At 42.0% G+C, this 1,153,433-nt stretch overlaps 4 protein-coding genes across 10 annotated transcripts; 1 reads left to right on the plus strand and 3 right to left on the minus strand.

The window, feature by feature from the left end:
- Positions 1 to 240: 240 nt before the first annotated feature.
- Positions 241 to 181,773, minus strand: LOC149864807 (histone deacetylase 9-like). The gene is made up of 11 exons (XM_090046830.1): positions 181,639 to 181,773; positions 173,748 to 173,855; positions 154,257 to 154,312; positions 153,920 to 154,007; positions 149,639 to 149,758; positions 149,229 to 149,326; positions 104,264 to 104,382; positions 52,651 to 52,784; positions 31,520 to 31,604; positions 24,801 to 24,954; positions 241 to 7,255 (listed from the first exon to the last, which is right to left on the minus strand). The coding sequence occupies exons 2-11, from the start codon at positions 173,802 to 173,804 to the stop codon at positions 7,216 to 7,218; spliced, it is 951 nt and encodes a 316-aa protein (XP_089902956.1). The 5' UTR covers positions 173,805 to 173,855; positions 181,639 to 181,773; the 3' UTR covers positions 241 to 7,215.
- Positions 181,774 to 291,805: 110,032 nt separating this feature from the next.
- Positions 291,806 to 791,812, minus strand: HDAC9 (histone deacetylase 9). Of its 5 annotated transcripts, none has more exons than XM_090046829.1 (13): positions 791,517 to 791,812; positions 714,293 to 714,416; positions 418,920 to 418,982; positions 356,088 to 356,329; positions 354,938 to 355,079; positions 352,969 to 353,089; positions 350,403 to 350,524; positions 329,914 to 330,045; positions 324,052 to 324,167; positions 315,534 to 315,656; positions 311,044 to 311,254; positions 310,547 to 310,764; positions 291,806 to 294,410 (listed from the first exon to the last, which is right to left on the minus strand). In XM_090046829.1, exons 2-13 carry the CDS (start codon positions 714,312 to 714,314, stop codon positions 294,090 to 294,092), a joined length of 1,833 nt encoding a protein of 610 aa, XP_089902955.1. In that variant the 5' UTR covers positions 714,315 to 714,416; positions 791,517 to 791,812; the 3' UTR covers positions 291,806 to 294,089. The 5 variants fall into 5 exon arrangements, with proteins under 5 accessions (XP_089902955.1, XP_089902954.1, XP_089902953.1 ...); XM_090046828.1 differs by having other exon boundaries at positions 352,963 to 353,089; XM_090046827.1 differs by lacking the exons at positions 714,293 to 714,416; positions 791,517 to 791,812 and having other exon boundaries at positions 291,806 to 293,445; positions 294,141 to 294,410; positions 352,963 to 353,089; positions 354,938 to 355,088; positions 418,920 to 419,040.
- A 38,782-nt stretch (positions 791,813 to 830,594) lies between these two features.
- Positions 830,595 to 832,882, minus strand: LOC149864809 (uncharacterized). The gene is made up of 2 exons (XM_090049803.1): positions 832,817 to 832,882; positions 830,595 to 831,374 (listed from the first exon to the last, which is right to left on the minus strand). Exons 1-2 carry the CDS (start codon positions 832,880 to 832,882, stop codon positions 830,595 to 830,597), a joined length of 846 nt encoding a protein of 281 aa, XP_089905929.1.
- Positions 832,883 to 906,695: 73,813 nt separating this feature from the next.
- SNX13 (sorting nexin 13) lies at positions 906,696 to 1,034,845 on the plus strand. 3 transcript variants are annotated; one of them, XM_090046832.1, is made up of 26 exons: positions 906,696 to 907,031; positions 950,694 to 950,806; positions 958,133 to 958,235; positions 965,917 to 966,006; positions 968,400 to 968,521; positions 975,746 to 975,867; positions 976,039 to 976,140; positions 976,822 to 976,910; positions 977,863 to 977,946; positions 982,437 to 982,575; positions 983,636 to 983,724; positions 985,363 to 985,462; positions 988,079 to 988,272; positions 990,118 to 990,222; positions 993,293 to 993,425; positions 999,053 to 999,090; positions 1,003,066 to 1,003,135; positions 1,005,501 to 1,005,640; positions 1,016,766 to 1,016,873; positions 1,018,242 to 1,018,352; positions 1,020,423 to 1,020,584; positions 1,022,411 to 1,022,464; positions 1,025,787 to 1,025,932; positions 1,028,537 to 1,028,605; positions 1,030,097 to 1,030,209; positions 1,031,158 to 1,034,845. In XM_090046832.1, exons 1-26 carry the CDS (start codon positions 907,017 to 907,019, stop codon positions 1,031,403 to 1,031,405), a joined length of 2,859 nt encoding a protein of 952 aa, XP_089902958.1. In that variant the 5' UTR covers positions 906,696 to 907,016; the 3' UTR covers positions 1,031,406 to 1,034,845. The 3 variants fall into 3 exon arrangements, with proteins under 3 accessions (XP_089902958.1, XP_089902957.1, XP_089902959.1); XM_090046831.1 differs by having other exon boundaries at positions 906,701 to 907,031; positions 1,022,393 to 1,022,464; XM_090046833.1 differs by having other exon boundaries at positions 906,701 to 907,031; positions 950,694 to 950,802; positions 1,022,393 to 1,022,464.
- The last annotated feature ends 118,588 nt before the right edge of the window (positions 1,034,846 to 1,153,433 follow it).

The raw sequence follows: 1,153,433 nt of genomic DNA on the forward strand, positions 1-1,153,433 counted from the left end.
GTGTTTCAAACTCACCTCTTAGTTTCTTTGCCTTCTGTGGGTTTTGGTCTATCATATGACAGTACTTTTATGTTAACATTTGTGGTTCATTATTTTTATGCACTCAAGCTTCATGATACTCCACCCTTTATGGTTTAATAGCCAGATTCCTATGATTCAACCAGGGTGGCAAGTTCAGATGCTGAACTTGTATTTAAGCCAGGTTTTTAATATAAAAAATAGAGCAGAGTATCACAGATGCTTATTTCAAATAGCTTTTATTCATACTAGGACAAGACTATAGCCAAATAATTATACAAAACACAAGACAAAGGGAATTTTTACAACTTGATTGAAGACTACTTCACACTAGTCCAGTGCCTATATATGTATATCCAACAAATTTTTGGAACACAGTATTACTTAAAATTACTCATTGGATACTTTCAGATACAAAAATGTATCGGGAATAATAACAACAATTCACATGTTCCTCTTAGCAATATTAATATTGACCTTTTATTGTAGAATGTTGCCCTTTTGGGTTGATCCCACTGACACCATACTCTTTAGAAACAGGTTTGGCATTGTATGTTTTTCTCAGCAGCTCTAGTTTAGTGAAGCTGGAAAGACAAACTATAGATAAACTTTTTAATGCACAGAGAACAACAGACTGTTTTCATTATAGAAACAGGTAGCAAACATCAATTTGAAATAAAAAGAGACATTTCAACTCTGCATCCCTATAGAAAGAGGCATTGGTGAGACCCATAGCATCAAGTTTGCTCTAAAAGTTTGAAGCATGATTGTACTAGGTGTTGCTTTTTGCTTTTCTATTGCATTATTTATTTTAACAGGTAGTTTAAAATTACTATAAATAGAGTAGCAAAGAGGGTTGGATGAAAAGAGTTTCCTCAGTCAGTCAGTCAGTCACACCTTATGATTACAGGACTTTATCAAAAGCCCATTAAAATATTCTGATATGTGTCAGTGTGCTTTTGCCCATATTTCTACTGAAGGCAGAAATGGCATTTCATATTAGAAATGCATCCAGACTGCTGAATTCAGATCTGAATCTGGAACTAATTTTTTCAAAGTTCAAGTATGTTTGATCCCGAAGTAGCTTGATCTCTGCTTTACAGATCTCATCTAACAGACACTGAAGGGTAGTTACCGATGGATTTTGAATCAGATATCATACAAGTCTGCTATTGCAGAGGTGCCCATAGCCACTGGATATTCAGAAATACCACTGGGAGTACTTTAAATTAGGGAAAAGTATTTGGAGATTTTAGTAAGGAATCACTTCTCACAGCTTTGGAGGAAAAGCCTGTTCTGGCTTTTAGGCAGCCCCCATCTCAAACAACATCTCTCCAGCAACTCTCCAGACTACTTAACTCCTGTTCCCACCAAGCCACTAAGTCTTGCAGCAGATCCAGCCAGCTTTATCAATGCAGACCACAATATCATTAGAACAAACCACTTGGACTATAACATCATTCACTAACTCTTCTTTCAATATCATGCCATCACCAGTCTACAGTGCCCCTCTTCTGGACAGACAGAGCAATCAATCCCTATGTGACTGAATGGATACTGGTTTGACATCAGTTCCACAAAGATATTAAAGCCTGTGGCAGAGCACCTGATCTTGCGAGATATTCCCTACCTGGCCACTGAGTAACTTTTCTTAAACACCAAACCTTTAAAAATCAACTCAAATGGGAAATTCTTGAAAGAGAAATTATCCACATACTGGATTGTTTTAAGTATGGGCTCAAGAGAGACTCTAGATTCTTATCCCATTACCTGGACTAACTTTTATAACCCCCATGTCCTTCAATGGGTTAACTGCTTTATTAAGCCCTTTTGTTCTCTTTGACCCACCTTTCCCTCTCTCAACAGTGCCCCTTTCCCTACTTTCAGTATTGTATTTATTCCTCTCTCTTTAGTACCCCTGCTCTCTACAAGTTGCATTCATAGTGTCTGACAAAGTAGTCTTTAGCCTATGAAAGCTCATGCTTCTCTAAACAAGTTAGTCTATAAGATGCCACCCTATCCTGCCTTCTGCCTCACTGAATATAGTGTCAGTCCTCTTGGATTTATGGTTAATGGGTCTCTGGACCCTACACACACAACATGTACTTCCAGTACTATACCTCTTGACCCACAGTTTAATGATTAAAATCCAAAAATGAAACCTGAGTACCTTCAAATGCAGAACAATCTATATATCACTACAAATTGTCCCAGAATGCTGAGCTACAGAACACATCACTATAAGGAGGGACTGGGTAGTATGTACAACGTATGCCATACTTACTGGAAAGCTCTTTTTGTATTTAGTTCTTTTTTTGTAATATATAACTTATTGGAGCCTAAAGCTGGTAGCAAGCTGCCATGGAACAAAATTCCTTTTTGGATCAAATGAAAATATTATATTGCTAGGACCAAAATGGATAATTTTTGAGGTTACAGAGGAATGTCAGTTCCAAAGTCACAATTTCTTTTTTTTTGACAATCAGCAGACAGGCAGCTAAATCTTACTAATAAAATACTGATTCCAGTTTGGATCTGTTACAAACTAAGCATTTAATTGCTGCTAGAAGTGACAGAGAGAGGCCATTTTCATTCCCACACAAAGTACAGAGACATCTGCCAGAACGGGCAGATTTTTTTGAAAACTAAAATTATAGTTAAAATGCAAAACAAAATGAATAAAATGAAAAACTAGGAGCTCAAGCCATAATTAGATAGCAACCCAGTTCCAAGTTTTGGATAAAAAGCAGGTAGCACAGGGTCTATTTAAGAGAAATTCTTTCCCAGCAGGTTTTCCTTATATACCCATTCACTTAGACTTCCATATGGAGTCTGCAAAAAACAAAAACAAAAAAACCCCAAAAACTTAGTGGTTCACAAGGCTCTATGGGTGACCTTTTAAAATAAAACAACTGTGTACTATTACAGATTTTTTGGAAAGGCCACTATAGCAAAAGCTTCCATGTCCCCTACAACGCTCATGTTAGAAAGTATCTCCCCTAAAGGCTTTTGTATCTTGGATAAGATGTATGATTACACCAGTTACATTTTAAGGTGCATTGTATCTAGTTATACCTATACATGATAGAAATTTGGGGTGGGGAGGGAGGGGGAGATGGTGAGGAGGAATTTTCTAAGGGGTAAAATGACAGTTATTGCCTAGGTGCCACTGGAAGTCAAAACGAAGTTAAATATCTTATTACCCTTATTGCCTCCTCCCTTTGGTTCCCTATTCCAGACAGATTGCCCTGACAGAGTCTTTCTGTCTGTCTACACAAACAAGTTAGCCTCCACATTCTTGGTCTCTACACTACCTCCGGCATTGGCTGCAGCAAAACCATTCTAATATTTCTTCTCCAGCTTCTGAAAGAGCCTGAACTCAGACAAGATATTATATAAAATATAAGATACTCTAGCCAGAGAGTAATTTTGCCACCTTGTTCAGTTAGCTGTTTTGCTGATTTTTTTTTTTTTTGCAATATAAAGAAAAAGTCATATTTGCTTACATAAGTGTTGTATATATATTCTCTATTTATTTTGTTAGCTTTCTGGGAGACAGGTTAGTGGATTTTTGGGATTCCTTGGCCTGGAGTTAGTTATTTCACTTTCACTGGAAGGAAAATTAGGGAGGTACATAATTCAGCAAAGGACTAATCCTGAAATCCTTACACTGGTAGAATTCCCATTAATTTTGATGACTTTCATAGAAATATTGCATGAGGAGGAATCAGAGAAGCATACCCCTAATAACAACACTTTATAGTATACTATAACAAATTAGTACACATGAAGTGCCTACATGTGCAGTCTGAAAATGAGCCACAGAATATACTGGGCTACAAGGAGCTGTGAAAGGTCACCATTCACCAATGGTTCTACACCGCTCCAGACAGAAGCATTTAATGGAGAAAGACAACCTTATGTGCATGCTCCCTGATAGCCTCTCTATATGTTTTTCAAAGCTGGAATTTCTAATCTGTATTTTCTACCAACCCTCCCATCTGAAGCAAGAATTTGCTGCCAACAGGAATGGCTGGCTGGGGATGAGTTGAGGAACCTGTGATTCTACCCCAAACCTGCTTATTATGTTTATGTTCATGTTCCATTGTGTAGCTATTTAAGCCCAGTTCTTCAAAATCAACCTGATATAAGTGTCTTAATTTTTTAATGGACAAATTGAGATACCTGAACCAGATTTGGAGAGGTTCAGATCACATCTAAGTCCAGCTGAAGTCCAAAGGAAGAATCAGCTGTTCCTCTGAAATAAGTTCCTACATGTCTGAACTTGGATATTGAGAAATTGTCTTAGCTGTAATCAAACGTTTGTAAGGATATGTGTGGGTTATTGACCACCAGCTAAAATCAGTGCTGCAATGAGAGAGATTCTAAGAGCAATCCACAGGGAGCTATTGTTGGAAATTAAAAAAAAAAATTGAGAAGAAAGCAGTTGCAACTGAACCTGCCCTCTCAAAAAAGCCCTGGTTAAGAGGAAGTACTGATATTCTCCCTACACCCTCAGTCACTTCCCAAAGAGTCCTGTTGCATCTTTTAATGATACAGTAAAAAAAATAACGGTACTCTGGACTTAAAATATAGGGCCCCCATCCATTGACTCAATGAGAATTTTGCTCTTGACTTCAGAGGCAACAAGAGCAGGCATGCAATCTCACGTGCAATTTCTCTGCCCATTTGTTTATCTAAATGACTCTAACTATATCCAACTGTTTACAGTCTCCTACAGGGATGTGTATCTGTGCAAATGCATGAAAGCGACTGACTTTATAATGTGAGTTATTCCAAATTCTCTTGGAGTAACCAAATCCAGTAACAGAAGACTGACTTAGATGATGCATAAGCGTTACCCCACCCCCCAAATACAGAATTAAATTAGTAAAGTTCAATAAGTTTTCAAATTTCAACTTGTACTCATTTTTATATAGGTTAGAAAAAGACACACCGATTTTGCATTAGTGAGATCATTTTTAAGCTCCCTAACTGTGTATCTAATTAAAATATTATAATACATTATTTCATACAATGAAAAACTTTTAAAATTACCCAACTGACAGCTGAAGTCCTTGGTTTCCTAGAAGCAATATTTCTTTGATTATGGCCAGAAAACTGCAGTAAGTGACAAGTAAAAATGCCATTGTGAGGTCCTGAGAAAGTACAGAATCAAAAATTATTTGCCTTCTTTATGCAAGTAGCCCCCTTGAAGTCAGTGGACCACATTAGCTTTGGCGTAATTCCACTGTGGGGAGCTACACCAGGAATGAATTTAGCCCGTTAGAAGTATTTGCATTAGCTGAGCAGACATGATTTGCTTCATAAAATGTGGGTAGAATTTTATTTTATTTTTTAAACAGACAGTCTATCTCCATTTAATAGAATCCTTTCAAAATAAAAGCCTACTTCATGGTATGGGAAATTACATTCCTTTTCAGATTTCCTATTTCAAAGACTGCCTCAAAGTTCTAAGCTGTACTAGGGAGTTTCTGCGTAAGTCATAAAAGTCTTTAAAATTAAAATGGTAATCATAAACAAACCCAAATGCATGAAAAATCTAGTCTGACTGCATAACAAAAGAGAATTATATAATTCTATTTGAGTGAAATCTTTCGTCTTTGATTTACAGGTTTGAGTCCCCTTATAACTAAAACCATATTGTTCCATATCTTTCATATCATGGCCTTCCCCAAAATCTTGTTTTAATTAAGGTTTCTTTCAGATTTCTGAATAAAAAGCATGACAGTCTTCACTTATGGCTTTAATATATCCCTTTGAGTTTGGAAAATATATATTAAAAAATGAACATCCTTGCTTTCAAAAGCTAGGCCAGCTATCAAATACTGTACTGCACATTAATGTAGGTAACACACCTCCCAGGGTTCATTACATGGGAAAAATGTAAACAAAAACCAACCAACCAACCAAAAAAATCCTGGCTATATCACAATTTGAGTTCATTTAAAGTACTCTAAAGAAATGTCTTTCTCCCCATTTCTTCCTCTGACAGTAAGGCAACATGTGTAATAGTTTAAGCATTCATTATCAGCTAAAGGCACAACTCCACCTTACATTTGGAACTATTACTTTAAATAGTTATAATGTCATTTTTCAAGAAAACCTTGTTACATTTGAAGGATCTAAAATAGAAATTGAACCCTTTGGAACATTTTTAGCAAGCCAAATCCTGTGGGTCTGTACAACAAAAAAGAAATTTGCATTCATATGATAACCTATAAAATATACTCCCAACATACTACCGTACCACTGCAGAAACACCTGAGCTTCAAATGAGCTGCACACAGATACTTGAGTGTTCTCTTCTTCAAGTCAGAATGCAGAAACATTTCAGAACAAACTAAAAACACATTTGAAAAGTCATCCATTTTTTCAGAGTCTTTGCTGCACATATGCTGAGAGCTACTGTCAACTACACAGAGTGCAGCAGTTTTTAAAAAGGCAGACAGTTGCTCACTTCAGAGGATCTTAACTGTGTTGCTGTTGATATAAAATAATACATTAAACAGGGGTATCTTTCTACAAAAAAAAGGATAAAATAAAGCACCACTAAGCTCAGTACTTTGGAGGTTTTAAAGTACAGGAAGGAATGCTTTCTTTGTAATGAAAATTCTCTCATCTTAAACATCTTTAATTGCTCCAAGCAAGGATTTAGTATAACTTTTTTTTTTTAATGGCACGGCATAGCCATAAATGCATTTTACTGATCCTTGAAAACAAATTATATTAATAATTTAACATATTGAGAAAAAAAGTACCCCCATAAAGGTGTTTCAGAAAGAATGATTCATGGAGATTGCCCAAAATTTTGCTGGCTGTTGCAATTCTTGTGGCTATCAATAATCTGGCATGTAGAATATTGTAACATTTTCTATTCCACAATTTATGTCAGTGAGCGGGTCACATAGCATATTAAAAGCATGCTCTAGGCTCCTTCTCCCAAGCCTGGTTTACTGTAACTTTAGAATTGTAGTGGTTACATTTAAGGAATCTTTGGGGCTCTTTTAAGTCCATCCAAAGAACAAGTGAAGCTGCTGTTCGGAGTTTTGTGCCCGGTGTTTATGTTCCATCTGATCTGTGCCACCCAAGCAGCAGACAAGACATGTCTGAGGGTGCTTTGGGGGGATACACAATGATGTCACACACAGGAAATATCAAGGAGGGCTTGGCACTTCACAAGGCTGGCTCTTCTTCCATGGGCTCGCCAGCAGCTCTGTAAAAATAAACAGGCAATCAGAATACGGCACAAGAGTACACAATGACATTGTAGATTTTCATGCATAATCAAAGCTGATTTTTCAACTCTCTCTGATGTTTATTTGTGTTATTCAGTTATCCATAAATAGAGTTTCTTTCCTAGGAAGTATAAACAAATGTCAAGTGGAAAAACATTTAAATCCAAGCAATCACTGCAAATGTTCCTGTTTATATTAAAATATGTCTGAATATTGTATAACTTTAGGTTCAGAAATGTACACGTTTTGTGTCAGCAGACTCAAATAATTTAATGAAAAATTTAGCTGTGATACTTTTATTTTACAAGCATCTGCAACTTTATATATATCTTTTCAATCAGGACCATACTATTCAAACCAAATAGCTGGTACTTAGCTAAATTTCTTCTAAGACTACCATACCAGTCCACTGATTTTTGTTTCCGTGCTCTCATAGCTACATTGGCTGCCTGCCTGCCTGCCTGCAATGTCTGAGCACTAATTCTGAATTTGATTAGCAGATCACTGCCATAAAGAAGGTATCCATTAATAATGCATAATCAGATTATACAGAGATCCTTTATTAGAAATCATCTGGGAGATATTCAACTTAGGCAACTGGACTGTTAAAGATGTACGGTGAGCAAATAAAATGGAACAGACAGACACTTGATGTAAGCTGCCATAACTCAAAAACAACTAACAGTACATACCGGTCAAGCATCTGCCCATTTGTCAGTCAGCCTCTAATAATTATAGATAGGGGTTCTCAAAGGGTGTCCCATTTCTCCTAAGAGAAGCCTTTTGTCCTGGGATCCTACCAATCCTTCAGGCCTATTTTTCTACTTTTAGGTACCCATGAAGCACCCAAGATAGAATGCATCAACAATGCTGTGTACTCTTTAAACCAACTGCAGTTCATTCAAGTTAATTGCCATTCATTCCAAGGACAAACTTGTTCCAGCAGCAATGCAGCTTGGAAGGTCTATGCATGTAAAGGGCCGTGCCGCTCATCTTTTGTCCACAGTTTTGACTCAGATCAATCAGGACTACCTCAAAGGAGACATCTGTTTATAACCCAAGATTACACAGAAAAACACATTGTAAAAAAGTTTAAGAATTTGGAAATAACCATTTTCCCCCTAAGATATTATTTGAAAGACAAAACCAAGTCTGTACCCTCATTTTTAAAAATCATTTCAAGTTGTATTGAAAATGAGAAAGCAAAATGAAAGCAAAAAAAAAAGAAAAGAAAAGAAAAAGAAAAGAGAAAAAAAGAAATAGACATGCGCCCGTGAATCTTACTTAATGTTTGGATTCAATAAAACTTCTGCCAGGAAGCACTGACACATGCAAGCCCTAGAAAATTAATTAATAAAGGCTTGCATAGTTCTTGCATGGCTTCTTCAGCAAGGAAGCTAGAAAACTTTCAACAGAATCTGGATTTTATTTCATTCAACTCCAATGAAAATGCAGCAGTGTATCTTTAAAGAATTGTATGCATGTTATTAGTCTATAACTTTGAGCTAGTCTCTCCATTCTACTAAAAAAAAAGTGAGTGAGATGCTGATATTTGAAAAGATGTCTTGTAACCACTACTCTCTTTGAGTTTTATTAAACCATAAAACATGACTCCCTACCATTGTCCCACATGGAGGAGGGCTTTGTACACATCATAACCGTAACTGCTGCTTATGAGAATGAAGAGGCAACAGGTTTTTTGAAAACTCTTGGAATGATGCACTGCCCATCATGTACAGTGGTGTGTACATGTGTTGAAAGGGGTGGCAGGAGCAGGGTGAGGTCAAACTGGTTGCATGAATCCCCAGGCAGATGGAAAGATCTTTGCCAGACACAGAATGGGGGTACAGTTGAAATGAAGTAGAGGCTACTAAAACTTATCGGAAAATGAAAACAAATGTTTAAGGAAATGTTCTTTTTTTAAAAAAAACTTTTCACTTGCGTTTCTAAAAGTTTCAGATCCTTTGCAACCTGGAAAAGAGTCCAGTCACTTGGTGAAGGCAACAGCACCATGGCTCATTACTCACTGTGGTGCACTGATTCCCAATGGCAGAACATAAATGTACAGCTTACTCCATGGGAAACATGCATTCATCACAAGAACTTAAAATGAGTCGCGATTATATAGACAGCACATAAACTAGGGCAGAGAGAAAATATATCAAACTTGCAATGTATAGAAACAAATGACCTTATGATGGTAGCTTTGGGTGTGACAGCAGACTACCGATATACATACAAGCTTTTCATAGCACAGGCCCCCAGGAATGCAGTTATGTTGGTGTATACACGGCATTAACAGGAGAACGTAGTAGCTTCCACCTGTCTAGTACCTGCAGCTATTAATGAAGGAACCACTGAACAGAAGCTTTGCATAAGACCTATCACAGGACTCTTATTTGTCTAACCTGCACTCTGCCCACTAATCTATATCTTCAGAGGATGTTTCTAAATATTTTCATCTTCAATGGCTGCCATTTTTTAGGATAAGCCACCTACCAAATAAATGTGCCTGTCTTTCCCTCAAACATAAATTTATACCCCCAACAGATCTGGATGAATATTATAAGATTCTGTACCAGTGACAGGTCACAGATCCATTACCTTTCCACTCTTCAGATATTGTAAAGGAGAAATTACTCTCTTTTTTATGTTCATATACAGTACTGAAAGATCACACAGTAACAGTCATGCTATTTTTGTGTATAGGAAAGTTATTAGAGAAATGAGTTTTTAGAGGTTCCTAATAAGTCTGCTGCAGGGGTTTTCAACCAGGGGTATTCGGGATGGCCTCACGGGGTACTTGGCGGTGGGCGCCACCACACCACTGGCACCTCCACCGCCACTGTCGCCGATCCTTGGGGGACCTCCTTCCCCCCGTTCATTGACTGGCTGCTGCCCCCCATCCCCATTCATCAACTGGCTGCCGGGGGGACTTCTTCCTTCTTGACCAGCTCCTGGGGGTACACTGACCCAAAAATGTTGAAAACCTCTGTTCTACTGATTTTTATGAACCAAATCTTTTTTCTTTTATATGTAAGAAGACCACTGACTTCAGTATATTTGCAAGGAACAAACAGAGAGAACACAGACATGTACACATTTAATACAACTTCATATGTGAAAGAGATGTCCATAAAAAAATTGAAAATACATGTGTTTCATAAGGATATTATCCTGCATCTTTGATCACTTCATCTGCTCTCTCTGCTCACTAATCTGTCTTTCCTTTGACTTATTCTCACATCATTATATCATAAAACAGAACATAGAAATTACTATACTGGCTCAGACTTGAAATTCAATTCAACCTCCAGCCATGATTAGTGCTAGATACTTCAGAAGGTGAAAAAGCCTATAGAAGACAAATGTGGGATATCTCTCTCCCACAAAAAGGCCCATCCTCACCTCTAAGAGAGACTGGCTGAACTCATGAAGAATAAGGTTTAATATCCTTTTCAAATGTTTGTGTTCTCATTAATGATAACTTTGGATATTCTTGATATCTATATAAATATCTAGCTCCTTTCAGAATTGTGTGAAGGTCTTGACCTCAATAACTTCCTGTCCATAATTTAAGTATGTGTTATGTAAAAAAGTACTTCCTTTTGAATTCCCCACCTTTTAATTTATTGAATGTTCCATTGTTCTTTCATTATGACATGGAGAACTGGTGATCCTGATTTACCTTCTCTAGACCAGTGGTTCTCAACCTTTTTAGACTCAAGGGACCCCTTGAAAAATGCCAGCTCTTAGCTGTCTCTCTTTTTTAGTTGACTACAGAAAAATAATAGATCATTTCTCCTGTTATAAAGAACTCAGAAAGATCACAACAGGTTAGCGTGTTTCTGACACAATTGAATCCAATTTGTAATTTCTGGGTGCATCTTATGAGTCATATGTAGGTATTTGCATACTTAAGACAGCTAATGTTGTGTAGCACCCTTAAAAAGATCTTGTGGAACACTAGTCACTGCTCACTTCATTATTTCACATTTTTATCATGTCCCTTCTCACTTATCTCCCTACCAAAATTTACCTTTCAGTCGTTTCATTTGGGTTTTCCATCTCCTAATCAGTTTAGTTGCTCATAGCTGAAGCTACCTCTCATTCTCCAATACCATTTTTTGAAACAGTGACCAATAGCACCATTAATGAAGGCATATTCTTTCTATTCCTTGTACTTCCTATGATCTTACTAGCTTGCCAGCCGAACAGAGGTCTTAATTTATTCACAGTGACTATATTTCTTTCTTGAGCTGATTCATCTAACTTAGGTGTATGAAGTGAAAGGGCAGTTTTAACTGAATGTGATACTGTGCATTTATGAACACTGGACTCCATTTGTCATCGTGCTGTCCATTCACCTTTTTTGTTTAAGTCTCTGAAATCCCTTACAGTCCTCCCTGATAGTGACTCTCCTAAAACTCTTCATCTGCAAATTTTGGTACCTCTTTCCTCACTTCATATTCTAAATCACCGATAAAAATATTCAACAACGCTGGATCCATTTTCAAAGCATGAAAACCCTTGCAAATTATTTTTTACCAAGATGAAAATCAGCCATTTAATTCTACCATTTTTTTCCTATCATTTAGCCAGTTTTTAGTCCATTACAGTATTTGCTTTCTCACCCTATGGCTACTCAATTTCCTTAGTGGATTCCTGTACAGGACTTTGCCAAGAGCTTAACAAGACACAATTTTCCTTTGCAGAACCTATGCTGGCTAGACACTAGATCTTCCTCAACTTTTCACCATTCCCATGGTCCACTGCAAACAGCTACCATTTCTAAACAAAAGAATGAGCCTGCAAGAAAAAAAGCCCCTTCTTTCTGCTCCTAAATCTGGAACCCTTCTCCCTCCTTACCTGTCTCCTAAAAAAAAAAAAAAAAAAAAAAATTCCCAGAATGGATACAATTTAATTCAGTGTTATTTATAGTTTTTCTACATACAAAAATGTCACAGTAACAAAATCCAATATTTGTAGTCAAACAGTGCTAGACATAAAATTCCTGTGACTTCAGTGGAGCCAAGATTTACCCAGAATTATTCTTAAGAAGCTGCAGCTTTTACAGTTCACATTAAGTACATCTCACATGTCTCTTTCACTGTTTTCAGTCTTGTCCTCCCATGCCTTTCCCAATCCTTCGAAGAATTAAGCATATGCTTAACTTTAAATATGTGATTAGTTTCACTGAAGTGAGTGGAACACTCAAACACTTCGATATTCAGAAGATAATGAAAAAAGCAGAAATATTGATAGGATAAAGGGGAGAAAAATGATAAGTCTCATTGAAGTGAGTGGACCACTCTTAAGCACATAAATAAGGCTTTGTAAGATAAGGGTCTTAGTTACTCATTATGTGTTTTATCATATCTCACTTAGCCTGCAAGTTCCTAGGGGCAAGGATCTCTTACGAGGGTTTTTTTGGTCCATCATCATCTACCGTCACGTGTCACTTTGACTTTATAAGAACAATTTAAAACATTATACAATGAAAAACATAATTTCTCTTGGTATTTTTTAAAAAAAGATTTCTTTTAGATTTTGAGTGGGTAGATGAGACAAAAATCTTACTAGAGCTACCAGTGAATCAATCATATATGACAAAAAAAGATGTGTTTATTAATCCACCAGTGGCTCTAAATAGCATCTAAGAGGATATTTGAAGTATGCAAAACTGACATTTCTTTATTTTCATACCACTATTCTGTGGTAGTTGTAGGAAAACATTGTTGATTTTTCATAGCAACCAGTGAACAGGCACTTATTTCGTGTACAATTTAAAACAGCTTATTTCTATTTTTTTAAGTCCACTTTTAAGAATATCTGAGAAAATTTATATCACTTAAAACATAAATGTTTATTTTGATTTATAAACTGGAATTGAAGATATTTCTTGGATCTACATCCTATCACTGAGATTTAAAACAAAAATGCAAAGTATGTTTCCAAGCAACAGAGAACTGCCAAGTGCTTAAACAGAAATGCATACCAAGGGACATGTGTGGTGTGGCTGTTTTGTGTCATGCTTTCTGGAGAATCTGCCCCCTAATCTAGCTCAGCTGTCTCAAGAATAATCACTACAGTATAAAGGTGAGCCTTCAATAATGCAGAACTGGTGTGTAAACTCTTATCCTTACTGCTGAAATAGCAATGGAAAAGGAAATACTTCAACCTCCTCCTCCCCAACCCATCTCCCCCAGCCAGTCCTAGTCTGCAGTTTCAGACCTGTAAGGAAGTTTGCTGCTGGCGTATATTAGGAATATTAAGAGCTTCTCTAACTTGCCACAGGTAAAGCAAACCTACACAGAGATGGTGCCAGGAAGGGGAGCACAAGCATAAGCTTTCTCTTTGCACTAACACACACCAGGACCAGCACTCTATGAAAATCAGCTAAATCCTAGGATCCAATTCTTTCTCTGAAATAGAAATATCATAAATGTTAGGTCAAAAGTTGGAAGAGCAATACCTAAAAATCACTTTAGTTCTTAGATATCACTTAGGTAAAATTTATATCTAGTTTATGAAATTTTCTTAAATATTACTCCTAAGATCTATGGTGGCTTCCTGCAAAATATTAAGCACAACCAAGCTTTTTGTGCTTGTTCGTTTTTTAAAAAGTAATACATGGGAACTCTACAAAGCACTCTACTGGATTTTTCCAAACAAGATTTTTGAAACAGCTATCTGGCCAAACAAAGTTCTAATCAGTTAAACACGTATTTTATTTAGGTAATATGTAGTTATCAACACAATGTGTAGTAGATAAACATGCTTTTTGGGATATGCTTATTTGTTTGCTTCTGTATTAAAATCTCTGTTGGCATCAATCATATTTTGCCTTTTATCCTATCAATTAGTTCTCCTTTTTCCATTACCTTCTGAATATTAAAGTGCACAGAGTTACATATTAGCAAAATAGAACAAGAGAACACCAAGAAAATTGCCTTTTCCCCCCTAAAATTCACTGGCAAATCTGATTGAATCATTGGTTAACTTTGTGTTGTATCATTTACCAAAAAACAGAGAGAAAGACAAATTCTTAGAGTGTGTCAGCCAAGAGCATTTTATCCTTTATTCATCAGTGGTAAATGAGTCAGATATGAGTTGGCCAGAAAAAGAGCTGCTTTACCCAAAATCTGAATTTAAAATGAGTCATCTCACGCCAAACACCAATATATCCTCCAAAATAACTGGCAGGCGCTTCCTTCAAAAAGATTCATGTTGTTGCTCTCTTCTTCTGGAAAGCCTGATCTTTCACAACTGAGGTCAACAGGACCTTTACCATCAACCCAGTGAAGCAGCCCAGGTGCTGGCAGTAAGGATTACGTTGATTTTAAGAAACCGGGCTATCCTCTGGGATTGTTCTGAGAGACTGAAAAAGCATTTGACATGATTCAGTTGGCTCTGGGGCCTACCTAACTTACAGAAGCATCTCCTGGATGTCTAACAGGTACTACATGCTCTGACCCTGACCTCGGCCCAACTCTGCTACCCTTCTCACATGTCCTAAACTAGGGCTTGCAAACTGCCCTAATGTATGCCAGCAACCAACAATCATAAGGTTCTGTCATTGTAAACTAGAAGTGGCATGTGTAGATGTCCATTTCTTCACCATCAGAAAAACACCCTTGCTAGTCCAACAGCAAAGTTAAAAGACTATACGGGAGGGATCCTCTGAAGCAGCCATACATTACATTCATCAGCGTGTGAAGTGAAACAACTGTTATGCCGAAAAAAACCTTTCAGGGTTCCTTTACACCATTCTAGCTCTTTAAGTGGACAAACTGTTTAATGGACTTAAACTGGTGTAAAACTCAAGTAATGCACTGATGATCCCAGCCCCATATTCATCATAATACACTAGAATTTCATTTGGTACTGAGTTCATTCAGTTCTCCTTGGGAAGCTTCCAGATTTGGACCCTAAAAGCAGATTTTGAGAATAAACTATCTTTGTTGTTCATTGTTAACATTGTTCTGAAGAAAGCTCCTTTTATTCACAGATTCACAGAAGTTTAGGGCTGGAAGGGACCTCATAAGATCATCTGACAGGAAGAAAACTAAAAGCATGATGACCCAAAGCTGAAAACCCTAACTCCCTGGTCTAATGAGATATGACCAAACTTGTCCGTGTCACATATGACATTGCTTGTTTTGGGTGACTGTGTGGGTTTTGAATGTGGTAACAGAATTAGCAATGCATGCATGTGAAGGTTTGACTGTTCTGGTAAAAAACCTCTATAGCACCACAAAATATATTTCAAGTGAAGCCATTTTTCCATAGAACAATTTATCACAACATATTCATCCTTGTAACAGTCCAGAACTGATGAAGTGTAATGTATCTGGCAGCCGCATGAATTCCACTTGTCTGCATATCAGTACATCCGTTTTTCTCCTACTCCCTTCAGCTGTGCTCTAAATTTATTCTTTGTCAAGAATGGATGGAAAGTGCAGCAGGTTATCAATAGGTAACATATTTACATAACTATAAGCAAAAACATTGTTAGAAGTGCTGCTTTTGCTTAAATAGTTGTTGAATTAATTACTATTCAATTGCTATGGGTGCTTATACATGTGCAGCGAAGCCACTCCAATGCTCTGTAATTACAGCACATTGGAGCAGACTCGGTTAATTGAGTCTGCTGAATCGTGGAAATCACCGCACTCCAGCAGACTCCAGCCTCCTGTGTATCAGTGTCCACACACTGAAAAATGGCAGCAGGGGGCACTTTAACTAAAACTCACTTGACAAGCTCTAGTTAAAGTGCCCCCACCACCATTTTTCAGTACAGGGACACTGATAGGTGAGACACTCTAGGCGCTTTAATTACAGCGTCTCTGAGACCCACTGTAATTAAAACACCCCCCTCTCCACTCCCAGAGCACATGTATAAGTATCCTATGATTTTAGGTTAGGAAAGGCTCATAACATAAATGCAATTACTAGTGATTATAAACTATGTAATTTTATGTGTAGAATTATTTGTATTTTATTTCAGACAGCATAAACTTAGCTTTATTTAAGTAAGATGAGTTACCAAGCCCTAATTTATAGTGCCCTCATGTTCTAGACTTAGAAAAGCTATCTGAATTTTACATCCTTGGCTAATGAAGGAATCTAATAATTTTGTCTAACACATTTGGATGGAATTTAAAGGCAGCTGCAGGGAGGCTTGGTTACACTCATCTCAAATCAGTCTGACTGAGGGAATAGAAATTGAAATAGACTCTAACCACCTATTAGCAGGCCTCATTAATTTTTGAGGTAGACCTCACTTGATTCTTAATAACGCTTATCTCCCACCATTTGCATCAAGGTCCAATGCAATCTTGAAATGGGAATAGTTATATAATGCTTTTGAGACGATCCAAAATTAATTTATTTCCAGAATTAAGAATAGCAGATTGTGTTAATGCTTGAATTGATGGCACCAACATGCATGATAATGAAGATGTCATAAATGAAAGACAGGGAATCCCCTCTAGCAACTTTATGTAATAAGAAATTAAATGAAGGAGGGTGATGCCTCATGAAATTCAGTCCAGAAAGAATATCTGAAAGTTTAATGGATGAACTAATTAAAGATGTACCTGGGACATTCACATTTGTTACAGCTAAGTGAGTAACAGTGATTGATTATATATTAATAGAACCACATACATGGTATAAGTATTGAAAATTTTGAATTATGAAGTTGTGCATTTGAAATGTTACCACATGTAAAAAGTGACCACTTCCTCTCTAAAAATTCCATTAGAATGTTATGGAAAGTCTTCCCCAAAACTATACAACTAGCCCCCAAATTAGAAGAAGTCAATAAAAAGAGAACTTGATGAAATAATGAGTTAGAAGAGAAATGTGTTGCTCTATTCAAAGATACTTTCTCAGGCCACTTATCACATATTCATAAAGTACAAGAACCCCAAGATGCAATTTCTCAATATGTTTAACAGTTGGAAAATACAAAAGAGAGTGTTTTGATTGGGGATAGGCAGTGTAGGTGGCAAAAAACATTATTTTATAAGGACCACTCCAAAGCTTAAGATAACTTAATAGATGCCTTGGAGAAAAAGTCCAAAAGTGACTGTGCCTGCTTCCAACAGATTAAGAAGATTAAAATCTACCATAAAAAATTATAAACAGAAATGAAAAACAATATCAAATGAGGCTATGGAAGGAACTGGTAGCTGCAGGGGAAAATAATGATAACTGATATTTTTGGCAAATTATAGCCATAGGGACAAAAAAAAATAGCTGAATTCCTCATATATATATTCCTGAGAATACATTTATTTTAGTTTTTAAAAATGAGTTTAACAAGTTACTCTCAGATGGTGAAGAAAACAGTGGCTTCTTGCTGAAGGAATTTTTATCTGTTAAGCTACAAACAGATCATTATCTCACCTCTGAATCTCAAGTAAGAACATATATATCCTTATTGAGAAAACTAAAGGCCCCCTGGCCTTGATTTTCTTCCTCCAAAAATCTTCAAGGAATTCATTGACTAGTAGTAAATGACTTTGACTACAATTTTTAATATAATTATTTTAGAAGGCATTGGAAAGAAAATATAATAGTCCCAAATTTTAGGGTGCATTACAGGATTGCTTATAGCCTTGTCCAATGGCTTCCTAACCAAGACATGGGTATAATAAGGATGTTTGCTTGCTCATTTACTTCTTAAATTTATTCTTGAATGATCTAAAACAGGTGTTAAGAAGGAATTGATTCCACATACCCACAATACTGAATTACCCTATTTCTGTCTTGCTTTATGCAGATGATGTATTAGTAATGTCATAGTGGCTGCATCTACTTGAGACACTGTCTGCACAGTCATTTAGTACTCTTTACAAACAAGTACTAAATGACTGTCCAATAACCAGAGTTACTGTGCAGTAGCATTCCCCAATAGCTTTAGGTGATGCTGACTGTTCAGTAGCTCATTACTACTGTACAGTAGCATCACGTCATGCTTCAAGCCACGTGATACTACTGTGCAGTAGTAACAAGCTCCTGTGAAGTCAGCATCTCATGTAGATGCAGCCAATGTATAACAATTTGGAGCCTGTCTTATACTTCTTAATTGTATTTACATTACTTGCACAAAGAATCAGAGCCCAAATCAAATACAATTCCCCTGCTTTGTTATATTGTCCACTGGTTCGTTTTATCTTTTTATATAATCATATACTGTGCTTTAATTTTATGTAAGCTGGTAGAATGCATAGTCGTATTATATGTCTTGAGCAAAAATGATAAATTGTATCAATAGTATTTTATGACAAAACTTTACAAATTGTTATAGCTACGCACACGCACACACACATATATTAGGGCTGTGTGAAGCTTTGGTTGATGATTCGATTCAGAGAAGATCCAGCCGGATTCGGTGTCTGACTGTCAAGATCCAAATCAAATCAGGAAACAAATAAAAAGGTCTGAATTGATTCAAAGCCTCCAAATCAATTTGGAAAAGATTCTGAGAAAGGTTCGGAGATTCGGGCAGTCCTCGCTTGCCACCACAGGAAACTGGGCCCATACTCTCTGTGCAGGTAAGTAGGGCATGGGGGGGGGGGCTGAAGGGGAGGAAAGGGTTCATGGGGTTCCCAAGCCATGCCCCATCCCCTGCCTGCTTTCCCATTACCCCTGAGTGCCCTTCGATCCCCACCCGCTCTCCCAGCCTCGTCAATGGCTGTCCCACCTGGCCCCAGCATCCCGGCACCTTAAAAAAAAAAATTAAATGCCCCACCCCAGCAGCCATCAGGGTGTCTGGGGGCTCATGGTAGAGCACTCCCCATACAGTGCAGGGCAGTGGAGGACAACAGGGATCACCCCTCCTCACCACAACCCGGCAGGAGCCGGTGAGTGCAGAGCTTTTTTTTTTTTTTTTGCTTTTTTTTTTTTTTTTAAAGTGCCAGGACATTGGGGGCAGGTGGGTCAGCCATTGACGGGGCTGGGAGAGCGGGCAGGGGCTGGGGCCTGTTTGATTCAGAGCTTCAGCCAATTCAGCAGTGGTGGAATTTCTGAATCAGATTTGGCTGAATTGATCCAGGACAGTGATTTGACTCACCAAATTGAATCACTGTTCCTGGAATCCGAATCCTAGGCACTCTGCACAGGCCTAATAATATATATACATATATCTATCTATCTATATATATTCATTCATTTTATTGTATTTAAGCAAAAGCTGTAAATAAACTACTACTATACAGTTTAATTTAAATATCTGAATTCATGTTTTGTCATGTGTTAATTAACATTTCAGTGCTAAAAAAAATCAGCTGTCCATTACTGACAGAAAAATAAGATCCTTCCTATGCATTAAAGTATGTGCTTGTAATAATAATAAAGACAATAATAATTTTAATAGAGTCCAGTCATAATCAGCAAAGCAATTATGTAAATATTGCAAATTTATTAACTAGATGTGTGCCCTCTGTGTCTTGGTTGTGCATCAGTTTACTTTAATGCCAAACTCAAGTTTTTACATTGTGAGAAATAATGTAGCTACCAAAGATTCTATGGCCACATCCACACATGCAGGGGTGTGCACTTGTACTGCCACAAGTAGTAGCAGCACAAATTTGTGCCAGTAATTTGAGACTCTGTGCATGTGCCTGAACATGCTCTTTGTCACGCAATAAATTGTGCTGCTTTTGGTAAACTTCCCTTGCTCCTTTTCATTCTTCAGCCAGGGGGGAGCTGGAGGCATATATAAACTGGTGGCCTGGTGATCAGCCCAGGGCTACTTGCCCCCAGAAGCTTCTCAGGCCCAGCCAGTTGGTGTCTGGGGACACTAGCCCCCTGTACCAGCCAGACTGCAGCAGCAGCCCTGACCTAGAGTGTCCCCTGCACCCTGTACCCAGTGCAGAAGTCTGGCAGTGGGACTGCCACCTTGTTGAGACCTGCTGCCACCTGCTACAGTATCTGCCTCCTCGGACCTGTAGCCCCATGGCTATGCACCTGCCAGACCTGGACAGGAACCACACAGCCACCTGGGCTGTGGTATGGACACTCCACCAGGACCATCTGAACCTCTGGGCCAGCTGCCAGTCAGTTGTGGCTGCACAGTAACACCACTGCATCCAGGGAGCCCAGTCCAGGGCCAAAGTGAGCTGTCTAGATCAGGCCTGCAAGTACCAGCTGCTTCTGCTGGGGAGAATGAAAGTCATCCTGCTGGCCCCTGGTGCTTCCCTCTTCCCCATGACTGCCAGACTAGACCCAACCAAAGTAGAGTACAGTGATGAAGATCCTGTACATTGCCCCCTGCATCCATGACTACATCTGGGCCTGGGACATCAGTAAACACTGGTGGAAGCACATAGTCCTCCCCTCCTGGGACAATGGATACTGGATGTAGACATTCAGAATGTCAAGGGGAGCATTTATATTGAGCAACAGGACACCATGATATGCCTGGCCCTCTCCCCAGAGAAGTGTGTGACCATAGCCATCCTGAGGCTGGCCCTAGCCCCCACAACCAGGTGAGTTATCCCTTTTGTAGCGTCTGGAAGGTGGACCTCCAGAGAGAGAGAGTGGGGCCCCTGGACATACCCTGACTGGTCAATGCTGGGGCCAGGACCAGAAGGGTCAAAGCATCAGGGGCCCACCACGAGGCATGCCCAAGAGCTGAGGACCTGGGGTTCCGACTGGCCTGGAGGTGGGCCAGGGCTAGTAGCCAGAGGCCCTGGGGGGACCACACGTGTAAGGGGGAAGCAGTTCAGGGATCTATACTGCCTAGGATGAAGGAATCCAGGCGGCGTTCAATTAGTAGGATTCTGGGGCCCATTGTGGGACCAGTGATATGGATAACATCTGGATGCTTCTGCGAGGCCTGGGCTGTGGTGTTGGGGAGCAACATTGCTGCAGATAGCGTCCCCTGGCATTGGGGCAAGAAATTAGGCTAGATATTAGGAGGCGCTACTTCACGGTCAGGGCGGCTAAGATCTGGAACCAACTTCCAAGAGAAGTAGTGCAGGCTCCTACCCTGGGGGTGTTTAAGAGGAGGTTAGATGCACATCTTGCTGGGGTTGTTTGACCTCAGTACTCTTTCCTGCCATGGCAGGGGGTCGGACTAGATAATTTACTCAGGTTCCTTCTGACCCTAGAAACTATGAAATGGGCAGCCTCCTGCTTTATTAAGATCAATTAAATAATCAACAACAAGGCTTGGTGGGTGAGAACATGGGCGGTTAGCCCAGAAACAAGTGGGCTCGTCACAGTGAGATCAGCCTGGAGAAGGCCCCTGTTACAAGGAGTCTCACTGTGTAACATGGTACATACAGCAGGACCAGCAGCAGAGCCAGCCAGAAACACTGTTGCAGGCTAGGACTACCCCCTCCAATGGTGGTATGTGGGAGCTAGGGTGCATGAAGGCATCAGTGCCCATCTGCAGGCCCACCTCCCTGAGAAGAGCACTGGCTTGCTTACCACCTGTGCCAGGTGGCCTGTTCAGGGGCCTCCATCCCTGCTCACTGCTAGGACTGCAACCAAATAGGCAGTGTGACTGTTGTAAAAACAAAATCAACTTTATTCCCCTACCCATCTCCCCAAAACTTCCCCAACACCAACAGCTCCACATGGCAATAATACCCACACAAGACTCTCAAGGTCTGCCCCTCCCTTCCCACCATGTGTTTGGGCAGCCTCCTGCCCAAAGGGCCCCCTTTGCCCATGGTCTTCTGGATAGATCCTCCTGCGGGCATGTGTCACAGCTGTCTCAGCCTGCAGTGCCCAGCTTTTCCCCCTACTAAAATAAATACATCATTCCATGATCCCTGGGCCCTCAGCCACCAGCTCCAGTGGGTGTAGAGCTATGGCCCAATGGGCACATGGCCCTAGCAACACCACTGCCTCTCCCCTGCCCCCATGGGTGGGACCAGTTGCATCCAGATAGGAATGCTGAAAAGGGGGGGAGGCTGTCCTGTCCTGCTGGGAATGGGGCCCCTGTAAAGGGGGTGAGGTGGGAGGGAGGTGACAGAAACAGGCTTGGGGTACATGTAGGGCCCTCAGTTTGGGTGAGGGGGAGCCAGAGCTGAAGCCAGGCCTGCCCTCAAATGGGCTGGGTGGTGCTGCTGTTGCAGGCCTGGAGGAGGGCCCTCCCTCTGGGGACTCTGACCAGGTTGTAGGGCTGGTTGCTGCAGGCTCCGTTTCCCCCCATGGAGGTGAAGGAGTAGTGAGGGGTTACATAGCTACAGGGCCAATGATTCTGGCCAGCTCCTCATAGTGGGGCATGGTGCATCACCTCACCCCTAAGCACTGGTTGGCATTGTGCACAAAATGAAATTCCCTGCATAATACCTTGCCTTCACTCCTGCACTGCTGCTATATTTTGGCATGTCCCTACTTGGACATCTGTGCAGCAATCACCCAGTAAATATGCTTGTTCGAGTTCCTCTGAGCAAACTGCTGCAGTATAGCCTTCTGGCCCCAAATGGCTAGGTCAGTAACCTCTTATGGCCACCAGCTGTGTCCCTGGTGCCTGGTCTAGGCAGACTCCTATGACTGAGTCCCCCCATCTGCCTCACCATGATCACTCATGCTGCCCACAGCTGACTCCAGTGCCTCCTGTTCAGTGGTACCTACAGCTATAGCCTGGGTGGCCCTCACACAGAGGTCCTGGGCACAAGCAACTGTTACAGAGGGCATGAGAGGGCACATGCCCCGCCCCGCGATTGGCCCCCAAAAGTGCTGAGGGGCCCATTGATGCACCCCGACTCGGCACCACTCAGGACAGGGCCAGGCACGGAGCGGATCCCTGCTGGACCAATTGTATGGCTGGGGACAGAGCTCTGCTACTCTACCCAGCCCTGCTCACCCTGACAGCACTCTGAAGCCTGAAGCATGACGGAGTGCTCCGGCCAACCAGAGTTGCCCCACCTCCCTCTTCCACACATCCCCTCCCTCCCCCTCCCTACCTGTAAAGAGTTTGCTCTGATTCCCCGGCAGAGGTGCTGTTCCTGCTGCTGGGAGAAAGGTAAGCCTGGGGCTCTTGTGGTGGGGAGGAGGGTGGCCCAGGGGGGTGGCCCAGGGAGCAGCAGGGGGGTAGTGCTGTGCTGTGCCCCCACCCAGCAGCCTGGCTGCCTCTGTGGGGCCAGAACAGGCCTTAGATGTGCTGCAGGCTCAGCAGCAGACAGCTGCTAGCCCTGCCATGCTTCTGGTTGCTCCCATGCAGTGTGCTGGAGCAGCAAGGGCACAATAGGCCAGTAGGGAGGCCTGGCCAGCACCCAGAGTATCACCCTGGAGAACCAGGGCTCTGTTTGTGCCAGTCTATGCTATTTTGGTATGCTTGGCACTGCTTTTTTTGCGCCACTTTTTTTTTTTTTGCTACCAGTAGCAAATTTTGCCCCCGTGCTCCAAATTAGCAGTGCACCAAATATTTTAACGTTTAACATGTGCAGTTTGTGAGCCATAAGCTGCAGGTGTTTGCATGTGTCAATGTGGCCTATATGTTTCCTGATAGGTTTTGTAGTACCCCACCATGTACATCACCTGTAAAACTTTCACCTCATTTTTTTTTAAATGTCAGTGCATGATAGAACCTTACCATTCAACCCGAAATGCAGCAACTGCCAGTGCTTTCACATAATTCATGGATTCATTGGCTACATTCCCATTACTCCTTTTCCCTCCCACATCTTTTCCTATCCTCTGTGCTGCTGTAGAGAAAGATGTCATAGAGCTCAGCTCCCCAGACCCTGGGAACTGATGCCTTTTCCCCACTACAGTGAAGTCAGAATGGAAGCACTGCATTTCAGACCTTCCTCTACAGAAGAAATTTAAGAAAATTGTCCATAATGGGACAATAGATAACTCCACAGTGTAATTTTTTATGGAGTGACTTTGGCTCCAGTAATTGTTTAATTATTTAATTAATGTCCAAATGTGTCCTGTGAAATAAATATGAAACATCAGCTGATAAGGAAAATCTGTATTTACCTTATGTGATGATATATCTTTATTGTGGCACATATTGGGCATGATTAATCAACTGTGTTACTTCAGTTTTACCCTGAAATTAATTAGTAGTATAAAACTGGAGTAGCACCATGGTGGTTTCAGACTATCATGACTAAATCTATATAGAAATAATTTTTAAAAATTGGGGTACATTTAAATCTAAAACAAGTGCTCTCAGAAAGAGATGGCAATCATGTATACTTAATCAATCAAGATTTTTTTCTTTTGTTTTTTCACATCACTATTGTTCTTTTTATTTTAATATTTTGGGAGGGGTCTTTTGGAGGTAGAGAAAGAAGGATGAATACAGTATTACTGAATCTTAACAAACAGTAATGCATACATCCTTTTCAAAGACATCCACTAATATAGAATACCTCTGCTTTTTTAATCTCAGTTCAGGATGCTTTTCTAAGTCTCAAACACTCAAAAAGCCAATCATTACAATTTATCAAATGCTTTTAGAAATCTGGGCCAAGTAGTCTTCTGAATAAAACAAAACAGTAGAAAGTCTCGTCACCTGTGTTGCCAATGCTGTACACATACCTGCTCTCTTCCTGAGGAAAACACTGTTCAACATCCACTGAGAGTGAGGCCAGAGCAGAAACAGTTTCCGTTTCCTCTCTCTCTTGTTTCTGAGTTTCAGCCAAAGCACAGTCCACAGGCACAACATACGGCTCCACTGACTTCCAGTACTTGCCTAAAAAAAAGCAACACATAATAATTTATGGGAATTTTAGCTAGCACGGTGGTATGAGCACAGTAATCACTTGAGCTCAACGTGGAGAGATTATAAGTTAGAATCACTGCACTGTAAGCAGTTGTAATTGTGTTCTCAAACTGCTGCAATGAAGTATATTTCTGGATCTAAGAATGCCAAGTTGGAAAGCTCCCTCATTCCAAGGGCTGTCACGCCCTTCCCCAGAAGGTAATAAACTAAAGGAGTAACACACAATTCAATGAACTCATATTATCAGACAGACTATTGGCGATATCTCTGGTAGTTAAAAGGGCATCAGGACACAATTACTATCCGGAGGCTCTGCTATTGCAGACCAGCGCAGGCATTTGCAACAAACAGGAATAGAAAAATGAAAGCAATTGTACAAAACACGCACACAGCACTGACTTCAGGAGGAAAAAGTCAAAAATGCCAACATGGACTGGAGCTAGGTAGCCAGAACAATCAGATTTGTTAGTCCTGGATGTTCTTTTTCCTTCAACCTCAGGGTACATACTATAACAATAATTTATTTAATATTTTCATATATGTACTGGCTGTTAGAATGCTGTCATATATTATAAGGAAGAAATGTTTCTAATTCATTGTATAAAACACACCAGTGGAATAAACATGTGAGAGTTGTCAGTTTGGTTCCCAGGTTAAAAAAGAAAAAGAGACTTTGAAAGGCTTCCTGAGCAAAACAAAAATAATGTGCAGATTAGTCGGAATGAAAAACAATTGTTGACTGATGCAATATTATTCAAGAACTGGGGTCAAATAGTAGTAACCTGGTGAAAAACTCTGAATTTACATATGTGTTCCTTGTAGTATAGTAATCCCATAGAATGCTTCCTAATTTTCAGCTGCATGACACCTGCAAACTAGAAGCATTAGGAGGGCTGGCTGGAAGGAAATTCTGGACCAGTACTGATTCAGTGTTTAGCAAGAGGCTGCCAACAACGGGGACAGAAATTGTGTAAGGGTATTTGTCTGGGAACTTGTCTGGGATGGTTTCAAGAGCTTTAAATGAATAAGGATCAAATAGGGGATCATTTCCAAGAGAGAGGGGCAGGATTTTGGCAACTATGACATGGGTTGGCTTATTCAGAGGATAACTGAAGGGTTTCAGTGACCAACAGGGCCAATTGTGGCAGTGTCATTTCAGAACTAAGATTCTTGAAAATGCTACTTTTTATGACTTTGTACTCAGTCTTTTCAAAATATGATCCTTTTCCTCAAATGAGACAGCAGCCTCAAATAAAGATGGCAAGTATCTTGATTCAAAAATAAAATCAGAAGATGAAAGCATGAGTGAGTCTGGGAGAACCACCAGCAGCACACAGTTTTTTTTTAATCTAGCCATCAGCAGGTTTGAGTAGTTAGCAAGATCTTTAAAAAAAAAGAGAGAGTTTTTTAGATAAAATCTAAAGTATATTACATATCCTACAAAGTTGAGATTAAGTGTTAGAAGCTTAGCTCTGCTCCAAGTGCACACGAGCCATAGCTAAAAACTGTGTACATAACATTAGACCCAATGAGTAAGGCCTGGCAAATTCTATAAAAACAGGACAAAAAAATTCTGTATTAATAATGTACTTAGAGATCATATTCTCTATTCATTAAAACAAAAATAAAAAAGTTATATAGGCATTCCACAGTGTTCTCACAAAACTTATATGCAAAAGTCAGACTTTGCAATATACACCCAATTCAAACCCCATAATTTATGGGCTAAATGTTCACAGGGTGGGTGGGGTTTGTGTTGAAGAAACAGATGTGCAAGAAAATCAGATCTGTTGGCATGGGAATAATACCCCCTTTGCCTATAAAAGAAACCAACCCTTGTTCACCGCTGGAGTTTGCAAGGGCTCTTATTCATAAAATAAAATATTAGTAACTATCCACCACTGTGCTGTTCTCCTACAGCAACAATAAAACAGCATCAGAGGGGACTGCTACATCATGTGTGTGCATGCACACACACCTGCTTTATAACCCAGACTTTTTTGCACTAAAGGTTAGGGCCAATTCAAGCATATTAGGAGACACTGTTAATTGCCTTCCATTCCCACATGATCAATCAATTTCCCCCTCCTCTCACCAGGCTGAGAATTAAACTGTAAGAACAGGTTCAATGGTAGAGAGGAGTGCAGAATAGGGATAGGAAGCAGGTGGCAGCATCTAAGCAGTAGCTGAGGAGTCCTGGGGAACAGGAAATCTGGTCTTTCAGGAGGGAGTCTTGAAGCAGTCCAGTGAAGGATAGCATCCAGTTAGCAGTAGATATATGAAACAAGCTCATGAAAAAAAAATCTCCCTTATGCTTGCAACAAAATATCTTAAAACCATGAAACTATATCTCATGCAAGGATCCTCTGCACAGCTCTGAAAATGAATAGATTTGGTAAACTTGATCTAAAAAAAATCTGATGACCTAGGATTTGGCAATTTATTAATTGCCATGCACAGTTTCTACAGTTGATTCAGGTCACTGTGCCTTTTTGAGGTATCTCATTTGTACATTTCCATCAGTCCACTTCCTAAGACTGTCAGGATACATTTTACCTAACAAATTAACTGTCGTTGAAGAGGCTTTCAGCCTCACAGTGGCATCCTTGTTTTTTCTGTTCTTCCCCTATGGTATATTGTAGTTTTTGGAGGCCTTTGTTTTTTGTAATAAATTGTTCTGTAGGGCAGCAGTCAGCAACCTTTTTATGCTGTGGGCAAAAGTAAACCAGTTTGGGTCAGAGCTGGCTGGGTAGGTGGGTGCTAGGACCCAACCGCCACTGCTAATTTCTCCCAAACCAGCATGGAAAGAGTGCCAGCAGCTGGCACTTTTCCCTGCAGCAACACAGAAAAGTGGCACCTGCTGAAGTCCTCCACCATCAAATGCCAACAAAGCCGCACATTCACGCGCTGGAACAAATGGCTCCATGGGCCACATCTGGCCCATAGGCTGTAGGTTGCCAACCCCTGTTACAGAGTATTAGAGGTGCTTTGTGGCTTGTGGTGTACAAGAAGGGCTAGAGTGGATGTTCTGGTGGACCTTCCCAACCATTATATGCTTGCCTCCTATTGTAGGGATTGAATTTGATGACCCATGGGATCTCTTCCATCTACTGAAAATAGAGTTGTTTGAAACAAGTATCTAAGACAAACAGCTGAAACCAGACAAAACTGACATTTCCACTTTCCAATGCAGGCGTATGAAATGCCACTAATCCAGTTATAGTTCCTAATAAGAACATTTTGGATTTTATGAAGTAAAATAAAGTATGTTGTTCATCTCATACATATGAAACTTGTGGCATTCACTACCCCTAAAAACAAACAATGAAACCAAATAAGTAATCTTGGTATGTGCTTCTGTTTATTGCATGAAAAATCTCCCACAAGGAGCTGGGAGCACTCTTCATTCACAAAGGCAATCATAACATATTGTTTTTATCATTCATTTGGTATAGACATTTACAATTGATCTTCACTGAACTATTTGGGTATATTGTTGTGCCCTAGAATTATATTTTTCACATGTAAGTGTTTAGTTAGAGGGTGTTATTGCAGCTGGACAGCATAATTTATTTAGAAATTATCTGTTATATGAGCATGAGAAATACCACTTCCAAATGTATCCTATTATCATATGTACATTATGCCACTGTTACAAAGACATTTATGCAAATTCCATCTGCTTAGAAACAATCTTGGTTTTCTCTTCGTTAGAGCTAAATTTTCCACCTTCAGTTCTAAATGGGCCATAAGTACCTAAGGGACCACCTTCTCCATTATGCTTTACTTTGATCCCTAAATTCAACTGAAAGCAATATCCTGCAAGTACCGTCATTATGTCAAGTTTATTTGGTGAAAACACGCGGGAGGTGGTACTTAGTAGTCACTCCTCAAACTTGGCACTCTGTCTGCCTTGTGGCTTTCCTGACATCTTCCAGAAACACTGTAAGACATTCTTATTGGGGCAGGCATATAGATAGCAAGACTTGGGGTACTATTTAAGGAGTTTTGTTATTTATCATATTTTAATATTTTCTCTGCTTTTATAAGTTGCCTTATCTCTTACTATAAGCTGCCTCAGGGCCATTGTTGGGAAGGTCAGCATGCATATAAATTAATAAGTAAATCAATAAATGTATTTGAAGCAGAGATAGAATAAAACATTCTTGGACTAAAATACGAGATTAAAAGATTCAAATATTTGATATCAGAGTTGTTTTGCAGGAATGTAGAAGTGATGTGCATGCAGCCAGTCCTTTGCCAAAGCGGGATTGCTCAGTGTTCCCTGAGGTGCAATTCTGAAGCCTATCGCACCTTAATCCCTAAATATTCTCTTTACATTTGCCTTCTTCCAGCCATTCCTCCTGAACTAATTCCCCATGCAGCATCTGTACTAATTCTGACCCATCACTACTGCTTACTCCTTTCAAATATTTGTAGATTATTACGTCCCCTTTCCAACTTTGTAATTCTTTGTAATTCTCTTTTTGAACTTTCCTCCAGGGTGGATAATTATTTTTGTGGCTCTTCCCTGAACTGCCTCAAGTTTGTCAAGATCCTTAAGGCTAAATTGTGGATAGAACTAAATGCAAGGCATATAGAAAGAGAATTCTGCCTTTCTATTCTCTATGTGAAGTTCACGGAATATACAGCATGTTGATATTTTGTCACTATATTTATAAACTCACATCTCATTTAGTATTATATCGCCTGTGGGTCCATCTTCTTTCCCCAATTTTTTTCCCTCTATTGAAGTTTTCTTTTGTTCCAGATTATTTTTTTCTCAAATACATGCATTATTTCAAATTGAATTCTACTTGTTATTTTCTCTCTATGTTTGTAATCATCACTTAGCTCTACAGTTCCCTATACTCTCCCCCTCATTAGTATTTACAATTCTCACCAATTTTATATGGTATGCAGGTTTGCTTAACTAGCTGTTCACTCCTTCCTACCCATAATTAATAGCAGATATTAAAGAAGACCAAACATAACTTCAGCTCCTCCAATAGAATCCACCCTCACAGAGTGACACATTGGTCTTTATCAAATATGAATTGCAATATCCTGTGAGGGATGATGCATGAATTATGCACCTACACATGAATTTTCCAGTACTTCTTCATAAATGAAGATACACATTGAGAACTTCCCAACTATAATGCATTGTGTGTGTGTATATGTGTATATCTATATATCCACTATATACACATACATACACACACAGTTTATGCACATTTATACACACATTTTAATTCATTATTTTTGGATTCATCTAAGAACAAGCAGGACATCTGGTATTCAAACCAAATCTAAACTGTATCACAGAACAATGAGAGAGATGGCAAATGATTGGTAGGAGGCAACAAATAGGAACAAGCAAGCAAGGGTCTCTGGAGTTGGGCTGAGACTGCTGGAGGCTGATAAAGTACAAGCATGAAGCTGAAAAATTGTTATATCTGGCAGAAGAAAACCAAAGGGCAAGTACATGGAAAAGGTTCAGAACTGGTGTCATCATCCATGAGCAACATAAAAAATAGCGCTAGGAGAAAGGCACAATATATTTATCATTACTAGCATGTGTTGCACCAGTCATTTTTGAATGCTCAGATTTGGTTTTAAGCTTTCAATGTAAATAACTTGGAAAAAGCTAACTTGTTCATGCATCCACAAATAAACATCCAGAAATAAACTTCTCTCTCCAATCTCTAATATAGGCTATTTTCTTGAATCCAATATGAGGGCTTGCCCCCCACCAAATCAGCATGAAGTGGGGGAAAAGTTTGTCTTGGATTCACATACCAACCAGGGGAGGTAGCAGCTCAGCTCCAGCTTTGGCTCCAGAATCTCAAGAGGAAAAGCAGGCGGGGGCGGTGGGGGGGAGGGGAGAGTATACAGGCTGCAAGGGGAGCCGAGGGTGTAAGTGGCAGAGAGTGGGGAGCAGGCACAGACATAGATGGACAGGCAGCAGTGGGGAACATGGCAGGAGGAGCATGTCCAGGGGCAGCCAGCGGGGGGCAGGCACAGAGGGTATAGGCATAGGCTGACAAGGGGCAGGGGAGCAAGGGGTAAGGGTCTAGGACCTCATCCCACACTGCTGTTTTCCCTACCACAGCAGTGGGGGAAACAAATTCTACTAATTAGATTATATACATGAAAAATTATAATTTCCCATGTATAGAATCTATTTTGTCTGGGGAGGGGGTCATCTTAAATTCAAAGTTGTCTTCAATTCAGGTAAACGTGGTACCTAATTTTACATAGATACATATACTTTATCAGAGAATAAACTGTATATACTTTTCAGAGAATTGTGGAAAGATTTTAGCAACAGTTTTAACAACTCAAGTTTGTAAGAGTTAAGTAATTAATTAAACAAGAAATGTACCAAAGAAAAAAGTGTGCAAGCCTATTATTATAAAGAGGCATGTAGGTTTCTACATGGCACTCTTGCTTATTTTTTACTATGCAACAAAATCTTAACAGGTTGTTCCTGAGATTAATTAATAGTAAGAGGAAAAATATTGAAACATACTTTGAATTTGACTGGCCTTTTGTAAAGAAGCTATTGCATTCAGATTGGGTGTTTGGTGCAGAATATCTTCCGGCAGAGGCTCCAGCTGCAAGAATAGAACAGAATACTTTGAATTTGCAATAAACCACATGGAAGTTAAACAAACTGAAACAACCTAATCCTCAGGAAAAAGCTCAGCTTTTCCTGAACTAGTTAACATTTTGCTGGTATCAGTTCTAAAAGTATAGCCATGATTTTGTTTTCAGCCATGTAATTGAATTCCAAGGGGCTTTTCTATTGGCTGCAAGACTAATCTATGGAGTCTCTGAAGCAGGTGCATGTCTGCATATTATTCATTAAAAAAATGTTAGTTATTTGTGTAATTTTTGTAGATTCCTCACAAACCAAATTCCATTGTGCCTCTATATGCAGCTGGGCACTCCAAACAAAACCTTGCTGAAGCCACACTGAAACTATAGTGTACACTCCATTATCTTTATTTTTCTAGTGTAATTACATCCAACCATCTTACACAATTTAACATTTCCAGTGGAAAACCATAAAGCACAGCTGCTTTTAGTAGTCTTGTGATAATTTCATGTAAAAAGTAGACAAAATGCTTGAGCAGATCAACAGTGAAAGTTTTATAAGTAAATTTTGTTTTGGATCCAGTGTATATTTAATTGCATTTACTTTTGTGCTCTTAAGACTGTTTGTGTGCTTGAGCATGTACATGTACAGAAAAAGGAAATGAAGAGAATAATGTCAATTTTTTCCTTGGAAAACTTCATCCTCAACCTAGTTAGCTATTCCTAGAAAATGGATGATCCAGTATTCTGGGCATGAACTACAGTGGGCAAAATTTAAAAGAAAGAATTAGGAGCTTTAATGCCAAACATCTAGGCTAGGGACAGACATTACACATAAACCAGTTTAAGTGATCAGAAACTGGTTTAAACCTGTAACAGAACAAACATTCAGTGCCCATAAACCAGTTTAAAAATGGCCAAAACCAGTTTCAGATAAACCTGGTTGAATGTAGTATCAGACTTAACTGATTTGGCTCAAACTGGCTTAGGCATTGTCTGTCCCAGACTCCTTGCTGGTTTAAGATAAACCAGACACCCCCAGCATCCCGACATGCTCTCTGGGCTGGGTAGGCATCTCTGCTCCACAGCAGAGATGACCCCTCCCTTCTGCCCTCTAGCCGGAGCAGGGACCGACCCTAGTGGAGACACTGGCTGGCATGGCCCTGTTACAGCAAAGTGGGCAGAGAGGGTGTTAAGTCTTCCCTCCTTCCCCTTTTCCCTCACTGCAGCTGGTGCCAGTCTGTCTGCTAGGGAGCAGAGGGGAGGGGGCTGCAATGATGACTACTGGAGCTGGCAGACCCCAGCGGCAGGGAAGGGATGGAGGGAGGAAATAACTCTTCTCCCTGCCCCCTTCACCTTAATGGGGCCATGCTGGTTCGGCTGTCCCACAGGGTGGGGAGGGGGGCTCTGTGAGGTGCTGGATGGGGACTCTTCCTCCTACTCTCCTTCCTCCCCTGCTGCCCTGGAGCTGGGAGTGGGGGCTCCATGCAATGCTGCCCGGCTCCAGAGCAGGAGCAGGGGGCAGGTGGAAATTCTGTTCCATGCTGTGGGGAACTCTTCCCCCTCCTCCTCCTTCCCCCAGAGGGGCAGCAGGAGCATGGAGCCCAGCTAGGCAGGGCGTGCGGGGTAGGGATGGGGGTTTAGGGACCCACACACACTCCCCACATGGCATGCAGCCCCCCCCCACTGCCTGACAGCAGCAGCAGGTGGAGATGTTAGGGTGCTCGTGCCCGGCACAGGCACAGCTCTGGCCAGTGCTGCATGGGGGGAGGGAGCAGAGCTTGCCTTATTACTGTGGCTCTGCTCCCCACACCTGTAGCTCCAGCCATAGCAGCAGGGGAAGCCACATACTGGAGCCTGCTGTCTCTCCTGCTCCCAGCTGTGCAGTCCCCATGCTCTGCCAGGAGTAGAGGGAGCCCTGCCCCTACTTCCAGGTGGAGTTCAATGTGGGGCTTCCCCACTGCGAGTATGGAGCTGCAGGCTCACAGTGTGGAGTGCAGGGAATAGAAGTAGCCAGGCAGGCTGATCAGGGCTGCACTCCTCACCCCCAGTGCAGTGCTGGCTGCTTCTATCCCCGGGGCTCTGCTGGTGGGGGAGAGGAAGGAGCGGGAAGAGTTTCCCTCTGGGGCTGGGCAGCCCTGTGTGCCAGGATTGCTCCAGGCTGTCAGGGAGCTGCTGGGGCAGGCCTGCCAGGGCCTGGCCATGCCCCCCTCCTCAGATCAGCTTCCCTGCAGAAGGGATGGCTGCTCTAGCACCCCTGGGCTTCAGGGCTGAGCCACTGCAGGCATGTGCCGAACGTCTATCCACTTGCAAACCAGTTCTCTCTGCAGGTTAGACTTACCCGCAAAGACTGAATCAATTCAAGCTGGGGCTTTTGAATGTCTAGCCCTAGAAACCTTGTGGCCTAAGTGAATTCATAGCCCCAGCTTAAGTGCCAAGACTACCTATAAAACACAGGGAAAGCACAGGGAGAGTCAGGCACCTAAGAAAAGACAAACAGGATTCGTAAAATCCTTCACAGAAGTGACTAAATCAACAAGACATTCCCAAAAAGAGATTTAATACACCCCCAGCAGAGCTAAGAGCCCTAAATCCAGACCGCAGGGAGCTGCATCCCTCCCCCTGGAAATCATAGCCATAACATAACCTAATCCTTTCTCACAAAACAGGGATGGATGAGTACCTAGCCCCTCCTTCCCCACCCCGTGCTCCCAGCACATTGCTTGCAAAACTTACCTGGGTTGTGGCAAAGCAGAGTTTGATTGTCTCCTGTTGAGGGGAGCTTGAACTGTGTTAGATCCAAGGGGTACAATCTAATCAAGTTGTGGACATTTCCTGCATGGGGAAGGTTCTTTGGCCCTTAGTTTTTCTGTGCCTAGTTACTTCATCTCTAATCTTGGAACTAATCACATTTCATTATATCGTAGAGATGTTGTGAGGATAACTACGCTAAATACTGTTAGATGCTCAGATACTGCAGGAATGGGGGAAATATTAGCACCTTAGATTCATAGGATATAAATACATCCTACCTTAAATGCTGGGATCCATATCATGATAATACATCATGATACTAAGCTGTTTATCTTGATATACTGAACAGTATATAATGACTAGAACTAACCAAAAAATGGCAAGTAATTTTCTATCCATAATTCATTTGTTGGGGGTTTTTTTCAATTAATTAATCTGTTTTTACCTTCAAAAGTATTAAGGTGATTAAATGTTACTGGCACAAATCCTCAGGGCAAATAAATTCCAAAGTTTTATGTGTATTTATGGGGAAAGATCAATTGAAATTTGTGCCTATCCATTTCATGCCATAGTACTGACATAGCTTCATAGTTTGTAGGGTCAGAAGGGACCTGTGCAGATCATCAAGTCCGACCCCCTGCCATGGCAGGAAAGAGTACTGGGGTCAAACTACACCGACTAGGTGATTATCTAGCCTCCTTTTGAAGTCAGCTCAATCAGATCATAAGATTTATATGACTAATTACAAATAAGCAAATGGTTCTTTGAATATTTATAAGCAAATATGAATAAAACATATGTACTGAAAAAAAAATAGAGGGAATATCAAACTAATGACAGATATTTGCAGACATCAAAGCAGCTAAATTGGCCAAATTACCATGACTGATTACATTAGCTATAGTCACTGCATCCACAAGGAGATTGGATCATTATATAGTGGTGCTGCTCTGAGTAAATTCTGCCTCAAATCCCAGAATTTCTGGCATTCTGCTGGATGCTTCAGCAGTGAAATAGGGGACTTATGATAAAATTCCATCATCAGGCTTTTGGATTTATTGGTACTCTAGCTGGGATTCATAGAGCTGCTCATGCTTCTTGTTTTTACCTTCTTGAAGACATGCATTTGGGTCATGTGAGAAAGAGTCTCTTTGCCTCTAGGAGAACAAGCACCTGTTTTTATATTAAAATAATGTAAGCTCTTCAAATCTGTAGGACTTCCAAAAATGGTGGTTTGATATTAATCTCTACCAGCTAAGGAAGAAAGTCTCTAATGTTAGATTGTTATGACCTTGTATGCCACTTCAAGACATAGTAATCCACTATTAAGATTGGAGCTGGCAGAATGATAAAAGACAATCAGATCCATTTACAACTTTGTTTTACTGGACTGCATGTGCCATCTCATTTTGTTATCTGTAAGCCCTTGAATAGAGACATTGTCTAGTCTAGTCTAAACCATCCCTGTCTAAACCATCTCAGGCAAGTGATCCATATAACTTGCTTTTGAAAATTTCCAGGGATGGAGATGCCATAACTTCTACAAATTATGCCAGACAGGTTAGTACTGATGCAGAGATCCCACCACTCTGGGATTCTCCTGTTCAATGGAAATCCCCACTGCCTTGTTTCTAATAAGCTAGACTGGGGGGAAGAGTCTTCATATTACCGAGGAGATCAATCACCTGTCTTAATTAAGCAGTACCCAAGGGGAGAATTCACAATTAACCCATAGGCTAAAAACTGTTAATCTTAAATTTCCTATGAATAACAAAAACATTTGCAGAAATTAGAACAGGTTCTGCAAGTCATTTAAGCACAAAAGGGCCAAACTAATAACAAGTATTATTCAAAATCAATAATTTGATTAGCCTTGTAACAGACCTGTAGCTGACCTGACCATAATATTCAGTATTTTTAAATGTCTTTTTTCTTCAAAATCTCCCAGTAAACTATTCCAACCCACTTTCAACTGCTTAGATGTTCTCTGTCTCCATATTGTTTGCAGTAGCAAGGCAGAATGTTGTATTCTGTTCCACATCAATGTAACTTCATCAGCCTCCAAAAGTAAGTTCATTACAATGTACACCCTGTTCAACCCAGATGCATTGTTGTTACAAAAACACTGTAAAAATAAAGCCAGTGGATTAGTGAAGCTATTTCTACGTGTGTTTGGAATGGGGGCCTTCTGTATCAGGGACAATAATTTCCATTGGCAGTAATCCACTTTCTGGATACAGCTACAGAGACATAGGGGTATCCCTGGAAAATATCAGGAGTTAGATCCAACAATGAACAAAAGAAATTACTCTGCGTCTGACAGACATAGCGCCATCACCTTCACACCTACACTTCTTGGCATTCAAATCATGTACTCTATTAGATCGAGAGCTGAACAGGATAGAATTTGCAAAAAGTATTGGAAATACTTTTCAGAAAAGATTCTTTCATAGATGAATGATTCAAGAAAGAAACAACAAAGCTGCAAGATTTCTTGGATCAGAAACAGAAAAATAGGTTTTCAAATCATTTGCACTCCTACATTGATACTAGTAAAAGAAGGAAGTCGAATTTGTGTCCACAAATCATTTTCAATGAAAAAAAAATGGTTACAAGATAGTCGGGCTGCCACAGATCCATCCTGCTCCTATCACTAAATTTAAAAAAAAATATCAGCCATGTTACTGGGTTTATGGTTGTAACCATGTTGGTCTAAGGATTCATAGATTGCATAGAATTCAAGGACACAGACAAGAAAGGTTCTTTGGGTAGATGTGATATCTTTTATTAGACCAATTGAGTAGTTGGAAAAAGTTCTTTGCAAGCTTTCAGGCACAGTCACCCTTCTTCAGGCATAGGGAATCTCTGCCCTTTGTCTTCGTGATTTTCTTATATTTCCATTCTATTGATATCTCTTTTTCACCTTGTACTATTGCCTCTGTATGTTTTCCTTTGGCCTTTCCCCTTCCCTGCTTTATTCCCCCTCCCTTCCCTGCTTTACCTTTTGTTTTTCTAATTTCTACCTGTTTATATTTTCACTGACATCCTGGCACACTTTTAGCTTCTCTCATTCCTATTTTCCTAATCTCCTACAATTCCCTTTTTCACAGACAACCTATTTTACACCTCGTATTCTGTCACTGTAATGTCTCCCTTTTCTTTCCCCTGCCTTCTACCCCCAGCCCCTCCTTTAGGGCCTTACCTTTTGTCTTTCTAATTTCTACTTACTTACATTCTCACTGACATCCATTCTCACTTTTAGCTTCTCTAATTCCTTGGAGTCTCAGACCAGCACAGACTCCCTACGCCTGAAGGATAACTGTGTCCAAAAGCTTGCTAGGAACCTTTTTCCAACTACTCAGTTGATCTAATAAAAGATATCACATCTACCCAAAGAACTTTTCCTGCCTACATCAGCCACGACACTTACAAATACTTGGCCAATGGCACAAGTCATCTTCAATGCAAAGGTACTGGGTAAGCAGGCTAGACTCATTTCATTGTCTCCTGCCATGTTTTAAGGAGTAGAGATTAGCTTCATTGATTCTGCTGAGTCTGATTAAAGGCAGCCTGCCAATGCAAAAACCTTTTACATGACTTCAGAAGGAAAGCAAATGTTCAGCTAGAACAAAAGAGAAGGTCCAGAGATACTAAGGATCACTTGGGATTAATCTGTATACCTCAAATTGCTTCTATGGGCTATGGGGACTTTACAGACTTACTGAAGAGGAAATTTCCCAGGGGCACAATTTGGCATGCCAACTTTCTATATGTATAAGAAGAGAAGGTTTTTACCTACCTGGGAAGACATACAAGAGCCAAGCCTGAGACTGTCAGAATAGTAAGTCAATGTAGTAGATCTGCCTTCAACCCCAATGAGCAGTTGTCAAGAGATATAATAAACATATTTACATCCCTAGAGGCAGAGAAGAGGTCAGAAGAGCTATCCTTGCCACTGCACAGCTCCTCAGCAATACAAACTTTTATAAGCATTCTAATGGGCATAATTTTGGACTTTTGAAAATCTACCCCACAGTGACCTTACCAATGTTAGGTATGTTAGCAGAACATACACAGAGTAGCATAGTAAAATGGAGTAAATAGAGTAAAATATTTGCATAAACAAATTTGAAACTTGTCTCCTTACAAACATAGAGATTGTCTGCCCATACAAAAATTCTAATAGCCTGGCTGTCATTCCCCACTATCTTTTTGCTTCCAAGATGCTCAAGAATTCATTTGAGATCCTCTCCCTTCCAGTTTTTTTTCTCCAGATACCTTCTTTTGTTTGAACCAGCTTTCAGGTATTAGAATCATGATTTCACAGCTTTTGCTAATATCACAAAATCAGGCAATGTCCACAAAATCCACGGAGAAAAAAAAATTACTAAAAATACCCAGTGGGAGCCTCATGGTCTCTGTGGTCCAGGGCAGAAGGAGGGAGAGGGATGCTGGCAAAAAGGGGAGCAGGCTAGATAGTTGCCACCTCTACCTCTCACTGCTGATTGCCTGAAAGGCCTTCCTGTTGTGCAGCCCCACCCCTGTCCACCAATCAGTGGTGGGGGTGGAGCCACTGGGCCCCTTAGGCAATCAGAGGGCTGCCACGATAAATATGACAAAATGGTGGCTGGCCCTGTGATCTGCCCACTTAATCAGTCACCTGCCTCCTTGAGTTGGGTAGACCCCTAATTCTAAGCCCAGCTGTACAGGATGTAAATGAATACCTTTTGTCTTGATAGCTGCATTCATTCTCAGTGCTGCATTAGTCCCGGAAAATCACTGTAAAGCATCATCTCAGTTTAAGACAGATGTCATTTATAAGCCTTCCCATTCTGAATTTAAGGAATTTTCTAAATCTTTTCCTATATTAGGTCCATACCTGTGGATGGACTTTTTTCAGTGATCCTTAACTACTTTATATTATATAAATAAATCATTTTCATTAGAGAGTAGATTTTCAAGTGCAGTGTTGGTTAGGCACCCAACATCCATTGCAAATCAACAGAACATAGAGACTAAGGGCCAGATTTATTTCCATATGTTCAGTGTCTAAATGGATTCAGACACATAAGTGCAATTCTATTCCACCATGCTAAAGTCCTCAAAATCCACACATCTACTTTTGTAACATAACATCATCTTACCCTAAAGAGTAAGCCACAAAAAATAGTAAGAAGGAAGAGGATTCACCCATCTTCTGCATTAATGTTTTTTTAGAAACTTAAGCAGAGTGGAATAGAATCATATTTGAGAACCTAAATCCACTTATGTATTTAATAGATGCAATAGAACTGGGTTGAGTTTCTATATGTGTCTTTGAAAATCTTCTAGAAATAAGTAAATTTTGAATCAGCACATCCTCAGTTTGCTTAGCCAAACCACTTCCTGACTAGGACTGCCCATTTTGGGGACTGTGCTATCATCACCCCCACCTGTGGTACATACTTTGCATCACTAGTTTCCTTCCACAGCTAACTTTCTATTTCTGGCCCCTACTCTCAGATGTATGTGAGCAAAAGTTGATATAAAACATCAGGGATATGTACAGACATTCAAAAAGCCTGCATCAGAATTGATTCAATTTGCGTGTTTTTCTGTAAGCAAAATAGTTTAGATTGTTAACAAACAGAACACACATTCACCCTTTGGTGGGTGGGGGGGTGCAGAAGACAAATCTTAAATGGGGTTCTGCCATTTTTAAACCAGTCTATGTGTGCCAAACATTAGGGGTGTGCGAAGCAGGCTGTATTCAATTCAGAATTGAATTTGGCCTGATTTGGGGGACAGTGATTCGATTAGTTGATTCACATCACTGTCCCGATTTGATTCAGCAGAATCTAAATCTGAAGATTTGATGTTGATTTGTAAAATCAGTAATTCATCCATAGACACAGCTTTAAATGTTTTTTTCTAGATACCTCAAGGTTCCAGGTGCAGCTTGTGAATGCTGAGATGGTCTGGCAGATGAGGTGTCCCACAAGAGCATGAGGGCAGGGGGGCATATGCTCAGTGGTGGACCTGGAAGTACTTCCAGTCCACTTCCAGGGTCTGCTGCTGAGTGCGCGGGCCTCCCCAACACACCTCCCCAGCTCAGCAATCAGCTGTGGGAGGACCCTGGGTCCCAGTCTCAGGAGGCACTAGTTGCCTAGCCGGGGGGCAGGGAGAGAAGCCCCATGCACTTCTGGTCCACTTCTGTGTCCACCACCGAGTGTGCTGGGGAACCCCCCACACTTTCATGGAATGCTCCATCCTCCTCACCATCTCAGCATTCACCTTGAGGTATATAGAAAAAACATTTAAAGCTATGTCTGCATCCAAATCATCAAGTCTCTCTGAATTGATTAGGAGGGTTCCAATTCAATTAGGAGAGATTAAAGGGTCTCTTGATTCAATTCGGATTCAGAGATTCAGTCACCAAAATCGAGCCGAATCTCCGCCAAATCGAATCGGCGATGGAAGCTTGACACAGCCCTACCGAACATCTGTTCTTTATAGGTATAAACCGGTTTTGTATGCTTAACCTCTGTTTTGTTACAGAATAGACTGGTTTGTGTAAACTGGTTTTTGATTACTTATACTGGTAAAAGTGTAATGTCTATATCTGACCTATGTAATCTGAACCCAAATGTTAGCTGCACTAGTTACTAGTTTTTTGGTAAATGTTAGAAAATAAGGTAGTGATTTATGACCAAGCATACTGTGTAATTTAAATTTGATCTCAGACCATTTTCACTTATGCGAATATTTAGGGAATATTTCCATTTTGGAGAGAGAAGCACTTACCTGTGCTGGTAAAATCACCACTTTTTAATGTAGCCCATACTTTCTTGGCAGACTTTTTTGCATAACTGGCAGACATCCCCAAAGTCGCACCAAATTCCACACAGAAGGGGGAAATACCAGCTTTTCATCAACTGAATGAAAGCTGCAGAGCACTCATTTTCCATTGAAATGACCACATCCACCCAAACCCAAGCTTAGAAAATTGCAAGAAAGGAGTACATATTTCACACTTTACAACAGTCTGGTATGGTTTTTTAGATGTGCTTGGTTTTTGACAAATTAGCCTTCAAAACTGAAATTCAAGGCAGAAGAATATTTACTAGAAAATGGTAAGTGTAGCCATTTCCTGTTTCCCTACTTAGGGCTAAAGCCAGCACTGACCAGCACAGTTGGAGAGAACACACATCCTGGTGTGTCTTCTGTTGCAGAGATCCTGCTGTGTCGAATGCCCTGAGGACTGCACTTTACTGCTCTCTCTGTGCAAGAGGGCAGTATGTCCTCATCTGCTACTAGTAAGCACTTGTTATGAACCCTTGCTACAAATTATGGGGCTCACAGATACTTGCCTAAACCATAAAGTGATACTTCTTGGGAACAAGGTACATGGGCCAGAATGGTAGATTTGTTCACCTTATATGAGCCACTGAGAATTTATGAATGGCCACTTACAAAGGGAACAGGGGAAGGGAAGTGTAGTGGAGGGAAGAAAGCCCCGACCCAAAAGATTACTATATGCAAAAGGAAATTCCTGCCCTTCCACAAAGTCAGTGCAACTGTGCTGCAAAGAAAATAGGGGATTACAGACACAACACGGTCAAGTTTAGCTCCTCGAGGAATCTCTGATTAACTGATATAGCAGCTCTTTGAAAATAGTGTTAGGAAGAATGTTACTAAATCTAACACTGTACTGATAGACTGGCAATTGTGTACTTCAGCAAGGTTATTCTACCCCACATAAAGGAGTAAAAGCCATGGTCACATTTCCCCTTTGGCCTAGGAAAAAGATGGCCTATTGCCGCCTTTGTGGAGATTCCAAATACCTAGTACATTTTCTGGGCATCAGAGCTAGAAAGAGAAACGTATCTTCCCAACTTATCCTCTCTTTTCCAAGAGAAGTCTGAGAGGTCATCTTGTGGCTGCCTATAAATTCATCAGGGGAGGGCAGCAGGGAATAGAAGATGCTCTTTATACCAGGGCACCCCCTGGAGTAACTAGGAACAATGGCCACAAATTGATGGAGAGCAGATTTAGGTTGGACATTAGAACTTCTTCATGGTTAGGGTTGCCAGAATTTGAAACGGGCTTCCAAGAGAGGTGGTGCTCTCCCCTGCCTTGGGGGACTTCAAGAGAAGACTGGACAAGCACCTACCTGGGGTCATCTGACCCCAGCACTCTTTCCTGCCCTGGACAAGGGGTCAAACTCAATGAGCTACTGAGGTCCCTTCCGACCCTAACACCTATGAATCTATGAGTCTCCCACATATTACCCCCAAGACAGATCTCCCCATATTAAACTAACTCCTAAAGTAATACAACTAATTGATAATAAAAAATAGAATAAGTTAAAGTGAGTAAAAGAAGCAAAGAGGAAAAAGCGTTTTCCACTATAAGCAAGGGAGCAGAATTTTCAGTGCTACATGGCTCACCATCTCAACAGCTTCCTGGATTAAATGTAATTTCTTTTCCCTAATTAACTGAAACCATCATTTCTTTTTGTTTTGACAGGTGCCTCTATAATGAATGTGTTCTAAAACCACTATTAGAAGACCTCTAGAACATTTTACAGCAACTTAACCTCATCTTTCTTTACCTGCCAGAGGGATTTCAGTGTTTTCATTTTGGATTTTAGGGGAATCCAACTGCTTAATCTCTTCTCACCCCTTGAGAAGATTCTTTCCCACAGGGCAACCTAGGGTGCTTCTAATCAGCTTTACATGTAGTTCAGCATTTTTTTCCTTAAAAAAAGAGTGGAGTTTTCTTCTTTGTGCACAATATATGAAAGTGAAAACTAACCTCTCAATACATTTTCAGACTATAGAAACATTTATAAATTATTATTATATTTTTGCTTGATTTATTGCGTTAAAAATGACCTAATTTCTCATTTAAATGTATTCATGTAGGAAAGCCACTGGCTTTATTTTGTATGATTCCATTTATGTTCCTGTGCAATTTTCATATCAATGTTCATGACACTTATGTAGAGAAGCTCAAAAGTATTCTTCACATGTTGATCAGTCTGATAACTCATTTAAATGCTGAGCTCTTCCAAGAAAAAGAGACTGTCTTAAACGGAGTTTTTGGTTAGTCTTCAAAATCAACAATCACATACGGGAATTTCCTCTGCCATGCTCAAATAATTTAAGAAGTCTAATTTGGTAGCATATTCTTTTCCTGCTGACCCCACTAGTATTCATTAAAGGAAAAGTTAAAAGGCATCTAACTAAACAGATCCCTTTCATTCAGGCCATACATAATCAAAAGCATTTTTTGGTTTTGTCTACTTTAGGTGTCAACATGTTTTTCTGGTAGGAATTCAGAGAAAATTAGTTAAAGCAAGCATTTTGAGTTTATATGCCTGTTGTTACATCTACATATCTGACTGCCTCTCCATAAAAATTGGAAGTTAGTACTGCTAGTTTTACAGTTATTCTTTTTGTTATATATTACTCTGCTGATAATAGGGCGCACAAAATAGTGAATTGCCATATTGACAGGGCCTGGCCAAGAACAACAAAGGAAAAGAAAAAGTATTAAAAAAACCCCTGCATAATGTTTATGAATTCTAATCCTCAGCACATGAATAAATACATCTGACAAACTGCAGAGTACCTTACAAAGGCCTTTCCTGACCTTTCTAATTTGAGTTCAATTGCATGTGCAGTGTTTAGAAGCTAAAAAGTTGGTCTTACCAATGTTTTGATACTAAGATTGCGCTGTATACCATTATTTGTTAAAGTGAAGTGCCAGATAATAAGTTCTAATTATCCTATTAATCAATCACCTGTTAGGAATTGCATTCAGGGAAGAATGCATCTTCAAATTACTATAATTGGTAACTCAAAGGAACCAATTTTTTTCTGTCCTTGACTGAAGCATATTTGTAGCTAGAATTGCAAGTCTGGGAATATTCTGATGAAATAAGGCAGTGTGTATTCTATGGGCCAGATTTTCAACTGGTATAGATTGGCACAGACCCCTCAAAGTCAATGAACCTGTGCTGTTCTCTTCAGCAGCAGCCGTTAGTCATAGTTTCTCTATAAGTAGACAATAACTTCCTGCAGTGCTGGTGATGACCTTGCCACTGAAGTCTTCCTTCTCCAGAATTGGCAGTCAATGTGTATGATCTCTCTCAGCATTAATATGCTTCAGCTTTAGTTCAGAGGAAATGTCTGTCTGCTTCTTGCATATTCCTGGCCAGATTCAATACTCTGATAACAAACATGTGCTTATATTATAAATAACAATGCAAGTACAAATAAGAATATTTATTAGGTAAAATATTTAAATAACACGTTCTTTTTAGTGAATTATAATGCCTAGGATGTATTTGGCAACCATATTGGTCTGAGACAAAAAATGGAAAAATCTAGAACTCTTGGGTAAGAGATGATACCTTTCATCAGATCAGTTTTTCGGTTGGTCTAATAAAAGATTTCCTCTCTGAACCGAGTCCTAGATTTTTACATTTATAATGCCTATGCACTTATAAATACCTTCATCTTCCATGACTGAAAAGCCTTGTTTTACATGTGATTTTTTGCCAGCCACCTACCTGGAAAACCAATAAGCTTAACCTCTGAAGGAAGTCCAACCCAAACTCTGAATCTCTGTTGGACTTCAGGACCTGTCCCTCCCATACTGAGTTTCAGAACTCCCCTGTGCCCAACAGGCTGCAAGCACCAGAAGTCTGCTAGCAGCAACATGACAATTTCTTATTCCTGAATTCTGTGCCATTCTTCCCATCTCCACTGCCCATTATTTGAACCAAGCAAAGAAAAAGGACAAGTGATTTGCAGACTTATTACTAGAATGGCTCTCTGCACACAAAACAGAAAGTTTGAGGTACAGCAATTTGCAAGGTAAGACGTGGATAGGGAGGGTGGCTCATGTGATTTCGTCTACTTGAGTATGACCAGTAGAGTATGCCTGTACTGCAAAAGGTAGCAAGGCTTATTAGCAGTCATGCAGTACTTCACTAATATGGCTACACTACTTTTAGTTTGGGAGACAGAGCCAGTTCAATTTATTTCAGCATGGTGTTACCTTCACCCATACAGGCATATTTTTGGGGACAAACATAAATATCAGTGAAAACATACATGTGGACCCATTTAATCACCTAACTCATCTTATTACCGGTATTTTCCAACTACCTAATTATCCAAGGGCTCAACAGATTTATGTGATAATTGGGGAACCTGGTTTTCTCTGATAGAAAAAATTGCAACTTCTATAATGAAAAATCACAAATTCTCTGATAAAAACCCCATAATCCATGATTAAAATGAAACACAACGATATATGTAGGTATCAATTAAACACAAAGCAATTTGGAAGTCTACCAGTTCCTCAATCACTACAATAAAATAAATTCTAAATAACTATAAATTTTGGTATTTGATTTTGGGTTTTTTATCATGGAAAATCAGAGCTCCCCCTGCCCCTTAGCTGACAGGATGCAGGTCCAGGCTCCTCATTCCCAAGGCACAGCCCCTCCAGCCCTGCTGGAGCTCCTCACTCCTCACCAGCCCTCACTCCCCACCCCAGCAGTCCCCTGGCCCTGCTGGTGTCTCTTACTCCCCGCCCCCCCCACAGCCCCTCCAGCCCTGCTGAGGCCACGCTTACACACGTTTGAACCAGAACTAAGCAAAGCTTTACAGTGAGGACACGGCACTTGCTAGTAATTGTGCAAAAGGAAAAGTTAAAGGATATATCATCATCACTATCACCATGGGAAAGGGCAACTCTTTACAAAAAGTTTATGACAGAAGGGTAACAGGGAGGGCCATTACGTAGAGGGGTGCACACGGGTGCACATGTAGCCCCTGATCTTGGCGGTGCACCCGTGCAAAAAAGGCACCGCTGATGGCATCTGTGAGCAGTCACTGCTCAACACACCCCCTCACTACCGACGCCACCAGTGGCATCTGCAGGCAGTCCCTAATTGCCCCCAGCCACTGTTGACACTGCCATTGGTGTCTGCGGGGTGTTGCCGACCACTGGTCAGCACTCACCTGCCCTCTCCCCTCCGCCGTGGCTGCCAACAGCACCGTGGCTGCCCATGGGAGCTCACCGTTCACCACCACCACACTCCTGCCACCAACAGTGTTGCCACTGCCTGCGGGAGCTCACCATGCCCCCCACCAGCCTCTGGGAGCATGCTGCATTCAGGGGGAGGGCAAATATGAGACCAAGCTGATTACCTGATTAGGAAGGGTGCTAAAATTTTAGGCTTAAGATTTCCAAAAGAGAGGTGCCTGAAATTAGATTTCTCAATCCATCTTTTGGCACCTAAGAAGTGTTAAACATACCTCAAATGGATATGCTGGATTCTCAGTCCTTTTGCAAACTTTTATAGGTTGTATAGGAGGTCAGACCAGAGGAAACACTTTTTTGCCAGACTGTAATGGGATAGGGAAAAGAGACACACCCTAAGACATCATACCAACTTCTACACAAGGTTGTCTGTGTGTGCACATATGGAAGGAGGGTTAGTCATCTGTCCACCTAAATGCTCCCTTAATATATTAAACTCTCCCATGTGCTTGTGAGGGGGCAAATACTGAGGAACTGTGTAGTGTTGGCCAAATGAAGTCAGCTGTTTCACCTTTATTTCCTATTCTTAAGAAGCTGTGAGACTCCTTTTCCTAGAATGGATGTTTTGAACTTTTCCACTTTGGAAGTATCTATGGCAACTGAAGAACTGATGAAAGTAACACTGCACCAGAAACATGAAATTGAAAACCAAGTTATAGAAAAGGAGAAAGGATTTTAGACAGACAGTTTAGCATTGTTTTTGTTAACTTCTGTTTAACTCCAGTTTCCAAAGCTTGGAAGAAAAATACTTTGTTATGGGTCCCTCGCCCTGACACCTGTAACTCAGATTTGGGAGCTCCCAATTCATTTCTCCAAGACCCTCAAGCTCTTCCCATTAATTTCAGAAAGCTTAATGTATAAAATAAGCAGGAAAAAACACACAACTTTTCTAGGCCTACTTAATGAATCATAAAGAAACAAACAAAAACAAGTTATAATTTTTTAAAGTTCTTTGTAGGTGGTCCTGGAGAATATATGCAATTTCTACTATAAAATATAGCACTTCATATTGAACTAATAAGCATCATGTGTTGTGTTAAACAGTATGGGACTGTACACTAATCAGTACATTGGGAAGCCAGTCTGAGGGGGAGAGGAGTCCAGGAGATCTGGCTGTAATTTAAAGAGGCCTTACTGAAAGTGTAGAACAAACCATCCTGATGCACAGGAAGGCTAGCAAGTATAGCAGAAGACTAGCTTGGCTTAGCAAACAATATCACAAAAAGGAAGCTCAAAAGAAGCGGAAACTTGGACAAATAACTAGGGAAGAATGTAAGAGCACTGCTTGGGCATCCCGGGATGAAGTCAGGAAGGCCAAAGCACAATTGGAGTTGCAGCTAGCAAGCGATGTGAAGGGCAACAAGAAGGGTTTCTACACATATATTGGTAGCAATAGGAGGATCAGGGAAAGTGTGGGTCCCTTATTGAATGGGGGAGGCAAACTTGTAACGAGAATGAAGAAAAGGCTGAAGTGCTCACTGCCTTTTTTGCCTCAATCTTCACTTGTCAGGAGGCAAGGTCAGCTCCCAGACTACTCCACTGGGCAATACAGTTTGGGGAGAAGGTGAGCAGCCCTCAATGATGAAAGAACAGGCTAGGGACTACTTAGAAAAGCTGGAAGTGTAAAAGTCCATGGGGTCAGATGGGATGCACCTGAGGGTGCTGAGGGAGTTGGCTGATGTGATTGCAGATCTGTTGGCCATCAGCATTGAAAACATATAGTGCTCAGGAGAGGTCCCGGATGATTGGACAAGGGCAAACATAGTGCCCATATTTAAGAAAGGGAAAAAGGAGGATCCAGGGAACTACAGACCAGTCAGTGTCACCTCAGTCCCTGCAAAAATCAGGGAGAAGATCCTTAAGGAATCCATTTCTAAGCACTTGGAAGAGAAAAAAGGTGATTAGGAACAGTCACCATGGATTCAGCAAGGACAAGTCATGCCTGGCCAACTTGATTGCCTTCTAAGACAAAGTGACTGGCTCTGTTGATGTGGTGTACCTTCATTTTAGCAAGGCTTTTGATACGGTCTCCCACAACATTCTCCCAGGCAAGCTAATGGGCTGGATGAGTGGACTGTAAGGTGGACAGAAAATTGGCTGGAGCATTGGGCTCAGAGAGTAGTAATCAATGGCTTAACGTCTAGTTGGTAGCCAGTATCAAGTGGAGTGCCACAAAGGTCAGTCCTGGTGCCCGTTTTGTTTAGTGTCTTCATCAATGACCTGGAAGATGGCATAGAGCATGCCCTCAGCAAGTTTACAGATTACACGAAGCTGGAAGAAGTGGTAGATACACTGGAATGTAGGGCTAGGATTCAGAGTGACTTGGACAAATTGGAGGATTGGGCCAAAAGAAATCTCATGTGCTTCAACAAGGACAAGTGCAAAGTCCTGCACTTAGGACGGAACAATCCCATGCACCAGTACAGGCTGGGGGTAACCAGCTGGGCAACAGCGCTGAAGAAAAGGACCTGGGGGTCACAGCGGACAATAAGCTAAATATGAGCCAGCAGTGTGCTCTTGTTGCCAAGATGGCTAATGGCATACTGGGCTACATTGTAGTGTTGCCAACAAGTCAAGGGAAGTGATTATTACCCTCTATTTATCACTAGTGAGGCCACATCTGGAGTACTTTGTTCAATTTTGGGCCCCCTACTACAGAAAGGATGTGGACAAATTGGAGACAGACCAGCAGAGGGTGACAAAAATGGTGAGGGGGCTGGGGGACATTACTTCTGAGGAAAGACTGGGGGGAACTGTGCTTATTTAGTCTGGAGGAGAGGAGACTGGGAGGGGACTTAATAGCAGCCTTCAACTACCTGAAAAGTAGTGCTTAGTGCTGCTAGATGACAGAACAAGGAGCAATGGTCTCAAGTTGCAGTAAGGGAAGTTTAGGTTAGATATTAGGAAGAATTTTCTCACTGAGAGGGTAGTAAAACAAGTTACCCAGAGAGGTGGTGGAAGCTCCATCCTTGGAGGTTTTCAAAAATTGGCTATAAAGCTTTGGCTGGGATGATCTAGTTGCGGATGGTTCTGCTTTTGGACTAGATTACCTCCTGATTTTCAACCTTAATTTTCTATGATTCTATGATTTTACTGGATCTACTGAAAGTCTCAACTTCTAGTGAGTATAATCTCAACAAGATTTCACATCATGTTATAAAAACCTCTGACTGATTTACTATTTAAGGTAAAGTATGTAGGTGCTTTTTGTATGTACCTTTAGTTGCTTTACCCTTTCTCACTCCCAAGTGAGGGATCATATATTGACAAAATAGAGATTTAACAATGGCTTGTAGAGACATTTTTAACAAGTAAAAAATACTTTATTTCAAAAAAAGAATAGTACATGTGACAGGCTACCTGGCAGTGACCTAGCCCAGGGGTTTTGAAGGGGTAAAAGATGATTGGAGGACTTGGGATTCGCTTTCCGCACCAATCAGGCTCCAGAGACTCTCCCCCCGTGTCCCGACTGGCCCCTTGAGTCACCAGGAGGGGGATAAAAAGGGCAGCGTGGGCTGACTCAGGGGAGAGACCAGTGAGGGACAACAAGGAAGGAGCTTCACAGAGCGGAGCCAGCGGGGCAGGAGCAGTTCCCCAAAAAAGCCTGAAAGAGCAGGACCTGCAGGCAGCAGGGGGACCCGCAGCAGCATGGTGTGCGGCTGGCAGGACAGGCTCCCCACTGGGCTCCATGATCCGTAAGGAGAGGCTCCCCCACTCCAACCAGGATCTGAGCAGCCACCTGAGAGGTTCCCAGCTCTGCTTCCAGCTCTTCCAATCAGGGGCCAGGCAGCTTGATGTGAGGCCGGGGCTCCGGGAAGGTCAAGACCTCCAGCAGGCTGGAGCAGTGGCAGCAGTGGTGGCTGTGCAGCAGTGTTCCTGCCTCCCACATAGGTGGTCTGTGTTCAAGTCTCAGCTGAGGTGACTTGGGGTGAATGCGATAACAAGAAGCAAGTCTTCTTGCATTGTGTTTTCCCCGCCTTTCTCCCCCTCCAGGTACCAAGGCCCTATAGCGCTTTTTTATATTTCACCAACCCATATTGTTTGTTCTGCTGTTTGTTTTATATTTTGTTAACCCTGTTTTGTCAATGATTGTAAGTGTCTAACCTTTGTTGAATCTTGCCCCCTTGGGGCATTTAGTGTCCACTATACCCTCTGATTTATGCCTGTTATGTTCCCAGTATTAAAAGGTATATGGTTAAGTCCCCATTGGTGATCTGGTTCTGCTCTATAGGGGGAAGAGAGTCCCTACACCTCCCACAGTGCTTGTGCACCTGCTTTGATCCCTTCAGTTGGAGAGGGGGTACCTCTTGGAGTACTGCCCGGGTTACATATACACAAATATTATGTTGTCACGAGCCTACTTCCCCAGCATGTAATTACCCAAAAACCATATGCCACTACAGTTGCTTTCTAATAATATATATTGTTTGCTGACTTTTGGAGGAACCAACTTGAACCTTAATCCATAATTTAAACCAAACCTAAACCAAACCATTTAGAAAGCTTAGATACATTGCTAGCCGTAAATTTCAAGTGTCTCTTGATTCCCTGGTTCCCGGTGGAGGTTGAAACAGACATTCAGGGAACATACAGACATTCAGGGAGGTTAAGGGGAGGTTAGAGCATGTAAAAATGGCCACCAATCTAACTTAGTTCATCCACATGCAGACCTTATATTTAGGTCTCTAGTTAGATTGATATAAGTACAAACTGTACAGAAGTTCCAGGAAAGTTAGAATGTTAAAAAAAATGGCAAACCCAATCTAATTTAACTGTATCTTGGAGGTACACTAAGATAGATCAGGTACAGCTAGACCAATCTAACTAAACTTCTGTACATGTTCAGAGTGCAGCCCCAGGGCTGGGAAAGCTCAGCCACTGCCCCTAGTCCTGGGGCTGCATTTTTCCTACCTCCTGGCACCAGGCTATTTTTAGGCCCCCAGCCCCTCCCCCCACACTGAAACGTGAAACCTCCCTGCTTCCTACAGATCAATCAGTGCCCCCTGAGCCTACCAAACCCCCAGTCCCACAAGCCCCTCCTGGCACCATTGTTACTGGCATTTGCTAGTGCCACAAGCTGATGAAAGTAAATCAGGGAAGGGATAAGGGGAGGGGCAGGTGGGATTTGCAGCATTGGTTCCCTTGAGGGACTTTGTTCATTTGGGGGTACAGAGATGGTCAGGGGGGCCTGGAGGAGAGCCCCCTAATCCCGCCAACACCCTGCCATGGAGCCATTACCCCCGCATCCTGCCAAACACTCCTGTGAAGCTGCCAACCCTGCCAATCTTCCCACTACTTCCCTGACCTTAACATCAATCAGGCTCCTGGTACCAGTGAATGCTGGTAAAACCAGTCCTGGGAGCACTTGATGGGATCTGGGGCAGTTTGGCAGCATTGGGGGGGGTGGGGCAGGAGGGTTGGGAAGAATTCTAGAGCCCTTCAGATCCCACCACCCCACTGCTTCTCTCCAATTTCCTCCACATACCCTGCTAGCCCCCCAACCTCTCAACCCCTCTTCAAACCCCATGAATCTGCCCAATCTCCCCAGCCCCCCACCACAGACCCTACTAGTCCTCTGATTCCTCCAAGCCCCTCCACTAACCACCCTCCCATCCCACCTACCCTTCCCCCAACCCAACTTACCTTAGATCAGGCTCTTGACACTTATATAATTATTGAGTTAGATGGGGAGGGGCATTTTCACACTGATCTAACGCCCCACCCCCAAAAAAACCCTTCTAGACGGAATGTTTGTATGAAGACTTCAATGTCGAAATATTGCAGCCAAATGTACTTAAACTATTTACAGTCCAACAAATTAACCAATAATTTGAGAAAGCTTGTTTTTCTGTGATAACTGGCAGAAAGATCAGATCCCAAGAGATAATCAGCACAACTAACTTCCACTGATATCAAGGCACTGATATCCCTGTCATTGAGGGAACAGCTAGGTATTGAGCCCTTCCTCAGGATTATTCTGCAGACCCCAGAGGCTCATATAATCATCATCTGATTTTGGAATACTTGTCCAAACCAAAATAGGCTCTGTTTGAGTTTTGCTCATTGCTAAGATGCATACAATTGGCATTTTTATTTATACAGACAGGAAAACCTTTCACTGTCATTGTGTATGAAAAGAAAACAAAGAGCAGAGCTTTCAGAACAAAAAGCAGCACTTTCCTCTTAGCTCTCTGATTTGTCTTTTACCTCATTTCCTAAAAGGGCGTTTATACAGGCTTCAGATGAATCGCAGATGGCAGTAAGGTCGTGTCCTCCCTCCAGTGCCAGCACCACACGACCATCCGCTAGCTTCAGCAACTGCTTTGTTAGGTGACCAAAACCTAATATTCAAATAGAGTAGTGCAAATTATTAAAGTAGAACAGAGAGAAGTCAAAGCATGTTTCACATCTGTTGTATTAGAAAGCAGGAAACCCCAGGATATCACATAGAAGGACAAGATATATTTAGGCCAATATCCTATTCCTGATACTGGCAAAAACCAGATGCTTCAGAGGAAGGTGTATAAAACTCACTACTGGGAAGATATGGGGTAATTTACTCCTCATTCTAATCCCTACTAGCAAGAGATTAGTTGAACTATGACGTTGATGGTTCCCATACTCCTTTTGCTGCCAATTAACAATTATCACTCCATCCACTTTACATAAGCCTTGATTAAGGGTTGCAGGGTCAGTTCCACAAGTTATATGAAACATTAAAAAAATTCCAAGTATATATTTATTTTTAATTTCTCCAGTTAGACTGTAAAATCTTTGGGGCAGCAGCTGTTTCTTCCTATGCATTTGTACAATGGCTTGGAGGGCAATGCTAGTGCACTATCCCAATCCTAGTGCACTACTGCAGTGGAAAAAAGTAAGCAACAACAACCCATTTTGCACATTTCTGATTTCATTTTAATGTTTATTAAAAGCTGGTGCTAACAGTAATTGCTGTAACCAAAGTTATTGCAGGTCTAAGTTGCTCAAGACTTCTAAGAGGCTTTCCACTGTTCCTCAGTCCTGACCTGCATACTTAAGTATTCCTGTAACACAATCAGAGTTCACTGGTGGAGCTAATTTATCTGCTGTCTGATAGTAATGACTAAGGGGATACCAATGTTAAATTTAATCTGCAATTAAAGTCAAGTTAAATTCTTTCAATTTTTTTTACTTTATCAAATTTTCTGGAAAAAGCGGGTAATTTTCAAATGCGTAGTCCTGTTTATTATAATCTGATTGAAAGCTAAGCATGTACATATTATTTAATTAAGAAAATAAGCTTTAATTATTCCACGTATTCCTGTTCACAAAATCCTACTTGTGACTTGTTCTACAACATTCATCTTAGCCAGCCATCACAAGGTTGATCCCAAAGTTCTTGAGGTGACATGTTCATTCTTTAAATTATTTCATATCCTACAGTAGCTCTGTAAGAAAATGAGTTTCAACTGTACCCAACCCACTACACTGTGGTTCAAATTACATACAGGTTGAAAAACAAATAAAATCTTAAGTCCTTTATTTAAACTCAACCAATCCTCATGGAAAAAAAAAAAAAAAAAAAAAAAAAATCAAAGGACCAGATTTAGCCAGGATAATAAAAGTGAAGGAAGGAGGATAAACTTTGATCTTTTGCCAATTTCTATTTTCTTTTACCTACAGGATTTATTTCTGTCTGCATGTTACACATGTGATCTTCAGACTGATTTCATGACAGTGCCAGCAGCAGTATTGTGAGTTGTACATACAGCCTTTAAAAGCAAATGAAGAATGACTAGTTCACGGGCTCCCAACATCCACATAGCATACAACTCTCCCTTAAGCTTTGTGAGGAGTCCAACAGCACTATTATCCCTCACTTTATTCAGCTTTTTTAGGAGGGAAAAGTTCTACTGAATTCAATACCCTTGCACATTTTGAAAACATTATATGACCACAAGAGTCACCGCAGTCACACCATAATTTTCTGGGGTAGATGTGGCAATAAACTCTATGTTTCTCCCAATAGCTTTCTCGTCTTGTAGCAGTTTGCTCACAGTGTTTCTGATGGACATCTTTACAAGGTTAATTTGTTGCTTGCTCTCCTAATACTATTACAAATATCAGTGTTATAATATTTGGTATTGGCTTCTTAGGAGATGTTCATACAATTAGCCATACAATATATACCTTTCCCAACCCAATTTCTGGTTAATGTGCTGCCAAACAAAACCAAGAGGATGGAAAAAGATGTGCAGAGAAAAGGGGGACTTTTCTTCAGTACAGCTACTCAGAGAAAGTAAATGTGACTTGCTGAAGGGGGAGGAAATTGCTTTAGCCAACCATACCAATGCTGCCATGACTGAATGAGTTATGGAAATTCTTAACAAAGAGACTCGGATCCTGTGCCATTATAGCAACCTTAGAAAGATATTAGCTTCCTAAAGGAAATCCCCTGGAGTGTAAAGTAACAAAATGGAAAAAAAGGAATCCCGGTCAAGTAATGGTTTTAGTATGGGCTGTAGTTCATGCCAAATAATTAAGAAAAACAAAAAGAAAATAGTAACAAGCACTGTGAAAAGACCCAGTCACCTCTTTTTGTACAGTGAGACTGTGGTTGTCTCCAAATTCCCCAGCAACTAACATTGGGTTGTTACGGGGCAAGAAAGGAGTGAGACAAGCATTTATAATCCTGAACCTTCTGACTCACGTGAACCCTCAAAACTAGCAGCAGATTCAATTCTTGGTCCTTTGCTGAGACTGCTGACAGTGGTGCCAATTGTAATGGTGGCTTCAAAAAATCATTTCAGTTTGGCTTTGCCATACTCTAAAAGGATCTGCTTTTCCTGCAGTGTGTAAGATTTATTACTATGAAAGAATTTTATATGAAGAGAAAAGGTTCGGCTATATGCTTAAAATGGAAAGTTGTGTGAATAACGCTAGGGGATTGGTTTTCAGCCCAGCCTTAAATGGGTATCCCTTTTTGAGTCTGTAATTCAGTGGGTTCAACTAACTGACAGCACAAGTCAAGCCACTTAGACATCTAAAGTACCTGAATTAGTGGGTGCAGTCCACAGCCTCAACTGTGCCCACAATTATTCACATTCATGACTGCGGGTACAACAAAGTGGATGTAGCTTTTTAGAAATCTCTCTCTATAGATCTTAAAAAATTATTGTTTCAAGTAGATAAATAGTAAGCAAGAAAAGGTTAAATATACGGTGGTATTTCTCAAATATGCTGTCTCAGTAAATTTAGTAATACTTAAACAGAAGTTGCCAATTTTTTTTAAATTAGCCTCATTTTATGTGCCAGGAAACTGTGAGCATGGTTTTTTGCCAGTTATTATTTTCAGGCACAATTTTAGTAATTTATATGTTGAGGTACCTGCTTTCTTCACAAATCTAGTAATGGAAACCTATGGTGGGGTAAAATCACTTCACAAAGGCAAACTACAAGCATCTTGAAGACAAAGGTAAAGCTTCCTTTTACTTCAGTGGGAACAGAGTTAAGGTACTGCTGAATAGTTTTGAAAATTTTACTCCCTAATTTTCTTAAATTTTGCCAAAACCTTCTCTCCAGACAAAAAGCTTGTGGATGTAAAATTGTACCTACAAATCTCACAAGCTGTAAGCATTAAGGAAGACCAAATCATATGTAGGTTGAATATCCTGATTGCAAAAACTGGAAAATGCTGGTTTCATTCTTTGAAACCCATACACACATTCAACATACATGTGTATATATACACACTCTTTTTATATAATATATACATAAATATATTGTAAAAAATTGTGAAAATGTAAACCACCAATATTTTTACAATTTGCAATTTAATATGTTTAGTTCTACTACTCAAAGGGTACACCTACATAAGATGCTGAGCAGTAGCATGTCACAGCACAGACAGTGCTAATACACTATTGTGCAGTATTATTAGGCTACTGAGCTGTAGCATCATTTAAAAGACGTTCACCAATGCTACTGCACAGTTACTGAATTTATTTAATACTTGCTAATACAAGTACTAAATAAACACGCAGTAATGACTGAGCAGTAGTGTCTTGTGTAGATGCACCCAGAATTACATATTATATCTAGATTTACTTACTTACATGTATTTGTATGGAACCTATACAAATCACACAATCGAGGACTGAAAAGGACATTTGGAGTCATCTTGTCGAACCTTCCATATGGATTCAGAATTCACTGTTCCTAAATTACCTCTGATAAATATGTAACCAGTCTCTAACCCTCCAGTGAATGAGGTTCCACCACGTCCCAAAAGACATCTTGTTCATCGTCCTTAGGAAGCGTGTCTTGATATTTAACCTAATTTTGATTAATTCAGTTTAAACTTGTTGCCTCTTCTCATGTTCCCTCAAATCTTCTCTCCATGTTTTTATGATAGTCTTTTAATATTAGATTATTCCTGCCTGTCCCCTCTTAACTGCCACTGTTTCCTTATTAAGTGGGCACTATATAAATCATTCTACAGTCATCTGCAACCTTGCCTATTACCCATGACTTTGCCAAAATTATGACATGGCTTCTAAGATTTTTCCAGCTAGTTCCTTCAGAATGCTGGGAGGAACTCCATCAGGCTCTGCTGACTTAAATGCATTCAAATGATTCAAAAGTTCTCTGATGCTTTTTTACTCATCATGATCTGCCTCTCCCCAACTCTTTTCTTAACAATAATTCTGTGAGGCATCTAGTTGCAGGTTGCGTTTAATTTTTTGAAGACTAAAGCAAATAAGTGTTGACCAAACCTTCTTTCCTGGTGTCTTCTGTTACCAGACCACCTTCCTCATTGAGTTGAGAACCTAGTTTTCCTGATATTTCTTTTCCACCTAACATACCGTAATTCTAGAATCCCTTCAGTTACCTTTAACATCTTTTGCAGGTTGTAACTTATATTTTGCCTTTGCTTTCCCGATTTTGCCCCATGCATTGACCCTTTTTTTATTTTGTTCCTACACATTGACGCAATTCTTTTGACACTTCCTTAGTGACATGCTCTTCTTTCTACTGAATTCAAGAAAGATGTGGAGAAGCTTGAGAGGGTCCATAGGAGAGCCACATGCATAATCAGAGTGCAAGAGAACCGGCCTTATGAAGAGAGACTGCGAGACATGGGACTTTTCAGCCTGGAAAGGTACAGGCTCAGAGGTGACCTGGTAGCCACCTATAAGTATATAAGGGCTGTGCATCAGGATCTGGGAAGCACCCCAAGGGATGACAAGGTCCAACAGTCACAAACTCCTCCATTTTAGGCTGGACATTAGGAAAAACTTCTTTACTGTCCAAGCCCCCAAGGCCTGGAATAGACTCTTTCCAGAGGTGGTGCAAGCACCTACTCTGGACTCTCTCAAGAAACACTTGGACGTTTATCTTGCTGGGATCCTTTGACCCTAGCTGACTTCCTGCCCCTGGGGCAGGGGGCTGGACTTGATGATCCTCCAGGGTCCCTTCCAGCCCTAATGTCTATGAAGTCTATGAATATACATAGATGCCACCCCCCAGCCCCCGAGAGTGCTCTGGTGCCCCTCCTGACAGCGGTCACTCTGCCTGGTAATTGACTCTACATACAGTCACCGGCTGGCTGCTGGGGAGCACATCCCTGCCTCCGGTTGCCAGCTGACTCCTGGGTGACCACCCGCCCCCCCAGTTGGCTGGCTACTGGGGGACCCCCCACAGTCATGTCTGCTGGTGTCCCCCCACCAGTTACCCATGCCATCAACGTTGCCTGCAGAAGATCCTTTGAATCCAGTGGCAAGACAGATGCACTAATGTTAGCATCCTCTCATAAGCAAACACCATGATTATTGAGGTGATGATCATCCAACATTAACTTCACTGGGCCAGCCACATCATCCAGATGTCTGACTCCAGACTCCCAAAGCAAGTTTTATTCTCCCAGCTCAGTCAAGGCTCAAGAAGGCAGAGAAAATACTTCAAAGACATCTTCAAGGCCAACTTGAAAAAAATGCAACATCAACTTCTGGAAGATTCTCACCCAGGACCACCCCAAATGGACTGAATCTGATGCAATGATCTCAGTACTTTGAAACCTCCCAATGATAACAGAAGATGGAAAAGCAGGAGCAATAGAAACAGCATATTGTGGACTGAATCAAGAATCCAGACCCACCCACCCAACTTGGAAACACGTGCCTGAATTGCAATAGAACTTGTCAATCCAGGATTGACCTTGTGGGCCATCTTTGGACCCACAGAGAAGGCAATCATGGAAGATAATCATCCTCAGCTGTGAGGGATTGCTGATGGTGATGGTTACTAATGATTCACACTACCTCTTGCACCTTGAACCTTAGAGCAAAGGTTCTTGACAGGTACATATTCTTGTCATAAGGCATGAACTATGTGTGCCCCCGGTGGCTGGGAGGAAATGGCGACGCTGGTGGCAGCGGGAACATGGCGGTGGTAAGCGGGGAGCTCCTGCAGACTCTGCCAGCACTGTCAGCGGTGTGGCGGGGAGTGGCAAGTACTGACCAGGGCTTGGCGACCATGCACAGACGCCACCAGAAGTGTTGGCGGTGGCCAGCAGTGATCGCTGACTGCCCACAAATGTTGCCAGCAGTGTCAGCAGCGGGGGAGGGAGGGGGAGGAGCGGTGACTCCCCGCAGGCACTGTGACACTGTCAGCAGTGCCTTTTCATAGTGGGTGGACCACCACGCTCAGAAGGGTGTATGTGCACCCGTGTGTACCCCCTACACATTGCCAATATCATATGGTACAATGCCAACACCTTTTCTCCCCATACCTACACTTCAAGCACAAGCTACATTCCTCAATGCTGATAGTGCAATCCTGAGAGTTATCCCACCATATCTCCATAATGCCAATCGAGTCACAGTTTTCTTTACATACTATGGCTTCAGGTTCATCCTGAATGATCCTTGCACTCCTTGCTTTGTTATATAGGCATCAAAGAGACTTTACACACTGTCCTGCTGTTTTACCTATTGCATCATCTTTAACCATAGTATAGTTTTATATTATTTTCCAGAATTTAGCTTCTCCTAGCTCTCAACTCTTGATCACAATTTTACAGTGGCTGGTTGGTTTTTCTCACTGTCTCACCCAGTACTTAATTTAAAGCTGTCCTCACCCGCTTAGCCAGACAATGGCTAAAGATGCCTTCCCCAATCTTTGTTATATATCAATATATGATATACATATATGCAGGAGCAATGTAAACATAAATAAACTTTGAGAAGCAGAATTAAGCAACACTGGTGCAAACTGTAAATTGTGATCTTGCTATTGTAATATGCAATTTGAACTTTTGGTATGTGGGTAGCTAAATAAATAAGGAACTACATATGATGGGGACACACTCCTTCAAATACTTTATAGTTTCTAGGGTCGGAAGGGACCTGAACAGATCATCAAGTCTGACCCCCTGCCCTGGGCAGGAACGAGTGTTGGGATCATAATGCCCCAGCCAGATATGTATCCAACCTCCTCCTGAAGACCCTGAAGGTAGGGGAAAGCACCACCTCCCTTGGGAGCCCATTCCAGAGCTTGGCAGCCCTAATCACAGCCCTGAACCTGCTTTCCATCAATTTGTGGCTGTTATTCCTTTTTATCCCAGGTGGTGCCTAGGAGAACAGAGCCTCACCTATTTTCTGCTGGTCCCCCCCGGTGAGTTTATAGATGGCCACCAGATCCCCACTCAGTCTTCTCTTGTGGAGACTAAATAGATTCAGACCCTTTAGTCTATCTTCGTAGGGCCTGCCCTGCTGTCTCCTGACCATGCAAATGGCCCTCTGCTGAACCCTCTCAAGATTAGCCACATCCCTCTTGAAGTGCAGCGCCCAGAACTGGATGCAGTACTCCAACTGTGGCCTGACCAGTGCTGCATAAAGAGGAAGGATCATCTCCCTGGACCTGCTTGTGATGCACCTGTAGATGCATGACAAAGTGACCGCTTCCTTGCACTGGCAGCTCATGTCCATCCTGGAGTCAACAATGACTCCAAGATCCCTTTCAGCTTCTCTGTTGTTGAGAAGGGTGATCTCCAGCCTATAGGTATGTTGTAGATTCCTTCTTCCTAGATGTAGCACCTTGCACTTGTCAGTTCTGAATTTTAACTAACTTAGATCACCCAAATAATTTTGGATAAAGGATAAAGACATAATTCTGTGATATTTTATTGCTAGGTTCAGCAAGTTATAAGTGTGCTTAAGGCCCCTTCTCTAATAACTTTGAGAAATAAACATTCCTGAATGAAGACCTCTGAAATAGCACTAGTAAATGTTTTGTATCTAACAGTCTTCCCTGCTAACAAGCATGAGAAAGTTACATACGCAGTGATTACCCCAAGCCAATATTGCAGTACTGTTATTTTACATAACCTGTGATATGCATAGCCTACATTCTCTCGTCAGCGCACAAAACTGCAAAACTCATTTATGAGATTGGCACTTGTATTCATGGAGGGAATAGCCCTTCCACAGTATGGAAGGAAGTCAGATCTCTCTTGTACAGGGATTGGTCCCTGCTAGTTACACAAATTAGCTGGAAGGGAACAAAGGGCAGAGCCTAACCCTGACCCCACTTCTTGGAGTAGCTGGTGGCAGGGCAAAGATATTGTTCAGCTGTTGAAAGTATGATGGAGTTGCTGAGTTACCTTTTGTATTTCTGCTAAAGCAAAGCCTTCTGCACTTAGTCCATCATGGGCAGAGGCTTAAAAGCCAAAATCTGACCCCTAATTACAGAGAGAGAGCCGGTGATCTCCTCTGGCTATTCAGAACAGTCTGGAAAGAAATGCACTCCAAACACAAAACTTCCACAGTCTCTGTCCTAGACCTACAGGCATGTATTTAACTATTATTTACCATTTAATCATGTCATTACTCTCTAATTTACTTGAGAATGTGTTTTCCTCTCATTAAAACTTTTGTGATGATCATTGCCAAGTCTGCCCACCAGTGTTCTGCACCCTACCCTTGTGGTTGTTTTGTGACTATTTGATAAATTTTCATTGATATTCTTCCAACAATAGCATCTAAAATTAACTGGGTCAGTTTTTACATAACTTCCTGAGTCATCAGGCGACGTGTCCTAAATAAATATGTCCATGCAGGAGTCAAATGATAGTTAACCCTTCCAGCACCAGACTACAGCTAATGCACTTTGCAAATCTTGCTCTGTGTTAGAAGAGCAAGCTATTTTCCTGGGGTTTGATCCTTCCCTTTTTGGTCAGACAAAACTTCCTTTGAAGACAATCAGAGACTTGCCAGCATTCTCAGGATCTAGCATTTAGTGAAGCTGGGGGGAAGGAAAAAAGATTCTCCATGTAATGCCAAATACATTCTCATGAAGGACATTCTCCAAGAAGCTGAAGTTATGAATGCCAGTACTAAGACACCTGAGTTTTAAAAAGATAAATACCTGGCCTCCAGGCAGTGACTGGTGATTTCTGGTTTTTCAGACCATAGAAGGAAGCCCAGTAACACATTAAATTACAGATCTCAAGCAGACATTTAATTTAGATTAAATTAAACAGTAATTCTATGTTAAATAAATACCAGTGGTCTCAGAGACTCATTGTTTGAGGATTACCAATTTACGTAATAGATGTTTTTATTACATGGTTATTAGTTCTACAGTAATAGCTTTTTTTTTATCATTAATTGGTCTTTGATTCCTAGAACGTATATGATCCTAACCTTATTAAGTACATATTTAAGGATACATGGGATATTTAACTGAGGGACAGATCGTACTGACTGTGTGCTGGCATGAGGGTATAAAACAGAGAATGCAGGAGTCTACCTGTCAGTTGTAGGCATGATGGCCTGACTTCTGGACTCACATGCAACACTTCTTTTAGTCCATCAGACTAACTCTTGAATACTCCAGCACCAATATTTCCTTTTTAGGACTATGATCAATATCCAGAATGATAAAATACAGACTACCATATGCAAGAGACCCATGGATGAACATACATATCTGCACAGAACCAGCAATCACCTAAAAATACCAATAAAGCTGTAATATACAGCCAAGCCCTCCGATACCATCGAATTCACATTGAGGAGAACACCCATCATCGTCACCTCACAAATCCTAAAAAGAGCTTTCTCTCAACAAGGACACTCCTCCAGAGAGACAGATCATTTTTGAAAGAGCCACCCGGATACCACATGAAGAAATGCTGCAGTATAAAAAGAAAATCCCTATGAATCACATACTATTAGTTATGACATACCTTCCCTCTCTGGAACCTATAAGGAAAATCTTCAAACAATTGCAACACATACTAGAAGAAGACCCAATTTTTAAAGAGATTTTCCCAGAACCACCCATTCTAGCCTTCAAACCATTGGTAACGCATAGGGAGTGCACACTGGTACACATGCACCCCCTGAGCTTAGCAGTGCACCCCTGCAAAAAGGCACTGCTGACACTGCCAGTAGCGCCTGCGGGCAGTCACCACTTACCACACCACCAACAGCGTCTGCAGGTGGTCATCCCCCACCCCGCTAACAGTCCTGCAGCTGCTTGCAGGAGCTCACTGCTCACTACTACCACACTCCTGCTGCCAACAGCGCCACCACTGCTGCCACAGTCTGCAGGATCTTGCTGTGGCCCCCCAGCCTCCAGGGACATGCAGCTTTCATGCTTCAAACAATCACCAAACCTCACCAAGCTCATCACTAGAAGCAAAGTTCTTACAGCCCAAAACACACCGAATGAATCCAAACCATGCCAGGACAAGAAATATAAAATCTGCCAATTTATCTCCACCACCCCCACAATAACTATACCCCACAACAGAGCCATCACCATTCCTGGATCTTATACCTGCACCTCCAGAAATGTAATACATCATATTCAGTACACTAAATGCTCTTATGGAAAATATGTAAGAGAAAGCAAACAACAACTGCATACCTGAATGAACGCACACCAAAAATCTATCAAAGACAAAAATACCTAATTACCTGTGGGTGCACACTTCTCACGAAACAACGACTCTCTCCAATCTCTCAGTTCTAATCCTCAAAAGAAAATCACAAAACACCTTTCATACATAAGCCTAAAAACTTTACTTCATAAATCTACGGGATATAAAAATCAAGGACTAAATATAGACATTGGATTTATGGCACATTATAATCTGCCACCCAGTAACCCCCGGTAACCTCCCTACATTTTACCAGCTACATTCCATCACCAGGTCAACATTTCCCCTCTTCCCCCAACTCCCTATCTCACACCTATGGTTTCCCATGGCCTCTGATCCTCACCACCACACATTTGCATTTTCACAGACCTGCATTTTGCATATTGGCTTCTATTCAATCCAGGAGAACACAAAACAACAGCAGACTCTCCCTATGCCTGAAGAAGGATGTTTGTGCCCAAAAGCTTGCAAAGAACAACTTTTATTTAGTTGGTCTAATAAAAGGCATCACATTTACCCAAAGAACCTTGTCTGCCTTTGGTCTATCTAGGTACTTAAGACAGTGGCCATTATCACCTGAGCATCAGCATACTCCTCCAGTTAGGAAAAAATTGTGCACTCCCACCACTCTATGGGAAGACCAGTAATCACAAGTCCTCCTTACACGCCAAGGGGAAAGCATCAAGTAAGAAGAGCCCAGTCTCTTCTCTCAGCTCTTCCATGCTATCCAGGACAGGGATTTCATTTCCATCTCTTACATTCTCAGTTATACACAATTTTATATCCTTCATGCTACATTATAGACAGAGGGAATTAGAAGCAAGATACAAGATAAGAGGATGATTGCAATTTTAGAGCTGTCACAATGCTAAGTCACGAAGCCTTGGGGATAAGTTGATGAGATGAGCCAGACAGAAACTCCATCTGGTAGTAGCAGCTGCAGACCTTCAGAAACCTTTCTATAGTCTTGACTCAACTTTCAACATATGCTTTGTTCCAAATCTCTCCCTCTATTTCTCTCACAATGTCTTTTCCTCAACTTCACAGTAAACCTGCCCCATTTATCCATTTCTCTTCTGCCATCTGCCTATCCTTTGCCTTACCCCCATTTTCCCACTTAGCTTATCGCCTCCTCAGTAGAGCTGTCTGGGAAACAATTTATTCATCCTATGATTCTTCTAAAAACAATTTTTAAATGTATTAAGACTAAACTAAGTTTTTTTTAAGATATTGGCGGGTGGGGGAAGGGAAGAGAAGGTGATAAAAAAAATTCCAGGGAACAAATAATCTGGTTGTTACCATATTTACCTGGGCTGTGGTCCAGGTTAAAGTCCATGCTCTAAATGATGTGTCTGTACTAACAAGCTAATGGTTGATCTGGGGTCTCTCTTTCGTAAGTATTTTTTAGGGAAAAAAAATTGAAAGATCTCAGGTTTGTCCAAATATGGCACAAGAAAATTCTTAAAATTGAACCTGGCTGCTCCACACCCAGGTGAGTAGAATCAAAATCTGTCTCATGTTCTCACTCTTTCCTTTTTTCGTTGTTCTACTGCATATATCAGGGGTGACCACCAGGATCTGGGGGAACGGCTGTTCACCAGAGCGTCCCAAGGGATGACGAGGTCGAACGGTCACAAACTCCTGCAAGACCATTTCAGGCTGGACATAAGGAAAAATTTCTTTACTGTCCGAGCCCCCAAGGTCTGGAACAGTCTGCCAGCGGAGGTGGTTCAAGCACCTACATTGAACCACCTGATCTCCTGAGGTCCCTTCCAGCCCTAATGTCTATGAAATATAAATAGTCAGTGGATCAAGTACCTGAGCTTGGGTCTCCTTCATCCCAAGGGAGTATCCTGACCAGCTGAGTATTCCGAGATAGATGTGTATGTGAAGCCAGGTGCAAGTATACACACAAACACATCCACATACATTCATTCACATTCTCTCTCTCTCTCTTTCTAAAAAACCTTGGTTTTATTCCAGTGAGGATCAGAAACAAATTCTGAAACCCTATGTCTCTGGTGAAACAGATTTCTAGTTTTCCAGCCAACCCAAGTTTGATTCAGGACTCAGACGTGAAAATACATTCACAGCAAATTTGTGAGATGAAATCCAGAAAAATTAGGTAACTTGATTAAATTTGGAAGAGGATATCAGTGCTTCTGCCTGTGCAAATAACTTTGTAGATTTTTTAAATACATGGGACAGATTCTCAGGTGATGTAAATCAATGTAGCTCAAGTAAAAGTATTGAAGTGTTGCCAGATGACTGAAAAAGCTGAGCCTAGCTGAGGAGGTAGCCCCACATTTTTAAAAGTAATATAAACACCAAGTACATTAATTTTGAATTGCTACACCAGAATAATACTAGGCTTCTGATTTAAAACTGACAGTTCAGACATTCAAAACTGATTGCTGTTTACTGAAGATGGTCTACAGAATCCTGCCAAGAAAAGCAAAATAGATTAAATGACCTTTCCAATGTATGCAGTTCTCTGAATCAATGCTCTTGTTTTGGCATTCATCACACCAATATATCACATTAAATTAAGGGCTGGTGCATCAGCTGGTATAAATCAGCATATGCCAATCACTGAGGATCTGCCCCTTCCACTAGACCTGTGTGAGTCGGCAGCAATCCGATCCAGCCACAATCCAATCTGGAGCTCCAAATCGGTTTCCGCCTCGACCCAGCTGAAGCAGCTCCGAAGCTTTGGAGTCACCTCGGAGATCCAGCCATAGGGTATAATGGGGAATCAATGAAATATCTATAACTTTGTTCTTTTTTGTCCAATTTGGATGAAACTTGCAGAGATGGTAGCTTCTGCTGAGAACATGAATCCTACCAAGTTTCAAGAAGATTGATGCAGGGTTTTGGGTGGGAACTGTACCCCAAATTCTTGAAAGCCAAACTCGTGTCACGGCTGCGTGTTACAACACAGGGGGTCAAAACTGCAGGGCTGGTAGCTCTTACTGAGACCACAAAGCCTGCCAAGTTTCAAGGAGGTTGGTGCAGGGGTTTGAGGGGAACTGCCCCTCAAGCTGAAGACAAGCAAAACTCGTGCCATGGGTGACACCGCGTGTGCTAAGATGCAGTGGGGTGACAGCTGCAGGGATGGTTGCCTCTGCTGCGGCCACAATGCCTGCCAGCTGTGGAGGAGATTGGTGCAGGGGGGTTCTGGGGCCCTGCACGTCTAGCTGCTGACAGGTAAAACTCGTGCCAAGACTGTCTCTGTCCTGGGGCAGTTGATTGTCTGTATTGATTCTTTCCTCTCCTTAGCCTGGTTTTGTAGGTGCTAACTGATGCTCTTTAAGCCGTTATGTAGTAGGGAGGTCCTCCGTATTGAGCTAGTCCGAGTCCCTGGTCCCTGAGTGAATCATGATTGATTGACTGGTACCTGGTAACACAGCAACTTAGCAGCCAGGCCTGCAGCAGTGTCTCCCCTCCCTGCCCCAAGCCAGACACAGTCAGTCCCACAAGCACCCATGGCATGAGTTGTGCTTGTCTGCAGCTTGAGGGGCAGTTCCCCCCAAACCCTGCACTGAACTTCTTGAAACTTGGCAGGCTGTGTGGCCTTAGTAAGAGCTACCATCACTGCAGTTTTCACCCTGCTATGCTGTAACACCTAGATGTGACATGAGATTTGCTTTCAAGAATTTGGGGTGCTGTTCCCCCCAAATCCCTGCACCGACCATCTTTAAACTTGACAGGCTTTATGCTCTCTGCAGAGTCTACCACTCCTGAAAATTTCATCTAAATTGGACAAAAAACAACAAAGGTATAGATATGTTATTGTTTCCCCATTATACCCTATGGCTAGATCTCGGAAGCGGCTCTGAAGCTCTTCGGAAGCGCCGAACCACTTTGGGAAGCCGAACGAGGCAGCGCTTCAACCCGGATGTGCTGCTTCCCACCCTGAAGCGTCCGAAGCCTCTACGGACCTGAAGCTCTGTCCAAAGCCTCACACAGCCCTACCATCCACAATGCTGAGACCAAAGGGTTTTCAGTAAGCAGGTCACTTTAGAGTTAATGATGAACTTCCTGGGACAAACTGGCACCCACTTTACCTGTGAACTCATCACTAGTAATAGAGGCCCATCACTTCCCATGGTTTAGACCCTAATGTTTAATAAATTCCATTTCATAATCTCAAGAGGAACATAAAGCAGTGCATTTCTAGGCGATTAATGAACATCTTGGGGAGTTAGTCACTTTGTCTCTGGCCTTCAGCCTGCTAGCACCATCTTACACATGTTATAATCACCAAGAAATGCACTGCCTGTCACTTCTTGTTGCAGAGGTAAAATGTAAAATTGAACAAAACAAAGGAAATGGTGTTGAAACTGGGGTTTGAGCTGACTACTCACAGTCTTCTGTTAATTGCTGTTTCCAAATAAAATATATATAGAGAGCAATTTTCAACTATATCCTGTTTCAAAGTTTTGTAAGAATAAAGGACTTGATTATGGTGTCTTTGTTTATTTAAGTAGACTCTAAAGGCACAGGGTAGGTTAAAATGCCCCCCCAAATAACAGTACATTTGCAGATACCTGAGCTAGTTCAGGTTTAGAAAACACTAGTGAAGCTAAATCAACATAACACTCTGCAAGGACAAATTAACCCTACTGAGAAGCAGGAATAACAGGCAAAGTACCAAACTAGTGCAGCTATGCTGTTTCTGGGACTGGAGATAGTGGCTCCACATGGCATTGTACTGTGCTCTTCATTGGTATCTCTACAAAGAACTGCTTTGTGCAATATTGACATGTCCCGAGTGGCAGAGCTAACTCTGTACAACAACCTCCATCTCCTCTAATGTACAGCTCACATCACTGTCTTGTCAGGTTTGTCGTTATCAGAAAGAAAAGGCTGAAAGAGACCTGAGGTCACTCATGCTTATGCTAGAGATCGAATTTATCTTCATTTGACCCAGGAATGATCAAAGGTGGTCACCAGCATCTAGCCCTCAGGTCTCAGGCACAACAGAGCTAGACCTCAAAACTGGGGCCTCGGTTCAGAATTTACATAATTTAATTCTGATGTACATCCAGGTAAAAATAGCCAGAAGTAACATTTTCTACTAGTACTGAACATAAAATGTATGACTCAGCTTCACCTCAACCACTCTGGATTTTGAAAAATCTAGACGTATGGTTCTCAATGGGGTTCAGTGAGATCATTTCATGGATGCCACAATGCAGGCACCACTGCTGTGGCCTCCATAGCCAGATGAAACTGCCTTGCATGCCTCATGTAGAGCCAAATCAGGAAGTGGCTGTGGCATGAATGGCACTTCTACCTACATTAGGTTTATCTGATAAACAGAACAGAGGCAGGAGTACCTGGTCTTGCCACAGCCCTTCCTGGTTCAGCCCAGTAGATTCTTCCTGGAAACAGAGGCATGTGGGACAGTTCCACCAGGAGGCTGCAACAGCATCTGGGGAAACAGATAAATCTCCAGGGTGGTGTGCCATTGCCATCAGGTGAAATGGTCCCACATGCCTCTGTTTCCAGAAGAAACATGGAGGGTTGGAGTAGGAACAGCTGTAACAAGGACAAGAGTGAGTGTTCTTGTCTGCATTAGGTGCATGAGTAGTTCCATCTGGCCATGGTGAAGCAGCGATGGCTGTACCCTGTTGAGAACCACTGAGGTAACCTGAGGCAGCACAATAGTGCTGCTACATTCAGAAAAGTTGAGTGTGTGTGTGGGGGGGGGCTGCCTTGAATGTAAAAAAAACCTGAGAACCACTGATCTATAGCAATATGATTCTATCATGCTATAAGCAGGGGCAGGCAAATATGGTCTACGGGCCAGATCTGGCCTGCTAGCCAATTTTATCCAGCCCACAGGGCCCCTAAAAAATTTAGGAAATTAATATTTATCTGCCCCTGGCTGTCTGTCAATGTTAACAGAAGCCAGGGGCAGTAGGACCCAGGGGAAGCTGCTGCCAGGATCAAGTGGCTACAGAAGCAAGGCTCAGTAATCCCCCGCCCCCCGCCCCCCTGGCCAGGAGCCCCATGCAGAGCAGAGGGTTCTGGCCTGGACCCCTGGGGCTGTTCCTGCCCCCCTGTGCTGGAGGGAAATTCATACATTTTATGTTCAGATAGAAAGGGCGGGGGGGGGGGGGACAGGGGAAGACTGTGGGCAAAGGGATGGGTCAAGCAAGCTGCTGTGGTCCCAGCACTGCAGCTGGGAGCCACATGAAACCAGAGCAGCCAGTTGAGGAGCAGGGGAGTGATGGCAGCTGCAGACAGGGAAGCAGTGAAAACAGCAGCAGGCAGTGTGGGGAAGGGGTAGCATGCGGGTATGCGGAGGTCAGCAACAACTGGGCAGGAGCACAGGGTCCTCACTGATACACAAGGGCCCGGGCCAGCATGGCCCAGAGTGGGGCGGCAGGAGCGTGAGGCTGGGCCAGCAGGGGTCTGGAGCTGGGCCAGCTCCCCCTCTCCCTGCTGATGCAGCCAGGCCTGGCTTCATTGAGGGCCTGTCAGCCCCCACCCTGCACTCCTGCCACCCTGCTCTGGGCCCCACTGGTGCTGGCCCCAGTGCACTGTGTGGGCTCTGTGCTCCTGCCCAGCAATCGCTGAGCTCCATGTGTCTGCTTGCTGCCACTTCCCCCTGCTGCCACAGGCACTTGCTCATCACTACCCTGGCACCAGCTGGTTCCTAGCTGCAGCACCAAGCCTCAGGACACAGCAGGAGCCAGTCCTGCCCCTGTGATTCTCGGCTGGTCCCATACAATGCTGGCTAGGTTGGGCTGGTTCCTGCTGCATCCTGTGGTCTCAGCCATGCACCTGGGATGTGGTGCTGGAGCAGCAAGCTGGGGTAGAGGGGAGGAACAGGGAAGTGGCAGAAGAGCAGTAGTGGTAGACAGGGAAAGTGGCTGAAAGCAGGAGCCCAGGGCCCTGCCGATGCCCTGGAGTCAGGAGCAGCAGGAGTGCAGAGCCTGGGATTGGAGAAGTGCTGTGGCGGGACTCTGCCTGCCATGCAGAGGAAGGAGGCTGTAGGCAAATTCTCCCCCTCTACATATGTTACAATCTTCCCCGGATACCCTCCCCTCCACACACTCACAGCCCACCACAAACCCCACACCCGCCCAGACCAGATATCCACACACACCCACATGCTCCCCCACCCCACATATACTCACACCCCCAACAAACCTTCCCACATACCCATACCCTCCCCCATACCCCCACAATATACAAGACTGACTTCATTTTAAGCTATTGTACAATCACCTCTATGTAACACATGTCAATCAGGACAAAAAAATATTCTTTGAAATCAAATTAATGAAAGTTGTATCAAATGTTTGATTTTTAAGCTATAATTTGGTAGTTTTCTGGTTCTGAGATTTCATAGATTTTATAGACATTAGGGCTGGAAGGGACCTCAAGTCCAGCCCCTTGCCCCAGGTACAGGAAGTCAGCTGAGATCAATGGATCCCAGCTAGATAAATGTCCAAATGTCAATGGCAAACCCCTGCTGAAAGGAGTACTTCTGGAAGGGCAAAAGGAGGGACTTCTGGTGGCAAATGTCAAGGGTTAGGGCTGGGACTTCCAGTCCCAAGATGGCAACCAGGGTGTGAAGGTGCGGGGCTACCCTTGTGGCCCTTGACTACTTGCCAAAACTTGGTAAGCAGCCCTCAACCCAAAATAAATGCCCGCCCCTGTGCTATAGATATGTCCATAAGAATAAAATCCCTCCATAAAACATTTCCTCTCAACTTCCCAGGCCTCTAATATGACTAAATCGGAGTACTCCTAAATACCAGCAGTGATCTATGGAACTTTTTTCCAAGAACATTTAGAACTTTCTCTGGAAATCCTCATCATATAGATTTCTGGTTTTCTAAAGAGAAAATTTGAACAGGTGGTAGTATCTACTTACACAGCCCACAAGACCCCTTATGAGTGATATGCAGTTGTCCTTCTGAGCCAGGATTGGGCCCACCACTCTTGATCTCATTCACCCACCTGATCCAGCACAGAGCTACATTATCTGGCCTAGGCTTGGAAATATGGCAGTAGAGGAGTGATGACAGTGACCATTGCCACCACTCCCCCGCTGCCAAATTCCCAGACTTGTGGGGAGCGCCACAGCTGGATGGAATAGCTCTGTGGGACAGATCTTGCCTGCATCCTGGAGGTTGAGCTACACTGTTTTACATAATACTCCAGCTGAGGTCTAAGCAGTATGAACTAAACTGATACTATCATCCCATGCATCCGCATACAATATTTCTGTTAATGCAGCCCAAGATTTCATTTGGGATTTTTTTTTGCAACAGTATCAAATTACTGACTCAAGTGGAGTTCAAGATCCATCACTGACCCCCAAATCCATTTCACCAAAACTATTTACTAGCCAGTTACCCCTCATTTTGTATTTGTGGAATTTTTTCTTCCCTAGGTGTATCTGATTCTCTCACTAGGTATAAACAGACAGGATCAACCAGGGGTCGATCCAGAGTGGGTGCAGTGGTACATTTGTACTCCTCCCCACTTTGAGTCCTACTCCACCCAAACTTTAAAGCTAACTGCCTGGAAGGGATAGTGGCATTTTTATTCAGACAAAACTGAGTCAATTGACTTAATGACTTGACCTAATCTATCTGATAACTGCCATTACAATCTACCTCTCCTCTTCTTTTTAGTGGTCTTGATGTTCCACTACTCAAATGATCCTTTCTTCTGCAATTTTACTGTCTATTAGCCATCATGGTAATGTTTATCTTCTATTTCACAGTGCTGCAAATTGTTGTTAGCTCTAGCTAAAAACTTTAACTCAAGTCTGGTAATATTAACTCAGATGTAGAACTGGTTGACATTAAGGTACTGGAGGCACTGTTAAGACATTCCAGAAGACTTAATGTTGTTTTATGAATCTGAATAAGATATGTACCTTGAACTCCAATGACTATGGGACTAATGAAACAATATCTTTTGACTATTTTTTGCCAATTTGTGCTTTTTTTAAACTTAATATGTAATCTAACAAATGAGTATATATTCCAAGAAAGTTAGCAAGCAAAATCAAAATCTGAAACTGAGTAATGTAGCAGTAAGTCCCTATCATATTAGTAAAGCTTCTAGTTTCTCTTTAACTGTAGAAAAAAATATATGTTGTGCTATATATGATGATGTGCCATACCATCTGCACCCCACTTTTGAAAATCCTAAATTTGCCCCTAGGATCAACCAAGAAAAAATCCTAAAGTAGGAGCAGTACACAGATCAGAACTTTGCAAGTGGTCAGGTGTATATGTAAAAAACATTTCTCTTGTCTCAATTTTGGCAAAACTAATAAGTCTTACTTCACTGGAGAGATTGGCATGCAGAGGGGCAGATCCAGGTGGGTGCAGTGGTGTAGTTGCAACCCCTTTTGATTCCTGGTCAACCCAAAGTTTACAACTACGTGTCTGACAATAGCAGCAACATTTCTATTCCGTGATCGTTATAATCTACTTGATTCATTCTAAACTGTTAATTCCATAGGTGTTAACAATTCACTCTTCCTTTTAATGGTCTAAAAGTTCCACTAATCAAGTGATCTGCAATTCTTCTGTCTGCTTGCTACTTCTGGTAATAGCCTCTATTTAGCAACTCTCAGACTCTTTTTAATTCTAGCTAAAAACATTAACTCAGGTGTGGAAATGTTAACTCAAGTAAGCTCGACTCAGGTGTAAAATAACTTTCAGTTATATATTGAATGCATTGTCAAGATGCTCAAAACAAACAGATTTTGTTTTATGAATCTGAATAAGATATACATTTAATTCTAATAACTATAGGACTCATGAACAACATCTTTTGACTATTTTATACCTAGTTAGTTGTGTTTTGCTTTTTACCAAATATATGATAACAAATTAATGAATATTCCAATAAAATTATTTGTTTTTGCTTCAGTCTTAAACTGAATATAGCCCTGGACCCCTAGCACATTAATAAAGCTTCTGGTTTCATTTTAACTGGAGAAGAATATGTTCTTGTTGTGTTATATTTGATGATACACTACACCATATGCACCTTCCCCCACCTTTTCAAAATCCTAGATCTGCCCATGGGCATGAACCAAAATGCTACACCTAAACATGACCTAACTGTTCAGATCCAAATTTCACAGCTGGGATCTATCCCTATAGAATAAAAGAAAATGAATGAATTGGTCTGTAAGAGAGAGAGAGAGAGCAGTGATGAGGGTGTGTCAGGAAACGGATAAATGTGTGCGGTGTGTTGTGAATGAGTAAGACAACGAATGTGTGAGTGTGTTTGTGCCAAAAAGGCAATGAACACATGGGAGGGGATTACTGGGATGTCTGAGTGCATGAGTGGGTGAGCAACAGTAGAAATTAATGTATATATGGGGCCAGAACAAAAGTCAGGGAACTAGATCTTCCTATATGAGACATAAACAGGAAAGGGAGCATTAAAGGCTCATAGATAAATCATCCCCTCTGCTTCTGAAACTAGAGGGAAACTAAATCCAGAGATCTCCTTTGGTGATGCAGAAAGAGGACACGATATGGAAGCTTCTTTATAGGACCAGCCACTGGCTAGTTTCAAGAGTTGGGCTGAGGCAGAACTAAGTAGAACCTGGGAAAGAGCCATAACAGATGTTTTCTGCAACAATAGCCCTCTGGGAATCCTAAAATAGGATACTGCTGACTCACCAGCATTATCTTAGAGTATATTTGAGGGAGAGTTCAAGTCCAGCACCCTGCAGGGAAGTCCAAGAAGCTATGTTATGATAGGGGCTAGAACAATGGAATTTGTAGAACATATTAATGAACCAGCCTCCAAACCACATCCCCAGGAAACACAAAATTCACTTCTCCTCCAGACAATTGAAATGTGCCCCTATAAGCAGACCCCATACAATGTCCCTGTTGTAGTGAAAAATCTAGCCCTAAACTTTAAAACATAATGAATGCCTTCTTGTGGGTGGCTGATGAAAACAGGAAAGAAAATAAGCTTTGGTGAAAAAGTGTTCATAACAAATGTACAGCTTAGCTTCTGACTTTACACAACAAAACTACTGTCACTACTTTTCATACTTGCTCTAGAAGGTGAACTGGTTAATCAGCTCAACTTGATATGTCAGCTACTGAACTCCTGATCCCATTCTTTTGACCAAGATACAACCATACACACGATTAATTTTAGCCTGGGTGATCAACCCAAAGGTCTGAGAAACCAAATTAGCTGAATCTGAGTGTGAGTAGTCATCAGATAAAACAGTCATCATTCAAGTTCTGTTGCTGTTACTGGTGATACAGTCCCTTACATTTGTTGCTGGGACTTTTGGGGGCATATTCCAGGGTTCCTTAGTATCCAGTAGTTTGAGTCACTCTTATTATTTTCCAGTGAATTGTGGGAAAACTTGTCTGTCCTAGGCATAGAGTGGAAATATGGAGGACTATTAATATTCAAGTAATTAAACCCATGAATTCACTGCAACTTACTTGGGTTGGTTGATTACTAGGGCTGTACGAAATTTTGCCACCAGTTTTGTTTCAATGCTCTTTTGACCCATTTCAAGGTTGTAACAGCAAAATCAAAATGGAACATACATGTTTGAAACATCCTGATTTGGATGAAACCAGCATATACGGTAGCCCTTTCTGAGGGCATGAAGTGTGCCAAGTTTCAAGAAGATAGGTGCAGGGAGTTCAGAGAACCTGCACCCCAAAGTCTTGAGAGCAAAACTCATGTTGCGTATACCTGTTAAGCCACAACAGAGTCAACACTGCAGGGATGGTAGTGCCTGCCGAGGCACCAAGCCCTGCCAAGTTTCAAGAAGATAGGTACAGAGGTTTGGGGGAAAACTGTACCTCAAGCTGCAGACAAGCAAAACTCATGACATGGGTGACACTGTGTGTTAAGGCACAGCAGGGTGAAAGCTGCAGGCCTGCTAGCCCCTACTTAGGCCACAAAGCCTGCCAGCTGTTAAGGAGATCGGTGCAGAGGGGTTCTGGGGCCCTGTACCCCTAGTTGCTCACTTGCCACTACAGACCTGCGGGTAATAATTGACCACAGTATGAACATGAGCCAGCAGTGTGATGCTGTAGCCAGCACGGCCAACAATATGCTGGCATGCATCAATTGATGCACCTCCAGCAAAACCATTGCAAAGAAGTGATTCTCCTGCTCTACTAGGCTTTGATGAGACTGCAGCTGGAGTACTGCCTCCAGTTCTGGGAACTGCAATTTAACAAGGACGTGGTAAAGCTTGAAGGAGTCCAAAGAAGGGCTACCTGTATGGTCAGAGACTTGCATGGCAAGCCACACGAGGAAAGGCGGAGGGACCTGATACTATTCAGCATGAAAAAGAGAAGGCTGAGAGGGGACTTGGTAGCAGCTTATCACTACATCAAAAAGGTACATCTAGGGCTCAGTGAACAACTGTTCACCGGGGCACCCTTGGGGAAAACTAGGTGTAATGGTTACAGTCTAGGCACCCTAGTTGTAAAGTATTTTTCCCTAATGTTGAGCCTGAAACAATCTTCCAGGAGTTTTTGACCATTGCTCCTAGTTTGGTCAGAAGGGGCTACCATTCCTGCAAGTTTCATCCAAATCAGGCTAGAAATGACAAAGTTATAGGCTGTTTCAACCTTCCCCATTATATCCTATGGATGAAACGTTGAAACAGGGTCGAAACAGCAAAACGTTTCGACGGAATGGAACAGAACAGAACAACCGTGTCAACTCCAAACAAAAGTCGAAACAAAACACTGTTCTGTCGATACATAGAAATGCTGGTTGAAACCAAACACTTCCATTTCGCACAGCCCTATTGATTACCAGCCTGAGTGAAAATGGAACTGGAGGGCTATATCGCAGTCCCAACTATGTGTCCTAGGCTGAGCTGAAAACACCACTTAATTTGCCACCTTAAGTGCTCTGCTTCCATGTTTCTCACAAATTGCCAAAGCAAATGAAATTACGTGTTTTTCCTTCTTTACCCATGATCCCACCTGTAGACAGGTTCTGACAGTACAATGGCTCTCCCATGCAAATAGCCTTGTCCGAAACACCTTCCAGGTGATTTTTAAAAAAATTACCTAAGACATTAATTCAGATCTTTGCATTTTCTCTACTACCACTTTACTCTCACTCATGGATACAAAATGGCATGCTCTTGCATGCTACATAGACTGTACAAGGTTTTGGAGCTTAGCTCTTGTGGAAAAGTATAACTGAATACACATCTTTGCAGTTAAGTAAAGGAAGAACTGATATTTAAAACAACAAATAGTAACAGTAACCAATGGCAATAATATACATTCTATGTAGCATATAAATCAGACCATAGATATTGACACTGTTCCTTTCTGATTTGCATGGTGCAGTATACAACTCCTATGGAGCCAATCAGCCTCAGTAGTTGGGGTATATGTTTCTGTATGCATGTGTATGTCTGACTTCAGCAAGGAACCATGGCCCTAATATCTCCCCATCCCTTTTTGGGCTTTGAATTTACTCAAGAGGCTAGAGAAGGACTAGTCCCTGCACTCTCCTAAGAGTAGTGACGTGTGTATCTTTCTAATTCTTGTCCTTGCTGTACTGGAGGAATAGGTTTATTGCACCTTTACGCTGCACCAGGATAAAGTCTGGGGAGAATTTAACTTCTAATTTAACTAGCATCAGCCTAGCAATGAACTGAGTTATTTTCTGGTTTGGACATTTTCGAAGAATTTTTCACTAAATTCCATTTGTGGGGCCACCTGTGCAATATATGCAGAGATTAAATTATGGCCACAGTTACCCTGGCAGCCCCACTAAAACAACAGCATTGTCTGGGACAGAGTTCAGCCCAGGGCCCCAGAACCATTATTATTGGTGACAATATCTAAGCCAGTTAGAACTCCCTTTGATTTTCAGATTGCAGGTTGAGTTGTACAAGGACAGGTGGTTAGGAAAAAAAAGACTGCATAGTTTTAGTTGAGATTGGACAAAATAAATATAAAAATAATTGCAAGAAAATAAATGCAAATCTCTCATGGTCATTTTGACACTGTCACTTTTCAGAATAGGATGCCTGGTTTAAGTCTTCATAAGCAGTGATTATATAAAACCCCCCCACAAAAACCCCTAGCCCAGAACAGGGGTCATCAGCCAACAGCCTGTAGAACCATCAGATGTGGCCTACAGATGTAAGGATCCAGCAACATTTGTTGGTGGGGGTCTTCATCTGTAGGCACTCTCATATGGAGACAGGAGCTAGGTCATCTGCCTCTGACCTGAGTTGGGTCATTCCAGCCCACACCTGAAGATGACTCCCAAAAGGTTGCCCAAAAGAACAACATCGAGGTTGCAAAGTTGCGAGGGAGCGGTCTGCTAGGGGTGGCCGTGAACCCCCTAGCGCCCCCTTACCATCACGTTAGGGTGACGTAGCACCTTCAGAACCTCGCCCGCCACGACTTTGATGACATATATATATTATGGAGGCTGCCAGTTTCCCTAGTGGACGGTATGGTGTTCCTGTCCCTGTTCCAGACTGGGGTATCTATGTGCGTCACGCCTTAAGGGCTATGCGTGCCTCCAAACCTCCCCCTCAGCACGCCCCAAGCCTCACAGCTGTTCTGGGGGACGTTTGTATGGTCCCTCGCCCCTTGGGTGCCCTTGTTCTCTCTCTCGGGTCCCGGGGCTCCTCGCCCACCTGGCGCCTCCTTGGGTTGGGCCCCAACCTCTAGCCCCTGCCTCGCTGGCGCCTCCTGGGCCTGCCTCGCTGGCGCCGCTTGATACCGGCGCCCCTGGGCCGGGTTCTAGCCGGCGCCTGCCTAATCACCGGCTCCGCCTTGGGTCTGGAGCGCTCTCGCCGCCCTGCTCTCGGCGCCCTTGGGCCGGCTCTATCGCCGCCCTGCTCTCGGCGCCCTTGGGCCGGCTTACTATCCCTTCCTGGTCTGCCCCGCTCTGGGGCCTTGCCCTCTCGAGGGCTGGGGTCCAGCGCCTCTCGCGCCCTGTCTCGGCCCCACTCTGGGGCCTTGCCCTCTCCCGAGGGCTGACACCGCGCGCCTCACGCTAGGGGCACAGGCACACACCGCCGTGCCTGTCCCCTTGACCCTTCGCTGGGTCCGTTTGCTGACTTGGCAAACACCACCCTTATGGGCCGGGGTCTATAACCCCGCACACCGCGCCTCCCTGGCGCAATATGGTGCCCTGCAGCACCGACAATAGTGCCCCTGGCACTGTGCCCCAACTGGGCACTGGGAACCCCCAAGCTGTTGGGGAGCTCCCCTTGAGGCCTCCTCGCTCCCCTACAGCCTCACCCGGTCCTCCAGAGTAAACTATAACGTAAACTCAAGCCCTCTGGCTACAACATAAACAGAGGCTCCACACGCCTAACAATAACTCCAAGCCCTGCCAGGGCTCTCAATCCTACCTTCCGTCAGGGTGATCTTGTTCCCTGCATCATCGCAGCCGGTTAGCGTGGTAAAGTAGCAACCACTAACTCAGGCCGCTCAGCTCAGCCGCAGAGCTCCTGCTCCTGCGGCAGCCAGAAGGGAACTGTGATTCCAGCTCCGGCCTAAGGTGGTTATAAAGGCCTGGCCCTGCCCCCTTCCGACCATGTGACCCCCTTGGTTGCCCTGGCAACCAGGCACCTGAGCTGCCTGGGTGATTGGCAGCTCTGCCAATCACCCTCACAATCACGGGGCACCTCTGTGACTCCGTGACAAAAGTCAAGCACTTTTAAGTAGGAAATGCTTCAGTTTTATGCTCACAGTCTTAATATTGCCACCCCCCCCCCCCACACACACACACTAAATTAGGGAGGGGTTCAAAATAGTAGACAAACACAGTTACAACTTAATTATAACAATGAAGACAAAAAAAAAAAAGACTGAATTGTGCAGGCAACCAATCTGACTTTTCCTAACTTCTGAGTGCTTGACTTTGCAACCCACATAATGTTTATTATGAAGATTTTATATGTAATTTCTTTGCATTCTTTTAAGGCATAAGAGCAAAACCAAGATTTGTAATAATCTCCTAATTGTACATTATTAGCTAGGTTTGAGTCATGAACTTTCAGCAATGCAAAACAGAGCATTACCACTTAACCAACAATACTAGCCACATTAGAAGTGATCAAGAAAAGGTAGTTATCCCAGAGGGATAAAGATAATTATCCGAGCGAGACCACCGATGCACAGTACTGTGAACGGTGGGGGGAACCTGGACACACACACACACACACGCATGCTTTGTCTCCCACTCCCCCCCCCCCAAGGGAAATCCAAACCCTTAGGGTGATCCCAGGAGATCACTAGGTCCTTGGGCCATGTCCAGAGGCCTCCCACCTCAGCAACATTCCTCGCCCTGGTAAAGTTGCATTGCACTCCCAGCGCACTGCCTGCTGCTGTTTGGTAGCAACATAGATCCCATCGGGGTGTTCTTGTGCTTGTGTTGGCTTGCTACTAAAATGTTAATAAGGAAGGAAAGTGAGAAAAGAGAAGGAACAATTTTAGTCATTCGCAAGCAGAGCTTCAGCTGGTACAAACTGTCGTAGTTCCATAGATTTGCATCTAGATGGAAGAAAAATATATACAAAATTTAATGCAACAAAAATAAAGGCACATCCCTCAGTGTATTTTTCCCTTGCCAATCCTTAAAGGTCTGCTGTAAGTAACAGAGATGTAAGAGTATATAGCCAGACCAGCCATAGTAGATGTGGCACCCCCCTGACAGCCACCCTAAGACTGCTCCTCCCTTGGTCTCATCAGGGTACCACCCTGTTATCCCATCAACCCCATCTAAAAAAAAAATAGTGTAAAATTGGGAAGCTTACCTCAGAAACTGGGGTCTTAGGTGCCCCATTCGACACTGATTAACACAGGGAGGCCTCAGTCTGACCCAATCTTTTACCTCTATCTCTTGACCAGGGAGTCTCTCTACAATCTGCTGCAGTCAACTTGCTCATGTAGTCTCTATCTCTGGGGCTTGAGCTCTGAGCACCCCCAAACTAGTTGCCTTTCCCTGAGGCTCGCTTCTTACTCTGGCCCCTTCCAATAGCCCTTCCACAGGGCTTTCTGGCTGTAGCTTCTCTGCTAGCAACCTTCAGTCAGGGCTTTCAGGCACTGCCCCCGTGTTGTCTCTCTCAGCCTGCAGCCCTTAGCAGCTTTAGGTTGACTACTACTCACAGTGCCTTCCCTGGGCAATTATAGTGGCCTCCCTTATCCCCTTCAGCCATTCCTATGCCTCATGGCTATAACAGACTGCAAAAAAGAATCATAAGTAGCTTACATATGAATGAGACACCTTCAGCCCAGGACCCAGGCTTGTCTAGTCTCCCCGCTTCCACCTCCTTCACCTGATCCATTTGCCTCACAACAGGCACAGGTGTTGCTGATTATCTACCCAGATGCCTGGCTTTCTGCTGCCTCAGGTTTGCAGCCTAGAGCCCTACAGCCCTCTTACTCTGCGCTTGTACCCACTGCATTTTTGTAGCACCAGGTCTTACAATAACAGGGGTTAGGGGCTCCTGTTAATACCCCTCCTTCTCCTCCTTCTCTCAAACTTGTGGTGGCAGGGGCTTGCTTCCTCTGATGTCCCATTCAGTTCCCACATCAACGCCTCTTGCCTGCATTGGCAAATTCCACACTAAGAGGCAAGGCTACTGCTTGTACCTATAAGCTCACCATCTTGTTCTGGAACAACACACCACCTTCACTCACTATTGCAGTTATAGTCTTCCTTATGGCTCCCCTTTGGCTGGCCCCAGCTGTCAGGTCTCTACTCCATCAGAGAGCATCAGTAGGTTTTCCACGGGGTCCAAGTCCTACTCCAGCACTCCCTAGACCACAGAGCAATTGTGGCACTCTGTACACTCCTGCTTTACACCAGAGGCCAGCAACCTTTTTAAGCTGCAGACTAGCCCATTCTGACTCCGGGTCATGTAGCTACAGAGGGCTTTCCCTACACTGGCACTGAGACCAGACACCTGAGAGCTGCACTCACACCACCACCACTTCTCCCAGCCCCCTGTTCCCCAACTGGGGCATAAGCACAGCTTCTAGCCAGCAGAGAGCTTCTCCAGGCCTGGCCAGCTGGGTACTATACCAATGCTGCTTCTGCTTCTCTCTGCCCCCACTACCCACCATGGCATGGTCACAGCTGGAAGCTGCCCAGCCTCAGCACAGCTCTGCACCAGCTGGAAGCTGAACCCATGCTGCGGTCTTGGGGAGCAGGTACCGGAGGGGGGGGGAGGAAAACAGAAGTGGCACAGGTACAGATTCTAGCTGGCAGAGGGCTGTACCAGAGCCAGGCAGGTTCCAGCTGTATCTGCACTGCAGCTAGGTAGTGAGGTGGAGGAGAGGGGCAGCAGTGTGGACACAGCTGGATCCTGCCTGGCCCCAGTGCAACTCCTCGTTGCTCGGCCCCAGCAGAGCCATGGGCACAAGCAAAACCCTCCTTCTCCACGGGCTAGAGCCACTAGTTCCATGGGTCAGATCTGGCTGACCATTGCTTTACATTATTTTTACGCACATAGGCCTGTCAAATAACTCTCCACTGAATATTAATATTGCCTGCATGGCTTCAATGAGTTTCTTAAAGGTAACTGTTCCTATGCCTCAACTCTGGGCATCTTTGTTTACCTAGATGTCTGCACATGTTAAGTTCCTGCCATCAGAACTTTAGTTTCCTCCAGCCAACCCTAAAGTTTAAGATACTCACAAAAATAGTGACCCAGAGCTGCCCACCTTCTCATTTCTCATTTCTGTTAACTTCAGAAGTGATGGTTGGACTTTTTATCGATGGATGGCTATGAATCCTACCTCCCAGAGACCATCTTGAGTCCCAGTCTTCCCAGGACTGATTCTCTCTCACGCTATGATGCTCTCTGAATATGTTGACCCTCAAGACCTTCTTCAGTGTTCAGAGGTCTTCTCTCCAGGTCAGATTTGTTCATAGTTTCCAGTGCCCTGTTTGTGCGTTACTCATTTTTTTAATTCCACTATAACCTCAGTCACTAGAATTTTTTTCCCTTTTAAAGAATCTCACATTGACATTACACATTGGTACTAAAACAGTGAGTGATCTCTTGCATACAGTTCTTTACACCTTCACTAAATAATTGATCATGAATGCAAATGTAGCATCTAGCTAAACAGTCCACATTAAAAATCTTTAATGGCCCCAGGTCTAAGCAGCAGCCTGGGAATGATCTGAGGTTTGTGTGTGGAAAGATAAAGAAAGTTTAATACATGGTGAGTAAGCAGCAAGCTATACATAGTAGTATTCTTTAATTTCATAGCTGTACTCTATTTTCATCAATTATCTCAGTTGTGAAACAAATCCCTGGCAAATTGAGGATTAGCTTCCAACTTATGCAGCTCATATTCACCACCACAGGAGTCACTGAAATCTTTTATTTTTCTTCTTCATACACCTGACAAACTACAAAGCAGGCAGATACAGGTGTTCAGACGCACTCTGACAACAGCTCTTTTTATCTCTCTTTTTAAAAAATATTTTAGTCTTTTAAGCACGTGAACACATCATGATGGTAAAGTAAGATCAAGAAAATCAAACATTTTTTAAAAGCCTTTCAAGCAATTTTTAGGGAAATATGGGAGTTTAAACAGCACATTTATTTAGTTTTTATTTTTGTGCTGTCATATATCAGCACTGAAGTCCTGATTCAGAACACATGCAATTTCCCTTTGAAGTTTTGGCTGTTTTTTAATGACGGCAAAAATAAAAAGATATAAAGAAATTAAACTGCAACAAAAATCATAAAACAGAGTCTTTGTACTCTTGATTTATAAATTATTATTTCATATTTATAAAAAGGTTGATTCCCAAGAGTCTCTCAAAGAAGACTCCCTCATGACGCTATTTTCTACATCAAAACCTTTCCTTTTAAGCTTTAGTTCTCTTTTTTCATCCCTTCTTTTTCCCCAGTCAAAAATAAGGCTTTCTACTTTTATGTGTGATCACTAGTGAAATTAGTGTCTAAAAGCAAGAAGGCAGAAGAAAATGAACATCAATATACCAAGCTCAGACTTTTTCTTAAAAAAAAGTACAAACATGTAAAGTAAACAAGGTCTGAACAAATACACTTTTATAATTTCTTCTTCTAGCACCCACCACCATGACCTGAATTGCAGGATATCTGAATGAAAGAGTTGTACCTTTAGTCCTCTTAGTTAAATTGTGTAGTAACACTGGCATTTGGAAAGGCCATGTTGTAATATATATAAGAGAATGGAAGATTAACCTGTTCTGAGCAAAAACTTTCATGTTCTTTTCCTCCCCATAACTCAAAAACTGACACAGCTCCCCCTCTGAAGACAACACCACAACTATCCTCTAATTGACTTTGCACTGTTTTTCCTTCCTTAGTTGTGTCTTCTCTCTGAAGGATTCTGAAGTGTATTAGTGTCAGCCTTAGTACCATTGGCATTAGCTATGGGGGAAGGAACTGCCTCTGTGACAGGCTTTCACCTTCAATGTTAAACACACATTTAAAGTAACTTGAAGGTAAAATCAGGGACAGACATGAAAGTGACCAGATGTTTGAAGCAGACCATAAAATAATAGAGACACATTTCTCTATTTGTCATGGTGAATGCACATGTGTATATATGCACATATGTTTGTGTGCAGAATGATGTATGCAGAAGAGATTTGATAGCTTAGGAGGTGCAGAAGCAAAGTCTTGCTATAAGGCAATGGGTGTATTGGAGATTATTGTGAGGGTTGCAGAAGGGTTTGGCAGCTGCAAAGACAAGCAGTTTGTTGGGGTCCAGTTCACTCATGATAGTTCTCCCCTTATTTAACAACCCATGTTCCATTCACTTTCACCCCACTCTCTATGACTTAGTACTTCAAAAAATATATTTTTTGTGCTTTACTATATTCAAGCTAGCTTCAGCTCCTTGATCTTTTATGTTCAGTTCATGTGGCCTTGCAATTTTAGGGTTCATTATAATCTCACAGGGTATATACAGACATTCAGGGAGCTAGGGGGAGGTTAAATATGGCCACCTGATCTAACTTAGTTCACCCAGGTATTGACCTTACACCTACATTCCTAGTTAGGTCAATCTAAGTGTGAACTGTACAGAAGTTCAGAAAAGTTAGATCAGTCTAAAAATGGCCAACCCAATCTATGTTAACTGTACCTCAGAAGTAGATTAACTTGATTGGGTCCAGGGAGACCAATCTAAATGAACTTCTATACAGTTCCCAGTGCAGCCCCAAGGCTGGGAAAGTCCAGCTGCTGGCCCCAGTCCTGGGGTCACACTCATCTTCCTAGCATGAGGCTATTTTTAGCCCTCCAGCCCCTCCTCCTACCTCCAGATGAACAGTTGCCCCTGCAGACCCCCTCCACCTCTGAGCCAAACAAACCTCCCATTCTGCAAGCTACTCCTAGTGCTTTCTTCTATTTGCCAGTGGAAGTAAGTTGGAGTGGGTTTAGGGGCAGGCAGGATGGGAGGAGTTGGTTTTTCTGGGAATTGGAGGGTCAGAGAGTTAATAATAGCCCCCGGTCCTGGGGGAGGAGAGAGCCCTTATCCCCCCCACCCCCACAAGCTCCCCACAGGCCCTGCTAGCCTGCTCATCCTGCTAAACCCTCATGGACCCCACGAACTCCCCTACAGACCCCACTTGCTCTCCTGATTCCTCCAGCCTCAGCTAGCCCTCCCCATCCTAACTTACCTTAGACTGGGCAGCTATTTTTAACTCTATCTAACCTCCCAGAATACCTGTACATACCCGCATAATCGATATCAAGCATATAAGATTCATTTCTCCAACTAGATATTCTCCAGTTATTTTTATGCTTGTTGCAAATAGATCTTCTTTTCTCATTAATATCTCAATTCCCAAAAGTCTTTTATGGAATTTTGTATTCAGAACATGGTGAAAAATTAACCAAAAGCAAAACAATTTTTAAAAAAATGAAAGCACTGTGCTGTGCCTTATGGTGCATAGACATATCCTCAAAGGCTTAAAGTAAAAAAAAAAATTGTATATCCACCCTAAATATTCCTATACTAAATTTCATCGATCGTTCCTAAGTAAAAAGGAATATAGAGTATCCTAAAAAAAGTTCTTTTCTCTTTCTTACTCATTAAAATATTTGTTACCCTATCTACTACTTTTAAACTAAATTACACAATTTGTTTAAAACTTTTCTTCCCTCGGTTCTACTAGCTACTTTGTGCTCTATCTTCCCTTTCTCATTTCTAAATTCCCTCAAGTTTATGAACAGCCATACAGCACAAGTCTTCTAAGTGAAATATTACTGCTTCTGGCTTAACAATGTTACTATAACAGTCCCTATAGATGTATATCTGAACGGCAAAAAATCCATAAGGGGAAAGGAATTACCATTTAAGGTGTACCCGTACAGATAAAAAGTAAGAACAAATTAAGACTCAATTTCAAGGAATATGCCTTCTATATCTTTGTGAGCCAGTCTCCAAAAGGCAGTTATTTACACAAACAAAAGCTGAAGTAATTTAAAAGAAAAGTGGAAAAGATGTTCAAAAGTATAGGGTGTTTATAAATTCCTTGTGCTACTTTAAAATTTAATAACTTTGAATGTACTCATGATAGAAGCAGCCTATAAGCAGCACTTGAAAGCACAAATCATTAAGTTTTAACACAATACAGTTCAAATTTCTAAACTTCAACATAACAGCCATCTTTCGTGATGCATCGTTCAATCCAATTTTCCAACTCATAGAAAACATTTTCCAGTTGCAATTTCATGAATTGCATTTGTGATCCTTACCCTATGCACAGCTTATACTGTAATAAAAAACTTAGTGAATGTTTTCAATCACTTTTACAGTTTGCTTCTATCATGAGTCAGTACTTCCCCTAGTAGAAGAGAATAATTTTCTCTCTTTTTTCTCTCTTCAAGATCATCAATGCTGTGATTATGTACAGTTCTTTTCTAAAAGTAGACTTCTGAAAAAATAATTTTCCCTAAAGAATAAAGAGCTACTACCACAACAATCACAGTTGCTTTTGCCCTTTCATTACAAATTTGGTAAGAAACAATAGAGTTGCAACCATAATATACTGATAATGTTACTGAATGTCATAAAGCAAGGTTGAGTCAGGTCAAGAGGATGGGAAATGAGGCCCTGAAGGAAAACAGGTTGTTCCAGAAGTATAGCGGGTAATTCAGTACCTTCTCTTCAGGTCAATGCTGAATGGCTACGAAAGGTATAGTGCAGCAGCTGTTATCTTTTAGATGACAAAAACCCTGACTGTTCATGCATTTAAAGGATCCTATGCCAAACATAAGTATTTACCTTTGAGACCATTTAGAACTCCTAATGTGTTTTTAAAAATTATTTTTTACTCCCTGTCCTTAAAAAGACATTGTATAGTGTGCATATACAGGTAGGTGGATGCCTACCATCTGAGGGAAATATGATTGTCCAGGGGAGCTAGAGCAGGACTTACTGGCACCGTTGGAGAAACCCGCGCGGCGCGTCAGCAGCTTGTTCATACAAATGCGGCCGGAAGATGACGTCATCGGGAGCAGGCGGCCGGCGGGGATAAAAGCGGCCGTGGAAGAAAGAAAGGGGGAGGCAGAGGAACTGGGACCGGGTCCAGCAGCAGGAGGGGCGGAGAGCTCCAGTATGGAGCAGGCTGCGCTTCCCCAGAAAGAGGGGCAGAGAGCCCCAGAACGGAGCAGGCAACAGCTTCCCCAGAAAGAGGGGCAGAGAGCCCCAGAACGGAGCAGGCGACAGCTTCCCCAGAAAGAGGGGTGAAGAGCCCCAGGGAGGGGCAATGACCCGCTCAGCTGGAGGGGAGAACAGCAACAACAGCCAGCTGCAAGGCATCGGACGAGCGGAGGCGGGCAGTGTGGCTGGAGACGGACCACGAGGAAAGAGAAGCCGGAAGAACAGCTGATGAAGGACTTTCAGGATATGGACCTGAAGCCCACGAGACCCACAGGTTGAGTGCCGGGGCAGTGGTGCAGGGACGCAACCCTGCAAGAGAGGGCGAAGACCCGGGAGAGCCCTGAGAGGGTGTAGTCGGGCAGAGGTTGCCGCCAACCAGCCGTGTTTAGAAACCTATAGGGTGCATTAGGGAGGTTGGGGGGATAGATACTGCCCAAGGGGACCCAGGGAGGTCTGAATAGGATCCTCAGCCACTAAAGGGCTGAGGAGCTGGTCTTTAAGTTGTTTATAGGTTTGTTTCCCAGTTAAAAGGGTACCCCAGCAGGAACAGCTGAGGTGACATATTCATGAAGATAGGGTCAAGGATGCTTTAGAGAGGCACAACCTGTGCTGCGACCCAGTGCAGGGTCAAACAGGACATAGGAAAGAGAGGACAGGGCAGACAGGCCTGCAAGTAATCCAACGAGGGCAGGCCAGGCAAAAGGGGAACTACCAGCCCACCAACAGGAGTCTGACCCATAAAAAAGAGAAGGCACTAGAGGTGGCATGAGGCCAGGGTACAGGGGTGGCGGAGCCCTGCGACGTGACCGCCGAGGGATCCTGGGCCACGGAGTACCCACGAACCGACCTTAACTGAACTTAATATCAAGTCATGGCAGGCGAGAACTAAGGCGGGGACTGTGCAGTAAGAGATCTGCTCCGATCCCGTAGCAATCCTGTGAGAGCAGCGGCATTCCCCTACTGAAGGTGAACCACTTACGGGTGAGGACCCTAGTCCGGCAGTCACAATGATAAAGTGGGTGAATGCTCTCTAGTAAGAAGTTGTCCAATCCTGCTTCCTTTGAAGTCAACTGCAGAACTCTTCTTGCTCTTATGCAAAAGAAGATCAGGTAAGTAGTCTGCCAGGAACTGTGAAAACTTTCAAGATGAAAGATCTGGGTTACTGATATTTTACTGATGTTTTTCTTACTGTTGATTTCTACTTTTAGTCCTATGGTAATACACTGAGAAGCTACCTGATCTTCAGTACTGTGTTTAGAACACAGAATAGATGACAACCTATCTTTTCCATTTCTTGGCATGTATTCTTTTCCTTCCTTTTCTTTCTTTTTCTTTTCTTTTCCTGTGCCCAACTTTAGTATGTCTGTGATAAAACACTAAATTTGGTCAGGCAGATTTAATTTCCCGTTCTCTTTAAAAGCACTAGGTAAAAACTTATCTTCATTAAGTGCCACTGGGAGTCTGGCACCACATAACTAATCAGAGAATTCAGTAGCTTCATGTCCATGTGATGCCTCAAGTTCAAAGGGGACCAAGACATCCTGTTTGGTGTTTTGTTTCACTCAAGCTATTAAAACTGCCCAGGCCTCCTTGAGTGTTTTAAAGGTAATCTTTTCTATTCCTCATCAATAACCCAAGCCATTATAAAATCCAATGTCATCTTAGATAATTTTCAAATTTCTAACTTCGTTTTAAAATAAGGAAACAGTGGAATAGAAGGACAGTAGCTCTTAATAGATGCATGCATTATGCTTTCACTTAGGTCTTCCAATCAGCTTTTTCTTACTCTGCTGCCTGTACTCCAAGATGTAGGCATGGGTACTGGGAAATTTGCTAGAAATGTGTGTTCTTCAAGTGGGGGATTGGGGGAAGTATGGATCAGTACACATACTTCATCTTCTAAAAATTTTTTTTAAAACAACTACTTATACCCGATTCAAGTAGAAAAATAAAATTAAGCACATAACATCACTTTCATTTTATAAGCATATAAACATCATAATTTTTTATACAATCCTTTGAGCTAGCTTCTCCCTGAATTCAGTTTGAATCAACAACATATTACTTAAGCCACAGATGTACTTCACTCTGTTCTCAGGGTCTGATGAAGACTGTGTGGCTAAGAAATTCACTCATTTATGTTTGGTTAAATAAAAAATGGCATCTAGCATGTTTCTGTGAGCTTTTAGGGCCCACTTTTATTTTATGTTAAAACATTTTGGAACATTTAGAGGCCTGAACAGTTTAGAACTACCCTTATATGTTACTTAAAAATATATATTTCTGAACTTATTACCATTTCCAGGAGACTTATTTAAACAAATAACCTGATCTCAAAAATTTCTCCATGGTATGAAAGTTCAAAAATTAAGAACCTCTGCTTATTTGGAAAAAATATATGACCTGTGCTTAAACATAATGATTCTTGTTACAACTATCTTTATTTTTAAAAAGAAACAATAATGGTAATGAGAGACTGTGGAAGCTAATAATTTTTCTATGAAAACTGTTGAAAGAAATGATGATGATAGAAGTAATTTTCTTTTAAAAGTATTTGTGGAATTCTTCCATTTCTTGACCCAAACAGTTCTACCCTTTCAATGGGTAAAAAGCATAAGATTTTCCATGCAAATATGGTTTAATTTGGGAATAGGACATTTTTCATTGAAAAAAAAGTCAGATGAAAAATACTGACTAATTCTACTTGTGGAGTAAAAATCAAGTGCAAGAGATTGTAAGTTAATATATACCCACACATTTATTTTCAAAGGTTTGGGATCATACAGAAGCATCTTTCCAGAGGGTACTGGGATGAGGATGAGAAAGCTATGTTTTAGAAGAGACAGAAGAATATCCAATCCCTTTTATTTTTGATCATGAGCAAGCAACAGAACTGTGATGGATTGGCAGAATTTAGTTGTTCTTGTATGTTTTTATTCTTGGTTTGCTCTTCCTGTGCTGAACAACAGCCAGAAATCTGCCTCATGGTCCATACTATGCACTGTTTTTGAACCTTAATCAATGAGAAAAAAGCCACACATGAAAAAAAATGAACTACTTTCTATGTATTGAAAAGATATTTCCTTTTCTTAGAAAAGCTGCCTCTCTGCGTCTTCCAAGTCATTTTCATAAAACTGCAGCAAAGGTTAAAAGTATTTAAGATAGCAGTTTTTTTCATGTGAGGAAGTATTGGAAAGGTTTCTATGAGTATTCTTATACTATATTAATATCTATATAGCAGGATCTCTTCTTGGAAACATTAGTTATTTTATGCTCATAAAATAGTTCCACTTCACTCAGGACAACTCCTCAAGTGAGTAAGATTCCCATTGGGATTTTGCACTTATTTCAGGAAATTATATATTAAACACTGAAAACAATATCACATTGTTATCAAGTTCCAGTGTTTTCAACGTTTGCTGTTGTATGTACATTTTTACAATATTTGGTGTTTTTGTTAAATCCCCACTTCTGGAATCAAAAGATTGCATGGGAATTTCATCTTTCTAGCTCAGGTCTCAGTAACTGAAGGGCAATAAAAAGAAGCCGAAACTATTTTTTATGAAAATCATGGTGTTTTAAGAGCCTGCTTCAGAATATTTTTACATTTGAATGTCTAATATTAATGTTTCACCTTGCCTTCAAATGTAGTTTGCAATATTGACAAAAGGAATTACTACTTTGAGTAAGAGTTTGAGGAACTGGCCCCATAATTAAAGTTTAACCACTTCAAAAATCATAATTCAAGAAGCTTTTTCTTCTTTTCTCTTTCTCAGCTGAAACAAGAAATATTTTCCTACTTTGTTTCACATTTCAAGTTCATTTTATCTGGAGGGGTTTCTTTGGCTGTTTTTTTTTTTTAAAGTAACAGCAAGCAGGACAATTGCTTGGAATCAAAGATAAACAATTCAAGAAAATATCATTAGGATTCTGGGTGCTGACATCAGTCAAGCACGAAGTGTACTTGATCCTGGGATAGTGTGAAAAAGATGAGTTTGCAGACCAAAAAACAGATGGCCCTTTATCACCCCATGGGGCTAAACACACAACAGCAAACTTCAGAGACGCCTTACCTTTACCCTGTCTGTTCCTATCAGGATAGACTCTGTTATATTACGGGTTATTGCCTCTCTAGCCCTCCCTCTGATCAGCTTTTGAAGTCCATGGCCAAGAGGCCAGTGTGAGAATATCACCCCAGATAAGAGGTGTTTGCTTTGTGAAATATTCAGGACAAGAATCTGTGGAACCCTAGATAGTTCAGCAGGGAACCACAAACTCAAGCTAATATCTTCTAATCCCCTGTTGGTTTCAGAACTACCCACCATAAAAAGTATAACTAGCTGTTTATTTTTGCAGCCAAGAGATAACATCTTAAAGTTACAGTCTGCTTTAAGTAATGGGGACTGAAACCCTAAGAAATGAGCTATCCACGCTCATAATCAAGACTGTTCCTTCTTTTCCACCGAATGAGAAATAAACATTTTGGCTGTTATTTCTTTTTAATCAAAAATAGTGGTCAGAAATCACAAGAGAGACTTCTTTATCCAAATTACATATCTTCCATTTTTGAAGTTTTGAACCTTGGGCAATATGTTACAATTTTTTCCCATGGGACAACCATGAAAGCAGTTGTAGCACATTTCTATTTATTACAAAGAACACTTACATTCTAAGACATAAATCATGCTCTTCTAATAAAGGCTTCACAAGTTCCCAAAGACAAGCCTAATTCCCAATGCACTGATGCTATAAAAGACCAGACACTCTGTTATGTAGAAACGCACATTTTGGAGACTTCTTTCTCCAGGGCCCAATCCTGTGAAATGCAAAAAGAGGTTTACTAGTCACTAAGCATCATCAACTTCCATTAGCTCCAAAATGACCCTGAAACTTCACTTTCTCCTTATTTTTCCCCTGTTAAACAATATTCTTGTTGATATGGGGGGGGGCAGTGTTTCTGCGTTTATGGTTCAGAACATAAAGAATATGAACTAAACTAAAGCTTCATTGCTATCATCAAGAAAAATAACACAAGAAGTAAAAGAGATGAAGGAAGAGCATCAAGTGACAGACTATACTTCTTTATGGTGCAGTAGGCCTTTTTTACCATTGTAATCTATCTTTTACCCTGTCCCACACAACTATTCTAAATCACGTAACTAGCACCTGATGTATTCTGCAGTTGGATTAGCACTGTCTGTGTAGAATACAGTATACAGGTGTTTTTTAACTTCCACTATTTAGTTAACTAGCAGACAGACATATCTTCTACGGGGGTGGAGGGAGAGAGAAGGAAATGGCTCCTGGATAATTCACCAAAGGGAAAAATAGTGAAAGATTAAGTCCAATCAACATTTGCTGTTAGTTGCCTATCTTCTTAGGTAGCCTATTTCATAGATTTTGTAGGCATTAGGGCTGGAAGTCAGCTGGGATGAGATCACCCCAGCAAGATAAGCATCCAAGCATTTCTTAAAGGTATCCAGAGTATGTGCTTGCACCACTTCTGAGGGGAGTCTATTCCAGTCTCTAGACACGGACGGTAAAGTTTTTCCTTATGTCCAATCTAAAACAGTCTTCCAGCAGTTTGTCCGTAGGACCTTGTCTTCCTTTGGGGTGCCCTGGTGAACAGGCATTCTCCCAGTTCTGAATGCACACCTCTTATATACTTACAGGCTACCACCAAGTCACACGTGAGTGTTCGCTTCTCCAGACTGAAGAGTCCCATGCCACTCAGTGTCTCCTCATATGGCCTGTTCACTTGACCTCTAAACATATGCATGTGTCTCCTCTGGACTTTCTCAGGTTTCTCCACACCCTTTCTAAAGCGCAAAGTCTGGAATTGGATGCAGTACTCCAGCTGAGGCCTCACTAAGGCCAAGTAGAGCAGGATCCTATCCCAGGTCTCGCTCGAGTCCTAAGATACCCGTTATGGGCCTACATGCCCATCTAGGTCCTCTATCTAGCAGAACCTTCCTTATTGCCGGGTGAGCCCTTGGCTTTCAGTTGTCTTATGTCCTGCTCTTCCCAAAAGTGGAAACAGCAACAATACACAAAAAAAGAAACTAACAACAAAAGCTATATACAACTCCCGTGATCCTCTAATTACTATCATCAGGCAGCTTAGTAATAGCATGCCCAAAATCGTGCGGCCCCACCACAAGCTATTCCCTCGCCACCTTCTTCCCCTTTTTCTTCTCTCCTAGTGCAAGATCCATTAAACAGATCCTTGACATCCCTCCCAGCACGGACTATTGATTTTCCTCTGAAGGGCTATCTTGGGTCTTCAGTTCTATTCTAAGTAGCCTCAGCTGTTGTCGTGGCCGTTCGCCTCCCACTTGGGAAGATCCCAGGGGCCAGGCTATGCCTGTGAGGATCCCCCTTGACCCGGTGCCTTGCGTCCCTTAGATCTCTCTTTTTTACAGGATTCTCCTCACCAGAGTACCTTACTCACCCGTCCGGACTCTGGAGCCTCCTCCTGGGGTCCTATTTTGACATGCAGCCTGGCCACCTCCTTTTCCCTTGATCTGGCAACGGCATCTTCCTTTTGAGGGTCTCTGGGGCAACCTCCTCCCCTGTGGGAGGTGTTTTTGCCTGCTCCCTCCTCCAAGAGGGGTCCTGGCAATACTTCCCCCATGCTCCTTCTCAGCCTCCTCTCCCCTTCTGCCTCTCTGGCCAGCCTTCTTATTTCCCCATGCCGGCTCTCCTCCCTCCTCTCTCCAGCTGGCCACACTTTTAAAAAGACGCAGCTAACAAGCCACACAGGTCCTGCCGCCACTTCCAGTCCCGCCACGGTTCTTGTATTTTCCCCGGGACAGACTGAAAATCCACTAATACACCTATTTTTGTAATATGTGATCACCTTAGCCTTAAAATTAAGCAGCAAGGAGGAGGAGGAAAGATCTACCTTTTGTATTAACACTTTTCAAGAACTGAACAGGGTGGATGGATTAGATGCATTTACATCTATTTAAGCACCTAATAGAGGAGTAGGATCTGGCCTTAAGCTTTCAAAGGGAACTTAAAGGGTGCCTATACATGTACATCAGGGCTGCTCCAATGCACTCTAATTACATTAAATTAACTGAGTGTGCTGGAGCATGGTAATTACTGTGATCCAGTGTCATGTGTATCAGTAAAAAATGATAGTGGGGGCACTTTAACAAAAGCTTATTTGACAAGCTTTAATTAAAGTGTCCCCGCCACCATTTTTCAGCTTGGGGACACTGATACAGGTAACACTCCTGATGCTTTAATTAGAGCACCTCTTACAGCCACTCTTCCTCTCCCCCCAGCCTCCCAGAGCACATGTATAAATGTCCATTGAGTCTTTTTTAAGCCTTTTCATCTTTGATATTACATTTAGAAAGGATGCAAGTATTATATAGCTAATTCACTTTTCAGTTCCACCTCTAAAATACATAAGGAAATAGGTTCCTGTCCCAACCAAAACTCATTTTCCATTTAATCTACTGTCTTTAAACCAAATTCCTTGTCTGACTTCTTAATATTATTGGCTAATATTTATTTTACAATAGCTGCCAAAGGTCCCAATCAGGACTGGAATTCTGTTATGCTAGGTCCTACAGCAATACAGATGAACATCTGATACCCCAAAGGCTAGGTACAGACATTCAAAAAGCCTGAGGTGGAATCGATCTAAGTTACACGGTTTTCTGTAGCAGTATAGTTTAGACTGGTAGTGAACCGAACACACATTCACCCTTTGGAGGAGGGGTTAAACTTAGACTGAGTTCTGCCACTTTTAAACCAGTTTATATGTACCAAACTTCTGTTCTGTTACAAGTATAGACAGATTTTTCTTGCTGACCTTCTATTCTGTTATGGGTATGGGTACAGTTTCCAATCGCTTATACCGGTAAAAGTATAATATCTATACCTGGCAAAGATTTTACGATGGACACAAGGTGCTCTACAACAGATATTACAAAACTCTATTTTAAGTTTTCTTAATGGTACATTTTCTTAGTTCCTGGAATAACCACAACAGTCATGGGCAGCATTTTATAAATCCCAAGGATGGTAGGTGGCAAAGTTTTGCTTATAGATACAACAAGCTTGAGACATTAAGTTTAGCTCCAGTTGAAACCTCTTCCAAAGTTCAGTGTGGATTAGTTCAGGAGTTTGGTTCATAAATATAATGTAAATCCAATGGAGTGGAGAAACTTAAGAGGACTTCAAAAATGGGGTGGAAACTGAACAATGGAGAAAGCTACAAGAGACCGCAGTAGATTGAAAAAGAAGAGCCAAAAACTTAGTTTTGATACAAGAGAGCAGCAGCCATAAGCATCCATATAACAGGAAAAGGTAAGGCACCATCATCTTCCAGTTTCTGAAACTTCATAGATGTTAAGGACAAAAAGTATCATTATAATAATTATTTGACTTCTTGTATAACACAGGCTATAACATTTCTCCGAGTGATTTCTGCATTAAGCCCACCACATCTGGAAGAGTGGCTTGATATATTAGAAAAAACATCCAGGCTTGAATGAAAGAGTTCAGATGATGAAGACTCCTCCATCCTACATTGGTGATTCAATGGTTGATGACCCCGACTCTTAAATATGTATATCTTATTAAATCTTCATCTGATCTCACTTCAGAATGCTAACATTACACTGTAATATGCTGCTGTCTACCAGACTAAAATGCACTCTCCTATCAGAAGACTTTGCCCCATGTGTGAAGTTATAGCCACAGCAGGAAGGCAGAGCAGAAATTAGGACTCAGTCTTCCCATTGCTATATTTTTTTTTTTTTGTTCTGAAAATAAACACTATCCATCATTTTGCATTTTCTGACAAGGAGGTTGGTTTGCAAGATGGGAGAGTTTGCCTAATACAAGAACAGGGAACTGTAGAGCAACCTTAATTGGCCACACATTTATTTGAAAAATATGGATACTTGGAATGTTTGAATGCCCTGTGCTTTGGGTGGTGGTTCTGTGACTACTGTGACCAGCTGCATGCTGCAATGGGAAGGTGCTCTGTTCTCTCTCCAGGGGTTGGCAGCATACAGCCCGACGCAGCCTAAGGAGCTTCTGGTTTTACCTGTGGAGCTGAGGGGTTTTCGCAGCATTTCAGTGGTGGGGTTGCTTCACCCAGCTGTAGCCAGGTGGTGAGGAAAAGCAGAGGCCTAGCTGGAAGGATTGCCCAGCCTTGGATCCTTGCTGGACCCACTGCAAAATCCTGCTCACCACTGCTGTATACTGAAATGGAAGGGTACTATGTTCCCTGCGCTGTGGTAGGTGGGAATGCATTGAATGCTTTAGAACTTTTTTTACTAGTTCTATTAAAGTAATTCATGACATAATATTTTTTCAAGATGCTTAAAGACATCATTTTACTTCTTCAAAAAATGATCTACAAAGCCAGCAAACCACCTGATTGCAGGCAATATAATCAGGTCAGAGCACATTATCTTAAACTGAGTTGGACCCCACAGCTTCTGTATAATTGAGCAACTGTGCATCACTAATTTGGCACAGCAGTAAGTGGGTATCCAAACTGACACTAAATGATTTACTTCTTACAATGCCTTCAGTGGCATCTTTTCCTACTGCTAACTGTTAATCTCATTTTGCACCATGGTGTCAGATAGTCTCTTTGGGATAAGAGAGTGAAATAATAGGAAGATCTCCAACAAATCATTATAGCCTTTAACAAAATGCAATTCTTTTGGATGATAAGAGTCCTGAAAACACCCCAAGTCTTAGCTGACGCTTCTCTGTTTATTTTACCCTCTTTATGAAATGATCAGCTCTTAAAGACCGATTGTCTGACCTACTTACTTATGTGGTAAAATGATATCAGGGACATTATGCAGACATTATTCCAAGAAATCTACTATAAAACAAAGAGAAGTACTTTGCGTAAGGATAGTGTTACTGAGATAAATTCTCCATTCATGATAGCTAAATCTGAGAACATTGTCTTTACTAGACCCAACAAATTGCAAATTTATAACCAGATCTGCAAGTCCCTTTTTAGATCTGTATGATTTGAAAATCCAAGTGGCATGACAGTACAACTTAGCAAGGACTACAGAAAGTAACTATAAGACAAAGTATAGGACATACCAGCTACATCTCAATGTTTCCTAGTAAGAGTCAGGAGTCCAACATTAAGTTGTAGACTCTCATACTTCTTGAATCTCTCTCCTATACTCAATCCCTCTCTGTCTCTACCTCTCTTCTCTTTTCTGCTTATTTTTCTTTTTCCTTTTTTTTTTTAAAGATTGTTCATCACTCTGGTATCAAAATGTATTTTATATCTCTATACTCTTATACTGTACATTATGTTGGTACTTTGTATTACACATTTTTAAACATTTTAGCCATAAAAAGAGTATTATTGAAGTTATTCAGACACAAGCAGACTTGCATCTTAAGTGGTTTGGGGTTAAGATCCACACAGAGATCCTGATACACCAGGAATCCTAATGTTATTAATAGTTATTGTACTATGAAGATCAAAAACAGTAGTATGTGGTCAGAATTTTGGTAAATTATTTATTGACCATGGGCTAAATGGCAGTGGAATACCCATAGAAGTGCATGATGTACAGGGTACAGTCTATGGGGAGAGATGCTACAAAATTTTAAAGCAGAAAGCTAGTATGTAATAAGTTTACATAGGCTGAATAGAAAGATGATCTGTTAGGTTTGCACTTTCTGAGGACTGTGAATTGTGAAACAAATTAATATTAAACATTAATATTACTTCTTATACTTAGACAAATTATACACAAAGATACTTAACTACTGGTAATGGGATCCGATTAGGGTTTTAGCAGCATATATTTAGTAGGGCTGTGCAAAATTTCAGCAGCCGTTTCATTTCGGAGGCGTTATGGGGCATTTTGGTGTCTGAAACACCAAATCCAAATTGAAATGGAAGGTTCAGAAACATGCCCAAAAAGAAATGAAGCATCCAAAACATTTCAGAAAAGTTTTTGAAAATTTTGGAGTTTCGGAGCTGGGCTTGCAGGGAAATAGCTGTACGCTGCAGTCCTGCCATGCAACTCAGTTCCTCAGGGAGCAGAGATCTGCACCAGGGTCTCCCTCACCGCCACTGACTGCCTGGCACTGCCCCAGCGACACGGGGCTGCACAGGGTGAGCAGCAGCAAGGAGACCCCCAGCACAGATCTTTGCTCCCTGAGGAGCCAGGTCATGAGGCACAGCAGTGCTGGTCCCTGCTGTGTTATCTACCTCTACAGGGAGCAGAGATCTGCACCAGGGCCTCCTCGCTGCTGTTGCCTGCCCCACGTAGCCCCATGTCGCTGGGGCAGTGTGAACCAGGGAGGGGCGGTGAGGAGACCCACGGCATGGATCTCTGCTCCCTGTGGAGCTGAGTTGCAGGGCACGGATCAACAGGCTTGCTCACCGCTCTGTGCTGCTTTCTTGCCCCACGACCCAGGATGACAAGGATCAGAGATCCACGTGGGGGTCTCTTCGCCTGCACAGAGGGCAGCAGCCCTCTCCCAGACAAGCCACCCACAGCCCCATCCTGCTCCCCACTGGGGCCCTCATCCCCAAGCCCACCTGGCTGGGTAGGGCTGTGCGAAGCTTCCCTTGCAGCCTGTTCAAAACAGATTCGGCTGAAACGAAACAGCGCAGTGATCCAAAACACTGAAAAGAATCACTGTCCTCTGAAATGGCCGAACCCAAAACCGAATCGAAACACAGCCATTTTGCACAGCCCTAATATTTAGTGCCTTTTCATTCCTGTTAAAGTCCTGCTTCTCTTCCTAAAGCTTTCGACCACATCCTCAGTTACAGAAAAGTTACTTTTAGTGTCTTGAAGCTATGCTAGATTACGCCAAATGAGGATATTGCCTTTTCAGATCACGTATATGTTCACAAGTAGCACTGTTAGAGGTAAAGCTGTCAACTTGCAACCTGGGTTAAGAGAGGCTTTCAGCTCCATAGGGGTGCCATTCCCTCTTCACCCTGAAGACCTGTTGTAATGGTCATGATGCAGCTCTTAGAAGAGAGAAAGCCAACCTTCCCTTGCCTAGGGCTTCTCCTCTCAGTTTTTGTAACTGATTTAACTCCCTTGAGTAGATTCAGTTACACTGATACTGAGGTGTTTTATAAACAGCATCCAGCACTGAAGGGTTGCACCAGTTTAACTAATTGCTTTTTTCTACCAATTTAGGTAACTTGATACAGAACTATGTGCAGATAAGGCCTTAGTATTTATATCGTGGGAGTAGTGGACTTTGACTAGGAAAGCACTATGCATTTTCTTGAGTCCATCCCTATTTAGGAAAGCACTTATGTACATATTTATACATTACACTTTAAGGCCCCAATGCTTTACTACATACAAATTCAGCTTTCATGTAGTAAACTGACAACTGCAGCAAGGTGGTTTGGGATCCCCAGTGCTCAGGTTCCAGGCCCTAACAGAAGCTAGTACAGTGGGTGACCTACTCTAACTTCTATGCATGGCACAAGATCTGTAATGGATGTCACACTATCGGAAGATCGGTGATAGGGGTCCTAACATGCCACAATGTCCCATCCTGCCCGTTGTCACAGAACCAAACCCTGCTTCTCATTCTTCATTTCAAGTGAAACGTGTGCTTAGTATTTCTGTGAGCAAGAAAATTGTTATAAAGAAAGGCAAAAGTAGGCATCTCAAAGCAAACATGTGAGTGAAATCATGACAGGTGGGAAGGAATAGACTACTTTACTCTGTTCTCTATACTAAATTAAATCAATATTTCTTGTACAGTGGCTACAAAAAACGTCATTGAAGATCAGCCTCTTCTCCCTTAGAAAACTGAACAGGCAGAGAAGGAACATCAAGGCCAGTGAGGGGAAAAGTTTGCATAACAATGGAATTTTGAAAAAAAGGATAAGAAAGAGGAGAAAAGATCAAAAACCACCATAAAACCTTTTTCAATCCTTTCTCCAAAAGCCCCAAACATTTCAGCTAGATTTAAAAATAAAAATAAAAATCTGCATTTGTATTTTTAAAACGGCATAGCTTGAAAAAAATCAAATTAGTTGAAAAAATCTATTTTTACTAAAAAAAAGTTTGACTTAGTTTATTTCATATGATACAAAATAAAATAAAATAAATGTTTGACTCAATATATTTCTTCAGAACCTTTGAGAGGAGAGATGATAATGGGAACTTCAGTGATATCAAAATACAGATAACCTTCACATAAACATATACACTTTGAAATCTTTTAATCAGTTATTTGGTGAGTTAGGGCTTCTAACATTGAATACATTTTAATTCCAATAAGGACTTAAATATAAAGAATTATAAAGGAAATACAAAAAATTAAGAGCTATATAATACAAATAATTAACAGATATTAGATCTTGTTAAAAGTGAGCAATACTATTCAAGATTTTTTTTAATATGTTGTAAAAAAGTTCAATAAAGTTTTGTTTTCAAAACATGTCTATAGATCTCTATCAGATTAACTCAGTTTATTCAGTCAAATTGACATGATAGTTATATGGAGAACTATGAGCTAGTATAAGTACACGTCTATATATAAAACAGTATATAGCAACTATGTAAGTGTAACCAGTGGCTCTCCATTACTTTGAATATCTGCAGGATCTCAGAAGAGCTCTTGCATACGCACTGTATTAGGTAAGGAGCAGTAGCACAAATTGAGTGGGGCAAGCAGGTCAGGAAGCCAATTCAGAGGAGACACCAGAATTGCAGCCCCATGGGAGCCTGTGCAATGATATCACTGACCAGGTGGGGGGACCCTGCACAGTGGCAGCAGTAGCTGGCATGCTGGGAAGCCATACTGTGGCAGCAGCAGCTGGGATCTTTGAGATCCCACTTTGAGTTAATGGCACTCCTGCCCCTAACTCTCTGGCATTGATACCATTCCTCCCCCGCTCTGAAATCCTTCAGAGCACCTCTGTCCAGAGCACCAATATTGCTAGCTATGCCTCTGATGAAGGGAGATATGTGCATGCATTGCATTGTACTTAACCAAAGTCTGATCTCTTGAAAAAGACCAAGGAAACAGGGTTTGTGTCTGGAATCTCTGCAAGGGGTGGTGGGTGAAGGAATCCTTCCCTCAGGCCTACCAGCTGCTGCAACAGGGATACCCTGTGGCCAGAGGTGCAGCCTCAAGACAGCAGAAACCCCAGAGGCCTGCAGCTCAGTGTCTCTGCCCCTGTTCTCTACAGTTTAGATTCTCCATGAAGCAGAATTGTGCCAGTCCTTCCACTTTTAGCCCTTTCACATGCTCAGCCCATACATACTGGGTTACCCTACCAAAAGAGAAATAGCTCTAGCTGTTGGGACATATGGGGCAGAGGACAGATATTCTAGCTCTGGCATTACCATCATTCTATGTCACAACCAGGTTTCTAAGTTGCTGCAGCGTATGAGCTGTGGTTAGAGAAACTCAGAAATTCAGCCCTATGGTAAATACCTGACATTAAGTAAAGCCAGCAGAAAAGCTTTGTAGTATTAGTTTTCTGTTGGTGTTTTTGCTTACTATTCAGAAACTAAAACTTTGCAGGGGAGAAGTCTATGCTAAATTTAAGCAAATAAAATGCAAAAATGTGTGAGCTATGTATGTGAGCTATACATGAAGTAACATATATTTATTTGGGAAGTTTAATGGAACAAATTCATTTCTATTGCATTTCAACTTACGACTTACTTCAGTTGAGTAACACCACCAGTTTATTTGCCCAAACATTTTTTCATTTGGTTCTGTCTTTATTTTTTTTCTCTCAGTTCCTTATGGCAAGGGGTTGCTGTTCTGTTAATACTTTATAGCTATTCCTCTGTGACTATGCTCTGAATGAAAGCCATAAAATGTTCCTCATCAAGAGCCTAGTGTCTCTCTAATGCTTTTTTACCAAGTGGAGCAAAGAGTCAAAGAATCAATTTTCCTTCTTTGATGTAAATGCCTTCATAATTCACAAGTACGATGACTGCATTAGGCCATCAAAAAGAAGGAAGAGCAATGTATTAAATGGGTACAAAGTAGTAAAAGTTTATAAAGAAAAAAAGGACAAAAATAGTTTGGCTACATCTAAGGCTTGCAAAAGCATGTTAAAATTTCTGTGTATGCTTGCTTATTCTGGGGACAATTTTCAGCTCATGCAAGTAATCAATTATTATTTCTTTTGTGAATGCCTATTTAGATGATATCGGTAGTTCTTTAAAATGAATGTCTATCTCTCTGATTTTAAGTGATTCTTGTTATATGCTGTATGCATAATTCTATATACCATAGCCAGTATGTTATGCTCTAAAAAGGTACAGTGGAATGTTGAGAATTTTGTTTTGGGGAAATAATAAATTCCTTTGGCTCTGTACAAAGGACTTTATTCATCCCTCAGGTACATGATTATTATCTGGCTCTATCTTGGCTTTCCCTTAACTTAAACAAGGGGGACTTACTGTAAATTATCTTTTTGTTTATATTGATATTGCTGTATATGTGCAGTTTCATGTCCTAAAAATCAACGATTGTTTCTGTAAGGGCTATGTAAAGAGGATGGAATACATTTAGAATAGGACATGGAAGATCTAAAATGGATCTGATTTGATTTCAAAACAAAGAAAGTATATCTCTTTATTTTCAGAGTGAAATTCATTCCTCCCTCCCTTTTGTGGGGGGACACATGGTGCGTATTCAGTGTGAAAGATGGTTAGGAGAATGCTCTTAAGCAAGAGTAGCTCCCAGCTGCTAAACCCAGCCAGATAAGTGTGGCTCCGATGGCCAATGTTTCCCTCTGGAAAACTATTTCTGCAGCGTTGTGAAGCCCACCTCCATTGTACAAAAAAGGTGTTGAGCTAATTAGGACCATGATCCTATTTGTGCAGAATGGTAATGGAGATTGTGCAGCACAGAAGGACCTGTACAAAGAATGAATTTCACAAGACTTCTAACAAACACTGAGATATGTAGATCATTGTTTGCATTTATGTACATTTCACTATGCTCCCTGCCATCCCTGGGAAGCACAACCACTACACCAACCTTAAAGGAAATGCAGTTGCTGACCAGCCCTTGGCCCTATCTCCTAACTGTTCCCTTTCCAGATTTCCATTCTCCTGTGAGTGTGCAAGGGCTCTCATTATGCTGTTTCCTTACAGAGTACTGATAGTATACCAACATCCTGGTGCAACCTAGTCTAGACAATGGAAATTTCTGTCTCTCTGTCCTTGATATTCCTTATAATGTCTGGGTGCCAATAAGCTGTACAGCTACAATACGGATCAGGAGTCCAAAAGTACCACCAATGATGACAACGGCAAAACTCATACTTCATTCTATTGACCTAATTTGTTTCAAGTTAGGTGGTCAGAAGGATAGAATTCCTCTAGGATTTTAAGCCCAATCCTGTAACTCCGTTTGATCATTAATTCTCAAGATCTGTCATTAACGGCAGCAGCAAATGTCCATTTTTAATATCTAGCATATCATTATATCATAATGTCTATCATATTTATCACTCTTTAATTGACTTAAAATGCATTATATAGGCTCTGAATTCTAAAATCATTTTGTATATCAGCATAAAATGTCAACCCTGTTTTACGTTTAGCAACTGCATGGTGTTTTATGTAATATTACACACTCCAAGTTATAACTGAGCACTCCACTGCCACTCAATATCCTTGGCATAAAAATTATTTTGGTCAACAATTTCTGCAGTGGCCAATGATTGTGATGTGTTAAATTTGGAAACCAAATCTGAGGCATCTCAGAAGGACCTGATTTTATATAAAGGCTAAGCACCCTAAAAATGAGGTCCTGTTCATGTCATAAATTTGTCTTCCAAGAATTGAAGCTCCACAAAATCACTAGACCTATAAGAAAATTTTGGCCTTCATAAGTACATTGATCCCACGGAAGTCAACAGATTACATTGGTATGAAAATAATTCAACATCAGAATAGAGTCTCTAAAGTTTAACTTGTTAAACATATTTTAAAATAAGCAATCCACTCCTCTTTGTAGAAGTGAGGACTTTTGAGAACCATGACATCTTTGAAACACTTTCTTGAATGCCATCCAAATTAATTTTAATGCCTAAACAAAAATATGCCAAGAAAATATGCCAATAAATATGTCTTTACCAAAAGGAGTGAGTCACAAATGTTAAGTGTGTGATGCAATCACATAGGACATTATCGGTCCTAATATAACAGTGCTTCCTAGAAGACTTATCAACTCAGAAAAATACACCTATACATACATTTAGCAGTGACTTTATACCCGCCTAGTGGAGGTTCATGGCCTTCCACAGCGTCGAATCCAGCTGATACTAAGACAATGTCTGGGTCAAACTCACTGGCAATTGGCATAATCACAGTCCTGCAGAGTTAAAAGACAATCAGTTACAAAGAAAAACTCATATGTTTTCGCACCACACTGCTTGGCATGATTTCAAAACACCCACTATATGAAAACAAGATTCTCTGCATCAGGTACATTACTATGCTCCTTTAACTAAACCCATTCTCATTATCTTTAACCAAACAAAAGAAAGAAAAAAAATGTTTCACTTCTTATAATTCATTCTTTTTCTCTTCCACTTTTCTAGTTTTTAAAAAACAATTTACAGGTACATGCAAAAGCCTCTAACATTACACACACATCTGTGCCTGTTTTATCCAGCTGCCTATAAAAAAAAGCCGCATCTTCCAGGAGAGTGACTAATGGTATATAGAGTACACTCAAAGCCTGAATGGAAACCCGGACTGCTCCAGTTAGTGTGAACTTGGTGTAAATTTGCACTATAAATTTCTTTTGGGAAAATGTTTGCTTTCCAAACTTTTTTTTCTTAACATTTTTAAATGTTTGTCGAGGTGGGGGGTGACTCTAGCAAAGGAAAAACATGAAATTCCCTTAATCAGATCCAGACTATGGTGTCGAGCCTTTCCAAGGTCAAACACAGAAGGAATGTGGCAACCACAAACTAGTGACAGCAACCCCTGCTGGTGTCAGTCAGATAATTCAGTGCTTCACATTCCCAGAGCTTCCCTTTTTTTAACCCTTTCTTTCACGTTAGTTTTAAGCAAACCTAGATTCAGGTTTTTGTTATTGCTTTTGTTTTAACTTTATCAGCATTTAAAACTTATTTTTGAAAATGTAAAAAACAAACAGGATTCACAAGTATATATTTTTAAACTGACTTTTCAAGATTTATACCCAAAACTTGGGTTCACATCAGCACGTGGTTCAAACACTGATACTTCAGCATCGATAACTGTTTAATTATTAAGTCAATTAGAATATTAGGAGTCAATTACAACAATAAAAATGCTATTAGAAATGAACTACAGGAAATCCAGGCTCAGGCTGAAATTAATCTTCAGTGTCCCAATACATGAGATCAACTGCTTTATTTCTTTCAGTGAATCTGATATCTTTTATTAGACCAACTTAAATAGTTGGAAACATTTTTTAGCATGCTTTTGGGTTTAAAAACCCTTCATCAGGCTGAGAAAGGCTCTGCAGTTGGTGTGTGCTCTTCCTGGTCAGAATGAATATGCCTAACAAAGGGTTTTTAAACCTGAAATCTAGCTAAAAAAATGTTTCCAACTATTTAAGTTGGTCTAATAAAAGATATCAGATTCACCCAAAGAACCTTGTCTGTATGTCCTTAGACCAACACAGCTAAAACCTACACCCTAATTTCAAGCAAGCACTCATTTATACTGTACCTAGAAAAAATATATGTACTTAAAAAAATATGTACTTACTTAAACTTAGGTTTCATGTTAAATAAGTGTGACTATTAGGAATTTTCTCCTTTTTGGCATATATTTTTCTTCTGTATTTTTATTTTCTTTGTTTTATCCCGATATTCTACATGATATTTTCAACATTGAGTCATAATCTGTGTTCTTTTATTCACACCTTGATGGAGCACTTTGAGTATGCTCAAAAAGAACTAAATAAGGAAAATAGATCTTCTTGTAAATTGGTGGCTGTTGACCCATGTTGAATAGGATAGTGTTTAATGATTTAGTTATATGTAAAAGCTGTGTATATGTCTTCTAGAGGCAGATAGGATATGTCCATAAGTGTCTTGGGATAATGTAGCTATACAGGATATTCCATTACAAAAAATCTAAAATAGGTTGAAAAAGCTACAATGAAAGAACATTCAGTTTGCAGAGCCAAATGTTCAAATGCAATATGAATGCCTATGTTAGGCCAAATGTTAGTTTGGCCTTCTTGTGTATATTTATATTTATGATATGCTCCCTTGTATTGTTACTGCCTCATTCACCAAGCACCTTCAGCTTCTACCAGGAAGAAGGCATGGGTCCTACAGATTAAACTCATTCCCAGTGCAATCCAATTCCTCTCCAGTATACTAAACTAGCCATGCTTCTGGGGTATCCCACGCTTTCTTTAGACTCTCTTGCCACACTCTGTGAAGCATTTGTCCTTGTCCTACCGCCCTATATCTTTTTTTACCCTCCAGTCTTTCCTACCCAGAGAATGGGGGGTGGACCCAATGATCTAAACTTCTGTGAATCTGTGAATTCATAATTTTTCATGCCTCTATATGCTAGGTCCTCCTTCTCTAGGTCACCAGGAGGGGGAGCACTGAGAACATGGGACAGAGTGATTGCAGGATGAGTCCTGCATAGGCCTTGTAGTGCAAAGATGGAACCAGCTTAGTTACTCTGTGGGGATGTCACATAAACCATTGGATTGGCAAAGAGAAGCCTAAAGGGGAACATGGTTTGTGTAGGTTGGGGCTAGGAACAAAAGTTACACATAAACTGGTATAAGTAATCAACAACTGATTCAAATTTGTGACATGACAGAAGTTCAGTGCATATAAACCACTTTCAAAGTGGCCAAAACCAGTTTAAGATAAACCTGGACAGATGCAGTATCAGACTTAGCTGATTTAGATTAAATCAGTTTATTGAACTTCTGTCCCAGATCCCCTCCAGATTCAAGTTAACTTGCAATCCTCCAGCATGCTTTGTAATTCCCCACACCCCATCCCCCTCATAGGGTGGGTGGGCTAGCCTTGTCCCAAGTTGTCTGCTCCAGCTGAGCAAGAAGGTATGCTCTAGCATGCCCGGTTTCCAGCCTAGGCCACTGCAGACATGTGGCTGTATTTCCAGAATCAAAAGTGAATGTCTGCTCATTTGCATATCAGTTCAGTTTAGGCATTTTAAACTACCCTGTGAAGATTGAATTGATTCAACCTGGGACTTCTGGACTGTCTGTACTTAGCTTGGGTCTTCAGAGAATTGAGTTTCTATGGAGCATAAGCAACCTGAGATTTTTTAGAACTGTATCACTTGATCAGATTTGGTCAGACTTTGATGCAGATGGCACATCCATGGTACCAGAGCATTCCCATTGACAAATTTCCAGTTCCTATTCAACAAAGGTACCAAAACATAGAACAAGATCTGGGGAGAAAATAACTGTTTTTTAAATGTGTGAGAAGCAATGCGTTTTCTCCTGTAATTCTGTTCTGTGGTATAATTACACTATTTTAGCTGAACCTTCTTCCCCACATCAAAATCATGCAAGATAAAACTCCAGAATAAAAAAAAATCCAGCTCAGACAGGTAAAATTTGACAGAGCTGTAAGCTACAGAAAAGAGAATTTTATAATAGAAAATGCCAAAGAGCTATAGGTAGATCACTACTACTGTTGCCTGAAATAGCAGCATAAAACCTGTTGAGCAAAATACACAGAAATGCCTAAACAAAAAGGGGATGGAGACTATGATGATAGTAACAAGAAGTGACAATGAGAACAGCATCTCTGCTCAGCTCTGCTGATAGATGATGAGTGAAAAACTAAACAAGTTTTTTTTTTTCTGAATATGTACAAAAACAAAATGTAGAAGTGGTGTCAATGAGAAGCAATTTATTTCACACCAAAGCAAGAACCTCTCTCCCAAAGCCCTGAGATCACAACCTGTGATAGAATATTGCAGGCAGCGCTTCCCCTGAAGCCCACAAGGCCTATGTGGCTTCCCACCCTTTCCATTCCATTTTGTCCTCCCCGGCTTCATACCAGGGTTAACTATTTCAATCCTTCCCTCTTTTAATAGAAGAAAATCAAATTGCAAATATCTATTGCAAAGATATTAAGGAAAACATAATCAGACTGAAAAGGCTGAAAAATCTATCCTATCTTCTTCTAAAAATTACTGATCCTCTATAGTCCTAATGACAGGATTTGGTCCCCCTCGTTTATGGAAGCTGTAAGTTTCTAAGTTGACTCTTCTCCTAACAACTGATATGAACTTTGTACACAGGGAAAGTATGACAGACTAAAGACTGAGAGCAAAGGTCTTCTCCATTCTGTGTTTGGCATTCACACCAACTATTGCTGTTGTCTTAGGCAGGTAACAAAACTTCTCTGCCTGAATTCTGTCATATTTAAAAGAAAGATGTTAAAAATATTTTTTCTGTACCTGTAAAGAGGCAAGAGTGAGTAATTAGTTCAAAAGCAATATACACATGCTAAATATAATCATAGGGCAGCTATGAACCTCAACAACTCCAACTCAACAATTTCTTGTCATATTTGGACAAAAGTCCTTTGCAGAGGCAAAACTATAATTTTTGGCACTCTGGGAGAACTGGATAATGGCAGTGGCAGAGGTGGCAAGCACTCCTTGGCCACATCTTGAGTATACGTCCCCCACCCTCCCCTGGCCATAGGAGCTCAGCTGGAAAAGGCTTTTCCACCTGACTGTAGGAGTTGGGTGCTAGGACACAGCAGGAGTAGTCCTGTGCTGCCCAGCCCTACAAGCTAAGCTGCAGAAGTCCTGTGCCACCTGGACATAGGAGGGTCTTATCTGTCCTAGGGACTCAAAGACCCCTGCTGTTCCTGCTGTGTCCCTGATCCCAGCTCCTACGGCTGGACAGCACAGGCCTTCTTCAGCTTAGCTTCTAGGGCTGGGTGACACAGGACTGGTCCTGAGGTGTCCCACCACACAGCTCCTACAGCTGGGTGGTATGGGGCTTCTCCAGCTCTGGCCAAAATGGGTAGAGTTGTTCCAGATGCAGCAAAGATTCTGTGAGAGCAGAGCATCATTCTAATGCCCCATCTAAGTTTGTTCCCAGGTCTGGTGCCCCTCTTGTTCCCCCGTTAGTCCTTTGCAAAACATTTCAGCTGTGCAGACAAATCTGCAGCGACAACTTGGTTCCTTCTCACCGGCAGCAGTGAACAGTTGAAGATTTATCCTTTTCCTCCACCCATACACACAAGGTTCATTTAAGGTGCACCAGGCACACTCCATGGGGCAGAGTAGGAGGAGGGTTGGGTCACCCCATGAACTACCTCTGTTGAGTTTACACTGGAGGATGTTCCCCTAGACCATGGCAATTCTCCTCTCATGACCTACAGCCAGAATCTTAACATAACAGAGGGGCTGGTCCAATCCTTTTTGAATCATAAAATTACATTTTGGCAGAGCCTAAAGAATCATCTTGTTAACCTTCCTGAATTCCTCAGATTACCCATGTGCAAAGTTGTGTGATCACAGCTGACAGGACTTGTGCTTATGTTGAGGCGGGTCAAAATATTGTTTTCCAAGCCCAACAAAAATACCCCACCAGGCTTTGTAGACAAAGACTGTATTCATACTTAAAGGTAAGAACTCGTATTATCTTATCTACAGCTGGAATAAGAATGAAAAATTAGATTCAGGCAGTTGTGCCCCAAATACATACAGACTAGGGGCTAAATTCTGGTTTCAGGTATAGCAACCCAGCCTTAATGAAGCCAGCTGCACAATATGAGTGTCACAGAGCAGAATTTAGTACTAGAACCTCTCAGAGGCATCAGCTGAAGTTACTGGTCTTGTCTGAATAGAACTAAAAGTTATATATTAACTAAGACTTATACTCTCCCCTTCTTCCCTCACTAAAGAAAAACAAAAAACATGATAGAGAGGTTTTTCCTTCCATTATCCTGTGTCCTACAGAGGCACAATTCTTTGTTATAGAGTCTTCACCTGAAAAGGTAGAGGTACTCAAGGTGCCTTGCTTTACTAAATATTTCTTTCTTGCTTATCACTGGGCGTGTCTACATGTGCACCCAACTGTGCAGTTGTTACTGTGTAGCAAGTACTAAATGACTGTGTAGTAACCGCCAGTACTGTGTAGTCCTGGCATAGCATGGGTGGTTTCTGACCCAATTTGCTACTGAGCAGTAGCAGTGGTGTCACAGTTCATGCCCACCCGTGTTACATCGACGTAGCTTATCGCTACAGTGACATAGCATCTTGTGTAGATGCACCCACTGTGTCACTAACATTTTAAATTCTTGAGCAGTAGATTTAGGGCTTAGATCACACAGAGGTCTAAATTGCTTTGTGAAGCCCTACAGTACTGACAGCGTACAGCCCTACAGTACTGACTCAAGCAACCATGGATCCTTCTTCAGCTTGATGGCAGTGGGAATGGAGCACCTAAGAAATTGAGGAGATTCATTTTTGTCCCAGAAAAGAGATTTCCCTATAGCACTAACATATTCAATTTGGATAAGCTGCTGTCTGCAAAGAAGCCAAGGGATAGCTTCTAGTTGAGTACAGTTCTAAAGAAAAATCAATCATGCGACTTTCCCCTTTCCTACCAGTCTTAGCTTCAGATGCAAGACATCAGAGAGATTTTACCAGGGGACTCCATTAACTTGTTCTTATTTCTGTTATTTTTCTGTTCTATTTTATACTTTTCTAAAACGTGATAAGGATGCTTCTGCGCATTAGTTCTCCCTGGAGATATTTCAGAGAAGTAACCCAGCCAGGAATGCATCTCAGCATATGACCAAGCAAAGATAAACATCTCCAGAGAAAGGTTAAGTTGGATTGAATTACTGCTCTTTTTGGACTAATTTTTCAATACAACAAGTAGTAAAGCAATCAACACAAAACAATAAGGATGTTAATTAATATAAATGAGAAGGAAAAGTCACTGTCTGCAACTTTCAGCTTCTACCAATTTATTGACTCTTATTCTAAAAACCAGCATTTTTCTCTCAAGAATCTCAAATAACTTTAAAATATTAATTAAGAAAGGCAATGGTCTAGAACCTGAGCCAATCCATCAGCCTAACTAGGACTTAGTCCAATGTCCCTCTACAGTAGGCAGTGTTCTACCCAGTTCACAGATGGGTAAGCTGAGTCCGAGAACAGATAAAAGACATAGCTATCAGTGGGGAAGACCTGGGGAAAAAATAGATCAATTAGACTCCAAGTCCACTACTTTAACTACTAAGCCATCTGTTATAAGAACCACCTATTCTTTATTTAGTTTACTCATTCCCAAGTTTTGCTAAGTATATGTAACACATTAGTTCTCACAGAGCTAACTGAACCATGATGAGGCACTTCTTTCATTTTAATTAATATAGTGCTATATACAAAGTCTCTCGGTTTCAAGGTACAATACCAGACCAAACATCTCAGGTGTAGCCTTAGTGTGACCACAGTAATGAATGTGGCAATTACGTATGTTTAAGGATGTTACTGAATCCAAGCTTATATAAATAGACCAGTAAAACTTGAAAGGCTGTTCCATAGGTCATCTAATACTTGTTGCTGTATGGTATGACTCTGTTATCTAGATGTATTTTTTTTTTTTTACATATTTTATCATATAAATAAATAATACAGCATTGTGCAATTTACCAAAATGAAAACTACTACAGGGTAATTTTTTCTGCATTTCTGGAATATGTAAAACCATTTCATTATGCTCCATTAAACCTTCCTGAGTAACACTCCTTTGCCAAAATATGACAAAGTTAGGTAGCAGGTGTGCAGAGAAGCACTGCCTGTTGTGCTGACCATTGCTATCTCACTGGGTATGTCTGCATAATTCAGTGCCATACAGAGATGGCTGAGCTATCCTGCTTCAGAGTCTTGTTTAAAGCTAGTTCAGATATTTATTAGGGCAGTACAAAGCTTTGGTCACTGATTTGATTCAGAGGAGATTTGGCCCAATTCAGCAGCTAAATCGCCGAATCCAAATGGAATCAGGAGACACATTAATCTCTCCAAATCAAATCAAAAGCCTCCAATTCAATTCAGAGAGATTCAATGATTCAACCATAGACACAGCTTTATGTTTATTCTACGTACCTTGAGGCAGTCCATGGGTCAACAAAGTTCAATCAGGTGGCCATTTTTAATGTAATCTAACCTATCCCTAAACTCCCTGAATGTCTGTACATGCCCTTACGATAATATGTTTCTACTGGAAAATCAATGTCCATTAGTTATGAATACTTTAATTAAAAAAAAAAACTCTAGAAACTTTTCTGCCATGAAAGTAATAATATGGATTTATGTATTCATATAACAAAGTTTTCTATTTTAAAATGTGGATGGGTGAAATGTGGAGCTTAGAACACATACTGTATTTCTGTCAAACCTTGGTATGATACAGTATATCCTTTTGGCTAGAAGTAAATAGTTATGAGTTTTACATTTCTGTTAATTCTCTTCTTTCAACAGAATTTTATCACACAAATCAATTAACTTGACTTAAAACGTTAATGTGGTAAACCAGCAAACCTTAAGCTGCCATCAAATAAGCTTGCTTATCACATATTAAAATGATTGTTCTTGAAAGGAAAAGGCAACTTTTATAGTAATAGGAATAGCTATGTATAGAAGTAAGTAAAAGTGAATTTTATGAAATTCATTAAGTGAATGACAGTGTGCCATCCTGTCTATGGAGTTGTTTATAGCTAATGAAGACTATATATTATCTTCAGAAGAATATATCTTTTGATGTGGTCTTTCCAAACTATCTGACCTAATAAAAAATTTCCTGACAAATTAACAATCTAAAAGCAAATAAAAAGGAAAATTTAGGAGCTAACATTCACATCTCAGAAGAATATTGAAAGGTGTGCATTAGAAAGCATGAAAAGGTTATTACTTGGAATAAATGAAAGAACAGCACTTTTCATGAAGCAAAAGCCAGTTTGCTTGTTAGAGAGATCATAGAAAGAAATTAGCCAAGTCACAACATTCAAATCCCAACCTAGAGGTAAAATTTCCGAAAATTCAAGAAACTTTAGATTCCACATTAATGTCCTAATATTCCTGAAAAAAATTGAGCCCATGTTTGAAATTTGTAGCCAGACATAAATTTCCATCAACTTCAGGGAACCCCTAGAAACTATTCTGGTTCAGGCCTATGTCACAGAGGACACGTTCAAGGAAGAAATGAAATAGCATAATGCATTTTATGCTTTCTCTTTTCCCTTGTTTGATTAATAAGTAAAATATTGAATTTACTATAGGTCATTAATGAATTAACAAACTTGATATGTCATTGATGGAGTGATTTAAAATAGTTTTCAGAACTGGAAAAAGTAAGAGAAATATAAAACAATTAACATTTTTCCCCCCCAAAAATTTACTTTAACTTTTTTCCCTTAGGAGAGATGAGCCTAGAGGACACAAGTAAGAAAGTTTTTAGACAAATTTCAGATTCAAAAGTTTGTATCGAACACATACACTCATTTTTTGTTCTACTATACCTGAATAAAAGGTTGGCCCAAAGTTCGAAATTTACATCTAGATGCAGTATTGCCAAGTCTCATAATTTTTTGGTATTGTTCTTAAAGTCTGGGAATGTGAAAAAAACGTAGCACTTTCTTTCTTTATATATATATATATATATATATAGAGAGAGAGAGAGAGAGAGAGAGAGAGAGAGAGAGTGCACAAGCTGTTTTTTACATTCCCAAAGTGTAGACTTTAAGTGCAATGCCAAAAATCACAAGACTTGGCAACAGTGCAGATGTAAAGTTTTTGGGGAAATATTTTTGTCATGAAATTTGCCAAATTTCTAAAAATTCCAATTTTACTAAAATGGTGAAATTTTGCCACTTTTTTCACACAGAAAAATCACATTTTCTAGAAGGTATAACCTTCTTTATGTGAAATATACTTTTCACGTGCTTTAATCAGGAACTATGTCAACAGAACACTTGGTTGTTCTTTATTTTTTTTTATACTCTCCCTCCACTTCCTCCTCCCGTATTTTACATATCCATTGTCTTAGACAAATTACATGGTCTAGGAATTAGTTGGAAATTTTCTCATGACTTACATTATCTATTTCGCAATCTATTTGTCATGACTTCTAAAGGTATTGCCTGTGTTTCTTTTTCTCTTCTGCCTTAAGAAGCTTTATTGTAATGATTGCACAATGTTCTGGTTTCACAACTGTTCTATTGCTCACTTGGTCTTTGAACCAAAGAATTTTAGAAGTTGTGTTATAGGTTTAAACAGATGTTGTCAATTCTTAACATGTATTACCTCAGAGGAAAGGTGTACACATGTCTTGTTCCCTTCTACTTTGTCTTAATGAACAAAATGAAACAGTGAAATGCACAGATGTGGAAGGTTCCTTATGCTCATGCCAAGCACATCAACAAGGCGTCTCCCTGATCTATGGCAGGAAGAGGTAGATGCTACAGCCACTAGCAGTTTGCAAAACTTCCCTTCTAGTAAATGCAAGACTGTTGGCACTTCAGAGTCTCAACAGTGCTATGAATCTCTCACTGACTCAGTGATGCGCTATTTCTAAGGGCAAATCTTCATACTTGTTCATTCTTTTGCAAATATACATTTAAGTAGAGCAGCAGGATTTTGTTCCTATAGTCAAGAACACAGCACTACAGAGAAAACAGCCATTAAACTAAACCAAACTAAATACCGTCTCTCTTAATGTGGCCTGTACTTAATTCCATGTTGTGGATGTAATTAGACATCAAGTAGCATAGCCTTAGTAGATATGGAGAGTCAGGGTCCTTAGAGTGATTTGCTGTAATCAACAACATGCTATTTGACCCCTTTTTGTTAAACCACAAAAAACTCTCAAAGGAAAGTTATTCATGGGAGAATATTAGTTCATGCTCATGATGCAATCTCTAGGTACTACACAGTATTAGAAACTACTACTGATTTTTGTAACAGTTCCAGCTACTGTTGACCTAGAAATCTGACCTGGTTTTGGCTCTGGCTTACTTCTGTCCTGCTTCTCTCAGATCCTCTTTTCCCCTCTCTTCTTTTCTCTCTGCCTTCCCCCCAGCAAAAGAAAAGAAATGACAACAGATCCTAAAGTAGAGTGAAAATTAGGTGTCAGTTTTTCCTAGTGGAGCAAACATAGCTATTCCAAACTAACTAACTGAATTAAATCTCTTTGGAAGTTGTGAAATTAAAGATAGCAGAAGAAAAGCACCCAAGCTTCAGAAAGGAAGAGGTTGTTAAGTAAGCAGACATGTTAAAATAAAAACATATCATCTTACCGGGTACTTCAAATTTCATTTAAGGCACCACCAATTTAGTGCAAAGTCCTGATGAGAATCAAAGAGATGGAAAAATTTGAGAGATAATGGTCCTGATCTAGCACAATAGAAGTCAGTGGAAATTTGCAGCTAAATTCAATGGATTCCAGAAATTGGTCTTCATACGTAAAATCCAAAAGGAATACCTCTCATATAAAAGGAAAAGTACAAACATCAATGAAACAATAGCATCAGAAGAAAATTTAATACAGCACAATAACACCAAAAGAATTAATTTTAAAATATTTATCCAAAGAAATACCCAAAACAGAAATCAAGAGACACAACCCTCCCTGTACTCAGAGAAGGAAATACGTTCAGAGGCGAGCACATGGCAGAATGCGGACTGGTATACAACAAGGTCACTTTAAAAACTCTACTTTCATATCATCAAATTTGCCTTTCATTCATTGGCACACATCATTTGCATTCATTCTTTTGCAGCCTTTCTACCAAGCTAAACTGCTCATACCACAGTTTAATAGTTTCTTGTTGCTGTTGAAGGTGATCAATCGGATAGGCCTTAAAAAGCATGAAACAAGGAATACTTTTTCTACCATATGCTACTGTAATGAAGCTTAAAGCTGTTTCCCATTATTGGCTGGTCCATCTTCATCTAGTCAGTGACTCTGTGAACTGAAATTTATCATAATTTAAAAAAAATAAGAATAAACTGAAACACTCATTTCCTTATGCAATGTCCAGTTCAATTTATAATCTTAGAACCTTTAACAATATATAACTAAGCCAGGTTTCCACTTTTAACTATATTTTTTCTCACATATTTCCCAGAATTACAGTCAAAATAGCATAGTGGCTCTAATTAGATGCATCATTAAAATGACTAAGTTTTCAGAAATCTCCCAAGAAAACACTGTAAGAAATATAAGACAGATATACATTGCAATTCAACCTCTCTCTCTCTTTAGCTCACTCTCTCTATATAAACTTATAAACACTTTAAACTTTGATTTTCCAAATTTGAATATCTGAATCCCACATGATCAAGAGCTCTCTCTGATTCTGAAATTTTAATTTTTTAAACTGATATCTGATTTTCCTAATATTTCAGAGGTCTTGTGAGAACTTTATAAAATTGGAATGTATGTACACACATTCCTAGTTTCCTAAGATGTTTATCAATATTTATCTCTTGAAAATTTGTGATGTAAAAGTGTTAAAACTGCTTAAATAAACAGGAAGAACTTTAGCATTTGTTTCTTGAGACAGTCTTACCATTCAAGATTTTTTCCATGCAGATTTCATAAATAATGTAAAATGATAATTTCCAGAGCACAATTTTTTATTCTGTGGTCCAGGAACTACCAGAATTTTCCAAAACACTAACTGTTGCTCGCCAGCGATCTGGCTGCTCAGATGGTGAGTTCTTCACTTTCAGGTGCCAAAGTGCATTTAATGACATTTTCTCCAACTTATCTTGAACCACATTGTCAATTTACACCAAGAATATGGCCCATCTTTTCACGATCAAATTTCCATAGCTGTTATAGTGAGTTTATGCAATTACAATGAGGAGGTATTCATCTGCATGTTCACAAATGTCAGGGGATGTCATTTAACAGAGCCTATTACATTGTGGTATATGTTTGGGAATTTGTGAGGACTTCCAGCATCAGAGCAAAGAGTCCATTAGCTCTTCAAGATGAACAGATAATAATGTATTTCATAATTAACATTTTATTTTTTGCATATTTTCTAAAGTAGTCCAAGAAGTTAAATAGCCTTCTGTTAGTTCAATGTTATGGGTAACAAGATAAAATGGAAAAAAGTCAGAAGATTAAGGATACACTTAAAATAAGCAACTTGATCAAGTTAATGTTGCTTTTGGAGGCTTCAATTTAACACACTCAACTCAAGCTGATCGCACAATATCCAGAATTTGTTTGATGAATTTTGCTTCTTAAATTGTTGGAGAATATTTTTTCCACGTTACTCAGCTAAGCTGTTTATCAAAAGGATTTATATTATTATTTTTTCATTTGATATGATTTGATCAAGTTTAGTTTTACCATTACATCATGAACATTTTAGCAATACAAAGCTTTTATTTAATGTTACAGCCTTCAAATGGTTAAGGCACTCTTCATTCTTCTATCCTCCTTTGAGTTCAAAAAAGGAGTAGAGCTGTTAACTGTAAACCTTAATGCCACAGTCCAAAGACAATTAGAATCCAGACACTTGGGAAATCCCAGCAATTTATCAAACCAAGTGGAAGCCCACAGTCAGAAAGGAAATGGTCATCTTTGCTGAGACCTGAGTGCAGAACCTAAGAGTGGGAAAGATGTGTTTATTATGATTCAGAGCAAGCCAGTTTTCACAGTAACTCAGGGCTCTGCTTTCTTTGCTAACAAGGCAATAATGGTGAAAAGGAGGACCAAGAAGCAAAGAATACTTTAATAAAAACTTGATCTTTTCATCCTCTCCCTGGCAATATTTCAGTCTTTTTCAATTCTACTGAATCTCCAAAGGTGAACTCTGCCCTGATCATGGCGAGAAAAAAAGCCAGTGACTAGAATAACACTCTCACCAGTACTGAAAGTACCATGCCATTTGTAATCTAAGAAGCAGTAATTTTAGCTGTACTGCTGACTGTTACTAAGAGGTGATCAATAATAGCACAAACAACTTAGGAGAAAAGGATATGGTTTTAGAAAGGCAAATACTTTTAAAATGTAAAAAAGAATGCACTACAAATGGAGTTCAATCATAGGGTTCAACCAATGCAGCTTTTTGTGTGTCTTGTCCTAATCTACACTTCCTGTTGTGTTGCTATGTGTGTTAAACAGCTGCTGAGTCCTATTTCAGACATGCATTTTAATGATGAGACAAGTTATTTTTGTACAGATAAGTTTGCATTCTTTGGGCTACAAGGTGACACACGAGTCATTGTTTATCATTAAAATGCTGGGAGTTTCTCTCATTTACTTAATTATGAAAATGAACTAGTTTGAGGTTCAGTCTTATATATGCTCAATTTTCAGCTAACGTAAAGAGGAAGTACACATTTGCAAAGAACAGCTTTCAAGAGATTTGGAGATTCTGTTCAGATAAGCATGTGCATGATTTGATACTTACTCTCCTTGCGCCTGAAGAAGGGTGTTTATACCCCAAAGCTTGCAAAGTGCAATCTTTCCAACTAATTAGTTGATATAAATAAAAATATCAGATTTACCCAAAGAACCTTGTCTGCCCTTGATATTTACATAAACCTTATCTCTTCAGGCTCACCAGTACCATCTGGATGGTTTTCAGGGCATCTTTGCTTCTGCCCTCAGAATGAAGAGGTTCACAGTACAAGTTACCCAAACTTTTTTCAAATGTTATTAAAAATCTGACTCATCCTGAAGTCTGATCAAAAGCTTGAGTTGGTTTTTATTCCAATTAGACTAGCTCTACCATCCTTTGCATAAATCATTGCATTCTTGTCTCTCTCACTTCATTGGCATTTCTGCCCCCATCTGTTTTCTCTCATCTCTTCCCTCTCTCTCCTGTTTCATCTACTCTCTCTTTTCACTCTGTTTGCTCTCATCTTTTTTACTATAGCTCCATTACTATAGCTCCGGTCTTTTCTTTTGTTTGCTTTCTAATTATTCTGTGGATGCAAATTAAGGGTTCAAGCCTTAGAATTTTCAACCTCATTTGCATTTGCAGATATATTATTTTAATGACAGACTATGGTACATTTATTTCCCTAGATGTGTTAGTTTTCTGGATATGATCAGAATGGTTGGTAATCTTGCTTGGGGTATACAGATTCTGAAGTATCAACCTTCCACAAGAGATACCTCTACTACTGACACAAAAGCTTCACCCTCACAATGTCTCAGCTACACAAAGGTAAGCAATATATAATGTTATGTAATCAATTCTTGTTTAAAGGGAAATCTGTTATATTAAATGTTATTTTGTTTACATAAAGTTATGAATAGATTCATTTTAATTCAAATATAATCTAATGTTCATACTGAGTCACCCATATCAACAAAGCATTTTACATATAATAAGGAGTCTTGCTGACTCCAAGTTAAGTGTGTAAATAAATCCTTTCTGGAGCTGGGCCTAAATATCTATATTATTAATTACTAGGGATGTCTTCACATAGTATGGCAAATTCTGCTTTAAATTTTACTTGTTGGACATCTTAAATGACATGATTCTCTATAGAGTTTGGCCCACTGACAGATAGGGATACTAAATAATCATCCATTTGAGCTCAATCTAACACCTAAATCAGGTAGAATTTTTCCTTTCTTTCCCCCAGAAATAACTCTCAACTAGCATTACAAAATCCTGCAATGACCAATGATAGCTACATCAAATCACTGAACTTTCACAAGGTATGTAAAACACCTTGCATTCTCACATGATGCTTGATGATGACAGCTGAGAACTTACAGCTCTCATCTCATCCACTTCATTAGAAAATATATTGTTCAGCCACTCAGACTCTGACCCATAATTCCCACTAGGAATGGAGATTTTCCCTGGCTTTACCTCTGCTTTCATAGGTCTTTATTTCTGTAGCTGAGCATGTCACAAAAAACACATCCACATTTAAGTTCCAATATACTTTATTGGAACCAGTTCTAGTGGAGCTTCAAACTGCACCAAATAATAGTTCCTTCAAATTACAACATTTAAAAGATCCTGATCCAGGAACTACTTTTTGTATCCTGGGACTCACTAGTTCTGCTACAGTTCCTAAAGGGTTTGCATCTGCTTGAAACCCTGGCACATTCTCTCTCACGGAACTTGGAAGATGAAAGAAAAAGGCATAGTCTGCTCTTGGACTCACCAAAGGTACCTACACTGATGGTGGGGAGATTCTGCACAGATAACAAGTACAGCCACTTTTCTCTGTAGATTCCTTAAGCATTGGAAACTTCAGCGGAAATACGGTTCAGAAAGGAAACTGTCTTACAGCCTTAACTATGGAGTTGTTACTACAGTTCCACAATTAGGACAATTTTGAAATATCTGCACCAGAGATAAAATGAAATTCTCCACCTGGTCCATTGCCCTCTGAATTTCAAAGGCCTATACTGCGTCAATAGGAGAAGAATCTGGTCCAATCAAATTCTACAGAATAATGTTGAATTAAACTACTTTCATGTGAGACGCCACAGCAAATAAGATTTTAATGTATGTTGGAATTGAGTAGAATCTAGAGCTATTATGGAGCTGTAACTGTCAGGATCAGTAATGCTCTATGCACTGGCACCAGTATCTAGCATTTTAGAATTTCAAAGTCAATGGCATTTATGCCCCACCATGCCACACCAGATCACTACACCACCACACCAATGCAGCTGAAACAGCATTTATTTTGCAGTAAAATGCTGGACTCTTGAAGTTTAGTGATTTGGCACAATCCTATTTATAAACAGTCAGGACAGCATTTTTGGAAAGCAGCCACCAGAGTGTACTGTATTACAGAATAAATCACACTGAAAAGACGCTCTCTGTCAGGCTGCAGATGCTCACAGAAAATCTCAATTACAGAACCCATCACATTTATGTGACTATTTCTATCTTTGCTAGTGACACAAACTTATTTTATACACATCACATAATCCCACAAGTATTCCCATAAGATTTCACACAGATCATAATACCACACTCTCTTAAATCTATTGGAAAGGACTTGTTCATACAGTAAAATGAAGTATAATTCTGGCAAGATCTTCCTTTGACAGGTATGAAATGATCCTATTCACCTCCTTAGGGAACATGTTGCAGTTTTGCTATTTAGAAGATCTTTAAGCCAACATTTCAGCTGCTCTGAAACTCCCATAAATATTATGAGCTCTGTGCTTTTGGAAAAGGGTTACTATGGAGAAATGGTCCACTAGTGAATGGAGAGCTCATTCTGGCCATTCTGCAGACACGCTCCAAATTATTCTTTTTATTTGTTGTTTGTATGAGTGCAGGGCCTTTATATGAGTGCAGGCCCATGTGCTAGGTGCTGTACAAACACAAAACAAGGAGTATTCTTGACCAAAGAGGTTTTCAAACTAAGTATTTGTCCTGTCACTTATTTTGTTTCATTATTGACCACAATGTAATCTGCTCTGTAATGTACAGATGCCCAAGCCAGTCCTGTGCCTGGTAGCAGTTTCAAAGTCTAGTCACAGAAACATGGAGTTATGCAGGATCTAGTCTACCTTGCCAAGAAAGGTACTTTATCTCAGCTGGGTAAATAACCCAGTATGGACCTCTACAGCCATGCTTAGATTGCTTCAGGTACCCAAGGAAGCAGCACTTTTAAAGCCAAGTCAGGTTTCTCTACCCTAGTTATCTGCAGCAGAGATATGTCCTAAACAGGAAAGATACCTTCAGCCCTACCATCACATTTGATCCTCTCTAAGCAAAAAAATGGCTTAAAATTGCCCTCTTTTTAAACAAGGTGTCACATTATTGTCCTCTAGGAACCAGCCATGACTGTTATGAAATCTGTCTTCAAAAGCAAATGGAAACTGAGATGCAAATGGAAACTGTATGATGTCTGCCTGACACTAGCTTTGAAATATTAGTTGGAGAGAAGTGTAAACCATTGGCTTTACTTACATTTGGTATGCTTACATTGTGGCAGCAGTATAGTGTAGACATACCCAGCCTAGTTTTAAAGCAGTTAGATCAAGTACCAGCTAGACTGTTACCAGCACCCAGATATCTATAAAATCACAGTACAGTCATATCACTATGTAGTCATATACTTGAGCATATCCTTGGACTCCAATTCAGGTCGCCCTCCCTGTACAGAGTGGCATTAAAATATGTGCCTATGTTGTCTCAGATGTATGCACAAAGTTAAGCAGGTGCATAAGCACTGTACTGAACTGGGATACACTTAAGCAAATATTAAAATGTTTTCATGACCCATAACGTAAATGAAGCATCAGATCTGAAATCCAGTAACCATATTGCAACTGTCATCAATGTTAGCAATTTCTAGCTAAACTTTTTAGTAAAAACCTCAAGCTAACATGCATAGTGCTAGTCTCTATCAACTCTCAAGGTAATAGGGCAGCTAGTAGTTGTCAAAGGTTCCTGGGGGTAGCAAAATGAGGAATTCAACCCCTTCTCCCCTTCTCACTTTTGAACATGCTCAAAAGAGAGGGAGAGAAAAGGAGGTCCCACTTCCATAACCAAACTATTCAACTCTTTCCTGAATGCAAAAAGTCATGCACACTCCCCATACTTCCATACACATTAGTAACACCAACTATCTCCTCCACAGCTGCCAAACTTATGTTGCCCTCCAATAATTTCTGCATGTATATATTTTCAGTTTAACATTTATTAGAACATTTGATGAGTCAAACTAAAAAAATATACTAACTAAATTAACTATACTAAATGAATTAATTAAAAATTTTCTCCTGCGGAGAGTAGTAAGGCACTTGAAAAGCTTACCAAAAGAAGTTGTGGAATTTGCATCTTTGGAAGTTTTTAAGATCCAGCTAGATGAAACCTTGGCTGGGATAATATCTTTGGAGCTGGTCCTTCTTTGAGCAACAGTTTAGACTAAATGACCTCCTGAGGTCCCTTCCAGCCCTAATTTTCTGTGATTCTATGATTATTTGTAATAGGGCACGAGGCTGGACAGGGAATACTAGCCTTGTAATATCAGTGACTTCACACAATTCAAGTCGAATATGCTTCATGGAACCTGGGACCTTCTCTAGACAGAACCTATTATGAGATCAAAACCTGGCATACTACTAACAGAATCTGAACTACTGTCTTCCTTTTTTATCAGAGAGGTCTCCTATTGGATCCTTTGTCCACCAAAATTCCAAGATACAGATAGAACAACAGTTTCTTTTTTGCTAAAAATTGTTAAAAGTCCAATAATAAATGAAATCCAATAGGCAGGATCTTGCATTTTTAAGGAGGTTTTTTGTTTAAAGAAACCTTGATTTCATGGATGTTTTCCTGATTCAATACAGTGCATTCAATCACTATAGTTATTATAAAGTACTGTATATATTAATTAAATTAAGGTGGAAGAAAACATGCAGCTGAAAGTACTCCATGCTTTCTCTTAATCCTTAGTTTAAGTTAGTTAATGAGCAAGTGCAAATCTTCACACCACAACCAAAAACAATAAAGCATGCTATTTCTATTTTTTCCTTCCGTTTGCCCTCTAAATTGTACCAGGTACCATTATCTTTTTCTATTCCTTTCAAGTTTTTTGTAGTTAGGAAAGTAGAAATACAGTTCTTTGATCTCCTTCATCACACAAAAACAATCTTTGAGAGGACAATATATGCCACTGTATGAGAAATGTGCCCCAGATGAATTTCTGGGTCAAAAGTAGTATCTAACTTGGGTATCCTCTGTACAAGTCCTCTGTGATGAATTATTCTCACTGCTATTACTGAATACAGCAATGAAATTTCACAGCCAAAGGAGCCGCATTTATATACAGCAGCTAAATAGTTTCCCTACTTCTTATTAACCCTTCCATTCTCCCTTATCAGAACAAACCTACTACAACATGTCTTAAGGCAGTTTGGAATCAGAACAATAGGTGAAGCATCCAAATCAGATTAAATAAAATATCGAATACTTCCTGGTGTTTCATACATACCTAGAACCCTTTTTTCTCTTCAGAGTTATAAACATTGGGTGGAAACATACAACATACACAGCTGCACAAATGTAAGCAGCAGTAGGTGAATCTATGATGACTTAATGCATAGTAATGGTCTGATTCACTCTCATTTACAAACACAGGAATAACTCCTCTAAAGCTAATGGACCTATACTGATGTAAAACAAGAGTGAGAAAAAAGAAACTGAAACTCCATGTTTCAGGAAATTCAGAAAAGGATACACCAGTCTATAAACTGAATATGGAGCCAAAGGATTAATATTCAATTATCATTTTGAAAATCACAGAAAAATAGGACACAGAGTTAGCACTATTGTTTAAAACATTTAGACTGTCAAAAATTGTCAAAAAACAAAACAAAAAAGGAAAAGCCAGAAGGCCTGACTTCTAATCCTGGTTCTGCTGGTGGTTCCCTGCATGATCTGTACAGTACTTTGAAACCTGCAAACTACTATATAATATTATGACTTCTTTAATAGTTTTATCATATGTTTCTTGTCAAGCTGTAGTCACAGACAGGGTTTTTACAAAGATATGAAGCTGGAATCATGAGGCAGTGAAGTTCTCCATCAAAAATTGCCACTTTTATAACAATCATTTATACTCCTGTTAAAAGAATTATAACATTTTAAAATGAACAGTTAAGGCATTCAGGGAGCTTTCTACTGCAATATTTTTCATCAGGCACTACTTGACATAAAAAGTCAACCCAGCTTTAAATTTGCCCCATAGAATTTGTAAAAATACCCAAATTAAATTATTAGTGGTTTATAAAAGCCCATCTGTCTCAATGGAGGAGAACAGTTTCCATTATTAGACTATGCTGCACACACACACACACACACACACACACACACACACACACTCCCTGAAATGCCATGATGTTTGTTACAAAATGCAATTAACATAGTTAAAAGACAAGCAAGGCTTACAGGCACTTAAGCCCTACCCTGCAACTTTTTAAATTGCCACATCATTACAGCAAGCTAAAAGTCATTCCATTTCTATTCACAGAAAAACATTCTTCCATTTTCCCAATACCTTACAGATTTTGTATGATCAGTGTTCCTATATGATTTTGTTAAAGGATTCAAACTCTGTTTTGCCTGGGAAAAAGTCCCGAAAATATGGTGTTTTACTGCAGTCACAGTTCACACCATTTCATATTAAGTATGTTATCAAGAAGGAAGTTTCTTACATTTTTTATTTAGCCACTAAAACCAAGAGCAAATAAAATCTGCTATTTAATAAAGAGCAGAACATCTGTCCATCTGGAAATATTACTTATGGAAACTCGCACACATTCACACTATGACATGTATAATGCTTTTTCTCACAAAGCAACCTATTGTATTAGAGGGAAATCATTATTTTCTGACTTTAACTGCATTATGACCATTTTAAAAATATGCTATCAGTTCAAAGCATTGGGATTTACATGCATGGCTTATTTTTACTAACAAAATATTCATCAAGATATAAATAAAATATCCATAAAGATATAACTAACTCCCTTGATGCTATATTTGTATTTTTGCAAAGTAAGACATGGTGATTATCTTTTTCACTGTATAATAAAATGTTTATTTCATCTCAGCCAAATACATTAAAACAGTAGAACCCACAAAGTAAAAGAAAAAAAAATAACAGGACCCTTATGTAGAGACCATTTATTAAAACAAAACAAAATAAAAAAGATCAGTTATATGTAAAATGTAACACAGCAGTAATAGAAAAAATATTTGGGTGCTATCACAAAATTATGCAATTCCAAATTGCATTACCTTTCTTTGTAAAATATTGCTGGATTAACAGGGAAGTTGCGGGGGGGAGCACCTTTTGCAATACAAAATGATTACATTGTTTCCCAATTGAATGTATAACATAGTATATTAAGATGTTCATCAGAAACTGAGAGATCCCTTAAAATCCTGAGATCAGCATTCTAGGTTCCATATACAATTGTCCTTTGTTGTGTGTTATGATGAGATTTACAGTCCCATCACTCAGGCTGTCCAACATTTGCCCCTATGCTTTTTCATTTGGGCAGACAGGATGTTCCCTACAACTGTATAAAATTAGCATGGCTTTGTTAGGCTCCACTGATGACAGAATATTTGCCCTCCAATTTTTATTCTTCCCTCAAATTTGGGTATCTGAACGATGCAGGTCTGAATTCGATCTATGCAATTCGGTCCCTATCATTCCTTTATTGCATACCAGTGCTGATAATATGGAATCTGGTTCAACCTGGCCAATAAGCATATGCTTTCACAGCTCTCAAGAGGCCTAGTCCAGAAAACATGAGTACATATGTAGAGTTTTACTTATGTGAATACTGACTCCAGCAGAACTCTACACATGAATAGAATTACACACATGCTTGAATATTTGCAGAATCTGTCCCAGGCTTCTTAATTGCCATCTACTGCCAATTGCCTTCAGTTGGCTTTATCCTTAGATTCCTATCCCTGCAGTCTGATGCAGAACTGACTCCTGCTTTAGGGTGTCAATATTTGGAAATTCACTGATCAGCATGGCTTTAGATCCTAATTTATCTACCAGGGGCAGCTAAGGGGCTAGGATCATGCACCAGAAGTAATAAACCTGGGAAGAGTAATTTGCAAGTAACACTGCTGAAATGTTCCAATCATTGCTGGGAGCTACAGTATTTCACTAGATCCCTTATGTTTTTGCAGAACACCTTACATGTTACTGTGAAAATATCAGGCCAGCTATAAAGGGGTTGGTTCTTTAGGTGTCAAGTCTGCAAACACACAATTACGAGTTTCCTCACTTATTTCCACTTCAAAGAAGCATTAAAAATAATTTCTCTTTATTACATATTTTAATGACTGGTAGATTTCTTTCCCCTGCAATGATTAATTAGCCATTTGTTATAATTTGCCATCTTTCCACCTCTAAGAATAAATGTCCCCTCCTGCAAATCAGACACAAACAAAATGTTTTGAAAAGTAATCACTTGTTTAAAAAAAATGGAAATTGGGCTTCTGTGCTGTTAAGAATGTACACACATAGCACAGTGAAATTTAACACTGGTAAATGATCTGACTACCTCAAAGTGAAGTTTTTGCCTTCCTACAGTGGCCTTTCACCCTGCCCTTTCCTCCAATCTGAGGAGAGCTGATGTTGATGGAACATATAATGGCTCCTTTCCTGTGTAGTAAAGTCAGCAATAAAGCTTAGTAATTAAGGTGACCGGGGAGGCCCAGCCCAGCAGGCTAGTGGTGTGGCGAACACTTTTAGAACTTCAAACAATATCAAAGTCACTGAGAAACGGGCCTAGTTCAGGACTGGTTTGAATTAAGCCTCACTTCCACACGCACTTTTCAAATCCAAGCTCAAACAAGAAAGCCAAGGCCTTCTGGATTTCATTAGAGCCAATTATCTTATCTGTTTCATCTCAGGCCTGACCCTAAGGCTGGCAAACTGCTATTCAGTGCGTTTGTGTGGTTGTTTGAGAAAGCCTCCAGCCAGCCAATGGCCTGAGGACCTGCTAATTAAAACACAGTTGCCCCCTGCCTCTAGTGATTAAATATTTTCAAGCTTTTGTAAATAATTTTTCCATTCTTTGCCCCAAGCCTCAGAGGTCCAATATATGCAGTAATTTATTTAGTTTGTCAGAGAATACCATTGGAAATAAGACTATAATAGAAACTTAGGAAACTTTTATATTTCTCTGAACTTCTGAAAGTGACATTTTACAAACTAGCAAAACATGTATACTGTTTCTGATGTAATTATGTCCTAATGACTTATTCTGTTTGAAGTGATATAGTGTATAACAGGGCTTACATTTTGTTGATGATCATCATATTTCCTCAAATGTCAACATGATATCTGGGCTTGGGGGTTTAATGAGATCATATAAGTTTTAGAAGTGATACTGGAACTTATATGGGATCTTTCAAACTGTAGCTAGAGGGTGGGTCATGGTTCCAAAACTTGGTTTGGGAAGGACTGTATCCCAAGACACCAGTTCATAGTCAAACATAAAAATCTGCCAACCATAAAAATCTGCCAGGCCTAAGAATCCCTTACATGTTATTATTTTAAAAGTTATTATTTATATTACCATAGTAGCTTAGAACCATAGTCTTGTATCAGGACTCCATTGGACCAGGTATTGTACAAATGCAAAACAAAATAAATCCTACCCCACAATGTAAAATTACAGTCTAATTTATAATCTAAGATTAAAGCAAGAGACAATAGATAGATACATGGAAGAGTGTGAGAAACAAGATTCAACCATACTGGTGAGACAGCAGCCAAGTTTATGTCATTGTTATTGTCAAAGAGTTTTAAGAAGGGATTTCAAGGAGAATAATGAGATAATTCGCAGATGTTTTGAGTTTCTCCTAAAATGGAGGGGCACCATTGGAAACTACATTAAAACACTTTTTTCGAAAAGTTAGCAGGTGGTAATGGAAGCTGGTCATCTGATCCGAGATAGACACTGACATTGATTTGCAGAAGGAGAAGTTACAATTTGGCTTGAGAAAGACTATGAAGGGCTTCGAATATTAACATAACCAGTGTACATTTGAGGTGAGAAATCAGGCTAAAAGAAAGGTGACAAGGTCCAGGTAAGAGATAGAGAAAATTATCTTTGCAGAAACATACTGAAAAGGATGTTTTGGTGATAGGAAAGGCCACATCTTAGAGATGCGGTGCAAGGTTTGCAAGATTTTGTCATAGCCTGGAAGCCTGTGTTAAATCTTATGTAAAACTCAATTCCAAGAATATGGGCCTGAGAGACAGAAACAGTATATAGAGGGAGAAGGAAAGGAGAGCCCTGGGAAAGCCCTCCACAGAACATGATAAAGGATCAATTTGAGACATAGAAGGAAAACTAAGAGGGAGTATTATAATGGAAACCAAAGGGTAAAATGTCAAGAAATGCACAGTCAGTTGTGCCAAGGCAACTGAGAGCACAAAGATGGGGACAGAGAAGTGGTTCTGAGTCCTAGCTGTGCTTACCAAAGGTTGGTTGAGGGGTAGTGGGTAGGGGTCAGATGGGAAGAGACCGAAGCAGGCATCTTGTGGGATTAAAGAGCCAAACAGAAAGGTTAAACTGAAGAGTAAGGGAAGATATTAGAGGGCAAAAAGGGAATGGGGCCACTGAGGCAAGTGGAGGAGAACTAATAAGGAACTTCTGTATCAACGATAAGGAAGGGCACCTCTCAGATAGGAAAGTAGGCCACCTTGCTGCTGTTGCAGAGAATATGAATGGCTTAGTGAGTAAAGAAGGACATGTGAGGAAAAGGGTGAGAAGGAATCTTAGTGATTGCAAAGTTAATATTTCCATTATTGAAAGAAAAAGGCCAATGATTTGTTCAAATCAAATCAATAAATATTCAGCAAAATTAAATCAATAAATATTTAGCTAAATTAAATACATCAGCTAAAGATTTCCTTACTGGGAATATATTTTAAAAAAATATTTTCAAATTCTCGAATTTCCATTGCCTTACATCCTTTGTACTGGCTTTTTACTGGTGTCAATGACTGCATAAAATACAGGATAGTATAGATAGGCTGATCATATGGAAAGAAATCCAGGACAATCTGGGAAATGTAGGACATCGTCTGCCTACAGGGTGCTCCATACTGCTTCGACTCCCGGCCAGACTGCACTCTTTGCCCCTGCAGGACACCCATTATAATTCTCAACAGCCGGCTGGGGCCAGCCTCAGAAATCCAGAACTGTCCCTGCTAAATTGGCACATATGGTCCTCTTAAACATAGAGCCATCTCAAGAATCTCCATTCAATGAATGATACAGTACCTTCTTCAGTAGCAGTTACTATTTCCTAGCAGCAACCCATGTGATAATTCAAAGGAGGAAGAAAGTCATTGCTTTCCTTACCAGCTTTTGAGCTGAGCTAAATTTTGGATTTTCAATTTTTATTTTCTGTTAGCTCAGATGACATCAACACAGCACAGCATGTTTTAAACGGTCTTCTTATTGTCACTCCTACTGTCACATAAAATGCCATTTTTAAAAAACCTTTTTAAAATGACCAAGGAATGTGTTTCCCTAAGGAATTAACTGGTAGAATGTAGGACTAATGTCCTAAAAACCTAAAGACCCTTATCTTGTGTGAATAGGGGTATGTGTGAGAGGCTGAGAAAACAGAAATTTCACAGCTACAGAGCCTTAATTCAGTGATTTGTTCCTGAGTATTTGTAAATATGCTCACAGTTCCTTATCACCCTAATAATTCAGTAGTAGAGTTTTTTAGGAACATCTTTACTGTTTCTTTAAAAAGGAAACAGATCTGCTGGCTTCCATGAATCTTTCATTTGAAAGTATTTTGGATCAGAGAAAGACTAGATCCTAGTTATTAGAGCATTGTCCTGGGATTTAGGAAAGCTATGTTGAGGTCCCTGGGATAACAACTTTAACTTTCAATAAGGCAAAACAGAGTCTGGACCTGAGTTTCCCACATCCCAACTAGCAAGCAACAGACAAATTTTCATGATGGTTTCAGAAAAAGCAGATTTTTTGTGAAAGCCTGGGCCTTTTGCTGTTTTTCTAAATTTAGAACCTCAAAAGATATTGTGAAATGAAACTGCTGTCTTCTATTCCATACCACCTAGCATAGGAAGAAGGAGGCAACAAAGGCTTATAACATTTACCATGCTACTGCTTGCTAATGTGTTTTCTTTCCTGTCATTCATTTTTTACATGCTTGGGTTTTAAAATATACTGCTAATGTGATTATAGAGACTATGATAGGCAATTCATATGCCATGTAAATAAAGGAAAGAAAATTATTTCAATATGTGCCAATGCATGTGAATGCTTCTGCATATTTTTTAATCTTTAATGACTTGATCAGCATATAAATAGTGGTATAAAATATATAATATTTATATTATATAGAAATAATATAGCAGTGGTATAAATATTAATTTTATATAAATATTTATACCACCTTTATACCTTTAATGGCCAGATTCTGTCACCTTTATTTGGTCAGTAGTGCCTCTGATTTTGCTGACATCAGTGAGATTACTTTTGCAAATGGTATCAGGACTCAGTATTTATTTTTTTATATATATATGCATGTGTGTGTGTGAGTGTGCATGTGTGTGTGTCTGTAGAATTTATCCTTCCAAGACGCAGCTAAGTAATTCTTGTTTCCTGAGCCTCACTAGAATAATGTATGTTATTGGATAAAGGCCCAAGCTGCACGATCAAAAACTGAATATGGCAGATCACATTCCAAGTGTGACTTGTTTTTATTCCATCTGAAAACAATTGAATTTTCAGAACTGGATTTATGCAGAACATGCTTCTCTTTCTAGGATCCTCTGAGCAATGTATTAACCAATTACTTCCTTTGTCTCTTTGTCTCCCCTAATTTTGCATGCTTAGGTTCCATGATGTAGGGCAGGGGTGGCCAACCTGAGGCATGTGTGCAGAAGTGGCATGGGCAGCCTTTGAGTGTGGCATTCAGCAGGTCAGGGAGGGGACAAGTAACAGGGCAGAAAGCAGAAAGAAAAGCAACACATGGGAAAGGGAACGTAGGGAAGGAAGCAGAAAGCAGAGCAGCAGATCAGGCAGGAAAGGATAATCAGAGCAGTAATCAAGGAAGGTGCAGGGTTAATTAGTGGCATGTCTGCTAAAAATGTTGGCCCACTGCTGTAGGGTGTTTTTAGTGTTTCTGGTTCTATGCCTATTGGCTATATATACAGGTTTGAAGCAGTGATTTTGATGAATCCTTTGTTGCTTGTGAACACAGGGGACTGGATCAATGACCCAAAAGGCCCCTTCAAATCCTATGTTCCTAATTTGTTTCTTCAAACTGGCCATGTCTACAAGTGCACTTAACTGAGGAGTAGAATAATCAGCTGCAGAGTAAAGCATCACTGTCTCCATGTCCAAAGCTATTAGGATTCAGTAAACTAATTAACATTGCCATAAGATAGTACTGATACCAGGGTAATTAGCTGCAATTCAATGTATATGTAGACCCTGACAGTGGGAGTAAATTGTTCCTGGTGAGCCCAGCCATCAGGGGCCAGACACCTAACTGCTGCCTAGCCACACAGCTCTGAACTTGCAACACTCTAATGCCCCAGCCAACCCAGACACCACCACCCAGAGCCTGGGGTTAAACACCCCTGAAACCACTGGCCCTGGGGTAAACTACTCTGCATTGGCTCAAATTGCTGCTGTCCTGGGTGCATGTGTAGATGCTGTTCCCAGGAGTAATTTGCTCCAGCCCAAACTGCTCCTCAGTTTATTGCTTCAAATTAATTGTATGTGTAGACGCACCCACTGGAGTTTATTGCTCTCAGATGCCATGCTTACACATGCACGCAGGGCAACAGCATGCAGAGCTGGGTTGGAGCAGCCCCAGTTGGCAGGGAACATGGGGGGTCAACCTGCCAGCCCAGGGCTGCTCCAACCCAGCTCAACATGCTGCAGAGGAGTAATTTGGTTCATGTTATCAACCTTTTCCCCACAATCATGCATACTATAAGATTACTTTAATAAAAAATAAAAACTAACATTCCCATACAATCTAGTAGCTGGAGCTTTATAAAGAACACCAATTATTACAAGACTCACAATGATATCACAGTAGTTGGCGACACTGAGTAAAATGGGAGTGAATGTAAGTCACGCTTTCATTATTTGATTCCTACTGATCTATTCTTCCCCAGAATGTATCTTTTCTATATAAGGAATTTCCTTACAAACTGTTATTATAGGGACAGTCTCTGGCACAACAGCTCAGTTCCATTTGGATTAAAAACAAACAAGAAACTTGTGCTAATCAAGCCTTAATGCATATGTGCACAAGCATCAGAGATGTACACACTGTGACTTGTGTACCGACACAGGTGCTCATGCGCACACACACCAAACCTTGCTATACTTTTATGCAGTTTAATTCATGTTTTAATGGAGCCATATAAAAACTCCACTTCTTTTTTCTTCTTTAAGTATAAAAAGAACAAATGGTGGGGGTCTCATTAGCTAGACTAACTTCAAGAAGACATGAAAAAGAACCATGTAGCTGAAAGGCCTCTGTTTCTGCTGTTCTTGAAACAATACTTCTGTCCAATTCTGGATAATGGGCTTTTAATAAAAATATCCACCAAAGGAAAACAATTAAACAATACATAAAGCACCAGGGTGCAATCTAGTCGTTCTATTACAGTCTGGAGCTGTTCCAGAGAAGAACATGTGGATACTTTTACAGGCTAATGAGTAGTTCTCAAAAGTTTTTATAAAGCAACAACTTTAAAGCAACAACATTTAAATTAGGGCTGGACATCTAAATGATTATTCATTGTAGATATAAGATTTTTACATTCAGGCCCTAGATTTTGCTTGCTGTAAATACAATACAATAGATAATTTGACTATTAAAAAATCCTCTATTATAATTTTTGCTATTTGTTTTCTTCTAGAATGATTTTGGTGGTCTCTCTCACCTCTTTATCGAAGTATTTGAAAAGCTGGCCATTCAGAAACCATAGATCTCTATTCTTTCATCTTTCTGGCTTGACAGAGATTGGAAAGCGCTAATAATGCTAAAAACTCAGGTACATTTCAGTTCCCTGGAGTTGGAATGGCTTAGGGTTTTAATCAAATAGTTTTTAACCTGAACCACATAAAGTTGACACATACCATATTTTATTATCCTTTTTCTCCCACCCCCTACTCTGCCATGTCAATAAAAGAAACTGTGCATCTGCAGGAAAGTAAGCCAACACTAATTAATTTTTGTAATGAAAGGTTTCATTTCTCAAGTTCCAGTGAATTAAAGGAGCTTCCTTTATAATTTTAAAAAATTGGAATAGTTAGGGTGAAAGTTTAGGGTGGTTTGGTGAGAAGAAGTCAAAATTTTCAAATAAAAATAAATGAGTGAGAAGAACAAGAGGTCACACGGTATAAACAGCATTTCCACTTTTAGTTTTATGGGAAACTTTGAAGTATTAAAAAAATTGAGAAGCCCTTTATGCACCATGTTTCAAAAGGTTTTAAGCCCTCTCCCCCACACACACCACCTTCCCAATTCCCCATCTTCTATGTAAAAGGAACTCATGCTTCCTATTCACCAGTGTGATACAACTTAGCCATAACAGAGTACTTTAGAGCCAGAGGAAATTTCAGGAAACAAAGCAAGCAGTACAGTTCCCAAATTTACCATACCCACATCTAATATACAAAAGTTCTTGCTCAAGACCACTGACTAAACCATGTGGCCATACACTAAGCTATCATAGCAAGCAAATTTTTACTAATGTGATATACCTGGGTGGTTTTACAAATCTTTTCTTTTTACAGATGCTGTGTCCAGTTGTTTTTAAATTTTCCCTAAAACATTTTCTCTGGAAGACACCAACAAGACATTTCAGGTTAAATGGTTTTATTTTGAAGACAGTAAAAAAGAGGGACAAAATCAGAAATGGAATGGAATACCAGTTGAATTTAGAATTTTGATTAATAAATGAAAGTTATAGAATAATGTACCTCAGAACAGCCATGAATAGCCATAAATATATAGGATACCTTCATTTTTTATATCTGCGGTGGCAACTTTCTCTTTGAACAAATCTCTCCGTAAAACTCACTCCACTGCAAAACATTTTAATGAGAAATCTATATATATTTTTATGCTGAACAAATGTGTAACTGGATTACAGGTAGGAATTAGTCTTCCACCTGCATGGCCTTTCACACATTGTACTAATTACACATAGTTTAGAACATAGATTCATAGATGTTAGGGTCAGAAGGGACCTCAATAGATCGAGTCTGACCCCCTGCATAGGCAGGAAAGAGTGCTGGGTTCAGATGACCCCAGCCAGATGCCTATTCAACCTCCTCTTGAAGACCCCCAGGGTAGGGAAGAGCACCACCTCCCTTGGGAGCCCATTCCAGATTTTGGCCACTCTAACTGTGAAGAAGTTCTTCCTAATGTCCAGTCTAAATCTGCTCTCTGCTTATGACCATTATTTCTTGTAACACCCATGGGCAGCTTGGTGAGTAAAGCCTCACCAATTCCCTTCTGCGCCCCCACGATGAATTTTTAGGCAGCCACAAGGTCGCCTCTCAACCTTCTCTTGCGGAGGCTGGAAAGGTCCAGGTGCCCTAGTTTCGCCTCATAGGGCTTGGCCTGCAAGCCCTTAACCATACAAGTGGCCCTTCTCTGGACCCTCTCCACGTTATTCACATCCCTCTTAAAGCGTGGCGCTCAAAACTGGATGCAGCATTCCAACTGCGGTCTGACCAGTGCCTGATAGAGGGGAAGTATCACCTCCTTGGTTCTGTTTGTCATGCATCTGCTGATTCATGATAAAGTGCAGTTAGCTTTTCTGATGGCTTTGTCACACTGACGACTCATGTTCATCTTGGAGCCCACTAGGACTCCAAGATCCCTTTCCACTTCCATGTGGCCCAGCAGGTCATTTCCTAGGTAGTAGGTGTGCTGGACAATTTTCCTCCCTAGGTGCAGCACTTTGCATTTCTCCTTGTTAAATCGCATTCTATTGTTTTCTGCCCATTTGTCCAACCTGTCCAGGTCTGCCTGTAGTCGTTCCCTGCCCTCCAGTATGTCCACTTCTCCCCACAGTTTTGTATCATTTGCAAACTTGGACAGAGTACACTTCACTCCCTCATCCAAGTCACTGATGAAGACATTGAAGAGTATCGGTCCAAGGACTGAGCCCTGCGGGACCCTACTGCCCACGTCCTTCCAGGTTGATACCGACCCATCCACTACCATTCTCTGGGTACGACCCTCTAGCCAATTTGCCACTCACCGGACTGTGTAATCATCCAAGTCACAGCCTCTTAATTTGTTTACCAGTATGGGGTGGGATACCGTATCGAAGGCCTTCCTGAAGTCTAAGTAAACAATATCTACCCCTACTCCTGCACCCAGATGTTTTGTAACCTGGTCATAAAAAGAAACTAGATTAGTCAGGCATGATTTACCTGCTACAAACCCGTGCTGGTTTCCCCTCAGCATAATTTTCCCTGCTGGGCTCTCACATATATGAGCCTTAATAATCTCTTTTCAAAAACTTTACCAAGGATGGAGGTGAGACTGACTGGCCTGTAGTTTCCTGGATCCTCTTTCCTCCCCTTCTTGAAAATAGGGACTACATTGGCTCTTTTCCAGTCCTTTGGGACCTGGCCCATGTGCCACAAGTGCTCAGATATTCTTGCCAGTAGCTGTGCAATGATATCAGCCAGTGCCTTCAGTACCCTCGGATAGAGCTCATCCAGGCCTGCTGGCTTAAACATGGGGTACACTAGCTCCTGTGTTCATCCTAGCCCGCACAATCCAGAGTAAGAACCAGTAGTAACAGTCACATCCCATCTCTGCCCTTTCCAGGCTATGCTACACCCATGAGAAAGCAGAGGAATGGTAGCTAGTCCTTACACCCTCTTCTCATTCTGACTCTGCATTTGGGTCACCCACAACCTAGCCCTCATACCAACATCCTTTTTTGGCTAGAGATCAGGACTTTTTCTTCATTCTGTACAGTGCTGAACACACTGTTGTCATTAAAGAGACAAGAGAGAATAATCCTTACCAGCTGATATAGAAACAAAGCACTGTGACATAAATTATTTCAGTTTATTAAACAAAGATGGGTATTGCATTCTGCTTGTCTTAGATCATTTGCAATGAAGTCAGTGTGGTTCAGTTCACTAGACAAGGATTCAGAAGATTACATATTATTCTCTACCATAACATTTGACCCCAGAAAACATCTCTATTTGCCTTCCCTATCTTATCCATGTATATTGTAAACTCTTCAAAACCAGAGACCCTCTTGTGCTGTGTTTCTGAAGTGTCTCACATAAAGGGCAACTACCCCAGTTTCAACATACATGCTACAAATAGTAACATTAATTAAAAGATATGTAGTGTTATCAAAAGAGAACTTTCTTCTACAGAGGGAGTTGAATGGAATTCATTACATGTAATTACTGTGCTAATGTTCTATTATTTTGGTTAATTCTATGTTTATAGGTGTAGCAAGGGAAACATTATTGTTTCCTGTTTTATTTAAATGAGGAAAACACACAGAGAAAGATGTACACAAACTCTGGTGTAACTCTGTTTCAGTATACTAGTGGGTGCGCCTACACTTGCAATTATGGTGAAGAAATAAATTCTGGCACAGTTTGCAACAGAGTTTATTTCTCCCAGGCACCACATTTACATGTGAGCCCAGGACTGCAGCACATTGAGCTGGGGTGAAGAAGCCCTGGGCTGACAGGGGTCAACCTCAGGCTCCGGGTGGTGGTGGTGGACAGCAGAGGGGCTGGCTAAAGCATGAGGGTGCTACAGTAGGGGTCTAGCCAGCAGGCAGCTTCTGCACGGTAGCACCTTCATGCTCCACCCAGACCTAGTCTCCATCTACATGTGCGCTGCAGAGTGTAAATTACTCCGCTGCAAAACAGTACTTGTCCATGACACTACTATCCTTTAGCAAAGTTAATTAATTTACTGTGTCCTAATATGGGCACATGTATAGACAATGACACTTTACTGCGGAGCTAATTTGTCAACTCCACAGTAAAGCACATGTGTAAATGCACCCAGTGTAAATTACATTGAGATCAAGATTGGACAGATGTAAATTATTCCAGGATAGCTCACATAACATCTGGCTATTATAAGGCCTCAAGATAAAACGTTCCAAATGCTTGCAGTAGCTTATTGTTACAGTTCTCAACCTTGAAAAACTTGAGGCACCTTTGCAAAATCCTAGTTCTTACTCTTTACTTGCTTTTAGACTATAGAAAAATAGAACAATTCTTCTATTCCAAATAATTCAGGAAGACCATAATAGGTCATATTATTTTTAACACTATGGATTTCTATTTAACATCTCTGGCTTTATCTTGTGAATCATGTTTGCACTCCTAACAGCGCTAACATTGCATGGCACCCAGTAGCACCCTTGAAAAAATCTCAAAGCACCCCAGGGTGCAATGATCCTTCTGGTTTAAGATCTCTGGCTTACTGCCTTTAGCAAATATATATATATGGCTATGGATGGACAAAAACCTTAAACCAGTATAATACCCACCAGTACATTTTTATCCTGATACTTGCAGGACTGAATTGCCACTGGATTTGGCAAAGTTGTTCTGGCTGAGAAGTTTGCATTTTCTGTGTGCTACTTTTTTTTACAGTGGCATTATGCTAATTACACTAATGAGAGAGTCAATTACACAATTTGAGAATCATGAAGCACTGTGGAATAGTGATACCACTTATTAAATAGTACATAATACTAAAAATAGCATAAAGCCATTAGTTAAAACAGTGGTATATCCTCATAGAATGTTAAATTCAGTTTTGACCACTTCATCTATAAAAGTTGCAGAAATAACAGGGCTTCAGAAATGGATGAGGGAAATAACTGAACAATTGGAAAATTTTCTGTAGTGACTGAAAAGACTGGGAAAGTTTACTTTGGGACATGATGAAATAACATATGAACACAAATACAAATAAGGGACAAAATGAAATAACATAATAAAATGAATGATATAGACAAGGAAATTCTGCACTATTTATTGTCTTTCAGGATGCATGAACAAGAGGACATCTAATGAAACTAAAAAGCAATACATTTATAACTAACAACATGGACTATTTAACCCCATACCATATTATTTAGGCCACAATCTTAGCAGGGTGCAGCAAAAAAGAAAGAAAGAAAAAATAGCCCACATATGAAAATCCCTAGAATTATGATAGTAAGGCACGAAAAACTCTTGGGAAGGAATATATACACTTATGCTTTATAATACAAATAAACTTCTATCTAAAAAAGATCAGAAAGAAACTTTTTCAATGGGCAAGTTATTTGATAACCTCTTATCATCAAAGCAGCTGATATTTGTCACTACAACTGACTACTGGACTATTTAAGTAGTATGGCAGCACCTATATAAGTGTTTTCAACAATGCAAGCAGCACAAATTTCATGGGAAAAGAAAATCAAGATTTTGATCCTAAGTTTTTAAAATAATTCAAATCAACTATTTAATTTGCGTCAAGTAACACAATTTCAGTTTAAACAAGCAAATCCATAAATAGTCTATAACAGGAGTTGTCAAAATTTGAAAGGTCCCAGGGGATACACGGGGTAGACAGGGACAGAGCACCAGCACCCTGCGCAACCGCCTCACATGAGCAGGGCCAGGGCGATGCGAGAGCAGGACTGCACAAATTCTTCATTGCTGCAATTTGCCATGCCCCTGCTCCAGGTCTGGCCTCTCACCAGCGCCCCCCCACACTGGGGCACACTTACTAAAAAGGATGCCACCGAGGGTACACTTATTAAAAAAGGTTGAAAACCCCTGGTCTATAATCCTCATATTTTCACCCCAATTTAATCGTACCAATATAAAACAAGATATCTATTCTAGATAATCATCATGAAAATCAACATCTTGATTTTATGCAGCATGCCAAAAAGAGCATCCCCTGATTTATAAAGTTGCATTGTTACTGGAAACACCCAGTTTTGTAATTATGAAATCCCTGCAATATGTTGTGTTCTAAATTCCTGGTTTATGGTACTTCAACAATAATAACTGTCTTAATGTACATCACAGAAATTCCTTTCCTTTTTAAATTAAAATTTCATTCTTGACCACTAAAAATAGGAACTCGAAGAGAATGTTACTAAGATTTTAACAGGGCAAGGGGAATCCTACATTTTTTACTTTAGCTTTTATGGTCAGATAAGCTGAAATGTTGGGGCTGTTTTATGCTACTCAGGAGCAGCTCAAATTAACTGATTTGATAGAAACTTCCTTGTTCCACATGAAAAATACAAAGTAGCTGGAAGGTTTACCACAGTTTCCTCCTGAATCCAGCATCTTCCCACATTCCCCTGATCCCACATGTTTCTACTTCCTCTCCCTTCTTTTGTGTCTTCCCCCTAACATATTGTTATTGTTTCTCCCACATACAAGTTTCTGCCTTCCTCCTACAGCCTCTATATTCCTCCATGTGTATGTGCAGGCTTGTATGCATGTGCGCACACACACACGCACGCACGTACGCATAGCTGCATACTTAAAGCATCCCAATCTTACTACTTTGTTTGTTAAGTTGATCTGGTTCAATGCATAACTTTTGAAAATAAAAAGTAATAGCTGATTTTTCCTGTTATTTTTTCATAACTGAAATTGTATCTGTTGGCAGAGGTTAATGTAAAAAAGCTTTTGAGAGACTCTAACGCAGAAATGCCCTATGGCCACAACCTCTTACTGTTTTCAACAAGAGTATATCCAGCTAGATTTCAGAGGGCAGAAATGGGTGGTGGAGCTAACATACTATGAGGTGAGATGTTCGCACCCACTGAGAATAAAGTTCTTTGAGAAGTTGCCACAAATGGATGTATCTAAGATTTCAGTTCCATTGAGAAAAAATTGATGGCCAATATTTTAAAGCAGAGGATTTATTTTTGGAATTTTCCATGTGAGAACATTTGTTTCTTACCTTTATGATGCTAATGCTGGCAAACATAATTTGAAATTCTTGTTGGGACAATAAACACTGAATTGTTTTCAACATCACATTTCCTCTTTGAGTTATAGAAAACTTTTTTTCTTTTAAAATAGGTCTATTTTTTCTATTATCTCCTTGTGAGCTGCAAAAAACCATTTCAGAATGTATTATACTAAGGACAATCAACAATAACAGCAGTCTTAGCAGAACCACACAAAAGAAATAGAAAGAGAAGCACATCATCCTTTATATACAGAAGTGAGCTACAGTTTCAAGCTGAATGCACTTATTTTGAGCAGCAAACAGAGAAAGAATTTGCCTGGGAGCTGCTGAGAGAAGAGGAGAGGAACCGCTCAGTGGTGAGACTGCTCTGAGGAGGCTCTTCTGGAAGCTGGCTACCTGATTTTGTGGTGTTTGACTTGGGGGTCTGGGACAGACATTGCACAAACCAGTTTGAGCCAAATCAGTTAAGCCTGATACTACATTCACCCAGGTTTATCTCAAACCGGTTTCAGTCATTTTCAGACTGGTATACGTGCACTGAACATCTGTTCTGTTACAGGTTTAAACCAGTTTCTGATCACTTAACCCAGTTTATGCGTAATGTCTGTTCCACACCATGGTGTCTGACTTTTGTGCATTTGACTTGTCACTGATATTTGAAGTTACTGCTTGACAGGGTTTGTGCTCACAGCTCTGTGTGGAATAGTTTCCTTCAAATGGGTCTGGTTTAACTAATTGAGGGTTGGGGCCAGGTAGGTCCAGGCTAGGCAGTCCCATACAAACACAGAAGCAGCAAGAGGGGAGTTGCTTGGGAGCTTGCCACAGGAGGGAGCCAGGGAGCAAGAGGCTCTGTGTATGTGCAAGACAGGTGTGTGCATTTGTATGAGGGTGGTTTTTTTTCTTTCTCTTTTCCTCCAAGGAGCAAAGGTGGCATAAATGGAGACTGGATTAGCAGGTGTGGCTTGCATGGGATGTATCGTGTTCGTGTCCCTCCCAGAGGTTCAAGACCATTTCATCTGCATCAAGTGTAAGCTGGAGTCTTTCTTGGAAGCAAAGATTGAAGTGTTGGAGCACAAGTACTCATGCTATGTGTTGTCAACAAAAATGAAGAATTCTTAGACAAAAGCCATGAGAGGCTAGCACCGGAAAGGCTAAAGGAAAAAGGAGAGAAGTAGCACCATGGGACCACTAAAAGAAGGAGGGTCCCCAAAATTCAAGAGGAAAAGATTGAAGCCAGCAACCACTTCCAAGCATTCTGCCATGGACCAGCTGAGGAAAGACAGAGGTGAGATGTAAAGCAGGCAAGACACAGAAGACTCAGCAATCAAAAGAACAGGAAGTGTGAGTCTCCAAAGATAGGGGCTCTAAGACCACTGCATCAAGAAGGAAAATGAGAGAGATAGTGATTAGTGACTCCCTTCTGTGAGGGGACAAAAGCACCAATTTGTCACCTGTATTTGAGGTCTTGGAAGGAGCGCTGTCTGTCCGGAGTCTATATTCAGGATAGTACAGAAAGACTGTCAAAGCTCATTTGTCCCTCAGACCATTACCTTTTCTGGCTCGTCCAAGTAGGCACCAACAATGCTGTCAGGAACAACGCTGTGAGGACTAAAGAACATGGAGCACAAACGGTGTTCTCATAAATCTTCCCAGTGAAAAGCAGGGCCCAGGCAGGGATCAGAGGATCATGAAAGTAAGTGTGCAGGTAGGAGAGTGGTGTCAACATGAAGGCTTTGTTTTTTTTCGCTAATGGATGGATGTCCTGGGGAGGAGGACTATCAAGATATGGGACTCATCTGACCAGAATGGGGAAAAACGCCTTTGGACGTTGTCTGGCCACCCAAGTTGGGAGGGCTTTAAACTAGGTTTCCCAGGGGTTGGTAAACAAAACCCTGCAGCAACAGAGCAAGCAATCTAGAAGGAAAGGTCCAAAAGAAAAAGCTCATCTCTGGGAAAGAGACAGAGAGCTGCAGGACAGCAACATGTGATGTAAAATAGAAACAAGAGTGCTGGAATGCAAAATACATATATGTATATATTGAAACGTGAGGAAGGAGGGGAGGAAATGAGCTAGAAGTCACAGCCCATGAAAGGAACTGTGATCTGACTGGTATTGCAGAGACCTGGTGATACCTAGAACATCAACACTGAGGTCTACACTCTGTTTCAGAAGGACAGGGTTGGGAGAAAAGGTTTATCATTGCCTTGTACATTAAAAATACATATACTTGTTTTCTGATTCAGTAAAAGAAAGTAGCAGATAAGAATGCATTTGGATGGAGATAAACGGTGAAAGACAAAGCACTGATATAATGGTGCAGATTTATTATACGCCACCAAGTCTATCTGAAGTCTATATTATATCTGGACTTTAGCTCAGCAAGGCTTTTGATGAAGTCCCACATCACCTTCTCCTAAACAAACTGGAGAAAAGTGAACTAGACAAAATTGCTATAAGGTGGACAGACAACTGGCTCCACAGTTACAAGTAATGGGTAATTATAAATTGATCCATGTCAGACTGGCAGGAGGTTTTGAGTGGCAGCCCACAGGGGTCTCTCCTGGGTCCACTGCTGTTCAGCACATTTATTAAAGATCTGGATGCTGGAATGAAGGATGTCTTATGAAAATTTGCAGATAATACAGAACTGAGAAGGACTGTGAATACACTGGAGGACAGGAGTTCAATTCAGAAGGATTTTTTACAAGCTGATTTTTTTTTTAAACTGTGCTGGAGCTAACAGAATGAAATTTGGTGCTGACAAAAACAAGGTGCTACACCTCTGGAAGAATAATCAAAATCACAAATACAAAATGGGTGACACCTGGCTGGAAGGCAGAACTGTAGAGAAGGATCTAGGAGTCCTGGTGGATCACATATTCAACATGAATCTGCAGTATGACACAGCTGCACAAAAGGCAAATGTGGTTTTGGGCTGCATCAATAGAAGCATTAGGTACAAGACATGGGAGGTGACAGTGACTCTATTCAGTGCTGGCTAGTCCTCATTTAGAGTACTACATGAAATTGTGGACTCCCGATTTTAAAAACTGTGGCATTTTGAGTGGGGTGGGCCAATGCTCCTGCTGGGACTTAAACTCCGAGTTTCCTGGCTAGGGAGTCTTCCCCTTCATTCAGGATCAGACCAATCACCATATTTTGTGTCAGGAAGGAATTCTACCCCGTGATCAGTTTGGTACAAACAAGGGGTTTTTGCCTTCCCTTGTAGCAGGGTGCATGGCCCACCTTCCTTGTATCTTTCAAGAGTATTTTAATAACCCTTGCAGTAGCAAGACATTGGTCACAGTTGTCCCTCTGCTTTACTTGTGGCAGGTTAGAGTGGTATGCCCTGCAGTTGTGTCAGGGTTGACTGTGTACAGATTAGACAATGGATTTGTATGGGATAGTTTGGCTAAGGATGCTGCTGCCTCTCTCTGGTGGTGGCCTGAACTAAATGACCTCTGAAGGCCCCTTCCAGCCCTACTTTCCTATGATTGTATGATTTAAAGTTTTGTTTGCATTGGAAAAAATGTGATCTGAGTATAATCTACACAAGCATTTGTTTTCTGAAGGTAGATGAGCATCCATAAAGTAGGAACAAAGACTGATATTTGCATAACATGAAATTGAAATGGTAGCTAAAGGCCAGAATGATTTTTTTAAATATTTCTCATAATATTCCCATGACAGCCACTCATTAAGCTCTCTTATAGCAACTACTCTCCATTAGGCTTCTAACCTGCAACTACACATACTACATTTTAATTTATTCTGTGAATGCTAATAAGATATTTTCTAGACTGCTTTAGAGGAAAGAGATTGAGATTTAACTGTTGTTTAACATAAACAAAGGTTATTTTAATTGGATCCACCCAGTAATGCAATAGGTATAAGAACTGATACTGTGTTATGTGTATGAGTGTGTTTATAGGAACAGACATTGAGATCAGGGCCAGATTAACCTTTTAGTGGGCCCTAGGCAAACAAACGTGCATGCCCCTATTTTTATTCATTCAATAATTATAATGTGTAAAATAAGCACAACTGGGCTTCTTCTTCATTTAGGGCCCCAGACATGTGCCTTGTTTGCTTATGCATTAATTCAGCCCTGATTCAGATAGAACATTACATTCTTAACACTAAGTGTCATTCAAGGTCCAATGCCTATCTATGAACAAAAATCCTATGGAAGAAAAACAACTGGGTTCTGTTTTTGGGGGGGATATGATCATTTAGGAGATCTCTATTTTGAAATTCAGTGGATAATCAAAAAACAATAATGGACTATGTAATGTCATTTTCATGTCAATTTCACCATTTAAAAAAAAATTCCAGGATAATTCTAGAAGGAGAGCTTTGCCAACTGGAAGTGAGAGTTATATGTACTTCCTGAGAAGTTTTAGGTGACTTTAATACAAATATCTCATTTTCTAAACTCTTGTAAATTTAGGGGTTCAGCTAAGCAACCAAAAAGCATGAAGGCCACATTCCTCTGCAAACAAATGTCTATCCCCATTTACTTCAGTTATATTCCTGGGGCACAAACAGTGACTTGCAATTTGTACAACAACTCTGATATATATGGCAAGGAGCATAATACTCCTTCTCTTTTTGGGCATCATCAGAAAGCATCTTAGACTCACAGAAACAGTAGAAAGGGACCTCCAGCGTCATACGATCATATCCTGTGCACATTTGCAAGATTTGCACTTCTTACACCACCCAGAGAGACCTATATAACCGCTTCTTGGAAACCCCCAAGAAAAAAGATGCCATAACTTGACTACATAGGTTGTTCCATTGCTTTTACGGTTAGGTTAGGACAGCGGTGCTCATCCTTTTTCCTTGCTGGGTCAGATAGCCAGTGTCTGGTCTGACATGACATGGGCCAGATGGTGGGACCCAGGACCGGCACAACAGTCACCATCAGACAACATGGAGAAGAGAGTGGGGACAGTCCAGCCTAAGCCCAGCCTGGCAGTGGGAAATGAGAGCTTCACCAAGCCCCACAGGGAGAGGGAAGAAGGGGGCCTGGTCCCCAGGAAAAGGGGATGCGTCTCAGCCTCAGCCTGGCTCCACAGCGGAAGGGGAAATGGGCACAGCCCAGCTTCACAAGGGGGAAGTGGGTGTGGCCTGGCCCCAATCCAGCTCTACAGAGAGAAGGGGACATGGCCTGGCTCCCACTGCACATGGGGCTTGAGGTTTGGGAATTTGGCATGGAACACCATATTAATGGCCATCACTCCCCCACTGCCAAATTTCCAGAGCTGTGGGGAGCCCCGTAGGGCCAGATGCAATGGCTCCACAGGTTGCATTTGGTTCACAGCCCAGAAGTTGAGTACTCCTTGGTTAGGGTTTCTTCTGGTGGGAGAGGGTAGGGGTTGAGATTTCATCTAAATCTGCTTTGCTACATGCTCTGCTGGTCTCTCCCTCAGGTGCATTTTCCAGGATTGTTGTGGCCAAACTGGGAACTTTGGTTAATTCATGCACTACATACAGGATAACAGCATGAAAGGATCCATATACTTTGCTTGTTAAACATACTTCTCCTTGCTTTGGCTAGATACAGATAATCAAAAAGTCTAAGGCAGAATCAATTTAAGTTACTTGGTTTTCTGTAACCAGTATAATTTAGATCGGTAGTAAACAGAACACGTGTTTACCCGGTGGTGGTGCAAATCTTAAACTGGGTTTCACCATGTTTAAACCAGACTATATGTGCTGAACTTCTGTCCTGTTACAGGTATAAACCAGTTTTGTGTGCCAAACTTCTGTTCTGATACACTTACAGGCTGGTTTCTGGTCACTTATACCAGTAAAAATGTAATGTCTATACCTGGCCTTTGTATCTCATGAGACTTACTACAGCCACCATCTTTCTTATCACACATTCTGCATAGTAAGACAAGATGAATTCATGCTTCTAAAAATTAAAACAGAGTCCTTATTAAAAGACCTTCTTAGTGAGATGTTGCAATTGCACCTAGCACTCTGGCTAGGTGAACTCTATGAAGCAACTTTCAAAATCTTCCCTATTTCCATCTGTGCTCCTTCCTCCAAACTGCAAGGTGATTGCTCCTTTGGCAACTATACTAAGCCATCATCATAATGAGTAATAATGGCATTCCTGTTTGCAGTGAAGTTAAAAACAGCTTAGGGAAATAAAAAGAATTAACCCCTCACTTTTAAAGGAGTCTCTTCAAAGAGAATTTGAGATAGTGGTGTAGTAGCAGCATTTCATTTACAAAAACATTTTAGCACAGTGCTGAGCCCCAAGAGCAAATGAAGGGCCCAGACATAATAACAAGGCCCAAGTCAGATCATACCAGTACCATCTGCGAAGCTTGGGCTGTGGTGTAGGGGAGGAAAAGGAGCCACAGACAGCGCCCCCTGTCATCGGGGCGCATAAAAATTGGCAGCCTCCCGCTGATTCTAATCATCTATTAATCAAAATTAAGATCAAGGCATGGCAGGTGAGTAAGCAGGCAGTTGGCCCATTGCAGGAGGGCGGAGCCACACATCCAGAGGGGCTCCGAGAGTAGGACTCCTGCCACAGGTTGCAAACCTGTTGGGATTTTTTATTATTGAATAAACCATATCATATTTTATTAATTGAAATTGTCTTTGTTAATGTAGTATTAAAGAAAAGTAGCCGTTTGCCAGTTATGGAGAGTGAAGTCCTCTGTTTAATTGTAGGACAGGCAGAGTAGAAACAGCAGTAATCTAAACTTCTCCAAACTATTCATGGAAGTGCCTTATATTTGACTCGAAGGGGAAAGATTCAGAGGTGAATAATTAACTCCCTTTTTTGCCATGCTAATTATGGAATTGGCACATCCCAAGGGTATCACAGATATGGCCCACAAGCCAGATACAGCTGGTAGAGCCCCATCATCCACCCCCCTGTGATGCTCATGAGTCTCGGAGTTGACCCACAGGCAGCATGCAGCGTGCTGTGAACCAGCCTTGCATTCAGGACCTAGGACTTGTGCACCATTGTGGCACCCACTCCAGGACTGAGCCATACAGGCACCCACCATGGCTGGTCCAGGACTGCACTCCAAACAGTGCCAGTTAAGGGCCCATACCATATGCCATGGGTCCTGGAACAGCTTGCAGTTGGAGCTGGCACCATGTGTGGCACTATCCCAGACTAGCCCTCCAGGGGCAATGCAGCTGGCATAGGTACTGTGTGTGCTGGATCTTGCATGGGGGTGGGGTAGCAGGGTTCCACAGGATCCCTTTTTAGCCCTGCAACACATATCATACCCACAAGACCAAATAAATTTGGCACCCCCAGTCTATGAAATGCTGACTTCCATCCTCTACAATGAAACCATCAATTCTTATTTAAGCCATCAGATGGTAACAATTTCAATCACTATCAGTGTAGCCTGGACCTGAATCAAGAACTCAGAGGTGAGTTCTCTGAGGCATCAAATCCCCTTGTTTTATAACACTTTCAGCAAAGAATAAGGCTGACCTTGGCAACAGATAAATGAAACTTTTATGTGAGGCAAAATTTGAAGCCTACCACCATGATAGTCACTAGCTGGTTATTTGTTTAGACAGTTTTAAATATAGGCAAATGGTGTAAATAAAATTAAAATTCATTTCACAGAAACAGGAAGAGGCTATGCTATTTTAGTCTCTATGTTTGGGGTTTAGCCTTTCAGTTCAGGTGTGCCGTGTATTGGATACTGTGCATATAGTTTCATAGACCACCCAAGAATACCGAAGAAAAAAGTTTTCTGGCATATCTGCTAGATAATGCAAGTTTAAAGTTGTATACTATACATACAGAATTTCCAAGTCTTAATAGTAGTCAGAGGCTCAGGTTATTGGTCTTGCTGCCTTAAATGTCAGCCTTTACAAACTGAAGCCTGATACTTTTGTCAAAACACATACAGTTTGCCCACTCTTTCAGGTACTTGTTCTGTTTTACTGTAAAAGGAAGTGATATAAAAAATAAAAAATGATTACACGACAAGGGAATGTTTAAGTGGGCTTTGTCTTCACTAACCCCATGGAAATAGTATATCAAAGGCTAATGCTTATGGCTGAATGGATGAGCCTTCATTTAGCATGAGATAAACAGAAGAATATATTGATGTGGTTTCATATTGCTGTTATAATGATGTTTCATAATTATTCATTTTAAAACAAATGCCATATTAATTTCAATAAGCAGAAGATACTGTTCTTGGCCAAATTCATCAACTTTGGTGGAAGTTTTACCAGTGTTTGCCAGAGTGCAGGATTTGCTTATATTACATTGGCTTTGTATTTTCTGTGCTTATATATATTTACGGGGAAACTAGCACTGAGTATTTTTCTCATGCCTCATATAACTGTTACATTTAATTTTAATTGTTATAGAACAGGCTAGTTTACTGACATTATATGAATATGATGTTTATTAGTGACTGATTAAATTATTAAATGCATTTTTCTTGTCTACTTTGAGTGAGGGTCCAGAAAAATTAAATTGTCTATTTACTAATCCTACACAATCTCAAAGGATCAGAAATTTTACAGAGAGACTAAGCTAGCTCCATAATGGGCCATTTTAATATGTTTCAGGATTACTGTAGCTGTTACTCTTGTAAGCTTTCACTCCACTGCCAATTTTGGCACTTTTAGAAGGAAACAAATACCAACCTGAATGCTGTAAGGTATTCTACATCTCCCATGGGGGGATCCAAGCCACCTGTCCAAGCAATATTTATATTATACCCTTCACCAAGGCCACTTCCAACCTGAAAAGACGGGGGAGAAGTGCCAAAATGAGCAGGGAAGAGGGAAAGGAGAGGAAAAAAATACAAAAACATACAAAAGTGTGCTTTTGAAACAAACATCAAACAACATGTCAAATCAGCCCAGCCTTGTTTGACAAGGACTGTTCTGGGTTATGCACTTGTTCTCTACTGGTCCCCTGGTCTCAGTGGACAATTTGGTAATCTGGTGTAATTTAAAGCACCAGTGAAGGATGAGAAAATTAGGGGTAATCATGCAATGCAATTACCTGAAAGATACAAATAAAAATGGGGCTCTAAAGAAATAAACCTAACCTCATTTGGGGCTCCACTGCCGGGGAAGAAGTTGCCTTCATCATAGCGATGGAGGGAAACATACAGGATGCTGGGGTCAGCATAAAAAGCCTGCTGTGTACCGTTGCCATGGTGAACATCCTAAAGGGGAAAGAAAACAGATGACAAATGCAATAATGTCCAGCCCAGTATGTAGAGATCACCTCTGCTTTCTTTTGCCCCTTCTCAATCTCTCTCTCGCTCTCTCTCGTTCTCTCTTTCCCACTCTCTCTCACTCTCCTTTTGTCTCTCCCTTTCCCCCCTCCCTTCACCACCCCTATACTTCCTGAACTTTCAGGCAAATTACTCTTTAATGCACTCATTTTTTAAACTGGCTTCTAAAAATCAGGAAACCACAGCGAGCGTGCCCTGGAGACTCCAGATGAGCAGTCATTGAGAAATCCCAGTCCTTTTGTACAATTAGATATTTATACACCGGCTCTTTGTACTCCTAGCCTCAGTGATGGAATCTAGCATCCTGTTTTATGGAGGAATTTTATGACTTATTAACTGCCAACAGTTCATAACCCCTCAGGCTTAATTAACTAGCCTCATTGGCCTCTGAAGAAAGACTAATGTTTAAACTACAAACTAGTATTTTGCAGAAGGATCTATGGTTTACAGAGGTTTTTTTGCAATTCTTGACAGAACACTAAACATTAGTGTATTCATTGATTTGCCAAGTTCCACTATTGAGGTCAAAGGCTTTGCGACCAGCTGAGAAAATTGGCTTTCTTGAAACATTCAGTTCAGTTAGCAGTCCCTCAGCAGTTAGATCCACATCAAAAGAGATGCCAGATGCAGAAAGGACTTCATACTTCATTTCTGCAAAATCATGACGGCAACAGTTGAAGACATAGGAGTATGATCTCATTAGCTATTAAATCATCTGGCAGAAAAAAGCATAGGATGGTGCCTTTCAGAACAGAGGAATGACCTTATCTAATCTGCATATTTCAAACATTATGTACATGCTTGCACAAGGGTGTAAATAAGCCCTAGATCATTAATACAAATATTTATAATGATTGTTTAAAAACTTTTGAATACCTTTTTTTACAATTGTCTCATTGTACTACATTGGTAGATACATATGGGATTTTATAAGTGAAAAGGGAAAACCCAGGTGCACTGTAGTAGAAGAAAACTGAAGGCCTTTTTGTAAACTTCCACACTTAAGTTTATAAGAGACCAAAATATTTCAGGTCCTCAAAAATAAAGATTCTGCTTCTTTACTTCATCCAAATAAAAATATATATTCAAAGGTATTCATAGAGAAGACTGAAAACATTTTTTAAAGTGTTTTGCTCTGCCTTAATTTATATTACAAATAAGGGTCTGTGTTTCTCGGCTGAAATTCATTCCTCAATTAATGATTTTATTCAAAAAGTGTGAAAAAAATTGCCATCTTTTTATGCATTTCTGCTGTCACTATATCGTGGCAGCAGAGAATATAAATCCTATAAAGGACTTTATTTCTTGTACTTGGGTTGGTTGTTATTGTTTGTGTGGGGTTTATATGCTCAGAAGTACATAATGGACAAATTTAAAGGGAATTTGAGATTTTTATCTGATACATGATAGTCAGTATCTCAGAAATAATTTTCTATTTTAAGTTTTTATGTTGTTAATGACTGCTTCAGAATAGAGCAATAATTCCATTGTCAAAGGTACTTGTGTGTTGAAGACAAAATCTTGTACTAGTCATTGGTTATGTTTGTGTCTGGAATGGATTCAGATGTTACTGTCCTCAGTTGAAAGATACCTTTTATTTAGCAATTATCATTCTATAAAAAAAACCTGAGATTTATTTACAGGGAGCAGTGAAAGAAAGAAGACAGATAGGAAGATGCTTTTACTTTGTTTAGATGTAAACAGGAAAGGGAAAAAATGAGAAATTGAAAAGTTAAGATTGTATACAATGCATTTCCAAACTATAATGTGTGCCTTACCTACCAAAATAGCCAAATCCTCTGTATTAAAGGTATTTGAAAATAAGTTAAGATTTTCAAGGAAGGTTGCACAATTCAATGGGTCTGACTGATTACTGGTTTTTGGTCTTTACATGTATACACTTACTGGCATCAGTCAATCAAGGTCCTGCTGTGTTAGGCAGTAAGAACATATAGTCCTAAAGGTCTAAGACTTACAAATCTAAAGTCTAGTCTTATAAGTCAAAAGTCTATAATTCTATGCTGCCTTTCAGTTGAGACTTTTAAAGACAAATTCTCCTTGCTCCGAATGAAAATTAAAGATCTTATAGTGAAATAATTAAGTAGTCTTGGATAGCAATTTAGCCATATTTTTATATTTTTGTTTTTATTTATTTATTTCATTTATAAAAGGGTCTTATTTCTGTGTGTGTGTTTGTGTCCATACATTATTGATCATGATCAAACCAGAGACCAGACAGACTGCTTTTGAGATTAAGTAATCTACTCCATTTTTCCAGGGCTGGATTACCGTTTAGTGGGCCCTAGGCAAACAAACTCATGGGCCCTTACTTAATACTGAATATTTATATTACTTTTTTTACTCAATAATTATGTCAAATAAGCACAACTGGGCCCCTTCTTCACTTAAGGCCCTCAACATGTGTCTAATTTGCCTGTGCGTTAATCCTGCCCTGAATCTTTCTACTTTTCTGTCCATGCTAGCTGAGTAATGGTGGCTAGCATCACACTGGGGAAAAGCCAGAGTGAAGTTGAACATTACTGGTGGGGTCTCCACCCACCCCAACTATTCCCTTTGTGTATCACCTTGGGACAGGAAACAGCATGCTCACATTTTGTTATTTAACACCACACCTTGGCATTCAAAATTCAAGGTGGGTTTTTTAGTAGTGATTGGTCAAATCAATCCCATCTCTCTCTGAATAACTGTAACATTTATTGCCCTATTTCTAATACAAAAAGCTGAATAATGCAAATTTCAAAAAGACCTACCATTAGCTTATAAATTTAAGATTAGTTTTGGGCCAGCAATCATACTAGCAATCCCTATCAACTGCAAGATATTGGCCAGCAAATGGGCACAAAAAGGCAGTGCAAATGAACTTATTGGCAAATCCTGATGGGCTTCTGCAGAAAATTGTTTGTACAGTTCTTTCTGTCTTCTCTCTCTGAACCATTTGGGGGTGGGGAACTTTTGATAAATATTTGAAAACTGTTCTAAAAATATCAGTATTACTTTGCACGTATTTTAGCAATTTGCAATTTCTGTCTCCCACAGTCTCCTCTTTTTCTTTAACTACTGGTATGCATGTTTCACTAAACAAAAGTGCTAGATGGTAAGGCCATGACTTCACAATAATATTTAATTATAAGTGCAGATATGAACAAGATTTAGACTATTAAACCATGAACTTCAAAAAACCTTTAACATATTTTGTCTTTAAATCTTTTATCACCTGCAAAAATTAATTAAGTGCAGATGTAACAGGTTAGGTTTTGATGCCAGGGTTCATTTCCTGTCTATGCTTTGTCAGACAACCTATTACACCTCCTCATGAACTGTAGGGAAAACAAAAATGGTGCTCATAAATCAACATTCAGTTTTCCTTGGGCAGTGTATTGGGCTGATCCTTTAAGTACCATAGTTCCAATTCATTATTCATGAAAATAATATAGACAACATGCCAAATGTCATCTGTATTTAAATAAACCATTTGTTAAGCCTATTATAACACTGTTGTGTAAAATGCCTTCTATTAAAATAGAAAACTAATCCAATTAAGCTGATTTAAAATTTTTCAGCTTTCCTTCAGGGAATCATTCAAAGCTAACATACAAGATTTTGAAACTTCTTAGAGAAAATGATCTGTTGATTTGTTTTAATAAGACCAAAGTTACACAACAAGCAGAATTATTGCTAGCTGGGGAAGTGGCCAATTTAGTTACCAAAGCAACAGCATTCTTTAAGGCACATCTGACTATTTAAAGTCTGAATTCTGTAGGGAAAAGTAAACTTGTGTTCTGTTGGGTTATTTTAATGGTGGAAGTATCAATTCATTTAAGGACCATAAAAGTTGCCCTGATCTGTGCCTTCTTCTCATTAAATTGCAGTTAACACCATTAAAGCGAAACATAGATGTTTATGGTTTCAGTACTGCCATCCTGGCTTTAATGAGTTCCCAAAATCAGAGGAAAAGCACACCTTTATTACTTGTAAGTATTAAAGGCAGGAAAGCCTGACATGTAAATACAAATTCATTGTCTTTCATCTAGATGCACTGAAAGTGTGATGCTTGCCAAGAATACATACCAGATCTACAATCAATATCTTGCCTATATTTAGCTTGTCTCTCAAGTATTTGGCAGTAATTGCAACTGAATTAAAAAAGCAGAACCCCCTGTGGAATAGAGAAGAACAGAAATAAGAAAGCAAATCAGTCAGGAAAACAGTTATAAATAATGTTCAGGGCATTTTTTCAAAAAGAAAATGCTATATGATCTCTGAGGCCATAAATCTGCTTCTGGGAGTACCTCGAAAACCTTTTCAGTCATCTGCTAACAATTAGAGTTCTTCAGAGACATGCACAGTGCAGGTGATTGCCAGTAACCTTAGTGCTCCAAGATGGGCAATAGTCCCTGGTACTTACATGGCTGTTGATTCTTCAGCATGATGGCCTGGGGGCCTTACAACAGCAAAGCCATTCTGTAAGAACAAGATAGGTTTTCAATTATCAGATTAAAAAAAAAAAACTCCAAAAGCTCGTCTCTCTGTGTAACACAGAGCAGCAGGCAAACAGGATTGGAATCTATTAGAGGCTCTTGAGCACATTTTTATGCCCCCATTACCCTTTCATAGAATTAGCAGAAACAATATATGTGATCACAGCTGCATATGTATCATGACTTAAAGAGAAGCAAAGAGACAGGTTCTAATATGTCCAGGATAAGCACAAGCCATATACCATGTAGACAGCAAATATGTACAAAAGCTGGTGTTCTGAAAATATATTTCTGTAGTACACTTAGGTCCAGGTTCACACTTAGGAGAAAGTAGGTCTTATTAAAGTCTTCGATACAAGTTTCATCCAGTACTAAATTGTTCCAGATAGATAGAGTGAAAACTGTAAACTATGGCATCTATATGCAATAGTCTAGGAAATGATGGCCTTACCTGTTTATGAATTAAACAATAAACATTTATTCACACACATATGTGCACATGTATGCATGCATAAATACACAGACAGAAAAGACGATTAGTACAAGTAGAAAAAGAGGATATTGACAATCCCATATTCCTCCACTCTCTGTATAAATAAGACATTAAATGCCCGCCAAAGCTGGCAATGGTAATAGAGTCCCCAAGTCAGTTCCTAACATACATTCTAGAATTTGTGTTCCGTAAATGAGGAGAAATAGAAAATCTCTGTATGAAGCAGAAATCAGCAGTAGTGACTGATAATCAAAGATTTCCTCTGCCTACATATTCATTGCACTGTATTGCCTAAAATAACGCCCCCCCAAAAAACAAACAAAAACCCCTTTTCCTCAAGCATAAGGTAAATGGAAGATCTCTGAGTCCAGACGAGACAGCAGCTGTTCAAAAATTCAGGATAGGTAAGTAATGAAAATAGTGTGTTATCATAAGGAACTTGCAGCTAATCACAATCTAAATCAAGTTTAACTCCATTACATCACTGTAAATCAGGAGTAACTCTGTAACTACAGAGTTAATTTTGGTTTTCACAGATGTGATGGTACAGAACTGGACTCTTGAATATCCAGCTATATCATTGCCACCCAGGCAATGGGCATAAAATTTAAAAAGAGGGGGAAGAGGAGAGTAGAAATCACAATGGGTGCACCTACACATGCCTTTTAATGTACATTGTCCTATTTTAATGAGCATTAAAGCATCACAAAAACACTGTGCACTCTTACTAATGCACATTAAAACAGGCTAATGTAATAGGCCTTTTTCTAGTACCTCACAATGGAGGTACTAAATATAACACACATTAGCAAAAGCCCATTAATGAATGGGTAGACATGCCCAGTTCTAATCAATACATAATTCTGCTCACCAAACCTGTATTTTAACTTGCCAACTGAAGTGCTTTAAGTTGCTTACATAAAATGTAGGAAATAGATTCTATGAAAAAGCTTTAGACTAAATTTAAGAGGGGCATTTTATTAATAAATTAGTCTAGTTAGGAATAACTAATCTATTTCAAATCCAATGTTGCAGTCCTCATCAAGGCAAAAAAATCATGCACAGTCAATGAGCCTTGTCCTGCAGCCACAGGCAGAGAGACGCTCAAGAGGATTTTCTGCCTCTCCTAAATGTAGGTGAGTGGTGGGGAGGAGGGAAATGGTAACTGTGTGAAATGTTCTAGAGAGAGTGACAGGAGAGAGTTTCCTATGAGGAGAGGTGGACTAGAGGTCCCCAGTAGAAAACTAGCTATGACTGAAGGAAGGTTGACTCCAGAGGATTTTCATCGGAAGTTTATGAGAGCTAGGTGGTAGTCTGAAAGTATCGCAAGGGTTTTTGTCATATTTGTTTTACCATATTCTGTTATCAAAACATTTGATCACTATTTCTATCCATGTTATAAACCCTTTTCTTTTTCCTGTTATTTGACTGAAGTGCCTGTGGTAAATGGTGATTTTGGGACAAATTAATAATGTGGATATACTCATTTGGTGGAGTGGGGGACTAGGAAGCTTACACAAATCTCTAGGAGCCCCTTAACACTCCAGGGTTTTGTCACAAGTCTGACTTTCCTCTCTCAAACACAGGTGTAAAGTATGACTCATGTCAGTGGGGTTGCATTGACCCATTTTCTTCAACAAGAGTGCCATTGAACATATAAATAGCATTTGCTTTTACTGGGCATGTCTATACATGCAATAAACACACACAAATAAACTCCCGAGCTTATTGCCCTGGAGTTATTTGCTCCTCAGTGCATGTTCACACCATGCATCCAGGAGCAAATAACTCCAGAGTATATTGCTCCAGAGTTTGTGTGCAGTACATTGAGCCTAGTCAGAGCAGACTCAGCTGGCAGTGGCCCAAGGCTGTTCCGATCAGGCTTAATGTGCTGCAGAGGAGATAGCTGGGGCATGAGCATGCTTTAGTGTGGGGCTAAGATGGCAGGCCGCTCCCACATTGAAGCACCTTTATGGGCAGCATCTATACATGCACTCCTGCAGACAAAAAAGTATTTATAAGTACTAGCGTGCTCCAGAGTTTATTAGTTTCATGCACCTTAATAAGGATACATATGTAGATGTGGAGATGTTTACTGTGGAGCTAATTGGGCAGGTCTGCAGTAAACGTCTTGTGTAGATACACCCATTGAAAACGAATTTAACAGCCAAGTAATCCTACTGTGCTACCTAATATAATCTACTACCAACGATAATCCAAGTAGCCAACTACAAAGTTTTATACAACCTAGTCTATTGTATCATCAGTCAAAGGCAGCCCAAAGGAAGCAACAAAGGAATGAGTAATTCCACTGATCCCAATGTAAAGAATACAGGGAGCTTGGCAATGTCTTCATATAAAAATATAGCAAAAAGAAGCACACAGTGTAAATACAGATCAATGCTTAGGTAGTAGAAATTGCTAGCATATTAGATTTACCAAATGAAAGCCAAAACTCCAAGCAATCGTAAAGCCACACTGGGATAACATGCCTCTTTTGCCAAAGCTTACCATGCCTGGTTATTTTCTCAAAGGCCTAACTCTGAGAGTCAGATCTCTAAAAAGTTTCTCAGTACTTTCATGGTACTGAGAAAAACTTCAAATGAAAATAAAAAGAACTCCAATTTTACTGTATTAAAAACTGCATTATTTTAAATTCAGTCTCTTGTTTTGGGGGGGGTGGGGGCTGATTCATGATTTTTAAATGGCTGAGGTTAACAATCCTGTATATTAGCCAAAGAAGAAGCCTCTTTAAAATGATTACTCTATGTTGCTCATACCTTTGATCTCATGTACAATATGGCGCATCAGAAGAAGCCTATTTATTAGAGGCTGCATTTGCCCTTTACATATGAAACCACAATTATACACCAGAGAAAATCTTAGCATTTCTGCCACTTACTCTTTATGCAGGCTCTTCTATCACAAAATAAATTTCAGAGAAAAGTCTAAAAAAAATCTCATGCATAAGCAGACAAATTCTGGACTGAGTTTCTCCCTTCTAGCATTTATAAAAATGTAAGTTATATTTAAGTTCAAGCACAAATTGGCAAAGCAGCAAGAGTGCATAGACAAAAGGACACCAATAAAGAGAGAATGCTATAATAGATGTACTTTGCTCTTTTGATAATTGAAAAGACTTCAGAAAAATATTAGTACAAGAATTATAGCTGCATTTACTCAGCTCACAGCTCATTATTATCCAACCCTATTACCTTTCCCAAAAGATCAATATAATTAAGATGGTTATCTGTGGGAGTACTTCACAGGATCTCTAAAGGGGAGAAAAGGGGATACCTTCCTGTTTTTGACAGCATGACAGATACATTGTACACTCCTCTTTTCTGTTTCCTTATTCTGACAATCCAAAAAATCAGGGAAAATTGTAATGATCCATTTAGAGGTATCACTTCCTTACCAATTGCAAATTTCTGATATTTCAGCTTGATTACCATTTCAGTTTCTCCATTTCCATTCCTTAGGAATATCAAGAATAACTGTGTAATTCCTGTATATTATCTATTATTACATTCACTCTATGATGTTTAACTGCAGTGCAGGGAAATATCTTTTTCACTGAATGAATGTGCAGCTGATCCACCAGTTAATCTAATCTAATCCAGTCCTACTGAACACTGCTCATTAGTTAACATGTTATACTATAATATAATAACATTCATGTAATTGATTGAGCACTTTACACTTTCTGTAACTTTAAGCTTTGCATGAACACACCCTATGTTAGGACAAAGGAATATGAATTCATTTATCTAGGCAATATTAAAATACCAGGCAGTGAGCTCAGAACAGTGGGTAAGGATTAGACGGAAAGGCAAAAATATACTGTAGAGACAGACAGACAAACAGAGCTATATGTTGAAGTTGAAGCCAACACACAAAAATTCAAAGACTTTTTATACAGAGACATATTTATACTAGGATGCAGACACCATTATACATAGACAGAATGTTAAACTGACTGACAGTAATGAACGCTAAAGGAAAGATTCATGTGTGTGTCCTTACATGCTTGAGGAAAAGGACGAGACTGCAACAAAGATGGTCTAAAGCCTATGCATATTTGAACAGGAAATTACACAGAAGTAGTGTGTCCAAACTTTGAAGGCACAGAGAAGAGCCTTTTTCATACCCCTGTCATACTGTCTCTGGTGAAGTCACAGAATCATAGAGAAGTGGGGCTGGAAGGGACCTCCAGAGGTCATCTAGTCCAACCTGATGTCTGAGGCAGGATCATCCCTACACAAATGATTCTATACAATCATTCCCTTCCTGTATAGGTGTATGCATTCTGTTCCTTCTTGGTACTAAATTTGAAGCTCAGATGCCTACTTTCCAAACAACAGCTAGGGATGTCAGTTATATATGCTTGCCGCCTCCTCTTTGGTGTTACAGTTATTTCTTTGATCCTATATTATGCCATAGCATGCTCAACTATCTATACTGCTTCTGCTCATACTTTTCCAGAAGGAAGTCAAGGAGAGGTTCCATAACACTGTTGGTTCCACCCCTTTTTCAGAACTGATCATCACAGTGAACTTCTATGATGGATCCACATAGAAGGTAAAATCTACATAGAGACAAAACTGGAGGTGTCCCTATGGTGACATTCAACAGGATCAGGGTTACTAAATTTCTTTTTAAATGCCCTTTTCTCATATGCTTAATGTGTCTTGGGGCACATCCCCAACAAAGTGATGAATGACTTTTACAGGAAAAGTCATTGGCCAGAGAAGAAGTCATTGGCTTTAAATACTGTTTAATATGCTTGCATGATCAGACTCTGAGATGCCCAATTAACTCAACTTCTGCAACTGCTAGACAACTTCAGTTGTCTGCCAGATAAATATAATCTTTCTATTAAAATGAATGCCATTTGGTTGATGATGTCTCACTTCCAAAACTATAAATATTTAATAAAATTCATTTGCCTATTACTGCACGTGGCAGGGGTTCCTTCGGAAAAAAAAATCTAATGATTCTCTTTTTCTGTCTTTATATTCAATATAAAGCTATTAAATTATGACGATATCTACTGACCCACTTGTGCATTGACTGAAAGTACTTTTGGGATCTTTAAAAATGAGTTTCACATGACCCAATTGTACAGCACTATGTGCTCCCTCGGAAGACTTCCAACTGTTTACTGTTGCTGTTGTATCCCAATGGGATGATTTATGTATATAAAAGCAAGGCCTATTTTTCGGGAAACACAGATTTACTTTCTAACTTTGGAAGTTTAGCCCTTACTGTGTTTATCTATTTACAACAGTCAAAATAAAGAGAAGCTGATCTTTGGCCAGATCCAATAAAATGCTTAGGGACCTAAAGTAGGAGTTGGATGGATTTCAGATGCCTAAATCCATAAATTTGTGATCCTGAAAACCCCCAGGCACTACTGCCTAACAGCGTATGTATCTACCTCCATTCCTAACTTAACTGCCTTTAAAGTTATCCAAAATATGCCTCTGGATATGCCCAGACTGCCTCAGCCTGGAAGTAACTCAGCACTTATTTATGTCTAAGTCCAACTGGGATCCAGAAATTAGTTGTTCGTCTGTTCAAACCTTTGGAGGAATGTGATTCATTGGGTTCTGAGTACAGGCTCCAACAGAATGAAGTTGCAGCCATTACATTACAATGTAGCAGAGGAAAAATGACCCCTTTCATATAATAGCCCAGTGATTACATTATTCACCAAGGAAGTGGGAAACCAGCTTCCCTAGGTGTGTAGGGATTTAAACCCTCATATCTAGCTCCCACAGAAATATACTCAGACCACCAGTCAAATGGTGAGCAGGGTTCTCTTTCTCCCACTGTGAAGAAATAATTTGAGATTCAGTGGAGCAGAGTAAAAATAGGAGAGACCATGAGTTTACAGCCTAGTAGTAAGAACACTCAGCTGGGAGAGCAGACTCCTGCTGCAAGGACTGTTTACGTGGACATTAGTTAAAAAACTGCATTCCAGATAAAGACCTTTAGGGGACATAGGCTCCCCATTACAAAGTCCTAATGACAAGATGCTCACTTTTATGCTCCTTTTCTAGCCCAGTGATCTTATAATCTTTTCTGTACAATTCTGTACACAGCTTCAAAAGGAAAAGAGGGCAATACCCATCATACTCACAATAGCTCTCCGCCCTTCATTCTCAGAATATCTTATACTGAACTCTCATGGGGAATTTGGGTTTGAATCCCCTCAGCCTGACTGCCTCCCACATTCTGGATTAATGAGGTAGCCACTAGATTGTTATGTAAGAAGGCAACACCACTTAGCCAAACTTTAAAGAAAGAGAGAGGGAGAGTCCGGCCCTGCTCAGTTTTTTGCCAGAAATTGCATAAGCGCCTACCTTCACTAGGAACTGGATTCCAAGGTGCAGATCTTAAGGCAACAGTGAATGACCTAAATGTCAGAGAATGTCAGGATTTACAAAACACATTTCTTAGTTTCAGCAGTGTAGGTATGCCACTGGGCATATCCTTTGGTTGCCACTGTGATCTCAAATGCACAGCTGCCAGCAGCAGCCTCTTTTCACTTTCCCCCCACCCCTGTCCTCAAATCAGGTCCTTGGACAGTTGCCCTGATCATCTCCCCCTTTTCTGCCACTGCTCCTTTGGTTAACTCCAGGTGGCTGTCTGTTCACTGTGCAGCTGTTCTGGACTCTATTTATTTCTGTCATGCATTGCATAAGGAGCCAAGGCACCTAACAGAGAGTCTAGATTCCAGGCCATTAGGACCAGATCCCTAAAAATTAGGTGTTACCGTATCTGCTTGTTGGACATTGAAGTCCTATTGTGTCTAGTCTTCCCTATTCTTAACAATAATGATGCTCACACTAGGCACTCTTGGACACCCATATTCCACTTGATGATAAAGTGAGGGCCTTAGTTTTGTTTTAACATACTTTGTGTATTCCTGTATAGTAACTGAATCAGGTAATACAGATGCAAGATAACAGTACATTTTTGTATGGAGATGTGCTTAAGTGTATGCAAACACGTTCACCACAGTTACCATTATTTTACTATATTTGGACTAAAGATTAAAATTATACGGTTTTTCAAAAATGAATCTTAAGAGTCACTTTGGCATCTTTGCTGGATCTGCATTCAATGTAGCTGAAGGGGCAAATCACCCCGAAGCCTCCTTTCTGCTTCTCCTGTCTCTGACAATATTCACCCTTGGCATAACAAACAGAAGCCTCAGGACTTCTTTAAGCCACACCAGCTTGTAGTGGACCTTCACTAACCTGTTTCTTTGGGTGGTCTAACTAAATTCTCATCACCTCCAATCCCACTTCAGCATGACTCCAATCCTGCCATACAGAGCAGTAAGGGGGAATGAGAGTAGTGGTGCAGGTAGGACTGGGGGGAATTTTCAGGTACCTGTTTAAGGCAGCTTTACAGACATTTGTGCTGCCAGAGCAGGAGCCAGTTTCTGACTCTTGGGATCTAAGAATGCAGTGAATGAGGACCTGTAATGTTAATAGAGTAGAATGTAGATTTGGCAAGAAAAAAATGTACGCATGGGAATAGGATTTGTCTCAGGAGGCCAGGAACACAAGAAATTGATATCAAACGTTTAACTGTTCAATAGAAACAGAGTTCCCTGTCTGTTTTCCTGAAGTTGCTGTAAGGAAGAAAAATGCTTGAAGATGCCACTAGAAGAAAATTCGTGGGAACTTGGTACTATCAGCAATTATTGTGGTACTATACTCCTGTCCTTGCCCATGTTCTCATCAATAGACTTACCTTTCTTCTTAAGAAACTTATACCTGAATCCTAATGTGGTTTCAGACCACGCAGTTACAATAGATATGATCTCTGGTACTAGACAGTTGCAAAAGAAGTGTCATGAGCAAAACTGAGATTTTAATATGGCCTTCATTGACCTGACTAAAGTCCTTGATTCAATCAACAGAGAGGCCCTATAGAAAAATCCTGATGAGATCTGAATGCCTACCAAAATTTGTTACTACTATCAGACTTTTTCATGACAGCATGACAGCAACTAGCTCAGAAATGGACTGTTAGAACAAGAGTCAAGCAACGATCTGTGATTGCACCAACACTCTTTACCATCTGTATCACAGCCATTCCACATACAATTGCTAATAGATTTCCATGTGGCAACAGAATCCAGTGTTGCATGGACAGAAATCTCTTTAACATTACCTGGTTGCATTCCAAATCCAAGATAAACAATACTTCCATTACTGATCTTCAGTACACTGATGACTGTATCATGCTTGCCCACTAAACTGAAGAGTTCCAGGTTACTTTTGATTGTTTCTGTGATGCATATGAAATACTTGGACTCACTGTCAACTTCACAAAAATCAAGATACTTTACCCACCTATGCCAAACCAACAGGCTGCTTCCTCCACACAGAAGGTAATCCTTTGAGACTGTTAAACATTTGCCTTACTTGGTCAGCCATCTTTCCCAAAAAGTAAACCTAACCAACAATATTCAACTCCAGATAAAATCTGTCAGTGCTCCCTTTGGACATTTCCAAAAACATGTATTCCATAATTGTGGCATCAGGACCCAAACCAAACCTCTTGTCTTCCAGACTATTGTCATCCCTACCTCATTATATGGGTGTAACACTTGGACAACATATTGGAAAGCTTTGGAACATTGCCATCAGTGATGTCTTCAGAAAATCCTCCATATGAATTGGAAGGACAGAAGAATAAATGCCGATGTTCTTGCTCAAGCAAACACAACCAGCACTGTTTATAATATAGCATCAGGTTGGTTGGAAAGGACATAACATAAAGCTGCTTGACAACCAACTCCCAAAGCTGGTCCTATATTCCTAAGTCACTGATGGTCACCTCTCTAGGAGTGGGCAAAAAGAAGAGACTCAAAGGGCATATGTGCATTTACACTGGCTTAAATTTACTGCACATTAAGTTACTGTGCAGTAAGAGGGAATAGGCAGGCATCTACACATGCTGACATTAAAGCACATTGACACAGTGTGTGGACTGACTTAGGACTAAAATTAGTCCCAAGTCAGTCCACACAGAGTGTTACTGTGCAGTAAGGCGTCTACACATGCATTACTGCACAATAACTGATCGGGCATGGATTTGATACCTGCATGATGTAGGTATCAAATTTACACTGAAATCAGCTTAAGTCACCATATTTACCATGCAGCACATGTAGATGTGCACCTGTACTATACAGTAGGGCTGTGCAAAACGGCATCGTTCTGCTTCAACTTCCATTTCAACATTTTGACAGAACAGTGTTTCATTTTGAGTTTTGTTTTGTTTCAAAAGCACTGTTCCATTTCGCTTAGTGAAACTGTTTTGCTGTTTCACCCATAGGCTGTAATGGGGAAGCACAAAACTGTCTAGAACCTTGTCATTTCATGCCTGATTCAGATGAAACTTGTGGTGATGGTAGCTCCTTCTGAGGCATGAAGCCTGCCAAGTTTCAAGGAGATAGGTGGAGAGGTCTCTGGGAAACTGTACCTCAAGGTATTGACAAGAAAAACTCCTGTCACTTGGCAACAGCAGCAGCCTCCTGTCATCCGGCAGGCAGACCTGGGGGGTCCACACCTCCAGGAGGACTGTGGGGCTCTGCTGGACTCCTCCTGGGGGTGCAGGACCAATGCTGGGCGCAGCCTGCACCCAGCACCAGGAAGACTGGTGCTGCCACTGGCCCCGGTTGGCAGCAGCAGCCTTCTGTCATCTGTCAGGCAGATTGGGGGCCCACGTGCACCCCTGGGAGGGTTGCAGGAGTTGTGCCAGGCTCTTCCCGGGGATGCAGGGCCCTGATCTGCCTGCTGGATGAAAGGAGGATGGTTCTGCCACCTAGGGCCAGCAGCAGCACCAGTCTTCCCAGCTCTGTGTAAGGGCTGCACCCAGCATCAATCCCTGTTGGCAGCAGCAGCCTCCTGTGAACCAGCAAACAGATCAGGGGCCTGCACCCCCTTGAGGAGTCTGGCAGAGCACCGCAATTTGCCTACTGGATGACAGAGAAGTCTGCTGCTGCCCACTGGGACCAGCACTGTGAGAAGCCCACACCCAGCACTGAGAAGATTTGCGTTGCCACTGGCCCCAGCCGGCAGCGAGAGCATGCTGTCATCCCTCACGCAGCTCTGGGGGCCGCACCTCCGGGAGGGCTGGGGGCTGTGCCAGAATCCTCCCGGGGGGAATGACCCCCTGTTCTGCACCAGATGACAGGAGGATGCTGCTGCTGCCTGGGACCAGCACTGAAGCCAAGTAAGCCTGGCTTTGAAACTTGAAATGTTTCAAAACTTTCAAAATGTTTCAAGTGCCCTTGTTTCATTTCAAAGCTGTTTCAAAGATTTTGTTTCATTTCAATTTCACTGTTTCGAGCTCAAAATGCATGGAAATGGCTTCAAAACGAAACACCCGGCAAAATTTTGCACAGCCCTACTGCATAGTAATTTTGGTTACTGAGCAGTAAATATGCACATGTAGGCATGCCCAAAGACACCTTGAAGAACAATCTGAAAAAACAGAATGTTATCATCAATACCTGGGAGACTCAAGCATTGAATTCTCTCCAGTGGTGCCAGGATGCATATAAGGCATTGATCATTTTGAGAAAACTCACCTCATTGTGGAGGTAGATACATGAGAGAGACAACGGGAAGAGCTGTGACCCGTCTTTGCTAGAATGTACTCCTCCCTCCCAGAACTATCTGCTATGTCTGCAGTGAAACATGCAAATCCTGGATCAGTCTCCTCAGACACCTATGGACTCACAAATAACTTCCCTATTTACTGGAAAATTGTCATCCTCGTATCAAGGGACTGCCATAAATGACAAGCAGTCAAAGTGGACTATTAAAGTCTGGCCATATACAGAACCAACTGCACTAATAAAAAAAAAAATCAAACAAGAGTTGAAAGAAGAACATAGTTGATGGAAAATGCTGTGCATTGAATATATAATTCAAGTTAGACTGTCATACAAAATAATAGCAATGATTCATCTATAAATGTCACCCTAATTACTGAGATAAAATATCTATGAGATGTTTCTTAATTCAATCGTGTAAAAGGAAAGAAAGTTATAAATTGCCTAGTAGAACTCTTTCAATAAGCATTGTGAAAACTTGCTTGATGTAGGCTTGCTTAAAGAGCTCTACTAGGCAATTTATTTTCTTTTATTAAAAGGCATCCCTAAATACAAATAGAAGTACAAATAATATAATAACTACTAGCAAGTAAGTGACTATGTTATCAGTAGTTTACTCAGTTTGTGTTTTTAAACCTTTTATTTTTTTTAGTCAATGTGCATAAATACTGCAGCAACAGGGGACTGGGAAAGATTTTTGAAAGCACAAGTTACGGCTATACAGCTAACACCCATTTAATGTCAATAGGAGTCAGACTCCTAACTTTACTTTTTGCCTTTGAAAATCTCTTTGGCTTTGTACATTAACTTCTTGATTTATTCAAAAGAAAGATGAGAGAGTGGCAATAGATCCATCGCAAATGTAACAACACATGCCACTTGAAACCCACATTCTGCCAGAGCCAGCCAACAAAGCCCAAATAATAGTATGGTAACTAGAAAGAGCTGGGATCTTGCTAACTTGGACATAAACCGAAACAATAGCTTTGGTAAACAGCCTCTTCCGCTGAGAAGCTGGGAGCAGATTTAAAACTACTCTTCCCCAGTGCAACTTCTGGAGTAAAGCGGTTTTGGTACCAGTACCATTTTGCCCTGAAGCCAAATACATCCTCTGGTTTAGGAACCAGTAGCAGTAGGCACAAACCACAGCTGCAGGGTTCTTTTTTATTATTACTCCTAATATTTCTTACCCTTTCGCAAAGCATGTGACATACAAGGCTCCATGCACACATAAAATTCACCATATTCTTGATGTCAGTATTCATTGGTGGGTCAGTTCATTATTTTTGCGTATTCCTTTGCAATGACATCCAATGTTGCCTAACAAAATTAATTGTCAGTAATGCTAGCTAAAGTAAAGTACAAGCCACGAAGCTAGCTTTATATATAATTGATACATAGGACAATTTATAACTGCATATATAGCATAATAGGTTAATTGATATTTATGTAAGGTAGTTATAGGGCCATCACTGTAGTATCTGAGCATCTTCCACATCACCTCTATGAAGTAGAGAAGTGCTATTATCTCCATTTTACAGATGGGGAACTTGAGAGGCTAAGTGACTTGCCCAAAGTCTTAGTGCTCTTTTTGTAACACAACTTTCAATGGGTCTTCCAAGTGCTAAGGCAATGCCCTAGCCACTGACTCATCAGATTAACATACATTTTGTCATATAAATTTACATACAACAGACAATTTCTGTGATACAACATGATATATAGTTCTCCACAGTAAGACATAAAATCAAAGCATAAAGATGTAAACAAAACATCTAAACATTATTTTCCAAATACCTGTTACTTAATCTTAACATACTTTAAGGTAACAAAGAACTAAATAAAATATTTGGGGGTGAATGAAATAATACAGGCATTACAACATCTCTCTTTATCTGCTAATTGTCTAGTACCCAAGCTCAATGCTGCCAAAAATATTCAACAAATTGTTTACTGTATCTTGCCATCTTACACAGTGAATCCTGCCAGGCTCTATATTTTACCAACAAGGTGAACTAGTGGTTCAAATAATCTTGTAAGCAACAATTTGTCACCACATGGGGAGGATACAAAGGTCACTGTAGGTTATGAGAATTCCCATCAGACTTTGGATCACTATCTATGCTTGTGGAGCAGTCTTTTAAATAATGTATTTTTTTTCTTTTAGCTCTTCTAAGAGAACAGAAGAAAACCTTTTGAAGTTCCTTTTTTAAATCTTGTTATTAGCTGATTTCATTATATATTGAACTTTATCTGATGCTATGGTGCAGACAGAGCCAGTTTCCAATCATGCCAAGTTCCCTACTCATTATATGTAAAGAACTGCAAAATCCTCTGCCATTGGTAGAGTTCATTGTTTGCTTCCATGGTTAAGTGAAGACCAGCTTGCTTACCAGAACTAGATTTTATCACTAACCTACATCTAAGCTGAGGATCTATCCAAATTATTTTTTAGGAAGGCCTATTAGTAAAAGGGAAAAGATAACTATGGGCCAGATTTAATTCAATCTATTATGTACATGAATGGATTTTAGGTACCTATATATGCTTCCATTCCATCCTACCTGAGTCCCTGACAAGCTGTTAATACAGTTGGATGGCTGCAGGTTAATACAGCTGTTAATACAGCTACAGATGGGCAGCTCCTCCTCCTTCTAAATGGTTTTTTGTGCTTCAGTCTTAAGGGTCAGAGGATGGTGCATTTCAAAAGTAGATATAATATGGATTTTCAGGGACTTGAACAGGCTAGAATAGAACTGCACCTACCTAAGTACTTACATGTCTACCATGTTATGTTATACTTATCACATCATTTTACGTAGTGCTTCTACATCTGTTTTAAAATCTATCTTAAAGATCTGTATCTATTAAGCAACAATTAAAATCTCAGCTTTGGTGTATAATTCTATCTATATAATTCAGTCAAATGACAAACAACAAAATTAAATCTCCCATTGAGTAGGTATATTTTTTCTAGGTAAGCAAAATATTAATTTTACCCATATGCCCCAGAGTGAAAAATTCAATAAATTATATTATTTTACATGTTTACAACAGCTGTTAAACTGCTACTTTCTCCATCAATCAGGAACACTGAAAAGTTCTCACAATATTTTACCAGGGTTTCGAACTAAAATAAAGAGGAATTCACTAAGGGTCAGATATCTTTAAAGGGCAATTTAGAAAGCCCAGAGGCATCTAAAGGAAATGCTAAGTACAGGAATGTATCCGAATTCCCACTCTCTCAGGTGCTTTAGGCACTAAATTGAAGCTGAGTATCAGGTGCTTCCATTCATTACTTATAATATCACTTCTGAAGGTAGGTCAGTGTTTGTATGTTGTATCTACCTTTCGCTTCTTGGGCACTGTTTTGTATTTGGCCTACATTGTTGTTGTTTTTTGATATTTCTGAATTGATTGTGTGGTATCACACTGGGTAGGAATCTATATCCCAAAACTATTATCATCAGTCTGTACAGTACCTTAGCAGTCTCAAGCAGAGACCTAGGAAAAGTCTTCTCATTCCCAGAAATGAGACAGATCTGAGGCAATATGTGGCAGCTTGTATTTGTTATTGCCTATACAGTAGTTATTCTATGGTTAAAGACACTTTTTTTTCCAGTGGTGTCAATATTTTATTTTTTCTTACCTGAATAGTATGTCTTACAACATGAAAGACTTTATAAAACTTGACTTTCTTAGTATGAACTAAAGTGAGTGTTTAAATTATTTTTACACATAATTGTATCAATGTAAGTTGCATGAAATATTTGTATGTTTCATATTAAGCATCCACCATTCACACTGAAATATTTCATGTATTTTTGTATATATATGCATCTTTGTCAGTGTGCTCAGTGTCCGGTTAAAGACAACCCAGTGTCCAATAGCTCGTTTTCTGATGTACTAACTTCTCCTACCCCATATTGACTCAGATCCAGTCTGTAAAGACAATTTCTGAGAGGGGACTCTTCAGCCTCTTTGCTCATTTAATCTTTGATCTCTAATGAAACTACTAATGTATCACACAAACTGAGGATATAAACAGATGTCGCAGATGAAATAAAGTGGACCAGCTGTGGCAGGATGTGTCCTACTACAGCTGATCTGCTTCACTGGGAAAAAAAACACCTTGCCTGTTGTCTCTCATCAGTCAGAGGCCCAATCCCATGGGCAAATGGATGATGTGTTCCCTGCTTACAGAGGTGCACCTCAGAGATTCTTGAAATGTCTCTGTAGGAGGGGAAAGCCAGGGTTTCCCTCTTGCAGACACGCCCCAGGCAATCACCATGGTGTGCCTCTAAGCAGGGAGCCCAGGCTTTCCCCACTTACAGAGACATGACCTGGGGAATCTGCGAGATGCACCTCTGTAAGCAAGGTAAGTCAGGGTGTGCCCTAGAGACTGTCTGGAGCATGCCTCTCTAACTGGGAAATGCTGGGCAGGCATTCCAGGGGCCTGAGGGGGATCCTGTACAAAAATTCCTTGGGTGTGCAAGTTTGGGAGCACCTGCCCAAGGAGACTGAAGAGTGCAGGCAGCTCCAGGTTGCCCGTACTCTGTTGGCATAGAGCAAACATACATTTGCTGCAATTAAGTGGCAGAAACTATTACCGTCTTTGTTGCAGCCTCAAATTGTAGGCATTTGTGGCATGACAAAGAGTATGAACATTTGTTTATTTTGCCTTGGTGCCACGATACAAATTTTTATGGCGGCACAAAGGCAATGTCTTTTCCACCCTGATAATAGGTTTGAGATATTTACAGTAGATGTTGGTAGAGGGGACACTGAAAAGAGGTGTATAAGACACAAGACATCATCATCTGATCACCAGCGAGAGAAATAACCTGATTTCTTTACAGAAACTTCACTAGGACTTTAGCAACTTCCACCCCTTTATATATATTCCCACTCTGGAATACTCTACCCAGTAAATTCATTTCTTAGACATTACACTGAAGGTTTACAATAGCCAGATCACTCCTACATCATACTGGAAATCAACCAACCATGACAACTACCTTCACCCCATCATCTTTTATCTGAAGCAAACCACTACATCCATGGTTTACAGCTAAGCTCTTTGTTACAACCATATATGCTCTGATCTCACTAACAGGGATAACGTCTTTATAGTATGAAAGTAAGCATTCTTACACTTAAAATACAATTCCCAAACTATACCCACTCAAACCAACAAAACCAGGCAGGTGTTGTATCCACCTGATACAACACCAATCTTAGGATAGGGACAACAAAATCTCTCTGATTGTCACTCCTTAGCTAACGGCTTGGATAGCTTAGCTTAGACACATCATTAATGGCCATTCATGATCCAGTCCTTCCTGTGGGGACAAACTTGTCTTAGCTTACAGTTAGCCTCCCAACCTCAAACAGCATCTCTTAAGCAACAGCCTACCTCACTTCTTTTTTCACCAAGGTACCAGGCTTTGCAGTGGACGCAGATGCCTGTTGTGCTCCCTCCACAATACAGCCCACATCCTCACTGGATTGAATAACACAAATTATAACATCCAAGGTTCATTCCCCTGCAACTGTACCAACATCATATATGCCGTCACCTATTTATAGTGCTTCTCTGATGTCTGCATTGGACAGACAGGGCAATTGCTACATGAAAAAATGAATGAACACAGATCTGACATAATAAGCTCCAGACAGACACAAAAGCCTGCTGCAGAACACTTTACCACCCCTGGACTCTCCATTGCTGACCTCAGCATAGCTGTTCTTAGGCACTAAGCTTTTAAAAATTTATTTGAACAGGAAATTATGAAACAAGAAATCATCCACAGAGTGGATTGGGTTAAGTATGGTGTAAACCTATGGCTTCTGATCCCATTACCTGGATCCGCTTTGGTGACCCCTTTGTTCCTATGGGTTCTTTGCTTGTTTGCTTCTCCCGGTACTGTACCCCTCCCTTTTCCTCTCCCCTCTTCCCACTCTCTTCTCCATTTCCCTTCTTACCTTTTGTATTCAAATCACTCTCTCCATTTTATACATTGCTCTGTGCATGTCCTTTCATAGCATCTGATAAAGTGAGCTCCAGCTCATGAAAGTTTATGCTATAATGCCTAATTTAGTTAGTCTATAAGGTGAAAGTCTACCCTGCCTTCATCCTCATCTGATGCCAGGCATGCTGTGTAAGTGGTGGCTCCTAAACTGTTCCTGTGTTGGTGCATTTCTTCATGCTTGCCAATTGACTTCACTGAGACAGAGTTTATTACTGCATTTGCAGAACCCTAAAACTACTTCTGTTTTGGGGGCTAGCACACAAGTAGTCTCAAGAAGGTCTGAGCATGACACTACCTTGTTGCACAAGACAGACCTACAGTGTGATGCCTTTGGCTGATATAATCTGATGCTGTTACTGTTTGCCACACCTTCTGAGACAGCCAAATGTAACTGCACACTGTCAAAATAGCTATGTTGGTAGCAAAATATCAGCAGAACTTTTGCTCATAAATGTTTCTAATGTAAATAAGGCCTTAGTAACCTTTTCATAAGCACCTTTCATCGTAAATTGTAAATAGTTTGGGCAGATTCTCAGCTGGTAAATCAGCATACTGTCACTGAAATAACTGCTTCATCTATCCACTTCCACTAGCAAAGAATGAGGTCCGATGTATATTAACAGCTTTGTGAGTCACTATAAACAACATTTCTGTCTCTTACAAGTGTTGCGTGACAAAATTTTGAACGGCTCAATTTGAGACATTTAATTTAGCATCTCTAAAATCCTTTTTTTAAGGAAACTGCTAGCTACTATTGGATTTAAAATATTTGTCTTCAGATAGTTGCTACTTCAGTAGCAACTAGGGCCTTATAGTGGCTCATGTTTTATTTTTTGCAGTCATTCATCACAGAGAGATAAACAACCAAGAGTTATCACACAGTGTGAAAGACGCCATAAATCCATAGAGATAAGCAATAAAGGTCTTACAAGAGATCCTGGTCATGTCAACTGCACATAAAGAATACCTGATTCTTCTTATCTAAGCCTGATTTTAAATTCTGTTAAATACTGCTCGGTGTCCAACAATTGTGACAGGTATAAATTTGCTTTAAGTTCCTCAAATCTTCCAGTAGTCCCAAGGGCCTGGAATATTGCACTTTAAACTGTACAGAGTACTACTGTATATGAAAGCCTAACCTGTAGTCAAAGACACTATTCACGAAGCTGAATAAGGGCTCCACAATACAGCTCTTTGTGAGGGTGCCCAATTCTACATTTGGGGTCTCAAATCACAACATGAATATACAAATATTGATTTTAGTGACTAAATAGTGATTTAAGCACTTAAATGTCGCTATCCATATTTGAAAACTGGATTTGGGGATATAATACTTCACCTGACTAGCCTAGAATATTGTATTTTAGGTATATCTGAGGTACACCAATTATAGTAAAACTGTTATAAAAAAACGAAGGAGGGAAAAAAACCTCACCACATATTGTTGGCCCTAAATATTTATCTCCTACCTCGGATTTGGTGATGGAATTAAATTCATTCATATCTGGACTAGAAAGTGTATAAACAGTTACATTAAGAAGTTGTATTAGCTCCAACAATGTTTATTGGGGCAAGTCTGCATTCAAGCTGCATATGGTGTACCTTTAAATAGGATTGTTAAATACCAAATAAAATGTCAAAGTCTGTCAGGTCTGAGGCTTTTATAAACTGTTTAGACTGTGGGTAAGCTGGGTTTGGTACATCATTCTCTGCAGATCATGTAAAAGGAAAACAAAAAAACCAAGAGAAGAAGAACAATGAAGCGTAGTCAGTTTGAAGTTGTTTCAGGGAAAGGCATACTCTGGATCATTACTCTCCCAATCAACATTTTTCCTCTTCCTCCATAACCTGCAAATCCACTATTTACCTTTCCTCTCTTTGGGTGGTATTCTGAGGTTATAGATACTACTCAATAATCATATTAAAATATCACCTCAAAAGGGAAGTCCAGAACTGCATGCCAGATAAGTACATGCTATGAGTAATTTTAACTTGGACCGAATCACCTTTGCGCTCTAAAAAAAAAAATACTATAGTCTACCGACAACATAATTTTCCCTTGTGAACTGAAGGCTTTGAGTAATAAAATCTGCCAACTACCTTGCAGAGCTACTTAGATTACCACACCTTAGTGACCATCTTTCCCACTCTCTCCCCTCCACCCTCCTTACAACTCCATAATAATAACATCTCTCTTTCAGCTTCTTCCCCAGTTTTCCCACACACAACGCAACCCAGACCTCACCTTCAGCTCTCCTGAGGCCACTTTGGAAGCCAGCTCGATGACACAGCCAACAGCCATGCGTGCAGCGCCGGACGAATGCAGCTCATTCCAAATGGTGTCACTGTCCACCTGAGCAAACAGTCAGGAGAGAAAGAAAAAAAAAAGAAAAAGAAAAAGAAAAAGAGACTATAAGAGAAAACAAATCAGTGAGGGAGGGCTGGCAGGGTGACAGCCAATGTACAATAACATTAGTCTTCCGTCTTGGCCAGCTGAAAAGACCTTCTGGACATGGCTTTGCTTATAATTTTTCTCTACACTGACTTCTCCAATGGAAACACATTCCTTTCATGCCTCACTGCCATTCCCTGTTTAGATTTCTCATTACAAACAGCATTACATAGGCCGGATCTGGCCAAGTTAGAGGCCTGTTAGACACCAGGCCACAGCAGTAGATACAATATATGTTGAGGGCCCTTAGTTGCACAAAAAAAACCCGTTTTGTGAGTGCCAGGACAAAGCATTTAAAAGAAATTTGTGATTACCAGCTTTAGAAAAGAAGCAGTTGGTGTTATTAAAATGACATCAATAGCACAAATTCTATGCAAGCACTACATTTCATGCTCCTTAACTGTAGAGAAGAAATGTTTTAGAATTATGGAATATGCTCAGTAAATCCATTTAAAAATCAGACAAACTAAAATAATAAATCAGATGAAAAGGAGACTCCTCATGATCACCCAGCAGTATTATAATCCCCGTATACTACTTTGTTAAGGGTGGGCTAGTGGATAACAGAATGCCCTGACATAGCCAGGTTAGTTTTTTTAATGCCTACTGTGCATTTATGACACATTTGATTCATGAAAGAGAGGAATAAAATAGAAAAAAATATAGCGGAAGAAAATAAATCACTGATATAATGCCACTAAATTTAATGGAGTTGTATCAGAGATAAATTTGGTCCAGTGTGTTCTGGCTGTTAATATTTTATTAAAAATAAACAGGAGTGTTAACAGAACAAGTTATTTTCTTTTGTAAGTACAAAATTAGATATCGCCAGCTATAGAGGAAAAGGGTATACAGTGGAGATGAAGTTAGGGACCATAGGCAATATGTTTCAAAAATTAAACTTATGAAATATTTATATTTTCAATAACTATTTAAATAAATAATGAATGAAGGAAAATGGTGAAGGGTTGTATTTACAGTATATGATTTCAGACCAGGCAGATATCCATTTTAAATAGTCTAATCTAGGAAATACCCAGACTTCCTTGGTGCTCCATAGGAAATACCTTTACATACAAAAATATTGTACAAATCTGTTATAAAAAGACTTTTAGAGATACACAGAATACCATGACAGAACCCTATTTTGACATTTTCTAAATACATGACATGCTGTGAGTTTGAAAAAGCAGGTTCTGTTCTTAATTTCTGAAAAATTAAATCAGGTAATTGAAAGTAGATGCAACTGTTATTTGATGCTGGAGTTTCTGAGGAAGTCTCTGATTAGTTCATGGAAAAGGAGAGAAGTTTGATCTTCTATACACCTGTCAAATATCTTCATCTTTAACATTATATTAATATAAAATTCCAAGGATCATAGTGGTCTTATTTTTCAGTGTGTTGCACCTTATTTTTTTCTCATTTTCAACATTTTTATAAAGGTGTAACACTACTGATTCAGTCCATGTTCACATCTGTGCAAGAAGAGAATTAAGCGTTTTAGCAAAAAAGACTGGATTTTGGTCATAAACTTTAGAATGGTAACAATACTTTACACTTTCATCTAAGGATCTCAAAGCACTCTACTAACATAAATTAAACCTCACAACATCCTTAAGAAAGGGCAAGTTGGCAATGATTTATTTCTCTTCTTTTCCAGATAAATAATCAGAGATTTAAAGAAATTAAGTAGCTTCCCAAGGATGCACAGTGAGTCAACATGTAAATCAGGGAATAAAACTAGAATATACTGAATCTCAGTATTTTAGACATAGAATCATAGAAAACGAGGGTTGGAAGGGACATCCAGGAGGTCATCTAATCCAAACCCATGCTCCAGGCAGGACCATCCCCAACTAAACATCACATCAGACACAATGTCTATGGGCTTTGTCTCTAAAATGTCAAATGGAACAGCCACCATTCCATCTGATGCAAAAGTCAAAAAAAAGGAAAATGGAGCAGATGTCAAGTGTTAAACAATTTAACCACACCAAAATAAACTTATTAACAGGATGGCTGGACAGAGTACTTTCCTACTGTTTCTATGGCTTGCTAATGATGGTTAAAAATGAAGGACTATCTGATTAAAATTTTTCAACAGCTGCTGTTCAGTCTACTGGTGTTCAAGTAAGCAAAAGCTTGAAACCTCGGAGGGGCTATTATTCATTTCCAGGGTTACTTTTTGAGTCAAATGCTGGAACCACAGTTTACATGTACCCACCCTTCAAAATGATCATCTCCTCTGAAATATAAGAAAGGGATGTCAAACCACTGGGCAATGTGCGTGTGTTTACTGGCAAGACTATTGTATTAATCATGTTCACTGTTCTACTGAGGACAAGGAGAATTGGAATAAGACCCAATAACTACAATTAGAAACTTTCCTGTGAACACTCAAACCTTGGAAGCCTAATTTTAAAATGACTTGCGATAAGAATGGCCAATCATGAATCAAACCCACACATCATAAGGGACTGCCAAAAAGACCAATGGATGATGGATGGAAAATTCAGAGTTTTAACTGAGAAATTAGGGGCAATAGCACATGTTATGCATTGAATTCCCCATAGCAACAGGTAAACCATTCAAGCTACCAAACTATTTCTGCAATAAAGAGGGTACAGGAATACTAAGACATTAATGTGAAAAGGGAGTGATCAACACAGGGAGGAATGGCATTGAATTTCATCTCTTCAGAGTCAAATTCTCTGGTCCAAACCTATGAAAAATTCTAGCTGAACTCTATGATAGGTTTCCCTGAAAAGCAAGTGAAGTAGATCTTGGCCCTAAAGTAACCTGGTATGTCAGAAATGGAAAACTGCTATTAGGTCATCTGCTTCATCCTTCTCCAGTCTCTTTCTGTATTTTGCTAGTGTTATGTTTGCCTAAATGTAAATGTCTCATGTGCTTAGGCTGAGGCATTTTCTTAGATGCAATTTATTCTGTAACTTGTCATTGAAGATATTAGTTAGATCCATTAGCATTTTAAAACATCAAACTGAAATAGACTGGTGAAATGAGAACAGAAGTTAGCCCTATGCCCTTTTCCTGATTATGCACTGTGGGCTGAATTCAGAGGTGCCATAAATGGACCAGATCCAGGAGTCAGTCAGTATGCCTGTATAAATTAATGTAAGTTAGCTACTGTAAGAGTCTGCACTCTGCTTACTCAAAACAAAGAGAAAGCTGTACTGGGAAAAGCACCCTGTACTGGAAAATGAGGCTGCTTTTTTTGCAGGCACCTGAGATTTATTTTCCTTATGATTTTTTGGTATATAAGTGCCATCTACTTTTACACTCACATCAGCTTACCAGAAAGTAATTTACTACTATTATTTATGAGCCTGCTTTACATAGCCCAAAATATCAAATTGGCATTGGAGGGGAAATAAATCTCACAGTTGAAGATCCATGTCTACAGCTGTTTCAATTCTACAAGTAAATACACAATACGCAAAACTGTTTCTATGAAAATATCTCAGCTCCAATCAACTGAGACATTTTAAACCAAGTAAATAAATTAAACTTACATAATTCTTGGTGTTTCTTTAAGACAACAACAGCAACCTATAAAAGGTCTGGTCATATATCTATAGGACCAATCCTTGCTTCCCTTATCCATATAAGGCAAACCCACAGGATTACTCAGATAAATTGAGAGAGCAGGATTTGACCCTTTGTTTATTCCACCATTACTTCCCTCTCCCTCCAGACCATAGACACCCCATAATGGTAATAATAACAATAGTCCTTGTAATTATGCATAACAAGAACAAAATAATCTCATTAAGGATGTGATAGTTTTGGAATCCTATTTATAGAAAAGTTCAGCGGAATTTAATAGAAAACAAAGCCTTTTCTACTGATATTTTGGGCCGTCCTGTAGAATGTATTATAAAATTGTATCTCTGTTAGATATTTCTACAGAATGAGTTAAGTCCTACTCAGCATTTGCAATATAGGATTTTTCTAACTTTATTATTATTATAATTTCGATTAAATCTGTAGTTTTGGGTTCTGCAGGAAACTTTGTGTCATTGTTTAGAAGTTTTGAAAACTAATCTACAGCATTTTGTAGCTCAATAGAATAAATATACAAGCCATGTAATATAAAGCAAAATGGAGTTTTAATTTTTTTTTCTTTAAGGGCCAAAATTTCAAGTTTAAACAACAACCATATGAAAGGCTTTAGTATCCATATTCGAAACATTACTGCTGCTCTTTAAAAAACGTGGATTATGCATAATAATGTTGTCAGCCAGAAAACACAACCCTGACCTGAACACTAACATTAAGACACATATGGATTTACTTCATTCAAAGTTTCCTGAATGAATATTGTAGGCTGTAGGCTTTTTCAAGCACATCTAGCCTAGCTCATTTGTTGGCATGTGTAGCAAAGCTAATACCCTGTAAAGCTGCATATGATAGAAATTAAGCTACCTGTCCCTGAAGTGGATATGGAGATATTAAAAAGGAAGAGGGAATGAAAAAAATGAAAAGCAAATGAGAGCAACTGATATTTCAAGTACTGTTAGCAGGAATTCTAGGTTTTATTCTGCAAAAGGTATAAATATCTCTCTTGGCAAAAACATATATGATACTTGAGGCTTAACAATGGAAAAGTTAACATACTCAAAACAAGCAAACAGCAACAGGGTTGTTCAGAGTGATCGAGTGCTTGGTAGTATATAACAAGATTGGGATGTATAGTATTTTGCTAGATTGATCATTAGTTGATTTAGGTCTGAAAATTACTGTTATCTATGTAAATCAGGAGTGCTCAACCTCCAGCCTGTAGGCCAGATGTGGCACAGAGCCTTGGAATCCAGCCTGCTGGGCTCCCCACAGGTTGGGAAATTTGGCGGTGGGGGAGCAGTGGCATTCAATACTGCCACCCTCCCCCTGCCAAATTCCAAAAACCCAAACCCAAGCCCCTCACCAGCCTCTTCCCCCTCTTTACAGCTGGATCAGGGCTGGGTCACATGTCGTCCCCACCAAAATTGTTCCAAACAGCTGGATGAGGTCATACTACAGGGACTGCCCCAGGAACCAGATCAGGACCACCAACCAGATCTGGTCAGCAGACACCCTGGGCACTATCCATCAGGCCCACCAGCCAAAAAAGTTGAGCATCACTTCTGCAAATTACTGATACCAGATGCATTGTGTGTGTGTCAGAGAAAGTGGTGTGTGAATACATCTGAAAGGCAGAGAGATTGTTGGTGCTAATGCTCGTATTTTAATAACAAAACCCAAAATACTATATGCTTTTCCACTATAAATATACTTTCCTCCAATGCTTTAAGAAGGATGCCTGTAATATCCTGGTACCAGCTTTAAGAACATTTGGGGCCCAGATATTCCATTCCTGACAATGCTTTCCAATTTTCACACTGATATGTGCAAGTGCGTGCATGTGTGCATTCTGAAACTCATCTCTCCTCCCTAACCTATTGTTAACAACCCTGAAACTGAGTCTTATATTCACATTTAGCAATAAATGGATTGTGTTACAAAAGAAAAAAAAATGTCCCAGGCCTCTGCTTTGAGTCCTACAATAATAAGCTCTGTCAGTTCTCCTGATTCACTCCAAACAAATCTGTGTTGGAAGGGCACAGCAGCCACTGAATATTTTCCTTTAAAAAAATCAGAGTACAGTCAATTTGAATTCCAGGGACTTGCTGGGAAATATGCACAAAGATATGAAACATACCCCTTTTAATGTGTGTGTGCATCTTCCCCTCCCACTCCGCCCCCTGCCCCACACTTTCAATTACCACGTATACAACTTCCATAATAGGATTTTGTGACTTCACCTAATGGCCAAACATGAGTGAAAGCAATAATACATTAAATACCTAATCTTATACTGGATTCACTGTACAAAAGTCAAAATTTGCCAGACATACAGCACATAATTGCTCTCTTAAGCAAAACTGCATTATTTCTAATATGCGTGTGCGAGAAGAGTAAACAAATGATGATCTTCTAATGGCACTGACTTTAACTTATGTGCACAAAATCTTTGAAAACAAGCAAAAAAGGGTGACTGTGGCTCAAACATGGCACCTCTTCAAAGCAATTTAAGGAGACTTTTCTCATAGCTAAGAATTGTACTAATCTCCTTTCAGATAGAAGGTCCACAAAACAAAAATCTCTGGAAAATCAATGGCTTGACATACCCCTGTAGCCCACTGCATAGAATTACTATTGTGAATCCTGTTTAGTGACTTCATGTGCCTAACTGTTATAAAAGCTTTCAGAATTTCACACCCTAGCACTTGTGCCAGAGCAAACATGTTTCTTTCACTGTATTTTGTTCCTGGCAAGCAAATAGAAACTGAATATTTTCCTGAAGCATTACAGCCTCTAAAAATTGTGTGTGGCATTTTGATAGGACTTTCAGCATGAAACCTGTCATTCTTGGAATAAACTAGCTTTGGAGTGTGCTAATATACAAGTCAGGGACAGCAAACGTATGCCCATGCCCAGTGCTACATTCCAGCTGCCATGCTAGTAATTCACATCTTCTATCCATATGGAATTACTGGTCACAGTGATCATTCATCACATGCACGATTTCACTAAGAATCAAAAGATCCTCTGTCTTGCTTCTCTGCTTCTGTTTCATCTCACCATGACTAAAGAAGCTAAGGTGTGCACATCATAACCAACAAGTTATCCCTAATGAATGGCCTGTCATCCCTGTCTCTAAGTAGTACAAAAAAGAGAAAGTATATGCATCTGCCTGGTGTCTCCTTCAGAACCCCCCTCCCTCCATATATGAAATGTATGAGTAAGACACTTTAGAAAGAGAAGTTTTTAACATGAACCTAGTGATGATACACTTCCTTCTATCACAGTGACACACAACATTTGAAAAATTTACTAAGCTTTGCTTTGATAATGGACTAATTAGTTCATGGTAGCTTCTCTTACATAAAAGCGCTGTGGAACATACTTGTATTTTCAATATGAATTGTAGGGAAATAATTAATACTATCAAATCATCAGGATCCAAGCTGGGTAGGTACTTCAAAAGATCCTTGAAAGCAGTTGTTTAAATAAAATAATTTAAAAAGCCTGGAATTTCCTTTGGCTGTGTTCACTCCTTTTTATTGTTTGCACCCTGTGAATGTTCTAGTAGATGGATGTATTGGCAGGAATCTTCACAGGACACTGGAGAATATTGTCAGGGAGTAAATTCTGAACTGAAAAAAAGCAACTGTTTGAATGTTAGAATTAAACCAATAGCAAACAAGGAACACAGACAATATGCTATTTCCTATATGTGTCCTAATCAGTACTTTCCAAACTTTGAACAATGCATACAGATAACAAACAGCTAGTGAACAATTTAAAGAAAACATTCAGAAAACACTTAAAGGCACAAAAAAATTGACTATCCAAGTCCTATATTTGCCACTTTGGTGATGTAATCACCACTGAAATGATCAAGCCTTAAGTTAAAGTGAATTCAACTTCTGATTAATAAACACTTTAATAAGTAAGTTAGTGGCAGAAGTAATACATCCTTAAAGGGAAATAGGAAAACTGTCTAAATTATTTTTAAAAACTGCAAAGTATATCAAATCACTAACAAAAAATGTACCAATGTATATTGAGTAAAAAAAAAAAAGAAGCGTTCAAAAGAATGCATTTGGACTTAATTACCTACCTTAATTACTTGCAAAAATCTGAGTTCAGGATGCTGCACGTCTCATATAGCAACTGAATATATTGCAAATACATAAAAAATTCAAAACCTTGAATAAAAGTCTGAATTATTATAATTGCAATGTTAAGATTATTTTATTTTGAGGAAGGATGGATTAGATGTGGATTAGAGATTGTTTTAAGAAACAACTCATAAATAAAACACTTAGGCCCAGATTCAAGTCTCAGAGATGTGGCATGCATCACCAGATGCTTGTAAAAAGGTTACTTCACTTGCAGAGCTGGCCTTGAGTACTCTATTAATTTAACTCTGTATTTGCTCTGATTTTTAATGGATTGGTGTGCAAAAACTCATCTGCAATTGTTATCCAGTATTTCAGAATCTATCTCCCAAGGGTTGATGCACAAATTTACTGTAAACGTTTATTTATCCCTTTGTGCATGTAATCAGAATTAATGCAAGTTTTTATGTGCAGAATGAAAACCTCTTCTTAGAAGTCTGGATTCTTAATACAGTGCATTTTTCCAGTGAACTGGATTTCAGCACTCTTCTTCGATGTAGATAATGTTTTCTGTTACAAGCTGCCACAGCTATTTTAGAGCCTTTGTGTTTACTAAGATAAACATTATATGAAAAATGCAAATGTCTTCTGAAGAGACCTTGTGCCAATTTTGAAGGCTAAATTTAACCAGTAAAGCAAAACACAATGGAATTTCAAAGTGCAAACCTGATGCTGACTTTCCTTTGATCTCTATCCAACCCACATGTATATGCATTTTTCTAAACATGATTGAGGGCTACGAGCATGCGTATGCGTAAGCTATACGTAATGTTAATACAGTATACAATTATTTCTGTTTAATATAAGCATATAATGCTTAAGATTAACCTTAAAAGTAAAGAGGGATTTACATAATTCTAGCCTATACTTTCTAAGCTTTGAGCAACTTGATATTTTTGTGGAATCCACAAAATGAAACAAAATCCTCAAGGGATTGAATTTTCCATATGTAAATTTATCAATTTCATAGCGGTTTTCTCTGTTCTACATGACAGACTTTCTTTTATAATTCAAATCAAGACTTTTTACCTATACAGTGGTGAATGCTATTAAAGTGGATCTTTTTTAAAAAAAACAAGTGAGTAAAAATATATGTGAGGAAGATTTACATGATTAGACTTGGAAAAGTTTGGAGAATTGCAATATTCCAGTTCTCTATCCAGTCAAATTAGCACAAGCCAAGGACACTTCTCATGTCCGCCTGTTGGTAATAATGGATTAGGATCCGTGTGGAGGCGGATATAGAAGCCAACTGCTGCAACAAAGGGTAAAGAATGGGACAGAATATCTGCCCTTTGACTTGTACTAACCATTTCATTGGTCTGTGGGCACTGCACTGCCCAACCTCACGCTGCCTAGTGGGAAAAGAAAGTTGTGCATGCAAAACTCAAGCAGATTTATAAGATTACTACCTAGATGAAGAAAATCAATATTATCCTAATTTTAAGACAAGTCTTCCATATCCCACCTTTGTTTTCATTCCCAAATGCAGATCTTTATGTGTAGTCTTATTTTTAATTCAATTCACATAAATTTTATACACAACAAATGTCCATCATTCTCTGTGTGTAACCTACTTGCATTTGCACAAATATAACATGTAATGACAATTGGCCCTGTCCTGCAAACCACTGCTTAAGCTAACAGTCCTCACTAATGTGAATAGTCCCATTGTCTTCAATGGGCAAAGTCTCATAAATAAGAACTACTCCCATAATCAGGGATTTGGCACTTGCATAGCTATCACAAAGGGTTCACTCAAAAACTGGCATCCAAAAAGTTTTCTTGCCAGTTGTAAAACCTAAGAGTCCATGTAAGGACTACTACTAGCAGACAAAAACATGTAGGGGCCCTCCTAAGAGTCCATGTAAGGACGCCCCGCCCCCCCCTTCCCTGCCCCTGACATGCAGGAGAGGTGAGGTCACAGAGTAGGTATGAGGGATCAGGGTACGGCACAAGTTTGGGGATGCAGTCCACCACCAGGCCTGCCCAGTCATGCAGACCAGTCATGACAACATAAAGTGTGTTGAAGATGGCCATCTGCCATGTGGCACACCACCCCCCACAAGGGCCCATTGCACCTCAAAGGTGGGCACTGCCCACCGGAGCACAGCATGCTCAAACTCAAGCAAGGGGCACGCCTGCACCAGGAGGTGGCAGAGCTGCAGAGCGTCATCTGAGCCGGTCCCGGCAAGCCTGTTGTGACGGCTCTTAAGAATGGCCATCTTGGCCTGGCCCAACAAAAAGTTGGCCAGGCTGATGGTATCTCGCTCAGCTGCCCAGTAAAGACAGGACCACATGTAGGACTTCTCCAAAAGGTACCTGCCCAGTACCCGCACTGACAGCTCAATGGTGGCAAAGAGTAGCCATAGGCAAGGACAGTCAAGGAAAGTGTGAAAGACGCTTTCCTCAACACCCCCAGAAAAGAAGGGGCAGGCCATCAAAGCAGTTGGGTCAAAGTGGGACGTGACTGTGCCAGGTGCTAGGATGCCATGCAGCAACCACCACTGCAGGTTGCCAGTCTTCTTAGCAGTCTGTGGCTTATATAACATGCACCAAGCCAGGTGGACTGGTGAGGAAGTTGGCAGCCCCAGATGCCTTCGCCATGGTGTATCAGGATGGCCTGCTAGCCCCAGGAGTGGCAAACATAGACCACCCAGGCATATAGGCTTCTGCAAGACAGGGAAGCAAAGGGGTGACTCGTGTCACTACTGGGGGCATAGGGAGCATCAGCAAGGTGCCAGGCCCGCCACCCAGCTCACCAGCCATGGCCAGGGCAATTGGCAGTGGGGGGAAAGGCCTCACTCAGGGTATCTTGTGGGCCAAGTGTGCCTAGACATGAACCTCCAGGGCAGCCGCTGCTTACAGTGGGAAGGTAGACTGGATGTCATGCAGGAGATGGTCAACACTGTGGACAGCTGTGCAGTCAGAGCAGGCGGTCAGGGCTTTCAGCAAGAGCCAGGCCAACTGAGTGTGGTCAAGGAGGTGGCCCAGGCAGAGAATGTGCACCTGTATGAGGGCAGCTATGAGGCAAGCAGAGGCCAGGCTTGGCATGGGGCACTGGAAGGCCGGGTTGTGCACTAGGGGTTCCTGCAGCAACTGCGGGAAACACAGACGCCGGGCCTGGGGCTGAAAATGGAAGGTGGCCTGCCATGCCCGTACTATGATGCAGTAGAAGGATGGAAGTACTGTCCAGTTCAGGAGTGTGAGGTCCAGCAGGAAGAGCTCCTGGTCAAAGCTGAGGACCCCCAGTCTCTGCAGGAACCAGCACACCAGGTGTTGACAGGGCAGGCACTCTTCACCACTGGAGGGCTTGCAGGCAAAAGGCAGCCACTTTGCTTGCCATGTCAATCAGGGCCTGGCCCCCCTCAGTGATGGGTAGGTGAAGACTGGCCCGTGGGAGCCAGTGGTGCCCATTCCAGAAAAAGTCCACCAGGAAGCATTGAAATCTCTTAAACAGGTCCAGTGGTGGGTTGAGCACAGTGAAGCGGTATCACAGGGTCACTGCCATGAGGTTGTTGGCAATGAGAACCAGCCCACGGTAGGATAGGCTGGGCAGATGCCTGTGCCACCATTGCAAGCAGCCTCCGTCCCCTCCTCAAAGCCATCCCAGTTGTGCACCAGTAAGGTTGGTAGCTCCAGAAACATGCCCAAGACCTTGAGGCCTTAGCAGTGCCAGGTGAGACCCCCCCTTGGAGAGCTGGGGGGGGCTGCGCTAGTCCATGCGCCAAATGGCAGGGTGCCACTCTTGGCCCAATTAATACGGGATGAAGCGGCAGACTTGTAGGCTTGCTGGCAGTCTGTTACGGTACATACATCTTCCTGGGTGTTGAGGAAAATCATTACATCATCCGCATACGCCGACAGTCAGAGCGGGGGACCAGTGGATGGGCCCGCTGCTGGAGGCAGGGCCATGCTGCTCACACAGCATCTGGTGGATGCCCCATGTGTGGGGAACAGGGCAAAGAGTATGCCATTCATAGGTTTCATAGACATTAGGGCTGGAAGGGACCTCAGAAGATTGAGTCCAGCTACCTGCCTAAAGGGCAGGAAGTCATCTGGGGTCATAGGATCCCAGCAAGATAAGCATCCAATTTGCTCTTGAAGGTGTTCAATGTGGGTGCTTGAACCACCTCCAATGGCAGGTTATTCCAGACCTTGGGGGCTCAGACAGTAAAGAAATTCTTCCTTATGCCCAGCCTGAAATGGTCTTGAAGGAGTTTATGACCGTTTGACCTCGTCATCCCTTGGGGAGCTCTGGTGAACAGATGTTCCCCCAGGTACTGGTGGTCACCGATAAACTTATAAGTGGCTATCAGATCACCCAAGCCTGCACTTTTCCAGGCTAAAGAGCCCCCTGGCTCTCAGCCTGTCATCGTAAAGTCTGTTTTCCTGACCTCTGATCATGTGCATGGCTCTTCTCTGGACTCTCTCAAGCTTCTCCAAATCCTTTTTGAATTGTGGAGCCCAAAACTGGATGCAGTACTCCAGCTGTGGCCTCACCAAGGCTGAGTACAAGGGGAGAATGACGTCCCGGGATTTGCTTGACAAGCATCTATGGATGCAAGCCAGAATTTGGGCACTTTACTAGCCGCAGCATCACATTGCAGGCTCATGTTCATCTTGTGGTCAGTGATGAACCCCAAGTTCCTTTCACCTTGAGCAAGCTGGAAGTGTTCTGGTACAAGACCTGAAGGGCCCTGGTGAAGAGGGGCCTGAAGCCAAAGGCCTCAAGGGTCTGGAAAAGGTAGACGTAACCCACTCAGTCGAAGGCTTTCTTCTGGTCTAAAGAGATGAGGCCAATGTCCAGCCCAAAGAGATCGTTGGCTGTGAGCAGGTCATGCAGCTTGAACAAGTTGTCTTGTATAGTCCAGTTCTGCCCAGCACAGTAACTCCATACCCGGTGATGGAGGCCATGATAGTTCAGACACAGGTCACTAGCACCTTGGCCAGAATCTTGTAGTCCATGCACAACAGGGAGACCGGCCACTAGGTCTTCATATAGCCAAGGTCTCTTGTCTTGGGCAGCAGTGTAAGCACCGCTTGATGGCAGCTGACTGATAGGACTTTGTTGATGAGGTTCTTCTGGAAAATGCATAGAAGGCAGGGCCAAGGAGAGGCTACATCTTGTAGAACTCAACAGGCAACCCATCGAAGCCTGGGGCTTTGCTGGAGATGAGGCTGGTTGCAGCGGCCACCAGCTCCTCCAGAGACAACTGCTGTTCAAGCTTGCTAGCCTCCAGGGTGCAGAGACATGGCAGGTTCTTGTGGATTTCCCATGTGGCCTCAGGGCAGAATGGCTTGGCCTCAAACAAGTTGCAGTAGAAAGTAACGGCGTGCTCACGCACTTGGCCTGGGCCTATGATCACCCAGTCCTCGGGTGTCTTGACATGGTCTAAGACCTTGCCCGCTGCTCATCACCACTCCAGGTTTAAAAAGAAGTAGGTCAGGGCATCAGTTTCCGGGCAGCGGGCATGGATCCTCACCCCACAGGCTGTGCTCACCACTAAGTTGCACAGACATTTCTTGCAGAACCGGAGGCTCTTGTGCAGCATTGAATCATTGCCAGTGGCCAGCAGGGCAGCCTCAATTTCTGCCACAGCTTCCTTTAGCTCTTGGGGCTGTAGGTGTGGGACGACCCTCACCACCTGGGTGTCCAGGGGCGTGATGAGGTAGTGTGTGCCCATGATGTCTAAGCCCTCTGTGCACACCCTGTCAACTGGCATGGGAGCACCCAGGTAGATCACCAGGACTGTGTTAACACAAGCTGTGTAACATGCTATGCCATCCCAGGAGATCAGCCAGGGCACCTGTGCAGACCTCAACCCCGATATGGGGCAGGGTACAGACTCTCAAGAGACAGTTAAGTGGGGGGGTCCTGAGAAGTATCCTCATACCAGCTGCCAGGTATAGGAGCAGCCATCCCCGCTAAGACAGGGTGAATCCCAAAAGCTAAAGCTAGCTAAAAAATAAAAAAATAAAAAAGGAAGGGGAGTGCTTGAATAGGAGGAGGGAGGAGTGAGAAGGTGAAGAAAGGATAAAACCTGCAAAGAACCAGAGGGCTGGGGGATGGGCAGGGAACAAAAAAGCTAAAAAGCAAACAAACAAACACCAGAGGAGGGGAAAACGGGTGAACAAGGTGCCTGGGAGGAGAAAGAAAAAAATAAGCAGCAAAGGAGCTGCAAGGAGAAGAGTGAAAAAGAAACTAAACCCAGAGGGAGGGGAAGGGGAAGGAAGAAGTTACTGCAGGAGAAATGGCTTAAAGGTGGGGGGGTAAGCAGGAGAAAGTAATGAAAAGTTGAGGGCCTGTAGTAAGAAAGGGATCAGACTATTTGGGGGAGGGAAAGCAAAGCAAAGGAGCCCAAAGCAAGGCAAGAAAAGAAGGGTCACTGCATGGGGAGATGCTCTCAGGGCTCCAAACAAACACACCTGTCAGTGGCCATCATGGAAGGAAGGCAAGCACGCCTGTCCTTATTGAACCCAATGAACAGGCAAGCAGGCAGGCCAGCAAGCAAAATACTTACCAAGCCAAGGAAAAAAAGACAGCATAACCAAAACACAAAATTCCCCCTGCTCCTTTTAAACTTCAGAGCAAGACTGATGGCACTCTCTACTTGGTGTGCCTCTGCCCACCTTCCTCAACTGGCCTGTTCCTTCCTTTTTCCCCTAAGAAGCTCTCTCAAGCCTCTTAGCTCAGCCCCAACATAGTAAAATCATTGTATCCTTTTCATCTGTCAGCCAACTTTACCCAGAAAAAGGCTAACTATACTTTGGTACTCCTCAGCTCTTGAAGAGAAAGACAGTCCTGCTACGTTCCCCTGAAGTTGGGGCTGGCATCATGACAAAAGTGTGTATAGGTACTGTAGTGTTCATTGGGTTCAATAAGGACAGGCCTAAAATGAATGAGAAGTACTAAGCAATGAACGTTATTGTGGAGCACTAGGCAACCTCTGCAGACCTTTGGTCTTACTCTAACTAGCTGCACTGAAGGAATGTCTCCCAATTCCCAACTTCCTCAGTATCCTACCAAGAAGCTTTTCTAAGTTAGAACTTCTATCACTTCAGGTATTACAGGATACAAATTTCCAACTTTCATCTTTGGGACTTGAGGTCCAGAACCAGGAGAGGGACAGCATCTAGCAACAATATGTTAATCCATAGCATTCAGAGCAAATAGATCAGTTCTCAAAGGGTTTGTTGGGGCTCCATTACAGGAAAAGATAACACTAAACTGTTGGGGTGCCCATGCTTCCCAAAGAAGTGAACTTTTGTGCAAGTTCTTACAGAAGTCCATCTGCTCTTCAGATGAATTTGGTGGGGGCAATTATGTCTAACTATGATCAGTACAAGTCAGGTGTAAAAGTATCAGCCACACAGATCATGCTCCAACATCAGCATGAGGATTATTCAGCAAGGACATTTAGGAAGCAGACCAGCTATTTCCCTCAAGTGGTCAATTTAAGGATAGGAGCTGTAACTGATAATTGTAGGGCCCAGCGTATCAAGGCAGGAAGTGAAAAGATTCTGCAGATGTCCCTGAACCAATGGGGTTATACTTCCTTCAAGCCACTAGGGAAAAGATGTTGAAAGTTGAGTATGTAGAAATATTTTCATTATTGCAAAAGGGAAACTATAATGAGAACAGTGAATCAAAGTAGAGGAAGGATAAAAAGAAATCTTAACTCCCAAAGGCTACTTAGACGAAGAAAAATTAGCTGCCTATTTGATCTCTGCAGGTGTGATTTCTGACACATACCCATGGAGCACCACAGCCTTGTTCAAATATATGGATGTAATCCACTGGACCTATAAAACATATGGTAGGTGCACAGTTGTCCCATTATAACAAGACATAAGACCAAGAACAGCAGCATACTCTAGAACTGGGTGTGACCAAGAACATAACATATTAAGACATGAAAGGGTGGCACTGGCTTGTGCTCATCGGTTTCAGTTTTGCATATTGGTGACTTACCCTGCTGCTGGACCACGAGCTGATCACCTTAACCTTCACCATCTGCCATAAAGCTGGGAAGTCAGTCAGCAACATGGAAGTCCTTGACTTCAGGAAAGAAGACTTTGACAAGCTCAGGAGGCTTGTCAATGAGGCCCTAAGGGACCATGACCCCAGGGAGAGGGGAGTTCAAGAAGAGTGGTTGCTCCTCAAGGGAGCAATCCTCAATACACAAGCTAAATCTATTCCATCTCAGAGGAAAGGCAGCAAGAGGGCACAGCAGCTCCCCTGGTTCTGCAGGGACCTAGCAGACGTCCTGAGGCTAAAAAGAAAGGCCTACAAAGGATGGAGGATGGGATTCACCTCCAAAGAGGATTATTCTGCACTGGTCCGGTTCTGCAGGGAGCAAACCAGGAAAGCCAAGGCTGCAACTGAACTCCAACTAGCTTCGAGCATCAAGGACAATAAAAAGTCCTTTTTCAGATATGTGGGGAGCTGGAGGAAAAGCAAGGGCAACACTGGACCCCTGCTGAACCAGATGGGGCAACTGACAACTGACGCCCAGGAAAAAGCCAACCTATTAAATGGGTATTTTGCGTTGGTCTTTCATCAGTCCCATGAGATGCCCATGCCAGCCATGGGAAAGGGAGGTCTGGGTGAGGGAGATCCCCTGCCCTCCATTAATGCTGACCTCATGAAGGAACACCTTGAGAAGCTGGATACCTTCAAGTCAGCCAACCCTGACAATCTACACCTCGGGGTACTCGAGGAGCTGGCGAGCATCATAGCCCAGCCTCTGGCATGGATCTTTGAAAACTCCTGGCACTCTGGTGTAGTGCCCAAAGACTGGAAGAATGCCAATGTGGTGCCTATCTTCAAGAAAGAGAGGAAAGTGGATCTGGCTAACTATAGGCCCATCAGCCTGACTTCTATCCCGGGGAAGATCTTAGAAAAGTTTATTAAAGAGGACATCCTTAATGGACTGGCCGACACCAACATCCTAAGGGATGGCCAGCATGGGTTTGCTGCGGGTAGGTCTTGCTTGACCAATCTCATATCCTTCTACGACCAGGTGATCTATCATCTGGACAAGGGAGAAGAGATTGATGTCATATATCTTGACTTTAAAAAAGCCTTTGATATGGTATTCCATGATTACCTCTTGGCGAAACTAGCCAATTGTGTACTTGGGTCCACCACGATCCGCTGGCTGTGAAATTAGCTTTGTGGTCGCACCCAGAGAGTATTAATTGATGGAAGTCCAGTGACCAGTAGGGTCCCCCAAGGTTCTGTCCTTGGACCCATATTGTTCAACATCTTCATTAACGATGTGGACATTGGAGTCAGAAGCAGACTGGCCAAGTTCGCTGATGGCACCAAACTCTGGGGCAAAGCATCCACACCAGAAGACAGGCGGGTGATCCAGGCTGACCTGGACAGGCTCAGCAAATGGGCGGATGAGAGCCTGATGGTGTTTAACACTGAAAAATGCAAGGTTTTCCAACTTGGGAAGAAAAACCTGCAGCATCCTTATCAGCTCGGCAGTGCTACACTGGCTAGCACTACGGAAGAAAGAGACTTGTGGGTCATCATTGACCACAAGATGAATGTGGCTAGTAATGTGGCGATGCTGTGGCTAGTAAAGTGACCAAAACCCTGGCTTGCATCCATAGATACTTCTCAAGCAAATCCCGGGACGTCATTCTCCCCTTGTACTCGGCCTTGGTGAGGTCACAGCTGGAGTACTGCGTCCAGTTTTGGGCTTCACAATTCAAAAAGGATGTGGAGAAGCTTGAGAGAGCCCAGAGGAGAGCCACGTGCATGATCAGAGGTCAGGAAAACAGATCTTACGATGATAGGCTGAGAGACATGGGACTCTTTAGCCTGGAAAAGCATAGGCTCAGGGGTGATCTGATAAGTTTATTGGGGTGACCACCAGGATCTGGGGGAACGTTTGTTCACCAGAGCGCCCCAAGGGATGACGAGGTCAAGCAGTCATAAACTACTACAAGACCATTTCAGGCTGGACATAAGGAAGAACTGCCCTGTTGGACCTAGTCCTGGCCACAGGTGACGACCTGGTGAGGGGCCTCTGGGTTCTTGACCACCTGGGTGATAGCGATCATCGCTTGCTGGAATTCATCATCCAGCGCAAGGTGTCAAGGGCCTGCAGCAAGGCGGTAACCCTAGACTTCAAGAGGGCCAACTTCAATGAGTTGAGATTAGTGGGAGAGGCGCTGGGATTCTTGAGAGCAGGGGAACTCAATGCCCAAGATGAGTGGTCATTCCTTAAGGAGATGATACTCAGGGCCCAAGGGGTGACCATCCCAACAAGAAGCAAGGGGGGCAGGAGTGCCCGAAAGCCCCCCTGGCTCACCAAGGGTGTCCGGGAATGCCTGATTGCCAAAAAGGTGGCATACAACTGGTGGAAGAGGGTTGCTATCTCCAAAGAGGAGTATACCTCCTTTGCTCAGGCCTGTAGGGGGGCTGTCAGGAAAGCTAAGGCAGACATAGAGCTAGGACTAGCATCCAAAATCAAAGATAATAAAAAGTCCTTTTTCAAATATATAGGGAGGATGAAGAAAGCACAGGGAAATGTTGGGCCCCTGCAAGATTCTCTGGGCAATCTGGTGGTTGCGCCAGAGGAGAAAGCAGACCTCTTTAACCAATTCTTCACCTCCATTTTCTTGGGCAGGGACCAGGACTTCCCCACCACGATGCAAGACAGACTCGAGGGGAATGCCTCCAGACCTCAGACTGGGGAGGACCAGGTTAGAGAGCTTCTGGAGGGGCTGGACGTGTTCAAATTAGCGGGTCCAGATGCTTTCCACCCCATCATGTTGAGGGAGCTAGCAGGGGTTATTGCCTTTGGCACAACTTTATGAGCGCTTGTGGTGCTCAGGCCAGGTGCCAGATGATTGGAAGATAGCCAACGTGGTCCCCATCTTTAAAAAAGGGAGGAGGGAGGACCCAGGCAACTATAGGCCCGTCAGTCTTACCTCAATCCTAGGTAAACGCTTTGAGAAGATCACCAAGGAGCACATCTGTGATGGGCCGGCTTCAGGGATGATGCTCAAGGGCAACCAGCACGGTTTCATTAGGGGCAGGTCATTTCAGACCAACCTGATTGCCTTTTATGATCAGGTCACAAAAGCATTGGATGCAGATGTCGCTGTGGACGTAGTCTTTCTGGAGTTCAGCAAGGCCTTTGACACCGTCTCCCACCCCATCCTCATTAAAAAACTAGGTGACTGTGGCATTGATACCTACACAGTCAGATGGATTAAAGATTGGCTGAAGGGTCACACTCAGAGGTGGTGGCAGATGGGTTATATTCGACTGGGGAGAAGTTGGCAGCGGAGTCCCCCAAGGCTCGGTCCTTGGGCCCACGCTGTTCAATTTCTTTATCAGCAATTTGGATGATGGGCTGAAAAGCAACCTATTTAAATTTGCTGATGATACCAAAATTTGGGGTGAGGTGAGCACACTAGTAGGGAGGGGAAGACTGCAGCAAGACCTGGATAGGTTACAGGGGTAGGCTAACAAAAACAGGATGCGTTTCAATACTGACAAGGGCAGGATGCTGCACTTGGGCAGTAGTAACCAGCAGCACACTTATAAGATGGGAAACTCCCTTCCTGAGAGCACAGAGGCAGAAAGGGATCTCGGAGTCATTACTGACTCCAAGATGAACATGGGCCGACAATGCGAGGTCACAGTTGGCAGGGCTAATCGGACCTTGTCGTGCATCCACAGGTGCATCTCAAGTAGGGCCAAGGAGGTGATCCTCCCCCTCTATGTGACACTGGTCAGGCCACAGCTGGAGTACTGTGTCCAATTCTGTGCACCCCACTTCAGGAGGGATGTGGACAACGTGGAGAGGGTCCAGAGGAGGGCCACCCGCATGATCTGGGGACAACAGGGCAGACCCTACAATAAGAGACTGCGGGACCTGAACCTATTCAGCCTTCACAAGAGAAGGCTGAGGGGGGGACCTGGTGACCATCTATAAACTCACTGGGGGGGGACCAGAAGGGCTTGGGAGAGACCTTGTTTCCCCTAGCACTCCCTGGCATAACAAGGCACCCCCAACGGTGTTTCCCCTGGCACCCCCAATGGCCACAAGTTGTTGGAGAGTAGGTTTAGATTAGACATCTGTAAGAACTACTTCACAGTTAGGGCGGCTAGGATCTGGAACCAATTTCCAAGGGAAGTGGTGTTGACTCCTACCCCGGGGGTCTTTAAGACGAGGCTTGATGCCTACCTGGCTGGAGTCATTTGAGCCCAGTTTTTCTCCTGCCTAGGCAGGGGGTCAGACTTGAAGATCTACAAGGTCCCTTCTGACCCTACTTCTATGATTCTATGATACTGTCCAAGCCCCAAGGTCTGGAACAGCCTGTCATCGGACGTGGTTTAAGCACCTACATTGAACATTGAACACACATTGATCAAGAGCAAATTGGATGCTTATCTTGCTGGGATCCTATGACCCCAGCTGACTTCCTGCCCTTTGGGTTGGGGGCTGGACTCAATGATCTTCCCTTCCAGCCCTAATGTCTATGAAATCTGGTTTCAGTTTTGCATATTGGCGACTGACCCTGCTGCTGGTTTACTGAAAGTCTGATAATCAAAAGGGATTACAGAGGGTGTCCATCTAACCAATGCGTTTTCAGAACAATTGCAAATATAGACCTGTCTAAGAATTAATCTCTGGTGCCCGAGCAGCCTGCAATTTCCACAGCTTTTGGGGAGGGCCCCTTTTATTCAAAAAGAGGGAATGGGGTCACCTGTACCTTCCTATAACCGGGGGTGCTGGACCAAGCAGTTGGAAAGCATATTATTCAGGTACAGTGGGCGGGTCAAGGGGGATGGAGAACAGGAATCAGCAATGGGTATTTCAGAAATGCAACTTACCGCAGCTGAACTAGGGGTACATACACAGTGTTCTCTGTTTGGACCACACCAACAGGATAAATGTGGAATTTTTTTGTGGGAGAAGCTTACATTAGGGTCTGGAATACCACAAAAAGAAGTTATGAAGTTATGACCTCAAAATTTGCAGCCCATGGAGCATTTGACTGATGTAGTAAGAACATAAGTCTCAAAAGAAACAACTGTTGGCAAAACTGCAGGGCTATCTAGGTATTTACAGAAAACTTGAAGATGTTGCTTCTATCATTAGTTCCCAAAAATGAACCTGGGGAATATTGCTCAATATACCACCTGTCATACCCACAGGCAATTTGATGAATGATGCCACAAACCCAGAACTTAGTTCCTTTTTTCTTTGATCAGGCTGTGAAAAGGGTCAAGATATTTGGCCTGGGAGCACTGTTGACTTTTCACATTGGTTTTCTGACTGCTGCTGGTGCATAACATTTCAGACTGTGACTGCTCAGAGTTCTGTTTCACACGATACTTGCATTTAAACCAAGCTGTGCTGCTGAGATGCACTGTCTCCTGTTCATCATTTGAAAAGGTTGTTGCTGTGCTGCAATGATCACCAGGGATCCTGATTTTCTCTGTTTAAAAATAGCAAATTCTCTGGTAACAAAAGCAAATTATCTGGTTTAAAACCCCCAAATCAGCCTTTTTCCGTGGTTAAAATGGAACAACACTATATAGAGAGATATCAGTTGAACACAATGTTTTATTGATATAGTTACTGTTTTAAAACAACTTGGAAGCCTACCAGTGACCACATTCACTATAATAAAATAAATTCTAAATACCTATAAATGTTGGCATTTGCTTTTCAGTTTTTTGTCAGGGAAAATCAGAGCTCCCCTGCCCCCTTCACTCACCGGGACATGGGCAAAAAGAAATGGTAAAGGACATGACATTACCTGAACTCCCCACTACTACCCCCAATTGCTTGCAGAACTATTTGCAGAATTGGGTTTGTGAATAACAGTGTGTTTTCAGACAGACACTCTGGTTGTGGTGCACATTAGCACTAGCCAGTCTTCAAGATCACTTAAGATGTCTGAATTTGGTGAGGTCTTACATTTTGCTGTGTTTAATTATAATAGTTGTAGTGCTGCTAAATGTTTCTGAGCTGGATAAGAGCGTTTGATCTACATACGGGTGGACAGTTTCTGAGAATTAGCACCAGGAGTTAAGAAGGAACATAGAGAGATGCTGGTAATACCTTGGTGAGTGACTGACCACAAATTGTGCTGATATTAGCAGCCCTTTTAATCCATTAGGCTCATGATATGCATTTTCAGGGTTATTTGTTTATTTTACTTGCACTTTAAGGAAAAGATAAAAGTAGTGCTGCCCAAGATTCAGCCTATTCCCAAGACTGGAACATAGTACAAAGTGTCACTGATCCATCAGGGTCTGGGATCTTCCACTACGTCAAGTGTATTATCAAGCATTACATTTTTTCAAGCATTACATTTTACTGAGAGGTTGCCCAGATCCTTCTGGGAACTACTCGGAGTACAGGTTGAAAGAATGGTCCTCCAAATCCCAATACTCTTCAGATACTTAGGGAGTTAGTTGTTATTCTTAGCAGGATGAGTCACAAGGCATCCTTGTTCAAGAATGCGTTACTGGCAGCATTTTTCTGAGTATTTAAAGTACGAAAACTGTTCCATAGGTTGATAAGGGATATTTTTATTAGGGCATTGTGGTTAGAAACATACAGTGTCACTTTGTCTTTGATGGCAAAGACACATCAGGAAGCACAAGATGAAGTAGAAATTTCTCCAGTGGGGACATTAAGGGCTCAAATAGCATCAACACTTACTGGTCACTTGCGCACGTGACAGGGATTCAGTCCCCTAAATTGAAATGGTGGGTTTTTAATTGGAATGATTAAAAACCCACCATTTCAATTTATAAATTTAAGGGCTTTCATCACCATTACAGTGAGGAGCTGGATTCTTATTTTTTTCCCTGTGGAGCCTGCCTACCTCTTCCACAGCTTGGGAAGCAAGCTGCAGGCAGGCCAAACAGCCCCTGAGCTGTGCTCATAACAGCAGTGCCCCCTGGGGACATCTGGGTGGGCTGCTAGCAGGTGGGTGCTGCCCAGGGGCTGCTGCTGTCATGAAAGCAAGGTCTGAAGCCCCGTGCAGCTCAGGGCCTGCCATCAGCTTGCCCCCTGTCCCCCCCCCCCGACCGCAGGAGAGGCGGGAAGTCTCCGCAGGGGGGAAATAAAAGGATCAGGCCCCTCGTTCCTTCCCCCCACCCCCCAGTGGAGCCTGTCTGTGTGAGCTGCCACTGGGCCATGCAGCCCCTGAGCTGCAGGAAGACCCAGTCCTTCCCTTCATGGTGGCAGTGCCCCCTGGGGCCACCTGGGCAAGATGCTAGCTGCACAGGTGCCGCTCCAGCTTGCAGGCAGCACCTGCTAGATCCAACTCTTCCCCAAGCCTGCATGGGAAGCAACACCCAGTGGGCTACCAGCACGTGGGCCTAGGGAAGAGTTGGATCCAGCGGGTGCTGCCTGCAAGCTGGGGCAGCACCTGCACAGCTAGTACCCTACCCAGGCAGTCCCAGGGGATGGTGCAACTGCAGAGGGAAGGACCAGACCCTTCACACCTTAGGCACTGCATGGCCTAGCAGTGGCTTGCATGGGCAGGCTCCCCTGAGGGGAAAAAAAAGTGGTGAGGGGCCTGATCCAGCTGCCAGCAGGCTCTGAGCTGTGGGGGGCCCCAGACTTTCCCTTCACAGTAATGGCACCCGTTGGGCCTGCTCGGGCCCTGCTGTCACACCTTGCAGGCAGCACCCAGTCTGATCCAACTGCTCCTTGAGTACAAGCTGGGGCAGCACCTGCCTGCTGGCAGCCCAAGCAGGTGGCCCCAAGGGACACTGGACCACAGAAAGAAGGATCAGGGCCCTCCGCAGCTCAGGGGCTGCTTGGCCCACTGGCCGCTCACCTTCTGGCAGCAGGAGATGCAGGCAGTCTCCATGAAAAAAAAAGAAAAGGATCAGTGGCCTCACTGCGGTTGGGGGGGGGGGGGGGGGGGGGGGGGGGGGGGGCAAGCTGCCAAAGGCGGCAACATTACAAATAGCTAAATTGCAAACTAAACTACATGTGGATGTGGTTTAGTATACAACATAGTAAACTTACTTAAATTGTAAAAAAAAAACAAAAAACCCTGCATGTGTACAGCGTAATGCAATTAAATTAAAATAAAATTGCTAATTTTCATCACGTGTACAAGCACCCATTGGGGATGAGGCCATCTTTCTATATGGTGATGGTAAGTTCATATCAATAAAAAAAAGGCTTATGATGGCATGGTTCCCTACACATGAATTTAAATCACACTTATTTAGTTCAGAGAGAGGAGTAGCTTCAGCCCAGCTTGGAGTCAAGGTTCCCAGTTAATCAGACTCTGAATTTCAAATGTTCAATCATATGTAAAGTGCTTCACCTCAGGACAAGCAACTCCCAACACACCTACAGGCTTGGCACTACCAGACTTACTAGCACCATGAATGAAAGGGACCTGGGGGTAATAATAGACCACAGTATGGATATGAGCTGGCAGTGCGACATTGTAGCCAGTAGGGCAAATAATACCCCGGCATGCATCATTCGATGCATCTCCAGCTAAACCAAGGAGGTGATTCTTCTGCTTTACTCAGCACTGGTGAGACTGCAACAGGAATACTGCATCCAGTTCTGGGCACCGCACTTTAACAAGGATGTGGACAAGCTTGAGAGAGTGCAAAGAAAAGCTACCCATACAATCACAATCTTACATGGCAAGCCATATGAGGAAAGGCTGAGGGATCTGGGACTCTTCAGCCTGAGGAAAAGGAGGCTAAGAGGGGACCTGGTAGCAGCTTAATGCTACACTAGGAGAGTACATTCAAGGACTCAGAAAACCAGGAGTAATAACCACAAACTCCTGGAAGATTGATTCAAGCTCAACATTAGGAAAAATGTCTTCATAGTCAGGGTGTCCTCACTGTGGAATAAGCTTCCTCCAGGGGTAGTGCAATCACCTAGCCTGGGAATCTTCAAGAGGAGCTAGACAGTTGGGGTGTGTAAAGCTTTGGTCCGCAATTTGATTTGGAGAACATTTGGCCTAATTTGGAAACTGAATCCGAATCGAATCAGGAGAAAAAAATAAAAATCCGGAGTCAATTTGGAGCTTTTGAATCAATTCAGAAAAGATTCGGAAAAGCTTCAGAGATTTGCAAGGCAATCTTTCAGGGGAACAGAAACTGAGAAGGGGGAGAGGGAGCAAGGGGGGGAAAGGCTGACATCTATAGCTGGCCAGTGACTGTGATCTTCGCTAAGTCCCCTTCCAATCACAGTGCTCTGGGGGAGGGATATAGAAACAGCATATAAGCCTCTGTCTGCAGGTTGTCTATGCCTTTTGTGAGCTGTTTCTGCCTGAGTAACAGCAGCTGAAAGGTACTGGACTGGCTTGGCTTCCTACCTAGTAAGTGTCCTGCTACTTTATGTTCTTGGAAAGGATTGGATATAGCTTACTAACTAGAATGCCTCTACTTATCCCCATCTAATCCATTTCTTTCAATTTCTATTTGCTGTTTTCATCCAAATGTGCCTTAACACACACACACAACACAAGTTCAGCTTTCTCCAGTTTGAGGTGCGGTTTCCCCTGCACCTATCTTCTTGAAACATGGCAAGCTTCATGCCCTCAGAAGGGGCTACCATCCCTGCAAGTTTTATCTGAGTCAGCCAAAAAATGACAAAGTTATAGGTATTTCAGTGATTTCTCATTATAGTCTATGGCCAAGTCTCCAAATCTCTCTGAATCAGCATCGAATTCATAAATTTGGCTGAATCAATTTAGGACAGTGATCCGAATCTCCAAATTGACTTACTGTCCTCCAAATCAACCAAATCTGAATCAAATACTTCCCTATTCGCACAGGTCTACTAGACAGTCACCTTGCTAGGGTCACCTGACCCCCAGTTATCTTTCCTGCTTGGTGCAGAGGGCTGGACCCAATGATCTTCTGAAGTCACTTCCAGCCTTACAATCTATGAATCTATACAGGAGAAGTGCAGCTATCAGCATGTAAGCTAATTTTACCTCTTCATTTTAATGGGCAGCTTGCTCATAGATTGGCAAGCTGATGTGTGGGTCTACAGACACGGTATTGTACACTGGGCACACCAATGAGTAACTAGGTCATGTTCAATTTCACAGCTATGCTTTGTTCTGATACCTGCAAAAACTGCTGTAATATCCTTTGGCAGCCAAGAAGCAGTCTCTGGAAATGATCACTATTTCCCTCACTGAAAATAATTTGGGAACTTCTGAAAAAGTTGACCTGGTCACCAAGAGCCATTTAGGGCACATTCAGGGATTTTTTTTTTTTTTTTTTTTTTTTTGGAATTTAATGTAATTTGGTCTAAAATGTTGCATCCACCAAAGCTAAGCAGTTGACAAAGGCCAGACAATTCTTGAATTAAGTAAATTTGCATGGCAGTAGGGTGGATTGACTGTTACACCTCAGGAATTATTGTAATGCATGCTTGAGGTTTTTAGGGGTAATGGGGAAGATCTACCTGACCAGGATATTAGGACAGAAATTATTAATTACCGAGAACCAGACTTTGGTTCAAGGGAGGGAGTCAAGTTAATTGCTGGTGCCTCTTTGGTGGAGGTGTCCACTGAAACTGCCCTTTTCATACAGACTTTGGTTCTCCAATGAACAGGAACTGGAAGGGCACCTAGAAGCAGTCCCATAAGAAATCTGGGAAAAGGGGGCTGGGACTTCTAGAGTTAGTACAGCATGGTGAACCCCCTTTCACCTTAACACTTTTATGAGGGTTGTTATGAGCAATAGACTGGAACCAGACTGAAAAGTGGAAGAGATGAAATGGAACAATCAAGGAAAGATTGATGACCTGCACTGTACAATGCTTTGCCTGCTAAGTGTTTCTGGATGAGATAATAAAGTTCTGTCCTAATAAAATCAAACACCTTGCATCCTGTCTTTCTTCCAGAGGGGCTGAGACAAAAGATAATGCTTAACTTCTGAAAGATGGCTCCATGCAATTTTTCAAATATAAAATAAACTACATATAGCCTGGGTAGCATTTTAGTTTCTTCCCATGGTTTGTCATAGGGACAGAACTCCACAGAAGTCAATGCAAATACATCTGCTTACACTGACAGTGAATTTGACCCATAGTTTATATGCACAAACAGAAAGTTAGAAGAAATTCAGTGCGCATGTACACAGTACTGCAAGCTGTTCTGTGTGGTACAGCCTGGATAGACTGACCAAAATACATGAAATAGTTAGCATATGAGGGCCCTCATTCAACATTTATGTTATAAAAGTCCATTTCCATGCAGGGGGCTGTTTTGACTTTGCCGCAGCTCCTCCTCTTCCAATTTAAAGATTTGGCTTTGCACATTGCAGATGGGTTTGGGGGGTTTTTTCTTATTATTTTGGTATTGGACAACTGCCTTATTTCATAAGATAAAAGTGGAATTCTCTTCTGTCTGCAGGGCAGTCTCCAGGGAACAAAGTATGAAACCCAAACTTAAATAAAATCATATCCTGTTTGCAAACATCATATTCCCTTCACTTCTCACTAATCTGGACCCATAAACCCCAGCACAGCTTGAGAGCCCATTCCTCATCTAAACAAATGCCATAAGCCCCCTTTATACTTTTACAACCATGTCAGAAAATAATATTGACTGCCAATAGTGATGTGATTGGAGTTGCCTCCTCTGAGCCATAAAAGAAGTGGTCTGTTATCAATTTCTCTAAACATATCAAGGGAATTATGGGTCGGTTCAGTTCCAAGTTATAAATGACAACTGAAAAGCCGCAGAAGCTTTTGAAGCTGGAAGCCGATGATGACATTATCATAAAAGCCTGCTCTTCCTTGCTTTTGTGGGTTTTTTGCCTATCAACTAGACAAAAAAAATATGGCTGAGAAATGATTTCAAGATTTCTTCACACAGCAGCAGGTCAAACAGGCAAGAAAACAATCACTACATTTACTGACATACCAAAGAACAGGAGAGGAAACTTACCTATATTAAACTATACTCTCTGTTTCCCTTAATTGACAATTTCATAATGCACCTCAGAGGGAGTGGCTGTAATGGACAAGTTAATCAAATGATCAGTCACTTCTCTGGTGGCTATAACCATTTAAGAACCTATCTTGGCAATCAACAGAGTTGTATTTAGCGTCCTCTTCTGGCCACCTCACCTGTACTCTGCCCATCATCCCTCCACTACTTGTAACATTCCAAAACTGTGAGTAGTTTCCAAGAACCATCAGTCATTATTAAAACCACTAGTCTTAAAACAGGCTTTATCTCTTTCTCCAAGATGTGGAATTTCCCTTCCACTCCCCACCACCTCCCAAACTAAAATAGCATGAAGTATGGGAATGATAATACTAAATCCTACAGGAATATCAGGTCCACAGAAAGAATTAGAAGCAACAGTGGAAAAAGGAGAGTCCCAATCTTCCTACACTTTGAAACTGTTTGTCCTTGAAAATCCTAAGATACAAAATTGGAAAAAAAACAAAAAAACAATATTCAGCCAATTGTAAAGGCTTAGAATTAGTCAACATTTATATCTCCCAGCGAGACCTGCACTGTCTGGCTCAAAGAATTAGACAGCCCAGCTTTACAGGCAAAAGGATAGATTTATTGCCTATATGGTTTCTTATAAAACTTTGTAAGACACGTTAGGATTGCTGGGTTTTTTCATGAAAATATTTAGCTGATTTAGAGTCCAAATCACTACTAACCTGTCCCTAATACAGTCATTTCGCTCTGAGAAGTGAAAACAAAGAGAATGTACAATGCTTAAAAAGTCTGAATAATATCTTGATTTAATTTGGACTGGTGGAAAAGGACAACCATGAGTGAGGGTCACAGAATATGTATGCTTTATTACTTATGCTGGCATCTTCTTTAGCTTGTAAAAGCTTTAGTCAGAATCTGTCCCTCCATATATTTGTACATGACACCTCTCAGAAAAGGCTCCTTGGTGTTGGGTGGGTCTCTGGGACCTACTATAGTATACAAAATAACAATAATGATATAGCAGTTATAAAGGTAGCATTGGCCTTCTGTGTGATTCCTTGTAAATAATGGAAGCAATAACAACTTTACACATCACAAAATCATTGTGTATTTCCTACATGATACAATATGGTACATATCAACAGAAGAGAAAGATCATCCACACAATCAAGAGCTAAAATGATGCCTTAATTTTTTTAATGGTAAAAGAAGCAAATCATTTAACTGAGAGAGTCCAGAGGAGAGCCACGCGCATGATCAGAGGTCAGGAAAACAGATCTTACGATGACAGGCTGAGAGACATGGGACTCTTTAGCTTGGAAAAGCGCAGGCTCAGGGGTGATCTGATGGCCACCTATAAGTTTATCAGGGGTGACCACCAGGATCTGGGGGAACGTTTGTTCACCAGAGCGCCCCAAGGGATGACGAGGTCGAACGGTCACAAACTCCTGCAAGACCGTTTCAGGCTGGACATAAGGAGGAATTTCTTTACTGTCCAAGCCCCCAAGGTCTGGAACGGTCTGCCAGCGGAGGTGGTTCAAGCACCTACATTGAACACCTTCAAGAGTAAATTGGATGCTTATCTTGCTGGGATCCTATGACCCCAGCTGACTTCCTGCCCTTTGGGCAGGGGGCTGGACTTGATGATCTCCCGAGGTCCCTTCCAGCCCTGATGTCTATGAAATCTATGAAACTGTCTTAAGAGACTACAGTGACCCACAAAACCAAATACAGCAATAACACTTATTTGCGTGGCTCATTTCCAAATTATATCTAAAGGATTGTGATAGTTCAAAGCAGCACTCTATATTCATTAAAACATTACCGTTATCAATCTATATGAAAAAAGCAAAATCAGAAAAGAAAATCACAAACTACAAGCAGAAATAAATCTGACAAGTCCTTCTTTGCCAATAACTACAATAATCCATTCACTGAAAAAATATGTTTTACTGCGAAAGACAACACAAACATTTTCTATAACAAAGATGAGTAATAAGACCCAGATCATAAAAAGTTATGCATATTCCCTTGCATCATTCTTTGCAAAGAGGGGCACCTTGATTAAAAACATGGGGCATGGCAATAAACAATAAACTCTATATTTTACTATTCTCTGCCCCACTCCCCTAAAAACTGGTTTGTCGTATTGTTGTATAAATATACAAAGGAAAAAAACAGAAAAAAATTTAAAGAAACCTGTTTATATTCAAATAATAGTACTTGCTGAAAGAAAATAAAAACCCATAAAATAATACTGTTGTTTCTAATACATTTTGAGTGACTAAACGTTCTCCATGTTTTGTAGCATTGCATAAGGAGTTAAGAGCTAGGGCATGTGTAGTTGAAACAGGGGCCCTACAATGAAGCAGTGGGTTTTTAAAAATGCTTCAATTTAGGTCTGATTAAACCCACATGTCATGCACACGCCCTGCTGACTTACCTGCCACTCCAGCGGCAGGGGTGGAGGTTGAGCTGCCAGTGGATGGAGAGGTCCCTGGGCTGTGGGGCACTGGTGCTTCCCTCCATGGCAGTGGCGCCCCCTCCCCTCAGGCAGCACCCACTTGCAGGCACCCAGCTCAGGCAGTCCTAGGAGGCACCTCAGCCAAAGAGAGAAGCACCAAGCCCCGGCACAGCTCCGGCAGGCTCAGTGGGGTGGCGGGGTGGGAAATCAGCTTGCTGCTATTCTTGGGTGGAACCTGCCTTCCCGAGCTGCTGCCAGGTTGCCTGCAGGGCTTCCTGCAGAGCCACAGAGCTGCACGGAGCCCGGTGCTTTGCTTCACGACTGTAGGAGCAGCAAACTAAAACTCCTCGGCAAAGGAATTTTAGTTTGCTGCGCCCCAAGTCATTTAAGGCGCATTACTCTGCCAAACTTCCTATGGTTAGAATTAATGCGCTGGAATTAACACACAATATGCTGCCAAGGCATGCAAACACCAACACCATTAAAGCAGTGCAAAAGCATTTAGCCCATTTTAAAGTGTAGTGCTCACACCCCTCGTTTTATCTACACATGGCCTTAGATACTAAAAGGGATTAAGGTAGCACAACACTGGTGAAATGCTTAACTTTTAGGTATCTCTGATTTGCACTGGAAACCAAAACCCCATATTAGGCAAGGCATCTTGACTCCCCAGTGGTGCATGGGTAAAGTTGGGTGCCTCAAAATGGGATTCAAACAAGCAGTGTTCTCAGTTGGGAGCCTCCTCAAGTTACCCAACAAGAAGTACTGAGGACTGCAATGTGTCCTGGATCTTGCTCTTCTCCAGAGTTTAGTTCTTACAGTACTTTGCGGAAACACCTCTCTTCTCTTGGGGTCCAGAGTCCTGAATCTTATTTTAAAAAGTAACCAGGAACCACTCCTCTGTTTTAAACTAGGGGACAGCAGAATGAAGTGATTCATGTGTGTGTATATATATATATATATATATATATATATATATATATATATATATAAAAAAAAACTTTGTGGTTAGAGCACTTGCCCAAGATGAATTAGGTTCAATTTCACTTCTGCCCAATATAATTCATGCTCACAGCTACAGTTGTCAGAATAGAATGCCCAACTATCTGTATATATAACAGTCCAGAGGAGGGCACTGTCTGCTCCTCCTGTTAATGCTGTGTCAATATGCATAAAATAATATAAGATTCATTGGGCTAGTGAGAGACAGTAAGGGGGAACAGGACTCCAAGAATGTTTATATGTTTTATCCAAGATTGGCCTTGCCAGCCATCTTTGGACCCACAGACAAGACAATCATGGAAGATGATCATCCTTGACTGCTAGGGATTGCTGCTGCTGCTGCTGAATGTAAAATACCTAAATAGACCCTGGGGCAAGTACTGGAACCAAGAGTTTTGGTTCCCAAAGTAACTGCCCTAACTACTAGGCTACAGAGTCTACAGAGGTTTCCCTTCTGTATTTTCTAGGCCAAAATCTTGAATTCTTGCTTGCACAAAGGCCAAGCTCCAGCACAAGGAGTGGAGTATATTCCCCACAAAGTGCACCACAAACATTAGTCTGAAGGTTAGGGCATTCTGTTGGGAGCTGGAAAATGCAGGTATAAATCATCTCTAGCAGAGCAGGGAATTGAACCTAAATCTCAGTATCCTTTGTCAACATTTCAACCACAAGGCTATGGGGCGGGGGGGAGGAGGGGTAGAGAGATGTGGGGAACAGAAAGCAGTCACTCCCAAGGTATTTTGCATGGTTCCTACTTTGGTAGGTCTGGATTTCGTATGTATGTAATTATGCATTAGGCATGTGAGAACACCTAATGGGTGATACCTCTCAGGGGATTTATACAGGGCAATACCTAATTTGTGGGCTTAAGGGGTGAGATAGGTATCAATGGAGTTTTCATATCCCCAGGGTTAGATTGCATTTGAGAAGACATTTCAAGATTATGACTATAGACTTAGGTACCTACTTTTTGGTAACCCCAACCTTCCTCAGAGTTCTTTTTTCTTCTTTTTTTTGGATTGGTTCTTAGATTGGTATTAAGGGAGTGATGCCAATTTATGCTAGCTGATTATCTGGCCCTACATACTTCCATTTCCAAGTCATTTCTGATTATTTATTATATCCCCAAAGAAGCAGACAACTCTCATAAGGTCTTCTTAAAGAATGGGAGTATTTTAAAATATACTTTCCCACTGTCTTCTCTAGCACAGGCCTGTATCTTGCTACCACACAAAGAAACAAAGAAAACAAAGATGATCCGCTGACCAGCAAATGAGAAAATATGTCCATCCCCACACATAGCGCTGTCATGCAAACACTGTCCTGAGCTTACTGCTTTAGGCAGCTTGTTGCTTTATACCCATTATTATCCCGAAAGCAATCAAATAACAATGATTCTTCTTTATCCCACCCTTAAAATAGAAAGTAAATGGAGGAATGCCTTCTACTCAGCTTGAAGCAGTTCCCTGTTCCAAAGCTCATTTAAACTAACAGACAAGTAAATTCAGACAAAAGAAGGCTCTGAAGCTCAACTATTTACCTTGGAAAAGGTCATAAACCCTATTCTTTCAAGAGAATCCCAAAGCAAGCATGAAAATAAACAAACATCAAGAGGCAAACTAACTAGTGGAACAGAAAACAGGATCTGACGCTGCAACATATATTTCAGCTTATGCGATTCTTAAACATAAAATGCCTGACAAAATGCAGATTCCTCTCAACATTTTGAAAAACAAAGGTATGATGAGCATTTCCTTGATTGTATTAGCTGTAAATTCAGAGCACAATATTATGCTCCTCTTATTTACAGAAGCATTTCAAAGCCCATTGTTCTCTTCAACAATTTCTCTTTTGACACAACTAATCGTCTTCATGTTCTATTTCCTAAAAGAAACATTTTCCAAAATTGTACCCTCAAAAAGAATATGAGGACATGGTCCTCTTTACTACTTTCCCGTATTCATATGCAATCAAGGGTATTAAGTACTTTATGCCAATTCCTCTGTACCCACATAAGGGGACAGCAATTCCCGTGGTCTTTACTCATTTCTTGCTTGGTTTTTTTGCGCCAAATCCTCAGCTGTTGTTAATCTATTGTAAGTAATGGAGTCACAGTGATCTGTACTACCTGAGTTTCTGCCCTTTAATTCCCATTGGTGAAATATTTAGAAATAATAACAACTGAAAAGAAAAATGGTTGAATTTTTTAACGTCCTGTAACCTGAATATGCTTTTTGTCAGATTCATGCTTCATGGCATTATCACATAATAAGAAAATCCCACAACAAAGATTAGGGTGGTATGAAAACTGTCCTATGTGGGGAACAAAAGTGAATCAAATATGTTGGCAGGTTTCAGTAGAGCAAAAGCAAATCTATAGGATTGCACTGGAAGTTAGCCTGTAGCTCCAATTGCACTCTGGAGACTGTGGTTTTGCTCCTGAACAGAAAAATGGTGAAAGAGAGCTAGAACAAATTTGCAACACAGCCAGCATATCAATTGCTAATACTATCTGGATTACACCTCAATATTACTGACAGCGACTGTTAATCGTTCCATCTGGGACAGAAAGAGTTGGGTAGCTGTGCTGGAAAACCATTTCTCACTTTCACTGGTAAATAAGAGAAGACTAATGGAAGAATGTTTCTCAAGTGTTAATAAAAATGTTCTCTTTGGGGCAGGGGGCAGGCATCAGGAATTTTGAGCAATTCTTCTCCTAAAATTTCAACAGCATTTCCCGGAGGAATTTCAACCTACAGGCTAATAGAACTATTTTGATCCTCAAATATGTGTCAGCATATCAGCATAAATGGTTTCCAAGATCTGGTATTAAACATTTTGGTCAAAATGCTAATTTAATAATATTACATTAACCCACATCATGCCACAGTAGTTACTAACCAATCCCATTTTTTGAAGTGCTATGTATGTGTGCTTTATTTTTTTTCCTGTGGAATTTAGGGCTATAACAACATTAGCAGGTGTCTTTCACATCCAAACTCTATTTCATAGATTTCATAGACATTAGGGCTGGAACGGACCTCGCAAGATAAGTACATCCACCCTCATTATCACATTACTTTCCTATAAAAACCAGTTAATTTATACAAAGGAAAAACAATATGTAGAGAAATTAAAAAGTCACACACATTTTCAGGGAAAAATTTCTCCAGTGATATTGCACTCTAAGAATAAGAATGTATCATTGGACACTGTATCTTGAGAAAAGCTCACAAATGCAATAAGACCCAAGCCTTTTCTAATTTGTGCTACTGTTTATTAACTCCTGATGCACATTGCCTGGTAAACACAAGAGTAATTAATAAATTCTTGTTACACTACCCAAATTATACAGACAGCTTGTACTTACCCCAAGTCCTCCGCAAGGCAACAATGAAAAGAGCTTTTGAGACATGTTGCCTATATGTTAAAAAGAAAAGACAACAATGAGCATAAAGAATAATCATCATTAATTCAATCCTAACTTATTAATCTTGCTAACTAATAAACAAAAACACCATAATTTTAGAATAAAAATGAATTAGCTGAAGGTAGCAAGTCAGTCTTTGGACCCTGGGTTTAAATTTTGAAATATTTATTTTCAAAAGAGCCCACAAGTGTAAAGAAATCTTCATTCTTAATTCATGAGTTGATTCTCCTGCTAACAAACATACCCCACCCACCTGTGGCAAAAAACAGCACTTTAAACTTGGCACACTCCTGCACCTAGCCCAGCTCATGCCCAGAAGAGGCACTGCATTAGTTGAACCCAGCTCTGCACCATTTGTATAGATCAGGCACTTCATTGTGGCTTTTTTGGTGCTTTTATCTACTAGCTGTTTGAATCAGCTTTAGATAAAAAAAGCCAAAAAGCCCTGCTAAAGCTCCTGATCTATGCAGATGCAACGGAGCTTCTAATGTGAGAACTAATGTGCTGCCTCTTCCAATAAAGCACAGCTTGTTTGTTTTTGTCCCACATCTGTAGAGGGGTGTCTAACTCTGGATTCTTTTAAAAAAACATCCTTTTTCTCCTTGAATATGTAAATAGTTTCATAGTTTCATAGTAGCTAGAGTCGGAAGGGACCTAGGTAGATCATCTAGTCCGACCCCCTGCCTTAGCAGGAAAGAGCACCGGGGTCAGATGACCCCGGCAAGGTGCTCATCTAACTTCCTTTTAAAAATCCCCAGGCTCGGAGCCTGCACCACTTCCCCTGGAAGCTGGTTCCAGGCCCTAGCCACCCTGACTGTGAAGTAGCGCCTCCTAATATCTAATCTAAACTTACCCTCCGCCAGTTTGTGACCGTTATTCCTGGTCACTCCTGGCAGCGCACGGGGGAACAGGGACTCCCCCAATACCTGCTGATCCCCCCTGACCAGTTTGTAGCAGGCCACAAGGTCCCCCCTTAGCCTTCTCTTGTGGAGGCTAAACAGGTTCAGGTCCCGTAGCCTATCCTCATAAGGCCTGCCCTGCTGACCCCTGATCATACGAGTGGCCCTCCTCTGAACTCTTTCCATATTGTCCACGTCCCTCTTGAAGTGTGGCGCCCAGAACTGGACGCAGTACTCCAGCTGCGGCCTGACCAGTGCCGCATAGAGGGGGAGGATCACCTCCCTGGACCTGCTCGAGATGCATCTGTGGATGCATGATAGGGTACGATTGGCCTTCTTGACTGCCTCCCCACACTGCCGGCCCATGTTCATCGTGGAGTCAATGACGACTCCAAGATCCTTTTCCGTCTCCGTGCTGGCAAGAGGAGAGTTCCCCAACCTGTAAGTGTGGTGCCGGTTCTTCCTCCCCATGTGCAACACCTTGCACTTATCAGTGTTAAACCCCATCCTATTCTCATCCGCCCACCGTTGCAACCTGTCAAGGTCAGCTTGTAGCCTATTGCACCCTTCTAGTGCACCCACATCCCCCCACATCTTAGTGTCATCAGCAAACTTGAACAGGGTGCTTTCTACCCCCTCATCCAAGTCACTGATGAAGATGTTGAACAGTGCAGGCCCGAGGACCGAGCCCTGCGGAACCCCACTGCCCACATCCTTCCAGGTCGAGAAGAACCCATCCACTACCACCCTCTGGGTGCGGCCCTCCAACCAGTTGGCGACCCATTTGACCGTGTGGGCATCGACACCACAGTCTCTCAGCTTTTTGATGAGGACAGGGTGAGAGACAGTGTCGAAAGCCTTCCGGAAGTCCAAAAAGACTACATCCACAGCAACCCCTGCGTCTAATGATTTGGTGACCTGATCGTAAAAGGCCACCAGGTTGGTCTGACAAGACCTGCCACTGATAAACCCATGTTGGTTGCCCCTGAGCATGCATTCCCCCGCAAGGCCCTCCTGGATGTGTGCCAGGATAATTTTTTCAAAGAGCTTACCCGGGATTGAGGTCAGACTAACTGGCCTGTAATTTCCCGGGTCCTCTTTTTTTCCCTTTTTGAAGATAGGGACCACATTGGCCCTCTTCCAGTCCTCCGGCACCTCGCCAGAGCACCACGAGTGCTCATAGAGCCGTGCCAGGGGTCCCGCAATGACCTCAGCCAGTTCCTGTAGAACCCTAGGGTGAAGATCGTCCGGACCAGCGGACTTGAACACGTCCAGCTTCTCCAGAAGTACCCTAACTAACTCCTCGCTAACCCTTGGCCCAGGCGTGTCTCTCTCGGGGCCCGAGGGGGGCCCAGCAGGGAGGTGGCTGAACTGGTCCCTACTTAGGAAGACAGAGGCAAAGAAATCGTTAAATATGTTAGCTTTGTCATAAAGTGTTTTCTCCTCTTGGTTTATCTCTTTCCTACTACTTTACTTGTTGTTTACCACCTGCTTTACAGATTTCTACATGATTATTTTAAGTGCCTATAACAAATGTAAGTTTCTGCATATTTTATCAGTAGTGTATGAACTGATAGCATTAATAAATTAATAAAACTTTATAAAACATATTTTATACAAAATGTGTCCAATTTATTCAATGTACAAAAATAGGAAAATGAGTTGTTACCCAGTTTTTATTCAGTCCTATATTCATTTTTAAGACTAGCGAACCAAGTGTTTGCCTTAATAAGATCTATTAAAACTGGATGAGGATGTCCAGGTTTGACCCGTTTAGTGTATGAGTTTATAAGGTGATTGATCCTACAGCAGTCATGCAAAAGAATAGAGATTTCTCCCATCATACCACTGAACTAGTTTTGAAACTTTACCGTATGGAGGAAATGCTACAAAGGATTTCAATCAAGTTGCTTGGGAGTAACAACCTACTCTGTGGAAGAGGCATGTGTGAGAGTTACTCATAGTTAAGTGGTATAAATGAAGTGTATGAAGAAGATTACAAGCCATCACAATCTTTTTGCACTGAGAAACCAGACCAGAAAGTCTGAGATGAAGAAAGTGCCTTACAGTGCAGTCCCAAGACAGACTGAACTTGCAGCTATTTCATTTAATAGAATAGTTTATGTTGATCTGGTCACAAAATGTGGAAACCACACTGACATGAGAACCTAAAGAAAGCCTCCTAGAGGACTATGCAAGGGTCCTGCAGGTACAGTGGGTGGGTAGAATCTTTTTGTGCCGCAAGTCACTCTATATCCAGGTGTTATGGTATTAAAGGCATGACAGGGAGGGGATCAGAAAGAGGTTACTGGCTCTCTTGCTATGCAAAATCATTGCCTAGTGAAAATGCCATTTTCCAGATAGAAATGCCTGGGAAATAAATGAAAATCATGTAGCTAAAAATAAAATCAGATACCATTAAAATGGGAGGAAGAGTTCATGACTAAATACACTGGAGCATGAGATAAAAGATGACATACTGAAAAAAAATTTTTTTTAATCCAGTGGCAAACAGATGGGACATGAAGGGGGGAAATGAATTCTCAGATGTGTCCATGAGGCTGTGCTAGTTATGCATAGAAAAAGCCATAAAAGACAGATGGTGAGGCAAGACAGAACTCCATCAGCAGATAGTATTCAACACTGAACTAGTGACAAAGGAGAAAAAGCAGCACAAAAACTTTTCAACACATTGCAAAGTTTAGCAAAACATGCACTCTCTATTGCACAACCATCAGAGAAGTAGATAATTGTGTGGTAAGAAAACAGGAAAAGAAATCAAGCTCTCATAGAAAAAAAAACAGTATGGAAAGGCTTTTCCAACAAGTGGGACCATTACCCAACTAGTATCACCACAATGAAAAGATCGTCAGCTCTCTTGATGAAAAGACCCAAAACCACTGCAAAAATTTTCAAAATCAGACAGTTCAAGAGGTTCTTATAGATGATACTCTGAAAGAAACTGATGACTCGCTATGACATGTTTCTTCCACCGAATGCATCAGTAATAGAAAAGGACTGTAATGTTCCAATTATGGTGGGATGAGAGTAAAAAGTGTATAATAAATTCCTCAGCCTAGTATCAGGACAGGGCTTCCATGGTTAAAATTCAGACACCTGAAGAAAATGACCGGCCTAAGGCATGGATAATATGATATGAGTGGTCTATTACTGTTGGATAAAAAAAAATGAGGCACAAATAAAGGGGTGCTACAGTAGGAGAATCACAAAAGTTCTCTTTTCTGAAATGACAAGCCACAAAGAAAGGGGAAGATGGTGATACAAAGTTAAGTGTCTAGACAGCAAACACCCATATGTTAGGGGGATCCTCATGCATATGGCAGTCTGTCTGTGTGATGCATGATGCAGAATTGAGGGTTTGGTAAGTGAAGGAAGCAGTGGCAAAAAACATGCCTTTGGGGAAAGACGCATTGCATGCAAGTTGGCAGAAAATGAGAGAGGTTTAGGGGCCTAATTCTTTCCCAGTTTCAGATATTTACTGAAAACAATTGTGTTAAGTAATCACTTTACAGCTATACTGAAATTGTAATGCACTAAGTATTCGTCACATGAAGGTACCTTCTTGTTCCACATTAAAATACAGCATTAGTGGCTGAGATGTGCTGACAGCATAGTTTTCACATTTACAAACTGTGATCATTAGAAACTTGCTTTTTACATTCTCTTATGACAGAGGAGGGAAAAATCAAACAGAATTTGCAGAACCTCTCTGGAAATAACTTGTGCTACTTCTGTGCTTATTCAAAAAGGTTTGAAATGTTATATCCTGTGATATTAAACCATAATGTAATGTGACACATCATCCCCTGTATTAACTTGCATCACATACAGATGTAATGCAACATGGCATGCTGTTTAGCACAGTATAGTGAAATATGAGTAATCTAAAGAGTAAGTTTTGTATAGCATAAAAAGTTGCATAATTATTAAACAGTCATTTGTAATAACTGAGCTGGTAGGTGCTGATTTAGGGAAAAAATAAATATATGCCTATGTCAACCTCTTCAGAAAAAACATTTAAGCATATAGTTAATTATAACCATGTGCTTACGTTCTAAGGACTTTAATGGGATTTAAACAGTTAAGCAACCTTCTTGAACACAGAAGTTGTCCTGAATCAGGGCCTCACAGTGTGTAACTGTAAAATATGCCTTTCTTAGCAAGGACTACGTTTCTGGCTCTACATTTATCCCATCTCCACTATTCAATTTTTCAGTCTTGCCTGGGCTTTTTGTTTGTTTTTATTTTGTTTTGTTTTAAGCTACACAGAAGGGGTTGAGTATTTTTTTTTTAATATGCAACAAAATCCCATGAAATACGTGTGGTTTCCATTCTGCCAGCTGTATGCTCTGCTTCACTCATAGCACAGGAGAGTGGGGGAGTGTACGCACGTGTGCACACATGAGTTGGGGAACCAGAGGGGGATTGATTTTTGTCACCATTTCCTTTCCTTTTAATTAAGACATCCCGCAATACGTTTTGACAGAATTAAAAAAATGGAAAGTTGTAGATTTTGGTGAAATTTTCAATGGGAAACGTTCTTTTTTGATTTTATCATTTTGATTTGCTACATTTTAATGTTATATTCAAATATTAATTGTAGTATTATGCTGCTATGGGTTAAATTTAATCTTATTGAAATGCTTGCTGAGCATTCAAGAAAATGTAAAAAAAATAAAAATAAAAATTAAGCTTCTTTAGAGAGCCAGAATCCTAAAGCAACAGGAACTTCCAGGCAAATCATATACAAATTACCACCCAGAACCAAAGCACCTGTGCCAAAGACACTTCACTGTCTATTGTTTTAAAGGAGGGGCATGTGCACGCAGAAATGTGCGTAGATATGTGAAAGAAATCACAGCAACATAGACAGAGTGAGACACAGAGTTAAGGGCACAGCTAGAGTCAACACTGCAAGCATGATGCTGATGAAAAATTCTGCATGTTGGTTGCAAGAAGCTTGCAACTATGAGCAAAGAAATCGTCTTTTTAAATTCCTCTTATGGTCAAAAAAATTTAACTTTAAGCATTCTTTGTAAATATGCAGGATTACATAAAAGATACCTGGCTTTGTAACTAAGTTTCTTTGTAACCAAAACAATGAGCAGCACCTAAAATTTTGTTAAGTCCTTAGATTAAAAAGGGATAACAATATTTCTATAGTATTACAGGGTATACTTAATAGTAGAATAGTCGAAATGATTAAATAAATCAAAATAATGAAGTCCAAATGAAATAGTTAAACATGATCAAAATGCACCATTTTGACAAATATCTTCCAAAATCAAAATTTTCAGGCTCTTCATTTAAAAAAATTAAGATTTTTCAAATCAATTTTTCAATTTCATATTTCAGTTGATTGAAATATTGGAATTTCCTGTAGAAGGAAATTCTGTTTCCTAATCAGCTCTATCAAATTGTAAGTAGTCTTTGACCTTCGACATCCCAAAGAGCTTGCTTAATAAAATATAAAGAGTGATATAAAAAACTGCAATCAATCTGATTTCCTTTTATCTTGATGGTATCTCACGCCAGAACTAGTGCTCTACCTCAGAAAAAAATCATTAACATCACTTGCATTGCAGATCAGAGAGACACTTAAGCACAGTGATGACAGTAGTTACTATATCTGAAAAAGGTGTTTTTTCATTATATAGTCAAAGCTCAGTGTCTTGTGCCAAGTGAAATAAAAGTCTAGTGTATAGTGTGACTCCTAATATTTTGGGATACATAATGTAAGATTTTAATCACAGGAGTATTACGTAGCCCCAACATTTCTGACAGCATTTCTTCTCATATTAACTGTTATTGGTTTGTCAAGATACATAGCTTTCTGCCCCAGTTATCCAAGTTAAGTATCCAGCCCCAGCATTGATCTTATAAAAGCATGTCAAGCATTAACCATGCATCTCAACATTACTTTTGTGACATTTCACGTGGCAGTGATGCTGGATTGTTTCTAATCTATCTATAAAAGCATTTTAAATAGAATATTTCTCATTTTTAAAGCACCATACAGTGAATAGCTATAAACATAACATTCAGCGGTATCTATACCCAATGTGACTGAAATAATGTTTAAAATATTTAAAATAAATGAAAATAACAGCAGAGCAATTCTGACAAATGTATTTTTATCTCATATTTTTTAATTGAATGACACAAGGATATAAAAGATCCATTGCATTCCAAATCGCCATTGCCCTGATTTCTGGTGAACAATGGATAACATTAATGGGTTAACACTTAGATGATATAGAAGCAAATGTGGGGAAATGTCTATTGCTGTTTTCCAGCCTGTGCATTTTACTAATCTATATTTGGCTTCTATTGCAAGATTCTCATTCCACATTGCAATGCATTTGGAAAAAGTGATTTTTTGTCACACTGCTTGCCAAGTATTTTAAACTGACACCAGCTATGACTAATGACAGTGCTGGAATGTGCTGTTCTCAGTAGAATAGAGAGGCCTGTACAGACCTAGGAGTTTCCTGGGGTCCAGCTTCTGTCTGTTCAGAGGGCTGGTGCCATACAGCAGTGAATGATGTTCAGAGTGAACCAGCTGTATTTCCTCCAGACTGGCTTTTCGACCTCGAATGCGCTGAAAGAAAACAGCAGAGGCCTACAATATTCCACTGACAATATTTAGGGGAGAAAAGTAAAGGTCCAAAATAACATTTAGTATGATTAATAATGGGCTGAAATTGCGTCATGCAGGAATGTGACACTGATTTGTTTATTAAAGTAATACTATATGAGAAACAAATGAATAATTAAGTTTATCATAAATGCTTTGGCTAAATCTTAACTTATAGTTAGCATGATACAGTGTTTCACGTACCAGAAAAAGGTTCCCTTTTTCTTAATAGACCCCATTAAAAGATAGGAAACAAAAATATATGTTTTATTGTACTCAGGCCCTCTAAAAATTCTCACCTCTTAAGACGACAGTTTAGTCACGCCTGTAAGCAGCAGATGAATTTTAAAATAAGGATCAGTGTGTTTTGTCAGTGCTATTACCCACCATTTACTCTTGGTGGGTAGGAGAAATAAAAGTAATACATTAACAATACATATTGTTAATACATAGGAAGAATACATTTCAAGCAAGCTCCTACTGTATTCTTTTCTCTTACATTAAAGGTTCATTCTGCCAGCAACCCAGATGCATTTTGCCCCCTCTTATTGTTTCCTTACCTATTGTAAATGGAGTTTGGCTATTTAAATATTTCACCAGTCTTTACCCATTCCCTCTGCAGTGTGGTTAAAAGTCAAGGATTTTTATTTCTAACTCCATTAAAGTGTAGTATGTTAAACAAAATAAGGAAAGAAAAACACCTGTAAAAATAACACCTGCTTACTCAGCAGATATGTTCCTTGTATGTATTTAGAACTGTGTCTGCTTACTGTGGTGACATAACTAAGTATTTACTACTTGTATACTGGTTACTGCACAGCCCATTCAGCTGTAGCAGCAAGAAGTGAATTTTATTTTTCCTCATTGTGTCATTTTTTTTAGTTATTTTTCAGAGTACACCTTGAGTGTTTCTCTTCTTTTGGAGTATTTCTATTCAGTCTCTCCCCCCTCCTCCCCAAGAGATACATTTCTAGCATTTATTTTATATCATTTCTTTTAGACCACAAAGTACCAATTCTTTCACTTTTCCAAGACACAAATTCAATAATTACATATTTTTAAAGAGATTATGAACTGCGGGAGAAAAGGAATTGCCTAGGCACAATTTATATTGAGCTAAGCAGTGGCAATTATTTCTGAATAATCAGGAAACATTTCAAAACAGTTGGATCCACTGGGTAGTGAAGTAGTTTCCCAATGGAAGTGGTGGAAGCCCTATTTTTGCATCATTTAAACCTTGACTGGATACAGCAATGGAAAATACACTTTAGGGAATGAACCATGCACTAAATGACTTAATAAACCCTTTTTTAATCTATGATTTCTCCAGGCCTCTCCCAGTCTCACATGAGAATTTACTGAAGTGCTTTCACATCCTTTTGACACACAATTGCACAGTCAAAATCAGTATATTATGTTACTTCATGAAGTCAATAAAATATAATTGTTCTTCTGGGTCAGATAAAGTATTTTTCTTCACAAGTGAGCTGATATTTGGTCATTCATCCTAAGAAGTGTATATGTTTCTAACTAATTGCTTCATGGGCTGCACTGATGTGCACATGGGCACATACACACCCCTTTTCATGGAATGAATGAGGGAAAGATAGATCATTAGGTCAACTAAAATAGATATTTTTCTAATAATATTGGGCAAAAAGAGAGAGTAAGAAAGCTATGCCAAGGTATAAATATATTATCAGAATAAACTTGGAAGGGTTGAGTCATTTTTGTGTGGCAAAGATCCCCACATGTAGCACTAGGATTGTCATCTCAAATAACTGCTTGTTTCACTGTAGGTCACATAGATTGCATCAAAATTATTTAAGATATATTTAAGAGGGTTAGGTTTAAAAAAATGCTATTGCAATCAAACTCATATAAAGTCATATTTCTCAGACTAACCAAAGCCTGTGATACTAAAGCTGGAGTGTAACTGTAGCTCTGATGGTCCAGGAAGTATATGAGAGGCAAGGATTTTTTTGTGATAACTTTTATTGGATTAAATTTGTAGTTGAAGGAGCTGTTAGACAACCTTTTGGGCATCAAATGCCCTTGTGCAGGTGATATTAAGTGAAGTTGACAATAACCAGGGTTGCAGCCTGGGTGGCTAGGTACACATGTTATATCTATCATGCTACAAGCATGCAGAAAACACTTCATCGCCTTGATAAAGCAGATGTTCATAGTTAAGTGCTTTAAAAATGGTGGATCGCACTCTAAGTTAACCCTGGATGGATGTGCTATTAGACTGAAGTGCTTTTTGAACACCTGTGCAATATCCCATTGGGCATTAAGCTGGGTTGCGTTCACTGGCATACCAAGGGTCCCTTGCAGAGCGGCATGCTCACTTTAGGCAGAGCTCGTCTGCTCTGTCAGAGTGCCAGACCGGCCCCACCTCCTCAGCTCTCCTCAACCTGAGTCAGTGACAGCCACTCAGCCCAGCCCGGTATCATCTCTCCGGCCAGCTTTGAGTCACTTTGGGGCATTTGTCCCTAGGCAAGGGGGGGGAGGGAAGGGGCATTTCTGTCCCCACAGCCGCCCTAATGCCATATTCTGGCCAGAGGGGCTCTCTTTCCCCAGCCAAAACCTGCAGTGCTGCACCGCTACTTGCAGTGCTGGGAACTCTAGTGGAAGGGTGGGGGGGGTGAAAAAGGAGCCTGGCTGCTGGGTGCTCCCCCTTCCCAACTTTCCCCCTCCCAACTTCCCAACTTGGGTCTTGGTGGGGACTAGGCCAGGCCAGGGGAGTTCCTTTTCCACCACCGCTCCCCTTCAGAGCTCCCGGCACAGCAAAAAGTGGCACAGCCTCACACAGCCACCCCACTGGGCTCTCTGCAGTGCACATGTGTATGTGCATTAGCAGGTATGTTTCTCTGTGTGTGTGTGTGTGTGTGTGTGCACGCGCATCTCCAGCCTGGCCCAGAGTGATCCTGCCCTGCACCACTCTCCTGATCTATGGCAGATCCAGGCAGGGCATGCACGTTAAGCCCCTATTCATGGTTCCCAAGTGATGCTAGTGCCCAGCCTGTCCCTACTACCACCTGACAGACAGGCTCCCTGACCTGGGTGCTGGCCCCTAGGCATCTCCGGCCAGGCCCAGAGGTCCCTTCTAGCTCTGTTTCCTTCTGATTCTGATTCCTGTCACTGACAGAGCAGCAGAGGAGAGGAGGACTGCTCCCCCATGCTAGACAGCCAGGCAGGGATGGCTTGCCCATTTGACTGCACTGGGGAGTCTCCAGCAGCCTGAGAAGTCTGTGGGGCATGCTGGGAGGTGTGCAAGAGCACCTCCTACCTGCTGGCCTCAGGCACTACAACCTCCCCACCACCACCACCCAACAAACAGCAAACATCTGTTTGCTTTGAATGTGCTCTAACCTATAGTGCTTTGAGTAAAGCATGATCAAGCACTTTTGCCACAGGGTTTTGGGCTTTTTTTGAATGCCTATACTTAGCTGGTGGTGGCAAATAATGAAGCAGAAATGTTTTTGTTTTTTAATGTGTATGTGGCACTAGGTGTTTTTTAAATGTATTTACTTATATGCCAGTTGCACCACCACCCTGAATGTGGAAGGACAAGAATTTATCTTGGACTTATTTGGTGTATTTTTGTGAGTTTCTGAAATATGCAACCATACTTAATACAAAACATAAAAATTGAAGTAAAACCATAAAAACTATATCATGTTAAAAAAATGATAGACTGATTAACTGAAAAGATGAGAGGCTATATTGTTAAACAGAAAACTCACGACAGCTTAAGTCCTTATAGCTACCTCCTCTTCAGTGGCACTGCACCTGTAACTTTCCCTTTTGCTAACCCTTTTATGTTTTTCAAGAGTTTCACAAGTACACTCTAAATGTTATATTACAGGGTAAGAACTAATGGATCCTGTACATTGAATCTACGAGATAAATTATGTGTTAAAGCTGCATTCAGACTCTGATGGTACTTATATTCCCAGGCATTGAGCCAGTACTTGACAAGTGTATCCTACAATTATAAAAATCTATATATTTTTTTTCTGTTGTATACCTTTCTATCTATTTGTTTGATGAAAAAAATTAATTTATCAATAATTGTGAGAAGCAAGGATTTTTTTTGGTGATAACTTTTATTGGATCAACTGTAAAGCTGGGATAATTTCGACAAGCTTTTAAATGAAAAACATCCCAACTATGCAGTTGATCCAATAAAAATATCATCTAAAAAAAGCCCTTGCCTCTCACGTAATTCCTGGACCATCACAGCTACAACATTATCTCAAACACCACTTTACTGGTAATTGTATGCTAATTGATTTGAATGAGAAATATCATTTGATAACAATGATATTAAGCAGTAAATTTATCCAGCTGAGATCATTTATGTTATTGACATTGAGTGGTTTGTGACTATTAAAGTGTTTTTTTAATTATTATGCATGGTAGAAAACCATTGATAATACAAGTTGTGACAATAGGCAGAGTATGATATAAAGAGGAGTAATGGATTCAACTCTAGTTGTCATGCCTTTTTGCCTCTGAAGTCAATTTCCTTGCTAGACTCTGTGGAAAGGGGGAAACGTACGTAGTGTTAAAAAAATAAAACATCTAAAATTACCCAAAGTAACTTAAATATAGTAATTTTAAGTTCAACTAAGAATAATTTTTAGGTCCAGTATGTCAGGATTTATCAGATCTATATATAAAGTGAATGTTGAGTCGTTCTATGATACACCTTTTCAAACCTCCTGTTTCCAGCCCTCATGGAGTACAAGATAGCAGACAGTATATTGTATACATTTCTATATCTTTACATACATTTATGTATATGCATTTATTTGTTTGGGGAAGATTAAGGAGTGATGGGAACAGATTTATCCTTCTCTTGTTATATTTTCAAAGCCTGAAATATGACCTATGTCCTTTGGAATTCTCATTGGCCCAGGAATTATGAAAAACTTGGTAAAATAGTAATGATAAAAGGCATAAACATCAATGGAAAAGCTATGCCATGATAAAGTTGATGGATAAACTAGGATACTAGAATAACGCAGCAGAACAAATGGATTGCAATTGTATGATACTAAGGAAGGTGGTAGGGTAGGGGGGATCCAGGAAAGAGTTCAGTGGTGCTGTTGCATCCCCCTGTGATTCATGCTCCACCCAAGGTTTAAAACCAACTCCCTGAAAGCAACTGCAGCCTTTCTATTTAGACAGCAGTGAGGGAGTCAAATGACTTCATGGCTCATTGCAATATATCTTGATTCCTTCTAAACTCTTCATTCTATGGTGTTTAAGACCCTTTCTCCTTCTTTAATGGTTTGATTTCGCACTATCAAGCTATCTTTTCTTTTGCAATTTTGCTGTCTGTTAGCTGTCCCCAATAATGTAGCTCGTATTTCACAGCCCTGAAGACCATTCTTAACTCTAGCTAAAAAAGTTAACTCAGGTGAACATCAACTCAGATGTGGAAATAACCTACAGTGAAGCACTGCACTGTCAATATGCACAAGAAAGCTAGATTTTTTAAATGAATCTGAAAGAGATAGAGATATCTTCTAAAACTCGTTTTCACCCTAAATTTTCCAGCATATGGACTGAATAGGAAGGCTTTTTTGTCCTTTTCTAGCTCATGGAAAATTGATCTGGCCATTTAGAATAAAAGGTAAGTGAAGGAAAGGAGGGCAGGGGGAGGAAACACTTTCTTCATTAAGCAAAATAATCTTGGAAACCTACCTATGAACAGCTTAAATGTCTGATCTAAAAATTAAACTATATCATGTTGAGGTCTGTTCCTCTGACTACTCCGAGAAATGTAGTTTTGAATATATTACATTACAGCACTTCTTAAAAGGCCTGAAGTCAATGTGTCATCCCAGTCACTCTCCTTGGTGCATGCCAAATCCTGGAAACAAGGCACTGAGTACTCACCCACAAATGCATCCATAACAGCCTAAAAGCAGCACAGGTCATGCACTCAAGGCCATTCTCAGGCAAGTACAAAACTTTATTTTCAGGAGTTGGCACATGCAGAGCAAGAGTGGAAAGCAGCAGCATGAACATATTCAAACACTGCATGCTTAATAAGGTCCTTTCAGGCCTTAAAGGGGCATTTTGATTAAGACTAACTCAATAGTTCCACATTATTAAATTTGTTTTCTATCTTCTCTCTGCCAAAAAAGAATGACCAGCAAAAATCCTTATGTAAAGCAATAGTAAGTATGCATAACAAAGCACTCAGCAGTTAGGAAATAATGAAGTAAAGGTCATATAGTTTGGCTTCCTTCTTCATGTTCTTTAAAGTAAATTTTTGTGCAATCCTATAATTAAGGTACTGATTATAATATATTTTCTCAAATAATGGAGCACAGTAACCAGTACCATAGATACATATGCATTACATCTGGAGATGAAAATGTTTTAAATGAATGTAAACCCTGAGGCAGCAAATCATTTAAGCACATGCTTTGCTAAATAGTGACAGACATAAGCACATTCTTAATGTTAGGTAAGTGCTAATGAAGCTTCACTAAGGGAAGGACAGACAGTCAGAAATAGCAAAGGTTCAGGACAAACTTCTCTGCACCATCCAGTTAAGGCAACTCAAATTTTATTCCCTCAGATTCCACCTAAAAGACTAATTTCACACTGCAGTCACTAATATTTTGTTCATATTGGTAATTAAAGACAACATTTTCTTTCATTTTATTTCAACATATGTGTAAACAATATTTGAATTTCCATTTGTAAAACTTTATCAAGATTTCATAAATTCAGGGGTAGGCAACCTTTTCCAGCTGTGGGCTGAAATGACTCACCCCAAGTTAAAGGCAGCCAGAAGGGCAGACACTAGGACACAGCCACCACTGCTGTTTGCCTCCATGACAGGACAGGGACACAGCATCCATAAAGGTACAAGGAAGAGTGCCTGTATCTGAACGCCACTGAAGCACCATGTCCCCAGGCCACATACAACATAGTTTGCAAACCCCTGGACAAAATGTTTTTCTTTAAAACTCAAGGTTGGACCCAATTAGTTGCATGCATCTTTGTTTTCTTGCTGCAAACTCATACAATTCTCCATTTTAGTTTGGGAAATAACTAGAGATAATGTAAATTAAATGTAAATGATGAAATGTAAAAGATTAAATGTGAAAAGTTTTTGGGCCCAGCATTAGTAATAAAAACAGGATGTTTCTATTCTTTACATATATTCATACCAACAAAATGTTTGAGGATCCAATTCTTCCCTTATTTACATTTATAGCAGGTCAGCAGGATTATTCATGAAATAAAGTGTTAGTAATTCAAGACAAGGCCACTAGAATCTTCTCTTAATAATATACATAATAATAATATTTCTACTTTTGACAATCTTATTATTATGGTAACTGCTGTGATACTGTTTATAAACACTTTTTCTTTTTTTGATACATATCTAATTATTTTTTACATATTATTTACGGTAGCTTCACATAATATAACAGCTCCATTCTTCAGTACATTTTCAAATACAGATCTGAATCACAACTTGGAAGGGCTCTGATCTAAAATTTGGGAACAGATCATTATCACATTAGTTAAGGGTCATCCATATATAGTTGTGATCCAATTCCAAATTCTCCCAGGATTGGGCAGGTCATAATGCAGTGTTTCAGCTCAGTTTTATCAATAATATAAAGAGCAATACAAATCTTCAGGATATGCTCTTGTAATGAGATAAGTTGTCTGAATTTCCTGGGTTCCAGGAATTATTGCACTCTTGAATTATAGAACAAATACATTCCACATTGTAGGTGTTGCCTTTCCCAGATTCCACACAAGTAGTTTCACATAACCTTTCTACATCAGAGAAAATGTAAAACACTGAAATACCATTTCACATGGCTTCTAGGTTCTGTTCATTTTTGCTCATTGCAATTCTGAGTCAGCAAGGTAAATAAGCCCTGATTTACCAAAGCACTTAAACGTGTACTGAACTTAAACTTATTTCTTGTGCATGCGCTCCTGTCAATGGACCTACTCATGTGCTAGAAGTTACACGTGTTCTTAAAGTTCTTGCTGAATGAAAACCTATTAAAACATTTTTAAAACATGCAAGCTAAAGAAAACATAGCCTGTTAGGGTGCTGCCATCTAGTTAGATTAGTGTATACAACAAATCCATTTACAGTGCTGGTATTACCTCATAGTATAATGTGTTTGGCTCCCTACATACCAGAAAATTGTTGTGAATAGTAGTGTTTCCTGAAGAATTGATGTATAGTGTTAGTTCATTTAGACTTTCAAAAAATATTAGCAAATAACACAGAGTTATGCAAAAAATGCAGCATCTGAGCACAGAAAAAGGTTTGATCCTGCAGAACTTACGTATGTTGGCTTCATTTAAGTAAACAGTCTGCATTGATCTTTGCTAGGGCCTGTTCTAAAGAAACAATCAGCACCCACAACTCCCATAAACTTCAGCTGGTTTAGCTGTTTTCCAGCATCTAAATTAAACAAAAACCTTAAATTCCACATTTGATTAATGGATTATGGTTTAATCTCATTTTGGAAAAGGAAATAAGAATAGAAATAAATAAAGCCCATATATTGTCTGGATATGCGAACTTCACGTCTTGATTTTTTTACTTAATAGCCATCTTACCCTTGGCTGACAAAAGCATGAGAACAAACTTTATATTTTTCTTTATGTGCTTCATATGCTGCAACATGACACAGTGAAACATGCAATTAGAGAAATGGTGGAAAATATTAAAATAAAGCAATGTTTTTAAACTGTTGCACAATTAAAATTTTTTGCTGTTTGAAGAAACAAGAAGTAGTATATTAGGAAGATTGTAATTCTATCCGTCTCTTGCAGGTGTCAACTGATACCTGGATTTCATGCTCTAATTCCAGTTAGATTAATTTAATTGTTCAAAGCCCATTTCATGAGTGAAAAATGTGCATTCATAATATGCATTCTCTGTAATAATGCTAACAAGGGTGACGTCATTCCAAAGGCAAAGTTTTATTGTTATACAAGAAATGTGGACTGAGGATCTATTCATCTGCAGTTTATTTAAATTAGTGAAGTTATCTCGTCTTTATTTATTACCTCACACTTGTTTAGCAGCCCAGTTTCTTGCAGCCTTGACCAGATGCTTTGTATTCTTCCAGCATGCTCAGGGTGACTGGCATAGTTGCCACACATGCACTGGTGCTTCAGCATTAGACTGTCATACACAACACCTTCAGTACAAAGACAATACAACAAGAAACTATCAGTGAAACTGGAATACTGATTATAAAAACCCATGCATAATTCTCACAGCACAACCAGATTTTATTCTATACCCACACAAACCAAAATGAAAATCTGGGATCTCGACATCCCTTAACTTTGTAGGTTGTAAAATCTGGGACTCAAGGAATGCACATACATGTCTGGCCAGTGCATAGTCTAGAGAGCACAGTTACACTTGGACATTCACCGTGCAGATGCAGGGCCAAAACACCCAGATACACAGCTAGAAAATTGTCATTTAGATGGATAAAAGGATACAGAATTTCACATTTAGTGTTTAAAAAAAAATTGTATTAATTTCAGTTTTTAAGATGTTGCACGTAAATTTTAGAGTTGCAGAAGTGGGACCCAAAACTTTGCTTTCACCCAAGGAATGAAATTTAAAATCAAAATCTTCTGTGAGATTCAGGTGCAAGTCTCCCATTCAATTTGCTACGCTCACATATCCGAGGCTAATCATCTTACAACTGAATAATTGTCGATGTTATATCAATTTTTGTGGCATCTCAGAAGCAAAAAATTCTAGGCAACACTAGTTACTGGACTCATTGCTACCTTTCACTTTCAAGACATGAATTAAAGCCAAGACTAAAACACTGATAAATCATTTTATTTTTACTTTGCTTTTTCCTCTATCTGCATTTCCCCCAGAAATGACTGAAGCAAAAATATTCACAATCATTTTAGAACATCTTCATTTGGAAAAATATTGGATTTTTTTTTCCTTACACTTGGGTGGGACTGGAATTAAAAACTTCTCCAAATGACAATATTCAATACTCAAAGCCTCTTTCTTATGCACCAACATCACTGAAGAAGCCAACAGAGTTCTAGGAAAACTTACTAGCCTGCTACTGAAGAGACACCCAACAAAAAACACCCCACCAAAATTAAAGTCAATAGGTAGCTGATAACCATCCCTATTCAGCAGTGCATTAAAACACAGTATTGAAGTGAAGCACACATTAAACATCTTCCTGAATAGGTATATCTTATACACAATGGACAATTCAAAGCTAAGGTTGGGAAATCAAATTATGTTGTTCCGGAAATATTAATTCTGCCATATTTAAATCTGATCTTGCTTTGGATGCTGAGAACTTGCTATTGACTTCAGGCTCCAAAACAATACAATGTCAGTAAAGTTTACATATAAGAAGGGCAAGAAAAATGCTGCCTATGGGCTGCAAGGTTCTCTTCAGCATCCTTGACCTACTAGTGCATTAACACTAATTCTTTGCATTCATCTCATGGTTTGTTTTCTCTTAAAGAAAAAAGGGAAAATCTGGAGGTAATGATCTGATGTAGCTTTAAAACTCTGCTGGCATTGCCAGGATCGTTTATTATTTCCCTTCTCCTCATCAATTTGCATTTTGTAGGTTACATGTTTTGCTGCTTCATCGCCAATCTTATAAACTCTTTGAACAAACAACTGTCCATTCGAGTAGGAGTATATTCATCTCTCCTCCGTGCACATACAGTTAAACTCTGCTATATATAATCAGTGCACACGTTACCAAACCAGATGAATTTTGATTTTTTACTTCAACATTAAAATAACAGTGCATTTACATGATATTTTCTCATAAAAATAATTCAGTATTTAAACAAAATAAGATTGTTAAGAAAAATAGAAAAAAAGTAGTCTGGATTTTCCTTCCCTGAATTCCTGTATCTATTTCTGTACTATTTACACACTATTTATCAGTTATAGACTATCTATTTACTTATAGACTATATACACTATTTAAACCTATACACTATTTAGAAACTATTTATCATTTATACACCATCTATTATACACTATATACACTATTTAAACACTACCAACTATTGATACTATGACTACCTATGTATATTTATTTTTATTCTACTGTAGCAGAAAGCCCCCTTTGTACATTTCCCTTCCAGACATGCCTGCAACCTCCCCCTCCACCCCATTTTGTGCATTTCTTTTCCTTCTCAGTATTGGCAGAGACCTAGCACACTCATTGCATGGGTGTGGCAAGGCTCAGAGCAAGCCAGGAAGTTGAAGTGGTTTTCTGTAGGAGAAACCTAGAAACATCTACATATAAATCAAGCTTAGTGTCACTAAAGAAAACAAAAGAACTAAAATATCCATTGCAAAGACTGTAAATATATCCTGTGCTAACCTAATTCACTTACTGTCCCCTGTAACCTTTGATCCTCACTATCTCAAATTCCATTTATATATATATTTCTCACAGTGCATTTTTATATTTCATCTGTCTCATCTTTACCGTGGCATTTTGTATTTTATACTTTTAAACCCTTAAGGAATGTGTGCCCTGTAGAATGAAGTTACACCTTGAACCAGTGTTAAAAATTGGGATGAAATTCTAATTGTAAAGTGATAAAACCTGCTATATTGGGCAGTCCCTTAAGTGAATGTAAGAGTATGGTGATCAGTATGTAATTAAATGACAATAGCCTAGGCAAAGGAACTTAACAATCCATTTTACACTAATCAAGCCAAGGAACTGATTCCTGGAACTGAGCACTCACCCTATGGACTATTCCTGTAACCCATGAAAATCCAGCCATTAAGTCAATAAGTCAAGGGTAGACTCCTGACACTTCAAGCAGAGACCCCTGTGACTAGCAGCTGTCAGGTACTGCTCAAAAACCATGTGGGACAGCAACCTCTGGATTGGGTAACCAAGATGATGCTGGGGAATGACACAAGTCTGCCAGAAAGGGATGAAAGGCAGTGATGCAGGACCCTCAGTGGCACCCTACAAGATGACAACCCCCTTCTGGAAAAGACATTGCCTTGAAGGAAGCTGACCATCAACAGCAGGCTCCAGGGCCTCGAATAGGTAGATATTCTGACACCAGTGATCTCACAATCACTACAGCAGCTACTATACACTATACTACATGGGTTTGAATGAATGAGTGCATGCGTGCGTGCGTGTGCGTGCTAAGGTGACCAGTACCACCCATAACTCAAAGTTTGCATTTATGATTTTATTGGTAACTTCACATCCCATCCAATGAACTAGAATGTATTATGATCCTGTGAGTTGGTCCTTTGTAGCTCACACTACTTTCTTATTATTTACTCAGTTCTTCTATTCTTTGTACTCTTCTTATGAATTCATTCTTTCATTTATTCATTCTTTTCAATTTCTGATCTCAAAAGATCAGGGGAAGAGAGAAGGGGACAGATTTTGGTATACAGTCCCAACACCACCCTCTTCACCTCCCACTTAATTGGTGGGATATTTCTAACATTAGCTATATATCATTCAGGATGCTGCATATCCTGGGGAGTGGGTATGGCATGCAGCATCTGCCTGCACTATTTATTGTGTTTTTGGATTGGCAACAGGGTTGAGGTGGTGTTGTGTAAATGCAGATTAAGATTCCTTGGATCCTTAAGATTCCTTAAGATCCTGGGGATCCCCATGCCCAGGACAGCTGCCCACCCCCCACTGGTGGGGACCCCAAGCCCTCTACTCCAACCACCACCCGGCAACCCCTGCACTATCCGGGGTGGAGCAGGGAGGAGATCTGGATGGCAGTACAGGACAGCGGGATGAGCTGCCTCCTTCTTCCTCGCCCAGGGACCAGCATGCAGTGGCCTGCCACCTAGCAGCTGGCATGGATCACGGGGGTTGGAGGGGCAGGGTGTGATGGATGGAGGTGATGCAAAAAACAAACTCCAGGCATAAGGCTTATCATAGCCTGATAAGTTAATAATTTCCCTATGTGACAGAGCACCTTTGGTGCCTGTTAATTTAAGGGCTAGGCCAGGGAGAGGGCAGGTGCCCAGCTCTCTTGGCTAAGGGGAGGCAGTTTGTGACCAGCCAGCAGGGGAGACACATCTCCCTAAGCTCCTGCCCCAGGAACAACTTGGAGGTAAAGGTGAGGCTTTGGGGATAGAGGAGCCCTCAGTGGTCTGGACATGACCTGAAACTGTACCCTCCTGGGATGACGAGGCCTGAATGCTACTGGTATCTGAATTATGAATGCATAATTATGAATTATGAATGGTATCTGAAGACAGGATTCAAATTTTCCTCTAAGACATGGGAACATCAGACACAGGAAAGGACATTTTTATTGAGATGTACTGCTGCTTCTGCTGCTTCAGAAAACCCAAGAATGTCTAATTGAAGGGACATATTCTTCTGCTCAGAGTCATACCAATTACCAAATTCGGGGTCAGAAAAAAAATTTTCCCTAGGTCAGACTGGTGGGAGTTATTGTCTTCCTCTATAGTGCTGAGTAGTCCTTGTCCTCTTTTGACTGTTTATTAACCAACTAGGTCAGTGGTCCCCAACCTTTTTCCCAGTAGGCCAGATTGGCAGTTCCCAGTCAGTGTTCCTGATCCAGAACCCAGGAAGGCATGGTGGCCACCATCTGGCTGTACAGGGGGCAGGCTGTCCCCAACTAAACCCTGCAGGGAAAGGAGCTTGACCCAGCACCAAGGAGAAGGAAGAGGGGTGGCCAGGCCCTATCCCAGCTTTACAGAGAGGGAAGGGGGCATGGTCCAGTGCCCTAGTGAAGGGGCATGGACAGGCCCCAACCAAGCCCCAGTGGGAGGGAAGGGGATGTGGCCTGGCCCTGCAGGGAAAGTGGAAATGGCCCAGTCCAACCTGACCCTGTGGGGAGAGAAGGGAGCATGACCCAACACAACCTTGGCCTACAGGGGACATAGCCAAGCTGCAACTCAGTCTAGTGGGGAGGGCAGGGGTTGTAGCCCAGCTCCAATACAAAAGGGGGGGGAGGGGTGTGGTCCTGCCCCATAGGGTAAGGGGTGTAACTTGGCTCCAACTAGCCATGCAGGCATCTGGGCTTGAGGATTTCTCAGGTGAGGGGTGTCTGTATTAATGGCTATTGCTCCCGTGTTGCCAAATCTCCAGGTCCCAGGGAGCCCTGCAAGCCAGATGCGATTGCTCCACAAACTGTATTTGGCCTGCAGGCCAGAGGTTGAGCACCCCTGAATTATGTCCCTATCATTGCAGTGGCAGGGCACTGCCAGTGCCCTTTTCTCTCCTGCTTTACCTGCAGCATACTGTAGGTTCTTCTTGGGTATTTCAGGTAACATAGTTATGAGTGAGGGTTTGAATGATCAATTTTGAAGACTTCTGTGGTTAACAATTGCTTGTGAACTGGACTGAGTGGCCCAGGAGGCCCCTTTTAGTCCTATGTTCCCGTGTTCTTATATTTCATTAGCATTTGCCATAAAATGACTTGGGGAAAGAATAATGTCATGGTATTTGGCTGAGCTTGGATCAGGTCAATGGATCATTACCATGATTTTACGACAGACATCCACCCCAGACGTTTAAATAGTAAGATATTCACACCACGCAGTGCATAATTTATTTCTAAACAGGATTACTTGGCTTAAGAAGAGATTGAAATATATGTTTTCATTTACTGCAAGCATCTAAATTGATTTAGGATGTGCAAATAATTCAGATGTGTGGCTGCTGGTCACACAGCACATGTGTTTGGTACAATACCACAATGCAGCAGCAGAGCCCACTGCTAAAAATAGCCTGTAGGATTTCCCTAACAAGATTCAGACAATAATCTCTCCACCCCCACAGGAGAGAGAGAGAGAAGGAAAAAAGAGAAAGACAGAGAAAGGGAGAAAGAGCAACAACTGTTTTCAATTGTAGGCTGTTGAGAGACATTAATAAAAGATGGTTATACTTTGTCCCTCCAGAACAAATGCCTACGGCCAGATTCTGATCTCATGTGATTTGTATAAGTCCATTAGGCCAGTGTAGTCTTTCTGATTTTACACCACTGGTGTAGAATATACCTCTGGTTACAAAATGAAACAGTGACAACACTGAATCATGCAAAGAGATAAGGGGGGAAAGAAATTTATCTCTGAAAAGATCATTTCTAATCAGGATGATCTAAATCTCATTCTATTCCAAAATTCTTTACTTGGACCCACTTTTGAAATGTCATCTGGAACTTGAGGCTGGGTGGGAGAACTATAATTTTTGGCTAACAATATACCTCAAGAACAATCAAATGCCATTAACAAAAACAATACCCATAGCAAAACTAAAAGGAAGGGATCCAAACATATTACACTGAATAAAAAAAAATGTCAGCAGACTGATGTAAACAGACTAAATGAACATCAATCAGACTTAATGCTCCTCCATTTTTAACTCATTATCTTGCACTTAACTAATGCAGGACTCTCTCACAGTCAGTATTCAGAAAACAATATATTTTCCTAAGAGTCTTCTCCCTCCCAGACCACCAAAGAAAGAGATGTTCAGTTCTTGTTCCCAGTGAAATGTTCTAATGAAACATTTTTCTCAAGTTAATTTTCCATGTAGATACACATTCATTTTCTTATAAACAACAAAGGAAGGTCAAAACAACAGTTTTGAGGCAGTGGTATAGTTCTAAGGCAACCTGTAGGCCTAGAAGGTGGTCTATACCTTTATGTAGGGTGCTAGTAGAAGTTTCTATCCCTCTATTTCCCTCTGTTCAACTCTTGTCTGGCTTGCACAAGGGCAGAATAGGATACAAAGTCCTTGAGAGCAGGGCTCCCTTGGCTGTTGCTCCCTCTAGGAAAAAAATTGCCCTGTCTATGCCATAACTCTCCTCTCATTGGTTTGTAAACTAAACCCTTACAGGGCACGTCTGAGCAGTAGACTAATTTAGTATGCAGTAAAGTGTCACCATATACACATGAACTGCAGTTAGGCCAGTGTAGTTGTATAGTCCTGCCAGACACTGATACTATTCAAAAGCGGAGTCATTACTGCACTTTAATAGATGCATAGATAATGACATCAGGATTTGTTTACTCTGGCTCAAATTGCAGCAGAGTTTATACAATCACATTAATTGCACATGTAGATGCACCCACAGAGTTTTAAAGCACAGAGCTTTAAAAGCCCCAACAGACCCTGCGGAGATGGGGGAGCCAGAGGAAGACAGAGTAGGTGGGCAGCACGTGAGATGTGCTGAGGCTCCTGCGGGGAAGAGAGGCGGCACCGCTGGAGCAGCACCGGCAAGCAGAGCAGGGGAAATCTTCAAGCCCCCTACCAGAGGCAGAGCAGGGGAAACACTTCGACCCCCTGTAGGAGCCAGAGCAGGTGAAGCACTGCAGCTCCCTGCGGAAGACAGACCAGGGAAAGCGTTCAAGCTCTTTGTAAGAGGCAGAGCAGGGGAAGTGTTTGAGCTCCCTGTAGGAGGTTGGGCAAAAGGAGGCGGCTCCACATCCCTCTCCTCCCCAGGAGAACATTTCTCCTGAAGAAAACAGAAAAAGAAAGAGAAAAAAAATCAAAGACAGAGAGAGAGAGAGAAGGGTGGGGCATTAAGGTCGGAAGCACAAGAGCCGACGAAGTCCACTCGGACATGGGCCCCCCCCACCTGAAGCAGGCTGCAGGCAAGCCCGCAGGGTTGAAACCACCATTGCACAATCACCTATCTGGATGGCAAGTGGACAGGGTGTAAGATGTAGAGCCCTGTGGAACATCACGTCAAACAATTGTGAGTACAGCCATTATCAGGAAGCCCTTCCAAGAAGATCTCCACTGAACTCTCCTGTCTTGATAGCTTAACATCAAAGTTGTAGCAGGTGAGTTGAGGGGAGGGGCTACATACCTGACAGGCCATGCTACCCATAAGGCCTCCCCAGACCTCACAGTGGTGCATTGGCCAAGAACTGCTTCAGCATCAGCGGGACCGAGATCCCAACCCAGGCATAAGCCAAGATGCAACCGCCAGTGATAGCTTATGCCGAGTTGGTTACACAGGCCATTCAGGCCATAGAGCAAGCGCTGAAGGTGCAACAGTTGTAAGGGGCCCACCAGCAAGAGTGGATGCAGCATAATGCTGTTCTATTCAAAAGGCCCCAAATGACAAGGGAAGATGACCCCAAAGCTTATATAGAGGCCTTCTGGATAGACTGCTATCCAGACGGGGCTGGACCGTGGTCAGTGGGGCCACCAGCTAGATGCTCTGGTGATCGTCCAGGCCCAAGCCGCCTACCACCCCGTTGAAGGCGAAGCCCATGATTATGAGACTGTCAAGGCGGCGATCCTCTATAGGCTGGAAATGTCCCTGGAAAGTTATAGGCAGGCATTTCGGGCCTGAAAACCAAGATAAGCTAAGCAACCCCGTGTCTTATTAAAGTCTTTACGGGACTCGCTTAATAAGCGGTTACCGGCTGGCAAGTTTGACTGGGAGGGGGTTTGACCAGATTTTGTTAGAACAGTTTCTTTGGGACTTAGAAAAAGATACCCAGAGATGAGTATGGAGACACCAACCATGGACCAGTGAGGAGGCCCTCCACTTGGCTGAGGCCTTCGCTAACTTGGAAAGTGAAAAAGGATATGGGCGAGGCCCAAGGGCCTCAGAAGAGAGCCTGACAAGCAAAGGTGAGAGGCGGACTGGTCTGAGAAGGTGTGATTGAGAGGTGTGATATGTTATTGCTGTGGACGAACAGGGCACATCTCCCGAGAATGCGGTATGGGCCTAAGTGAGTTAAGCCGCGGGCCAGCGGGATATACTCTGCCCCGTGAGAAGGGCAAGGAGATGGAGAAGGGAAAGCCCATGGATTGCAGTTTTGGGTCTGCCACTCAAGAAGGAGGGTGGAACCGCCCTGTAGTAACTGCCTGGATTGGGAGCAAGGCAGTCAGGGCAACTCTGGATACGGGGTGTTCCCAGTCCCTACTCCATGCAGACCTCGCCCTGCAGATGGGGGGGAAGGATGCCGGGCCCATAACGATGGCCTGTATACTAGGTGGGGAGATGCGGTTTCAGAGTTATCTGCCCTTCAGGGTGATGGAGTTCTGCAGTGAGCTGTGGGTCGGACTGACACCGGCCTTAGTTTGTGAGATGATCCTCGGGAGAGAACGGGGACCATTCTACACACTGCCACTGTGGGTGGGCATACCATGGGAAATACTCATGGACCAGGGGACAAATTTTATATCTGACGTGATGAAGGTCCTGTGTAAAACCCTCGGCATCACCCAGTTGAAGACATCAGTATACCATCCACAGATGAACGGTCTAGTGGAGAGGTTGAATGGGACAATCAAGCGGTTGCTCAGGCAGTGCTCACAGGAAGCCCCCCGGAGGTGGGATACCATCTTAATGGCATTATTGTTTGCCCTAGGGATGCCCCCAAGAATCAACACAGAACTCCCCAGTCCAGTTAGTATACAGCCACAGCCACAGCCACAGGGGGCTGCTACAGATCATTAGGGAAGAATGGGAACGGCCGATGGGGTTTGGAGTATCTGTGGAAAGATACCGCCAAGAATTACAGGACCGGATCACTAAGGTCCAATGGATTGCCAGCCAAAATATGAGGACTGCACAGAAGCAACAGGAAATTCACTATACTAGGAGGACAAGAATCCGAACCTTGCAACCCAGAGACATGGTTCTGGTGTCGCTTCCCACCTCTTCAAGCAAACAGCTCGCAATGTGGCAAAGCCTGTTTATAGTCGCATGACAAGTGGGACCAGTTGATTTTGAATTACTGAAGCTGGGCCACTGCCAGGAATGCCAAATTTACCATGTGTACCTGCTGAAAGAGAGGAAAACCCCACAGGGGTGGATGGCACAAGAAGAGAAGACAGGGGAGGATCTAGGACCACTCTGCCCCGGGTTAAGCAAATCTACAGGGGAAGAGTCCGTGCAAATGGGCAAAGAACTGGATAGCCAGCAATGACAGGAGCTGTTAGCCTTGATAGAGGACTTCTGGGCAGTGTTCCAAGAAACCCTTGGCCAAGTGACGGGGATTTAACATAAGGTCAGAACTGCCCGGTGCACTGGTTAGGGAAAGGTGGCGGCTGATACCCCAGCATTGGCAGCAGGAAATACGTCAAAAAATAAAGAAGATGCAGGCTCAGGGAATTATTCGACCTTCCCATAGCCCCTGGAGTAGCCCCATTGTGCCAGTGGCCAAACCTGACGAGTCACTAAGCCTGTGTATAGATTTTAGAAAGCTAAATGCCCTGACCTTTGAAGCATTCCCTATGCTGCATAATACCCAACTCATCGAGAGGATTGGCGAAGCGCAGTACATATCTACATTCGACTTGGCCAAAGGGTATTGCCAGATCCCTATAAGCCCTATGGATTGTGCCAAGACTGCTTTTGGCACCCCTTGAGGCTTAGTTGAGTTCATATGGATGCCCTTTGGCCTTCAATGGCGCAGCCACCACCTTCCAGAGGCTGATGGATACCTTGCTGGCACTGCACACATTGTATGCGACAGCATATATTGACAATATAATTATATTTATTCCCAATTGGCACCAAAACCTCAAAGCCCTGAGAGCTGTCCTGGAAGAACTCTGAGAAGCAGGACTAACTGCCAACCCCAAGAAATGCAAGGTAGCAGGACAAAAGACAGCATATCTAGGGTTTCGGGTATGCCGGGGAATGATAGGTCCTCTGACCAACAAGAGTGAAGCCATAAAACAATTCCAGGAACCGCATACCCACAAACAACTACGGTCCTTCTTGGGGTTCATTAATTATTATTGATGGTTTATACCGCATTTTGCAAGCCTCTCTGCACCCCTCACAGATGCATTGGCCGGAGCCCTCATGGCATCGCTGAAATGGACACCAGATATGAGGAGGCGCTTCAAAGATTTGAAGGAGGCAATGCACCATGATATCATTATGCACACCCCTAATTTTGATGCCCCTTTTATTTTACAGACAGATGCATCAGGCTGTGCCCTGGGGGCGGTATTACTGCAGAAATGTGAGGAAGAAGAGCACCTGATCACCTTCACCAGTCGGAAGCTCAGTCGTACTGAGACCAGGTATGCTATGGTTGAGAAGGAGTGCCTGGCAATATGCTGGGCAATAGAGTACTTCAAGTACTACCTAATGGGGAAGGAATTCATAATAGTGATGAATCATGCCCCACTACAACAGTTAACTCAAAAACAAAGTGTAAATGCCCGAATCACTTGCTGGGCCTTGGCGTTACAGCCTTTCAAGTTTACAGTTATACACTGATGGCCAAAGATAATTTTGTGGCTGATTTCCTGTCCAGATGGGGAAGTCCAGACCAGTCAGAAGAGGGGCCATGCCACATTCATGAAGAAGAACATCAGGCTGTACAAAACGCTGCGCACAGAGTCCAGACACCACAAGGTAACTTAAGGGGGGAGGTCTGTGGTGGCAACAAGCCCCCACAGGCTTTCAAAGAGGTGGAAGCAAGCTCTGTGGGTCCCAAAACCCTGGAACAGACCCCCCCGCAGTGAAAACTTACCTCCTGCCAGCCCGGCAGCACAGGAACCAGGACTGCAGCCACAGCTGTGTGACTCGGCGTTACACTGGCTGTTTAATCAGCTGTTCCCTGCATGGGGAACAACTGGACCAATCGCAGTGGCCAGCACAGCCGCCACATGGAAGTTTAAAAGCCCTGACAGACCCTGTGGGGAGGGGGGAGCCAGAGGAAGAGAGAGTAGGTGGGCAGCACATGAGATGTGCTGAGGCTCCTGCGGGGAAGAGAGACGGCACAGCCGGAGCAGCACCGGCAAGCAGAGCAGGGGAAATCTTCAAGCCCCCAGCCAGAGGGGAAACACTTCGACCCCCTGTAGGAGGCAGAGCAGGGGAAGTACTGCAGCTCCCTGCAGAAGACAGACCAGGGAAAGTGTTCAAGATCCCTGTAAGAGATAGAGCAGGGGAAGCGTTTGAACTCCCTGTAGGAGGCTGGGCAAAAGGAGACAGCTCCACATCCCCCTCCTCCTCAGGAGAACATTTCTTCTGAAGAAAACAGAAAAAGAAAGAGAAAAAAATCAAAGAGAGAAAGAAAGAGAGAAGGGTGGGGCATCAAGGTCGGAAGCACAAGAGCTGACAGAGCCCACTCAGACGTGGGTCCCCCCGACCTGAAGCAGGCTGCAGGCTAGCCCGTAGGGTCAAAACCACCATCACACAGTCACCTATCCGGTTGGTGAGTGAGTGGGGTGTATGGGAGGAGGAGCCCCATGGAACATCATGCCGAACAATCATGAGTACAGCCATTGTCGGGAAGCACTTCCAAGAAGATCTCCCCTGAACCCCACTTTCTTGATAACTTAACATCAAAGTCATAGCAGGTGAGTTGAGGGGAGGGGCTACATACCTGACAGGCTGTGCTACCCATAAGGCCCCCCAGACCTCACAAGCACCTTCAACTTGCAAAACTAGATCCTTTCTAATAAAAGACAAGAATTTACATTCTCATCAGTTTCACACTTGTGTAATTCAGAGCATAATTTTACAGCACAAATGCAGTGATTGTAGAAGTACCCAGTGTAGAGCTTTCATAGGCTAGTATACCCTACTAATACCCTAAATAGGTTGGGAGAGTGCTGCACTAACATGCCTAAACTGCATCCTCTACCTGAACTAATTTGTTCAGATCAAGTTCAGGTATCCCTAAACATTACTGCATTGTACTATCTAGGCATATCCTCAAATGACAGCAATTCAGAACTGCTGACCTATGGTACTCTAAAAGGAAAATTGGGTCTATTTTTTCTATTAAAGTTTGGAAAGTGAAAAATCATTTCTATAAATTCCAAAGAACATTGCAATGGGTGAAATATTCAGAAACCATGTGGTCAGTTTATATAAGACATTGGGGAAAAAAAACCTTTGTAGGGTGGGAATGAGGATCAAGGTGCGACAGAGAAACATCTGAAGAAAGTAACATCAAATTCTGAGAGAGGGTGATGGTGAATGAATAAGAAGCCTGGACATAATAAATCATGTTCTCTCTTAATCTGTCTGTATACAGTACATGCATTCCACACATACATGCTATATTAACAGAACCTCAAGATTACCAAGGTGCACACTCACAAGTTTGAAAATATCAGAATTTGCCAATGCCTCACCTCTGTGTACATGTATTGCACGAATTTTCACATGCAAACCAAGAGCTCCCCAGAGTGTCTTGGCCAGTCCTAGTCTTCTTCAAGTTTCTTATGTCTAGCCAATCTACAGTCTCACAACTTCATCTCTTTGTTCTATCCATCATGTTTTCCCATCAGTCCTACAGGCATTTTTCCAGCTCCCCATCAGGTATATCTTAGCATGTATTCATGCTGGGCACATCTCAGTCCAGATCCTATAGATTCAGGATCTAACTCTGTTCACACGCTTAGCACTGTCAAGTTTCTCATTTCTTTTGTGACATCCTTCAAGCTTTTTAGTCTTTAAGAGTGAAAATCTTAAACTTACAGTATCATTAGAGGAGAAATTTTATTACCTTGTAATTTTGTCTCTTGAACGATGTCACCTTCAGGGATCCTGGTTTTCTCTGACAAAAAAATCCCAAATTTTCTAATTTAAACACCCCTCCCCTTCAAAATCCACATTTTTCTGTGATTAAAATAAATATATATTTGTTTAAAAAGAAACCCAAATTCACATTTTCCTATGATTAAAATATACATATGAGCTGCTCCTTGAACATCTAGAATAGTTGATTTCTGACTAGAAAAAATCTCTCCATCCACACATTTCACATATAACTGTTAGATGATGCAACCTACTAGCTGGTGTCCTTTTTGTGGCTTGCATTGCTATGGCTTTAGTGGTAAAGGGAAGGACAACCCTGAATGCCAATACTGAATGCCATTCCCACTGGAATCAAATGAAGATGCTGAATATTCTATTCCAACGTTGCAACTTACCGGTGGTCTCTTTTTGGCAGTCCCATTGCAAAAAGAGCACAGAGAAAGGAGGCAGAGGATAGGGAAATAAAGCAAAAATTATAAATGACTTAAAGGCACGAAGAATGCACCTGTTGCTATACTGCTGTAGTAAGTCAATGATAATAATTTATGACTGTGTGAATATTTAACCCTGCGATTTATCAGCTACACTGGATGACTTACTGCCAATACACCATCATGAAACCCACTAAGAGTGAGACTAAAAATGAATGTGTTGCTACAAAAGGTATTCAAGGCATTTAAATCAGTTGATCCTACATGAACAGTGCATTTACTCTGCTTATTAAAAGTGGTCTTAAGGGAGTCCTACCAGTCATGTAGACATGCTGGATGGGCTGGTCCATCGCTGGGTGAGGTAATGTGGAAGCAGCAGGGGAAGACAGGGTCCTGGAAACAGGCCGATGTTTATCTAATCCTGTCATGCCAACTGTAGCCATCTGAGCCTGGTACATTTGCAACTGGTGGATACGCTGATGCTCCAGGAACTGCTGTTGCCAAGAAAACAGCACAGTAGAAAGAAATGTGAGAAGGGATCAAGTAAGACACTGAGAGAAACATGTCAACAAATTAAGTTCATTAGGTCAGGACTGCAATAAACAGTGTGAACCCCCGCCTCCCACCCCACCCCACCTAAGACCTCGTCAATAAATCCATTCAACAGATGTTTCCACACTGACACTGTGGGGATGCCTGCATGACTGAATATTAGATGGCAGGAAACCTGTCAGTTCTTAGTACTGGAAATACAGACAGCTTTATCCACAGAGTAATATTTGATAGAAGACTTTCTAACTTGTTGATACCATAATATGAAACCACTATTTACTAAAGGGAGGAGAGAAACATCTTAGTAAATCAAACAAAGAAGAGGATCTTAATTTGCTGATTTTTATAAGCCAACTTTTTACAGAGGAAAATTTAGGAACACAGCTATTGCCATACTGGTTCACAGCAAAGGCCATCCGGGCCAGTGTCACTGTTGCTGACGTGGACCAATACTAGATGGTGGTAGAGCACTGCAGTAGGCTGAGAAGATCAGGGAGGATGGGGGAAAGCGGATTTAGCCCTTTTGGGTTTGTCAACAAGCATCAAAAATGGAAATACTTCAACATGTTTTAGGCTCATATTCTGGCCCGACTGAAGCCAATGGGAGGTTGCCATTCAATTTCATAAACCCATGATTTTATCCCAAGTACCTGATGTTTTACACATATTTCTAGGCCTAGAAATAAGTGCAGATGCAAAACTGGGAAGCAAAACAGAAACCTTTAAAAAAATACTTCGTTTTATAAATAAATTGAAAATCCAGCCTCCATTTGTAGAGCTATAAGCTGCATTTTTTCACCAGGACTTCATCATTACTCCATTTATTTCAAACTAAGCAAGATTTAATACTGCTGTATGTTGCTATTCAGGAGACAAAGGTGTGACAGCAAGTTCAGACTGCCAAGGGCCTGAATTGCAGTAGAAGATATTTTTCAGTGCTGAGAGAGGTGAAGTAGAGTTCAGCTTGTGCACAAAAGCAGGTGGAAGCACAATATGTCCCTTAGCTAGCAGCAGTACAAAGATCCTGTGAAGTGTGAGGCTGTCCTCTGGGAGAATGAAATAAGGCTCCACTAAGGGAGAAGTGCTTCAAAAGAAGAATGTTCAGTAATGAAAGATGAAATGTGAATAAATGTTTTAAAAGTCACAAAGCCCCCAAACCCACATTAATACCTAGAATCACCACTTCAAGTCAGAGGGCATGGGATCAAGCTAGGCTCTGATAGGATACATTGCTGAGTTTCTCACCATTAAATGACTAAAAATAGAAAGAGAACATGAATAAGCAGGAAGAAGTTTTCCATAAAGATGCTTGATTTAAGATGGTGAACCAATTTCTTTCTTTTTTTTTTTTTGTGCTGAGATAGGAGACATTACAAATTCTAAGAGTTATTTGGGAATACTTCAGTAAATCAATGTACCCACTTTCCTTAGAACATATCACAGTGGAATCCTTGCTAAAATGCTTGACACTACACTGGCCTTATACAGCTATAATTGTTTAATGTACCAACGAGGATATCTGTTTTGCTTCAAGTTGTCTGCAGCCAGGGCTTTGAACAGTGACATGGGCATCAGCTGAAACAGTCTGACAGTAAAAAAAGAGAGAGATACCTAACTGCTCTGCAGAAGCATGCCAGAAATGGCACAAATTTATTTGTGGGCATTTAGGGCTCCTATAGATGTGCAGCAAGGCTGCTCTGACATGCTGTAATTACAGCACTGCAGAGCAGACTCAATTAATCAAGTCTGCCAGAGCGTGGTAATTACCACACTCCACCAGACTCCAGTGTCACACGTATCAGCATCCCTGCGCTGAAAATGGTGGCGGGGGCACTTTCACTACAGCTCATTCAACTAGCTTTATTTCAAGCACCCCCGCTACCATTTTTCAGCATGGGGATGTTGATACATGTGGTGCTCTGAGCTGCTCTAATGTCAGTGCCTCTCCGGACGCTCTAATTAAAGTGCCCAACCCCACTCCCGCTCCCACTCCCAGAGTGCGTCTATAAATGCCCTTAATGTTCATTCTCCCCAAAGCTGATTTAGCTCATGAACAGTAGTAAAGTCAGGAATACATGTCTGATGAGATTGGGTTTTTGGTTGTAGCCATGTTGGTCTAAAGACATAGGCAGGCTTAGTTCTTCTAGTGGATGTGATATCTTTTATTAGACCAACTGAGTAGTTGGAAAAAAGTTATTAATAAGCTTTTGGGTGGAGTCACCCTTCTTCAGGCACGGGGAGTCTCTGCTAATCTCCAAGACCAGCAGAAACTCCCGATGTCTGAAGAAGGATGACTGTGCTCTTTTTTCAACTACTCAGTTGGTCCAATAAAAGATATGATATCTACCCAAAGAACCTTACCTGCATATGTACAATGAGGTATATTTTTGTTGTTTGTGGCACCATTATTCCCTGAACCATGATGGTAAACAGAGCAAGCAGCAGAATAAAATGGAGTTCTAGGCAGATGGCCTGAGGTGCAATCCTCTCTTATTTCTCTGCACCAGTTCCAGCCTGGCTACAAAATTTCCCCGAGTATTTTTAACATATACTTGAAAAAGCCATGAATATAGTAGAGAGCCAGCCCATCCCCTCAAAAAAATCAGAAGGGGAGTTAGGTTACAAATCTGGTAGGCACTATGTTCTTCTTCTGAAGATTTAATGAGAATTAACAGTAAGGCAATACAGTGGGGCACAGCATGGAGTAAGTGGAGAGATGACTGAAAAGAGTGTCATAGGCTTTCAGGAAGAGGATACTGTTCAAAATACAGATTATGAGCCACATCCAGAAATTTTTACTCAGTTTTAATTCCTTCCTTACACAGGCAAGCCTGTGGGTGTTAAGAAACTCAGGCATTTCTGTGACCAGCATCCAGGTAACAGATAAGATGGATACAGTTCTCACATTTCATAGACACATGCAGCGTCACATAGCAGCATTCTCTCTCTGCTACTAATTAACATAAACAAGCAATTTAGCGCAGATATGTCTTTTCTTCAATTTAGACATCAGCTGTATTGCACATTTTCAGGGAGCAAGTTTGCTGGTGCTCTCCCCAGATTTCAAGGTAGTGTGGGTGGGAGGAATGATCTTAATGGTGAGTTAGGAGGTCTTGAGTTTTAATTGTATAACGGCCACAAGTTGTTGGAGAGTAGGTTTAGATTAGAGATCTTTAAGAACTACTTCACAGTCAGGGCGGCTAGGATCTGGAACCAACTTCCAAGGGAAGTGGTGCAGGCTCCTACCCTGGGGGTCTTTAAGAGGAGGCTTGATGCCTACCTGGCTGGAATCATTTGAGCCCAGTTTTTTTTCTCCTGCCCTGGCAGGGGGTCAGACTTGAAGATCTATAAGGTCCCTTCCGACCCGACTTCTATGAGTCTATGATTAATTCTGGCTGTGCCACTGATTTGCTGTGTGGCCTTGTCCAAATTCTTTCATCTCCCTCTCTCTCTCAGCTTCCTTACCCTGACAGGACAATTGCATTAAGTAGATACTATATGTGCAGTGGTTTCAAAAAGAAAAAGGGAATATAATTGCTATTGTCTGAGTGCTACATACTTTTATTGGGTGTGGAGGGACACCTAGTTATTTTTTATTAGAATATCCTCCAAAATAGCAAGGCTTAGTATTCTAGATTGAAATGCCTTTGAGCAAGCACATTTTATGACACAGTACAAACAATAAATACTATTATGATTTTAGAAAAAAATCTGCACAGGAGTCCCTTTTGCGGGTTACTAAGACATCCTCCTAACAAGTTTTCCATTGTTTATGCTGACTGGTTTGAATTCTATTCAGAACCTCTAGAAAATGAGTATTCATCCTTTAGAATAGCCTTTCATGCAATTTATTTTCAGGATTGAATATTACTACAGGTCTTTGCAAGCGATGTTCTGTTGTAGTGCAAGAATGATGTAGAAGTCTAATCTCTGAAGTCTGTGTTATTAATTAAGTTGTTCAGGTTTCAAATCTAAGTGAGTTTATCCTGTTCCCATATAGCTATGGTTTCCTGGATGAAGGCAGGAGCAAAGTCTGATTTACTGGATGTGTGTATTAAAATAGTTTGTTTAAAGGGGCTTAACCTGAGGGTAGATTATTTCTTCAAGATATGAAAAATATCCTTTGCTATAAAACTTGAGATTTTAGGAACTTAAGTGGCTTCTCTTTTCACAGTTTCATAGTTATTAGGGGCTGAAAAGGACATTACAGATCACTGGGTCCACCCCCTGCACTTGGGCAGGAAAGACTGCTGGGATCAGATCACCCCAGCAAGATGGGCATCAAGACGCTTTTTGAAGATCGCCAGAGTGGGTGATGGTTTACCAGTATATTTCATTAGATTTAAGCCAGAGATTTAAGTTCCTGTATTAGGTTGCTTGTTAAGATCCACAGCCACCCCACTCTCTTTATTTCTCTTCCTTTTTTCCTTAAATAGCAGAATATCACATATGTGTGTATGTGTACACATACATACACACACATTTATATACATATACACGCATGTATGTATATATGTATGTCCTGTGTCTATGAAAAAAAATATCACACTGGCAAGAGATTTAACTGCTGATGTAAAGAGTAACAGGGATAATTAGCACCCTGATTCTCCAAAATGTCCACCTGGTCTCTGGAGCAGATTTACTCCACACAACAAAGTCATCTTTGAGCCAACGCAGTGCATGTCTGTGTGTCCAGTGATATGACAAGAGCTTTGTTTGCACATCTGCTGAGTTAGTGATTTGTCTGAATATGTTTGGAGCATTTCTTAGGGAATCTGAGCCTGGTCTTCCCTGCATGAAGCCTGTTTGTTCCAGGTGTATGAGATTAGTTCATTAGTAGAGTCAGACAATTGGGGAATGCTCCAACAACTACTGAAGTCAGTAGAAAACATTTGCGGGGCATTTGATCGGGTGCTTGGTGGTGATTATTTTAATGAGGACTTCAGAATCAGTATCCAAAAGGAAGATGGATCTTTTGGAGTTGTAAATTAAACTCTTGTTGCCCTTTTGGTAATTGCTCTTTGCTTGAAGCTGGTCTCAATTTAGACTTGATTTTAATCCTCTTTTTATGTAGCACAAAGTAGAAATGTGGTTCATACCCAGAAAAGCCTAATGTTTTGTGTATTTTAAAGAATTTAATTAGAACTATTTCCTCGGTTTTCAGTCACCCTGAAAGCTGCTGCCTAATACATTCTGCAAGATCAGTCAATTTGGTTGTTGTCAGGAAGTTATAATTTACATGATGAGATTGAGGGTTTCTCCTGCCTACTCTAAAGCTACTAAAGTGCTGTTCCATGCTGTGTTGGTTCTCTCTATGCAGCATAGAAAAGTTGGGGATTGCTCAGAAGACTTATTTTTTCCAGCAGCGTTACCTCTTCCGTAACTGTTTCCTTGTTGCTGTTGTTCATCTGCTCGTTTTCTTTTAGCACCCCTGCATGCTCTTTTTCTAAGTATGCAGTTTCTCTGCAGAGCTTCTCCCACAAGTGTTGGTAAATATTTTGCTCCCTGAGGCCATCGTTGTAGCTTTCCTGCAGGATAGCTTTGCTGTTTTCTTTCATTGCTAGCTATGAACAGTTCAAAATTTGTGTTTCTTATGAGACTTCCTATGCCAGCAAAGATGCCCTATGTTTGAAGAAGGGTGCCTGCACCCAAAAACTTACTAAGAACTTTTTTCCAACTACTCAGTTGGTCTAATAAAAGATATCAACATGTGCTCAAAGAACCTTGCCTGCCTGTTTCTTATGAGTAAATTCAGTGTCTAATGAAGCAGTATCATAAGAGTTGAAAGGGTCACTATGTTTACAATTATAGGTCATAATCATAACATCTATAGCACCTTCTACAGATGTCCTTGTAACACGTTCTTTGAGTCTGAAATGAGTGAAAAATGTCTTACCGTTTATCAATAATTCATAAATTTAAGGGTACCTTAAATGCTTCTGTATGCCAGCCTTAGAAGTTCAAAAATCAGGAGACAGATGGGGATACAAATCATGGGAATATTATTATTTTAATTATTTGGGGGGGTCTATTTCTTTCTCTCTCTTAAGACTTGTCAATAGGAACCACCTTTGAGCGCATGCACGTTTCAAGAAGCAAACATGAAATGTACAACCATTCTCTCACTTGTGACTGATAGGATCTGGCTAGCTTCCAGACACTATCTTAGCTTTGTCTCTGACGCATGCTTTTCCCTTCCATACTCACCATGCTCTTCACCTCTTCTTTTTGCCAGTGCACCTCTATATGGATCTACCTGACCCCCAAGTCAGCTCTGCCCTTCCCATAGCAGTTGCTTCCCCAAACATACCCGAAGCACAATGGCCAGTGCTGGTGGCAGCTGCAGCCCAACACCTGTAGCTCAGGCGCCAACAGCAATATTTTGGGTGCATCAACATATGTGCTTTACTGTGGAGTTGACTAATTAGCTCCACAGTAAAGTGTCACAATCTACATGTGTGCCAGTATTAGGGCGCAGTAAATTAACTCCACCACAGGATAGTACTGTCAGAGACAGTACTAGCCTATGACCAAGTACTTAACTGCAATGAAACACACATGGTGACTGGGGCTGGCTGGGGCATGAGGGTGTCAAAGTGCAGGGGCTGCCTAGCCAGGCACTTTACCACCCTGGTACCCCAGCCAGCTCTGATGCTGCCACCTGGAGCCTGGGGATAACACCCCAGGCCCCCTGCCAGGCCCAGGCTGCTCCACCCTAGCTCAAAGTGCTGCACTCCTGGGTGCATGTGTAGATTCCGGGAGCAGCTGTCTCTGGTGCAAACTGCGCCAAAGTTTTTATTTTTGCTTAAACAGCATGTGTAGATGCAGTCATAGTGGCTGAATTCCTAACTGCAGCATCAGTTCCAGGCCAACCAGAAATCCAGAGGTTCTTGCAACAGAAGCAACCAAAGAAAAGAAGCAATCAAAAGTGCACTAAAAATGCTTTGTGAGACTCAAAATATTGTGAGAATTTGCAACACTGCCATTTAGGAAGAAGGATCACCTTCTTCAAGTGGTAAAACGATAAGGGGGGTGTATTTAGGACACGAGCAAGATTCATTCTGATGCAAACTATGCAGTGGTGACCCAAGACTAACCCTTGTTTTGAGTGCTGGTTTCTCTCCAGACAAGTTATCTACTCCAGTTCCTTCATCAGATTGTTGGGTGTTTTTGAGGCTTCATCTTGCAAGCATTTCCTGGCATATCTATCCTTTTCTAGTTCAAGACAAACTTCTGGGTACAGCTGAGTTTAAGAATATCTTGAGAAGTGTCTTTGAAAACAGTCCTAGGAACTGCTGTGCGGTGCATGTATATTTAGCAAGAAGAGAACTTGCTATCTCCACACTGACTAAATACTAAGATTCTTGCGCCAAAGTTTGAGTGAATGATGGGTCAAATGAAGGGATATATTTTTATGAACGAATGACAATAACTTATTCATGCTTTTATATTCCAGGTGATAGGAACAGGACATTTATCCAACCCATCTCCTTTCTGAGATGCTCTTCTGTAATATGACAACAGAACGATTATGATCTTTCAGGTGATTTAATTAGAAGTAATGGGCACCTGGCTAGAAAGCACTGAACTAGGAGTCAGTAGGCTGGGCTTTAGTTGAATCTCTGTCTAACTAGTTGGGTAGTGATGAACACATCAATTCACTTCTCTCATCTTCATTTTGCCTCTAAGTAAACTAGGGCTAATTACAGCAAGTTTGAGGCCCACTGATAAAAACCACTATAAACAAATCTTAGGAATATTTATCTACTTTTGTTGGGGTTACTGTCTCACGACTACAAAGGAAAGATGGACTAGAGCCAAACTGCTGGATCCATATAACTCTGAACTTTGACCAGCGGGCTTTAAACTAGGCTTGTCAGGGGAAGGGGAAGATGAGGGTGGAGGAAACATCAGACTGCCAGACCAAACAGCACCCACAACTACAGCCCAGCCCAGAACAATAAGCGAAGGTAAGAGAGAGGGGCCAGGGTAACGCTGGGACTAGGGGGTCAGTACACACACCCACAGGAGGTCTCAAATGCCTCTACACAAACGCTCGTAGTATGGGCAACAAGCAGGAGGAACTCACCCTCCTGCTGGCTGACACCAGCCCGGACATAGTGGGAATTACGGAAACGTGGTGGGATGAAACGCATGATTGGGCGGTCAATGTCAAGGGCTATAGGCTGTACAGGAGGGACAGGATAGGAAAGAGAGGTGGGGGCGTGGCACTCTATATTAAGGAGGAATACACATCCTCGTTAATTAGCAAGGAGTATGGGGAGAGGCACTCTGAAGTGCTTTGGGTTAGAGTACAAGGCAGTCGAGGGGAAAGGGACTTAACGGTGGGAGTCTACTACAGACCTCCCAAACAGGGAGAAGAGCTTGACCAGGAATTTTTGGGTAAGCTCACGGAGGTAGTGAAGGCTAAGGATGTGGTAGTCATGGGGGACCTGAATTTCCCGGACATCTGCTGGGAAGAACAGTCAGCCAGGTCTGAACGTTCACGTAGGTTCTTGGCCAGAGTTCAGGAGCTCCATCTAACCCAGGAGGTGCACAGCCCCACCAGGGGTGACGCCTTGTTGGACCCAGTGCTGGCCATGGGTGATGACCTGGTGAGGGGGCTGTGGGTGCTCGACCACCTGGGCAACAGCGATCATTGCCTGCTGGAACTCACCATCCAGCGCAAGGTGGCAAAGCCATGCAGTAAGGCAGCGGCCCTAGATTTTAGGAGGGCAGACTTCAACGAGCTAAGGAGGATAGTTGGAGAAGCGCTGAGGTCCCGGAGGGGAGGGGAGCAAGGTGTCCAAGGAGAGTGGTCGCTCCTTAAGGAGATGATCCTCCAAGCCAAAAGGAAGGTAATCCCAATGAGGATCAAAGGGAGCAGGAGAGCACACAAGCCTCCGTGGCTCACCAAAAGCATCCAGGAATGTCTCCTTGCTAAAAAGGAGGCTTATACCCAATGGAAAGAAGGGGTCATCAGCAGGGAGGACTATTCTGTAGTTGCTCGGGGAGGTAGGGGGGTAGTTAGGAAGGCCAAGGCAGAGATGGAACTGGGGCTAGCTTCCCAGATTAAGGGCAATAAGAAGTCCTTTTTTAAATACGTAGGGGGTAAAAAGAAGGTCCAGGGTAATGTGGGGCCCTTGCAGGATGCCATGGGAAACTTGGTCGTCACACCAGATGGCAAAGCTAACATGTTTAACGATTTCTTTGCCTCTGTCTTCCTAAGTAGGGACCAGAACAGCCACCTCCCTGCTGGGCCCCCCTTGGGCCCTGGGGGAGGCACACCTGGGCCACGTATTCAAGTCAGCTGGCCCGGATGATCTCCACCCCAGAGTTCTAAAGGAACTGGCCAAGGTCATTGCAAGTCCCCTGGCACAACTTTACGAGCACTCGTGGTGCTCTGGTGAGGTACCGGAGGACTAGAAGAGGGCCAACGTGGTCCCCATCTTCAAAAAAGGCAGGAAGGAGGACCCAGGAAACTATAGGCCGGTTAGTCTTATCTCAATCCTAGGCAAGCTGTTCAAGAAAATTATGCTGGCACACATCCAGGAGGGGCCAGCAGGGGACTGCATCCTTAGGGGCAACCAACATGGGTTCATCAGTGGCAGGTCCTGTCAGACCAACCTGGTGGCCTTTTACGATCAGATCACCAGATCATTAGATGCAGGGGTAGCAGTGGATATAATCTTCCTGGACTTCCGGAAGGCTTTTGACACTGTCTCTCACCCCATTCTCATTAAGAAACTGGAGGGCTGTGGTGTAGACACCCACACAGTCAAATGGGTCGCCAACTGGCTGGAGGGCCGCACCCAGAGGGTGGTGGTGGACGGGTCCTTTTCAACCTGGAAGGACGTGGGCAGTGGGGTTCCGCAGGGCTCGGTCCTCGGGCCTGCACTGTTCAACATCTTCATCAGCAATTTGGATGAGGGGGTAAAAAGCACCCTGTTCAAATTTGCTGATGACACTAAGATGTGGGGGGACGTGGGTACATTGGAAGGATGCAACAGGCTACAATCAGACCTAGACAGGTTACAAGGGTGGGCGGACAAGAATAGGATGGGTTTCAACACAGACAAGTGCAAGGTGATGCACCTGGGGAGGAACAACCGGCACCATACCTACAGGTTGGGGAACTCCCCTCTTGTCAGCACAGAGGCGGAAAGGGATCTGGGGGTCATCATTGACTCCAAGATGAACATGGGCCGGCAGTGTGGAGAGGCAGTCAGGAAGGCCAACCGCACCTCGTCATGCATCCACAGATGCATCTCGAGCAGGGCCAAGGAGGTGATCCTCCCCCTCTATGCGGCACTGGTCAGGCCGCAGCTGGAGTACTGCGTCCAGTTCTGGGTGCCACACTTCAAGAGGGATGTGGACAGCATGGAGAGGGTCCAGAGGAGGGCCACTCGTATGATCAGGGGACAACAGGGCAGGCCCTATGAGCAGAGGCTACGGGACCTGAACCTGTTCAGCCTCCAAAAGAGAAGGCTGAGGGGGGATCTTGTGGCCTGTTATAAACTAGTCAGGGGGGATCAGCAGGCATTGGGGGAGTCACTGTTCCCCCGAGCACTGCCAGGAGTGACCAGGAATAACGGTCACAAGCTGGCAGAGGGTAGGTTTATGTTAGATATCAGGAGGCGCTACTTCACGGTCAGGGCGGCTAGGGTCTGGAACCAACTTCCAAGAGAAGTGGTGCTGGCTCCTACCCTGGGGGTGTTTAAGAGGAGGTTAGATGAACATCTAGTTGGGGTCATTTGACCCCAGTACTCTTTCCTGCCATGGCAGGGGGTCGGACTAGATGATCTGCTCAGGTCCCTTCCGATCCTAGAAACTATGAAACTATGAAGTAGAGGGAGAGAGCTGGGCTGCAAGTGTGGACTTAGATCCAATTTCACAATTGAGCTCTGGCACTATTATCAGACGAACAAAACTCACAATCCAGACACCCTTCAACATGACTGTTTTTCTTTTCTCCATGAACAGCCTACACTCCGGAACAGATCAAGACTAGGTCTAGAGAAATTACTTCTTTTTATCATCATACACGACAGTATGCACAAATAGCCTACAAGTCACAATTATATCATAAATGGAAACAAGTGTGGGCTGCCTTAAAATAATCAAGAGCTTGAGGTGAAATTTTAAATTGTCCTGCCATTAAAAGAAAACATAAAACTCTGAAACGCTGGCCATTCTCAGCAAAACCAAATATAAACCCACATATTTTCAGTGTCATCATTTTCAATAAAACCACAAAAATTCCATGTCACCATTTAAAATATAGAGCAAGCCAAAATTTCAGAGTCATCTTTTAAAGATAAGAAAATAAATAACATGTACAAGGATGGAATGAGCATAACTGGAACTCTGACCTGAAGTGTGGGAAAGTGAAACTGCAGTAGGCAGGAGGGGAGAGAAAAGAGAACCCTGGTACCCTGATCTGGAGAACTCAGGCCACAGTGAATAGAAAGGTAGCAAAACAGGACTTTCTAGTACTTTTATCCTGGAGAGGCAGCTTCAGATGAAAATTAAGAAAACACAACTGAGGTTGTGATTGCAAGTGTAAAGAAAAGACAGCAGGAGGATGAGGAAGGTGTAGGAGCAAGAGCGTTCCTAGGGCTGGAGACAGGTATGCAGGGATGGAGAAGCATGGGAAACAATATGTAGGAGTGACCATGAAGAGGGACAGAAAAATATAATGTTCTGCTACAACCAGGCTCCAGACTACATAGCTGTTGTTTTTATTTGCTAATTTTTGGTCCTGATGGACCTGCCTTCCCAATTACTGTGACTTACAAGTATTTGACTCTTGCCAGAAAGCTGGCTTCACAGAAGCTAAACATACACCAGACACACCTGGGTAAATTCTGTACTTCATCTGGCTGCACTTTGTCCACACTATCTGAGGTCAAAAAAAAAAAGCTGGAAATCTCATGAGTAAAGTGATACTTTACATAACTTCTGTTAGAAATACAACAGGGCCTTCTCTAGGTAAAAAAGGAATAGCACAGAGAAGTGCCAAAATGAACATTAATGGTAAATCATTTTTTCCACTTTTTTTTTCTATAAGTTATTCAAATTTAAAGAAAAAATGTTTATTCAAAGGAAAGGTATATGCCCAAACATTCATTACAATTATTATTGTCACATAGCCCCAGCACCATTAAAACATTCATTCAGCCAGGAATTTGGATGATTAAAAAAAAAGTTCCTCCCCACTTTTTCAACATTCTGGGAAGTAAACCTTCAAAGCGCTCCAAATACCCTGTCACATCTGTAAGAGTCAGTTAATTTATATGGATCACCAAAATTATAATGTGTCTTCTTTTTTCTGCTGTTCATTTTTGGTGTCGGTTATGTTCTCATGCTGAAAAGATTCAAATGTACTTTGTTTAGTAAATCAAGTGTGCTAGAAACACTATGGTTTATGGTCTTCTGGTTAATTTTATTCTTTGGTCTTGGATAGGTTTAATTCTACTGATTCAAGCATTCCTTGTAGTATAAATGGGAGAAGACTCAGGCCCAGGACATGAAAAAAAATACCAGGAACTCCTTGTTCTACATACTACTAAACAAACCAAAGTATCCATAGCCAGAACCTTAATTATCTTAGGATAGATGTAAGCCCCCATGCAAATGCCATTCTCTGTTCTGTGTTGTCCTAGCGCTGCATCTTTCTGCAAGTAACCTCAGCTAAGGGAATTCTGGAGAGAAAAGGAAGGCATGGTGGCCAAGCAGCTCCAAGCTTTCATACCTCAGCAGCTCTATAACAGCCCATTGCAACTTGAGCAAAAGTTGAAGCAGCCATTAGTACTTCCATTGTGTGTTCCAAACCTGCTGTTGATAAACTTGTTTGCTTGTCTCCTGTCCTCTTCATTAAAGTTTCTTAACTTCAGTAACATCATGAATACCAACTATGATCTTACCTTGCTTTGACAGAGTTTTGAGAGTTTCAGAGTTGGATATCATTAGGTCTAATAACTTACTTAAAAGGGGCTTTGAATCTTTGAGAAAAAAATTGCCTTATTCCCAAACGTTAGCCATTGCAGTTAAAGAGATGACAGAAAAAAAAACCAAGCATAACACTCCCAACTAGAATTTAAACAATAGAAAAATTTCCTTCCCTATCAAATGTTCAACTTTCATTTGACTTTTGTGAAGTCATCACTTTCACTAGTTCTCCAGTCATCGGAGTCTTCCAGGATAAGACCTGAATTCCTTTTCTAAATGAAAGAAAAACAAGTAGGGAAAGAAAGGATCATTAAGATGCCAAAACCAAGACCCTTCCAAACTTGCTGTGTACATCATAAAGAATAAAAAAAAAGCGAATTAAAGCCCTCAGTATAGTTTCAATATGCTTGACATAACAAAACATCTTCCACATTGGAATAACTGATGTGGGGGAGAGGGAATCTATATTTACTGATCTCAGAAGAAACTATATAATAAAAACTACAGACAATAATATTGTTGTTGTATTATTATACACTATATTACAGACTGCAAATCAAATGTAATATCCAATTTCTCATTTATCTGATTGATCTTGGACTAGAGAAAGCAGCCTGCATTTAAAAAAATATCACAGGAGTTGCATGTAACGATGGATATGTCTGTACCTTGAATTCACTCAGGCACAATATGTGTGACTATACATCAGCTACTGAATTCTGTTAATCTTATTGGATTTGTGTTTCACTCAATAAGTCACCTGAAGTTTTGAAGTGACCCAGTGGGGGAGAGAGAACTAAAAATCCAACATGGAACAGACAGCAGTATTGCCAATCCCTGCCTGAAAATGGACACCACATTCGTGCCACCATAAAAATTGTTATGACCCAAGTGAACAAACATCGTTGCCCTTCGTACACTACAAATACTCAAGTTTATAAGCGTGATGATTTTTGGTCATAGTATGTGCTGCCTTTCTCCGGCTGATGTGTTTTTGCTCATAGGAAGATAGCATGTGCAGCTTGGGGCTGCACATGCTCCCCAGTCACCCCAGGCAGTCACTCCCAGGGATTCATGGGCCTGATCCTGTGTGTCCCAGGAATCCCCTTGCATGGGAAATTCCCAGAACATGTGTATGCAAGTGTGGAGTGGGGAACCCAGAGGAAGTGAAGGAGATCCTTTCAGGGAATTCCCATAGCACACATTTCACACTGTTGCTGTCTGACTCAAGGCATGGCAAGAACAGTTATTGTCCCACAGGAACGGGTTCCCAAAGCCCTGGTAGTGACAGAGACGCAACTTCATGGGGCAACAGCCCTGGGGATATCTGTAGATGCTAATGAAACAGATCAGCTGTGCAGGGACACATCATAGCCCAGGTGAGCCTATTGCAAACCCAACATCTGTTTATACTCCCTGAGGGTAGTGTTTCCAATCCCAAGCAGTCAAAAAAAAATCACACAAGTCAGGTCCTCAGAAATTAGGGCTGTGTGAAGCTTCAGTCACTGATTCGATTCAGAGGAGATTCAGCCCGATTTGGCAGCCGAATCTCGAATCGAATCAGGAGACCCTTTAATCTCTCTGAATCGATTGGAAGCCTTTGAATTGATTTGGAGAGATTCGATGACACAGCCATAGACACAGCTTTATATGCTTTTTTCTACATACCTTGAGGTACCAGGCACAGCTTGTGAATGCTGAGATGGTGGAGCTGATGGAGTATCCCATGGGAGCACAGAGGGGTCCCCCATGCACTTGGCAGTGAACCCAGAAGTGGACCAGCTGTACTTCTGGTCCACTTCCAGTTCTGCCATGGAGCACATGGGGGAACCCCCACACCCTGGCTCAGTGACTGGTGGCTCCTGGGTCTGGGGGGACACCCTGGTTCCCCCTGTGGCCAATCGCTAAGCCAGTGGGATGCAGCGGGGGGTCCACCGCTGAGCTCCTGTGGGATGGTCCATCTACCCCAGCATCTCAGTGTTCATGAGCCACACCTGGTACCTCAAGGTATGTAGAAAAAAACATATAAAGTTGTTTCTATGGCTGAATCGCTGATTCTCCAAATCAGAATCGAATCTTCAGATTTGTCTGAATCAAATCAGGACAGTGATCCGAATCAATGAATCGAATCACTGTCCCCCGAATTGGGCTGAATCCGAATCTGAATGGAATACAATCTACCAGAAATCATGAGCTATTTTACAAAATAATATATCTTACAAAATAATACATTTGGAGTTATTTCCATATCCTTTTCTTTTTTAAGTCTTTCGAATGCATTTGGATAATACTTCCAAGTTTTTCTGGCAGCTTTCAATAAAGCTTCAACTATCACTAGTCTTGTGATCAAATCGCAAAAGCTGGCAACTCTGATGGAGCTTTAAAAAAGGAAGTGACTGAAGAAGAGGAAGCTAAAGGAAAGGAATAATAATTTAATAAAATATTTATAGATATCCCCAATTAAACATTTTCTGGATTTGGGTTTGTTGATTTATGAGTAAGGTTAGCTCTGTCATAAAATATCTGTCATTTTGCACTTTCCTTTAGTAAATGGAGGGAACACTTGGGGAAAAATGGTTTTGAATTCCAGAAAAGAAGTTTATCTATGTTAAATAAATGTAATAAATGCTTCCTTATCTGCTCTATCTCAGTATATCCCCGCTTTTTCTAGAACAGGAAAAAGCTGGTATTGACAATTTTCAAAAGTGGACCTTTGGTGTGCAAGCTGGGGCACAAGAGAAGGATCAGGTTTTTAAAGAATAAGGACTTGGCACCTAAAATGACTGGTTACTTTAAAAAATGTGACCAGTCTCTTGTATCCAAATAAAGCACTTTGTGACTAGGCTGCTTTACAGCACAGAAATGTACAGCCGTCAGTAGAGAGGGTCATATAGCTAATATTCAAAATGCACAGAACATTGTAAGTTAGGATTTGATCCCCCAAAATGTGTCATATATAACATAATATATTAAACTGCAGTGAGGCCAATAAATTTACTTAGAATTTAACTGGCACAAATGAAAGCAGAATTTGGCCATAACTAGTACTTTTCCAAATAATACCCACAGCAGAAAAGACAATTTTCTTAAGCTCTGACAAAGTTTGAGGGGAAAAATGTGATGGAGAATAGTGCCATACAGCAAAACTCACAATTTTAGCTCCCTCTAGTAAAAACAGAAGGAGCTTAAACACAGGTCAAAGCAAAATGTTAATTCTAATTTTTCTATCTGGTTGTCCTTGATTTTTGACAGGTTTGTTATTATACAGATTTCCTATCTGCCACCTTCTATGGGAGGAATTTACCAGGTGAAGTTATGCAGACAATTCCCCTTGCATCTCACTTCTTTTACTCCTAATTATATTGGCCCTGTGTTCACTCAGAGTAACATTATAGCTGTCCCCAAGTGTTCTTGATTTGGGACCAATGACAAACTAAATCACCAAATGTTTGGAGAAAATTAAAAAAAAAAAAATCGCAGAACTGTAAATCTCAATATGCCAGAAAATGAAGCAGTGCTTGCTTATTATAGAATCATAGGAAGTTAGGGTTGGAAGGGACCTCAGGAGGTCATCCTGTCCAACCTCCTGCTCTAAGCAGGGCCATCCCCAACTAGATCATCCCAGGCAAAGCTTTGTTTAGCCAGGTCTTTAAAACCTCCAAGGATGGAGGTTCCACCACCTCTCTGGGTAACCTGTTTTAGTGCTTTACTACCCCCTCCTAGTGAGAAAGTTCTTCCTAATATCTCACCTAAACTTCCCTTGCTGCAACTTGAGACCACTGCTCCTTGTTCTGTCACCTGCCACCACTGAGAACAGTCTAGCTCCATCCTCTTTCAAACCCCCTTCAGGTAGTTGAAGGCTGCTAATAAGTCCCCTCTCAGTCTCCTCTTCCCTAGACTAAATAAGCCCAGTTCCCTCAGTCTTTCCTCAGAAGTCATGCCCCCCAGCCCTTTCACCATTTTTGTTGACCTCCACTGGGCTGTCTCCAATTCCTCCACATCCTTTCTGTAGTGAGAGGCCCAAAACTGAATATAGTACGCCAGATGTGGCCTCACCAGTGCTGAATAGAGCGGAATAATTGCTTCCCTTGACCTACTGGCAACACATCTATCAGTACAGCCTAATATGCTGTTAACCTTCTTGGCAACAAGGGCACACTATTGGCTCATACTCAGCTTATTGTCCAAGTCCTTTTCTACAGAGCTGCTGCCCCGCCAGTCAACCCCCATGTTGCATAGGATCATTCCATCCTAAGTGCAGCACTTTGCACTTGTCCTCGTTGAACCTTGTGAGACTGGTTTTGGCCCAATCCTCTACCCTCCAGTGTATCTACTAATCCCCCTAGACAACAGTTCCTTTTTTCTGCCTCTTAGTGACATTGCTATTTTTATATTTCTAATTCTTCTTTGAATTTTCCTTTTTTTAGAATTCAGTTGTTAAATAACTTTACCCAAACCATGTGTTTTCTAAGAAGAAATATGCATGCATAACTGTTTTCATGGTACAGTTCCCTTTTTTTTCCTTACTGGATATGGCAAGTAGTCAATAATGTTTGGGGGGGGGAGGAAGGGGACTTTCAGAGGCCATTTATTCCAATTTCCTGGCTCAAGGCAGAATCATCCCTGTCTAAAATAAAAGGTGTGTAGTGGTGGAGTTGCACCCACCTTTGATTCCTTCTTTACCCAAAATTTAAAACCATCTGCCTGGCAGTGGCGGCAGCATTTATTTTCAGGTAGCAGTAAGGGAGTCGTTTTACTTCATGGCTCATTGTGACCTTCCTGGTTCCTTCAAAATGATCCCACAAGTGTTAATAACCCTCTCTCCTTTTTTAATGTCTCGATGTTCCACTAATCAAGCAACTCTTTCTTCTGCAAGTCTGGTATTAGCTGCTTCTCTTAAGGTAGTGCCTGGTTCACAGCCCTGCAGACTGTTTTTAACTTCAGCTAAAAACATCTACTCAGGTGTGGAAGCATTAACTCAGGTGAATGTCAATTTAACTGTGGAAATAACTTTTGGTGAAGCACAGGATGAACTGTCAGGATGCTCAAGAAGGTGTGATTTTGTTTTATGAATCTGAAAGAGATATATAGTTAATTTTAATGACAGCAGGATTAAAGAAACAACATCTTTTGATTATTTTACCTAGCTCATTGTGTTTTACACATACTGTAGGCCATAGCAAATTAATGCACATTCCAGTGAAGTTATGTTTGTTTTCACTTGCATCTTAAACTGAACAACATACTCCTATGTCCCTAGCACAGTGGTAAAGCTTCTACTTTATTTTTACCTGGAGAAAAATGTGTATTGTGTTATATATGCACCGCAAATGATGATGCAATACAACACCTGCACTCCCTTTTTCAAGAGCCTACATCTGCCCATGGATACATCTCAATAAATCTTTGGACACATAAATGTGATATACAATGAATATACAAATTCATTCAGTACAAAATAATAGCTGCTGCTTTTTTTTCCCTTACAATGAATTACAGCTGCAGAGTGCTACATTAAGAATTGCTTTGTGTTTGCAAATATTGAAAGTATCTTTTAAAGCTAGGTACTTGATCTAGGGTACGGCTTATTCTAATATTTGAGGAAGTTGGTTTTGAAGTGTTGCAAAATGTAAACATTTAAGTATCTGCTGCTGACATAGAGCATTATCTCATATTGTTGTAATATAGTACATTCATGATTCAGACATACCTCTGAGAAAATTGGAATTCCAAGTGCATCTATATTAGACGTGGATTTCTTAATCAGAATAAGATGTCTCATTCAGGTTTCTAATGCACCCAGGATTGGGTTGCTTCCTTTTCTAAACTACTGTGTTTTATTGCCATGCAATGTTAAATGACTGACGTGTGATCATGCCTGAAGGAGAGTGTTTGACTTCCTGAAGTCCTTTACAGCCCTATTTTTCTATGATTCTTTATAAAACTCAGGTAGGACAGATTTAGCCGGTGAAAGCAGGCACAATCACAATTATGTCAATAGAGCTTTGCCTATTTTGCAACTGAATTTAGCTCTGGGCATCTTATTATGTTAAGACTAGCGTAGTATATGATTACATGGCAGGAAAAGGAAAATACTACATCATGCTATAGTAATATCTATATCATGACAAAGTAATTTAAGATGTTTCCTCAATAATTTTATTGAGATTCTAACATATGCAATCAACAAGTGATAGACTCAAAAGAATCAGATTAATTTCAGATTGTAAATGGCTCAGAATTAGGTTAACTTCAGATACGTTCCCAAGAAATGGGTCAATAATTGGCTGAAAATTTAAAGAATATATTCTCTTTCATTACATCTCTGATCTTCCTCTTTTGGTTATGGTGGTTTTACCTGAAAATAAAGAAAAAGGGATTTGTTTTAAGATTTATGCATGCTACCTAACTCCCCCCCTCCCCCCACCACCCCTCCCAACTATACAAGTTGCATGTTTCTGACAGCCTGTTCCAACACAAACCCTAGATTTCTTATGGGAAGTATCTGGATTCATCTGCATTTTGTAACTGAAATAGTAGTGTTAGAGCCAATTAGGAGGCACTTAGGGCACAATAGTTGAGGATTTATTTTTTCTGTTTGTTTTTCTTAGTAAGGTTCTGACAACGTATCTAAATTATGTAGATTATATGATTGAGACTCTAATCCACACTACTGATTATCTCATCTAACCTGGAAATCTTTTTTTAACCCAATGGTGATGTGTGGGATTCCCAGAAGCATGATGTTTTTTCACTAGGCATGTGAAACATTTGCTTTCCTGAAGAAGGATAGTATTCAAGGTAGATTTGGTTTGGTTGGCTGGTTTTAAATTTAGCTTTTCTCTCCTGTAAGCATATACTGAAAAGTCAGTGCACATTTTGATAAATATCACTGCACATCCATGTATCACTGCATGAATCATAGATCTGCATAGGCTATATAAACCATTATGAAGCACAGTTTCCTAGGTCTTGCTTTATGACTTAGTAAAAAGAGTCTTCAAGCTGCCACCTGGTTCATTAAAATGCTTTTATTTCTGAGTCTGTAGCTGATATTTTCAATTTTCTGTTCTCCTGTTATATAACATAGTATATATCCTATTTATTTCAGATCTGTTCAAAAGAGCCAGTTTTGAAATACCAGGAACATAGGGATCCTATGATAATTAACAGCCAAACAGAATCAGCTAAGAAAGCAGAGCTGAGTCCGCATTAAGCAAAGCACCCACCCATCGCTACTACAATAACCTTTTGGGGAAAAGTCACTTCCATCAGTCAGGCCACTACAGGGCACTGGCCGCAAGGCAGCAAAACACTACTTGAAATAATTTTTTGCAGATGCCAGGAACCGGAAGTTTCAGGGAGAAAAATGAAAGCCATTCACTCTTCCAATGACACAAGCCTTTGATACCACAAAGTCATTTGGGCAGAGAGCTCCAAGGTCAGGAAGGCACGTAAAGATTGGTGATTAGAGAAATACTATATCAGCAAAGTGTGGCGAGCTATTAAAAGAAACTGTAGCTTTTATGATTGTGTTGCACAAGCTTCCCCAGGGCTATTTGTATTAGATATTGAGTTAAGCATAACTTACTTAGTCCCAGCATTCCAGAAAACATTTTGATGTCAGCTACTGCAGGAAAGTAAACACAAAAGGGAGGAAACAGTACTGATCCCAAACAGATAAAAATATTGTAATTTAATTTTGTGAAGCCATGCATTTTAGAGCATTGAGAATGAGGAATTTTTCAAAGGTTCTTTTAACTTTCAAAAAAAAGGGATGGGGAGGGGGCATTTAGTCACTCTGGGCTGGGGGAAGGGAAGAACAAAAACTAGATAAAAAATTATCAGCTATCCATTAATCATACACTCAAACCTGATATTAATGCACTTTTCTGCATACAAAAAATTAACAAAATTAGTCCATAGGCAGATTTGATATTTTCCATGCTTTAGGGGTTGTTGGTTGTAGCTGTGTTGGTCTAAGGACATTCCGCCTGTGTCCTTAGACCAGCACAGCTACAACCAACAACCCCAAAATTAGTCCAGGATTTTATGCATATTTGGAACTGTCTCCTAATTTTAGAGATATGTATACATGCAGAGTTATTCTTTGTTTGGCTTTTTGGTTTCTGCATGTCTAGTGGATGTTCTACAAGGCAGATGATATCAATATATCTGCACTATATTCAGTTAAGAAGAACATCTAAAATGTGAGTGTGACTTGCTAGAATGCACATTCATGTATGCATGCAGGCCACTTTTCCTTTTATGGATTATACTAGACAAATATAACATTCATAGAACTTTTTGGGCATGTCTTCACTGCAGTCTGCTTGGAACAATAGGATGCCATGGTCTCCTTAGGTGCCGTGAGATCCTTTTAAGGGTGCTGCAGGGTACCATATAATATTAGTACCATCATGAGTGCAAATATGATTCACAAGATAAACTCAGAGATTGTAAACCAGACTCCACAGTGGCAAAAACATTCTGAACTGTTGTGTTCTTTCTGAGTTCTTTGCAACAGAAGAATTGCTCTATTAAATTTACTTAGTCTAAAAAATGATTGCAAGGCGTACCTTGAGTCTAATGAAGACTGTCCATGCTGAGCCCTACATGGGTAGTCACATAATACTTAGACAACTCTCCATTAGCACTGCTTTCTTCTGGCTGCATTGTTCCTGCAGATCTGGTAGTAGTTTTAAAGTCTGGATTTTTGGTCACTCAAGACACATGCATACAGAAGCTAATGCATACACTTCTTTAGCCTAAGTCTACTGACCATCCATCTCTCCTGGGCATCAGGGCTCAAGAATGAGCTTTTCCCTTTATCTGTCCATCCTTCCTACAGTATATTCATAACTCCCCCAAGGTTGGGAGGGTGTTACACAGAAAAGTTGCTGCTGCCCCTCCTGCAACCCACTTCCTGGCACCACTTCCTGTAATTAGTCATGGACACAAGGAGACACAGATAGAGGCATAATCCCTAAGAAAGGTCTATTCAATTCCAATAACATAACTAGGATAGGACAACCTGGGCACCAACTTAGGTAGGGTAAAAAAAAAACAAAAAACTGCTGCTGCGGCTGCATGATTGCACCAGTGGCAGCCAGAAGTTGTCACTGTGTGTCACAGCTGCTGTGGGCACACAGCTGCACTGTTACACTTTGGGGTTAAGTTTCCTCTTCCTGTTCTTCTAGGAAGCAATCTGCCCACTGCTTTCTTTTTGACTGTGGTTCCTGCACGTTGGTGCAGAAACCTACTGCAAAGCAGGAAGGGCGGTTCATGTGGCTTGGGGTAGTTAAGAAATGGTCTCATTCAACTTCCCCTGAAATACAGGTGTAAACCTCCTCTCAGTTGTAGTCAGTCTTTATGTCAAAAATTTCGAAGTACAAGTAAAGGCTACACACAGCACAAGAGGTGCTTTTTTGTTTTAGAGGGGAAGCCAATACATCAAATAAAGAGTTTGGCTAAAAGTACTTTACTGGATCCTTTCTTCAAGCTATCAAATCGTGAATATGAGTGAACAACAAAGAAATGCAGGGTTATTTTTCTCTTTTGGATGGCCTACAGTAACAGTTTGTACAAGGGGGAAGGAAAGAGTCAAAGTCCCAAAGCCTTCTATACCTAATACTGAATAACAGCATCTCTGTCTTTCATACATTGAGAAAGCCCTTCAGGAACAGTTACAACTACATCACTTTAGACTTCAGAATGTAACACTGACACCTGCATCACCAATAACCAAAAGGTCTTGTAATAGCTTTCTCACACTTTTTTCCTAGCTTTGTATTCATTCAGTGGCAATGTCTGCTCAGGTACAGTTTCTTCCTCATCTGAGGATGAATCCATCCACCCTTCCAATACATTTTGTTAGGACCCAAGTATTAATTTTCCTCCAATTAAAGCCTGATCTTGAGAGATGAGACCAGGGTGGGTCTAATCCTTAGGCTTACTAGGGCGAAGTACCAGGGGCTCAGAGCTGAGCCTTTCCATTGTCATTCCTCTCAACAGAAATTGAAGAATTTCAGAACTCTGTGCAAGATGCTCATTACCTCACATATTCAAGTACAGCACTTTGTGGGAAACTGTTAGATTTTAATTATGACCTCAGTTTTTGGATTGCTACTGTCCTCATGCTGGTCTAGAAAAGGATTTTCTCAGTAGGACACTGCTGTTTTCTTTCTTGCCAAGTATTTAGTTCATAGGCACTCAGACTTTCACTGCAAAGGAATGTTTTGATTATAAAAGCAATTCAGCCAACAATTAGTGACCCATTCTCTTAGATAAAATGTCAATGCTGTGGTCTCTGGTTATCAAGAATTCCATAGAAGGTTTAACATTATTATTTTCCTATTCCTAGTACATCCCACTACCTATAAATATAACAAAAAGGGCAACAAGAGCAAACACTTTAAAACACTGGCATCTAATCCCAAATACCATATTGACTCATCTATACCACATCTCCAGAATATAATACAAACCTTGCTTTTGAAAGGCAGAATGAAGAAAAAAAAAGATTTTTCCAGTTATGGCTACATAGAGTAGGGACACGGCCTAATCTTCAACTGACTCAACTTCACTTTTCTGCTTAACTAAAGCTGAAACCCTAGCTGCTGCTGAAGACTGGTCTCCATGGGTGGATCTATGATTTTGAAAGGAGCTAAAGTCTCCAGGGCTCTGAAACAGGAGAACAGAAACCAGGAGCATCTAAGAGACAGCAAAACTGCTCTAGGAAAAGTTAGCTTCATTATTGAAACATCAAGATAATTAAAAAGAAAAGCCAATTATTAACAACCATACAGTCAAGAACAATGAGCGATTAAGTGAACTGACTCCCTTTAGCTGCCTATATAGTCATGCCACAGCTTCTGCATTACAGAGTGGGAATCAAAGCAGTATGCTTCTATCCCAGGGGAAAAAAATCAGATTTCTCACTGATTACATGGATCCCAATTTTGGGGGTGAATAACTTTGCAGGGAAAGGTGCATGCTGTACGTGAGAAAATATGCTACTTAGAAAGCAAGAGGTGAGTCTTGATTGTAAATTCTTTCCCTTTACAAATCAGGGTACATTATCACTAGTAAAAAGGACACCAGAAAAGTATGGAAACTAAAGAGTTTAAGTCCTATACTTATTTAAAATGTAGCTGAGGCATTTCTGGACTCTTGTTGAGGCAGATTCGAAAATATCTGGAGAGAGCTAGTTAAGTGTCAGAGTTTTGTTGTTTCTGAGGCAGGGAGATCAATAGTTAACTAGCTAACAAAGAGAGTAATAAAGTGTACTTGGAGTTTATGAGAGTTTGTGAACGTTATAGTAATCTCTGGAAGACAACATGACTTTGCTTCACAGTTGTATAAGTCACCCCTATACTCCTTGTTTTCTTGTGGAGCTGCTTTAACTTATTAGGGCTAAGTACAGAAGTTCAAAAATCCTGAGGCAGAAGTGCTCTAAGTATTGCGCTTTACTGAAAGTGTAGATTAGGTTGGGACTGAACAGGACACTGTTGTGCTGTTCAGGAGCTGGGTGGGGGGAGGCTCAGAGCCTGCACTGGTGAAGGCCAGTAGCTTGGGAGCGCTCTTGCACACCTCCAAGCACACCCCATGGGCTCCCCAGGCTGCCAGAGACTCCAAAGCACAGCTGAATGGACAAACCATCCCTGACTGGTTGCCTGGAATACGGGGAATAGCCCACCTTGTCCTGCTCTGTCCACCACAGGAATCAGAGAAGCAGGAGGATGCCCAGGGGCCAGGATCCAAGCAGGAAAGCCCGTCTGCTGAGTGCCAGTGGGGGCAGACTGGGCACCGGCATCTCCCAAGCCATGATGGGGGCTGAGGGTGTCTGTCCCACCTGGATCTGCTGTGGATTGGAAGCGAGGAAGGGAGGCGTGCAGGGGAGGATAGCTTGGGGCCAAGCTGGACAGACACACACATACTTCTCTCTCTCTCTCTCTCTCTCACACACACACACACACACCCGCCCACCCATCCATCCAGACACACACACACCTCTCTCTGTCTCACACACTCACTCACACACACATGCACGCACATGCGCTCCCCAGCCTCATTCCCTACAGAGAGCCAGGAGCAGTGGCAGTGGTGGCACCAGCTCCAGCCCCTGCCTCCCCCACACCAGGCTCTGCTTGCGGCTAAGCTAGAGACATACATGCACATGTACACACACACACCAACACCCTTTCCCTAAGCCTCGCTCCCTGCATAGAGATAGCAGCAGTGCCATGGCGCAGCCCGCTGGGCTCTGTGCCCATGCAGCTGCTGCTCGCTCACTCTGCCTACACTGCCCAGCTGCTGCTGCTGCCTGCCAAGAGGCCTGATCCGTCCATATGTTAGGTGCCCCTGCCCTGCCTAGGCACATTGTATAATGAAAGAAAATACAGAGATACTAACACTCCCTTCCCCCTCCTTGCCTATGGCTGACAGTTTGGCCCCATGTGTCATGCCAAAAACTGTAGCAGGGGCATATGGGAGAAAATTAAGACTTTCTGCCACACAGATCCAGCCTGGCCCGCACCAAGACCTGAGCCAGCAAGTCGTGGGGGGCCCATATGGCAAAAGGGCTCCTCCCACCCCCATCACCTGGCTTCTACCTAAAGCACTTTAGGCTGATGCCACATCCATCCAAGGGTTAAAACACTTTATATGCTGTGAACGCCTGTTCAGCTATGGCTGTAAAGCATTTTTTGCCTGCTTTACTTGCGATAAATATAAATTCTGTACAGGCCCAATATTGCTGTGGCTGTCCTCTGTGGACTGTCCTGCTGCCCACATCCAAAGTACACTCTATTCCAGCTGTATGCCTTCCCTTCCATAACACAACCCACATTTAGCCCCACTCTGGGGACCCAGAAGGGCCTGGCAATACATGTGGAGCAGCTTATTAGGTATGTGGTATTCACCAGAGGCCATCTCAGAAGCACATAGTCATTTTATTTAAATGTTCTAGATTTTACTGCATTGATTTATGTATGAAAGTTGCATCACATTTAAAAACACATTTTTTTTTAACCTTTCTGCTTTTTCTTTCCCAGGCCTTCTTCCTCTCCTTTTCTTCCTAGTGTGGGTATGGCCTAAGTGACATGCACTGGTAGAAGACAGATGGATGATTTCTACTTCAGGCTACTGTCTCTGGTCTCTTGTGCCCAAGATACCATCATGAGTCTGATGCAGGATTCAAGGGTTGTACCTCAGGCCACTTTTATCCCTTTTAAGTAATACACAATTTAGGTGAACGTTCACAAAAGCAGCACCAAAGTTAGAGAAGCAAAGAAAAAGTGAAATGTATTTAATATTAACATTTTAAAATGGGAAACATTTTCCTTTTAAGGCTGAAAGATAGTCCGCCTTTGAAGATAAAATACCATTTACATAAACTGTAAGGCTCTCTCTAATGTAGCTTTCATTATCTTCTATGTTCCTCTCTGAAAGCCAAATGACTGATTTCAAGATCAAGGGAGTCAATCAAAAAGATATACTCCAGGGCCCTTCTAGGAAATAAATCACTCTTGCCCCTATCCAAATAGATACCTACCTAAAGAAGGGAGGTTTATGTATTCACTAACCTGCTGGGGGAGGCCACATTTCCAAGCCACTCACCATGGCAAAAACCTCTCATTCATTAAACCAATCGGGGTGCTTAGCATCACTTATCAAATGGGCTAATCAAAGGTTGAGATAAACCAGCTCTTGACCACTTCTTGCCCTTTGAACACACCAGGGCCACCTCCAACCCTTAGACTTTTATCTCATTAAAGAGGGAAAATTAATCCATGGAAGAAAATGAGATAACAGCCACCATAGCAGCCCATCCTACAGAGTGTTTGGCTTTCATCTATTGCTACCTGACAATTAACTCTTCAGCAACACAGGAACCCATTTCATTAAAGATGGATCTATCCCTTAATGCATCTATTGCTTTGCTTGTTTTTAAGGCTGCTTCATTTTTTTTCATTTGCTGCTCCATGTTGTAGTTCTTGTATTTGTAATAGGTGTGGGTGAATTAAAGAGGTCATCATTTACTCTCTGTTTCTCAAGCTTGACTTAATGCTGTTTTCACTTGCAAAATACAAAAGTGAAAACTGTAATTTATTACAGTACTAGCAATTCAAGATGTTTTGCTTGGATTCTCTGCTTGCAATTGGTTACCAACATTCCAGCTTCTTGCTTTTGTTGGCTACTAGTTTATTACCCTCGATTTCTTTCTCTAAATCTGTATTTTAAAACAATTTAATGACACTTTGATTTTGTTTGGAAAAACAGTAGTGTGTTCCCTTTGCAAATGGACGGCAAATTTTGCATCGCATGATTGGTTGTTTTGTTGTTTTTAGAGCCGTTTTTTAAAACCAAAAGGATCTTTGCCCTATGATCAATTGAATTTTTCATCTGTTAAGGTTTTGGCAGAAAACATTGGGTTCACTCCAGTAATGGCAGTAGTCAGCAGCATTACCAGTGAAGAGACTTGCATTTTATAGAGGACTTGGGACACCCAGCGAGTGACTGTACTTGATTCTCTTGGAAGAGAAGCAACACCTGCTGGACACTAGCAAACTGGTTTCAAAGGGTGCTCTCCTATTAGGAGTTCTGTTCAGGTGAAATGAAAGTGGTACTTTGTTTCAAAGATATGACAGATACATATTCTCAACATCTTTAACAGAAAACATTACATTATAAAGTCTGCGGAAAAGGGACACTGGGCCAAGTTCAGAAGTTGTACACAGATCTCCTTTATGCCCGCTCAATTGTGAAAGACTCAAAATGAACGAAACTTGAGAAACCAATGGCTTCTAAGTTAAAGTAGGCCACCTAGACCAGTAGAGTCCTTTAGCCCACTCTTCTCTCAGTAAATCAAGGGTCCAATTTTGTATCACTTTATGCATCACTTCTGAAAATGGCTGTTGTTAGCTGTTGTTTTAACAACACAGCACACTTCTATGGTTCTCCAGGCAGACAAAGACATTAAACTTCTCAAAAATATATCTTTAGCACTGTGATAGTATACACATGAAATCTGAGTGCTTGGTATTCGGTATGCTGCAACACAATTAACTATTTACAAATGCCAATTGCAAAAGCATAGTAGGGCTTGATCCGGCTAGAGCAATTGACTAAATGGCTATACTATAGAGAAAAGCCCAAATCAAGCTTCTCTGCAGTGAACTACAATTGGGGAAAGTTCCACATTAATTATCTGAATTATGTATCTGCCCCTTGTGCCTATAATGAGTTCAAGCAAATCCCTGGACCTAAACGTCCCTACATTGTATAACTGTGTGCCCCTAATTTTTATTAGGTGTTCAGTTAGCAAACAACATTGGAATCGGCAAGACTTTTAAAAGTAAAAAGAAAACTTAACCTTCACAACCATGAAGTATTCTCTTCCTCTGCAAACGCGTTTGGCTTCATGCTACTTCAGAAGGGGTAAGACGACACTGACCAGCACGAAGATGCCAGAATTTGTACACACACCATCACTGAAGACATGTAAAACACAGACTGGTTCTACTGTGAGCAGAATTCCTCCTAGAACTTCAGTCCCAGTAAAGAGTATGGTTAAACCCTTGAATGCCAATTTAGTGCCAGCTGTAGTAGTTTGTCATGAGGACAACTATCTGTTAGGAATTTAACATGCTACAGATACAAAAAACAGGCCACAAAGAACAATTCTGTACTGGCAAAGGAATAGGTGTGAAGCTCTACTAGGTCTTTTCCATCTCTAATTTCTACACATTAATTTTACATAGGCCACTGAACAGTTTGACTGTAATGGATTTTGGTCACTATTCACAAGAGACAGATTTGAATCAGTGACCCAAAAGCAAAAGGTTCCATACTTCATTACCAACCCCCTCATTTAATTATTTTAATAACTAAATGCCATTAACTTTCACAGAATACGCAGTAATACTTTCAATTATTCTGATTCCAAGTAATTTCATAAAGAAAGTGAAATTCAAGCTTGCACTAGATTCTAAAAATGGAATTTCACTGACATTTAATAATTTGACAGTTAATAATACTATTGTTTCTTATTTAAAAAGAAATCAAGGACTGGATTTTGATTAAATATACTCAGAAATGCCTGAGTATAAGAGTTGTTGTACTAGCCGAGCACATTGGGCACCACTCCTATGCTGCTTTTTCCACCGTCTCATGTGACTGATCATTGGAGAGAACCATTTTGTCTTCCTTATTGGCAATACTACATCTTCTACTCTATTACCACAAGGAATGCAAATGTGAATTTAACCCAGTATCCAAGAGGTAACAGAGACCTGATGATCCTAATGAAGATGTTGGTAAACAGAAATAAAGTCTTTAATTGTACATATATTTCCATATCATATGAGTGTGCAGATATAGCATCTTCAGCTTCTATTGAAAGGAAACATTGGAAATAACCAAAAATAATTTATATAAAATAGCTGTTGGAGGTCAGTATTCTTGTTGGAGGTGGTCTAGCTTTCTTTTTTCCCTTTACCTACAAGCCAAATACCACTAAGCCAGAAACCACCAACCAGCAGAGTCTCACAGTAACAAGATATTAATAGCCCATGGAAAAATCAACATATAATTTTATATTATGCTACTTACTACAGTCCCTGTATTTTTCAGTTCTGAACTAAATGTAACACTTGAAAAGGCAACAAAATGCTACACAGAAACCAACACATATTTTAATTTTTAATATATTTAAAATACTTTGGGGACTTTCTTGTATAATATTTTAAAGGGAACTTTACTTCATCCCTTATATTACAGAGGGCTGTGGAGCTTTATGATGAAAAGAAAAAACACCCACCTCATCTTCCAATATTGCAGAAAAGTATGAAATAAGCTTGAGAGTGTATAAAATGATTTTGAGTTTCTGCCACATCGCCTACCTCCTAAGGGGACTGTCTATGGGCCCCTCTCTCTCCCCCATTAATTATATGGGCCCTACTCACACATAAAACAGAGCTCATGCGTATGTAAGTATTAAGTAAATACACATGTGTTTTCATTACATGGCAGAGAGCCCTTGCATTTTACTCTGGACCCTCTAGGAAGTGACCCATATATGTATGGGCATGTAGGTGCCTAAACACATTAGTGGTTTTACTTTAACCATAAAATGACCATTCAGAGGTTTGTGTGTGTGGAAATACCTGACAAAATGAACTTGGTTTAAGGCTCACTCTAGCTAGTTAGCACCCTCTTTCCCTTCCATACATGCTCTGCCCTTTTCCCAAACAATGCTTGCCACTTCTTCCCCAGTGAAAGACCATTTAGAATAAATGTCTTAAAGTCTCCTGTTGCCATATCCCCTAGTGGGAATTATGTGCATTAATCCTCACACCTGGGCTGTAGAAGTATTTAAAAAATAGTGCTTAATCTTCTGAATCAGAGCAACCACTTGATGTCTTGTTTGTACGTAAGCTGAGGGGCAATTCAGAATAACTTGATTCCCTTCACTTAAGACTAACTAGCAGTAAACTCTGGATGTCAAGCCTTTTAAAAGCACGGCAAGAGAATCTCAGACTCTGAATCGGTGACTTTGAATGGTCTGTGCTTTGCAAAAATTCATGCTAGCTAGAAAGTGCAAAGGTGTTTGTTAATTTCAGGAGTGTCAAAGAAAAGGAGAGAAAGTTAAGCGAGAGAGAGGGAATACAGACACAATCTGTCTGAAGACTCACCCCACTCCCAGCAATAAAAAGAGTTCCAGAAAGAGGGAGTCTATTAAGCAAATGATTTACAGGATAAGACATTACATGGATAACTCCATTCTCATAGGCAAGCCAAGAGTCACAGTCAAAGTTCAAAGATACAGCTCTAGGTCAAAACAGAGATCTCAGGTCTTTCTAAGAACTTTAAGTATGACTTCAGTTAAATACTGTGGCAACCAAGGGACTGTTAAAGCTACATTAAGCTAAATTACAGTCTTTTTCCACAACCGTATAAAGTGTTTTGCTTCTGTTGATGTTCAGATGCTAAAAATTCACTTTAGAACCAAATTAGGTGCTTGGGAAAATGCTGTGTTAATCTACTCCACTGTGATTCACACAAGTCATCAGACTGGAGTGAGGTTCTGCTGAAAAGATTTAAAAGTAGGCAACAACATTGGAAGCTGAGCCAAACCAGCAATGTTGTTTCTAAAGCTCAGGGCTCTGTTCCAAACTTACTGTCTCCTCTTCTTAGGCAGTCCTGTCTTTAAAAAAAAAAAAAAAAAAAAGGACCAGTTAATACTATAAGCTACCATTATTTGGTGTCGATAAATCTTTTTTTTTTAATGTGATAAACCACAAAAGTGCTCATATCGTTGTGGAATTTGTCATCTTAGTTTTTTCCACAGACCCATGTATTTCATTCTGTTCTTTCAAAAAGTTATAGGATTTGGATTTCTCTTTCTCCCCAGATAGTTATCATTGGCCAGTGCATCAAAAGACTTCTTTTAGTGAACTCTAGCCACAGAACAAATACACCACCTACCAAACCAGAGGCGCCCTTTTCAAGTCACAGCCCCATTTGGCAGCTGGTACTCTCATACCATCATACCTTGCGCAAACTATAAATCTTACGACTTGAACATCACTTGCTACTTCAAGTGCATAAAACCAGCTACTACACTGATTTTAGTAAAATGATCAGCTGCTAGAAGGGACTGCCTACAGCTGTGACCTCCTTCTTCGGGTGTGCCTCATTTAGTCACAGCTCTAGTCAAAATGTCGAGAGTTCTATAAATGTTAAAGTTCTGAACTTTACTATTGAAGTCTTTTCTTTGACTTTGCTTATGCTTTCACCTCCCTATCCTCTTTACTTTTGACAGCCTAATTTTTGCCTACATGACCTCACATCCTCCGTAGCAATTATTGTTGACCTCCATGACACAGCTTATCAGCTGCAGGCTACCAGCCGCCATGTACAAGTTTCTGAATTAGGAAAGAACAACACTGTCGCTGCCGTAGGTGAGCTAGAGAGTCAGAATTTGGGTCTGTTCAGATCAGACTCCCATAAAATTGCATTCCTTTCTCAGGACTGAATTCCCTTAGATTGATCAACGCTTTGTATTGGAGGGAAGGCACTTACAAGTTAAATGAAGAGGTCCTGAGGAGGAGAATTAGGGTGTGGTTCCCTGAAAAGTCAGGGGAGCAACTTTACTAATTAGATGCTTCCTTGGCCTCTTCCTCTTTAGACCCCATTTTTTCCTGCTTTTCCTATTGAGACTATACTAATCGTTCCCAATTGGTCAGACTGATGATAATCTTGGAGGAAGTTAATTATGCTATAATATAAATCTTGAACCACAGCTATAGGAGGGATTGGAAGCATCTTGCAGAATAAATGCCATGCCATACTTCTTAGACAATTAAGAGACTTTTTAAAGGATGTTTTAAAAATATTACACAATATTAATAGAAGGTAAAAGAGTTTGTGAGAGAGTCCTCTAGTTTCATACAATTACTGTCACCTGGAAGAGATAAACAACACTTTTACTACTTTTGTGCTTCATTTGTCTGATTTTTAGCTTGAACACTTTCTTAATAAGGATTTCTTCGTAGCAAAGAGGCCTATCACAAAGGGATAGGGAAATCAGAAAATCTTTTCTTCCTAAGGTATCCAAATGTCAACGTGAACTTTTTGAAGTCTAGTTACCACACTAGCTTAAAAAAATGTTAAACATCACTGCCCGTGAATGCATCTATATAAAGCATCCATCAACTTCTTCCAGTTACAAGCTTATATTGGAAGCTGAACATCACCCTAAGAATACTATGTTATGTTTTTGACATATGGAGACATTTTGGCTAGCATAAGGCTAGAGAAAACAGTCAGTATTTACAGACCCTGATCACAGTTATTTGGTATTGCTTTTTTACTCTTAGTTAAAGCTGGCTTGTAAATGCTAACTACTAGAGTTAGGAAAAGTTTCCCTATTCTTCTGAAACATGGTTATGTTTACAACTGCTTTGAGACTATCTTCAGTGTTGTATAAATAAAGCTGGATATACTTACTTTCCTGCTTTTAAATTTTCTTCAGATATTGTACTGAGCTAAACTGTGTCTGTGTGTCCAGTACAGTAGAGCAAAATCATAGTCCCACTGGCCATGTCCCGACGTGCATGGATGTTTGGTTCCCCAGGGACAGCTAGCAGCAGCACACCTTCTGCTAGTTGTTCCCGGGGAACTCCTGTGCCGTGCGCACCCTGGCACGTGGCAAGTTACCCCATGTGGGGTAGGGGAGGTTGAGGCCTTACTTGGGGTGCTGGGGGGCCTCCTGGGGCTGCAGCAGCAGTGATCCTGCTCTGAAGAGCCTGGCCAGCAGCAGAGCACAGCTCCAGCTGGCCAGACTTTTCACTTTGGGCAGCGCATGCTGCCGCCATGTGCGCCACTTTTTTTTCCTGCAGAATATTAGGGGTCAAAAAAAGAGAACAACTAAACATGTGTGGTAGGTGGCATTGCAGACATGTCTGCAGTTCTATATACTGCATGGCCACACTTGTCTGGACTCTGACTTCCCTGGGGTTATTCTGAGGGAGATTTTCCCTTCCACAATGGCCCCAGATTCAGCCACCAGAGAATTCCTTTAGCACCAGAATTGAGCAAAACCACCATAGAGTCTTGCAATATCTTATGTGCAAGCTCAGTGTACACAGTATATTGAGACTGGGCTCACTGGGTACAGACAGTAGGCATTGAAAGGGAGAATTTAAATTATGTAAGGGAAAGCAATACCATGCTTGTAGATGGTGTTCTCTCTCACAGGCAGTTCAGGTGGTAAGAGGGGCTGTTTTAGTCCCAGCAGCAGAACCAAAATGGTGCAAAAGTAGTGTAAAGTGATTTTAGTGTCCTTCCCCTTGGGCATTCCATTATGTTCAAGCCATATTTTCTCGCCATCTGATATTACACCAAAAACGAGTATGGAAATATCTCTATTGTATCTGCTGCATAAGCACAAAGATACACTTTCTGAAGACACTTGCACAGAAATGCACGCCAGCATACCCCAAGCTTAGAGACTTCACTGCTGCTTGCCATGACTATTTTATTTCAATGTACTCCCTCTAACCTTTTGGGAGGTTGTGGTGAGCCACAAATGGGGTGGAGATCTGTTCCCCTGCCATAAACAATCTTCAAAGGAAGGTTCAATCATATTTCATTAACAGAATAAAATAAAAGCATTGCATAAAAAAGAAACAACCCTGCCACACATCCCACATGAAACAAAATATTCAAATACTACCTTTCAGAGAAGGAACCAAAGTCCCCAAAACTTACACTTACCGAAATTAAATGCAAAAGAATTTTGCTGAACTACAAGACCTCATGAATCATTGTTTGCTCTTTTACCTTTGTATTCAGAACATGTCTGGTTGAATTCTTCCCTCGGATCAATAATTTTCAATGAATATACCTACTAGGAGCATATAGTAGAGATTATGTACTGGGTAAAATGATCAGTCACCCAACTGCTTTCATGCACCCCAGATGTCACTCTCCTAAGAGAGTTGAGCCCATCTCCTTTTGACCTCTTTGAGAATCCCACTTTTCCCTTAAATGTGACTGAGCCGTTGTTTGCAAATTTGCTACTGGATTAATTGAATCCCTGCTTCTGTTTATTTAAGAGCAGTAAATTTATTTACTGCATGTTAACTATCAATGAATCATTTTTGCAAACAAATTATAGCCTCTGGGTGCTTTGTAAACTGTTCGTTTTAACTTCATTATTCATCATTATTTACCAACAACACAATATTGCTTCTCATGCTTGCTTAGATAGCTGGAACTTTTGAAACAGAAAAACAAAAAATCCCTCCAAACCAAGCAAACAAAAATATAGGATTGCTTTTGCTCAGAAACAAATTTGTATAAAGAACAGCAGTTTTTAAAGGGATAGCTATTTGTCTACTTGCTAGTATCTAAAGAAAACTAAATCAGTTTTCACTAGTAGCAAATAAAAATGAATAAATTGTAGACCATGGTAATAAACACTGATTCTATGTAACAGACCACAGCATTTATAACATGCCCCTCAAATTCTAGCCCAAAGTAATGATGAAAATACTGTACTATCCACCCATAAGTAATCAGATAAAAGATAAATCAGATAAAATTCAATGCTATAGGGGTCAGGTTCTGATGTCAATTATACTACAGTCTGACACAGCCATTGAAAAGTTACAGTGCTGTAACTCACAGAAAACAATTAGCCCTATGTGGTTTGAATTCAGTGTGTGAATAATACTTCCCAATCCTTCAGCAAAATGGCAGTAAACGTATAAGGCCAACAAACCTATGAAACTAAAATAGCAGAATGTATGCTATTAATGAAGGATGGCTTCTTAAGAATATCCAACATCATTTTAGCATTCAATCATTATGGCATATTTATCCTAAAATAGAAGGCAGCAGAAACATGTTATTTACAATGCTTGACTTAAGCAATGCCATAATGGCTTCATGATGGAGGACTGGCCACATTTGGGTGTCCCACCCTACAGCCTTCTAAAGCCCTACTGTACATGAATCCTGCAAGATGGGAGAAATCACCGTTCTAATGGTTTATGAGTATTCACACAGCTAATCAAATCTGATTCTTTCCCAGAAGAAAGAATCCATGCCCTCCACGGCTTCTCACCATCGGTGTGCCAGGTGTTATTAAAATATGAACAGCAATAAACATGAGCAGTGTTCCCAAAGACTGATGGGGCGGGCAGGTTTCTAACATAAAAGGGCTGCATATCTCTAAAGCCACATTTTGACATCTTAGAACTTTTACTTTAGAGCTGCTAGCTAGAGAAGCTAAGGAGGTCTTTGGTCCACAAAAAACTGCCATAATTTTAGTCTGCCATACATTTTATAGACCTAATCTAAACACCTCCCAGGACAGATTTGCAGGAACAACTGAAATTTGGTTTTTCAGCACAAAAGGCAGACACCTTCCCACCTGAACTAAAGAGTAATTTTGTTAGGTTACAAGCTGGTTCTATTTAATTTTATATAGATCAGCTGATTAGAAACAACCAGGTAGCATGGAACCAGAAAATTTCAGTGGAATGAGAAAGGCTGCTTGAACAGAAGGTTCCTAAGAAGGCGTGAAAGTTACTGCTGCAAATCCTTTTCTCCAGTAAACTTTTGTGTTTGGAAGTAACTGGGCATGTCTACATGGGCGCTTTAATGCACAGTAGCCTGTTTTACTGCATACTAAAGTGTCATGTGCAATTACACTAATGCACAGTAAAATAGGCTACTGCGCATTAAGCATCATTTTAAAAAGTGAACTTTTGGTACTGTTTATTAGGGCAGCCTAATGGGCATTTATTTAGTACCTCATACAGGAAAAGCACAGTAATGCACATGTAGATGCACCCTCTGAGTAGTGTTATTTCAGGCTGAGCAGAAAAATAAGATTTGTCTAAACCATACTACCACATAATAAAGGAACTGGCTTTGAATGAGGAACAGTAATGAGTGTGAATCAACTTGATAACATGAAGAAGATCATAAATGTTGAAAAAGAGCAGGTAGTTCAAATTATTTAACTTACTTTTAGTATGAACAATGTGCTTTCAAGCTAGTTCATGAATGAATTAGTAATATATTATACATGCACATAATCACTCTATTAAAACGAAGCAAGGAAGCCACAAATTGGAATTTCTACAAAGTTTACTTACGGAAAAAAAAATTGTAAATCATGGATGACCAGATTGAATATAGTCAGGCACCAAGAGACCCATCTATAACATGTATGCAAAATTCAAGGACCACAGTTTCTTGGACAAACCCCCAATGTACAGAATGCAGCTGGTTAGATGTTGCTTAGGTTAACTGGACATGACATTGCAAATACCTAATTTGCATGTGCAGGTATGGTACTTGCGCATGCAAGTTAGTGGTGTGAATGTTAGTGTTTTCTTCCCTAATTGCCTTGAGCTTCTAGAGTTTTGAAAAGCTGACCCTGACTATTAGTGCCACCGATATAACTATGCCCTCATATTCCTCAGGACGGACCCTTGTTCATTATGTTAAAAACAAAAGCAGTCCCATATTTGCACCACAGTTGACCACGGTACCACACAGCACTTTGGGGTGCTTTGAAATCACTTCAACGGTGTGTCATGGGGTGCTGTGTAATGTTAGCACTATTAGAGGTGCAAACAATTCTCAAGATAAAAACCAGATTTTTTTTTTAAATAGAAATTCATAGCATTAAAAAATATTCAGACCTGTTGTGGTCTGAGTTATTTGCAACAGAAAAATTGTTCTATTATTTTTCTATAGTCAAAATAGAAGGGAAAATGAAGAGCTGAACCTTTTTGAGAGGTGCCTGGAGTCCATAAAGGTTGTGAACCAATGATCTAATCCATTCTTATCCAGCCTCTCTCTCTTCTAATTCCAGTTCTTATTAAAAAGATTAAGTATCTCTGGCATCCCTTCCTCTCAGTATCACTTCTCTCCCAGAACACTTCATGGGTTTCTTTTTACTGAATCATGTCCCACCATCAAATGACTATTACACCCTGTAAAATCATGTTGTGCATTATGATTGCATATTCTTTTTGGATAGCGGCTTCCTGCTTTTATATATGCAGAAATAACTAAATTTTTGCCTATACACATACGAAGTGGCAGTGGATACTGCCAGAATGTAATTGTCCAAATAATATAATATTTTACTTGCAACCCCATAGTTTCACAGTGTGAATGTGTGTGTAATACATATGTGGGAAGATAGCAACACAAACAGACATCTGTCAGTATGTGGGAAGTGGTGTCATCTAGTGGTTAGTTCAAAGGCCTGAGAGCCAAGTAGATCCTGAGCTCTTAATTCAGATTGTTACTGATACATTCCTTTACTCTGTGGATTGCTTTACTTTGCAACTTCGAGGGAACAAATCAGTTTGAATTCCATATTCTCCATCAACTCAGATAGAAAACAGGGTAGATAGTAATACCTCAGTGAAAGCCATTGAAATTCAACTGAGCCTTCATTAGTAAATAAATTCTGCCTAAATATATTAGGACATGGAGGCAGTGCCATATGCAAAGATATGTAGCAGCAAACTCCTTCACTTATACTGACTACAGAACTACTAACCATGACCTTCAATCAGCTGCAACTTAGTTTGATTCTATAAAAATGTAAAATAATATAATACAAATAATAATTTCTTAAAATATGGAATTCATGCCAATTATATGATGCATCACAGCACTGATGCTATGAAATGGTCTATCTTTGGTAATGAAAAATATGGCTCCCAAAGGCTCAAACATCTATAAATTTTCTTTTTGCCTAAAGTATTACTTAATAGCATTTGCTTTCTATAGACCTGATTCAGGAAAACACTTAAATAAGAGCTTTAGCCCTCCTAAAGTCAATGGAGATTAGCAACGTGCCTAAAACCAAGCATACAATTCATTTTTTTCTTCAGTTGGGGCTGATAGTATTAGCAGGGTGCAAAAATGTAATTTTATTAGTTCTAGATGTTAGCACAAAGAGTTCTGTTAATAATTATGTTTCCTATATTATTTTATATAAAAAGCCTGTGGGAATTACTAAGACATTAGTCTTCAGGTTGCAAGTACTAGTTTTACTTTTATAAATTAATCTATCAAACTTAAAAAAAAAAATGAAACCTGAATCCGCCAAAGCATCCAAGACTAAAACTTAATACTTAATGATGAAATAATTATAAATAGGGCTTTTCCAGCTGTCCCACACTAATAGCCATCCCTAACATAACACAATGATACACGTCTTAAGTTTCTGCTAACAGAGCTTATTTCTGACCAGAAGGCTAGAATATTCCTTTTTTGTATGTCAAACTTCCAAAGTGACAGTTCTTCATATCCCTAATATTTCCTTTCCAGCTCACCAAGGCCAAAATGTCATCTTTTTTTTTGTAAAACAAAAAAATCAAAGCCAAATTGTAAAAATGCAAAGTTTTGGTTAAACAAACACTCAGTATTTCAGTGGTTTTATCTACAGCCTGCAGAGCAACTAAACAAAGCCAAGATATTGTCCATCTCTTTGACAGACAAAGAGCCTCAGAGGTTCAGAATGACATGCCCGGGGCTGGCACGTGATTGGAGTAATTAAATTAAATAGCAGGAAACATGTTTTCCATATGCCATTGCCCGGCCACACACAAACTGTAACAGTAAATCTTTTATATTATGTTGGTTCAGGGAAAAGTGTAACCATTTTAGAAATGTATGGTGCCCACAAAAATTGAGAGAGAAAAGAAGCATGCTGTGCAAGATCCTTGTCTTTGGTCATTGTCCTCAGCTGTCAAATAAATTCCTGTCATTTATTTTTAAAGGTAAGCTCAAAATGTGAAAATTTAACAAGACTTACAACGTTTTACATATAAATTAGTAATACTCTTCAAATTAAAGAAAAAATAAAATCTTTGTATTGAAGTCCAGAGAAAGTTCTAGTATCACACAAATGAAAATTTTAACACATTTCAGACAGGATTTTATCTTAATCTACAACTATTTTAGAACTGAAAAAAATAATATTTTGTCACAACCTTTCATAATGACATGAATGTAAATGGATCTTCATTTTGTGACAGTTTCTAAGGGAACAGTATTTTTATCCACATTTCACTACACCTAAAGAACTACCACTTGCGTAGTCATTTGTCGTTCTTGGTTTTGCTTGGCACTGATTATCATCAGCTAGAATGCTTGCTCATAACTAATATCTGAGACTAGCTTTTCAATAGATGAAGGTGCCAGATTAGATCACTGGTACAGGTTTTTTTCTCTCTCTGACCCTCCTTCCTTCCCCTCCTCCTTTTTGTGGGAGGAGGGGGGCACAGACAACAGAGCCAGGATTGCAAACCAGTTTGGAAGAACCTATTAATCAATGACTGTCATTGTGGCTTAAATGGCCAATCACTGAGATTCTTAAGAGATGACTAATAGCAGGGAAACCAATTCCCATAAATAATATATTCCAAAGATTACAAAGTACTTTAAACATAAAGAGGATTAAGGAGCTGGGAAAAAAATACTGGCACATCAAAACCTGTCTTTAAAAATAATTTAATGCAAAATGTGCCCAATATCTTTTGGTAAAGTATTTATTGTGCAATTTTACATTATTTCTAGCTATTTCTTTTTGCCTTACCTATTATTTTAAGGCAGAATATATTTCCTTAATAGTTATTTTTTGCCTCATCAGATATTTAAAAGAGGTTTGGGTTTTAGAAGAGGCACCATCTTAAAGTGCTGCACTTGATAACTGATAGTGATATAAAAAAGCCAGGGTATAAAATATAAAATCTCCCAGCTGGAAAAATAATAATTTAAATTTGTATTTTAAAAAAGTGGTGTAACAGAGGAGACAGAAAGTTGATACTTTTGGCTTTGCCTCTGGTTATTACATTGACTCAAATTATTAATCTAAGATTTAAAATATCATATATATGGGGACTAATCTTTTCCCCCTTCCCTTCCCATTTATTCTTTTACTTACTAATTATAAGTTCAGTTATTATACCTGGTAAGTTCTTGTTTAACAATAATTCTAGCATTGTGAAAGGTGACAAAAATGGCAGGAATGTGAAAATCAATTGGTCTCTCATGCCAGCTAGTAGCTAGAAACAGCAGTGCTGGTAGATATATATATATATATATATCTATTTTTAGGGTATATTTAAAAATAAACAACAAGCCAAAATGTCTTTAATCCCGCAAATCTATCCCATCACCCTCTGAAAAATTTCATTGGACATTTTTGTTTGTTCTTTCAACTATTTGTGGAATTGGTCAACAATTTTAGAATTTTGGGAATGAAAAGAAATTAAAACCCCATAAAACTGTACATTTCTACCATCACTAATAAAGGAAGATTAATATATACAGTTGACGAAACTGTATCTTTAAACCAAAGCAGTGAGGCTATGAGTATGAGGAAGAGTTACTACCAATTAGTAGGTATGATGAGACAGATTGTTCTATTTTCCCAAAAGCAAGACACTCACTTCTGGTCTGACACTCATAGGAGGTGTCTGCTTCGACATTACTTCCTATCCCCTACTTAATTCCACCCACAGAAGGTTTTCTCTGGAAGCAACACAAAATCTTTTCTATAGAGCTTGAGTGTGAGTAGAAGCTATAGCCTACCTCGCCACAGAAGAAATAACTTTCCACTCAGGAATCTATACTTAAGCTTAAGGCAGAATTAACAAGGGATTCTCTTGCAAAATTTCCCTAGAGCATCTTGGTTTTGCTACTATCACATGCCTTGTATTGCCCAAGGGGAGAGGACCCACAGAGCATTGTAGTGGGTCTGACGCAACTGTGATAGTGTTTATCATCACTGTCTTTCTTGTGGAATGCTAAACCAGTGGGATGTTTGAAGCAGTCATTTCTTTGTTTCTTTGTTTTACTAATTCCATCTTTTGTTTCTGTATGGTGAAATACTGTTGCCACCAATATTTAAAGAAGAAGATCTTTTCAGATAAAATTCCCGTCCCCACAGTCTATATTTCATAGATTTCATAGACATCAGGGCTGGAAGAGACCTCGGGAGATCATCGAGTCCAGCCCCCTGCCCAAAGGGCAGGAAGTCAGCTGGGGTCATAGGATCCCAGCAAGATAAGCATCCAATTTACTCTTGAAGGTGTTCAATGTAGGTGCTTGAACCACCTCCGCTGGCAGGCTGTTCCAGACCTTGGGGGCTCGGACAGTAAAGAAATTCTTCCTTATGTCCAGCCTGAAACGGTCTTGCAGGAGTTTGTGACCGTTTGACCTCGTCATCCCTTGGGGCGCTCTGGTGAACAGATGTTCCCCCAGATCCTGGTGGTCACCCTTGATAAACTTATAGGTGGCCATCAGATCACCCCTGAGCCTACGCTTTTCCAGGCTAAAGAGTCCCATGTCTCTCAGCCTGTCATCGTAAGATCTGTTTTCCTGACCTCTGATCATGCGCGTGGCTCTCCTCTGGACTCTCTCAAGCTTCTCCACATCCTTTTTGAATTGTGGAGCCCAAAACTGGACGCAGTACTCCAGCTGCGGCCTCACCAAGGCTGAGTACAAGGGGAGAATGATGTCCCGGGATTTGCTTGAGAAGCACCTATGGATGCATGCCAGCGTTTTGGTCGCTTTATTAGCTGCAGCATCACATTGCAGGCTCATGTTCAGCTTGTGGTCAATGATGACCCCCAAGTCTCTTTCTTCTGTAGTGCTATCCAACGTAGCACTGCCGAGCCTATAAGGGTGCTGCAGGTTTTTCCTCCCAAGGTGTGGAACCTTACATTTTTCGGTGTTAAACACCATCAGGTTCTTGTCTGCCCATTTGCTGAGCTTGTCCAGGTCAGCCTGGATCACCCCCCTGTCTTCTGGCATGGATGCTTTGCCCCAAAGTTTGGTGTCATTGGTGAACTTGGCCAGTCCACTCCTGACTCCAATGTCCACATCATTAATGAAGATGTTGAACAGTATGGGTCCAAGGACAGAGCCTTGAGGGACCCCACTGGTCACAGGGCACCAAATTCTTTCACTGAGTATCATTTTCCAGCCTCAGGATCAGGCTTTCCAAAATAGCTGTCCTAACTTAGAGCTGTTCCTCAAAGCTGATGTGCAGGTTGTTGTTCTTGGGGTCTCTTTGCAGGTAGGCTGTACTATGGTTTGTGGAGTGGGTGATAAGGTAGGTAACAGGAAATAGGTCTCCACTTGTCACAGGCTGGGTAAAGAATGAACACCTGCTAAATAAGAAGCTTACATAAAAAGTGTCTATAAATACCAGTTAAGAGCAAGTGTCCTAGATCCCTCTCAGCAACGGAGTCCCAGAACTTTTGCTGGTGGATGAACTTCTGCTGTGCACAGTTAAGTACGGTACATTTCCAGTCCTCCTCCTTGATACCTGTTGGTATCGCTGATCAACAAGTACTTCTACCACATGCTCAAGAAGTTCCTGGAGGTAAAATGCAACCAGCTCTTTCTCTCAGACTATTCCTCAGCGTTGTAAGGACAAATGTTTTTCTCAATATCCAAAACCCTCTTTGGAAGAGTACGTGCATGAGTGTGTGGTGCCTTTTGAGTCAGGGGGTACATGTGCCCTCCCTGACACCAGTCAGCGAGGGGGGGGCAGGGGTTTCCTTGGCAGCTGATTCTGCTGGTGTGGGGAGGAGGACAGCTGATCTCACTCACTCACTTCCAGAAGTGGTGCAGCTGCTTTTGCTGGCGGCTTCACTCCCTGGCTGGCACTTGCAGAGGGGGCACTGGTGCTCCCACCTGCCCCCCTGCCAGCCAGCTAAACAGGGAGCATAGCTGGACAGGGGTGCACTGGCGCTTTCAGGGGGTGCACGTGCACCCCTGTGTCACCCCTGAGTATGTGAAAAAAACACTAAGTCAAAAACTTATGAACAGAACGCAAGTTTACACGTGCAATTTAATACACAGAGCCTATTTCACTGCACATTCAAGTGTCATGTAAATAAAACAGGTGACTATGTTAATATGAAGTAAAATAGACTATGGTACATTAAACATCACCTAAAATGTGCATTTAGCACATTAGGGCAGCCCAATGTGCATTTATTTAGTACCTCACATTGGAAGTACTAACTTTAATGTGCATTACGAGAATTGCATTAATGCAGTTGTAAACGTACTCAGTCTAATTCCTAGCTAAAATCAATGCCTGGAAGCAGAGGCCTAGAAGTGACCCTAGTAAAGGTGAAGGGGATAAAGGTAGTAAGATGGAAGAGCTATAAGGAACTTGTTTCCTTTATAATACGCCCAACTATTTTGTGCAGCTGCCCAGGTAAGTCAGTACACAGCATTCTCCAGCGATAATAACAAAATAATGAAGAACCAAGACCCGCCCCCCCAAAAAAACCCCAAAAGTCCAAAAAACAAAGACTTATTTCCATCTGTGACAGGCTGGGAGACCTTGCTACCACAATCCCACTATTTTTGGCCTCCAGATTAGTGCCACTCCAATCTATGAGTAAAACCAAATGTTATAAAATAATTCCATCTTAGTAAAATGCAGCATGCTTTTTACTCAAGAGAAAGTTCATAGTTTCACAAACATATCACCCTCTGGTTTCCTGCAGAATAGAGACCAGTTCTAAATTTCTAGTTGTTTCTCAGTTTTAGTATTGAAAGCTCTTTGTGAAATAGGACCTAACTGAGAAATCATGCTTTTCCCCATGACCTCCTGTAGCAGCAACATCCCCATGAAACTGCAAACTAACAGTATGAGGTTTGTGAGCACAGTATTCATTCTCTCCAAATTACGTTCAGTCTTTCACTCATTGTCATTCTCCTCAAGAATGATATAACTAAAATAAACATGGCCAAAAAAACAGTGATGATTATTTCTAGATAACTGAAGGGCATTCAGATAATATGGATCCAGATAAATATACTACTAGAAAGACATTCAGCAGTAGCTGCCTTGTTTCCAGCACTAGACAGGCCTGAAAACAGTAAACTAAGCCCAAATCTTACTGTTTTCAGCAGGCTTCAAAACAATTTGTCTGCTCCTAATTCAAATGTAACCTATTGATTCCTCTAGTTATAGTGCCTCACTACTCTTTACAACTAGTGCTTAGTTTATGTTGGTTTATGTTTTCAAGGGTTTCCTTTTTAAGGGCTAAAAACTTTAAAAAAATCATGAATGCCAAGAGCCTCATTCACAGGGCCTGAAGGGTATTTCTGATTTCAAAGAGCTTATGCCTGTTCATTTAAATTAAATGATGTAAATTAGTGGCATATGCAACATATATTTTCCCCTAGAAATGAACAGATTTGAATGACATCATCACTATATTCATGCTAGGTATCCAGTGCCGTCTTTCCCTTTCTACAAAAAATATCAAGGAAAATGCTTTGGGCTTCTAAGCATAGAGTTGGAAAGTTCAGCAGATAAACATACAAAAGTAGTTTTATTATTCCAAAGAAAACTATTCAGGTAGAGAGTAGAAGATGTATAAGCAGATCTAGGTAAATGCTAGAGGAACAAAAAGAACAGGAGAACTGCAGGAACTGCCAATCAGTTATGAAGGCTTTCATAACTAACGCAGTGTTTCACATGTGCATGATTCCCTATGGCAGAGCTGTCCAACTGGCAAACCAGAGACGGCATGCAGCCCATGACTGCTTAATTTGTGGCCCCCAAGCTCCCACCCAGTTGCCGTTCCCCCCATACCACTGGCTGCCTCAGCAGCTAGGGTCTCCAGTCTCCCCTTTCTCCTCCATTTTCCATTCCTGCCTTCACCCAAGGAGGTGGACCAGGGTGGTGCAACCCACAGCTCATCAGGTGTGCCCTCATGGTACAGTGCGGGAGGGGAGCATGCAGCTAAGGAATTGGGGGTGAAGCTGGGTTGACAGTGCATAGCAGTTGGGCACCTGTGCAGCATGGGGCTTAGGGGACCACTGGCTCATGCTGATGAGGCCAATGTGGCATGCAACCCCAGACCATTTAGAAATTGCGCAGCCTGCCCTATGCTAACCAAAAGATGGTTTTGCCAGGTGCTGTTTGCTGGCCTCTGTGAAAACAGTCATCAGACTTTGCCTGGTTCATAACAGATAAATAAAGAACTCAACAGCAATTAATGTTCATGTTTCACTTCACTGCCATGTTCAGTAGATGCAGGCAGGCCTAGGAAAATGGACTGAAGAGGGAATAACTAGCAATCTTATCCATGGTACCTTATGGTCAGGGCAGAGCCTCAGTGTACAGCAATATGAGGAAGCTCATTCTACCAATGCTTGAATAAAGAACTCCAGCTTGCAAACTTTTAAGCTTGTCACCCATTTCAAGAGCAAATTCTACTTTAAAAACCCCCACACTGCTGTATTCTTTTAGGAAGCAAGTACAAAAGGCAAGGAACAGCAGATGCCTCAAGCTTTCACTGGGGAAAGGGTTGGAGACTATGAGGAGACAGGCTCTGAGCAAAGCTGAAGAGAAAAGCCTACTTGGAGACAGTTAACGCTACGAAACCATACAAAGCCTGCCCACAACACATGTCAAACAATGGCACTAAAAGAACAAGTGGCTGGCAGGCATAGAGCACAAGTTGTGAAACTTCAGGAGACTGAACAAGAATTAAGAGAGAAAGTAGTGTGGGCTCAGCTTTGCTGTCAGATGTGTAACACACACTTCTATGAAGAAGGTGTAAATTGCAATTGGCATTGCGAGAAATACAAGGTGTGCAATATCCAGACCTGCTGGCTGCTGGTAGGAAAGTGGTGATCTTTGTAGTCTGAGTAGTTGGAAAAGTCCTTCATGCTCTAAAAACCTCCACCGGGGAGGCATGGACAAGCCACCCTAAGTCTCTGTTCCCTCTAGATCCCCCTATTGGTCACTCTGCTACTGGTATTGCTGCAGGATTTTGGTAATATTCATAAACTCCTGTGCTGAGGAAACAGATGCAAAATTAACAGGAAGCGTCTCTACCAAGATACCCCATGGTTTTAGACCTATAGGGCACATACCCATGAGTGCACACGTGCAGTTTGCAGAGCCTCAAAGACACTTGAGGTGCCACAAACCACACTCTGTGCACATGCACTTGTACACCACACTGCTCATTAGCAGCATGGTGGTTTGTTTGGGGTTTCTGACACTGGAAGAGCCAAGTGTCAAAAAAACTGCCACTAAAAAAAGTGGCAGGGTGTACATGGCAGCAGTGTGCACCAGAAACCACAGTCTAATTGGCCAGAGTGTGCCCAGTATCACCACAGAGAGTCCTGTTATATTCTCCTTTGCATGAGGTAGTACTGGAAAAGATTACTGTCTGGTTTGATTTCTCAAATGATTAAAAAAGGAAGCTAAGCATGAAAGAGACATCAAGATTGACAGATGTATAAAAAGCAACACCAGGATTCTTCAAAGCAGGCAGGAGAGACCAGGGCTGGCATGGCTATATAAGGAAAACATCACAGTGTTCGTCTATGTGACACTGACCTTTCATTTGGTGCAACTGTGGAATATACTTAGATAAAAGCTTTTAAAGCTCTTGATTACCATTGATTCATGGCAATTGATCAGTTCCAGGAGGAAAAAGAGAAAACAAATAAATATAGTTTAAAGGAACAGATTTTTTCAGTAAGATACTTTTTTCAGAAAAGACTTCAAATGCCAACTAAGAAAAGGGACCAAATAGCTGTAAACATTCTTCTGACAAATTATTTTTTATTTCAGTTCTATTTTATCCCCTTGCCTAGATATTTAGAAGAGATCCACAAGTATCAGAAGGTCACACAATTTTTAAAAAGCAAAGCCAGGAAGCTTGACACATCCTCAGAGCAAAGAAGATAGAAAGCCATCTTAAATAATCACATGGGGATCTCTCTTAAGAAGGAAAGTAGCAAGCCATGTCCCACCCAGGCCTGGATCACACCACACCCATTCCTTCAGCACAGAGATTGCTCTTAGAGTGGAAGGTGGCATGGCTGGATTATCTTGCATTCTCACAATTTCTGGATGCATAACGATGATTGTTAGAGCAGCATCAGAGGTTGAATTGGCCCCAGATTCTTTCTGGCACCATCCTTACTTGATGTGTAGCTCAATCTGGCTCTTGCCTTGAAGAAAAGGAAACCCAGTTGAGCCGGTATGCATAGGAATGTTGCATCAATATGGTTCTGGTGGCCAGACAATTTCTTTAAAATGTAGTTATACATTTCTGGTAGATTGCTACCTTTCTTGTTCTGAAAATGAACTCCACTGCTAAATCTCCAAACCAATCCCTAAAGCCAAACAGTGGTCCTGTGCCAACAGCTTAGAAGGCTTTAAAAAGCATATGTGGACCTGGGAGGAAGAGGTACTTTGCTTACTGCTAATGATATGTAAGTGATGATGAGTAGATCCAAAAGCACACATTCACAGGATGAAGACAAGTGGTAGTGCCTGGTGTCCAGTAGTGCTTCTATACTCCAAAGAATTTACTTGACTGGGAAAGATTATTTTCCTATCCCTCTTAGATCATCTGTGACAAGTTTTTACGGAATATTTTATTCACAGTTTTTATGGAATATATGAACATTTGAACTTTATAGAGTTGAGGACCGTCCTCTTCGAGTCCCAATGTGTTAATACTGAAGCCCAGTCAGAACACTAAAAATGGTAGTGGTCAGGAGCAGATCAAAGTGGGGTGCATTGGTGCACTTGCACCTGCTCCCCTTCCCTCCCACCCCTCCACCCTTTGATTCTCCAACACCCAAACTTTAAAACCAACTGCCTGGAAATGGCAGCAGTATTTCTATGCAGGAAGCAGTGAGGGAGTCACTTGACTTCATAGCTCTTTATAATCTACTTGATTCCTTCTAAACTCTTCATTCCACAGGTGTTAACAACCCTCCCTTCTTTTTAAATGGTGCTTATGATCCACTGATAAACTATCCTTTCTTCTACAATTCTGCTTTCCCTTTTGCTTTCTGCTTTCCTGGTAAAATAGCTCTTATATAACAGCCCTGCAGACTGTTTTAACTCTAGCTAAAAAAATTAACCCAGGTGTGGAAATACCTTTCAGTGAAGAATCAGATGCACTGTTAAGATGCTAAAGGTTTGTTTGCGTTTTAGGACACTAAAAAGACATACATTTAATCTAATGATTAGACGATTAAAGAAACAGCATCTTTTGAGTATTTCTTGCCTAGTTGGTTCCGTTTTCATACGATACAGAAAATTAATCCATTTTCAATGAAGTTGCATTTCTTTTTGCTCTTGATGTAAACTCAGTAATACAGTCCTAAGTCCCTAGCATATTAGTATAAATTTCTAGTTTATTTTTACCTGGAGAAAACTGTGTGCTGTGTTGTGTTGCGATGCACTGTGCACCCCCCTTTTCAAAACTGCAGGTCTGCCCATGGTAATGGTGTTAATTGCTTCTTCTCACATTGTATTAACCAATGCTCCTACTTACTGTAGTTTGAGCTTCAGCCTATAGGTGGATGCTCAACTCTTCACCCTCACACTCTTAAGAAGGCTAATCTTATACATTTATGCAGTGTCCATTATTAGGGGACCCTCTTCTTTAGTGGGCCTTCTACAGTTCTGGTTTATATGCCCTTTGCAGAGCCCTATCTATACAATGTATTTTATTGATTAGTGTTCCTTAAAAATGAAACCATTCAATGTTGTGTTATACCACAGAAAAAAGCTGCAGCACCCAAGTACTGAAGTAAAAAAGCAGGACTAAGGTTAGGGACAGACACTATACACCAACCGGTTTAAGTGATCAGAAACTGGTTTAAACCTGTAATGGAACAGATGTCCAGTGCACATAAACCAGTTGGAAAATGGCTGAAACTGGTCTGAGATAAACCTGGTTGAAGGTAGTATCAGACTTAATTGATTTGGCTCAAACCGGTTTATGCAACGTCTGTCCCAAACCCCTTGTTGGCTTAAGTTAAACCAGAATCCTCCAGCATCCCGGCATGCTCTCTGGGCTGGGTGGGGTTCTCTGCTCCACAGCAGGGCTGGCCCCTCCCCTCTGCTCCCTGGCTGGAGTTCAGCAGAGACTGCAGCCATCTGCCTGGCTTCTCTGCTTCCCCCCACACTCCCTGCTAATGATTAGATGATCCCTGCTAAGCAGCAATTCCCCATCCCCTCTGCCTTACACAGACACCTCTCAGCATTGGCTAGCAGACCACATGCTGGCTACAGTCCATACTGTGGCAGCCAGGACAAAGGCAGAATCAACTGGTAGCTGGTAATGTCCCTCTGTTGTTTTCTTAATGGGCTGATAAACACAGAGTTAGTGGGGATAAACACTGTGTTATCAGTTCCCTGCTGGGCTGGTCAGAAGGTGGGGGACCACCTCCCTAATAAGAGTGTCCTGCTGGGGCTTGGCCATGCTCCCCTCTGCTCAGCTCAGCTCTGTGGAAGTCAAGGGAGGGCTTCTCCCCCGCCTTCTCTCCCCGCCAGCTTCTAGCCTGAGCCACTGCAGAGTTGTGCCTGCATTTCTGGGATGTCTGTACAGTTACAATCTGATTCAGCCTAGCCAGGTTAGACTAACCAGCAAAGACTGAATCAATTTAGGCTCAGGCCTCTTGAATATTTGTCTCTAGTCTAAAAGTAAATGTGTGTCTACACTTATTGTGATAGAGCAGCACAGACAGGGACACTCAAGAAATCCTGGAAAAAAACAGGCAAGTATCTTGGCCATGCACTTAGGTTTGAGAGACTTTAAATAAAAGGTGACAGAAAAATCAAGGCAGGCTAAGAGACAATTCAAAGATGAAAAACCCCATGGCAGACTCATCAAATACGCTGATGGTCAATGAGACTGGACATTAATTCAGAAGATAATTTTGCCTATGATGATGATCTGCCTGAGGAAGAATTTTGTGCATAGTTATCTACAGGAGGATCCTTCATCAAAAAAAATGAGGTAGTTAAACAGCACTGCCACCCAGATGATGGGAATTGTATAAGGAAGTCAGAAACTAAACAAATAAATGGAAAGCAAACAAGTGGCCCCTTGAGTGGCTCTAAGCGGGACAGGCAGGTATGAGGAGAGAAAACATTTACTAAATTAATTTTGCTGATTTAATTTTGGCTGCAAATTTTGCGAAGAAAGAAAAATATTTATATTTTTGGCTCAGTGTTTGGAAATAACTCTTACAAAATATTTACCTCAGAAAGCCAGTGAAGATAAAAACAGGGTATGCCTGGATTAATTGCCATGGAGTAAATCTTAGGGGATGTGATGAGGAGGAGGTGAATGATGAAGGTGTATGAATGAATTACTGAATGATAAAGATGAGTGTCAACACTGCTTCCTGGCCACTGAGATTCAGACTTTAATACTATATTTTTATGCCAAAAGATGAACAAATACTAAACTTATAAAAATTATATTTTAGCACCACTTGTTTCTTAGTGTACTTTTCCTCAGAGTACATGAGTTTTATCAAGCATTTTTTTTCTAATTTAGAAGGGATTGCTCCCCAATTAATCCCTATGCAGACTTTTTTTGACAGCAGGGCGAAACAGGCCTTATTACCAAGAAGGCCTTATTACTCATTATCTTCAGGAAAAAAATAAGATGTATTTTTAATTAAATACATTTTTTTGTTTCTCTACATTGTATTCTCTGGATACCTGGTAAATAAAAACTCTTTTAACTAATCCTTCAAAAAGGGAAAAATCAAACTCTTAAAAATACTTAAAGCTGTTATTTGACCACTTATGTGATCATTTAAACAAAAGGCTTCAGATTTTTAAAAAGTATATATCAACTACTTACTTACAGACTCCAGGTTATAAGTAGATGCTGTTCTATATGGCAGTAAGTTATGACAGTATTGATAATCCAGGTTATACTCTTAACTATTGCAAGGTAAGACTTTTAGCTCTGTTTTTAGCTTGTGGTTATTTTTAGCATATCGTCCATATCAGTCAAATAAATGGTTAGAAAATTTAAACTAATTATGCTGTGTTCATGAAAACTCATACCTATCATTTTAGTGTAAGCAGTAGTGGAAGTGAAACAGCTAACATTCAATTTGAAGGAAGAGTTAGAGCTGATAGATAATGCAGCTAAGAATTATTTTCAACTTTTCCTTCACTTCTACCTGTGCTAGTAAATTACAAACACTGAAATAAAAATCTGAACTAAAGTTCAGGAAAGCATCCTGTTCATTAAGCACTTAAGCATATGTTTAAGCAAATACTTAAGCGCTTTTCTGAACTCGGAGTTTGGGGGTGGGGTGAAGGGTAGGTGAGATGCAAACCTCTAACACGCTTCACGTCTGTAAAGTTCCCAGAATGTATTTATAGGTTAACCCCAGTTTTACAAAAGTCTCAAGAGCCTTGTGAAACTTTCATGAAATCATAAATATTGGCAATGAGCAGAAAATTTTTTTCAACCTGGCCAAATCTGGGATAATTAGGAGTTAGAAAATTGGGATTTACCTGTACTTTCTGTCCATTATGGTATCATTTATGATCATGCATTCAAGACAAAATGCCATGATGGGAAAATGAGCATGCATAGTTATTATTTCCATTTGTTTTACAGTTTTCAATGGCTGAAATAGGATCAAACAAGAGACCAAAAATAGACTTTGTGTAATCATTGTAAAAATAGTGCAATAAAAAAACCTTGCCCCTAAAAGCTTTAATTATTTCAACAATGCGTAGCAAGCACATTTGGTTATACAAAAGAGAAAGCACCAACTAAATTATTAACTCTACACAAAGTCAAATATCTGAAAGGGGATCTTTTAAAAAAAAACTTTATTTGAGAAAGGAATAGACTTATATCAGAAGGCAAAAAAGGGAACATACAAACAGAATATATTTACATCAGAAAACAAGAGATCACCTTCATGGGTGTAAATTATAATAAATACAGTAGATTTAAGAGACAATTATCAATTAGAAATATGGTGGTTTAAACCCAGTTTTCCTTTTCACTGGTTCCAGGTAGTTTCTTGATTAAATTCAGAGGCTATCAAATTTGAATATAATTAAAGTCCACTGGTTGTACTGGGGTAACTTTCCCCTGAGCAATTATAAAAATATCTCCTATGGTGTGTGGTTACATGTGTCTTTTATCTTGTACAAAAGTCTGCTCAACTACAAGTTCTTCCCCAAATAAAATGTATTTTAAAAGATGCACTATCCCTTTTTGGCGACACTAAAATTAGGCTTTTCAAGCAATGAAACATGATGGATAAATACACATTTTTACCTTTTCTGTTTCATATTTTTGAATGATTATGCTACTTTATCTCCTCTTTCTGTGTAAGAGGAAGAAAGATTTATTTCTGTTCTTAACATATTATGCAAAACACATTTCTGCTATCAAAGCTGATGGCAAGGTTTCAGGAGGCCTTTTCTTGTTTTAGCAGCTATTTAGTTATTTGAATTATTTGGAGATGTTTTAAGAAAAAGGATAATGTATCTTTAGAAGTTGCAACATTTTATAAGAGACTGATAATATTAAAGCAAAATGTAAACATGACATGCTAATAATATATATTAGAACAACTTCTACATTTGGCAAAACAACTATCTTTTTTGAAACAGGATACTGTACCTCAAAATACCTTAGCTTTAGAAATATAAATATTTTTAATAGAAAAAAAAACTGACAAGGATTCCAAGTCAGTTTTGGATTATCCATATTAAAGGGGTCTTAATACAATGAATCTTTAACTAGTTTAACAAAAGTAAACCTATAAAACAAGGTAAACATATCAGAAGGGAATATGAAGGAAATGTTTCACTGGAAAGCTTCCTTAACAATTTCCCTACTCGCTTTGTTATTTTCTTTGACAATAAATCAATTCATAGACTGCCCTTTAAAAACAGAGAGAGTAGAACACTATCCACCCCAAACTCCCCCCCTTTACATTCCTCTGTACATGAATCACTTGGGCTTCCTGTTTCCATAAGGCATTTCCTGTTTCACCCGCACAGAATCACTTTTCTGCAGAACAGCAGGGACCTGACAAAGTATTGACTTAAATAAACAGTGCCTTCTTTTGCATTCAGAGCTACTCTGATTTTACAGCAACAAAGGGCACCGTCTTTCTGAAGGTACGCACTGTACAAATGCATTTTTTTTTAGCAACTTACAAAATACTCTGTAGTAATTTGATTTTCCTTTTGCCAGGTTGGCATCTTACACAGTTAGTCATTATTCAGAATGACAATGAAACCCTAGCGATAAAGATTATATATTTTTGTAAGATTAATCTTTATTTAAAAAAATAAACATGAAATTGGATATGAGATAATAATGATAATTCTGGGGGTTTTTCCCCTGCATTTTCAGATACACCCAAGTATCTGTTTGGAACATAATGCTGGCTATCATTCCGTGCCGATATTTGCATCTGCTTCATTTGAGGACGTCTTTGTAGATAGTATCATCAAATAAGACAAAAAGAAAAAAAAACTTAGCAGTGCAAAAGGAAAACAATTTGATTTTTAAATAATTCCTTGCCTTGCCTTGCATCTTTACATCCACCTTATATTTCTATTATTTTCTAAATCATACTTTGTACACAAACCTAGGACTACTGGTATTGTAGCCAGTACCTGTCTAATGGGGGAAAATACCCTACTCTTAACAGTGTTGAAGACTACAGTATGATACATTATATACAGAACTGTGAAAGCAAAAGTGGAGACATTTCAGAAGAATTCAGAAACAGAAAGACTGAGTGAATGTTTCATTGATCAGGTCTGGAAACTGATTCCAACAATCACTGATCTCAGCAAACTGGTTAATATAACGAGTTCCATTTCACTACAACTAACTGATGTAATAGAGTTCAGGGCTAATACAAATCCTATTTATTATGCAAAGATTCACATAGCATAATTGAGTGCAACAGGTTTTTTTTAATCAGTGGCCTTAGTATGAGTTTGACTATGTTTTAAGTGTGCATAGAAACACATCCACCTTTGATTCTTCGCATGATAAAATGAGATTAGCTATATCTGTGAACTGAAAGAAAAAATCTTATCAAGGCCTAAAAATGTATATATGACATTCAGATAATAACCTTAATTACAAATCCTGGAGCTAAATCTTTGCCTATTACCTGTTGCATAAAAGCAGCTTGCTCCCCAGATTCCATTTGCTGGGTTTGAGTATCGTCATCACTGTCCAGTGGTTCTTCTTTCACTTTCACAGCCCCCACCTGCTGTCCTATTCTGTCATCCACACAAATACTGCTGCTGTCATCCCTAATGCTGTTACCACTAGAGGGAGCTCTTTCTTCCTGCATTACAGGATCTCCATGAAGCTCCTCTTCAGCTTCTTCTAGTTGACTGCCAGGCTGCTTTAGCTGTTCAATTGATTTAGAGAGCATCTGAAAAAGAGGAACAAATAAACCTTACTGTTAATATCTCTCTGCAGCTGCAAAATGTTACAGATTATTATATTTTGTACTAACAAAGTCACAACGTCACCAATAGAGCTAGTTAAAACATGCAACTTCCCAGCAGGAATTTATCAGACAAATGTTATAAGAATGCTAGTTACTCAAGAATAGGGTTGATATTTTTGTTCTGGATATAGAAAATTACCTGTACAATATGGCATAGCACAATTTTAAATTGGCAAATGATACTCGGTACTATAACAGTTATTTAACTATGACTACTTACATAGTTGTTTTACAAAAAGGGATATTTCTCTTTATAAATACTTAGCATATAAATGCATGGACTTTAGGTCAGCATACGAGTCATAACATAGAAAATTAATGTAATTCTACAGCTAGAAATATAAACATAGAAGAAAAAAGCAATAAAAAGTAGGTTTTTTCCCCCCTAAACTTCCTTTTGTTCTGCATCAAAACAATCTTCTAAAGTATGAGCCAAAAATCAAACAAAGAAAAGAGATAATTTCATATTGTTTGTTAATTCCATAAGAAGTAACCACATCTAAATTGCCATATTTTACAATGAAAACTAAACAGCATACCACAACAAAAAGTTCTGTGTAGTATGCAAAAAGTAATAGTAGATCCTGACACAGGATTCCCACCAAAAGAAGGTCTATTAGAAGGGAAGATGAAGCAGAACCAGAAAACATCAACCAGGCCAAAGGGAGTCAGAAGTAGAACACTGCACTGGCCAGCAGATGGAGCATGGCTGCGATGCAAACTGAAGCCACATGTTCTTTCTACACATCTCACATAGATTACCTGCTGAAGCAAGCCTTTCAGCAGGAACTCTGTATCACAGGTGTACAAGGAAATCCTGCTTCTATCTGCTGTGTAAATGACAGCAGTGGCAAAAAAGGCATCTATACACATGCTCTGCGGGAGGGTGGGAGCTTTAACTAGAGCGGCTCTGACAGCTGCTCCACTTGCTCTGACAGCTGCTCCACTAAGTGGAGCAGTGTTATATGTATTCAGCATCTTACACTTCAAAAATGGCAGCGGGGACACTTTAAAGCTTGTTCAATGAGTTTTAGTTAAAGTGCCCCGTCACCATTTTGAAATGTGGGGACAATGAATACACCTGATGTGGAGACTGTTAATTGAGTTGGCTCTGATGCATGCTAATTAGCATGTGTCAGAGCAGAGGTCCATCACATGTATGGATATTCAAAAGGCCTTGCTCTTGGAGAGAGATAATTTCATACATCCTTGAATTAGTCTCCTGGAACTACACCTTCAACTTGCTAAATGTGATGCAAGTTATCCTACTGACTTCAAGCGAAGAACAGTTTCTAGGCTCAGGCCAATGACATGCTGATGGATATGAAGTGTTCCATCACGGCAGTAGAATCATGCCTTGAGGGAAAACTATAGTCTTTCAAACTGAGTTTTAGCCACCTGAGGTTCAGTCTCCTTTGAGTAGTTTTACTTTGCTGCCCCTACAGCTGTGGAGGGAAGCGCTGGGCTCCGTGCAGTTCCACGGCTCTGCAGGAAGCTCTGCAGGCAGCTTGACAGCAGCCTGGAAAAGCAGGCTCTGCCCAAGAAAAGCAGCGAGTCTGATCTTATTTTTCCCTCGCACCCCTGGAGCCTGCCTGCCTGCTTGACCTGTGTGGGGGCTCAGAGCTTCCCTCCACAGCTGCAGTGTCCCCCAGGACCGCCCAAGCCAGGTGCCTGTGGGTGGGTGCCACTGGGGAGGAGATGGGGGCGCAGTTGCCGTGGAAGGAAGCATCAGCCCCTTCCTGCAGCCCAGGGACCGCTCCGCTCACCAGCAGCCTGCTCTCTCCTCCCCACTGGAGAGGCAGGTAAGTCAGTGGGGTATGTGCACGACACAGGGGTTTAATCAGCCCTATACTGAAGCCATGTTTGTTAAAACCCACTGCTTCAGTTTAGGGCCCCCATTTCATCTACACATGCCCTGAGGTGCTGGATTTTGTAAAGAAAGTTTTAGGCACAATGTGTGAATTAGAGTCATGTGCTTATTTGGTGATGGGGAAGTACTGTGCTTATGACTATTAGGGGACTATTAAGATCTCCCCCTTCAGGATGGCAGGGAGCCAACATCCTATAAAGTTTACACCAAGACTGTCCTTTCTTGAACGAAATATCTTTGGTAAAATCGTGAGAACAGAATTTGGTTATGAAAAAACTGCTATGGTTTTGTGAATTAAAGATCTTTTTGCACCGGATAAATATCAAAATATTAACCTGCCTTTGATTCCATCAACCTGAGTTTTGTTTTTTTCCAAATTCTAGTAAGACTGGACAGAAGAACCAATGCCCCCCTTTAGAGCTGCAACTGAAAAATAAGCCTTTTCCATCTTGTCTTATTCTGCATGATCAAACCCAGAACTGGGGCAGTGAGGATAAACCTGAGGTACCACCCCAACACCACTCTCAAGCTGTCTGATTCCTAAGATTGCAGAAGCGGTTGTGGAGAAGAGGAGAGGACACCCAGAAGCATCCTCAGCACCATATTTCTAGGTTTAGAGTGTGTGGAGTGGGAGTAGGTTGGAGAGGCTTGTTTTCTGGCAGCAATCTGGAGAGTAGCAAGGAGCCAGAGTAAACATACTCAGAACATATTCCAACAGCCTCCTATGTATGTAGAAGTCACTTAAGGGAATGTGGGTTTTCCTACTCATGTCAGAAATCACAAGGGATACCTAATTAAATGTTGAGGTTCAGCACTAACATGATCATGATGCCCATCTATAATTCCAGAACAATGGAAATGTTATGTGGGTTATATGAATAAATCAGGTACTATTGTTGTCCATCTCCCTCCCCCAATAACATGCAGACACAAAGGGTAGGCTGAGTCCAGGGTGACTAAGGATGCAGACAGAAAAGCAGCTCCTTGCTGCAAGTCATAGTGCTTTGCAGGAAGTACTTTGCTCCCCTCCTCACTCCCATTCTGAAAACAGCAACAGGCTGGTTGCTCCACAGACACGAGTTACAGAACACGCGCTGTTTTGGAGCATGATCATTTGAACCCGCATATAATGAAGGTTCAGATTTTTGTGGGATTGGGCCCTTTTTAAAGCGGTCTGCAGCCGTGCACTTCTTTTTGGGTTACAGCTGTAGCCAACTTTCAGGTGCCAAATCAGGCAAAAATTGTCACCCCTGTCTGCACCCTAATGTTTAGATCCTGCAATCAGATTCCACAAAGCCCCACTGACTTTATTAGAGCTCAACGTGGGAGAAATTTCTATGTGCATGGCTGCACTTGCTGTAGTCTAATAGCACATCTATTAAACAAAAATATTTCTATGATGAAAGGCTACAGGCATCATGTCTAATAACTCTTTAGTGTGTTGGTATTAAGGATAGCAATGGCCTATTAAAAAAATTCTTTCCATTAATTTTTAGTATTCAGCAACCATTACAAATATATTTTCAATGCTGCAGGTGACAGTGTTGTAAGGCAGAGAAAACCCTGCAAATGCAACTAATACTAAGTGACTCCTTTTTTAAGGAAGAATTTGGAAAATTTCTCAGATCCTACCAGTAGATCTTTTCCTGTTATTTCTCAGGGTATGATGCTGACCAAAAAGGCAATGAAGCTAGCAACACCTATTCAGAGCAGTAGGCTATTCTCTCTCTTTTTGTTAAACATCTGTTGGTGATCCCCCAAAAGAAAGTCTGTCTGCTAGCTGGCTGGCTAGCAAACAAACACAAGCTGAAACATCTGTGTGACAGATAATCATATACAGCTATGTTAGTCACTGATGCTGATCCATCTGTAAAACATTCCATATGCCAGTTGTTTGACATCAGGTGGTTTTCCTCAGAGGGGAATGCAAAAGAGAATGAGAACATGTCGACAGCACAATTAAGGAGCATATTTTATTTCCTCATTGCTCCCCTTTCTTCTAAATTATCTCACTTTTATGAGGGCATTTTCCCCTCAAATTGCTGTACACCATTGGTCCTGAATGCTGTTAAGCTTAGTGATACCAAACCCTTGGACTGTCTTAGGGTAGTATGAAACACTCTCAAATACTCATTAGGGTAACCTAATGAACGAAGTCATGCAAACATCTGTAGAAGGCTTATTTTCTTGACCTACTTTTGTAGTAGCTTGCATTATAATCCGTAAAGCTACCATATTTAGCCCCACACCATGTTAGTTAATGGAATATTGCTTTGGGTCTTCAGTGGAATTGGGGCCTGAATAAGTACTAAAAAAGAGGTTATTTGCCCCAGTAACTGGCACTCTTTGAGATGTGTTGTCCATACGTACATCCTTCACTCAACTGAAGACTTTTACATCAGTTGAACACTTGAAGGGCACACTAGAGCCATTCCCTTCCTTGTGTCCCATGGCAAGCAGATAAAAGGCGGTGCTCCTGTGGCAGTCAAAGACTGCATGCAACTCCAAGGAAGAAAAGGTAGAGGGTAGACTATAGATATGGTTATCAACAACTTGAAGAACTCTAGTCACTTGTAAATAACTTGTTTTCCCTTGACTGACTGTCCATAGTCACATGCTCACTGTAACCCAAGGATTTCAAATAAGAATCCATAGTGTAAAACAAACAAACAAATTGGACCTGTTGTAGTCTTTTTGAATTCTTAGCAACAGAAAAACCTTATCTCCCACTGATGGTGGAGGGAGATGAATCTCCTGAGACATTTCGTCTTGGCAAACTAGAGACCAAGGAAGTGAAGAAGCTGACACATATACATGACTTCCAGATGCACTAGTGACACCGATTGCCTGCTTCCCCCTCTCACTTCTTCCTTCCCCTTAGGGAGGTGAATCATCTTCCACACTGCCCATTGTAAACCTGCATGGTTGTGGAGTCTGTCATGATGACTTGTATGTGATGGAAGAGAGTTTGGCATGCTCTGCTCTCCATTCTTGGTTCCAAAACAAATGTGTATCTAGCCTTTGGCATCCAAACAACCCGTGCCTGCAGGCAATTGATATGAACTCTCCAGTCTACCAGAGGTATTCATTTTGATGGCCATGGATGGGTGTAAGGCTGAATAGGAAGTCCTGACCCACCATGAATGAGTCATTTTCAGTATGAATCTGGTGGAAAATCTAGAGATGTGAACAAGCTCTCCTTCTGCGAAGAGGTTATGGTCACTGTCGAGAAGGGTCCGGGCAGCTGGCTGAGCCAAGCTCACGGTCTCCTCGGTCACGGTGGGTTGGCCGGGTGGGGGCAAATTGGATGCGAACAGGTTGGGATTAGCGGTGGTTGAGTCGGGGCGGCACAAAAGCTTGATGGTTGTAAACAAGATGAATTTATTTGACTTATGCTTTAGGCGTAGGCAGCGATGTCTTCAGTTACAGTTACAACAGTGAACAACGAAGGGGTCTGTTGGCCCACGAGGTTCAGTCCGAAGACCTAGTCCCAGGGCTGGTCAACAGCTCATTAATGGGGAACACAAACAACAAAACGAAACTGTAACACGATGTATACGGTAAGTCGCGTGACGCCAGTCCCGTAGGACAACGATGAAAAGCGATAATGTTGGAAGCCGAGGTCAAAACCAGGTGAGTCGAACCAAGGTTGCAAACAAAGTTCAATGGATGATCCGGAACCGTAGTCAGTAGTCAGTGCCAAGGTAAGTCGGAAGCCAGGTGAGCGGAGTCGAAACCGTAATACAGTGAGTAATACGAAATACCAAACGACGGAGGCAAAGGAGGAGATCGATAGGCCCTAAAGCCTGACTGAGACACAGTCGCTGCAGCAGCAGCCTCTGTCCTCAGCTAACACGATCTCCCCCCGAGGGAGGGGCTCACTGAACTTTTAAAGCAGTCCTGTGGCCAATCAGGCTGCTTGACTGAGTGAATTTTCCAGAAGCGTGACCTCATTCCAGTTAGTCCCTGAGCATGCCCAGTTGCAAGCTCTGTGAGGCAACTGAGTGCGCCAGAAAAAAACTAGGTCAGCCCTGACTGACAGGCCAAGAGGTTGCGCATAGGACACCTGCAAGCCCTGTCGCCATGGCGCATGCCTGGTAGCTTCTGTCTTGGCAGCACATACAGAGCAAACTTCTCTGACAGTCACCAGAATGACCGTCTTGAACTTGAACCTGAAAATTAAGATTCTGAGCTTTCTTGTATCCAAGACAGAATGCCTTCCATTTTGTAATCAGAAAGTAACTACTGTAGAACAATTTCCTACACTTCCAAAGCTATCAAGGGGAATCTCATTAACTGAACTGGATGATATAGACTACCATCAATTCAGAAAACAATATAAAGTTTTTCAGTGCTGTGGTCAATGAAGTAGGTGATAACAATTAGGCCTTTGCGAAGCTGCTAGTATTTGCTTCAGATTCGGATTTGGCTGATTTGGGGGACAGTGATTTGATTCAGTGATTCAAATCACTGTCCTGAATCAATTCAGCCAAATCTGATTTGGAGCACTTTGAAAAAAAAAAAACCCAACTCACCAGCTGCTGCTGGGTGGGAGGGCGATCCCCACTGCCCAAGGCTGCATGGGGGGCTCTGTTATGAGCCTTGTGACCCACTCCCGCTGTCACAGCCCCCCCACCATGGCTGCTCTGTCCACCCCAGCTCTGGCCCTTTAAGAAACACCCCTCCAAACTCACCAGTTCCTACAGGGTGGGGGGTGATTCCTGCTGCCCCCCATTGCATGGGGGGCTCTTCCATGAGCCCCCCCCGCCAAAGCCTCGAGGCCGCTGCAGACACTGGTGAGTCTGGGGGGGGGGGGGGGGTTCTTAAAGGGCCAGAGCTTGGGTAGGTAGGGCAGCAGTGGGGAGGCCTGAAAGAATGGGTAGGGTTGGTGGGCTTGTGGCAGAGCCCTCCATGCTGCATCGGGCAGTGGGGGGCAGCAAGGGTCTCCCCCACTGCCCAGCAGCACTCAGTGATTGGGGGTGTTTTTAAAGCACTGAGAACTGGGGCAACTGGGCTACCATGGGAGTAGGCAGGGGATGGGGCCTGGCAGGGGTCCCACCAGGGTCCCCTCTCCCCTCCTCCAGCCCCCCCTCCTCTGTCCCCTGCTTACTGGCATGGAGTCTGGCTCCAGCTCCCTGCTGCATCAGCAAGGGACTGCCCAAATCATCGAAGCTCTCCAAATCTTTCCTGAAGATTTGGAGAGCTTTGAGTCAATTTGGACCTCTTTCTGGTGCCCTTATTTGATTTGGATTTGGAGATTCGGCCACTGAATCAGGCCAAATTTCCTCCAAATTGAATCAGCACCTGAAAATGTGCACAGCCCTAATAACAATGTTGGAAAATGGGAGCAAGATGCTGCAGGCAGTCTTTTAGTATCCTGACTGTATAAAGCTATGGACTTGGGTACAGGAGTTGAATTTGGAACCACTAAACATTAATGAAATTCAGAGAAGCATCTAGGTCAAAGGCATGGCTCTAGTCTGCCCTTCAAGTTCAACTGATGTAAAAAGTCTTCAGTTGAGTGCTTGAGGTGTGTACATGCTGAGGATGTGCATATGGACAACACATCTCAAAGAGCTCCAGTTACTGGGGCAAATAACCTCTTTTTTAGTACTTTAGCAAAGGATCTGGGATGGACATTGCATAAACTGGTTTGGCGTAAATCAATTAAATCTGATACTTCATTCAACCATGTTTATCTCAGAACGGTTTCAGCCATTTTCAAATTGGTTTATGTGCACTAAACAGCTGTTCTCTTATAGGTTTCAACCAGTTTCTAATCACTTAAACCAGTTTATGAGTAATGTCTGTCCCTAGCCTAAGTGACTACTTTTATTTACTTGTAGATAAATGCAAGCTAATGTTTTCCTTTTATTTATCTTAGTTTGCATATGCTGCTAAGTTTTCATATGCTGTCCCAGACATGAAGAAAGGTAGTTTATGCTGCAAAGCTAGCCTAACATCTCGTCAACTAAAAGATGGTCCAATTTAAGATATCACAAAAAACAGACAGCCTCCCCTGATTTGTCTCTTAAAGTTTTGGCACATCCTGGATGTAATGAATCTACATGTGCTGTATTTCCCAGGCATTCGCCTAAACACCAAAGAGATCTGGTTACAGGCATAGTTTAAACTCTGGAGGGCAGGAAGAAACCACAGTAAGGATACTTCAAAAGTAAAAGAAAGAAAACAGGCTTTTTTGATACCCCAAAAGGGGAGCTAGTGAAGGGAAGATGATTTTCCCAGATGGCAGTGGCATGTGGTATGTTAAAAGTTGAAGCAGTGGAAAGCTGGAAAGGGTGCAAGCCCAAAGAAGAAACTTCTAATATTTTTTTTGCTAAGGCAAAAAGTTTCTAATCAAACACTTGAGGCACCCAGGTTGAGAATGTGTGTATGAATAATCACTCAAAAAAGAAATGTATTGTTTGTGTCACAAAGCATTACTGTCTTTTTATGAAGAAATAAAAATATGGCAGTAACTTGCCCATAGCCACATTGTGAACTGATGATAGAGTTGAGGATGAAAACAAGTCTTCCCTGACTCCCAGATGTGTCCAATCTACTAGGCTAACAATATTGCCCACTCTCCATCTTTCTGTGCCTCTTCCCTCTGTGCGCATTTTGCCACTGTGGTAAAAGAGAATTTGGTACCATTACACTGAATTGGAAAATGTCTGATGCACTACATTTACTCTAAGGCTCTTCAATCCACTTATGTTAAAAAAACAAAAAAAAAGATACTTTCTGTTACTACCCTGAAAAAATTCTCCAAACCAACATATTTCTACCTGAACCCTCTCACTTTAAGGCTGTGTTCATATCACAGGAAACAGAAACTGGTCCAAAGCCCAATGAAATCAGCATCTTTTCCACAGTGCAGTCAGACGTCTGTACTGCTTCTGTCCAACTTGCCCAATAATTTTGTTTTTGAATCTACAGTCAAACACATAGATATTGACAAAAAGAATGAATACGACTTTCTTTTGGTATGAACATGTAATATTAGTTTTGAAAAAAGGAGTTTTTATTTGATCTCTAATGAGACTAAACGTAATAATAAAACCATGTTTAAATCAATGAATAAATAAGAATTGTACAACTGGTTTTCTCAAAACCAGCTTACGTACATTTTATAGTTTATTCCAACTGATAGCTACTCAGAGAATGGTTTTAAACTAATGGAACCCATATTATTTTTATTCTTCTGTTTTCAGGAAATGAAACTGTAAGTAATATACATGAGCCAAAGTAAACGGTGGTGGCAGGAGAGGAAATATTTGGAGAAATAGGCCCTTTTGTATAAATGCAAGAGTTCAACCAGAAAACACATCAAAGACAATCATACCTGCTTAGCTGTACAGGAAGATGGGAGAGTGAGTAAATAATCTGGCCACTGAACATAGGCCTTTTATAGATGTTTCAGTTGCATGTACTGCTTTCATGTATCCTGTACAATGAAAAGCTTTTGTAAAATCCAAAATTTCCTGAGTCAATTTACATGAAATGTCTGTATAAACATACACAGCACTGAGAGTGAACTTGAAGGTATCGTCTCATACATTTATTGCTTCCAGAACTTGAATGGCTTAAATACAAGAGGATTCAAATCTGCATTTTCCCCCTCCCATTTCCCCATCTTCCATAAACACCAAGCTATAGCCTAGGCTAGGTGGAAACCTTTCCTACTGAAGCTGGCCCACTGCAGCCAAGAATGCAAGAGGAATGGTGCCAGAAGAGGAGGAAGCAAAAAGAAGCCTGGGTATAATCTAGTGGTTAGGGCACTTCTGACCCTAAGCAGGAGTTCCCTATCTACTCTCATCACCTAGGGCACTTGTACACGTGATGCTTGTCACAATGTACACATGATGAAAATGTTATTTGTGTGGCTTAACCGCGTCACATAATATCCAGACGTAGTTTAGTTTGCAACATTACAACTTGCAGCGATTCAGCTGTCAGCTTGCCCCCTGGCCAAGGGAGAGGCGGGAAGGCTCTGCAGAAAAAAAATGATTTGGCCCCTCGCTGCTTCTGCCTTCAGCTGGAGAAGGCAGCGGGGATGGTGTATATGGCACAGGGCTGCCCAAGTGGGCTGCTAGCTTTCCCAAGCTATCTGGGCTTCCAGCACCCCGTACACCATCCCCGTCACTGTCTCCAACCACCAGCACACACAGCCACCTTCCTGCCTCCTCCCTGCACTGCCCCAGGGGCAAGCTGGGTGTGCTGGCAGCTGGAGAAGGTGGAGTGAATGATGCATGGGGTGATGGAAAGTCAGGCGGACTTGGGGAAGTTTTGGATTGGATGCCTCTAAGCTGGGACAGCATCCTGTCAACTTGCAGCCTACCTGTGTTTACAGCACCGTGTGTATCATCCCCGCCACCTTCTCTGGCTTCCAGCTAACCCAGCTGCCCTCCTGCAGCCTTCCCATGGCCAGGGGATGAGCTGCTGGTAGGCCATGAGGCCCCTGAGCTGCAGGCAGCCCCAGTCCTGCTGGGTGATGTTCCTCAGGTGGGCTCAGGGAACAGTTGGATCATGCCAGGTGCTGTCTCCAAGCTCGGGCAGTACCCAGCCTACTAGCAGCCCACCTGGGTGGCTCTGGGGGGCACCTTCACTGCCCCCCTCCATCAGGCTTTGACTCCAAAAAAGAGAAAAGAAAAAAAAAAGAATAGGGTCCCTTGCTATAATGTGACAGAAAAATTGGAACTGTTTAGTCCTCACGGTTTTATTCTATGCCCCACTGTTTCAATTTAGGGGGCACAGAATAAAACCCCGAGGACTAAAGCCTGTCACATGTACAAGTGCCCCTAGAGTCTAACATCAGCTGAGCAAACAGTCCTGAGACCACCCTGACAACTAATTGCCAATGCACTTTAACTAGTTATCTCATGTTACTAGTTAACCATGCTACTATCAGTGTTTGGATAAGCAGCATGCCTGTATTTTTTAAAATGTTTTCTATTTAATACATTCACCACAAAATTCCCAGAGAGTCAGGTCTGTCCCTTCAAAATCATTCCTTTTACAAACTAAGCATAGGTGATAATTCTCAATAAGAAATTTGTCTATAGAAATTCAAGGTTTTGCAGGCTTGAATGCTATGACCTTGTTAAAAAACACAAGTACAAATGTTTAATATTGGAAATGTGCTGTGGGCATCTCCTCACCCTATACTTGCTGCCCATGGGGATCACACACAGAGAGAAGATGGAGAACCTGATATTCAGCTAAAGTGAGTTCAATGGAGCTACAACAGTTCACTGCAGTTGAAGGTCTAGTCCAGGGGTTTGCAGATTCAATAAAAGCTGTTAATTGATTTTTGAAGCAGTTGCCCACACAGAGTTTATATTGAAAAAAACTTAATTTCCCCCTTTCTATCAACAAATTTATGTCGAGAATGGATACATCCACATCATTTTCCTCTGTTTTATTTACTACAGGTCAATTACAATCATGAGCAAAAGCACTCATGTGTTTCACTTCCCCAGATATTTTTCTCACTTCATAGTTATGCCTCTTGTTTTTTTCATGCAACGACTTTCTGAACAGATTAACAGCCTGCAGTGAAAAATGAGGATTAAGGTCTCCTTCTTTAATCCCGACATTGTAAAGTAGCATTGGGAATATTCATGTGCACTGTAAACTGTCTTTTAACTTGGCTGTTGTTTACCTCACTGATACAAAGTTTATCATTAGCCAACTGAGATGGCTAGTATTAGTGACAGCTAACTGTTAGAAAAATATCAATACAGTGTTGTAACAACACAAAGAAAGGTTCCTTTATCAATCACATGAAATCTTGTTTCTATTGAAATCAGTGGGAGTTCTGGCTCAAGGTTCAACAGGCCTTGGATTCTGACCACTTTTTGCATTGCGGTAAAGCCACTTCAGGTACAAATATACAAACTATGTATATTTACTACCCCCATCGATATAATTGGTTTATAATATAATTGGCTATGGTTTTCCTGAGTTTAGACATTTGCCAGTGGTCTTGTGTTTATATTATTTATACCAAAAGTGCATCTTAAGTGGCAAGGTCAATATCCTTTAGATGCAGAGATACACATATAACATCAGGAGCTAAACAATAAAATTTTTGTTACAGGTTTGGTCTTTCACTATCTGCTACAATATGTTTAACTGGTACTCTTAGAAATACTATTCTTTTTACTGAGCAAAATTAAGTTCTAAAATGGTGATCAAAGGACTCTACAAGGAAACAAGCTGTCATTTCGACAGAAGTGTATTATATCTGACAACAGCAAAGCCTATCCTCCCAAAGAAAAGCCCAGTTCAGGTTTCTACACATTCATTTTTTCAAAAGCAAGGGCAAGGCTTTCTACCTACTTCTGGATGAGATGTCAAAATTTGCATTTCAGCTGGAATGTTTTGAGAAGGTCAATGTACTAGATCCCATAGGTATAAGTGTCAGCCTCCAGCAAGGAGGTATATTATTTCCCACATCAAAAACCTAGCATCTGACAATTTACAAGAAAGAATCTATAGGGGATCTTCTCTTTGTTACTGAGAATAGAAGCAGACCTCTCAGATCAACTATTTGTTTCTTTTTAGAGTAAAAATGATCCTGGGGAAACCTCTGTCCCTACCCTGCATTAGTTTGTATTTGTGCTCATTAGCACTTTAATCTCAGTTTAAAGATGGTTAAACATCATCTGAAGTATAACCCCTGATCCAAGAAAAGGAACTGCATCTTATTTCTCTTCTTATTTGAAATATAGTTTTGTATCATATGCACGTTTTAATGCATCAAAAGTTCATCCCGTACAGCTACTGTTTTTCCTTTGTCACTCTAACAGAATTTTCCCACATTGTTACAGATAAAGAGCCTATAATTTTCAAGGTGTCCTATACCCTCCCATGAAAACATATACCCACCTGAAATGTCAAATAAAAGGTTTTAGCTTAAGCAAGTAAAAACAATGATTTAATGTTCCCACAATTAGAAAGAAAAAAGAAGAAAACATTTTCAGAAATGTTCAGAAGAGTAGATAAAGAAGTTATAGAAAAAGGGAATATTGGCTTGTCCTTGTGACCGTTTTTATCGTAACCAAGTGACCATTTTCAATTTGGGTCTTACATTCTTAAAATGTCTTTCTTGGCTTTCCCAGTTAAAAGTCCTTGGGTGCTTCTTAATAGATAAAGCACATTTTCAACACCAAGATCCATGGAAGCCAAAATTACAGATTTTAGAACACTACTGTTTACATCCCTTCCACAGAAATGCTGAAAAAAGCACTGGATTCATGTGTAAACTTGGGCCCTGTTTGTATATGCATCTCAAATCATGAGAAGAAGTTGCTTTGTTACTACATAATCCAGATCACCAACTTGCTTAAAGAACTATTAAACTCAGTTTTGTATCCCTTCGTATTTCACTTGAAAAATAAGGATATTTATTGCCTTTGCAAATGTAAAAAAAAAAAGGAAGAGTGACTGCAGTCCAATTCATTATTTGAGTAGGAGATTGAATCAATAAGGAGGAAAGCAATCATCTTCAGCACCCTGGATTTTTTAATTTTTTTTTTTTTGGTGACAACATTTAAAAAACAATACTGGTAATCAATACTTACCAAATCAGGCTTGCTTCTAATCTCATCTATATTCTCATATTTGCTACTCTAACAAATTTTCTTCCCCCCCAACAAAGTGACCAACTCTAAATATATGTACCATCATTACTTTTTTTGTAGACTTGCGAAGACTAACTAAGGTCTGCTATATGTACTTGACCAGATGTATTGCTCCAAGAATGCTGACCCAGAAATCATGGTCAATATCTCATGGCTATTCAACCAACAAAAACCATGCCTAAAAAAGATTTTCAAGTGATAGCAGGCCACTGAAGTTGGTTAATTTTGTTATGTTGTATCCAATATAAATCTGTGGTAAAAAGCTGCTGACTGACCTCACTGACCACATGTGACCCTTTACACATGATAAATTGGAGCAAAGATATTGTATCAGTCATTTATTCTGAAACATCTAATTAACTGACTAATTAAGGTATGTCTCAAAAGAGAAGTACTCCCCCAAATTATTTTTAACAGCATTTTATCAAAGGTTCACACTGAAATTACCACTATTACAGATCAGTTGCAGCCTTTGTGGTACCTTACGCAGTCCAGTTCACATGAGCTGCAATGTATTCCTAGGCAAAAGTTAAAGACTAGCAATTTGAGTCATTCCATTCTAATTAATCAATTGTTTAACTAATTTGGCTTTAATTATGGTATTCAGGATGTGAGCACTTACAGTGCATACCATGAATGCTAAATGCTTTAGCCTGATATATGAATAAATCACGTTTATCTGTCATAAACCTATAGTTTTGATTTCTTGCCTTGTGAAGAATGCATGAACAGTAGCTGATTGCTGTCTGCAGTGAATAACTTGTAATCACACAAAAACTCCATCCTTAACACTAATAAAAATTTCTCTTTTCTTCAGACAATTGAGGGCAGGTGAAATAATTTCAAAACCTTGAGGCTACAAGATATACATATGCCATCCTGATTAAACATATGGAATGCATACTCAAAGAAAAGCCAACTGGAGTCCTACTTGAGTAATCAAAACACCCAAGCTGAGAGGGGTTAACATGCAAGGATCAGTTCTGAACTTTGAAGTTTTCTGGTCTTCATTTTTCCTAATTAAGACAAGATTTAATAACCAAACCACTGTAAAAACTATGTAATTAAACTTCATGTTTGTTTCTAATTTTGTTGGGAATTTTCAGCAGATTCCAAGAAATCAGTACCCCATTCGAGAAGTTCACCAGTGAGGTGGATTGAGGCATTCTCTGATATACAAGAGTTACATGCCTGCTTTTCATCTTTTTCCCCCCTTCCACATGACTGGCTCACAGGTTTGTCTGTCAAATAATCCTCAAACAAGACACAAAAAAGAAAGATGCAATGATTCACATGTCAGAGGTATCCAACAAAGTGTTACAAACATCTATTTCACTCCAACTTAAAAATGAATTTGGTACTATCAGTAAGTTCGAAGGGATGTGTTCTGAAAAATGCAGGAGAAAATTCTTCATTAGTCCTCAGGGATCAGATTATTCCAGTACCCACAAGGCTCAGTATTAAAGTATGCAGACCAGCAACCTTCATGGCTACAACCTACATCTTGTGGAAGTTCTGGATACTGTTTTTGTAAAATTATACTTTCTGATTATAAATACAGTCAGATTCTATAGCCCTTTATTTATAGTGGGAGACTTGCTGGTTTCTCACAGGCTAAGATATTATTCTACACAAGAAAGCAGACCTGGGCTTTGGATTCACTAGTGTAGGAGTTGTCAACTGGGGGTACACCTACCCCCAGGTGTACCCCAGACGGCTCTAGGGGATATACATGGGCAGACGGGGATGGAACACTGCCATGCAACATCCTGCCCAGCACTGCCCACCTGGCTGGATGCAGAGGAAGCTCACACATGGTGGCTGCTGCCGCTCCACATCTGGCCATGTGCCATCCCTCCACCCCCCCAGTCGGCAGCTAGGGGTATACTGCTTCCCATCTGGCCAATGGTGGGGTACAAAGATCTAAAAAGGTTGAAAACCCCTCCACTCATGGCAATAGCTATTTCTTTTGTAACTTATGCCTTTGGTATTAATTTTTACCTTGACACACAGAAAATTCGCTTTCATGTTACTAATCAATTTTATATGGGATTTCAGTACAGGAATTTCAAATAAATTAAATTAGGAGATTGGTTCTGAAAAACTCTGAATGTATTGCTCATCATCAAATAGCGAGTAAGCTTAAAATATGAAGCTACACAGAACCAACACTGGAAATGACAACTGACACAGGATACAGAAAATGAAATGCCAGTAAATCAGCTACAATTTCAACACTCTATAAGGAATTGCTTATTTATTCAGTAGGCAACTAATTCAAAATGATAATTTAAAACTGCAAAAGCACGTGACTGCTGTTACATTTAACTGCATTACCTGTCCATGGAATCAACTTTGGACAATCTTCAGGAAAGATAAAAAATTAGAGGTTTATACTAATTCACATGGGCACTCCGTGGGTATTCTATGTGTGCAGGAGGGGAAGCCCATTTGTTCAGGTATCGCATTCATGAATACTGCAACTATCTTTGCTTCTGATGTTTTACCTTTATTAGGAAGGCATTTGTTTGGGAACTCACTTTATTCATGTGGATCTGCTGCTGGTACTGTTTTTGCTTCTCCAAAAACTGCTGGTGCTGCTGCTGAATGACCAGCTGGGCCAATGTACTTTGAGGCAGAGGAGCTGACTGGGTTCGATTCAGCGGTCTATGACGAGGCAACTTGTGGGCAGCCCTTGTACCAGGTGAGGCTCTCTCCTTTGTTGCTAAAGGAGACTGTGGATGGAGAGGAACCCCTCCTGCAAAACAACATTTCACTCAAATGTGAGGACCGCTAAGATTCAGGAAGCTCAAAACAGAGGAGAAATGCTTCAGGAAAAAGGCAGGCAGGGGCTCAGAATACCTGATGTACTACAGAACATCACAGTAGCATAAATAACACTGAAGTCCTATCACATGTCCTGCCATAATAAGAAGTTCAACAGCACTAAAAGAATAATTTGGGTTTTCAAGTTACACTAAGTTACATTTGGAAGCTGGAGGGGAAGATTGAAGCACATTGAAATCTTGATAATTACCAGTCACAAGAAGCTTCTGTTGTCTCATTTGTTCTTTCAATAACAAATGTTGCAGGAGAGCCTGGTGGCTGCTGTTAGGCTTTCCCTCTAGAGCAACGTGAGGATGAGCTGAAGATGGAGGGATGCTTCCTCCGTACTGTGCAGGCAGAGTCACTCCCTGCCTGAGTGTCTGTGTCTCACACTTCTGTTTTTCTTTGAGTGAAGATGAAGCCTGTGCCAAGAAACAACAGACATAGTTACTGCTCTTCACTGTCTTAGACAATCAGATACATAATTAGACAGACCTGCAATTGACAAGGATGGAAATCTCTATCTTACCCTGTGCCTGTGGGCTGAAAACAGAGAAAAAAAATCATCTCTTAATCTTAAACAGGTAGGACAACTAAACAATGGAACTACTTGAGGAAAGTACAGAAGAGATAGTGATAAACAGGGAACCTGCAATACAAAGGTTATTCACAAGTGTTACTGTTTGAGTGATATTCCCAGCCACAAAGTTGGTTCAATGAAAGATGTCACCCATTAAAATCCTTGCGTCTCACAAGAGGCAAGATTTCAATGTGCTCTTAAAGTACTGCGTATCTGAATAAGACTTCTTCCAGGCTCCTTTGTATCCCACACAGGCTCACATTTCCAGCAGGGAGGGCTGGGGGGTGGCAGGAGAAGTGGGGTTCCAAAACCTTCCTATGGAGCAGATGATTCTTGGTTTTCCATACAACCATCCCTCATGCAGCCAGGCCCTCTCAGAGGTCGAGAGAGGCCCGGGCCACTTCCATTTTTTGAGGCTGCTGGTATATAAAAAAAATATTAATTCATAGTGCACCACAGGCAGTGTGACCTGGTAAATGGGCCCGGTAAATGGGCCCGTGAATGAGAGGCCCGGGCCAAATGGCCCTCCTGACCCCCCCGTAATAGGCCCTGCATGCAGCACACCAATCAGAAAACTGAGTCAACACTGAATGAGGTGAGAAGTTAACCATGCTTGGGAAAAAGTTGGTGTCCAGTGGTTCCTTTGGAATAAATCCCTTCCAGGGCTGCTCATGGGACAGTGCAATTGTGCACTGTATATCATTAGGATGGATTTATAAAGCCAAATCTCACATAAATGGGAGATGGTAGGCATTTGCTACTTTAAAGGCCCCTGACTTAACCACCCAAAGGCCTGATTTTATATATCCAATTTTGAAAATTATGGCCCATTAGAAATGAAGATCTGCCTTAGTTGTCTGTGTTCAAGCTAAAAGTTTTACTGAAAATATAAAGTATATTTTACGTGTTGATTAGAGTAATAATACAAGCAATAGCAGCAATAAATGTGGTAATGTTAGAGTGACGTTTCCAGTTCAGGAAATATGTAAGAGGCAAGGATTTTTGTGGGCGATATCTTGTATTGGACCAGCTGCATTGCTGGGAATAGACTTAGGCAAGTTTCCAAATGCAATGCATTCTTCTTCAGGTGTGAGGGAAAACAGGTACAGTGAAGTAATTGGTTTTAATATTTATTCCCCTGTGCCTGCTTTCTCCTTAGACTGCATTTGAAAGCTTGTCTCAGTTTATGCCAACCATGCAGTTGATGCAATAAAAGATATCACCCATGAAAATCCTTGCCGCTCAGTAATAAATATTTTATTCAGACTTCCAAGTTGTGCCTGGTTACCATTCAGGTTCTGTCATGGCAAAAAAAAAAAAGAGCCCTATCTTTTAATGATCTGAATTCCAGATGTTTTAAAGAGGCAAGCTCTACCTGGTTTTCATTAAAACTTCATGTGCATAACCTTCCTTCACTCCCTGCTACTGCCCTTCTCCCATGAAAAACAAATACCAATTAAAATCAAATTTCATTGGCTTATTCTAGCAACTGCTATAAATGTTACCTTGCAAAAATTACACACTGGACTTGTTCAGATACCAAAAACAGCATTTGGCAATAACTCACCACAGTTGAAGATTATATGGGACATGATTTGTAATTAAAGGGTATTCTCATTTCTTTTAATTTTTAAAGATACTTAGACATTACTTATATCTTGCTGTCAGTTAGATAAGTCACTTTGAAAGGAAAAACTGCTCATAGGTGGTATATTATTTAGTATTACTTGCAACATGTTTAACTCTGAGGCTGAATTGGATATTTTCTCTGTGGCAGGATTAGCTATGCTGGGATATGTCCTGGCATAGCTGATGTGATACATGGGCAGAGATAGGCATCACCTGGGGCCTGCTCCTGAGGTACGGGACAAAGGCCCCGAGTTCCACGTCCTGGTCCAGGGCATATATTTGCTTATGTGGAGAGGGAAACCCCAAACCTACAGACATGCAGCCAGGTGGTCTTGAGATTTCAGAGACCCGATTCTGCAGGGCAGTGCTCCTGGTTGCTGGGCACTGACAAGGGTATGCATCTGCAGGTGCAGAATGGGGAAACCCTTGGGTTTCCATGCTCCATCCTTCAAACACAAGCCTTGGGAATTTCCGTGGTGCACGGATGCATGCATGGAGAAGGGAAACCCATGGGCCCTGCTCCACATGTTCAGACCCCATGTTGTGACCAGGTACCTGGGGCTATTGCACTGCGGCATCAGGCCTCTGAACACCTGCTCTGGCAGCTGGAGAGCACAGGCAGCTCCAGCCTGCCCATGCTCTTGCATCATAAATGAACAGACATCTGCCACAAAAGGGATGCACAAAATATTACTAACAATTCACACACCCCAATTTTTGGGCATTTGGGGTTTACCAAGAGATCTGGAGATCTGCTAACTTGGGTTGTGTGCCGCTATAAAAAAAAATCATAGTGGCACACAGGCAGTGTCTATTTGCAGCCTTCTTCACATATAACAATTTGGTTATATATATCAGGTGTAAAGTTTGTAGAGAATGTATTTAGCGCTTACAAAATGTTCTTGTTCTTCTGGTGTTAGATTTTTAAAAATATTATGTACTTTCCCATTCAAAAGTGACCTGGATAACAGCAATATTTCTCTAGAAAGCACATTATATTATAGTAAAAAAGACTAGAAATGACATGAAAACTTGAATGAGATTTAGCATTGAAATTAAGTACCACCTTATAGCATTCCATAATAAAGTACATACTTAAAATGAAACATATACTGTAAAGTAATACTTATTTATAACACCTAGAATGTTTATATTTCCTAACAAATTTATAATTCATATTATTTTATTACATCTAAAGTTGCTGACATTTCTATAACATTGCAATACTCTATGGAGTCCTTATAAAGCTTAATGCAAACCTTTTTTTCTAGGCAAAATAAACTAGGAAGCACTGGGGTAAAATCTTAGCCCCACTGAAGTCAATGGAGAAACTCACATTTACTTCAAAGGACTAGAATTCCCCTGCCACAGTACTGTGACTTATGATCTTTCACAGCTAATGTGGATTATCAATCATAGTGAATCCATACATTTATAAAATGTAATCAAACAGTTTGCTACAAACAAATTCAATTGCTGCAACCTGAGCAAAGGCCAACAATTATTAAATTACTAAATGTTCTTTGGTCTATCAATTATATTTACACATATCACATTTATATCTGCAATGACTGATGGCATATACCTTAAATCAGTGGTGCCCAACATTTTGGCTCCGCAAGCTGGAAGAACAGTATCAGGTCCACCCTCACACCAGGTCCAGTCCCTGGGCTGAATTCAGCACAGGGGAATGGCCCAGCTAGGGCCTGATCCAGGGTGGTTGCAGCTGGAGCCTAATCCAATGCCTCAATGGGGTACTGGCATGGCTAGGACCCAATCCCTCTGCATGGAAATGGACTGGGTTGGGACCCAATCTCTCTGTGCAAGGCTGGCCTATCCAGGGCGTGATCCAGCATCACAGGGCTAGCATAGCCAGGACCCAGTCTTTTTGCATGGTCTGTATTGGGTTGCTCCAGCCATGGCAGGCTTGGAAATTTGGTGATGGGGGAGCCCTGCAGGATGGGTGATATGACTCCACAGGCTGGATCTGGCCTGTGGGCCAGGGGTTGAACACCAGAGCCTTAAATCTACTGATAGGGACACCAAAAGAGAGATTAATACTCATTCTGGAAATTGCTGATTTTAACACAGTACTTTTGAAAATATTTTTTCAAACATGGAATGATTACTTGGTAAAGGAGTAGTTTAAAAGGTCAAATTATATGACCCACTCGCATACCACACCACAGCTCTGGTTTCGGACACTTGTATTTGTAGTTCAAAAATTACATTTGGCACATAATTGTCTCAGCGTTATATTTTGCATTTCTATACTTATTGTTAAGTACAGCTATTACTGTCAGATACATGCAATAAAAATGAAGGCAAGATAGGGGATACACTTTCTGAGAAGTGAAAAGATCAAAGCATGCCTGTATTATAAGAAGGAAACAAGAAGTTGTGGTGATTAAGAAAGCAGGGACAAGCATGGTTGACCTCAATGAGAAACCCTTAAAATATAATAAGAATACCCTTTTAAAGTAGTCACTTACACTGATATGGGATTGTACTGCTGGAAGTCCCAAGGTAATGTTGGGCAGAGATGGGGATGTGTACAGGCTCAACAGATTCATTGATTCCTCACCAATCAGAATGTGTTGTTGTGAAACTAGAGGCTGGAACAAGAAAAATAATATACACATAACTTCCATGCCCATATTACCTCTTTCTATTGCCCTGCTACAAAGAAAGCTACATTATTTTGACATCCACTGAGGCATCAAATATTGGAGAAAGCTACATCATCCTTGGGACCTACTGCTATATCCCCGATACAAATCTGAGACTTTTGTCTTCAGATGCATAGTGATACAAACCTGCTTGACATCTTGAGCAATTTACTCTTCAGTATCTGTTCTCCAGCCAATAATACATTCATTCCTAAGGCTCAATCATAATTTTCCTAAGGGTTAATCATAATTTTGCCTGAGTAAGCATTTATTTATTGATTGATTTATATGTCCTAATTGTATACTTTTATATAAAATAGGAGGTGAATATTTATTGTTTTCCAAGATAAATCCTGCAGTTCATATTGAATACACAGCCAATGCCATTGAACAACATTTGGGGATGCTAGAGTTACAGGGTACCACTAATACAAGCTATTTACATTAAAAGAGAAGAACTTTCTGTAATTCAACACTGTTCATTCTATGTACCATAATCTTGAGCCACTAACTGAAAGGGGATTCTTCTGGGCTATACCATTTACTAGTATAGATGGGAAAGGTTTGAGTAAAATTAATTTAGGAAAAAATGCCGGAGTTTGTCAAATAATGGTAAACCACCATTTTAAAATCTTTACTAACAATAAAAATATGTCCCACATTATCCGGTGCTAAGCCCCACTTTTTCAAGGTGCTTAATCTGCTTTACTCCCTCCTAATTTCAGCATCTTGCAGCAATGTGATACAGCTGTTTGCTAAGTGGACATCACATTTCTGATGCAATATTTGTAATCACCCTGTAGTAGAAACAGGCTTTCTAAAATGTTTGCCCAGAGACACCCACTTTACATTCACTGGAAAGAAGTCTAAAAAGGTACACAGTCACATGCTTATTTGCAGAGGACTCTTTTTGAAGCTTCTGTCTTTGTGCTTTAACAGTCATGTTTTTCAACATGTGGTCTAGTAGAGTTGCTTGAATTACATTTTCTGTTTAACTCTTGCTTTCCTTACAGAACTTTTACACAATAAAAGCTACAAAGGTCTTATTAGACTTAGGAACTCTGGCATGATATGGTCCCCAAGGGAACAACATCCCTGAAAAAGAATACCCTATGTAACAGTATGACACAGTGACTGCTTTCTTCCCAAACAAAAAGCATATGGGACTCCAATAATAGACCACCTCCAAGAGGGATACTGCACACTCGGGCTTTGACTAAAGTAAATATAATAACTTGTCAAGCATGTTGTGGGGAGCTGTAGATTTTCCCCTGGACAAACCTGGGATATCAATTAACTTTGGAAAATGCCTTGTGCTAATACAATGTGACTTCAGATTGTCACTGAAAAGTGGTTTAGCACAAAAATACAGGATGTTATTTCAAAACATAACCTTTCACATACAGTTTGTTTGGAGATAAGATGTATCCACTGAGACGACAACGGTAGAAGTCTATACGTGTAATTTTTTCTTGGTGACTTGGGAATGTCAAAAAGACAGTTACAGAAGTGATACGGGCATTACTGAAATACAAGTAAAGGGACTGCTTTATTTGTAAAATACGTTAATTTTTCAGAAACATGACACTGCTCTAAAAACATGTCATTCTGTATATTATTAAAACAATGCATGGCTAGAATACGAGGTATTATTGTGAAATGCTACAAAGATCTTAACAAATGTGATGCTATAAAACTGTAATCCTCAACCATCACCAACCTGCATTGGCTACAACAGGTAAACAGTGCTACATTTTAAAAAAATGAGTATTTCCTTTTTGGTTTTATGATGCTTCACTGTGAAGGTTTGCATTAGGAAACAAGAACAAAAGGATAAAGTAAAACACATTCCCTTATGAACTAGGCCATGCATGACTGTTAACACTGGATCTAGCCCAAATCAGTTCCGTTCAACACATGAAACATGACAGTTATATTAAAAATAGCAATTTATTACTAAATGCATGTATACCCAAATACAAAGGCAGCAGATCTCCTAAGCAGTTGTTCTTCTAAAAGAAGCAGCTGATAGTTGTTATATTAACCCCACGTTAAGATCCCTGTCCAGAAATGAACTCTACATGGACCCAGGGACCTACCTGGTTAGAGCTATCTATGTATTCGGGCAACTATTCTCCAGAGTAACTTATCCTGTTCCACTACTGCCAATACACTGAGCTAAACGTATGTGTCCAGAAGCATCCATGTGGTGTGCTGGAGTTCCCTACTTTCTGTGCCTTTCAAAGAAATGACCCTGGGAATCTGGCTAGCTTAATTCTTAAAATGGAAGAATAGTAATTAGATATACTTATGTGTGGTCTTACTGCCTATTTTTACCTCGTACAGGACATGTTGAAAAAAAGGAATAAGCACACACATGCAGAGGTGTTCACACGCACACATTAGTGGAGGAAAAGGGAATGTTTCCTGAGGACTTGAAACCTACCAAGTTGTGAAATCAGTCCAAGATTGCCAAGGCCTTGAAAATCCATAATGACTTAGGTTCTTACTTCAAAGTACCATTTTCCTTTTTTTTTTTGAGATTTAAAAATGAAAATAATTTCTTTTGTGTTTGGGAGGGATTGCACTGTCACGATATACCAGCTAGAAACTTATTAATTTTACCATAGAAGTCTTACAAAGCTGAGGATTATAAACATAATAAGAGTAGGAGCTGCTTTAGAGAAAGTTTTGTGTTTGTCTATGTCCCTTTATATAATCAGAAGGTTCGCATCTATCATTTAAAAAAATGCCACTGTCCAAAAAATGCTGTATAACAAATGTAAATAGATTCTGTACGTGCATGACCTAAATAAACCTCACTGACACCTAATGGAATATTTCTATTGGCTTCAAGAGGGCTCACATGTACATAGAAATAATCATACAAGGTTGAACTATATATCACCAAAGCAAGCTGTCCCACACAACGCATTGCCCCTGCAAGCAGTATTTAGCTTATGCAGAGCATGTCATTCAAAAGTGTATGGTACGCTGTAACAGGCTGCAGTAAACTTTGATACTACCAAAGACAACTGGGTCCAATAAAAACAACTTTTATTTATAAGGTACAATTAAAATCCAGAGTTAACATTTAAGTTTCACATCATCAGAGAAAGTCTTTTAACAGAGCAGACACTGAAATCCCCACTAGAGGAACTGAGATAGCAAGGGATTATCTACAAATGTTCTTATTTACAGTGGCCTCCAAAACCTAAAATGAACAGTTACCAGACTCCCCACTCCACATGCAAGTCACTTAAGAAGTTGCTATTTAAATGATGAAGGCAGAAAATATTTTTTCTCTTTTTTTTTTAAATCAAAGTACAATTACTGATAATTCCATAATTCTGTCTGTGCCATGGAGTGTGGATGTTTCCAGTACTGCCTCATGTTTTTACTGGTAAATGGCTCTTTTATCACAACAACCTGTTTTTGCCCCAGAAAAAAGTGCTGTATTTGCTGCCATAAAAACCACAGCTATACACCCACTCACAAGGGAACACAACACTTACTGCAAATGTCACAACAACAATTATGAAACAACAGCAGCATGAGTCATGCAGAATTACGGCAAAACAAGTGACATTTCAGATGATTTTAGAATACTCAACCTATTATTAGAAACTTCTGTACTTTATGTATCGGACAAAAATTGATTAGATAAATGGCATTTGAGAGCTAGCATCTAATGCACAACTAGGGAAGAAGCATTCAGTTGTTTGGTTACTATTAAAGAATCAAATAAAATCCTACTGAAATCAAAATGTACTGATGTTGAGATCTATGGAAAAATGTTTGAGCCCGCAGGACCACAGCCTTAACAAGCAAGTAACCAGAGAGGTAAAGAAGTCTCTGACTGGAGCCAGAAATGGAAGCCAGTGGTTTCAGCTTCCAAGTCTTCTGCCAATGAGCAGAGTGACTGGCTCCAGCACATCCAGCTCAACTTTTAAAATAGCTTTTTGGGCTCATTTCAGTGCTCATGATAGTAAGAGACTAATACCAACAATGCCAGGAATAGCAAGGGAAGATGATGTGCAATGCAGTGCTCCATTAATATGCTGAATACAGTTCCACTTCTCTAGCAGCTACAGTCTTCCTAGAGTTGCCATGAACACAACAGACTATTTGCTTATGTGGTGGGTTAAAGATGGGAAACAAGTGTCCATGAACTAAAATATTCAAAGAACCAAGCACTGCAAAAATCATCTAAAAGCATTATCATTCCCTTTTGATTTTTAATACTGGTAACTGATATGTTCAAGCCAAGACAGTGACTAATTTGATATGATTTCCTGTGTAATTCGGCATTTATGTCTTCATTTTATAACATTCTGTTCCTATACATATTTAATGAGATGAAAATATCCCCATTTAATTCTACTATCTTGACAAACCTGTGATCTGATTTTAACTTTGTTGTAGCTTTCTCTGCACAGTCAGAATTTCCTTGCAATCCCATACGCAGGACCATGAGCCAAGACCACATGTTAGCCATCAATGCAACCTTTTTTTTTTGGGTTCTGGGCCACAGAGAGGCTACTAATCAGTGTGCAGAGGTCAGCCACCTGCCCCTTGGATCATAGTTCACACACACAATTAATTCATTATGGGGAAAAGTCAGGGCTTGAGGTTGAACTAGCCATTGCAGTTTTTTTGGAGGTGAATGTCCTGCCACTGACCTGGAGAAATAGCTCCATTAGCTCAAACTCTGTTAAATCACATTTCCTTATGCTATTTTTCTAATCAGCCAACAGTATAAAATAACAAACAGCAGCAAGATAGGCCATCAAAACTTAAAAGTAATTATAATTATGGGCACTGATACTCTCTCTCTTCATTTAACAGCATTAAATTACATGCCCACTTTGTTTATGTTGATACTGTAAAATAGAAAGCATGTAGACTGTATGAGAGAGGATAACACATCATTAGTACCTCTATAGTGCTTGCCATCCAAGGACCCCAAATTACTTGAAAAAGAGTGAATGAAGCCTCATTATACATTAGCAATGGTAGGGATAGGAAAACTGAGGCACACAAAAGGGTCACAGGAAGTCTGAGAGAACAGAGCTCCTCTATGTTTAATAATGACTAGTAACTGATTTAGTTCAATATTCAGTGCAAGTTATGGCTCTCCTCATTGTAAATTAAGTTTTTCAAAAATCTGTATGTGTGAGCTTTTAGGTGTGCAATGCATTGGGAACCTTTTTATTACATATAGTATCTCTCTCTCTCTCTCTCTCTCTCTCTCTCTCTCTTCCATCCACTATTTGAGGCCTTAATTAACCAAAACCCTAGACCTCGTCAAGACATTTCTGTCAGGTGCTTCAGGACTTTCCAGGGGTAGCAGCATATGCTGGCTGGCCCATGAAGAAGGTAAGAATTTCCTCTTCCTTATAGCTTTAAGGACTGGCTCCTTAGTCAAATGCACAAGAAGATACTGGACACTGGACTTTAATACTTTAATCTTGAGTCAATAATGTCTATTTGGATCTTGGGCCACTGTGATCTTCGGACAAAACTTCAATATCTGGGGAGAAAGAAATTTCTTTGGAAAGTTTAGCAAAGGCACAAGCAGCTTCTTGATGTCCTTCTGCAACTGAGAATATTTGAAGTGGATTTAAAGGATCGATCAATGGGTGGACGGCAGGTGAGACATTCAGTGATAATGCTAAATGCAGTTATGTTAGGAAAACACACACACGCGGTGGATGGGGGGGTATACCTATGTATGTATGTATATATGGGGGGTATACATACATATGTTTGGGGGAATGTATATGTATGTATATACGCATTTGTGTACTGTGTATGTATGTGCATACACACACCCTATCCATTAAGTCTGATAACTTACTCTTGTTGTTACAGTTTAATTTACAGATTCTGTCATATTTGCTCACAGTTATTAATGCATGAGTAGTCCCTAAGATATCAATGGGACTAAATAACAGTGTTTCACCCTTCTGACAAAAGTTGTGGCTGTGTCTCTCTTTCCATTTAGTTTCCTTTCACCTGTCTTCTGTCCAAAACTTGGCTTGTATTTCTGACATTGATTGTGGTAACTAGTCATTATCTCAACCTCAGCATAACTAAAACAGATTTTTTAATCTTCATTTCACATGTCCTCTCGTATAACTTTCTTTCCTCGATCACTGAGCAGAATCATTCTGCCTGTCAGTCCCATAACATTGACATCATCTTTTGCATGGACTTCACTTCGCTTAGGTCCTCACATCTAGGTTGTCTCAGGGTTTCCAATGACTTCTGCATAACATCTCCAAGATCTGACCTTCTCTCTCCGTTCATGCACCCAAAACTCTTATCCAGGCACTTGGTGTCTTACGTCCCTTATGCTGCAACACCTTTTTCCCTGGCCTTGACAAAGACACTATTGCTTCACCTCTGCCATCACCTGAGATCTTTTCCAACGGGTAACAGAGAGCTCTTCTATGTCCTGGCTCTATTCCAGGTATATTTGGCCATCAGTTTCCTGATACTTTAAGGGATTCTACCTCCCTCAATTCCTCTGCTTTGGGCTGGAACAGAATACTGAAGGAGTGAGTTAATACTCAAGATAGGCAACTCCTTTTATACAAGAGTTATTATTCCTGGTTAAATCCACAGTGGACACGTTTATTCCAGAATAAGTCCACCTGTAGGCAAGCTCTAAGACTAATAAAGCTCTAAGACTAATGAATCTAGAACTATATATACACGTCTTTGGAAGCACAAAATATTTGCTGAAATATCACTTGCTCCAAATAGAATTAAAAAACAACAGACTCTGCAAAGAGACTCTGCAAAGTTACACATCATTATTGTGTTACTACACTAACATTTAGAGATATTAAAAGTTTCACAGAATTTCATTGTTTATGATGCCAATGTTCCTTGTGGTATATCAGAAGAGATGTGTCACTGTGCATCTTGCCACTATCTAATCTCTGCAATCTCAAATAAGCCCCTATTTTGCGTGTTCATAATGTGACTTCCAGACAGAGCCCTTAAATTCCTTCTTAGATTAAGCAATTACCTGGCCAACAAGGCTAGGGACAGAAGTTACACAAAAAACAGTATAAGTGATCAGAAACCAGTTCAAAGCTGTAACACAACAGAAGTTCAGTACACATAAATCACATTCAAAGGCTAGGGACAGACGTTTAAAAAGCTGGAGCCTGAATTGATTGAATATTTGCAGGTTACTCTAACCTGCCTAGACTGAACCAGTTTGGAACTGAACAGACATTACCTCTGGACAGAGGAAAAGCAGGCACATGTCTGCAACCACTCAGGGTCAAGAGCTGGGGTGACGCTAGAACATGCCCTTGGTTGCAGAGAAGCTGGGGAGGTGCAGGGGAGAGAGGGGTGCGTGGCCAGGTTTAATTCCCCACTCCCTGTCCCATGGACCTGAGCTGGGTCTGCTGGGCGCTCCCTTGCTGCTGCAGAGGCAGGGATGCAGCCAGACACTGGCTGGTATGGCCCTCTGAGGCAGAGGGGGCAGGGAGGGGGGTTATTTCCACCTCCACCCTCTCTACCCGCAGGGAACCGCAGCAGTGTCTCCCTGCCTGACTACTGCCGCTTGCTCCCTGAACCAGGAGAGTTGCAGGATAAGACCCCTACAGGCCCCACCCCTGCCTGTCCCTGCTCTGGCTAGGGAGCAGAGGGGCAGGGCCAGCCCTGCTCTGCTGGAGCAGAGAGCAGCCCAGAGAGCATGCCGGGATGCTGGGGGACTCTGGTTTGAACTCAAACCAGGAAGGGGTCTGGGACAGAAGTTGCATAAACCAGTTTGAGCTCAATCAGGTAAATCTGATACTACTTTCAACCAGGTTTCTCTCATACTGGTTTCAGTCATTTTGAAACTCGTTTATATGCACTGAACAGCTGTCCTGTTACAAGTTTAAATCAGTTTCTGATCACTTAAACCAGTTGCAGCTTATGTGTAATGTCTTTTCCTAGCCAAAATGGCTAAAACCAGTTCAAGATAAACTTGGATGGATGTAGGTTAAATCAGTTTACTGAACTTCTGTCCCAGATCCCCTCCAGTTTCAGGTTAACTCATGGTCCCCCAGCATGCTTTACACTTCACAGGGTGGGCTTTAGCCTAAGTTGTCTGCTCCAGTTATGCAGGAAGACATGCTCTAGTGCCCCCTGGCTTCTGGTCTTAGCCGCTGCAGGCATGTGGCTGCATATCCAAAATCAAAAGAGAATGTCTATTCATGCGTTTATTGGTTCAATCTATGCAGTTTAGAGTAACCTGCAAAGATTGAATTAATTTAGCCTCAGGCTTTTTGACTGTCTGTACTTAGCTTAATAGGATCAAGAGTATTATTTTTACCTCAGCTTGAGAATTAGGTGGCAAAACTGATGTTTCATTTTCCATTACACTTCCAGTAGGGCCATTGCTTGGTGAGCTTGGACCTGATCCTGGAGAACCACTACTGACTGAGGACTCTGAAAAACAGATGAAGCAGATATGCAACCAGGGTTAAATTAGATATGTCCAGCTGTGCTTATGATGAACATTGTATGCTTCCTTCAGCATATATATGAAGAATCCTGAACCTATATTGAATGGAGCATTCAATTCATTTTTAAGGCAGGACAGTTTTTTAGCCTCTTAAAACAGACAGATATTCTTGTTCTTTTCCCTCTTGACACCTCTGGTGCACAAAGGGTGAACTTATTACTTGACTTTTCTGCAAAGATGGCACATTACTCAGTGGCAAGCAAACAGACCTGCTAATGAGTAAAAAGAAAAGGAAGCGCTTTTTATTGCATAGTCTCCTGCCTCTGAGAGAGATCAAAATGACAGAGATAGTAGACTTGCAAAGGTCAAGATAACATGTCATCAATTCATGAGGCCTACTGCCATTCCTTTGCTATTTGGAAAGGGCTGCAAAGTATTCTGTTGTGAACTAACCTTTATATGTGCAACCAATAAAAAACAATACGCCATTTACAATATACCTCTGTCAGCAGAGTATGAGGAAATACTTAGAGCAAGCAAAATCTTAAAACAGCATTTTGAGGACTCTGTTTTAGTCTGTCCTGGTTCAAAGTACCCAGGAGCTTTGGTCAAGATGAAGGGTAGTGAGACGACTTATTAGGTCTTTGTCAATCTAACTTCTTTAAGTCTATGTTGACTAAAATAAGAGTTTTGTGTACTGAACAAGGAAAAAGATAACAAGAAGTAATTAATATTGCTATTTTGTGGAGATATAAAAATCTTTATTTACATAATATCTTTTTATACAAACTGTGTATCAGGAAATTTGAATAATTTCAGTTAGCCAGCAATCAATAGCCGCTAGCCAAATTGGACATTTTTAGATATCGCCAACTTTATATTCTCTATGTTCTGTACCCACTTGCAATTTACTCCCCACTCTTACTGTCATTGAGATAATGGGAGTTATACTACTGGCTTTTAAGACTCTCTGCTGTTTCAGTTCCAGCTAGAATACATTTCTGCAATTCACTGTCATGAGTCAATACCCTAATAATGTACATCTGGGCAAGAAATGTTTTTGCAAAGACAATTTTCAGCTTTTCATACAAAAAATGCAAACCTCCAAAATGATAACTCTCTTTTTCCCATTTCTGGAAATGTTATTATTTTTTATTTCTTTCAAAAGAAAAGCTTTGGCAGGAAAAGTCTGATCACCTGTACTTTTAAATCACTGGACAAAATGTACAAAACATGGTGAAACAAATCACACCAATGACAATCAGTAAAAAAAAAGCAAACAAACCAATGAACCCAGGGAAACTATTTTCTGGTGTAAGGAATCACTGTTAGTAAGCCAGTGTCAGAGACAGCAACAGAATACAAGTTTCCTTTCCTTTCCTACTTCTACTTTAACTATGGCAAATGGTAAAGCTATCCTGTTAAAGTAATTAGTACTTTATTTTGCATCTCACTTGTGAGTGTACACATCACAGAAAGGAATGGGCCATCCTAGAAATCAATAGGAGATGAAGATTTTGACATTAGGAGTGTCGGTGAAGAAATAGGCAATAAATAGCAACTGGTAGATCCCCAACAACTTGAACAGTGGCATTTACATCACTAGCAGTGAAGTAATTGAACATATCTGAGCCTAATAGCAGATTTTTTAAATGGAAAACACTGTAGCTGTTCCACAATTTAAAAAAAAAAAAGGAAATATTCTTTACTTGGATCATAATCCTGAAGACACATGGGCAGAGAACTGCCCTGAAAACTACATATATGGGACACTGAACAGAATATGTTAATACTGTACTTTGTGTGCTATGTCTACAGGATGAGCACTGAGCAGTACCAGGTTGGCTGTATAGATAAATGGCTTGGAATCATTTTTTTTTCTATTGAGTCAATGGAACAAGCGCCAAAAGCATTCCACACCTGTGCATTCAAGATGACTGGGTATCACATGCTTGTAGAGGGTATAATTCAATACAAAAAGTTTAGTAAAAATTCTTCAGTAAAACATGTAAAAAAAAATGGCTCAACAACGCCAAGCATATTACCACTTTAGGTATTATTATCATATGCATGATTGCTATCCAAGGATAACTGCCCTCTCATTCACTATGTTCACATGCCTAGAAAGTAATTCAAAACAATTTTAATTAACTTCAAAGCTTTCACTTTGTGGGTTGTTTTTTTTTTTTTAATCTCACCCCCACCCAGTAGGAATTTTTTTCCCTAACTGCTAAAAATTCCTTCTAATTAACAACAGTCTTCTCTGCTATGACTGAAAATACATCACTAAATATTTAAACAGCTTTGTATGTCATAAAATAACTTGGTGAGCTCTTAGATCAAAAACAAGTAAGGCTGACATTTTCAAACAAAGTTATCAGGAGGAGTGGTCAACCATATGATTTCAAAAGGGCTCTTGGTTACCCTGAATTCAAATAGTTTCTTTCAAAGACATCAGACTTCATACCTGAGATCTGTGCAGCAGAGAAATATATTCCTTTGAAATCAGGTGAAGATTTTTCTAAATGGGCAGAGAAGCAAGACAAGCAGTTCTCATCTTTTGCCCTTAGTCCAAGCCATGCACACAGGGCTTTAAATTCCTCATAATCTCCCAGTTCAAGACAAAAAATCCAACACAGAGAAATGTGTTCTAAAAGGACCAGGTTACATTTTCTAGCCTGCTCACCATAACAGAAACTTAGTTGTTATGACAAAGAAAAAATAGTGCTATAGGATAATTGGAAATTACAGGGAAAGCCTTTTCTCACAGTATATCTCCTAGTTTTCCAGGATACCCGGGAGGCTAATAGGTAAAATTTCATTGTCTTCAGTGGAATAGTATTCAGAGGTATTATCCTTCTTCAAAGTCTTGACGCTATTTGCAATTCCTACACTTCAGGTCTCACTCAAGACCACTCACTCTTCAGCAGCAGCTGCCAGTCAACTGAAGTCCAGTGCTTTTAACTGCTGCTACTCTTCTACCTCCTTTCTATTACAAAAAGCTGCTTCTAAGGTGTTGAATACATCCTGCATTTTTCAACTGCCAATGCCTCTGGAATGTCTATACCACTAGCACTGAGTGTTTGAGACTGGACTGTAGAAATGGCTACTTCAGACTGCAACATAGTCTCCCTCTTCACTTAGGGCACTGACAGACATGCAGCTCTCTAGTCTAACTCATGGCACTTCACAAAAAGTGCCATGAGTTAGACCAACTCTCTTGACCCAACAGACATTTGCAGTTGGATTGGGAGGATGGAAGATTGAGCTCCACTTTGAAGCCAATCCAGTGAGAGAGGCTGTGCCTCTGCAACCTCTTTTCCTAGCTCCACTCTCCCCTCTCCCAGCTCCAATGCTGTCTCAGCATGGGTGGGGGAGTCAGCAGGAGAGAGAGATCTGTTCTGGGGTTTGCCCAGCCTGCATTGGAGTGTGTGTGGGGGGGATCTGGTGGATTGGAGCCCCTGCCCCCAGCCCACACACACACCACCCTCTTGCACAGGCTGGGCAAACCCCAGTCAGAACTCCCTCCCTCGCTCCGATCCTGAAGACAGCACTGGGGTGGGTCTAGGAGCTGCTTCAGCTGAGCCGTGCTCTCACCATGGGATGACTCAAGTTAATGAAGGCACTCCACTTTGAAGCACCTTCATTTGAGCCCTCAAGTAATTAAGGTTCATTTGTTGTGTGATCAGACACTTTTTAAAGTGCTCTGCAGCTGTGCACTTCTGCCAGGGTGCGGCTGTAGAGTGCTTTCAGTGGCAGATCCTGTGACAAAACGTCACTTCTTTTAGTGCCCTTAATGATTGATTGATTGATTGAATGTATGCATGCACATGTGTGTATATACTAATGACTGTGTCTTCATGAAAGCATGTGACTTTACAGATAAAGTGGGGATACTGGTGCAGTTTCAATTAGTGCCTGAAAGCACCTTCAAATATTGTTGCACTATGGTAGCATCTGCTTACATAACATCCAAATACTTGTCCATGGAATTGTTTACGGTATTAGAAGCCGTGTATAAATATAATTGCTTTGGCTTTTCCAAAACATGAAGTTTTCCCAAACATTTAAAGAAACTTTTCATCTGATACTATAGCTAACATATGTGTTTTGCATAGTCAGCAACATGATGCCATTACTTCTGCATCTCTTAGCCAGGCATTGATTAGATGTTAACTCTGATCCTGTTGGCGGGAAGAGCTCAGGAAAAAGCACTGTTGCAATTAATATTCTAGCCTGTGCCCGATTTAGTTCTGGAGAGCATTCTTATTCAGAACAGTATTCAGCAGTATTAAAACTCATTGAAATCAATCAGATTTAAGCATGTGCTCAAGTGCTTTCCTGGATCAGGGCCATAATGGGCTTCAAAGCTGTCTGCAGACTTGTTAAATTAGGGCTCAGGTTTCTCAGAATCCGTATGCTGTTCATACCCCACATTCCTAAATGTCTTTGCTTTTCCCTGAAGACATTAAGTTGAATTTAACAGTCCCTACTTAGCTTGCAATACGACAAGTGCTATTCATTCATTCATCCGTCCATTTCCTATTCAACTTCAGGGATTGAAATTCTTGTTAAAAGTACCTATTTTAATTCTGTTTTTCTGATGATCAATCTTAAAGTATCAAGTATTTAAACAGTATGAGTCTTTTCTTGCCTTTTCAATTTGTCTTGTTTTTTGGATAAGGCTTGAGCTTATCCCTTCTTCCTCATCCTTTATGAATAGCATTTCCTTTTTGGTTTTTATTTTAATTTTGCTGCTACTAGAAAACAAAGGGCCCTTTATGACAATGACTACATGCTAAATGCATGCATTCTTGAAATTAGGATACATTCTGAGCAGTTGAATGGTAATGTATACTACAAATTAACATGCATAGCTCACTGATTTTTGGTCCTAGCTGCTGTGCGGTGTTGGGACTGCGGGCACCTGGCTTTCAACTTTATCCTGGAGGAACCTGTCAAGTGAAAGGTCCAGGATCATTCTTCCTGACATGTCTGGCTTTCCTCATCCCATCTAGAGGCCTGGTAAAGTAGAGAGGTCCCTGGTTGATGTCACAGCTGGGTGAGGACCACAAGCTGTTTGTATTATCTCTGTGGAGCAGTCTGCCGATAGGGACACCTGTTATCTATTATGATCTGGAGATATTCCTTGTGCAAAAAAAAGTCATAGCTTTACATAATATGAGCACACTTAGTATCTTTTTTACTGCTTGAATGCAGGGTCACTTGTGTTTTAAGTGCATTTAACGTATACTAAGTTTAACATACTGCATGGCCCATGCTGTTGTAGAGCCTATGTGAAGAGCATGGACATTCTCCGCAGAAAGGTAAATGAGACTAATCTGAGGGCTAGCAATGAACTGGTCAAATTTGGCTATAAACAAACTGATGTTGGACATCCAAAAGGAAGACTAGGAAAGAAAATATATTTTCCCCTTTTGATCTCTTTCTGTTCCACAACCCTATGAACAGCTTGCTTTTGTACTTACTATTGCAATGAAAAATGTTCAAATGGAAGTATGAGTCTCAGGTTGACAGTGTCCTTTTAATAAGAGAATAAAGAACAGAATCTTGTGAGTTCTTACGCCTTTAATATAGTTTTAATTTTGACAGAGAAACTCCTTCCCAGCTTGTGTTTGATGCTCAATTATGTTTCCAGTAAACTACTTTTTGAGACTTCTGCCTGCTGGCGGCAGCAGTTAAGACAGAATCACTTTAATCTTTATTTACCTGTCACCTCAAACAGTCTCTTCTTGAATGAGCTGACAACATTTCCATCCTTCCTCCTCAGTAAGGGGCTACTTCTCCTTTCTGTCACCTTCTGTTTTAATCTGGAACGCACCTTCAAGTTGGGCTCTGAGGCTGGGAATCAAGAGAAGAAAATATATCATTAACAATTAAAAAGCTGTTTGACCCAGCAGTGCTGTCTTCCTTTTAGTGTGCTCTGCCCTGAGGTCCTGCTTGGCCAGAGGAAGAGAGAGAAGGGAGGGAGGACTGGAGAGAAAAAGCAGCAAGGAGGAGGCCCGCTCTACCTTTTCTGTCAAGCTTTTTCAGGGACTAAGGCAAGGTGAATCAGGATCACACTTAGGCAACTAATAGCTAGCCCTTATAATTAATTGGGTGAACTTAGAACCTACAACTCCACACAATGATGCCACTCAGTAGCCCCTTAGCTTGTGAGCTTTTCCTACACTTGAGCCAACTGTAAGGGGCACATGAGAAAAGAAGCGGGGCAGCATTTTACTTCAACGATACCATATTTACTCAAGCCGAAGGCAAGGTTTTTTCCCCCATTCAGCATGGGGAGTTCATCTTGGATCTGAGTACAAAGTGTAGGAGGGAGAGGCCAGATGGTTGCAGCTCCATCCCCAGCCCTGACACAGGCTTGGGATCAGTCAGAGCCATAGCTGCCACTTGCCACCCCACTGCCTCAGCTCCCCAGCATGGTCCCAGGATTGGAGCTGCCACCACCCTACCTGATGCTGCCTGGCTGGGAGGGCTACAGAACCTCCATGTGCCCCATGGCCCCGACTGGAGCTGAAGCTGCAACTAAGGGTATGCAGCAGTGGGGCGGGACAAGGTATGTACATGGGGGTATGGCACAGACACAGGAGGTGGCAGGGAGGAAGTGACAGTGGGCAACATGTGGGGGGGCTGTGGATGGGGGGCAAGGGTCAGGAGTCATGCCAGTTGACTTCCCTACTGCTTGTTCCCCCACCACTGCTTGCCTCCCTGCCACTGCTTTTCCCCACTGCAGCAGTGAAGGGGGTGAATTTAAGATGGCCCTCCAATATTTTTATAATTTTTCCACGTATGGAATCTAATTATTTAAGATGAATTATTATTTCATCCTAAATTCAAAGTCATCTTGGATCTGGGAAAATATGGTATATATGCATTCAAAGGCACAATGCCATGGCATTAGGAGGAGATTTAAAAAAATGCTGGAGATATTGAGTAGCACAAAGGCACTGAAACATAGTGACACTTGTTAAAAGTCAATGAGACTTATGATCCTGAAGCCATTTGGTTACTTTAAAATTGTTTAAACAAACATTCTCTTACTATATGCTTCTTTCTCTATCTCAATATAGATGCCTACCGCCCCGTCAAGTCTAGTTCTAATAAAAATGACATTTCAGTGATTAAGTTAAAGATAAAAAGGGTATTTCAATAGTTGGCTGCTGAGCTGATTTTTCCTTCCAGTCCTTAAAGAAATCCCTGTTGTTCTCTTTTGCTCTAATCCCAGCTGCAATAGCACGACAGATAGGACTGACAATATTTTCTGCAGGCCTATCAAATAGATTTGGTTACTAATACGCTGTTTTGCTATTAGACCTGCTTAGGACCCAGGAAAAGCCTTATCCTATGGCATTTTTAAATCTCTTATAGGTGAAAACTGATAACAGTATACTTAGGAACCCCATTTGCATTTAGATTTTAGTTTGATGGTGGAAATGGGAAGAAGCTTCTGTTAGTGCCTTTTGATTTTTTTTACAGAAATATAACTTATGTCAGAACGTATTGGCTGAATATTTCTTAGTCAGCAGTTCAGAGCCTGAAACCTTACTTTCTTAATAACTGCACCAAAACAGATTTATTACAGTATCTAGAGAACATTTAAATCCAGAGAACATGAAAATATAAGCTTAGTCTGAAAAAGAAGAAGTAGGATTGAATCCCAGGAATACTAGGATTATATTTAATGCATTTTGGACAACTTCCATCTCCTTTTTCATTTACTAAGTAGGCACAGTCTTTAAATGTGAACATTAGAAACCAAGTTTTGTCAAGCATATTGTTTTTGTCACCTCTGTATGAAAAAAAAAATCCTTTGCCCATTTGTCTGTTCTACTAGGTAAAACTCTATTAACAGATGGTTAATGGCAGTTAAGTTTAAGGTAGAACTTGTTTATATTTCCCTGTCTGGCCACAAATCTTGGCTCATCAATATCTCAAGCTGTACAGAGCTGGAAACTGGGATCAGTTTCCTCTCTCTCACTTTCATGCACGTGCACAGAAGGACAAAATAGGGAGAGGGTGAAATCCTAGATCCATTGAAGACTTCTAACTTCAAATCTGTCTTTTGGTGCAATATGAACACAATTGTTTCCTCCTGTCTCATTTTTTACTATGGGGACATTAGCATTGCCTGAGACAGAGCTAAGGCGTAGCCAAGACCATATGGAATTTAAGTTGCTCCAAGAGTGCTACAAAATATTCTGTGAATTTTGAGGCAGTTGGATTTGCACTGCCTCTTGCCTGCCTTTGTCATGTCTGTTCCTACTTGCAGAAAATCTAGGGGGCTGTATTTCTGAACTGTTTTCAGAAGAATATCTATGTAGATATTTATGTATGCTCTGACCAGGAATATCTATGTAGATTTATGTATGCTCTGACCAGGAATCTTACCTAGTTATAATTTCTTTCGGAAGTGAAGTTAATCAGCTATTGTACTGACTCAGGTTTCAGTTAGGGTTTGTTCTATTTATAATTCTCCATACTCCCAAGCTGTAGGAGAAGACTTCCATATCAGTGACTGAATAATGCAATGTAAATCCTCTGGGCTCAGAGAAAGAGCTCTTCAACAACCACTGGGGAGAAGTTCCACTTGTATATGAATGTGTTTCATGCCCAGTTACACTGATTGCATTTCTATTTTTACCACATTCCCATCACACTCTGCATTTCAATCAATCCAAACAGAGAAGGCAGTCTTTTATGTGGATGTCTGAATTTATATGCCAGCTGAGAGGATAAACCTTGCATAAAAGATGAAGGTTCATTATTTAAATGAAAACAATTAATTTTAAAATGAAAAGTGGGGGTGAAACCCACAGGTTTTCAATGCTTTAAATGAGATAAAAAGTAAAGCCTTGAGGACTATGAAGATTAGACTTTCTCCAGTATTCTGCATGAGATGCAGTCAGATGAGAGTACTGCATCAAACAGGATTCTTGATACTGAGCGCTGAAAACTGAGACTTCAGTGAACTAAATACATATGTATAATTATTGTGTATGGTCTGATGCTTACAGCACAGGATTGAGAAACAGGATTTCTAGCTTCTAATCGTGGCTAAGCCACTGACTCTTAGAGAAGTCACAGGGTGAAAAATTGTCCCCACTGAAGTCTATGACAGAATCCATTTATTTCAACAGCATTTCTCCAAACAAACACATAGCCCATATGTGGAACCCACAAGAATAGGTTAATTTAACCCATCTGAATAAGACCTATGGTAGTGCCCATTGTGCTCAGAGTCAGCACTGAGCAGGACTTTTTCAAGTCATGGTGAGCCACTACATTGAATACATTTTCACTTTCTCTTCCCAGAGTTAAGCTGCAACTCTTTCCCATTTCCAGTGAGTCCTGCTTTTATCAGCCATAAATGTCTATTAAACATCACTGAACTGAGTCCCAAACAGCTTATTTAGAATCCCTCCATTGCCCTCTCTCTCTGCCTGTCGCATATGATTGGCATGGCCATGCACTCTAAGAGATGGAGCCAGACCATGGTGCCCTGCACCTCATCTACGTATACATTTTTTGGAGGATCCCAGGACATGTGACAAACACCTGGTTTCAGTCATGAGTGGGGGTCTAATTACCACATTGATCCTTTGTGGTGGGTCTCTGGAGTAGACACATATACTGAACAGTGCTGAGCTGTGGGGTCACTGCCATGGCTTGAAATGCAGTTGTCTCTGCTGGGGCCCAGCCCAGTGAGCTAAGTCATGAGCCTTTTGGCATTGGACTAATGTCATGCAAGAATGGTGGCATCTGGGCCTGGGGCTTGCACATAGGATGCCTGCTTAGATTTGGAGAATATCTGAAGCCCCAGACCAATAGGTCTGGGAGGGAGGCTACTTGCCTGGTAGTAGAGACACACAGATTTGATGACTGAGCTCTGCTCAGTCAAATTTTGGAAGTTCACTATTGGGCCCTTGAACCAAAATATACAATTTTAAAATGTACTATAAACAAGTAGGCATAGAACTGCTACTTAAAAGCATGTTTATGGAACACGTGAGACAAAACTTGCAGCTATTTCAAAAGAGGTAACTGCATCACTTCTGGATGAACTAAGTTTATGGGTACTTGTAGTAATTTCTCTATATGCAAGTTACTACAGGTATCTTTATTTCTAGGTCAGTGTTTTGAAATTTGCTTCTCTCTTCCATGTGCTCAGGGAGCACAGGGTCTGACATCAAGGAAGGGGCTGCAAGGGAAAAATTGTGGGGGGGTGTAGCAAAAGGCATCTGACTTCCCCCCCAAATTTATTTTCCCTGCTGTAGCAGTGGAAGGGGAACAAATTCAAGGCAAACCTCAAAAATGAGATTCTATACTTGGAAAATTGCAATAAATTTGAACATTTTCCATATGTAGAATCTAATTATTGGAGGGTCGTCACATAGTCAGAACTAACTTATATTCAAGTAAATATGGTATTTTACACACCCTGATAACTAGCAGTGATGAGCAAAGTAATGTGAAAGCACAAAAGAGAGATAACAGTAGAAGAGAAAAAAATGACGGCTCTATTGAAATTCAGGTCCTCATAAGCATTGTAACCAAGTAGTACAGAATAAGGAAAGCAACCCTTGCAGTTATAAAGACAGAATGGAAACTCCTGCACTTCTAATGTACCTAATTACAGCTTCACTTACAGAAACAAATTCAGCTATCTGAGCAGCTTTCCAAAGCTGAAGATATACTGTATTGTGCCTTAAATTCTGTTTAGCTTATTAATTTTTTCCTTAGACAGAAACCCCGTAAGGCAACTCTGTGCAGAGAGCTGGCTGTGCATGTACAATCTCTGAAACCCTAAGCAGTATGGGTTTGCTACTCTGCAAAACTAATTAGCATAGCCATGCTGGTTCTGGAGCTAGTGCACACAGGGTTGGGTCAGGTTTGCACTGCCTTGCAGTGTACCTACGTAACCTAATAAGTAAGTTTTTTGAACTGAGGGAGTTGGCCAACGTGACTGCAGAGCCACTGGCCATTATGTTTGAAAACTCATGGCAATCAGGAGAGGTCCTGAATGATTGGAAAAGAGCAATACAGTGTCCCTCTTTAAGAAAGGGAAGGAGGAGAAGCCAACAAACTACAGACTGGCCAGCCTCACCTCAGTCCCTGGAAAATCGTGGAGGAGATCCTCAAGTAATCCATTTCTAAGCACTTGGAGGAGAAGGTGATTAGGAACAGTCAGCACAGATTCACAAAGGACAAGCCATCCCTGACCACCCTGATTGCCTTCTATGATGAGATGACTGGCTCTGTGGATATGGGGAGAGCAGTGGACATGATATACTTTGAGTTAAGCAAGGTTTTTTATGTGGTCTCCCACAACATTCTCACAAACAAGCTAAGGAGGTACAGGTTGGATGTACAGGATGGATTAACGTAAGGTGGAAAGAAAACTGGCTGGGTCATCAAGCTCAAAACATAGTAATCAATCCCACGCACTGATACAGGCTGGGGACCAACTGGCTGAGCAGTAGCTCTGCAGAAAATGACCTATGGGTTACAATGAACAATAAGCTGAATATGAGCCAACTGTGTGCCCTCATTGCAAAGAAAGCTAAGGGCATACTGGGCTGCATTTGTAGGAGCATTGCCAGCCAATCGAGGGAATCACTCAATGTCAAGTCGCGTCTGAAACTACTTCCCAACTTGCTAATCTGAATTTGGCAATCTGATTGGGGCTGATCACTTCTTTTACCATATGAAAAACAGGAAGATACTTTCTTGGGTCCACAGCAACACACCGAGTGGCTGGACTGTACATAGGAAAGTTCACATTGAAATCCAATGCACTAGTATATAGCCAGCATGCTAGCAATGAACTAAATTCCTATACTGTTAAAAATAAAGAATTTGTGACACTACATACATATAAAAGATTTCACTGAGATCACCCCTATTGGTCAACTGCATGATATCCCAAGTCGCTAGAATCTCAAGCACAGTGTGAGGCTGAAAGACAAGCATGAGACAAGAAAATACACTGAAATCAAGATGTCATATATTCCAGCCTTTTTAATCATTAACAATTTACACATACTGGCATTAAAGAATGCAGCCCAGGCACTGGACTGCTTCCAAATGTGTAAATGAGGCCGAAATTATTTAAGTAGCCTATGGCTGACTATTCCTTTAATTCTATTCTCTCTCACACTCTCTCTCTCTCTCTCTCTCTCACACACACACACACACACACACACACACTCTCTCTCTCTCTCTCTCTCTCTCTCTCTCTCTCAGGAACCCCGTTGAAGAGATGAAAAACCCTCCCACATACAGGAACTGAAAAGGGAAAAGCCTTATAAAAGAAAAGGTTTTAAAATGATATCAGCTCACTGCTTTCTCTTGGTCCCAGGAATACAGTAGTACTTATGTATCAAAAAATATGTCCCAACTCCAAATCAACATTTAATGAATCCTGGAAAGAAATAGGGAATGGGATGGAATGTATGATCAGCAGGTCCTCATCATGAAGCTAAAACCATATATAGGAAACCTGTGGAGCAGAAAGCAACCTTTTGTTGAAGATTAGGATGGCTCTAAAGTGAACACATTTCCTTTTATTAGCTAAGAGGTCAGGTTTGGAAAATCACAGGGCACTCAGAGGTACCTGATACTAAATCTGGCCATGGTGACTGTATTTTTTTTTATTTAATATGCTGCAGCTTCTGTATATTTTCAAGAGCTGACGCATCTTACTTAAGAGAGTTAACTTGCTCCCTGAAGCTTGCATTCCGATCACTATTACTGAAATCATTTTTAGAAATGCAGTAATTTACAAGGATGTTGTGAGTCCACAGAGAGAAATGAGACAAAAATTCTACTCTATTGTGCTACAAAATATTCCTTAAAATGACCTACAAGACTGTAAATGTAGTACTAAAATGTTTGTGTTTATTTAGAAGTATATAAGGAAGTATATAAAAGGAAATCAGATTTTCAAGTGATTATTTTGTAATAGGTAGGATGCATTTAGCAGCAGCAGTCATAACAACTAGGTGCTCCAGCCATGAACAAAGACCCATTTGTCATATAAACTGCCCAAACATTAAACAGATACTCGGCACCTGCTCCAGAAAGTTTACGAATTCCAGAGAATTTATAAAACCAGGGACATCTGGCAGAAAAAGACCGACAGGGGGAGTATAAGGAAGGAATAAGATAATACTGATTAGCATGATAGGCAATGGGCTAAGCACAGCAGTGACCAACCCCCATTGAGGTTTTGGAGGCACTGTAGAAAAGGAGAATTTTAAGATAATGAGGAAGCTTTGCAGATGCTTATGGGGAAAATCCAGCCAAATTAAAGAGCAGGATGTTTGAAAGACTTGTTTGAAAGTCTTACATATATGTTTGTTTATGTTCATTTATAATAACACACACACACACACACACACACACACACTAACTATACAGAAAGAAGTTCCAATTCCTGGCTTATTTCTTCTTTTTTTTCCATAGATAAAAGTCTACGTTCTGGCTTGGGTAATTCTCAATATCAGTGGGTACCTCAATATGGGTGGGACAGCTGCGCAACTACTTGGAGAAAGACAAGTGGAAAAGAACTTGCTGCTATTTCCAGCTTGAGAAAGATCAGGCTGCTGGTGGGCTGAGACCAAGCGACTATCAAGATGACCACTATTTTCTTGTGCCCTAGTGCCGCTGTCTCCTTGTTTCCTGGTGTCACTTGTCCTGCCATGTATTCTCTCTTATACTTTACTTAGATTATAAACTTTCTGGAACAGAGACTGCTCTCTTTTGTCAAGCCTATTGCACAACAGGGTCCTGATCCATTTTGGGGTAATCTAGGACCTGTAACAATAAATAGATTATCCTGCCTCTACCTGTACTATGTCAAGAGTCTAAGATTGGGTGTGTGTTGGAGCTGGAATTCATCCCACCCCTTCAAAGATGGAGGGGAAAGATACTATGATCCTCAAAAGTCTGTGCTGGACACAGCTGTCGAGTGGGGGCTACAGTATGAAAGGACAGGCCCTGAATTCACAAGATCCTTTCTAAGAATTCAGAAAGCACAGAGGGCACAAGATCTGTCCCTCCCTGGTTTATCAAGGAGAATGGGGATGGTGAATAACTGTTACGGATTCCCCCTCCAGTGATCTAGAATATACTGAACTGCTCCAAAGATGACTGAGCACCGGGGAAAGGAATTACAGCCCAGGATGGGTACAAGCATTAAGCTTCCTGATCCCTCATTAGCCTGCTGGAGAGCTATTAGTGGGCCTGCCTTTACTGGATTCATGAGAGAGCATAGGCAGAGGAAACAGTTATACTAACTTAGCAGGGGCTGGGAAAATTTTACTGCATGCCAGCTGATCCTCTTTAAGTGTTGTGTCCGTCTGATCTTTCCACAGTAAGGAAGGGGAAGTTAAACTGAGGCAATTTATCCTTTAATGAAACAGCTGCAAAAATTACCATGGACTTCTTCCACTTACCATGGGACTGGGTGAACAAATGAAATGGTTACATCAGTTTGGTGTGCACTAACCCCCAGTCTGTCCACTAAGCCTAGTTGGTTAGTTTACACATAGCCAGAGTGTCTTACAGAGCCCCCTGCCTCTCTCCCACGACTATATCAGGTTCTGATAAAAGCTTTGCCTGGAGATTTCTAGCTGATGCTCCATTAAGGAGCCAGGGTTGCCCATTTCAATTACTTTTGAATAGTTTGTGTGATAAAGACCAATATGATCGATTTGTTTCTCCTTTATGTGCACTGGGCAGAACCATTTTCCATCTAGAGCCAAAAATGAGGAATGAGTCCTGTGGATGCCATTGGTATTCCTCACAGCTGGCGCACTGGAAGTCGCCAATATCATACACTACTCTATAGTACACATTCAAATACTGTTTAATTCTGGTGTTTTGAAATATTTTAAGTTTAAAATAGATTTATGAGAAAGAAAGCCGTTCCCACTATTCCCTCTCAAGCTTTTCCAAAAGCTACATGGAACATCCATTTAGCTGGGCATAACCATTGGGTGGTCCCAACAAGGCAGGAGTGTCAGATACAGTGGTGAAGGATGGAGATGCTTTATTTTTCTGGCTTGCATCACCTAATGTGTTTTCAGCATACACGGAAACTGTTTCCTGTACAGCCACCCGCTTTAAAGGGAATGTTGGTCACATGTGAAACCTTTTAGCCCTTTGCTTTATTTTAGTTTTGTAAAAAAGGTAAAATGCTTTATTTACGCAGGCTAAGGTAAATATCCAACTCCTAAATAAAAAAACAGCTAATTAGATTAGAGGGAATCTCTCAGCCCTTTAGCTTTCTTCAGGCTAAGGAAGCAGATTTAATAAGGTTAGCAGCTTTTCACCTAAAGAAGGTTCATAACTGAAAATCTTCCCTCAAGCCCTATTTTAAATTTCAAACATGCATTTTAGAACTTTCCAACCAGTTATTCATTGTAGCCTTCCAAATTAATGTAAAACCTATTTCACGGCTTGTGCAAGGAAACATTAAGCTTGCTTAGCTAATGCTTAGGTATATAGATTTTTATACTGACCCACATCCTCTCTCAAAGAATTAGACAATTTTTATATCTTATTTTTGAGGATAGCAAGGTGCCAAATGATTCTCTATGGATTTTTAGACTCTGTGGAACTTGGAAGATATAGGGGTCAGATGCTGACTGCGTATATCCAGCAGAAAATCCGTTGGCATAAAGGAGTTCTCTGCTTGTGCATCTATGCCAGATTGAGCCCTACATCTGTATCAGCAAAACTCCCACTCTCTTCAATATGGCTTTGATTTCATCCATAGGGCTTTCATAAATATTACGTAGGAAGCACACGCCACATTGAGCTTTATGTCTGCTGGAATCAAGGCACATGAATACCTGACTCCAGGTCAGTAATTAACCTTACCAAAGCAAAGGTCTTTTTCTTGCGCTCCCCCTCCACCTCACTCAGTTTGGATATATTTCATTTCATGGCTTTGGAGAATTCAGAGGATGAGATAGGGATATTATTTATTCAATTTATTAGGTATTTATATAATTTATTTTTGAACATGGCTTTCACATAAATTTAAATGTGACCTCTTCATAGATCTACAATAAGAGAGTCTGCTCCAATAAGAGTTATGTGCATGAAATGTTTCCAAGAATCAGACTCATTGTTATGGTATTAGCCTAGCTGAGAAATTATGCTTTGATTTGAATAATAAATTGGTTTGAATAATAAATTAAGGTTTAATTATGGCTTGCGGAACATTTTCCTATGGCACAATACGGAAAGTCACATAGTGTTGAAAGAAGATCCCTTCTGCATTAAATAACACAGAAAAATAGTAAATAAAAAAAATAAATACAGCATGTGAGGGAAGCTGTTGGGAAAAGATTACAAAAATGTTATCATTAATTTCCATATTCTCTTTTCTCCCATTGGAATTTTGACCCATTAACTAAAATGATTATTACCAATTATGTCTGGCCCTAATATGGGGGAAGAAGGCCAGAAAGTCATTTGCCTTTCAACGTACTGCTAAAGGGACAATCCTTATTCTGTTGCTTAGAGGTGTGGTAAATCTACCGTGGCTGGCAGGACTTCTTGATTTATGTCTTCATGATGTTAGCATCACCTCCACCTCTTGCTGCATGCACCAAACCGTACCAGCTGGGAAGATATAAGGGAAACACCACCTTTGGGTGCAACCCATCTAACTCCCTGCTGTATTCCCAGTGCCTTCCCCCACGATCTCCCCAACAACAATGGAGTCATTATACTTTACACAGGCAAAATGACCCTCTTCACTGAACAAGAGGCAGAAGTAATCCACAAACCTTGTACTTTAGGCTTGTGCAGAGCCATAGTTTGACTCCTGATTTTCTTGATTTACATTCTGCAGACAATCATGTGCATTTTCCCTTGGCCCCAAAAAAGTAGTAATTATTTAATATGGTGATTAAAACCTAGGGATTTTAATCTAGGACAAAATCCAACAACAATAATTCACTTGATGGCAGTCAACAAACTATATCATAGTATTTGCCAAACTTCAGAAACCCACAATTAAACATCATCACCTTTTCCCCAGATTTGAAAGGACATCAATTTCCTCAGTAGATGAAAGGTGGGGAGACCTATATTATCGCGGCATACTATCTAGAGTTTTCTGAAGGCAAGGCAGAATGTCAACACACAGGGGTTCTTAAGGTGCCAAGAAAACTAAACACCCAAAGCAGCATGCCTTGATTTTAGAATGGATGAGAATTTTGAGCCAAATTCAGCTCTGGTTGAAGACGATTCAACTCCACTAATAACCAAAGAAAATGAATTTGGCCCTGAAAGATGTTTGAATCATGCACTTCTATAACTTCTATCACAGGGCTAATTTTAAAAGGATTTCTTTTGTTAATCAAAATGCGGATAAAAAACCCCACCTGCTAAGAGTCTTAATTAAACATAGATACTGCAAATCCACAAAGAACTTAATTAAAATATATTTACTTTCTGATATGCTCTTTATTTCTGGGATATAATGCCAGTCCCCTACAACTTAATTAGCTAAATATACAATGTAACTTTCCATCTGGTAGAGTAATTTAACTGGAATAATTGTGCACCACCATAACTCAACAAGACACTGAGGAAAACCATTGAAATGCTATTTCCTTTCCTTTGGAAGAGAATTATGTACAATTTCAGCATGCTTTGCATTTCTAACAGTTAAACCCAACAGGGAGGTATCACACTCATTTATATTACTTTCCCATGAGAAAATCAACAGCAAGATATAAAGCTTATGCCGTTATTCATGAACAGCTCTGTAATATTTACGTGGCTTTAGCCAGAACATGCTATTTGGCAACTAAAACCTTTAATTAGAATTGTGGGTTTGAACAGATTTTGTTTTGTAGGAGCTTGGAGAAGTGTAATCTTTTCTAACCAGTACATTCTATTTTGGAGAGTCTGACATCATATCCCTTTCACTTTTCACCTCTCTCTTTCTCTTATACATGTTTTAATTTAGTTTTTCACAAGTTTTCAACTCTCCCCAGGCATTAATACAACTGGGCTAAAATCCTGCATCTACCTGGAAAGTGTGGGAATTTTGCCATTAATTTGCATGGAACCAGGATTTTGCCCATAATATTTTGAAATTTTGAGAACACATTTAAAATACGAAAGATTTTCAAAAGCACACAAAAAAATTAAGAATATGAGTCTCATTCATTCTCCTTAATCCCTTACAATATTGTACCTAATTCTAGGTTCTTTATTCAAGCAAAATTCCTCTTGGCTTCAAAGAGAACTGAGTCTGAGGACAAAGCAAGTGGCTCAATTTTTGGGACCTGCTCTTTGGTAAGTAGAGAGGACACACTATAAAACTCTTCTGAAAACTCTTATATAATAAAATCTTCATGCATCACATGAATTAATACATATAAACTATAACAGGTGCAATTTGGCTTCAGCATTGACATCTTATTAAGTATTTAGTAAATGAACTATTGTGAGCTCAGAGAAGAGTAACAAAAATGATCACAAACCTGGAAGGATGAAATGAGGATGAAATCATATATATATATATATATATAGGTTCTTTACAAACACAGGATAGGGCAGTTTCCTTTCATTAGATAGAGCCATGTTCTTACAGCACTTAAAGATGTGCTTAATGTTATTCAGTAGAGGAGTGGTCAGTGGAGGAGTTTACTCATGTAAATTAAATGAAGTAATTGCATTAGTGTCAACAGGATCAGGGCCTAAATTACCTCTGACTCAAAATATGCTGCTAAATAATGAGACCAGCTAAGGCAGCACCACCAGCATTGATTCATGTGATTTACCTCTCAAATTATAAAATCTATTATAGGCAGCCAAGAGCAAGGAGAGCAAGCCAAGAGCAAGTCAAAGGAGAAATAAGACAGAAGTAAGTTTAATTATGAATAATTAATCTAAATAATTTATAAGTGGGGCACAGTAATCAGCTAAAATATTACATTCAACATGCTGAATATACTAAAGTGGTATAGAAATTATTTAACATAGTATAACTTGGTGTACCTATAAGTAATGGGACTAAATCAAGAAATAACTTTTTAAAGTAATTTCCTGGAAAAAACACCCACCACCTTGAAAATGAGTCAGAAGAAACATCTAAAAATTCCTTGTAAGAGTCAGAAAATTCATTGATCACTTGGAAAAAAGAAAACATACTGAAAGTGGGGCAGAAGAGTCATCTAAGGGAACCTTCTTTGTTTGATATGCTAAAAAGTAGAGTGTAAAATAAAGTCTATTATAAATTATTCTGGATAAGAGCAATGGAAATACAGAAGGAATTCAAAAATAGGATTCATCCAAATGCATCTACTGAATCATAGTTCCATCTTTTGTAGAATCAAGCATCTTTTGTAGGATCTTTTGTAGGACCTGTAAATTCCCACTACAACTAATCTCTATGATGCTGTCATTAGGCTTGTCTTAACTTTTGCTTGCTAATTTTGTTTTACATTTTGCAAATGCTTTCCTTTTTTCCACAAGCTGAATGGGAGCAAGATAGCATTCACTCTCAAATCGCTACCCTAACTTGATACTATTAACGCCATTCTGTTGCTTCCTGAAAAGATTTCAATGTAGCAGTGACAAGAGTATTACATTTCTTTAGAGCTATTGGACCCCAGTAAAACCTTTGATTGTTGCAACTTTCCTTTTGCCTGTTCATTATATATACCGGAAGAAGCTGTTAACATCAGTTTGCTTCACATTAATTCTTTAATTACAAGTGAAAGTTTCCTCTGTTTCTCAACCCTATTACCACTGATTGTACCCTCAAAACTTATTGATGGTGAACTTAATGAGGCTAAAATTTCTACTTGGTGGCTAATTGTTGTAGGGAGAGAAGAGCCCTGAAGAAAATAGATCTCACATCAGAGGGTTTGACTATTATTCCCAGCTTTGCAAAAGAGTGTGTGCGCGTGTGTGTCAGCTAGACCCAAATTTTCAAGAGTGTCCACTTACTTTGGTGATCACAATTGTTGGGAGCTCCAATACATGCATTTGAGAGCTGTGGATAATCTACGCATCTGAAAATCAGGTTACAACTAAGGAGATATATGTATCTTTGCTTTACTTTCGTTGTTTGTATAACTAACATGCCTCTGGCACTGCTGTAACCTCTGAAAAATTATGTATATCCCAAGTGAACCTGAAGTCTCTTCTCTGGAGATGTTGTATTTGAAGATTGAGCCTCTTGTTTTTTTTCAAGGGGTGATTGAAGACCAAAAAGAAACCAAATTTAGCTTTTTAGTATAATGTTACTTCACAGGAGGGTGATTTCCTAGCATATGTAGACAGAAGCAGAATTAAGTGGGATGAGGGTCAGAGAGGGAAAGGAGAAACAGTCTTTTACATACAAAATGTTTTCTCCTAGGTTTCAATTACTCCTGCAGATTGCTAAATAGCTACTCACAGAAGGATGTTAGTAATTAATTATTTTAATTAATTTCTTTTAAAAAATACTGTTTTTAATACAGGAATGCTCTACTTATCCATAAAGAAAGGGATGTAGTTAATCCACTATCTAACTAGCCAATCTAATATGGTTCTTCTTAACTGCTCTTCCAAATATTGCCCATTGCTTTTCTCTTTGAAGCTCTTCTGCATATGCCGTTCCTCCTTCTCTTTCTTCTCCATGCATTAACCAATTGTTTTAGCCATCTTATTTTTTTCCAGTATGCAACAATATAACCCACCAAGCAAAACAATACCCTGCATTGTTCCTAAGTAAACAGACTGCAGTTCGTTTCACCTGTCCATACTTGGCTTGTGAATTGCAACCATTTTCTGAATTGTGTGACCCTGAAGTAATACAAAATTTTGCACACAAGTCCACTAGCAAATTGAGGCTCTGAAGAGACAAAAAATGAAGATAGCTCCATACATATAGATAAATGTTGATCTGTAATGCTGCACCTTCAGTTGTCATGCAGGCTAACACACAAAAGAGCAAATGATACTTAGTGGAAAAATACATTCATTGTCAGTTGTAGGTAGAATTCAGGTTAGGCGCAGACCAGTGGACTTTCTTCATTTATGGACTGCTAAAATTTTTTGAATGGAGGTGTGGACCCCTTTAGAAATTTTGAATAGAAGTGTGGATCCTTTTGAATTGTAAATGTGGGTATCCACATGCTTTCAAATGATTATAGTAATCTCTTGTAGTCCCCAGGGGTCCACAGGTTGAAAACTACCAGCATGGACTACCAATAGCTCTAGCAAAACAGTCACTACCCTCAACAACAAACAGTTTCAAGAATAATGCCATAAGTAATAGTGTAAAAGAGCAACACACAATTCAGATACAGGGTTGCTAGCTGTCCATAAAATTATGGACAGACTGAAAGACAAGCCTAAAAATGCCTATTTGTAAAGTCTGTTAAAAAAGAGTTATCCATAAAAACACTAAGCTACCAGAGCTTGATTGATGATCCCTTGCCAGAGACAAGTGTTGAAGGACAGACAGAGCACAATAGCACCATCTTCTGTCTGAGTGGGACTGCTACACCCTGCAGAAAGCACCTTTCAGGGCTTTGTATCCCATAACCCCTCCCAATCCAGCCCTGTGCTGCTGCTTCTGCTGTGTCCTTTTACATTAATTCAGGTCAGCAGACAGAAATCCTTCTTCCTGGGGGATAGGTCAATGCCAGGATGGGGAGGCGGGCCAGCAGGGGTAAAGTTGGGGAATGGCCTGGGGGCAAGAGAAGCAGGATGCAGTGAGGGTATCAGTGTATGGGACTGAATAGAGGACCTCTGGGGTGGGGACACCACAGTAAAAAAAACATTGTTCCAGTGAGGCAGGGGTACTAACCCAAGAATTTTATATTTTTCATTGCAAATCTTTCAATTTTTACTGCCTTTTTTTTAAAATGATGTTTCATGTTAATTCCTAAAATTTGGACCTTCCATGTCCAGGGCTTTGCAGAAAGGCTCCATTTACATTACGTCACACATATGTCAGTAAAACAGTTTAGTTATCAATAAAAAGTGGGCGGGTATCAATAAAAAACATTGGCTTCGTTTGTCAACTCTGTTCAGACATGAAAGTAGCATGTAGAGGGTCGAAAAGTTTTGCTAGTCTTCTGACTATTAGAATGCTACAGCCTATGAGGTATGCTGTATAAATGTCTAGTTATTTCTGTTTCCCAGGTTAGGATACCAATCTGTGCTGATGTTCTATGGAATTATATCCAGTAAAAGCCAAGTGTTAACAAATGAAGGCACAAAAATCCATCCACAAGTAAATTTGGACATGGATGGGTACAAATTTTAGGGTTTAACATGAAACATAATTTCAAAAAGTACACAGCTTTAGTTAAAGCTGGGGAATAACCTTTATTTAGAATGGTTTCTGGTGGATTACATCAACATGAGATCACAGAAAGTGGAATGTTACTAGGTCGAGAAAATGCAAGCGTCTTGGCTGTCTGCCAGAACATTGTTTTGAATCATTTCAACAAGGTAACAAATAAGTTGTGTTGGATCATGTCTGTAGCCCCGAGAATCTATGGAACTCAGCACTCAACAGATCCCATTGCTCACGTGAATGGAGTGAAGGGGAAGAGTGGGACAGGAGGATCAAATTTTCAAAAGAGCTCAGCTCCCATTAGGAGAAGCATACTGACTTCCAAAAATGCTCTGTACTATGGTGCTTCCACTAGATGAAATTTTGAAGTGTCCCAGTGACTTAGGATCACAAGTCTCACTGGAAATCATGCATGTTTTATATTAGGAACTGTTGGCCAGCAGACGTTTTTGAAAATCTGCAAAAAATCTGGACATGCAAATTTTTGGCTGAATTCTGGTCAAATTACATCTTCTCTATATGCTATGTTTATCTAGCCAACAAAGTGATAGCTCTAGCCATCCCCCTGCTCTGTTGTTCTCTAAGCCTGTTAACGAAGATCAAATGAAATAGTTGTGCAAAGAACTGAGTTGCCTGGCCTCTAACCCAACCCCCCCAGTCCTGGTCCTCTGTGCACCAGAGTTGGAATATGTTTACTGCAGATAGATTCCTCCACACCTTCCGAGGACTGAACAATACACGGTACTAAGGTAAATAAAGGGGCCAAGATCACTTCTGTTTTGCTGCTATGTTGACTCTGGTTTCTAATTGCAAAGATAAAAAAGTTAAAACTGTTCTTTCCCTGTTTGGCTAAAGTATTTGGCTACTTGGGATATTTGGGTTGTGGGCGGAATCTCAAAGTCGAGTTTACACTCTCTCCTGAATATAACTGAACATGTTCAGTAACAAAGCACCATTTGGAGAAGGTGAGATGGAAAGAAAGAATGAAACTGATGATTTACAATTAGATATCTGACATACAGAGAGGTTTCTCCTCATTCAACCCACTTTACATCTTACTCAGGTATTGGGATAGGATTATGCAGCATTGCTTCTCATTAGGCTGAATTAAAACAAATCAAACACAATCATGAAGCATCCTAAAAGGACACTGCACTTAAAGAAGACATAAGATGCCTCTCAATTCTATATTAAGAGCACAAGAAAGGATGTGGGAAGCAAAATAGAATGATGATTAAAACTAGCATTTAATTTGGGATTTAGGTAGTCTTTTTTAAAGTTGCACAGATCGTAAAGATTTGTTTCCATACCATGCTGACTATGTGCAGGTTCAGACACACAGGGTTATTCTAGAAGCCAGTGGCAATAACTATTCATTCAAGGAAAGGAAAAAAGGTTCACCCCTTGTGGCAAAGGTCAGAGCTCTGCAGGCATAGAGCCTGTCCATACATATGAATGTTCCTGGGACATCTTTGTCTGGTGTGGTCCCATGAGGATGACACAGGCTCCACTATGTCCCCTCTGCCTAAGGGATGGCCCTGCAGCCACCCAGATAAGCTTAGGGTCATTTGACTGGTGTTATTCTGGTTCCTGTTGCCTTTGCTCTGAACCTGGTGAATAATCATCAGAACCTTTGTGGAAAATGTTGCTGAAGGCTGAAATTAGGACTCAATGACAAGGAGTCATTTAATATGTAAACAGGATATATATAAGAGTTACTATAAATTAAAATTCTTTGCTGAAGCATGACATGCTACACGCATCTCTATTTGAAGAGCAGAATAATTAAGTATAAATATCTAACAACACCTGATTTACAAAACTACTGTGATAATGACTTTAACATTATTTGTTTATTTATGCTGTATGTATTGTCATTTTTAGAAGAGTCATTTAGTTATGACCTTGATTTATAACTGATGCACTGCATGCCCAAATATTTGGAATAATGTACAGAACACATCTGGGTTTAATTATATTATAGTCCTCTTATACAGACAATGGGAATTGAATTAAGGAATATTTTCAAACCCCCACAGAGATATAAAAGTATTAGCAGCTGCACAAGAACTTTACTGTTACAATGTCTGAAAATGTTTTGTTTTACAGATCAGCAGTATGACATGTCATAAATATCAATCAGCCTATTTAAAATTATATGTAAATGTAGAAGAAAAAATAAGACCTACATTTCCAAAATATAGGAAAACATTATTTTGAGGAAAAGGAGTAGTATACTATTAGGTTTTTAAAAAGTAACTGCATGGCTTAGCAGCACAGAAAATGTATTTTGTACAATACTCTTAAGGACAGAACTATATCACAGCTTAGCATGACAGAATAACAGAATAGCTTGAGCAAGCCTTTCATTGGATCTGGTTACATTGTCACCATATTCTACCAAAATAAATAATTGACTTATTTTTCATTCCTTGCAAAACCACCTCCTATGCAATTTTTTTGTGAAAACATTAGGGGATATTAAAATGCTCTTTAAGTGTCTGTCCTGAAGTATTAGATGCATACTGATTTCAAATGCCACGTCTTTTCAATGTTAGTACCAGTGCTGCACTTAGGGTTCGATTTCCCAGTGGCTGAAGCATATTCAAAGGCAGTTAGCACAGCAGGGTGGTAGACTTTCTTGCTGAAACTAACTATATCACTCACCAGCAGCCTTATGCAATAACGGATCTAATGTTTTCTTTTCACTTTCTTTTTTTTTTTCACGTAGTGTCTCCCTACATATTGGGATACCAGTCATTGTGTCATAGACCTAAGACTACAACCACACTGTCTCCACCACCAACTCCTTAATATATTCTGTGGTGCAAAGAAAGTCAAGGCTACAGTTCACCCGCTGTCAGGAGATAAGCTTCAGTTGCTGGAGCCTTTAGAACATTCTTAAATGTTCCAAGGAAAGTTTTTTTCTAAAATATATGACATTTCTACCCACAGGATATTTTTAAACATATATGTGGCTCCAGCAACCAGAAAAAGTCGTCTGATATAATAATTATACAATTCTTCACCACAAAAAAAGAGAGAGAGAGAGACTCTTGAGATATTTTAGATATAGATGTAAAATTTATTCTGGTGGTTTATTTATTGACTAAACCAGGGCCGAACTGGGGTTGGACTGTGGCTTGTAGGCTCCTGCCCAGCTGCATCACTCCAGCTGCAACACTAGCTGGGGTCTCCAGGTTCCCCCTCTCTCCCTGATTGCCACTTCCTCTCCCCACTGCCAGGAGGTACAGTAGCACGACAAGTTGGGGATCTGAGGTTGAGACTGAGAAGTGTAATGCAGTGGAAGCAGAAGGGGAAGGGGGGTTGGAGGTGTGTAGTGCAGCGGGGAAAGTGGTCAAGAACGAACAGTGCAACACTGTGGGGGAGTTGCAGGTATGCAGTGGACGGAGGGGTGTGAGTATGAGGTGCAGCAGTAGGGGGGCATCATGTGTGGAGGATACAGCCCCCTTGGAGTAGCCCATAGGGTGTGAGGCATCTGGCTGCCTTTAGGGTGGACAGCCCTGGACAAACCTATTCATAGATGAGGTACATAGTATATACGAGAGAGAGAGAGAGAGAGAGCTAGGAACATTAAATTAAACCCAGAATTATGCGAAAGTTCCTTTGGGATATAGGAAATACCTATATCAATGCTGGATTCTGTACTGTTAAGCATTGGTAATACTAGTTCTTGCTACCCTCAGATTAATTAACTTTAGAGAAGATATAGTTAACACTTCTGAACCTTTCCAATGAATCACTATGAGCAGGGCGGGTAGGTTATGAGATCCATCTTACTAAAGGACAGCCTAGTTAAAAAGAAGTGAGAGAGAATTTGGGGGCAAAATAAACCACTCTGACTCACCTGTTTTTCTAAGTGGAAAATCATCCTTGGCATCCTGTGCTCCTGGTAAAGTGTATTTGTATGGTGGAGAGGCCCCACTCAGGGGTGGAGAGCTTTGATCCAGTGAGGTATGGTGAGCAGCCCTGTAGCAGACACAGACAGGTCACAAATGAGCAATCGTTGAGGTGACCAGCAGTAAACATCTACACATGGTGTACACATGTCTCAGCTGTGTTTATGTTCCTACTCTAAGTGTGCACAAAGCACAGGCTCAGGTAGCCAATTTCACTTTTACAGTAAGCTATGGAACTGCATAGGATTCCCAAGAATGTGCTTTTTGCAGTCTTTAAAAAGTCACAGAGGATAAGAGTCATGTTGGCCCCTAAAATAGGATCTGTTATGTGATTGGGGAATGGACCATTTTAGCTTGCTGGTTTTTAATATTGACCAGCTGAAGCAAAGCAAAAGTTATTTGGTTTCTGTTTATTGAACAATATTAGATACACATGAAAATGGCCGTTTCTATGCAGTTGTCAATTACCTAGTGTTTGGAAAATGGATTGTTATTCCCCTTTGAAAAACGAGGGCTAATTAGTCAGAAGTTGTGAAGAGGGCAAAACGTTGTCTTCAGTTCAGGCAACAAACAAAACTTCCTGCCTGCGCTACTTAGCAATATATGAAGTTAGCATTGGAAGTGAAATTCAGCAGAAGAGACCTCTTTCTGACAACTGCCAAACGTGAGAAAAGTTGTAGACAGTCCTTTCCAACCAAGGGAGCAGTACAGCCCCTGAGGAATTGCATCACTTGGCACAAATATAACTTAATTTGCAAGTCCTTTTTCTGGAAGGGTGGGAATTTAGAGCCTCAAATAACAAGGCATTTTACTCTTGTCCTTCTTCAAAGCTCATTGCAGTAACTTTCCTTTTAGTGTGGAAAGGGCCCATTAAAGACACTATGTGTCACATGGAGTTACTAACAGGGAATGAGTTACTCCTTTCCCCTGGGGACCTGAGCATTCTGGTCCTATGCAGCTGAAGACTCTCACCTGAATGCAGATCCTAAATTCAGGTTTCCTCTTAAATACTAAGTCAGGAGTTTTTCAGTTAATAGGACATTGCATACTTTGTGACAGAACCTATTGAGTGCCATATCTTCATAAGAAATGGTAGTTGCATGTTAGATCATGCAATGTTCAAACTACCTGCAGCCAATAGTAGAAACCCCAGGGGAAAGCTGTCAAACATATTGCTTAAAAGAGAATAATTTAGATTAAATTTTTAGCTAAAGGATCTAGAAGTCTTGGTTTATAGTACAATATACCATTCAGGTCAGGTATACTTTCTGGTTTTGCTCTTTGGGCCTTCAAGGAGCTATTCTTGGAAAGGAGGCAAGGCTCAAGTACTACATGCATCTCTCTCTATCCAGTGGGGCTGAACTATCTTGGCAACGTAGTCACTCTCCTGTTCGAAGGTGTATATTGTACTGATGCATCTGCTCTGATAAGGCAGACAAAAAAATGCACCCCCTCTAATCTGACATTTAGAAAGGTGGCCGCTGTAAACCCTTTGTAGACATTGCAATATTTACCAAAATCTCTACCTAGTGATTTAAGAACCTCCTTGTCATACTCAATACATCCACAAAACATGAATCTTAGACACCAAGAGCCATCAACCTCCAAGAGAAGGGTGAAAAAAGTTAATTCAGCTATTACCACTTCTCAATATACTAGCAAATTCTCTTTTTAATCACAAACAACAGTACACTGGAGAACAACACTACACCTAGAAGAAATACATTCTCATTTCACAATAGCAATCGAATTAATTTATGGGTTCACAGCTTGCCCTACATGTGGCGATATAATTACTTCTTTCTAAATGTGAGTGAATTATCCCCAAGGCTATTTTCAATGTACAAAGAGAACAGATTTTCAATTGCTATTGCAATTTTATATAAAGGATATAATAGCACAGGTTACAGGCAACTAAGAATTCAGAGAAGTTGAACAAATCTTTTCTGCTTGTATAACTTACTACCTAAGGTTCCCTTGTGGGATTGGGATGCCTCATTCATCTCTGCTTTGTTGTATGGGGCCTTCATAAGCAGGTACAACACAAAGCCACAGCAAATTCATGACCAGTTCTATAATCTTGCAAAAATTGCCTAGTTGCATTGCAAACACAGAACTTGAGCCTGGCTCACAAGCTTGTAAATTCCAAGCAAATTTGAAAAGATTTCATCAGTTTTCCTGGACACATCTGCACTCTCAAATTCTGACTCAAAACCCTGCCATTTGGAGTGAGCTCTGTTTTGAGCTTTGGTGATGGCTTTAATGTGAAACTAAAGGTGAGTAACACATGACCTGAAATAATAAAGAAAGGCCCCTCGACATTCCTCATTTTGGTTAAAAAAAAACCCAAAATGTTTTATTTTATTTCTTTGTTAAGCTGTTTGGTTAACGTTTTGTTTCTTGTTTGTTCTGAACAGATTCCCGGTATCTCCGTTGGAGAGGAATCCTGATGCCCACCATTAGTTGATACCCCAGTGAGGCATAAAAACAGCTTAACACCGAACATACGTGTACCAGAGCTTGGGGTGGCGGCTCATGGAATGATTCTTCCCATTAGCTGGAGAGTCTTTTGTTGCTGATTTACTCAAAAGGAACTCTTGAAGTTTTTGCTTTACTTCTGTACTAGCCACTGCCCCTGAAACACACAGAGATTAAACTTTTCCTATTTGGTACAGCACCAAACAAAATAATATTAACACACACACAATTTGCTGTGGAAAGTGCCATAAAATGTAAACACCAAAAATGAAAATCACAACAAAAATGAAAGAAGGTCTGAATTATGCTGCTGCTCAGCATATGACTTCATTCTCCTTCTGGGCCTGATCTCAAAGTCTATTAAAGGCCCAAGGAATCTTTAAGGTGACTTCAATGGACTTTGGATCAGGTCCTATAACCTGTAAATCCTTCCCAGCTCTCAAATCAAGTCCTTAAATCATTAGGGAAAAAGAAATGCTGACAGAAATATAATGCTGTCCGAGTCCCTTTGAAGAGTATCTCCACTGAACTAAAACAATGCTAACAGTGCATCTAACTTCCCCTCTCCCCACCATACTGACTCCCAAAAGAATAATGCAAAGCCCCAGATCTCAGTTTTTATTTTTAAGATACTTAATGATCTGGCCTTGAGTGATACCTAAAATATTAACTAAAGCTCTAAGACAAGGAGCAGTCGCTAACTTCACCCTCTGAGACAAGGACATTTTCCAAAGCTCATTTGTGAAAGAGACAGAGCTTTCTAAGACCATGGCCCAACTGCTTCCCAACTGTGCCTGTGCTCCCTGTCCACTTGCTCTCACTATGGGAGCATCAAAGCCTGGTGATCATAGCCTCTGTGAGAGCCTGAGGGCATTTCTATCGCACCTCTACTGCAATTCCAAGCCTGCCATTTTTAGTGCACTCTGCATTAGGTAAAAAAGAAATTCCTTGGTATAAGTGGGACGTATGCTAAAAAAGTGTGCTGTGGTATTGAGTATGCTCAGCACCACTCTACGAAGCACAAATGCAGTGACCACACAACATTTCCTCAGTATGTGTTACATAGAGAGTGAGAGCTAGTGGGCAAAGGCAAAGATCCATGTGTATCATTTCACTGGAGTCCCAGTGAAACATTGGTTTCTAAAGCCTAGAACATGTTGCAGCTAAATTGCTACAATTTTCCTTAAAAAAAGGAAGGCTTAGTATGCTCTGCAGAGCTCTTACAGGTTGCTCTTTATTAACTAACACTTTGTGCTCCTTTAAGTGTGCCAGTACAGGTACCTTTGGTTATTTCATTGCAAATCCCTTTACAACACACCTTATACCCTGGAATTATTTGATTTTAACCTGACCTCACTGAGGGGAATGATTTGTGTCTGTCTTCCTCTAGTGAGTACTGTCCTTTCTTTTTTTCCCCACTGGCCTTAAAGCCCCATGAAAGCTAGGAAAAAAAAACGTGTTCGTGTTTTATGGAGTACTGTCAGTGACAATGAAAAGTCAGTCTAGAAAGACTCAGCTTTGTAACAAAAACGGAAGTGATCAGTTGTGTTTGCTGGAAAAATTATTAAATACTATATTACATTTTCAGTCTTGAAGCATTGTTCAAATTACTTTCTTTGCCAGCAAAGAAGCCTGCTGCTTTGTAGTGCACTCTCAATGAGGTAATAAAGCAGCTCCTGAGACAGAAGACCTTAAATTAAACTTTTTACAGTCTAACTGCATAGCCTTTCATTTTTTAAAATGGAAAGCTAGATACCAGAGCAGAAGATTCCCAGGTGTGGCAGAATAGATTTTCCTACAACCCTCTCAATTTGCACAAGTAAACTAACATTGTGGCTTTGTGAGAGTAGTAGGTGGGTCTGCATTTTTGCAGTCACACCTCTGACTCCTGTGGCTGAATATGTCACGTACTAATATTTTGCTTTGAGTTTGTGGTCATTATCCACTGCATAGAGACACAGAACATATTACTTTATAGGCTGGAGGATGGTACAGTGGCTCTTACTTTCTCGGCCTCTTTCTTTGCCTCTGAGAGGAGGAAGCTGCTGTTCCCTTCGATGCCTCTCCAGTTCCTGTTCTTGTCTCTGTTGCTCCAATTTCTGCTCTTTTTCAATGAGTTCTTGTTGTTGTTTAATGGCTAGGAGTTCCTGTTGTAACTTGCACAGAAGAAAAAGATATCAGAAAGTGCAGTTTCCATTGTTTTCTAGGTCAGTGCTGGCCAAAATAAACTCCTGCAATAACCAAATAGCAGTACTTTCCTCTATCCTAACGTCTTGATTTTTTTTTTTTTTTTTTACCTCTTAACTCACTTTTCTGTGGTATACTACATTATCAGATTTCACTAAAATGACTCTAATATCAAGTAGTAACTGGCTGCAGTGGCTTTGCCTCTTTCTCTTTTGCCAAGAGTGGAATACCTGCACAGTATCTCTAGTCTCTGCCAATGTACCATCAAACTCTGGCTGCTATGCTCAACTGAATTTGTCAGTCTGCCTCATCACATAGAGCTCACCACATTAGCAAAGATACTAAGATATTTCAGAAGGGAAAAGGCAAGCCCATGAATGCTCAGTCAAAAAGAAAACTGTGCCAGTATTTCTCCCATGACAGGTTTTATCCCATAAATCGTTTTCCTTCACATTGTGTGAGCTAGCTTGGAGACAAGTAAAACGTCAAATTTTCAGAGTCTGACTCCAGTTTTAGGGATGCAAATATTTGCTGCTACATATATATCTGATTTGTGGGCATGAACTCAAACAGCTTCAAAAAACAAGCAATCACAATTATTATGCCTAAATGAATTCTGCCACAAAAAGGGCAGCCATATTTGGTGCAAAATACACTCTTTGAATGAATATGGAAATGTCACCTGAATGGGAGAAAAGTATTTCAATTTAGAGTGCCTTGATTTTCTCTAGGCTGAACAGTAATATATTTCAATAAAACCTATGTGAATGCATGAAAACATTTTCACTATCCAATCCAGCTTGGCTTTTCATCACTTCTCCATATCATTGGCATGCAGAGTCACCATCATTCAAACCTCCGTCTCTAATTAACACTAAAACCTCCAGGAACTCTCCCTTACCCAGCATTCGTTTGGGAATGCTCAGTTTGTGGTGGAGCAAAGGGACAAAACAAAAACATTTTGCTACCTTAATGTGCTCCTGGAGCTGAGCCTGGTGTTGCCGGGTCAGTTTTTCATGCTGTTTCTGAAACTCTGCAATCAGCAACTGTTTCTGAATTTGCTGCTGCTGCTGGATCAAAAGTAGCTCTTGTTGTAGCTGCTTTTCACGCATAATTGGGTCCACCATGGGAACCATCATCCTGAGATCAGTTCGCAAGTCTAATGGTGTGATAGGCTCCAATCCCACAGGCACCTCTGACTTTACATCCACTGTACAAGAACAACAACAACAAAAGGAAAAATTACAATAAAGCTCATCGGAGCAACAGAATAAAAATATGCAGCCTGCATACTTAACTCAAAATTTCCTTCAAGTTATAGAGCTAGCAAAATGGCTTTCATTGAAAATTACACACAGAGTCCAGTCATTTCCACTTGCAATCTAAGATTTTCCGAACCAAGATGCTGTTTTCCTCATTCTTTTAGGACATGCTCCCTTCTAGAATAATGAGGACTCCCGGTTCCTAGAAAATGCTGCATCATGTCAAAAGCCAGCTGAGCAGTACTCAGTTTATTACTGGTTAGTGATACTGGGTAACAGTCTCTCTCAGTGTATGTGCATTATTTAACATAAGGTAAAAGCCCCAGAGTCCTGGATTGTGAAAAATGTTTTTCTAACAGGAGAAAGCTAGCTTTTAGACTGACTGAAGGTGGCATTACACCTATACAAATATCATATATTACGTAGTTATGTACAAACATGCTGGACTTCATACTAAACAGAGGAAATGCACAGAATATATGATACCATGTGAGAGAAGAAAAGGACAAATGCATTTTTTAAAGTATTGATGCACTTATTTTTAAATAGTGACTATTCACATGCCTACTGTAGATGTTCTACGCATTGCTCATCACAAACGTTTTCCTAAAAAGACTGTTTCTATTTCAATAACAGAATACATTGTTAGCATAACATAACACCAAGTAATAAAAAATGCCTTTAATCTGTGAATTAAATTTATATATATTTATAATTAATTTAATTAATATTTATATTATATAACTTGGATAGATAGATACACATGCACACGCACACACACACACACATATATATATAAAATGTAAAGAAATTCACTATACTACATAACAGGGCCACTTATTTTCATATCGCGTGTGTGGATAGAAACACTTACCATACAGCTAAAAGAGTAGTTAGCAGTACACGGTCTAGGACATACACCTAAGCAGTTCTTACTCTATCCACAAGGGGACAGCGATACACAAGCACTAACTAGTTTCCCATAGAAACCCGGAACCAGTAAGTGGAAATAACATCCCTCAAGGGACTAGATATGGATTACATGTTTCCATACATGTTCTCTCCCCTTTTTTTTAATCTTTATGCACTTTAACTATTCCTTTTGTTCAAAACAAAGACAGGAACTGAATATAGTAGAAATGTTTCCATGTTTCAAATAATATTAGTAAGACTGAAAGCTGAAGCACACAGCTGAATTTAAACCCTACAACAAAGCCAGAGGAGTATACTTGCACATGATAAATAAATGTAAAGTGGGAGATATAAAACACCAAAATCTCTCCTTGTTATCGTATTCTATTTCTGTCAATAAACTGGAAACATCAAACATTTTCTACCCCCTGAAAAGTGATTGTAAACCTCAAAGCATAATTTGACTTCTTAACCTGCTATCCCAACAGAATGATTGTTCCTAACTGCTTGCTTTTGTTCTGAGACTAATCACTAAATTGTAAAAAATCACCCTTAACTTACAAAAACTACTCTTGATTATAAATAATTGCCCCAGACCAAGAAAAAGCAACAGGCAAGAACCCAGCCTTTCATCCAATTTATTCAGCAGCAATCCACATTCCATTTGTCTAGACTAAATATAGCAGCGTTTATACAAGAAATCAATAGTGCTTGCAGAGAGCAGAGCAAAGACATGAATATTTCATCAAACTGAGAGAGAAATGGCAATCAGCAAACTGACAGTTCTGTGCAGGCCAACGGTCCTGTTACTTGGACAATGGCTCACTGCCTGCAAGTCACAATCTTATCATAGGCACTCTTCTATTTTTAACATTAATTGCATTGTAGGTGACAAAGGCTTATCATGTTTAAAGTGGAGAGATGGATCTTCTTACATCTTCTATGACAGGATAATAAGCCTTACCAGGAGCAATAATAGTAACTAGAGCTGTGTAAACCCTGGCAGGTTTGGGTTGCAATAGAGTTTGCAAACCCTGCAGTTTAGTTTGCAGGCCCCGGCTAGAAATCAGCCACTCCAGGTTTGCCTAGAGATTCAGGTCTGTTTATAACTCCCACCTCCAATCCCATCACTCAATCCCCCTAGAACCACTGCTTGGCTGGGAGAAGAAAGTCTACAGATTTTCCAACAAAGGAAAAAAAGTATTTGCCTAGATATCCAAAACTTAGCAAGACTGAAATGCAGGTTTGAATAGATTAAAAAATGCTGGTGGCTTCCTTTCAGCAAACTCAGCTTACCATCCACACAGTCAACAATTGGGTATGCAGATATAGCTATCAGAGACTATCAATCAGTGCACAACTTGCAACCCAGTTGCAGTAAGTGAAAACAAAAAAGATACTTGAGGATAATCAGCCCTTCCCTTCCATAAACATTGTAATCAGCCAAGTTATCTCTAATACTACTGAGAACTACCACACAGTAAATACTGACTTTTTAACAACAATCATTATACTGAGATTGCATCTGGCAGTAACAAATTTCAGCAACTAAATATACCAGAGATGATGATGAATAAAAAGCTCTACAATCACAAATTAAACTGAAGGTTATGGTACTGTCTATTGCATAGTGCTATTCCTGTATGTCATTTTCATTATGTTTATTTTCTACCAATTCATGAGAGAAGAGATCGAGGGAGTCCACTGACTTACATCTGTGTAAAACTGGGTAATGGAGCAAAGAATCGGGGTCTGAGTCTTTCAGAGCTCTGACAGATCATGATTGAGGTATCTTTCCCTGACCATTTTCATTTATGAAGTCGGAGACAAAAGAACGGTCATTTTCATCATGCTTCCTGTGCTACAAACAGAAGCATCGCATTAAAAAAATGCATTTTAAAGTATCACATGCTTGCATTTGATGTTCAGTTTACTCTTGGATAAGACTCCTGTATCAGGTTTTGTCAAAATCTGTAGCTGAAGGAGGACGAGGAGGATGGAAAAACTAGAGAATGCATTAAGATTTAATATCCAGAAGTTTACCAGTGGAGACCAAGTTCCACTGATTTCAGGAACTATGCCACTCGTTCTCAAACACAGTGCCACCTCATCCTGGGGTGGTTTGAGATCCTTTCAAAAGTGCTGCAGGGGTGCCATGCAATGTTAGTACAGTTAGGTGTGCAAACATGATTCACAAGCTAAACCCAGAGATTTCAAATAGGAACCATAGTGTTAAAATTATTCTGACCTGTTCTGGTCTTTCAGACCAAGGAAAATATAGGCCTCTTACCAAATAGGAAAAGAAAGTTAATAATGGACAATGCACAGAAAGCGGAAGTGTTTTACAACTTTTTGGCCAGGTATAGACATTACACTTTTAACAGTATAAGTGATTGGAAAGTGGTCTGTACCCATAACAGAAGTTTGGCGCACACAAGTTGGTTTAAAAGTGGCACAACCTGGTCTAAGATTTGCCCTCCCCCACTAAAGGGTGAATGTTTGGTCTGTTCACTACTGATCTGAACTACACCGCTTACAAAAACCTCCAAGTTCTCTGCAACAGAAAATCGCTACATTCTTCCTCTTTTGTAAAACAAAAGAAAACTAAGAGATGGCTTTTTTTTTAGGGGGGCTTGACTCTAACGAGGGGTACCTTGATTCTAAAAAGGTTGAGAACCTCTGAACTATGCCTAAGCCCTAGAGGAAATGACTTTGTTTCCACCAGAAAATGGCAAAGCACATGTACTTATTTCTTTTACATCCTTCTGCTGCTTTAATGGTGAACCATAATAATACAAAGGTAACAAACAGTTTACATGTAAATTGTAATCAATATAGTGGATTTACTGCAATGCTTTAAATACAGTAAGGAAATTAACGGTGACACCTGCAAAACAGAACAGAACTAAGTATACTTGGAGGCAGGAAGAGTACGTAGCATCAATATGTAATAATGCAAAAGAGCTGTTTTTAAATTGACTGAGATTTTAATACCTGAAATCAACCCTTGCAAATAGGCATCACTGTACAACCACTGCTCCTTTCTTGAGTGATACCATTTACACTGTATTTCCAGTGACCAGGAATTTAAATTTCTATTGACTAAAGTATTCAAAGATTCTGAATCACCATTTTTATGAGAAACCATCAGAAAATAAAACAATTTATGGCAGTGACCACTCTATTCTCATGAGAGGGGCAATCTTCTTTCTTTGGCAATTACTTTCATTGGCCGACAATTATGTCATCTTTAAGTACAGGAACTCGCACAAAGGATGCTGTAATCGGCTGATCAGGTTACCATTTGTCTGCCATTCTTTATTTGAAATGTAATGAAGAATACCAATAAGCTCGCTTAACTTGTTTAATGCATTTACAGCTCTGACAGTAACTCTCCTAGTTCACTAGAAGTGTATACATTCAATTTAACCCTTTTATCACTGAATTGCATGGTTAGGAATATGTACTGTGGCAGAAGACAAGTCAAAGCAACTTGGAGATGGACCGTATTGATTTTTGGGGGGAGGGCGGTACTGGGGAGTGATTCTTTTTGTGGGAGGACAGGGGGACCACCTGAAAAGCTGAACTTGCATCGCACATTATACAGGAAACATGAAGAAATATATTCAGCAAGGCTGGAAACTAACATTATGAAAAGAAGATTTTCAGAAATATCCCTTTAAGTCTAAAAAAAAAAATGTCAGTCTTCAAAAGAAAGGGAAATACTCTCCAGGATGTCAGCATAACACCGAGATATATAAAAGCAATAAAAGATTGCACCTTCTGAGGGTGCATCATGAAGAGATGTTGGTATCACAACTTGGCTTGAAGTTACAGTCAGTGCTATCCACAAATACAATGTTAAAACTCCCAGCATTCAAACTAGAATGCAGAAAACATTTACAATAGTTTAGTGAAGAAATTAAGCTTTAAAACTAAAAAGGGTTTAAAAAGAAGTGTGAGAGTTACAGGATAAGATACATGAGCGGAGGTTGAAGGGTACCTGGCCGTAGATGGGAACTGGCAGAGTGGAGGACAAGCAGGTGGGGAAGAAGGCAAGATGACAGAGCAGGGTTTACTAGAGAGACAAACTAAGAGAAGAGATGGCCAGCCAGAGACTGAATATAGAGAGAAGAGGTAAGTAGTTCAGAGCTAGATGAGGAAGGCATTTTTGGTTGGGTAACAGAATTGCAGGAACAATGCACTCCTTGTGATCTAAGAGCAGCCCTGGTTTGCCAATGAAGTGGCATGGCATGACTGCATAGCCAATGTAAACAAGCAAATAAGGGAGTGATGTGTCAGTAGTGAGAATACTGGAAATGTGAGCAGTGTCATTTTGAATAGCCAAGGTCCAAGGAAAGAGAACTACTGCAGGGGAAAAGAACTGTTGCTGAGGTCCAATGTAAAATACTTACAGAAAAATTCATTTTGGGGGGCCTGTTTCTAAGAGAAGGTTGGGGACCACAACTCAGTAACTTCAGTGCAAACTGTAAGAGGAGACTAACCCCACATTGCAGATAGAGGCTAGACATAGAGATTTTAAGAAGTACTGAATGGATCACATCTGCAAGGCAGACAATCTGAGACTAATGAAAGCTAAGTCACAATCCAAGAACACAACTAAGACCAGAGACTTGGGCAGTGTAAAAGGACAAAGTACCATTAACATTAATGCAGTGCTACTGATTTCCATCAGATGAGAATCTAGCCGCAAGGTATTAGATCTTAGTCTCTAAACCTAGTGATAGAAGAAATCTCATTTTAGCTATCCTAGAAGTGACAGCACCACACACGCACACGCACGATGTAAAAGGAGTATTAGCAGTGGTTATCTACTGTCACAATTACAGTTAAGTGCAAAGCCTCAGAGCTACAAAGCCAAACCTGAGTTTGCAATATTGCAATGGCAATATTTTCTATAAGCATTTTAAATTAAATATATGGGAAATCCCAAGGAGATTCTCAGAGCCACAGACAGCTCAATTAACAATGGGGCTTAAACACCATTTGTGCTTTTGAAAATCTTTTGTTGCAATTGATTGTCTTGGAGTTGAAAAGCACAAAAAATTAAACTGCATTTTACAAACAATAAATAGTTTCCAGCTATTGTCCTTCTGCAGAAATCAGTACTTAAATTATCCTTGAAGTATAAACAGTATTTTTCTAAAAGTGCTATCCTGAAATTAGAATTATTAATGAACTACCAAACCCAATGAGCTGGTTATTTGGTGTATCAAGGCATAGTGTAATAGACAAGAAATATATTCCCCTTTGCTCTACAAAAGGAATCTTATTATGATTATACCTTTTCAGTCTTTCTTTTTAAGTGTTTGCATACATGTCATAAATGAGAAGTAAAATAAATGCAAACAGTGATCTGGGCTTTGATTTACCATTCTCTTATTTCCCAAGGGCCCAAAAAGGAAGCTCAGACAACCACAAACTTCTAAAATATCAGTGAGAGGCCTTGAAATACTAACACTGAAGTTACAGCTAGCTGGCTGTTTTCAAAATCAAAGGCTTTATTATATTGATTTACTAAATTCAGACTCCCTCTCTGCAAATATACTTTGAGTTAAACAGCCATAACAAACCATAACACAAACACGAATGCCATCTAATTTGTAAGATGCAAGAAGTTCTTAAAAGTTGCAGTGTTTGCTATTACTTCACTAAGTACTTAGCAAAACCTCCATTTACCAGCTTGCCAGTTTGAATGCAAACATCAAGCCACACACTTGCTGCTTACCAGCAGGGATAGAAGAGTAAGGGCAAATATACATAAGATGTTACATTAGATTATGTAACAAATTAAAAATGTATTAAACCAAAACCATGGTACGGCTCTATCCAAATGTATACCTGGGCTATATTTGGGTTGCTATGTACCTTTACTTATGCTTCAGCTCATACAGTTCTTACACACAAATTCTCTCTACCTGCCAAAGGCAGGATACTATTTATTTTTCAGAAACTGTCCATTTTCTTACTGGGAATCTGAATGCCCTTAATTCCAGGTACTTCTGCTGTAGGCAAGATAAATATAGGCTGAAGATAAACGTGAATAAATTTAAAACTGTAGGATCTTTAAAACTGTCAAAGTTCCTTCACAGCTCCAAAATCCAGATTGCATAAATGATATACTAATAAATCCAGATTATACAAATATGATATTATGCTAGACTAGTACAGTTTCTCTATATAGCTGTACTGAATTTATTGTGGTTGATAAAGCCAAATTGTGCCTGACCCCTGGAGATATGTGAAAAAAATGGGCAGGAGAGAATGCTAGTATTATTTCTCCACCCTTGTGTCCACAACTTATGGGTTAGGCACAACTGTAGCCTTATTTCCTGAAAGACACCAGTATTGCAGCACTAAGTAGATACAATCTATCTTCATCTCCATAGATAGCCTCTGCTTAAGGTCATTTAGCCAGTTTCCAATCCATATGAAATAAACAACATTTTTATGGTACGGGCTGATAGAGGGAATTTGGCTCCATATATACAAACATACACGACCCCTTGGACTATATACACACATGCACATGGTTCTTGAGTCATATATGTTCTTACTAGAAAGTAATGGTGCCAAAACCTAACCAGAACGCTCCCTCTTACCTCCAGCATTCCCTTATGTTGTACGTAGGCTTCAAAGAGGCTAGCAGCTATGTCAAAGCTACACCTGCCGTTACTCCCAAGGAGTAGGGATGCAACTAGTCTTGACATCCTTGGCACCACTTGGGTAGTAAAATGAAGAGAGGTAATGAATTTTCCAATGGACTGGATATCACAAAGGAAATCTTATGCTGATGAGAGTGCTGGTAGCTGTGTCTGTCCCCTAGCACCATGTGATACAAACCAAATACATCTAATATAATGAGCTGCCAAACTGCCGCCAATAAAAGCAATGTTTCAGCAATTCATTGCTGCCAGCTACATTGAGTGAGTCCTAAGACAGTCAGCACACCCCAAGTAAACATTTTAGAAAAGACCTGACATCATTATATGTTAGGGGAAAAAATCTAACATAGGAAAGGCCTTAGTCTATGATATTAAAACCCACATTTAGAAAGTTCCACACTTCATTCCTGTAGCTCAATGCATTCTTTAAGATACCAAAATACCTAGTAATTTTTTTTTCATCCTGAATGGTGTAACTTAACGTGGCCACAAAGCTCACTGAGCTTACACCCTCTCAAGAAATCATTATGCCCAGGAAATTAAAAAGGACACATTATTATTTCACTGCCTTTAATAACTGTTTTTGGAACACCTTGATCTTTGACAAGCATGGGGCTAAACTTACTTTCTTATCACAGACACAGAAAAGAGGAGGGATTGAGTTAAAGCCTCCCACAGAGAAGGAAAAAATATTTTAGCAGAAGGACAGTAATACCTTTTAAAGATCTTTTACAATGGGGTACTGGACGGGTCAGAGCCTGGTAATAAAATACTTACTGAGACTGCTAGCCCAGGACTAAAGCACTTCTACATAAAACACAAGACTATTAATATATTTTTAATATATTCATTGGCAAAAATTGACATGTTCTTATTACATATTGTGTATCCATCTTCCGGTCCTTGAGACTTTTCCTCATCTTAAAGCAGGAGCTGTTCAGGCCATATAGCTGCTTCTTCTGTGTGGGAATAATGTTTTAGGCACAGAGTTCTATGCAATAATAAAGGGACTTCACTTGGACTGCAGGAATTTGTATCTTTATTAGAAGTGCCTTGTGCTCCATCCTGCTGCTTGCAGCCATGAGGTGCAGCATTACTAAAAAATTCTCCATGCACATGCAGCTTTCTTTTTGAGGTGTCACACTCCAAATCATCCACCCTACAACTGTGTCCAAACCTGCAGGTTGTTACAGGTAACACCTACAATTCTGAGTCCTATGAAGTCTTACAACGTGCAAACAATGAGTTTGGGATAATGGTAGCTATATCTCATATCAGTGCCAGTGTTTTGTGCATGTCTATGGGCACATTTGGTTTAACCACTTGAAATTCAGCCACTTAGTTTATACTGTTTGAAGTTCAACCAGTTTAAATCCATGCAAAGAGCTGTCTGCAGGCAGCCTGAAATGCTAGAAGCACCAAGCCAGAGGCACCCTGAGCACATATCCCAGTGTACATTGAAGCATCCCCTGCCTGCCTGGATAGCGATGACAGCAGCCAAAGGATCAGGGCTGACTGGCTGGTGCCCCAAAGGATTTGCCTGTGGGTAGCTGGGGCTGCACCCCTACCACTACAGCCAGAGCTGGGGCTCTAGGCACAGTGTGGGTACTTTGCTTGCACTGCTGCTGGGGCTCTGGCTGTGGGAAGCCCTGCCACCACAGTCAGAAATCAGGGCTCTCAATCCCTTCACAGATGGGAGGGAGGGCAGGGGAAGAAGGGTAACTTTCCCACAGGGCACTTCAGAGCCCTGCATCCACAGTCTGTGTGTGGGGCTGCAGGTGTGGGACTTGAAACTTGGTATGAGTGGAGGTACTTTTTCTGCCAAGTGGCACTTAAAAGCCCCATACCTGCAGCCTCTACGTGGGGTGCTACAGGTGCTGGCTTTAAAGTGCTGCTTGGGAGTGATGCTTTTCCCACAGCACTCCAAGCTGATGCCCACATACCATGCCTGGGGTTGCAAGTGCAGGGCTCTGAACTGCTGGAGTTGAAAATATATCCCCTCCCTGTAGCACTTCAAGATGCAGGAGCCGGGCACTGAAGTACAGCATGGGGGTGAATTACCCTCCATGCAACACTTCTAGCTGGCCCCCTTAGCCTTGTGCATGAGGCTGCAGCACAGGCTATCAAAGTGCTGGGAGAAAGGAAATCCCTCCTCTGGGCACATCAAAAACCAAGCTTGCTGACTGTTGTATCAAGCTGCTGTGTGGGGCTGTCAAGTGCTGCTGGGGAGGTGGGGGGGAATCTTTCCCCCCACCCTCACCCCTACCATATAAAAAACCCATGCTTGAAACCCAGAAATGGGGGCAGCATTTAAAAGCCAAAGGCTGGCTGGGGGCTGTGGAGAGGGGCTAGACTTTCCAAGCCCTTCGGCTGCTACAGGGAGAAGGTTACGTGACTCAGGCTGCAGCAACAGACTGCAGCCCAAGTCACAGAGAGGAGAGATGGGGGCTAGGAGTAAGGCACACTGGGGTTACTGAAATGTAACACTTGTACATACCCCACCAGGGCACCCATGTATGGGAGCACAAGGGATTACTGTAACAGGGAAAGGGAACAGATCACCAAAGGAGAACAGAGAAGCTCATTATGATGGGGGGGGGGGGGGGGGGGGGGGAAGAGCAGGTCAGACAGGTGAAAAGATGCACTGGGTAGGCAGGGGTAGGCAGGGGTATGCAGTGTTAAGAGGATCAAGATGAAAAGGACAAGTAACAAATGGAAAGAGAGCTGTTGGAAAAATAACACAGAGATCACTGGGTGAATTCTGATGTCAGTAAGGGAGGTGGCTGCTGCTATGGTTCCTCATGAAAAAGAGGAAGAATTTATTGGGACTGGTTTCACAGGAGTTTTGTATGTGAGAGATGGTCCCCAGCTGTAGCTGGTGTACACTTTAGAGAACAATCCTGAATTGTCACCAGCTTTGGCTTATAGAAAAGAGCTGATTCTTTTCAATCTAATTATTATTGTTATTATTATAGGATAGGTGCTTTAGTGAGAGGGACTGCATAAAGTGGCACACAAAAATATTATAAAAGCCTAATCAAGGAAATACCCATCAATCATCACAGATTTTTACTGTATGCGTCTCTGCTTCCCAAACATGTAGACAGTTTTGGTTCTGCAGTGTACAAATTCAAACTGTTCAACATCCTCATCAGTGATTTGGACGAGGGGGTAAAAAGCACCCTGTTCAAATTTGCTGATGACACTAAGATATGGGGGGACGTGGGCACATTGGAACAGGCAACAGCAACAGGCTACAATCAGACCTACACAGGTTACAAGGGTGGGCGGATGAGAATAGGATGGGTTTCAACACAGACAAGTGCAAGGTGATGCACCTCGGGAGGAACAACTGGCACCATACCTACAGGTTGGGGAACTCCCCTCTTGTCAGCACGGAGGTGGAAAAGGATCTGGGGGTCATCATTGACTCCAAGACGAACATGGGCCGGCAGTGTGGGGAGGCAGTTAGGAAGGCCAGCTGCACCTTGTCATGCATCCACAGATGCATCTCGAGCAGGTCCAAGGAGGTGATCCTCCCCCTCTATGCGGCATTGGTCAGGCCGCAGCTGGAGTACTGCGTCCAGTTCTGGGTGCCGCACTTCAAGAGGGATGTGGACAACATGGAGGGGGTCCAGAGGAGGGCCACTCGTATGATCAGGGGACAACAGGGCAGGCCCTATGAGCAGAGGCTGCGGGACCTGAACCTGTTCAGCCTCCAAAAGAGAAGGCTGAGGGGGGACCTTGTGGCCTGTTATAAACTAGTCAGGGGGGATCAGCAGGCATTGGGGGATTCACTGTTCCCCTGAGCACCGCCAGGAGTGACCAGGAATAATGGTCACAAGCTGGCAGAGGGTAGGTTTAGGTTAGATATCAGGAGGCGCTACTTGACGGTCAGGGCGGCTAGGGTCTGGAACCAACTTCCAAGAGAAGTGGTGCAGGCTCCTACCCTGGGGGTGTTTAAGAGGAGGTTAGATGAACATCTTGCTGGGGTCATTTGACCCCAGTACTCTTTCCTGCCATGGCAGGGGGTCGGACTAGATGATCTGCTCAGGTCCCTTCTCACCCTAGAAACTATGAAACCACAGCCCTTTACAGTACACACTGAAAGGAAGATTCACTCATTATGTTATTTAGGATGACTATGGGGAATTGCCAGAATAGAGAAGGGAAGAGACAGGTCAAGTTTTAGAGTTCTAATAAATCAAAATTGTATAGAAGGCTGTAAACAGCAAGGTCTTCCTGACTAAGTCACGCTTTTAGTCAGTCGTCTTCTACTACCAAGTAACTTATATGATTCATTTAACTCCCTCATTATTATACTGTGTAGTCAAACTCTTCTTTCCTTATTTGTCTCTGCAGACATGAAATGATTTAAATCCAGTGTTGTTAGTATATTAATTTTATCCATAGCATCTACTGGTTTCTTTCACGCAAAGTTGTTGAATTATGTTGAGAAGTTTTTGAGCCAACAGAGGGGGGAAAAGGTATCAAGATGTTTTTTTTTTTATATAGTGCAGCCCTAAAGATACTGTTAAAACCATAGGCATGCTCCATATTCACTAAACAGATCTACCATCCATTGGAATTTGATGATACTATTTTAGCCACCAGAGGGAGCCCACATTGTTTTTTCAAGTCAATAAAAATATATTCTGAGTTAACAGAAAAAAAGTACCCAGGAAGAAGAAAAGGCAAACAACCCCCTAGGTTTTAGCAACAAACATATGTACAGCCAATTTAATGAAAAAAAACCAAAACAGGTTTACTTTTGTTGGGAGATTCAATTAATAAGTACTATAAAAAAACAGTATTTAGCTGTTGTGATAAATATCTCCTAAGAATGGAACTCCTATTAATATATTTCCCATGTATGACTTTTGAGTGAGTAGGTTTTTCAGAAACAGAGAAGAATGAAGTTTTAATAATTTACGTTGTGAGGACAGTACCTCAGATTTCTTTTCAAATTATATGTGTGTGCATGTGTGTATGTATACAAACATACATATTACACAGGCATGTGTGTGTATGTACATACACACATACAGATATATTATTTATGTATGCATGCATGCATGCATGTGTATGTGTAAACTTGGCACTGCTATGACTCTTACTCCAACTGCTTTGGATGTATACTAGCTCAACCAACAACTGTAAATACAGCAGGCTGTCTCCAATTTATTTCTGATTAAATCATCTTGTGAGCAAGCAGGGTTATGATTTTAAGATGCAGGGAGGAGAAAGAATGTGAATTTTCTATTCAGTTTGACAAATTTGCACCTTTGCAATTCTTCATCACAGAAGAAACAAAATATAGGGATTTCCATGACAGTGTCAGTTTTCCAGGTACACAGTAAAATTTTGTAGAACTATAATTTGGAATAAGCACTAAACAAAGTTTGTGTTATAATCTACTGTGACTAAACAAGTAAGTTGCTTCTAAACAGATACATGGGCTGGCCTTTTAAAAGAAATAAATACAGAGTACTGTAAAACATCAAATGCAATTCAGAAAAACTGAAAAACATCCAGAAATTATTACTTATTAACAAGATTTTTGCACCTCAACACCTCAGTGAGTAAGTAGCTGGCTGCTATTTTTTCCTCTCAGTTGGCCTGAAGAAAGCCAGTGTAGCCAAAGGATTTTGGTACCATTTCCTCTGCAGTAACATCAGCTCCACTCCAGCAACAACAGCTGGGTGGCCAGGCTCTCTTTGAGCTAGTACCCCATTCATTCCCCTACCATCCCCATGTGTATAGAGCTAAAAGGCTTCATGGGGAGTGGGGTCAGGAACTGGTGGGGGTGAGGATGGTTCCTGCTTGCTCCACTTGTCCCCGCTCCTCAAATACATTCTTGATGCAGTCCTGCCGAACCCAGCTCCTAACACCAGGCAGAGACAAACCAGGGCTGCCACTGCCATGGCAGACTCGCAGCAGTGAGGATCCTGGTACCCCACTCATAGTCAGGACCCATGGCAGGTACTCCCATCAGCCACCCGAGTTCCTCAGCTACCTCAGTGTCTCAGTAGAGATTTTTCTCCCCAAGAAGGTTTTTTCTATAGATCATACACAATCCTCGGGCTACTGAAGTAAATTAAAAGATTTTCAATGATTTCAAGGGGGTTTGGCGCATGCCTTGTATGAACAATAAGAATCAGACAAAGGCTTCTTAAAAAATCCCAGTCTAATCACTAAATCGTCCCCCATAATCAGGGAGAAAATATTTAACACATTAAAAACTTCAAATGAGAGACTGTTCCTGACTTGAGCTCAGCAAGATGAATCCATCTTAATATATTTCAGTGTGTACTGTTAACTGGAATCATGAGCCCACCTTGGAAGTCCATTACCTACTGAGCTGCTATGATGCAACAAAAAGGTAAGAGCTTGCATTTAGGCACTCCTAGGACATCATTTTGCAACTGACAGCATCTGACTAGCATATATTTTATGGAGGTATCAACACAGTATATACCCAGGGATGGACAAAGATTTAAGTAAAAGCAACTCCTGGAAGCCTGTCTCATTTAAAAGGGCTGTGATGCTGCATATGAGAGCAAAATTTAAAGCATGGCTTCCCATAGGGGGACAGACTGGGTAGACGCACAGTAAAACAAAGTGCAACAGCAGCATGCTGAGAATGTGAAACCCCAAGAGAGCAATTTGGAGATGAACCCTTCTAGATCCTCAATGTTTGCTTACGATGAAAGTTCCACAAGTCAGACATTTTACAAGAGATTAGTTGCAATTATAGCCCTCTTTGTTCAGAAATGTGCTTTCTTTGGATGGCTCTAAGAATGTACTGTTCCACATCCAAAAAAAAGTTAAGACTAGAGTTTGAAACCTTTTATGTCTATTTTGGAAAGTTTACCAATGAAGAGTTTGAATTTTGGGTGAATTGTCAAAAGTGAGTCCTGGGAGCCACCCAATCCTCTGGTCTTCACTTCATTTTCACAAGTAATCATGTCTGATAACTTCTGGAAACTAACATTTGTTTTCCAGGCTAGTAGCCAACTCCTCCTGATCACTCAGATTCTTTTGACAAACGGGGCCTCAAATGGAGCTCCAGTTGGTTAAGAGGAGCCAGTTTTCTCTCAGGCATATTAACCTGTTTTAAGTTCAACCGCCAGGCAGTTTGGTAAATGCATATACAACAAGAGTCTGAGGAAATGAACTAAGGTTAAAGTAAATGACAAAAGTCACGTGCCACTGTTCTGGAGTGTCATGGCAACAAAAGCCAAACACACAGCATGAGCCACCCCCTCATCCAAATTCTAAATATATTTCTTGATTATATGGACCTTCTGGATTATGATTTTTCCTTCCCTTCATATTCTGGCTGTTTAAAAAGAGAAAATGAAGTGTTTTTTAGTAGCTTACATTTGTAATGCTCTCATAGAAATATTAAAATAAAATTATATTAAAAGGATTAAAATCAAGGTTAACATTGGTTCTTGCTGAGCTCACAATAATAGTGGCTATACTTTATTTTAAAATCACACCACAGAAGAGTCATTGTTTTCAAGGTAGGTGCAGGGAATATAAGAAATAAGAAATTCTACAAGAATTTCCATACGACATTCTACTAATCAGTTTTTTTCTATTCATATTTAGCTTACTTTGGAGGAGATTATTTACTATTGATAATTTTAGATCAGAAAGTGTTACTTTACCCTACAAATCAGCTTTACCATTGACAGGTACTCAGTCCTATGCTTCCACACTGGCATTGTCATTTATTGAATGTGGATTTCTCTGCAGCAAACACCACCTCATTGTTCTGCATGAATTTGAATAAATCAATTGACTGAATCAATGCCAAAACCACAGTGGCATATTTGCTAAGTTAACTGGGTTGCATATATCAAAGGAATTGATAATGAATATTACCATTGCAAGGATTTCCTAGAAAACGACACCTGCTTTATTCAACTTCTTACCAAACCATAATGTCTGTACCTATGATGAGGTTGCTGAAGACAGAGCACTCTTCAACTATTGTAAGATGGATGGTGATATGGATTCAGATACAACACAAAGTCATTTTAGTTACCTGATAAGTCGGAGGGTCACTTACTCCTGTTGCAAAGCCTGGAGCATTCATCTGCAAGTTTGGAGTTCTTGAATTGGTAAGACAGCTTTGACCAGAAGGGATGTGCAATCCTGCCATTTTGCACCTTCTCCAACACCAACAATGATAACAATGAAAATCAACTTAGACAGAAAGAGGTATTTTGAAATGTCTGACAGAGCCCTGGTACTTCACTGTACTTCATCCCCATATATTACAAAGAGGAAATAAACAAGGATCTAACAGTCAATAAATACAGAAAAGCTGATGCAAGGATGGCAAGTGTCCCAAATTCCTTAAATACTAAAGGGACTAGCAGACCTATTCACTGCCATGCATTTGATGAGGAAGACCCCAAAAACTGGCATACAGCCCTCCTCAAACATGGAAAACCACCAGTGCTATCACCTAATATTACTCATCTCCACAACCCATAAATTAATGGAGTGGGTTTCACTGGCCTGTCTCATCTTTGTCTTTGAGGTCATCGTGCCAAAGGAATAAGCTGGTTTCAGATCAGAACAAAGCTGATGCAAATACATCAGGAGTCACATTGAGGCTATTTCCAGCGGTGTCTAAAAAACAGACTAGTGGCAATGGAACACAGAATGGCGGTTGGCTACTGCTTAGGCATCACTGCAAGTGACAACATTATGTTACTTTTGCCCACAATGTTGAGTAACCGTATATACTGTATCCCTTGGAATAGGTAGGTTATCAAAACTCCTTCTCCTATCAAAACCTATTTAATTGCCATTTACTCTGTCACATATACCCATAACTAACATTTGTAGAGCTGTATGCAAGGCTTACAAGTAAAAAAAAAAAGAATCATGGACTCATCTGATATCTTGCAAGTGGGTTAAAGTTCTTAAAGGCCAGGTACAGCTTCTTTACTTTTCATTCCATCCAGGAAGAGCACACACCAAGTGCTGAAACTTCCTTAGCCTGACGAAGGGTTTTTGAACCCGAAAGCTTGCTTAGTAATTGTTTTCCAACTATTTAAGTTAGTCTAATAAAAGATATTGGATTCACGCAAAGAACCTTGTCTGCCTAAGTCCTTAGACCAACATGGCTACAACCTACATCCAGGTACAGCCATTACACTTTTACCGGTATAAGTGATCGGAAACTGGTCTATATCCGCAACACAACAGACGGTCGGCACACAAAACTGGTCTATGCCCATAACAGAAGTTTGGCACACATAAGACTGCTTTAAAAAGGCAGAATCCAGTCTAGGATTTGCTGTGTCCCCCCTTCCATCCCCCCCAAAATGCAAACATGTGTTCTGTTCACTACCAATCTAAGCTATACCACTTACAGAAAGCCACATCACTTAGACTGATTCTGCTTTGGGTTTTTTGAATGTCTGTACGTAGCCACAGTGATTGCATTCAATCCTGAGCTACACTTTAAAAGAATTCTAGTATACTACTAGGTGTTGGCAGCCTTTTGCCAAAGAGAGCCAGAGCTTGCAACCTAACCCTGGCTAATGACCTGAAGTCTCTGCCCTCCTGAGGAAGCCAGCTGCCTAGACTCACCCTCGTGCTTCAGATTCCTGACCCCTCTGAAGCAAGTGAATCAAAGACATGGCAGAGCAGCAGGCTCTGTAGAGGTGATGCGGCGCTATGCTGTACCTCCCCAAAGCTCCATGTTGGATTGATCTATTCGCAGGCTGGATACAGCCCACTAGCTATATAGGTTGCTACTCCTGTTCTAAGCAAACAGTTGGTCATCACCCCAACAATATGACTTCCATGTTTCAACCTGCCTTGAAAACAATGAGTCTACACTGAACCATTTCAGAACACTGCCTGGGAGATGCAGTTATCTTCCACACCTTTTGGGGACTAAAGCAATGCAAAAAACCCAATGCAACTCAGGACAGCTGCAAACTAGGGACTCAATTGCACATGCACCTGAGGATACCAGCTGCTTTGATGGATTGCTACAGTCATTTCACACTTATTTCAATACAGTTCAGAAACTATCTTCTACCTCTCTATCTAGACTTGGTCATTTTAGTGTTGCTGTTCATTTCTCTAGCCATAAAAAGAAGATTGAATGTGGAATTACTCACTCTGACTTCCAGTCCTATAAATAGAATCATCTGCTCAAAACTTCCCAAATGATATTTCTTCTCTTCTTTAAGTGTCAAGTTCCAAGTGTTTCTGGGCTCAAAATACTCTCACAACAATGAGGTAATATATCCTGATAATGACAGGCAGACTCACTTACCACAAGACTCAGCTCCTCGTTCACCAAACTGAAAGCTCTTCTGGCTTTTCCAGTTGTGACATAAAGCTAATTAACAAGTTAAAATGGTCTTTAAATCTGCCTTACACAACTTCCTACTCAATTTGCTAAAATGTTTTTTCACCCCAAATATCCCCATTATCATTATTACAAAGAAAGGCAAAATAACCATTATTATTTCTGAAGTAAATGTCAAAAGAAAATTGCACTTCTTCCAAAGCTGAGGCTGCTCAGTTCTAAGAACTTACACGATTCATTTCCTTTTGCCTTCCATCGTAACAGCTATTTAAGAGAGATCTGTTTATTTCCCAGCACATCTCAGTTTTCTGTTTCTGCATGAGAATCACAATGACGCACAACAGAAGGACACTGTAAAGAAAAATAGGCTGTGAGTATCCTGCAAGTAGGTTTTTAAGTATGCAGAGTCAGTTAGACTGTGGGCGGGGGGAGAATTTGCCTTGCAAAAGCTAATGAATTATGTAAAAGTAAATCACATTTCAGAGCAAGTGACCGACTAGAAATCATTGGGACTAGAAATCTATATACATACTTTTCTGGTTTACCATTGCCTCCTTTAATACAACAGGATTCACCCTATCCTGTAAAACACCTGTGCTTTTCCTGCCAAGCATCAGAGCAAGCTATGTAAACTTTCCTGGGAGATTATTGCATCATCATTTCATGCATTACGTCACACTAGGTTACGACTCCCCGCCCTACAGATCATAAGCACATAAATAATGTGGTAAAACAGACAGACAGACAGACTGCATAGTAGCTTTCATTCCTGTAAAAGTCCATTTGGTGTGCAGCTATTGCTCTCCTTTTTTATGTATGTATAATATTTTCCCACACCAGCTAAACAACATATGTCCTTTTTCATACAGCAATATTTGGAGGAGAAATATATGTAAATAAACATAATCTGACTAGAAAACACAGAGGATCACAACACAGAACAGTAGAGAGAGCCAAAAGGAGTGGCAATATACAAGGACTTAAATGGATTATTTATTCCAATGCAATTAACTGTATGATTTTTTTAATTGAATACAATTTTTCCTCATGTTTCATGCTCCTCTAATCCCTAGGATCAGAGTGGCAACATTGCAAGGTACTGATCTGACTGTGAAACTTTGTTGGCATCCCCCACTGTGAAATCTTATGGGTACTAGCCATTGATCTAGTGGTATATGTTGGCCTGAGAGTGCAGAGCTGCTTTAATTCCTTCTCTCTCTGTGGTTTCCTTTTCCACAGCAGGGTATGCAATATTCCAAGATACATTTGAGACCAGTATAAACTTCCTGCTAAATTACTGTGGTTCCAATCCCCAACCCAACCCTGGGCACCAGGGACTGAACCACAATCTCTTGAGGGCAGAAGTATCAACACACTACCACAGTTGCTGAGTAAAATGATTAATGTGTCCAAATACCTGTATTTTCTAGCACAGTATGTTCCTAAAGGTTTTATTAGGCTTTTTGGAATCTGTAGCTTTCACTGCCATTAACACATGCACACATTCACCCAGTGAAAGTTTCTTGAAATACAAGGTTGCCATGATTTACATTTCCCTGCATCTTTCCATTCCATTAAAACAGTCATTTACTTTTCAAAGTCATTCTAATTGTCTCTAAAAAAAATCTTGAAAGCAAGATTCTTGAAAGTTTATTTTATAGTAAAACCTGTTGCAAACAAATACAATTCTGACTCAAAGCTGCAGAAACACTGGCTTGCATGACTATCATAACACTGTGAAGTGAGATCTGAGGAATTCTAAGAAAACCCACTTCAGTACATATTCCTTAATTTAGCAAAAAAACCCCCAACAAACAAAAAAAACCCCACACAGTATATCTCAACCGTAGCGACCCTTACATCTGTAGTACTAGCTTCAATGAACCCTGTGAAGTTAAACATATTTGTGAACAGGACTGGATAAACTTTGGCACTGGAGACACTTGCCCAGGTCCCAGCTCCTGGAGTCATACGATTACATCAGAATACTAGGTCAAAATATTGTTCTGGAGCATAAGTAAGTGGCACGTAGGACCTGGGGCAGCACTGGCTACTGCCAAGGCAATTGTGGTGGCACAACCAGGCACTGCTGCAGCAATGGCTGCTTTTGTGTCCCCCCAACAAAGGTGGTGCCCAGGGATATTGCCCCAGTCACACCCCTCAGTTACACTAGTGTAATTCAGGCTTAGTCAACAACACTGCATCTGACTTCCTGACTCTCCTGTCTGAGGCCCCTGCTACACATTACATATATCATACAATTAACCAGTTAACTGCACAATGCATGGAGACCAGCCACAAGTGCAAAGTAATTATCACACAATTAACTGGTTAATGATGGAATAATTAGACCAGCCACATGTGCAAAGTAGTTATCACATAATAAAAATGACTATCCAGCTATAAAAAGAGCAAACCAGCTAAAAAGTTAGTGCTTGACAATCTATAGTTGATTTCTATCCAGCCTTAATTGGAAGGTGTAGCAGGGCCATGGTTACCAGCATGCCCCAAATGTTACTGCAGTCTCCCTCTCCCTACAAAATATTTAAAAACATAATTTTCTGGATTCTAGTCATGAAGGATACATCTTTAAAAAGACCTAAATACAACCAATAAACATGCATCTGCCTGAGTCTCACAAGAATCTGAAACAACAGCTTTGAAGCATGTACTGTCCCAAGCATCTTAGTAGAGTAGAAGCTCCAAAAATCCACCATTCAGGGGGTTCTGGTCCACCCACCCAAGCTACGTATGACAAACAACCATGAAATTATTATTTTATGAATGTGTCATAAAATGGAAAGATTAAACAATGTTATTCATAGAATCATATTATATCACTGCAGTTCTATTGGCGATCTTCCATTTTTTTCTCCATAACTATTGTATGTTAGCAATGTTTGACAAAGACTTAAAAACAGGTTACATGGCTGAGTAATAAATTATGCTGTGCAGGTAGGAATCAATGATTTCTAGCACAAGTACAGTTTGTGTTCATATTCAACATGTGGGAATGCTCCATCAATATAAATCAGCTGCCACTACCACTTAGTGAACTCATTTCACTTCAGAGCACAGCATGAATCCAGGATGCTGCTCTGTTGTCTCATGTGACATATTACCATGTCTCCGGGGAAGAACAAGTCAGGAAATAATAGTATTTCGAATCTGGAACGTACAAAATAGTTTTGTGATTCATGTCTATAAAGAGATAAGACCATGCACTATCGATCATCACAGGTCACAGCTAAGGTATGCAGACAAAAATCCCATAAATGGACAAATTTCCATTCTTAGAGCAGTTAGGTTTTTACCACTCACATACTCCAAATCCCAAAGGAATATACAGTGCCCCCCAAAAGTAGTGATCCCAGGACACAAATGCTAATGAAGAACCTCCTTTACATCAAATGAAAAGCAACATCATACAGCAATTTGATCTTGTAATTTTTTCAGAAGATATCAGATGCTTTTGCAAAAGGTGCCAATGATATGAACAGCACATGCACCATGCCTTTTACTCCTTCCCATGTCAAAGGAGGTGGATGAGGACTCTTGTACATCACTTTATTCTTTTTAATGCCACTTCCTTATTTTCTGTAAAGCAAATGCATGAAAGGAACATAAGACCTAAATGAGCAATACAAAAGTGACCCCATATCCATCCCTCTCCTTGTTCCACACTTTTATCATGTAGATTCAATGTTATGAGGAGAAAAGACCAGGAGGAGCCATAGCATCCTCCAAGATGAACGTGCCAGCAAAATCAGCCCCCTACTCCTCTCAACTACTCGGGTTACTGTTGCTACAGCTCATCTTTACAGTCAGCATCTGATTTCTCATTTCTGCTCTCCTTCAGAAAAGAGGCAAACAGCATTTGCTACCTTTTATATACATCTGTGATATTATGAACAATATTTCCCTTTCAAGGGGCAACAAAAAAGAGAGACAGAAAGGCCAGTTTAGAGGTTAAGACATGGAGCTAGGATTAAAAAAATTCTGGATTCAATTCCTTGACTGAATTGCAAGAGTAAGTGAACAAAACAGAATGTACCCAGCCTCAAGGAGTCCCATAGTTTTGTAACAATACTATTCAAAACACACAAAACTATGAGCTGCTATTCATAGCCAGAGCATATAAATAGAAAAACAAAGCTACTGCTTGAAAATTTAAAATCAGCTCAAGGTTATTTTATCTATCTAGCTATATTAGACACACATATATAGAATGATCTATGAAGTCCCCACTGTATGAGGAATTGAAATTGAATGGGTTCTTATACTGTTTTAAAAACTTGGCTAGCATACCATGTGGCCAAGGCCATGCTTTCTTGGCACACTGCTACACAGGGAAGGCAAGAGTCTGTAAACATTAGCAATGATCAGCTGCCAATTGGAAACCATTGCACAGTCAATTTACTTCATGTAAAAGAAATATTCTAAATAAATCAGCAGCACCTGTTGAATTTTGAAGTCATTATCCATCAAATAAGGTTGCCTTGATGTCTAAAGCAATTTCGTGCTGCCTTCTTTTTAATTCAGTATAATACAGGCTTCTATTTATTTATCCACATCTATCAATTCAGGCTGAAACTATAACACAATCTTATTCTGTAGTCTTTGTGCATACTGAATTCCATGAAAAATCAACCTGGTTCCAAAATCAAGATAAAATAGTTTCAAAAGGTTATAGTTTTGGTTACAATTTCATATATATACTTTGCACCCTTAATACCATTCTTCTGACATCGTTTTGTATGCACATTTATTAGCACACATGTATATATTGTAAATACAACCCTATGTCAAAAGAACAGTATTAAGGATGCAAAAGTTAAATATTCACAAATTGAAATAGCAGAATTAAAAGTTACACAGGCAATCCTTGCACAAGTATGTATTATACAACCGTAATTACTGAAAATATACTCCCCTCCTCTCCCTTTCCAGCACACTGCCTTTCCATTTACCACTGGCTCCCAGTCCATTCATCCATGTTTCTTTTCTTTACTCCCAGCCCCAGGCCCCTTTTCCAGCTTGTTCCAGTTTCCCCTCCACCTTTCAATCCCAATCCCTGTGCCCTACTGAACCAAGGCTCCTCACCATTCTGATGCCCAGTTCCAGTTTCAATTTCTTTCCCCACCCAGCTTCTTCTCCAAACCTGCTCCAATTTCCCCAGCCGTATGTCTCAGAAGAACACTACCAGAACAAATGTCACCTTCTTGCCAGAAATCGCCAGTGTACAGGCCTTCATGCAGTTTCTCATGGAGGAAACATCCATAAAAAGATCTTTCACTTCACTACTTAGAAGATCTTCCCTGTGCAAGAGTCCCTGTGCGCCAGAATGAATACCTGTATGCCTCTTCTGAGAGTGGGAGTTGAGCAGCAGCTTCCCCCTATGCCTTCCACAGACTGGGTATCTCCCCGCAGCTACACTTCTCTTGTAAGCAGAAAAAGCGGGGAAGCAGCTGCTTGCAATGCCTTCCCCAGACCAGAGTGCCCCTGGGGATGTCAGCAGACTGGAACCCCTGTATATTCCCTCTCATGGAAAGATTTCTACTGCTGCAAATTTCCCAGAAACGAATACCTGTCCATAGTATTAGACCATATTTGGAGAGATCACACTCAAAGAGCTTCCAAAGGTATTTTACTACAGAGAACCAGTTAGTCCTCTCATCTGCAAGAGAGAGACTTTGTCAGTAGCAAAACTTTAACTTTAGTGATGCAAGATCAGCTGCCACATGTAGGACAAATCATAATACTCAACAAGAAAGGAATTTCTATAGGTGAAACCATGTTATATAGCTGCCTTTCATTTTTTGAATTACTACCAAGAATAACAGAATAGTTTTTTTGCAATGTGCTTATATGCACTATGCTGAAAAAGAATCCAGAAAAATTACATACTATTAGGCTAGGGACACAAGTTACACTTAAACCAATGTAAGTGATTAGAAACTGGCTCAAATCTATAACATGACACAAGTTCACGAAACTGGTTTAAGATAAACCTGGATGAATGCAACATGAGATTTAACTGATTGAGGTGAAATCAGTTTACAGAACTTCTGTCCAAAATTCCCTCTAGATTCAAGTTAACTCATAGTCCTCCAGCATCTCAGGATGCTTTGCACCTCCCCCGCAAGCCACCTCTCACAGGGTGGGCAGGCTACTGTTGGCCCAAGCTGTCTGCTCCAGGTGAGGAGGGAAGCATGCTATAGTGCAGGGGTAGGCAAAATGCGTCCTGGGAGCTGGATGCGGCCTGCCAGGCCATTCTATCTGGCCCACGGGGTCCCCCAAAAAATTGAGAAAGTTAATATTTATCTGCCCTGGGCTGCCTGTCATGTGGCCCTCGATGGGCTGCCAAAACTCAGTAAGCGTCCCTCTGCCCAAAATAATTGCCCACCCCGGCTATAGTGCCTCCCCCAACCCGCCTTCTGGCCTGGGTCACTGCAGCCATGTGGCTGCATTTTTGGAATCAAAAGTGAACGTCTGTTCACTTGCTTATCAGTTCAATCTATGTAACTTAGACTAACCTGAGACAACTGAATCGATTCAGCCTTGGGCTGAATTTTGACTGTCTGTACATAGCCAGAGAGAGAGAAAAAAATCCTGTACAAAGAGGAAACGTTATTAAAGATCACAGAACTGAGAAAGCCTCATAAACTTTTTATTCCACCCATGTTCAAATATGGTTTAATCAGCATAGGGTGGCTGTTTATAATAATATATTTAGCTGCATGATCTTTTTATGTTAATAATCTTCCTGGATGGGGAAACTGAATGGTTGTGAATGAGTCTCTGGCTAAGCAGCATACCCATAAACAGGAAGGAAGTGCAGAACTTTTGGAAGGCTCAGAATAACTAAGGAGGAGAATATAGCTTAGACATTACAGAGGTTTCAGGTTCACAGGAGACAGGTGCAGGTTAATCTGTTGCAAAGTCTGCACTGCATTAAAACCAGTTAAATATCTGCACAGGGGAAGAACTACGATACTTTGTAGAAGGCAAAGATCACCTGTGGAAGGCAAAGATCACCTGTGGAAGGCAAAGATCACCTGTGTTCGGCCCAGAAGGAAAATGTTGGAACTGAGGCTGAATTGAAAAGCCCCAAAAAATGTGTTCCTAAAAATTTAAAAGATGTTTTTTCAAATTTTAGCTTTTAGTATATGGAGGTTGTTTGCCTTGGTCCAGATGTAAGCTTGACTTTCAGCGCTTCTGGAGTGATACATATAAATAATGTTAGGGTTTTTACCAAATCTTTTGTGTTTATGCAAACAAATATTCCTGTATTATACAGTGAAACCAAAAAAAAAAGCCAATTCCCTGTGGTGTTTATAATCTCACTGTATAATTTTCCATTAATAAATTATCTATGTTGTATTAATATAAAATGTAATTTAATTCTTCTGGTTTTGCCAGTTGGTGCTTTTCTTTTTTAATTATGCTTTTCACTTAGAAACATTTAACTGTATTTCTCAGGAATTGGTAAAACAAGTGATTTAATACTTAGAAGTGATTTAATACTTAGAAACATAAAAAAGATCTGTGAATACAATGACAGATGCATAATACTTCATCTTCTGAAATCTAGTTGAAACTCTATTAACCTTCTTTCTAAGACTTGTTTAACAATGTGTATCAGCTAGAGGTCCAGGACTAGTGGTATCTGTGTTCTCTTTTACGCAAGGAACAAATGAAGACCACACTATTGGAATATAATATATCGTGCTTTCATTATGTTTTAACAGTTTTTTGCAGGAAAGGCAAGGCAGAAGGCAGTCCTCATTGGGAGGAAAACCCATGATTTGCAAATTCTGTCCATTAGGAAAGTAAGGGAATAAAGGGACTTGGACATGTTTCATGTTGAATTTGTTGTTTTAATATGATTTATGATATTCCCCTGCGATGTTACTGCTTCTAAAAAATGGAGGAAGATTTCAAAATATGCCCAAAAAATATTTTATTTTTCAAACATTCAAAACTATGTTTCAAACTGTATCTACTAAGTGAGCACTAAATATTGCTCCCATTCCCAAAAAAGAAAATTAAAATTTTCTCAGACCATTTTCATTTTGAGTTGATTTATGCATGTGTATCAATGTATTTCTATCTTATCCTCTTCCTGAATACCCTGAAATCTTATTTATCATTTATCTAATTTAGTTAGAACATGAACATCTATAATTGCCTAAAAGATGGATTGTTAGATGGAATTACGCTGCCAGAAATTGGGCTTTGCCAGTTTACCTCAGCTGAGTTTCCAGCCTCTACTGTATGCCCAGATAAAATATAATTAATTGGAAACCATGAAAAAAGCACAAGTTTTCTGATGCTGCTAAACTGATTGTGGAGTATCTACTTCACCATTTAAAGGCTTCTATAAACCTACCAGCTGATGGTGGGCTGTGCATTCCTATATATACTGTTCCCTGGTATTTTTTATTGCTGCTTATGAATTTTCTTTTGGGGGATATGGTACTGCGCTGCTGGCACTTGTGTGACTTAAGATCAAACAGTAAATGCCACCCCCCAATCACTTTTTCACTTTGGTGGAAGAATCCCAGCCTCTACCCTCCACTCAAATCTAGTAATAATGTTATTTGTTCTTTTCCTTTGCTGAGTTCAGCAAGTAACTAAGCAAGTAAACATCTCTTCTCATATCTTACATTTGTGTATTTCTAAATGTCTTTGAGTGGTGAAAAATTCCAACAGTCTCCTTCAAACTGAATGGCAGCTGTATCATAAATATAACCAGCTCAGGAGTTCCAAGAAACCAATTCAAAAATTGATTTCTGGAGATTTACAGGACCAAATTTCAATTCTGAGATCTTGGCATGTTCCTGGATGTTCCTGGATTAGGCCCCATAAGTCAAATTCTGTCCATTTCCCTGCAACTACAGAAAACCCCCATCAAATGGAAACAGTGCCCTTCTCAACAAAAGCAGAAGTGAGACGATCCACATGCTCCTTCCACGGATCCCTAACCAATAGTTTCCTGCTTGTCTACTGCACAGGAGGAAGATAGAAATGTGCATGTATGTGTCTGTAGATCTGTAGTTTGTGGCTTTCTCCTCCATCCTTCAAAAACCCAGTAGGATTTGTATAGCAATTCGAAGTAGGAGAAGAATTCTTTCCTGCCCAACACTGAAGGGTGGTTCCTGTATACGTGCCAGACACTTTGTAAGCATGCTAGTTCCAGATATGATCCTGTAAAATTACCAGCCCTTGGATGCCTGGATCCAATATAAAAAGAAACTGATACAAAGGTTCAGATTTCTTCAAGACTATGTATTCCAAGGCATGTTTCAGTTTCCCCCTTTTTTCTTTTAAAGTGTAGTTAATACATATTTTACCAGTTGTATCAGTAGTCACAACCAGGTCAAATTCAAACTACTGCCTTAAAGATGCAGTGCCCTGAAAGTAAGCAATCCCCTGAGGTGAGCTAACCATTCCCTTGGTAAAAACCCACCAACGGAACAAATAAAAAAAACCCTTTATAAAGTTCTGTTTTGAACTGATTTACACTGTTTGCCTCTACTGCTGACTGTAGTGTGCGATGCAGTTTATGCAGTCTCTTGTGAAGAGGTTCTGTCTGGATGTCTTATTGAGTACAGAGTGAACTGACTTAAGTTCAATCTAAGACCTAACCTTTGAATTCATTACTATCTCAAACTGCTGACTGACTGTGATCCCACTTCTTTCCTTTGAGGGTGCTGTATGCAGGGTGCTTTAAGTTCTAGTTCGCCTTCTTTCTTTTAAGCTAATGTAGGGCATGCATAGCCTTTGTACCACAAATAGAACTGATATAGTTAATTGAAGGCTTCCTTGCTGCTGAATTTACCCAGCTACTCTGGTAGTTTCAAACTTCAGTGTGAGCTTCTATAATAAAGAGTCAAAGGTAACTTTAATTTCCTCTGACCCCATTATACACACAAACTTTTGATAGTAAGTTTTGTGATGCAAATAGCAAGTAGCAATTTTACCTGTGCAACACTTAGCTGTGTTACAGCTATTACCCTCTAGCTGCCTGCTAGCAGAAGCCATGTACTTAACTATTATATATATATGTGGCCATTTTGATTCTCCAAATGAGATTTCTACTTCAGTAATCACAGCAATAGAAAGAAAATGCCTAATCATTTAGGGCCAGTTTTAAAGGCATTCAAGTATTCAAAGGTACAGAGTGGAATTTTTCAAAAGTCAGATGCCAGACTCCCACTGAAATCTATGGGACTTAAGCACACATGGGGTCCTGAAAATCCCAGAGGCTAATGGGGGAACTCTGGTCTACAGCCCAATACTCAAGCCAGGCTGGCATCTTTCTGAAATGTCAGTATTTAAAAAACCCAACAAAACACAATCCTGAAAACTCTCCGAAATGTTTGTCACATCTTCCTCTGAAGTAGGAGAAGCAAATCATTTCCTTTCCCTCCCTGCTCTTCAGGGTCACTACAAGCACTCAGCTTAAAAGCAGCTTCTGGGCTGCTCTAATTATGCTGCTTGATGGTAGTACAAAACCAGCACCAGTATAGGGGAAATGTAAACAGCTCCTCTACTGCTCCCCACACAAGTATGCCCAGCACTGACTAGATTCAGCTGTGTTTCTGAATGTTGTTCTCTGTTTCTTCCTGGTGAAGGAATGAAATCTGAACACCAAACATAAACAGAACTTGATTAAATTACATATAAGTATGTACAAGATGATGAAATAAATCTTGCAAGCACAATTCTTACTCTCCTGAAGAGTATCCATTTCAGAATGACTCCAAGTATCCCCACATTTCTTCAAAAATGTCTGCTTCTCTGGAGATTCAATTTTGCTCAATCAGCAGAGGTTCCCCAATTAACTTGTTATTTCCCTGCAAATCCAAGGCCATCATCCTTGGCAGCATTCTTGCCATCACCAACAAGACCTTTCAGACAGCCATTAGCACATATGCTCATCCACAAAGAAGCACGAATACTCCTTCACAGATTTAAGGTATATGCTTTCAGAGAAGGCAGGTGAGATAATAGGCCAACTTCAAAGCCAGTGGTATGATAATTTAGCTTATATAAATTATATTCCAAGGAATGCAAAAAATAAGTACAAGGTAACTGTGGTCTAATCTCTTTTCACTGTTTATGTGGGTAATGATATCATAATCAGGGATCCAGGTTTTCCATTTGCAACGAAAACACGGTAAACCTGGATTTTCTCATTTTAAGGAGAAAAACCTGGATTTTCTCCTTTAAAGGAGAAAAATGCAGGAAACAGCGGGTTTCCCTTTGCAGGCTGGCAGAGTTCCAGCCTGCAAGGAGCTGCTCATGTACATGCGCACATGACTACCAGGCAGGCTGGAGAGCAGCTCCCGCAGGTAAATCTGACAGAAGTAGTGGGGTGAGGAATGGTGGAGATGACACCACAGGAAGGAGGAACATGGAAAAAGGAGAGTATGACAGCTGTGATTAAGGCAGCACAAGAAGAAACAGGAGAAGGAGGGAGAAAGCAGAGTGCACGGATATGGAGGTGGGGTAGGAAGAAGAAGAAACTAAAGAAGCAGATGGAATGGAAGTGGAACAAGTAGAAGAGCCTGGGAGTCAAAATGGGAAAAGGGAGAAAAACACAGGAAAAGGAAATTAGGAAAAAGAAACCCGGCAGTGAGGGAATTAGTCAGCCAGAGCCAGAGAGCAGTTTCCTGCCATTAACTCTCTTTGGCCCCAGCCTGGAGTGGAGATTGGGAAGTGGCAAACAGTGCAGATGCACAAAAATGGAAGCCTTTCTGAATGTAAAGGCAAATCTGGAAGCTTGCAGAAGCTACAGGCATGAGAATTGGAGGAAGGGCAGTCAACCAGAATAAGCAGCAGCTCCAACGAACCTCAAAGGCATAGGTTCATTCATTTCAAAACAAGCACAACAGCACGGATCATAGCAACTATTAATGTGAGGAGCGCATTAACAATGAAAAGATGGGAACAGATTGAACTCATGTTAAAACAAGTAAGGGCACACAATCGGCCTTAAAAATGTGATACACAGGGGAAAGTGATTATAAGCATTTTGAGAAAAGGTGGAAATGGAGACAATCCTGGTGGTCAGGGACAAATGAAAACAAAGCAGCTGGAGTAGCTATTCTATTCAAGAATCCAACACAAATGGGCTTGACGAGCACACCTAGTAATCCAAGGGAGAGGTGTTGGGGGAAAAAAATGGTAGGACGCATTTTGGGAGTGTATGTCTGCAAAGGGGGTGTGGGAAAATCCGTTACTTTCTGAATAAGCCTTTTGTTAACATGGGAGATGGTATTATATAGACTCAGACCAGAGGAAACGATATTAGGGATTTTATTAGCATGTTTGAAAACTCATTTATGAAAAGTAAGAAACCTCTGGGTTTTTTAAGAGGTTGGCTTTCACTGAAAAAGAGTGCTTGAAGCTGGGGCTTCTTGAACTGAAATACTACATCAATCAGGACAAGGAAAAGATCAGAGAAGAAGTGGAGGAAAAAAGGACTGGGCACACTTGTTTCATGGAAACAAGAGAGGACTCTGATGGGAGGGGCGGAGAGTTTCAGGTGGTTATTGAAGTAATAGTTTTTCATGTAGTTCTGTAGGATGACAGTTCTGTAAGGATTTTTGTGGGAAGCTGATGCATGCTGTTTAAGAGTTTAAATATATGTAGTTGTATGCTTTTGATACATGGTTGTTTCTGCAATATGAAATCTTGGTAAAACAAGGATGCTCAATATGTGAAGGTTTGTAAGTGTAGGGCAATAAGTATGTTTTTAAATAAAATCTTGCAAAAAAAAAAGTTTTCCATCAGTATGTTAGCCCAATGTGGGCCATGTGTTCTATAGGCACACTCAGTGTTAGCTGCATTTAATCAGCTTCATAGTTAGTTTATTGCTGAGCACATGCTGCTTTTTGGAAGCAGTTTAATGCTATGTATTTAATGTATTTAAAGAGGTTTTTTTGTATGTGGTTATAAGATAAAGGGCTCCTTCCCACCCATGCCAGTTGGGAAATAACACCCCCACCCCGCCCATCTTGTATTTGAGTAAACACAGTATTAATGCATTTGCTCTGTATTCATACAGAGCTTTGAAAACGCTTTGCAAAGACGGGGATAACTGTTGTCATCTCCATCAGATGAGGAAACCAAGGCACAAATAGGTTAGGTGACTTGATAATGATGCCCACCTAGAAATAAGAATGAGGATCTCCTGACTCCCAGTTACGCTCTTCAACCACTTAGCCTAGGTTGTTTGGTTTTGCGCTTCCATGGCTGCAACTTAAAACAACATACACATTGTAAACCCACTGTTTTCAGAACTTTATAAAGTCACTGTAACTTGCTCCCAAATGACATTTGGCTCAAAGGTCTCAGCCCTAAATTTGATATTTAAATGGGGTGCCCCTCCCAAAATGGGGTGTATTCTGTTCTCAAATTGGGAATGTAAATATAGAGCCATTTTATGATCTTGGATTACTTCCATCTGCTCCTATAGTTCAGTAATGGCTGTGTTTCTGAAAATAAAATACTCTTTCAAACCGTTTAAACCATGAAGTGCAGTGGTGCCTTTCAGTTAGTTATAGAGGGAGGCAGAAAACGAGTAATAAATGACCGAGTTATGTCACTTAGAAATATGCTTTTCTCTGCATGTGTGTTAATTACTTCCCACAAAAATCTCCTAAGGATTACATGATATATTACATCGGGGGGGGGAGGAGGCCTCAGCAAGGCTGATGACGTCAAGTCTATTTATTGAAACAGGCCCCAAGAAGGGTTTACGCTAAGTACTATGAGGTCTTACTCAACTCAAATTTGCCTCTAATGCTGTGAGTCTTGAAAGGTCCTAAGAGAAGGGGCTGAAGAAGAGAAGAGAGAAAGAATTAAGTCTCTACAGTAGAAACAAGTGAGGAAGAACAGGCACGAACAGGATTTCATATCTTCTCTCCTTCTTGGCACTGGGTAAAGTTGGCAGCCCATCCTGAAAACTATAAAGTCTCTCACGGGCTGTGCTAGTTCATCATTCACTTTGCAAAGGAGATTGCTAAGGGGTTGTTTTAAACCCATGGAATAGACATGCATGAGAACTGTGAACATCGGTGGAAACTTGTTTCTCCTACTCATCTAGTTCTGAACAGTCGCTTAACTTGGCACCAGGTGAAGGAGTCTGGAAACATTATTGTCATTCTGAAGTCATAGGATTACTCCTGGGTACAATGGGGATTTAGTATATGTGTTCTTCCAAAGCTTGGACAGTTCAGACCACCACAGATCACTCCCCTTGTATACAGATCCTGCAGTGACACCTTGTTTGAACAGCGCAGCAGATATTTGAGAAAGTAAAATGTATTCAATTTATAAACCCCTGAGAGTGGAGAAATAATAGAAATAATAAAATTTAAAGGAAAAAATGATGGGCCCAATTATTGTGCCACAGTGGCTTTCTACGGTCCTGACATCCGTGCCGGTTATTGCCAATCTTCACTGAGTACGTACGGTAAGAATCAGCCTGTATTTACATAAACCTAAAACACACAGAAAATGCCCAGGCCATTGACAGCCTAGTCTGTCCTTTTAACTTGTTAGGTCAGATGAGTATGAAAAGCCTGAACATGTGCCAGAGCCTTACTATTTAATTTATGGACGCTGCACATTAGTTAACATTATATAACACAAGTGATATGCAGTGGTTTCTGTCCTTTATGGCAATTAGCAAAAAAGTGAGCAAAAGTGGTGCCATATTACAAATGTGTTACCTTGCTACTCTGTTCATTCTTGCATTGATATAGAAAATCACATAGCAAGAAAAACAAACTACTTTAAGTGAGGTAAAAGCGTTAATTCTTCTGACTACAAAAATAGCTTTATGTCCTAACTCTGCAAAAGCCTTCAAGGCAAGAAATGTTTAGGGTTGTACTAAAACTTACAGCTGCTTATATCTGTGGAGATGCTAATGCAGGACTGGGGCCTTAATCAGTGACATATTCTGTAAATCTAAATTGTGGCAGACTGAATGAAGGCATTGGTCAGCTTCTTCACTTGATTCACATGGGCTTCTTTATTGCCTTCATCTCCATGATCTACTTAAAGGACAAATGTATTTTGAAGCTAGTGTAGATAAACTTAGAGATTAATTTAACAGAAAGGATAACCTGTAAAAAATGCTAGGAGGAGAGAGAGAAGAGCTAGGAGACAGATGAGAAGAGATGGGAAAATCCAAAGAAGCTTTCAGTTAATGTTTGCATTTAGACAGAAGCAAACAATTGTTTTCGGAACAGTTTTTTGTTTTATTACTTGTGCTCTTGTAAAAGGTCATTATCCATTGTTCGTTCATCAGTACTCTTTCAAAGCATTTTCCTCAACTTCCAAAGTACTATATTAGTAAGAAAGGGATGGAGGGAAATGTATCAGAATTTTGAATTTGCTGCCATCCTTTGAAGTTGGTTTTGGACACATTTCCAGTAATTTCAACCACCACTTTTCCCCCCACAAGACATTGGGGTTTTTTCCCATGGAACTTTTGCATGGCATCCATGTGTTTTAAAAATACTTATTCTCTGCTAGCTAGATTCCAGATTTTCCTTTTTGCCAGAAAGAAAAGTTTGCCATGTTCTTAAAATAATTAAACCTGATTGCAAAACAAATGATCCATTTCCAAAGCTCTAATTTCCGCTTACAGATGCCCGTTAAAGGGAAGACTGTAGACAACTAAGTCTCATGTCATCCCGTAGCTGTATTAGAAGAATATTCTAAGTCTTTTACTTTCTCTGTAATCAGAACTATAATTTCTCCAGGTTATTTTAAGACCAAGCTATGGCTAAAGCAGGAAACTTGATTTTTTTAAGAGCTACAGACATGTTCATGCAGCAAAGCAGGACTCCAGTTTTATAGGCTATCTTCTTACAGAAAGCCTAACACTAGTATTAGATTGAAGTTCCCTGAAAGATGCACCATACTGGCTACTAATCAGGTAGCTCTCTTTTAGAGGAGCAGGATACAAAGGGTAGTACAGTTGTTTATCATGACAATATTATTTGTACATTACTACTAGAACAGTGAAAAAGGCCCAGCATAGTTGCTGCCTTTCACTGTTTTATTACTTTGTATGGTCTTCTCGAAAACCAGTCCCATGAACATGTAACTTAAAAGGATCATAACAACAGAGATGCTGAAGCTGAAGCTTTTTAATAGTAAGCTCAATGGTGTTTCCTTTTAGGTCTCCTGAACTATTACTGGTACCTGGTCCAGGATAATTCTAATAAAGTATAGAATGAATCCTACTCAGGCAGACTATTCATTACTAATTATGCTGAGATACTTAACCATCCTATAAACAGCTATATTTATAGCCTGTAGAATAACTTTGTACCAGGTAAAGTCATCCTGCAGAGCCATCTATCTTCAAAATGCAAGTATACCTAGACAAAATTTTAAAAAAGAAACAAAGAATTGGAGAGAAACAAGAACAATGAAACAGGAGAGCAAATTAACTGAGACAGCACTACCAGGAGGTCTTGTCAAAGCTGTCAGGAAAAAAACAATCTTGCTGGTAACCCGCTATTTTTCGAGAGCCCAAAGGCCTTCCAGTTAAAATGCCAACTCTTGCCCAATTTTCTACTGCTAATAATAATTAAATCTTTTAAAAACCAATTTATTATTTCAATCCCAATAAAACAACAGACCCAGGTTAGGGACAGATGTTACAATGAATGCGTTTTAAGCATGCAGAAAAACCTTTACAGCTATAACAAAACAGATGTTCACACCAGGAAGTGCTTCAAAATGATGGCTCCCGCTCTAAGTTAACCCTGGATGGATATGCACTAACCTAAAGTGCTTTCTGATAGAGCACTTTATGAAACGTCTGTGCCAGATCCCACTGAGGGTTAACTTAGAGTGTGATTGCTCCTATCCCAGGTGGCATTGCACAGGGTTGCACTCTAGCCTTAGGGAGAGCTCACCTGCTCTGCCACAGCGCTGAGCCAGCCTTGCCCTGCTGGCTGTCATGGTCAGTGACAGCCTCTAACCCCAACTCTGCATGCAGCCTGGTGGGGGGAGAGTGGGGTGGAAGAAGTGGGGTGTCTGTCCCCACAGCTGCCTCAGCCCTGTGGCATACCAGAGCCTGGGTGAGGTGCGGGGGGGATGTTGGCAGCAGTGGAAGGAGTCCAGGGTCTCTCTCCTGGCAGCCACCCCAGCTGGGCTTCAGCACACTGCTGCTTGGCTCTGGAGCAGATATAACCGACAGGGAAGGTGCCCAGGGTCTGTGTCCGCACAGCAGCCCAGACTGGGTAGCGCTGCTGTGCTGCTCCGCCAAGGTTGCTGCAGGGACCCAGACCCCAAAGCCCTTTGCCTGAACAGCCCGGTCAGGCCGTGCCATGCTACAGCTGTCAAGAAGCAGGGGAGGAGGGGAAAATGGAGCTGTGCCTCCCAAGCACAGGCTGGGGGAGGGGAATGGAGCCCATCCCCCAAGACCCTGGCCAGCAAGTTATGGGAGGATCTTACAGTGGGGGCTCTCTTCCCCCCCACCATCTTCTCCCCAGCAGCTGCTTACAGGGGCCACTCTGGAAGCCTCCTGGAAGGCATGTGGGACCACCCCCAGCAGGCAGGCTGTGAGCCCCTCCCACCAAACATCTGTTTGGCTGGCTCCTGCTACACTCTTATCACACTTCGATAAAGCAGGATAAGTTAGAGTGCTTCCATCATGAAATCTAAGAAAATCCTTCATAGGCTTATCAATTTAACCAATGTTCAGTAAGGAGCTTCAGCATACAGGTTTTAGTAAGGCTATTTACATAATTAATATTAGGAACATGCTAAGTGCTGAACTGGGGCATACGTTACCTTGAATAACTCTTTATTACTTGCTAATCTAAATATCTTCTGGAAGTTTGTAGCTCAAGAAAAAAAAAAGTCACTGCAAATCTTTGTTCAGAATCATCACTGTATGACATGATTAATCAGGTTTATCCTGCCACTTCAGGTTATTGCTTTTCTGGGCTGCACAGTGAATTTAGAGTAGATTTCTGTGGGCACTTAGCTCTGTGTCAGCCACAATATTCTGGGTAGGCACAAGAGAAAAGACCGCTACTCTAGACCAGAAGAAAACAATCAACATCTGGCCTGATTTTTAGCAAACAAGAACAAACTCTTCATTCAGTTTCCACTGACGCAAGCCGTGACTCAAATGGGCATATTGCTGGCTCTAGGTAAAACAGGTATAAACCTATTACCTAAATGCATTGCACAGGACATTAATTATCAAAACCAATAAGCAAACAAGTCAGATCTCTCCCTTGCATAGACTGTAAGGAGAGGAAGGTGTTTATAGCACAACACTAACATAAAGGCAGCAGCTGAGCAAAATGAGGATGAAATTACGTTGTTTCTTTCCTTCCTTTAATTAATACATGTCAGTATTAATACATGCTTCTACTATTGACACAAGTTAACAGTATAAAGAGCAAGGCTGCAAATGTACTAAGCATTTTGTCTACATGACAGCCTAACCCCACCAGGCAAGAAAGGGACAGATTCACTCTGGGGAACTCTGCAGCTGACTAGAGAACCTTAAAAGAATGCCAAATCATTATAAAGCCAGCTTTCACTTGCTCAGAATTAATTCTATAAAATTACTGTGCAATATAATAGCACTTCTAAAGGTGATTCAGATTTCTGATTAAGCAGTTGCTTGAAATAAAAGTGCGAAAATAACACATGCATTTCCTCTGTACGGAACAGCAAATTGCCAACTAGCGTACTGACGACAAACAAACAAAAAAAACCCTTCTTGTACCTGTCAGTAGGGTGACCTCTGAAAGAACCATTAGTGAAGCAGTCATCCTGACTAGGAGGTATATGAACTGTGCCGGGCTTGGAAAACAATAAGGTTTACATGCTGAACCCTGCAATTTAATCTGATAAAATTGGGGGGGGGATAAACTACTCCCTGCCTGATTGTTTAGATACTTAAGTCCCTGAACTTTGACTTCCAGAAGAACATGGCAGCTTCTTCCTTCTCTTCAGCCCCATAATCAGCAGCTCCAAAATTACCCTACTTACTATTAATTTTTTCAGGTGATTCAGGGATCAGTTAGCAGGAAACTTTTCAGTAAACCAAGTCACAAAAAGGAAGCTTATAAGAACTGGAAACTTGGGCAAACACCTAGGGATGAGTATAAGAGCATGAAGGGATGACGTTAGGAAGGCCCAAGTGCAGTTGGAATTCCAGCTAGCAAGGGATGTGAAGGGTAACAAGAAGGGTTTCTACAAGTATGTCAGTAGCAAGAGGAGGCTCAAGGAAAGTGTGGGTCCCTTACTGAATGGGGGAGGCAACCTTGTGACAAAAGATGCAGAAAAGGCTGAAGTACTCAATGCCTTCTTCACGTCAGTCTTCACAGGCAAGACTAGCTCCCAGACTATTGCACCTGGCAGCACAGTTTGAGGAGGAGGTAAACAGCCAACATTGGCAAATGAACAGGTTAGGGACAATAAGAAGTCCTTCTTCAAATACATAGGGGGTAAAAAGAGGGTCCCGGGTAATGTGGGGCCCCTGCAGGACACGATGGGCAACTTAGTCATCACGCCAGATGATAAAGCTAACATATTTAATGATTTCTTTGCCTCTGTCTTCCTAAGTAGGGACCAGTTCAGCCACCTCCCTGCTGGGCCCCCCTCGGGCCCCGGGAGAGACACGCCTGGGCCAGGGGTTAGCGAGGAGTTAGTTAGGGTACTTCTGGAGAGGCTGGACGTGTTCAAGTCCGCTGGTCCGGACGATCTTCACCCTAGGGTTCTACAGGAACTGGCCGAGGTCATTGCGGGACCCCTGGCGCGGCTCTATGAGCACTCGTGGTGCTCTGGCGAGGTGCCGGAGGACTGGAAGAGGGCCAATGTGGTCCCTATCTTCAAAAAGGGAAAAAAAGAGGACCCGGGAAATTACAGGCCAGTTAGTCTTACCTCAATCCCGGGTAAGCTCTTTGAAAAAATTCTCCTGGCACACATCCAGGAGGGCCTTGCGGGGGAATGCATGCTCAGGGGCAACCAACATGGGTTCATTAGTGGCAGGTCTTGTCAGACCAACCTGGTGGCCTTTTACGATCAGGTCACCAAATCATTAGACGCAGGGGTTGCTGTGGATGTAGTCTTTCTGGACTTCCGGAAGGCTTTCGACACTGTCTCTCACCCTGTCCTCATCAAAAAGCTGGGAGACTGTGGTGTCGATGCCCACACGGTCAAATGGGTCGCCAACTGGTTGGAGGGCCGCACCCAGAGGGTGGTAGTGGATGGGTTCTTCTCGACCTGGAAGGGCGTGGGCAGTGGGGTTCCGCAGGGCTCGGTCCTCGGGCCCGCACTGTTCAACATCTTCATCAGTGACTTGGATGACGGGGTAAAAATCACCCTGTTCAAGTTTGCTGATGACACTAAGATGTGGGGGGATGTGGGTGCACTAGAAGGGTGCAATAGGCTACAAGCTGACTTTGACAGGTTGCAACGGTGGGCGGATGAGAATAGGATGGGGTTTAACACTGATAAGTGCAAGGTGTTGCACATGGGGAGGAAGAACCGGCACCACACTTACAGGTTGGGGAACTCCCCTCTTGCCAGCACGGAGACGGAAAAGGATCTTGGAGTCGTCATTGACTCCACGATGAACATGGGCCGGCAGTGTGGGGAGGCAGTCAAGAAGGCCAACCGTACCCTGTCATGCATCCACAGATGCATCTCGAGCAGGTCCAGGGAGGTGATCCTCCCCCTCTATGCGGCACTGGTCAGGCCGCAGCTGGAGTACTGCGTCCAGTTCTGGGCGCCACACTTCAAGAGGGACGTGGACGATATGGAAAGAGTTCAGAGGAGGGCCACTCGTATGATCAAGGGTCAGCAGGGCAGGCCTTATGAGGAGAGGCTACGGGACCTGAACCTGTTTAGCCTCCACAAGAGAAGGTTAAGGGGGGACCTTGTGGCCTGCTACAAACTGGTTGGGGGGATCAGCAGGTATTGGGGGAGTCCCTGTTCCCCCGTGCGCTGCCAGGAGTGACCAGGAATAACGGTCACAAGCTGGCGGAGGGTAAGTTTAGATTAGATATTAGGAGGCGCTACTTCACAGTCAGGGCGGCTAGGGCCTGGAACCAGCTTCCAGGGGAAGTGGTGCAGGCTCCTAGCCTGGGGATTTTTAAAAGGAAGTTAGATGAGCACCTTGCCGGGGTCATCTGACCCCGGTGCTCTTTCCTGCCAAGGCAGGGGGTCGGACTAGATGATCTACCTAGGTCCCTTCCGACTCTAGCTACTATGAAACTATGAAACTATTTAGAAAAGCTAGACATATACAAGTCCATGGGGCCAGACAGCATGTTGAGGGAGTTGCCTGATGTGACTGCAGAGCCACTGGCCATCGTCTTTGAAAACTCATGGTGATCAGGATTGGAAAAGGGCAAACATAGTGCCCATATTTAAGAAAGGGAAAAAGGAGGATCCAGGGAACTACAGACCAGTCAGCTTCACCTCAGTCCCTGGAAACATCATGGAGAAGATCCACAAGAAATCCATTTCTAAGCACTTGGAGGAGATTATGATGATTAGGAACAGTCAGCATGAATTCCCCAAGGGCAAGTCATGTGTGACCAACTTGATTGCCTTCTATGACAAGGTGACTGGCTCTATGGATGCAGGGAGACCAATGGATGTGATATACCTTGATTTTAACAAGGTTTTTGATATGGTCTCCCACAACACTCTTGCAGGCAAGCTAAGGAAGTATGGGCTAGATGAATGCACTGTAAAGTGGATAGAAAACTGGCTGGAGCATTGGGCTCAGAGTAGTAATCAATGGCTCACTCAATGTCTAGTTGGCAGCTGGTATCAAGTTGAATGGCCCAGAGATCAGTCCTGGGGCCGGTTTTGTTTAATATTTTCATCAATGACTTGGAAGATGGCACAGAGTGTACCCTCAGCAAGTTTGCAGATGGCACCAAGATGGGGAGAACAGTAGGTATGCTGGAGAGTAGGGCTAGGATTCACAGTGACCTAGAAAAATTGGAGGATAGGGCCAAAAGGAACCTCATGAGATTCAAAGACAAGTGCAGAGTCCTGCACTTAGGATGGAGCAATCCCATGCACCAGTACAGGCTGGGGGCTGACAGACTGGGCAGCAGCTCTGCAGAAAAGGACCTGGGGGTTACAGTGAACAATACACTGAATATGAGCCAACAGTGTCCCCTTGTTGCAAAAGTGGCTAATGGCATACTGGGCTGCGTCTGTAGGAGCATTACCAACAGGTCAAGGGAAGTGATTATCCCCCTCTATTCAGCACTGGTGAGGCCACATCTGGTATACTCTGTTCAGGTGTGTCCACACCCCAACTACAGAAAGGATCTGAACAAACTGGAGAGGGTCCAGAGGAGGGCAACAAAAATGGTTAGGACATGACTTATGAGAAAAGTGAGCTTACTTAGTTTAGAGAGGAGGAGACTGAGGGGATTTAATAGCAGCCTTCAACTACCTGAAGCAGGTTTCAAAAGAGGATGGAGCTAGACGGTTTTCAGTGGTGGCAGGACAAGGAGCAACGGTCTTAATTTGCAGCAACAGAAGTTTAGGTGAGATATTAGGAAGAATTTTCTTACTAGGAGGGTAGTAAAACACTGAAACAGGTTACCCAGAGAGGTGGTGGACTCTCAATCCTTGGAGGCTTTAAAAACCTGGCTAGACAAAGCTTTGGATGACCTCGTTGGGGATGGTCCCATCTTGAGCAGGGGGTTGGATTAGACCTCCTGATGTCCCTTCCAACCCTAATGTTCCATCATTCTATGATTGTACCTTGGAACTGCTCGATTTTCCCACTATCCTAACTTCAGAGGCTACCAAGCAGAGCCTCTATTCCAGAACTCCAAAGGTCTGGAAGGAGACATGAAAATATTTTGTAAAATCAAGACAAAGAGGCCCTTCCTCCTAGCTTTTGTAGTAGCTCCTTTGAAGCAGGCTGGCAATAAATCCTTTATGGACACATGTATACCACACTAGTAACTCACCAGGGAAGGTTGCACTGAGGCCTACTATACCTGCTCCACATTTGCTACCTCCCCAAATCGAAGGAATATATCTGCCTTTAGTGCAGCTCCCCCAAAGGCACTACACCAAGTGGCAAGTTTATTGACACCACATTAATAGGGGGCTACATAATGTACTGAAGGAGTAGCAAGTACAGATGTGTGATATGGTATTCCCCACTGCATTGCTCCCTGGTGCAGTACTATGACAGTAAAGATATGCCCTAGAAAAGCTTTACATTGTTACAAAAGAACCCTTGAAAGATTGTCCAATAATTTCATTTTTGCGATGAAGAAGCTATTTTTCCTAAGTCGTGTCTAAACTTAAGAAATTAAGGACCCTTTCTGGCATTGCTACACTGAACTTTACATTAATGGATGCTTTACAGAAATCTGCACAAGGGTCCTGAGCTCTATCACTTCCTGACTTTTTGAATGCTTGAGTTTGCAACCTTATTAATGTTCTTCTAATGCGTGGGTGCGTGGTTACGTAACTGAGATAAAACATTGAATACTAAAGCAGAAAATCTAAAATGCCACAAATCCCCCTCGCAAATAAAAAGCAAGTTTTTGTCTGAAGGAATTTTTGAGACCAGAGCAACAAGTCAGTAAAGACTGTTTTGTTTTGCTTTTTATTTTGCAGAAATGCTACAAGAAAAATAAATGCTAATCATAAAGGTTGAACAAGTACTGCCATAATTACCCTGATATCCTATCTTCTGTATTTGCTTTCTCTGTTCTTTTTTATTCTCTTTTTTTCTCTTCTGCAAGTTCCTAAAAAGGCTTTAACAAGATCCAAATCAAGGATGTTGAGTTTTATGACTCCCAGGAACAACCTATAATATTTAACCCTACTTGAGTGGAAGGGTGGTAATATTCCTTGCTTATGGTAATATTCACTCTTTTCTAGATAAAGTTAAATCATACTTCGCCTGAGGATATTTTGACTTCAGAACAGATAGGAACAAGTTGCTTATATTTTACAAACAAAAGTATTTTGAAAGACTTTCAAATGCTGTGAAGTAAAGCACTCAAGCTTTACTTTGAACATAAAAAGTGCAATATGACGTAAAAGGACTTGGGGGAACAGGAGGAAACAGTTCCTGAGCCTCAAAACTGGCATACACATTAGTGGATATTTTAATCCTTCAGTATCTTAGTTTCCCACTTGTAACAGAGACAATAATGCCTCCACTCAACTCATGAAGGGTGTTGTGAAAACACTGAGATGCATCACAGAAAAGCTCATGAGGAATTCAAATTTTGTTTTCACAGCATAGTTTGAATAACCTCTGCTAAACACACTGGTGCTAGGTACAGACATTACACTTTTATAGGTGATCAGAAACTGGTCTAAACTGATGACAGAACAGAAGTTCAGTGCACACAGACTGGTATAAAAATGGTGGAACCCAGTTTAAGATAGGCAGCCTACATGCACCTCCCCACCAAAGGGTGAATGTGTAATCTGTTCACTACCCATCTAAACTGCGCCACTTACAGAAAACCACATTGCTTAGAACGAAGCCACCCCGGGCTTTCTGAATGGCTGTATCTAGCCAGGGGGCAGGAGATCACAAAGGGAAGACTGAAGGGATTAAAACAAAACAAAACAAAACACATTGGGGTTTTTTTTTTTTTTGTTCATTTCATGAACCTGTGAGGATGGGTCCTATGGGGAAAAAACGTTATTTGCTAATTTAGTTACAGTCTGTATTATAATACATGAAGAATGAAGGCAAATATGGTTTCTGCAGTTGAACTTAGTTCCAGCTTTCCATAATTTCTCTCTCTAAAGGCTTGCTTTGCAATGGCCATAATGTTATTTTAATGTTTTGTGTGATATTTCCCAGGTTTTGAACAATGACAATTGCAAAGAATAAAGTAGTTCCAGCTGGTAGCATCACATGGATACTCACATGGATTATCGCCATACTTTAGTCAAGACTTTCACCTAAAGGACACTTCCCTAACAAAAGATCACCTGCTAGATTTTAAGTCTCTTATCCGAAACAGGAAGGCAAACTTTTCTATGTAAAAGGTTGCCAGAATTTTGTTATGTGGATAAAGAGCATAAATCCCCCTTGCCTTTCACTCTGAAGGGGTTGGATTATTAATCTGAAATAGAGATAGAAGAAATAATAATATAATTTTACCTTTGTTGCTATTATTACTATTACTACTAGTAGTACGACAGTCTGAGACAGACATTCAACATACCAAATGATGCTGATGCCTTAGTTATGAGAAAGTATTTCTGTTTAAATAAAACACATACTCCAGTGATGAATCCAGTCTCTCACATGCTAACTGCAAACATTTTTGTGGGAGTCCTGTGTTAAAATATCAATAGCACATCACTAGTCTGACATAGTCTCAAGTATAGTGCTGTTTACAAGCAACCCCTAGCATGTTCAACTATTGTTGCGTATGTCTGCTCCATTCAGACCTGGCATGAAAAGCATGGCTGTAATCCAAGGGCAACAGACAGCAAGCACACAAATACATTGAACTAAAAGAGTGAAATTGCCATAGCAAATGCATGAAGAAGCCTACTGATTCTTTTCCTGTTAACAGCTAGTTAAAACCAAGAGGACAACTTGACCATCTTTCCACCTCAGTTTCAAAGGTATCCTAAATTCCCTTTGCCAACTGAATATCTTGAGCAACATACCGGTAATTTGGGTAATTGATAAATAAGCATTCTACACTGCTGAAGTCCTATGTTCATTCTAAACCCAGTTCTAAAATTTCCTGAGCTTTCGTTACTAACATTAAAGTAAATGGTAACTAATGCAAGTAAGACTCACAAAGACTGACCTAAGCAGCAGTTGGAAAGAAGTTGATGCAGTGATTGAAAGTATATAATAAATACATCAATCGTTAGAGTGGTTTCTATGGAATTCAGGAAGATTTCTTTAAGACTATATTTGTTTAAACTCTGTTAAAACCTACCAGCCTTATTTTAAGGGGATACAAGAATGGTCCAGTCAGCATGGTTCTCTTACTTTAAGAAAGGGGTTTCATCACTTCTAGGGCTAAGTACAGATATGCAAAAAGCCAGAGCTAAAATCAAGCCAGTCTTTGAAGGTTAGCCTAATCTGCACAGACTAAACCAAACAACAAGTGAACAGACATTCACTTCTCATTCCAGAAATGCAGCCACATACCTGCAGTGTCAGGCTAAAAGATGAAGGGTGCTAGAGCGAGCCCTCCCTTCCCTTCAGCAGTGGCCAGAAGGCTGGAGGGCAGCTGATCTGAGGGAGGTGGCATAGCCAGGCCCTAGCAAGCTGCTGAGTATGACCAGAGAGGGGTTTAAACCCCCACCTCGGCCTGCATGGTCCCCACCCAAAGTGTACCTGGAGGGGGAGGTGGGAAGCAGCGCTTGCCAGGCTTTTCTCCCAGAACCCCGCCCCTAGCTGGCACACTGAGATGAAGGTTGGGGGAGAGGGGTTTAATCCTTCCTCTTTTCCCTCCCCCACTGGCACAGGACCCCAGCCAGGGTCTGCCTGGCAGGGGTACAGTAGCCCCTCCCAGGCTTCTCCCCACTTCGCCACTTGAGTGGCAGGGGGTGTGGCAGGGGCCAGGCAGACCCCAGCTCGGGTCCCCTGATGAGAGAGGGGAGATTAAACCCTACTCCCTTTCCCCTCACCTTCATCTCAGCATATTTTGCATGTTATATTTCTGTAATGCATTGATTAGATCTAGTTGGGGCAATCTCATTATTTTAAAGTGTTTTTGTTCCTTTCCCCCCCACACCCCCAAGGATGGATTTCATAACATACATCAAAGTTAAACCCAAGCATTCCAAAGATATTATGTTTAGATCCATAGTTTTGAATGGGCTACAATGAAAAAGAAAGAGATTGCAAGGAAAAAAAGTAATAAAAAAAGGGAAGTTTCACTTCTGCAGGCTTTTGGAAAGATCTATATGTAAACAAGGATACTGTCAATCAAAATTCAGAATTAACAAATTGGTAATGATTTTTACATCATTAGACAGGTGCCTCTTGGCAGAAAAAATATATGGAAACACTTTTGGACAGCTCATTCTAAATACAGTAAATGCTAAATAATTGGATTTTCATATTCATGCTGTTTTCGCTCACTGGAAATCTTTACCATCACCTTTCTGATTTATGAAGTAACATCACTTAGGTGACAGTCCCCTCTTAAGATGTTTGCAAAATAAAACATTTTTGTTTTAAATTTTTGTTTAGGGGCTAATTTGTATCAGAGCCCAGGGCTCCTTGTGCATTTTGTCAGCTTTAGTGTACAGAGGCACTAATACTAATTAATTTTTTATCTTACATTTACTCACCAAGCCAAAACATCCCAAAGCAGTTTAGAAAAATCTTTTCTACTTACTTTCCCAAGTCAGTGGGTAGTAATATCGCTTTGGGAATATGACACCATAAATCTTTGGGCTCTTTTGCCAGAATGGTTCAGAGAAGCCAGGGGAAGAGGACTAACATGGTCTTCAGTGTACCTTACTGATCTGCCAGGTAGTAGTACAGTGTAATACACCTTGATAGGACATAAGAGAGATAATTTACCCACCTGTGGGAGGAGAGAGCGTGGGAGAGCAAGGAATTGGTGACTGAAGATACTAAAGGAGCACAAATAGGCACACTTTGTGGTATATCCTATAGAGAAAGAACCTACAGAATATTTGTAAAAAAGGTTTGAGCACTACTATAGTTGTAATACTCCAAAAATATATCCAAAAATATACAAGGGAAGGTATTTTGGTGATATCTTTTATTAAGCTAATTGCATAGCTGGGAGAGATGTTAGACACACTTTTTGTGCTCAGAAGCTTGTCTAGGAGCTCTCCAAACTTTACACCTGTTTCAACAAAAGATATCCCCAAAACAAATCCTTGTCTTGTTGCAGGCATATGAAATATATAATTTTAATATATCTGCCTTTTTTTCAAGATAGCTGGCTTTCTGATGGCCATCTAAAAGACAGCATCTTTCTCAGCACGGTTCTCTATGACATCACATTGGCTTCCTGGAAAGTCTCTCTTTCAACCATAGGCCGTGCTTGGTCTGGTGGAGGCTAGGAATTCCAGTGGTATCAATACCCACATGGTAGAGCTGCAGATAACAAAATCTTATGAAAAGCACTATAGTCCTTGCTCGTTTATTAGATACACAAATAATTCCTGTATCAGCGTAAATGAAAAAGCACTCATATTTTAACGGTTAGTAACTGCAGTTTCTTGGGCTACTCTTCCAAGTATGTCTGATAAGGAAAGTTTGGAAGAACTGGGATTATTACATCTAGAAAAGATAAGATAGAGGGGATTTAATAACAGTTCACAGTGGACAGAACAGGAAGTAATGGTTGGATATAAGGATGACTTTAGGAATAGCTTTCTAACTGGAAGGGTGGTTAAGGACTGGAACAGATTACCAAGTGGCTGTGGAATCTCCATCCGGGACGTTTTTGGACATGAGATAGACAAACCTCTGTACAGAATGATTTAGATGGAGACGATCCTGCCTTGAGCAGGGGGTTGGTACTAGATCACTTCCTGAGGTCCCTTCCAACACCATTTTTCTGTGATTTTATGTTTTGTGATGTTAAGCCATTTCATCTTATTCTTAAACCAGATAGAAAGCAGGGGGCAGGGGGAGGTATAAACCAAAAATAACAAAGGGTTACTGGACCTTCTCTTTCCTAGAAAAGTAATATAAAACATAAAATGTTTACATTCTCAGGTGTGAACATTACTGACATCAGATTGGAGAGAGGTAGAAAGCTAGAGAGCAATAATTTGACCCAGTTGGAGGGTGGGGACAGATTGTGATTTTGATATACAAGAAATTATTTGTGGTGTACCCGCTGCAATATATGCACACAGAAACACTTTAACTATAGTGCTTGATATACTCAACATGAATATAAAAAAATACAGTCAATAATGTAAGGATTGGAGTATAGACAGCATGGCCTAGTGGGTGGAGTACCAGGCAAGATCTAGAGACAGGAGATGGCATCTAAATTACCAAAACCGGAGCGGGGTGGGGAGTTTCAGAGGCAGAGTCTAGGCCACTGGACAAGTAAGAGTTCTAGAGCCACAGGCCAAAGCTGAATTGAAGTAAAAAAGCCACAATCAAACAACAGAGCTGAGTAGGGTCAGAAACCAGAAAACCAGAGTGCACAAGATCCAGTGAGGCTTACCACAGCAGATCTTGAAAAAAAGATTTGGGCAGACTTGCAGTGTACTACTAATAATAAGTACTACTAATAAAGTTGAACAAGTACTGCCGTAATTACTCAGATTATCCAAATGCTATCTTCTGCATGTAGTTTCTCCGGTCTTGTCTTATATTCTCTCTCGCTCTGTTTTGTAAGTCCCTAAAAGACTTCAACAAGATCCAAAGCTTCATGCAAAGCTTTTGGCTTAAATAGAGAGGTTGCCCTCTCCAGCCGCAGATCAGGAGGCACTAATAGTGGGCAGCTGGGTCATCAGCCAGGGTGGGGCTTCCAGATACAGCCTCTCACAGTTTTGGCCAACTGAACCGTTAGTCCAGGTTGGGCTGCCTGTTAGGGGCCCTGGCTATTAAAATCTTTCCACATCCCACAGTCAAGCGCCTTGCATTTTGCAACATCGCTCAAACTTAAGTGTGATTTGTGGAATACGGTCAGTGATGGTGCTTCAAACTCCCGCTCTGGTTATCTATGTCACTGCTCTCAATTTCTCTTGCAGTTAGATAAAAATTTTAATATCTAGCCTAAAATTTTCTTTCCTCAGCTTCAGGCCATTATTCCATGTTTTACCATCTTCTGAGAACAAATAATTCCCTTCCTTCATTTATATTGTTACCTTGAAGTTATTTATAGCCTGTGCCCATGTCCCCCTGAGCTTTCTCCTTTATAGACTATAAATATAGCTCCCTTAATCCCACTTCATATCCACTCTTTGTATCAGCCTTGTTACCTTCCTTTATATTTTCTTCAGCTTTTAAAATTGCTGAGATCAGAACTGTATACAGTATTGCTGATGTGAAATGTGGCTTGATATCTCTCATTAGTTTTAAACAGAATCTACCTATACCTCCATAGTTTTGACCACTAGTTAAAATCAAAATCTAGTCTGCATTACAATTACTTCCCTTTATTTAGTGGCACCTTCCAAAACAAACTGCACTGAGTTTAAAATTTTTTATTTTATTTCCCCTCAATCCACGGAGATTAATGTTATAAAGTTTCTGCAAACCTATTAAATCTTTTTTTTAAATTTCTGTATATGCACAAAACTAAAAAGAAAGATGCACACTTTTCCCACATGTTCTCTCAGAAACTTGGGAAAGGTGAGAGGGTGAATAACAGGGAACAAGAAAGGAATATATACAAGCAAGAGGTAGACAGGAAAAATAAGGTTAGCCTTTTTACCACTTTTTATACTACTAACACTCGTGCACACAGCCAGTTAATGCAACTGAAAAACCACACATTTACACCAGAAAAGGAAATATTTTTATATGCAGTGCATAACATCACACAGTAGAACACAGTGCTATCTTCTGACAGTCTACCTTCAACAAATAACAGAAACAAACCTTTGTATTTCATATTAATCATGGGCATAACCAATTAGCTGCCTTGTGTTAAAAGACACTATTCCTCAGACAGATAATTTCCATCAGAAGGGTTCCCTAGAAACACCTAGCTTAAGTACGGACATTACACATAAACCAGTATAAGTGATTGGAAACTGGTCTAAACCTGTAACAGAATAGAAATTCAGTGAACATAGAACGGTTTAAAAATGGCGGAACCCAGTCTAAGATAGACCTGGGTGGATTATTAGATTTAATCGGTTTAGGTTAGACCACTGTATCAAACAAGACTGGACCAGACTGTGTAAGAACCCCTCCTGACTCAAGTTGGGTTACAGTTCCCTGGCATCCCAGGCTGCTTTGGCGGCTCCTGCTAGCCACTCTCCCCTCGCAGGGCAGGCAGGCTAACCTAAGCTTGCACTCATCTGTTCTGGCCGAGCACCAGGTCAGGGCCCTGCCCTGCCCCACTCCTGAGCTGTCACAGAGCTAAGGCAGCAAAGCATCTGCTCCTCAGCCCTGCCTGCATCTGTCAGCTGGACCAGGCAGCAGGGGTGGAGTGAAGGTCTTTGTCCCAGTTCCTCCCCCACCAACATAACTCCCCTCTCCCTCACTGCTTGGCCCAGATGGCCAGCATGGCTTCTCTCCCCAGGCCAGCTGTCAGGAAAGCAGAGGCCCCTGCCACGTGGCTCATCCCAGCTGTTCTGCCTGGATCTGGGGAGGCTGGATCCACAGTGGTGGCTGCCGTTGACAGCTGATGTAGGGGTGAGGAGGGACTGGGAAGAGAAGCTATGCTGGCCAGCTGGCCCAGGTAACAGGGTATGGGAGAAGCCACCACCATGTGTGCTTCCCAGTTGCTCTGGCAGGATCTGGGGAGGCAGGGTCCATGTGGCAGGGACTCTGTTCCCCTACCACCATTGGCACCTGGCCACTGGCAGAGGAGCAGGGTAGGGGAGAGATTCTGTGCTCCCTGAGGCTGACAGTAGGCGGTTGGCAGCATGCGCCTGTTGGCTGCCCAGTGCATGCCCCCAATCCTCTGTTGCTGACTGTAGGCATTGTGGGGTATGTGCTGGACAGCCAATCAGGGGTGGCATACTGCTCAGCTGCATTTAGCTGCCCTCTGTGTCTCTGGCACTTTGGGAGGCACGCAAGAGTACCTCCAGCCTGCTGTCTTCGGCCAGCACAAGCATCTTTGTGTCCCCCAGCCACCCCCGCCCAAAGGGTTAATTAATGTGTGTTGCTTAACACAGCTCCTTTGCTGAAGCAGACAATCTGAGACACAGGCAGAGCCAGCAGATGATACAATTTCACAAATGAATAAGGTTTCACATTGCCATCTACCTTGTCATCAGGTGAAAATACAGTAAGGAAGGTAAGGTGAGGTCTATTTATAGAAGCCTGGCTATTCTGTCAGGTTTGGCAAGCTTTGCTTCAGCGATGTGAGATAATTGACACTACAAACTACCTAAATTATGGAGCAATGGTCAAAAAGTTGTATTTAAGTTTCCATTTTGAGTCCAATTTTATTTTTTTTAAGTTGCAAAACTGGATTTGAGGAATGAGGTAGCAGTTAGACTGAAGAATGAGGTAGAATTTTTCTACAAAATTTGAAGTTGGCACAGCAGTGCCTATGAAACATTATCCTATAGCACTCTCTTTATAACAAAATATAAAACGGAGTAAGTGGAAAAAATAAAAAAGGATGCCCTTGGGTCACTTGCTGAGACTTAAGTTACAACAACAAAATTTGATTAATTTATTATTCTGCATCTGTACAGCAAATACACAATGAGGTGCTACTCTATGTCTGACCGTCATAGGTGTCACCCCAATACCACTATTAAATAAGAACTACCATAGAAGCACCTGCAAGAAGGAAACCATGATCCTGCAAGCTCTAGACGGACAGAATGAGAGGGTTAAGGACCATCTTCCCACTTCCTACTGAGGTCCGCAGAAGAAAACCTACCAATTAAGCGGAAGATGGTTGTTAATCTTAGTCACAGCCTTAAAGGAAGGTTCACTTAATTCTAACTCCTTTGGATTTTCACAACCCTTAGCCTGATTGTTACTCTGCAATAACCCATGTGGAACTTTTAAGTTTTATCTGAATGCATAAGTACTGGGACATGATTATACATGTGCTATGCACAAGTGTACTTGTGGGAATGAGGGAGAAAGGTGCATCTGTTCTGAAATGAAGCTTGAGAAATTTCAGCCCCATTGTCTAGATACATGTCTGAAAATACCATTTTAGAAAGAAATAAAGAATTCCAGTATCACTATCATTTATTCATCTTTAGTATCAATGCGGTTTATTCATCTTTAGTATCTTACAGTGGCTCTCCATTTCTTTGTTTTCCTTTTGCTTGTACCTTCTCCACTGTTGTCAAGGCTAATTTCCTTGCCTCTTGCATAATGTTTTCCGATTGCCTCATTATCATCCCTCAAGAGCAAAAATAGCAAATGAGCACATAGATGTACCTGATGCTTGGCCTAAAGGGGACAACAGAAAACCTCAGGGAAGTGAAATGGTGCACGTGTTCTGGTCCTGTGACAGCCTGGCTATGGCACTTCTGTTCTCTATGAATACGGAAGCAGGTTCCAAAAAGAGAGTGAGGGATGGTAGGAAGAAACCCATCTACTGATTGTACTGTAAGTCAGCAATTTGATCTTTTTGGGACAGGCAGGTTTTTATTATATTATAAAAATATTAATGGAGCAGGGATGAAGGTGGTACAATACTAGCATCTGAATGCTGGCTCGCTAACTGCTATGCAGTTAATTAATTAAATAAAATATTTTTTTACTCCCAAACAATGGGTACTTAAAAAAAAAAAAAAAAAAAAGGAATAACTTTTTGTTATAATGTTCTTATTTTGCCTTATAGTCTTCATTCTCTAAACCTTGTTCCTTTATGGGATCCTTTTTTATTTCCATTAAAGCAATTATTTCAAAATGGATTTCACTTTCCTCATTTTAAGTTTGTCTTTTTTGTTAGTACATGTACTTCGATCTCCCCTTCTGGCAGCCCTTTCATATGTTTGCATCTTCAGTTCCTTCACTAGCATCAACATTCTGACATGTTCTTAAAAAGGGCACTGTTACTGTTAGCCTTCAGAGGTCATGGTACTGTATTTTGTAACATTCCCCTCTTTCCTCTACCTGCTTTCCTTCCAGTCAAAATCTAGATCAAAATGAGACCTACATGTTGTTCCTGAAGGTGAAATTATTTCTACAAAAAAATATTCTCAGTCTTTAAAAGAGTACATTACCGTCTTTCTTCAGAAAAAGTCATTAGATGGAAAATGTCTCAAAGAAAAAGTAGCAACAAATTATGCCATAACCCCCTTAGTAAAATATACCATGCACCTGTAAAAGTGATTCCTGCTATTCATATTAACAGAACCATACTGGCAGTGTTACTCTGCTCCTTTTGTATCTTTTCTTGTGCCTCAAGATATTAAGGTTGTCATTATTTATCTCAGCACTAACTCCCCCTGTTGCTGTAGTTTATACATGTGAAAAATGCATTTTAAACAGTTTCAAGATCATTTCTAACATTCAAAATGGACTGTCAAAAACAACAAGTCTAAAAGACTGAGGTTTGTGTTCTATGTTCTTTTATAATCCATGACAAAATCATATTGAACAAGGTCAAGGAAACATGCTTTTCAAAATGACAGGTGAGCCATGGAACAAACGGAGATAAAGAGGACAATCATTTTATGTTCAATGGGAAATGGCAGTGAAATGAGAGTCAATTGATAACATATCTAGAGTTCCATGCAGGAAGTGTGCAAGCCAGTTACTGTACAACATTTGGCACTTATGGAATGTATTCTCTCATTCCTGAAGTATTGTTACCACTCAGTACCAACAGAGTGCTGGCCTTGGGCGCTGAGAAGGAAAAAGGAAACTTGGATTAGGAACAGAGCAAATGGGGGAAATTATTAAATTAACATTAAGCTTTCTTATTATTCCATTCCAGACTGCACATAAATTGAATAGCTATTATATCCCCCCAGGGCATGCATACCTCCAACCGCATGCATCATGGAAGAGAACAATCACCTTTGATTGTGAAAGAATGATTTAGGAAACTGGCATTTTGAAAGGACTCATTTTCTACTTGTTCTTGTCTCATTTTGATTTTATTTAGCTTCAATACCGAAAGGAATGCATTATCATTAGAAAAATCCATCCTGCATTTCCAACCCACTCATCAACCAAGGGCCCAAATTCTTGAAGCTCTTGTCATGTTTGTATATCTCAAAAGCAGGATGGGGTTCATAACCAGGAGACACAAACCAACTAAAACAGATGTATGGGCCATGCTCAGAATAAAATAAATGCCAAAATGGTGATGTACAGAAAAGCATAGCTGACAAAAAGGAAAAAGCCCTTATCAAGTATTGTAAGTGCACCCCTATATCACCCTGTGAAGGCTGCTACTAATTTTGCAAAAATTTTAACACACCTGCATTCCAGAGAGAAAGAAATCAAATGTCTTTTCTTTCAATTAGATCAGGAATGTGTACATGGGGTCACAATGTTCAATTTGTGGGAAAGTTTAAAATGTTATTATGGCCATATCTTTTGCTGCACCTGATATCAACCATCTCACTAAGGAAAAATCTAAGAAGGAAAGACTTCTATAGCAACATATACTCTACGGGCACATCCACATAAGTGCACATGTGCGTCTTGCAGCATCTCAGAGCTCTTTGAGAGCGGAAAGAGGCACATGTGGGAATGAAAGAATGTTCCCTGTGCTGCAAATCTGCATTTCAAAATTACACCCCTGGATATAGGGGTCAAAAAAACTGTGGGGGAAAAAAAAGCAGGGCAGGGGGACCATGCCTTGAGGCAACCAGAGGCTTGGTCCTCCACAGAGACACTCTGACAGCCAGCCAGAATGTCTCTATGGCTGGCCCTCACTCAGGTGCTGAAGCACAGCGTGTCAGCCACAGGGCTCCTGCTGGTAAGTAAGGGGTGGGGGAGCTTGAGGAGGGGACCTTGAGGGGACCCAGCCCCCTGGATCACTGCCTCACCCAGCCCCATTCCCTGCCCACTCCCCCAGTCAGTTGATCACTGCTGGCCCCATCCCCTGCCTGCCCCCCCCAAGCCCCCCAAATGGCTGCCCCACGCAGCCTCATCCCCTGCTTGCCCCCCAGCCTCCCCAATCGCTGACATGCCTGGCCCCATCTCCTGCCTGCCCCCTGCCCCCTCCGATGGCTGCCCCACCCAGCCCCAGCATCATGGCAATTAAAAAAACCTCATTGGCAGTAGCAGCTACCTTGGAAGTCGATGGGGCCTCTTGGTCACTGGGGCCTCTTGGTCACTGGGGCCACCCCCCCATCCCCCAGCACAGGGCCCAGATGACAGCTACAGTGGTCCCAGCTGCCTGACAGCTCGAGCTGCACAGCGCCCTGCCAACCCTGGCCACACTTGTGCTGCACAGGGCGCTCTGCCATGAGGCCCCAGTGACCCCAATAGCAGCTGCTACTGCTGGTGAGTGCGGGGCATGTATGCTGGGGCTGGGTGGGTGGGGGGCAATCGGGGAGCCCCGCTGCCCCGTGCTGCATGGGGTTGCTCTGCCATGAGGCCCCAGAGCTCCTGTTAAGTGCCAAGAGGTTGGGGCTGGGGGGGCAGCCATCAGAGGTCTGGGGGAGTGGGCAGAGGGTGAGACCAGGTGGAGTAGCCAAGGGGGGGCTGCAGGAGCCAGCAGGGGATAGGGCCCAGGAGGCTGGAGGAGCAAGTGGCTGATCTCCTAGCCAATTGGGGCCAGGAGGACATGCTTTGACAGTTCAAAACAGGCCACCACACTGGGAACATCTTCTGGGTGATAGCTGCCCAAATGGCCGGGAAGGGGTACACATGGCAGTAGTGCCACACAACTCTGCAGCCACAGTCCACTGGCAGCTGGCCCAGAGGAGTAGGTGCCTCTACTGGCTGTGCAGTTCCCATCCGGGTCTGGCAGGTGTGCAGCAGGTCACAGCCAGGCAGCAGCCCCACCCCACTGCCAGACTGCTGCAGTGGGTAGAGGTGCAGGGAATTCTCAGGGCTGCTTCAGCAGTCCAGCTGGCACAAGGGGTAGTGTCCCCAGGTAACAATTGGCTGGGCTCCAGAAGCTCCTGAGAGCAAGTAGCCCTGAGCTACTTGCTAGGGCAGCTTTTTGTACTGATAGGGCCAGGAGAGGGCAGTTTGATACTGCTGGGGACAGCACAGGTGCTGGCCCCTGGCTGCAGATCCAGGAGGAACCAGGCAGAGTTATGTTGCCCCAACTGCCACAATTTGCCCCACACCAAAGTGCATGTCTGACCATGTGCACTGAGGCAGAAAGCCCCAGCTTGAATTTGCACTGCTTCTATTTGAGCTGGTGTAAGCACACGTGATTGCATGTGTAGACATACCCTGTAAGTGTATTATATTAGCCTCATTCATTTTTATTAAATTGCCTCCAAAAGCTATGTTAGGCCAAATATTTCACTATGCTTACACCTCTGCAATCACACAGGCATCAGAACGTAGAAAAAGAAGCACTTGGACCATTACACTTATAAACTATAGCTTGTTATGCAGGATTCAATGAACTCGTTTAGTAAGTATATACTTTAAGAGGTAAAGGGGAAGTATTTGCTAAAAATGTGTCAGGAAACTGAAGCAAGCAATTGTGCCTTTGCATAGAGAACTGCAACGCATTTAAGGATTGTAACTAAATAGAAGACATGTCTATTACAGTTAATGAGGTTTCACTAGAAGGGTCGATGCTACAGGAGCTGCGTGTCTGTGACATGTTCACACTGAACAGAGAGCTGATAGTGCCAACTCCTAAAAATAGAATCTGGATGTCCGTGGATGTCATCGTCAACCACAGCCCTGTGTTCGATGTGACAGGGTACATCAACTTGGCCCCTCTCCCTCCACCCAAACAGAAAAGAGCACTAGCCCAAGGCATCACTTTGTAGTCAAAGTGGTAGAGATAAAAGGGATGTCGCATCTGCTACGAGCATACATTTTAAACAATATCATTGCCCCTTAGCAGGCGGTTATCATGTTGTTTTGGCAGCAGGAAGGAATTTGTGGTTTTTCTTGAATGCTGCTCTTCTTTATTTAAGCTACCAGAAATAACCCAAAAATGACAGAATGCTCTGACTATAAATAATCATTCCGGTGTAGAGTTATATTAGGAGGTAACTCAGATGGCATGATAACGCCTAACAGGCTAATCTTAGACCTGTAATGCCATAAGATGAAAATAACTAAGCTAAGAATAACTGACCCAGAGGAGTCAGCCTGCTAAGAGACCCACAGAACAGGGCACTTTAGATTTTCATGTACTTCACAGTAATCCCTGTCAACTCCTTTCCCAAAACACGTTGGGTTGTTTTGTTCTTGTTTTGGGGCTTTAAAAAAAATACAGGGAAAAAATACTGGTTTATCTGATAAAAAAGCATAGGCATCTAAAAGCGTTTTCTTTGTGTTCTCCTCAACAAACCCTGCACATAGACACACACATACGCATATACAGTTTGATATATATTAACATTTACATAGTATAATCACTCCACTTTCTCCTGGCTTTTGCTTTCTCTACAAAACCCCAAGCCAATGAAAAGGAGATAGCAGCTAATACAGAAACAGAACTCTGTTTAAGGACTCTGGCCATGTGAGCTGAATATTGAATGGGATCAATTCTCTCCATGCAACCACCAATTGAAATCAACTGGTTCACACACAGAATTTGGTTCACACCGTCTGCAGTTCACACTGCAAGTGCAGTAAAAAACCAATCACTGCACAGTAGAATGAGGATCTATACAAATGTGACTCAGATAAATAAATGATTAAAAAATTAAAACGCTAGTGTGTACTAAATAATACTATAGTTTATTCCCTCAAGGACAAACTGCAGTACTCGGCTTCAAAATTTTTAAAACAATATCATAGTTTTTATTCTTTCCAGTTGTTATCGGCTCTATGTCCTTTTAACAGTTCATGTTTTCAAGCTAATCTCCATAATAGTCTGAACTAAAAACTTAGCTTTATTTTTAATAAAAGCTGAGATTCTCATGAAATCCCAGGATTCAGGGCTCTAAGAAAATTCCAAATATTGCACAGTGAGAAAACAAGAGTTGTAACGCTGTACATTCAATGCTCTTTCAGAGAAAGTGAAGCCCAAAAGTAACGTTCCTCAGAAAGAGGCCAGCCTAGAAAGCATTCTCCCTGTTCTTGTCAATCTTTGCTCTACTCTTTGCTGCGTCAACATTTGATTCTGTAGACTCAAAGAAGGATCAAAGACAATAGGAGTACCTGTATAAAAACTGTGCAATGAACCCCACCATGCTTTAGTTCGTCTATTAACAGCAAGGCAAGTCAGCATTTAAATCTCTGTAACACTTGAAAGATCATATTTCTACATGAAAACCTGAGGGATCGTTTAGTACAGAGGTATCCAACTCACCCCGTGCTGGATCTGAACTGTGGGGCTCCTTGTCAGCTGAATCGGTGGCACAAGTGACAGCTCAGATGGTGCCAGAAACAGAGGCACAGGCAGCAATGGAGGTGGTGGAACAAGCATCCAGTGGCCAAACAGCTGCTTGCCATAGTGGAGGCAGTGCAACCAGCTGCAGGCCAAGTGGCTGCAGGGCAACCAGGGCTGTTTGCATAGCCTTCACTTACCACCTCCCCACTGCTGCTGCTGAGGGTCATGTCCAACCAGACTATGGATTCTGTGGCAGGCCCCACCCCCACTAACTCCCCTCAAATCCCAGACTCACCAGTAACACAGCAAGCTGGTTTGAGCAGCTCTGCAGGCCAGATACAGCCTTCAAGTCCAGCAAAATAATCATTTTCTGGCCATCTACAAGATTTTCCTGGCTTCACATGTACAATAGCAAAGCGTTCTCTTTATCTAAATATGCTCTTCGCTCAGTTCTTCAGGTTCTCAAGTTACAAAGTAAAAGTTTAGGGAAAAAATCAAATGTTCCCTCTTACACAGGTGGTTTAATTGTGTCATGAGATCACTTGTGCAACAGTTTATAGAACACCATAATTCAACTTTTCTATGACTCTTAATCATCAATTCTACTTCCTGTCCTGCCCCCTTGTTTTACCCCTGGCAAGTTAGGGGGTTTTGGGGAGGGGTTTTGGGCTGGGGAGGGGGTTAATGTTTTGGGCACTTTGCTTAGTAGTAGTAGTTTGAGAAGACTATTTGCAGAGTGTCATTGATAGAAATAAACAATTGTCTAGGATGGTTTAAAACACATAATGATCCTAACTTGAACTGAGGGTTGGACTAGATAACCCCTGGAGGTTCCTTTCAGCCCTAATTTTCTATGATTCAAGTATACTTAGATAAATATGCTTCAAACATCACTATCTTTTTTTTTTCTCCTTTTTGGCTAGAAAGGAAGAGTTGTGCAATTAATTTTTCTTGGATAGAAAAGTATAAGGAAAGTGAATATCAAAGATTCAAGTGACATTATTTGTATTAGTGGTCACTGACAGTCACCTGTGCAAATATATACTCATCAAATCACTGAAGTGATGCAATAAATGTGATTTATGCTAATTTTTACATCTAAACAACAAAACTTTATTTATTTATTTATTTAACATTTTACAGTCAGGTATCCTAATTACCAAATACATGGCAAATTGATACCTCCACACGACACTCTGACCCCCAGTTTCATTAAATTTTATTTAATTCAGTTAATGTAATTCTATGTGAATAATTTGGTACAGTCTATTACATTTCACCAGAAACCAATTTAATTCAATGTGCTTTCACTCAAAGGTTAGGGACAGAAATTACACATAAACTGGTATATGTGATCGGAAACTGATTCAAATCTGGAACACAACAGAAGTTCAGTCCACCTAAACTACTTTCAAAATGGCAGAAACTGGTTTAAGATAAACTTGGATGGTGCACTATCAGACTTAACTGATTTAGGTTAATCAGTTCATTGAACTTCTGTCCCCGATCCCCTCCAGATTCTAGTTAACTCACAGCCCCCCAGCACCCCAGGATGCTTTGCACCTCCCCTACAACCCTGCCATCCCCCCATGCCTTCTCTGCCTTGCAGGGTGTGCAGGCTAGTCTTGGACCAACCTGTCTGCTCCAGCAAAGCAGGGAGCCTGGGCCACTTGCAGGCATGTGGGCACATTTCCAAAATCAAAAGTGAATGTCTGTTCACTTGCTTATTGGTTCAACCTATGCAGCTTAGACTAACCTGTGAAGATTGAATTGATTCAGCCTCAGGCTTTTTGATTACCAAAGGGTTATTGAAGGTAGTGCCCAGAGACAACTCAGAACTCAAGATTAGTGCTCAGCACTGTACAAATACACAGTAAGCAATTCTCTGGGTAAAACCAAAGTAATACCATACAATGAGGACCCTCATCAGTTAAACAGGATCCTTTTTGTGCCAAGGCACTATGAACCAGCTTTCATTTGCTAAAAAAAAAGCTATGATCCCTGAAATAGCTAGCTGTTACTCTGGAGAATAGCTGAACAAAAACTAAAAGTATTTTTTTAAATAAAACATTTGCTTAATTTTCCCTAAAAACAAATATTTATTGGGTACCATAATTATTTTTATGTGCATTGTCTTGTTTGAAGAACTTGCACAGTACATCCTTGTGCATTTCACAGCACACACTACTTCAAGTGACTGCAAGGCTTCTTTAACACAGCCAATAGTAATTTTGTCTGTAGTAAGGTGTAGGTGTTTGTAATTATATAGCTTCTTGATTCGGTGCCTATCTGGATTGTCCCATTTGTAATTGCACTTTTGATCAGTACTTTCTCCAAATCATCTCATTCATAATGTGATTTATAAACTGAGATCGAGGCAGGCAGGCAAAGCAGTAATTAAGGGAATACCAGAAGAGCTGCTTCACATGACAGGAGTATTTTGTACGCTTGGTATTCTCAGAAATTCCTCAGACAGTTTGCTCGGCAGATACCTATCAAATGAATCTATCGCCTTTGGAGCTGACTCCATCCAGCTTAAAATTAGAACAGAAGAATCCATGGACAGTATATTTGGAGATCTGCAAGTCTATAAATTCATTGAGTGAGTGCTAAAGTTAGGCTAATTTCATGGTTTGTGCAGTATTAAGGAGGCATGGTGTAAATTTTAAGTTTTCTATTCTTCTCTTGATAAATGTGTAGCTTATTAACAGGAATAGATGTAACATATACACAAATAAGAAAACAGAACATTTAGCTATTCTGACCTGCGCAAAGAACACTGATTCATAAAACTGACACTTAGCTACCCTAAGAGCCTTCAAGTGGCAGTTCCTTTTCTTCTCTACATAGTAGACCTGATTCTGTTTAGATAGATGAGTTTTTCAAGCATCAGAGATGAAAAGATTTGTTTACATTTTAAATCACAACCTGGTAACACTATTCCACTTGTCACTATTAGTCCTTATATAGGGTGTTAAAATGGTATCACAGACTTGAGAGTGGGGAACTTCCCACTACAGAACCACCACATTGTCTATCATTGTGACAGTCTCCATACATTTTGCAATACTTCAGCCTACATGCAGAAAATGCTATATATGACATTACAGGGCCTGATCACACAAGGCCCTGAAGTTCAAAGAACAGAGTTTGCTCAACAGGCATAGACCCTTTGGTTTCCTATGAGATTAATTCAATTGTAGACTAAATAAAATGTCAATGAGATGTTGCTTATCTGAATATTCTAAAAGGACAGCATGAATAATGAAGAATTGTTTTTGTTTTAAACAAAGTAATAAAAAAATTTTCTTGGAAAAGTCTTGTTTATTAATTAAGGAAAAAGTTATTAAAACACTGTCTACAGCTTCACATGAAGTCTGTACTACATGGGTCTTACACAATGTTAGATGCAAATCAAATATCACGGGATACTTTTTGTCTCCAAGGAAGGAAAGCACACCTCTATTATAGAAAATTACATGTTTTTCTTGTTTTCCAAATCAGAAATTATCCAAACAGCCCTGGTTCGTGGTTCAAGGTGGCACAACGGGCTAAAAACCAGCCTGTTTACCTCTAGACTTACTAGTTAATTTTTAAGGGGAAATTTGAAAAAAAATGCCTTAGTCTCATCTTTAGGTAATACGTGTGCCTGCTCCAAAACCTTGATATACCTGGTAATTTGTACCGAAAAATGAGGAAGCCAGTAACACTTGGTAGCTTGTCAAAGCTGTGAGAAAACTTGCAGAGAACCTTCAGTATCCACCCACGATCTTAGGATCATGTCATTATCCAGAGCTTAGCCTGTTATATTTATATGAATGAGTTTATCACCAGACTTCCTTTTAAACAAGGATACTAGAATTAGTAGTTCAAAGCCTATTTCCGGAAGAGGGAAAAAAAAACGGGAATCAGGGTTGTAAAACTCTTAAAAAGGAAACCCAAAACTAAGTCATATTAGAAAAAATGAACAGGAAAGCAAATCAGTTAACACACTGAAGTAACTTAATGAAAGAAATGGAAAAATGTTAAGCAATACTGACAAATGGTACTGGATAACCCATTAGGTAACTTCATAATTTGAGACTGCTTACAACAAGCTTTCAGTCTTCATCCCTTTTCCCAGTCTATAATTATGATGAGGCAGCCTTGATTTACTGTACTCAAAAATGTATTTTACAGTTATGATGTAAATCAGTCCTGCTCAAACAGACAAACATTCATTCCTCTATGACAATCTTTCATAACAACAACTGCTCTACAGTTTCTACCTAAGAAACAAATATAAATACAACGACAGATTCCTCTTTCTACAAACATGAACGGGAGCAGGTGTCACATCTCAAGCATCTTTTTTTTTTTAAATCATAAAAGGATCAACAGGTGGACCAAGTAAAAGAGCATGAGAACAAGTATATAGTCAATCAGTAAAATCATTCATTGAGATACAATCAACTTCGGAAGTCAGTGCCAAGTTTTACAAACAATTTGGGGATTTAACATGGATTGTAGTCTACTTGAGCAATTTATAGCATCTTTGCATGCAGTACCTAGGAAAACCCAAATTTAATGCAGAAAATTAGGAATTAGAGGCTGTAATATATGTAGATGAGATATCATTATGTCCCCCCAAAAAACAAGATAAATGCAATAAAAGCAGAGCTGGAACTACACAATGCTAATCAGAGAAAGTGAAAATTTGACTTTTATTAAGTTAAACTGTTAAAGCTCTCCCAGCTTCATTCAGTCCCAGTGCATCATTCACAGATCTCAAATACAGATATCACAGGAACTAGAAAATGGAAGGAAGTCTTCAAACTGCAGTGATATCCATTATTCTGTAAGTGCAGCTTTTAAAACACCTCCCTTAAAATGCATCCAACTTACATTTTCAGTGAGCCATTAGATCTGACTGGCATTGCCAAGTTTCTCAAATATTCCTGAAGTAAGAAAAGGAGCCAAACATAAGACAGACACAGAATTTACTTTAGAATAGTCAAAACTGACACCATTATGAAATCAGGACAGAAGCTTTATAGAAAGCTCTTGACATGTAAACTTGAGAGAGAGAAGCCCACAAATAGACCTATTCTTGTTTACAAAATTACATAGGGACAAAACAGCCTCTGATGGGTTCTGAACTGTAGCTCACTTAACAAGGTCTTGTTTAATGAAGTCTCATTTGGAACAAGCCTGCAATCACCATAAGCCCCATTTTGCAGTCATAGAGCACAAGAAAAAAAAATTCTTTACTATATTTTATTTGCTCGTTTTCTTCCTTCTAGAAGCAGCAGGCTTAAGGGTTAAAAAAAAAAAAAAGCCAGCAGCAGGGGCAAACATCCAAAATAATTTGGTGCGGTAGTCACTATTTAGAAAGAACTACCAATTAAAAAAACATGGACTAAAGTAATGATTTAAGGGCAAGATTCTTTACTGTGACAGTTTGTATTTCCTATGTATGTCACCCTCCAAACAGAAAAGTCTCAGTTACTGAACTGCTTCTTACCTGAGCTGATCATACTGTGCATTCTTTGCTGAGCCAAGAGCTGTTCACGTCCAGAAACCCCATCTGAGGAAAAACACGATTCACTCTCGTAAATTGTCTGCAGCATATTCCAATCAGTCTGTACTTCAGCTACATGAAAGATTCATCACTGCACTGTATAGGGACGTCAGGAACGACCCTCTGTGGTCCTACCTCCTCCACAGAGAGTGGGAGAGAGCATACACTTTGGAAATCAGCAATTTTGTACGCATTTGTATAAAAATCTATTTTAAAAAGGGGGAAAAGAAAAAAACCAAAAAATGACAATCCACTTTTACGCAGTCTGGTCTGCTGCAAAGGAATAGGAAGTACACAATGGACTATGAACCTCTGAGTTTGAACAGTTGTGTTCTGGAAGCCAGCAGCAGGTGGAAGAAGAAATCGATTTGTGCTTCAGGCTTTTCTGCCAGGGGGGAAATAAAGCCACTAAAAAAATAATAATAATAATACCAAATACGCCCGGTTTCCAGGGACTTCAGCCCCTACGGGTTTAATTTCAATTACCCTCAGTCTTGACAAGTGTTTCTGTCCCTGTGCCGTTCTTTCTCTCTCCCTCTCTCTTGCTCTGTCTCTCTGCAAAGTTGGCTGAAGCGAGTGATAACTCATTTGCATATGAATCAACAACAGTGTGGCCCACAGGCAACAGAAATAGAACAATGGCTGGCCTGAGCCAAAAATAGGTCAAGCATGGCCGAGTGATTGGAGCCTGTATTAATGCATTTAAAAATACCACAGCAAACACAGCTGTCCAGTCCCTGTCTTTCGAACTGCAATTCTCTACTGCCAATCCACAAAAGTAATTAACCCTTTCCCACTGCCAAGCCTCTCTGCGTACACGTCTGTGTTTGCGCGCATGCTGCTTTTCGAGCAAAGAAATAAGAAAGGGAACACAACCACAGTTCGAGAAAGAGAAACATTCCTTGATGTTTGATTTCTATCCACCTTTTTATCAGGTGCCCCCCTGCCCCACCGAGTCTGGGATGAGTATGTTGTGAAAAGAGTGCAAAATGAGGAGGGCTCTGTATTGGTTCTAAAATAATACTGGAAGGTTTTGCTCATAATGTGGTTTCTGCCGCACCCACGCACAGCAATCCTGTGTTCTATTTTTGTTGCCTGTTTCTCTGGCTACGCTGCAGTTGGCTGTAGCACCAGAGTCTTGCTGCCGCTGCCTTTTAGTTTCAGGACCTACAGCAGGCTCAGAAGTGGTGGTTTCTGAAACCAATCAGACTGGGGTGGGGTTTTTTGGGGGTGAGGGGGTAGGGGGAGAGATATGTTAATGAAAGTTCTATCTTGCACTTTCATTTGTAAGCACTGCGTCCATTTTTAGACTTCAATATAGTTTTAAAATAAGTTCAGCAGTACAGCATATTTGTTAACTGCCGTGAACTAGTCTATTGACTTGTTAGGATTGGGACTACAGTTGCACTCCTCTCTTGATGCACACCCCTGCCCCCGGTCACGACCCCTCACCTAACAAGCCTCAGCACTAACAATTTATTCTGAAGCTCTGAGTATTAAAAGGAAACAGAGACTCAAAACAGAAGCTTTTAGACTAGATGAACAATATTAAAATTACTGTGTGCATGAAATGCTGAGATTTTTCAGAACTGTATTTTAAAAAGGCAGTAAGATGCAGATTATATTACCTAACCAGTATATCCATCCATACAAAAGTAGATATCCAATGTTACAAATAATTATTTTGGTTAACCCTGAATAGTACACTGCTGGTTCTGCTCAAAGCAGGATAGCTCTTTAACAGACCATATGAACAGTATGGACTAGCCACAAACCTCTAAAAGTTGAAGTACCCCGACAGTGCTTCAACTCTGAGCAAGGGGAGGCAATGGCAGCAGGTTAGTAATTAATTACCCAACACAGTCAAATTTCATAGATTTCATAGACATTAGGGCTGGAAGGGTCCTCGGCAGATCATCGAGTCCAGCCCCCAAATAAGGCAGGAGCGGCACGTGCTCAGTCCTTCTAAGACTCAACTAATCACTAAGCCATTTCAAACACTGGTTTCTTTCTTTCGTAAAGGTGCAAGGCTACTCGACTATACTTTACCCTTTGTGTAAAAATCGCTTTGTAAATAAAATGATAGACCAGATGAACCAGTTTAAGCAGAGAAGATTCACTGAGTTGGTGTTAGTTACCCAGATTCTGTTTCTTTAAGAACCAGCAGAACTGATGTTTCAGTTGCAACGCTCTGCAGGTAACTACTCCACAGTTTCTGGCCCTGCCCCTGAGAAGTGCATTCTGAAAGATTTATATAGGCCAAGGGTGCACTATGGATGAGGCCTGCAAGAACAAATTTCAGCTTGCATTCACAGTAGTAAGAGAGACATTCAGGCTGAAATGGTTGAGGTACCAATGGCTCTTTGATACACTGAAAGAACATCTAATTCAAATATTTTGTGGACTGTGCTAAATGTATGGAACATATGTACGTACGTACACATACGTGTGTGTGTGTGTGTTGTACACATCAGGTGTGTGATGACTGTGCCAGTGGGACCAACATTTCTCTAATGGAGAAAAGTTTTTTGACATATATTTGTATTTCAAAAAGGTTGACCCAGAGAACGCCATATGTCAGTTTAGTAATCCCGTATATCAAATCAACAAATCTGGTATTACAGGGTATCATCATGGAGCTGATCTAAAAACAGGATATAATGGCCTAAAGTTAGGCACTTAAATACAGATTTCAGTTCCTAAAAGTGACTTGTTTTCCTAAAATGCTGAGCACTCACAGTTCTGGTTGACTTTTAAGAGTTACATGTGCCCAGTGACTGAAAGAAAAAGCAGACCTTATTTGCAGAAGAAATATGCACTAAGGTACTTAACTACAGCCCCCTCCCTTTGGCATGTGCAATATAAGGTAATCTATGGAGTTTCTCATACCCGAGTCATCTTTGTAGGGCATACACAAAAACATGAACATTTCACATTTTCACATCAAACACCATATTAAAATAGCATTTGCTCTATAAAGTCAATAACTCAAAACTTCTACATCTAATTTTCTTCTGTTGCACACATTACGGCCTTGATTCCACAAAGCACTTAAGTATATGCTTAATTTTTAAAGTAGGTGTGTAAATCCATCACTTTTCAGCAAAATACTTAAGCATAAGCTTAAATCCTGCTGATTTCAATAGCTTTTAAAATGCTATGCTGAATCAGCATCTATAGTGCAGTTTAACTATGTGATCACAAGCATTTATATATACTTTTACAGCCCCAAAGGGAAAGGATAAAGAATTCACATCTTAGAAAAAGCTGTTTTGTATTTTTAAAGTAATGCATGTTTTAAGTTGTTTTTTATACAGGAACATGACTTTTTCATTCATTTTCCTTCCAGTGCACTTTCCAAGCCAAGAGAGCTTTAATGATCCTAGTCTTAGGAGTAAACTGTTGAAGTGATTTAACAATGCTGAGGTGGCTCTACAGGCAATCAGCTACACTGAGGAGAATCTAAAGCACATTAGCAGTACAGAAATCTCATTACAATGCTTCTCTGATTTTTCCTGCAAATGGATACAAATAAATAATAAATACAAAGTAATTAAATTTAAAAAAGCATTAATACAACATTAAGACTGAGATATCAAGACTGGAAATTAGTGAGAGTTAAGATTTCTATTTCATTATTAATTTAGCTATACTGTAATTAGGTAGAACTTTCTATTCCCTCTTTCCTTGTTAAATATAAACAATATATTACTGTTTGGTTTTAATCTAGGCCATTCAAAATACAGATTCTTTTTTGGTATAGCTCTCATTTAGGCTTCCATTACAATCTTCGTTTTTGGCACTTCCTTCTCCCTTAATGTCCATTCCATTATTAAAATGATCATATTATATGGATATTACACACACACAAAACATCCCTTAAAATACTATCACTGTTTTTAAAAGAAGACCAAACTAATTTAGGTGCTACTATAACAAGTCTTCATTACACATCACCAGCATGGTAGAACTCCAGAACCTTCATCACAAATTTGTACCACCCAATGTGTATAACTAGGGCTGGGCAACTAGGGTGATAGCCCTGGGTGCTGACTCTGGGAGGGTCGTGGGGAGGGGAGGTGCAGAAAAATGAACATCTATCTCTGCAACATCACACTGGCAAGCATGGTGGCAGCCAGAAGATGCCACTGCCTGGGGCAACATAAACTGCTGCTGCTTCTCCATAGAGTGCCATGAGTCAGGTCAGGATGTTCAGTTGTGGGGTGGGGGGGGTGACTTTTTTTGACTGAGAAGAAAAAATGCTTTATTTAGCATTTATTCTCTCAGCCAAACCTGAACAGAATTTCACATGGTAAGAAAAAGGCACTTGTGCAGCCCAGGGAATTACCTCTGGCCAGTGTCAAAGGACTATGTCATAAAATGGAACTGTGAAAACTGGTCAGAGAAAAGGTTACAAAGTCTTTTGTTGTGCAAATTTTTCAGCAGCCTAAAACATATACAGTCTCTATTGACTTCTCTTTACAACAAAGATTGACTCATATATCCCACATATGTTGCCTGAAGTGTATTTTTGGAACCAGCTGTTTTGGTTTATCACTGCATTTTCCTGCTTGTATATGTTCTCAATAGTGTTGACAAATGTTTTTCTAAAAGGCAAGTCCATAATTCAACACAGCACTTCACAGAAAGAAATCACAGAGAAATAGGGCTTGAAGGGATCTCCAGAGGTCATCTAGTCCAACCTCCTAACTGAGGCAGAATCATCCCTGCCCAAACTATCCTATACAAATCAAGATCTAAACTCTTTGTAAGACTATGTCAACCCGGAGTCAACACAAGACACCCTAACTTACTGCAGGTAAAACAGGAACCACAGCCAATATCCTACTTCTATAAAAAGTTATTAATATAGGCTGGAAATACCAGTTGGAGGGCAATGCCCCCCACCACAACAGAGAAGGCAAAATCCCCCACAGTCCATACTAATGTGACCACAAGGTAAAATTCCTTCCTGACCCCAAATACAGCTATGAGTCTGAACCTGGGCAGAGGAGCAAGACCCTCCAGCCAGGAACATCCTGCTTTAAGTCCCCAACAGGAGCACAGGCACTCCTTGGCTGCAGTCAACACCCAATGTTTAACACATGCTGACATCCTAGCAAAATGCACAACTTAAAGTTAATCATGTGTTTACTACTGATATGTTGGACTAGCTGAAGGAGAGAAGAAAAAAACAGGTCAGTGAACTGGAGCCATAACAAATTGGTCATACCTTGGGACCAGTCTAGGTTAGCTGTCAAGGTGATGCCAACCCTTTGAAAAATCAACAAACCACCATGTGGGCTCTCCTAAACTTTGTCTTACCTGATTAATTTATTAGGCCTGAACCTTGGTGTATCTGGAATTTAGGGGGAAAAGCAGGTCCAGTGGTCAGAAGAAAGCACATGGGAGCAAGGCAACCCAAGGGAGATAGTGTAGGCAGGAAGAGAGGGGTCAGGAAGCCAGTATGGCTTAGGCAGACATCCCTTGGGGGAGCAAGAACAGTGTAGGTCTGCAAGCAGAGAATCAGATTCTGGGCAAGTTCTAGATCTAGATCTAGTCCTAGACCATCAGGAAAAAAGGGATGGACGAGTCATCAGAGAGTGCTGGCAACCCCCCTCTATTATCTTTTGTTATTATGAGTAAGAGTGAAGTGGATGGAAGACTGCTATTTATAGAAGACAAAAAAGTGACCCAGTACCAGCTCTATTTTGGATTCTCAGTTCATGCCATTTTTCCCTGCTGTCCTCTTCTTCTCTCTAATCTCCTTCCTCTCAAAACTGTTTTAGAGCAGATAAAGCACACTGTAAAGCAGTGTGAGACATGCAAACATGCCTCTTACGTCAGAGACAAGCTGATAAACTGACTGCCACTTTAGTATTCAGATATCAGAACCACAATCTAGAACTGGTCAATAAAGACATTGTGAAACCAAGAAAACCCCTTGGACTTTTGGATATTAAAAAACCTGAAAATTGGTTCAGGTTCTCTGTTTGCTGTGTTTCTCAAGAAGTTTCTGTGGACCTGAATCCATTCTTCAAGCAAGTCCCATATCCTCTCCTGCCTCCAAGATGGCAAAATGGCACTTAAAAAGCTTTTAGGCATCTTAGGCGACTAAACACAATTCTATTCCACCCTGCTCAGCAGCCACAAAACCTCCAAGAAGTTTCAATTCCTTATCTCCCTCCATTTTAAGGAGATCTCCAGGGACTAGGCCTACACTACTGATCATGTTCAAAGCAAGCCAAAATAGATATTTCACTCCTACCAACACACTGTTGGGATCCAATTCAGTCTGGGAAGTACACTCCACATAATCCCTGATCGCTTACAGCAGAAGAAAACTTTGCCAAAAACTGTTTGAAGTTTAATAGCATTTGCTTAATAGCATAATGGTTAGAGCACTTGCCCGGAGAGTGGGATTCCTAGCTTCTAAAACCTCCTTAGCAGAGGAAGTATGAATATACACACTCTGCTTCCCAGGAGAGTGGTCTAACCACCAAACTTGTGGGTTCGGCAGGGCTGAGTCATCCTCTACCCCTCTTATTGAAGCTGTCAGGCAGTCAAGAATGCAAGATTTCTGGGACCAGAATGGCAGGCAACATGAAAGTGACTCTTTGGTCTATAGAAGTGGGCATTCCCCTAGGAAAGAGAACCCCTGGGTCCTGGCTTTTTAATTTTTCTAATGACAATTTAATGCAACTGAAATTAATAGGAATTTTACCACTGTCTTTCATGAGTACCAAATTTCTCCTGAGGAATTCAGTGAATTTAAATTTTCCTTCTTCAAACCCCAAACTCAGAGCCCCTAATCTGAAACAATTTGGGTCATAAAACACAAAAAACCCCAAATAAATGTGAACAGAAATCAAGAAACTTTTGTAAGTCTGAAAAAACCCACCTAGTTGTAGAGCAAGATTTCTCATGTTTCAAATAAGTACATTCCTTCCTTCCTTCCCAAATACTTGTATAAGGATTCAAGTAAAAACACTTTTACATACACCATATTATTCATCATCTTATTCAAAGAATTTTACACAGGCATCTGAAAGCTCCTTAGTCTTTTGGTATGTTTGGCATAGGTCGTCCATGTTTCTGAGCCATATAAAAGAAGAGATAAAACACATGCCTCAAATATGGATTTTCACTTTAGTTGACAGTTTGTTATTGTTCCAGGCTGCGTCTTGCAAAAGATTTGTGCTGGTATGTCATCCATGGGAACATTGACTAGTAAGAAAAGACTCAGGGGCTTTGTCATGTCTAACAAATGCCAGATCACTGGATCCTGAAGAATGTACTGTACTCTGAAGCTCAAGAAGGGTCTAGAAAGAGAGGCAGACTTTGGGATGCTTGCAAAAATGACTTAGCATTCTTGAGAATCTCTGTGGATAATTGGGAAAATAATGCAGAATGCCACTCTGATTGGCAAGTCAGTTTACAGATGAAGCGAGGTGCTGCCAGGTGGACTGGATCAAGTTTTGTGGTGATCAGCATCAGAGGAGCAAAGAATCTGCTGTTCAGATTCACCATGTTACTAGTGTGCCCTATCTGTGGGTGGGACAGTCCCTCACGCATCAGATTCAGAGACCATCAATGAACTCATCGGCACGTACACCATAGCCTATGAAGAATAAAGGTGCCAGCTGAGTTATACATCACATTTTGGCAGTTCCAAGTTATAGCCTAGAGTGCCTTCCTTTGTATTCAACATCTGAAAACTAACAAAATCCTACAAATACACTACCTAAAGAAACCTTTCCATTCAAGGCAGCTGTTAGGGGCATCAAAGCCATGGCCCACAGTCTAGATTCAGCCCATGGAGCTTTATCATCGAGCCCTGATGCTGCCCATAAGTCTTGAGCGGACTCACAGGCAACATTCAAGATGCATTGGATGGACCCAGTGCTTATCCTGGAGCAGCAAGAGCAGATGCCACATTCAGTGCACACCCATTCTGGGACACGTTGGACATGCACATACAGTGTCTATTCTCGAGTGGTCACAGCAGGCACCATGTACAGCATGGTCCCGAGCAGCTAGTCGAGGACCATGTCATATGCTGCAGCCACATTACACACAGGGACCTGTGCTGGATCCAGCATGGAGCAGATTCTCACGGGAATGGGTGCCGCGTGCAGTGCAGTCCTGGAGCAGCTGGTCCACAACATGTTGCACACAGTACCCACTCTGGCAGCTCTGGAACATGTGCTGGATTTGGCATGCAGGGCTGTTCTGTGAAGAATTTGGCATGCAGGGCTTAACTTGGCCCTCCAACAAACCCCACACCACTCATCCAGTCTGCAGGGCTAAATGTGTTTGACACTCCTGAGCTACTGATATTTTTTCTCCCATACGAACTTATAACATCAGAAGAACAAGTAGCCCTTTTCCAGTTCACTTTAAATGTGCTGTTACATTTAAGGAAATTGATTAAATGCTTAATTCGAGTGAAACAGTGACTCTCCTGAAATCAGTGGAAGCACATCAGTAGAGCCTGTTTTAAAACATTTGTGTTTTAATATTCTCGGTGAAACTAGCTAGGAGGAAGTTGACAAAACTTGTGGCATTGCTAAATAGTAACAGATTACCTCCAAGCAAGCAGCAAATTCTGAAATCACGTAATATGTCTAGAACTTTTAACTCAGAACAGGGTTGCAGAACCTTGATGATGGACCTGAACTTTGGAATAGTAAAAAGCTGGATTTGGGGCTGGGGCCCTGCTCTATAATTAATGTAATCTCATGAAATTGTCCTCAGCAAGGACAATGATGGACAATGATAGGATATGATAATATCCTAGGACTTATTCTTGGCCAATGCATGTGGGAGGGTAACTGCTGAGAGAAAACACTTCTTGAACTAGCAGACATCAGTACCATCAACTATGATACTGCCTCAACTTTCTCCCTCAGCAGCCTATTCCATTTCCAATTGCTCCAACCACTAAAAATCTTTTGCTGAGATCTAGCATATTTTTTCTTTCCTAAGTCTATGGCTCTTGTTAATTCTTCTACTGCTTCTTGGAACCAGTACACTTATACTGTTGCTTTTAAACCATGTCTACACTCAGGTAAACAGAAGTACTTTTACAAGGGGTGGGAGAGGCAGGACTCTAGAGCAGACAGCTCAGCAGAGAGCTTTGCAGGCTTTTTAAAGTGAATGTTAGCAGGGATCGTCAGGATCAGGACAGGTAGGGGCAGAGTCTGTACTGTGCATAGAGGAGTCCTCCAGCTTTCCCTCCCCCATGCGGTCTTTACTTCCAACTAAGGCTGGGCAAAGGGTGTGCTTGCATGCTTCTCAGCACCTAAATGCAGTATGATTCAGGCAGGGAACAAGCTAAGAGCAGAACACGCCCCCTAACTGCTTTAGCACAGGTGGCGCTTCCAGCCTGAAGCATTCAGTGGATGCATTCTGCTCCCTGCTTGGCTACGACTGGCATCTAGTTCCTTGGGAGGGCAAAGAGGAGAAGCAGCAAAGCACACCAGGATTTTGAAGAAAGGCTCTGTCAGCTGTCTGCACAGACGTTCCGTCTCCTGAGAGATATTCTTTGAGAAGTCACTTCACTCAGGCTGCTCCCAAGTTATAAGTGTTCACTTTTACTCTGGGAGAAAAATTACACAATTCTGTACACTCATGGGTTCTCCAGAGGAACCACGGACTCTCCCTGAAGAAACTGAACATCTGTCCAAGCCCTAAGACACTCTCTGGTGTAGACAGTGCAAGTCTCATCTGTATGCAGCTGGTGGAGGGAAACTTCAGGTTTGCTTCAGATGTATGCAAAGTTAACTAGTTTCAGTTCACTTTTATTTTGTTTCATTTGGATTCCAGAATCTCTGAGTTTATGGTTTAAATAAGAAAAAAAAGTTAAATTCATGGATGTGTTGAGATATCACATAGAAAGTTCTCTCCTTGTCAAAATATGCCCATTTTTCCTAGTACAGCCATGAGTGTTCTCACACTTTTCCAACATCCTCTTTACTGTTCTCCCAAGTTCTGCTAAGACTTTTGTGGGCACTGCTTTAATAGAAAATCATAAAACAAGCACTGCATCATTAAGAGAACAGGCAGTATAGTTTATTTGCAATACGTAAGAAACTTCTCTGTATCTTGGGAGACAAATGAATATATGCTAAGCTATGACTAATGTTTAATCTGACCAAGGGTGAGCAAAAGCAGTTCCCACCCTGATCAAAAATAAATGTGTTTGTAATAGCAACAATACAGAAAACTATGCAAGTAAATTACCAGTGCTAGGAAATGGGCACATGCTTGCTCGAGTTGTTTTTAACAATAAGTAGCACAAACAGATAATACACTTTTTTCTAAAAACAGCATCCTTACCTTTACAAGATTAATTTGCTTACCACTGGGAAATGATGTTTTCCCCTTTTGGGCAGCGCTCACGCAAACAACACAAGTTTTATAGTTAACAAGCAACCTGCTTACAATAAAAGTAAAATGTTAACTTTATTTAGCCCACTTCTAATAAAATGCACCTTGAACTATTTAATTGTCTTACACTCTTTATAGTTGTAGTCAACCAAATATTATCAATGCTTTATAATCTGTTCTCCCATGACTATGCCCATGCAATAAAGGGCCTATACACAGTTCAAATCATGTACTTTTAGCAACTGATATCCCAAAATGGGATTAAGAGTTATACACAGTTAAAATGGGATTAAGGCCTGGATTCTGTGTGCATCTAATTCAAGACTGAGTGCTTTGCCAAGGATTTACCAAGTTGGACTAGATCATTGCATTCACTTTTAGTAGTCATGACCTGGGATCCAGGTTTTCCATTTGCCATGGGAAAATGGAGCAAAACCCAGATTTCTCCCTTTGCCTGAGGAAAATGAGAATTTTTCATTTTAATGGAGAAAACCACAGATTTTGCACTTTTGCAAACAGCTCTCTGCAGGCTGGCACAGTTCCAGCCTGCAAGGAGCTGGCGGGAGAGGGAAGAGGACAGTCAAGTAAGGGGCACAATGTCCATGTATATGTACATGGCTGCCAGGCAGTCTGGAGAGCAGCCCCAGCAGGTAAGTTGGGGGGGGTAGGGGGGCAGACTGAGGCCCCCATGGGGAGGGAGTTGGACAAGGCTGGGGCTGGGACTGCGACTGCTGCCTAGCTGGGGGGGGTATGTGGGGGCTTGGGGCCCAGGACCACAATGTGCAGCCACAGGGCCCCAGCAGGGAGGGGGCCAGGGCCACGAGCAGGTCATCTGCGGGGGGGGGGAGGTCCCCGCCACTGTGCACACTGCCAAGGAGGCAGAGGGTACCTGCGCACCCCAGATCTGTGTGCAGGGTGGGGGTGGACATGGGCTGCCTGCTATGGGTTCAGGCTCCCCACCCTTCTGCCCCACCCCTTGGGGCCACCACAGCCCAGTGGGTGCAACCCAGCACTGCAGGACAGAGCAGGGCTGTACAGGGAAGCTGCTTGCTGCTGCGGGCTCTGCACTGCCTTGGCAATGTATCCCCTGCCAGCACAGCCCCATGCTGCCACCTCTGCTACTGCCACACAGACAGGGGATACCTCACCAGGGCAGCCTAGAGCTCAAAGCAGCAAGCAGCTTCTCCATGCAGCCCAGCTCTGCCCTGCAGCTCCAGGTCATACCTGCTAGGCTGCAGAGACCACAGGGGATGGCAGCAGGGCAAGGAGCCCGAGCCTGCAGCAGGCAGCCTGCACTTGCTCTTGTCCCTACCCCACACACTGATCTGGAGGGCATGGGTCCCCTCCTGCCCTCCCAGGACTGCACGTAGTGGTACAGAGCTGGGCCCACCTGAGTCCGCAGCAGGCAGGCAGTGGGGTGGGGAGCCTGGCTCCATGCTCCACTCTGCTGCAACAGCTGCTGGCTCCTGTGGGTAGCAGGCAGGGCTCAGGTGCTGTTGTGGGGTGCAAGGGTCTGTGGACCCGGGTCCCTGAGCCCATAGCCCTGGCAGCTTGAGGACCCCTCCAGCAGGGCTGGGGGGGCAGGGGTTGTGGGTGGGGGGCAAGGGGCACCAGCAGAGCAGGGGGGACTATGGAGGGAGTTAGGGGCACTAGCAGGGTTGGGGAGTTGAGGGAGGGGGGCAGAATTGAAGTGCACCAGCAGGGCCGGGAGGGCTGTGGGGCAGGAGGGGCACCAGCACAGCTGGGGGGCTGTGGCTTGGGAGTGAGGGGTCTGAACCTGCATACTGTGAGTTAAGGGGGCAGAGGGAACTCTGATTTTCCATGACTAAAAAAACTCCAAATCAAATACCAAAATTTATAGGCATTTAGAATTTATTTTATTGTAGTGACTGAGGCACTGGTAGGCTTCCAAATTGCTTTAAATTGTAAACATATCAAGAAAACATTGCGTTCATACCTATATATAGTGGTCTTTCATTTTAATAATGGATTTTGGTTTTTTAATCAGAGAATTTGCAAATGTTAGCAAAAAAATTGTGATTTTTTTATCAGAGAAAACCAGGACCCCCGGTCATGACAGGTACTCCCTCAAATACCCTCAAAAGAGAACTAGTGACCAGCAGTTCAGCTGGGCATTTGCTGTTAGAGGCCCCACCTCGAAATGCAGCTCTCTATCCGTGGCAGTCATTCTCAACTCATTTAGACTTGAGGCAACCCTCAATAGACTCAAAGCACCTTTCCTGATGCCAACTCTTACTTTTCACTTCTTTTTTTTTTACTACAAAAAATAATAGAGCAATTCTTCTGTTGCAAAGAGCTCAGAAAGATAGCAACATGGTACACCATTTTTAACACTATGGAATTCTAACTGAAAAATGTATTTATCTTATGCATTATGAGTGCCTGTACATGTGTGGGAAAGCTGCTCTGACATGCTGTAATTACACTCTGTTAAACATGATTTATCTAATTAATGCACTCCAGCCAGCTTCCATGTCTCATGCATCAATGAGCTTTAGTTAAAGCACCCCCACAACCATTCTGAAATGTGGGGATGCTGATACAATGACGACGCTGTGGGCACTTTAGATTGGCTTTCAGAGTTGCTCTAATTAAAGTCCCCCCACCCCGCAAGCATGTAAAACAGGCACAACACTGTGGGTCAGAATCACTGATATAGGAGTGCACAAAACTGTGGGGCTCTGGTCCCTAGTGGGGGCAGGGGCAGTGATGCCCTTGCAGTTCCATGGAAAATGGCTTCACCCCAAACTCAGCATTGGCTGCTGGGTGGGAGAAGGGAGGAGGAGGGCGCAGGAATCCCGTGAGCCCTTCCTGGAGCTGCTCCAGTGCATCATCTTGGAGTTTATTCTGAACTGGCGCAGGCAAGGGACATAATTTGCCCTGCTGACCTGGGCCAGGAATGCAGGGTGCACAGCTAGCACCATCTCCCCACAGCAGCTCACAAACTCCTCTCCTGCTGGGGCAGGGCCAGCTAGAAAGCAGGGCTGAGCTGTAGCTCCCTGCAAGGGGGAGAGGGGCTAGCGGGGGGCCCGCAATGTTCTCCGGGATGCTGATAGACAGCGGCTTGCCTTCATTCACATGTGGACCCGGTGCTGACATTCAATTCACTGGTCTAGCCTAGACTGAGTATATCTGATACTATATCAGTCCAGGTCTATCTTAGACTGGGATCTGCCATTTTTAAAGCAGTCTATGTGCCCCAAAATTCTGCTCTGTTATAGGTATACACTGGTTTCCAATCACCTAAACTGGAAAAAGTGTAATGCTTGTACCTGGCCATTATGTTCTCATTTCCCTGGAACGTATATACCACTATGTAACAGTTTGTGAAAACTGCAAATTCAATGCACTGTCTGGTGACTGTTTTAACATTATTTCTGCCTTTTATGTGTGGTTATGTGTGGCACAATGCTTCTTGCTGGAAAAGCATTTTAGAACTTTTACCATCAATTGCTGGGACTCACCACTCAGCTGATTCTTACTGCACCTGCATCAACTGATAAGCATTGGTATTACAGCCCCAAAAGTTCAAGTTATCTTTGATATCATCACATTATTACACAGTTCCATTGAAAGTTGTGCTGAAAAGTTTCTAAAAGGATTTGTCTCTAAGAGGATGAAGCTTTTTCTAGAAAAAAAGTCCAGGTGGTCTAAAACGTCCATAGAATAACTAATAAATATTCCCTTGAAAGTGTCTGACTCTTGGTTTATGCAAGACTACTAGAAGCTTTAAACTTTGTTTTAAATTATAGACTGGGATGGATCTAGGATGGACACCAGGATCAAAAAATTTGTCAACGTTTCTAAAAATCACTTTGTGGGCTTCCTGGACAATTATGAGAGCATCAATCTACATTATTTTATTTTCATACACAGACATGGACCAAATTTTGTCGGAAAAGGTAAACATTCTTTGGCTGTTACTTTTTATAATTTCAAACTAAACTACTTTCCCCAACTTTGATCAAATACACTCTTTCCTCCTCAACTTCAATACGCATATTTGCAGTCAACATTTCAGATTGTATTGACATTACCTGAGAGACTGATAATCCAGACAATATGTCCACTTTGTTTGCTAAGTTTATATTGATTTTATGGGGAGGAAAGGGTTGGTTGCTTTCAGTAACTATGAAAGAATAAACAGGAAACAGGAGGGGTTACCAAGTATCCTTTTCCTCAGTATAATGTTATATAAACCAGACTAGCCAATCTTCGTGTTAATGAAAGATTTCTAACATTTGCAGTTTTAATTTTGCCCACAGATATCACAGTGTTTGAAAGAGTTGGTCCTTGTCATGTTGACAAGTTTATCATACTTGTCTTCATACACACCTGAACAACCTAACCTGAGTATATTTCATTCTGCTCATTGTTATCCTGAACCAGTGCTCTATTTCTGACTATTCTTGATGAGCTGTTTCAATAATGAACAAGGTAACGTTAGTTCCTTTACCTGAAGCAATAATATGTTATAGGTTGTCAGAAAGTGGGGCCTGCAGCAGTTTCAATTTTGCTGTGCTAGGAGGAAAACATGAGTTTCACTCATGTAATAGAAAATTATGGTTATTTTTGACTTCCTAAGTTTCTAGTTTTTTAAGGAACATGAGTAAAGGCCACATATAGCAGCACAATTGTGGTGTGCTGCCATATTAATATAACTATAATCAGAGAAGCCTAAACATTAAGGCAAAATTAATGACCAGTTAATAAATTATGTATAACAGTTAATTTCCAAAGAGCAAAAAACATACTAACAGAAAAAAGACAGCTCCAGTAATATGAGTAAGCTTGGGACTTACTCTTGGATCAGTTCTCTGATCTGCCACAGAATGTGTGTGTCATGTTGATCAAATAACCACTCAGGTCGCCCACTATAAAATATCAATAAAAACTTCTTCACCTCAGGAGGAAATTGTGCAGATAAATACATTAAAGATTATGGGGCACTTAGCAATGATGACAGTTCTATAGAACACTTCAGCCATCAATAGTTGCTTGTAAGTTGCATTGTACTACTAGAAATTGGTACACCTGAATCTTCTGAAATCATCTATGTTTTTTTATAAATCTGAATTATTTGAGAAATATAGACACAGTTGTAAACAAAATCTTGCTCAGTCTCCCAGTAGTATTTGGTTATGCAGATGCTACTTAAGATAGTAAATAAAACTACCAACAGTCCTTCCTTACATGCTTTCCTTTTTTAAAACTGTTGTCCTTAATCCACCTTCAGAACATAAGTAGCTACTTTCAGAGTGACGGTCCATCTGACTCTCTGGGTCCTGTCTTTCTGTTAGAGATGCTCCCATTCACTAAGTGGAACAAAATACCTCTTAGGAATTCTCCTATAAAAAACCTTTGCAGCAATGAAACAAACTAAGGGTAATAATACATGGCTAACAAAACAGCTGTAAAACAGCAAAGGCAGATACAAAAACAAAAATATACAATCATATTTAAACTAAAACCACACACACAACAACAGACTTTGCAATACAAAACTACTTGTACAGTTTGTGTGTATTAAACATAAAAACAACATGTGGTTAAACATCTGGCTTTAAATCTGCATCATATGATGGACTAATGAGATGAATGGACGCCCATTCTTCCTCCATTCAGCTGTAGCCTCACAGCAGTGTTCACCTGACTCTGCATTTGCAGCCTGAGCTTTGGATGGATGACTAGTGTTCTTTCTATTTTTGGTCTAAGGACACTTTAACAATGCTTGACAATGATGAATTGCTTTTTTTATGACAAGGAACGCATAAAGAAGGGCAACAAGGATGATTAGTGGAGGGGCTTCCATATTAGAAGAGACTAAAGAGGATAGACCTATTCAATTTAGAAAAGTCACGCTTGAGGGGATACATGATTAGTTTACAAAATATTGAAAATGGTGAAGAGAAAGTAAATAGGGATTTATTATTCACTGTTTCTCAAAGTACACAAACTAAGGGTAGCAAGTAGTATGTTTAAAAATAAAAAAAGGAAGTTCTTTTTAACATAGTGTGCAATTAAAGTTTCATAGTTTCTAGGGTTGGAAGGGACCTGAGTAGATCATCTAGTCTGACCCCCTGCCATGGCAGGAAAGAGTACTGGGGTCAAACGACCCCAGCAAAGTGTGGAACTCATTCCCACATGATGAGGGAAAGCAGTTATGCAAGCTGACCTGATAGTTTAATCAGATACAAAAAAGTGATTAGACAAAATCATGGAGAAAAGGTCCATCAGTAGCTAGTGAGCATGGGAGTTAGGGGTACATCCTCTAAATCAGAACTTCCTAGACCTTAAATACTGAAGGTTTACAAGAAAGAGAGGAAAAAACTTTGGTCATACTCGTTTCACTTTCCCTTTCAGAATCCATTCTCTGCCACTGTGACAGGATACCAGGCAAGATGGACCTATGGTCTGACCCAGTAAATGGCAGTTTTTATATTCTACAGAGACAAAGTAATGGTAATATTACTACCGTTATTATCTTGGTTCATGGGAATTACCTGTGTAAGATATATGAGTCTGTTGCATCTCCCAGTTTGTGAGCCAAAAGCTCAAGTAAGAAAAGCTCAGGCTTTAGCTGTGGAGGTCTCTGGTTCAATCCCCCATGTCTAGCAAGATGGCAATATCCTGCACAGAATCTCTTGGGACCAAAAATTGCTTCATTCATCTCTTGCCCCTAAAACCATCTGTGGTAATAGCTGAGACTATCCCAGCAGCATCCTTAACCAGAAGGGTTAACCTCAAGGGCCCTCCCTAGACTAGGAAACAGATCTAAATGTCAAAGTAAACAGTTGACTACACACACTCTGAAGAACAATGTCTTATTATTTCGTTCAGATAAACAGAATTGTCTGTTCCTAAAATAAAATGAATCCTGTCTATTCCCACCTTGCTCTGTTGCCTGTGATTCACACAATGGGACTCCTGAGGATTGCATTTCACAGTTGCTTACTGCTTCATAATATAGACAAATAAACATACGAAGACTAACCTCTTTAATTTAATATTCACCACAGTTCTTACTGTTTGTAAGCCAAAAAAGTATCAAAATCACACATCATTTTCCCTTACTCAACATTCCTCTACTTAGAGATGCATCTATGTTAGCTAATTTTATTTTACCATATTTACTCAAATACATGATGACACTTTTTTCTTCTTGCTTGATAAGGAGAAAAAAAAAAGCCCCTCATCTAAACTGCATGCAAGAAAATCTCACTAAATACACTGTCTATTCATTAAATTACTGCCAAAAGCAGAATGTGCTCAGTACTGGAAACCAACTACGAAATTAATTAAATGCAGGCAACACTGAGTATGACTATAAAATGGCCCATATTGGGCAAACAGGCTGATAGGAACCTCTTTTTGTTTCGGCGCTTAAAAAAAGGTGGGGGGGGGGGAGAGCAGGTGTTCCCTCCACAAGGAACTGACACCAGGCCTGCAGGTACTGCAAGACCAGGCCAGTACTAGGAGGGCCGGAGCCCGTCCAGACACTCTGCTTTTGGTGCCAAAAATGCTTGATCTTGCCAAAAGCTCAGGATGCTGATGGGAATCTAGCTGCTTTTTAAAAATTTTTTTAAAGAAATGTTTCATGTTAACACTACAGTACTTGGAGTACTGCAGTCTTAATACTACTTTCCCATTGATCCAGAATTTCCAAGAACACGATCAGCTGAATTCTTTTGCAGGAGGTGCTTTTCCAGGTGACTGCCAAACAGCTTCGGAGAAAATGTTGCAGCCATCGGAAGTCACATTTCTTTCAAATCCATTATTCTCTACGTCACTATGTACATAGTGCAATTTCCATCATCTCTGGTATCCAATAAGTTCAAGGTACTCACTGAAGAAAAGCTGACGCAAAATATATTCATCATGGCTCCCATTATTCTCCTAGAGCAGGGGTAGGCAACTTTTTTTGGCCGGAGTGCCAAAAAACCCACGTCTACTTTGGAAGGTGCCGGAGTGCCAACATGCCGGAGCCCAGAGTAGTTTTTTGCAGCCTCCCAGCCGCCTGCTGGGAGCAGCCCGGGCTCTGTGGCTGGCAGCAGCTGCTTAAAGCCTGGGCTGGCAGTGGTGTGCCGAGCAAAATCGCCTTGCGTGCCATGCTCAGCACATGGGCATGTTCCTAGAGTAACAAACCATCTTTCTCACTGACTTCTCTTTCACTGCTTGGCAGATCTTTTCTCTTTCACATTATTTCTGCAATGTTGCCATATTTCTATTTTCCACAGAGTTCTTCACAGTCCCTCACTGCCAAAGCTTCAGATTATTACTTCTCTGATCTAATAGTTTTCTGCCTCCAGATATTATCTCTTTGTTTCACAATTTAGTTTCCTATTCTTTGATCCATGAAGTCACAGCTTACTCTGAGATCATTTAGTCCTCATTTATAAGTCAGACCATTTTTCATTTTGTGCTATCCAAAAACACACTCGTCATACACTTGTTTTCCAGTTGGGCTCGTACTTTCATCTCTCCTTATCCTGTATAAAATGTGTCTGACTGTGTTTTTTTTAAAACAACTGAAACTCCTTCTAGCTCCTTAAGCTGAAGAAAACTTCAACCCCACTCAAATTACCCCTCTCACTCCTCCCTTCTTAGAGGGAAGATAGCTATGGTGTGCTACAAATTAATCCAATTTCATTTTTTAAAATTTGAAACCACTGCTATTTTGTGCCTCATCCTTGTCTCATGAAATCTGGCACTTCATATACCACCCACTACAAGGAGGGAGAGCATACCCTGTTTGCTGCTTATTCAAATGTCAAAAACAATTCCTGTGCTGAACAAGCCTTTTTCCCAAGCCAATGCAATTTGAAAGCCTAGACAACAGTAAGAGAAAACTGTCAAAGGACACAAAATGCACTGTGATCCTAAAGATTCAGCATTTCAAAGCTCCTAACAGGACACTGACAAATATAACAAGAAGGTTGTGCAGTTCAGCTCCACAGTTTGTAAATCTTGTCATAGCTGGCTTCCTTTACACTTTTTGGGAAACTAAGAAGCAGTAGCATAATTAGGGACAGTAACTAGGGGAGGCCCCTTTTGGCACTATCCTGGCCCTCCAGTGCTCAACAGACCCCAGCCTTCCCAGCCTCTGCTCTCCAGCAGGGCACAAAGCTTGTTAGTTATACCTCTGCTGAGGAAGGTGTTAACAACTGTTTGTATTGTAATTAAGTTAAATTTAGGCTTTCTTCCCCATGAAAAGGCAAGCTGCTTTCCTAGCACATGACAAAAGAGAAGGAAAAGGGAGCTGCCCAATGCGCAAGGAAGAAGGGGGAGTGATGAGGTGGTTCCGGACTACGGACGGTTACTATGGAGCACTCAGAAGCTTGCTAGAAAAACAAATAAATGCTGTGTTTTAGAAGGAAAAACCCACATTTTTATCAGTCTGAGACAGACCTAGATAGGATGGTTTAAAAGCAAATGATCAACCCCACCAAACAGGCTGTAGACCTTAATGATAAGTTTCCAAAGCATGCAGCAAGTTTCTGAAAATCATACATTTCATTCATTAAAGTGCTATTTTAGAAAGTCCAATGTTTCAATGTTTTTCTTGCTTTCCATGGATAGGTTTGCATTTCATCTCTGTCTTGTTTAGAACGTGCTCAAAAGAAGTAGCAGAGGATCAGAGTGTGTTGTACCACTCACTTGCCTCTTTGAGCAAATCCCCTGCTGTCAACAGGACAGTGCCTGCAAGTTCTCCAACCATTACCCCTTATCTCTTTCTTCACTGGCATGCCGGCCACCTGCTGCATGCTGAGGAGAAGCTATATTGATCACCCATGCAGTTCTCCATTTAACAGTTCTACTTTCCTGTGGATTTGCAATTATAATCATCTAACCAAATGTCCACTACATCCTTTCAAAGGTAAGGTCCTCAGGGCAGGCAACTTGTCTTATTTCTGTATTGGTGAAGAGCCATGTAGAGGTGTGATGTCATACAATTAACAATGAGCCAAATCTAGGGCCTACTTTATGTACATGAAACTTAACAGGATTACTCAAGTGCAGGAAGTTAAGCACATGTCCAAGCATTTGCAAGAGTAGAGTCAGCACTCCCATTTGTTATTCACCAAATAATGCTGTTAAATCATACCATTATGCAAATTATTAGTATTTTACACTATTATGCACCATATTGCATAAAGATTATTATAGTATTCTTATGTACCATACCATATTTGTTGCAATATATACCATATTTGTTGCAAAAGAACAAAAAAAAAGCTTATTCACAGGCAAAAAAAAAGTTAGTAACACTCGAAAACAAACAACCCCCCCCATACCTTACCTCAGTGACTCAGTCTGTGTTTATGACAAACCAAACTTTTTAGAAGTAACAATAACAAACGTGTGAGGTCCTACTTTCCTACTAAGACGTACAACCCTCAAGGTGCCTTGTGCCAATTTAGCAAAAAATAGTGAAGAAATTACTAGTTTATATTAAAATAAGAACCTAAAATAAGCCTTGTGAGCTAATGTTAGAGGCATGCAAAGCACTTGGTTAAGTAACACCTATAATATGTTATTTTCTTCAGCTCTGACAACTCTTTGCTCAGCTCTATAAACATTTTGGTAAAGATGTAGAGAAGAGCATCAGCAATAACCATTACTCCAGCTCTCAGGAATATTGAGCAAACTTTTGATTTCCATATTTAAGAAATATTGCTATAATTTTCACTCTTTCTTACTTGGTTTCAAGAAAATCTTGATGCCTTAGTTACAGCAGCTCATTTGAACACCTGTTCTCTTCTGCTTAGTCATGTGAAAATGGGGCTTATTGGGTATAGCAGGCTTCATCTCCCCAAGATGCAGTCTCTCTTGCTGTTCTTATATTAAATGTATTGATTAAAGATATGATTCCTCTTAGCTCCCACCTCACAAAAACAATTTAGAAGCTCACAAAAAAGAAGTGGAAAATCCAAAATTAGAAACATGCCATGGCTGTGATGTTTCCAGCAAGGAGCTCAACCTTGAAAAGCACTGACTGCCTGCTCTAAGGTATTAAGCCAGCCATCCCTTCAGGTCCCACTGGGGATGGGATTGAGTGCTCACAGCACCTTACAGATTTTAGTTGATTGACAGTTTATCAGAAAATCAACAGCAAGAATGAACAACCTAAGAGAATGAAAGGCCACTTGGAACAACTACTTCAGAGAAGCACTGTGGAGCTGTAAGTGGATGGAATGTCATAGTACATGTATTACATGTGGGGATGCTTTTATGGAGTCTCACGTTCTGACTGATCATTTTCAGATTCAAACTGTTCCAGACAGTGATGGCAAATTCCCATTCAGGAGCTGAGAATGAACACAAAAGTTCAGAAGTGTGAACAAAACTGATGTCAGATCATAAGGTAAAAACTTCTAATCAAATCTGTGAAATGTAGAAATGTTGATTATTCATTTTATTAGTAGGGGGCAGCAACCTACAGCTCACATCTAGCCCATGAAACAATTTTATCTAGTGCACAAAAACAGAATATCAGTGGAAATTTAGCAACAGGGGTCAAATCAGCAGCAAGGGAGATAGCAGCAATGTCAGAGGAGGAAGAAGCCTGTATTTAGACTGAGCTCCATTAAACGGCAAATCCAAGGCGGGGAGCAATGATGCAGTTATATCCCATTTGATTCCTGGCTCCATCCAAAGTTTAACAACTGCCTGGCAGCATCATTTCTTTTTAGACAGCGGTTAGGGAATCAATTGACTTAATTACTAATTATAATCTACCTGATTATTTTTAATTTTTTTATTCCACAGGTGTTAATGACCCGCTTTCCTTTTTAACAGTGTTGATGTTCCACTGATAAATTATCCTTTCTTCTGCAATTCTGCTGTTTGTTAGCCAGTCCTGGTAATATAGCTCCTCCTGCACATCCCTGCAGACTGTTTTTAACTCTAGCTAAAAGCATTAATTCAGGTGTGGAAACATGAACTTAGTTGAACATCAGTTTGGGTGTAGAAATAACTTTCAGTGAAGTGTTGGCTGCACTGTCAAGATGCTTAAGGAGGCTAGATTTTATTTTACAAATCTGAAAAAGAGATGTACATTTAATTCCAGTGACTACAGGGCTAATGGAACAATGCACTTTGATTATGTTTTGCCTAGCTTGTGTTTTTATACATAATATATGATATAGTAAATTGATGCACATTCCAATAAAGTTATATATGTATTTTTTTAAATCTACAAGTGAATAATATAGTCTTAGGCCCCTAAAAGCTTCTAGTGTCTAGAGCTTCTAGAGAAAAGTAGCCATTGTGTTGATGCACCATACCATCTGCATCCACCATTTCAAATCCTAGATCCACCTATCACTGCGGTACTTTGGCCACCTATTACTCCATTAAAAGGTTGCTGACTCTCATACTAGAAAAGTTAGATGCACTTTAAAATAATAAAGACACCTGTCCCAATGTTTCATTAGGAACATTACAGCTAGGAACAGAAGTTACACGTAAGCCAGTTTAAAGTGATTGGAAACTGGTTTAAACCTTTAACAGAACAGAAGCTCAATGTAAATAAGCCAGTTTCAAAATGGCTAAAACTGGTTTAAGGTAAACCTGGCTGAATGTAGTATCAGACTTAATCAATTTGGGTCAAACCACCTTATGAAACTTCTGTCCCAGACCCCTTTCCGGTTTGAATTAAATCAGTCCCCCAGCATGCTTTGCAGCCCTGGGCTGGGATGCACCTCTGCTCCCTAGGTTGAGCAGTGAGGGCTGGCTGACAAAGGGGTGGTGGATGAAGCCCAGTCTGGGGGCGGGGGGGCACAGGACTGCCCCCTACTGCAGGCAAACCCTAGCTGGTGTCTGGGGCCAGGAAGGGGAGTTAAACACCCTTCCCCTGCTTAAACCCCTGGCTGCAACCTGGGACAAGAAATCTCAGACGCACCTGGAAGCAGGAAGAGGAAGCAATGAGTGACCCTGCGGAGTCCTATTGTTGTGATTCTGGACTACAAATCCCAGAGCCCTCTGAGGCAGGAGGAAGAGGAAGCAAACACACAGCCCAGGCTGGCTACATGCCAGATAGATGTGCTTTAGCACCACCCATCTTCTGGCCTGAGCCACTGCAGGCACACAGCTGCATTTCCTGAATGAAAGGTAAATTTGTGTTCACTTGTGTTTCAATTTAATCTGTGCAGTTTAAACTAAGTTGCAAAGACTGAATCAATTCAGACTTGGGCTTTTTTGAATGTCTGTACTTAGTGTGTAAGACTTGAAAAGTCTACAGTCTTACTTGAATCAAGCACAGAATAGGTGAATATGGCAATCAACTTCTGTAGTTTAGCTTTCATTCAAAATAATTAAGGTTTTAGACCCTATAGTTTAGAAGATAAACTAACTTATGCACTTTTGCAGTGCTATCTCCTTGAACCTGAAGACTTGAGCTTCTGTTGATGCTGTTTTGAGGCAGCACCAGAATGAAATTGATGGAATTCTAGTCAGTTTCACCCCTGCTACTTGGACCTTTGAGCTACATTTAAATTTGCATGAATCATGTCAATTTCATTCCATGTCTCTGTGAAAAATTAGGAGTAGAAGCATAAGAAAAAAATCTATGGGGATAAGACTACAGCTTCCCAAAGATGAAAATGTAAAATTCCACAAATAATGTTTCTCCCTCTCACAACTGATTTGAACTATATTGAATTTATTCAGTCTCTCTGTAACTCATAGGAAATTGCCTACAGTTGCCTACAACTGATAAGCTCCAAAAATAGCATGAGACTGATCCCGCAGGGCAGGCTCAATTGGCTGAAAAAATTATATATGAAAAGAAATAACGTTTATTTCCTTTGAAAGGTTATGAATATAAATTCTCTAATAGTGAAGCAATGAAATCTATGTCTAATCCCAGTGTTTTGTTTTTCCACCTGGATATAGGAGTTGACAATGCGATTGTTAACAAAATTATTGCTTCATTCAAAATCTGCCACTATAAATAGGCCTGTTATAAAAAAACAGGTGTATTGCCTATTACTTTTTAAAGGCTTATCAAGCCACTAAGGCCAAATTTGCAACAATAAAACAAATACAGGAATGTGGTGGTTAGGTAAGTTATTAGACAACTAATAGGAAGGCATGTATAAGCCTGCTTTATAACATACACATGAAGCTTTAAAATCCCACCAAAAAACCTATGGGGAAGGCACGTATCTGGGTGGAAACAGCTGTTTGTATCAGGTATAAACCTTTTCTTATTACTAGAAAATATTTATAAATGTTAACAATGCTTCTTTGTTAGTGGGCAAAAATATATTTGTGAAAAGACTTGTTATTTTCCTTAAAATTGAATCCAGAGTTTTCAATACTCTTCCCCCAAGTGGCACTGAAACATCTTCATCAGATATATTGAAAAATGTTATCAATTTGAAAAGGAATTAATACTGAATTCACCAACTTGACCTTTATATTTCAGCTATATTCATATTTAGTTAGTACAGTTAAGTCATCCTGATCAGTATCTTTCAAATCCTTTGAGCCAGCTCTGTTTGTTTTTTTTAATACCTTTTCTATTAGGCAAAACTAAACATTTACATTGTTTACTGAACAGAAATAATGTTTTCACTAGCTATAAACTACCTAATTTTGTATTTTTCCACAGCCTTAATGACACTACTAATCTAATATTCTATTTCTAGCATGTCTTCTAACCATTGTTTCTCAGTTTAGCATAACAGGCATAGATAGCTGCACATGCTAGTATGGGTTAGCATTGGACTTTTTTTGACTATGGTTATAAATCCATCTTTCATTAGAGTCATATAAGGGTTTACCTTTCATAAACATGTTCCATTGGAACTTACATATATGAACTGTTTCACTATAGGGAAATCCCTTGATGAAGTGTACTATGTAAGGATATTATAAACTGTTAAATGTAAAAAGCTGTGACTTTTGCAAATGAAGGAGCATAAAACTCTGATGTGCCATAATTCTACAAAATTAGGTGTAACTGTAGACAGTAATTGTCCAACCTGAAGTGAAATCTAGTGAGATTTCTGCCAAAAGCAACAATGTTGATTTCTTTCTTTCTTTTAAAAAACGTTGCATTTAAGTTAAAGAATGAGAATAATGGGAACAGAAATAGGATGTTAACTGGTGCTGTGAGTCATGATGTTTTATAAAGTTCGCATATGATACTGTTGTAGATTTCCTAATGAAGCATTTTTTTAAAGTACATTTTATTTAGAGGTAGATTATAAAATGCTGTCTTGTACAGACATGCACAAAAGTCTGATGCTGCATATCAGATTATTAGGCAACATATGGCAAAGGCCCTGACCCAAAAAACACTGAAATCAAAAGAAAGACTTGCACTGAAACCTCATCCTTTTTATTGTAAAACAAAACTTGTGTAATCTGGCAAGCCTTATTTCAGAGTGCCTGCGCTAAGGTCAACAAGTAAGTAATGACACCAAAACAGCACCTAAATAAGACAGGCAAGTTGAGACAAAAGAGCTGGATGAAAAAGATGAACATCAGCAAAAAAAAGAAACAGAAATTAACAAAGCAACTTGGAAGAGCAACTGGATAATATAAACAGAGACTAAGATTAGTACCAAAGACCCAGGGTTGATGGATATTGTATAGTGTAGTACAACAGATCTCTCAGAATGATGTCATTAGAAAATACTGCTCTCATGGATGGATGTATATATGGCAAACAAGAAGATGACACAGAGGGTGGTAAGAGAACAATATTTTCAGTGTCTCAAGTGCAAGCACACCTGAAAAAGCATGTCCAGAAAGGTTAGAAAAATGAACACACCAATTATTTCTCATTCTCTAAAGGGTTGAAACAATCTCTGCCAAATAAGATGAACACTTTCAGAAGATCTGAATCAGTCACCTAACCATCCTGTCTTGCAGAGAGGATGAAACTTAAATTTAAAACTAATAGCCTGGCAGAAGGGTTTGCTGAATAAGGTTTCCCCATTCATCCATTATCATCTTCATCCAGTTCAAGAAAACTTCTCTCCATAGTATTATATTAATAATTATATCTGATGACATTAGAACCCTTTGGTTACCCAGACCCCACAGAGGTTATGAATCATATAATTTTAAGCAGGGAAATGGCTCCCTAGCAGCAGTGGTACCCATACCTGTAACAAAACAATCTCAAAAGAACTTCACATAAAATTGACTAAAACAAAATATCAAAAACCAATTTGATAAATTAAATTCAGGATGCTCTAGTTGCAGCAAGACTCTAAGGACTGCAATACAGCATTACTTACTTCTACTGAATTACTGCTTTTATTATATTAAAATTCCCTGTCCTATAGTATTCTTGAGGCTGCCGTATTTTGGGTATTTTAAAAAGGAAAATGCAGAAGAGGCTTTCTTTGAATCTATTTTGTATTCTGCTCAAAGTTGTACAAGTGAATTTGTAAAGATGAATCATGAATAGTATGTGCCTGCAAATAATCAAGTGTAATCAGCTTCCAAGCAAACAAAGCTGGTTCTCAGGGAAAAGACTGAAGTCCACAAAATTGTACTTAATTGTTGTTAAGCAGTGAAATCATGATTATCTGCATCACTGAATTTGCAGTGCAGGCAAAGATCATTCTCATGGTATTTCCCCTGTAAATAACCCCCAAACATTACTGCCTCTTAACTATCTTTCTTTGACCTAAAAGTGTCCAGATGTGGCCTCCACAACAGAGTACAGGTTTCCCTTGCTTTATGCGGGTTCTTTTATGTGCAAATTCGCTCTTATGTGATGACCCTTTTTATACCAAAAAATTTCTTATACGCGAGGTAAATTCATTCTTATGCAATCGGTGTGGTGGAAACCCGCAGTCAGCTGCTTTGTGCAGTGCATTGTGGGAATGACATGGACCAAAATCTATTCTCCTGTGTGGATCTGTGCTCCTCGTTTGTTGTCCATGACACGTGTTTCTGCAGTTGCCATCCCCATTATGGTAACATTCACTGCCACCCTGTGCTTGTGTGTGCTGTCTGCTGTTAGTGAGTAGTAAAACTGTCTTGTAAAAGTGGCAGAAATAGGTCTGGGGTGAGTACAGTTGAGGTCTTTGAACGTATCCTTATTTGTTACATCATAAAGTGGGTTCCCTTTATGCAAATTCAAGTGATGTGCTGTTTTCCAGGAACGCATGTACAGCATAAAGCAAGGAAAACCTGTACTGCCAACTTTCCCAGTTTTATCAAAAATCTTGTGATATCTGGTATGTGCGGAGGGGAGGAGAGAGGCACCTGTCCATGTCTGTGTGCATGGTGGGAGGTTAAGCCCTAGTCCTAGAGACATGAGATGAGAATCTCAGCTTTTTTTTTTTTTTTTAAATAAAAAGGTCTTAGTTTATAAGGTTTATTAAGGAAGACTTTAAAATAGGTCTTAACTGTATTCTAAAGATTCCCAGAAGACAAGGAAAAATATTTTTAAAAACTAAATAGTTATTCTTTTTAAACTTTCTTTTTCATTTAGAAGCATTGGGGCCTGATTTATGACTTTTTAGTTCTTATAACTAACAATCTGGTGTCACAACCTTTCAGAACCTTACTGTGACAGTATAATCACAATGATACGAGAAACATACATGTACTCCTCTGAGGAATCAGAGTTCAGGGCAGGAGAAATGGGTCAAATTTCCTGCAGAGCAGTTAAAACCAAATTGCTTTTTAAAAATTTGACAGCAGATGACAGTCTAAGTAGAACAGGGGTTGGCAACTTGTGGCCCGTACGCTGGATCCAGCCCATCAAGCTGGGATGTCTGCAGTAATTCAGTTGTGGGGGAGGAGGGGAAAGCGGCAGCTTTCAGCAACAACCAGCTTGCAGACATGTCAGCAGCAGTTTGAGTAGCAGCAGAGGCCAGGTTGCAAATGGCAGCCATCTTCTGGACCCAGCTGTATTATTTTAGCCCGTTGCTTCTTAAAGGTTACAGATTTGGAGAGTTTTATTTCTCCTTTCTGTTCCTTAAGATAATAAATTTGACAAAGTTATTAAACAATAAATCACAATGCTCCAAAGCAGCCTGAGTAAAAACTTGTGTCCATTTAATTACATAGCAGTTGGTAGAGAAGGGGCTTCCTCCAATCTGTAAACAGCGTTCAGGACCTCTCTAGTGCTGGGCCACTGGCTCAACTGTAAAGCATGTAAAGGAAGCACATGTGTCCCATGCCTCCATAACTACCTGAACTTCTGGATGAGTTGATCTATGCTAGTTATGATTCAGCAACAAACTCCATTCTCTATTCAGGTACACAAAACTCTCGTATTTCCCCTGTGTTTGGAAACCACAGGTTTTGCAAGCCTGCTAAACACACAGAGAAATCCCAAGCCCTGTTGTGTATCATAAGCTAAAGTTTATGTAGAGTTTTTGCCTTTGGTAAATTATGTGGCTAGTTTTCTTGGTAGGAAAACATCTTTATCAAACTATCTCTGGGGAGTTTTACACAAATATTTATAGAGTTAATTACAGAGCAATATTAACTTTTATACAAAGGGCTGGATAACCACAGTGCATTTTAAGCAGGCAGGCAAAGACAATAATGTATACAACTGTGCATGCAAAGAATTAGAATTAGTTTCTAAAGTGCTGTGGAAATAATTAGTGCAACTGGGAATATTGTTACTTTTTTGTGGGTTTGATCCTGCTTCCACTGAATGGCAAAACTCCTGTTGGCCTTTGTAGGGAGAGATGAAGCCCTGCAAGTGCAAACACATTACTTCTCTAAATGTTTAAGCAACTCATCACCGTAACACAGACAAATTCTAGGAAATAAGTCTTGTTCTTACAACTGAACACATCCACCTTTTAGACGAAGAGCTGGATAATCAAAGTTCACTTTGACGTGTGTGACCTCTCTAATTTATGCTATCATGTATCAGTCACTAGTAGCTGGTTACCATTTTCTTTCTCCACATTGCAATATGTGGTCCTTTAACTGTGAAAAAAAAAGTAGCAGGCAAAAACTCCTTTTTAATATTTTGCTAAGCTCAATGTATAATTTAATTAAAAAAATCTTTCTTCCAAAACATAATTTCTCCCCCACTTTAAAAAAGGTCAAGCAACTTGTTCCAGTTCTAGTTTCTTTACTGTCCTCTTATTTTCTCTACGTATGATCAGTTAGCTCTAACCACCGTAATCAACCCCCTTCTCCCTTGCCTCGATACCAGTTTTCATTGTTCTCCAAAGATTATTCAAAATGTCACCCTTGAGATTATATTCCTGGCTAGTTGTTCCATTTCCAGCTTTCCAGTGACTGTCCTCACATCACTCCTTGTCTTTATTTTTAAGGCCCTTCACCATGTAAACACCCTAGCTCTTCGTGACTATTTCATTAAGCCATCAATACCCACCTTCCCTGTGCCAATTATGCCTATCCACTTGCTTGTTTCTCTGTGTACTTTTTACCAGGCTGCCCCTCTACACAGAAAAGTCTCTCCGAAGAAAACCATAAAATATTTATATGAAGATTAGCTTTCTGATTTATAACAACCATCCCAATAGATTTCAAGGTTTTGTGTACATATAAATATGTGTGTGCATATTTGCGTGTGCACGCACTTTTTGTACAGACAAACGTGATATGTACTTTTTTGTTACTGAATTTATTTTTCCTCAATTATTATCCTGGTTTCTTATGAAGTCATGAGGATTTTATCATGCTGAAATTTGGGGGGTTTCTTTAAGGAGTTGAGAGGATGTACCATCTATTTCTGTGCAGAGTATGCAATGGACCAACATGCATTTTGCAGTGTTGAGATGCAGGGCTGGAAATTCACTGGAATGCATCTAAAATGTTAGAGATTATGATCATCAGTGCTTTTCCCAATTCTGGAATGCAGAAAAATAAGCTGGGACCATGGAGAGAGTACTAGCAACATAAAGGGGTGGGGGCCAATACTGTAAACCCAGTTTTTGGCAATGACTTTAGGAAAAGGCTCTTGCAAATGTAGACAACACTACATAAAAATGAAATGTTGGGGTCTACTTCTCCTCTAAAAAAAATAATAAATATATCCAGAAATCACCACAATGTCATGCTTTTATAAATACTCATGTGGCACAATAATTTCCAATTTGAAACTATTAAAAGCTTTTCCACACTAAGCACAAATATTGTAATGCAACTTGCATAGATGGTAAATGCTAGGGAAGGTAATGAACAGGGGATAGATCACTCTAGATGTCCCCAGTTCAAAGCTCTCCCTCTGAAGCATCTACTCCTGCAACTGTCAGAGATAGGACACTGGGATAGATGGACTATTGGCCTGACTCAGTATGGCACTTCTTGAGAATTACTTATTCCCAGTAAGGACCCACATTGTATCCTGTGCAGATGCCAGAGTCCATCTGAAAACATCTTGTTATAGGACCAAAGCCTTAGAGGGTGTCCACAATTAACAGCTGCATCAATTTAACTTAGGGCTTTTCTTAAGGTTATGTCAGTTTAGCTGAGGAAACATCTGTATGGATAAGCTGATTTCAAATCAAGAGTAGCTTGAACAGGTTAAGTTAAACCTCTTCACAAAACCCATTCACACATTATACTTAGACCATACTAAGGGAACTTAAAACACAAGCATCTGTACATTAAAGCTCATTAACTCGTGCTGAGCACCCTCTGAGCATCTCAAAGTTATGCTATTTCAGGTTAACTGAGCAATGTTATTTAGTTCATGTTAGGGTAACTTCAGTGTGCTCCAATAAAATGAGCAATTTGCAATCCTCCAGCATCCCAGAATTCACTGTTCTCAAGCCTCCACCAGTCAAAGGAAGGATAGAGCCCAAGTGTTCTCTCTCTTAGCCACATCTCTGCTCACCAACCCTAAGTCAGAGACGTGCAGGCAAGAAATGGTATTAACCCTTAACATGTGGGCTGCTCACAGCACACTCTAACAGTAATACCACGTAATATTTCAGAAATGTAGTGTGGTCTAAGTGTAGCATATAACTTCATCCTAGGCCACTCCAGTCTTAACCTAAGTTTAATGGAACTGGTTTAAAATCATATCTTAAGTTATATCAATACAATGTGCTTGTAGGGCCAAGCAAAGCATTTGACTTGAAAGAAACTAGACTAATATATACAAGCTGAGAACCTGGTCTATTATGACTAATAAATAGAGGGTTTTCTAATTCATCTAAACTGTAATCTGTAGAAGTAAACTGTAAACTCAGTGACTATATGCACTCCTACATAACTTCATACTCTTACATCTTGAAATCTAGTGATGTGGGCCGTGGATTTTCAGAACAGGATTTTGGAAGTATTCAACACTGAACTTTATGCCTTCTGATGCAGTGGAGAGTGTTATTCTTACTTTCTAGTTCAATGGGAACGCAGTTTATGGAGGAGCATTTTTGCACCCTTGTTATATAAGAATTTGTAACCTATATAATCTTAAATCTGATTTAAAACTTCAATTTAACAAAAACAGGTTAGGAAGCACTTTAAAAAATAAATTTAAATGTGCTGGATTTTCTTACATCTTCCTCTAAATACAGACAGATGCAGAAATGAAGCCTCAAGTCAATGGAGCTATGCCAATTTACACCAGCTGAGAACCTGATAATAATGGGAAACATTCTCAAGCCAAGCTGCTAGACTATCCTCCAGTGAGAAAAACTGACCTTTCAGCAACAAAAGTCAGTTCAGCTCAATGACACAAAGAGAAAACTGCTACTGAAGAACAAACTGACAGATCAACTCATCTATAAATAGCCTCTGGTTTAAAAAAACCCTGCTGTGGACAAGGAGGTATTAAGTGCCAAAGTTAAAAGTAACTTACTGTAATTAGATTTAGGCTACTACTTAAAGAAAGTTGTGACTTGACACTAATTACGATTTTTACCTTCCATGATTAGTGAAAGCTGATTAGTGTTGATTAAGTACTAATCTGTTGCCTGTGACATGATTATTGTCTTACAGAAAATGCATTATTCATTTTGCTGCAGCTGCAGATTTTTCTAGCGCTGATGTGCTCAGTAACATGGTGAGCTAATCTGTTACCCATAAATTAGCAAATCTGGGGGTTCTTCATGTCACACAGTGATCACTTAAAGACTACTGTAATTTGATTTCCACAGTTTTTGTCACTACTCATTACCCGGCTTCTCCTAAGATGGGCCAAGCACCTGTACTCTCAGGCATATGTTCTTAGACAGTAGTAAGTCAGTGGATTCAGGTGTCTTCATGTAATGTTATCCAAACCCAATGTAGAAAAATAAATAAATTATAAATCTTTTATACTTCAGCTGATCTAGATGATTTGATTCCAAAAAAGCACCAGTGAATAAGGCAATAGTGAGATTATCCTCCCACATATACCATTTAATTTAGACATGTCTTGTACAAGCAATCCTTTCACTGTTCCTTCTCGGTCCCAGCTAGATAAACAAAGGACAGAGCAGAACTATACAAAGGGGGTGGGTCCAGATGAGTGTGTACATGCAGTCTGTGGTGCCGCAGACCCATTTGCGGTGTCACACACTGCACGAGCTGCCCATGCAGGCATCCCCTGTGCTGCTAATTTGCAGTGCTGGAGGGGGTAGTGGGGGGAAGGGGGAGAATTGACACCAGAAGATCCTGATGTCAAAAAAATCATGCCGAAGAAATGGGGCAGCGCCTGCAGGTGCTGCCTGCAATTGGAGCCTGGCCTTCCAGAGCCACACTCTGGCTACCACCCAGGCTCCCTGTTGCTGCAGCCTTAGGAGGCCCCTAGAACTCCAAGTAAGGCTGCTGAGGCCAGCCTGGGTGCTGGCCCCAGACTCCCCTACCCCACTTGGGGCAATTTTCCACGTGCCAGAGCATGCATCTATAGGTATTCCCCAGGGACAAGTAGCAGAGGCACATATTGTGTCACTGCTGTTTGCCCCCAGGGAAACGCACATGCATGCTCATCTGGATGCACCCAGGATGATAGAGGGTGTTTACAGTGCTTCCAGTGGGGTTGATGAAGAACTACGGTAGGACACCACAGATTCTGATACCTTTTCTCACACTGTGCTTCTTGATGGTTCTTAAGACCATATGGCATGGTAGAGCTATATCTTAAAGCTACAGTCAAAGTAAAAGGAACCAGAAAATCTTCATGCAGGGACCTTTCCCTTTCACCATATGTTTCAACCTTGACAGAAAAAGCAAATGAGATCTCAGTGGAAAGTCATATGTAACACTTGCTCTCTCATAAAGGAGGGTATGAAAAATATTTTCATTTTAACATTTAATTTAGGCCTTAAATTTGACACTACTTTTTATGGATGCTTGAAACTAAACAAAAGAACAGACTTAAGACTTGGTTGAACACTAAAATATTATTTGTTCTGTTTTATCATTATTTTAAGTAAAATTCCTACACAAATGCATTTCCACAGTATACCAGTGACTTATAGTCCTATTTGATTATCCTTAAAATTGCCTCAGCTGAAGTGTCATTTTGGGTCACTACTGAAACCATCTTTGGCCACATGTTCTGTGTGAATTCTCTGACGGTGGAAATCAGCCCCCACTGATTGTGTAGCTTACTGAAAGAAAATGTTCCTCTTATTGTCTATTAATTCACTATATGACCATTTAAACATGATGCCTAAACTGAGAAGACCCTATCATGTCCTAAATCAGGGCTTTCTAATTGGCATGCCACAGGCTACATGTGGCCCCCAAAGGCTTGTCCTGCAGCCCCTCAGTGGTCTAGGCATCACTCCCCTCTTTGCTTTCTTAATGTTGCCCCCAGAGTCCTCACACTGCCCCTCCCTCCTCCAGCTTCTGCTGCCTGTTCCCATACTGGGGGTGCAGCAGAGTGGCACAGATGTGAAACTGGGGGTGCCCATGGCTGGAGGGCTTACGGGATATAGGGATGCCATGTAGCGTTCACCAAGTGATGCAGGAGAAGTTGCCTACCATGTTGCAGGAGGGGGATCCCCAGGTGGCACAGTGCATCCATGTGTGAAGGGACCAGCGTGGCATGACACAACACATCCACACAGCATAGCAAGGGAGAGGGCTTGCATAGTGTGGCATGCAGCCTATGTGGTTGATGTATGGCTGGGGGTTTGCAGTTCCCTGCCACTCAGTTGTACATTAAGCCTGTGCAAATAGAGAAGTTTTTGATTTGGATTTGGCTGATTCAGAGGACAGTGATTTGATTTGGTGATTCAGATCACTGTCCCTGTTTGATCAGGCCGAATCAGAAATCGGAGATTTGATGCAGATTTAGAGATTTGGATCAGCCGGGGAGAGTCAGGCACAGCCAGGTTGCTTCAGGTTCTCCTGCAGCTCTTCCAGCTGTGCCTGCATCTCCCTAGGTGGGAAGAGTTGCAGGAGAAACCCCCATGGCTGTCCTGCCCAGCCCCATTCCTCACCCAGCCCCAGCCTCCTGGCACTATAAAAAAACAAAAAAACAAATGCCCCACACTCACTGGTTGGGGCCACTGGAGCTGAGTGGTGCTGGGCTCCAGTTGACATGTGGAGCTGCCCCAGCTCCCAGACAGCTCACAGTGCCCTGCCGAGCTACACTGCATCCAGCTGCCATGTGAGTGCTAAGTTGGGGGCGGAGGAGGGAGATCCCCACTGTTCTGCACTGTGTGGGGAGGCTCTGCCACAAGCCCTCAGAAGCTCTGATTGCCACTGCCAGAGCTGGTGAGCGCGGGGCTTTCTTTTTTTTTTTTAGTTCCAGGAGGCTGGGGCTGGGCAGGGCAGCCATGGGGCTGTGTCTGCCTCTGCTCTGGTGGGGGGAGCTGTGGGAGAAGCCCTCATAACTGCCCTGCCCAGCCCAGTCCATTCCCCGCCTGGGCCAGCTGGCTTGGGGGTGTGGGGTGTTATGCAGGCACAACTCGCTCCAAGTGGCAGCAGGGCATAGCCCCCACTCCTAGTGCTGCCACCCTAACCCTAACCTGCACCCCACTTCCCAAGTAACGCATCCCCCACCCAGGCTGGGCAGCTTGTCCCAGCCCCAATCCTTCCTTCCCCTGTGCTCCTGCCCTCCCCCCGTCTCAACAGACCTACCAGCTAGAGGCAGCTATGGGAGCTGCTTGTTTAGTCTATGGCTGAATCTCCAAAGCGGCTGAACCTTTTCCGAATTGATTTGGATGCCTCAAATCAATTCAGAGATTTTAATTCATCTCCCAATTCAATTTGGATTCGGAGATTCAGTCTCCGAATCGGGCTGAATCTCCTCTGAATCGAATTGACTACAGCCCTATTGTACATGCCTATTCTAAATTATACCTGTACGGGACAGCACCATAAAATCAAAAAGCCAATTTCAGCTCAAGGTAAAAGGGTCCAAGTCCATTTGCTTAAATGAAATTGCACCTCCTCTCACCAAGGACTCAATTTTGCCAACAGATGGGCCCTAGAAAGAATTTGAAGAGGAACAGTGATGTTCATCCACAACTCTGATGGCTTTCAGCAAAGTCACACATTTTTTAATGGCGAACTCCTTTCTTTTGCTGCAAATTCAGGGTTAGGTTTCTGGCAAGGAAAGGGAAAGGCTAGAAGGGAGAAGTTCCCTCCCAGACCTGCCCTCTTATACAAAAACAACGACAGACCAGCACTGCCCCAAAAACGCTATAGTCTAGAACATATAACTGGTTTGGAAAGGCCTCTGTCAGTGCAATCAGAAGTAGCAAAAACCCTCACTGATTTCTGCTAATGGGGATCCTATGAAACAGAAGTCCTTCCTCCTGAGGAAAGTAATGGAAGCAATATCAAGTGCCCTCACCCAGATTATGCCTCATTGTTTGCCTGTATCTGTCATATGACAGGCAATCCCAAAATGTATACCTTCCTACGCTAAACTTCAATGAATCACAACCACATTTCTTATACAGTCACATGTGTGCCTATACATTTGTGTGGCCAAAGAGATTTATGATTCTCATTCATGTGAATACAGGAACATTCCATAAGATATTTTAGGAGAAAAGAAAGGACATCTTGCCCAAGCTGCCTCACTGCTACATAGTTCTTCTTCTGATGTGGAGTTTTCCTACTTGTCTAGGATGTCTGACTGCTCTTTTAGGAGAGGCTTACTCAGGTCTTCAGCTCCTGAGCTCAAACTGGGCTCTCCTTGGGTCATAAACAGAGTATTTCAACCACCATACTCCAGATTTAAAGTACAGTAACTAAGAAGAAAAATGAACTCAGGTTCTCTACATCTAAACGTCAGGCCACTTATGTTCGTGTCATGTACTATGCTTTATGGTTTCAGAGCAGAGCTGTGATTGTGGGTGTCTTCCCCTAGGACACTGGGTCCTGAGGTCAGTGACTATCTCTGCAAGAAAACAAATTTAGTAATCCCTTCAGACTAAAGTCCCAAATAAGCACATTTCACCAGAACACCATTGGATTTCAGAGCACACAATTACACAAAGCAACTCAGGAGCTGTGAACCTATACGTGCTATGTACATTAGGCTCAGTTGGATAAAACTGACTGCCATGGAACAGGCAGGTGTCCCTAAGCCTAAACACAACTTATTTTCCTTTGTTAATTTAACCATGTACCTGAAAACTTCACCTGTTTGTGTGTCTGTTTCCTCTGCCACCTGCTGGAGCCCTATTATATTAACTCAGACAAAGCCTATTTAAATATCTGTAATCTGCTTAGGAGGTCTGAATTACTGGGGTTAAAGAATTCTAATAGCCCAGATAGACATTTTCTCCATTCTTGCAATTTACCTTTATGTGGCCTGCCTTTCTAATAGCATTGCAAAATTGTTAAATATTTAAATATCTAATAGCTTATTTAAATATCTGTAATCTGTAATCAATCATGCTATTATTTAGCAAAAATAAATACATATGAGAATAACCGTGCAGCTTATTATATTTTGGACAGACTCAGTAAAGTAACCTCTCTCTGATGTCTAATACAAAGGGTAGGTGCCAAATCATGAAAACAAACAGCATTCCAAATCATGAAAATAAACAGCATGCCCCTCATAAATGGTGTGGTGAGTACTGCAGCAAAAGTATTGGGCCAAACTGCAGTCTTAATCACATTAATTTACATCCAGAATAACTCCCTTGTAATCAATTAAGTTGCTCTTGATTTATCCAGCTGTAATTGAGATCACATTTTGTCACATTATTTTCTTCAACATGTTTTTAAGACTGTCAAAGTAATACTTAGATCTTGAGAGCAAGCATGCTATCCATATGGTTTGCAGAAGCCTGTAAAAGGAATCTGTACATAAAATGAACAAATATTAAAATACATTCTGAGATGCAAAATTTCAGTTTAGGGTTCTTTTATTATTTTTTTTATTATTATCATTTTTTTTTTAGAGCATGACACATCCCACTGTAAATCAAAACAAGCTCCTCTCCTCTGCCAAACATGCCCACACGTCAGTTTGGATAGCAATTTTGCAATGCTGTTAGAAAGGTAGGATATACAAGGGTAAATTGCAAGAATGGAGAAAATGTCTACCTGGGCTATTAGAATTCTTTAACCTCAGTAATTCAGATTGCCTAAGCAAATTATTGAGGAGGTAAAAGGTGAGAAAAGCCACTTCTATATCTGTAGCTAAGACGGCTACTTCCTGGATAAGTAGAAAAGAGATCCTTTATAATGCTTCTGAACCATGCAGAGCTCTCCACTGTTCTAGATTTTTGTTCTGAACATTTCCGTCTTAATCCTGAGATTCAGTGGACACTGAAAGCGCCTACCCCTTCGACTCCCAATTACTTAAAAACAAAAAACTGTTGATGTTAACTACCTTTTTGAACCCTCTGAACCAGATCTGCCGAGTTTGTGAGATATTAAAGACAGTGTAGGTCACAAAACTTACAGTTAAGGTTGCCAATACTTTTCATTATATGACCTTGTTTTTGGTTGCTTATACTTTTGCCAAAATTTAAGTGGTTGGAGTAGAGTTTTCCACACCAGGTGTCTGCCTCAGGCTAATTTTTTTTTCTGGGGGAAAGTTTTAGCTACAAAAGTTCAGGCTTGAGAAGAAAATTAGGAGAAACATGCATTGTTTTGAACATATTAAATACTTACAACCACTTAACTGTCTGGGAAGGGACTTGAAATTTGCCAGGAGAGTCACCACATGCTCAGAGAGGTACTTTTTGCTGTTTCAAGTGAAAATCTACCCCAAGTGAGTTGAATAATAAGACTGAAAATCATAATTTTCACAGGCTCCCTAGAGGATTAGAAGCTGGCAGCAATATACTCTGGAGTATTCCATTTCCACTGAGCATGTTCCAGCAGCACAGACCTCAATGAGATGGTTCAAGCAGGCTTCAAGCAAGACCTTCCCTGTAATTGCGCCTTGGGGCTGCCAGGAATTTCTTTGTCACAAGAACTGCAAGCTAGGAGATCATTTGTCTCAAACTGTCACTGCTCACCCTGCTAATTCAGGAACTGCCTAGAGGAGAGGAAAGCAACCTGACTGGAACACTTGAAGCTGAGAAACAGATGCTGGGGAGGAACAGGAGCAGTCTGAGTGGAGTAGACGGAAACTAGACAAGAGGAGGGAAAAGTAGCGGAGGAGAAATGAGACTAGCTAGTGAAAAGCTAGGAAAAGATTGAATGTGCTTGAAGAGGGGAAAGGAGAGGCTGGAGCACAAGGACAGAAGGGGGCAGGGGCTAAAGGGCCTGACCCATAGAGCACACTTCTGTCTAGAATCTGAAATAGATTCCAAGATTCCCAGGTGTCGCCATTCTGCCACATCCAACAAACCCATTGGCAAAATATCTCCCACATCTTACCTTAGTGGCCAGTCCACAGATAAGACCCGTTACCCCACTAACTCTTCACTGTGTTACCAAAAATTTCAGTCCTGTTGATAACCCCCATGGTGGTAAATATCATTCCTAGAAGCAAAGGGATGTCGCCTGTAGGACGCCTGCCTCATTTCTTGAAGTGCACAATAGGGCTGTGCGAAACGGCTATGTTTTGATTCAGTTTTGGTTTGGCTGTTTCTGATTACAGTGGTTCGTTTCAGTGTTTCAGATCACCGTCCTGTTACGTTTCAGCTGAATCTCCTCTGAATCTGTTTCAAATGGGCTGCAAGCTTCGCACAGCCCTACTGCCCAGCCGGGCAGGGCCGTGAATGGCTTGTCTGGGGGAAGGCCACTGCCCTCCGTGCAGGTAAGGAGACCCCCATGTGGCTCTCTGATCCCTGTCACGCTGGGTTATGGGGCAGGGAAGCAGCACAAAGCGGCAAGCAAGCCTGCTGATCCCTGCTGCATGGCTTGGCTCTGCAAGGAAGAGAGATCCACACTGAGGGTCTCCTCACTACCACTGCCCACCCCAGATCTCTGCTCCCTGCAGAGCCAGGTCATGCAGCAGGGACCAGCACTACCCTGCTGCATGACCTGGCTCTGCAGGAAGCAGAGATCCATGCCGGGGGGCTCCTCGCTGCTGCTGCCTGCCCCATGCAGCCCCACATCACCGGGGCAGCACAGCGGCAGCAAAGAGACTCCTAGTGCAGATCTCTACTCCCTGCAGAGTCGAGTTGCACAGCAGGGCAGCAGTGTACAGCTGCTTCCCTGCAAGCCCGACTCCGAAACTCTGAAATTTTCCGAAACACTTCCAGAACATTTTGGGTGCCTTGTTTCATTTCAGAGATGTTTTGGGCACCAAAACGGCCCAAAACGCTGAATCTGAATCGAAACAGAAGGCTCTGAGATGCCTCCAAAACGAAACGGCTGCCGAAATTTCACACAGTCCTACTGCACAATGAATGAGACAAGGGGAAGTAAAGGATAGGCTTATGGTTATGGCCTTTGTTCCTTTTTTGTAAATCTTAGATTAATGCAGGAGTCTAAAACCTAAATTTGGACTCAAGATAGAGTCGAAGCATCTAGGTCAGTGGTCAGATCTCGGAGCCTCTTGGAGTTGATCTGAGGCTGGGGTGGGGGGCTGAGTGCCTGTGTGCATGTATGCATGTGACCCAGCCCAGCAGATCAGTCTGTGGAGGACAGAAGGGGCAGGGGCTAGATTAAGGCCCCTGTGATGAGGAGCAGTGCTGCAGAGGTAGCAGCAGGGGTAAGTTGAGTGGGGCCCTGGCTGGGTGGGTCTTACCTGCTTGGGAGGCGAGCCCCCAAATATTTTTTTCTCCCTCTGCCTCGATCTGCTCCCCTCGCCACAGACTAACCTGCTGGGTGGTGCATGGTAGATCTTGGGTTACTTTTAAATGCCAAAGGTGATGTCCTACTTAAAAAGGTTGTAGACCTTTTAAAGTTGGAGCTCTAGGTTCAAAACTTCAATCCTGAAAGATCTGTATCATCCATCACCTGGATATGCCTGAACTCCATACAACGTTTGGCAGCCTAAACCCCATGGGCTAACTCCAACCCACGGAGCTGGGGAGCGTCAGCAGTGTTCTGGTGGCAGGGGACTCTGGCCACAATCCAGCAGCAGAAGGTTTGCCCTGGCCCATGGGCAGGTGCTAGGGAGCTTTGCTTGCACCACAGCCAAGAGCAGCAGTGGTGGCAGCTGGGTCCTAGTGCTGGCCCATCTCAACCCAAGCTGGCCACTAAAATAATACTGCCAATCGCTGCTGGAGAAGTGCAAAAATGTTCAGTAACAATGCGGCAGGCTTCCCAGGGCAGCTGCCACACACAGGGGCAGCAGTGACTTCCAGTTAACACTGTCACCATGATCACATGGCTGTGGCAAAAGCCAGTTTTTTCACCACCTATCCACATCACCATCTGGGGTGGCTGCCCCATCACCCTGCCCTAGTTATGCTACCACTGGAGGAACTCAACCTGGTCAACATGAAAACAAATTTAAAATCTCCTGAAAAGAAAGCAAAAGAAAAGAGAAAGCAGACTGTAACAGCTTGCTGCAGGGAGAGGTCATGCTTTTGGGCTGGGGTTAGAGCAGAAAGGCATTCCTCATAGGGTCCAGGATAGGACAAAAGGATTTTTGCTTGTTGATCTAAAGACTGACCTTTGCTTTGGAGAACTAGCTAAGGAACTCCTCAAGAAGCAAATTCTCTTGCCAAAGCAGCAGACTAAGGCCTCCCAGCAAACATTCATTTAATGATGCAATAGGACCTGATCCCCAGTCTCAAAATCGCACCTCCTGCCATGCCATGTGTGAGGCATGGCAGGAGGCATGACTGTTGGGATTGGGGATCCGAGCCCAACTTGCTAGTGCAGGGGAAACCTGGGAAAGCAAGGTGCCTACAGCTGAGCTGAACCCAAGCACTCCTGGGACTGGGACTGACGATTGTTTCCAGCTCCAGAGACCCCTGTATGATCTTGTGCTGAACACCACCACAGCCAGTCACAGACTCATGTGGTTCCAGGGCTGGGACTGACAATTAGCTGGCAATCAACCCCAACCCTGGGACCACACTGAAGCTACTTCCATATCCCAGGACTGTACCAAAGTTGTTTTGGGACTCTGTTTAGGGACTCCCAGCCCCACAACTGCCCAGGGGCTTGAATCAGCTTCGGTTACATTGATAGATGTTCAGTTTAAGGTGTGATGGAAACCAATCAAAGTATTATACATGCCAAGGATTCTTTGCAGTGACACCTTTTCAAGGTTTGATGAAGAATTCCTTGTATTCATAGATTCATAGATGTAGGGTTGGAAGGGACCTAAGTAGATCTAAAAATCCAACCCCCTGACTTGGGTGGGAGAGAATACTGGGCTCATATGACTCTAGCTAGGTAAAAGCTTACTTAACTTTATTCTAACCATGCAGTTAGTCTAATCAAAGATATCACCCCTAAAAAATCCTGGCCTCTCACATAATTCCTAGACCATCATAGCTATCTTATCACTCTAACACTACTATACATCTTTTGTGAAATATTTTCGGCATCAATTTCCAGTTCTGTTGCAACATTAGTTCCTTGCATGTGAGGCAGGGCTACTACCAACAGCAGGATTAACAGGTTAATCTTGTCTTAATTGCAACGTCTTCCAGAGGCCTAACTGACCTACTTACAAGCTGTCATTCACTCTCTTTTAAAACTGCAGTGGTACTTGCCTTCCCACCAAATAGCCTGTAAGAGCTGCAGCCTATAGCCTTGTGGTTGGGATACTCTCCAGAGGGTTAAAGCCCTCAGGCCTCAAAGGGAACTGACCAACTTCCTGGAGGAGTGCTCTATCTTCTATGCCAGGGGTGGCCAACCTGCAACTCGAAGCCACATGTAGCTCTTCAGCAGTTATATGCAATTAATTGAGTCTGCTCTGACATGTTCTGATCAGAATGCATTGGAGCATGTGTAAAAGGGCCCTAGGTGTCTAAAAGTTACGTGCTTTATCGCATCTAGCCACTATACTAAAATTTAACAAGCAGCCTATGCAAGTTCCTTAATTTTCTGAGTGCATAACTTGAGACATCTGGAGTTTAAATTTGCATAAGAGCTGAGTAGTCATAATTGCAGCTGAAGTAGAAGGGTTCAGCTTCACTGAACACAATGGAGTTGCACCACTTACATTAAGAGCTGAAAATGCTAAAGTACTCTAAAAAGCAGCACAAAATGCTAAAGGCTGAGTATACCAAGTGAATCGCTACTTGACAATCTTGGCTTGAGGTTTAGTGTCTGTTTCTTTTCTATAAAATAGGATCAGGGATGTTGTGAAAATAAATTCATTAACACTTGTGAAACAATTAGACGGAGTCTTAAGCATCACAAAAAATTCCATATGGAAATTAGTAATTCTGTATTTCATATAGATTTTGGATGATGTTTGGTAAAAAAAGCCTGATGCCACACATAGAATAAGCAGAGTAAAAACAAATATTTAAAAGCAACTTATTCATTAAGACTATCCATCCTGTACAGCAAAAGAGACCGGAGTCCTGCTGGGCAAAGGTGGGAGGAGGGAGGAAGCAGAGGACAGGGCAGGGGAAATGTGGATCAGGGGTGACCATACTCCCTAACCTTTCTAGCTGCAAACCTAAATCTTGCCATGGTTGAGATGTACAGGCCTGAGTCAGGTGATCTGTGCAGAGTGGCCAAGGTCAAATAATGATTTACCATTACATACCTTCTTTCAATAAACAAATACAAACAGAAGCAAATAAAAATAGAGAATAATAATTGAAGAGACAGAGAAAAAAGCTTTTATTTAAACAGACTTTCATAAGGCACAATTTTTAAAAACACTCAGGAGATGCATGTAGGTCATGAACCATGGTTTGTCCATCCCCACTTGATCATGGAAGTAAAGATTGTATCATAATATATATGCAGAAAGAGTCCAAATTAAATTTATATGGGCAACCCTAACACTGATATTTTTAAATGTTTAGCATTTGACTCTGCAATTGTTGTGCTTTGTTTAATTTTTGCATTGTATTTTTTATACCCCCCCCCAACAATATCATTTAAATAGATTTATTCGCTATCTGATTAGAAGACGGAAGAGGAATATATCTTCCTTCAAAGTTTGTATTATGCACTTCTAAGTCCATTTATGGTCTCTGTACCAGGGTTCTAAAAAAAGTAAAGCACAAATCCTTACTTCCTCAGCTCGGATATTAAAGTTCCATTTATGTATAGAGGTGCCTTAGCCTTCCATGTCATTACATCTAGTTCCAAATCAGTTAGGCACAGAAGGTTAGCCCTATTTATAGATAGGGGAAGCACAAGCTTTTTGGCATAAGGGTCTAATAGCCTTCACCTAATGCTAGATTTAAAATGACAGGTGATAACACAGAAGTAAAAATAAGGTGTCATTATTCCTCACAAATAAAGACAATTATCTATGTTAAACTCAAAGGTAATCTGTTCTTAATTATAAAAGGTTTAAATACACAAGCACGCATGCACAGGCACCCTCCAACAGATACACATGCATACATGCACCACTTACCAAAGATTATTTTAGTCAGAAATCCAAACAAAATGGGGACTAACATCAGCTTTAATTAAAATCAGCTCAGTAAACCTGATACTGGATTTCCAGTGCTAAATGGAGGTTTACAGGGCTTTAATTAGGATATAAAGTCCCTGTTCCCAGTGGAGCAGATCCTCAGTAAACCCCTCTGCTATTCCATTATCCCCAGCCCAGCATGCGTCATTAGGTGCCTCTGTCTATTTTAGCCTTATTAATGTGTTTAGGCACATACATCAATGAATTAGTTCAAACTGGTCTAGAGTTTCAGGTCCACAGAGTCAGTCATTTCCATCAGATCAGCTTTACCTCTCACTCTCTCAGAAAAATAAATACCACAAGCCACCCCTGCTAGATTTGTTCGTTAACTACGTCAGACTCACGGCAGGTTTCATAATAAAAGATGGCATTACACCAAAGGTTTACATAACAAATACAAAGTTTCTTTTAGAAGACATGCAGGGACCAAGTAAGTCACTTGGATTTGGATGTACAAGAAAAATTTACTATCGAAACTGGGAATACTTTCATCTTTCCAAATGCAAAGAAACTAATTGCTTAAAAAAATAAACTTAAAATAATAAAAAAAACCCTTCCCTGCTACCTTATGTATATAATTATCAGGAAAATATGAAATCACCATTTTTTTTTATCAGAGGAGATGGGATTCTTAAACAGCTATCCATCTTTAAATCACTTTCCTGGTTTACTTTCTGACCCAGTATAAAGCACATATCTTTTTACAGTAGGGGAGTATTTCATATTAATGGTTTAAATAAAAACATATTTGTCAGCAGAATTTCTTCATTCGGTGCTTTCAAGGATGCCAAGCACCTATCAATTGTTTTAAAATATTTCAAAGCCTCCAGAACTACCTGGCTCAGATTAAAGAAAAAAAAAAAAGGACATTTAATTGCTCTTAAAAATTGCTTATTTTTAAAAATGGAAAAAATCTGTAAAAACTGTAACGAGAATAAGGTAGATGTTCAGTTTTTAGTCTGACCATGAGAACTGTCACATGTGCAATCACTGTAATGCTTTGGGGGACCTGGTATAATTTAATGCAATACTGAACACACAGTTGAATACCGTAAAGTATGGGGCAGCGTTCCCTTTAAGCTGCACAGCCATGCCTGGCATGAGCATGCCTGTGCGACCGTGCATACCACACACCTTAGAGGGAACACTGGTATGGGGGTCAAACTCAACCAAGGCTGAAGGCCAGATCCATGAAACCAGTAGTCTACTAATGGGTCCAGGGCCAGGAAGCAGGTTGGGTCTGGGGCCAGGCAGTAATGCAGGACCGTATTTTGGATCCAGGGCCAAGCAGTAGCACAGGCCTGGGGCCGGATGGTGGTCCAGGACTTTTGCCAGGCATCAGCATGGACCCAAATGAGTACTGGCATTGCGCTCTCGCTGGACATCAGGTAGAGTCTGGGGTATGCGACTGTGCAGGGCTCTGGTTAGGCAGCAACACGATGTGGCATGGGGCTTTGGCTGGGCAGCAGGATGAAGCCATGAGCATGATGTGGTGCAGGCCTTGAACTGGGCAGCAGTGCAGAGCTAGGAGGTCCATTGGGGTCAGGGACCTCCAATCTTGTGGCAGGCTATACCCACCAACTTCAGGTAGCTACCAGGTTATGAACAGGCCAAATTAAATGGTCCCATTAGCTGGATTCGGCTCACAGACTGTAGGTTTGACACCCCATCTGTACTGCATGTTGTCAATGTGACAAACTCTGTGATTACAACGTACTATAGCCCTACCTAAATTGGCTTTGGATTAGCTCATTTGGGTATGTATGGTCACACTGAACCACAGCAGCTTGGGTGAGGCTGGAAAACCCACTCAAGAAGTAGGGTACATCCTCATGCTCCATGTTACTAAACTGAGACTACTACCAGTACCCGCATGAGCTAGATGAAAGCCAGCCTGGGTATATATACTGGAATTATTGCAATGTAGCCAGGCCTTTAGACCAAACCCTTTCTATAACCAACAGCTACACAAGAAAAACCTAGTTTGATATTTTCCCTGAATGGAAATGACAAGGAGTTTGGGGTTTGACTCTGAATCTGTCATATCAGATGGAATGAACACAAGGAATGAGTTTCACGCACAGTGAATCTGAAGAAACCCAAAACAGAACTCACACAGTTGCCATAATGGCAGCATAGAGGCCTATACAGTACGTTTAACACACCTGTTATCTTGGGAATCCAAGGAGCTTCAGATCCTGACAGGATCAACTCAGCCTTAACTGGTAGATGAGCCATGTATGCAATTACATGCTGTTACTTCAAGAAGCTTGGCCACAATCTTCTGTTGTAAATGCAGAGTACCTCTGAAACCCAGGCCCCTTTTATTTAGTTACCTAAACAGAGATTACTCTGTCTATCATTAGAAACCCATGTTCAGATATTTTAGCTTGTCTGGCTGTTTCTATGGCTTTTCTGTATTGTCTCCTCTCACCAAGAGTTGTGATGCATGCTGATTGCTTCCCACCTTCCACTCCAAATATGGCTGTTAAGTGCAGTTGCACATATGTAGTTTAAAAAGTGCTCTGAAATTATATGAACTAGAAGGTGCTCTCTCAATGCAAAAAAAATGTGCTTGTGATTTGTCGGAGCTGTGCTTCAGGTCTCAATGCCACAGCTTTGTGTTCTCTCTGAAGAATGAGCTACACTGCTATTCAATTTGTTAGTATGTAATTACTTCTACAACTAAAACCAATTATTTAGAAACACAGGCCACATCCAGAGTCAGCATATAAAATTGTATAAATTACACATAAATAAAAGGGTGAAAGGAAGACTTTATTGGTTAGATCTACATGTCATGGGGTTCGAAGAAGTTCTGGGAAGGTGTCGGTACTTCCCTGCTATACGACTGTCATCCAGCCCCCACTTGTGGACACAGTGTCAGCCTGGACTCTACTGGCTGTTCTGCTATGAGCATCAAAGTGATGATCAACCAACATCAGCTTCACTGGGCAGGCCACATCATCTAGATATCTGACTCCATACTCCTCAAGCAAGTTTTATTCTCCCAACTCAGTCAAGGCACATGATCAAAAGGAGGGCAAAGAAACTGTTTTAAGGATGTCCTCAAGGCCAACTTGAAAAAAATGCAACATTGAGATCAACTCATGGGTGACTATCACTTAGGATTGCCCCAAATGGAGGAAGAGACTTCTGGAAGGATCTCTATACTTTAAAACCTTATGACAACAACAGAAGACAGAAAAGCAGAAGCAGCAGAAACAATGCGTCAGGCTGAATCACGAATCTGGAGCCACCCACCCTTCATGGAAACATGTTTCTGAGTTGCAGCAGCCTGTCAATCCAGGATCGGCCTCATCAGTCATCTTCGGACAGATAAAGACAATCATGGAAGACACTCATCCTCAACTGTGAGGGATTGCTGAAGAAGACAATTAAAAAAAGTCATCTCTCAAATTTGTCATAATTTATATTAATTTTATCCGATCTCTCTCTCTCTCTCTCACTTCAGCATATTTTTCTGGAAATAATTTTTTTTTCTGTTTTACTGTAGCAAAATTGTAACAGTTCAGGGAATGGACTGAAAGCTTGTCAGAATACCAGTTATCATTGACAGCAAGGATGCCCTCAAGAAAAGTAACATTATTTCCGTGTCACCTGCTGAACATGAACACAAGAAGAGTTGTAAGTTTGGGGACAGTGTTATAAAACCTACCGTTAAAACATTTTTGTTTGCATTAATTTCTGATTTCCTGCGTATGGGAACAAAATGCTAGAGGCATACATTATAGCTAGTGGCCCAAATTCTATAACCTAATCCTGTGCAACTGAATGGGATGACACTAGGACACATCTGGACAAATTTTGTCAGTTTTATTTAAGCCTTGTGAATAATTGCTTATGGTGTAGCACACTGCAAACATTTTATGCTACTTAATTAGATGATTGTAATGGAAATAAGCCCATGAAAACTCTTTGATATATATTTGAATGTGCAGCTATTTCAAAAAATATCTTTGTAAATGGATTTTTGTTAGTAATATGACTATGATGCCTGAAAATCCCAAATGAAATGACGACTCCATTGTTCCTGGTAACACACATCCAATATAAGGATTGTCTAGTCAAGACACGATGCTCCAAATAGGCAAGTGAGACTACACACTAGAAAAGGAAACTAGAGTAGAAAGACTTACTCAGGTAGAAAAAAAATCTGTATTCCTTGCAAGTATTACTATTTCAAGTTTAGTCATCTAACCACTGTACTTCAGTGCCTCCCACACTTGAAATGAGTAAGATTACTACAGTATGCGGACTAAGTAATAGAGGAATATGTAATGTTAACTGAAGGGTCTATATCAAACTTCCTGCTGTCCCACTATAATCTTCAGTTAGCATTAATATACTTCATCATAACACTGGGTGCATCTACATGTGTGCTTTACTGTGAAGTAGACTAATTAGTTCTGCAGTAAAGCACCACTATTTATACATGTGCCAGTATTGGGGTGCAGTAAACTAATTGACCCTACCATAATATAGTACTGTCTTAGGGGGGAGTAACTGCCGAAATACGCATGTAGACAGTGACAGGGGCTAGCTAGGGCATGGGGGTGCTAAAGTGCAGGGTCTGCCTGCCACCAAGCCATGCAGGTCCACACTACCACCCTCGTGCCCCAGCCATCCACTCCACTGCCTGATACTGCCACCCAGAGCCTGAGGCTGACCTCTGCCACCCCACCCCGTACTCCCTGCAAGCCCAGGGCAGCTCTGCCTTGGCTCAAAGTGCCACTGTCCTAGTTGTATGTGCAGATGCTGCACCTGGGAGCAGGGTACTCCAGTTCAAAATGCTCCAGAGTTTATTGTGTCACATTAATTGCATATGGAGATGCACCCACAGGGTAGTAAAACAGTTTTTTACCATTTCTCTGACACACTTCCAGTAAAAGTTTAAAAGTATATATTTCATGTTTCATAGTTGTTAGAGTCAGAAGGGTCCTGAGCAGATCATCGAGTCTGACCCCCTGCCATGGGCAAGAATGAATGCTGGAATCAAATGACCCCAGCTAGGCGATTCTCTAGCCTCCTTCTGAAGACCCCGATAGAAGTGGGCACCACTTCCCTTGGAAGTTGGTTCCAGATCCTAGCCACCCTGACTGTGAAGCAGTGCTTCCTGATGTCTAGCCTGAACCTCCTCTCAGTCAACTTGTATTCGTTATTCCTTGTTACTCCAGGTAATGCATGGGGGAACAGGGACTCTCCCATTCCCCATGGGTCTTCCCTGATAAGTTTACAGACGGCCACCAGGTCCCTTCTCAGCCTTCTCTTATGGAGGCTGAACAGGTTCAGGTCCCGTAGCCTGTCCTCGTAGGGCCTGCCCTGCTGTCCCCTGACCATGTGAGTGGCCCTCCTCTGAACCCTCTCAATGCTGTCCCCATCCCTTCTGAAGTATGGCACCCAGGTAGCCCCAGAAGTACTGCTCTAGTGGTGTCACTGTCCCCTCTGGGTGTTATTCATATGTTCTCAGTGTTGAGGTCTCTGTGACTGTGGTTTTGTCAAAAAGTCAAAGCCAGAGGATCCCAACACCAATCCTGTCTTCAAGAACTGGCACAGGTTTGGGCAGGTTTACTGTCTACAAGTCATGGCCCAAACAACTGTGATCTGGCCAACAAAATGTTATTGCATGGATGCCTGTGACAACCTATCAGTACACCAGCATGTAGGCTCCCTGAGGGCAATACACAGGTCCCATGCTTTGTAATTCTTCTTTTATGTTTTTAAACTAGGTTTGGTAAGATATTCTTGGACAAATAGAGTTAAATATTCTTCAGGAAGTTGTAGATTAAGTTATATTCCTTCTGCATGTCTTCAGTGTTGTCACCTTACAAATGCAGTGTATGACATGTATTCTACTGCATTCAAATGAAGAAGAGAGAGGGGTAGCATTTTGCTGTAGTTAAAGCAAGCATGAAGATGCATTGTGTTTGAACCTAGTGACAGTATTATATTTGATGTATACTATTGATGTAAAGAAGTAGGAAAGGATTTTTTGTGAATATACAATAAATACTAACCTCCAGAATCTCAGATGTTCTTTTTAAATATTCAATTACCTATTTAAAAAGTCTGTTAGGATGCTGTCGTGACTTTAGTGGCTGCTTGTTAGCTCTCTGGCCTGGTAATAAAGCCTGGGCAATGAATATAATTGTACTAGGGATCAAAGACTTGAGCTCCTACTGAGAAGCAAGTGTACACACTGCCAATATTTCATCATTCAGAGCCACTTTCCCTCCTTTACCTAATATGAAAGCTATAAAAACAAAACAAAAAAAGCCCCTGAAACTGTTATTGTTAAAGCCAAAAACTAATTAGTCATTGCTTCCCAAAGTGTTATGTGAAAAGTCTCTAGAAATAATGGGCTGCATTCTCAAATTTTATAGGTTTGCTGAGTCTAGTGTTCTCTGGTATTTCCTGTTTCCCTTGGTAGGGAAGATTGAATAAAGTTTACAAGTCATCTTGAATAACACACAAACCTTTCAATAAAGGCAATAATTTCTAGATTCATAAAGAATACAACCACACCTGAAATAAAGACAAAGGAGGTAAATAAAAGCAATAGTAGGATTTTTGTTGTTGTTGTTGGGTTTGTTTTGTTTTGGTTACCAACAACACTCGATATCATAAAGTTCCTTTACCCAGCATATGAGTTTCCAAACTTTTAAGCTCAGGTGACAAACTGGTAATGATTTTCACTGTGAATATTTTGTTCTTGGCAAAAGTAAGCCATTAGATTTCAATGGACAAAGTAATCTACTTACATGTACACTGTCTAACACTTTGTGCATTACCTTCACGTGAACACCAAGCAACTTGAGGTTGCTAAAATCTGGAGAAAAATGAACAAAGTAACCCCTTGATTTTGATAAGACATTTCATCCATAGATCCCAACGTATACAGGGACCATTCCACCCATCCATCCATTCCAAAGCAATGGCATTCAAAGCATGAAAGAAACCTCATAAAGCAGTTAACAGCCAGAAGCAGAAAGGAGCTTCCTTTCCATTAGCAGAGTTAAATGCTATTACTCTTGAGAAAAGTACCATGGACGAGTGAAACCATAGTTCCATTTCAGTTAATGGGAATTTTCCCAGTGTCTTCAGTCAAGATTAGGCTTGAACCCATGAGGTAACAGTAACCAGTACCTTGGGTTTTGTATGTCATTTGAAAGACAACACCTAACAAAGAACTGCAAGTCATACTATTCTATTAAGTGAATACTGTTCATAATGCAGCCAGGCTGTTCACAATGGATCTTCTGTTTAATAGTGACTCAAAAAGAAAACAACCATATATTAGATAACCAAAAGTGCTTCTAGCACCTGACCACTGTGACAAGCTTGGCCCATGCCTGCTTATCAAATCTAACAAGATCACAGCCCGAGGTGGCATGGCCACTATTACGTTCTTTAATATTTCAATTTATTTTGCCTTTAGCCTTTATACAAAGATGTGAAAATAAATCATTCCAAGAAAAAGTTATTTTCAGGCACTGTTGATAAAGTTCTATCTATACTGATGTGCAAGTATACTTGCATTTATTTCTCTGCCCTATCTCTTTATTTTAGCATTTCTCTAACCTAAATGTCTTTCCCATTCTCCAGGATACTCACTCGTGGTGATCAACACAGGTTGAATACGTATCAGATGGAGAAATCCCAACAGCAAATTTCAAGCCAAAAACACCAGCCTCACTGTCTATTGCCAGCTTATTTTATTTTATATTTGTCATTTATTGATTGTGGTTAAGTGCCTTCAATCCTGCAACTTTGCCCAATTCTGACAGACACCTGAGCCTGTGCAGAGCCATATGGTAGTCAGAAAGTTTACTTCAGGCCCCATCTTACAACTTGGATGCACCAGGAAGAAGTAGCAAGTTTAGTTTAAAAAAAAAAAATGCAACTCAGGTTAAAAGGAAAGGAGAAACAAGGACAAGGGAACTGTGCTGACTAAAGGATCCCTTACAAAAAGCTATTTCCTCCCCCTGATATAGTTCTACTTTTTGTTACACATTTCTGTATTTGCTAACTGCAGTTAAACTGCTAGTCATAATTAAATTACTATCCTTCTCACCAACGAGGATAATTTTACATTCAAAACTGAGCCTCCTGTGAAATAGTTTTCTCTTGTTAATCTGTTTTTGGCCCTGTGGTCATATTTTGTCATGTTCTGCATATATTTACAGCAGGCTTTAAATAAAATCATAGCTGCAGCTGTACTTTTGTGTCTGAACTATGTTTTTTTACCTATATATCTATGTATATTCATATGCAAATCAGAGGACATCTTGTGTCTGTGGTGATCAGAGTTGGAAGATTATGCCTCTCCAATCCTTCCACTCTCCTGTTCCTCAGCAGAACTGCCTCGACTTGGGATCTGGCACAATGACCATGAACTTAGTGTATGACAAAAAAAAGTCATAAAGTCATAAAAAGGCACGTTTTGTTTCAAACACAGAGCATTCTGGTTTTAAAGCTAATAAAACATATCAAAATATTCTAGAAATGAAATCCAAGATACCCATTTTAAATAAAATTCTGTGTTCTGAGGTAATTGGATTGTAAAAATAAATATGAGTATTAATAAGAAAAGTTTGACTGGTTAAAACCTGTTGCAATTTAGTACGGTATAGTATAGCCACCCAGTAGTTTTGTTATAAAGCTACTTTAGACCTTATTCTTAGTAATTTATGATCTAATCTCTACTGCAAACTATTCATCTGATCTCTTTATATGTCATAACAACACTGAAACTGCAGTTTTTGTTCCAAAACAGTTACGCAGAGCAATTCTGACATGAGTACCGGCAGTTAGAAGTTGTTGAGATAGCTCAGGAAAATAAAACAAAACAATTAACATATACATCCATCCCCATAGCCACTCTGGTGGGGTAGAAATAATCAATTTTATGTAAGAAATCACTCTCTCTATTTTCATCATGTCAACAGCTCTTTCCAGTACTGTACTAATATTAGGCATAGCTAAAATATATATAACTGCCTAGGGGTAGTTTTTGAACTTTGAAAAATGCTGGCAATAGGAAATCGAGACATGAATTCACTATGTATGATCCTGCTGCTTGTGAGAGTCTCAACCCTTGATCATTTGGACTTCATGGAAAGCTGTAGGGTCTCTGAGGAGGATCCTTTTATCAGAAGCCCCCTCAGAGCCAGAAAATGAAAGAACAGGAGAACAGCCACTTTGTACAATGTTACCAACTTCTTGTCTTTTCTCTTGACAACTGAGAACATGGCTTCCCCTCTCTGCTTTGAGAAAAATCTAATTGGAGTACTCAGTAATATAGAAAGAGCATCTCCACCTTATCTGCTATATTCAATCTTTCTTGCCAAACCCAGAATCCCACAGCATTTCATCGTTATCATCTCTTAGCTTTGATAGGAAGCTAACAAAAGATTACAGACTGCTGGCAAGCCACAGAGTAGGAAATAAGTGGGACTTACCACACGAAAGCTGGAAGGATATAGTTAGGAGGAAAAGTAGCATACAGAGTTTGTTTGAAATTGTCAGTTAAGCAACAGTTTATTTGAAATAAATAATCTCATATTTCATTAACTGTGAACTGGGACAAAAAGGCTTATATTGCAAATTTCAGACTGACAGAAGATTGACAATATATGCTAGTTCCCAAAAAATATTATCTGAACTGGTCATTATAGACTCTTACACTTAAAGGCTAGGACTAGTTAGATACTTAGTGTAAACTTATGGAGAAAAAGATGAAGCAGAAAATCCATGGGCTATACCAGTAAGCTATAGGGGAGAATATCTGTAAAATCTGAAGAGTTGAGATAATGTTTTAACCCTTCTTAATATTTCATAACCATCTAGAACAGCACTCACATCAGCGTACAACAAGGAAGAAGCATTCTTTCAAATCACAAAGATACAGTGAAATCCAATGCACTAGAGTACATTCCAAATGAAAATCACAGAATCATAGAAAGCATTTGAGGGAACCTTAGGAGGTCATCTAGTCCAACCCCCTACTCAAAACAGGACCATCCCCAACTAAATCATTCCAGCCAGGGCTTTGTCAAAACAGGCCTTAAAAACCTCCAAGGATGGAGACTCCACCACCTCTCTAGGTAACTTGTTCCAGCGCTTCACCAGTCTCCTATAGCTTGGTCTTGTCATCTATGGAATAAATAAGCCCAGTTCCCTCAGCTTCTCCTGATAAATCATGTGCCCCAGCCCTTGAACCATTTTCACTGCTCTCTGCTGGACTCTCTCCAGCCTGTCCATAACCTTCTTATGTGGGGTGGGGTGCACAAAACTGGACACAGTACTCCAGATGTGGCTTCACCAGTGCAGAATACAGAAGAATAATTCTTCCCTCAATCTGCTGGCAACACTCCTACTAATGCAGCCCAGTATGCGGATAGCCTTCTTGGCAACAAAGGCCCACTGCTGACTCACAGCCATTTACTCTCCACTGTAACCTCCAGTTCCTATTCTGCAGAGCTGCTGCCCAGCCAGTCAGTCCCCAGCCTGTACTGGTGCTTGGGGTTGTTCTGGCCTAAATGCATGACTTTGCACTTCTCCTTGTTGAACCTCATGAGATTTCTTTTGGCCCAGTCCTCTAATTTGTCTAGGTCAAATTGCACTGCCCCACTTGGTGCCATATGTGAACTTGCTGAGGGTGCAATCTCTACCATCTTCTAGATTGTTAATGAACATATTGAACAAACCCAGCCAATATTGAGCAAATCAACCCTGGGCCACTCCACTTGATACTGACTGCCAGCTAGACACTGAGCCATTAATTACTACCTGTTGAGCCTGACACTCTAGCCAGCTTTCCATCCACCTTACAGTCCATTCATCCAACCCACACTACCTCAGCTTGCTTGCAGAAATGCTGTAGGAAACAGTATCAAAAGCCTTAAGTCAAGGTATATTACATCCACTACTTTCCCTGCATCCACAAAGCCAGTTACCTCATCATAGAAGGCAATCAGGTTAGTCAGGCATGACTTGCCCTCAGTGAATCCATGCTGACTGTTCCTAATCACCTTCTCCTCCAAGTGCTTAGAAATGGATTCTTCAAGGATGACTGGTCTTTAGTTCCCTGGATCCTCCTCCTTCCCTTTCTTAAAAGGTAGGCATTATATTTGCCCTTTGCCAATTATCCAGGACCTCTTCCTCTCACTATGGGTTTTCAAAGATAATAGCCAACGGCTCTGCAGTCGCATCAGGCAAATCCCTCAGCACCCTTGGATGCACTGCATTTGGTCCCATGGACTTGTACACATCCAGCTTTTCTAAATAAACCATGACCTATTCTTTCACGACTAGGGACTGTTCAGTTCCTCCCCAGATTGTGCTGCCCAGTGCAGTAGTCTGAGAGCTGACCTTGACTATAAAGACTAACGTAAAAAAGGCATGGAGTACATCAGCCTTTTCCTCATCATCTGTCACTAGGCTGCTTTCCCCATTCAGTAAGGGACCTACACTTTCCCTGATCTTCCCCTTGTTGCTGACATACTTGTAGAAACCCTTCTTGTTACCCTTCACATCCCTTACTAGCTGCAACTCCAATTGAGCTTTGGCCTTCCTGACTTCATCCCTGTATGGCGAAGCAATAATCCTTCCAAGTTGTTTGTCCCAGCTTCCACTTCTTGTAAGCATCCTTTTTGTGTTTAAGCTCACTGAAGAGTTTTCTGCTAAGCCAAGCCATGCACCAGAACACTAGGCTTTGGCAACTGTACGTGAATATTAAAGATAAAGAATTTTTCAGACAGAGACCTTAAATTAGATCATAGAATAGAAAGCGTGGTTTTAGCTAGTCTCCTGCACACTACTCCAAAACAGAAAGGGCAAAAGTAAAGGAGTGTGTGCTATGGACTCTACCGGAGGAAAAGATCTACCATCAACCACCCTCAAAGGAAAGCAATCATTTTCCAAAGGGAAGCGCTTCCGCAAGACATTAGTTTATTTAGTTCAGTTAATTAGTACTAAATTGCTGTAAACAGAGGGGTCAAGTAGTACTGGCTGAGGTCCACATAGCTGCCTGTAATAAGAATAGCCTGCTACAGTGATACAGTCAAACGATTACACATGAAAAGTGCATTTTGGCAGAATGGTCATCCTGTTTTTATCCAGATTATTATAGTGAACTAGACTACTAACCACAAGAGTCCGGAATAGAATTAGTTTCCGGTAACAGAGTCAGGGCTGTGAATTGATCATGCCTGAGGAAGGAAGAGAGGGTTATCAAGGAAAAAATGGGGAAGCCTATGATGACTACAAGATAGTACTGTGTCTGTAAATATACTCTATATTTGCAGTACATCATGTTTACTGAAATAGACATTTCAACAGCCACTGAAACAGCCATCAAGCTTATTTAAAAGGACCTTATTCAATCAAGGTAAGGTCATACCCTCTACAGGCAGGTCACAGCCCTTCAGCACAGCAAGCTTTTCCCTGTCTTGGTAGAGCATCAAGGGTGAGACGCTATGTCTGAGATACAGAAGTGGCCAAAGGAGTAGAAAGTAACATGCTTTCACTCCCTCTGTACAACCACCCATTAAGGGTAAAACTTCTAGATTCTACAATCCTTCTTCCTTCCCTGAAGCCAAGTTATACCACCCATTGAATGAGTGTAGAATTTCCAAATTAACCTCAAAACAGAACAGTGGAAACATATCAGACAAAATAAACTTAACTGATTTCTTTTACTGTCCCCTCACTCTCTTAATGATTAAACCTTGTATTTTAACGAGAGCAGAATTCACCATTTCAGTGGAACTCAATATAATGCAAGTGTGGATGTAAAATTTCAGCCCATAGCCAAACAACAATGAGATGGGCATCGCAACTCACAGTTGCAACAGCTGTTTTCATCTTGGTACAAGGACATTAGGAAATAACATGTTAAACATTTGATTCAGTTATTTTAAACAACAAAAAATCAGGGTACCAAGCCAGAATCAACTGCTGGATGGCAGGAGAGTAAGTTCCACTTCATTAAAAATTTACTTAAGGTCCTTTGCTGATAATGGATTTGTTTTGGTATTAACACAGATGTCACTGGACTTCCAAAACAGTTTGTAATCTGGTACTGCTTTTATGCATCATAAAAAATATAACGGTGATGCAAACACAAGCTGAATGACAAGTTGAAAGCACAAGGAGGAAATTTATTCATTCTTTCAGTTTTCATCAGGAAGCATCATTCAAAACGGAGCAAATATCTCTGCTGTTGCTATCCAAAAACCACTACATTCAATATGATCCTGTTAATGTAACTTAGCTCAATTCTAATACCATGAATAACTGGAAAAACCAATGGGCTTCAGTTTGTTTACTTGACTTCGGCCTTTATTCAGTAAAACAAGTATACAGTAAATCTAACAAATTTTGGTTTTTTCCATAAAGGCCATGATTATACAAGAAATGAAGGTTTCAACTGGTATAAGTGCATCTACACTGGTTTAAACTGGAGTGATTTGAAACCAATTTAAACTCATTCAACTTTTCTATTACGCTCTTGTTGCAAACATACCTTGCACAGAAGCAGCTATATGCATTTAAGTAATCCCTTTGAGCTCTACTCAGGTATAAAAGTGTTTTCGGGAATGAAACTCCATGGAATATGAATAAAAGGAATAAAGTCTATTTCACACTATTATGTCTAGCCAAAGAACCCACAAGATTTTTCTGAATACTCGTATTCTTATTTCTCAGTCAGCAAGCCAGTACTTCAGTGGTGGCAAACACTGAAACGTCTGGCATCCATTCATGTAATGCTAAGAGCTTTTGTAACTTTCATTCCCATGCAATGTTTAAAAAGCATAAGGAAAAAGAACCTGCAGATATTTGTGTGAGAGAAACAACTGTATCCTCTATGGCTAGGGACAGAAGTTACACATAAACCAGTTTAAGTGATCAGAAAGTGGTTTAGACCTGTAATGGAACAGAAGCTCAGTGAACATAAACCAGTTTCAAAATGGCTGAAACTGGTTTAAGATAAACCTAGCTGAATGCAGCATCAAACTTAACTGATTTGGGTCAAACCAGTTTATGAAACTTCTGTCCCAGAACCTTTCCTGGTTCAAGTTAAATCACAGTCCCCTACTATCCCAGCATGCTCTCTAGCCCTGGGCTGGGCTGTCTGCTCCACAGAGCAGAGCTGACCCGCCCCTTTGCTCCCTTGCTGGAGAAGTGAGGGCTGGCCAAAAAGTGGGGGAGGAGAACAAGCCTGGCTGGGGATGCAGCCCAATCTGCATGGGAAGGACTGATTCCTCCAGGCAAACCCTGGCTGGGGTCTAGGGCCAGGGAAGGGGCTTAAATACCCCTTCCCCACTCAAAATTACTGCTGGCTCTGAATGTGGACTACAAATCCCAGAGGCACCTAGAAACAGAAAAAGGAAGTGATGAGCAACCCTGCAGAGTCCTGCTGCTCTGATTTTGGACTGCAAATCCCAGAGATCTCAGGGGCAACTGAAAGAGGAAGTGAACATACAGCCAGAGACCTGTACTCTAGTGCCCCCTGGCTTCTGGCCTGAGTCACTACAGGCATGTAGCTGCATTTCCTGAATCAAAGGTAAATGTCTGTTCACTTCTGTTTCAATTTAATCTCTACAGCTTAGACAAAACTGCAAAGACTGAATCAATTCAGCCTCAGGCTTTTTGACCGTCTGTATTTAGCCTATAGGCTCCTCTGTACACCTACTACAGAATTTTCATGCTGTGCCAACATTTTATTCATTATTATTTATATTTTTTGGTATCATACCATTCCAGAATGCATTTTGCATGAAGCTAGCATTTTTTATATTTTGTCTCCAGAATGCATCTCAAATATGTTTTGTTCTTTCTTTTTTTTTGGAATCCTATAGAGATAACAAAGCAAAACAAAATATAAATTGTGTTTTGTATCTGTCAAAAAAGTTATATGCTAATTCACAAGGCTTGTTACTATTTCAACCCAACGGGATCTGGGGTATTAGGTAATTTCCCAGTTTCTATCCAGCATCCTTTCAATTAAAAAAACAGCAATGTTTCAGGAATAATAAATTTAGTGCTGCCAGATGTAATTTGCACACATTATTCTATCCTGTCAGTTAAACTATGATATTCAAATCCATGAACAAAGCATGTCCCTGGCGGCTGGGGGGGCACAGCGGCGGCAGGAGTGTGGTGACGGTAAGCAGGGAGCTCCTGCAGATGCCCTCAGCAGGTGGTAAGCGCCGACCAGAGGTCAGCAACCACCCGCAGATGCCACCAGCAGGGTTGGCAATGGCCAGCAGTGATCACCGACTGCCTGCAGATGCCACTGGTGGTGTCAGTGGCAAGGGGGGGGCGGGGCGGGGAGTGGCAACCACCCACAGGTTGCCACCCACCCACAGGCTGCACCCACCCTATGCCTTTTCATAGGGGATGCACGTGCCTACATGTGCACCCCCTACGTGTCGCCAACGTTCAGATCGGTATGATTAGAACCAACCCACGGTCATATTTGAAACTGTAATAAAACCTTCTATTAGGAGGAAAAAATGGCATCTTTACCGTAAGCCAAGTCCCAAATAATTGGATTTAAAAAGAACACCTATAAAATTAATGCCATCAACCTTCCTTCACGCATCATTTAAATGTTAAAAATAGCCTTAAAGGATTTTTTTTTACATGATTAGGTTTAAAGGGGACTCTTTTAAATACTATTTAAACCTTCAACAGTTTTTAAGTCAACTGAATCCATCTTGTAGACCAGGAGTGTTCACTCCCCTAGCCCATGGACCAGATCTGGCCTGCAGAACCATGCTCTGTGACCCAGATCCAAAATTTGGTGGTGGGAGAGCAGTGGCAGCTATGTGCTGAATCCCTGCTGTTAAATTTTCACACCTGAGAGGAATGCTGGGGGCTGGATAACATGGCCCTCATGCTAGACTGAGCCTGCAGTACCAACTAGGGTGGCACAAAGCTAAGTGGGGTGATGCAGAGAGCCATGAGGCCAAGGAGTGCAGCACAGAGTGGTACAAGGCTGAGCAGGACAGTGTGGAAAGGTGCAGAGCTGAAGGGAACAGTGCAGGACAACAGAGGGCTGAGCAGGGCAGTTAGGGATGGCACAGAGACAAGCAGGGTGCCTTACGGTTAAGTGATATGGAATAGGACCAGGGAAAGGCATCATGAAGCCTGATCCTGGTGCTTGGCGCCTGATCTAGCTTGTGGACTAGCCCCATATGACTTATCTCGTCCATGGAACCAAAAGACTGAACACAACTCTTGTAGACATTATCTCCCATAATCAAACTCATTGGAATAAGATCTCTAGCAAAGAAAGTAAGTGTGTGTGTGTGTACACATGCATGCATTCACATACACCCCCCACACACACACATACAAACACACACACTTGGGGGCTATTTTTCTCTACAGATACTGCATATAAAAGTACCATGCTTTTCCATGTTCTTAATATATGAGAACATTTGTCACATAAGCCTTTGTTTAAAGCCGGGGTGCTCAACCCCTGACCTGTGGGCCAAATTCAGCTCATGAAGCCAGCCCACAGGGATTCCCAGGAATCAGGAAATTGGCAGGGAAGCAGTGACAATTAACACCGACACTCCTCCCCTTCTGCCAGATTTCTAAACCTCATGCAGCCAGATCGGCCAAGAATGGCCTGGGCTGTGCTGGGACGGGCCACTGCTGCTCAGGGGCCAAATGATTGATGCACAGCCAGTTCACGCCCAGGCTGGTGTCCTCCACCCCTTCCTGGCCAGTCCCACTGCCACACTGATGGATCAGCCTCTATTTGTACCTGTCCAATGTGCCAGATGGGTCCCCACCATCCCGCCATGACACTATCCATTCAGCCCACAAGGTGGAAAGGTTAGGCACAACTGGTTTACATTCTTTTGCAGTGGGGTTAAAATCTATACGTGAACTTGGCAAGTTTCAAGAATAAGTCACTGAAAAACCTGATACACTTCCCGTTGCTGGGACAATGATAATTTACACCAGTTGAAGGCCTGCCCTACAGATGTAACCTAGGACATGCCTGTTAAACACAGTGAAATTATCTATTAGTATATTCCATCTTGTGCAGCTCATCATGGCAAGCTGTATATCTTAGACTAGAAATGTAATAGTCTGTTGATTAATATGGAGATGCCCCCACTGGTATACAGGTCTGCTCAAAACATATTTGATCAATTAGTTTTTTTACCTGTAAAAAGATCTGTATCTTCTAAGGGGAGAACAGATTTGTACTGTCAGTGCACTGCTAACTTGTGTACAAAGTACAATTTTCCCTCTTTTCCCAAGGATCAGATTGGTTACAATCCTGTTTTTGCCTCCGGCTTCCTTTGCAATACTAATTCTTTTTTAAGTTCAGGCCTCAGAGCTTATTGCCTAGTTGTTTCATTGTACTATTCCAAATACTAATCTTCCTTTTCAGAATTGCTTGCTTTGCAGGAAGAAATTTTAACGTTTCCAATGCAAAAGAAAGCCTTCCCAGTCACTGAAATTTCTGCAATTTTTTTCTAGTTTTGAGTCTATAGTTTTTAACACTTGCAGGCTAATAGATTTATGAAGTAATCTTCTACACTGTTTCATGTCTAGAATTCATTATCGGCACATGAACATTCAATGCTTGGCTTTGAAGAAGTTTTGAATGTTATGCCTTGGTATCAGTTTTTCTGCTCTTCCTATTTTGCAAATATATGTAACCCAAGACTCTGTGCCTAAATGGGTTTGATTCCTACTGTGCTAGCTTTCCTTTATGACTAGATTTTCAAACAATCTTTATATCTTGAACTCAAATCAATGGGAATTAGTCATCTAAAAACCTTTACAGTTCTGGCTATTCATTCCTCAATCACCCTTTTTATAAAATGGGAAGAATAACCGTTCTCAGTGTGTGCTTTACCCAATTACCTATTAAGTTGTAAATTCCCCAGGGCAAGGTCTATCTCTTTTTGTGTGTGCGCACTGTGAAGTTGTACTGTCATTTGGATCCTCTAGGTCAGTGGTTCTCAACCTTTTTTAGAGTCAAAGCATGCTTCACTGACTCAAGGTACCCCTTGGAAAATGTCAGCTCTTATTTTTCACTTTATTTTGACTGTAGAAAAATAATACAGCAATTCTGTTGCAAAGAACTCAAAAAGACCACAATAGCTCAGAATGCTTTGAACACTATGGATTTACATCACTAAAGCTCTGAGTTTAGGTTGTGAATCATATTTACACACCTAACACTGACAATATCTATGCACAACATTGCCAGGCATCCCCTGAATGGATCTCAAGGAACTCTGCTTGAGAGTCACTGCTCTATGTGCAACTGCCATACATATTGTTCAAACTCCCTGAATTTGTAATTATCTTGAGGTACAGAAAGAATCCATGTGGTCCATACAGGACTTACACTCCACAGCATGGGTAGGTACTAAAACTAGCACTGACATACTGTTTCATACAAATGTGTGTGCTGATGTTATACATGGCTTTTTATAGATTCTATTTTTATAAGCATACATTATGCCATTGGCCAGATTAAGGTAATTTAATCATACATGATGGTAACTTTCAACATCTTGCAACACTGGTAATAAGGAGAAGAAATGGATGACAACTTTAAAATATACTTAAACTGATCCTGCTGCTCCTCTCATGTTAGTATAAATCAGGAGTAATTTTATTGTAGTCAGTGGCATTGCACCCATGTAAAATCAGTCTCAGTGAGCAGAGAATCAGGTTCTGCACAGTGCTACACAAAAACTGTTAAAATGATGTTAGCATTGACATTAGTTATGAGTAATTTAGGGGGAAAATATACTACAGTGGGGTTGGCAATGTTTTCTAGCCGCAGAATAACCCAGCTTGGGCCAGAGATGGGCTGGCACTAGATCCCACACACCATCACATCTCCTTGCCACAGCCTGGTACAGTGTGGCACAAAGTCATGTGTCCCCCACGTCCCCCCACACTACCAAATGCCACCAAATCCCCCCATCCCAGGGCACAGACTGAATAGTTCCATGGGCTAGACTGAGCCCATGGGTCACAGGTTGCCAACTCCTGTACCACAGGGTTCTTGAAGTATTCAAAAACAAGAATTAGAAGCCTAAGAAATTCAGAATTTGATCCAAAAGCAAGTCATACCTATTAAGGTAGAGGAATGCATATTATGATACCCAAACTTCACCTCTATCCTAAAGAGGCAAGTTAGAATTTAGGATTTAGGCACCAGACCAGAATAAAAGAAAAAGGAAAAGAAATCAATGGATTTGTAACCATTTAGTTCTAAGAGAAGAAACACTACCGTCACTTAATTATAAACATGGTTGCTGTAGGATTGAGCAAGCTTCATCTCTTCTCACAGCTCTTCTTTCCTTCCAACTAGTCAGGAGGAACAGCCTATTGAGAATGACATTTCTGAATATAGTAAGGATAGGCATAACACAGTCACATCTTATAAAGATTAATTGTGTTTAGAGGAGAACACACACTCCAAACCCTGGTCAAGTACTTTTCTTTACAGAGATGACAAACGTCTGTTTGGCACCCAGGACAGGCAGAACTATAACTGACAATTTGTGTCAGTTCAAACTTGACAAGGAAAAAAATGTTCACAGGAGACAGAATCTTGTACTGTAATTGCAAGTCACAACACAAAGAAGAGGCAAGATTTACTTTGTTATTTCCTTATGTTCCATACTTTCCTTAGTAATTTAGTAATTTCCTAAAATCTCTTCATAATTTAATTTCAATTTTACTTAATGTAACTAAACGGTCTCTTTACAGAACTGACTAAGAAGAATTTTGTTAAGAAATAAGATGAAGCAGAATTAAAACAGTGGATCTGGGAACTCTGGAAGTTTGAGGAAAATCAATTCTCCATTCACTCTGTGTGGCTAGGGCCCACGTCCTAAATGCTAACTTTCTATGTATTAGAAGGTTCATCACAAGCAGGTCTAAGGAGGTGATACTTCCCCTTTATGTGGCATTGGTAAGACTGCAGCTGGAGTACTGTGTCCAGTTCTCCACACCGCACTTCTAGAGGGATGTGGATAACCTTAAGAGGTCCAGAGGTGGGCTACTTGTATGTTTATGGGTCTGCAGATAAGATCTTATAAGGAGAGATTGAGGGACCTGCATCTCTTCAGCCTCTGCAAAAGAAGGTCGAGAGGGGATCTTGTAGCCATCTACAAATTCATCCGGGGGTGGGGGGGAAGCAGCAAGGAATAGGGGATACTCTGTTTACCAGGGTGCCCCTTGGGGTTACTAGGAACAACGGCCATAAACTGACAGAAAGAAGATTTAGATTGGACATTAGGAAAAATTTATTTATGGTGGGGGTTGCCAGAATCTGGAACGGGCTTCCAAGGGAGATGGTCCTCTCCCCTACCTTGGAGGTCTTTAAGAGGAGGCTAGACTGGGGTCATGTCACCCAGCGCTCCTTCCTGACCAGGGCAGGGTGTTGGACTCTATGATCTACTACCCTAAAAAGTCTATAAACTGTCTTCAATAAATAACCAAGACAGATGATTAAGCCATCTAGTCATCTCATGCCTGAGTGGTACTTTCTCAGGGCATCACCCCCCTGGCCTATTTATTGCATTTTTCTGGCTCCCATAACAATATTTAGGTTGTGCTGAAATAACATAATTAGAAAGTTATCTTCACAATCAAAAGGTATATCCATACATATACCTTTCACGATTTTGAAACCTAAGACAGACCCAATTCAACATATTGCAGCCTTCTGAAAAAGAACACTAAAAGTGTGTTTGAACTATCTTATTTTCAACTGAAAAGTGAGTTTATTGTGCAAAAGTAAGTGCAGTGAATGCCACAAGTGGCATTGGGCAGAGGTCTACAGGTTATGCTGAAAGAAAGGAAGACGTTTACTAGCTCAGTTCTTCAAGGATCAGTCTTGTAACCAGTCTTACTAAACATTGTCATTAATGGTTTTGGCATAAAAAGGAGTGTGCTACCACCTAGAAATAAGATATTGCCATAAAAAAGGGAAATGCAATCCTAGGATTTTTGGGGTAAAGTATTTCCAGCAGAGATGGGGAAGTATTGCAGCTATTGTATAAGGCCTTATTATCTGGAACAGTGCATACAGTTTGAAGGAGGTGAACTACAAACAGGGCAGAGAAGAGTTACTGGGATGGCCCCATCATATGAGAAGAGACTAAAATAATTTCTGTTTGGCCCAGGAAAAAGGAGGCAGAGAAGGGATATGATTACTCTGTGCAAATTAGATTGAGGGTAAAACATCAGGGAAGGAAAAAAACTACTTAGGGTAAAGGCCAACTCCAGCTCTAAAGCAAATAGCCGTAAGTAAGTTTAGGCTAGAAATTAGGAAGTTTCCTCCCATTAGAGGATTAAGGTTCTGGAACAGCTTCACAATAGCAATAGCAGAAGCAAAGAGTCTAACTAGTTTTAACATGGAGTTTGATAAATTTATGAACAGGATTATATGATGTGGTTGAAGGAAGTCCCTTACAGGCATATATGTTGCATGTTCTTATTATGCGTTGTCCACAAAGGGGAAACCAGTGGTCAAATCATCAAAAAGCAATAATAATTGTGTGTTTAAAAGTTACTTGAATCATTTCCTCCCTCCCTCCCCCCCCCACAGTGAGAGAAAAAACTATAATGACATTTTTATTAAATCGAGACATTAATAGTACTTTAGGGCACTTTGCATGATGAGTATGCTGAAAAGTGGAGAAGCAGGATAGGCCGTAATGGCTAGTTACCACCAAAGAACAACAACCTATCCTTAGGTCTTACTGGAAATCTACTGTGAAATTGTTAATGGCAGCATATGACCTTCATTTTGAAGGTACAGGCAGACTTAAATAAAAATTTCCCTACTGAAAAAATGTAATACCACTGTGTGCCCGTCTGACCTCCAACATCCAGTCATGTGCCGCTCTGGCCCGGATGTTTGGTGGTGTTTGCCCGTCTGTCCCAGATGTTCCGTCGAGTAGGTGTTTCTCTCCAGTGTAGTCTTCCCCAATCTCGCCTGCCACGACTTTGACTCTTATTTCAGTGGGGGTCCAACCACTGGGAGCCTCTCGATGGTGGGACGTCTGTCTGGCGGTCTTCTGCCAGGCTCCACCTCCCCTCTACCTCATTCTTACACCCTGCCTAGAGGGGTCACAGATGTCCTCCTGGCCCAAGCTCTGACTGTTGAGTCCCGGAGTGCGTTCGCCGAGACGGTCCTTTCTCCCTGCGGGTGAACAGCCTGCAATATCCTACCCATGACTCGCGGCCATCTATTTTCCCATGAATCTGTCAACCGCCTTGAGGCTTAAACAATAATCAGGCTCCATAAGCCTTGCCCCTCAACCCCTCCAACAGTGGGAAACATAAAATACAAACAAAAATTGCTGAAACACTCTGAGAGCCCAGCTTTACCCCCGGCTCCTCCAGCCTAATCATCAATACCTGCCCTCAGATACTAGTGATCCATATTTGGCCCGATGTGTGTCAGGGCAGGCTACCCCATACTTATCTTCCCTTGTCGCCCAGCCTTTGGGTTCGCTGGACCCGATATAGTCCTTTGATAGACGCCTGTCTCCACGTCACCTGTTGGGTCGGCTCTATACCACTGAGGCCCATGTTTCACAGTCCCTCACACTGCTTGTGACACCCATCTCCCACCTGGTGCACCTTCTCAGCTCTTCCGAAGCCCTCAAAAGTCCCACCTGGTCTAGCGTCTTGATGTGTGCTGGTCTCTCTAGATCTTCAGCTGTGGCCCCTGGTGTAGGAATCTTCCTGCTCCCCTCTGCCCCTTAGTCCAGGTTCCTGGTCAGGAGCTTCTGGCTCCTGGCTCCTTTCGCTGCCGCCAGCAGCATCTGTCCCGCAGTGTGCTCTACTGCATCCTCCCCCACTGGGAGAAGCAGCTTCCGGCCCCTTTTTCCCCCGTAGGAGCTGGGGGAGAACCTCCCCTGCCACCCTCTTCCTTGCCGGTGGCCCATTTTATTTCCGCTGGCCAGCTCTTGTGGCTGACGTTACCAGCCAGCCACAACTGTATAAAGGCGCAGCTAATGAGCTGCGTGGGTCCCTCCTCCGGCTCCACTGCGGATCCTGCTGCAGGTAAGAATTTCCTTTTTTCTTTTCTTTTACTTTCATTTTCCTTTGAGGGTTCCTGACCCTGGGGCTCCCCCCTGCCCTTCTGGGGTCTTCCCTTCTGTTCCTCGCCATGACATACTGACCTTGTAGAAAGAGGAGGAATGGGAAACCACTTTCTACAAATTCTTTGGCAGTAAGCTTCAGACAGGTATAACACAGCTGTGAAAGAGCCCCAAAATTCAATCATCAGGATTGAATGAATGGGTAGAGAACTGATCCATTTACAATGCCACTTTGGTCTTAAAGATAGTATCTTTAAATGGAATAAAAAACAAACTAAACAAAGGAAAACATAAGATTTCTGAAATTAAGAATTCTTCATCTTGTAAGAAAATTATGATGTAGCAAAATACTGTTCTTTAGATAACATGAATTTAAATATCTGAAGTGTGTCTTATTAAAAACAACTCATTAAAAATAGCACTATGCAATATCAAGAAAGCATAGCTAACACATCTCAAAAAGATCCTGTGGTATCATCACCACTTGAAAGGTGTTATTTCTAGTGGCTGTAAATATAAAATAACTGACGAAAAAATTTGCAGATGATAAAGACTATCAGTTTTGTAAATAATGAAAATATTTATAATGTCAGTGACCTGGATTTCTTAGTAAGCTGCCTTATTCAAACACAAGGAGTTTTATATTAAGCAAATGCAAAGTTATACATCTAGAAACAAGAACTGCAGGCCATGTCATCAGAATGAAAGACTGTATTCTGGAGAGCAGTGACCCTGAAAAGATATTAGTGGGGATAGTATGCAAGATTTTATACATGAAGTCCTCGAGCAACACTGGAAAAGTTGGCTCCTGCAATCCTTGCTTGTATAAACAGAAAAATAATAAATAGAAGTAAGGAAGGGTCCTGAGACCCACAGTATAACATTTTGTACAATTTGGTTATTTCCAATTTTTCAAAATCCTTACTAAGAGTATAGGAAATAGCCACAAGATTCAAGGACTAAAGAAAATACTTTACTGCAAGAGACTTACTGAAACTTATTGTTTAGCCTACCATCAAAAAGAAGATTGAGAATGAATTTGATTGTAGCACGTGGGAGCAAGACAGGCAGAAAATACCAGGTATGTAAAACCTATTTAATGCAAGCGTAACTGAGAGACATAAGAACCAAACAACCATGGACTTGGGACTCTTCAGTCTGGAGAAGGCTCAGGGAGGACTTGGTGGCAGCCTACAACTTCATAAGAGGGGTACGTCAGGACCTGGGAAAACATCTTCTTCACCAGAGCTCCCCAAGGGATAACAAGGTCTAAGGGCCATAAACTCCAAGAAGGTCAATTTAGACTGGATATAAGAAAGAAGTTGTTTATGGTGAGTGTGTCCAGGGTCTGGAACAAATTCCCCCCAGAGGTGGTGCAAGCACTTACTTTGGACTCCTTCAAAAAACAGCTGGATTTATTTCTTGCTAGGCTCATTTGATCCCAGCTGACTTCCTGCCTATGGTGTGGAAGGGGGTTGGACCCGATGATCTCATGAGATCCCTTCTAGTCCCTAATGTCTATGAAATCTATGAAACCAGGTGCCATCGCTGAACCAAGAAAAATGTGAATTAGAATCAAGGTATTAAAAAATCCCAGCAAGGGTGATTAGCCATTAGAAAAATCTCTCAAGTGATGGAGTCCTTTCAAGGGGTGGACTCCTTCTAGATGCCTTTCTGGAAGATGTCTTTTACCTCAGAAAGGGTTTATAGTTTAAAAAGTTTGTTGCTGCATGTGGGGAAAATCAATTCAGGGATACTGATGTGAAATTTAGGTGCCAGTGAGATCAGGCTAGAAGATCAAGTCCTAAGTCTTTGTTTACCTCAAATTCTGTATATCCATGAATATGAATCTTGTTTTTGATAAAACCATAACATTTTATACCTATAAACAAGCACTGCATTAAACAAACTGTTAAAATTTAGTGTCAATAGCAAAACTGAAATGAGGGACTATTTGTGTTCAAGATCACCTCAAGATTTTATATTCAATGAATAGAACCAATATTAGGGATTCTTAGAGCATCTATACATGTTACAGGGCTCTGCTCAATTAGTCAAGTCTGCTGCGAGTCTGCTGGAGCGTGCCAAGCAGAGCACTCCAGCAGTGTCTGCGTCATGTGTATTCATTGTCCCCATGTTTCAAAACGGTGGCGGGGTGCTTTAACTAAAACTCATCAAATAAGTTGCAGTTAAAGTGCCCCCGTTGCCATTTTTAAGCTCAAAATGCTGATTATGTGTGTCGCTGTGAGAGCTGCTCTAAGATGCTCCTCCTCCACCCTGGAGAACGGAGGCATCCTTAGATTTTACCCTTTACTTATGCAGATATCAGAAATGTTCAGGTCTGCTGTCTTAAAAAATAACAGTCAAAGCATTTGTATGCATTCGTAATCAAAAAGAGAAGTGCTATTCAGTGGATAAATTGTAAGATGCTTCTGTTGGTTTGATCTGTTTTCACCTATCTTCTGGTAAAAAATTCGGAACTAGATATCAGAGGATAGAGAGTATCTTATACTTCTATACTTTTCTGCACATAAAATAATCAGAGACAAAAAAATTAATTCCAAAATTAAAACTCAGGAACATCTTTAATATTTTACTCTGATTCTGAGGCAATCTGTGTTTGCAGACTCTTGGGGGGGGTGTCTCAGTGACTTCAATAGAATTCAATTCCAACTCTAGTAACATAAAACAATGATATACCTTGAAGTCAAATTAATAAGTGTCAGGATTTTGTATCTTAGGATGCTCCTTGCCACTATTCCATGCTTAATTCTGCTGGTTTGGACTTGATGAACTGAGCAGCCATGGCTCTGACTGCAGAGATCTAACTCCTTATCATTAGGGATCTACTTGCATTGCAATTTCATGGAAATCAGGTGATCTCCATGAAATCTGTGGAGGAAAAAAAAAACAACAACAAAACCTACTAAAAATAAAATGCTGGCTCCCTCCTGGCTACACACCTGGCATGAAGGGTATACTAAAGGTATACTAAAACCAGTGGAAGAACAACAGTGATCTTTAATGGGCTTTAGATAAGGCATTCAGGGACTGTCCAAGTTCAACTGTGTCACGGAGGCACTGGGGTGCTCCGTGCCTGAGAAGGAGATAAGGTGAGCTGTCAGTCACCAGGGAAGCTCAGGTGCTGATCGTCAGAGCTGCCAATCAACAGGGCAGTGCAGCTGCGGGTTGCTAGGGCAACCGGCCGGTCATGTGACCGGAAGGGGGCAGGGCAGGGCCGGGCCCTTTATAACAGCTCAGGCCTGGGCCCAGTAGCAGTTCCCTTCTGGCAGGTGCAGAAGCAGGAGCTCTGCGGCTGGGCTGGGCTGGGCTGGGCTGGGCTGAGCGGCCTGAATTGGTAGAGGCAGCACTGAGGTGCTGACTGGCTGCGATGATGCCAGTGATGAGAGCACCTTGATGAGAGGTATGGTTGGAAGCCTTGGTGGGGGGGCTCAGTGTTTATGTTATGAGTAGGAGGCTCTGTGTTTACGTTGAAGCCAGGTGGCTGGCGTTGTGGTTATAGTTACACCAGAGGACCGGGTGAGGCTGTAGGGGAGTGAGGAGGCCTCAGGGGACTCCCCAGCAGCTTGGGGGGTCCCAGTGCCCAGTAGGGGCACGGTGCCAGTGGGGCACTACAGTTTGTGCTGGAGAGGCACGGTGTTTGTGCCAGAGAGGCGCGCAGTGTTTGCCCAGTGGGGCAAAGGACCCAGAGAGTGGTCAAGGGGGCCAGGCACGGCTGCGGCCACCTGAGCCCCAAGCGCAAGGAGCGCGGTATAGGCCCAGTAGGAGGGCAGCCGCCATGGAGAGCATGGCGTGGGCCCTAGAAAGGGCAAGGCCCCAGAGGGGGCCAAGAGCACATACAGAGAGTGCGGTATAGGCCCAGTAGGAGGGCAACTGCCGCGGAGAGTGCGGTGTGGGCCCTAGAGAGGGCAAGGCTCCAGAGGGGGCAGAGGGCGTGGCGCAGGCCCAGAGGCAGGGCAACGGCCACAGAGAGTGCGGTGTGGGCCCTAGAGAGGGCAAGGCTCCAGAGGGGGCAGAGAGCGCATGCAAGGAGTGCAGGCATGAGCCCAGAAGGGGGGCGACGGCCGTGGATAGGGCGGCAGAGACCCGAGAGGCACCAAAGGCGCGGTAGAGGCCCTGAGAAGGGTGCAAAAGCCCAGAGGTGGGCGATTTCAGGCCCCAGAGGGGGGCAGAGAGCGGAGAGCCAGGCCCAAGGGGCGCCGGTGACAGGGCGGCGGCGGAGAGCCAGGCCCAGGAACACCAGGCAGGTGATGAGCCCGCGGTGCTAGAGAGAGCACCAGAGGGCAAGGGACCGCACAACGTCCCACGCATACCCCTTAAGGGAGGGGTGCACAGAGGCACCCCATATGGAGTAGGGGCAGGACCATTACGTACCATTCACCAGGGAGATAAAGGCAGCCTCCCATTTAAAAATCATTTAAGATCAAAGTGGTGGCGGGCGAGAATCTGAGGGTGCTGAATACAGCCTTGAGTGACGGTAGGGGGCACTAGGGAGTTCACGGCAGCTCCCAGGCCCCACTCCCTCACAAACTGATATAAAAATATTGAATAGACACAGATGTATATAACTTATTTAAAAAGGCCATATGTTTCCTGCCACTGGCTGCTTCACTAACAAAAATCCATGAATAGTTTTATGTTAAACATTCAGTACTAGATAAATAATATAATTAATTTATCACACAACTACAGGTCAGTATCTTATTAGAATTATAGGAAGAACTTGAATATTTCTTCCTCAAATTAAATCCTTTTTTCCCATTCAATATTTTTAATTATTTTACTTCCTAAAGAACACAATCCATCCCAATAGTGACAACATGACTTGGGTCTTCAAGCCCCTCATGGATGTTTTAGCACATTCCCTTTTTCTGGCTCAGTGTTCCCTGTCTGGATTATGCTGACCCCACTGGGGTTTACATATTCTTACTAATGAGGTAATGAGAAGCTTTCAAGATCAAACACACACACCAAGAGAACATTTCACAACAAGATAATGAGTAATTTTGTTCTGTACTTTTTATAAACACAAACCCAAAACCACAGCTAGAGATAGCCTGTGTATTTACTGTTAAAACATATACAACATAGAAAAGAACTATTATGGGCTAGAACGATATGGGGATGCATCTTCTCACTACAAAAGTATTGGCCCAAAATAGATTTTATAGATTTCATAGAATCTATGAAATCTATTTTGGGCCAATACTTTTGTAGTGAGAAGATGCATCCCCATATCGTTCTAGCCCATAATAGTTCTTTTCTATGTTGTATATGTTTTAACAGTAAATACACAGGCTATCTCTAGCTGTGGTTTTGGGTTTGTGTTTATATATAAAAAAAATATTATGCTTTTATGCTATTAAAGAAAACAGCAACAATGCTTTTCTATGGCACAGAGACCAAACGTATGATAGTTTGTTTTTGGTTCCCCAGCCCCACCCAACAACAAGGCTCCTTCAAGGTTCATATTCAGGCATTTTGTTTAGATATGGCTCAAACAAAAGAAATTAAACATTTGTTTCAAGAGTATAAGACACCACTTTGAAAGTAGGCTGCTAGTATTAATATCAATGCCAAAAACAATTCGTTTTTGGCAAATGGCAGTCTTACCACCATTAGATGTCACATGAGTATATCAAGGGTGTACACCAGGGCCTGAGGGAGCATCTGGTCACCAAGGACCCCCAGGAGGGACAAAAAATAATGGGCACAAGCTGATGGAAGATTGCTTCAGGCTAGACATAAGGAAAAACTTCTTTTCAAGTTAAGTACCGAGGGTTTGAAACAGGCTCCCCCTAAAGGTGATACAGTCATCCACCCTAGTGATCTTCAAAAGGTGTCTTGATGCCCATCTTGCCGGGGTCGTCTGATCCCAGAGGTCTTTCCTGCCCAACTACAGCGGGGGCTGGACCTGATGATCTGTAAGGTTCCTTTCAGGGCCTAACAATTATGAAACTATGTGAGTCATACTACTGAAAGAAGACAGCAAGAAGCAAATGGAAGAGTTTTCACTGGTTGCTTTATGTTTTTCTTAAGTTACTTAAATTTGACATGACTTTGATTAAATGACATTAAATGATGTCATTTACACCAGGGCTATCCAAGAGCTTGTGGGCCTCATGTGGCCCCTGAAGCATTAGCATATGGACTGCAGACTCCCATCTGGCAATGCTCCCCACCTACAGTTGCTCCTGCCCTGGTGGCCAGGGGAAGGGGGGATGGTTTACAGTGCCCCAGGTGCATGCATGGCAAATAAGTGAACTAAGCTGCCCAAACAGCAGGTGGAGAGTGCACACAGCTGGGGTGGTTGTTGCATGCAGATGAAGGGTTTGGTGGGAGCCAGGGAGAACACCCATATACCCCTGGCAGCGTGAGGCCCCTGGCTTCCTGGAAGTTGGAATAACCTGCTGTATTGCATAGAAAACTTAAAGACTAAATCATTACATTTTTTGCAGGAAAACACACTGGAAGACTCAAGAATTTGGCAAATTCTCCCTTTAGGTGGGAGGAATTTTGGGGTCTATTAAAAGATGACAAATCCTAGCAACCCATTTGGATCAACATATAGTTGAGACCATACACAAAGAGCACTTCTGCACCCTAGAGCTCCTCCATGGAGGCAGCACCATCCCACCAAGATCTACGTTGTCACTGGCTGGCTTTCCCAGTAGCAGTGAATTGGACAACATAAATAATCTGTCCATGAGGACATTGGTAATGATTATGGGACCAACCAGCCCTTCTTCCTTACTACAGAAGTCAGCAGCACCCGATTCCCCACAATGTGTCTTTTATATAGGGATTTGCACAGGATTTGGTAGCATTGCCAAGATGTTGCCTCTATTCAGCTCCATTCCTTAAAGGGGAACCTCTTAATAGGGGTCAAGCATTGGAACAGGCTACCTAGAGAAGTTGTGGAATCTCCAACCCCGAAGAACAAGTTGGACAAGCACTTGGCTGGGATGGTTCAGTCGAGGAAAATCCTGCTCTAAGCAGGCAGCTGAACTAGATACCTCATGAGGTCTCATCCAGGCCTGTTTTCATATGGTTCCTATGATCTTTATGGAATGAATTGCAAGGAGCCATTGCCACTAACTATGAAATCGTTAGAAACAAGACTAATTCAACTTATTTTGAGGTCTCCGGGAAATGTTGTGAATTATATTTAAGACTTAGGGTCACAGGAAACTAGGACTAGAAGGGACCTCTTCAGGTCTTTTAGTCCAGCCTCCTGTTCAAGGCTAGAACATCCCAGCCAAATGTCTGTCCAACCTGCTCTTTAAAATTTCTAGGGATGAAGATTCCACAATTTCTCTAGGTAGCCTGTTTTAATGCTTGACAACTTCTCACTTTTGTAATGTGGGGGGGAGAAATAACAAACTATACAAACAAAAAATATTTAAAAACACACACACATACTACTTAAAAGAAGTTTCAAATCCATTACAATAAAATTCACAAAAACTGCCTTGTAACCTTTACAAAAAACTTTTCATAGGATTCTTTTTAGTGCAGAGAAGAAAATTGGATTTTGAAATGTAATAAATAAAGGACTGCTTGCTTTCTTAAAATTTCATAATGTAAACAGATGCAGACAGAGTGAGAGAGAAATCCAAATGACCATCAAAATAAATAAAACATTTGCTTGGGTATACATTACATCTACACAGAGAACAAGCTTATGAAGGTATTTTAAGCCACATTTATCCAGACACCTCTGCGTTCACTAAAAGGCATTTGATTTAGTTAACTCTTTGGATAAAAAAATTCCTCTAAAACAGATAATTATATAAGGCAAATTCACAAGCAGATTCAAAGGTAATAAAGTCTGTATAAATCACATTCAAAACAAAGGCTTATAGGTTTCGGAATCAGTTGTGGATGATGTTTTCCCGTCTTTGCTCTTCTTCCTAGGTATGTAAACCAGATAACTGGATGCCACTTGCCCCCAGTTGTTCAAAACAATCATCAGTAGCATTATTTTTTTTAAAGCTGGCCTTCTAGAGACCATCTGAATGGAATACATAACATTTCCTCTAATCATTCCTGAGATTTAAAGGACTACAGTGAACACATATGCACACTCAGTACCTCCCAGTACAGTGAGTGATGCCACTTAACACGTCAAAGATGCATGGCTTTTTTTTTTTTTTATCCTGATTCCAGGGAAGAATAGCATGTTCAGTGTAGCGGTATGCCTTGGTATAGTTTTGGTTTTGAGATATATTTTTAAACACACACACATGCTATATAAAAATGAAGGTCAAAGAAACTAGATTTGAACTTGCTGCAGAAGGTAGTGCAGCATGTGATAGTCCTCAGTTTCTGTGGAAGTTTATACCAGTGCCTCAGTCCATACCCTGCACAGGCAGATTTTTACCTCTAGAATGAAAGAATCTGTTGTGTCCAGAGTGGTTGACCAGTCTTCATTCAGAACTTTAGCCAATTGTTCAGAAACAATGGGCTCAAGTTAAGTGCCTTAAAGTTAAGAACCAGGAGCTTGAACTTCACTTGCCATTTTATATTAATACAACATACATCAAATGGAAGCCAAATTCAATATGTTCTTAATAGCCCATTGGGTGATGGGAAACACATACTATAGCATTCTATATTCATTACAATGGATGTGGAAAAGCATACAATAATCACAGACTAATTTCCATTTACTTTGTTCCATTGTGCAGCACAAATTGCAAGAAGCTTACAAATGCTTAATAGAATGTGCATAACAAATGTTCAGCTCAGAACTGATGAGTGCATATAAGAACCACAATGCCTTTGTTAGACCACAGGAGGCACCACTGAGGCTAATTATTTTTCTGTGTTTTTGTCCATAACCATTACACTTTTCAGCATTCCCAGAGAAAAGCCTTAGTTAATGAGATCCATAAAGATTCCTTAATCAGCTTATATTGTGAAAAAGTATTAAAGTCTTTACTTTCACAACAGGCACATGAAATATACAGTTTTATGATATATTACTAGCACAGGAACTCGCTTTCTCCTCCCCCTAAACCACCTGCAATTTTTAATAGTCATGCATCGCCAGGGTACCAGAAACCCATAAAAAGTTTAACCTGCCAATTAACAACTAGGTAAAGTTCCAGCCTTGTACTATATTTTGATTGCTTCCAAGAGCTATCCCCAAAATTTGCTACATTTCTCTTAAAACTAATCAGCCAAAGTTTTGATCTGATCTAATCCAGGGGGAAAAAATCCCAAATTGAAGTAAAAAACAGACCATTTATGTAGGACAGTCAATTAGGTACAGCAGGAAACCCAACTGTTAGCAGATAGAGTTGCTTTTCATACCAGGATCTGTTGATCAAAGGGACCATGAAAAAGATGGATAGTGTAATATAGTTCATGCTATTGTTAGATATTTTGTATATCAGGTGCACTACAACATACAGAAGAGAAGATAAATTGACTCCCTCATAATTGCTGAGTCTGCTTGCTCTGCTTCCAGCTTATTTATCCATGCCTACCCTTTTCTGGCTCTTTAAACTATAAGGTCTTCAGAGCATGTATTGTCCCTTATAATGTAGCCCTTAGGCATTTTTCTACTATTAATCTATGAGCTAATTGTTTTTATGAACAAGTAACTTTTGCAAAAACAATAGCTACTATTAACTGCACTGTTATAGTGTGAATCAGAATTTTCCAATGTTTTAGAAATGCTCTATTCCTCTAAAGACACTTGGTTTATATCCCAGAATAGTCAGCCATATTAAGAACCTCCAAAACAATATAGGGATTTTCCATCATTTGTGAGGAAAAGCAAAGGTTTTTTTTTTATCCAAAACAGCTTTACTAAGAAAAACTATAAAGCACAAGGCAAAGCAGAATTAAGTATGTTTGGTCCAAGAAGCCAGTATACCAAGAGACAAATTATTTCACCAGTGCAGAATACTTCAGTTAGTCTTACTGACCAAATTTATATATGCAACTGTTGGCCCACTCAATTTTCATTCAGAATTTGGTCTACTCAATCAGAGCAGCCTTTATAATATCTATTTTCACAATTATTGTTCAGGCAAAATTCCCATGGAAATCAATGGCAACACTGCCCGAGTCAAGAGTTTGGGACTGGCCCCATTTTGATTAAAGATCCACATTTTTTTTAAACATGCCAAATCGAGACCCAGCTACAGCAGGAAGAAAAACAGACTCTTAAGCTCCAAATTTTTAAACCAGCTTGCCTGATATACTGACAAAAATAAAAAGCCTCTGACATTAACATAGGTTTTCTCTCTTTAAATATATTTTTACCAAACTAATGTTATGTTTCATTTGTAACAGGATGCCAGAACAAGTAACTCAACTGAAATTAATTAAGTGAATGTGAAGTTTAACTTGCCCAAGTATTAAGATCCCAAGCCATTCAACTGAAGTACAAACATAAAATACAGAATCTTGTGACTGCCACAACACTTACAAAGCCACCTCCAAAGCCAGTGGGATCTCTTGAAAGTTTTTGGGTTAAGGTAAAGGGGGAAAGACAGCAAAAGTGAAGTCACAATGTGTGCCTATTTTAAACCACCAAACCCAGGGGGACAAGCAAGCTTTTAAAACACAAAACAAACCAATTAGCTGAAGCATCCAAATCACAGAAATTGATACTTATGAGGGGTTTGATTTCCTGACAAAGTAACAGCAGTGCAAAGAAACTTGAAAGTTCTTGGATTGTGCTGGGGGCATTTTTTGGTATAGATAATGGAGAAATGAAGTAGGGGGATGCTTTTCTTGATTTAGGCTTTCTAGTGGGGAGCAACTGATTGACAGTTTTAAGGTAAATACAACTTTGGTGACAATGATCATAACAAAAGAAAGGTAGTATGAACACCAGACTTCAGACTTTATACTCTGAGAACTGATAGGTAGGATCCCCTGGGAAGCAAGATTTGAGGGGGAAAGTGCAGGGGAGTTGATTATTGTCACAGAGTCCCACAGGTGAACACTTCCTGGTCTCTGGTCTCTTCGGCTAACTACAGGCAGCCAAAAAGCCTAAGGCTGAACTGATTCAGTCTTTGCAAGTTAGTTTACGCTGCAGAGTTTGAACCAATAAGCAAATGAACACACATTCACTTTTGATTCAGGAAATGCAGCCACATGCCTACAGTGGCTTAACCCAGAAGCCAGAGACTGCTAACACATGCCTGCCAGTGAAGACTTTTCCCCACTCCCAGCTGGAGCAGAGGGGGCTTGACCAGGCCGCAACTGTGCTCTGTCGGAGCAGTATCAGGGCAGGGGGAAAGGTAGAAGCACAGAATTCATAAAAGCTTGAACAAGAATATTCTTGCTCTGAAAAACTACAAAACGAAAATTATAAACAAACCTTGGCAGGTGTGTTCACTTGCTCTTCCTTCTGCCCCCAAAATCTCAGGGATTTGCAGTCCAGCATCACAGCAGCAAGATTCTCAGGGTTGCTCATCACTTCCTCTTCCTGTTCCCAGGCGCCTCTGGGATCTGTAGTCCACAGTCACAGCCAGCACTAAGTAAGCCAGCAGGGCAGGGAAGTTCTGTACTCACTGGGGAAAGGTGAGTTCTCTGGCCCCAAACCCCAGGCATGGTTTTCTGGGAAGGGGAGGAGAGCCAGCCCTCACTGCTCCAGCTAGGGAGCACAGGAACAAGGCCAGCCCTGCTCTCTGGAGCAGACAGCACTAACCAGCCCAGTCCAAGCTGGAAAGCATGTTGGGGACTGTGATTTAACTTGAACCAGGGAGGGATCTGGGACAGAAGTTTCATAAAGTGGTTTGACTCAAATCAGTTCAGTCTGATACTACATTCAATCAGGTTTATTTTAAACCAGTTTCAGTCATTTTGAAACTGGTTTACGTGTACTGAACTTATGTTCTGTTACAGGTTTAAACCAGTTTCTGATCACTTAAACCACATTACGTGTAACATCTATCCCTAGCCTTTGAGTACCCCTTAAAGCCAGCCCAGGTATGGCTTACAGGGAAGGAGGTAGAGGAAGGGGAGGACAGCATGAGCTCCATCAGATGAGACCCCACCCTTTCAGTCTTTTGAATGTGCCTAGCTAGCTATGCCCCTTTCTCATGTCCATTATAGTTCAAGTCCTGAAAGGGACTTTACTCTGAAGTTCCAAGCAGGAAAGCAGACACCTCCTCATCAATAAAAGCATTTCCTGAGGCAAAGACCACACAGCCAAATCACTACCCCCACCAAAGAGTTAAGCAGTCCTTCCGTCACCAATCCAGCCCAAACAATCCTGAGGACTTCAAAATTAGCTGACAAGGTTCTTTGGTTAGATGTGATATCTTTTATTAGACCAACTGAATAGATGGGGGAAAGTTTTTAGCAAGCTTTTGGGTGCAATCACCCCTCTTCAGGCACAAGGAAATTAAATCCCCTCCCTGGCCAGTTCACTAGAGGCTACTGCCAGAACTGGCCACCCCACCACCCCAAACAGCTTCCCTGAAGCCGAGGGTTGCTTCCCTGCCCCACCACCACCTGGCTTCTTGTTTGAGCCACTGGAGGCACATGCCTGCATTTCCTGAATTTTTATTCTCTACAAATTGGTTAAACTACCCTGCAAAGACGGAATCAATTCAGGCTCCAGCTTTTTGAAAGTCTGTCCCTAGCTCTAGTGTCTCTAGGGTTGTAAGGGTTGAAAAGTTCTATGGCACAGGGGCTTTGAGAGACAGTTGAGCCCCATCTGGACTGCATTTTCTTCTAGGAAGATTAGCCTGAGGGAGACTTTCTACCAAGTATAAGTGACAACTAGTGCAGCAACAAGAAATTCCTCTCACTTTTTGTTCTGATACAATATTTGGAGAAGCAAAAACCTGCCCTCTCCTGTATTAGAAATGGAAGCATGGGCTAGATTGGTGATTTTCAGCTGGAGTGCCACAAGAGCCTTTTAATGGTGTTGCAGCCTGTGAGGAGGTAGATACTTAAATACATAAATTCATTTTTGAAGTTGTGTGTCACTAAATTCACAAAAGTTACTGAAGCGAAGGGGAAGGGGCACCTCAAGTCTAAAAAGGTTGAGAACCACTGGATTACATGATCTCCTGAAGTGCCTTCCAGCCCTATTTTTCTATTATCCTATGAAGAGAAAGGGAAGGTAACCTTAGAGAATGAGGAAACATTATGTTGTAGCATGCAATTTTTTAATTCAGTATGGGGATGCAGGAAATCAACACATTTCTGTGGTAAACAAAGTGGATAGAGTCAGCTTTAGGAGCAACTCCAAGATTTTGTAAAGGTGCCTGAGGTTAAAACTGGAGCTCCAACATACAGCAATGATGCCATAAAAGTGGAGTTGTTCAGAAGAAAGACTGCAGAACTGACAGAAGAGAAAATGAATTTGCAGGACTGAGTCAGGGCCGGGGAGCTGGCAAGATGAGCACTACCACAAGATAGAGGAGCATGAAGGGTGGAGAAAAGTATAGAATGCAGAGAATCAACTGCCATGCCAAAGGAGGAAAAATGAAGGAAAAATTGGGAGGAGACAGCTAAGAGCAGACAAGAACTCATCAGCTGCTGATGCACCAGAAGTCCTGAAAATGCTATATAATTGTGCATGAAGAGGCCAGGGACCTGGTGGGCAACACTGAGTAAGACCAGCAGATGGATGAAAAAGACATCTGATTTTCTCTGTCACAGAGGAGATGTAAACGTTTTCTATGAATGACACTCATTCAGAAATATAAGTGCTGCCAAATGTCCCTAACTCAGCAGAATTATGGAGTTACCACTGAAAGGATAGTTCATAGGGAGACTACTGCATTTCCTTGGCGTAGTGCTGTTAGGATTCCTGTTACAGCTCTGCACTACTCTAGATAGCAACAGTCACTTGGATCCACATGTGAAAACCTCAGCACACGGTTGGGGGTACCCTTAAATTACCTGAAGCTGCATAGCTGAATGGATGCAGATATGCACTCTATATACAGGATTGTGTATACAGGCTTGGATGTATTCTAATCTCCTACTACGGATTTGCAGAGTGAAGGGTGAATTTCTTTACACTGGAGTTTTGTTTTGTTTTTTTACACTATGGATGAAGGGAAAAAAAATAAGTGGGGAAAAAACATCAAATGAGTATATTTCAGTGCTGCAAAATCCAGTGATTTTATTGCAGCTCTCACAAGAGATAATGCCTTTATTTACAGCCTTGGAGTCATTTTACTATAAGAATATCAGCTTTAAAAAAAAAAGTAAATTCCTAACATCCTAATAAATTCTAGCTTGAACGAAAAATCTTTAAAAAAAAATGAACCCAAAGACCTAATCACCATAAGGCAAATACAAAACCCAACATTTGCTAGTTTAAAATCTCATTATTTTGGAATCTTTATTCATGGGTGGGTGGGTATGTGTTCTTGTATTTGGTCAAGACAAATTGTGCATGTCTTATCCTTAAAATACCTCTTAAAGGTCTAATTTCTCCAGGAAGAGTGTTATACTTCCATCCTGTAGCAAACTGTCCATTACCACTGCACTTTGCAATAGAATGCATTAACAGAAGCCTATGCGCTGAACACATTTGTTTCACTTCTCTTATCAGGGCGTATAAGTGAAATAAGAGGTATGGATTTCACAAAACATTCAAATTGCCCTTCACCAATTAATTAACCAATCGGTGTGGCATCTACCTAAATACACAGGTTTCTTAATAATGTACTCTGTCTGCCTTCCTTCTCTCTTAAGAATTAGAGTTAAGCTAACATTTTTTTCAGGGGGAGAGGGAAAGGGGGTCCTTAATCTGTCCTAGTCCTTAATCTGGGGCAAAGGGAGGCAGAGGGAGAGAGGAAGACTACAGAATTTAGTTTATGGATGTCTAATCTCAGATATAACCTATCAAATTTAATTTAAAGTATTCTCACTTCATGCCAATTTTGTCTCATCTTGCTCGTTTTGGGCTTAAAAAAAACCCTTCTGAATTTCTGGATTGTTTTAATTTGTTTTTCCCTCCATTAGATAAGTAGTAGTAAATTATTATATTCCTTGAGAAGCCACTCCACCCTAATTCAGAAGAACACAAAAGAGAATGCAAAAGACATGATGCAATATAACTGGATAATTTTTTTCTTCCCCAAACAAATTATAAAATTTGCTGGAAAATGAATATCAAGGGAAGCAAAACTATTCAGGACAGATTTCATGAATATTTTCAGCCAAACCAAGTGGTGAGGGGTGGATGATTTTTTTTAATGTTTCACAACATTACAAACTATTTCCGGCTTTATTTGTACAGCAATTTAAGATTATTCTCCACAATTACGCCTTGAACTTGCAAACATCCCACTGAAAAGTGTAACACCCATTTAAATCATGCAGGCAAAAGAACTTTGATAGCAACCTTCTGAGAGAGACTACTCATTTCCCAAGAAATCTCAGGAAATTAGGCATAGAACTGGAAGAGGTCCGCAACTCCACATGTCTCTGGGTCTTCTCAGAGTCTGTTAGTATAAAGCAGCCATTCTGGTGCGCTGTGGCACCTGCAGTTTCTCCGTGCATTAGGACTAGGTACAGACCATCAAAAAGCCTGAGGCTGAATCGATTCAGTCTTTGCAGGTTAGTCTAAACTGCACATATTAAATTGAAACAGAAGTGAACAGACATTTCAGGAAATGCAGCCACATGCCTGCAGTGGCTCAGGCCAATGGGCGCTAGAACATGGTTCCCTGGCTGTGTGTTTACTTCCTCTTCCTGCTGCCCCCAGATCTCTGGGATTTGCAGTCCAGATTTATAGCAGCAGGACTCTGCAAGGTTGCTCATCACTTCCTCTTCCCACTTCCAGGTGCACCTGGGATTTGTAGTCAACAGTCACAGCCAGTAGTAACTTTGAGCAGGGGAAGGGGCATTTAACCCCACTTCTTGGCTCAAGATCCCAGTTGGGGTTTGCCTGGAGAGAGGGCAGTTCCGCCGCACCCTCAGCAAAATGGGCTGCATCCCCAGCTGGGCTTGCCTCCTCCCCTACCCTGGCCTTGTCAGCCACCCCTCACTGCTCAAGCTAGGGAGCAGAGGGGTAGGGCCAGCCCTGCTCTCTGGAGTAGACAGCACAGCCCAGGGCTGCAAACTGCTGGAATGCTGGGGGACTGTGATTTAACTGGAACCAGGAAGGGGTCTGGGACAGAAGCTTCATAAACCGGTTTGACCCAAATCAGTTAAGTCTGATATTACATTCAATCAGGTTTATCATAAATCAGTTTCAGCTATTTTGACACCAATTTATGTGCACTGAGCTTCTTTTCTGTTACAGTTTTAAACCAGTTTCTGATCACTTAAACCAGTTTATGTGCAACTTCTGTCCCTAGCCTAGGAGGAAAGCCATTGCCAGGTGTCCAGTATACTACAGACTAGAGGCCTCATAGCTACTCCTCCCAATGCTCCTACCCTGCCCCCACCCCTACTCCCTACCCAGCAGTTCCCACCCCAACCATGCTGTGCATGGATGGACAGACATAGAGCGACTCTTCTCAGCCTGACTCATCCTCTTGCTACTTTCAAGCTCCCAGGGCCAGTGGGAGGGGACATAGGTGCAAGTGGCTCCAGTTGGCAGACTGAGAGTTGCCAGAGAAGCAGCTGTAATGGACCATGCTTGCCCCTTTGGGTACAAACCAAGGACAAGGAAGGTAGCAGACTGACAAAAGAGAAGAAAGTGGGGTGAGGTCCTGCCTCCACCACCCTCACCTGACACTAGTTTGATTTTAGCTTGGTGTCTCTCAACAAGTTGCCACTAAATTCCAAAAAGTTATGAATGGGAGCCACGAGGCTAAAAAGGGTAAAAACCACTGAAGACAAAATACTAGAAAGTAGGATTACATCTTCATTTGGCTTGAGTAATATGAAAAGTGGAATAGCTCCTTTGATTTCAGTGGCATCAATCAACAAAGCATAAAATTGTTAGTACAGCACATAGTCACAGCATTTACCAAACAGAGTTACCCAAAGAAGATCTAAGAGTAGAATAAAAGAAACATATAATGGTTCCTGTACTAAAATCCATGTTCAAACAAATGTCTAGTTCATCATTTTCTGTGGATAGTCCAGAAATGTTATATGGATTATCTTTATGTCCTGGTACCGAGTATTACACTTAGTATTTAACTAAAGTTAAAGTAGCATTGGCATTCACAGGAAATTTACATTATTTTTATGATTTGCCATTTAGAGATAGTGTCAGTATATTGTTTCCTTATTAGACAAAATAGAAAGGTCCCTTAGAAAAGTCAAAATAGAAATTTTCCCAAGAAAATTTACATCATAGACATTAGACATTATGGCTGGAAAGGACCTCGGGAGATCATCGAGTCCAGCCCCCTGCCCAAAGGGCAGGAAGTCAGCTGGGGTCATAGGATCCCAGCAAGATAAGCATCCAATTTACTCTTGAAGGTGTTCAATGTAGGTGCTTGAACCACCTCTGCTGGCAGACTGTTCCAGACCTTGGGGGCTCGGACAGTAAAGAAATTCTTCCTTATGTCCAGCCGAAATAATCTAAAATGTTAAAAGAATTTTGCATTCTATAAACACATCCAAAACAACAAAGACCTGAAAAAAATGCACTGCTCGTCTATCCTAAACATATGATTGGTCCAGTAACACATACCCCTACAAAAATCCTTGCCTCTTGCATAAATCTATGTAAGTATTTGTGCAAAACCAACTTAATACAAGTGAAATGTCATACTGTAATGGGACCCCTACCCCATCACTGAAGAAGACACAGAGCCAGGGAGCAGCTCACTGGTTCCAGCCCCCAGGAGAGACTCAGAGCTGCAGAAGGCCCTGTAATAAAATGGCCACCTACCCCAGGTGTGGCCAGCACAGTGTGCCCAGTGATTGACATGGCAGAGGCAGAAGTAGTGGATCAGGTGACCCAGCAAGGGGATTAATCCTTATAAAATCAGGACTGTGGTTGAGGCTCAGAGAGAGAAGTGGGACTGACTGGCCAAGAAGGAAGGAGTCCAGACTCTGGGAGCTGCAAGGAAGCCCCTGCACCACTGGGCAACACAGCTAAGTATTTTGGCCTTGTGTTGTAGCTCTTTATCATGGTGTGAAATTGATCCACGGTTGGGGAAACAGGGCAGTGGGGGTGCTTTTGGTTTGGGAGCCAAGGTCTGTGTTTTACACTGCACTGACGTTTGAACTGGAGGACCACATTGCGGCTGTAGGGGAGGCAGCACCACCACCAGGTGGCAGTGCCCCTGGCACCCTGGATCCTAAACCCTTCAAATGGGAAGGGGAGGGGAGAAAGCAGCATAAGGGGGCTAAGGCCAGGAGGGCCAAGTCCCAACTACAAGCCCTGAGAAACTGTGACTACCTGGGGTGAGTATGGCTATCAGCTAAAGGACAGTCAGTCGTATATGGATGAAAACACTGGGGCCAGCAGACTTCAGGCCAAGGGGTCCAGAGTAAAGTAGGCCAAGGCCAGGGGGGGGATCAGGCCACACAAGGATCTAGGACCTGAAGCACAACCCAGGTGCAGCCTCCCAATTATAACACCAAGGCATGGCAGACAAGACAACAAGATGGGACACTGAGAGGCCAAAGGCACAGTCCAGAAGCCCTTGGAAAGAAGCCTAGGTCACACAGATAGCTCCTTCTAACTATAACCATCTTGTCCAGTAGGATTGTTTACACACACAAAGGCAAATCAGGTGTCAAAGGAATGGCTTCAAATGGTACATACTTTTCCTACTTTTTTATAGTGTTTGTTTCACACTGATAACACTTGGCAGGAGTTTTCCCACATGCTACAGTTTTTAGTTCTCCTGTTGACTTCCAGCTTTTTAGTTTCAAGGGATATGGAGATTTTCCTGTTTGTGATGTGTGTGCCTAAGAGGGTCCTTTTTAATTTCATGTCCACTGAGGAAAATGGATTATGCAGTCTTACCATATTGTTTTATTGAATGCCACCTGAAGGACTGTAGAAATTAGCTTTGCCACACACCAGTGACCTGCACAGTCATTTTTCAGCTTCATAAACAAGTCAAAAGGAAAGGAAATCTATTTTTTATTAACCAGCTTCTAAACCTAAAGCCATTTATAAAAGCTGTATGCTTCATTCCACTGAGACCACTGGTCAAAGGAAAAGCAAGCCAACTGCAATAGGTTTACCAGTAGGTTGCTTTATTAAAACCCATAACGTGAAATTTTTCAACACAATCAAATCATCATAAAATATGTTATGTATTTATGGTCATTTAAACTATTATTACACTCCTTCCTTACTATGACACACCCTTGGGAGCAAAGGATTTTGTAGATTCTAAATACGTGTTATTGTAAGGTGTTGCTCCACTTAAGGTTAAGTTGCATGTTCCATTATAAACCCCCATTGCCAGGGTTTTATTACTCAACCATAAAAATCTGCTTGAGGCTGAAACGTGGTATGTAAGGACTCAGCTTAACAACAATTTTTCTTGCCCTGAATTTAGAAAAAGAAAAAAAAAAGTAGGAAGAGAAAACATGTTTTTAAATTAAACTAGTGCAAACCATGCCATGTCAGCAAGAACTTGATTTGGGATAAAAAGTACCAAGATCCCAAGGGTAGAAAGAGAGGAAAACCATTCACCCTCTGTCCATCAAAAGCAAATTACTTTGCTCACCATGTAGTGATAAGTTCTACTCAACCTTCCTATAGCCTAATCATGGATTTACTGGATTTTATGGCAACATTTTTGTAGTACAGGATAAAACTACTAGATTCACAATAAATTGCAGGAATGGTGGCAGTATGTGCCAAAAGGAAAAGGCAACTTTTTTCTCATCTTCTCAAATGACAAGTATACATATTTTGGAGTTATGTTATTTTTTCCACCATACTTTGGTATCAAAAACTTTGGTATCAGAAACTTTGGTATCAAAATGATGACTAATTTAAAACTGTCATCATTTCTGTATTATACAACAAATTAAATGGCTTGCATCTTTGACTTTGAAGAGCTGTTACTGTGTGTAAGTGACTACTCTGCAATAACATTTGTTATGTGTTAGTACCTCCAAATTTAACACTGCAAGTATTCTCTCATTCATTTCCACTATTTTTGTATTGATAAAGTAAGGATTGCAAGAACTATCTTCTGCTCATATATGTTTCTGGAAAGAGGATTTTGAGCTGAAATTTTTCTAGCTATTCTTGACCATAAGAACATTGTTTATTTACAGGATAAAAAACTAATGATTTACAGCCACTTCAGTCCCCAGTGCACAATCTCTATATGGTTACAAGCACACACAGATAATCTCACTGTTAACATTATTAAGGCTACAGCCAAGCATTCAAAAGCTAGGAAATAATGCCACAGTGAATTCTTGCCTGAGTAACCGTAATTCAGACACCTTCTGCACTTACATTATGATACAAGCTTTAAATGTGTGTCCATATACTATCACATGCCTAATTCTGGGTGCAGAACAAATGATGGTCACTTATAGCATCTATACACGTGCTCCGGGGTGGGGGAATGCTTTAACCTACAGCAGCTCCAAGAGCCTCTCTAAATTAAAGTGCCTGCAGTATCACGTTTATTCAGTGTCCTGTGCTTCAAAAGTGGCAGCATAGGTGCTTTAACTAATGCTCATTCAACAACCTATAAAGTGCCTCTGTCACCCTTTTGAAATGCAAGAATGCTAAATACACGTGATCCATTTTGAAATGCAGGGATGCTGAATGTATGTGACATGGAGGCTACTGGAGTGTGTTAATTAATCCATGTTATGTTTACTCCATTCAAATCAGGCAGATGTACGTTCAGCAGGAATGGTGCCTTTAGGGAATAACTTAAAATCTTCCAAGGAGTTCTCTACTGAGCATTTGCAAAAAGAAATTTTTAAAGAATTATCATGCCATATTCAGGCAAATTTTCTTGGAGATTTCATAGATTTCATAGACATCAGGGCTGGAAGGGACCTCGGGAGATCATCGAGTCCAGCCCCCTGCCCAAAGGGCAGGAAGTCAGCTGGGGTCATAGGATCCCAGCAAGATAAGCATCCAATTTACTCTTGAAGGTGTTCAATGTAGGTGCTTGAACCACCTCCGCTGGCAGACTGTTCCAGACCTTGGGGGCTCGGACAGTAAAGAAATTCTTCCTTATGTCCAGCCTGAAACGGTCTTGCAGGAGTTTGTGACCGTTCGACCTCGTCATCCCTCGGGGCGCTCTGGTGAACAGACGTTCCCCCAGATCCTGGCGGTCACCCCTGATAAACTTATAGGTGGCCATCAGATCACCCCTGAGCCTGTGCTTTTCCAGGCTAAAGAGTCCCATGGCTCTCAGCCTGTCATCGTAAGATCTGTTTTCCTGACCTCTGCTCATGCGCGTGGCTCTCCTCTGCACTCTCTCAAGCTTCTCCACATCCTTTTTGAACTGTGGAGCCCAAAACTGGACGCAGTACTCCAGCTGCGGTCTCACCAAGGCCGAGTACAAGGGGAGAATGACGTCCCGGGATTTGCTCGAGAAGCATCTATGGATGCAAGCCAGCGTTTTGGTCGCTTTATTAGCCGCAGCATCGCATTGCAGGCTCCTGTTCATCTTGTGGTCAATGATGACCCCCAAGTCTCTTTCTTCTGTAGTGCTATCCAATGTAGCACTGCCGAGCCTATAAGGATGCTCCAGGTTTTTCCTCCCAAGGTGGAGAACCTTGCATTTTTCGGTGTTAAACACCATGAGGTTCTCGTCTGCCCATTTGCTGAGCTTGTCCAGGTCAGCCTGGATCACCCGCCTATCTTCTGGCATGGATGCTTTGCCCCAAAGTTTGGTGTCATCGGCGAACTTGGCCAGTCCACTCCTGACTCCAATGTCCACATCATTAATGAAGATGTTGAACAGTATGGGTCCCAGGACAGAGCCTTGAGGGACCCCACCGGTCACAGGGCACCATGATGAGTGACTGCCATCAATTACAACCCTCTGGGTCTGACCACGGAGGCAATTTCCCAGCCAGCAGATCGTGGTGGAGCCAAGGCCACAACTGGCCAGTTTGGCCAAGAGGTGATCATGGGATACCAGAAGAAAAGCTTTTTTGAAGTCAAGATATATGACATCAATCTCATCTCCCTCATCCAGGTGATAGGTCACCTGGTCATAGAAGGAAATGAGATTGGTCAAACAAGACCTACCCGCAACAAACCCGTGGTGGCTATCCCTTAGGATGTTAGCCAGGGCCAGTCCATCAAGGATGGCCTCAATAAACTTTTCTAAGATCTTCCCCAGGATAGAAGTCAGGCTAATGGGCCTGTAGTTAGCCGGATCCACTCTCCTCCCTTTCTTGAAGATCGGCACCACATTGGCCTTCTTCCAGTCTTCGGGCACTACACCAGAGCGCCAGGAGTTTTCAAAGATCCGTGCCAGGGGCTGGGCTATGACGCTCGCCAGCTCCTTGAGTACCCTGGGGTGCAGGATGTCAGGGCCAGCTGACTTGAAGGTATCCAGCTTCTCAAGGTGTTCCTTCACGAGGTCAGCATATCCCCATCACCCGGATCTCCCTGTCCCAAAGCAGGCATGGGCATCCCATGGGACTGATGAAAGACTGACGCAAAGTACCTATTTAATAGGTTGGCTTTTTCCTGGGCGTCAGTTGCCAGTTGCCCCATCTCGTTTAGCAGGGGTCCAACATTGCCCTTGCTTTTCCTCCGGCTCCCCACATATCTGAAAAAGGACTTTTTTTTGTCCTTGATGCTTGAAGCTAGTTGGAGTTCAGTTGCAGCCTTGGCTTTCCTGGTTTGCTCCCTGCAGGACCGGACCAGCGCAGAATAATCCTCCTTGGACGTGAATCCCATCCTCCATCCTTTGTAGGCTTTCCTTTTTAGCCGCAGGAGGTCCGCTAGGTCCCTGAAGAGCCAGGAGGGCTGCTGTGGCTTCTTGCTGCCTTTCCTCCATGTTGGAATAGATTTAGCTTGTGCATTGAGGATCGCTTCCTTGAGAAGCAACCACTCTTCTTGAACTCCCATCTCCCTGGGGTCACGGTCCCTGAGGGCCTGACCGACAAGCCTCTTGAGCTTGTCAAAGTCGGCTTTTCTGAAGTCAAGGACTTCTGTGTTGCTGACTGACTTGCCAGCTTTACGGTGGATGGTGAAGGTGATCAGCTCGTGGTCGCTGTCACCCAGCTTCCCATCAATCACTAGGTCGCCGATTAGGTCGTCCCCCGTAGCCAGTACCAGGTCGAGCAGCGCTTTGCCTCTCGTTGGCCCATAGACTTCTTGAGTCAGGTAGAGGTCATCCACGCACGAGAGAAAGCTTTGTGACCGCTCGGATTTTGCTGAGTGATCTTCCCACGAGATGTTCGGGTAATTGAAGTCACCCATGACAACCAAGGTCCTGGAGCAAGCGGCCTCAGTCAGTTCCCGGGCGAACTCCTGGTCAAGCTCAGGACTTTGAGTGGGAGGTCTGTAGTAGACTCCCACCATTGTGTCCCCTGTGCCGTATTCCCCACGAATTTTTACCCAGAGGGTCTCTAGCTGTCCATGCCGGTCACCAACATCAGCTTGCACGGACATGTAGCTTTCCTTCACATAGAGAGCTACACCCCCGCCCCTTTTGTCAATACGATCCCTCCTGTACAGGGTATAGCTCTCTATACCCGTGGTCCAGTCATGGGTGGAGTCCCACCAGGTCTCCGTTATCCCAATGACGTCATAATTCTTTGCACTGAGCAGGAGGACGAGCTCCTCCTGCTTGTTGCCCAGGCTCCTGACATTAGTGTACAGGCAGGCAAGTGTCCCCTTGGGGTCTCTTGCCTTGCCCACAGATTGTGCCAGGGCTGGGGCAAGGGGTGGGCTCCCTTAAGTGCTTTGGTCTGCTGGCTCTGCAAGGGTTGCTCAGTGGTCCAGCAGTGGCAGTAGTCCCCCCATGCCCCAGCATGCTTAGTTTAAAATCCGGTGGAGTAGGTCAGCCAGCCTGGCTGAGAAGAGCCTCCTCCCCAGGGGGGAGAGGTGGAGGCCATCTCTTCCCAGCAGCTCGCAGCCTCTCTCAGCAAAGGGTGGGCTGTGATCGTGGAAGCCAAAGCCTTCCCAATGACACCAGCTCCGCAGTCTTTGGTTCACTGCGTGGATCCTCCTCTCCCTCCTCAGCCCATAGCCCGAGACTGGGAGGATCGACAAAAACACCACCTGAGCTCCCAGAGATGGTAACAGGCATGACCCTGTGACACAAAGGCACCTGAATCTGCCAAATTTCAAGTCTTTATTACAAAGCATATGAACATTTGAGCTTTTCAAAGAAAAGATGTCCAGAATTTTTCAATGTAGGCAAAACATTTTTCTCTCATCTTATTCCAGTCAAATGCTAAACCATTTTGGTTGAAAAGTTTCTGCAGAGGATGTACCTGGAAAGTTTCAGCCTAAAAACAGTTTGAGTTTGGAAGTTATGAGCAGGGATACAGGTTTTCCATTTTGCGTAGAAAAATGGAAAAAAATTGATTTTCTCTTTTAACTGAGAAAAATGAGGATTTTTCATTTGAACAGAGAAACATGCGAATTTTCCATTTTTGCAAACAGCTCTCTGCAGGCTGGTAGACTTCCAGCCTGCAAGGGGCTTGGGGGTAGCAGAAGAGGGGCAGGCAGGCAGGGGGTGCCATGTGCATGTGTGCTCATGCACGCACATGGCCACCAGGCAGCCTAGAGAGCAGCTCTCCACAGATAAGTCTGTCAAGGTGGGGAGAGCAAATTGAGGCCCCCATAGACAAAGAGGGAGTTGGGCAGGATTGAGGCTGGATGCATGAGACTTGGGGCCTGGAACCAGAATGCATGGCCACAGGGTCCCAGCAGAGACTGGGATCAAACTGCGGGCAGCTTGCCTGGGAGGCAGCAGAGGGGCTGGCTCCCCGCTACTGCATGCACTTCCAAGGGGTCATGGGGGCACATGCCCCCCAGATCTGTGCACAGGGTGGAGGTGGGTTGCCCTCTGCAGGCTCAGGCTCCCTATCCTGCTGCCCTCCACATCTCAGTGGGCGGGACCCAGCATGGTAGGGGAGACCAGGGCATAGAACCCTGCTTGGCAAGGCACCTCTACTTGTGCCCCCTTGCTGGTGCTGGGCAGGCAAGGGTTGTGTTGCCAGGGTGGCCCGGAGCTCCCAGAAGTGGCAATGAGTTTCCCCACCCAGCCCCAACCTGGCCCTGCCATACCAGGTCCTGCCTGCTGGGTTGTGAAAGCCCCAGGGGGAGGGCAGCAGAGCAGGGAGCCTGAACATGCAGCTACCATCTCATACCTGCCCTCCACCACAGATTCCATTCTGGCCATGCTGCTGCCAGGGAGGGGGTAGCCAGACCCCACGCTCTGCTTTGCCACAGTACAGCCCCCACATGCTGCTTTGCTATCACCTCCATATGCAGCAGCCAGGGCTCGGGCACTGCTACAGTCAGAGAGGGCTGCTGTTGCGAGTTTTGGAGTCCTGGCAGAGCTTGCAAGGGGGCAGGTAGGGGCTGTGGCTGGGGAGTGAGGGGTACCAGCTGAGGTTAAGGGCTGTGGCTTGGTAAGCAAAGGGGGCAGAGGTAGCTCTGATTTTCCCTGATAAAAAAACCCAAAATTAAGTACCAAAATATATATGTACTTAGAATTTATTTTATTGTACTGATTGAGGCACTGGTAGGCTTCCAAATACTTTAAAATTGTAAATATATCAATAAAATATTGTGTTCAATTGATACCCACAGACACGCACACACACATGCATATTGTGGTGGAGCACTTTTGCAGGGGGTGCTCGCCACTCAAGGGCTTTCACAGGCTCTGAGGGGAGCCTGCTTTGGTGGAGCAGCAGGGAGAACCTCCTCCAGGAACTATTCTAAGGGGGGAAGGTGTGTGGCAGAGCACTTCTGGTCTCTGCTACTTTAAGAGCCTGAAGAGCCAACTGGCAGGTGAGGTCCAGGTCTGATGAGCAGCCATTTTATAACTCAGGCCAGCAGAGCTGGAGCAACAGTCTGCTGCCTGGCACTGAGGAAACAATATCTCCCAGTGGACCTGCTGCTCCAGTAACACCAGGAGGTAAGGGCAAGAGCTGATGGGGATGGTTAGGAGACTCTTGGTCCTGGGCATGACCTTAAACTGCACCCTGTCAGGGATGGATGGCTTGGTGGAGCTATTTTTGACAGAACAGCGCCTTAGAAATGCCAGGCCAGTTACTGCCCCGGTGGAAGGTGAGTAGGGATGCTTAAACCCTCCACCTTCAGGTGGGTCAATTAACATCAGAGGTAGTTTGAGGCCACATATGGCTGTATCCTGAGCCTATGTGGGGTGCAAGACCCTAGAGAGCGGGGGCCAGAAACGGCTGTGGCCACCTGAGCCTGTGGGGTGTGGGTTTGACCCCAGGCCCCAGTGTAGGGGGGCCAGAGTATGTGCCTTAGTGGAGATGGAGGTGTAGAGCAGGGTGCAGTGGGGCACCTAACGGCCTGCACCAGAGTAGCAGCTGGGAAGCCTGGAGAGCTTAGCAAGGTTCACGGAGCCTAGTGAAGAGGCAAGGAGCTCAGACACTGGGAGCCCTGATTGTGCATGTGTGGGGCAAGAAGACCAGTATGAGTGGGGAGCACAGAGCCCAATGAGGGAGGCCAGAGTTAGGGGCCAGGATATGGTTACAACTTGTGGATACCAAGAAGAGCGAGTAGTAACACCCTGTGAAAAGGGTGCCTGAGATGAGGCCCTGTGAGGAAGGGCTCAAAAGGAGCCTTGGTGAGCAGGGGGCTTGAGGGTAGGCCCTGCTAACATGGGGGGCTGAATTAAGTCCAGGTAAGCCTTTGTATGCCTGAGGTCACAGGGGGACCAAAGGCCGATTGGGTGGGGCAGCTGAGGAAGTGCTGCAAGTGAACAATGGGGTGAATCAGGAGCCCCTAATTCAGAGCAGCTCGGTGAGCGACCCGGTGAGGGACTAGGGGCAGAGTCACTCCAGGATTCTGCTGACTGTCCAGCACTCGCTCAGTTGAGGGTCACGGGAGAAGCCAAAGTGGCCGTGCGCTTGCTGGTCAGGGAGTGCAGGGAAACAAGCCCCAGGACCCTCTGGACAAGAGCAGGGTAAGTGTGGCCCTGGGAAAAGGAGGGGTGGTATGAGAGTGGTCCTGCAAAGGGGCAGTATGAGAGAGACCTCAGTGAGAGGGAGGTGGTACGAGTGTAGCCCATAATAGGACAGAAAGCAAGACGCTAGAATGAGTTGAGCCCGGCCTCAGGATGGAGCAAAGCTCAGCTGTTACGAATTTCTGCGAGGCTTGGGATGCAGTATAGGGGTGGTTGGAGCTGTATACATAGGCCCAGGAAAACAGGGTGTATGAAGGGCAGCCCCCCTTATTAAGACCTTAATTTCTGAACAACAAGGCATGGCAGGAGAGAAAGGTGGGCGGCATGCCCAGAGGCAGGAGGGAGACTAGCACTGTGGCTAGTCAGGGACTTCCCACTTTGACACACACATGGGGTGGGTGGGTGGGTGTGTGTGTGTGGCAGGTGAAGTGGGAAGTCCCTGACTAGCCACAGTGCTAGTCTCCCTCCTGCCTCTGGGCACGCCGCCCGCCTTTCTCTCCTGCCATGCCTTGTTGTTCAAATATATACATACACGTATATAGTGGTGTTTCATTTTAATCCTGGATTTTGAGAGGGGGTTTACATCAGAGAATTTGCAATTTTTAAACAGAGAAAACCAGGAACCCTGGTTATGAGCAACTGAAAACAGGGCTTTACAACGGAAAGTGTCAACAAATCTTGATTACTGGATGTGTTACGAACCCTGGCTATAATAAAATTCTATCAGACCTTACCTTTCTTTCCCTTCCCCAGTAATTTTGCCAGAAAATTAATAGTAAACTGTATATATACTTAAATTATCAATTATACTGATGCAAATACATAGTCCCCCACTGCCCTGCAATATAGACAAATAAAATAATCCATGTGTTACAAGTCACTGAATCAATGACTGACAATTCATTTCTATGATCTCATACCACTTTAAAACCTTGAAATCTAGCATATCCATTCCTTCTGGACACTAAATATAGGGAAAAGCTAGTCTTCCCATCATCGATTATATGCAATTCTTACAAGAATTTGTTTGTGACAAGGTAGGGGCCTTTTCATATGCAAAGATACACACACACGTTCTAGTGGTGACAATTTATAAAAACTAGACTTTTGGAGGAATGTCGTCTTCATGAGGTCACCTTTCCTATTTTCCAATTTTAGCCACAAAAATGTCCCTATTATACTTCTGTGGGATATTATGATTGCTATAACCTAAACAGCAGAGTGTTCCAAATGAGAAGCTTTAATAAATGGTGCAACATAATATATATGTTACGTAAGCCTTACGTACCCAGGGGTTTTAGCTTCCTGCACTAAGGTAACCTCTTAGCACAGATACAAGGTGTACTGTACTGGTAGGGATCACTCCAATTTGAAAACATTTGTGTACCTGGCAATGTATCACTAACTCATGTGTACATTAAGGGCATACAGACATAGCAAACACACTAAGATAGAAAAGTCTTCACTCTCAATATATTTAGGAGCAGTTCTACAACATTTTTGCTAGGGCATAACTTGAAATGTCTTGGGCAAAGGACAGCTTTGCCCCCTTTGTGCATTTTTCCATTGACTGCCCTAGCTTGCGCACCCTGACAGAGTGACCCTATGTTTCCAGTCTCCTTGTCTTCCCTTCTCTATGCTAAATAGTCACCTAAATGCCTTTCAAGCTGAATAGCTGTTGGAAGATTAGGGCTTTAGCGTTCAGTATGAATTATCAGCACGCTCACATGAGCACTCTTACATATTGTGACCATGGAAGACTATACAATCTGAATATTTAACTTTGAACTGCAGTCACAGTATGTAGGTCATTCTAACTCCTCTCTAACACTTACAAAAACATACTTTTAATTCACAGACAAAATGTGATTTCAAGTGTATGCCCTCCTTAAAGATTTTAAGGACCCTTGTGAAAAACTAAGCAGAGATTATTTAAAGATTTAAATACACAGAAACCTAACACACTCTTTTTTAATGGGCAGGCAGACTTTTGTTTATTTAGTTTTTGAAATCTAGTCTAAATTAGGCCTTAAGAAAGAAAAAAAAGTAGTCTAGGTTTCAATTAACAGATTGTCTTCTACTGTTCAAGGTATAATCTGAGCTTGAGTGAAAAGTGAATGAAGTAAAAATAAAACATTCTTCCACAAAGCATATACTGCTTCATCACAATGTTATCTATGCTTTTGTGTTCTGGCTGCATTTCCACTGTAAATTCACATTAATATTTTTTTTAATTCCACATCGACTCATATTAGAAATTGCTGCTGTCCAAATCAGTTGTCAAATCTTTCAGAATTGCCCAGCTTATTAACAATGCCCTAAAGAAATCAGCACAATATGATCAGAAGAGTAAGAACAGGGAAACTTCCCATGAAGGAACGTGTCACTGGAAAGCAGCAAAATGGAAATATTATTGCAAGAGAAAATGATATTGCTTTGTAATGTTAGTGTCAAAAATAAAAAAACACTCTGATTTCCACAGCATAAATTACTGACCTGAAGTGAGTAATTAGCAGTGCTGAGAAAACATTTCATTACAAAACTATTGTAAGAAAAACATGATTTGCAAAATCTGTTGTTAAAACCAAAAGAAGTCTTACCAAAAAAAAAAAAAGTGTCTACACTAAAAATGTTTTGTACCAGATTTAAGCATCCTAACTCATGTTGAGTAGCATCTTGCTACACAGAGGGCACATCTACACAAAACGTCACTGCACAGTGATTATTGGACATTCATTTAGTACTTGTATAATCAAATACTAAATAAATGTGCAGTAACTGGAGTTACTGTGTAGTAGCGGCAGCAAATGCTTTTTTAGTGACACTACTGTGCAGGAGCCTAATCCTGAGCAGTAGCGTATTAACACTATTGGTGCTGTGACGCGCTACTGCCCAGTATTATTTGAGTACTGTGTAGTAGCCTCTCATGTAGAGTCTAACTGGATTTGAACCAACTGCTTTCAAAGTGAGATGCTCTTTCACATCAACAGAGATGTCAAAACCTAGCTTCTGGTTATTAAGGCTAGGAAAAAAGACTGAGTGATGGTTGGCATTTTCAGATAGGTTGGAAGAGGCTGGTTATCTGATATTAGTTCTGGTGTTTGGTTTGGCTATCCTCCATAGGGCAGAAGGGTCTGCCAAAGCCATCTTGGCTCACTCCCTGACAAGTGATATCAGAGAGGACATCTGTGTACTGCTCTGTGCTGTTGTGTATGGCAGGGGGGCAGCTCCTTATGCATCTGAAGTACGCCTGGTTGTTTAACTGAGGTTATGGCTGCCCTCCAAAAACTAGAAGGCAAAGTGATCCTCCACCAAAGACTCAAGAAAAACAACCAATTCAAACCAACTTAAATTCTCCTGTCTTAAGTAGATATTTTATCGTATCATTGTAAGTCTCAGTTTCTTCCTACACAGTAGTCTCAACTGAACCTCTTTTAAAATTTCCCAAAAAACAAATTCCAAAAAATCTGGTTTCAGAAACACAAACATGATGTTTTCAACATGAAATATCTTCCTGTATATTGCTGCTGCTTGGTGAGCCTAACATTTTCATCAGTTTCATGCAAAACTGCATGAAATACCAACATTTTTGTCAAATTTCACTGGGCAGCTGGAGGGCTTCCAGGACCTGTAATTCCCAGACAGACCTGCCATGAGGACAGCCCCAGAGCCACAGACTCCTGGAGTCCATCCCAGGCTCCAAGTCTGGGCTTCACAGCATGGAGCCTGGAAACTACAACACTCCTGCTCCAGATGTACTCTTTGTGGCTTCCAGGTTCCCTGCTGTGAAACCAGAAGCTTAGTTCCACTAAGAATCAGGGTTCCTAGGGTTTTCAAACTCCCAGCATTATCCTGAGGTCTATGACTCAGGGGCAGACCACCAAGGACTCTCTGAGCCCTCTCTGAGATTTCACGTTCTGGCCCCTGGGCAGTCTGCTGAGAATCTGGGCTGGGTTTGCTCAGAAATTTACCTTGATTCTGGTGAAAAATACAGCAAACCTGAAATAATCTTATCTTATTAAAAAGGCCAAATGATAAATTACTTGCTTAGGTCTTTTTGGGATCATATGCAAAATCTGAAATAGAAGCCCTATTTTCCTACATTACTGAAGAGCAAATTAAAAAAAAGTAGCAGCACTAAACAGTGTGCTTTGTTCACTTCACGAACTCTGAAATTAAAGCCCAAAAATTCCTGTACTGCTCTCTACCTTCATATTACCTTGTAGGAAAGGGTAGTTATAAATTTTTAAAGTAGTTGTATATACAAACAAGTTCAACTTCCTGTTCTCCTTTAATATTAGGATAGGGTTCAGAGGTCACTCCACTTGTTCAGTGAAAATACTTGTTGTTGCAGGTCTTTAAACTATCCTACATTCTTTCTAATTCCCCAGTATCTCCATTTTGTCATTCACCAATTTTTGTTCTAAGTTTGAGGCCCCTGACTTCTTTCAAACCTTGTACCAAAGCTAAAACAAATACTTTATTGTGAAATAATGCATCTGTTATATGATGTTCTCCAAATGTTTATCACCACAACTGTATAAAATCCTTATTTATGTGAATACCCCCTATCCTTGAATGGAGATAGATACACAAGGAAGCAATACTGCAAATTCCACAATTCATAAAAAAATAAATATATGTTATACCAGGGATGTCAAACATGTAGCCGATGGGCTGGATCCACAGAACCCTATAGCCCAGTCCCTAGTACTGTCTCTTCTGCTCCACCAGACCACCCCACATGCAGTCCTGAGCTTGAGCTGGGTCTGGGTTCCCAGATCCTGAGTTGCACTACCCACTTGGGTATCCCAGACCAGCCCAAGCAGGTGCTGCTTCTGTTGGATCTGGTTTGTTAGGAGAGGGGAGAGGATGGGGTTAATGTGGGAAACAGTGGGCCTGATCCAGCTCTGTGCCACAGCCAGATGACTTTTACATCCCTGCTTTACTCAGCACCCATCTTTGAGTTTTATCCATCAGGAAGATGGACTGACTTATGTGTTAGAGCCTGGGCCACTGTGCTCAGGGAAGGAACAGGGCACCTCCCACCTTGGGACTCCAGAGAGCACCTGGGGATGGGAATCAGAGGATATGTTAATTAAACCTTACCCAATGAGGGAAGGGTAGGGAGATCTTATTGCCAGATGCCAGTGAGAACAAGCGGTGTTATTCTATACTCTGAAGATCTTACCCTAGGGAACAGGGTACCATCAAGAGTCTCTTTCAATAGCAACACTGTATCACCTGTGAAATGGCAGGCCTAAAAAGAGGACTCTGAAAATGAGTGTTCTGGGAGATGATGCAAGGTGTCCTCTCAGAAGAATGCTCTACAACACAAACTTCTAGGCAGAAGGTAGAAGCTGCAATTTTGTTCAGACTAGAGGCCTACTGGCACCAGTCACAGCAACCTGCCACAAGCTGCAGTGGTAATCCCTGGGTGGAAACAAACCACCTTTTGCTGCCTTCGTGCTTCCGGTGGTTCATCTCTGGAAGTGGGGAAAAATGGCATTCCCTGCTTCCAGAGACTTGCCACAGATTGCTAGGGGTTCATCTCTGGAAGCAGAGGAAGCTGGGACACTCCAGTGCAGTCAGCTGATTAGAGGCCCGAATCCCAGGACCACACTGAAGTGTCCTGGCTTTCCCCACTTTCAGGGATGTGCCCCCAGGATCTCCCGAAGATTATTAAGAGTGTGTCCCTGGAAGGAGGAACATAATCACCCACTGTCCCACAAAATCAATTGATGGGACAATAGCTATTGTATATTTTGCCTACTAAACTGGATCAGCTGTTTCAGGTCACATCCTGCCACAGCTCATCCACTTCATCTGGGGACACCTATTTCTAGCCTATGTATACTGTGCCTCTATTGTTGGATAAACAGTTTCTGCTGAAGCACAGTGACAACAGCATTAAAGCTACTGAAAATGTAACAGAAAATTTCACTTTGCCTGAGGGATAAATTCAGCTCCTGCCAATCATGGTTTTGATTAGGCCCCAACAAGGAAGGGCCTGATCAAATCCTAACTGAAACTCTTCTCCCTTAGTGGCTTTCTTCACATTTTATGATTTGTGAGGGAGCATCAACAAAAAAATAAGCATCCAAAAGGAAAAAGCATGGTTTGGAGCAACATATTCTGGGATGGGAGACAGAAAATCCAAAATTCTAATCAGGGCTTTGCCACCGACACTTGGTTCTCCTCTTTCCCATGTATCAAATGCGTAATGCAGCGCTATGGCGAATAGAGTTAAACTGAGATAAGAATGGGTGCAATGTGCACAGGCACACATCATTGGGAAGGACAGACAGGGGTGTGAGAGCAGAACTCTATGCCCATCCCCTTAGCAATTCCTAGTCAAGACATTAGCCCCATTCCATCATCTCGCTTGTGCACTATTTTACGTACTATGCTCCTGTTTTAAGGAAAAATTGTATTCCAGTGCACTTTGCTCCATTGGTCTCTTCTCTTTTGATCCTTTGCACAATGATTTCAGGCTTCTCAGTAGAAAAGGGGACTACCACCTCAGCAACAGTAGTTTGTACAGAGAGCTGCTTAGGAGATCTAGGGATCTTACAGAGGAGAGGAAGCTAGTAAAAGGGCCAAGGGGCCTAATCGATCAGACGGGAAAGAACATAATAACCCTCTACTCCAGGGATTCCACTTTAAGGGGAAAGAGAAATTGATCCCAATGGGCTTTAAAAAAGTATGCATGGGGGGGAGGGATTCAAAACATGCAGAAGCCAAGGTAGTATGGCCCCATTAGAACTGGTAGAGGAGTCAATGAAGTATCAGTTCAGGAAACAAGGTCTGAGCACAGGTAAATCTGACCCGTCTCCTCCCCTGCCCTTGACCCAGGCTGTGCTCCATGGGTCACAGCCCATTGAAGAGAGGCATATCCTCCTCATCCCTTAAACAATGATCAGGATCAAAGGTCAGGCAATTCTTTCTCTGCACCCTCCAGTGAGTTTCATCACAGGAAGGGGTAAATCAGTCATATTAACTTTTATTCAGTTTTCAGGTGTTTAAATGTAGCACTATTGAGAGGCAGAGGTCTTTACCTGTTAAACCAATCCATACTGAGTTTTGATTCCAAGTTTAAACATCATGGAGAGATCCTGCTGGTTCTATGATTCTCTTGGAAATAGTGCAAAATCTTTGGAATTTGACCTTTTTCTGGCCGTGTTGGTTACAAAGATAACACATTTTATATTTTAAAGGCTAACTGAAATGGTATGTTTGTGCCTTAGTCCGCAGAACAGCAGCAGTAAGTCTCAAAGGTGAGCTGCCTCACTCATTTCAAAGAACGATACCCATGAAACCCAATGGTACTGACATCAACATCACTACTCATTTCACTTCTGCTCATTATGTCAACAGTATCAAAACCTCCAGCTTCCCAATGACAATACTTACGATATAGTTATGCGTTACAGATAACGAAACTTGTCAATACAAAAAACTGTGATGGATTGAAAACCAAAGTTATACAGTAGATAAAAATCTGCCCATTAAAAAGATTACTTTGACATATTTCATTTTAAACGTTTGCTTTCAAATAACATGAAGCTGCTACAAAACTTACAAAATGTCCAATGAATCCAGTGATCAGAAACTAATGAACTTACAGCAGAATTGCCTCAGAGTGCAGTAATTTTATATTAAACGCCTGAGTCAGCTGCACTACCATAGACAAGACCTTTCTTTCACAATAGGGTGAACAATCTTTTTAGAGGCCCTTATACTGTATATAGGGCTGTGGTTGTAAAAATTCACCGTTGGTAGATTTGTGAGTTAGTTTGCATTACATCATGGCCCAGTGATCCCAGCTGAGATTTTGTGTGCATAGTAAGTCTGAGTCTCTGCCCACAACAGCTTTCAAGCTATGATGAGAAAAAGAGGGTGAGACAGGGAGTAAATCATCTCTATTTTTATGCTGAGAAGTGAAATGCAAAAGAGTAACTGACAGGATCAGGTACAGAACACAGATCTGCCAATCTCAGCCAATATCCTGAGTACAAAACTATCCTTTCTCTTTCTGAACCCAAATTTGTGCAGAAGCTTAATTCAAGTGAACGAACAGGTTGTGAGACTGCAAATTGTATGATTTGTATTTTAAAGTTTAAATAAGACAGTGTCTTGGAGAGTAATTCATCTCAACCAAAAAGTCTGTCTTGGACACAGTGGTTTTGTTTTCCTAAATTGTTCTATTCAAAATCAGGCCATGCACTAACAGCCTATTAAATGCTGCTGCTGATTTAACTAAAACGCTGCACACTATCTCCCTCTTGTAGCAAACCATAGTATCAGGGTATCGTGGCATGGCATGGCATTTCAGGAAAAAGCCTTTGTACAAGTATTTAATAATTCCCTGGAAGACAAAGCCTGCAAGTAATGTTGACCAGACTGAAAAAAGCGCTTAATTTTCAAACCTTGACTCTTTGGAGCAATTTTTCAAGGGAGGACACAGTGAACGCCCTCCCCAGAAACCCATATGTGCCTGCACTACATATAAGAGGGCCAGAGAGCAAAGCAATCATGTCTGATTTTCCATCACTTCTCCATTCTCTGCCCCAACGACAGATCTCTGGGGCTTCCAGATATTCCAAACAGCTAAAGCCACTCATAGGCTCCGCTCTCTGGAACATTTATACTCAATATTATGCAAATAGGCTTTTCTACCCATCACATGCAACAAAAAGCAAATGACCATTTTTACTCATTTATAGTTCTGATAATCCTAAAAAGAATGGGACAAGCAAAAGGTACACCTCTTGCCCCAGGGCTTTGTCCCTGCCAAATTTCCAAGGCCTGTTACCAACATGGAAAGCCTTAGAGCTTCCAAAAAAAAAAAAAAAAAAAAAAAAAAGGTGCAAGAGCAGGGTTTTGGGTTTTTTGGGAGTTTTTTTGGGAGGGGAGGGGGGTTAAATAGAAAGTGTGAGGCAACCTAAAGCAGAGGTTGCTACCAGTTCTTCACCCTCTCTAATGATAAAGGCTTGCACACTCTAGTTGGGTTTGTATGGGGATTTTCATGGCAACTTCAAAAGAAAAACAGAATTACCGAACAACAGTTCTTACTGGCAGAGTTCCACTCCAGTGATTCAGAATCTGCCCCAATCACTTCAGTGACCTAAAGCCATTTAGGCCATTTTAATTTTACCAGCAAGCAAGCAGGAAAGGGCTTCCTAAGTAGGACTACGAACTTCTTGCTAATACCCTGACTGTATTTTAAACATTTCTGGAAATCCATTAGGTACATTTCCAGTATATCAAAAATAAAAAGATACTCTTTCAGATACTCTTATTAGTGAGTTCAGAAAGCCAAAACAGCCCAGTGGGTGGGAGAAATGTTATACTGATATGATTATGAGTCACTGAAGTTTTGGTTGAATCTGGGCCATTTATTTGAAAATCTGCTGTCCCAAAATGTTTCCTAATTTGCAAAACCCCCTTTTTTTTTAACTGGAGATCTTTTATATAAATTTGTTTCCATCACTTTATTCTCAGGAATTTTTCATGTTGGCCCTAGTGTAGCATGATGCCTATAACATCCAAAACAGAGGGCTCCAGGATGTCTGCCATAAGAAAATATATTGGCTTACTTTATTTTTAAACACTAATACAGTTGGCAACCATGAGGCCATGAATGACATGATTTACAAGTTTGTGGGCCAGACAAAGAAGGATCAAAAGATTATCTGTAAGCAAAGAGTCAACGTTTTAAACTAAGGAAATAGGAACAGCAAAAGCCTCATATGTATCCAGCCCAACTCTTTCCAACAGTCAAAGGTAAAACAGCAGAGACACAGGGAAATCTTCTACCATAGCTCCCTCTAAAGGACTTAGAATGTAATCATGTGGAACAAGTAAGAAAATTAAGGCTCAGAAGTTTCAAATATTTTTTTCAGCTGGAAGAGTGTGTAATTGGGTTCTCCTCTGCTTTGTGATAAATGGGAAAAAACCAAGAGGATGTGAAATTGATTTCTAGCTATTACCTCTGAATTAAATTTTTAAAAGTTTAAAGCCTATGGCAAACTTTTTTTTTTTAAGATATAGATGAGTTCTCTTGAACAAAAAAAAATCTTGGTTAAATGTAGACCATTTTGCACATTCTTTCCTTTACCCTTTCTACCTCACTGCCTAAATAATCTTCACTTCCTTTTATTCTCTTTTATTGTATTTCTTTTCTCCTTAGCACCCCAGTGACTCCGCTCCCCTGAGCCTGCATTCAGAAATGACACTTTTTCCCAGACACTTGAATGAACAGTTTTCAACAGCTACACTTAATATTTTCACTATTAGGGATAACTAGTGCCTATCCAAGAAGATAATTGGGAACTAGAGAGTCATTTTTGGTTGCAAAAAGGTCTTTACAGGAAAGAGGTGGCTCAGGGATTGGCAAGGCAAAACAGGCTCTGCCATCTAGGTCCTAGGAAACATGCATCAGATCAGCACATTAGTTATGATTAAGTACCTTCAACTGCAGTTCGATTGCCTTTGTCAGCTCAGTTACTTCTCTATCATCATAATGCAAGGTTGCTAGTTAACCATGTAGTCTGTTCTTACAGAAGCTATATGAACAAAACTTTAATACTACTAGTCCTGCAGAGTGATATTGCAGTATCTCCTCACCATGGTTTCCATCTATTTTTAATGGTTTCCAGTCTCTTCTTTACGATTGTCTATGAGTATAGGAACAGCTGGATTCAAAGGGGAGGGGTAAAAGCACATGACTAACTAGTTCTATAAGACCACCAGTGGGACATGGACCAAAGTTTGGAAACTCTAAGAAACATCAATTACACTGACTTCTCTTTTTGACAGACACATCTGGCTCCCCTCTCTGGAAAGGAAAAGAAATATGACAGAAGATATAGTTCAGTCACTCCCTCCCTTACCTCAGCAGGGGAAGAGAAGGATAGTTTACTTGTACCTTCCAGGAGCAGAAGGGTAAGGAGAAAAAGCAGGAACTGGGCCAAGATGGGAGCAGGGAAGGGATATCATGGCCAAATCAAATGCTCTATGGATGTGGGATCAATGTACAATTCCAAATGTGAAGCTAATCCCACTGATTTTATAACCTGTATAATGAGGATCATGCAGGTATCACTTCAAGGACATGTACCATTTATAAGCACAGCACTGAAACTTTTAAAAAACAGCTATGCCAATCTTACAAAAATACATACTTTAAAAAATAAGTTTCCAAAGGGATTGTTATCATTTATGAGGTTGAGTACAGAGCTCAACATCATAAATTCTTCACATATCCAGAGCTCTATTTTTCTATACCCAAAAGAGTATTTTCTGAATGTACTAACTGGGGAAACTGGTCTTTCCCCTAGAGCTTTGCAACCATTTATACAGTCAGTCCCATCAACTGAATAATGAAAGGTCTGTTTTTTTCAGAGAAATTGTTTAACCAGATGGACAACTCCAACCCGCAGCACCCCCTACCACTGAATTCAGAGGAGACTCAATACGAGAAGCAGAAAGTGAATGGTATTTGAATTGAAAGGTGCCGGGAGCAAAAAACTACTTAAAGTTTTCCAACCTTCCCAGCAACTTCTTCTATAGAAGCGCAAAAACTCACATTCCAAACCTAGAAATCCTAGAATATCTTCTAATGAGTGGTAAAATACTACCCATAATATAACTGATTAGTCAAAAGCAGATTACTTCTTCTGCCCAGAAACCACTTTTACATGCAACAATTAAAATGGACAAAACAAAAAAGACACATGTGTAGACACACACACAAAATAAAGCCTTCCCTTTATTTTTCCATTTGTCCATAACCTTTGCCTGTTATTTTTCAGGTCTGGAATTATTTCTGAAATTAAATAGATTAGAGATTTTTTTTAAAGTGGCTATTTGGAATTTAAGCTGCTATTAATGTTTTCTTCTTTTTCCTCTCTACCATGGAAATTTCCTCGTGCACATTTACATTTCTTTAAGGCCCAAGAAGGGGAAGTTCTCAGGCTTCAGCCTGTAAGAGGTTTACAGTATGATATCTATGGGGCTAGGAATGGGAAAGTCACATCTTTGAAAATGGCAGATTCCAGGCTTCCCAAAGGGAGACATAATACATATTTCTAAACCGTGGGAAGTTAGACTATGCTAGGCTTAAAAGTTGTGATATATTTATAATTAGGGAAACTAATTTTAGTTCATTTGAGGTTTTTATTGATGCTAAATAAGGCACCTGGGTTTTAATAAACACAGAAGAAGCTTCAGTATGAAAAAATTAAAGCCCACTTTTTAAAAAAATATTTATTTTCATAGTGTGTGGTATATACAAAATATACAACAAGAGGTGGCATTAAGTTTTAAGAATCTCTTCTTCACAAAGGCCTGCATAATTCTTATAGGGGTGTAGGTTGTAGCCATATTGGTCTAAGGACATAGGCAGACAAGGTTCTTTGGGTAAATCTGATATCTTTTATTAGACCAGCTTAAATAGTTGAAAAAAAAACTTTTTTTTGCAAGCTTTTGGGTTTAAAAACCTTAGTCAGGCTGAGGAAGTTTCTGCAGTTAGTGTTAGTTTTATACTCATGAAAAGAAATGTGGCTATCCTATTTCGATACAGCTAGAACTTGTTCCAAAACCCATAATCATATAGTTTCTTTCCCCCAAACTTTTTTCTTGTATGTTTTCTAGGTGTACATCAACATACACACACACACACACACACACACACTGCACCTCTTTGAAGACCCCAACCACCGTATGGCTAAGACAGTTTGATGGAGATGGAAATAAATCACTGATAAACATCTCAATTCTGTTCTTCCAGTCACAATAGATACTTGAGAAAAATCTTGTTCCCATTTGATTTATGCTCTGATATTACTCAACTTGAACATTTTAAATTAATGCTTCAAATGATTTTAACAGGTTGCTTTGGGATCCTTTTTATCCATTCATTAGTTGCTGACACAAAAGGGAAATGTTTTATATGCCAAACACATACAGAGCAGTGAGCATATGCAACTCACTTTATGTTTTTTGCCAACTTTACAAAGAAAAATGTGGTTTGCCTCATCTTAATGTGTTCGTAACCCAAGATCAAAGTTCTATATCTGACATTTACATTATATAGGATTTTATATGTCAAGCAATCCATGCAGCAGTGGAAGAGAAAAGGCAATATTATTGCATACACATATATTACTTTATGGGCACTATTATTTATATAAAGAGTCTGCATGTTTATTTAGACATAGTCTCTAAATGCTTACTTAGTCATCTCAGGAATGCTGTACACAATCCTTGAAGTCTACTAGCAAAGAGGAAATCTGTGTTTGCTTTCACAATAATACATCAACCTAACTTGAGGAACAAAACCAAAATTATTATATTTTTTTACCAGTCACCTGCTAGTTACTTGAAAGTAGTAATCATATCAAAACCAAACCTTCTTTAACTATAGTCTTGTGTACACTTCCTTGGCTTCTAGACCCTAAATATGAACTAGTCGCAGCTTAAAACATTCAAAAACTTAACAATATCAACTGCTCTCTTATCCCAAAACACTTAGATACTGGTTGATTCACTTCTGCTGACTGATCATTTAAACTCTGTTATCAAATCTTTGGGCTTTAGGAGTTTTCATTCAAACTACCAAGGAAGCTGAAACTTCCTCTAGGCTCCCTGGAATTAAAGGTTAAATATTTTCAAAGAGGTGTGAAAAATGAACCATTTCCTTCAGTGCCTATCTGTGGATAACTCGCCACCTTTTATCAATAAAAGCAACAGGATAAAAGTGCACCCCACTAGCACACTGTCACCTTTTAAACTCAATGGCATAAGATAGAGGTGAGAAGCATTAAATGAGTGGGTATCGACATTTTTGGACTCAAGGCATCCTTCATAAGTCTTGTGAATTATAAACTAATTTATATGTTACAGTGCTTAAGAGGGCCTAGGCAGTTAGGGTGGGGAATTGTTCAGGGACAATCCTGAGTCTACAGTTTATTTACTTAGCTTATCTCCTTATCTCTTCACACTTCGTTACACCCTTCAAAGGACCTGGTACCCTTGGCTGAGAATCACTAACCTAGATATTAAAAATGAAGATACTGCTAGGTAGGAAAAAAAAATAATTTATTGTTAACATTACTGACCTTAATGCTTTCAGGTCATTCAGGTCATCTTTTTGGTAAAGTATTAATAGAATGGCACATTTTTCATTATACAACTTAGTCTAGGTTAGTATGAAATACTCACTAGGAAATTAAACTGAGATCTTACAAACTGATTCCCCCCCAAAATATTTTTTTTCTTTTTAGTTGCAACCTAGAAGAGTTACAGCAGTTAAAAATGAAAGCACACCATTCAGATGTGCTATGCAAAGTAAAAACTCCATCACATTTGAATTCAGTTCAGAAGACTGACAAACCCAAAATTGAATGTGATAGGATTTTCTACTGCTCCATGAAGGAGTCTCACTGAAATCACCAGAATTCTGCATAGTTGCCTGCACAGTGATCTCTTAGACCAGACCTTTAGTTTAAAAAATAGTGAACCCTATTAACATCTAGCATCTGATCATTTTAACCTGCACCGTTTTGATGTCAACTGTTTGCACACTGAAGATCTACTTTTGCACATCTAACCCTTTGATTAAACGCTCATGGAGGTAGAGGCAAGTAATTTTTTGCTAAAGCATCAGTAGACCTGCATACATTATAAATAAAATAACATGAGGGGCAAAGATTTCTTAGGGTGGTATCTTTTATTGGATCAATTATATAGTTGTGATACAGTAACAACACATTTTTAAAAAAGGCCTCTATCGACTTTAGCAGAATCTGGATTTCACCTCTGTATATTTATTATCTGCCTATTTGTTCACTAAATGGTAGGGGTGGTGATTTGTTAAACACTTTATGCTAATTTAAGTCAATGGGTATTATAGGAGTGAAAGATCAATGCAACAGAGTGAAGAATCAATCCTAAAAAATACCACCAAATTCCATGCCAGGATACAGTTTGAATTGAATAGTGCAGAAAATAATTTTGCCTATATAAACTGTAATACACAGGCTAGGCTATAAAGAGGACAAATTATGATATGCTTTTATCAGATGACTTACTGTGTTACTTAATCCTCAGTGAGTTTGGTTTATAGTTAAAATTAGCTAACTGATATTATTTTATTGTTAATAGAGAAACTAAAGGAAAAAAGTGAAATGCCTTAAGTTCCAGTGAACTGTTTTAAATGCGTTTAAAAACTGAATATATATTGCAGAAAACACAGAAAGCAACAAATTCATTTGACATTCAGAAAATTACTTACAAGAAGTGTCACGATCCTACAGCACCGACTATGTATATATCATCATAACCTCAGCCATAGATAACTGGAATTTCAAGGAACAGCTGAGGAATGTTAATTATCAGTAAAGCAGATTTACCTCACAGGTTCAAAGTTAGAAAGTGGTATTAGATATACGTCCCTTGCAGAGCTGATTTCATCTCACTTACTTACACTTTGATTTTCAGAGGACTGGTATGACAAAAATGACATTTCAACAGTGGGAGATTACATTTATTTGCCGTGCAGCTACAAAAGGCCCTGGTTTTCCTAAAAAAGGGGCTTGTAATAAAAAGCGTGTAGCCAAAGGAAAGATAACTGATAAGATCTAAGCATTCTGGTGCCATATTTAATATTGCTTTAAAGTTTATTGACAGTGAGACTGGTGCCTGAGTACCAGAAAAACATCTGTTTCTGCCTTTCTATCATTCATATTGTAAAAGAACAAGATCTATTAAAATCTTTGTAAGACTGAGACTTCCAGTCTAGTGCACACAAATTATGGCTGCCGTTACAAATACAGCAGTTTAGAATCCTTTATTAACTCAATCTAAATAGAAACAAAGCTACTGTTTATTGGCACGTGAGTTTTCAACTGGGTACAAATGATCTAATAATCTCCTGTCTTTAGTGATATTTAACACTTTTTCAGATTTTAAGGTCTTTTCTTCCATTGCCAACAGAACTTCTCACATTTTTATTAATTCTGTACAACATAAACCAACTGTGTTTAGCTCCTATCTTGAAGCAGTTAGATAACAATCTAAGTTTCTCAGAATTCAGGGCTGCTACAATTTAAAGCAGAGATTTAAAGCCTGTGGGCTGTTCAGCTCAGGCACTGCATGTGGGATGCACCCTCGACTCCCCCACTGTGCCATGAGCAGCACCCACGGCACCGGCTCTGTACGCCACATGCAGTGCATGCTGCACATGCTGGCCCAGCCTCATGTGGCTGGTGGGGGGGTGTTGACCAAGACCGAGATCATAGGGCTGGACAGGCCAGATCCCACCCATGGGCCAGATCTTTGATACCCCTGACTTAAAGGGCTTTAGTCTATGCTCTTCTTTAAGAGTATCTTCTAATGGTTTTAAGATGATGGAAACAGGTGCAGTACAGACATTCCAGTAGCTCCTTGTACACTCCCCGCCCCCACCGACTGTAAGAACTGCTTGTCTCAGGGGTGTCCACAACACCCCCTGGTGGCCACTCAGCCCCTACTCTGCCCTCACTGTCCAGGCTTGCTCCCCTTCACCTCGCCTGTTAGACCCGTGGAAAGGGAGGCTGCCCCAGGAATCTGTGATCCCATGCTGCTTGTTACATGGCTCCAATTGCCCTTTACACCACACCCATGCCTTGCAACTGTTATCAATCAGCACCACTCCTAGGCCTATACTGGGAACCAGTCTCCACCACTGCTAGAACTTGTAATTCCTGTGCCATCAACCTTTCCAGCCCCTCCTGGGCTCAGGCTACTGTCTCCGCCCACTTTGCCCATTCTGGCTACCCCTGGGTTCCTAGTCCCTCCTGGGTACCAGACCCTTCTCCAGGCATTGAACCTTTTCTGGTCATAGTATCATACTATCATGGTACTTAGGGGTTGGATGGGACCTAAACAGATCATCAGGTCTGACTCCCTGCCCCAGGCAAGAACGGGTGCAGGGGTCATATCACCCCAGCCAAATATCTGTCCAGCCTCCTCCTGAAGACCCCCAAGGTAGGAGAGAGTACCACCTCAGATGGGAGCCCATTCCAGAGCCTGGCAGCCCTAATTGTAAAGTAATGTCTCCTGATATTCAGCCTGAACTTTCTCTCTAACAATTTGTGGCCATTATTTCTAGTAACCCCAGGTGGTCTCCTAATTCCTGCTGGTCCCCCCCGGTGAGTTTGTAAACAGCCACCAGATCCCTTCTCAGCCTTCTCGTATGGATGCTGAACAGGTTCAGGCCCTTTAGCCTCTCTTCATAGGGCCTGCCCTGCTGCCCCTTGACCATGTGACTGGCCCTCCTCTGGACCCTCTCAATGCTAGCCACATCCCTCTTGAAGTGCGGCGCCCAGAACTGGACACAATACTCCAACTGCAGCCTGACCAATGCTGCACAGAGGAGGAGTATCACCTCCCTGGACCTGCTTGTGATGCATCTGTAGATGCACAACAAGGTGCAGTTAGCCTTACTAGTGGTCCTGTCTCCACTCCTTCTAAACCTCTGTCCCTGCTCCCAGGGCTTGCTCCTAGGCCAGCTGAGACCACCACTGCCACTTGTCTCAATCCCTAAACCACTGGACCCTACCTCAGCTCTAAGGCTGACTTCTCGTAACCCCGGGTGGGGAAAATGTGGCAAAATTCTGTCTGGCCCACAGGGCCCTGAAAAAAAATTAGAAAATTAATATTTATCTGCCCCTGGCTGCCTGGCATGTGGCTCTCAATGTCTTGCCAAAACTAAGAAAGTGGCCTTCTACTCAAAATAATTGCCTGCCTCTCTCTTAATCCCTGGGATTGCAGTCTCCCTCTGTCTGCTGCTTGTTCAGGAGCTCCTTTCATACCAGCATCCAAGGTGGAACTACATGCCCCAGCTCTAGCCCTGCATTTCTCTCCCAGTTACGCCTTGCCCACTTCTGATCAGGTGCTCCTTTGCCTACTGACTGACCTCCATCCCAAGCCTTCTCCCTTCTTAAATTGACAGGTATGCCCAGCGCCTGTTACTCTGACCAAAAGGAAAACAGTTCTATCCTCAAATTACACCCAAACTCATTAATTTCATTCACATCCTAACAGGATCTAAATTGAAAAATAAAGTTTACGTTACAGAACTGAAGTTCTATCATGCCCTGTTATATTAGTTGCAAAGGTTTGCATTTGTGAGGTAACACCCATTATGCTTATGTTATTGCAGCAGCTTAATACATAGCAGAAAGTAGCACACCATGTAAGAAAAAAAGTTGTTAGACACATAAAACAGAAGAAATCATTGATTGGGTTCTTGGACCTAATTTAGGTCCTAGGAAAGTGAGGTATATAAGCACATGTGTAATTTTAAGCATGTAAGCTGTCCTGTTGATTTACATAGGTTGCTCAGCTACTTAAGGCTTGGCACATGCTTATGTGAAATTCCTGAATGAAGGCCTTAACATACATTTGGAAAACAGATATTGCTTGTAAAAGAACAAAGGTAACTTAGTCTGACAATAATTCAGCATGCACCTTTTCTTGTTTGTTTATTTGTTCACTGCTGTGCAGTGAGCTTTTGTTTTAACCCACTTTAATATACATATGCTTTTCTAAATATATTTTTATTCTTAATGGAAACAATGCATTTGAATTTATTTTTAACTGCCTCTGCCAAAAGCTTCCAGGCACATTAACAGAGAATATCTAAAAACAGCATTTAGCAGAAAATAGGACAAACTAATTAGAACATGTTCAAAAGATATGCAAATACAAACACAAAAAATTAGGATATATTCAAGAGAAATCCCTTGGCTTACTGAAGGATAAAGAAAGGATCCTGACTGAACTTGAAAGCATCTACTGTGAAAAGATGAGCAGAGAAAGCAGTTGATGTTAAAACTACAAACTGCCCTCTTTCATAGCCCTGAATTCCTTACAACTCAGAGCCTTTCTGCACTTCCTAACTTGCTTCTTTTTTGTACCTCAACCTCCTACGGATCCTTTATTCTTAAACTATTCTGTCCTACCTCATATACCTATCCTCTACATGTGTTTGCACAGCAATCTGGCACTAGCATTAGCCCAATGCAAAAATATCTAAGCACTGAAACAGTGGTCTAACTCTTGTTTTATATTGATGTGATATCTAATACAAGAAAATGTTTCAGTTAGGAAAAAAGTCTCTAATAAGTGATACAAGCATTACACATTAAGTTTATCCTTATAGCAATACTAATCATGATACATAAACTCATTTGCTAATAATAATAATAAGGATGTCATATGGTCTTCAATCAGATTCTTCTGTTCGTATTCATTAACAGGGCCGTTGTTTTAAAAGTGTTTCCAAAAACATTAATACATAACGTTAAACTGAAATCCATACCTTGGGTCTTTTCATGGAGCAAGTGGTAAGGTTTGTTTAGGAAATTTCATGCCAAGCTTCAGAAGTGTGCACCCTAACCTTCTCCAACACATAATTCAAGATAAACACTTTCTTCATGACAGACATTTCATGAGATCAAAGCATGAAACAAAGGCAGAGGGTGACATGAAGCACAAGTTCTGGACCATTAAGATGAATGGATAGATTAGCTGGAAAATTCACGATGACACATGGGGCTGGCTGAAGTGGCTCTGTTTATGTAATTATAGCTTGGGCGTTCAGGCGATTATGAAGCTCTAAACAACAACTTTACAGTAGTGCCCCTGTAGAAGAGCTTCTGCAGTGTTTCACCAAGGCCATCCATCAATGCCAAGCAATGCAGTTCACCTGACATCTCATTAAAGGGTCTAAGTAGTTAGGTGTCACCAAATAAAGGACAAATAGATCATTAGGCAATGCTTTATAGACCAAATACAATCTTTATGCAAAACCTTGTGTCACAGAGTGGGGCCTAGGAGCGGCTGTGATCCCTCTAGCGCCCCTTACCATGTCAAGTAGGCGATTCACCACCGTCTTTTCTTGCCCGCCACGTCTTGTTGATATATATAGGTTTCTATGAGAGGCTCCCTTTGATCCCCTTGTACACAGTGTTAAGCTGATACTGTCCCCCGTTCCGTATGCAGTGACCCAGTGCACCCCAGCCTTATGGGCTTTGCGTGCCTCCTACTTCCCCTTTAGCACGCCCCAAGCCTCGCAGCTCTTCCGGACATTATCAGGTCCTTTTCCTTTCTGCGCCCTGCCTAGCGCCCTTGGGCTTGTCGTGCCCTCGGCGCCTCTTCTCTGGCGCCCCTGAGCTTGTCATGCAACCGGCGCCCCTCTATTCGTTAGCCCTCTCAGGCTTACTAACAGTACTCTTCCCAGTTGGGTTCAGGCGGCCTGAGCCTTACCTGGCCCCTTTGACCCTTCGGGGTCCCCAACACTGGGGAGCCCCTCTGGGATCCTTCTCAGTCTGCACTCCTCCGGGGGTTTCTATCAATAGAATACGCCCACTCCTGGGGCTTTGCTCAATACCTGCCCTCACCGGGGTTTCTCTCTGTACACGCCCTCTCGTGGGGCTTCCCACAATTACGCGCCCACTCCTGGGGCTTCTCTCTGCCCTCTCTGGGCTCTCTGTAATTATAGACTCGCCCTCTCTGGGCTCGTTTCTCTAGTAGCATCCACCCTGGGCTTCTCTTTGTGTGGCTCTACCCTTGGAGCCTAACACGAGCCCCTGCGGGCTTCTCACTGGTGCTCCTTGCCAGTGGGGCTCAGGTGGCCTCAGCCATGCCTGGCCCCAAAATCCTCTTTGCCCTTCTCAGGGCTGGGGTCTTATACCCCAACTACAGTGCCCTCACTGGTACTGTGCCACTCCCCAGGGCTGGGGTAGTACACCCTTCAATGTAACGCCACACTCTGGCGCTGGGAGCACCCCCACTCTACTGGGGCGCTCCTAAATGAGGCCTCCTCCGTCCCCTTAGCCTCACCCGGTCCTCCGGTGTAACAGTAACAAAACAGAACCATAAGCCAAACGGCTGTAACACAACAACAAGCCTCCTGGCTATAACATGGGATCTAAGCTCACTTGGCTCTCTACCAATGGCCTCCCAGTCAGGGTCCTCTCCACCCTCACCATGGTGCAGCCCCTTGGGTGCTCAGGCCGCACTGCACCGCACCGCACCGCTCGGCTCTGCTCAGCCCTCCTGTAGAGCTCCTGCACCTCAGGCTGCCAGACGGGAACTGCTAACTAGGCTCCGGCCTAGGCTGTTTATAAAGGCCAGGCCTGGCCCCTTTCTGCTCACGTGACCAGCCTAGTTGCCCTGGCAACTAACACCTGTGCTGTCTTCAGGAGTTTCAGCAGCCCTTATTCCTTCATAGGAACAAGGCACCTGTGTGAACCTGTGACACCTTGCAAACAACAGTCACAGTTATAGCCAACAGGAGCTAAATAAAAGTCAAACAAGATAAGCTAGCCATAACATAGCATGCTCTTTGTGCAGCACAGTCACCTAACTGGTTCATATTTATGATTTACTAATGTAAATTGCAAGGCACACTGACCGCCTTGCTAAACATAATTGTGCTTTCCGAGGCATATTCTACTTGCAGAAAAGGAGACTATCAGTGTTACTTCCAAGTCTGAAGCCTTTTCTGCACTCTGAATACAAAAAAGAAAGCAACAGTTTGATTTGTTTGTCAAAGCTCTGTACGTTCAGCCTACCATCTAAACATTTTTATAAGACCAGAACACCAATTTTTAAAGCATGCTAAAACCTCAAAAACCTTGCTAAGGTTTTTGTCTCATGTTAGTTTGAAAGGATATGTAATTAATTAAACAACGATTAGCTTTGATTATAGGGGGGAAAAGAGAAAAGAACACTATCCACAAAGAGCTGGCAAAACCTAAAAGTGGTGAACACAGGGATGAGGGGAAGTATTCTTGAATATGTTCACAGGTGCCTCCAGTGCTCACTGTGAAAGAGCATCACATTTTTTTCCATGATATGAACATCGCTGCACATTGTTCAGAAAAGCAGAAGAGTTCTTCTGAAACTAGAATGACAGTCATATCAAGATAAAGGGAAGCAGAGTAGTGTTTTAGAAGGATTTAAAGTCTCTGAACCCCTGCACTAATTATCCCATGCTGAAATACTGTGCACTGCTCTGTACAGACTACCACTCAAACCACAAGGTGAGTTAGGAACATGCTTAAAGTGGGACAAACAACTGAGCCTGAGCCCATAGTTTAATGCTATGGGGAAAACAAGTGAGATGGAGTAGGGAGGATATTCGTTATATGGCTTTGGTCAGGACTGCCTGCCCCACATTTAAAGGATGTTTAAAAAACTGGAGACGGTATAGCAGAGACCTAGAAAAATTATTCAAGGGCTGGAGAAACTGCTTGAGAAAGAGCCTTAGCTTAATCTGTTTAGCTTATCAAAAAAGACGACTGAAAGATGACTTCTTTAAGAGGTACAGGTACCTTCACAAGGAGGACACAAAGAAAAAGAACAAAAATGATTACGCTTTAAGACCAAACACATTTTTAAGTGAGGGCAATTAACCTTTAAAGCAATCTACCAAGGAAAAGTGGTAGGTTCTCCACAATTAGCCTAGGCTAAAAGCATACAAACCACTTTGCTGATGCACTGGCTCAAATACTTCTACTCCAGAAAGGAGCAAGATTTCAGACACATCCCTGTTTTTAGTGCATTCTGCTGGCTATCTAGACAACCCCCAACCAAAATGTGTAGGGTTTTTTGATCAGGTTTTTGAAATATTTAACTATCCCTATGCCTAAGTGATAGTATGCCTAGTACTTAACCCTGAAGGGCAGAGGGGTGGCTAGTAGGGAAGAGTTGGATTCCACTCTGGAGTCTAGACACCAAAGTGAGGCACCTGTCAGTTAGATACTATCCAAATCCTTTTTTTTCCTTTCAATCTTACTCTAAATGCACACTGTCCTTTAAGACTTCACTCTGTCACCTCTACTTATATTCATGCACTCATGTCCTCCTGCATGACACTTTATTCCACATTAATGGGACCCATCTCAGAGCCTTTCATGCTCTGCTCCACCAAGCTTTATGGTATAGTATAAATGGATCATTACAAGACAGCACAAATTAAACCAACTCTTAGGCTGCTCTAAATTGTGAGGAAGGCCTGTTTCTTTACAACCAACTCTGCCTTCCTCAACAGCAGTTGTGAGAATGGCACAACTAAAAACTCAGCACATCATCTTAAAAAGCATAAAGATACAAAAAAAATGTGGGGGGCTTCAAATTAAAAGTAATATATGCAAATAATTTATATTTGCTAAGATCAGTACTGGGGGGGAGAGGAGGCTACAGAAGCCACATACTGGGACTTGAAAGCAAGTGAGAATGAATACAAACATCCTATCATTACTTAATGTGATAGTCATCATTACCATCATACAACTGCTAATATGAGAGACCTAAGCTGTATTATTAACATGCACAATTTACCAGACTTTTAATGTAGCATTTAATTAGTCTATGGAATGCGCTGACATGGGATATCATTGAACTTAATTGTTAAGTTAGATTCAGAGAAGGTTTAGACACATTAAGGAACAGCATTTGAGGCTACACTGGTTACATTAAAACATAACGAGCATCAGTCCTCATGCTTCAGGGCATAAATTGATTGCCATCCAAGGCTGGGTAGGAATTTCTTGCCCGTTTTATAATTGGCCAGGTGCAATATACGTTTTTTCCTGACCTCCTTATGAATCACTAGTTACAGTTTATGCAAGTGCCTAAAGGCATAATAGATTATTATGTTCCTTTTTTTGTACAATACAACATATATTTAATTTCCCAGGAATATCAGATCCTTCCATATCATCATATCTTCTAGGATTCTAGGAAGTTAAACTTCTACTTGCTGTAAAATCTGAAAAACGTGGTGAAAGAAAGGGAGAAACAGAACGTGTCATTTGGTTATTCAAAAGTTGTTTTTTTCCCCAAGAATCCAGATACACTGGAGTTTGAGTTACTGATTCAAAAACAAAACAATAAAACGCAGGCAACAATCCCAATTTCAGGATCATTCTTCACTACAAAATTGAGTGGAAGCACTGGCTTCTTATTTTCTAAGGTGAAACATTAGTCCTTCCAATTATCTATCCATGACATGCCTTAGTATTTATTACATTTTTACAGCAAGTTAGCCAGCATGTTGTCCCTAAATTCACAAAAGCGAAGTGCCTCTGTGAATTCAATGACTATACAATGCTGCACTCCTTCATTACGTTTACCTCATTATAATGATTCACGTTCCTGTTTTCAAAAGGAAGTTATGGACTCACTGATTTATAAGTAATTAAAAGCTATCACTCCACCTAAGAGACCCTGAATTAGCATGGATTGAACTATCCCAGTTTTGTAAACACTAGCAACAGACTGGTGTTCTCCCTAACGAGACGAATCATTTATTTCCTTTCTAGGGGTCGCCAGAAACAGACATGTGCTGTAGCATGATACGAGCAGTGAGGGGCAAAGTAGTCCAAACTGAAAGGTTAGATCATTGGATAGCTTAAGAAATCAAACTATTTTTTCACAAGCAAAGTGCAACAAACTGGAAGAACTATACTAAATTCATCGGGACCTGGCCTGGAGCTCCAGTTGCTCTCTTGATACCAACTCCTGTTAAGGCAGGAATGCACTACAGTTAACTAAAGGAGTTAGCCAGTGCTGAGTCAGCAGTTGTACTTGGATCAAAGTACCAGAGGCAGGAAGAGAATCTCTCTTTCAAGAAAAAAAAAAATGGCTATAAGTTCTTCACCTCTGCCAGTAAAGAACTGGCAAAAACATATCCCCTCTCTGTGTAAAGAAACAAAGGAAATAGCACATTAGATTGCTTTAGCAAAAAAACAGATAATTAAAAAAACATCTTGAAGGCAATGTTTCTTCAAGTAGCCCAAATGAACTTTTTCACTGCTAACAGAAGAAGTTAAGCTGAAAAACAAAAACGCAACGTGTATGTATCTAAACGTCTCAAATCCACAGGATTCAATGGATGCTGGATTCACTGACCTCCTTTTGAACACTGCTAGGTAAATTAAGCCAGAAACAACATGGGATTTCCTCTTCCCAGTGCAGAAAAAATTGAGTCAAGAGTTTAAAGAAGGTACAGCGGGGAGGATTCTCAAACTTGAACTTGATCTAAAGGATGCAGTTTAAATTAGCTGCAAGACTCAGTATGCAGTGAATCTGGCTAAATTTTCCCTAATGATCCAAGCTCAGGTGTGCCAGGTCCTACCATGACAGCTTGCCTGTTCCCAGCCCCTCTTTCCAACAGACCGAGGAGCAAACTGGCTTGTTAAACTTTCCGTTGGAGTTATGATCAATCTACTCTCTAAATCACACAGGTACTGTAAATTAGACCATTAATTTAGTTCTCCGTTAAGTTATTTGCTTTTTATTGGGGGCCCCTACTGTATACTACTTCCAAAAGCATTCAGTGAAAAGAGACAATAGGACTGACCTTCCATTATCCTGAACCAAATGCAACAATTTATACAAGTTAAGTATGCAAAAAGACTGCTGTATAAATCTGGTAGGATTTACACCACTTTAGACAGATGCATATAACTGGGTATCTATTGTTTTATATGGGTGTTGCAAGCTAGTAGAAAACAGATCTCTTTAGGTCTTTAGGCCTTTGCAGAGTATATACTGTTAACAATTGAAGTTACTTTTTCCACTCTTCATTTCTTATCCCCTCTTAAGATGTTTTGCTTTCCAACACAGCAGCTAATGACTTGTTTTAAAGAATAATCCATAATTTAAAACGTAATTATATGACCATAGCCATGAGCTATCATCTGTAGTTCTCTATTTCTTTTCTATATTACGAATAGCTAGCATCCCATATGTAGTGAATTCAGATACACACTCAACGAAAAAAACTATTGCAGATACCTCCCACTATTGCCCCACCTAGAGCAATTGTAGGAATGCTAATGTAAGCAAGAATAATGCAGCTGAGTGACAAGGTCATCTGCAGCAGCTAGTGGTGACCCAGCTACCTTCATTCTTTCCAAGAGTGGAGTGGCATCAGTCAAGCTCATCATGATCCTCAGTTGAAAGGTTTCATTAGGAAATTGCATGATTAAGTACTGAGAACTCCTCAGAAAGCAATAGTTCCACATAACATGCTACCAAAGCATGATGGAAGTCCCACTGATTGCTTGCTTTTGTTACATAATGTGTCCTCAGCACCAGCTGACAAAATAAGTCTCTTTGACTAAGGAACCATGCAGAACCAACTGTGAGGACTAGGGCTGGGTGAGAAACGGTTTTGCTAACCAGTGGACATTTTGAGTTTTTAGAATTTTTTCCTATTCTGAACAGGAAAGAAGACCTGGAACATTTTTCCTTCAAATTGGCAACAGCCTGGGGGGAATCAAGGCACTCTTCTGGAATGTCTGAGACCCAGCCCAAGCCTCTGGTCTGAACCAGAGAGATCAAGGATTGGACTTGTGGCTCCTACAGGATGACTCAATTCCATCCTTGACCCTGATAAACCTTTCCTCAGAAAATTTGTTTCAATTTCACCAAATCAGGACTTTTCCAACTATGAAATCCTGGTCTGCTCTAGTCAGAACTGCTTCTGAAGGCATTTTCCAAACAGGTATTCAAAGGTGGATGGCAGCGGATGACAGGAAGAAAGAATCACAAGTAGGGGGCAAAGCTCCCGGCATTTCATTATATATTGAGTAACGAGTATCTGGACTCTCGATACTCAGCTAAAGTAAGTAATATTTACATGGGCCTTATCCATAGGCCAGTCAAGGTTCACTTAATCCTAGTTGCAAGGAGATATCAGTTTACATTGGTTTGCTGTAAATAGGTTTTTGTATTCATACCATGCATTTTTAAACAGAAGAATGAAAAACATTCAAATTTCATAAGCAAGATTTACTGTAAGGTCCACCAAATTTGTAACAGGAGATTGAAAAAAAGTTTCCTTATTTGTCCTCTAGTCTAAACTAATTTATTTCACACTGGCTATTCTAAGACACCTATTATTTCTCCTAATTTAAACACTTGCACTTCCCTCTAGAGGCAGCCTGACAAAAGGACTCAATCTGTTCAAGTATACCCAAAGAAAACAAAATATAAATCACATCTGATCTTGGAGAAGATAATCATATTGATAAATCACAGGTACAATTCAATTCTCAGCTACAAGATTTTGTACCGTTTCACAACTTCCCAATTCAAGCAGAAATAATAGCCATAGAAATTTAGGGCCAAACAATCTGGCTTTAAATTCAAATTTCATAATTCAGTTCTAGGAACTGCATACAGGTTTTTACTACATACATAAGGTTTTATTTATTTATGTATTAAGAAGCAAGAAAGAAAACCTTGGTGAATGGGGGTTAAAACATGTAGCTTTTAATAGGGTAATCCTCAAAGAAAATATGCTCCGTTTAATAACCCATTTTCATTTGAAATTCATATTCATCATTACCATGGCTTAGGTTACACAGAAACATTTACAGGACATGTTGATAATGATATTTCTATCTGAAGTCCTGCCAGCAAGAAATGATCCAGACAGAAGACACACATTTGGATTTGAACATTTCTGAAGATGCACATGTACTTTAATCTGAAGGTTTGCTCCATTCCCAGTTGTGGTAGCCATCACACCAAGATATAAATGGCATAATATCACCTGTTGACCAAGGTAATTCTCTAAAGCCTCATTAGTTTTCTCAGTCTCTCTCATTACAGAGTTTGTAAAGTACAGCTGGTTCCACATTAGCCTCTGTCCCAAAATAGTTCTTAAGGTTACAGCATCTTGCAGCTTAGAATGACAGACAATTTGGGTTGGAAGAGACCTCAGGAGGTCATTTAGTCCAACCCCCTCCTTCTCCCAAATCAAAGCAGGACCATCCTTAAGTATATCACTCCAGCTGAGGCTGTGTCTACCCAGATCTTAAAAACCTTTTCTAAACAATTTTGCAAACAAACTAGTTGCTTCTTCAGACACGTCTGAGAGATAAATAAGTATTAATATTATTTTACACAAAGATTTGAGGGCAAAATGTTTACAGCCCTATTCACAGGTCACAGAATAAGTGATTGCCTAAAAGTAAAAATAACTTCATATCATACCACTTTGGGGAGAAAAAGGGATGTACTTCCAGCATCATGCCAGTTCTGGCATTAAAATAGGGCAAAAGCTTACCTAAAGCACCACTGTGCTGCAAAAAATAACTAACTTCATGCAGTACTTTGAGATATATTGACACGGAAAAGCCCTACCACCAAACCATCTTTTATTTTATTCTATATGTGCATATCTGGGCACGTCCATTTTCAAAATGTCATTATGCATTGAGGTTTAATAAGCCATTACATTACACAGTTTAATAGGATGAAAAATTAGTTCCAGAGGTGTTTTATTACAGATAAACACTGCTGTTTATGAACAAGTAACAAAAATTCATTTTCAATACAGAAATTTACAAACACCATCACAAATCACAAACGAGATCAGTCTTCCCTCATAATGAAGTTCAACATACACTAACAGCAATACTGTCACATTACCATACCATTTATTCATGCCTGAAAAATAAAGATAGTTGATGTACATGGCAAAATTTTAAAAAATCAAGTCAGTAAGATAAAATGTTGGTTAACATTAGTTTATTTTGTAGCCAACAAGAGTTCTGTTCACATTCCCAATTATTTATATTCTGACCGAACTATTTCAACATTAAATCTATGGCTGGACACATTCAGTGAACAGCACCATTTTAAATCAAAACCAAGACAAGACTTTTTTCTACAAAAGCTGGCCTAATACAATGCATCTGGCACTCTCCTGTCTTTAGAATTCGGGTCTGCATGCTAGCTACCATGAGCCCTATCCTCCCACTTTCAACTAGTGTGAAGTGAAGTTGCATAAACAGTGAACTGTGTTAATTCAAACAAAATACAAGACAGCAGTTCTCTCTAGGCGGTAAAGTCCTGTCTGCATATTTTAGCTGTTGCATAATTGTTACCTTTAGCCCATAAATGTCAAGGTCAACTCAAGGTCAAGACGAGGTGTTTAGCACATGTAATAGGGAGAAATGTAACTGGGAAAGCCTATTTGATAAGATAGCATGGCTTCCTTATTATGTACTTAAATTACATCAAACGCTCTTTGTAGGATAGAGTCAAACTATGCTTCACAGCAAAATTAATGTAGAAAATTAAAATTAACTGTATATGTTCCACAATTCAGTATATGTAGAAGAGAAGATTAATATATTTCTATACTCTATATTCTTTTGCTTCTACTCCATATTCTTCTTTCTGATTACTGAAGGCAAAATTCATCCATTCAAAGGAAGCTTTATTGACAGAGATGATACCTAGTGGTTGAAGATGCATATGTGAATAGACAAAACAACTGTTAAGAATGCATATTGAGACACTGCTTCCTTGTTGAAAAAGCTACAGGTTTTATTTTTAATATCAATAAAATACAATTCAGCTTGTATTGCTCTCGATCATTTCTAAATGTTGTTACATTGCAATCATAACAAATGGTTAGGAAAAGCTCCCCATTACAACATGGATATTTGATCCCACATAGAATAGCAGTATCTTGTATAACTATAAGGAAAAGTCAAAATTATTTGGAAGCATATAAAATTAATACAAAGTGTGTGAATTGTTTAAATCATTGCTCACGTGAGTCTACAAGAACATTTCAGAAAGTTGGCTGTATTTATACTTCATTTTTTGCTTGCATGCTGTTGATACCCAAGACACAGCAAATAATGTCATCAATTTCCTTCAATTACTTCACAAAGGATTAATTTGCACCCAGGGAATAAAAGGTTGCGACAGTAGCTTTTGGATCACTCAACAACAGAATCCAGCATTTATAACAAGACTCAGAAGCACAGGGGGATGGGAGGGGATGAGGGGGGAGTCATTTACGTAACATTCTTTAATTCTTTGTGGTATAACAAGAATATGTCATGATTTATGGCTGAATAGAATATTTATTTTGCTCACGAGAAAAGCTTTTCATAACCTGCTCATTTCTGTGGCACTTAGGAGTTATGAGATCTAAGTCCACTCATAAATGTGATGTCCTGCTGAAAGCTATCAGATTGTCTTTCCATAAAAATAGTTCTACATGCTGCTATGTTTGTGTCTCTGGTAAAAGCTCCAAAATACCAGAGAGCTTTAAAAAGTGTATAGTATATACCACAGAAAATTACTTATTGTATTACTTGTTTTTTAATATGGGGTCATTTATTGCTAATTAAGTATGCTCCTCCCCTCCCCTTTTCATTACATAAAGAGTTGGTTTTGTAACACAATAGCATATGAAGGTCAGTATGGCTACAGGAGAAACTTTATATACTGTGACAAATCCAATAACCATCAGGGTATTTGGTTCACAGAAATAAAGCATTTCTTAAACTATTTTGCTGATTTGCTAAGGTATTGGGGGATATTTTGCTGACTGTAGTGCCTGACCTTCACTGCAAGGGATAGAGCAGCTAGTAAGGTGGTCAACAAATTTGTTTATGAGAGAAAAATTTACACTTTGGAGAAGCCAAGGGTATCTGGGCAAAATGAACAGATCGAGACAGAGGCCGCTGCTCAGAGAGAAGACAAATTGAAAAAGGAAAAAGAAAAAAAATAAGAAAGCTACTTTTGCTTCTCAACTTCACATCTCTGGTAACTTGCAGAAAGTGGAAAGTGTTGCTGGGTTTCCCTTTGCTGGGCTCCCCAGTAATTACACTTAGCATGTTTTTTTTTTATTTACTTCTAGAAAACTCAGTATATTCATCATCCTGTTCAACTTTACATTTCTAGAAGCTAAAAATATCATTATCCAGCAACATACACTTCACTCTTTGCTTCAAATGTTGGTTGAACTACAACACATTCAAATCTCAAAAATAATCAATTGGGGAAAATACCAGCCCTGAGGAACACAAATTAACTTATTCCAGACATTAGTTTAAAGTTCAGAGTAAAAGAAAAAATCCCCCAAATATTAAGACTTTTAGCTCCCTCTAGAGGTTTCAACTTCTAGCCTGCCATTTCCAAATACCATTTCCCCCCATTTTTGTTAAGTATATGTTTTATGCCTCATTAAGGGAGAAAAGGTGTGCCTGTGAGCTGTATCCAGCAATTTTAATAGTTTTGTGCAAAAAAAAAAAACAAAAAAAAACTTATTTTGGTGCATTTTCTTACACAGAAAAGACCATGTTTCTTATTGCCAGAGAGGGGAGAAAAACATAACTAGAATCATTACAGATGTAGTAGTTTCTCAGGAAGGCAGGCCGTCAGAAACTCATAGAAAGCAATCCTGCCTAATCTCACCACCAAATCTCTTATCTGAACAAGTATATGTTTGCATATTTTTCTTACCTTACATATAAAGAATGTAGCATATTTATGCAAATTATTTCCGTTTTCTGTCCCTCAATCTCTTCAAAACAAAAGATTTTTTTTCCTAAATAAAAATTAAAGTTTTGTTCATTCTGGTGTATGGACAACTTTTAACAGTTAAAGGTATCGTAAGAGTGACTTAAGTTGCTGAGTCATTAATTTGCTTGTTCAGCACTCCATAAGCTCCTCTGAGAGAGGTCCGGGCCTGAATAAAAGCAGAAACTGAACCACTGTCTCTCACACCTAAAATGGATCTTCCAGCTCAGAACTGAAGCATGCTTTCCAGCAGTGAGCGTAAGCAGCTTGTATATTAAGACCTTGGCCATGTATTTATTTGTAGTGCTACAAAAAAATGGAGTGCTTTGGGGGCACATGCACAGAGCCCTCTGGCTGGAGCACAAGTCACCTCAAAGGGGTGTTCTCCAGCCAGAGAACAACAGAACTGCTTTTAAGCCGCCTCCTCTGCCTGATGGCACTGATACAGAAGTGGAGACCGTGGCAGCAGAGGTTTGATGGTTGCCAATCAGCTGTTCCATGGAGTGGGGTGGCAGCAAAAGGGAACCTGTGGCAGAGGCCATGGAACAGCTGATCGGGCATCAAACAGTTGTTCCCTGAGGTGTGACTGGGCCTGTAACTGTTCAGGCTGTCAGTGAGTTAGCCATGCTCCCTCCCTTCCCCTTCGTGGGGGAGAGGAAAAGGAGAGCGGAGGACTCTGGGATGCTAAGGATCTGAGAGACCTCCTACAGCATTACCTGTAACTGTGCATGTTGCAAGTAGCGCAAGAGGCAGCACTAGAAAGAAGTCCCTGTTTATCACAGGAAATTTTGTGGTGCATCTTTGTACTGCTACAATGCGGGGACAACAGCACTACAAAAGTGTGCAAAACTACAAAGTAAAGTACTATAGCACTACAAAAGTAACCTGTGTCCAAGGCCTAACTGTCCTCATGCTCTACCTACTCTATGAATAAGGCCCCCTCTATACATTACAGGTATTGCACAATGAACTGGTTAATTGTACAGTTACCTGGGCTAGGTACAGACATTACACTTGTCATGTGATGAATACGCAGGAGCTGTACAGCTGTAACTGAAAAGATGCTCACAGCACAAAGAGCACTTTAAAAATGCTGGATCCCATGCTAAGTTAACCCAGGATAGATGTGGTATCAGACTAAAGTGCTTTAGGTTACAGCATTTTATATCTGTACCAGATCCCATCATGAGTAGCTTGGATTCCCCAGGATCCCAGGGGCCCCTCACTGGTATTGATGGCAACAACTGTTTGATGCCCGATCAGCTGTTCTATGGGCTTTGCCACAGTTCCCATTGAACTGGCACCACCCCACTCCATGGAACAGCTGAATGGCAGCCCTCACCAGATGCTAGCCTCAGCTGGTATTTGTCTGCTGTGGAAGAACAGTAGCCCAGCCTGGCCTCCAGGCTGTCACAGAGAGGAGACAGAAAAGGTTGCATCTCCTCCCTGCGTAGCTGAGCAGCAGGGCGGGTGAGAACTGAGCCCCACTGCCATGTGCCTTTCCCCCCACTCCCCAGCTTGCAGTCTCAGGTCTCAGGGGAGGGGAGGGGAAGGGCAGGGGAGGTAGGGAAGAGTGCTTGGTTGGGCCCCTGCAGCACAGAGGCTCTGTTCCCCTACCCACTCACCCCCAGTTACCAGCACAGCAAAAAGAAACCATGGATTCAAGCTGCAGCTGTCAAGAGGGTGGAGTAGGAGGTGTGGGGAACTGGAGTATCCCTGTGTGGCCTGCACAGCTTGCTGATCCATATCTTGAGGGGGAAGTGGGGGGAGAGGAATAGCCCAGGTAAGTGTGGAAAGGCTCTGTTCCCATCCCTCCCTCCCCAGTATCAAACTGCACACAGCTCTTCACAGCACTGGGAAATGGGAGGGGGGGCAGATCTCCCCTACCATAAAGCTGCCCCCCAAGACCTGATCCAGCAAGCTGGCGGGGCCACACAGCAGGGGGGCTCCGTTTCCCCCTCTGCCTGCCCACCCACCCCCACCCCTAGTTCCCAGCACATTGAAAAGCCTTGCACAACTGAGCTACAGCCATCAGGAGAGGGGATGAGGTAAGGAACAGAGCCACCCCACTCCCTGCTGCATAGGCCCAGGCCCCCGCCCCCCCAAGACCCAAGCTAGCAAGCTGGGAGGGGAGCATGACAGGGGGACTCCATTCTCCCCCATGACTTTCACCCACCAGCATTCACAGAAGTCAGCTGGTGAGGAGGCAGGGCTGGGAAGAAAGGCTGCACTGGCCAGTCAGGAGTCACTAGCTCCTTAACTGGGCATGGCATTCTCTGGCAGTCTCCTGGGAAGCATGGGGAAGTGACCCCAGGTGCTGGTCTCAGCCAATGCAGGCAGGCTCCAAGCCTCCCACCCCCGCCACCCCACCTGAACAGCAAGCATCTGTTCTGTTTGCTCCTGACAATTTAGAGTGCTTTAAATAAAGCAAGACGCTTAGAGCTAGGGATGACCATATTATTTTGAAGGAAATTTGGGACAGGGTAAAGAAATCCAGGATGAGGTGGGTCACTACACATACCCACCCACCTGACCCTGCACACACATGCTACAGCTCCCAGAAGCACTGATGGGAGAGTGGGGCATAGCAGGACAACACAGATGGCCACAGTCAGGCTCCATCCCCTGTGCACAGAGGCTGGACACAGCTGGGAGTAGCCCCAGTGTGGTGCCCCTCAGGCTCCAACAGCCCAGGCTGCATGGCCACACAGCACCTCCCTGCCTGCCCCTAGCAGCTGCCAGGAGCCACCTTGTAAAGCTCAGGCTTCTGTACTAGCCACATCACTAGCCACAGCATCAGAGCACAAGGCTGCCCATGGCAAGCAGTTATCTAAGCCCACCCTATCCAAATGCCCAAGCCCTGACCCTCTCCCCCCACCCCAAGCCTGCCCCACCCTGGGCAATCCCCATTCTGCACAGGAGCAGTGCTCAGCCCAGCCCACTCCCCTCCCCCTGCACCTTCCAGTCACTGCTCAAGAGAAGCTAGGCCAAGTATATTCAGACAGGGCCATGCCACCAATCTGGGATTTTTGCTGCAATATTAGCCAACATGCCAGAACAACCTATGAAATATGAGGCCGTCCCATCCAAACTGGGATGTAGAGTCACCCTATTTAGAGCCCTTCGACCTTGGACTTGTTGAACATCTGGACTTAGGCCTGGAGACCAGCTACATGTGTAAAGTAGCTATTATACCAGAAAATACTCCAACCAGCTATAAAATTAGACCTCAAAAATCTATACAAATTTTATATCTGGTTGCTATCAAGCTTTAAATCTGCATATGTAATAGGTCAGCTGGTAAGGCTCCCAGGTGCAGGGGTGCACCATGCCCACTGTAAAACCCCTGAGCCCTTGGGATCACAGCAGCTGTGATCCCCATGGTCCGGGGGTTTCAGGCACCCCCAAACCCTAGGGGTCATGGCTGCCATGATCCCTAAGGCTTGGGGTTGCCAAAAATGCTGAGATCCTGGGGATCCCTGTTACTGTGGTCCCTAGAGCTCCAGGGTGTAGGAAACTCCTGGGACTGGAGAATCACTGCTGCACTGCCCCACCATGGGGGTGGGTGAGTGTGAAATCCCCAGAGCAGGGGGGAGAGGCAGGGGATGAGGGAGGGGAAAAAAAAAAAAAAAAAAAAAAAAAAATCAACACAGGGGCTATCTCCCCTTTCCCAGGAAACCCCTGAGCCAGGAGGAGGGTAAGGGAAATCATAGTAGTCTTCTGACCCCAGGGCCTTTCCACACCCCCAGGACAGAAGGAAATTAACCTGAGGCAATCCTTCAGGCCCATAAGCAATCCCACTCCCACCCCCTGACCTGCCCTGAGGTTTCACACATCCCTGGGGTACGGAGGTCACTGCAGCAGTGATTTTCCAGCCACAAGGGGACATGGGAGCCCCTTAACTGGGGTGCATGTGGCTCCCAGCTGTGGGAGCTTGCTTCTTGGCAGTGCAGGAGAAGCCTGGGATCAGGCTCCCCCCACACTGGCAATAAGGCATGATGGAATTTAATGTGCACACAATCATGCCTCCTGCCACACATGTATGGCATCTAAATCTAGCATTAGATCCCATCATGCTTTTCCCTGCATGTGTAGAGGGGGCCTAAATAACAGTCTGCACTTTTCCATGCATACTATTTTTCAAGCATACCCCAGAGTTTACTTAAACAAGTTATGTTAGTTGGGAGGGTTTTGAAACTAGCACCTTTTGTAATCATTGCCTTCTTTGATTAGGGCCCCTCTACGCATGCAGGCAAGAGCACAATGAGATCTAATGCATAATCTACAGTTGCACCACCTGCCATGCCACATGTGCATGGCAGGAGGTGCAATTGTGGGACTGTTCATTAGATCCCATTGCATCTTATTATCATTACAGGGGGAGCCTTATACTGGGCTCCCCCTGGACTGCAGGGAACAAGATCCTGCAGCTGGCAACCCCTTCACAGCCTTAGTGAGGGGGGCTCCCAGCCTTAGGAGCATCCTATGCACACCTGAGGCTCGGAGATGCAGCTGCTGCAATATCCCAGCCCTGGGGGTTTTATATACCCCAAAGGCTGGAATACCAGGGCTGCTGAGATCTCTAACCCCTAGAAGTGCAGGAAGGTCCTGAGGCAGGAAGACCACAACAGCTGCAATCTCCTAGTCCCAGGGCCTCCATGACATAATAGCTGTGGCCTGCAGCTGCCATGACCCAGCTGGCTCCCTGCACGGGTAAGATACACTGCCAGGACCCAGAGTCAACAGCTGCTAGGGCTGAGAGTCCCCTTAGTTGCAGCCTGAGCCTGAATTGGTTCAATCTTTGCAGGTTAGTCTAACCGGCAAACTTGAACCAATTGGAGGTGGATTTCATTCCAGAAATGCAGGCACATGCCTGCAGTGGCTTAGGCTAGAAGCTGGGGTGCACTAGAGAAGCCCTTCTATAGTGCTGAGCTGAGGGGGGCATGGCCAGGCCCCCACAGAACACTGATTAGGGAATGCATCTGTTGATACTGAGCCTTTCAATCTCCATCTCCCTGCTTCTTTACACAGTCTGCAAACCAGGTCATTTCTAACACCTTTCTCTGTCCCCTCTTAAAGACCGACAGATTGTACCCGCTGTTTTTTCATCCGAAAAAAAGTGTATCAACCCATCAAGCCCTACAAAAGAAAACACATCTCTTATTAGTTGCAAGCTTTTCTTATCTGCATTTGCAAGCCACTAGCATCTGCCTTATTCCAGTGAAATTCAGTCAGTTATTTGCCGAAGTAAAATAGTAATTCAGTGACAAAGTTTGCAAAAGCTTGCACTGCCCTTGGACAAATGACCCTAAAAGAAAGAGACGGAGCACAAGGTATTGAGTGACAAACAATCAGATAGACTAAGAGAGGATTCCAATGTTACGGATTTTATTTTAAGCCATTTCTAAGCTGTTAGAAAAATATCAGGAGAAACCGTCAAAAAATTGTCACAACATCCCTCAAATTTCCCTATTATTCTAAACGGATACAGAACATATTAACAAGCCTTAATCCAAATGTCATACAAATCAATGGATTTTTCTTCCATTAGCTTATGCAGGATTTGGATCAAGTCATCATTTAGTTTTTCCAGCAATAACACGATTTGGGGGAGGAATACATCACTAATCACAGTTTAAAGACATGAAAAGGCCCTGTAATATCATATCATGTCATTCTGTTAACAGCCATCACACATGAATTTAGTACTCAGACCTTTGGGCTAAAGACAGAAGTTACATGTAAACCATTTTAAGTGATCGGAAACTGGTTTAAAGATGTAAAAGAACAGAAGTTCAGTGCACATAAACTAGTTCCAAAATGGCTGAATGTAGTATCAGGTTTAACTGATTTATAAAATTTCTGTCTAAGATCTCTTCCAGGTTCAAGTTAAATCAAAGTTCCCCATGCTGGAATGCTTTGCAACCCTGGGCTGGGCTGGGCTGGGCTGGGCTGTTTGATCTGGAGAGCAGAGCTGGCCCCACCCCTCTGCTCCCTAACTGGAGCAGTGAGAGCTGGCTCACTGGCCGACTCACTGTCCCCATGCCCAGGCAAACCCTGGCTGAGGTCTGGGGCCAAGGAGGGAGATTAAACTCACCTTTCCCCAAGTACAGAGCTTCCCTGCCCTGCTGGCTTACCTAGTGTTGGTGAGACTGTGGACTACAAATCCCTGGGAGCAGAAAGGGAAAGTGACACGCAACCTTGCACAGTCCCGAAGCTTCTGATTCTGGACTACAAATTTCAGAGACCTCAGGGGCAGCAGGAAGAGTAAATGAACACACAGCCCCAGCTGTGTTTATAGTTTTTCAGATAAAGAACTATTCTTGTTCAAGCTTTTATGAATTCAATCCCCCTGCCCCTGCTCAGGCAGAGTATGGGCTGGGGCCTTGTCATTCCCCCACATCCCCCTGCTCCAGTGGGGTAGAGGGAGTCTTGGAGGAATTCTGTCTTCCCTCCCCTTTGGCAGTAGCTGGTAGGTGTGCTCGAGTGTCCCCTGGCTTCCAGCTTGAGCCACTGTAGGCATGTGGCTGCATTTCCTGAATCAGAAGTGAATGTGTGTTCATTTGCTCATTGGTTCAATCTCTGCAATTTAGACTAAACCTGAAAGAATGAGTCAATTCAGCCTCGGGTTTTTTGACCGTCTTTACTTAGCTTTGATTACATCCACTCATCTACTTCCTACTGCCCACACTTGTCTTGCATACTAGATAATACTGCACAAAAAGCATGATCATTTGTGGGGGTTCACTACATCTTGCCCCATTGTACAGCAGAATCTTATTGATTCTCCAATACTCAACACAAATGTAAGAAAAGGGCATGCAGTGACTGCAGATATCCAGCGTGATTTAAACACACATGCACAGGTTATTATTACAAGAAATTTTACTAGCAAATTAATCTGATTTGTTTGGTTTAAACCCAAAAGCTTGGAAGGCACAGTCTAGAGTCCAGATAAGTCCAGCCTCCCAAACTGCTGTAGTTCAAAGCTGAGAATGAAGGCTAAGAACAAACACTTCAGCAAAGCTATCACATACATGAACACTGTACTTGTGGAGAGTAGTGTGTGTGGGGGGGGGGGTCAGGTTTCCAGGACTGCACCTGCAAAACTCAATGCTATAGCATTAGCTAATCCTGTATAAATCATATTCCTCCTGTTTTAAAAGAAAAAAAAATATTTATGTGTGCGTCCTTTGACCTCAGAGAAACCTGTACAGTTTTGCTGAGAAACCTGTACAGTTTATCTTTATGGCAACACGTAGTCAACTAACCACTACAGGCTGGGCTTCCCCCCAACTACTTAAAATACAACTGAAAGCTCCTGAACATATAAAAATGTCTTTCTTTTCAAAGGAAGGGGGCAGGAAAGAGAAGAGAGAAGAACCCTGAAAGTTTCTTAAAATTAAATACATATATACAGTTCACTATATATGCACTCCAGAGAGTAGCCTCTAAAATTATTTTTAAATGAAATGTGGGAGAAAAGAAGGAAAAAAATCTCTTACCATATGCCTTTTAGGTCTAAAACCAACTGGCCTATGCAGTAGAAAAATGAGACCCCCCACTTCCCCATGAGTGGATAGCATTCATTTCTTGCCTCAGTTGTTTACAACATATCTTATAATTAAATGTTCCTCGGTCTAATAGTGTTTTCTCTGACAACCCCTCCATGGCTCACAATATCTAGTCTCAGCTATTGTACGACATCTCTTTTCATTCCCTGACACTGATGGAGCCTCATTGCCTTGTTTTTCACATATAGCAAAATGACCAATTCCCAAAATTCTTTGGGAATAGGAGGGAAATGTGTTTTATACTGAACTGACCCTATGGCTCCTCCACCTATAGAATGCTTACAGAAGTCAGGGCAGTTCTGTGCACAAAACTACTACATTATTTAACCCTAACTACAACACTTGAGCCCAGTGGAGTAACACTGGCATCTTTGACTTGCCAGTACTTTCAAAATAAAGCAAGCTCATGGAGTTGAAAATTAGTTGGAACGTGGACAACAAACGACCTTCCATTTTTACACTAAGCAACAGAAACACTGAAGTAAAAAGGACCAAGACCAGATCATAGCAAGTAGGGCTCAGCACTGTTTCGTTTCAACTTCCATTTCGACGGAACACAGTCTTGTTTCGAGTTTCGTTTCATTTTGAAATCAACGTTCTGTTTTGTTTGGCTGAAACTGTTTCACTGTTTCAACACTGTTTTGATGTTTCGTCCATAGGCTATAATGGAGAAGGATGAAACTGCCTATAACTTTGTCATTTCTGGCTTGATTCAGATGAATCTTGCAGGGATGGTCGCCTCTTCTGAGGCCATGAGGCCTGCCAAGTTTCAAGGAGATAGGTGTTGGAGTTTCTGGGAAACTATACCTCTGGCTTCTGACAAGCAAAGAACTCGTGACATGGGTGACAGAAAGCACGGTAGTTCAAACAATGCTGCTTTTTATGCTGTTTTGCCATCCCTCCCCCAGAGCACTGGGATTGGAAGGTACCTCAGGGAAGGATCACAGTCACTGGCCGGCTACACAGTCAATATGAGAGCAGTCCTTCCTTCACTCTTCCCCCTCCCTCTCTTTAGTTTCTGTTTCCCTGTAGGCAAACCCAGACTGAGCTTCGAAATGTTTCAAAACTTTGAAAACATTTAGACTGCCTTCATTTTATTTCGAGGCTGTTTCAAAGCCCTTCATTTCATTTCAATTTCACTGTTTCGAGCTTGAAAGAAATAGAAACAGACAGCAAAATTTCGCACAGCCCTAATAGTAAGTTAACTTCTGAAAAAAGCAAAGACAAATGTTGCTCTCTGAATGTAAAATACTGTGGTATTGAACATAATTGAAAGCCTTAAATGGAAGCAATGGAAGTTGGATAGCAAGTCCCAACTAGATAATTGTCTGCATATTTAGTGCCCCTAAATGCCTTTGAAAATCCAGCTCAAAGTGACCTGGGACACTCCCTTACTCGTTAAAGTTTTCCTTGTTTAATACATCATTTAGTTTTAAATGGAAAATATATTTTGATAAATATACTTTTTATGTATCCGACACATATAGAGTAATTAAGGTGAAAACAACATTTTTTTTAAAGGCTGGCTTTGTGCCTATTTTAAATTAAATTCCAGTTTCAGTCCAAATACGACTTAATACAAGTTATTATCTAGTGAGCGAGGAAGAAATAATTCACTATCTTCTGTGTAATAAAATGGCAAAATTAAGAATTTAAGTAAATACAAATTACCCTGTATTAAATACTTTCCATAGGAAAGCACCACATTTAATGTAATGGCTATAATTACTTGCAAATCAACATGCTTGAATGAAATACACACACACACACACATATATACTAGAATGTACATTGTGAAACAATATTAAATCCAGTGATTTATATGAAAGTTTACATCTTGATTTAAAATATCTTGGAATTAAGAACGATCCACCTATTTATTGCCAGCCAAAATAACTCCAATTTGCAATACCCTGTGCAATACCCAACAAGAAACAGACCATCACTTAATTCTAAATAGACAATATGAAGGGTTGAAAAATACAAGCAGAACACTGGGCGGTCAACCAACTTGCCTAAGAGTATATTAAAAACCTGTTGCAGATTTAAGTATTTAAATTTAGTCTTCTGAGCCCCAGTACAGTAACTGAACCATGATACCATCTTTCCTCCATTTAGTCTATGGAGTAAAACAACACCATATACTGAAATATGATCCTGGATTAACAATACTCCTTTCATTTCAGCCCTACCTAAAACCATCTTTGATCAATCAGAAACAAGTAATTAGCTGTCACAGACTTTGCTTTCATAAAAAACTTCCTCCAAATCAGACTGAAAAAATGTCAGAATGGATTGCAATGATTGTAATAACAGTCTAAAGCTGCAATATACAGTAGTGCTGTGGAAAGGCTGATAAAAAATTATCACCATTTTGCTAAAGGGTGATCCAAGTTGAGAGTAGGAAGGTAACTATTTTTAGAGCCTTACATGCAAATTAGACTGGCTTACACAGTGACAGTGACTTATCTGACCTGCCTACATCCTACCTGCTACAAACCTACAAATAGGATGGCATGGCTGCTCCAGGGTTGCTCAAGAGGCAAGGATTTCTTAGGGTGATATCTTTTATTGGGCCAACTGTATAGTTGGGATAGAGTTAAACAGGTGTTCAAACGCAAGGCACTTCTCATTGGGTCTGGGCAGTGAAAGCCAACACCACACAGCTAATGGCCTCTTTTGAGTGTATGAGATGGAAGATTCAAGAGCACAGTCTGAGACGTGCCTCCAAGCATCCTCACCAGCAAACTTCTAACTTGGAGTATGACTGCAGTCATAGGTGAGTGAAGCGCGAGTGGGATATGCCCAATACTTCCCAGCCAGCACATGCTGCCACCACCAAAACACACAGACAAGTCCAAATACCTATAAGATCAAAGCTGTCTCTTGAAAAACGTTAGCATTATTCTTTTGTTTTACAACACCATGTTACACAAAGCACAAAGAAAATAATATACGTGTATTTCAAGTCTTCTGCATATTTGCACTTAAGAGTTGAAATTATTTAAAGCAACACTCCTCAATAAATGCACAGCACCTCCATATTAGCATATGGACAGTATCAAAGTTTATATAATATATGCCTCAAGCAATAATCCTCAATTAATAGTGGGATTAACGTTTTTCTGATTTCTTAACTCTGATAAATGCACTAGATCTAGCCAGCACTACAGGGTTAATCAGAAGTCAGGCTTTCAAAATGTGTGAAGCACAGTGCTAACCTGATAGAATTTTTCACTGTAAAAAAAATGCTTTTGATCAATTAGAAGGTAATTAACATATGCACTGGAAGAAGTTTTCTAGCTTTACCCAGTTTTGTCGAGCAAACTTTCTAGATATGAAAGCAAAATGAAAAAATGAACACTGGTGACAGTAAGTGCCATAAGTAAAATTCAATATTAACTACATATTCTTAAGGGACCTATATTCTAGAGTCTCCAGCACTCCTGAGACTATATTCAGACAATCTGTGGGTTGATGGTTATCTACTTTTGTCTGTACAGCTACAGAAAGAAGGAAGGTAATCCAACTTGCTGAATAAATAATGTTTATGAAACTCCACAAGTTGTAGCTTATGGAATTCATAAAAACATACTTAAGAAATGTAAATGCCTGTAATAATCATCGGTATAAAAAAGGTGGAGAAAAAGATTGGGGGGGGAAGTAAAATTAGGAATAATATAAAAATTCTTGGCTAATTCCGTTTCTCATGCACAAATTTTAACACTGATGCAACAGAAACAGATTATTTTTTCTAGGTTGTGTGTGTGTTTATGAACAGTGTTCTCATTGTATGTAGAGGGTAATACATGCACATGTATGACATTATATTTCTAAAAGGTTTTGTTCTTTTCCCCCCTAACATGACAAACAACTAAATCTACTGCTTTCATCAAAAGTGATCTTCCTCATGGTCTAGGGCCAAAAAATTTAATCCCCAGTTAGAATCTTATCTAACACTTCTTAATCCAGAACAGCTTTGATTTGTTATTTCTTTTTAACAAAAAGCTCCTTGCCCCATCCCTGTGGGCATTAAATTCTTACGAATAAAATTGTCAGATTCAACTTCTGTGCTTACTGCTATTACTTCTGTGCTTACATCTATAGCACAAATGGCTATACACATCTATTACATGGAGGGCTGCTGAAGAGAAAAGTTCAGACATGAGGAAAAATGTGTACAGCTCAAGCATTTATAGATAAACCCAGCAGAGGGAGCCAGAACGCAAAAATAATCTGAATAGCCAACTGCTGAGTAAATAGTATTATTCAAAGACGATTTTGATTCAAAGGTCTCTGCATCTAGGTGATTTTCAGATATCAACAAGCAATTATTATGCTATACAACCCGTCAGTCATTTCTAAGAAACCTTCAAGGCTTTCTCTAATACAGACACCCTTCATGCAAAATTATACTCTGAGGAGGCTTTTCAGTATTTTACAGTTCTCATCTATGCCAATCTCCGTTCCACATCCCTTTCCCCAGCTTTTTCAGTGGTGAAGGTTTGCTGTGAATTGTTCTGGAAAGGTAGGAAGAAATGCTCATTCTGTAGCCCCTGAAAGACAACAATTCAAGTAATGCACTATACTAGCTTGGGAGTTGAGGCACAGCTTCGTTTCTCTTTGATAGGGAAGCACAAGAAAAAACCAGAATAACAAAAGCTAGTTTTTCCTAATCACGTTTTCAGTTACTGAGCTACCACATTTGCGGCCTTCGGGAAGGAGGGAGAGACTCTTTTAGCCCAAGAGGCAGTAGGAGTTAGACTAGACTGATCTCAGTCTCAAATGCAGGGCTGAGTGCAACAGCTCTGATAAAAGGAATCAAAACTCATGGCAGAGGTGATATCTTTTATTAGACCAACTAGATATTTGCAAAAAAAATTCTTTATTTGCAAACTTTCGGGCACAGGCACCTGCATACTCGACAGCTCTGGTATACACTTCCAATGGAATCCAGAGAAATTGGCAAGGCAGGGGAAAGGACGGGCAGGCCTGTCTAGTAAGGCAGCATCTGATCACACCAACCCAAGTAAAATTCCCGGTGAGCACAAGACTATCTGTTCTAAATACTCCATCTACAAGCTTTTGTTTCTTTATATTCAATATTAACTCAATATTAGCTTGCCCTGATACTCTTAGCACTGAGCGTCATAAACAGATGAATGACCCAATTTTTAGTTAAACAAGGTTCTTTGGGTGAATCCGATATCTTTTATTAGACCAACTTGAAAAGTTGGAAAACAATTATTAAGCAAGCTTTCGGGTGAAAAAAGCCTTCATTAGGCTAAGGAAGTTTCAGCAGTTGGTGTGTGCTCTTCCTGGATGGAATGAAAAGTAAAGAAGCCAGAGGCTGGGCTGGTCTGCATACAAGACAGGTAAATCAGTGAAAATGTAGATTGAGAAGTCAATGGATGAGAGACAGGCTGGGGTGGGAGGGGGGAAGAGAGAGAGAAGGGGGATGAATAGTGGAGAGATACCTAGGGAGTCAGATGTCAGACAGGTTATAATGCGTCATAAATCCAATTTTTAGTTTGCACCACACAAGCTCAACAACATTTACTTTTGTCAGTCTGTGCTTGGCAAGAAAGGGAACTTTCATTCAGAAAATCATTAAAATGTGGACCTTGATACCAGTGATTACAGAAAATACCCAGTGATGGCAGGAAAATGAAAGAGCCATCGTGTCCCCAAAATAGAGTCCAAATCCTCAGGGAGGTTAACTGAACAGCATGTACCTTAGGATTGCCTATTTATTTCAAGCGTATCTAAAAGTCTACAGCAATGAGGGACATGTGTATTGCATGCAATTCCCACAGCTCTCAAATTCTCATCCCTGACACATTATTTTAGTTATATTTCACCTTTAATCCAAAACAGTGGAGAAAAGTAACAGAAGGAGACTGCAATAAATTAATCCATACCAGGTCATCTTGAATGAAAATAGAACATTACATTTATAATTAAGCCAGCAGGAAAATACACCTGGATATGTCCAGCATCAGTGCCAAATATAAACATGGCACCCCAGGGTATCTGAAACAAAATGCAAACAGCACTGCATAAAATGATGCAACCTGATCTCAGAAACAGTAAGTCATTTGGCACATCAGGTGAATCAGTAAGCTCAATCCATGCCTGTATTCAGAACATCTTTAAAAACTAAAAATAGTCTAGGTTTTTCCAAAGAGGAGCAAATGGATAGCTTATAAAATATTGAGGGACAGGTGCTCAAAATACTGTAGTCATTGGACTCCAAGATGAAGTTTTTCCCCCTCCATTCAGCATGGGGGGAAAAACCCTCATCTTAGATTTGAATTCAAAGCGAGGAAGGAGGTGGGTGCTAGCTGCTGCTGTGACTGATTCCAGCCCCACGCCCAGACTGGAGCTAGTCAGAGCCACAGGAGCCACATGCCCCCAATTCCTTATCCCCAACCCACAACATTTACTGCCAGGGGCAGCTCTGGCTCCATTCCCCACCCAAGGCAAGGCACATGGAAGATCAATCCCCCACCTGGCCAATCACCTGAGCTCAGAGTGGTGGTTGCTCCGACCTCAGGATGCTGCTGGGTCACTGGCAGGGAATGATCTTTCACGTGCTTCATAGCTTAGAGGGAACAGACAGAGCCAGAGCCATATCTGCCAGTGGGGCAAGGGAGGGGGTCAGAGAGTGTAAGGAGCAAGTGGGGAAGGGGATAGTGAGTTTGGGGGTCAGAGGCTGCAGGGGGCACAGGTACACAGTGCAGGCACTGTTGGGGAGGAAAGGTAGGCAGGATTCAGGACAAAGAAATGGAGGGGTCACAGAGCAAGGGGGCTGCCTGCCCTCCTCCCCAACCATTGCTTTCCCCACTGTAGCAGTGGGGAAGACAAATTAAAAGATGATCCTTTGGGTTAAGTACAGACAGTCAAAAAGCCCGAGGCTGAATTGATTCAGTCTTTGCAGGTTAGTCTAAACCAGCACTTCCCAATGATTTTCACCCTGTGGCACACTTTCATGGCCTCCCCCACCCCACGGCACACCGGCTGGGGATGGGGGAGGGAAGGGAGCAGCTGAACGCCATGGAGTGTGGGGGAAGGGAGGAGGAGGATTAGTTGGCAAGCAGCTGAGTGTGGTATCAGAATAACTGGCTGAAGCCATGTCCCCCAGCTGTCTGGCTGCCCACAGCAGTAGCAGGCAGGGGCTGTGGCTCTAGCCAGGCAGGGGGCATGGCTCCAGCCCAAAATGTCTCAACACGCCTGGACGTGCCTGATGGCCCACCGGTTGGGAAATGCTGGTCTAAACTGAAGAGATTAAATTGAAACATAATTGAAAATTGTGTGTTTGCTTAGTCTTCCTGCTGCCCCAGAGGTCTCTGGGATTTGTAGTCCACAATCACAATGGCAGGACTCCACAGGGTTGCTAATTACTTCCTCTTCCTGCTTCCGGTGTCTCTAGGATTTGTAGCCCACAATCACAGCCAGTAGTTAGTTTGAGCAGGGGAAGGGGTATTTAACCCCCCTTCATGGCCTTAGGCCCCAACCAAGACCTAGCCAAATCATCACACATATGTGCTGGAGACAGAGCTAAGGGAACAGGAGAGAGTTGCTGACAGCTTGAGCAAATATGACAGAAACTGTAAAGGTGGGAGACTAGAACACCTAAGCAAGGACTTGTCTTTTTGGTTTATTACATACCAATTAAGTTTGACTAAGCTGTGCGTGCCCGCCCTCTGTTTTAATGGGCTGTATCTTAGCTTAGGTGATGGTTTTTGGTTGCTCTGTCATGTGCCTGAGGTTGCAAAGTGCTGTGTTCAATACCTGATTGGTTCAGAGAAAGGACTATTCTTGTTCAAGCTTTTATATATTCAATGCCACCACCTTTTTCCCCACCCCCCTCCTCAGTCTGGCAGCAGCTGTCCCCCCCGCCCCCTTGAGGAGGGGTGCAGGAGAGGCAGAAGCCTTTTAGGCACTGATGTCCCATGTGGACCAGGGAGGGGATTGACCCCCCTATCCCCCCAACATGCTAGCCCCAGGCTGGTGCCTGGCCACACCCCCGCTGCTCCAGCCGGAAGGGGGAAAAAGTCTCTCTTCCCTGCCGTTTGGCTGTGGCTGGAAGGTGTGCTCTAGTGCCCCCTGGCTTCTGGCTTGAGCCCCTGCAGGCATTTGGTTGCAATTCTTGCATCAAAACTGAATGTCTATCCATCTGCCAATCAGTTCAAGCTACGCAGCTCTGACTACCCTGCAAAGACTGAATCGATTCAGCCTCAGGTTTTTTGACTGCTTGTACCTAGCCAAAGAGTCCTAATGAGATCCTTATTACTTTACTGCTTTCTTCCCACCAGGACTCTAAGATACAGGCATTGTATACTGGAAGAATCATCAAGTGACTAAAATTTTCTAAAAATCACCTTATATCTTAGTCCTTTAAAAAAGAAATCTGCATTCTTTTGAAAATTGTTTTAGTTTTGTTCCTATACTCCCAGCTGGCTGTTTTACATCTCTATCAAGGCCTAAAGGAAGAAAAATTAAAAGAGTAGTTAGTAATATCAAGTTTCAAGTTAGACTCCATCATATCAGTGTTACCTGCAATCCCTCTCAAACTACACTGACCAGATCCTTAGCTGAGGTATAAATTTATACCATTTAAGATTCAAATCCATACATATTTGACATGTGACATGTCAGAAGACATAGGCAACATGTAAATGCTGACAGTGGGGGGGGGAGGCACAACTCCACACTGCCACCACGGGGGGCGGGGGAGGGGAAGGGCAGCACAGCTCAGTGCAACCACTACCCCCACTACTGCTGGGCATTGGGTCTGGCTGGGCTGCAGCCCCACTGGTGCAGAAATTGCACTGCCACCACCCCCACTGATGCCAGGCTCTGACTCCACTCAGACTGCAGCCCTGTCCCCCACACTCCACTGTCAGTGCAGAAATCTGCAGTCCCCACCCCCGCCCCAACATGTCATCAATGTCAAAAGTTACACAAGCAATATGGTTTGTTCAGAAAACACTCTGCATAAATATTGTAAAACTGGTGACAGCTATTCATTTGTATTTTCAGAAAACTATATAAATATGACCTCAACGTTACTTTAAAGGGTGTTGTTGGTTTGAGGAGGGTTGAATCTTGCAATAATTTTTGTGCATTTAAGTCCTTGCATCCTTCTTCAACAAAACAAGCGAACTATAAAGGAAGCAAGGATCCGACTCATTTTGTATTCTGAAATTCAATAAAGCACTGCATCCTCCCTCCTTTAATGCAGGGTAATATAGCTTATCTATCTGTGACTGCACTTAAAAACTTATCAACTCAATAACCTACTCAAATAAAAAAGATGCATCCCTTTCTGTTCCCCAAGCTAACTGAAAATATTCTACACATGCTTTCTTGTTTCATACAAGTCAGCAAGGCATCTCCATATATTTGTCCTGGTTCTAGTCAGGAGAGGGCAGCAGTACACATACACAGCCATTACACTGTAACATACTATTTTAGAAACAGAAGAGTTTCCTAAGGTAATACTAAATTTTAGGCTAAGAAAGCATCTGGGAAGATTAATTTGTTTTGAGTAGATAATTGTATGTGGCACCATTTCAATATCAATATATATGTTTTTAAGTGCCATGTTCCTGGGTATCAGTATTACCAGCTATACAAACCAGTCTTACAATTGTAATTGTTTAGTTTTAGTGTGATTTTTTTAAATTAAATGTTAAGGGTGGGAAGTGAAGTCAAGACAATCAGTCTTATGGTTCCCACTGCAACAATTACTGACCCCCCTTGTGCTCACACAGGGGTATATGCCTTTAAAACATAGGTCTTTGACTATGTTTCTAATTATATTAAAAATTATAAAACTGAACACATAAGCACATGGGTTCACATATAATTTGAATTTTAAAAAAGTGGTCAGTGTCAACTGATATTAATGCTTCCAAGACATCACAGTCAACCAATGTATATCACTCTTCTTAAACAAAGGCTAGAGTATCAGCCCTAGCAGGGGAGTGAACTGCTTTACCATTAAAATGGGAAAAGTTGGCAAGGATCACAACACTTGAACTTTTGAAGGCTTAAGGCTTCTAGAGGCGTGTTATTTTGTTAGCATCTTGGGTGTTACTTAAAAATAAAAACAGTATAGTACTTATGATTGTGGGAAGAAGCTAGACTTACTGGCCCAAAAAGAGGCAAATTAAAAAAAAGAACAACATATTAGCTTTAAAATCTTGTTATTTCTAATCTAACAACTGGGGAGGGATGGGAGAAAGAAACGATGATTTTTGAACATGTGGGAGTTACAATAACTGCATAAACTCCAGAAGGAAGGGTCACCCCTTAAGAATGCCCCATCACCGACGCTATAGTATTCAAGTTGGAGAACTGATGAAGTTTAACACACAACCTGAGCGCTGCTGTCACATGACAGGAGTGGCACATGACACAAGAGGTGTTCCACAAGATAACCTGGTTACAAACTCCTGGTAAGTAGGACTTCATCATTCACCATCAACACTCCAAAGCTCACTCACAAGCTACTGGAGACTGTGGACATTAGTTTTAGTACACTCAAACTGCCAATACTGAGAACAGTTAACTTGACCTAGATAATAGAGCAGGCTCCTGGGCCATAACTGTGCAGCACAACACCAGGGAGGTTGAGGAGAAGGGAAAGCAGAGGCCAGGGCTTAATGCTCCAAAATTAACAGATCCACTAGCCAGAAGTGGTCAAAAGCTCTTTGTGCCTATACTGGATAAGGAACCAAACCAGGCATGGAGACTAGTCCTGCTGCCAGGAGATGAGAGGACAGTGTCACAATCCACTCTGAATTGCTTTCCCTAACATGAATTCCAACAGCTAATACACCTGAATTCAATTATCATTTATGGGTTTTACATAGGCTTCTGGATACGTTTAGCCTATTTTATTTTGGAAAAGTTTCAACCTTCTTAATGCCAGGGTTAATTGTCATAAGGAGACAGAAACACAAATTTATACTCACCAAATGAGAACAAGAGTTTTAAAAGAATCTGGAAAAGTAAAAAATATTGGATGAAAATAGGACCAGAGTACATTCCTTGAAGGGCCTCACCTCATCTAAAAGGAAAAGGAACATTAGCAAAATTTACTACTTCAGCAGGATCTACTCCCTTTGCTAGTACAGTTTTCTAGATGTATTGAGCTATGGATATGTCTGACACTGTGGAAGAAGGAGTTGTCTTGGCTCACAGGATGCTGTACTATGGACAGTGGTTGTTTTAAAGTTGACATGGAAGGGGAAGGTAGAAGAGAACAACTCTACTGTAGCTGGAATTAACCAATTTATTCTGCTCAGAGGCAAAGGAGAAGAGAAAGGAGATAGTAACTGAACAGATCATCAAGGTCAGTAGTAGTATGAGGTTTAGTTGCTCATTTTTGTTTTTTCAGGGGAAGGAATGAGGCTGGTTTATCATGTCTGCAGTAGGAACATCTTAGAACAGAGGTGCACAATATGCAGTGCACCAAGGTGATCTCACCTTTATCAAACCATTCATTCACTGCTTTTCCATGCGTATCAGAAAAGAAAAATGATTTGAAAAGCAAAGCAGCAACTCATTAATCTGTGCATGCACCTGCAAATGTGGTTGAGTTTCCTGCATGTAGCATTATGTTTGATGCTAATGGTGGCCCTTCAGTGGAAGTGCACCTTATAAGTGACAATACAATTTGAACTGTGCAACCCCGCCTTTGGACACAGGTGGAGATATTTGGACACGGGTAGAAAAAGACTTGAATACAAGTTGGAGGAACAAAGAGGGAGGGGATGAGTATAGGGTATAAAGATGATAACTCGGAGAAGTTTGGGTTCAGAACACGTGTGGAAGCACGGAGACATGACTAGAAAAAATACTTCAAGGTGATTGAGTGAAAGTATACATAGAGGGAAAGGCACAAGAATATACATACGAAAGAGATGGGACCTGGTTAGAGGGCATGTTGGGACTCAAAGTCAGCAGAGAAGCCTTGAAATCAGAGTGAAAGGTACTAAGTAGGACATTGGCATAGGACCAAGCAAGTTCTATTCCAGAAAATATTTTCCAGAAGTTCCTCACACCTCCAAGGCACCCCACAACACCACCCACACACCGATTCTGTTGCTTCTTCCCTTTAGAGGGAGCATATTAATGCTGTAATAATATGCCATGCTTCCCTCTCTTGCCACTGGCCTAAATTCACTTCCAAACTCAGGTCTCACACAAAGAAAGGATTTGCCTTTTTTTGGAACATGATTAGCTTTGCAATAACCACCAATCACAATAACTAAAAGGAACGTTCAGTTCTGAAGGCCAGAGAGATGAAACTGCTTTTAAAAAGTGGGTATTACTAACAGTATGTTTCAATAAGCTGATCTTAGAGAAGCCAGGGAACTAATTTTAATTTCAAGACAACGTAAATGCAAAAAATATTTTCAAATGTAAATAAGTTTAAACAGATAGCACCACACAGGACAAACAATTTCTTATTTTATTACTATCATATTAGGCCTTTATTTTTCAAAAGGGATATAAGTGTTCAAAGAGCATTTAAGAAAAGACAGGGCTTTCCCCCTTCTCCCCCTTTTCTTCTTCAGATATTGAGCTTGTTTAAATAAACCAAGATGGGTTATACAAAGGGCTTATCTCTGTAGTTGTCACTTCGGATGGAATAAATTTTTCAATAGGATTTAAAAAAAAGCTACTTAAGAGGAGAAATAAAATATTGTGAATTTCTTAGGAGGGAAAAAAAGTCATACAGTTGTTTATGTTTCCACATCAAAAAGAAATTATATTTTTGATTACACTGCACCCTTGGTTAAAAGCTAAGTAGGAGAGATCTGAGTTAGTAAACACCATCTAGCTCACTCCTAAGAGGCTTAGCACTGCCATCATAAAAATGTTTTGATTTAGACTTTTACAATAGCCAAGAAATATGTACAAGCTAGATGCACACTATAAGAAGTATTCTATCAAAGATGTGTATTTTAAAACAACTGAAACCAAGTCATCCTATTCAGAGGGTTTATTATAAAGAGCCATAAAGACTTACCTTTAGACCCTCCATACTGATATTATTCTGAAGAATACAGACGAGAGACTTTTCCTTATTGTGATTTTGCAAACTCCACATGCTATGTGACAGAAATGCATTCAGGAAACAGTGTCTGTATTGTCCAGTAAATACATCCCTGCTATTTTGAAATACGATCAGTTTATTTCTCTCTGTAGCATGAATATTAAAGAATCATTTAGTTTCGTATTCCGATACTCAGAACTCATACAGTGCTGTGCAATATTTTACTCACAGGTAACTGTCAGGGGCCTGGGGTAGCACAGGCATTAAGGCACACAGTTGACCGCCCAGAGGTCACAAGTTTGATGTCATAGCAGAAGTGCTCAGAGTGAGGCCATGTCAAATTCCAATGAATCTGCAAATTCTGCTAAACACCTTGTCACAAGGACGCAAAAAAGGAAAGGACAGGAAGCCATCACGAAATAGGAGAATAATCTAGTCACAGCATACTGATTCACCAAACTGAAACTGAGGCAGCAGCAAGGTGCAGAACACTTGACCAGACAAAATTTGGTTGGGGGACTGCAAAAGAGAAGCGGGAAGTAAAGATTTAAACATAAAAACCTCTAGCAGAGAAAGGAGCTGATAGAGGTAAAGTAGGCCTAAAGATGAGAACATACCATCAATTTTGTAAGATCCCCAACAAGAATACTGCAACTCTCATTCAAGGAATTCACCAGAATAGGGGGATTAAAAACCATTTTGGAACATTATAATTCTCATAGCAGTAGAACAGAAACTGATACAGCCAAGGTGGCGAACAATAATAAAGTATTATTACCACTTGTACTTTCAGTGAACTGAGAGAAATGCAGACAGAACTGTCAAAAGTTTTACAAGTCATCTGAAACCCTGACCCAGGTAATATCTGCTATAGTACATTCTTTTTATAGAACTAAGTATTCTTGTGTCCCAGAACTATGCAAGCAATTTACACTTGGAAAGAATAACCAATTTGGTCACCTAATGACAGAGGCCAGCACATTTTCAAAGGATTGAAAAATGGCTCAAAGGTGTTGCTGGCCAATTTCAGTGGAACATGCCTTCACAGTGGAATAAGCGAAGAACAGTTTGCTATAAATAAATTGCAGAAGTATGAAAAAGGGACCCCTGAAAGTTGGCTTGTTCCTCTTTAAAAGATGTAGTGTGTAACATGGAAAAACAAAATCTAAAAGTAACATTTTCTTTTTATGCTAATATCAATCTAGTCTGTTTAACATAATTTATCTGACAGCTTTTTATGTGAATACTGTACACCTTAAAATTATGTTAGTATCAAAGGGACAAGAAATAGTTAAAACAAGTAACTAAAATGTCTAGCTAATAGCCACTATGATTTGTAGTTAGGCCTGGTCTATTGTTTCTTGGTAGGGTAAGCCTACACTGACTAAGCTAGACTGCTGCCATTGTTGGCTACAAAGGACAAATTCACTGGATCATAATAAATTCTAGTTTATTGGACAGGATGTGAAGTTACCAATAAAATCATAAATACACACTTTGAATTATGGGTGGTACTGGTCACCTTAGCACATACACACATACATGAACTCACTCATTCAAACCCATGTAGTACAGTAGCTGCTGTAGCGATTGTGAGCACTGGTGTCAGTACATGTACCTATCCAAAGCCCTGGAGTCTGGTGTTGATGGTCAGCATCCTTCAAGGTGATGTCTTCTCCAGAAGGTGGTTGCCTGCTTGTCCTTCTGTCTTGGTAGATCAGCTGCTGGATGAGAGGGTGCCACTGAGGGTCCCGCTTCACTGCCTTTTATCCCTTTCTGGAAGACTTGTGTAATCCCCAGGCATCATCTTGGCTACCCAATCCAGAGGTTGCTGTCTCACATGGGTCTTGAGTAGTACCTAACAGCTGTCAGTCACAGGGGTCTCTGCCTCCTGGTACCTGAAGTTTCAGGAGTCCACCCTTGACTTACTGACTTATTGTCGTGAGTTACAGGAATAGTCTATAGAGTGAGCGCTCAGTTCCAGGAATCAGTTCTTTAGCTTGATTAGCTTAAAATGGAGTTCCTTTGGCTAGGCTATTGTCTACTGATGATCATCATTCACTTACATTCACTCAACAGATTTTTCACTTTAAAACTGCGTTAAAATTGTAATTGTAACAACAGTCCAGGTTGTAACTTCATTCTACAGGCAGTAAATTCCTTAAGAGTTTAAAAGTATAAAATATAAAATACAAAATGTCATGGTAAAAATGAGTCAGATGAAATATGAAAATGCACTGTGAGAAATATATAAAGATGCAATGTGAGGTAGTGAGGATCAAAGGCTACTGGGGACAGTAAGCGAGTTAGGTTAGCACAGGATATATTTACAGTCTTTGCAATAGGTATTTTAGTTCTTTTGTTTTCTTTAGTGACACCGAGATTAACTGACATATACAGGTAGTTTCTAGGTTTCTCCTACAGATGGACACTTCAATTTTCTGGCTTGAAACAGAGATTTTACTGTCTGCAATTTAAAAAACAAGGCTTTCCAACTGTTGGCCCACAGGTAACCAGCAGTCTGTGAGGGCTTAAGCTGCAGCCTTCAAGTTCTTAGCCGTCACCACTCCCCCTGTTTCTTGGCCTTAAATAAAAAGTTTCCTACCAAACAATTTACTTCCAAAATTTTGCTTGAATTTGAAGAAATGAAGTGAAGTTTTTAAAGATACTGCATTCCATTTCTGGTTTTCCTTAGTTTTGACCACCAAAGCTCTTGAGTTTTTAATGTTTACTGCAAAATTTATCTCAAAAGGTCTCTATTTTATTACATATACTACGTACTATTTCTTGCACTAAACCTGTGTTCCAGAAGTGGAACAGGATTTTAGTTAAATTCTACAATAAGAAAAGTAGATTAGGAAGCAAGTTCTCCCAGAGTCAACTTTAGGACTTCTAGAAAAGCCAGAGAGGATTTTTTACAATGTCTGTTCTCAAAAACCAACCCATCAATAATGTATTTCAAACTGAAAACAAGTTATTGGATGTTCAGGCCTCTACCATTCTTTTTGGCAGCTGAAGAAGTGGAGTCCACCAATTTATGGTGGGATCTAATGCAGCAGTCCTCAGTGAAATTAAAACTACAAACCTGCACCCTGTTTGTTTTCCAAAGTTGGTTCCTTAAGTAACCTACTGTAGCTCTCTGAACTCTTCTGCCTTAAGAAGAAAAAAGTGAAAACCTAAAAAATATTAACCACGTGATCCCAATCCACTGCTAATGCTGCAGCTGTACCCCGCTCCTCCTCAACAAGCAAGAAAGCCTTTTATGTCCTTGAAATATTATTCTCAGCAGGTCTACACTATGCTTTAGTAGATGATAAAATTTAGAAGCCAAAGCTAAACACCATGTGAAAAAATAACGGCAAACAATGCCAAAGACAAGAATGAGGTAAAAATACCTTCCAACCACACACCCAGAACAGGAAACGTAATATTAGACTGCTACTCTCAATACTCAGTCCCACCCCTACTACTAAGAGTCATTAGAGACTATTTATAGCTATAATTAAATCCGTTTGGCATGTCAGTCTCCCACAATAATTTCACTAACGATTTAATTACTAAAAACTCTTTTTGCCATTATGCTGCTAACATCTAAGATTGATAACAAAAGCACAAGATAATTAGATAGGGATATTTAAACCAAATTGAATTCATGCATTTATTACACACTTGGTTGCCTGACTAAAATTAGGCAACTAATCTGAATATGACTGATGAAAAACAACAATGATGAAAGAACAATTAAAAAACAATACAAAAATGAATGCATTTAAGTTTTCTCTTTTTAGCCCTGAGCACCATGTATATTCTGATTATAGAAGCAGTCTAATCTGATTTCCATTTAATTTATGATTGAAGGCCAAATGCAGAGCACATTGTTAACTGGGTCAACACAAAATATACATTGTGTTCTTGTTTTTGTTTTAGACTTTGAGCTTAATTTTTCTTATGACTTGGCAGGATTTTTGCTCTATTTTAGCAAAATCTGTGACCCAAAAGGAGATGCTAAGTTTATAACCAGTAGTTGGGTTTTGAGTACTTTTTCTATACATACAGTTGCATAGTTTTGTCAATTCTTTCCATATGGATGTATTACTTCCAGTGCTGGTGTCAGCCCTTTGTTCTGGAGGGCTGTAGTTTGCATACAAAAATCCACTCTGATCTTTAAAAAGTATGTATTATAATAATGCCTTAGAGAAAAATCCATGTTAAAAATGTCACAAGAAAAACCTGTTTGACTATATTAGGCTTTATAAACACAAAGTAGAAACAGAAGAAAGTACTCTAACAAGTAAAGGTTTAACAGGCTAGTATATGTGCAATTTATGCAGACTAGTGGTTATGGAATTCTGGATTCTGAAGCAAATTAATAATGAATAAATTGTTACACTTGGTAAAGTATAGCTTTCTTATGCATATAATACATCTCGATACTTGACCAAAATACATTGAAAGAAGCTATCATTATTTGTTGAATAGTTAGAATGGGAACTCTAGTAACTTAATACAATATTTTTAAAAATTATTTCAGTTATCTGCCAAACCTAAACGCTTGATATTTTCAGAGGAAGAAACACCCACTACTACTGTTAAAGGGCCATGAAATGTAAAAGGGAGACAGGATGGCTATTATGGCACTGTTGTCCTCTCTGCTGAACAATACTGTAGTTTGGAAAACATCTACAGATCTGAAAAACATCTACAGAGTCCATTAATATTAGATGCTTACCCTTGTGAGGTACTACCAGGGCTGGACCCAGAGCGGGTGCAGTGGCACAGCCATGCAACCTCTTAACAACCATGACACCAAGCCAGCAGTAAGGGCCTTAAGTCTCAAACAAAGTAAGCATTCCCCTTCCCCACCTCGCCTCTGTGCTCAAAGGCATGTCCCCTTCCTTCTCCCCTCCCTGACAGAGGGACAGCACCCAGGGTGTTTTGGGAGCTCCTGTCCACTTCAGCTGGGCTGTATAGGGGCTGAGTTCTGGCCAGGATCACAGCGAAGGCAATAGTGGGCAGGTGCATTCCCCATCCTTGCTTATTCCCCTGAGGTGTTCCAGGCAAGAAGCAGGCACAGGGAGGGGTAAACATGCCCCCAGGCCACTGCCATTGCTGTTGCAGTCCCCAATGTGTGCAGCCCTTGCACAGAACACCTGAAGCAGACAAAAGCTCCTCAGCCCCAGGACAGCACCTAGCAGCAGCAGAGGACTGAGAGGGATTATGGATGCAAGTATTATTTAACAAATTATCTATTTAATCTCCTCTAATCATATCAGTTAAACAGTTAATCAATACCAGAGCAGCTCAGATAGCTGCTGCTACTTGGAGCCATTCCCTAGGCACTTTGACAGGGTGGGGATGGAGGTGAAAGGGGGGTAGCAATGGCAAGCGCTGCCAGACAATACAACATGAAATTACAGGCTAGAAGGGAGGGAGCACCCATGAACAAGCAGCTAATTGCTTATTTGAAACATACTTTTTGCAATTCATAGTAAAACACATCCTGATGTTTGTTAGTTTGCATCAACACAGATTAAAACTATGCATCCATTGATTTGTCACATGTGCATGGAAATTCACAGAATAATGTGCAATAAGCCCTTTATCCATCAGAAGCCACTGCAATTTTTGGGCAGTGAGCCCCTTTGTCCATTAGATGATGCTTCAATTTGCAGATAGCAGAGAAAGAGGATACCTTGAACTTCTTACCTATTTGTGTGTAATGTGTATTTTCAGGCAGCCCAGCCATCCTGTCAACAATGGCACCATCACCCTGGTCAGTTGGACCCATGAATGTCACCCCATAATCCGCTCCTGGTTCCAACAAAGAATGGTGTGGGAGCTTAAAAGGGGCCCCATGGAGCACTTTCACTTGCCCTTCAGAACAAAATCACAACCCCATCACTCCCGCTCATTGGGCTGCAGCCTCTATCCACCTCCTCCCTGCATGGCCTTGCCTGGCATTACTGCCCCTCCCTCGATCTTGCTTTGCTGTCTCTGGCTTCCCAAGGGACACACTATCTATCTGACAGCGGCACCATCACCATACAATCCACTAATGGTTCCACCAAGAAATTAAGAAACACGTGGCCACCTACTAGGTGTGGCCTGGAGCACTTTCATTTGCCTTTCAGAGCAAGTGTCCCCTCCCTCTTATAGGACTCCCCAAGTCCAAACAGGCTAGGTACAAAAGACTCCCCAGTTCCAAAGTGCAAAGCATCATATTAAATTTCTTTTTCAGTGTGTAGGCATCTCCCACACTCCCCCCCCCCAAGTACTGTTAAAGGGCCATGAAATGTAAAAGGGAGCCGGGATGGTTATTATGGCACTGCTGTCCTCTCTGCTGAACAATGTTGTAGTCTGGAAAACATCTACAGAGTAGTGGGTGGGTGTTTAGTGGCAGTAGTGGTGGGTGTTTCTTCCTCTGAAAGTATCAAGCATTTAGGTTTGGCAGATAATAGAAGCGGGAGGACAGGGCTGGCTCTGGCAGCCTCATGGAAGGCATACAAAGCACTACCCCACCTGCTGGCCTTGACCAGTGCAGGCAGGCACCAAGCCCCCACTGAATAGCAAATGTCTCGTTCAGTTCATGTCTGTTATAGTACTAGGTATACTTCAAGTGCCCATAGCACCCACTGTAGGATTCAAGCTACATGCAGTGCCTGGCTCCACAATCCACACCACAAATGATGCCCTCTCCCTTCCCCTCACCTCCACGGTACTTTTTTGGGACCCATGCTGCACACCCATACATTCCTGCTCCAGAACTGTGCTGCACACTGCACCTGCAGACACCAGTCCAAGCCCCATGCTGTACATAGCACACACTCCAGCTGGCTCAGATCCACAAAAGGGTAAGTCTAGTGCCTAAATGACTTCATAAATCCAGGCCTAAAGAACCTGAATGCCACCTCTGACAAATTCTAACTATGAAATCACTCACCAGTAAAAATATTTATGACAAATGTTTAATGACAGAGTGGCTAGAGCAGGTGCTGAGTGCAGCATGCATCATCCAAGACCAGCTGGGGAGGGAGTACACCATAGACCCTGGACCGGCTAAAATGGGCACTATGTGCAGCATGGATTCTGGAGCAGGCCCTGCATGTGGGGAGAAATCCTTACCTTCCTTGGGACTTAGGTCCTTGGCTGCTACAGCACTCTACATGGCTACGGTGGGGAGGAGGGGGGGAAAGGGGGCAGCCACACCTGCAACTCCAGGTGCTGCAACCACATCACCCTTTGTAAAATCCTGGATGCATTTCTGGGTAAGTACTATAAACCTTAATTTAGAGAGGTCTGTGCAGCACTCGGGTGGGTCAAGTCAGACCCAGGCATAGTACTCTAAGCAGGGTGACAGGGCTACGTGGGCCATATCTTTGACTTTCCTCTCCTACAGAATAAATGCTGCAGTGGTGACCCTGTGAAATATATACCACAAACTCAAGAAAAAATCATCCCATGTCAAAATCCCAGTGTGTGGAGATAGAAAAGGAAGTTACTTTGAAATGGATACCAGATGATTTAAGCTAAATTATCTTAAAGAAATGTCATAAATTCCAAGTAGAAATATATTCATGACATTAAGTGTTCAACATTCCTCTACATCTTTATGAATGTAACAACCAGAGCTCTGTGGCAATGTGTGGGGACTAGGAAGTGAATATGAAGCAAAACACAAAGGAAATATAATTGAACAGACCAAGTTTGTTCCCCATCCAGGATGAGTGAAGTGCGAAGAACTAAGGAGCGGGGAGGGTCGGGGGGAAGCAGGGGAAAGAAAAGCACAAAAGGACAAAAGGTGAATACAATATGTTCTTTGTTTGTTTTCCAAATCTTTCAGATTTAACATAAATATATATTTAAATATAGATTTGCATTACTGGTATTCCTTTACAATAGTTCTGTTAACAAATCATACCTCTATAAAAAATACTTTTGTTGCATTGTTTAAACTGTTTTGAAAAAAAATGGAACATGCAGTAAAAATAGATTAAAACAGTTTAAAGGGTTTGGCTTAAATAAACAAGATAGGAAGTGCAGTTGTGACAGACACTCCTCAGGTCACCCTAAAATGGCCAACTAAACTGTCCTCTGAGGAGTGGGTAATTTTATATCTACATTGGCAGCATGATGCATCAATGAAAAACGTTAGTGTTAAATGAATTTTTTTCTGGCTATTCTCAGTTTAAGCCAGAGCTTTAAAATGGTATTTTAACATAAGTGTGTTTGTGCGTGTGATTTTTCTTCCTTTTTATTTCCAGACATATGCATACTTCTGTATTGTTTGTTTCTAAGCATGGGTGTCGTTAGGTTTTATTGGCATGGTTTTCCTCATAAAGAATATGTTCTTCCTTTAACTTTGTACAGCAAACGAGCTATTTTGTAGAATTTCCTTCTTGTGGGAGATTTTATGTTTTGAGGGCAGGAAGTCAACAATTTTTTTGTCACAAAGATTTTGATTCTTTGTACCAGATAAAAGCTGTGTTTGCTTTACATTTCATTTGTTTCCAACAATATTATATATCTGACTCTTCAGAGAAATCTACCTTTGCAATTACTAAGGAAAGGTACAAGAATATTTTTACATTAACTTCATACAGAACAAATACCTCCCCAATTAACCGGGCTGATTTCAATCTGGACAATCAAAACAATTAACATCATCTCTCATATACATATAATAATCTATACACATCTATATAAAATGACTGTTTAGGGGTTAACTTAAGGTTTAAGGATATTTTACCATTAACACCTCATGGTAAATTTGAAAGGAAATTTCAAGGAGAATTGCCTCAAAATAAATTCACATGTGTATATATTTATGCAGATGTGCCAAGCTGATGATAGGTTTGTTTTATTGCAAATGGTCATTATATTAAAGTATGTCAATTAGCACTAAGAAAATTTCGACCCATAGCATTAGGAACAGCCATGTTTAAAAATATGCAAACTGATTATTTTAAGTTTAGTAGTAAAAACCACTGTTAACATTGTGCTAGTTAGGAAAAAAAGGTTGCTTTCATACAGGATGCACTTGCTTAAGCAAGACATGGCAAAACAGCATCCACTGAAGTCAGTGATAAAGCTCTATTGACTTCACTGCGCAGGATCAAGTTGCTGGCAAGACAAGATAACTTGGCAATAACTTGTCACCCATAGAAATCTCAAAGTGTTGGCAACCCTGGTGTTACCTCCAGGAAAGCCATGTTAACTAAACTGAAAAACTTTAGAAATACGGATTATAAAAAAGAAATAAAGTCACAAATAAGGCAGTGCACCTGGGCACAACTGTAATAAACAAACAAGAAAACAACATCTTGACTACTATCTCATGGTCCTCCAACTACTATCCCATGGTCCTCATCCATGTAGGCACAAATGATGCAGCTGGGAGTAGTCGGAACCATATCATGAATGACTACAGGGCTCTGGGGGCCAGGCTTAGGAATATGGCGGCACAGATGGTCTTCTTGTCAATCCTCCCAGTCAGAGATCATGGGCAGCATCACACCACCTGCATCAAAGAAATCAACCTGTGGCTCTGGAGTTGGTGTCATCAAGCGCACTTTGTCTTCTATTACCATGATCCACACTTCCATGAAAGGGGCATCCTGGGACGTGATGGTCTTTATCTCTCTTCAAAAGGTAAGTCTGTTCTCTTACAAGTTGGCTGATCTCCTACTCAGGGCTTTAAACTAGGTTCATGGGGGGACAGGGATGTGGATTTCATAGATTTCATAGAATTCACAGACATCAGGGCTAGAAGGGACCTCGGAAGATCATCAAGTCCAGCCCCCTGCCCAAAGGGCAGGAAGTCAGCTGGGGTCATAGGATCCCAGCAAGATAAGCATCCAATTTACTCTTGAAGGTGTTCATTGTAGGTGCTTGAACCACCTCCGCTGGCAGACTGTTCCAGACCTTGGGGGCTCGGACAGTAAAGAAATTCTTCCTTATGTCCAGCCTGAAACGGTCTTGCAGGAGTTTGTGACCATTCGACCTCGTCATCCCTCGGGGCGCTCTGGTGAACACACGTTCCCCCAGATCCTGGTGGTCACCCCTGATAAACTTATAGGTGGCCATCAGATCACCCCTGAGCCTACGCTTTTCCAGGCTAAAGAGTCCCATGTCTCTCAGCCTGTCATCGTAAGATCTGTTTTCCTGACCTCTGATCATGCGCGTGGCTCTCCTCTGGACTCTCTCAAGCTTCTCCACATCCTTTTTGAATTGTGGAGCCCAAAATTGGACGCAGTACTCCACCTGTGGCCTCACCAGGCCGAGTACAAGGGGAGAATGACGTCCCGGGATTTGCTCGAGAAGCATCTATGGATGCAAGCCAGCGTTTTGGTCGCTTTATTAGCCGCAGCATCGCATTGCAGGCTCCTGTTCATCTTGTGGTCAATGATGACCCCCAAGTCTCTTTCTTCTGTAGTGCTATCCAACGTAGCACTGCCGAGCCTATAAGGATGCTGCAGGTTTTTCCTCCCAAGGTGGAGAACCTTGCATTTTTCGGTGTTAAACACCATCAGGTTCTCATCTGCCCATTTGCTGAGCTTGTCCAGGTCAGCCTGGATCACCCGCCTATCTTCTGGCGTGGATGCTTTGCCCCAAAGTTTGGTGTCATCGGCAAACTTGGCCAGGCCATTCCTGACTCCAATGTCCACATCGTTAATGAAGATGTTGAACAGTATGGGTCCCAGGACAGAGCCTTGAGGGACCCCACTGGTCACAGGGCACCACGATGAGTGACTGCCATCAATTACAACCCTCTGGGTCCAACCATGGAGCCAATTTCCCAGCCAGCGGATTGTGCTGGAGCCAAGGCCACAACTGGCCAGTTTGGCCAAGAGGTAATCATGGGATACCAGATCAAAAGCTTTTTTGAAGTCAAGATATATGACGTCAATCTCTTCTCCCTCGTCCAGGTGATAGGTCACCTGGTCATAGAAGGAAATGAGATTGGTCAAACAAGACCTACCCACAGCAAACCCATGCTGGCTATCCCTTAGGATGTTAGCCTGGGCCAGTCCATCAAGGATGGCCTCCTTAATAAACTTTTCTAAGATCTTCCCCAGGATAGAAGTCAGGCTAATGGGCCTGTAGTTAGCCGGATCCACTCTCCTCCCTTTCTTGAAGATCAGCACCACATTGGCCTTCTTCCAGTCTTCAGGCACTACATCAGAGCACCAGGAGTTTTCAAAGATCCGTGCCAGGGGCTGAGCTATGATGCTCGCCAGCTCCTTGAGTACCCTGGGGTGCAGATTGTCAGGGCCGGCTGACTTGAAGGTATCCAGCTTTTCAAGGTGTTCCTTCATGAGGTCAGCATTTATGGAGGGTAGGGGATCCCCATCACCCAGATCTCCCTGTCCCATAGCAGGCATGGATGTTCAATGGGACTGATGAAAGACTGACGCAAAGTACCTATTTAATAGGTTGGCTTTTTCCTGGGCATCAGTTGTCAGTTGCCCCATCTGGTTTAGCAGGGGTCCACGTTGCCCTTGCTTTTCCTCCGGCTCCCCACATATCTGAAAAAGGACTTTTTGCTGTCCTTGATGCTTGAAGCTAGTTGGAGTTCAGTTGCAGCCTTGACTTTCCTGGTTTGCTCCCTGCAGGACTGGACCAGCGCAGAATAATCCTCCTTGGAGGTGAATCCCGTCCTCCATCCTTTGTAGGCTTTCCTTTTTAGCTGCAGGAGGTCCGCTAGGTCCCTGGAGAGCCAGGAGGGCTGCTGTGCTTCTTGCTGCCTTTCCTCCATGTTGGAATAGATTTAGCTTGTGCATTGAGGATCGCTTCCTTGAGAAGCAACCACTCTTCTTGAACTCCCAACTCCCTGGGGTCATGGTCCCTGAGGGCCTGACCGACAAGCCTCTTGAGCTTGTCAAAGTCGGCTTTTCTGAAGTCAAGGACTTCTGTGTTGCTGACTGACTTGCCAGCTTTATGGCGGATGGTGAAGGTGATCAGCTCGTGGTCGCTGTCACCCAGCTTCCCATCGATCACTAGGTCGCCGATTAGGTCGTCCCCCGTAGCCAGTATCAGGTCGAGCAGCGCTTTGCCTCTCGTTGGCCCATAGATTTCTTGAGTCAGGTAGAGGTCATCCACGCACGAGAGAAAGCTTTGCGACCGCTCGTATTTTGCTGAGTGATCTTCCCACGAGATGACCAGGTAATTGAAGTCACCCATGACAACCAAAGTCCTGGGACAGAAAGAACCTAGGATCAACAAACCACGCATGTGCAGAAACAGCCCACATAAGTACTAAGGGGCCCAATGGGCATCAGGACAGGGGGGCACCAAGAGCGCCCATGGGGGGGCTCAAGTGTCTCTATACTAATGCTAGGAGCATGCAGTTTAGTTTCACCTGTATCCTCAGGAAAACCTTTGAAAAAATTATTAAGGATCACATTTGCGCCAGCAGAAAAAACAACGTTGAAGGGCAACCAGAACGGAGTCACAGCAGGTAGATCCTGCCTAACTAACCTTCTTTCTTTTTATGACCAGGTCAAAAAATGCTTAGACACAGGAATCTAGCCTGGATGTCATCTACTTAGATTTTGAAAAGGACTTTGATATAGTATCTCATCCTACTCCCACAGATAAACTGAGGGGCTGTGACATAGACGATTACATGGTCAGGTGGGTGGCTAATTGGCTTAGGGATCGCACCCAGAGAGTGGTGGTGGATGGGCTGGTATCGACCTGGAAGGATGTGGGCAGTGGAGTCCCACAAGGCTCAGCCCTTGGACCTGTGCTGTTAAATGTCTTTATCAGTGACTTGGATGAGGGCATGGAAGGCATCGTGTCCAAATTCACAGATGATACCAAATTATGGGTCAAAGTTAATATACTAGAGGGTAGGGAATGAATCCAGGCAGATCTGGACAGTTTGGAAAAATGGGCGGAACAGAATATGATGTACTTCAACCAGGACAAGTGCAAGGTACTGCATCTAGGGAGAAGGAATCACCACCATACTTACAGGCTGGGTAAGGACCTTCTCAGCAGCACAACAGCAGAAAGGGATCTCAGAGTCATTGCTGACACCAAGATGAACATGAGTTGTCAGTGTGACAAGGCAATCAGTAAGTTAATGGCACTTTATCATGCATTAGCAGGTACATGACAAACAAGTCCAAGGAGGTTATACTCCCCCTCTATCCAGCCTTGGTCAGGCCACAGCTGGAGTACTGTGCCCTCTTCTGGGCACTGCACTTCAAGAGGGATTTGGACAACCTTGAGAGGGTTCAGAGGAGGGCCACTCATATGGTTAGGGGCCTGCAGACAAAGCCCTATGAGGAAAGATTGAGGGCCCTGGATCTCTCCAGCCTCCACAACAGAAGGCTGAGAGGTGACCTTGTGGATGCCTACAAATTCATGGGGGGAGGGGAGAAAGGAATAGGAGACGCTCTGTTTATCCCCCTTGAAGTAACTAGGAACAACAGCCACAAACTGATGGACAGCAGATTTAGGTTGGACATCAGTAAGAATTTCGGTAAAAGTTGCCAGAATCTGGAATGGGCTTCCAAGGGAGGCTGTCCTCTCCCCTCCCTTGGGGGTCTGCGAGAAGAGGCCGGACATATACCTCACTGGGGTCATTTGACCCCAGTGCTCTTTCCTGCCCAGGACAGGGGTTAGACTCAATGATCTGCTAAGGTCCCTTCCGACGCAAACATCTATGAATCTGTAACTATGTCCTCTTCCACTCCAGCTATTTCTACCATGTTTGCCCATTTTATCTCCTGAAAAATGGTTTTTGCACCCAGGGTTTAACGTAGCTGAACAAAACCCAGCTGTGTTCATTCTGCTTCAAAAATCATCACCACCAGCTAGAGAAAATTACACAATAACATACGTTCTAACTTTTCAGTAGTTGTTTTGATATAAAGGCTATATCAAAGATAGAATGAGGAGCTCAACTATAACCCCCAAATGCAAGAAAATTTAAATGTTAAGGCTGAATTAAGCATTTTCTAATCTCAGATCACAGTATTCAGACATCAAGAAATGAATCTTTGTTCTGAAGGACATCTGGTATATTTTTACCTTAATTTAAAACGCTCTTGCCTTTATGGTTTTAATTAGATCTTTAATGTTAGCATATAATGCTTATTGCAGTTTTATTTCCTCTCCTCTGGGTATTTAAGGGGATATGGCCAAGTAATTTTTTACAAAGTTTTAGTTCGATTATTTAAGTTGTCTTGGTTAGCAATTAATTTGAAAACAGGTTTCTTTCACCAATCAGATTCTTCTTTTCTGAAGATAAACAAAAATATGCATAAAATTGAGGTATTTTATAGAAAGATCTGTCTCAAAGGCACTGAAATCTAAGGGCCTGGTCTTCCAAATATTTATGTTGGGAACAGTCATTGGGAACACCCAGGTGCATAAAATTATTCAAGGCAATGAACACTTGAAGAATGAGAACTTAAGTTTAGCTGTGACAGAACTGATATACCCAAGATGAAAGACAGGAAAGTTATAACAACATGTGCTTTCTTCCATTAAGGCATGTACATATCATGAGGATTCCGGGAAATTGTTTTATTCTGGGGTTTTTTTAGTTTAATTTATTAATCCACATTTCACATAACTCAGAAGAGAGTTTTTTCTGAATAGGAATAATACAAAATGTTGGGTTAGAAAATAGATGTGTGGAGGGTTTTAAGCAAAAACAAGAGCGATGACAGTAGAGGAAGAGAAAAAGGGAACAGTGAGAATGGTATAAACGGAAATGACTGCTTATTTTATCTCCAGTCACAACTTCAGCTTCTATTCAAGAAAGGATTGGTAATCTAACTTTGCTTAAAAGAGGCAAAGAGAGAGGGAGGGAGAGAGCGAGAGTGCACATATGCAAGAAGGTGTTGTTGTGGGTTGAAGAGATCTTCTTGGTTTTTGTTGTTTAAAGTTACTTGTGCATCTGTACTTCCCAATTTCAGCTAGATTTAAACACAGAAACCTCAACAATAATAGAAGAAAGATTGAGAGAATCATAGAGAATTCTGTTGCACTCATAGAAACACCTTAATGTATTGGTCTTGAAACTGAGACCAAAATGTGTTTTGGTAGAGTCTATAAAACTAGTGCCTGCTCTGGATTCCAGTCCTCTTCCTCTTTACAGAAATAGACTGGAGGGGAGGGGAAGGGGAAAAGAGTTAAATAAAACGCAGAGAATTTTACCTAACAAATCATAACTATGTTTTTGTCCTGTGTTTGGGGGGTACCTGCTCAGTGAGGTCCCACAACTAGGACTCCTTCATACCACAATAATACCAACAAAAAGCAAGAAAAAGGTACCCATCACAGTTCAGAATTGTTTAAAATTTGACTGGGTTTTCCTCAACTGATTTAATATTAAGTGGTGGTGCTAATCAACAGCTGACAGCCCTGGGATAAACAATGTTAGAGAGCTTATTTTGTTTTGTCTGAAAGTTGTCTTTCTCTTACCATTTGGAATAAAAGCAAAAACTACTGTCACCATTTAACAGTATTGACTTTTGTGAATAGCTATTTATGACAGAGCAGTTAGTTGTGAGAGAAAAGACCACCCACATCAAATGCACGTGACCATATTTTATACTACTACTCAGGTTGCTGGATCTAAAGCAAACACTGCAGCTAGGGACAAACGTTCAAAAAGCTGGAGCCTGAATTGATTTAATCTTTGCAGTTTAGTCTAACCTGCGTAGATTGAATCAATTTGCAAGAAAAGAGACATTCACTTTTGACTCAGGAAATGCAGGTACATGCCTGCAGTTGCTCAAGCCACAAGCAGGGGGGAGGGGACGCTAGAGTGTGCCCTTACCTGCAAAGAAGCTATGTTGGGGGGGGGGCATACACCCCCATCACCACTCACCCCATGCAGTCTGCAGCAGCTCTATCTGTGCACTCCCCCCCACCCCCGCAACCAGGAAGAGGCTTGTGCTTCCAGGATACCATCATAGGGGATGCTGCCCCACCAGGGTCCCTCCCCTCTCACTGCTCCAGCAGAAGGGGAAGGGATGTGGCCACAGGCAAGCTGACATGGCCTTCTTATGCAAAGAGGGCAGGGAGGAGGTTTATTCCCCACTCCCTCCAGCATCGGGTGAAAGGGGCAGGGAGGGGACTTATTCCACCACTGACCCAGTGAAGGGAGCAATCAGTAGAGGTGGTGGTCAGGGCTAGCAGACCCAAGCTGCAGTACCCTGGGGCACAGTGAGTGGACTGGGGAAATAAACCCCCTCTCTGCCTCCTTTGCCTCAGGGAGCCATGCCAGCTGGTGTCTGGCCACACCCCCTCCCCTCCTCTGTCTTGCTCCACTGGAGCAAAGAGCACAGCCCAGGAATGCAGAGCATGTTGGGATGTTGGGGGAATCTGTTTAACTTAAACCAGAAAAGGGGTCTGGGACAGAAGTTACATAAACCCGTTTGAACTCAATTAATTAAGTCTGGTATTATATTCAACCAGGTTCATCTCAAACGAGTTTTGGTCATTTTTAAACTTGTTTATGTACACTGATCTCCTGTTCTGTTACAGGTTTAAACAAGTTTTTGCTCACTTAAACCAGTTTATGTCTAACTTCTATCTGTATGTTTTGAAGGCAGTGCACCTTTTATTAAAATATCCTACAGACGGAGGAAAACAGGATTAAATACAATCCCATTCTAAAATTCTTGCTCTATTAAACAATAGGAAAAGAATAAAACAACAAAGAAATGTTTCTTTTTGGCTCAAGTGTTTGAAGGGAGGTGTTGATTTAGTTTAAAAGTTTATAAATCCAGAACATTGTTTATTTGCTTTTCTTCTATTTTCTATATTCTTCTCTGCAGTTTATAATTCCCCGTAGCTCCTTTTCTAACACACAATTTTCTAAAATGCTTCTCTAGGTTACACACAAGGCACAGTTCCTAAAAATCTGTCCCTCACCACCACTGAGTATTTCTGAAATACCTCTCTCAAACCTAGTATAAAGCTTAGAAAACATATCTGCTTTCAACTAAAAAGCTCTCCAAATAGAGCCAGAACAAAAATGCAATTTAACACTGTTTTAATATACTACACCACAGTGCTGTCTGTTACATTGCAAGTCCCAAGACATATTACAATTTTTAACAAAATTCAACAAAACTGTCTCTAGTTAGATATGACATATAAAACATATATTTCTTAAACACCATCTTGTATACTTAGATAGCAGTTAAATCTTGAAAAAAAAGAAATCAAGTTCAAAAACAAGACAACTAAAATAAGTGCCCTAAATGCATAAAATATGGTGCTAGATGTTGGCAAAAGCTCCCTTACCTCAGGACAAAATGCCCTGGGAAATAACCATTAATCTGAGTGTTGTAAAATACCTTTCAACGCATGTAAGACTGTTCACAGAATACAGATACAATCATATACTAAATAATAAATACTATATTATGACACAAGCTCAGTACCCAAGACATTAACTGACACATGTATCTAAACAGCAGCTGTCCTATCACAATCATTAGGGTCAGCAAACAGCAACCTCATTGGCCAAAATGTGTGGCAATTCATTTTCAGTAGTTTCTCCTTGGTTTTGGAGCTCCCTCCTCCCTTGACACCCACCAGAGCAAAAGCACGGACATTTTCCAGAACCTCAGTAAAACCATTCTGTTTGGGCAGGTGCTTAGCAAACAAGGCTAAGATGAGATATTGTTTAGGTAGTTTGTTTCATATTTTATTTTAATATTCCACTTGCTTTTTCATGTCATTCTGCCTCTGACTGTAAGTCACTCTGAGACTTCATTAGGAAGGATGGTAATATATCTAATAAATAAATACATGCTCTTCCATTTACATGCTCTACACGTTTATTCTGTATGTGGAATGTTCTCTCTCTAATGTTTAGATCAGTGGTTCTCAACTGTTTTTGGACTCGACTCCACCCACCCTCTCCCCATTGAATGCCAGGCCCTCTTTAACTATTGTGAATTAACTGACACTACCCTTCAAAAACTAAGTACAGTGATTACCTCCTTGCAAAGCAGCCAGGCAATGGGGGTGGGGATCAGCTGGGCAGGGACAAGCCTGAGTCTGTGCTCATCCGTTTATCTCAACTCTCTGCAAAGGATCTGGCAGCACCCTGGTTGAGACCGACTGTAGACTCCTTGAGAAGTTTGCTTCTACTTTCTCTTCTGCAACATGCTCGTATAAATAAATGGATATAGCTGCTATATCAATACTTGGCTCATGGTTCCTGGAACCCAATTTATTCGTACTAACGACAATGGCAAAACTTCCATCGAGTCTAATACAATTATCAAAATCAAAGTCTCTGTCTCCTACATCCTTAACGTATGTAAGCAGACTGGTAAGTTTCTTGTTTCCCAGATTTATACTAATTATGATTACCATATTTATAGCACCTTCAAGTCAAACTGATCTGGCAGCTACATATAGGTATTTTCTTAGAGCTTTTGCCTACACAGTCAGGTGGATGGCTAACTGGCTTAGGGACCACACCCAGAGAGTGGTGGTGGACAGGTCATTCTCCACCTGGAAGGAGGTGGGCAGTGGGGTCCCACAGGGTTCAGTTATTTAATATCTTCATCAGCAATTTGGACGAGGGTGTAGTGAGCACCCTCTCCAAGTTCGTGGGTGACACCAAAGTTATGGGGCAAAGTTAATTCACCGGAGCACAGGGAGCAGATACAGGCCAACCTGGACAGGTTAGATCAATGGGTGGAATGAAATAGGATTCAATTCAACAACGATAAATGTAAGGTAGTCCACTTAGGAAGGAGGAATCCCCTGCATATCTACAGGCTGGGGGATATCCTCCTCAGCAGCTCAGAGGCTGAGAGAGATCTTGGAGTCATAGTTGACTCCAAGATGAACATAAGCCGGCAGCGTAACGAGGCCATCAACAAACCCAATCACACCTTGTCATGCATTAGCAGATGCATGACAAACAGATCAAGGGAGGTGATGCCCCACGCTCATGCAGCATTAGTCAGGCCGCAGTTGAAGTACTGTGCCCAGTTTTGGGCGCAGTGCTTCAAGAGGGACACTGAAAATCTGGAGAGGGTTCAGAAGAGGGCCACTCACGTGATTAGTGGTCTCCGTGAAAGACCCTATGAGGTGAAGTTGAAGGATCTGGATTGCTTCAGCCTTTACAAAAGATGGCTGAGGGGTGACCTTGTAGCCACCTATAAGTTTATTAGGGGAGGAGAGAAGGAAATTGGGGATGCACCATTTACCAGAGCGCCCCAGGGAGTAACTAGGAATAATAGGTACAAACTAGTGGAGAGCAGATTTAGGTTAGACACTAGGAAGAAATTTTTTACAGTAAGGGTAGCCAGAATCTGGAATGGGCTTCCAAGAGAGGTGGTGCTATCACCTAACTTGGCAGTCTTCAAGAAGAGGTTTGACAATCACCTAGCTGGGGTCATCTGACCTCAGTCCTCTTTCCTCCCAGGGGGAGGGGGTCAGACACAATGATCCACTGGGTCCCTTCTGACTCTATAATCTATGAATATAGTTGGGAGAGGAATTTTATTGTTGCACTTCCCCAGCTTTAAAACAGACCACTTAACACTTCAGGACTACAGTGAAAAAATACCTAACCCACATGAGAAGCAAGAATGTCAAACGCAAGGTACTGACAAAGAATGTCTTACGTTCTAAAGCTCGTCTAACTTTAGCCCAACTACATAGTTGGTCCAATAAAAGATATCTGGTCTCTCACAGTTTCTGGATCATCATGGCTACAACGCCACTTACTCTATCCTAATCCATCTAAAAATATCAAAAGAAATATTACATACAAGGAACTTGCCTAGGCAATTAGAATTGGACTGTTTTCCTAAGGTATGTACAGAAGTTACATTTACATCAACCTAACTAAATTAGGTCAATCTAAATATCTAATTGTACAGGTGTTCAGGGAGGTTAAATTGGCTAAAAAAAAAGGTGGGCTTAACCAAAGTTACTTCACCCAAGGAGGTGAACAAACTTGGCACAGGTTAGCCTGATGCATTGAATGCCTGTATGTACTCAGAGCATAGCACTGGGGCTGGGAAAGTCCAGTAACTCACCCAAACCCCAGAGCTGCACTCTTCCCACCTCTCCACCTACTCCTCCAACCCTGACCAGGCTATTTTTAGTTCCCATCTCCAATGTGATCCTACCAACTCCACCCACAGACCTGTGCAAGGCTTTGGACAGCTTCGGATCCAGAGAAATTTCAGACACTTTGGCATCTGAAGCAGCACGTCCGTATCAAAGCGCTGGCTTCATTAGGCTTTCTGAAGTGGTTCAGAGCTTCCAAAGCACTTCGGAAAAGCTTCGGAGCTGCTTCAGAGATCCAGCCATAGGGTATAATGGGGAAACAATGAAATATCTATAACTTTGGGGGGTTTTGTCTGATTTAGATGAAATTTGCAGGGTTGGTGGCCCCTGATCAGGACACAAAGCATGCCAACTTTCAAGAAGATCAGTGCAGGGGCTTGGGGGGAACTGCACCTCAAGCTGCAGACAAGCAAAACTCATGACATGGGTGACACTGTCTGTTAAAGTACAGCAGGGTGACAGCTGCAGGGATGGTAGCACCTGCTGTGGCCACGAAGCCTGCTAGCTGTCAAGGAAATTGGTGCAGGGGTTCTGGGGCCCTGCACCCCTAGCTGCTGACAGACAAAACTTGTGACATCAGTGCTTGTGCAACTGTGTCTGTCTTCAGGTGTCAGAGACACCACTGCAGGCCTGACTGCTAAGCTACTGTGTTACCAGTTACCAATCAGTCATGATTCACTCAGGGACCAGCTCAATACACAGTAGCTAGCTAATGTAGCCAGTTATTTACCATCAATTAACACCTACAAAACCAGAAACTAAGGAGAGGAAATAATGAATACAATCAACTGCCCCAAGACAGACACAGTCAGTTGCACAAGCACCCATGTCATGATCTTCTTGAACTTGGCAGGCTTTGTGGCCTCACCAGGGGCTACCACCCCTGCAGTTTTGACCCCACCTGTGTTGTAACACACAGACATAACATGAGTTTTGCTTTCAAGAATTTGGGGTACAGCTTCCCCCAAGCCCCTGCACCAATCTTCTTGAAACATGGCAGGCTTCATGCTCAAAGCAAAGGCTACCACTCCTGAGTGTTTCATCCAAATCAGACAAAAAACAACAAAGTTATAGATATTTCATTGATTCCCCATTATACCCTACAGCTGGATCTCTGAGGCAGCTCTGAAGCTTCGGAGCTGCTTTGGCTGGGTCAAAACAGAAACCCTGTCCGGTGCTCCAGATAGGATCCCTGTCATCCGAAGCGGCTGGATCTGAAGCTGAATCGCTGCCAACTCGCACAGGCCTACTGCTAGCCCACTCATCCCCAGCACCCTGAGTTACTTACTGTGGATTCCCCACACAGCTCCCAGGACTGGTGAACACCTGTATATGTTACTCACAGCCTATGTACACACAGTTTAAAATGAGATACATGAACATAGACTGAGCGTATGCACCCAAGAGAGAGAAGGGTGCAAATTACGTGCCAAGTAACAATCCAGATTCTAAAATAAATGCACATACTCACGTACTAAACAAAGAACCCTCCACCCCCCACCACAAACAGAACAAACAAAAAGGCACTTTGCTTTTTGATAACCCTGCCGATTATTTGTTTTCATAGACATTAGGGCTGGAAGGGACCTCAGAAGATCATCAAGTCCAGCCCTCCTCCCAAAGAGCAAGAAGTCAGCTGGGGTCATAGGATCCCAGCAAGATAAGCATCCAATTTACTCTTGAAGGTGTTCAGTGTAGGTGCTTGAACCACCTCCAATGGCAGGCTGTTCCAGACCTTGGGGGCTTGAACAGTAAAGAAATTCTTCCTTATGTCCAGCCTGAAATGGTCTCACAGTAGTTTATGACCATTCGACCTCATCATCCCTTGGGGCGCTCTGGTGAACAAACGTTCCCCCGGATCCTGGTGGTCACCCCGATAAACTTATAGGTGGCCATCAGATCACCCCTGAGCCTGTACTTTTTCAGGCTAAAGAGCCCCATGGCTCTCAGCCTGTCATCATAAGGTCTGTTTTCTTGACCTCTGATCATGCACGTGGCTCCTGGGATTTGCTTTGTTTGGGTGTTTTCCATGTTACTACAATCTGCCTTTAACTAGTTTCTCTCTTTTTCGTTGCAAGAAGCCCAAATATAAAACTAATGCAGTGAAAAAAAATCTAGTGATGTACATATACTGTACCCGCATTACACAATCCTTAAATCCAATGATTAAAGGGGTTGTTTCTTTATACCTCTTACGGTATATGCATGTAGGCAAAAGCAGAATGTATGCGAGCTGTTTGGTGCCTACTGCCTTTCAGCCTGTAATACAGTACAGTGAAAGGTAACACTTTTCTGTGACTAGTGTTTGTTGGGGATCGCTGTCCCCTGTGGACCTAGCAGACGCCGCCTGCCACTTGCCTAGGGTGTCATCCACTATAAAATTGCGGTCTCACACGTGCACGTTTTTCCTGCCATGACTTGATATTAATGGAGTTGGTTCAGATGCCTTCACATGTAGTCCAATTATGAGTCTCCCCGGCGTCTCACAAGGTCCCAAATTTCTGAGGACTCCGCCACCCCTACACCCTCGCCCGTTCCACCGGGTGGTGGCCAGCCAGCTGGTCTGGCCACGTATCCTTAGTTCCTCCCGGATAATCAATAAAAGAAAGGTCAATCAAAGCAAACACGACAACCGAAACGGCTCTCCTGGTCTGCATAGCTGCTCCAGCTGTCTGCAGCCACCCTTCAACTCAAACTTGACCTTCGAGGGGTCAAGCACCCCTTTGTTGGCTCTCTGAGAGCCCCTTTGTAGGGCTTGATGAGATTCCTTTTTAATAGCTTAAGTTCACTATTGGACTGTGCCCCTATTACAGGGAATACGGTGCCCCAAAGTCAATAGTGCCTCTCTATTAGGGTTATTACTGTACCCTTCTCCCGCCGGGCTCAGCCAGCTCCCGGCCGGTAAACAAGCAGTTCTACGCCCCACAGGGGGGCAGTAAACTGGGTTCCAAAACCCCGCTGGGGTTTTGCTCTCTGCCAGAGGCTCCTACCAGCGCCCGACGTCGCTTTCAGCGTTCCCTGCAGTGTGCGCCGCCGTGCTCCACCTCCTCCTCCTGGTTCTGCGTTGTTGCCGCTTTCTGGTCCCGGCCTCTTCTTTATACCGGTGGGGGAAATATCGGCCCCTCCCTTCCCAACACACCTGGGTAAGGGGAATTTCTGCCGGGCTCCTTGGGGCTGCGGACCTGGGGCCGCTGACCCTCTGCTTAGCCCAGGAGCCTTGGAGCCTGCTGGCTCCTTCTCTCTCTCACAGTGTTCTAGTCCCAGGATCTTCAAATCTTCTCACAATGCTGAGAACGGCACCACACGGCAACACAGATGTGACCCTAACACTTGCTGTAATGTGGTAAGGATGCAGGGAGCTGGTTGTACTTTCCTAATCTAAGGACTGCTCAACCTTAGCAAAACTTCAGAGCAGGAGAAACTCTCTGTGGTCATAAAGATCAGGAGCTCAGCTCGTCATGCTCCCTTACCTGACATGCCATAATCTGCTCCCAACACTTACTACACTGGGCATGAGATTCACCATCCCAGCAGCGATTCCATTTGACATTAGGATCGTTTCTCTGCTGGGAATCTTGGGCCTGCTTAGAAGGTGCTTTGTACAATGTAGGTTAGATCATAAAATGGCCTTAGCAGCATAACACAGGATGTTTAATCTGTTGTTTTTACGTTTTCTTGACACCTGTAAAGCATCTCTTGTTTAATCAAGGTTCATTGTCTTGATGTTGAAATTCAAGATGGTGCTTCACAATTATTCAATAGACAGCAATGTTTGGGGAGCTTGTTATGTTTAATGCTTTGAAGTTGAGCCTGCTTATAGTCTTGTTTATATTTAGCCTTATTTAATCATTGCTTAAGTTTTGTCCTTATTAACTTTTTTTTTTATTAGCTGGCTTTGAATTGTTTTTGTAGGGCTCATAGGTGCTCATTATATCTTTTATTTTTTTTATCACTGTGAGACTTTCTTTTAACATAACATAGCAATGGCCTTGTAGTAATTAACTGAATTAACTGAACTTGGCACTAACCAGCTAAATCAGACGGATGAAAGGATTGGATATATTACTGAAAGGTGATACGGGCGAGCATTAGAAAATACCCAAAGTAAGACACTAGAAAAAGGCCAAATTAAGAGGTATGCTTGTGATGGGTCTTTTAGACAAGGGAATATGATGATGGGATAAAAGATGGACAGTACAGTGACTGCAAAGAGACCAATCCAAAAGCAGAGTCAAAGAAATAAAATTGAAGAAAAGCATAAAAGGAGGGAGCAAGAAATTCATCATCATAAATCCATCCTTCGACACCTGTCTGGACCGTCCAGGCCAATGACATAACCTTAGCTTCCAGGCACTGAGTAGCTGTCTTTTCTGTTGAGCAAAGTAACATCTGGGATTCCGTGAGATTACTGTACTGAATGTTTTTCTCTTTGAATATAGAAACTGGTAAGATAATATTTGTTGTCCTAATAAAGTTAGACTTTGATGTTAGGACACCGAGTTGTTCAAGAGTTTGATTTTAAGACAATACATTGTCTGCATTTAAGTGAGACTTTGATTTTAGGACACAGAGTTGTTTGCATTCATATTTCACATTCCATTGAAGGATTAATTGTGCTTTAAGAATTCCTTAGCACTACCTGGGAGACAATGCTGCTAACAGCAAAGGTGCTCAGGGATAGGGTAGGGAGGGCTTTTAAATTAGAGAGGTACCCAGAAAGCCACTTTAATTAAAATGCCTCACTGGCACGTGTATTAAGCCACCATGCATTTAAAAATGGCCGTGGGATGCTTCAACTAAAGCTTATTCAATGAGCTTTAAAGTGCCCCTGTGGCCATTTTAAAATGCAGGGGTCTTAATACATGTGATACTGCAGCAATGCTGGAATGTTCCAGTTATAACACAGAGCAGACTTGATTAATCAAATCCACTTGTTCACATTCTAATTAGGATGTGAACGAGCATGTCTATAGGCAGCCCAAGATGCCAAGAGTTAAATGTTGCTTTCAATCATAAAATTCAAACAAGAGTAGGCAGCAAAAAAAAGGCGGGGGGAAACACACAATCTTACAAGCTGGAAATGTTAAATTCCTCTTTAGAAGGGAGCTTAATACATATTGCAAGCAACATATTTAAATCTCTGCCCTACTTTTTGATGAACTTTAAATATATTCAAAACCGCAAAATGTGTTTAACCTAGACTCTCACGGCAACAAACTTCAAATTAATAGTGTCATGGCCTTGAATTAAAAACCTTAGGTTGTGGGATTTTGCAGGCAGATCTTCGTATTCATTCCTTCAAGACCTTAAAAGTTGCTTTCATTCAAGATCACATTTTATGAGTTAATAACTCTTTATCCATCATTTAAAACATCTACTTCATTCACCACTACTACACTATTGTAGTATCACAGAGTCATAGAAGTTGGGTTGGAAGGGACCTTGTAGATCTTCAAGTCCGACCCCCTGCCTGGGCAGGAGAAAAAACTGGGCTCAAATGATCCCAGCTAGGTAGGCATCAAGTCACCTCTTAAAGACCCCCAGGGTAGGAGCCAGCACCACTTCCCTTGGAAGTTGGTTCCAGATCCTAGCCGCCCTAACTGTGAAGTAGTTCTTACGGATGTCTAATCTAAACCTACTCTCCAACAACCTGTGGCCACTATTCCTTGTTATGCCGGGGGCACTAGGGGAAACAAGGTCACTCCAGAAACCCTTCTGGTGCCCCCTAGCGAGTTTATAGATGGTCACCAGGTCCCCCCCTCAGCCTTCTCTTGTGAATGCTGAACAGGTTCAGGTCCTGCAGTCTCCCATTATAGGGTCTGCCCTGTTGTCCCCAGATCATGCGGGTGGCCCTCCTCTGGACCCTCTCAATGTTGTCCACATCCCTCCTGAAATGGGGCACACAGAACTGGACACAGTACTCCAGCTGTGGCCTGACCAGTGTCACATAGAGGGGGAGGATCACCTCCTTGGCCCTACTTGAGATGCACCTGTGGATGCACGACAAGGTCCGGTTAGCCCTGCCAACTGTGACCTCGCATTGTTGGCCCACGTTCATCTTGGAGTCAATAATGACTTCAAGGTCCCTTTCTGCCTCCGTGCTCTCAAGAAGGGAGTTTCCCATCTTATAAGTGCGCTGCTGGTTACTACTGCCCAAGTGCAGGACCCTGCACTTGTCAGTATTGAAGCACATCATGTTTTTGCTAGCCCACTCCTGTAACGTATCCACGTCTTGCTGCAGTCTTTCCTCCGCTACTAGCATGCTCACCTCACCCCAAATTTTGGTATCATCAGCGAATTTAAACAGGTTGCTTTTCACCCCATCGTCCAAATCGCTGATAAAGAAATTGAACAGCATGGGCCCAAGGACCGAGCCCTGGGGGACTCCGCTGCCCACTTCTCCCAGGTCGAATACGACCCATCCACCACCATCCTCTGAGCACGACCCTTCAGCCAATCTGCAATCCATCTGACTGTGTAGGCGTCAATGCCACAGTCGCCCAATTTTTTAATGAGGATGGGGTGGGAGACGGTGTCAAAGGCCTTGCTAAGTCCAGAAAGACTACATCCACGGCGACACCTGCATCCAATGCTTTTGTGACCTGATCATAAAAGGCAATCAGGTTGGTCTGACATGACCTGCCCCTAATGAAACCATGCTGGTTGCCCTTCAGCATCATCTCTGAGGCTGGCCCATCACAGATGTGCTCCATGATGATCTTCTCAAAGAGTTTCCCTAAGATTGAGGTAAGTACTTCCTACCAGGACCAGCTCGAAAGGTTCTGTTACCATAAAAACTGTGAATTATCTGTTTTCGCAATAGCAAGCCCACATGCTACTGTTTTTAGGCACAATCAATTTATATATCTCATTGACATGTAAACCACAGACCCCTGCACTCAGGGCTGTCCCTGGGGGTGGGGGACAAATCGGGCTGACTGCCCCAGGCCCCATGGACAGTGCCATACAGGCCCCACCGCGGCTGCCAAGCTCCACCACTGCTGAGCACCGCATGCTCCAGCCACTGGCAGCCACCCTCTCCCCCCACCCCAGTGCTGGCTCCAGCCACTCGCCACCCACCCCCGCTCGCTAGCTCTAGCCACTTGCCTCTCCCGTCCTCCCCCCCGCTGGCTCCAGTCACTCAACACCACCCCCTCCCCCCCCAGCCCCGGACAGGCTATGCCCCACGCCCTATGCACCCCTCGGAGTGGCTCTGCCTGTACTACAGCAACAGCAGCATACCACCTCTGAACACTGTGCATCTCTATTAGCTAGTAGAAATAGTAAGTATTTATTCCTTCTGTGCACTAGCTACTAAACACATGGTTCTCATACTTTTTAGATGAGACACCCCTCACTAGACACAATGCAGTTCATTAGGCACCCCTCTAAAATGCCTCTGAATTGTGCAGCTCCCTATTTAAAAAAAGAATGCATTTATTATCATGCTTACCTCTTTGCAGAGGGATTAGGCAATAATGGAAGGGGAGCAGCCAGGCAAGGACAAGCCCGATCTTGCACTTACAAGCCTTCTTCTCACACCTGGCTTATCAGACCTCGCACCGTTCAGGAGCCCTCAAAGATCTTGAGGCACCCCAGAGTCCCCATCACCCTGGTTAAGAATCACTGTGCTAAAAGCTAATGGCTTAACAAAGTCAGCACATTTATATAGTTGCTTTGTATCCATCCAGAAAGCCCTGGTTTATGTAGTTTTCCCGAAGACAATGCAATGGGACCTTCCAAATTACAGATAGCACAGGGATTGGCAAGCCTCAGCACACATGCCAGTTGTGCCATGCGGAGATATTTTCCCCGGTATACCCGGAGACATGGAAGGAAATTGTTTACAGATTTGTTTTGTTTTTTAAAATAAAGTTGCTGCTCTGGGCTCTCGTATGCAGCCACAGGTGCCAGGGCCATGGCAGGCACCAGGGCAGAGACAAAACAACACAGGCAGAAAAGCTGTCTATATTCTGCTGACTCTACCCCCTACCCCCAGGCTACAACCCCCAGCCTGGGCTGGACCTCCACAGGGGCTGGGGTCTGGGCAGGCACTTCACTGGGTCACTCTGCTGGAGGTTTCCAGTGGGTAGGAGAGCGCTGGGTCCAGGCAGAGAGATGCCCTGTCCCACCTGGGTGAGGTAGAGCCAGAGTGCCGAACTCTGGGGCCCGGCAATTGGTGCAGGGTCTGGGCAGTGCGAGGGAAGTACTGCAGGCAGGCCAGCCCAGCCAGGCCCCTAAGGAGGTGGGGGCTATATGGGAAGTGGTGGGCTGCCCCAGGACTGCCCTGAGAGCCCCCTGAACTTGGCATCCTGCCCCTGCCAGGCTTTGTTGCTTCATGGGCAAAGCAACTGTGCCCCATCCCTGCGGACCTGCGAGGGCCAGGCTGGGTCCCACCTCGGGTGCTGCTGGGCATCCACACTATGGCCGAGACTGCAGCACCCCAGGGCAGCCCCCACTCCTCACCTGGCCCCCACTCTCCTCTGCCACCTTCCTAAGGGCCTGGCCAGGCCAGCCTACCCACAGTGCCTCCCCCAGCATCTGCTTCTCCCCTCTTCCCCCACCTCCCTTTCCCCCTCATCACAACATGCTTAACAAAAAAGAAGGCACAAGTACAAAGGCAATACATGAAGTTTTATTTATTGTCACCAGGTTTAGAATTTGTAAAATACCTGGTATTTACTGTAACATTCATGATTATGATACAGCAACATTTATGATTATTAACTGTATTAAATATGTCGTACATCTTGCCATGTACCCCCCACCCCAGTTTTATTTATGACGTGCCAGCACTCTGTCACCTTACAAGGTAGACATTGTGTTTTTTTCAACACTCAGACCAAAAAGAATGTTGACTACCCCTGAGATAGCACAATGTGTCAGAGAGGGGAACATATATAACAGTGAATGCAGAAAACAAACTACTACATTGTACGGTATACATTCTGGAAACTCAGAGAAACTTTGTGGACTTGAGGAAATTTAAAATGAAGTATTTTATATATAAAGCAATTCACTCAACCAAGATTTATGGTGAATTTGCTTTTTCAGTATTTCAGGTATTTGTGATTGTTCAGCATTATCCCCTAACGACCCTATTATCACCTCCATATTATTCCTGCACCAAACTGAAAACAGAAAGCAAATGTCTGTGACCTCAGAATCTCTGGATGCAAGAATTAATATTAACAGGGCATAGGAGGCCAAGTTTATATATTATGATAAGCAAAGGCCATCTTGAGCAGGAGGAAATGAACCAGGAAGAACTGATCTCCTGATTTAACTTTTTTTTTTTTTTTTTTTATCATTCACAAAATCCTCTCTCTCCTTATTTACCTGTGCAGTCCTAAAAGATTTTAGAACTATATTCGAACACCTAATATGCAAAGGCCTTCTACAGTGTAAAGTTACATTTAAAGCAAATAAAGAAAAATGTTACTGAAAAACAATAACTAGCTAATCGTGGTCACGTTCAACTCAGGCAGATTAATTTATGCATTAAATAAAACAACAGTTGTTAACTGGCTTCTCAAATTCTCAAACCATTTTAAAGAGACCATTTTAAATTCTACTCTCACTTATATCAGCACAAATCAGTAATCCCAGTGAATTCTACCAGAATTTGGTAAGGAACTATGGCTTCATTAGAAAAGGGTGTCAAAGCCTGCCCTCTAAAAAAAACAACTAGCTGAAAACAATAGCATTGAACTGATGTAGAAATAGCTTGTGGATGTTTAGGACCAAACACTGATTTTCCTCATCATGCCAAAGAATATTTTACTGTATAAATCGACAGCACTAAAAATCAGAAGGCATTTCAGAGTAAGGCACTATTGTGCAGGAGAAAGGATATTAAAATTTGAGCCCAAAAAAGAAATCCTACCTTTTCTCATTTTATTTAGATCAATCAAAGTGCTAAATATGCATAGATTTGTCAGCGTAGTGGGATGTGTGTTTTTAATTAAATTTGTAAAAAGTTCCCATCAGCATCTTGGCCTTTTGGCTAAGATCAAGCAGTTTTGGCACCAAAGGAAAGGTGTCAAGACTCACTCTGGCCCTCCTGGTGCCAGCCTGGTACTGCAGTTCTTCCACGGCCCGTGCTAGTACCCTGTGGAGGGAACACCTGCCCTTTTTACTTTAAGGGTCCAAAAAAAACTCGCCAAAAAACTTTTAAAAAAAATATTTTTCAGAAGCATTTTTGGCACTGGGGCGGGTATCAGAACTTGCTCCGGTCTCTGAGTCCCAGCCTGGTATTGCACTACCTCTAGGCCTGTTGCTCCTGGGGGAATGACCACTTCCTTACCCTCCACTACTCCTCTTTTTTTTTTTTTAAGGGCCCTCCACACACACAGGTTTCCACTGGTATGCTACCATATGTTTTATAGTCATGCTCAATGCTGGCTGCATTTAATCAGCTTTCGTTACTGAGCACATACTGCTTTTGGCAGCAGTTTAATGATAGACAATGTATTTAGTGCGATTTCCTTGTATACAATTATGGCCACTGTCAGACGTTAAAAAAAACCCAGCACTTTACCAGAAGAGGAAGCGCATCAGTTTGACCCAGCTCCCCAACACTTCTATAGATTGGGCACATCAGCGGGGCTTTTCTGCACTTCTATCTAATAGCTGATTCAATTATCTATTAGATAAAAGCACCAAGAATCCTCACTGAAGTGTGCAATCTATTTAGACATCGGGCTAGCTAGGTCAAACTAACACAATGCCTCTCCTGGGCATGCACTGCAGTCAGTGCAGGGGCACACTGAGCTGAGCTGAAAGTAAAGCACTGTTTTGTTTGTTTTTTTCACTTCTATTATCAGGCTATAAGATGAGGAGCTTTTTCCCCCCCTGATTCCCCTCCCCATACTGATTGGAGGAAAAGACTGTCTTCTGTTTGAGAAATATAGTATATCCAGAGACTACAACCAAGGAGAGGTATGTAAAAAAAACAAGGTGGGGCAGGGGGAGGAAGGGAGTATTATGAAAATTTCAACCCCCTTATCTTCCTGTTTAAATTAGACTTTGCAGTTTCATTATCATTTAACAGGTAGAATCCAAAGTAATTCTGATTTATTTATTAAAGGTAGAGTCAGAAAAAAAATCTTCTGAATGGCAATTTATGTCTTTGCCTTCAGTTTTAAAAAAGGTAATTTATCTTTTGGTAATGCATCTTTCATTGGACCAGCTATGTACTTGGGAAAGATGTTAGACAAGCTCCCGGGTACAAAATGCTTGCTTAAAAATCTCTCCCAACTATATAGTTGATCCAAAGAAAACATTAATCAATCAACCAAAACTTGTTTCTTACATATCCTGTGGACCCATACAACTAAAACAATGGTACGACCCTACTTTGGATCTAAAGTCCTTCCTGGGGACCCAATTCATTAAAGCTAACTTTATTAATCTGACTTCCATGGACCATGCCCTAAAGCCCTAACAAATGGTTCTTTCCTAATTAAAAACAGAAGAAATATTTCATCTTGGAAAGAATGACAGAACTGACACGTTTTAAAATTCTGTCCTTTCCCTACCTACTGCCAGGTTGAACTTGCTGATGCATTCAGCAGATTTTGCAACTTGGGACAAACAAACTTGTGCAGCAATAGCTAGGCAATCATACTGCTCTCTGACAGAGAAGTATGTAACACACAGCAGGGTCTTACACGATCTACCTTCCACAGGCAGGAAGCTCACTCTGTTTTAACAACAGTTCCATAAATAGATACAGGCTTCTTGCTTTTTCTCAAGAATGTTTTTAGCACATGGTTTAATACAGCTGCTATCCGTGAAAACAGATCCAGCACTTGCAGCAACTAACAATGTAGCACAAATACAGCATATTTTGCTCCATTTAAAGCTAATATAAACACCACAGTTACCTTTAAACCAATCCTCCCTGCATTTGCTAGTGGACAGACTCTTCTAATTTTGGGGGGGGGGACATACGTGATTTTATTAATCTCAACTCAGTTTCATAGTTTCTAGGGTCAGAAGGGACCTGAGTAGATCATCTAGTCTGACCCCCTGCCATGGCAGGAAAGAGTACTGGGGTCAAATGACCCCAGTAAGGTGTATATCTAACCTCCTCTTAAAGACCCCCAGGTAGGAGCCAGCACTACTTCCCTTGGAAGTTGGTTCCAGATCCTAGCAGCCCTGACAGTGAAGTAGCGCCTCCTGATATGGGTAACTCCAGTTACCCATTTTCTTTACAATACCTTGAGGCCACATTTTCTGAGGACATTAAGGATGGGTGCTTCTGGGGACCTGGGATTCCCTGCCTGGCCCTAGACCGGGGACTGATCTGTTACATCTTCTGACAAAAGGCCTTAATGTTCTCTCTCTACTTGGAAGGAAAAACACGTGCTCTTAACCCGAGGCTGGCTCAGCCCAATGTTAAATCTCAGCAAAGACAGGCACTTTTCATGTGCACCCGGTGAAAACTACAAACTACGAAGTGCCTAGACTTCAGCAGAATTCGAGAGTTAGCCACCTGAGTTAAGAACACACCCTTTTTCCTACTAAGACACAGGTAAAGAAATTATTCACCAGCTTGGGGTAACTGAAGCATGTGTTGGTCTGGCAATACCTCCTAGGCCTCCAAAAGACAAGGTCTTTGAGTAGATGTGATATCTTTTATTAAACCAACTAAATCTATTTATTTATAAATTAATTTATTTGGTCTAATAAAAGATATCACATCTACCCAAAGAACCTTGTCTGCCTATGTCCTTAGACCAACACAGCGACAACGAACAACCCCATGTCTCCAAAATGAATCCTTCTCTCCCAGCTACACCCTGGAACCAGGGCCCGCAAGGAAGAAAGGAAGGGGAGCAGGGGGTTTTTTTGTTGTTGGGTAATCACGTCTGTCTACCAAGACAAAGGGGCAGGGAAAGAATGATTTCTGACAGACATAATGAAACCTGGCAAGACAAACCCAAATAGCAATAGAGGGAGGCACAAGCCAAGAGCCTTGCTGCACTTTTGACATTCACTCACTCACTCATTCTACAAACTGGCTTAGAATAGGAAAGAGAAAATTCCCATTACCAATTGTCCTCCACAGCTGTGATTTTTTTGGTTTAAGTTTAAATGGAACAATTTAACAGTGAATTTTACCAATTTGGAGGGCTTTACACTGAATGCCACATTTATGAAAAATCTCTTCACAGTCAAGGCTTTTAGCAAATTGGCAGTTCCTCCTATATTTATCGTGCTGCAGTCCTAAAGCTCGCAGCAGAAGGAAACAAGGATCTTCAAGGGAACAAACAAAGATTAAAGTCTCTCTGTAACAATCCATCCTCTCCTAAGCAGAGCAAAATGCTTTAGCAACTTCTGTAGGGAAGCATGCATTTCTTTGTTCAGATCTGACAGTCAGAAGGGCTTGTTCCCAAAACACTCAGTGGCACCTGCTATAGCCTTTGGGCATTTAAAAAAAATTGTCTGGCTTTCAAACACAGAATAAAGCCCTAAATTGTCACCTCAACCATGAAACATCCTGGGTATTTTTCTGTGTGGAAGGAAGGTTTGGAAACCTTGTTGGGAACCTATAACTACAGTGAAAGACCTGGATTCCCAAGGTTAATCCAAAATCATATAATAAATCTAAAATGCCTATTGATACAGATATACACTCATCAAGAAATTGGCTAATGATACAGATATACACTCATCAAGAAATTGGCTAATGTCCATAGGCAACTGGTAGGAGGATCACTGGACACACACACACACACACACACACACACACACACACACACACATGCCCCCCATGAGATTGGCTGCTGCTAGGTTCTGCAGGCAGTTGCCACTCACCACCACCCCCGCCGCTATCAGCTTCTATGAGCAGTCACCGTTCACCACCAGGCACAAACTGTGCCCCCCAGTTTTGAGAGGCACCCATGCTAATGTCAGATCACAAATGGGCCATATACAGTTATTCCTGTTCAGATTTACTGTCACAGAAGGGGGAAGGTATACTGCATGTATGTATTAATGCTCGTCCAAGTCAGTGTGGCAGGCCACGTTTATATTACTACATACATTTGGAAACCTTCTGGCTTGCAAGACTCCATAGTCATGACCAAAACACAAGGGAGAAGGACATCTTTACATCTCTTTACCACATCTGCCATAATATGACTGAAAACACAGGAGGCAAAATTAATTTTCAAATATATTTCTTAGTGCACTTAGGCTAAGACACAATACTATGGTCTCTTAACTTTTCAGGGCCTTTGTCTTGTATGTCTGGACAGCAGGCTTACAGACTGTGTCCCAATCCTGATTAAGCCCTAGGAGTTCAAAAGTAATGACAAAACTGTCATTTTTTTTTTGTTGTCAATTTTTGCCACAATTATCCTATCATGGATCCTGAAAGTCTGCTGGGGGCAAGTTGTGAAGATAAAAAGCAATTGATATTTCCACCTTTCAACAAGAAAAGGTTAGAACAAAAAGTACCGACTAAGAGGAAACACAGGAATGTTCTTCTCAGAAGCCTCCATGGGTGACAGGCAACTGCTTTCTACCACCAAAACCCAGATAACAGCCACTCTACTCTACTAAGAACTCTTCCCCCATTCTGGTCCTGTACACCTTGACCTTTTTACTGCTTCCTGTCTGGGTTATCATATTTTTTCCAAAAGTAGCATAATTACTTCCTCTTATCTTTCCCCCAAGGGTTATTCCAAAACAGTTATCTGTTGGACATATGCAGACACTGATTTTACATGAATGTCAATTGTAAATTGAAAGACAAGAACAATATTTGATTTCATTGTTACCAGTAGAACACTTGCTGTGTAATATAGGCTAAGTACTTTTTCCCCTTGTGATTAATTGCAGCAGGTAATCATAAATAGGAAATTACAATTTTAAAGTGTCAGCTGAATAGATAATCACTCTTTCTATAAATAAAACATTATGCTGCTGTCAGCTCTAGCTACAGCTGTATTATTGTGTGGAACTTACTTATCAGGTCTGTAATACAAATCAGAGGGACTTAAGTTTAAATGCAAAAGCAATGAAGGTGACCAACATAAGAGACATCAAGTGTAATGACAAATCAAATGCAAACAAATAAAAACAGAGTAAGGTGTCCTTGTTCCTTAGCTTCTGTCATGGAGACACCTTTTCATTTTCATAAATTTGAACTGAATTAGTAAAAAGTGCAAAGGCTCAGCTTCAAAAGCCAGGTTGCAACATGCCATTTTAAAAGGAGAGCCATACAACGCCACATGTTATTTGACAGAAATAATACTTTAAATAAAGCCACCAGAGCTAAGTACAGACATTCAAGAAGCCATAGAGGAAGCACTCTAACTTCAAAATGCCCCTGTTTCAGTCAGGAGAAACGAGAACACGTTACCCCATTTCCCACTATGCCTTACCTGCAGTGATGCTCACTCATAGCCACTTTGCCAAATGGTGCCTGAAGGATTGCCAGCAAAGGTGTGTAGATTTACCTGTTGGTTACACCTGAGTGGTGGGACTTAAAAAAAGCTTTCAGTATATATCAGGGTCTGTTTCGGTTGGAGTTTGTCAGATGGATCTGGGTAGGCATAGCAGCCTCTCTCAGGAAAGCAGTGCGACCTTGAGGTATGGGGCAGTCTGTTGACAATTTCTCAGATTTATGGTCCAACTCAATATAACTCAGACACATAAGCCTCCATATGGTGGGTCCTGGGCCTTCTGCTTCAGCTTCATTCCAGACCAGTGGTATCGGGGTTTGGGGCAGGTCGAGAGGCATGAGATCAATGGGGAGCATCAACAAATCAGTATCATCACCTCTTTCATGTGAACGATCACAAAGCCAAGACCACACTGAATAATAGAGTAGGCAACCATAGCCTTCCCTATGTGCATAACCCAACTTACCAAAGAGTTGCATTAGACCCATTCCTTCACCTATAAACATCACATTCAGAAGATCAGCAGTAAAGTCTCTGCATGGGTAGCTGCCTTAAGACATTTAGCCAGCATGACATGGGGTGCCAACTTCAAAGTGCTCAGGACCACTGCATTTGCAATAGTATATGCCCCAGCAGATTACTCTGCTCCTGTATGGTCAAGAAGTTGTCACACTAAAGAGCTCCACACTGTACTTAACAGAGCCTCATAACAACTGCAAAACTTGTACACAGGATTCCCTGCATTCTTGAGCATTAGAGCAAGTGACATAAGATGACAGACCCTAACCACTCCCGTTACCAGGTTTCTGGGCCTGTGGAAAGCCCCTGCAGGCCAGGTACTGTGGCCTTGTGCATTACACTAAATTTAGATAAGGGGTAGGGTGAATGGAAATGAAATGATCATTCAGAGTAATCTGGTCCGAAATCTTTTCCTGCAGTGTTTTATATCAACACCAAACAAGTTCTGTATTTGACATGACCTTGACAGAAGCTTGGGTCAAGCTGAATAGAGTAAAATCTGGGTATGGACACTTCAAAACAACACTACAAGATGAACATCTTGGACAGCCCCCTGCATGGATGTGACATCCTCAATCTGCATAGCACTTAAATCAAAAGCTGCCATCTTTACAAATGCCAAGATTGGGTAGATGGGATCTGCACACTGAGCGATAATACTAGTAAGTAGCTCATAGCTGGGCAGAGAGAACAAGGAAAAGGCTGAAAACAGGGCCTTTTGTGACTCTTGTCACTGATAGCCTGGGGGCAGGGTAAGGTCGACCCAGCACTCAGGCAGTGCATACGAGCTCTGGCTGAGACTAGACCATCATCCTGTAAGTGGGGGTGAGCAGGGTGCTACAATGCTCCATGGGTTCTTGGCAGAATGCAGCTTAACTTGAGTTGGAATGGGATGTGGTATAGATGTTCATTAGAGCACTCTAACCTACAATGCTGAAGTATGATATCACATCCATCTAGGGTTATCCTAGAGTATGATTCACCGTTTTTACAGTGATGTTATAGGCCTTGACCATCTGTTTGTTTATGGCTGTAGAGCACTTTTTGTGTGCCTACCACACAGTAAGTCTAACTTCTGTACCTAGCCTAGGATTCTAAGGACAACACAATTTCAAGACTCCAATTAAAGTATTTTATTTCATGGGGAAAACAGGAATTAACTCAACATCTATGCATGCCCACCTAGCTAATAAAATGCAACTTAGGTTTAAGTACAGGAACTATAGAAAACTCAAAGAATATCCAATAAAGGGAATTCAAGGTTCCCCAACTATTTGCAAACCATTGTTTTTTCTGATCTTATCTTAGGATGTTCTCTAATACAAATTCTTTTTATTGGAATCGACCTCTTGTTTCCACTGTAACTCAACCCACTCTTTCAAGTTCCTCTTACAAAAGGAATTCTGCCAAAATCCATATACACTTTCATCTTCCTTGGAAGGAAGCATTAGCAAATTGCACCACAGGATTTTAAATATATAAAAATATATATTTAGATTTGTGGAAGATAAAAGCATTTAACCATCCTCACCTCCATCCTTCCACTAACATGCCTTAATGATCATTTAGATCAGGAGTGTCCAACTTGCCTGCTCCCCATAGGTCAGATCTAAAAGCAACTACAGCAGTTGGACAGGTGGTAGAGAAGGTAATGGAGCTGTCACATGCCCCTGTACTACTGACACACATCCATAAAGGGTCTCTGTACCTGAAATTTTAGTGGTGGGTCCTGCCCCTGAATTCCCAGCCCCTCTACAAGCCCCACAGGCTGGAAGACATGGCTCCGTGGACCGCATACTTGCTACCATCAATTTAGATGATGGTAAACCAGGGAAAAACCAGGAGCAATAGTCATAAATTCTTAGAAGAAGGTTTCAGATTGGATACAAGGAAAAACTTCTTCACAGTTCATGCAACCAGACTCTGGAACTGACTCCCAGCAGGCATGGTGCATGCACCTACCATGGAGATCTTCAAAAGGAAACTGCACGCACACCTTGCTGGGGTTATTTGACCCCTGCAGTCTTTCCTGCCCAGAGCAGGGGGGCTGGACCTGATGACCTCACAAGGTTCCTTCCAGCCCTAAACGTCTGTGAATTTTGAGGATGATACCTTCAACCAATTTTAATGGGTGCCTATACATGTGCTCGGGGAGGGAGTGGAGCTGTTTTAATTAGAATGGTTCCCAGACAGCTGCTCTAATTAAAACAGCTTATCGTTATGTGTATTAAGCCCCCGCACATTTCAAAATGGCCATGGGACACAATCTAAAGTTCATCCAATAAGGTTTAGATGAAGTGCCCCGAGGCCATTTTGAAACATGCAGGGGCTTAATACACATGATGGTGAGGCAACACTGGAGTGTTATAATTAGAACGCAGAGAAGACTCGATTAATTGAGCCTGCTCTGATGCATTCCAATTAGAACGTGAACAAGCATATCCATAGGTACCTTATGTGCTGTAAATTTGTGTTCATTAACAGATACCTGGAACTTGACTTAATAGGTTCTTTACAGACATATAAATATCAATAAATCAAAATTCACCTCTGCCCTGAGACTGTGTTCATTTTCAACACCAGCTCCCTTTATGCAAAGCAATGCCCCCAGCTGCACTACAGATGTAAATAATGATAGATGACAAGGATAGAGAACAGCAAGTTTTGCCAGAGATGACAACTGAGATTTAGTTCCAGTAAGTTCTCCCAAATGGAAGAATTACAGGAAAAATGGCCAGGAACAAAACCACCAGCTGGCATAAACAGAATTAAAGTGGGCAGCCTTTATGTTAAGTAGGAGGCATTTTAGAGTAGGGTCTTACAATCTTCCAAGAAATTATTATTGTGGAAAAGGTACTAAAAAGCTATGCTATTACAAGCCTTACAATCTTTAACCTGATAAGTGCTCTCTTTTAATGTTAAAATCATCATCATTATGTCTCTTTTCATACAGCAGTTTCTACCTCTGATTACTATTCAAAGAGCAAAACACTGTGATCTCAAAAGATTGAAAACAGCCAGCCTCCATTGCGTGACCCTACTACAAGGCAAGATGCTGAGTTTTATCACTATCAAGAACCTGCCTGCCTGAGACTTGCATTGAATACAGTGTTCGCATTAATACAGACTAGAGAAATACAAAGGGCTTAAAGTGTTTTAATCTGAGGGCAAAATACAATTTGTTCATAAAAACATGTTTTCCATTTACCTAAAAAAAATACAATTTACATTTAAATTATTTGTATCTCAAAAGTTTCATTACTGCTGTTTACTATCCAGAACTGCTACTTTTGACATATGGATGTAGAGAAGACTTATTCTTCACCTTATCCTCCTACCCACTCATCCTAGGAGTCTGTATTCCACATGGAGACAGTTTGAGTCACAATTTTATGACACTGATGTGTACAGCTGGAGAAATGTTATAAGAGAGCAAGCTTCTGTAATTGCCTTCTGAAGGATGAAAACAGACACAATTACACGAGAGAGAAAAGCAGCAATATTTAATATAAATTCATCTATTTTGAGATCTAAATGCATTTTAAAAGAACTTATTCCCATAATCGGCATTTACTTAAATGGCATGTAATATAAGTGCTGCATCTTGCCAGTGGATTTAAACTACTATTAAGAAATTTTGCTCTGAAAACTACATTTCTGCTAAAATGCTTTGCATGCAATCAAACTTCAAACCGTCATAACAGATGCTTCACTGCTTTGCAACACCCAAGCTAACCCAAAACACTGCTTCGTTTTCAGGAAATACTATTAAAAAAGAGACCAATAGAGGAAAGTGGAATATTTGCTTAAGAGACATAGAAGCCACTATATTTTCACAAAGCTGATTTCCCTAGCAGCTTTTGCTGCTTCAGTGATTAGATATACCATATAAGGCAGTACTTAGGTTCTGAAATACAACTAATAGAAAATGCTAATCTCAGAAACACAAACTATGAAAGGAACTCATGATTTCATTGCATAATCTACTGACAGATCTTGATCATCCTGGGCAAATTCATGTCCAGCATAACTGCAATTACACTTGTCGAGTTATGTTAGGATAAATATGGCCTCCTGGTTTCAGTAGGTAAAACTGGTTTGGATATTTTTTGGTAATAGTTAAGCAGATTGCTCTGCAACAAAATAGCTGCTGTGTATATTCAAAAGCAGTAAAACCATGTCAACAAACATGAAAATTACAATGCATTTTTGTTTATTCAGGCTATTCCACTCAAACTATTCTATAATATACTGACAGCTTCCAACAAACAAACATATAACCATGCCGCTAAAACGGAAGGTCAACAATAAGATGTCTGTAGATATCTTTAATACAATTTCTAAGCTTTTACCATGATTAGCTAATTTAGGTTTGAGGCTTGGGTACATTAGAAAGATGAATTAGGATGCAAGCTGAGGAGTGCTTATTACCACTTGAGCTCCAATCAAACAGCTGAGAGTCACCAGACACACATTGTTATACACTCTGCCCTTGCAATAACAGGACACTGTCATAGCATTGACTTGTCCTGAAGAGTTGTATCAAGAGAGCAACCTTCAGAATCCAACACAAAACTCAGCTTCTTAATTCATTTTACAAAGATATTTGTTTTACCTGAAGATTAGTATTCTGTTCCCCAATTCAAAAAAAAAAGAGAAAAGTACACTACTATTTGTTCCTAGATCACCTGCAAGGTTTAGTTAATATGCAAGAGAAGTTTCTAATAAGACATAAAATTAAAAGTTACATAACTTATCATTACTTTTCTGGCTGACAGCAATGGGTCTTAGACCAATCTCTCACTGTAATACATTACCATAGAAAGCCACACAGAAACCCGATTCATTATTTTGTCTGAGTTATGCCACAACATTAAGGAAGTATCTCTTACAAGTAATAATTACAGCAAGTTATCTATTAGGCAAGATACAGACATTATACTTTTACTAGTATAAGTGACTGGAAACTGGTCTATATCTGTAACAGAACAAGAGTTTGGCACACAGACTAGTTTAAAAACGGCAGAACCCAGTCTAAGATTCTCCACCACCGCCCCCCCACCCCAAAAGGAAAATGTGTGTTCTGTTTCCTACCTATCTAAACTACGTTACTTACAGAAAACCATTCAAATTAGAATGATTCCACTTTGGGTTTTTTGAATGTCTGTACCTAGCCTTAGTGAAAGTAAGGCAGCATAATAGAAAGAAATGCATTAGCATTCATTTTACAAAATTCTGGGACCAGAATTCTGCTTTCTGCTATATGCATTTTTATACATACTTGGAAATCAATAGAAAGTCAGCCATTACGTTGAAAGAGTTTAAGCCTTTGTCCCCTGGCTGATATTACACTTAAGACATGAAAAACCATTTAATCATATCTTAACTAGCAACCCAGCCATACATTCGTGCAATTAGTAGTGTGATAAAGAAGGGAATAAGTCATAAAGTTACATAAAATATGTGCAATAACTTTTGTAGCTGGCTCCCATTGTCCCTTAAAAATAAAAGCATGACCAGCACTGATAAGATTGGAATTCCCAACTTCAGAGTCCTTCAAGACTTGTCCCTCCTGAGGCTACGAGCACCAGTCAGTTGACTGGAATCTGACAGGAATCAGTTGACAGGAACCTAGCTTGCTACTTGCTGGTACAGGGGCAGCTCAGGATCCCAGGCTCCCCCTGCACCAGTAACAGGACACAGCTGGGATCTGGATCCCCTATTGCACAATCACTTCTCATGCTGTGCTTATGCAGCATAGCAGCAGGCACAACTGTTGCAACTGCAGATCAGATCTTTCACGCCTTTAACTGAACATCTGCCGAGGCCTTGGACTTTAAAACTTAGGTCAAAAGTTTACTTTGCACAGCCCTAGTAAACAGCAGCATAAAGCTTTGGGTGCTGGTTCAATTCATAGGAGACTCATCCCGGTTTGGAGGCCAAATCTCTGAATCCAAATTTGATCGGGAGACCAATACAAAGGTCTAAATTGATTCAAAGCTCTCTGAATCGATTTGGAAAAGATTCAGACAGCTTTGGAGATTCGGGCATTCTCCACTCGCCACCACAGGGAGCTGGACCTGGACCTGGACTCCATGGCAGTAAGTGGGGGCGAGGGAGAGAGGGAGAGCTGGAGGAGGGTAGAGGGGACCATGGGGGGACCCGCACCAGGCCCCATTCTGCCTGCTTCCCCAGCCCCCTTGAGAACCCCCACAACCCCCACCCGCTCTCCCAGCCCCATCAATGGCTGCCCTGCCCGGCCCCAGTATCCCAGCGCTTTGAAAAAAAAAGAGCCCTGCACTCACTGGCTGCTAAAGCGGCCGTTGGGGCTTCTGGGGGCTCATGGCAGAGCCCCCCATGCAGCATGGGACAGTGGGGATCACCCCTGCCTGGCAGCAGCCTATGAGTGAAGGGCTTTTTTTTTTTTTTTTTTTTTTTTAAAGAGCCGGGAGCTGGGGCCAAGAGAGTGGGTGGGGATGGGGCCTGTTTGATTTGGAGATTTGTCTGAAACAATTCAGGACCACGATTTGAATCACCAAATCGAATCACTGTCCCCCCAAATCAGCCGAATCTGAATCAAACACTAGCCGCTTTGCACAGGCTTACCGTTTACCATAGTGGGGGGGATCTCTCAAAGGTCAACTAAAATAGTTAGCCAGCGCTCTGATATTTGTGCCTCCCTGAGTTCAGTTAGCCAGAGCTAAGAACAGATCCCAGATCTCACAAATTTCCAGACTCAAGATCATCCTTCCTCTCATGTATTATTGTTACAGAAGGCAAATTAATGTTAATTAATTTTGTTTCAAGTAGTAGGTCAAATTCTGCCTTCACTGTTTTTCATGCTGCCTTGCAGATGTTAACAAGTTTGAACAAGCAGGCATATTTGGCACAATATTTCAATTTTGCTATAAACTCTCCTGGGTTCATCAAAATAGCACTCATTGGAATAATTCTGTCCCAAATTACTTTAAACCAATCAACAGACAGAACCTACTGCCAAGCAGCTTAATAGATACTGGAAAAATACATCCAATAATATAATTTAAGGTAAAAAAACAACAAAAAGGGAGCTTCCATTAAAAAAAAAAATACATATACATCCAAGATATTACAATACTGTATGTACACATTCAAACCACAGCACATGCCTCATTTCCAATACAAGCCTCATTTCCAATACATTTTGCTATATCCTGAGTCTGAATGATTCCAGGAAGTGATATATTCAAATATAACATTAACTCTACCTCCTTCCCAATTTTCAACTACTTCAAAATACTTTTCAGCTGAGATTGAAACATTTCTTCCATCTGTCAAAATATTTTTAAGTAGAATAAAGCTGATAGTAATTTGTCAAAATATTTAATTGCAGACAGCATCTAAAATTAAGCAAGCAGCTCCTAGAAGTATTTTAAGTGAATAAGCTGTCAGAAGAACAAAAAAAAAAATTCAGAAAAGTTTGTAGGATTTCATTCTATATATAATGAGAGTCTTTCAGCTGTCTGGAAGGCTGATGAGAGTAGTAAAATGCATAGAGAGAGTGAAAGCTGTATTTCATTTTCTGCCTGGAGGCTCAAGGCTCTAGTTCACCATATATGCATTAGATAATGAACCCAATTGTAAAAGTGCTTTGGAGTATCTAGATATCTATCACTAGACAATCTTCTTCTGCTTTCAAACCTTTCATTTAAAACAGAAACTCTTCTTCCATGAAGAATTTCAGAAACAATCCAGTAGAAGCCATTTAAAATGATGCAGAAACATTAGAAGTGCCCTGCTTCATGGGCCTACTTTCATCTTATTCATATTTTACACACAAACCTGTATTAAGAGAATTTAATGAAGACTATAAAATTAGGTCCTTAGAAGTAGGAACTACCAAAAGTAAGTCCATCTTTACAACTTCAGTCTGGATGCTTTGTGAACATGAGGTACCATCTCACTAGTACACTATTTTACCCTCATAGCACCCATCCATTCAGTGCACAGGATTCAATTTATGAGACTGTTTTTGTTCAATTTTCAAAGCCATCTGCCTTCTTTAATATAATCTACTACATGTTTCCCTTTGAAGATAGAATTATTAATGCACTTTCTTTTTAAATGGTGCTCATCACTGAGTACTTGAAAACACAAGTGAGATCTTCACAAGATCCTTTAAGATGAGGGAAGGATGTTGTCACTGTTTTACAGACAGGGACTTGAGGTAACATCTAAATTTGCCATCAAGTTTCAGTGTGCAATGCAAAACAATTAAGACCTGATTTTCAGAGTACTTAGTATTATATACTACTTGGTGTATTTAAATCCCAGCAAGTACTCAAACCTTCTGCAGATCAGATCTGAGAGTATCAAGCCCGGCACTTAAAGTGAGGAAGGCCCAGAAAGATTGCCCGTGAAAAGCACGGTTTAAATAACTTGCCTAATGTTACACAGAAATTCTGCAAAAGCAGGTAAATAAGCTAATTCTCTAAAGTAGAATTCACCTGCCTTTTACCATGACAACTCATTTCTCTTCTTGCTGTCCCCTGTTATTATTCACTACCTACCTTCCAGTATCTTCAGGAGTGGCTGCCTTTCCTGCATTATTCTAATTTATCCTCAGCATAGGTCCATACCACCACTTGTGATGAGGAAGGAGTGCTTAGGAAGGAAATAGCAGGTAAACTGCCTACATACAAAGAGAGATGAATTTACATTACATAGGCAATCCAACTTCTGTGGTTTCCTAACTTAATGTAAAAAGTCAAAACTCAATAATTTTCCTATTAACATTTTTTTTCTCTGTGACTATCTCCCTAGGTTTTTAAAAAAGATATGGAAACAAATATTCCAGCAGGGGACAATCCATTTCATAGACATTAGGAGCTGGAAGGGACTCTCGAGATCGAGTTCAGTACCCCCCCCCCCCACCATAGCTAGGAAGTCAAATGATCCCAGCAAGATAAACATCCAAAAGTCTTTTGAATGCGTCCAGCGGAGGTGCTTGCACCACCTCGGGGGGGGGGGGTGGAGTCTATTCCAGACCCTGGACACTCAGACTGTAAAGAAGTTTTTCCTTATGTCCAGTCTAAACCAGCCTTCCAGGATTTTGTTGCTGTTACACTTTGTTATCCCTTAGGGTGGCCCTGGTGAACAACTGTTCTCCCAGATCCTGATGTACCCCACTAATATACTTATAGGCTGCCACCAAGTCCCCCCTAAGCTTTCTCTTCTCCAGGCTGAAGAGCCCCAGGCCTGTCAGCCTCTCCTCGTAAGGCTTGCTCTCTTAGCCTTTGATCATCTAGGTGGCTCTCCTTTGGACTCTCTCAAGCTTATCCACGTCCTTCCTGAAGTGGGGGGCACAAAACTGGACACAGTACTCCACCTGCGGCTTCACTAAGGCCAAGAAGAGCAGGAGGATGACGTTCCTGGTTTTGCTAGAGATGCATTGGTGGATGCATGCCAGTGTTTGGTTTGCTTTGCTGGCTATGGCATCACATTGGTGGCTTATGTACATCTTGTGGTCAATCAAGACCCCCCAAGTCTCTTTTAGTCATAGTGCTAGCAAGCAAAAAAATGCCAAGCCTATAAATATGATGCTGGGTTTTCCTCCCAAGGTGGAGCACCCTGCACTTCTCTATGTTCTGACATCAGGTTTTGGTTCGCTCACCTTGCAAGTGTATCCAGGTTGGCCTGTATCCCCAGCCTGTCTTCCACAGTGACTGGCTTCTCCCATAGTTTAGTATGGTCTGCGAACTTTGCTAGTCCACATCTGACACCTGAATCCAGATCATTAATGAAGATGTTGCAGAGTACTGGCCTGAGTACTAAGCCCTGAGAGACTCCACTGGTCACCTTGCGCCACGTTGATTTGCTCCTGTCAGCTAGTATTCTTTGGGTCCAACCCCAGAGCCAGTTCCCCAGCCACCGGATCGTGAGATGGTTGAGGCCGCAGTTCCCCAGCTTAACCATGAAGACATCATGGGAGAACAAGTCAAAGGCCTTCTTGAAATCTAGATATATGACATCAACCTCGTCTCCCTTGTCTAGGCAATGCATCCCTTGGTCATAGAAGGAGATGAAGTTGGTCAGGCAAAACCTTCCAGCAACAAAGCCACACTGGCTGGGATTCAGAAGGTTATTTTCCATTACCCTGTTGCTGATGGATCCCTTGATGATTTTCTCCAAGATCTTTCCAGGGATGGACGTCAGACTGATTGGCCTATAATTCCTTGGATCTGACCTCCTTCCCTCCTTGAAGACTGGGACCATGTTGGATCTTTTCCAGTCTTCTGGTACCTCACCCAAGAGCCACAAATTCTCAAATATCTTTGCCATAAGGCTTGCCAGCTCCTTCAAGACCCTTCGGTGCATTCCGTCTGCGCCTGCGGACTTATGGATGTCTAGGCTCTTGAAGTGTTCCCTTACTTGATATGTCAATTGTGAGTCCATTTCCCACACCCTGGATGTTTTGCATCCTGTCTGATAGTATGCCCCCCCCCCGGGCAGGTGAAAAACTGATACAAACTAATCATTTAGGAGAGTGGCTTTTCCTTGGGTGTCAGACATCAGCTGCCCCATTTGATCTCTCAACATTGCCTTTGATCTTTCTCTGACTTCCCACATATCTGAAGAAAGACTTTTTGTTATCCTTGATTCCGGTGGCTAACCTGAGTTCAGTTTCTGCCTTGGATTTTCTGGACCGCTGTCTACAGGCTAATACTAAGTAGTCCCCCTTGCTAATGATTCCTGCTTTCCATCTGGTATAGGCTTCTGTTTTAAGTTTCAGGAGATCCAAAAGTTTCCTGTTTAGCCAAGGGAGCTTCCCTGCCCCATAAATGCATTTCCTGCAGGACAGGATGGACTTCCCTTATGCTTCGAGCATTGCATACAGCTCTTTAATGTGAGCGAGAAAGAGTATCCACATGGCCCATTTGCATCTGCATGGGTCATGTTCAGGGTTGGCACCTGAAATGATGAATGGTAGAAATGATCTACCACAACATTTTTTGCTGTTTAACTCATAATAGAAGACTGGAGGAGAGCATGAGGCATGTGCTTTGTCAGTGGGTTTCACAAATTCCTAGTAAAGGAAGAGAAAAACCCAAGGAGCTTAGGTTTCCAGTTTCTGAAGTGGAAATGTATTTCAGTGGGCCCAGACACTTCAGTCTATTCCTACTCCCACAAATTTGATCTTTTCTGTTCTGTCCCTTCCACCCTGACCTTGCCCATCTTTGTTTCTTTTCACCTAAACAATACCATATTTAATCACTGGGCTTTTCATGCCAGTTTTCAGTGTCCTAGCCCACCCCACCACCTGAACTCTCAGCCCTGCTTCATCTTTTTCCTCCCTAATCCTCCTCTAAGATCCTTCACCTAAACAATCTACTCACTTGCCTCCCCCAAATCCAGTTCTGTACCTTAGTCAAGCTAGCTTTTTTCAGCCAGGAGTCTTTAGGACTACAAGAGAGAGATCGGTCCAAAGTCATGTGGATCTGGACCCAGTGTGGCAACAGAAGACTAAACCAAAACTGCAGGAAAATACTTGATGAAAAAGAATCTTTGTGGAATTTAGCTGCTAAAAGTCCCTGCTGAGTATGTGAAAACATACTCAGTTTTTCAATAGGAAAGCAAATGACATTAGCTTTTAGCTCATTCAGCCATTAAGGCTTTGATAAAAAAAAGGCCATTCACTATCATTTTACAAGTCTATGCTCCAAAGTATGAAAGCATGAGAATGCTAGAGAGTTTTCAAAAGAAAGTTTGCTGGATATGTCTTTAAAATTGAAAAAACTTAAGTATTTTTGGTGTTCTTAGCCTTGTTTAAAGAAAAAAAATGGCTAAACCATTTTGGAGTATCAAAACACCAGTAGCACACATCCAGCATGGAACATTTTAACTCAAAGAGGTAAAGTCTGGCAAATAAATAAAATAACCAAAAACTGAATCTTATAACAGGAAGTACTGGGACACTTAATAGCCAAGGCTCCCTACCAGTGTAGTCTTTAGAGAGGGAGACTAAAGAAATCTGCATGCATTGTCTAGATTATACTCAACTCTAAGGTCTTTGAGGTAGTGGGATTGTATCTCCCATCCTTGGTTTAATACACGGGGCACATTTACATTCCTTGAACTTAAACAGCGCTGCTATATTCTACAGTAGCAATTACAAATGCACACACACAGCCTAGCGTGCACACTGGTTGTTTGCACCTTCCCTTTAAAGAGAGCAAAAGGATCAACAGAAGGATAATTGTTGACTTTGCTGAAAATTGGATCAAGCCTGCCCCAAGAGGTCTAGTACCATCATGTGCTCCCCTTCATGGAGTAAATATTGACTAGGTTATAACTCAGACCAGTACACAGCTGCTCCAAATCCTTTCCAAACAAAAAGCAATATTGAAACTGGGGATATGATGGGCATAAGTAGAAAAATATTCTCTGTAGGCAAAACGTGCTAAGTACTGAAGGAATCAAGTAGTCAAGTGTGCGAGACCATCAGCCTTCAAAATTTCAGGACTAAAGAAAGGCCTTAATGCAAGCAGCAGGAACTTCCTGCAGGTAAAACAGAACATAGGAGTATCAGGGTTCTGGTCCAGGGGAGAGCTTGCTCAGGACCCCCCAATTTATCTAGCCTCTCTTCGAGTACCCTCCCTGAAACCAACCCAGTCTTGGCTTCTAGAGTGTGAGGCAGTCCTGCCTCCTTTAGACTGTCCCAGCCATTCAGCCCCTGATCCTCCTGGGGTACCTGTGACTAAGGGGCCATCTTCAGGGTCAGTTATTGAGAGGAACTTGACATCTTTAAAAAAGGAGAAAAGAAGGCAGCTCCAAGTCCCAAGCAGCAAAGAAGAAAGCTTCTCTTCAAAAAAAGGAGCTACTGGGCAACTGCAGTTCAAAAACTAGCGCTTGCCTCCTCCAAGGGTTAAACAGCCCATTTCTTCCCAATCCAGGCCACACTGCCTCTGAGCACCTCAAAATCAGCTCAGCTGTGCTCTCTTGCTCTAAGGCTGACACATGTCTTCAAGCACTTGTCTTCATTGTTCTCTTTATCCTAACTGCCCTCCAGGTACAGAAACAGGATCTCCTCCACGGTTTGTTGATTAGAATTCAACTAATGCCTCAAAGGACATTCAGTTTTGTGGTTGAATGTGCCTCCCTTCAACAGGCAACTCTGGCTTGAGTCAATCCATCCTTCCTCCCACCCTGCCCCCTCTTCACTAGCTTGGGTTGGGAGGCACATGCTGTTACAGCATGAGTATATTTAAAAAACTACTGTTTTTGTTGTAATATTTCTGTCACAGATTTAGCTGGCAAGAGTCTATCAGACATTGTGCATTTTGACTGAGTGAGTCTTTCCTGCCCAAGCGCAGGAGGGTTGGACCTGATGATCTCGAGAAGTCCCTTTCAGGCCCTAACATCTACAAATCTATGACTTACAGCTAGAATTCAACTCATACTAAAAAAAACCTGCACAGAATAGCAATACATAAAGACATAGTAACTGTCTTTAATGTACAACATTGTGCTATGTATAGACAGCTCCTAAGAAGCCCTAAACAGAACTCTTATAAAGATACAGAGGCCAATCTCGCTTTAATTCATCTTTGCACCTTCCCGTATTCTCTGAAAAACCTCCCCTGCCTTAACAACATAAAGGTCTTGCTCAAGTTTCAGCATTCTCCTCTGGATGCTGTAACTCCCCAGCATCTCACCCAGAATGAACCATATGGACATTAGCACCAAAATGGAGTGAGAATCTAACTCACTATATTCCAGGATTGTGTGTGTAGAAAGGATTACTTATGTATGAACACTGCCCCCTGGACCAGAAGGGCAAAGAAGGAGCGAGTTTATGGAACCTAGGTTCCATACTCCTTACTTACTGGTCCTGGTGGATGAGGCAGCACAAACAGAATTGCCATTAACTATCAGTATAACTTAACAGAAAAATCAATATACAGCAAGAGCAAATTAGAAGCAAAGGAGAAACATGACTCAGAATTACCCAAGAGTGACAGACTGATGCAGTACTTCTTTTTCAGAACTGAACCTTAGAGCTAGAGTATGTGTACTTTTGAGTCCTTGTATCTCATTTGGTAATTACTGAACTGTTTAACAAGCACAATGAAAGCTAAATGCATTTGTGATTAAGTACTTTCCAATCCCTTGAGTGAAAGCATGATGTACATGCACAATATAATACTGTCCCTATGTGTACAAAGAGGAACCTGTAGAATATAAAGGGCATCAATTTCAATGAAAATTTTGCCAGAAACATTTCAACAATTATGGGTTAAGCCCATAATTTACCGAAAAGTCACATTTTAGGTATTACTTATCTCAACATATCACTTTCAGAGACAACTACTACAAGGTGACATTTTCAACACTAAAATATCATTTGTCTGTCATAGTACACATCTTTTGCACAATATTTAAGAAAGATTTTTTTTTATTTCCAGCAGGCAACAGGTAGAGAATGAAAAGTGCCATCTTTCATGCCATTTTCATATATACAAATGTACACATTGTTACAAATGACTGGACAGAAAAAGCTGGATTTTCCTCAAAAAGGCTTATTTCCTAATCTCCGGGAAAAGCTGCTCACAGTTAAATATTTCCCATAAAACAAAAAAGAATGAGACTAAACACACCACTGCACATATCTGGCTCTGAGGTATCAAAATAGGTCCCTATGGGTTCTAAGCAGTTCTGAAAACATGGTCCCAAATTGTGAGCTCTAACACTAATTATGGATCTGATCTTCTTTTGTGCATGCAGAAAACTTAAAACACATTACAAAGAAGATTGTTACCAAAAATGCTAATCCTTTTATCAAGCTGAAAAATTTCAGACCCATTCACAGCTGTCAGCTATATACACACACTTTTCTCTTTATCTCATATGACAGGTACAGCAGTGTACCCCTATTAATACATTTTATATTTTGAATATAAAATTCTACTTTGAAACAGTCTTATTTTTTATGCACTCTTTTTATATCCTTATGGCGGCTCATTCATTAACTCATTGAATGTTCCAAATCTATGATATGGATCCATTTAAAAAGTTTCCCATCTTCAGAAGCACCTAAACTGTCAAGTGTACTGTAGCAATCATTCTATCACACACTCTTTCTCCAGGCAGAAGACCAAAGTCAGAAGGTCAGCAATACAACCAACATGTCCAGCAATATAAACAAACTGGACTCTGGCTTCAAGGTTCACAATATTTCTTCATTTCACTCTAGGTGTTACAGTATATTATTGATATGAAAGTGAGCATGACATCGCATGCATGCTTCAAATATTTTAGATTTGCAATTCTACATAGAAAAACAAGCTTGCCTGAATACTTAGCATCTAAGCTTGCAACTGACAGTACACAGGCAGACTGTTACATGCCCGAAGTCCACTGATGCCTGCTTATTTGGTATCCATTTTAAAAATGGAATCATAACTTAGAAATACAATTACACACCTAAACGAATAAGAGCAATAACTGAATACTAGGAAAAGATTATAGGCATTACCCTGTACAAATACCTGTTTCATGTACATAGTTCTACATATAAATTAGGCAATTATATACAGACAAATTTGACAATGTGATACTTGTTTTATTTTATGACTCCTTCTATATACTCTCTTTCTCAAAGCCTGAAATCTCTTCTTTTTAGTACCTTGTTAGATATTGGAACTACTTAGACAGAAACATGCACAAAATGGACAAAGCTGTACACTATAACTTTTAATAGATGATGTTTAACCACAAAACCAGCTGAATGATTAAACAAAATATAAACCAGTAGCTGCTGGGGCTTTGTAACTTTACGAGTAAGGGAATTTCATTTTGGGAAGTATGAACCTGAGGAACATTTCCTGCAAATCAAATTACTAAGCAACATATTAGTTTGGGAATGTATTCAGAATATATTTTCTTTGAACTCAAGTCTGTCATGAATTTTAAATGCCAACTGAAATACTCAAAACCCACTCAAGAAAAACAAATGCATATGAAAAAGGGTAAGAAATTAAAAATGAAATAACAAGAATGTAGAAAAAGTAAAATTATACCTAACATGCATAATCAAAAGTTTCTATATCCAGTGTTCCCACACATTTTTGAAGTTTGATATTTTACATTACAATTCAGGAAAATACGAATATCTGCCAATGTAACTTTCAAATCACCTCATGCCTTGGACAGAGGTGCATTCAAAGGCTCCAAATCCCACACTGTTTCAAATTCAGTGCACTTCAGCACTGCGCAGAAGTGTACTTCATGGCCATTTTTGAAGTGGTCTGGACAGATGAAGACATACAGCGGCACTGTTCTCCAGCTCGAGGTCAGGGGCAGGGGCGGGGAGGTTGGCAAAAGCAGGAATCTCTGCATGCCTCAGCCTCTGGAGTTTCCTGAGGACAGACAGGACATGCTTACTGGACTTAGTCCTGGTGCCCCGGCAGTGGCAGATTAAGATTTATTGACATCCTGGGCAAACAGAAAATTGGAGGCCCACCTCATTATAAACTTGACTGTATCAAAAAGCATTAATAAATAGACAAGTTAAATTATTACATAGTGCATTAATAAATAAAGCACAACACACAATGTCAAAATTAACACACAAAACTGAGTAAAACAACTGCCTTAGGAAAATGACTTGGATACATGGGATCACCATAAATGTACAGCAACGTGAAAGGAATGATAAATTAGTTTAGTGGGCATGTAGACTCGTTTAACTATTTTTTTAAATACACCTTTTACATTGTATCTACACAATATACTGATTTATATTTTGTTTAATCATTCTGCTGGTTTTGTGGTAAACTACTGTAAGAAAAATAGGCCATACCGATAGCCTCAAGTACAAGTGTAAGAATACCATTAGTGATTCTTGCAATTAAAATAAAGCAGTAGGCCTACACAAAACATCTCAATAAAGCAGTAGGCCTACACAATGTTTGCTTTTTATCATTCCTGAAAACAATAAACACGTGCTAAACTTCATATACTGTAAATCCCTACACCTATACACCTGTGCTTTAATGCTACATAACAAATTATATAACCAAAATGTATAGATACATATGTACATACACATTCTCTCTCTGTCTCACACACACAACTGTCTATTGGTGGGGGTGTGTGTGTGTGTGTTTTGATATGGGCAAGATAGCCCCTGTTGTTCTGGCCATGCGCTCAGCACATGGCAAGCTGGGGCCTGTATCTGGGGCAAATACATAAAATCCTCTGGCTTTACTGGCCAGAGGAAGCAGAGAATGCTTTAGGCAGTTTGGTTGGGAGAAAGACTGAAAATAAACCCTCCTGCATTGGACAAGGCTTGGCTGATGTCACACCAGGTATATATAAGAACAACTCACTGAGGTTCCGGGGCTATTATTCATCTGCCTTCTGAGAGCTGCGCAGGTATATTGGGAGCCAGAACACCTGCTCCCCATGGTGGGGAGGGTCTACCCACTCTTTGCTAGAGAGGCAAGCAAATTCTATTTGAAAGGAAAGCCTCAGCTAGAGGGAGAGAAAGTTGGTTTTGGAGTTTGAGACTCCCATTTTGTCCCTCTTTCTTTTTTTTTATCTTCTTAAGTGGGTTAATGCCACGGGGGTGTTAATCACTGAAGCAAACTGCCCAGGAAATGGGTCTTGGCAATTACTGGCTACCAGAACCTGGGCCCCTCTGATTTGTAACTGTATTATCTTAGCATGGGGTATAGCTGAGACCAGATGTCCAGGCTGGGCCTGGGCCATTTTCTTCCTGCTGTTTCTACAGCTATAGTGTTTCAGCCTAGCTGCATGACTTTATCCCAACTACAGGTATTCCTGACTTAACATTGACCCAGTTAACGTTGTTTCATTATTACATCGCTGATCTATTAGGGAACACACTCATTTGAAGTCATGCACTGTTCAGTTATAAAGTGGTTTGGCTGCTGCCTGCTAGTAAGTAACTACTGTGACGTAATTGGATTTGCTCAACATCATTTAGCTTAAAGTAGCATTTTTCAAGAACATTACTACAACATTAAGTGAGGAGCAGCTGTATATGTTCAGGCCTCAGCGCAGTATAGGTCTGGCCAGCTTTTGCTGCCTAGTTCAGTGAGGAAGGCCTGATCTCTCCTTCAGAGTTTTCTTCTTACAGTTACTGCCCAGAAGAGCTGGGATTAGGACTAGGAATTTAGGGTTGTGGCATGCTGTATGGAGCCACAATTTACCCCTCAAGGCCACCACATTGAAGTGGGGATTGCCCTACAGTGTCACAGGGAGCAACGAGGAACCCCTTGCAACACAGAAGGACCCACACTCTCTAGCAGCTTCCTAAGGCCCAGCAATTCCAAGGAGCAGCTCAAAGGACTCTCTAGGAATGGGCTGGGGGGTGAGGGGGCTTCACTAAAGGGCAGGTATAAGAGTACAAGCCCTGGAACTGTCTTTTGGGGAAGTCCTAAGTCGCAGACTTCCTAGGCATGGGTGAAGCCTCCCCAAGAGGGTGCAATCTATGAACTATGTCTTGTAGTTGGTAGTGTTTTAAATTTTATTTAGTGTTTTTCTTTGCCTTTGTTTTTTGTAATAAATGTATCCTCTGTGTTTACACTGCTTGCGAGGAGGGGGTTTTGTTTATGCAGGACACCCTAGTAATTTATTTAGTGTTTCCCAAGTGGTCTGGGTGGGGGCTCAAGCCATGGTAAAAGTACATTTAGACCCCAAAATTGAACCCAGCCCTTGTTGCTGCCAAGTGCCTGGCAGAAGTGTTACATATATATACACACCTGTATCTCTCTCTATATAGATATCTACATAAATATATACATATACACAATTTTTCTCTCTACTTATAATGCATCTTGATAGACAGACCTATATCTAGTCACCCCCTGGAAGACCTCACACTTCCCCACGCGAGCCAACATCACTTGGAAAATCTGCAGACATCTCTCTATCAGCAGCCCTTATCTGAGGGTGAGAACTGCAGAAAGTATCCAGGGAGCAGCAGGATCCCCTTCTCTGTGCCCCAAAGCACACCTTGGCAGTGGGACTAAAGCACCATGTGCTGACCTGCAAGGGGATCTGGTGTGGTTTGGGGGTCCACCCCTCCACACACACACACACTGTCTGCATCCACCATGAGTGGCCCATGCCCACCAAGGAGGTTGCAGCACATTTGGATTCCTGGTTTCCTACAGGAATGGGGTCCTTTGAGAGACAGAAAGACCAGCTGAGCAGTGAGCCACAGGGATCCTTCCTGCTACCTCATCCTGGCCCTCAGCATGAAGCAGACATACAAGTTCCCAGGTGCTGTCTCCTGCTGGCACTCACGCATTTAACAAACAATTGAGCTTCAGTGCTTAACAGGACTTTCCCCTGCAGACTGGGGAGTGTGGCAGGCCTTTGCCCAACCCTCTGCCCCCTGGGACAGGCTAGGAATAGAGCACCTTGGTATGTCAAAGGACAACCAGTGTATGGGAATTTCAGAAAATACCTCAAAAGGTGTCCTCATAGACGAGTCTAGGATTTTTTAAAGATGGGTGCAGATAGTGTGATGCATTATTACATATCACAACAATTATTTCCAGTTAAAAAGAAGCTAGAACCTTTACTAATAGGCCAGGGGCCCTGAGCTATATTATTTAGCTTAAGATTGAAGCAAAAACAAATATATATTCTGGAATGTTCATTCATTTGCTTTACAATACATTATGTATAAAAACACAAAAGACTAGAGTTAAATAAATCAAAAGATGTTTCACTAGTCCCGTAGTTATTAAATGTCATCTCTTTCAGATTCATAAAACAAACCTATCTTTCTTGAGCATCTTGACAGGCCTCCAGTGCTTCGCTGAAAATTATTTTCATACCTGAGTTAATGATTCTAGCTATAGTTAAAAGCAGTCTGCAGGGCTGTGAAATAGAAGTTACATTAGCAGGAGCAGCTAACAGACAGCAGAAATGCAAAACAAATGAGAGCTTGATTAGTGCAACTATTAAAGACCATTAAACAGGAGAGAGGGTCATTAACACCTGTGGAAAGGAAGAGTTTAGAAGGAATCAGGTGCATCATAACAGAGCCAAGACCTCAGGTGATGCCTTCTTCCCCCTCACCACCCCCACCCCACACACACACACACACACACACACACACACACTTCTGCCTGAATAGACAAGCTGCCACCATTACTGGACATTTGGTTTTGTACTTTGCACAGCGCAGGAATCAAATGGAGGTGCAAGTGTACCACTGCATATCCCCCACTTCCCAGATCTGCCCCTGGATATTCCTCTTCTTTGTGGGTCATTTTTAAGTGGTTCTTCATTGTGCATGTCTGCACCCTCACTGTTTAGAGCTCTTCATAGAGCACATCAGTTCATACCTTCAGACATTTTCATCAGAGGCTTTATCCTACAGCCACAGGACTCCCACAAAATTGAATAGCTAAAAGTGCTTTGTACAAGAAAGGATCGTGCCCCACCTACCTGAACTGGATTGAGAGGCTGCAAACTGTCAGCATAAACTTCTATTTTCAGGTGCACATTGTAGGACAATTACAGCATTGTACATATGAAGAAATGCGGTTATTTTGAAGAGTGCATACCACTAGTCACTTATCCATATTCCACATCTAATGCAAATGGGAAACATCACTAATGAAGATCAGCATTGTTTAGGGTGTCATTTGTTTATGTGATGATACAATAGAAAAAGAGTTTGTTTTTAAAGAGGTGAGGCATAATTTGATATTACAACTACTGAAAACAAACTCAGACTTACGACACAATTGGTTCCTGAAAACCACGTCTTAAGTCAAAATGTTGTAACTTGGAACCAATTTTCCCATAGGAAACAATGTTATACATGGGGGATTGGTTCCTGAACTAAGGCCTAATATCCTATTTTCATCAAAAATAACCCAGAATATTGTACTCAATCAATTATAGATGAGTAATATAACTATATTAATGTATTCGTATTGTAAATACCAATCATATTGATTTGGAAGGACTTCTCTGAAGTGACTTTGCTGGACTTTTTGAAGGGCTCTTGGTTGGACTGACTCTTTGAAGGGTTCTTGCCTGGAGTCTTCTCAGGAGTCCTGGCTGGAGGTTTTTCTGGAGTCTTGGCTGCTTTCTTAAAGAAAGCCTCTAAGGAAGTTTGGACAGATGTTCTCCAGAGAGATGGGCAACGCAACAAACTTGTTCACTCGTGTGACGTGACATGGTGTGGCATCAAGAGTTGTAAAGTCAAAACTGGTGTCAGAAAGTTGAAACACTGTCAATTGATAAACGTTGTAAGTGCAAAAGATTGTAAGTGGAGGACTGCCTGTAACAGTAATCATATACTCTGCAGTTATGGCTTGAACTGAGAATTGTTTATCTTCCATTATGTATTTACTAGCTTTGATGTAGCCTCAGCAATCTTACTTAATGACAATTTATTTCCTCAAGGCAACTGTCTCAGTTAAATGCAGCAAATAATGATGTTGCCCAGAATAAGAACATCTTTGTATATACTGAAAATTAGCTGAAGAATCATAATTTTGAAAATTTACTCTTATCTACATATTCATTTCTACCCAATCTAACAGCATATTTTTTATGACTCCTATGGTATTTAGTATGAGCAAACAGCATTCATCCATAATAACCACTTCCCATTCTGGGCAATTAGATAGGGAAATAAAATCTTTACCCATATTAACATTTAAAAATATGGTAAAAACAATAAAAAATTAAACACATGCACACAGGACTCCTTTTTAATTTGCTTCATTCATTCTTATTACCAAGCATGAAATTGCTTTACAGTATGGATGAATGATCTTATAATACTGCAGTTTGGTCTCGCAAGAGAATATACAGTGTATTGATAGCAAGTATTTGTCATCTACTTCTGTCATGCTCAGATGTATGCATAACTGGAAACAAGTATTTACATTACTTACTATAACCTAATGTCTGTAGCAGTTCATGGAGGAGGACAAAGAAAGACCTCTCTATAGACCTACAAATTATTCTGTTGAGCTAAGAGCTGCTGCTGTGCATCTCAAGCATTTTCTAACCAAATACATTTTAGCACATTGTATGAAAAAACAAACTTCAACTACAGTAATCTTTCTCTGACTGAAAAGAGAGAGGAATCTACAGTTCCCAAGGTATTCTTAATCCAGCAGCCTCCCATAGTCTGTAACAGTCAAATTATGAACCTATAAAACTGATCAAACCATTCAGTCTTCTTCCAACTACAATATATTGGGAAGAGTTTGTTCTTGTTGGGCTTTTTGTTTTGTTTTGTTTTAATTACCTACCACAAATGAGAAGTGATGTCCTTGTCAGAACAGTATTCTGCATCATCTTTTGTATGGCATCAGATATCAAGGTCTAAATCTATGAGCTACTGTCTGGTATTACTGCTCAATGTGCAGATGCCATCTACCCTGTATGGGCATTTGTAAAGATTGATGCTTTTGATTAAGTTCTGTGCTATTTGTTGGATACTACATTAGCACAGGAGGCTCTCCAAGATGCTCATCTTGTGAAGTGTTGTTTTGAAACATCTGAATGCAGATCTCAGTCTATTCAGCTTGACACACTTTTCTGTCAAGGGTATACCCCATGGAGGACTTGTTTGGTGTTGGTATACAACATTGCTGCTCATAGGTTTGGTTCAGCATCCCCCATGTCTTCCAGGGGCTTGTGGGCTTCTTTGATAAATGGTTTATGACTTTTAAGCCTCCACCCATTCGGGTCTTCAGTTAGCAGTTGGGGGAGCAGGTGATTTCCATCATTTCTTGCCTCTTATCAGTAATGATGTTAGGGTCGTACTTCTTATATCACTTGGTCTAATGCCCAAGAATAAAGGAAGTCTACCAGTATGTCTGTAAAGTTGGAGTCATGCTCCAGCTGCTGGCCAGGCTTCCTGCTCCAGGATCACGATGTCTGGAGCTTCTGGAGGCCCCCAGGACCCCAGGTAAGGCTGCTAGGGCCAGCATAGTTACTGGTCTCAGCCTGCCCTACCCCACCCATCACATGTCACACACCAGAGCACACATGGCACAGGTGTTCCCCGGGGACAAGCACCAGTGGCACACATTGTGTTATTGCTATTTGTCCCCAGAGAAACACACATTCCCACTCATGGGGATGTGCCCCATGAGTTTGTATGCAACGCAAAGTAGTTAGATGGGTTGATAGATCTTTGGATCCTCTGGTGGTTTACTGAGTTTCAGGATAGCAACAGCGTCAGCTTTTCTCCAGATTTTTGGAAGTCTGCTACTTTCTAGACATCTATACACAAATTTCTGAAGCCATTTTTTCCATTGTGGTTCTGAGTTTGGTAAAGAATTCTGGGAATATCTTATCAGGTCCAACAGGCATGCCAGTCTTGGCTGCTGTGTCAAATTCATTGTCAGAGATGGAGGTGGTTAAATTAGGTTGGCGTAGGGTGATTTAAGTTGCTCACACATCAGATGTCTAATCGTTACTGTGTGCTGCTTGCTTGGGTTACTGTACACTTGTTGCACAGTATTTTTGTGATGGTATTTGCTTACACAGGGCAATGTCATTTTTTGGTGCCTTTGCCTGTAAGGTGGTTAATGGTGCACCATGCTTGCCTGCTTATGTGGGTCATATTCAACCCTCTATGGATTGGATTTTGATACACTATACTTTCCAATTTTGATATACTAACTACAGGATGAGAGGAAAGATTGACTGTTCAACAGCTTAATATTGAAACCTATCCTGTACTCAAGCAATCAGTGCTGGAATGCATCACCAGGGAAATGATGCCACATGCAGTCCTTCTACAAGAAACACATATGTAACAGCTGCAGAAGATAAAGGTCTCAAGCTACAGCCTTGCAGACTCAATAGCTAGCAGGAACCAGGGCTTTGCTAGCTTCATCAGAAATGACCTGCCATCCACTACCAAGGAACAACACCTACAGTGCTGTCCAGGTCAATGACCTAATCATTGTCAACATATACATGCCACCCTCTGCCATGCTGTCAATCATATCCCTGCCCATTTAATGACAGGACAACCTTATATGCAGGTGAATTCAACTGTCAACATTAAGACTGGGGATTCTTCATTGAGTAGCAAGGGGGACAATATTCGACTCTGGGCAAGCCTGAATGCTGTAGCCCTCATACATGACCCAAAGATGCCAAGACAGTCCCAAAGACAGTCCACTCTGGATGCTGAAATGTCTAGATGCACCTAAATCTTGCCTGGTGGAAGGGCAACTTAAGTAAAATGCCAGTAAGAAAAGTACTTGACAAGTTTCCATCATCTCAGTACAGACCCTCACTCATCAGCATTGACCATATCATCTTTCAGCCATACCATGCAAACTAGCTCCAAGACAGAACTTTTGTAAGGTGGATTGGGAAAAATACCAAAGGCTGGTAAACAAGAGAGCAAACCAATTAGGGGATCCGTTATAAACTAAACACTGATCTAGGTTACAAGACATTTACAAACTGCCTAATTGAAATACACAGAGTTTGGTTATCTAAAGGTTATAGAAGCTATAATGTGCCATGCTGCGATGAGCAGTGTGAACAAGGGATGCACCAATAAGAAAAATTTTGGCCCCCTCTCCTGCCAATTGTCCTATAAAAACAAGTTTAACATTTTTATTCATAAAGTGCTACCTTTTAAAAAAAGCCAAACTATGTTGCATGGTATATACTTTTCATAATAGAAATTAACTTGTGTATTTGTAAGTTTATAACTACTAAGTTTAAGAAACCATAACAGTTACTTCTTATTCCAAAGCATTTCTCTCACTTGGTAGTAAACACAAAAAGCCAATATACTGTAAGAAGCTCCTAGTTCTTAAACACTCTAACCCCAAAAAGAAAGAACAGAATCTAACCAAGCCAATGCAAGCTTGGTTCAACTACACTGGTGCTTAGACGGTCCATCACAAAGTACTAAATTAGCTGAACTGTGGTAGAAGGCATTTTAAAACCAACCCTAGAAAGTACAAGCTCTTCATAGTTGAAAGCTGGGAAAGTGAATTGTCAGCCACAAAGGTCAAGAAGGTTAGTATAAACACTGACAATGCTTGCTCTTGAAAGATTCAGCTTGGGGGAAGCATCTTTTCCTCCACACCTGGGTAGCAAGGAGAAAACCACTGGGACTGCTTACAGACATGAAAAAGGAAAACAAACAAACAATAAAACACTGTTTTGCTTTAAGTTTGGCATGCCCTTGTGCTGAGTGCAGCACATACCCAGAAGAGACATCACATCAATTTGACCCAACTCATGCAATGTCTGTACAGAACACACACTTCAACAGGGTTTCTTGGTACTTTTGTCTAATAGCTGTTTGAATCAGCTTTAGATAAAAGTGCCAAAACCCTGCTGAAGCGTCCAATCTATACAGACGCTAGGGAGCACTTAGTTTGACCTGGCTTTCTCTTCCGGCAAAGCACTGTTTTGTTTTGGGGTTTTTTTTAACATCTGTCAGCAGCCTAGAAGCCCATTTTCCAATGGCCCCAAGCTGCTCCTCTGCCTCTCATTCTCCACATTGCTTAGGAGCACTGTGGCTCCAGCAAAGGAATAGGAAGAAAAGGGCCTACCACTGGCAGTTGTGTATTTGCATGTGGTGTGGTACACCCAGTAAGCTCTCCTACTTCAAACACCTTCACATTTACACAATTGTCACTCTACATGTGGTGAGGGTTTGTTATTTTAAAGCAGTCAGATTTTTTTCAATTGGCATTTAAATAATTACCTCCAGCTAACCAGGGAATATTTTGACCTCTTAAAAGACAAAACTTTTCCTTTGCAAAAAAGAAACTGACCAAGTTTAACTTAGTGTCTTCTTACTGCAAGGGAAAGACTTTTTACATCAGCCAGGCACAGAGAATTTGTATGCAAACAGAATTAAGTTACTGGTAAAATGCCCCTGTTGATAGAGTGTAGTATCATTAAACACAGGGTCGTATTTGAAAGCTAAATTAGGCATAAGGAGTGAAAAAACTATATCTTAAGATGTGATAGGGTCCATTTACGCTCCAAGATGAGATTACTTTTTTCTACAATACATTACCCAAAGGCACTTGCAAAACTAAGGGAATATATTACATGGTGTTAAATCAGAACTTTTTTCTAAGTAGGTCAAATCTGAAAACAAAATCTTGAAATCTTACACAGTGTTACAAAAAAAAAATCCTGAGAGCCATACAGCCAAGGTGCTAATCACTTTCTAATATAAAAAGACTTACTTTTGCATAAACATTAAATGTAGCGCTTTAAAAAGCAGTCACACACCTGAGGCTGTACTTTCACTGTCAATTTAATTCAGTTTTTAATAACCAACTGAATTTTAATTAACTGAATTACTTTATTCATTTATAGCCGTTAAACTTTACAAAAGATCGACTTGTTGTCTAACATTTACATTTTTCTGATCTCAAATTTTCTTATTTCTTAATGGTGAAGAAGGATTGAATTTCTGGAGTGAGTTGGTTCTTTGAGTGGGAGAAAAATGAATGTACTTGGGTTTACATTCCTGTTGCCTACCTTATTTTCATTTACAATAGGCATACTGCTCCCTGCCAAGGCTTTCAACAAGGATTGGAAAAACAGAAACTGTAGCAACAGAACTTGAAAAGAGAACTAGTTCTGCTGCCAGAGCTCCAAAGAGGGACAAGCTGTGACTGTAGGTTCAAGTTCAAGTTAGACAATACTTGTCCACATAGCTGCACAAACTCCAAATGCGGTAAAAGCTCTTTCTAAGAATATGTCAGTAGGCATTCCACGCCTAGGTGTTGCTAGGTAAGAATACCTATTGCTAACAATGTAGCCTTTTCTATATAAACACATTTCAGAGTCATAATTCAGGATTAGTGCAATACATTTGGACACTAAATAAGAATTAAAAGGGTGCTTACATACATACAGGGAGCTTGCTCCAATGCACTGGAAATCCAGAGCGTCAGAGCAGACTCAATTAATCGAATCTGCTGAAACACATAAATTGACATGTGCTGGCAGCCTCGTGGGTCACATGCATCAGTGGCACAGAGTGCCTCCGTGCTGAGGAAATTGTGACGGTACACTTTAAACTAAACACATTCAACGTGCTTCAGTTCAAAGCGCACTGCTGCCATTTTCTCAGCACATGGATACACTGCACCACTGATATACGTGACACACAGGCATTTCTAATTAACATGGCTTGCCTATAAAAAGCATCCGGCACTGCGTAAAACGTGTAAAAATAGGCTGCCCAGAGTCAACAGGAGTTTTGCCAGTAACTTAAATGGGAACAGGATCATTCCCCCAACATAATATAGTGCCTTAAATAAAAGGAGTCCAAACTACACTACAGTTACCAGCAAAGAATTGTGCATGTTTACTATGTAGACAGAGATGAGGGATCAACAATGGGTATTACCTGAATCATTACTGAAAACAATGAGTTATGACATACCCAAAAGGTCATCCAAAATGTCCTCTTAACAGTTCTACAATCTATATTCTTGAACCCAATGTGATTTAGAAAAAAACAATGGAAGTATCAGACTTAACACTTCTCTATGCAAGATAGCAGTGTATAAGAAAACAAGAGATCAAGGATAAATCTTGCAGTCTTCACTTCAGAAACTACTTAAATAAGGAAAGGAAAAAAATATTCTTAAGAGATGCTTTAACTTATCCCACTATATTGTAAGAGGAAATATTTGGATGATATAAGATTTTGCTAAAATTAACTTATCAGCACAGAACACTACTTTAGTCTGATCCCAATTGTAAAGGGGAAGATTTCTCCCTAAAGTTAACTGCTTGTCAGTTAACTCAAAAAGCATCTAACATATTTCCATAGGCTAGTCTATACACTGTCCACATTTCATAGGGGCTAGAATTTTTTTCTCTATGAAAGCCATGAAACTTGTTAAGTACTCCAATCAGTTGGCAACTAATTAGGCCAAAGTGAAAAAATCTAGGGTCAATTCATTCTATGGTTTGTTATAGACTTTATGAGGAGCAAGATCATTTTCTTAATTTAATATCCACAATAACAACTCTTCATGTACATTTTCAATCCTAGAAAGAGGATGATGGAATTTGAACCATACACAAATCAATACTGCATGGGCCACTAATGGATTTTTCTAGAAAGAGAAAACAGTTGGAGAGAATGTTCTTCATTAGGTTACTTTCCAAAAGTTTTCTAAATAATTTAACTTTGTTTATTTATTGCATTTAAGCCACCCTAAGACAGATTTAAGGCAGCTTAGAATTAAAAAAAAACAGTTAAAGACATAAAAAAAATTTTTTAATGTGCTATAAAAACAAAACTCTCCAGACTTTATGTATCATTTACAAATGTAACTGCTAATCTGAAGAAACTACCTAAAAGTTTGTTTTTTTTAAAGTGGGGCAGGGGTTGGAAATCATGCTTCACAGCCTAAGACAAAACGACATCAAAATGAGTAAACTTCAGGCACATCAGTCACTCAAAACTCCCACTGCAGAAGTGTTCAATAAAACTAAAGTTTCATTCATAGTCCTCTATCATTTTATTTGTGAGTGCAGCGGTCCACTCCCAGAAACACAAGAGAGGGTTAGGACTTTTTAGTGTTAGTCATTCTTGTTATTTTACTATTTCATGAGAAATAAGACTCTATTATATTTTAGGTCCAGTGGATTATTAAGCTTTCCCCAATACCTCATCGTTATAAAAAAAAAGTCTAAGAATCAACTTGAACCTGTGTCTGATTAAGTACTTAATTCTGCAATATTTTTAAATAGTTCACATTTCTTCATTAAAATATGTTAGGGTGCAAACAAGCACTTGTGGCACCTGGTTTACTTACTTTAGGCCTCCTAAACCAGGAGGGGCACATGCAGGTATTCACTGCTTTTCAGGAGTAACACAGGGAGTCCCAGGTAAGCAACTGGGGGGGGAGAGGGGAAGGCCTGGTATGTTTGAGAGAGGTTTCCCCACAAGTCCAAAAATTTGACAGTAGAGGAGTGATGGCATCACTCCCCTGCTACCAAATTTCCAGACCTAAGGAAACCCCCCACACACTGCATTGGGCACCCAATCGCAGGGTGCAGGGCCAGGCAAGGTTGGCACTGAGCCCCACCACAAGGGCAGCAGGAGGGATTCTGTCAGGTTTGTAGACTGGCCCCATGCCATTTATCTGGCCCACAGGGGCAAAAGGTTGAACACCACTGGGTTAAGCCATTTTAAAAACTGGCTGATCACCTCTGAGGAGAACTAACTTTAGATGGGGTATGCCACTTTTAGGATAAACTAAGACCCGAGAATGCCTGAACTGCGGGCCATTTAGATCAACCTAATTTTGGTCAGGTCAGCTTAAATGTAATGTTTGCATATACCCCAAGAGTAGAAAACTGTAAGAGGCCCCTCTTGTTTTTCCAAAGATAACAGTTCTTAGAGCATAAGAAGTGCAGTAATGGGCCAGACAAATGGTCCATCTAACCTAGTATCTGGTCTCTGACGGTGGCAGAACTGGATATTTTTGAGGGAGGCTACTGAGCTAGATAAATCTAGAATGTTCCGTCTCCTGCTCATTACCCTCCCTGGCATCCATCATTGTTAGTTTCAAGATGACAGAGGAACCATCTCCAAGCATTCTGTTCATAAGTTATTGAGAGATCTATCATCCATAAATTTATTTAACATTTTCTTGGCTTTTTTGGGTGACCCTGCATATTGAGCTGACATTTTTAGGGAACTCTCCCCAGGGACTCTTTCCTGAGTTGTAACTGCTGAGTTCAGAATTCAGCACTGTGTAAATATAGTTGAGGTGATTTCCCCCCCATATGCAATATGCTGCACTTGTCAGCACTGAAGTTCATCTGCCATTTTTTTGCCCACCAACTCAGTTAGCTTGGTGAGAGCTTTCTGTAACTCCTTTCCATCATCTTGGGATTTGACTACCTAGAATAATTCAGTGTCATCTATCAACTTGGAGATTTTACAGTGCACCCCCATTTCCAGATCACTGGTCAAAACAATGAATAGAATTGGGCCCAGTACATATCCCCACAGGACCCTACAATTGACCTCTTTTCCATCTTGAAAAGTGATGATTTAGTCCTACCCTGCTTTGTTTTCTACCTTCTAGCCAGATTTTGATCTATGAAACTTGTGTCAATGTTTTTTTGTTTGGTTTAGTTTTTTTACAAGCCTTTGAGGGACCTTGTCAAAAGATTTTAAAACTCTAAATCAGGGGATGTCAACCAGGGGTAACTGAGAAGGCCCTAGTGGGTATGTGCAGATGGGTGGGAACAGAGCACCACCATGCACCATCCTGCGCTGCTGCTGCCCGCCCAGACATGGAGGGCAAGAGAAACTCGCCCATGGTGGCTGCCGCACTGCTTGGCATCTGGCTATGCCCTGCCACCCCCACCCACTGCTCAGAGTCCAGCCGCCAGAGGTACACTGCTCCATGTTTGGTCGCTGGGGGTACACTGATCGAAAAAGGTTGAAAACCCCTGCTCTAAATGTATGTCCAACTGGATCCCCTGCCTTGTCTACATGTTTATTAATGCCCACAAAGAACTCCAGCAGATTGGTTAGGCAGGATTTCTCTTTACAAAAACCATGTGCCTCTTCCCCAAAAGATCATATCTGTCCATGTGACTGGTAGAAACTATGATAAAGAATGAAATTGGCAATGTGCCAGGTACGAAAGTGAGACTCACTGGTGGATCACCTATGGAGTGCTTTTTGAAAGTGGCTGCTATGTTGGCAACCCAGAAGTCCTCTGGCACTAAGTAATAACATTCAGAAGTTAAATAGATATTTACACGGTCATCTCACTCAAAAATGAAAATTAAACAACCAATTACATTACAGTTTCCAAAATCCTTAAGTCTTTTTTTGTTCTTTGTTCCTAGCTTGCAGAATAAACTGCATAAAACATGAACTAGAAGGACTAGTAGTTAAAATCAGTAAAAACTATGCATCTTCCCTGCACCTAGACAGATATCCTACCTCTCTTCCCTTCCCTGCCCCAACTCATGAAGTTGATCTGTTACTGTGACATTTGTTTCCTCATGTTCTGTATCCATTTATCTACCACACAGTTGTTTTATACAATGTTTCCAATGACTATCCAAGCTGCAGCTTTTGAAATAGTTTTAAATAATGTACATTAGTTTAACTTTACCTTACACACCTAAAATGAAAGGAACATACTGAGCCCTGCATACATTTTCCCACTTATGTAACTCCTGGTGGTTTACAGAGAATACAGTTCTGCTTAAGTCATATTAACAGGCAAAATTAAAAGCAACAAAGGGAAGTGGTTAGTCAACTAGCTAGTTCTGTTACTCCCTCCCACTACTTAGAGCAGTAACTCACTCAGCTTTCAACCAAGTTCCTCCTTTCAGCTGGTTTAAAATGTTACACATCTCAAGTAGAGTATATTCCTTTAGCAATGTAGGTACTGCTACAGTTATGGCCCTAATAAAGAAGATAACAATATAGCCAAGTAGTAAGGTACATAGTTTACTAATATTTTGCTAGTAAATTATTCTGTTAAAACAGTAGCCTACGGAGTTCTTTTAAGGGTATTTCTCCCTTGCTGCTCAACTTGAAATCGATACCAATGAAATACAAAGGACTTCAGGAATGGAAGGACAGGCTTATAGGCATCAACTTTGGTTTTTGCCAGTGGGTGCTTACATACATTAAATACACACAAGAAAAGCACTTTAAACTTGGCAGGTTCCCACACTGAGCCCCATGCATATCCAGAAGATGCAGCGCATTACTTCAACCTGTCTCTAAAGCACCTATAAAAATAGGGCACTTTAGTGGGGCTTTCTTAGCACTTTATCTAATAGATGATTGAATCAGATTGAGCTAAAAGCACCAAAAGGCCCCAGTCTCTAAAGATGCTGCAGAGCCAGGCTGAAGTAACAGGCTGCTTCTTCCAGTGAAGCGCACTGCTGTTTCTTTGTTATAATGTCAAAACCAAAATAGACATGGCTTGTGGGTGCTGAGCACTTGCTAATTTTGTTCAGAGGGTGCTTGAGCCCCAAGGCACCCACAGAGTCAGCACCTATGGAAAGGATGGCAAAGTATATGTGTTATTCTTCATGAGTTGGGGGGAGGTTGTTTTGTTTAACTAGACTCTACAATGAGCAGGAAACCAGGTACACTGAAAGAAGGTCATCATTTCAACAGCATGTCTAGCACCATGGGGGAGAGGGGAGGCAGCTAATGCTCTTGCACTCCACAGGCAAAACGAAGCCAAAGAATTAGGTTCATATATGTAAATCCATCTTTGAGAGTCAAGTGAGAACTAACATAAAAAGAGAACAGCGCTTTCCAGTTACATATCCATGTTGTCATAAGGAATACCAATGTGTTCATTTTCTATTGTAAGTTTTAAAAAGGAAGGAATTATGTATGGCAAGGCATAATTTCATGATTTTCTTCAGAATCTCTCAAATTTTCTCTCACCCAGATTCATAACCCTTACAATCAGTTGCTGAGAAAGTTATTTGATTTAATTCTCCATTGCCAACAAAGGCTCAGGGGAGCTTATAGTAAGAGGACAGGTGTCTCATAAAAGAGAAGAACAAAATAAAAGAGTACCAACATAAAGCAGAGACTCCCTACACTATCTCAACCTAGCTTTATTTGCTAAATGCCTGCCCAAATAGGAAGGTCTCACAGCACCTCTGAACAATACACAATTATTGTAAAAATAAATAAATATTATTAATCTGAATACAGAACAAAAATGCATGGGCAGATAAACTTATGGGAAGTATAAGTTATTAATAAAATTGTGAGTGGAGGTCTATTTAAACTGGATGATTGTACAGTTGAATACACCTCTGCAAGTTAGATTATTATCTACTGAGACAGCAGCATTTCACATGCCCTTTGTACAAGTGAAAAACAGTACAGCTAGTGCAAACTAAGGGAAGGACCAGGCCAGAAATACACAAACTATTTCTTGCAGGAGGTAATATTTTTAAAAGCTTCTTTAAGCTACCTTTGCATCCACCCTTCTTCCCTCGCATGTGAGGCTTTTCAGGTTCAATCTGTCCTCTATATTTAGCAAATGCAGTTTAAGACCAATACCATCACTTTGTGGCATTTAAGCTAAAGGCAGACATTGAAAAAGCCTGAGCCTGAATCGATTCAACCTTTGCAAGTTAGTTTAACCTGGCTAGGCTAAACCAGTTTGTAATTGCACAGTCATCCCAAAAATGCAGGCCCATGCCTGCAGTGGCTCAGGCTAGAAGCTAGGGAGCACTATAACAGCCCTCCCTTCCTTTCCTCAATGCTGAGCTGCAGGGGGGGCATGGCCAAGGCCTGGCAGGATGCTCTGATTAGGGAGGGGTTCTACAGACTTCTGATCAGCCCAGCAGGGAACTGATAATACACTGTTTATCACCCCATTAAAAAAAACAGAAGGACATTACCAGCTACCTGTTGATTCTGCCTTTGTCCTGTCTGCCACATCATGGATGGTAGCCAGCATGTGGTCTGCTAGATAATGATGTGTGCCTGTGTAAGGCAGAGGGGAGGGGGACTGTGTGGAGGGGGGAAGGGAGAGGCATGCAGGAAGCAAGCAGATGCCTGCAGTCTCTTCCAGAGTTCCAGCCAGGGAGCAGAGGGTAGGAGCAGAGCCCCACGCAGCCCAGAGAGCATGCCCTACCCAGCCCAGAGAGCATGCTGGGAGAGTCTGATTTAACTTAAACCAGCAGGGGGTTTGGAGCAAACAGTTCGTAAGATGGTTTAACCTAAATCAGTTAATTCTGATACTACATTCAACCAGGTTTACCTGAAACTGATTTCTGCCATTTTCAAACCAGTTTATGTGCACTGAACATCTGTTCTGTTACAGGTTTAAACCAGTTTCTGATCGCTTAAACTGGTTTATGTATAATATCTATCCCTAGACTTAATATGTCATTTCAAATAGGCTGTGAGAAATTTAAGCCAAATTAAAGGGCGGGGGTAGAAACTTTTGTGAAATCTCTTCAGAATTTCGATCTAGACAGCTACTTCATAAGTGCAGTGAATAAGGCAGACAAGGCCCTTTGAGTAAATCTGATATCTTTTATTAGACCAATTAAGATAGTTGGAAAAATTCTTTACAAGCTTTTGAGTAACACCCTTAAATCAGGCTGAGGAAGTACCTGCAGTTGGTCTGTGCTCTTCTTGGATGGAAGAGAATAGAAACCAGAGGCCAGTATGCATACAATATAGAGTGAATAAAGTGTTCTCACTTCCAAAAGCAATACTTGAACCCACAAGATGGGGGAGGGGGAGGGGCAGGGTGTTTGACTGGCTTAAAGATTGGAGGTAAAGTTTTAAAGCTAAGGAAAACTAGCACAAGTTTATTATTTATCCATGGACCCATTACCATTACCCAATGCTTCAGTAAACATTTTCTGCGATAGAGAAAAAGTGTTCCCAAAATCTTTTGGTTTAAACCAAACCTGTTCAATTCCTGGCCCACAGGGAAGATCCAACTGACAAAGCCATATTGTCCAGCCTGCAGGGCTACCGGTCAATTTACACATTTGTTTTAGAGAGTGGTGTCAGCAGCTGTCAAATGTCTGGACCCATGGGGAGCTCCACATGCTGGATGATGTGGCCCTGCACACTAATCAGGTACACTGGTTAAGGCAGAGGCAGTGCAGGTGAGATCAGGGCACCTCAAGCTGCTGACAGGCAAAACTTCTGAAATGGGTGACACTGAAGGTGCTAAGGCACAGCAGGGTGAAAGCTACAGGGATGGCAGCCCCTGCTGCGGCCACGAAGCCTGCCAGCTGTCGAGGAGATCGGTGCAGGTTTCCTTAGTCTCTGGTTTTGTAGGTGTTAATGAGTTAACAAGCAACGATTATCACCTACAAAACCACAAACTAAGGAGAGGAAATAATCAATACAGACAATCAATTGCCCCAAGACAGAGACAGTTGCACAAGCACCCATGTCACAAGTCTTGCCTGTGGGCAGCTAGAGGTACAGGGCTGCAGAACCCCCTGTCCCCATCTCCTTGACAGCTGGAAAGCTTCGGGGCCGCAGCACAGACTACCATCCCTGCAGCTTTCAACCTGCTACACCTTAACACACGTAGTGTCACTCATGTCCAAGTTTAACTTGTCCACAGCTTGAGGTGCAATTCCCCCCAAACCCCTGCACCAATCTTCTTGAAACTTGGCAAGCTTTGTGGCCAGAACAGGGGCCACCACCCCTACAGTTTTCAGCCCGCTGTGCCTTAACACACAGTGTCACCCATGTCACAAGTTTTACCTGTCAGCAGCTTGAAGTGCAGTTCCCCCGAAACCACTGCACCCATCACCTTGAAACCTGGCAGTCTTTGTGGCCTCACCAGTTTTTACCCCTCTGTGGTGTAACACATATACGTGACATAAGTGCTTCTTTCAAGAATTTTGGGTGCAGTTCCCCCTGAACCCCTGCACTAATCTTCTTGAAACTTGGCAGGCTTCATGCTTTTAGCACAAGCTACCACCCCTGCAAGTTTCATCCAAATCAGACCAAAAAAACAACATTTGATATTTTATTGATTCCCCATTATACCCTATGGTCGGATCTCTGAAGCTGCTCCAAAGCTTCAGAGCCACTTCGGCCAGATCAAAGCAGGAACCCAGTCTGGAGCTTGGGATCAGATCCCTGGCATCCAAAGCAGCCAGATCCGAAGCCGGATCAAATAGCTGCCTACTCGCACAGGCCTACTAGCTAGGTATCATATGCATAGTTTATAAAACTACTACTGTCCAAGATAATTATATATTCTATATAATGCGTTCTATGTTATATATTATGCCAAAAGGTACCAGTGGGTTTTATCTGTGTCTTTAGTCTCTGTTATAGGATTACAGTCTCTGTTTAAAGGATTTTAAAATCTTATGGTTATTCAATCCAAGTATCTCCAAGCATGTTAAACAAAGAAACGAGTGTCACCTAGAAAGACATTTGATTTTTAGTTCCTCTCCTGTCAGACCAACTTGGTGGCCTTCTATGACCAGGTCACACAATCCTTAGATGCAGGGGTAGCAGTGGACATAGTCTTCCTCAACTTTCGGAAGGCCTTTGACACTGTCTCTCACCCCATTCTCATTAAAAAACTGGGGGACTGTGGTGTCAACACCTACACAGTCAAATGGGTTGTCAACTGGCTAGAGGGCCGCACCCAGAGAGTGGTGGTGGATGGGTCGTTTTCGACCTGGAGGGATGTGGGCAGTGGGGTCCCCCAGGGCTCAGTCCTTGGGCCCTCACTGTTCAACATCTTCATCAGTCACTTGGACGAGGGGGTAAAAAGCACCCTGTTTAAATTTGCTGACGACACTAAGATGTGGGGGGGATGTGGGCATGTGAGAAGGAAGGAATAGGCTACAATCAGACCTAGACAGGTTACAGGGGTGGGCGGATGAGAATAGGATGGGATTCAACACTGACAAGTGCAAAGTGCTGCACCTGGGGAGGAAGAACCAGCACCATACCTACAGGCTGGGGAACTCCCTTCTCGTCAGTGCAGAGGCAAAAAAGGATCTTGGAGTCATCATTGATGCCAAGATGAACATAGGCCGACAGTGTGAGGATGCAGTCAGGAAGGCCAATTGCACCTTGTCAAGCATCCACAGATGAATCTCGAGCAGGTCCAAGGAGGTGATACTCCCCCTCTATGCGACACTGGTCAGGCTGCAGCTGGAGTACTGCATCCAGTTCTGGGCACCGCACTTCAGGAGGGATGTGGACAACATGGAGAAGGTCCAGATGAGGGTCACTTGCATGATCAGGGGGCAGCAGGGCAGGCCTTATGAGGAGAGGCTACGGGACCTGAACCTGTTTAGCCTCCACAAGAGAAGGTTAAGGGGGGACCTGGTGGCCTGTTACAAACTGGTCAGGGGGGATCAGCAGGTATTGGGGGAGTCCCTGTTCACCCGAGCACTACCAGGAGTGACTAGAAATAACAGTCACAAGCTGGCAGAGGGTAAATTCAGATTAGACATCAGGAGGCACTACTTCACTGTCAGGGTGGCTAGGATCTGGAACCAACTTCCAAGCAAAGTGGTGCTGGCTCCTACCTTGGGTGTCTTTAAGACAAGGCTAGACAATCACCTTGCTGGAGTTGTTTGACCCCAGTACTCTTTTCTGCCATGGCAGGGGGTCGGACTTGATGATCTGCTCAGGTCCCTTCCAACCCTACTAACTATGAAACTATGAAATACAAACCAAGATATGGTATATCATATCCAGAGAAAAGGAAAGAAAACTAACTCCAGTCAGGACACCTTGAACTGTTTTCGGGGGGGGGGGGGGCGTGTTTTGGTTTTTTTGCTATTTGTTATGCTCACTGAGCAGAATTTTGTCTTCAAGCCAAGTGTCAAAATACAATGCCTGAACTATCCTTAAAGGCTAAAAATACTAAGTACTGAACGATGATTAGACAAGAAGAAGCTTAGAATATGGTTCAACAGAAGCTAAGTTAACTGAGTGTTAGATGTGCAATACAGACAGAAACACTGTTTCCCCTAGCACCCCCTGGCATGACAAGGAACATTGGACACAAATTATTAGAGAGTAGATTTAGATTAGACATCCCCAAGAACTACTTCACAGTTAGGGCGGCTAGGAGCTGGAACCAACTTCCTAGGGAAGTGGTGCTGGCTCCTACCTTGGGGATCTTTAAGAAGAGGCTTGATGACTACCTGGCTGGACTCATTTGAGTCCAGTCTTTTCTCCCACCCAGGCGGGGGGTTGGACTTGAAGATCTACAAGCTCCCTTTGGACCCTACTTCTATGATTCTGTGAAAATCTTGCACCTGTATTTTCTTGTTTGGAATAAATATGTTGCAACATTTCTATATAAATTATATATAAACAGAAAGTCAATCAAGGTCAGGAGTCATCCACTTCAGGAAGTCATCTGATCTTTTTTAATATCCTTTCCATGTGAGCAAGTAGGCCACTAGTGATGTTTTATAAAAAGAAGGCCACAGTTTAATTCTTAAATGGAATTCATATAACATCCATGGCCCAGATTTTCAATTGACACAAGCTTGCATATATTCACTGTCTTCAATGGAACAACACTACTTTAATCCAGACCATTCCCAATATTTCATTGAACTATGTAGGATAAGCTCATTTTGAACAAAACCTTGCCATTCAGTACATTTTCTGCTTTCTGGGGCAGAGGATTTGTCTGCACTATCTACTTAATTACAACAAAATAAGCCATGACTTAAACTGTGAAAATTAACAGACACCATAGAACTACATTTAACAGTGCTACTCTCCACCTACCTTTCAAGAGAAGAACTATCTGGCCTCAATGGCTACATCAATACCACCATCATATAAGAACTACACTTTTAATCAAACATATCAAAGACCCAGTTAAAAGATTCCCTTTCAAAGTTGCCAAAAATACACAAAAGGGACCACCAGCAACCCACTCACTCCAGCTGTTCCCCAAAGAATACATATAACATATCCATAAATACTAAGACATGTATTACATAGCCAAATAACCCTCAGCTCATCTCACTAGCCAGTATTAAATTCCTCTCCAGATCCACATTATAATAGCCCCTATCACACCAACACCATAACAAAGTCAGGATTCTGACAGTGTCCTGAAGATCTCCCAAAATCTTCTGACCTGAAGAGAGGCAAAATCTGGAGCTATGGAGACCTTCAGTGAACATGTCCTGCATGGAACCTCTTCCCTTACCCAATTTAGGTGGCTTTGCAGTTATCGAAGCATGAGACACAAAATGAAGTTGGTGTTCAAATGGGCAGTAACTAAGCTATCTGCACATAGTTAACAGTGCCAAGGTCTGTGTAGCAGGTTCAGGGTTACTGCTTGGCTCCAAAGTCTTTAAATACAATACAGTCCCTTATTCCCAGGACACACCTGTTTCACATGCATCCTCATACATCAGTCAGTCCTGTAACAGTCCATAAAGGGTTAACTCACAGGTCTGAGTCCTCTTCAGCCCCTGACAAGCTGCTCTTCAGCTTACAGATGCTTCTTCCTCACTGCAGTCCTTCCTCCTGGGCTGGTTGTGGCTTGGTTCTCTGCCATGGTGCTGATACTCCCGGTCTGACACCCCTTGGGTTTGTTCCCAGACCCCAAAAAACCCTGGTTCTGTATTCTACCTGCTAGCTAGACCACTCACTCTCTACTTCTGTTTTGCTCCCCTCCCTGGGAGCCTTTCAACTTCCCATGGCCACTAATTATCTCCCTCAGCTGGCCCAGTCCTCCTGAAGAGCCTGCACTAGCGCCCACAGCTGGGCTATAGCTTCTGGCTCCAGCAGCCCACTACAGAGGGCCTGCCACCTCCTTCTGAAAAGGAAACAATAGAAGCCCTCTCCCACAGGTGAAATCTCAGCATTCAGGTGCAGCTGTAGTAGCAAGATCCTTAGGCAGGGTTTTTCAAACAAAAGATGGATATACACTTCTGCTGGGACAATGAAGTATCATTTCTTATGCTGTAGTATACGACTAAGGAGAATACCTCAAAATCCAAAGGGGATATTTGCATTCAAACATTTTAGCATCACAAATGTCTATCCTTCACTGTTTAATGCAAGCTTCATGCACAAACAAGTCTGCATTTGTTCAGATATTGCTTTTAGTTATAGCTTTTTTACATCTGGAAAAAAGATATGATAAACACAGGTGTAGGTTTACTATTTTATGCCTTTTTTTATTATTTACTAGATAGCTGTTTGCTATTTCAATACAAATGGAATATAACTATAATTACAAGTCAAATAACTAAAAATGTTTCATTTTATCTCTTCAGAAATCTTTACACAGTGCTTCTTCCTATTTAAAAAATTAAAAATAAATGAAACAAAACTATCTCAACTGTTCCTTGAGGAAGTGCAACTTTTAGAAGTTTGGACAGCTTGTTTCACTTCCCCAAGCTGTTTCTTTTTAATATCTTTGCCTAAAGGAACAAATAGGTTTTTGCTGGGTTTTTTTTTCAAAAAACAAATGTTTATGTGGCAAAACATAAATTGTCTTTTAAAATCTGACCTTTATATCAAATGGTTATAAATCAATTAGAGGAAGAGAGACAGCCACCATTCTATTTTACTCTGTTGCTTTCTAAGGAAGAAAGAGGTTTCATGTTTTTTCTGTGGAAAAAGTGTTATTTTATAGCTTGTGCCAGGTATAGGGTGCTGACAATAGTAAGAAACAATCTACCTCTCACTTTGTCACTGCTCAGAGAACCTTTCCCCTGTGCCACTTCTATCTAAGATAGTGCACATCTTCCAACCCAGCTATACTGGCTGGTATGTTGTAGCCAGACTGCTATTTACCATTCACACTGCTTCTATATCACCATCCAAACAGTTCCCCCAAAACAAGATCTACCTTGCCCCACACTGCTAAGCACAGAAGCATTTTTAATTCCCTTGTAAGGTCACAGAAAACAGGTCACAATCTGCCCCTGAATGAAGAGACCCTTGGATAATAGTGGACAAGGGAGTACAGTATTCATATTAGAACAGTGAAAGTATTACATTTTACACAATATCAAAAAGCCATTATCTTTAAGCCTTGACCTTTACACTATAGACTTGCAGACAACCCAATATTCTCATTTTCCACTGACTGCTGATTGAAAGTTTTTTGTTGCCTACAGAAAGCATTGCTTTAAAATGCAAGCAAAAAATGCATCTTCCCTGACTTGAAGGATCTGATCACCTTGCCTGTTCAGATCATATACATCTTCCATGTTTTACTAAAGCTTTCCATGGAGAGGAACATTTACTGTTCATAATCAAAAGGATCTCTCTCACTTGTCCACTATATGAAAAAGTGCATTAAAATAGCTCAAAATTGCTAAAGCCATTCCTGCTATGTTTTGCACTTCTCCCATACTCCAGAGTCAATGGAAATACTTTTTACAGAACTAAGAATTTTCAAGCTCTCCATTTACAGTTAAGATGAGACGCATCAGTTATATGCATTTTATTTTGTGGGAAAAGAGAGCAGAGCTGGATTCTCATTTACATTAAAACCTCTTCATGCACTCAGCTGTGCAAGGAGGCCTTGGAGGAGAATGTGCCCTGCACCTCTATATATCTCAAGAGCAGGCAGAGCACGACTGCGATGCACTGCTGCAGAGATTCCAGGAAATTCTGCCACTCGGGAGGACAACCAGAGGGAGGCACTTTATTCACCACTTGATCTAGACAACTAGAGAATTTTTCTACACAAAAGTTCTGCATCCCTATCCCAGAATACCCTTCTGGTTATTAGGCCTGACTCACTTATTGAACTGAAATGCCTAAGGGATTCTCAGATGTCTGTGGCTCAGGATCAAGAAGCTTTCACACAGGCTCCTGACAGATGTTAAAGTAAAGGCATGATGGGATCCGATGCAGGACCCTAATAATCGCACTTCCAATTATTGGGGTCCTGCAATCATGGGATCCAACATCAGATCCCATAAGGACACTGGAAAATAGCAAGTCTTGAAATGCTCCCATGTACTCCAGAGGCTAGGCACTGGCCACACATTCATTCAATTAAAGGTGATAGCAACCAGCTGCAAAGTTTTTTCACATATTTTGTGGCTTGTTCCCCATTTTATCAAGTTATTAATTAATGAACATGTGCCCAGGCCACTACTTAAGATGTAATTAAACAGTTAACATCTGTCCAGGGCCTCACAATGCTTGTTGCAGGAAGATCTTGCACATCTTGGTATGAGGCTTTAAAGAACCCCTTTGTGCCTTTTCTATTCAATATATAAAAGAGAGCTGAGGATCTCACCCACAGAGCCGTTTCAAGGGGCATTGCTTGAATCATTTTAGTGGGTATTACAAGGATCAGCCCTCCTCCTTCCCCCATTTTTTTGCCTTCATTTGCAGCTTTCTGACAAAATACAATTTTTCATGAATCTACAAAATAAAATATTTTCTGGATTCCAGCAAGTGTGAGGCCAACTAACTCTTCTTGAATGGAGACCTTCTTAAAAAAATAAATAAATCAACACTGCATGCTCCTCATCAGTGACAGACAACCATCCTGAATTATATTATTGTGGTGCTAACCTAACCCACAGAGCAAGTAAAAGCCACATTTCCATTCCATCCTTAACACAAGCTCTGATACTATCTGAAAGGACACTGATGACGTTGGATCTTTTCAATCTGTTTTTAGGATTACTCCAATTATTTAGTTCAATGTTGTCTTTTCTCATTATCTGATATCACATTGTCTTTCACTGTGCAATATGGCTCCTTCCTTGCTATGGGATAGAAAAAAAAACCCAAAGCAAAAGTAACTGAAGCATCAATCTTCAAACTATTACCAAAAGTTCCATGTTTCAAGTCAAACTCCTGAAATAAAGATGCTAACACACTATAAATTAAGGTTTTAACAAAGACCTACCAGAACCCACTCAGATCCACAGCTCATGCATCTGGCCAATCACCTGACATCAAAAGTGTAATGATGCTTTTCCATTTTGCTGTGCAGTACTATCTCATTAACAAAAACCTTATGTAAAGAAAAGCTTCAACTTCACAGCTTTCCTAAGTATCTGAGTATAAAGTGATAATATGATCTTGTGCAGCACCTCTTTCTTATTCAGCTAGCCTCTCTACCATATTCTCTTTCCAGTGTTTTATGTATGGAAAAATATATGTTGAACAGTGAGGATTGAGTATGGTTTCATTACTTAAAATGACTGACTGCAAGCAGCAAAAGTTTATAAAATTACTAGGATTTACAAGATTAACTCTTCTGGCCATCCTCTACCTGGACATCTCAGAATTAACCTGGATACATTCCCCTGGAGTAATTTCCTACCCCAGACACATATTTTGTGCAGTATCTTAAAGTTAATTAACTCTACATTTTTTTCTTTTTAAGACACTGTCACAGGCACTACAGCACCCAATATCCCCAAAGAACAGCCAGCTTACATGAATGGTTTGCTCTTTGTGGATGAAAAACATGCTGGTCTCTGGCTTTTGTGCCCAGGACGAGACGGTGCTACCTGCGCTGCCATAGGGCAGGACGTAATTGCTTCTGTGACAGCATAGATGGACAGGCTTGTCTTTGATTGTTATTTATATGCATTCAGCAGTAATCAATTTTTTTTCTGTTTTTTTTCTGCAGTCCGGGATGAGAAGGCAGCTCATATTCAGCGCGTAAGCCTGTCTTGCACAGGTAACCAGGGATGACAGCAACACATCCACTGATGAAATCTTATCCCAAGGCAATGAGGATGCTGACTTGTTCCAGACATGGGAGATTGTTCACAGCACGAAGACCATGAGTCTGTGGAAGCTTCATCCAGCTCAAATGAGAAGGACAAGCAGAAGTGATGCCAACACTTCCAGTGGGAAAGGGGCTACAGCAGGATGTGGAGTAGAATCACTGCTACCACCCCCAGAAAACAGTGAAGATGACACCTTTACAGGAAGGAATGGCAGAGGGTGGGAAAAACGTCATCACTGGAGAACAGCCAAGGGCATACTCCATGAAAGTGCAAGGCCAACAAAGAGAAAGTAATAAAGAGACAGTGGTGGAAACATTCCACCTGTTTCTTTCACAAGATATCCTGACTGTTATCATAAAAGAAACAAACGGAGAGGCAGAAAGAAGATTCAGGGAGTGCAACGACAGCCATCCTGAAAACAGAAATGAGTGGAAAAAGCTGGAAGAAACAGAGCTGAAAGCCTACACTGGCCTCCTACTGCTGAGTGGTCTATACCATGGCAGTCATGAGGCATTGGAGAAGTTGTGGAAGCAACACGCTGGGTGTCCTTGCCTCCATGCCACCATCAGTTTAAAATGATTCTGTCCAATCATCAACTACCTGAGATTTCACAACATACTAACACGTGAGGAAAGGAGAGCTGTGGACAAGGTTGCTGTCTTCAGAGGTATTTGGACACAATTTGTGGAGCAGCTCAGGAAATGGTATATTCCAGGAATACACCTGACGGTTGATGAGCAGCTCATTTCATTCAGGGGTCATTGTCCCTTCAGACAGTATACGCCCAGCAAGCCTGCCACATATTGCTTGAAAATTTGGTGGTGCTGTGATGCAGCAACATCATTCCCTCTGTCTGGAGATATCTACTTGGGCAAGCAACCAGAAGCTCCATGCCAAGGTAATCTTGGTACCCAGGTCATTGAAAAACTGGTTTATCCCTGGTACAAGACGGAAAGAAATACCGTGGGTGACAATTTTTTCACAAGGACTGACCTGGCAGAAAGACTGCTATAACAGGACTTGACCTATGTGGGTATGATTTGGAAAAACAAGGCTGAAATCCCAAACAAAATGCAAGCAAATCAAAGAAGAGAAAGTTTTTTATCCATTTTTGCTTTTGATGGGGAACTCATCCTAGTTTCCTATGTTCCAAAGAAGTCCAAAGTTGTGCTGTTGCTGTCAAACACGCGCCATAACCTGTCAGTGGGTGGAGAGCAAAGAAAGCCGGACATCATCTCCGACTACAATAAAAACAAGGGTGGGGTGGATAACCTTAACCACTTAGTCCGTATGATCATCTGCAGATCGAAAAATCAACAATGACACTATTTTTCAATATACTAGATGTGGCTGCCATTGCCAGCCTCATCATTTGTGTAGGCCACAATGGAAACTGGAAGGAAAGATCACATTTTAGAAGGTGGCGATTTTTTTTGCAGGAGCTTGGAGAACAGTTGATTGACAGACAAATAAAACAAAGAATGATGGATACACGTAATTTGTCTAAAACCATCAAGGCATGGTATGACTCCCCTAAATTTCAAATTGCCATATGCACCCCAGAAGACCCTCTTGCAAGCATGAGTGGACGTTGTGCTTTTTGTCCAAGGACAGATGACTGCAAAACCCGGAAATGATGCAAAGATTGTAAGCGATTTTCTTGTGTACACCACAGTACATCACTGCTGCTTTGTGAGGAATGCAATATTTAGTTAAAACAGTTAGGAAATGTTTTTGGAAGCAACCGTTAGTTTGAAAACAGTGTGAACTGCAGACTTAGCAAATTGTACATTCATGTTTTGAAACTCTAAAAAAAAGTTTAAATTTCATTCACAGTTCTATTTTAATAATATTTTGGGTTCAAATCATCATAAGTACTCTTTCCAACGATCTGTATGTTTAATAAATAGTTTTTGGTACATTTATACTATTGTCACTGGTTCCATTTTGTTCATGCAGGTGGGGTAATAAGTTACCTTATGAGACCAACAATGTCAAATTGTGGAGTAACAAGTTACCTCATGAGAACAACGACTGTTACAGTTTCATGAGAATGGATGAGGGTTAAAAATGGGCCCACACTGGAAACTGGCTTTATTTAAAAAGTTCTGCAATGTTAGCTATTTGCAAGCAAAATCTAAAGACATTTCCTACCCCAGAAGAAAAAATTCAGTCAAACAGTTAGTGACGACAAGTTAGTAGGCCAGGCCCTTCTAAGCTTCCTTCAATTTTTAGGAATATAATGAATTTGAAGTAAAATATGAAAAGCAGTGCAATACATATTTTACTTCTGGTATAAGAAATATTATTGATCTATATTTTCAAAAAAGGAAAGTGATTTTGGTGCCAAACAACTAAGGTTTCCTGCTTATTTGCTTTCCTCTCCCAACACTGTCCCACCTTCCCTATCCCTGGCCTACCCCTACCCCTATACCCCTCCATTGTCTTTTGTATTCTAATTTCTCTCTCTTTATGCACAGCTGACTTCATGGTATCTACTGAAGTGAGTTTCAGCTCATGAAAGCTTGTGCAATTATCACATACATATACATACGCACACTTTTGTTAGTCTAGGTGCAAATCTATCCTGCCTTCTTACATTATCTACAACTGGGCAGCCACAATGCTAGTTACTGAGCTATGGCTGTGATGTTCTGCTAGTATCAACAGTGAAGTAGTGTGCCCTTTAAGGAAAGAACAGTCTTAGCCCCCAAACACTGCTTTAATTAATTATCAACACAATTATTAAAAAGTACTGAAAGAATGAATTATTGTAATAGGACCAATATTGTGACACTGTAATCTATCATAAACTGAAACTTTCTTTAAACAGGGTCTCCTTCCTGGGTGATGCAAATTAGTATTTTAAATTTCAAAACCATCGTCCTCCCTTTTACACCTTACCCAACTTAACTCCCTCAGTCCTATACAACCATTTACATAGTCTTTCACAGGGAAATCCTTCATTTACAACTGGAAAACTTAGAACCCCGCCCCCCAAATTTAGCCTTTCCCATTATTAGCTAACATTAAGAGTCTGCTGTTACTCAAAGGTCTTCAGAAACTTCTTCCTCTCTTGCTTCCTAGCAAAATTGCTAATTTATATTTACTGACATTTATGACATGTAATAAAAAGGAAATTTTACTTAAAATCAGAATAAAATGTATCATGTTGGGACATTTTTCTATGTCCAATACATAAAAATGTCCCTATTCAGAAAAGTACTTCAACACATTCTTAAGTCTTATGTGCTTCAGTGGGATTTAAGCACATGGTTTTAAATGCTTTTATGACCCATTAAGATTAACTGGGTGTGTAAGTAGTTTTTTCAACAGTGGGATGAATCAAATATAGTTTTATTTGCTGTCATCCCTGAATGCCAAGCAAATATTATTCCACAACATAACATTTCTACAGTTCTGTAAAATGTAGATGAAACCCATAAAATTACCACTGCACCGTCCATTGTAAGGAAGTGAGTGTCCAAGGCAATTAAATATCTTATGACATTGTTTATTTGAACTATCCAATTTTTGTAAGGTTCTGGTTATAAGACATTATTTAACCACTGCTTCTAGAGAAGATCTTAAGATCTTAAATCACTAAACAATAGATATTTCTCAGCTGAAATTTATATTTACTGTAGATAATTCCTTATGTGTATACCAATTTCTCATTCTTATAGAACATATGTTCTTCCTCAAAATAACCTGCTATTTCTGTATTGTTACTCAGTTATGCATTTCCATAAGGTTTGCAAGTGTTACTTCAAATAGCCTTGCCAGGTTTTTAGCCACTTTCAATGTACCAACATTGCTAAGAGAAACAGACTACATTATGGGGTTTGTTTCTGATATACCTTCCATTACTACTTGAGATAAGACAAAAAACAACCCCGCCACAAAAACCCCCCCCGAGAATTATTTTTTCCCCTGCAGTTTATGTATATTATCCTTCTCATAGAAGTTTTTGAATAAAAGAAAATGAAATACCAAAAATCACTTATTTGGCTAATGTGCTAGTTTAGGGGTTTGGGGGTTTTTTGTGAAAGAAGGGTTTTTGGAGGGGAAGAAGATGTATTTTACTGGACCAACTGTATAGGTAGGAGATATAGACCGGCTTTTGGGTACCAACTACTCTTCCTCTGCCATGCAGAATAGTCCTAAGAAAAAGGATAGGAATGATACCAATAAGATTAGATATCAGCAACAGCAGCCCTAAGAGTTAGATTAAGTAACATACTAAGGAAGAAGATCTAACAAAAATGTTTGTTTCAAGTTCTGAAAATATTGTTCTAAAATCAGTGTAATCTCATTTGATGTTTCAGTTACAGATTTAGTTTTAGAAACTGGAATTTTTTTTTTCAACTTAATTCACTGTCTGTATCACGTTTGAAGAAGAATTAATAAAAATACTACCTCTTCCAGAGTTACAATACACAGAAGCTCTAGACATCAATTCTCAGCTGAATATTGTATTTACTTAGAGAGTATCCCATGTTTTAAACTATGACCATGACAGAAAAAGACTTAACTGCAAAATAAAATTTTGCACAACTGCCATACAGCAGTTTTATTTCTGTAGTCCATTTTTTTTTTTACTGAGTAGTATCAACTAAATAATCTCCCCATCCTTTATAGGAAATGATTGTTTGCCTTCTACTCATCAGCTCCCATCTTGTTAAACAGACCATATAGTGCCCTTGTCCTGGCTGTCAAATCACACTGAAATCAATTAATTGAAAGTTGATTGATATACTGCATATTGATTCGCTATGACCATCATGAAGTATTCAGATGGGTACTGGCACAGAAAAAGAAAAGAAATTTCGTACACCTAACCATGCTGTACTGTAAAGTGATTTCTTTTCTTTTCTACTTTTAAATATTCTAAATACTTGCACCTTCGTACAATTCTAAACAATTACACATTTATGTTTTTATCATTTCTTTGGACCAACTATGCATTCCTACTTACGTAATTTAATGTACACACTTTTTATTTCAAATGGTACCATTCTCACAAGTTTTACTACCCAATGGGCACATCTACGCAGGCCCCTACGGCACTGTTGTTAGTGCCCTGTCATTTAGTACTTCCAAAAGTAACAGTAACAGCCCATACTGCACCGTCTTGCCAAGTGCATGGTTTTTAGCCCCTACTTCACCACAGCGATGCACCATACCAAGGGAGCACATCCCTACCACATCAGTTTTTGCCTGCCAATGCTTTGTCACCATAGTGCATTGCTACAGCGACATAGTATCACATGTAGACATGCCCCATGTGAGTAAATATTGCAAAACAAAGCCTTCTCTTATGAAGATATACTAGTTTAAAGCTAAAAATTTCTACAGAATGGTCAAATAATTCCAACACAAGTGTTTTACTGAAAGTACAGTGAAATCCTGATTTTTTTCAGCCTTATACTTATAGGTCCTGCTAAAATGTCTGGTCTTACAGAAGAAGGATGACTAACTTGACCCCTGTATAAGTCTCATGAATCCACTAAGATCCACAGGACAAGAAACTAAGACCTACACCTTGGGAATAGAAACAATCTTTGATTAACAAGGGATTTTCATTAAATTGGGGCTGCTTTGCATGGAAGGGATCTGATTTTCAGTGGTGCTTAGCCTCTGCATCTTCAAACGGCACCTGAAGTTTTGGTTGTTCAAGAGTTCTGAAATGCTGGACCAAAAAGCCAGGCAAAAGCATTTCTACTTCTTTAGTACCAGGTAGTTCTTATTATCTGGTACCAAGTTCTTATTAACAATGGATTTGGGTACCATCTGTGACCATGTCTTTAATGCTCCCTTAGGTTGCCATCAACCCTCAAAATTTCTTGCAGACCAACATTCACAACATCCAACTTTTATCTAAAAATACTGTGAAGGCACATGGGTCTTGATGCTATCCACTTATCAAGGCCTTGCAGCCAGTCTGTAAACCACATGCCTACACGAATCACTTCTTTGTTATAATAATCAATATGCTTATTACAAACATTCTGCTCACTGAAACGCGAGCCGAATCTCTGGAATCTGTCACACATCAAAATGTTAGCTTGACTTAGGAGGGGGAGGAGGAAGGAGAACACTTATCAGCAAAGTATATTGTATTGTATTATTCAGGCTCTCATGAAAAATAAATGTTCGTAACACCTATCCTGGATAGTTTCTTCTTTTCCTGCCAATATGAATGTGCTCCTGGTTTGCAAATCACACATTTTACATAAAATATGCCATACTGTCTTCATCAGCAACAACCCATTTCCTTCATCAAAGCAAAGAATCAGATTAGAGGCAGAGTATCAGTTTGAGAGTTTGGTTACTCCTTCACTGCACAGCACAAGCAATGCTATTATCACTTAATCATTATCACTAGTTCACATACATCCCCGCAGATACTTCTAATCCTGAATATTTTCCACTTCTTTATCTTGCTGTATCTACTGTCTCATGCTGGGAATCTAGCATGTTCCACTTTCACTGAAGCTCAGCATAATCACAAATTGAAAACTTTAAACACATTTTTCTGAAGGAAAAACTTTTGCTGGTCTAACGATATCATTTAAGGCTGCAATCCTTCAGTATATGTCAACAGAGTCCTTAACGTAAGCCTAGTTACATAGGCAAAAAAGCCCTTTTTTGGTATCGCTTATTCTGTTTGGGGAACTTGTATAAGCTATACTAGCAAAAAGGCTATTCTACCACTTAGAAGGGTTTGCCAGCATAGCTGAAATCACACAGATACAAAAGCAAACTCTTTTTAGTGTAGACAAGGCCTAACACAATTGATAAAGTATGCTGCATTTGTCAAGATACAGGTGCATAACCCTTGCATTTTAAAGTAAGCCAACCAGCAAATTGATAAGTCACAGGAATATATAAATGAATTAGGAGACCAAATCCCAGGGCTGTGCAAAGCTTTGGTCCCTAATCTGATTCAGAAGAGATTCGGCCCAATTTGGATCTGAACCCTCTGAATCGATTTGGAGAGACTTGACAATTTGCACATAGACACAACTTTAAATGTTTTTTCTACATACCTCAAGGTACCAGGCGGCTCGTGAATGCTGACATGCTGGGGTGGATAGAGCATCCCCCAGCACACTTGGCAGCAGGCCCATAAGTGGACCAGAAGCATATGGATCCTGCATAGCAAGGAAAATCTAGAGGGCTCTAGATCAGGGGTTGGCAACATATGGCCTGTGGAGATGGAGGGTTTTTGCCTGCACTTGTGCTGCTACTTCTCACAGCCCTTACATGCTCTGGCGACATACAGGTTCAATTTCCAACTAGGAGGGAGCTACACTGGCAAATAGTGCTGCTTCTCCCTGCTCCTGGCTGCAGCATGGATGCAGCTTACTGCCCCTAGGGAGCTGTCCCAGGGCTGGGCAACTTCCAACTGTGCCTGTGCTGCATCTGGGAGGCCGGGAGCAGAAAGAAGCATGGTTTGCAGCTTCCCAGACCAGTGCAGCCTCCCTGCCTCCCAGTTAGGAAGCTGAGCATGCGTGTGGCCAAGTAGAAAGGAATGAGAGAAGCAACAGCAGTGCAGGGTATCTGCCTCACTCAGCATGGGGTCAGGAAAAAGCACCCCAGCACTGACAAGCCAACAAAAGTGGGACAAACCAGAACTGAAGTGTGCTGGTCCGTGGCTTCTTTAAGAGGTTGCTGACCACTGTTCTAAATTATGAGCACTTCAAAACTAAATGCACATTCGGACAAATATCTGAGATGAAGAGAAGACAATCTGCCTCAACAGACTGTCTCATCTCCTTAGGAATTGTGGTGGGGGTATAAACAATTAAGCAATCAAATTATTTAAACAAAACCACTGGCAAATATAAGTACCGCAAACAGAATTCAGTGCAACAGTTCTATCAAACTTTTCATCCGAATCTCTCTCTACTGCACTTAAATCACTTCTCTACTTATGCAGCCTCTGGGTCTCCATTCTCCTCTTTGTAGTGTTGCTTACTCCTGATAAATTTGCTGACAATCCTCCACTGGAGTTTCTTGCTTGTTTATCATTGTATTGCAATGCATTGAGTGAAAGCCATAAGGACAACATTTACAGAGCTAAAATAAGGAAATACTTCAGGATTCATCAGGGTTAGTTTAACATCTGACCTACTCTACTATTAAAATCTGTCTCTTTGGAGAGAAATCTACTGAATTTGTTGAGTACAGATGGCTTCCATGTTTTGGTAGTGTTGGAGTGATGACATAACTCTGATAGTCCAACAATTAGGCAAGAGGCAAGGATTTTTGTGGGCGAAACCTTTTGTTGGACTATATGAATGGTATAAATTTAGACAAGCTTTTGAATGCAAGGCATTCTTCATCAGGTCTCAGGAAAGAAAGCAGGCAGAGTAATGATTAAAAACACTGGTTAGGGCTGTGAGATGGGAGAGGGGAGAAATTTATGAAGTAACAGAGAACAATTTTGTCCTTTACATTTTTTTCTGAGAAAGTTCATTTTGAGGCACAGAATCTGTCTAGTTTCACCCATGTAGTTACTTGATGGCATCTGGCAGACTGGATCAGACATATCGCATTTTGGGACAGGCATATGTAAGACCCGTGAATTCCAAAGGGTTTGTTGGTAGGGGGGCTTTGACTGTTCTAACAGTGGAGATGTGTTGGCAGGTTTTGCATCTACTATTAAAGCAAGGTTGCTGCATCTCATTTGATGACTGTTGAAACAAACTCTGCATCACTTACCACTCCATACTGAAATGGATTAAAAGAATCAAACAATTACAGTCTATGGTTGACTAAAATCAGAACTATTCCCAGCCCCTCTACTCCTAGCTTCCAAACTCCCTAACCTTTCTCAATTACTCATCTACAGATATCATACAAGGATCTGACAGAACTCAGTTTCTGTGGTTGTTTTTGTTATACCCCTTTCTAAAAATGTCATTATATACCACTGTTTTGCATAGAAACTAACAAAAAAATAAAAAAGGCTGTCAATTAAGAGAAGGAGCCTTGAGCTAACTGGTTCAGTATTTGTACTATAATACTGGGGGCAGGGAGATGAGAGAGAGGCAGAGAGAGTATGTACAAATGTGCACCATGTTCATCTGAAGTCAGACTGAAGGTAGGGCAGGCTACCCTTTGGCTAAATACAGACGTTCAAAAAGCCCAAGGTGGAGGCACTTTAAGTATCGCACTTTACTCAAAGTGCCCTAGTTTAGTGAGAGAGCGAACAGAACTGATGTTTGCCCTTGAGGTGGGGGCATGGAAGCGGCCTGCACTGGCTGAGGCCAGCACACTGGGGGTGCTCCCAGACATCTCCCAGGAGGCCTTCAGAGCATCCCTTCCCCCCGCCCCCCACCAGCTTGCAGCAGTTAGCAGCAGCTGAGAGGAGAAAAGGGGGAATGGAGATCAATTAGACGGGGGAAACCAAGCCAGCTCTGTACCCCACCCTATTCCCAGTTGCCAGTGTGGCAGAAAGCAGTGCAACCCTGAGCTGTAGCTCTTGACTGCACCTGGGGAAACAGAACCCCAACACCACCAGGACTTGGCCCAGCTCCACCATGTAAAGATCTTATTTCATTTCTGTATAACTGCCGCGCGGCACTCTCACATTTATGTAACCTTAAAGTTTTGGCTTTTAATCAAAATGAACGCTTTGTACTTTTCTCCGCTTGTATCAAGCTGTACATGCGCATTCTGTAAATTTCATTTCTTATCTGTAAGTGTCATTTCTGCAGAAACAAAACTTATGTAAAAAATCTACCTAGTAACTACTGTGTAAAAGAAACTATCCTATCCCTGTATGCTTAGCTTATATCATAGTTAGTGTCACAGAGGCAGTCCAACCAACATCTATAAAAGAGGCATAGAGGCAGAAAGTAGCAGAGACGATGACTGGATGACCCTGCAGGCCTGATCACCCTGCAGCCAGTTCTCAGCCTCCCCGCCTGGGCGTATCCCAGTGAAAACTGTCATGGAAATTTTTTGAGAGTATGCTGCCAGTACAGAAGAGGTTAAACTGACATGCGCAGTTTGAAGCTGTGAGTGGAAATTTCCAAGGCTCACCCAGTCCTTGCCCCCTGGGTGACCTGCGGAGCTGTCAATCATTGTTGACCTACTTTCCCCACAGAGCATGCTCAGACTGTGTCAGCTTCTGACTGAGAGCATGCTCAGTCAGAACCTGACATGAGGTAATCAGACTAGAAATTTCTCTGCGGAGAGCACGTTGATTGGCTACCAAATTGATATAAAAGTTCTGTGAGCCGCTCCCTTGGGGGGAGATCGCGTGGACCAGAGACAGAGGCTGCTGCTGCAGGGACTGTTCTCTGAGTCAGGCTTCAAGGCCTATTGATCTCCTCCTTTGGCTCCGTGGCTTAGTCCTTCGTATTACTCGTTGTATTGTGGTTTTGACTACGATCATCTGGCTCCTGACTTACCTTTTGAACTGATTAACGGCTTACGATTTCGGATCACCCTCTGGACTTTGTTTAACCCGGTTCTGAATCATCGACCTCGGCTTCCTTCACCAACTACGACTCTGCTTATCCCTCCAACTGACGTCTCCGCTGCTTCATCTTCTGGCTCCTGACCTCGGCTTCCTCATTCGACTACCCGATTTGTCCATTGCTGTGGACTGGCGTCACGCGGTTCATCATCACCGTGTTACAGTTCGTTTTTGTTGTTTGTGATCCCCATTTATGAGCTGTTGACCAGCCCTGGGACTAGGTCTTCGGACTGAACCTCGTGGGCCAACAGACCCCTTTGTTGTTAATTGTTTGTTTGTGTTCCAACTGTAACTGAAGACCTTCCTGCCTACGCCTGAAGCGTAAGTCAAATAAATTCACCTGTTTTTCTCAATCCGCTCCGAGTCCCTAACTCCAGACTCTACGTCGCTAATCCCACCTGTCCGTATCTAATTGCCACCCCGGCCCACCGTGACCTTGGGGCCCGATCCTTCGGTTTTCCCCGACAAAAACCAAGGCCTCGAAAATCCAACAATCGACAACAATTCACTGTGTTACAGTTTTGTATTCACCATCTCATTTATGAGCTGTTGACCAGTTCTGGGACTTAAGGAGCAGGCAGCTGCACCTAGCATTGGACTGGTTCCAGTGTTGGAACGCAAGGGCTTGCTCTGGAACCCCGTGAACCAACGGACATCCTATAGACTTATTACAAAGAAAACTAACAACTTACTCTAAGTTGTCTACTTGCGCCAGCTCGGCGAACCTTGAGGGTGGTTATAAAGCTACCTCCAATCCCGCCCCACAAGCCGCGCGCTCGCCCGCTCCACAAAGCCCACGGCTCCCCAAGCGGTGCCGGAATCGCAAGCCTGGCATTCCGCCACACCCCAAAACCCAGGCCAGAAAGCTGGGTGGGGCACATGGCAGGGGAGCTCTGTTCCCCTAACCCTGATGCCCAGCTATGCAGGGAGGAGATAGAGTCTTTTCCGTCTCCTCTCTGTGACAGCCCAGGAGCTGGGTTGGGCCAGTGCTCACCCAGAGCAGATGTGCAGTGGCCAAGGCTAGCAAGCTATCCAGCGAGGGGCCCCCTAGGATGCTGGCACAATGCAACCTACCTTGACTTAAGATGGGATGTGGTACAGACATTTGATAAAAATGCTCTAACCTGAAGAGCTTTAGTTTGATACTACATCCATCTAAGTTTAACTCAGAGTGGGAGGGATCCACCATTTTTAAAGTGCTGTGAACATCTGTTCATTTGTAGCTGTAAACCACATTCTCAGCATTTGTGCAATGTCTGTACCTACCCTTTGAGATTAACTGGTTAGGAGAGGCATAAACTCCCACAGGCATAACATCCGATGAAGCAGGTTGTTGTCTATGAGAGCTTATGCCTCTGAACCAATCTGTCTCTAAGTTGCCACCTTGTTCTGCATTCTACCATAATACTACAAAAAATAAATAAAACAGGCAACTCTCAGTGTCTCCATAAACATCTGACTAAAAACCATAATACATACATATTTTAATTAGATTCCTGCCAGACATACAGGAAAAGGTACGATGGGATCTGATACATGATCCATGCAATGATACATGTGCATGACAGGAGGTGTAATTATAGGATTGAGCATCATATCCCATTACACCTTACTGCTGGTGCAGGGGGAGCCTGGGATCACAATCCCGGGCTTCTCCTGCACCAGCAAATAATAAGCTCCCACAGCTGGAAGCCCCTCAGCTGAAGGGGCAACCGGTCACTGGAGTACACAGTACACTCCCATGGGTGAGAGACCCATCAGCTGTGGGCTTCTAGCCTCAGAGGCACATGGTGTGTGCCGCCACCCCGCCCCCTCCCTCTGGAGTTGGCCTCATCAGTCGAAAGGGCTCCCAGCCATAGGGAGCACACAGTGCTCCCCCACGGCTGGGAGCATAAGCCAAGGACTGTGAGGCTGAAAGCCTCACCAGGTGAAAGGGCTGCCAGCCACAGGGGCACATCTGGCCACAACTGATGCCATGATAGAAACTAGCCACAAAGTTCTTACAGTTTTTTGTGCAATAACTTTGTGGCTTATTCCTTGTTTTATGACACCATTAATTGCTTTAGCATGTGGCTGGGTTACAACTTAAGGCACTGTTAAGTGCAATGTCTGGCAGGGGCCTTAATGTCCTAAACTGCACTAGATCAGAGGCTATTCATTCATGGCTAGGAATTTCTGAATTCCTTTTATTTTCAAGGATACAATAGTGATAGACAACAAATAACTGTTTGTCATCACCAAAAATGTTTCCCCCCTCCAAATTTTGTGCGTTTCTAAACTTTTTTTTAAAGATGGTTTCAGTATCATATACTAATGAAACAGGATACAAAAGTGAATGGGGGGGAGTAAGACGACAAACACAGCGCATCCAAACATTCTGAACAGAGAAATCATTATAAGCTTAGGATCATGCTGATATCAAAAACATCATTTACATCTTCTAAGTGAGCAGGGAAGCCCAGGGATTAGTCAGTTATGCACAGTTTGTTATTTATATAATTAGCTAATCTATTATAGAAAGTCAGGCAATTAGTTTGAAAGGCAAGGAAACAGGAATAACTTTAATCTATTTGTTGAATTTTAGATATTGATGGAGAAGATTGTTTTTGGCAAAGGAAAAAAACCAGGGGAGAAGTACTCCCTTGTGTAACTCTCTTAAATAAACCTTATAGAATGTGTATGTTAAAGGATTTGTAATTGATAAGTAAAAAGTATGTTTGTCCCAACATAAATATTGAAAACATTAAAGAGTAGTTTTTTTTGAAATTTCAAGCATTTTAAGGAGTATGCCATACTTAGCTTGTCATACAATCTGATCAATACCATAAACTCTGTTACTACAGTCTCCAATTTTTTCTTATAATTGAAAATAAAGCAGTGAAGCAAATTCCATGAGGCCATGATTAGGAATATTAGTAAATTCTTGGAAATTAATAAGTAATGTTGTCTCTTCAAGTACTCTAGAGATTTGGCAAATGCATATATAAGAAGTATTTGCATTGCTATTACCTCTAAACTGTTAACATTTCTACCAGATTAGAAAACCTGAACAGGAATTGCAAAAATATAGAAATTCAATTCCTATGAAGCTATTTCCAACAAATTATTTTAATTTATTCAGGATGGAAATGCAAATAAATCTTTTGAGCACACACTGAGCACAGAAGATTGCCATGAGACTTAAATATAATTATTATAACACAAGAGAGAAAAAAGAATTGAGAAAAGTATTAGCATGGGATCTTAGAAAAGAGACATTTAAAGCATGCAGTCCATCAGATAAGCACTAACAGGGGTCACAAATCAAATCAAAAAGCCCCAACAATAGTTTTGAAACTATTATCAGAAATTTCTGAGAAATAATAGAACCCTTTAATATTAAAACCTAATATACAAAAAGTGAAGGGTAGCAAAAAATATGATAATGTTTTTAATGGAGAAAAGATGACAGCAGCTGGCATGTCGTATTGTTACTTGATGCTGAGAAGGTCTGAGGCTGGGTAGAATAGCCTTATCTCTTTCTCCACCCCTCCCTCTCAATATGCTCTCTCACCTAAATGTGGGAAACAGCTTTTTCAGATGGATCAGGTACTTACTTTCACCTGTGAAGAACAATAATAACAAATGCTAATCTCTTCAAATATTCTGACCTTTATGTGCAGCTCATTCTTCAGGGATTAAAGTAAAACCACAGTACAGTGCATTGTGGAAAAATGTTCATGTAAGCCATCACAAAGTTAGCAAAGTTAATTGAATTTCAACCAAAATGTATGTATGGAAAATTTTAAAGTCTAACATGTCAAAGAGAGATGGGAAAAGGTGACCTTTACCTCTTCTGGATCTACTAGCATGGCTGTCTTCAAGCATCAGAACGGAAAGTTCCCAGAGAGAAAAACGGAAATTACATGCACTATTTCTATTTATTAAAACATAAAAATAGCTTTGCCCCAGGATTTCTACACCTTCTTATTAACAAGGTTTAGAGAAAATTAGTTCTAAATAACCTAGGAAAAGTATATTTGAAGCCTCATCAAACTTTGATCCTAATTGCTTTGAGAGAAATTTACCTAATCTTCCATTAGATAGGTAGTAATTAGTATCCAGAATGCCCATGTGTCTGCTTTACCCAGTATCAAAACTGTTTTGTCTGTTAAAAGAGAATGACCTCCTCACTGGTTTCTATACACTTAAGTCAATACAGCTCACGAGACAAGGAAACCACAACTTCAGTAGCCAGAAGCTACTGAATGCCAAGGGCTATAGCAGCCATGAATGGCACATGCCCCCGGCGGCTGGGGGGACATGGCTGCACTAGTGGTCGCAGAAGCATGGCAGCAGTGAGTAGGAAGCTCCCGCAGCTGCCGCCAGTAGTGTCGGTGGTGGGGGGGTGGCAAGCGCTGACCAGGGTCGGCAACCACCTGCAAGCACTACCAATGGCCAGTGGGGATTGCTGACTGCCCGCAGACGCTGCCAGCGGTGTTGGCGACAGAGTGGGGACTGGCGACTGCCCATAAGCACTGCCGACAGTGTCAGCGGTGACTTTTTGCAGGGGGTACACCACCACACTCAGGGGGTGCACCCCCCATGCATCGCCCCGGTAGCAGCACATGGGGCAGCATTAGTGGCTTCCAAGCTAGCAGCACAGTGGCAGCTGGGCCAACAGCACAGCTGTTGCTATTTGTACCAAACCCAGGGTCAGCACCAAAGGCTGGTGTCTTCACTGTATCCCCACCAGTCTGCTACTATCAGTAGCCCTCAATAACCTCAAGTCTAAAACAAACATACAAGAGGTAAGAAAGGGAAATTACAGTACGGCATGGCATAATACTTGGGGGTCACTTCAAAGGAACTTAGAAGAAAAGGGGGGAAAAAAAAATCACAGATCTTATGGACAACTGCACATATAATAAGATACATTATACACAAGGGAAACTTTATCATTTATATTTATAATAGTATTTCTAAGCAAGGGTGAAAGGTCAAAAGGTCAGTCCTCTATACTGTTGGCCCAATAAGAGATATTACAAATAAAAAATGTTCACACTCATATATTTCCTGAACTATCTCAGCTAGACTACCACTCTAACCCCACAAATACAGAGGATATTGAAGTTTGCCATTACTATACAAAGAGAAAATAATCCAAATGTACACAGTGACAGCTACTTCCTAAGTTGGTACAAGAAACCTAACATTATTCTCAGGGGACATACCATCTACAACCCTCTGGCTAATGCACACAGCTCCAATAATGCAACAACTATGCAGGAAGACCTCAGAAAAATTCAGAAACCATCTACTTAATCTATTCAAAAAGCAATTATCTTAAAGTAGGGCATAGGATCATAGGAGAGTAGGGTTGGAAGAGACATCAGGGCTAGGAAAAGACATTAAAAAAGCCTGAGCCTGATTCAGTCTTTCCAGGTTAGTCTAACCTGACTAGGCTGAACTGGTTTGTAACTGTACAGACATCCCCTCTGGACTGAAGAAATGCAGGCACATTCCTGCAGTGGCTTAGGCTAGAAGCTGGGGGGCACTAGAGCACCCTCCCCTCCCTTCCACAGGGCTGAGCTGAGGAGGGGGCATAGCCAGGCCTTGGCAGGAGCTCTGATTAGGGAGGGGTTTGCACCCCAACCAATGAGGGAGCCAACAGGGAGTTGATAACAGAGCACTGAGTTACACAGAAGGGAGTTACACAGAGAGTTGTTAGCATTTATCAGCCCATCAAACAAAACAAAAGCCTCTCTCATTAGTTCAAGCTCTTCTTAAAACAACTTTTTCCAAGGAAGGAAGGAAAAGACATTACCAGCTACCTGTTGATTAGCTCCAAAAACCTCTAAGCCAACACTGTCTTATTTGACTTTGTCCTGTCTCCCACAGCACAGACCGTAGCCAGCATGTAGCATACTAGATAATGCTGAGAGGTATCTGCGTAAGGCAGAGGGGAAGAGGGAATCCCTGCTTGAGCAAAGAGTGGTGTGGTGTGGGAGCGGTTGGGGAAGCCAGGCAGATGCAACTGTACCTGCAGTCTCTGCTCGAGCTCCAGCCAGGGAGAAGAGAGGTAGAGCCCCACCCAGGGTTGCAAAGCATCTGGGATGCTGGGGGACTCTGGTTTAAGTAACACCAGGAAGGGGTCTGGGACAGACATTGCATAAACTGTTTTGACCCACGTCTGATACTACATTCAGCCAGGTTTATCTCACACTGATTTCATCCATTTTCAAAGTGGGTTACATGCACTGAGAGTCTGTTCTGTTACAGATTTAAACCATTTTCTGATCACTTAAACCAGGCTGTGTGTAATGTCTGACTCCAGCCCCCGTGGTCATCTAGTCCAGCCCCGTACTCAGGGCAGGACCATCCTCAACTAAACCATCCCAGTCCAGCGTCTATCAAACTTACTCTTGAAAGTATCCAGGTGTGGAGATTCTACAATCTCTCTGGTTTCATGCTTAATCACCCCCACAGTCAAAAAGTTTTTCCTGATCTCCACCTTAAATTTGTTCTGCAATAGCTTAAGGCCAACACTCCTTACTCTGCTGCCTATAGCCATAGAGAACAGTTCATTTCCATCCTCTTCATCCATTCAGGTATTTGAAGACTATTCAAGGGTATGATTAAATCCCCCATTCAATCGTCTCACCTCCAGATTCCTGGCTGAGGAGGCACTTAGATCTTTTAGCATTTCCTCATAAATCATATTTCCCAGACCTCTACTCATTTTTGTCTCTAATTAGATCAACATACTTACTCCACTAAACTAAGAGACGCTAAAGCTGGTCAATAAAAGGTATCACAAAAAACGCTCACCACTTCAAGTAGTCCTATAGGATTTGGAATGACACCAGTAGCTTATTCCCTTGTCATTTGGTTATTTCATACTAACAGAGAACGTCAGACCCTAATTATTACCAAAGCTGGCGCAATTTAAAACACAGACCTAGATCAGAAGGGATGCCATATACTGTATTCCCAATCCCATACTTTTAAAAGTGTCACTGACTCCTAGTGATGTTTAATAAGACATACAACACTGGCATTGACATGAAATTAGCCCTTTGAAAGTCCCGGTCTATCTCTGTGCAAAGGAGCTAGAAGAACATTATAAAATTCTCACTTCCACTTATTCAACCATCATTCTTATCTACATTTAAGGATTGGCAACAGACCCAAGTGACAAGTACTCCTGATAACACCTGGTGAAATCTGAAAAAAGAAAAAGGAGGAATCTAAATAATTATGAAGCTTGTAAGTAGAGCAGAGGTTAAGCAAAGTGCAAAATCCTGCACTTAGGAAAGAACAATCCCATGTACCACTGCAGGCTTGGGATCTGCAGAAAAGAACTAGAGGGTTACAGTAGACAATAAGATGTGTACGAGTCAGCAGTATTGCCAAAAAGGCTAACAGCATACTGGGCAGCATTGCCACCAACTGCAGCAAGGGGTGGGGCCATATGACAGAAAGCCCTCACAATCAATCGGAAGGGCCATATGATGGACAGCCCGCAGAGCCAATTGGTGGTGAGAGGCAGGGCCATTAGGACCCCTCAGCCAGAGGTGTGGAGGGGCCCCAGCCACAATAAGCCCTTGAAAATGGCAGCCAAATCCTGTGATCTACCAGTGACATCAGCCAGCTGCCTCCTTGAGCTGCACAGACCTCATCTTATAGTTATTCCTAGCATGCCACAAAGCAAGCACATGCCACTTAAAAAACAAGAGGAGTGTCTATATAACACAATGCAGTGTCACACAGAGATACCTAATATATCTCACTATCAGAAGCACTCTAGCTCCCTGAAGGATGGCAGTGCAGATAGGCTAAATTTACCTCACTGTTGAGAAGTATGGGGAATAAACAGGAGGAACTCACCCTCAGAATAGCTAGTTCAAACGCAGATGTCATAGGGCTAACAGAAACGTGGTGGGATTCGTCCCATGACTGGGCAGTTAGCATTAGGGCCTATAGGCTTTACAGGCGGGATAGAGAAGGAAGGAAAGGTGGGGGTGTGGCGCTCTATGTCAAGGAGCAATACACATCCTCTGCCAGCAGAATGGGGTCAGAAGAAGGGCAGGCTGAAGTGCTCCGAGTTAAGATTCAAGGGGACCGTGGGGACAGCGATTTGACGATAGGGGTCTACTACAGACCCCCCAACCAAGGGGAGAAGCTGGACCGGGAATTTTTGGGCCAGCTTGCAGAGGCACTTAAGGCAAGGGATGTAGTTGTCATGGGTGATTTTAATTACCCGGACATCTGCTGGGAGGAACAGTCAGCCAGGACGGACCATTCCAGGAGGTTCCTAGCTGAGATACAGGACCTCCACTTAATACAGGAAGTGCACGGTCCCACCAGAGGAAATGCCCTGTTGGACCTGGTCCTGGCCACAGGCAATGACCTGGTAAGGGGCCTCCAGGTTCTTGACCACCTGGGCGATAGTGATCATCGCTTGCTGGAATTCACCATCCAGCGGAGGGTGTCAAGAGCCTGCAGCAAGACGGTAGCCCTAGACTTTAGGAGGGCCAACTTCATCAAGTTGAGAAAACTAGTCGGTGACGCGCTGGGGTCCTTGAAGGCAGGGGAACTCAGTGTCCTTAAGGAAACAATACTCAGAGCCCAAGGGGAGGCTATCCCAACAAGAAGCAAGGGGGGCAAGAGTGCCCGAAAGCCTCCCTGACTCACCAAGGGCATCCGGGAATGCCTGATTGCCAAAAAGGCAGCATACAACTGGTGGAATGGGGGTGCTATCTCCAAAGAGGAGTATACCTCCTCTGCTCAGGCCTGTAGGGGGGCTGTCAGGAAAGCTAAGGCAGACATAGAGCTAGGACTAGCATCCAAGATCAAGGTTAATAAAAAGTCCTTTTCCAAATGCATAGGGAGGATGAAGAAGGCACCGGGTAATGTGGGGCCCCTGCAAAGTACGCTGGGCAATCTGGTGGTTGCACCAGATGACAAAGCGGAACTCTTTAACCAATTCTTCATGTCTGTTTTCTTGTGCAGGGACTGGGACTTCCCTGCTGGGATGCCAAATGGACTCGAGGGGAACGCCTCCAGACCTCAGGTTGGGGACGACGGGGTTAGAGAGCTTCTGGAGGAGCTGGATGTGTTCAAGTCAGCGGGTCCAGATGCTCTCCACCCCAGGGTGTTGAGGGAGCTAGCTGGGGTTATTGCAGGGTCCTTGGCATGGCTTTACGAGTGCTCGTGGTGCTTGGGCCAGATGCCAGATGACTGGAAAATAGCTAACGTGGTCCCCATCTTCAAAAAAGGGAAGAGAGAGGACCCGGGCAACTATAGGCCCGTCAGTCTTGCCTCTATCCTTGGGAAACTCTTTGAGAAGATCCTCAAGGAGCACATCTGTGATGGGGCAACTTTAGGGATGACGCTTAAGGGCAACCAGCATGGTTTCATTAGGGGCAGGTCATGTCAGACCAACCTGATTGCCTTTTATGATCAAGTCACAAAGGCAATGGATGCAGGTGTTGCCGTGGACGTAGTCTTTCTAGAATTCAGCAAGGCCTTTGACACCATCTCCCACCCCATCCTCATTAAAAAACTAGGTGACTGTGGCATTGATGCCTACACAGTCAGATGGATTGCAGACTGGCTCAAGGGTCGTACTCAGAGGGTGGTGGTGGACGGGTCATATTCGACCTGGGGGGAAGTTGGCAGCGGAGTCCCCCAGGGCTCAGTCCTGGGGCCTGCACTGTTCAATTTCTTCATCAGCTCTTTGGACGACGGGGTGAAATGCAACCTGTTTAAATTCGCTGATGATACCAAAATTTGGGGTGAGGTGAGCATGCTAGTAGGGAGGGAAAGACTGCAGCAAGACCTGGATAGGTTACAGGAGTGGGCTGACATAAACAGGATGCATTTCAATACTGACAAGTGCAGGTGCTGCACTTAGGCAGTAGAAACCAGCAGCACACTTATAGAATGGGAAACTCCCTTCTTGAGAGCACGGAGGCAGAAAGGGATCTTGGAGTCATTACTGACTCCAGGATGAACATGGGCCAACAATGCGAGGTCACGGTTGGCAGGGGTAACTGCACCTTGTCGTGCATCCACAGGTGCGTCTCAAGTAGAGCCAGGGAGGTGATCCTCCCCCTCTATGCAACGCTGGTCAGGCCACAGCTGAAGTACTGCGTCCAGTTCTATGCGCCCCATTTCAGGAGGGATGTGGGCAACATTGAAAGGGTCCAGAGGAGGGCCACCCACATGATCCAGGGACGACAGGGCAGACCCTACATTGAAAGACTGCGGGACCTAAACCTGTTCAGCCTTCATAAGAGAAGGCTGAGGGGGGGACCTGGTGACTGTCTATAAACTCACTAGGGGGGATCAGAAGGGTTTAGGGGAGACACTGTTTCCCCTAGCACCCCCTGGCATGACAAGGAACAATGGACACAAATTATTAGAGCATAGGTTTAGATTAGACATCTGCAAGAACTACTTCACAGTTAGGGTGACTAGGAGCTGGAACCAACTTCCTAGGGAAGTGGTGCTGGCTCCTACCTTGGGGATCTTTAAGAAGAGGCTTGATGCCTACCTGGCTGGACTCATTTGAGTCCAGTTTTTTCTCCTGCCCAGACAGGGGGTTGGACTTGAAGATCTACAAGGTCTCTTCCGACCATACTTCTATGATTCTATGAAGCAAAGTAGAGCTACACTAGCAAGACTGTACTTCTGCCAGTACTCAAGTTCCCTTGTTTAGAAGTAAGCTTGGACATCTCTACATGACACTGTATTATGCGGACAGTCATATCCAAGGAGCAATGCTCCACAAAGGACTGGGAAAGAATCGGAGTGAAAAGCTAAAAATTAATTCGAGCATTCCTGCAAGGGGCAGAAAATCTTCAAATCCACGGAGACCAAATCCATAATGCTTTCATTTGATTTTTGTTACTCTAGTGCAACTGTGTCATACACTTACACCAATTTAAATCTGGCTTGTGTTAAAATCAGGGATTCTCAACCTTTTTACACTCTAGGCACCCTTTAACAGGTTCAAGGCACCCCTCAGAAAATGTCAGCACTTAGTTTTCACTTCTTTTTTTTATTACAGAAAAAAAAATAATAGAGCCTTTCTGTAGGAAAAAATTCAGAAAAATCAAAACAGGTTAGAAATGCTTTTAACACTATGGATCCTATTTGAAATCTCTAAGTTTATCATCCTGTGAATCATGTTTGCACACATGATAATGTTAACGCTGCGCAGCGCTCCACAGCTCGGTGGCTGAAGAACCACTGTGCTAAAGTAACTCCCCTCTCGCCAAAAGTACCCCAAAAAAACAACGCCCCTCCAAAAACTAAACAAATAAAAACACAAATTAAAAATTTCATTTGACCTGACATACTTTTTTTGTTTCTCGTTTCAGTGAGAACGTCTAATTTGCTACCCCATCCCCTTGCATTCAGATACCAGCTTCTAAAATCAATTATTTGCCCAATTGTAGTATGGGTCACAGTTCTTTCCTTGTTGCTCTCCACTCTGGGACGGAAGTAATTTACAGCTGTTCTATTTATATGCAATTTAATGTCTACCCTCATACCAATCCCAGTCTGCTGAATAACACATTTCAGGTAAAAAAAAACAAAGCTCTCCCAGCCTCTTTATACCCTCTCCAATCAATATAGATATCTACTTATGGGGTTGATAGGAAGGATGGTTGTACAGCCACTCTCACTCCGCTGTTGGGCCCACAACAAAAGGAATGCTAATATGAAGTCTTATTCTCCAATATGGGTCATACTTTCTTACCCCCCTGTACAGCTGTTCGTATCTGAAGCCAAAATCACCCCTTTGTAAAACTGGATTCAAATCTCCTTAAGTCACTTACAGACCTATTTAAATTCAGTATATAAAGAACTGGAGCAATCAAACTTATTGCAGAGCTGTTTTCACAGCTGGGAGGATCTAAATGCAGAAACTCATCAATTTAAGGCCCCTGTGTCATGCTGCTATGTATACATATCCTCAAAAAAATGTTCTTAGATTTCTCACTGTTCCTGTCAAAAACTAATAAGTATTCATAATTTGACTTCCAACTAAAATATCTTAAACCTGACTACAAGTGTTACTATTTTAAGATTCACTTGTAAATTGAACTTGCAATCACATTCAGGGAAAGGCAAATTTGCAAGTTCTTAACTTAATAGTTGTTTCATCCAGGGATCAAACCAACCAAACAAGTAATTTTTATGCAAATTAATACACGCTTCCAAGTGACTTTTGAAAGTTATTTTCATGGGGTTTTTTTAATGCTTCCAAAAAGCTTTAACCTCCTTTTGTTTATAAAATGACTGCAGCACTCTAAAGAGCTGTATTAACATGTTTCGCCCCACAATTCAAAACAATTTCCATGGCCAAATAAATGTAAATGAACTGTGTGTCAAGAAGAGACTACCAGACAACCAAATACTCTGGAATAGTTCTGTATTGTAGATATATATTTACATCAGCCTTTCACAAAAGGATAGCTAATGTGTTAACCATTTGTACCACCTCTTACATTACCTTTGAAGACAGTTAGCTAGCACTGCATGATCACCTCCAGGAGGTCTAAGACAACTTCCACCTACTTGCACAGTAGAACTGTAGTCGTGCACTTTTGATGGGTCATGCACAGCATAGAAGAAGGAATGAAGATGCTGGCTGCCAGTTTAAAGCAGAGGTGTCACATGTTAACTTCAGTGGGTCACCTGGCCTGTGGAGCTCTTAAAAGGGTTAGGAATTCTGGGGCCCCTGATGGAGCCACAGGATGTAGCCCCATTGGGGATACATGTTGGTGGAGGGGCAGGAGAGGATAGGGGGAAGCCAAGTGATAGCTGTGGCTCACTCACGCTGTTCATCTCACTGCTGCTACCACATTCAGATCCAGCCTGTGAGGAACCCTGTGGTTCAGATCCAGCCATGGGAATCAGGTGAGTTTGATGCCCCTGATTTAAAGGGGTGAATAAATGAAAGGCAACAGCTACAACATCAGTAAATACTGCTGATGCAACAATTAGTGAATAGTTGACTCCCTAACCTTAAGGATGATCAGCAATGAGACTGAACAAAAGAAAAATTAAATAGAAGACAAGAGAAGGAATCAGTGGGAAGAGCATGTGGAAAATATTTAACTATAATTGTGTGTGTGTGTGTGTGTGTGTGTGTGTGTGTGTGTGTATATACACACGCGCACACACACGCTCCTTTTATGCCTGCTGTGTAATTGCCATTAGGTACTTATAAAATGGCAGATTGCCAACTTAAATCAAAGCCCTTAGAGCTCTTCCTTTATCCAAGACCTACATATGCATAATAGGTATCTGAAGCTAGCTCCCATCTTTTTAAAAGGAATCTACCACCATTTTTCAGGTAGGTGTAAAAACAGACTTTTACCAGGATGGCTTCTGAAACAGGACCCCTACTTACTCCATGAAGTTTCTTATTCCATTTTTCACTGCATTAGTAAAATAAGGTTTTAATCTGCTTACTATAAAAACTATTCTTAGTTTGATCATTCTTGGCTCTGTGGTATTTACCTTTCTTTCACCTTCCCTCCCCCTTTCATGGGCTATATCAGGGGTGTCTAAAATACAGTCTGCAGGTTGGATCCAGCCCACAGAGGCATGTCATCTGGCCCACAGGGCTCTTAGAGAGGCTGGAAATACAGGGACAAATGGCAAATGGGGACAGCACTAGAGTATAACGCCCCACTGGGGATATATTTCAGAAGCTACTGAGTGAGCAGTGGCTCAGGAAGTTGTGGGATTGACACTTACTGCTACTAACACCACTGCCAGAGGTAGGTCCAGATTTGACCCAGGAAGACACAGTCCAAAAGCAGCTCAGGAGAAGCCCATATGTCAGATCCAGCCCAGGAGGGACAAGCATATGCAACGTGCCAAAGCAATATTATTGACTGTTATGTTATAACATTTTACAGTGTGCTTATGGTCTTCATTGCCCCAACTTCTTGCCAAAGAAGTCTGATTATTATTATTATTACTACTGTATGCATTTAATACAGCAAGATAATTGTGTACCTCCAATGACCATTTTGATGAGATTCCCAGATTGATATGTAATAAATGATCACATTAAAATTAGCCACAGAAAAGCAGTATGATGTCTTTAAGCTCCTTGAGAGGCCATGTGTTTGTATATCACTACAAACTGGAGGACAATAATTTAGTTTCAAGGTTTTGAAAGCTGCATTGGTTAGACAAAACCAGAATAAGAACTGCTGCCATCTCATCCAGGACACAGGAGGCCCATGCTCAAGTTCCTGTTCTGCCCAATTCATAAAGATTTTAACATTAGTCAATCACACATTCCAGACCGATAATCTGACCACCCTGCTGTGACCTTATTGTGTTTTGAGCTCATCACAAGACCTGTGCAATAAAGTTTTCATGGAAAACAAGAAACATCTCCAAAACCAATCTCAGCAGCTTTAATCATCACAATGGAGACCTGATCTAGATTAAGGTGCTTGGGTTTAATGCTAAATAATATAATCTTGTACAACATTGTATTACATGTACCTTTATTCATGCATGTTGGGGAATACGTCCTAGTATTTTACTCAGCAGGTAGTTGCATTGACTTCAAATGGGATTTTTCACAGAGTAAAGTACTACTATACAGGAGGATACCAGTCAGAAACCGGACCCTAGCTTTATTGTGGATAGCTCTTACACACGTCTATGCAGAATTTGGCAGTATGGAGCCTTTCTTCTATTTGCCTATGTGGGGAAATATTAAAATAAATTAACATTTTTACCAGTTCTCTAATTGGAAGCGTCTGTTCTAAACAAATATGTTTATCAAACAGTTTGACTGGCAAAATATATTACTGTAGCTGCAGTTACCCAAATTGCATGCTGTCTAAAGCAAAAAGGGCAAAAGCCATCTGGCTCATATAACTTACATTTTCTAGACAGCTTGCAGCTGGTTCTGATTAAGCAGCATCTCAGAACTCCCAGAGATCTATTTTTATCTCGGCAAGTTTATTTTTAGGGCTCACACATCCAAGGCACATGGTGTTTACATTAATAAATGAACAACCGCCTACAGTTAAGAAAAGGTTTGTTCAATTTTAGTGGCAGTCAGTGGATAGAAGGCTGAATAAAACAGTTTGAGTCCTAATTAAAAAGTGCTAAGGAGTGGACAAGTCATTTTACAAGAGTAAAAATTAGTTTCTCAGTAGAATTTAAATACTGGAATGGAAAAAAGCAAAAGCTAGATATAAGATTTGACCACATTATGTAAAAGCATGCCCTACTGTTCCCTCCCCCCACCACCCAAACATCTTCACACTGCTTACCTGGAGAGCGAAAATGGATTTAATATGCTCCATGTTTTTCAAGAACATTTATACTAAGAAGAAACTAGCATATACCATATTTACTCAAATATAAGACAACCCTGAATATAAAAGACAACCTCCAAATAATTAAAGTCTATATATGGAAAATGTATAAATCTGTAATAATTTTCTAGGTATAGAATTTATTTATTGGAGGTTTACCTTGAATTTGTCTCTCCCCCTCTGCTACATCAGGGAAAATAAATCTGGGGGATAAGATAACCCCCTACCTTATTTGCCCCCCAATTTCTTCCCCCTGTAGCCCCTTCCTCCCATATTTTCAGAGAAAATATTAAGGAGGGAAGTGAGGAACAAATTTGAAAAAACTAACCTTGAAAAACAAACTACCTGTAATAATCTGCATATAAGAAAATTACAGGTGCCTGTAGACTTAGTTCATGCAAAATTGATGCAGTTTACCCACAGGCAATGCATAGGGTAGGTACAGAGGAGCACATACCCTCCTTGAGATTGGCCCTTGTCAGCTGGCAAGTGTGGACGGGGTGATGGCCAGTGCCCCCCTGAAATTGTGGGGGTGCCAAGAGAAGCACCGGTGGCACTTCCGGGTTTGCCGCTAGCACTTCCAGTTTTGCCACTGGCACTTCTGCCAGCAACAGCAATCAGCTGCTGGGGGACCCCTTCCCCCAGTTGGCGATCAACCACTGGGGGATCCCCCAGTATCAGGAGGCATCAGTTACCCATGAGTTTACCTGTTTGAGACTGCTGCAAGGTTTAATGCAGGTACTCTATAAACATACTTAAGCAGCACTTTTAGACCTACTTAAGAGACAGGACAAACTATGCATGACATTAGTCCAAAGCCAAAAGGCTCATGACTTACCATACAGTTCATTGGACTAGACTCCAGCAGGAACAACAGCATTTCAAGCCATGGTAACCCCATAGCTCAGTATATGTGTATACTCCAGATATTCCCCACATGGATCCATCAGAAATTCAATACTGACCTCCTAGTACGAGCCTGGTATTACAGTGCCAAAAGGCCCAGTGCCAGTATCCTGAAGAGGGAACACCTACATGTTTTTTTAAGGGTCACAAAAAAAGGTTCCCTTCGGTATGATTACCCCATATGGTCATGTATTTTACACCATAGTCCTGCTAAGTGTTAGCTGCATTTAATCAACTTCATAGTTGGTTTCTATTACTTAGCACATGATTCATTCAGCAGCAGTTTAATGATACACAATATATTTTCCTTTTATCTTATAAGAGGAGGGTCTTTTTCCCCATGCTGATTGGGGAAAAAAACCTCATCTTGTATTAAAGTAAATATGGTAGTTCAGAATGGCTAAGAGTCATTCAAAACTGTCCGATAAGTCCAAGAGGACTAGAGTGACAAGGTGGTTATCACCAGCAGGTCTACATGGAGAGGGATTTAGAGCACATCATTTCATATGTTTCATAGTTTCATAGTAGCTAGAGTCAGAAGGGACCTAGGTAGATCATCTATCCGACCCCCTGCCTTGGCAGGAAAGAGCACCGGGGTCAGATGACCCCGGCAAGGTGCTCATCTAACTTCCTTTTAAAAATCCCCAGGCTAGGAGCCTGCACCACTTCCCCTGGAAGCTGGTTCCAGGCCCTAGCCGCCCTGACCGTGAAGTAGCGCCTCCTAATATCTAATCTAAACTTACCCTCCGCCAGCTTGTGACCGTTATTCCTGGTCACTCCTGGCAGCGCACGGGGGAACAGGGACTCCCCCAATACCTGCTGATCCCCCCTGACCAGTTTGTAGCAGGCCACCAGGTCCCCCCTTAACCTTCTCTTGTGGAGGCTAAACAGGTTCAGGTCCCGTAGCCTCTCCTCATAAGGCCTGCCCTGCTGACCCTTGATCATACGAGTGGCCCTCCTCTGAACTCTTTCCATATCGTCCACGTCCCTCTTGAAGTGTGGCGCCCAGAACTGGACGCAGTACTCCAGCTGCAGCCTGACCAGTGCCGCATAGAGGGGGAGGATCACCTCCCTGGACCTGCTCGAGATGCATCTGTGGATGCATGACAGGGTACGGTTGGCCTTCTCGACTGCCTCCCCACACTGCCGGCCCATGTTCATCGTGGAGTCAATGACGACTCCAAGATCCTTTTCCGTCTCCGTGCTGGCAAGAGGGGAGTTCCCCAACCTGTAAGTGTGGTGCCGGTTCTTCCTCCCCATGTGCAACACCTTGCACTTACCAGTGTTAAACCCCATCCTATTCTCATCCGCCCACCGTTGCAACCTGTCAAGGTCAGCTTGTAGCCTATTGCACCCTTCTAGTGCACCCACATCCCCCCACATCTTAGTGTCATCAGCAAACTTGAACAGGGTGCTTTCTACCCCGTCATCCAAGTCACTGATGAAGATGTTGAACAGTGCGGGCCCGAGGACCGAGCCCTGCGGAACCCCACTGCCCACGTCCTTCCAGGTCGAGAAGAACCCATCCACTACCACCCTCTGGGTGCGGCCCTCCAACCAGTTGGCGACCCATTTGACCGTGTGGGCATCGACACCACAGTCTCCCAGCTTTTTGATGAGGACAGGGTGAGAGACAGTGTCGAAAGCCTTCCGGAAGTCCAGAAAGACTACATCCACAGCAACCCCTGCGTCTAATGATTTGGTGACCTGATCGTAAAAGGCCACCAGGTTGGTCTGACAAGACCTGCCACTAATGAACCCATGTTGGTTGCCCCTGAGCATGCATTCCCCCGCAAGGCCCTCCTGGATGTGTGCCAGGAGAATTTTTTCAAAGAGCTTACCCGGGATTGAGGTAAGACTAACTGGCCTGTAATTTCCCGGGTCCTCTTTTTTTCCCTTTTTGAAGATAGGGACCACATTGGCCCTCTTCCAGTCCTCCGGCACCTCGCCAGAGCACCACGAGTGCTCATAGAGCCGCGCCAGGGGTCCCGCAATGACCTCGGCCAGTTCCTGTAGAACCCTAGGGTGAAGATCGTCCGGACCAGCGGACTTGAACACGTCCAGCCTCTCCAGAAGTACCCTAACTAACTCCTCGCTAACCCCTGGCCCAGGCGTGTCTCTCCCGGGGCCCGAGGGGGGCCCAGCAGGGAGGTGGCTGAACTGGTCCCTACTTAGGAAGACAGAGGCAAAGAAATCGTTAAATATGTTAGCTTTATCATCTGGCGTGATGACTAAGTTGCCCATCGTGTCCTGCAGGGGCCCCACATTACCCGGGACCCTCTTTTTACCCCCTATGTATTTGAAGAAGGACTTCTTATTGTCCTTAATCCGGGAAGCTAGTCCTATCTCCATCTCTGTCTTGGCCCTCCTGACTGCCCCCCTACATCCTCGGGTGACTGTAACATAGTCCTTCTTGGTGATGACCCCATCTCTCCATTGGGTATATGCCTCCCTTTTAGCAAAGAGACATTCCCGGATGCTCTTAGTGAGCCATGGGGGTTTATGTGCCCTCCTGCTCCCTTTGACCCTTGTTGGGATTACCTCCCTTTGGGCATGGAGGATCGTTTCCTTAAGGAGCAACCACTCACCTTCGACATCTGATTCCCTTCCCCTCTGGGTCCTCAGCGCTTCCCCAACGATCCTCCTTAGCTTGTTGAAGTCAGCCCTCCTAAAGTCTAGGGCTGTTGCCTTGCTGCAGCCCTTTGCCACCTTACGCTGGATGGTGAATTCCAGCAAGCGATGATCACTGTCTCCCAGGTGGCCCATCACCCGCAGCCCCCTCACCAGGTCATCACCCGTGGCCAGCACCAGGTCCAACAAGGCGTCTCCCCTGGTGGGACTGTGCACCTCCTGGGTTAGATGGAGGTCCTGCACTCTGGTTTCTGGTATGCCTGATTTCTTCCCAAAATATTGGGCTCTTCCAATGCTATGAGATTTCCAATACCATTCAAATAATTTCTGAATTTATTTTTATATCATAATGCAAAGGTAATGTTTGCTCTAATCTATATCATAAAAAATAAACAAGTACCTAACTAATAAAATCCCATCCAGAACTAAAGAAAATTGGCCCTCCTATCTAGATGTAATATTCTACTGAATGGAATTCTTTCACAGAAATAAATGGGGTCCTTGGCACCAGACAATACTGCATCAAATGAAAAAGTGAGCAAAATGGCTATAAATAAGCAAGATTAATTCCTTTCCAACAGGTAATGGAGAATAACATTGAACTTAATCTTTCAGTACCTCAGTCTGTACACCATTTTAAATTCTAATCAGTTTCAATCCTGAAATGAACATTCAATGAAAGTGATAAACAGCCCTGAGCAAGCAGAGTTCTAATATTGGAATTCAGTTCACGTGAATTTCAAAGCCCGACTCTCACAGCCTCCAGAAATCTTCAAGCTTAATAGCATTGTCTTAGAAAACATAATTCTTAAATCAGCTGCTTATTTTAAAGAGTTTAATCAGAACATCCAGATAAAGAAAGATGAGAGAATATATAATTTCCCTTTCTACTATTGCTGGCTGGTATTGAGCAAAGAATTACACAATAAGAGGGCTAATTTTTGTGCATGTCGAAACTCAGACAGCTTACATCACTTAAGCTGTGTCTACACAAGACTCCGACTGCACAGTAGCCCAATACTCCTGTGCAGTACCCTCACATGGCAACAACCATGACGTGATGCTACTGCACAGCAGCATCACAAAAACAATGTTCATTGGCACCACAGCGCAATAACTCAGAATCCTGCACAGTCATTTAGTACTTGTATAAACAATACAAGTGTATAAACAAGTACTAAATGAGTTACTACACATTAGTGCCGAAAAACATCCTTTTTTCTGATGAGCCAATGGACGAAGAATTTTTATAAGTCCTAAAAGCCTGTGCAGTAACAACAGCATCTCATGTAGATGTGGCCCTACATGTTGATTCTTTCCCCTACTATATCATTCCCTTCCATCCCTTTTTCCTGCAGCATCATAATGACATTATATAAATCCATAGTGTGATTTTATCTGTAAAGTGCTGCATGTAGCCACAGGTATTTCTTTGGAAAGATATTGTGGTAGCTGAAAAGTATGTCTGTGTGATAAAAGTGCTTGCTGAAAGCTCTGTGAAGATTAGACCAAGTGTTTTTCTGTATTTGTTTAGATGTTAAGCTATAAGTTGTTGCTAAAAGCCTAATTATAGTTTAAGATGTAATGAGGCCTTGTATAAAGTAAGGCCTAGTAAATTTAGCAAAGCCTAGAAGCGGTAAAGCCCTGTGGCATAGTTAAAATTACCTTATCAAAGAAATACAAGGCTTGTACTGCCATTAGTCAGTCTAAGAACAGTTGAAGTAAAAGGAATCTAAGTGGTCATACATTATCAGTGTCTTTCAGGAGCTATAAATTAGCTGAAATATTTGGAAACCATTCAGAAGGAAGATGCAGCTCTGTGAAAACGATTAGTTAGCTGTTGCCTGGATCAGTGGGCCCATGGACCTCGAGGAACCCAAAAACTGAATTCCAGGGTCCTTCCCGGCACCCCTCAGACAGCGTTGCTTGGGGACGCCTGACCTTGCTGAACTTTGCGGAAAGAAAAGCTTGCTGTGTTTTGGGCATCAGAGGGACTGCCGATAAGTTGCCAACACAAATTGCTTTTGTCTGTCATAGTTTGTCTTGTTACTACGTGTAGTTGTGTTTTTCTTAAGTCAATAAATCTTTCTTACCTTTCTACCCCCGACCACACTCTCAATCTAAACCCTCCACAGGCAGCTGGGACATAAATTGGTGTCACAAACAGGAGAGGCTCTGGTCCGGAGAGAAAAGTCAGAATGAAGGGATGGACCCAGTTAGTGACTTTACTTAAGGAGGTGATGGGGATGGAGAATCCCGGGTAGGATATGGATATGTTGAGACCTGCCTGGAGTGACCCAGGAACTGTATCCAGGAACTGTACCCAATCATTGGGCTGGGTTTGCTGCTGCTGCCCGGGGTAAGCCCGAGAAGGAGTGCCTGTCATGGCTGCTGGCCACATGCCTGCAGTTAGGGGCCGAAGAGTAAGGAGTTAGAAGACCTGAGAGACTCCAACAATGTGGCATGCGAGGCAATGAGAGCTGCGCAGAGCTGCTTGGAAACATTAGAACGGAGGGAAGGAAAAATTATGATAGCATGCATAGCTGCTTCCCCCCAGAAGAGAGTGCAGTTAGCACAGGCTGTGAAGCCATCCTCCCACAAGTGTCTTTATAGAGATAAACCAGAAGTTGAGCTTTGGGAAGATCAAAGGAATAAGATTGATGGAGAGGAGGAAATTAATGACGAGCCTGATGCTGAAACACCCCTGTATGTTCCTGCCCAGACGGAGGAACCTAGCAAGGCCTTCGCCGCCCCGAGGGAGAAACTCAGCCAAGTTTTTCCCATGGTGATAACTCATTCAAGGCCGCAAGGAGAGAATCCCCAAGCAGAACTGCATTCCTTTACCCATACGGAGATTAAAAATATTCAAGAGCAGCAAAAGTCCAAGCCAGAAGAGCCAGTAATAGACTAGCTAGTTCAAATGCAAAAGTGAAGGCTTACCAAGGTGATGAAAACTGCCAAGGCCATGGCAGTAACCTCAGTAAAAAAATAAACCCCCTGGCCCCCCCGAATTGTTAAGAAAAGCTGGGAAAGACCAGCCCAAGACTCCACAAGCAAAAATGTGGAAAGACTTGTTAGCTGCCTGTTTCAATAAAGTGCAAATCAATAAACTACTCTCCACTGTCTTGAGAGGGCTAAGGGTACACTGTACCAAAAGAGCAAGACCAAAAGCAGAGCCTTCTGCACCACCAACAGTGTCACTGGAGAGATTCTCTGCCCCAAGGGCAGAACTGTTGACATTTTCCCAGGCACCTGAGGGGCCACCAGCCTTTACCCCACCTGATCACGTGGCCTAAGGAGTCCAGCCGGCCCAACCCCAAAGAAAAGAGCCACAATGGGGGTAGTAGCAAGCTGGAGACCGGTATCTAAAGTTAGTATTAGCCCCTTAATTTGGATACCTGTAAAGATTCAATTAAGTAAAAGTAAAAAGTCAATTGATATGCTATTAGACACTAGTGCCCAGATTTGCGTTTTAGATTCCGCAGACTAGAAGGAGGAGAAAGGAATCCCTTATCAAGTAATTGGAGTTGGAGGCACCAGACGACCAGAACGTTTGGTCCGAGCAAACTTCATGTTACCTATTGGCTCTAAGGTAACAGCGGCAGCAGTAATACTTAAAGGGGGACCAAGCTTACTGGGACTTAATGTACTAAGAGGACAATGATTTGGCTTAAACAAGAGAATTGGCAGTTTGGGTGCGCAGTGCCTCACTGAGAAACAGAAGAAACTGCTATAACAGCCGTAACTCGATGTAGCATGATCCCACTAACCCTGCCTCCCATGAAAAGAGTACACAGACATCAGTATCGAACTTCCCCTGAGGCCACCCAACCTATCCAGTGTATCATAAGTCAGCAGTTGGAAGACGGAACTATTATCCAAACCCACTCTCCATATAACAATCCAGTGTGCAAGCCAAATGGAGGGTGGCGGCTGACTACTGACTTTCAAGCTTTGAATGCTAATACTGACTCCTTAACAGCTGCTGTCCCATCACTACCAGCTTTGACAGAAAGTATCCGGTGTTATGGACCTGTGTGAATGGGATCCGTTGATACGAAAAACCAATTTTTTGCTATTCCCATCCAGGAAATCCACTGGCCAATATTTGCTTTCACGTGGATGGGGCAGCAGTATACCTACACCATGTTGCCCCAGGGGTGGATACACAGTCCCACCCTGGGTCATGAGGTTTTAGCTACAATAGTTCATGAAGTTCAAGAAAAGTACCCCGACATACGCATGTGGCAATATATAGATGACGTCATGGTAGGCAGTCAAGACAGAGAGGCTGCCACCAAGGTCTTTGAATCATTACAAGAAAAAGTGCTTACCTTTGACTTCACACTGTCCAAACAAAAAATTCAAAAGGTAGGGCCCCAGTGTGAATTTCTAGGAATAAAACAGCAAAATGGGGGTCCCATAATACCAACTGAGAAGCTGCGAAATATAGTGGAGACCCCAACTCCCACTAATGTGAAGGAACTGCAAGCCCAGTTGGGAACACTCAATTTTTGGCATATGCATGTTCCTGAGTTTAGTGTATTAACTCGCCCCCTGTATAACCTATGTAAGAAGAGAACTAAATGGAAATGGGGTCCTAAGCATAAAATATACTTTACAAACCCTTAGAAAAGCAATACCTGTTCATGCCTCCCTAGCAGCACGACGTCCAGAGGGAGAGCTTTAGCTCCATATAGGCATCTTGGAAGAAGGACCACACTGGAGCCTGTGGCAGAAGTAGTCCTTGGAAGCAAAAGGAAAACCCCTTGGATTCTGGAGCCGAGGTTGGAAAGGGGCAGAAGCTAGGTACACTCTCTTGAACAAATGTTGTGCAGCAGCAGCAGCCCTGGAAGCCACAGAAGTGCTAAGAAGAGAATTGCCCACAGTTATCACTACTCCAATACCTATTCTCGAAATGGCTCAGTCAAACCACAAGCTACCACCTGGAGGGACAGCCCTAGACACCATGGTCCAAAGGTGGATTTATTACATTCTAAGCTAAGTCCAATGAGTAACCCCAAAGGGACGCCCTGCATTAGTTGAAAAAGTCACAGAAAGTACAATTAATGTTTATCCTAATCAAACTAGCTGCAGCGAACCTTCACTCAAAGAAGCACCTCCTTTCTCACCTGAAATAAAGACCTCAGCTGATGTTGAAGTCTGGATCATAGATGGGTCCACTCAAGGTCATGCCTGAAGAGCAGCCACCTTGAAGACTTGAAATAGCAAGCAGGTAGTATCACAAGGTCTCAGAAAAAGTGCGCAGTATGCTGAGCACCACGCAGTGCTCAGCGTGGTGATGTGGGAATTAGCAGAAGGTCCACGTCCTAAAGGCCCATCTATATTTATAGTTACTCCTGGATGGTAGTAGAAGGATGTACTAAATGGCTACCCCAGTGACATAAAAAGAACTTTAAAAGGCAAGGACAAGACATTTGGAGCCACAAAGAGTAAAAAGCCTTATGGGAGTTAGCCCAAGATAAGCTTCCTCTGCAAATCCAACAAGTGAGTGCAGTACATGAAAACAAAGCAAGGGAAGGCCCGGAGGCAAAGTAAAATAAGCGAGTTAATCAGCTAACAAGAAAGGAAAGCGCAGAAACCTTGTATGTTGAAGAAAAAAATATGCGGCTGGTCCATCATTACCCAATTCCTCCTCCCACTGTACACCTGGGGAACGAGTTGCAGAATGGCTACATCAGCAACACGGGCACCCCGGGCATAACAGACCACCCAGCTGGCCGCATCTTGGGGCATTCATATAACTAAGAAAGAAGCATAAGAAATAGTGGATGCATGTATCACTTGCCGCGAGGTAAAAACGCGACTGAAACCCTACCCAACTGTCCCATTGTCATTACACGAAGAAAAAGTAGCGTGGCAGATATGGCAATGTGATTTCATAGGCCCCCTCCCTCGAACTTCACAAAAGTGACAGTACATGTTTGTAGCTGTAGAAGTTGTCACAGGAATGATGTCTGCCTGTGCCTCAGAGACAGCTACAGCCCAGGACACTTGTGCAGCACTGGAAACTTTGCTCACTCTGTTTGGGGGCTGGACTCGATGATCTCCCGAGGTCCCTTCCAGCCCTAATGTCTATGAAATCTATGAAATGTATCCACCACCTAGAGAAATACAGAGTGATAATGGCCCTCACTTCCGCAACCATCTTGTGTATAACTAGACTGCCAAACATAGCATGTTATGGACCTATTGCATCCCATACCATCCGCAGTCTAATGGATTAGTAGAGTGAGCCAATGGCATCCTCAAATGCAATTTGCAGTTAGCCGCTGGCCCGGCTTGTAAAAACTGGAACTTGCATGTGGATTGAGCTATCAACTGGGCCAATAACCAACCCCGTCTGGGAGGTAGCCCCATGCAACAGGCCTCTGGATTAGGTGGTCCCCGCGAGCGGCAGTAGAGCAACCTAGGGGTAGTAACCCGAGAAAGCTCCAGGCAGGAGATCGGGTAGTAGTGAAGCATCCTCAAGGAGATAAATGAGAAATGACACTATTAGCAAAAAGTATGCATAATACATGGTGGGTATTTAAGTCAAATTCACCTAATGGGAGCCAAGTTCCCTATTGTCTTGTTCCTACAGATTAGATCTGCCCACAACTGCAGCCATAACCATTCCTAATTGAGCCTGCCACTGAAGACGAGTCCTGCTCTATCAGCGGTCTGAATCAACTAGCACCATGAAGTGGTAGACTGTTATGAATGTACTCTGTTTATTAATGCCTTATTGTGTTTCCTGGGTAGGGCATGTCTACTACCCTTCTTATTACCCAGATATTAATAAACTTGCTCCTGAAAACTTCAAGGAGTGGCTTAAGCCTGAAGAGTATCCCCCCGAAAATGCTCTCAGATGGTCTTCAAATGGTCCAGCTGCAGTATCTATACTGGAACAAACCCGCCACCCCGAAGCAAGTGAAGTCCTGGTCTCTAAGTAAAAGAAACAAGATAGTTGACTGGCAAGGTGGTAACTGTCAGTGCACCTGTAGCACCAGTTATTATCCTAAGTTCAATTCCCTACCTGAAAGCTGAAATAACTGACTGTGGAAGGGGAGGTAATTGTTGTAGCTCTGCTCGTTTAGAAATTTGTTGTTACATACTTCCTGAAGGGAACCCCGTTAAGCTCAATGCCCCTGAGTTTGTGTCCCCGGTAGTGCATTCTGCATCTGTTCAGCCTCTGGAGCCACTGCATTTATGGGAGAATATGCCCCCTCCCATTCCTATGGCTGATCACACACTCCAGTGGTGGTGTGAGGCCCTCCAAGTGGGAGGGCGCATTACAAGTTAGAACAAAAGTTATTATATGGTTTGTAAATCATACCTACACATAGGCATAGTGTAATAGTACCCACTTTAATACAACCAAAAGAAGTCTGTATCTGCAAGTCTCTACCACTTAGCCTCATCCTTTCATACCAGTGGGATTCCTAAAGCAAATCAGTGCTATGATTCTGCCAGGACAATGCCGTTTCATTAACCCAATACAGCATTGTCCCCATGAGCAACAATAGGAGCTCTTTTGCTCTCTGGGAAGTGAAACATGGCTACAGGCTCTCCGAAAAGAAAGGATAAATGTGACTTGTAAAAAAACGAGGTATTCACTACTATCTCTGGCTGTTCCCCCATGAGAGGCCCCAACACTGCCTGGTGGAGTCATAAGTTAAAATCCCAACCCTCCTAAATGCTTCGTTGTTCACTGCCTGAATATTGTTCAAACCAGAACAATGGTATGTCCAAGCTACTTTTCCAAATTGTTCAACAGGAGCCCAGGTAGCTAAAGGGTTGCTTAGATGGGAATAGCCAGTCATTTTCCATTCCATAAGTGCACTTAAGTCCCACAGACAAAAAGATACTCCAGGTTATCTTTAGGATGAACTTAACTCAGCTATGAATGTAAAAAACTTATAAATCCCAAAAAAACACTGAAGGAATAGGCAATCTCCGACAGGCAGTAGGGCTACTCGCTAAAGGAGGCATGCTCAAAGGAAAAACATTAGAGCACATTGACAAATTGCTAACTGATATAAAATTAAAAACAGCCCATCTTACCCAGGTCATGATGGACACGGCTTTTAAAGCAGACAAAAATCAGACTTGGAGTACTGCTTGTGCGCAAGTCCAGTTATCATTAAATATGCATTTTTCCCAGGTAATAAACAACATTAAAAATAGAGAATGGCCCCCTAGCTTAGAGCATCATGAGATGCCTGCAACATTTAAAGAGAAATACCCATATCAAAGTATCTGGGTTACCACTTAGGAAGGCTGTGATAAAGGAAAATATTCATTCCTAGTGCAGAGGGTAGAAAAGGGAAACTAGACCACTGTTTATTTGCTAAGTACGGGGCTAGGAGGAGGATACCTTTGGAACTAAAATTTGTATCGCCACATATGGGAAATCGTTACCCCGATGGCCCTCAGTATGCAGCACAGCCCCCCTTGGTTCAAATTAGTAACACCTTGATAAAATTAGGGACCCTATAGAAAGGCTAGCCTCTCAGCCCACCTAACATGACCTGCGTATACGAGTTACCTAATGTGTCATATGTAACAACAGGGCAACATGTTTGTTGAAAGGAACCAGGTCGTTTGCTGCATAAAAATAGTACCACCTGGACTTTGTGTAATTCATGTTGCTTAAGAGCTAAAAGTAGAGCCTTTGCTCTACTGCAATTAAGTAACCGTACTATTGCCCTAAAATAGCCAAAAATTTCCTCTGAAACTATATCTTTCAACTTCATGATACTTACTTTATGGGTATCAGATATAGGCATGCCACAGTTAAAAAACTAAAATAACATGAAAAATAAACTGCAAAGCCTTGAAGTGAAGGCTCGGCAAGGCACTCAGTTGGTTCTCTTTGCTTGAGAGGGTGGGCGAATCATCAGTCTGGCTGTCAACATGCCTGAGCCATGCAAATAGTATGATGTAATCTGTTCTACTTGTGTGTCACCAAGTGTCACCTCAGCTATGTGGCTAACCATCTTGAGCATCATAATATTCTGCATTGCCCTAGTGGCAACTGCTAAATGGTGTTTTAACTGTTGTTGTCATAAATCTGTTCATGCTATGCAAGTTAAAATTATAAATCCCTCCCCATTTCCCAATGTAGCGCATGTGGCTTTGGCATCTCAGTTGTAGCTATCATAGTGCTTCCGCAAACAAGGAGTGGAGTGTGGCAGCTGAAAAGTATGTCTGTGTGATAAAAGTGCTTGCTGAAAGCTCTGTGAAGTTTAGACCAAGAGTTTTTCTGTATGTTTAGATATTAAGCTATAAGTTGTTGCTAAAAGCCTAATTATAGTTTAAGATGTAATGAGGCCTTGTATAAAGTAAGGCCTAGTAAATTTAGCAAAGCCTAGAAGTAGTAAAGTCCTGTGGCATAGTTAAAATTATCTTATCAAAGAAATACAAGGCTTGCACTGCTATTAGTCAGTCTACGAACAGTTGAAGTAAAAGGTATCTAAGTGGTCATACATTATCAGTGTCTTTCAGGAGCTATAAATTAGCTGAAATATTTGGAAACCATTCAGAAGGAAGATGCAGCTCTGTGAAAACGATTAGTTAGCTGTTGCCTGGATCAGTGGGCCCACGGACCTCGAGGAACCCAAAAACTGCATTCCAGGGTCCTTCCCGGCACCCCTCAGATAGTGTTGCTTAGGGATGCCTGACTTTGCTGAACTTTGTGGAAAGAAAAGCTTGCTGTGTTTTGGGCATCAGAGGGACTGCCGATAAGTTGCCAACACAAATTGCTTTTGTCTGTCATAGTTTGTCTTGTTACTACGTGTAGTTGTGTTTTTCTTAAGTCAATAAATCTTTCTTACCTTTCTACCCCCGACCACGCTCTCAATCTAAACCCTCCGCAGTCGGCTGGGACAGATATAATGCATTGTAAAAGAGACAGATGAAAGAATGATAAAGGGTGTGAAGAACCATCTATACTATGAGCAGGAAGAGGGACTGCTTTTCATAAAAAAAACCCCAAACCCCTTTGCCTACCCCATCCATACCTGCCTTCCTGGTTCAGAACTGGCCACAATCTATTTGACAGCTGTCAGGGCATGCACAACTGAAAGCTGGTGGGGAGTGGGGAGAAGGGGAATGACTATATCTGGTAAACAGTGAAGAGGTACCTGGGAAGGCAGATGTTAGGCAGGTTGTGTGTCATAAATCCAATGTCTATATTTAGTCCATGATTTTTTGTATCCAGGAGGTTGATGAAGTGAAGTTCATAGGCTCATCTGTGAAAAGTGTTTTGTAAATTCCCTTTGAGGATTAGAACTGAAAGACTGGAGAGGGAGTGGTTTTCTTGTGAGAGATGTGCCCCCACAGGTAATTGGGTATCTTTATCTTTGATAGATTTCCAGTGTGTGGTCATTCTGGTGCGCAGTTGTCGTTTGGCGTCTCCTACGTATTTTCCATCAGGGTATTTTGTGCATTGGATGAGATATATTACATTTCTGGAGGTGCAGCTGTAAGATCCAGGAATGCTGATATTTCTGTTGTGGGAAGTAGTAATTGTGGGGTGGCAGAGATGTGTTGGCAGGTTTTACATTTCTTGTCCTGGCATGCTCTGGACCTGCCTACCATCTGACTTCCCAGGTACCTCTCCACTATTTACCACCTGCATTCATTCCCCTTCCCCCAGCCTGTCTCTCACTCCCTGACTCCTCAATCTATATCTTCACTGACTGGCTTTCTTCCCATATAGCAGCCTCTGGTTTCTTTACTATTTATTCCATACAAGAAGAGCACACAACAACTGCAGATGCTTCCTCAGCATCATGAAGAGTATTTATACCCAAAAGCTTGCTAAGAAGATTTTTTCCAACTATGTGAGTTGGTCCAATAAAAGATATCAGATTTACCCAAAGAACCTTGTCTGCCTATGTCCTTAAACCAACATGGCTACAACCTATACTGCTGTACCTGTAACTACATGCTCTTACTGCATACATGTGGTAGGATATTAGGCAATGTCTTTAGATCTTTGGCAGAAGGCAGGCCAGATCATAGACCAACTAAAATCAGATATGCATAGCATAAGCTTTCAGAATTTAATGCTGTATAGATCTTTGGACATGAGTTATGTTTTCTTAATGTTTAGTAATGCCATGCCCATGGCATTAGAGCTCAGTTGAATGATACAGTGCCAGGCTTTCACATTTTTTTTAAATTTTAAATCCAATAGTACAGAATAAGGTACTTTTAGGAATTTATCATTCTGTTTGGGTGGATAAAGCATCATCCGTAACAGTGCAATAAATTGACAGCATATGTATATTGCTTAAGAATAATTATCAGACTCTACATTACAGCACAGAATATCTGAATCTACACAATTAGAAAACATTTTTTCTCACTTCTTAGCACTTTCTACCACATTTTGAGAGTCTCTCTTTAGAGCTGAATTTCAAAGATTTTTCTAACTTTGACTTACAAACCAACATATGATTAATACAGAATAGTTATCATTGCTTGTTTGGAAAGTACATATGAAAACCCACTATTTAAAATGTGTTTCTCAGGGTGCGGCAAAAAGAAAGACCTAACTATTCTAAGAGTGTATTTGCTGACTTCTGTGTTAACTTCCATTTGGAAGACTCTCAAAAGTCAGCAAAGAAAATTTTCTTAAACATTGTATGTGCATTCTGAATGGAACATCTTGCTAACTACATAGCAAAATATATAGACTACAACCACAAAAAGCTAAAAAGACCTCCTCCCTCATGAAGAGGGGGACATTTTACTCTCAGGTGTAACTGCACGTAGAAAGTCATATACTGTGTCAAACTCATAGTCCATCTAGAGTCAAGGGTCCTGTTTCCAAAGGTAACCAGCACAAGGTACTTCAGTGAAAGGTTTAAGAAACACAGTGTAGCCATATCTATCTTTCTTGAAGGTTTCATGCTGACTCATAACAATTAACAAGCAGTTCAAATGCTGAAAACACAAGATTTTTAGCATCTATCTGAATGCCAACGTATTCCAGTGCATGCACCAGCAGTGTGTGTCCTCTCAGGTGTGCATACAGATTTAGTGTCAGTGTAACTATTTTGGTAAAGAGTCTGGGATGGGGGAAGGGAAAAAAAAGACAAAAAAAAAAGAGAAGGAAAGAAAAAAAGTAATTAATACAATATACCCCAGTCTGGAAGCAGTTTAATGGCATACAAATGACATACTTAACTGAATTATTTCTTTTTCTATTTAAGAATAGTTCCTACGCTAATAAGAACTCACTCACATTAGGTGGATTGCACCTTTTTGCACAAGTATATTTAACATGGTAAATTTATGAGAAGGAACAAAGATTAAAGAATGCAGGAGTATCATGGATTTGTAAAAATATAAATCTCTGTGCATGGCTTCTCTGTGCGACTACTCTTCAGGCCACTGTTCAGAAGGGTAAGCACTTAAAAGGCAACTCAGGAATGTTCCTTTCTCTGCTAACAGAGGGCATAGCCACAAAAGACTGCTCAGGCCCCCACTGGAGCTACTTCTGGGGAATGAAATGCATCTGACTTTAAATGAGCGTCCTTAATGTTGAGAGCATATCAGCATAACCCCTGGTTCCTATTAGTAAGCACTGCAGCAAAGCATCGTATCCCCTGCTCTAGACAAGCTGCAACCAAAAAAAAAAGTGCAACATGGCCACTATGCTGGGCATATGTCAATACACATATCTAAAACAGATGCGTCAGATCTGTAACATATGGCATCTGCATAATATGTTTTTCCCTCCTGTAGGACAGAGCAGGTGCCCTACACTTCACTGCAGTGCAACCTAGCATGGTTGGCAGTGGTGTCGACATGTCCATAGGTTAGGACCTGGTCTGTATCTGACCACACTAGTTGACATGCCAAGGCCTATATCTACCCTATAGTCAACGGTGTGACTTAACTCATGCAGTCAGACATGAGCTATCTAGTTCAGAACTAGCATAGGTACTGACAACTTTTTAGGCATGGCAATGCCCAGAGCTCATTGCAGGCTGACTGAGTACTTACTCACTTTTATAGGGAAGGTTTGCAGCCAAGACTGCACTCTGTGCTGTCAGGTAGGCTATCATCTGTACGCCTAGCTAATTCAAAGCTAGTATCAATAACATAGTTAATACAGAAGCCACACCTAGAAGGACTTTGGGGGAAGCTGTAACAAATATTTCAGAATTGTTTCCTTTACAGAATTAGGCATAATACACTGCACAAAAATCTCTTGAAGACCAGGATTCAAGGGTAGATTCTTGGCTCTGCTGCATTCAATGGGACCTTTGCCATTGGTTTTGATGGAATCAGTATTTCACCCATCATTCACAAGGACTCAAAATACGAATTTACTAGATTGAGCATCAGATTGCACGTCCCTTATTCACATTTGACAGCTCCTAGACTCATTATTCGGGTATAACTTCTCTGTGTTGGGAGAGGGCAGAATGAAGCCAAGAGGGAGTCATGCAACATTCTCAGGAAGCAAAAGTCTACCAATACAGGTCCATGAGTTAGCAAGCCAATGCTACCTTGAATGGTTAACAATTCCTTTGAGATTAGGAGTAGTTATGATTCACAGAACACATTGAGGGCATAATGAGTAACATAGCCTCTCTATACCACACCACTTTCCTCAGTCATAGTCATTAATAAAACTTACACTCATATTTGTAAATCAAAAGTTATTAAGCAGACACAAGAAAGATTATTGAAAATATAGTTCTACTTGTGTGCATTTTTTCCTTTCCACAAAGCAGAACTTCTGCTTCAACTATGATTTTTCCCAGTATGAATGACAACTCAAGTCCCAGCCTCAGATGAAATACAGGCCTGGACAGTTGGCCAAAGCCTACCACAATAAAAAGGCTCTACTAGTAAGGGAATGCTTTTCCTTATCATAAAGAATTTTCCATAGCAAACTTCACAATTCACCATTTATAGTGTAATAAGATTTGGGAAGAGATAAAAAGCTTAGTCTACTATAGATACCTCATGAAAACCAGTTGACAGGTAGCATGCTTAAATCTACTATGAATATTGAAATGCAGAGTATATTTATAAAATCTGTGGATGACAACTAGCTGGAAATAGTTGTGGGGTGGGGGAGGAGGTACTCCAAGCAATTTAGCACAAGATTACAATTCATAGTAATCTTCATAAATTGCAGAAAGAATTTAAATGTCACTAAGATGCATTTCATAAAGACATGAGCAAAATAGGAAGGAAAAAAAGCCCAAATAGAAAACAGTGAATCAGGGGTGATGTGTAGAGGGTGCACGCAGGTGCACATCCCCCTGAGCATGGCAGTGCACCTCCTACAAAAAGGCACCACCAATACTGTCGGTGCTTGTGGGCAGTCACCGCTTGCCACCCCACCAGCAACACCACCAGTGACGTCTGCAGGCAGTCCACAATAGCCACTGGCTGCCGCCAGCAGCCAGTGGGATGTCGTTGACCACTAGTCAGCACTTGCCACTGCCCCCGCCGCTGCCAGCACTGACAATGTCTGCAGGAGCACCACGCTTACCGCCACTGCACTCCCACCGCTGCTGTGCCCAACCCACCAGCCACTTGGTGCATGCGCCATTCATCCAGTGAATAACACTGCAGGCAACAGTTCTTCAGAAAGGACGTAGGGCTCAAACTAAATCAGTCAATGTAATGCTGTTACAAAAGAAGCAAATCTCATTTAGGCTTGTATCATCAGGAGTGCCCTGTGCAAGATATAGGAGGCAATTATTCCATTCTATTCAGGAACAGTGATGTCTCAGATGGAGTGGTTTTGGAAAAAAAGATGGAAAAGAAACCAGGAGGGTGAGGTTGGAAGAGAAGTTAAGAGCCTTAGAAAATATAAACCACTGGGAAAAGTTTGAGTTTGTTTTAGTAAAGGACAGAAAAGGGATATAATGATCTTCAAACACACAATCTTGTTGCACCTGAAGAGGATGATGGTCAATTGTTATCTATAACCCAGTAACATGCTTGATTGAAAGAGCACAAGTGTCCAACTCATCTTGTACCCCAAGATGGATCTAAACCCTGGGCCTCCTTGTGGGCTGGCTCCTGAGCCAGACGTGCAACAGCAGCTCCAGTTGCATGCCCCATGCCAGAGCTACAGCTGACAGTACCAGTGTGTTCCCCCTGCCGTGGCAGCAGCTTCAGCTCAAGGCATGTGATAGGGACTAATGATTGGGTAGATGGGGCCACTAATTTTCACCAAATAACCCCAGGCCCCTTGGAAGAATTTCCTCTTGGTCTGGACTCCTGAAAGCCTACCCAAAGACTGAATGCCAAAGGGATAGTACTCGGCTCCAACATAGATCCATCGGACATACTGCCCCTGGGCCAAGGAACCCAGGATCCACAGTTCTGGGGTAGTCAATTATGCAGGTATTTCCAGGTTCTCTTCTACAGAGTTGGGGACCTAAAAGACCTGGTAGTTCTTGCCAGAAACACAGACCCTGAAATGCTATGTGAAACTCTTCTTCTCCAGCAGAGTTGCACTGGGGTCTGTTCTAGGACCAGTGTTTTTTATGCCTTTATCTGTCTTTAATAAAACTAGTAGAGAGCATACTGATCATGTTTTTAGATGATAAAAAGTACTCTGAGAAACTGAAAATGAAAAGTGAATAGGATTAAAATTCAAAGGGATCTTGATAAAATTGGAGAGCCAGACTACACGCAGCAAAACAAAGTTCAAAGACAAGTTCAAGATGCTACACGCATGCACACAAACACAGAATGGCAAATAACTGGCTTAGCAGTAGCTCTGCCTAGAAGGATCTAGGTGTTCTAGCACTGCCTAGCCAAGGATCCAAGCCTCCTTTCCCCCACGTGAAGAATATCATCCAGAGCTCTCCTGTCACAAACTGACAGAGATCCAGGAAGAGCTGGGCAGCTATAGTTGAGTAGGGAGGATCTGGGGAGAAACAAGTGAGCCACCATAGGACACAACTGGGTGGAAGGGGGAAGAGATGGGTAAGCAAAAAGCCACAGGTGAGCCAAAGGACAATGAAAGGTCAATGGAACAAGCTATCTACAGAAGTAGCTGAATTTTCTTCCTTGAATTTTTTTTCCAAGAACAGGCTCAATAGACTTACTCTGAGGTGGTTTACAAACGCTACATCTTCACAGGCAGTCAGGGGAGAGTTACCCTAAATGACGTTAGCGGTCCCTCTCACCTTTATGCTTCTATGATCCTTCTCAAATCGCTATTCATTTCACCTTTCTAACTATCACTGTCAATACATCACAGCCATTCCAACTACCACAAACTTGCATCTCCTGGTGTTACAAAATAGGCCCACTTTTTGCATGTTACCTAATCTGCAAATTACCTATTGTAAGTGTTGCCGTTATCATTACAGAATCACTTATGCTGCAGAGACACATCTGGGCTGCCAGAGATAAATTTAAGAGGTGGTATGTGGGTGGAAAAACTTAAAAGTTGTCAAACATACTTTCTTTAGGTGTTCAACATAGTTTAATTATTCTTCCTGATACTTATGCAGTTAATCTACTGAGTTCAGAAACTAAACTCATTTGTGAAGTTTAAGCTTTGTCTAAAGTACCATTTAATTCCTGCTGCTGTTTACATATACAGCATGTTTACCCAAATCTAAAATAACGCTAAAACAACCCCCCCCCAATTACTAGTCTATACATGAAAAATTTATAAATTTCTTATAATTTCCATGTATGGAATCTAATTATTGGAGGGTCATCTTTAATTCACTCCTCCCCTCCCCCACTACATTAAGGCATACAGTGAGGGAAAAGGTAGTATGGAGAGGTCAAGCTGCTTGCCCCTACTTGTGCCTGCCCCCCTGCCTGTCCAAGTACCAGCTACAGACTTGGGCCCCCCTTTCCCCTCCCCTCCAGCCTCTGCTCCCCTGTTTTCCCTCCCCCAAGCCTCTGCTTATCTCTATCTTCTTCCCTATGCACCCTCTACTCTCTGCTTCACTTCCTTTTGTGCTATGCCAGTAGACTCTTTCCCCAGTGTAGCCTGGGCACTGAGCATGGCCCCCAGAACAGCCCCTGTAGTAGCCATGCAGGCTGCACATTGCTGTCATGGCACTGCTCTGGGGCCATGCTCGGTGGAGCAAGAGCAAGGGGGGCAAAGAGAGGAGTCGGGAGAGGAGCAAGGGGAAGTCAAAGAGATGCAGGGGGAGAAGTTTCAGGGGGGAAAATGGCAGGGTGCAGAGGCAGCGGCCAGAGGGGGTCAGGCAGCAATTGTGGCTATAGCTAAGGCCCTGACCCCGAGTAGGGACTGGAGCCCGAGCCACCACCTACCTTCCCACCTCACACACCACCCTTGTACTCAATTCTAAGATGAGAGGCTTCTCCTCTCCTGCTGTTTTAAATGGGGGGAAAGACCTCTTGTCTTACAATCAAGTATATACAGGAGTTATAAATGTAGTTCACATTAAATTATTATACATGTGATGAAATGCAAGACACTGGAACACATACTTTTAACTGATTTGTGATATGGATATCTTTATCAATTTTAGTGGATGCTCTTTGTCCAGTATGACTTTCAAAGTGTAGAATAACACTGTGTAGGAGAGGTTCAGAAACGATTCATCATTTGTAGTTGAAAGTGGAGCTGGAGAGTGAACAAGACTGAATTATGTTGTTTGGACTGAGTTATCCAGAAATTGGGGTAATCTGCTATATTCTGATAATAAGAGTCTATACCAACAATTCTTATCCTGGCATTCTCATCCCACAGCACTCTGGGATGCCTTCAGATACTTTCAAGGGTGCTGCTGTTAGGTGTACACACATGATTCACAAGATAAACCTAGAGATTTCAAAAATATCAGATTCACCCAAAGAACCTTGTCTGAGATTTCAAATAGGAATTCATAGTATTAAAAACATTCTGACCTCTTGTAGCCTGAGTTCTGTGCAACAAAAGAACTGCTCTATTATTTTTCTGTAGTCAAAGAACATTTGAAAGCCAAGAGCTAGTATTTTCCAAGGTGCACTTCAGGTCTCTCAAGGGGTACCTCAACTTTACTGAGGGGTGCTTTGAGTCTATGAATATTAAGAATCACTGATCTACACCATTATATCACTTAATTTCCTTTTATGTTCTTGCTTTTAGCAGTCATCAGCAAATTACCTAGTGAATCTGAATGCTTCTCTCAAACTGAAGAGCTAGTACCGTATGGGGCATCTTTGGTCAGACTCTTTGTTCAGTGACCAGTGCGCACACTCTTTCCAAAACAATCCAGTAGGGATTAGGTTCAGTACAGCACTGTGTAAGTGTGTATGGAAAGGAAGTAAACCTTGGTGAGTTATCTTCCTTGCTCTCTGTGGCAGAGCCAGGGGAAAGAGAGGGGAAAAAAGCCCTGCTCGCTACCTTGCCCCACCCAATTAAGACCCTGGGACATACCTTACATTCAGTCCCGGCACGGGACCAGAATAGCCGAGCCAGCAGCTCCACCCATTCCTGGTGGAGCGGGGATGATCTGCCGAGCCAGGAGCCAGTATTAGAAGCATCTGCCAGCTCAAGCTGGCAGTTTATTCGGGACATGTCCATGGCTCCTGTGATGCCTCCCAGGTGAAGCCAGCTGATCAGAAGCAGTTCTCCCTTGTAGTGAGAAAGATCAACTTCAGCTGGGTGGTGGAGGCAGCCAGCTATTGGTCCGGAGAACAGGCCAGAAGGCTCAAAAACTCCCAAGAAGTGAGACGCAGCAATGAGCTGGCAGAGGAGCCCACCAGACAATGGATGGGTGAGGAACAGCCCATCTGTTCACCATTTTTCATATTAGTAAGGAACAGACTTCTGGGATACCAGGAGCCAAATCCGGTGCCTGCAGCTGTGATGCTGGGCACAGACCTGACTATCATTCATTACAGATCCAGAGGTATGTGTCAGGAGTGTAGGGGCGGAGGAGCTCCCAAACTTGGCCCCTAAGGCCACACAACTAGATAACAAAACATACATGAGACAAGTTATGAGTGGTGTGGGAAAGCCTGTCCCATTCTGAGGGGAACTGTTTCTGCTATTACCTTATCTCCTATTATCATTACATCAAAGCCATGGTGAGCGAGGCTGAGTAAGGACAGAGGCAGTCTTCCCTAGGAAAGAGATGGGGCAAAACCCACTGACCCCAACAAGAGACTTTAAAGTACTCAGGCACAAGCCCTGTGAGCATCTCTCTCCGGTATGACAGACTCGGTGAGACTCCCCAATTTGGCTAGATTCTCTCCATAACAATGGTGGCCTCCTGAAAGTGCAAATAAGTGCTGAACTGAAAAGAATGACTAATTTTATTGGGTTTCACACTTCAAAGGATTTGAAAGTCCCTGTTTAAATCAGACAGAACAACCCATGAGCTGCCTCAGGCTTGCAGGATATAGCCTGAACATCAGCCACAAAGGGTTCTCACTGAACCAGGTAGATAATTCACTACATGAGAATAACTCTAATGTCACTCACTGGACCCAACAAAATTAACAGAATACTTTTCAGTATGTGACAGACAAGATTTTGAGAGATCCCAGATATCAACTTATGGGGGGTGGGGGGCAGGAATAGGCCTGTTACCTGAATCAAGACTTTGCATAATAAGGGTGGCCTTTTAAGAGAAATCCAATGGAATCCTGTATAGTGATGCTGATTCTTTTAAAAAATGGAATAAGATATTTCCAAAGTGTGCACATAGTACCATAGTGCTGGTCATCAAAAAGGCACCAAAAATACAGATCTGGGTAGACCAGAACTAGCTGGGAGGAAAAGAGGAATGAACTTAAGTCAAAACAGTTCTATTCCTGGACCAAATTCCAGTTTTTCAGAGCACACCAAGGTCATATGCTAAATTTGAGGGGTTTGCTGGCAATTAAGTGGAAGTAGGACAGGGTGACACCTTACAGTCTATAAAGGCTGCCTCACCCTGCCTTCTGCCTAACTATGAACTAAATATGGATACCTACCTCCACCTAAGTGAAAGGTAGATGTGATCCTTGACTGTCCATGCTCATCTCCCCCATAATGCTTGGCTTGTGCATGAGCTGGGCAATTTGTTAAAGACATATTCAGCCTGAGTGTTTTCAGCAAATTTCCTAGAAAATGTAAATACACTTTGTTGCAATGATTCTCAGCCAGGGTCTCACTGCACCCTTGCATGCCCAGGGATCCTTTTAAGGCACTGTGCACTGTTAGTATGGTTAGGTGTGCACACACTTACACATGGTCCACAGGACAAACCTAGGGGGATTCCAAGTAGGACTCCAGAGTGTCAAAAACGTTCTGATCTGGGTTCTTTGCAACAGAATTGCTCTATTATTTTTGTCATAAAAAAACCAGAGAAAACTAAAAGCCAACATTTTCTGAGAGATGTTTCAAGTCTATTACAGGGTGCTTTGAGTCTAAAAGGGTTGAGAACTACTGCTGTTAGCTATATACACTAAATAATCACTGGCATAGGAAAACTTTGAGTTTCCCTAAGGGCCAGAAACTGCATGAAATAATTCCCAAAGATAAAATATTTTATTGTTACTGCAAAGAGCCTTAAAAAGGGTAATTGAACTAATCGGAATAAATTTGTGACAGATAATCTGAAAATCTCATGGGAAGATGTTATGTCAAATGATATTAAATTTATAAACTGGAATAGAAACTTTGCACCTCTGTAGCAGGGCACTAGGGTGCCTGCTACTGGTAACAGGAATATGGGCTCAGCTGTCACTCACCAGGACACCACCGGTGTGGGTTGCTAAGACAACCAATTGGGTCAGCTGACCAGAAGGGGGCCTGGCCTTCATAAACAGTGAGGCCGAGGCCAGAGTCAGATCCCCTCTGGCAGCCTAAGAAGTGGAAGCTCTGCTGGAGCAAGCAGGGCGGGCATAGCAAGGAAGCCGGATGGCTTGAGCAGCGTTGGCATGATGATACGGGCTGGAGAGGACCCTGGCAGGGATATGGATGAAGGATAGCCAGGTTGGCTTAAGATTTATGTTATAGCCAAGGGGCTTTGTTGTTATAAAACTGGAGGACCAGACAAGGCTATAGGGGTTGGAGGAGGCCTCATGGGAGCTCCCCAGTAAGGGGGGGGGTTCCCTAGTGCTGGAGAGAGTGCAGCGTTTTGGGGTGTCCGGACCCCGGCCCCAGTGTGGATGATTATTGGGAGGAGCCCAGTGTGGGCGTAGGACCCGGAAAGAGGGTCTGGGGGCCAGGTAAGGCTGAGGCCGCCTAAGCCCCAATTGTGGGAAGCCCCAGTGGGGCGTGAGACCTGGGAAAGTGGTCTGGGGCCAGGTAAGGCTGAGGCCGCCTGAGCCCCGGTTGGGGGCAGGAGCGCGGGGAGCAATGCTCCAGTTGGGGGCGATTCGCGTAAAGGCAAAGGCAAACCCAGTGTGGGCAATATCAGGCGCGCGAGGCAAGGCCCCGGTTGCGGGCGGGCGCACGAGGCAAGGCCCCGGTTGCGGGCGGGCGCGCAAGGCAAGGCCCCGGTTGCGGGCGGGCGCGCAAGGCAAGGCCCCGGTTGCGGGCGGGCGCGCAAGGCAAGGCCCCGGTTGCGGGCTACGAGAGCCGCGGGAGACAGGCCCCGGTGCAGCGAGGGCTGCGAGGGGGCGCCCGCGAGGGCGCAGGCGGGCAATTGGACAGAGCCCTGGTACAGCAAGACACCATGCCAAGGAGGGCAGGAAGGCAGCCTCCCTTTAATGATATTTACCAGCAAGATGTGGTGGGTGAGATAGAGGGTACATTCTGGACCCAATTTGGCACAGTAGGTAGGGGAGCTAGGGGAGGTCACAGCACCCCTAGGGCGCCCTGCGACAACCTCTAAAAAGAAAAAGCTGCAGCAGCTTCTACCATTCTGAAGACTGCTCTTAAAGTAAGCTGCATGAAATAGTCATAACAAGCTACAGAACAGTAGCGAAAAAGATGTACTTAACCCGTTTGTGATCTCCTGCTGTTAATGCCACCAAAAATTCCTGTTGTTCTAACTTAAGCCATCTCAAAGTAAATTAAACAAATATGAACTGCAGCTCTGAAGGCAAGGCATGATTTGGACTGCACCCTGGAATAGTACTGTTGAAAGACTAGACTCCTACTGCCAGGCCCTTCACCCCTGGAGGCCAAGGGTAGATCAAGGCCCACTACACCAGGGTCCCCTCTCCTCTGGAGCTCTGCAACAGGTATGAACCTTTTGCAGCCCCAGTAGAGCCTGCAGACTTGCCAGCTCCTGCAGGCAAGGCAGGACCACTCACAGCTACTGTCCCTGCTCTCCCTAAGTTCACATGTAGAATGTTCATTGTGGGAGACCCCCTTCTGAGGGTGCAATCTGCCACTTCAACCCGTAAGCCCGGGAGGTCTGCTGCCTCCCAGGAGCCCATATCCGGGACATAACCAACAGGATCTCAAATCTCATCCAGTCCACTGACCACAACCCTATGCTCCTTATCCATGTGGGCACAAATGACACAGCTCAGAGTAATCCCAGAAGGGTCATAAGATGCTACAGGGCTCTGGGAGCAGGGCTTAGGGGCACAGGTGGTGTTTTCCTCAATCCTCCCAGTTTCAGGTTATGAGCTGAGAAGAGAGAGGAGGATCGAGGTAGTCAACAAAAGACTACGGCGCTGGTGTCATCATGAAGGCTTCAGCTTCCATGATCACAGTCTGCTCTTTGGTAAGAGGCAGTAGTCTGCTGGGAAGAGATGGCCTCTACCTCACTGCACTGGAGAGGGAGCTCTTCTCAGCCAGAATGACTGACTTGCTCAACCAGGCTTCAAACTAAGCCCACTGGGGGATCAGGGGACTACTGCCACAGCAAGCCCACTAAGCAACTTTTGCAAATCCAGCAGGCTAACGCACTCAAGGGAACCCACCCCTACACCAGCCCCAGAACAATGTGTAGGGAAGAGTAGGGCCTCCAATAGGACGCTTACGTGCATAGACACCAATGCCAGGATCTTGAGGAATAAACAAGAATGACTATGATCTCATAGGGATAACAGTGACCAGATGGGACTCCACCTATGACTGGGCCACACGTCTATATCATGTACAGGAGAGATCATGTAGATAAAAGGGGTGGGGGTGTAGCCTTCTATGTCAAGGAAAGCTACAAGTCCCTGCAAGCCAACACTGGCATCCAGGGTAGACGACTGGAGACCCTCTGCGTTAAAATCCGGGGTGAACACAGCACAGGGGACACAATGGTAGGACCTCCTAATCAGGATCAAGCGTTTGACCAGGAATTTGCCAAGGGGCTGGCTGAGGCTGCACACTCCCAGTGCATGGGTCTCATGGGAGACTTCAACTACCCAGACATCTCATGGGAAGAGCACTCGGCCAAAACTGAATGGCTGCAAAGCATCCTCACATGTGTGGATGAGCTCTACCCAACTCAAGAAGTCTATGGACTGACAAGAGACAAAGCACTGCTTGACCTGGTACTGGCAAGGGGGATGATCTAGTTAATGTCCTAATGATCGAAGGGAAGCTGGGAGACAGTGACCATGAGATGGCAAGTCAGTCAACAATGCAAAAGTCTTTGAGTTCAGGAAAGCTGCCTTGACAAGTTCAGGAGGCTTGTTGGCAGAGCCCTGAGGGACCACAACCCGAAGGGGAGGGGAGTTCAGGATGAGTGGCTGCTCCTCAAGGGAGCAATCCTGAAAGCATAAGCAATGTCTATCTCATCTCAGAGCAAAGGTACCAAAAGGGCACAGCAGCCCCCTTGGCTCTGCAAGGAACTTGTGGACCTCCTGCATTTAAAAAGAAAGATCTATAAAGTATGGAAGACTGAAATCACCTCAAAGGAGTATTCTGCACTGGTCTGGACATGTAGGGAGTGAACCAGGAAAGCCAAGGCTGTAACTGAACTCTAACTGCCTACATGTATCAAAGACAATACAAAGTCCTTTTTTTTTTAGGTATGTGGGGAGCCAGAGGAAAAGCAAGTGTAACACTGGACCCCTGCTAAACCAAATGAGACAACTGACACTCAGGAAAAAGCCAACCTGCTTAATGGGTATTTTGCATTGGTTTTTCACCAGCCCCAACGGATGGCCCTGCTCAGTGTGGTACAGGACAGCCAGGGGGAGGGAGAATTGTTACCCTACATCAATGTAGACCATGTGAAGGAATACCTTGAGAGGCTGGACACCTTCAAGTCAGCTGGCCCAGACAGTTTACACCCCAGGGTACTTAAGGAGCTGGCAAGGATCATAGCTCAGCCACTGGCACGGATCTTCGAGAACTTATGGCACTCAGTGAAGTGCCCAAAGACTGGAAGAAGGCCTATGTGGTGCTTATCTTCAAGAAAGGGAGGAAAGTATATCAGCCTGACCTCTATCCCAGGGAAGATCTTGGAAAAAATTATCAATGAGACCATTTTTGGACAAACTGGCTGATGGCAACATCTTAAGGGATAGCAAGCACGGGTTTGTTGTGGGTAGGTCTTGCCTGACTAATCTCATCTCCTTCTATAACCAAGTGACATATCATCTGGACAAGGGAGAAGAGATTGACATCATATATCTTTACTTTAAAAAAGCCTTCAATCTGGTGTTCCATGATCTCTTCAAGGAAAAATTGGCCAACTGAGGCCTCGGCTACACCACAGGCTGATGGCTGGGGAATTGGCTCCGAAGTCTGACCCAGAGTGGTAATAGACAAAAGTAAATCACTGTGGTGCCCTTGGGCCTATACTCTTTAACATCTTTATTAATGATGTGGACATTGGTGTTAGAAGCAGACTGGCCAAGTTCACCAATGACACCAAACTTTGGGGTAAAGTGTCCACACCTGAGGAAAGGCTGGTGATCCAGGCCAACATAGACAGGCTCAGAAAAATGAACAGACAAAAACCTGAAGGTGTTCAACACTGAAAAACGCAAGGTAGTCCACCTTGGGGGGAAAAAAAAAACCCTACAGCATGCTTATAGGCTCAGCAGTACTACCCTTGCTAGCACCACAGATGAAAGGGACTTGGGAGTCATGACTGACCACAAAATGAATATGAGTCACAAATGCAATGTCGCAGCTGGAAAAGGAAGCAAAAAACTCAGGCTTGCATCCATAGAATGCTTCTCAAGCAAATCCCAGGATGTCATCCTCCCACTGTACTCAGCCTTGGTGAAGCCACAGCTGAAGTACTGCATCCAGTTCTGGGCTCCACAATTTAAAAAGGATGTGGAAAAGCTTGAGAGAGTCCAGAGGAGAGCCATGCACATGATCAGAGAGCAGGAGAGCAGGCCCTATGATGACAGGCTGAAAGCCATAGGACTCTGCAGCCTGGAAAAGCTCAGGCTCAGAGGGGACCTGGTGGCTGGCTATAAGTATATAAGGGGCGTACATCAGGATCTGGGGGAACACCTGTTCACCAGAGCACCCCAGGGGACGACAAGGTCAAACAGTCACAAACTCCTCCGAGGTCATTTCAGGCTAGACATAAGGAAGAATTTATTTACTGTCCAAGCCCCCAAGGCCTGGAATAGACTGCCGCCAGAGGTACTGCAAGCACCTACACTCTGGATTCTTTTAAGAAACATTTGGAGGTTTATCTCGCTGGGATCCTTTGACCCCAGCTGACTTCCTGGGGCAGGGGGCTGGATTCAGTCTTCCGAGGTCCCTTCCAGCCCTAATGTCTATGAAATCTATGACAGAGGTCTCAAGAAATAGGAAAAGCAGAAATAAATTTAAGCCAACATAACTGCAAGAAGTTATTCCTTCAAGAATTATCCCAGAAAAGATTCCCTTATTATAGGCTCTGCAATACCAAACCTGAAACACCTCAAACAATAAAAAAAATTGAAGACTAGCGATATAACATTTTTTATCAGGATAAAAGCCAAGTATTTCAAGACTATCATCCAAGGTATGAAGAACTTCCATTTGATGAAGGATTTATTTTCACTCCATAAAATAGGTCATGATGTTAAAGAAAATGAATGAGATTGGGAATAGAGGACAGGAGAGAGAGCAAGACGACTAGGCACAAAAAAAAATGAAGAGGACATAAGAGGGAATTTGGCTGTATGTTGTTGTTGTTATTATTAACAACAACCACCACCACCCCCCACAGAGCAAGATTATCAAATAAACAAGATAAGCAAGAATTCCATAAAATATACCAAACATTTTAAAGTTTCCCTAATTAGACTGAGTAGAAGTAACTACCCCACAGTAGCATCACCTAAGTTTGGCATAAATAACAACTAGGCTTGCCACTTTTTAGACTTGCTGAACAAAAAGGATATAGTCCCGTACAATTTTCTCTTTGAGGAACTTACTATAAAGTCCGGGGGCTATGCCTGAATTCTGTTCCCTATTGCCAATTTCTTTATTTAATTGCTTCCACAGCAGAAAAGAAACTGAGACAGCAAACTAAAGAGAACCTGTGCTAGTTTTACTTTTTATTTAAAAATAATATGGAGAACACATAAGAAATGGGAGTAGTATTAGTGCCACTGGCTTTCAGTCAGACCAAGATGGAAAAAGTGCCCCAGACTTGAAGGCTGAGGAGTACCAAGATGGGAGAAATAGTCTCATTAGTCTTCTAGACTCCTATCCAAAGCAAGTAACAGTCACCATTTCCAGACTACTGAATGAAAAACTAGGGAACTCAGCAGGTGGGACCGATGAAGTCTACTTGTAATAACAGAACAACAAAAAAAATGAGACTGGCAAGGACAGTCTTAGGGATACAAGGGGCATAAAGCAGGTTTGTAATGGTGGTCTCACTCTCACTCACCACCCAGGAACCTAAAACAAGGTCTCTTGCATGTCGTTGACATAAGTTCCCATACTAGCAGCAAAAGTGTCAAGGACCACCTTCTGCACAGGCTAGGATATTTAGCTGGAGCAAAAGGAAAGCAGGCTGTGTTCATATTTTCCAAAATTCCCTAGCATACTGTGGCATCAGGGTGCATCCCTGAGGGGCAGGTGCAGGGTACTGCTTGTCAGTAGTATAAGCCATGTGTTGCTTCACAAGTAACAAGTCCACACAACTGAGGTAAAGAGAATCTTAGATCTTAAACGATCCCAAGTTTCTCAACAGAATCGGAGAGAAAAGCTATTTGAATGTGAGAAGCACAAAATAGTTCATCCCTTTTAATCTGTGATTTTCATTCAACAGGAGTTCACTCTTCATTCTGTATCATTGTACAAGATGATCAAAACCTACAACAATGCCAGGCGCACCGTGATAAATGTAATTGATTTAAAAAAAACCCACAAAGATATGAACAGAAGTTGTTTCCTATGAAAAGAAGCCATCTAAATCATTCAAAGGCCTCTATTCTCATTTTTCTTTCCTTTCAATCTGGATACCCAATTTTCAGCATAACTGGCATTACGTATTAATCATACTTAGTGACAAGACAATTATGTTTTGAATAACTCTGGCTCAGACCAGGCTCTCAGCATATAAAAAGAAGAATACAAGTTATTTGTAGTTAAATGTGAAACAGTATGTTAACAGAACATCAAGAAATCAAGTTGTGGCATCCATAATATTAACTTAGTCACATTTTAACTCATCTGTTGTTTTATGGGTTAGAATACAATAATATATGAATTGGAATACTTAACCAGAAAAAAAGCAGCAAAACAAGCACAGGGAGGACAATATCCTTACTGTTATGATAATCTTAAATTTTGTACTTTCTGAAAATAAATGTTGCTTGTCCACAGGCAGGTTTATGGTTTGTGGATATTCTGAGGGTTTGGCATTAATTATATTAGAATCTCTCAAAAGAGGTCAATGTGACATTTTTAAAATGATTACTGCAAGCCTAATCCCAAAGCAAGTAGCATGTCATGCCAAAATGAAGGCTTCAGCTTTTTCTTTCTTGAACAGAGATGCAAGGGATTGCAACCCGGGCTCTCACATAAGCAAATAGTAGCACAGTGATCTCCAACCTTTTTAAGTAGGAGAACATCTTTGGCATTTAAAATCAACCCAAGATCTTACCATGCACCATTGCCCCCCTCCCCACAGCAGGTAAGTCTGTGGGGAGGGAAGGGGGGGCAGATCAAAGCAGAGGGGGGAATAATTATTTGGGAGTGCACCTCCCCAGTAGTTAAGTCCCACCCAGCCAGGGCCCCACTCAACTTACCCCAGCTTGTGCCTCTGCAGCACTATCTCACCGTAGAGGCCCCAATCTAGCCCTCACCCCTTACCTCTCCCATGGACTGACCTGCTCTGCTGGGGTGTGCATGTGCATGCATGCAGGCACTCAGGCCCCGACCCCAGCCTCAGATCGACTCCAAGAGGCTCCAAGATCTACCAGTGGATCGAGATCCACTGGTTGGTGACCACTGTAGTAACAGATGACTCTGCTGAGCCTTTCCAGAAACCCACCAGCCTAGGCCTCTTTTAAACTAGGGGGGCAAAGATATCCCAGGATGTTCATATGTCTATACAATGAGTCAACAGTTTAAGATTTTTATTTGGGACCCAAACCAGCAAGCAATTACACATACAAAACAGTCCATTTGATATCCATGATCTTATATAATCATCACAATTAGACATATGCTATTGCAACTTGCTGAACTGGGAAGCTGTGCAGGGTATAAATCTATACTGTCAGGTAGTACAATTTATGCATCTATCTGCATTGTCATTAAAATTTTCAAATCCACTAAAGCTTTTTCATATGAACACTTTTCACACTATGAAACTTGTTTGGTAGGTGCCAAAGTTTCCACAGTTCCATATGTAATAGTTTCAGGTTACTAAAAGTAAAAGCTAAAAATTTACATGAATTCAAACGTCAACAACTTTGCTTTTTTTGCAAAAAGATCAGATAGGTTTAGTAGAGGGCAGTAGTATTATTATTGTTTATTATTATTATTATGTTATTGCTTTCCTGTTGTTGCAAGTTTTTAAATTACTGTTAACAGTTTTAAAAATGTAGTGAAAAACAATGGAGTTACATTAGTATTAGCAAGAGAACAGGCCCAGGATGGCAAGGCACTCAAGTCCCTTTCCAAAATTCCAGCACAATGCACATAGTTCATATTGGGGGTTCATATTGAGTGCGCATTTTTCCAGCCTACTTTGCCATGAATGCTAATGGGTTTCTGGAGAACTAGCATTGTTGCAGATGAATACAAACATTCTCCCTTTTCCCTATTAATCAGAAGGTTTCACATTTGCAAGAGTGAGGACTACCAAAAATTACTCCATGGACACACTGAAAAACTTAGTTCAGTAGAAAGCTGGCTACTTTTTCCTTTCTGTGTTATAAAATGGGATGCCCACTTCCAAAGTTTTCTAGTTTCTAGAAGATCCAGTTTCCTGGCTGTTGAGCACTCCACATATTTCCCTTCCTTCAAACATCTAATAGTATCACTCCCATCTTTCCAACCACAAATCATTCCACTATTTCCTCAAGAGAGTTCCATAACTTTTTATGTAGCTTCCTCACAGAACTGATGTTTTCATAATTTCCCTTTTAGCTTTAGAAATATTTAAGTTTCATTTATAAAAGGAAATTAGAGCCTAAAAGTTCTATTAACATAAAATTTAATGACAAACAGGTTAAAAAAAAAGGTACGAGACAGAGAACCTATTGTGTTTACTGCGTTTCGAGTGAAATTTAGGTTTTTCACAACCCTGTTTTTGGCAGGTTTCTTGGATGTATATTTGGTTTTGAAGGTCTTCCTATTTTTCCACTCTTAAAAACTTAGACAAAATGTGTCTGAAATAGCAGTTCTGCTAAAACAGTATTGTCAAACTAATCAAAATGACGTTCCAGGATTTGGGATTAAGAACCAAAGTGGTATTTATCCCATGGAAATATAGCCCCAACTACAAAAGACAATCAGCTCTTTATAATACTCAAATATCAGAAGAGCGAGGACACACATCTCTAAGCATCTCCTGGTATAAAACACTTCAACTGAACTGCCAGCAGACTCACTTATGTATTCATTATTAGAACTTAAATGAGCAAAAGTCTTCCAACCCTAACAGGTCAAACACCCCCTTTAAAAGCATTTTTTTTCTTCCTCCAATACTCACGCACATGGATTGGTTAAGAATATGCAACAGCAACAGGATGTAAACATTTCCTTAATGATCTTACAGTTTATAACAAGCAAAGCAAACACCAAACACAGGCACTTTCCCTCCTGTTGGGATTCAGCATTTACTTTATAGCTGCAAGAATTAACCACTCACTTAGCCAGAGCCTGGTCCCTAAAGGTTTATGGAGTTGTGTTCACTTTAATGGGTTATGGTGTTGTTGTAAGTTTGACGTTACTACACAGGAGGCCTGTTTTATTGCATCATGCAGTGCAAGGAAATATTTATTATGCAGGCTATGCCACAAACAAAAACCTACCCCAAAAGGGTCCTCAGATATCATCTGGCTAAAATATATGAGCTACATCTGTTCAATGGTGTTTTTGAACAATGAGTTTCCCAACCCAGTATGAAGGGAAGCCTGGTTAAATATAGTTCTTCTAAAGAAAGTAATTATTTCCTCTTCTTATTGCTCCAACCCATAAAGTTTCTAGTATTACCAGTACCCAAAACACTTCCACAGCTCACACTCTAAAAATAAAGGAGTTCGGTATAGCATTTTGTACTTGAAAAAAATCTAAAATGCTGTAAAAAGATTGACACCACAACCACGTCATGTAGAAAGTGGATCAGCTGGTAACATTTATTTATCTACCACTACCACTTAAATGCAAAATGGTATAGAGCCAAACTCATATTACATTTATATTTCTCACCACTTACATAATTAACATTGTGTATATATGACCTAGATGTCCCAAAGTACATGAAAAATTAAAAGGGTTTTATCATAATCTTTTCTCGAGGTTCCCTGTAATAGAGAAGAACAATCACTCAAAAGCACTGTAAATAAGAGTAGCATTATTGCAATCTTTCTGTCCATGCTTTTAGGCTACAGATGTTTTCAAATCAGGGCACATCATTCCTTCACATGGAGGATTAAAAAAAAATCTATTAAGTATTTTTAATAATGTATGGATTCACCAGAAGTATTCACAATCATTCCGTGTTCAAATGCAATCTCAAATCCTCCTTAACTGTTGGCTCTATTTGATCACAGTCATTCTCAGGTCATATGCTAGTCCTTGGAAGCAACAAGTCCACCAGGATTAGAGATGGGTATGACAAGCAACCTACAGACCCTGCCCAAGCCCCATTCCACACACCTCTGGTGAGCTCTGGGTCAGATCTGAAGAACCTCTCCATGCTGGAGCTGCTGAAGGAAGAACCATGTAGTACCATCCCTAAAGATGGATGGCTTCTGCCAGCATAGCTACATCTGCTTGTAAAAGTTAGTGCCATGTATGGATGGTAGACTGCCTGTACCATGGACCCCTTAGAAATGGAAGAGAGATATTTCTATTACCAACAACCATCTAAAAGTCACATCAGGTTTCCCCCCCACACTCCATTAAACATAGTAATTTAACAGGTTTAAACATCTGATTTGCCTTTTAAATATTGTTACTTTGGACTCATGTGTTCAAAGTTCTTCTCTACAGCAAGGTCTACAACTTCCTTTTAATGGAAAGCTAAATTCTCATCAATTCCCATGATCACAGGACCTGAGAGTAGTAAAAAGAGTTCACACAACAAAACACTGGACAAACCAGGGAAGAACTATATCTCTGTTGGCACAGCCCACTCTGCTAAGCAATCGGAATGTGCAAGCTGACCAACTCAGCTCTTTATACAATTGATTAAAATAGGGCACTGCACATGGAGCAGAAGGCAAGCACCATCCAAAGTATGGTATCCAACTGGCAGACTGTGAGAAGTTAGTGGAGGCCCCTAAGGCTCCTGCCCAGTTGCCACTTCCCCCATTGCTCTGGGTGCTGTTGCAGTTGGAGTCTCCATGCTACCCCTCACTCCTCAAACTGCTGCTTCTGGGTCACCCCAGGGGACAGGACAGTGCAACTTGTTGCATGGATCCAAGGGCGAAACTGGGCCATGCAAAGTGTGTGGGGAGGAGATTACACCCACACACGACAGCAGGACAGGGAGTGTGGGGATTGTGCAGGAGTGGGGTGGAAGGGGTAAGGAGAGCAGTGCAGCAGTTGGGGGAGGGCAGGGTGCCTTCAAGGCCATTCACAGCATTGATGGGAAGCATCTGTGGGGGCTTATAAATTAGATATCCCTGACCTAAAGCACTGCATGGAAGATTGAAGTTGGAGGGACTACACAGGAGGTGCTTCATCTCATGAAAACAGCTTGGCAAAAGCCCTAGAAAGACCACGTAGGAAAGGACACAGAATTCACTGGGGCATATGCAAGGAACTCATATCTGTGTACAGTCTGTAGTGGGCCAAGGATGTTAACTCCAGCCTTGGGGCTGGAATGCAGATTGGGAATGGGAAACCCAATAGTCAAGGGAAGGAAGGATTTCTGAAGATGTTCCCATTGCCACAGGAAGCAGGGGTACAACTACACTTCCTGTCCTGTCTGCATTCCAATCGCAGGGAGCCTGCTCATATGAGTTTTGTCTGGGTAAGATCCAGCAGGAACAGCAGCAGCAACTAGCAGATCACAGCACCTAGTTGTAACTTTAAAATGTACACATTTTGTATATATTTTGTACAGGGTTTATTGCTTAAAATGTTTTCTTCTTATATAAAAACCCTCAGATTTCTGCCAACCTAGTGATGCTAGGTTTGTCAGATTTCAAATCACTTTCCACCTGCAAACTGATCACTTTATTTATTTCCTAATGTGAATTTCTAAAGTCAAAAGAAGCTCAATAATCTTAATTTAGCTTTTTTCACTTGACAAACAGTTTGAAGCAGAGCCACAGGTGCCTGTACTAGAAAAGAGAAGCTGTCATTTTCAGACAGATTCACACTTCCCAAGCGGATAAGAAACAGTTTACTGTATTTTAAAAATCGTCTGCTTCCTTAAATAGTTAAAAGCACCATGGCCACAGGCTGGGCCCCACTGAAAACTGTGCACCATAGACACAGCTTAATTTTTCCTTTTGAAATTAAGTATTATTATAAAATGTTAATGTCATGAAGGCACTTGAACCATCTATTTTATATTTCTGTCCCATTACAGTCAGTTCCCTAGGGACTGTCTGTTTGTGACAGTTGCCTGCTATGCTGCTGAGAACTGTCTCTTTCCTAATCCTACCCTCACCTGTTTTCCGTATCCACATGTTGTCTTATGTCTTAAGCTTAGCTTGTAAATTCCTTTGGGACCATTTTCATTATTATCGTTTATAGATAGTGTCTGGTGCATTGCTCCCTGACCTTTGGGGCTAGTCAAATAAAAATATAATACCAACATTTTCTAACTCCTGAAATAACTGCACCTATGTTGTTTAAATATGGAATCTGATCACAAATTCACAATGTATGAAGAATATCTCCATAGCAACTACAGTTCAAGTTCCAGAATTGCAGGTATATTTATTAGACTGGTCTGTGTCTGGGCATTGCACAAGTAGACAAGGCAAGAAAAAGTAAATTCCATCTCACCAAATACCCCTTCATTACTTTGTGAAGGACTGGGTACATCTTACTTGCATTTTATGCACACCTCGTCTAGTTGAACTATCATCACCTTTTGGAGTAGAATGATTTCTCATTAAGAAGTCATACAATGCCTAGTATAATAGGGAACTAATTTTGACTGGAGCTACTGGTGTAAACAATAATCCAACAGCTGCTGAAGTTCACAAGAGCCTTTCCATTGACATTAGCTAGCAATCCATTGGTTGCCATGCATTTACAATTCTGAAAACTGAAGACCTTGGGTATTTTCAATTAACAGTTCCACAAGGTGACTTGGAACACTCATGCTCACACAAAGCACTACTATGCAAGAATTCCTGTTTAGATCTCACCCATTCAAATCAGTAGGGCTCCTATTATTTTTATAATACATCTAGTATAAATATTTATCTACAGGAAAAATACATAAAACAGAAACATAGTAATGCTACTGTAAAATATAGTAACATCCTGTTCATTCTCTCCCTTTCCCTGGAAAATTAGCTGTTTCTGAATCCTTTCCAGGATAACTACTTGGGGCCTACTGAACAAGAGTATACTTAAAGGCATATTAAATAGGCCGGGCTAATGGCTCTGTTACAATATAATGGTTTTCTAAAGCATCCCACTATTAGTAGTTGTTGTTTTCAATTGCTTATAACTCTATCAAATTCATTGCTTGGGCTGAAATTTAACATGCCAATTATCTGCCTCTAGTTGATTTTTTTTCTTTTACTAATTTCAACCAAAACAGTTCAGTCTTTTTCTAGAAAAAAACTAAGGTAAAACATGCTGTTTCATCCATACTAAATAATATTGGTGACTTTTTCTTTGGCAAACACTGATGGCCCCCCTATTTTGGAGTCAAAGCTTTAAAATGTGTATATCTCTGATAATATTATCAAATTTAGCCAAACCTATAACCTGGGTGTGTGGGCAGGTAAAAGGAAGGAAGGGATGCATGGAGGGGAAAAATAATCCGTTATAAATGCTCAGTAGGGACCTCTTAAATATTTTAGCAGTCAGAAGTCTCTAGAGGTTCCATCATTGCTGACTATGCTCCATTACTGTAACTGAACAGGACTACCTGTGCAATTGCAACTTTGGTTCACAACTTTTCTGTGCTGTGCAGTATACTAGATCCAAGGTTGAGCACCTCACCTGAGAGTAGGAGCTTATCTTCGCTGCCTTCTCAAGGATCCTGTCCCACCTACCTCAGGCACATCAATAAGGAAATCACCAGGCACTCAGGGAGACAGCAAAGATGCAGATTAACACAAGAAGCCAGAGTGGACTGGGACTGAAGGCTGGCAGTGTATAACTGGGGAGAGGAAGATCTGGGATAACCCTTTACTTGACCCATAGGAGTAATCATCTTTGACGGTGAGAGATCACTGCTGCTGCCACTGGACAGAGAACTACACATCAGAACAAATTCACTAATAGGAAAAAAAAAGAGCAAGATGAGAACTGGAGAAAGAACTCCATGGGAATTGGAACCAGTTGGGCAAAGAGAGTGGGACAAGTCTCAAAGTAAAGAGACATAAAAAAGGAGAAAGGACCAGTGGGAACATGGAATGCAGGAGAAAAAAAAAAAATCAAGAGATTTTTTACCTCATCTCACAGGTGGGGTAATCATAGATTTATAGATAGTAAGGCCAAAAGGGACCTCAGTAGATCAGCAGGTCCAGCCCCCCGCACCAAGCAGGAAAGGTAACTGGGGGTCAGGTGACCAGGATTGTGTAGTTTCTTCTTGAAGATTTCCAGGGTAGGTGAGGCACCATTTCTGGAGGGAGCTTATTTCACAGTCTGGACACCCCAGTTTGAAGAAGTTCTTCCTAACATTAAGCCTGAATCGGTCTTCCAGGAGTTTGTGGCCATTACTCCTGGCTTTCCCCTTGGCTGCCCTGGTGAACAGTTGCTCACCCAGCCCTTGATGTACTCTCCTAGTGGAGTGGTAAGCTGCTACCAGGTCCCCTCTCAGCCTTTTTTTCTTCAGACTGGACAGTCCCAGATCCTTCACCTTTACTCGTATGGCTTGCCATGTAAGACTCTGATCATATGGATGGCTCTTCTTTGGACTCTCTCAAGCTTGTCCACAGTCTTGTTAAAGTGTAATAACCAGAACTTGATGCAGTACTCCAGCTGCAGTCTCACCAGTGCTGAGTAGAGCAAAAGAATCACCCCTCCTTGGTTTTCCTGGAGATGCATCAATTGATGCATGCCAGAGTATTATTTGCCCTGCTTGCTACAGCATCGCACTGGTGGCTCATTCATACTGTGGTCTATAATTACCCTCATGTGCCCTTCATTCATGGTGCTAGCCAGTTTGGTACTGCCAAGCGTGTGTGTTGGGGGTTGCTCATCCCGAGATGGAGCACATTAAATTTCTCTATATTGAACTTCATCCGATTCCAATCCACCCAACTTGCTAGCCTGTCTAGGCTACAGATACAGGCGGACCCATCTTCAAGCATGACCGTGCTTCCCCGTAACTTGGTGTCATCCACAAACTTGGCCAGTGAGCTCTTCACCCCCACCATCCACATTGTTATAAAGATGTTGAAAAGTGCTGGACCAAACACCAACCTCTGCAGGACACCGCTGCCCACTTCTTGACAGGATGATACAGATGCATTCACTACGACTCTCTGGGTCCTATCCTGGAGTCAGTTTCTCACCCACCTGACTCTCAGAGTTAAGCCCACAATCCTCCAATTTTCTCAGGAGGACATTGTGAGATACGAGATCAAAGGCCTTTTGGAAGTCAAGGTATACAATTGTCAACCTACTCTCTTGTGTCCAAGTGGTGAGTTACTTAGTCATAGAAAGAGATAAGGTTGGTAAGGCAAGACTTGCCTGTGATGAAGCCATGCTGGTTGTCATTCAGAATCTTGCCTTCTGCAAGCTCATCACAAATAGACTTCTTGATGAACTTTTCTAGGATTTTTCCCTAGGATGGAAGTTAAGCTGATTGACCTAGAGTTACCTGGGTCCTCCCTCCTGCCCTTCTTGTGGATGGGCACAACACTGTCCCTCTTTCAGTCCTCGGAGACTTCTCCAGAGCACCACAAGTTATGGAAGAGTTATGCCAGGGGTTCCACAATGACTTCAGCCAGCTCCTTCAGCATTCTCAGATTAAGATCATCCGGTCCTGCTGACTTGTATATGTCTAATTTTTGTCACTGGTCATACACCAGTTCTACAGCAATAGTATGAAGGTGATTATTCCTACCATGCTCAGCCTGTACTCTGCCTGATGTTGTTTTCCCCTTGGTCCTTTGGAACACCGAGGCAAAGTAGTCATTCAGGAGTTCAGCTTTCTCCTGGGTGTAAGTAACCAGCTCTCCTGAGTTGCTGCGCAATGGCCCCACATTCCCCTTTTTTTTCCCTCCTGTTCCCTGTGTACCTAAAGAAGGACTTCTTGTCCTTGATTCCTGTTACTAATCTAAGTTTGGTCGCCACTTTAGCCTTTCTTATCTGTTCCCTGCAAATGCAGGCTGTCATGGAACAGTCCTCCTTGGGGCCCACCCCAAGCTTTTATGGTTTAATAAGCCTCTTTCTTCTTTCTTAAGAGGACCGTGATTTCCCTGTTTAGCCAAGAGGCCTTATGTTACCTTTTCTCCGCATGGAAATGGGTTCCCTTGCGTTTCAAGGATCATGTCCTTAAGGAACAACCACTCTTGGTGCACACCTTTTGCCTTCAGTCCCTGGTCGTTCAGCAGTTCCCCTACTAGTAACAATAAGCTGGGTTATCAAAATATATCACCAAGATTTGTGGTAATGCATTATATTGAATGATGAGCACCACAGAAAAGCCCATGAATAAATTAGTCTGTCAACAGGCTTTGACTAGTGCCAGTAAATATGGCACTGTCACACAAACACCACAGCAAGATGATGAATAATCATTCATCAAGTGACCATTCTGTGCCTGGAAATAAAATAATTTTCCCCTGTAGCAAAATACAACCAGGTAATTACAGATTATCATAATGCATGTACATAAAAGGGTATAATCAAGAAAGCATAGCCCCCCCCCGCCCCGTGCATTTCCTAACCTGAATTTGCAACCTTACTAATGTTCTTTTAAAACTAGTTTGTGTGTAATGAAGACAGCAATGCAAAATTCTGCTTCCACTGAAGTCAATGGGAACTTTTCCATTTTCTTAAGGATCCCATTGTATCTATGATGTATATGCCACAAAAAACTCGAGAAATTCCTTAACCCTCAGATAATTGGATATGCACTTCTGAAGTAACAAATAATTTTATAAACAATTATAAACAATTATATGACCTAATCTGTAGGCTTATAGTGCACATACTCAGTATGGATGAGGGAGAAAATGACATCTCACTGGTAGAGATATGTGAGAGTCACTAAATCCTGTAACATAAATATGTACAGTATTTCTTTTAATTACATTATATATTACTAAAAAGGAAAAATATAAAAATAGGTGGGCTACAGTCTCTTTGAAAAGGGCGGAACATCAATTCATAGAAAGATTAGCATAGAGAAATATTCCATAAACATATGTAATGAAAGGTAAACATGAAGAAGCCACTTTCTGGCATCTGTATGGACTAAGAATTGATAGCAATGAACAATGTGTTTTTTTAGTGTTCAAATACATCAACTGGTTTAAGTTCTTAAAATGGCAACTAAACCGTACACTAACTGTACAAAATAGGTACCATCAAATACATTTCCATTAAGCATATGTCTCATTTTTCCCTAGTCCTTCATCTACCTCCGAAGTAGACAGAGGAAACAAAATCTTCTCAACATCACTGTTATCTACTTTTCTAGGCAGTCGATAGTTTTATTTTCATTCTTCCAAGTTGAATGCCATGATTGAAGGCAATGATAAACATTTCCTAGATAGAGCAAATCTACAAACTTTGAAAACCAGGTAAGACCCTTTGTTTGGGTCTTACCAGGTAAAATCAAGTTGCTGTTTTATTTTAAGATTTTGGAGATGGTCATTCTGGCCATAAAATAAATTTTACAGAACAGTATTTATATCAAACTAAAATGGTTAGCTGGTGATTAAATTACTACTGTAATTTTCAAAATCCTCTATGTTACTAAGCAGAATGGAAAGATTTTTCTATTTTATGGGAGGCATAAATTCAAACACACACAAGAGCCTTTTTTTAAAACAATTCAGAGTTTCTGTTTTGGGCTATCAAGGACAAAACATTCAGTGCAACAGAGTCAAATGCATATACAATTGCTAATATTAATGGATACATTGGGCACTGAAAAGACAATATATATTTGAATAGGCACCTATAAGCTTGCTCCTTCTAGTAACAAGGGTCCATTTGACACCTTTCATTAGGAACTAACTTAGTTTCCAACTGTAATGGAGTTACAGCAGAAATAAGATTCAACTCAAGATAGAAAACATTTAAGACATCCAGTAAAGTGATATGTTGGAAAAAACAGTCATTATTTCATAGACTACCAGGGAACATGAAAAACAGAGAACAAAGAATCCAGTAAATAGTGTACTTTATAGATTAATAGCTTCTTCCTTTAACAAGAGCTTTAACCGCACAGTTCAGAGCATCCATTTCTTGCCTATAAGTTTGTTTTACTTAGACCCCAAACAATATGGGCCTGATTTATTAAAATCATATTTTAAGCATATTTTTCATTCAAGTGAATTATGCCCACCATTTTGACCGTAGCTCATTCATGCTCTTTCCTGATAATTCACTGCTAATGCAAAAAAGAAATCTAGACAGGGGCCAAGTCGGAGATTCACGGCACTCTTTTGCTAATGGAAATGCAGTTTTCAGTACAATATAGATGATATTTCTTCAGAATGTCATAGACTGAAGTGCCTTCCTTAACTGAGTTCTAAGATACCTAGCAAAAATATTCAATTAAGACTACAGCTAATTATTACAATATCTTTCTTGAGGTTTTTATGCAAATCTTCTGCACAAAGCCAAACCAGTCAGAAGTAAGCCACCTGTACAGGGCTATGCTACCAACAAAACAAAAATAGATGCTTGAAGTGTGGGTGAATGGAGTGTGAACCATATGGCACGTTATTCAGATCTGAATCAGGGACTTGCACTCCCTAAAGCAGTGAAGGCTAGGTGTGCTTCATGTGTAATGTTCTTTTTCTTTAAAAGGTTCAGCTTTGGCAATGACTGCTCACTGCTTGCCTCCTGTCAAATGAACCAGAAGTGGCTTATTCTGTTGGCATTAATATTCAGCAGGTGCTGAAATTTAAAGTAACTAACTATGCACCTATACAAGAAGAAAAGTGGCAAAAAAATGACAGCATTGACAAATACTGGGGGGCAGGGGAAGGAATTGACAGAAGAACATATTCCACTCTTGGGTCTTTAAACATTTGCATGGTTTGATGGTCCACAACAGTTTAACACATGGAAATATAACTATTAGGAACAAAAACACACTTAGAATGCTTATTTGTGATTATAATTATTTAGCTCCTAAACAAATCATATGGAAATATAAAAGAACAGCAGAATCATATTAAAATGATAATCCAACAAATGAGATATGTAGACAATAGCATTTCTTTATGCACAATCCCTTATCTCACTTTATATGACAATCAAATATTGTTAGATGCAGTTAGCATATAGGTCACTCACCAACTTTTTCATCTCAGAACAGGGACATGCAAAGAATTCTGCAATTTATGAATATATGCTAATACCCTACAGAGTGGAAATATTAAAAACACTGACCTGGCTGTGTTGTGGAACTCATTGTTGATGGAAAGATAAAATTGCTGACAGGATAAGACCAGATATTAGAAGCAGTAGTTCAGATATTGAAGCTCGCAACCAAACGTAAATCTGAGGATGCAATCTGAAATTTAAAAAAAAATGTAGATCTGTATGTTAATCATATATATGCCGTACTCCTGTAATAAAATACTTTTAAATGTATACACACCTCTTGCTGGCATGCTCTTGAAAATGTAATCAAGATTTCTTTTTCATTAATCTTTGCAGATGTAAGGAACCATGGTCCCCAAAACTACACTGGAACTAGAAATCTTTAAACTTCAAAGAAATTCAAACCCAGATATAAACTTTAAAACTGAGGCTCATTCCAAGTTGAGAAGCATCATTAAAAGAAAAAAGACAAATGGTTTCTCCAAGATTAGAGGATTAATTATAAAATGTGAAAGACTTAAGGATTAAAAAAAATTGATGGAGTACTTTCCTGTAACTAAGCAATGGGCATTCACCATTCATATCCTAATTGCAAATATCCTAATTGCTGACAGTTAGCTTTGAAATATGAATATGAGCAATAGTTTCACACTGGTAAATCTTCCTGGAAAATTTACTGTCTTAATTTGTAATGTTTACGTATTTTGGGAATAAGACAACTTGTTGCAATAATAAGCATGGTTGAATAGGTCTCCCACTAGTAACTAATGTCATCTCTAACATTGTCAAGAATGTTGCTAATAGTGTTGGCTGCCTGAAAGTAGGACGAGAAGTTTCTGCTGTTAGACCGAATCCTTTCACAGCCCTGTTAAGTTAATGCAAAAGTAAAGCAAAGGCAGTGTTTTCATAACACTTTACCTACTGAAACCTCAAAGTTGCAATAAGCTTTCAGTTATGTGATATTTACATTCAAGCACGTTATAAACAGCATAATGAATAAACACCACTTCCTATCTTTAATTATAATGCATTGTAACTGTGACTATACTATTCAAACACTGCTCCGAAAGTGTTTAGATATAGTTAAATGCTTCATTTTTCAGCAGAGTGTGTCAAAAAGACACCAATGAGCACTAGATTTCAAAACTGAGGAGCTAGAGATTAGAATTTCACCTTAGAATTTGATAGTTGTTTACTAACATTAGCATTATGGGAGAGAGAGAGTGGGGGGAAGTCACCTATTCAGATGTGTAACTTTTGTTTGCCCAGTAAAAAACAAAAAAAACACCCCCCACCACTTCACACACACACACATTTATCTCAGATAGATCAATATTTGGATGCATCCAATATTTAGGCACGTGAACATTCCAATACAGTGGCAGAAAGCTGAGCTAGTAAAGAAAACTGAAACTCCCACAAAATTATTCAAATCTCAGTTATTTCCTTTTAGGGCATATATTAGGATTACAAGATAGATGTTTGCTTTGCAGAGCTCGCAGGTGGGCTAAAGACTCAATAACAGGGGAAAAAAAACCAGAATCCCTGACTCTAAACGCAAATACACCACAGACTCCACCCTGTAAACACCCACATTTGAATGGCTTTAGTATAACAAGTAGTCCCACAGACTTCAATATGACTGTTGGTGTGTGTCAAGAAACATGCACAGTCTGCAGGATCAAACCCTAAAATGTATTCATCTGAATATCAAACTGGAATAGGACAAGGATTTATGATAACTGTGTGCCCATGTTTAAGTGGTTAGTTTTCTGCAGGCGGTTTTCCTGAGACAAAATAGATAATGACTTGCTGACCATGGGCATTAAAAGAGGCAGTTTTCTGGAGGAATTTAAAATGACAGAGAATAGAAGAATAGAGGACATCTAAGTGAAGAAGAAAGTTTTAAGTTTTCCATAGGATTTCTATGCAGAAAGGGTGAGGCTAGTTTCCCATATATGGGAGCCTCAGGAAAAAAAACTGAGAGAAGGATGCCAAAATGGTAATGTTTTTAAACTGTATAAATGACATCATTTCCTCTGTGCCTCCGTTAAAAGTGCTGAAAGACAAATGCCTCTTAAAAATTAAGAGATTCATCTTCTTGGTTATCATATAGTACCAGGGAGTCCCCTCTCCCTGCTACTCTAATTTTATCTAAAACACAAGGCAAATCCAGAAGTTGTTAACTTTAGGCTCTCTTCTTTTCCCCCTTTAAATTACTTTACACATGTACACATACCTATGCACATGCAACCATGTAGAGATAGTGCATGTGGGAGATGGATAATAATGATATAACTGTTCATGCAAACTACCATCTGCCCTCCATCAATAACATTTTTCCACAAATTTAAACTATCAGATTCTGGATAACAGTTTTCCTGAATCTCATTTTTAAAATCATTCTTTACAGCCCCTTTAATTGAAAAGGCAGATCCGTAACTTCCCAAATCATAATAAAAAAGAATCAGCAGTGAATATTTATTGAAGATAATCCTGCTAAGAACAGTGTGTATGACAAGGTATTCTGTTGAGAGCCTTACAAATACCTATCCAGAAGTTTTATAAAAATTGCTCTACACTGGTTCTGTTCTATTTTATGAAACGCCAACTGGCATCTTGCCTAAAAGAGGTACTATATTTCCATGTCTTTCTTTCAAATATTAACCTTTTATTACTAAGCTTGTAAAATGTATAACATTAAAGGTGTTCTTAAAACTAAAACTGAATAAACATAATTCATATAACCAAAGCTCTTACATAGACACATGAAAAATAAGTCCATTCACATTCAAATATACAGATACAATCTGATTATTTACATTCAAATACACTTTAAAAATGGGTATGCTTCATTTCTCTCACTGAAATGAGAAAACATGAGAAAGATGTCACATTGGAAGTTACTGTATGAAGTGCAAATCCAGAAACACGTTATTTATACTTAATAGGGTTGTGTGAAGCTTTGGGTGCTGATTTGATTCAGAGGAGATTTGGCCCAATTCAGCAGCCAAATCTAATCAGGAGACCAATTAAGAGGTCCAAATAGATTTGAAGCCTCCAAATCAATTCAGAGAACCGCTCAGAGATTCGAGCGGTCTCTGCTTGCCACCGCACAGCAGCCACTGACAGGTCTGAGAGAGCGGGCAGGGGATGGGCCCTGTTTGATTCTGAGATTCAGCTGAATCAATACAGGACAGTGATTCAAATCACCGAATCAAATCACCGTCCTCCGAATCAGCCGAATACAAAGTGTATACTAGCCGCTTTGCACAGGCCTAATTCTTAAGCTAAAGGGAAACAGAACAGTGCTGGCACATATTTTAAACAGACCTTTATAACCCCTTTTTAGAGCCCTATATGGTTCTTAAAAGGGAATCCCACTTCCAACCAAGAGCAGCGCAACACCAATTAAGATTCCCACTCATTTCTCACAGCAGAAATATCAGGTTCCAGGGTGCAATGGGAAGAGCCTGAGTGAGGTATGAGGGCTTGGAGTAAAGTGCTAAGGGACCTTACTGATCATTCGCCTCACAAGGGAGAGCAGGTATCACAAGGTTTGAAGCAGCTTTGAAACTCTTAGTGTAATACAGCAGTATCTTTTATTTCTTTCTGGTCACCATCAACTTTGTTTTTCATGACAATAACTATGTGGAGTATTTAGGAGACAGAAATGCACGCTACAAGATAACACTGCTCTTTTGAACTGTCATCTTTCTTTCCAATTCCAAAGACGACATCCCCTCTCAACATCCTTCCCATTCGGTAACGCGCGCGCGCGCACACACACACACACACACACACACACACACACACGCACACAGAGCTCCTCAGGAAAAGGTTTCTGAAACAGGACAGACAGGAAAGAAATTAACAGAATACAAATTAAATAGATATTTCTACTTCCATTCCATACTTTCAAAGATTAATTTTCTCTCTGTGTGCTTCTGAAATGTACTCAATAATATATACTTTAAAAAAAGAAAAAAAGAAAAGAATGCCTGGAGGCATCTTTCAGATTTCCACACCTTCCAGGAAATTTTCACCTACCTCCTAAATTCTCTCTTTGGAAAGTGTTCGGGAGAATGATTATGTATAGATATTGCTGCTAAAAATATGGCATGCTGTAATCTACAGAACTATAAATATAACAGGGTGGCACCTCTAATAATACATTAAGTAATCAGGAGTGCTCTGCCAGCTACTTTATTTTGCAAGAAAAGCTTCTGCCAGTCATTTGCCAAGATTTTTTTCTTCTAATTAACTAAACTGCTGAAACCCTTTTGCTTCAAATGGTACAAGACACAGAAAAAGTTTTTTAGGTGGTCACTAAAAACAGGGTTTTTTCAAATGATTGCTTTAGCCCCTAGAGACTGGTCAGTGCATAAAAATCCCTGGTTGACCATTAATAAAATGGATGTAACAACATGCCATGACCAGAACTATAGTAACAGAAAATCCAAAAGATTTTAAAACAAAATTACCTCCCTATCCTCTTCAACAGTAAGAGTCTTTATAGGAATAACAATACTCTCTAAAAGGTAAAAACTGACTTATAATACATGACTGACATTTACACCAAAATTATAGAAAGGTATCAGTATTACGCAGAGGTTAGATACAGACATTCAAGAAGCCTGAGGCAGAATCAATCTAAGTTGCAGTTTTCTGTAAGTGGTGTATAGTTTAGATCAGTAGCAAACAGAACACACATTCACCCTTTAATGGGAAGGGGCAAGTCTTAGACTGGGTTTCTCCATTTATAAACCAGTCTGTGTGTGCTGAACTTCTGTTTTGTTATAGGATAAACACTTATCCAATCACTTATACTGGAAAAAGTGTAATGTCAGTACCTGGCCTGAGTGACAATCCATAAAAAAAAAAAAATGTAGTATCAAAATTGTTTAAAAACAAAACAAAACAAAGCAAAAAACCCCACAACTCTATGGCAACATAAAAGCTGAAACGCAGATTACACCAGACCTTGCAGACAAGTCTAAAAACTGTGAAATTGATACTGACCCTCATAATTAGGCTATAAAGTCATCTGGCACAGTGGGTAAAAGAAAACCTATTTCACAGTGGTAATCAAGAGCCTAAACAAATATTGTATATAAAACTGAAGCAAATTGGTTTTAAAAAAGGGAAATCAACCAATTTAAACATCTGCTTATTTTATTACATTTCATATTATATATAAAATATTCATAAAATGTTTGTGCATATAAACAGAATATGTTAGGAAAAACAGAAAGTAGCATAGGGTCCCAGTCTTAGGCAGGAGATCAGTTCATGTAGCACAATGTGGATTTATTATGCAAAGAACTAGACTCATAAAAAGGCATTTAGGCACCTAACTCCTATTCATTTCAATGGGGGTTCAATTTCTAAATAGAGGTTGAATACCTTTGTGGATCTAGAACTAAAATCCTAATCCTACAGCAATCACCAGGCAGTCCCTGCAATCACCCTGCATCTCCCCATGGAACCCACTGAAGAACACAGGCTCTCCAAGCAAGCTTCCATGAAATAACCAGAAACAAACAAAACACTAGGAATGACTACAAGCAGGAAAATTCTCATGCAACAAAAAAAGAGAGTCAAGGAACACAGATCTTGCCTACAGTGCTACCTATTTCATTTTATGTTCCCCAGTGATGCATACAAAATACACAATGACACACTCTTTTTCCTTATAAAACAAACTATCCATTTTTTTTCCAGAAGTGGATGAATTCTTAAAATTGCACCTCCCAAGTTTGATGCTTTACTTCTTCAGCAATCCCATGCAGTCAAGGATGATTGTCTTCTCTCTGTGATGGCTGATAAGGCCTATCCAGGACCAACAGACTTTACTGCAGTTCAGACATATGTTTCCGTGTGGAGTGGGTAGTGCTAGATTCTTAATTTGGTCTGCAACACACTCTTTCTGCTGCTCCCACTTTTCCATCTCTTGTTGATACTGTGAGGTTTCAAAGTACTGAGATCCCTGCAGACTGTTCTTCCATTTGGGGCACTCCTGGGAAACACTCATGAGTTGACATAGATGTTGAATTTTTTTTAAGTTGGCCTTAAGAACATCCCTGAAGCACTCTCCCTGCCCTCCTCTTAAGTGTACACCTTGGCTGAGCTGGAAGAATAAAATTTGCTTTGGGAGTCTGGAGTCAGACATCCAGATAACATGGCTGGTCCAATGAAGTTGATGTTGGATGATCATTGCCTCAATACTTGTAATGTCTGCTTGGACACCAACATTGGTGCATCTGTCTTCCCACTGTATTTGAAGGATCTTCCGCTGGAAGCACTGATGGTACTTCAACAACTTTAAATGTCTCCTGTATGTTGTCCATGTCTCAGCTCCATACAGCAAGGTAAGGATCAGGACTGCTTGAAAACTATAAGCTTGATTTGGATCTGAAATTGCAATCTTTGAATGGCCATTTCTTCAAGCGTCTAAGGGCTACACCTGCACATTTGGGGCAACGTTGGTTTTCATCAATATCAGCCCTCTGTGGGAAATGGCTTCCAAGGTACAGGAAATACCCAACCTTCTTCAGAGTCTCACTATGGATCTGGATTACCAGAGCTGGGGGATGTTCATTAGGGCTAGGGACACACATTACACATAAACAGGTTTAAGTAATCAGAAACTGCTTTAAACCAGTAACAGAACAGACATTTAGTGGACATAAACCAGTTTGAAAATGGTTGAAACTGATTTGAGATAAACCTACTTGAATGTAGTATCAAACTAAACTGATTTGGGTCAAACCGATTTATGTAGTCTGCCCTACCCCGTTCCTGGTTTAACTTAAACCAGAGTCCCCCAGCATCCTAGATGCTTTGTAGCCCTGGGCGGGGGCTCTCTGCTCCAGAGCAGGGCTGGTCCCACCCCTCTGCCCCCTAGCTGGAACTCCAGCAGAGACTGCAGGCACAGCAGTATATACCTGGCTTCCTCCTACCCCACCCCCATTCCCTGCTTTTGTCCTGTCTCCCACAGCACAGACCATAGTCAGCATGTGGTATGTTAGCTAATGCTGAGAGGTGTCTATGTAAGGCAAACAGGACAGTGTCCACTTGGGGCTTTTTGGAGCTAATCAACAGGTCAGCTGGTAATGTCCCTCCATTCCCTCCTTCTGTTTAAGAGCCTGAACTAATGAGAGAGGCTTTTGGTTTCTTGATGGGATACTAAATTCTGTGTTATCAACTACCTGCTGGGCTGGTCAGGAGCAGCAATGGGGGAGGGGAGGGAGAGTGTCCTGCCAAGGCCTGGCCACATGCCATCAGCTCAGCACTATGGAATGGAAAGGAGAGCTGCTCTAGCACCCCCCGGATTCTAGCCTGAGCCACTGCAGGCATGTGCCTGCATTTTCTCAGTCCAGAGGGAATGTCTATACGGTTACAAACTGGGTCAGCCTTAGACTGACCTGCAAAGATTGAATTCAGGCTTTCTGAATGTCTGTCCCTAGCCCAGGAGCTTGTTGGTGGAGTATCTTAGTCTTCTGAATGTTAAGCATCAGTCCCATTTTCTTGTATGCCTCAGTAAAGACATCAACCACTGCCTGAAGGTCTACTTCCAAGTGAACATACACTATAGCATTATCAGCATACAGAAGCTCAATGATTGAGGTTGGGGTGGTTTTGGTTTTGGCTTGGAGTCAGCTGAGGTTAAATAGCTAAACCCCATTCAATAGTTTAGCTTTACTCTGGCTGGAAGCTTGTTGGTGGTCAGATGTAGCATCACAACAAGGAATATTGAGAGGGGTGTTAAGACTGGTGACACAGCCTTGCTTAACTCCCATTTTAACCTCAAAGGGATCTGTGATATAACCACTACTGAGAACCATCACTCACATATCGTCATGGAGCAGGCAGAAAATAGTGACAAATTTCAGCGGGCATCTGTACTTCAGAAGGATTCTCTACAACACTTCTTGTCTGACAGAGTCAAGCTTTCATGGGGTCAAAAAAGGCTTATGTTTTTCCCAGCATTTCTTCTGCAGCTGGAGAACTGTGAAGATCATGTCAATCATGCCGTTTGCTGTCCTACACCCACACTGAGATTCCAAGAGGAACTCTTCTTTAACTGGAAGCAGAGAGTTCAAGAGGGTTCTCCCAATGTTGACTTCCTGCCCCTGGGGCACAGGGCTGGACTCGATGATCTTCCGAGGTCCCTTCCTGCCCTAATGTTTATGAAATCTAGGAAATGATCTTTCCTATGGTGGACAGCAAGGCAATCCCTCTGTAGTTTCCAGTGTCAGACTTGTCACTTGTCAAATACCAGCAGTATTAAGAAACTTGGATCTATTGACAGAAGTCTTTCACCCTCTCCTTCATATATACGTATGTGCATGTCTGTGCAGCTTGTTTCTGAAGGAGGGTTTATAATTTTTTTTAAAAGTCATATTTATTCTGGATGAGAACTACTACTACTACTACAAAGGAAGAACTTACAAACTTCCCTTCAGAAACAAGCTTTACATACCTGAAGTCAAGTACAGGATGACTCCACCTGAAACTCCCACTAAAGTCAATAGATCTATTCATGAATTGAGTCAAGGCCTATGAACTGAAGCATTAAAAATGCAAGGCAGTAGATTCTGGGGATAACTTATGGGCAAGTTCCTCATCCTGTCACAACCTGGCCCACCTTGTAGAAGCAAGGATCTTCAGCATGTGCTTTTGATTCATTATGTCAGTTTTTAATGTGGTGTTATTTAATAATACACCAGGATCCAAAGACAATATAACCGTATGACTAAGATAATTGGCCCTAAAACTGTAAGGCAGGGGTGCTCAACCCCTAGTCTGCAGAGTTGTACAATCCAGGCCACGGGATTTCCTAAGAATCAGGGAAGTGGCAGTGGGGAACAGTTCACTCTGCTGCCACTCTCCCACAGCCAAATTTCTAAGCCCTGTGGGCTGGATGGCATGGCACTGTGTGCAGGATGCCATCCCATAGGCAGAGCCAGGGTTGGAGCAACAAACCCAATCCAGCACATGCAGAGCCATGGCTGGGGGCAGGGCAGTAACCCTCATCTAGCGCATGCCAGGTTAAGGCCATGGCTGGGTCAGCAGTGGGCCCGATCTGGCAGCAGGCCCAATCCAATACATACCAGGCTAGACCCCAAGCAAGCCAGATCAGACCCATGGACTGGATCTAGCTAGTTGGCCAACCCCATACACCATTCATCTGGCCTGCAGGGCCAAAAGTTCAGGCAGCACTGCTATAGGATCAAGAAAGGACATTTTATGTATCCTCTATTGTCAGCACTGTAAAATCTTAGATAAAAGGTGAACAGAATTGTATTCCCTCAACTTGCATTTGAAGGGAATCACACATGGAAAACAGTAGGGTCAGCCACTACTGTGGAAAAGGGAATCATAACTCCATTTCTCAAGAATTCTACACAGAGTTCCCCTATGTCCTAGAGCAGGGGTGTCCAACCTTTTTGAATGTGGGGCCGGATCACAAACTTTTTATCACCCAGTGGGCTGGCGAGCCATATTCAAAGATGTCACAGGAAGTGGTATCACAGCAGGAAGTGATGTCACATGACCTTTGACACCAATGAAGTTGCAGGGGTTGACATGGTGCTGGCTGACATGGCATGCATGCCTGGGTTGACATGTAGCCAAGCAGCTCCTGCAGCACCAACTGGGTTGATCTGGTGCTGGAGAAGCCGCAGGACCAGGCCAGGGTTGACCTGGGGCCCGCCCGGCCTGCCAATGCCATGCCCGAGTTGACATGGGCAGAACCAGGTCAGCACCAGCCAGGAAAAGCAACATGCAGCTGAAGCTGGCTTCCCATGTGCTGCTGAGGACAGGAAGAGGCCGGCCAGTCTGCACCGGCCAACAGAAACTCACCTTCCCTCAACCCAGAGCTGCCCTGCCCTGCTAAACTTAGTAGTGGCTATGACTATAGACTAAACATCCCAGAAGCACCTGGAAGCAGAAAGAGGAAATGACAAGTAACCCTGTGGAGTCCTGCTGCTCTGATGCTGGACTGCAAATCCCAGAGACCTCAGGGCCAGCAGGAAGAATACCTCCCAGGCTATGTTTATAATTTTCAGAGAGAGAACTATTCTTGTTTGAGCTTTTATGAATTCAATGCTACTACCTTCCCTCTCCTCCACCCCCACCCAGGCAGAGTGCAGGGTGGAGCATGCCCATGCCACCTCTGCTCCAGCAGGAAGTGGGGAAAAGCCTTAGAGGGCTTCTGTCTTTCCTCCCCTTTGGCAGTGACTGGCCCCTCAGGCTCCTCTAGTGCCCCCCAGCTTCTGGACTGAGCTACTGTAAGCATGTGGCTGCATTTCCTGAACCAAAAGTGAATGTGTGTTCATTTGTTTAGTAGTTCAAACTCTGCAGCTTAGAGTAATCTGCAAAGACTGAATCAATTCAGTCTTTTTGACTGTCTGGCACCTAGTATAAGAGAGATTTCTTTCCCTTGAGCTCTCTCTCAAGGAAGGTGAGGGTAGCTACTACTGTCAGTAATGCTTTATAGATTTACACAAGAGTTCTTTCAAAACACAGAGGCTCTTAAGTATTTTATTTTCCGCTATATAGTTTTACAGCAATCAGACCAACAAAAAAAACCACATACATTTCACCAACAGCAGACTGTTGTCCAAAGAGCACAATACCACTGAAACCAGACCTGCATCTGTCTGAATTCAACTTATTTTTTCTCTCCACTGCCTCTAAGCTTTTCCAATACTCAAACACAAAAATTCAGAAAATTCAGACATTAAAGATTATTTTAAAAAGTGGAAAACACAGTCAGACCTTCTATACCAAACACCACGCAAAAATATTAGACAGCTCATTCTCCAAAGAGGTGACATTCTAGATGGACAAGACAGACAAAGAGTAAAGGAACAGAATAGAACATGATATGCCTAAAACGTGGGATCTGAGCACCGTCAGTGGTTTTTATGTGAGGGCTAGGGAGAGGAACAAGAACACAACAGTATCTGGCAAAGCACTGGCATACATAAACCTGTTTTAAAACCAACCAGAAATAGAGAAGCAAATTGAGCTCTACAGAACAACCTAGCAAACTGATCCGGCCGCAAATACACAGCATAGAATGCTTTATACTTGGTTCCCATTTACCAGGTTCTCTCTGTTAGAATACAGCTAGATATTTTTAACTGAACAATCAGATTGTTCAGTTAAAGTTCTTTAGCAACTGAAGAAAAAATGGCACTGAGCACACAACTGTGAATGAAGGACCACGGATACTGAAGTGAAATACGAGCTGTCTGTTACATGATCTTTTTACTTGCCACCTCCTCTTGAATTAAGAGGGCTCAGACAATGATCTGTTTCTTATACTTCAGTATACATTTATCCAGTGTATTGACTTGTACACTGCCTGAGAACTTCAGCAGGGGGACTTTATAAATAGAGCTGCTCTGGATGAAAGAACTTTCTGATGAATGGAAACTCTGAAAAGAAAAAGAAAAGGAATCCTTCTAATTTTGGAATGAAAAGCTAAAAGTTTTCCAAGGAACAAAAAGATTCTGAAAAAATTGAAGCTGAGATCATTAAAATATTTATCCTCAGTAATACTATTTGATTTCATTTTTATTTTGACTATTACTTGTTAATACAAAATGTAATATGTAAAATATAAAAGTCAAAGCATATCTAGATATATCTATTGCTATTGATATATATAAATGTAGGGGTGCACCGATAGAGATTTTGGGGGCCAATATAAATAGCCAATTTTTAAGGTGGCATATCTGATTTCCGATACAGCTGCGTGCAGCTGGTAAGTCTGTTGTAATGAAAGGGGAGGGGCGAGGGAAGGGACATGGGGTGGGCATATCAATGCCCCCATAGTGAGGGAGAAGTGGGGCTGCGGTAGGCACTGCCCAGCCAGGGCAGGGCGGGGAGGGTATGGGACAGAGCCACGACTTGTCCAGGGGGCACGGGAAGGGGAGCAGTGGCTCCTACCACTGCATGCCACTGGTCTAGGAGTGGCTCATCTGGCAGCTTCTGCTGCTGCGGACGCTGATCCGAAATGGCATAGGGAGGGGTGCCCCCAGATCTGCGCAGGGGAGGGCACGGTGAGCTGCATCTCCAGGCTGGGGCCAGGAGCCACACTGCACTCGGAGCACAGGCCCTGGTCCCAGCCGCAGCTGCAGCCCACCCAGCCCAGATCTGGGGGCGCGCACTTCCCCTGCCATGTCCTCCCAGATAAGCAGCAGGAGCAGCAGTGGGAGCCGCTCCTGGACCAGCGGCACACAGCAGCAGGAACTGCCACCCTGCCCTCCCAGCACCTCCCGGACAAGCCGCGGCTCCTTCCAGTGCCTGCCCTGCTCCAGGAGGCATTCATCTGCCACCCCTTGCCTCTTCCCTCCCCCTTCCCTTTTCACCACAATGGATTTACCAGTTCCACACAGCTCTCCAAGCTCCCAACCTGTGCTCCTCACTGCCTGCATGCTGCAGCTGCGGCTGCATGCAGGCACGGGCATTTAAATCGGCCATATCAGGACGATTTCTGATAAAGTTCATTTTCTTTATATCGGTGCTGATCCAATACCGGACTGATGCATCAGTGCACCTCTAATTATATATATAAAATTAGATTCTTCTGTAGTCAGAAAGCTTCCTTTATTTTTTCAACCAGCTTTAGTTAATTTGTATGATCATCTTTATGAGAGTCAAATTGCAGCCCTAGTTGTTTATTTTTCCTAGTTCAGGTTCGTGATCTTTAGACCTAGCTTTAGACTTCAGGTACATAAAGGTACATTTAGATCAGACACATTCAGATCAATCTAACTAGATCACATACCCAGCTGTACAGGCATTCAGTGGTTAAATCAGGCAAAAATGCTAGGCCTGACCTAAGTTAGTTCACTTGAGGACATGAACCAACTTAGATTGGGAATGGGTTAACCCAATCTGTTGAACATTTGGAGAACAGCACTGGGGCTTGGAAAGCCCAGCCACTTGCCTCAGCCCTAGGGCTGAGCTCTTCCTACCTCCCCCATTCTATTTTTAGCACCCTAACCCACCAGACAATCCTTTCCACAGCCCCCACCTTGCAGACCCGTAGAACAGTGGAAGACCATGCATATGCCATATGACTAGACAGAGACATTTCTAGAGGGTTTCAACCTTGATGAAATCATGACCTACTATTAAGGTCTGGACATAAGCAGTGTATAATATTACTATTAATAATAATAATAATATAATAATAATAATTAATAATATTAATATTACTATATAATATTACAAACTTTTTATCACCCAGTGGGTGCAACTGTTTATCAACGTTGATATGTTAATCAATAAGGCAGTTATGATAATGTTGCTTGTATTGGTTTGAAATAGTTTGAATTGATTGGTCATTTTAAGTATTGCCTAGGTTTGAATTTGATTGGGTATTGTGCAAAGGGTGATGATTAGACCATTATGCAAGTAACAGGTGGCATCATTAGAAGACTATAGATCCCATCCAGACCAGCCAGCAGGGGCTCTGGGGCTGAGGCTCAGCCTCCCTCTCACCCTCACCCTGGCTGGACAGTTCTGACTCTGGGCTCTTGGGGTATGGGAGTTCGTCAAGTGCAGGTTCCTTGCCGTGACCTGGTCATTGGGACTGAGCTCACTGAGGCTTACCTGTCTTGCGCTCTTTCCTTTGGGCTTTGGCTGTGGAAGTTGCAGTTGAGTAAAGTATCATCCTTTCCCTATCTGAGGCACTGAGTGACTAAGCAGGGAAAAGCTAGAAATCCTAAGGGATTGTCAAAGGGTTTCTCCTGCTGACTAGGCCCAGGGTGTTTTTGTTTCCATCTGTGGTTTCTGGGTTGTCTGTAAAGTTACATAGCAGCTAACTGTGTAGAGACCAAAGCTCATTGTAACGTATATTTGATTGGTTCTGTGACCAGGGACACTGGATTTGGGACGTGCATCGTATTTTTGTCTCGTCGGTTGTAATTTTTCTTGTGTTGTGGCTCAGGTATTACAGGAATATTGCGTCGGGTAGTGTTGCATGGGTTCTGTAGTACAGCTTATATTGCTCAACCTACCCGTGTTGCAGTGTGCAGCTACTCTTCCCAACTCTGTTCAGGGAAATTAACTTATTTTAATGCCCGGAACCTGACTGCCTGTGACTCATAAAAGGATCGACAACCCTCTGGATTAATTAGTTAACTGGCATCCCCATGGATGGTCCTTCACATCCACCAGCCTCCCTTATCTCACCCACACCTCCCCTCACCCCAAATTACTTACTCCAGTTTCCCCACATGCCTCTCAGAACCAACAAATGGTTGTGTGCACCACTCCCAGTCTATATTCACGCAACAAAGTCAGTCGCATGAACATAGACCGGATGTGACAAATGCCTGTATGCCTTGGTTATTAGAATACAAGAATGAATTCTACCCCTGCTCATCCCAATTCCTTTTGAAATTTTAAATACACTCTTTTAACTGTCTCCCTATACAGTGAAGGTCAGATTTCTTAGTGTTGACTTACTCTTATTTTGAAGTAGTGTTGAAGCATCATTGCCAGAAACCAAGAAATAGGAGACACTCTGTTTACCAGGGCACTCCTTGGAACAACCAGGAACAATGGCCACAAACTGACAGAGAGCAGATTTAGGTTGGACATCAGGAACTTCTTTACAGTAAGGGCTGACAGAATCTGGAATGGGCTGCTCTCCCCTAAATTGAGAGTCTTCAAGAGGAGTCTGGACAAGCACCTGGCTGGGGTCATGGCGCTCTTTCCTGCCCAGGGCAGGGGCTGGACTTGATGATCTATTGCAGTCCCTTCCAACCCTAACTACTGTGAAACTATGAAACAAGGAAAAGAAAGAGCTTGACTGTCCAGTGGTTATGGCACTCAGCTGGAATGGGCACAGGGGTGAGGCAGGTTTTGGTTCTTAATCTTAATAATGTCTGTTTTTTAAACATGTCTGGCATTCAGTACTTTGTTTCCCACCCATATCCTCCCACAGAAATGTCCTCAACATTTGCCTTCAGGCTCCCTCTTGCTATCTCTCTTCCTGGCTCCATTTATTTTGCATTTTGTTTCCTACTGACAATTGAAGTTTTTGCTTAAAATAAATTATAAGTTGTAAAAGAGGTTCTGCAGGGCAGAGAGACTTGGCTGTCAAACTTGACTTTGGGGGGAAATAAAAACCCTTCAGAATGGCATAGTTTTTGAGTAAAAAGTTAAGGAAAAACCCCCCAAAATCCCACACATTTTCAGATTACTAAGGATTATGAGTTTTAAAGATTTATTTTTGTCACCTTAATTAATTAACCTCCTAAAGATCTTGGAGACAAGGATTTTTTTTTGGTGATACCTTTTAATGGGCAAACAGTATAGTTGGCAAAGGTGATAAAGAAGCTTCTGGAAACAAAGTGCCCTTCCTCTGATCACTGAGTGAGTGAGTCACTCTTTGTCTAAAAGCTTAATTAATCTCTCCCTCAAATATATAGTTGATCCAATAAAAAGAAGAGATTGCAAAAAAATCCCCAAATCCTTGCATATCATATTACCTAGATTATCACAGCTACAATATTCCAACCCTACTTTAAGCTTGGAGAAAAAAGGTAACTTTTGTTTAGAGTAAGTTTCATTTTGGGTGCCCAGGGCTGCAACACGTGACTTACGGACACAGCGAGAGAATGTTTAGTTGTGCAAACGATTTGTATTTAAAATTTTAAAAAAAAACCCTAATAAATTGCAGGGACATTTCTATTGGCTTTACATTTAAAGTTGACCTCATTTTCACCAAATGTAACTTTTGGAGCAAATATAAATTTATTGTCTCCTTAATGGTGGAGTTCTTTAAAAGTTCTGACGAGTCAACCAGTGCAAAGTTACTTAAGCATAACTTGCCATATGTTAAATACATACTTCGGCAGGTTTTGAGTGACACAAACATTTGCTTACACACAGCCAGAAATGGGACATAAGCCAAAAACAAAAAAAATCTTTTTTTCAGTATCAAGCAGATACGCAGTTAGCGATCGGGGGGAGAGGGGGGTGCATAATAGAAAGAGTTTTCTGTTATTTTAGATAAGTCATACCAATATAATTTTTTCTGAGATTTCAATATCTTCTGATGCAAATCTATCCTTTTTATAATTCATACAATACAACCTTTACTAAAGACATTAATGGATGCTAAGTCAGAGGCAATGAGAGGCACTCAGAAGAATCCCACTGATTTCATTAGATGTGAAGTAGACCTTAAGGGAGAATCATATCCTCTGATGAAAGATCAAAGGGTTACTTGGCAACAGTATTCAAGCCAGGCAAAGTAACGAAAAAAATGTTGTATTATTTCATAAAGAACAGGTCTATATTTAGTGTTGGTCCTTATGGGTTTCATGGGGAAAAAAGTACTATTCATAGTTTTATAGTTGGTAGGGTTGGAAGGGACTTAAGCAGATCAAGTCCAACCCCCTGCCATTAAAATACCTGATTTCATTATTTTAAAAAATTGCAAGTTCAGCTGATAAAGTAACTCCATAGATGTGACCAAATACTTTAAGGGACAGATTTATAAAACAAATATAATAATATACCCAAGTCCCACTTTATTTGACTGATTCCAATGTAGAACAGTTGCTCATGAATTATTCCTTGCATGCAGTTGTTTATATATGTAATCTCATAAAACTGTAAATTTGTATAATCTCAAATCATGGGCCATGCAGCAAGCGTCAATACAACTGTGCCCACAAAACTGCAGCTACCAGACTCAAAACTGGACACCTTTTAAGTGACGAATCTAGTCTGTAACCAAGTATGCACAAGTGAAAAATATCTAGCCCTTCATCTTATTTCAAATAAAACAAAGATTTTCATGCTGACTGACTCAATTTTGCTTCCTGCTATAACTAGGGCTGTGAAAGACGATGGTTTCATTTTGCAGACTTTCACGAGAACAGCTTCTGTCTATCCCATTTACTCAAATATAAGACAACTACCTAACCATTAGATTTTATATATAGTAAATATATAAATGTGTTATAATTTTCCAGTTATATAAGTTAATTATTGGGGGTTTGCTATGCATTGGTCTCCCTTCTACTGCTACCGCAGGAATAATAAACCTGGAAGAGGTCAAGTGCTCTGCTCCCTCCCCCCCTACTTCTTCCATTTGCAATCCTTCCCACCCCGACTTACTTTTAGATTTTTCCCTCCCTAAGTGCTGGAAGAGAGAGGCAAATTTGAAAACACTAACTTTGAAAGAAATATCTCTATACTAATTTAGTTCATCCAGAATTGATGGATTTTACCTTTTTCAAAATGCTGCAAGTAGTCAAGGTACTCCACTAACACACTTTTAAGGAGCACTTTTGGACCTATGTATTTCTAGGACAAACTATGTATGCATCATATTAGTCTAAAACCGAAAGGCTCATGATTTACCATATAGCTCATTGGGCTGGGCCCCAACAGAGTTAATAGTATTTCGAGCCATAGTGACCCCACAACTCAACACTGTTCACTATGCATATGTGCTCCTGATACCACCCCTGCCTTCCAAGAAGCCATGTGCTAAATGGCCTCTCACTCATGACTGGAACCAAGTGTTCTTTTCACAAGTCCTGAAATCCAAGAATTTACATGCAACTTGATCCAGATCCACCTCACGGAGGGCAGAGCCACACTAATCATATGTGACAGGTTGAGAGAGGGGGTGACAAAGATTTTGAATGAAATGTTTGGGGCCCCATTTGGCAATGTCTGCCCCAAACAGTTTGGTGATTTAAGGCTTGTAAAGAAACAGCAATCATTGGAAATGGGAAAGAAAGGCACAGGCTCAGCTTTGGGAGTGAAAGGAAATTAAATGAATTCAGTGTAGCGGCTCACCATGACTTGAAGGAGTCGAAGCTATGGTGAACTGTGCACAATGGGCACTACAGTATATCTTGTACAGATGAGCTGCACTGACCTATCCTTGCAAGCCTGATAAATGCCTTAAAGGTCTAGAAAGAGATCAACAGAGCATAGGGGTGTAAGAAGTAGAGGAAGAGATCTGAAGCTCAAAACAACAGCAGTGGTGACAGCAAGCTTGAGGTGGGAAAACAGTTGACCAGTGGAAATGATGGCCTGGAGACAGATGGAGAGTGGACAAATGGTGGAGAAGTGGGTACAAAGAAGGTGATGGCAGAAGTGACAGAGGCGGCAACAATGATGGCAGCAGTGACGGCAAAGAAGGAGGCAATGAGACTGCTGATCCCAAAGAGAAGACAGGAGCAGGGGAGAGGAGGCAATAGAGTGGGAGTAACAGAAGAAGATATGTTGAGTGAGAGACAGAGGACAGCAGGAACATGATGGAATGCAAGCCCACTTGGACTGGCAAAACAAGAGATGGCAGAGAGGATTGGAGAATGCGGAAGAAGATGGTATTAATCAGCAACAGAACAGATACAATATCGGTGTTAAATCGATACAACTTTTTGGAAAAGGTACTGTTTGAGATACTCATGGTGCAGCCAACACTGCACTTTCCAAACAGGAGACGAAAACCTAAGCCTACGTTACTGATGATTATTCTATATACAGGAACTATAATCCCAGCAATATGGTGGCAGACAATAAAAGCACAGAGGGAAATGTGTGTGTTCTTCTGGAATGCCAAAAGAGAGAGGTTGGTAAGAGCTGAACTGTACAAAGGAAGAAAGATGGAAGCATGGGGGCTACTGGACTTGGGACTGTTCATCTACGTGAATTATGTAAGTGCAATATGCAAGGCAGTAATGGAGGGAGAGGGGAAAAGTGGAGCATATCACTCGATTTCATGCAGCTTCAATTTTGAGCAAATGGGGAGTATATCAAACCTCTTTGAAGAGTCCATGGGTCTGTAACCACTTCATTACGTCAGGATGGAAGGTTTCATGAAGAGGTAAAAAATAGGGAAGGTAAGGCTAGAGGTCCAGAGGGATCATAAGAAATTGATGAAAGTGGTAAGGGAGAGAGACAAGATGGCACCACTGAGGAGCAGTGGTAGGTAAACAACTAAAAGGGGAACACGCTGACCTAGCATGGATGGTTGTAAGAAATATCTTGCCAGTGAAAGAGAAGCAACACAGACAAGTTCATCATGGTGTCCAAGGGAGAGATACAGGGAAGAAGAAATGGTGGGATGTATTTTAGGAGTGTATATATGCAAAAGGGATGCAGGAAAGAGTCTGCCACTTTCTGGAGGAAACATTATTAAGAACTTTATTAGCATGTGCCAAAACTAGTTTATGGAAAATAAGAAGCTTCTGTTTTTTAAGGGGTTGGCTTTCCCTGAAAGAGTGTGTTGCAAACATTTGCATGAGTTGCTTGAACTGAAATACATCAATTGGGACAAGGAAGAGATCACAGAAGGGAAGGAAAAAAGACTGGACACAGTTGTTTCACTGAACCAATAAAGAGGACTGATGGGAGGGGTGAAGAGTTTCAGGGTGGTTACTGAGGTAGTTTTTCATGGGTTCCTACATAAAGAAAGTTCTGTAAGGATTTTTTGTGGGAAATGTATGTATGTTGCTTAAGGGTTTGATAATACATGTAGCTTTATATTTTTGACATGTAGTTATTTTTGCAATATAAAGTTTTGGTAAAACAAAGATGCTCAACACGTGAAGCTTTGTAAGTGTAGTGATAAAGTAGGTAATACTTGTGTATTTGTGAGTTTTTTTTCAAAAAGAGGTTCCCATCAGTATGTTTCCCCAGTATGAGCCACGTGTATGGGCCAGTCATGCTTAGCATTCACTGCATTTAATCAACTTCATAGCTGGTTTCCATGACTGAGCACATGCTTATTTTGGCAGCAGTTTAACGACAGACATTGTATTTAATGAGGTTGCCCTGTATGCAAATACAAGACAAGGATTTTTTTTTCTCTATGCTGATGGTGAGGAGAATGACCTCATTTATATTTGAGTAAATATGGTATTTGGGTTTGTATTCTTCCCTTTTTTGAATTCAGCTTTGAAGTACAGGTGTAGATATAATTCAAGCCTCAGAAAAATCTGTCAATACCATTTTTTTTTAAAGAAACAAATTCAGCAAGAACTAAGGCATTATTCATGTAAAAGTCAAATCAACAACACAAAGTTTGTGAAACTGTGAATGGAACCCACTAAAAAAAATCTGTGAAAGAAAAGGTCTGAATTTAAGTGCTTAAAGCAGCAAGTGAACTTATGGCAAATGTTTTGACATCCATCTTTGTACTGAAAAAAGAAAAACATTGCTAATAATAATACTTTAGGCTGCTTACAGAGTTAAACTAAACAAATAAACCCCAAACACAGACAAACACACACTTCACCGGAAGCAGCAGTTTGATCTGGCTCCACAGTGTCTGTATAGATCGGGCACTTTGGACACGGTTTTTGGCACTTTTATATAAAGCTGATTCAATCAGCTATTAGATAGAAGTGTCAAAAGTCCCACTAAAGCACCTAATTTTACAGATGGGTGAGCTGCATCCAGCTAATGTGATGCCTCTTCTGAGCATGCATATGGCTCAGTGTGAGAGTGCACAGGGCACCTATACAAGAGCAGTGAGGCTGCTCTGACGTGCTGTAATTACAGCACAGAACAGGATTGATTAATCTTGTCTGATGGAGTGGTAATTACCACACTCCAGCATCTTCAAAGTACTGAAGATGCTGTATAACACACTGACAGAGTTTAAAGTAAAGCACCTTTTTTGATTGTTTTTGGGAAGATGGGGGTTGTTGGGTTTTTTTTCTTTTTAACATCTGTAAGCAGCCTTAATGACTCAGAGTGGCTTTTGAACTAAACCTGAAGCAGAGAATCTAAGGATGGTAGGAGGTTGTAATGTGGTTAATTAGGAAGAAGAAACCTAATTACTATTTATTCACTAGGCTTGGGACACCTCTCCCTGAAAGTAGAGGGAGAGGTGTCCCAGGCTTGGTGAATAAACAATATTTTATTCCAAGAATAACTTCTAATAGCTATTTGTTAACATGAAACAAATTTTAAAGCTACTCAGATGCTCTTTGGAGAATAGATAAGTGATCTCCTTGTTACTGACCATGTGCTTAATTTAACTCTGAAGTCTGGACAAGCCACACAATAGCTATACCCCATCTATTGTTTATTAGGTATGTCATCTAATCCATTATCACAATTCAAAATACATTAAACGATCACAGAACGGACTTTGAAACCAATGAAGGAGTTAATGCAATGACACAGCATTAAATATTTCTTAGGTTGAGAGAACTATAGTTTCTTAAGACTGACGAAAGCATACAGTAAAATCTGATGAAGTCATCACACCAGAGGGACCGGTAATGAAGACTAATTATCCACGAGTGACAAATTATCAACAGTTAGCTATTTGCAAATTTTTATTAAATATTTTTCATCATTATAAACATCAATAGTGATTTTTCACTGTATCTTACTAAGATGCCTGCAAGACAAGTTACAAAAATTCTGAGTGCAAATTGTACCTAGTCTGGTTCATCATGAGACCTGCATCATCATACACAAACATTTAATTTTAGAGTGCTCATTATACTGGGGGGGGGGGGGGGGGAACAAGATGTTAGCTTTGCACTTACATGTACTTATCACCAAAACAGAAGACAGATCTTCAAAATGGAATAATTGATCATTTCCCTTGTTTTTCTTGGCTCAGAAAAAGCCAAGAAAAACTGTGAGCATCACCTGGCTTTACGGGTACCATGGATAGAATAGGTTGGTACCTTCTGAGCTAACCAATTATCAGGAGCAAGGTCCTTTGTGTTTTAGTATACATGCACATTTGGAAATGATTAACTGCTTTAACAGGTGACACATTAACCAGAATCTTTGGTACAAATCAACAGGGCTTTGGGAAAGGTTCAGTGCACAAAATTAATAATGCCACTGTAATGCAATCCAGGAAGTTTGTGGAAAGTTTTGGAAATAAATTCCTGGTGCAAGTGTTGGAGAGACCAACTAGGGGCCATGCTCTTCTTGACCTCCCTGCTCACAAACAACGGAATTGGTGGAGGATGTAACAGTGGATGGCGAGTTGGGCAGCAGTGACCACAACATGATTGGGCAGGATCCCTGGGAGGCCAGGCTGAGGGGAAAAGGAGTCCAGGAGAGCTGGTTGTATTTTAAAGAAACCTTACTGAGGGCACAGAATCAAACCATCCCAACATGCAGGAAGAATAGCAAATATGGCAAGTGACCAGCCTGGCTTAGCAGCAAATCCTTTTGTGAGCCTAAACAGAAAAAGGAAGCTCACAAGAGGTGGAAGCTTGGACAAACAACTTGGAAGGAGTATAAAAATACTGCTTGGGCATGAGGGATGAAGTCAGGAAGGCCAAAGCACAACTGTAGTTGCAGCTAGCAAGGAACATGATGGGTAACAAGAAGGTTTTCTACAAGTCAGCAACAAGAGGAAGGTAAAGGAAAGTGTAGGTCCCTTACAGAATGGGGGAAGCAACCTAGTGACAGATGATGAAAAGGCTGAAGTACTCCATGCCTTTTTTACCTCAGTCTTCACAGGCAAGATCAGCTCCCAGACTACTTCACCAGGCAGCAGTTTGGATCAACAGCACTCACTGGTGAAAGACCAAGTCACAGACTATTTAGAAAAGCTGGACGTGTACAAGTCCATGGGACTGGATGCAATGCATCCGAGGGTGCTGAGAGATTTGGCTGATGAGATTGCAGAGCCACTGGCTTTGAAAACTCATAGCAATCTGGGGAGGTCCTGGATGATTGGGAAAGGGTAAAAATAGTGCTTTACTACTCTTATACTCAGGAATTTCTTTTAATCTCCAACACAAAGCTGAAGTTTGAAGCCACTGTTCCTAATCCATTATGGCCACAGAGAAAAACCCTATCTCCACCCTCTATATAAAATCATCCTTCGAGTGTTTGCTGAGTGTTATCAAATCCACCATCAGTCTTCTCTTTCCCAATATAAATGACCTTTATTCTTTCAGCCTTCCTGCATACCTTTTGCTTCCCGGGCCCCAAATCATTTTTCTGTCCTTAGACAATGCTATATGCAGTAAAATTGTTCAAGTAATCAAAGAAATAGCATATTAAACTGGGGGTTTGAAATCTTGATCCAAACATAAAATACTAATTCCATTACATCCAAATTAAGTTAACAATCTATAACCACAGCTGGTGCCAATCTCTTGAGGATCTGGAAGGCTTGAATTTTTGCAGAACATTCGCTAAATTAAAAAAAAAAAAAATCTCTAGAGAACTCTGCTATCTCACTCATGCATACAAGTATTTAAAATTATATATCTAAGATTTTTGTATGCATCAAGGGATCACTAAATGAATCTTGTGTATGTATGTAAATAAATGTTTAAAAATCTGGCACTTGCTTTCTAGTCATAAGTCACGGTGACGGCCACATCTCTATAAACTAGCAAAGAGGTCAGTGAAAAATATCTCAGGAATTTGTTTTTATAGTAGGTAGGAGGCATAAGGGGAAACAATTAAAACAGTGTTCCTTTTGGATTTTCATGTCTTGCTGAAAATAAATCCAGATACATAAACAGGAATAGAGTCCATGCTATTTTATGGGCAGAGCTCCAGCAACCTGTTTTGCAAATTATGAAAGGAGAGAGGGGAAAAAACCCCCAGATGAACCCCAAGTGAACAGTGATCTCTGGCGTAGGGATCTAATATTCTTCTGTGCCCACCCACAGAACACTACCAACGTCACCTGCTCACAGCGCCCCTCTGCTGCCTATGGTGGACAGGCCTGTGACAGAATGGATCGACACCAAGCTGACATCAAGTCCAGAAAGCTTGTGGCAAAGTACTTCAACCTCCCTGGACACCCCATCACTGACCTCAGAATAGCTGTCCTTAAATAATGGAATAAACAAAACAAAGACTTGAATGTGAAATTGCAAGAAAACATCCACAGACTGGATTATTACATGCAAACTCAACAAAGACTACAGATTCCTATCCTGTTACCTGGATTATTTTGCCCCCTTTGTCACTTTGGGTTTCTCACATTTCTGGGCCTGCCCCCACAACCCAGCGCTGCCTCACCTCCCTTTTTTCCCCCCTCACCTCCCTCCCTCCCTCCCCCATCCTTTATATTCAGATTACTCTATTTGATAGCCTGCTTTGTATGTGCCCTTTCACAGCATCTGATGAAGTGAGCTCTTGATTACGAATGCTCATGGATCCAATTTAGTTAGTCTACAACAGTGATTCTCAGTCAGGGTGCTAGGGAACCTTATGATACCCTAAGATCATCGTAAGGCTGCTGTAGGGTATTATGCAACGTTAACACTCTGTTAGGTATGTAACCATAATTCTCAAGATAAACCATGCGGTTCCAAATAAAATCCATAATGTCAAAAACATGTTGAGTAGTTGTGGTCTTCCTGGCTAGGGACAGAAATTACACATCAGCTGGCATAAGTGATCAGGAACTGGTTTAAATCTGTAACACAGCTGAAGTTCAGTGCACATAAACCACTTTCAAAATGGCCGAAACCAGTTCAAGATAAACCTGGGTGGAAGTAGTATCAGAATTCACTGATTTAGTTGAAATTGATTTATTGAACTACTATCCCAGATTCCCTCCAGATTCAAGTTAACTCATAGACTAAGTAAAGACAGTCAAATACAGGCATGTGGCTACATTTCCAGAACTGTAAGTGTGTACACTTATCTATTCAATTTACGCAGCTTAAATTAACCTGCAAAGATTGAATATATTCAGGTTTTTTGACCATCTGTACTTAGCCCTTGAGTTCTTTATACAGAAAATTCATCCATGAATGAATGCTGGGATCAAATGACTCCAGATAGGTGATCATCTAGCCTCCTTCTGAAGCCCCCTAAGGAGTGAGCACCACTTCCCTGGAAGTTGGTTTCAGATCTTAGCAGCACTGACTGTGAAGTACAACCTCCTGATGTCTAGCTTGAATCTACACTCAGTCAACTTGTGGCCATTATTCCTAGTTACTCCTGATAGTGTTCGGGGGAACAGGGCATCTCCCATTCCCTGCTGGTCCCGCTTGGTAAGTTTATAGATGGCCAACAGATCCCCTCTCAGCCTTCTCTTGTGGAGTTGCTATTCCCTTGAAAATTGGTTCCACATCCCTCCTGAAGAATTAGGATTTTCCCAATCAGTTGGTAATTAATCTAACACTGTTGGCACCAAATCAATGACAGTTTCGCAGCTGACTTCAATAGGATGCATGTTAACCTGTAATGAAGTGATTTTGAAACAATTGCTCAGTATCTTGAAAAATAACAGGAGCAGAAACAAAATGAAGATACCACAGATGAGCTGCAGAACATGCTTATAAATTAAGTGTTGCCCCCTCCTTTGAAATCCGTATACTTGTTTCATCCGTCCATGCTAAGAGTGTTTTGAAACAAAACACGTTTTTAATCAGATTAACAATTCTAAGAACAATTTCTTTGTTCCTAACAGCAGAGACTGATGACTTCCCTGTCAATATGAATTGGTCTTAATTTTGAAGGAACTACTACCGAGTAGTAAGAAGCTGGTGTAGTCTTCGTGCCATTTCTTTCTTTAGCAACTTATATATTGCACAATATTAAGCTAGGAACCGGATTAAAATGTTTATTAATGAACAAAATTGTGTATATAATTTTGCAATTCTATCACCCTTTCAACCTGGGGACTTCACCCCTGTGATGTATGAACTAGCAACTCCTTTTTAAAGCCTTGGAAACTGTGGTGAAGAATGGCCAATTATCTGGTATGAAATCCCAAGAAGTCACTAGCAAAACTGGGCATAGAACTCCCATCAACCAGCTCCCAATCCTGCTTTAACCATACCACCTCATTTTGGATATAAAAAGGATGTCATGCCTTAAAATCAGTACCCCACCAAAAGTTGTCTGATAGGGACTAAACATGTTATAATTAGCTGGATTTACAATTGCAACCCAGAGGTTAAAGAACTCTGCATCACATATATAATTCAGTGAGATATCTTTAAGCCTCTGTATTTTGTGCTTAAAATGAGATTTTTCTTGTTGGTTGTCATTCCCAATGGAGTTAGTCATGTGGTTATTGTAAAATTACTGCACTATATTTCATGACAATACAATTAATGTTGTAGCTCCCTACTATAAATACCTGTATATGACTGATACTTCATAATTATGTGCTTTCAAAGCAAAATCCAGACAAAATGTATGAACACAATTATACACTCTCTTAAAATACAAAGCCCAATGCTCCAAGGTGCTAATTAAGTTCAAGAGTGGAATAAACACTTGAAGTGCAAGGTTACAGAAGAATGACATGCTGCTATAAAAAGTCTTTTATACTTGAAAAATAAGGTATTTGGTTCCATTATAAAACAGATTTGGGAAAGGGAGCACTTTTCCCATATATTTTTGATCAGGACTATAAAACTAATTGGAGTTGCATCTCCCTGAAGAAAAATACCTTCAGAAGTCTATGGACATGTCCATCTTATAATCCCCCCATAAAAAGAAACAAACCTCATCAGTTTCCCTGCCCCCCCATTCCAAAGGTAAAAGCAATGACCTACTGCTGTAGAGGTGTACACTTCCTTAAAAAGCAAAGAAATTGGTCCTAGTGCAGAGGTCTGTACTCCACAGCCCATAAGTTGGATTAAGACCACGAAGAGGTGGGTGCAGAGTGCTTGTGCTTAGTGATAGAAGGAAAGTAGTGCTCTTTCATTAGGAAAAAGCAATTAGGAAAGTAGGAAATTAGGAAGTTAATTTGGAAAGCATTGCTTTTTAAAAGTATGAAAGAGCCATAATGAGAAATGTTATATGTGCTTTGGATTTGGAAACAACACCTCCCCTGCCCCTTAGGGAAAACATGTACCTTCATCTTCAAAACACAAGCATCTTTCACTTTAGCAGCAACTTATCCCCCTCCATGTGGGACAGCCATTGGAAGGATAACCTGTACTGATTTTCCTTACTGAAATTCTAAATCAAAATGTGTCTGTATAATGGATATGTTCTAGTTTGATCAGAAGTTGCCAGACTTCATATTGGAATTCACACTAAGGAGATCAGATTACACTGATTTTTAAAACTTAAAAAAAAAAAAACTTGAAAAAACATGAGCATCTAATATGAAAACCCAGAGTGCCTGCAATCCAGTTACAGGAGAAGACTGTACAGTAGGGCAAAGATATCCAAGTTAGCTTTAAACTTGTTGGCTCAAGCAGTGGTAGCAAAAGCAACAGGCTAATTTACTTGCTTCTCTCTCTGTGATACTGTAGTCACAGAAGTGACCATGGATACACTTTACTGTGATCACTGATGCACATGATACCCCAGACACTTTAATCAGTGAAGCTCTTGGAGCCAATCTAATTAAAGCGCACCGCTCAGAACCTCCAAGAGCAAGTTTGTAAATGTGCTGTGTGTCCTGGCTCCTAGTCATGTCCCTGCTAACCTAGGCATAACCTTCGCATCATCTTATTGGTACCATAATTCAGGACTAGAACGTATAGAAGAAAAACCACCCAATTGTTCAAAAATACATGAACTGCAGTTTGCTACCTCTTGAAAGAGAGAAAGACATATACATCAAAAGATTTCCTTATTTATCACCTCATTTATTCCATATCTGATTTGTTCAGTTTATGAAAGAGAATGCATTTTTAGCCAACATTTCTGTACAACATCCTGGGATGTCAAGGGCAGCAGCAGCTACTGCATGGGCAATAATCTGCCCTCAGTAACACCTGTATAATGGGGTTACACAGTGAAAGCAAGGAAAATCTAGTTTATCCTCCCACAAAATTTATTTCAGATATGTTATAATAACTTAATTTAGCACATAAATCTCTGAAACCAAGAGAGCACAATGAGGCCCAATTTTTTACAATCACTTTTTCCCTCTACTAAATGCACTGCAGTGCCTTATTGTCAGGACACCTGACATCAAGTTCTATAAATCAACATTTTGTGGAAAGAATGTTAACATACACACTGGTTTCTTTGATCAAGTAATTTAACCACGTCAGAAAGCATCCTGCCAACCTGTTTGTTATTGCTTGTTCTATGTATACCACTACAAGCCTTTGTTTTCATGCCCACATATCCCCTTGTGACTCACTCACCGAGTACATACAAGTAGGACAACATAACTACAGTCCAATAAAAGAGGTCCTGACCCTGAATAAAGCTAAATAGCCCTGCTCTTGTCCTTTCATCTTTGCCCGGTCAGCACTGAAGCTCACTGGGGGCCTAATAGGCAATGTAAGAATTACCACACAGAAAAAGTAACATGTTAACCACAGCACAGTATCTGGGTTCAATCCTACTCCATTAAGAGACAAAATTAAACAGAAGAAATAAATATAGCTATCAACATACCCCACAGGGCTAGGAACAGAAGTAACACAAACTGGTATAAGTGATCGGAAATCAATTAAAATCTGTAACACAACAGAAGTTCCATGCACATAAACCACTTTCAAAGTGGCTGAAACCAATTTAAGATCAACCTGAATGGATGTAGTATCACACTTAACTGATAGAGGTTAAATCAGTTTACTGAACTTCTGTCCCAGATCTCCTCCAGATTCAAGTTAACTCACAGTTCTTCACCATCCCATAATGCTTTGCACTTCCCCTACAACCCCTTCCCTTCCCCCTGCCACCAAAGGGTATGTGGAATAACCTTGTCCAAGCTGTCTGCTCCAGCCAAGCAGCAAAGCAACAGCATGGTCTAGCACTTCCCAGCTTCTGGCCTGGGCCACTGCAGGCATGTGGCTACATTTCCAGAATCAACAGCAAGTGTCTGTTCACTTGCTTATGAGTTCAATCTATGCAGCTCGGACTAACCAGTGAAAACTGAATCAAGTCAGCCCCAGGCATTTTGACCATCTGTACTTAGGTCGGGTACCTGGCAAGAGTAACACTGATCTGAAAGGCCAACAGCATGCAGACAGACTGATATATACTACCCAGCTCTCCACAATGAAACAGAGCTGTGATGCACAATTGCAGCTCAGAAGCAGTATAACTAGGGTTCTCCTTGACTGGGCAACAATGCAGGCCTGTATGGAGAACATGGAGAAACCCTGGAGCTGCTGGATTTTCCTTTGTCTGACCCAACACCCGGTAGCCAAAGCTGTACCAGGCTCTCCACCTCTTTCCCTGCCCCCAAATCAAATTTAATCACTGCCCCTAGGGCAACAGCATCCATTCAAGTTTTTCACAATATCCAGCTACATTCACACAGTCACAGAAAAGTCTAGCAAGGCTATCAATCTTTAGGATCTTTACCCATCCCACTCTTGCCTACTAATAGAAACTAATTCTCCTGTTATATTCATAGTCTCCACCTGTGCTCCAATTTATCCATCTGTTTACCAAAAAAAAACTCACATCCTGCCATGCCTAGTAGCCCCTTCAAATCTGGCTGTCTTCTCTTGGCTCCCATATGCAAAGACTGCTTCTCTTGAACACTATACCCTTCCCCGGGCCTGCTGCAGGAGTTAAACCTTCCATCATATCCTTCTTCTTCACTTACCTTTTCTCACTGAAGTTCTGTTCCAACCATTGACACCAGCAAATGTTCCTCCACTTGCCAGATTGAAGCAAGATTCCTACCTCATTGCTAAAAGAAAGAGCATACCCAGAAGTAACTCCCATCTCCTAGGACAAGCTAACACAGGCAGGGAGCCCTGAAATGAAATAGCTGCTCAGCCCAGTGCAAGCAGTTAGATGACCCAAGAATCCAGGCAGAGCACCAGTGGGTGGTGTCCACCGGCTCCTTGGATACCTTTGAGGACCGGTGGGTGCGGCTCAGGGTCCCCTTCAGGCACATTATTTTCACGTTTTGCCCTTTGACCCACATGACACTCCTATCCTGTTTTTTTCATTAGTTTTCCCAAGTATTTTGTTGTAGCATTCACCCATTAGCCCGCATAATAGGGGCTACTAGTTAACCGGATGGGTCTTAGGGCCCAAGGTATTTGAATGTTACAAATAGACAAGTGACCCTGGAAGGGATATGGCATAAGCCCCAAATCAGAGGGGTAGTTTGGCTATAGGAGCTGCAAAGGGCAGAGGTCCAGGCAAAAGCCCGGTTGGGCAACCCAGAGTTGTAATGGAGGTAGAGGAAGCCCCATATTCTGACCCCAGAGCAGATAAGTGCCTTAGGCTCTTTGGATAAAGGCTTCGGTAGAATAAGATTTTAACCCTGGGAGGGGAACCTTTGGGTTTGGACACTCATGTTTTGGTTTTTGGTTTATGCTGGAGGATTAGGCTATGGTGGTAGCTGCTGAGAAGGGGTGGAGGTAGCTGCTGAGAAGGGCATCTAGGGGCACACCAAATCCTAGGTGCTATTGGCAGAAAGTCTCTGCTTTCAGACAGAAGAACCTTGGAGTGCAACCCCAGAGCCTGCAGAGGGCAAGGCCAGAGGCTGAGGAGTCCAGAGCCCAAGAGAGCTAAAGCAGGGGTCAGGAGGCCCAGAACCATAAGGGCATGGGAGCCTGTGTTCCTGGGACAGTGGACCGAGGCCATGGGGCCCAGCCAAAGTAAAAGTGGGACAAGGCCTCAACCCAGACAAGGGCCCATTATCCAAAACACTTTGACTTGTAGGCCTCCCTACCAATTTATAACATTAAGGCATGGCTGAATATATCACAGGATGGGACCCTGAGAGACCAAAGGGGGTAACACAGTAGGATCAAGGTGGTCACCATGGGTTGTGCTTCCCCCCACTCTGGCACCCTCGGTGTGGCACAGATTCAGTTGGTCCCTGCTACCCTTCCCTCTTCTTTCTCCATTCCCTCTTTCACCACACTATTCCTTAACTTAAAGTGGCACCTTCCAGGGATTCATCAAGCACCATAAACAAGGTGGGCTTCCTTACTGAGAAAATAAGCTGGGAGTCAAGAAACATCTGGATGCTTATCTTGCTGGGATCCTTTGACCCTAGCTGACTTCCTGCCCCTGGGGTAGGACTTGATGATCTTCAAGGTCCCTTCCAGCCCTAATGTCTATGAAATCTACTAAATCAGCTTTGCACCGGCTTAATCCTCTCCCCCATTCATAAGCAAGTAGGCCCACGCCTTTAAAGAGACACCCCGACAGTCCTACTCAGGTTAAGAAGGGCCAAGTGCATGCTTAGGACATAAACAAAAGGATTTCCTGAGCAATAGGAAAGTTTTCCTGAATTTGCAACCTTAAATGTGTTCCTCCTGATCCACCTATAATTTCGTAGAGGCAGCCCACAACACTGACATGTTTTGTGCCTAATTAGCTCAATGCAAACACCCCACTAAAAATCCTTCCTAACCAAACTACAACACTAATATCACTGAATTCTCCAAACATGCGTTCACACTCTGCGTTCTTGCTAACGTAGCCAACAGTGACTGTTGACAAGGTGATGGGTGTCAGTTCCTTAAATTGTAATTTTTTTTTCTTTTTATACTGAGACTCAAAAGAAAATGGCTAAGAGAAATGGAATAAAATTTAAAAACTCACAAAAGAATTTTTGGAAATCTGTCCTGCACCACCAAACTCTTGTTGACTCTTGTTTCTTTATAAGGTTTCTGTACTCTGAAAAAATACCATGCAATTACCAAACACCTACAATCTTTGAGCTTTTTCACATGTACCCTGGGATGTGGCATTGGGCACTTTACTAGTGAGCCACACTAATTAAGAGCACCCATGCGTCACATGCATCAGCATCCCCCTGCATCCCAGCACTGAAAAAATGTCAGTTCAGCACTTAAAACTAAAGCTCATCAAACGTGTTTAATTTCAAAAAGTGCCCCACCACCATTTGTTCAGCACAGAGACACACAGGGACACTGATACAGAAGGCTGCTGGAGCCCACCAGTTTCTGTGCTTGATTAATCTACAATGTTGTGGATTTCCACACATCTACAGACATGTGTTATTCTCACTATTCTGTATCAAGAAAGTTCGTTTTCTTTCAATGGTCCTAAAAGAAACATGTATAGGTACAGATTATTAGGCTAAATAAAGAGTACAGATACATTTGTATTGAAAATGCTTTGGAATCAAGCAAAGTATTGATCCAGATAGAAGCTGAAGGATCCCTAATGACTTGTTAGAGTGTTAAAAACTGTTTTCTGCATATGCAACACTTAAAATTTATTTGTTTCATACACTGTGGATGAAGTTACGCATACATGATATTAAGCCTTATTAAGAAGCACTTAAAATGGAAGTATCCATATGCTAAAGCTCACTAACTCATGTTAAGTGCCCTCTGAGCATCTCACAGTTATACTGGTTCAGGAGAAGATAAAACTCCAGGCTTGGCTCCACAGACAAGCAATTTGCAGTCCTCTAGAATCTCAGAATACACCACTTCCAGCACACCACCCCACCAGAGCAGAGTTAGTGCCTATGGCCACCTATAAACTTACATTTAGGCTGCTCCAACACACTCACTCAAGCTTTAGTTAAAGCATCCCCACCACCATTTTTCAGTGTGTGGATGCTGGTACATGTGATACACATCTCTGGGCATTTTAAATTAGAGCAGTCAGAGCCATTCTAAAGCACCCACCCACCGCCTCCTGGAGCACATATTTAAATGCTCTGTGTGTCCTGATTCCTAGCCACGTCCCTCCTTACCAGCCCTCTAGTGACAAGTTGGAGCTGCACAGGCAAGAAATGGTATTAACCCTTAATATGCAACTGCTCATAACACATCCTAACTTTAATGCAGCTTAACTTAGCGTGGTCTAAATGTAACATGCAACTTCACCCACAGATGTCCTATAATAGTCCAATCATCAGTGTCAATAAAACTAATCACCAGGGATCCAGGTTCTCTCAGATTAAAAAAACAAAACAAAACATAATAACCCTCATATTTTCTGATTTAAAAAAGTAACCCAAAATCCACATTTTTCCGTGATCAAAATGAAATACCAAGAGGGAGAGGGAGAGACAAAGAGAGATATGCTTCAATCCAGCTTCTATATAGATATAGTGGTGTTTCATTTTAATCATGGAAAAATGTGGATTTTGGTTTGTTTGCTTTTTTTAAAATCAGAGAAAACCAGGATCCATGATAATCACATAAATTACTCTCTGCAGGATCAAGTTCTAGAGTACTGATCTGCAACTTCATAAGGATGACAAATCAGAAGAACACTTCAAAATAAACACAGGTTTAACCTATTCATATCGTTTTTGTGACAAATGTTGCCCAGTTTAGGTGTATATGGCACCATTAACACTACTTCTAAAGCCTCAAAATGTAAACTTGTAAAACTAGTCGCAGAAATAAGTGACAGCTCACTTCTCCCTTCCCAATGTAAACTTTAATCTTCAACTCTTTCCATGTTAGATGAAATGCAAATAATGTGTTATTGGAAGTGAACAAATAAATAATAATCTTCTACCTTTACAATTATAGACCAGTAACTAGTCTAGATAATAGCCTGTTTTGATCCCCAAAAGTAATTTGGTATAGAAATGTTTATTAAAATAATATGCAGGTAGTCTGCCAGAACAAGGATCAGCAACTGTTGGCAAGTAAGATCTTTTCATGCAAAAAAGAAAGACGATAGGGTTTTTTGGCCTAAGGATTGTATTATTATTATTAGGGGTGCACCAACAGATTTGGGGTCCGATACCAATAGCCAATTTTTACAAAGGCATATTGGCCTACACCAATTCAATTTCTGATACCAGTCCAGCAGCTTTCTGGCTGGTAAGTTTGTTGTGGTAGAAGGGGAGGGAGAACGGAGGAGTGTGTGGGAAAAGATCAAAGCCTCTGCGGTGAGGTAAGTGGTGGGTCTGGGACTGCGGCTAAGTCTGGGACAGGGTGAGGTGCAGGACAGAGCTGCAAGCAGCTCAGCTGGGGGGCAGAGGATGAGGGAGTGGTTCCCACCACTGCACACAGCACAGGAGAACATGGGGGGGCATGTGCCCCCCAGATCTGCACAGGCCAGGGCAGCTGCCGCTGCGGGCTAGACCGGGCTGGGCTGCACTCAGGCCAGGCAGCGGCAGCACTGGGAAGGGGCTGGGGGGGGGGGGACGAGTTCACTATAGCCTTCCCAACCCTCACTCTCAGAGCTGCTGCCACCTGCCCTGAGTCCAGCCCTGGCCCCAGCCCACACCAGCAGCCCACCGCACCCCACCCCATGCAGATCCAGCGGACACACTCCCACCCCATGCCCTTCCAAGATGGGCGCAATGGCAGGAGCTGCCCCACCTTCCCCATGCACCTGGGCAAGCCATGGCTCTGTCCCGCACCTGCCCCACCCTGGCAGGATAGCACCTGCCCCAAACCCTTGCCCCAGCCCCACTCCCTCCCTCACCATAGGGACCTTGCCCCAGTCCCACACCCCTTCCCTCCCCTTCTATGACAACAGACTTACCAGCCGCACACAGCTCCCTAAGCTGCCAGGCTGTGCTCTTCATCACCTGCATGCTGTGCTGTGACTGCACGCATGCATGGGCCATTTATCAGCTAAATTATCAGCCACAATCAGGCTGATTTCTGATACAGTGAATTTTCTTTCTTTGTATCAATGATAATCTGATATTGGACCAATTTATCAGTGCACCTATAATTATTATATCAGAAAAATACAGCCCTCCTCCCTAAATAAACCTATTTTTGTTATATCAGTTAAGAGCCTGACTACTGAGGTGGAATATCAATTTTGCTGGACAAGAGCCTTGCCCTATGATACGATAAGCACTATTAATTGGCATTGGTATTAATTTCTGCCTTTAAGTTCCTAGCACCCTCAAATCCCAAATCATAAAAATACCAGATACTGTAAAAAATTAAATAAATCACTGAATATTCAAGTTAATTTGGCTGGAGCTTTGCCCAAAATTCTTGGCAACTTGCTTTAAAATGTACATAAACATTGTTTCTGATATTCTAAATCTGACTTTGCCCTGCGTTCATAATAACATTGGCGATGCGTAGGGGGTGCACATGCTCCCCCTGAGTTCGGCCATGCATGTCCTGGAAGTGTCAGCCACAGAACCAAAAGTGCACGGGAGTGTACTTCTAATTTCGCCACCAGCTCAGTGATCGGCCACTGGGGGACTCCCCCGCTACTCCACTCCCAACTCGGGAGGCACTAGTCACCCATGCATAATAATGTATGCTACTAAATCTAGACAATGGGCCTGAAAAAACTGCAGTCAATGTAATCCTGCTACTTCCATTCTGAAGATTAACTGGAGTCTGCAATCATTTTATATGAACAATTTACTTAGTATTCTGTACAATTAATACCATGATGCACATCTACAGAACTTGGACTGCAGCTGTTTGTATTTCAACCTGATTTCTGAACACAACATGCTTTTTTCAGCTTGTGACTTTACATTCCTGCCATCTCTAAGTGATTACAGCCCCTACCACGTTCAGTCTATGTATACAAAGAAAAGATCTAAAAAGGTGCTGACATTTTTGTTGGGGGAGACAAATCTATGCACTTTTTATATTTATTATATATACACATACATATATACATACACACATATACACATACATATACATATAGAGAGAGAGAGACAGAGAGAGAGAGAATTCAGAAATCCAGTATGGCAACTAGAACAAGCCCCTCAATCATTTGCATTTTGTGTTCTCATCGTTTAAAGATTTCTAGATGAAATATTTGTGGTTTTTATGGTGGGAGAGGATGGCTGGGGAGAATCAGCTTGACTGCTTTATTGAGTAAGATGTGGCCTGAAGAAGTCAGAGATGTGTTTACTTTCTAAACCAGGAATATGCAAGACATCTCTGGAGGGTGTGGGAGCAACTGTGTAATGGCAGTTTTAAGTCTCATAACTGGCATTTAAGAAGTTAAAATATAAAATATATGCTGGTATACACAGGCAGCTGGTAAATCTGGAAAGCAGTATGCAATAAGAAAAAGTTTGGGAACCTCTGTTGTAGACTAAGACTAAGCTGAAGTGTGTTCCCAACAGGGCTTCCGTTGCAAACCATTTTTGTTTCTACTTCTTCACTACACTTTGATTCCCTCCACTATGCTAGCGGCATGCCATCTTTCCCTTATAAGAGTTGCACATTTATCTCATTGTGCCCTAGTTTTGTCCTTTCAGTCTTTTACTTGTAGAAAAAAAACAATAAAAAGAAAGACAGACTAGATATAACTGTTGCTGTGTATGTTGATTAGGTTTCATTTATTACTCCGTGCAATATAGATCACTAGGGCTGTACCTGGTATCAAGTTCAAATATCCTAAAAAATAGGGATTTATGTACAAATTTTCCGCAACTAAAATGTTGCATTGACTTGGTGCTGAATCCAAATATGGAACAAAAATAACATCTCCCAGATAGGTTCATGTGATTCCGATTCAAAATGCCTCACAAACTCAGGGTGGAGAACAGTTTTAAATGTCATCTTCCTTGAGACACCTTTTCCCAAACAGATGTATTTCCTTCTTTTCCCCATTTCCTCCCATTTCCTATGACATGGCTCCTACCAGAGACTGTCTAGACCTTCAGCTTCCAGCATCTGATCTGCTAGTAGCTCCAGAGGCAGTTATTTGCCACATTATTCCCAAAGCAACAACCAGGAGCAAGTCTGAGTTCAACCTTTAGCTGATTTATTTAATTTTTCATGTACAACCCCTTTTGTCTCATCACCATGCTTGGTCAAAAGGAAGAAAAAAGTGGTACTACAGAACACAAGCAAAATAATGGGAAAAATTCTACAGAAAAAAAAATCAAGTTGTAGAACAATACTGTCAGTGTGTTTATACACACCAACAGTGATATATACTTCCTGACAGTCTTATTACTGCAGAATTACTTAACAGCGACATAAAATAATGGATGAAAGGTGCATGTATCATGCAGTCCTGGACAACATATCAAATTACTCAAAGTGTACAAAAAAAAAAAGCAACTGATTTATGATTTTTCAAATGTAAAAGGTTTACTTAAAATCATCCTTAAAAAAAAAAAAAAACCCAGAAAAAAAATATGTAAAAAAAGTGGGAGGGGACAGTTTTCAGAAATCTACACAGCAGAAAAATATTTCAGTAAATTGAAAGTTTCAGTATCAATAATTTGGTAAGTTGAAAAAATTACTTATAAAAAATTTCAATAGAAAATGGCCAGTTTTTTTAATAAAATCTTAGAAAATTCCAAGCCCTGTCAAATAAAATAAAATGTTACAATTTTTTTTAATTTAATGATTTTGTTTCATTCTGTGACCAGCTCTATGAAAAGAAATCCCACACTTCAGCACTCTGACCCAAAAAAAGAAAACAGATCAGTATTCTAATCCATCAGTTAAGCATCTACAAATAACTATATACTTCCTTCCGGGTCATCATCTGAAAAGAACCAAGTGATCTTTAGAAGAAAAAAAAAGGAACCTCCCAAACAAACAGTCTGTACTCTTCCTGTAGCAAGTACACAAGTTACTTTTCTGTCTTCCAAAAAAAGAAGTGTACCGATGGAAATGAAATATGTAGAAATCAGCGAAGGTGTCCCAATGCAATCTTTTGTTGAAAGCCTGTGAACTCAATATATAGCACAACAGATCAGTCCCAAAATCAGGACAGCAGTATAACATGCACTCAAAAATTTCCTGCATAGTGTCTGCATGATCTTGCTTCTTAACTGCGTTCTGAAGACACGTCTGACTTATAAAAACTCTAAGCAGAGTTTTCCAGCTTTTGCCACTGCTGGAAAAAGCTTGCAATCCAGCTTCTTAGATTCATAGATGTAGGGTCAGAAGGAACCTAGGTAGATCTTCAAGTCTGACTCCCTGCCCTGGGCAGGAGAGAGTACCAAGTTCATATGACCCCTCTTGTCACAGGCAGCAAATCTCTGCCTCTAGGACTGCCAAAGCCACCTGCAGTTAGGGCTGTGTGAAACAGCAACATTTCATTTCAATGTTTCAACAGAACAGTGTTTTGTTTAGCTTTGAAACACCTGTTCTGTTCCGTTTAGTTTTGTCGAAACTGTTTAGATGTTTTGCCCATAGGCTATAATGGGGAAGCATGAAGTTGCCTATAACTTTGTCATTTCTTGCCTGATTCAGATAAAACTTGCGGGGATGGTAGTCCCTTCAGAGGCCATGAAGCCTACCATGATTCAAGGAGATAGGTGCAGGGGTTTCTGGGAAACTGCACCTCAAGCTGCTGACAAGAAAACCTTGTGACGTATGACTATGTGTGTTAAGTAAGACACAGCTGTTTTTCTGTCCCTCCCCCAGAGCACCAGGATTGGAAGGGACCTCAGGGAAGGGTCACAGTCACTGGCCAGCTACACATGTCAATATCAGCAGTCCTTCCCTCCTCTTCCCCCTCCCTCTCCTTAGTTTCTTTTTCCCTGCAAGCAAGACCAGCTTCAAAACTCAAAACATCGCAAAGTTTTCAAAACGTTTTGAGTGCCCTCATTGTTTCAAGGCTGTTTCAAAATTTTCATTTCATTTTGATTCCACTGTTTCAAGCTTGAAACAAGTTGAAACAGCATCAAAATGAAACATCCAGCAAAGTTTCACACAGCCCTACCTGCAGTTACCTTTGCCACCAAACCCTCTGCAGGAAAGGTAGGCACAGGCATAAGAACATGCCTGGTTGGGCTGCAACACAGCACAGTTGCATGCATGCTGCCCAATACCCTAAACCACCCAAAGCTGGGTCAGACCTTCGCAGGCAAATCCAACCGCTTTGCAGATCTGATTCAGAACACAGGCCATAAGTTGCTGACCCCTGAGCAATTAAAACAAATAACAAGTTATGCCAATGATCAATGTCTTTAGCCACCTTTTATCAAACATCTGAACTCTCCCAGGTTTGAAAAATAAATAAATTGTAATATTATAAAAGCCTAAGTCTGTCTGTCTGTCAGTAATGCTATATTTGTGCTCTGATTGGCTGACAAACAGCCAATCAGAGCGCTCCAAGCACGGGCGAGTGCCGCGATGATTCTGAAGCTGCACCGAGGACTGGACAGGTGGTGGGAGAGCCGGGGCCTCAGCTTCCCCATCCCACTCACTGCAAGAGGCAAAACAGCAGCAACATGGGACATTAGGTGGCAGCACTCCATCCCAGCCCCCTTCCCCCCCAGCCCCCATCATTCTTGACAGGCAATTGACTAGTAAATAAATAAAGACAGGAGAGCTTTTTCTTAGCCATTAGTATAGGGACATAAATATTCTCTATCACCACTGGAATAATTTGTTTTTCTGAGAATAGTTTAGCAAAAATGTTGAGGACATAAGACTTGTTAAGATTGGTTATAACAAGTTTCCCCAATCACAGAAATACTTCAGGTTAAAAATCTAAAATCCCTGCTGGAATTAAACCCCCAAAAAGAACCCTATTTGGTTCAGCAAGACTGAGACATAGTGACACCTGAGAGCATAAGCCATTCCAACAAAGTAAAAAAATTCTATACCTTCTTACATTTGTCTGAGTCAAATTTTAAGAAATAAATTTACAAGTGGGACTTAAGCTCCTAAATGTCCCCACCAATTTTGAAACTAGGACTTGGATGATTTTAAAAATTTGAAAATTTACAGCTTACAGCTACAGAATGAAGATACAAGCAATAATATGCACGATGCAAGTAAACTCTTGAGTGAATGAAAGCTAACAACTGTACACCCAACAACAAAATTAGAACTTGAGTGTGACAGTCATGTTCATACTATTCACAGCATCACCGAAGAAAACCCAATAGCAACCTTGGATATTTTCACACTTCCTGTTAAATCCAGAGAAAAAGTGCAGTGCTTCTAAAAATTATAGAAATAATGTAGTGAACCAAAACAAGCACAATAAAAAATAGAATATTCTAACAATTAATAACTAGTATATATTTTATACACACACATATATAATATACATTATACTGTTAATAATGTGTAACTAATTATGTTAATTAACAATGCAATTAAATTGGTATGGATTTGAAGCTGCTGCAATTAATTTATGTATGCTATATATTGACCTGATTCCTGGGAGGTTTACTGCATGAATTTATGGTTTGTTACATGTAACTTTCTGTGCCTTTCCCCTGTGCCTCAAGTCTGTGTGGCTTCACCATTGAAGCTTTCTGGCTTCACCATCGCCTTAAGGGAAGAACAAACTTGTTAATAGACGGGACCTTGGTCAGTATCCCAGGGGGGTCCCTCCTACCATGTCTTTGCTGGAAAATTAATTTTCATGGGAGGAAGATGGTTTGTCCCATCCCTCCCGGTACCTTCCTTCAGTCTTTCCATTTGTCCTTCCCTGCTCAGGGCTCTGCCTCCCCTACACGTTGACTAACACCAGCCAAAGCTGTTGTTGCTTGCACCGCCCAGATTATGATGACACACTCTTTTGGTGTCTTAAATATTTTAGATTTACTGCAGCAAAACCGAGATGTTATTTCACTCATTTGGTCACAGCCACACCTTGCCTTACTTATGCATCTTGTGTGTCAATGCCTGTTGTGTTGCCTGACATCCCACCCTCTACTAGCATATTATACTTGCCCTGTCTTGGTTGTCTCCTGGTACCTGCTCTCCCTGATTCTGTGGAGATCCAGTCTGCACTGTGGATCTCTGTCTCCCACAGCATCTCCTCTGGTCAATTCTGGAGTCATCTCTGGCTTTGTCTCTTCCCTGAAACCCCTTCCTGGGGTAGTCACCACATCTCTAGGCTGGGACCACTTTCAATATCTGGCCCCTCCGGGCTGGTTGAGGACCTCACTTTCAGTCCTACCAGCTGCTTCCCTGCCAGGCTTTTTATCCCAGCTGCAGTGTTCTGACCCATGAATCAGCCCTGACATGCTGTTACAAAGCGTGCCCAAGCTGATGCAGGGGCCGATCCCAGCCCCTTCTGATTCAGCAGGTTTTTTTTCTTTTCTTTCTTCACTGCGGCAGGTGGGAATGCCATGGTTTCACTGTCAGTGCTCCGCTTCCGGCACAGCATCCCACCAGATTCTCTCCTCATCAGACGGAAGTTTTTCCCACATTATAATACAGCACTCTCAGGAGAAAAAGGAGGAAAGGAAAGGACACCTAAAAATGAACTACACCTCATCAACGTTTCATAGTAGTGCTACTGGCTCAGAGGACTCTGGTTCAATCTATTCTAGAACTACATGACTTGTTTTGGAGGGAGCTTACAAGCTGTTCAAGGGAACCAGACTGAAATACAGGTCCACCAAGGATGTCAATAGAAATTAGGTCCTACAGGGTACCATCTGGAAATAGTCTTCAAAGAAAGCCAGACACATCTAAAATATATAAACACCTAAATACTTTGTCAAAACATTCTGTTCCTATTGTTAAATCAACTATATTTTGGTTTTAATAGGCTAACTGGTCATTTTATAACATTGCCCCTGCATTCGCAGAGGGAAGAATGACAGATGCCTGAATTCAGTTGGACCTGCTTAGTAAATTGGATTTTGAAGCACAGATAATATAGCTCAAGATTATTTAAAAGTGACTATGGAATCCTGCCCTAGAGAGGTAAAGGCAGAAGGCCCAAGGACTGAAAGGGTACACCCAAGGGACCAGAAAGGGATCAAAAGTAGAGCTACTCTGTGATCCTAGCATCACCCGTAGCATAACTAGGACTGGACAAGTGGGACACCAGCCAATTTGGAGCGCACATCAGGTTGGTACCCCTGCTACACCACTGCTATCTATACTGCTGAAGCAGCCGCCTGTGTTTGGCAAGTCTGCCAGAGCAGCAACCCCCATGCAGAATGTAAGTGCTGAGCAACACTCTGTATTGCAGGAAATATAATAGTTTAGCTTTAGGCCCAATCTGGTGTTCCAGTGGATTTTACAGTTAAAACAGTATGTGCTTAGTTTTCTAGCTTTAACATTTTTAACTGATTTCACTTCAACAAAAATGCCAAACTAGCCACTGCTTTGTCAGTACTAAAAAAAAAATCTCAAATCGAATATTTATCTGGCAAATGTGAAAATCTATATTAGGTTTAATGTGGAATACTGAAATTAATGTAGAAATAACACCTTGCAACATTTAACACTCATGTCTAAACACTGCAAAATAGTATCTATATAATTCTGTAAAGTGTATATTACTGTATAACAAAGAAATTTTTCTGCAGCTTTTTCTTTGTACTTTGTCCAAAAGCTTGCAAATGAAGACTTTTTTGTTGCAAATATCTAGTTGGTCTAATAAAAGATACCACCCCTGCCATGAGTTTTGATTCCTTTTGCCTCTAGACCAATACAGCTACAACCTGGAAATCTTTCTTTTCACCTGCAATTGTTGAACTGGCAAAAGCAGTGCTTCATTTAACTTTCCTTAGGAGGTTGACCTCTACGAAATAGTGGAAACAATGATGGAAATACAGTAGATTGGAAAACAAGCAATTATCATTTGCATTTCAATGGTATCTCTAGTCCTTTGACTGACTGAGGAGCCCATTACATTAGGGGATACACAAAAAAGAGGCAATCTTACTTTTGACCTGAAAGCACAAGGAAAGGGGGAACCCCTCCCGTGTTGGGTGGTGAAGTATCTGGCAAAGTTCTCAGCAGATCTGTAGCAACACTATAATTCATGTTTCTTGAATCTCAGTCCAGGGCTCTATAATGGCACCTACCTCATTAATTTTATAAGATCTGATTATGTCAGGTACTGAACACCACAGCCATGCTCAATACAGGACCACCCTCGAGAAATGCACAAGTTCAGACACTAAATGAACCATTATAGATTAAATGTTATGTTTATACTTTGATATTAGTCACAACCCTCCACATTGGACTAGGTAATTAATTAGAAGGAAGCTGAAATTTTTAATAAACTACACAAAACTAACAGCTCTGTAGCGTAAATTAAAATGAATGTGCAGGAAGAAATCTTTCCTAACTCATCTGTAACAGCTTGTACCTTCCCCTTCTTCAAGTAAACCACTGCCTGTACTCTCTACTCCACCCTAGCCAATCCTTCTCCTCAGGTGACCCTGCTAATCTCATTTGCACAGCCCAGCTCTAACATGGATAGAAATGAGTACTTTTCTGTTATCTGAGTGACCTATACTTTCCAACCCCTCTTCTTGGACTGTAAGCTTGTCATAGTAGAGAGTCTTGTATGTTCTAGTGACCCTCAGAACTGTGTTGTCTGGAGTTTGTACTCCTGGTAGGGTCCTCCTGATGAAAAGGTTTGAGGCGAGATCCCAGACTAAGCATGGCCCAACCTCCTGAAGACCCCAGGGGCAGAACAGGCATACTTGAACTGCTGGTTCTCTGTGGCTGTGAAGGCTGCAGCAGGATGGGGGCCTCCAGTTGTATTGGACATCCTTGCCACTAGGTTAAGGGCTCACTCCTGTCAAGTTCATGTGGCTGTTGCTTGCACACCAGCTTCCCCAAGTTAAATGAATTCATGTGTGGGCTTCTGCCAGGGATATTAACATCTCCCACAAACCAAGTCCTGCGCCAATGGACAAGTTGTGCTGGGGACAGGAACAGTGTTCTTTGGGAGTCCCTAGTCATAAAACTGCACAGAGGCAGTAGTTGTATGATGGTAACTTTTCACTTACCAGGACAGAAGTACAATTTGGCAGTTGCAGCCATGACTGAGCAGTCCTCTTTAGGATCCCATCTGCTTGCCCTGAACGGGGAAGGGGCTAGAAAAGTTTTCAGGACTGGCATCACTGACTTTCAGTATGCTGACAACTGCGTTATCTTTGAGCATACTAAGATTGATCTGCAGTCCACCCCTGACCTTTTTTCAGGTGCCTATCATAGCCTGGGATTCTCTCTTAATATTGGGAAGATGAAGGTGCTCCATCAGCCTGCCCCAGCACAAGCTGCCACCCTCCTGCTACAAATTCTCACTGGTGGAAAATACTGAGCATTTCTCATACCTTGGTGGCCACCTCTCCCAGGTAGCCAGTCTTGATGTAGAAATCCAACATAGGATTCACTGTGCACCTCACCATGTCTTTGCTGACCAAGATCTGCAGATGGAAACTAAGATCTTTGCCTACAATGCAGAGCATGGGGATAACCACCTCTGTGGGTGTGAGACATGGGTGACATATCAAAGCCATCTTGACTCCACCAGCGTCACCTCAGGAAGATCCCTCGCATTAGATGGGAAGACCACTGCACCAATGCCTGCATCCTCTCTGCAGCTAACAAAACCAGCATTGAGGCAAAGATCATGAAGCTCTGCTGGGTTAGCCACTGTGTGCAGACAACTGACACTCGTCTCCCAAAGCAAGTCCACTTCTCTCAACTCAGTCATGGTAAGAAGACCTGTGGAGGACAGAGGAAGCGCTACAAGGATACCCTGAAAGCATACCTTAAAAAGGGTGGCATCACCCTTGGGCTCCACAATTCAAAAAGGATGTGGAGAAGCTTGAGAGAGTCCAGAGGAGAGCCACGCGCATGATCAGAGGTCAGGAAAACAGATCTTACGATGATAGGCTGAGAGACATGGGACTCTTTAGCCTGGAAAAGCGTAGGCTCAGGGGTGATCTGATGGCCACCTATAAAGTTTATCAGGGGTGACCACCAGGATCTGGGGGAACATCTGTTCACCAGAGTGCCCCATGGGATGACGAGGTCGAATGGTCACAAACTCCTGCAAGACCATTTCAGGCTGGACATAAGGAAGAATTTCTTTACTGTCCGAGCCCCCAAAGTCTGGAACAGTCTGCCAGCGGAGGTGGTTCAAGCACCTACATTGAACACCTTCAAGAGTAAATTGGATGCTTATCTTGTTGGGATCCTATGACCCCAGCTGACTTCCTGCCCTTTGGGCAGGGGGCTGGACTCGATCTCCCAAGGTCCCTTCCAGCCCTGATGTCTATGAAATCTATGAAATCAACCTTACAAAACTGGGAAGTGCTGGCTGGTAACAGGTCTCAATGGCACTGCACCGTACATCAAGCTACAGTCCACTTCAGAGAGAACTTTTGCTCAGGAAGCCAAGAAACGGCAGAGAAAGGAAAGTGCACAACATCCTGGCCAACAGCTGTACTCCCCCACCACTGGCACTATGTCTCATATCTGTGGAAAAACCTGCAGAGCATGTATTGGACTCTTCAGCCATCTTTAAAAAAATCACCGATGATTCCTCCCTCCTGCCCCACCCCCAGCAGACATCTTCCTCATATCAAGGGATAGCCAAAGACATTCCAATGACTGTGTATAAAATAACTAAGGGTTCAAATAGCTTATGCATTCTATTAACGGTAGGATATATATGTCATTAGATTGCACACAGAGCAATTTTATTTTCATGTTTTATTCATTAATTGCTTCAATATCTCACTGACTTGTTATGAAACAATACCAAGGTGTTTTTTCCTTCCTTCTGAAGCATGGAAGACTTTAACTTCAATGGAACTAGTAAGCTTCTTGCTCAAGAAACCTTATGAATAGATCAAGTATTTCACACAGTAGAGGACAGCTCTGCGGTGGCTCCCTGGTCTGGAAACTGAGGTGTGGCAAAAATAAAAACTACTACAGCATCAAATATGCTGACTCTGTATATACCATCTCAACCCCCACCTCCCATCAACAACTCAGCTAGCCTGTACTGACCAAATGCAAAGCTCCTAGGAGCTTTTGGAATAGTGGCTTGGAGTTTTGAGATTTTTTGGCTACTTTTGTTGAGAGGTTTTGCAGTTCTTATTCTATATATAATGCTTTGAAGACCAGCCACACGCTTGCTATAAAACTTCAAGAAAATGCTAGGAGTTCCTAGTAATAACCCTAACACCAAATGAAAACCAACTTGTATAGAAATATCATCATTAACATTTCTAAATGTGTTATTAGGAACTGAGAACCCACTGCATTAGGCACTGAACAAATATGCAGTTCCTGTCCCAAAGAGCTTCTAAATCTATTTTTTCTTTTCTTACACATCTCTATTTTTCTTGGCATCAATTTCTTGGTATAAAACCAATTCATTTTTAAAAGACGGAAGATGAGTGAAATGTAAGTGGTTAAAATTGGCATTTTATATTTAACTTCAATTATGCTTACAAACGTGCACAGTATTAAACTTTGGCTCTGAACAAATAAGAAGGTAGATGGTTAGGCCTATCTGAATTCCCAAAAGAACTGAATTCTGAAAGGATTTCCTTTAGCTGAATTCTGCAGGAAAGACGATCATAATACATTATTATGCTGTGTGGAAGTTTAGAAGTTGGGTTCTACTGTATGTTACCCCAGGGTAAATCTGGTTTAAAATAGACAATTTGGCTATAATGACCTTCATGGCCAGTAGTCCATTTTCACAGTATTTAGACACTAAAAGGCAACTGTGCTTCAGATTTTGCTTATTTAATCTTCCTGGGGACAGAAAGACCTTTATTTTTAATTGTGTTAAGGGAAGGAAAGGGGGTTGGGACTAATATCACAGTAAACTAAAATTTTCAGAATTGCCTAACGGGGGCACATCTACATGAGACCTTTAGGCTAGGGACAGAAATTACATATAAAAACTGGTATAAGTGATTGGAAACTGGTTTAAATCTGTAATAACAGAAGTTCAGTGTACAAAACCACTTTCAAAATGACCCAAACCAGTTTAAGCTAAACCTGGATGGATGTAGCATCAGACTTAATTGTTTTAGGTTAAATTGGTTCATTAAACTTTTGTCCCAGATCCATTCCAGATTCAAATTAAATCACAGACATCCAGTATCCCAGGATGCTCTGCACCTAACCTCACAAATCCCACTCACAGGGTAGGCAGGCTAGCCTTGGTCCAAGCTGTCTGCTCCAGCCAAGCAAGGAGACATGCTCTACCACCCACCCCCCAACTTCTGGCCTGGGCCACACCTGCCATTTGGCTGCATTTCCAGAATCAAAACTGAATGTATGTTCACTTGCTTATCAGTTTAATCTATGCAGCTTAGACTAACCTGAGAAGACGCAATTGATTCAGCTTCAGGCTTTTTGATTGTACTTCGCCTTACTGAGCTGGTGACTAATTAGCTGTGCAGTAAACATCTTCAGTGCAGGGGAGAGTCCCTCTGCAGTATGTTGAGCTGGGGGGAGCAGTGGCTGGCTGGCAGGCTGACTCCCAGGGCACCCTGCCAGCTGGGGTTGCTCCACCCAGGCTCCACATGCTGCACCTGAATAAACTGCAGAGCTTATTGCTGTGGAGTTAATTGCTCCCTGGCACATGTTCAACCAGTGCACGCAGGAGCCATTAACTCCAGAGCAATAAGTTCCACAGGTTATTCATGCACTGTATTTGCATGTATAGACATGCCCAGGATGTAGCCATCTAACTTCCATAAAAATTAAAGGACTCTATATGCCAAATTTCATAGAAAGTTTAATAAACTTTCATCCTACAATTTTTATGTATTAGATTCAACCCATAGGTAACCATTTTGTAGCCTGATATAAAATTCTGGATTATGTCTTCATTTACACTGACTTACATACACAAGAGATAAATCTATTGACATCAATGGCATTGTACCAGTGGATAATTAACAATGCCATTAAAGTTGGCAAAAAAAACAAAACAAACAAACCCCAAAACATGTACGCATGCAAAAACCACTGCCTGGACTTTATGCATATGGCAATCCCAGATTTAAAAAAATTTGTGCAAAGGCGTTTTAAATATCCAAACCTATGCACTCATGACTCTGTGTATGCAACTGCATCCAGTTGCCCTTTGGGATGTTTAACTCCTTTTGAAATCAGCTGTGAATAATAAGATAATTCACAACTCTGATCTGATCTTTGACATCTTTCAGTAGGGCTCATAGGCTTTAATGTATACACATGGAGCTATCCGATGAAAGAATCCATCCCTTAAACACCTTCTGTTTTATATATCTAGACCAAAATGTTGGGTAATTACATAGTGTTCTCTTTCACAAACCTTATGGCAGACACCACAGAGACTGTCACCTTAAAAATATCTGGAAGACAGAATCATTTAACACTTTATAATGAATTCTCTTGAACTAAGTATCTTAAAGTTAACCAATTTACACAGCAAATAGGGCTTCACCACAGTGAGGATAAGTTTCCCCAAAGTTCTTAAAAATTTAATTTATTTTTCACTTGTTTACTGTTTATTTTTTCCCCATCCGCTTCAATCAAATGGTTTTTAGATTTGCAGTGCTACAATATTTGCACTGCAAACATGCAGGGGATACAGGTATGTAGTCTCACCATTGATTACTTTTTTTAAAACTTCTGGAAGCACTTGCCTTGGCCTGACCTGCTATTTCTGTTTGTAAAACCTTAATTATGGACCAAATTTTATGTGAAAGTAGCAGGGGAGGGAAAGAATTCTTGACATAAATCTGACCCCCTCTGCAAGCACAGAACGCTCCTTAAGGCTAGGGACAGAAGTTACACATAAACCAGTTTAAGTGATCAGAAACTGATTTAAACCTGTAACAGAACAGAAGCTCAGTGCACATAAACCAGTTTCAAAATGGCTGAAACTGGTTTAAGCTAAACCTGGTTGAATGTAGTATCAGACTTAACTGATTTGGGTCAAACCAATTTATGGAACTTTTCTCCCAGACCCCTTCCTAGTTTCATAGTAGTTTCATAGTTTCTAGGGTCGGAAGGGACCTGAGTAGATCATCTAGTCCGACCCCCTGCCATGGCAGGAAAGAGTACTGGGGTCAAACGACCCCAGCAAGGTGTACATCTAACCTCCTCTTCAACACCCCCAGGGTAGGAGCCAGCACCACTTCTCTTGGAAGTTGGTTCCAGATCCTAGCTGCCATGACCATGAAGTAGCACCTCCTGATATCTAGCCTAAATCTACCCTCTGCCAGCTTGTGACCATTATTCCTGGTCACTCCTGGCAGTGCTCGGAGGAACAGGGACTTCCCCAGTGCCTGCTGATCCCCCCTGACTAGTTGGTAACAGGCCACTAGATCCCCCCTCAGCCTTCTCTTTTGGAGGCTGAACAGGTTCAGGTCCCGTAGCCTCTGCTCATAGGGCCTGCCCTGTTGTCCCCTGATCATACGAGTGGCCCTCCTCTGGACCCTCTCCATGCTGTCCACATCCCTCTTGAAGTGTGGCACCCAGAACTGGACGCAGTACTCCAGCTGCGGCCTGACCAGTGCCGCATAGAGGGGGAGGATCACCTCCTTGGACCTGCTCGAGATGCATCTGTGGATGCATGACAAGGTGCGGTTGGCCTTCCTGACTGCATCCTCACACTGCCAGCCCATATTCATCTTGGAGTCAATGATGACTCCAAGATCCTTTTCTGCCGCTGTACTGACAAAAAGGGAGTTCCTCAACCTGTAGGTATGGTGCTGGTTGTTCTTCCCCAGGTGCATCACTTTGCACTTGTCGGTGTTGAATCCCATCCTATTCTCATCCGCCCACCCTTGTAACCTGTCTAGGTCCAATTAGCTTATTGCTCCCTTCTAGAGTGCCCACATCCCCCCACATCTTAGTGTCATCAGCAAATTTGAACAGGGTGCTTTTTACCCCCTTGTCCAAGTCGCTGATGAAGATGTTGAACAGTGTGGGCCCAAGCACCGACCCCTGGTTCAAGTTAAATCACAGCCCCCAGCATGCTTTGCAGCCCGTGGCAGGGCTATGCTGTCTGTTCCAGAGAGCAGTGCTGAGCCTGCCCCTCTGTTCCCAAGCTGGAGCAGTGAGGGCTGGATAAAAAGGGGGAGAGGTGGGTGTGGGGGGGCTTCAGCCTAGTCTGCAGGGGGAAGGGAAGAGGGAGGGGGAGGAACTGCCCCTCCCCAGGCAAACTCCAGCTGGAGTCTGGGGCCAGGGAGGGAGGGGTTAAACACCCCTTCCCCCACTCATACTTACTGCTGGCTGCGACTGTAAACAACAAATCCCAGAGGAACCTGGAAGCAGGAAGAGAAGGTGATGAATAACCTTGCAAATTCCTGCTTCTGTGATTTTGGACTGCAAATCCCAGAAACCTCAGATGCAGCAGGAAGAGGGAGCAAACATACAGCCCATGATGGCTACTTGCCAAAGAGCTGTGCTCTACCACTCCTCAGCTTACAGCCGAAGCCACTGTGGGCATGGACCTGCATTTCCTGAATCAAAGGTAAATGTCTGTTCACTTCTGTTTCAATTTAGTCTCTGCATTTTAGACTAACCTGCAAAGACTGAATCAATTCAGCCTTGGGCTTTTTGACTGTCTATATTTAGGCTAAAAGGTAAAAGCAAAACCGAAATAGTTCTATTAGCCAAGGTACAAGTGGTGGAGGGAAAAATAATCCAAAAGACTTGCAAAGGTATACCCTGCTGGTATGCTTCCTTGGGCCCCTACCCACTAAAGTACAGAGAAAGATTTCAGAAGTATACCGATTATGGGCAGATGAGGCTTTGCCACACTGGCCAGGTACAGACCTTTCAAACAGGTATAAGTGATTAGAAACTGATCTAAACTCATAACCATATGTAAGTTCAGGGCACACAAACTGATTTAATAATGGAAGAGCCTGGTCTAAGATAGACATGGAACGATGTGGTATCAGACTTAATCAGTTTAGGTTAGACTAGTCTACCGAACTTCTGTACCAGATCTTCTCCCAGCACAAGTTAGGTCGCAGTCCATTGGCATCCCAGCCTGCCTTGCAGGCTTTTCTGCTAAACACCCTTTTCCCCACCTTGCAGGGTGGCATGCTAGCCTCAGCCCACACATGGCTGCTCCCAGGCTCTCAAAAAGCCCTGCTTCCTGCCTATGGCTGTCACAGCAGCAGGACAGGGGGGAGAGTCCCTGAGGCATGCCCCCCCCCAGCTGTGCTGGCTTGGGTCTGCGGCAACTGTCAGAGGGTGGTAAAGGATTGGGCAGGGGCTGCACCCAATGTAGCACTGACAAAAACACCAGTGACATGGGACCATCCAGTCTGGTAGGCAGATCTGCCTCATGCTGCTGATGTTCCCCTGAGATGCCAGGCAGGGCCTGGCTCCAGGCAGTTCCTGGGCTGGCAGAGGCACTGGAACAGGGACAGGCATGGCTGGGAAGTAAAGCAGGCTGTTGGTGTGCAGGGCCAGCCAAGGCTCTCACTGACACACATATCCAGTGGAGGCAAAGCAATGGGACCCAGCTCCAAAGATGCTGAGCTGTTCCATGTAGACAGCACTCTGCTGCCACCTGGTCCCAGGTCACTGGTGTCTTGGTGTCACTCCTGTCCTGTCCCACCCCATCCCACTCCCCAACCCCCCTCACAGCTGCCCCAGACCCAAGCTAGTGCACCTAGGGGGCCACACGGTGGGGGCCTCCACTGCTCAGCCTAGCTGGCCAGCCCCCAGCCCTGCCCCCCTGCCAGTGACCAGCTGTCTGCAGTGGCAGGGAGTGTTGGGGGTGGGCTAGCAGAGGCAGCTGCTAGGAGGCATGCAGGAACACCTCCAGCCTGCAGGTCTCAGCCACTGTAGGTAGTATTTATGCCTTCTCTCCCCCACAGGGGCGAACATCTGCCTAGCCCTGGGCACTTGAAGTGTGAAACTTAGGCAGCTTCTACCTCAGGCTGTCCTTAGCCTCTCTCCATCACTATGCAATCCTTATTAATCACCACTTCCATCTTTTTCATTCCCAACATATATGAACTCTGCTTAACCTCCAGAAGTTTTTTGTCATCCTGAAAGTTGATATTCAAACATGGAAGCAGCTCTGCTGATGCTTTGCAACCTACAGAGAAAAGAATCCAACCCCAGAACACTCACAGAAATCTTGTGAATAAATCCAGCTTATCCTGACTGTGCACAGAGGCACTTAGATGTGATTTTAGGCAAAACTAGCTGAAAGTATTTGTGACGGCAACAGAAATGTACAGTCACTTTGTTACAAGGAGGCAAGACAGCCCACAGCTTTCAGATGGCCTCCATATGAAAATGTTTATCTAAAGTTGATAGACAGATTGCAACAGTGAGTTATACCAAGGACTATCTTCTAACTGCCTTCCAGAAAGCTCTGTTTTGTGGTCCTCCACATCCAAGGAACTGGTATAACTAGAAAACTACTGAACAAAGTGCCCCATTTCATTTACACAGGCACCTCTGGACAAGAGAAAGGGCAACCCAAAAGCCCAGCTGAGCCTCTATGCCTACACAGTAAAATAATTAACTTTTCAACTAATTAATATCCTACTATAAAAGTCAGTGTTGTTCTTCTAAAGACAGGGAGGGCATTTGTTTTGGGCAGAGGCCTGCTTACTGAGTTTTGGCAAGCCAACGAGGGCCACATGACAGGCAGCCAGGGGCAGATAAATATTAAATTTTCTAAGTTTTGTGGGGTCTCTGCAGACCAGATAGAGTGGTCTGGTGGCCCAGATTTGGCCTGTGGGACATATTTTATCCACCTCTACTCTAAGAGGAGTATTTGAACACCTTCACCCAAGGGGGAGGCAGGGGGAGGGAATAAGGTGGCTTTGTGACACCCTCTTGGCCCTGAGCTACTCTGAGAATCATATTATAACATCCATCCTTGTGAGTCCTGAGCCACGCTCCAGACTGAAATCTCTTAACTGCTGCACGCTCCAGACATTCCCTTCCCACCCCTTGCTCCCGCACTGTGAGAAAGTTCTTGGAAAGCAGCTTTGCTGCAGATTTCAACACCACCTGCCTCAGGAAGATCCTCACCCTATCAGAACTAGTGCTCTGCTGAACATCTCTACCATTCTGTTTTCTCTTATCCAATCTGACCTTGTTGAAATCAAATGGCCAAAAAAATAAATAAATAAATAAATAATCCCAGCAAGTGAAATACAACCACTTTGAAGTCAAACTCTAAATATCAGTATTACACTGTTTAAAGTGATATCATGAGTATGACATTAAACAATGTAATCTGTCTCCATATTCACTTAAGCATTGCTGACATAAGCTCTGTTACAGATATCTTACCTTCGTCTGTAACATTAGTTATTGGAAACTGTAATATAATACTACGTAAAGCAAAAGCTGCGTTATCCGGCACTTTATCAGCTGGAAAGCTCACTAACCGGTATCCAAGGGACGCGGCAAAAGTGACACCGGAAGTCTCCGCCGCAAGCCAAGTTATTCTTCATCATTTCTTTGGCCCACGGCCTGGGGCAAAGCAGCCCGTGTGGGGTCCCCCTCCCTGTCCCCTGGCACACTGATGCCGGGGAGTGCGCCATTTGATTAACCGGCATATTTGATTAACTGGCATCCCCCATTCCCACGGGATACAGTAAAACTCCGTTATCTGGTATTACCCAAAAAAGAGAACCATGGTACATCAGTTTACTGAAGCGCCTCTGGAATAAATCTTCCTATATCTCTGGGACAGATACACTACTGCTGTTGTTTTAGTTTAATATTCATCTATCTCCAATGGATATATGGGGACATAAGCAACACATTGGGGGGGTGGGGGAGGACACGTGCCCCCGAGATTGGCTGCTGCCAACACAGCCGCTGGCACCTGCAAGCAGTCTTCGCTTCCCCCCTGCTGACTCAAACGGTCCCCACTCCCCCCCCGCCGACGCGGACGGTCCCCGCTGCTGCCAACAAATGGTGTCCCCCCAGTCTCAGGAGGCACCAGTCATTGATGTATGGGGAGCTGCACCAATGCAAAACCAAGTAATGTAGTGATGAATCAGACTAGCAGTTCCTGTTTAAAGCTTCCTGGTCATCATGTTCTTAAATTGGAAAATAGTTATTAAGAATGTGTTTGAATCATTGTGTTCCATATGATTAAAGTATATGCAAATTTAGGACCAGTCTCTTATCTGTTGGCCCTGCTCTTAGGCTGATGGAGAGGGTAGGGGGAGAGGGAAAGGAAAGATTTAATCAACACTTTTGTGATGGAATTGGGGGAAGGAGGGGACATATCCATCAAATCCAGATGCTTTGCAACAGATTCGTTTTTTTTTTTTAATCTGGATTTATTAAAAATAACTTGTTTTTCTCCTTAATGTTACTTGGATTCAATATCTTACCAAAGGCTAAAGTGTTTTCAAGTTTGAATTAACGTTTCTAAAATATATATTCTACTTTTCCTTGCAACTTCATTGTCAGATGGTGCTGTGTGTTCTGAGCAAATCACCCACCATAAACTCGGAATGCACACATGTAACAGACCCTGCTGACAGGATAGATTATATTAGACCATCCATCTGTTGCCTAAAAGGAAGCCTAAGATATATCACTAAAAAGTTTCAAGGATACAGCAATTAGTTGTACTTTAGTCAAGTACAACACCGGGTCCATATTGCTAAATCGTTCCATAACGAACTCCCTCCCTTGTTGAACCCTGCCCCTTATGCCTGTTGGGTCCCCTGCTGGATACTTTTATCCAGTCCTCAGGCCTCATTTCTGTGTGGATACCCACATAGTAATAGCCAACCAATAGTGGTTTGGCTGTGCTTCAGTTCAAGGTGGCTAATTTTAGTCCTTTCAAGCAGGAGTAGCCAACTTGTGGCACACATGCCACAAGTGGCATAAACAGCCTCTGTGTGTGGCACACAGCAGACCACGGAAGGGACAGTAGCACAGTGGCACATAGGAAAAGGAGTAAAAAACAGAATAGCCAATCAGGCAATGGAAGGGGATTGGTATTGTACTTGGAGGTGCGGGGCAAATTTGTTGGACACATGCCAAAAAGGTTGGCCTCCACTAAATTAAAGTGTTATCCATACTCAGTTGAAACCATTAATAACCCTCAAATTACACATTGAACCTGCCTTGCTTGTGGACTTCCTTTTGTTAACATCATCCTCCTTCCCTGTCGTCTCCTCTGTTGCATCATTACTTGTCACATCTTGCCTCAAGGGACTATCATTTACTGTCTGCTTGCAGCAGCAATACTCCCGACTAGCTAAAGAGTTGTATGGGCAACGTTAGCACTCACAATATGGTCTTGAAGGAGTTTATGACCGTTTGACCTCATCATCCCTTGGGGCGCTCTGGTGAACAAACATTCCCCCAGATCCTGGTGGTCACCCCTGATAAACTTATAGGTGACCATCAGATCACCCCTGAGCCACAGCTTTTCCAAGCTAAAGAGCCTCATAGATCTCAGCCTGTCATTGTAAGGTCTGTTTTCCTGACCTCTGATCATGCGCGTGGCTCTTCTCTGCACTCTCTCAAGTTCCTCCACATCTTTTTTGAATTGTGGAGCCCAAAACTGGATGCAGTACTCCAGCTGTGGCCTCACCAAGGCCAAGTACAAGGGGAGAATGACGTCCCGGGATTTGCTTGAGAAGCATCTATGGATGCACGCCAGCATTTTGGTCGCTTTACTAGCCGCAGCATCACATTGCAGCCTCATGTTCATTCTGTGGTCAATGATGACCCCCAAGTCTCTTTTTTCCATAGTACTAGCCATCATAGCATTCCCGAGCCTATAAGGATGCTGCAGGTTTTTCTTCCCAAGGTGGAGAACCTTGCATTTTTCAGTGTTAAACACCATCAGGTTCTAATCCGCCCATTTGCTTAGCCTGTCCAGGTCAGCCTGGATCACCCCCCTGTCTTCTGGTGTGGATGCTTTGCCCCAGAGTTTGGTGTTATTGGTGAACTTGGCCAGTCCACTTCTGACTCCAATGTCCACATCATTAATGAAGATGTTGAACAATATGGGTCCAAGGACAGAGCCTTGGGGGACCCCACTGGTCACAGGACACCATGACAATTGACTTCCATCAATTACCACCCTCTGGGTCCAACCACGGAGCCAATTTCCCAGCCAGCAGATTGTGGTGGGCCCAAGGCCACAATTGGCCAGTTTCGCCAAGAGGTGATCATAGGATACCAGATCAAAGGCTTTTTTGAAGTCAAGATATACAATATCAATCTCTTCTCCCTTGTCCAGGTGATAGGTCACCTGGTCATAAAAGGAAATGAGATTGAACAAGCAAGACCTACCTGCAACAAACCCATGCTGGCTATCCCTCAGGATGTTGGCATCGGCCAGTCCATTAAGGATGGCCTCTTCAATAAACTTTTCTAAGATCCTCCCCAGGATAGAAGTTAGGCTGATGGGCCTATAGTTAGCCGGATCCACTTTCCTCCCTTTCCTGAAGATAAGCACCACATTGGTGTAGTGCCTGAAGACTGGAAGAAGGCCAGAATGCTAGGAGCTCTCAAAGATCCATGCCAGAGGCTGGGCTATGATGCTCGCCGGCTCCTTCAGTACCCTGGGGTGTAGATTTCATAGATTTCATAGACATCAGGGCTGGAAGGGAGATCATCGAGTCCAGCCCCCTGCCCAAAGGGCAGGAAGTCAGCTGGGGTCATAGGATCCCAGCAAGATAAGCATCCAATTTACTCTTGAAGGTGTTCAATGTAGGTGCTTGAACCACCTCCGCTGGCAGACTGTTCCAGACCTTGGGGGCTCGGACAGTAAAGAAATTCTTCCTTATGTCCAGCCTGAAACAGTCTTGCAGGAGTTTGTGACTGTTGGTCAGGGTCAGCTGACTTGAAGGTATCCAGCTTCTCAAGGTGTTCCTTCATGAGGTCAGCATTAATGGAGGCCAGGGGATCTGCCTCACCCAGCCCTCCCATGGTTGGCATGGGCATCCCATGAGACTGATGAAAGACTGACACAAAGTACCCATTTAATAGGCTGGCTTTTTCCTGGGCATCAGCTGTCAGTTGTCCCATTTGGTTCAGCAGGGGTCCAATGTTGCCTTTGCTTTTCCTCCGGCTCCCCACATATCTGAAAAAGGACTTTTTGTTGTCCTTGATGCTCGAAACTAGTTGGAGTTCAGTTACAGCGTTGGCTTTCCTGGTTTGCTCCCTGCAGGACCGGACCAGGGCAGAATATTCCTCCTTGGAGATGGATCCCATCCTCCATCCTTTGTAGGCCTTTCTTTTTAGGAGGTCTGCTAGGTCCCTGGAGAGCCAGGGGGGCTGCTGTGCCTTCTTGCTGCCTTTCCTCCAAAAGATGCAAATCAATAGCAGAATACTCACAGACTAAGAAGATGATGCTTTTCTGTCTCAAACCAATAAGTATAGCTATTATTTGAGGACATATATAATTATTTATTATTAGTTCTAATGTTATTAGTAGTATCTTATTTAGTTACATATTCATAATTTGATGGATTCCAAAATCATTTTGTCTGGAGGATATTGCTCAGTTTGATAGCTCTAGCAAAACTCCCATCATCTTCAATGACAAAGGAATCTCTCATCTTAAATTACATAACTCTAAAGAATAGCATACTTCAGAAACAGGAGCATGAAAGACTACCCAGAGAAAGTTTCTTCCTAGCCGTCATCAGTTTATAGTTGGCTTACACCCTAATGGCTAAGAATTTATAGCCTTTCCTAGCGATTGTTTTGTCTTAGTTAATCTAATGCTGGGTATCCTTTTATAAGCATAACAATCCAATCCATTTTGTATTCTGCTAAGCTTTTAGCTTCACTGATACCCTGTAGAAATGAGCACCACAGATTAATTATATGTTGCAGGAAAAAGTATTTCCATTTATTAATGGCACAAGAGTGAGTCATCTAAGTTTTACTGTGTCCTTTCTGTAAATGTACCTCTACCATGTACGGACTTTAAACTAAACATTCAAACCATTTTTATCACTCATCTCTAAACCATTTTCTACAACATTGCATTTCTTTTATGACAATTTGAATTGAACACATTATTCCATGTGTGGACAAGCCACACATTTAAACAGCAGTGAAGTTCTCTGTATGGTTTTCTATACAAGCAGTTAATCACAACATGTCGTAGCACTTGAGGTTTTTTTGTATATTGAATTAAAGAGATGCACCAATATATAGATCCATATCAGATCAGCACTGATAAAAGGAAAATTGACATCATTGTCAATCACCTTTTTTTGGCCGATAATGTCACCGGTAAATTCCACGTGCATGTGTACAACCACAGCATGCTATGCACGCAGACAGGAATGCAGCTGGGCAGCTTGGAGAGCAGCGCCCTGCCAATAAGTCTACAGAGAGGAAGGGTCGTGAGGGGGTGGGGGGGCAGATTGAGGCCCCCACAGTGAGGGAGCAAGTGAGGTTGAGGCAGAGGCAGAGGGAAGGGGCAGACACTGCCCAGCCATGGTGAGGCAGGGTGCGGGTTGGAGCCACAGACAGCTTGTCATACCCCTGAAAGCAGAATGTGCCCCACAGATTTGTGCACAGGGCGAGGACAAGCTGTCTGCTACGAGGCCAGAGGCTGTACCGGCCTCCTCTTGGGAGTGGGGGGGCTGGGCCGCCCACCCTCCGTCTCCCAGACAAGCCACCCACAGCTCCACCCCACCCTGCCCACCTGGGCAGCGCCTGCCCCTTTTCCACTCCTTTCCTCACCATGAGGGCCTTGATATCCTTTCCCCATGTCCCTTCCCATGCACAGACTTATCAGCCAGATGCTGATCTCCAAGCTGCCAGACTGCATATCAGCCAACATGGCTTGTCAGAGACAACCCTAGCAGGGTGCAGGGCCCGGACGCAAAGAAGTTGGCAGCGGTGGCAGGGGAGAGTGGGTGGCAAGCCACTCTGTGGCTGGTTAATAAACCAGCCATTGGTAGCAGGCAACAACAAAAAAAAAAGTCTTTTATCAGTGCACCCATATTGAACAAGGCTTTCCACTGAATTATCTGCACTGTCCTTCTGGACCTTTTCATAAGGGTTAATTTAGAAACTGAGAGTTTGCATAAACAGGTTCAGTTAACCCAGAGCCATTCAACTGGCAGTCCATGATGGGTTCATGTGCAGTCCCCAAACTTTTATCTGTCCATTACCCCCATTATCTCTCCAGTTACTGCTGTAGCCAGGACAGGTTCTCCCTGCTCTGTAAGTTTTCACTTCCTGCTCCCACTCCAGGGGCTGGAGTAGTGTAGTCCATGACACTAGGGGATACCAGTGGCTGAGTCCAGCAGTGTGTAGGAGGGTGCAGTCTGGGGATCTGCAGAAGCTGGACAGCCCCGAGTTAATCCATTCAATTACATTTCCTACATTTGTCAACAGCAAATTTCATATCCTAAAATGCTGCATGTTGTTTGCTCAGTTTTGTCTGATTAATGTAACTAATTATATCATCTGGAAATTTTTCTTTCATTAATAAACAAAAAATACCAAACAACACATATTCTGGTATTGTACAAATGGGCATCTCAATGTAAACTTTGTCAAATTAATTGTTCACTGTTCATCCCTACTCTGTTTTCTGTCTCAGCATGTTGAGATGCAGAGTCTAGTAAAGCAGTCCCCAACTTTTGCTGGCTGATGGGCAATAACAGCAAATAAATAAATAATAGGTTTTGGGAGACCATCATACTTTATTTGGCCTTTCACCTTCAGCTCTAATTTCCTGTTCTTGCAAGCAATACTGAAGGGTTTTGTGGGCAACATGATCCCCAAAAGCCATGAGTTCAGGAACACTGCTCTAAGAGTTATTAATCAGGGACCCTGAAGACCTGGAATCTATTCCCTGTTCTAAAGACTTCCTATGTCAGCTTGATCCTGGCACTTAACTCATGGTACTTCCGTTCCCAATATGTAGATTGGGTATAACTGCATCACCTCCATAAAATCAGTTTGTGCTATGTGTGAATATGTTGATGAACACATTAAAAATCCAGAGGCTCTCACATGCTATAGTAGTAAGTGGGGAGATGCATATATACCTACGGTCAGGTACTGAATTACTTAAAATGCTTATTTCCTCAATGTTTAATAGTTTGCTTTGGTAGAATATACAATATAAAATGTCAATTCTGTGGGAGTTTTTTTAAAATCTATTTTAGGAGGGAAGGATTATACAAAATATACTCTTTAACTTAGCTTCTATTGGCACACCACTCCACAAATCCTCTTTAAACAATGAAGAATAGCTATCTGGCTTTCCTCCAAATATTACACAATAGATTACACTCTCACATAAGCCTCCACCCACCTTAGAGTATACATATACATGGAGACCAAACAACAGAGTTTCCATGTTTTATGATGTGGCAAGGTTACTGCAGCTCTTGGAACATCTCCTTTTTCATATGGCCTTTGTTATTGTAACATAACATTCTCTTAGGCTAAATGCTAATCATTAAAAAAAATAAGATCCTTCCATTCATAGTTTCATGGCAGGTAGGGCTGGAAGGGACCTGAGCAGATCATCAAGTCCGACCGCCTGCCATGGGCTGTCTTGTCAGGCTGTGTACAGACATTCAGGGCAGTTAGACCACATTAAAAATATATCCCCCTCATCTAAGGCATGTTGGGATGGGGAGCTAAGAGGGGAATGGGGAAGGAGGCAAGCAGGCTCTGGAGGGAAAAATTGGGGGTGAAGGTGGGGTCCATGGGGGGGAGTTTGGCAGAATCAGGGGGGCTCAGAATCTGCCAGAAGGTTGGGGGGGGGCTCTCTCCCCCACCCCCAGGACCAGGGGGCTAATGGAAACCTCCACCCTCAAACAAAAAATCCCCCCCAGTGAACCTACTCCCCATCCCTCCTGCCCACTCCCCACACCCTGACTTACTTCCTCAGCTACCAGCACTGGCAAACCAGCATGAAGAGTGGCATGCAAGATGACGGGTTTGGTGGGCTAAAAATAACCAGGTGCCAGGGAGGGATTAGGAAAAGTGTACCCCTGGCGCTGAGACCAGCAGCTGGGCTTTCCCAGCTCTGGTGCTATGCTGGGAACCATACAAAAGTTCAGTCAGATCGGTCTCATTGGATCCGAGCCAAGTTAGACTACCTCAGAGGCACAAATTAACTTAGAGCGAGGCAGCCATTTTTAGACTGATCTAACAGTCCTGGACTTCTGTACAGTTTGCACATAGATCTACCTAAATATTGTAACGTCCGCACCTGAGCGAACTAAGTTAGATCAAGTGGCTATTTTTAATGCTATCTAACCCCTGCCCACACACCTTCCCAAATGTTTTTTGTGTTATTTATACTATATCTCTCTGTACTGTGAGGATAAAAAGCCTGGCTGTTTCAGTTTCAATATGTAATGTCTAGCTTCTAATTTAAGTACATGCCCTGGTTTCTTAATCCATTCTGGTTATATCAACTGGGGATAAAAAAAGTATACCTGAAAGATTAAAAGTGTTAATTGTACCTACAGCATGCTGTCAGGTTCTATACATCTTTTTTGGAATCATAAAAAACTAAAAACATTCCTTTTAAATCAGAACCCTTTCAATCATGGCTAATGTATTGAGAAGGGATGTGGAATGAAAAAGGATTCAGATTCTCTTCAACAATACAGAAAACTGCTTTCAAATATAAATGAATCAAATGCCAGTCTGTCATTTCACACTTATACACTACCTGTTTAGTGCAACTTGTTTGTCTGTGACATGCAACCCCATACTTACAGTTGCTTAACTTTAGATTTTACATTCCTCTTGAGAATTATACCTCCATTTTTTCCTTAACATCTTAGAGCATGTGTAGACGAAATGGGGACCCTAAATTGAAGCAGTGGATTTTAAAAAACACTGCTTCAATTTAGGGCTGATTAAACCTGTGTCATGCACCCACCCTGCTGACTTATCCGCCTCTCTGGTGGTGGGGAGGGGAAGGCGAGCTGCCAGCAGGCAGAGCGGTCCCTGGGCCATGGTGGGTGGATTGGTGCTTCTCTCCACAGCAGCGGCAGGCCCACCCCCCAGGTGGCACCGCAGCCATGGAGGGAAGCACCAGGCCCCCCGGTACAGCTCAGGCAGGCAGGCAGGCTCTGGGTGGGGGGGGAAATAAATAAATAAATAAATAAATAAAATCAGGTTTGCTGCTTTTCTTGGGCAAAACCTGCTTTCCCAGGCTGCTGCCAAGCTGCCTGCAGGGCTTCCTGCTGAGCCATGGAGCTACACAGAGCCTGGTGCTTTGCTCCATTGCTGTAGGGGCAGCAAACTAAAAAACTCCTCAAAGGAGTTTTAGTTTGCTGTGCCCCAAAATCATTTACGGCACATTACACCACCAAATTTCCTACAGTGGCTGGAATTAATGTGCAATACAGCACCAAGGCATGCAAATACCAACACCATTAAAGTGGTGCAAAAGCATTTAGCTCACTTTAAAGTGTCATGCACACACACCTCCCGTTTCGTCTAGACATGGCCTTATACTCTTGCCTCAAGCTAATTCACCTCTTTTGAAAGCAAAGCCTAAATTTAACAGCTTTGCCTCTTTGAGACCTCATGATAGAAGTCAAGGAAAAAAAAAAAGAGAAAAAGAAAAACAACTTACAATTAGTGTTTTGTTCAATTAAAAGCTACACCTTTGTGAAATGTTTGTTACACAACTTTTCTGTTAAACCTTTATGAAGACATAGTACTGTACACAAGGGACTTCAAAATACAATTCCTAAATTATACTTCCTTTGTAAGGAAAAATAAAAAAATTTTGCTTATAAAAAATTATCACTGCATTTTAATGTGTTATGCAAATTAGGCAAGTTTCTCAATGAAATCTATTAATTTTATTCACCTCCATGGTTTTTAAGCAGAATGCAGGATAGAGCAGCAGCTTGGAGTAAAAACAACTGCTCTATTTTATACTCAAAGCACTCCCCCCCCCCACAAGCTTCTTGGAATTTTAACAGCACCCAATTTAAAAGTGAATTTATTTTTACAGTGATTACCCTCTCATACCCTGCAGCACCCTTAAAATTCTCACCCATTAGCTCCAGAAGTATGGGAGTAGCAACAGAATGAGCCAAGCTGAAAAAGCACACCCCAGCATCCACCCACACACCTATGGCAGAGCACACCACTCAGAACCTGCGGATGATTGGCACAGGGGTTGTGTTCAACTTGGCACCTTCCCCTGCTCCTCCTATGCTCCAGAGCTCCTCCTATGCAGGAAGCAAGGCACCAAAGGTACCATTTGTTCATGGGATGCTGGAGTTGGCATGGAACCCAGATCTCACATCACCCCACTTGAGAATCACTGCCTTGGAGACTAACAGTGTCCCTCCACTCTACGTTGGTCAGTCAGGGCAATCCCTGCATAAAAAAAGTGTGAATGGACACCAATTTCATATCAATGCCAGAAAAAACACAAAAGCCTGTGAGAGAACACTTCAACTGCCTCCGACATTCCATGGCTGACCTTGGAGCAGCTGTATTTAAAATTAAAAAATTTATATATAAAAATTTTTAAAAACCTTAAAACAACTTGAAAGAAATAGCTAAGCAAGAAATCATCCACTGGATTGGACAAGATTGTATTTAGTACGGTCATATACTCAACAGAGATTCTGGATTCTTATGCCATTACTTAGCCTAGCTTTCATAACCCTTACTTCTCACAATGGGCAAGTTGCCTTTTTTATTCCTATACGTAGAATCAAATTAGGGTTAGAAGGCACCTCAAGAGGTCATCTAGTCCAATCCACTGCTCAAAGCAGGACTATCCCCAAAGCTTTATCTAGCCAGGTTTTGAAAACTTCCAAAGACAGAGATTCTACCACCTCTCTCAGTGACCTGTTCCAGTGTTTTACTACCCTCCCAGTGAGAAAATTCTTCCTAAAAATCTAACCTAAACTTCCCTTGCTTCAACTTGAAACCACTGCTTAGGATTGCACAGATAGAGATTTTTGCGGCAAATACCAATAGCCGATTTTTAAGGAGGCATACTGGCCAATACCGATCCAAATTCCGATACCAGTCCTGCGGCGTGGAGAGCTGCCTCCTGCTCATAAGTCTGGTCTGGGAGAAGGGAGGAGGGAAAAGGGAAAGCTGGGGGGCAGATCAAGCCCCCCACAGGGACAGAGGAGGGGGGCAGGTGCTGGGACAAGCATTGCCCAGGTGGGGCGAGACAGGCACAGGACAGTGCAGCAGCTCATCCGGGGGCGCACAGAGTAGGGGGCAGCTTTCCACACTGCAGAGCTGTGCTCCTTGCTACCTGTGCTGCACTACAGCTGTCCACATACACGAGCCATTTATCAGCCTGATAGGACTAATTTCCAATATATTCAATTTTCTTTATATCAGTGCCAATCTGATATCGGATTGATGCATCAGTGCACCTCTACCATTGCTCCTTGTTCTGTCATCTGCCACCAATAAGAACAGTCTAGCTCCATCCTTTGAGGCATTTAAGTTTGCTGCCCCTACAGCCATGGAGCGAAGCACCAGGCTCCATGCAGCCCCATGGCTCTGCAGGAATCCTTGCAGGCAACCTGGCAGCAGCCTGGGAAAGCAGGCTCTGCCCAAAAAAAGCGGTGAGCCTGATCTCCCCACCCCCACCCTCCCATCCAGAACTTGCCTTTCAAACCCCTTCCAGGTAGTTGAAGGCTGCTATTAAATCCCCTCTCAGTTTTCTCTTCACTAGACTAAATAAGCCCAACTCCATCAGCCTGTCCCCAGAAGTCATGTGCCCCAACTCCCCCACCATTTTTGCTGCCTTCTGCTGGACTCTCTCCAATTTGTCCACATCCTTTCTGTAGCTGGTGGCCAAAAACTGAACACAGTACTTCAGATGTGGCCTCATCAGTGCAGAATGGAGCGGAATAATCACCTCCCTGGACCTACTTGCAACACACCTACAAATGCAGCTCAGTATGCCGTTAGCCTTCTTGACAACATGACCACACTGCTAGCTCATATTCAGCATACCACCTGCTGTAACCCCCAGGTCCTTTTCTGCAGAACTGCTGCCCAGCCAGACAGCCCCCAGCCTGCACTAGGGCATGGGATTGTTCCCATGCATCAGTGCAGGATGGGACCAGGGCTGCACCAAGCTCTTCCTAGCAGGGCAGAGCTGCACTGGGCAGAGCAGCTGAAGCCCTGGGAGGGGTCTACAGAGAATTTGTGACTGCAGCCCCACCCTGCCCCACCAGGAAGAGCTTGGCACAGCCCTGGCTCCAGGCCCTCCCACACAGATCCCGTGCAGTCCTAAGTGCAGGACTTTACACTTGTCCTTGTTGAACCTCATGAGATTTCATAGATGTTAGGGGCTGGAAGGGACCTCTTTAGATCAGGTCCAGCCCCCCTGCGCTTGGGCAGGAAAGACTGCTGGGATCAAATGACCCCAGCAGAGTAAGCATCCAGGTGTTTTTTGAAGTTATCCAGAGTTATCACCACTTCTGGGGTGAGTCTATTCCAGATCCTGGACACTCAAGTTGCAAAGTTTTTCCTTATTTCTAATCTAAAGTGGTCTCCTAGCAGTTTATGACCGTTAGTCCTAGTTTTCCCCTGGGGAGCCCTGGTGAATAGACATTCTCCCAGTCCCTGATGTGCGCCCTTTATATATTGATAGGTTGCCACCAAGTCTCCTCTGAGTCTTCTGCTCTGCAAGCTGAATAGACCCGTGTCTCTCATCATATGGTCTTCTCTCCATACCTCTAACCATACATGTAGCCCTCCTTTGGACTCTCAAGCTTCTCCACATCCTTCCTGAACTGTGGTGCCCAGAACTGGACACAGTACTCCAGCTGCAGCCTCACCAAGGCTCAGTAAAGTGGGAGGATGACATCCTTAGTCTTGTTTGAGATGCATTGGTAGACGCTTGCCAGTGTTTTGGTTGCTTTTGCCAGTAATGGCATTGCACTTGATAGACTATACAACGAACATGAGCCACAAGACCCCCAGGTCTCTTTCAGTTGTGATGCTGTTAAGTGTAGCACTGCTGAGCCTAGAAGTATGTTGTAAGGGTTGTTTCTCCCCAGGTGAAACATCTTACACTTTTCAGTGCAAGATTTTTTTTGGCTCAATCCTCCAATGTCTAGGTGACTGAATCCTAGCCCTGTCCTCCAGCCTATCTACTATTCCCCCCAACTTGGTGTCAGCTGCAAACTTGGTGCACTCTATGCCATCTTCCAGGTTGTTGATGAAGACATTGAACAAAACCAGCCCCAGGACCAACCCCTGGGGCACTCCACTTGATATCAGCTGCCAACTAGACAGACATTGAGTTATTGATCATTACACCTTCTGAGCCCAACACTCCAGTCAGTTTTCTATCCAGCTTACAGTCCATTCATCCAAACCCATACTTAGTGACTTATTCAAACCAACCTCTGCCTCTATCAGCAGTGACCCCTCCCCTTATCCTTTGTATTTAAGTTCCCTGCTCTTTAGAAACCCTTCTTTCTGCAAGTCGATTCATAGCAACTAGGCTTTTATGGCCAAAACACTCATACCCCTCTGAATCAATTAGTCGCTAGGGCTAAGTACTAACAGATGAAAGGCCAGAGGCTGAATTAATTCAGTCTTCATAGATTAGTCTAAGCCACTTAGATTGAACCAATAAGCAAGTAAACAGACATTCATTTTTTATTCTAGAAATGCAGCCACATATCTGAAGTGGCCCAGGCCACAAGCCAGAGGGTGCTAGAGCATGCCTTGGCTTGAGCAGGGAACTTGGGCTGAGGCTAATCCATCCACCCTAAGAGGGGGAGTTTGTGCAGAAGGTGCTGCTGGGATGCTGGGGGACTAAGTTAACTTGCATCTGGAGGGGATCTGGGACAGAAGTTCAATAAACTAATTTAACCTAAATCAGTTAAGTCTGATACTACATCTATCCAGGTTTATGTTAACCAGATTCTGATCACTTATAGGCTACGGAAAGAAGTTACACATAAACCAGTTTAAGTAATCAGGAACTGGTTTAAACCTGTAACAGAACAGAAGTTCAGTGCACATAAACCACTTTCAAAATACCAGAAACCTGGTATTAAGATAAACCTGGTTGAATGTAGTATCAAACTTAACTGACTTGGGTCAAACTGGTTTATGAATCTCTGTCCCAGACCCCTTCCTGGTTCAATTTAAATCACTCCCCTGGGATGCTTTGCAGCCCTGGGCTGGGCTGTGCTGTCATCTGCTTCAGAGAGCAGAGCTGGCCCTGCCCCTCTGCTCCCTAGCTGGAGCAGTGAGGGCTGGCTGACAAGGCGTTTGGGGGTGGGGGCAAGCTCATCTGGGGATGCAGCCCAGTAGAAGATGGGATGAGGGGGGAAACTGTTCCCCCACCCCCCAGGCAAACCCTGACTTGGGTCTGGGGCTAGAAAGGGGGGTTAAACACCCATTCCCCCACTCAAATTTACTGCTGGCTGTAACTGTGGACTACAAATCCCAGAGCCACCTGCAGAAGCAGGAAGAGGAAATGATGAGGGTCATGCTGCTGCAATTCTGGACTGCAAATCCCAGAGATCTCAGGGGCAGCAGGAAAAGGAAGTGAGCACACAGCCCATAGTGGCTAAGTGTCAGAGATCTATGCTCTAGCATCCTCCAGTAGTCATAAGCGCTGATGGCATTGTACAAGCCAATGGTGAGACCTTATCTAGCATACTGAAATATTATATACTACTTTGTTCAAATTGGATGAACTCCAACAGGAACCAATGCAGAGAAGAACCACTGGGGAAATGAAGCGCCTACCACATAAGAGGAAGCCAGGAAGGCCTGGATTGTTAGGCTAGTACAACAAAAGCCAAGAGCATTGGTGGATCTAGGATTCTGAAAAGTTGGGGTTCAGATGGTGGAGGATTCTGAAGAGTGGAGGTGCAGATGGTACAATGCCAATCATATTAAGCACACCACATATTTTCCAGTTAAAAAGAAACAAGAAGCTTTACTTATATGTTAGTGGCCTAGGGCTACAGTATTCAGTTAAAGGTTGAGGCAAAAACAAATATAATTTTATTGGAATATGCATAAATTTGCCATTATCATATATTATGTATATTTTTCATTGGTCCTTTTGTTATTAGAATTAAATGTACATTTCAGATTCATAAAACAAAAACTAGCCTTCTTGAGCATCTTGACAGTGCATCCAATGCTTCACTGAAAGTTATTTCTATACTCAAGTTAACATACACCTGAATTAAGGTTCCCTACTGAGTTAATGTTTGTAGCAATAATTAAAAACAATCTGCAGGGCTGTGAAATATGAGCTACATTACTAGGAGCAGCTAACAGACAGCAGAAACACATAAAAAAAGAGTAGCTTGACTAGCAGAACATCAAGACCATTAAAAAGTGTCATTAACACCTATTGAACAAAGAGTTTAGAAGGAATCAGGAATCATATGAGCCATGAAGTTAACTGACTCCCTCAGCGCTGCCTGAATAGAAATGCTGTTACTGCTGCCAGGACGTTGGCTTTAAACTTTGAGTGGAGCAGGAATGAGAGGAGGGTGCAACTGCACCAACCTTGGATTCACTCATGGCTAAGAGGGAGTATGTATTATGAAACTTGCCATACCAATTTGGTGTGTGCTTTCTGAACTGGAAATAGTACAGTTGCCCTGATGGGGTGCTAAATTCATGTGAATAAGAAACAGAGCCTACTGGTATGCCTGCAACCTCTATGACACTATGGCAGCTTCTTCCAAATTTGGAGGTTGTTCACATAGAATAGGCACAGCGTGTCCCACTGCAGTGTTCTCCAGTACAAAGTCCTCCACTACAAGCCCATACCCAAATCACTACATCCTAGCTATTTCCTTTAAAAAACCTCCCAGATCTAAGGGTGATCCTCACAGCTTTTTGCACTGAAACACTCTAGGATTCTTTTCTAGTCAATTGCAGGTGTATTCTTCTGCCCTTGGGGGCAAATTGAGAGGGGGGCATTGAAGAACTATCTGCAATAGAATAATTTTGCCTGGATCCACACACACATTACAGCCCGAATTAAGCTGGACAGTAACCTGGACTTAAAGCTCCAAATAGACTTCTTGCTGTGTGAACGACAAGGAGTTGAAATACATAATTAACTGGGGCTGTTACCCAGATTGTATTAGTGACATTCACCTATGAGGGTGAAATTACACATTACACTTAGCCCATACTAAAGGCACTTAAAACATGAGAATATGCATGCTAAAACTTGTTAACTCATGCTAGCGTGCCCTCTGAGGGCATGTCCACATGCAGACATGTGCTGCTCCTATTTGAGCTGCTGCAAGTGCACAACTTTGTGCCGGGGAGCTTTGCCTCAGCGCACATACCTGGACATGCAGTTTGGTGTGAGGCACATTGTGCCACTTGGGGCAAAATGACCTTGCCCAGGTCCTCCTGGATCTGCAGCCGGGGGAGTTAGAGGCTGAGGCCAGCTCCTGTGCTGGCCTCAGCAGTATAAAAACCTGCCCTGTCCTGGCCCCAGCAATATAAAAACCTGCCCTGGCAAGCAGCTCCAGAACCTCCTCCTGGATCAGCCCAAAATTCAATGACAGCTAATGGGTGAAGGCTACAACAATACTCGGGACAACAAAGGGAAAAAAACAGGACAGGAATGACACGATCTGCCCAGTTGAATTTCAACACCCACATTTTTGTTTTTGGTCACCCTATCCACAGCCCCACCAAGTCCCATGACCTCCTGGTCAACCTCCTCCTGGCCCTGGTGAAGTGGGCGCTGTACTTGACCAGGAGGGAGGCTCTGGCTAGGAAGGTGCCCAGAGGCTGCAGGGCCGCTTTCTTCTCACTTGTCCATGGACATTTCCAGGCAGAGCACGAGTGGACGGCATCCATCAGCTCCTTGGATGCCTCTGAGGACCAGCGGGTGTGGCCCAGAAGGCTCTGCCGGTGTCCCCCTCAGATGCACTCATCTTCATGTTTTGACTCTCGTGTCACTCCTGTCCTGTTTTTTGCCTTTGTCATCCCAAGTATTTTGTTGTATGGGGGCTAATGGGTAAATTCTACAATAGGGACTACTAGTTAGCCGGGTGGGCCTTAGGGTCCACAGTATAAGCATATTACAAATAGACAGGAGCTTCTAAGGCCTGGACATTCAGTATCTGGGGACACTACCTCTTGTGCCAGCTGGACTGCTGAAGCAGCCGTAACCCATAGTGGCCCCTGTATCCTCTACCCACTGCAGCAGTCTGGCAGTGGAGGCTGCTGCCTGGCCGTGACCTGCTGCCACCTGTGACAGCATCCGACCCCTTGGACCTGTGGCTCTAAGGCTGCACCCCTGCCAAACCCAGAAGGGGAGCACCCACTCTGCCATCTGGGCAGCTATCACCCAGATGTGCTCCTTGCAGTGGTCCGCTTTGAACTGTCAACGCATATCTGCTTGCCCCAAACGGCCAACAGGGCAGCCACGTCGTCTGCCCTCCAGCTGGGTCCCCAGTGTTGACCCTGGACAGACTCCTCTGCCCAGGTCTCACCAGCAGAGATCCTAGTGTTTAGTGTTTACTGTTTATGAATTGCAAATTCTCTGATAAGAAACTCAAATTATCTCATTAAAATACCCAAAATAGTGTTCTTCCACTATTAAAATGAAATGCCACTATATATATATATATATATATATATATATATATATATATATATATATATATATGAATGAGAGAGAAAGAGAGAGATCAGCTGGGCACTATTTTACTGATATAGTTACAAGTGTAAATCAATTTGGAGGGAGGGGGCCTGGGTACGTGGGTGAGGGGTTTGTATGGGTGGCAAGGTGTGGGTGTTGTGGGTGGACTGTGGGGGAGCTGTGGGCATGGGGGGGCCACTCAGGAGAAATGGGTACCCTTCCCCCCAAAGGGTACAGTCCCCTCCCCCCCACACACACACACAGCCCACAGCCCTCCACAGCAGTTGCCATCAGGGTGCTCGGGGCCCTCCTGAAACAGCCCCCCCGGCAGCATAGGGCAGCATGGCTCACCCACATATACCTGCGGGAGCTGCTGTCCAGGCTGCCTGCTGACCATCTGCAGAGAGCTCTTTGCAAGAGAAGAAAAATCCACGTTTCTCTGTTAAAATGAAAAGGCTGTGTTGTTGGTTTTTGTTTTGTTTTGGGTTTTTCTTGGGGGGGGAAGAGGTAAAAGGGAAAATCTGCACTTTTTCCCATGGGAAATAGAAAACCCAAATCCCTGCTCAGACTGGGAAGGAGACACAAAACAGAGCCCAAGTAAGTATGGGAGCAAGGCAGGTTTGTGCGAGTTAACAGAAGTTAAATTTGGGACAATACTACAGTGAAAACAGTCAATGAGGCCAATTAAAGCACTGGTTTGACCAATTACAGCTCATGCATGTTAAAACGGTGATTGTCATTTTCACTGAGATCCTTGTAAATCTGTTACAGTATACCTTGTTTCTTAGTGTGGATATGGCCTGCTTGTATGTGAACAGTGTAACCTACACTGGTCTTAGTTCACATGCTCAACAATGACTTACAGTAGGTTCAAGGTAGAAGAAAAAACTAAAACACAATAGTTTCCAAAATAAGCTATATGGCAAAGGGACACAGTGTAAATAATTTTGGTGTAACTTTTAGATTCCATATATAAAAACATTACAAAACTCACTGCATCAAACTACATTCATATATATTTCTAAAAATATCAACAAAAGCCATTCTGTATAGTTGTGGTGGTTTGGGGGGGGGTGGGGTTTGCTCATTTCTTCATAATTATTTCTCAAAAGTCTATTTCCAAACCCATGGTTGACACATACACAGAGCTTCTCAAGATTCCCTCCCCCTTTCCTCCTCAACCCACTGTGGACCCTATCTTAAAAAAGACTCTCTCTCCTCCTCTCACAGCATGTTACATCCCTGTCACAGCTACACTTACTTACATGGAGAAGCAAGAATAGGCAAGTACTATGGCAAAAGACATATGAGATAAGTTATCAGCTAGAAACAAGGAGGAGAAATGTTGCCATGTGACAAGTAAACTCTTCACAGACCACCAGCAAGTGCTCAACAGACAGACAATCTCAGAGCCACTGCACTCACATGGCAAAAATCAGAAACTCCAATCAATTACACACGGGGCACAGCTACATATTCATTAATGCACAACAGTAACTTCATATTAAGTTTAGTACTTGCTTAAAGTTACTGCGCACATTTTTGTGATGCTTACTGCACAGTAGCCCAATAAACCATGCTAATAAGCTACTGCACAGTGTTTTGACTGGCACACTACTGCGCAGTGTTATTAGGCTACTACGCAGTAAACATCTTATGTAGACGTGGCCACTGGGTGCATCTACGCATGCACTTTACTGCGGAGTAAGCCAATTAGCTCCACAGTAAAGCATCACAATCTACATATGCATGGCCACAGCAAAAGCTGTTATCCAGCACCCATGGGGATTGGGGGGTGCCAGATAATCAAATAGCCAGTTACCTGAGAGGCAACTTTGCTTCGTTGGGCCACCACCCGTCCCACCATGTCCCGTGCACCAGGCTTTCATTCCCTGGTGTCAGTATGTCAAGGGACAGAGAGGGGAGCCCGGCATAGGCCGCTTGCCACAGCCCAAAGTGAGATTCGGCAAAACCAGAAATGAGGCTCGCAGTTTCACTTTTACCATGTCGACCGGCATGCCAGTTAATAGAGCGTGCCGATTAATGAAGTGCAGGATAGCATGGCTTTTACTGTATTAGGGTACAGTACTTTAACTCTACTGTAAGATAGTACTTTCCCTGACAGCATTATCTTACAGTGGAGTAACTGCCCTGAAATCCATGTGTAAATGGTGACAAGGCTGGCTAGGGCACAAGGGTGCTAAAGTTGGGGGGCTGCCTGCAGCCCAACCACCTGGCTCTGCACTTCTGGCAGTCTCATGCCCCAACCAGGCCCCCTGACACCACCTGGGGCTAACCCACACCAAGCCTGCTGCCAGCCCAAGACTGCTCCACCCTGGCTCAAATTGCTGCAGTCTCAGGCTCACGTGTAGACACTGAACCTGGGAGCAGTGTCCTCCAACTCAAACAGCTCCAGAGTTTATCCCTTTGCATTAACTGCATGTGTTGATGCATCTATTGTATAAACTAAGCAAAGTTAGAGAAAAAAAGCAGAGTACTAACCTTAATTACATCTTGATTACTTGAATTCTTTCAGTTTGAATGATACAAAACATCTGTCACAGACACTGGCATTTCAATGAAACTGGCTTTTTACTACATAAGATTTTGCTTCTTCCCGTCCGCCCAAAAGATTGTATGCCCTATGGTGCTTTTAAGTGGCAACACCACTCAGTCACTTGAAAGGAAGTTTTGCCTATGCAAACAATGCAGTACCAAGTCTTCAGAACTCAGGTATCTCTATCCCCAGTACCCAGCCTATGTATTCTGAGGGGTCCCAAGGACTGCTGTTCATATTGAAAGTGCTCCAAGACTGCAGAGCAATGGCAAAACTCCACTGTGGCCCCACTGTGGCCTTGGGCTGAAACAGCTAGAAAGAAGAGAAAAAAAAAAAAAAATCTGGTCCTGTCCCATGTTATTTCCAAAAATACTCATAGTATAGCTTGGCAGCATGCAGGTGTGTAAACCTCTGGGTTGGGTCCCTAAATCCCATGAACCTAGGCTGTGTTCAGTCCCTTTTACAATCACAGAAGTTTCCCCACAGGGTTAATCCTGTAAACATGAGGCGCATCATTGAAATCAGTGATAGTGCTCATGGTAATAATCACTGTACCTCCTAGTGCAAGTACTTGCACGATGGAACACTTAAGATCCAATGAGATTTGGTACCAAGTGCATCCAGAGAGTGCTTAACCTCCTATGTTTTTGTTTAGCTAAGGTAGCACCTCTCTAGATCAGCATTTTTATGCATATCTTGCCACTAGAAAAGCAATGAAAGAGTATATAAAAATAAAACAGTCAAAGATCAACATAGAAAAATCTCTGTTTTAAAATTGTTATTTTATTAAACTGGCATATTCAGATACCAATGTCATATTGTTACTTTTCTTTATGCATCTAAAGTTGTATTAAAACTTCCTTATTCTCATTCCAAGATTTTCATGATCAAACATTTTTTTAAAACAAAAACAGATACAAAATTCCTTAGTACTTGCATGCTGGTTTATAAATGAAAGCAACTCACAGTACAATTTTAAACCCATGCAATGATAGCTGCAGGATTAGGTCCTCAGCCTCATAAAATACATGGTTGTTCAGCATGGTTTTGTGGAACCCTCTCCTTTGTAATATGAAAAGGCTCAGGAGTACTCTCTTTATCACTCTGTGAAGATCTCCATTTTAGTTTTCAGTTGCCATTTTTTTTAAAGAGAACTTAATCCAAAGCCTACTGAAGTCACTGGGAGGTTTTCCACAATTTCAATAGCTACTGGATCAGGCTTTGAAGACCAGAGTCAGATCTTCAGCTGATATAAATTACAATTCACCCAAAGACTTCAATAGAGCCAGAAAAATTTAAAACAGCTGAAGTTCTGGCCCACACCTGTTTAATGAAGCAAGTCTTTTGAGCTGTAGACTCCCTCAACTACTGCGCAATCAGTGTATGATTGCAGCTCGTGTTCACAAAGCCAATTCAACTTTAAAGTTACTTGCTTTAATACTGATATGTAGCTGAAACAGTATAGGCTATTTGGTGAGTACTTTACCATTTTTGGAATATTGCCTTTGAGGATCACTGAGCTATACTGCAACTTTTCAGATTTTTTTTTTTTTATATTTAAATACTTTCAGTATGTTTAACCTCTGAGTTACAGTAGAGCCTGTTCCATCCCCAAATTAAAATTCTCTGACTAAAAAGCAACTAAACACTTGAACTATTTTTTAAATCACTCCCAGTGTTCACGATAATATATATGATCCACATTACTAAGGTTGCTTAAATTTTAAAAAAGTTCTTACGGGCAAATTACATCTTTTATTTTCCTTCTTTTGGAGGCCTGATTGAGAATGGCATACATCTACTAGAGATACTTCAAAGTAGATACTTATAAGAGTGCACCTGCCATCAGATTAAGAATAGTGAACTTCTCTCTTGGGCTAACATCATCTTTTCCCCCATTTGCTGGAACAGATCTGTTTGCTAAAATAAGCTAAGAAGTTTTGAAATTGTTTATTAGTTTTAAGTATAACTTTACAACTATGCAACTGGTTTCCACAAAAGAGCGGCAGTTGTATGCTAGTGGGTTGCCTCCCAATTATGCTTTAGAACCACGTCCAAGCATTCCTCTCTGAATAACACAGGCATTTTGTGTATAAACTAAGCATACAACTGGACCCTTCAGAAAGAATTATGTTGGGCTCAGCAACGAATATTTAAAAAACAAATTAAGACTAACATCATTCCGGCACATCCAGAAAGATGGTGTGAGGGGGGAAGGTGCTAGAAAAACCTCAATGTGAATTTCCTCTCCTCTTGGTGCATGGGACTTTTCAGTTAAGCTTGCAAGCATTTTTATACCATGAAATGTATTAATTTTGCATTCAATGAATACCACACAAAGCTATTTTTACTTCTTTGGCAAAAAACAAAATCTCATTAAAATTATCATAATGTCAAAGGACCAACACTCACAAAAATTCCTGGGTTTATTTTATGGGTTTTGTCTGTACATCTTCTGCGCTATTTATGACAGATTCTTACTAGCACTGCATTAGAAAAGAACTCCCGGACCTTTTCAAGTGCCCAAAGGTGCCCTTAACATACCTCATTATAGCTCTGTTTTAGGCTTTTTTAAAATAATTTTTCTATATAATCTATGACAATCCTCATGTATATTAATAACAATTTAAAGCTTGAGACCTTAGCTTGGGAAAAAAATATAAACTCAGTTAGGATGAATAGAAAGCCTTTAAAGGTGGGGATATTTCTGCAGTACTGACAATTGCATCACCTTCCTCCCCCCTTGTAGAAATGTGAAGCATCTCAGAGTAATGGTATCTAGAAATCATATATATTTATCTAGTTTATAAAATATCCACATAAACAAGCTTACCCTTTACTTTAAGGAACTCAAATTAACCACTCTATGCAAATATTCATAGAAGCTTCTTACAATGTCTTGGATTTGCAGTTTCTGAACCTGAAATTTTCCTTTATGGGAAGAAATGCATCCTTTAGACCTAGGAAGTGAAAGCTTGCACCTTTCTGCAATTAAGCAAATTAGTTGCACCTGAGGAGTCAAATCAGCTACAGAAAAACACCTCCCGTTTCTGCTACTTGCATCTTCCAACTGCTGCTTCTAAAACAGTTACGTCTGGCCTACTCCTATTATTCAAACAAACATCCTTTCCATCTAAGGCACACCTTAAGCCAGAATCCCTTCAAGTTGTAACCATCTTGAGGAAGAGAGGACAAAACATAAAAAAAATAAAATAAAAAAACCAACAATCACCGAAAAGCTGTACACATAGATATGAGCTCTTCCACCTGTTCAGTACCTACTGTACATCCCAGGTGACACCCCAGTGTAGGTTTCAACTACCTTGTTAACCTTAAGGGGCATATGATCTACTGTTCACCTTGCACCCTTCTAGAAATTAATGTGCATCAGCTCTTGAACTTTTCTGCAAGCTTGGACCATTTAGTAATACTGGAGCTGGATATAGTGCTGCATAGGCCAATGACAGCCACAACGGGAGGAGGAAAATTGTGAAGATTCCCCTTCAGCCACTACACATTTTCCAGACACAGATACACACATTTCCCTGTGCCTGTTCTGTGCTGTTGATGACAAAGGCTCTTTACTAAGTACTGCATTAGACAAGAACTCCCAGACCTTTCCGATGGTCAAAGGGTCCCAAAACACACCTCGTTCTCTGAGAAATAATGAGTAGTGGGTCTGTTGTTTTTATATGGCTCTGGTGAAGGAGGAGTAATGGGTCTTATTGTTATATAGATTACATATACATCTATATACGTATAATAGTTTATATACACACGTCTATATTCATATAACATCATATATGTATATAGATGTACGTATGTATGCCTATATATGTCTATATAATATCTATATATAATCTATATAGCAATGTATGTCTGCGTATTGTATATATTGGCATACATCTATATAAATAAAATAATTTTCATATCTAGATACAAACATGTTAATTTATAAACATAAAATAATTTATATGTACGTATATATGTTTGTATATGTATGTAGATGTACATATATTGGCATACATATGTCGATATAATATACAGACATATTACTATATAGATTAGATATAGAGATGTCTTTGTATTATATAGATATACTTAAGTGTGTCTATATACATATAACCATCTAAAACCATTATTATATATAGACATACATCCTATGTATATAGATGTAGCTAGATATATCTATATATGTAGACATATTACTGTCTTGACATCTCTGTATCTAATTTATATAGCAATATGTCTGCGTATTATATAGACAGACCTAGGTACGTCTATATACATAGGATGCATGTCTATATATAATAACGGTTTTAGCTGGATAGTTAGATAGATAGATATAGGCATACCTAGGTCTGTCTACATAATATATAGACATTTCTATATCTAATCTATACAACAGCAAGACCCACTACTCTGTCTTCACCTGAGCTTCTAAGAAATAACATCAAATAAAACTTTCCTGGGGAGGGGGCCCGCCCGTCCCGATACCTGATCCCGTGTCAGGGCGGTGCTGGCGGGGATCAAAGCGCCCCGCGAGCCGCCGCCACCCCCTCCCCCGGCCGGGCGGGACCCGGGGCAGGCCAGGTCAGGGTGATGCGGCGGGGGGCGCGGCCCGAAGCGGCAGCCGGCACGGATGCCACTCACCTTGGAGGCGGCTCGCCCTTATCCCTTGGCTCTCGGGCTGCAACTTCCAGGCTCTCCCCAAACTGCCATCTTCCGAGCGCGCCGCGCGGGGCGGGCCAGGGCGCGGCGCGGAGCTGAGCTGAGGGAAAGTTGCCCTGGCAGCTGCAGCCGCAGCCGCCACCGGATCGGGCGGGCGAGCAGGGGGAGGGAGCGGCGGGCGGCGAGGGGCTGAGCGATGCGATCGCAGCCCGTGGCGACACGACGAGGATTTGCTAAAAATAGCCGCTCAGCAGCAGGAGGCGGAGAGGCCGCCGCGCCGCGCCGGGCGGGAGGCAGGCAGGAGGGGAAGCGGGGGCAGGGGCCGTGGCGGAGGCGCTGCGGGCAGGGCCCGCCCCCGCCCTAGTATAGACGCGGCCGCGCCCGGGGGGCTGAAGGGACCCGTGTGGGGCACGCACAGGCCGGCGGCTGCCTGCTCACAGCCCCCGGGCACAAGCACCTTGAATCCTCTTTGCCAAGTGGGCAAGGACCAGTGAGCTCTCAGGGGTCCTGTGCTGCACCCGGGCAGCGCTTCGCATCCAGTTCTTCTGCCTCCAGCTCCAGCATGATCCTTGTTCCCAGTTGTCCTGAGCGTTGGGAACATCCCTGCCTGTCCACCGAGACGACGGTGCTGCTCCCTTCCCCACCCCCATAGCACTTCACCACAAATCATTGCGTCTCCTAAGCCACTCTCGCCTGCCCTGTGCCCACTTCACAGTTGGGAGCGTCTCCCCTCCAGGGAGCTTTATTGCTTGCCTACACAAAGGGAGGTTGCCATTTTCCTCTCTCTGGCACCAGAACACAGCTCAGTCCTCCAGAGGCCTGCACAATCCCAAAGTCCATCAGATTTCCATTAGCTCCTGCAAGTGTTTCCTGCCAACAGGCTTTGGAAAAAAAAAAAAAAATTTTCCCCAGCTTATTTCAGTGTAGAACTGCAGCATGCATTTGATTCACCTACAGTTGGTAGGCAGATGTTTCAGGTATTTCTGTTCTAGAGAAGTGGGGTGGAAGGGACCTCCAGAGATCATGGAAACAGAAAGTTAGGGCTGGAAGGGACCTCAGGAGGTCACATCTAGTCCAACCCCCTGCTCAAAGCAGGACCATCCCCAACTAGACCATCTCAGCCAGGGCTTTGTTGAGCTGAGCCTTAAGTCTCCAAGGATGGAGATTCTACCTCCTCTCATAGATTTCATAGACATTAGGGGTGGAAGGGACCTCGGGAGATCATCGAGTCCAGCCCCCTGCCCAAAGGGCAGGAAGTCAGCTGGGGTCATAGGATCCCAGCAAGATAAGCATCCAATTTACTCTTGAAGGTGTTCAATGTAGGTGCTTGAACCACCTCCGCTGGCAGACTGTTCCAGACCTTGGGGGCTCGGACAGTAAAGAAATTCTTCCTTATGTCCAGCCTGAAACGGTCTTGCAGGAGTTTGTGACCGTTCGACCTCGTCATCCCTTGGGGCGCTCTGGTGAACAGATGTTCCCCCAGATCCTGGTGGTCACCCTGATAAACTTATAGGTGGCCATCAGATCACCCCTGAGCCTGTGCTTTTCCAGGCTAAAGAGTCCCATGCCTCTCAGACTGTCATCGTAAGATCTGTTTTCCTGACCTCTGATCATGCGCCTGGCTCTCCTCTGGACTCTCTCAAGCTTCTCCACATCCTTTTTGAATTGTGGAGCCCAAAACTGGACGCAGTACTCCAGCTGCGGCCTCACCAAGGCCGAGTACAAGGGGAGAATGACGTCCCGGGATTTGCTCGAGAAGCATCTATGGATGCACGCCAGCATTTTGGTCGCTTTACTAGCCGCAGCATCGCATTGGAGGCTCATGTTCATCTTGTGGTCAATGATGACCCCCAAATCTTTTTCTCTGTAGTGCTAACCAACGTAGCACTGCCGAGCCTATAAGGGTGCTGCAGGTTTTTTCCCCCCCAAAGTGGAGAACCTGGCATTTTTCGGTGTTAAACACCATGAGGTTCTCGTCTGCCCATTTGCTGTGCTTGTCCAGGTCAGCCTGGATCACCCGCCTATCTTCAGGCGTGGATGCTTTGCCCCAAAGTTTGGTGTCATCGGCAAACTTGGCCAGTCCACTCCTGACTCCAATGTCCACATCATTAATGAAGATGTTGAACAGTATGGGTCCCAGGACAGAGCCTTGAGGGACCCCACTGGTCACAGGGCACTATGATGAGTGACTGCCATCAATCACAACCGTCTGGGTCCGACCACGAAGCCAATTTCCCAGCCAGCAGATAGTGGTGGAGCCAAGGCCACAACTGGCCAGTTTGGCCAAGAGGTGATCGTGGGATACCAGATCAAAGGCTTTTTTGAAGTCAAGATATATGACATCAATCTCTCCTCCCTTGTCCAGGTGATAGGTCACCTGGTCATAGAAGGAAATGAGATTGGTCAAACAAGACCTACCCGCAACAAACCCGTGCTGGCTATCCCTTAGGATGTTAGCCTGGGCCAGTCCCTCAAGGATGGCCTCCTTAATAAACTTTTCTAAGATCTACCCCAGGATAGAAGTCAGGCTAATGGGCCTGTAGTTAGCCGGATCCACTCTCCTCCCTTTCTTGAAGATCGGCACCACATTGGCCTTCTTCCAGTCTTCGGGCACTACACCAGAGCGCCAGGAGTTTTCAAAGATCCATGCCAGGGGCTGGGCTATGATGCTCGCCAGCTCCTTGAGTACCCTGGGGTGCAGGGTGTCAGGGCCGGCTGACTTGAAGGTATCCAGCTTCTCAAGGTGTTCCTTCACGAGGTCAGCATTGATGGAGGGTAGGGGATCCCCCTCACCCAGATTTCCCTGTCCCATAGCAGGCATGGGCATCCCGTGTGACTGGTGAAAGACTGACGCGAAGTACCTATTTAATAGGTTGGCTTTTTCCTGGGCGTCAGTTGCCCCATCTGGTTTAGCAGGGGTCCAACATTGCCCTTGCTTTTCCTCCGGCTCCCCACATATCTGAAAAAGGACTTTTTGTTGTCCTTGATGCCTGAAGCTAGTTGGAGTTCAGTTGCAGCCTTGGCTTTACTGGCTTGCTCCCTGCAGGACCGGACCAGCGCGGAGTAATCCTCCTTGGAGGTGAATCCCGTCCTCCACCCTTTGTAGGCTTTCCTTTTTAGCCGCAGTAGGTCCGCTAGGTCTCTGGAGAGCCAGGGGGGCTGCTGTGCCTTCTTGCTGCCTTTCCTCCGTGTTGGAATAGATTTAGCTTGTGCACTGAGGATCGCTTCCTTGAGAAGCAACCACTCTTCTTGAACTCCCATCTCCCTGGGGTCATGGTCCCTGAGGGCCTGACCGACTAGCCTCTTGAGCTTGTCAAAGTTGGCTTTTCTGAAGTCAAGGACTTGTGTTGCTGACTGACTTGCCAGCTTTATGGCGGATGGTGAAGGTGATCAGCTTGTGGTCACTGTCACCCAACTTCCCATCGATCACTAGGTCGCCGATTAGGTCGTCCCCCGTAGCCAGTACCAGGTCAAGCAGCGCTTTGCCTCTCGTTGGCCCATAGACTTCTTGAGTCAGGTAGAGGTCATCCACGCACGAGAGAGAGCTTTGCGCCCGCTCAGATTTTGCTGAGTGATCTTCCCACGAGATGTCTGGGTAATTGAAGTCACCCATGACAACCAAGGTCCTGGAGCAAGCGGCCTCAGTCAGTTCCCGGGCGAACTCCTGGTCAAGCTCGGGACTTTGAGTGGGAGGTCTGTAGTAGACTCCCACCATTGTGTCCCCTGTGCCGAATTCCCCACGAATTTTTACCCAGAGGGTCTCTAGCTGTCCATGCCAGTCACCAACATCAGCTTGCAGGGACATGTAGCTTTCCTTCACATAGAGAGCTACACCCCCGCCCCTTTTGTCAACATGATCCCTCCTGTACAGGGTATAGCCCTCTATCCCCGTGGTCCAGTCATGGGTGGAGTCCCACCAGGTCTCCGTTATCCCAATGACGTCATAATTCTTTGCACTGAGCAGGAGGACGAGCTTGTCCTGCTTGTTGCCCAGGCTCCTGGCATTAGTGTACAGGCAGGCAAGTGTGCCCTTGGGGGCTCTTGCCTTGCCCACAGATGGTGCTAGGGCTGGGGCAGGGGTGGGCTCCCTTAAGTGCCCTGGTCCGCTGGCTTTGCAAGGGCCATTCAGCAGGCCAGCAGGGGCAGTAGTCCCCCCATCCCCCAGCGGGCTTAGTTTAAAGCCCAGTGGAGCAGGTCAGCCAGCCTGGCTGAGAAGAGCCTCCTCCCCAGGGGAGAGAGGTGGAGGCCATCTCTTCCCAGCAGCTCGCTGCCTCTCTCTCCAAAGAGCGGGCTGTGGTCATGGAAGCCAAAGCCTTCCCAGTAACACCAGCACCGCAGTCTTTGGTTCACTGCGTGGATCATCCTCTCCCTCCTCAGCCCATAACCCGAGACTGGGAGGATTGACGAAAACACCACCTGAGCTCCCAGACCCCTAAGCCCCACTCCCAACTCCCTGTAGCGCCTCATGACCTGGCTGGGGGTGCTCCGAGCCATGTCATTGGTGCCCACGTGAATAAGGAGCATGTGGTAGTGGGCTGTGGGCTGGAGGAGCTGCGGGATCCTCTCTGCAAATGTCTCGGATGCAGGCCCCCGGGAAGCAGCAGACTTCCCGGGCTAAGGGGTCGGGGCGGCAGATTGCCCCCTCAGTGCCCCGCAGGATGGAGTCTCCCACAACAAACACCTTTCGCTTTGTCTTGGGGAGAGCGGGGCCAGTAGCTGCGGTCGAGCCTGGGTTGCCTGCGGGAGCTGGCAACTGCGTGGGCTCTGAGGTGCGAACCTGCTGCTAAGCTCCGGTGGGGCAGGGGCCTTGGTGCGGCGGGCCTTGGGGCCCACCAAGTGATGGTTAACCTCTCTAGTTAACCTGTTCCCCTGCTTCACCACCCTCCTAGTTAATGAGTTTTTCCTAATATCCAACTTAAAATCTTCCTTGCTGCAACCTGAAACTCCTTGTTCCGTTATCCATCACCACTGAGAACAGTCTAGCTCCATCTTCTTCACCAAGTGGGCAGGGAGCAGAGACCCCTCAGGACCTTCACTCAGGTCACCCAGTCCAACCTCCTGTGTGGAGGCAGGATCATCCCTATCAAAGCCATCCTATACAAAATTCCATCACTTGAACTCTTCATAAGACTGCTAATATAATCCGGATTGAATATCTTATCCTGCCACAGGTAAAGCAAAGCAGGGGAGCCAGAGCAGCCAACGTCCTGCTTCTGTTAGGTGTTGTCAATACCTACTCAGGAGATCCCATGCCCCCTGCTACAGAGGAAGGCAAAAACCCCTACAGTCCTTATCAAATCTGGCCAAATATGGCAGTAGGTCTGACCCAGAGCAGAGGGGTAAGACCCTCTAGCCAGGAGCCAGTACTACCCCAAAGTCAGCCTTGGCTGTAGGCAACACCCAATACCTCTGCAGAAGGCTTAAAAACACCCTGACACTTGTAGAAAAAAGGCAGGTGGGGGCAACCAACCAAGCCCAGAAGCATGAAAAATACCCATTATAGCATGGGAAATTCCCCTACGCTTAAATCATCCCTTACTAGTGGCTGTCCAACATCTTGAACATCTCCAGTGATAGAGCCTACAACTTACCTAGGCAGTCTATTTCCACTGTTTCACTATTTTCTAACAGTGAAGACTTTTTCCCAGGTATCCAGTCTAAGAAACTTACTTTGCTACCACTTCAAACCATTGGCCTCTTGCTCCCATTTTATTTTAAAATAATTTATATTAATTCTTTCAACCATACCTTCCAGATCAACTCTGCCTGCTTTCAATATCCACATATCCAATACCCATATCTTATTCAATATCAATATCCCCCTAGAAAAAAAAATAAATGTCCTTGTTATACGTTAGTTTTGTTATCCCTGAGTCTGGTTGGGAACCGGCTACACGCAAGAGGTAAACCCTGTTGGTAAAGAGGAAATTGGAACTTTTCAGGATTAAATGATTTTTATTCCAGAGTAAGGAAATAGGCGAATACTGACATGGAGAAGTCATGTTATTCCCCATGAAACAGAATTGTCACTTCTTAAAATGAGTAGTAATCTGTATATTTCAGTTTGGACATGAGTTCAAATAGAAAACAAACAAACGGGCTTCAATCTAAGCCAGGTATTGGCAACATCGTTTGTATCAGGGGGCATTGAGAGGGAAGGCTCCTTATACAGAGCTTAGCTCTAAGCCACTTTCAACCCAGAACATACCACCATAGCTTTCACCACAGCTTCTCCCCACTGCCCAGATGGACCTCCTGCCACAGAAACTCTAAAACTCCCAAGCTCCTTGAGCCAGATAAAATGGCTCTGCAGGCCATAAATTACTACCCACTAAGTGATGTTACCATTTGCAACTCAACCATTGTGTTATGACAGCCTGTCACATCACTACTGTAAATCCAAACTGGCTTATGAAGCCACATAGTATTCCCTTATTGGCAAATGCAAGTTCTAAGTAAATACATTAGTTTCTTGTTTGGACAAAGGCTGTTTTCTCTAGAACTACTTGACATTTTCATTATTATTGTGCTTGCTTCACCTTTCCTATCCATCCCAACAAATGTAAATCAAGTGTTGCAGGTTGATGGCAGGTCAGCCTGCCTCCCTCTTTTCTGATAGTTACATCAGTGATATTTTGCATTATAATTTCTCAGCACCTGCTGAAGTCACTGACTGCAGAAGCGTGGTACACTTGTCTGCAGTATCATTTGGGGTGATCACTAGGGCCCATTACTATGGCTGTTTCTTTCACAAATTGAACTCCAAGACTGTAGTTCTGGCAAGCTGCCCTTCCTCCCCAAGGACCTTCCAGTGCAGTATTCCCAGAGGTCCCATTTATTTTTGCCTCTCCTGTTCAATGGTCATATAAAACTGCTAGGAACACATAACAGCTGGTCAGGATTTACAAAGCTTGGTACAAGATACTGAATTCAAGCTGCCTGCACCTTCACTCCTAAAGCAGATACCTGCTCTACCTTTGTATATTCTCCTCCACACTAGAAATTCACCTTCCTCTAGTCCAGAGGTGGAGAACCTGCAGCACATGGTAGAACAGGGGACAGGGAGGAAAAAAAGACAGAGCAACAGATGGAACAGGGAACACACAGCAGAGAGCAGCAAAACAGGCAGAGGAAGGGGATTAGTTGCACTCCAGGAGACAGTTTTCCACGCTGCTCTAGTCTCTATTAGTAGTTGGGGGGGTAAGAACCACCCACCCCACACACACACCCCCCTTTGATGCTCTATATACACTCATTTAAAGGGTAACCAGATTTTTAAGGGAGACCCAAGTACACCAAGTCAAGTTAAAAAGGAGAGGCAAAAGGATCTACAGAACTGGCTCTGAGAACTGTAAGGGAAAAAGCAATCATTTCATTCCAAGTTTCATTTAAAAAAAAACAAACCAAAAAGCCAGCTTTTAAGTCAAGTATAAAGAATCTTTTTGTTTCAGTTCAATCTGAGCACATCCTTTCTTCCCCCCCAACTTTCAGTTTGGAGTATTTCCTCTTTCTCTTTTTCCACTCTTGAAGTTTTCATTACTGGGAAAAGACTGAAGAAGATACCAATTGCAAGGAAGGGACACACAAGAACTACTGGTCTCAAAAATAATAGTTTATCTTTGTCAGTTACATTAAACCTATTTATGTGAATTAACACGTTTGCAGTTTTGCTTGTCCAACAAGATTTTTTTTAAGATGAAGTTTTGGCCATCTTTGAAAAAGGTTATTTTGGAAGGGAGGGAAAGAACATTTACTTCTCTTTCATCTATACTGAGTTCTCAACGATTCAATACTTTTATTGTACTACAGGTCCAAAGCCAGAGTAGTGCCATGGAGCTTCTCCCTGTCCTCCAGCCTAGAGTCAGGATTATTCCCCTATCATCCCATAGACAAATTTGAGAGATGTTTTGGGCTGCAGAGTCATCAAGGTTCAAATACTCCTGCTCAGCTTTCTCATCCAGCCCATAATCAACAGATCCGAGATAAAATCCTGGCTCTGCTGAAATCAAAGGGAAAGCTCTGAATAAAGCAGAAGCCAGGCTAGAAACACATTTCTTAGACTAACCAAATCACAAATGCATAAGCATCAAATACTTATGAAGTGAGCTTGTAGCACCCCCAATTTAGCTAGTTTATGAAGACACAGCTCTACCTTTCAGTCCTCTTTCAGGCTTTTACCCCCCTTTCATCTCAAACCTGTTTAGCTTCAGCCTCCCTACATAGCCCACTAGGCCCCTGGCCTTTGCGTAGCTGCCGTAGCCCTATCCCAGTGCTCAGCCTTCTGGGTCCCCAACCCCTGACTTCACACTCCGGTCATCCTGCCAGGCTGGCCCTGCCAAGGCTCACCCTGCTCTTGGGCCCCTGACCCTAATCCCTCTCCAAGCTTTGGACCCTTTCAGTTTAAACCTGTTCTGGCCTCAGTCCTCCATTCTGTGGGCCCCTGGCCCCAGCATGACAACTTTAGTCCTCTCTCAACCCCCAGACTTCTGGGCCCCTGGCCCACAGACTGGGCTGCTTCTGCTACCCCAGTCTTCTACCCTTGGGGTCCCCAACCCCAAGCTGGACTACTCCCACCAGCCTTGCCCCCCGTAGCCTCATCCTACACCAGACCACAGCCCTCTGGGCCTAGGATCCCCAAGCTAGACTGCCTGATCCTGGTCTTCATCCTCCAAGCCTTGGCCTAACACATCACACCAGTCTTAGCCCTCTGAGTCCCTCACCTACCTGCTACTGAATGCCTAGTCCTCCATGACCTCCAGACTCCCCCAAAAGCCAGAGCCAGTCCACTGAAATTAATAACAAAACAAACACAAGCTCACTAGCTATATAACAAAACTCCTCACACTATGGCTTAACCTTCCTGAAAGCCACAACCCCCCTTGCTTGTAACACTACAGGAGCTTCTTTCAGATGCTAGTATGTCCCTATCCTGAAAAGCTCCGGTATTTGCTGCCTGCAGGAGCCAGACTGATCTGTCCTGCTTCTAGTACTAGCTTTATGTGCCCTGGAGCACTGCCCCTTCCAGTCAGGTGATCCTAATTAAGCACAGGGGTTTCCCTTTGGGCTTAATGATCAGCCTGCTTCTTATGGTGTACCTAGCTCAGGGGTGGGCAATTATTTTGAGTGATGAGCTACTCAGAGTTTTGGCAAGCCATTGGGGGCCACATGACAGGCAGCCAAGGGGAGATAAATATTAATTTTCTAATTTTTTTACTTGCCCCATGTGCTGGATAGAATGGTCTGGCAGGTCACATCCAACCAGCGGGCTGAATTTTGCCCACTCCTGAGCTAGCTCCTGCTCAGCTGCCTGCTGCAAATTTTCCTTAAAGGAATAGGAGCCCCTGGCTTCCTAGTACACTTATGATAAGCAGGGAGAGGTAGCTAATAAAGCTAAAACATCACCCTTAATTTAAGGAGGAGCAAGGACCAAAGGTGGAGTCTATATCATGAGTTGATATTACAGTATGTCACCACTTTTTGGCAAAATTTGTACTCTCTGAGAGTTTACAATAAGATAATAGCTTTTCATGGTGTTTTGCAGTCAGGAGGTTACAATCATTTTTCTCCAAGGTAAATCTCAGTGTTCACTCATGCTTTGGCTTTCTCCAAGATAAACTACTACAGTGCAGCTAACTTGGATTACCCATGAAGTTCACTTATAAGGGCATAGCTTATCTATGCAAGGTATTCTATTCTTCTTCTTCATTTCTAAACGTGATTTATTGGTGATTTGCTTTAAAAGTTCTGATAAGACCAGTTTGTGCTGTACTCTATTGCGGAAACTAGTATCATTTGACTATCACTTTCTAGGACTAAGTCCTTTAGGGCAGAATTTTCTGAAATATTTTGGGTGATTGCAGGAAGCAGAGAGGTGTCTTCTGAGAACCAAATATCATTGCAATTGTGGCCTTTCACAACTAGAGGCAAGCTTTTCTTCACATGAAGAGCCCTACCTCTAAAATTTACATTGCTTGATAAAGAGTAAATAGAATTAACTTAGAAATGCAATGAGACATTATTTATTTCAAACTATTTATTATTCTTGTTATTGCAGGCTTTGTTTACAAAAACTTGTTTGTTCTTGTTCTGGAAAAATAGAGCAGTACTCTAATGGATCATAATGTTTTCCAAAATTTGTAAATAAGCATTTAACTACTACAGAAATAGGTCCTCTAAAAATAAACTATTCAGCACAGATGCCAACATTTTAAAGATAATAAGGATCTTGATATTAAGGGTAGGAATTTTTTTTTAAATATCCTATTTACTGGTAAGTGCTGTACAAGTGTTTGGAAGGAACATAGTAAAAATAAGAATGTCTTTGCTATACAGCAGCAACATTGAACACGGACAAGCACTTTGATCCTGAAAGAATTTATATGCATTACCTTTGATAGGTTTACTCATGTGCTTAAAATAAAGGATATTGTTACTCCTCTTTAACCTAGCCACTTAGCCAATATTTGGGGTTTTGTTATTTGTTTCCATTAAGGAGAGAAACAGATGATTGAGTCCCATATTTATTTGCTGAAGTCCTATTCATATCCAAAAAAATGCACCAAAGAGCTGTTTCCCCAAATCCAACTGGAACCAAAAAATAAAAGAGCACTTTTCTTGCTCATAATTCTAAGCCTTTTTCCTGCTACCACTTTGCCCAAAAAGTTCCTTCTCAAGGTTTCATCTCAGAGATGCATTCCTTATACTTTTCTTAGATCACTGCTGATTTTTCTGGCTACTTCTGGCTCGTGGATACACAGAGCTTCATCAGACCACCTTTAAGACCTCAAGAGAAACTTTCCATGCTGCAAGGCTCAAGTCTTAATCTAGCTTGCTACTTTGGTTTTGGCACAGCTTTTATTTTTTTCAGTAGCATTAAATTATTTTTTCAGTTATTAGTAAAGGAGCATATGACTACTTGTCATTTAACCTGAATGAGAGTCAGATACTGAACCAACAAACACTGTATTCATAGATCAAAAACATTTATTATGGAAGCCGCCCCCCCCAATCCATCATAACAGGATGCATAGGTATGTGTAAGATTAGATGCTTAGAATATACAAGAAAGCCACAGAACAAATCAAAGTTATCTCTAACTGTCTAAGGGCTTTTCTTCACGGAAAATGTTAGCACAAATTACAATAACAGAGTTAGAATTGTAGGATTAGAAAACAGCTATAAAAATAATCTAATCCAGGGATGTCAAATTTAACTGGCCCCATCAGGGCAAGAGGCAGTGGGATGAGTGTTAGCAATTCAGGAATTAACACTACTATCATTCAGCACTCCCTCCTACACCCTCCTCAGTGCTTTAAGCCAGGGAATTCAGCAGGAGGCAGGCTCTACCACCCCTTGCTCCATCTCCAAATTCCTGGCTTGTCTGGGAGTCCCCCAGCCTGGATGGAACAGCTCTGGTCTCCCGGTTATATCTTTGACACCCCCGGTCTAGTCCAACCTACTGCACTGACACAGAAGCCAGGGAATTCATAACACAGAAAAAGGGTAAACAGAAACACCACACCCGGCTTGAAAGAGAACAAATACTAGTGCTGTTATGGAACACTGAACAATAAAAACCCAACATTAGGTCCAGCCTATTCTTCAGCCAATGAGCTTAACCCTTACTGCTCTGGGGCCAGGAGGCCCTGCTACTGGAACAGATTGTCTTAGAAGAGTTCATCTGGGACCTGGAAGGCAGAGTTAAAGACTGGGCAAGAAAGCATCAACCCCAGACCCTGGAGGGGGCAATCAAACAGGTGGAGGACTTTGTTGTGGCAGAAAAGGAACCAGGCTAAGAAGAGGCTGTGGTCGGAGCAAAGCGGGTGATGGATAAGAAGCCATGTGCAATGGACAGCTCTAGCTGGACCTGCTTCTGATGTGGCTGCATTGGACATTTTACCAGGGAGTACAGAAAGTAAGATCTAACCTCCAGCAGTAGAAGAGATGGAATGCAGCTATGGGGCTGTTCCATGTGGGGTGAGGGGGAACGAGGGGCATGAGCAGACCCACCTCATGACCAAAGCTTAGATGGAAGCAAAGCAGGTCCCAGCCCTCGGATTCTAGACCCAAGCAAGCCCTGATGCAGGGATTGCTGCAGTGGACTTCAAGACAGTAGAAGTGGTAGACTGCTGCACTTTAGTCTGCCTACATGACAGGCCAGAAAGTCATGAACAAGTGCCGATTCAAATGACTGTGATCAAACACTCCCATGTCACGCTAGTGTGTGTGGCTCCCAAGTTGCTGTATCCCATGTTGCTGGACCGAGACTGGCCATGGTTCCATGACCTAGTGACAGAGCTGATAGATGGTAGACCTCACGCTCCGCTGCTGGCAGGGATACCTTCTCCAGAGACAGCTGAGGGCCTGGTGTGGGAAGAACCCAAGACAACCACCAAAGCCAGAGAACACATCAGAGATTTGGAGGTGATCAAATGCAGTCAGCTCAGGGTGGAACGATCTAGAGAGGATGGGTTTCAGCAAATATGAGGAAGGGAGCCTAGCCCAAAACAACAAGCCCAGACCTTACTCAGAGCACCAGGTACTAGTTGGATCAAAGACCTGCTTGAGAGGATTGGAAGGGCTCAATTCATCTCCACTTTGGACCTCACGAAGATGTATTAGCAGATTCCCTTTGAGTGCAAGTGCAAGTGCCAGTCCTGGGAAAAGATAGCCTTTACCATGGCTTAGGGGCTATATGAATTTATATGGGTGCCTTTCAAGCTACATGGAACAGCGACTGCCTTCTGGAAGTTCATGAATCAAGTATTGGCTCCTTGCCAGGGTCAAGCAGCAGTTTACATTGATGACATGTTAATCTTCATCTGGGGACAGGATGCATAGCCGAGGGCCCTCAGAGCAATTCTGGGTGAACTGAGGAAAGTGGGCTTGATGGTGTAACAAGTGGGCATCCCAAGGCCGGTCCAATTGTTGGCCCACCCACTTGTCTCAGGGCAACCTACCCACTTATTTCATCCGCTATGCCTTTGATGAAAAAATTGCATTATGTCAATAAGGCAGGAAGGCCTATTTACTTGCCCTGATGCCACGCATCTATATACATGGCTCCAACCTACCCTATACTGTGCCTCATGTCTCTCAGAAGGCATCCATATTACTCTACTTGGACCCTCACAGCAGTGCCTCACATAAGTACTCTCACTCCCATGCCCTAACACTAGGGTTTGCAATCTCTGTGGGTCACATTGGGACTCTTAATCCCTATGCCTATGATCTCACACTGGGACTGAGGGTTCCCAGCTCCTACCTTTTCCTTGGGCTCCCAGCCTGGCTTGGGATCCTCTTGGTTCCCTCACACCCCCACAATGGGACCTCATCCTCTACCTGACACTGGGCCTCAATCCACTTAATTCCCTTGCCCAAGGAGCCTTACATATAGCTCTCTCATAGGCTTAGGGCCCCACCCCACTAGAACCTCACATTCAACTCCTTAATGCAACTCAGGACTCACTGTGAGCCTGGAAGCTGCCTCAGGTCCCTTCCTGACCTGTGCCCTGTCTCAGAACTGACTGTGAGCCTGAGCTCTTGCTTTGACTTTGAGGTGTGACCTCAACGGGGTCACCCACAAGACAGCGGGAGCTGGGGCTTTTGGTGCCCCATACTCATCCTTCTCTGGGGAGGCCCTATGTGTGCCATTTCCTGGAGACTGCCCCACCACCAGCACTCCCACCACACCATCCAACCCCAGCAGTGTAATTTTAGGTCATGCCCCAGAACCAGGAGCCTCCACTTTCCCCATGTCTCCTTCCCTGTATCTCCAAGGTGTTGTGAGCAACAGCTTCAGCTGAATACTGTCCTTCTCCCAGCTGCTAGCAGCAAACTGCTGGCTATATTGCTCAGAGCCCTGTTTTTATAGGAAACAGCTGGGCCCTGTTCCCAATCAGGCAGTTGTGTCTGATTGGGAGTGAAGCCACCTGCAGACTGCTCTGCTGCCTGCCCATGTCCCTGTGACTAACAGAGCCCACCCTGTGCTCTGTTACAGATGGTCAACCCCAAGACATATGCCCTGAGCCAAAAAGAAATGCAGTAGCTTGGTTTCCTAGTAAGGGAATTCAGCCCCTAGTAGACAAGGTGCAAGCGCCGAAGAACTATCCCATGTTGCATACAAAAAAACAGGTGTGGTCCTTTTTGGGCCTAGTAAACTACTACCACCAGCTCTACCCATATTCTCAGACCTCACAACTTCCCCCCCTCCCCCCGATAGAAATGACTAAGATAACAGCTCTGAGCAAGGTATGGTGGACCCAGGAAGCAGCCAAAGAGCAACAGGACATGCTATGCTCACAGCCAGTAATGCATGAGCCTGACTTTGAAAGGCCCTTCCTACTACAAACAGATGCATCCAACATGGCCACAGGGGCCATGTTGTTGCAAAGGCAGCACGGGAAGGAACATCCAGTAGCCTATATTAGTCGGAACCTGCACCCCCTTGAATGAGCATATGCTATTGTAGAGAAACAATGTCTGGCTATAAAGTGGATGATAGAGAATGTTGGTTACTACCTATTGGGGAGATAGTTTATGGTCAGCTTACAGTAGTGACAGACCATAAGTCTCTAAGGTGGCTACACCAGATGAAAGCAGACAATCCCTGGTTAACCCAGTGATGCCTCATTCTACAGACATATAATTTAGTTATAGAGCACTGCCCAGGGAAGCAACATGGTAACACCTTTTCAAGGAGAACCAGTGGTAGCTCCAAAACTGTAAGCCCTGAAAAAGAAAGGGCGGGGGGTGTAACAGGGCCCCTGTCCCATTATATCTTTATCAGTGACTTGGATGAGGGGGTGAAAAGCACCTTGCTCAAATTCACGGATGACACTAAGATGTGGGGAGAGGTGGCCATGCTAGAAGGGAAGGACAGGCTACAACTAGATCTGGACAGGTTACAGGGGTGGGCAAATGAGAATAGGATGGGATTCCGTGCTGACAAGCGCAAGGTACTGCACCTAGGGAGAAAGAACCAGCAGCATACCTATAGGCTGGGGAACTCCCCTCTTGTCAACACAGAGGCAGAAAAGGATTTTGAAGTCATTATTGATTCCAAGGTGAACATGGGCTGCCAATGTGAGGACGCGGTCAGTAAGGCTAATCACATCTTGTCATGCATCCACAGATGCATCTCAAGCAGGTCCAAAGAGGTCATCCTCCCCTCTATGTGACACTGGTCAGGCTGCAGTTGGAGTACTGCGTCCAGTTCTGGGTGCTGCACTTCAGGAGGGATGTGGACAGCATTGAGAGGGTCCAAAGAAGGGCCACTTGCATGGTCAGGGGAAGCAGGGCAGGCCATACGAGGAAAGGCTATGGGACCTGAACCTGTTTAGCCTCCACAAGAGAAGGCTGAGAGGGGACCTGGTGGCCATCTATAAACTTACCAGGGAGGACCAGCGGGGAATGGGAGAGTCCCTGTTCCCCCGAGCACTACTGGGGGTAACTAGGAATAACAGTCACAAGTTGCTGAGAGTAGGCTCAGGCTAGACATTAGGAAACACTACTTCACAGTCAAGGTGGCTAGGATCTGAAACTAACTTCCAAGGGGAGTAGTGCTCACTCCTACCCTGGGGGTCTTCAAAAGGAGGCTAGATAATCACCTATCTGGGGTCATTTGATCCCAGCATTCATTCCTGCCCATGGGAGGGGTTCAGACTTGCTGACCTGCCGAGGTCCCTTTCAACCCTAACAACTATGAAACTACTGAGTGGTGGAGAGAGCCCAGGGCAACCTGGCCAGTCTACTTCCTCTGAAAAGACTCAAACTGGCAAAGGGAGACTTAAATACAATGACTGCCCTGGATGTGGATAGTAACTAGAAGACTTATGGTAGAGCCAGAGGGTCAGGTTACCTAAGGAAAGGTTCATAAGCTCAGGACATGACCCAAAAAGCTATGGCCCTGGTGCAGGCCTTGGTGTGGCGGAAGCTGTACTGTGGGACCCAGCCAGATTAAAAGTGAGCTGAGGCCAGGACAGGCCTTAGTTGAGACAAGGACCTACCCCAAAACCCACATCTGCCTCCTGGGGGCAGCCTCCCTATAAAACTAATATCAAGTCATGGCAGGTGAGATACTAGGACCCAGAGAGTCTGGAATAAAAAATGAGGATGTTGGAGTGAAGTGATAAGCCAGACAAGGGACCTTGTTGCACCAACACCATATGTATAGTCACACTTTCCTATCTGTTGGAGGACTTTTATCCTCATGTTGAGGGACTGCTGACAATGACAATGTGGTGTTATGCATGGGCTAATTCGCCTGCCTGCAGCATAATGTGAATGGATCATGACATTGCGCTGCTTGAGAGCGCTGCTGCCTGATGTAGCTAGTCTGTGGTTTGATGTTTTTTGTATGTGGATGGAGTTATATTAAGGGTAAAACTCCAATTATATCTCAAGCTAAAAAATACAGTCTTTCTGACCCAGCACCTTTCCTGTGACACAACAGTTACAAAGATTTCTGGTCCTATCTGGCTGATCAGTAGCCAAAGGCTAATTCCTGTGTTTTCTCCTACTTTTCTTCCAAATTGGAAGACCAGTAAGTAGCACATTTCAAGGATAGTACATGCACATTTCCACAAAACCTTCAAACCAGGTTAGATAAAAGCAAACCTATATTTACCATAGGAACTTGCAGCTTGCCTGAATGTTATGCTTTTGAAAACAATTTTGTAAATGTCTACTACAAATACTACCTTCAGTCACAAAGACTGACAAGATTTTGAAAGCTGAATGTTCTTGAAAATGTATTGTGCTTGCCCAAAATCCCTATATTTTGAATTTGATTCACTACTATTTATCATTCTAGGCCCTAAACTATTATTATCTCTTAATAGCCACAGGTCACTTGATGCCCATTATTTGAGCCATACTTGTTCATGACTTTAGAGTATGAACTCTTTGGGTCAGAAAATTCATTTTGTCTATTGATGTGTATTTTTACTGCAGAAAGCCACAATGCACATCTAAGTATCTATTGTAAAATAACAAATTATGAACAGTTATTTTTAGTACAGTAGCACCACTGCAAATGAAATTAGGGTCTCATTGTGCTAGGCACTGTCAATAAATAAAATAAAAAGACAGCTTCTGTCTTGAAGGATTTACAATCTCAGTTGACACAGGAGAGATGGAAGTAAGGGGGAAGAGACTGAAGCAGAGTCGAAAGAGTGAAACACTGTAAGTGTCCACAGTCTCTATTGCTGCTCTCTTGCAGGATTGCTTGGCTTTGTTTTTCATTCTTATAATTTATTTTTGGGAGGAAGTATATAGATCAGCGGATTCCATAATAAAAAGGTTCTAGGGGAAAGGGAGAAAGAGGAAGGATAGGAAAAGAGAATGGCTGAAGATATCTTGGAAAGCAGGTGGAGTGAAGCTGAAGAGATCCCTCAGAAGGAAGATGGAGCAAAAAGCCAATTATTAGATGGGGGAACATGTCAAGAATAAACCATGTAAACAGCAATCAAGTTCTAATGACTCACGAGTACACACTGGCCAGATCTGCTGAGTGGTGGACTGCACAATTGTTACTCTGCAGTTATTTAGCACTTGCGTAAGCAAGTATTAAATGACTGCACAGTAACCAGCACAACTGCGCAGTAGCATCCTTGAACAATTCTTTTTCTGATGCTAGTGCACAGTAGCAACTGTGCAGTAGGTCATTACTACTGCACAGTAGTGTCGCATCATGGTATGTCCTACTAATGGTACAGCACAGTTGTAGATGTGGTCACATGAACTAGCTGTTTCTTCTTGTTTCTGCTGCTAGCTTAGTTTCTAGAGCGTCTCTCCTAGCAGTGTTCTACCCTGAGAACCCATAGTAGTATGGGTCTAGGTGCTACTGCAGGAAGGGGCTTTTCCTTCTACAATTTTCTGACATGGAGTGGGTGTGGGGTATGGAAATGGATCCCCTTATTACTGTGTACTTGCTGCAGGTGCTTGGCCTTGCTGTAAGTGGCTTGGGCACAACTTCCATTGGCTTGGTAGTGAGGCCAACATAAATGCAACTGCTGCAAAGGCTTGCTTGGCTGCACGCTGAGTGGGTGAGCTGTGCCTAAGAACTTTGCAAGAAAGGTAGCGCAAATCTGAAGTTCTGATCGACTACTGCAGAGCCATAAAATGCTGAGGGAGGGAAAAGCAGCTGGGGGAGAAGCTGTGGCAGCCTGGAGAGAGGGGGAGAGACTCAACCCTTTCTTGCCACTCTCCACCTCCCTTCAGGCAGAGGGAATGGAGTTGAGGCTTGCTGGGGAGTAGACATCAGGTCGGAAGAGAGCCTGAGTCATCCCAGGAGAAGCTGATTCCCCACCTGGGTCAGAGCTGTGCAATCAGGGACACAGGTACCCAGGGAAAGAGTTGGGAGGGTTTGGTGAGCTAGCTGGGATCTGGGAGAAGCTGCGTGATCAGAGACCTGCAGAGGGAATGCACTGTCTGCATGTGGAGATGCTAGGGGAGAGAGACAGCCCGGAGAGGGAGCAGTCTGTGAGAATCCCAAATCTGCATGGGTGTGTGAGGGGACACTTGACCCCTAGTGTTTGCAGGGGGTGTATTTTTCAGAAGGAAACTGTTTTAAAGACTTATAACCAGTTGAATGTAATCATTGAGGTTGTCTGATGCAAATGGAACCACCCAGCGTGGTGGAATTATTCACCTAATGTTGCAGTTGTAAATTCTATTAAAATTGTTGGTTTCATTATTAACTATTGATATTATATATATTTCTTCTCTTGATTAATCATTTCTTTTCTGTATATAGTTGTACATAATAAAGAAACCAATATGTTTATTGGGTTTGGAGTAACTTCTTGGGTGGTGAGTTACATGCCCCTCCATGGGACACTTAAGTCAGCAGACCTGCCTGAGGGGGTTCCCAGGGCTACTGGTACCCTAAGGATCCAAAATCTGGCACAGCACCAAGCCTAGCATACTGGCATGGGTTACATAAAGAAAGCATAATCATTCTTTTCAGTACTTACAGAATTTGTGAGAGGTCCTCACACAGGTTCCAGTATGTAGGGTCATTTGTGATCATTTGATGTTAACAATGGCACGTTGGAAATATATATCACATTTACTCAAATATAAGGTCACCCTGAATGTATGTGTGTATAAACTAATTTTTGGGTGATTATCTTATATTGGAGTAAATATGGTATGTATATCCAATGTGCCATTGTGTGTGTGTGTGTGTGTGTACACCCACACACACAATTTTATAAATTTGATATAATTTTCCAGGTATACAATTTAATTATTGGAGGTTTGTCTTAAATTCATCAACCTCCCACTGCTACAGTAGGGAAAATAAATCTGGGAGGTTCAGGTAGCCCCTTTGCCCTCTGCCCCCACCAGCTCCTTCCCCCTGCAGCTCCTTCCCCACTCCTTAGTGTCAAGCCCTACTCTCCCTAAGCAGAAGACTAAATGTGAAAACAATGACACTGAAACAAATGTATCTGTAGCAATTTGTATATAGTATCTGTCCCAGGGGCACAAGCACAGGGTTGGTACAAACTGAGAGGAGAGGCCCCGAAATCAGAAATTACTTACCTGTCTCAGGTTGCCTGATGCTGACAGAACAACGCTGAGGAGAAAAGGCTGCGCAGTTCATCAGCCGTGCTCATAATACAGCTGAAGCCAGCAGGTGATGTCATGGACACATGCCAGCCAGCTGAGTTAAAAGATGGCACTAACGGAGACAGGGAGAGTGGGAGAGTGCGAGAGGCAGTGGAGGCTGCGGCGGCTCTCCATGCTGGCAGCAGGCTGCGCCAGCAAATAGAAGGAGACCCCAATCAGGGAGGGACGATCTGGGCAGTAGTAGCTGCCCAAAGTCCTCACAGGCTGCACCAGATTGCCAGAGGAAGCCTTGTCTTGGAATGAGCAGTGAAAGCGGTGGAGGAGAAGGCAGCTCCCCACCCTGCACTCCAGCTGGATAAGGTGGTAGGAGGGGAGCTGAGCAGAAGAGGAGCGAAGGGAGCTCCCACCAGAGACGGAGAGAGGAGCAGCATTGGGGGATGCAGCAAGGCACTGGCTCTAGGGCAGGGAGAGGAAAAGGACTGTGCATCCTGATCTCCCTCTTTTCTACTTGCCTTCTTTTTTTATTTTGTTGTGTCCTGTTTTCTTTTGTCTCCTCTTACTGGTGTATCACACAGTGTTGGGGGTTTTTTTCGTTTCTTTTTCTTCTTGTTCTTGCTTTGAGCAGTAACCTGGAGCTGTGAGGTCCGGAGGACAAAATGAGCTACTAGGGCGGCTCATAGGAATCAGGCGTCAACATTGTCGAGCGTGAGGGAAAGAGCTGTAGGAGAGGTGAATGTCCTACAGATCCAAAGTCCATTAGGCAGAGAGAGTGATGAGGAAAGACCATCAAGACCAGAGGGCAAGCAGCATTGACCCGTTAGGCAGCCCATCTAAGAGTGGCGTACAGAAGGGTTATAGGGGAGGTGGAGCCCCGCGAATATCCATCAGGAAGCATGACTTGTCCTGAGGGACCTCCAACGGGAGGCCCCAACACTGGGGTTACATTGAAAGACATGGCAGGTGAGTTCCGGTGTACTCCCCAGGGAGACCAAGGTCCCCATCAGAGGTTACAGGAAGCACCTCTGCATCCCTCAGCAGGTGCCCACACCAAGGTGGTGCGTGAACAGATTTTCAAAGTGAGACGGACACAGTACCTGTAGATTTAGTTCACCCAGAACTGATGCATTTTGCCTTTTTTTAATCTGCTGCAAGTTTCAGTAGATAAACACACTTTTAAGTGCACTTTTGGACCTGCTTAGAGAGAGTACAAACTGTGTATGATATTAGTCCAAAGACAAAATGTTCATGATTTACCTTGCAGTTCACTGGGATTTGCCCCAGCAGAGTCAACAGCATTTCAAACCACAGTGACTCCACAGCTGAGCACTGCTCAGTAAGTGTGTGTATTCCACATACCCACTACAAAAAATCCAAATGTTAATTAGCCTTCCACTCAGTACTGGAACTGGGTGTTCTTGTCACAAGTCCTGGGATCTTCCATATTTTTATGTACAGATGAGGCATAACCCAACCCGGTCCAGGTCCAACTCATGGAAGGTAGGGCCACACTAATCATGCAACAGGCTGAAAGAGGGGCTGACTGAGGGATTCTGAGTAAATTGTCATTCCCCCACCACCCAGTGATGTTTGCCAGACATTTAGGCTGGTGAAGAAGCTGGAATCATTGGACATAGACATTACAATCTGTGACTCTATGACATGGAAAGAAAAGTGCAGCTCAGCTATGGAAGTAAAGAGAAAGTAAAAATGTATATCATGAGTGACTGGTGCTTCCTGAATCTGGGGAAAGAGAGGGGCATCTGCAGAAGCCGCCGATGGCGGTGTCCCTATCGGGGGGGGTGGGGGTCACAAGCCCTACCAACAGCATCAGTGTTGGCTGTCAGAGAGGGGCACTGGCCCCATGGGGGCATGTGCACCCCCATGTATCCTCTACCAGTCGCCTATGATGTATATAGTGTAGTGGTTCACCATGACTTGAAAAGGAGTCAGTGCTGGGGAGGACTGCCTTCAATGGGCACTACCATATATTTTATTCAAAAGGGATGCAGTAACCTATCCTTGTGGTAAGTAAGATTAAGCATTTTTGGCACCAAGGAGAGGGTGTCAAGGCTGGTTCAAGCCCCCTGGTACTGGCCTGGTATTGTAGTACCTCCAGGCCTGTTGCCAGTTTTCTGTGGAGGAAACACCTGCCCATTATTTTTAAGGGCCAAAAAAAAAAAAAGGTTCCAGTTAACGTGTTTGCCCCATAGGGACCATTTACTTTATAATCATGCCCAGTGTTGGCTGCATTTAATCAACTTCATAGGTGGTTTCCATTACTAAGTAGGTGCCACTTTTAGCAGCACAGTTTCCTTGTATGCAGTTGTAAGACGAGAAGTTTTTCTCCCGTGTTGACTGGCGGGGACGGGGACCAGGGAACCATGTCTACTATTCAAATAAATATGATATTTTGCATTTTTTGGTTGGCTTAAAATAATCAACTCACAGCTGAATTAAGCATTTTCAGGTGATCAGCTTTTACTTCAAAATAAGCATCTCGGCTCCCCTTGGCAGTCGACTGCCAACAATAGCAGACTATTATTTTCTAAAAATGGCTTGTTCCACTTCCATCTCATAAACTGGTGAAAGGAAAAATGTTTGGGACTCTGAGTGAAAGTAGGAAGGAACTGTCAGGTCTGTTTTTGTGATTACTGCCCACAGACATTCTCACTTTTTACTTTTCAAAAATGTTCTTACAAAAATATTAGTACTAATAGTACAGCATGCATATGTTCTCAGAGTATAAATAGTACAAGTCAGCCTTTGTAGTCTCAGGAAATACCTAAAAGCCCAATCCAATGACTTCAATGAGATTTAAGGATGTCCAGCACTTTGTGAGCCACTCCCCACATATGGGACAAGACAACATATTAAAGCATAACTGCTTGAGGTGCTAAGCACCTTGAGCTCTCACTGAACCCAGCAGCAGTTATGAAACTTCAGCATTTCGCAGCATTCCATTCTCAGATGCTTGTTAAGAATTCATTTTATATTGCCACCAAAACAGCAAAGAGTTGCTACTTTTAACTCCTTGCTTACCAGAGTTGTTTGTATTACATGATGTCTTAAAGGGTAAATTTAGGATCATAGGAAAGTAGGATTGGAAGGGACCTCATGAGGTCATCTAATCTAGTCCCATGCTCAAGGCAGAATCAGCCCTGAGTAAGACATCCCAACCAAAGATCTGTCTAACCTGCTTTTGAAAATTTCCAGGGATGGAGATTTCACAACTTCTCTAGGTAATCTCTTCCAGTGCTTGAATACCTCATAGTCAAACAGTTCTTCCAAATATCCAACCTAAGCTTCCTCCACTGCAGCTTGTAGCCTCCATCCTCTCCATCTTTCTATAATCACCCTTTAGGTATTTGAAGATTGTTATCACCCTCCTCCATTCCCCAGAGTCTTCTTTTCTCCAAACTAAATAACCATTACTTCTTTCAGCCTTTCCTCTTAAGTCATGCTTCCCACACCTCTAATAATTTTTTGTTGTTTTCCACTGGACTCGTTCCAATCTCTCCACATCTTTTTGGAGACAAAGCTAGACACAGTACTCCAGGTGAGGCCAAATAGAGATCTGCAAGTGACACAGTATTAGCTCCTTTCTTTTTTTTTAAGCACGTGGTTGGCTAATATTCAGTATATAATGTACTGTAAGCCCTAGGTTCTTTTCTGTTGTGCTGCAGCCCAGCCAGTCATTCCCTAGTCTGTATTTGTACATGCAATTATTGTTAAATGGGTGTTAGTGGTTATGCCAGAACAGGTAGTGCCTTGAGGCTTAGGGGGCCTTCTCCCTAGCTGAGCCCCACAGTAGCTCATATGATGGGATCTACAGAGCTGTCTGCTCACAGGGTACTTTCCTTGACTTTCCTGCTATGCCTTGATCTTAAGAAAGAAGGAGGGTTCTAGTATATTGCTGGCAACCCTTGTGGGCAAGCTCGCATTGTGGATGTTCCTGAGGCTCCTCCTTCCCTTCACCCCATTCATGCACCAACCAAGATCTGGAGGGTGTTGGTATTTTTGACCTCAGGCCACAAAGTACCTCAGATATACTCCTGAGTTTCAGAGATGCCTTGATCTTAAGTCAGGACTCCTGAATTTGCTGCCACCCTTACTTAAGGCACTTGTTCACTAATCATGTTCAATAATCAATTGATGTGCAGGTTCTCATAAATCAGCAGAGTCTATAATTAATTCATGGTTGTCAATAATCCAGTCCCAGCCCCAGTGAATTCCTGAGCTTTCAAAATCAAGGCTTCAATTAATTCACCCCCGCTTAAATCAGATCTTTAGCCATATCAAGTCATGGCATTGAGTCCCTATGTGGGCAGCTCTCAAACCAATGTAGACTACTTGTTTTAAAAAAAAATGGAAACAAAATGACAGTGTCTTCACCATGCCTGAATCTCAGGCCCCTGAGGCTGTCTCACTCACCTGTCTGTCTCTGTGCCTGGGTGCTGGGATCCACAAGGAGCCTCTCTCCAAGCCAGGCTGGGGATTTGGCTTGGCTCTTTTCCAGGTCCGGAGTATTTTGTATCCATAGTGGTCTGTCCTCCTGCTCTGCACAGCCCTGCTTCGTCCTTTTTATCCAGCTCTGGGCTTGGGTCTGTGATGTCATTCCCCAAGTGCTATACCAGCCACAAAGAACAGGTGCTTATAAATTGCTGCTGCAGTGTCGCTTGCTATTCCACTTCCATCATCTCTGCTCCTGCAGGTAAGGAGTGACTCTTTTCTGCCCTTACCGGACATTTAGCTGAACTCCACTACTGGCTTACTACATCTCCTGGGGCCCTCCCATGCCAAGACTTATGCGTTTGGCTTGTCCCACCGTTACAATAGTATTCAGGACTGGTGTTAAGGGATTGACACAACAACTCATTCAATGAATGACAGAAAAGCTTTATTTACTACAAGTATTAATTGTTAAATGAGCCTAAAGCAAAGTCCAGTATTTAGCTGTAAAAATGATGTTATCTCACCAATTACAGGCAAAAGAGGTGATCTCTGTCTTTTTTCAGCTTCTCAAGATGTGGATCCTTTCACTTGGATCAGCTGGGCATGGTAGCAGTTTTTGTCAGAGTGATTTCTTATTCTGGAAGCATGCCCTGTTAGCTCTTTCATTCCTCTTTTATACCCTTTAGCTCAGCAGAATCCCAAGAAGTAATTAAAAGGAAAATCCTGTTAATCAAATTATTCATTATTGGTCATTAGAAAGTCCCAGTTTTCACTGAATTACCTTCGTCAGTAACAAGAGGTTATCAGTTTCTGTTAACATGGAACATATCAGGAAATTGATTAACAGCCAGAAAAAATACAAGGTTTTTGAGGAGTTATCTTTGGAAGATTAAGAGAATCACTGAGGCAAACGAGTAAATCCGGAGGCACCTATCAAAGACAATGTCTCTTCCAACACATAAACACAAGTTAGTTGCAAAAGAAATATTTAGTATACTAATTAATCAGGGATTACACAGTTGTATACCAGATGACTAGAAGCCTGCTTAAAATCACCATAAATATAGTAAGCTGGAAGTGATGCGTCATTATTTCTTTTCAGAATGCCCAGCCACAAACTTACATTCTTTTGCACTATGCATTTGTTATCAATATTTTGTATTTTAACTTTTGTATGTAGGCCTGGCTCAGCTTGAGTTTCACAGTTATCAATTATTCCATCCCAAGTGCAGGAAATTTCACGTATCCTAATTGAATTTCATCTTATGGATTGTGAAGCATTTCTCTTGTCTATCCAGGTCATTCTGGATCATATCCATGCCTCTAGAGTGCCAGCAACTCCACCAGACTTGGTATCATCTGCAGAGTTGCTAATCATGCACTTAGTTGCATCATCTGAATCAACAGTTAGGTTGAAGTTAGGTCCATCTAAATGCCCTAGTGTGCAAGTATTCACACAACTTAGGTTGCCCTAAAAAAGGTGTGCCTGATCTCAAGTTAGTTCTCATCTGAGGTGAACTAACTTTAGATTGGCAAAGGGTTAAATCAATTTAGTGAGGGTTAGCTCAGTGAATGCCTGCACACAGTCACAGGATAGCCCCATTGCCACTCTTCACAGCTCCAGGGATATGCTGCTTTTATCACCCAGTGTTGACAGGCTATTTTTAACCTGCTGACCAATCCACCTTCAGACCAGGCAGTCTCCCCTGCCCACATGAACCTGCCAATCCTTCCCCCACAGCTTACCTGCCTCTGATTGCTGGCACCTCTTCCTGGCAAGGGGCAAATGCCTGCATATAACATGCCCAATTCAAGTGTAGGCAGCTTACATTAAGCCACCTAAACCTAAGCAGGGTCCTTCAAATGCCTATTTGTACCCTGGAATTCCTTCTACCCACTGAAGATAAGTTTTTCTTACTCCATGTGGCCTCGCTCAACAATTTGACACCAGCAAGCAAGAAGAGAAGACAGAGATGTACAATCTTTAACCATGTTTTACGGGGAGCAAGATAAGGTATCTCCTTCCACAACATGCACATAGATAGATAGATAGATAGATAGATAGATAGATAGATAGATAGATAGATAGATGCATCTATCTATCTGTGTGTGTATGTATACATACATATATACATGGACAAATAGAGATCAATCTCTATATATAGATCTATCTATCTATCTATTATATATTCTTTGAGGTACCCTCTAATTTTCTATTTTTAAATATTCTTTTGAACAAGTAATAGTTCAAAGGGAGAACAGCTGGGAATATACCATCCATTTTGTAAGGAAAGTCTAAGGCTGGAGACAAATACAACTTTTGAAGCAGCTGCAGTTTGAAGTGCTTCAAAAATGTAGTATTTCAGCTGCAGACAGCCCACTACCATGCTCTCCAGGTGGAGCACTTCAAAATCACTGTGCCAGCATGCAGCAGCATGCTTTCATCCAGGGGGCTCAACAGCAAACTGTGGCATCCTGAACCTTGGCTCTCCTCTACCATGGAGGATGTTGGGGGCGGAGCAGAGCAGGATGTCAGCATGGCTCTGCAGTTCCCCAGTCACCCGAGAGCTGTGGCTTGCTTCTCCCAATCCAAGGGCTGGAAGATTGGAACCAAAGTTAGTGAATACTCACCTGTTCTCTCCACATCCTCTCTGCTCGATCAACTGCCACCACCAGAATCAGGAGAGCAGAACTAGAGAGACACAGGAGATTGCTACCTGGAGAGCAGGAATCCCAGTTCCAGTGAGAGAGTGGAGAGGCAAGGGGCCTGTATCTTTTAGTTTCCATGGGGCATACTTCTTCAAGCTAGACTAACTAGCCATACTGATTGTGTAATATATTGTTCATCCCAATTCAGGATCAAGGTACCAGCCAGGGTTTAGAGAAGATTATTAGCCCGCTTTCCAAACAGCAATGGCTCTAGCTTCACCTTTTTGTGAAGATGGACAGATAAGATGGTTGCATAGCTCCACCCACTCTTTCTGCACTGGCTAAGAGAGTGGAGTGGTACAGGTTGGCACAGGAGGCATGTGCTGCACTTATTTTATATTAAACCAGCTTCCGGAAGTCCGAAGAGCCATCACTGATGCAGAATTTCTTCAGGGGATTTCCCCAACATAACTATTCTTTACTCTATGCCCCTACCACCCTTTGACCTTTCATAATAGAGATGATTTAAAATACATTATTTGGCCTTCAACAATTCTCATGTAGTTTGAGGCTGTAAGAGGAAAACTAGTATAAGATATATGTGTCATTGTCCCTGTTATAATTATTTAAGTGTAATTATGAGTCTCACAGGTTATATGTGGGCTGATATACTATTGCAGATTCTGTGTACATCATGCCGCTTCCTCCCTCTCTCATCATTCTTTCTCTCACCACTACTTGCTTTCTTGCTGTCTACCCATCCATGCATAATACGACACATTTTCAACTGTAATCACAGTACAAAAACACTCAGAGCTTTAAAAATTTCATACATCTTTAGAGCACTGTAGGTTACCTTTACCTAAAACGATGCTCAGATAGCTGTCACAAAGAAAGTTACTGTGAAATGTCAAATGTTGTAGGGATGAGAAGCTACACATGGTAGATGTACGATTGATTGCACAAGTAACTCCCTTTTAATAAACAAGCAAAGATCTACTGGAAGGAAAATTTCCCAGCATTTGAAATTTAACTGCCAACCATTCACATCCTACACATAACTGTCATAATGGATGTCTAAATCTGTCCTTGTTTATAACATGTGTTGTGACAAGATTTGACAGTCTCTGAAAGAGCTATAATTGCCACCTAAACATCCAGCATTTTGTCAACTGTGATCATGTTTAGGGAAAGCATTTATTTCACTTTAGAAAATCCACCCATTTTTTTCCTCCTAAAAGAAATGACATTTTTAAAAATCTTTTCATTAGTGGTTGCAAGTCAGTTTTGTGTTTTTTTTAATTTGCAATACTTTTCCGAATAAGGAACTCAGAAGTTTAAGAGCAGCAGATGAATCTATAATGGGCAGTAATTTAATAAAGATGTTACAGGTACTTTTACAAAGATGTTGATATCTCTGATATTGTTGTAGTATATTCTGATCTGAAGAGCAGATTTAGGTGGATATTGAACTACACTGAAAGTGGGGAGGAAATATCTCTATATTTCTCATTGATGCTCTGGAACAAGCAGTGGTATAACTGTGGAGGGAGCGGTTATAGGGGCAACTGCCCCAGGTGCCAATGTGGCAGGGGCAAGGCCATCCACATGTTCACGTTTACAGTCTCTGAGGCCACCAGAAGTTACCACTTCTGCTTTGCACACAACTGTGTGCTCAGCAGCATCCCTACACTGTTGGGAGAAAGAGTTATGTAGCAAACCACGGGCCATGGTTTTCTTAATGGTAGGTTTTAATGCGATCATACAAGTCAGGGATGTCAAACATGCAGCCCATGGGCTGAATTTGGCTGCAGTGCCATTCCATCTGTTACGCTAGGTTAGCAGCAGTCTACCAGAATTGGGGGGTAGGGCTAGGGGCAAGGCCTGCCGCAATTCAATGTCCATAGGCCCTGATGGACATGAGTGTCAGCGGAGCAGAGGGGCATGGACGGGGGAGGGCAATCTAGGGCTGGGTATATTGTAATAGACTGTGTGAACTGAATGTAATGCACAGTACTGTGGATGTATGACAGCAGGGGGAGCAGCTCTCCACCTGGATTTGGATTACAACTTCTAGGAGCCCTGGGGGAACAGTCTTGCAGGCCTGTGCTGGATGCACGTAGACTACAACCCCCAGAGACACTGGGGTGGGGAGTCAAAACAGAGGAAGCAGGAAACCGCAGCAAAGCACAGGATGCAGCGGCAGAGGGAACGGAGATTCCAGAGAAGTGGTGGAGCTGGGACTGCAGACTAGAGCAGTGGGACTTGGATGTGGAGACATGTGCAAAGGGACCGGAGGCTGGTTTGAAGTTTCTCTGGAGGTGCAGGAGTGTTTAAGGTTTTTTGAGTGCATGTACCACAGTGCACACTAGCTGTTACTTATTACCTGTTACCTAGTTCCTCAGTGTGTGTACCTTAATTTTCAAGTTTATTTACTTGTACCTGATCCTTTCTCCTTAGCCCACTGGCCTGTGACCCTAACCCCTAGCATTTCCTATATAAAAATGGGAATTTTCCTTTTTGTCTTCCTGTGCCAGTTTCTGGGGTTGCAAAGTTTGGTGCAGCTGCTGGGAGAAGTGGGATTGGTGGCCACAGGCCATAAGGTATGGAGCAAACTGCTGCTGGAGTGTATAGATTTTGTTGTTGTGTGAGTACTTGATCTGGGAAGACAGGTACCCCAGGGGAGGGAAACACATCCCCATACCTAGTGTCTCAAGGCTGATTTTCAATGCAGCACCCTTTAGTGGGAAAGAAGAATGGGATGACTGGTACATACAGTTTGAAATGGCAGCTGAGTTAAATGGGTGGGATGGGGCCACCAAGCTCAAATTCTTGAGCCTATTACTTACAGGAAGGGCCAAGGAGGTTTACCCGCTGTGAAGCCAAGCACGAGTATCAGCACCTGATAAGGGCCCCCAGGACTGCTTTGAAATTAGGTGCAGACCAGGGTTTTCATGGATCCCAGAGGAGTGATGGAGCTGGGACTTAGCAGCAGGACTTCGACATGAAAGCATGCGCAAATAGCAGTTGAGTGATCTCAGGACCAAAGGCTAGTTTGGAGCACCTCCAGAGGGTGTGTAGGGTCTAAGTTTTCTAAGTTTTCTTGAGTGCACATAGGGTCTAAGTTTTCTTGAGTGTATGTACCATGGCAGTAGTGCTCGGTACTGTTATAGAATCATAGAATAATAGAATTATAGAAAATTAGGATTGGGAGGCACCTCAGGAGGTCATATAATCCAACCCTGCTCAAAGCAGAAGGGGCCCCAACTAGATCATCCTAGCCAAGGCTTTATATAGCTGGATTTTAAAAATCTCCAAGAATGGATATTCAACAACCTCTCTGGGTAACCTTTTCTAGTGTTTTACTACCCTGCTTGTGAGAGGTTTTCCTAATATCTAACCTAAACTTCCCTTGCTGCAACTTGAGACCATTGCTCCTTCTTCTGTCACCACTGAGAACAGTCTATCTGAGGTTCTCAAAGTTTTTATGCCTGGCAAATTGTGGCCGTGAAGTGGCCATGGGCCAGCAAACCATGGCCCAGTAGTCACAGCTGACTGCAGCCAGAATTTCCGGCTGGCAGACAGGTAACCCCGGGCTGGGGGGGAGGCAAACCCTGTGCTGCCACGGGCCCTGCAGAAGAAGCTGCATCTTCTCTCCCCAGCTGGGGGGGGCTGCAGTTTGCCAGTTCATGACTACTTCTGGTCCAGCAACTGACCCGCTGCAGCCCAGCACTGGGTCACGGCCCAGGAATTGAGAACCCCTGGTCTAGCTCCATCTTCTTTGGAATCAACTTTCAGGTACTTGAAGGCTTCTATTAAATCCCTCCTAAGTCTTCTCTTCTGCAGACTAAATAAGCCCAGTTCCCTCAGCCTCTCCTCAGAAGTCATGTGCCCCAGCCCCTGAACCATTTTTGTTGCCCTCCACTTGACTCCAATTTGTCTACACCCTTTTTCTAGTGGGGGGCCCAAAACTGGACACAGTACTCCAGATGTGGCCACACCACTGCCAAATAGAAGGGAAGAATTACCAATAAGTGGATACACTGAAAAACAAGTGGATACACTGTAACCCCCAGGTCCTTTTTTGCAGAGCTGCTGCTTAGCCAATCAGCACACAGCCTGTCTTGTACTTGAGGAATGGGATTGTACTTGTGTATGGGATTGTTCTGTCCTAAGTGCAAGAACAGAACAACAAGGTACTTGTCCTCATTGAACCTCATCAGATTTCTTTTGGCCTAGTTCTCCAATTTCTCTAGGTCTCTCTGAATCATAGCCCAACCCTCCAATGTATCTACTACTTCCCCCAGCTTTGTATCACCTGAAAACTTGCTGAAGGTGTACTGTATCTCATCTTCCAGGTCATTGATGAAAATGTGGAACAAAACCAGCCACAGGACTGACCTCTGGGGCAATCCACTTGGTACCGGCTGCCAACAAGGCATTGAGCCATTCTACCCTCTCCAGGGCCAGAAACACCTTTGGGCGGCTTCCCTCCTCTAATCCTGAGTGAGAGGCTGCTCCGGAAGTTGGGTGGGTATTTTTCTTCCTTTCTGGTCTCCAGCTGCAGCCCTGCTGGGCCTCCATGTTGTGAGTTTTGTCTCACTCCTTCACACAGCCCATTCATCCAACTTTACTTCCTTAGTTTGCTTGCAAGAATGTTGTAGGAGTGGCAGATGTCACTGGCTTGCAGCCACTGGGCTGCACCACGCTCCTCTCCCCACCCCTTCCTAGCCCCAGCCTCCTTCCCTCCCTCCCTCACCAACATGGGAATGCATCCCTATCTGTTTCAATGTGGACCGGGTTCACTTTATGCAAATTCAATTTATGCACCATTCCCTGGGAACGCATCTACAGCATAAATTGAGGGAAACCTGTATAGTTCTCTTCTCTCTATGGCTACTTGGGCACTCTTGCCCCCAGATCCCTGCCACTACCCCTAAACCCTTGCCACAGCTGCCACTGACCCTGCAGATCCAGTCCAGGGCCAAAGGGTAAGTTTAACACTCCTGGTTTAAAGTTACAGTCAACTACATGTGCCATTCTAAAGGAAAATGTTGCTGCAGGGTGGGGAGTTTTCAGTGTTAGAGGAAGGAGGATATTTTTACTGGAGGAACTGTGATGTACCTCATGCCTCAGCAGTCTGTGTAGGCAGAACTGCTACTAATCTAAACTTAACTAAGTTTCTTAATAGTTCAAATATAGAAAACCTGATAACAGTCCTGACTGTACATGGTCCGCAGTGCTTCCTGTGAGATACTGAGAACTAGAATTCAACCAATATTCTGGCTGCAACTCCCACCAGTTTTATTTTAATTTAAAAATGGATTCACTTTGGCTCCCTTCATAATTTTTTTGTATCTGCCGGTGATTGAGTTGTACTCGCATGAATACAAACATAATTATTTTGACTTACTTTTTTTAGGTTTTAATAAGAAACACAACGGCCATTTTTTACTATTTACAAAATCTGAAAATTGAAATTAATTTTATTCAAAATTGTCTATAGATTTTAAAATACATTTGGACTGACTCCAGTGTCATCATGTAAAGTTGAAATGCTGACCCAATGGAGGTCAATGGCAAAACTCTCATTGAGTTCAATGGTGACAGGGTTTTTACTTACTGTCCCTTTAAAGAAAGCAGGTACTGTATTAAAGGTTATTATTTTCAAATAGATAGTGATACACATTCCTGTTAGCCAGTCCATTTCAATCTTCATTATTTTGAAGATTATTTTGAAGGTCTCAGTGAATCAGAATAGCCAGAGAAGAAAGACAGAAGACTCAAATTGGTCAATTATGTGTACATATGAACATATTTGCATTAAGACAGTAGCAGCCAATATGACATTTTAGGAGTAACCTAAAGCAACTTGAAACCTACTTCAGAAGACAAATGAATATTTCCTAACACCCATTAAATAGCACTGGCTTTCAGTAAAGAATTATTTATAACCAGGTAACAAGATGCTCTTTCCAATTCAATTAGTTCTTTTCAAGTGAATTTCTGAATATAAATCAGACAGTGAACCTTATCATTTGGAAAGATTAATGAGGTTTTCTTCACAGTTGTTTCAGCTGACTTACTCTGTATTTATTAAGATGTTTCCAAAATTCTTGTATTCTAATGAATGATATTGCCAGTTGATATTTAGTGGCTGAGCAAATTCAGTGGCGTTTCTCGTCTGTTTGTAACGCAATAGCCATGTATCTGATTAACTCTAAATTTCCAGGGAATGTTCTGGACGTTCTTAGCCAGAACACTGCTGATGCTTGTGAAAAACTGGAAGGCAGAAATGAAGGGCACACATGGCCCTCTGGCATCTTGTTAACAGACCCCACAGCTTCAGTTATCTTTGTAACTGTCTATAGCTCAAAGAACTGAAGGATGGATATATGCTATAGCAATAATAATCCCATTTTAACTCTACAGTTCTTTCCAATGCAATCTAAAATTTTTGACATCCTGAATGACTTTATCTCCCAGAGAGGGGGAAAAAAAAGTAATAAGAATGGTTTGGGAAATGTGGAAATACAGTCATATTCAGAACCCCTTGCATGGGGGTAGAGAGAATTAGGGCACCTATACATGTGCTTCAGGGGGGAGGGGGTGGGGATGGCACTTAATTAGAGCGGCTCTCAGGAGCTGCTCTAGTTACAATGCCCACAGCAGCTCTGAGGAGTTAAAGCACTCTGCTGCCATTTTGAAACGCGGGGACACTGGACACATGAGATGTTGCAACATGCTGGAGCAGTCTGGTCAGAACACTCCAACAGACTTGATTAATCAATTAATGAGAACGCCTTGGAGTACATGTAGAAGTGCTCTTAGAGACCCAGACATGGGATGCAAGCAGAAAATATGGGGAGCACATAAACCTTTGTGGGGAGAGAACAATGGAAAATGAACTTGCAGGAATGTGGCAAGGATGAATGAGAGGGCACACAGCTCGCCTTGCAAGTGAGAAATGAAGATATAAGGAGGGGATTGTTTGTAAAGTAAAGGGGGATGTGTGTGACACATAAGAAGTTTATGGTGGGGAATATGAGGAACCACTAATGTGTCCAGTGCACTTGGCATACAGAGGCTGAAAGCGTTCAGCCCACTACTGATATTTAAGATGCTTCTAAAATCCTGATTTCTGGTCAAAGATAGTGACAGGGATATTTGTTTTATCCATGTGCAGTGCCCCAGAAGCTGAAATCATGGATTCAGAACCAGATGCCGTTAAAAGGACACATTTTACAAAGCCCCAGGAAATGTCTAAACTGTCAACCTTTAACAGTTTTTATATAATCCTGTTCTTTTGCAGGAGAGGACAGTTGGGTTCATTTAGCATTAACATTATGAAAAGCAAGATTTTAAAATATGACTTGCGCATACCTTTCTAGAAAATTGTACCTGAACTATAGTGTAGATGCCAATTACCAACCTACTGTTTCAAGTTTGTTTTCTCTTACCTTTGTTTTTGTGATTTTCCTCCTGTGTATCAGTTTATTTAGAGTCAGAAAGCACAGCAGTTCTCTTTCATCTGAAAAGGACATTTAACCAATGCCTTCACAAAAGTAAAGTGGGTAATAATGATGCTAGATATCACAAACACATTTTAGATTAGATAATCTTATAAAATCAAGCCTAAAATCAAATATAATTTGAAATGTGTGATAGAAATAATTTAAGTGGCCAGCAAATTAAAGAAATCTAAAAAAGATCATTCCAAGAATGCTTTAAAATTTGCAGTTTATCATTATACTTGTTCTCCTCAGAGGTGAAGACCTCTGTTGGCAAAACATTAGCAAAAATATGCAGACACTTAACGTATATGCAAATTTATAATAAACTAATTTAGACTCAAGTCTCTGATTCAAAATGGAGAGACACATCATAAAAACTTGTGGGACACAGGCAGATTAACTTGCAGGAAGGCAAAATATTGACACCCCAGTTCCTGAAGTAGAATGCATAAAGTGTTAGAAAAACAAGATGACCCTTGAGAAGCATATGACCTTTCCTTAAGCTTAAAGATAGCCTTTTGCTGACAGTAAGCAAACATGCTCTGTGTATTTTGTAACTCTGTAACAGCAAGCAAAAAAACAAAACCCCAAAGCTAGTAGAAATTCCCCAAAAATGTGCACGCATATATGCCTTATGCCTATGTATACCTATATTTGCATATGTATGACCAGTTAGTGTAAAAGGTGCTACCAAACTCAGATCGGGGGAGCTCTTTGTTTACTGGGCACTGAGTAACCCCTCTGCAGAGAAATAAATCATCTTGCCAACACTCTCTCGTTCTCTGCCTAATTGATCGCGGCTAGGAACAAGCCTAGAGATGGAACGTGGCCAGTGCTCCTCAGTGTATGAGCACACCCTTCGATGTATGGGTGCTACACAGTAGCTGGCCAATTTCTCCAGCAAAAGTCACAAATTAATTTTATGGATTAGAAGTTTGTACCATCACAGTGGGAAAATGGAATTTGGCAGTTAAAACAAGTAGAGTCAGTGGATCTGCTAGGGAGGTCTCTGCAAAACCTTGATCATTTACCTTTTCTAGTGGGAATCTATCCCTTCCATACAGATAGGTGGGATCTCTTATGAGCTGACATTAGATTTGGAGTCCAGACTGCACTCCCACCTTCCTTGCAGGCAGAATTCACATCTGGCAGTTTGTATCATTTTATTCTTCCCTTTTCTTGAGAACTGGACACTTTACATATATGGGATCTCTGGTATCTGAGAAGAAAACTTTGAAGGCTCTTGCTTAGACAGCATATGGCCCAAATTCTAAAATATGCACTAACATTTCTATAAATAGAGAGCATTTACCTTTTGGGAGTGTATGCTTGTGAGGGTGGGGAAGACTGGATATGCCAATACTGGCATGGGAGGACCCCAGGAGGCATGCTGGGCCACTTGTGAAAAGCAACCTTAAGCCTGGTAAGGGTGGGAGACAGATTCCGCTTACCCACAGATGTGGAGACATTGATCGCAAAACCAGACGCACAGTAGCAGCCATGATTTAGGAGTTTCTGCATGCTACAGGTTGGCATATGTACTGAGGTTGACGTTATAAGTCAGTGCCCTGGGCAGCAAAGTGGGTAGTCATGGGGCAGCATGGAGGCAGCTGCAGGAGCTCCGCAGCAGTGAGACCCCAGCTTTCTGGAAGCAGGAAGGGGATTGGACTGACTCCAGTGACCGAAATCCCAGGGCTTTCACATACCTATTGAGCCCAGGCCTCCAAGAGAGGGACAGCAGGAGCAAGGAGAAGGAAAACTCCGTATGGACTGACAGCTGACCTGCAGAAGGCATGACGACATGTGAGTCAGGAGGCATGAGTGTCTCATGAATCCAGGCACATTAGTGACACCATAGTTTCATAGTTTCTAGGGTCGGAAGGGACCTGAGTAGATCATCTAGTCTGACCCCCTGCCATGGCAGGAAAGAATACTGGGGTCAAACGACCCCAGAAGGTGTTCATCTAACCTCCTCTTAAAGACCCCCAGGGTAGGAGCCTGCACCACTTCTCTTGGAAGTTGGTTCCAGATCCAAGCTGCAGAGCCTCCTGATATCTAGCCTAAATCTACCCTCTGCCAGCTTGTGACCGTTATTTCTGGTCACTCCTGGCAGTGCTCGGGGGACCAGTGACTTCCCCAGTGCCTGCTGATCCCCCCTGACTAGTTGGTAACAGGCCACTAGATCCCCCCTCAGCCTTCTCTTCTGGAGGCTGAACAGGTTCAGGTCCTGTAGCCTCCTCTCATAAGGCCTGCCCTGCTGCCCCCTGATCATGCGAGTGGCCCTCCTCTGGACCCTCTCCATGTAGTCCACATCCCTCTTGAAATGCGGGGCCCAGAACTGGACGCAGTACTCCAACTGCAGCCTGACCAGTGCTGCATAGAGGGGGAGGATCACCTCCTTGGACCTGCTTAAGATGCATCTGTGGATGCATGACAAGGTGCAGTTGGCCTTCCTAACTGCCTCTCCACGCTGCCGGCCCATGTTCATCTTTGGAGTCAATGAGGACTCCAAGATCCTTTTCTGCCTCTGTACTGACAAAAAGGGAGTTGCCCCAACCTGTAGGTATGGTGCTGGTTGTTCTTCTCCAGGTGCATCACTTTGCACTTGTCGGTGTTGAATCCCATCCTGTTCTCATCCGCCCACCCTTGTAACCTGTCTAGGTCCGACTGTAGCCTATTGCTCCCTTCTAGAGTGCCCACATCCCCCCACATCTTAGTGTCATCAGCAAATTTGAACAGGGTGCTTTTTACCTCCTTGTCCAAGTTGCTGATGAAGATGTTAAACAGTGTGGGCCCCAGGACGGAGCCCTGCAGAACCCCACTGCCCACATCCCTCCAGGCTGAAAATGACCCATCCACCACCACTCTCTGGGTGCAGCCCTCCAGCCAGTTGGCAACCCAATTGACTGTGTGGGTATCGATACCACAGTCCCCCAATTTCTAAATGAGAATGGGGTGAGAGACAGTGTCGAAGGCCTTCCGAAAGTCCAGGGAGACTATGTCCACTGCTACCCCTGCATCTAATGATTTGGTGATCTGATCATAGAAGGCCACCAGGTTGGTTTGACAGGACCTGCCACTGATGAACCTGTGTTGGTTGCCCCTAAGCATGACCACCCCTGCTGGCCCCTCATGGATGTGTGCCAGCATAATTTTCTCAAACAGCTTGCCTAAGATTGAAGTAAGACTAACTGGCCTATAGTTTCCTGGGTCCTCCTTCTTCCCCTTTTTGAAGATGGGAACCACGTTGGCCCTCTTCCAGTCCTCTGGCACCACACCAGAGCACCACAAGTGCTTATAAAGCCATGCCAGGGGTCCTGCAATGACCTCAGCTAATTCCTTTAGTACTCTAGGGTGGAGATCGTCCGGACCGGCTGACTTGAATACGTCCAGTCCCTCCAGAAGCTCCCTAACTAGTTCCTCACTAACTCTTGGCCCAGGTGTGCCTCCCCTGGGGCCTGAGGAGGGCCCAGCAGGGGTGGTGGCTGTTCTGGTCCCTGCTTAGGAAGATGGAGGCAAAGAAATCATTAAATAAGTTGGCTGTGTCATCTGGTGTGACAACCAAATTTCCTAACGTGTCCTGTAGGGGCCCCACATTACCCAGAACCATCTTTTTACCCCCTATGTATTTAAAGAAGGATTTCTTACTGTCCTTAATCCAGGAAGCTAGCCCCAGTTCCATCTCTGCCTTGGCTTTCCTGACTGCCCCCCTACATCCCCGAGCAACTGCAGTATAGTCATCCCTGGTGATGTCTCCTCCTTTCCATTGGGTGTACGCCTCTCTTTTAGCTAGGAGACATTCCTGGATGCTTTTGGTGAGCCATGGGGGCTTATGTGCCCTCCTGCTCCCTTTGATCCTTGTTGGGATTACCTCTCTTTGCGCTTGGAGGATCGTCTCCTTGAGGAGCGACCACTCTCCTTGGACACCTGGCTCCCCTCCCCTCTGGGACCTCAGTGCTTCCCTGACTATTCTCCTTAGCTCATTGAAGTTTGCCCTCCTCAAATCTAGGGTTGCTGCCTTGCTGCAGGCCTTTGCCACCTTGCGCTGGATGGTGAATTCCAGCAGGCAATGATCACTGTCGCCCAGGTGGTCGAGCACCCACAGCCCCATCACCAGGTCATCTCCTGTGGCCAGCACTAGGTCCAACAAGGCGTTTCCCCTGATGGGGTTGTACACCTCCTGGGTTAGATGGAGGTCCTGCATTCTGGCTAAGAACCTACGTGAGCGGTCAGACCTGGCTGACTGCTCTTCCCAGCAGATATCCAGGAAGTTCAGGTCCCCCATGACTACCACATCCTCAGACTTCACTACCTCTGTGAGCTGACCTAAGAATTCTTGGTCAAGCTCATCCCCTTGGTTGGGAGGTCTATAGTAGACCCCCACTGTTAAGTCTCTTTCCCCTCAACTGCCTTGTAATCTAACCCAAAGCACTTCAATTAATAAAGAATCAGAGGAAGGGCACTCTGATGAGGATGCGTATTCCTCCTTAATGTAGAATGCCACGCCCCCAACTTTCCTCCCTGTCCTGTCCCTCCTGTACAGCCTATAGCCCTTGACATTAACTGCCCAGTCATGTGTTGAGTCCCACCACGTTTCAGTGATTCCCCACTATGTCTGGGTTGGTGTCAGCCAGCAGGAGGATGAGTTCCTCCTGCTTGTTTCCCATACTACAGGCATTTGTGTAGAGGCATTTGATGCCTCCTGTGGATGTGTGTACTGGCCCCCTAATCACAGCATTGCCCTGGCCCTTGTCACTTACCTGTGTATACGTTTCGCTCATTGGTCTAGGCTGGGCTGTACTTACAGGCGTTGCTTGGTCTGGCAGTCTGATGATTCCTCCACCCTCGTCTTCCCCTTCCCCTGACAAGCTTAGTTTAAAGCCCACCGGAGGAGGTCTGCCAACCTAGAAGAAAACACACGCTTACCTTTTGGGGAAAGGTGGAGCCCATCCCATCCAAGCATGTCTCTCATCGTGATGTGCTGGTCATGGTTGAGGAAGCCAAAGCCTGCCTTGAGACACCATTCCTGAAGCTGCCAGTTGGTCTCCGCGATGCACGTTTCATGCCGTCTCCCATGTCCACTCACTGGTAGGATAAAAGAGAAAATCACCTGTGTGCCCATCTCCTTTAGGACGCACCCCAGAGCATGATAGTCCTCCATTAGGTGATCAGGGCTTCTCCTGGCCACATCATTTGTACCCACATGGACTAGGACCATGGGGTAGTAATCGGTGGGCTCGATTATGGTTTGGAGGATCCCTTTCACATCCTGAGTCTTCATTCCAGGTAGGCAGTAAGCCTTACATGCCGAGGGGTCTTGGCAACAGATGGGGCCCTCTGTACCTCTCAGGATTGAGTCACCTATGATGATCACGCGACACTTTCTCCTCCTGGCTTGCTTGTCTCCTTCAGACTGCGCAGGATGTGGAGAGCGTGGAGTTGCCTCCTCCCCGGTGTCCTCCTCTCCTTCCTTTTCCTCCAGGGTTGCCACGGCCTCGTACCCGTTCTCCAGCCGGACTGGAAGAACTGGTACTGCTGTGTTACGAGCAGCCCTGGTTCGGGAGGTGACCGTCTGCCACTCTGCAGTGGAGGGCACTTCTTGAGGTGCATCATCCTTGGGTGTACCCCCCCAGGCCTTCCTGGGCAACTCCTGCAGGCCAGGAGGTTGGGTGACGCCTGCCCCCCGTGGGCTCTGTCTGGATGGAGGCCTCAGACAAGCCCCGGGAAGGCTGTGCCCCCCGTGCAGGGGCCCTGGCAGGACTCCACCATCACAGGAGTTGCTGACCTGTTTTTGGCTGAGTGCAGTGCCTTTGCCCCGTGCTAGCAGGAGTCTGCCCCTTGGCCCTTCCTGCTTGCCCACCAGTGCGAACACCAACGCAAACGCCAGCGTGCTCTTACAGAACGCACCTGTTTGTGTGGCTCAGGAGCGTGGCTCCATACCAGCTCAGCTAAGAGGGATCCAGGGGGCTTCTCCTCCAGATCTGGCTCAGCTGCGTCGGTCCCTCTGCCCCACTTACCTTAGGGGGATCAGCTGCTGCTGCCCCTGCTGCTGCTGCGTTTGCCTCTGCTGCTGCTGCTGCTCTCGCCTCTGCTCCGGGGCCGTAAGGGGCACACGTGTGTGCAAGACACACATGTGCCTGTGTTCCTCCTCTCCCCACTGCTCCTGACTCCTGACACCACTTGTTCATTGACCCAAAGAAATTGATTTATTTATGTGTAAAATTCGTTCCTGAGTTCTGGGGGCAGACTGTGCAAACTTAGAAGTATATGAATTATTTTCAAGTTGGACTGTGCAAATTTAGAAGTATATGAATTTATTGAGGGTGGAGGAATTGATTTATTTGTATGTTTAGTTAATACTTGAGTTTCTACAGTGAGAAGGCATGGAGTGGCCTGACTATCATCTGGTAATAATTGCTGCAGATCAGGCATTACAATGAAAAAAAATACATCCAACATGCATGACAACACAAGTGGCTCTGGAAGCAGGCTGGTAGCACAGATCATGTGCATTAAGGGTACCAACAAGGGCCTCAAGGTAACACCAGGTTGGCAAGTGGGAAGGGTGAAAAGGGAGTAGGAGCCCCAGGAACACTTTGCCATATGAGTATCTCACAAGGGTTGTTTCATACAGTCTAGGTCCCTCCTTCTAATTGTAAAGATGAAAGCATGGCAGGCAAGTCGAGGTGTATACCCCATGAGTAGAGCACTTTAAGAGTGAACCTGTATGGCTGTGCCCACCTGGCATTGAGTATACATTCACATGCTACCTTGGCGTGTGCACTTGGTGTTGAGTGCTGTGTGGGCTCCAGCGACCTCTGGAGGGGTTCTTGATCACCCTGGGGAAAACCCCAAAACTCACCTGCCATGACTTTAATTGAATCTTCAGTGGTGGGTTCCCCTATTAAGGACTCTTTCAGGTTGGCCATGCCCTTTGGCAAGTATCCATGGGGCTCCACCTCCCCTACTTCCCTTCCATACGTCAGCCTCCAGGACGAGCCACTTGGTCTTGGTGCAGCTTGCCCTCCAGTCTCATCAATCCCTGCTCTCCAGGTCACCTGGGCTCCAGTTCGCTCCTCCCCGTCGCTGTACCTTTGGGGTGACTGGGTTACTTTTGTTTTCTGGCATGTCTTCAATGGCCACCCAGCTGCTTGCCATGGTTCCTAGACTGCTCCAGTCTTTGGAGCATTGCCTGTGTTCCAGTCCTTGCCTCGGGGCCTCTCCATGCCATCTCCAGCCAAAAAAAGAAAAAGAGAGGAAAAAAACAAGAGAACAAAAGAAAGAATCCAGGCACTTTGATAGAGGGATAAAGGAGGAGGATAGCAGCCCTTCCTCACTCACAGCTCCTGTGCCTGTGGCTTGTGTTGTCCCTTGATGCTGCTCTGGGTCCTCTTCCCCATCGAGGACCAATCTTGTTCCACCTGATCCCCCATTGCACGCCAGCATTTCTCACACCCAGCATGGGGAGCACCTTCCCCATCTGCTGCCTCTATTGCTCCCCCGGTGTCTCTCCTGGTGCAGGCTTTTATTTCAGCTGGGCAGCATCCTGGGATGATGTCATCCACCTGTGCCAGCTCCAGTTGGAAGTACGTGCGGCTCACAAACCGCATGGGCGTTTCTGGCATGGCCCGTCTTGCTCTCTGTGACCTGAAATTGGTAAGTTTGTTCTGGTTTCAGGTCTTTTCTTGTAGGGGCAGGTCACCCCTGTTCCCAGTCCCACTGTAGGGAGGGTCTCCAGTACCCTGGTGACTGTCCCCTGCGGGACATAACCTCCTTCAAGATGCCTTGGGGCATCTCACTCTTCTGTTCCAGTTTCCTACGTCATATTTCGTGTGCTTTTATAGTTTGGCATCCTGTGTCATTGGGTCTAAAAAAACCAATACAATGTTATTTTTCCCTGGTCAGTGCAGTATGTGAAATTTGAACAGCTGTAGGGTGAGGGCCTACCTGGTGATTTGAGCATTATCAGTTTTGGCAGTGCTTACCCATTTTAGAGGTGTGTGATCTGTCATGAGTTTAAACTCCCTCCCCATCAGGTTGTACCTGAAATGCTCTACTGCCCAAAGGATTGCTAAACATTCCCTTTCTATTATAGCATACCATGTTTCCATGGGTAGTAGCTTCAGGCTTGCATAGACAATGGGTCTCTCCAGCCCATCAAACTCTTGAGTCAGGGCTGCTTCAGGTTTCTGAAGCATCCATCTGCAAAATAAAAGGTTTACAAAAGTCAGGCGTGTGTATTACAATGTCCTCACATAAGGCCTTCTTCAGAAGTTCGAAATTACGCATTATCTCCACAGTCCATTTTATGGTCCTTTCAAGGCTTCTGTGTGGGGTGCCACTAGTTTGGAAAAACGGGGAGCAAACCATTAGTAATAGTTGGCTAACCCCAAGAAAGACCAAAGTTGTTTGCCATTCTGAGGTGTTGCAAAATTATAGATGGTCTCCGCTTTGTCGGCCAGTGGTCTGATAGTGCCCCACCCAACTAGAAAGCCCAGGTATTTGGTTTGTCTCTGGGCTAGTGCACATTTCCAGTGGTTTGCTGTCATCCCCATTCTTCGTAACTCTGATTATATGGCCCACAGAGCTCCCTTGTGTTGTGCCCATGTCTGCAAAAATACAATGATGTTGTCTGTGTAGGCTGTGGCATATCCGGCATGTGTAGCCAGGACTTGGTTCCTCAGGCGTTGGAATGTAGCCGCCGCTCCATGGAACCCAAACGGCATACATATGAACCCGTAGAGACCTCGTGGCATCCTGAATGCTGTCTTAGCTCGGTCTCTTTTAGCAACAGGGATCTGCCAATATCATTTGACAAGATCCAGCATTGTGATATACTGAGCATTCCCAATGCACTCCACCAGTTTGGCTACATGGGGCATGGGGAACGCATCAAAGACTGCCATCACATTCAAGTGGTGATAGTCAACACACAGCTGCAGGAATTGGCTTTGGGACTGGGACCGATGGGCTCCACCATGGACTCCTGGATGGGCATACCACCCTTTCTTTAAGCATTTTTTCAACTTCCTTGTGGATCTCTCCAAGGAGATGATGAGATGCCACTTTTCTCGCACTATTGTTCCAGGAAGTGTTTTTATCGAATGACAGGCATCCCGGACCCATCCTGGCTCTTTTGCGGAGTGCAACCTTAAAATTCCTGCACCAGTACCTGAATTCCGCATTTCTGCAATGCTGACAATTCCTCTCCTATCTGGACTTGTTCCTCCATCCTAGTCTTTGTTTCCTTCCAAGTCACGCCCTGGGGTCCGAGGTCCTCTGAGTCAGCTTCTGTAAATGTGGCCCATCCCATCAGGTTTGCACCATTCCCATACGAAATTTACATGATATATCTGTTTCTCACACTGGTAGCCTGGTCTGTGGACCTCGTAGTCCACCAGTCCCACTCAGCAAATTATTTTGAATGGACCCTGACACTGGGTCAGTAGTTTGCTTGTGGATGTGGGCAGGAGCACTAATAGCCTCTGGCTGGGCTTGAACACTCTCTCCTTGGCACAGGCCTCATCATTTTCCTTCTGGCGGTGTTGTGCTTCATGCATATTATCTTTGGCAAGGGTCTGGGCCACCTGGATTTGCTGTTGAAACTCTTGTTGGTAAGTGGCTGGGTTTCTCATGCCTCCCGCATCCTATTCTCAGTCTTCTCATAGTGCTTGCAACAGGCCTCTAGGGCAGTGCCCTAGTATGAACTTGAATAGTGAATACTTCATTGATTCCTCTGGGGTGTCTCGAATTGCAAACATCACCATAACATTTGCTTTATAGTTCTATTGAGGCGTTCCATGAGACCATTGGTCCGTAAGTGATACATGGAGGTGCACAGATGTCTTATCTGGAGCATGTGGCACACAACCCACAAGACTTCTGACACAAAGTTCCACCCTTGATTGGTAAGAGTCTCTTTTGGTATTCCCATCCTCACTATCCATTTGATAAGCTCCTCTGCTATCTGAGGTGCCATCACCTCCCGGAGTGGTATCGCCTTGGGATATCATGTGGCCTAATCCACAAACACCAGTATATACTGGTGTTCAGTGCTGCTCTGGGGTAGAGGCCCAATCATGTCCATCCCTATCCTTGAAACTAGAATATCGATGATGGGTAACAGTTGAAGCAGAGCCTGCACTGGGTGGCCCTCCCTGGTCTTCTGGGAATGCTGGCAGACCCAGCACTGTGTCTGCTTTTCCAGATCATTCTGGAATTGCCCTATTAGCATCTGGTCTGCCAGAGCATCCTGATCATACACTGCAGGGTCACCCACTTTGTTGCAGGGCACTTAGGTGCCTGCTCCTAGAAGAGCAGGAACTGCCTGGGGAGACCCCAAAGAACCAGACAGGAGCCCAGGTACAGGTTGCCATGGCAGCTAGCTAATGAGGAAATTAGCCTGCACCTGGTCAGCTGGCCAGAAGGGGCAGGGCCCTGGGCCCATATAAACCCCAGGACAGAGACTAGGGAGTTCAGTTCTCTGCTGGTGGCCAAGAGGGAAGGAGCCCTCCTAGAGTAAGTGAAGGGAAGAGGCCTGACTAAGTTCTGCTTCTAGTAATGTAAAGGGGCAGATCACACCTTATGCAGCTTGTGTTATGTTATGTATAGCCCAGGAGCTTATGTTTGGTTGTTGTTATATAACACCGGTGGTTTGGGTGAGACTATATGGGGAAGGAAGAGGCCTCACTGGGGGCCCACTACAGCTTGGGGACCTCAGCACCAGAGGTGCACAGTGTTCAGTGGGTAAACAGACCCTGGTGCCAGAGGGAGACAGAGACAGAGGCAACAGGCAGGGCTGCAAAGAGCCCAGTGCTGAGGGGCGCAGAGACAGGTCTGTGGAAAGCCCAGGGTGGACAAGGGGCTGAGTCGTAGCAAGGCCTGGGAGAGACAACAGCAATACCTTCTGCAAGGCATAGGCTGCGGTGTAGAGGAGGTACGGAGCCGCAGATAGCGCCCCCTGGCATCGGGGCAAGGAATGAGCAGCCTCCCGCTTATTAAGATCCTTAATTAATTAATTAATTAACTTCAAGGCGTGATGGGCAAGAAGGCGGGCAGTTGGCCCAGAACAGGTGGGCAGGTCAAAGCTAAATCGGCCCCGAGAAGGCCCCCTGTTATATTGGTGCATTGACCAGGAAACATCTATCCGATGGCCATGCACAGTAGTAACCTTTAAACCACTCCCCCCAGTAGTAACAGTGTAGAGAGCCCCGAGTTTAAGAAAGAAGTCCTATTGCAGGTGTGGAGCCCCAGTGAAGGGGCAGTGATGGGAAGCCCCAGTGCAGGTGTGAAACCCCAGTAAGGGGTAGTTGGAGCCATGCATATAGTCCATAACTCTGGGGACCCATGGGGTCCAGGGAAGTCCATCAGGACCATGTCCAACCAAGCGTGAAGGCAGCCTCTCTACATTACATTGACATCAAGACATGGCAGGCGAGAAAAGAGGGTGCCCATCAGGCCAAATTGGAACGGTCAAGGGGCCTTAGGAGATCACGACCATCCTTAGGGACCCCATCCCATGAGACACTGGTTCAAGAGATCCTGTAGCAGCTGTAGCAGGATCCTGGGCCATCTCTCATCTGGCCCCTTTTCAGCCTGGAACAGCTTTCGATAGTGCTCTGGGTTAATCTTGAGCCTATATAAAATATCCACTTTCACCCCTTTGTAGTGTCTGGCTTCATCCCTGGGAAGGGCCTGATAGGCCACTTGGGCTTTGCCCATGACGAGCGTGCCCAGGTGGCTGGCCCAATATCCTTTGTCCAACCTGGTCATTATTGCATGATGTTCAAAAGGTCTCAATATACGCCTCTGGATCATCTTCAGCATCTTGAACATGGCCAGACTATGGCACAGCTAGTCCAGCTGCTGATCCATCATCTGCTGCTGAGCATCCAGAATCTGTGTGAGAGGTTGTAGGTTTTGACTTAGCACATTTGGAGGGGCCATTGCTGCTGGCTGCATGTTGATGTACTCTGCATCTGCCGGGTCTCTTCATCGGTTCCCAGCCAATGCACCACTTTGCCCACCTGGTTTCCTGTCCCCTGGTGACTTTCCCCCTGGGACAATGACCAAAGGTGGTGTTTCACCAGAGGCAGGATCTCCAGAGCCCTGTGGCACAACCTCTCAGAAAGCTCTAAGTTGCAAAGTTAAGATTGCATCTCCTTGAACTGATAAAGTTTCACTGATGTAAACACAGTGTGTTGAAGTTCTTAGTGGGCAAGTCCACGTGTACTTTAATGCATTGTTGTTACTGCACATTAAGTTTAGTACCTCTAAAATGAGGTACTAACAAAATGCACAGTAATCGCAATACTCTGCAGTAGTGCTGCTGCATGGTCTTTTTGTGATGCTTAATATGTAGTAGATCAATTCTACTGCATATTAGCTCATTTGTCTGGCTTTTTCCATGATACACTAATGTGCAGTAGAATTAGTCTATTGAGCATTAAGCATTTTGTGTAGATGCTCACTGTCATGAATTTTGGATTTTAATGGGGCTGGAGTTTTTTCTGTTGTCCCAGATCATTTTCTATTGAATGCTTCTCTGAAGTTCTAAATATAGTGCCACCAATCTGTCAGTGGTTTCATTATGTGGCAGGGCACTATGTGTGCCTGCCACTTTAAGGCCCTGGAGCTGGCAGCCTCCAGGTGCCTAATGAGGGCAGCCATTTTAGGCTCAGGGCTGCCTATATAAACAAGGTAGTTTGGCTGCTGGAGCAGAGGCAACAATATCACCTGGCCTGAGGGCTGCTGAGTTTCATCCGGCGGGAAGGGAGGAGCTGTAGGGGATGGTAGGAGGCTCCTGGTCTTGGGTACAACCAGAAACTACACCCTGCCGGGAGTGGGTGGCCTGGTGGGGCTCCCAGTGGCGTGGGAGCCTCCAGAAAATGCCAGGCCAGTGATCACCCCGGTGAAAGGCAGGTCAGGGCACCTTAACCCCTAGCCCTAACCTTTGGGTGGGTCACGTACACTGGAGGTAGTTGTGCGGGTGCAAGCCCCAAGGAGGAGAATTGGAGGCCAGGTGTGGCCAAGGCCGCCTGAGCCCTGCGGGGGTTTGAGACCCCGAGGAGGAGAGTTGGGGCCAGGCATGACTATGGTCACCTGAGCCCACCTGTGGAAGGAAGCCCCGAGACCCCGAGTAAAGGGGGCATTACGAGCAGTATGGAACCCCAGTGTGAGGGGGGCAGCATGTGGAGCTCCTAGTATGAGGAAGGGCAGTGATCAGAAGCACCAGAGAGAGGGCGATGTGGAGCCCTGTGAAGGGAGAGGGGGGCTCAGCCAGAGGGCGAGAGAGCTGAGCCCTGACCCCAATAAGTCCTCCACTGTTGGGAGGCAGAGTGCGGGTCAAAGATAACACTGGTCGTAGCACCATGACCTGCTGCCCAAGGGGTGAGTGAGAGTCCCCTGTGAGAACCTGAGGCACCAGTTATGGTGTGAGGAACCCCTGCTCCCCACATCTGTAAAGGAGGACCCAGAGAGGGGGACCCCGGGATAAGAGTATGGGTCATACATCAGGGCCTGCCAGAGCTTCTCCTGACTGACCCAGGCAGGGGTCAGGACCAGGAGGGTCAGAAGGGCAAGGAGAGGGATGCCCAAGAGCCAGAGACCTGGGGTTCCAACTAGCCTGGAGGTGGGCCAAGGCTAGTGTGAGCCAAAGGTCCCAGTGAGGAGACCACACCCAAAGGGGAACCGATGGCAGGGTGATATATGGCCTGGTATGATGGTGGCAGAGTCTGCCTGAAGGGAGGAAGCCAGGTGGGGGTCCTACAGTAGGATTCTGGGGCCCATTGTGAAAACCATGATGTCATCAGTGAGGCTTGGGCTGCAGTGTAGGGGAGGAATGGAGCTGCAGATAACGCCCCCTAGCAGCGGGGCAGAAAATGGGCAGCCTTCTGCCTAATTACATCTATTAATAAATCAATTAAGACCAAGGCGTAGTGGGCGAGAAGGCGGGCGGTTAGCCCAAGAACAGGTGGGCAGGCCTCGCGGAGATCAGCTCAGGTAGCCCCCCCTCTTACACATTATAAAGACATATTTTATAGACCTCATGTATATTTACTAGGGGTTAAATATTAGTCCTGTGAGCTCTTGGTTCAGAACAGGGATTTTTAATGGTCATGTTAACCATAGAGCTAGAGAGCACCTTTTTCAATTAGGTGTCCTAACAGTTTTATTCCATGTAGAAAGTACCTTTTAGTAGCCATGGCTTGTAATATTACAAGTGGCTAATACTATTTCCTTGGGTACTTTTTTTTTTTTTAATACAGAACAGTAGTCATTTGGTTATAAAAACTGGACTGGAAATAGTTACTTTGACACTTCAGTAGAAGGAGTTGTACAGATTTAAATATCAATCAGCAGTAACAGATAAAGAAGTTTCAACTTGTTGGAGTTTGGTAGATTGAGCTAATTATAACCTGTCCAAAACACAATAACATAGTAGAACTCATATCTCTTTGCAACATTGCAAAAATGGTACTAGATTCATACATCCAAATGGGTCTATTATAATAATCTAGACTGATTTTACATATGCTAGAATATTTTAATTTGGGAAAGCAAAGCTGTTTTGTAGATACAAGCACAAAGATCATTCAGACATATAAGTTAATTCAGGGGTTGTTCAATTGTTCCTTATAATAAGATTCCACTATATTACATTATCATCATTCAATTATGTTAATATGATGCAGAAGTGGTGACAATCTTCAGGATGCCATCTATTGTTGGATGGCTTCAGCTATTTGTTTCAAGGATCACCTTTAGTTTGGCCATTTTCTATCAGGTAATTAGCTGAAATTATTCATTGTTTTTAAATACAGTACTAGGGTTTGTGATTACAGAAAGATGACAGTACAAAATACTGATGCAAGGGTTTTTTTTACTTTCATTTCCGCAGTTGGTCAAACTGAGGTGAAACAATGCATTTAACTAGCCTTGCAGATGAGAAAGTAAGTACGAATGACCTGTTCTTTTATTTATTTAGAAACTGTAAGCTCCTTGAGAAGGGAGCATCTGTCATTACATGCTTGACCAATATCTAGTGTAATCGGTGTTTCAATCTCATCCGGAGCCTCTGATATTAGAACAACATAATGATAATAACAGTAGTAAAACTATGGATAGTTCCAACATAGGACTGTCATCCTACAAGTTAATTTATTTTTATGGTCTACGCCAGGTGGAGATGGATTGAAGACATGATAGTATGAAACTTGCAGCCTAAGAACAGGTCTCTCTCGCATGTAATTTCATTTCTTAGGTCACTGGTCCCTATCGGTGCCTGTACATGAGCCTGGAGACTGCTCCAATGTGCTGTAATTACAGCACGTTGGAGAAGACTTGATTAATTGAAGAATTTGCCACTCCCAGAGCATGTGTAAAAATGCTCGTAGTCTTTACTAGGTTCCAAGATATCATGGAAATAGATAAGGGTGGTACTTCAGTGAACTGTTCATTCCACATTAATCATTTAAACCTTATCATCTTTGATGCAGAATTGCAAAGTACAGTTTTTACAAGACATGGAAAAGAAGGTCTCTTTGGTATACCTTCCCTTTCTATCTTAAATACATGTTATTGTTGTGATATCTATTATTTTTATGTTTTTAATGCTTGGTTTCAAAGGAGATTAAACACACCCCCACACACCCATACCCACAAGCTTTTCATTTTTAAATTTACACAGAAAGTGTAGGGTTATTGGTGATGTAGCACTAATCAATGTGCCAGTCAATCAACCACTACCTGTACTACTATTGTGTTTGCTGGAATCCAAGATGAGGTCCTCCCCCATGAAAGGGGGTGGGAAAGCCCTCATTTTAGTTTTGAGTAAAAGTAGCGGCAGGGGGAGAAGAGGGCACAGGGGATGTGGATGCAGCTTCAATTCCACCCCTGAGCCTAGTATCAGAGTCAGAGCTGCAGATAATTGCCCCTTCGCCTGTTCCCTGCAGCCTCTGTTCCCCCCCACCTCTGTCCACCCTGCTGCTGCTGCATATCTTACTATCACAGCTCCAGCTCCAGCCTGTGCTTCCCTCCAGTCCAGGGCATGGAGTACAGAGCACATGCTGCCTCTGGCCCTCACATGGCTATGCAACAGCAGTGGCAGCAGCTCTGGCCCCAGCTCTGGAGCTGCTATGAGAAGATAAATGGCAGCAGCATGGGGGAAGGTAACAAGGAGGACAGGCAGCAAGGAAGGCCGGGGGGAGTGCCAGGGAGAGCAGGCATCAGGGAATGCTAGTGTAGGGACTAGGCACTGAGTGGGAACATGAGGGCGGGAGGGCAAATACTGCAAGGGGACAGGTACCAGGCAATATAGGCAGGACAAGGGGTAAATCATGGTGGAGCAGGCAGCACTGGGGCAAGTAGCAGGGGGCAAGGTGTGTGGGGGGTGTGCAAGCTCCACTGCAGGGAGCAAGGGCCAGGTGGGGTAGGCACCAGGGAGGGCAAGTGGTAGGAGGGACAAGTGGCAAGGAGCAGGGGTCAGCCCATTTGACTACCTGGCCCCTCCTTCACAACTGCCTGCCTTGCTGCATTGGAGGGGTACCAAATTTATAATTTTGTCTTAAATCAACAGTCAAGAATCTAGATATGGGTGGGTAGGGGGTTGTCTTAAAATTCGAAGTCAACTTGGATTGGGTAAATACGGTAATCAATATACCCTGATACACTCAAAAATCAATCTCGACTGATTGAAATAAATGGTGAGTTCCTTTCAGAAAAATCTGTCTTTGCTCAATGGTGACCCCTCTGGGCAAAGAAATAATGGCCATGTAAGACTTAAAAAGAAATTTTCCTGGAAAGATGGCAAATTATATAGAAACAGCATAGAAAAAAAATGACAGTGTGAAAATCATGTCATTTTAAGTACTTTCACTTTAGAGAAAGTGAAAGACCCCCTTGAAAAAGATGCATAGTAAGGTGGGGCAGCATTCTAGTCATAAGGCATATAGCAAGCTTTGATTTATTTATATAGAGATTATTTTTAAATTTGTGTACACATAACTCAGTAGGTTAATTAGTCATGCTATACAGCATTGTCCTTCCACAACTTATTTCCATCAGCAATATTAATCACTGCAGAGCAGATGTAGTAGGGACAACCCAAGGTTAAAATAAATGATACAAAATAATGACCTAGAGCCCTGCAAGATGATGACCTGGAAAACTTCTTGATTTATTATTCTGTGAGAGTCTGCTCTCGGTTTCTGAAGCAACTACATGTAAGTCTAATTTCCCCTTTAACCAGACCTTCTCTGATCATGGTTATCTTTACTTTGCATTAATTTTATCTGCTTTTGGAGGTAATGTATCTGTGATAAGAGTCAATTAGTTTTGCACCATCAAGAAGGACAATGAAATGTGACTTGGCAAAACAAAGATAAAATTAACCATTTGCCTAAATGGAGCTATTCGTTGTTGTTTTCTTATGCTGCTTTTTCTGTGTATGTTCAGCCCCATAAACTAAACAATGATTCAGGATATGCAAGTTTACTTAGAGTAACATGTTCTGAAATTAACACTACACCAATCTAGTAACTTTGTCCAGTAATTCAATGCAAATTTTCCACAAGCCATTAGATCTGTCTAAAGATTATATTTCACACACATGAATGAGTAAGTGACACAGTGAGAAATAAGCTAGTATTTCAATTCTGGCATAGACTCCTTAACTAAGAAGCATAATAAGTGGGATAGTCTCAGTAAAGTTCTGGAGGGTGTGTTTGTTGGCATAAATCAGTATGCTTTTATCATGACTGTCAATGTATGAAAGGTAGTTAGCTGGTTAGTCTGAAATCAATCAAAAGACATGGTAGATGAGCACCTTTACAGCCTAACTAAATAAGATCTATAGAGAGAGCACATACTTTCATGGGCTGATATTCATTCCATCAGACGCTGTGAAAGGATGTGCAGAAAGCAGAATATAAGAAAGGAAGAAAAAATAGAACAGAAAACACAAGGAATAGGGAGCGGGGTGAGAGTGGGAGGAGGAGGGCAGTGTTAGGAGAGACAAAGAAACATTAATCCCATAGGAATAAAAGGGGTCACAAAAGCTAATCCAGGTAATGAAATAAGAATCCACAGCCCCTGTTTAAACCATATTTAATACAGTCCAGGTTGCCAATGATTTCTTGGTCCAGGATTTCCCTTTCAAACTAGTTTTTAAAAGTTTTCTGTCTGAGAACAGCAAACCTGAGGTCAGTGATAGAGTGTCCAGGGAAACTGAAGTATCCTGCCAGAGCTCTTGTGCCTTTCTGGAGCTGATGTCAGATTAATGTTCATTCATCCTTATGGCTAGTGACAGACATTACATATAAACCAGTTTAAGGGCTCAGAAACTGGTTTAAACTTGTAAGAGAACAGATGTTCGGTGTACATAAACCAGTTTGAAAATGGCTGAAACTGGTTAGAGATAAACCTGATTGAATGTAGTATCAGACTTAACTGATTTGGGTCAAACCGTTGTATGCAATGTCTGTCCTAGGCCCCTTGCTGGTTTAAGTTAAACCAGACTCCCCTGGTTCTGGCATGCTCTCTCTACTGGGTATAGCTCTCTGCTTCACAGCAGTGGTGGCCCCCTTCCCTCTGCTTCCTGGTTGCAGCTCCGGCAGAGACTGCAGGCATCTGCCTGGCTTCTGCTCCATGCCTTGCCCTCTAAGCAGGGATTCCCCTCTGCCTTGCACAGACACACAGCATTAGCTAGTAGACCACATGCTGGATATGGTCCGTGCTGCGGCAGATGTGACAAAGGCAGAATCAGCAGGTAGCTGGTAATGTCCCTCTGTTGTTTTCTTAATAGGGTGATAAACACTGAGTTAGGGGTCATAAATACTGTGTTATCAGTTCCCTGCTGGGCTGGTTGGGCGGGGGGGGGAACCTCTTCCCAATGAGAACGTCTTGCCAGGTCCTGGCCCTGCTCCCCTCAGCTCAACACTGTGGAAGGGAAGGGAGGGCTGCTTTAGCCCCCCTGGCTTCTAGCCTGAGCCACTGCAGGCACTTGCCTGCATTTTTTCAGTCCAGAGGGGATGTTTGTACAGTTACAAACTGGTTTAGCCTTGCCAGGTTAGACTAACCTGCAAAGACTGAATCAATTCAGGCTTTTTGAATGTCTGCCCCTAGCCTACATGTAGAGATCACTCTATCTGTCAAACAAGCATTGCAACCAGGTGGTGGAATATATGATGTTGATACAGTTGCAGGTGAATGAACCTTAGATGTTGTACTCCTTGTTATTAGGTCCAGTGATGGCCACTGTATGTGCATTCTTCAGCTTGAAACTCTCTCATAATTGGGATGAAGCAAATATAAATCATCAGGACAGAAATTTACTGTACAGTATAGCACTAGACAACCTACAATACAAGTAGTTTTACAGAGGTATCACCTCACAATCCACCATGGGTGGATGTAGGTGTTGTTATGCAACTTAGAAATAAGGGATAATTTTAGAACAGTCTCATATTTTCATTCAGTGCCTGTTCATCTGACATTTCAGGAAAAGAAACCCCTTTAAGTTAAAGCTGAGATTTTCAGAGAGTGCACAATGCCCAACTTCTATTACAATTCTGTGGTATTGCAACACCTGATTTCGTGGTTTGTAAAATACACCAATAAATACCCCATCTTATTCTATAAGAACCTATATGTATTCAGGATGACTTTTTCTGATTTGTCAGTGACTTGAAAAATGGTAACAGCATTTTGTACCTAGATTTCTTCTGCTGTACTGCACAGTTGGAGTATTCTGTAACAAAGCCACTCCCTACTCCCCACAAAGTACAAAACTGAATTTGTAATAGTTGCTCCAAATAGTATATCAGTTTGACTTTAAATGATTAAATTGATCTTTGTATTACCTTATATATCCACTACTTTGCAGTGATTATTTTTATGTTTGTCACACCTGTATGCTTAAGGACATAAGGACAGGGAGTTTATAGTTTACTCCAGTGGCTATAGTTGTAAGCATTTTCCTTTCTGCATTTGGATTTCCTGGTAAAGTAAAAGCAATAATATCTAAACCTCAGTCAAAAATGTTCTGTAGTTCAGTTCCTTCAGTTTTTTTCCTGAAGCTCCTGCTACCTCAGAGAGGGATTTCATTCCCTTGTATCTTCTACTATGTAAACAAATAGGACCCAACTAATATACGACAATGGGTTGGAGATGCCCAAGTTCAGAACTAGAACTAGTCCTGTGACTTGACCTAAAGGCATCTGTTACCAGATTTGCCTATTACTTTGGGGTATGCTCATTTATTAGGGACACATTTCTAAGGTCTTGGTCATTTTACCAATGTGCTGCTTGTGTTTCTATACAGACCTGTATATTTCCCTTCTGCAAGTCCTCACCCCCAATGGAACTATCTTGCAGGACTCAGTTTCAATGGGGCTGGGTTCCTCCAGTCACCAAATCAGTCATACAAACAAACACACACAGGTTGACGTTACACGCCTGATCTGGCTGGATTGATCACCATAGACAGGCTGACACCCTCATATGCCAAGAATCAGTTCCTCAGAGCAACAATAAACTGCAGTCAGACACAAGCATACAGGTAAACAGAATGCCTCCGAATCTGGCTGGGTGTCCAGCTGACACCCTCATGGGCCACTATTAGTTCATTAGGGCACATCTGAGCTAAACTGGGTCAATCAGTCTGTACAAGCTGATCCTCTTATGTGTTTTAAAACTCAGCCCATCCCAATCTTTAGCCTCTTGGTGAGCAGACCTCACAGTATTTTTGGGCTTCACAAGGATCTTTGGCTTAGGTAAAAGAAGTGTTGCTGCAGAGCAAGTGGGGAAGGAGAAGTAGAGAGAGAAAAATATACCCAGTTCCTACCAGTTTGACTATAGAAGTTATTTCATATATTTAGCAACAAATATATAATGGTCCTAGTAGTAATAGATATGCAAAAGGAAAACAAACACAGTTACAATACTACCCTGGTTTCACTAAGCACTAAGTATTTGGGGAAACTTAGCTCAAGCTTAAGTAATAAAGTTCAGGTTCAGAAACCTATGCCTGGAGAGAAGAGAGAAAAAAAAAAAGAGAGAGAGAGCTGGGATCTCACCAGTCCAAGCACTTGGGTTGCAATGCTGACAGGTAAAGTAAAGTTCTTAGCACAGTCCTTGAAGGGAGATGATCTGTTTCTTCCAGGCTCTCAAAAACAGCAGGTGGTGTGAGAGAGACTTGAAGCATGCACACACACCTGCCTTTTTTAAAAAAACAAAAACAAAACAGATTTTTATACCCTCAGTTCAGCTTCTTTAAAGCAAAGCATTCTCAATAGTGTAAATCATTGTCTTTTCTCTTGACAATGGGTTATCTGGTTTGGAACATCAAGAAACAGATTGATAATCAGTGGGGTCCCTCAAGGCTCTGTCCTGGGACCCATCCTGTTCAACATCTTCATTAATGATGTGGACATTGGAGTCAGGAGTGGACTGGCCAAGTTCGCTGATGACACCAAACTTGGGGGAAAGCATCCACACCAGAAGATAGGCGGGTGATCCAGGCTGACCTGGACAAGCTCAGCAAATGGGTGGACGAGAACCTGATGGTGTTTAACACTGAAAAATGCAAGGTTCACCACCTTGGGAAGAAAAACCTGCAGCTTCCTTATAGACTCGGCAGTGCTACATTGGATAGCACTACAGAAGAAAGAGACTTGGGGGTCATCATTGACCACAAGATGAACATGAGCCTCCAATGCGATGCTGCGGCTAGTAAAGCGACCAAAACGCTGGCTTGCATCCACAGATGCTTCTCGAGCAAATCCCGGGACGTCATTCTCCCTTTGTACTTGGCCTTGGTGAGGCCGCAGCTGGAGTACTGCATCCAGTTTTGGGCTCCACAATTCAAAAAGGATGTGGAGAAGCTTGAGAGAGTCCAGAGGAGAGCCACACGCATGATCAGAGGTCAGGAAAACAGATCTTACGATGACAGTCTGAGAGGCATGGGACTCTTTAGCCTGGAAAAGCACAGGCTCAGGGGTGATCTGATGGCCACCTATAAGTTTATCAAGGGTGACCACCAGGATCTGGGGAAATGTTTGTTCACCAGAGCGCCCCAAGGGATGACGAGGTCGAACGGTCACAAACTCCTGCAAGACCGTTTCAGGCTGGACATAAGGAAGAATTTCTTTACTGTCCGAGCCCCCAAGGTCTGGAACAGTCTGCCAGCGGAGGTGGTTCAAGCACCTACATTGAACACCTTCAAGGGTAAATTGGATGCTTATCTTGCTGGGATCCTATGCCCCAGCTGACTTCCTGCCCTTTGGGCAGGGGGCTGGACTCGATCTCCTGAGGTCCCTTCCAGCCCTAATGTCTATGAAATCTATGAAAAACATAAGGTTAGGGAGTAATTAGACACTTAGGAGCCAGCTTGAAATTCCTGTGGATAGCAGCTATACTGATGGGATATCTCCTGGTTTCTTCAGAAACAATATCTAGCTTGCAGCATCAGGGTTTTAGATTTTTATTTTTGAACAAGCTTCAGCTTAGCATGACTTATTCCAGATCTTACTATAGTCTTTTAACTGACTTAAGGCAATTATTGGAGTGTTCATAATCTTTGGGGGTGGGGGGAGGACTTCCACCAGTCATCCCAGGAAGGGTATGACAACACTTGTTGTCAGGGCTCCAACAGGCAGGACACTGTGATGAACCCTTAACCATTGTTCAAATGTTGCCCATATCCCCTCTGACTTGGTCTCTTTGCCTCAGCATTCCCTAACCCAGCAACTGAGTTTTAGTCAATCAAGTTTAAATAGGCCTCCCATAGTGGGACCGGGGAATGTACGGCCCGAGATACCTATTAAACTTAGAGGTGTGTGGAGAAAGTCCTTTGTAAATCCAGATTAGAACTGGTCTGATAAATCCGAGCTGGGTGTGTGTATACGTGGGTTGATTAGTATTTGGAGCACAGATTCCCCATCATGCAGTGCTCCCCTGCTTCTGATCCCAGAATTCACTGCAGTCTCTGCTTTGGGCTTTCTGTTCTCCATCTCCCATGTAAATGAGTTGTCATCTGGTTCCATCTCAGATGCAAATGAGACCTAGGGCAGTTGTTTCACTCTTGTCACCCTTATCTAGAAGGTTTTACGTGCGTCTCCCACTGCATCTTAATCAGTTTTGTTTAGGTAGAGGAGCGGGGGGGATTCTTTGAGAGTCAGACAGGCTACGTCCTGTGCCAGGGTGCCTCTAGAACACAGAGCTGAGAGGTAACACATCAGAATAAATCAGTAGGAAATGTTCCTATGAACAAATGAAGATTAAAGGTTCCTTTCTTGAAACTTATTTGAATTAATATGCATTGCATTTCATTCACAACTTCTACTGAAGCCAGTGGAAAATATAGGTTTGTAAGAATGCAGAATAAATTCCCATGATAACAAGTTATATTTGGATTAAAAAGATGGTTTGTTTCTTGCATGTATTCTATTCAAGATGATGAAATCTACATATTTTTGATGTGGAACATTCATTAATGGACTGATGAGGTCTGTTAGACTGTCCTGTTTCTCTAATAGAGGGTAGAGGTTTAAATGCAATGGATAGCATCAAGCTAAGAATCCTGACCTGAATAGGAGATAACTCTCTTAGTCTAGTATTTCTATGCTGAAGTTTAAGCAAGCAAAAAGAAAACTGCCTTTGGGTTATCAACTCCCTTAGTCCCTTATAAAAATTTCAGGGGGGTGAAAAATTGTTTCAGTCATGGACAAAAAGACTGTTAGAAGAAGGAAATATTTTACTAAGATGTCTGGATATAAACTTGGGTATATGGACTATTTGAGATATTCTGCACCATGGGAAAAGGTACTGTGATACATGAAGTATTAGATTTTTTTAAAATACTTCTTCGTAGGTGCTAATTCTGAAACAAACTTATATTACTACTTACAGTAGGTGCTCAGTTAGCTCTAGGAAAAAAAACAAAACAAAACATAAAACCAGCTAGGGTTATAGGAACCACTAGAAAGAAAAAACCAAGCTAGAGATTTAAATGGAGACATACAGTATTTGAATATTCATGTTAACAGTTTAAAAATAGTTACCTTTTCATTGGAGTTTTGAAACCTGTTTAACAATCCTTTCAATTTAAAATTCACTGTTTTCTCTGTGTGGTATTGAAAAGGATGGTGCAAATTCAACAGCTAAGTTAACAGAGAATTTCAAACTGCTGCAAACAAAGCAGGCATTGAAAAAAGTTGGGTAACCTTAATTTAATACATCACATTACAATATATTATGTTAATATGATACAAATTGTTACAGCAGTTTTCATATGTAGCTCCCTAAGGGACAGATTCAGTTTGATTAGAAAGGCACCTACATTTAGAGGTTGGGTGCCATAAAAATCTAGGGACCATGCTCTGGGAAAATGATCCATTTTGGCTGAGCATAAGCATCTAAATGAAGAGAATGAGTAGAAGCAGGCACTTCTTAAAAGTAATTCAGAAAGTCTTGGAAACACATGGGATAAGTTCAGACAGTCAAAAAGTCCAAGGCCGAATCAATTCAGTCTGTCCTGGGGCAAGGGGAAGACACGAACCCTGAAGGGTTAAAGAGGGACAGCACACCCCAGGGAGAGTGAAAAGAGATGAACAAAAACAGCTTACTGGCAGGAGGCACCGTGGCAGAGCTGGAAGCAGCAGCAGGAACCACACAGCTTGTTAGCCATGGTTTTTTTTTAAAGGGGAAACAGCTGGGAAAGAGGGGGAGGAGAAACAACCTGGAAGGATAAGAAGGGGGAAAGAACAGGGCAGAAGGGGAGGAGAGGTGGTGAGAGAGCATTGAGAGAAGAGCTCCTGGGTCCACTAAGAAGGTGGAGGGGCTAGGAAATGCTGCTCACTGCTCAGAAAAGGATCCTGAACTGTGCCTAGGTAGAGACACTGCTGTCAAACTGAGGAAGACCCACGTGTCCTGGCTCTATATAAGACTTGGGCCACGAGGAGAGGCTACAGCAAGGACCTCATCAACAGAGCCAAAGGCTGGCGGACCCACGGAGAAAGAGGTATCAACACAAGGGGCCAGCTGAGACCCTCACGTCTGGGACAGAGGACCCTGACAGGAGCCTGTCGGGGGATGGTTCCTTTACCAAGGGCACATGTACATGAGAGTATCCCATGGGCTCAGGAAGGCAGCCCTAAGGGGGATGGGTATTTGGTAAAGGGGAGAGCACAGTACTAGGTACTCCCAGGTAGTGTTCTAGGGAGTACTGTGAAGGGGTGTATAGTTGTGGTGCCTGTAGCTTTTCATTGGATTATTATTATTATCATTAGTGTCTTGCACACCTAAGTTAGGGTGAGTCAGGACCACCAAGGGCACAAGAGTCAAAGGGGTCTGGGCTTACTGGACCCTCCTCCAGGGTCTAGCCGGAATTAGGAGGAACCACTCATGGAGTGAGGGTTGGCCACTAACACTACTATAGCACACCGTCAAGGCTGGGTATAGGGCAAGGTACAGGGGAGGTTGGAGCCTTGTGAAGAACATCATGCCTCAACCTTGGGGCAGCCAGAATCAGATGGTCAGACCCCTCCACCACTGAGATATCATCAAAGTTGTGGCAGGCGGGACAGGAGGGGAGAGGACCACCTGAGGTAGGAGATCGTGGCCCCATACCCCTAAGGGATGGAGCAAAAAGTTATCATCAAGTCCCTAGGCCGGGCGATGAGGGACCGTATGATCGAGACCTGGCATGTGCACAGTCTTTGCAGGTTAGTCTAAGCTGCACAGATGAAATTGAAACAGAAGTGAACAGACATTTACCTTTGATTCAGGAAATGCAGACACATGCCTGCAGTCACTCAGGCCGGAAGCCAGGGAGCGCTAAAGCACTGCTCTCTGGTTGTATGTTCACTTCCTTTTCCTGCTGCTCCCAAGGTCTCTGGGATTTGCAGTCCAGAATTATAACAGTAAGATTCTCCAGGGTTGCACATCACTTCTTCCTGCTTCCAGGTGCCTCTGGGACTTGCAGTCCATGGTTGATGCCAGCAGTAAGTTTGAGTGGGGGGAAGGGGTGTTTAACCCCCTCCTCCCCACCCCCAAACCCCAGATGGAGTTTCCCACCAGGGGGGGCACCCCCAACCCCCTTGTTAGGAGCAGACAGTACAGTCCAGGGCTGGAAAGGATGCTGGGAGACTGTGATTTAACTTGAACTAGGAAGAGGTCTGGAACAGATGTTTCATAAATCCGTTTGACTCAAATCAGTAAGTCTATTGCTGCATTCAACCAGGTTTAGCGAAAGCCATTTTCAGCCATTTTTAAAATTAGTTTATGTGCACTGAACTTATGTTCTGTTTAAACCACTTTCTGATCACATAAACCAGCTCATGTGTAACTTCTCTCCCTAGCCGTAAAGGCTGACAATAAAAAAAATAAAAAATAAAAAAAAAATTAAATTACAGAGGTAAACTCTTACCCCTCCTTTGAGTTTAGGTGCTGGACACAGACTACATGTTAAATGCCCCTATTTACATATGTACCTAAAAGGGGGGCTTTTGCATACCTAAATGGCAACAATAATTTCTAATCACTTATTATCCAATAGTTGGTGGTTAAAGCATGGAACCAAGAAGTAGGAGACCTAAGCTATAGTTATGTTTCACCCCAAGACAATTTTAAACCACATTTCCCAGGAAAGTGCCTTAATCATTGTGGCAAAGTCGAAACTCCCTGACCAGCCATAGTGCTGGTTTTCCCTACCTGCTTCTGGGTGGGAGGCTGGCCATTTCTTGCCCCAGTGCCAGGGGATGCCATCTGCAGCTCTGTTCCTCCCCTACACCACAGCCCAAGCCTCACAGATGGCATCCAGATGACAATGCTCCCGGCCTACAGCCAGACCAGTCTTAGGTCTTGTTGTCAGGCCTCAGATGCACACACATTCGTACCGCCCTCCTTTCACTAGGGCCTCTCACACTCCACCCCATCACAGGGTCTCTTTCACACCTTGACAACTTGTACTGCCTTGCTTCCTCTTGGAGTGGGCCCCTTAGGACATAAGCTTTAGCTAGCTCATACCTTGGGTGGCAGATGTACCATCTTTTGGATCTCTCCTATGACCCTCACTGGGGTAGTGGCCAGCCAATTACCCAACAAGTTCCAAGCTTGCCCTGGTCCCTTCTAGAGCAACTTTATACACTCATACATACTGACCTCTCAGCCCTCTGGGGCTCCACACCACCCCCTCACTGGGGCCACAGGACTTCCCTCCTTAGTGGGCTCAGGTAGCCTGGCCCCCACACTCACTTTTTGGGGTCTTGCACCCCATATGGGCTCAGGTGGCTGCAGCCATGCCTGCCCCACCCCTCTCACTCCTCAGGGTCTTGCACCCACATAGGTTCAGGTGGCCACAGCCATGCCTGAGGCCAACTACCTCAGATGTTAAATGACCCACCTGAAGGTGAAGGCTGGGGTTAAGACATCCCAACATGCCTTTCACTGGGGTGGTAACTGGCCTGGTATTTCCTGAGGGTTTCCACACCACTAAGAGGCCCACCAGGCTACCCACTCCCAGCAGGGTACAGTTTTAGGTCATGCCCAGGCCCAGAAGCCTCCTAGCCATCCCCTACAGTTCCTGCCCTTAGCTCCAGAATGTTACATTCAGCCCTGCACCCAGGCAACATTTCTGCCTCCCTACCAGCAGGGAACTGCTCTCTTTATATCGGTGGCTAGGGGTCTAAAATGGCTGCCACAATCAAGCACCTGCTGGTTGCTTGGCTCCGCTCTTAAAATGGCAGGCACCAACAGTGCCCTGCCACACACCTTCCCCCTTAAAATAGTTCCTGGGGGAGGTTTCCACTGCTGCTCTTCCAAAGCAGGTTCCCCTCAGAGCCTGTGAAAGTCCTCAAGTAGCAAGCACCAAAGGTGCTCCGCCACAATCATCAGGATACAAAACAGGAGGGTTAGTGGCAAGGCCGCTGGGCAACAAAAAATGCAAAAGTCATAGAGCCAGAAGGCAGAAATCAAGGAACATGCTTCTGTAGTCCGATGTTATGGCAGTTTCAGAAGTAGAGATGGAATGTTCTGCCACAGTTATTTCTGCCTTCAAGCAGTGATTGTCTAATCTAATGTGTATATAAGAGTCCTGCAAACAGGCAAGCAGAAGCCTGCCTCTCTAACCTAGTGGTTATAAGTCCCTGGAAGTCAATTTTTAACCAATCACTGTGTTACAGGGCACTGAAGTGCCCTGCTCCTAGAAAGAGGGACAGGTGTCGGTTGCCGGGGCAACCACAGTTTGGTCAGCTGACCAGAAGGGGGCAGAGCCTGGCCTATATAAACAAGCCAGTCTGAGGCCAGAAGCAGTTCCTCTCTTGCAGCTGAGAAAGAAGGAGCTTTGTTGGAGCAAATGGAATACAGCTGCCTGATGCCCTGAACAGCTTCTGGGTGGGGGAAGCCCCTGGTAGGGAGTGGGATGATGATTAGCCAGGTGGCTTACAAATTGCATTTTAGCCAGGAGGCTTAGCTTGAGTTATAGCTGGCTGGCTTGTGTTGTTGTGTTTTGTTGTTTGTTATTATACCAGAGGACCAGGTGATGCTAACAGGGGTTGGAGGAGGCCTCAGTGGGGCTCCACAGTGGTGTGGGGACCCTGGTGCCAGAGAGGGCACAGCATTGAGGGGGCACTGACCCCAGCCCTGCAAAGGGGCACAGTGCATTAAGGCCAGGTAAAGTTGAGGCTGCCTGAGCCCCATAGGAGTTGCAGACCCAAGGAGGGGGTTTTGGGGGCCAGGCATAGCTATGGCCACCTGAGCCTCACACATAGGGAAAGGCCCCAGTGTGGGCAGCAGCTGTGGGAGAAGCCAAGGAGTGCCCATGGGGGCGCACAAGTGAGAAGCCCCAGGGAGGGCACATGCCTAGGACTTAACTGCGAGGTTAGACCCCACTGTAGACAGGGTCAGGAGCTAAAGCCCGATCGTGAGAGAAGGCCCAGTGTGGGCTCGGCCTAGAGAGGCCTGGGAGCATGGGCAACTATAAGGAAAGAGAAGCCAGAGAGCGTCTGTGAGGACACAAGCCATCTGAGAAATTGACTGGACAATGTCCAGGACATCCGTGAGGCTTGAGGCGTGGTATTAGGGGTGGTAAGAGCCATGCATAGCCCTTAAAGCGTGAGGGCACCGAGTCATCCTAGACAGGGCACAGACTGGAGTACATCAAGGGGTACTGTGTCAAGGAGGACTAAAAGCAGCCTCCCTTAATACTCTTAATATTCTTAACATCAAAGATGTGGCGGGAGAGAATGAGGGTGCATGGGCACTTGGCACGATAGGGGGCACCAGGAGAGATCACGGCTGCTCTTAGGACCCCACCCTGTGACACACTGGCTTCTGTAAAATGCATTGAGGCATGAAGCAGGGACAGGAACTTAAAATCTTTCTCCCCCCTCCCCCATTCTTTCCCTTCTTCCCCTACCAAATTCACCGTGGAATATTGTCGTCATCCTCAGCTACTGCTTGCTGTGAGGCAATTCTCTTTGAAAATTAAAGTGCCTAATTTGGTTAGCTTAATTGTATTAATTTATTCTGGAATCATAGCATACTAATTCTGGGGGAGGTGGTTCACACAGAGCCATGCAGAAGTATAATGCAATTTAACTAAGCCACTTTAAATCTACAATTTCAGTTCATTTGAATTAACTTTCCTGAGGGCTTCCCACGGACTAACAAATAGAACCCTGGCCTCTTGGCTTCAAGCCTGGACTTGGTCCACTAGACCATAACTGATTTTTTTTCATGTCTTGTTTAGATCATCAAAATCTCATTATTTTCAAAATGACATATGTGCATTGATGTAAGTGAGCTGAGAGTTGAATGCCAGAGTTAGGGAGAGGAAAAGAAGAAACGCTGATTAAAAGCTACATTTAGAAGTATGTAGGATTTCTTTCTTTTTTTTTTTTTTTTGGTGGGGGGCACTTGTTTTGTTTTTTGATAGAGAAGATTCAAGTTAATCCAGAAAAGGAACAATCATTGAGTCCTAAGAGAACATTACACCATATGGAAAGTTTCTGAAAGCAGTATAGCCAGAATTTTTCAGACTTAGTTATATAACTTTAGGAATACCAAGTGGGCTGATATTTCAGAAGCTATGAACCCCTGCGCTCTACCGAGTTCAATAGGAGCAAATGCAAGCCTTCCATAACTGAAGTCATAATCCTCTGTTTCTGACATTCCAGTTGGTTGCAGTGAAAAAGGATTATGATTTTGACAAAAAGAGGATTAATGATCTTGACTGGGGATAAACCATTGGAACCGATCATATGATCCTGCCTTCATGCAAATGTTCTTAGCAACAAGGAATAAATAGAGAAGAAAGCAGAAAAAATGCTTTTCATAGCTTTCCAGGAAGCATCAACACCTCTCTAAAGGTAACCTTGAGCATCAAAAACAGAGACAAACCAAATTGAACTGAGTTTTTAGACTCACGTGTACTTATAAAAATCAACCATAAAGGAAATGTCCTTGTCAGGTAACTTCCAAGGTTTCACAGCTTTTAGTTAAAATAAGAGCAGTTTAAAACTCTTCCCTTTTCATTAAACTTAAATTTTCAACTGTAAACTAGATGGTTATGCTTTCAGTAGAAATTCCTCATCTTGGATATCCTTTTCACCTGATCTCTTGTGCACAGTGCTTCCTTTTCTTGTATTGCCAGATATCATAGAAATAAATTCAAAACAGGATTTTAGGTTCAGCTTTGCAATGTCCAACAGTTTAGAGACCTGCACTATAAAGGAGCCCTCATACAGGCACACAGACTCCTGATACAAATACCTTCAGAGAGTTAGAGCTTGTCTATACCACAGCAGTGTGTCCTGGGGTAAGACGCTCACTCTCTGGCCACATCCAAATGAGCCCCATACACTGCATATTCAGGTGTTTCCCCACACTGCTACCTTGCTGCATGTGCGGGGGTTAACTCTGGGATCTCCCAGGGTCAAAAAAAAAAATGCAGAAAAAAAGCAGAAGGGCATCTATGGCAGCAGCATGTGCTGCCCAAAGCCTAGCCCACCAGAGCCATGCTCTGGCTCCCAGCCGTGGGAGTGCTGCCACAGCTGCAGCCCTAGCTCCCAGGAAGGCTTGCATGAGCAGAGTCTACTCAGCCCCATATTCTCTGAGACCAGCTTTTGCATTGGTATAGACAAATCTTAAATCAACTAAAGTGGGATTCACAGAAAAGAGCATGCCATGTGTGGGGAGCCACCTAAATTAAACAGCAACAAAGACTAAAGGGAGTAATAGGGATTTGTCCAATAGATAATTAAGTGCCTAAGTCTGAGTGGGAGGGAGATGCCTCCCTCCACTTGGGATTCACAAGCATAAATTATCTGCCACGTACTTTTAAACCAAAGACAAAAAAGTCCATTGGCACTCTACACAACAAGGAGGATGTGGTGATGGTTCCCTTAAATACAATAGTCTAGCAGTTAAAGTACTCATCTGGGAGGCCTGCCTTTCTAGTTGGAACAGAAATTTGAACCCTGGGTCTGATTGAAGCTAGGCATTAAACTATTTGGATACAGAGTCCTTTTCAGTATTTTTGACCCGATGATACTTATATTGTATAGAGAATAGAACAGCATATTCAGAGTCTGGGAGATGCCCCTTCCAGGTGATGTAAAAATCGCGGTTCGTTTCTCGGGAGGCGAAAAAAACCTTCAGCCACAGACACACTCTATTAGCAACACAAAAGGTATATATTTGCAAATAGGGTCAGAGAGAGAGAGACAAAAGATCAAACACTCTGCTGCCCCCGAGGGAAACTGCCCAGCTGGCTTTATCCCCTCTCTCCTGACCACGTGTGCAGAAGGAGGAACTTTTACAACTCATTTCCGATTCATACAAACATGTATGTGAATACGTCAAATCATGCGTCGCATGTGTATTATAATTAACTACTTAAGTATGCGGGGCAGATAGGCTTATATGTATTAATTCATTGCGCATGGGTAGAGAATATTTGAGGTTACAAGAGTTTGAATTTTTTTCCTTGCTTCAAGGCTAGAATTGCAATTTACTCTTATCTGCATGAGAAAAGCTGAGGAGTATATGCTTTACTGTAACAAAGTGATAGTAACTTTGCAAAACAAAGAGAGAGTGATACCTTAATACAAAGAGCTCTCAGTAGCTCTCCCAGTTCTCTCACCAGGGAGGGCTGACAGCTGCGCTGTTTTAACAAGACTTATTGATAATGCATTTTTAATAATATTTCTAACACAGGATTCCCCATGGCTTGGGCCTTCTTCTGGTAATGGCTGAACTGACTCCAAATCAAGATGGGCAGAAGCAGTTTGAATAACTGCTTCCCTTATGCCAGATGAACTGTAGCTACTAGATTATAGGGTAGAATGGAGGACACCATCAGCATCTTTTCCCTTTGCCTTTGTACAAGGCCCAAATCAGACCCATTACACTAGCTATATCAGGAACCGTCTCATTTGAGAATACCACCAGGGCTTTGGTATCAAGCCACCTGGCACCACCAATCATGTGTCATTACATGCATGCTCAGTGACAGAAATTTAGGCACACAGAGAATATAAAGACTTTCAAAACCAGAAAGCACCTGAATGCCTGTTTTGGTTATCTAAACTTTGGACCTTGGTCTGTTAAAGGACAATTTGACCCATTTGTAGGCATAGCTCCTACTATACAAGTTGCCTTGTTAAATAAAAAAAAAAAAATTCAAGAGAACCACATAACACAACTGCATTTAGGACAAAATTTCCCTACCCTATTTGAAACATTTAATTTCTGTGTTGGGGATCAGAGGTGAAGATTTTGCTTTTAATGTTAATCCACAGAGAGTTTCTATCCCATATAATGAAGGCTAGATATGTAAATAGTTCAGACTAGTTACTTGTATTCCCTCAGCTTGGCTATCTATCTACTTTATTTCTTAGATTCATTATGCTAATTTCAATTAGAGCAGGGTATTGGGTTAGCTCGTTATGAATAAAGAAACAATAACTCTGCAATTCTGGAGCTCTAGACATGACAGCTTCAAAAATTAAATTACTTTTCATAAAGCCAAATGTAACAGAGCCAAATATCAGAATGCATAAATCTTTTTAGGAAGGCTGATCAGCAAAAACATGTATTATATAACAAAACATTTATGTATACTAAGCAATTACCACTTCTTTGTACCTTTACTCCAAACCTAAACAAACTTGAAAATTACAGGTTGCTGACACAATATGTTAAGTGAGAGTTATTGTCTCATAAAGAGTGATTAGGTTATCTAATGTGTATTTAATCACAAATTCCAAGCTTTTCAGAATAGTAAATTTATTTAAATGGTATCCTTTATACTGCTGTACATGAGCTTTCATTCCAGCTTTGTGAGTTTATACTGTGATGTTCATCTCTGTGATCAGCTAATCTTATGTTTGCATGAACACTTTGGAAGTACATCCCCACCCTTTGTGATTATTTCTTGTGAATATGTCTCAGATACTGAAAGAGCAAAAACTTCACTTGGTAGCATATCTGAAAGCTAGAGAGAGGTGTTGTTTTGCTAGTTACTCAACAGAACTTTGCCTTATCTTCTGTAAAAGGGTATGGTTTCCCATGAGTACTAAAACTACCCACAGGTAAAATAGTGCCCAAACGCATTACCCAAAAAATATCTGAGGTTGCTAGAAATAATAATTTAAAACTTCTGCTTTAGCACAAAGGATAAAAACTCACAAGCTGGTGGAGGCTGTTTGTGTATGGAGTACTTCCAATCAGCTATCCACCAAGCAATGGATTATTTGAAGTACATATACATCTGTTCCCATTTAACATAGGTGACTGGTAGGGAGGACAGGGGGCAGGTGGGGGGACGGGACATGTGCCCCCCCCCGACAGGGCCGTCTCTGCTGTCAACGCTGCTGGTAGCATCTGTGGGTGCTCACCAGCTCCGTCTCTACCACTGACACCACCAGCAGCGTCTGCAGTTGCTCGCCAGCCCCGTCCCTGCTGCCATGGCTGCTACTGGTTTCTGCAGGTGCTCCGCCAGACTCAGGAGTTACCGACCACGCATGCCAGCTAACAAATAAGTGCTAGAATTAATGAATCTGACCTTGCTCCAGCTCAAGTCAGTATGAGTTTTGTCACTGACCTCAGTTACAGAAGTCTGCTACTTGGTCAGTTAAAAGCAAAGTCTGTGATTCTACACAGAATGGTGCTGCCAGAACCACCATCTTCTGACATTTAGCTGTTACTTTCTTAAAATCTGTCTTCTGGCTTCTTTCTCTCTCTGCATCAATTCATACTTTTTTAGCTTTAAGCCTCAAATTATAGCATCTAATTTCTTCCTACTGCCACCTCTGCTGTATATGTCCCTCCTAAATCAGCTTCTTAATTACTCCTCACATGTTTCCAGTCAGCTCTTAGGTGCCAATTTTGGTCCTACATAACTATACAAAATAGCTGCTAAGAACATCATCTCTTATGACCCATATCCACTTTTCTTTATAGTACTGAGTCCCATGTCAGTGATTTTTATCGAACAATTATTTTGCAAAGATGTTGAATTCTTAGCAGCTACACACACAGAGAAAATTGCTCAGATTGGGTCCCCTCAGTTCTAATGGCCAGATGCTTAGTTATACTGTACATTCACAGTCCACTTACAGCACAAAAATAAGTAATCAGATTCTGAGCAATTCATACATTTTCTGGCCAGAAGGGACCATTAGACCTAGTCTGACTTTAGTGGCATGGTATATTTTGGGGGGTAACCAAATTGCTTTAAATTACTTGGTTTTAATTTCACTTTGCATTGGACATTAAGTATCCAGTTAGAAATTTGCAAAGTGTGGCCCATCAGCAGAAACTAATGAAGGCATTTCACTCCTGTATTGTCTGTATGCTAAGTTATCTCTTTCATGTGAGTGCACATATAGCATATTTCTGTCTTTTATTGCTGTTCCAGAATCCCTACAGTCTTCAAAAAACAGTTTTTTGTCAGAGAAATTAGAGATCTCAGTAAAAGTCTAGACTATTTAAAAATAACAACAATTTCCTTTTTATCTCCCCCCTCCCCCCAAATATTTGTTATTCTTCTGCAGTTTAGTTTTACTTAGGTTCCGGCACAAAAAATTCTCATGAAAATTTAGGATAGTTCTGGAAAGACTTGAGTGTCACCACAATGATGCAAATAATGAATTTATGGTCAAAATCACACACAGACTGGGCAGAGAATGCAACAGTATGAGCTGTAAAGCAAGTCACATACTAGAAACATCCAGGTTTCTCCATGAACATCCAACTTACTCATGGAAAAATACACACAGGTATTTTAGGTTTATGTTTATGCTGCTTCTTGGTGCTAGGGCAATATGATCACTGTAGTTATGGCAGCATACATAATCAGAGAGTTTTCCTCAGTTTTATCCCTTTTTACTGAAGTCGGGCAGCTTGTAGATACAGCATGCATGCTCAGTCTTGTTGATTAAGAACTTTTAATGCTATGCTCCATAACAGCATTCTATCTGGACATCAATGTCAGGAGTGCTATCACTTGTAAGCTGGCTGTCTTTTTTACTTGAGTGCAGAAGACACAAAGAGCAATTAACAGAACTTCTGATGCTGAATCTGTCAAGGAACCTCATTTCCTGACATATCTACCAACTGTCCCACGGATTTATAAATGTGAGTTCAATGAACAGTTACACCAGAATGTAATTCTACATATACAAAAATCCCACTAGATGCCATGCTACTGTTAATGTCAGTCAGAACAGAATGTAGTCTCAATCATTCCCACCCCTTCCCAATACCTACCATTATCTTTGACAGTGGCTAGGGACAGAGATTCAAAAAGCCTGAACCTGAATTGAGTCACTCTGTGCAGGTTATTCTAAGCTGCGCAGCTTAAACTGATTAACAACTGGACAGGCATTCTCTGTTAAATCATGAAATGTAGGCACATGCCTGCAGTGGCTCAAGTCAGAAGCTGGGAGGCACTAGAGTATGCCTGCCAGTCACGGGCCAAAGAGGAGGCAAGAGAGATGTCCTCCAAGGTGCCCACCCCTCCCTGCTGGAGTGGAAGGGGCGTGGCCAGGAACCAGGTGGAGTTAGCAGGACACACAGGATGCCAGCCACCAGCTTGGGGCTGGGGGAACTGCTGCGAGACTGAGAAGTGGGGATTAGAAAAAAACTCCTTTCTCTGAAGTAAGCACATATAGAACACAGCAAGTTGCAAAGCATACAACAGGGAACTACCAAGAAGCTTTGCCTAAGCTAAGATACAGCCCAATAAAACACAGCATACACAACTTAGTCTAACTTAAAATGTAAAGCAGGAAGACAAGAGAAAGCCTTGCATAAATCTTACAAATCCTGAGGGCAGAGTGTCTCCTTACAGCCAGGCATTCAGAAAGGCTTTGTTTAGGTTTTACAGGTTCTTCTTTATAATGTAAGTGCAGCTCGCCGCATTCTTTGGTCTGCAGCTTCCTTTAGCTCCATCTCCAGCACATGTGTGTGATGATTGTCAGGTCTTTGCCAGTACTTCGGTTAGTCTCGTCCTGCAGGTCTTAGCTCTGGGCTCACAGGTGCAGGTCTTGGATCTGCACACAGGGTTAGCGCTTACATCTCTCCCCCTGCTACCAAACTGTTGTGGAATTAATCCCTTCCCTGGCCACAGGCAAGCTGGACAGAGAGAGGAATCAACTCCATCTCTGCCTGGGTGCAGGAAAGCTGTAGAGGTATGCTAGGGTTTGCTGGGGGGTGGGGAGAGGGGGAGGAGGAGAGAGCAGACAGAAGGAGTAATTTGCCTCAGGGGCCATGGCAGGCCAGCATCTGGCCATACCCCACCCCTGTTCTGGCTAGAGAGGAAGGACCAGCCCAACTCTCTGGAGCAGAGCCCAACCCAGAAAGCAAGCTGGGGGGTTTCTGAGCTGTTCCTTAGAGGCTTATTCCACCAGCCTCATTTCTTCAGTAGCCTGAAAGGCAATGGCAGAACACAGACATTGGCTTATCAACATTGCCCATGCTACATATTACATAGGTTACACAAGTAACTGGTTAATTGCACAATAAATTTATACTGGCCACACATGCACAGTAAGACCGACCACAAGCGCAAAGTAATTATCACACAATTAACTGATTAATTGCATAATACATTTAGGCCAGCCACATGTGCAAAGTAATTATCATGGGATAAAAATGACTATCTAGCTATGAAAAGAGCCAGCCAACTAGTTAGTGCTTGAAATGTCTAATGCCTCTATAGCTGTTCTTTATCCAAGCTTAATTTAAACATGTGGCAAAAAAACGAGAGAAAAAACACCATAATGTACTGCAGTAAAAAGCAGATGAAATGCCTTTATATCTGAGAGAAGCCGGTACAACTAACAGTGATTAGAGCCAAATGGGAAGAACATGTAGTCAGAGTGGCCAGCGGCTGTGCTAACTCAGGGCAACCCCATAGCAGCTTCCACCAAGAACTCCCATGGATCCTCAGTATTATAGCTGTTCCTGCAAGATGAAGCACAAAGGAGAGCAGGTAGTGATTACTTGGGCTGAATTCCTCTGAAACACAAGGGCAGCACAAAATATAATGTACACCTTAAGTGAGTGTAGCTCTATTCTGGGTGTCTCACAAGGATATGAGATCAATGTTCAAGTCATGTGATTTACCTTACTTATAAATGAGTACTTTTGCCAACAAACAAAAAAATTAAACCATTTAAATATTATAATAAATGGAGAAATACTTGCCTGATGGCTGCCCAATATGTTCCCAGATGTGAAATCTGTTAGTGCTTAACTGACTGTCCTTTTGACCCCTTTTTCCCAATTAGACAAAGAAACCTGGAGTTTACAGAAAAAGTTCAACATAAGCCAGTGAAGTCTGCCTGAATCCAATCCATCCCATCTTTACTTTACTTGTCTCTTCTTTGCATCAGAAGTGAATTCAGTCATCATTCATTTATAATATCAAGACAATCAGAATCATACAGTGATTTGCTTTTTTTAAAAACATTTCTAATGCAATGCAAAAGCCTGTGAATCAATATTCTGCAGCTAATGCTCACTTTTCAAAAAGTGATGGAATAAGCTGCCACCTAGAGTTGAGGCCTAGCTTGCTGTGAAGAGTGTTTTTTATTTTACATTTAAGGAAGTAAATTTCAACATTTTGTTATTTCAGGAGCTAATTGTTGTTAGTCAGCACTCATCTTTGAACACTGGCAAAGTGAGTAAGAATTTGTCATTGGATGCAAATTAGTTGAATTTGATGCAATTCATTGACAGATATCAAAGTGTTTGTTATGCTGGGAGGGGGACTGCAGCCACTCCAAAATTCACCGTAACTCCCCAACCTGCCCACCCAGAACCCCACCACTTGCCCCAAGTGCCAGGAAGAGTCTGGTGCCCAAGCCCCAGCCCACAGTGGCAGCCTGCTTTCGTCCTGCGTGCAGATTCGGGGGCATGCCCCCCATGCCGGGAAGACCCTGGTGCAGCCCCCTCAGCCCTCCTGGGATGCACGTAGCAGCACAAGCCGTGCCCTCCTCCACCCCACACCTACTGACAGTTCCCTCTGCTTTGCTCCCTGCTGCAACCCCGGGAGTGGCCGACACCACCTGCCTGCAGCTGCTGGGCTCTCACTCGCCCCCAGCCCCTTGCAGCCTGGAACTCTGCCAGCCTGCAGAAAGCTCTTTGCAAAAGTGGAAAATCTGTGTGTTTCTCTATTAAAATCTGTGTGATTCTTGGCTAAAAGTGAAAATCCATTTTCTGTTTTTCTATGGGATACAGAAAACCTGGATCCCTGCTCATGAGCAATTAGAATAAAGGGAAAGGGGTTGGCTTTAGAAGCTTTTTAGAGGCTAGCTATGATAGAATCAGAGTCTTTAGATCCCTTAATTCAGAGAGTCCAGGCCCTAGCAGCCAGGGCTTGTAGAATCATTAGGAAGGCTGATCTCTAAAAACACTTGAAGGACCCTCAAGAAGGCTTGGGTGTAGCCAGGTGAGAGGATAGAAAACTTTACTTATCTCATTTTTCTGCTTCCAAACTTATGGTCAGTTTTGCTTGTATCATTATTTTCATGTACATAATAAATCCCTTTGTTGTATTGCTTCCTTAGGAGTTGCCTGTGGAAAGCATGATCTCTGGGTGAGTCCAGGCTAGACTTTTTAACAAAAAGGGGGACCTAAAAGTTCTTTCTTAATCCAACGGGGGAGCTACCTAGGGCTGGCAGAGGTTCCTTACTATGGCTGTGAGTTTGGGCATAAGGGCCTTGGAGCTGAGGCTTATTATCCCAGGAGGAGTTATCCCAGGGCAAACCTTGGTCTGTTCCTTAGGACAAGTAGTGGTACAGCAGGGAAACTCAGGGCTCTGGAGGCCCCCTGCAGATGGGTTTGTGAAAGATTCCTACATCATAGAGTGGTTTTGATAACCGACTACAGGAATTAGCTTTCTGTAATATGTGACAATGATCCAAATAATTTAGGGCCTCGAGGTTGCCAGCTCCCCCAGTTACTGAGCATTTGATCACTTTACAAAGACTTTATAAAGACTTGAAGCTAGCTTCTTGCTTGGACTGGATGTTAGCTTTCTTTTCAGATCCTCAGGCTGGAGCTTCTGGGAGAGGGCAGGAGGGTGCTTCTTTGGAGTATAACTGCAAAGCTCTGAATGTGTCACAGCTTTATTCCAGCTCTTATAGAAAGAAAGAATTATAAATCCAAACATGTTTTAAAAAGAAGCAGAAGGCAGGGTAGAAATGTATCTTATAGACTGACTAAATCAGAGAAAATTGAGATGTATAAACTTTTCTCACTTGCTGTAGAGAGTAGGATGTGGAGTAATGGCTTGAAGTTGTAGCAAACTAGGTTTAGGTCAGATATCAGGATAAATTTCTTCACTGTTAGAATAGTGAAACAGTGGAATAGATCTGGGGAGCTGTGGACTCTTGATCACAGGAGGCATTCAAAAAGAGGTTGGACAGCCACTGGTCAGGGATGATCTAGGCATAGTTATGCCTGTGTTCCTCTGTGGGTTCCCATTCTTTTGGGCTTTGCTGGTTGCTCCCTCCCCCACTTCTGCTACGTGTGTAAGGGTGTTTTTAAGCCTTCCTTAAAGGCATTGGGTGTTGACTACAGTCAAGGCTGGGGGCTTTTACAGCTGTGTGCCAATGCTGCTGCTGGAACCAAAGTCAGAGGTTCATGGCTAGAAGGTCTTTCCCCTCTGCTCAGGGTCAAACCACTTGCCATATCTGGGGTCAGGTAGGAATTTTACCCCATGGTCAGATTGGTACGGACTGTGGCAATTTTTACCTTCCCCTGTAGCTAGGAGTGTGGTCCTCTACCTCGAATCTCTTGAACATATATTAACAACTTTTTATAGAAGCAGGACATTGGCTGCCATGTTTCTCCTGCTTCACCTATGGCAGGTTAAAGTGTTATGTCTTGTGTTGTGTCAGGGTTGATAGTAGTTTTATGAAGAGTTTAGACTATGGATTGCATAGAATGGTTTGGATAGGGATGATCATGTCTCAGGTAGGGGACTGGACTAGATGACCCCTGGAGGTCCTTTCCAGCCCTACTTATCTGATTTCTATGAAACTTGGTAAGCCTGAGCTTACTCCATCAGATGCTGTGAAGTGACATACACAGAGCAGTCTTTCAAGTAGACAGTGTGATTTAAATACAAAATGCAGGAAAGGGATGGAAAGAAGGAGAGTTGGGGATTGGGGACAGTGCTGATTGAAGTAAACAAAAATAAACCCATAGGGACAAAGGCATAACAAAAGCTATTCTATGTAGTAGGATAGGAAGCCATAGTCCCTGTTTAGACTATACTTAACACAATCCAGTCTGTGGATAATTTCTTTTTCTGCAATGTTGTGTTTGAGACTGCTTTTAAAGTTCCATTGTTTAAGAACAGCTACTCGGTATTCAAATAACTCTCTCTTTCAGGGGTGTCAGACTCAGATGGCCCCACTCATGGCTGGGATCAAGCTGATGCCCCTGCCCACTTCCCCTCCTCATGCCAGATATAACTCCTGTGGGACCCACTCTAGATCTGCACTACATGTGGTGTGTGTCCCTCATAGACAGCAGAAGGCCAGGGCTAACAGGGCTCAGGCCCCCACATGCGGGGCAGCAGGTAGGGCTGCAAGGCAGCCCAGCTGCAGGCTCCAGGCAGCTGCAGCAGGAGTTGGGAGGGGCACACACGCAGCCAGGAAAACAGCCTGGTGTGTGGATGACGAGCTGCCCAGCGTGGCAGGCAAGTGTCAGTTTACCTATTGTGAGAAGGGGTAGTGTCTGCAGGGTGGGGGTGTAGATTGAGGCACCCACATTGAGGGAGGGAGTGGGGCAGAGTCGGGGGGGGGGGGGGTGAATGGGGCCCCAGCCTGCCCGGGTAGTGGGACAATCAGAACCTGGGCAGCTCATCCAGGGGTGGGGTGGGGGGAGGCTCCTGCTTCTGTGTACACCCCAAGGGGCACATGCCCTTGATCTGTGTGTAGGGTGAAGGTGGCTGCCACTGCATGCTGTGCTTTGTGTCCAGCTGCCCCAGGAGCAGCACGACACCATATGCCTGCAACCATAGGCCTGCGCTGTGTCCCCTGTCTGCCCAGCAGCGGGACACATGTGGTGTCACATGGGACTGGAGGCAGCTGCAATGGAGCATTCAGCAGCAGCCACCTCCACTCCACACACAGATTGGGGGCATGTGCCTCCTGGGCCTCCCTTGGGGTGCGCACGGTGGTAGGAGCACCATCCCATACCTGGATGAGCTTCCCAGGCTCTGACTGTCCCACCACCTGGCCCATTCACCCCTATCCCTGCCTCTGCCCCACTCCCTCCCTCACTGTGAGGGCCTCAATTTGTGCCCTCCCCACCCCTTCCCCCACAGACTTACCTGTTGGGCAGAAGGGGGGCAGAACGTAGGTGCACGCATGAGCGCACACACTCAGTCCCCCGCAAAATACTTTCTCTCCCCCTTCCATGCACACCCCTCCCCCCCCCGCCAGCAGGTCCAGCATGCAGTGTGGGTCACAAATTGTCTGGAACAGGCACTGTATGCAGCGCAATCTCAGACCAGCTGTGGTGGGGGAAGGGGGTGATGGCACCATGTGTGGTACAGGTTCTGGAGTAGGTGCTATATATGGCATAGACTCAGACAAGGTGAAGCAGGCGCTGTGTGTAGCACAGATCCTGGATTGGGAGCCACGTACATCTCATGTGCTTAGGGTCAACTCAGGCCCAGCAGCACTGGGTGCCAGATAACAGGGATCCGCAGCCTATATTTGAGCTGTGGGCCACATCTTGGGAACCCTTGTTCTATCCAATAGACTGCTTTGTTCATGTGCTTTCACAGCATCTGCTAAAGTGACACTAGGCTTGTAGAAGCTTATCCATCTCTGATTTAGTTATTCTACATAAGGAAAATCTCTACCCTGATTTAAGGCTAATACAGATAATTGCTTCTCTCTGCTCGTGCTTTTTAACTAAATATTACAGAGTTTACCTGTGTCAGATAATGTGTACATTTCAAAGCCGAACTGCCAGAATGTTTTATAATTGGGAGATAATATCTCCATTTTAGAGGGGACAAGGAAGTTACCCAGCATGATTAGGAGACCTGCCTTGCATCATACAACAGATCTGTAGTAGAGTGGGAGATAAGATAGAATACAAATCTCCACCTACCTGGGCTTTAACTACAGGATCAAGTTTCCTTCTTTTAAATAAAATTACTTACATATCATGGTGTCCAACTCTCTTCATCATTTTATCAAGCAACAATTAACACATTATATTGAAAAGAAACTGCTGCACACAATAACCAAGTGTAAAAATATCCACAGAAAAATTATAATTATTTGTGAAGAATAAAATTGAGCATGGGAATGAACGAGGGACCTTTGCACCAGAAAGCAATTGCAATAGTTACTCCATTCAAGGAGAATGTCTAGTCCTCCTGGAGCTTATAATCAAAGCCTGAGAAAGAGTACAAAAGATTACATGGGCATTTTAGAGGTCTCTCTGACAACTCATTACTGATGAATAGAGGTGCATATGCCCTTAGACTTTGGCCTGCAAGTTGGAAGAGCAATTACTCATGTTTGGGTCAAAAGGAGCATTGTGACATCCGTATTCTTTGCAGAAAAAGCATGCAATGTGCTTTGTTCACATATTTGCAGAAAACTGTTGTTGTTGCATTTTTTTATATTTTTGGAGAATGGAATTTGAAAAGGAAAACTATGCAGAATGTGACAGCCACCAAATACAGGCAACTTTCTAATTTTGTCTCCTTTTCTCATACTTTGTATAAAAACTTCCTATTGTGTTATTCATGTTCATTTCACTTTTAAGTGGTGGACAATCTGTAAGGTTTAAATGGATGCTTACATCAAAAGTAAGTTGTAGAAACAGTGGTACCACTGGAAAACTATATTCTATAAACACCTTAGCTTTTTTGTGTTTTGTCTGACTTGAAGATAAATAGACCCTAAGTGTCAGACTATCATTATTATAAACAATAATGTCTCTCTTACCCAAGTCTCTATTATATTTACAGTAATTATTTAACATAAATTGAGTGCTAATTTTTCTGACTCAAGAAAAAAATCTTATTAACTTCCTTCTGCGCAAGGACAACGAAATCAGGCCAATACTGGATTCAGATACTCTACAAAACATTGTTTATGGAGCTAACGCTCTTTTATATACCATCAGTAACTATAATCATGGCTTAGAATTCTGGGCCAGATCCTAATTCCATGTGCCTAAGTGGCACTTAAGTTTGTATGTTACCTAGGGGACCAAATCCAAATTAGTTTTCTGTTGTGCTAGATGCTGTATGAACTTACATGATGACATGATCCCTGTCTCAAGAACTTGGGACAACTGTGTTGCTAGGTGGCTTTTTGAAGTTTAGGATGAAATTCTCTGACCGGAGTTAGTCTATAACCCACTTATCCAGCGTGGTATTCTGTCCTGCTCTAGTGGCAACTGGGTTATATAGAGAGGTTAAAGAAACTTCTACTGGTTTGGCTAAGAGCAGGGAATTTTCTAGTTTAAACAGTAAGGAATCATGCTTTTAAAATCAGAGGCCCCAGGACCCATGCCTGCTATGGACAACCTACCAGGGTTATGGCGTTACACATGGAGAGCTTGTATATAAACATTAGATAATTAACATAACAGCAATCACAGCCTAGTTTTGACTGCAACTTACAGCTCCTTTCAAACCAATGACTTGCCTTCTGAGACATAATATGAACTTTGTTTTGTGTTGCAACCTCTCACGTCTTCATGGAAAAACAGCAGATATCAAGAGCATTTATCCAGTGCTCCACATTCAATCAGCTGCTCTCTAAGTACAAAGCCCCACAAATATTTAATAAACTTGGATTCCTACATATTATTTGAAAATTCCACCCTCAAATAACTGTCAGGATTAAAGAAAATCCAGAAATATTTATGTGAATAAGGTGTCTATGTATTCATACATTATATACATACATATATACATATATGTGTATGCACACACACACATATATATATATGTGTGCACCTGTGACTGATATATATATTGATTTCTACCTGGCATAGCTGTACAGAAGATTTTAGTACCTTGATCTTAATGCAAACAACAGTATCATTAATCCCAAAAGTTCAAAAAATCATGAGACAAAATGATCCCAAAATCAACTTAAAGTAATTTTTGAGAAGTATTACATTATACTTTCTAACTTGTAAACTAGACATCTCTAGGACGTATGTGTAACAATCAGTGTTACACATTGTGAACACTGTGAATGAGCTGGTTCGGGTGCTGACTGCTGGAGTTCGTGCTGGCTGCCCAGTGTCGGCCAGCAAGATTATGTGGGAGCTCTGTACTAAATTTCAAAAATCTAATGAATTGTGTCCTCCCCACCTCCCAGCTCATATGCCCATGAACATCCAGTACCCACCTGAGCTATTCTGCCAACCACAGCTCACCTCTGCTCCACGTACAGTTCTTGAGTTGTTTATTCTTCTCTTGCAGGCCCAGAGGAGTTACTTTCATTGTGATCCCTCCTTTACACCATCCAAGGTCTTAGGCATGCGCAAGAAGGACACCCAGGAGGATGTTGCAGAGTGGAAGGAGTAAGAGCAGGTTGTAAGTTAACCCTCTGACACAGTAAAAAAGGGGACAAGAGACATCAGGTTTGCCTTGCATTGCTGTATTCTTTCTACTCTCTTCCTGCCTCCCATAAAACTAGGATTGGCTACTTCCACTTCTCACTCCCCTACTGTCCATTCTTGAAGCCTCCCTGATCAACTGCTTTTCTTCAGCTGGTGGATATTTCAGGTAGACAGCCAACTAGGGTGAGATCTTATCCACTCCCCAGTATTGGCACATACCTCAGTTAAAAATCACTCTCCTCCTGAGGAAATCACTTGTTTTGGCATCACTGAAACACATTTGTGGCCACAGCATAATGGATCTGCTGCTTTATTTATTCGACAATATGTTAACTCCCAGTTCAACCTCCTGTTAGTTGAGGATTCTGTAGCTTCCAGAGTACAGGGAAAGGGAGTATAAGTTTGGACTAGTGGAGTCTTCATGAGAGTAGGAACCAAAGGTTGGAGATAGCATCCTTTCCATGGATGAAAGGCTACACAGCATGCAGCCTAAAATGTAGAGCTGGAAGGACTTAGTGCTAGACAAGAACACACCCTGTTGCTTACCAGGGCCAGTAGTAACTACAGCAAAAGGACACGTGGCTGTGGCCTGAAGCCAGGAGGACAGTGAAGGAGCTGTAACAATGCTATTATGTTTAAACCCTTGTTCTGGACTTCCCCTTGGGACTGGGTTGGGTTTACAGCCTATGCAACCTTTTGCCTAGCACATGACTATCTTTTGCTTGAGATGCATCCAACACTGTTAAACATAAATGAGTCAGGTGTAACATAGCAGGTTGGTTCCACTGGCACGAATGTGAAGTTACTCCATTGATTTGTATCAGTGTAGTTCACTCCAACCGCAGAAAGAATGATTCATACAAACTGTCAGGGTGTATCTATGCTATCCCCAGGTTGACTTTAGATCAGGGTGTCCATGATATGGGCCAGATCTAGCCTACAAAGCCATGTCATTCAGTCTGCAGACCTCCTCACAGGTCTGGAAATTTGGTGGTGGAGGAGCAGTGGCAGTATTAATTAATGTTGCTGCCACTTGTCCTGACACCAAATTTCTGGGCATGTGGAGAGCTCTGTGGCCCTGCAGACTGGCCATGTGCCACTTGTCTGAATGAGATGAATTGAGAACCACTGCATTAGGCAATCTAGCTTGGAAACTGGAAACAGTTTAGCTGCAGTACCAAAGGGCTCAGTGCAGAATAATTTACCCTGCTTCATTGTGTGGTCTGCATTGAACTCTGTGTTGCCACAATTAGACTGCTACTGGTACCTAACGAGCTAGTTTGAAGCTAGCACAACTTATTACTATACTACATTGCAATCATTTCTGTGACTGCAGTGTGTACAGATCCTCATTTAGAGTATTTTAGAAACATAATATACATTTACAACACAATAATCTACAGTGGAGGCATCTACACAAGATGCTTACTGCACACTGGCCTAATAATACTGCACAGTAGTGTGTCATGGCAAAAACTGTGCTAATAGTCTACTGTCCCTGCATGCTGGGGGAGGGGCACGGTGAGCTCCTGCAAGTGATGGCGGCACTGTGGGCAGGGAGCTCCCACAGGCAGCCGTGGTGCTGTCGGGGGTGGGGGGGTGCAGGTGCCGAGTGCCAACCAGCAGTCAGTGAGCACCCGCAAACACCACTGGCAGTGTTGGCAGTGGCCCGTGGCGATCACAGACCACCTGCAGATGCCACCAGCAGTGTTGGTGGCGAGGCGGGGTGGGTGAGCAGCGACTGCCCACAGATGCCTCTGGCAGTGTCAGTGGCGCCTTTTCGCAGAGGGTGTACCTCCAAGCTCAGGTGGTGCATGTTCACCTGTGTCCACCCCCCTACGTGTTGCCAGTGTGTCCAGTGTTATTAGGCTAATGCGCAGTAAGCATCCATGTACTGGTGCTACTGCACAGTAACTTCAGGTACTGTGTATTTAGCTTTATTAAGGAGTTTCTAAACTAAATGTGCAGTATCTAAGGCACGTTAATAAATGTGTGGACATGCCCAGTTATGAGATTCTGGGTCCATTAACAAATTCGACTGATTTAGATTGTAGCACATATATTATATCCATGCCGTCTAGTTGGCTCTAGAACAGAGGTTACCAAACTTTTTCTTATTGTGTACCCCTTCCAGATTTGCCAGCTGCTTGCATACCCCTACCAGCATAGGTTTTATATTTCAACCCCTTAAATGCCAATTATTATAATGAAAATTAAATCTACCATTACACAATTTCTGCTGCTTACCCTGTAGACATGTCTTGAGTACTGCCAGGGATACATGAGCCACAGTATGTGAACCTCTGCTCTAAAGCAATATCAGATAGAAAATGAAATGCTATCTTGCAGCATTCAGCCAGTTATTATATAAGAATCACAGTACAGGAAAACAGGACATTGTTACAGCTCAATGATCCCAGTTTGTGCAGACTTGTGATATCATGCCTATCAGAGCAGTAAATTATTTTTTGGACTTATATCCTATCACAGTGAGTTGCAATGCTTTTTTAAATAAAACTATTGAATATTTACAGTGTTGAGTGGCATGCTGCAGTTTACTTTATGTCAAATATAATTATGTTGCATTTGATAGTTATAGGTAACAGTGATAAATGATGTCTTCCTTACATTTTATTGCACCATTCTACCATATGTTTCTGCCTTTGCTTATTCCTGCAATAAATGTTCTTCCAGTCTTTTTAGTTTTGTATAGCCTGGTGACATTAAAGATAGATTTGAAAAGCTTTTGGCAGGTAGTAATATTGCTTGCATTTGGAAATGTTTGTCAGGTTTCGTGGTCTACCATTGACAGAATTTTAACAACAGAACAAGAGATAATTTTCTTGTTCTCTTTTTTAGTGATTAATTTAAGGGCTCTGTTCTGCCCTTGACTGTGTCTGTGAGATCTAGAAGGTTGGCAGCATTTAAATGTTAAAAAGGGGTTCTATGAAATATTCTTCAACAATTATGAATATATTAGTTGTACTTGGAACAAAAGGGGCTTTGGCTGCTGCACATAATATGTTAGCAGTGAAAGAAGAGATAGAAGCTTCAGTGACAGAAGTGATGTTCGATGTGAGACTCGAAGTCTAGGAGACCTCAGGGACAAGCACCCTCATGTGAGAAGAGTAAATAATGATTTGGACAGAACACATGGTTACTACACAGTAAATTGATCTTACAACCTAGTGAAAGTGGAGTAGGCAAGCAATACGCATATAAAAGCTGGAAAAGTTACCCTTTGAAAAATGTGTAGTGACTTTACAACATGAGAAAGATCTTACATTAAATGTGTCATGTGTCCACTCCCCTACTCAGATTCATTCAGGAGGATTAGCTTGCTATCTTGTAGCTGAGCACTCGAATAGGGCCTATTGCAAGATTTCCAGTTTGGGAGAGCTGGTCATTTCTCTGCTCCTTATTACAGAGTATACTGACTACCAAGTAATATCTTCTATCTCCAGAAGAAGAATACAGATCTCTGTTCCTCTTTTGTGTTGAGCCATATAAAAGGTGGTCTGTAACCACTTCCAGATAAAGATGTAGGAACAAAATTTTAACAGCACTTGGGTAGTTAAAGATAATGATAAATGCTTGCTGGTATTTCCAAAACTTGTACTTGCCTCTCAGGGGTGTAGGTTGTAGCCATGTTGGCTTAAGCATATAGGCAGACAATTCTTTGGGTAAATCTGATATCTTTTACTAGACCAACTCAAATAGTTGGAAAAATTCTTCTTAGCAAGCTTTCAGGTTTAAATCCCTTTTGTCAGGCTGACCCATCTGCAGTTGATGTGTGCTCTTCCTGGATGGAAGGAATGGTAAAGAAGCCAGAGGCTGGTATGCATGTAAGAAAGGAAGTCAGTGAAGATGTAAATCCCCTCTGCACTTTGGTATTTAGCCTAGGTGCATAAATACGCTTAAAATCAGGTCCTATGTCCTGTACCTTTGGTAGTGCGCCTTCATTCTTTTAGTTTTGTAGAGATGTGTCTGGTTCCATAAGCATCTGAAGAACTCATTAGGTGTTTCCAAGGTCAGAATATGAATTTTAAAAAGGACAGAGAAGAAAGGAATAGATTTTAATGAATTAGTCTGTATATGACCATAGTCTCCATTTTCCATTCTTCAGAAATTTTTGACCACATTTCATCATATTGGGTCAAAAAGAGACCAAAAAAAAAAAAAAAAAAATTCCTGAGGGTAAGAAATTTCAAGTTCATTTTTAATTACACTGTCATAAATTCTCAACAATTCTGTTAAAGATGATAATGTCATTCTGAATTTACATCTCTATAAAGAATATTTCTTATAACCCGTCAAACCTAGAGACTGTGTTTAGCTGATCATGAATAATTCCTTGCAAGTAAGGTAGATAATCTGAGGAAAACAGACATACATAACAGAGAGTACAGTGCATATGTCACTGAGTATTTACTACAAACCATACTGCACAAACGAAAGGGAAACATTACAAAGAAATAATCACAGAGAGGAACAATTGTTTTCTGTTTATTTTAAAAACATATTAATGAAGAGTCCCTTAAAATAAATAATGTTATATGAGACAAACACACTGGGCCACTTTCATTCTTGGCTTAACACTGGCACAATCAAAAGAAGCACATCTGAGATGACACTCTGTTGTATTTTTATAGAGTCCATGTGCAGCATGGGTGTAGACATCATCCATATTAAAATGTAAGACTCAGCCGCTGAAGATAACAGAGAGCTGTAGATTACTTAAGAGCAAGTTCTGACTCAAAGGGCTAAATTTACCACATGTTAAATAAAAATAAGTTATTGCTAAGAGAAAAGTTCTGTGCTGCACTTTGAATAAAAACACAGCATCCACTGTACCAACATGGAGTTTGACTTTAAAATTTTAGAGTTATATTCCAATTACTGACAAAGCAATAAATTTAGTTTGAATAACTCTGCTCTTTCTCAAGGTGCTAAGCAAAACAGCTTGCTGTTTTATCTAATGTCACAAAGCAGGACAGGTTCCATTTTTTCCAAGCAGAACATTATAAAATGTTATCAATTAATAACTGTAGCAGTTTTTAATTAAGTTTTTGATCAAATCATGTCTCCTGCAAAAAAAAAAAGTAATTAAAACTAGTGTGTAAAGGAGATAAAGCAAACCGTGAGTAACATAACATGGGGGGAAAAGTAAGATGCTACCTGGTACATATTATCCACAGAAATATTGATAGAATAAGGCAAGGTTTCCACAAGACAAACCAGGTGATTCTGCATTAAGTTTGATTCAAATGGGAGTCTTTCCAGGGATTTCTGTATGCTGCATATTGGCAAGACATGGCATGTGCCTCTGTCATTAACAAGAACACGTACTTCAGAGCCTGCAGAAGATGCTGGCTGACTGACAGCAAAGTTACTTTACTGAAAGTCACTAGATGGTGCTATTACAAATTGTTTTATATATTTTGTTTAACTGCCTGGATAGGCAATTTTTTCTTGGAGAAAGTACTTGGTGCTTTGTGCTACATTTTTTTTAAAGCTTGCCAGTTGGTTTTTCCTTAAACTCTCTATCTGAATTATTTCATAGGTGCAGAGAGTCTACCTTCCAGTTCAACACAAGCAAACAAAATCTGTAAATGATGTCAGAAGGTTTCCAGTTGCTTATAGACTAGTCAGATGAATGAAGGTGAGTAGACATACCTTGCAATTGGGCAATGTCTCTTGCTGATGCAGCATAGTAGGGAAATTTAATTCCTCCACACCTGTGTATTATGGAAGCATCATGCCTCACTTTGTGTGTCTGCTGAAGGATGGAAAGAGGTGAAAAAAGCCACGTAAATCCTCTCCCATAAATCGACTCTCATATGTACCAAAATAGAAAAAAGCAGGATTTAGCACCAATGAAGAAAATTTAGCATAAATGACAGAAACCAAATTGTCATAACAGTAAAAAGAAATCTTCAGAACATAAACATATTTTTGTGCTTTTATAATTATTCAATTATAATAGAGGTAGTTAACCTTTCTGGTAGATCTCCTGGTAAAATGATTCTTCTGTGATACCACTAATTTTGTTAACTTACAGTATATTTGGCAGTCAGTACGTTTACAACAGGCAGGAAGAACTATTCTTAAAATGTATAATTAGATTTAATTATCTGTATTGTTTTACTAAAGTGGAAGATAAATGTTATGTTTTAGCTGATTCCAAGAAGAATATTATACACTGAAGAGCTGCATTTTTTCAGCAGCTTATTAAACGGTTTCTTTATTCAGAATTGCACACAATAAATAGATCAGACGTCGAAACAATTCATAATCCCTGTTTAAGACTAACTTCCATCATGTCTACAAAAAAGAAATCATGTGACTCGCTAGGCTGCAGTACTGCAGTGAAGGACCATTAGCTAAATAAGAGGCAACAATATGTTCTTGTTGCAAAAACAGCCAACAGCATACTGGGTTGTAACACGAGTGTCTCTTACAAATCAAAAGATCTTATTGCACAGAACACTTAGCATATGTTTAGTCTATGCTATGTTATGTACAGGGATCTAGGTTTTCCATTTCCCATGGAAAAATGGAGAAAATGCAGATTTTCACTTTTAACTGAGAAAAATGTGGATTTTTCCTTTTAATGGAGAAACACATGGATTTTACATTTTTGCAGAGCTCTCTGCAGGCTGGCAGAGTTCCAGCCTAGAAGGGGCTGGGGGAAGCAGGAGAAGGTCAGGCAGGCAGTGGATGCCATGTACATGTGCATGCTTACGGCCGCCAGGCAGTCTAGAAATCAGCTCCGGCAGTTAGGTCTGATAGGGGTAGGATTAAGGCTTCCGTAGAGAGGGACAGAGGAGGTAGGGAATGAGTTGGGCAGGGCTTGGGCTGCTGCCCAGCTGAGGTGGTGCATGAGGCTTGGGGCCCTGGGCTAGAATGTGCAGGGAGCAGGATAGAGCTGTGGGCAGCTCATCCCGGGGGCACAAGGGAGCTGTCTCCTTGCCTTGTGCACACTCCTGGAGGGATGGGGGGGCACATGCCCCCTAGATCTGTGTCTGGGGCAGGGATGGGGTGCCTACTGCAGGCTCAGGGCTCCCTGCCCTGCTGCCCTCCCCCTGGGGCCTCTGCAGCCCAGTGGGTGGGACTTGGCATGGCAGGGCAGAGTGCGGTTAGATGGGGAAGCTCCCTGCCAGTGCAAGCCCCATGCCACCATGGTGTGGCATCCCCTGCCTGCCCAGCAGCACTGAGGGTGGCGGTGTGGCATTGTGCCCCTTGCTGCTGCTGGGCAATCAGGGGGAACCACACCAGGATGGCAGAGAACTTCCAGTGGCAGGGCCAGATTCATGCATAGGCAAACTAGGCACATGCTTAGGGCCCTGAGCTGCGGGGGGCCCCAGTCCCTTCCCTCCTTAGTAGCAGTGGGAATGGCTCCATCCACATCCCTTCCTTTCCTTTCTGTTGGCCTCACTACCATGGCCACTGCTTCCTAGTGGCAGCTCTGAGCCCCACACCCCATGGGTGGCAGCACTGGAGTGGGGCAAGGGGGTCTCAACCAGCCTGGGGCTCATGAGTTTGTTTGCGCAGGGCCCACTAAAGGCTTAATCTGGCCTTGCCCAATGGTGGCAATGAGCTTCCCTGCCCAGCCCTGCTATGTCATGCCATGCCGGGTCCCGTCTGCTGGGCTGAAGAGGTCCTGGAGGGAGGGCAGCAGGGCAGGGAGCCCAAGCCCCCAGTGGGCATCTTGCACCTGCCCCCCCCCCCCCGCCTCCATGGGCTCTGCTGTGCTTGGAGGGGAGGGGGAACTGGGATTCACACTCCACTCTGCCACAGCAGCTGTTGTCTCCCATGGGTGGCAGCTGGGGCTTGGGTGCTGCTGCAGGAAGCAGGGGGCTGTAGACCCGGATCCCTGGCCACATAGTCCTGGAAGCTGGGGGCCCCCTGTTGCAGGGTGGAGGGTTAGGGGGGTTGCAGGTGGGGAGTGAGGGGCACTAGTAGGTCTGGAGGGTTGTGTGCAGGAAGTGAGGGCCCAGGACCTGCATTCTGGTGAGCAAAGGGGGTAGGGGGAGCTCTAATTTTCCATGATAAAAAACCCAAAATCAAATGCTAAGATTTATCAGTGCTTAGAATTTATTTTATTACTAGCCAATTGCCCGTCAAGAATGATGGAGGACGTGGGCAGTGACGGAGCGGCACCACCCAACACCCTGCACTGCTCCTGCTCTGCCTCTGGGGCTGTGGCCCACCCCTCGTCTGAGTAGTTGGAAAAAGTTCTTTGCAAGCTTTTGGTTGCAATCACCCTTCTCCAGGCATAGGAAGTCTCTGCTGTTCTGAGACTCCAGTCTCTAAGCAGCCTGTTTTGAGACTCTAGTCTCCAGTCTCAGAACAGCAAAGACTCCCTGTGCCTCACACCACCTTGGTGGATACAGCCGTAGCCCCGGCCACGTCCTCTCGCTCTTATGCTTATAGTGCCCCTCGGGTTTCTCTTTGCAGGCGCGCTGTCTTTGAATCCTGTTCAGCCTGCCCCTTTTGTAGGCCTTCTATGGTTGGTAATCTGTATCACCAAACCTATCCGTTATCCTGACCCCTCCAGGTCCTTCGGGTTCCGCTCATCATCTGATGTCCTAGGGACCATCCCCTCCAGTCTTCATTCCCTCAACCCCTTCACTTGGGGAAAACAAAAGAAACTTGCATAACGAAACTCTAAACACTGCCCCTATCGCCATGCTGGGAAATAGGAATGTTCATCTCCTAGCTTCCTTACGATAGGACCCTAACTCCCCAATATCCTAGCGAGGGGGGGACCTCCCCCTTCCTGGCACACTTCTCATCTCTCCCTATGCAGTTTGTCTATTTCACCTTCCCAGCTCCTAGCATGCGCTCGGGCTACCTCCCTTCTCTCCCTCTGGCGGTGTCCCTACTCCAGGTGCTCCGCCGTTCCCCACACCATGTTGGTTGCCTTGTTATGGGTGCTGGAGGTGCCCCGCTTGTCCGGTGCCCTCCCTGAGCTTTCACTGGGCTCTTTTTGCTGGAGTCTCCTCCTCCTCCTCTTCCCAGTTGGGCCCAGTACCCCCACCTGCTGTGTTGATGGTTTGGGTACACCCTCCTCTCTGGTCTCTGCTGTGTTTGTCATCACTGCTTGCAAGAACAGTCTTCAGCCAGCTCTTCTCGCTGGTGGCTGCTCTGCTGGTGCTGCAGCTGTGCTCCGATCCAGGAATCTCCACTGACTCCTTCCCCAATCCTCTTACCCTCCTGTCAGCATCCCGGTGGGGATCCTGGGGGCACATGCTGCTCCCATCTGTTCCTCTCTTCTCGCTTTTTCTGCTGGCTGACATTTTTATTTTCGTCGGCCGGCAGTTGTTGATGTCACTGGCTGGCCCCAACTGATGAAGTTGTGGCTGATGAGCTGCGCGGGCTTTTCCTCTTCTCCCTGCTGTGCTGTGACTCCTGTTGCTGGTAAGTGGTGTTTAGTTTCTCCATTTCTCCCCTCTCTCTCCTGTTCTCTCCCATGACACAGGGTAACATGGCAAACCTGTCACTGGACTGAATGGGACTAAACCTGCGGGGTCAGGGACGAGGTAAACATAAGAATATGTCATTGGTGCGGCTGAGGAAAAGAGGGCACCGGTGATTAATTACTTTTAATTTTTACGGCCAAATGTCTGATTATGACAGGCAAACCTGCACTGGGGGGGGCAGGATGAGGGATAAAAGGAAGATGCCCAGAACAAGTACCTGCCTCCAGAGGCACAGAAAGGAAGAGTGATTGCATGGAGGGCTGTGCAACAAGATCCAGGATGGGCCACAACAGGAGAGGAAAAGCACAGCTGGATGACTGGAGCACTGACGGGTGAACCAAACACAGCTGGACCCCAACACCTAGTAAGGTGAGAAAGAATTCTTACTTACCAGGAAGAAGGTCTTCGGTGGGATGCCAATGGGGTAGTGGGAGCAGGAACCCTGGAGGAGCAGAGAACAGGATTCAAAGCTGGCTCCAGGACTCAGGAAAAGCGGTGGTGTTCCACTTAATGAGATAAGCACCTATTTCAACTAAAGCACCTGGGGGAACTGTTCAATAAAGGAATCGTTATAACTGGCTAAAGGCTAATTGCACTTCATTGAGTATTTCATCAGAGGGGTTATTAATTCTACTTTTTCTTCCATCATAAGTCATGGCAGATGAGTCCCCCTCAACAAATGTGAGGTCAACATCCCTGACCCTCCTACAGATGCATAGAAAATTAGGGTTGGAAGGGACCTCAGAAGGTCATCTAGTCCAACTCTGTGCTCAAAGCAGGACCATCCCCAACAAGATCATTCCAGCCAGAGCCTTATCAAGCCAGGCCTTAAAAACCTCCAAGGATGGAGATTCTATCACCTCTCTAGGTCACCTGTTCCAGTGCTTCACAACTCTCCTAGTGAAAAAGTTGCTCCATAGGTGGTGGAAGACCAGGGTTTGGGAGGGTTTAGCTGCTTCCCAAGCTAATTTTGTGGAGGTTGGCGACAGCAGCAGCATCATTGTGCTGCTTGGCATGCGGCCAGGCCAGTGACCCATGTGCACCCAGCTCCACGTGGCTGAGGCAAAAGAGGCTAACCATGCATGTGTACACCATGCAGAGCAGGATGGGAATTGTAGTTATTGTGCTGACACATACATTCACCGCCCCCCCCCCCCCCCCAAATAACCTATATAAATTAAATTTCTTATTCTGGAGGCTGGATCTGTTGGCCTACGTGCAATTCATAGTGATATAACAAGGAAAGGTCATTCAGTAAATGCTTCACTCAAGAATCAGCATTGCCTAGGTACTAGTTACAGTGCATCTAATAATGTCTGCTATGTTGTTAAAGTGCCACGAAGGTCTCCAGGGAACTGTGAAAACATTGGCTAAAGGGGCTCTGGACTGGTTCTCCAGGTTGGAGGTAGTGCGGGGGGTTGGTAGCTAACCCATGTCAAAAGTTTCAATTACAGTCTAGAAGAGAAGAAGCCAGATAGAAACAACGGTCTGAAAGCTTTTGAAGTTGGAACAGGCAATGATGCAAAGACCATAAAGTGATGATAATGATGATGACAAAAGGTTATAAAAAATAGAGATCAAATTAATCTTCCAGAGTGAAGCATGGGTTCAACTAGTATTTTCTTACTCTGTCTATGATCCAATCTAAACCTCCCTTGCATCTGTCATTTTTTTCAAGAACATCAATTTGTGCTAAGTAAGGTAACAACGCATTGAATGTCTGTGAGTGTGGCTCTAAAGTGAGACAGTCCCTTGAGTGACAATCCCCTCTGCACTTAACATATATGAAATTCATATCTAATAGTCTTGAATGTGGCACAGTGTTCTTCCTGAGAGGAGTTCTTTATTCTGTATCTCGGGCTCTTTTTTCCTTGAAAGCCTTCATTCCACACTTAGTAGACTGTTTCCAAGAGCTTTGATCCTCTGCAGTCTTCTCACCATCGTTTGGCTCAATGTTCATTGTCTTCATGCCTCTCTTGTAAACATGGAAATCATTTGAAATGGAGATAAGGTTGTCCATGTTGCATTCTTCTTATAAAGAGTTCTCCATACAAGAGATTCTTGGGTATCCTTTTTTCCACATATGACAAGTCATTAAAATTGGCATTGATTAAGAAGAGAATGGACATTCTAAGACCTCAGCATGAGTAACTTTGTCCCACCAGGAAATTCTTGGAATGTAGCAAAGGCAACCTAAGTGAAATCTGTTGAAATGCATTTCCTGAGTATTTGGAAACTCATTTCAAGTACCGAGTCCAGGATTTGCTGCCATACAAAAGAGGACTGGTGATGCAAGCATGATATACTTTGACCTTGGTCTCGGCAGTCAGTTTGTTGTTGTTTCACACTTGTTTGCTCAGCATGCCTGTGATACCTGATGCTTTGCCAATACAGGTGTACAGTTCAGTCAAGTGACAGGTTGATGGTAACAATGGAGCAAGGTCAGTTCTGGATTCCTACACATATTTTGAAGGTGCAGAGACAGCAAGTCATTGACAGCAGAGCAGACCTTGAAAGTGTTACAAACTTCTAAATATTATGAGGGGGTCTTGAGAGCCTCGCTCTCCCTGGACATTCTCTTCAACAATGTACCAAGATTGCCTCCTGAGGATAGCATGGGGTTCCTCAGGTACTTTTACACATGCTCCAGTGGTAGGGGGGCAGCATTTTAGAGTGGCCCTGACAACTAAAGCACTGCTGCATCTCCTGTATCAGCATTCCCTATACTTAAAAAAGATGGCAGGTGTGCTTGAACTCAAGCTTGTTAAACAAGTTTTAGTTCAAGTGCCCCCACTGTTATTTTTAAGTGCAGGGACAGTGATACACAAGACCTAGGAGGCTGCTGAAGTGTGGCAATTACCATGTTTCAGCAGACTCTGTTAATGGAGTCTGCTCTGACACGCTGGAATTCCAGTGTGTTGGAGCAGCTTCACACTCATGGATAGGCACCCACTGTGACTACCGTAATCCTTCTCCCACTCCAACTCCTCCCCTTGTTATTTCATCCTGCCATGCTTTGATGTATATGGGAGACTGCTTCCAAGTCCTGGAGTAATCCTGGTGGTCCTAGCTGACTAAGCCAGATCCTTAGTTCTGTTAATTTCTGTCTGGACCTGCAGTCCACTACCAAATTGTTCTCTGCCTTGTTGGCCCAGGTCTTTCCTTACAGGCACCACTTGCAACCCTATTGGCCCTATCCATATCATGGGACACTAAATTGCCAGAGGGGCATTAATCTTGGCCTCTAGCCACCGCCATTCCTATGCCTTACACTGTCATTCAGTTTTCCTTCATCAAACCTCTGGTTCTGTATTAATTTCCAAATCACAAGGGATTTATACACATGCTTTTTTGCGCTGCGAAACGCTGGAGATCCACCACATTGGAGCAGGTTTGAAAAACTCAGTCTGGTCTCGGACCCTTGAGTCTGCTCCACACACAAGCTGATGTGCACAGAACTGTGTGCAGTTGTATAAGTGGCAAAATGCGCTTCAGCACAGAGAAAACGGTGGTGGTGCGCTTTTGAACTAAAACACCTTCAATGTGTTTTAGTTCAAAAACGTGCTACTATCATTTTCTCCATGCTGATGCACATTTTGCCTTTTATATAATGCATGTGTGCATAAATGGAGCACAAACATATGTACAAATGCTTTTGGGTCCCTCTGTTGGGAGGGAAAGCCTATTTGGCATCCCTGGTCCTGACTTCTCTAGTTCTAGGTCCCCCATGCCATTTTGCTAGCTGTATTTGCTTATTCATTGCCCCTGCACAGCTTGGTCTTGGACCCTTGAAGAATTTTATCCTGACCTCAGCCCCTGATAATGGTGAAGGCCTTCTATGGCCTCCACCACCAAAGTCTCAAGTCTTTAACAACCTACAATAATCCAAACATTAATTACTGCTGGGCACCTCTCTTCCTAGGCTCCTACTCTGTCTGTCTGGCCTCTCCCCACCTCTGCCCTCCTGGGCCTAATCAGGGTTCCCACTGCCTCTCAGTTTTATACCAGGAGCTCTTTCTACTAATACAGACTGCGCCAAACTACCTGCTCTGGCTCAGAAGCTGAACTGACCTCTCCGAGGGTCCTTGGGTCAAGAACTTCTGGGTCAGGATGTTCCTAACCAGCTCCAGGTGTGACTTATCCACTCAATAGGCAGCCTGCTCTCCTCATTTGCATCTAGCTCAGCTGAGCTGAAGTCCTTTCTTCTTGCCTGTGGGACTGTCATATTTATCTATTGCCAAGCAGCTAGTTCTCAAGCTGTTATAAGCAGTTCTGTAATCCTTCTCTGGGCTTTCTCTTTGCTGCTTACTCAAATACAGCTGAACCTAGCTCAGCTGTGTCCAGCAGAATATCACTCTAGCCCACTGTTTTCCCCTCAAAGTACTAAGGGCTTTGGCTCCCTGTTACAACAGGCAACCAGGATGAGATGGAGACTGCACTATGGTAAGCACTCTTTCAGCTAGTTAGCGACAGTCACCCCCAGCCCTCTTTCCCTCTTTGAAGGTTCCCATTAGGAACCTATGCTAACTTATCTGTTTGCTACTTGTCTCAGGCTACTTCTTTGACTAATATCTGCCTGGCAAGAGTGTACAGGTGATGCAGAGAGGCACTGTCAGGCCCTCTGATCAATCATGCCTAGCTGGACTGAGCACTTGAGCCATCACACCTGCCCCTGATCCCTGACTAATGAGATTGCCCTAATTTTTTACAGAGCTGAGCAACTGGATTGGCTACTGAAAGTGCTGCTTACCTCTCTTAAGCACACCTGGTGCCTTAGGCTTTAGGTATATCTTGATGCAAAGGTACACCTACATAAAAGCCTTTGATGGCACTGTTCTGTGTGGTGGTACCCCAAAAGCTGTCATATGGGTAGGTGTTCTGCCCAGCTGACCCTTAGGTACTGGTGTGAGGAATTCAACTGGCAGTAACCTATCTCTGAAGACTAGGGTGGAAATGGTCCCCCATAAAACCACTGAAGTACCTCAGTGCACGTAGGATGTCTCGAGAAGGATAAGGGTTACAAGCTACCATTGCTAGGCAGGGCAGTTTAGGGATGGGGTGTGGTAAATGGATCAGGTTTCCACTGACTGCATTACATGCATGAATTAACCCTTAGCTAGGGTTAACTGTAACTGTACCAGCCATTGAACATCTTAACTGGCCCATTAAAGAATTAAGTGAGCCATTGGCCCATGCACAATTGCCGTGCTCCAAGCACAGGTGTGCTACCAAGTCTCATGGTCTCTGCATTGTGCAGAACATAATGACCAGCACTTCTGGTGAATGGCAGGGGCAGGGGCAGGGGCAGGGGCAATCTGGACTGCTTTACCTATGTACTTTACCAAGCCATGAGCAACCCCCAGTGAGCCCCAAATCCCTCCTGAGCCAGGAGCCAACCCCAGAGTGAGCCACCCCAAGAGGCCTAAGTCACCCCACCAGTCACTCTCTCCCCAGGAGTTTCTTAAACTTAAAGCTGGTTCAGTCTGGGTTGTCTGTGTCCACCTTCACAATGACAGTCTTGTCTAAGATGGTACTGACCCCAAGGTGACACCCCCATCTGCCCTATGAGGATGTGACCCCAGTCCCCTCTTGGGTGTCCTGGGTTTGGTCTGAGTCTGGGTCAGGGCAGGGGCCTAGGTAGGGAACAGGTTGACTGGGTAGGCATCTTGTGCTCCTCCATAGCCATTTAAGCAGTAGGCAGCAGAGAGGGAACTCCACTGCTGTTTTTGTCATCCTGCTGCACCAGACCTATAGATGTGCAGTTCGTCATGTGGTGTGGCGCCACAACTTGGTATGCCTTGAGAATTCTTGACTGCTCTTTGGGGTAGGGGACCATGGTCCTCACAGCACACAAAAACCTTTTGGTGTCCCTGCCCCAAACATACTGTGGCTTCATGTCCTTGATTTTAATGCTGATTTGTTGCCAGTCATGCTCATGCCCCCAAGACACCATCTGGGCTGCAATACTCTTGTAGAACACCTGGTTTTTATGGCTTTCCTTCCTGCCTGTGAGGGTGATGGTTCTCCCCTCACCCCAAGTCATGATGAGGTCTATCACCTCATCACAAATCCTATCATAGTTACCATCATATGGCTCTCCTGAATGTTAGTGGTTTAGTTTGGTTCACAAAACCAGGTGTTTGCTGTTCATACCAGAGTGCTTGAGAAAAAGTGGCAAGCCCAGCTAACTCCAAAGTTTTCAATGGGCGATTGGGATGATACCGCATGGGCTGTGGTCACCCCTGCCCCAGGGTAGGTGGGGGTGTAACCTTAGGGTCTCTACCATCCCCATGGACAGTAGAGTTCAGGCAGGTGAACAGACAAGACCTTGTAGCAGGAATGGTTCATCCTGGGATGTTCAAGGACTACAAATTACTTGAATTATCCCCTTTGAGCAGGCCTACAGTAGCTGAAAATGTGTTCATATGATCTGGAATACTCCTCACTTTAAAAGTTGTAAGCTTGCTATGATATGAGCACATTTTATTGTTCGAATGCACAAATGCTTGTAGTTTAAATGAATTTAACACATACTAAATGTCCTGTGCAACATTGCCCAACAAAAGTGATTCTTCTGCTCTACACGGCACTAGTGAGGCCTCCTCTGGAATACTGTGTACAATTTTGGACCTCACACTTAAGAAAGGTGTGGACAGATTAGAAAAGATCCAGCAGGGTGACAAAAATTATTACTGGGAAGCATAATTTATTAGGAAAAGCTAGAACTCGCCCCCCTCCCTAAATCAGGTTATCTAGTCAAAAGACTTACGGGGGAGGGAGGGCAAGTGTTGATAAGAATCCTCAAATACCCAAAAGGGTGATTATAAAGAGGACTAGCAATAATGGCCTCAGAGCACAGCAGAAAACATTTAGGATGGAAATTAGGAGGAACCTTCTGACTATGAAGATGGTCAAGCTTTGAAACAAGCTACCTAGAGAAGTTGTGGAATATCCAATTTCAAGAGCAGGTTAGACAGACACTTGGCTGGGCTGGCTTAGTCCACCCTGTCTTCTAGTCTGATTTAGACAGGGATGATCCTGCTGTGAACAGTGCTAGACTAGATGAGGTCCCTTCCAGCCCTACTTTCCTATGATTCTATAAATATGTTAAAAATATAAAAATATTGCCCTTGCTCTTACTTTACTAGCTCTCATCAGGTATCTTATTTTACTGTTGGTACCCATTTTCTTGCCCACCCTCCTATCTTGCAATTACCATTTTTTAGATCATGCCTGAAATTAGTTTGTAGGGTCCTTGGGTCAAGAACTATATATTTTTAGCTGTATTTTAGTAGCCAAGTACAATTTTGGACATTGAAAAAAACATACAGGGAGTTATCTAGAAACTCTCAGTGCTGGCTTAACTTTAAATCAATGATAAAGGATTTTAATTTGAGGTGAGAGAGCAAGAAAGAGAGAGAGAAAACACGGTGACCTTTCCCTCTAATTAGTAATGTACACTTAAGGGACTATTCAGACTACTGTTATATAAAAGTTATACGATCCCTCCTTGATCAAGACCTAGCTTGATCAATATATACAATAACCAGGCTCTTAAGAATTATGCTCAGCACATTGCTTAACATCATAATAAATTGTTTTTCTTTGGCTGCCTGACGAACACTCAGTGAGGAAAATTTTGTAAGTCACAAACCAAATTCCCTAGGATTTCTTAGGTAGCTGGAAGGTTTTCCTGGGAAGGGCCTAAGAGTTTCCAATAGCAGAAGATCATGCAGGAACTAGAAAAGGCTCCCTCTTTCTGTCATTATGTAGGCACAACGGTAATGGAGGTTGGAGATTTGCCATCTTCTCAGCATCACCATGGTTATAAGTTCCCTGATGAAGGTGAAGTTTAAACATGCAACAAGAAGCTTAAAACAAAGTTTTAAAGTTTTCTATAAGCTTGAACCATGAGCCACCTGAACCAATCCAGGGGGATGGACTGAGGATGTTACTCTGGAATTAGAAATATACATCTCCTGCAGATAACATTGTTCCCATTATGGTAGTTAATGGTAGTTAAGGGAAATAGATTAAACAAAACTCAAACGTGTATTTCTATGAAAATCTCACATGATATAATTAAAGAACCACTCTGCCTGATAACTTCCTAAAAATGGAAGCTGGGCATGTGTATACATTTGTCAAAATTACCATCAAAACCATCTGGGCCAATGTGCATGAAGAGAGTGCTCATTTATCTATTATTAGTTTTTCTCTACATTATGGCATGGGTGCAGCTTGAGTCCATTAAGAGGCTGCAGTGAAACTCCGCCACTTTTTTGTGCCAAGCAATTCTAGATATGAAAAAAGGAATAACCGTTGAACAAATCCAGTCAGAAAATTTACAGTAACTGTGTTATCTAGTCATGACTGTCTATTTGACAAATTTTACCTCTGGTAGGTATGGACTTTGTTGCTTTAAAATAATTTTATAAATGTATGCACCTAATACTTGCTTCCTCATTTGGTTGTACAGGTTTTTATTTTTAATTTGTAGTCAGTTCTTAAACTAAGCAGAGTCATCATTGTGGAGGATATAATGTATTAAATTAGGTCTCTAAGGGCTTACATGGGAAAGAGAAAAAGGATAATGTAACTAATAAAGGAAATTTAGACAGAGTATTTTAGAAGTTGGCAAAATAAAGAGGCCTGAGATATCTCTGTACTAAAATTAGAAGCATGGAAAAGCAGCAAGAACTACAGTAGATTTTCATGCTTAAATGCAAGCTAGGCTCAATTGAGTGATAGGGTAAGGCAAGGTACACAGCTGTGTGCCTGTAACTCCCTTGCTTCACCTCTCTGGGTGCGTAGGACCGTACCAGAGAAGTGGCCAACACTCTGTGTTTACATGACTGTGGAAAATTACAACACAGAGTATTCCTTTTGCTAAAGTAGAGGTGTTCAGCTCACCCAGGCCCCTGGGCAGGCTCCAGGCTTCAGGACTCCTTGGAGACCATATCTGACCCACAAGGAACCTATTTATGATGCATAATGAGGGCTTGAAATGTTTGTGATAGTAGGGGTTTTTTTTAATTAACTTTAGATATGTTGAGAATGTTGAAAGCAATCTTCCTTTTATTATGTGATATCACACTGAAACTAATGAAGCAAGGTATTGAATCTATATCAAAAGTCATATTTTCCCCTCCCATGTTTCTTTTGGCATCAGAGTTAATTAGACATAAACGTTATCAACATTGCCACTCTCACTATACATTTGGCTAAAATTTTTCCCCTCTCAGATGTGAGCCGCTTGTCTTTTTTATCACTAGGAGCCTCCTCCAAAGACCCTTACAATGCTAACTTCAATACAGAACCAGCTCCGATTCTCCACTCATCAATTCCATATGAACGTCTAATATAAAAATACAAAATAATCTCTACAAGTCCCAAGTGCTTGTCCTCACCTTTTTAATTCGGGGAAAGATTGGAAAGAAATAATACAAAAACTTTTCAATCCACAGACATACACACACATAGTAGAAGTTAAAAGAGCACAAACTAATTCTGTTTTTTCTTTCACAGTTCACCTTTAAATATGCATCACTATTCTGGTTAATGGAAGATAATAAAAATATTTCCTAAAATGTCTGCAATAAATTTTTGAAAAGTCAACAACTGGCCTTTTGTTTTATTAGTTAATTAGGACTTTGAAAACCTGTTTCAAAGGATTTAAAAAAAAAAAAAAAAAAAAATCAAATGCATGCTGATTTTAAATTTTGCTTCAGTGAAAACAAAGTTTAATAAAGTTGGAAGAAACCCTAAGGGCACATCCTCTTGAGCAGGAACGTGCGTGTCTCTGGAAACAAACAATAGCAGCACATACGTGTGCCGCTGCTAGTTGTCCCTGGGTATGCCCCTGCACATATGATCTGACGAGTGGCAAATTGCCTTGCGGGGGGCGGGGTAAGGGAGACTGAGGCCAGCATCTGGGCTGGCCCCAGCAGCCTTGCCTGGGGTTGTGGAGGTCTCCTAGGACTGCAGCGATCTGGGTGTGTGCAGCCTGGCTGGCACCCGGAGTGTGGCTCTGGCCAACCAGGCTCTGGTTCCAGGTGACGCACGCTGCATCTACGTGTGCCACCCTGCTTTTTTCTGGCACAGGTTTTTTAGATACTGGGATTTTTCTGGTATCTAATTTTGCCACCAGGCTACAAATATGCAGCATGGCAAACAGAATCATGAGTACCATGGAAATTTTGCAGCACCTCAAAAGGCTTTGAGAAACCACAAACCATACGTTACCACTTGTGGGGATGCAGTTCTAGTTTCTATCTTGGTTTAACACAGAAATTCTTAACCAGGGTGCCACTGGTGATACATGCCCCAGTGTAGCAGTGCACCCCCTACGAAAAGGTACTGCCAACACTGATGGCAGCATCTACAGGTGGTCGCCAACCCCTGGTTGGCACTTGCCATCTCCCCCTCCCCTTCCCTGCCCCCCCCCCAATAATGCCAGTAGCATCTGCAGGAGCTCCCTGCTTACTGCTGCTGTGCTTCCTCCGCTGCACTCCCGCTGCCACTGTGCCCCCCCAGTCACCAGGGGCACGTGTTGTTCATGCACGGTGCTGTGAGATCCTTTTAGAGGATCTATATAAGGGTGCTGAGATCCTTGTAAAGGTGCTACACTGTTAGGTATGCAAATATACATATGATTCACAAAATAAACCCAGAAATTGCAAATAGGAATCCACCATGTTGAAAACATTCTGACCTGTTGGGGTCTTTCTAACTTAGCAACAGAAAAATTGATCTTTTATTTTTCTGTGGTTGAAAACGAACTTAAGCTGAGGACTAGCATTTTCTGAGCTGTGTCTTGAGACTAATGAGACGTGCCTTGAGTCAAAAAAGGTTGCGAGCCATTGATCTAACAAACCTACATATATTTACATACTTATCAGGAAAAGGCCAAATTACAGCATAAGCAGGATTTTAATAATTTAATTACAAAACACCCCAAAGGAAGACAAATTGTGTTGAAAATATTGATAGATGTTTTATTTTGCAATAATTATACTGTATAGAAAATGAGTGCTTGTGCAGTTCATCACACATCTATGACTTCAGTCAAGGTATAGATAGACTACGATGCTTAATCTGCAGCCCACTTCATTGAGAATCAGGAGTCAAAACTCGCTTAAAAAAAAAATCAAAATTTTTTTTTAGTCATTAAATTTTATAATGAATAATGGTGCAGGAGTTTAACTGTCTTTGGTTTCTGAGCTTTTCAGCTGTATCTGGCTAACATTCTTTAAATTTTCTCTGCAACTGTCAAGGTGAAAATATCTATTTTATTTTTAAATGAAAACCAAGATTCTCATTTAATAACATCATTCAAGAATTAAAGCTTTAAGAAAAACACCAGATATCATGACACTTAGAATAGATTCATAAACATTTGCAATACTTTGTACTATTTTAAAATATGTTGCCTTTAGGATTACCAAATTAGTGGACTGGAACGATGAGTAAATATTGGTTAGGAGTGTCCTGAAAAGTTCCATGTGTTTGCAACTCCCTTTAACAAGCCAACCTGGGCATGAATTGTCCTCAGTAGCTGGGTGATGTTCAGCACTATGCTTCTTCTTATTAGATTGGGATAGTTTCATGGCTGTATGCTTGTATCACCAAGATGAGACTCAGTTCAGATAACATGACAGATTTCTGTATAATAATAGATAGAATGAAACAATCAAAGGAAACAGACTCCACATATACTTCTTGAATTTAGCAGGCTACGACTGTCAATTATAAACATAGATAAAAGTTCATATTATAGGCTAGTCTTTGGTGGCATTTAAACACCCAGCAACAAATTTCATTTGATACAACACATTACGCAAGTAACAGTTGGGCAGTTACTTACTACAAAATGCTTCCCTGTATCATATGGAAATGGCAGAGTTGAAATATAGCATTAGTTGTACAATATAGGGATTTTTTAAAACTTTGTTATGGACTTGGCAAGAGACTACAGTTATTATACACATTCTAGGGTGACAATAGTTCCCTTATTTGCCAAATAGCAGCATGGCAGTCAGTGCCAGCCGCTGACTTGATACATTATCAATGACTCAACCTTGAAAACACTGACATATGTAAGTAACTCAGAATCAGGGCTCAGGTGTGTAATGATTTGAATCCAAGATATTCAGTTCTTCTAATGTAAAGTCTTGACACATCACTCAAGCACTACAACCTGGTTAGAAAAAGAAGGCAAATCAGAAAATACTGATATCTTTCTTCCCTTTTTTGTAGCATATCTATTTTTGTATTACCATTAGAACAAAGATATAAATAATAAATTTTTTAAAATGTTAATTCCTTCTCTGCAGCAGTTCATTGTGGCAGACTTACAATGAACACACTGTTATGCTGAATGTAGGTAAAAACTACATTTCTATTAAAAAATTATATTTATGAAGTGCCTTAGTCTTCATATTCATTGAAATATAGGAAAAACAATAATATGTACCATGTAATTCCTTATTCAGAGGCCTGTGAAATAACTTGGCCAGACAAATACTTTAAAGGGCAGATTTAGGTCCCCATTCTATAGTGAGCACTACTGTTGTGCATTGCTGTGCTCATGAGAGTATCTTTGACTTCAGTGAGACTCAGCTGAGATCAAAGTCCACTAGGAGACTATTAAGCAAGACTGGAGCCTTAATTCTCAATCCCTTTCTTTTGCTTTGTCTTAATGTTCTGCTTTCAGCACTTACAGCAGGCATTGTGCTGCAGTTAAGGACAGTATGACCTTTCCAAAATTACATTAAATCAGAACTTCATGGCTCTATTCCCGATATGTTTATGCTCCTTGGTTTTTCAGACACAGACTACCAACTTTGTCAGATTTTGGCATTCACTAGGATTTTCTAAAGGCCAGAGATTTGTGCATTAACCAGCTGCATGAGGTAACCTTCTTTCTGAAGGTTTTGGCAGTGACAGGGGAATTGCTTGTTTTTGCATTTAGTATTTGACATAATTAAAAACTTGAAGCATTTTATATTACAAAGATCCAAAAGCTGACTTTACTTGTGATATTGTAGCTAACAATTTGTTTACAATGAACTGCACTGAAGGAAAGATCTTTAGCAAATATATGATTTTAGGTTCCAATTCTAAGTATATTATACAAGCAAATAAATTGATTATGAATTCATGCTAGACTGGCCCATGGTTTCCAAATTCTTAGTAGCATTGAACTTACCTTATTTCTGTGAAGAAGTGAACCCACTTTTAGGGGCTCACAATTACCAGCTACTAGTAAGAAGCATCACTTTAAAATACTAAAGCATGGCAAAGAACTTGGAAAAATTGTTAAGTCAATGTCAGTACTTACAGATATTGAAAATAACCATGAGGCAAAATATGATCCATATAAGGTCACATAAACTCCTTTTGATCTATATAAGGTCACATAATGCTGATCCATTAACCCCAGTATCCTATCACAGTAGCAGAGAGTGAATGTTAAGGGGAAGAGTATTTAAGCAGGGCATATTGAGAACCATACATACTCTGCCTCTTTCCCTCTACAGCCTCCAGGATTCAGAGACATAGGAAGTCTTAATTTTGAAGATGCATCTTTAGTTATCATGCTTAATAACACTTATGGTTATCTTTCATTAATTTGACGAGTTTTTTTTTTTTACTCCTGTTATTTTAGAGCTTGATCGAAGCTGGTTGAAGTTAGCGTAAGACAGAACCTACCCAATACTCTAGAAACAATTAAATAAAATTAAAACCAAATAAACCCTACTAAACCTTTTGTTTTCCTAATTTCCACGTATTTACATTCTTACCCAAAGAACTTTGCCTGCCTATGTCCTTAGACCAACACAGCTACAACCAAAAACCCCAAACTAAAACCAAATACATTTTGTTATAAATATTTTTGATGTCATTTGTAACAGAACATAAATTCATATTCAGTAATATTGAGACCTTAAAATGGTACACCAATCTCAGACCTTTCATAGTGCCTAAAAACCTGAAAATTAATTTATGTGATTACTAGGCAAACACACCTGAGCTTGAACCATCAAACTATTAACTTAAAAAAAATTAACATTAAATGTCATTTCTAATTGGAAAAAACTTATAAAAATGCCACTCAAAGGAGTATTTCACTCTGTATGGTTTGGTTTTTTTTAAAACATATGCTTCTTTTACCTCTATACTCTTTGCAATCTTTTAATCAACACCTAAGAGCCTGACACATGTGAGGAGAATGTTAACTGAGAAAAAGGAGGGAAATAGTTTATGGAATTAAAATAATTTACATGCAGTTTTCCCTTACTGATCCTATTGCTGCAAACAGTTACACATGCTATGAATGCAGGATTGCTTAGAGGCATAAGTATTAATAGAACCAGACTTTTTGTGCATAAGATATCAAGAATTGTGAGCTGAATAAATACAGCTATCATATATCCAGCTAAAATCTAAGCCATGCACCTGTACCCATGTACATAAAAAAAGGATTTCATTTGCAACATTTTTACCTACCTCAGGTAAAAAGAAAGAGGTATTGTTCTCTATAGAATCTCAGAAGTCAGCTACTAAAGTAATTGCTTTTTATTTGCAGTGGTGAAAGGTGAGATAGGGAGCCAATTCTCCACTGTCTGGCCCTCACAGGTGAAAATGTCTGCAACAAATTTTCAAAAAGTCAACAACTAGCCTTTTGTTTTATTAGTTTATTAGAACTTTGAAAACCTTTAACAATACAAGACAGTGGAGAATCTCTAGCAGTGACATGATGTGTGACTCTTTTTGGTACAATGTGTATGGCACAAGAAGTCATGTCTCCTTACTTTTTGTGTTCTGTGTACAAAGATAATAACACATAATAACAAATCAATGTTTCATGTTGAATACTGGAAAATCCTGCATTACTGAGAAGAAAAAAGGTTCTCACTTGTTGAATATTTCATCTTTTGTCTGCCTAGAACATACTACTACAGCCCTATTCAGCCCACAGGTGCCACCCTATAAATCTTACTTTCTTGGCTTCTGATCCCATTGTGGAAATTAGGCACAACAGGAGAATTAAAAACATACATGCATGTTGGCAAAATAAGGGTTTTAGGGATCAACAAAGCAGCACAATTGTTCAATCAAGGCAGTTTTCACTGCTCTACTCCAATGAATACAGCAGAGTCCCCATTCCTGGGTCCAAACTCCTGAATCAGCACATTCCCTCCCCTCCCAGTCATGCCTATTCTAAATATGTTTTGGAGGTTTTTTCTTCCTGTTTTTCAGCTGTCAGGATACACTTTTTTCAAGCTGTTTTCTGCATACATTAAACTTGTTTGTTTTTTTTAAAAAGCTGAGAGTCCTGTATAATCACATGACTTAACCACATGGCCACCAGCTGGGGCTTTGGAAGAACACCAGCAGAAGTGGGAGTGGCTATAAACTAGTGAGGTAGGAAGGACAGAAGTTTTTGGTGTAACCATACTTTTGGAAGGTGTCGGAATGACTTTTTTGTTCTCTAGTTTGGGTTGCAGGGAACAGAACAGCAGTGCTCTCTCCACTTTGGAAAGACCAGAAATCAGTGCTGGAAGTGTTTTGAAGTAGGTGATGTGAACTCTTAGTCCTCCTTTTTCTTGGAGATAAAAGCCTGTGGTTTGACCAGTAGAGGGAGCCAGAAGAGAGTTGCCTTCCTGACAGCATGCTTCCTTCCCAGAGACTGCAAGGTGTGAGAGAAGAAAAACCCGGAGTATCTGCTAGCTTCTCTATCCAGTCTGAGGAAGCAGAGGTACTGCTGGATTGGGGGTGCAGGGAGAGGGAGGGACTCTTCTTTTTGGGGGAGGCAAGCAAGGGCCTGGGGAAGAGTAGGTGGTGAGCTGATCCTGTGGAAGTGGTGGAGTACATGGAGAATGGCTGTAAGGATCACCTAGTGTAGAAGAGACACGAAGTGGGTGCACTTTGGAAGAAAATCTATCGAACTACGAGTGTAGGTTGGAGGGATGGGGTATGGGGCTGGGGGTATTGAAAGGACTAGACAGGGATGTGAGAAAAACTTTGGAAAATGTGAAGATATGAGGAAAAAGGTGCTATTTTAAGTGGTATATGCATAGGTTTCTTGGACTGTTTTTATGTATGATAAATGGGTATTTCCAATTTGCTGAGGGGCTGACTTTTGTTTTGCTTTATTCTTTTTGTCCTCCAGTATCTTTCTTTCTAAAGGTACATTTCTGGGTCAGTACAACAAAAGTATGGTCATATTGTAAGTCCTAGTGTGGCTGACAAGCTTTTTTTCAGTAGGGTGAGCTTTCTTTTGCAGCTTGTTTTGTCTCTGGATCAAAGCTGCTCAACTGTTTCTTGGATTTGAACTTTGTGGTCTAGGCTTAAATATCAGTAAGGGAAACAGTTTACAGCTTTACCCAGGCATGTAGTAGCAGAAAATCTTGAAATAACCATTGCTAGGCAAATTCTTCAACCAGGACAGGACAGGAGCCTGATAAGCTTTTTCTGGGAGGTCCCCCTCTTGCATATCCTCTCAAGAGGTGGTGAATGAAGCTAGTAGAGAAAAGGAAAGTTTCTTAAAGTGCTTCTTAAGTTCAGGTGGTTAGTCTAACCACAGAACTCTGAATACCTATTGCTGTTATGACTAAGCATATCGAAGTGCAGCTCAACTTCAAAAGGCTTTTGTGTTTGCATTTAACTGTATCCAGAAAACATCTACATAGCTAGCTTCTCTGAAAATCCAGGGACTTCTACTGCAGGCCAAAATCTCTCCTGACTTGTGTCTGTAATGCCACCGTCTCCCAACCCAAAGCCTGATTTGTGATTACACAGGTGTAAGTGAGGACATAATTAGACTAAACCAGCTTCACTAACTGCAGTGCTGGGTGAGAACTTGGTCCAAGAGTGAGTTCCATATTAGGACATGAATGCAGAATGCCTTGGTATGAATGTAGGGTTTGTCTTCATGGCAGTGTTAGCCTGCATAATTAGATTGTGAACATTGACACTACAAAGCCTTACCCAGGTAACTGGTGTTGTGGTCTTGCATACATTGCTAGTACTTTGAGACTGTATGCATCTGCTTAGTATTTGTGTCTCAGTAAGATGGACTGTTGTAATTGTTTTCTAGTGAATGTTTGCCCTTTCTGGGCATACAAGAGTGAATTGTGGGGAGGCATTAGTGGATTATCAGCACTTAAGTAATTATTCCTGTGACCTCACTGCAAAGAGGATGGATTTCTAACCCACTGCACACCTGCCAACTAGATCAGGTTGAAAACTTTGATTACGTTGGCTGATAGGTACTTGTATGGGGGTGAGAGGGAATAAGGGTGTTTTGAAGGCAACTTTCAAATAAGAGCCTAAGTAAATCCAGCAAGAAGAATGTTGCAGCTGCACCAGAGCTTTGCATTTGCATGGAGATTCTTCAAATTAGAAAGGAAAAGACTTTAGATTTGTTTAAAGTCTCTTGGACAGCTTTTATTAACTTCCATAGGTATAAAAACACCAAAAGGAATCAGTAAGGGAAACAGTTTAGGATTAACCCACCAAAGCACAGATGTGTTTGGCTTTTAAGTTCAAATGTATACATTTTTTGTAGATATGACATGGGTCCTAGTCCTGCAACTGACTCTGAAGAATGACACTTGAGCATGTGGAGCCTCATTTATGTACTGTTATGTTGATATCTATGTAGCTAGTTGGAGTTGGACCTGTGAGAGTGCTTTCCCTGATGGAATGAGATGTTCATTACTCTTGTATAATGTGAGAGAGATTTGGTGGGGGGGAGCTGATATGGGTTGAAGGGACTGGTGATTTAATGTTTTGTTGTAAATCATTTTGTGTAGATGGAGCAAGTTTCTGCTTAGTCTACCTAAAAGTTAGAAAAAGAAATTCTCAGCGAGTATTACACATCTGTCTCTAGTACAGTCTCTTCCTTTTTTTGAAAGCTGCAAATCAATCTTGACTTCAGTTTTCGTAGGTTTTTTTGGGGTGACTAAATTTATTTCTGCACTTTTTTAGTGTTACTTCCACTCTGTATTGTCATCATTTGCAAATTTAAAAACACAAAGTAGAGGAACTGGCAACCAGATGGGGAAAATCAAGTCAAACTGCAAAGTGATCTGGAGGAATATGAGCTGTGGGAGCTTTGGGCTGTAAGGGAGTGTATGATTCTGCTAAACTTCTTCAAGGAAAAAGACACAGCAGAGATGTATAATAGAGGAGCATCACAACTAATTGGCCATGGTCTTTACAATTACTGTTGTCAGCTTTAGGGGTATAGGTTGATCCTCAAAGGAAACTTTTAAAAAGCTTCCCAGAGATGAGCCTATGAACTCTACTTCATCAACCTCCTGGATACTAAAAACCATGGACTAAATATAGACGTTGGATTTATGACATATTATAACCTGCCTGACATCTGACTCCCCAAATACCTCTCCACTATTCAGCCTCCTCCTCTCTCTCTTCCCCTCCCCCCCCCAGCCTGTCTCTTGCCCGTTGACTCCTCAGTCTACATCTTTACTGACTACATATCTTGTATGCAGACAGCCCAGCCTCTGGCTTCTTTACTTTTCATTCCATCCAGGAAGAGCACACACCAATTGCTGAAGCTTCCTTAGCCTGATGGAGGATTTTTGAACCCAAAAGCTTGCTTAATAATTGTTTTCCAACTGTTTAAGTTGATCTAATAAAAAAGATCAGATTCACCCAAAGAACCTTGTCTGTTGTCAGCTTTCACACTTTGATTGTTTTCTTTGTTGGTTCATGAAGCACTGTGGTTAGTAGATATGATCTACTTTCACTTCTGTTAGTCGGTTCAAAGTGCAACCTCAATCCTCAGAAACCAGGAGAGAAGTGTAAAGAGTTCTCCTAAACCTCATGGGTTAAACACAGATAGTCAAATTCTGATGCTGAACTGATGCAATCTTTGCAGGTTAGTCTAAGATGTGTCCTAATAAGCAAGTGAACAGCTGTTCTCTCTTGATTTTAGAAATGAAGCCCCATGCCTACAGCAGCTCAGGCTAGAAGCTGTGGGGTATTAGAGCATCCCTCCCTGCTGGAGCAGACTGGTTGGACCAAAGCTAGCCTGTCCATCTGAGGGGGGTGGGGTGCGGAGACGTGCAAAGCATCCCGAGAGGCTGGGGGACTATGAGTTGACTTGTATTTGGAGGGCATCTAGGACAGAAGTTCAATAAACTGATTTAAACTAAATCAGTTGAGTCTGCTACATCTATCTAGGCTTATTTTAAACTAGTTTTGTCCATTTTGAAAGCAGTTTGTGCACTGAATTTCTCTTCTGTTACATATTTGAACTGGTTTCTAGTCACTTGCACCAGTTTGTGCAACTTGTCCCTGTCCATGGTCTTCAGGCTATTTTAATGATTTTTTTTTTTATCACCCAACTAATAATTTGTGGTTGCTCGTACTGCAGAGAGGTTTGCTCTCATCTTGGCTACTTAAATTCAGCCCCAATAATGCTTTATTCTTTTTTTGCGTACGAGCAGGCTAACTGCTACTTGATAGCTGTGGGTTCTAGATGAGGAGTTTGTAATTCAAGGTAGCCACATCCTATAATAAACCTTGAGAGTCTCTGGCTGACTCGTCTTTTCCATGCTGCAGGAATAATATCTTACTTGTTCTCAGACTTCTTTACGTGTTTATTAAGTAGGAACACTTCCTCTAAAGCACTGTTTCTCAACCTTTTAAGTAGCAAGTACCCCTTAACTTCTGAAAAGTGTAATAAGTACCCCAACACTCAATTTTCCAGGGGACTTTGTATTTACAGATTAATGTGTGCCATATGTTGGTAGAAGGGCTGTGTATAGAAGGCCGCGATATGACAGATGTCTGATCTGGTGTGGATAGGGTTGCCACCTTTTTATACTAGGAGTGTACAACTCAAGTTCGTACCTGGGCTGAAGGTGATGTAGGCCAAACCTAGGAGGGCTGAACCCAGTGCTGTGCAAAGCACAGCACATCAAATTACCACTGGGAAATTTAAAACCAAACTTTTTGCCATGGCTTTGAGAGGAAAAGAGTGTGAGAGAGTGTTGGGGTACCTGCATACCACCTGCATGTCTTGTGTACCCCTAGGGGTATGTGTACCACAGGTTGAGAAACTATGTTCTAAAGTATCAAGGCTGTGAACTCAAATGTATTTCAGGATAGTGTCCACAGTTGGCAAGTGATCTTGCAAAAGATAGACTTGTTCATTCCTGTCATAATTAGGACTTAGTCACAAGTTAATCAGCTTCTCTATTTAAAAAGTTAAGATGAGAATAAAGAATAGTTTTTGTTGTCTGCTGCTTTTAACTGATTTCCTGTTTTTAAATCTTTTTAGCATGCAAATTTTTCTGTCTCTCTTCCTAATAGCAACTTCAATTTTAATCACATTTGGACACATCTTGCTTTGAATTTGTTGGTTTTTATGGGGGGAGGGGGAGGGCACCTTTTGAAGAGTCCTTGCTCACTTTCAGTTAGGCTGCCTCCAGCAAATGACCATTTTGTATCTTGCCTTTTCTTTTCTTTTTCTCTTCCTTTTTTAAAAATTACCTATTTGCAATGATTGTATGGTTTTTTTCCAGTTAAGAAATGTAGCTGAGTTACCAAAACTAAACTTCACTTCGTGAAGATACCTGCCCTTTTTGTGCATTTGAGGGCATACAACAGTGAACAACAAATGTGATAGTCTCTCTGTGTCCCCATGGTTAAATTTATTGTATTAAGCTTCTTGGCCCTCCAAGGAACCTCTTAGACTCTAGAAATCCTGGGTAATCCCAGCCTGTAAAGCAGTTTATTAGTTTCTTAATGTGTACAGCCTGTCATCTGTGCTTTCTCATGTAAAAAGAATCTTTACAAAGACTAAGAGTTTTTTTCCATCCCACAACCAATTTTAGGATGAATCTGTGAACTGCATGCCTCGTTTCCCAAATTTTATCTAATGATATTGTGCTCATCTCTGAGGAGCTGCATGCCCATTAAAACAAAGATTAAAACAAATCCCTCGTGCTACTCATTGGAACACATCAAGGCCATTTCTAATGGCTGGTGAAATGCATCAAATAAGAAAAGCAGGCTGAAATGTGTTCTAAAAATGGTCATAGTTTAAATTCTTAATGGAGCCCAAAAGGAACACTTTAGTGCTTAGGGGCCTTTACCTAGAGTGATATTTTTTTCCAGTTGACCACAGGAGCTCTAGACCTTGGAATGGAGTAAGCAAGTGACTCTTCTACCCTCTTGTTGCAAAATGTTTCACTTCCTGAAAAACCAGGTCAAAGGCCACTTAAATTCTGAAATAAAGCTCATTTCTTTAGGGAGGAGGGTGAGCAGAGACATAGTCTTGTGACTCCTTTGCCACTTAATGAATGAACAAGTGCAGTTCATTTAAATGGTTTATAGTCCAAACAGGATTTCACCTGAAAATGAAAACAAACCAGCTAAAAAATAAAAACCAAGGCTTCTGAAAATCCATTTAGAAAGACTGATGAAAATGTGGAGCTTAAATTGTCCTGCCTTCCTAGGCAAGTTGTCTGTAGCCTGTCACTCACTTATGCCTAGCAGCAGCATGGCAGTGGCACAGGAAGCATTCTGTCTGTGTGCAGCAATGAATGGCCAGAAGCTGAATGCCGATAACTTGTCATTGCTGCAGGATAAATATAGTCGCTCTCATAATATCCTAAGGGGAAAAATTGTTCTAATGCCAGTCTTTCTTATACTCTCACAATAAAAATAAACTAGTATTCCCTAGAGAGAATTGGATCCTGCAATGTCCTAAATTTATAAATGAGTAAATAAAAGGTAGTTGAGTAGTCCAGTTCAGAGGTAACAAGTCTTTGTATAGCTGTAGTGGATGTTCTCTTAAGGAAGAAAAGAAGGCTTGGCAAAAGTGACAAAGTGCTCTTCAGATCCAAGGAGCAATCATGCATTGGGTAAAGCATTTCTGAGCTTTATCTGAAGGTTGGGTATCACTTGCTGCATAGATTTTTCCTGCCCCTGCTTGCCCAGATGGAAAAAGTAATTGTTACTTCCTCAAACTACCAATATCAACTTCCTCTTGTCTGTACTGATTCTTTCATTGAGGATCTCCTGTGTTTAAGCTGATTAGTTCTCTTCCTGAACCTGTTTTTAACCAAACATGGTATTTACTTTATTTGGTTTTTTAATATGCTGCCCTTCTCAACAAAGCCTCGGAGTGTCCATGTCAATGGGAAGTTGTAGACCCATATTATTAGGGGTACTGTGTTCCAGAACATCTGGCAGCATGTGCTAAGAGCTTTCTGCACAGAGTAAGCAGAAAAGGTAAGGGGCTGGACTCCTGTGTACCTCTGCAGAGCAGAAGCTTTACAACCTTCTGCATTCTCCTGAAAAGATGGTCTCTTCAGACAATCCTGTATTACCCAAAATGTGTTTTGGGTTTTTTTGTTTAAATGTTTTTATTGCTGTGTTTTTGTCTTTTGTTTTTACTACTATATACAACATACAAATAAATACAACATTTGTATTTGTGGATGAGGCACCCCTCTTTCCCCCCCCCCCCACCTTGCCAAAAGACTTTTAGTATGGGTGAAGATTAAATTATTTAGTCGCCTTTTTTTCCTTAGATACTCAAGTCAGACTTAATTCCTAAAGTAGATGTATCAAAACTAAAGCAAGGCTGATTAATAGCATATGAAAGGATTCTATGGAAGATATGTCACTCCCTCCAAGCAAAGGCTAAGCATTTTCAGGTTGGTTGGTTTGTTGTCTGCTGTTAGAAACACTTTTATACCTATTTACATAAGCACACTTACTCTTCCTTTTCTGTTCACTTTGAAATCATTGGATTTTTTTTTCTTCTCTTTCTAGCCTGCCTTCCTCTTTAATATGCTTTCAGTATTTTATCTTCATTCTCCTGTCTCTTTGCTGTCCGGGTGTCTTGCGTTCCTCTTGTGCTTCTCCCATTTCTCTCCCCTCTTCTAGGATGCAGCCAGAGCATGTCCTCTTCACCCTCCAAATTCAGATTATCAGTGGCTTTTGTTTGTGCGTGTCCCCTTTCCCTGTGGTGACTTGCTGACAATGAATTTGTTGATTTCACCTTCCAACTGCAGGTGAGTTGATAGACCTGCAACCTCTAGAATGCTGTTATTCTAGTCTGAAAATTGAATATGCTTTCCCGCCCCCACGCCCCATTTGCAAGTCCTAACAATATCTGCTCTCACTACTGTGCCTTATCTATTCAGCTTGATTTCCACACACTTACCTGTAATCTTTCAATCCTCTTGGTTGCTATTGCATTCTTTTCCCAACAAATGTATGTTGATCCAGTAGCTCAACTTGCTGTGTATCCTGCAAAACAACCTTTACTGGTATTATTGATAGATCTTGTGTTGTCCCCTAGCATAGGACACTGTAAGAGTAAAGCTTTCAAATCATCTTGAGCTCCATCCTTCCTTTTTATTAAAGCAAAAATTGGTAATCACTTCAGTGAAGAATACTTCACGGGGGGGCCAGGGGCTGCAGGTGCTCCACAATTCAGGGCTGAACCTTCAGGCAAACTGAAGTTGAGGAAAGCTGTAGATTACCTGATTAACAGAAGTACATGACCCCAAACTCTTGTTGGGGTGGGAGTCATAGGTGTGCTGTAAATTTAAGTACCTTTAAATGTAAAGTTGTATCATTGCAATACTTTACAGACTTTCTGGTAAGTGCTAAAACAGATCTGTTGGTAAATGATTCTTTTTACAAGGGCTTCAGGGAAAAATAAGATGCCAAAATCTTTGAATTAAATCTAAATACATTAGTGGCTTTGTATTAAATATGAATAATTAACTGTACACAAGAAAGGTACAAGGATGAACCTGATCTTCCTCAAGTCTTGAGGTCTCAAACTGAAATTTGCATATGCACATCTTCAGCTTACTGTTCAGGATTTAGCTGTGTCAGTGTATGGAGCTCTGGATAGGGCATTACCCTGCTAGGTGAGACTGCATGGATGCACATTCTTAGGTTTCACAAGTGACAGGATCAAGCCCTGTCCTGGGGGGGACCCAAAAAACCCCAAACAAAACCCCTCCCCCCTGAAGATGCACATATGCAAATTTCAGTTTCAGACCTCAAAACTGTCCCCTAATCCCACAAATATAGCAGTTTTCTCCTTAAATAATGCCTGTCTCATTAGTCTCCACTCCCACTCAGATCCTCAGTTCTTCCATCCAATTGCTGTTCCATGTCAGCAACAAGGCTGTTTCCTGTTTCACTATATTGTAACTAGCTTTGTGGCCCTGTCCTCCCTGTGCCTTCTTCCTGCTGTTTATAACTATGCTATTCTTCCCTGGCTTCTGAAGGCAGGCTATTAACAATCTAAAATTAGAACAGTGATGTATTATAGCTCTATCAGTTTTTGCATCAATATTTGAGGTTTAATGTCAGCAAGATCCTTATTAGGCTTAATACTGTAGAACAAGAATGAATTTGCCACTTGCTCCATTCACTGTACCACAGTGGGAGTGCTAGTTTCCTGCATAGGTTTGCCAGTTCTCATGTGGAATTAAGGACAGATGTGAAGAATTTGGGTAGAAGTATTAATAAATACTTGTTTTCAATAGCCAGAAAAATGTTAACTTGTACACTTAAATTTGGGTTAATCTCTCAAATATATCAGAGAATGTCAGTGTGTGTATAACCCATCTTGAAACTGGGAGCTTTGATTTGTCTCTAATGATCAATTTTGAGATCAGGTATATGGATCCAAGATGTGGGACACTTTGGTAACTATGCATGCTAATATTTTATTCTTTATCAAGTGGGATTTGGAAAAAGGCATGAGCTGCAAGTACAAGCCCTGTTGGCTTTCAAAAGGATATCTTTGCTAGAACTAGGCATACTTTTTGCACACAGTACAGTTGAAAATCCAACCCTAAATTGTTAAGAGTGGCTTCAAAGAATGTGGTTATGATTAAGTAACATGGCAGCAGGTGGGTGTTGGCTATTTCAAGTCTAGCTGAATCCAAGCTAAGTATGTGAGGGTACTTGCAGTGTGCGTAATTACACAACTCATGGCTTACCAAGCTCTGGCCTATTACTGCTCCCTTCAGAGTCTTGTCTAACACGGATCTGAGCACAATACAGCTAATTGATTGAGTGCAATTATATGTGATGAAAGCCATGAATGCTGTAAATGCAGGATTACTGCTTTGCATACTTGTATCAATTCCATCAAATGCCCTTTGTACCAGTAGAAACTAAGCACCAATTTATTTATTTTTATTGGGAGTGGGGTTAGTGTTGTCCTTTACTTACAACATGTCAACAAAATCCAGATGCCTGATGCAATGGAATACCTAGTGATCATTTCCAGCTTCTGTTGCTGGATGTGTTTTTTTTTTTTTTAAATTTATTTATTTATTTATTTTTTATTGAACTGGTTTGATATTCTACCATATGCAAAACCACTTGGTTAACAGCTCTGCTGTTAAAAATATGGCTATTTTCTCATGTTTGGGCTTTTCTTTTAGGTATCAGCTGAGAGAAAGTATTAGCGGTATTACCAGCACCCCAGCATTCAAAAATTGAGTCAGACCTGAAAAAGTAAGAAGCTATTTAAAAAAAAAAAGAAACCAACAAAAATGAGAATTGAATTTGGGTCCTCTTTATATTTTATTTCTGTGTGGGGGTTTTTAAAACCATTTTCAAGCCCTCTTGTCCTTGTGCATCTAGAATAGAAGTTCTGTGAAACATTTTCAAGCTTTTTTTTTTTTTTTTTTTTTTTGCACGACCTAGGTGATAGGCTCCGAGAAGTAATGGATGCTTTTTGATCAAATAGAGTTGACAGTGCTCCTCCATTAGTAAAGACTTGGAGAAGGACTTGACACTGGGGCAACTGAAGACACCATCCCTTTCCACTGAGGCAAAGGCCTCTCCTGGTAGCAGGTTTAAAGGCCGCCCAGATCAAAGCCCCCCTCCCTCACTTGCTTGTTTACCTTCCATGTCTGGAGGTAAACGGGTATCACCTTCTTACTATTCCCCCTTTTTGTATTCATCCTGTGGCTGCTCCCCAGCCACTTCACCAACCCAGGCCCGATTCCTGCCCCTGAAGACAAGCAGGGGAGAAGAGCTGCGGGCTTCTCTGAGGGGGTGGGGAAATCTAGAAATGGTCAGCTGTGCTTAACCCCTGCATTGAGCTCAAGGGCCTTGATCCCGGGCACGCTGCTCAGGCCTCGGCTCAACCGGACGGGGGAAGTTGAAGGTGTGTCGGCTCTGCAGGCTGAGCAAGGCGGCGCGTTGTACTGTCCAGCAGCCGACAACCTACACCTCTCTTCCCCCCCCCCCCCCCTTTTTGCAGCGTCGCTCAAACACGACGTCCAAGCGCTGGTGCTGCTCCCAGAGCCCGCACCTGCCCCGCCTGAGCTCCGTGTCCGCCTGCTCTCCAGCTGCCCCACAGAGCTGCGGCGGGAGAGGCGGGATCCTCCAACTGTTCCCGAGGAGCCGGTGGCAACTGGGGCGCTTGGGGGCGGTGGCCCGGCCGGGGGGGCGGGCCAGGGCTGGCGCGACGGCGGCTCACGTAGCCTCCCCAAGATGGCGGCGTGTCCGGACCGAGCTGCGAAGGCGGCGGCGGCGGCGGGGCGGGCGGCGCCAGGCAGCTGCTGAGCGGGGCGCGGGGAGTCTTTCCGGGCCGCGGCTGCCGCCGCCTCCGCCATGCAGCGGAGCTGGAGCCGCAGCGGGGAATGATGTTAGCAGAGGTAAGAGCCCGGTGCGGCCAAGGCCGGGGGCTGCCGCGGCTCTGGGCCCGGGGGGCGGCAGCGGCCGGCCCGGGCCCCGCCGCTGTCGCCGCCGTGCCGGAGGCCGAGGCAGGGCCTGGCCCGAGGCGGAGCATCCACCGCACCGCACCGCACCGCACCGCGGAGCCGCGCCCGGCCTCTGCCCGCCGGGCTGAAGGGGGACTCCGGGCTCCTCGTCCTGGCCAGGGCTGGCCCGCAGGCAGCCGGCGCCACGTCTGGGCCTCAGTTTCCCCCCTGTTTACACGGTGATTTTCCTGCCAGGCAGCGGGCCCCACCCTTGTGTGCCTCTGGAGATGTGGGTTTGGCTCTGAAAAGAAGGGGGGAGGGAGAGAAGGGGGGAGGTGGCCGCTAAGGCGAAGGTGGTGATTTTCAACCAGGCACCCTGAGACCCTCCCAGGGGTGCTGCAGGCTGGCGCTGTCAGGTGCGCAAACCCGAGCAGCAAGGCAACCCCTGTGATCTGGGATGAAAGCTCACAGCGTTAATTGAGTTGGGACTGAGGTGGTCTTTCTCAGGGCTTCTCAGTACTCATTTTTCCCTGCCCCCCTATAGTTGAAAACAGTGAAAAGGAAGAGCTGGCACTTTTGGAGGGGTGCCTCCTGTCTAAACAAAGGTTGAGTTAAGCCTTTGTTGTTTATCGTGTGCTTCTAGTGAACGCTGAACTGTACTGATGTTTGTAAACTGGAGAGAGAGAACTGGATGATCCATCTGAGTGCAAGCAGCACGCTTGGTTTACAAATATGGTGTCGAGCCCAATCTCTGACCATACTCCCTGGCTTCATAATCCGGTTTGTCATTTTAATCCACCTGCCAAGATGGCAGGGAGGGGAGGTGGCTAATTCTGTCTGTGATTAATAGTCGGTGATTAAAAAAAATTGTGGTTAATTCTCTTGTGTCTGTTCTTGTGAGAAATAGCCCTAAGAGAGGGGAGTGCCTGTCTTTATGATACCTGAAGCATTGACTTCTGTTGCTCACGGGAGCGAAGCTAGTATCTTAAAATCTTCTAATTTGCGCCTGAGTCTGATTAACCTATTGAGGGGCACCTTCCCTATTTTGAAACTTGCAGTGCCGTATGAAGAGCAAGGACTTAGGGTAATATAAGAGCCTATGATTGGCTTATAGTAAATAATACTTGCAAATTGCAAATCATTTATTTTGAATGTGAAATATATATGGTGAACTAGGATAAAATGGTTCCCTTCTGAGCAGTGGCCTGTAAGTGATGTGTATGTATAAATGCCTGGGGAGGGGGGGTTGTACATCTATATTACTTCAGATTTAAAAACCTGTGCATATTTAAAACAAACATAGCATTCCTTGCTGAATGTGTCAGTACCAAGTTCACATTTAATGTGCTTTTGTATCCAAGCGGTCTTGTGCTGAGAAGACTTTCTGAGCAGGTCTTCTAATCGATGGTAATCCACCTTAGATGGAACTAATACAGTGTAAACTTACTGGGATACGAACATGGTCCAAACATGATGACTTGGTTCGGTGGACAATTCAGAGAGAGGTTGGTTGGTTCAGAGAGGTTTCTTTAGCCTTATTTTGGTCCTATGGTTTGTAGGGGTGCAGGGGGGGAAGGTGTTCAGAATCATCCTTTCTTTTGCACTCAGGTGTCCACAGTACTTATAGCTGATCAGCAGTAAAAAACCTTAGCCCACAATTCACAAAGACTTCTGGGTTGTGTGTAGTAGAGGTACGTTTCCTAGGTTGTGTAGATGCACTTAAAAGAAACTAGTCATTAACTTGTCAGTGAGCAGCCTCTCATTCCTTCAGATAGGCCCTCTTCAGTGTTCCTTCTTTCTTTTTTGTTAAGGTACTGTTTAATATATGCTGTTTTTTCACTTCAACTATAAGACTGTTTTGAGCAGACGCTAGATTATCTGCTTTTGTGTATATTAATAACTGAATTTTATTTGGATATGTTTTAGACAGTCTTGAGCCATAAGAATTCTTTTTGTGAAATAAATATTCTGCTTGGTTTAGTCTACTGATGATCATTCTGATTTTTTGCAAGTAAAATACAAGGGCTGCATAACACTTTTTTTCTCAAGGACATCAGTGCTTCACATAGTCTCTTACTGACACTGACTTGCATTAAGATTTATACTTGATCATTAGTTTACATGTCTGCAAAGAATTACACACTTAAATACATGCCTCAAGAGTGGTCCTGTTACTTGTGAGACTATTTAATTCTGAATAAAATTAAACACTTGTTGACCTCATCCTTCAATGGCTCTCTCTTATTCTATCTTAAAGATTAGCTGCTTAGTTTCTGAAAATCATGTTCTGCTGTGAAATTTATCTAGGCTTTGCCCAAGAAGAAAACTGTTCTGTAAGAAGTGGGGAAGGGTTCATATATGAAAGGTGTATCTGAGGGGGTACCATGGCTTTCAAGAAGTTCTCCAGTAGAAACACTTGCCAGATAAGAAAATTGAAAAGTGGTCTGGAAATAATGTACTTTTGAGAAGTGTTTGACTGTTCTAGTTTTGATTTGACCATACTGATACCATGTGAAAAGTTGCATACCTGCTTGTGTGCCCATGATTTATTTGACTTTGTAAAGTAGGGGTACTCAAGCCCCTGGTCAGTTCTCTACAGTGCCATGTGTCAGGTTTCCCAAAATTTGAAAACAGGGATGTGGTGCTGGATTCCAGTGTGCAGGGCCAGATGAGGGTGGCACTGGGCCCCAGGGCCCCAGCTTGGCACACAGTACCCAGTCCCAGAGCACAAAGAAAGGATGCACTCTTGATGCATGTATTTAAGTGTATAATTCTTTGCAGACCTCTGAACTAATGATCAATTATAAATCTTTATGCAAGTCAGTGTCAGTAAGAGACTATGTGAAGCACTGATGTCCTTGGGAGAAAGTGTTATGCAGCCCTTGTATTTTACTTGCAAAAAATCAGAATGACCATCAGTAGACTAAACCAAGCAGAATATTTATTTCACAAAAGAGAATTCTTATGGCTCAAGACAGTCTAAAACACACCCAAATAAAATTCAGTTATTAATATGCACAAAAGCAGGTGTTGGGCCTGAGGACCTAATCTGACCTGCTTTACCGGCCCCACACTACTTATGTGGCCCAGGATGCCAAAAGGTTGACTGTCCCTGTTGTAAAGGGAGGAAGCCTACATAATGTAGGACTTTCTACATGGAGAGAAGAAATTTTACTTGCTTACTTTCACAGCTGTATTGGAGATGTGAACTGAATTACCCATATAGTCGGTCAATCTTGTAGTCCTAATTCAGTTTGATTTAATTAATTATAACACTGTCAGAAATAGCCATAGCATGCTTATTGAATTGCTTTGGAATTGAACTAAGCTAAAGCGGCTCTATGCTAACAGCTCTTTCCCAGTGTGGAGTATGGGTATTCCTATGAATATACTAGTAAAGGTTTGTTTGTAGTAGGCACAGCCTAAGTTAAATTGCATTAAATGCCTACATAGACACACTTTTTAGAAGGAAAAGCTTGTGCTCTTCCCCAGTGTATCGGAACCATTTTTATAAGCAAAACAAAGCTATAATGGCAAAACCTTAAAATTTAGTAATTTAACCACCTACAGTAGAGATGTTTTGGTGCGCTTCATACTCTTGCCTGACAGTTCACAAGCCGACAGTTCACACATGGACTAATGTATGTTTACTTAACCTCTGGGTAGGTTAGATGAAATTTGTATGTGGACAAGCTCCAAGTTGCTTGGATGAAATGTGTATTGAAAAACAGGTGCAAACTGTTAAAGAAGAATATCAACACTGAGACATCTTGGGAGCTTTGCAAAAGGAAAGCTACCATGCACCATTCCTTCCCATGTATCTGGAAAGATAAGGGTGATTTTCATAAGAAATATATAAAGATGAAAGCAAGTTTCCCAGAATCGCTCCCTCTAAAGTTCCTAGACAAGTGAAGCTCCTTTTGTTTTATGTAAGCTTGTCTACAGCACAAATGTTAAAGCTACAAAACTCAATATAAAAATAGGAAATTTCCAAAATTTTTAATCCTAATAGGTAATTACGTAATCATATATGGTTTCTCCAATAAATTAAAACCACAGAAAGGGCTTTGAAGTGGATCTTATTACTGTCTTCTGTTAAATGCCTATCACACTTTTGGGGCCCTGTGCACCAATGGGCAAGGTTTTTTTCCGCCCTATGATTTACAAGTTCCAGCATAAACTAAAGTGGTACAAAATACCATTTTTAGTCTATTAGATGTCCTGCCCCTTCCAAAAGTTGGGGGGGGGGGGGGGTGCCCTCTGCCTTGATTTTTGCCTTGTGCTTCATTGAGCCCTGGCCCTAACTTGAGGTTCGGGTTAGTGCTGAAGCTTGGCCACTCCATCCCCTATAGCCTCCAATCTCACCTACCCCCTCCGTACTGCTTTGCCCTCTCTCTCCCCTCCCTGCACTCCCTACTTTTTTTCTGAGCTGGCAGGCTGCAGCCCTGCTGCAGCCTGGGGCATGGATTATGGCTCCAACCTGGCCTGTAGCAGTGGTGCTGAGCTGGCACTTGCTCCAGCACAGCCCTGTAGCAGTAGAGGCATAGAGCTAGCGCTGCTGCTATGGGGCTGGGCTGGAGCCATGTTCCGTACCCCAGGCTATAGCAGGGGTTGGAGTCAGTCTTCTCAAAGCAAAGGTAAAGGTGAGTAGGGAGATGGGGCAAGGTGGGGGGGTGGAGGTTTTGGAGGGAGAGGAGACCTGAGGAAGGGGGTGGGTGGGAACCTGAGGCTGTGGGGAGTAAAGTTGAGTGGACCAGAAGAGGTGGTGGTGGTAGGGACAGACACCAGAAAAGAAGGCAGAATAGGGGAAAGGAAAATCCAGACAGCTTAGGGCTGCAGGGTGGGGCAGGCACAATGAGGTGGGGGGGGGGGCAATGGGAGCAGGGACAGGTAGCAGTGGGCAAGCCTCTCACCAGTAGAGGGACCCCTACCACTTGCCCCCCTTGCACTCTGCCCTATTACTGCTCCCTGCCTGCTGTACCATGTTCCCTCTCTGCTACCTCCCTCATTACTGACCCCATCATTTCCACCCCCCCCCCCCCCCCCCAGTGCTGGGGGGATGAATTGAAGATGATCTTCTAATAACAAGATGACATATATGGGGAAAGTGTAATAAATTTATAAACTTTCTTTGTGTGGAATATAATTATTGGGATTGTCTTGCATTTAGGGTCATCTTGTGTTCGGATAATTGCACAGAAGGCTTTTTTCACGAGAAACATTTTTACAGTATGTTTTAAAGTACATGAGTGCTTAACGTGATGGGATCAAGAATAATAGTAGTAATGTAAAATTGAGTGCGCATATAAGAAGTATATGTGTACACATGCACACCTACCTAGATTGTGAAGTGACAAATGTATAGCTTCGCTACTGTTCACAAAATACCAGTACGGAACAGGAAGCAACTTGTTTAATATTGTTCAGAAGGAACACAATAAAAGGTACTTGTGAGGACTTGAAGCCAGTTTTCTGGAAATACATGGAATGATCTTGCTTGTTAGTGGTGGTCAACTAATTTAAGTACAGACTTAAAATTAAGGCAACTTGTTAAAAAAAGGTATGGACCAATGTTAATTATGTAGAAATATGGCTGGTTAACTATAAATTTATTTGATGTTATGTTGGTATGTTAAAACATTCAAGTTGGGAGATTTAATATAGCTTTTCTTTACACAATATGATTATTTTACAAATAGAATTAAAATTCCTGTGTACAGCCTACAATTGCATGTATCCACACAGATCCTAATGGATTAAAAAGTTGTGTGCACACACTTACAGGATTAGGTTCTTTGCTGTGCAGGTAATTAAATTTGGAAGACCACCATTCTGCCTGTTCCTTGGGTCCTGAACCGTAGCATCATCTTTTTACTTGGCCCTTGCTTTAGGTCTTCTCATACAGGCTTTGTCACAATCTTCCCGATTTTCATATTTAAATAACGAAGACCCTGTTCTTTTCCTGTATCTGCACAGCTGAAACATTGGTCTTTTTTTTTTTTTCTTTCTCTCCCCCCATCTTCTCTTAATTACTTCCACATCCTTTTATCTAGGTTTGATACCTACTCACAGTGTTGTTAATCATTTTGGGTTGTCTTTTGGTTTTTAATCCAATGCATTGCTTACTGACTCTTTCTATACCACTTTAAACTTAAAGATAATTGTCTTTGCTTTTGAGCTCTTTACGCTTATTTCTATCGCTATGGAAGACTGGGGGCTGAGACCAGCTTTTGATTCCACTTTCCCCTCTCTTACGTTTGTAAAACTAACTTTTTCCTGTTTTTAACCCATGCTAACTCACACTTGAAAGCTGATTTTAATGTTAATTAGGTCCCTAGTAAACTGAAATGATTGCCTGTTACGCTAATCAGCATAGTTTCCTTGGGTTTCTTGTACTCCCTTGTTGGTCTGCTTTTATATCCAGCCGTTCCTTGTCTATACGTGGATCTGCATCTTAAGGATCTTAGTTTTTCTTTCTTTTGTTTTATACAGCATCCAGTGCAGTCAAGTCCTAAACTTCGAGTAGACAATGAATGATAACAAAAGCATCAGCTAAAATATATATATTTGTGAATTGCTTTCACTGTCCTAATTAAGTTACTAATACTAGATGCACTTTGACATAAGTTGTCTTTTCTGGGTATTTAATAATTGAACACCTATTTCTTCCTCTTCTTTCTTTCCCCCCCCCCTTCTGTTTGCCTTTATTTGAATCTGCCCTCTTTTGAGGACTGCCTGAGCTATTGTGTCTTAACTCCTTAGACAAATTATTTGTAACTTAAAGTACCATACCTTCACTCCCCTCTGGCCAATTGATTAGCTTTGATTCAATTCACTAAACTTTAATATTAGTCTTTCAGTTCTTAAATGCAGAATACATTCTGATAATGTATTGGAGATTAAACAAAGTTAAGGTAGTTTTAACTAATATATGTACAACTCTCGTTCTGATTTGGTGCCTTTTTTTCATCCAATTCCAACCTCTATCCAAATACAACTTTGCATTCCTTACAAGTGCATAAATAATCCAGCAAAGATGTCTGCTGTTTTTCTAACATAATGTTTATGAGCTCAAAATGTGTATGTACTTACACACCCTACGTATACGTGTGTGTGTACATAGCATAAACTGAAACCAGGAGATTGTGCTAATTTTTGTACATTTGACTAAAGGCTATTATTTTAGTTGCTAGTTAACACTGCAACTAGAAACTAGAAACTGTTGAAAGCTACCTTTTTGAAGAAATCTTAGACTGAATCCAGTCCCTCCTGCCAGACTTAATGACTATTAACTGTTCTAGAGAATCATGTTTGATATGCTGTAGTTCTCTGTTACAATTCTTACTCTAACCTGGAAAGGTTCAGGATTAGTTTGTGTAAGGCAGTGTTTTGTGTTTCTTGATCTGTAGCTGTAGAAAAAATAAAGACCATTTTTTCAAAGACTGTTGTAAAGCTTGAAATCCATGATGGGAAGTCTCACAGAAAATGTATAATTCAGAAGTGTGAAAACATGTCATGCTACGATTATGAAATCAAACCCTTCTGTCTTTGGAGTTTCACATGAGTCACTGGTCCATTTGTGTAGGTCTCTGGAGGATGGATGTCGTAGTTCTCTAAATTCTCCATATGCATCTTTTCCTCTCTAAGTATTTTGCATAGTATGTTTTCAATTCCATAGCAACATATGTGGCAAAGCAATATCTATATACACATCAGATATCCATGTTTACCTCATGGCTTGGAGAAAACTGTTCTTCATGCACTTAAATCATAGGAAAGCTGGACTGGAAGGGACCTCACCAAGTCATCTAGTGGTGCCCCCTGTTCAAGGCAGGATCATCCCCAAATGAATCAACCCAGCCATGTGTCTGTCTAACCTGCTTGTGAAAACTTCCAAGGATGGAGATTCTGCAGTTTCTCTAGGAGCCAGTTTCAATGCATGACCACTCTCTTGGTCAGGAAGTTCCTACTAATCTCCAACCTAAACTTTCCCTGCTGCAGCTTGAGGCTGTTGCTCCTAGTCCTGTCCTGCATGACCCCAGGGAGAGAAGCCCATCTTCATTTTTCTGTGTCATCTCTCTTAATGTATTTGAAAACTGTTATCAACCCCCCCTCAGTCCTCTCTAGGCTAAATGACCTTTCCAGCCTTCCCCCCATAATTTGTTTCCCAGGTCCCTAGTAGCTTTTGTTGCTCTGTGCTTGGCTCTTTCAGAAGTCCTGATGAAACACTGCTGTTGTAATAATCTCATCAAACAGATTTCTAGTGCACACAAGAACTCTTATTTGTCGCCTTTAGGTACTTTTGTACTAAGAACTTTGAGAATTAAAAAATAGCTTTATTTTCTGTGACCTGCCACTAGATCTTATCCTTTTTTTACCAATTTCAATGAAAGTGGTGTTTTTATTGTAGCCAGTATAGTTTACATCCCTCATTTTGCAGTATTTCTCTTTACATTTGTTTGAAGTTGCCATGCACGTGATCAGAGGTCAGGAAAATGGACCTTATGAAGAGAGGCTGAGAGCCATGGGGCTCTTCTGCCTGGAAAAGTGCAGGCTTTGGGGTGATCTGGTGGCCACCTACAAGTTTATCGGGGGGCTTACCAGGATCTGGGGGAACGTCTGTTCACCAGAGCGCCCCAAGGGCTAGTTGGTAGGGTTGGAAAGGACCTGAGCAGATCCTCAAGTCTGACCCCCTGCCATGGGATGACAAGGTTGAATGGTCAAACTCCTCCATGACTGTTTCAGGCTGGACATAAGGGAAAAACTTCTTTATCTGAGCCCCCAGAGTTTGGAATAGATTGCTGCTGGAGGTCATTCAGTCACTGGCTTTGAACACCTTCAAAAGACATCTGGATGTTTATTTTGATGGAAACATATGATCCCTGCTGATTTTCCTGCCCCCTGGGGCAGGGGGCTGGACTTGATTTTCTGAGGTCCCTTCCAGCCATAATGTCTACAAAAGGTTACAAAAGGATATGCCTGAACATAGTTGGTCTTCAGCTGGCTTGGTACTTTTGTGCTGCATACTTTTGGTCTTTCTTCAGTGGGAGGTATGACTGCCCAAAATTTAACCCACACTAATTCAGGGTAGCTTACTGTAAACCATGAAGTACACATGAAAAATTTATGTGCTCTATTTCTGTTATGACAGATGGGGGTATAGCAATCTTTGTACACTTTGCAAATATTTAGAGGAAAAATATCTTAAAGGGAACAACATTGGTTGATGATTTAGCTCAACTGTCAGAGGAGCAATATGATAAAATAGTCTGAACAAGAATTTTATATAACCTGGAACACTGGACTAACTCCCCAACATGGACCTTTAATACTTGTGGTCTTAAAATTTGCCTCTCTTCTTCCCCCCTGATACAGGTGATGTAGCATATTATCTAAATAGGGAATGTGAGGCTAGCTGCTACTACTAGACATGTAACATTAGTATTAGAAACTAGTTGCAGTTAATTCTGTTATATTGGGCCTCTTGCAGCATCATTAGTGCCCTGTACTGTTGCTTGACTAGTAGCAAGGTTGGAACAATATGGAGATTGTAGACAAAAATGCATCTCACTTGAGAGGCCTCCTTGTTGGAGGGAGTTGTTCTTGCCTACAACTCATTTTGGGCAAGGGGATGATGAAGTCAGGTTCAGTGTTTTTTTTAAGATGATCAGAGATTAAGCGATTCAAAGTAGTCCTATCTTCACTAATAGGAGCTGCTTTTTTTTTTTTAAATTGAACTATACTTTGCTCTGTGTTTATCACTTTTTTTCTCTCCCCTGTCTCCTGTTTCTGGAAAAAACACTGAAGTTCAAATAAACTGACCAAACATAGGCTTAACAAGCTGGGACCTATGGGCCCCCAGGTATTGTAAATGTGAAACAGTCCGTACCTGCAAAACTGTGAACTGTTTGTTGTGCACAACATATAATTATTGGGATAGAGTTATTGGGTCAATACTTCTTAGAAGTCGTATGGTCATCTTTTATTTTCTCCTTGCCTTACAAGTGATTTGTTTGTGCTGCAGGTCAGTGTAAGCTGTGCTAAGAGTTCAAGCTAGGTGTGCAGACATCTATATATGATGCACAAGATTAGCCCAGAGACTTCCATAGTGTCAAAACCATTCTTGTCTATTGCAGTCTTTCTGAGTTCTTTGCAACAGAAGAATAGCTCTTTTATAGTCAAGAAATGAATGCAACCAAAGTGCTGGCATTTTTAAATGGGTGCCTTTAGTCTAAAGGCACAGACAGAAGTGCAGCTCCCCACTGTAATGCATGGTGCTTTGCAGGAAACACCATGACTTACAGCAACCCCCTAACCCCAACAGAGATTCAATGTTGGGTGTCAGGGGTTGGGAGATTTTAAGCTGCAGTTTTTAGAGTGGCTATGAGTCTGCAGCAGCTGTCCTCTAATTTCACTCCCCCCCCCCCCCCCCCCCCGGTGCCCAAGCACTGTTTCCAGAATGGGGGGGGGAGGGGAGTGAGTGGAACAGAGGGAGCTAATTCTGGAGCATGCCCAGCTGGTGCTGATGCACCCACATGCTGGCTGGGCAGCCCCTGAAACTAGCTCCCTCTCTTACCTAACCAGTTCTGAAAACAGCACTGGGCTGTATCAGCCCAGCCCTACTCCTGGCATGTGCGAACGCAAGTTAAGGCACTCTGCTTTGGAGTGCCTTCATCTGAACTAGTCATGTAATGGGGGTTCAGGTTGTCACACGAGTGGGCGCTTTGCACTCTGCAACCATGCACTTGTGTTGGGTTGTGCCTGTAGAGAGCTTTCAGGGGCCTGGTTGGGCGAAAATTGTCACTAGCATCTGTGTTTCTTAAAGTTAAACCCACTGGCTTAGAGTAGCTTCAGATGCAGAGACGAATTGTTTAGTATCATCGGAAACTTTTTTTATTTTGCTCCATAGTTTAAGTTTAGTTGACCGTCAGATATTTTGGTATGTTTATATAAAGTGGTGGATAATACCAACCTTATTTAATATTCTTTTATTCCTGTTGGCTATTATGTTAGCTCTTAATGCTTGCTTTCTCTTCTCCTCCCCCCTCCCCCCCCCCCCCCCCCCCCCCCCCCCCCCCCCCAACTACTATAGGAAGACAGGAATGCATTTAGCATTTGGGGAAGGAAGGTCTGTATTTTGTGTTGTTTTTATTTTGTTTTCTTTCCAAGGACATCCCAGAACTTGTGACTAATAAAGACATTGTGTAATGTTATATATACAGAAACTGGACTATTTCTTTCAGTAATTTAGGGGAATACCAATATAGACTTACACTGCATTAGAATGATATCTGATTGTGAATGTTCAGTAGATCTTTACAAGTGGTTTTTTTTTTAAGTTTTAGCCATACAAAAAAAATCTTTTGGTGTTTAATAGCTTGTCTAACTTTTTAGACAAGGAAATGCACTTCATGCAGCAGCTTCAAGCTTCCTTATGTCTTATAAGATGTGCTGCATTTCTGTGCTTCCTGTTGAATCTCCAATTTTAAGCACTGATTGCAGAAAATGCTTTAGAAGTTCATTGTCAGAGTTGTTTGCAACTGACCCACTGGCTCTAACGCAGCAAATTACTTGTTATTGACTGAAGCACGTATTCATTTTTTTGGTCTAAAATGAGGTTGAGTAGCTGAATTGAATTGAGAGAATTTTCATGTTTAACCTTGATACTTTGGCATTCTAGCTTACCATTAAGCTAAAAATTGGGCAATTTTGTATCCATAGTGGGGAAGAAGTGTGCAGCCTCTATTACTGTGGTTGCTGCCACAACTTTTTTTGATGACCAGAACAGTACTGATGATAAAGTCTGCCTGGTCTACATTCCTGCAAATAATAGTGTTCTTCTCTCACTGCTTAGATCAGGGATGGGGGAAAAATGCAGCCTGGATGCAGCCCACCAGGACACTCTATCCAGCCTGTGGGGCCCTAAAAAGTTTAGAACAATAATATTAATCTGCCCCTGGTTGCCTGTCATGTGGCCCTTGATGGCTTGCCAAAACAGTAAGCAGTCCTCCATCTGAAATAATTGCCTGCCTCTGGCTTAGATCCCTGTACCTACTTGGAGAGACTACTGCTTCTCTCCACTAAAATGTCTTCTGCTAGTTCTGTTCCTTTCCGACAACAAAAATGTTTTAGAATTTTTTCACAGATAAAGTTCAGATTTAGAATTTTTAATGAATAGGTTAATGTGGTCACCTTAATTCTGATAACAATTGCCAGTGACTTTTTTTCCCTCTGACATCTGCAGGGAAATTTCACCTACATTTCAAGTCATTATTTAAATCTATCCCAGTTAATTGAAGAAATTTGTTTTGTGGACACTCTCACCTGTACCAAATATACTGGTTGTATTGCAGTGTATTAATTTCACAGTTTTTAAAGATGTAAATATGAACAAAATTACAAAGTGTATTAGTTTGAGGTTAATGTACATTTGAATTGTACACTGCCTACAAAACTTTTATTCCAGTCTTCAGTTTAACCAAGTGCTATGGTAGGATGTGTATTGCACAGCTCTCAATATGTTAGTATTATGTATGTTGTTTTAATACAGATAGTCATAAGATTTCAGGCCCAATGATGTTTAGTATTTCCAAATACAGTAACAATTTAATTAGGCAGATTCCGTAAAGTAACCATATGGAAATTGGTAAAATGCATGACATTTGAAAAATATGCGAAATACCTGAATCACTCTAAGCATTTTTATTAATTTACAAGTATTTTGTAAAATTATTAATAGACTCTAGCATCACTTATATGCACATATGACTTAAATAGCTTCCATGTTTAAAGCAGCAAGTCATGTCCTTTTATATGCAGGCATTTAAATGTTTATGCTTTTGCTTCTACTCTTTTTCTCTACTAATCCAAACTGCTATTCTGTATGGAGCAGCTGTAACTCATCTGTATTTTAGCTCAGTAATTTTAGTATTTACACAAGGAAGTAAACAACTGACTTGCTTTGTACTCTTGTCACCAGTACCACAAGTTTCTTTCCGATATTTGATAGATGTTAGGGTCTTGACTAATTAAATCTATCTGTGCGCACACATGCACAAAATCAGCCATAGGCCCTTAATGGTACAGGAAGCAGTAATTTATTTTTAGGTTGGTGTTACAACTGCAATAGTGCTAATGTTTAAGCAGGAAGTACTCGGCATTAGAGAATTCCTGGAAAGTGACTTGCTCTTTACTCCTAGCTTGCTCTGTCAGAATTTTTTTATTGGGTGTGTAGTAGAGCTGTACAAAGCTTCAGTTTGAATTGGCAATTGGAGGAGATTCAGCCCAATTCAGATTCAGAGATTCGGCCACCGACTTGAATCGGGAGACCAGTGAAAAGGTCCAAATCAATTCAAAGCCTCCAAATAGATTCGGAGATTTGGGTAGTCCCTGCTTGCCGCTGCAGGGAGCTGGACCTGGACTCCTTGCAGGATTTGTGACTGTAAGTAGGGGGTGGGGGTGGGGGTGGCTAGAGGAGTGGGGAGGGAACCATGGGAGGACCCCTGCCTGGTCTCCCAGCCCTGTCAGTGACTGCTCCAGCACTTCAATTGGAAGGAAAAAAAAAAAAAAAAAGGCCCTGCACTTGCTAGCTGCTGCAGTGGCTGTCTGGGGGCTCATGGCATAGCACCCCCCCCCAATGCAGTGGAGATGTCCCCCCACCCTGCAGGAGCCAGTGACGCTGGGGCTGGGTGGGGCAGCCATTGACCCCACTAGGAGAGTGGGCAGGGGATGGGCTGCGTTTTGATTAGGAGATTCCACCAAATCGGGTTCCGGACAGTGGTTTGAATCGCCAATCCTAATCGCTGTTCACCGAATCCAAAACGAATACTAGTTGCTTCACTTAAAACCCTTATCCTACCTGCTACACACTAGGCTTAAGTCCTATCCATGTTGGTCTCATTAGAAAACTTCTTAAATGGATTCCCTTGTCTAGTGACTAGCCCTTTGTTATCTAATTTTGTTTTTCTGTGTTTCTGAGTAGTTCTCTCTCTCTCTCTCTCTCTCTCCCTCCCCCCACCCCCAACTCCAGTTTTTCTTGGATTATTTGCATCTTTATTTTTATCTCCTGCATAGCTACCACCTTAAGACCTCATTTCTGCTTTCTTTCATTTGGTTCTGCATGGGTGCATGTCTTCCATGTGGGGCTCCCCAAACAGCTTGCATTTTATTTTATTTTTTTCTAAAAGGCTGTTGATCTCTATGGTACAGAGTGGCTTCTGCAGGCTGCTGATTCCCTGCTACTTAGATTGACTTGTTGCTTTATGCCCCACTTAGCATTTTGGTGGCACCTGGTAAGCAAACAGTGAATTTGAGAGCAGGAGGCTTTAAGCATACTGCCTTTTTTCCTTGCCCCCAATTGGACCTTTGCAGGCCAGTTCAAAGCTCTTCCCTGGCTGGATTTTTGCCTTCAGGATATAGGTTGCTAGCCCATGTCATAATGAGTGGCCTCTGGGTGATGTTCTGCAGTACTGACTTAGAATAATTGTTCTGCACTGATGGGTGTTTCTTTTCTGGTGCTGGTGCAGCTTTTCTGTTTGCCAATTTTGCCACTCCCCAAGTCTCTGTTTTCTTTCTTCCTTATCTATGAGAGCATGTCTTCATTCTCTTGAACTTGTTTACCCAGCACTAGCTGCAGTGTAAACCTTTCACCTGGTCCGTATTCTTTACCTGGGCTGAGTGTGATTTTATATATAATTTTTTTTTTTTTAAATTCAGTCTCTTTTTAGTAAGAAGCTTATTTTGCCTCTACCTCTCCTCCAGTTGCCAAAGTCTATAGAACTTTATGAGTGAAATTAATCAGAATTACTTCAGTTTCACATTATTCTTGCCAACACTGGGTGAGCACAGTGGTGAAGATTCTCAAAACTACTCGAACTGACTCCTCTTAACTTCAATGAAAATTGATGCCCACATCCTTGAGTCAGCTTGTTGGGGAGGGGGATGTGGGGAAGTCTGTCACCAAATAGAGGCAGAAGAATCTTTCACTGCAAGGGCCACAGGAAAATATAGGGTCTATGATGGTTTTTAATTGAATTTTAAATTGCTGGGAAGGGTACAAAGCCCTTCAGTCTATGGTACTGGTCAGGTATATTGGGTTATTTCATGTGAAGGGTTGGGCCCTTGTATAGTGCTTTTCTTAAACAAACAAGGAACTGGTGGTATTTCTGTTAATACTGGCAGTCCTAGAAGCAATAATTTGTTCTAGTCCATAAAGATGACCTTGAAATGGTTCTTTTATCAGCATTTACAGTGTAACACTTCTTACCTTTCACCCAATTTTTTTTTTCTTTTTTTCCCAATCAACAAGTGGTGTTTTGGGACTGAGAGCAGGGAATCTGTTGCTTCAGTAGTAAGTGAATGTCCTAGTAATGCTTTGCATATTTAGTAAAATAAGATATGCATGGACAGTGTGTATTGTTCTGTTTCTAGATTTAAATTCTTTTAACTTGAAGTAAGCAGCAAAGCAGACTATCAAGAACCTATATAGGCTAACAAGCTAAAGTGAGGTTTTCTATATTTTGGATACTGTTATAGGAATACTAGTCTTCTTTTATGATCCAGGTTATCCTAATGTGGGTACAGTTATGAGCTGTTCTTCATGCTGATTTAGTGAAATGACTGCATCAGTGAAATAAACTGCACCAGTAAATGTAATCCTCTGTCGATAAGGCTGTATGCCAAAAGCTGGTAGTTGCACAACTTTTGGTTAGGAGTTTAGCTGATCAGTCTAGCCAACAGCTGTGGAATGTAATATAAATTTGGTTGTGGTCTAGAAGACCCCTACTAATAGCTTACCCAAGGTATCCCCCAAATCTCCACTTCAAACACTTAGCCAGACCTACAAAGCACAATACCCCAAATGCAAAGAATATCCTATAAAATGCCATACATAAAAGGAGGAGAGATGAAGGTGCTCCCCATGCCATGTTACTGAACTGAATTGAAAGGGGAAGTAGTTGTTTAATTTATGCTTGGATGACAGTGTAAAAAGACCAGGCAGCAGTTGAAGGCAGAGGCTTCTATGCTCCTTTCTAATGTGACCTAAGGAAAGCATTCCCTCCTGACTCATATATTGTCTATGGATAAGACTTGGGTGGAAAAGGGAGAGCTTTGTGCTAGGGATCCTCCTGAGTGTTGTCTGTGCCTGCCTCTTCCTGGTTGGGGGCTGGGCCTGGGCTATGCTTGGGGAGGATGGCAGTGGTGCTGGGAGTGGGGGGCTATGGGATGGGCAATGACTACCCCAGATTTCCTGTAGCCCTCACCCCCAGTGCTGCCACTGCCCCCCCTACCTGCCAGGAAGAGGCTGGCACAGCTCCTGGCCCCAAGTTTGTAGCAGGCAGCCCACCGTTGTCCTGCACATGGATCCAGGTCACATGCCTCCACTGGGGGTGTGCATAGCAGTGGGAGCCACTTCCAGCCCCATTCCCACCCTCACTGTGGGGGCGGTCTCTGTCTGCCTCTCCTTCCTCCCCTACCTCCTAGACTTACCGGCCAGATGCTGTTTTCCAAGCTGCTGGCTACCTATTGGTATTGGATTGGTATTGGCTGATATGGCTGGTTAATAATCAGTTATAGGTATCGGCCAAAAAAATCTTTCAGTGCACCCCTGAGCCATATCATCTAATTGATGGGTTGTTGGATTGATCCCATGCAACCTTGAACCACAGCACAAGGGGCTGGCATAGGCTTTGCATACTGGATAAGAGGCTAGTCTGGATTTGGCTGTGCCACAACTAGTGTGCAAAGTCAGTTGGGCCGTGCGCCATAAATAACATGAGCCCTGTGCTGTGCCCCCTGTGCTGCATGTAGTGCATGTGGCTATTCTGCCTCCATGTGCATCAAGCCCTGCTATCCATATGGCCCAGTGTTGTGTTGAGCATGGGGAGTCTGGGGATTTGGCTGTGTACAACACAAGACTGTCCCCTGTGCTGCCTGCAGCTCTTGGTCCAGCCTGTGCTTCAGACCCACTATAGTCCTGGGTCCAGCCTGTCTGCATCAATCCTGTGCAACTACTTTGTGCCACAGTGAACCACAGGGCTGGTGTGGGTGGTGTGGGGTGTGGTGTGGTATATTTTGGCTGGACCTGGTGCCATGGATGCTGCATAGTGGGTTAGTTGTGTTCCTGCCTTCAGACTAGTTCAGTGACTGTCATCTGGCCCAGGGGGCTGGATGAGTTGGATTCTCCCCTGCTTTAGAGGAAGGTGGGAGAAAAAGCTCCTCCAAACCATTTTAAAAGTGGAACAAGCCTTTTCCTGGCCCTTGTAGGTGACCAGCAAGAGCGCTAAAGGATACGATTATCAGATGCTTATTACATTGAGGCTGTATATACATGATCATATAATCTAGCAAATTTCTCCTGGGCTTGGTCTGCTAGACAGACTGACCTGGAGATGTCTGAATATCTATTTCGGTGATGAATCCCTGATGAGGTGAGAGCTTGTAGTGCTGATGCTGTGCAGTAAGGGGGCCTCTGTGCATACATCACAGGCTCCCCAGTCTCTCTGGAGATGGATGGTAACAGTGCAAAGGTTAGCTCTGATTAGTTAACCTAGATGAATCAGTCAGCCTGTGTCTGTAGTGTATAGTGCTGGGGGTGTGTTCTACTCCATCAGCTCAACCAGCAGACTCCTGGTAGCGGTGCATTGTCTCCCTGCAAGGGGTTGAAGCAAAGAACATTAGGATGCTGCAGAACTGTGTTTTGGCTTCACTGGGAAGAGATTATGTATAGACATTCACTCTCTCAGATGTGACTTTTTTTTCTTAATCCTGTTTGTTCTCGGATTATTTTGCTGTGGGAGAAAAATCCTGAATATCTGTAAACGTGGTGGTGTTTGTTGGTTTCTTTTTCTTTTGGGAAGTGTGTATGTGGCCTGTGTTAGTTCTACCCCAACATGGGGATGCAAATGCATGGTTCCACAATCACACATGGATTATTGAGCCAGAGCTATATCCCATCATACCATCCTTTTTCATAATGCATAATATTATTAATTTTTTATCTAGTTGTCCATCTTCTTTTCTATCCCCCAATGCACAGCTTTAGCATGGGGAAAATATTTGTCTCTCCCTCCCCCCGTATATTACTGAAGCCATGGCTTCACAGGCTGGGTTGGTTGCCAACCCCTGCTATAAGGGATTGAAATTCTCTATTTCTTGTGAAAAGCCTGGGTGTACCTGCAGGAGGATTGCAGGAGTGGGGATATGGTAGGGCAAACTCTTTGAACCTTAGGAGTTGTTGAAGTGGTGGCTTTTCTTTTTAAGAACAGGTTCTAGCAGTTAACTATGAAAACCAGTGTAGAGCTTCTTCTTTATTCTTATGGTCACCCTACAGTAAGAGAACACATGTCCTGGCCAAACCAAGACAGTTGTGCATTTCATAGGCCATCCCAGACGGTTGGTGGGGGTGGAAAAAGTCCCAGATAGGGCAGCACCAACTTGCATTGCCTGGCCCAGCTCCTACTGAGCAGCGGCTGGAGGTGAAGGGTGGGCTGGGCACCATCTCTTCTGCCTTGTGTGGCTGAGAGGAGTGGAGGACCATGCTGCTCATGTTTGGTGCCCTGGGCAAACATGTATTTTTGGCACTTTCCTGAACAGAGCTTGGAGGCCAGGGTAGGCTGGGATGGGCATCACTTCTGCTGGAGAGGTGGGGAGCAGGGGATTTCCATAAAAATAATATAGTCACTTTTTATTTTTGTTTCTCATAGCTTGCCAGGTAGCATTATTGGGAAGCAAAAAACTTCCCAGTCGTATAGAATGGCAGAGTATGTTCTTGACTGTCCCATTTCTACTTCAGAATGTTGTCACTGTGACAGGTGGAGGTTACTTGTTGCCCTTGCCCCCTAAATGTGGTGGTTGAATTTGTAGCATAGGACAGTCCTGTTCATGTTCTCCTTGCTGTCTTTATGGTAGCAGTAAACAGGTAGAAATTGTTACTTCTGAGGCAGGAAAGGTTCAAGAGGAGGCTGGAAAAAATTCAGTGTTTGGGGAAGGGAAGGGTTTTGTTCCATTCTAGCAGGAGAGCTAAAATTTCAAGCTTCTTATCCAGAGGCTTAAACCATACTAAATAAGGACTCTTCAGACAAGGTCTTGGGACAGCATATGATGGAAATTCCAGTGCTCCCCTTCCTGGGAGAATGGGGATTAATACTCCTCTCGAGGGGATTGTCTGGATCTTGGTGATAGCATGACCTTGCCTCCTTATTCTAGATCTTCATACTCTTGGAAGCCCTGCATGAAAGCTTTGTTTTTAAACACTGATAACATTCATCTAACAACACAATTTTGCTACTTTAGTATGGGTTGAACTGAAGGCTGTAAGATAGGAGGCTATTTGCAGTTGGTTCAATTGGACTTCATAAGCAATGTGATGAGGCTTGCTTGTGAATGTTCTATTTTAATAAAAGATAAGGCAGCACTTCAGACATGCAAGTATATAGCAACCTGGGACTGAAGTTGGTGTTTTGTACACGCTGTTCTGGCTAGCCAAAAGCTTTGTTGTGAGCATCCAGCTTGGTATGTGGCTATTCTTTATGTAGCTTGTATAGAAAGAATTTCTGTAAATGGTGACAGCATACATGCTTGCTCTTGCTTTCTTTTTTTAAATATAATGATTGAGGTCTAGGACTCTTCTAGAGAATATTGGGCAGGGTCTTTCATCCCCTAGGAGAATTTGCATTAAGTTCAGAAGATCCTGATCCTTTGGGTAAATCTGTGGCTGTGGAGCCCTACACTGCCAAGAAAACTGTTCCCGCCAGGCTTCCTTGGGGCTACTTCTGTATTTTTTTGACCCAAAAAATTTCAATCTGCAGATTGTGAATTCCCAAAACTGTCAAGGCTTTTTAGATTAGCATCCAGGACCTTGGATTACATACCCTAGTGTGAGGCACATAGACAGTAGCGTGGACTACCTACTGCTTCTCAAATGGTTATTTTTGTGCATGTCATGGGTGCATTCGTGCAGTTGAGCCTGGAAAATGTTGTAGCTAGTGATCTGAGCTGCTGTGAATTTGGACAGAAAGGGAGGCAGTAGCAAGGAGAAAATGCATCCTTCTTCCCTTCTTTAAGTCCAGGGTGAAAAACTGTTTCTATAGCACTTTGAAGGCAGGGAATAGTTACTGAGTTTTGCCACATCTTTGGAATGCTTCTCTTGGCCTGAAGTTGGTTCTCTTACTACTTTTAATCTATGCTGGCAGGACACAGGAGAGAACTGTATTAACTTCTCTAGAAATGAATAGAGAATTGGTTGCTTGTTGATGTTTCAAGCTTTCTTTCATATAATACTACAGTATTCACCATGCAGGATTTTGGAGCAAAAACTTAAAAATGCCAAGGGGTTTCTTTCCTTCAGGGTGTTTTTGGCTTTTTTTATTCCATTCTCTGTAGTGTGCCTTTCTTCCATCTGGAAATGTTTCTGAAGAAGTTTGATCCTTTTCGTAGCTCAAGCTATTTCATTGCAGGTTCTGTACTTCTGCTGCTTTTTCACTTGTTCTCCTACCCCCCACATTCTGAATGCTATATTCCAGAAATATTGGCCTCTGATTTAAGAGCTTTAAAAATCTTGATTTACTGAAAAATAATGCAGCAACTGCTGTTTCCAATCAACTTATGTTTTCAGTTATCAGCATTTTAAAAAACGTGCCAGAAGTTAAATTTGATCAGAATTATGTTGGGGAAAAAAGCATTGTCTACTGCTTAAATGAAAACATTCAAATAGAGTGGCTTGTATCAAACTGATTAAAAATGGAAATCATTGTAAACTTACCCTTCTTATTCTCTTTGTTTTGTCTTGTTTCCTTCATCTTTATTTTTTTCCTGTTCTGGCGTTAAGATGTTCTCTAATCCTGTGTTTCTCTGAATTACTTGTTCAAGTAGGAAATTGACCTAGGTTATTCTTTACAAATAGTAATGAGTGAAAATGACTGAAGAGTCTCTTTTTTTTGTTTCTGATTTTAGCTAGAGGAATCTGGCCTATTCATAAACATTAAGCAAATATATTTCAATTGTTTTACAATATATTTACACTGTTCTACATAAGAACATTGAGGTACCATACTAATTTGGGCTTGCAGATTGAACCATTGCTTGCTTTCCTAATAAAGGGAACTTTGCATTTTTTGAAACAAGCATGGCATATGTTATCAGTGTTTTTATTGTCATAACGCTAAGCCTGACAAGATTAACATCAGTTATACAGGTGAATGTGAAAATACAATGAACACCTGTAATTCAGTATTTCATTGAAATTTATTGTCAAAGCCTGTTAATTGCTACTTACAGCAATAAGAAAATTGTGTGCTAGAGAAATAATAGAAGATTCAGAAAATTAGTTAATTATTTAAACTAAGGAACTCTTGCCACAGGAATAATTGTAGGTTATGAATAAATCTTTTAAACTTAGAGTAAGCCTATAGTGTGCTTTAATTCAGATCAACAACACAGGTTTTGCTCAAAAACAGTAGAATGAACCTTTTTTTTTTCCTTTTAAGGACTTGATGTCAAAGTGTTTGTTTGATGGCGAAGCATTTTTTTACACTGTTTTCCTTCCTTGAGGACTCTTGTACCGTATTTCCTTCCAAACAACATAAGCCTCCCTCCCAAAGCTAGGCTGTGGCATTACAGGCAAAGAGAAACAAAGTAATAAGTTTCTACCTCTGCCTGGGGTGGGGAAGAAGGGAAAGAAAGTAACACTGCACATGCTGGCCTTGGACACTTGTTACCTTTCCCTTGGCAGAGGCTCCTGCTGCAAAAGGTGCAACTTGGCTACTTCTACTTGCCAGTAGCTTTTAAGGAAAGATCTTTTTTTCTTCATTCAGCCTCTCAAAAAAACAAGGTACACATTTTACTTAAGGAGCATTGATGCAGGATAATGTTAAAAGGGCCTTAATAAGAAATTGACAAAGACTGTGAATGAAACTTTTTTTGATTTTATGAAAACAAATTATTTGAATTGGTAATCGCCAAATTAAACATGGCATAGGTTTTCTGAAGCTTTGTAACTTCATTTATTATAAAGACTTAACTTATCTGTGCAGTATGCAGTTTCCAAACTTTCATAGCCTTACTAAGTAGGCACTTTTTTTTTGTATTACTCAGTGTCCCTGTTGATAACTTATTAGGGGTGGACCAATTTAAAGAATTGGCTCACACAATGGTGGATTTTTTTTTTTAATGAACCAGCCGTATTGGCCGATACAGATCCGATTGGCTATATGCAGCCTGGAGAGCTGTGTCTAGCTAGTAAGTCCTGTGGGGGGGAGGGGAGTCAGATTGAGGGGGGGCCCCCCCCCCCACAGGGAGGGAGGGAATAGGGCAGGGGCAGGTGCTGCCCTGCTGGGGTGGGGCATGGGATGGAGCAATGGGCAGCTTGTCTGGGGGGGCAGGAGAAGTGGCTCCTGCCACTGCATCCCAGGGGAGGTGTGGGAGGGGCATGTTCCCCCCCCCCCGGGATTGGTGAGAGTGGGGTGCCTGCTGGGGGCTGTGCCAGCTTCTTCCTGGTGGTGGAGCTGGGCCAGGGCTACTCTTGGGGCAGGCGTTGGTGGTGCCAAGGGGGGCTACATGGTGTATTATGGCCGCTCCAGAATTTGCTTTAGCGTCCTCCTCCCAACACTGCTGCTGCCTGTTTTTGGGAGCAGCCCTAGCCCAGGCTTCCTCCCCCACCAGGACGAGACGAGTGCAGCCTCTGGCTCCAAACACGTAGCAGGCAGTCTGCTCTTGCTCTGCGTGCAAATCCGTGGGGCACGTGCCCCCTTATGTCTCCCCTGGACTGTGCACAATGGCAGGAGCTGCCCCACCCTGCTCCAGCCCCATTCCCTCACCATGGGGGGGCTTGATATGCCCTCCCCTGACTTTCCAGCAAGGTGCTGCTCTCCAAGTTGCTGGGCTGTATTCTGGCTCCATGTATGCTGCAACTGTGTGCATTCATTGGTGACATTATCAGGCAAAAAAACCAATTGCTGACCATGTCAATTTTTTCCTTTCATCACCAAATATGATATGGACCATTTTTTTTAAATATTGGTTCATCTTTCTTCCTTATGTAAGCTAGGTTAATTTGTTTGGTGTCTTTTTTGCATGACTGTTCACTGTCTTGTAGGACTCTAGCTTTCTAAGGAGTCCTAAGGTTTTTGAAAACCTTTTTTAAAGATTTTTTTTTTTTAATGTCTGTAACTTAAAGGGGTTGGATAAAAGATGGGATTTTTTTTTTCCTTCCTTTTCTTGCCTCTACAGGCACACAGTTAGCAACTGGTTATTACTTCAGCAAAATGGTTATCAAGTGCAGGTTCAGATGGCTTATTTTTAGGGTTCTGCTACCATAACATTGGGGTGAGAATCACAAATGTAGCAGAAAAGAAATTTGTGCTTGGCAGTGTAAATTGCTGCTGACCATAGTTGGCTGAGATACTGGAGCTATCTATTTTCAAAATCATGGGAAACATTGGCTTTTGTATTCAATTTCACTTTTAAAGCAGGGGTGGGCAATTATTTGGGTGCAGGGGCCACATATAGGGAGTTCTTGAGTTGTCTCTGGCAACGGACTTTTGTACAACCTCTATACCAGTGACCTGCCACAAACCCAGTCATGGAAATTTCATTTATGTTGATGACATTTCTGTGGATTCCAGGCCTAGACTTTTTCTGAGCTAGAACATACTCTAAACAGTGACATCCCAAGCCTGGCTGACTACTGCGAGACTCGACACTTCCAGCCAAGTGTCAGTAAGGCTTTCCAGAGTTTTCCATCTACGTAATGCCAGTGCTGCCGAGGAGCTGAATGTCTGTCTGAATGGTTAGAGGCTGAGGCATGAAGCACAACCCAACTACTTGGGTGTCACTTGAGCTATTGTGAACACTTGAAAGAGACAGCAATGAAAGTTAAGACACACAATCACTTCCTTAACCAGCTGGCTGGGTCATCGTGGGGTGCAAGAGCCCCATCCCTAAGGGTTTTGGCTCTTGCCATCTCATTCTGTGGTAGAGTACTGCACACCAGTCTGGAAGTGGTTGTCACATGCCAAACTTGTCGATGTGCAGCTACATCTAACGATGTGCATCATCTTGGGAACTCTTAGACTGATCCCTGTACCATGGCTCCCAGTCCTGAGGAGCATTGTTGCCCCTCATATCCGACAGGAAGTTGCAACTAGAAGTACTGGAGAAAATTTATGCCAATCCAAGCCTGCTACTGTACAGTGATCTCTTAAGTCCACCTGCTGGGTGTGTATCATCATGACACCCATTGTAGTCCAAACTGCTGCACCAGGGCTGCATGGAAGAAACCCTCTGGTGTGAGGAATGGGCATTGACATTACCATCAAACAAGTTCGTTATCATAGATCCTACAGTCTGCCCATCTGCCACGCCATCAGTGGTCCTTGCTGAAAAAGCTGATTTGGGCTGAATTTGGCCAACTTGACCTACAGTCCAGACCGTTGCATGTTGTCAGTGGCTGCCTGCCAAGTTCAGTGACAAACTACAGGAACTGCACATGGCCACTGAGGATGCTATCTAATGGCTTGGTAATTATGTGCAGGCTGGGTCATCATCCTCCCCCCTCCTCCACTGTCTGCTGGGGCAGGAACCACCCAGCTGAAACTTCATCCTGGCCCAGACCAGTGCACTAAGAGGGTCTGCTGCTGGAGCAGGGTGCAGGCTACCCCAGGCAGAGCTTGACCCCATGCAGAACAGTATGGGCTGGATCCAGTCAATTAGTTGGCACCCCCATAGGCAGAATCCAGTCAGTTGGTGGGCTGTATTTTGCCCACCCCTGTTTTAAAGGCTAATAGTATCTTAGTAGCATTTTAAATTGTACAGAAATAGTTATAGTTGCTGCTAACAAATATAAAAGATAAAGGTATTTCCATGGTGGCTGTAGGATGTGAAGGGGTGGGGGAGGAAAAGTGAGGCATTCTCTTCCTCAGACCATGGGGGACTGGGGGTATGGTGTGGCTGCAGACTTCAGGCTGGTGTCAGACCCCAGGAAGCTGGGTAACAAATATGCATTTACGGGGTGGGGGAACAGACCTGTCCTCAACTGTTGGTACTGTCCCAGAGCCTCTCTGGATAGGAAGTATGTGAACTGGTTGCACAGGGTGCTCTGTTTTTGCTTGGGGACAGCAGCAGTGATGTGCAGGCTTCCCTTTCCAGTGCCTGCTCCTGGCCAGCAAGGGTCACAGTAGGAAGAGTAGCAGGAAGCACAAAGATTAAACCTGCCCACTATTGTCACTGTATCCTGCCAAGTCTGGCACCCTGCACAGCCTCAGTCCATGACAGAAGCAGGCCAGGAATGGCTCTGGGGCCTCCTCTGTGCCCAGGTCAGCCAGGGTAGCAGTGAAAGTAGGGTTCATCTGCATTACTGTATGCCATCTGGATCTGCCCCTGGTGATTTATTCAATTGACTAATCATCTTTTTTTGAATCAAAGGAAAGTAAGGCTATAAAGTTTTTAATTGAGTCTATATCCTGGAAATGTTATTTATGCTTAGGCAGTTCTCAACTTGGTTATCACAATTTACAAAAAAATAAAAATTATTTTGCTGTTTATAGGTTAGATTATAGGCTCTATTAAACATTATGTAAAAATAAGATGGTAATACCCTTTACCTTAGAACTTATACAGGAGTTAACAGTAGTACAACAGGGTATTTTCTTTTTAAAAGCATTGGAGACTGCCAGTATCACTGGCACTGTTAGCAGATAATATAATATGATTTATCATAGGACCCAAACATTAGACAAAACATCTCCATGTTGGTATACAGTTCAGTAGAAATAAGTAAAGTACTGTTTACTTAACTGAACTTTTAATATGCTGTTTAAGAAAGTGGAATTTCTTCTGTAATGCAAAATAGTCTGCTCTTACACTGTCAACAGGCTTGCTTTATTACTAGTTTGTCATGCCTTTCCTATCATGCTGCTTTATTGCCAGTTTAATAGCTGTGCTGGAAACTGATAAAATACTTTGATGTTTAGATCATACTGTGAAAAAGCTGTGTGGTTTTTTTTTTTTTTAGGATGGTTCCATTTGGAGCCAGGAGTTGGGTTGTGTGTGTCCCACTATGAAAGGAACTGCATGAATTTTATTTTCATATTCATCAGACCTCCATGGCCTTTCTTTAGAAGAGGGGGGGAGAGAGAGAAAAAGAGGTAGTCTGTAAGCTCCAGAAACTTTTAATGCATGTAACTGCTAACCACCAGCTTATCTTCAGAAGTTGAATGTTTTTCTATACCAACTGGTCTGCTTGCATCTAACAAGTTCCTAGGGAGAGTGGAGAAGGACTGGGCAATATCCTGTAGATCTAGATTCAGGGAGCAGGCAGCTAATATGGCTAAGCAGAATGGTAACTGATGTGAGCATTGCAAGTGTGATATTGATGAGAATAAGATGGCTTTGTAAAGCTATTTAATTGTAAGAGCACACTAACAAGAACATAATTTTGAAATATGGAGTTGCGTGTGAAATTTAAATTATGAAGTTGTTTTCTACAGATGTGTTTGGTTGTATGTGGCCCCTTTTACATGTTAGTTGTGCTGCTCATAATGTGTCAATTGCATAAATAGGAAAGGTATAACGTGCAACTAATTTAAGGCATGCTAAAATGGGGAACAAGCAACAAAATGTTCCGCATAGAAGCGAGCCACAAAAAATGTTTTGCATCTGTTTGGCACTTTAAACTAAACTTAAGTCGTGCATTTTATAGCGGGCAATCAGCTGATTGTCAGGGGCCTGGGGGTGTGGAAGAGTCAAAGGGTTTACTTGGCACCTTAAACTGCACTGGGCATCCCTGGCTGGGCAGCCAGCATGTGGGAGCAGAGGCTTCTGGAGGGGGTAGTAGAGGCTTCCTCCTACCAGGAACTTTAATCTCATGACAAGCAGTCCTGGTTACCTGGGTCTGAGACTACACTGGGGCCTGAAACTGGCCCCAGCGCAGTCCCTGCTGCACTGACAATGAGCTAATTTTTTTGTCTTGGCCCTGCAAAGAGTGCACCTGGGCTGGTTACAGACCCTGGTGCTGTCACTGGACCCAGCTGCCAGTTACCTGACTGTTGGCCTAGCAGAGCTGATTCTAGTGATTATTATTATTCTTCCCCCCCCCCCCCGGTGACTTGACATAGCTGATTGTTGGGCATCTGGCTTTCAACTAGCTGGTACAGGGGGAGCCCAGGATCATGATCCTAGGCTCCCCCTGCATTGGCAAACATGGTGTGATTTGGATATCATCCCTAATCCAAAAATTGTTCCTCCTGCCATTATGGGCAGATGCAGCTTTTTGAGAAGGCGGATGCTGATGTGGTGGCACACTGCATCATACCCCACAACACATTTTTCTCCAGTTAAAAGAAACTAGATACTTTACTAATATGCTAGGGAGGTAGGATATATTCAATTTAAGAACACAGCAAAGACATGACTATTAGAATGAGTAATAACTACACTAGGTAAAAGTAGTCAGAAGATATGGTTTTATTAGCCATCACTACAGGTAAGTGGTCATCTCTTTCATATTCCTGAAACTATAATCTAGCCTTGATCATCTTGACAGTTCCTTCAGTAGCTCACTATCAGTCATTTCCACATCCAAGTTAGGGTTTTTAGCTGGAGCTAAAAACCGTCTGCAAGGCTGTGAAATAGAGGACAGGTGTCACAGTACCTGGAATACTTAATAGTAAAATTGCAGAATAAAGGACAAATTTGAGTAATAGAACATCAAGACTATTTATTAATAAGCCTCTATTCTGTTTAATGCTTCTGGAATGGAAGGACAGGAACAGGAATCAGGGAAATGACAGTGTGCCATAAAATCCATTGACTGTTAGTACATCCTGAATAGAAATGCCCTGCTCCTCCCAAATAGCTGCTTTTGAAAGTTTGTGTGGAGCACAACTGCACCACTGAACCCTCCCCTTCCTCCACCTCCAGATCTGCCCTTGCTGGCCATGCTCATATGGAATGACAGGAGGCATTAGGAAACAAATTGTATTGCTCCTTTTAAATGAGTATCTGTCAGTGGCCCATGACTCTGTTCTGAGCGTGCAGCCTGATGGAATATAAGTAGAACAGCTTGCTAAAAATGGTTCTTATGAACAAAAGGTAACTTGTACTTGTGTCTAAATGAAAGGCTGGGAAGGTGGATTAAGTTTAAGGGGCCAGGCTGTCCCAGAGGAAAGCTGACATGCTCTTTTTGGATTCATTTGGTGGTATTAGGTTTCAGTAGGTCTGGCAGGAAGAAAATAGTATTGAAATAAACTCCTAAGTAACTTGGCTAGAATTGCAGCCAGAAAACAAATGCTTCAAATGTATGGCTGCGCAAAAAGGATAACAAATAGCATTACTTTGTGCTCCAGGCAGGTTATAATGTGCAGTGTTGTTTTTTTTTTTTTTTTTTTCCCCCCCCCCCTTACAGCTTGTAGATGTAGGATAAGTTTTTGAAAATTCATTTGAATGCTTAAGAATGGTACTCTGTGTGGCTTCTACCTTTTGTGGTAATATTAATTTTACTTATCTGCATAGAGCAGGAGTATGCTACTCCAAATAAGTTTGGGCGTTAATGCAGTCTGATTCTGTACATTACTTTTTTTTTTTGGAATTTTTTTCATCTGGGTGAGGAAAAACAGCCATATTGTTTTAAAAAAAAAACAATAACAACAACAAAAAAAAACAACAAAACAAACAAACAGCTTTTTTTAAAATTTTAATTGGGTTTTTTATTTTTAAGATCCTTTTAAAAAAATAAACCTATATAAAGATAATTTTAATTTAAAATGTTAAAGATCAAAGAGATCATGTAATATGGATTATAATTTCTAATTGTACTTTTTGAGACCATATATTCATGTAGCCTTTTAAAGAGAAGTGTGTTTTTTTTGTTTTTTGTTTGTTTTTGTTTGTTTGGTTTGTTTGTTTGTTTGTTTGTTTTTTTAATAAACAGGTCACAATAGGCCATGGATTATATTAGGTGCCCAATCTTATGGGGTTCCCAGAGCCTTCTGTACAGATTACTAAAGGTTAAAGAAATCTACTCTACCCATTGGGACTCAGTGCTCAGTCTAAAAGATCATGTTGTTGAGCATCTCTGTGATGCTTAGTTTCAGTTCTCAGACTAGATTTGTGTCTCCAGAGATTACATACTTGTTAACAGCAGTATATGGAGATAAGAGAAGACAGACCTGACTTATTTGCCCATCAACCCTATTGTCGCTCTGCAGTTTACATGTACAGAGGCAAGGGCTTGACTCTGTACATGTAAATTGCAAAGTTTCAAGTAGTTAAATAAATAGAGGCTTGCTGGGGGTAGAGTAGGTCTGGGCAAGGAGGAGGAGTCTGGAGATGAATGCAAGGAGAAAGGGACAGTAGAAACAAAAGAGAAACAGTTTGAGCAGAACATTCAAGAAGTCTTGAAGGATAGCTTCTCCATTGATTTTGAGATCTAGTGAGGGAATGTTATGATTAGAAGGGAAAATCTATCATGGCAGCAGTCTAGCCAGGCTGTAAAAGAAGGAAGAAATAAATGATTTAGAAGGAAGTGAAGAAAGCCCCAAGCTAATAACATATATGGCTGCAGCACTGATTTGGTGTCCTCCTAATACAGCATGGCAAAGATATCCCCCAAATATCTGAGTAACGTAGTGAATTGGAGTTCACCTCTCAGTGACTTCACAAGTATTTACTTAAGTAAGTTTGGTAAATAAAATAACCAAATCGTAATTCAGTTTTCTAAAGTAGCAGCAAAATTTATCTGAAAAATATCAAAATCACTGCTTTAAAGTGTATAGTGTGTACCTTCTAAAAATGGAAACCTACATCTGTCTCTCAGTTGTGAATAATCATTGTTTTCTAGAAATAGTGCATTCTTGTTGTTTGACATACTTTTAATACACATTAAATTGATGTTACCTGTCAGTGATTTTTAAATCAAATTCATCTCGTCTCTTGTATCCATTTGCTACATTTTGATTGACTTTTTTTTGTTGGTTTCTCAACATATGGTGATTTATAAAAATGAAGAGCCATACATATAAATCATATTGCCTATGTCATTGAGTTGCTCTAGAACTAGGGAAGCACTTGAGCCTGTGCTTGTGTCTGACTTTTCAGTAATCATATACTTGTACATTTATGGTTATCTAAATAAATGCATTTCTGAAAAGGAGGACTTCTGAAGTTTCATCAGAGAAGAGATTTTAAAATTGGAACGGGAGACCTAATGAAATCAAGCTCCCTCTCTAATTCTGGTTCTGCCATGCTAATATTAATAACAGACTGCTGTGGCTGAGAACACTGTCTGCACGTGGAGTGTTTAATAAGCCTTGAGAGCTTACTTAAGTCATCATGGAAGAAGTCGAATTGTGCCAGAACAAAGCTTGACTCTTGGGTTTTGGGCTGAATTCATAATTGAAGGGCAGGGTGAGAGAGAGAGACACCCACAGATTTATATTTATGTGGGGATTTATATAAATTCCCACCTCTTGTCCCTCCTCCAGCCCCTCAGCAGCTTCCTAATAGCTGCTGAAGGGCTGGGGAAGGGACAAGGTTCCCACATGCACCTCATCAGCTTGATGTTGCTGATGCGGTGTGTGGGAAGAGGAGGAGTAGTGGTGTGCTGCTTGGGACAGGATGAGCACAGCTGGAGCAGCAGTGGCTCAGCTGCACTTTTCCTCTGTGTGCTGGTCAGTCTTGAGTAGCACACAGATCTGTTGCCACTTCTGCTGGCTGGTGCTGACCCGGGTGGGTCTGTCCCATCAGGAGCAGCATGCAGCTGAAGTCGACTTCCCACATGCTGCTGGGGATGGGAGGAGCCTGTCCGGGTCTGAACCGGCCAGCAGAAGGGGCAGCAGAGCAGTGTGCCGCTCAGGGGGAAAATGCAGCAAACCCCTGTTGCTCCAGCTGGACTCATCCTGAGGTTCATTTTAATGTTTGTAAAATGCTTGGAGAGCCCCACCTAAATTCACTGCATAGAAATGCAAAATATATTTTGACATATTTGGTTGGCTCCTTGGGCTGAGACTTTCAAAGCTGAGTCAAAAGGCCAACTACCATTTTAAAATGAATGGGATTTAGAGGGCTCCAAATTTTTTTATGACAACTTATAACATGCCTATCTACCCCTTTTTGTGCAAATCTCAGCCATAGTTTGGAAGCTCAGCCAAAGAACATAAGAGCATAACAAGTGCCATGCTTGGTCAGCCCCATAATCCATTTTAGCTCAGTATCCTGAACAGTGGCAGAAGTGGATGCTATAGAAGGAGAGTTTTGAACTGGTTAGACCCATTTCATTGTCACTTGCTGCACCTTCATTGGTGTCACAGGTCACGTGACAGCACTTCCTGATGTGTTACCACTTCCTGTGAGGTCTTTGAATATGGCTCGCCGGCCCACTGGGTGATTAAAAAGTTCATGATCCGGCCCCACATTCAAAAAGGTTGGATACCCTGGGTGGGTGGGTGGGTGTGTGTGTGTGTGTAGTCATTTAGTTTCTTCTGGGAGTTAAGTGTACAGATGTTCAGGGCTTTTCTCTTGGAGGAAACATGGTCACTCAAGGAAAAATAATAACCAGAGGTGTTTTTTCTTTATCCAAGTTGTGATCTTCTTAAAAGATCAAAGGAAACTAGATTGGTGTTTACTATGTTGCATGGTATTGCTTTGCTTACAATATTTTCCCCCTTGTTCAAAGTTTTTTTTTTTTCCTTGAAAACAAATGGAAAAAAAAAAATCATTCTTCAGTAAAGAAGTGGGGGGAGGTTATGCATAACCTTAGAAGGTGTCAAAATGGGAATAGTTCACAGAAGCAACTAGTTTTCCTGAAAATGGTTGGTTAAAACTTGATGGTACCCCTAGCATTGACTGAATTTGTTAGTCTCAACATTTCTAGGGAGGAATGACTGGGCATCATTCTAGGAATGTCCGCACACTTCTGCCTGACATCCGTTTTCACTTGAATGCTGTCCATTCTAGCTGGTAAACCCTGAACTTACAGAGATGTAAAGATCTGAGCAGTTTATTTCATGGTATTGATATGTTACAATTCCTTGAGGGATTTTTCAGTCATGTACTGTGTGAATCGGCCTATCAACTCCACCTGCAGCATTCCAGATTATAGTTGTCATGCTAGCTAAGGCACAGTAATTTGAATCCCCAAATAATCAAGCCTTATAGTCACTTGACTAAAATGGCATCTGCCCTAATTATACAAAGGTGTGTACAGGAACAAATTTCAATTGCTCCCAAAATTGGAAATAAACAATTAAAGGCAGACATGTTTTGTAATTAACATTTAAATGCAATAATTACTCAATTTAGTATCTGCTATACATGTAGTAATTATAGCATCCTTTGACAGCATGCTTCCTGTCATTCCAGCAGTGACACTAAATATTCAAGCGGAATTTTGCCACCAATGTTATTGTTTTAAATAAAATTAGCGCTCTCTTTTATCCATTAAATGGTTTTGGTCACTGACATCCTTGGTTAAAAAACAAAACAAAACAAAAAACCCCCATTGTTTAACTGCAATTTAATGTCTTGAAGAGAACAGATGTACCTAATAAATGATTAAATCATGTAGAGAGGTGGTGGAAGTGGTGTGGGGCTTTGATTTGAGAAATGCTCATTCCCAGTGGGTGGTGAGTGCGTCTCTCCATTCAGCTTGCAGCCCACTCAATTGAAAGCATAACTACTTATTTGAGTAAGTCTGTATTTTACTGATATGATCTTTCTAGCCCTTGGAATCACAACTGTCAAACTGGAGGGATAAATCTTTAGTATCAGAGAAGCAGGTAAGCTATTGCGGAACCTAGCTTTGAGCTTTCCTTTCCGTAATTTTAAAGTGAAATGCTTACAAACTTCATACTTTCTCTGTAGAACTCCTACAGTTGTAAGCAGTTCCTATATTGAAAGTAAGAGGGGGGGGTTTTCCTCCACTTTCACTCTACCTCCTAATGCGGATGTATGTGTAACAGTTCCTATAAGTTCTCAAAATAAGGAAGAGGATTTCTCACTGAAACTTTTTAGGGAGAGATTCCTGTTTCTTTGAATTCATCCTGTCTGGCTAGTTTCATCATTCAAACTGTCAACCTGTCAAAACTAGTAATTGTAGATGGCACATGTTAACACCACCTAGGAGAGAATGCAATTGTGCAATTATTTAAAGCTGTGGTATTATCAGACTGGTTTATTACTGAATTTTTGTACAGGTTTCCCTCAACTTTTTTTTTTTTTTTTTTGCAGGTTCGGTTTTTATGTGAATTTGCTTTTATTCAGTGGCCCTTTTTTATACCTGAAATTCATTATATGCGAGGTAAATTCACTATTATGCAATAGGCATAGGCATGTTCCCTGCTCCCTCAATCAGGTAAGCCTGCGAGTTAGTGAGGGGAAGGGAAAGGGTCTTGGAGCCAGGGCCCCACTTGAACTGCAGCCCGTGCTGCAGCTGCTCTGGAAGTGGCTGATGCCAGTGGCTTGCAGCCACTAGACTATGCTGTGCCCCCAACCCCCTGGGGCTCTGTTTCCCCTGGGGCACCATACCCTGAACTTCCTGGCATAGCATAGCCTGGCAGCTGCAAGCCATGGTGTCCACAGCTCACGGGGTTGCAGCAGGGGCAGGCATCTGCCTGCAGTGGGACTAGAGCAGGCTGGGGCCAGCAACTGCTGCTAGCTGGGGCACGTGGTGGTACCAGGCTCTTCCTGGCACTTGGGGTAGGCTGCAGTGATGGGAGGGGGGCTGCTGCCATCCCAAAATTCACCAGAGCCCCTCTGGAACCTGCCCTCCCAGCACTGCTGCTGAGCTCTAGGAAGAGCCCAGTGCCACCATTGGCCCCAGCTTGCTCTCATCCCGCTGTTGGCTGCTGCCCATCTCTGCTACAGCCCTGGGAGTGGTGGGCACTTCCTGCTTGCAGCTGCTGGGCTACACAATATCAGGGGGCTTGGGGTATAGTGCCGCCCAGTGGCTGCAGGCAGTTGGCATCAGACACTTTTGGGGCTGTGGTAAGTGGAGCGCGTGGGGCTGTCGCTCCCCCTGAGTTCTGCAAAGAGCCTGGTGTCACCCCTGCTGCAGCCTGGGGAGTAGCAGATACTGCATGCTTGCAGCCACTGGACTGTACCATGCTGTGTCCCTCTCCACACCCCTTCCCTAGCCACAGCCTCCCTCCTTCCCTCCCTCCCTCCACTGTGGGAAGTTGTAAACTGGGTTCGCTTTATTCAAATTTGATTTATGCATTGTTCCCCCGGAATGCATCTACCTCATAAATTGAGGGAAACCTGTATTTGAATTTTTCCAAAAACTGAATATAGTTTTGCCTGTTGGTGTTTGGACCACTCCCTGAAATGCTGAATGTTACATTTGATCTATTTCATTAGGGTGGATTTAAACTGAATCGAAGTAAATCATAATTTAAATTGCTGGTCAGCAAGCATTGATTTTTCTGTTTTCTATGGAGTGCATTCTTTTTGTTAAAGGCTATGGAAGTATGCTTCAGGATAACCAGCATACATTCAACATTGGGCTAAAGAGTAATGTAGAAAGCTTTGGCTATCACAATTCCATCTGTTTTGTTGCAATTTTTTGTTCAGAAATTGTCATCAGATTAGGCTTATATCACTCAAAACAGTCCACAGAGTTCCATCGCACGTCTTGTTGGTGAGTTAGTTTGGTTCCCCCTGCTTTCTTCAGAGCAGCTGCTGCAATGCGGTTGTTACAGAAGTATTCTACAAATTTAACAAAATTCTGCTCAAAACATTTTTCTCGTTTCTATTGATCCTCCCTCCTTGTATTTATCTCCAGACTGCTCCTTGCCCAGATCTATTCCATCCCCAGCAATTCTCTATTCATTTAACTACTTGAGATGGCCCTTTCAGAGAGGGAAGGGTTTGACTCTGTGCATAACTTGCAGAGTGACAGTAGGGCTGATGGGAGGATAATCAGGTCTGGTCTCTCTCATCTCTATATACTGCTGTTAACAAGTATGTCATCTCTGGAGAGACAAATCTAGCCTGAGAACTGAAACTAAGCATCACAGATGCTTAATGGGATCTTATAGACCAAGTCCCACTGGGTAGAGTGGTTTTCTTTAATCTTTACTAATCTGTACAGAAGGCTTTGCAAACCCCATAAGATTGGGCACCTAATACAGTCCGTGGCCTGTTGTGACCCATTTATAAAACTCTTCTAAAAAGGCTATATAAATATATTGTCTCATAGTATGCAATTAGTATTAGAAGGGACTATAGCCCTATTCCATGAAGATAAAAATAAATCATCTTAATGAAAAAATACAATTAGAAAAAAATCCGTCTTTTTATTGGAAATCTTTTTTGTCCACCTTGAATTTCATATTCTGTCCTGTTACAGGTGGACATTGCTGAGGCAGTGGTCAGTATTTGACAGTGAATACATTATACAGCAAGTTCTAATGATTTTTGAGTATCAATTTAATACAGGGGATATATTAATTTCCTATTAAAAATATTAGTTCATTTTATTTTGATGACCCTATCTAAAATGCCCATCTGCCTATATTAAAAGTTCTTGAGAAACTCAGTCCAGTGATTACTTTGTGGTTGTGTTATGAAACAAGGTCTTGGTACAAGTGTTGTATACTGAACTACAAGAGGGAAAAATACTAGGCTATGTGCTAGATGCTCATCTTCCCTAATATACTGATGTTTCTCAATAGTGGCAACATGCATTTTTAGTAGTAAACTGTATGCAGTAACTAAACTCTACTATGGAAAAATTAGACAGTACAATACTTTCTTCAAGTCCTCTTCGATTAATACTTTTCCATCCAAAAACTTTTGTTTCAAAAGATTATAAAAATGTCCTCTGCAAATGACCCAAAATAGCTCAATCCATTCAACAGCAAGGAACAAATTCCAAAATTATGTACTTGGAAGACAGTGCTCGCATTTCTGTGTGACTTTAAGAGTTTTATTTTGAGTATCTCCACTGATGTAATTGTGGCTTCCTGGCATGGACAAAGATGCCATAGACATGTCATATTTTCAGGTGAATTTACAACCAGTGTTGTTAACAGAAGTCTTTTTAACAGCATGCTTATGGAAGGCAGAGTGGCACTTTGGAGGCCAGTTTGTTCAGAAAGGTGTATATACTTTTGTAGATGGCAGCCTTCTTAATCAGATACTGTACTATGATTGATTGGACTTGCAGAGAGCAGGGATACTAAATACAAAGGAGGTTGTCCCAAGTGAGCTGGTACTCTCTCCTACCTTGGGGGGTCTTCAAGAGGAGGCTGGAGAGAAATTTGGCTAGGATGATATGACCCTGGCACCTGTTCCTGCCAGGGGCAGGGTGTCGCATCTGATGACCTGTTTAGGTCCCTTCTGACCCTAGCACTATGATGCTATGAATGAAGTAATTTAAATACAAGTCATATTGGGGTGGGGGGAGGAGGAGAGGATAGGGAAGGAGGGCAAAGGTGGGTTGAAGTGAGAAACAAATGCATTGAGGGACACAGGTTGTACTAAGCTAGACGAGTTAATGGGAGAAAAATCCTGAGTTTGGAACGTACAACACAATCCAGTCAGTGGATTATTTCTTGATTTGACAATTTCTTGTTCAGTTTGGTCTTTCAGGTGGTATGATTTAAGGAGATGGCTACACATTTTAAGATGCAGTGTGTGATTGGTGTGGCCATTGCAGACTTCTGCAGTGGTGTCTAAAATGAATTTACTGTGGGGAGTATTCAAAACTCAGTTTGGTAGAGGGGTGGAAATTGTTAAATTCCTTATGGAATTCCTTCCTATGTGTTGATATGATGTAGTCTAGGCACAGTAGGGGAATGAGGGGGAAGCTGTGGAGGAAATGGGCTTCAAGGTTTGTCATTTATGTTGATATTGGGGGGGGATGTTATTTGCCCACGTAAATGCCATCTGTAGGTACAGAAAGCAAGCAAATCTGAACTAGTTGTGTGAGGACAACGCAAGAGTGCAATGGAAAGTAGTGTCACTGTGAAAGAGAATGTTTATGATGAGAAATTCTGCTAAACAAATGGGTTGTATTCATTGTGGCTGTCAGTTGGATTTAGGATAGATCTCCCAATAGATGCTTTGCAGTAAAATCTGGCTTCACAGTTGCAAGAGATGAGCCGCTACCTTCTGATTGGAAATAGAAGTCTCTTCACCGTGAAAAACAACCCAGACAGTCTAAAATCTGTGTTCTAACCACCTGTTTTAGCCGAAGGGCATCTATAATCAAGCACTGCTTACTACCTGAAAGGAAGTGGACACAAAATCAATTAAGCTGGACACCCACACTTTGCATGTTTGAAGTTGGCAGCTGTGTATTACAGCCATCTTACTGCTGAGTTCCCCAGCCTCACCCTAAAGAAAGGCTTGTACTTCCCAGTTAAAGAGAGATATATATTTTTTTTCTTTTTCACATGAGAGGAATGCATGATGGAACTGTGGGAAGAATTGGTCTTGGCCAAAAATACAGATCGACCAAAAATGAGGTTTATGTCTTGATTTGGCAAAGTAAGCTCAGTTGGACAAACAACTTAATTCTAAAACTCAACAGAGCTACAAATTGAAATTTGTTTTGATTTTGAACTCTGAAGTGAATCTAACTCTTTTTTGTTAAGCACTCTCCCACTCCTTGCCCCCCACCTGCCTGTGCCCTTGCTGACTTTTTTTTACCAAATCTGGGAATGCTTTATCTGAGTGACTGTTCATCTGAAGCTGTTTTGGGTCTAAGTATCTTTCTTTGGGAGTTAATGAAGCTACAGAAAGCAGTGTAACATAATTCAGTTTTGCAAGTTACAACTCCTAGATAACCCTGTACTTAACAATTGATATTCATCTTCTCTTCTTTAGGAGACTTCCCAGGTCCATCTAAAATGGATGACTTTTCTCTCTGTAGGTAAATTCAATATGCCTGAATCTGTTGTAGACTAACTTACAATCCACACAGGATAAGCTTGATTTTTTTTTTTTTTGTTTTGTTTTGTTTTTATATTGGTGATAATACCTGTCTACAGCAATTGGAAGGTCTTTTAAATTAATGGACTGGGAACACTGACTACAGCTTTATGCTAAAATAGCTTTCAGCGTTTCCCACCAAGCTGGGCTTTTAGTGAAATCTTATGGTGACTCTTAGGCTATGTATGGACAGTCAAAAAACCCAAGGCTGAGTTAGTTCAGTCTTTGCAGGTTGGTCTAAACTGCAGAAATTGAACCAGCAAGCAAGTGAACAGATGATTCACTTCTGACTAAAGAAATACAGGCACATATGCTAGAGCACACCTGCCAGGGCCGAGGCTCCTTCCTCTCTCCCTGCTCCAGCCCAGAGGGTCGGCGGGGGAGGCAGTGCCTACCAGGCTAAGGAGGGGGGGGGGAGGCAGTGCCTACCAGGCTAAGGAGGGGGGGGGGTGGGGAAAAAGGTAGTGGCATTGAATTAATAAAAACTTGAAGAATAGTCCTTTCTCTGAAGTGAGCATGTATTGAACAGAAGGGAACAACCCTGTGGAGTCCTTCTGGCTGTGATCATGGACTACAAATCCCAGAAGTACCTGGAAGCAGGAAGAGGAAATGATGATCTGGACTGCAAATCTGCTGTGGATCTGGACTGCAAATGCCAGAGACCTCGGGGGCAGCTGGAAGAGGAAGAAAATAGTCCCTGCTGAAGGACTGTGATTGATTGAACTTGAACCAGAAAGGGTCTGGGACAGAAGTATCATGAACTGATTTGACTCGGATCAGTTAAGTCAGATAGACTTGGTTGAATGTAGTATCTTAAACCAACTTCAGCCATTTTGACGCTGGTTTATGTGCATGGAGCTTCCCTTCTGTTACACATTTAAACCTGTTTCTGATCACTTAAACCAGTTTATGTGCAACTTCTGTCTGTAGCCTTAATGTTACTTCAGTCTGGTGTATGGTGTTTTGGATCTTACCACTTAATTTTTAGTAGCTGATTTGTTTTTCTTTTAAAAAAAAATTATAAATGAAGATCTTATGGTTTTGTGTTGTTGTAAGTCAATGCTACAGCTATTTAAAACAATGTTGTGAGGCAGTCCTTTTATGAGAACCCTAAATCATACCCTTCTAATGACTAGTTTCTTTGAAATAGCTAGAAATCCACAAGACTATGCTCCATTTCATAAAATTTGGAGGAATTTGGGTAAACATCTCTGCTCCATTTTAATATATCAGTACCAAATAATGAGAACTGTATAGTCTTTTCAGTTAGTTTTTAGTCTTAAGAAATCCTATTAAAATGTTTAATGAGATTGGACTTTGCACCCGTATGCTAAATTAACAAAACGAGTGCACGAAGTTTATCTTGTGTCTTCTAAGAAAGTTTGCATAAATGGTGTTTGACCACTTTTTTATTTTCTGAATGTAAACATTATTCTCAGATGCATACGACTGGAATGATGTTTGAATTCAATAAAAGGTTAATATAACAGGCCATGTGATGTTACGCATGCACTTAATGTGGGGTGGTGGTGTTTTTTTTTTTTTGTTTTTTTTTTAAATGCCACCCAGCATAAATATCTGTTAGCATTTGTAAGGTATTGCACTTTAATAGACTTTTATCTATATAAGCTATAAAATATTTTCCCTTAATTAATGAGTTAAGTTGTATATTTCATCACCATTTTGAGCCCCAGAGAAAGCAAGGATAGCTTCCTTGTATGCCTGTTCAGAAACTAGTCTTGATGACGAAATTTTAATAGGAAAGCATAACTTCATTCTGAACTTATTATGAAGAAAAGGATTTCACACTTATTAAAAGCTTGTTAGATATGAAGATGCCCATTCAAGCAGCAGTCTTCCCTGGGAACTAAATATTTTTACCCCTTTCAGGAAGAAAGAAAAAAGCCATACTTATCTGTGTAATTGTCAAGTTATGCCAGATCTACGGAGTTCTAAATAAATTTTGTTTAAAAAGTAATTTTTCTGAATTTCATAGATAGTTTCATAGATGTTAGGGGCTGGAAGGGACCTCTTTAGATCATCAGGTCCAGCCCCCCTGCACTTGGGCAGGAAAGACTGCTGGGATCAAATGACCCCAGCAACGTGAGCATCCAGGTGTTTTTTGAAGATATATCCAGAATAGGTGATTGTATCATTTCTGGGGTGAGTCTATTCCAGATCCTGAACACTCGAGTTGCAAAGTTTTTTTTCTTATTTCTAATCTAAGGTGGTATCCTAGCAGTTCATGATAGTTAGTCCTAGTCTTCCCCTGGGGAGCCCTGGTGAACAGACATTCTCCCAATCCCTGATGTGCGCCCTTTATATATTGATAGGCTGCCACCAAGTCCTCTCTGAGTCTTCTGTTCTGCAGGCTGAACAGACCCATGTCTCTCACCGTATGGGCTTCTCCCCATACCTCTAACCATACATGTTGCCCTTTTGGACTCCTTGAAGCTTCTCCACATCCTTCCTGAAGTATGCCCAGAACTGGACACAATACTCCAGCTGTAGCCTCACCAAGGCTCAGTAAAGTGGGAGGATGACATCCTTAGTCTTGTTTGAGATGCGTTGGTAGATGCTTGCCAGTGTTTTGTTTGCTTTGCCAGTTATGGCATTGCACTTGTGGCTCATGTTCATTGTATGGTCTATCAAGACCCCCAGGTTTCTTTCATACCTAAATTACTGGGTTTTTGGTTGTAGCCATGTTGGTCTAAGGACATAAGCAGGCGAGGTTCTTTGAGTAGATGTGATTATCTTTTATTAGACCAACTGAGTATTTAAGAGAGGTTCTTAGCAAGCTTTCGGGCACAATCACCCCTATGCCTGAAGATCGGTGATTGCACCCGAAAGCTTGCTGAGAATTTTCCAACTACTCAGTTGGTCTAATAAAAGATACCTAAATTAGAAACATGTTTCTGCTAATAGAAAAATCTAATGGCTCCATCATAAGAATTGCGTTAATCTTTCCTTATTTTCTGTGGAAAGCTGGCTGACGACGAAGTTATTGGATTGCTTTTTAGTTTTTCAAAGTATCAAATCACATAAAGAACATTATTTATTTTCTGAATATTATTCTTCCATGCAACTACTTGTGTGGAAGAGTCTGAAGTGATATACTAGTAATCACATGTAGTAAGCGGTAAATTAGACTCAAGACTTGGTATAAACTGAGAAATTAGTGTTGGAAGATGTTTGAGGCTTTCCGTGTGTGTGTGTTGTGGTGGTTTTTGCATTAATTTGATTTTGTTTATGTATGTTAGGGGCTCATGTGACCAGACCTAAAAAAAAATGCTTTTTTGTAATACGGTTCAATCTCATCTGTACTGAAGTAAAGTTACCTTGATACTGCACCCTAGCTTTTTTTACAAAAAGCCAGGGCCACTATAAAATAATTTGATCCAAATACCACTCCCAGTTTGAATTGTTTTAATTTATATTGAGGGCTTGAAGTTGCGATGTAAAACGTTTTAGTTATCAGTATGGTCAAAAGAAATCTTTCTGTTCAGGATGAAACTTTCAGAATGCAAAAATGAAGGTTTATTCACTGAATTTTGGGAAGATGCTTTACATAACTTACATAACCTTATGAATGTTTAAAGTACGCCTTACCCTGTGCTGACAGTATTTCTGGTATATATTTGAATAGGCATTAAGAGTTGTTGTGTGTGGGTTTTTGTGTCGTCCCCCTTCCCAGCCATCCCTCCCAGTTTCATATTGACCTTGCGCTTTATTACTTAAGTGTTCACGATATATTATGCTCTAAAATGAATATTTAATGCTGTAGAACTTTGTATTTATGCTAATTGGTCATGTGCTTGTGTATGCCGGGTTTTTGTCCTTGTTCATATTTTGTGCTATTTACACTGTGCTTTCTGAAATGAAAGTGTTTTGACAAGGGAGGCGGATTAGTATTGCAAAACTTAAGAAAACTAAACCTTACTCCATGTTTTGGCATTGGTTTGTAAAATTTTTTGTATAACTTTAATTTTTTTCAGACCAACAAGTATTATATTACTTGGTGTTTAATACATCAGCAAGTCTGCCATAGCACATAGAAAGATCACCTTGCAGTTATTTTAAAATGTAACTTGGGTCTTGGTCCTTTTCTCAGCTTTTTGTATATCTTTAAGCTGTTTCTCCTAAAAATGAAGAATGTACATCCTTGCCTCAGCATTGTCCAGTATAAATTCACTAATGTGTGAATTCTAACTACAGTCAGCCTTGGTTTTATAAAATATTAGTCAGGTTAATCTATAAATATTCAAAGGAACAAATGTCTGCCGAGGCTTGCTCGACACACTTTTTTGGGAGGGGAAAAATGCTCGTACAAATCATTGATTTTTCTTGCTTTAGTACAAGAAATTTTCGTCTTTGGGGGAATTAAGTCAGGTGTACCCAAATTTTAATGGATATTTAAATATCACTTATTTGTATTACATTTTTTACACGCTTTTCATGTTGCGGCACAAATCAGTTTAACAATACAGCCTCATGTTAAAACTAATGTGTTATATGGCTTGAACTTCCAGATGAATGGACAAAACAGGGTGTAAGTGTCCCTGGTTGATAGCATGCAATTAAGTGTTAGATTTTTATAAAGCTATTTTGAATGATAAAAGAAAAATTGCTAGGTGCTGTTGCCATAGTGACTACAATTTGCAATGTGCTTTACACAAATGTAGTGCTCACCAGACGCCTGGAATGCTAACTGTACTGCAAAAATATTATGGTCTTGGTTTTTAACTAAAAACATACGTGGGTTATGATTTGTACATTTAAAAACAATTTCCAGGGACGACTATTCCATGTTTAAATCTTTCTTTTCTATGCCAGATATACTATTTCTGTCTTCTGACATCCGTGAATCTGATACTAAAACAAATAACTGTTTAGTATGAATAGTTTAACTGTTCATAATTGCCTCATGTCTGGATGCGGCTTTCAAATTTAAGTTATCTCCTTTCTGTCGCGTAAAAACTGCCTAGTTAACTTAATTTTTCCTTTTTTAATTCCTCTGCTTAAAACGCTACATACAACTGATGAGCAATTTGGTACCTTTAGTGGGAGAAGGTTCATCATGCTTTGTTCTAAACTGAAGGGCAGCACTGTGTAGCTGTGTAAGCTAGGGCACAAATGAAAGGATAATTATGGCATGACATAATGATATACTCCCTTACTCCAGGAGAGGGCATATCAAGAAGTACAAAATCTGTAGCAGAGGAGGGAGTAGTATAAAGTTTTATAAAACAAATATGTAAATTTTTAAACAATGGGAAAAGAACTGACTAAGAACAAAATGTGGTGAAACAGAGTATGCAGTGTGTGCATTGGGGGGGTGATGAGGAGGGGAAGGAACTAGATGGCTGAAATCATCTTAATCAAGTTTTTAGCTTATATCAATTAGACTAGTAGCAGACAAAATTCAGTAATCAAAATCGCAGAGTTGAGCATTTTTTTTCTCTTTTAACAGCCGATTTTAGAACATTACCACTGGTCCTGCTTTGAGTGGGGGTTGGACTAGATGACTTCCTGAGGTCCCTTCCAAACCTAATATTCTAGGACATTAAATGGAAAGAGTAGTAATTAATGAAAAAATCTAAAACACTTTTAGAATCCCATAAATTCAACACATTTATATACTTGAAATATGTGAATATTATGCTAATTATTTTTGTTCTGTTTTTCTTTCAGACCAGTCTTTCCATATGGGGATGGGGAAGCCTTAGTGTTGTGCTTTTTCTATGCACATTTGGACCCTTTGCTATATTTTACTTCGCATTTTATATCCTGTGCTTTGTGGGTGGGTAAGTATGCACTATTGGTGGTGGTGGGGGGGGTTATATTTAATTTACCATGCATATAAAACACTTAAGCACAACCTACCCAAAGCTACTACTACAAAATTACTCAAGCACCAATTTATAGCACTTCCCGAGTTTGAGCAGTAATCACATTCTGACTCCTGACATACCATGTCTTCTTTCTCAGCTTTTTAGTAGTAAACAGAAGATGCACATGCGTACAATAACTGGCTTTACCTTCAGTTGATTATTACCTTAAATTACTGTACCAATTCTTTTAGTCAGGTACCCAGAGGATAGTTGCACTTCTGTCTACTTCCATTTCAGAGTAAAATGCCTGTTAATTGTATATTAGATACTGCTTCCCTCTGTCAAAACCTAATTTTTTTGTGTACGTATAAAAATAAAAATATGGACATTAAGTAACTACCAAAGTAGAATGCCAGCTATCACTTGCAACCAGGTGCTGTCAGCTCAGAGACAAGGAGAGAAAGTGATTACTATATTTTTGTTTTGTTCATGTGGTTTTTTTGTTTGTGTTTTTGTCTTTTAACATGCCACATGCCTCCATAATAAGATTAGCAGCTACACTGCACAGCAGTGACTATTTTTGACAGTGTAAACTAATCTGTGGTGTACCTGCTCATGATGTCTGAGCTAGTTGGTTTAAAGCTAGCTAGCTCTGGTATCTCTAGGCTGCAGTGTTTTTGCTTTGTTTAATCAGTATTGTATACAGCAGAGCTGTTGCATCTTGAGCAGTCATCTAGCCTCCTTGTGGCTGAATTCATATCAGTATGTGTTAGGCAGGCAGTCAGACATCCTTCAGACCATATATCTCCTGATATTTATAGGCATTGTCTCAGTCCTGAAATGTACTTTATGACTTGTGATGGTTTAATATGCACAAGTTTGGGTGATATTTGGAGACTCTATACTATTCTTCATGAATTAATTTGTTACATTAATCTTTTCCACATTTATGAGTGTATGTATTTGTCTGATACAAAAAGCATGCATAAATGATGCAGAAGTCCAAGATGCATGTGTGTAAGTTAGATGTTTGGATTTGTCTCCTTTTAGGAGATCTTTGTGTACCAAACTTCTTTTATTACCCTGGAGAAAACAATAGTAAAGGTTTTGGATGCATATCTGCCTTATGCCGGTTTTTGGCTTCTAACATTTTATTAGGGGTGCATTGCTAAACTCCTCTTTTTTGGCTGATACTGATGGCCATTCATTAACCAGCCATATCAGCCGATGCATACTGGCCATCAGATCAGTAAACCCGCAGCTTGGAGAGCAGTGTCTGGCTGGTAAGTCTGTTGCAGGCGGGGAGGGTTGTGTGTGTGGAGAGGCAGATAGAGGCCCTCATGGAGAGTGGGGCTGTGGCAGGGGCAGGTGCCACCCTGCTGGCATGGGGTGAGGGATGGAGCTGTGGGTGGCCCCTCCCCCCATCCCTATAGGCGTACAGGTCAAACACGGGTCTCTAAGCTGCCAGGCTGCATTTCTGGCTGTGCACATTCATGCAGTATTTATGGGTCACATAATTGGTTACATCAGTGAAAGAGCAGATTGGTTGACCAATGACAATTTTCCTTTTTTTTCAGTGCTGATCCAGTATAAACTGTTTTTAATATCTGTACACCTCTACATCTTATAGTATTTATTCATTAGAATATCTATGCTTGTATGTAAGCTGAAGCCGTATTTTCCTTTCATACTTTCTTTTAAGGCTGATTTTTTAGAAACTGATCATTTTGACACTGCTTTAATGTGTAGCCTTTGAATACAAGTATATCTTTCGTGTCTTAATTTTATGTAGTTAAGTATAATGTTCCAGCTGCACAGTATCTTCCAACTGCGTTCTTATCTGTTTCTTTGACCCATTGTTTTTGCTGCTTCTTGGAAATACACCAGACACAAGTAGCTTTCTTTTGACTTTTACTTCCCCTCAACTCCCCCTTTTTTTTTTTTTTTAATAGAGGGGCCTAGGAACTTAATTGTATCCCCCTCCCTCCCCCCTTGGAGTTTGGTATTTTCTACCATAAGCAGGAGGCAAAAAGACTGAAGTTTTGTTCATGAGTCAGCTAAAAAACAAAGCTTCAACTTATGGGAAGTACTCTTTGCTTGGATTCAAATATTGATATAATCCCTAGATGTGAGTTCTAGGCCTCATCATACCCCTCTTCCCCACCCCCCTTCTGTGTACACGTTTATTTCAATATGATTCAAGAAAACAGTTAATCAGAATGATGGCTGTTCACTAGATGTTTATCTTTAGTTCTGTTGCCATGGAGAATAGGCTTTGAACAATATGGCTGATTTTTAAGTAACGTTTTTGGATTAAAATCATCTGATACTTTGTAATGGCAAAAAATGTTTTTTAGCCCAGTTGCACTTAACTTGCAATTCTTACTGTTTTTTGCTTGGAAAGCAATTAGTCAAATAAATGAAACTGTTTGCTTACATAGATGCTTTTGATTTACTAAATTGAGAATAATGTTAAAGCTCGACATCTTTTGATCTCAAATAGTGTTGATTTGACATTTATCATCCTCTGGTTTAAGAGGAGAATTCCTCAAATTCTGTAGACTTATCTTCCATCTTCCCTTTATTTTTTAAACTTTCTTTTTCTTGAAAAGCTAGTTATGCAGTAGCAGTGTAGCCCTCTGGTCCTTTCTATGATAAAATGAGCATAATTTCTTTATATAGTGCAGTGTCAGCAGGTATTGGGACAAAGCTTTTATTGTGGGTTAATGAGTAGCTTTTTTTTCGAATTTTAAGCAAGTGGCTACTTCCTATTGATGAGAAGCTGAGAGTATTGACTTAGTAAGTACTATCGTGTAGGTCAGGCGTAGGCAACCCCTGGCATGCGTGCCAAATGTGGCACGCAAGGCCAGCCTTGGCTCCAGGTAGCTGCTGCCAGTGAGGGAGCCTGGGCTGCTCCCAGCAGGGCTTGCAGTGTCCCAGCTGCCTGGTGGGAGCAGCCTGGGATCCCGGCTGGCGGCAGCTCCCCAGAGCTGAGGCCAGCTGCAGCTGGGAGGCTCCAAACAGCTGTGTGGGGCTTTGGCATCAGCTCTGTACTGGCATGTGCAGGCGTGCCTCAGAGCAGGTGGTGAGGGAGGGCCAGAGGCAGTGCAGCCCTGGCCTCTCCCCTGTTCCTGGCATGAGCCTAGCGCAGCTATTTGTAGCCAGCCTGGACTCTGGGCAGCTGCAGGAAGCTGTGGGCAGAGTGCAAACAGTTGCGCTGGGCTGCACAGCTCCAGCATCAGCTCCATGTTGGTGGCGACTACACGGGCACCTCGGGGCGACAGAGGCAGCACAGGCACCTTCCAAGGTAGACATTGCGGTGTTTTTTGGCACTCCAGCCGAAAAAGTTGCCTACCCCAGTGTAGGCAGTATTGAACTTGCTGTTCATAGGGAGCTAGTCTACCTCTGTTCTTAAGCACCTACTGTTGTTTAATTAACCAGTTTATTGACTGAACTAGGTGTCCAAGCTGTAGCAGAAGTGGCACAGGCTCTGTGTGTGTGGCATGCAGCATGCTGATCAGTGAGAAGAGGGGCAGCAATTAGGGCAGGAAGCCAGAGCAGAACATCAGAATGGTGCCAAGTGATGGCAGGGCTAACTTGTGGCATGCCTGCTAAAAAGGTTGACCTCTGCTGGATTAAATGAAAACAAGTTACCAATACATTGATAAAATGCCCTTTCCTACCTTTGACAATAATTTTAGAGGTGTTGGTTGTAGCCATGTTGGTCTAAGGATGTAGGCAGACAAGGTTCTTTGGGTAAATCTGATATCTCTTACTAAACCAATTTTGTCAACTATTTTAGTTGATCTAATAAGATATTGTATTTACCCAAAGAACCATGTTTGTTATCTACATACATTTTTATTCATAAGCTGGCTTTCCTGGGCTCGGCTTAATTGCACAGGAGTAATCTTTGCAGGTCACTAGTCTCATTTCAGCAGAAGCACAATTTTGGCTGAAGAGGTAGCCAATACCGGATATATTGCAGAGAGACCTCAGTGTGCATACAGTTGATTGTTCAGCACTTCAGGCAGAGATGGGTGGGCAGGACTTTGTTTTTATGTCGGATTCTTGTAGCCAGAGGCATAGCCATATAATTGTTTAATACCCAGAAATGGGTTAAGTTCTAGATCATGATTGAATGACTAGTCTTGTACGTTCTCTTTATGGTACGCTGTGTAGGGCCAAACTTTCTTAAAATAGTGAAGGTGGAGAGGGAGGCTTCTGGAAGATTGTGGTCCATTCTGCAGTTGGCTTGCCTATATTTTGGACTTCTGGTTTGGGTCAAGTGTAGTTGATGGAAGAAAAGTGGAAAGATAAGGTGTCAAGAAGTTTACCCTTGTGTGGTCAGTGTATAGGATTGGTTCTTCAGTCTACTATAAGTTAAGGTCGAAGACTACTTTAGCATCTGACAGCTGTTGGCTACCCAACAGATCAAAACAAAAGTTTGTCATGCAGAAGACTATAGCTATACCAATTTTAAGTGAGTTGGTTTGCTTCCCTGGTGTTTAACTGAAATTGCTACCTGCATATTTTGTCCTGCAGACTAGAGATTGGTCACATATGCATTTGGTGAGAGTTGTCCATTTTATATAGTCAAGCTGTGAAGTCCAACTAATATTTTAAAGTTTGTGACAGAACTAAAAGGTTTCTTTAAATACATTATGATACAAACTGGTATAATTAGTGATTGAATTAATTTCATTTTAGAAAACTCTCAGTATGAGGGAGAGGCATTGCATGGTTCAAACTTCTTTCTCTCGTTTTCCATATCAAATTTGCTTAGTTGGCAAGTAAAGATATGGTCTAGTTGCTACATGTTCTTCCACCTGGTATCTGTAAATCAAGTGAAGTTCGTTCTTTTTGCATCATCACCATTAAATGAAGATCCTTAATTGCTGAATTCTGATCTTTATGCTTGGCAACCACCTTGTACAGGTATGACTGACTAGAGTTAAGGTATGGACAGATTTCTTCTGGAGCAGTTTTAAAAGGGGAGGGGGAAACTGTTGCTCCAGTGAGGCAGCAGCATTCCCACTGTTACAGAGTTAAAGTAGGAGCCATCTTACTACACTTGCACAAGCTGGGGCTGATACACACTTATCAGAATGTAGACCTTGTTGCATACTTCCAATAGCAGCTCGTTTTTTGAAACTGCTCCAATTGTCCTTTTCTCCATAACTTTTGGTGAATAATTCTAATATAATAAACGGGGGGGTGTGTGTGTCTGTCCCCGTAATGCTTTTCGGCAATTGCATGTGGGCTGCTGAGGGTACTCTGCCTGAGGCAGGAGCCCTGCTGCTTTGCAGGAGGAGGTGGAGACATGCTGGGGGGAAGGAGGAGCCATTGCAGCTGCCTTGGGTGGAGGTAATCCCTGCTGCTCTATGGGAGGTGAGCAGGCGGGAACCACTGCTGCTGTGAGCTGCTGTTGTCAAGCAGAAGAAAGCCCCGGTGCTCTGTGGGAGGCAGGGGGTGGGGAGGGAGCTGCCGCGGCCTTAGGTGGAGGGAGGCCCCACTGCTGTGGTAGGAGGTAGAGGTGGTCAGGCTGGGTGGAGGAAGCTGCTACTGCTGCTTCCTCAGGAGGGTGGAAGCCCCGCTGCTCTGTGGGAGGAGGTGGGTGGGGGAAAGGAGCCACCACACTAGAGGAGACAGCAGGGCTGTGTACATGGCTGGCCCTGAAGGGCCATGTAAACACTCCCTGAAATGCCCATCATGAATGACAAGAGTAATTGGCTAACTTAGTTTAATTAGAGATTCTGTCCTGTGTGCCTTTGTTCAGTCTTGAAGTACTTTAGTCTCTGGAATGCTTGTGGATAGTTGGTCATATTTTAGTTTGTTGTATACAGTTGCCACATGTATGTGCATGTCCTCATGTGGAAGCAGTGCAGACAAATTTTATTGTGGTATTGCATCCAGGCTGTTAAGCTCTGCAACCACATTGCTTAGGATGCTAGAAGTAGTGCTTGCAAAAGTCCTTGGCATACCTCTGCCAAGCGCTGTTTTCTGCTGCATAGACATACGTAAAATGGTGAAATAGGAGCCTGCAGATGGGCTTGTTTGGGTGTCAGTTGGTTTTTCTTGCGGACTTTGTTTTGGAATGGTTTGGACTCGGGCAGGGTGTTGGACTAAATCTCTTCTGGAGATCCCTTTCAGGCCTAACTTTCTACAATTCTTTGATCTTTGCTTTTTTAGTCTCATGTACTTCAACAACAACTTTTGTTGTTTTGTATTGTCCAACAGGAAAAAATATCTGATTTTTCTAACAAAGGACTTGCACTTCTAACACTGCACCTTGAAAACACTAATTCTTCCATATTCATTTTTACTGCAAGTAAAGTGGCTCAGTAATAAAACTACTCTGCTCTCCTATTCACATTTGCTTTCTGCTTGCCTTGCACTTCTCCAGTGATTATTTCTGATAAATACTTTAAAGCAAAACAAACCAACCAAATCTGCAAAGAAAGCTCTACCATGTTATCCATATTTAAATAACAGGATTTGTAAGAGTACTTGCTTGTACATTTTTTTTCCTCATCCAAAAGCTTTTTAACTTGCATTTTTCTCTTACTCTCATCTGGCTGACAAACTACCTGTTTTATACATGCAACTAACTTAAACATTTAATTTTTATAGGCAAGGATTTTTTGGGTGACACATTTCTTTATTGGGCCAACCTCATAGTTGCAATAAAGCTAGGCAAGCTTTGAATGCAAGGCCTTCCTCTGTCACCTAAAAATATCACCGAATATAGACCTTGCTTCACATGTTGCCCTGGTGGTTCAAGGTATTAACATCTGTCCAACACTACCACATCTTACACTGAAAATTCTTATTTTTCTTGGCTGTTGTTCTGCAGATTTGTAGCACTGAATTTTTCTCCCTTAAATTGCTCCCTTGTATACACTTTTTGTCTAGTGCCCCTTGTGGGTTTTGAGTCCATTTCTAATGAGTTCATCTCTATAGAGTTCAGCATATATGTAGATCGTTATTTCTGTCTTTTAGTTTTGATCCTGCAGTCAAGGATCTCTTGCCCCATGTCCCGTGAAATCTCTGTAAAATAGGAATTAGTACTGATTGCCACAGAAGATGATCACAATTTCAGCCTCTATTACAAAGTATGCTAATGCCATTAAGCAGGGTATGTCCTGGAAGAGTTAACAGTAGCAAGCATTACAAAATGTGTGGTTTGTGGGTTTTTTCTTTTTAACTCCTAATATTTTAAAATGTATGTTAGATGATGATTCCTGTTCTTTTTTTTTTTTTTTTTTTTTTTTTTCTCTCCTCCCTTCCTCCTTTTAGGGGTTTTGTGGTTACTCTCTTATTTGGAAAAACAAATTCGGAAAAATACCTTGAACAGTGTGAACACTCTTTTCTTCCTTCTACATCTGTTGGGATTTCAAAGGTAAGCTGTATAAAGACAAATTTACTGAATTTTTCAACCTTCATAACCTTCAGACTTTATAACCTTCAATTTTTCTAATTTTTTCACTTGAACATTTGAAATTTTGTTTTTTAGTTGAATCCATACTTAAGATGAGCAGACTACTTCTAGTTTGAATTGGATTTCCTTCTGTAACGTATAGGGAGGCAAACTTCTTGTACTGTGCTTTCAAAATTGCATTAAGTGTGATTTTATTTTTAAAGCTAATGGTCTATCTGGATAATGTATAAGGAACATGTTTTGTGTGCTTTGTGCAACTTCTGTTTTAGCCTTTTCCTTTTTCTTCCTAAGTGTTGCTGCTTCATTTTAATATTTCTGGAATAGTCTGCAGAAGCACAGAAAATAGATGGTTGCTGCTTTGTTCCCAAGATCACTGGCACTGCTTTTCCTAATTACTTATTTTAAGGAATTTATTGCTCCTGATTCTTCCTTATTAAAACAATGATTAGTTAAACTGGTGAAGTATGCATATGAAATGCCTGTAAAACCTACAAGTCTTACTCAAACCAGTAAAAGAAAAGTTGAACGATTTGAAGGATCGTCTTTCTTGCTTTTCTGTTAAACAGACCAAAGGAAAGAATCTGTTTTTGTGTTTTGAGTCTCTCCCTTCAACCCCCTTCATCACTGGATAACTTTTATTTTTCATGCTAGAGGTAAAGTTTTGGTAGCAGGCATAGTTTGTTCTTCTGTCTGAACTGTTCATATTTCCATGTAGTCTTCTTGCATTTGATCTTCCGTAGTGAGGCTTTAATAATTACTACTTTCTGGCTTCAAAATACAGCAAAAGTACGAAAGTCCTGCCTGCCCTCCTGATTTGAGAGACCTGAATTATCTTCCTGATTTTTATCTTGGACCAATTGCTTTACTCTTCCATGGCTCGGTTTCTCTCCTCCCCTCCTTTATATATAGAATAGGGTGACCACTGACCTATTTCTTAAAGTGCTTTGAGATCCAGTGATAAGTCTTGTATGAGTGCAAGTACTTATTTCCATTGTATACACATACAAAAACAGTGGAATATATTTCTGATAATTAATTGGTTGAAAAGGTACTGATGTATCCTGTTGAAAGCATTTGTCAAGCCAGCAAATATTTGCAAGTTATTCGATACTCTTCAGTTTTTCTTGGCTCAACAGGACAATCAGCTGTTGCATTTTACAGAGCTTCATTTTGTCAATGACTGCATGCAAGTACAAAACAATAATCTGACTGATCATTTTACTCCCTCCATAATTATGTAATCCTTGTATCATGAGCCTTCTGACTTTTTGTAATGATGGAAGCAAGGATTTCTTAGTGATATAGTTGGGATAAAGCTTTTGACAAGCTTTTGAATGCAAGACTTTCTTCCTTAGCCTTGCCTTTGAAAACTGGTCTGACCTTTATCTCAACAACTTGGTTAATCCAATAAAAGATATCATCTTAAGAAATCCTTGCCTCTTGCATAATTTCTGGACCATCACAGCTGCATCATTCTTTGTGTGATGAGAAATTTTACTGTCATCCATTGTTCTTACTGTAAACGCTCTGGCTTGCAATGCAAATTTCTTTAAAAAAAGGAAAAATTAAGTGGCCACTGTATAGCTATGCATGTTGAGTATTAAGTGTTTCTGGCTTGCTGGGCTTAAACCAATTGCTTTTGGAAGTCTAGATGCCTATATAAATTTTTCAGCCTTCCCCTAGAGCACAACAAAGGTAAGGAAGGTTCTTGATAGCTCGTATATAGGGCCCTACCAGATATGTGACAAAAGTGGGTTGCACTGTGGCTCCTTTTTAATCTTTCAGGTTCCCTCATGCCCGCTGCTGCTGATTTGGTGGAGGGGACCCATTTGTACCTTGCTCTGACAGAAGTAAAACTTGCATTTTTAAACTTGTTGTTTTTGTCTTCCTGCCACTGATTGGCCGAGGGGTGCTGGCAGCCCCACTGCTTGTTGCTGACCAGTGAGGAGGAGATGCACAGTGCCAAATTTTAAAACTGCAGTTCTCACTTCCTTGCCAATCAGGAGCAGGCAGGGCCTTTCCGCCAATCAGTGACAAGGAGATGTGCGGGGGACTCTGGAAGATGAAACAAGCCACAGTGTAGCTCGCTTCCACCATGAATCTGGTAGGATCCTACTGCTACTTCCAGTTGATTGGACTAAATCGGTGATTCTTATTTTTCTTAAACTACGGAAAAACCAGTAGAGCAATTCTTCTGTTGCCAAGAACTCAAAAGACCACAACAGGTCAGAATGTTTACCTATTTGAATGAATTGGAATCAGATTTCAAATAGTACCTTGTGAATCATCATGTAGATACTTACACGCCTAATAAACTACTGTATTTACTTGAGTAGAAGATGGCCTCTAATAATTAGGTTCTATATATGGAAAATATAACCAATTGGTTATAACTTTTCCAAATACAGAATCTAATTTTTGGAGGCTTTCCTTGAATTTGCCCCTTTCCCACTTCTGTGGCAGGGAAAACAAATGGGCAGGCATGGGGATTAGGTAACATGTAAACCTTGCTTCTTCCCTGCCCTACCCACAACCCCTTTCCTGTTAGACTCTTCCTTCCATGTACTTGGAGACGCAGGGAAGGGACAAATTTGAAAACACTGACTTTGAAAAACGTATGCCTAAAGTAATTTGCATATAGGCAGATTACTATGGCTACTTACAGATTTAGTTTATCCATAACTTAAATATTTTACCTTTTGAAACTGCTGCAGGATTTAGCACAGGTACTCATAAACATACTTTTAAATAGGCAAATTGGTCCAAAAAGCACTAATATTAGTCCAAAGCCAAAAGTCTCATGATTTTACTGTATGTAGCTCATGGGGCTGGGCCCCAGCAGAGACTACAGCATTCCAACTCATGGTGCCCAAAGAGGTCAGCACTGATGGGGGGGGGGGGTGTGCACGCAGATGCTCCCTGTTCCCTACCAAGCATCCATGTGCTAATCAGGCCCCCTAACTTTTATACAAGAACACTTGGGTTTCAGTCGTAGTCCTGTGATCCTCATCTGTATGTATGCAGCTATGCAAATGAAGCACAGGGCAACCTGATCTAGCTCTATGTCATGGAGGGCAGGGTACAGTGATCCTGTTGCAGGCCGAGGGGTGGGAGGGCATTTGGTGATGTTTGCAGATATTTAACGCTGGTGAACAAACAGGAATCATTAGAGATCAGAAGAAAATGTGGAGCTTGGCTGTGGGAGTGAAGAGGAAGTCAAAATAGTAGGCTGCGTATTGGCTTACCATGACCTGAAAGAACAATAAGGAGGACTGTGCTTAATAGGCACTACCCCATAGTTTATTCAAATAGGTTGCCTTAACTTTGGCCTTGTGTTTGGTTCCCTTCAGTATGTTTGTCCAATATGGCCCATGTGTCTTATAGTCATACTCAGTGTGGTATTTAATCAACTTCATAGTTGGCTTCTGTTGCTAAGGCCCTGCTGCTTGTGGCAGCACTTTAATGATAGGCAGTGTATTTAATGAGGCTTCCTTGTATGTGAGCATCTTGTATCTGAGTAAATATGGTAATAATCAGTGGCTCCCTTAAATGGAGCTTGTCACCCTGTTTGAAAATCACTGGGCTAAATTGCCTATTTTGGACTTCTTGAATTGAGCTCATCTGCTTCTTCCATGTCCCTGTTTGACAAGGGAGAAATCTTCTCTGACTGTCAGGGTTCAGTGGAGAAACACTTATTTCATGACTATCAAGTTTACAAGTTTTCCTAAAAATAAAATCCATTTGTGGAGTTCTAACTTCCTGAGTTCTCAATATAGAAATTAGAGGAAAGTTTCAGTAGTGTGATCTAAGGGGACTTTTCTTTTGTGAGCATCTGGAAGAGTTGGTCACTGGCTGTACCATAAGTGTTCACTTAGTTCTTTGAACCTAGGGAATCTTGGCCTGAAGTGCAAGTCTAATTCATTAGAACTCTGTACATCTTCTCTAGAAAATGTCCTAGATATGTATCAAAAAACTTTACAAGTTCCTTGATAGCCTCGTCTGTCTGTGCATCTGACTTCAAACAGTGAACAAACTGCTTTCTTTTTTTTTCTTTTTTTACTCCAAGAGTAGACTTCGAAGACATGACTTAAATCATTTCACCTTAAAACAATCCTGACCTCAATGATCTAAATCAGGGGTGTCCAACCTTTTTGAACGTGGGGCCGTATCGCGAACTTTTTATCACCCACTGGGCCGGCAAGCCATGTTCAAAGACCTTGCAAGAAGCGGTATCACATCAGGATGTGATGTCACATGACCTTTGATACCAATGAAGTTGAAGGAAGTGACCATGAAATGGGCCTGGAAATGTGGCTTAAAATCCAAAATAAAAACCAATATAAAAGCAACAATGAAATAATACCAAACACTTGACTGAAAAACACTGTCGCATAATGAAAGAAGCAAGTTGACAGATCAAATGTGGAAAAGATATATCCGGCAGAGTGGAAGCTAATCAAAGGTGGAGGGATGTGTCTCGGCAGGAGACACCTGCATGGCACTTTGCAGCCTCAGCTGCTCGCTGCCTTGCAAGGGGCAGGTGGAGGGGAGGGAGGAGGGAGCGTGGGTTCCTCTGTGCATCTGAGAGGCTGCGGGAGAGACTTGTGGCTCAGCTGGGCACAGCTGCAGCTGGGTGTGGAGCGGGGCAGGGGGAGCAGCTGCCATGTGCAGGAGCCACAGTCTAGGCTCTTCCTTGTCCTCCCGTCCACAGCCTCCCTGGGATGTGTGGGAAAGACACCCTCTGCTCTGTTGCTGCCCTGGTGGCCATGTGTGCCTGTGCTGCCTCCCGTCCCCAGCAGCACATAAGCGTCCCCCTCGGGACTTGGGGCCTTGTGCAGGCGGCCAGGCCCAGAGAGCGCAGGCAATGCCTTGCTTTGGGGCAGGGAAGCGGGGCTGGCAAGAAGCAAATGGGTAAGGAGGCAGGCAAGGGCTGGTAGTGCCAGCAGCTGCTGCTTGGCTTCCCGCGCGGGGCCACTCCAGCAGGGCAGGGCACAGGCATGGGCTCGTGTTGGGCTGGGGAGGCTGGGGTAGGAGCATGGGCACTCCCAGACATGCATCCTCTCTGCCAGCGACCGGCATGTTCCAGGCCCATGAGCGGAGATGCTCCTCCACCACCCAGCGGCGAAGTTCTCCCATGAAAGCTCTGTCCTATGCCTGCGGCACTGGCTGTGGCCGCCCGGGTGGGCAGGTGCCCGGGGCCGCTCAGCAGCTGCAGTCAGCGCTGGCCCCGGCTGGGGAGGGGTCTGGCCCTGTGGGGGACCTGGCCATGCCGCGCCGTGCCGACACGGTGCGTGCGGAAACCTTGTCCCTTCCCCAGCCCTTCAGCAGCCATTAGGAAGCTGCTGAGGGGCTGGGGGAGGGACAAGGGGTTTCCTATCACAGCACCACGAGCCACAGAAAATGCCGTGGCGGGCCGCATGTTGGACAAGCCTCATCTAAATGAACACTATGTATCTGTTTAATGAATTGAGTGTACCAAGTGCTGATAGTGTACTTAAATGCTAATCTAAAATTTTGTGACCTCTTCTTTCAAGGACAGACTTCTATAAAGAGAATGGGTTCCTTATTAATACACTTTTTTCAAGTACTGCACTGAATAAAGGAAAAGTTCTTGCTCCGCATATAAAATAATAAGCACTTCAATTTGGGAAGAGTAGAACTAACATAGTTGCTAAAGTATGTAATCTCAAATATACTTATACAATATACCTGATAGCAGGCTGTAGACTTTGATATGCTTGTCCAGTGGAAAATTTACTACACTGAATAGCGTTTGAGCTTCAAGTGTGGTCCCCCCCCCCCCCCCAGCTAGTTTATACTAGAGGTATATCTGCATATAATACATGCTGAATTTTGAGAAGCCCAAAATTCAAAGGTTTATTGGGGGGAAAATAATAGAAAAGAGAAGAAGGATATAAATATGTAGAAGATATTTTAAGTATAATTCTTTATTTTATGGGTGCTTCCTAATGGTTCTGTGAAGCAAGACGAGAGAGGGGCATGGTCAAGATACTTTAAACTTGGATAAATAGCTTGATTAACACTACCTTGGTTTGCTTCTGCATAGAAGCGGTAACTGTGTGCATGTCAGCTACATGTGAGTGCCTGATTTTTGGATGAAATCTGCCTGGGTATGTTTTGAGAATACAATTAAATTTATCTGAAACCCTATTCAGTTACATGACTGGGTCATTAGACAAGCTACATCTCAGTTTGGACTGATCATCTATTGCTGTCATTAAGATTTAAACTACTTTTTACATTTATTGAAATTTGAGTGATTACTAATAATTTACTTGCCTTATGCCTCATTGGCACACACAATTGAGGTTTTGAATAGAAGACATCACTTCAATAGGGATGCGCTGATTATATTGTTTGGCTATCAGATTGACACCAATAAAGGAGAAATCATTGTTATCAGCTATTGATTTTTCATGGTCCTTGTAGTAAATAATTGCAGCCATGTGCCTGGAGCACCCTGGCAAGTGTAGTCTGTCTGGTAAGTCTGTTGGAGCAGAAGGGGTGTGGTGGTGGGCAGGCATATGGAGGCACAAGGATTGGGCTGGGCTAGCTTCTTGTCCAGTCTCCTTTTTTGAAGACCGCCGAGGTAGGGGACAGCACCTTGTTAACTGGCCATTGGTATCGACCCAAAACTTACTGGTGCACCCTTACTCGGTTCACCCAATCTTAATGTACCCTTTCACACTTTCTGTGTTATTACTTTTAATTCTCTGTGTCAAGTCCCTGAAGTACTGTGTGGTTACTCATAGGGCCTAACTGCATCTTGTGCCCACAAGTCTTCATTCTGGGAGCTTCTATATGTTTTCTGCTCAGCAAAACTACACAGTTTATAAAGTCTTAATATGCAAAATGTATTTACTTATCTTGTGTGTCATGTCTGTCAAAGGCAGAACACTTTTAGTCCACTCTTGATGTTAAACCAAGCCTATGTTTTTCCATCTAGTAAATGTATAAAGTGGTATTGTGATATATTCTAAGTCTTAAATTCATACCATTAATATAAATTTGGTTTTAATTTATGCTTTATTTTTTGTGTTAATGCTAAATATTTGAGTAACTATTCCATAACATACTCTTAAAATTATTGAAACTAGCATTTCTTTTCATGGAGATCATTTTTGTAGAGGTGATAAACTGAGCTTTTATTGAAGATGGTCTTGGGATCATGTGGTGTTAGGAATATTGCATCAAAGCCATTGTTCTGTAAATACACGAACTTCATGTTCTCTTGGTACCAAGCTATGAAAACAAAAAGCCCAAATTGCTATTTAAAGATCAGTTTTCTTCAGGTGTCTTAATCATGGGGCTTTTCTTCTCCCTTTTTTGACTATTACAGCATTTAAGAAGAACCTTTTGGTGTGTGTTTGCTTTTTTTCCTCCCTAATGGACAATTGTTCTGCAGCGCTAGCCTCTTGTTCTGTATACTGAATAAGTGTTGTGGGGGGGGTGTATACTGTAATAGAAAAAGTTGGGCTTTTTTATATATTGAATAGGTAGCAGTTATGTAGAATGCTGTATTACAGATTCTACACTACTTGTATACTATTAGCAGTAGACTTAGATTTTTTTCAATATGAATAAAAATCTTACAGTAAAGTTTTGTATAATCTATTTTAAGTGCATTGAAGAAATGAAATGTGAATCCAGGCCTATTAAGATTGACAGAAGACTGACGGGTGCCAATATAATCGATGAACCTTTGCAGCAAGTGAGTTTTTAATATGGAATATTTGAATTTATTGCTTTGTTTTTTGTTTCAGGTATTTGTCTCCATTACTGACTTCACTTGCATGTTCTATAAAATAAATGAACTGCTGTAATTGATTTATTACTTAAATACTAACTTCATAATCTTGTATGCCCTTGAGGACTGCTCTAAATAACTCTAACCTGAATACCCTTCACTTCATAGCTTAGAAATTACTTCTGTTAAATCAGACACTTCCTATATGGAAAACTGAATTTAGCCCTAAATTGTAGGGGCTGCTTGTAATAAACCCTTAATGTTACTTTAACTTTTATTTTTTTAATGGTTCAATAATGGCTACCATCAGCACAGTAGCATGTGATTACTATGTACTGTTTGCAGGTGTGAATGGAACTTGATTTAAGCTGCTTAAGTAATGACAAAGTAGGCTTTCCTACATTGACATGATTGCTTATCTGTATCAAAAGACAGAAGACTACATCTAGGTTGAAAATAATTCAGTCTCCATATGTTTTCTCTATTGAATAGAAGATGAGAAACCACTATTTAACACCCCAAGCTCCTATGTAACAAACTACACTTAAAAGGTTTCACTAAGTTTTATCTTCCCAAAGACTGCTTGATGCTCCTTGTTGCCAGCAGCAAGTGATTTAAAAAAACTTCAATAGTATGGGCTGGCCTTTCTTCATAGTACTAAATTGTTCTGAATTGAAAATCCTTAGCTATAAGCCCAAATGCTTTTTTTTAAGATGGAGAAATGTTAAGATTTAAGGTTGAACTTCAGGCACACCTTGTACAGATACAATTTAATTTCATTTTCAGGAGTTATTTTTTGAGAATTTAACTTCTGGAAGAGTGGGTCCTTTCCAAGTTCATATTGACAGGCACTTACATATTCATAGCTTGCAGCTATTCAAAAGATTCTGTGCTTTAGGATTCATTAGTATTAACACAGAAAAAATGCTTAATTAGGATTTTTCACTCTTAAATTTAAGCACAGTAATTGGTACTAAACTGCTTTTTTGGACCCAGTTAAAATTATTACTGTGTTCCTTTATGCTAACCATGCAGTTATCAGCTCTTCTAACTGAGTCCAGAGAAGAGCCACACGCATGATCAGAGGTCAAGAAAACAGACCGTACGACAATAGGCTGAGAGCTATGGGGCTCTTTAGCCTGGAAAAGCGCAGGCTCCGGGGTGATCCAATGGCCACTTATAAGTTTATCGGGGTGACTACCAGGATCTGGGGGGACCTTTTGTCCATGGGATGACGAGGTGGAATGGTTATAAACTACTGTAAGACCGTTTCAGGCTGAACATAAGGAAGAATTTCTTTACTGTCCAAGCCCCCAAGGTCTGGAACAGCCTGCCATCGGAGGTGGTTCCATCACCTACATTGAATACCTTCAAAAGTAAATTTGGATGCTTATCTTGCTGGGATCCTATGACCCCAGGTGACTTTCTGCCCTTAAGGCAGAGGGCTGGACTCAATGATCTTCCGAGGTCCCTTCCAGCCCTAATATCTATGAAACTTTACATCCTTACCAGAAGATTCTGGAGTTGCTTTCTATATTTCATTTTGGTGGCCTTAGATTTCCTTGATCTTTTATCTGCTTTTCACTTTATCAGACCCTATCTCTAAAACTTTCTTGATACTGGAAGGGGGTACTAATTTTCCAAAGATGCTGCTGCTGCTGGTTTTTAATGTTTTTTGTATCCAGTTTCTACTTGTGCTGGTGTGTGTGTGGTCCCTCACATCGTTCCCATAGAAGATGGGAACTGGAATTTGCAGGTAGAATGAATCTTTCTCTTCTGCAACACTGATCTTTTTTTTTTTTAGGGGTTCAAGACACTTGCGCCAGAGCCAAAGCTCTGCCCAACAGTCTGTGTAGTATTCCTGTCTAGGTAGCAGAAGAGCTGCTGTCTTGCCATGGGCCTGGCTCGGGCACCTTTTGGAGAGAATTGATAGTCCCAAAGAATAGCTAAGTTCTTTTGCGTAACCTTTCTTTCTGCCTCTCGTTCCTTTAGTCGAACAGTATGGTAGCTGGTTCATTGTTTTGAGCCTTCTAGAACTACAGAAATTGTGACACTGTAAGAATTTGTATAATTTGACACATTCTCCATTTGTAGTAACTAGAAAAGGACAAAGGGTGTCAGAATATTTGTAAACTGCATCTTCCACATAAACTATATTCTCAGTTTAGTAATAGGGTGAATGCTGGTACAATTACTAAAGTAAACACAAACTTCAGTACAAATGTAAAACCTCACCATTTCAATCGCCATAATTTAACAAATGAAATCATTGTTTTATCTGTGTTTTGAGTCAGTTGTCACATCTATAAGCACAAACAAGCTTTTTCTTTCTTTCTTTTTTCTCTTTTTAATTATAGGTAATCCAATTTTCCCTGCGGGACTATGTCCAGTATTGGTATTATACATTAAGTGATAATGAATCCTTTCTTCTTGAAATCAGGCAGGCTCTTCAAAATGCACTCATTCAATTTTCTACTAGGTAAGATGTATTTATATTTAAATGAACTTGACAAATGCAGAAATCTTTCTTGGATTGCTGAGTCATTAAAAAAGTATATGTGCAAATATTTTAGCTGCTATGCTGTATAGCTTAAAAATAAAACTATTGTGAAATGATTCATTGTCTCTTAAAATAAGTGCAAAACAGCTGCAAATTGTGCCCATCCTATGACTTAAATTGGTGAGATGATGTTTCCTGACAAACATTTCTAATGGAAAAACTAGTTTGTTTCACCTGTTGTGAGAACCACATTTGTGGTATAAAAATATCTGTTTTGGCAACAGGATGTGTGTCCAAAAGAAAGTCTGTCAAAAACACAGTTGAAGTATTTGGATAAGAGCTTTTTGAAATGAAGAGAACTGTTTATGGCTTATGACTTCATGTTCTGCACTAAGTTGTTCTCTTCAGTATGTATGAGCAGTGCAGTGTTTTTCAAGCAAGTAAAACACCAGTGTCAAAGAGAATTACATGAGTTTTGACTAGAGGCTTACTCTGAAATTTTGTTGTTTGGTCACATTTGTAGAGATGGTACCTTTTTACCTGCTGTCAGTCAAGCAGATGTTTTTACAGAGATTTTTCTCATTGCATTGAGAAACATATACTAACAAAGGAAACATCATCATTATATGGACAAAAGGGTGAAATTGACTAAATTATATATTAGGGCTGTGCATGATTCAGTTTTGCCTGATTCAGTGGCTGAATCTCCGAATCGAATTGGAGGACCCTTTTTAATGTCTCCAAGTTGATTTGGACATAGACAGCTTTAAATGATTTTTCTACATGCCTCTAGGTAGAAGGGGCACTGAACCCTGCGGTGCTGGGGCAGAAGCTGTGTCCAACAGAAGCACAGGGCTCCCTAGCGCACTTACCAGCAGACTCAGAAGTGGACCAGAAGCGTTTCCAGTCCACTTGCTGCTCTGCCAGGACCCCCTGTGCCCCCCCGACTTGATGACTGGTCCCTTCTGGTCTGAGGGGGCACCTGGGGTCCCCTTGTGGCTGATCGCTGGGTCGTGGTGGGGGGATGTGCCAAGGGGTCCCCCCAGCATGCTCCCTGACAGACCTGGGTTTCCTGCCGAGCATGCTGGAGAGCCCCCTGTGCTGCTGTGAGATGCTGCATCTGCCCCAGCACAGCAGCGATCACAGCCGAGCTGCTACCTTGAGGTATGTAGAAAAAACTTTTAAAGCTGTTCCTGAATTGCTGATTTGCCAAATCAGCATCCTATTGTTAGATTTGGATTCAGCCAAAACGAATTGGGGACAGTGATCTGAACCAATGGATCAAATCACTGTCCCTTATTCAGGCCGAATCTGAATTAAATAAGACCAGTTTTGCACAGCCCTATCATTCACAGGTGCATAAACACTGGAAACTTTTTTTTTTCCCGTCCTGTCTGCCACGTCTGTCACTTACTTTGCAGGCAAAATTTGTCCCAGATAGCATTGCTTGGGAACCACCACTGTTGTTAGAGTCAGAGTTTGGGGTTGAATAATCCGTCTCGTCCAGTTTACATGGATTGTCTTTTTTTAAAATGATCAACCACAGTGCTTGGAGGGATGAGGGCAACCAGCTGTAAAATGGATCTATGCCTGTTCTGGCTTGTAAAAGCCAACTGGGGGAGCCTGGGGCCACTGCTGGCGGGAGTTGTCAGTGCTTCTCTTGGGAATGGCAGGGTGAAATGACACTGACTCCTTTTCAAGAAGCAGGTGCTTTTACTTCCCATAAAGGTATTTCCCCATCTCCCACTTTTGGTGGGGAAGGTCATTGTCAGACGACTCCAGGCACGTCTGGATGCCATCTGTTTCTTGGACTGTTGTCAGTCCTGGGCTTTGTTCTGGAGATAGCATAGACTGCTTGTGGCTGTGGTTGATGCTCTTCACCTAAAGATTGACATGGGAAATCTTTGCCCTGCTAATCTTACTCAGTCTTTCTGTGGCCTGAGGTGCTTATAAAATGTACGTGACCTGGTAGCTATTCATGGGGCAGCTCTAAATTGGTCTTGCTTTTTCCTAGCAGGTAGGTCCCAGATAGTTGTAATAGGCAAGTGCTAGTCATTCACCTGGGACCTTTCCTGTATTGTCCCCCAGGGCTTCATCTCATTTCCCCTTCTGCTCAATGTGTATATGAGGCCATTTGTGTGAGATTTGTGTAGAAATTTGAACCGAGGGGCCATCAGCATGTTGATGCTGCCCATCTCTACCTCCTGTCTTCTGAGACTGTAGAGCTAGGTTCAGTTCTTTCCGAGTGCCTGCAGTTGGAAGCGGGAGGTGGGTGTACCAGAACAACCTCCTTCATATACTATCACTGTGCCAAGTCTGCTTGGTGAAAATGCATGGGAGGTGGTTCTTGGCAGTCACCTTTTCAGATCTGGAATTCCCTCCATCCCAAGGCCTGCCAGAGCACAAGTCTGGACCTCTTTCAGAAGCACTGCAAGACCTTTCTGTTTGGGCAGGCATTTCACAACCAAAACTAGGCCGAAATATTTTATAGTGGGTCTCTACTTTGTTTCATCACTTTCTTCTTCAGATATCTATATGCATATCCTTGGGGGGGGGGTGCATATGCAACAGTGCTGAAGCTTGGAAACCTTTCTGTATGAGAACCCAAAGGACATGCCATACCCTTTTCTTCCCCCTATGCTTGCAGGTTAAAGGGTAATATGTCCTTCAATTGGTTCAGTATTAATTGGGCTGCCAATGCGAGGATGCGGTCAGGAAAGCTAACTGCACCTCATCATACAACCACAGATGCATCACGAGCAGGTCCAAAGAGGTGATCCTCCCACTAGTGTGACACTGGTTAGGCCACAGTTGGAGTACTGTGTCCAGTTCTGGGTGCTGCATTTCAGGAGGGATGTGAACAGCATCAAGAGGGTCCAGAGGAGGGCCACTCGCATGATCGGGGGCAGCAAGGCAAGTCCTACAAGGGGAGGCTATGGGACCTGAACCTGTTCAGGTGCCACAAGAGAAGGCTGAGGGGGGATCTTGTGGCAGTCTATAAACTGGCCAAGGGGGTCCAGCAGGCAGTGGGGGAGTCCCTGTTCTCCTGAGCACTGCCGGGAGTAACAAGGAATAATGGTCACAAGTTGATGGAGAGTAGATTCAGGCTCGATATCAGGAGGCACAAGTTCACAGTCGGGGTGGCTAGGATCTGGAACCAATTTCCAAGAGAAGTGGTGCTCCTACCCTGGGGGTCATCAAAAGGAGGCTAGACAGTCACCTAGCCAGGGTTGTTTGGCCCTAGCATTCTTTCCTGCCTGTAGTGGGGGGGTCAGACTTGATGATCTGCTCAGATCCCTTCTGACCCTACCAACTATGAAAGTATGGCTTTAGTGTCATTTGTGTTTGACAAAACACCTGTGGCTTATGATCTTGGAGTCTGCAGTGTGGTTGAAGTATGTAGAGCCCCTTTTATTTGTCTCTTGTCTTTCAGATTTACCTTGTCTCTGTCCACTCTACTTCTGGCCCCGCCCCTTTTATTTATACCAGAAGCTGTGACCCTTGGGGGCGGCAGTTATCATGGCTTCATCAGCAATGAGATTTGATTTTTGCGATTCTCTGGTGCTTTGCATTCCTGTAGGTGAAACCTGATAGCTGTATTGTCTCAAGTCCTGGGAAGTGCTCCATATTCAGATCATTTACAGCTATGGAAGAGTATGAGAATTCTTTCTCATGGCTAATTCACATGATCAACACCTGAACAGGGACATCAGGTGCTAGTGCTGCATATTGTGTGGTAGCAGTTTGTTAGTAGGACTGGCCTTGGTTCTGGCAGAGTCTTTTGAACTATAGCTCCAAGGTCAGTTCCCAAGAATGCTCAAAAGGAGGCCTTCCTTGTTTATATTCTTAATGGTACATTACCTTTAAACTAATCTCTGGTTATGGAGTTCAGGTCCACTGGGAGCTATTAAATAGGACGGTCAGGGATGTTCCCTGACATCCCTAAACCAATGATGGTTTTTTTTATGAGGGAGGATATGATGGGATGGATTACACTAGACTTACTCTGTACATATACTTTCCCACTAAATCATCTGCTACTTGCTGTTATTGTTGACAGGTACTAGGCTAGGGATCATTGGCCTGACCCAGTATGGAATCTCTTCTGTTCTTTGTGTTGCTCACTGCATTCTTGGATGTCACATCTCTGTGAGGATATCACTGAAGCTTCCAAGGTGGAACTGCCTGCTGTAGCCAAAGCACATTCCAACATAACTTGCTCGTGCAGTTTCTCTGAATCTATATCAGCAGGGTAGTCGCTTGGAACTTCACTGATGCCTCCAAACATTATATAATTGCACAAGTGGTTTTCCAGTTGATGTTGCCAAGAAATCTCAAAAGCTTAATTCCAGGTATAGAGGCACTGGTTTGAAACCTCCTATATTGAAAATATGTATGTGGACAGCTGCTCAAAGAACATTGTTTGTCCATATGTACATCTTCATCCTTGCCTCCCATCCTTTCTTGCTTGGGAGTCTCATGCCATTTAAGATTTTTGGCGTGGAAGAAATGGAGTCCTTTAGCACAACACAGGGAGAGATTGGCTATGCAAACTTTACTGCTAAGGGAAAAAGGTCTGAACTTCAATGCTGCAAGTTGTACGTACTCAAAATGAGGCTCTGCATAGGAAGACTCTTGTTGCAGACCATTATCATCTTAATTCTCTGGTGATTGAAGAGCTTATCTAAGTTTTGTGAGTAGGTTTCAACTGGGGGAATTGGTGCTGATGGAACTACACTGATATGGACTCCTAGTGTTGAGACAGTTGACTTCTCTTAAACCAGCTTTATCCACCATGCTTACACTTTACAAGTTCCTTTTTGCACTAATTCAGTGGGGCTACACTATTGGTAGTTATATTTCAGGGTATGGCCTATGTAACTTTAGGCAGCTTGTTATGGGCCGGAGAAAATGCTGGTGTTCTGTTGCTTAAACTTGGAATATTTCAATTCTAGCCATAATGTTACCAGAAAGAGGCCCAGAAGTTGGAACAGCCTTAAGTAGCAGTAGTATAAACAAATAACAGTGAAATTAAATAGTTACCAAGCTTTCCTCAATTCAGTTTTGTATCAATTTCAGAACCTCTGTCACATGTAATGGCTAATGATGAAGCGAAATAATATAAGGTAGAACTACAGGATGTAACATGGGTGATCCAGGATATGTAAGAGGGGGGCTTAGTATCAGGAAAATACCTTGCTGTTGAAAGCCTAGGCTGTGGAATAGTGGAAATGGCTTGGAAGCACTATTGCTCATGGTACTTAAGACTAGACTAAGCAAAACGCTAGACGGCTTACTATAGGAAATAATCCTGTATGACCACCCGTAGGTAGCCTGGATGCTCACTTCCAATGACTGGTTTATGAATAAACTTCAGTGATTCTGGTTTTACAAGCAGGAAGGAATTTCACAGGTTTTTAGACTTCCATTTAGCTATAGGCATAAAAAATAACAGATCATAGGAGTACCAGTTAGATTCTATATATTAATTTCTGACCTGCTTTGACATTAAAATAGAACTTAAATTTGTCATTGATATTTATCCTAAAAGTTAGTGTGATCAATAGGCTGACTGTATACTGCTTAATAGGGGTGTGTAAAATGGGCCGTATTCTACTCAAATTTGACCCGAATCGGGTACAATGATTTGATTCATTGATTCAGATCACTGTCCCAATTTCATTTCAGTGGAGTTTGAAGATTCGATGCTAATTTGGAGAATTAGTGATTCAGCCATAGACACAGCTTTAACTGTTTTTTCTATATACCTTGAGGTACTAGGCACAGCTTGTGAATGCTGCAATGGTGGAGTGGCTGGAGCATCCCATAGGAGCATGGGGGAGAGGGGGGCACCCTTTGTGCTCCTGTTGGATGTACAGTCTGCCCCAGCATCTCAGTATTCACGAGCCACTTGGTACCTTGAGGTATGTAGAAGGAAACATTTAAAGCTGTGTCTATGGCCAAATCATCAAATCTCTCCCAATCGTCTCTGGTTTGTGGTTTTTGTTTTTTTTTTTAAGGGTCTTCCGATTTTTGATTTGGCCACCAAATTGGGCCAAATCTCTGCTGAATGGAGCTGGCAATTTTTTTTCTTCCCACACAGCCCTACTGGTCAGTTCTTAAAGTGACTTATAGCTGGGTCTACAGCTGGCACAGTTACCTGGCATTGGCTCTCTGTTCTAACAGGCTACAGTGTAACCTAGACATGCTAAAAGGAGAATGAATATATAACACATTATTTTAAAGTGTTTTTTTTCTTTTTAGAAGATGCTCATTAATGTAATTGTGTAAGGCTGCCACCTAGTGTTTGCTTGATTTATCAAGTACTGTGGGTGAAGGAGTTGGCTACTGAACTATAAATAGTTTTGGTAACTTCATGACGGAATATTTTCTGCTTTTCACTGTTCTGCCTTCTTTCTGATATTGACTTTATTCTTGTAAAGTTCTTTGCATCTGCTCCTGGGGGATTAGTTATATAGAAAATAAGTTTTTCTTTGTAGTATTGTAGAGTTTGGCAGAGTGGGTTCCAGAGTAGTTCTCCTTTTCATTTGAGAGAATTCAGACAAGGGTATTTTTGGTACAGAGAAGTTGTGGTAGGTTAGTTCTTGGGTTTTTTACTGAAGCCTTTAACTGTTGCTTGGAAAACTATAGTGCAGAATATAGTTTAGGTGTAGTTTTTGGTGCTTTTGTGAAGTGCCACTACATGAATGTGTTTAAAACATTTTGTTGTTGTTCAAAATGTATAGTGCAAATCATTTTAGTAAACTGGTGATTTGTTACTAGCTAGCTGTCTCTAAGTTCATGTTTTTTAAAGCTGTTGCTTGTTAATATATGCACATTCACACAATATAATATTGAACTTGCATGTAGCTGTTATGCATGCTATCTTGAAGTGTACATATATGCATGTAAAGCAAAACCAAAGAGACAGAAAGAGCCTCTTCATTGCTGTGACAGCAACAGCAAGCTAAACACAGATGTCCTGTTGACCAGGAACTCCCTTGTGTAGTTGTGGGGGTGAAAGTAGGACTGTAACAGTGGTTCATTAAACCCAGTAAATCTGCTGACTTTCGAAAAATGTGCAAGTTGTAATTCCTTTGTGTTTTCAAGTAGCAGTTGTTCATACTGGCATTATAAGAAGTTAGAGCTTTATTCCACCTTAATTATTTAGTTGATATGTAGTCTTTTTTTTTTTTCTGAAAGGTCAAAAGAAATAAACTGGCAGAGTTATTTCACTACACGGCTAGTTGATGATTTTGGCACTCATCTGCGAGTATTCAGAAAAGCTCAGCAAAGAATAATGGAAAAAGATGATCAGAAGAAAGGTAATGTCATTGTTTAAAAATAATTGATTTGTCAAAATAGATGAGTAAAAAAAATGTTAGTGTACACTTCTTTTTTTTGTGTTTTTTATTTGGTTACTTTTGATTTAGAAAAGGCTTTCATATATATACATTGGTTTTCTAAACAAGCATTTTCTGATTTCTTTTATGAAGATACAGCAGAAGAACTTGTAGATACGTTCTTTGAGGTTGAAGTTGAAATGGAAAAGGATGTCTGTCGTGACTTAGTCTGCACTTCTCCCAAAGATGAAGAAGGTTTCTTTAATACTTTTTTTGTTTTTTGAGGGTTGTGCTATACTGAACTGTAAGAAATATTACATCAGTCACTAAAATGGAAGCTATGCCAAGCTAAGTTTGTAACTTTATTACAAACAAGTGTCCTTGGTACTTCATACATTTGGTGCATATTGGTATTTTTTTAGTAGCAGTTGTGCATGTGTGTAAAAGGCTGAAGCATATATTCCAGATGGAAATGTGCCTGTATTAAAGCTCTTGGTATGCCATGGTGGGAAGGGAAGGCTAATCACTTTTCAGGCATGCGATATAAACCTTTCCCTGAAATGAGGAAGCAGAGATTGGTTTAGCTTTAAAAAAAACAAAACAAAACACAAAAGGTGATTTGATTTAAGCTTATAGGCACTAAAGCATTGCAAGTATGAGAAACAAACCTATAGAAGGATTAGCTGCTGCTTTTAAGAGCAAAACAAGCCCTTACATGTTCATTTATCTGTTCCAGTTAATGTAAGCAGTAAATTATTTTATAAAATTTAAATCATTCACTGTACTGTGAAATCTTGAAAAGATCTTTTCAATTAAGTGGCATAAACTCAATTTTTGGGAAGTAAAGACATTAGAAGGTTTAGAGGATCTTTTTGTTCATCATAGGAACATGTAGAATGCAACAGCTGTGCATTTTCTGACATGCTTTTCTCCCAGGTTTTCTAAGGGATATGTGTGAAGTTTTACTGTATATATTGCTACCTCCTGGAGACTTCCAGAACAAGATCATGCGATACTTTGTCAGGGTAAATATAAGCTTTACAGTTGTAAAATTGTCACTTGTACAAAATATCATAACGTATAGGATATCAGGTCTGTGCTGTATAAACATGATCATTGTATTTTTACAGTAATAATGAATAATAGCTATCTGGGGCTGCTGACATGCAAAAAACCAAAAAAAACACCATGCTTTACTAGAAGAGGCATAGCATGTTAGTTCAACCCAGCTCTGCAGTATCTGCATAGATCTGGTGCTTCAGCACGGCTTTTTTGACACTTTATCTAAAACTGATTAAACCTGCTATTAGATAAGTGCCAAAAAAAAACCTCTCTGAAAGGCCCAATCTATACAGATGTCAGGCGAGCCAGGTTGAAGTAACGTGCTGCCTCTTCTGGGCATGCGCTGGGCTTGGCACAGAAGTGCGCTGAGTTCTTTTTAAAGCACTGTTGACTGCGTTGGGTTTTTTAATGTCTGTAAGCAGCCTAGATTCCTATGTTAGGAACAGAAATACTAACTGAAAGTCCAAGTGTGTGTGTGTGTGTGTGTGTAAATTGCTAGAGATGAGAGAATTTCTTGGATATACAGTGGTCACTGTTGTTGTTCTGCATTTACAATGCAGTGATTTTTGTGATCGTTTTAATTTGTTAAAATGAGAAATAGCTGAAAAATGGCTTGGGGAGTACCTGACATTTGAATGCCATCGAATGTATTTTGTCAAATTAACATTAAATTCTTAATCTTATGGAAATCAGTGTTCTACTGTTTCATATTTCTCTAAGGAACCTGTCATTTGAGAGAGAATAGCTCTCCCTTGTGGTCAGATGTCTTCAGGTTGATGGCATTCTTCACTTTTGATTGTTCAGGCTGTTTCTGTGCATGCTTATAAGCAAATAAGCTTTTATCTGAGCTTTTATACTTTTGATTTAACTGGTATGAATTGTAAATTACAATTGTGTAATTTTTGACGGTTTCAGGAAATCCTCGTCCGAGGAATTCTTCTTCCATTAATAAACCAGCTCAGTGATCCTGATTATATTAATCAGTATGTCATATGGATGGTAAGGTTTTAACTTTTTAATGGTGTTTTGATAGTATTTTCACAGTATTTATGCGAGAGCATCTTTTGGTCCTGGACATCTCACCATGGCTAGTGTGTATGTAGCAGAAGTAGTAACTTAATATGGAAGAGTTTGTATAATATGACAGTGGTTAACTTGGTATATGAAATTTTTTTATTTTATACTTTGCTTTAATTGTTCATACTTTCTTTTTTCAGGCTGACTTTTTTTTTTTTTTTTTTTTTTCCCCTACACGTCTTCAGATAACTTAGAGACCATTTTGCTCAAATTATTTAAAATAATAATTACTTAAATTCTTAAGTGTAAGAGTAATCCATCAATGAGTTTAGGGTTGTGTATTTTGGAGTTGTGCTGAGAACTGGTTTTGAAGAGATGTGACTCATTGAAATCATAGTTTGTACATGCAGAAACCTGTACAGTTCAGGAAGTCTTCTGTTGCACATCTAAAAAAAAAAAAATATTATTATTTTTTTAAAGGTTGTGATTGTATAGCTAAAAGCATACAGTTTCTAAGGCTTATAGAGGTCACCTAAACAATGCACAGAAGAGCAGATTCAGTGCAAGATTGCATATGTAGCCTTACATTTGTCACTCCCTGACTTTTTTCATTGTGTACCTGCATAACCTATAATATATTTACCATGTTGGTCTAAAATTAAGCAATGAAAAAAAAATGGGGAAAGATTAGTATACTACAGCTTCTGGTTAGCAGAGATGGTAGAAAAGCAATGTTAAAAATTTAGGAAAGTTTTTAACCTACACATCTAGCTACAGCGTAGTTTTTATCAACCAGGATGACCCAAGATCCTTTTAAGAGTGCCACATAATCGCACCTACATGGAATTTTGGAAGATTTACACGTAAATATCTGAAATATAAAAATGTGTAGTGTCCCAACACATTTTGACCCTTTGTGGTCTTTCTGAATTCTTTTCATACAAAGAACTGCTCTATTTTTTCCATGCTTGGAATGAATTAAATCTAGAAGCTGGTGTCTTTCTGAAGGGTACCTCAAGTCTAAGCAGGTTGAGACTCTCAGAGCTGGAGGATATGTTTTTAGCTTCTAGGCTGACTGGAAGAAGAATTGTAATTATTCTGAGACCACTATTGTATCTTTTTGGTTTTCACTGGATTTGGAAGTCTTTCACTGAAAACTAATCATAGAATGTTTTGGACCTTTTTAGTAAAAAGTCACTTGAGGGCAGCTAGCTTTTAAAGTGAAGGTCTGGTGTCTTGCATAGATTAAAATTCTTCTCAGTTCCATTCTTCACCCCCCCCCCCCCCCCAAAAAACAAAAACAAACCCAAAACAACCCCAACTACTTGATGACTTTATGTACTACTTGCTTTTTCTGTCTATAACTCACGTGCTACTTCTCAAAATAGTTCTAATTCAGCAAGCTGGCATAAAGTCGGTGCTTAAATTCTGCCCCCATCAGAGAGAGAAAGCAGAGAAGGTAAATACGATTTTATTAAAATGGGACATAGTCATTTTACTAACTTTTTTGACATATTTGAGGTTTCCTGCATAAAGTTCTCTGGTTGAATAACATGGGTTGGTATTGAGCACTTCCTGTTGAGAGCTGCCTGAAGTTGAACTGTATAAAGAATAATACTGTTCTGTAGGCACCAAACTCTTCTTTTAAAGAAACTTTAATCTTTCTCTTCTTTCTTGCATGTTTGTGCCTATTCTACTTAGGCTTGCTGCATAAATTCAGTTTGAATTATTCCTTGAGCATTCTGTGAAGTCCATCCCAACTTGTTTCTTTTGCCATCAATCCATTGATGCTTCTTGTTTCCTTTATTATAATATTTATACCAATTTATGTTCTTTAGAAAAGAGAGCTGTTTTATACTTGTCACGTAAAACCTACATTAATGGATTGGTTTGTTGCCCTCTTTTATATATAAAGAAGGCCTACAGGGGGTATTTTTTTCTGGAGGTTTTTTCCCTTTACCTTTTTAAGTATAAGGAACTAAGTTTGAGTTCCCTGGCTTGGTTTCAGCATTTTAACCTCTAATACCCAATACACTTTAAGAATATTGGTTCTTTTGGGCTTGGTTCATAAAGAAAGCTTGGCAGGGTTGTTTTTGTTTTGTTTTGTTTTTTTTTTTCTTCCCCTCAGCTCTTTTCTTTTCTCTTTTTCCCCCCCCCCCCACCTCTCCCTCTCCTTCCCATGGCAATACTTTAGGGTTTTCGATGGGAGCATTGGTGTCCTGGGTTAAATATTCAGTCTCTGCTGCCTACTTTCACTCTTAAAGGACTCGAGTGGTATAAATAGGCTCTCTAAAATTTCTGGAATCTGATTGTGGGGTAATTGATCTGGTGCACAAACCAAGGAAGACTGCCACAGTCCTCTAAGGGCTGTATCATAAATTCTGGTCAGATGGGTTGAGGCTAGTGAGCCATGTGTTGGGTACAAAGTGATGGTATGCAGTGTAGGAGAGTCAGAGTTTTTTATCTTCAGTGGGATTGCTGTTATATTTATATTTATATTATTTATATTTTATAGCAAGGGCACTCAAACACTTTGGGCAGATCTGGCCCCCCTTGTCCTATATCATCTGGCCTGCAGTGCTTCCTATTGGTCTGAAAATATGGTGGTGCGGGAGTGGTGGCACTGCTCCCCTGCTGCCTAATGCTTAGACCTGTTGGGAGCCTTGGATCCTATGTGTCTTACTTTGGCACCTGATTCCAATATGTAGCAGCACTGGGCAGGGGTGGTGTTGGATCCCAAGGCCTGATCTGGCCCAGAGGGCAAAAGGCTTAAACACCATAGTGTTGAAGGACTGTTGACACCCCATGCTCAAAGCAGGGCCAGCCCCAATTAGATCATTCCAGCCAAGTCTTTGAGCAGGGCCTTAAAAACCTTTAGGGATGGAGATTCAATCCATTCTAATGCTTCACCATCCTGATTTTTTTGTTTTTGTTTTTTTTGGTTTTTTTTTTTGTTTTATGGGGGGGGTCCTAATGTCTAACCTAAAATTTCCTTGCTGCAACTTGATACCATTGCTTCATATTCTGTCATTTGCCACCACTGAGAACAGTTTAGCTACAATGATCATTTTGCTGCCTCTTACATTTTCTGGCTTTTTACCCAAGTGGACACCATTGCTGGGGGAATCCCACTGTTAGGCTTTTAAATTCCATGCAAACAGCTTGAAAATCTTTGAAAGTTTAGGTTTTTATAAACACTAAATATTCTAATAGAGTGAAAAATGTATTGCATTCAAAAGCTGGTCTAACTTTTATGCCAACCACACAATTGGTGTAATAAAATGTATAGCCCACAAACATCTGTGCTTAGTTTTAAACTACATTTTTAAAAGTTTGAACTTCTGCGCAGAATTACTTCCCCCAAGGATACAAATTCAAGATAACAGTTCTAATTTTTTCTCTGTTGTGGTTTAATAGGATTGTTGGATTGTTCTTGAGGTCATGATGGTATATGGAACGTGTTTAAAAGCAAGGCTTGCTAGGGCTGTTGGCCAACAAAATTATTTGACTTTAGCAGTTAAGTATTTCTCAATGTCATGCTCCTTCAGTTTGGATGGTCTATACATGTGCTTTCAGAATACCATCTATGGTGGTATGCTTCTACTGCCTTGTAACAAGAAAGACTGTAGGCTTTGGCTCATAGTGACAAAGCTTGGCAAGGATGTCTACCAGCATGCCTAGTGTTGGCATCCATGACCAGCTGGTGATGCACAGTGCTAGCTAAATTATTTTCAGACATGGTACAGACATAATATGCAATGGATTTGCTCACTTAACTCGGTGTGGTGTACGAAGGGGATTTAGGCCTCTTTATATACACCGGGATACTCAGCCCTGGACACCTTGTCATCTAGCCTGTCAACTCCCACCTTGTCTGGGGAGGTTGGGGGGCCATAGGCTTGCCCATTAGATCCAGTGTACAAGGGAGTATGGAACCCCAATCCTGGTGGATGCATGCTGGGTGGCCCCATACCACTCATTTGGCTCAGAGGGCCAAAAGGTTGAATGCTGCTGATATGCACAGACAACTTCATGTTTTACAGTATATACATCCTAATTCTCACCAGTTAATGCGACCTTCCTGCCAGGTATGGAAAACTGTTAGTCAAGTCACTCTTATTTTTTTGTTTGTGTCCTGTAATGGTCTTATCAATTCACTTTGGCCTTGAAAAGCACCTACAAAGACAAACAGCCTACTTTGTACAAGCTGTATATGGCATGCTTAGTTTTTTTCTTTCTAGTGAGGCCTACTTTGGTTCATGCTGTTAGCGAGGCCTCTGTGTAATTTGTATACATATTGATTAACAGTTGCATTAATCCGTGTTCTAGTGAGGCCTGTGATGTACAGTACCATATCAATTGCCATTATTCCTTAATTGACTAATTTATACTTTACTGTGAAATTTATGCCATGGATGTCTTTTTTTTTTTCATTTGTATGATTTGTGCTGTAATTTTTCCAAATATTTTAGATTCGTGATTCCAATTGCAACTATGAGGCCTTTATGAACATTATTAAATTAAGTGATAATATAGGGGAGTTGGAAGCAGTCAAAGATAAGGCAGGAGAAGAACTCCAGTATCTGCGCTCCTTGGATACAGCGGGAGATGGTTAGTGTGTGTTAATTTTCACGAAGAAATAAATGACCAACAGGATGATTTGTTTTAAAAGTATTAGTTTAACTAAAGGCAAACTCTTAACTTAATACGTTTTGAATGTTCAAATGCTTTGCAGACAGATCAAACTTGAGGTTTTCTATCGTGATGTGAACAGAGAGTCTCCATCTAAATTCCATTTTTCGTGTTCTCTTGTCACGATATCCAGGGATCCTGTGTTTTTTTTTTTTTGTTTTTTGTTTGTTTAAGAAATCGCAAATTCTCTGAATTTTTTAAAAGCCTGACTCGCAAGCTGCCGCCCCCCCCCCCCTCACAGTGGGGAAGGGTGTATGTGTGAGGAAGGGGGGTATACACCTCCCCAGATTTCTGTACCCACACCAGGGCTCAGGCTTACTGCCAGGCTGAACCAGCTCCAGGCCGGGGCTGCCTTTGCAGCTCAGCAGGCAGGACCTGGAGCCGAAGGGAATGAACGATACGCTGCCATGGCCACTAAGGTGAAGTGCCCTCTGCTCACCTGGTAGCCGTGAGGGGCACAACTCTGTGCCAGCATTGTGTCTTACCTTAGCAGCCATGGCTGTAGCATTGCCTGTGCTGTCCTTGCCCCTCTCCTCTGCCACGTGAGAATCTGTGTTTTTTCCATGGCAAATGGAAAACCCAGATCCCTGATGATATCTCATAGTTGAACATCTTGTTAAAATGCATTTTGATAAAATGATCTTGTGCATTAAAGTAAAATGACCTGGTTGCTGAGATGAGTTTCAGTAGTATTTAATTTAGTAAAATTGGGAATAAACAATAAATTAAATTGACAAGAGTAAGAGAAGTGTTTTTTCTTGTTTTACTTCATTTCTTCCACTCGGACATTGAATTTGGAGAAGAGGAGAAAATTCTGGGGTGTGAAGGTTACACCCAGCCTAGCAGGTAATGCTGTATTAAAAATAGGAACAAAACAAAGGAATGCATAAAATACAATCTCAAGATGGGTCAAATGTTTATTCCCCAAACTAATGTATATCTGCCTCTACTGCTTAGTCTTTTTGTTCTTTGTTTTCAGATATCAACACTATAAAAAATCAAATAAACAGCTTACTATATGTTGTTAAAGTATGTGATTCAAGAATACAGAGGTTGCAGTCAGGAAAAGTAAGTACTTTTTCTGTTAGTGTTAATCACCGTGGATTGTGGGTAAATTGCTACAAATTCTCAAACTTGTAAAGAAAAATGGTGGGTGTTTGGTTTTGTATTCAGTACAGTAGAATCTAGGTTTTTCTCCTTCTTGGGGTGATTTGCAGCTTCTTTTTTTTTTTTTTAAATGTGATGCTCAATTAAGAGACCCTCTTATCTGCTTGCTGTAGCTTTTACTTGAGTGCTTCTTTTCTAGTCATCTGGATCACTATCACTATCCTATCTAGTTGTTTATATATACATGTGCTCAGCTGCTTCACAAAGCACAATGGTTAGGAACTTTAAATCTGCTAAGAATATGGGTTCCACTGTATATACAAAAAATGAGTGCGCAGCTAAAGTTTGTCATACAAAAACCTAGAACTCTTGGTTCCAAAATGAAACATTTTATTAGCAATTGTCCAGTTGGTCTAATAAAAGGTATCATTTGGAACCAAGGGTTCTAGTTTTTTGTAGGTCTTTTTGTCTTGAACCCACATGGCTACCAAGTACATGCCACCTAAAGTTTGAACCTTTGTATTTTATTTTTATGTGGAAAATTCACTACTGTCTTCTGCTAGAAAGTATTATTTGAACTTGTAGTTCTAACAGTAGCTATTGCAAGTTGCAAATTTTTGTATTTCAGTCCTTTTAAAGATAAGCTGTTTTTAAACTCCTTTTTAAACTGTGTGCTTTTTGAAAGCCACCTGAAAGCAAGAAACTAAACACCGATAAGATTTGAGAAATCGTTTTTTGATAACAAACTCAGCCTTGTAGGGTAAACTGCTTGGGACACAAATCCAACTTTTACATTTCATCAGTCTGAAAGTTTCCCACATGAGGGGGGAAAAAAAATTCATGAAACTCTCCTTATATGTTCTAACAGCTTGTATAATTACTATCCAGTTTCTACCCTCTACTTTTTTGTGGAGTTTGAGAAACTAATGTAACTTATACTTCAGTGTGCCAGGCTTTTCTGTCTTTTTTTTGGAGGATCCCTAGTTTTAGCTGCAGGTTTGTGCCCCACAGGGGTTTTATTTTTGCATGATGCTCTAAACTGCCTAAAAAGGCCTATGCCTGAGGTCTTTGGGTACTACTGCACTTTTAAATATGGAATGTTAGACCTTAGTGAAGATTGATTTATATCTTGCTATGAGCATGAAGTGATGATGCGCAAACTTCAGAATATGACTTGGTTGGCTCTGCTGACTTATACTGTAGAAGAAATTTCAGAGGGTTGTGATGAGCAATTTTATCAACAGGCGTAGTGCTCATCTAATAAGGTATTTTGGGTTGTGTTTTTTTGGTTTTTAAGGTCAAGTGACTTGAACAGCAATCCCATAGGATCCCATACTGTAGCAGAACCAGTAACAGAATCCAGTTTTCTGAAAGACATGAATAATCTATTCTACCATCAAATGCTCTTCTAAGGCACTAATGCCTCTCCCACCCCCCACTCCCCATACTTATGTTTTTTAGGAGTAACCTGAAAATTAATTAGTAAATCTTGCTTTAGTTTAAACAGCTTTTTACTGGTAAACACACTTGAGGTGCCTGCAAAAAAAGAAGTGGGATTATCATGTTTTTGATAATATGCTGTGCTCTATTTTTTTGCAGGAAATAGATACTGTGAAACTGGCAGCAAACTTTGGAAAACTTTGCACAGTCCCTTTGGACTACATTCTGCTAGACAATGTTGCACTACAATTTTTTATCGGTAAATACTAACTTAAAGATTGATTCTCTCCACTCAAGTAGGAGCTTACAAACCCAAAATACTATGCATATCAATTTCATAATATACCTAATGAGTGTGTACATTTCTTTTATCTAGAAGAAATTGAGTGGGTTTTATTTTGGGGTGGGCTTTCTAGTAAGATTTTTACAGTTGATGTTGAATATTTTTCCAAATGCTGAAGTAGTCTTAAGCTTTCAGAGGTAGTTTAGCCATCTTGTGACTATATGAATATTTGTTCTTTCTGGAACAATTCTACTTGTTTCCCTTTCTTTTAAGTGAGGCTTACTACTAGAACTGATGAAGCCTCTTTGATTTTAAGTTTGGTTACATTGCTTGTATGTTCTAGATATTTTGTTTGAAGTGTAATGAGGCTACACATGACAGTAATAACTTAAAGTTGAGTTTGGAGGGCTGCAAAATGTTTAGCAGTCCATGATTAACCCTTGGTTCATTGTGGATCAAAAACCCCTAAAAACTGACTTAATGTTTTTTTGGAATCTATTCGTATGTAAGAATGACCAGTGTGCCCTCTTGATTGTTAAGTTCTACAGTAAATCACAAAATTGGACTAAAGGTCAGAAAGTTTGCAGATATTGTCAGTTTGAAACAGACTTCTTTAAACTAATTGAACCATATAATATTTCATCTTGCTGTGCAGTTAAACAAGATTGGATTGTTTTTCATGCCTACTTTAAAATCCTAGAAAAATAGGTTTGGAAGAGACCTCAGGTGGTCATCTAGTCCAACCCCCTGCTCAAGGCCCATCCCCAACTAGATCATCCCAGCAAAAGCTTTGTCTAGCTGGGTCTTGAAAACCTCCAAGGATGGAGATTGCACCATCCCTTTGGGTAATTTGTTCCAGTATTTTACTACCCTCCTAGTGAGAACATTCTTTCTTGTATCCAACCTAAACTTCCCTTGCAGCATCTTGAAATCGTTGCTTATTGTTCTGTCATCTGCCACCACTTAAACTGTCTATCTCCACCTTCTTGCAAACCTCCCTTTTGGGTATTTGAAGGCTGCTATCAAGTCTCTTCTCAGTCTCCTAGACTAAATAAGCCCGGTTCCTTCAGCCTGTCCTTGTAAGTCATGTGCCCCAGCCCCTCAACCTTTTTTGTTGCCCTCTGTTGAACTGTCTCTCTCTCTCTCCAGCTTGTCCACAACCTTTCTGTAGTGGGGGCCCCAAAACTGAACACAGTATTCCAGAAGTCACCTTACCAGTGCTGAATAAAGGGGGAATAATCACTTCCCTTGACCTACTAGCAACACACCTACCAGTGCAGCCCAGTATACCATTAACCTTGACAAAAGGGCACACTGCTGGCTTATATTGAGCTTATTGTCCACTGTAAGCCCCAGGTCCTTTTTTTTGCAGAGCTGTTGCCCAGCCAGTCAGCCCCCAGCCTGTACTGGTGCATGAGATATTTGTTCCATCCTAAGTGTAGGACTTTGCAGTTGTCCTTGTTGAACCTCATGGGATTGGGCCAAAAGCAATTTGTCTAGGTCACACTAAATCCTAGCCATACTCTCCAGCGTATCTACTCCTTCCACCCTGCCGCTGCCCCTCCCCCCCGCTTGGCATCATCTACAGACTTGCTGCGGGTGCACTCTGTCATCTTCCAGATCATTGATGAAGACTGTAAACAAAGTTGGCCCCAGGACTGACCCCTGGAGCACTCTACTTGATACCAGTTGCCAACTAGACATTGAGCCATTGACTGCTACTCTGAGCCTGATGCCCCAGCCAGCTTTGTCTGCCTTACAGTCTATTCATCCAGCCCATACTTCCTCATTTTGCCTGCAAGAATGTGGGAAACTGTATCAAAAGCCTTGCTAAAATCAAGGTACACCACATCCACTGGTCTCCCCACATCCACAGAGCCAGTCATTTCATCATAGAAGGCAATTGGGTTGGTCAGGCATGACTTGTCCTTGGTGAATCCATGCTGACTGTTCCTAATCATCTTTTTCTCTTCCAAGTGCTTAGAAATGGATTCCTTGAGGATCTGCTCCCTGAATTTTGCAGGGACGGAGATGAGGCTGACTGGTCTGTAGTTCCCTGGATCCTCCTTTTTCCCTTTCTTAAATATGGGCACTGTTTGCCCTCTTCCAATTATCTGGGACCTCCCCTGATCGCCATGAGTTCTCAGAGATGATGGCTAGTGGCTCTGCAGTCGCATCAGCCAACTCCCTCAGCACCTTTACCTTGTCCATTTACCCTTTTCCAAATGGTAAATAAATAAATAGAATCTTTAGAATGCTGCTTAATTTCTAACCTGGTTCTTATATTCTGTACTTAATGTTTGTATATCCTGTATAGCTATGGCTTATGATTCAGCTGTGAATAAGATCACCCCTCTACTTCATGGGTTTTGCTTACTGGTAGTCATTGGTATGCAGTAGCTCTCTATTTTTGGCTCCTCATGACAGTGTTTGAGTGTCAGTATTGATTCAGCTTTAGCACATAAAATAGTTTCCATATTAATTTGTGGGTATTTTTCCTGGCTTTTGTACTGCAATATGGGTGAACTCTTAGGTATGTGCTTTTATCCAAGCAGGTATAATTACATAAATCTGCTTTTTTTTTTTTTATAGATTACATGCAGCAGACTGGAGGCCAAGCACATCTTTTCTTTTGGATGACAGTAGAAGGGTACAGGGTTACAGCCCAGCAGCAGCTGGAGGTGTTGCAAAGCTGGCAGAAAGATGGGAAGCATCAGACTAATCAAACCAAGGGTCTGTTAAGAGCAGCTGCATTTGGGATCTATGAGCAATACTTATCGGAGAAGGTAACAATATGTTTTCCAGAGTTTTGTGGAATTACATTATGGTAAAATAAATTTACAATTCTAAACTCAGAGTCCAGATAAAACTGGAAGGATATGCCAATTGCTTGTCAAATGGATCTTGTGGAACTAGCTGTTTTGAGTTCAAAATTTTGAAGTTAATGCCTGAAAGGATGCCCCCTGTATTATGTAATGTAAATTATTCTTGCTAACTTTCTCATAAAACAACAGTGGCATGTACACAGAGAACCTGCCAAACATTTCATTGATCAAAAGCTGGCTGGTTGTTAGAAGATGGAAGCAAAAGTTAAGTCTTGAAAAAATTTACAAATTTGAGAATCTTTCGGTGGGTGGGCAGTGGCTGGAGAGGAGAGGGTGCAGCTGTGTAATGCAACCTTTCATCTGTCTTCTCACTTCAAACCAAATGATTTGTTATCTCCTTTTGGATATCTAAATTATTCATTACATGATTTTAACAAGATAAGAAATGCCATACTGGGTCAGATGAATGGTCTATCTATCCCAGTAGCCTGCCTCCAGCAGTGGCAGGAGTGGATACTTTAGAGGTAGAGCACTGAATGAGTAATTTATCCCTTATTCATTATGTATGTATTTGGTACAACTTGATAGTCCATCGGGCTTGTGATAGCTGACTTAGATCAAAAACACTAAGTTGTTTTAGTTTCCATGCTCCACTCGCACGGTTTTCTTCAACAAATTACTTTTCCAAACATCATTTAACATTTATTTCCTTCTATTTTGTTTGTTTTGCTTCTAGCCTCTAAGTCCCTTACCTTTAAAGATGTATCTCTTATTTTGGTGGTGGTCAGAACTTGGTGCTGGTTAATGATCTACCTGATGTGTCAGGCTAGGAACAGCCGTTGTATTTATCTCTGGATAAATAGTCTGTCTTGGAACAAAATGATTCTGGGATTAGCATGTACACACACCACCCTTCTAAGCAGGGTCTAGTAAGTAGCTCAGTGTAATACCTCTCTGCTATTGATTCAATGATACTATCCCAGAATAACTGTACAAACATCTTGTGCTGTGTTACAGTTTATTCCAGAATAACTACTTATCCAGGAAACTTCAGGATTTATCCTGGGATAAAAACGTGTGGATGTCTGTACACTTTGGCTTTATTCCGAGATAAGTGCACCATCTGTTTGCAGCCTTAGTGGCTTAAGTATCTTGGTTATGTGCATAAAAGTGTTTTAACACAGTTAAACCATTTTTGCTGTTCTAGCAGAAAACAAAAGTCTTAAGTCAGTTCAGTAATCCCTCCTGATTCTTCCTTCATGGTTAAGCATCTTTGGAGGATATACTTGTGTTTGTATCCTGTAAGAGCAACCTGGGACATTCCACAAGTACAACATTCACTTTAAAAATATTAAAAACAACATAAACTAAAAATATGATTTTTGGAAAACTGATCAAATTTGAACAGGGATATTACTTAAATTCACTTTTATATTAGTGAGAATTTTTAATAAAGAATTAACACTGAGTGTATTTCAAGAATACATGTAATACTGGATTCAATCCCAGAAAATCTGAAGTGTTAATGAAGATGGTTCAGATTTGCTATCATCTCCTTTTTCTTTCATGTAATTATCATTAGCATTTACTAATAGCTGTTTAACTGTGTGTGTGTGTGTGTGTGTACATACACACCAAGAAAAAACACATCCTTAAGTTATTGCTACGTTTTTAAGTAGCATAGCTGTGTGGTGAACCTATTTTTTGCATTCTAAAGAGGGAAAGTTAACATTTTCTGGAGATTTTTGTATTTACCCCCCCCCCCATGTCAAACATTATGCAAGTTAATTTAGATCTCTTTGATAGGCATCTCCAAGAGTTAATATTGATGACTGCTTAGTAGCAAAATTGGCAGAAACACTGAACCATGAGGACCCAACACCTGAACTCTTTGATGACATTCAGAGAAAGGTATAATGTATTCATAGCTTACTGCATAAGCATTAAGACCTACATTACTGCATTTGATGGTAACAGCTAAACTTCATAGTGAAAATTTTAAGAAATTAGGTACACAAGCAACATGATCCTCAAATTTGTCATTCTTTGTTTATTTAGGTACATAAATCCACAGGAAAACAAGTGCTGTTACTAGTGCACGTTTTGAATAATAGGTTTGTAGAAGACTGGGTAGGGTGGCACCTTTTTAGACTAGCTAGTTGAGAGGCATAATTTTTTTAAGGTAATGTGTACTTAATCAGATGTGTAGATGGACTAGCAGAGAGCAGGGGTATTAAAGTAATTTCAATAGAAATAGTATGTTGAAGAGGTCAAAAGGAATGAACAAAGGAGTTAACATGCTGAAGGACATGGGGATTATGAGAGCTAGTCATGGGGTAAGAATCAAGAGTCTTGGAGACCATACCTAACAGTTTCTTCCACGGATGACTACTTGAATGTGAAATTAGGAAACAAGTTGGTTTTGGTTTTATAAGTTTTGTTTAAAGGCAGTTACTTTTGAGGCCAGTTATGGAATGTCTTAGGAGGTTAGCGTTCTGCCATAGGCTTATGTTTCTCTATGGAATTCATGTCAGATTGTGTGTTCATCCATTCACATAAAATTTGCTTCATCTGACCAATGTAGACGGGTGGTGGTGGTGGTGTATATGACAAATCGATAGATAAGCAAGGGAATGAACCCTTGCTCGTCTATTACTATGATAGATGTTGGAACCCATGTTTGGTCCAGTGATGATGATGATAGAATCTGTGTTGATGAAGGGGCACAACTAGCTTCTGGATCTAGAACAAGGCTTACTGGTCTAGTGAAAAAGCCTTGGATTACTAACACTCAAATTTAGTTTACACTTCCATGCAATTGGTTAGTGTGTTGCTAGAGAGAGGATTGTTTGAAGTTCAGGGGCTACCTCTTTGCCCCCAAGGCTACCCTGCCATGGCTGTGTCTCTGTGTCGTCCCACCCCCTCCATGTGGAGTTAAGGGTCGTTCATGAGTGCTGTGTTTTAAGCTCTGCAGACTTTAGGTGATGACAGAGGTTCTGGTTTTCTTATCACAGTTACTGTACCAGAATATTGTGGTATTTTTGCCATCCTCAAATGACATCTTTTCACTGACAGGCTACCTCATTCCTATTTTCGTTGAGGATTCAGGACAACCAGTGAGGTCATAATGAGTTATTCCAGTGACTCTGGCTAGAGACAGACATTACATACAAACTGGATTAAACCTGTAACAGAACAGATGCTCAGTGCACATAAACCAGTTTGAAAATAGCTGAAACTGGTTTGAGATGAACCTGGTTGAATATAGTATCAGACTTAACTGGTTTCGGTCAAACCTGGTTTATGAAATGTCTGTCCCAGACCCTTTCCTGGTTTAACTTTTTTAAACCAGAGTCCCACAGCATGCCAGATGCTTGGCAGCACTGGGCGGGGCGCTCTGTTCCAGAGCAGGGCTGGCCATGCCCCTTTGCTCCCTGGCTTGAGCTTGGGCAGAGATGACAGACACAGCAGGGTCTGCCTAGCTTCCCCCTGCCCCTCCTCCCCCCTCCCCCCAACTCCTTTCACAAGCAGGGATTCCCTCCTCTCTCCCCCAGCATAGACAGTAGCCAGCATGTGGTATGCTACTTAATGCTGAGAGGTGTCTGTGTAAGGTGCGCAGGACAAAGGCAGGTGGATCAGTGTCCACTTAAGGCTTTTTATAGCTAATCAACAGGGCAGCTGGTAATATCCTATCCCTCCATTTCTTCCTTGGAAAAAGTTATTTAAGATGAGCTTTAACTAATGAGAGGGTTGTCCGTCTTTTCTGGATGGGGTGCTAAATGCTATAAACTCCCTGTGTAACTCTCAGCTGCATAACTAAATGCTGTGTTACCAACTGCCTGCGGGCTTCCTCATTGGTCAGGAGCGGGTGGGGGGGGGACCCCTCCCCTCTTCCCTAATATTGTCCTAGTGGGGTCTGGCCATGTCCGTTCCCACCCCCCCCCCCAGCTCAGAATTGTAGAGGAGAAGGAGGGCTGCTCTAGCATCCCCCAGCTTCTAGCTTGAGCCACTAGGCATGTGTCTACGTTTCTTCAGTCCAGTCAGGATGTCTGTACAGTTACAAACTGGTTCAGCCTAGGCAGGTTAGACTGACCTGCAAAGATTGAATCAATTCAGGCTCAGGCTTTTTGAATGTGTCCCTAGCCTATGTCATTGTGTGTGCTATATAGATATATAGCAGTGAGGCATAACTTAACATCTTGCTTACTAGTAACAAGTTTTAATCTGAGCAGATTTACTTATACAGGCAGTCTTGACTTGCAACGTTTCAAGTTGCAATGTTTCTCTCATACAACGTTTATAAATTGACACCCTGTTTCAACTTTCTGACATCAGTTTCAACTTCACAGTGCTTGATCCAGTGCGACTCCAGTGAATAATTTTGCTGCGTTGCCCATCTCCCTAGAGAACATCTGTCCAAACTTCCTTGGATGCTTTCTTTTAAGAAAGCAGCCAAGACTCCAGGAAAAACCTGCAGCCAGGACTCCTGAGAAGACTCCAGCCAAGTACCCTTCAAAAAGTCCATCAGTCACCTCAAAGAAGCCCTTCCAAATCAATATGATTGATTGCTATTTACAATATAAAAAAATTAATGTAGCTATATTACTCATCTATAATTTGAATACAAAATTCTGGGTTATCTTTTGATGAAAGTAGGATATCGGACTTTAGTTCAGGAACTAGTCCCTTATTTATAACATTGTTTCCTGTAGGAAAATTGGTTCTGAGTTGCAATGTTTCAACTTAGAATTGGTTCCTGAAGTCCACATCTTGTCGTAGGTCTGAGGACTGCGTATACTTCTAATTGGAAACTACAGAAGCAGGGTTTGAAGGAAAGCTAAAAGTATAGCAAAGGGGAGGGGAGGCGTGTAGGAAGGAAAAATAAGGTGTGTAAAACAATTTGCTGAGAATTTTAATAGGCTCTTGTATAGAAACTTATGGTGGTGATTTAGTTTTAATCTTGGTATTTTAATTCAATAAGGTGTATGACCTGATGCTGCGGGATGAAAAATTCTACCCTTCATTCAAACAGAATGCATTATATGTGCGCATGCTAGCTGAACTGGATATGCTGAAGGATCCTAGTTTCAGAGGATCAGATGAGGGTGAAGGAGGTGAGGTCATAAACTTTTTTTTCCCTTTTCACTATTTCAAGTATAATTTCTCAAACTGTAAATAAATCAATATAGGCTGTCTCTAATGCCTTCCTCTGTTCCTCTTAGTTCATTTCCATGCTACTGTGGCCTTCTGTAGTTTTGACAAGTTTTTTCAAATTTTAGAATTCTTTATTACAGAATTCTGCATTATTACAGAAGCCAGATAAAGGCATATTTTAATATCGTTATCGCTTATAAATATAATGGGTATTTGTTACTTGTAAGGAGCCAAAGCTTAATTTTTGTGCCTACATTTCTGATGTAGCTTGCCTACAGGAGATAATGGATATAATACATTTCTGACTTCATTGCAGTTTTCTCTTTATCCACATGCTAAAACTGGCCTCTAGTGTGAGGTCATATGTCCTGTTACGTTAAGCTGTTTATTTTAGTTTTAAAAATGCATTTATTTACTACACATGTATGTTTCCACAATATCAGAGATTTTGTATGACTGTGATTTGTATACAAATGCTGTACATCTCATATTGTGAAGATCTTAAGTTATAAGTTTTTAAACTAAAGTAAATATTGCGTATGATCTTCAGACGTATGTTTTCATAGCTTCAGACCTTTGTTTCTTGTCTTTGAGTCTGGGCAAATTCCTTTTACCTGTTTGTTTGTTTTTTTTCTCTGTCAACCAAGTTTCTCTTTATAAATCTTTCTCCCCTTTTTTCTCATGTACCATGATACAGGTTTTAGAGGCTGAGGAAGGGTATGCATTTCTTATCCTTACCAATATGAAATATATTGTTTTGAACTGTGGTAAAAGTGTATAAAAACTATATTTGTTCATATACCAAGTTTGGAATTGGCTGATGGTGAAAGGTGTACTTCTATGCTTTATTGCCGTCTAGTGGTATATTTTATCTGTAGAATTGTAAATTACAAGTTGAAAAGACCTCTTTTTGGTTTCTTCCTTTTGTGTTTGTAAGTACAGTAACATTCCTTACAGTGTGTGTGTGCGTGGTGTTTTTCATTTGGAAATTGCTGAGTTGGAATTTCTCCACTGTTCTGAGTGGTTAAATTAGTATAATAGAACCTAGTGGACCAATATTTATGTGCTAGCTAGTTCATTTTACCTCTCCATCTATTCTGCTTCTTGCTTGGGAGTTTTTTTTTTCATAACTGTTCTGTCCTCTCTACTTTGATCAAGCTGTTCAATATAGTTCTTCCTAGCATTTCAATATGACCATTCCATTTTATTAATAATTTTGTCTTTGCAGACCTCTAAGTATTAACACATCCTATACATAATAAATAGCTTGTGTGGTCTTGTCAATGGCATACAGAGATCCCAGTTTGTATAAACATAGGGCGTATCAAGATAAATAATAAAGCCAATAACTGCTATTGAATGAAGTTCTGCTAGCTTTGATATTTTGTTTAGGTATCTTTCTTTTTTTTTCCCCTGTTCTGAAGCAGGAAAAAGTGACTACCTTCTTTCTTCTGAGAAATTGGACATACAGTCCATGGTTTCTATTTCTTGTAGATCTAGAATCAAATTAGCTATAGCAAAATCTTTACTTCGTGGTAAGCTGTTTAATGCAAAATAGATTTTAGAAATTCCCCTTAAACGGTGCTTTGTTTTGGGTTGTTTGGTTTGTTGCTATCAGGGTTTTTTTTCCAGACAGTCTGCAAAGTCAATTTGTGGTTCTTTGCGGTACAAACAAGATGACTATAATTAAAAGCAACAACAATGCCCCTCCCCCCCGGTACATCTTAATATGATGAGGTAAGGGTAACAAGGAAATATTGGTCTTATGGACTATAATGTGGTGTTTCACTTGGGCCTGTAGAGTAGAAGGCATCTACTTAGTTTCTCAATACATGCCTTGCCATCAGTCTTTAAGTATAGTAAATAGCTAGTTAAACCTAAATTCATATACATTTTGTAATGCTCAACATCATAGACGCAAATATACTTGGGTTTTTTACCTCCATAATAAATTGCTTGCACTTCCTTTTTATAGACTGGTGTATTCTTTATTGTACTATACCACAAACGTTTCCATGTAAGGGCAATATGTTTTGAATGTGGCTTACAGAAATTTGGTGCAGATATTGTCTTCATTGCTCCCTCTTCTCTAGCTGAAGTCCTCTGTCTGTAACAGAATTGTTTCCCACAGAAAAAAACCAAACCATATCTGCACATGAACATAATTTTTATGCCACGCTGAGTCTCATCTCTGGTATAAGTTTAAAGGGAAATTAAAGTAAAGTTGGGGGAAACATGCTTCAGGAAAACTGTTAAAAAGTGTTTTGGATGTTAGGAGTACTACTTTGGGTGCAAACAGAGGTAACTATTTTTAACATTTTAATGGCCTTTGAAACATATTTTAAGGGCCAGCTGTACAGATGCACTAGACCTTTGAAGCATTCCAGAAATGGGTAAAGTAATCCAAAAGTGGGTACCTTTTAAAATGAGGTACTATTTTGGAACATTTCATTTTTGATATATGTACACCCAGCTCTAGTGCGCTATCCTAGTGTATATTTCCCTGCCAGACCTAGGATCCCTACCAGTGCTGTAGGTGGGCCCTTTTTTTGCACCAATTTCCTTTAGCCTTCCCAGTAAGGGGAAGAAGTAGTGTTTGGGGATGGGATCCCCTGCTACCACTTCACCCCTTGACCTTTTCCTTTCTCTTCTCCCCTCTGCCCCCACTTCCTGAAAGCGGAGAGGGGTAGCTTGAGAGGAGACTGCAGTGTTTTGAAATGTGCCAGCCAGGGGTGAACCCAAAATATACCATATGAGGTCAGACCAATGTTTCACATAGGCTGGTATTCTGTCTCCAACAGTGGCAGAAATGGATGTTTTAGAGGGGAGAGCACATGGGCAGGGCATATCTAGAGCAGTGGTTTTTAACCTTTTTAGACTCAAGGCACCCTCTAGAAAATATCAGCACCTTAACTTTTCACTCATTTTTGACTGTAGAAAAATATTGGAGCATTTTTTTTCCTGTTACAGGGATCTCCAAGATCACAAGTTTTAGAAATGTTTGTGGTTTTTTTTTATGTTATGGATTTCTGTTTTGAAATCTGAGTTTTACCAGTGCTAACAGTGGCACATATGAAGGACACAGCAGGGTGTTGTAGCACCCTAGCTGTGAATCGCTGATCTAGAGTGATCTGTTCCTTGACATACTCTCCCTGGCATCCATCATATTGCTTTAAAGAGACATCCCTGACTGTTCTGCTTTAGCTGTTAATGAAACTATCATCCATTAATTTCTGTAGTCCCCTTCCCCCCCCCCCTTTTTTTTTTTTTAACTGACTAAACTAATGGATTCTACAACCTTTGGTGGCAATGAGTTCTAGAATTTGTGCTGCATAAAAAGCTCTTCTGCTTGTTAATCTCAAACTGGTCTAATTTCAGTGGGTTCCCCCTAGTTTTAGTCTTCTGAGACTTGGTGAATAACAGTTCCTGGTTCACTTTGTCCATGTTCTTCATAATTTTATTAGACTTCTTGTATAACCCCCCACCCCCAGCCTATTCCTTTGCACACTGAAGAGTGCCCTAGCCTTCTACTTGCATCCTCTGGCTGAAACATTTCTTTCTCAAGTGTTTCCAAGTGCATAGCACTTGGAACCAATTCAATTACTAGATCCACGTTTTGTATTTGAAGGGAAGGAAGTTGTGATGAGATGGGTAGATATGTGGGGAAACAGGTCAGTGGGACGGAGCATTTTCATATAGGACTACTTCAAAATGGAGTGTGGAAAACAAAGCTTTATGATCGAGTTAAGCAACTATGAGGAGGTTTTTACACTGGAGTGCTTAGAGAGATGAACCTCTGTAAATTAGAGAGGGACTTGCTAGTAATAAGCATGTCAGATGGTTTATTGCAACTTTCTTTTGCCCATTCTTATCCTGTGGCAAATGAAACTAAATCATGACTTTAAAACAGCTTCACTTCGAATCTACAAATCACAGTAAATTTACCCTATTTAGTTGTTAAATTGTATATGCTGCCCTTCTCACAAAAGGCTCAGGGCAACCTACAATAAATGACAAAATACCTTTATGGAAAGAGTAAAATATTAAGAGTATAACAAACTTTCCAGGATAGAGTGGATGTCATGATCAAGTGGCTCCCATTTAGGTGCACCAACTCATCTTCAATCAGTGTTGTCTGTCTACAGCCAGAGAGATCCTAAGGTTATATAGATGAGCATAGTTTGTTTTCATATGTGAATTGGTCCCATTTCAAGTCTTATTTCTTCCTTTACTTCCTTCTGAAATGTGTTGCGGTGCCTGGGAGGTCTTGAGATAGGTTTGTATGCTTTTGAAAGGGAATTACGAGCATTTAGAAGCTCAAGTGAGTCGTATTATTCAGGGCGTTTTGGGAGAGTCCTTGCTCTGTTACCCATGTAGAAATGGTAGTTTTAGTAGAGTGGTCAGCAGTAGTTTAGTCTGTGAGCTGGAATTGACCTAGCTTGGGTCAGAGGTGGCTTGGTAGGCATTAGGACTTAGCAGCAGCTCCTGCTGCTGCCACTGCTTCTCCTTGTCCAGCAGCAGCATAAGGACAGTGTACACCACTGCTGCTGAACATAGCGAAAGACCCACAGTTGTGGGCTGAATCCCGACTACAAGCAGTCAGTTGTTGACCTCTGAGGTAGGATAAGACACTGGCTTGAGACCAGTATAGTTCTAGGATTGAAGTCACTTGTCCAAGATCAGAATGACTATATCTTAGTTGCTTTGGTGACCTGAGCACCCCATGCCCATCAGCAAAATGGGCACAATATCTTTATTCCTCATTATCCAACAGGAAGGTGTAATTAGTAATTTGTGTGAATATTAATGATTTGAGAGCAGTCTCTATCTTTGTTTGAAGTCAAAAATAGTTCAAGAGCTACCCATGATGGCACTGTTTTGCTTCTAGGAGCCAAAGCAGCTGCTGTTGTTACTGCTTCTGTGCTGCCCATTTGTGTCCTGCAGTTGCTAGTTAACAGGAAGGTAGGTGGGTAACAACATCATGCAACAATTGATAGGTCTGTTGACTTCCATTTGAACATTAGTTGGTTATTCAAAAAAAATTTCAATATTCAAAATACAAAAGGAACCAAGGTTTGAGTTGTGATTTAACTTTGGAAGCTCTGACTGAATCATCACCTGTGAGAATCCAAAAGAATAATTTTTTTCTAACGATAGGTAACTCTTTACAAAAACAAAACAAAGTTTTCCCCTCATCAAAAATCAGTATAATAGTGCAAGTTCAGCCAAATTTTAAAGGTTGCATTCAGTCTTGCATTTTAACTTGTGAGTTGCTATGATGCCTTAACAACAATTTAAATAATTTTACTGCTGTACTATGAGGTTAAAATAAGCTGTTCTCTGAAGTATGAATACTCTGTTCTTTGCTAGTTGCAGCTGCACGCTTTTTTTTATGTACATATTTTGATTAGAGACTTAAGGAGCAAAGATTTGAACAACTTGTGACATGCACCCAATATCTGTTTTTTCTTTTAATGTTTTTAGTGTAGCTGACATGATTTTATTTCTTTAGTGTAACCTTTAGTTACAGCAACATTTAGAAAACATTTTTGGAATTCTAAATTGGTTATTTCTTTTTTTTCCACAGAATCATTTAATGGGTCGCCAACAGGCAGCATAAACTTGGTAAGTGCTGTGGATTTTTTCCCCATGCTATGGAACTTTTATTAAACAGCTTCAGGTATGTGGGTATGAGGGATATATTTTTCAGATATGCAGCTGCAGTAAAATGGCAGGTTGTCTTGGCTGTTGGACTGGACTGAACTGAACAGTTCTTGTTTGCTTGTTTGAACCATAGGCTGAGTGCTAAAAAGTAAATCTAGATCCTATATAGAAATATTTTTTTAAAAAATATTTCACATGAAAATGGGATGCATTTACATAAACTCTTACTCGGAAGAAAATGTTTTTGCATAAAATATCTATCCAAATAGATTATAAGCACTAAAGTGAAAACTTGTATGCTGCTTTGCTTGAGGATACACTGTAAAGTCCAAAAAGAGTAATCGGAAAAATCTCTCTCTGAAAGTAAGGCTTCAGTGGTTTTGGTTTTTTTGTTTGGTTTTTTTTATTACATATTTCAAGATTGTATTTATTTTGTTCGAGTTGGGTAAATGAGTCCAGGTTCCTGACTATATTTAAAAATATTGCTCAACATGCATCCGTATCAGTCTTAATAATGCATCTTGAACATTCAAGTTTTTGAAGCATTTATTTAAAGCAAGAAATATTTAACTTAGTTAGAATCTTTTCATTCACAGTATACATTTTACAGATTAATTTACGTAACTATACGTTCCTATATTGGTAAATGTGTGATGGTCATAGTTTTGTTCATTAACTTACCTTGCCCTCTTCTATAGGGTTACCTTACTCTGCCCTCTTCTGCCTTATCTGCTCTCTCCAGCACTTAACTTTAAATGGCCTAACACTCTATGCAGCTTTAAACCTTAACCTTTTAAAAATGAAAAATCAGCACGTCTCATATTACCTTTCTCTATTCTTCAAAGTTACATGTGGATGAGGCCAAAGATATACAAACTAAATTCTGTCATTTGTGACGGTTGTAAGAAGCTCCTAAAGAGCTTGAGATAAAAGTTTTAAATAACATTACAGGCCTTAGAAAACTGTTCTTGATTTATACTTTTTAAGCAATCCATAATTGCTAGCTAATTCCTCTGCCTTGGGATTCCAGGTAATTAAGACACTTTGGTTTGGAATCATAGGGATACTAATATTTATCGTCAAGATGCTTAAGTCAACTACATTAAATTCAGCTAGTAAATAATAAATCTATACCATTTCTCTCCACCCTCACCCTCCCCCCCCGCCCCAAAAAAAAATCCCGAAAGATCATTCTTTTACTAATTTTGGCAATTTCACAGTTCTTAATCACTTTTCTCTTTCTCACCTGATGATATATGAAAACAGATACAAGGGGAAGACACATAATCAGCTTCTGCAGTGAAATGCACTATCCCAGAGGGTCCCAAACTGTGGTACACATACCCTTTGGGGTATGTAAGACCATCTCTGGGTGGTACTGGGAGGAATTGTGTAATGGTGCATTTAATTTGACTTAATTGGGATTTAGGGGGTTAAAATATAAACTATACATCGGTAGCGGAATGCTGGCAGCTGGCAAATCTGGAAGGGGATACTTGATGCTGTCAAATTCATGAAGTTAAGATGCAGAGAAACACTTGGTTTAATTTTTTTACATTGCACATAAATTGCAGGTTGTAACATTTTTTTAATAAAAAAGCTGTTGACAGCCAAATAAAGACCAAAGTTTGATAGCCTGGTACTTGGTGATTTGGACAGTATGGTCCAAATGGTCCACTAGTCTTTGTTAAATTCTTGCTGTGCTTAACCATAGTTTCCCAAACCATGACTACTGTGACGATCCTAATACCATACTGTGGCTTTATAGTCGTGTGTACATGTGTATGTATGTGCACAATATCCTAAAATAGCAAATAAAATTATGTCCTGAAAAGTGTACTCTACGCAATAAATACTTTGTTTTCCATATTTCATAACCCTATTGTAAAAAGCATGTGCTTAAAAGAGTAAAATAAAATCTTACCACCAATCTGTGCTTTTATGAGAGAGACATCTATGTTCTTTCTAGCTAGCTTTGAGTGAAGAAACTTCTTGGTTTCCTAATTTTCAATGCTATTCTGGGTTTGCAGAAGTGCTTATGCAGGTGCTTGGATACTACTAGTGGATTTGTTTTTTCTGGCTGAGCTCCATGTCTAGAGTAGAAGTCGACTCGCATAGGAACAACTCCCTTGTGTCATTAAGTTTTATATAAAGCAGAACAGCCTATGAATAGGAAAAGGGTTACTTTTAAGGTGTGTGATAATATTTGTTACTCAACGCAGTCCATTAAGTCTTGGTGGTAAGATGTTATGTGGCTTGTTGGTTTTGTTTTTAAATTTAGAATAATCTATTTTGGAAAATTCACTCAAACCCCTGCCCAAAACTAAAACAAAGTTGTAAAACTACTTTTATAATTGCATCCTATTATCTCTTAAAACAAGGGGTGTCAACCGGGGTATGCATATGCCTAGGGGCACTTGGAAAGATCATAGGAGTTGTGCACAAGCAGGTGGGGACTGAGCACACCCTGGGGTGCGGTGGTGGCATCTCCCCTGGCACATTCCCACACTTTACCTCTTACTCGGAGGAGGGGGAGGAGCATGCTGGGCACTGCTGACCCCACACAGCACACCACGGTACCCTCACCCTAGCTTGCTATCCTGATTGGCTACTGGGCTGTTGCCCTTGGCCCATAGCCAATGATGAGGAGGTGCTGCAACTGCCCTCTGCTTGCAGATCCATGAGGGCAGTGAGGAGCAAAGGGTCTGAAGGGAGTGTGGAAGGGAGCTGGGGTGGGAGGGAGTGTTCCTGTGCCTGTTCCTGGGGGGGGGGGTAAAGGGGATGGCTCACGCCCACTGCAGGTGGTGAACAATTAGCTGGGCACAAGGCCCGTCAGCAGCCTGTGGAGCTACACATGAGTGGCTGTGGGAAAGTGGGGCAGTGGGTGATGGCAGTGTGGTTGGTGGGTGGCGGCAATAGCCGCATGCCAGCCGCCCGCCCCTCCCCCCCACCCCCCCCCGGCTCCACGTTTGGCCACTGCCACCAGAAGGGGTATACTTGTTTAAAAAACTAAACAAAATCCTGATTGAAAACCCTTGTCTTAGAAACTAAGTCCTGTTTATTACAGGTTTGTTACCATCTCAATTTATAGTGTATTGGGTTCGGTTGATTGGTATTAATTATTTACCACTGTTAATCATACTCTGTGGTGGGTAGTATGCCCACTGACACAGTACGTTTGTTAGGTATGTCCAGTTTTTAAGTTATGGAATCTTAACGTCCAAAAAAACTTCAGTGAATGGAAGTTCTGCTAACCTATTTAAAACTTCATTGGAATAACATTAGATTTCTGGTGTTCATCCTCCCTTTTTAAAAACAACTTTTTATATCCTGACACCTTTAGCTGCGAACAGGCAAATGTGACCACAAGTCTAATCTTAAATGGTGGTTTAATATTTACAATGGTGTATTTTAAATTCACAATTATATATGTAGATGGAAAATTCCTGGCCTCAAAGGGGAAAAAAAACCCTAGCAATGTGAACTCCTCTTCTGAGTACAAATAGGACACTTTAGTTTTGTATCAATATATTTATTGTGTTGTAGTTTCTTACAGGAGAAAGTGACTAATCTAACCAAAAGATGATGAGCAGAATTTTGAAGTGATATGTCAATACTACAATAAAATACTTTATGCATTTTGTAGTAAAGATTCTTCATGGTTACCAGATAAGGGGAAAAAGTTCTTACCTAAACTATTTAAAGATAAACTTCTAAAATATGGTCCACTGTACTTTTCAATATGATGATAATTTGTAGGAGCAAAATACTGCAAATATTTCAAGATAAATTGTATTTTAATATAGAGTAGTCTGTTCTTCAGTACTCTGAATTGGGAGGTTAAAATAAATGAATATGAATCTATGAATGGTGGAGGGGGGTTTGTTTTTGTTTTTAAATGTAACATCTATGATCTTATGCTCTTCTTTCCTTCAGTCCTTAGATGATCTTTCAACTGTGTCTTCTGAAGAATTAGTACAACTACATGCACATATCTCTGATACTGGTTAGTGATTTTTCTGTGGTGGGTTGTGTGTTCTTCCAAGATGGTTTTTTTAATCTCTCAAAGGTTCTGCTACGTGATGTATACAATTTTTATCTTAAATATTTCTAATGTTACAGGCCTCTCCAAATCCTAATGCTTTTTTACCTATCTGTTCTTCACTTCACCTTTATGAAGTTTGTACGTGTGGTATAGGGTTACTGTAATGCAGAGGAACCCTCATCAAACTTCTGTTGCAGCCTTCCTGTAAACCCTGAAATGAGAAATTTTAATGTTAATGCTTATCTTAAAGGTCTACCAAATGAACTGAGAACTCCTTAATTTGAATTCAGTAGTTTAGCCTACAGTAGCTTTATAGTTTTCAGTTGAATTTATTAAAAATGTAATTTGTTCAAGTGTAGCTGTCATCTCCCTTTGTTTTCCAGTCAAGCAAATGTTGTTCTTCACTGTGTTTCTCCTTTATTATAACACTTTCATCTGCCTTTCTGTAGAAAGATTAAGTGGCTTTCACTACTGTGGAAGGGACTTAATCTTTTGCTACTGCATTTTAAGTAAAGGAAGATTGCATGCAATGGTATAAAATATATATATATCAAATCTGAGCACATTATGCCACTGCAGTAATGTGATCAGTACTACTTCATTTTGTTTGTCACTGTTTGGCTTTCTTTTAATACAGGGGTGGGCAAAATGCCGCCCATGGGCTGCATGTAGCCTGCCAGGCCATTCTATCTGGCTTGCAGGGCCCCTAAAAAAATTTAGAAAATGAATATTTATCTGCCCTTGGCTGCCTGTCATGCGGCCCTCAATGGCTTGCTAAAATTCAGTAAGCAGCCCTCCATCCGAAATAATTGCCTGCCCCTGTTCTAGTATCAAGGTGCTGCTGGAGATGCTGTGTTTCAGTATCTTATTTTTATTCGGGATTTGTGCATGTGGTTTCTTATGCATGTGATAATTTCATGATGGACAGGCAGACCTAGTCAGTCATACCTTCATAAAGTAAGGTGAATATGGTAGATACCTGTATGCTTTTTGTTGGAGATATTGATGTAGAAAGCTTTTACAAAAGCTTTTCTTGAGTTCAGCGCAACTTTTGAAAGTCTTTAGTAGTGCTGCTTGTTATACTGTTCTTACCTTTAAGAATGCCATGTTTACAAAGCAGAAAACTCAAAAATGAGGCAACAGCAGTACTGAGAACCTATTCAACTTCAATTTTTTCCCTTCTACACAGGGGTGTGTGTAGTTTGTGGCTTTGTCTCCTTGCCCCCAGGTCCTTACCTCCATTCAGTGCACAGAACTTATTTTTGTGGTTAGTGTATTGGGCTGGTGTGGGAGATGAGGCTGTTTTTTAAGAACAGGAGTCCTACACTATTCAGGTTGCTGCTGCAAAAGCTGTTTTCCTAGTTGTTTTGAACATGTCTCTCTTTGCATCTATCCACCATTTCTTCCATTCTGTAGTGTATCAGATGTAAGCTATTGCTTTCAAGAATTCATTTTGGCCTCTTTCCACCTGTCCACTCAGCTCTTCTAGTCTTGAGGTTAGCTAATCGTATTAGTTTACATCTTATACTTTAGGTTTTAAAAGTAAGCACCTTTAAATTGTCTCCAATGAAGCCCCTTTCATTTGAGGGCTTCTCTGTAAACCACTTGAAAACTAATACTGTTTTACTCAAAGCACTCTGCCATGATGCCTAGACATGGATAGGCTAGTGGCCTAATACCTCTGCTTCTCTTGTTGACCAACTGGTTCATTGCTCCTGCACTGTTCATCTATCTCATATATATTTAGTTTGCGAGCTCTTTGGAACAAGTATAATTATTGTTTCCAACACATAATTGACCTAGTGCAGGGGGATGCTGGTTCATGATTTAGGGGTATGATGCTAGTGGTATGTAATGCAAATAAATAGTAAAGACTTGCTGAAAAAGTTAGAAGTTTTGTGGCAATTTTGATAGGGTACCACTAGGATGTCATCTTGGTTATGGTAGTTAGATGCTTTTCCTGAACTGGCCATACAGTTTGTGTTAATCAAATCAGTTAAAACGTTCACAAGAGTCCACTGTCTTTTGCTTGTTTCAAACCTAGAGTGGAAATATTTAGCCAGCAGAACTATGTTAGTAAAACTTCCTACTTGTGTCAGACACTAGTATGTGTGTCTGGATGATGCTACAGATTTCCAGTTATAAGAAGGTTTATATGCCTCGAGCATCCGTTTTTTGTCTGAGTCTGTCACTTCAGACATTTTCTTCATTTCATGTCTGTGCTTTCGTCTGTCTTCCTTCCTTCCTTCCTTCCTTGTGTTTTTTTTTTCTTTTGTTTGTTTTAAATTACTAGTCTATGCTGACTATGACCCATATGCTGTGGCAGGAGTATGTAATGACCATGGAAAGACATATGCACTGTATGCCATCACTGTACATCGGCGACTTCCAAACAGTGAAGACACATGGAAAACTTACCGTCGCTACAGTGACTTTCATGACTTCCACATGAGGATCACCGAACAGGTAGCTGGTCCTATAGAGACCTTTTAATTTTATGGGCAGTGGACTTCAAAATTGGTTGTGTCTAAGTAACAATATTAGTGCCTGTCCAAAAAAAAAAAAGCCGGGGAGACAGCTTTCCATTTACTTCAGTGTGGTGTTCCTCAGTTTTGCATGGACTCTTAAGATGTGCAGACATTTGAACCACCATCAGTACGGTGTCCAGCTGTGGGCTCTACAGTGACAGATGGGAGAGTCCATTGGATTAGAGGCCTATGAATAATGACTTAAGAGGAAAGGCTGAAAGAACTAGTATTTAATCTGGAGAAGAAAAGACTGAGGAGGGATTTGATAAGTCCTTTAAATACCTGAAGGGAGGATTTTTTTTATAGAGGATGGAGGTTGCTCCTAGTCCTTTCCCTTGTCACCACTGGGAGAGAGTTTTATAGTCTTGCGCTATATCACAAGAAATTTAGGTTAGCGATTAGGAAGAACTTTTTGACTAGGAGGGTGGCCAAGCATGGGGACAAGATGTGTATAAAGAGGTTGTGGAATCTCCCACCCTAGAAGCTTTTTAAGAGCCAGCTAGAAAAATACTTGACTGGGATGGCTCATTCAGGGATGAATCCTACCCTGAGCAGGAGGCTGGGCTTGTTGACCTCATGAGGTCCATTCTAGCCCTCCTTTCCTAGGATCTTAGTCATAACATTAATGTTATGACTTTAAGAACATGCTTTACTGGGTCAAACCACTAGTCTAGCCCAGTATCTGTGCTTTAGAGGGAAAATAGTGAACTAGATCTCTAGAGTGATTTTTATCTAAGCTATGACTGAGGAACCCAAAAAAGCCAATGCAATGTTGGGCATCATGAATAAGAGAAATGGAGAGCATCATCATTATGCCATTATACAAATCCATGGTGCAGGAAGAACTTTCTGACTATGAAGGTGGTCAAGTATTGGGACAAGACTACCCTCATTACCCTCCCTTGCATCCACTGTTTGTTTCTTGTGGTAGGGATGCCAGAGGGAACATCTTCAACTGTTCTATTCAAAACCTATTAATGGACCTACCATCCATTAATTCGTTCAGTCTTTTTTTTTAACCTGGCTATGCTGTATGCCTCTTCAATATCCTCTGGCAATGAATTCTGCAACTTACTATATGTTGCATAAGAAAAGCACATTTGCTTGTCAGGGGTTTTTTTTGTTTTGTTTTTTAAAATATATTTACACTGCTATTGTGTTCAGTTCAGTGGATGCCCCTTAGTTCTAGTATTCTGGGACTTAGTAAATTCCTGTTCACTTGGTCCACATCCTTCATGATTTTATAGACTATGGTTCTCCTCCTCCCCACCCACCAGCCTTGTCCTTTCTAAACTGAAGAGCGCTGGCCTCTTTTATAGTTTCTCCTAGTATGGTGACTGCTCTATCTTACTGATCATTTTGGTTCCCCTTCATGTACCATTTCCAATTTCCAAAAACATCCTTTTTGAGATACAGAGATCAGAACTGCCTACGGTATTCAAGGTGTGGGTGCACCATGGCTTTGTATAATGGCATAATGATATTCTTCATTTTCCTCCTTAATGGTGCCCAATGTTGTATTAGCTTTTTGGGTTGTAACTGCACATTGGGTTGATGGTTTTTAGAGATCTCTCTCCAGCAACTCCAAGGTCTCCTGCCCTCATTTGTAACAGCTATTTCAAAACCCTGCATTGTGTACATATGTAGTTGAGGTTGTTTTTCCCCATGTGCGTTACCATGCATTTGTTGGCTTTTTGAAGTTCATCTGCCTCTTTCCCATTTACTTTAGCTTGGTTAGATCTTTTCTGCAGGTTCTTTGTATGAGTTTGGAACTTGACGACCTAAAATAAGTTGGTGTCATCTGCAAACTTAGATTTCGCTGTGCATCCCCACTTCCAAATCATTGATTTAAAACAGTGAATAAATTGGGCCCATCACAAATCCCTGTGGAACCCTACTTTTGACCTCCCTGCGTCCTGAAAAGTGACCATTTAGCCCCATCTCTTGGCCAGTCCTTGATCCATGAAAGAACCTGCCTCGCAATTTTGGGGCAACTCCATTTTTAAAGCCTTTGAGGAATCTTGTGGAAGCTTTTTGAATGTCCAAGTAGATTAATATTAACTGCCCGCCCTCTCCCCCTGTCCATGTGCTGTCCAACACCCTCAAATAACTAGCAGATTGAGGCAAGATTTCCCTTCATAAAGACCATGCTGACCTTTCTCCAACAGACCATATTTGTCCATGTAACTGCTGGTTTTGGGGGGTTTTTTCCCTTTAAATTCTGCCAACTGTGAAGTGACTGGTGATCTTTAAAATGGGGCTCCCCAATTTGTTAAAGGCCAGGGGCCTGCATCCACTCAGTTCCTACACCTTCTAGGCTACACAGTATGCTATTGTTTCCCCTCTCCCCAACCCTGCACCATGTGGTTTCTCCTCAGTGCCTCCCCCATCCTGGCTGCACAAGTCACCTGGAGCTCTTGCTGCTATGCAGGCTGTAATGCCTTATGGGGTCTTCTGAATCCCAGGGTCCTGAGTTCCCTGATACTTGCAGCCCTGAACCCAGAGGCAGGGATAAGAAGTGAGGAGGGAGGAGAAGCTTGGAGGCTCTGGAGGTAGCAGTAGCTGGAACAGTGGGGGAGCTGTGCCTGGGCATGTTGCACTTGTGCAGCCCTGATTTAAAAGCATGCTATGATATTGAGAAATAGTGCTATAGAATTGGCTAGATAAAGATTACTTGTAGAGTTGATACTTGCAGGGTTTTTATTATAACACAGTAGTGATTCTGAAGTTGTTACTGAATGTTTCCCTGGCATTTAGTCCTAGAACAGTCATATGATGTTAGTGAATGTTTTTAGCTGAGAAGAACATAAATTGATGCAGAGGTATCACTGCTTGGGGCATGGGATTAAGTTAGGAACAGAGGGTGAACTCCTAAGTGCTTCCCCTGGACTCCAGAGCTGTGTGTAAAAACAATGGATCTGACAAAGCCTATGGAAACTTTCTGATGAGCCCAGGGAGCTCCTTGCACAGGTAGTGTGCCACTGTATCCTCCTTGGATCCACCTCTTATCCATCTGGTGCTCTGTTTTTGTTTTAGTTTAGGGTAAAGGTATTACAAGAATATTGTAATTAACACAAATCTATGAATCTGAGTTAAGGTGCCCTGCGAAGCTTAACACTGCTCTGTGGGCTCTCCCAGTCTGGGACTTCAGGCAGCTAAAGTAGCTTCGAATGTGTTATGTCTTCAATAAAATTGAGCTCAGTGGAGCTAAAATGCTTGAAAAAATGTACCTTCTTTGTCCTTCGAGACCAAGACTACATTAATCCACAGCATGAAATAGCTTGAATAGCTTGTGACTTCTGTTCTGGGACCTAAATCAATATTGGTAGAAACATGTAGCTCCATGTTAGGGCTAGCATGAAAAGTCAAATGAAGGATTTTATTTGCCCTTATTAAGGTAGTGCTAGTCAGTTTTTCATCTGTCTTGTTCTGTCTCTGTTGGCAACACAGTACAGAACTGTTGGTCCACAATACACATCTTGTAATATGTACCCCACTTATTTGTCAGGTAAAAATGGTATTTGGCAAGTAGGGTAACAGAACGCTCCTGAACAAAAGCTGTTAAACAACAAATTTTAGTCTTAATTTGAATGTTGTTCTTGCGTAATATACAACTGCATTTTTCACCACTAGTAATATATGCAGTGGTTTTCTTTGAGCCTTATGCTTGTATATTTTTAAAACAAAATAACTATTAGTAGGTAAAGCCCTTATAGTTGGTCACAAGAGGTAGCTTTCCAGAATTGTTTAAACTCTCATTTTCTTAAAGAGATACCTACTCTTTCCCCCTCCTACCCTCACCAGCAGAAGAGAGTTGAGGAAGATAGCAAGTTCTGATCTTCATATAGAAAGAAAAAAGTAATGTTCAGATGGAAGTGTAATTGGTGTGGAACAGTGGGTTTAGTTCATTTGTTATATTTGTCACAGAGCTTATGAAATAAAAACTGAGCTTGAGAAATGGGCATTTAGGTTTTAAGTGAAATACTAAGGATCTGTGAGGTCTAAGAAAAGGGCAGCTGTTGGCAGTTGTATGTACTGTTAAACAATCTGCCTTTTATTGCTTTCCCTGTATTCTCAGACTCTTAACTCCCATAAAATAAAGAAAAAAATGCGAAGACTTGTAATTCACCAGCTGGTACAAAATAGAACCTGCTGACATGAATAAGTGTTAACAACACAGTGCTTTTAACAGTAAAATGCTTTCAACCAAGTCTTTGTAGGGGTTAAGGTTATTGACTACACAAACCTTTTAACTGATCAAAAATGTTGAGCTATAACTCTAGTTTACTCTATTGTTAGGTAATAAAAGTGTAAATAGTCTTGAATACTTTAGTGTAAGTACTTAAGATCAATGCCATAGGGTCCAGCTAATGTAAAAGTGGAACTGACACCTTGAACAGCAAAAGTATGTGCGTGTATATACAAAGTATAAGAAACTTTGTGTATAAATTAGTCTTAATATGTAATGACACATTTGATTCCTTTGGGATACTATGCAAAATATTTGTTGGTGTATGATTTTGCGCCCCTTCCTGGTTCTAGATTTTGGTTCCTCATACTTATGCATTTAAAAAAAAAAGTGGAAACTTTGAAGCTGGGGCAGCTCTAAGTTCCTTTATAGCAGTGGGTAAAGCTTATACCACTTGTGTTGAACCTGTGTCAATAGAAACATATAGCTTGTGCATAAAAGATCTGATCCTTAGAGTAAAAAAATCTTAAAGTTTAAAAAGTAACTTAGCATTGATTTTTTTTTTTTTTTCTTTCTGTGTAGTTTGTATAATGTCCTAGACTGGACACTTTCCTTGCTTTAAAAATTGACTTTATTAAATCTGTTTTAATGAGTCGTATGCCAAGTTTCTGGGAACTGTATATGCTTGTAAGATGCAATGTAGGCACAGCATAGCATAAAGGTTTGGTCAGCAGCATGTTGGCTAAAACTTAGCAAATTGCTTTCCTAAAGATGCTTTTTAAATTATGCTTCCTCCAATTATAAAAAAATTCAGTCCCCCACAGATCTACTTCCTAACTCTCTCTTTTTAAAAAAAAAAAAAAAAAAAGACTTGTGTGACCAATGCATATTTTGCGGGCCTGAAGTCTTCATTTTGTATGCTTAAGGACCTGATTGTCCAAAATTTGGCCCTCACTCTACTCTTTTTGTACCTTGCTGACAACAAAAGGTGGCACAAATAATTGAAGACCAACAAAGTACATGAGAACGTTTTGGGGTACAAGTAGAGCATTTTGTGCTGTGGCCACATGGATTTTAAAGCCAGAATGGACCTTGTCCTCTAACCTTATTTCTTGCACTATACAGATCATGGCATTTCATCTAATATTTTCAACATTTAAATCCATAACTTGTAGCTCAAACACATAATATTTTTTTTGTCATCCATTTCTGATTTTAAAGAGTTTGTGATGAATCTACCACATCCCTACTAAATGGTTCAATTAAGAACGTATTAATTATTTAATCTAAACAATCCTGGATCTATCTAGCTTCAGGATCCAGTACCTAGATGTTATTTCTTTGTATGCTATAGAGAAGAGGCTAGAGAGCTTTCTAACTTTTTTGGTTGCTGGTGGATGTGGTGGGGAGGGGAGGAACCCCATGGTTTACCAGAAAAGGCAGTGTGTTCATTCACTTCAGCAGGGTTTTTTGGCACTTTTGTCTAATAGCTGATTCAATTATCTATTAGTTGAAAGCACCAATAAAACCCCACTGATGCACCCAGTCTATATAGATGTTGGGTGAGCCAGGTCAAGCTGAAGTGATGCCCCTTTTGAGCATATGCTGGGTTTGGTGAGGGAGATACACTGAGTTTAAAGAAAAGAACTTTTTTATCACATGTCGGCAGCTTTTATTTCCCCAAACTCCAATAATTAAGTAGCTTGCTCTTAGCCATTCTATTGTACTTGGAGATCACATGCGGTTGTTTATCCACCAGAGTTGTAAGTTCCTGCTTGCAAAGTTGTCCCTCAACCTAGCATGTTTTTGTTCATAAATATAAATGTACATTTGGCTATTCTGACTGAGTTTTTTGTTTAACTGAGTCAAGTTTTCAAAGTTTATCCAGGTTGCAAAATAGATCTGACTTGTCCTTATTTACCAATTTCACCAGTTTGCATACTCTGCCTAGCATTTTTCAGGTAGTCAATAGGATTTTGAATCGGTCAAAATAAATTTATAGAAACACTAGAAAAAATCCTGACTATAGAGACTGTTTGTTTGCTGTCAAGCTAGCCATTTTTCAGTCCATTTTGCATGTGCTACAATGATTTCTAATGAATATAATTGATGATAGTTCATTTATTTTACCAGCTAATTTTTTACCTTCGTTTTTAAAATTTCTTTTGACAAGTTTTTTACCCCTCACCCCATAAGTGATATGCACAGTTGTCCAAGTTTTCTTTATAGACTGCTCTTTCAGCCCTTCTGTGACTTGTCAGGGGCAAAGGACAGCCTTCTTGAATTATGCCATTGATATCTTTTAAGATTTCAGCTTAACTTTGCAGTTCCCAAGATGTCCTTCTCGGGTTCCTGTCCCACCAGAACATAGATGAAGTACAAGTATGCAGAGCCACTGAATTTAACAGAAATTGCTTAAAAGTGACTGTAGCTGGTCCTCTTCCACTACTAAATTTCATTAGACCTTATAAGCAATTAAATTAAGCTATTATATCTAGTTTTAAAGATTTCAGTGGTGTGCTCCACATTGTTTGTGAAAAATTGTAGCTTCCAATACAAATTTTTCAGTGAAAGTGTAGACAAACCAATTGGGTAATATTGAAGATTGAAAGGAAATTAGTACTAACAAGGTGAAAGGTTAAACAACTAATCTATTCTACTGATAACTGGCTAGCTCACTGGTTATTGTTTAGCATAGAGTGGGGTGCAGTCTGGTAGGGGGAGGGAGGAGATGGAAGCCATGCAGGAATTGGAAGACAGCAGGGTAGGAGGGAGGGAAGACCAAGGAGGAGGGGTGAGGAAACTAGTACCTGTAACTTTTGAGGTTAAAGAGGAAAACAGCAGGTGGCCTAATGAGTCTTCAGTTAATTCAATTAGCTGCTTGTTCACAGGTGGAACCTCCCTCCCAGCCACAGTTTTACATGGGCTGTGTTGTCTGGCTGGGCTTGCCACTGCCTCCTTCCCCCATCCCCGTCTTGTCAAAGGGCCTCAGGAATGGTTCCCAGCATTAGCTGCATCTGAGCTGCTGTGTTGGTAGTTAACCGTTTAACCAATATACTTAGAGGAGGTTAAACAGATAATCTTTATAAACTATATTTACATTCCTAATTGATGGTTCTGGTTTACTGAGTGATCTCCAAACAATGTAGAGTCCAAGTGGTTGAATTGGCAATCTACTGGTAGAGTGGATTGATAAACTAGCATGTGGGAATGGACATGGACTGGGAATGGACTTCCTGGCCAAGTAGAAATAGAGATATACCTTTTCCTTTGCCTTAACTGCAAGACTGCCTAAGATTCATTCTGGGAAGCTTTCTCCCATCTCTTAAACCAGGGGTGGTCAACCTGTGGTGCATGAACCACAAGTGGCACAGTCAACCTATGGCACACCTTGGATCAGGGAAAAGGCAAGAGCATGGTGCTAGATAGGACAGAAAGCAGTGCAGCAGATTGGGCAAGGGGAATAGAGTGGCACTTGGGCAGGGCACACGGCTAAATTGTGACGTGCTTGCCAAAAAGGTTGGTATGCATTGTCTTTAAACTCGGGCCACAGACAGGCACTCATTTCTGCCACCTAAGTATTTCTCTGAATGTCTTCAGGGACCTGGAGCATCTGTGTATTCCAGCACCCTGGATGGAGAGCTTCACAGGCATTTTCTCAAGGCATGGGCTGCCTTTAGGAGGAGCCCATTGCCAGCCTGCTCTCACCCCTGCTTAAGAGGATAAGCTGTGAGTTGGCAGCTGCTACAGACAGCCCAGGAAGGATTTCCACCATGAGAGAGAAGGTCCTCTCCTTGCCTCTAGAAAGATGTGCAGTGGCACAGAGTGAGGTAGGGGCATTCTCTTCTGGCAGCAAGGTTTGGTGAGCCTTGCCATCATAGAACAGCAGCCTGTCTTGCCCCATAGTGCCCCAGGTCAGTCCACAGCAGTGAGCATGAGGCAGGGGCATTCTGCCATGGCAAGAGCCTCTTCTGCAAGAGTTCATGCTGCAGAAGGCCCCTTCTCCCATCAGTCCATTGATTTAATGGGGAGCTGTTTTGCAGTGGGAACCTGATCTGGGAGGATCACCCCTGGCAATTAGCTGATTGACAGGAGGAAGGCAGAATTTTTTAGGGAAGGCTTCCCACAGGGCTCCCTTATAATTTGACCCATGGGCAGGCTGTCCTGGAGCTAGTGCTTTCCTTCCTCTTGTTGGAGGGAGGAGGAATGGAGGACTGTGAGGATGTTGGTTGTGCTTCACAACTGAGAGAAGTGTTCAGTCATTAAACTGGGAGAAGGGAGATCTTCCTCATAGGTAACTGATCTAAGTTTTTGCTGAAGCGCCAGTAACCATCTGCAAAAAATCTCTTGAACAACTGTACATTCTCTTTTTCTACTGGGAGAAAGGCTGTAACACCTGTTTATGGCCTCATTGTTTAATCTCAACCTTTCTTGTGCCTGAGGGTTTTTTCCTTCTGTAAGTGAGAAGAATATATTCTAGTCTCTTGCATGGTGGGGGTGGGAACGGGACCTGGTGGCTGCCTATAAGTATATAAGGGGTATACATCGGGACCTGGGGGAATACCTGTTTACCAGAGCACCCCATGAGATGACCAGGTCAAATGGTCATGAACTTGTCCAGCCTGAAACAGTCTTGGAGATGAGGAAGAACTTCTTTACAGTCCAAGCCCCACACCCCCAAGACCTGGAACAGACTGCCACCGGGGGGTGGTGCAAGCACCTACTCTGGATTCCTTCAACAGTCAATTGACTTATCTTGCTGGGATCCTGTGATCCCAGCTGACTTCCTGCCCCTGGGGCAGAGGGCTGGGCTCAATCTTCCAAGGTCCCTTCCAGCCCTAATGGCTATGAAATCTTTTCAGGTGTAATTTATCAGTCCAGTGATATTCTATGCTGGAGGCGATTTTAGAAAACATTAAAATATCTTTGTAGGGAAAGTGTTTGGGGCTTGCTTTCTCCAAGTGAAAAGGGAGACATTTTAAGAAGTGAAAATATCTATTTGGACAACAAACAAACCTAAAAAAAAAAGTGAGAAACGGTGATTACTACTTAAAGCATTATTTAGCAACTGATGTCAGACTGTGGCATTTTCTGTTAGAATCACTGGTGTCAAGTTTTTTAGATTTCATAAATAGTTTTTAAATTGTAATTATGTTAGTGCATCTCTTCTGCTTGATGCCATGGTGCACACAGTGGTGTAGGAGCATGTGCACCAGAGCTTTTTGGCATACCTTTTTTCTGTCTATTATGGTGAAGCTTGTGCCTCCTTAAAGACAGTGTAGCAATGAATCTTGGATCAGGAAAAAAGCATAACCAATGCCTTGTAGCTCTACTTGCTTGTTCCTAAACATAGTTTTGGCATATGGGAAATTTAGCCCTCTGTGTAGTGTTGCTTATTTAGGATTAACAAATTAATATGGCAGTTCTTAATAGATTCCTAAAACAATAAATGAACTTCAGAGAATGGGTTGGGGGAACAGTAAAATTATTTCCTTAGTTGGCATTCCAGGTTAGATACTTTACAGTTCTTACTCTCGAAGTCATCTTCCCTGGGTCAGTTATCAGGAAGAGGGAATAACATGTTACATCAGTAAGGGGGTAAAAAATGGAATATTAACACTGCTTAAAATAAATTCATAAAAACTCTTTAATACTTGATTCTGAGCTTCAGTTGCATATCACATTTTTCGCATGTCACACACCTGCAGGTAAGATGCACGTCTTATTTTTTAGAAGTCAGAAGGTAGGGGAAAGATGTATTCAGTCATGGCCTAGAGTTGGCTGTTTCATCAACGCGATGCTACAAGATGGCTGTCAGCTCTTTTATCCCTTCCAGGGGGTAAGCGTGGGATACAGTCCAGTGTTAACCTTGTCACAGCTGCTCTCAATTTTTAGCTTTTGACCATTTTTATTCAGTAGTAGGATATGTATGACTAAGTTGGCACCTAACAGTACTATGTAACAATGATATGGGGGATGCACAGTATATTCCCTGTACTGGACTCTGCCCTCGTTCTGCTTCCTGAAAGACAAAGCTAGCAGCCACTTTCTAGCACTGTGTCCTTTATCCTCCTGTGCCTCCCTACAGTGAAGTTCTGGTGGGTAGATACTGTTGCAGTTATGGCAGTGGTAGTCTTGGGTACACTGGTTATAATTAATTGGTAAGTAGTTGTCAGCAGCAGTCCACTTGTAAGCAGTGACCTGCTTTGGACCAAGCTAAGTTACATTGATCTGCTGCTCCTCAAAGTCTGCTGACTCCTGTTCTAGCAAATTGCAATGAAGGTATAACTTTTTTGTAAAAATCAGGACCTAACTGGGATGGAGAAACAGGATGCCTAGAAAGCCTATTTTATAGTGCCCTAATTTTAAAAACAAGTGTTACAAAGTGACATGTTGTAACTGTTGGGTCCCTGTGTGCTTTATAAAGTTTTTAATGTGTCCTTGATAGCTTTTTGAGAACGTTTTCCACATTAGTTCCTATCTGCCTGCATTCTGCACGGGCTCCTTCTAGAAATCTCAGAAGTCGTGCAGGAGTGGGCAGAATGTGGCCCATGGGCCAGATGTGGCACTCCAGGTTGTTCTATCTGGCCCACAGGGCTCCTAAAAATTTAGAAAATTAATATTTATCTGCTCCTGGCTGCCTGTTACGTGGCCTTTTGGCTTGCCAAAACTCAGTAGGCGGACCTCTGCCCAAAATAATTGCCTGTCCCCGAGTTACAGGCTTGATGCATATTGTTGGCTGAAGTTCTTTGCTGTTTGTTAAGCCAAAGTCCATATTGATCATAATGGGTTCTCTTGGCATTAAAATTTAATGGAAAAATCAACTGTCATAAGTAAATTATAACATGATTTGTTCTTAATATTTTTTTTCTAGTTTGAAAACCTTGCAAGTATACTGAAACTGCCTGGCAAAAGGACTTTTAACAACATGGACAAAGAATTCTTAGAAAAAAGGAAAAAGGATCTAAATGCATATTTGCAGGTAAATCTTAATGACCTGGTTTTGAAGGTTTTCTTTTTCCCTTTGTGTTGAGGCTATCTGTAAGTTAACTTTTTCACCATGCAGTATTCAGAAATTTCAACAAAGGCATATGTGCTGGTATTTTGCATCTTAAGAAAAATCTTGCTTTGGAACAAATGTCTGTTATAAATCCTGAATTTTGACTTGATTTATGCCCAGTAGTCAGATTCTGTGTAGATGTAGTAATTTACTTGAGGGATAGGTGGAGGGGAGAGATGCTCAGTTTTATAATATGATTATATAACTATATCCTGTTAATACATGAGACTGGAGTAGCCTAAATGAATTACTTCAGTATACCTTTTTAAATATAACATAAGAATGATCATCTTTTATTCTGAGTAGTAAGCTTACTTTTTTCCCTATTAGTTTAATATTGTTAATTATCCTCACTTCCATTACTACATTTGGGTGTAGTAACATTTCAGTTGAGATAAATACTAGGATTTCTGAGTCTTCTCATTTAAGGCAAAATCATTTAACTGTCTAGTTTTTCCGTTATCTGTTATCTCCTTTCTAAACAACTTGCTGTTGAACTGGTCTCCATACTGTTTACCAACCCCTGAACTAGTGTACTCAATTGTTAACCTGTGGCCCATGGAGTAGATCTGGCCCATGGAGCCCAAAAATCTGGTGTCTGGAGCTAGGGCTTTGGTTGGATGCTTTGCCCATGCCAGACCACACTGCAGGCAGTGGTGGGAGGGGGAAGAGGAGGCTCTGTCTGTGCTGGACCATGCTGTGGGTGGCAGGGAAGAACAGCAGCAGTGGCCAGGTTCTAGGACCAACCCATTTGAAACCCAAGCTGGGCCATTTTGGCTTGCTGCCAGAAAATGATATTAACCTGTGCGCTAGTTGACCTGATAGCTTAATACCATTTGGAAGCTTTTTTGTGTCCCAGTAAAATTGTAAAAAGGCTAAAAATAAGCAAAACACAAAATCTAAAAGCTTTGTTTTGGCCAGCTCCCTTTATTTGTGATAAATGGGTAGAAAAAATATGGCACCCTCCTTTTAATATTTTTAGTAACTGTGGACTACAAGAGGATTGCAGCAACTTTTAGCAGCAGTTTCTGCATATTCACAAGAGATGTACATTTCTTATGGAATTAATTATACTTGATAGCAAAGAACCGTCTTGCTTCATCCTTTATTTCAAGGTTTGACTTGTCCACTGTTAAAAAAAATTAACTTCTTTTCACAGATGCTGCATACTCTTTGTAATTAATACAATATTTTGTGTTTTATCATGAAATTTGAACGTTTTGCTTGTAGTACATTGGTTGTATTTTTAGGAAAAGTGGCTCAACTTACTGTTCATCTCTTACTACTTAGCTGCTGTTAAATCCTGAAATGATGAAAGCTTCTCCAGCTCTGGCTCATTACGTATATGACTTCCTGGAGAATAAAGCCTATAGCAAAGGAAAAGGAGATTTTGCTCGGAAGGTAAGAATGACATCTAGGGTGCTTATACACATGCTGTCAGGTGTTTTAATTAATGCTATAGCATTGCTTCAGTGTCAAATGTCTAAGCCCCTGTGGTATTAAAAATGCCTGCTGGGGTGCTTTAACTACAGGTCATTGAATGAGCTTAACCACAACTTGTCAAATAAGTTTTAATTAAAGCATGCTGCGGCCATTTTTTAAACCTACGGGGGCTTAATACATGTGATGCTGCAGTATTTTAGAGTGCCTCTCCAGGAACTGCTTTAATTAAAATGCCTACCTCTCACCCTTGAGCATGTATATAGGCACCCCTGAAGACCAAAAAGGATTTAGTGAGGCATTTGGTGTCATGCCTTGTTGAATGAATTCAGTATATCAGTAACTGATACTAGACACAAACCACAGTCTGCTATCTTTGCAAACAGTTTTTAGATTGAATTGTATTGGTAATGTGCTAGGTGAAATGGCAATAGTATTTCAGGAAATGACAGCATAGGATTAAGAATTCAGTTATTTTCACAGTATATTTATTTGTACATAAAGAACACCAGTAGGTATGGAATGTGCTATGTTTATGTAATGCAGTAATCTATTTCTGTTAATTTAATGAGTTGCCTTGTGAAAGAAATTGGTGACTCTTGACCCCACACCTAGGTTGAATTCTATATGTTTCTACTATGATGATGGTCACAATCGGCATATCCTCTTGTAAGGCTGTTGCCATTATTTCACATTTTAAGCCATCAATAATCAGAATGAGCATCCAGATTTTGATATTTGGAGATCAAAGCTGTGCATCTTCGTAGTAACACTGTTAGAATTCACAATTGTGTGTAAAGATTGGGTATCTTCAAGCAGGGATTTTTTGCTCAGTTACCCATTTTTATGGAGGTAAATCCTTTTATAAACTTAAGTCTTTGTTATTCCCAAGCTTCCAGTGACTGGTATGGCTCGCATCTTAAACTGTTCATTTAAGTAACTTTAATTTGTTTCAACTAAAGACCTGAGTTTACTACTCTGTAGCTGACAACAAAAAAATACCTTCAGTTAATTCAGAACTGTGTAATAGCTAACAATAGGTGTTTTTCTTTCTAAATTTTATTTGGCTCCTTTATAGCCTCCTTTCATGTCTTTGGCTTGGTGTTTCTTACAGGGTACTCAAAGTATGCATTAATAATGAGCAGAAAAATTGCATTCTCTAGAAAATAGTGAACTAAAAAACAATACACATGTAATACTGACCATGATACCTATAAAAATAGGACTGTAGTGCCATTTTAAGGTAAATATAGGTTCAGGAAGAAGGTGGAAAGAACAATGGAGGACTGCTTCTAGAAGAAGGAAGTCTGGCAGAGAAGAGTGGTGTACCAGAAATAGAAAAATGTCTGTCCAAGTTAGCATTATGAATAAAACTGTAAATTAGAGCAGAGAGAGGGCAGTACATAAGGGATTAAACTGATGTAGTCTGTTTTATTAGAAACATTAGGGAACTGTGTGAAACTAACTGCATTCAGTAGGGAACTTCAGCTCTTGAAGCAGTATTTTTACAAGTTGCCAAAATCATGCAATTGGGGAGAATATTTTTGTGTGTATATTAAGCTTGCTTGGTGCAAAAAATGTCTAAAGAACTATTTTAGAATGCCAAATTGTAGTATATACATGCCTTAGAATTCTATCAATACCTTGTTCAATATTTGTTCTCTGTTCATAGTGTAATAACTGTTTCCCACTGGAAGTTTGTACATGTAAAGAATAAGAACAATCTTCAGGATTTTTATCCACCAAGTCCTGAAGCAGAGCTCTGAACTCCTTTCAGTAAAATGATAACCAATTGTAAGAGGTGAAATCCCTTACATTGTGGTTAGGATAGCTCATTCATTTTTTGTCCAAATTGAATTTTGTTTCCATTATTGTTGAAAACATGAAGTTAAAATGTTAGCCTTCAACTTTTCTCCATGGGACTTTCATATTCTAAATGAGTTTTGTACTGTACAATTAGTTAGTTCTCTTGAATAGTATGACTTCAGACTGATTTTGTACTGATGTCATACTAAGGTTTTTCTGTTTTAGATGGACACATTTGTAAACCCACTGCGTAACTCCATGAGAAATATGTCAAATGCTGTCAAGTCGCTCCCCGATAGCCTGGCAGAGGGAGTGACTAAAATGTCTGACAACATGGGCAGGATGTCAGAAAGGTTGGGACAAGACATAAAGCAATCTTTTTTCAAGGTAAGATTTATATCTAAAAGTGTACTTTTTAAACCTGTATATTGACTAGAAGAAACTTGGTATAAAAACCATATAAATTACAAAAGAAGCAGTGTGAGAGGTAACTAATTTTACAGAGAGGTTCAGTTGGATGTGGTACAAAAACCACCTTTTTGCTAGGCAGCATTTGTCCTATCATTGTATTCTTCCCATATCTTACCTAGTTGATCTTTGGACATTTCTGTCTTTTTTTTTTTTTTTTCTAGACCTTAACCACAATAATTTAACAGCTATTCAAGTTGGAGAGAAGGAGTAAATGCTCTTTCTATACCAAAGCCAGTTTGTTTCAGCCCTACGGAAAAGCTCTGTATAATTTGATAGGGATTGAGCCAATAAGGCCTCCTAGACTGTTTTAATAGGATTCTACAGAAAGTACTTTTAAAACCCTGTGGCATTTGATAGAGAAGTGTTCTGTATCTTAGAATACCCTGTTTAAAATCTGTGGTCACTGTCAGAGATCACTCCCTATTAAATTCAATACCATGACTTGGAAACATTTATTTTAATTATGTTTCTGCAGAGCATTTTCATACCAATAAGTAGTTGCACCTGCATTGCTTTTACTGGAATAACTTTAATTCCAGGTCCTCAAATAAATTTGCCTTTAGAACAGAGTTTTCAGTTGATCTATCATTACTAACCTACTCCTGCTCTCCCATCTGATCTAGCACTCCTAAACTGAACACACTTGTACAAGAAAGTAAGAGGTAAACTTACTTGCATACATTTTTACTTTAGTCTTCCACCTCCCCCTGTGCACATGCAGGCACACATGCTTCTCTGCAGCTAAAACTGGAATTTTTCCAGGCAAGGATTCTTGCACAGTCATGTCTCCAAAGTACATAGTACATTTGACTCGCCTGTAGATATAACTATAGCAGAAGTAAGAGGAAATGAGCAGGAAAAAGGAAGGGTTAGTCTAAGATAATACACATGTTGTATTTGTAAGGCTGCTTGTAGACATTCAAAAACCAAAAAATTCCCAAACCCCCAGACAGTGGTGCTTTACTTAACTCCATGCACTCCTGCGCCAAGCCCAACACACTCCCAGAAGAGGCAATATGTTAGTTGGACCTAGCTCACTCAATTCCTGTATAGATTGGGAGCTTTTATCTAATAGCTGATTGAATCAATAGATTGAATCAGCTATTGCATAAAAGCACCAAAAAGCCCTGCTGAAGCATCTGATCTATACAGATGCTGTGGAACCTAGTTAAAGCAATGTGCTGCTGCTTCTGGTAAAGCAGTGTTTTTAATGTCTGCAGGCAGCCTAAAGGACTAAGTGAGGCGAATGTCAGTAGCTCTCCTGTTGCACAAATAGCATCTGCAGTACACTCAGTGAGAGATTTTGGGGATGAGCTGAGGTCAGGAAAATATCCTTGCTCAGTGTTTGCTGTATAATAGTGGCTTTCAGCTTCTGCTGAAATATTGGTCCTTATTTGAGAAGATTCAGAACTAAACAGGCTGCTAGTTTCTCCCAGTGTGAGAGATCCTATGTTTATTTTTAGCTTGAGGGTATTTATATAGCTTTCATATCTGTGGTAGGAGTAGAGATTTAGGGGGAGGATAGCTGAAAATATGTATGTATTAGTTAATTACAATATCTTGAACTTTTTATCACTAATTTGTGTTCCAAATGCTTGGTGGTCAGTTGGTTAGCTAGCTTGTATTGGAAAACAAACTTTAAAACTTGTCCTCACTCTTCTACTTGTGGCTTTTTTGGATCATGTAATTTCCCATCACCTAATCATGGGTTTTTTTGCAATCAGGTGCCTCCTTTATTTCAGAAACCGGATTCGGATTGGGAACACTGCCGGGTTGGTGCACAACTTGATGATAATGTAAGTCCCACTTGATTTTTCAAATGTATATTATTCTAACTGTTAAAATGACTTGCTTTTTTTATAGTGAACTATTTGCCAAAAATTATGTTTTTATTAATGAGATTATGCCAAAGGGGGAATTGTAAATATTTTTCTAAAATGCATCTAGTGATGTCATTCCAAAATGTTTAGAGGCTATATTAATACTAAGCAGCTTGCATAGTGTTACAGTGAATGATTTACCCTCTACGAGTGCTTTCAGCTTTCCTACTATCATATGAGAGAGTATCATTAGCATTTTCCTAAATTTGAATTGAGACAATACGTTGTTCTAGCAGACATCAGTATAGTTGATCAAAGAGAAATATATTTAATAAAAGATTGCTTCAGAACCTTTTCAGTATATAGATGCTGAAATACATAAAGAAAAATATTAGAAATGTGATGGTGAAGTTTAAAATGCTAAGCTCTTGATGTTCTCCAATAAGCTATGGTATTTTTCCCACTGTTTTGATTGAAACACTGATCATACGTGAAACACAGTTGAAAAAAATCTTTTATCTTTAACTAGGACAGAAGGACCATAAGATTATTAGTGATTATATGCAGATTTGTCATGGTCATAAATCTGCACCTGTTCTACAGTTCACATTTTTATTTGTCACATCAAAGCATTCCAGTTTGTCTTCCTGTGCATAACTGCTACCATGACTATGGTAAATGCCTTTTTTGCTCAAGTAACATAAGCTTTTGATTCTTTTTGTTTTGCGTGTTCATCTGATGTAGTTTTATATTTGACATTCTTATACTAGTAGATTTTCATTTTTCTTCAGTCGGAGCAAATTAATATTATACAGGTAGAGTATATATAATGTGACTTTGCAAATATGATGTTGTCCTGGTTGAAATCAGTTAAAGAAGCTAAGTGCTGAATTTTAGGGGTATTATGCAGTTGCTCAACTTCTTGAAAGAAGTATTAGCATCAACTTTAGTCTCAAATTTAATGTTAAGTGTAGGACTTCACAATTTTGAATTTTGCATCATTTAAAAACAGTAAAAATGGCCCATATGGGACTAAGCACTCTCTGATCTTAGCACAAATCCAGGAAACTTGTAGTAAAGTATTAGATGAAGTAGTTTGCCATATTGGTTGTCGTTGTAAAGGATTGATACTATAAGGGAGGCTTAATGAGCTTCACATCATTAATTACATTGTAAACTGTGGCCAGCATGTTAAAAACAGGTGCCTTATCTTAAATTCTTAAATGTTCATGAAAGGCATGTAAATATGGGGTTTTCAAAAATGTAAACCAAGTTGTCAGTGGGCATTTGAAATCTCAGCTGCTCACTTAATCTAATTAAATAGAATCAGATTTTCTTTAAGCAGTCCCTATGGACTGAGATGTCAGATCTGTGTGAATTGGGCACCTAAATCCCATGTGCTTTTTAGTTTTGAGATTCGCTGTTTTTCAGAGTCTTGAGTTTAGTTCCAGTGTGTATGCAAATTTCTCTTGGCTGCATAACTGCTGACAGTGAATACCTTAGCGACTTTGCTGATGAGTGGAGGTGCACAGATGCATCTAAGAAAAAAATTGTTTCTGCAGGTATTGATTAGTTACTAAGGGAAGCTAATTTACGTTGGTATCAACTGTGGTGCTAAGAGGAATAAAATATAGTATTTGCATATTCCTGTTCAGTCACTTCAGGTTAGTGCCACAGTGGAAGGGTTTTTATTATTCTCAAAATTTGAAGTTCTTTAAATGAGTCTGGGGAGATAAATCAGTTTAAGTTGGAGGTTTGCTAAGGGCTGATTGGATATAGGTACAATTTGGTTAATGATACTAATTGACAACAATCCAAGGTATTGGATTAATATTACAATTATTTTTTAATACCAGATTAGGAATGTGCCAAAAACAAGTCAGCTGATTTCATTTTTGTTGGGACTGTTTTAGATAAGTTGTGAGATTCTGTAAATATTTGTGGAAAAATTGCACATCTGACTGATGGACATTATCTGAAAACTTGTATTTGGCACGTGTAAGCTACTACATTTGGATAATGCAACCTATTATGAATGACCCTGTAAGGGAACACTTTAGGATTTCAGACTTTAACCATTAAATGTATTCCTTCTACAGTTGTAAGCAACAATGTAAGAGAGAAATCAAGCTTAATGACTATAAATCCAGCATACTCGGGACTGAGCACCTGCCGGAAATTTGAAAATTCCGGATTTTTGAAACCAGAGCCATGGCCGGTCACGGGGAGGGCAGGGGAGTAGCAGTGGCCGCACACAGAGCAGCGTGGCGCATGTCGAAGGCAACCACTGCGTGCAGGCTTCTCCCTCTTCTCCAGGACCGGCCACCGCTTCCCCCTCTGCTTGGACTCTTGGATTTTTTTGAGAATTCCAGATTTTTGGTATCCAGATTTATGAGGTTATAGTGTCTTTAATGGTCTACAAGTTGCATTATGCAAATCATACAATCTAGAAATGTAAGGAATCCTTTGAAAACTCCCAACACATAGTTTCCTTGCTGTTTTTGGAGTGCCATTCACTTCCATCCAGGCATGTATTACATTTTTGGGTTAAACAGTTTTCATTAGATAAAGTGCATCAGGAGCAGAGAGGGCAGATCCTATGCCACCACCTCCAAGGAACACTTACTGTGATGCCTCCCAACAAAGATGCTTGTTTTTTGGTAGTTTTGTAGCTGCTGTGCAGGTCAAATAGGATCTTGTAGAATGACTTTGAGTGTAAAAGAAGAGAATAGGATCTGGGTCAGGGTTTGTAGAACCCCCAAGCGCCTGGAAAGTTGCTTCGCTATCAGACTAGGAACTCTGGCAATACAAACTTTGATTTTTGTAGCAATTCAGGACTAGTATGTCGTGGGCATTTTCCATTTAGAGCTACTGTTACTGTTGCTGTTGTGTTTTTAAATAAAAAGGAACCTGAATAAAATCTTCTTTTAGGCTTCCTCCCATCACTCTTCTTTAAAGCACTGTACCTACCTTAAGAGGAGCGTAAGAAACTACTCCAGTTGCTAGCTGCCAGGTTCTGTCTGGTTTTGTGGTGATACAGCAGGTCTTTCTCCATGCCTAGCTCTTTAAAATCTAAACAAATCTTTTTTTAATCTTCCCAGCAGTCGGTCACTTCTGGTATGTATCAGACCGCAGCAAACTTGAAAATGTTGACTTTTTTCAAAAGATGGTGTATATAAAACAATAGTAGAAGTGAGTGCTGCCATTCAATAATTATTGGTACTGATATAATTGCTTGAGTTGGAATACAGATTTACTCTTTTTTTCTCCTGCTTTACTACTTTCCTCTTATGACTAGGTGGATGACAATATTCCTCTAAGAATAATGTTACTGCTTATGGATGAAGTCTTTGACTTAAAGGAGAGAAATCAGTGGTTAAGAAGAAATATTAAAAACCTACTTCAGCAGCTTATTAGAGCAACATATGGAGACACAATCAATAAGTACAGTGTTTTATTTCTGCTCAGTTTCTTTATTTAACTTTGGGCCATGTATAGAAGAAAATCAGTTTGATCAGTGAAGTATATTTCTTTATGCTCTTGAAAATGTAAGCTCACAAATGCAGCACAACTTGGTATATTCTTTCAAAGTAATTATCTCTGTTTTATGAAGATGGATTAAGAAGGACCTTCTTAAAAATTATTGTGCAATACATAACGTAACTTGTTTAAACATTAAATGCGTCTAATTGCAAAGCCAGGTATGGGATTTCTGAAATGGAATATGTTCTCGTAAATGTTAATATACAGAGTTTACACTTTGGAGAACAATTTTTAATATGGACATTATCTAAACTTTTGTAAGATTAACAGCTACATTATAATGGTATTTTACTACTTGCACTGTTACCGGTTAAACTGCAGGATGGTCCTGAAACTAAGACACTATCATCACCAATATAGTTCTGTGTGATAAGTACAACATAAAATTGTTTTTCTGATTTCAGTGTTTTAAATAGTTTGAATTATGTAAATTATTTTTTAGAAGTTACATCAGCTATCATTATTTTCAAGAGATCATATTCTGGAGATGCATGCAGATTAGTTTAATACTTATTCAGTCTTTCATAAGAGGAGAAAGCACTATTGTAATGTCCTCATTCACTCTGCTAATAATACTTGATCAAATGAATACCAAGTCAACATACCAGAGTGCAGGAGGCAAAGAATTTTATATGAAAAATCAATTTTGCTCACCCTTCTTGGTCTGGAAGCAAGTCTATGCACCTCTCTAGACTTTCCCTCTAATATTGTTGCTTCTAAAATGTATACAAAATAAACAGGATAAAGAACAGTAAAAAAGAGTCTCTCATGCTAGGCTGGATTACACCGGACACTAGATTCTGTCACTTGAAGTAACCTCCACAATTCTGAGTTGCACCACACGAGTGAGGGAATGGTTTCCCAACCTCATAGGATTCAAGGTTTAGGCTACAGATCTACCTTATTGAAAATGAACTCACTTTTTGGCTATCGTCACCTTGGAGCTCTGTGTGCTAGCTGACTTTAACTATATTACTAACACAGTTGTAACAGTAGTAAGACATGTTAGTGCCTTTGACACAGCCATTCTCCCTAGGACCTATCGTTGTGTGGATTTGCCCTTTTACATTCCATACTTGTGCTGGAGTGCTCTTCAGTTTGGTCCATATTTGTAATCCTATTAACAGTTTTTCTACAGGGGCTTAACTATGCTCAGAGACCCTACTCTTGCTTTCCCTACGAGGCCCCATAGTTCCATCTGATTTTCCAAGATGGAATTTGTTGTTAATGTACCTTTTAAGTTATTAATCATGAGATCTCATGATAACTTCAGCACTAACTAGATTACTACTGATCTCTTATCTGGCCACTATATGCTTATTTTGCAAGGGCCAAACCATTACCTGTGCTGCTTCAGATGCTGAAACCTCAGTCTATCCCTAACCCAGCTGTCAGAATTTCTAACCTTTTTCCATGCCACTTTTTTGCAATGTGCTGGATTTTCAGTATGGAAAACTGAAAGTAAGGAGCATAGGATTGCATGGCACGCATGTGCACACAATTTAATGTTGATCATCATTTACTTCAAACTTGCTATACTTGAAGCTGCACCTGGTACTTCAGTATGCTCCAGAAACCTAGCCACCCAATTCACTTGAATGCTTTATCTATACTTTAAGCAGAAAGCCGCACTAAATGGATGAGGAGCTTTGAAATCCTTGCTAGAAAGGCATCCTAACACCTTTTTTTTTAAATAGTAAGGTGCCAGGTACTCTTTTTTTTTTTTTTTTTTTTTTTTTTCCAATATGTTTGTGATTTTAGTCAGGAAATCAGAGAGAGGAAATCTCTTCCATCGTTACTTGGTGCAGACCATCCGATTGGTCTGGTTTTGCAGATACTTGGGTTTGATATCGTACTCTAGTGAAACCCCTGCCAATTTTAAAATGTGATTCTGTTTTTCCTCAGTAAAGTGGTCTTTTTAATTTTTATGCATGGCTTTTGGGGGAAATGCAAGCACTTGAAGTGGTGTTTGGTTTTTGATCCTTGTATCTTTCTTGTAAAAGGAGTCCAGAACTTTTATCTACTTTTATATCCCATCTCCTTTCAAAATATGGTAATAGAAAGATCTTGTAAAGTATACAGCTGATGTGTATATACTTCAAGGTTTTTGACAAGTTAAGTTAAGTCTGTTTTTACTCTGAGAGGAAAATAGGTAGAACTTACAGCAAGCTATCGAATGCTAGCCTGGGTTGTAGTCTTTGGCCTACTGCATCACTTTCCTGTTTATGTTGGTAAAAATATTGAACTTCAGAAGAACCCTAACGAGAGGGGGCAGGAAGAAATATAGTGAAGGTCTGAGAATTAACACTTGGCTTACCTTTGTGACAGTTTCATGGAATGCACTTATTGGGGGACAAGGAAAAAAGCTTTTTGTCAAATATTGTTTCAAGTCTTAATTACACTGAAGTACCATTTACTTATACCGTGCTCTGCTCTTCTTTCCCCTCCTTTTAATAGTTAAACGAGAGGCGGCTGACGTACTACTTAATTTTTTTTTTTTTTTAGAAAAATAATTGAACATGTCAACTGGATGACCTCTTCTGAGCAAGTAGCAGATTCAGTTAAGCGGTTCAGGTAAGCCACTTGTTTTGGTAGCCTTAATTCAAGTCTCTAATAGGCATGTCTGTCAATTAAAATGTAATGATGTTGCCCCCTCCTCAGCATGAAGTGCAGTTAAATATTTTAAGATAGTGCCTGTGCAAGCAGAGGGATTTGAACTTTGCTCCAGGAGCTTACTAATAATATTCAAACTTCCTTTTGTTGACTAGAGAAACCTTGCTCTGTATCTGTATCACTTAAAACACTGTCCTTGAAAGTCTCAAAAACAAATGTTGCTGTTACAAAAATAGTATGAATTCTTCAGAAACATGGATTTGTCATTCGCAAAGACTGCTTATTTTACAAAAACAAAAAACAGCAACCCTGGATGTGAATATTTCATCAGAGGAAATAAATCCTTAAAGGTACAAAGTTGGTACTGTATAAATCCAGTAACAAAGGGTCTGTGACACTTCAGCCTTGGTTCCTGGATATTCTCTCATTCTGTATAGATGCAAATCTCTGAACAGGGCTCTCTTGTAGAGATTGTGTCTCGCTGAGTTTTTTTGTTTTTCTATAAAGAATAACTACCCTGATTGTGACGTTTTATTCATGGCCAAGGGTAGAACAGATCTAACTGGTTTATCAGCAGTTTGTACATGAATGATGAAATTCAGTATGAACCCTTGGGTAAAAAGTTTAAATATCTTTAAAAGAAAATAATTTATAAATAAGTTGCATCATCTAATTATGACTTTCCTCTGTGTAACAGAGTGCCTGTAAATAGAATATACATAAATTAAAGGCATATTAGTAAAGGCCATTGCAAAGTATTTAACATAAGAATTTTAAATTTTAGGTCGTCTTTGGAACTAAATGATTTAGCTTTTCTTTTTAACAATATCCAAAAGAGGAGTCTGCTTGTTCACTCAATTTCAAAGCTGACTACTTCAATGGCTTTCTTTTCTTCAAGTTTTTTTCTACTGAGTTGACCAATTTTAATAGGACTGAAAGGGGTTGTGTTCTCCTAAGTTTATGGAGGTGAGCTCCTCCAGAAATTGTTCAGATCAAAACCAAAAACAGCGCCATCTAGCGCAGAATGTTCTGAATCAGTCATCATGCACTTGTTCTTACTCTGAGCATATTTGAACCTACAGCCTTTTTAAAGAAATAAATTTACTGGTGTAGAGTGAAGTATAAATAAGTTGCAACTAAATAACTAGATGGGGAAGGGAAGGGATGTGTTTCTCCCCAAAATATTTGTAATCAACTCATTACTGGAAAATAGCATGAGAAGGAATTTCCTCTTTAAACTAAATGATAAGCAAGGATTTTATTATGCTGTGCATTCTAAAATCTCATCATTTATAAGTAGATATGATTCTTGCCTAATCATCCAGCTAACATACAAAGACATTTTGTTCGTTTACTTTATGCTATTTAAGTAAGTATTCCAGAATACCGATTCTTTCTTTTTACAAGAACTGGGATTTTTTATTTATTTGAAGGGGTTTGTATTTGTTACAGAGATGCCTTTTGGCCCAATGGCATTTTAGCAGAGACTGTTCCACGCAGAGACAAAGCTATTAGAATGCGAACAAGAGTAGCAGGGAAAACTAAACTACTGGAAGTAATGCCAGGTAAGCAAATTTTAGAATTTAAGCAAAATGTAGTGTTAGCAATATAACACTTAAAGATGTTTCCTTGCTTGGTGGCTTTCTTGCTTGTTTGATTTGCTGCTGGAGGCTTCTAGGTGGGTGTAACAATCTCTATTAAAGAAGTGAAGGTAACCGAAGCATTAAATAGTAAATGTATAAATGAATAACTTTAAGGCAGTAGTCTAACTGAATATTTTAATATTTGTAGCTTAGTCTGGAGGTTGTGATTGCTATTTTCCTTAAAGCTATTACATCTAGTTCATCTAAGACTTGGTTACCTAAGCATGCATGCAGTCTTTCTGGTAGAGGACAGGGCAGGCTTGCACCTTTTAGATACTAACTGGCTCATGTATGAGCTTTCATAGGCAGCAGCCTACTTCTATCAAATATGTAGCATCTGAAGCTTGTACCTGTCTGAACCAGTCAGGTAGAGTGTAGGGCATGGTGGACCTTTGAGACTAATACAGCTAACCACTTGTGTAGGTACAAAAACCTAAGAAAATATAAGAGTGTTATTTCACATAAACATGATGCCCAATTTTAAGTTGGATCCATGTGCTGTTAAGGAAAACTTTCCTTGGTGTTCCTCTGAAATTCTAGATGCCCTAACTCTACTCATGAAAAGGTTTTTAAAAAGGAATAAAAAGAGAGAGGTAGTTAATTGTGTTAGTCTGAAGTCAGGCAGAAGACAGGGCTGGGTGACACCTTAAACTATTTGGTTCAGAGATGCAAACTTTCATAAGTAACGGCCTACTTCATCAGATTCTGAAATAGGCTGTCGCCTGTAGAGCTTACACTCCAAGTAAGTTAATATCTAAGGTGCTGCCCCTGCCTTCTGCCTGCAATCCCTTCCAGTAAGAGCTTGTACTGATAACTTTGGTTAATGCTTATTTTCTATTCAGTGAAATGTTTTATATAATCCTTTTTTAGATGAACTGAAGCACATCATAGGTGCTGAGACAACACGGAAAGGCATACTCCGGGTCTTTGAAATGTTTCAGCACACCCAACTAAATAAGAGAATGGTGTATGTGTTTCTGGAGGGCTTCCTGGAAACCTTATTTCCACAATATAAAATCCGTGAGCTCTTCAACAAACTGCATTCACACTCAAAGCAGATGGAGAAATACAAGCAGAGACTACAGTTTTCTCAAGCGCCTTCCTCACAGAAAAGGTGACACTCCAAACTATTAAGCTGGTGTCTGTTTGTCCAGGACTGCTGACTTGGACAGATTCTCTGGGGCTTAAAACTCACATGCTGTTATTTCTGCACCAGTCTTAGTGTCACATAGATTGTTAATGCATCCGTAAGACCTGTGGATCTTTTCATTCTCACCTTTTTTAATACAACCACTACTGCAAGGGGTTTGTCTTAAATGATTTGGTGCGTCTTCATGCAACATTGAGAAGAGTACCGGCCCATTATGTAAGAATATTGGTTCCTTCCGTTCCTGACTGAATCGGTGATTGCCAGCAATGAAAAGTGCCAGACTATTTGACGAGGATTAAGTAAAGCACAACGACAGTAATATGTTGGAAGATTTGGCTAGTTTGGCACTGGGAGACTTGTGCAATGTTTGAGAATTTTTCATGTGGTTTGTTTTCCATTGATTGATTGATTGAGGCTTTATTGCTGTTGATCAATATTCCTATAAAGGCTGAGCTAACAAGAAAAAGTGTCCATGGAATAGCTGGTTCTGGAAAAATTAAATTACAGTATGTCCCAAAAAGTATATTTAATTGAGTACAGGCTGAGAGCTTTTTATACCACAACTAATTTCACTGCTGTATCTTGAAAAAGAATCTTGTTTGGGTTCAGTGGTGTAAGGCAGAGGTACAGAAGAAATAGTTTGTTTTGATGATTTTATAACTTTAAGGGCCCTATTCTGCTCTTCAGGCACATGACATCTTGCATGCCGGTTAAATTGGAAAGGGGCATACTTTTTTTTTTTTTTCCCTACAAATTCTGCAATTGGTATATTTAGGGGGCATTTCAAGCAAGGTGGCTGTAGCAGGAGAGGGATACATGTTCCAAACAGGGTAGACACCACATTAAAAGATAAATTTGCACTAAGAAGCAATTTATACACAGTTCTCATAGTAAAATATAAAATTTATTTTTTAAAAGCCCATTATATTGTATTTCATTTAAAATTGCCCTAGTTTTAAGTATATATAGACCTCACATAGAAAAATACCAGAATTATTTTGGTTCCTCACTTGCACAAAATTATTCTAGACTTCATTAAACAGTCATGCAGGCCTTTGGAAATTACTGAATATCACAGTGTATATATGAAAATAAAAGTACAATTACAATATTTTTTTAAACAATCTTTTTTTATTTTGCATAATGTAAAATTTTAATAAATAAGCTGTTCTACACTGAGGCCCCAAATCTATCTCTTTATGTCCACAAAAAATTAATACGTATGCAAGACTAAAGTGATTGATCATATTTGTTTGACCATAGTATACCTTGGAGTTCACATTCTGTCTTTTTTTTGGACTCCTTATATGTTTTCAGCACCACTACAGAGGACAATAAAAGGTAACCCTATCTAATTCATCATACAGAATTTTTTTAATGGAACAATGTAAACATTAAACATAACTTAGGATATTAACTGGATTACTCCTCGTACTGATTGGTATCTACATGGGAACAATAGATGATGATCTCCCTTACCTGGGGTAGGGGAGAAAGGAGGACTTCTATAGGAGCATAGTAATGGGAGTAACTTGTATCCTGATGGGAACAATAGGTGATCACCTTACGAAACAAGAGGGAAGGAGGAAGGGAGGAATCAAGAAGCCCCCTCATGGTGGTCTGATCATATTGGCTGAAATCTCAATTTATGGTTTTTTGTTTTTTTTTTTTTTCTTCTTGGATTCCATTCATACAGTTGAAGCCCTTCTTACAATTAGGTCTTTCTTCATACTATTTAGTGAACATAATATATTGGGTATTGTTAACATTGTCCTACAGTATGCATGTGCTCATGTGCACTTGTTTTTCTTTGCAGAACTACATACTGTATATTTAAATCCCTTCCTCACTGGGTTCCAGGCAACTAGATAGCAAGGTAGAAAAATTACCCCTTCTTATTCAGGTTCTAAAGAGGCATGGTAATTTAAATGCTGTTGGAATTTCCCATTTATGCTAGAACTCAATAAAATTGTTAATCTACATGGCTATATCTGAAATTCCTGTTGCTTGTGTAGAAGTCTAAATCTCTTCCCTGTGTCGGTATGCCCCAGCATATTTGATACTTAGTAGAATTCCATGCAGCATTTGTGCTTAGCAATTCATATACTATATTAGCTATTGGGAAGGTTGAATATGCAAATAATTTTTTTTTAAAAAAACGTAAAAAATATGACCATACCACATACAATTTTGGTTTTGGTTTTTTCCTTAAATCACCTAAATTTCATGCATTTAATACTTCAGAGCCAGAAAGATAAGATGTTAATCAATGAAGTCTGTGGTATTTTTACCTACTGTCACTGTATTAGGCTTCAGGAAGAATAAGTCATGCTCAAATTTTAGGGCTTTTTAAAACTGTATGCATCTAAAATCTTCAGGCACATGGTTTAATGATCTTTGTCTAAAGGCATTATGCCCAGTGAATTTATTGTCTATAAGAAGTTCAGTTTTTTTTAGTATTTAATTTCAGAATGAGTTGTTTTAACTTATTGATACCTGTAGGGAAGACCCATCAAAGGTTAATATTTTGTTTAACAAATTGTGTGTATGTACTATTATTTACAAAGTTTTACATGGTGATGCATCAGCCCTGTCAACCCATGTTGTCTGTAATCCTGGTAAAGCCCCCACAATTGAATGTTAAAATACAGCACTTAGCTGGCTGGGTGTATCTCCTGGCATTTGGGTGCTGTGACTAGTTGCTGAAAATAATTGTGCCATTGTCCAACAAATGCACTTGTTTTAGCCTTAATTCTTTTAAAGAGGAAAACAAGCAGTTGAACATTTTTCATTTGGTTCATCTTCAAGCTTGTGCTGCTGGTGTTTGCTAGAACTAAACAGTTAATTTTAAGTGCTACCAGAATGTGTACCAATTTTTAAAAAAATAAAAATATATAAATTCCACAACCTAAATTTTAATTTTGTGCAATATTTTTCATTTAACGCATGTGTATTTGAATAACTATAAAATAAATGAATTTTTAATGTTTTGAGATCTAGGTTAAACTGTTGTCTTAACCCAACAACTTGCGTTCTGTTGTTGCATCAGTTTATTTAAGGACTTGTTTTAAAAGTCTTGTTTGTCACTCCTTAAATTCTCTTGTTCTCAATGGTCTTTGCTCAGCTGAGCATGGCTCATACTACAAGAGAAAATCTAAAGAGCACATCTTATGAATATAGCTGTTATAAATGACTTGTGCATATCATTGTACAGTAAGTGTCAACTGTGTGCCTAATTGTTCTATTGATACTTCACCCCCTTTCTTTACCGAAGAATGAATATGAATGAGAATGTTATGGTCATTTTTACTGAATGGAAAAGAACTCTAAATTTTTATTTGGGGTTTGCATTATGTTCTGTCCAATAGAAAAGCTGAAAACTATTACACTAATAAAGTATTAACAGTATTTTTGTGCGTCTGTAATAACTTTTTATTCTCAAATCACATAATCTGTTGAATATGACTTCACAAGACGGGACTGAAATCACTACAGATCAATATTGTTGTTGGAGCCGGGCAAATTATTTAATCTAAAATGTATTTCCAGAAAAAAATAAAAATGAAGATTTGGCAACATGTAGGCATTTGACAGATTTTGTTTTGGATTTTTGCTAGATTGGCCGCCTTTTTAATTGTTCAGTAGTTGTATTTTGACATCTTTGAAATGAAACCTCTACTTTGGAATTGAGAACTACTTTGGAACTAATTTTCATTGAAACTTTTTTTTTTTAGTTTCATTTTTAATTTTAAAACTGTGGTATTCAAATCCCAAGGTAGGACCTTTTAGGCTGGATTGGTGTTTAATCCAAAAAATAATTTTTTGAGTTGGGGAACTAGAGCTGCACAAATGTGCATTTTTCCGACTTGCCTACTTAGTGGGAGTTCAGTTTGCAAATATCATAAGAATTCCCACTATTTTTACCCAAGATAGTATTGCAGAAACCTTCAAAACATTTCTGTGTGAGTTTTGAATATAATCCACTTCAGAGTCATGATGCACAGGTTTAAGATCTGCACCTGCATTTTAAGAGAAAAGGAATAAAGCTGTATTGGATGCATATAACAGTAGACCATTCCCAAACCACTGTTAGTTGGGGGGAGGGAGGGATAGTTACCCTTCAGGTTTTTTTCCTCCCCTGGGTTTATTTTCACAGCAGCTGGGTCTGCCGTGGAAGCACAATTGTTACCCTTGATATATATATTCCAGCTGTTTCACATTCATCATAAAGATGTCCTGAGATCTTTGAGTTGCAGAAATATAATTTGTTTGACCCTGTGGTAAAATGTTTACTGTGCTGTTTTCACCTAATTTATACTCTTGTTATAGTCTATATGCACATTTCATCAGTTCACTGACCATTCATATTCATGATTGTTTTTTCACACTACTGATTCCAGGACTAACTTCATAGCAAGGCATCAGAATTGATTAAACTTGCCCTCTAAATAGTTATCTTTTAAAAAGTGCCTTTTCCTTCTGTTTGCATTGGCAAAGTTTAGGCAGCGGCTAGTTGCTAAACTAGTGGCTAAATGAAATACTCATTTGGTTTATTTCTCAAATATATCAGATTAAACTTATTTTATTTTTGTTTTGAAGAGGGAAGGTGGCTAGAATAATTTGTATTGTTATGCATCCTCATGGCTATTCTAGTTTTAACCTCTTACAGTTTTTCTTATAGAAAAATAAATTAATTTATGCAGTGAGAACAGTGAATCTACTCTTGCTAAAGACTGAAAACTAAGGTTTAATTTATTAGAAACGTCCATCAATGCCGACTTCCACAATTTGGTATATGTGGATACTTTTGGATGTTAATGCTCTAAAAGCTATGCAAACCTTTAAAAAAGTGTGGACCATTTGAGGGTTGGGGATTGTTTGGATATGCTGATTTCAGAAATTCATTTCAGTTGGATGCCAAATTTCAGAACTTGACATTAAATTTAAAAGCCAAAAGGAGAACAGTTGTATAGAATTAGATACCACTCTTTTATACAGAATTAGTAGTCCCATTAAAAATCATGAACTTTGTTTAAAAGTAAGTGTTTTTTGTTTGTTTGGTTTTTTTTTAATTGGAATTTTATTTGCTGCCTTTTTGCCTTTTTAAGGTATGTTCAGATCATGTTTTTTAGACCAACCTAGAAGGCTAGGCCAGGTTTACCCTAATTTTAAGAGAAAGCAGAGCTGCAAATGAAACTTTTTTAGTAAATACCCTATGTCATGCGACTTTTGAAATTTGAGAGTTGACGGTATGTATGTTCACTCAGGGCACAGACAAGATCAGGTCCTTAGTCATAAGAGGCCTCTTGTTTTGTTATCTCAAGTGGAGAGAGATTAAGGGGAAAATGTACTTTTTCTGTTTAGCCCGGCTTCTCTGCTCTAAGGTCTGAAGTGATGCATACCAAATTTAGTGTAAATCTTACTTTTGTCAGATTCCCCTCCATTTCACTAGTTTTTTTTTTTTCTCAAGTCTCTCTTAGAGAAGCTGGGTGCATCTATATGTGCACTTTAATGTGCATTAGCCTGCTTTCATGCACATTTAAAGTGTACAAAAAAAATCACATGCTTTTGCTAATGTGCATGAAAATAGGCTAATGTGTCTTTCCAATGCCTCACAGTGGAGGCACTAAGCTTAACGTGCATTAGCAAGAGCACATTAATAAACATGTAGACAGAGTGGTTAAATCCTTTTATCAAAACATTTTTCTCCCTTTGTTTCAGGAATTTAAATAGCAAAACTTAGCCTATTTGAAGAACTTGGTATAAGTCCTTTCCTCTCAATCAAACTTTAGTTTCAAGTTGTTTTAAATAAACTAGTTCTTTAATGATCTTTTGAGTGTTTCAGCAAACAAGGCGTGACACTGCTAATATAGCTGTGGTAGAAGCAGGGAAGCCTTAGGAAAATTAAAACCAGCGGTGTCATTCTGTATTACCCCTTGCACCTTGTGTGATGATCCACTGCAAAGTAGATACAAAATACAATCACTTTTGATTTAGTATTGCTTCACGTGAATCCTACAGTCACCTTTCCCAATGCAACAAAGAATGGTGCTCTGAGGCTTTTTTTCCCTACATATTTACACCATAAAGAAGTAAAACCTTTTAAAAAAAATTGTATGTCTACGACTGTACCAACACTTATTAGGTACTATACCCTAAATAGCTTGCTAATAGGCTTAAGTGCGACTAATTAGACTTCATAAATAGAAGTGAAGACCTGACTACTTAAGAATTCCTCCCTCCTTGCTTCCCCTGCCTTGACTTCCAGGGGAAAAAAAAGTTCAAGATCAGTTGTTTTTGACCTGGTCTAGAGTCATTGGATATCTACGTAGGGCCACAGGAGTAGTTATGCTACGATACAGGACTCTTGAGGTTCTTAAAGAACATTCTTGAAGCACTAAGATCTGGGTTGGTGACAATGTTGTGTCAAAATAATCACCTGAGCATCATTAATTGCATTATACTGCAATCTCAAGGCAATGGCAATTGGAAACAGAAGTAAATCCAAAAATGAATGGATGAGCTTTCCTGCCTAAAGTGACTCGAGTAACCTGCAGTACAGTGCACATCTACATCACTCTTCATCTCTTACATAGGCCTTTTGAAGCTTCCAGAGTATGTGCATCTTTTAAAAAGTATCCAAGGGTTCAAGTGACACAATCTGCTCACTCTAAATGGACGCTCTGTTGCACTGGCATAAGAATCGGTACCTATGACCTGTGGATTAGTTATGAGTGGTCAGATCAGTTGCAAGGCACTTCTGCTCTCTTCTTGAATCTGAATGAACTTTATTGTAACTCTGAAGCTATTTTTTGTGAAAAGTTAGTAAGTAAAAACGTTTGTTTGGATCATGTAAGTAGTAGAGACTAAAAAGCATAGCAGACGGTTAAAAAACAAACAAACAAAAAAACCCCCACAAAACTTGGTTCTCCGTAAACAGTGGGTCCAGCTCTGGATATCTCTGCAAGGGACTATTTGCAACAGGTTTCTGATGGGGAGGGAGAGGCAATATCTCTAACTGGCAGATTCAAGTGATTTGATTTAGTGGGGTATGAGGGCAAAACCAGTAGTTTATATTCAATTTAGAAATGGTGGGGAGCTGGTATGGGCATCAAATGTTCCCGGTAGGAAATGCCACCCAAGTTGGTTGCTACAATATACATCAGTTTTAGCTGCTTTGACAGATTAAAGATTGCAGCCCTCTGCAGTATTCACTGAAGTGCTTTGGGTGGAGGTGACAGAAACAATATTGAAGATCTGTGAGTTCTGTATTTTGGAGGAACTTGCATACTTCTGGCTAGATAGAAATGTTGGGGAAGGTAATACTGGCTACTTTGCAAACTTGATTAATTTAAAATCCAGAGATCCATTCAGACTCGTAAATTTATAAGTCATTCCTTCACCCATTTTTCTCCCCTTCTCTACACATTATTTTGCTAATCTCTACCTGTTTACATTCTCACTGACCTCCTGTCACAGTTCTAGCTTCTTTCATTCCTTGGAAATCTCAGAACAACAGCAGAGTCTCCCTTTGCCTGAAGAAGGGAGCTTGTGCCCGAAAGCTTGCAAAGAACTTTTTTACAACTACTCAGTTTGTCTAATAAAACATACTGCATCTAGCCAACGAACCTTGCCTGCCAGTGAAAGAATCTCTCACTGGACCTGCCTCAGGAGAAGGAGATTTAAAAACATGTCGTCTTGTGTCTGCTCCAACTGAAGCACAAATACTGAAATACTTATGGACAAATTTCTAGAAGTGAGATTATCTGACAAGTTCACAGGCCCAGTTGGGTCAGACAGATATCTTGACTTGAATTCTTAATTGAACTGAATGACTAAACCTTTTGAAGTCTGTCCATCACTAATCTGAAACAGAATAAGGCTCTGCATGTGTACTGAGCTTCTGAGCCTTTTTTTGCTGGCATCTGCTGAGACAAATTTTAGGCCAATAGAATTCTGTATTCTGTAATTTATATACAAATGCTCTGAGTTTAACATGTTGGTATCATCATACCAGCTATGAGTGCAGTTCCTTATTTTTCACTTTTTATATCTTCCCCAATGGTTTTAAAGAATGTAATAGATTGAAAGATACTTGCCATTTAAATAATACTGTTGTCTGCTTTCAGAGTCAGGGACTCTTTAAATGGCTTGTTTTGATCATCTTGAAGAGTTTGGTCAATGTGGCATCACACTTGGTCTTTTTAGGTGAATAAATCGGACAGCTCTACATTAATGTTAAAGATGGGAAGGCCAAACAAGGTGGCTAAATTATTTCCTGGACTGACACACTTCCTCCATAGTTTGTTTTCCATTGCTTTTTTTTCTAATAAAATTTCTTAAGTTTTACATCATTCTCTTGGTCAAACTATCAAATGACTCTTAAAAATGTTTGAATCTGCTATTCCTTACCTTTCTCCCAGTATACTATAGAATTATTTGGCTTTAGACTTAGAGTCCTGAGAACTGAAAATGTATCAGTGTTTTGTTGAGAGAAATCATAAAATGTACTTTTTTGCTTTTTCACAAAAAGCTGTTGGTTTTGTGTCTTGTTTTTTTTATCCAGACCAAAACCTTTTTAACATAAGAGAATCACTTTTATTACACCCTCAGAATAATTGAGCACTGCTTTACTGTTAGGTCAACATTTATACAAGTTCTGGTTCTTGCTTTCCCAATGAGTCTCAATGCAAAGAGCATGGGGAAAGTGGGACTTGTTGGACACTCAATTCTCATATACCTCTGTAAATCCCAGCCTAAGCATTTTCCTTTCTTTCCCTTGAATTTCAGTTGCATCTTTTTTTTAATTGTGTCAATACTGAAATGTAATTTTAGAAAATGGATTTGAGAAGTATTTCTCTAAATGTATTTAGACGAGTAACTTAGTGGACTGAATGTAACAATAGCCATCAATTTTTAATCCTCGTAGCTATTTGTCCAATGGTTTTAGTCAAAATATTTGCATTTCTGCTGTCTTCATCTGTAAATCACACTATGACTCTTGAGGAGTACCACAAATAAATCAGTGTTGTTACAAGGTTTTGACAACAAATCATATAAAAGCTAAGTAACATTGTGGTGCCTGGTACTGCACGCAATATCTAAAGGTGATCTCAGTAGCGCTGTATGTCCACTCCACGGATGAGACATGTTTGTACCAAACTTGGAGTCCGAAATGGTTTCTGGCGCTTTCCCAGTGACCTTTTCCTTTGAACTTTATTGCTCAGAATGTTGGTCCCAGCATAATCATCATCAAAAAATTCCTTGTTGAACCTTGTTAGCTATCTGTTCACTGTTTCTCCAATATGGTTGCTGCTTTTCCTTGCTAAAACTGAATTGGTTCTCTTGACATGCAGTGTTTTAGTTTGCTTCAGTGTGATTGATTAATATGCCTTCTGGTTTGCAGTTTAAGGAGAGTGTAAGCAAAATATTCCTAGGTAAAATTTTGGCGTAGTTGCCGATTCTTTAAAATGTATGTGGGAGAGATGTATATTTCACATGTATGAACATAATTTTAACGACCTATTATACCCTGCATTGTTATTTATATTGGACTTTCCTTCCACAGTAAAAATCACAGAACAGGAATGGCACAGAAGGGTGCATTTCTGGAATATGTTCCCAAGGAAGAACAACTAGTTTTTGATGCATAGGCCTTAACAATGACTAGAATAAAACTCCCATTGACCTTAAGGCCAGTTTTTTTACTGAGCTTTTGGACACATTTGAATTTGTTGGCATAAATTAACAAGCCCCAGGCAAGCCCTGTAGATTTCAGAAGGGTTTTATTATATTTTGCATCAACACTTTAGTTCAGAAAGAAGTTCATGATTTGCTGCAAAACTGTTTTAGCTTTATAAACTAAATAAGACTGATTTAGGAAATGTGTGCTATTCCTAATGGCTTAGAGCTACTTTTTTTATAAATCTTTATTGAAAAAGAATCCATTGATGGTAAAACTATACATTGAACTTACATTTGAAATACACTGTAGTACATTAAAAATATTGTGGGGGAATTTGGATTTTTCTGTCTCTGGGATTTGGTTAATACAAATTAACTAAATGTATGATGACTCTTGTAGGTCTCTAGACTATCATGGATAACAAGGGATATAGAGACTTGTTCTAGATATTTAAATGCTGGGACTATAGAGCAGTATTTCTCAACCTTTCTAGAATCCAGGCACCCCGCCTGTAATTTTTCTGTGAATTGGGTGGAGTCTGATTTCAAGAAGTTATGTTTTTATAACAGTACGTATCTCCTCACACAAGATGTGGGCAATTGCAGCAGGTGAAAAGGAGAAGGACCATCCAGGTTAGGAATGAGGCCACACTGCAGCAGCTCTTCTGGCACCCCTCCATGAATCCCACGAAACCCCAAATGAGCAACAGAGTAATTGTGAAGCAGAATCATTAAACATCTAAGAAAATTGTGTGAACAATGTGAATACTAAAGAAACTTAGCAGTGAAGGATGATGGCAAAACTAGAATTTCACATGCAAATCCTTTTGAATTACAAGGCTAGGGGCCAGATTTAAAACACCTGAATTAAAACATGCCCTTAAGATTTGTTTACCATGTGGTCCAGGAAGGAGTATGAGAAACCTGATGTCTGTTTAGCTGTTTCAGAGATTTTTAGACATCCTGGTTAAACTCATGATATTTGTCATTTTGATCCAACCTGTCAACTGTCAGAATTGCTTACAAGACTGTCCTTATCAAATCTAACCTCAAATTCTGTCCCAGATCTAATTTTTTATTTTTTTTCATCTGTAGTAATAAAGCTTATTAACATTGATTGGTCCTATGTAGCTAGAGTATTCTTGTTAGATGAACTTCTAAATCAGTATTTTGATCAATACAACAGATGACATTCTTGTATTGAAGGGAAACTGACAAATGTAACAGGTGTGTACCAAGAAATAACATAAGCAAAACCCACACATTCTCCTGGCATGATAATGATCATGAAGCTGAAGTACAGAGAATGTGAACTCTTATAAGGACCCTAGCATTTTCCTCAAATAGTTTCATGGTACATGCTTGCCATCATCTGTTCAGCTAAGGAGAGGTTTCAAAGCAAAGACATAAAAGCAAGCAATACCAATCTGCTTAGTAAAAAGATGCCTTGTTTATTGTGTTTTTTAACACCCCAAAGTCTGTTACATAAATCAAATGAAATATAAAAATTCTTATGTCAGTAAAAAGAATCAGCTCTAAAAATTTTCTTGAAGCATTTGCAACTCCTGCGTTGCAGCATTTCTAGGAGTGGCTGAAAACAGGATGAGCCTGAGTATTCGACTTCCTCATCAAACTTGAGTGCAGTGTATAGCTAGTTGTAGCTGGAAGTGGAAGAAGTAAACTAGATTTGTAACACTTGTCTTAGTAACTCAGGCAGTATTTGTAATGATCAGAACGATACTAGTTTTGAAAAAATTACTGCTTGATACCCGGTCTTACAGCTGTCATATGCCTGGCCTATTGGACCCAGCCTCTGCATTGGTTTCTAAAGGGGAATAAATCAAGGAAGTTCTGCTTACCAGGACTTCTAAATCAAGTGAATGACTGAATTTGGTCATCAGACATTGCCTAAAGGTTGCTTCAGGACCAGGACTGTCCATGTGAACAACAGTACCAGCCCTATTTCTTAACAGGCTAATCCATGTTAAAATGTTTCACTTGGTATGATTTCTGCCTTACTTCCCTCTTAAGCAGAAAATAGTAATGCAATTCCAGGTTGTTTTGCTTTAACACCTAGAGCTTTCCTTCCTGCTTCCTCTCAGCTAATCCTCTTGAATGATTTCTCTTTGTAACTGGCTTCAAATAACCTCATCACCTAGTCCTTTTTAAGTACTCTCTACCTCATTTGTTGTATTCTGCACTCTGGAAACCTGCAAGAATATTAATGAGAATGAGAGAAAGGGAAGGAGAAGACTGCAGAGCCCTGCTTCTATAGAAATGAGAAGCTGCATGTGTACTCTGCTCCATTTATATGCATACCAAATAAGTATGACCCTCAAGAAAGGCATCCATGAGGTCTGCAAAGAAACTCTAGGATTTTCCACAAAAAACCCCCATCAGGACTTCATTCTTGAGAATGAAAGCTTGAATTTCCCTATCATTGACAGAAAAAAGGAGAGCCTTCAAAGCCTGGCAGAATGACCTCAATCCAAATAGAAGCAAGACATTTATCACCACATATAAAGCTAAGATCCAGAGGAAAACACAATAAGCCATCACTCTTAGGTCTAGGAACAGTACAGCACTTTAAACAGCTTTACCATAGAAAGCTTTATGTGCTATGGCAGGACCACTTCCAAGAGTTCCTGAATGTTTCCCAATAAGGACTAGCTAGCAGATCTACCAACTTTTCTAGAAGCCTTGAAAGCCATTGATAATGAACAGCCAAGAATGTGGCCCTGATGGAATACCAGCTGAAATCTATAAGCAAGGTGGAAAAATGGCCTCATACCAACTGCATGCTGTTATGAAAATCAGGAACCATGAACAGATTCTCAATGACTTCAGCTATGCCAGAATCATTATCATATTCAAGAAAAGAGATTGGTCTGTAGCAATTATTGTTGCATTTCTTGCCCATAGCTGGGAAAATCCTTGCCTGTGTGCTCCTGTAGACTCAATTTCCTCTCTGAGGAGAGTTCCAATGTGGTTTCAGACCATTCAGAGGTATAATAGATATGATCTCTCTTGCTAGACAGCTGCAGAAAAAGTGCCACAAGCAACACTTTGTGGCCTTCATTGATGTGACTTTGGTTCAATCAATAGAGAGCCTATGAAAGGTCCTGATGAGAACTAGATGGCTGACAAAAACCTGTTACCAGTGGCTCAGAAATGGACCGTTTCATTATTAGAACTGGAGTTAAGCAAGAATATGTGATTGCACCAGCATTCTCTTCCATCTCGCTCAGTGCTGCTATTCTACAGCTCATTGCTGAGAGTCGGCAACTGGAGTCAGCATGCACCATTACACAAATAGGAATCTCTTTAACATCAACTGGTTATATTCCAAACCCAAGAAAACTAGTAACTCCATTACTGATCTTCAGTGCACTGACAATTGTGTCATATCTGCCTACTCAATTGAAGAGCTCCAGGTCACTCTTGATCGCTTCTGTGAAGCACATGAAATGCTTGGAGTGACTGTCAACAAAAAAACAAGAACCTTTTCTAACCCACCCTAAATTAACCAGCTGCTTCTCCACATATTACAATCCTTGGAGAATGCTGAGCATTTCCCTCATAGGTTAGCCATCTTTCCCCAAAAGTAAATGGGCAATATTCAACACCAGAAAAAATCTGCCAGCACTGCCTTTGGGCTACTCCAAAATCATGTTTTTAGTGATCGTGGCATCAGAACCCAAACCTAACTGCTAGTTTACCAGGCTGTTGTAATCCCTGCTTTGTTGTATTGGTATGAAACTTGGATGACATATTGGAAACGCCTGAAAGTCTTGGAATATTACCATTAATGATGTTTTTGGAAATTCCTCCATTTCAATTGGAAGGACAAAAATGAATGCCAGTGTTCTGACTCAAGCAAACAGCATAGAGCTCATAGACATTGCATGAGCATTGAAATCCTGTTTATATAGCATCAGCTTCATTGGACAGGATGTCTGACAACTGGCTCCCAAAACAGGTCTTAAACTCTCAACTCACTCTAAAGGTGGATAATGGCCTTCAAGGTATAGTTGAACCTCATCTGAAGAAATGTGATATTGACATCAATATCTGGGAGTCTCAAGCACTAAATCATCCTCCATGGCTCTGTCATGTACAACAAGGCATTGATCACTTTTTGAGCTGACTTCACTTGGGGTGGATAGATGAGAGACAAATGGAAGAGCCTGTGACCCAGCATCACCAGGTCCCCCTCCTTTTTCCTGCATCTTTATGCCACACCAGCAGTCGAACATGTGGATCTCAAATCTGCTTCCCCAGACAGACATCTCCAGATTCCTTGATGCCTTTCCTATTTACTGGAAGTCTATCATCTTGTATCAAGGGACCACTACCAATAACAACAGCAGAATAGGCTCAGCTGCATAAGTGTCAGTCCTGACTTGTTGCTCAGATTGTAAGAAGCAGCCACTGTCTGCTCTGCCAGAAATAGTGAAGGAGAAGCATCTGGGAAAGGCTGCTATTAAGAGCCTTGAAAATAATGGACAGTAGTCAGTTTGGGGGCTGGTAAGCCTGACATCACTGTATATTTAAAAGCATTGTTTCCATTTATTTTGGTTAAGTGCACACTCTGGTTAAGTCCTTTCCCAATCCTGAAGCTGTCTTCTTTAAATGAAGCAGTCTGTATTTCTCTTGGGGAATGATTGATTCCAGTTCACTTCACTGATGTGGTTTGAGTGCGAAAGTGTTGCAGGAATGGGCCCATGCATTTTAAAACATCATTGCTACTTGAATCAGGTAACCTTTGGTTCTGGGCGCTCACCTCTCTTCTCTCTCCTTCCCCCTCCCCACTTCTCCCATCTTAGTTTTCCATGTAAGATAAGGTTCAGGAAGTGAAATGGCAAAATCATTAGGAGCTGCCTAATGCTACTTTGAAACACACTATTTAGTATTATATTTTGATTTTTTTTTTTCTATGCGTCTTCCAACAGGTTAAGTATGTCTACACTGCGGTCACAGAAGATACTTGAGCTAGTTTTAAACTGCTATACTTTTGCCAGGGTAAATTTATCCCTCATTCATTTCCATGTTAGCACAGCTAGACTGTTACTCGTACTTTGAACTTTGTGTTTCTGTGACTTCATTGGAGTTCTAGCTAGTTAAATGCTCTCAGTAGCCATGTAAGGAAAATTATCCTCACTTTTAGAAAGCCTTCTGAGTCGATGGCGTCTCTTCATTGATTCTTAATGGGCACTGAGCCATGCCCCGTTTGGCTTCTCCAGAGACATGATCAGGAGCAGCACCAAGAGCTCCTTTCTCAACTGTTCAGACAACAGATTCTCTCTAAACACTTGCCAACCTATTTACCTTTTTCTTAGTACTTGTTCTTAACATGTTCCTTTACTGTTTTTTGAAAGTCTTAGGCTTAGGAAATCTAATAAAGCAAATAGTGATATGACTTAACTAAAAATTGCTCTGATGCAGACAGTTTTAGTAGTGCGTATATCGTTGTTACCAACCTAGTTTCACAGTAGTTAGGGATTTTATCATTTTAGCCCCTTGAAAAAACTTCTGGCTGCAGGTGTTTTTCCTTCTTCTGTACAGGGGTTCATGAAGGTCACAGCAGCATGAAATCTGCCCTAATTCAGCTTAGCTGCTAATCACATAGAGAGAAAGGAAAGTGTGACTGAGTATTGGGTAAATGTCAGTTGGCACCTGTTTTCACCATCTCAATTTGTTTTTCTTCTCACAGCATTTTACACCTCTTAATTTAATTTGTGACTGGCCTTTTCTCCTCCCAGCTGTCCAGAGCTCTGGTGCACACATTCCAGCTGGTGTTATCATGGCTTAACATGGCCCAAGGACTGAGCCAAGCAAATTACCCAAGTCGCATAGAACTCCGAGGTCCCAGCACTCTCATCGCCTTATCTCACTGCATGCCCGTAACTTGATTCGCAGGACGTGAAATGGAGTAAGCATATTTCAAATACCTTCAGAAAGTTTTTCCCATCCTAACTATGTTGTTTTGGGATTAAAAAGGACTTGAGGTAACAAAGTGGCCTATTCAGCAGCTTTGCAATAATTACAATACTAGTGTTGATTTAAGTTTGTTTTTTTAAAAATATAACACTACTTAATGGTATTTGCAGAATAGCCTATGTGAAGAATAGGCTGTCTGGCAGTAGTAACATTGAAATGTTTGGCACGTAAGAGTTATATTTCTCTCCCTCTTGGGGCATGAATGTGCGAGAGAGCTGCAGGTCTGAAGATATGGAACATTCCACCCTAGTGCCCCAGAAAAAGTTTAAGGCAGTCCCACAGTGAGGTACAGAGCAGTAGCAAATTGAATTTCTTGGGCCTCAGGCTATGATAACTTAATCCCTCCTCTTTACTATAGCTACTTTCCAAAATAAGATGTGTGACTGTCTGGAGAAATGAAGACTGGGAGACAGAAAGATCGTGAATTTGCAAGTTACAGAAGCCAACAATATCCCCTAAGCTCCCTCCGTGGAGGATCGGAGCATTCCAAGTCAGTAACAAGCAAACTTGCTTAACTCTGTTCTCCTCCTGAGCCAATATTTCTGATCTGCTGTCAGTCCTGTGGCTTTGCGGAGATTACTAAGCCTATAAATAGCACTGGGATTCGTTAAATAGGCTGCTAATTTCTCTCCCTTATAGAAGCTAGTATTTTGTTGCAAAAATCAACAGTTCTGTCTGCCCTGCAACCAAAGACATTGCTCCTGATGCTTGTATTGTCATAAAATTGTAAAATAGGAATATGCTTTGGTCACTTTCTGTGGGAATGTTATTTATTTAAATTGTGATTTCCACACCCCCCCCCACATATGAGTTGCCAGCACATGGTGTTCCTTTTTGTGTTGAGTCAGGAATTTGACTGGTGAATGAGAAGAAAGGTGCACAATAATGAGGAGCTATTGACACTTTGTGGGAAAATCTTTTGGGAAACATTCAATTTAGAAGCAGCTTGGCTTGCTTCTTTGCCTAGTGGCATATTTTTCAAGACCAGTGCAAGGTACATATTCTTCCAGTACAGAAGCCTAGGATTGACTTGAGGCAGCAACTGAGTTTTTTTTTTGTTTTTTTTTCTGTCCCACTTAATCATGTATGAAGCATATGATCAAATATGAAGGCTCTAGGATTCAGCATCTTGTCCTTTATGTACAAAAGATTAAAACAGATCATGTTTCTTCTAAAAAGTAGAAACTAAACAGGAAATTTGGACAATTAATTCTAACCCTTTTCTCACCATTTCAGGTCAGAGTGTTCAGGAGTGTACAGCTGGTCCTGCCGTGAGGTCTGTTACATGACTTCTCAAGGTCCCTGCCATCCCTGTTTTCTACGTTTGTCACTAAAAGTTTGGCAATAGGATACACTTGTGCTATTGAGAATTGACTGATATATTCTCATTATTTCCTTCCTGTCTGTGGGGCAGATCCAAGGGGGTGCACGGATGCACTTGCACCCTGCTTTGATTCCTCATTCCCCCATATTTTAAAACCAATTGCCTGGCAGTGTCAGCAGCAGCATTTTTAGTCAGGCGGAGCTAAGGGAATTAATTGACTTCAAAACTCATTATAATCTACCTGATTCCTTCTAAACTCTTCATTCCATAGGTGTTAATGACCCCCTTTTCTTTTTAATGGTCTCGATGTCTCCCTAGTCCAACGCTCCTTCGTTCTGCAGTTCTGCTGTCAGTTAGCTACTCCAGGTAATGAAGCTCCCATTTCACAGCCCTGCAGGTTTGGTTTTAACTCATTCTGATGAAGTTATTTGGTTTTGGCTTCAAACGTAAACTGAATAATATAGCCATAAGCCCCTAGCGTATTAGTAAAGCTTCTAGTTTATTTTTAACTGAAGAAAATGTGTTGTTTTTTACATGATGATGCACCTCACCATCTGCAGCCCCCTTTTCCAAATTCTAGATCGTCCCATGCTTGTCTGTATGCACTTATTGTCTTGTGTAGTGTGCTGAGCCTGCCCCCAAGAGCTTCCAACCTCTGTCTTTTTTTTTTCTGTCCAGCAGGTTTCTGTTCTGTGACTAGGGCTTGCTCTCTAGGCAGGTACTGCTAACTATGAAGTAAAAATGGGGAAGGGAAATTTGCAGAGGGATGCCGTGTCCCAGGCTGATTTGGGATAAAAAATGGCATTTCATTTCATTTTTTTCAGTAAAAAGCTCTTCCAAGTGCCTTTCTCCATGTTTATGAAAGCCCAGGTGCAGGGCATTTAATATAGGCATTTCTATAAACAGGTCTGGAGTGTAAGGGTTTTTGGGAACTGAGGCAAGTCTGTGTAATTTTTGAGTGGGCGGAGGTCTGACCATGCATAATTAAGAGACCTTCCATGTGCTGATATCATCTAATCTATGTTACTTATTCACTGCAGTAAAGGCATCTGAGATCCATCTGTGGAAAGATTATCGTCATGCCCATTTCCATTTTATCGGTCCTTTGCCTCCTGTCTCAAATGCATGACCCCAGCTGTTTGATAGTGGGGTGAGGTGAGAGTGAAAATCAAAATTGCCTACAAATGTTAAGTCACTGCAACCCTTTCACTCCAATCTAGGCCCTGTAAGTGGGCATTTACAAAACACAGCTATAAAGCCTGATGCATTTGGGGGAAAGAAAAACCAAAAACACCCTTATGGCTAATAGTTGTTTGCCTATGTTTGCATACTGTGGTGTTGCTTGGCTTCAGCCAGATGGAAAAGCAGCACAATCCCACAAGAGCCTGATCCCAGCCATCTCAGGAGTCTCATGAGAACAGGGCTTGACAGATTTCCAGCCAGTTTCTTAGAGCTGAAAGCACATTTCGGACCTGCTGGAGGTTCCCCTGCTTGAAGTGCTTATCTGAATTCCTTTGGTGATTCTGTCTCTTCAAAAAGCAAGTCACGTGAGCTGCTATGGCTAAATATTTATCATCCTGTGGTAGCCTACTTCTGATGACAGAAATGTCTGGGAAAAACTCCAGCATGTGGGGGGTTAATCTATGAAAGCAGCTGACTTTTCCCTCATTTGTCTCTTACCAGGCGAAGCTGCTGTCTTAAGTGTATGTCATCAAGACAGCACATACACGTTGGGTTCCGGAGAGAAATGATTCTGGGGAGGAGGCATTTTTGTTCAGTTAGCACTGGAGAGCTGACTGGAGTCGAACCCTCGGGTCAGTCCAGCTCTTGGCAAGTGTTTCTTAGGGAAATTATATATAATTCAAGAGTAAGATTTCAAACCGAGGTTCCAAATTAGGACCCCACAATCTGATCGCAGGCCTGAATGGAGAGAGAGTGGCTAACCTCTTGAGGATGGCACCTCAGCATTCCTGGAGGGTCATGCTTTGGCAGGGGCAGTCAAAGGAGACTCCGGACCTCTTGGATCCTTTTCTTCCGAGATACATTGAAGGGTTCATTATAAAGCAGTAACCTGAGATGAGTCAAGCAGATTCAGGAAAAAATAAAGGAAATGAAGGGCATTTTGAGCATCTGAAGGCACAGGAAGGTTTTCCCGGAGGATAAGTTTACCCGTCTTTAGTGCCAATATTTCCGGTAGCTTTGGGGTAACTTATGCAGATCAGTGATTTAATAAAAATGAGCTTTTTAAAAGGCAATTGTCTTCTTTCTGCAGAATATATATTTCTTGATGGTTTTTGAGGCTGCAAGGTCCATCTTAATTTTCTTCTTTCTGTAAATTCAGTATTTTTGTTTTAAAAAGCCTTGTTCAAAATTTTTTTTTCCTTGAATACTTTTCCCATTTACCTGCTTACGAGGTAAGCAGCTATGATAGGATACTGGAGTGGGAGTGGCAAAGAAGGGTGAATTGGAGGGTAAATTCAGGTTTTTTAAAACCTCCTGGAAGATTTTATAATGATTAGAAAACTGGTGAGGCTAGTGATGTTTTCACTTGTTTGACTGTTACTGATCTCTGTGTAAGGAATGCTTGGATGAAAGTATTTTATTACTTCCAGGTAAGATTTTGCAATCTTCCCTTTACCCCAAGAATTTCTCCATTACTGCTTGGGGAGACCAGATATGACTGGTGTTTTTAGGTTATAGAGTTAGGGCAGAAAATTTAGCTCCTTTAAAACTAAACAAATGTTCATGCTGTCATTATCTGATAAAGCAGAAGTAGGTAAACTCTCTTTTTAAAGTTTTTTCCACAATGTCCTTAGAAAATGGCTCCATAGAATTATTTAAAGAAATTATCAAGATGGTCCACAGTTTGGGATGATGTCAATCTGTGTTAAAGGGCATTTTGAGTAGGGGCTTGAAGATAGTTACTCATGCTCTTTTGGAATAAAATACAATCATTTCAACTTGTTTAGATGGAGGCAAGAAAAAGAAGTTGGTGTTGTGTGAATGTGTGGGAGCAAAAGGAGGATGAACATCTGAAAAGCTAAACAAACTTCCCTTTCTGTGTTCCTGGGCATAGAGAGCTTGTTTTTATTTTTGGACACACTTGACAAAAAAAAAAGGCTATTCTCAGATTTCCCATTGTTTGTTTGTTAAACAGTTTGGTTGACCATGGAGCAGGACATGGCAGTGGTCCCCACTGACTGCATCTGTGTCTGAGGGCTAACATTAATGTCTGCAGCGTTAGCATAATAGTAATCCCTATACAGTTTGGGTAGAGATGTTATCTTTTTAATATGTTATCATGTGCTTCCAGTGTAGCTTTGTTATTACCATTTGTTGAACAGTTTTGTGCAGCGTTACAAAAGGTTCATCTTCCAGCCAACCACCACAGCCTGCTAGCCTGTGGCAAACTATTGGCCTTACCCAAACATGTGCTGTGTTCCCAAAGCTAATAGTGATTTCTATAAGAGTTGTAGGTGCTCAGCACCCCTCAGGAATATGCTGTCAGTATGAGTTGTGATTTTTTGAGGTCTTTTCCCCCTTTTACCATGTCACTAGGATAATACTAGTCAAAGTTAGCACCTTCCTTCTATATGCTGTCAAATGTTGTCTTTCGTCTGAGACTAATGCCCTGATGCTATAACAGGTTCTGCCTGGGAAGTCCCACTGTGCTCCTGTTGAAATTGGGCATGCTTTGTCCATGCAAGGCCATATTAATCTATCAGGTTTTGTCTCTGGCTTTAGCTCTTGGTGTTGTGGGAATATATGCCTATTGATAAAAGGTAACTTTCTGGCCTTCTTGTATGAAGAGAATGAGAGAGGAATTAGAGCAGGGCGGTGAAAGTGAATGTCTGTGACTTGCCCAGGATATGTTTGAGATGTTATCTGACTTGGGCATCTCAGTAGTTTAACTCCAAAGCTCAGCTGTGTTGATCTTGCCTACAATAGTCCAACAGAGCACTCTGATTGGTGGGGAAACCTTGATCAATCCCACAGATACTCAGTTTCTAGAATACATATGATGATATCCCTCTTGCCCCTATAGCTGGCTCAAGGGAGGAAGGAGGGCTCCTGTGGTGCTGCCACTTTCTGCTGTATGCCATTCAAATTGTTGGGATTTTCATTTTTGAAAATCAGGCAGTTTAAGGGAGTTTAATTTCCTCCCTCACAACCTTCTGTAGTATTAATGGCTTTATTGCAGAAGTTGGACTTGGTGTCTCTGTAGTTTTTCTGAAACACAGTGAAGTGCCATGTATGCTTTAGGCCGTTTTGTTCTCTCTCCTTTGTACCTTTTATGACAATCAAATTATGGCTGGAGATTTTACAGCCCATACTGAGTCTGCTGTTTGTCAGTTCTGTAACATATGGGCCTGTGAGCCTTCAGCTTATTCAGGTCTCCATTTCACATATGCCACATAATCCTAGTACGAGACAAAACAGATTGAGGTGACCTGGAATTCACAAGCTTCTCTTTGATCATCCAGTACACAAGCTAATGGGAAGAGCAGCTACATATGTGCAGTCCAGCTGCCAACTGCACCTTGCACTAAAAACACCTGCTAAATGTAGGGAGTCTCTTTTGAAGTGAGGTCATATGGTTTTAGGTAAGAGCTGGATCTCCTATCTACAAGTAAATAAGAAAGTGAGAAACAGCCCAACTGGGCAGCAATAAGGTAATCACATTTCCTATAACCTGAGAATCAGTCTTTAAGGTATGGACAGAAACGTGCTAGGATATGACTTATTCTTCAGTGGCTCTTTTAAAAGACATTTATTTTGTGAAGGGGAAGTGGATGATGGGACATATTTTTTTAGCCAGCATTTTAATATTCTGTACTCCTACTAATGATAAAATCTGTACTTGGCAACTTGTCATTTGTAGAGATCTTGTTTGATTCAAACTTTAAGGCATGTTGTAACCAAACAATCTGCTTAGCTTTAGACAGGAGGTGTTGCTTGCTCCTGAATGTGTCTGGTGAAGGGCGAAATTAGTACCACTAATTTCTTTTTTCATTGCTGTTAAGAAGGGCCATTGGGTATGTGGAAAGAAATGAAATCTATTTGTTTTTGTCTGTGCTAATAATAAGGGAAGACTGGTTATAAGAGCAATCTCCAGCAAAGGAGGTTTCTTGTTCAGTGGCTGGGTTTAACGATCTTGTTTATCCTAGGTCATTAACTCTCTCAGCTAATTGTTAATCCCCAGGAAGCTTGTACTCATTGTTTAAAGACAAGATACCTTTTCCTTCCACACTTTCTTGTTCGCCCTTTCTTGCTCTCTCCTTTTTCTTTTAAAGATTTTTTTTCTTTCTTTTTTTTTTTTCTTCTTTCTTTTAGGATATTTATTTTCCTACATAAAATCCAAAATATACATTTAGCTGAATCTTTTCCCAGTCCAGATGCACCAGTGCTTTTTCAGTCTTCTGGAGGAAAAAAAAATCTTTCTTTATTTCTATGGTTTATGTTGGCCTTACTTCAGTGATCAAAAGTTGCTACTAATAGAGATCTGAAGCAGACTGAGAATATGTACATGCATCCTTTGTTTTGGCACACAGTTCTAATTCATTAGACTAACAGCAAATGCCTGGAAACAATATAGTTTTTTCCTTTGGAATATGTAATATAATTTATTGATCTTTATTTTCAAGCTCAGCCCTGCTGCCTGGCTGTCTTCTACTGGTGCCCCCAAAATACATTCCTTCTCTGAGAGAAGTGAGTGGTTTTTGGTAGACTTGTTTAGTATCAGTTTGTCCTGTCAATGCCAACAATTTATCTAATGTTTATGGGGTCACAGAAAAAGAACTTCATTTGGCAGGCCTGGCTTAGACATGTGATGCCTTGTACTACAATCTACCAAAAGTCAAATTCTTTGCCAAGATAATTTTATTTCCTTCAAAATATGGAGAGTTTAAAAGGTATCACTTAACTGCTTATAGAAAACTGCGGCAATTTGTATTATGACAAAGAAGTCTCTGCTGAGAAGGAGCAGCTGCCAATGTAGAAGAAAATAACCCATTGTATATGCACAGATATATTAACATCCCCAAATCCTGACAGCGAAGTGCTTTTAGGACGCACTGAGAATACACTGCAGATTCACAAATATTCAGTAACAAGAGTTCTCAGTCACTATCAAGGCAGTCAGCCTTTATAACTGCTTAAGAGAAATGGGAGTAGGCAAGATTCCCCCCTACCCTGCCCCACCCCCACTAAGATAAGACAGTTTTGTTCTTGCATTCTCACTTTTTTTTTTTAAATGTCAAATGGTCTTGTATCTCCTGAAACATAGGGGGGTAAGTCCTTCACAGGGCCTGATGCTTCTGATTCTCTTGCGCACAACTTTAATTGAATTCCTAGATTCATAGAAAATTAGGGTTTTCACAGATTTCATAGACATTCGGGCTGGAAGGGACCCTGAAGTATTGTTGAGTCCGGCCCCCTGCCCCAGGGGCAGGAAGTCATAGAATCCCAGCAAGATAAGCATCCAAATGTGTCTTGAAGGCATTCAAAGTGGGTGTTTGAACCACCTCAGGCAGCAGTCTATTCCAAACCTTGGGGGCTCAGACAGTAAAGAAATTTTTCCTTATGTCCAGCCTGAATTGGTAGCAGTGGAGTTTGTGACTGTTTGATCTTGTCATCCCTTGGGCGCTCTGGTGAACAGATGTTCCCCCAGATCCTGGTGAACACCCCTGGTAAACTTGTAGGTGGCCACCAGATCACCCCTCAGCCTGCGCTTTTCTAGGCTGAAGAGGGTTGGAAGGGACCTCAGGAAGTCATCTAGTCCAACCTTCTGCTCAGGGCAGGACTATCTCCAACTACATCATCAGGGACCCTGGTTTTCTATTTCCTATTGAAAAATGGGAAAAAAAACCCACAGTGGATTTTCCCTTTTAATAGAGAAAAAGTCAAATTTTTAATTTTAACAGATATACCCATGCATGAATGGCACATGCCACTGGCAGCTGGGGAGGCACAGCTGTGCTGGCAGTGGCGGGAGTGCGGAAGCAGCGAGCTCCCACAGATGCCACCGGCACTGTCGGCAGGTGCAGGGTGAGGGGTGGCAAGCACAGACCACAGGTCAATGACCACCTCTGCAGGCGTCACCATCATCAGCAGTGGTGGCGGTGCCCAGGGGCGATCGGGGACTGCCGGCAGAAACCACCAGAGGTGCCGGCAGCGGGGTGGCAAGTGGTGACCACCCACAGGTGCCACTGACAGTGTTGGTGGCGCCTTTTTGCAGGGGGGTGCATTGCCATGCACAGGGGGTGCATGTGCACTCACGTGCACCCCCTATGTGTCGCCCCTGTTTCCATGGATTTTTTACTTTTGCAAAGAGCTATCTGCAGGCTGGCAGAATTCCAGCCTGCAAGAGCTTTTTGCAAAAAGGATGGCGAATCCTAAGACCTGTCCTTAGGGGGAGAGACAGGGGGAAGGGGCAGAGCCTGAGACTGTCAGCCAGGGTTAGGCTCAGACTCACTTTCCTTCCTGAAGCCTGTGAGGTAAGCGGGGTTGGCTGGGGGCCCCCTCCAGTGGGGCTGTGAGTTGGGAATGGGGGCACTGGCAGGGCTAGGGGGCCGTTCTTGTGGGTTGGGTGCATGTGTGGATGACTGCCAGGGTTGGGGGAGGGGTTGGGAGCTGTGGGAAGAGCCAGCAAGTTGCAGCTGTGTGGGAGGTGGCAGGTGTTCATGGGAAGTGCTACATGGAAGGCTGGCCTGGCCTGATGGTGCGTGGACCGGCAGCTGTGCACCATGAGGCTGGGCAGGAAGCCATACATGGAGGCATACAGTTGTGTGCCATTGGGCTGGGCAAGCTTCTGCTTGTGTCCACATGCACCTTCTGCTGGAGTGCTGGAAGCCCCATATGGAGGCACAGAGCCTGTCTGGCTTCATAGCAGGTGGCTCCCAGTCCATGTAACAGGTCTATGCCTCCATGTGGGGCTTCTAGCACTCCAGTGCGAAACTGCCCATGGAGATGAGCAGAAGCCTACCTGGTCCTACTGTGCTATAGCATGCAGTGCTGCAATCTGCACATGCTAGCATAGAGCCATCCTGGTCTGGACTGAAGGCATGGGCTGGATCAGCTCTGTGCCAGCATGTGCAAGCCCTGAGACTCAGCCAGAGGTGCGTGCTGTCAGGAGCTCTGCCTGCTGCGGCCATGAGTGCCCAGAGGGCCTGCTGCCAAGCTGATGGTAGTGGGGGCTGTGCACTGCAAACCCCGCGCCTGCCCACAAACCTCACATACTCCCACATTCCCACACCCCTTCACAACCTCCACCACAAATCCCTCACCCCCCCAGCCCCAAACCTACCCCACAGATACAAAGTACCTGCATATATTTCTAAAGAAGGTTCAAATATTCCTAAAGAAGGTTATATTTAGTTTAATTTGTTTTAAAAAAAGTAATTATTTTTTCATAATTTTGAGTTTTCCTGTGTATAATTTTGAATTTTTCTATGTGTAATTCCCTGGGGTATATAGAGTAGTCTCAGCAGGAGCTCTGATTTTCCATGATAAAAAAACCCAAATCAAATGCTAAAATATATAGGCATTTAGAACTTATTATAATATAGTGGTTGAGACACTAATAGGTTTTAGGGTAACAATATCTCGATTTTGGGAAGCATTGGATCTGCAGCTGGAATAAAGGCTTTTTCCAGTGTCTCAGCAAAAGCTGCTGGTCACAAGTCAGAATGATATATTAAAAGTAACTTTGCAAATGCTTAAGTAAGCAGTTCCCTAACAATGGGATAGTGTGCACGATGCATGATTCTTTGTGTAAGGAGAACAAGATGCAGCCCACCAGCTATTGTCAGGAAATAAAGCAGAAGCAAGACCTTGGAGATGGTGCTGAAATCACCAAAGAACCAGCAAGTGACTGAAAGAAGCGGAGGTCAAAGTCTTACGCGTGCGCTCTTAGCAGGAAGGCATGTAAATGAAGGAAATGCATAGGCAATACCATGCTAATGAAGAAAACTGTAAACATAGGTGGAGCTTGAGATGGGAGGAGAAATGGGTGGAACAAAAGGAGGGATGGAAGTGGAGTGAACATTAATAAGTATGAACCAAGGTGTACAAAATGTGAAAAAACTAATGTTCAGGGCTGCTCCCCATGTTCATAGACTGGGTGTCTGTGAGGGAGCTCGCTTGAAGCTGCCCTTCAGTCTCCATTCTGAATAAAACTGTTGCAAGCAATGTGTGCTTGTGTTTACTCCCTGCTTCTTCTCGTTATTGAGTAACAGGATCCATGAGCAAGTGAATCCTGGAGCAATTGTGTCTCCCTAGTCATTGGGTGCCACATGGAGTCAGGGTCTAACAGTAGGTTTCCAAATTGCTATTACAATTGTAAATATATCAATAAAACATTGTGTTCAACTGATACCTATATATAAGTGGCCTTTTATTTTAATCATGGATTTTTGGTTTTTAATCGGAAAATTTGTTTGTTTTTTTTTTTTTATTAGAGAAATGGGAATTTTTCATACAGAAGCATGTGGTTGGTAGGTGACACCTTCACTCAGTATCATACTTAACTAGGCACAATAGCATGGGGTAAGTCTGTGAGGGATCTAGATTCACTCATTCCCTATGTAACTTGTACCGATTGTCCAAGAAATGACGTTTTCCAAAGAAGTGACTTTGAAAGGTGGTCTGATATTGACACTTCTGATTGGTTCAGGACTTTATTCACACAAATGCATATTTGATGTATTCCCACATAATATATTTAATTATGGAAGAAGGCAATAAAGTGACAGCTGTTACTGCCTACTGTTTGATCCTTGAAAAGAACTAAGCTTGGTCATTGTGGACCAGAATTTGCATTTGCTCTTTTACATCCATTTTTTCTGGGGACAATAGTACTCAAGTATAGTACTCAAGGTAAGGTGGGGCCCCTGCATGACACATTAGGAAATCTGGTTGTCACACCAGATGACAAATCTAACCTAGTTAACAACTTCTTTGCCTCCATTTTCCTGAGCAGGGACCGGATCAGCCCCCCGCCCCCCCCCAGGCCCCAGGGGAGGTGCACCCAGGCCAAGGGTCAGTGAGGATCTAGTCAGGGAACTTCTGGAGGGACTGGACGTATTTAAATCAGCCGGTCCGGACAATCTCCACCCCAGAGTGCTGAGGAAATTAGCTAAGGTCATTGTGGGACTCCTGGCATGGCTTTATGGGCACTTATGGTGCTCTGGTGTGGTGCCAGAGGACTGGAAGAGGGCCAATGTGGTTCCCATCCTCAAAAAAGGGAGGAAGGAGGACCCAGGAAACTATAGGCCAGTTAGTCTTACCTCGATCCTGGGTAAGCTTTTTGAGAGAATTATCCTGGTGCATCTCCACGAGAGACTAGTGGGGGAGGTTATGCTTAGGGGCAACCAAGATGGGTTCATTAGAGGCAGGTCCTATCAGACCAGCCTGGTGGCCTTCTATGACCAGGTCATACAATCCTTAGATGCAGGGGTAGCAGTGGACATAGTCTTTTTGGACTTTAGGAAGGCCTTCAACACTGTCTCGCACCCCATTCTCATTAAAAAAAACTAGGGGACTGTGGTGTCAACACCTACACAGTCAAATGGGTTGCCAACTGGCTGGAGGGCCGCACCCAGAGAGTGGTGGTGGATGGGTCACTTTCGACCTCGAGGGATGTGGGCAGTTGGGTTCCCCCGGGCTCGGTCCTCGGTCCCACACTGTTCAACATCTTCATCAGTGACTTGGACAAGGGGGTAAATAGCACCCTGTTCAAATTTGTTGATGAGACTAAGATGTGGGGGGGTGTTGGGCAGGCTAGAAGGGAGGAATAGGCTGCAATCAGACCTGGACAGGTTACAGGGGTGGGCGGATGAGAACAGGATGGGTTTCAATACTGACAAGTGCAAGGTGCTGCACCTGGGGAGGAAGAACCAGCACCATACCTACAGGCTGGGGAACTCCCTTCGCATCAGTGCAGAGGCAGAAAAGGATCTTGGAGTCATCATTGATGCCAAGATGAACATGGGCCGGCAGTGTGGGGTGCAGTCAGGAAGGCCAACTGTACCTTGTCATGCATCCACAGATGCATCTCAAGCAGGTCCAAGGAGGTGGTACTCCCCCTCTATGCGACACTACTCCAGCTGTGGCCTGACCACTGCATCCAGTTCTGGGTGCCGCACTTCGAGAGGGATGTGAACAACATGGAGAGGGCCCAGAGGAGGGCCACCCGCATGATCGGGGGCAGCAAGGCAGGCCCTACGAGGAGAGACTCAGGGACCTGAACCTGTTCAGCCTCCAGAAAAGAAGGCTGAGGGGGGAACTAGTGGCCATTTACAAACTAGTCTGGGGGGACCAGCAGGCATTGGGGAAGTCCCTGCTCCCCCGAGCGATACCAGGAGTGACTAGAAATAAGTCACAAGCTGGCGGAGGGTAGATTCAGACTAGACATCAGGAGGCACTACTTCACCATCAGGGCGGCTAGGATCTGGAACCAACTTCCAAGTGAAGTGGTGCTGGCTTCTACCCTGGGGGTCTTTAAGAGGAGGCTAGACAATCACCTTGCTGGGGTCGTTTGACCCCAGTACTCTTTCCTGCCATGGTAGGGAAAAAGGAATCCATGATCAAAAAGGCTCAGTTAGGCTCTGGAGTGGTGAGAGATGCGTGGGTGAAGCCCGCTGCACCCTCGCTCCCCCGAAGCCCCCCAAACACCGCCTCAGCAGCCGCGAAGCCCCCTGCCAACCCCCAGCACAGCCGGAGGTAAGTGGGCTCATGGTGGGAAGGGGTTAACTCCTCGCTCCCTGGGAGGAGGCCGCTGCCTGGTGCTGGGCTGGGTCAAGCCCCTGCCCAGGCCCCTACTTGGCCCAGCCCCGCAGGGAGCCCCGCGAACAGGCTGCGTAAACAGGTGCTCGAGTTAGCGCGGAGTTCGTGCGGGAGAGGGCATGGGAGGGCATGAGACCCTGCCTGCGACCCCCCCAGAGTAGTCAGTCCCAGCCGTAGCCAGCCTACCAGAGGCATGACACGGATGGGCACGCGCCACACCCCGAGGGTCCCCTCGGGCTCTGCGGCCCCCCCATTGGGCACCTCAGAGACGGCCGCCCAGACGGAGCCCATGGTTCCGGGCTCCACGTGGACGGAGCCCCTGGCTTTTGGCTGCGGGGGCCTGCCTGTCCCTTTTTCAGGCTCTGGGGCCCGGAAGCATGGCCACCTCCCCTTGCAGGGTCTGCTCCCTACTGGGGTCTCTGGCGCGTCAGCTGGAGGAGCTCCAGGCTACAGTCCAGAGACTGCATGCCATCAGGGACTGCGAGCAGGAGATAGACTCCTACTGCCAGGCCCTTCTCCCCTGGAAGCCACAGGGTAGAGCACCATCTCCCTCCAGGACTAAGGAGGACTCTGGGACCTCCCGCTCTGCCCAGTCAGGGGCATGGACCAAGGTGGTCAAGGGCCCGAAGGCCCGCTTCACCAAGGCCCCTGTCCCGCCGGAGCTTAGCAGCAGGTTCGCACCTCTTGCAGCCCCAGCAGAGCCTGCTCAGTTGCCAGCTCCTGCAGGCAACCCAGGCTCAACCACAGCTACTGCCCCCGCTCTCCCCAAGACAAAGCGAAAGGTGTTTGTTGTGGGAGACTCCATCCTGCGGGGCACTGAGGGGGCAATCTGCCTCCCCGACCCCTTAGCCCGGGAAGTCTGCTGCTTCCTGGGGACCCGCATCCGAGACATTGTGGAGAGGATCCCGCAGCTCCTCCGGCCCATAGACCACTACCCCATGCTCCTTATTCATGGGGGCACCAATGACACGGCTCGGAGCACCCCCAGCCAGGTCATGAGGCTCTACGGGGAGTTGGGAGTGGGGCTTAGGGGTCTGGGAGCTCAGGTGGTGTTTTTGTCAATCCTCCCAGTCTCGGGCTATGGGCTGAGGAGGGAGAGGAGGATCCACACAGTGAACCAAGGACTGTGGAGCTGGTGTCATCGGGAAGGCTTTGGCTTCCACGACCACAGCCCGGTCTTTGCCGAGAGAGGCTGTGAGCTGCTGGGAAGAAACGGCCTCCACCTCTCCCCCCTGGGGAGGAGGCTCTTCTCAGCCAGGTTGGCTGACCTGCTCCACCGGGCTTTAAACCGAGGGATGGGGGGGACTACTGCCACTGCTGGCCCGCTGAGTGACCCTTGCAAAGCCAGCAGACCAAGGCACTTAAGGGAGCCCACCCCTGCCCCAGCCCTGGCACAATCTGTGGGCAAGGCAAGAGCCCCTAAGGGCACACTTGCCTGCCTGTACACTAATGCCAGGAGCCTGGGCAACAAGCAGGAAGAGCTCGTCCTCCTGCTCAGTGCAAAGAATTATGACATCATTGGGATAATGGAGACCTGGTGGGACTCCACCCATGACTGGACCATGGGTATAGAGGGCTATACCCTGTACAGGAGGGATCATGTTGACAAAAAAGGTGAGGGTGTAGCTCTCTATGTGAAGGAAAGCTACATGTCCCTGCAAGCTGATGTTGGCGACTAGCATGGACAGCTAGAGACCCTCTGGGTAAAAATTCGTGGGAAAAACGGCACAGGGGACACAACGGTGGGAGTCTACTACAGACCTCCCACTCAGTCCTGAGCTTGACCAGGAGTTCGCCTGGGAACTGACTGAGGCCGCTTGCTCCAGGACCTTGGTTGTCATGGGTGACTTCAATTACCCGGACATCTCGTGGGAAGATCACTCAGCAAAATCCGAGTGGTCGCAAAGCTTTCTCTCATGCGTGGATGACCTCTACCTGACTCAAGAAGTCTACGGGCCAATGAGAGGCAAAGCGCTGCTCGACCTGGTACTGGCTACGGGGGACGACCTAATCGGCGACCTAGTGATCAATGGGAAGCTGGGTGACAGCGACCACGAGCTGATCACCTTCACCATCCGCCATAAAGCTGGCAAGTCAGTCAGCAACACAGAAATCCTTGATTTCAGAAAAGCCGACTTTGACAAGCTCAAGAGGCTAGTCGGTCAGGCCCTCAGGGACCATGACCCCAGGGAGATGGGAGTTCAAGAAGAGTGGTTGCTTCTCAAGGAAGCGATCCTCAGTGCACAAGCTAAATCTGTTCCAACATGGAGGAAAGGCAGCAAGAAGGCACAGCAGCCCTCCTGGGTCTCTAGGGACCTAGCGGACCTCCTGCGGCTAAAAAGGAAAGCCTACAAAGGATGGAGGACAGGATTCACCTCCAAGGAGGATTATTCTGCGCTGGACCGGTCCTGCAGGGAGCAAACCAGGAAAGCCAAGGCTGCAACTGAACTCCAACTAGCTTCAAGCATCAAGGATAACAAAGAGTCCTTTTTCAGATGTGGGGAGCCGGAGGAAAAGCAAGGGCAATGTTGGACCTCTGCTAACCCAGATGGGGCAACTGACAACTGACGCCCAGGAAAAAGCCAACCTATTAAATAGGTACTTTGTGTCAGTCTTTCGTCAGTCACACGGGATGCCCATGCCTGCTATGGGACAGGGAGATCTGGGTGAGGGGAATCCCCTACCCTCCATCAATGCTGACCTCGTGAAGGAACACCTTGAGAAGCTGGATACCTTCAAGTCAGCTGGCCCTGACAACCTGCACCTCAGGGTACTCAAGGAGCTGGCGAGCATCATAGCCCAGCCCCTGGCATGGATCTTTGAAAACTCCTGGCGCTCTGGTGTAGTGCCCGAAGACTGGAAGAAGGCCAATGTGGTGCCAATCTTCAAGAAAGGGAGGAGAGTGGATCCGGCTAACTACGGGCCCATTAGCCTGACTTCTATCCTGGGGAAGATCTTAGAAAAGTTTATTAAGGAGGCCATCCTTGAGGGACTGGCCCAGGCTAACATTCTAAGGGACAGCCAGCACAGGTTTGTTGCGGGTAGGTCTTGTTTGACCAGTCTCATTTCCTCCTATGACCAGGTGACCTATCACCTGGACAAGGGAGAAGAGATTGATGTCATATATCTTGACTTCAAAAAAGCCTTTGATCTGGTATCCCATGATCACCTCTAGGCCAAACTGCCCAGTTGTGGCCTTGGCTCCACCACGATCCGCTGGCTGGGAAACTGGCTCCGTGGTTGGACCCAGAGGGTTGTAATTGATGGCAGTCACTCATCGTGGTGCCCTGTGACCAGTGGGGTCCCTCAAGGCTCTGTCCTGGGACCCATACTGTTCAACATCTTCATTAACAATGTGGACATTGGAGTCAGGAGTGGACTGGCCAAGTTCGCCGATGACACCAAACTTTGTGGCAAAACATCCACGCCAGAAGACGGGGGTGATCCAGGCTGACCTGGACAAGCTCAGCAAATGGGCGGACGAGAACCTCATGGTGTTTAACACCGAAAAATGCAAGGTTCTCCACCTTGGGAGGAAAAACCTGCAGCACCCTTATAGGCTCGGCAGTGCTACGTTGGTAAGCACTACAGAAGAAAGATACTTGGGGGTCATCATTGACCACAAGATGAACAGGAGCCTGCAATGCGATGCTGCGGCTAGTAAAGCGACCAAAACGCTGGCGTGCATCCATAGATGCTTCTCGAGCAAATCCCGGGACGTCATTCTCCCTTTGTACTCGGCCTTGGTGAGGCCGCAGCTGGAGTACTGCGTCCAGTTTTGGGCTCCACAATTCAAAAAGGATGTGGAGAAGCTTGAGAGAGTCCAGAGGAGAGCCAGGCGCATGATCAGAGGTCAGGAAAACAGATCTTACGATGACAGGCTGAGAGCCATGGGACTCTTTAGCCTGGAAAAGCACAGGCTCAGGGGTGATCTGATAGCCTCCTATAAGTTTATCAGGGGTGACCGCCAGGATCTGGGGGAACATCTGTTCACCAGAGCGCCCCAAGGGATGACGAGGTCGAACGGTCACAAACTCCTGCAAGACCGTTTCAGGCTGGACATAAGGAAGAATTTCTTTACTGTCCGAGCCCCCAAGGTCTGGAACAGTCTGCCAGTGGAGGTGGTTCAAGCACCTACATTGAACACCTTCAAGAGTAAATTGGATGCTTATCTTGCTGGGATCCTATGACCCCAGCTGACTTCCTGCCCTTTGGGCAGGGGGCTGGACTCGATCTCCCGAGGTCCCTTCCAGCCCTGATGTCTGAAATCTATGGTCTGCTCAGGTCCCTTCTGACCCTACCAACTGTGAAACCATTTACTCAAACCTCTTGTCTTAGTTCAATGAGAGTTTTACCTAGAGGTAAATGTAATGCTGCTATTAGAAGGTACCAGCAGTGAGATCTGGTGCATTTAAATGGCCTGAACCTACACCTTTCTAATGTGCATCGATGCTCCTTGTGCAGTTCACCAAACTGTTCTGAAATCTCTTGGTATTGTGTTTGCAGAGATCTCCTTATAATTAATTTTGTGAGGTGAGTGTGTGGGCAAATCTATAGCATTCCCCCATAATGCTTTAGTTAAAATCTTAATCTAGGTCTCCTGAGGCACACAGTTCCCACTGCTAATACTTTAATGTTTCCACTTGCAAAGCTGGGGAATTAATCTATTTTTCAGATTTGAGGATTTATTTTTAATTAAGAACAATTACAAAATATTTGTATTTGCCACTATGAACTAAGATTAATGTTGCTGCTCCGAGTCAAAATATTTGACCTTCTGCAACTTCAGTCTCAAGAGGGAAATGTTTTCCTTTTGATCCTTGTCTCATAAAAAGTTGATACCTGCAAACCTTATACCGAACCAGTTCTTACAGCCTCACTGATTATGTACTTTCAATGCAGGGAGATGGTACAGAGGTGGAGCACTACTGCCACCTCCTGGAAATGTCATAGAAGCACAGTTCACAAGATCAATAGTTTTATTTTAACAAAGGCACTGTTAAGTATTAATGTGCCACTGTTTGCTAGAAAAATTACTAACAAACTGATCACAACAGAGACCCCACAGTACTGTTCCTGAGATTCCTTTATACAGCCACAAAGAGTGGTGAGACATCAGAGATGGAGCCATGGTGAGCTTGGTAATATGATAGCAAGGGCACCCAAATGCTTTCACCCAGCCTTATACCCCCTTGGAATTTTCTGCAGCTATGGTACCTAAAATTATTAACAGACTTAATAACAGTTGTTTTTGTGTGCTTGACTGTCCTTGGCTGCTTAAGCCCACTGAAAATGGGATGTTGAATCATGGGTTGGCAATGTTTTTGGGTGGAGTGCCAAAAACACCCACAACCTTGACTTGTAAGATGTTGGTGTGCTGGGGCAGATGGCAGGGTAGCCACACAAGGCCCAATCCTTGTTGTGGCAGTGCAACCCTAGCCTCTTCCCCACCATCTGCTCCAAGGTGCACGTGCTAAGCAAAATGCCCTCATGTGCCACGCTCTGGTACCCATGCCATGGGTTGCCTACTCCTGTGTTAAATCTTTTTAAACACCCTTCTGATGGCCAACAGAGAAGAAAAATTCTCCAGTGTCTCATTTAGTGGCTCGATTTTTTTTTTTTTTTTCAACTCAAATCATGGGAAGCTCAGATTGTGCAATGGGTTTCATTATTAATAATCAGTGCAACAAGTTTCCTTTAAAAATTAATTTCTTTCCATGCGATTACAAATGAATGTAGCAAGAAAAATTTCAAACAATATTATGAGAACTTGAAAGTGGGTGTACAACAGAAAAGAGTCTATAGATGGGCAGATATAATCCTGCAATCCTCTTCAGCTCTGACTGTGGCAAAACTACTGATTTCAGTGAGAACTAGGAGTTCTTATCAGTATTGAATCAGCTTAGTAGATGGGGCCTTTCATATGGGGTTTTTCCCCCCTCATTTGCAGTGACACAGCAGCTTGCTTTTGCTAAAGTTTCTTGCTAAGCACATGTAGTCAGAGGTTGCCTGAACAAAAGCAGAATAAAGTCCTTGGGGCTCAGCCCACTATAAATAAAGCATATCTTCTTATGGTGGTTTTGAGGAAAATATTTTGAATACTACTGTGTCTCATTCAAGAAGTTGCAGGCAGAATTTCTATTACTGGAAAACCCACAATGCTTTCTTGAATATGTTTTTTAAAATTCTTAGTGATTTTATTAGGGAGAGATGACAGGGTGCTCTGAATCCAAGTGCTAATATGAAATATGCTAGCATGAAATGTATTGCTGGCTGGTAGATGGTCAGGACCTTTGATAAAAACCCCTAAATTGATCCTGCCTCTTGCCATGCTGAGGATATGTTTGTATATGCTGTAAGGCAGTGTTGTGGTGAGATACCTGAATTAGCTCTGTGTACACTAGCTTCCAAACCAGAAGCGGTGTAGCTGTCTTTGCGTAGTGCTGTCTGACTAATTAGCTCTGTTGTGAATATGGGATGGGCAAACATGGATACCCTGCTATCCTGGGCCTAAAACAAAGGACCAGACCAGAGTTTCTGGCACCTGTTATGCCACCTCCATGCATTATGTGGATTTTGTCAGGCGGTGCCACCATAGAAAAATGGCTTGCTGCAGATGTTTCCAAGACAGCCGAGGGCAGCATTTACTTTGTGACTCGCATGGACTTGGACAGTAAAGAACTGTTTGAAATCCAAGACCAGTTTGCAGTTTGATAGATGAGCTGGTGGTCTGAGGAGCAAGAATAGCCTGATTGTTTGGTCCTGTGATAAGCCAGCCACCTACAGTACAGTATTCAGTTCCCAATGAGCACCGCTATCTCAGGCACCCACCTGCAGCCCCTGTGCTTGGGAGTTGTTAAAGATCCTGGCTGAAGGAAAGGAGGAGCAAAGGACTGAGATTTGGGTTCTCTCTATTCTACAGTACGTCCAGGGATCACCCTACACCCCAAAGCCGCCTGAAGTTTGATGAGTCTTACAGTACATAGAGTTGTACTCTTAATACACTTCTGTTCCTATCAAAAGAAAAGGCCCATATCCAATTAGCTAGCTACTGATTGGTAGCAGGTGAAGGTGGTGAGCTGCTGTGTGGTGGTAGCTGTGCTTCTGAAAACTTAATAGTATTCAGAATTAGTATTTACTTATTTATTTATAATATATACAACTTAATAGTATTCAGAATTAAATTAGTGTCCTAATTTAATACTGAATAGCTCTCATCCGGGTGTGCTGGTGTAGTAGCTTTTGAGGTGGCAGTTCTTAACAGACTTGCAGGAAAGTGCCCGTATATCAGCCTGCAGTTCTGGCAGCACAGATGGGCACCCCAGATGTGCAGAGCAAACCTTTCCCATCAGCTGGGGAAGACTTTGGGAGGTGAGAAAACAGCACTTCACAGGGTGAGATGGCAGATGCAGAGAGAACTCACACTAGGGTAGTCTACTAGTGGGCTGCAGTAGTTTTGGAGTGGACACACTGTCTAGCCCTACACTATTGCAAGGTAAAAGCATCCCTCCAGAAATGTGAAGTAATTTTACACTGTTTTCTGGACTGTGTATCCACAGGTCTAATTAATTTCATTTTCAGTAGCAGTTTGCTCTTTGGAAACAAGGCTACTGTATCTAGTAGCAAGGCTCTGTCATAATGCCTTTGCTTCATCCAGGGTTAGAGTTGGAACAGTTTGGCTACATTTGTATCGTTTCCAATTTGCCCACAGGTAACAGTGAGAAAGTAACAGCTGCTGCCCTTCTGAAATGCCCCCCTTTTGAAAGGGCTCCAAAGATGCAATCATTACTTAAGGAGTCCTTCAAAACCTCATGTACATTTCACTGGTGTCAAATGTTTTGTGTTCTCATCCTCTGGCTGATTCAAGCTCTTGAAGCAGGTGGTCTGTGTCACCCTCCTTCATCAACTCTTTTTCCTATCAGCCTGCTTGCAGCTGCAGCACAACAGCTGCAGGTGCTGCTCAGCAGTTCAGCGGCAGACTGTTTTGCAAGGGAAACGCTCTCCTGGGGCAAGATATCATTGCTGCAGTGTTGGGTGCATTTGCCATGACCAGGAGTGGAGCACGGAGCACTGCTTTGACTCTAAGGTTTGAAGTTGGTATTGGTTAACTGAAAGGGGACAAATCCTGGGAATTTGTGAGTTTGACACAAGGTCCAGAATTTCCGTTGCCTCACTGAGGGGAGAAAACACCACAGTGAATACAGACTAGCGGTGGGACAAAGGAGAATGGGATGGCTGCTCACAATTTAGGGGAAAATATCACCTATATGGTAGAAAGGATTTGTTTTGGAGGAGAGGCAGCTACAGTGTACGCAGCACTCTGCCCTGGCTCAGTGCAATGGAGACCTTTACATTCCAGCTGAAATCTGATGCGACTTTGCTAATGATTAATTGGGCATTTTTCCCAGTGAATTTAGAATGGATATGGATATGCTATATGTACAGACCTTCTCTGGCATAAAACATTTTACTGTAGGGTAAAGTTATCCCAAACAAGTTTTTCTAGGATATGCCATGTTTCTTGTCCTGCAGAAGAAACTGCTTTTTACACACCAAAGCTGCATCACAATAATATTGAAATCACTGTACTACAAGATGACCAAAATTCTGTCAAGTTTATGTTAAAAACCTTCCCCACCCAATCATATCACTTTGGGGAATGTTTATATATAGATTCATCTTATACTTCACTTGCAATATACTTCACTTACAAAAATGCAGTTCTAGTTGCTCCCCTTCCTAACTTCACGTTGATTTTGAGAAAGAGCTCAGACTGGAAAAATCAGAATTAGATTTACAAAGCAGTAGAAAGTGGTGTTCTCTGTTCATCTAGTAGTCCAGTGATTCATGCTGTCACTCAGGGAGGATTTGAGCCCATGTTCTCCAAGTCCCAGGAAAACACCTTGCTACCAAGTTATGAGATACAATGTTGGCAGGTTTCCATGTCTCCAGTTGATGCTGTTCCATTTAAATATTCCCTGGACTTAGCTACCCAGGTGTCCCATTTCCCAGATGAATGTTGTCACTATTAGCCCATAGAATATTTTCTCTGTGTGGAACAGTAATAAGAGCTGGTACTCATCCCACACTGTGTAGAGCACTCTCCTGAGTGATAGGTTGTGTGTCCTCCTGCCCTCAAGTAGAAGAGGGAATTGAACCCTGGTCTTCTCGTATCCTGGATAGGTGCCTTACCTGTGGAGCTGTTGCAGGGGTGGGGAAAGAAGAGATAACACTACCCATCTTGTGAACAGGATGCCTGAACAGGATTGAAACACTTGTTTTGGGCCAAAAAAATTATTGATCAAAACTGGGACATTTCATCCTGCAACGAAAAATGAAAAAAGTATTTGATTCAGATCAAACTGAATTTGGATTTTCTGGTTTGGCCACTGCTAATGCTGGAATTAATTGATGGTAAACAGCACCAAACAATATGTCTATGAATTAGAAGTGGCTATTTATATCATACCCATGTCTCCACTGCAGTGATCTTGTGCAATCTTGTAGTATGCTGCAAGTGATATGAAATGCCATAGAGATGGGTCAGATACCCGTACTTGGTACCAAATAGTGCTATGTAGGAATATACTAAGCAAATGCACACAACACTAACTTTCTGTTTCAGTCAGTCCATGCAGTAAAGATTTGTGGCAAAAATACTCATCAAATTATTTTAAAAACAATTTGGTATGTTTCTTCTTCTCAGACCCTTCCCTTACCCAAGAGACATGGATATGGTAGCTGGGAACTTTTGGGTGATACCAGCTCTCTTCCCACACCCTGAATCTTTCAACAAACTCGACTATAAGCCAACCTCTCACCCAAGTTAAAGATTCTGAATGTAATTTTGTTACCTACAGAAATTATATGGACTAATATATGGACCAGAGGCTTGTGCCCTTACTTTTGTTGCTGTGTATGCATGTTCCCCTTGAAATGAAATGAGACAGCTGTATGAGAGTGCTGTTTGGTGTGGCAATTAGGCCATCTTATAGGATTGGTAAGACATACAGAATTGCTGGTTCAACAATACAAAGTGACTTGAGTATTTTCACTGATGAATATGGTAAGTCTGTGGTCACTCTTTGGATATTTCTAATTTGTTAAGTAGTAGTCACAAGACTCCTGGTTTATTGGAGAAGATGTCTGTGGGGATTCTAAACATTTAACAAATGGGAGTGTGTATTACATGTACATTGCAAACTCTTAAATCCACTCTGCAGATCTTATAGTAAATTTAAAAGCAGCCATCGTTATTTTACTGATAAGGAGCCATTTACTAATTGTAAAACTGTGGCACCCCTCAGAACAGATGCAAAACCAACCATAGGTAACTGGTAGAGGGTACATGGGGGTGCACGTGTCCCCGCTGACAGCTGGCATTGATTCTGTCAGTAAGGCTGGTGCCCCCCCTTAGGGCCGCCACTGCCAGCGGCTTCTGCAAGTGCCCCCCCGGATTCAGGCGGCACCAGATAGTCATGAAACCAACTGTAAAATGCATGGAATACCAGTGGAGTGCTCTGTCCCTTAGACCACAAGGCTTCCTTTCAGCAGCTATGTGCACATATTTAAAGGTTCAAGACATAGGAACAGTGCACAGAGTGGCCACAAGCCATTCTAGAGGCAAGAAAAGTAGTTCAGGTTCCATGTTGTTCAATGGCCTCACCACTAGGGCTAACAATGAGGATATCTGATGTTGTCTAAGGTGCTCTGTGCAATTTAAAGGGCATATCTATAGCACAGTCACTACATGGAGATGTCAGCACTACCTTGGGCACTGTTAGCTGCAGTAGCCGAGAGCTGCAATGCTTGCCTGAGCAGATGAGTCAAATGAGTGCAGCATAGACACTTTTCTATTGGAAGTTTGTCTGAGACCATCAACTACTTCTGCTAAACCCGTTGTCGGTATCTTGCATCTGTACCAAGAATATCACAAAAAGATTGATATTCCTTCCTTGTCCTTGGAGAACTTTTTGAATTAGAGCATTAACTCCTGATAAACTTGCTATGTGTTCCCTTTTGCAGGATTTTGATAGGTTAGGGAGATGAACCAACTTGTGACGCACAGACCTGTAGCGCTGAGCATTACTGCTGCTCTGGATTTAGAAGAAATTGTGGGGAAAGTTGGCAACTAATTAACACATATGAGCAGCACAATTGTGATTCCACTGGGACTGTTTAAAGTGTTAGTTCTGAATACAGTAGTGTTCTGTGTCTTTTGATAAACTCCAGAGATGTGAGCAAGCAAGATGCAAGAAAAAGAACATTCAAATAAATATTTTTTTAGCAAAAATATTATTAAAGGGGCCCATTCCTGGAACTATTAATTTGTAACAAGCTGTTAATTGTGACTAGACTTGGAACTACTATGGAGGGTACAGTCTTCTATTTACAGGGATGATTGGTCAATTTAATTGAAAAAATGTCTTCTCTAAAATTCTACAATTCTGACACCTTCTCAGGGCCTGTCTGCCCTGTGTCCTTGGTGAGCCTGGGAGTGCTGCTAAGAGACATGCTGTGTTCACTCATTCCTAGGAGCCTAATTTTACAATTACCAGTTCAGTTTGATGTTGAGCACGTGCTGAAAAGCATGCCTAAAATGGAGAGCCTGAGAGCAGCTCAATGACACAGCCCCATTTCTGGGCTTTGGTTTGTATGGCAGGAAGGAGTGGGCAGGATATGGTTCTTGGCTGTACTGCTGGGCTTTGCAGGGAGGAAGTGGAAGGTGTCCCTGTTGAGATTTTTCTCAGCTGATCCCCAGAGTAAGAGCTGGGTTTTCACAAGCATTTGCCAGCCTATGTGGGAAGCTCTGAAGAAAATATGGTTCCATTCATGGGGGTTTAGCACATTAGAAATGCTGGCTCATCAAGTACTCTCTGAGTGATAGTAGAACTGACTTCTGAAGAACCTCAGAAGCATGCAAGAAGGGACAATCCTTTTCTCTGGCACATCAGTTGGGTATGAAATTTGATCTTCATATGCACTTGCAAGCACAGTCTCCACTACCCTAGATATTGGTTGTTTAACTAAAATCTGCTTGGACAATCTGGCTTCTATTCATCAGGTCTCATGCAGAGTATTTTCAGGACTCTGTTCAATTAGAGGGTAAAATTGGTGCCCGCCTCTTCCCCTGGACAAAGTCTTTTTAAAACGCTGATCCTTCAATATGGCAAAGCCAAAAGATAAAGTGCAGATGATTGTTAGGTGAGGTTATATTTAACCAGGTGTAAACAGAGTTGATAGTAACTACATGGGCAGCCACCCCTGGAGTGCCAATTTTTTATGGGGAGTTCCTCCGGCTACTTTCCATATCAGGAGCATGGTATATTATACTCAGTATCAATAAGGAGGAAGAAAGGTGGGGGAGAATGTTTTCCATCTGGTCATAAACTTTAGACATTTTTGTTCTGATCTGGTTCCTGTTGAAATGAAAGAGAATGTTACCATTGGTATCAGTCTGATCCAAAGCCTATTGAAATTATTAGGGAAGACTTTATTCCCCTAAGAGGCGCAGCAAATTTATAAACTTCACTCTTCATTTTATTTGGCTGCTGCTACTGATAATTTTAATTTTTATCTGCCATTCCCATTTTACCTGAATATCATGTCCAGTGCTGTTAGTGTAGGAAAGTAAAATTGCAAAGATGCCAAAACTCTTAGAGCCCATTAAGCAGGTATTTTTCTTTTTCATGTTCAGTCTCACAAACAACTAAATACTTCTTAACCAAATTTACCATTAAAAGCCATAAATGGGGATAAGAATTTCTTAACTTAAGTTTGGAGTTTTATTAAATGTCTCTTGAATGACCAATTAGAATAGAATAAATAAAAACATGCTTTAGTCAACCCATTTGTTCTGGCCATTATTTGATAATTTACATGTCTTCACTACTCTGCAAATTCTGCAGTCCTTTTTCCCCCAGAAGATTTAGCTCACTTCAGTGATGTTTCAATATCCCAGATTTTTCCATTGGTGTCTCTAACAAAATCAGCTGACGTCCTTTGTGAAGCCTTTTGTTTCATTTTTAACAATAACCAGATCATTACCAACACATAAGCATTGTGTTGCTGCATTTCAGTATGAATGACTGAACCTTTAAAAGATGAGGAACCAATTCTGTGGTTAAGCATGTGTTTATTTTTTTTCCCCCAATTTTTTAATTTTTTTTTAGAACGGACACATACACCATGTTTATTATGTAGTAAATGTACTTTACTGTGTAGTAAAAGTGGAACAGAGACACAATGCAGTAAATCATTCTAGTGTAGTTCAGCAAATCATTCAGCTTCAGGATAAAGTTATCCCTTGGAACAATGGTAACTGTATTATGTGGGAAAGTTACTAGATAGAATGCTTTGTGCCCACTTGTCTCATCACTTTCACCTTGGCATAGCCACATGTTCAAGGCAAACCAGCTCTCTGTCACTGGAGTTGTAAAAGTGGCACTAGTTTGGGAAGAGCTAGCTGTGAGTCCATTAATGACTGTGGAGTAAAATCTGGAGTAACTTACTCCCAATAATTGTATCATTTGCCTGGACACACATCCATGTACAGTGAGCAGTTCTTTAAGTTAAACTTAAAATGTTACTTTTCTTCCAATTGGCTATGTTGGACCTTATGATACATGTCATCTATATTGCCACATGCATTTTATATGATGTACAGCAATTTATATTCTGCTTGATTATCTTTGTATGGCTCACGTTGGAGTGCGCTGTCTCTTTCCTTCTCCCCTCCCAACCCTCAGAAATCTGCAGTTTTTGGCTTAATGTTCTTTGAGCGCTGCTTGATAGAAACTCAAGAAATATGCAGTTTCATTAATACATGGGGAAAAAGACAAAATATTGAGCAGATTAAAATGGAAAGAATTAAACACATCTTCATAATGTCAGACTCTAAACATTTACAGCAATGTAACAATGAAGACTAAAAGAGGTGTGGGAGTAGGATGGGATTTGTACACACATGCTGCCATCTAGTGAACCCTGAAAGGTTAAATATTAGATTTGCATTGCGGTGTCCAATTGGCAGGTTTACGAGAATTTCCCCAGTTCATAATTCAAGAATCCATTTGTAAGTGTTTAGAAAGTGTGTGTATGTATGTGTTCATAACCACTGAGACTGAGCCTGAAATAAATTTGGCACTAAGCAATGAATCTGTCACTAAAACTACCCCTACAAAGGGTTTTTGCTTAGCTATTTGGATATGTAGAGTGGGGTGAGAGTATTGGCATTTTTAGTTTTATATTAGTCAGTCAAGGGAACTTATCCTTGTGGAAATATTTAAAAAAGTATTGTTACATAGCTCTTTTCTCTCTCCAGTACCAGATACTAAGCAGGGACCTTAGGTATTTAAAGGCACACCTTGCAGTTAGACCGAGATAATCATGACAACTAGTAGCTTAGGAGGACTTTTTTAAATACACTATTTCTAAAATATTTATGCTATTATTTAGATTTATATTCTAGCTTATACAGAAAGGTTCAGGACCGCGTACAGTAAATACAAACAATTCATAAGGTGAAATAAAAGCCTTTTATATGATGCCAGTAGAAGAAATATACTGGGGCTGCTTAAAGTTGCTCAGAGGTTTGGATTGCTAAGAATTAGATCCACTGCAGATAGAAACTGGTTAACAAGTAGATGTCAGTAGTGCATTTCACAGGTATTCACGTGTTGTGTACACTTGCACATTTTATAAGGCCTCCTCTACATGTATAGGTAAAGATGCAAGGGATTGAATGCATGATTCACACGGTCATGCCTTCTCCCATGCCACATGTACATGACGGGAGGTGGGATTGCACATTAGATCCCATTGCATCTTATTTCCAGTGAAGGGGGAGCCCAATCCTGGGTTCCCCCTGCACCAGCAAGAAATAAGCTCCACATACCTCAGTTGAGGGGGACCTAGCCGCAGGGGCACCCCAGATGTCTCTGGGGCTGGAAGACTGCCACAGAGCTGTATTTTTTTAGTTTATTTCCCACCCCACCCCACCCCAAGGTTCAGGAAACCCTTAAGGCCAGAGGATTGCTGCAATCCTCCCACACCCTTGAGACTTAGGGATCATAGCAAACATGATCTCCATGGTCTGGCGGGTTTCAAACACCCCTGAACCCCAGAGATTGACTGCCAGGATCCCCAGGGTCTACAAGTGTGTGAAACCCCAGGATCCTGGCAATCACAGTTGCTGTGATCCCTAAGGCTTGGGATTTTTATGCTGGCCATTGGTCATCTGACTGGGCTCCCAACCATGGGGGAGACCCTGCTACATGTACTAATTAAAGTTCAGTAGCAACCAGCTATAAACTTTAATTAGTATGCCTTTTTTCAACTAGTATGCATTTTTGAGGTCTAACTTTATAGCTGTTGAAGCGTTTTATTTTGTGGTAGCTAAATTGCACATGTAGCTGGTCTCTAGGTAACTGCACAATTAACTAGTTAATTGCACAATACCTGTAACATGTAGAAGAGGCCTAAGTTATCACAGGAAGTGAATTTCTGTGGAATACACTATTGTCACCTCCATGTTGATCAGGTTCTACATCCAGCAGGTCTACTTATTAGCAATTCAAGCTTAAACATGAGAACACAGAACTTGCCTTTTACTGGTCCATCTTGCTCAGTATCCTGTGTCTCACAGTATCAGCGAGTGGATGCTGAAAGGGAGAGTGAATGGGGTATAACTAGGATTTTTTCCACTGTGCCTCACTCACTTGCAGCCTCCAGTATTTAGGGCACTTTTACACGTCCTCCAATGCATTCTGATTAGAATATATAGGAGTAGACTTGATTAATTGAGGCTGCTGGAGCTTTCTAATCAGAATGCCCCAACATGTGGTAGTGTCTTATACATTCAGCATCTCCACATTTCAAAATAGTGGTGGGGGCACTTTAACTAAAGGTTGTTGAATGGGCTTACTAAAGCAGCTCCTGAGAGCCACTCTAATTAAAATGCTCCCCATCCCTCCCCAGAGCATATGTATAGGCACCCCATGTGATTCAGAGTCAATTCCATGTTCAAGGTACACTTGATAACTGAATGTTGTAAATACTAGCCTGCTATCTGGTTTCCTCTAAAATTCATCTTGTTTCAGGCGTGTGCTCCTGAGAGTCACTCTAATTAAAATGTCCTCCACTCCTCAGCCCAACCCAGAGCATGCATACAGGTATCCTTAAAGTCTAGGAAGCTCTCAATCGGAGGTTATATCCTTAATTCCTGTGCTCAATAGGTACTCATGTCCCTTTCCACCAACAATTTGCCCAATCCCTCTTTGCATCTGGCTAAATTATCAGCTGCCACAATTTTGAGCAACTTTAAGCAGCCCCAATGGTTTAAAGGCAGAATGAGCCACGTAAGTGTTTCCTCCTTTTCCTCTCACCCCAAGAAACATGAAGATCAGAATGGGGACTCATTAATTCCACAAGGGTGGCTTATTTACAGGCTCATATTTTGTAGCCCAATTATGGCTAATAGATGCTCATTTGGAAAGGTTGGGAAGAACGTATGTCTATAACTTGTTCCAAAAATATAACATTGCCCAATTAACCAGAAGCATTATTGGGGATTTCATTGTGAAACATCTGGGATTGATTGCTGTCTGGATATGCACAGGATGCTTTAAACCACTGCCCTCCCCCACTTTGGCACACTGCCCTTGGACCTTTCCAAGACTGTGTACATCTTCTCCATCCCCTACCAAGGGGCAAGGGGAGTGTGATCTGCTTGGCCCGTTTCTTCCTGGGCCGGGCTAAGTTGGTGACTCTGAAAAGCCCTGGAAACTGGCTTGCAGGGGCCAGCTCTGACAATGCCTTCCAACTTTTCCACTTCTTGGTTTGGGTACATGTCACATTTGAATATGGACACTTCACCTTCAAACAAAATGTGGACCGTTTTGTTTCACAGGGCCATTGAGGGGACACTTTGCCATGTGGAAGATAGACAGCTGGTCCTAAATGTGTAATCTCACTAAGGGTATTGCAGGGGAGGGGACTTCCATCTCTGGCGATACAGTGATAGTGTTTTTTTTGTTAACAATTGTTTCAAACTAAGCACCTGGGAGGACTATATATTTTTGTACTTTTCAAAGTCTCTCTATCTTTTAGCCTGATAAAAATAGCAGCTCTTTGGAGGGGGTTTACTTTTTAGAAGATGAGCACAGATGAGCTTATTCAATGATTTTGGACAAACAGAGATTTTGTGCTCTTGATTGCATCTCAAATGAGAGGGGGAAGGAAATTGCCTTGGGGATCTTGAAGCTTTTTGTGGTTTTTTTGTAAGTATGCAAACTATCCAAAACATGTAGTCCACCATTTGATATCGAAAAGATTTTTGAAAATGGGAACTAAACCTGAGGGTGTTGTATAGTTCTTCTATGCTGACCTATTGGTCTTTTGAGACTGAAATTGGGAGCAAAGAAATATTGTTCTATAGCTCTGTTAACTGGACAGGGTAGGAAGTATAGCTTTTCCTGCAGTTTTTTGTTAATATTAATGCTTATTTTCTGCTGTTTCAGTTCTCCCCCTTTTCTTTTCCTCTCCCATTTCTCTTTCCATTCTTCTAGAGCCACAAATACTTACTGCTTTTAGCAGATAATTCTGTGCAAATAAAAGTTCCTTTGTAGCAAAATGTAGATTCTGTGCTTTCTTCTATGACTGCTGTAATGTGAGTTATCATACTGTCCCTTTCTCAATCTCAGCATAGATTCCTTATTTGGTTTTATTGGTATATGATAAATTTTGACAGCTGTATCTTGGCATATCCAGCTCAGCCAGCAGAGCAGGACAGTATTGAGCATCCTCCAAAAGCACTTGCAAACCAACTAAGCTCCTTTTAAATGAGCATGTGGTAAATTATTCTAAAAGGAAATGCAATTAAAGAAACATCAGCTGCACATTTAGTGCATATCCCCAAGGCAAACCATGTATAGTCAATTGCTGACCTTTGAGGTTACAGTTTTGCACAGTTTTTGGAGCAAATGACTTAGACCACTAGAACTTTTAAAATAAATAAATCTCTCTGGTCCTGGAGAGATGACCACCACAGCTTCAACTGAGCTGGCTTAAAGTTTAAAAATAACCTTGATAAGTATCTAAGTTCTGCCTCTTATTCTTATGGAATAAGAACAAGAATAAAACTAATCTTTAAAGTGTTATATGTAACCGTTATTCATACATGTGGATGCTGTTAACGTGTTTCTAAATAAGTGGTGAAGCATAACAGAAGCACTCCTTATAATAATGTATACCTGTATGCGTGTGTCTGTGTGCATGGGCACATGTGCACTGCTATATGGACCTACACATATGTTTGTATAGATGCATCTACAAAGGAAAAGTTAGTTGTACACATTTTTGTGCAAAAAAATGTATTTAGTGCAATAAATTTTATTGCTGAAAGGTTGTTTTTAAATGATTTTTACTGAAGTCTTAGGTTTTTGCTTCAAACCATCTGCAAATATATAATTCATTTTCAGTGTAGCAGAGAATGGTGAGGACCCTTGGTTTGGGGTGGGATTCTGTCCTGTGTCATTAAGAAGTGCACAGCAGAATTTTCAGCATGTGAGTTTAAGCCACTGTAATTCCTTCACAGTCCTGAACTGCTTGGGGACTGGAGCAGCCCTGAGTATAACTTAGTCCTAAGGTTTACCTAAATTTATGGTAGCTTCCCCAGCTACATGAGGACAATGCTGTTTAGACTCTCCTTGATGATGCATACCACAGCCTATTTCTAACTTGTCCCTACTATTTCACAAGCCCCACCCCACTGCGCTACCTATGCTAGGTAAAGTGATATGAACTGTCCTGGAGGATTCCTTGAAATGGAAATTTGCCCTGAATTTGAACAACTGGTCCTGGATTGGTACTAGGCAACATCTCTTTAATAAAAGAATGCTGCTTGGTGCCATTGGTACATTGTTATAGTACTTCCAGTTGGGGATGTAGCCACCAGCTCCTTTCTGAAATGGGAGTAGTATGGCTGCTGGGTTAAGGCTTCTGAGATCAGGCTGCCTAAATAGTTCTGCCTCTCAATACTGCTTGAATGCGGCTCTAATAAATGCCCCTCAGAGCCAGTTAGCCTGGGCACAGTGCCTTGTGACCAGAGACACCATAGTCATGTATATGACACTGGGCCTAAGCTAATTAGCTCTGCCTGCAACACCTTGCATGTTATGTTTGAATGCATAGGGGACATGGGAAGTTATTTATTACTTGCATCATTTCTAGCCATTCTCTTCTTTCTTCTCTTCTGACTGTAAAGCTATAGGTAGCTGGTTGGTCAAGCTAGTAGGGTTGTAAAGGAAAGGAACTTTAATTCCTTAACCTCCACTCTTTTTAAAGTCTGCTTTTCATTCAGATTTATGTCAAAATATGTTGGCTTTGCTTATAGGATTCCTGTAATTGTCTTCAGAAGGAACAAGCAAGATTAACTTTTATGTTGTGTTTAAGGGCCCTTGGTGTATGTTATAAGTAGTTACAGTTGGAACTGGGCTATGGTAGCAAAGAGGTTAAAGTTTCTTGTTGAGGCACCAGAGGCATAAGGTTGCGCTTTGCTCCATACTCATGCTGAAGGCCATCACCCAGCTATAAGCAGGTACCCAGTCACTCAAGGCTTGGAGAGCCAAAGGCTGTCCACACTACTCCCATGTGCTACCCTTGGCTATAGAAACCAGCGTGCCTTCCCCATGCTAGCCTCTTGGGTTGTTTGACTCTGACAGACCTTTGACTTTGACTTGATTTACCATTTGGATTGACTTTCCTCATCCTGTTCTGAACCTAAATGTGACTTAGTAAATGCTTTCATGCTAGAGGGTCTGTGATGTTCTTATACTTTGAGTTTCTGGTGACTCAAGTGATGCTCAGGCAGGACTTAGAAATGCCTGAAGAGACAGCAGCTAGCTGTATAAATGAAAATAGCTTACTATTATCTACTTAAGCCAGTAACTACTAACAGCTTGAGAGTCGATCCCTTTTCTGCCGCTAGATGGCAGTGTATCTTAAGCAAGGGATCATTACTGGGTAGTTTATGCATGTATCATTTTACCCACACCTTCTAATATTTATTATAACAACCGCTTTTTTTTTCACCTTATATAGATGTATTTTGCATATATAGAAGCAGAAAATACATATGCACTTAAGAGACATGGGGTTATAATATACAAAGCAAACTTGAAGTGCTTTTATGACAACAGCAGATTTCTAAGGGTGAATTGCTGCCTTAGGTCTGAAACTTGGTTATCTAGCGATCTATTATGAGATGGATGTGTGCTTTTGATATTTTTTTTTCTTGTGTTGCAGCATGACCTTTTTAATATTTTGAAGCTGGACTGAGTGAATGAGGTATTGATGGAAGTGCCTTCAAGGTGGACTTATCCATTCACCCCTCATAATGAATTCCTACAGACAAAAACATACCTTCCTGATCACTTAAATTACTTCACATTCAAGAACAATGTTCCACCAGGAGCATGGAGAGAAGATTTATGTCTTCAGCTGATATAACCTTGCATTAATAGGAGAACTTCAAAGTGGACTAATATTCTCCAGTGATCAATAAACATGATTGATATATAGACTGTGGGATTTTTATCGTTGTGAAGTTGCGTAGGCTTCTGAAAACAAGAACAAGTTTTATATTTAAAGTTTAATTTGTTCCATATGGAGGAAGTATATCACAATGTTCTTGTTAGAGGCCAGATTAGGAACTTCATATTCATGCTGATTAGTAACTTACTCTGTAGATAGTTTTTAGTTAGTGGAAACATTTATGGCATAAGGTGGTTCTTCAGTGTGAGGATGTTATCAGAATCTGACCTCTTGTCTAATATCTACATTTAAAAATAATGGTCAGGATTCTTTCCATGCTCCCCTCCTCCCCAGAGATCTTGCCTCTGATTTCTTTAATAATCAGTGCGGGGAATGTGAAATTCAAGGGTTGCATTTGGATGTTTGTGATATTAAACCGCGCAGTGATGGCGGATTTCTGCTTGACCAGAGCTGTGTGTCTGGGTGCTCTGTATTTCCACGGCCCAATGCGTCTTGGGAGCTGCCTCCTTCTAAAAACAACTTAATGAGCAATATGCCACTTGTCAACATAGAGATAAGCTGTTATTCAGCTCAAGTATAGTTCTTTGGCGATCTGTACTTGTTCATAATCCTGAGTAATGCACTCACTATCTGTACAGCAAGATTTTTGCTTATAAACAAACCCTAACCTTTGGAGTTTAGGGAAGAGTTCTGTTTTGATGTTTTCAAGGTAGTTTAAACTCCAAAGCCTTACTTCATCTCTTGCACAGTGCAAGCTACTCTGGACTGCCAATCTTTTTTTAGCTAGTGTAGGGGTGCTCTATAGGCCTGTCTGAAGCAGCTAGTATTTGCTTCGGATTCGGCCGATTTGGAGGACAGTGATTTGATTCGGTGATTTGAATCACTATCCTGAATTGATTTGGCTGAATCCGATTTGGAGATTCAGCTCCTGCCGAATCTCTAAATCACACGGGTTAGGCCCATCCCCATCCCCCCCCGGCTCCTGGCTCTTTGGAAAAAAAGCCCCAACCTCACCAACTGCTGCCGGGGGGGGGGGGGGGGAGCGGTGATTCCCATTGCCCCCTGTTGCCCCATGCTGTGTGGGGGGCTCTGCCATGAGGGCCCTGACTCCCGTCTGCTCTCCCAGCATCCCCTCGATGGCTGCCTCACCCACGCTAGCTCCCAGCCCTTAAATTAAAAAAAATAAAAGCCTTTACTCACCGGCTCCTGCCTGGCAGGTGGGTGATCCCTGCTGCCCCCACTGCCCTGTGCCCCCCCAAGGCTGCTGCAGGAGCTGGTGAGTGTGGCTTTTTTTCTTAAAGGGCCAGGAGCTGAGGTGGACAGGGCAGCTGTAGCGGGGCTGGGGAAGCAGGTGAGGGTTAGGGGGCTTGTGGCAGAGCCCCACATGCAGTGTGGGGAAGTGGAGGGCAGTGGGGATTGTCCCCCTGCCCAGGAGCACCTGGTGAGTAGCGCTGTGTTTTTTTTAAAGGGCTGAGAGCTGGGGCAGGTGGGTCAGCCACGGGGGGGCTGGGGGAGCAGGCAGGGGATGGGGCCTGGCAGGGGTTCCCCCCTTTTCCCTCCTCGGGCCCCCACTCCCCCGCCCTGTACTTACCAGCACAGAGTCCGGGTCCGGCTCCCTGCTGCAGCGGGCAGGGACTGGCCAGATCACCAAAGCTCTCTGAATCTTTTCCAAATTGATTCAGAGAGCTTCAAATAGATTTGATCCTTTTAATCAGTCCCCTGATTCAATTCAGATTCAGCCACTGAATTGGGCCAAATCTCTTTTGAATTGAATCAGCACCTGAATCTTTGCACAGCCCTAGTGCTCAACCTCCAGCCTCTGGGCCAAATGTGGCCCTCAGAACCATTACATTTGGGGCTCCTCATGGGGGCAAAATTTGTCAGCAGGGTAGTTGTGGTAATTAATATTGCCACTGTCCCGACTGCCAAATTCCCAAACACCAAATCCCATGGCAGGTTGGAGCCAGGCCATGCCCCCTTCCACCGTGAGGCTGGATTGGAGCTGGGCCATGCCACCATCCCCCTGCAAGGCCCAGTTCACACCCCCATTCACCCAGGGACACACTGGGGCTGGGCCATGCCTCCATCCCCCTATGAGGCCGGATTAGGGCCAGGCCAAGTCCCCTACCCCCATGTAGCTGCTCCCGTCCCTGTCAGTGTGGTTAGGTGGGGACCTCCACACCAGCCTCTGGCATAGAATTGGGACCACTGGTGTGATCTGGTCCACAGATGGACTGGGCACCGCCCATCTGGCCTACCCAGTGTAAAGATTGAGCACAACTAAATTAGTATATGCTGACTGTGGTTGTAAATGGCTTTGTCACTGTCTCCAATGTTTTGATGTTTTTGTAAATGAAAATAAAAAATTATACCAAAAGCTAAAAGCTGTTTTATAGTATATTTCCACAGTCCCTATGTTTTCTTTCTGAAATCATGTGTACTAAAGCTATATGTTGTTAAATAGGAAACGGATCAAGTTACCCTTGTCTGAAAAAAGCAGTTTGAGGACTGTGATGTATTGGATTCTGTGGTGGCACATTTTTACTGCTAGTTTTTCTGTTATAGTATTAGTTTGCTTTTTTTGGGACGTGCATGCTTACGCTCTATGCTTTCTACACTAGAATCTACAGCAGTTTCTAACAATTCTGTGGACCCACCTGCTTCATATTTGTCTAAATACTTTTACTGTAAAGTCTACACGATCCTGGCAAATACTGGCAAATGACCAATCCACAAACAAATTATTGGTAGCAGTTACTGAATGAATTAAATGAAGGAAGGATGCCCTTTATTTTTCCCGCACCTGGCAAGTGGCTTGCTGCTCCTTTTCAGAAATAAAATGCATGATTTATTACTTTGTACAATAAAATGCTGTGGCCTAGCATTTTTCAGTTTGTTGACAGTGGTCCATGAAATATCTTTTGACATCCTACAGAGAACTGGTTAGTTCTGGTTACATTGTTTTTGCTCTCCTTTTTGCTCCTGTGCATTACTTTGCTATGATTCATTTTTGATGGAAGGACAGAAAACAGTTTTCAAGTGTCTGTCTGTCTGTCTGTCTCACTCTGCTGTTCTCCTCTATGCCTTAAAAGACCAATGGTGGGGTCTGGGAAGGCACTGTACATATGGACAGTCAAGGCATCATGTCCACATCCTTGCCACCTGCCTTGACATGACTTGGAGGTAGTACCTAATGGCAGCAACATCAGAACAAGCCCACCTGCTTTGGCACACCCTGTACAAGCTACCCATTTCCCAGAGAACTGTTAACTTTGCTGCTGCACGGGGCCCTGCCCACAAGCACGTTTGTCTGCTAGTTAGACCCAGTGTCATTGGTGGCCTTCCCTTTCTGCAAGAGAGGAGGTGGAGGAGACTCTCATCCATGGCTTCCTGGATTGTCTTCATCTGCAGCCATGCTTCCTGCCCTCAGCACCCTCTTTGGCTCACTGAACTTGGACTTCTCCAAGGCTGTGTACAACTTCTCGATCCCATACCAATCAGGCAAGGGAAGTGTGATCTGCCTGGTCAATTTACTGCTGGGCCAAGCCAAAATGGCAATTTTGAAAAGCCACAGAAACCAGTTTCTAGGGACCACCTCTGATGAGGGTCTCTAACTTTTCTGCTTCCTGGTCTGGGCATGTCTCAATTTGAATTTGGACAGTTCATCATACAACAAAATGTGGACCAGTTTTTGTCATGCTGGGCCATCAAGGGGGCCATCTGCAAGGTGGAAGGTGAACAGATGGTCTTACACGTGTAACTTGATGGGGAGGCCATGGGGGAGGGGATTTCAATTGCTGGTGACATGGTGCTTTTTTGCAAACAGCTGTTTCATGTTTGACCCCTGGGAGGGCCCACATACCTTTATACTTTCACCATTTATTTTTACTATTCAGATATTAAGGTTTAAAAAGTAACCCCCCCCCCCCCAAAAAAAAAAAGAACAAAAAAAAGAAAAAAACGACCAAAGAAAAAATCCCCCCCCAAACAAAAAACCTCGCATTCACATTCTTAGTCCTGTATGCTCTCATGTGTGCGCTCTCTCTTCTTCTCTATGGGTGCATCCACACATGCAAGCATGTGCGCTTGCAGCAGCTCAAATAGAAGTGGTGCAAATTTGAGCTGGGGCTTCAGCGCACGTGCTCGGACATGCACTTTGTTGTGGAGCAAATTGTGCCACTTATGACACAATAACCCTGCCCGGCTCCTCCCAGATCTTCAGCCAGGAGGAACTAGAGCCCAGGGCCAGCACTGGTCTTGGCCCCAGCAGTATAAAAAGCTGCCCTGTCAAGTAGTTGAGAGCTACTAGCTCTCAGAAGCTTCTGGGGCCCAGCCAACTGGTACCTGGGGACACTACCCCTTGTGCCAGCTGGATTGCTGAAGCAGCCCTGAGAGTTCCCTGCACCCTCTACCCACTGCAGCAGTCTGGCAGTGGGGGCTGCTGTGCATCTGCCAGACCTGGAAGGGACTGCAGGGCCAGTAGAGGCATTTGCCCCCCTGGGCCAGCTGCCAGTGGACTGCAGTTGCAGGGTTGGCTTTTGTGCGGCACTACTGCCATGTGTGCCCCTGCCTAGTCATCTGGGCAGCTGTCACTTGGAAGATGTTTCGGGTGTGGTGGCCTGCTTTGAACTGTCAAAGCATGTCGTCCTGGCCCCATTTGTCCAGGAGGTCAGTCACAGCCAGATGGGTCCAAGGTGCCAGCTCTGAGCAGGCAGGGTCCTGCCACTGGCCTCCCTAGTAGGAATTCTGGTGTTCCCTGTTGGAAAACTGAAAAATCCCTGATTAACGCCCCCCTCAAAGTCACTCTGTAAAGTACCCCAAAATCCATGTTCCTCCCCAAGTAAAACAAAAGACCACTATAAAGACAGAAAGCAAGAAAGAGACAATGATCACTTGGACAATGTTTTATTGAAATATCTTGCAGTGTTAAAGCAAGTCTTTTATCATAATAATAAAGTGAACTCTAAATACATGTTTCATGAATACATGTTTTGCTGCACTCCTACAGGGCAATGGCCCCCACACAAGGGGTTTGGCCCTCTCACAAGGGATAAGGTCCCCAACAGGGGGTTTAACCCCCACACAAGGGGTATGGGCTCCCAATGGGGGGCCAAATGGCCCCCACAGGAGGTACCATCACCCTTGCCAGGCCCACATGCTTCACCCCAGCCCCCACAATTGCTGCCCCACCTGGTCCCATCCCCCACCAGTAGCTGCAGCCACCCCTATGGCTGTCCCACCCAGTCCCAGCCCCCCACCCCCCAGACTCCCCAATGGGTGCTACCCAGCCTTGCCCCCCCAACATGCACCCCCAGGCCCCCATGGCTACCCCCACAACCCCAGAAAAAAAACCCAGAAAAAAATGGGAAAAAAGCCTCTGCTTATTTTAGAAGCGGGGTGGGGGTGGGGGGGTTCCCGAGCCTCCTGGCAGAACCCCCCAGGCAGCAGAGGGGCAGAAGGGCTCAGGCCAGGGCTGCTGGGGCTGTCAGCCTGCCCTGCACTGTGCGGGAGGGTTGCTAGTCAGGTAGACAGCAGCTGAACTGCAGGTTTCATAGTTTCATACTTGGTAGAGTTGGAAGGGACCTGAGCAGATCATCAAGTCCGACCCCCTGCCATGGCAGGGAAGAGTCCTGGGGTTAGACGACCCCCAGCATGGTGTTCATCTAGCCTCCTCTTAAAGACTCCCAGGGTAGGAGCCAGCACCACTTCTCTTGAAAGTTGGTTCCAGATCCTAGCCGCCCAGACAGTGAAGTAGCACCTCCTGATGTCTAGTCTGAATCCACCTTCTGCTAGCTTGTGACCGTGATTTCTAGTCACTCCTGGTAGCGCTCAGGGGAACAGGGACTCCCCCAATGCCTGCTGGTCCCCCCAGACTAGTTTTTAAAAGGCCACTAGATCCCCCCTCAGCCATCTCTTGTGGAGGCTGAACAGGCTCAGGTCCCTGAGTCTCTCCTCGTAGGGCCTGTCTTGCTGCCCCCTGATCATGCGGGTGGCCCTCCTCTGGACCCTCTCCATGTTGTTTGCATCCTGCCTGAAGTGCGGCACCCAGAACTGGATGTAGTATTCCAACTGAGGTTTGATCAGTGTTGCACAGAGGGGGAGTATCACCTCCTTAGACCTGCTTGTCATGCATCCACGGATGCATCTCAAGGTATGGTTGGCCTTCCTGACTGCATCCCCACACTGTCGGCCCATGTTCATTTTGGCATCAATGATGACTCCAAGATCCGTTTCTGCCTCTGCACTGATGAGAAGAGAGTTCCCCAGCCTGTAGGTATGCTGCTGGTTCTTCCTCCCTAGGTGCAGCGCCTTGCACTTGTCTGTGTTGAAACCCATCCTGTTCTCATCTGCCCACCCCTGTAACCTGTGTAGGTCTAATTGCAGACTATTCCCCCCTTCTAGCATGCCCACTTCTCCTCAGATCATAGTGTCATCTGTGAATTTGAACAGGGTGCTTTTTACTCCCCTGTCCAAGTCATTGATGAAGGTGTTGAACAGTGTGGACTGAGCCCTGTGGAACCCCACTGCCCACATACCTCCAGATTGAATAAGCCCCGTCCACCACCGCTTTCTGGGTGCGGCCCTCCAGTCAACTAGGGACCCATTTGACTGTGCAGATGTTGACAAAACGGTCTCCTAGTTTTTTAATGAGGATGCGGTAAGAGACAGTGTCGAAGGTCTTCGTAAAGTCCAGAAAGACTACATCCACTGCTACACCTGCATCTAAGGCTTTTGTGACCTGGTCATAGAAGGCCACCAGGCTGGTCTGATAGGACCTGCCTCTAATGGACCCATGTTGATTGCCCCTAAGCATAATCTCCCCTGCTGGCCCCTTGCACCAGGATAATTCTCTCAAAAAGCTTACCCAGGATCGAGTTAAGTCTAACTGGCCTATAGTTTCCTGGATCCTCCTTTCTCCCTTTTTTGAAAATGGGAACCACACTGGCCCTTTTCCAGTTCTCTGACACCATGCTAGAGCACCATGAGTGCCCATAGAGCACTGGATGGTGAATTCCAGCAGGCGATAATCACTGCCACCCAGGTGGTCGAGCGCCTGCAGACCTCTCACCAGGTCATCTCCTGTGGCCAGGACCAGATCCAACAAGTTGTCTTCCTGGTGGGGCTGTACACCTCCTGGGTTAGATGGAGGTCCTGTATCTTGGCTAGGAATCTACATGAGTGGTCAGACCTGGCTGACTGCTCATTCCAGTAGATGTCTGGAAAGTTCAGGTCACCCATGATGACCTCGTCCTTTGACCTAACTACCTCCGTGAGCTGACTTAAGAATTCCCAGTCTAGCGCTTCCCCTTGGTTAGGTAGTCTGTAGTAGACCCCCACTGTCTAGTCCCTTTCCCCTCAACTTCCTTGTATTCTAACCCAGAGCACTTCAATGTGCCCCTCCTCTGACCACATGCTACTCATTGACGATGTGTATTTCTCCTTGATGTAGAGCGCTACACCCCCACCTTTCCTTCGTGTCCTATCCCTCCTGTACAGCTTATAGTGCTTGATATTCACCGCCCAGTCGTGTGTTGGGTCCCACCATGTTCTGGTGAGCCCCACTATGTCTGGGTTGGTGTCAGCTAGCAGGAGAGTAAGTTCCTCCTGCTTGTTCCCCATACTATGAGTATTTGTGTTGAGGCCTTCTGAAGATGCATGCACTGGCCCCCTAATCTCAGTACTACCTGGGCCCCTGTTGCTTATCTGGATATTTGTTCTGCTTGTTGTCGGTCTAGGCTGGGCTGTTCTTGTGGGTGACACTTGGTTTAGTGGTCCAAGGCTTCCTCTGCCCTCATCTTTCCTTTCCCCTGACGAGCCTAGTTTAAAGCCCACCGGAGGAGATCAGCCAACCTAGAAGAGAACACATGCTTACCTTTGGGGGAAAGGTGAAGCCCATCCCACCCAAGTATATCTCTCCTTCTGATGTGTGGGTCATTGTCTAGGAAGCCAAAGCCTGCCTCGAGACACCATTCCCGAAGCCACAAGTTGACCTCTCTGATGCAGGTCTCATGTCATCTTCCACATCTGCTCACTGGTAGGACAGAAGAGAATATCACCTGTGCCCCTATCTCCTTCAGCATGCCCCCCAGAGCATGGTAGTTTGTCATCAGGTGATCAGGGCTTCTCCTGGCCGCATCATTAGTGCCCATATGGATTAGGACCATTGGGTAGTAATCAGTGGGCTGGATCATGGCCTGTATCACCCCGGTCACATCCTGAATCTTTGCTCTGGGCAGGCAGTAGACCTCGCATGTCGAGGGGTTCTGGTGACAGATGGGACCCTATGTACCTCTCAGGATGGAGTCACCTATGACGATCACTCAACGAACACTCAACTCCAGGTCTGCTTAGGTCCTTCAGCCTGTTCAGAGGGTGGAGTTGCTTCCTCTCCAGAGGTTTCCTCCTCTCCTTCTTTCTCCTGCAGTGTCGCCAGGGCCTCATACTTGTTCTCCAGCTGGACTGGAAGAACTGGTACTGCTTTCCTGTGAGCAGCCCTGGGTCTGGAGGTGACCATCTGCCACTCTGCTGTAGAGGGCACCTCCTGGGGTGCTTCTTCCTTGGATGCATGGTAAGTGCAGGGGTTTTTTTTTTTTATAAGTATGGGGTGGGGGGGCAGGGATGGGGAGGACTTGTGGGGATGGGGCCAGCCCTGGCAGGGCTTGGGGGGGGTTTGGGGAGGCTGGCAGAGGGAGGGGCCCACCCCAGCAGGGCACAGGGAGGCTGGTGGGGGGAGGGTCCACCTTGGCAGGGGTCGGGGACCTCAGGGGGGCTGGGGGTGGGCAGGGCCATCAAGGGTCCCCCTCATGGTCACCTCCCCCCTCCTCCTGCCCTCTGCCCTCTTACTCACTGGCAATGGAGCCCTGGTACTAAAACGCAGACTCACTGGCCGTGTATATCAGCACCAGGGCAAGGGGCAACCATAGAGATGCTCTGGCAGCCAGAACATCTCTGTGGAGGACCCAGCCTCTGGTTGCCTTAGGACTTTTTTAAATGTCGATTTTTTTTTTCTTCTGATTTTGTCCCTGCACTGCAAGTTTGCAGAGCGGGGAAAATTTTTTTGTTCTCGCACATGCCTGTTGCCCCGCCTCGAAGGGGTTTGAGGTAGGACAAGAGGCATGTGCTCGCTTATGTGGATGCACCCTATAATTTCACTCTGAGGATTCTCTCTACAAGGGGTTAACCTCAGCTTTTGGATTCAGCAAATGGTGGAGCTATATTGGGTTGAAACTTCAAGCATAGATTAAGTGCTTTGCATTTCTTGAAATTATCCATTTCAAGCACAGATAAAATGAGTGGATGACAATTTTAATGCCTGTATCTGCAGATTTCTGATATACCTTTCAAAGGTAAAGACTTCCTTTTGTTTTGTGTTGGCACAATACCTAGCACAGAGATTTTGGGTGCTATCAGACATGTGGGGACTTTAGATGTTATCACATATAAGTGACTAATAAGAAGAAGCCATAGCTTTCCTTTTCACATCATGGTATGGCAAAATTTCTACTGAGGCTGTTGTTTGTTTCAGCATTTTTTTTGGAGATAAATATGTGTTGGGCTTGCCGGACTTCATCTGGCTCTCCAGGCTTAGGAGACTTGAATGTGATTGGTGGGGCAAACTCCACCAATCAGAGACAGGCAGGGAAGGAGCCAGGAGGAGAGTCCGCTCCCCCTCTACTCTAAAGGGGGATTAGGATTCAATTGGGAACTTCAGTTGCAGCCCCTCTAATTGGTTCATTTTCAATCTGGGGGCAGATGCCCAGAAGGGGATATAAGCAGTTGCATGCTGAGCACATGGGGCAGTTGGTGAGGGGTGAAGAAGGAAGAGGTCCCAAGGCCAAGAAGAGCTGGGAGAGCTGTCCAGCGGGCATATCTGATACCCAGAAGAGCCGAAAGATTCCACTGCTGGATGGAAGCGGTAGGCACTGCAGGCATTGTTGCACGGAGGGTCTGCAAGGGCCCAGGATCCTGGAAGCTGCAAAGAGGTGGTTTCGGTCTCCAACCCCTGACATGAGGCCATGCTGAGATGCAGGCATCACTATACAGAGAGTCCGTGAGAGACCGGGACCCTAGGACCTGTAGTGAGGCAGCTTGTGTCTCCAATCACAGTGTGAGGCTGGGCACGGGAACCAGCGTTACCACGGGCTGAGTCATTGTGGGACATCGGGCCCGAGAGATGGAGGGGCTGGATGGTCTGGAATCCATTCCTTGAAGTGGGTCTGAAAGGGCCCTGGGAGCGGAGCGGTTCCTGAGCATGGAGAGTGGCATTCAGAATGGCATGATCCTGGGTATGCGTGAGGCAACCCAGGCCCACAAGTTTCCCTGAGAAGGATTGAGCCACTGGCGCATGTGAGTAAGTCATGCTGCACCCCTGAGGCAGGGAACTGAGCTCTTCCTTGGAGAAATATTAGTCAGGCTAATGAACACTGCCCCACCTGGCTTCTTGGGGTGCGTGGGTCAGTGGGGAAATGGGTCTGTCACCAGGGAATGACACTCAGGGAAGGTAGCCTTAATAAGGGAGGAGGAGGAAGAGATCCCCTAGAGGGAACCACTAGAGAGAACTCTTGCATCTTATATTTTGGAGTGTTTATTGATTTTTTGATGCATGCTGTGCATGTTGGAGTCTTTATTGACTGTTATCTGTATGCCTTGTATTTTAGGGTGCTATTTATTGTTGTGTTTATCTGTTCATCATTTGGGACCATTATGCTTACCGTTTGTATTTGAGTGTGTATATAGTTATAGGTATATGTATTTCTAACCTGTAAATACTAGGCCTGTGCAAAGTGGCTAGTATTTGCTTTGGATTCAGTCAAATTGGGAATCACTGTCCCAAATCAATTTGGCCAAATCTGATTTGGAGATTTGGCCACTGCTGAATCTCCAAATTGGACAGGCCCCATCTACTCTCCCAGCCCTGTCAATGGCTGCCCTGCCTGGCCCCAGCTCTTTAAAATAAAAGCCTGGCACTCACCGGCTGCTGCCGGGCATTGGGGGGGTGGGGAGGGGCGTGCAATCCTCTCTGCTCCCTGCTACCCCATGCTGCATGGGGGGCTCTGCCACAAGCTGCCTGACCCCTGCCTGCTGTTCCAGCCCCCCCTCACCCCCCCCATGGCTGCCTTGCCCAACCCCAGCGTTTCGGCTCTTAAAAAAAGAAAGAAAAAAGCCCTACACTCACTGGCTCCTGCCAGGCAGGGGAGCAATCCCTGCTGCTCCCCTGCCCCATGCTGCATGAGTGGTGGTGCTGGTGGTGGGGGAGCTCTGCCACAAACTCCCAGGAGCTTGATGGCCACTGCAGCAGCTGGTGAGTTTTGGGGGAGGGTTGTTTTGTGTTTTTAAAGAACTTGGAGCTGAGGCCAGGTTGGGCACAGCCATAGTAAATACTCACTTCAGTTCACTATCTTTTTATTTACACACACACACACACACACACACACACACACACACACTATATTAAATTTTGTGCCTTGTTAAGACATTGCTTTATGTCCCTCTTCTATAGAAACATGATAGGTGAGAGAGAACTACAAGTGACTGCTGTTTCCACCCCAGCACGTGTGCCCTGCTGGCTTTCCCATTCTATTGGTGAGGTGGGGGACACTCATTTTGGGGACACCCAGGCTACAAATGCTTAGGGTAAGGGAAAACAAAGTTACTGCATGGTGACTTAGTTAATTAGGGACTGAATTTAGAAGGCCCCAGCTACTCTGTGGTAAATGCCCAGGTGTTTGTTCTTTATTGTGGTAAATGTGATATAGCTTGGTCTACTTTCAGTAAGGACCATTTACTTTGCATTGATCACAGGGTAAGAGTGAGCACCCAGATACCTCAGAGTAGTTGATGTGGCTGTAAATTCACTACTTAGCTTGGTTCATAGTAATTTATTTGTGTACCCATAGCATTAGTCAGTTAAACTGGTACAATCCCATCATAATCAGTCACTCCTTTGACAGAGACCTCTGGGTGTTAAACAGTAGTGCAGTCTATGTAAACTGGGGGAGTTAAAAAAACAGCATTGGTTCTAATCATAATTTCTTTTAATATTTATTTCCATTGAGGATAGCCGCCTCCTGCCCCCCCCCGGCACAGTCTGTTTAGTAGAATGGATGAAAACAGATTCCCTTTAGCAATAAATATAACAGATTTGTTGAAAAGTGGCAGTAGAACGCACTGATTTCCAGAAAGGTGTTAATGAGCTGTCATAAAACCTATTGGATTTGTGTTCCTGAGGCCAGTCATTCAACTGCTGCAGTGTGAAATTCCTAGTGGAATCCCACAGTCAGGCTGCAGTTAAGGCTGGCAGGCTTCAATTAGGCCTTATGCCTCCATTAAAAAAATAAAAATAAAAAACATCCTAGAAAGTGTTAGCAGATGTATGGCTGCAGCGTTAATGCTCTGTTCCTGGCTTAATTCTATTAAGACATTATAAGTTATAACTTGTATGTCAAGACAGCTTAAATTTCAGTAGTCTCACTCCTGGGATTGCTATTAAAAAGGTTGGATGAATAGTAGTGGAAATAAATCCCTTTCCCCGCCCTACATACATTTGTACAAGTTTCCCTCTATTTCTTTGCCAGTTGCTAAACCTTAACTCTGGTCTGCAAGAGTGAAAAGATTGGTCAAGTTTCTTTAACTGTTTTTGAGCCATACTCTGCAGTGCTGTGAGTACTTTCCAAGATGGGATCAGCACTCTGGGGGCATGTCCAGACAACCGTGGGTGTGCGGTCTGTGGCAACGCAGACCCACCTGCAGCGCCACACACTGCACATGCAAGTGTTCCCTGTGTTGCTGTTTTGCAACGTGGGGGCCATTTTTGACCCTGGGAGATCTGGAGCCTGGTTAGACGGAGCCACATGCCAGCTGCCAGCCTGGCTTCCTGCTGCAGGAGAGCCATGGCTGCAGCTCCCTGAGGTCTCCAGGACCCCAGGTGAGGCTGACATGGTCAGCACAGTTGCTGGCACCAGCCTCCCCTAGCCCACATGGGGTAACCTGCTGCATGCCAGAGAAATGTGTTCCTGCTCATCTGAATGCGTCCTGCTTACACAAATCATCTATCAAAAAGCCACCTTACAGAACCGAGCCCTTACTCATTCGCTGCTATTTTTACTGAAACTACCAACAAAGAGCATCAATTGCTAAATTCTGCAAAGTGAACCCGCCAGCACTAGAATATTTATTGAGATGGGCCCCTGACAAGATCTCCCAGTGGATGGCGAGGATTTGGAGTGTAGGGTTCTGTACTGAGCCTTTCTAATAGACTTTGAAACAGCCCTTGTGAGGATGTAACTACAGCCGAGGCATCACCTAAAAATTATTTCTTGATCCACAACAGCTGGTGAAAGTACTCTAAGTACTGAATATTCACTAAGATATGGCTTCTCCGCAATTAAATTGAGTTGTTAGGTAAATTGTAAAATTTACATTAAAACAATCTTTGTTTTTCTTTGTTCTAAAATGACCATGGGCCAAAATTTTAGATTCCTGCCCATGCCTATAGGTAGGCATGTGGTTTTATTCAAACAGTTTTAACAGGACGTAAGCTTTTTGCTAAGTAAGAACAGGCTGCTGAACTGGAGCTTTCACTATGATTACACAGGTTGTTTAGTGGACCAGGATTTGACCCACCAGGCCAAGGTGGATAACTCTGAATGTTCCTCTGGGGACACATTATTCATTCTAAACAAGTTAATGGGCCGTAGCACTGATGAGGAAATATTAGTTATTTTATAAAGGCATATGTATTGTGTCAGCCCTAAGAGAAAAAGGAATGATCTTGTTTTTTTTTTCTGTATGATCACAAGCACGTGGTTAATTATGAGATTTGTCACTTGAGGATGAAATTAAACTGTTCAAGAGACTCCCTGACAAGGAGAGCTGTAGTTTAGTTTTACAAGTCCATCAGGAATCTATTAGTATGAAATAGATTCCCCTATCGTTTAACATGCCATTACTATTATTGTCTTGTTTCAAACCATCTTAAAATTTCCCAGGCTGTGAGGAGTTAAATGCAAGGATGTTTTCATTAAGTGGTTTACCCTCTGGACTTTGTAGCTGCTGTATCAAAGAAAGATACCACAACGAGCCAAATATTTTGGAAGATATTTCTCCTCTGGGAGAGAGACATTTACAGAAATTCCGGACATGAAAATGTCAGATGTTACTCATCCTCTCCGTGACTTCTTATTTTTTTTCGGAGGAATGTTTGCTTCCACTTGGTAGCATTGCTTGCTATTTGATATCTAGTGCTGGGGCACACAAAAGGATGACTAACTCCATTTACTGGAATCTTACTGTTTTCATCAAGGCAATAGTTTCCATTTCAAGCTTTATAGTAAAAACAAAACACCAATTGGCAAATTGACTTCTGTTGTTGTAAATTAATGAGGCTGCAGTATGACAGTAAAAGGGAGTTTTTTGATGGCTATTTTCGAAGGGAAAGGAAACGTACTTAAAAAGCTTTATGAGAAGGCAGTTTACAATAACTAAGTATACAGCATAGAAAATTCTTTGTCCATTCCCAGTACTGGCAAATGCCAGGATACACATACCTATACATGCTGCTGCCCTCCCTTTCTTTTTCATTTCACAGTTTACAGGAAACAATTATTATATCTGGTGTGAAATGAATACCTCGCAGTTTAGCCACGTGTCCCGTTATTGTCCAAGATAACCCTATATCTGTATGGTATGCTGAACAACTTTTTTAGTGGTCAGTAAGATTTCCTTGGATTTGTACTGAAGCCGGAAAATGCAAACATAAGTCCCTTATTTGAGCCTGTTCCTACAAAAGTCTTTTCTGTTTTGTTTTTTATTTTTCTTCCTTCCAGTCTGGAGTTTGCTTGCGTTTCTCCATAGGTTACAGCAGTTTGTGGTGCAGCCTGTCTCCGAAGAATTATCTGAATTTACTGTGACATGTGACCCTTGAGCACTGATGTGAAAAGACAAGAGCATTTAGTATATTTTGATTCTGGACATATTTGCATCTTTGGTCACTTGCATCCATTATTGCACTGAGTCCCTTTCACTGCAGTATCCTGTTCCCCATATTTTCTCTTCCCAGTTCATCTCATCTTTCCCCCTTTCTCATCTTACCCATTCCCTTTTACTGTTCTTTGCCTCTACAAACTCATGCCACCTCCCTTACCTCATCACATCACCCTCCATTAAATTATCTCTTTGTTACACATCCTTGTCCTCTCCTTATTAGTGGGTTAACTCACTTAGGCAGTGTTTTCATAAACATGAGTTTTGTTAAGTCAGATCCAACATAATAAGGTTGCCAACTCTCTTGTAGCTTTATCATGGGTCCTGCAATATATGACATTTTTTTTTACGGAAAGCCTCTGGATCTGGAATCGGGTGATTAGATGGAAACTTGTGCTTTTGGTGTGACTAGAGGTTTCTAGGCATTATAGCAGTGAAAAGAAGATAGAGAACATTTACCCAGAAGTCAAATAAAAAAATCCCCTTTTTATTCATCATCTTTCTGAGGTCTAACTGGTATCTTTTGTATGGACAAGAGTCTCATTACTGCACCAGGGTACTGTGGCAGGTCCCTCCTGCTTTTGGTATTGCCATATGAAGCTCTCCCACTTTCTCCCCAAGACAGGATGCATATAAAAATCTTGAGCTCCTTCCTAGATTCAGTTTTTGACAGGAAGGGTCCATCCCCCATGGGAAGGAACCCTTTTGGGCCTGCCAAGGAGAACAGGTTTGCTCACCCAGGCTAGGGACAGTTATTACACACAAACCAGTTTTAGTGATCAGAAACTGGCTTAAACCTGTAACAGAACATAAGTTTTGTGCACATAAACAAGTTTAAAAATGGCTGAAACTGGTTTAAGATGAACCTGGTTGAATGCAGTATCAGACTTAAATGATTTGGGTCGAACTGGTTTATGTAATGTTTCTTATTATGTTATGTAACTTAAACCAGACCCCTTCCTGGTTTAAGTTAAACCAGAGTCCCTCAACATCCCAGATGCTTTGCAGCCTTGGGCTGGGCTGAGCTAGATGCTCCAGAGAACAGGGCTGGCCCCACCCCTCCCTAGCTAGAGCTCCAGCAGAAACAGCAGGCACAGCAGGGTCTACCTGGTTTCCCCTGCCTCACCCCTCTTCTCCCCACCTCGCCACTTGCTGCTCTCTTGCTGTATGTGTGTGTGTATGTGTGTCTCCAATTTCACTAGGACAGGCAGGCAGAACAGTGTCCACATAGGCCTTTTTGAAACTAAGCAACAGGTCAGCTGGTAGTGTCTCTCTGTTCCTTCCTTCCCTGCTGGCTCCCTCACCTGTTTGCAGACAGTATGATGAAGCAGGGAGAGGGAGATTGAAAAGCTCAGCATCATCAACAGATGCATGCACTGCACACACCCTCTTTGCCTCAGAGTGCCAGCCTGGGGCTGGTGTCTGGCAATACTCCTGCCCCTTGAGCAGTGAGCAGGGAAAAGCCTGGGGAAGTGCAGACAGGATGGGGGTTTAAACTCCTCCCTAATTAGAGCATTGTGCCAGGGCCTAGCCACATGCCCCCTCAGCTCAGCACTGAAGGACCTCCCTTCAGTGGAAGGCAAGGGAGGGCTGCTCTACTGCCCCTGGCTTCTAGCCTGAGCCAATGCAGGCATGTGCTGGCATTTCCTCAGTCCAGAGGGAATGTCTATACAGTTGCAAACTGGTTCAACCTAGCCAGGTTAGACTAATCTGCAAAGATTGAATCAATTCAGCTCAGGCTTTTTGAATGTCTGTCCCTAGTCCTGGAGTCTGTGAACTACCTTGACACTGGGCACTCATCCTCTCTGATCATTCTTTGTGTACTTTACGTCCTTTTTTCTTTCTTGATTTCTGGGGGACACTTCTGTATACAAACTGCAGAATGTAGCCCTGAATCAACTCTTTGGGGAGGGACTGCCTTTTTTCTATTTGAAGATAGTCCCCAGAGCAATGGGATCCTGATTCTGACTGGAATGTCTTGGTACTACCACAATGTAAATGGAAGCCAAACCACTTGAAAGACCCTGATAACAGGGCAGACTAAAAAAACCCCAGTATTTGAAAAAACAAAATAAAACAAAACATATTTATTTAACTCCATGTGCTCTCAATTTAGAACTGTTTATATTGTGTATGTTATTTTAGTGCTCATGAGAGGTGCTGGAATTAAGCCTTGAAGGTTGATTTCTCTCTCCATTCACAGAAGAGGTAAAGCGTATGTTGTGGCTGTGTGAGTTTCCTTGTTTTTGGCCAAAGTGCCTAATTTCTCTGAAAGGGAGAGGAAGACAGTTCAGTCTCCATTTTCTATTTGGTATTTTCCGAAGGCATAAATTGAACTTAGACTAGCTATGGGAATCAAGGACAACAAAAAGCCTTTCTTCAGATACGTGGGAAGTCAGAAAAAGAATAAGGATAGCATTGGGTCCCTGAGAGATCCAATGGGGAACTGACATCAGATATCGAAGAAAAGGCCAATCTCCTAAATGACTTTTTGCATCAGTTTTTCACCTTCCCATGAGGATTACACTGCCAGGAATGGAACAAACCAATTTGGGAGTGGGCAACAGGCTCAAAATCAATGTGGATCAAGTGAGGGAATACCTTGAGAAACTGGACATTTACAGGGCTGTGGGCCCAGACAGAATGCACCCCAAGGTCTTGAAAGAGCTGGCAGACATCACTGCATCCCCCTTGGCAGAGATATTTGAAAAATCATCTATCAACTGTCAACACCAGACTAACAGAAGGCAAGCTTCTGAATGGCAGTCAACATGGCTTTGTGACTGGCAGGTCTTGCCTGACCAACCTTATCTCCTTCTATGACCAGGTTAGATGTGCCCTGAACAAGGGAGATGATGCAGACATCATATATCTGGACTTCAAGAAGGCCTTTAACTTAATTCCCCATGATGTCCTCATGGTTAAGCTGGGGAACTGTGGCCTTGTTCATCATACGATCTGATGGCTAAGCAACTGGCTACAGGGTCGGACCCAAAGAGTAGCAGTTGAAGGGAACAAATCAAGGTGGTGCAGGGTTACCAGTGGAGTCCCTCAGGGCTCGGTACTTGGGCCAGTACTTGTTAACATTTTCATCAATGATCTGGATTCGGGAGTCAGATGTGACTTGGTCAAGTTCATGGATGATACCAAATTATGGGGGAGGGTGGGCACACTCCAGGACAGGCTGGGGATACAGGCCAACTTGGAGACACTTTCAAGATGGGCTGACCAAAATCTGATGGCCTCCAATGCAGAGAAGTACAAGGTGCTGCACCTTGGTAGGAAGAACCCCCAGCATACTTACAGGCTTGGCAGTGCTACGCTCACTAGCAGCATGACCGAAAGGGACTTGGGGGTCTTGATAGACCATGAGATGAATATAAGCCACCAACGTGATGCTGTGGCTGGCAAAGCTAACCAAACTATGGCATGCATCCATCAGTGCATCTCAAGCAACACCAGGGAAGTTATCCTCCCACTTTACTTGGCCCTAGTGAGACTGCAGCTGTAGTACTGCATCCAGTATTGGACCCCTCACTTCAGTAAGCATGTGGAGAAGCTTGAGAGAGTCCAGAGGAGAGTCACTCATATGATCTAAGGCCTGGAGGGAGAGGCTATGAGGAGAGGCTAAGGGACTTGGGACTCTTCAGTCTGGAGATGAGAAGGTTCAGGGGGAACTTGGTGGTAGCCTACAATTACATAAGAGGGGGTACATTAGGACCTGAGAGAACACCTGTTCATCAGAGCACCCTAAGGGATAACTAGGTCTAATGGCTATAAACTCCAGGAAGGCCAATTTAGACTAGACATAAGAAAAAAGTTCTTTACAGTGCATGTGTCCAGGGTCTGGAACAAATTCCCCCCAGAGGTGGTGCAAGCACCTACTCTGGACTTCTTCAAAAACCAGGTGGATTTATTTCTTGCTGGGGTCACTTGATCCCAGCTGACTTCCTGCCTATGGTGGGGAGGATGAGGGGCTGGACTCAATGATCTCATGAGGTCCCTTCCAGTCCCTAATGTCTATGAAATCTGAGTTTATCATCCAGGTCACCTGTTAGTGTCATCTAATTAGTAAATTTTTTGGTTCTATCATTCTGTTCGCTGGGAACAGGGCTGGGGTCATCTGACTGGCCTTTTATTTTAATGTTTGTAATGGGGTTCTTTCTCACAACACAACTTTCTCTGTGCCTTGATTTATGTATCAAAACAAAAGGTCAGATCCTCACCTGGTTTGAATATGCATAGTTGCATTGACTTTGTGGTGCTGTATGCCAGCTGACAATTTTGATTAGATATCTACTAATATCACACACTATTGCTTTATAAATGTACTAGATTCATCGGTGTGATCAGGAGTTAGGAATTTAAAAAAAAAGTAGAACTCCTGTTTGTAAATGTAGGTACTTTTCATTTTCTGATAAATAGAATTGTGCGATAATGTTTTTCTTATCTATCAATAACCAGCATTTCAGAGGCAGCTGTGCTATCAGTTAGGCAGGCCATTTCAGCTAAAAGTTAGCTAATCAATATTACTACCATGGTATGGTCATGAGAAGAGGAGACTGAGAGGTTATGTAATAGCAGCCTTCAATTACCTAAAGAGGGGTTCAAAAGAAGATGGACCTAGACTGTTCTCAGTGGTGGCAGATGATAGAGCAAGGAGCAATGGTCTCAAGTTGCAGCAAGGAAAGTTTAGATTAGATATTAGGAAGAATTTTCTCACTAGCAGGATAGTAAAACATTGGAACAGGTTACCCAGAGAGGTGGCAGAAGTGCCATTCTTGGAGGTTTTTAAGACCTGGCTAGACAAAGCTTTGGCTGGGAAGATCTAGGTGGGGATGGTCCTGCTTTGAGCAGGAGGTTGGACTAGATCTCCTGAGGTACCTTCCAACCCTAATTTTCTCTGATTTTATTATCTCTGGGAAATATCAGATAAAAACTACACTGGGTTAAAGAATACTGGTATATCTATAGCTTGTTTCTAGTTTATCCCAGAATAGTTGCTTGCTCATAACAAACAGGCTATTACCTCCTCTTCCCGGCTACTTAGTGGCAAAAGTCTATAATAGCTGCTTACTTTATATTCAATATAGTTGCATGTTTGTCTGCTCCAAGTTGTGGTGTTATTTACATCAGAGTACAAAGTCAATGTAGTCCGGGTACACCTAGGGGTGTGCCCTGTCCACCAGTGGAAGGGATGGTGATCAGGCAGGGTGCTAAGAGAGGGGCTTGCCACCTGGGAGCAGTTCTCTCTCCTCTCTACAGAGCCAGGAGGAGACCAGGTGCTTAACTATATACAGATTTATTGGTACAATAAATAAATATAAATATTAAATATGAACTACTATGAACTGACTGCCCAGAGGAGTTTTCCATCTAGTGACTCCTCTGTGAAATTCAATTAAATATGAACTTTCATTTCTACCCAGGAAAACTTTTACAATCTTTTCTCCAATGCCTGATGAAGTGTGTTTGTGTCTTAAAGCTTGCAATTAAACATTTTTTTTGCAAGAATCTTGTTGGCCTAATAAAAGATATCTCTACTCTCAGTCCTGATTGCCTTTTCCTCTAGACCAATACAGCTACAACCTGGATACCTGACAACTGGATGTTATTGCTTTGTGGAAAGTGATCTTGGCCAGGCCAATCATATTGAGGAGGTTTATCTTTTCAAAGATGATATCCTCCATATTATGGCCATAGCAATGCACTGTGTGGAATTTGAATATTTAGAACAACCAGTGAAGAATAGGTGTTTTAGAATCGGCACAAATGCATGCCTTAACTTCGTTATCATTTAGACTAGATGGTGGAGTTTTTTCTACTTCCAGCATTTCCCAGGAGGTGTCCCTATAAGGCAGTGGCAGTGCTGTTCAAAATGCCTCACATTGGCATTCTTAGATTTAAAAAAAAGTAAAAAGAAACTTGACTTCATGACCCTTATTTGCTTGCAGTGTCAGGTTAACTCCTAATAAAGCTCCATTAAAAACATTAGAAGAGGAACATAAAATGGAAACATCAACTTAGATTAATAGGCTGCCTGAGAGCATCTCATTGAAAAGTTGCCTATGAGACTCCAGTCTCTTCTTACATTAGTTTAATGGCAATAATATGAAATTGCTAAAGTGTCTTAAAATTTTGAAATAATCTTTCAATGCATGAGAGCAAAGAGGAGTGTATAAATAAGGTTAACACAGGTGGGAGAGAAATCTTCAGTAGTAAGGAGACTGGAAGAACTGGATGTCCTTGAGGAATGGGGTAGTAACTAGTGGGATAAAAATGAAATAGTGCAAAGTGCAAGGCTGTAATCTTGGGGGTTAGTAAGAATTTCTGCCACAAGCTTGAAATACATGGCTGCATCACATTGGTGGCTCACAACTATGCTGTGATCATCTAAGATTGTATTTCCAGTGGAGAGAGGAAGAATTACTGTCCTGATGCAAGGTTAAGCTCTCATCCAGAATACTGAGTAAAGCTGTGGCCACCCACTCTCAGGAAATTCAAACTGGAACTGGTGCGGAGAAAAGGTATGAGGAATGCCATGGGAATGGAGCCCCTATCTTACAAGGACAGACTTAAAAGAGCATGTCTGCTTCAGTCTGGTAACATGAAGGCTGGGGAGGGATAGGATTGCTCTAAATACATGAAGGCGGTAAGCACCAGGGCGAGAGAAAGGCATTTCAGCTGAAGGATAACATTGTCAAAAAACGAAATGGGTATGAATTGGCCATGAATATGTTTAGAACTGAAATTAGAAAACAGTTTCTAAGGAAGGTTTGGAGCAGTAAAAAAGGCAACCTCCTGCCCCACTCCAACTGGTTTCAAGATGGAGCTAGGGAAGTGTATGAGCAACTTTGTTGGCATGCATGCCTGCCCAAGCTGAGAACTGGATTAAGTGACCCAGAGAGCACTCTGCAGTCTTATTTTCTGGGTTCCTGTGTTTTAGTTCAACCACTGAATTGTGCATGAGTGCTTTGTACGTGCACCCTTCACACACAACCTGTTATGCCCCAGGAGCCCTTATGTTATGTTTGCCTCCTTGGGAGCTAACTATTTGGATGGTCTGGTCTGTCATTATAAGGGACATCAGTCTTACTACCCATAACCCATAGTCACTCTGAAGAGAAGATGACTAAGATTTTTTTAAAGCAAAAATCAGCTTGAATCTCAATGAATGTATGCTTCTTTGTAAAATGAGAAAAGGGTTTTGAATGAAAACCTGAGCAAATTCCTACCTCTTCTATTTTTCAGTGTGAGTGTTTTACATTCTGTCAAAATTCCAAATGATTCCCAATTTGATAAAACCTGGAGGACTCCAGAAAAGGTGTTTACATAAAGAAATGCTTTATGGAATTTTCTAGATATTTTCTGTGCCAGTAATCACATGCAGTATTACCTATTTCTAGAAGTGGAATTTAAGCATATTTTATGATACAAGATGATGAATCCACACTAGTTTCTAGGTACTGCATACCAAGCAGTTAGAGATATTCAGTGACCACTGAGGATTCAGTTCCTTCCTGATTTGCTTTTGTAAGACTCTTTGTGGGCTCCAGTAGTGAAAAGTTGACCTGTCCTTGACCTTGCTTTGCCAGGATGGTTTAGTGCAGCAGTTTACAATCTGTGGTACATGTACCACCAGTGGTATGCAGACAACCTGTCTGTGGCACATGTTAACAGCTTTATTGTAATTACTTTCTATGATACAAATTTGCTGATGGTACCTAGGGTTGAATGGAAAAAATTACTGGTGGTACTTAAGGTTATATCATTTTAAATTGGTTGTGCACAGTCTTTCAGAGTTTGGGAACAGCTGGCTTAGTGGCACCCAGAACATGTGAAGAACCAATTGCATAATGACGTGGCTGCGGAAAATGGGAAATATGTAGATTTGGTACACCTCTGGCAGAACTTGAATGGATGTTAAAACTATCCTGCCCTGCAAGGATGTTCTAAAACAATCCCTGTTATATTGCCCTGTGCTATAAAGGTGAATTGAGCCTATATCCTGAATCCACAGTCAGCTAACTATACTGATGTGGTGAGCAGGAGAAAACAAATGAACAGGTTTATCTCTGGAACCAGGAAGAGTTGAAAAGAAGGACTTATGCCAGTGGGAAAGATAGAAGGCATCCAAGCACTAGGAATGGGATGAAAAGGGGAAAATGGATGGCAGGAATTAGAACTGGTTTGCTGACATCAGAACACAGTAGGAGAATAGTCAGAAGAAAAAAACCATTATTTTAGCTACACTATGTTAAGAATCATTTTCTGAACCTGTTTTAACCAATACATTGGCAAATTGATCTGGAGTTGAATTCACATTATGTCTTGAGTCTTCAAGTATGTAGTTGAAGACTAGTATGTTGAGATTCTGAAGACCTGAAGACTAGTATGTTGATTCTTGAAGACTACTATATTGAGATTCTGGCCACATATGTGTCCAGAATCTCAATATGGAGGCTACTGCAAAAAATGTTATTTGCCTCACTTAAATATATTTTAAAAAGCCTGAAGAAATGAAGAAGCATCATCCCATTGTCTTCCGATTTTTTCCAAGTTTCTGTTGTAGAAAGCTTTTTAAAAATGAGCATTCATTTTTGTTAAAGAATTTCTTTTTCTCTTTAATTTTAGTCTTCAGCAGAGAGATATTAATAAAAGCCATATAAGTACGGTGTGGCATCCTAATACTGTACCACCTTAGTTTAGCATAAATATTAGAGAAGTAAGAATCATGGCTATTATTTGTAAATCAAAGTTATGTACTTTACAATAGATTTCATAGATGGCTTCTAAAGCTTACAGTAGTTTAACCATAGACAAACATTGCATCCTTCCTTCCTTTGTAATTCAGCTGCTCCTAATTTTCTTTTGAAGCTTTAAATGGTTTTGAAAAATCTGGGTTGAAGGAGTTACTCTCTGCCTGTTTGCCTTATTAGAGAGTTTGGTACTTGAGTTCCCCAGCCAAATGCCAGAGTCCTGCCTTTTGTTTTTCTCTATGACGCGCACAAAAACTTTGAGGTGGTGTAGGAACAGAGGAAGCCAGGCTAATAAATACTTTATCCAAATGGGAGTGCTTGAATTGGGCTGTTGGTTTAATTCTAACCAGAAGGAGCAATAACCACAGCATGCTTTGGGTGGGAGAAAAAAATCTATCACCGTCTGTTTTCAACAGAGGCGAAAGAACACAAATGGAAAACTGTGCTGGATTTTAGCTCCTTGGAATGAATGGAAGATGATCTGAAAACTTATTTAGGACCTGAAATAAGTCCTCTTGAGCAGTTCTGAACTGTCAGTGGCTGAGTACTGTATCTTGATAGGTTCAAGAGGATATTAAACTTCTTTAGCCTGAAAACAACTGGTGACATATCTAACTGTCAGGTTTTGCTTGCTTATAACAGTATCTAGAGCTCCTGTCAGACATTGGATCATATTGTGCTACACATTTTATGGCACTTTTACTTTAGTGGTACAGAAGTGTTTTCTAGATGAGAAAAATCTGTCACTTTCTGAAGTGTGGTCCCTTTATTCTGCTGCTAAATAACTTCTAAATCTCTCAGTATCTGGATAAGTCATTTCTATTCAAAAGGAGAGCCGTTACCAGTTAACAAGATTCCCACAAGCCATCCTGCCAAAATGGAAACATGGCCGCATGCCTCTTAAATATATTTAACCAATTCCATCCTTATCCTTGTACAGCAGCAATGAGATCAGTAAAAGAGGGACCATATCAAGGAACCAGTTTTTGTTAATGTTTTTTGTTAACTTCCTCCCATTCGTTGACTGTTGTCCAGGCAATGGTTTCTGACAAAAGAAAAGCTGAACTTTTCAATCAGCTCTCACTAAATTCTGGCTAAAACAGTATTTGTCAGTAGCTTGTTTGTTTTACTTCCACTTTTTACATTAACAGTGTAAGCTTTATTTAAGTCCAGTAGAGATAACTTCGTGTTTTGATCAGGAGATGCAGGTTAATGCAAAAGGTATAGATTTTTTTTTCATTTTGCAAAATATTTACATGATGGGCAGGGGGTGGAGAGGGGGCTGATATGCTTGAAAAATGAAGAAATTCAATAGAAAAATTGAATTCAAGCTGCTTCCCCCCCTACTTTCCTACTGTTTTTAAAATTGGAAGAGCATTTTGGACTGTTCATTTTTGCATTTAACAGTCAAAGTGTTGTATTTAAAATTGAAAAGTATTTTTTTTTGCTTCCCTATTGTTTTCTAACTACAAAACCCCACACCTAACTCCTCCCCTTCCCCCAGCAAATAAAACTTTGAATTCAAATAACTTATAACAAAACGTATAAGAAAAAGAAAAACTTCTTTTGTCAAAATTTTTTTTTAATGAAAAACATGACACGTTGGGGAAAAGAAAGGTGTTTTGACAAAGCTGGTTATTTTTCCAGAAATTTTTCTGCTGATTTTTCTCTGAATTCATTCCCCTTTATCTCTTTTTGCCTGTCTCCCTTTCTCTGCCTCAGTCTTTCCAGTTTTGCACTTCCACTTACACACTCTCTCTTTTTCTTTCTTTCTATTTCACATTGCCACCGTCTTGTCGGGTGGACCAAGTCCTCAAAGTATAACTGCTCAGGCCTTCCTTTCCTATTCCTTTCCTCTCTCATGAACCCAGGTTTCTATTTTCCCCTGCCGCCAAAGAAGGGAGTTGGATCATTATGCAGCTAGGGTGCAGTGATTTGCCAGCAATGATCTGGAGTAATGAATATGAGTAGCAAAAAGCAGAACATTTAAGAGGACATGATGCAAGAAATAGGAGTGAAGAAATCTGTTTGCCATTGCGGCTTTCTGCAGTAAGGGATGGGGCAAAGAAATATAGAACTCTAAATGAATGGCGAGTTAGCAGAGGGCAGCTGTAGAAAGCCAGTGGGACCCTGGGATGGTCTAGGACTGTTTCCAGGAGTCTCTTCTTTGCTCAGCTTTGGGCATGAAAGCCAGGTCAGATAGGGATCCAGACATGGGTGACTGGTGCTGTTCCCCTGCAACCAGTCCCACTGACCAGGTAGGTGGGTCCCTCATGGCTAATCTTGACAACTGGGGGGTGCTGATCTCGCTGCCCAGGAGCGAGGGGGTCCCCAACAGCCAATACCATGATGGGCGATTGCTGCGGCTGCAGCAATTGGCTGGCACTTGCGTGGGGGTGAGGGGGACACCGACACTCCTGCCTACCCCCCCCGCCCATCATCTAAGCAGTGAGTGCAGCTGGTCAGGGGGTGCATCAGTGCTCTCAAGGGGTGTATGTGCACCCCCATGCACCTCCTACATGTTGCCCCTGAACCCAGATTTAATCTAAATTGAGTCAAACATCTGCAACCTCTGAGATTAGTCTATTGCTAGTTTTCACAGTGATGTGTTGGATGCTAAAAATGTAATGGCCATAAGCATGGTCTATGATTGGGGGGGGGGGGCAGATAGAGGCAGGTGTGCCAGAAATTAAGCCCTGTATACTCCCTGAGTGCCACTCTGATCCTCTTCCCCTGCTCAATCTTCTTTCTGCTCCCTGGTCTTTCTGCTTCTGTGTTGCCTGCCCCCTCCCTGATCTGCCATGTGCCACACTCAGAAGCTGCCCATGCCACCTGTGGCATGTGTAGATATTAAATTTTATATGCTGAAATAGGAATAAAGGAAATAGATGGAAGAATACTAAAAATGCTGTTGCATTATTCAAATTCCTTTGGAAAATGAAATTTAACTGTAGAAGTATGCAATTCATTTTGCTTTGTTTTGTTTCGTGAATACTTTATTTCCCAGAGAACATGCTTTTAGTTAGTTTTAGCCTGAAACTTCACATATTTCATCAGATTCATGAAACAGTTTAATCTGCAAACACTTTTTTCAGGGATTAAAAAGTAGGATGATAGCTCTCTTTTTATTAAGCAATCACGTGGTTAGTGTAGATGCCAGATGTGGTAATCCATTAGCCTGAGGGGGTTCAAACCTGTCTTCCATTTTCCTAGCCATCAGGTTGTAAAATATTTTATTATTGTCTGGCTCTCCTGGTAATTATGTTCTCTATTGTGTAAAATACCTTATAATATTTACTGAATCCCTCAGAATGACTACAGTCTGGTGACTGGGGCACTCATTTGGGTGTAGGTCATGTGGGCTGCATATACAAACGGTGGGGGTGGGATGTTTCAATTAGAGCGGTTCCTGGACAGCCATTCTAATTAGAATGGCTCATTGCCATATGTATTAAGCCCCTGTGCATTTCAAAATGGGTGACAAGGTTTAGATAAGTGCCCCCCACAGCCATTTTGAAACGTGTGGGGACTTAATACACGTGACAGTGAGGTGGCACTAAAACATCCTAATTAGAATGTGAACAAGCATGTCTATAGGCACCTCTGAATGCCAACTCATACTCCAGTATTTTTAAAAGTCTGTTTTACAAAGTAGAACAGCATCAACAGGAGAGAGACACTATCCCAGAATATCACACTGTATGATGGTTAGGATGTTCTCCTGGGAAGAGGCTGGTATAGGTTCAAATATTCTCCAGCTGCCTTTTGGGTGAAAGAGATTCATTCTTCTTGGATCTAGGTTTTTTTTCCTTTTACTTAGAAATGCTGAAATGAGATGTTCTTTGCTGAATTAAACATTTTATCTGATTGGCAACAAAGTTTTCAGTTCTTTGTTTTACTAAAAAACAATTAAACAAAATATTTCACATCTTTGTTTCAGCAAAATTATTTTATGGGTAACATTTAAGAACAACATTTTTATTTCAGATTACTCTGCATTATCTTGTTTGGAAGCCAAGCTGAAAAAATGATTACTTGTATGTCTTTACCTAGTGGTCTAGCTCACTTAGGTCTTGCAAGAATGAAAAATGGTTAAGGAATTTTAAAAATGTGGGGCTTAATCCAGTAAAACAAAATGCAGGTTTGGTTTCCAAAAAAGGCTCTTTCTTCCTGCACTGTTTTTTTCAGAGTAAGTGTTTAGAAGGCTAAACCAAACCATTAATACATCAATGAGTTTAATTTAAAAATGTAACATTCATCCATACCTTACAAAAACACCATCTGTTGCTTATTACTAAATGAGAAGGTGAAAAAAATACTATGGCCTCCAAATAACTTGCATAAAATATGAGTTCAGATCAGGTATGTCAAAATGGGAACAAAAAACATATTCTTAGATGTTGCTTGAGAACTGGTTTTGTTATTTCAACGTATCTGAAGGTTGAGTATTTGGGCACATTTTCCACCTACAGCCCTTTCTCCCTTCTCAACCTAATTTATTCAAACAGTTTGGCAGTATACCCTTGCCAATCTTTCAAATTCAGTGTCATTAGTTTTTAGAAGTACCAGTTCTCTTACAATAAGGATATTAGTCTTGGCATCCCAAATTATTTCCACCTCCACATGGAATCTCTTCAAGCAATTAGTTCAACTAATTCTCTTGTAATTCATGTGAGTTGCTTTTAATCCGGTTAAGGAGAGAATAGCAATTATTTTGTTAAGCTCACTGGAAAAATGATCTAAAGCTCCCTCTAAATCCATAAACAAAGCTCCTAATTGAATTATGTAATACTGGGGTAGAATTTCTGTGTCGGTTCTAAGTGGTCAGCAATTAATGTCAGTTTCAAGTCTGTGTAATTTTGGTTATGAATACAAAGAAAGGAGATCCCTCCTTTATGTTGTAACATTTGAAGTTTGGAGAAGTGGGCTCTATGAATTATGAAAATGAATTGGATTTCATATTGAAATTTTATTGATCAAAATAAAACTCATTCTAGGGATAAGTTTAGTCTGATGTAGCAGCTTGCCTTTATTTATTGTGCAGGGTTTTTGAGATCTTAGCATTGGCCTAGGTCTGCTCACATTGAAATCAATGGGTTAAACTCCCATTGACATCAGTGGGTACAGGCACATGTTTGTGGGACCTGATCTACAGTCACTTGGTGTATTTTAAGCTGTGTGAGATCATAGATTGTGTTCAACTTGTGCAGACATTTGCCAGTGCTGGGAGGCATGCTGGGAATCCAATCTAAGTAAGTTGGGCGTAGGGAGTGCTGGTGGGTCTCTAGCAGAAAGGTTGTCTGTCTGGGGGTGGCAGCGTTAGTGGGCTAAAAATAGCCTGTTTTCAGGGTGGGGAGGCATGGGGGGAGGGAGGAAGAGCAAAGCTCAGGGGGTGGGCTGAGCAGCTGGACTTTCCAAACTGTGTAGACATTTGTAAGATTGTGATAATCCTTTCACAATCTAATTTAGTTCACCTTCTCAAGTGAACTGAATTAGTTCAGGCCAGCCTTTCTTGGGGCTGATCTAACCTTCCTGAATGTGTCTACAGATCAGCATTTCATGTCCTCTAATCCTAGCTAGGTTGATTTAACTGTAATGTCTGAATATACCCAATGACAGCAAACAGCCCACCCCTTTGTTTTCTTAAAAAATCGCATCTTATATAATAAAAACCCCACCATTGCATATACTTCCTAATGTATAAACACATGCACACAATCCAATCTCTCTCTCTCTCTCTCTCTCTCTCTCACACACACACACACACACACACACACACACACACACTTTGGAAAGGCTACTGGGTGTCATTTATGACATATAGAATTGAGAAGAAATTGTAGTACATCTATATTCCATTAGTAATATAGATTCATAGATGCTAGAGTTGGAAGGGACCTTAAAGGATCATTGAGTCTGACCCCCCACCCAGTGGCAGAAAAAAGTGCCAGGGTCATGTGATCCCAGTCAGGTGCTTGTCCAGTCTCCTCTTGAAGACCCCCAAGGTAGGGGAGAGCACCACCTCCCTTGGAAGCCCATTCCAGATTCTGGCAGCTCTAACCATGAAGAAATTCTTTCTGATGTCCAACCTAAACCTACTGTCCATCAGCTTGTGGCCATTGTTTCTGCTTATTTCAAGGGCGTGCTCTGATAAACAGAGCACCTCCTATTACGCACCTCCCCCCTGGTGAATTTGTATATTGCCACAAGATCCCCCTTAGTCTTCTCTTGCGGAGGCTGAAAAGGTCCAGGTCCCTCAGTCTTTCTGCATAAGATCTTCCCTGTAGACCTCTAGCCATATGAGTGGCCCCTCTCAAGGTTGTCCACATCATTTTTAAATTGTGGTGCCCAGAATTGGATGCAGTACTGTAGCTGCAGCCTGACCAGTGCTGCGTAGAGGGGAAGTATCACCTCCCCAGACCTGTTTGTGATGCACCTACTAATGCATGACAAAGTGCGGTTAGCTCTGCTAATTGCTTCATTACTTTGATGATTCATATTCACCCTGGAGTTAGCAATGACTACGAGATCTCTTTCGCTACTGTGCTGCTAAGAAGGAAAAAATTTAAATTCAGTGGAAGTTACTTTGTTAGGAAAAATTTGAGCATCATACTCATCTTACATGAATAATACTCATTCATTTTCACTTGCTGATTAAAGGCTAATTTTGCTTACCCTACTTATGTGAGTAGGTTGGATGTATGAAAATAAACGTTGGTATGTATATAGAAAAATGTCATTTAGATACTTCATAAGAAGCTAATTTTAGGTTTATCATCTCGACCAATTCCATTTTTGCTTCAAAAGGATAAAAAAAAGTTGTCTATTTTCTCAATTGTATGCAATAGGGCTAAAAGAGGAAGATATTTAGCTCTTTCAATATAATCTCTTAGCTCAGGGGTTTTCAACCTTTTTTTAATAAGTGTACCCCTGGCAGCCAGATACAGAGCAGGGGAGGGGTGGTGCGAGGCCAGATGTGGAGTGCCAGCAGTGCGAGGTGGTGGGTGGTGGTGGCAGCAGCCATGGTTGCGTGTGAGCTTCCCCCGCCCCCACAGCCAGCTGAGCAGCACCTGTGCACCCGCAGAGAGGCGCTGCTGCCCTTGCTGCCACCCCCACCCCTGGGATGCGGCGGCATAGGGTGGTGGGTGGTGGTACTCCATCCCCACCCACCCACATGTACCGCTTTGGGCCTTCCCAAGTACCTCAGGGGTACACATACCCCTGGTTGAGAACTCACATCTTAGTGTATATCTAGAGTCCTAGCATTGCTATTTGTATTAAGTGGAATTGGAACTTCACGTTGGAACATAAATTTGGTATTGCTAAAACTTGATCAGAATATTTGCATGATTTGTATGTTAAATAACGCTTATAGTCTAGTTAGACAAGAATTGAGTGAACACATTGTAATGTCAAAAATGGCATTATGCGTTTCCAAGTCACTGACAACTTGAAAATAAATTACGACAGCTTATAGATGAAAGATATGAGTAATAAGGTACAGTATTGGATAGTAATTACAGTCTGCTAGAGACGAAATCATGTAAGGGACCAAGAATACCATCTCCTTAAGTACCTGTCTACAATCTAAATTTTCGAGATAATCATTTTCTAATTAAAAAATGTTATATACAACATGCAAGAATTCCATATTAGATTTCATCTTGACAGCTACAGATTACTAGTGTAATCCATAATTGTGAGTACTTGGTGCTTTTAAAAGGCCCAGCTACCCAGAGGTAGAAACACTGATCAATCAGTTAGGAGAGAAAAATTAACTGGAAAAATGAGAGTGATTAAGAACTGGTGAAAAACATTTAACAAGGTGCCCAAAAAGTCAGAATAAAAAAAAGGCCATGTACACCACAGTAGATCAAAGGGTAACTTCATTTCTGCCTAATATTACTGTGCTTTCTTCCAATCACTAATAAAAACATTAAAGGGCATAGGTACAAGAATTTATCTGTGCAAGACTCCACTGGAAACATACTGCTTCAATGGTGAAGACACATGTGTATGGACACACACATGGAGAAAGAGGAACTTGAAAACAATAAATATGAATTGATTGCAGCATTCCTGTTGCAGGAACTAAATAAAGGTAGACAAAGTAAAACTTTTATGGCTAGAAGAACAATATGCATTTTTAAAAGACATTTTAGAAGAAAAAGGATCCTAACAATGTTGTTTGTTCATTATTAGTGGGAAATGGTACAACTGTCAGCCATAAACAGGTATTTCTGTTTTGTATTTGGGGAAACAAGATGAGCATTTGCATCATATTATATTATATACTGGTGAAACTTTCCATTGTAACATTAATTTAAGAAGATGATAAAGTTGTTGTAGGTAGACATTCTTAAGTTGTCAGATTCAGATAAGTTGCATTTGGGAGCTTTAAAAAAGTTGGCTGAAGAACTGTCTGGGCCATTAATACTGATTTTTTTTCCAGTTAATCTTGGAACACCGAGATATTGTGTTCACAATTGGGTACTGTCAGTTGATGACTAAAGGTATCAATGTAATAGATTTCCATGGGGCCTTTAACATTTTGGTATCCTACAACATAGTACTAAAGACATGAGTAAAATAACATGTTCATATTAATACATGAATTGAAAACTGAAAAACTGATAGGTCTCAGAACATAAGAAATAGAGCATCATTGAATGGATATGTTCCTAGTAGAACTTTGCAAGGATTAGTACTTGGCTCTATGGTATTTAATATTTTTATCAGTAAATTGGAAGAAAGCATCAAAATAATTACTGATAAACTGTACAGATGACAAGGCTGAGGGAATGCCAAAATAAAGGAAGTTGGGTCAGGTCACTGATATAGAACAATTTGGACCACTTGGCAAACAGAATAAACAAAACAGTATGGTTTAGTACAATCAAAAGTGAAATCACACATTTAGATTGAGTACAGACTGTCAAAAAGTCCAAGTCTGAATTGATTTAGTCTTTGCAGGTTAACCTAAGATGCAGAGATTAAACTGAAACAGAATTGAAAAGACATATTTACCCTTGATTCAGGAAATGCAGCCACGTGCCTGCAGTGGCTCAAGTCAGAAGCTGGGGTGGGGGGCGCTACAGCATGGCTCTCTGGCACATAGCTAGCATGTACGATATGTTCACTTCTTCTTGCTGCCCCCAAGGTCTCTGGGATTTGCAGTCCCAAATCACAGCAACAGGACTCTGCAGGGTTGCTTATCCTCTTCCTGTTTCTGGGTGCCTCTGGAATTTGCAGTCCACCACTGCAGCTAGCAGTAAGCTTAAGTGGGGGAAGGTGTGTTTAACCCCCCTCCCTGGCTCCAGACTCCATCTGGGGTTTGCCTGGGGGGGGGGACAGTTCCCCCCGGCAGACTGGGTTGCATCCCCAGCTTGCCCCTCATACCCTCTCGTCAGCTAGCCCCTACTGCACCAGCTAGGGAGCACAGGAGTGGGGCAAGCCCTGCTCTTTGGATCAGACACCCCAGCCCAGGACTGCAAAGCATGCTGGAATGCTGAGGGACTGTGTTTTAACTTGAACCAAGAAGGTGTCTGGGACAGAAGTTTCATAAACTGGTTTAACCCAAATTAGTTAAGTCTGGCATTACATTCAACCAGGTTTATCTTAAACCAGTTTCAGCCATTTTGAAACTGGTTTGTGTGCACTGAGCTTCTGTTCTGTTACAGGTTTAAGTCAGTTTCTGATCACGTAAACCGGTTTATGTGTAACTTCTGTCCCTAGCCGGGTCATAGAATGCAGGGCATGCTTACAGTATATGGAGCTGTATTCTGGGAAGCAAAAATATTAAAAGAAAGTTGGGACTCCTGGTGGATAATCAGTTGAACATAACCTCCAAATTCAATGGGGTAGCAAAAAAACTTGCATGAACAGAGGATTAATGAGTAGAAGTATAGGAGTTGACAGATTTATAACAACCTATATTTGACACGAAGGGAGTGTTTCTGTTCTCATGATCCCATTTCAAAAGGGATGTTGAAAAATTGGAATGTTTTGGGAGAAGAGCTAGGAGACATTAAGAACCATGGCAGGACTAATAGTGCTCAATCTATTCAGTTTATTATTATTAGTTATTGTTATATATTGTAACTTTATCATGATCCAGAAGTACTTACATACAGAAAAAAATCTGATAATAAAAGGTTATGCCATCTACCTGAAAAAATGTGTCAAATGATCCAGTCACTTAAAATTGAAACTGTTGGAACAATTGTGTCCATTGGTACACTTTCTAAGAGCTGTGATGGTTTCTCTATCAGCGAAAAATTAAGATTTGCAAACAATTCAGAGAAGTCCCGTTGTCTGTGTTATTCAGGAAGTCAGTCTAGGTAATTATAATTATTTGTTTTGGCTCTCAAAACTATTAATCTATGAACATAAGGAAACTCTCAGGTTTGGGGAAGATAGCTAGCCAGGTAATAAGATACTGCTGCACGTCATAAATCAGTAGTTTTAGAGTTTTACTCTGATTTATCCCATCAGTACAAAAAAATGGCATGGGATTCTGCTTTTTCTGTTCCTTATGTTATTTTTTTAGCATCACTATAGAGTCCATCTGGGACTGAAATTCTTCATATTTTTTTTAAAATAAATGTTTAAAACTGACACTGTGATGATTGGAGGTAACCTTAAGCTTGGAAAATGAACGATTTTCTGTTTCTGTCCAATGAAATTCTCTTTTCCATATAAATACACATGGTACAAGTATAGACAAATGTTGCTGTACTTATGCTTCATATAAAAAGATATTGTGAACTAAAAAAACCCTCCAAAGAAAACCTATCCTTACCTTAGTATTTATAACAAATGATTAATATTAGAGTAATTCTTATAAATGTTATTTATTTTCCCTTATGTTGCTTATTTTTTAATAGTCCTCAGATTATTGCTCAGATTATCTTCAGGGGAAGAACAGGGATGAGCCGGCACCACCCCTTTCCCACAGGGAGGGGGCAAGGAACCCTGGACCAAGTTTGGACTTGTAAGCTGCAGGTCTGCTGGACTTCATGGGGTAGAGCCCCTGAAGGTATAAAAAGAGTGGCATGAGCTGCACGGGACAGTGCAGCAAGGACATTGGAGAGGGAAGAGCCTCCATGAATATGCAGTGTGGCCTGGCCAAAAAACTGAAAGAGCCCCAGAGCCTAGAGCAGGGCCTAGAAAAGTAAAGGCCCAGGCATAAGGCTAGGTAAACCCAGCCAGCAGTGGCTAGATCTTCCCCCCGCCCCCTGAAAAGCTGGAAGAACCCTTGATGCCCAAAGCAAGACACAGGGCCAGGAGGGGAGGTCTTGGTGTGAAGCAGACAGTGCTGGTGGGGCCTCATTAAGTGGAGGGCCCTGAGGCCCAGTTGACAGCTCCTTGAAGAGAACTGTAAGTTGCTGGTGGGGTCAGGCCCTGCAGGGGAGACATTCCTGAAATAAGGCATCTTATTTCCCCCTCCAGAGGGAAGCCCAGGGTGAAAGTTTCCCTCTCAGCTAGACCCAGAGGAGGGGAAGCACCCCTTGTTAGCTGGAATTCAGGGGTAAACACACCTTATATCATTTAAAACTGTGCCTTATATTTTGTATGATTGTTATCCTAATTATGGATATTTTGTATATATGTTATGGGATTGGTTTAGTTTTGTATAATTGGTTCCTCACTGATGTGCTGCCTGTTCATACTATTTCCCCCCTCCTTCCTTTTCTACCTGGTTATACTCTGCCAATGGTTCCTTTGGGTTGCCTGTAAACTACCTGTTGACCCCAACTTACCTGGTTCACCCATTTAGGTATCCACCTCTCTTCCTCACACAGGCATCCTGAGGACTCACCAGGTGCGCCAGGCCTCTGTAGAGCGCAGGGTTGAGAAGGCCATCCCTGAGGTGGATTACTCATTGTCCCAGGAGGTGGTTCCTGGCTTACTGTATTGTAAATATTTATCTATATACCTTTGGTGTTGTTAAATGATATCATTGAGGCTACTTTTGGGAAGTTTTCCTTGATACCTATTAGGATACTTGCCTATATGTATATGTATATGTGTGTATATATATATATATATATATATATATATATATATATATATATATATATATAGGATGTGCATTATAATTCAATAAAATATAAATAGATAAGAGCATTGGTGTGGAGTTGACTCTATAGAGGAAAGAGGGACCTGAGGTCATCACCACTGTCCATCTCACAGCACTGGGACAGGACAAGGGAGTTGGTCCTCCCCCAGGACCAGTCAGACTCCTGAACCCAGGCCCAAGTGAACTACACCAGGGATTAGTAGGCCCCAGGGCAGAAGTCCCTGTGTAGGTAAATGGGCATCCATTTACCATTTGGATAGTGGGTCCCAGGTAACCATTTCATTTGAACTGTTGTATAAAAAGCATTTTGAGTATTTGCCTTTGTATCTCTTGGTCTAGGATTGTGTGGAATATCCGTATCTGGGATACATTAAGACCTGAATCAGATTTCCCACCACTGTGGCTGGGACAAAGAGGGAGGTTGCTACGATTGCCCTAGTGTGCCTGGACCCCAGGTGGAAACCAGGGGTATCTCTGCTCATTGGAACTAATTCAAATATTTTTCAAGTCCTGGCACAATATTGCAGGCGGCAAGTGGGGCCCCACTACAGAAATCAGCTGAAAATGCATGCTTTGTGTGCTGAGGCCTATGAAGGGAAGGGAAGGGAGGAGGGAAAGCCTCTCCCATCTTGTAGGCCTTACAATTTATGGGGTCAGCCCCACTGACTGCCCACTAAGAGTCAACAGGCCCTACTGGTCAAATGTACCTGGGAAGGAGACCCTACCACCCAGGACCCCATAATGGTAGAAACCTTCCCTGGAAAGTTGGGGTCTGCGTCAAGGCACAGTTGATATTCTAGTAGCCAACCCTATACTACATAGTGTGGTGCTGCAACTGGGTCAGAAGGCGGCAGTGGTTAGAAGGGCGGAGGTAATGTAGACTGACACAAATCTTTGTTCTACCTCTATTGACCCTGAATGATTTCTGTTTGGTGATTCCTGGGTCCCAATGTATGGAATGTTCATGTAGGAGAGAAACTCCACCACCAGACCAATTTGTTTTCTTTGCATGAATGGGACGTAGGGAAAGCGACAGGAGTTGAGCATCATATTCGTCTAAGTGACCCTCAACCATTCAGGGAAGGGTCTTGCAGGATTCCTCTGGCGGAGGTGGAAGAAGTTAGGTGCCACCTCCAGGAGCTGCAGGATCACCTGATTACCTCAGAATCCAAAAGTCCCTACGCATTGCTCATTGTGATCATGTGGAAGAAAAATGGCAAGTTAAGAATATGCATAGACTATCAGGTATTAATAGATCAGTACACTGTGCCTAGAGTACAGGAGGCCTTGGACTCTCTAGGGGGCAATCAGTTGTTCTCCATATTGGACCTGCAGAGTGGTTATTAGGAAATCCCCCTCTGGGAGGCTGATAAAGTGAAGACCATGTTTATCTGCTCACTAGGATTTTATCTATTTGAATACGTGCCCCAAGGCATTTCCAGTGCCCTGGCTAACTTTCAGCATCTCATGGAAAAAGTTGTGGGAGATGGATGCATCTAACTCAAGTGCTCGTGTATCTTGATGATATAATCATCTTTGGCTGAACTCTAGAGGAGCATGACGAGCACCCACTCATCATGCGGCTGGGCTCAAGCTGGCCCTGACAAATGCAAATAATGTCAATCTTCAGTTAAGTACGTAGGGCATATTGTTTCCCAAGATGGCATCAGCACCAACCTGGAGAAGGTCAAAGCTGTGACTACCTGGCCCTGGCCTACTAATTACAGGGAACTAAAAGGGTTCTTGGGGTTTGATGGATTTGTTCAGGATTTTGCCACCATTACTAAACCTTTGAACCACCTTACCCAGGGTTATGAGATGGGGACGCCCCCTGGGTCAAGAAGGGACCTGAAGCTGCCTGCCCTGGGAGGCACGCCATGCAGCCCCACAGAGCCTTTTGTGCACTGATGGGATTCCCAGTGCGAAGAGGCTTTTCATGAGGTTATAAAATGCCTCACCAGTGCCCCCTTCTTGGCCTATCCTAACCCGGGACAGCCTTTCATATTACTCACTGATGCCAACTTATCCAGGCTTGGGGCCATGCTGTACCAAAGGCATGATGGACAGCAGTGCCCTGTGGCTTATGCTAGCTGAAGTCTAGTGCCTGCTGAAACAAGGTATCTGGCTCATAAATTAGAATTTTTAGCCCTAAACTACAGAAAAGTTTAAAGACTATTTGTATGGTGCTACCTTTCAAGTATGGACAGACAATAATCCCTTAACTAACCAAACTGGATGCCACAGGACAACAGTGGGTTGCCTCCCTAACTGATTACATGTTCAGCCTGCACTGTCACGCAGGGAAAACCAACACTGATGCTGATGGGCTGTCTCACCTAGCCTCCCACACTGATAGGGAAGTGTTACAATCTGAGGCAGTCCAGACCCTCTGCAATTTACCTATGCAGGATTCCTCAGCTGAAGGAGTGGATGTCGTGTGTCTGGCTGAAGTATAGGGAGCCTACCACCGCACTGGGGAGTTGGCAGGAAAAAGCCAGCAGCGATCATAAGAGGCATTATGACTTCTGAGTCCAAGAGCAAGGATTGAGCCCCAGAGACTGGGCGTTGTTAAGAAACCTTGGGCTGAGGGGAATGCACAAGTTTGCTGATCGTTGGAAGGCTGAGCCCTACTCCGTAGTCAAGAAAATGGGGGAACTGCCTGTGTATGAGATTGCCCCTGAGGTAGGGTCTGGACCACACAAGGTGGTACATCAAAATCTCCTCCTGCCCATCAGAAAGCTGCATGGGTCTGGTCAGACAGAGGTGGAGATACCACCTAATAGACCACAGGGTCCCTCAATGACTTGGAATCAGGAGGTTCTGGGAACCCCTTTCCCCTCTCCTGGGAGAACTCTGAATCAGACTATGAGGGATGGTAGCCCTCCCAATTCCACCCTAGTCTGGGACCCACTGCATTGGAAGGAGAACCCACTCAAAGACTTGGAACTGAAAGGCCTGTGGAAGAGGCCACGGATCAGGGCAACCCTCCAGGCGAGCAGTCTCTGGAGAACAGCAGTCTAGAACCTGCACCATCCCACCGGGGAAGAGAGGCCTCTTGGCCAGGATATGCACCTGCCTCCTCCAGACTTTCCTGGAGTCCCATGTATTGATCTGGCCTCAACAAGAACAGAGGCCAATCCAAAAATTCACTTCTGATGCCCCCGGAATGTCTGGGGAGGTGACCATCACTGCCCCATGAGCTCAAAAACCCAAGGGCATACTCTTCACCAAGGATGGTGAACGTTCCTCGCAGGGGAGAGTGTGGCAGACTTACCTGCTTGAGCCCTGGTGCATCTTGGACCTGAGAATTCCATAGAGGAAAGAGGAACTCGAGCTCAAATCTCCAGTTCCTCTCGCAGCACTGTCGCTGCCTCATCTGTCCCTTCCAATTGAGGATGGGCACATCCTTGTGTGTTCCCGGGTTACAGTGGAGAAGAGTTAAAAATAGCTGATCTTCATTAAGCCCTGTAATTATGGAAAGAATTAGCAAATGTGGCTGTTTCAATAATTATTCAGTAATGCCCAGCATTCCTTTGGCAGGGCCCAATCCGAAATCCGTTGAAGTCTGTGGAAGCTTTGATGTTCAAACATTCTTTTAGTTCCTTTAGTTAGTAAAAGCAATGGCAGGGACTTATTACACTTTGGCTTGGGTTACTAGAATGGAATGGAAATAATTTCCAAGTGCAAATTCCTTCTGCTCAAGAAAGGCAGGGGAGTGGGAGAGAGTGAGAGTGAAAGGTGGGGAAGGGGAAGAGAGATGAAGTTGTTTCAAATGGATTTTGTAAACTAGTTGATTTTGAAACTCCATTAATTTTATTCTCAATTATAAAGCATTTGTTTTAATTTACTTATCTTTACCTGTCTTTGTACTTTGTCTTGGTGGCAAGGTCTTTCAGGCTCTTTGCCACTGGGTTAAGAACTTGGCTAATTCCATCCAAATGCTAGCAGTCTGAACCTGGACTAGAATGGGACAAATCCCATGAAGTTTGAAAAGTATATTTTGGCCAAGTGTTCAGCTTGTTTTAATTTCGATTTATAAGGAAGTTGAGAGAAATATTTCATATTGTCACATTAGTTTATTAACGTTATTCCTTTAATTTCATTACCTCATGCACCTGTTTCCTTGTTCACTTTTGTGAGCACCATATTCTGTATCTCTAAGGGAGTTTTGTATTTCTTCAAACCATTATTTTTTCTAAGTAATTGTAAGGAATGCTGCTTGATCACCCTAACGTCTGAAATCGTGTTTTCAGCAACCGAGCAGGGTCATTATGGACCATGCAAAATATTGACATTTGGTTAAAATGAAGTTTTTTGTTTTTTTTTTAAGTGCCCACCTGTTTAAGATCAGCTGAAAATGCTTGTTTTGTTGTTATGTTATAATGTTGCTTAACTTGCCTTAGATTGCTGCTGAATTTGTATGATGTGGCCCATGCCTCCTTGTTCTTCTTTGTCATATCCATGTTTTCAATCAACACTCGCTAAACTTTTTGATGTTCTTCTGTGAGGACTAAGATAAATTTGTCTCTTGGGATGGTGGGTCTCCTGCAAAAGGACCTAACTCCTACATCATAAAGGTCTTAATCTTCTGGCCAGATTTGTAGTTTATCTTAAAGCCTTGGAGGATAGTTTTCTTCGAAGATGTAAAGCATTCATGAACTAAGATCATACTCAAAACCCTGCTAGTCCACCTTTCTGAGGGCAAAATGGCACGATTCTTAGGGTTAATGCTTCAGTGATTCAAATGCAAGACATTTTTGCATTCCTCACAGAACAGTAGCAGCTGAAGTTACTGATAAGCATATATGGCTTGACATGGACTAAGTAAGGGGATCAGCAAAAGTGAAAGTTTTCCCTGCTGGTATAATGATCTGATGCTGACTCCACCCAAATCAGCTGACAGGATCTTTCTTTTGTGGTCAAGAAAATGTATGTTGTATTGAAGATGGTGCTGGGCTGGACAAGTATGCTACTACTGTACTTTTTGTGTAGTGCTTAAGTGGCTAGCTTTATTCCTAGTACAAGAGACCAACTGTTTGTAGATCCCTTTATTTTAAGTATAAAGTTTGGCAAAGATATTCAGTACATGGGTTGATAATTAAGTCATGTTTTGCTATTCATATAATTTTGCATTTACATATAATTGTAAGTGCCAGACCTTAAGAGGGCCTGTGTCTATAACCCTGACAACTGCTTCAGTCTCCAGACATCATTAATATCATCCAATTAGATCATGAGTACAGGCATACCTCGGAGATATTGCGGGTTCGGTTCCAGACCACCGCAATAAAGTGAATATTGCAATAAAGCGAGTCACACGAATTTTTTGGTTTCCCAGTGCATATAAAAGTTATGTTGACACTACACTGTAGTCTATTAAGTGTGCAAGAGCATTATGTCTAAAAAAACAATGTACATACCTTAACTGTGAAGTGAGCAAATGCTGTTGGAAAAATGGCGCCGATAGACTTGCTCGACGCACGGTTGTCACAAACCTTCAATTTGTAAAAAACCCAATATCTGCGAAGCGCAATAAAGCGAAGTGCAATAAAATGAGGTGTGCCTGTAGTTTCCAAGGAGGTGATTAATGCTAGTGTTGATGGTTTAAAAGTAATTGATCAGGATCTTTAACAAACAAATTTTGTCCATGAATCCCCCCCATGTAGCAATGGCACCTTTTTCTTAGCAGCACTTGCACCTCCTCATGGTAGATTTGATCTTCCCATGCTGAATTAATTAGCAGCTGCTTAGTAGGAAAAAAATGTGAGTTTTTCCTGGTTAGTGATGGCCACATGCTTCTGGACAGATGAGGGAATTCTTATTGGTACCCTGCCTCTGCAGCTTTAGGGAACACTCCATGCTTGTGTCTTTTGTCATTCTGAAGTCCTGCATCCATGCCTGGTAATCAAAGAACTGTTTAGCAGGGCAGCTCTGTACTTGGGGGAACACGGGTTTAACTGACGGAACGGGGGTTTAACCCCCCTCCTTGGTCCCAGACCTCAGACGGGGTTTGCTTGCAGGGGGCAGTCCCTGCCACGCTACCCTCCTTCTGTTCCCCACAACCCTTCTTTGCTGGAGCAGACAGCACAGCCCAACCTAGGGCTCGAAAGCATGCTGGGATGGTAGGGGTCTCTGATTTAACTTAAACCAGGAAGGGTCTGGGATAGAAGCTGCATAAACTTGATCCAAGTTTGATCCAAATCAGTTAAGTCTGATTCTATATTCATAGATATTAGTGCTGGAAGTTACCTCTTGAGATCACTGGGTACAGTCCCCTGCCCAAGTGGCAGAAATTCAACTGGAGCCAGATCACAGGTTTATCTTAAACCAGTTTCAGCCATTTTGAACCTGGTTTATGTGCACTGAACTTTTTCTGTTACAGGTTTAAACCAGTTTATGATTACTTAAATTAGTTTATGGGCAACTTCTGACCCTAGCCAGTGTCACTCTATTCATCATCTTTGTTCTCATCTGTTTTCTTTGTTTTCTTTTACTTTCACCTGCAAGAGAGGAAACCGTTACTGCACCTGTTCCTGCTGCAGCTATAGCCAGAGATGCTTAAACTACTGGTTGGCTTGCAAAAACTTCAGCACCTTGGCAGTAGAATATGAAGTACATCTGTACAAACACTGAATATGCCTGACAAGGATTACTGCTGCACAGAGGGATGTTTCATCTATAATCTGCTGGTGTGTGAAAAATATCTCTGGCCTTCCAAGAAGAGGCAGATCACAGGGTAGTTAGAGGTATCTTTGGGACTTGAAAGTTAGATGACTACACATGGCATGCAGTAATTCTGTTTAGGTTCTGCACGATTAGAGCAATCCCTCAATGTATACAATATGCCAGAAGCACAAAGGACACCTACCCACAGTGCTGAGGGCATAGTATAGAGCTATTAAGCCATCACCCACTGTAGTTAAGTAAAGCTAGCTTTATGTGGATACTGCATGCCAATTAGTATGATGTGATTATATTGAAGACTCACTTCACAGTAAGTCTTCTCATGTAGGGAAGTCCTTAAAGAGAAGTGCTAAATTGCTATTCTTTATAAAAATGAATTTAAATAAAGGTGTAATGCAAATTGCTAACCTTCAGGGACTAATCTGGTAATAATAAATCAGTTTCTACATGAGATAATTCACATACAAAAAGAATTAAAAATAAATTTAGGGATCTGCCACAGAATAATGAAAGATGGGAAATGTAGTAATCCAACTGAATCCTTCTCCTTTACTGGGTGTGTAGCTTTTAGAATACATAGGCAATTCCAAGTGTTTAAAAACAGTCCTTAAGCATAACAGTATGGGGTAGGGGTGAAGTTTCAGGCTTAATACTAAATTTCATTTACTGGAGTGTGTGTAAGCCCAAATCTTAACAGTATTTGCATAACGTTTTGCGTGTTCAAATATTCGTTTTTCTGTGTACCGTCAAGCATAGCAAGATCTGAACTTGAGTATCTGCCACTCTTCCTTTTTATAACTTGTATTACATGTGTCAACAGGATGTGGCATAGCACAGTTTTGCCAAGTCACTGTTCAGGGTAATTTATCCAAGAAGAGTTCTTACCCTCATCATCCTCCAAAGCTAAAAGATCAGAGTAACTAATATTTGTATTAATTATGGGTTGGCAATACGTAGAAGACATTGTGACCTGAAATTTGCTTTTTTCTTCACAGGAGTCTGTTTGCACTCTTGGATGTTTTCTTTGGAACCCATGGCAAACTTGGGGCCAGGCACTCAACCAACAGCTGATACAGTATTCCTCAATTGCATTGTTGATCCAGTTGCTAGGGAGCTGGAAAAGCCAGGGTTTGCCTAAGCAGACTATGCAATGTGCTTGTACTATCACAAAACATTAGAATAAACTTGGACCTATAATCAGAATGGATGGCGAGTATGAGGTTTCTCACACTCTTAATCTGGTATTTCACTTATGAGTGAAAGGTCAAACTTTTTAATGACATCAGGGTCGCACCTAATTGAAAAGCAATGACACAGCACAAAACACTACAGGTTATTTTAAGGTGTTGGAGAACCTTAGCTTTGTGAAATAGTTGCTGGATTGTCTGAGACTTTTATCAGAAACAAAGATGTTGCAGTGTGCTCATAAATTCCTGTTTTAGAGATCTACCTGGTCTGGAATGAAATATTCTTGGGCAGTATAGTACCCTTCTATCTTAGAGCTAGGTTTTCAATAACATGCACTGTTGATGCTTGGTGGTATTCAACAGTAATTTCTGCATAATGCCTTCTCCTGGGGCATAGCTTTTTTATACTCTTTCAGGACTTACTAGCAAATGCATAACAGGGATGTACAGAGGTAGGGTTGTAGTGCTTTAGACGGTTTACCTATGTATATATGTGTATGTATAGATTCATAGATTCATAGATTCATAGATGCTAGGGTCGGAAGGGACCTCAATAGATCATCGAGTCCGACCCCCTGCATAAGCAGGAAAGAGTGCCGGGCCTACAATATCCCAGCTAGATACACATCCAACCTTCTCTTGAATACCCCCAGGGTAGGGGAGAGCACCACCTCCCTTGGGAGCCCGTTCCAGACCTTGGCCACTCGAACTGTGAAGAAGTTCCTCCTAATATCTAATCTAAATCTGCTCTCCTCCAGCTTGTGGCCATTATTTCTTGTAACCCCCAGGGGCGCCTTGGTGAATAAATACTCACCAATTCCCTTCTGTGCCCCCCTGACGAACTTATAGGCAGCCACCAGGTCGCCTCTCAACCTTCTCTTGCGGAGGCTGAAAAGGTCCAGTTCCTCTAATCTCTCCTCATAGGGCTTGGCCTGCAGGCCCTTAACCATACGAGTGGCCCTTCTCTGGACCCTCTCCAGGTTATCCGCATCTTTCTTGAAGTGCGGCGCCCAGAACTGCACGCAGTACTCCAGCTGCGGTCTGACCAGCGCCCGATAGAGGGGAAGCATCACCTCCTTGGACCTATTTGTCATGCATCTGCTGATGCACGATAAAGTGCCATTGGCTTTTCTGATGGTTTCGTCACACTGCCGACTCATGTTCATCTTGGAGTCTACTAGGACTCCAAGATCCCTTTCCACTTCCGTGCCACCCAGCAGGTCATTTCCTAGGCTGTAGGTGTGCTGGACATTTTTCCTCCCTAGATGCAGCACTTTGCATTTCTCCTTGTTGAACTGCATTCTGTTGTTTTCTGCCCACTTGTCTAACCTGTCCAGGTCTGCTTGCAGCTGTTCCCTGCCCTCCGGCGTGTCCACTTCGCCCCATAGCTTAGTGTCATCTGCAAACTTGGACAGAGTACATTTCACCCCCTCGTCCAATGTATATACATGTATGTACATGTATAGATATATGTATGTACATATATGTACATATATGTATATACATGTATGTACATGTATAGATATATGTATATCTATACCTATGCACATGCGTATGTATGTGTGTGCGTGCATATGTATGTATGTATATATAACTGTGGGAAATGGCTGTATTTCGATTTGGTTTCAGATTCAGCCATTTTAGAGGACAGTGATTCATTTCAGTGTTTTGGATCACTGCTCTGTTTCATTTCTGCTGAATCTCCTCCAAATTTGTTTTGAATGGGCTGCAAGCTTTCCATAGCCCTACTGCCCAGCTGGGAGGGGCTTGGGTCCAGGGGCTTGGGGCCCCAGTGGGGAGCAGGACAGGGCTGTGGAAAGGGGGGAGGACAGGCCTCGTCTGGGGGAGGAGGGCTGCTGCCCTCTGTGCAGGTGAGGAGACTCCCACGCAGATCTCTGATCCCTGTCATGCTGGGTCGTGGGGCAGAGCGGCGAGCAAGCCAGCTGGTCCCTGCCACATGACTCAGCTCTGCAGGGAGCAGAGATCTGCATTAGGTGTCTCCTCACTGCCGCTGCCCACCACACTGCCCCAGCAATGTGGGACTGTGTGGGGTGGGCAGTGGCAGTGAGGAGACCCTGGTGCAGATCTCTGCTCCCTGCGGAGCCAGGTCATATGGCAGGGACCAGCACTGCCCTGCTGCATGACCTGGCTCTGCAGGGACCAGGGATCCATGTCGGGGTCTCCTTCCCACCGCTGCCATGTAGCCCTGCCTCACTGGGGCAGCACAGGGCAGGCAGCGGTGGTGAGCAGACCCCCAGTGTGGATCTCTGCTCCTTGCAGAGTCCAGGCATTTGGCAGGGCAGCTATGTACAGCTATTTTCCTGCAAGCTGAGCTCTGAAACATTTCTGAAGCATCTTGGATGCCTCGTTTCATTTCAGAGATGTTTCAGAGCCTTCTGTTTTGATTTGGATTCAGTGTTTCAGGTGCCAGAACAGCCTGAAACACCTCCAAAACGAAATGGCTGCCAAAATTTCGCACAGTCCTAATATATATGTATGTGTATGTGTCTGTATGTATATGTATAGAGATATAGACAGATAGAAAAATAGATATATTTCTATATATATATCCTATTCTTGATTCTTGTTCTTGGATTATATATATTTCATAGATTTCATAGACATTAGGGCTGGAAGGGACCTCGGGAGATCATCGAGTCCAGCCCCCTGCCCAAAGGGCAGGAAGTCAGCTGGGGTCATAGGATCCCAGCAAGATAAGCATCCAATTTACTCTTGAAGGTGTTCAATGTAGGTGCTTGAACCACCTCCGCTGGCAGACCGTTCCAGACCTTGGGGGCTCGGACAGTAAAGAAATTCTTCCTTATGTCCAGCCTGAAACAGTCTTGCAGGAGTTTGTGACCGTTCGACCTCGTCATCCCTTGGGGCGCTCTGGTGAACAAATGTTCCCCCAGATCCTGGTGGTCACCCCGATAAACTTATAGGTGGCCATCAGATCACCCCTGAGCCTGCGCTTTTCCAGGCTAAAGAGTCCCATGGCTCTCAGCCTGTCATCGTAAGATCTGTTTTCCTGACCTCTGATCATGCGCCTGGCTCTCCTCTGGACTCTCTCAAGCTTCTCCACATCCTTTTTGAATTGTGGAGCCCAAAACTGGATGCAGTACTCCAGCTGCGGCCTCACCAAGGCCAAGTACAAGGGGAGAATGACGTCCAGGGATTTGCTCGAGAAGCATCTATGGATGCATGCTAGCATTTTGGTCGCTTTACTAGCCGCAGCATCGCATTGGAGGCTCATGTTCATCTTGTGGTCAATGATGACCCCCAAGTCTCTTTCTTCTGTAGTGCTAACCAACGTAGCACTGCCGAGCCTATAAGGAAGCTGCAGGTTTTTCCTCCCAAGGTGGAGAACCTTGCATTTTTCGGTGTTAAACACTATCAGGTTCTCGTCTGCCCATTTGCTGAGCTTGTCCAGGTCAGCCTGGGTCACCCGCCTATCTTCTGGCATGGATGCTTTGCCCCAAAGTTTGGTGTCATCGGCGAACTTGGCCAGTCCACTCCTGACTCCAATGTCCACATCGTTAATGAAGATGTTGAACAGGATGGGTTCCAGGACAGAGCCTTGAGGGACCCCACTGGTCACAGGGCACCACGATGAGTGACTGCCATCAATCACAACCCTCTGGGTCCGACCACGAAGCCAATTTCCCAGCCAGCGGATCGTGGTGGAGCCAAGGTCACAACTGGGCAGTTTGGCCAAGAGGTGATCATGGGATACCAGATCAAAGGCTTTTTTGAAGTCAAGATATATGACATCAATCTCTTCTCCCTTGTCCAGGTGATAGGTCACCTGGTCATAGAAGGAAATGAGATTGGTCAAACAAGACCTACCCGCAACAAACCCGTGCTGGCTGTCCCTTAGAATGTTAGCCTGGGCCAGTCCCTCAAGGATGGCCTCCTTAATAAACTTTTCTAAGATCTTCCCCAGGATAGAAGTCAGGCTAATGGGCCTGTAGTTAGCCGGATCCACTCTCCTCCCTTTCTTGAAGATTGGCACCACATTGGCCTTCTTCCAGTCTTCGGGCACTACACCAGAGCGCCAGGAGTTTTCAAAGATCCATGCCAGGGGCTGGGCTATGACGCTCGCCAGCTCCTTGAGTACCCTGGGGTGCAGATTGTCAGGGCCGACTGACTTGAAGGTATCCAGCTTCTCAAGGTGTTCCTTCACGAGGTCAGCATTGATGGAGGGTAGGGGATCCCCCTCACCCAGATTTCCCTGTCCCATAGCAGGCATGGGCATCCCGTGTGACTGATGAAAGACTGACGCAAAGTACCTATTTAATAGGTTGGCTTTTTCCTGGGTGTCAGTTGTCGGTTGCCCCATCTGGTTTAGCAGGGGTCCAACATTGCCCTTGCTTTTCCTCCGGCTCCCCACATATCTGAAAAAGGACTTTTTGTTGTCCTTGATGCCTGAAGCTAGTTGGAGTTCAGTTGCAGCCTTGGCTTTCCTGGCTTGCTCCCTGCAGGACCAGACCAGCGCGGAGTAATCCTCCTTGGAGGTGAATCCCGTCCTCCATCCTTTGTAGGCTTTCCTTTTTAGCCACAGTAGGTCCGCTAGATCTCTGGAGAGCCAGGAGGGCTGCTGTGCCTTCTTGCTGCCTTTCCTCCGTGTTGGAATAGATTTAGCTTGTGCATTGAGGATCGCTTCCTTGAGAAGCAACCACTCTTCTTGAACTCCCATCTCGCTGGGGTCATGGTCCCTGAGGGCCTGACCGACTAGCCTCTTGAGCTTATCAAAGTCGGCTTTTCTGAAGTCAAGGACTTCTGTGTTGCTGACTGACTTGCCAGCTTTACGGCGGATGGTGAAGGTGATCAGCTCATGGTCGCTGTCACCCAACTTCCCATCAATCACTAGGTCGCCGATTAGGTCATCCCCCGTAGCCAGTACCAGGTCAAGCAGCGCTTTGCCTCTCGTTGGCCCATAGACTTCTTGGGTCAGGTAGAGGTCATCCACGCACGAGAGAAAGCTTTGCCGACCGCTCAGATTTTGCTGAGTGATCTTCCCACGAGATGTCCGGGTAATTGAAGTCACCCATGACAACCAAGGTCCTGGAGCAAGCGGCCTCAGTCAGTTTCCGGGCGAACTCCTGGTCAAGCTCGGGACTTTGAGTGGGAGGTCTGTAGTAGACTCCCACTGTTGTGTCCCCTGTGCCGAATTCCCCACGAATTTTTACCCAGAGGGTCTCTAGCTGTCCATGCTGGTCGCCAACATCAGCTTCCAGGGACACGTAGCTTTCCTTCACATAGAGAGCTAAATCCCCGCCCCTTTTGTCAACACGATCCCTCCTGTATAGGGTATAGCCCTCTATACCCGTGGTCCAGTCATGGGTGGAGTCCCACCAGGTCTCTGTTATCCCAATGACATCATATTTCTTTGCACTGAGCAGGAGGACGAGCTCGTCCTGCTTGTTGCGCAGGCTCCTGGCATTAGTGTACAGGCAGGCAAGTGTGCCCTTAGGGGCTCTTGCCTTGCCCACAGATTGTGTCAGGGCTGGGACAGGGGTGGGCTCCCTTAAGTGCCCCCTTAAGTGCCTTGGTCTGCTGGCTTTGGAACGGCCGTTCAGCGGGCCAGCAGGGGCAGTAGTCCCCCCATCCCCCAGCGGGCTTAGTTTAAAGCTCGGTGGAGCAGGTCAGCCAGCCTGGCTGAGAAGAGCCTCCTCCCCAGGGGAGAGAGGTGGAGGCCATCTCTTCCCAGCAGCTTACTGCTGCTCTCTCCAAAGAGCGGGCTGTGGTCATGGAAGCCAAAGCCTTCCCAATAACACCAGCGCCGCAGTCTTTGGTTCACCGTGTAGGTAAACCATCTAAAGTACTACAACCATATATATGTGTGTGTGCGTATACATAAGTACACACACATACACATACATACCTATGTATATATATAGATATACCTACACACTTTTTCAAGTACTTGTTCCCTCGTCTGTTTATTAATGTTGCAAGGATTACAGTATAGCTGGTTGCACAATCCAGTTGGAATTGAGTTGCAAATATAGCAGTCCCCTTATTATGTAAGCTTGAAGATCTTAGACAATTCACATACTACATCATTTCATGTTGAATATGATATAGCTCCAAAGGGGTGTGCAGAGAATCTGGGAAGAGAGTTGGCCATCTTTATAAATCATGTACTTATTCCACATACTTCTTTCCTTAGTAACTATGGGTCTAACTGATGTATCTCTGAAGCCAACTTGCTATCCCATATAGGGGACCTTTGCTCACCTCAGCTTCATCTTAATTATTTATTCACAATAGATGTTTAGGAACTGTTGCATCAAAGCATCATAGTCCTGGATTGCCTTTTTCTTGATGCTGTCTTTTCATACAATAAGGATGTCATTAGCTACTTGGGAGTCTCACTTGTGCCTAGTTCATCTTATACTGATACACCTTGACATAGACCTCATATACAGTCTCATATACATTTGTTTTCAGCAACACTTACCAAAAAACTATGACAATTTTTCATCTAGGTACCTGGATGTCTTTTCTATTTATTGGGCATGTCTACATGCACAAATAATGTAGGATCAGTTTACACTAAAGTAAATTGTCCCAGGTATGCATCTACACATGCAGGGACATGGGAGAAGATTTACTACTCCTAGCAGCAGACTGCTCCTGCTCCCTGCATCCATGCACAAGGCCCCTGCAGCAGCCAGAGAGCAGTCTCCTGGCCTATGCTTCCCAACTGCTGGGAGCACATTTGCTCTCGATTGGCCATCTATATATGTGCTACTGTGGAGTAAGTAATTGAGAATAAATTTGCATTTACAGGTAGCAAATTTACTCATGATTAGAGCAAATTACTGTGCAGTAAGCACCTGCACATGTAGATGGTGACACTTACTGCACAGTAATTAGCTCTAATCTTGAGTAAAGCACCTCGTGTAGACCTGTCCAGTATGTCAGAACTTATTCTTGACATGAGTAATCATGAAAGTCTTTTTCCCAGAAAAATAGATCCTCGATTGTTGATAACAGGTGGTGACTTTTCAGTGCTCTCTGAAGTGGTTCTGGGTCAGTTCAGATCCTCAGTTTACCCACCCTGCTACTGCAGGTAGCATTTTTCATTACTAGCAGGTAGCTGCATGATGCTAACTACATCAATATTTGAGTGCCATTGGCTACAGAAACTGGCATGCCTTAACTGTTTTAGACTACTAGACTCAGGAGGCCACTACTTTCAACTGAATAGCTATTCACTCTGTGCTAGTTTTCTATAGGGGTAACAATGCTTCTTTGAAGGCTTGTCAGTTCTTCCTTCAATAACTCCACCAGGGCTAGTGGATCTCTCAGTTATGGTAGTCTCACAAGCTGTGTGTGGTGGTTCTTTTCTAACTTCAGCTTGGTGTCTAGATGTTGATTTACTTGTCCATTCCTTTTGCTCTATTTGGGAATGCTGGACAGGGCTGTCAGTGTCATTATTCACTAGTGAATTGCCCATTAAGATTGATGGGGGAAGGGAGATGGGGGCGGATTTTGCTAACCCTAATTCTAACTCTGCCCCCATGCCGCTGCTGCCTCCAAGGAGCAGGGTTGGGGGGGGCCTCACGCTCTATCCCCTCTGTCCCTGCCATTATAGCAATGCTCCATCACTTCCAGGGAGCAGGGCAGAGGGTTAAGGGGGGGAGGCCAGCTGTGCTGGTCTCGCCCTGCCACTCCGTCCCCTCTGTCCTCACTGTCATGGTAGTGCACCACCGCCTCCTGTTTGTAATGGTCTTGAAGCACTTTGATTGGTTATTTCAGTAACCAGTCAGAGTGCTCCAAGAGTGTTATGGACAGATAGACAGATGACTAAGCCCCATATTATATTAGAATTTTCTCTTGTGTTGAGCATATTCTATTGTACTGTACTCAAATCTGTGATGCAGTTCATGGCTTTCACTGCCCTACTGCCCTGTGCTCTTGTGTCTAAATTTCATATAGGTTGCCACACTTGACAATATGAAGTAAAAAAGAATCTCTCTCAGCTGTAGCAGAATAAAGTGTTAGGATAGCCAATGGACTGTTCTGAATCCATCCAGCAAAAGGCAATTGTAACGTATACACAATTCATATATCAGCATCTCAGAAGAGCTCCTAGAGTCTCTTAGTCTTGGATAAAAAATGTTTTCACTAATGAGACTTAAAAATATGAAGTGGCACGGATATGTTGCAATTGAATTAGCAGGCAGCTGGCATGGAATCTATCCATTATCTGAAGAACTGAAAAATAGTAGAATAATAGGAAGAGATAAAGCCTTGGTGTCTGTTTTTCACTATAAACATGTAATAGACTTACTCCAGTGTTTGTGGGTAACTAGTGACACTGGATAGCTTTAAGGAATGGCAACTTCTATTCATAAATCTGTTTACAAGTGGTATTTTCCTCCTTGGTCAACTTCCGTTCACTCTGCTTTGAATGAAAGCTTTGAATACCTTCATGCATAACAAAAGTGACCAGCTGCCATTGTGACTGATGAAAGTTTATTTAAGGTTGAACTTGCATTCCATCCAGCTGCCACAATGTCTAAAATTTTTACTAGTTAAGTATAAATGGGTTTTATGGGAGAAGAAATAAAAGTAAGTTGTAAAAAGAAATCCTGGTGTTGGGTTCCAATATTTCCTCCCATTGTTGCAGATGCTGAAGTAATCCCTACTGAGCTGAGAATCCCTCACTATCTATTGCCATCTATGTTTTTTCATGGATGGCAGTAAAGTAATCCTTCCTTCTTATTGTAACAGATGAATTTTAGATACTTTTTAAGACTGAACATAAAAAAACCTTCCATTTTTGTACTTTCTATTGATCCCCTGGTTATGAAATGGTTCTATACACATTAAATAAGAAATGTTGAATGTTTTGTAGTTTTTTTGACCAGTCCTATAGAATTGAGTAGAGAATAATGATGCCCCAGGTGAATGCCTTCTCCTAGGTTTTTAGAGTAAATTATATAAAACCTTACTAAATTTCTGTAAAAGCATTATTGATTGCAGTTCTACTAAATTTTAAAGGAGTTTTCTTTAAGGGCTTTGGCCAGCACTAGAATATATGTAGAAGTGTACAACCTCTTGAAGGCAATGCCACAGAGAACAAGATAATAATTATTTTGCATGCTTTCCTTCGTATTCAAAGTTTAAAATATTATGACAAAGAAAACAGTGTCTATATACAGTAGGAGTCCTTATCCACCCATCTCACATGAGTGAATGTCCATGGAGAGTAGCATGAAATTTTTAACTTGAAAGTCCCCAAGGACAAGGACAAGAAAGATTATGAATGAAAGTACCTGTTCACTTTAACATTTTGTAAATGTTACTTAGCACATGTCTCTACACCTCAATTCATTTAGGAAAAACCTGTTTTAACATTTACCTATGACAACTATCCCTTCTAACAAATGAGATGGGCAGTCATTTTTGACAGATGGAGTTGGACCCTGTATACAGACATGATATGTTTTTGCAAGAATAATGAGATCAACTATTTCAATCACTATTTGTAGACTTGCTCATTCTATGGAGAAATAGAAGAAAATGGATCCCTTCATTTTTGGAAACTTTAAATACGAGGCTAATAAGGAAAAAAACAGTTTGGTTCTTCTCTAATAACTTACAACCAGCTCCCTGGGTATATCTGCACTACTTGCACAAAGAATAAAGCCAAATTACCCCATTTATATTCTTTATTATATTATTGTATGTTTCATTTTTTCTATTTGTAGTTATCATCATATATTCTGTTCTAATTTTGTTCAGATTGGTAGAACATGTTATCTTATTTTGTAGGCTTTTAGTAATAGCCATACATTTTATAACTTTATTATATTATATATCATTTTATTGTCACTTCTCCTGTATTGTTTTAGTGAAATCTGTGAATAACTGCTACAGCAATGACTGCTAGCATTGCTAAGTGTAATCAACAGGGTCATTAAGATCAAATTATCCCAAGAAAACAATTTAAACAGACTGTTTAGACTGTGTCAGAATGCTTAGTAAGTTTTAGATATAAAAATCTTGGATAGAGTGAGTGATTGTGTTCAGTGAAGTACTAGATAAAAAAGGAATAATCAGTTGTTCAGATTTGGTGCACTTTTTTAAACCTATTCTAACATATCCTCTTTCCTGTTAACAACTGCATCTTGTTTTATTGTGATTTCTGTAAGAATCCATGCTGTGATCATCCATTTAATATAAATACTGCATGGCATCATGTCTAAGCACTTAAAGTATCCCCTTTTTTATTAAAGAAATAATGCAGAACCATGCTGTCATTTCATTTTGTTGCTAGAATGTGCATCTCAGGTCAAAGCTCCTCTACTACTGTTTTCCTTATAGAAGTACTGACAGCAGCTTAGATCAGTTGTTAGTAGGGCTGTGAAAAGCTTTGGTCCCTGATTCGATTTGGAGGAGATTTGGCCTGATTCGGTGCCTGAATCTCTGAATCTGAATTGAATCAGAAGACCCATTAGAAGGTCCAATTTGAATTTGAAGCCTCAGTTCTCCTGCAGCTCCTCCAGTTGTGCCTGCCTCTCCCTGGGTGGGAGGAGCCATAGGAGAAGCCCCCATGACTGCCCTGTCCAGCTCTAGCCTAGTCCCGGCACTTAAAAAAAATAAATAAATAAAGCCCCGCACTCACCAGCTCTCTGGGCACTCATGGCAGAGTCCCCTGATGCAGCACAGGACAGTGGGGATTGTACCCGGCCTGACACACGTGCAGCAGCTGCCCATGGTGCAGGTGCAGTGTGGATCAGCAGGGTGCTGTACACTGTCTGGGAGCTGTGGTGGTTCCAGAAGTCACACGGAGCCTGGTAGACCTCAGCCCCAGTGGTCTCAGTAACCAGACAATGCATGGCGACCTGCCGAACTGCACTGCACCCCCACCATGGCAGGTGCCAGGCAGTGGGATGATCTCCACTACCCCCTGCTGCCCCCTGCTGCATGGGGGAGGCTCTGCCACAAGTCCCCAGAGACCCTGATCCCTGCTGACAGAGCTGGTGAGTGCAGGGCTTTTTGTTAATTTTTTTTTAAGTGCTGGGATGCTGGGGCCAGTAGGGGCAGCCATTGGGGTCGAGCTGGAGATGGGGGAGCAGGGACTGCACAGGGGTTCTGCCACATGGCCCCAGAGCCCCCAGAGCTGTTGCTACTACTGGTGAGTTTGAGGGGGGGGTTAGTTTTTTTAAAATTATTCCCAGAGTGCTGAGGCCAGGTGGGGGGACCATCATGGGCAGGGCCAGGTGAGAGGTGATCAGGCAGCAGGGGCTGCATGGAGGGGGCTCTGCCAGGAGCCAATGAGTGCAGGGATTTTTTTTTTTTTTACAGTGCCAGAAGGCTGGGGCTGGATGGGGAATGGAACCAGGCACAGCAGTTATGGGGGCTTCTCCCATGGCTCCCCCCGCCTGAGGAGAGGCAGGCACAGCTGGAGGAGCCACAGGAGAACTTGCAGCCACCTGGTTGTGCCTGCCTCTCCTCGGCCAATCTGAATCTCTGAATCAGCACCAAATCTCTGATTCTGATTTGGCTGAATCAAATGAGGACAGAGATTCAAATCAACAAATTGAATCACTGTCCTCTGGATCGGCTGAATCTGAATCAAATGCTTCCCTATTTACACAGGCACAGTTGTTAGGTTCCACCTGGATATGCTTATTTATATTCAAAATATTTTATGTTTTGCACATTCTTCATCAGGAAATAAAAAAGAGAGTCAGAAAAGGTTATTGGAATCAAAGACAAGAAAGATGGGGTAACTTGTTCACCTGCACTGTGGGAAACATTTAGAAAATAATAGGTTATAGCTTTATTACATATACAAAACTTTGAATATAGTGAGTTGAAATTTTGCCTTCTGCTCAGATCTAAGAATCCAACTTAACGACTCTTTCTGTTTTGTGCCATAAGATCCTGATGAGATATGAATGCCTGCCAAAATTTGTTACCACTATCAGGCTTCTTCATGATGATAGGACATCAACCATCCTAAGCAAAGGCATGGCAATGGAACATTTCACTATTTGAACTGGAGTCAAGCAAGTATGTGTGATTGTGCCAACAGTCTCTTCCATTTACATCACTGCTATTCTGCAAAATCCAGTATTGATTGACAAGAACCCCACCTTGCTGTATGGAGCTGAGACATGGACAATATACACGGGACATCTAAAGTTGTTGGAGAAGTACCATCAACACTGTCTGTGGATGATCCTCCAAATCCAGTGGGAAGAGAGATACACCAACATTAGCGTCCTCCTAGAAACAAACACCATGAGTACTGAGGCAATGATCATCCAACATAAACTTAATTAGGCTAGCCATGTCATTCAGATGTCTGACTCCAGATTCCTGAAGCAAGTTTTATTCTTTCAACTCAGCCAAAGTGTATGCTTAAGAGGAGGACAGAGAAAGCACTTCAGGGATGTTCTCAAGGCCAACTTAAAAAAATGCAACATCAACATTGACTCATGGGAGACAGGCTCACCCCAAGTGGAGGATGGGTCTCCTGCATGGATCTTAGTACTTTGAAACCTCATGACAGCAACAGGAGATAGAAAAGTGGGAGTGGAAGAAACATGCTCAGAATAAATCAAGAATCCAGCACCCCACCCCACATGGAAACACATGTCTGAACTGCAGCAGAGTCTGTCAGTCCTGGATAGACCTCATCAGCCATCTTTGGGGACACAGATAAAACAATCATGGAAGACACTCATTCTCGACTGTGAGGGATTGCTGAAGAAACATGGAACAAAATTTCTTTAACACCAATTGGCTAGGGTCAAAATCCAAGAAAACAACACCTCCATTACTGATATTGAGTATACTGGCGACTGTGTTGTATATGCCCACTCAGTTGAAGACTGCCAGGTCACTCTCAATTGCTTCTGTGAAGCTTATGAAATATGAGTCACTGTCCACTTAAAATCTCCCAGTGCTGCCTTTGAATATCTCTGAAATTGTGTCTTGGATGATCACAATAACAAGACCAGCACCAAGCTTCTGGCCTAACAGGTTATTGTCATCCCTACCCTGTTGAATGGGTGTGAAGCTTGGACAGCATATTGGACACACTTGAAAGCTTTGGAATGTTACCATCAGTGATCTCTTTGGAAAGTTCTCCACACCAATTAAAAGTACAGAAGAATGAATGCTAGCCTTCTGACTCAGGCAAAAAGCACCATCCTGGAAATCATGTCTATAAGGCACTAGCTGTGTTGGACATATCATAAGCGTGCCTTATGACAACTGGCTCCCCAAACAGGTCCTATACTCCCAATTCACAGATGGTCACTGCACTGGAGGTGGGCAAAAGAAGGGATTTCAGGGAAACTTGAAGGCCAATCTGAAGAAATACTATGTCATCAATACCTAGGAGCCTCAGGTACTGAATCATCTCCAGTGATGCCATTATCTATAAAAAGGTATTGATCATTTCAAGCAAACCCACCTTGCTATGCAGGTGGATAGACAAGGGAAACAAAGGGAAGAACTGTGACTAAGCATCATCAGGAGCGACTCCTTCCTTCTACAACTTTTTGCCACATGTGCAGTCAAATATGCAGATCTCAGAACCACCTGCTCAGTTATCTACTGATGACTACCCTATTTACTGGAAGACAGTTATCCTCTTACCGACCGACTACTGATGACGATGGTTCTTGAGACTATCTCTACTATTACAGACTAGGCCTGTGTGAAATAGCTAGTATTTGCTTTGGATTCAACTAATTCAGGGGACAGTGATTCAGTTCAGTGATTTGAATCACTGTCCTGAATCCATGCAGCCAAATTTCATTTGGAGATTCAACTGCTGCTGAATCAGCCTAATCTCTGAATCACACAGGCCCCATCCCCCACCCACTCTCAATGGCTGTCCTGCCCACACTCACTGGCTGCTGCCAGGTGGGGGGGTGATCTCCACTGCCCTCCACAGCCCCATGTCATGTGGGGGGGCTCTGCCATGAGCCCCCTGACCCCCACCTGCTGTCCCAGGCCCCCCCATGGCTGCCCCCCATCCCAGCTCCTGGCCCTTTAAAAAAAAAAAAATGCTGAACTCACCGGTTCCTGGCGGACATGGGGTGGGCGGTTAGGAGATGATCCCTGCTGCCCCACACTGCCCTGTTCTGTGTGTGGGGTTCTTTCATGAGACCCCAGAAGCACGGAGGCCAATGCAACAGCCAGTGAGTTTTTCTTGTTTATTTTTGTTTTTTTTAAAGGGTCAGGAGCTGGGGTGGGTGGGGCAGCCATGGGTGGGGCTGGCAGAGCCGGAGGGGGTTGGGGGCTCATGGTAGAGCCCCCCATGTGGTGTGGGGGGCAGCAGGGATTGCCCCCTTGCTTGGCAGCACCTGGTGAGTGGAAGTGCCTTTTTAAAAAACCGGGGGCTGGGCAGGGCAGACATGGAGGGGGCTAGGGGAGCTGGCAGTGGTTGGAGGCACTCAGGGGGGCTGGGGGAGCAGGCAGGGGGTGGGGCCTGGCAGGGGTCCCCCCATGGTCCCCTACCCCCTCCTCCAGTTCCCTCTCCCCTGCCCCTACTTACTGGCATGGAATCTGGGTCCAGCTCCCTGAAGCAGTGAGTGGGGACCATCTGAATCACCAAAGCTCTCCGAATCTTTTCTGAATTGATTCGGACCTTTTAACTGGTCCCCTGATTTGATTTGGATTTGGACATTCAGCCACCGAATTGCGCTGAATCTCCTCTGAATCTAATCAGCACCTGAAGCGTCACACAGCCCTATTACAAACCACCATGTGGAAGGCCATACAATTCTTGGAACTCCTCTTACAGAAAAATAGCATTGTGATGGAAGAGTGAAATTCTTTGTGTTGTAAAGTATTTTTGATCTTGAGACCTGTTTCTTGTAAATGACCCAGATCCCTGAATCTATTCAGATTAATTTGCCAGAAAACACTGTAATGGGTCTCCATGGCTATAGACTGACAAATCTGCCACACACACAAAAAACACCTTTAAAGTTTCCTTGAATCTTCTTCAGGATGTATAATTTACAATAATAATACTAATGAATGAACTTGAGTCAAAAGATTCAAAAAATTGCAGAAATTTAGGTACTTTCTGTCAAATGTCCTGATTTCTCAACTACAGGTGTTCTCATTTAATTCAATGGGAAAACTCAGCAGTAAGGAAGTCTTCCCTAAATCAATGCAGGCTGTACTTGGGAACAGAATCCTGTGGTTCTGTGGTTTAAACCTTTTAACAAATATTCCCCTAATGAGTACTGTATAAGCCCCCAGAGTACTGTATAGAATGTAGATTTCCCTTTTCAGTAGCTAGCATATTACTAGTTCCAGGAGAGAAGACTAACAGGCTACTGGATGGATAGTTAAATCAAAGAATGAAATCCAAGAAGTATTGAAGGGTTACTATTATCCCAACCTTCACATATAACTAAATAGGAATTGGGAGAAGTGGAGGTAGGGAGGGAAGCTCTGGCTAAATCTGAGTGGGTTCTTTAGAAGATGTTCCCAGTTTGGAAAAGAATTCCCTACATGGACAAGGACTGCTCGTCTCCTCGCTAGTCTTGTTGATTTTTCTATATAAACACATATTTGGGCTCATTTTCATTGTCTATTAAAGATGTAGATCCTCTACACAATCTTAAGAGCTAATGTAGAGTAGCCTGTTATTATAGTGGTAATTAAATAAATGTGATTTTTTTTTAAAGAATGAGAATTGCATTTTCTATCTTGTTTCATGTGTAATTGTCATTCATAGTCTTCATTTACTCTTGTTAGATTAGTTAATTCTAGGTTGCTGGTGCCCTGAAGCATAAAGCAGTAATGAAAAGTTTACTTGGATGAAAAACTACCCAGCAGGGCATTAAAATGTCTTTCTCTTAATCTTAAATTTAGAACACCGTAATTAAATAATGCTTTTAGTCATGATTGCTGCCTGTACTTTAGATTTGTGATGAGCATTATTGCTAATTACATGTCTACCAGAGCTCAAAGTAATGGTCAAAACAGATAAAAAGTACTTAACGTCTTAAGTACCAGATGTTTATATTATAACTAATCAGAAGCAACTGAGAACCCTTTGGGACCATAAATTTTGCCATTTTCTACTGAGTATAATATTGGGTGAAGGTTGTTATGCCATATCCTGGGTCTATTACTTTATTATCTTGGAGTCACTTTGATTTCTGGTTTTTCTCGTAGTCACAATAGTCTGAAGGCTTTCAACATCATTTTGAAAGGGTTGGTGAAGTTTTGGATAAGATCTGGTTCCTGTGAGAACTTATAGGCTTTGAAGTTCAGAATGGTTTCTGGTTGAGGGAGCCCAATTTTCCCATGCTCTTCATGAACCCAGTGACCAGGATGGGGTTTCTCTAGTTTGCTACCACCAGCAAAAGATCTAGATTCTTTGAACTGCACAATACAAAGCTTCAGGGAGGTAAAATTTATGTTTATATATATGGATTCTTATTGGTATATGAGTAAAAATAATAGGAGAGTTGCTCTGAAAAGGCAAATACAGCAGGCTGCAAAGGTAGATAGCTGCTGCATAGCTGACATGTCCAGGTTATCTTAGGAAAACTACATCTGTAAACTATTTTCAAATTTGTCTTTCCTCATGAACCTTAAATCATCATATGAAATGGGCCAAACTATGCCCACCATCTGCAAAGTTACTAGGTATACTCATATACTTTGTGCTACACACATATCCATTCAGCCTCAATAAGATTTCATGGATGCTTCATTAGGGCTGTGTGAAAAAAAGCAGTGTTTTCTCTGGAGTGTCTCCTCCTACCTGATACCTGCCCTCCAGCCAGCCAGGCTGCTTGTTCTTCTCATACATCACTGCTCATGCTGCTGACTCCCAGATCATCAGGAAGCAGCTGGAAACAGAATAAGGTTGCTTGAAATTTTTCTGGAAAAATGGATTTTCAGTTAAATGGAATTAGGAGATAGAAAATAGAGCACAAATATTCATCTTTGCTCATCCCCCTCCCTTCCATTTTTTTGATGTTCAGTTTTTTGGGAAGAAAGTTGATGTTCAGATCTTTAGGGGTTTTTTTTAAAACAAAAGGAGAAAAATTTTATTAAAAAGCATGTTTTTATCATTTTTGTTGACAAACTTTGCAGAAAATGACCTATCTTCTGACCATCACCACAGCAAGAAAGAAAGTTGATGCATTCATTGTGTCTTGTTCTTCTGCACATAGTCTTGGCAAGAGCAGAAGCAGAGACATCTAGATGGTAGAGAGATCTTGCACAACAGTTTTATTGACAGGCTACAAAAGTAGAACTGCTGCTGGTGTCTAGGTGAGGGTCAAAGTGGAGCTAGACAAGACTTTCAGTAAATTTTTCTACATCCCTATCCAGTCACCATGATTTGTTTTGACTGACCTGATTTATGCATAATAGTTGTGTAGTTATTTTGGCGTATGAAAACATTTATTCAGATTCTTGCTGCTGTACAATCCAATACAGTCTTAAGCAGAGAGGAATTGCATATTAAGAACTATATGAAAGCTATTTTCAAGCCATTTACAAAAACTCTGTTCAATGTAGAAATGTAAAAAAGGTGCTTTACTTATGCACTGGGTATATAATAGAAATCTTTATATATGTAGGCAGTTGTGCAGTACATTCTTGTAACAGAATATAATCTGTTCAGGGAAGGATTAAAGATGGGACTAGTTGCATGTTTGTGTAACCCAGCGGTATGCAGTTATTTCAGCTGATGAGCCACTTAATGAGCTTTGGTGAGCTGTTGAGGGCTGCACACACACAAGCTTTTAGAAGATATCATTTTAACAAACTATAGAAAAAAAACCAAATCATATACCAAAAACCCACATCTACTGTAACATATTTTAATTTTATTAAAAAATATATTTTGTCCTGATTTATGTGCTTTATATGATTTCCTAATAGCTCAAAATATAGTCTTACTCATGTATATTGTGTGTGTGGGGGGGGGTGTGTGCCAGCTCTAGGTCAGGTTTGGGAGGAAGGAACGGAGTAGGGGCAGTGGGGACATACAGGACAGCTGGTCTGGGCAGTGCAGTGGAGGTGCGATCTTCCACATCTGGCCCATAACTACCCCTGCAGTACTCTACATAATGCAGTACTCTACATAAGACTACCCCTGCAGTACTCTACATAAAGCAAGCCCTGCTTGCTCTTGCCCAGGGCAGCCCGTACTGCACTCCTGCCCATGTCTGCTGACATTCCTGGCCTTGGCCAGCATGCACAGCTTCCTGGTGGGGCTGTAGCTGCTTGGGTACTGCTCGGCTCTCCTCCTGCCCCTGTGGGTGGCTGAGTGGGTGAAAGGGGGCTGAGAGCTGGATCCCTACATGGGTGGCTGGATCCCTGTGGGTGGCTGAGTGTGTGGTGCCTGGCATGTGTCCCCACAGCTGCTGCCATTCCCTGTGCTACTTGCTTCCCAGAGTGGCACAGCAGGGGAGGAGGAGGAGAAGTCACTGGAGGCAAGAGGAGCCAAGCAGTACTGGGGTGGCTGCAGCTACACTGGGAGCAGCCCCACCGGTGAACTGTTCAGGCTGTCCAGGGCTATCAGTGGGCACGAGCAGTGCAGTGTGGGCTGCCCCAGCTGGGAGTGGGCATGCAGAGCACAATGGGGGCAGCCATGGGCCAGATCCAATCAATTGGCAGGCCCCTGCCTCCAGGTCAGATCCAATCTGTTGCGGGGTCAGATCCGGCCCGTGGGTTGTATTTTGCCCACCCCTAGTGTAACCCATGAGGGGAGAATGTGGGTCTTTGTCTTCTAGTGGCTGGTCTGTGTAAGAATGTAATGAATTTACTACAGCTTCCAAATTTGACTTCTGCCTTTAGCTGAAATGAAGTAGAGATTCATATGTTTTTATTATGAGGGGTTTAGGACACAAGACTTGCTGATCATCCAAGTGGAGTTGGTCTTGTTCTTATGGCTCTTTAATACAATTGTTGCTACTTTTCCACAGATAATTTTATGTATTAGTATAATTCCATCATGAGTGGGCAGAAGTTCCTCCACAATGAAGCAGCTGTTTGTGGGATGATGGCCTGGAGAAGGAATATGGAAGCAGTCATAGTCCGCTACCCTGGTGAAATTCCAGAACTATCCAATGCCACAAACACACAAGAGGGAAACTAAATGTCAAGAAAGCCATCTGAAAGAGGATCTTTGTCTTCCGCATAGTGACTTTGCTCATAGTGGTGGCATGGGCTCCAGTGCACTGACTGTCTCCCTGCCCCATGCCATAGCCAGACATCGGGAAGTGGTGGAGGCAGTTTAGTCCTAATACATGCTCCATCTTAGACCCAGGCTGGTTCATTTTGACCCCCTGCATGAAAACATTGCTGAACCATACTCTAAAATGGTAAGTGGCCAGATGTGAAATTGTGCTGGACTGGAGGCCTTTCCAAACACTATCACATTTGGTTCACTGCCATGTCCTAAAAGGTGTAAGAGGATAACTAAGGGATAGTTTCTGATGTCTTTACCCACAATAAATAGTATTTTACATTGCTAATAGACATACTGAAATCAATGAGTAAGATGCTACGCAACTTGAGAAAGGGAATTGAACTAAATAACTAGGGACAGGAATCAAAGTGTTCCAGGATGTACCTCAGGTAAATGCTGGTCCATCTAATCTTTGAATGCCTATCACCAAATGACCCCGTTAGCCTCTAGCATTCTCTTTTGGTAATATCAAGGACTTGGGGCTGTCAATGGGATACTGACATAATGCTAATAACACTGGTCCCTACATTTGTGAGAATGGGCTCTCAAAAGTTAATGTAGCCATCTACTCCCAGGTCTCCACAGCTACACTAAACAGAGCTCAGATTTTCCTTAGATTCTGCTCTGACCTACTTTGTTTGAGACACTGCAGATCACTGGACACAATTATTTGTCATCCTGTTTGGCAACAATCAGTACAGAGCAACATTTTTAGCTAGCCCCAGTGTGATCTTTTAATTAATGCAACACGATTGTGATATGAATAACCCTCAATTGAATCATGGAATCATAGAAGTAGGGTCAGAAGGGACCTTGTAGATCTTCAAGTCCGATCCCCTGCCTGGGTGGGAGAAAAGACTGGACTCAAATGAGTGCAGCCAGGTAGTCATCAAGCCTCTTCTTAAAGACCCCCAGGGTAGGAGCCAGCACCGCTTCCCTAGGAAGTTGGTTCCAGCTCCTAGCTGCCCTAACAGTGAAGTAGTTCTTGTGGATGTCTAATCTAAATCTACTCTCTAATAACTTGTGTCCATTGTTCCTTGTCATGCCAGGGGGCGCTAGGGGAAACAGTGTCTCCCCTAAACCCTTCTGGTCCCCCCTAGTGAGTTTATAGACAGTCACCAGGTCCCTTTGCTGAAGAAAAAAAACTTTTGAGCCTGGTGATCAGGAAATTATACAGCTAGGTCCAAATCCAAAGCATTCATATAGGCACCTATACATGATGGAATTTTACAACTACACAGGCACCTGGAGTCACTAAGCACCTCCATTTTGGCATGAAAAGATGCCTTGACTGAGGCTTCTGTCTAGGTTCAGATGCAATCTAGGTCCAGCCCATGCTCCACTACACTCCAGACCAGAGCTGAGAGTAAAGCATTTCCTTCCGGGTTCTCTGGTTCTTGAAACAATGAAGGTGTTTCCCATGCACCCCTGATTTAGGTGGCTAAATTCTAAGGTGAGGTGGGAGTTAAAGCACATACCTACCAATTCCTGTTTGTTTCACTTTGGGCACCCTCTCTGCTCAGCACCTGGGTGCTTGGAGTCATACAACCCTTCCCATTGACTATATACAAATTCTAAATGGTATGTTTGAGAGTTGATTTGGGTCATGCTTCTGGGGCAAGAAGCCTAAGTTTTAAATGCTGCAACATCTACACAAATTAGCCTAAAATATTTCGGATCTAGCCCTTAAAGTGCATGTGCAAATGTGGGGTTTTTTGCATGTGCAAATGAATGCTGAGACACTAGTAGCTGAGGAAAAAAACAATGCAAATTTACTTTTTTTCTCTGTACAGTCTAACAGCTATTGTAAAATAATTTAAAGGAAAAATTGGGGAAATAACCTCACTGATTTAAAATATACCCGGGTTACATTTGAAATCCATTCAAAAGAGTCTGTAACTCCAAAAGGAGTGGAACCATATCTATCATGATGCAGTCCCTTCACCTCGTTCAGTCAGCCTAAAAGGGATGGAATCCCAGATGGTGCCGAGGTGGAATAATAGTGCTGTGCTTCACTCTTCATAGCCTTTAACGTAGAAAACACCCTGGGAGTATGATCAGGGAAAAACATGGCTGAAATCCTACTGTGCTTCAATTATTCACTGCTGCCACAGTGGATAACCATTACAGCTGAGGGTATTTAATATACCAGTCTTAAGGCTTCTATCACCTATGCAGTGGACTAAGAATAGGAAGAGTGTAAAAGTGGATTAAAACTATTTTTTATCTCTTTCCTTCTCCATCTCTCCATCTCTGGTCCTTCTTCACTGAGGGTGGATTGACCAGAAAAGAATGTCAGGTTCAGCACATGGTTTCGTTTTGACCCAAGACACATGGGCTATTTAAACTTCTCATTTGTGGGGGAAGAGACATTAAATTCAAATGGATTTTCAGCCTGGGCTACAGAGACTTTATTCTTTAGTTCAAATGGACAAGGATATGCATTCCAAGTTGTCCCCTGAGCAATATCTGGCTGTGGAGGAGAGGGTGGTTTATTGCTCCCACAGTCAGGGCTTTTGAAACATTTAAATAAACAATAAGGCTTTGTCTGAAGAAGGGAATCTTGACAACTAGCTCACTTCTACTGAACTGACTTGTATTCTGGGAGATCCATGGCACTGGGTGCAATCCTCATTAGCACAACTGTATAGTTTAAATAGCCTTTCCCATAATATTTCCAGAAGGCATTTAGCACCATGCATCTCCGTTTTGTTGTTGTTGTTGTTGTTTTGTGTTTTTGAGACTGAGGTAGAAGATTTTGGTGCGCTCAGACTTCATGAAATGGTGGGCACAATCAGAGCTGTGGACAAAACAGTGCTTGATTGATAGTTCAAGGCTAAATACAGACAGTGAATAAGCCTGAGGCTAAATTGATTACATCTTCTCAGGTTAGTCAAAGATGTGTAGACTGAACTGATAAGCAAAGGAACAGATGTTCATTTTTGATTCTGGAAATGCGGCCACATGCCTGCAGTGGCCCAGACCAGGAGCTGTGGGGTGCTCGAGTAAACCTCCCTGCTTGGTTGAAGCAAATAGCTTGGGTCAAAGATAGCCTGCCCACCCTACAAGGGGGAAGGGAGGGAGTGATAGAATCCAGGGATACTGGAAGACTGTAAGTAAGCTGGAATCTGGAGTGTATCTGGGACAAAAATTCAATAAACCAATTTAACCTAAATCAGTTAAGTCAGATACTAATAATCATGCAGGTTTATCTTGAACTGGTTTTGGCCATTTTGAAACTGGTTTATATGCACTGAGCTTCTAGGCTAGAGACAGGCTTTAAAAGCCTGAGCTTGAATTGATTCAGGTTAGTCTAAGCTGGCTAGGCTAAATCATTTTGTAAGCATACAGGCATCCCCTCTGGACTGAAAAAATGCCAGCACATGCCTGGGGGGGGTGCACTAAAACAGCCCTCCCTTCCCTTCCACAGAGCTGAGCTGAGGGATGGGAGGAGTGGCCAGGCCCTGGTAGGACACTATGATTAGGGTGGGGTCCCCCTGCCATCTTTGATAACTGTGCATTTATCAGCTCTGTTATCAGAATTTAGCACCCCATCAGAAAACAGTCTCACTCATTGGTTCAAGCTCTTCTTAAACAGCTTTTTCCAAAGGAAGGAATGTAGGGATGTTACCAGCTGAGCTGTTGATTAGCTCCAAAAAGCCCTAAGCAGACATTGTCCTATCTGCCTTACACAGCATTAGCTAGAATACCACATGCTGGCTACAGTTTGTGCTTAAGCAGCAAGTGGTGGGGAGGAAGGGGATTTAACTTAAACCATCAAGGGGTCTGAGACAGATATTGCATAAACTGGTTTGACTCAAATCAGTTAAGTCTGATATTACATTCAATTGTTTGTCTGAAACTGGTTTCAGCCATTATCAAACTGGTTTATGTGCACTGAATGTCTGTTTTGTTACAGGTTATAGCCAGATTCTGATCACTTAAGCTGGTTTATGTGTAATGTCTGTCCCTAACCCTGTTGTGTTACAGATTTGAACTGGTTTCTGATTACTTATACTGGTTTATAGGTAAGTTCTGTCCCTAGGCCAAGGGTCAGAACCTAGCATATAATGGGTGACAGCTGAGTCCTGTACCCCCTTTGGAAAGGCAGATGAGATTGTGACCCAGATTTCTGGCCTAGTTGGGTAGGTGTGGTTAGAAAATAAAACTGTCCCTACTGAACTCTAACTCTAAATTTCCTGACTTTTAAAGTTTGTCAATTTTCATTTGATTTTTCAAACTACCTCCTTGTGGAATTTATTTCACAATAAAGCCACAAGCAAAACTTCCATTAATGACTTAACTGGAAGCAGGATGGCTTCTATTAGAATCTTTGTTTCTGCATTTGACTTACATGTGTATAACTTAATTCTAGCTTAAAATTTTACTTTGTATATTCCTTTTACATTTTGATTATTTATTAGGGCAATAAATACAGTCTTTTGAATATTCTGTCAGTACATAATTCTATTGGTTCAATTTGTTATAATTATAAATGAGATTTTGTTTTACAAATTCTATTCAGTTCCATCTTCTTGGGCTCGCCCATGAATCCGGAAAAAATACATAGAATAAATTTGTCAGATCTATTTCATAAACTGAAAAATGTCCTAGGCTGAAAAAACAATTAAAGGGAAAGCCTACTTTGAGGTCAGCTATTGAAAACATTTCCTGCTACTTCATTGCCCAGGATTTCTTAAATCAGCCGTCATGCAGAGACTGTCTGAAGAGTGACATTTGGGTCATTTAGTCCTGGCTCTGGAGCACAAAACAAATTCCAGCAGTAATTTTGCACCCAATTCTGCAAGCTGTTCTTCCCCTGAGCAGTATTTACTCATGCAAATAGTTTCACTTGAGTACTTAACCTTGCAAATATGAATAAATAATACTGGATACAAGTAACAGTTGCGAAATCATGTCCTCTATTAGCAAGCAGCAAACAGTTCAATTGAACATGACACCCCCCTCTCCCCCTCCCAGAAAACAGGCCAAAAAGCCTGAATTGTTAAACTCATTATATTCAGGAATTCACTACTAAAGTAATTTAGAAGTCCTGGTAAAATTATGCTCATTAGCATAAAATTCAAATGGTTTTCCTAAACATAGTATATTTTCATTTTAAATGTAAAAGATAATAAAAGCCTTGTATTAATCTTTGGAACAGCAATGGTTATTTAATGGGAAGATTGTATTATTGGTTTTGTGTTCCATGTATCCAACATTATCCACATATTTTGGATATGAAAAAAATAACTCAATGGATAATTGTGTGGTTTTTAAATTATCTTTGTGTGGTAGATATTTTAGCATGTTGGCCAACTCTTTAGTAAGCTTTGCTCACAACAATCTTTCATGAAAATATCCTTAAGTCAACTTCAACTCTTGGAACAGTTGTTGGAGCCATAGTGTAGGCAAGGAGTGTAGGCAGCAGTGTTTCATGAACCTTCTTAAAATACTGCCAAAAGAGGGAGCAAAATGCAAATGCCTCTACTGTGTGCCAGATTCTACTCTAAATTGCTTCTGTTGTATCAGTGCATTCTTCGAGGTAAAGCTCAGTATTTTCCAGAAAGTGGAATGGAAGTTTGATTGTGAAGACTAAAGTTTCAAATACTTATCCTGTGTTCTCTAAGAAAACCATTTTTATTCTGCTTCAGCTACTTTCCTATATTTTCTGATCCTTCTTATATTGTATTATGTGCTTTTTTTCCTGGCATATAGATGTAATTTATTTAGTTTGGAGTAGGAAAATCACTCTACTCAAGGTAATGCAATTTTTACATGTTTGTATTTTAGGCAGTACAAATATTTTAAATGAGATAAATATCCATCAGTAATTAACACCACTTTTTAAACTCTTCTTATTTCCAATATGTCTCCCATGGGGCTAGGGACAGAAATTACATATAAACCCCAGCAGAAGTGATCGGAAAATGGTTCAAATCTGTAACACAACAGAAGTTCAGAACACATAAACTGCTTTCAAATTGGTCCAAATTGGTTTAAGATAAACCTGGATGGATCAGACTTGTGATTTAGGTTAAATTTGTTTATTAAACTTCTGTCCCAGATCCCCTCCAGATTCAAGTTAACTCACAGTCCCCCAACATCCCAAGATGCCTTGTACCTCCCTGCAAGCCCTTCTTGTAGGGTGGCTGGGCTAGTCTTGGCCCAAGCTGTCTGTTCCAGCTCAGCAGGGAGGTGTGCTCTAGCACCCCATTGCTTCTGACCTGGGTCACTGCAGGCAAGTGGTGGTATTTCTGGAATCAAAAGTGAATGTCTGTTCACTTGCTTATTGATTCAGTCTACCCAGCTTAGATTAAACTGCAAAGATTAAACTGATTCAGCCTTGGGCTTTTTGATTGTCTGTACTTTTGAACCCTCATTCTCCACAAGCTGCTGTCTATCACTGTCTCTTCTCAAATATCAGACATTCTCAGGTCTTGCCCCTCATGCCACATCTTCCTGGGTCTTCTCTTTCTTTTGCTCCTGACTCTTTTGCCCTGAGCTTTCCTTCATGTATACTGTTCAGACCTTCTGGTCCCAAGCTATCTCAGCCTGCTCTTGCTCCAGTTTTCCTCTCTTGACATCACCTTTGCCTGTTGCTGCACTTTTTTTGTTTTTTATATGATCTTAATGACTCCACAAATCCACCTCAAGATCCTAATTTGCATCACTCTCAACATGTTACTATTACTTCTTTCTCTGTTAATAGTTAGACCAAAGCTTGATTTACCAGAAACTTTCTTCAAGTCTGCCTATTCTCTTTGTTCCTGAGTTTTTCAGTGTAATTCCTTCACTTGTCCTTGGTCTTCCCTAGCTCTGTCAGTATCTTGTCTCCATCCTTTTTCATGTACCATTCTTGCCTGACAGCTGTCTTCTCTCGAGTACTTGCCTATTAGTATATGTTTTTTTTCCCTTTTTTTGTTTGCATCACAATTTTAACATGAAATTTAAATAAAAAACCACTGCACATCAGACTAAAAAACAGAAAAGGCCAACAAAGTGCATCTAAGCTAAATATATAAACCAAAGGTTCTTCCCTTACTCCTAAGAAAGACTATGTTGAACATAAACATAAATCAGGGGTTTTCTTCTGAAAACCTCAAGCCCCATACAAGCACATTCCAAAATAAGCCCCTGGGGTGAACAGCCCATGATAAACAAAGATGGCTCACAAAAGGAGTTTCTGGACCATTCACACACTTTCCATTTCTCATCAAAATGACAGCTCAGGATAATTTCCAAATGCATGGACACATGCAACATATCAGTCAGAACAGGAATGGTGTTATGTATCCTATCAAAAGGGAATATTATAAAGTAAGTTCTTTGCATTCACTGACAGGTCTATATGGAAAAAGTTCATAATACATCTCAACAAGCCATTCTCACTCAATGCAAAAGACTATTACTTTCCATTGCAACAAACACGAGGAGCTGCTTGCTAAAGAGAAAAACTGCTTTCATCTATCAGATTGTTAACTGTCATAGGATAAAAGTAATGATTGTTTCAGGTATAACATTTTGGGTTTTCTAAATTATACATTTGTGAACATTAGTTAGATGTAATTTGTATGCAAGGCAATATTTTCTGGTACATTAAACTAGTAATATTCTTTAAGTTGTTTTTGCTTCTCTTAAGCCAAGACCTTAAGCATGTGCATAAATACCTTTGACTTCAATGGGATTAATCAAATTAATAAAATTAGGCTTATGTTTTGTTGACCTGCAGCTTAAATACAATGATCTATAGTCTTCTGCTACTCTTCCAGCACAGGTGTGATGAGTGCAAATGTGTATTTATGCTTACGTATCTGTTAGCTGAGGTTTGGGCATTCTTTGTGCAGAACTTTTTCTGTGGTCAGAGGGAAGGATTTATAAGCCCTTTCCTTGGCTGCCTGGAATCCAATAGGTTTTTATTGTACCCCTTCTGTCCAAATAATCAGCTCCAGGGCTTCCTCCATTCAAGCCCCCTGTGTACACAGATTCTTTAACAAGCCACAGGGTTTCTTTTCTTTTTTTTTCCTGCTACTACTTCAAACAAAGGTCTGTACCTCTGAAGTAGCTGCAAAGAAGGGCTGAGAAGATTGTGTATCTTAAAGATGTTTAATAAATCACTGCAGCTTTGTTTTCTGCATTCCATCCACACAAACACCCACCACATGAGAATCCCTTTAACACAGTACCACAGGAATTTCAGGCTTCTGCACAATATATACAGTTTGACTTGGGGGCCTCTAACTTGTATTTAGCCTGTCAAGAATATCTAAATCTCTCTTTTCCAAAATTTCCCCCTAAAAAATGCTGATTTCATTTGACATTTCCCCCCTAAAATAATACAACTGACCTTTATTTCAAAGGTAAAGTGTATAGCAACTAGACGAAACTTCCTTTGAATTGGTTCTGTGCAACTTGGGGAAAACTTTTTTTTCCCATGATATTTTTCACAAAGGGTCACCATGTTTTGAGGCAAGCTGGTATTTGTGAAAGATGTAGCAGTAAATTAATAATAATTAATGTTTTTAATAATTAAAATGCATATGTTTAAATTTCATTAGAAAAGGAATTCTGTACCAAGGTTGCCTGTGAATGTTTTGGGTGGCCCCCACAATATATTTAGAAATACCATAACAAGAATTCCAAACATAAAACCATACAAAGCCTCAGTGCTTCTTTTCCCTCCCTCCCACATATTATTTTATCCCAGATAAGGCATTTGTATAGACCCCACTCTTTTTCCCTTCCACAAAGCAAACATACTCACCACTTCGTATCCATTTCAACTCAAACAGATGGGCTTTACAGTACATCTGGGAGGTCAACACATTTTGATTTGTCAATTAAAGTGGGGAATGCTCTGTTCTGTATTCTATAATAGATAACTGTAGTTTTGTAGTATTGGTTTTTTGACTGGGAAGGGGAAGATGCCTTGGGGTGCCTTTGAAATACTACTGTAATACAAATAAATAATAATTAAAGGAAGGGAGATCTTCTGACCACTAGTACCAGAAAAAATAGACTGTGGAAGAATTACTCCAAGAATACTTTAATTCAGAAACCTTAAATTATCTAGGTATTTATTAGATAATGTGTACAGCCAGTAGGAATCAGAGGCATGATCTTGGGAACTCCCATTGATTTTAATGAGAGCTGCAGATGTTCAGCACCTCCTGAGATTCAGCTTATATTCAGGAGCTGGGTTTAGAACTGGTACCGAGATGCAAGGTGTGGAAAATAATGGGAATTTTGGGGCCTCAGGATAATTCAAAATCAAGTGTTCAAAGCATGACTGTTTGTGTTGAAATCAATGGAACCTTTTGATTTCTGGAAAATAGGATTTGGTTATTAGCAGGGATCCTGGTTTGCTCTGACAAAAGAAAAACGCATTCTCTGATTAAAAACCCAAAATCCATAATTGAAATGAAACACCACTATATATATAGGTATCACTTTAACATAATGTTTTATTGATTTATTTACAATTTTAAAGCAATTTGGAAGCCTATCAGTGCCTCAATCATTATAATAAAATTAATTCTAAATAACTATACATTTTGGTATTTGATTCTGGGTTTTTTACCATGGAGAATCAGAGCTCCCCCTGCCCCCTTAACCCACAGAATGCAGACCCAGGCCCCTCACTCCCCAGCCCCAGCCCCAGCCCCAGCCCCAGCCCTGCTCAACTGTTTCCCTACAGGGGCCTCACTTCCCTCCCCCCCACCAGACTTACCTGTGGGATCTGGT

Source organism: Crocodylus siamensis, chromosome 5 (genome assembly GCF_052110815.1).
Source record: "Crocodylus siamensis isolate JL-2025a chromosome 5, ASM5211081v1, whole genome shotgun sequence".
Taxonomy (NCBI): domain Eukaryota; kingdom Metazoa; phylum Chordata; order Crocodylia; family Crocodylidae; genus Crocodylus; species Crocodylus siamensis.

Coding starts and splice junctions, on each gene's coding strand:
- LOC149864807 (XM_090046830.1), bottom strand. CDS start 173,804: ATGGCTGTTGGCTGTGTCATCGAGCTGGCTTCCAAAGTGGCCTCAGGA. Junction 154,008..154,256: donor GCTGAAGAATCAACAGCCAT/GTAAGTACCAGG, acceptor TCTATTCCACAG/GGGGTTCTGCTTTTTTAATT. Junction 104,383..149,228: donor GAATACCTTACAGCATTCAG/GTTGGTATTTGT, acceptor TTAACTCTGCAG/GACTGTGATTATGCCAATTG.
- HDAC9 (XM_090046825.1), bottom strand. CDS start 419,025: ATGCTGCAGACAATTTACGAGAGTGAATCGTGTTTTTCCTCAGATGGG. Junction 311,255..315,533: donor CAGTACAATCCCATATCAGT/GTAAGTGACTAC, acceptor TTCTTGGCACAG/GCTTCATCTTCACTCAAAGA. Junction 310,765..311,043: donor ACAGAAGCTTCTTGTGACTG/GTAATTATCAAG, acceptor GTTGTTTTGCAG/GAGGGGTTCCTCTCCATCCA.
- LOC149864809 (XM_090049803.1), bottom strand. CDS start 832,882: ATGGCAAGCAGCTGGGTGGCCATTGAAGACATGCCAGAAAACAAAAGT. Junction 831,375..832,816: donor GTAACCCAGTCACCCCAAAG/GTACAGCGACGG, acceptor CCTGGCCTGCAG/GAGTTGCCCAGGAAGGCCTG.
- SNX13 (XM_090046831.1), top strand. Junction 975,868..976,038: donor AAAAGATGATCAGAAGAAAG/GTAATGTCATTG, acceptor TCTTTTATGAAG/ATACAGCAGAAGAACTTGTA. Junction 977,947..982,436: donor ATCAGTATGTCATATGGATG/GTAAGGTTTTAA, acceptor CAAATATTTTAG/ATTCGTGATTCCAATTGCAA.